We start from the raw sequence: 957,500 nt of genomic DNA, 5'->3' as shown, positions 1-957,500 counted from the left end.
CCTAACCCTAACCCTAACCCTAACCCTAACCCTAACCCTAACCCTAACCCTAACCCTAACCCTAACCCTAACCCTAACCCTAACCCTAACCCTAACCCTAACCCTAACCCTAACCCTAACCCTAACCCTAACCCTAACCCTAACCCTAACCCTAACCCTAACCCTAACCCTAACCCTAACCCTAACCCTAACCCTAACCCTAACCCTAACCCTAACCCTAACCCTAACCCTAACCCTAACCCTAACCCTAACCCTAACCCTAACCCTAACCCTAACCCTAACCCTAACCCTAACCCTAACCCTAACCCTAACCCTAACCCTAACCCTAACCCTAACCCTAACCCTAACCCTAACCCTAACCCTAACCCTAACCCTAACCCTAACCCTAACCCTAACCCTAACCCTAACCCTAACCCTAACCCTAACCCTAACCCTAACCCTAACCCTAACCCTAACCCTAACCCTAACCCTAACCCTAACCCTAACCCTAACCCTAACCCTAACCCTAACCCTAACCCTAACCCTAACCCTAACCCTAACCCTAACCCTAACCCTAACCCTAACCCTAACCCTAACCCTAACCCTAACCCTAACCCTAACCCTAACCCTAACCCTAACCCTAACCCTAACCCTAACCCTAACCCTAACCCTAACCCTAACCCTAACCCTAACCCTAACCCTAACCCTAACCCTAACCCTAACCCTAACCCTAACCCTAACCCTAACCCTAACCCTAACCCTAACCCTAACCCTAACCCTAACCCTAACCCTAACCCTAACCCTAACCCTAACCCTAACCCTAACCCTAACCCTAACCCTAACCCTAACCCTAACCCTAACCCTAACCCTAACCCTAACCCTAACCCTAACCCTAACCCTAACCCTAACCCTAACCCTAACCCTAACCCTAACCCTAACCCTAACCCTAACCCTAACCCTAACCCTAACCCTAACCCTAACCCTAACCCTAACCCTAACCCTAACCCTAACCCTAACCCTAACCCTAACCCTAACCCTAACCCTAACCCTAACCCTAACCCTAACCCTAACCCTAACCCTAACCCTAACCCTAACCCTAACCCTAACCCTAACCCTAACCCTAACCCTAACCCTAACCCTAACCCTAACCCTAACCCTAACCCTAACCCTAACCCTAACCCTAACCCTAACCCTAACCCTAACCCTAACCCTAACCCTAACCCTAACCCTAACCCTAACCCTAACCCTAACCCTAACCCTAACCCTAACCCTAACCCTAACCCTAACCCTAACCCTAACCCTAACCCTAACCCTAACCCTAACCCTAACCCTAACCCTAACCCTAACCCTAACCCTAACCCTAACCCTAACCCTAACCCTAACCCTAACCCTAACCCTAACCCTAACCCTAACCCTAACCCTAACCCTAACCCTAACCCTAACCCTAACCCTAACCCTAACCCTAACCCTAACCCTAACCCTAACCCTAACCCTAACCCTAACCCTAACCCTAACCCTAACCCTAACCCTAACCCTAACCCTAACCCTAACCCTAACCCTAACCCTAACCCTAACCCTAACCCTAACCCTAACCCTAACCCTAACCCTAACCCTAAACCCTAACCCTAACCCTAACCCTAACCCTAACCCTAACCCTAACCCTAACCCTAACCCTAACCCTAACCCTAACCCTAACCCTAACCCTAACCCTAACCCTAACCCTAACCCTAACCCTAACCCTAACCCTAACCCTAACCCTAACCCTAACCCTAACCCTAACCCTAACCCTAACCCTAACCCTAACCCTAACCCTAACCCTAACCCTAACCCTAACCCTAACCCTAACCCTAACCCTAACCCTAACCCTAACCCTAACCCTAACCCTAACCCTAACCCTAACCCTAACCCTAACCCTAACCCTAACGCTCACCCTAACCCACAGGAAGCAGGTGACAGGAAGCACGTGAGAGGAAGCACGTGACAGGAAGGACGTGACAGGAAGCACGTGACAGGAAGCACGTGACGGGAAGCACGTGACAGGAAGCACGTGACAGGAAGCAGGTGACAGGAAGCAGGTGACAGGAAGCACGTGACAGGAAGCACGTGACAGGAAGCAGGTGACAGGAAGCACGTGAGAGGAAGCACGTGACAGGAAGGACGTGACAGGAAGCACGTGACAGGAAGCACGTGACGGGAAGCACGTGACAGGAAGCACGTGACAGGAAGCAGGTGACAGGAAGCAGGTGACAGGAAGCACGTGACAGGAAGCACGTGACAGGAAGCAGGTGACAGGAAGCACGTGAGAGGAAGCACGTGACGGGAAGGACGTGACAGGAAGCACGTGACAGGAAGCACGTGACGGGAAGCACGTGACAGGAAGCACGTGACAGGAAGCAGGTGACAGGAAGCAGGTGACAGGAAGCACGTGACAGGAAGCACGTGACAGGAAGCAGGTGACAGGAAGCACGTGACAGGAAGCACGTGACGGGAAGCACGTGACAGGAAGCACGTGACAGGAAGCAGGTGACAGGAAGCAGGTGACAGGAAGCACGTGACAGGAAGCAGGTGACAGGAAGCAGGTGACAGGAAGCACGTGACAGGAAGCACGTGACAGGAAGCAGGTGACAGGAAGCACGTGACAGGAAGCACGTGACAGGAAGCAGGTGACAGGAAGCACGTGAGAGGAAGCACGTGACAGGAAGCAGGTGACAGGAAGCACGTGACAGGAAGCACGTGACGGGAAGCACGTGACAGGAAGCACGTGACAGGAAGCAGGTGACAGGAAGCAGGTGACAGGAAGCACGTGACAGGAAGCAGGTGACAGGAAGCACGTGACAGGAAGCAGGTGACAGGAAGCACGTGACAGGAAGCACGTGACAGGAAGCACGTGACAGGAAGCACGTGACAGGAAGCACGTGACGGGAAGCAGGTGACAGGAAGCACGTGACAGGAAGCACGTGACGGGAAGCACGTGACAGGAAGCACGTGACGGGAAGCACGTGACAGGAAGCACGTGAGAGGAAGCACGTGACAGGAAGCACGTGACAGGAAGCACGTGACAGGAAGCACGTGACAGGAAGCAGGTGACAGGAAGCACGTGACAGGAAGCACGTGACGGGAAGCACGTGACAGGAAGCACGTGACGGGAAGCACGTGACAGGAAGCACGTGACAGGAAGCACGTGACAGGAAGCACGTGACAGGAAGCAGGTGACGGGAAGCACGTGACAGGAAGCACGTGACGGGAAGCACGTGACAGGAAGCACGTGACAGGAAGCACGTGACAGGAAGCACGTGACAGGAAGCACGTGACAGGAAGCACGTGACAGGAAGCACGTGACAGGAAGCACGTGACAGGAAGCACGTGACTGGAAGCACGTGACAGGAAGCACGTGACAGGAAGCACGTGACAGGAAGCACGTGAGAGGAAGCACGTGACAGGAAGCAGGTGACAGGAAGGAGGTGACAGGAAGGAGGTGACAGGAAGCACGTGACAGGAAGCACGTGACAGGAAGCACGTGACAGGAAGCACGTGACAGGAAGCACGTGAGAGGAAGCACGTGACAGGAAGCACGTGACAGGAAGCACGTGACAGGAAGCACGTGACAGGAAGCACGTGACAGGAAGCACGTGACGGGAAGCAGGTGACAGGAAGCACGTGACAGGAAGCACGTGACGGGAAGCACGTGACAGGAAGCACGTGACGGGAAGCACGTGACAGGAAGCACGTGACAGGAAGCACGTGACAGGAAGCACGTGACAGGAAGCACGTGACAGGAAGCACGTGACAGGAAGCAGGTGACAGGAAGCACGTGACAGGAAGCACGTGACGGGAAGCACGTGACAGGAAGCACGTGACGGGAAGCACGTGACAGGAAGCACGTGACAGGAAGCACGTGACAGGAAGCACGTGACAGGAAGCAGGTGACGGGAAGCACGTGACAGGAAGCACGTGACGGGAAGCACGTGACAGGAAGCACGTGACAGGAAGCACGTGACAGGAAGCACGTGACAGGAAGCACGTGACAGGAAGCACGTGACTGGAAGCACGTGACAGGAAGCACGTGACAGGAAGCACGTGACAGGAAGCACGTGACTGGAAGCACGTGACAGGAAGCACGTGACAGGAAGCACGTGACAGGAAGCACGTGAGAGGAAGCACGTGACAGGAAGCAGGTGACAGGAAGGAGGTGACAGGAAGGAGGTGACAGGAAGCACGTGACAGGAAGCACGTGACAGGAAGCACGTGACAGGAAGCACGTGACAGGAAGCACGTGAGAGGAAGCACGTGACAGGAAGCACGTGACAGGAAGCACGTGACAGGAAGCACGTGACAGGAAGCACGTGACAGGAAGCACGTGACAGGAAGCACGTGACAGGAAGCACGTGACGGGAAGCACGTGACAGGAAGCACGTGACAGGAAGCACCTGACGGGAAGCATGTGGTAGGCAATATATTTTTGTGTTTTTCAATATTTCTGGCTGGAGTTGTGAGCGGGTGGTACTAGCTTTTAAGGGGGTGTGAAAGAGGTGTGAAAGGGGTGTGAAAGAGGTGTGAAAGAGGTGTGAAAGGGGTGTGAAAGAGGTGTGAAAGAGGTGTGAAAGGGGTGTGAAAGGGGTGTGAAAGAGGTGTGAAAGAGGTGTGAAAGGGGTGTGAAAGAGGTGTGAAAGAGGTGTGAAAGGGGTGTGAAAGGGGTGTGAAAGGGGTGTGAAAGGGGTGTGAAAGGGGTGTGAAAGAGGTGTGAAAGAGGTGTGAAAGGGGTGTGAAGGGGGTGTGAAGGGGGTGTGAAGGGGGTGGGAAAGGGGTGTGAAAGGGGTGTGAAAGGGGTGTGAAGGGGGTGTGAAAGTGGTTTGAGTGGTGGTATTTTCGGTGTGTATTGTTTTCTTTTTGTGTGGTTTTAGTTGTGGTGGTGGCGAAAAAAAAATTTTTGCCTAATTTGCATAATTAATTAGGTAAATTGCATAATTAATTGATAAAGGAGCCTAATTAGTGTTAGATTATTAGAGTTGTATGTTACTGATTGGGGTTGATGTCAGGTGTGGTTGGGTTTAGGTGGTTGTTGTGTATTGAATATGTGTTTATTTTTGATGTTCATTTGTGTATAGAAAAAGAAGAAAAACTAAAAGTCTGGTGCAGCAGTAGGGGTTTGGGTGCTCTAGGGGAGGTCTGGAATTTATTTTTAATTTTTTTTTTTCAAAATCCCCTAGAGCACCCAAAGCCCTACTGCTGCACCTGAAAAAAATAGAGGAAGAAGCAATCCTTAGTTTATTTCTGAATTAAGACTGCATTTTATTTTATTTTTCTTTAGTTTATTGAAAATGACAAACTCATCTGATGTGACATCCAAAAGAAACCCATCTGGAACTTGGCGCTCGCTGCCGTTTGACCTCTCCGACCGGTCCGCTCGCTCGAAGTCCGTCGAACTGACGCTCCGACACGGACGGACTCGGATGTGCGTACCGATGAAGTCCGACGCCGGGACGTACGAAGTCCGGCACGGAAGGTTGACGCCGACTCCGGCGTGCCTGTAGATGGGGACCGAGTCCGACGTGCGTAGTGGCGAAGTCCGATCCGACCGTGGACGCGGACGGACCGAGTCTGACCCTCGTGCCGCTCGGGACGGATCGCCGCGTCGACACGCTCTCGAAGCCTCTCGTGCCGGTGAAACTTCTCCGACTGAAAATGATGCCGCACGACGACGAGGTACGGCTGCTTTACTGCCTGTGTGAAGGAGCTGACTCTGGTAGACCTAGGTCCCTCAAACTCAATATTACCCAAGAAATTACAGGGAGTCGTAATAAATAGTAACATCACATACAAACGGCTTGTTATATCGTCCTTCCCTTATCACTATGACCGTAACACGGAAAACTCCCCCACGTTACTGCATTTTGTCGTAACCTGTCACGGTGCCGAGGCTACGGGAAATATCGTGGCCTTCATACGGAGCCGTCGCGAAGGTTCGTTCCGGACCGCGGCGATTTACGGACTCTTCGCGACCCCGTCCCTTTGACCGCGCCGCAGAAGGGACTCCTCCCTGCTCTGACTCTTTAACCGAGTATCCTCCGGACGGGTAACTGAAACTGCTAACACACGACTTGATAACATATTTTACCTATTTCCTTTATCACGCTAAGCAGAGAAGCCGACTCCTCTATCTCACGGCATCCCTGACGTGGCGTTACGGAGGACGACGCGCTCCCGTCGCGACCCTGACCGACTCGTGGGCCGTTTGGTTCGACCGCTGCCGGGGCGATCGCGACCGGCTTTCCGGGACCGTTCCCTAAACGAACCTCCCGGCCGCTACCGACCGAGACCGCGATCCGGAATGACCGTCACCCGAAAAGCTGCTCCCGGAGCCCGGACGATCCCCCCGCCTCCGAAACTGCCTTCCCGGTCGGACCCGAAACAAAACGCTGACCGTGAACTTCGCCTGGGGGCCGGGACCTGGGAAAAAACACCCTCCTGGGGGGGCGGAGCATGGGAATCCCCTGGCAGTGGCTTCTTTTCCTATTTCAACTTTTTTCTCCTTTTCAGGTAAATTTCAAAATAAACCTGCAAAGAAAACAACTACCCCAGAACACAATCCTACCAGACGTCACAGCTAAACAGCACCGCTCGCTCCGATACCGAACCCGCCGCCCTCTCGCACGGCGGCCGTTCTCCCGGCTCGAACCGTGGCCCCGTGCCCGCTTCGCCCCTCGGGAACGTCGTTCCCGGGAGCCTGAAAAATGGCCCTGCCTGCCAAAACCCCGGTCCTACGGCCGACCCTGTGCAAACCTTGGTGACGAATGTCACATCACAGAGTGGCCGGGACCGGGGAAAAAAAAAACCCAGCCGGGGGAAAAAAAAAAAAATCCCCCGGCTGGGGTTTTTTTATTCTATTTTAAAATTGAAATGTACCTGAAAAGGAAAAACCATTACACTGCAAGGACAAAAGCCCACAACCCAGAAACACAAACACACCGAATCTCACAGCTCACCACACCGCTCATTCACCCGACAAAGCCACCTCACGCATCACATCCATTGTCCCCTCTGCGCCGTCACCCCTCGGGAACGTTGTTCCCGGGAGCCTCGCATGGCCCTGCCTGCCAAAACCCCGGTCCTACGGCCTCCCGCCTCCGAACCTTGGCGACGAACGTCGCCTCGCGGAGCGGCCGGGACCGGGGAAAAAAAAACCCAGCCGGGGGAAAAAAAAAAATCCCCCGGCTGGGGTTTTTTTATTCTATTTTAAAATTGAAATGTACCTGAAAAGGAAAAAACATTAACCTGCAAGGACAAAAACCCAGAACCCCAACTATACAAATGCGCCACAATCACACGGCTGACCGCACCGCTCATTCACCTACCAAACCCACCCCACCCTCACACAACACCCATCGTCGCCTCTGTGCCGTCGCTCCTCGGGAACGTTGTTCCCGAGAGCCTCTCATGGCCCTGCCTGCCGAAACCCCGGTCCTACAGCCGACCCCGTGCGAACCTTGGCGACGAACGTCGCCTCACGGAGCGGCCGGGACCGGGGAAAAAAAAACCCAGCCGGGGGAAAAAAAAAAATCCCCCGGCTGGGGTTTTTTTATTCTATTTTAAAATTGAAATGTACCTGAAAAGGAAAAACCATTAACCTGCAAGGACAAAAGCCCACAACCCAGAAACACAAACACACCGAATCTCACAGCTCACCACACCGCTCATTCACCCGACAAAGCCACCTCCCGCATCACAGCCACTCTCCCCTATGCACCATTGCCCCTCGGGAACGTTGTTCCCGGGAGCCTCGCATGGCCCTGCCTGCCAAAACCCCGGTCCTACGGCCGACCCCGTGCGAACCTTGGCGACGAACGTCGCCTCGCGGAGCGGCCGGGACCGGGGAAAAAAAAACCCAGCCGGGGGAAAAAAAAAAAATCCCCCGGCTGGGGTTTTTTTATTCTATTTTAAAATTGAAATGTACCTGAAAAGGAAAAAACATTAACCTGCAAGGACAAAAACCCACACCCCAACTATACAAATGCGCCACAATCACACGGCTGACCGCACCACTCATTCACCTACCAAACCCACCCCACCCTCACACGGCACCCGTCGTCCCCTCTGTGCCGTCGCTCCTCGGGAACGTCGTTCCCGAGAGCCTCGGATGGCCCTGCCTGCCAAAACCCCGGTCCTACGGCCTCCCGCCTCCGAACCTTGGCGACGAACGTCGCCTCGCGGAGCGGCCGGGACCGGGGAAAAAAAAACCCAGCCAGGGGAAAAAAAAAAATCCCCCGGCTGGGGTTTTTTTATTCTATTTTAAAATTGAAATGTACCTGAAAAGGAAAAAACATTAACCTGCAAGGACAAAAACCCACAACCCCAACTATACAAATATGCCACAATCACACGGCTCACCGCACCACTCATTCACCTACCAAACCCACCCCACCCTCACACGGCACCCGTCGTCCCCTCTGTGCCGTCGCTCCTCGGGAACGTCGTTCCCGAGAGCCTCGGATGGCCCTGCCTGCCAAAACCCCGGTCCTACGGCCTCCCGCCTCCGAACCTTGGCGACGAACGTCGCCTCGCGGAGCGGCCGGGACCGGGGAAAAAAAAACCCAGCCGGGGGAAAAAAAAAAATCCCCCGGCTGGGGATTTTTTATTCTAATATAAATTCTAAAAGAACCTGAAAAGGAAAAACCATTAACCTGCAAGGACAAAAACCCACAACCTCAAAATACAAACGCACCAGATCACACAGCTCAGCACAACTCTCATTCACCTACCAAACCCACACTCACACTGCAGCCCTTGTCCCCTCTGTGCCGTTGCCTCTCGGGAACCCGGCTCCCGGGAGCCTCCGAAATGGCCCTGCCTGCCGAAACCCGGCCCGAGGGCCGCCCGCCTCCTAACCTCGGCGACGAACGTCGCCTCGCGGAGCGGCCGGGACCGGGGGAAAAAACCTGGTCGGGGGGGATGGATCCCCCGGCTGGAGTTTTTTATTCTTTAACTTTGGAATTTACCTGAAAAGGAAAAAAAATTGAACCTCCAAGGACAAATAACTACAGCCCCGAGCCGAGTTCGCTCGAGGTTTCGCGCTATCCGAACGCTCTGCGCGTCGTCTACCCCGTCGACCGCTTGTTCCTCTCCCGAAGATTGGCTTGACACGGGGATTTCACGCTTGGCACTTATTTCCCTTTCCATCCTTCATATAGTTCTTGACCGCGGTGACCTATTCTCGCTCGGCTTCCCGATCCCGTCGATTACCACGACCTCCTTCCTCTGAGATTCCGCGACTCAAACTCGCCCCGCGTCTCCGTCGCCGAACGCCGACGTTGCCCGCGATCCCCCCGACGTCGCTCGGTCTCGCTGGACGGCTTGGGCTGAGGCGGAATGTAATGGCGAGGGACGCTAATGCTGACTAGGAGGACAGAACATGCTAAGCGAATTCGGCTGAAACTTGATGCGGAGCGATTTCGACGTGGACGGGAGATGCCAAAGGCTACGGGGAGGCCTTTCCGTCGAGGCGTGAGGTTGGGATCGGACCCCCTCGCTTTCTAAACTCCTCTGCGGACGGGAGCCCGGGTGCGGCCGGATCCGAACTCGGCCCCGCGCTGGATCTACGGTCGGCCTCCCGGCCGTGCGGGGGACAGAGAAAACACCTAAGATATTATATTGACATATGGCTAAAGGACTGGATGTGCACACCTGACTCCTTATACCGCTCAGCCTGAATTTCAGAATGGCATCGCTCTACGCCTCGGCGTCCATACCACCCTTCCAGAGGCACGGGGACGGTTGATCGTGGTCTAAGTCCTCGGTCTATCGGGGCGACCTCTCGGGCAAAATCCGTGTAAATAACCGACCGAACGGAGCGGTACTGCGGGAAGGCTGACTGGAGCTGCCGCTTCTGCTGAGGTCCCGGCCGAGCGTCGAAATCCCTGGGTATTTATACCCTTACAAACTATTCACCCGCCCCTCTACGCTGCGATTCGGTCCGATAGCGATAGCCGACTCTCCGGTCTTCTCGCTTCTAGGCGGATCCTTTGCGCCGACCTCGCGCCGGACTCGGCTCTGCGCGGCCGTAGATTCGGTTTACGGTCCGTGGGAGCGTCCCGACGGCCTCGAACGTGGCGTTTTCGGCGACGGAAGCCTATTCCTGCGGGAACGTGTAAAGCGCGCCTTACGGGATGGGTGACGATCGGAGTCTGTAGCTGCTTTTGTTACCGTCGAGTAAAGGCTATAATTATGAGTGCTACATAGCCTAATAAAACGCCTTGTTATAAGTGAGTCGTGTTCACAATGTAGTCCCGTGCAAAAAAAAAATACAAAAAGATTTCATTAAAACAGGCTTTGTCTATGAAATAACAGCACACCACAGAAAACACTAGTCAACAATGGTCTCTGTAACAACTGCAAGACACCACTAAGAGGACTTACAACTCCCCTGCCCCCAGCTACTGCGTCCCAGATGACTACTGGCTACACATTTTAACACTTCAACAGACTAACCGTGGACTCCTAGAGCTCACTCCACCCGCCCCTGACTTCACACCGCCGGGCAGAGCAGCTCCGAGCCGAATGCGCACGTGCGCAGACCAACACGCCACAGAACGTTACAGACGACATCATGTCAACAACACCAACAACACCCAACGATGGCAACAACTCCCAAGCACAGAGGCATTGATGAAAAGAACCTGCAGGGGGGTAGTGGTGTGGCGAGGAGCCTCCACTGCAACCCCAGAAAACAAAGGAGCCGAACGTCACAGCCCCTTATGAGACGGCGGCACTGGAGCACACACACGCAGAGACGGCGGCACTGGCGCACATACACGCAGAGACGGCGGCACTGGCGCACACACACGCAGAGACGGCGGCACTGGCGCACACACACGCAGAGACGGCGGCACTGGCGCACACACACGCAGAGGAGACGGCGGCACTACTTAAAAACTTCAAGATGCTGGGAAGAAGTGCCAGTCCCTTAGACTGGAGTGGTACAGAGCAGAGCTGCTGATGCAGCCCAGAACTACACCATAAAACACAACTGAGCAGAAACATCCAAAATGCAAAAACCATTCACACTTTCAGCTACTGATACAATAAAACTGGGACCCAATTGGCGCTACGCCAATTGGCTCTGGCATTCAAAATCCCAGGATGGCGCCCGGGATCCCTGTCGGGTCCCTCAAACGCGACGAGACCCCGGGATCGTCTGACGGGCACGATGCAAGCCTCCCGACATGCAATACAACACTGACACTGCTTAAAAACTTCAAGATGCTGGGAAGAAGTGCCAGTCCCTTAGACTGGAGGGGTACAGAGCAGAGCTGCTGATGCAGCCCAGAACTACACCATAAAACACAACTGAGCAGAAACATCCAAAATGCAAAAACCATTCACACTTTCAACTACTGATACAAGAAAACCGGGACCCGATTGGCACTACGCCAACTGGCACCGGTGTTCCGGATCCCGGAATGGCGCCCGGGATCCCTGTCGGGTCCCTCAAGCGCGACGAGACCCCGGGACCATCTGACAGGCACAATGCAAGCCTCCCGACCTGCAACACAACACTGACACGAGGCTGGAGCTGCCCTGCCCGGGACACGCTGGCATCGCACGGTGAAGTTCCCTGGACCCTTCACCTGCCCAAAAGGGACTGGTCCTGGAGCACCCTTGCCCCAAAGAGAACTTTACCCCCCTCCCTGCAGTTCCCAACCCCTTCCCAGCCCCCCAGCCTCCACTTATCTTTCAGAGGGCCAAGAGACTGAATCCATCTTCAACAGAGGAAAACACCACATGTGCTGATGGAGATCTTCCTGCATCGCCGGGTTCCTCCTCGACATCTGCAATAACACAAGAAAACACACGCTCACTAAGCAGAGCGAGCACACAATATAAAGGCACAAGGCACATCTTCGCTCTGACACCACGCACCCACCCACCTGCTTACGGCGCTCTGCTCGGCTCTTCCGTCGCTCTTTCGTGCCAGGTTGTCCCTCTGCATCTGAAATCACGGTATTCAACAAGTCACCCAAATGCTCATCAACAGCTTGACCATTCCACAGGTCTGCTTTCTATTCAGGAATCCCACCCGACACACTAATTGAGTCCCTAAAACACTGGGGAAGGGACGGCCAGCTCCCCTGCCCACAGCTACTGCATCCCAGGTGACCGCACAACCTTTGCCTACACAATTGAATCTGTCAACAGATTAACCCTGGACTCCTAGAGTTCTCTCCACCCGCCCCTGACTCCACACCGCCGGGCAGAGCAGCTCCGAGCCGAACGTGCCCGTGCGCAGACAAACGCGCCACGGAACGCTATGGACGACACGACCGCAACGGCACCGAAAACGCTCCGCAACGACAGCGACGCGAAAACCAGAGACGGCATCAATCCAAATGCCCTGCAGGGAGGCAGTGATGAGGCAAGGAGCCTCTTCTGCAACCCCAGGAAAAAGGAGCTGAACATCATGGCCCCTTATGAGACGGCGGCTCTGGCGCGCACGCACGCACGCAGAGACGGCGGCTCTGGCGCGCACGCACGCACGCAGAGACGGCGGCTCTGGCGCGCACGCACGCACGCAGAGACGGCGGCTCTGGCGCGCACGCACGCACGCAGAGACGGCGGCTCTGGCGCGCACGCACGCACGCAGAGACGGCGGCTCTGGCGCGCACGCACGCACGCAGAGACGGCGGCTCTGGCGCGCACGCACGCACGCAGAGACGGCGGCTCTGGCGCGCACGCACGCACGCAGAGACGGCGGCTCTGGCGCGCACGCACGCACGCAGAGACGGCGGCTCTGGCGCGCACGCACGCACGCAGAGACGGCGGCTCTGGCGCGCACGCACGCACGCAGAGACGGCGGCTCTGGCGCGCACGCACGCACGCAGAGACGGCGGCTCTGGCGCGCACGCACGCACGCAGAGACGGCGGCTCTGGCGCGCACGCACGCACGCAGAGACGGCGGCTCTGGCGCGCACGCACGCACGCAGAGACGGCGGCTCTGGCGCGCACGCACGCACGCAGAGACGGCGGCTCTGGCGCGCACGCACGCACGCAGAGACGGCGGCTCTGGCGCGCACGCACGCACGCAGAGACGGCGGCTCTGGCGCGCACGCACGCACGCAGAGACGGCGGCTCTGGCGCGCACGCACGCACGCAGAGACGGCGGCTCTGGCGCGCACGCACGCACGCAGAGACGGCGGCTCTGGCGCGCACGCACGCACGCAGAGACGGCGGCGCTACTTAAAAACTTCAAGATGCTGGGAAGAAGTGCCAGTCCATTAGACTGGAGGAGTAGAGAGCAGAGCTGCCGATGCAGCCCAGAACTACACCATAAAACACAACTGAGCAGAAACATCCAAAACGCAAAAACCATCCACGCTTTCAGCTGCTGATACAAGAAAACCAGGACCCGATTGGCGCTACGCCAACTGGCACCGGCGTTCCGGATCCCGGGATGGCGCCCGGGATCCCTGTCGGGTCCCTCAAGCGCGACGAGACCCCGGGATCCTCTGACGGGCACGATGCAAGCCTCCCGACCTGCAACACAACACTGACACGAGGCTGGAGCTGCCCTGCCCGGAACACGCTGGCATCGCGCTGTGAAGTTCCCTGGACCCTTCGCCTGCCCAAAAGGGACTGTTCCTGGAGCACCCTTGCCCCAAAGAGAACTTTACCCCCCTCCCTGCAGTTCCCAACCCCTTCCCAGCCCCCCAGCCTCCACTTATCTTTCAGAGGTCCAAGAGACTGAATCCATCTTCAACAGAGGAAAACACCACATGTGCTGATGGAGATCTTCCTGCATCGCCGGGTTCCTCCCCGACATCTGCAATAACACAAGAAAACACACGCTCACTAAGCAGAGCGAGCACACAATATAAAGGCACAAGGCACATCTTCCCTCTGACACCACGCACCGACCCACCTGCTTACGGCGCTCTGCTCGGCTCTTCCGTCGCTCTTTCGTGCCAGGTTGTCCCTCTGCATCTGAAATCAAGGTATTCAACAAGTCACCCAAATGCTCATCAACAGCTTGACCATTCCACAGGTCTGCTTTCTATTCAGGAATCCCACCCGACACACTAATTGAGTCCCTAAAACACTGGGGAAGGGACGGCCAGCTCCCCTGCCCACAGCTACTGCATCCCAGGTGACCGCACAACCTTTGCCTACACAATTGAATCTGTCAACAGATTAACCCTGGACTCCTAGAGTTCTCTCCACCTGCCCCTGACTCCACACCGCCGGGCAGAGCAGCTCCGAGCCGAACGTGCACGTGCGCAGACAAACGCGCCACGGAACGCTATGGACGACACGACCGCAACGGCACCGAAAACGCTCTGCAACGACAGTGACCCAAAACCAGAGACGGCATCAATCAAAACGCCCTGCAGGGAGGCAGTGATGAGGCAAGGAGCCTCTTCTGCAGCCCCACGAAAAAGGAGCCCAACGTCACGGTCCCTTATGAGACGGCGGCACTGGCGTACACACACAGGCAGAGACGGCGGCACCGGCACACACACACAGAGGAGACGGCGGCACCGGCGCACACACACAGAGGAGACGGCGGCACCGGCGCACACACACACGCAGAGGAGACGGCGGCACGACCTAAAAACTTCTTCCCAGCATCTTGAAGTGCCAGTCCCTGGGACTGGAGGAGTAGAGAGCAGAGCTGCTGATGCAGCCCAGATTGACACCATAAATCCCAACTGACCACAAACATCCAAAACGCAAGAACCACCCACGCTTTTGGCTGATGATACAATAATCCAGCACGCGATTGGCTCTACGCCAATTAACACCGGCATTCCGGATCCCGGGATGGCACCTGAGAGGCCCGTTGGGCCCCCGGAGCGCAGCGAGACCCCGGGATCATCTCACAGGCGCGAGGCAGGCTTCCCGAGCTACACGACAACGCAGACGCAGGCTGGAGCTGCCCTGCCCGGCACGTGCTGGCGTCGCGCTGTAAAGTTCCCTGGGCCCTTTACCCACCCAAAGGGGACTTTTCCTGGACAGCCCTTTCCCTCATCAGAACTTTACCCCCAGCCCTGCGATTCCCGGCCCCTTCCCGGCCCCCGTGCCTCCACTTATCTTTCAGAGGGCTGAGGGATCGAATCCACCTTCGACAGAGCAAACGCCACGTGTGCTAACGGAGATGTTCCTGCATTGCCGGGGTCCTCTTCAACATCTACGGTAACACAGGAAAACGCACGCTCACTAAGCCGTGCCAGCATACCGTATCGCGGGGTAAACGCCGACTCCTCCCGCGACACCCACCTCCTAAGTTCCTCGGCGTTCCGTTCGGCGCGTCGTGTCACGGGTGCGGTCACAAACCCTCGTCGCTCGTAACGCCTAAGACAGCGAGAAACGAAAGAACTGTAGGGCTTGGAGCGAGTCCCCAGCCCCACGCTCCTCCTCGCCCATACCCCGGCTCACCAGAAACGTTCCTCCGAGTCCAAAGGGCCCAAAAGGAGCCTGCAAAACAAGAAGGAAACGCTGAACCGAGTCACCGGGCGACACCGGGCTCCTCGACACCCGCCGCCGCCTCACCTTCTCGGCTGCTGGTTGGTGTGCGGCTTCGCCCCTCCGAGCCGATCCGCGGCACCTGCGAAAACAAAGGCACCTGCTCAGACACTACCTGAAAACACCCTGCCCACAGACAATTCCATCTCCCGCTCCTTTACCTTGGCCGCTCGCCCACCTGGCCGCCCTTGCTTTTGACTGCAACGCTGTTGACCACAGAGGTTCAGCTGCCGCCTGTAAAACACAACCAAAGGACGCTCATACCTGCACCGGCAACACAGGACCTGAAACGAGCTGCTGCTCTGGCCAAACACTCGTTCCTCACCTTGCCCGAGGAGCTGCGGTGCCGATACCCAGCTTTCCTCTTCGCTTCGCACCTGTAAAACAGACAAACAACCAAACTTAGATAAAGACAGAGGGCACATCTTCCCTCTGACACCACGCACCGACCCACCTGCTTACGGCGCTCTGCTCGGCTCTTCCGTCGCTCTTTCGTGCCAGGTTGTGCCTCTGCATCTGAAATCAAGGTATTCAACAAGTCACCCAGATGCTCATCAACACCTTGACCATTGCACAGGTCTGCTTTCTATTCAGGAATCCCACCTGACACTCTAATTGAGTCCCTAAAACACTGGGGAATGGACTGCCAGCTCCCCTGCCCACAGCTACTGCATCCCAGGTGACCACACAACCTTTGCCTACACAATTGAATCTGTCAACAGATTAACCCTGGACTCCTAGAGTTCTCTCCACCCGCCCCTGACTCCACACCGCCGGGCAGAGCAGCTCCGAGCCGAACATGCGCGTGCGCAGACAAACACGCCACGGAACGCTATGGACGACACGACCGCAACGGCACCGAAAACGCTCTGCAACGACAGTGACCCGAAACCAGAGACGGCACCAATCAAAACGCCCTGCAGGGAGGCAGTGATGAGGCAAGGAGCCTCTTCCGCAGCCCCACGAAAAAGGAGCCCAACGTCACGGCCCCTTACGAGACGGCGGCGCTGGCGCACACACACACGCAGAGACGGCGGCACTGGCGCACACACACACGCAGAGACGGCGGCACTGGCGCACACACACACGCAGAGACGGCGGCACGACCTAAAAACTTCTTCCCAGCATCTTGAAGTGCCAGTCTCTGGGACTGGAGGGGTAGAGAGCAGAGCTGCTGATGCAGCCCAGATTGACACCATAAATCACAACTGACCACAAACATCCAAAACGCAAGAACCACCCACGCTTTTGGCTGATGATACAATAATCCAGCACCCGATTGGCTCTACGCCAATTAACACCGGCATTCCGGATCCCGGGATGGCACCTGAGAGGCCCGTTGGGCCCCCGGAGCACAGCGAGACCCCGGGATCGTCTGACAGGCGCTAGACAGGCTTCCCGAGCTACACGACAACGCAGACGCAGGCTGGAGCTGCCCTGCCCGGCACGTGCTGGCGTCGCGCTGTAAAGTTCCCTGGGCCCTTTACCCACCCAAAGGGGACTTTTCCTGGACAGCCCTTTCCCTCATCAGAACTTTACCCCCATCCCTGCGATTCCCGGCCCCTTCCCGGCCCCCGTGCCTCCACTTATCTTTCAGAGGGTTGTGGGACCAAATCCACCTTCGACAGAGAAAACGCCACGTGCGCTAACGGAGATGTTCCTGCATTGCCGGGGTCCTCTTCAACATCTACGGTAACACGAGAAAACGCACGCTCACTAAGCCGTGCCAGCACACGGTATCGCGAGGTAAACGCCGACTCCTCCCGCAACACCCACCTCCTCCTAAGATCCTCGGCGTTCCATTCGGCGTGTCGTGTCACGGGTGCGGTCACAAACCCTCATCGCTCGTTACGCCTAAGACAGCGAGAAACAAAAGAACTGTAGGGCTTGGAGCGAGTCCCCAGCCCCACGCTCCTCCTCGCCCATACCCCGGCTCACCAGAAACGCTCCTCCGAGTCCAAAGGGCCCAAAAGGAGCCTGCAAAACAAGAAGGAAACGCTGAACCGAGTCACCACGCGACACCGGGCTCCTCGACACCCGCCGCCGCCTCACCTTCTCGGCTGCTGACCGGCGTGCGGCTTCGCCCCTCCGAGCCGGTCCGCGGCACCTGCGAAAACAAAGGCACCCGCTCGGACGCTGCTCAAAAACAGCCCGCCCGTAGACGGGCCCGTCTCCCGCTCCTTTACCTTGGCCGCTCGCCCACCTGCCTGCCCACCCTTGCTTTTGACTGCAACGCTGTTGACCACAGAGGTTCAGCTGCCGCCTGTAAAACACAACCCAATGACGCTCACACCTGCACTGGCAACACGGGACCTGAAATGAGCTGCTGCTTCGGCCCGACGCTCATTGTTCACCTTGCCCGAGGAGCTGCGGTGCTAATACCCAGGTTTCCTCTTCGCTTCTATGAAACAGACAAATGACCAAACTTACATAGAGCCACACGGCACATCTTCCCGCTGGCACCACGCACCGACCCACCTGCTTATGGCGCGCTGCTCGCCTCTTCTGTTGCTCTTTCGTACCAAGTCATCCCTCTACCTCTGAAATCAAGGTATTCAACAAGTCACCCAGACGCTCATCAAGCGCTTGACCATTCCACAGGTTTGCTTTCTATTCAGGAATCCCACCCAACACTCTAATTGAGTCCCTAAAACACTGGGGAACAGACTGCCAGCTCCCCTGCCCACAGCTACTGCATCCCAGATGACCGCACAACCTTTGCCTACACAATTGGATCTGTCAACAGATTAACCGTGGACTCCTAGAGTTCGCTCCACCCGCCCCTGACTCCACACCGCCGGGCAGAGCAGCTCCGAGCCGAACGTGCACGTGCGCAGACAAACGCGTCACGGAACGCTATGGACGACACGACCGCAACGGCACCGAAAACGCTCTGCAATGACAGTGACCCGAAACCAGAGACGGCATCAATCCAAATGCCCTGCAGGGAGGCAGTGATGAGGCATTGAGCCTCTTCTGCAGCCCCACGAAAAAGAAAAGGGAGCCGAACGTCACGGCCCCTTACGAGACGGCGGCACTGGCGCACACACACGTGCAGAGGAGACGGCGGCACTGGCGCACACACACGTGCAGAGGAGACGGCGGCACTGGCGCACACACACGTGCAGAGGAGACGGCGGCACTGGCGCACACACACGTGCAGAGGAGACGGCGGCACTGGCGCACACACACGTGCAGAGGAGACGGCGGCACTGGCGCACACACACGTGCAGAGGAGACGGCGGCACTGGCGCACACACACGTGCAGAGGAGACGGCGGCACTGGCGCACACACACGTGCAGAGGAGACGGCGGCACTGGCGCACACACACGTGCAGAGGAGACGGCGGCACTGGCGCACACACACGTGCAGAGGAGACGGCGGCACTGGCGCACACACACGTGCAGAGGAGACGGCGGCACTGGCGCACACACACGTGCAGAGGAGACGGCGGCACGACCTAAGAACTTCTTCCCAGCATCTTGAAGTGCCAGTCCCTGGGACTGGAGGGGTAGAGAGCAGAGCTGCTCATGCAGCCCTGATTGACACCATAAATCACAACTGACCAGAAACATCCAAAATGCAAGCACCGTCCACGCTTTTGGCTGATGATACAAGAATCCAGCACCCGACTGGCACTACGCCAATTAACACCGGCATTCCGGATCCCGGGATGGCACCTGAGAGGCCCATTGGGCCCCCGGAGCGCAGCGAGACCCCGGGATCGTCTGGCAGACGCAGGCTGGAGCTGCCCTGCCCGGCACGTGCTGGCATCGCGCTGTAAAGTTCCCTGGGCCCTTTACCCACCCAAAGGGGACTTTTCCTGGACAGCCCTTTCCCTCATCAGAACTTTACCCGCCTCCCTGCGATTCCCGGCCCCCGTGCCTCCACTTATCTTTCAGAGAGCCGAGGGACGGAATCCACCTTCCACAGAGGAAAACGCCACGTGCGCTAACAGGGATCTTCTCGCAGTTGTCGCTTTCTCCGTCGTCGCCTACGGTAAGGAAAGCGAGGACACGCACGCTATAGAGCGCCCAAATAATATTTATCCATAGTAGCCTACGGTTCGTTGCTCACCTTGGCTGAGTTCTGGGAGGTACATTTGAATGATCCACCGGGGATCGCCGCACGCTGCAAAGGTTCTGGAGACGAGATGCTTCTCCAGGAGAAGAGATTATATTAACAACTATTAATACAGCAATACAAACCGAAAAACAACACTCCATCTCCATCGTGGTCAGGAGTTTTCGGAAAATGCAAAGCACCTGGAAATGAATCAACAAATGAAACATAATGAGAAACAACTCTTCTACTACAGCTATTGTTAAACCTTCGCTGTCCCTGAAGCTCTTACATCAAACAGGCACCTCTGCTTGTCCAAAGACATCTGCCCACTTGGATTAAACATCTCAAAAGCTGCTGGCTGCTGAAGGAGCAGCAGAGAACCACCACCCAAGCTGCCCTGGAGCAGAATGAGCTCCCTGCCCGGGGACCGGGGCTCAAATACCCAGGGCTCCGCCCACCCCTTCCCACAAACCCCTGGGAAAGGGGCGGGGTCATTCACCCCAGACCCCCTCACCACCCTTACCAAATTACCTGGAATCTCCCTGAAAATGACAGCACCTGCACTTTATTGCTGCTATTGCAGCTACAATGAGACCGAGTATGGATCTCAACTTAGTTTTTCTAGGGAGCAGATAGAAAGTGAAATACAACCACCAGCACTCCAGCATCTTCATTGTAGTCAGGAATTTCAAGAAAATGCAAAGGACCTGGAATTGAATCAACAAATGAAAAATAATGACAAACAACCTTTCTACTACAACTGCTACTGAACCTTTGCTGCTCCTGAAGCTCTTACGTCAAACAGACACCTCCGCTTGTCCAAAGACATCTACCCACTTAGATTAAACATCTCAAAAGCTGCTGAAGGAGCAGCAGAGAACCACCACTGAAGAGGCTCTGGAGCAGAATGAGCTCCCTGCCCGGGGACCGGGGCTCAAATACCCAGGGCTCCGCCCACCCCTTCCCACAAACCCCTAGGAAAGGGGCGGGGTCATTCACCCCAGACCCCCTCACCACCCTTACCAAATTACCTGGAATCTCCCTGAAAATGACAGCACCTGCACTTTATTGCTGCTATTGCAGCTACAATGAGACCGAGTATGGATCTCAACTTAGTTTTTCTAGGGAGCAGATAGAAAGTGAAATACAACCACCAGCACTCCAGCATCTTCATTGTAGTCAGGAATTTCAAGAAAATGCAAAGGACCTGGAATTGAATCAACAAATGAAAAATAATGACAAACAACCTTTCTACTACAACTGCTACTGAACCTTTGCTGTTCCTGAAGCTCTTACGTCAAACAGGCACCTCCGCTTGTCCAAAGACATCTGCCCACTTGGATTAAACATCTCAAAAGCTGCCGGCTGCTGAAGGAGCAGCAGAGAACCACCACTGAAGAGGCTCTGGAGCAGAATGAGCTCCCTGCCCGGGGACCGGGGCTCAAATACCCAGGGCTCCGCCCACCCCTTCCCACAAACCCCTGGGAAAGGGGCGGGGTCATTCACCCCAGACCCCCTCACCACCCTTACCAAATTACCTGGAATCTCCCTGAAAATGACAGCGCCTGCACTTTATTACTGCTATTGCAGCTACAATGAGATTGAGTATGGATCTCAACTTAGTTTTTCTAGGGAGCAGATAGAAAGTGAAATACAACTGCCAGCACTCCATCTCCATTGTAGTCAGGAATTTTCGGAAAATGCAAAGCAGCTGGAACCGAATCAATGAATGAAACATAATGACAAAGAACCTTTCTACTACAGCTGCTACTGAACCTTTGCTGCTCCTGAAGCTCGTACCTCGAACAGACACCTCCGCTTCTCCAAAGACGTCTGCCCACGTAGATTAAATGGCTCAAAAGCTGCCGAGGGGAGGAGTCGATCGTCCCAGGCCCCGCCCACCACCCTTATAAAATCACCTGGACCCTAACTAGAAATGACAGCACCTGTGGGAGATTTAAGGGATGTTCTTAAGGTTGTTGTGCGGATGGGTTTCTGTTAGGTAGAGATTTATTTCTGACCTAGACAAAGCGACTGCGAGGCCGGCGCGAAGGCTGAAAAACACCACCTGTTATGAGGGTGAGGTAATTCTATAATAACGAGACCCGAACGTGGACGATATCCGATCAGCCGACGCGTGTTTGGAACGTGGACGCTTATCAGGAAATAACTGCGTATACAAGGAGGCTTGTCTCTGCAATAAATGGCTTCGCTTGAACTCGTGTTGAGTTGCATGGAGTCCGTGAGTTTGCGCCCTTGCGAGCGGTGACCCCGACGTGATCCCTAAGGAGAATTTACGGAAGGCTTGCGACCGCTGCAGGGAGCGAGCCCCAGCTGGAACGGCTCGGCTGGACCGGGACCGGGACGCGGGCTGCGGGCTGCGTGACTCCCGATTGACGGCTACGGAGCGACAGAGGAGGGATAAAGGATCCGATATCGTCGCAACGGACGCCCAAAGAGGTGAGCGGCTGGGGGCGAGAGGAGGTGGGGCAGAATATTTTTAAAGAAGAAGAAATACTGCGGGTTCTCCCTCATATTCTCTCTAAGAGAGGGGTGAAGCATGAGGAGAGTAACCTCAAAAGACTGTTAATTTGGTGCAGAGGCAATGGGTTTCCTGCTGATCTGTTAGGAGTTTTTCAAATAGAGACCTGGGAAAAAGTGGGAACTGTGTTGTGGAAGGCGATTAGTCGCAGTGAAAAATATATTCTCGGCCTTGTAACCACCTGTAAACTGGTAATTACTACGGTGAAGCAATTAAAACCTGAAAAGACTGTTATGAGCATTAGTGACTCAAAACTTTAACTTGAACTTTGGGATGATATCTAAAAACCTAACCCTAAACCCTAACCCGGTGTGAAGTGGCTGGGGAGGGGGTGTGAAGTGGCCGGGAGGGGGTGTGAAGTGGCCGGGAGGGGGTGTGAAGTGGCCGGGAGGGGGTGTGAAGTGGCGGGGGAGGGGGTGTGAAGTGGCCGGGAGGGGGTGTGAAGTGGGTGGGAGGGGGTGTGAAGTGGGTGGGAGGGGGTGTGAAGTGGGTGGGAGGGGGTGTGAAGTGGCGGGGGAGGGGGTGTGAAGTGGGTGGGAGGGGGTGTGAAGTGGCGGGGAGGGGGTGTGAAGTGGCCGGGGAGGGGGTGTGAAGTGGCGGGGGAGGGGGTGTGAAGTGGCGGGGGAGGGGGTGTGAAGTGGCGGGGGAGGGGGTGTGAAGTGGCGGGGAGGGGGTGTGAAGTGGCCGGGGAGGGGGTGTGAAGTGGCGGGGGAGGGGGTGTGAAGTGGCGGGGGAGGGGGTGTGAAGTGGCGGGGGAGGGGGTGTGAAGTGGCGGGGGAGGGGGTGTGAAGTGGTGGGGAGGGGGTGTGAAGTGGCCAGGGAGGAGGTGTGTTTACCTCATTTGCATATTTAATGAGGTAGTTTTCATAATCGGGTTTAATTTCCATAATCAGGGTCTCATTTGTTTCGTGTGTGTTTGGCTGTTTATTGTTTGAGTATTTCCTAGGGGTATGGCAATGTCATGTAATGGATCGGAACGTATAATTTAGTTTTTCTTCTTTTTCCACACAAAATACCTACAAGTCTGGTGCAGCAGTAGGGCTGTGGATGCTCTAGGGGAGGACTGGAATTATTTATTTGCTATATATTTTTTTTAATCCCCTAGAGCATCCACAGCCCTACTGCTGCACCTGAAAAAAACAAGACAGTTTAGTTTGCATTTTATTTTCAGTTTGGCAATTTAGGTAAACTGACATGCTGTCCAATAGAAACCCTGCCAGAACTGCACACGCGATCCCATTCAACCTCACCAACCGGTCCGCTCGAACTCCATCAAACACACGCTCGGACAGAGGCCGACACTCACAGAAACAAAGACCGGCACGCACAGACAGACAAAGTCCGACACTCGCACACAACAGCGATAGACACTGAGTATAACGCGCCCACACGGATGCCAAGTCCGGCACACGGACAGTGACGCTGAGTCCTATGCGCACACATAGACACAGACAAAGTCCAACACTCACACGGCACGGAGTCCCACATGCTCACAGACAGAGTCCAGCACGCAGACAGAGACAAGGACAAAGTCTAACACACGCCGCACGGTGACAAATTCCCGCACGGACACCAGCGCTCCAGCCCTCCCGCGCCCTCTGATTGGCCCGCTCCGCACCCTCGCTCGCCTTCTCGCCGGGACCCCCGCGACCTTTGCCCGCGCGGCTTCCGGCAGCCGTGTTTGGAAGGAAACAACAAACCGTGCTACTTTGCTTTACGGGGACAAGGGGGGCGGGTGATCACCCCCGGCAGAACAAACCCTTCTGTCTTGCATGGCCCTTCGCCATCACAATCGCACAGGAGTGAACTCGTAAGAGCAAAGCAGCCGTCTGACAGACGCGCGCTCAGAACCAGACGAGGCTGGGATTACACAAACGGACTCGCATTGTGGTAACATCACTTTATTTATTGCCCCCCCCCCCCCCCCCCCGCTTTAAGGTGGGTTGTGCGGGAGTGGGCGGAGTCTTCAGAGGCACCGACGAATCAGGTGAGAGCGATGGTCACCTGCGAGAGGAGCTCGGCCAGGCGGGCGGAGCGATCGGGGGCGGCGGCCAAGGGCGTGTTGGCCGATCGGATGCGGCGCAGCTGGGGGCAGGCGGCCGATGGGGTGAGGGCGGAGGCGTCGTGAATCGCAGGGGTGAGAGTCAAAGGGAGGAACCAATCAGAGCCTGACCCCAGCGCCCCCAGTTCACCACAGTTCACCCCAGTTCCCTTTGATCTTGTCGCACTGCTCCCCATTGACCCCCACTGACCCCTCAGTGCCTCCCAGTCCCTCCAGTGCCCCCTTGGTTCTCACGGTTTCCATGGAGATCCAGCTCCTCCAGGTGGGGGAGGGGTGGGAAACCCTGCAGAGTTGTGACCTCGTTGAGTGACAAGTCCAGAACCGACGGAGGATGGGCAGCCGGATGCCTGGGTCCCTCCCGAACTCCTAGGTCCCCCCCCTGAACTCTTCGCTCCCCCCTGAACTCCTGGGGCCCCCCCTGAACTTCTGGGTCCCCCCCTGAACTCTTGGGTCCTTTGGGGCACTCCTGGGTCTCCTCAGAACTCCTGGGTTTCCCCCTGAACTCCTGGGTCATTTTGGGCACTGCTGGGTCCCCTCCTGAACTCCTGGGTCCCCTCCTGAACTCCTGGTTCCTTTGGGGCACTCCTGGGTCCCTCCTGAACTCTTGGGTCCCCTTCTAAGCTCTTGGGTCCCGCCCTGAACTCCTGGGTGGGTCCCCTCCTGAACTCCTGGATCCTTTGGGCAACTCTTGGGTCCCCCCCTGAACTCTTGGGTCCCTCCTGAACTCTTGGGTCCCTCCTGAACTCTTGGGTCCCTCCTGAACTCTTGGGTCCCTCCTGAACTCTTGGGTGCTTTGGGGAACTCTTGGGTGCTTTGGGGAACTCCTGGCTCCCACCCGAACTCTTGGGTCTTCCCCTGAACTCTTGGGTCCCTCCCGAACTCTTGGGTCCTTTGGGGCACTCTTGGGTCCCCTCCTGAACTCTTGGGTCCCCTCCTGAACTCTTGGGTCCCCTCCTGAACTCTTGGGTCCCCTCCTGAACTCTTGGGTCCCCCCCTGAACTCCTGGATCCTTTGGGGCACTCTTGGGTCCCTCCTGGTTCCTTTGGGGCACTCCTGGGTCCCTCCAGGACTCTTGGGTCCCTCCCGAACTCTTGGGTCCTTTGGGGTCCTTTGGGGCCCTCCTGGGTCCCCTCCTCAGCTCCTGGGTGGGTCCCCTCCTGAACTCCTGGGTCCCCCCCTGTACTCTTAGTTCAATCCTGAACTCATGGGTCCCTCCTGAACTCTGGATCCTTTGGGGCACTCTTGGGTCCCCCCCTGAACTCCTAGGTCCCCCTCCTGAACTCCTGGGTGGGTCCTCTTCTGAATTCCTGGTCCCCCCCCAAACTCTTTGGTCTCCCCCTGAGCTCTTGGGGGCCCCCCTGAACTCTTGGGTCCCTCCTGAACTCCTGCGTGGGTCCCCTCCTGAACTCCTGGGTTTCTCCTGATCTCTGGATCCTTTGGGGCACTTCTGGGTCCCCCCCTGAACTCTTGGGTCCTTTGGGGAACTCTTGGGTCCTTGGGGGTACTTCTGGGTCCCCTCAGAACTCGTGGGTTCCCCCCTGAACTCCTGGGTCATTTGGGGCACTCCTGAGTCCCCTCCTGAACTCCTGGGTCCCCTCCTGAACTCCTGGTTCCTTTGGGGCACTCTTGGGCCCCCTCCTGAACTCTTGGGTCCCCTTCTAAGCTCTTGGGTCCCTCCTGAACTCCTGGGTGGGTCCCCTCCTGAACTCCTGGGTCCTTTGGGCAACTCCTGGGTCCTTTGGGGCACTCCTGGGTCCCTCCTGAACTCCTGGGTCCCCTCCTGAACTCTTGGGTCCCCCCCTGAACTCCTGGATCCTTTGGGGCACTCTTGGATCCCTCCTGGACTCTTGGGTCCCTCCCAAACTCTTGGGTCCTTTGGGGCCCTCCTGGGTCCCCTCCTGAACTCCTGGGTCCCCCCCTGTACTCTTAGTTCAATCCTGAACTCCTGGGTCCCCCCCTGTACTCTAAGTTCAATCCTGAACTCTTGGGTCCCCTCCTGAACTCCTGGGTCCTTTGGGGCACTCCTGGGTCCCCCGCTGAACTCCTAGGTCCCCCCCCGAACTCCTGGGTGGGCCCCTCCTGAACTCCTGGTCCCCCTCCTGAACTCTTTGGTCCCCCCCTGAAATCTTGGGTTCCCCCCTGAACTCCTGGGTCATTTGGGGCACTCCTGGGTCCCCTCCTGAACTCCCGGGTCCCCTCCTGAACTCCTGGTTCCTTTGGGGCACTCCTGGGTCCCCTCCTAAGCTCTCGGGTCCCTCCTGAACTCCTGGGTGGGTCCCGCCCTGAACTCCTGGGTCCTTTGAGCAACTCCTGGATCCTCCTGAATTCTTGGGTCCTTTGGGGAACTCCTGGCTCCCGCCCGAACTCTTGGGTCCTTTGGGGCACTCCTGGGGCCCTCCTGAACTCTTGGGTCCCCCCCTGAACTCTTGGGTCCTTTGGGGCACTCTTGGGTCCCTCCCGAACTCTTGGGTCCCTTGGGGCCCTCCTGGGTCCCCTCCTGAGCTCCTGGGTGGGTCCCCCCCTGTACTCTTAGTTCAATCCTGAACTCCTGGGTCCCTCCTGAACTCTGGATCCTTTGGGGCACTCCTAGGTCCCCCCCCTGAACTCCTGGGTGGGTCCCTCCTGAACTCCTGGTCCCCCTCCTGAACTCTTTGGTCCCCCCCTGAGCTCCTGTGTGGCAGGATGCAAACCCCCCCTCTCTCCCCCCACCTCCTTCAATATGGAGGGAGTAGGCACATCTCCCTCTCTCTGCTCCTTGAGGCTGACAGCTTCTTTTGTTTGGCCCAGAGCACCCTGGCCAGGGCCATTAGGAGAAGGGAGTGCCGAGGCGCCAGTGAGCCGCTGGGCGCCTGTGACCAGTGTGGGGGGTGTTTGGAGGCTTCAGGGGCGCCCCACACACGGTGTGGGGGTGCAGAGAAGCTTCTAGAATGCCTACAGTCAGTTCTGATCAGCCAATAAAAACGGGACTCTCGTCGAGACTGAGCCAGTTGTTGCCGGTCTCTCGGAGCTACGAGCAAGATTCTGCTGCTGAGACCCCGCCTCCCCGGGATGGAGACCCCGCTTGCCTTGCTGCCACGTGCGTAAGTAAAACACTCGCACAATTGCGAGTGTATTATAAATTTACACTCGCGGAATCGCGAGTGTACGCTTTACCTTTATCTCTTTAAGAATAATCCAGAAACCGGATTCAGGCGAGTGTGTACTCCTCTGGGACTCGAGGGTGGTTCCAGCATAGTTTTGGGTGAAGCCACGTGTATGTACTCTGTGGACCGCCTGTTGTACTAGTTGTTACCCCTTAATAGTTTTCCTCAACTGATACCCGAACCTATATTTAAGTCACTTTTGGAGTGTTAAAACCCTGTTTCTCACTGGTTTAATAAAAGTTGTTTTGGACCCTGTTGTCCCTTAAATCAGCCTCGGGGTGCCTCCGTGACATCCTGTGTCCCCTCTTGCACTCTTGGGTTACCCCCTGAACTCCTGGGTCCCCTTCTGAATTCTTCGGTCCCCTCCTGAACTCCTGGGTGGGTCCTGCCCTGAACTCCTGGGTCCCCCCCCTAAACTCTTGGGTCCTTTGGGGCACTCCTGGGTTCCCCCCTGAACTCCTGAGTCATTTGGGGCACTCCTGGGTCCCTCCTGAACTCCTAGGCCCCCCACGAACTCCTGGTTCCTTTGGGGCACTCCTGGGTCCCCTCCTAAGCTCTTAGGTCCCCTCCTGAACTCCTGGGTGGGTCCCGCCCTGAACTCCTGGGTCCCTCCTAAACTCTGGGTCCTTTGGGGCACTCCTGGGTCCCCTCCTGAACTTTTGGGTCCTTTGGGGCACTCCTGGGTCCCCTCCTGAACTCTTGGATCCTTTGGGGCACTCCTGGGTCCCCTCCCGAACTCTTGGGTCCCTTGGGGCACTCCTGGGTCCCCTCAGAACTCTTGGGTCCCTAGGGGCACTCCTGGGTCCCTGTCCGGGTTTTGTTAAAAACAAGTTTCTCTTTTAGTGAATTTGCCTGTCAGCTAAAGCCTTCATGTCAGCTGCATTTTCCTGGAGAACCCAACACATGTTTTGGCAAACCCAGCAAGGGAATGCAAACTTATTGATAAGCACGGGTGGACATCTCGCGAGAGGGGCAACGAGAAACTGGTGACCGAGAGACTGACCAACGGTGAATAACATTCCGTTCACGTGAATACTTCATAGAAAAGTGGGAGATCACGAGGATCTCGCCCCTTTTCCCTTTCTCCCTTTTTTCCTCATGGCCGACATTAGGAGAGGACCTTGCTGGTCGTCCCTGCGAACGGAGGCCAGTGAGAGACTGAATCCAGCTCCGGTTGGCTGCAGAGTCCAATCCAGGACTTTGGGTGCTGGCTCTGCAGTTGCTGAGACTTACAAGATTGGTTTTGTATATTTTGTATTATTTTCTCTATTCTTATTAGTAGCATTAGTAAAACATCTTGAACTTTTCCAACTCTCTTCTCTCTGTCCTTCTTCCCCTCCCGATCGCCTGTCCTGAGTGGGAAGGGGGGAGAGGGAGGGGAAAAAGGGGGAAGTGGGGGGGAGAGGAGGTTGACAACACATCTGCCAGGGTTTGATTGTCACCCCGCAATCCTAACCCTCGACAGATAATTGGCGCCCAGCGTGGGGCGAGAGAAAGGGGTAAATTTGGAGATTTTTGGCTTTTCTACTGCTCTGACGTACCTTTCCATTTTCTTGGCACGGTGCCAACTCATAGAGTTGTGATACTCGCGCGTCTGTTTGCTTCGGATATTAGTGGTATTAAGGCAAAGTGAATTACATTGACTTAAAGATGTTGTGGCATGAGTTGTATCAGTTATTTTCTACATTGTGCTCGCTGATCCCATATCTGTGTTGGTGTTTCTTTCTGAATCGAAGTATTCATTATATAACAACAAGAAACTGGACAGCGGTCATGATGATTCTGTGTGGTATGGCACTGGTTTATTTCATTATACTGCAGCCGCTAATGAATTTCTACTCGCTTCTGCTTTACCTTGAAAAACCTCCAGGAGAGATTAAAGAGCAGAATGGCTCTATATTTGCTAATTGGTCAAGCGAATCTTTAGAAAGGCTGACTAACAATACTTTTGTGTTTTCGCTAGGACAGTTTGCAAATGTGTTAGAGAACTTTGAATATCCTTGGAGCTTTGATAGAACTGTGATGGTGTTATCTGGTTTGCTGAATGTGTGTCAGTTCGTGTTACTGTTAAGAGAAATGAGGTTCAATAGGAGGTTTGCGTCTCTTTTTAGTCCTGAGATTTGCGGTGCGTCTTCGGAAGCTTTAGCAAAAAGCACTCCTGGCCGCTCGAGAAAAGGCAAAACAGCCAAAGCTGCTGCTGCAGCCACTGCCCCCCAACCGCGGCTTCGCAGGCTGAAGCTCCAGCTCCTCCGCATTGCTCCTCTGCCAAGGGCGCTGCAGATAACGTTACCTCTCCAGCCTCAAAGGCTGACAAGGCAGCCCCCCCGCCTTCACACACTGGGCACTGTTGCTGCTGTAACCACAGCAATCACTGTGACAGTCATTCAGACTCTGAAAATGAATCAAATGATGGTGAACCCATATCAGCATCAGTTGCTGGTTGTAAGAAAGTCACTAGAAAGACCACCCGTGCAGCAGGTGATGGCACAGGGCCAACATCAACCCAAGGGGCATCATCATCAGGACAGGGTGGAGATGAAGTGACCACCACTCGGTCCTTTTCTCCAGGTGAGCTGAGAGATCTGCGAAAAGACTTCAGTCGTCGTGAAGGCGAGAATATTTTAACCTGGCTGCTGCGATGCTGGGACAATGGGGCAGAAACAATTGAATTGGAAGGTGGTGAAGCCAGGCAGCTGGGATCTCTGTCAAAGGATTCCACCATTGATAGGGCAATTTCAAGAGAGTCTAATGCCTCTACTCTCTGGACCCGACTCCTGCAGCTATGAAAGTCAGATTTCCCTACAAGGAAGATTGTATATCCAAGTTAGGAAAATGGAATACTATGGAGAGAGGTATCCAGTTCCTGAGAGAATTAGCCGTGCGAGAGATCATCTATCTAGGACCAAACAGCCAAGAGGGGACAGACCCAGATAGAATCAATTGTACAAAATCTATGTGGCGCAGATTTGTACAAAGTGCACCACCTGCATATGCTAAGTCATTGGCAGGAATGGTCTGGTCGGCTAGAGGTGCACAAGAAATTAATGAAGTGATTGAGCAGCTCCGGTACTTTGAGGACAGCCTTGCTGGTTCTCTACGGGCTTGTGTCTCCGCTGTGGAGAAACTGTGTGAAAAATCTGATGACCGGTTTGAAAAGCTGTTGCAAGAAATCCAAGAGCTCAGAGCAGACTCGTACCGTTCACGACCTGCACAAACCTATGTTTCAGCTGTTAGGAGAAGGCGTTTCCAATCTCGAGAGAGAGGGCAGAGACAGCCCACAAAAAGAGGTTCACTGTGGTTCTTCCTACATGAGCAGGGAGAAAACATGAATAAGTGGCATGGAAGGCCTACCTCAGAACTTCAGGAACGAGTACGTGAGATAAAAGGAAAAACTCCTAGGAAGGTGGCTGCTCCAGTTTACAAAAGGAGCAGAAGAGATTCTGATGCTCTTGAAGGAACCTCTAATTCACACCGAGAGACTGTGCAAAACAGGAATTAGAGGTGCCCTGCCTCCAACCAGGTGGAGGAAAGGGATAACAGAGTCTATTGGACTGTACAAATACAATGGCCTGGTACAACACACCCCCAGGAGTACAAAGCTTTAGTGGACACTGGTGCTCAGTGCACAATAATTCCTTCTGATTATAAAGGAACGCAATCCATCAATATTGTTGGAGTGACTGCGGGATCCCAGGAGCTGACTGTTGTAGAGGCTGAAGTGAGCCTAACTGGAAAAAACTGGCAAAAGCATCCCATTGTGACTGGTCCAGATGCTCCGTGCATCCTTGGCATAGACTACCTCAGGAGAGGGTATTTTAAGGACCCAAAAGGGTATAGGTGGGCATTTGGTACAGCAGCTGTGGACACTGAGAAAATTGAACAGCTGTCTGATTTGCCTGGTCTTTCAGATGACCCCTCTGTTGTAGGACTGCTGAGGGTTGACGATCAGCAGTGCCAATTGCTACCACGACGGTGCATCGCCGGCAATATCGCACCAATCGAGACTCTTTGATTCCTATACAGAAGCTGATCCGTCAGTTGGAAAGCCAGGGTGTGATCAGTAAGACTCGCTCACCTTTTAACAGCCCAGTCTGGCCAGTGCGTTAGTCTGGTGACGAGTGGAGACCAACTGTAGACTATCGTGGCCTGAATGAAGTTACAGCACACTGAGTGCTGCTGTGCCTGACATGCTAGAACTGCAATTTGAACTGGAGTCAAAGGCAGCCAAGTGGTATGCTACAATTGACATTGCTAATGCATTTTTCTCTATTCCTGCAGCAGCAGAGTGCAGGCCGCAGTTTGCTTTCACCTGGAGGGGCATCCAGTACACATGGAATCGCTTGCCCCAGGGGTGGAAACACAGTCCTACCATCTGCCATGGGCTGATCCAGACCACGCTGGAGCAAGGTGAAGCTCCAGAGCACTTGCAATATATTGATGACATCATCGTATGGGGCGACACAGCGAAAGAAGTCTTCGAGAAAGGTGAGAGAATAATTCATATTCTTTTGGATGCTGGTTTTGCCATAAAACGAAGCAAGGTCAAGGGACCTGCACGAGAGATCCAGTTTTTAGGAATAAAATGGCAAGATGGCCGTCGTCAGATCCCAATGGAGGTGATCAACAAAACTGCAGCAATGTCTCCACCTACTAATAAAAAGGAGACACAGACTTTCTTGGGCGTTGTAGGTTTTTGGAGAATGCACATTCCTGACTACAGACACATTGTGAGCCTCTCTATCGAGTGACTCGTAAAAAGAACCAATTTGAGTGGGGCCCTGAACAACGACAAGCCTTTGAACAAATTAAGCGTGAGATAACTCATGCGGTGGCCCTTGGACCAGTCCGAACTGGAGTAGACGTTAAAAATGTGCTCTACACCGCAGCCGGAGATAATGGACTTACCTGGAGCCTCTGGCAGAAAGCACCAGGAGAAACCCGAGGTCGACCCTTAGGTTTTTGGAGTCGAGGGTACAAAGGATCTGAGGCCAACTGTACTGCAACTGAAAAGGAGAGACTGGCAGCATATGAAGGAGTTCGAGCTGCTTCAGAAGTGATGGGCACTGAAGCACAGCTCCTCCCGGCACCTCGACTGCCGGTGCTGAGCTGGGTGTTCAAAGGGACGGTTCCCTCTCCACATCATGCAACCGAAGTTACATGGAGTAAATGGATTGCACTGATCACGCAATGAGCTCGGATTGGAAGTCCCAACCGTCCAGGGATATTAGAAGTGATTACAGACTGGCCAGAAAGCAAAGACTTTGGGATGTCTGCAGATGAGGAGGAAGTAAAACGTGCTGAAGAAGCACCACCATATAATCCGCTTTCAGAGACTGATAAGCAGTGTGCACTGTTCACAGGTGGATCCTGTCGTCTGTAGGAAAACATCGAAGGTGAAAGCTGCTGTGTGGAGTCCCACACGACAAGTTACAGAAGCCACTGAAGGACAAGGTGAATCCAGTCAGTTTGCAGCAGTGAAAGCCATCCAGCTGGCTTTGGACATTGCCGAACGAGAGAAGTGGCCAATGCTTTGTCTCTATACTGACTCATGGATGGGAGCAAATGCCTTGTGGGGGTGGCTACGGCAATGGAAGAAAAGTAACTGGCAGCGCAGAGGTGAAACCATTGGGAACCACGCTGTGGGAAGACATTGCTGCTCGGCTGGAGAGCCTGCCTGGGGAAGTTGGTCATGTAGATGCTCATGTGCCTAAAAGTCGAGCCACCGAGGAACATCTAAACAACCAACAAGCAGATCAAGCTGCTAAGATTAAAGTAGCTGAGGTGGACTTGGGCTGGCAACATAAAGGTGAACTTTTCCTAGCTCGGTGGGCCCATGGTGCTTCAGGGCATCAAGGTAGAGATGCAACATGAAAATGGGCTCGTGATCGAGGGGTGGATTTAACTATGGACACTGTTTCACAGGTTATTCATGAATGTGAAACTTGCGCCGAAATCAAACAAGCGAAACGGTTAAAGCCTGTATGGTATGGGGGGCGATGGTTAAAGTGTAAGTATGGAGAAGCTTGGCAGATTGATTATATTACACTTCCACAAACACGTCAAGGTAAGCGCTATGTACTTACAATGGTGGAAGCAACCACTGGATGGTTGGAAACATCTGCCGTACCTCATGCTACAGCCCGAAATACCATCTTGGGCCTTGAGAAGCAAGTCCTTTGGCGGCACGGTACGCCAGAAAGAATTGAATCAGACAATGGTACTCATTTCAAAAACAGTATTATAGACAATTGGGCCAAAGAACATGGTATTGAGTGGGTATATCATATTCCATATCATGCACCAGCCTCTGGGAAAACTGAAAGGTGCAATGGTTTGTTAAAAACTACACTAAAGGCACTTGGTGGTGGAACCTTTAAAAACTGGGATTCACATTTAGCAAAAGCCACTTGGTTGGGCAACACCAGGGGATCAACCAATCGAGCCAGGCCTGCCCAATCAGAAATTCTATGGACTGTAGAAGGAGATAAAGTCCCTGTAGTACACATGGAAAATATGTTAGGAAAGGCAGTCTGGGTTCCTCCTGCATCGGGCACAGGCAAACCTATTCGTGGGATTGTTTTTGCCCAGGGACCTGGCAGCACCTGGTGGGTGATGCTTAAGGATGGAGAAGTTCGGTGTGCACCTCAAGGGGATTTGATTTTAGGTGAAAATACTCAATACTGAACTGTACGATGTGAATTGCCGCACTAACAATGTTTAATAAGTGTCTTTCAGATCAAGACAATGGTGATGAAACCAGCGCTGGCTTCTTCGAGTGGCGCCCGACACCTTCTTGGAAGTTGGTGTCCTTAACCCACCAACAGGGGTCATGAGATGCACTTGGACCATTTTCCCTGCCCTGGGAGACTGTGGTGACAAAATGAACTTAATGAACTTTTCAAAGGATGGTCCACTGATTAATTACTCCTGTGTATATATGTACATATGTATGTATATATAGTAGTAGTGATTAATTAGATTGTATTGATAGATTGTATTGATAAGGTTTAAGTATTCAGTGAATGTCATATGATAAGGGGGGGAATGTCCTGGTTTTGTTAAAAACAAGTTTCTCTTTTAGCGAATTTTTGCCTGTCAGCTAAAGCCTTCATGTCAGCTGCATTTTCCTGGAGAACCAGACACATGTTTTGGTTAAACCCAGCAATGGAATGGAAACTTATTGATAAGCACGGATGGACATCTCGCGAGAGGGGCAATGAGAAAACTGGTGACCGAGAGACTGACCAACGGTGAATAACATTCCATTCACGTGAATACTTCATATAAAAGTGGGAGATCACGAGGATCTCGCCCCTTTTCCCTTTCTCCCTTTTTTCCTCATGGCCGACATCAGGAGAGGACCTTGCTGGTCGTCCCTGCGAACGGAGGCCAGTGACAGACTGAATCCAGCTCCGGTTGGCTGCAGAGTCTGATCCAGGACTTTGGGTGCTGGCTCTGCAGTTGCTCAGACTTACAAGATGGGTTTTGTATATTTTGTATTATTTTCTCTGTTCTTATCAGTAGCGTTAGTAAAACATCTTTAACTTTTCCAACTCTCTTCTCTCTGTCCTTCTTTCCCTCCCGATCGCCTGTGCTGAGTGGGAAGGGGGGAGAGGGAGGGGAAAAAGGGGGAAGTGGGGGGAGAGGAGGTTGACAACACATCTGCCAGGGTTTGATTGTCACCCCGCAATCCTAACCCTCGACAGTCCCCTCAGAACTCTTGGGTCCCTTGGGGCACTCCTGGGTCTCCCCTGAACACTTGGGTCCTTTGGGGCACTCCTGGGTCCCCTCTGAACTCTTGGGTCCCCCCCCTCAACTCTTGTTGGGGCACTCCTCCATCCTTTGGCGCGCTCTTGGGTCCGTCCTGAACTCCTGGGTCCTCTCCTGAACTCTTCAGTCCTCTGGTGCACTCCTGGGTGCACCCTGAACTCCTAGGTCCTTTGGGGCCCTCCTGCGTCCCTCCCAAACTCTTGGGTCCCTCCCAAACTCTTGGGTCGTTTGGGGTCCTTCTGGGTTGCCCCCTGAACTCCTGGATCCTTTGGGGCACTCTCGGGTCCCTCCCAACCACTTGGGTCCCCTCCTGAACTCCTGGGTCCCCTCTTGAACTCCTGAATCCTTTGGGGCACTCTCGGGTCCCTCGGGGCACTCCTGGGTTCCCCCCCTGAACTCCTGGGTCCTTTGGGGCACTCCTGGGTTCCCTCCTACACTCCTGGTCCCTGCAAAACCCCGGCCCGAGGGCCGCCCGCGTCCGAACCTTGGTGACGAACGTCGCCTTGCGGAGCGGCCGGGACCGGGGAAAAAAAAACCCGGTCGGGGGAAAAAAATAAAGAAAAAAAATCCCCCGGCTGGGGTTTTTTTTATTCTCTTTGGAATTTTAAAAGTACCTGTAAAGAAAAAACCATTAACCTGCCAGGACGACGCCCACGATCCCACCGACGTCGCTCGGTTTCGGGTGATCGACCGGGGCGCAGCTGACCGAGAGCGGCGCTAGATGGCTTGCGCTGCGGCGGAATGCAATGGCGAGGGACGGTATTGCTTACTAAGTGGACAGAATAGGCCAAGCAAATTCAGCTGAAACTTGATTCGGAGCGATTTCTACGTGGACAGGAGACGCCAAAGGCTACAGGGAAGTCTTTCCGTCGAGTCGTGAGGTTCGGATCGGACTGGACCCCCTCGCTTTGTAAACTCCTCTGTGGACGGGAGCCCGGGTGGGGCCGGATCCGAACTTAGCCCCGCGCTGGATCTACGGTTGGTTTCCTGGACGCACAGGGGATAGGCGAAACGCCTAAGATACAGTCCTTTGGCCATATATAAATATAGTATGTGCACACCTGATTCCTTATATCGCTCAGCCTGAATTTCTGAATTGCATCGCTCTATACCTCAGCATCTCTACCTCCCTTCCAGAGGCATGAGGATGCTTGGGTCGTGGTCTAGGTCCTCGGTCTATTGGGGCAAACTCCCGGGCAAAATCCATGTAAATAACTAACCGAATACAGCGGTACTGCGGGAAGGCTGACCGGAGCTGCCGCTTCTGCTGAGGTCCCGGCCGAGCGTGGAAATCCCTGGGTATTTATACCCTTACAAACTATTCACCCGCCCCTCTACGCTGCGATTCGGTCCGATAGCGATAGCCGACTCTCCGGTCTTCTCGCTTCTCGGCGGATCCTTTGCGCCGACCTCGCGCCGGACTCGGCTCTGCGCGGCCATAGATTTGGTTTACGGTCCGTGGGAGCGTCCCGACGGCCTCGAACGTGGCGTTTTCGGCGACGGAAGCCTATTCCTGCGGCAACGTGTAAAGCGCGCCTTACGGGATGGGTGACGATCGGAGTCTGTAGCTGCTTCTGTTACCGTCGAGTAAAGGCTATAATTATGAGTGCTACATAGCCTAATAAAACGCCTTTTTATAAGTGAGTCGTGTTCACAATGTAGTCCCCTGCAAAAAAAAAAATACAAAAAGATTTCATTAAAACAGGCTTTGTCTATGAAATAACAGCACACCACAGAAAACACTAGTCAACAATGGTCTCTGTAACAACTGCAAAACACCACTAAAAGGACTTAGCACTCCCCTGCCCCCAGCTACTGCGTCCCAGATGACTTCTGGCTACGCATTTTAACACGTCAACAGATTAACCGTGGACTCCTAGAGCTCAGTCCACCCACCCCTGACTCCACACCGCCGGGCAGAGCAGCTCCGAGCCGAACGTGCACGTGCGCAGACCAACACGCCACAGAACGTTACAGACGACATCATGTCAACAACGCCAACAACACCCAACGATGGGAACAACTCCCAATCACAGAGGCATCGATCAAAAGAACCTGCAGGGGGGTAGTGGTGTGGCGAGGAGCCTCCACTGCAACCCCAGAAAACAAAGGAGCCGAACGTCACAGCCCCTTATGAGACGGCGGCACTGGAGCACACACACGCAGAGACGGCGGCACTGGCGCACACACACGCAGAGACGGCGGCACTGGCGCACACACACGCAGAGACGGCGGCACTGGCGCACACACACGCAGAGACGGCGGCACTGGCGCACACACACGCAGAGGAGACGGCGGCACTGGCGCGCACACACGCAGAGGAGACGGCGGCACTGGCGCACACACACGCAGAGGAGACGGCGGCACTGGCGCACACACACGCAGAGGAGACGGCGGCACTGGCGCACACACACGCAGAGGAGACGGCGGCGCTACTTAAAAACTTCAAGATGCTGGGAAGAAGTGCCAGTCCCTTAGACTGGAGGGGTACAGAGCAGAGCTGCCGATGCAGCCCAGAACTACACCATAAAACACAACTGAGCAGAAACATCCAAAATGCAAAAACCATTCACACTTTCAACTACTGATACAAGAAAACCGGGACCCGATTGGCACTACGCCAACTGGCACCGGCGTTCCGGATCCCGGGATGGCGCCCAGGATCCCTGTCGGGTCCCTCAAGCGCGACGAGACCCCGGGACCGTCTGACGGGCACGATGCAAGCCTCCCGACCTGCAATACAACACTGACACGAGGCTGGAGCTGCCCTGCCCGGGACACGCTGGCATCGCACTGTGAAGTTCCCTGGACCCTTCCCCTGCCCAAAAGGGACTGTTCCTGGAGCACCCTTGCCCCAAAGAGAACTTTACCTCCCTCCCTGCAGTTCCCAACCCCTTCCCAGCCCCCCAGCCTCCACTTATCTTTCAGAGGGCCAAGAGACTGAATCCATCTTCAACAGAGGAAAACACCACATGTGCTGATGGAGATCTTCCTGCATCGCCGGGTTCCTCCTCGACATCTGCAATAACACAAGAAAACACACGCTCACTAAGCAGAGCGAGCACACAATATAAAGGCACAAGGCACATCTTCGCTCTGACACCACGCACCCACCCACCTGCTTACGGCGCTCTGCTCGGCTCTTCCGTCGCTCTTTCGTGCCATGTTGTCCCTCTGCATCTGAAATCAAGGTATTCAACAAGTCACCCAAATGCTCATCAACAGCTTGACCATTCCACAGGTCTGCTTTCTATTCAGGAATCCCACCCGACACTCTAATTGAGTCCCTAAAACACTGGGGAAGGGACTGCCAGCTCCCCTGCCCACAGCTACTGCATCCCAGATGACCGCACAACCTTTGCCTACACAATTTGATCTGTCAACAGATTAACCCTGGACTCCTAGAGTTCGCTCCACCCGCCCCTGAGTCCACACCGCCGGGCAGAGCAGCTCCGAGCCGAACGTGCACGTGCGCAGACAAACGCGCCACGGAACGCTATGGACGACACGACCGCAACGGCACCGAAAACGCTCCGCAACGACAGTGACCCAAAACCAGAGACGGCATCAATCCAAATGCCCTGCAGGGAGGCAGTGATGAGGCAAGGAGCCTCTTCTGCAACCCCAGGAAAAAGGAGCTGAACATCATGGCCCCTTATGAGACGGCGGCTCCGGGGCGCACGCACGCCCGCAGAGACGGCGGCTCCGGGGCGCACGCACGCCCGCAGAGACGGCGGCTCCGGGGCGCACGCACGCCCGCAGAGACGGCGGCTCCGGGGCGCACGCACGCCCGCAGAGACGGCGGCTCCGGGGCGCACGCACGCCCGCAGAGACGGCGGCTCCGGCGCGCACGCACGCCCGCAGAGACGGCGGCTCCGGCGCGCACGCACGCCCGCAGAGACGGCGGCTCCGGCGCGCACGCACGCCCGCAGAGACGGCGGCTCCGGCGCGCACGCACGCCCGCAGAGACGGCGGCTCCGGCGCGCACGCACGCCCGCAGAGACGGCGGCTCCGGCGCGCACGCACGCCCGCAGAGACGGCGGCTCCGGCGCGCACGCACGCCCGCAGAGACGGCGGCTCCGGCGCGCACGCACGCCCGCAGAGACGGCGGCTCCGGCGCGCACGCACGCCCGCAGAGACGGCGGCTCCGGCGCGCACGCACGCCCGCAGAGACGGCGGCTCCGGCGCGCACGCACGCCCGCAGAGACGGCGGCTCCGGCGCGCACGCACGCCCGCAGAGACGGCGGCTCCGGCGCGCACGCACGCCCGCAGAGACGGCGGCACCGGCGCACACACACACGCAGAGGAGACGGCGGCACTGGCGCACACACACACGCAGAGGAGACGGCGGCACTGGCGCACACACACACGCAGAGGAGACGGCGGCACTGGCGCACACACACACGCAGAGGAGACGGCGGCACCGGCGCACACACACACAGAGGAGACGGCGGCACCGGCGCACACACACACACAGAGGAGACGGCGGCACCGGCGCACACACACAGAGGAGACGGCGGCACTGGCGCGCACACACGCAGAGGAGACGGCGGCACCGGCACACACACACGTGCAGAGGAGACGGCGGCACTGGCGCACACACACAGAGGAGACGGCGGCACCGGCGCACACACACGCAGGGGAGACGGCGGCACTGGCGCACACACACGTGCAGAGGAGACGGCGGCACGACCTAAGAACTTCTTCCCAGCATCTTGAAGTGCCAGTCCCTGGGACTGGAGGGGTAGAGAGCAGAGCTGCTGATGCAGCCCTGATTGACACCATAAATCACAACTGACCACAAACATCCAAAACGCAAGAACCACCCACGCTTTTGGCTGATGATACAATAATCCACCACCCGATTGGCTCTACGCCAATTAACACCGGCATTCCGGATCCCGGGATGGCACCTGAGAGGCCCGTTGGGCCCCCGGAGCGCAGCGAGACCCCGGGATCGTCTGACAGGCGCGAGGCAGGCTTCCCGAGCTACACGACAACGCAGACGCAGGCTGGAGCTGCCCTGCCCGGCACGTGCTGGTATCGCACTGTAAAGTTCCCTGGGCCCTTTACCCACCCAAAGGGGACTTTTCCTGGACAGCCCTTTCCCTCATCAGAACTTTACCCCCATCCCTGCGATTCCCGGCCCCTTCCCGGCCCCCGTGCCTCCACTTATCTTTCAGAGGGCTGAGGGATCGAATCCACCTTCGACAGAGCAAACGCCACGTGTGCTAACGGAGATGTTCCTGCATTGCCGGGGTCCTCTTCAACATCTACGGTAACACAGGAAAACGCACGCTCACTAAGCCGTGCCAGCACACGGTATTGCGGGGTAAACGCCGACTCCTCCCGCGACACCCACCTCCTCCTAAGATCCTCGGCGTTCCGTTCGGCGCGTCGTGTCACGGGTGCGGTCACAAACCCTCGTCGCTCGTTACGCCTAAGACAGCGAGAAACAACAGAACTGTAGGGCTTGGAGCGAGTCCCCAGACCCACGCTCCTCCTCGCCCATACCCCGGCTCACCAGAAACGCTCCTCCGAGTCCAAAGGGCCCAAAAGGAGCCTGCAAAACAAGAAGGAAACGCTGAACCGAGTCACCGGGCGACACCGGGCTCCTCGACACCCGCCGCCGCCTCACCTTCTCGGCTGCTGACCGGCGTGCGGCTTCGCTCCTCCGAGCCGGTCCACGGCACCTGCGAAAACAAAGGCACCTGCTCAGACGCTACCTGAAAACAGCCTGCCCACAGACAATTCCATCTCCCGCTCCTTTACCTTGGCCGCTCGCCCACCTGGCCGCCCTTGCTTTTGACTGCAACGCTGTTGACCACAGAGGTTCAGCTGCCGCCTGTAAAACACAACCAAAGGACACTCACACCTGCACCGGCAACACGGGACCTGAAACGAGCTGCTGCTCTGGCCAAACACTCGTTCCTCACCTTGCCCGAGGAGCTGCGGTGCCGATACCCAGCTTTCCTCTTCGCTTCGCACCTGTAAAACAGACAAACAACCAAACTTAGATAAAGACAGAGGGCACATCTTCCCTCTGACACCACGCACCCACCCACCTGCTTACGGCGCTCTGCTCGGCTCTTCCCTCGCTCTTTCGTGCCAGGTTGTCCCTCTGCATCTGAAATCAAGGTATTCAACAAGTCACCCAGATGCTCATCAACACCTTGACCATTGCACAGGTCTGCTTTCTATTCAGGAATCCCACCCGACACTCTAATTGAGTCCCTAAAACACTGGGGAAGGGACTGCCAGCTCCCCTGCCCACAGCTACTGCATCCCAGATGACCGCACAACCTTTGCCTACACAATTGAATCTGTCAACAGATTAACCCTGGACTCCTAGAGTTCTCTCCACCCGCCCCTGACTCCACACCGCCGGGCAGAGCAGCTCCGAGCCGAACGGGCACGTGCGCAGACAAACGCGCCACTGAATGCTATGGACGACACGACCGCAACGGCACCGAAAACGCTCTGCAACGACAGTGACCCGAAACCAGAGACGGCATCAATCCAAATGCCCTGCAGGGAGGCAGTGATGAGGCAAGGAGCCTCTTCTGCAGCCCCACGAAAAAGGGAGCCGAACGTCACGGCCCCTTACGAGACGGCGGCTCTGGCGCACACACACGCAGAGGAGACGGCGGCACTGGCGCACACACGCAGAGGAGACGGCGGCACTGGCGCACACACACGCAGAGGAGACGGCGGCACTGGCGCACACACACGTGCAGAGGAGACGGCGGCACTGGCGCACACACACGTGCAGAGGAGACGGCGGCACTGGCGCACACACACGTGCAGAGGAGACGGCGGCACTGGCGCACACACACGTGCAGAGGAGACGGCGGCACTGGCGCACACACACGTGCAGAGGAGACGGCGGCACTGGCGCACACACACGTGCAGAGGAGACGGCGGCACTGGCGCACACACACGTGCAGAGGAGACGGCGGCACTGGCGCACACACACGTGCAGAGGAGACGGCGGCACTGGCGCACACACACGCAGAGGAGACGGCGGCACTGGCGCACACACACACGTGCAGAGGAGATGGCGGCGCTGGCGCACACACGCAGAGGAGACGGCGGCACTGGCGCACACACACACGCAGAGACGGCGGCACGACCTAAGAACTTCTTCCCAGCATCTTGAAGTGCCAGTCCCTGGGACTGGAGGAGTAGAGAGCAGAGCTGCTGATGCAGCCCTGATTGACACCATAAATCACAACTGACCAGAAACGTCCAAAACGCAAGAACCACCCACGCTTTTGGCTGATGATACAAGAATCCAGCACCCGACTGGCACTACGCCAATTAACACCGGCATTCCGGATCCCGGGATGGCACCTGAGAGGCCCGTTGGGCCCCCGGAGCGCAGCGAGACACCGGGATCGTTTGGCAGACGCAGGCTGGAGCTGCCCTGCCCGGCACGTGCTGGCGTCGCGCTGTAAAGTTCCCTGGGCCCTTTACCCACCCAAAGGGGACTTTTCCTGGACAGCCCTTTCCCTCATCAGAACTTTACCCGCCTCCCTGCGATTCCCGGCCCCCGTGCCTCCACTTATCTTTCAGACGGCCGAGGGACGGAATCCACCTTCCACAGAGGAAAACGCCACGTGCGCTAACGGGGATCTTCTCACAGTTGTCGCTTTCTCCATCGTCGCCTACAGTAAGGAAAGCGAGGACACGCACGCTATAGAGCGCCCAAATAATATTTATCCGTAGTAGCCTACGGTTCGTTGCTCACCTTGGCTGAGTTCTGGGAGGTACATTTGAATGATCCACCGGGGGCCGCCGCACGCTGCAAAGGTTCTGGAGACGAGATGCTCCTCCAGGAGAAGAGATTATATTAACAACTATTAATACAGCAATACAAACCGAAAAACAACACTCCATCTTCATCGTGGTCAGGAGTTTTGGGAAAATGCAAAGCACCTGGAAATGAATCAACTAATGAAACATAATGAGAAACAACTCTTCTGCTACACCTGTTGTTAAACCTTTGCTGTTCCTGAAGCTCTTACACCAAACAGACACCTCCGCTTGTCCAAAGACATCTGCCCACTTGGATTAAACAGCTCAAAAGCTGCTGAAGGAGCAGCAGAGAACCACCACCCAAGCTGCCCTGGAGCAGAATGAGCTCCCTGCCCGGGGACCGGGGCTCGAATACCCAGGGCTCCGCCCACCCCTTCCCACAAACCCCTGGGAAAGGGGCGGGGTCATTCACCCCAGACCCCCTCACCACCCTTACCAAATTACCTGGAATCTCCCTGAAAATGACAGCACCTGCACTTTATTGCTGCTATTGCAGCTACAATGAGATTGAGTATGGATTTCAACTTAGTTTTTCTAGGGAGCAAATAGAAAGTGAAATACCACCACCAGCACTCCAGCATCTTCATTGTAGTCAGGAATTTCAGGAAAACGCAAAGCACCTGGAATTGAATCAACAAATGAAACATAATGACAAACAACCTTTCTACTACAACTGCTACTGAACCTTTGCTGCTCCTGAAGCTCTTACGTCAAACAGACACCTCCGCTTGTCCAAAGACATCTGCCCGCTTGGATTAAACATCTCAAAAGCTGCCGACTGCTGAAGGAGCAGCACAGAACCACCACCCAAGCCGGCCTGGAGCAGAATGAGCTCCCTGCCCGGGGACCGGGGCTCAAATACCCAGGGCTCCGCCCACCCCGCCCACAATGGCCCGGGAAAGGGGCGGGGCCAATCACCGCACACCCCCACCGCCCTATCAAAGCGCCGGGGCCCTCGCTGGAAATGCAGCACCTGCGCTCCCGTCTGCCCCGCCGGTCTCTGCCGAGCCCTGTGGCGATGTCCTGGGTCTGCCAGGCTCCGCCAGGCTCGGAGGGCCAGGGGCCACGGCCCTGGGGGCAGAGCTGGGACTCAAACAGGGAATCAAACCCGGCAACCACGTCGGTGTTCAAACCGCGCATCGAAACTTCCCAGCAGAGCCCTATTGGTGCAGCCCTCCGCCGCTCACGCCTCTTCCCGCGCTGATTGGCCGCGGGGCCTCAAGGCGCCTCCGCCGCACCCAATGGCGGCGACGGTGCCGTGGCGACGCGCGGCCCCGCCCCCTCCCCTCCGCCCTGTTCCCCGGGGTTCCCATAGCAACCGCGCATGCCGGCCGGGGCCTTTCCGCGGGCGCCGCCGCCGTTCATTGGCTGCCGCGGCCGCCCGTCAGTGACGCCTCTTCCGCTGCCGCCGGGAAGGGCCCGCGCCGCAGCCGCCGCCCCGCCCGGTACCGAGAGCGGGGAACCGGGGGTTCCGGGGGCCCCGGGGGGGTCCCGGGGTTCCCGGGGGTTTCCGGGGGTCCCGGGGATCCGAGGGGATCCGAGGGGCTCCGGAAGTTCCGGGGGTCCCGGGGATCCGAGGGGCTCCGGGGGGTCCGGGGGGTTCGAGGTGCCCGGATGTGCCGGGGGGACCCGGGGGGTTTGGGGGGAAGGTGGAGAATTCGGGTCCCTTGGGGGGTTCGGGTGACGGGGTTGGGGGTGGGGGCTCCGAGCCCCGTGCTCCCCCCCGGGCCGCTGGGTTGGGGTCCCAGGGGGTTTTGGGGTCCCAGGTGGGATTTGGGGCCCTGGGGGGTTTGGGGTCCCCAGTTGTGACCCCCCCGTGTCCCCAGGGCCGCGGAGCCGCCGGTGGGGCTGGCGGCGCTGTCTGTGTGTCCGTCCGTGTGTCCGTCTGTCTGTGTGTCCGTCCGTGTGTCCGTGTGTCCGTGTGTCCGTGTGTGTGTCCGTCCGTGTGTCCGTGTGTGTGTCCGTCCGTGTGTGTGTGTGTGTGTCCATGTGTCCGTCCGTGTGTCCGTCTGTCTGTGTGTCCGTCCGTGTGTCCGTGTGTCCGTCCGTGTGTCCGTCTGTGTGTGTGTCCGTGTGTCCGTGTGTCTGTGTGTCCCTCTGTGTGTCCGTCCGTGTGTCCATGTGTCCGTCCGTGTGTGTGTGTGTCCGTCCGTGTGTGTGTGTGTCCGTGTGTCTGTGTGTCCGTGTGTCCGTCTGTCCATCCCCTGTCCCCCTGCTTTGGGACTCCTGGGGGTGTTTGGGGTCCCTGCTGTGATTTGGGGTCCCATTCTGACCCCCGTGTGTGTGTCTGTGTGTCCGTCTGTGTGTCCGTCTGCGTGTCTCTGTGTCCGTCTGTGTGTCTGTGTGTCCATCTGTCTGTGTGTCCATCCGTGTGTCCGTGTGTCCGTCCGTGTGTCCGTCTGTGTGTCCGTCTGTGTGTCCGTCTGTGTGTCTGTGTGTCTGTGTGTCCGTCTGTGTGTCCGTCTGTGTGTCTGTGTGTCCGTCCCCTGGTTTAGGGTCCCATTCTGACCTGCGTGTGTCCCCAGGCCATGGAGCTGCCGGAGGGGCCGGCGGCGCTGGCGCTGGCGCTGGCGCTGGGGCTGGGGCTGCTGCTCCCCCTCCTGTACGGGCGCTGCGGCTCCTTCCGCTTCTTCTGCAAGATGGCGCTGTACAACGGGCTCATCCTGCTGCTGGCGCTGGTGGCCGTGCCGCTGTGCGCCCTGCGCGGCCGCGACGTCCACAACATGAGGTGGGACACGGGGACACACGGACACGGGGGGACACACGGACACGTGGGGACACCCCGAGCCGTGTCCGTGTGTCCGTCCTGACCCCGTCCGTGTGTCCGCAGGATCATCCGGGGGCTGCTGCAGGGCGTCAAGCACCTGTACGGGATCCGCATGAGCGTGCGGGGGGCGCAGCACTTCCCCCCCCGGCAGCCGTACGTGGTGGTGAGCAACCACCAGAGCTCGCTGGACCTGCTGGGTACGTCCGACCCACGGCCTGCCCCATAGCGACCCATAGCGACCCATAACTGACCCACGGCCCACCCACAGTGACCCCATAACCCACCCATAACCCATCCCCTGTGTGCTGCTCAGCAACCACCAGAGCTCGCTGGACCTGCTGGGTACGTCTGACCCACAGCGACCCACAGCCTGCCCCATAGCGACCCGTAACTGACCTGTAACCGCCCCCCAGGGATGATGGAGCTGCTCCCAGCCCCATAGCCACCCCCTGTCTCCCCAGGGATGATGGAGGTGCTGCCCGACCGCTGCGTCCCCATCGCCAAGCGGGAGCTGCTGTACATGGGCGCCGTGGGGCTGGTTTGCTGGCTGGGGGGCATCATCTTCATCGACCGCAAGCGCACGAGCGACGCCATCAGCGTCATGGCCGAGGCCGCGCGCGCCGTGCGCACCCAGGACGTCAGTGGGGCTGGGGCGTGGGGCTGGGGAGGCCTGGGGTGGGGGGGACGTGTGGGGCGGGGAGCCGTGGGGAAGCTGTGGGGCTGGGAGCCAATGGGGCTGGGAGGGGGTATGGGGTATCCATGGGGGGCTGGGCATGGATGTGGGGCTGGGGGGGTTTGCTGGGGCCGGGGGAGGGAGTTGTGGGGCAGCCATGGGTCTGGAGGGGCTTGCAGGGGGGCACTTGTTCTGCTCTGTGCATCCTGCCCCACGTTCCCCTGTGGGGCAGCCCCCCCGCTATGGGGCAGCCCCGCATCCCCCCGCTATGGGGCAGCCCCACATCCCAGTTCCGCAGGTGCGAGTCTGGGTGTTCCCCGAGGGCACGCGCAACCACAGCGGCTCCATGCTGCCCTTCAAGCGTGGGGCCTTTCACCTGGCGGTGCAGGCGCAGGTGTGGGGCGGCCGTGGGGCAGCCGTGGGGCGGGGGGCGGCTGTGGGGCCATGGGGCGGCTGTGGGGAGGGGGCCTGGGGGTCACTGGGGGGCTGGAGGGGCCGTGGGGCAGCTGTGGGTGGGGGGCAGCTGGGGGGCTGAGGGGGCCATGGGGCAGCCGTGGGTCTGTGGGGCAGCGTGTCCGTGTGTCCATGGGGCAGCCATGGGTCCGTGTGTCCATGGGGCAGCCGTGGGTCTGTGGGGCAGCATGTCCGTGGGGCAGTGTGTCCGTGTGTCTGTGGGGCAGAGTGTCCGTGTGTCCGTGGGGCAGCCGTGGGTCTGTGGGGCAGCGTGTCCGTGGGGCAGCATGTCCGTGGGTCCGTGGGGCAGCCGTGGGTCTGTGGGGCAGCGTGTCCGTGGGGCAGCGTGTCCGTGTGTCCGTGGGGCAGCCGTGGGTCCGTCCCCAGGTCCCCGTGGTCCCCATTGTCATCTCCTCCTACCGGAATTTCTACTGCAAGAGCGAGCGCCGGTTCAACCCCGGTGAGGGGCGCGGGGGGACGTGGGGGACATGGGGGGCTGTGGGGCCCTTGGGGGCAGTTTAGGAACCCTGGGGGCTGGGGGTCAGTCCAGGGGGCTCATGGGGGGTGGGTTGGAGCGCCGTGGGTCACGGTGCGGGTCCACGCAGGGCGCTGTGTGATCCAGGTGCTGTGGGTCAGTGTGGGGGGTCCGCGGGGGGTTATGGGGCGCCGTGGGTCACGGTGCGGGTCCCCGCAGGGCGCTGTGTGATCCAGGTGCTGTGGGTCAGTGTGGGGGGTCCACAGGGGGTTATGGGGCGCCGTGGGTCACGGTGCGGGTCCCCGCAGGGCGCTGTGTGATCCAGGTGCTGCCGCCGCTGCCGACCGAGGGCCTGGGCCCCGAGGACGTCCCCGCGCTGACCGAGCGCGTGCGGGCGGCCATGCTGGAGGCCTTCGAGGGGCTGGACAGGGAGCTGTGCCCCACAGATTGACCCACGGACTGACCCACGGCACCCCAGGCACCACCCCACAGACCGACCCACAGACAACCCATGGCCATGCTGGAGGCCTTCGAGGGGCTGGGCAGGGAGCTCTGCCCCACGGACTGACCCACAGCGCCCCACGGTGCCAGGACCGACCCACACTCCGCCCCACGGCGCCGGGACCGCCCCACAGACCGCCCCACGGCGCCAGGACCGCCCCACAGCGCTGGGACTGACCCACACAGCACCCCACAGTGCCAGGACCGACCCACACTCCGCCCCACAGCGCCGGGACCGCCCCACAGACCGACCCACGGCACCAGGACCGCCCCGCAGCGCTGGGATTGACCCACACAGCGCCCCACGGCGCCAGGACCGACCCACACTCCGCCCCACAGCGCCGGGACCGCCCCACAGACCGACCCACGGCACCAGGACTGACCCACAGCCCCAAGCGAGTGGCTGCGCTGGAGAGAACCTGGAGACTGCGCTCTGCCCCACAGCCTGACCCACAGCATGACCCACACCGCCCCGGAGCCCGACCCCACCTGTGACCCACAGCGTGACCCACGGCATGACCCACAGCAACCCACGGCGTGACCCACGGCGCTGGGACGAGGACGGAGTCACAAGGGGGATGTGAAGTGACTGAGAGTGGGACAGAGACACAATGTGGGGTGACCCACGGCGTGACCCACAGGACCCACAGCAGGACCCACAGCAGGACCCACAGCCTGACCCCCGCTGTGGGGCAGAGCGACCCATGGTGGGACAGAAAGTGGGGCATGAACGGACCCCCCCCCGCCATGGGGCAGAGCGACCCGCAGTGGGGTGAAATGTGTGGCACGGACTGACCTCCTATGGGGCAGAGCGACCCACAGCGGGACCCATGGACCCACCCCCTCCTGACCCCACGGGGGGTCCCGGGACTGAGTCCCCCCATGGGCGGTGCCACGTGGGGCAGGGAGGGGGGGGCGTGTGCTGATTGGCTGCCAGAACAAGCCCCGCCCCTGAGGGCGGGGTCAAACCGCGTATTTATTGGGGGGGTTGCAGGTTTTAATAAACCCCCCGCCTCGCGGCGGCTCGTGATGACGTCATGGGGTGGGGATGACGTCAGCAGCGCGTCCTGTGCCCCGCGTGGTTCTTCCGGTGCTCCCGGGGGTGGGGATTCCTGCCTGGCCCCGCCCCCTGTGGGCGGGGATTCCTGCGGAGGGGGGGTCAGGACCTGAAGCTTCAGTGGCGAAAATGGACCAGATTTTGGGGGAAAACCCCTGGTTTTATCTCTTTCAATGCTGCTTTTCCTTCCCCTCCCCCCCCAGCACTGGGGATCCCCGGGGGGAGGGGCTGACATGGCCCCCGCCCGCCCCCCACCCCGTGCTGTTGCCATTTGAAGGGTGGGGTTTGCCGTAGCCCCGCCCTCAGTCTGGTCAGGTCTCAGCCAATCACAGTGTCCGGCTGGGGCGGGGAGGGTCAGAGTCACACGTGGTCAGAGGTCACCGAGGGGTCAGGGGTCACCAAGGGGTCACTGCGTGTAGAGGCTGGCGGTGACCACCACGTCCCTGCGCGTCACAGAGGGGTCAGGGGTCACGGAGGGGTCAGGGGTCACTGCGTGTACAGGCTGGCCGTGACCACCACGTCCCTGCGCGTCACAGAGGGGTCAGGGGTCACGGAGGGGTCAGGGGTCACTGCGTGTACAGGCTGGCGGTGACCACCACGTCCCTGCGCGTCACAGAGGGGTCAGGGGTCACGGAGGGGTCAGGGGTCACTGCGTGTACAGGCTGGCCGTGACCACCACGTCCCTGCGCGTCACAGAGGGATCAGGGGTCACGGAGGGGTCAGGGGTCACTGCGTGTACAGGCTGGCCGTGACCACCACGTCCCTGCGCGTCTGCGCCGTCGCCGTCTCCAGCTTGGCCGCCAGCGCCGGGTCCCCCAGGATCCGCGCGGCCCCGCGGAGCTGCCGGAGCCGCTCGTCCAGGCGCTGGAGGCACCGCACCAGGGTCCCCTCCTCCACCTCCGTCAGCCGCGTGACCTCGGAGAACGGCTGCGGGGACACGGACGCACGGACATGAGGGGACACGGGGACACACGGACACGGGGACACAGACATGGGGGACAGGGGGACGCACGGACACAGGGGGACATGGGGACACACAGACACGGACACACGGACATGTGGGACACAGCGGGACACGCGGACACGGGGGACATGGGGGACACACGGGACACATGGCCACAGACATGGGGGATATGGGGGACACGGATACACGGACACAGACATGGGGGACATGGGGACACACGGACATGCGGGGACACGGGGGACATGGGGGACACACGGACACGGGGGACACGGGGGGACACACGGACATGGGGGACACACAGACACAGGGGGACATGAGGACACACGGACACGGGGAGACACACGGACATGCGGGACACACGGACACAGGGGGACACGGGGACACACGGACACGGACACATGGGCATGTGGGACACAGTGGGACACACGGACATGGGATACATGGGGACACGGGGTACACGGGGAGACACACGGACATGGGGGACACACGGACATGTGGGACACAGCGGGACACATGGGGACACGGGGTACACGGGGAGACACACGGACATAGGGGACACACGGACATGGACACATGGACATGTGGCACACAGTGGGACACACGGACACGGGGGACATGGGGGACACGGACATGGGGACACACGGACATGTGGGACACAGCGGGACACACGGACACGGGGGACACGGGGACACACGGACATGGGGACACACGGACACGGGGACACACGGACACGGGGGACACGGGGACACACGGACATGGGGACACACGGACACGGGGGACATGGGGACACACGGACATGGGGACACACAGACACGGGGGACATGGGGACACACGGACACGGGGACACACGGATATGGGGACACACGGACATGGGGACACACGGACACGGGGGACATGGGGACACACGGACATGGGGACACACAGACACGGGGGACATGGGGACACACGGACACGGGGACACACGGATATGGGGACACACGGACACGGGGACACACGGACACGGCCACGCGGCCTCACCATCCCCCGCGCCCACTCGTACGCCGCCTCCACGAGGCCGCAGCCCAACTGGGACTCGAGCTCCTCGGGGCCCTCGGGGAGCCCCGCGGCCTCCTGGAGCCGCCCCAGGCGCTGGGCGATGGCGCGGAGCTGGGACACGGCCTGGGGACATTGGGGACAGGGTCAGGGTCAGGGACACGGCCTGGGGACAGGGTCAGGGACACGGCCTGGGGACATTGGGGACAGGGTCAGGGACACGGCCTGGGGACATTGGGGACAGGGGACAGGGTCAGGGACACGGCCTGGGGACAGGGGACAGGGGTCAGGGTCAGGGACACGGCCTGGGGACATTGGGGACAGGGTCAGGGTCAGGGACACAGCCTGGGGACAGGGGACAGGGTCAGGGACACGGCCTGGGGGCATTGGGGACAGGGGACAGGGTCAGGGACACGGCCTGGGGACAGGGGACAGGGGACATGGGGACACAACCCCCTGTACATCCCCAAAATCCCCGTGACCCCCCCTAAATTCATCCCCAGCCTCCCAGACCTCCCGGGAACCCCAATAACTCCCAACGAGCCCCAGACCCCCCCATAGCCCCCCCAGCCCCCGTAGCCCCTCCCACCCCACATAGCCCCGCCCAGCCCCGTAGCCCCGCCCACCTGCAGCAGCGCGCGGGGCAGGCGCGGGGGGGGGTCCCCGCGCGGCCCCCCCAGCGTGGCCGCCAGCAGCGCCGCGCTCTCCTCGGGCCGCAGCGGCCCCAGCGCGTTCTGCAGCAGCAGCTCCGCCAGCAGCGGCTCCGGCGGCGACAGCAGCGCCGCCACGCGGCCCCCCAGGGACAGCGACCCCTGCGGGGACACCAGACCCAGGGAGCGCAGCACCTGTGGGACACGGGGACAGCAATGGGGACATGGGGACAGCAATGGGGACACGGGGACAGCAATGGGGACATGGGGACAGCAATGGGGACACGGGGACAGCAGCGCCGCCACGCGGCCCCCCAGGGACAGCGACCCCTGCGGGGACACCAGACCCAGGGAGCGCAGCACCTGTGGGACATGGGGACAGCAATGGGGACATGGGGACAGCAATGGGGACACGGGGACAGCAATGGGGACATGGGGACACCAATGGGGACATGGGGACACCAATGGGGACACGGGGACAGCAATGGGGACATGGGGACAGCAGCGCCGCCACGCGGCCCCCCAGGGACAGCGACCCCTGCGGGGACACCAGACCCAGGGAGCGCAGCACCTGCCAATGGGGACAGCAATGGGGACATGGGGACAGCAATGGGGACATGGGGACACCAATGGGGACACGGGGACAGCAATGGGGACACGGGGACAGCAGCGCCGCCACGCGGCCCCCCAGGGACAGCGACCCCTGCGGGGACACCAGACCCAGGGAGCGCAGCACCTGTGGGACATGGGGACAGCAATGGGGACATGGGGACAGCAATGGGGACATGGGGACAGCAATGGGGACACGGGGACAGCAATGGGGACATGGAGACAGCAATGGGGACACGGGGACAGCAATGGGGACATGGAGACAGCAATGGGGACATGGGGACAGCAGCGCCGCCACGCGGGCCCCCAGGGACAGCGACCCCTGCGGGGACACCAGACCCAGGGAGCGCAGCACCTGTGGGACACGGGGACAGCAATGGGGACATGGGGACAGCAATGGGGACACGGGGACAGCAATGGGGACACAGGGACAGCAATGGGGACACGGGGACAGCAATGGGGACACAGGGACAGCAATGGGGACACGGGGACAGCAATGGGGACACGGGGACAGCAATGGGGACATGGGGACAGCAATGGGGACACGGGGACAGCAATGGGGACACGGGGACAGCAGCGCCGCCACGCGGCCCCCCAGGGACAGCGACCCCTGCGGGGACACCAGACCCAGGGAGCGCAGCACCTGTGGGACATGGGGACAGCAATGGGGACATGGGGACAGCAATGGGGACATGGAGACAGCAATGGGGACATAGGGACAGCAATGGGGACATCATGGGGACAGCAATGGGGACATGGGGACAGCAATGGGGACACGGGGACAGCAATGGGGACATGGGGACACCAATGGGGACATGGGGACAGCAATGGAAACATCATGGGGACAGCAATGGGGACATGGGGACAGCAATGGAAACATCATGGGGACAACAATGGGGACATGGGGACAGCAATGGAAACATCATGGGGACAGCAATGGGGACATGGGGACACCAATGGGGACACAGGGACAGCAATGGGGACACGGGGACAGCAATGGGGACACGGGGACAGCAATGGGGACATGGGGACAGCAATGGGGACACGGGGACAGCAATGGGGACATTGGGACAGTAATGGGGACACGGGGACAGTAATGGGGACATGGGGACAGCAATGGGGACATGGGGACAGTAATGGGGACATGGGGACAGCAATGGGGACATGGGGACAGCAATGGGGACACGGGGACAGCAATGGGGACATGGGGACAGCAATGGGGACATGGGGACAGCAGCGCCGCCACGCGGCCCCCCAGGGACAGTGACCCCTGCGGGGACACCAGACCCAGGGAGCGCAGCACCTGTGGGACATGGGGACAGCAATGGGGACATGGGGACAGCAATGGGGACATGGGGACAGCAATGGGGACATTGGGACAGTAATGGGGACACGGGGACAGTAATGGGGACATGGGGACAGCAATGGGGACATGGGGACAGCAATGGGGACATGGGGACAGCAGCGCCGCCACGCGGCCCCCCAGGGACAGCGACCCCTGCGGGGACACCAGACCCAGGGAGCGCAGCACCTGTGGGACATGGGGACAGCAATGGGGACATGAGGACAGCAATGGGGACACGGGGACAGCAATGGGGACATTGGGACAGTAATGGGGACACGGGGACAGTAATGGGGACATGGGGACAGCAATGGGGACATGGGGACAGTAATGGGGACACGGGGACAGCAATGGGGACATGGGGACAGCAATGGGGACATGGGGACAGCAGCGCCGCCACGCGGCCCCCCAGGGACAGCGACCCCTGCGGGGACACCAGACCCAGGGAGCGCAGCACCTGTGGGACATGGGGACAGCAATGGGGACATGGGGACAGCAATGGGGACATGGGGACACCAATGGGGACATGGGGACAGCAATGGGGACATGGGGACAGCAATGGGGACACGGGGACAGCAGCGCCGCCACGCGGCCCCCCAGGGACAGCGACCCCTGCGGGGACACCAGACCCAGGGAGCGCAGCACCTGTGGGACATGGGGACAGCAATGGGGACATGGGGACACCAATGGGGACATGGGGACAGCAATGGGGACATGGAGACAGCAATGGGGACATAGGGACAGCAATGGGGACATCATGGGGACAGCAATGGGGACATGGGGACACCAATGGGGACACGGGGACAGCAATGGGGACATGGGGACACCAATGGGGACATGGGGACAGCAATGGAAACATCATGGGGACAGCAATGGGGACATGGGGACAGCAATGGAAACATCATGGGGACAGCAATGGGGACATGGGGACACCAATGGGGACACAGGGACAGCAATGGGGACACGGGGACAGCAATGGGGACACTCATGGGGACATGCAGACACTCATGGGGACATGCGGACAATGGGGACATGGAGACAATGGGGACACTGTAGACAAGAGGGACATGGGGGTAATCGGGACATGGGGGTAATGGGGACACGGGGACACAGGGATGTGGGGGGACATGGGGACACAGGGGTCACAGGGACATGGGTGACAGCGCCAAACCTCCATGCGCTGCCGGTACTGGGGCAGCAGGGACAGGGATGGGGACACGGGGGGTGAGGGGGGACACGGGGACAGGGATGGGGACACGGGGGGGTGAGGGGGGACACGGGGACAGGGAAGGGGACACGGGGGGGTGAGGGGGGACACGGGGGGGTGAGGGGGGACACGGGGACAGGGATGGGGGACACGGGGGGGTGAGGGGGGACACGGGGGGGTGAGGGGGGACACGGGGACAGGGATGGGGGACACGGGGCGGTGAGGGGGGACACGGGGCCAGGGACAGTGGCGCTGACCTCCATGCGCTGCTGGTACTGGGGCAGCAGGGACAGGGATGGGGGACACGGGGGGGTGAGGGGGGACACGGGGACAGGGATGGGGGACACGGGGGGGTGAGGGGGGACACGGGGACAGGGATGGGGACACGGGGGGGTGAGGGGGGACACGGGGACAGGGACGGGGGACACGGGGGGGTGAGGGGGGACACAGGGACAGGGATGGGGGACACGGGGGGGTGAGGGGGGACACGGGGACAGGGACAGTGGCGCTGACCTCCATGCGCTGCTGGTACTGGGGCAGCAGGGACAGGGATGGGGGACACGGGGGGGTGAGGGGGGACACGGGGACAGGGATGGGGGACACGGGGGGGTGAGGGGGGACACGGGGACAGGGATGGGGGACACGGGGGGGTGAGGGGGGACACGGGGACAGGGACAGCGGCGCTGACCTCCATGCGCTGCTGGTACTGGGGCAGCAGGGACAGGGATTGGTCCGAGAGCCGGAACTCGAGCTGCTCCAGCTCCTCCCGCAGCCGCTGCCGCCGCGCAAACTGCGAGTACTGGGGGGCAGCTCGTGACCCCCAGTGACCCCACCCCTGAGCCCCTGACCCCCCAGTGTCCCCACCCCTGACCCCCTGACCCCCCAGTGTCCCCACCCCTGACCCCCCCAACCCCCCTGTGTCCCCACCCCTGACCCCCCCAACCCCCCTGACCCCCCAGTGTCCCCACCCCTGAGCCCCTGACACCCCAGCGTCCCCACCCCTGACCCCCCTGACCCCCCAGTGTCCCCACTCCTGAGACCCCCAGTGTCCCCACCCCTGAGCCCCTCCAGTGTCCCCATCCCTGAGCCCCCCAAACCCCCCTGACCCCCCAGCGTCCCCACCCCTGAGCCCCCTGACCCCCCCAGTGTCCCCACCCCGACCCCTCTGACCCCCCCCGCAGTGTCCCCACCCCTGACCCCCCCAACCCCCCTGACCCCCCAGTGTCCCCACCCCTGACCCCCCCAACCCCCCTGACCCCCCAGCGTCCCCACCCCTGACCCCCCCGACCCCCCAGTGTCCCCACCCCTGACCCCCCCAACCCCCCTGACCCCCCAGTGTCCCCACCCCTGACCCCCCCAACCCCCCTGACCCCCCAGCGTCCCCACCCCTGACCCCCCCGACCCCCCAGTGTCCCCACCCCTGACCCCCCCAACCCCCCTGACCCCCCAGCGTCCCCACCCCTGACCCCCCTGACCCCCCAGCGTCCCCACCCCTGACCCCCCCGACCCCCCAGTGTCCCCACCCCTGACCCCCCTGACCCCCCCCCCAGTGTCCCCACCCCTGACCTCCCTGACCCCCTGCAGTGTCCCCACCCCCGCGCTGCCCCCCCACCTGCTGCGGGAAGCGGGGGCTCCGCACGCACTCGAACGCCCCCAGCGCGGCCTCCAGGTCGCGGGCGGCGGCCGCCAGGGTCACGGAGTCGGGGTCGCGCAGAGGGGGGGGCAGCAGGGCCACGCCCCCCGCCCCGCCCCCCCCCGCCAGCCGCTGCAGCTCCTGCAGCACCGAGGCCACCAGGGGGGCGGGGGGGGGCGACCTGGGGGGACGAGGGGACCCCGATATTCACGGCGACCCCCAAATCCCCCCCCGGGACCCCCGCCCCGGCCCCCCCCCCACCTGTGGGCGCCCCCCCGGGGGGGCCGCAGCTCCTGCAGCAGCGCCTGGGGGTCCACGCGCAGCGTCCTGGTGGTGACCCCCCCGAAATCCTCCGGCTGCAGCTGCTCCAGCGCGGGGCCGCACGGGCCTGGGGGGACCCAGGCGTCCGGGAGGGACCCAGGCGTCCGGGGGGACCCCCAAGACCCCCCAGGCGTCCAGGGTGGCACCCAGGATTTTAGGGACCCACCCCCCAAAATGAGGGACCCAGGCGTCCCGGGGCCCTTGCCCCCCCGCACTCACCCTCAGGCAGGAAGAGGCGGGTGAGCAGCAGGTCCTCGGGGTAGGGGACATCGGGGACATCGGGGGGGTCCCGCGCCCCCCCCGCCGGGCGCCGCTCGCTCAGCACCAGAACCGTGAACGTGGGGCCGGGGGGGCCGGGGTTCACCTGGGGGTCAACGGGGTCTGGGGGCCCTGGGCTTTGGGGGGGGGGTTTGGGGGGACATGGGATATGGGGGGTCTGGGGGTGCATTTTGGGGGGACATGGGGGGGGTTGGGAGTCTGGGGGTGCATTTGGGGGGATACAGGGGGGTTCAGGGGTCTGGGGGTGCATTTGGGGGGATGTGGGGTTCGGGGCGTGTTTGGGGGCGCATTTGGGGGGATGTGGGGTTCGGGGCGTTTGGGGGCGCATTTGGGGGGATGTGGGGCTCGGGGCGTTTGGGGGCGCATTTGGGGGGATGTGGGGTTCGGGGCGTTTGGGGGCGCATTTGGGGGGATGTGGGGCTCGGGGCGTTTGGGGGCGCATTTGGGGGGATGTGGGGTTCAGGGGTCTGGGGGTGCATTTGGGGGGATGTGGGGCTCGGGGTGTTTGGGGGCGCATTTGGGGGGATGTGGGGCTCGGGGCGTTTGGGGGCGCATTTGGGGGGATGTGGGGTTCGGGGTGTTTGGGGGCGCATTTGGGGGGATGTGGGGTTCAGGGCGTTTGGGGGCGCATTTGGGGGGATGTGGGGTTCGGGGCGTTTGGGGGCGCATTTGGGGGGATGTGGGGTTCGGGGCGTTTGGGGGCGCATTTGGGGGGATGTGGGGTTCGGGGCGTTTGGGGGCGCATTTGGGGGGATGTGGGGTTCGGGGCGTTTGGGGGCGCATTTGGGGGGATGTGGGGCTCGGGGCGTTTGGGGGCGCATTTGGGGGGATGTGGGGCTCGGGGCGTTTGGGGGCGCATTTGGGGGGATGTGGGGCTCGGGGCGTTTGGGGGCGCATTTGGGGGGATGTGGGGCTCGGGGCGTTTGGGGGCGCATTTGGGGGGATGTGGGGTTCGGGGCGTTTGGGGGCGCATTTGGGGGGATGTGGGGTTCGGGGCGTGTTTGGGGGCGCATTTGGGGGGATGTGGGGTTCGGGGCGTTTGGGGGCGCATTTGGGGGGATGTGGGGTTCAGGGGTCTGGGGGTGCATTTGGGGGGATGTGGGGTTCAGGGCGTTTGGGGGCGCATTTGGGGGGATGTGGGGCTCGGGGCGTTTGGGGGCGCATTTGGGGGGATGTGGGGCTCGGGGCGTTTGGGGGCGCATTTGGGGGGATGTGGGGTTCAGGGGTCTGGGGGTGCATTTGGGGGGATGTGGGGTTCGGGGCGTTTGGGGGCGCATTTGGGGGGATGTGGGGCTCGGGGCGTTTGGGGGCGCATTTGGGGGGATGTGGGGCTCGGGGCGTTTGGGGGCGCATTTGGGGGGATGTGGGGTTCGGGGCGTTTGGGGGCGCATTCGGGGGGATGTGGGGTTCGGGGCGTTTGGGGGCGCATTCGGGGGGATGTGGGGCTCGGGGCGTTTGGGGGCGCATTTGGGGGGATGTGGGGTTCGGGGCGTTTGGGGGCGCATTCGGGGGGATGTGGGGTTCGGGGCGTTTGGGGGCGCATTTGGGGGGATGTGGGGTTCGGGGCGTTTGGGGGCGCATTCGGGGGGATGTGGGGTTCGGGGCGTTTGGGGGCGCATTTGGGGGGATGTGGGGTTCGGGGCGTTTGGGGGCGCATTTGGGGGGATGTGGGGCTCGGGGCGTTTGGGGGCGCATTTGGGGGGATGTGGGGTTCGGGGCGTTTGGGGGCGCATTTGGGGGGATGTGGGGCTCGGGGCGTTTGGGGGCGCATTTGGGGGGATGTGGGGTTCGGGGCGTTTGGGGGCGCATTTGGGGGGATGTGGGGCTCGGGGCGTTTGGGGGCGCATTTGGGGGGATGTGGGGTTCAGGGGTCTGGGGGTGCATTTGGGGGGATGTGGGGCTCGGGGTGTTTGGGGGCGCATTTGGGGGGATGTGGGGCTCGGGGCGTTTGGGGGCGCATTTGGGGGGATGTGGGGTTCGGGGCGTTTGGGGGCGCATTTGGGGGGATGTGGGGTTCGGGGTGTTTGGGGGCGCATTTGGGGGGATGTGGGGCTCGGGGCGTTTGGGGGCGCATTTGGGGGGATGTGGGGCTCGGGGCGTTTGGGGGCGCATTCGGGGGGATGTGGGGTTCAGGGGTCTGGGGGTGCATTTGGGGGGATGTGGGGCTCGGGGCGTTTGGGGGCGCATTTGGGGGGATGTGGGGTTCAGGGGTCTGGGGGTGCATTTGGGGGGATGTGGGGCTCGGGGCGTTTGGGGGCGCATTTGGGGGGATGTGGGGCTCGGGGCGTTTGGGGGCGCATTTGGGGGGATGTGGGGTTCGGGGCGTTTGGGGGCGCATTTGGGGGGATGTGGGGTTCGGGGTGTTTGGGGGCGCATTTGGGGGGATGTGGGGCTCGGGGCGTTTGGGGGCGCATTCGGGGGGATGTGGGGTTCAGGGGTCTGGGGGTGCATTTGGGGGGATGTGGGGCTCGGGGCGTTTGGGGGCGCGCTCGGTACCTGCACGATGAGCCCCGGCGCGTTGCGGTGCCTGGGGGTGCTCACGATCACCACCCGCCCGGGGGCCAGGACGCGCAGCCCCCCCGGGGACTCGGCCACGCGGCGCTGGGGACACAGACAGGGGACATGGGGACACAGGGGGACATGGGGACGGGGACATGGGGACACAGACAGGGGACATGGGGACACAGACAGGGGACATGGGGACACAGGGGGACGCATGGGGACACAGGGGGACATGGGGACACAGACAGGGGACATGGGGACACAGACAGGGGACACAGGGGGACACAGGGGGACACAGACAGGGGACATGGGGACACAGGGGGACGCATGGGGACACGGGGACACATGGGGGGACATGGGGACATGGGGACACAGGGGGACATGGGGACGCATGGGGACACATGGGGACACAGACAGGGGACATGGGGACACAGGGGGACACAGGGGGACACATGGGGACACAGACAGGGGACATGGGGACACAGGGGGACACAGGGGGACACATGGGGACACATGGGGACATGGGGACACAGACAGGGGACATGGGGACACCGGGGGACACAGGGGGACACATGGGGACACATGGGGACATGGGGACACAGACAGGGGACATGGGGACACAGGGGGACGCATGGGGACACGGGGGGACGCATGGGGACATGGGGACACAGACAGGGGACATGGGGACACAGGGGGACATGGGGACACAGACAGGGGACATGGGGACACAGGGGGACACAGGGGGACACATGGGGACACATGGGGACATGGGGACACAGACAGGGGACATGGGGACACATGGGGACATGGGGACACAGACAGGGGACATGGGGACACGGGGACACATGGGGACACAGGGGGACACATAGGGACACGGGGACACAGACAGGGGACATGGGGACGCATGGGGACGCATGGGGACGCATGGGGACGCATGGGGACACGGGGGGACACGGGGGGACACGGGGGGACACGGAGACACAGACAGGGGACATGGGGACACAGGGGGACACATAGGGACATGGGGACACAGACAGGGGACACGGGGACACGGGGACACAGGGGGACGCATGGGGACATGGGGACACGGGGACACATGGGGACACGGGGACACATGGGGACACGGGGACACATGGGGACATGGGGACGCATGGGGACATATGGGGACATGGGGACGCATGGGGACATGGGGACGCATGGGGACATATGGGGACATGGGGACGCATGGGGACATGGGGACGCATGGGGACATATGGGGACATGGGGACGCATGGGGACATGGGGACGCATGGGGACGCACGGGGACACAGGACATGGGGACACAGACATGGGGACGTGGGGACACATGGGGACACAGGACAGGGAGACATGGGCACACATGGGGACACAGGACAGGGAGACATGGGCACACATGGGGACATACGACATGGGGACACCCCCAGGGACCCCAAACCCACCACAGGGACCCCAGCCCCCCTGGGGACTCGCCCATGCGGCACTGGGGACACAGGACATGGGGACACATGGGGACACATGGGGACACATGGGGACACATGGGGACACATGGGGACAGCCCAGCTCCCCCCAGGGACCCCAAACCCCTCAGGACACCTCCCAGCCCCCCCGGCGCCCCCGCTCAGAGTGGGGGCACCAGGACCCAGGGGTGAGCCCAGGTGTCCCCGTCTGTCCCCGTGTCCCCCGGTCTGTCCTCACGTGCAGCTGTCCCCGCGTGGCCCGCAGGGTCCCCACGGTCCGGTGGTACCGGGGCAGGTCGGCCATGGCCCCCCCGGGCTCCTCGGGGTCCCCCATTGTCCCCAGGGTCACCCGCAGCTCGGCCGCGCGGCGGCTCTGGGCCTGGGGACAACGGGGACAGTCACAGCGTGCCCCCCGTCCCCATCGTCCCCAATGTCCCATAGCCCCACGGTGGCCCCAAGTCCCATATCCCCACGTTGTCCCCAATGTCCCCATGTCCCATACCCCCAATGTGCCCACTGCCCCTGCTCTCCCCCTGTCCCCCACATCGTCCCCCGTGTCCCCCACATTGTCCCCCATGTCCCCCACATCATCCCCCCTGTCCCCCACATCGTCCCCCGTGTCCCCCACATCGTCCCCCGTGTCCCCCACATTGTCCCCCGTGTCCCCCACATTGTCCGTGTCCCCCACATTGTCCCCCATGTCCCCCACATCGTCCCCTGTGTCCCCCACATCGTCCCCCGTGTCCCCCACATCGTCCCCCGTGTCCCCCACATTGTCCGTGTCCCCCACATCGTCCCCCATGTCCCCCACATTGTGTCCCTGTCCCACCACCATGACCCATTGTCCCCACAGTCCCACCACCACGACTCATTGTCCTCATGTCCCATATCCCCCCATTGTCCCCACCTCATCACTGTGTCCCATTGTCCCCCATTGTCCCCAATGTCCCACTGTCCCCATCCCCCCGCGTCCCCGTGCCCACCTCCGTGTCCCTGCGCGCAGGCTCCTCGGCGAAGCTGCGGCGCATGAGCCGCGTTGGGGACATCGGGGACGTCCCCGTCACCCGCAGCAGGTTCAGCAGCATCGAGTAGGTGACGCGGAACCGCGACTGCAGCGGCGCGGGGCGGCCCTGGGGACAGGGACAGCGGGGACACGTGGGGACACGTGGGGACACCCTGGGGTGCAAGGGGACACGTGGGGACACCCTGGGGACACTGCAGGGTGCAAAGGGACACCCTGGGGGCACATGGGGACATGTGGCGGATACCTGGGACACCCTGGGGACACCTTGGGGACAAGTGACACGTCAGGACACCGCGGGGTGCAACGGGGACACCCTGGGGCACATGGGGACATGTGGAGGATACCTGGGACACCCTGGGGACACTTGGGGACATTGGGGACCCACCATGAGCACCCTGTGCAGGTCCTCAGCTCAGGGGTGACACTGGGGACATTGGGGACACTGGGGGTGACATTGGGGACATTGGGGACGCACCATGAGGACCCTGTGCAAGTCCCCAGCTCAGGGGTGACACTGGGGACATTGGGGACACTGGGGACATTGGGGACGCACCATGAGGACCCTGTGCAAGTCCCCAGCTCAGGGGTGACACTGGGGACATTGGGGACACTGGGGACATTGGGGACGCACCATGAGGACCCTGTGCAAGTCCCCAGCTCAGGGGTGACACTGGGGACATTGGGGACACTGGGGACATTGGGGACGCACCATGAGGACCCTGTGCAGGTCGCTCAGCTCGGGGAGGGGTCCCCGGCTCAGCACGATCACGGTGCCGGTGGCGTCGAGGCCCCTGCGTCCCGCCCGGCCCGACATCTGGATGTACTCCGCTATGGGGCAGACCCACAGATTGACCCACACATACACACAGAGACCCATAGAGACCCGCAGATACCCATAGAGACCCATAGTGACCCAAAGAGACTCGCAGTGATCACAGAGCCCCACAGAGACCCCCAGGCCCGTCCCCCACAGCTGCCCCCAGCCCCACACCTCCCCACACTCCCGCCCCACACCTCCCCACACTTTGTGCCCCCGGCCCCCCGCACCGGGCAGGAGGTCCCGGAAGCCGCTCCCGTCGTGTTTGCGCAGGGACTCGAACACCACGGTGCGGGCCGGCATGTTCACCCCCATGGCGAACGTCTCGGTGGCGAACAGCACCTGCGTGGGGGGCACGTGGGGCGGGAGCGGGGGAGATGTGGCTGCCCCCCAGCCCCACGGCGCCCCCCAAGCGCCCACCTTGATGAGCCCCATGCTGAAGAGCAGCTCCACCACCTCCTTGAGCAGCGGGAGGAGCCCCCCGTGGTGCACGCCCAGCCCCCGCTCCAGCAGCTCCGACACCCACAGCACCTGGGGGGCAACGGGGGTCAGGGGGGCAGCCCCACATCCCCCCGTGTCCCCTGTGTCCCCCCATGTCCCCATACCCCCATGTCCCCACGTCACCTGTGGCAGCTCCCGGTCGCCCCCGCGCAGGCGCTGGAGCCAGCGGTGCAGGAGCCCGTGGATGCGGCGCCGCTCGTCCGGGGTCACCAGGCTGGGTCCCCGCAGCCCCTGGGCCAGCGCGGTGCAGCCCCCCCGGGAGAACGAGAACACGACGGCCGGGAGCAGCCCCCGCCCCCGCAGCACCCGCAGCAGGGACAGACAGACGGACCGGGCCTGCGGACGGACAGACGGACACGGGCATGGGGACAGACACGCGGACCGGGCCGGGGACAGACGGACACGGAGACAGGGAGCTGGGACAGGGGGACACTGGGGACCCCAACCCCCCTCTGAACCCCCCCAGTCCCCCGTCCAGCCCCCCAACCAACCCCTCCGGCCCCACAAGTGCCCCCCAGCCCCACAACTGCCCCTCAATCCCACACCCTACCCCCTCCAGCCCCCAAGTGCCCTCAGCCCCATAACTGCCCCCCCAGCCCCATAACTGCCCCCAACACCCCCCAACTGCCTCTCAACCCCATAATCGCCCCCCAGCCCCACAAGTGCCCCCGACTCCCCAAACCTGTGCGATGTTGCCCCCCGGGTTGTGGGTCCGGGCCCCACAGCTCAGCCCCTGTTTGCTGCTCTGCGCCTTCTGTGCTGCTACCGCTGCATAGTATCTAGGGGGAGATGGGGGGAGATGTGGGGAGATGGGGGGCAGCTGGGGGGCTGAGAGGGGTCTGGGTCCCTATGTTCTCCATGGGTCTCTATGCTGCCTATGGGTTCTTATGAGCCCTTGGGGGTTCCCATGGCCCCCTGTGGATCTCTATGGGTCGGTTATGGGTCCCTATGGGTCCCCATGAGTCAGTTACAGCTCAATTATGGGTCTCTATGAGTTCCTATAGGTCCCCATGCGTCAGTTATAGCTCAGTTATGGGTCTCTATGGGTCAGTTATAGCTCAGCTATGGCTCCCTATAGGTCCCCGTGAATCAATTATGGCTCAGTTATGGGTTCCTATGGGTCCCCATAGGTCAGTTACGGCTCAATTAGGGGTCTCTATGGGTCCCTATGGGTTCCCATGAGTCAGTTACGGCTCAGTTATGGGTCCCTATGGGTCCCCGTGGATCAGTTATGGGTCTCTATGGGTCCCTATGGGTCCCCGTGGATCAGTTATGGGTCTCTATGGGTCCCTATGGGTCCCCGTGAATCAGCTATGGCTCAGTTATGGGTCCCTATGGGTCCCCGTGCATCAGTTATGGTTGAGTTATGGGTCCCTATGGGTGCCCGTGGATCAGTTATGGGTCTCTATGGGTCACTCACTCACCCCTGGGTGTGGAACGTCCCCCGCCGGTCCATGAGCAGGAACATCCCGGGGGGCGTGTCCTTGGGCCCGGTGGGCGTGTCCTCTGACCCGGTGGGCGTGTCCTCGGCGGCGGCCCCGCCCCCCAGGAACAGGAAGTGCTCGAGCGGCACCGGGCGGCGCGCGGTGCTGATCACGCGGATCCGGCGGCGCTTGGTGCGCCTGGGAACGGGGCGGGAACGAGGCTGGGGGGCGGGGCCACTGCGGGGTCCCATCCCCCATCCCCACGACGCCCCAACCCCCCCCACCGTGTCCCCTCCCCGTGCCCCCCCCAGAGACCCCCCCATGTCATCCCCGCCTTGGTGTCCCCTCCCCCGTGTCCCCCCCCATGACCCCCCCCAATATCCCCCTGTGTCCCCCCCATGTCCCCCCCCGTGTCCCCCCATGTCCCACGTACCCCACCCACTGCGCGAACTCGAGGGCGTTGGGGATGGTGGCGCTGAGCAGGATCAGCTTCACGTGGGGGGGCAGCAGGATCAGCGCCTCCTCCCACACCACCCCCCGCTGTGGGGACAACGGGGACATTGGGGACACGGTCAGGGGGGTCACAGTGTCCCCAGTGTCCCCACACCACCCCCCGCTGGGACAACGGGGACATTGGGGACACGGTCAGGGGGGTCACAGTGTCCCCAGTGTCCCCACACCACCCCCCGCTGGGACAACGGGGACAATGGGGACACGGTCAGGGGGGTCACAGTGTCCCCAGTGTCCCCACACCACCCCCCGCTGGGACAACGGGGACAATGGGGACACGGTCAGGGGGGTCACAGTGTCCCCAGTGTCCCAAACATCCCCAGTGTCCCCGCATCACCCCCCGCTGGGGACGCTGGGGACACTGGGGCGTCACAGCTGTCCCAGTGTCCCCCATGTCCCCAACGTCCCCCGTGTCCCCCGTGTCCCCCCGTTACCTCCTCGTCGTTGATGTAATGAACCTCGTCGAAAATCACCCACTCGAGCTCGCGGATCACGTCGGAGCCGTTGTACAGCATGGACCTGGGGACAGCAACGTGTCACCTGTGTCACCGTGTCACCTGTGTCACCGTGTCACCTGTGTCTCCCATCACCCGTGTCCCCCCACGTCACCGTATCACTCGCATCACCCGTGTCACCGGTGTCACCTGTGTCACCCCATCACCCATGTCACCCGCGTCACCGGCATCACGCATGTCCCCCTGGTGTCCCCCCATGTCCCCATTGTCACCGCAGGATCTCGGTGGTCATGAGGAGGCAGGCGGCCTCGGGGCGCAGCGTCACGTCCCCAGTGTCCCCAACCCCCACGGGGACACCCCCCCCATGTCCCCAGGTGTGTCCCCATTGTCACCGCAGGATCTCGGTGGTCATGACGAGGCAGGCGGCCTCGGGGCGCAGCGTCACGTCCCCCGTCACCAGCCCCACGTCCCCAAAGGTCTCCCGGAACTCGCGGAATTTCTGGTTGGAAAGCGCCTTGATGGGCGAGGTGTAGATGGTCCTGGGGGTGGGAGGTTAGGGACCCCCCAACTTGGGGACCCCCCGGCTTGGGGACCCCCCGGCTTGGGGAACCCCCGGGTTTCAAGAACTCCCCACCGGGTTTCAGGGCCCCCCCACTGGGTTTCAGGGCCCCTTCCCCAGTTTCAAGGACCCCCACCTGGGTTTCAGGCCCCCCCCCCCCCGGTTTCAAGGACCCCCTCCAGGGTTTCAGGGTCCCCCCCTGGGGTTTCAAGGACCCCCCCAGGGTTTCAAGGACCGCCCCTCCCCCCCCCTCCCCCGCTCAGTTTCAGGGTCCCCCTCCCCAGTTTCAAGGACCCCCCACTAGGTTTCAGGGCACCCCCCCCCCCCCGGGTTTCAAGGACCCCCCCGGGTTTCAGGCCCCCCCCCCCAGGGTTTCAAGGACCCCCACATCCCCCTTCCCCCAGGCTTCGAGGAACCCCCTCCAGGGTTTCAGGGTCCCCCCCCCGGGGTTTCAAGAACCCGCTCGCTCAGTTTCACGGTACCCTCCCCGGTTTCAAGGACCCCCAACTAGGTTTCAGGGCCCCCCACCCCATGTTTCAAGGACCCCCCCAGGTTTCATGGCCCCCCCTTGGGTTTCAAGGACCCCCCCCCGGGTTTCAGGGTCCTGCCCACGAGTTTCAAGGACCCCCCCACTGGGTTTCAGGGCCCCCCCTCGGGTTTCAAGGACCCCCCCAGGTTTCAAGGACCCCCTCCCGGGTTTCAGGGCTCTCCCCACGAGTTTCAAGGACCCCCCCACTGGGTTTCAGGGCCCCCCCCGGGTTTCAAGGACCCCCCCCTCCCCCCCCCGGTTTCGAGGACCCCCTCCAGGGTTTCAGGGCCCCCCCCGGGGGTTTCAAGGATTCCCCCCTGGGTTTCAAGGACCCCCCACTGGGTTTCAGGACCCCCCCACCAGGTCTCAAGGACCCCCCCCACTGGGTTTCAGGACCCCCCCCCGGGTTTCAAGGACCCCCCCAGGTTTCAAGGACCCCCCCCGGGTTTCAGGGCCCCTCGTGGGTTTTGGAAGCCCACCCCAGGCTTTGGGGACCGCCCCCCATTTTGGGGCCCCCCTCACCGCGTGAGGTGGCGCCGTCCCAGGGCGATCCCGTACTCGGCCACCGCGGTTTTCCCGGCCGAGGTGTGGGCGGCGACCAGCACCGAGTGACCCCGCTCCAGGCTCAGCACCGCGCGCTGCTGGAACGGATCCGGCCGGAACGGCCACTGCGCGGGGACACACGGACAGACACCGTGGGACACACGCACAGACACCGTGGGACACACGCACAGACACCGTGGGACAGACGGACAGACACCGTGGGACACACGGACACCGTGGGACAGACGGACAGACACCGTGGGACACACAGACAGACACCGTGGGACACACGGACAGACACCGTGGGACACACAGACAGACACCGTGGGACAGACGGACAGACACCGTGGGACGGACAGACACCGTGGGACGGACAGACAGACACCATGGGACAGACAGACAAACACCGTGGGACACACAGACACCATGGGACAAACAGACAGACACCGTCGGACAGGCAGACAGACACCGTGGGACAGACAGACACCATGGGACACACGCACACCGTGAGACAAACAGACACCGTGGGACACACAGACACCGTGCGACAGACAGACAGACACCATGGGACACACGCACACCGTGGGACAGACAGACACCATGGGACGGACACACAGACACCATGGGACACACAGACGCCATGGGACGGACAGACACCATGGGACAGACGGACGGACACCATGGGACACACAGACACCATGGGACAGACGGACGGACACCATGGGACACACAGACACCATGGGACGGACAGACAACATAGAACGAACAGACGCACACCACGGGACAGACAGACACCGTGGGACAGACGGACACCACGGGACAGACGGACAGACACCATCGGACACGCAGACACCATGGGACGGACAGACAGACACCACAGGACAAACAGACGCAGACCATGGGACAGACGGACACCATAAGACAGACAGACACACACTGTTGAGACAGACAGACACACACGCACCGTGGGGACAGCACCCCCCAGCATCCCCAAACACCCCCCCAGTGTCCCCAAACCCCACCCAATGGCCCCAGGTGCCCCCAACCCCCCCAATGTCCCCAGCCCCCCAATGTCCCCAAGTGCCCCCAACCCCCCCAATGTCCCCACCCCCACAATGTCCCCAAGTGCCCCCAACCCCCCCAATGTCCCCAAGTGCCCCCAGCCCCCCCAATGTCCCCAGCCCCCCAATGTCCCCAAGTGCCCCCAACCCCCCCAATGTCCCCACCCCCACAATGTCCCCAAGTGCCCCCAACCCCCCCAATGTCCCCACCCCCCCAATGTCCCCAAGTGCCCCCAACCCCCCCAATGTCCCCACCCCCCCAATGTCCCCAAGTGCCCCCAACCCCCACAGTTTCCCCAACCCCCCCAGTGTCCCCAAAGCCCCCACAGTGCCCCCAAACTCCCAATGTCCCCAAGTGCCCCCAACCCCCTCAGTGTCCCCAACCCCCTCAGTGCCCTCAAACCCCCAATGTCCCCAAGTGTCCCCACCCCCACCCAGTGTCCCCAACCCCCCATCGTTCCCCCCCCCACCTTGATGGCCGGGTCAGGCACCAGGGTCTCGAAGTCGGGGACGGGGGTCGCGGTGTCGATGACAACGGCCCAGGGCTCCCCCTCCCCCTCGGGGGTCCCCTCTGTCCCCTGGGGGGTCACAGGGTCAGGGGGGGTCACTGCACCCCCACCCCCCAAACACCCCCCCTTCCCCCACCCACCTGCGGCTTCTCCGGCTCCACGGGGGAGGGGGAGGGGGGAGGCGAAGCGGGGGGAGGGGCGCCCGCTGAGCCCCCCCCGGGGGCGGGGGGAGGGGCGTCGGGGACCCCCCCGATGTGGGGGGGAATTTCGGGGGTCCCCCCCAGGTCAAAGGCATCCAAGGTCTGGATGAGGGTGGAGAGAGAAACGGGGCCCCCCCGCGCTGGGGGGGCACAATGTGAACCCCCCAAAAATGGGGGTACACGGGGTACAGGGGCGGCTTTTTGGGCCCCCCCAGGGGTAAAATTGGCCCCCCCCTCCGTACCTGGTGGTTGAAACTGGACCCCGCATTTCATCCCGGGGGGGGTTGTGAGCAAATCTGGGGGGGCAAAAGAGCTTAATTAATGGAGGGGGGACAAAATGGAGGGGGAGCACAAAAGTGGGGGGCAACACCCCAAAAGTGGGGGGGATACCCCAAAAATGGGGGGCGGGTCGTACCGGTGTCAAAGTCGACGTCGTCTTCACCCCCGGGGGGGTCGTGGGGCTGCGGGGGGGGCGGCTCCTCCAGCTCCTCTGGGGGGAGAGGGGGTTGGGGGGGGTTCGGGTGCATTTTGGGGGGGTGTCCGGGTGTATTTGGGGGTGCATTTGGGGGTGTTTCAGGGTGTATTTTGGGGGTGTTCAGGTGCATTTTGAGGGGTGTCTGGGTGTACTTTGGGGGGGTGTTCAGGTGTATTTTGGGGTGTATTGGGGGTGTTTGGGGGGTCCATCCCTGGACAGAAGGGGAAGGCGGTGTCTGAGCGTATTTGGGGTGTATTTGGGGGGGGCGTTCAGGTGTATTTTGGGGTGTATTGTGGGTGTTTCGTGGTCCGTACCTGGGCAGAAGGGGAAGGTGGTGTCTGGGTGTATTTGGGGTGTATTTGGGGGGTGTTCAGGTGTATTTAGGGGTGCATTTGTGGTCCGTACCTGGGCAGAAGGGGAAGGCAGTGTCTGGGTGTATTTGGGGTGTATTTTGGGGGGTGTTCAGGTGTATTTTGGGGTGTATTGGGGGTGGTTTGTGGTCCGTACCTGGGCAGAAGGGGAAGGCGGTGTCTGGGTGTATTTGGGGCGTATTTGGGGGGTGTTCAGGTGTATTTAGGGGTGCATTTGTGGTCCATACCCGGGCAGAAGGGGAAGGCAGTGTCTGGGTGTATTTGGGGTGTATTTTGGGGGGTGTTCAGGTGTATTTTGGGGTGTATTGTGGGTGTTTCGTGGTCCGTACCTGGGCAGAAGGGGAAGGCAGTGTCTGGGTGTATTTGGGGTGTATTTTGGGGGGTGTTCAGGTGTATTTTGGGGTGTATTGGGGGTGTTTCGTGGTCCGTACCTGGGCAGAAGGGGAAGGCGGTGTCTGGGTGTATTTGGGGTGTATTTGGGGGGTGTTCAGGTGTATTTAGGGGTGCATTTGTGGTCCGTACCTGGGCAGAAGGGGAAGGCGGTGTCTGGGTGTATTTGGGGTGTATTTGGGGGGTGTTCAGGTGTATTTAGGGGTGCATTTGGGGTCCGTACCTGGGCAGAAGGGGAAGGCGGTGTCTGGGTGTATTTGGGGTGTATTTGGGGGGTGTTCAGGTGTATTTAGGGGTGCATTTGGGGTCCGTACCTGGGCAGAAGGGGAAGGCAGTGTCTGGGTGTATTTGGGGGGGTGTTCAGGTGTATTTTGGGGTGTATTGGGGGTGTTTCGTGGTCCGTACCTGGGCAGAAGGGGAAGGCGGTGTCTGGGTGTATTTGGGGGGGTGTTCAGGTGTATTTTGGGGTGTATTGGGGGTGTTTTGTGGTCCGTACCTGGGCAGAAGGGGAAGGCGGTGCCGCAGCCCCGCAGGCTCAGCCCCGGGGGGGCCGGGGGGCGGCGCAGGGACAGCGAGTTCTGGGGGCTCAGCCCCACGGCCGGGAGGAGCTCCTGGGGGGGAAATTGGGGGGGTCAGGAACCCCCAGAGGATCCCAACCCCCCCCAAGGGCTCCAGACCCCCCCCATTGACCCCCATTCCTGCAACCCCCCATTTTACCCCCCCCACCATGTCCCAGACCCCCCCATAACCAGCAACCCCCCCTTGCCCCCTTAAATCCCCCCCAAGACCCCCAAATCCCCCCCAATTTCCCCCCAAATCCCCCCCGGCCCCAGCCCCCCTACCTCAGTGAACCCCCAGATCTGGCCGGTTTTGGGGTCCCTCTGAGCCCTCAGCCCCCCCCCAACGGGTGTGGGGTCCAAGGCAAAGAGCCGCTGGGGGGAGGGGCTGCGCTGCCACGCCCTAAAGGGGGAGGGAGGGAAAATTGGGGGAGGGGGTGTGGTCACCCCCAAACTCCCCCAGGCACCCCCACAAACCCCCCCCAAAAAACACCCCCCCACTGCCATGGGCACTCCCCAAACCCCCCCCCTCCCCGGTTTTGGGGCCCCCCAGACTCAACCAGTTCCCCCATAATTTTGGGAGCCCCCCCCAACTTCCAGCCCCCCCCAGACTCAACCAGCCCCCCAAGATTCTGGGGACCCCCCGATCCCTGTGACCCCCCCCAAGATTTCGGGGACCCCCCTGACCCCTGTGACACCCCCACCCCCCCAGATTTTGGGGCCCCCCTGTACCTTGGGGCCCGTTCATGGTGGTGGGGGGGCAGCCACTCCGGGGACCCCAAAAGCAGCCGCTCCAGCTCCTCCCGCGGGGGGGGCACAAAGGGGGGGACCCCCCAGGGCAGCTAGGGCGGGGTGTCACGTGTTATCAGGGAGGGGATCACGTGTCCCCCCCCAGGTGAATTAGAGGGGTCGGGCGATTCCAAGGGGGGGTTGGGGGCACCAGGGGGGGGTCCCCAATATCGGGGGGGGGGGGGGGGGGGGGGGGTACTCACCGTGGCCCCGCCCCCTCCCGGGGGGGCCCCCACGCGCAGCTCGAAGCGGCCGGAACCGCCCAATTCCAGCAGCGCCAACGGCAGCTCCGGGGGGGGCAGCGCTGGGGGGACACAGCGGGGGGGGGGGTCAGGACTCCCAACCCCCCCCCCCCGAGCCCCCCAGGACCACTCAGGACCCCCCAACCCCCTCCGGACCCCCGGGCCCCCCATTTCCCGCAGCCCCACCGATCCGCTCCAGCTCCATCCCGCCGACTGCACCGCCACTGCGGGAGCGTGACCCGGAAGCCCTCTCCGCGCCGCCAATCAGCACCGCGCAGGTGACCGGATGCGACGGCCAGTAGAAAAGGACTAGCAGCCGGGCGGAAGCGCCTCGGCCAACCAGCGCAGCGCTTGCCCTCCACCGCTCACCGGTCGCTAGGCAGGTTATGCAAATAAGACGCCGCCGGGTGCCGCGGGGGGACACGCCGCACGCCGCGGTGCCCCCTGGGAAGGCGCCGGTCGCTGTTTCGCTGCGGCTTGCGCCGTTGTCAGGGAAACCGCCACATTTTTGTGCCCCCCCACGGGCCACGCGTGTCCCCCCGTGTCCCCAGGTGTCCCCCAGCGTCCCCCGGCCATGCTGGCGCTGCCCGCGGGGCTCACGGAGGAGGAGGAGGCGCTACAGAAACGATTCGCGAAACTGCGGAAGAAGGTGAGGGCTGGGGGGCCCTGTGGGGCTGGGGGGCACTAGGGGAGGATCATGGGGGGCTTGGGGGGCCCTGTGGGGCTGGGGAGACACTGGGGGGCCTATATGGGGCTGGGGGTCACTATGGGTCTGGGGGAGGCACTGGGGGCCTCTATGGGGCTGGGGGAGGCACTGGGGGGGCTCTGTGGGGCTTGGGGGGGCTCTGTGGGGCCCGGGGGGCCATGGGGTTCTCTGTGGGGACCCCGTGGGTCTGGGGGGGTCTCTGAGCCCCCCATTTCTCTCTTGCCCCCCCAGAAAAAGGCACTGCTGGCGCTGAAGAAGCAGCAGAACTCGGGGGGGCCCAGCGCCCAGGGGGGCATCAAACGCTGTAAGGGGGGCCCGGACACCTGGGTCCCCAAAATAAAGCGACCTTCCCCCCCAACAGCCCCCCTGTTCCCCCCCCACAAACCCCCCTGTCCCCACCCCACAAACCCCCCTGACCCCCCCGTCATGGGGGTTATGGGGTGCAGGGGTTCAAGGGGGTCCCCAAAATCACGGGGGGTCATGGGGTTGGGGGGTCCCCAAAATCACGGGGGGTCATGGGGTGGGGGGTGCCCAAGCCATGGGGGGTTATGGGGTCAATTTGCCCCTTTCCTGTTGCTCTTCCCGTGGGATTTTGAGCCATTTTTGCGCAGTTTTTGTGCCGTTTTCCCCCTTTTCGCGCGGTTTTCTGCCCCCCCGCCCCGGGCTGTGCCCCCCGGCCGTGACCCCCCATGTCCCCCCAGCCATGTCGGACCAGCCCCCCCTGGACACGGCCACGGCCACCGAGCAGGCCAAGCTGCTGGTCAAGTCCGGCGCCATCAGCGCCATCAAGGCCGAGAACAAGAACTCGGGGTTCAAGCGCTCCCGCACCCTCGAGGGGAAGCTCAAGGTGGGACCCCCAGACCCCTGTAGAGCCCCCAAACTGCTGCAGACCCCCCCAAACCCCTGCAGACCCCTCAGAATCCCCTGGACCCCCCCAGACCCCTCAGAATCCCCTGGACCCCCCCCCAACCCCTGTAGACCCCCCCAGAATCCCCTGGAACCCCCAACCCCTATAGACCCCCCCCAGAATCCTCTGGAACCCCCAAACCCCTAGAGACCCGCTGGAATCCCCTATAGACCCCCCCAAAGTCCTATAGATCCCTCAGAATCCCCTGGACCCCCCAAACCCCTATAGACCCCCAAACCCCTATGGACCACTCAGAATCCCCTGGACCCCCCCAAACCCCTGTAGACCCCCCCAAACCCCCCTGGACCTCCGCAAACCCCTATAGACCACTCGGAATCCCCTATAGACCTCCCTGGACCCCCCAAACCCCTATAGACCCCTCAGAATCCTCTATAGACCTCTCTAGACCCCCCAAACCCCTAGAGACCCCCAAACCCCTATGGACCGCTCAGAATCCCCTGGACCCCCCCAAACTCCTATAGACCCCCCCAAGCCCCCCTGGACCTCCCCAAACCCCTATAGACCCCTCAAAATCCCCTATAGACCTCCCTGGACCCCCCAAACCCCTATAGAACCCTGAACCCCTATAGACCCCCCAAAACCCCCCAGCACCTTTCTGCGCTCCCACCACCCCAAAAACCCCAGGTTGGCGGGGACACAGACTTTGGGGCCCCCCCCTCACCCCGTGCCCCCCCCAGGACCCCGAGAAGGGCCCCACCCCCACGTTCCAGCCCTTCCAGCGCAGCGTCTCGGCCGACGACGACGCCCAGGAGGTACCACCCCGCTTTTGGGGGGGGACAGTGGGCACCCCCGGGGGGGGCAGGACCCCCCAGATATTTGGGGGGGACACACAAACATTTGTTCCTCCTCTTTTGTGCAGTCGCGGCGCCCCCAGCGAAAATCCCTTTATGAAAGGTGAGACCCCCCCCAGTTTCATAACCCCCCATGGTTTGGGGACCCGCTTGAACCCCCCCGACCCAATAACCCCCCATGGTTTGGGGACCCCCTTGAACCCCCCCCACCCCATAACCCCCCATGGTTTGGGGACCCCCTTGAACCCCCCCCACCCGATAACCCCCATGGTTTGGGGACCCCCTTGAACCCCCCCACCCCATAACCCCCCCATGGTTTGGGGACCCCCTTGAACCCCCCCCACCCCATAACCCCCCATGGTTTGGGGACCCCCTTGAACCCCCCCGACCCAATAACCCCCCATGGTTTGGGGACCCCCTTGAACCCCCCCCACCCCATGACCCCCCATGGTTGGGGGACCCCCTTGAACCCCCCACCCCATAACCCCCCATGGTTTGGGGACCCCCTTGAACCCCCCCGACCCAATAACCCCCCATGGTTTGGGGACCCCCTTGAACCCCCCCCACCCCATGACCCCCCATGGTTGGGGGACCCCCTTGAACCCCCCACCCCATAACCCCCCATGGTTTGGGGACCCGCTTGAACCCCCCCGACCCAATAACCCCCCATGGTTTGGGGACCCCCTTGAACCCCCCCCACCCCATAACCCCCCATGGTTTGGGGTCCCCCTTGAGCCCCCCACCCCATAACCCCCCATGATTTCGGGGTCCCCTCCCACCCCATACCCCCCCGTGACTCCGGGGTCCCCCCCACCCCATACCCCCCCGTGATTCCGGGGTCCCCCCCCACCCCATACCCCCCCGTGACTCCGGGGTCCCCCCCACCCCATACCCCCCCGTGATTCCGGGGTCCCCCCCCACCCCATACCCCCCCGTGACTCCGGGGTCCCCTCCCACCCCATACCCCCCCGTGATTCCGGGGTCCCCTCCCACCCCATACCCCCCCGTGACTCCGGGGTCCCCCCCACCCCATACCCCCCCGTGACTCCGGGGTCCCCCCCACCCCATACCCCCCCGTGATTCCGGGGTCCCCCCCACCCCATAACCCCCCGTGATTTCGGGGTCCCCTCCCACCCCATACCCCCCCGTGATTCCGGGGTCCCCCCCACCCCATACCCCCCCGTGATTTCGGGGTCCCCCCCCACCCCATACCCCCCCGTGATTTCGGGGTCCCCCCCCACCCCATACCCCCCCGTGATTCCGGGGTCCCCCCCCAGTTTCGTCAGTGCCAGTGAGCGGCTGCGGGAGCCCGAGGGGGGGGGCGGGCGTGGGGACCCCCCCGAGCGGGGGGAGCGGCGCCTCGAGTGGGACCAGGAGCCCCCCGAAAATGAGGAGAGAGGCCGGGAGGGGCCCTTCCGCAGTAAGGGGGGGTCCTGGGGGGGGGGGGTCGGGGGGGCCCTGGGGGTGGGTTTGGGGGTCAAGGAGCCCCTGGAAAGGGGGATGAATGGGGCTGGAAGGGACCATTCTGCAGTATGGGGGGGGGGGGGGGGATGTCTGGAGGGGGGGCCCTGGGGGTTGGGGGGGGGTCATGGGGGTTTTGGGGTTTGGGGGGAGTCTCAAGGTGCTGGGGGGGAATCTTGGAGGGCTTTGGGGAGCAGGAGACCCCAAAAAGGGGGAGGGAAGAGGCTGGGAGGAACCATTTTGCAGCACAGGGGGGTTTGGGGTCCTGGAGAAACATTTGGGGCAGACTTGGGGTTCGGGGGGGTGGGTTGAGGGGGTTTGTGGTGCTGGGGGGGGGGTCCCTGTGTCCCCAAGGGGGGATCTCAGTGTCCCCAAGGGGGGTCCTGTTGGATTCTGGGGCTCCCGGTGTCCCCAAGGGGGGGTCCTGTTGGATTTTGGGGGTCCCGGTGTCCCCAAGGGGTCCCGGTGCCCCCAGGGTCGGACTCGTTCCCCGAGCGCCGCCCCCCCCGCAAGGGGAACACGCTGTACGTGGCGGGGGGGGAGCTGAGCCCCGAGCTGCTCCGCACCGCCTTCTCCCCCTTCGGCGCCATCATCGACCTCGCCCTGGACACGCCCCGGAAGTGGGTGGGGCCGCAGGGGGCGGGGCTACGCGGGGAGGGGCTGTGGGGACCAATGGGATCAATGACACCTGGGGCACGCCCCCAAGTGGGTGTGGCTCAGGGTGGGTGGGGTCCTTGACCTGGATGTGGACACACCCCCAATGAGGGGTGGGGCTAAAGCTTGTGGGTGGAGTCACAAAGTGGGTGGGGCTAAAGGCTGTGGGTGGAGCCACGACTTTGTGGGTGTGGCTTAGAGTCCTGGGGCGGGGCCAGAACTTGGGTGGGGGTCAGTGGGTGGGGCCACAATTTAGGGGCAGGGTTAAACTGTGTGGGTGTGGCCAGATGTGGGTGTGGTCAAAACTCAGGGGTGGGGCTAAACCGTGTGGGTGGGGTCGCAATTTAGGGGCGGGGCTAAACTGGGTGGGGCTGGGAGTTGTGGGTGTGGCTGCAACTTATGGGCGGGGCTGAACTGTGTGGGTGGAGCCATGAGGCTGAAAGGGGGGGGCTGAATCCCCGGGATTGTGGGAGGGGTGTGGCCTCTGCGGCCCCGCCCACCGCGTTGGCCCCGCCCCCCCAGCTGCGCCTTCGTCACCTACGAGAAGATGGAGTCAGCGGATCAGGCCATGGCCGAGGTGGGGGGGTTTGGGGGTCCCGGGGGGTCCAGGAGGGCTCTCTGGGGGGGTTTTGGGGTTGGGGGGGGGGTGTTGTGGGGGATGGAGTTTGGGGGGGGTGGGGTGGAGAGTTGGGGTCCCTGACCCCCCCACTTCGGCAGCTGCACGGGGCCGTGGTGCAGGACGTGCAGCTGTGGGTTGGGGGGATCCCTGGGGTTTGGGGGGGTCAGGGGGGCTCAGGGTGGGTTTGGGGGGTGTGGGGGGTGCTGTGAGGTGTTTTGGGGTCCCTGACCCCCCCATTTCGGCAGCTGCACGGGGCCGTGGTGCAGGACGTGCAGCTCCGGGTCAGCATCGCGCGCAAGCAGCCGCTGCTGGATGCGGCCACCGGGAAATCGCTCTGGGGGTCCTTGGGTGAGAATCGGGGGGCTTGGGGGGGTCTGGGGGTCCCGGGGGGGTTTGGGGTCCCTGGGTGAGACTCAGGGGGTCTGGGGATCCCGGGGGGATTTGGGGTCCCTGCCCCCCCATTTCAGTGGCTGCAGAGACGAGGGGGGGCCAGGATGAGCAGTTGTGGGTTGGGGGGTTCTTGGGGGTCCCTTTAAGTCTGTGGGGCTTGGGGGGACCGAGGGGACATGGGGGGGGGTCCCAGGGGACAACACACGGGGGGTGTCTGGGGTGCCAGGAGGGTTGGGGGTCCCCATTGGGGGGGACATGGGGGGACCTCGGGGTTGGGGGGGGACCCTGGGCACATGAGGGTCCCACAAGACCCCGGGGGGGGTTTGGGGACCCCCCTGACCCCCCTCATGCCCCCCAGCGGTGAAGAACAGCGCCAAGGGCTCGCACCGGGACAAGCGCTCGCAGGTCGTGTACAACGAGGACATTTTCGGGGGACAGTGAGGGGACAGCGAGGCCACCCCCCCTCCATTGTCACCACCGGGGGGCCCGTGGCCCCCCACGCGTCCCCAAATGCACAACAAGGAGCCGCCGCAGATCGTGTCCGTGTCGTTGTGTCCCCAATGTCCCCACTGTCCCCCCCGGGCTGGAAACTTGTCCCTGTGTCCCCATGTGTCCCCATGACCCCCCCGGGTCCGAGAGCCCCCCCAGTGACCCCGAGCTGTGTGTCCCCATGTCCCCCACGTTGTCCCTGGAACCCCCAGGACCCTCCAACCCCCCCAGACCCCTTGGGACCCCCCCCACCCCCCATGCTGTCCCCCCCCGGTGTCCTTGTCCCCCCCCCATGACGCAGGTCCCTTCCCTTCCCCCTGTCCTTGTCCCTCCATGACGCGCTGTCCTTGTTCCCCCCTCAATGTCCTTGTGTCCCCCCCTCCCCGTGCTGTCCCCTTGGCCCCTCCCCCCACGGGGACACTGTCCCCACGTCCCAATCCCGGGGGGGTCCCGGTGTCCCCATCCCCAGGGTGACTCTGTCCCCAGGGTGCCCCCCATGCCCAGAGTGTCCCTAGGACTTGGGGGGGTCCCTTGTTCCCTGGGGGGGGAAGAGGGACATGTGGAGTTTTGGGGACCCCCACGGGTACCTGCCCCATGGGGACCCCCCCGCAATGGGGACCCCCCCGCAATGGGGACCCCCCCACAATGGGGACCCCATCATGAGTCAGACCCACCATGGGGAACCCCCCACAATGGGGACCCCCCCCCGTGTGTCCCCCAGTAAATGTTCGTTGACACCCCCCCCCACGCCGAGTTTGGGGGGAATTGGTGGGGGGACACGAACCTGAGCAGGGACAAGGGGCGGGGCTTCAGGGGAGGCGGGGCTTGGGGAGGGCGGAGCCCCAAGGGGTGGGGCTTCAGGGTCCCGGTTCTAGAAGCTCCGTGAAGGGCACGTGGCTTTGCGGGCGGGGCTTTCCTCGGGGGTGGGGCTTGGGGGCGTGGCTTCTGAAAGGCGGGGCTTCTAAGGGCGTGGTTCCAAGGGGCGGGGCTTGCTCTCCCCTCAATACGGGGCTCCCCGGGGCCCCCCCCAGACCATGGCGGCCGCGCTGGTGCTGCTGCTGGTGCTGCTGCTGCTGCTGGGGGCGGGGGGGGCCCGGGGGGGGCTCTGGGGATTTGGGGGGGCCCGGGGGGCTCCGTGGGGGGGGGCGCTGCACCTGCTGCACCCGCAGGGGGCGCTGCACCTGGGCCGCCTGGCGCGGGGACGCGGGCCCGTGCTGCACGTGCGCGGGGGGGGGCGCGGTGAGTGACCCCCAACCCGACCCCCACCCCAAATCGCACCCTGGGACCCCAAACCTGACCCCCCCCAAATTACCCTGAACACCCCAGAACCCAACCCCCCCACCCCCAAATTACCCCGAGCACCCCGAACCCGACCCCCCTACCCCAAATTGCACCCTGGGACCTCAAACCCGACCCCCCCCACATTACCCCAAACACCCCCGAACCCGACCCCCCCACCCCCAAATTACACCTTGGGACCCCAAAACTGACCCCCAATCTTGCCCCCCCGGAACCCCCAAATCACCCCTTTGGGGTCCCCACTGTCCGCCCCCCTCGGACTCCCCAACCTCCCCCTCCCTTTTTGGGGCCCCCCCCGTTTTGGGGTCCCCCCAGCCCCCCCGTTTCCCCCCAGACGTGCTGGTGCTGAGCTCGGTGGGCACGATCCGGGAGGCGCTGGCGCGGAACTGGGGGGTCTGGATGGGGCGCCCCCCAAGTTACTTGGGTACGGGGGGGGCCCTATGGGGTGGGGGGGGCTGGAGGTCCCTGGGGTGACTTGGGGGGGGCCCAGGGGGTGTTGTGGGGGCTGGGGGAGGCGGTTCTGGGGGTCCCCAGGGGTGGGGGGGTGGCGGGGGGGGTCCCTATGGGGTGATGTGGGTGCGAAAGGGAGGGAACTGGGGGGTGCTGGGGGAGGAGGGGGCAGTTCTGGGGGTGCCCCTGAGGTGGGGGGGTTGGTGTCCCCCCCCATGTCCCCGTGTCCCCCCTGACCCCCCATGTCCCCCCTGACCCCCCATGTCCCCGTGTCCCCTATGTCCCCCCTGACCCCCCATGTCCCCCCTGACCCCCCTTGTCCCCGTGTCCCCTATGTCCCCCCTGACCCCCCATGTCCCCCCTGACCCCCCTTGTCCCCGTGTCCCCCCCTGACCCCCTTGAACCCCCATGATGCCCCATGTCCCCCTGACCCCCCATGTCCCCCGTGTCCCCCATGTCCCCCGTCTCGCCCCATGTCCCCGTGTCCCCCATGTCCCCCCTGATCCCCATGTCCCCGTGTCCCCCCATGTCCCCGTGTCCCCCCGTGTCCCCATGTCCCCCCGTGTCCCCCCTGACCCCCCATGTCCCCCAGGGTCGCTGGTGTCGCGGGGGGGCCAGGACCTGGCTCTCGGGGGGGGGTCCCCGGGGTGGCGCTCTCAGCGCGCGGCCGCGCGGGGGGCGCTGGGAAGGGCCGGGGGGCGGCTGCGGCCCCTCCTGAGCCACCAGGCGGCGCTGCTGTGCGAGGTGAGACCCCCAATTACCCCAAAATCACCCCCAAATCACCCTGAGGGACCCCACCCCCGCTCGGGGTCCCCCTGCACCCCCCTGGGGACCCCAACCCCTCTGCGCCCCCCCCACCAGGAGCTGCGTTCCCACGGGGGGGCCCCCCTGGACCCCTTTGAGATCTTCGCCTTCCACACCTGCAGCACCATCGGCCGCCTCCTCTTCGGGGACCTGGTGGGGGACCCAGGCGTCCGGGGGGACCCAGGAGTTCGGGGAGGGACCCAGGAGTTCGGGGTTGTGTCTTGGCAGGGGGGATGACTGTCCTTTTGGGGGACCCAGGCATCCGGGAGGGACCCAGGCGTCCGGGGGGGACCCAGAGATGTGGGGAAGGGACCCAGGAGTTCGGGGTTGTGTCTTGGAAGGGAAGGGGGATGACTGTCCTTTTGGGGGACCCAGGCATCCGGGAGGGACCCAGGCGTCCGGGGCTGTACCTTTGGAGCTGGGGGGCTGGGGGGACCCAGGCGTCCGGGGCCGTACCTTTGGAGCTGGGGGGTGGGGGGACCCAGGCGCCGGGGGTGTCCAGAGGGGACCCAGGCGTCCGGGGTTGTACCTTTGGAGCTGGGGGGCGGGGGGGACCCAGGCGCCGGGGGTGTCCAGAGGGGACCCAGGCGTCCGGGGTTGTACCTTTGGAGCTGGGGGGTGGGGGGACCCAGGCGCCGGGGGTGTCCAGAGGGGACCCAGGCGTCCGGGGTTGTACCTTTGGAGCTGGGGGGCCAGGGGGACCCAGGCGTCCGGGGTTGTACCTTTGGAGCTGGGGGGCCAGGGGGACCCAGGCGTCCGGGGTTGTACCTTTGGAGCTGGGGGGCGGGGGGGACCCAGGCGCCGGGGGTGTCCAGAGGGGACCCAGGCGTCCGGGCCCCCCAGCTGCCCCCCGAGGGGGAGGTTCGGTCGTTCGCGCGCTGCCTGGTGGAGCTGCTGGACGTGTGGGGCAGGGGCAGCGTGCAGGCGCTGGATCTGCTGCCGCTGCTGCGCGTGAGCCCGCGGGACCCACGGGGCTGTGGGGCGGGGGGTTATGGGGTCTATGGGGCTGGGAGGGGTTATAGGGGTCTATGGGGCTGGGGGGTTATAGGGGTCTATGAGGCTGGGAGGGGGTTATAGGGGTCTATGGGGCTGAGGGGGTTATAGGGGTCTATGGGGCTGGGAGGGGTTATAGGGGTCTATGGGGCTGAGGGGGTTATAGGGGTCTATGGGGCTGGGAGGGGTTATAGGGGTCTATGGGGCTGAGGGGGTTACAGGGGTCTATGGGGCTGGGAGGGGTTATAGGGGTCTATGGGGCTGAGGGGGTTATAGGGGTCTATGGGGCTGAGGGGGTTATAGGGGTCTATGGGGCTGGGAGGGGGTTATAGGGGCTCTATGGGGCTGGGAGGGGGTTATAGGGCTCTATGGGGCTGGGAGGGGGTTATAGGGGCTCTATGGGGCTGGGAGCGGGTCATAGGGGCTCTATGGGGCTGGGGGCTTATAGGGGTCTATGGGGCTGGGGGAGTCTATAGGATTCTGCAGAGGGGCTCTATGGTCTGGAAAGGGGGTCTATAGGGTCTACACAGCCCAGCTATAGGGCTTCTATGGGGCTGAGAGGAGATACAGGGCTTCTATGGGGAAGGGGGTTCTCTAGGGCCCTGGGGGTCCCTATGGGATCCATAAGGTCCCTATGGGATCCATACGGCCCAGGTGCTGCCCAACCCGGGGCTGCGGGAGCTGCTGCGCCTGGTGGAGAAACGCGACGCGTTTGTGGAGGCGCAGATCAGGCGGCACCAGGTCGGGGGACCCAGGCATCCGGGGGGGACCCAGGCGTCCGGGGGGGACCCAGGCGTCCGGGAGGACACTGGTGTCCGGGGGACCCAGGCGTCCAGGGGGACCCAGGTGTCTGGGGGGGACCCAGGCATCCGGGGGGGACCCAGGCGTCCAGGGGGACCCAGGTGTCCGGGAGGGACCCAGGTGTCTGGGAGGGACCCAGGCGTCCAGGAGGGACCCCGGCGTCCGAGGCTGCCCCCCTGTGTCCCCGCAGGAACACCCGTCCCCCCCAGCGGACACGGTGCTGGGGGCGCTGTGGGGAGGGGACCCAGGCGTCCGGGGGGGTCCCCTGGGCCCCGCCCGCCTGCACATGACCCTGGTCGACCTGTTCATCGGGGGCACCGAGACCACGGCGGCCGCGCTGGGCTGGGCCGTGGCCTTCCTGCTGCACCGCCCCGAGGTGACACGCGTGTCACACGTGTGACGTGTGTGTCACATGCGTGTCATGTGTGTCACAGCCGTGTCCTGCACGTGACAGCCGTGTCCTGTGTGCCACAGCCCTGTCCGTGTGTCACAGCCCTGTCCGTGTGCCACAGCCCTGTCCGTGTGTCACAGCCGTGTCCATGTCCCCATGTGTCCCCATGTCCCCAGTGTCCTGTGTGCTCCCCGTGTCCAGCACCGTCCCTGTGCCACTCCCAGGTGCCACATCCGTGTCACATCCGTGACCTCACACGGCTCATTGGTCCCCTCCATGTTCCCCATTGGGTGGGACCCCACGTATCCCGCAGGGGCCTGTGACACGTGTGACACATGTGACACGTGTGACACGTGTGTGTGTCCCCAGCTGCAGCCCCAGCTCCGCTCCGAGCTGACCATGGCGCTGGGCCCCGTGGGGACGCCGGGTCCCGTGTGACACGTGTGATGTGTGTGACACGTGTGACACGTGTGACACGTGTGTGTGTCCCCAGCTGCAGCCCCAGCTCCGCTCCGAGCTCACCGTGGCGCTGGGCCCCGCGGGGACGCCGGCTCCCGGGTGACACGTGTGATGTGTGTGACACGTGTGATGTGTGTGACACGTGTGACACGTGTGTGTGTCCCCAGCTGCAGCCCCAGCTCCGCTCCGAGCTCACCGTGGCGCTGGGCCCCACGGGGACGCCGGCTCCAGGGGACGCGTCCCGGCTGCCGCTGCTCCAGGCCGTGGTGACCGAGACCCTGCGCCTGCGCCCGCCCGCGCCCCTGGGGCTGCCGCACCGCGCCGCCCGCCACACCAGGTACTGCGGGACCGCACGGACCAGCACAGACCATACAGACCAATACAGACCAGTAGGAACCACCTTAGACCTGTAGGAACCACCTTAGACCAGCAGGAACCAGTTTAGACCGCTAGGAACCACCTTAGACCAGTAGGAACCACCTTAGACCGGTAGGAACCACTGTAGACCAGTATGAACGGGCACAAACTACTTTAAACCAGTATGAACCACTTTAGACCGGTAGGAACCACTGTAGACCAGTGTGAACCACCTTAAACCAGTAGGAACCACTTTAGACCACTAGAAACTGCTTTAGACCACTAGAAACCGCTTTAGACCAGTATGAATGGGCACAAACCACTTTAGACCAGTACGCACCACTTTAAACCAGTATGTGCAGGCAGGAACCACTTTAGACCAGTATGAGCGGGCACAAACCATTTTAGACCAGTAGGAACCAGTTTAGACCAGTAGGAACCACTGTAGACCAGTGTGAACCAACCACTGTAGACCAGTAGGAACCAGTTTAGACCAGTAGGGACCACTGTAGACCAGTGTGAACCAACCACTGTAGACCAGTAGGAACCAGTTTAGAACAGCAGGAACCACTTTAGACTGGTAGGAACCACTTCAGACCAGTAGGAACCAGTTCAGAGCAGCAGGAAGCCCAGCAACCCCCGATAGCCCCAAGGCCCCAGCAGATCCCCAGTAGATCCCCGTAGGTCTTGGTGGATCCCAGCAGACCCCAGTATGACCCAGTATGTCCCAGTCCGTCCCAGTAACCCCTGTCCCCCCCAGCGTGGCCGGCGTCCCGGTCCCGGCCGGGTCCATCCTGGTCCCCAACCTCCTGGCCGCCCAGACGGACCCCGACACCTGGCACGACCCCGAGGCCTTTCTGCCGGGTACGCCGGGGTCCCCCGGACGCCAGGGTCCCCTGAACCCCCTGGGGTGGCTGGGATCTCCTCCTGAACACCTGGGTTCCCCGGATGCCTGGGTTCCCTGACCCCTGTGTGAATGGGTCCCCTCCCGAACGCCTGGGTCCCCTCCTGAATGCCTGGGTCCCCTCCCGGATGCCTGGGTCCCCTGACCCCTCTGGGCTGGGTTCTCTCCCAGACGCTGGGGTCCCCTCCTGAATGCTTGGGTCCCCTCCTGGATGCCTGGATCCCCTCCCGGATGCCTGGGTCCCCTGACCCGCTCTGGGCTGGGTTCTCTCCCGGACGCCGGGGTCCCCTCCCGAATGCCTGGGTCCCCTCCCGAATGCCTGGGTCCCCTCCGGGCCGCCGGGGTCCCCTGACGCGTGTGCCCGCAGAGCGGTTCCTGGCGCCGGGGGCCCCGGTGCGGGCGCTGCTCCCGTTCGGCTGCGGCGCCCGCGCGTGCCCTGGGGAGGGGGTGGCCCGGGCCGAGCTCTTCGTGTTCCTGGGCCACATCCTGCGCGACTTCCGCCTGGAGCCGCCGGCGCCGGGGGAGCTGCCCGGCCTGGGGGTGCGCGGGGGCACCGTCCTGCGCTGCCCCCCGTTCCGCGTGCGCCTCACGCCCGTGGGGCCCCCCTGATCCCTATGGGACCCCCTGACCCGCGTGGGACCCGCGTGGGACCCCCTGACCCTGGATGACCCCCATGGGACCCCCCTGATCCCTGTGGGACCCCCTGACCCTGCATGACCCCTGTGGGACACTGCTGACCCCTATGGGACCCCCTGACCATCCATGACCCCCGTGGGGCCCCCCTGACCCGCGTGGGACCCATGTGGGACCCCCTGACCCTGGATGACCCCCATGGGACCCCCCTGATCCCTGTGGTACCCCCTGACCCTGCATGACCCCTGTGGGACCCCCCTGATTCCTGTGGGACCTCCTGACCCCCGTGGGACCACCTGACCCTACATGACCCCTGTGGGAACCCCCTGATCCCTGTGGGAGCCCCCTGACCCCTGTGGGACTCCCTGACCTTGCATGACCCCCATGGGACCCCCTGACCCCTGTGGGACCTCCTGACCCTGGATGACCCCCATGGGACCCCCCTGATCCCTGTGGTACCCCCCGACCCTGCATGACCCCCGTGGGACCCCCTGATCCCTGTGGGACCCCCTGACCCTGCATGACCCCTGTGGGACCCCCCTGATTCCTGTGGGACCTCCTGACCCCCGTGGGACCCCCTGATCCTTGTGGGACCTCCTGACCCTGGATGACCCCCATGGGACCCCCCTGATCCCTGTGGGACCCCCGTGGGACCCCCCGACCGTGCCTATGTGACACACAAGACGTGATCCTCCGCGTGCCCGAATCCCAATACACGAACCTGCCCCACGGCCCCGCGAGCTGTGACGCTTTACACGCGTTGTGAGGTTGTTTCCCGCCTCAGCTCTCACCTCAGGGACCGGTGGGAGTTGTTTCCCGCCTCAGCTCTCACCTCAGGGACCGGTGGGACAAATGGCGGCTGCAGCTACAGCAGCGGGGGCTCCGGGCCCTGCACAGGGGCCGGGGCGGGGGCAGCGGGGTGTGAGGGGCGTTGGGCTGGGGCTCGATGAGGGTCCCGGGGGGCCGGGGTCGGTCCCGGGGGGCCGGGGTCGGTCCCGGTGCGTGAGGAGCGCGGGAAGCGGCAGCAGCGCCGCCATCGCGGGGACGGGCGGGAACGTCCCGTCCAATCAGGATGAGGCGGCGTCGGCGGGAAACACCGCGCGGCGTCACGTGACGCGACGGGCCGGCCCTCTCGCCGCGGATTGGCCCGGCGGCGCTGAGCGGAGAGCGGCGATTGGTGGAGACGCGCAGGGGGGGCGGGGCAGCGATTGGCTGCGACGAGATCGTTTGTACGCGGGCGGTTCGAGGGAGGGAGCGGGAACGTGGCGGCGGCTCCGGGTCCGTCCGCTCCGGGTCGGCGGAAAGATCCTCCCCGGTTGACCGCCCCGCCCCTCACCGACGCTCCGCCCGCCGGGAGCAACCGGCGCGGCCTCACGTGACGCGACGGCCCAGCCCTCTCGCCGCGGATTGGCCGGCGGCGCTGAGCGCAGAGCGCCGATTGGTGGAGACGCGCGGGGGGGGCGGGACGACCGCAGCGATTCCCGAGCGCGGGCAGTTTGAAAGAGGGAGCGCGGACATGGCGGAGGCTCCGGGCCCGTCCGCCCGGGGCCGCGGCAAAGTCCACCCGAGCGCGTCCCGCCTGCCCGTGCGAGGGGTCCGGGCCAAGCGCCCCGCGGCCGCGCAGGAGGCGGCGGAGCCACCGGTGCCACCGGTGCAGGTGGGGAGCGCCCCGGAGCCCCCTCGGCCCGGCCCGGCCCGGCCCGGCCCCGCCTCACCCCGCTTTGCTCCCACAGAAACGGGCCCGGCCTGGTCCGGCCGCCCCCCGGCCGGCGGAGCGAGTCCCGCTCAGAGCGCTCAGCGTGGCGGCTGCGGCGCGGGCAGGTGCGGGGAGCGGGGGCCGCGGGGACGGGACACGACACGCGGGGACCGGGGTGGGGGAAATGGGACTGGGATGGGGGGGAGATGGGACCGGGGTGGACTGGGATTGGGGGGGGCACTGGGACTGGCGGGGGGGGCTGGTCCCAGTCCCAGTCCCGTACTGGGAGCCCAGCAGCCCTGGGCCAACCCCCCAATGTCCCCCCAGTTCCACCCCAGGTCCCTCGAAAGGCGACGGCAACGGGGGCTGCACCGCGGGGGGGTGAGTGACGGGAGACCCCCCGGTGTCCCCACCCCCCCTCCCTGTCCCGAGTGTCCCCCCGGTGTCCCCACCCCCCCCTCCCTGTCCCGAGTGTCCCCCCGGTGTCCCCACCCCCCCTCCCTGTCCCGAGTGTCCCCCCGGTGTCCCCAACACCCCCTCCCTGTCCCGGGTGTCCCCCCGGTGTCCCCAACACCCCCTCCCCGTCCCGAGTGTCCCCCCGGTGTCCCCAACACCCCCCCCCGTCCCGAGTGTCTCCCCGGTGTCCCCAACCCCCTCTGTCTCTCCCGGGTGTCCCCCCGGTGTCCCCACCCCCCCTCCCTGTCCCGGGTGTCCCCCTGGTGTCCCCAAAGCCCCTCCATGTCCCCAGCCCCCTCTCCCTGTCCCGGGTGTCCCCCCGGTGTCCCCAGCCCCCTCTCCCACGTCCTCAATGTCCCCCTGGTGTCCCCCCAGGTGCTGCCCCCCCCTCCCGCCCCTCCAAGCGCCCCCACTGGGACCTGAAGGGACAGCTCGGTGACCTGCGGGTGGCCCTGGACGCCTCCCGGAGCCGCGCCGAGGCGCTGCAGCGGGAGAACCAGGCCCTGCAGCTCCAGCTGGGGTGAGCACCCCCCCCGCCCAGAGCCCCCAAGAACAACGCAGGCGGCCCCTAAATGTGACTTTTTCGTCCCAAAAAGGAGGGCGGAGGAAGGACTGGTCAGCTGCCGGGAGGAGATGGGGAGGATGAGGAGGGAGCACGAGGAGGAGCTGGGGAAGAACAAGGAGCAGCACGAGGAGGAGGTGGCGAGGATGAGGAAGGAGCACGAGGACGAGCTGGGGAGGATGAGGAAGGAGCTGGGGACAGTGACACAGGAGCTGGGGGACAAGGTGGCCCAGGCGGAAGCCAAGATCCTGGACTTAACGAACCGGCTGGAAGAGAAGGAGGTGAGCGTGTCCCCCCCACTGCCCCATTGTCATCGTCATCCACCCCCGCCCCGTTGTCATGTCTGTCCCCCCCACTGCCCCATTGTCATCGTTGTCCACCCCCGCCCCGTTGTCATGTCTGTCTCCCCCCCCCACTGCCCCATTGTCATGTCTGGTCCCCCCCCCACTGCCCCATTGTCATCGTCATCCACCCCCGCCCCATTGTTATGTCTGTCCCCCCCCACTGCTCCATTCTGCCCCATTGTCCATTCCCTACCCCCCTATTCTGCCCCCCTTCTGCCCCATTGTCCTCTCCCCCCATTCTGCCCCGCTTCTGCCCCATTGTCCTCTCCCCCATTCTGCCCCCCTTCTGCTCCATTGTCCTCTCCCCCTATTCTGCTCCCCTTCTGCCCCATTGTCCTCTCCCTGACCTCTCTATTCTGCTCCCCTTCCGCCCCATTGTCCTCTCCCTGCCCCCCTATTCTGCCCCCCTTCTGCCCCATTGTCCTCTCCCCCTATTCTGCCCCCCTTCTGCCCCATTGTCCTCTCCCCCTATTCTGCCCCCCTTCCGCCCCATTGTCCTCTCCCTGCCCCCCTATTCTGCCCCCCTTCTGCCTCATTGTCCTCTCCCCCTATTCTGCCCCCCTTCTGCCCCATTGTCCTCTCCCCCCTGCCCCCCTTCTGCCCAATTGTCCTTCCCCCCCCACGACGTCCCGTTGTCCCCCCCCACGGTGTCCCGTTGTCCCCCCCCACGGTGTCCCGTTGTCCCCCAGGCGCAGCTCCAGCAGGCGCAGCAGCAGCTGCAGCAGCGCGAGGAGCGGCTGCAGGCGCTGGACGTGGAGCGGCGCAGCCTGCACAACGCGCTGCAGGAGCTCAAGGTGGGGGGGGGAAACACCCCAAAATTCATAGAACACCTTTGTGGGGGGTGCTGAGGGCCATCGGCCCAACCGGGACCAAACGCTGGCCCTAAACCGGGACCAAACGCTGGCCCTAAACGCTTCTCAACCCTCCGGGGTGGTGACTCCAGCTCTGCCCTGAGTGGGGACGTGGGGTCCAGCAGCTCCCCCTGCCCATAACAACCCCCCAGGACCCAGATTGTCCCCGTTAAGCCCCCGGACCCAATTGGCCCGGTTAGACCCCGGGCGACCGCGTGTTCATCGGGATCCCCGTCTCCAGGGCAACGTCCGCGTGTTCTGCCGCGTGCGGCCGCTGCTGCCCGAGGAGGCGGCGCGGCAGGCGGGAATGGAGCACCTGAGCTTCCCCCCCGGCGACCAGCGCACGCTGCTGCTGCACCGACACGAGGAGGTGCCGGGGACTGGGGGTCGGGGGCTTTGGGGGGGACGGGGGGCTTTGGCGTGACTTCCCAACCCGCCCCCGCAGTCCCGCGTGGGCCGCGACGGCTCCAGCTCCGTGCGCCACGAGTTCTCGTTCGACCGCGTGTTCCCGCCGGGCGCCACGCAGCGCGAGGTCTTCGACGAGGTCTCCGCGCTGGTGCAGGTGAGGCCGGGGGGGCCTCGGGGCCTTCAGGACGGGGGGAATGGCGGGAAATCAACACCGGGCCAAAAACCGGGGAAACAGGGCAAAAGTGCGTCAAAATGGGGAAAATCAAACCCCGGTCACAAAGGGGAAACGTTCACGACCCTCTGGAAAACGGGAAAAGGCTTCGTTAAAAATGGAAGATTTATGGAAATTTGAAAACTTTGAAATTTTTGTAATTTACAGAAATTTCTGAAATTTTCTGAAATTTTGAGAATTTTCTGACATTTTCCAGAGTTTCAAAGATTTTCCAAAATTTCCGGAATTTTTGGAAATGTTGAGAGTTTTCCGGAACTTTTGGGAATGTTGAGAGTTTTCCAAACTTTCCAGAGTTTTCCAGAGTTTCAAGAGTTTTCAAAAATTTTGGGAATTTTTCAGAATTTTTCAAAATTTTCTGAAATTTTGGGAATTTTCTGAAATTTTCTGAAATTTTGAGAATTTTCTGAAATTTTCTGAAATTTTGAGAATTTCTGAAATTTTCTGAAATTTTGAGAATTTTCTGAAATTTTCTGAAATTTTGAGAGTTTTCTGAAATTTTCCGAAATTTTGAGAGTTTTCTGAAATTTTCCGAAATTTTGAGAGTTTTTTGAAATTTTCTGAAATTTTCCGAAATTTTGAGAGTTTTCTGAAATTTTCCGAAATTTTGGGAATTCTTTGAAATTTTCCGAAATTTTGGGAATTTTCTGAAATTTTCCGAAATTTTGGGAATTTTCTGAAATTTTCCGAAATTTTGGGAATTTTTTGAAATTTTCCGAAATTTTGGGAATTTTTTGAAATTTTCCGAAATTTTGGGAATTTTTTGTATTTTCTGAAATTTTGGGAATTCTTTGAAATTTTCTGAAATTTTGGGAATTCTTTGAAATTTTCTGAAATTTTGGGAATTTTCTGAAATTTTCTGAAATTTTGGGAATTCTTTGAAATTTTCCGAAATTTTGGGAATTCTTTGAAATTTTCCGAAATTTTGGGAATTTTTTGAAATTTTCCGAAATTTTGGGAATTTTTTGAAATTTTCCGAAATTTTGGGAATTCTTTGAAATTTTCTGAAATTTTGGGAATTTTCTGAAATTTTCCGAAATTTTGGGAATTTTCTGAAATTTTCTGAAATTTTGGGAATTTTCTGAAATTTTCTGAAATTTTGGGAATTTTCTGAAATTTTCTGAAATTTTGGGAATTCTTTGAAATTTTCTGAAATTTTGGGAATTCTTTGAAATTTTCTGAAATTTTGGGAATTTTCTGAAATTTTCTGAAATTTTGGGAATTTTCTGAAATTTTCTGAAATTTTGGGAATTCTTTGAAATTTTCTGAAATTTTGGGAATTTTCTGAAATTTTCCGAAATTTTGGGAATTCTTTGAAATTTTCCGAAATTTTGGGAATTCTTTGAAATTTTCCGAAATTTTGGGAATTTTTTGAAATTTTCCGAAATTTTGGGAATTTTTTGAAATTTTCCGAAATTTTGGGAATTCTTTGAAATTTTCCGAAATTTTGGGAATTTTCTGAAATTTTCCGAAATTTTGGGAATTTTCTGAAATTTTCTGAAATTTTGGGAATTTTCTGAAATTTTCTGAAATTTTGGGAATTCTTTGAAATTTTCTGAAATTTTGGGAATTCTTTGAAATTTTCTGAAATTTTGGGAATTTTCTGAAATTTTCTGAAATTTTGGGAATTTTCTGAAATTTTCTGAAATTTTGGGAATTTTCTGAAATTTTCTGAAATTTTGGGAATTCTTTGAAATTTTCTGAAATTTTGGGAATTTTCTGAAATTTTCTGAAATTTTGGGAATTCTTTGAAATTTTCTGAAATTTTGGGAATTTTTTGAAATTTTCTGAAATTTTGGGAATTTTCTGAAATTTTCTGAAATTTTGGGAATTCTTTGAAATTTTCCGAAATTTTGGGAATTCTTTGAAATTTTCTGAAATTTTGGGAATTTTTTGAAATTTTCTGAAATTTTGGGAATTTTTTGAAATTTTCTGAAATTTTGGGAATTTTCTGAAATTTTCTGAAATTTTGGGAATTTTCTGAAATTTTCTGAAATTTTGGGAATTTTCTGAAATTTTCTGAAATTTTGGGAATTCTCTGAAATTTTCTGAAATTTTGGGAATTCTTTGAAATTTTCTGAAATTTTGGGAATTCTTTGAAATTTTCTGAAATCTTGGGAATTTTCTGAAATTTTCTGAAATCTTGGGAATTTTCTGAAATTTTCTGAAATCTTGGGAATTTTTCAGAATTTGTCGAGATTTTCCAAAATTTTGAGAATTTGTCGAGATTTTCCAAAACTTTGAGAATTTGTCGAACTTTTCCAAAACTTTGAGAATTTGTCGAACTTTTCCAAAACTTTGAGAATTTGTCGAGATTTTCCGGTTTTGCCGACATCTCCGCCATGCCCCCAGTCGGCGCTGGACGGCTTCCACGTGTGCATCTTCGCCTACGGGCAGACGGGCAGCGGCAAGACCTACACGCTGGAGGGGCCGGACCCCTGCGACCCCCAGGCGGCCGGGCTGGCGCCGCGCGCCGTGCGGCTCCTGTTCCAGCGCGCGCGGGAGCTCGCCCAGGAGGGCTGGCAGGTGGGCGCAGCCATCAACCGCCGCAGTCGAGGGGCGACCCGGGGGGGTCGGGTCCCGGTGTCAGCGCGGGACCCCCGCTCCCCGTCCCCCAGTACGAGTTCTGCGCCAGCTACCTGGAGATCTACAACGAGTCCCTGCGGGACCTGCTGGCCGCGCCGGGGGAGCCGCCGGCCGAGCTGGGGATCCGGCGCGTCAGCGCGGCCAGCGAGGAGCTGCACGTGCCCAACCTGCGCCGCCTGCCCGTCCGCTGCCACGACGAGGTGAGGGGGGCGCCCCTGGACCCCCAAACTCCTCCTGGACCCCCAAACTGCTCATGTGACCCCCGGAATGGTGCCACGTTCCCAGAAGGCTCCTATGTCATCCCAAAGGGCTCCTGCCCCCCCGAAGCATCCTGTGCCCCCAAAAAGACTCCCAGTGCCCCTTAAAGGGGACTCATGACCCCCGAAATGGGTCCTGTGTGCTCAAATGATCCTGTGTCCCCCACAACAGGCTCCTGTCCCCCCCAAAAGTGTCCCAAGTCCCCCCCAAAAGCATTCTATGACCCCAAAAAGACTCCCAGTGCCCCTTAAAGGGGACTCATGACCCCCGAAATGGGTCCTGTGTCCCCAAAGGTGTCCAATGTCCCCCCAAAACGATCCCATGTCCCTTCCAAAAGGCTCCTGTGTCCCCGGATGATCCCATGTCCCCCCCAAAAGGCCCCTGTTCCCCAAAGTGCCCCACGTCCCTGTGTTCCGGGTGTCACAAGCTGTCTGTCTGTCTGTCTGTCCGTCGGCGCGCAGGTGCTGCAGCTGCTGCAGCGCGCGGGCGCCCAGCGCGCCGTGGCCCGCACGGGCAGCAACGAGCGCTCGTCGCGCAGCCACGGGGTTTTCCAGCTGCACATCCGCGGCTCCAACCCGCGCCGGGACGTGAGCTGCGCGTGTGAGGACGCACGGGGGGGCCGGGTTGGGGGGCCAAGAAGCGTTTTGGGGGGGTGGGAGCAGCCAGGATTGAACCCCTGGTGGGACTCGAACCCCCGATGGGACTTGAACCCCCGACAGGACTGAACCCCCGGTGGGACTCGAACCCCTAGTGGGACTTGAACCCCCGACGGGACTGAACCCCTGGTGGGACTCAAACCCCTGACGGGACTGAACCCCCAGCGGGACTCGAACCCCCGACGGGACTGAACCCCCAGCGGGACTCGAACCCCCGACGGGACTGAACCCCCGGTGGGACTCGAACCCCTAGTGGGACTCGAACCCCCGACGGGACTGAACCCCCGATGGGACTGAACCCCCAGCGGGACTCGAACCCCCGACGGGACTGAACCCCTGACGGGACTGAACCCCCAGCGGGACTCGAACCCCCGACGGGACTGAACCCCCAGCGGGACTTGAACCCCCGATGGGACTGAACCCCTGGTGGGACTCGAACCCCCGATGGGACTGAACCCCCAGCGGGACTTGAACCCCCGACGGGACTGAACCCCCGACGGGACTCGAACCCCCGACGGGACTGAACCCCTGATGGGACTGAACCCCCAGCGGGACTCGAACCCCCGATGGGACTGAACCCCCGATGGGACTGAACCCCCAGCGGGACTGAACCCCCGACGGGACTGAACCCCCAGCGGGACTCGAACCCCCGATGGGACTCGAACCCCCGACGGGACTGAACCCCCGACGGGACTCGAACCCCCAACGGGACTGAACCCCCGGTGGGATTCAAACCCCTGGTGGGACTCGAACCCCTGACTGAGCTGCACTGCAGCTGTGGGGAGACACAGAGTGGCTGGGGGGGGTGTGGGGTGAGATTTGGGGGTCACAAGGGGCTCTGGGGGGCGCAGAGGACTTGGGGGGGCACGAGGGGCTTTGGGGGGGCACAAGGGGCTTTGGGGGTGCGGAGGATGTTGGGAGGCACAAGGGGCTTTGGGGGGTGTGGTGGATGTTGGGAGGGAGAAGGGGCTTTGGGGAGGGTCTTGGGCGTTGGGGGGGCACGAGGGGCGTTGGGGGGGCTCAGGGGAGTTGGGGGGGCTCAAGGGAGTTGGGGGGGCACAAGGTTCCCCCTCCTTTCCGGGTCCCCCCCCAGCTCTCGGGGTGACCCCCCTGCTTTTGGGGTCCCCCTTTTCCCATCTCAAACCCTTCTGCTCAACCCTTCTTGGGGGGGGTCCCCCCCTACTGTGGGAGGTTCCCCCCCTATTATGGGAGGGTCCCCCCTTGTGGGAGGTCCCCCCCTCCTTTTGGGGTCCCCCCCGGCTCTGGGGTGACCCCCCCCATTTCCGGGGTGCCCCCCAGCGGTGCTGAGCCTGGTGGACCTGGCGGGGAGCGAGCGGCTGGAAAAAGGGGGGGCCCCGGGGGGGCGGCTGCGCGAGACCCAGGCGATCAACTCCAGCCTGTCCGCCCTGGGCCTCGTCATCCTCGCCCTCTCCAGAAAGGTACGGGGGGGTCCCCGAAAGCTGGGGGGGGTCCTTAGTGTTGGGGGGGGTCCTTAGGATCGGGGGGGCCCCCTAAGATTGGGGGACGCCCCCAAAATAATGCCCAGTCCCCCCCGCAGGAGCCGCACGTCCCGTATCGCAACAGCAAGCTGACGTATCTGCTGCAGAACTCGCTGGGGGGGTCGGCGAAAATGTGAGGTTTGGGGGGGTTTTTGGGGGGTTTCGGGGGGTTATTGGGGGGTGTTGGGGACCCCCCGAACCCCCAAATTGGTCCCATAGGTTGATGATCGTCAACATCTCCCCCCTCGAGGAGAATTTCTGCGAGTCGCTCAGCTCCCTGCGCTTCGCCAGCAAGGTGGGGGGTTTGGGGTGTCTGGGGGGGATTTGGGGGGGTCCAGGGGGTTTGGGGTGTCTGGGGGGGGGTTGTCCAGGGGTTTTGGGGGGGTCTGGGGAGGGGTTGGGGTGCCAAGGAGGGGGTGGGTTGGGGGTGGCCGAGGGGGCGTTTCAGGGGGAGTTGGGGGTGTCCGGAGTGGGTGGGTTGGGGGTGTCTGGGGGGTTGGGGGGGTCCGGGAGGGGTTGGGGTATATGGGTGGTCTGGGGGGTTGGGGGTGTCCAGGGGGGTTTGGGGGGCGGGGGGTTGGGGGTGTTCAGGGGGTCTTGGGTTATGGGGGGGTCAGGGGTGGGTTTTGGGGACATTTGTGGAGGTTTATGGGGGGCAAGATTTTTGGGGGGGTTTGGGGGTGCCTGGGGGGAGTTGGGGTGTGGGGGGTTGTGGGTGGGTTTGGGGGTGTCCAAAGCTCCGCCCCCTCTCTGCCCCCCCACTCCCCCCACCAGGTGAACGAGTGCGTGATTGGCACAGCCCGAGCCAATTGGAAGTAGCCGCCTCGCCTCGCCCCGCCCCTCCGCTCTCATCCGTTTTTAGCCATTTAAACCGATTTTTTAATAAACCTGACGCGATTGGCTGGCGGCGGTCACGTGCCCTTGCTCGATGGCGGCGTTCACGGGGAGCTGCGGGTCCGCGGCGCCTTGTACGGAAGATGGCGGCGCCCTCGCGGGGCGATCGGTGCGCTGGGTCCCCCCGCCCGCCTGGTGGCGCGCTGCGCATGCGTGAGCTCGGCGCGGCCCCTCCCGGCCGCCGTAGCACCGCCTCCCCGGTGCATGCGCATCGCGGCCTCGCCCTCCCGGTCGCCGCTCGCAGCTCCCGGCGCTGAAGAAGCGGCACCGGGTGCGGCTGCGGCCTCACCCCCCCGTCCCGCTTCACCTCCACCCCCCGGGATGAGCGCGGCGAGCGCGGACGTTCTGTGGCCGCAAAATGGCGGCGCCGGCGCGGGGGCGGCGGGGGGGGGGGAAGCCACCGCTACCGGCCGCGCTCGCTGTCGCCGTGCGCCAACATGGCGGCGCTGCCCCGGATGTGAAGCGGCGCGTTGATTGGCTGCTCCGTCCTTCTACCCCGCAACCCCCGCACCCCGCCCGCCTTGTACGGTATCATGGCGGCGCCCGCTCCCCCGGCCCCACCGGCGGCCACTTCCGGTCCTGCGCAGTGCGCGGCGGGGCCGGGCAGCGGCGGCGGCGCGAGGAGCGAGCGGGAGGCGGTGAGGAACCGGGGGGGGCGGGGCCGGGGGCGGATTTGGGGGCTCGGGGGGAGCCGGGGGGGGGTGAGGACGGGGGGGGCAGAGTTTGGGGTGCGGAGACCCGGGGGGGCGGGGGCGTTGGGGTTCACGGTGAACATTGGGGGGGGGTCGGAGTTCCCCATTTCGGGGTGCGGGGGGGTTGGGGTTAACGGTGAATATGGGGGTGGGGGGGTCGGAGTTCCCCATTTTGGGGTGCGGGGGGGTTGCGGTTCGGGGGGTGCAGCGCGGGGGGTTCAGTGTTGGGGTTCAGGGGGTTTTTGGGGTCCTGACCCCCCCGTCTCTGCCCCTCAGGAGCCCCCGCGAGGCGCTTTGGGCCCCCCCCCCCCGTGATGTCCCCGCGCCCCTGAACCCCCAAACCGGGCCATGGCCGCCCCGCCCCCCCCCAGCGGCATCATCGTTCTGGATGAGGACGACGAGGGGACCCCCACCCCGCCCCCCCCGGAACCCCCGGCCCCCCCGCCCCCCGAGGAGCCCCCCGGCCCCTCCGCCCCCCCCGGGAGCCCCCAAAGTGCGGAGCAGGGGGGGGGCGCCTACAGGGAGGAGAACGAGCGGCTGTTCCAGGAGGTGAGGGGGGGCACGGGGGGCACTGGGGGGGTCATTGTGGGGTCACTGGGGGGGTCCCCTCCCCAGGGTGTCGACCCCCCCGGTGCCACCTGCCCCCCCCTTCTCTGGGTCCCCAAAATGGGTCCCTGTCCCCCTGGGGGGTGACGAGGACACCCCGGGGATATTTCTGTGCCCGCGGTGGCACCTCCGGGTCCCCCCAGTGTCCCCCAGTGTCCCCCAGTCCCCCCCAGTGCCCCCCCAGTGTCCCCCCAGTGTCCCCCAGTGTCCCCCAGTGCCCCCCAGTGCCCCCCCAGTGTCCCCCCAGTGTCCCCCAGTGTCCCCCCAGTGTCCCCCCAGTGCCCCCCCAGTGCCCCCCAGTGCCCCCCCAGTGTCCCCCCAGTGTCCCCCAGTGTCCCCCCAGTGTCCCCCCAGTGCCCCCCCAGTGTCCCCCCAGTGTCCCCCCAGTGTCCCCCCAGTGCCCCCCCAGTGTCCCCCCAGTGTCCCTCCATTGTCCCCCCAGTGTCCCCCAGTGTCCCCCCAGTGTCCCTCCATTGTCCCCCCAGTGTCCCCCCAGTGCCCCCCCAGTGCCCCCCCAGTGCCCCCCCAGTGTCCCCTCAGTGTCCCCCCAGTGTCACTTTGGTCTCTGTCCCCCCAGTGTCCCCCCAGTGTCACTTTGGTCTCTGTCCCCTCAGTGTCCCCCCAGTGTCCCCGCAGTGTCCCCTCAGTCTCACCCTGGTGTCACCCCAGTGTCCCCTTGGTCTCTGTCACCCCAGTGTCACCCCATGGTCCCTCTGTCCCCTCAGTGTCATCCCAGTGTCCCCTCGGTGTCCCCTCAGCGTCACCCCGATCTTCCCCGGTGTCCCCTGCTGTCCCCTAATGTCCCCCAATGTCCCCTGCTGTCCCCCAATGTCCCCATGTCCTAATGTCCCCATGTCCCCATGTCCCCCGTGTCCCCGCAGTTCCTGGAGCTGTGCGCCCGCCTGACCGAGGAGCACCCCGAGGTCCCCATGTCCCCCAATGTCCCCATGTCCTAATGTCCCCAATGTCCCCTGCTGTCCCCTGATGTCCCCATGTCCTAATGTCCCCATGTCCCCCGTGTCCCCGCAGTTCCTGGAGCTGTGCGCCCGCCTGACCGAGGAGCACCCCGAGGTGGTCCCGTTCCTGTCCGGGCGCCACCAGAAGGCGTCCCCGGCGTTCCTGGCGTCGGCCGAGCTGCGCAACGTGCTGAGCCGCTGCCTGGCCCGCGTGCGCGCGCGCCGCGCCAAGGTCTACGTCTACATCAACGAGCTCTGCACCGTGCTCAAGGCGCACACGCTGCGCCGCAAGCTCCCGCTGCTCCCCGCGCCCCCCGCGGCGCCGCAGCCCCCGGCGCCTCCCTCGCCCCCCGGCGCCTCCACCTCCGCCGCCGCCCCGCGCCCCCCCGGCGGCTCCAAGCGCCAGATCCGCTACCTGGAGAACCTGCTGCGCGTCTACACCGGCGAGATCCGGCGGCTGCAGGAGCGCGAGCTGGACCTGGCGGAGCTGGACAGCGCGGACTCCACGTACCTGCAGGAGAGCCGGCTCAAGCGCCGCATGATGCGCATCTTCGAGCGGCTGTGCCAGCTCAAGCGCTGCAGCAGCCTGACCGGCCGCGTCATCGAGCAGCGCATCCACTACCGCGGCACCCGCTACCCCGAGGTGAACCGGCGCATCGAGCGCTTCATCAACCGCCCCGACGCCTTCCCCGACTACGGCGACATCCTCAAGGTGATCCAGAAGGCCAGCGCGCGGCACGGGCTGGGGCTGGCGCCGCGGCAGATGGAGAACATGGCGCAGGACGCCTTCCGCGAGGTGGGCAACCGGCTCCAGGAGCGCCGGCACCTCGACCTGGTCTACAACTTCGGCAGCCACCTCACCGACCAGTACCGGCCGGGTAGGGGCGGGGCTCGCGGAGGGGGCGGAGCCTGCGGGGGGTGATGGAGTCCGGGGTGGGGCGATGGAGTCAATGGGGCCCACCCGTTGGGGGTGGAGCCTGTGGGGTGGGGGCGGAGCCTGTGGGGTGGGGGTGGAGTCCGTGGTGGGGTGATGGAGTCAATGGGGCTGCCCATTGGGGGCGGAGCCTGTGGGGCAGGGGCGGAGCCTGTGAGGTGGGGGCGGAGCCCATGAGGTGGGGGGTGGAGCCCGTGGGGTGGGGGTGGAGACCATGGAGTGAGGGCGGAGCCTGCGGTATGGGGGCGGAGCCTGTGGGGTGGGGGCGGAGCCCATGAGGTGGGGGGTGGAGCCCGTGGGGTGGGGGTGGAGACCATGGAGTGAGGGCGGAGCCTGCGGTATGGGGGCGGAGCCTGTGGGGTGGGGGCGGAGCCTGTGGGCGGAGCCATATCCCCCCGTGTCTCCCCTGACCCCCATGTCCCCTGTGTCCCCCGTGTCCCCGTATCCCCATGTCCCCCGTGTCCCCGTATCCCCATGTCCCCCGTATCCCCATGTCCCCATATCCCCCATATCCCCCATGTCCCCCATGTCCCCATATCCCCCATGTCCCCCATGTCCCCCATGTCCCCATATCCCCCATTGTCCCTCACGTCCCCATGTCCCCCATGTCCCCATATCCCCCATGTCCCCCATGTCCCCATATCCCCCATGTCCCCCATATCCCCCATTGTCCCCCATGTCCCCATATCCCCAATGTCCCCCATGTCCCCATATCCCCCATATCCCCCATGTCCCCCATATCCCCGATGTCCCCCATGTCCCCCATATCCCCATATCCCCCATGTCCCCCATATCCCCATATCCCCCATGTCCCCCATATCCCCCGTATCCCCCATGTCCCTCATATCCCCGATGTCCCCCATGTCCCCCATATCCCCGATGTCCCCCATGTCCCCCATATCCCCATATCCCCCATGTCCCCGTGTCCCCACGTGCCCGTTGTCCTCGCGCCCCGCAGGCACCGACCCGGCGCTGGCCGACCCCGCGCTGGCCAAGCGGCTGCGGCGGAACCGCTGGGTGGCGCTGACGCGCCTGGACGGGGTCATCGCGCACTTCGCGCAGCTGCAGGACGAGAGCGAGGAGGAGGAGCGGGGGCGGCGCCGGGGGGCGCGGCACAGGGGCCCCCCCGGGACCCCCCCGGTGAGCGGGATGCGGGGGCGGGGGCGCGGCCGGGAAGGCCCGGGGCAAGGGCAAGGGCAAGGGCAAGGGCAAGGCCTGAGTCAATACCCAGGTCAAGGTCAAGGCCCAAGGCCAGGCCTGGGTCCAGGTCAAGGTCAAGGGCCAAGGCCAGGCCTGGGTCCAGGTCAAGTTCAAGGCCCAAGTCCAGACCTGGGTCCAGGTCAAGGTCAAGGCCCAAGGCCAGGCCTGGGTCCAGGTCAAGGTCAAGGCCCAAGGCCAGGCCTGGGTCCAGGTCAAGGTCAAGGGCCAAGGCCAGGCCTGGGTCCAGGTCAAGTTCAAGGCCCAAGTCCAGACCTGGGTCCAGGTCAAGGTCAAGGCCCAAGGCCAGGCCTGGGTCCAGGTCAAGGTCAAGGGCCAAGTCCACACCTGGGTCCAGGTCAAGGTCCAGGTCACGATCAAGGCCAAGGTCAAGGCCTGAGTCAATACCCAGGTCAAGGCCCAAGGCCAGGCCTGGGTCCAGGTCAAGGTCCAGGTCACGATCAAGGCCAAGGTCAAGGCCTGAGTCAATACCCAGGTCAAGGTCAAGGGCCAAGTCCAGGCCTGGGTCCAGGTCAAGATCAAGGTGCAGGTCAAGACCCAAGTCCAGGTCAAGGTCCAGGTCAAGATCAAGGCCCAAGTAAGGCCAGGCCTGGGACCAGTTCAAGGCCCAAGTCAAGGCCCAGGTCAAGATCAAAGCCCAAGGCCAGGCCTGGGTCCAGGTCAAGGCCCAGGTCAAGGTTCAGGTCAAGATCAAGGCCCAAGTCAATACCCAGGTCAAGATCAAGGCCCAAGGGCAGGCCTGGGTCCAGGTCAAGGCCCAGGTCAAGGTTCAGGTCAAGATCAAGGCCCAAGTCAATACCCAGGTCAAGATCAAGGCCCAAGGCCAGGCCTGGGTCCAGGTCAAGGCCCAGGTCAAGGTTCAGGTCAAGATCAAGGCCCAAATCAATACCCAGGTCAAGATCAAGGCCCAAGCCCAGGCCTGGGTCCAGGTCAAGGCCCAAGTCAAGACCTGGGTGAAGCTCCAGGTCAAGATCAAAGTCCAGGTCCAGACCTGGGTCAAGATCAAGGTTCAGGTCAAGGCCCAGGTCAAGGTTCAGGTCAAGGCCCAAGTCAAGACGTGGGTTAAGGTCCAGGTCAAGGTCAAGGCCCAGGCCAAGGTCAAGGCCCAGGCCCAGGCCCAGGTCCAGCACGACGCCGCTCTCGTGCTGTCCCGCAGAGGAGGGCGGAGGCGCCGGGGCGGCAGCGCGAGGAGGAGGAGGAGGAGGAGTCGGAGTCGGAGTCGGAGGAAGACGAGGAGGAGCCGGACGAGGAGGACGAGGAGGACGAGGAGGAGGAGGAAGATGAGGAGGAGGACGAGGAGGACGAGGAGGAGCCCGAGGAGGACGAGGAGGAGGAGGAGGAGCAGCAGCGCGGGGCCGAAGGCCGCGGAGCCGCCACACAGGGTGGGTGACCCGGTGACGCGGGGGGGACAGGGGGCGCCCCCCCACCCCCAATGTGTCCCCTCCTCACCCCCAATGTCCCCCCCCACCCAAAGGTGCCGCGCGGACCCCGCCCCCCGCCGCGGAGGAGGAGGAGGAGGAGGAGGGGAGGAAGGAGCCCCCCGAGCTCTTTGTGCTGGAGATCGAGGCGCTGCCCGTGGAGACCCCCCCGCCCCCCCCCCAGCCCCCCCACCACCGCCCCCCCCTCCCCACAGCCCTCCGAGCCCCCCCCGCCCCCCCCCGCCTGCTCCCGGCTCCACCCCCAGCAGGACAAGGACGGGGGGGGCGGGGGGGTCCCCGCGCTTTGGGGTCCCCCCCCCCACAAAGGGAAACGCCCCCTGACCCCCCCGGAGGACCCGAAGCCCTTGGAGAACGGGGGGGAGGGGCGGGGGAGGGGGGGGGCATCAGCTCCACCAGTTTGAACGGGGGCGCCGAGACCCCCCCCCGGAAACGGAGCCGCTTGGACCCTCCCCAGGGGGACAGGTAGGGGGGGCTGGGGGTCCTGGGGGGGGAAAGGGGGTCGGGGGGGTAGAAGAGGGTCCTGGGGGGTTGGGGGATCCTTGGGGGGGGTAGAGGGATCTGGGAGAGTAAATGGGGTCCTGAGGGGGGGGTCGATGGGGTTGGGGGGTTGAGGGATCCTTGTTGGGGGGTAAAGGGGTCTGGGGGGTTAACGAGGTCATGGGGGGTAAATGGGGTCCTGAGGGGGGGGTAAATGGGGTTGGGGGGTCGGGGGGCTTGGGGGATCCTTGGGGGGGGTAAAGGGCTCTGGGGGGGTAACAGGGGTTGGGGGGGCAGGATTTGGGGGTAAAATGGGGTCTGGGGTGGGAGAGTTGGGGGTCCTGGGGGGGCAATGGGGGGATCGATGGGGTCGGGGGGGGCAGGGGGTAATTTGGGGTGTTCCCCCCAGCCCCCCCCTGGGCTCGGAGGAGGAGGAGGCGGGGGGGGGTCCCGGGGGGCTGAGCCCCCGCCCCCCCCGCAGCCCCCTCCCCGATTCCACCCGGGCCGACTCCCCCGGGAGGGACCTGGTGAGCAGCTCCCAGGGGAGCCCCCCCGGGACCCCCCCCCGGGCAGCCCCCCCCGCGCCCCCAAGGTCTGCAAGGTGAGGGGCACCGGGGTCCCTGTGCTGGGGAGTGGGGGGGGTCCCTGTCCTGCCCTGGGGGTCCCTGTGTTGGGTGGGGGGGGGATGTCCCTGTCCTATCCCTGGGGGTCCCTGTGTTGGGGGGGGGGGGGTCCCTGTGTTGGGGTGGGGGGGGGATGTCCCTGTCCTATCCCTGGGGGTCCCTGTGTTGGTGGGGGGGGGGTCCCTGTGTTGGGGTGGGGGGGTCCCTGTCCTGTCCCTGGGGGTCCCTGTGTTGGGGTGGGGGGGTCCTTGTCCTGCCCTGGGGGTCCCTGTGTTTGGGGGGGGGCCCCTGTTCTGTCCCTGGGGGGTCCCCGCCCCACGTGACCCCCCCCGGGGTTCGGGGACCCCCCGTGTCCCCCCAGACCAGCGTGGCGACCCAGTGCGACCCCGAGGAGATCATCGTGCTGTCGGACTCGGACTGACCCCGCCCCTTTCCGGGCCGGCCACGCCCCCTTTTCGGGCTGGCCCCGCCCGCTCCCTCCGCTTGGCCCCGCCCACCCAATAAAACCTCCCGTTTTTCTTACCGCGGTGCCTTTAAGAGCCTCGGGTGGGCGGGGCCTGAGAGGGGTGGAGCCACGGTGACGCGAGGGGGCGGGGCCACGCAGGCCGCGGCGCCTTTAAGGCGGGCGGAGGCGTGGCCCGGGAGGGGGCGTGGCCTCGCGCGGAGCCCAAGATGGCGGCGGCGCCCTGAGCCCCGGAGCGGGTGAGCGGGGGGCGGGGCGGGGGCGGGGCCGGGGGGGCGGGGGGGGAACCTATGGGGGCTATAGGGGTGGGGGGGGGAGCTCGGGGGGGCCGGGGGTGCAGGGGCTGTGGGGGACCCTATAGGGGCTATAGGGGCCGGGCTGCGGGAGGGTATGTGGGGGCTGTAGGGGCGTCCATAGGGGCCAGGGTGTGTGGTCTATAGGGGTGAGGGGTATAGAGGCGTCTATAGGGGTCCAGCGGTGTAGAAAAGCTATGTGGGGGTGTGTAGGTGCCCAGGGTGGAGGGGCTGTAGGCGCTGGTGCTATAGGAGGTGTAGAGGGGAGTCCATGGGGGCAGCAGCTATAGGCACAGGGGTATAAGAGCTATAGGGGGGTGTGTAGGGCTCTGGGCTATAGGAGCTGGGGGTATAGAAGAGTCTATAGGGCCTGAGGCTGCAGCTCCTGGCGCTGTTGGGGGGGTATAGGGGCTATAGGGGTGTGGGGGAGTCTATAGGGGCTTTAGGGACCTGGGGTACAGGGAGTGTGGTGTGGGGGCTATAGGGGCCGTGGGGCTATAGGGGCCATGGGAGCACTGTGGGGGCTATAGGGGCCGTGGGAGCACTGTGGGGTCTATAGGGGCCGTGGGAGCACTGTGGGGGCTATAGGGGCTGTGAGAGCGCTATGGGGGCTTTAGGGGCCGTGGGAGCACTGTGGGGTCTATAGGGGCCGTGGGAGCACTGTGGGGTCTATAGGGGCTGTGGGAGCACTGTGGGGTCTATAGGGGCCGTGGGAGCACTGTGGGGTCTATAGGGGCCATGGGAGCACTGTGGGGGCTATAGGGGCTGTGGGAGCACTGTGGGGGCTATAGGGGCTGTGAGAGCGCTATGGGGTCTATAGGGGTGGTGGGAGTGCTATGGGGTCTATAGGGGTGGTGGGAGTGCTATGGGGTCTATAGGGGCTGTGGGGGCTGTAGGGGCCATGGGAGTGCTATGGGGTCTATAGGGGCTGTGGGAGTGCTATGGGATCCATAGGAGCCATGGGGACTGGGTGCATAGGTTGGTGCTATAGGGAAGAGGGGGCTATAGGGGCCATATGGGGGTTGGGAGCAGATTGCAGAGGTTTTGGGGCACAATTGTGGGGGTTTGGTGAAAACGTGGGGCAGAGCCGATAGATTCGGAGCCGGATTGGTGAGAACTCGGGGCTTGGAGCCAGTTTGGGTCAGAACTCAGTGGTTTGGAGCCAGTTTGGGTCAGAACTCAGTGGTTTGGAGCCAGTTTGGGTCAGAACTCAGTGGTTTTGGTGCCAGTTTGGGTCAGAACTCAGTGGTTTTGGCTCCAGTTTGGGTCAGAACTCAGTGGTTTTGGAGCCAGTTTGGGTCAGAACTCAGTGGTTTTGGAGCCAGTTTGGGTCCGAATTGAGCGTTTCGGAGCCGGTTTGGGTCAGAACTCAGTGGTTGTGGAGCCGGTTTGGAAAAGGTTTGGGTCAGAACTCAGGGGTTTCGCACCAGTTTGGGTCAGAATTGAGCATTTTGGAGCTGGTTTGGGTCAGAACTCGGGGGTTCGGAGCTGGTTTGGGTCAGAACTCGGGGGTTCGGAGCGGGTTTGGGTCAGAACTCGGGGGTTCGGAGCGGGTTCGGGTGGGCGCCCGTGTCCCGTCCCGACGGCCGTGTCGCCCGCAGAGCCGCCATGGCGCGCAGCCCGGCGCTGGTGCACGTGGACTTCCCCGAGGTGCCGGGCGCGCTCCTGGCCAACCTGAACCGGCAGCGCCAGGAGGGGACGCTGTGCGACGTCTCCATCCACGTGCAGGGCCGCGTGTTCCGCGCGCACCGCGCCGTGCTGGCCGCCTCCTCGCCCTTCTTCCACGACCAGGTGCTGCTCAAGAACATGAGCACCATCGTGCTCCCCGGCGCCATGGACCCCGGCGCCTTCGAGACCGTGCTGGGCTCGGCCTACACGGGCCGCCTATCCATGGCGCCCGAGGACGTCGTCAACCTGCTGACGGTGGGCAGCGTCCTGCAGATGTGGCACATCGTGGACAAGTGCACCGAGCTGCTCCGCGAGCGCCGCGCGGCGCCGGGGCCGCCGTCCTCCGCCTCCTCCGCCTCCTCCTCCTCGTCCCTGCGCGGCCCCTCCAGCGACAGCCAGTCCCCCAGCAGCACCAACTACTGCAGCCCCCGCGACGCCCCCGAGCCCCCCAGGGCGGCGCCGCCGCGCGCGGACCCCGAGGCGCCGGGCGCGGACGACGGGGACCCCCGGCGCCCCCTCTACGTGCAGCCCAGCATCGTCCCGCACAAGCAGTGGGTCTACGTGAAGCAGGAGTGGCTGCAGGAGGACCTGGTGCTGACCTGCGAGGAGGACGAGGACCCGGCCGAGGGGCCCGCGGGCGCCGCCGCCGCCGCGCCCCCCAAGCTGGAGGAGCAGGTGAACTTCTGCGAGTCCTCCGAGGACTTCGCGTCGCCCTACGAGGCGCTGGAGGAGCCCGGGGCGCTGGCGGCGCCGCGGGCGCTGCTGCCCGTGGACATGCAGGGCAACCCTTTGCTGGCGCTGGGCGCGGCGCAGCACGGCGCGGTGGCCGTGGCCGGCGGGGCGGGCGACGGCGCCAAGATCTTCATGTGCCACTGCGGCAAGGCCTTCTCGCACCGGAGCATGCGGGACCGGCACGTGAACATGCACCTGAACCTGCGGCCCTTCGGCTGCCCGCTCTGCGCCAAGAAGTTCAAGATGAAGCACCACCTCACCGAGCACATGAAGACGCACACGGGGCTCAAGCCCTACGCCTGCGACGCCTGCGCCAAGCGCTTCATGTGGCGCGACAGCTTCATGCGCCACCGCGGCCACTGCGAGCGGCGCCACCGCCACGGCGGCAACGGCAACGGCAACGGCGGCAACGGCAACGGCGCGGGGGGCGAGTGGGGGGAGGGTGGGGGCGACGGGGGGGGAGGGGGGAAGGGGTGAGGGGGCGGGGGGTGCTCGGGTGGCCACGGGGGGTGCTGTGCCCAGAGGATGGGTCCCGCCACATCTGGGCGTTTGGGTCCCATCCTGCCCGGACAGTTGGGTCCTGGAACCCTGGGGCTCGTGCCCAGATGATGGGTGCTGCCACATCTGGACCTCTGGGTCCCATCCTGCCCAGACAGTTGGGTCCTGGAACCCTGGATGATTGAGGCTCATTGTGCCCAGATGGTGGGGTCCTTCCACATCTGGACATCCAGGTCCCATCACATCTGGGTGGTTGGGTCCTGGCACCCTGCGGGTTGTTGTGCCCAGATGATGGGTGCTGCCACATCTGGACCTCTGGGTCCCATCCTGCCCGGACAGTTGGGTCCTGGAACCCTGGGGCTCATGGTGCCCAGATGATGGGTCCCTCCACATCTGGACCCCTGGGTCCCATCCTGCCTGGACAGTTGGGTCCTGTCCCTGGATAACTGGGGCTCGTTGTGCCCAGATGTTCCTGTCCCATCACATCTGGACGTTTGGGTCCCATCCTGCCCCCCCCCCCCCCCCCCCACGCCCCGCCCCTCCCGGACACCTGGGTCCCCTCCCCCCCAAAGACCCCTGTCCCCGGTGTGCGCCCCCCCCCCCCCGCCCCGTGTCGCTGTTGTGTGTGAACGGTGCTGAGCTGGGACTGTCCCCGTGTCCCCCGTGTCACCCTCACCCCGCCCCGTGTCACCGCCCGGACTCCTGGGTCCACAGGTGACCCCACCCCCTCCCCCCCCCGCCACCGTGACTCTGGGTGCCCCCCCCCCCCGCCTCCGGACGCTTTGGTGGGGGGGGGGGGGTAGGGGTCCGTGTCACCCCCTGCCCCCCATTTATTTTCTTTTTTTTTCCTCTTTTTTTGTAATTTGAGTCGATTTTGTGGCTTTTTTAACGTCGATAAATATTGACTGCTCCGGGTCGGCCTGATGGGGGCGGGGCTTCGGGAGGGGGGAGGAGCGAGGGGCGTGGCCAGAAAGCACAGGGGGGCTGGTGCTGGTGGGGGAGAACGGGAGGACCCCCCCCCCCCCTTAACCTATAGCCCGGGAAGCCCCGCCCCCACAAGCCCCACCCCCTGTCCCAGCCCCGCCCACCTTCCCGCCCCTCCGTCTCCCAGCCCCTCCCCCTTTCCCAGCCCCGCCCCTCCCGAAGCCCCGCCCCCTCAAGCCCCGCCCCTTCTCCAAATCCCACCCACCTCCGGCCCGCCCCTCTCAGTCCCGCCCCCTCTGCCAGCCCCGCCCCTTCCAAGCCCCACCCGCTCTCCCGCCCCGCCTCTCCCAAGCCCCACCCCTCCCCCAGTCCAGCCCCCCAAGCCCCACCCACCTTCCCACTTCCGCCCCGCCCCTCAAGCTCCGCCTCCTGTCCCAGCCCCACCCCTCCCAAGCCCCACCCACCTTCCCATCCAAGCCCCGCCCCTCCAAGCCCTGCCCCCGTCCCAGCCCCGCCCCACCTTCCCACCTCCACCCCGCCCCTCCCAAGGTCCGCCCCCTGTCCCAGCCCCACCTACCTCTGCCCTGCCCCTCCCAAGCCCCGCCCCTCCCAAACCGCGCCCCCTGTTCCAGCCCTGCCCCTCCCAAGTCCCACCCCCGTCTCAGTCCCACCCACCTCCGCCCCGCCCCTCCCAAACCCCGCCCCCCTCCCAGCCCCACCCTCCTTCTCACCTCTGCCCCGCCCCTCTGAAGCCGCGCCCCATCTCCCAGGCCCACCCCCCCAAGCCCCGCCCCTCGCCCCGCCCCTCATATACCACACCTCTTTCCTAGCCCCACCCAACTTCCCACCTCCGCCCCGCCCCTCTGAAGCCGTGCCCCCTCTCCCAGCTCCGCCCCTCCCAAGCCCCGCCCCCTCTCCCAGCCCCACCCACCTTTCACCTCTGCCCCGCCCCTCCCAGGCCGCACCCCATCTCCGAGCCCCGCCCCTCACCTCCGCCCCGCCCCTCTGAAGCCGTGCCCCCTCTCCCAGCTCCGCCCCTCCCAAACCCCGCCCACTTCTCCCAGCCCCGCCCCTCCCAAGCCCCGCCCCCGTGGGCGTGTCTACAAGACCATCCGATTTTATTAAAGGCTCCGCGGGCCCGGGGGGGGTTTGGAGCCAGCCCAGACCCCCGGGGGCCGCCCGCGGGGGCGATTGTCGGGGCTGCACCGGGACGGGGGCACCGGGGGGCTGCACCGGGGGGGCTGCGCCGGGGGGGCTGCGCCGGGGGGCACCGGAGGCACCGGGTGGGGGGCATCGGCAGCGGCGGAACTGGATGGGGGGGCGGGGGAGGTCCCGGTGCATTCGGGGGGGGTGAATGGGGGGGGGTCTGGTACATTGGGGGGCGCTGGGGGGGGGGGGGGTGCCTGGTGAACGGGGGTCGTGGTGCATCGGGGGTTGAGAGTGGGGGGGTCCTGGTGAATGGGGGTCCCGGTGCATTGGGCGAGTCCCGGGGAACGGGGGGGGTCCAAATGCAATGGGGGGGGGGATCCCAGTGCTTTGGGGAGCCCGGGGGGGGGGGGGGGGGTCCCAGTGCTGGGGGGTGGTCCCGGTGAATGGGGTCCCGGTGCGGGGGGGCGGGGGGGGGGGATCCCCTATGATGCACAAAGCGCCCCCTGCAGTGCCCCTTGTGCTAGGGCTGGGGGGGGGGGGGGGGGGGGGGGGGGGCGGATCACGTGATGCAGGAGGTGACACCGCCCCGAGCACGGGGTGGGGGGGACAATGCTGTGGACACCCGGGTGACGTCGCACGGGGACACCCTGGTGACGTCACACGGGGACACCCTGGTGACGTTGCACGAAGCTGCTGGTGCACGGAGCTTCCCCCCCCCATCCCCCCCCCCCGCTCCCCCCCAACGTGTGCAAGAGGCTCGTGGTGCACGGGGACCCCTGGTGACACCGTGGGGACACCCGGTCCTGGTGCACGGGGACACGACGGAGCTGGACGTGCAAGGTGGGGGGGGCGGGGAGTCCTGTGGCTCCTGGTGCACTTTGGGGGGGGGGGGAGGGGGATGAAGGAGATGGTGCACAAGAGAAAATAACGAGGGGGGGTGAGACCGGAGCTGTTGCACGAGGAAAAGTCCAATCCCTGTGCACGAGGAGGCGGGAACGTGAATGCACGGGGCAGGGGTGGGGGGGGGGGCGGGGGGGGGGGTGTGCACGAGGAAGGTTCTGGTTCCTTTGCACGTTGAGGGGGGGTAATCACGTGCCGTGATCACGAGGAGGGCGGGGCTCGGTGCACAAGCGGGCGGGCGATGCACGAGGAGCTGGTTGGTGCACGAGGGTCCCGGTGCACGGGGGGGGGGGGGTGATGAGGGGTAATGCACAATGGTGGGGGGCGGGGGGGGGGGGGGGGGGTGTCCTGGTGCACGAGGGGTTTTGTGTGTGTGTGGCGTCCCCACCCCCGCCGTGGTGCGTTGCACGAGGAGCTGATGGTGCACAAGGCCTCCCTGTCCCCCCCACCTTGCACATCCAGCTCCTCGTTCCCATCGCACAAGCAGCTGTCGCACGAGGGTTCCACCCCCCCCCCCCCCCCCCCCCCCGTCCTGGTGCACAAGGAGCTGCTTGCACGTGGCCCAGAGGCCACTGCACGAGGAGCCTTGCACAAGGGTCCCCCACCTTGCACAAGCCCCCTCCCCCCCCAGCCAGCCCCACCTCACGCGAGGCTCCTGTTGCACGAGGGTCCCTTGCACGAGGAGCCCTCACACGAAGAGCCCTTGCACGAGCAGCCTTTGCACGAGGAGCCCTTGCTCAAGACCCCAGTGCATGAGAGTCCCTTGCACCAGCAGCCTTTGCACGGGGAGCCCTTGCACAAGACCCCGTTGCATGAGTGTCCCTTGCACGAGAGTCCCTTGCACAAGACCCCCCCCCCCCCCCCATTGCATGAGCAGCCTTTGCACGGGGGCCCTTGCACGCAGCCCTTGCACAAGACCCCGTTGCACGAGTGTCCCTTGCACGAGGGCCCTTGCCCGCAGCCCTTGCCGGTGCCGGGTGCCGGGGTCCCGGGGGGGTCCCGGGGGGTCCCGGGGGGGTCCCGGGGGGTCCCGGGGGGTCCCGGGGGTCCCGGTCAGTGCTCAGCAGCGGTGCCGTCGCCGTTGGCCGTGATCGGGGGTGGGGGGGGCGGAGGCCGCCCGGGGACCCCCCCCCAGCCACTCACACCCGGGTCTGCTGCACCCACGGCGGGAAACTGCCTCTCCTGTGGGGGGATGGGCAGGGGCGCCGTCACCCCCCCCGGCCCCGCCCCCCCGCCGTGTCACCCCCCACCCCGTGTCACCACCACCCCCCCCCACTCACCTGCGGAGGCTCCTGGGGACACTCGGGCGCTGGCACCAAACCCCCCCCCCCCCCAGCAAAAATGGTCCCACCCCCTCCCCCCCCAAAATTGCCACCAAACCCCCCAAAAAAGGCCCCGCCCCCCGTAGAAAATGTCCCCACCCCCCCCAAAAAATAATTGTCCCCACCCCCTCGTAATGCGATGTCCCCATCCAGGGACACTCGTGTCACCCCCCCCGCCCCCCTCCTTCCCCCGCCGTGGTGACATGAGATGGGGACACAAGACACGAGCATGGAGACGAGGCGGGTGACAGTGGGTGACAGTGGGTGACAGCGCTGGGGACGGCGGGTGCCCCCCCCACCCCCCGGCCACCCCCGGAGGGGCGGTGACACTGGTGTCCCCACCGGTGTCACCTCCCAGGGGACACAGCAGGACAGGGACACCCCGGATGTGTCCCTGAGGGGGACATGGGGACACCTGGATCTGTGTCCCCACTGTCCCTGAGCGACACGGGGACATGAGTGGGACAAGGGGACACGCAGTGCCAGCAGTGTCCCTGCGGGACATGGGGACACAGGAGGGACTGGGGACACCTGGATCCACGTCCCCAAGGGCTCCCAGTGTCCCTGCGGGACATGGGGACACAGACGGGACATGGGGACACCTGGATCCACGTCCCCAAGGGCTCCCAGTGTCCCTGCGGGACATGGGGACACAGGAGGGACACCTGGATCCACGTCCCCAAGGGCTCCCAGTGTCCCTGTGGGACATGGGGACACAGGAGGGACTGGGGACACCTGGATCCACGTCCCCAAGGGCTCCCAGTGTCCCTGCGGGACATGGGGACACAGACGGGACATGGGGACACTCCGGTCCCACAGCCCCCAGATGACAAGGGACAGCGGGAGGGGACAGGGACGTCCCCTTGGCAGGAGGGACGTGGGGACACCCTGGGGAACGTGTCCCCAGGGGGAAAAGGGACACGAGAGGAACATGGGGACACCTGGATCCGGGTCCCCAAGGGGTCCCAATGTCCCCAAGGAACACGGGGACACAAGAGCATCTTGGGGACACTTGGATCCATGTCCCCAATGTCCCTGAGGGACATGGGGACACAAGAGACAAGGGGACACCTGGATCTGTGTCACCAAGGGGTCCCAGTGTCCCTGGGGACACCTGGATCCATGTCCCAGTGTCCCCAGTGCCACTGAGGGACATGGTGACATGGGAGGGACATGGGGACACCTGGATCCATGTCCCCAAGGGGTCCCAGTGTCCCTGGGGACACAGAGGGGTCTTGGGGACACTTGGATCCAACGTCCCAAATGTCCCCGGTGTCCCTGAGGGCACACAGAGGGGACATGGGGACACCTGGATCCATGTCCCCAGTGTCCCTGAGGGCACGCAGAGGGGACATGGGGACACCTGGATCCATGTCCCCAGTGTCCCCGGGTCTGGACCTCGGGGTGACGGGGGCCGTGGGGACAGTGGGACCCACCTGGGACGTCACCGGAGGCCGAGGGTCCCGGTGCAAGGGGCCGGGCTACCTGACGGGCAACTGGCGGCAGAGAGAGAGGGGTCAGGGCCACCGGGACGGGGGACACGGGGACACGTGGGGACACGGGGGACGGGGGGACACGGGGGGCCATGGGGGATACGGGGGATGTGGGGCCACAGGGGACGTGGGGGACGCGGGGACATGGGGGACACAAGGGACATGGGGACACAAGGGACATGGGGACACCGCGTGTCCCCAGGCCGAGGGGGGGCTCCGCAATGGGGGGTGGGGGTGGCCCTGGGGACACGTTGGTGGCCCCGGCCCCGGGCTGGAGCTGGGGGGTTTGTCGCCCCCCCACGTCCCTCTGGTGGCCCTGCAGGTGGCCCTGTCCCCCCGGGGTGACGATGTCCCCCAGGGTGGCTCTGTCCCCATTGGGGGTCACTCTGTCCCCCTGGGGTGACGATGTCCCCTCGGGGTGGCTCTGTCCCCATTGGGGGTCACCCTGTACCCTCGGGGTGACAATGTCCCCCAGGGTGGCTCTGTCCCCATTGGGGGTCACTCTGTCCCCCCGGGGTGATGATGTCCCCAGGGGTCACTCTGTCCCCATTGGGGGTCACCCTGTCCCCCCAGGGTGACAATGACACCCAGGGGTGGCTCTGTCCCCACTGGGGGTCACAATGTCCCCCTTGGGGTGGCCCTGTCCCTACAGCCCCCTCCAGGGTCCCCGTGTCCCACCCAGGGGTGGCCTTGTCCCCTTGTGTCCCCCCCAGGGGTGACTGGAGCCTCCTGGGGTGACAATGCCACCAGGGGTCCCCACAGACCCCCCCAGCAATGCAAATAACCCCCCATGGGCACCCAGACCCCCATGGGCACCCAGACCCCTCTATGGGCACCCAGACCCCCATGGGCACCCAGACCCCCCCATGGGCACCCAGACCCCTCTATGGGCACCCAGACCCCACCATCGGCACCCAGACCCCCATGGGCACCCAGACCCCCCCATGGGCACCCAGACCCCCCATGGGCACCCAGACCCCTATGGGGACCCAGACCCCTCCATGGGCACCCAGACCCCTCCATGGGCACCCAGACCCCCATGGGCACCCAGACCCCCACCATGGGCACCCAGACCCCCTATGGGCACCCAGACCCCCACCATGGGCACCCAGACCCCCCCATGGGCACCCAGACCCCCCATGGGCACCCAGACCCCTATGGGGACCCAGACCCCTCCATGGGCACCCAGACCCCTCCATGGGCACCCAGACCCCCATGGGCACCCAGACCCCCACCATGGGCACCCAGACCCCCTATGGGCACCCAGACCCCCACCATGGGCACCCAGACCCCCCCATGGGCACCCAGACCCCCCATGGGCACCCAGACCCCTATGGGGACCCAGACCCCTCCATGGGCACCCAGACCCCTCCATGGGCACCCAGACCCCCATGGGCACCCAGACCCCCACCATGGGCACCCAGACCCCCTATGGGCACCCAGACCCCCACCATGGGCACCCAGACCCCCCCATGGGCACCCAGACCTCCATGGGCACCCAGACCCCCCCATGGGCACCCAGACCCCCATGAGCACCCAGACCCCCCCCATGGGCACCCAGACCCCCCCATGGGCACCCAGACCCCCATGGGCACCCAGACCCCCCCATGGGCACCCAGACCCCACCATGGGCACCCAGACCCCCCCATGGGCACCCAGACCCCTATGGGGACCCAGACCCCTCCATGGGCACCCAGACCCCCACCATGGGCACCCAGACCCCCCCATGGGCACCCAGACCCCCCCATGGGCACCCAGACCCCCATGGGCACCCAGACCCCCCCATGGGCACCCAGACCCCCATGGGCACCCAGACCCCCCATGGGCACCCAGACCCCCCCACTGGTGGCCATGTCCCCCCACTGATGCCTGTGTCCCCCCTCATTGGCACCCATGTGCCCCCCATAGACTCCCCCACTGACACCCCCGTCTCCCCACTGATGCCCCCAGCCCCCGGGTCCCCCATCCCCGCATTGACGCCCGTGTCCCCCCACCGACACCCCCAGCCCCCGGGTCCCATGTCCCCCAGTGTCCCAACATTGGTGCCCATGTCCCTCCACATCCCCCACTGACACCCATGTTCCCCCACTGGTGCCCCAAGCCCCCGGGTCCCATGTTCCCCATGTCCCCCCATGTCCCCCCACTGACACCCCCAGCCTCCAGGTCCCATGTCCCCCATGTCCCCCAATGTCCCCCCACTAACAGCCCAGCCCCCGGGTCCCATGTGCCCCTGTTCCCCATGTCCCCCCTGTCCCCCCCGTCCCCCCAGTGAGGCCCAGCCCGCGGGTCCCCTGTCCCCCCTGTCCCCCCCGTCCCCCCAGTGAGGCCCAGCCCGCGGGTCCCCCGTCCCCGCCCGCGTCCCCAGCGCGATGGCCGATGTGACACGGAGCAGAGCAATGACATTGTAATTTCCACCTGAGCGTCGAGCAGCCGCCGCCGCCCCTCGGGGGGGTCGTGGGCGCCCAAGTGATGATCCCTGCGCAGCTCCTGCTCCACCAGCATCAGCCTGCGGGGCCAGGCTTCACCGGGGTCACGCGGCCCCCCCGGGGACGCCCCGGGGACACCCGGGGACATGGGGACACCCAGGGACATGGGGACACCCAGGGGACACCCCGGGCCAGGCTTCACCGGGGTCACGCGGCCCCCCCGGGGACGCCCGGGGACACCCGGGGACATGGGGACACCCAGGGGACACCCAGGGGACACCCCCAGGACACCCCGGGCCAGGCTTCACCGGGGTCACGCGGCCCCCCCGGGGACGCCCCAGGATCACAGGGACATGGGGACACCCAGGGGACACCCCCAGGACACCCTGGGCCAGGCTTCACCGGGGTCACGCGGCCCCCCCGGGGACGCCCCGGGGACACCACGGGGACACCCGGGGACATGGGGACACCCAGGGGACACCCAGTGGACACCCCCAGGACACCCCGGGCCAGGCTTCACCGGGGTCACGCGGCCCCCCCGGGGACGCCCCGGGGACACGGGGACACCCAGGGACATGGGGACACCCAGGGGACACCCAGGGGACACCCGGGGACATGGGGACACCCAGGGGACACCCCGGGCCAGGCTTCACCGGGGTCACGCAGCCCCCCCAGGGACGCCCCAGGATCACAGGGACATGGGGACACCCAGGGGACACCCCCAGGACACCCTGGGCCAGGCTTCACCGGGGTCACGCGGCCCCCCCGGGGACACCCGGGGACATGGGGACACCCAGGGGACACCCAGGGGACAACCCCAGGACACCCCGGGCCAGGCTTCACCGGGGTCACGCGGCCCCCCCAGGGACACCCGGGGACATGGGGACACCCAGGGGACACCCAGGGGACACCCCCAGGACACCCCGGGCCAGGATTCACCGGGGTCACGCGGCCCCCCCGGGGACGCCCCAGGGACACGGGGACACCCGGGGACATGGGGACACCCAGGGGACACCCCCAGGCCAGGCTTCACCGGGGTCACGCGGCCCCCCCGGGGACGCCCCAGGATCACAGGGACATGGGGACACCCAGGGGACACCCCGGGCCAGGATTCACCGGGGTCACGCAGCCCCCCCGGGAACACCCCAGGGACACGGGGACACCCAGGGACATGGGGACACCCAGGGGACACCCCAGGCCAGGCTTCACCGGGGTCACGCGGCCCCCCCGGGGACGCCCCAGGATCACAGGGACATGGGGACACCCAGGGGACACCCCAGGCCAGGCTTCACCGGGGTCACGCAGCCCCCCCAGGGACGCCCCAGGATCACAGGGACATGGGGACACCCAGGGGACACCCCCAGGACACCCTGGGCCAGGCTTCACCGGGGTCACGCGGCCCCCCCGGGGACGCCCCGGGGACATGGGGACACCCAGGGACATGGGGACACCCAGGGACATGGGGACACCCAGGGGACACCCCCAGGGATATGGGGACGCCCAGAGACATGGGGACACCCGGGGACATGGGGACACCCGGGGGACACCCCCAGGACACCCCAGGCCAGGCTTCACTGGGGTCACATGGCCTCCCCGGGGACATGGGGTCACCCCAGAGTCGTGGGGGCACCCTGGTGACACCCAGGGACATGAGGACACCCTGGGAACCCCCAGGACATGGGGACACCCCGAGGACACCCTGGGGATACCCTGGGTCATGGGGACATCCCAGGGATACCCCGGGACATGGGGACACCCCAGGTCATGGGGACACCCCGGGGACACCCTGGGTCATGGGGACACCCTGGGGACACCCCGGGGACACCCTGGGTCATGGGGACACCCCGGGACATGGGGACACCCCGGGTCATGGGGACACCCTGGGACATGGGGACACCTCGGGTCATGGGGACACCCTGGGTACACCCTGGGACATGGGGACACCTTGGGACATGAGGACCCCCTGGGTCATGGGGACACCCTGGGTACACCCTGGGACATGGGGACACCCCGGGTCATGGGGACACCCCGGGACATGAGGACCCCCTGGGTCATGGGGACACCCTGGGTACACCCTAGGACATGGGGCCACCCCGGGTCATGGGGACACCCTGGGTACACCCCGGGACATGGGGACACCCCGGGTCATGGGGACACCCCGGGACATGAGGACCCCCTGGGTCATGGGGACACCCTGGGGACACCCTAGGACATGGGGACACCCCGGGACATGGGGACACCCCGGGACATGAGGACCCCCTGGGTCATGGGGACGCCCTGGGTACACCCTAGGACATGGGGCCACCCCAGGTCATGGGGACACCCTGGGTACACCCTGGGACATGGGGCCACCCCAGGTCATGGGGACACCCCGGGACATGAGGACCCCCTGGGTCATGGGGCCACCCCGGGGACCCCCAGGGCCATGGTGACCCCCCGGGCACCCCCTGCCCGCCCCCCGCGGTGTCCCCTGTGTCCCCAAGGCCGGGGTCCCTCCCTCACCTGCCGATGATGCTCTTGATCTGCGAGTCCTTCTCCGCCTGCTGCTGGCGCAGGCGCCGCTCGCTCAGCTCCAGGCGCTGCTGGTACTGCAGCAGGATGCGGCTCGTCTGCTCCTCCTGCGTCACCAGCCGCCGCTCGTACTCCTCCAGCTTGCGGTTGGACATGTGCAGCCGCTCCTTCAGCGAGTGGATCTCCTCCTCGTACTCCTTCACCTGCCCAAGGACACACTGCGGGCACCGCGCCACCGCCGGGGACGCCGCGCGGCGACACGGACCCGCCGGGGACCCACCATGGTGGGATAGAGACCAGGGACCCGCCGGGGACCCACCATGGTGGGACAGAGACCAGGGACCCATTGGGGACCCACCATGGTGGGATAGAGACCAGGGACCCGCCAGGGACCCACCATGGTGGGATAGAGACCAGGGACCCATTGGGGACCCACCATGGTGGGATAGAGACCAGGGACCCGCCGGGGACCCACCATGGTGGGATAGAGACCAGGGACCCACCGGGGACCCACCATGGTGGGATAGAGACCAGGGACCCGCCGGGGACCCACCATGGTGGGATAGAGACCAGGGACCCGCCGGGGACCCACCATGGTGGGACAGAGACCAGGGACCCATTGGGGACCCACCATGGTGGGATAGAGACCAGGGACCCACTGGGGACCCACCATGGTGGGATAGAGACCAGGGACCCGCCGGGGACCCACCATGGTGGGATAGAGACCAGGGACCCACCGGGGACCCACCGTGGTGGGATAGAGACCAGGGACCCGCCGGGGACCCACCATGGTGGGATAGAGACCAGGGACCCACCGGGGACCCACCGTGGTGGGATAGAGACCAGGGACCCATTGGGGACCCACCATGGTGGGATAGAGACCAGGGACCCACCGGGGACCCACCACGGTGGGATAGAGACCAGGGACCCACCGGGGACCCACCATGGTGGGATAGAGACCAGGGACCCACCTGGGACCCACCACGGTGGGATAGAGACCAGGGACCCATTGGGGACCCACCATGGTGGGATAGAGACCAGGGACCCACCGGGGACCCACCATGGTGGGATAGAGACCAGGGACCCACCGGGGACCCACCATGGTGGGATAGAGACCAGGGACCCGCCAGGGACCCACCATGGTGGGATAGAGACCAGGGACCCGCCAGGGACCCGCTGTGGTGGGATAGAGACCCAGGAACCCACTGGGGACAAAGACCTGGGAACCCACCAGAGAACCCAACATGGTGGGACAGAGACCGGGGACCCACCAGGGAACCCAACACAATGGGGACCAAAGACCTGGGAAGCCACCATGGTGGGACAAAGATGCAGGAACCCACCAGGGAACGCATCAGGGAACCCAGCACGGTGGGGACAAAGACCCGGGAACCCACCAGAGAACCCAACACAGTGGGGACAAAGACCTGGGAACCCACCAGGGAACCCAACACAGTGGGGACAAAGACCTGGGAACCCACCAGAGAACCCAACACAGTGGGGACAAAGACCTGGGAACCCACCAGAGAACCCAACACAGTGGGGACAAAGACCTGGGAACCCACCAGGGAACCCAACACAGTGGGGACAAAGACCCGGGAACCCACCAGGGAACCCAACACAGTGGGGACAAAGACCCGGGAACCCACCAGGGAACCCAACACAGTGGGGACAAAGACCCGGGAACCCACCAGGGAACCCAACACAGTGGGGACAAAGACCCGGGAACCCACCAGGGAACCCAACACAGTGGGGACAAAGACCCGGGAACCCACCAGGGAACCCAACACAGTGGGGACAAAGACCTGGGAACCCACCAGGGAACCCAGCACGGTGGGGACCCAACCCTTGGGACCCCAGCACAGCGATGACCAACCACATGGGTTCCCCTGATGCTGATGCCCAAACAGTTTGGGTTCCCACCATGGTGATGACCCAAGACCTGGGGACCCAGCACAGCGGTGACTGAAGACCTGGGACCCCGCCATGGGGACACCCAAGGACCTGGGACCCTGCCTTGGTGACACCAGAGACCTGGGATCCTGCCATGGTGATGCCCGGACACCTGGGTCCACCAAGGTCATCTCCTGGACCTCAGACACTTGGGGCTCTAGGACCTCAGACCCCAGGGTGATGTCCTGGGCCTCTGGGTCTATCAGGGCCATCTCATGGGCTCTTGGGTCTATCAGGGCCATCTCCTCGGTTCTTGGGTCTATCAGGGTCATCTCCTGGGTTCCTGGGTCTATCAGGGCCATCTCCTGGGCCTCTGGGTCTATCAGGGCCATCTCCTGGGATCTTGGGTCTATCAGGGCCATCTCCTGAGCCTCTGGGTCTATCAGGGTCATCTCCTCGGTTCCTGGGTCTATCAGGGCCATCTCGTGGTCCTATGGGTCTATCAGGGCCATCTCCTGGGCCTCTGGGTCTATCAGGGCCATCTCCTGGGTTCCTGGGTCTATCAGGGCCATCTCCTGGGTTCCTGGGTCTATCAGGGCCATCTCCTGGGTTCCTGGGTCTATCAGGGCCATCTCCTGGGTTCCTGGGTTTACCAGGGCCATCTCCTGGGCCTCTGGGTCTATCAGGGCCATCTCCTGGGCCTCTGGGTCTATCAGGGCCATCTCCTGTTTCTTGGGTCTATCAGGGCCATCTCCTGGGTTCCTGGGTCTATCAGGGCCATCTCCTGGGTCTATCAGGGCCATCCCCTGGGCCTCTGGGTCCATCAGGGCCATCTCCTGTTTCTTGGGTCTATCAGGGCCATCTCCTGGGTTCCTGGGTCCATCTCCTGGGTTCCTGGGTGCATCTCCCGGGTTCCCGGGTCCATCTCCCAGGCTGTCCCCCCGCCCGGACGCCTGGGTCCGTACCCGGTCCAGCCGGCTCTCGTCCATGGACTTGGAGTACTCCTTGAGCTTGTACTCCTCGCGCTCGATGTGGGAGCTCTCGATGTCGGCCGAGAGGTGGGGCATGTTGGACACCCAGGCCACCGTGCGCTCGGCCGCCGGCATCACCGGGTTCAGCGTGGACGGCGTCTGCGAGGCCTGGGACGGCGGGGACGGCGGGGACGGCGGGGACAGTGGGGACAGTGGGGACGGCGGGGATGGCGGGGACGGTGGGGACAATGGGGACGATGGGGACGGCGGGGACAGCGGGGACGGCGGGGACAGTGGGGACAATGGGGACAGTGGGGATGGTGGGGATGGTGGGGACGGCAGGGATGGTGGGGATGGTGGGGATGGTGGGGATGGTGGGGACATCGGGGACAGCGTCACCTGGCCTGGCGCTGCCGCAGCCACACGGCCCTCATGGGCACCCGCGAGCGCCACGGCCCCGTGTCCCCATGTCCCATCACGGCCCCGTGTCCCCATGTCCTACCGTGTCCCCATGTCCTACCATGTCCCCATGCCCCACCACGTCCCCACGTCCCACCCTGTCCCGATCCCCACCCTGTCCCCATGTCCCCCATCCCCGCCATGTCCCCCATCCCCGCCATGTCCCCCATCCCCGCCATGTCCCACCCTGTCCCGATCCCCACCCTGTCCCCATGTCCCCCATGCCCGCCATGTCCCCCATGCCCGCCATGTCCCCCATCCCCGCCATGTCCCCCATCCCCGCCATGTCCCCCATCCCCGCCATGTCCCCCATGCCCGCCATGTCCCCCATCCCCGCCATGTCCCCCATGCCCACCATGTCCCCCATCCCCGCCATGTCCCCCATGCCCGCCATGTCCCCCATCCCCGCCATGTCCCCCATCCCCACCATGTCCCCCATCCCCGCCATGTCCCCCATGCCCGCCATGTCCCCCATCCCCGCCATGTCCCCCATCCCTGCCATGTCCCACCCTGTCCCCATCCCCACCCTGTCCCCATGTCCCCCATGCCCGCCATGTCCCCCATGCCCGCCATGTCCCCCATGCCCACCATGTCCCCCATCCCCGCCATGTCCCCCATCCCCGCCATGTCCCCCATGCCCGCCATGTCCCCCATCCCCGCCATGTCCCCCATGCCCGCCATGTCCCCCATCCCCGCCATGTCCCCCACCCCCGCCACGTCCCCCACCCCCGCCACGTCCCCCCCCGTCCCCACGCCCCAGCCCGTGCCCGTGTCCCCGCGTCACCTGCTTGGTGATGGGCGGCTTCCCTCCGGCCACCGAGGGCTCCTTGGCCAGGGACGGCTGCCGGGAGCGGGGGGGCCCGTAGGTGGGCTCGGGGGAGGCCAGCAGGTTCCCGCTGGCCGGCCGGGGCTTGGGGGGCACCCCCAGCGCCGCGGGGCCGCCCCCTTTGCCGGCGCGGGCGCCGCGGGGCGTGGGGGGCGGGGGGGCGCCGATGGTGATCTGGGGGGGGGCCAGGCTGTCCTGCAGGGACAGCTGCCGGCGCCCGAAGTCGGCGCCGGGGCGCGCGAACTCGTCGCTGTAGCTGTGGCTGTGCGTGATGTGCTTCTGCGCCGGCGGCGCCGCCAGCTCCTCGCTCTTGCTGTACGCGTGCAGCGGGTGCGGGTGGGCGCCCGGGGGGGGCGCGAAGGGGCCGTCCCCCGCCCCCCCGCCGCCGCCGCCGCCCCCCCCGCCGCTCACGGCCTCGGGGCCCCGCAAGGGTCCGTCGGCCGCCAGGTGGAACAGGGGGTTCTGGAAGGAGAGCGGCACCCGCAGCGGCGGCTCCGGGACCCCCAGGCGCGGGGGGGCCAGGCTGGAGGCGCTGCCCTGGGACAGGCGGCCCGGCCGCAGCCCCCCCGGCGCGGCGCCCCCCGCCAGCAGCTCGGCGGGCAGGCTGGGCACGCTGTCCACGCGCCCGTCCTGCAGGTCCAGCATGGACACGCTCTTGCCCACGCCCAGGGGGGGCCCCGCGCGCCCGCCCTCGGGCTCCGTCAGGTCCGAGCTGCTGGTGCAGTAGGCGGGGGACGAGCGCGCCAGCGGGGGGCGGCTCAGCACCAGCACCTCCTGCGGCCCCTTCTCCTGCGGCGGCGACGGCAGGCGCGGCACCTCCATGGAGCTGCGGCGACGGGGACGCGGGACGCGGGATGCGTGGGACACGGGACACATGGGACATGGGACACGTCACGTGGGACACGGGACGCGGGACACACGGGACATGGGACACGTCACACGTGGGACACGGGACACGTGGGACCAACGCAGCACAGGCTGCACCTCCATCCCACCCCACCCCATCCTCATCCCATCTCCATCCCAGCCTGCATCTCCATCCCATCCTCATACCACCCCATCCCATTTCCATCCCATCCTCATCCCATCCCATCTCCATCTTCATCCCATCCCATCCCACCCCATCCCATCCTCATCCCATCTCCATCCCATCCCACCCCATCCTCATCCCATCTCCATCCCATTCCATCTTCATCCCACCCCATCCCATCTCATCCCATCTCCATCGGATCTTCATCCCACCTCATCCCATTCCATCTCATCCCCTCTCCATCCGATCTTCATCCCATCTCATCCCATCTCCATCCCACCCCATCCCATCCTCATCCCATCTCATCCCACCCCATCCCATCCCACCCCATCCCATCTCCATCCCACCCCATCCCATCTCCATCCCACCCCACCCCATCCCATCCCACCCCATCCCATCTCATCCCACCCCATCCCATCTCCATCCCACCCCATCCCACCCCATCCCATCTCCATCCCACCCCATCCCACCCCATCCCATCTCCATCCCACCACCCACCTGTTGAGGCCCCGCACCATGTAGGACTGGAGGTCAATGGAGCTGTGAAGGCAGAGGGTGGGTGACATGGGACCCACGGCGGGGGAGACGCCCCAGGTGAGACCCAGGGCCACAGGGGTAACACGGGGGGACACCATGGGGACAAATGGGGCGGGATGCAGGAAAACCACGAGGTACCAGGGGATGTGGAGGCCTCATGAGGATGGAGATAGCACGAGGATGGAGGGACCCTGGGACGGAGGGACCACAGGGACAGAGGGACCATAGGGATGGAGGGACCATAGGGACAGAGGGACCATGGGATGGAGGGACCATGGGATGGAGGGACCATAGGGACAGAGGGACCATAGGGACGGACGTACCATGGGATGGAAGCACCATGAGGATGGAGCTACCACGAGGATGCAGGTACCATGGGGATGGAGACACCACAGGAGGGAGGGACCACTGGGACTGGGATGGAGCTACGATGAGAATGGAAGAACCACAGGGATGGAGGCACCATGGGGTGGAGGGACCATGGGATGGAGGGGACCACAGGATGGAGGCACCATGGGATGGTGATACCATGGGATGGAGGAACCATGGGATGGTGATACCGTGGGATGGAGGCACCATGGGATGGAGGAACCATGGGATGGAGGAACCATGGGATGGAGGCACCATGGGATGGAGGAACCATGGGATGGAGGAGCCATGGGATGGAGGCGCCACGGGATGGAGGGACCATGGGATGGTGATACCGTGGGATGGAGGCACCATGGGATGGAGGCACCATGGGATGGAGGAACCATGGGATGGAGGCACCATGGGATGGAGGCATCATAGGGATGGTGATACCATGGGATGGAGGCACCATGGGATGGAGGTTCCATGGGATGGAGCTACCATAGGGATGGAGGCACCATGGGATGGTGATACCGTGGGATGGAGGAACCATGGGATGGAGGCACCATGGGATGGAGGCACCATGGGATGGAGGTTCCATGGGATGGAGCTACCATAGGGATGGAGGCACCATGGGATGGAGTCACCATGGGATGGAGGCACCATGGGATGGAGGCACCATGGGGTGGAGGTTCCATGGGATGGAGGCACCATGGGATGGAGGCACCATGGGATGGAGGCACCATGGGGTGGAGGTTCCATGTGATGGAGGCACCATGGGGCGGAGGCACCGAGGCCGGGGCGGGTCCCACCTGTTGAGGTCGCGCACGAGGTAGGGCTGCAGGTCGGCCGAGGGCCCGCGCAGCACCAGCCCCTTGGGGGGCAGGCGCTCGCCCTGGCTGGGCTGGCGCTGCAGGTGCGGGTTGCGCAGCGCCACGCTGATGTCGGTCAGCAGCCGCGGCAGCGGGCCCAGCTTCAGCAGCGCCTCCTGCGGGCCGCGGCACCTCAGCCCCTCCGTGCTGGGACACGGGCCTCCGGTGCTGGGACAGGGCTGGATGGGACCCAAGGACCTCCCGTGCTGGGACAGGGCTGGATGGGACCCAAGGACCTCCCGTGCTGGGACAGGGGTGGATGGGACCCAAGGACCTCCCGTGCTGGGACAGGGCTGGATGGGACCCAAGGACCTCCCGTGCTGGGACAGGGCTGGATGGGACCCAAGGACCTCCCGTGGTGGGACAGGGGTGGATGGGACCCAAGGACCTCCCGTGGTGGGACAGGGGTGGATGGGACCCAAGGACCTCCCGTGGTGGGACAGGGGTGGATGGGACCCAAGGACCTCCCGTGCTGGGACAGGGGTGGATGGGACCCAAGGACCTCCCGTGCTGGGACAGGGCTGGATGGGACCCAAGGACCTCCCGTGGTGGGACGGGGTGGATGGGACCCAAGGACCTCCCGTGGTGGGACAGGGCTGGATGGGACCCAAGGACCTCCCGTGCTGGGACAGGGCTGGATGGGACCCAAGGACCTCCCGTGCTGGGACAGGGCTGGATGGGACCCAAGGACCTCCCGTGCTGGGACAGGGCTGGATGGGACCCAAGGACCTCCCGTGGTGGGACGGGGTGGATGGGACCCAAGGACCTCCCGTGCTGGGACAGGGCTGGATGGGACCCAAGGACCTCCCGTGCTGGGACAGGGGTGGATGGGACCCAAGGACCTCCCGTGCTGGGACAGGGCTGGATGGGGCCCAAGGACCTCCCGTGGTGGGACAGGGCTGGATGGGACCCAAGGACCTCCCGTGCTGGGACAGGGCTGGATGGGACCCAAGGACCTCCCGTGCTGGGACAGGGCTGGATGGGACCCAAGGACCTCCCGTGCTGGGACAGGGCTGGATGGGACCCAAGGACCTCCCGTGCTGGGACAGGGCTGGATGGGACCCAAGGACCTCCCGTGGTGGGACATGGGACCTCATTGATCTTCCATAGTGGGACATGGGTGGATGGGACCCTAAGGACCTCCTGGGGTGGGACATGGGTGAGTGGGACCCCAGTGACCGCCCCTGGTGGCCGGGTCCCGCGGGTACCTTGCTGAGCTGGGACATGACCTCCCAGAGCAGGGCGTGCAGCGTGGACAGCTCGCGGCCCAGGTCGATGTAGCCCTCGAAGCTGGTGCTGTTGGTCAGGGTGTCCAGGTTGGAGATCTCGTACAGGAACTGCTGCATGCTGGTCCACTCCAGCTCCAGGAACTCATTCATGAAGGCCATGTACTCCTCCTTGCTGCCAAACCTGGGGACGCGGCACCGCGGTCACCGCGGGCCACCCCGGCCCTTCCGCTCCTCCGGGTTCCAGGTGTCCCTCCATAACGGGACGTCTGGTCTTCAGCCAGCTCCACCACCCACCGGGCTCCACCACCCACTGGGGCTCCATCATCCACCGTGCTCCACCACCCACCGGGGCTCCACCACCCACTGGGGCTCCATCATCCACCGTGCTCCACCATCCACCGGGGCTCCACCACCCACTGGGGCTCCATCATCCACCATGCTCCACCATCCACCGGGGCTCCACCACCCACTGGGGCTCCATCATCCACCGTGCTCCACCACCCACTGGGCTCCACCATCCATGTTCCACCCATCATCCATCAGCTCATCCATCTTCTGCCCATCCATCCACCTTCATGTCCGTCCGTCCATCTACCCATCCATCTTCTACCCATCCATCTTCATGTCCATCCATCCGTCTTCTATCCATCCATCTTCACGTCCAATCATCCATCCATCCATCCATCTTCATGTCCAATCATCCATCCATCCATCTTCTATCCATCCATCCACCTTCATGTCCATCCATCTTCTATCCATCCACCCATCTTCTACCCATCCATCCACGCATCCACCTTCATGTCCATCCATCCATTTTCTATCCATCCATCATCCACCTTCATGTCCATCCATCCACCTTCATGTCCATCCATCCATCCATCTTCTGTCCATTCATCCATCCATCCATCTTCTCTCCATCCATCCATCTTCTGTCCCTCCACCCACCTACCTTCTGTCCATCCATCCACCTTCATGTCCATCCATCCACCTTCATGTCCATCCATCCATCCATCTTCTCTCCATCCATCCATCTTCTGTCCCTCCACCCACCTACCTTCTGTCCATCCATCCGCCTTCATGTCCATCCACCCACCTTCATGTCCATCCATCCATCCATCTTCTCTCCATCCATCCATCTTCTGTCCCTCCACCCACCTACCTTCTGTCCATCCATCCACCTTCATGTCCATCCACCCACCTTCATGTCCATCCATCCATCCATCTTCTCTCCATCCATCCATCTTCTATCCATCCATCTTCTATCCATCCATCCATCTTCTATCCATCCATCTTCATGTCCATCCATCCATCTTCTACCCATCCATCCATCTTCTATCCATCCATCCATCTTCTATCCATCCATCCATCTTCTACCCATCTATCCATCTTTCTTCTGTCCATCCATCCATCTTCTACCCATCCATCCATCTTCATGTCCATCCATCCATCTTCTGTCCATCCATCCATCTTCTCTCCATCCATCCATCTTCTCTCCATCCATCCATCCACCCACCCATCTTCTGTCCCTCCACCACCTCCCTTCTGTCCATCCATCCCTCCCTCCCTCCCTCCATCCCCCCATGCCCTGCCCACCCGCCCGTCCCCCCGTGCCCCGTCCCTCCCTCCCAGCACCGGGGCTCACTTGGTGAAGTTGGCGAGGTTCTGGATGACCTTGGCGATGAGCGTGAGCGTGCGCGCGGTCTGCTCGTCCGGGTACTCCTGCATCAGCCCGAACAGGCTCGGGGACATGACGGCCGGGCACAGGAAGCGCAGGAACAGCGAGGCGCTGATGAGCCGCTCGGCGATGTCCTCCCGGCCGCGCTCGGCGCAGCGCAGGCGCCACGACGCGAACACCTCCTTCAGCTCCCGCGGGAACACGCTGCGGGACGGGGGGGTGGCACGGGCAGGGACCCCACGGGGGCGCCGCGCGGGGGTCCCGGCCCCGCCGCACTCACCAGTGCGAGTTGACCACCTTGCAGAGCGCCAGCTCGCAGCACATGCGCAGGTTGGCCTGGTGGTCGGCCAAGGTGGACGCCGAGCACTTCATGGGGTCCACCTCGCAGTTCTCCTCCGACTCGTAGAGCGCGCGGATGAACTCGCCTGCGGGGGACGGGGACGTCACGGGGGCGGGGGACGCGGCCGCGAGGAGGGACCACCCGACCACGCCATGACCACCGCAATGGGCTGGGGCCAGGGACCACCCGACCATCTCATAACGTCAATGGGATGGGGCCAGGGACCACCCGACCACGCCATGACCACCGCAACGGGCTGGGGTCAGGGACCACCCGACCATCTCATAACGTCAATGGGATGGGGCCAGGGACCACCCGACCATCTCATAACGTCAATGGGATGGGGTCAGGGACCACCCGACCACCCCATGACCACTGCAACGGGCTGGGGTCAGGGACCACCCGACCACCCCATGACCACGGCAACGGGCTGGGGCCAGGGACCACCCGACCACCCCATGACCACCGCAACGGGCTGGGGCCAGGGACCACCCGACCACCCCATGACCACCGCAACGGGCTGGGGCCAGGGACCACCCAACCACCTCATAACGTCAATGGGATGGGGCCAGGGACCACCCAACCACCTCATAACGTCAATGGATTGGGGCCAGGGACCACCCAACCATCTCATAACGTCAGTGGGATGGGGCCAGGGACCACCCGACCATCTCATAACATCAATGGGTTGGGGCCAGGGACCACTCAACCACCTCATAACCACGTCAACGAGGACCAAGTGGGGCCAGGAACCACCCAGCCATCTCATAACCAGGTCAATGGGATGGGGCCAGGGACCACCCAACTGTCCCATGGCCACCTCAAGGGGACGTGGCCATGAGAAGGGACCACCCAACCACCTCATAACCAATGGAGATCTGACCCCGTGGTGACCACCCACGGTCCCACGGCCACGTCAATGGAGATCTGACCCCGTGGTGACCACCCACGGTCCCACGGCCACGTCAATGGAGATCTGACCTTGTGGTGACCACCCACGGTCCCACGGCCACGTCAATGGAGATCTGACCTCGTGGTGACCACCCACGGTCCCACGGCCACGTCAATGGAGATCTGACCACGTGGTGACCACCCAGGGTCCCACGGCCACGTCAATGGAGATCTGACCCCGTGGTGACCACCCACGGTCCCACGGCCACGTCAATGGAGATCTGACCGTGTGGTGACCACCCACGGTCCCACGGCCACGTCAATGGAGATCTGACCTGGGCTGGTGGACTCACCGATGGCGTCCTTGAGGTATTTCTGGCCGATGAGTTTCAGATACTCCTCTATGGCTTTCGTGGCGAGCGTGTTCTCCCGGAAGATCAGGTGCTCCCGGTCCATGAACCGATCCACCTCCGTCATGGCCATGTCCGACAGGAAGTCCTGCCCACAGCCATCAGGGCAGCCCAGTGCTGGCCACGCCCACCCTCCCTGCATCCTTCTGTCCATCCATCCGTCCACCCAGACACATGCTTCTCCATCCATCCCTCCATCCATCCGTGTTCTTCTCCATCCATCCGTGTTCTTCTCCATCCATCCGTGTTCTTCTCCATCCATGCATCCATCCATCCATCCATGTTCTCCATCCACCCACCAATCCATCCACCCACGTTCTTCTCCACTGATCCAACCATCCATCCATGTCCTCCATCCATCCATGTCCTCCACCCATGTTCTCCATCCACCCACCAATCCATCCGTCCATGTTCTCCCATCCACCCATGTTCTCCATCCACCCATCCATGTTCTCCATCCACCCATGTTCTCCATCCACCCATGTTCTCCATCCACCCATCCATGTTCTCCATCCACCCATGTTCTCCATCCACCCATGTTCTCCATCCATCCACCCATGTTCTCCATCCACCCATGTTCTCCATCCATCCATGTTCTCCATCCACCCATCCATGTCCTCCATCCACCCATGTTCTCCATCCACCCATGTTCTCCATCCATCCACCCATGTTCTCCATCCACCCATGTTCTCCATCCATCCATCCATGTTCTCCATCCACCCACCAATCCACCCATCCATGTTCTCCACCCATCCGTGTTCTCCATCCACCCACCCATGTTCTCCACCCACCCATGTTCTCCATCCACCCACCCATGTTCTCCATCCACCCATGTTCTCCATCCACCCATGTTCTCCACCCACCCATGTTCTCCATCCACCCACCCATGTTCTCCATCCACCCATGTTCTCCATCCACCCATGTTCTCCACCCACCCATGTTCTCCATCCACCCACCCATGTTCTCCACCCATCCATGTTCTCCATCCATCCACCCACGTTCTTCACCCATCCATGTTCTCCACCCATCCACGCTCTCCACCCATTCACCCACGTTCTCCACCCATTCACCCACCCCCACCCTTCTCCCCTCCCCTCCCCCGCCCCCACCGCCTCCCCGCCCCCACCTTGGCCTTGCCGGTGCTCTGCAGGATGTGCACCAGCGCGCAGGCCACCTCCTCCTTGCTCTTGACGCTGAGCACGGGCTCCAGCACCGCGCACAGCATCCGGTAGTTGTTGGTGACGTACTCGGCGAACTCCTTGTAGAGCTCCATGGGCAGGATGCTCATGGTCTGGAAGCGGCTCTTGACCCGCAAGGCCGGACACCCCGCCTTGGCCTTGCTGCCGCTGGGCTGGCTCAGCGGGTACCACTGCTCGGCGAAGTGCCGCCCGGTGACGCTGGCGATGGGGATGCTCACCATCCCCACGTAGTTGCTCTTGTCCTTCTTGCGCTTCTTGTCCGTGTCCTTGTAGAGGTGCAGGCGGATGGTGCGCACGGCCGGGAGGTTGTTGAACTCGAAGTGCTCGCCCCAGAAGACGTTGTCGGTGCGGGCCTTGCTGGTGGTGCGGGCGTACAGCATGTCGTCCAGGCACAGCTCGCAGTAGTAGCGCTTCTTGGGGGGCAGGTCCCGCGCCTCGATCACCCACAGCTTCAGCACGTTGTCCACGCGACGGCTGTTGTCCTGCGGGGGGGCGGCGGGGGCGCGGGGGACGGGGGTCAGCGGGGGACGCGGGGTCGGCGGGGGACGCAGGGTCGGCGGGGGATGTGGGGATGGGAGGGGACATGGGGACGTCAGGGGGATGTGGGGTCAGCAGGGGATGTGGGGTTGGTGGGGGACGTGGGGATGGGTGGGGACGTGGGGTGGGTGGGGGACGTGGGGACAGTGGGGGACATGGGGACATCAGGGGGATGTGGGGTCAGCAGGGGATGTGGGGTGGGTGGGGATGTGGGGATGGGTGGGGATGTGGGGCGGGTGGGGATGTGGGGTACAGTGCATGGAGAGCTGGGGGTTGACCAACCGCATCCCAACCAGTTGACCACCCCCATTCCTACCGGTTGACCACCCCCATGCTCCCACTGGTCAACCATCTGCACCAGTTGACCATCCCCATCCCCACCAGTTGACCATCCCAACCAGTTGACCATACCCATTCCTACTGGTTGACCATCCCCATCCCAACCAGTTGACCATACCCATTCCTACTGGTTGACCATCCCCATCCCAACCAGTTGACCATCCCCATCCCCACCAGTTGACCATCCCCATCTCAACCAGTTGACCATCCCCATCCCCACCAGTTGACCATCCCCACCAGTTGACCATCCCAACCAGTTGATCATACCCATTCCTACTGGTTGACCATTCCCATCCCAACCAGCTGACCATCCCCATCTCAACCAGTTGACCATCCCCACTCCTACCGGTTGAACACCCTCATCCCCACCAGTTGACCATCCCCATCCCCACCAGTTGACCACCCCCATCTCAACCAGTTGACCATCCCCATCTCAACCAGTTGACCATCCCAACCAGTTGACCATCCCCATCCCAACCAGTTGACCATCCCCACCAGTTGACCATCCCCATCCCAACCAGTTGACCACCCCCATCTCAACCAGTTGACCATCCCAATCAGTTGACCATCCCCATCCCAACCAGTTGACCATCCCCATCCCCACCAGTTGACCATCCCCACCAGTTGACCATCCCCATCTCAACCAGTTGACCATCCCAATCAGTTGACCATCCCCATCCCAATCAGTTGACCATCCCCATCCCAACCAGTTGACCATCCCCACCAGTTGACCATCCCCATCCCAACCAGTTGACCATCCCAACCAGTTGACCATCTCAACCAGTTGACCATCCCCACCAGTTGACCATCCCCACCAGTTGACCATCCCAATCAGCTGACCATCCCCATCCCAACCAGTTGACCATCCCCACCAGTTGACCATCCCCATCTCAACCAGTTGACCATCCCCATCCCAACCAGTTGACCATCCCCACCAGTTGACCATTCCCATCCCAACCAGTTGACCATCCCAACCAGTTGACCATTCCCATCCCAACCAGTTGACCATCCCCACCAGTTGACCATCCCCATCCCAACCAGTTGACCATTCCCATCCCAACCAGTTGACCATTCCCATCCCAACCAGTTGACCATCCCCACCAGTTGACCATCCCCATCCCCACCAGTTGACCATCCCCATCCCATCCAGTTGACCACCCCCCCCCACCACCCAACCCCCGCCCCCCACCTTGTTGGGCTTCACCGCCCTCTGCAGGTTCTCGATCCACTTGTCCCTCTCGGCGGCCGAGCGGCAGGCGAAGCACTTGGTCCCCGAGGCCGTGGTGACCTGGGGGTGACACCCGGGGCTGAGCGGCCACCGGTGCCACCGCGGGGGGCCCGGGGGGGGCCGCCGTACCTCGAAGCAGAACTCCTGGCCCAGGATGCTGCTGTGCACGGCCTTGATGATGGAGTCCTCGTCCAGGTTGAGCTCCAGCGCCTCGGCCGCGCTGCTGGGGCTCAGCAGCGACTCGTGCGAGTGCGACTCCTTGAAGCTCTGCATCAGGCGGGCCCTGGGGGGGCACGGGGGGTCGGGGCGGGGGAGGGGGGCGGGGGGTGCCCGGGGTGGGGGGGGTGGTGCGGCCATGCGAGCGGGGGGTGCTGCTGTGGGGCGGGGGCTGCGTGGAGGGCGGGGGTACCTGGGGCGTCCGCACGGGGGACCTGGGGACCCAGGCGTCCGCGGCGGCGGGGACGGACGGACGGACAGAGAGACACAGAGTCAGGGCGGGGGGGGCATGGGGGGGCGCCCGGGAATGGCCCCGCGCCCCGAAACCCCGGGGGGTGCGGAGGTTGGGGACACAAAGCTGGGGGGGACCCAGGCGTCCGGGGCGACAAAGTCACGGGGGACCCAGGCATCCGGACCCGCCCCCTGCTCGTGGAGGGGACCCAGGTGTTCGGGCTCCCCCCACCCCAAAATGGGAGGACCCAGGCGTCCGGGCCCCCCTAACTCAGAATGGGAGGACCCAGGCGTCCGGGCCCCCCTAACTCAAAATGGGAGGACCCAGGCGTCCGGGTCCCCCTAACTCAGAATGGGAGGACCCAGGCGTCCGGGCCCCCCTAACTCAAAATGGGAGGACCCAGGCGTCCGGGCCCCCCTAACTCAGAATGGGAGGACCCAGGCGTCCGGGCCCCCCTAACTCAAAATGGGAGGACCCAGGCGTCCGGGCCCCCCTAACTCAGAATGGGAGGACCCAGGCGTCCGGGGCTCTGAAGTCACAGGGGACCCAGGCGGCCGGACCCACCCCCCAAAACATACAGGGGGGGTGCTGGTATCTGCCCCCCCCATAAAGGGGACCCAGGTGTTCAGGCCCCCCCAACCCAAAATGGGAGGACCCAGGCGTCCGGGCCCCCCTAACTCAAAATGGGAGGACCCAGGCGTCCGGGCACCCCAAAAACCAGGGGGACCCAGGTATGGGACACCCCCCCAAATCAAGGGGGGGACCCAGACATCCAGGCCCCCCCTGCCAAAAGGGACCCAGGCGTCCGGGCCCCCCGGCAGCCGCCGCGGCGGAGCCGCCCCCGGGCGCCAAATTTATCCCTGGGGCTGCGTCAGCAGCGGCCACATCCCCATGTCCCCACGTCCCCATGTCCCCACGTCCCCATGTCCCCATGTCCCCACGTCCCCATGTCCCCACGTCCCCATGTCCCCACGTCCCCACGTCCCCACGTCCCCATGTCCCCATGTCCCCATGTCCCCACGTCCCCATGTCCCCACATCCCCATGTCCCCGTGTCCCCACGTCCCCACGTCCCCACGTCCCCACGTCCCCATGTCCCCACGTCCCCACGTCCCCACGTCCCCATGTCCCCATGTCCCCACGTCCCCGTGTCCCCGTGTCCCCATGTCCCCACGTCCCCATGTCCCCATGTCCCCATGTCCCCACGTCCCCACGTCCCCATGTCCCCATGTCCCCGTGTCCCCACATCCCCATGTCCCCAATGTGTCCCCAGCGTCACCAGCACCCGGGGTGGGAGGGGGGGGTGCTAACAATACCCTTCCCTTGGGGACAAGGGACATCGCCGCTGGCACCCAGGGGACATCCCAAGGGACCCTCCTTGGGGACAAGGGACATCCCAGGGGACACCGAGGACACGGGACCGACCCCCCCGGCGGTGACGGGGACACCGGGGCGGGCGCCAGCGCGTCACAGCCACCGGTGACAAGTGACGCCGGTGCCACCTGGTCCCCAATGTGTCCCCAAGGTGGGGGCGGGGACAGCAGGGACTTGTCACGCGTGGGGACAACGGGGACACTGGGAACCTGTCACATATGGGGACAATGGGGACACTGGGGACCTGTCACATATGGGGACAATGGGGACACTGGGGACCTGTCACACGTGGGGACAATGGGGACATCCTTGTGCCCATCGTGGGGACACGGGGGAGCAGGATTGTCCCTGAGCTGTCCCCAAGGTGTCCCCGTCCTGTCCCCGGGTGTCGCCATCCTGTCCCCAGGGTGTCCCCTGGGTGTCCCCATCCTGTCCCTGGGGTGTCCCCGGGTGACCCCAGGTGTCCCCGTGCTGTCCCTGTCCTGTCCCTGGGTGTCCCCATGCTGTCCCCTGGGTGTCCTCGTGCTGTCCCCATCCTGTCCCTGTGCTGTCCCCAGGTGTCCCCGTCCTGTCCCCCAGTGTCCCCAGGTGTCCCCGTGCTGTCCCCATCCTGTCCCGGGTGTCCCCATCCTGTCCCCAAGGTATCCCCAGGGTGTCCCCAGGGTGTCCCCGTCCTGTCCCCTGGGTGTCCCTATGCTGTCCCTGTCCCATCCCTGGGTGTCCCCGTACTGTCCCTGTGCTGTCCCTGTGCTGTCCCCAGGTGTCCCCGTCCTGTCCCCTGGTGTCCCCAGGTGTCCCTGTGCTGTCCCCATCCTGTCCCGGGTGTCCCCATCCTATCCCCAGGGCATCCCCGGGGTGTCCCCAGGGTGTCCCCATCCCATCCCTGGGTGTCCCCATCCTGTCCCTGTGCTGTCCCCAGGTGCCCCCGTCCTGTCCCCCGGTGTCCCCGGGTGTCCCCATGCTGTCTCCTGGTGTCCCCGGGTGTCCCCGTGCTGTCCCCCGAGGGACCCAGGTATCCCCATCCTGTCCTGGGTGTCCCCGTCCTGTCCCCAGGGTGTCCCCGGGGTGTCCCCGTCCTATCCCCAGGGTGTCCCTGGGGTGTCCCCGTCCTGTCCCCGGGGTGTCCCCGGGGTGTCCCCGTCCTATCCCCAGGGTGTCCCCAGGGTGTCCCCGGGGTGTCCCCGTCCTATCCCCAGGGTGTGCCCAGGGTGTCCCCGGGGTGTCCCCGTCCTGTCCCCAGGGTGTCCCCGGGGTGTCCCCGTCCTGTCCCCAGGGTGTCCCCAGGGTGTCCCCGGGGTGTCCCCGTCCTGTCCCCAGGGTGTCCCCGGGGTGTCCCCGTCCTGTCCCCAGGGTGTCCCCGGGGTGTCCCCGTCCTATCCCCAGGGTGTCCCCAGGGTGTCCCCAGGGTGTCCCCGGGGTGTCCCCGTCCTGTCCCCAGGGTGTCCCCGGGGTGTCCCCGGGGTGTCCCCGTCCTGTCCCCAGGGTGTCCCCAGGGTGTCCCCGGGGTGTCCCCGTCCTGTCCCCACGTGTCCCCACGCGTCCCCACCTGTCGTGGTCGGCGCTGCGGAAGCGCGGGAGGATCTGCCGGAAGCTGCTGGTGCGGTCCAGCTTGGGTTGGCTCTTGGTGCGCTTGATGGAGCTCTTGAGGCGGCGGCTCAGGAAGCCTTGCTGGGGTACAGGGGGCTGAGGGGGGGCCGGCCGGGGGGGCCGGGGTCGCCGCGGCGATGGGGACCCGGGGTTACCATGGCGACGGGGGGCGGGGGCTGAGGTCACCGCGGTAACGCGGGGGGGGAAGGACCGGGGTTGCCGTGGTGATGGGGGCAAAGCATCACGGTTACCGTGGCAACGGGGAGCCCGGGTTGCCACGGTGGGGGGGGGGCAAAGGACCAGGGTTGCCGTGGTGATGGGGGCAAAGCATCACGGTTACCGTGGCAATGGGGAGCCCGGGTTGCCACGGTGAGGGGGCAAAGGACAGAGGTTACCATGGTGATGGGGGGGGGCAAAGGACAGAGGTTACCATGGTGATGGGGGGGGGCAAAGGACAGAGGTTACCATGGTGATGGGGGGGGGGGGCAAAGGACAGAGGTTACCATGGTGATGGGGGGGGGAAGGACAGAGGTTACCATGGTGATGGGGGGGGGAAGGACAGAGGTTACCATGGTGATGGGGGGGGCAAAGGACAGAGGTTACCATGGTGATGGGGGGGGCAAAGGACAGAGGTTACCATGGTGATGGGGGGGGAAGGACAGAGGTTACCATGGTGATGGGGGGGGAAGGACAGAGGTTACCATGGTGATGGGGGGGGGAAGGACAGAGGTTACCATGGTGATGGGGGGGGAAGGACAGAGGTTACCATGGTGATGGGGGGGGCAAAGGACAGAGGTTACCATGGTGATGGGGGGGGGGGGGGCAAAGGACAGAGGTTACCATGGTGATGGGGGGGGCAAAGGACAGAGGTTACCATGGTGATGGGGGGGGCAAAGGACAGAGGTTACCATGGTGATGGGGGGGGAAGGACAGAGGTTACCATGGTGATGGGGGGGGGGCAAAGGACAGAGGTTACCATGGTGATGGGGGGGGGGGCCAAAGGACAGAGGTTACCATGGTGATGGGGGGGCAAAGGACAGAGGTTACCACGGTGATGGGGGGGGGGGGGGCCAAAGGACAGAGGTTACCATGGTGATGGGGGGGCAAAGGACAGAGGTTACCATGGTGATGGGGGGGGGCAAAGGACAGAGGTTACCATGGTGATGGGGGGGGGGAAGGACAGAGGTTACCATGGTGATGGGGGGGGGCAAAGGACGGAGGTTACCATGGTGATGGGGGGGGGAAGGACAGAGGTTACCATGGTGATGCGGGGGGGGGGGAAGGACAGAGGTTACCATGGTGATGGGGGGGGAAGGACAGAGGTTACCATGGTGATGGGGGGGGAAGGACAGAGGTTACCATGGTGATGGGGGGGGGGGGGCAAAGGACAGAGGTTACCATGGTGATGGGGGGGGCAAAGGACAGAGGTTACCATGGTGATGGGGGGGGGGGGCAAAGGACAGAGGTTACCATGGTGATGGGGGGGGGAAGGACAGAGGTTACCATGGTAACACGGGGGCCCAAAGCATCAGCGCTGCCATGGCGACGGGGAGCATCGGACCAGGGTTGCCACGGCAACAGAGATGTGGAGGAGCGGGTGGAACCACAGGGTAACCATGGCAACGGGGGGGGGGGGGCAGCAGTGACATGGGGGGGCAGAGCGGGGTAACCGCAGCGACCGGCAGCCCCGCGGTCACCATGGCAACGCGGGAGCGGGGTAACGATAGGGGGGTGGACGTAACCACGGCAACAAACGTGTGAAGGACCGGGGTAACCACGGCAACGCGTGAGCGGGGTGACCACGGGGGGGCGGATGGGGGTAACCATGGCAACATACAGGCGCAGGAGCGGGGTAACCATGGCAAGGCGTGAGCGGGGTGACCACAGGGGGGGTGGAGGGGGGTAACCATGGCAACGGGTGAGCGGGGTAACCACGGGGATGGGGGTAACCATGGCAACGGGTGAGCGGGGTAACCACGGGGATGGGGGTAACCATGGCAACGGGTGAGCGGGGTAACCATGGGGGGTGGATGGGGGTAACCATGGCAACGCATGAACGGGGTAACCACGGGGGGGTGGATGGGGGTAACCATGGCAACGGGTGAGTGGGGTAACCATGGGGATGGGGGTAACCATGGCAACGCATGAGTGGGGTAACCATGGGGGGTGGATGGGGGTAACCATGGGGGGTGGATGGGGGTAACCATGGGGGGTGGATGGGGGTAACCATGGGGGGCGGATGGGGGTAACCATGGCAACGCGTGAGCAGGGTGACCACGGGGGGGCGGGATGGGGGTAACCATGGCAACATACGTGTGCGTGCGCGGGTGACACGCGCGTGTGCGGGGCTCACCGAGGGCCGGAAGGGCGGGGCGGGCGGGGCGTCCATGTTGATGCTGAGCTGCTTCCCCCCGGGGACGCTCTTCCTGCGCGAGCGGCCGCCGTGGTAATCTGGGGGGGACGCGCGTCAGGGCGCCGGGGACCCAGGCGTCCGGGGGACCCCACCCCCCGTCCACCCACTGCGGGGCTGGAACCGGGGGACCCAGGCGTCCGGGGGACCCAGGCGTCCGGGGGACCCCACCCCCCATCCATCCACTGTGGGGCTGGAACCGGGGGACCCAGGTGTCCGGGGGACCCAGGCGTCCAGGGGACCCCACCCCCCGTCCACCCACTGTGGGGCTGGAACCGAGGGACCCAGGCGTTCGGGGGGACCCAGGCGTCTGGGGGATCCAGGCGTCCGGGGGACCCAGGCGTCCAGGGGATCCCACCCCCCATCCATCCACTATGGGGCTGGAACCGAGGGACCCAGGCATCCGGGGGGACCCAGGCATCCGGGGGGACCCAGGAGTCCGGGGAAACCCAGGAGTCCGGGAAGGGGACCCAGGGACCAGGGAGGATTTGGGGGGACCCAGGCGTCCGGGGGGACCCCCACCCCCATCCACCCGCTGCGGGGCCGGAAGTGAGGGACCCAGGCGTCCGGGGGGACCCAGGTGTCCGGGAAGGGGACCCAGGGACCAGGGAGGATTTGGGGGGACCCAGGAGTCTGGGAAAGGTTTGGGGGGACCCAGGCGTCCGGGGGAACCCCCACCCCCCATCCACCAACTGCGGGGCTGGAACCAGGGGACCCAGGCGTTCGGGGGACCCAGGTGTCCAGGAAGGGGACCCAGGGACCAGGGGGGATTTGGGGGGACCCAGGAGTCCGGGAGAGGTTTGGGGGGACCCAGGAGTTCGGGGGGACCCAGGCGTCCGGGGGGACCCAGGAGTCTGAGAAAGGTTTGGGGGGACCCAGGCGTCTGGGGGGACCCAGGCGTCCGGGAAAGGTTTGGGGGGACCCAGGTGTCCTGCGAGAGGACCCAAGGACCAGGGAGGATTTGGGGGGACCCAGGCATCCGGGGGAACCCAGGAGTCCGGGAAAGGTTTGGGGGCCCCAGGTGTCCTGTGAGGGGACCCAGGGAGGATTTGGAGGGACCCAGGAGTCCGGGGAGGGGACCCAGGTGTCCGGGGAGGGTTTGGGGGACCCAGGAGTCCGGGGAGGGGACCCAGGAGTCCGGGGAGGGTTTGGGGGACCCAGGAGTCCAGGGAGGGGACCCAGGTGTCCGGGGAGGGTTTGGGGGACCCAGGAGTCCGGGGAGGGGACCCAGGAGTCCGGGGAGGGTCTGGGGGCTCCAGCCCTGGCCCTGGGGGAAGGTCCCAAACTCCTCCCCCCCAAATATCTCCACCCAGTTTTGGGGTCCCCCAGACCACCCCCCAGTTCTGCCCCCCCCACAACTCAGCCCCCCCCAACCCTCCCCCCCCCCTTTTCCCCCCCTCCCCTTGGGGACCCCCAAACTCTGCCCCCAGTTTTGGGGCCACCCCCATTTTCCCTCTCACTCTGCCCCCCCCAAACTGTCCCCAATACTGGGGGGTCCCCCCCCCAAGCTCCGCCCCCCCCTCCCCGAGCCCCCCCCGCTGTTCCATACCGGCCAGGGTCCTGCTGCCCTCCAGGCTGAGCCGGGGGCCGGGGGGGGGTCCCAGGGTCCCCCGCAGCGCCCAGGGGGGGGGGCCCGGCTGGGGGGGGCCCCACATGGTGCCCTAGAGCTGCCCGGGGGGGCCCCGGCCGGCGCCCGGGGGGGGCGGCATCGCGGCCTCGGCACGCGCGCGTGCAACGGGGGCAGCGCGGGGGGGCGGGGGCCCTGCACGCTCACCCCGAGCCTTGCACGCTCACCCCGAGCCTTGCACGCTCACCCTGAGCTTTGCACACTCACCCCGAGCCTTGCACGCTCACCCTGAGCTTTGCACACTCACCCTGAGCCTTGCACGCTCACTGTGGGTCATGCACACTCACCCTTACACCAGGGGCCTTGCACACTCACCCTGAGCCTTGCACGCTCACCTGGGGCCGTGCACAATCACCCTGACCTTTGCACACTCGCCCTGAGCTTTGCACACTCAACCAGGGCCGTGCACGCTCACTGCAGGTTGCGCACACTCATGCTTTCACCAGGGCCCTTGCACACTCAAATCGGGCCGTGCACACTCACCCTGAGCTTCGCACACTCAACTGGGGCCGTGCACACTCACTGCGGGTCGTCCACAATCACGCTTGCACCAGGGGCCTTGCACACTCAAATTGGGCTGTGCACACTCACCCAGGGCCTTGCACACTCACTGTGGGCTGTGCACGCTCACACTCGCACCAGGGGCCTTGCACACTCCAACTGGGACGTGCGCACTCACTCTGTGTTGTGCGCACTCACGCTTGCACAAGGGGTCTTGCACACTCAACCTGAGCCTTGCACGTTAAACCCAGGCCATGCACGCTCTCACTTGCACAAGGGGCCGCGCGTGCTCACCCCGGGCTGTGCACACTCGCGCTTGCACCAGGAGCTGTGCACGCTCACCCTGGGCCTTGCATGCTCACACGGGGCTGTGCACGCTCACTCCAGGTCGTGCACACTCACTCGGGGGCTGTGCGCACTCACGCTGGGTCATGCACGCTCACATTTGCACCAGGGGCCGCGCACGCTCACCCCAGGCCGTGCACACTCTGCGTGAGCCGTGCACACTCGCGCTTGCACCAGCAGCCGTGCACGCTCACCCTGGGTCTCACACGCTTGCACGGGGCTGCGCACACTCACCTGGATCCTTGCACACCCCCCAGGCCTCGCACACTCCCTGTCACCCCCAAACTGTGCACAACCACCCCCCCCAGCTTTGCACGCGCCCCCCAGGGCCGTGCACACGCTCAGCCCTGCACACTCATTGCACACTCGTTGCACACCCGGCCCCGCACGCCGCCTGGCGCCCCCAAACCTCGCACACGCGCTCCCCACGGCCCCGCGTGCCCCGTGCACGCGTGCACGCTCCTTCCCACCCTTGCACACCCGCTCCTGCCCTTGCACGCTCGTCCCCGCTTTTGCACGCTGCCCCCCGCCCTTAAACGCTCGTGTGGGGCTTTGCACGCTCGGCCAGTTGCACGCTCACCCTCCCCTTTGCACTCGCCCCCTTTGCACACTCAATCACCGTTTGCACACTCATTCGCCCTTTGCACACTCAGCCGCCATCTGCACGCCCGTTCGCCCCTTGCACGCTCACTCGCGCCGCGCACGCCCCGTTGCACACTCGCTCGCCCGTTGCACACTCGCCCGTTGCACACTCGCTCGCCCGTTGCACACTCGCCGTTTCACACTCACCCCCCGCTCCGCTCCCGCCGCCGCCGCCGCCGCCCCGCGCGTGCGCACTCGCTCCGCCCCCGCGCGCCTGCGCGCTGGCCCCGCCCCCTCCAGGAGGCGGGGGCGTGGCCTGGGATTGGGGGCGTGGTCTGCGGTGGGGGCGGGGCTGGCGTTGCCCGGGGTGACGAGGCCACGCCCCCCCCGCTGCCGCGCGCGCGGGGTCGCGGGGCCGGGGGCGGGGCCGGGGGGACACACACGTGTCACCAAAGGGACACGCGGGGGGGGGCCGGACATGGGGCACCAGGGCTGGGGGGGATGGGGACACTGGGGACGGTGGGGACAGTGACACCGGGGCACTGGGGACAGTGGTGGCCGTGGTGACAGTGACACTGGTGGTGGGGACAGTGACACCGGTGGTGGGGACAGTGGGGACAGTGACACTGGTGGTGCAGATGATGCTGGTGACAGTGACCATGGTGACAGCGGTGGCACGTGGCTGTGGTGACAGTGACAGTGGTGACGGTGACAGTGGTGATGGTGACAAGGGTGACAGAGACAGTGGGGACAGTGATGGTGACAGTGACAGTGGTGATGGTGACAGTGGTGATGGTGACAGTGGTGACAGTGGGAACAGTGGGGATGGTGATGGTGACAGTGACAGTGGTGATGGTGACAGTGGTGACAGTGGGGACAGTGGGGATGGTGATGGTGACAGTGACAGTGGTGATGGTGACAGTGGTGACAGTGGGGACAGTGGGGATGGTGATGGTGACAGTGACAGTGGTGATGGTGACAGTGGTGACAGCAGGGGCAGTGATGGTGACAGTGACCACAGTGACAGTGGTGACAGTGGTGACAGTGACACTGGTGATGGTGACAGTGGGGACAGTGACAGTGACAGCGGTGACAGTGACAGAGGCGGTGGTGACAGTGGTGATGGCGACAGTGGGGACAGTGGTGACAGCAGGGACGGTGACAGTGGGGACAGTGATGGTGACAGTGGTGACAGTGACAGTGGTGACAGTGACAGTGGTGACGGTGACAGTGGTGATGGTGACAGTGGTGATGGTGACAGTGGGGACGGTGACAGTGACAGCGGTGATGGTGACAGTGGGGATGGTGACAGTGGGGATGGTGACAGTGACAGTGGTGACAGTGACAGTGGGGATGGTGACAGTGACAGTGGTGACAGTGACAGTGGGGATGGTGACAGTGGGGATGGTGACAGTGATGACGGTGACAGTGACAGTGGTGACGGTGACAGTGGGGATGGTGACAGTGGGGATGGTGACAGTGGGGACAGTGATGGTGACAGTAGGGACAGTGGTGATGGTGACACTGGTGACAGTGGGGATGGTGACACTGGTGACAGTGGGGACAATGACAGTGGTGATGGTGACAGTGGGGACGGTGACAGTGGGGACAGTGGTGATGGTGACGCTGGTGACAGTGGGGACAGTGGTGACAGTGGTGATGGTGACAGTGGGGACAATGGTGACAGTGGTGATGGTGACACTGGTGACAGTGGTGACAGTGGGGACAGTGGGGACAGTGGTGACAGCGGGGACAGTGGTGATGGTGACAGTGGTGACGGTGACAGTGGTGACAGCGGGGACAGTGGTGATGGTGACAGTGGTGACGGTGACAGTGGTGACAGCGGGGACAGTGCTGATGGTGACACTGGTGACGACGGTGACAGTGGTGACGGTGACACTGGTGACAGTGGTGACAGTGGTGATGATGACAGTGGGGACAGTGGTGACAATGGTGACAATGGTGACAGTGGTGCTGGTGACAGTGGTGACAGTGGTGACAATGGTGACAGTGGTGACAGTGGTGATGATGACAGTGGGGACAGTGGTGACAATGGTGACAGTGGTGACAGTGGTGCTGGTGACAGTGGTGACGGTGACAGCGGTGACAGTGGTGACAGTGGTGCTGGTGACAGTGGTGACGGTGACAGTGGTGACAGTGGTGACAGCGGGGACAGGGGGCCGGAGCGGGTGGTGCCGGTGCCAGCTGCGGCGCCGGTGGCCGCGGGGGCGGCGTGTCCCCCGTGTCCCCCCCGTGTCCCCGTTGCCGCGGTGACGCCGTTTCCCGGTGACAAAAACGCTTTTTTTAAACCCCGGGGAAGGAAGCGGGGGAGGGGCGGGGGGGAGGGGCCACATCGTGTCCCCCCGTGTCCCCACCCCCCCCCCGGACGCCTGGGTCCCCCTAGAGGGGGGGGGTCAAGGCCCTGAACTCCTGGGTCCCCCCCAACGAGTGACCCGGACGCCTGGGTCCCCTCACGGGGTTGTGGGGGGGGGGGAAATGGGTCAGGTCAAGGCAGCCGGACGCCTGGGTCCCTCCAGAACGCCTGGGTCCCTCCCGAACGCCTGGGTCCCCCCGGACGCCTGGGTCCTCCCGAACACCTGGGTCCCCCCGGACGCCTGGGTCCCCCCCGGATGCCTGGGTCCCTTTTTTAGGGAAGAAACGGGGTGGAGGGGGGGGGGAGGGGCGGGGCCGCCTCCCTGCGCCGCGGGGTTTCCCCAGCAACGGTTGCCGAGCAACCGCGGGGCGTATTATGGGATAGCGGGGGGGGATCCTTGAGCATCTTCTCTCCCACTTCCTCTCCCCCCTCACCCACCCCCCCCAAAAAAAACCAGGGGACCCAGGAGTTCGGGTCCCATGGTATTATGGGATGGGGGTGGATTGATGGGGGGGGGGGGGGGTTGGATGGGGGGGGGGGAGTGGATTGGTGGGGGGGGGTGGATTGGGAGCCTCATTTCTCCCACTCCCCCCACCCCAAGTGTGAGGGGACCCAGGCGTCCGGGGCCCTCGGTACCGTGGTATTATGGGATGGGGGGGTGGGTGGATTGGGGGGGGGGGTGGATTGGGAAGGGGGGGTGGATTGGGAAGGGGGGGTGGATTGGGAGCCTCGTTTCTCCCCCCACCCCCCCCCCATCAGAAGGGGACCCAGGCGTCCGGGCCCCCGGTACCGTGCTCGGGGTGCGGGCGCCCCTCCACCGGGACGCTGACGGTGCGGCGCAGCAGTTTGCTCCGGCACGGCTCGCTCCGGCGCTCGCGGATCAGCAGCGGGTGAATCTGGGGGTGCGGGGGGGTCACGCCAAAGGGGTGACCCCCTCCCCCCCCCCCGGACCCCCCCATGCCCCCCCGTCCCGCTCACCTCCTCCTCGTCCAGCATCAGCAGCTGGTTCCCCGAGATGATGCAGAACCGGGGGTTCCAGGGTGGGCGCTCGTAGGGGGAGGGGGCGTAGGGCCCGCGGGCCAGGGGGGGGGGCGCTGCTCGCACATCTGGGGGGGAGAGGGGGAGGGGTGGGGGGGGGGGTCACAGCTGGGCCGCCCCCACCCCCGTCTCCCCGCTCTACCCCCCCCACCCATGGGTGCTGGGCTCCCGCATCCCCGGCGTTGCTGTGGCAACCGCAGCCCACGGGGTGGGGGGGGTGGGGGGGTGGGCAGCCGGACGCCTGGGTCCTCTCCCGGACGCCTGGGTCCCCTCCTGGATGCTGGGGTTCCCCTCCTAAATGCTTGGTCCCCTCCCGAACGCCTGGGTCCCCTCCCGAACGCCTGGGTCCCCCCCAGGCCTCCCACGGTGAGGATGGAGGATGCACAAGGCCCCGGACGCCTGGGTCCCCTCCCGAATGCCTGGGTCCACCCGAATGCCTGGGTCCCCAGCCTGAGGTCTAGGGGAGGCAGGTGAGGCCCGGACGCCTGGGTCCTCACCACCCCCCCCATCCCCGAACTCCTGGGTCCCTCAGGGCTCCCATAGCGGGAGGGCAGGGGTTGGGGGGGGGATGGGCACGGCCCGGACACCTGGGTCCCCTCCCGAACGCCTGGGTCCCTTTTGGCCTCCCACGCTGAGGAGGGAGGATGCACGAGGCCCGGACGCCTGGGTCCCCTCCGGGTCCCGCCCCCGGCCCCGTTTCCGAAGTGGGTCAGGCCGGTCCCCAGGGACCCCCCTCGGTCCCCCCGGGCGAACCGGGACCGACCCCCCCGGTACCGGCACCGATCCCCCCGGTACCGGCACCGAGCGGCACCGAACCCCCGGTACCGCTACCGACACCCCCGGTACCGGTACCGATCCCCCCGGTACCGGCACCGAGCGGCACCGAACCCCCGGTACCGGCACCGACACCCCCGGTACCGGCACCGAACCCCCGGTACCGGCACCGATCCCCCCGGTATCGGCACCGGCATCAGGACCACACGAGCATCCCCCCCAAAACACCGACAACCCCCAGCAGCAGCATCCCCGGTCCCAGCATCCTCGGTACCGGCATCCCCGGTCCTGGTATCCCCGGTCCCGGCATCACCGGTCCCCGCATCCCCGGTGCCGGCATCACCCGGTCTCGGTATCCCCGGTCCCCGCATCCCCGGTCCCGGTATCCCCGGTACCGGCATCGCCAGCATCGGCCCCCGGCCCCGACACCCCCGGCCCCGACACCCCCGGTCCCGGTGTCCCCGGTGCCATCACCCCCGGCTCCGGTGTCCCCGGTCCCATCACCCCGGCTCCGGTGTCCCCGGTCCCATCACCCCGGTCCTATCACCCCGGCCCCGGTGTCCCCGCTCCCGCCGCCCCCCGGTCGCGCCCCCCCCCCATTCCCCATTCCCCATTCCCGGTAGGGGCGGCGGGATCGGGCCCTTCCCGCCCCTTCCCACCCCCCCTCCCCGCGCCCCCCGCTGCCGGTACCTCGGAAGGGGACATAGGACATGGTTCCTCCGCCGCTCGCTGCCCCCGGGCGGCGCGGGGGACCCAGGCGTCCGGGGGAGGGACCCAGGCGTCCGGGAGGCGGGAGGTTGGGGGGGGGGAGGGGAGAGGGGGCGGGGCCAGGCGGCTCAAGGGGCGGGGGAGGGGACGCAGGCGGAGGGGGCGGGGCTAAGGAGTGCGGGGGGGGACCCAGGGGTGCGGGAGGGACCCAGGAGTGCGGGAGGGACCCAGGCGTCCGGGGGCGGCGCCTTTAAGAGCCCCCGCGGCACCAGCGGCGGCGGTGGCACCAGTGACACGATGGCCCCGTTGTCACCTCCCCCCAGCGCTCCCGGCGTCCCCATCCCGGTGTCCCCAATGTCCCCATCCCGGTGTCCCCAGTGCTCCCAGTGTCCCCATCCCAGTGTCCCCAGTGCTCCCAGTGTCCCCATCCCAGTGCCCCCAGTTCACGCGGCTTTGTGAACGCGCGCGGGGTGTGAGCTATGACGTCACAGTGTCGTCACTCCAACCCCCACCCCCCGCCCCCCCCGCCCCGTTTCCCGCCGCTTCCGCTCGCGCTAGGGGGAGGGGCAGCGGGAGGGGGCGGGGCCGCGCGGGTCACGTGGTGGCGGCGGCCGCGCGGCGGGTGCGGAGCGCGAGCGGCGGGGGAGGGGACGGGAGGGCCGGGGGGGCCGGGGGTTCTATGGAGTTGGGGGGGTCGGGGGTTCTATGGAGTTGGGGGGGGTCGGGGGTTCTATAGAGTTGGGGGGGTCGGGGGTTCTATGGAGTTGGGGGGGTCGGGGGTTCTATGGAGTTGGGGGATCCTGGGGGGTCGGGGGTTCTATGGAGTTGGGGGGGTCGGGGGTTCTATGGAGTTGGGGGGGGTCGGGGGTTCTATAGAGTTGGGGGGGTCGGGGGTTCTATGGAGTTGGGGGGGTCGGGGGTTCTATGGAGTTGGGGGATCCTGGGGGGTCGGGGGTTCTATGGAGTTGGGGGGGTCGGGGGTTCTATGGAGTTTTGGGGGTGCTGTAGGGACGGGGCCAATGGGGGGGTCCCTGGAGGTTGGGGGGCTCTATGGGGCGGGGGGGGCACTATAGGGACCTATGGGGGGTTCAGGGGGCTCTATGGGGCTGGTGGGCCCTATAGGGGGTTGGGGGCGCTAGGGGGGGCTGGAGGGGGGTCTGGGGGTCCTGACACCGCCTCCCCCACAGGGGGCGCTGCCTCCACATGCACGTGACCGCTGCGGTGAGTGACCCGGGCGGGGGGGGGCAACACATGGGGGGGAGGGGTCACGACATGGGGGTCATGACATGGGGGGTCATGACACGGGGGTCATGACATGGGGGGTCACGACATAGGGGGTCATGACACGGGGGTCATGACATGGGGGGTCACGACATGGGGGGTCATGACATGGGGGGGTCACGACATGGGGGGTCACGACATAGGGGGTCATGACACGGGGGTCATGACATGGGGGGTCACGACATGGGGGGTCACGACATGCGTTGCGATACGGTCGGCAGGTACCATGGTGTGGGTGGGGATATCGCGATATGGGGGGGATATCGCGATATGGGGGGGATATTGTGATATGGGAGGGATATCATGATATGGGGGGCCTATCACGATGGGGTGGAGATGATACAGTTTGGGATATCGCGACATGGGCGGGGCTATCGCGATATGGGCGGGGCTATCATGATGGGATGGGGATATCGTGATACGGGCGGGGCTATCGTGATGGGGTGGGGATATCGTGATACGGGTGGGGCTATCACAATATGGGTGGGGATATTGTGATCTGTTTTGGGATTATCATGATATGGTGGGTGAGACTATCACGATATGGGTGGGGCTATCGCGATATGGTGGGTGGGGCTATCATGATATGGGTGGAGCTATCACGATGTGGGCAGGGCTATCAGGATATGGGTGGGGATATTGTGATCTGTTTTGGGGTTATCGTGATATGGTGGGTGGGGCTATCACGATGTGGGCAGGGCTATCAGGATATGGGTGGGGATATTGTGATCTGGTTCGGGGTTATCGTGATATGGTGGGCGGGGCTATCGCGATGTGGGCGGGGCTATCGCCGTATGGTGGGTGGGGCTATGGCGATGTGGGCGGGGCTATGGCGATGTGGGCGGGGCTATGGCGATGTGGGCGCCCCTGTCCCGCAGGTGCTGGCGCTGGTGACGGTGACGTCGGTGCCGCTGCTGCAGGCGCTGGGCCGGCGGCTGCTGAGCATGGCCACCCCTCCCCCCCCTGTCCCCACCGCTGTCCCCAGCGACCCCGGGGACCTCTCGGCCGCTTTTGTCACCTGCCCCAACGAGACGGTGGCCAAAGAGCTGGCGCGGTGGGGGCATCGGGGACATGGGGACACTGGGGACATGGGGGACATGGGGGACATCAGGGACGTGGCGGACACTGGGGACATGGGGACATCAGGGACATGGGGGACACGGGGGACATGGGGACATCAGGGACGTGGGGGACACAGGGGACATGGGGACACTGGGGGGACATGGGGACACTGGGGGGACATGGGGGACATTAGGGACGTGGGGGACATGGGCGACATCGGGGACGTGGGGGCACGGGGGACATGGGGACACTGGGGGGACATGGGGGACACTGGGGATATGAGGACATGGGGGACATCGTGGACATGGGGGACATTAGGGACATGGGGGACACTGGGGACATGGGGGACATCGGGGACGTGGGGGACACCGGGGACATGGGGACATCGAGGACGTGGGGACACTGGGGGGACATGGGGGACATCAGGGACATGGGGGACACTGGGGACATGGGGGTGACACCTCAGGGAGTGGGGGGACACTTGGGGACACACTGGGGGGACAGGGGGTGGCATTGGGGGGACACAGGGGGTTGATGGTGGGGGGCACATGGAGATGGGGACCCATGGGGGGGTGACACTGCAGGTGACACGGGGGGTGACACAGGACTGGGGAAGTGACATGGGGGTGACACAGGAATGGGGGGTGATATGGGGGGTGACACTGTCCCCACTGTCCCCAGGGCGATGGTGGAGAAACGTTTGGCCGCGTGTGTCAACATCCTGCCCCACGTCACCTCCATGTGAGCGGGGACACGGGGGGACATGGGGGGACACCGGGACATGGGGGGACACGGGGGACATGGGGGGACACCGGGACATGGGGGGACACAGGGGACATGGGGGGGACACTGGGACATGGGGGGACACGGGGGGACATGGGGGGACACCGGGACATGGGGGGACACGGGGGACATGGGGAGACACCGGGACATGGGGGGACACGGGGGGACACGGGGGACATGGGGAGACACCGGGACATGGGGGGACACGGGGACATGGGGGGACACGGGGACATGGGGGGACACCGGGACATGGGGGGACACGGGGGACATGGGGGGACACCGGGACATGGGGGGGACACTGGGACAGGGGGGGACACCGGGACATGGGGGGACACCGGGACATGGGGGCACACAGGGGACATGGGGGGGACACTGGGACAGGGGGGGACATGGGGGGACACTGGGACATGGGGGGACACGGGGGACATGGAGGGGACACTGGGACAGGGGGGCACATGGGGGGACCCAGGGGATATGGGGGGACATGGGAGGACATGGGGGACACGGAGGGACATGGGGGTACACAGGGGGACATGGGGGGACCTGGGGTCCCGCCCCCTGACCCCCCCGCAGTTACAGCTGGCAGGGGAAGCTGGAGGAGGACGGGGAGGTGCTGCTGGTGAGTGACACCCCCAATGTCCCCAATGTCCCCACAATGCGTCTGGGGTGTCCCCAATGTCCCCACGGTGTCCCCGCAATGTCCCCACGGTGTCCCCAATGTCCCCCAGATGATCAAGACCCGCAGCTCCCGGGTCCCGGCGCTGGCGGCATTTGTGCGGTGAGAGCTGGGGGACACGGGGGGACATGGGGGGACACGGGAGGGTGACATGGGGGTGACATGGGGTGATGATGTGACATGGGGGGGACACGGGAGGGTGACATGGGGGTGACATGGGGTGATGATGTGACATGGGGGGGACACGGGGGGACACGGGAGGGTGACATGGGGGTGACATGGGGTGATGATGTGACATGGGGGGGACACGGTGGGACACGGGAGGGTGACATGGGGGTGACATGGGGTGATGATGTGACATGGGGGGGACACGGGGGGTCACAGGGTGATGATGTGACATGGGGTGACACAGGGGGGTCACAGGGTACAGAGGTGACAATGTGACCCGGGGGGGACAATGGCATCACCCGGGGGGGTGATCATGTGACATGGGAGGGACATGGGGGGGTCACAGGGTACCGGGGTGACAATGTGATCGGGGGGCAATGGGACCACCCAGGGGGTGGTGATGTGACATGGGGGGTAGTGGGGTGACCTGGGGTGACCCGAGGTGACCCAGGGTAATGGGGTGACCTGGTGACTGGGGGGTGACCCGAGGTGATGGGGTGACCTGGGGTGACCCGGTGTCTGGGGGGTGACCTGGGGTGATGGGGTCAGTGGGGTGACCCGGTGACCCGGGGGTGACCTGGGGTAATGGGGTGACTGGGAGGTGAGGTGACCTGGGGTGACCCAGTGACCTAGGGGTGACCCGGGGTGATGGGGTGACCAGGGGTGATGGGGTGACCCGAGGTGACCCGAGGTGACCGGGGGGTGACCCGGGGTGACCCGAGGTGACCCGGGGTGCCCCGTTGCCCCCCAGCTCCGCTCACCCGTACGAGGTGCCCGAGGTGGTGGCCGTGCCGGTGACCCAGGGGAACCCGCCGTACCTGCAGTGGGTGCGGGACAGCACCGACCCCTGACCTCTGGCCCCTGGGACCCCCCCTGACCCCTGGGACCCCCCCCAATGCCCTGGGACCCCCCCTGACCCCCTGTGACCCCCTGGCCCCCTGTGACGCCCCCTGTCCCCTGGGACCCCCCTGACCCCCTGTCCCTCCCCACCCCCCATGACCCCCAACCCCCCGTGACCCCCAAGAACCCCCCCCAAAGACGCCCGTGACCCCCCTGTGCCCCCCAACCCCCCGTGACCACCCCCCAGATTTGGGGGCACAAATGGACCCACAGACACGGGGGAGCCCCCAGGCCGGGGGTCACCAGGGGACCCTGACACTCTTTGGGGGGGAGGTGGGGCCCCCAACATTTTTGGGGGGTGTCCCCACCCCCCACCCCCCACCCCCCACGTTGAGCCATTGGGGGGGAGGGGTCAGTTCCCCCTTGAAATATCCAAAAATGTCAAAAATAAACTTTTTGCACCCAAAGTCGGGGGGGATTTTTGGGGCCCCTCCCCAAAACAACACGGGGGGGCAGTGCCCCCGGTTCCCAGTGCCCCCAGTGCCCCCAGTTCCCAGGGGGTCAAGGCCCCAGCTCAGGTTTTAGCCCCAGTTCAGGTTTTAGGCCCAGCTCAGGCTCAGGCTCAGTTCAGGTTTTAAGCCCAGCTCAGGTTTTAGCCCCAGTTCACGTTTTAGGCCCAGTTCAGGTTCCAGACCCAGTTCAGGTTTTAGGCCCAGTTCAGGTTTTAGGCCCAGCTCAGGCTCAGACCCGGTTCAGGTTTTAGGCCCAGTTCAGGTTTTAGGCCCAGCTCAGGTTTTAGGCCCAGTTCAGGTTTTAGGCCCAGCTCAAGCTCAGACCCGGTTCAGGTTTTAGGCCCAGCTCAGGCTTAGGCCCAGTTCAGGTTTTAGGCCCTGCTCAGGTTTTAGGCCCCGCTCAGGTTTTAGGCCCAGTTTAAGACTCTTGTTTCCAGTTTAGCCTCTTGTTCCCAGTTTAGTTTGGGACCAGCTCCCAGTTCAGCCCCCAGTGGGACCCCATTGCCCCCCCGTGTCCCCAAGCGCCCCCCCCGGTCACGGGGCTGCGGTGACGTCACCTCCGCTACGCTGGGCTGAGACGGCACGGAGCTGGAACACAATGAGTGGGGTCAGGGGGGCGGGGGGAGCAGCGCGGTGACACCGGGGGACAAACTGCTCCTGGTGGGCTGGGGGTGACTCACCCGGACGCCTGGGTCCCCGTGGGGTCAGGGGGGTTCGCTGGTGTCACCGGTGTCACCCAGGATGGCGGCGCCCAGAGCCTGCAGCTGCGTCACCAGCGCGGCCAGTGCCACTGGGGGACATGGGGACGTTGGGGACACATGGGAGGGACATTGGGGACATGGGGGGGACATTGGGGACACATGGGGGGACATTGGGGACATGGCGGGGGCATCGGGGGGGACATTGGGGAGCCATTGGGGACACGGGAAGGGACACTGGGGACATGGGAGGACATCAGGGGGGACATTGGGGGGCATTGGGGAGCCATTGGGGACACGGGAGGGGACACTGGGGACATGGGGGGACATCAGGAGGGACATTGGGGAGCCATTGGGGACACGGGAGGGGACATTGGGGACATGGGAGGGAACATTTGGAGGGACATTGGGTACACGGGTGGGAACATTAGGGACACTGGAGGGGACATTGGTGGGGACATTGGGGACATGGTGGGGACATTGGGGACATGGGGACACACACCCACCTCTGCTGGTCCCCGTCCCGTCCCCACGGGGGGTTCCCTGGGGGTGACACGAGGGGCGACACGGTGACGCCGTCCCCCCCCGCCCCCCCCAGCGCGGTGTCCCCAAAGCCGCCGTGTCCCTCGTCACCTGCTTGCGTGTCCCCGCCAGGGCCACCGCTGTGGGGACAAGTGACACCAGGGACCTGGTGGCCACCCCAGGGTGGCACCGAGTCCCCGCTGTCCCCAACTCACCGCCGCGCCAGCCACCGGCCACCGGCTGTGTCACCTGTGTCACCGGGCTGGGGACAGGGACGTGGGGTCACCCTGGGGACGGGGCCACCGCCGCTGTCCCCACGTCCCCTGGTCCCCCCGTCACTCACTTGTCACCTGCCAGGTCCTGGGGCCACCGCAGCCACTCCGGGGCCACCAGCCCTGGGGACAGGGGACACGGTGACAACAGGGCCCCTGTGTCCCTAGACTGTGTCCATGTCCCTCTAATGCCCCCATGTGCCCATGTCCCCAGTGTCCCTGTGTCCCCAAATCCCGCCATGTCCCCCATGTCCCCATGTCTCCCCAATGTCCCCATGTTCCTCCATGTCCCCCCAATGTCCCCATGTCCCCCCAGTGTCTCCATGTCCCCCCAGTGTCCCCCATGTCCCCAGTATCCCCATGTCCCTGGATGTCCCCCCATGTCCCCCTCATGTCCCCATGTCCCTGTGTCCCCAATGTCCCCATGTGCCCCCAATGTCCCCATGTCCCCCTATGTCCCCAATGTCCCTATGTCCCCCCAATGTCCCCAATATCCCCATGTCCCCATATTTCCCCATGTCCCCCCAGTGTCCCCATGTCCCTGGATGTCCCCCCATGTCCCCATGTCCCCGTGTCACCCCTCAGCTCCCTCACTCTCTGTCCCGCCCGGCTCAGGCAGCCGCTCATTGTCCCCAAGCTGCTGGTGGCTTTTGTCACCTGGGCTTCCAGCGCTGCCAGCCTGGGGACACGGGGACAGGGTGACCATGGGGACAGGTGACGGTGACACCCGTGTCCCCGTCCCTGCCCCAGCGCTCCCAGTGCTCCCAGTGCCACCTCCGTGAGCACCGTGTCCCCAGCTGTCCCCAAGCCGGCGCCACCTCCCCAGTCAGGGACTGGTGTCCCCAATGTGTTCCCATGTCCCCAACCCCTCCCCAAGTGCCCTCCCTCGATGTCCCCAAAACAGCCCCGTGTCCCCACATGTCCCCATATCCCATGTCCGCCAATGTCCCCATGATGTCCCCAGCAGGTCCCCACCTGTCCCATATCCCCCCTCGTCCCCCTATCCCATGTCTCCCCATGTCCCCCTGTCCCCACACTATCCCCATGATGTCCCCATGTCCCCCCATGTCCCCTGTCTGTCCCCATGTCCCCCGTCTGTCCCCACGTCACCTGTCTGCCCCCTCGCAGTTTCTCCCCCTCGTGCAGCTGCAGCTCCAGCCGTGTCACCCGGCGCGTCCCCGCGGCCACCGCTGTCCCCAGCGCCCTCACCTGCCGAGGGACCCAGGCGTCCGGGAGGGACCCAGGCGTCCGGAGAACCCCCCAGTGGGACCCACCCCCACCCTCCAGAGGGGACCCAGGCATCCCGGAGGGACCCAGGCGTCCGGAGAACCCCCCAGTGGGACCCACCCCCACCCTCCAGAGGGGACCCAGGCATCCGGGAGGGACCCAGGCGTCCGGGGATCCCCGCAGTGGGACCCAGCCCCACCCTCCAGAGGGGACCCAGGCATCTGGGAGGGACCCAAGCATCCGGGGATCCCCCCAGTGGGACCCAGCCCCACCCTCCAGAGGGGACCCAGGTGTCCGGGAGGGACACAGGCGTCCGGGCTCACCTGCCCCCGCAGGCTCCGCAGCGCCTCCTCCTGGACCTGCAGCTGCACCAGGAGGACAAAGACCTTCTGGCGCCAGCGCCCCAAGAGAGTCCCCACGCGGGGGGGACACGGGCCGGGGGGGGACACCTGGGGACGAGGGGGACATGGGGGGTCTGGGGTCACCTCCTGACCCCCCGTGCCCTCCCGTGCCCCCCCCGGCCCCACCTCAAGGTCAAGTTCCCGCTCCTGCAGGGTCAGGATGTGGCTCAGGGCGCTGAGCTGGGCCTGGAGCAGCACCTGGGGGGACATGGGGACAGTGTGGGGACACTGGGGACGGGGACACCCGGGGACACCCAAGGACGGGGCCACCGTGTCCCCAGGGGTTGGTGACACCGTCCCCAGGCGCTGGACTCACCTGCCCCAGGGGCTGCCCCGCCCCCAGCTCCGCCCCTTGGGCCTGGCCACGCCCCCTCAGGGCCTCAAGCTCCGCCTCTAGGGCCTGGCCACACCCCCTCAGGGCCTCCAGCTCTGCTTCTAGGGCTTTGCTCCGCCCCCTCTCAGCCACAAGCTCCGCCTCCAGGGCTTGGCTCCGCCTCCTCTCAGCCACAAGCTTCGCCTCTAGGGCCTGGCTCCGCCTCCTCTCAGCCTCCAGCTCCGCCTCCAACACTTGGCTCCGCCTCCTCTCAGCTGCAAGCTCCGCCCCCAGGGTCCTGATAAAGGGAAGATGAGTGTCTGGGGTTACTGGGAGTGTTAGTGGGGGGGTACTGGGAGCACTGGGAGGGTTAGCAGGGGGTTACTGGGAGCACTCGGGGGGTACTGGGAACACTGGGGGGGTTAGCAGGGGGTTACTGGGAGCACTGGAGGGGGTAGGGGGAAGTACTGGGAGCACTGGGGGCTTGCTGGGTGGTACTGGGAGCGCTGTGAGGTTACTGGGAGCACTAGGAGGGTTAGCAGGGGGTTACTGGGAACACTGGGGGGGTTGCCAGGGCTTACTGGGAACACTGGGAGCACTGGGAGCTGTTACCTGGAGGGGCGGAGCATGAAGTGGGATGGGGGGATGAGACCTGGGGGAGACAGGAGGGACCCAGGCGTCCGGGAGGGACCCAGGCACCCGGGAGGGACCCAGGAGCTCGGGAGGGCCCCAGGCGTCCGGGAGGGACCCAGGCGTCCGGGAGGGACCCAGGAGCTCGGGGGGGACCCAGGAGCTCGGGGGGGACCCAGGCGTCCGGGAAGGGAGCCAGGCGTCCGGGGCTCACCAGTTCCCGGCGTTTCCTGGTGTCCCTCGGCCATTGGTGTCACTGGGAGAAGGGGACACAATTCCCAGTAAGTCCCAGTGACGCCCCCCCAGCCCAAGCAGCTCCACACCCCCACTCCCAGTACCCACCGGTGGCTCCCAGTAACCCCCCTCCCTACTCCCAGTGACTTCAGGCACTGCACACTCCCCGTGGTTCCCAGTAACCGCCCCCCCATTCCCAGTGACCCCCAGTTCCCCCTTCCCCTCACAGTTCCCCCCACTCCCCCCATTTCCCGCCAGTTTCCCCAGTTCCCCCCAGTTCCCCTCAGTTCTCTCACAACCGCGCGCTGCCGCGAACGCTCCCCGCTCCGCGCCCCGCAGCCAATCAGCGCGCAGAGCCGAGCGAAGAGCCCTCCCCGCAGCCAATCACCGCGCAGAGCCGGGCGAAGAGCCCGCCCCGTCAACCCTAGCAACGGGAGAGCGCCAGCCAATGAAAGGGCGTCCCTTCCTTCTCGCTGGCCAATGAGAGACCGCGTCTGGCCGCTGCTCCGCCAATCAGGGCTCGAGGCGGAGTGGAGCGGGAGGCCAAGGGGCTTGAGCCGGGGCCTGAGGGGTAAATGGGGGCCTGGGGGGGTAAATGGGGGCCTAGGGGGTAAATGGGGGCCTAAGGGGTAAATCTGCACCCCCGAAGCCCAAACCGGGGGGCTGGGGGATCCACCCGCACCGCGGATCCCAACCCCGTGTTAATGGTCCCGGAGGAGCCGCCGGAACCGGCCCCGGGGGCCAATTAGAGCAGAACCGTTAATAGCGGCCAATGATGAGGAAAATATGGCTAATAATGGGCTATTAACGGCTAACAATGGGTAATAATGAGGTGATAATGGATAATAATGAGGTGACAATGCATAATAATAGGGAAATAATGGATAATAATGAGGTAATAATAGATAATAATGGATAATAATGAGGTACCAATGGATAATAATGAGGAAATAATGGATAGTAATGAGGTAATAATGGATAATAATGAAGTGACAATGGATAATAATGGGGAAATAATAAATAATGAGTTAATAATGGACAATAATGGGGTAATAATGGATAATAATGGAGTAATAATGGATAGTAAAGAAGTAATAATGGATAATAATAGGGTAGTAATGAATAATAATGAGGTAATAATGGATAATAATGGGGAAATAATGGGTAGTAATGGGTAATAATAGGAAAACAATGGCTAATAATGGGGAAGTAATGGATAATAATGGGAAAACAATGGCTAATAATGTGGGAATAACGGATAATAATGGATAATAATGGATAATAGTAGTGAAACGATGGGTAATAATGGGAAAATAGTGGATAATAATGGATAATAATGGGGAAAAAATGGTTAATAATGGGAAAATAAGGGGTAATAATCAGGAAATAACAGCTGATAATGGGAAATTATAGATAACAATGGAATGAAAATAGCTAATAATGGGGAAACAATGGCTGATAATTCGGAAATGAGAGCTATTAACAGGGAATTAATTAATGGCTGATGATGGAAGAAAAGCCCCACAAATAACCGGAAAATAACGTCCGGTTACGGCCCCCCTGGACGCCTGGGTCCCTCCCGGACGCCTGGGTCCCCTCTCCCGGATGCCTGGGTCCCCTCCCCCGGACGCCTTGGTCCCCTCCCCCGGACGCCTTGGTCCCCTCTCCCGGACGCCTGGGTCCCTCCCGGACGCCTGGGTCCCCTCCAGCTGTTCTCCCCCAACAGCTGCGGCCCCTCCCCCCGCCCCCAGCTGTTGGGGCCGCAGTTGGCGGGACCACGTGGGGACCCAGGCGTCCGGGAGGGACCCAGGCGTCCGGGGCGGGGGGGAGCCCTCCCCCCATATTTTTAGACCCTGAGACATTCGGTCACGGCCCAAACACGTGGGGGGAGGGGCCCGGACGCCTGGGTCCCTTTGGGGGGGTCCCCAAAAGGGTGTTTCTAGGGGACCCCCAAAAGACAGTCTCAAGCCCCGCCCCGAAGGGGACCCAGGCGTTCGGGCTCCAGAGCCCCCCTGCTGCCCCCACCCCACCCAGGGGGGACCCAGGCGTCCGGGCCCCCCCCCCCAAAATAAGGAGGGGGAGGAGAGAGAGGAGGAGAAAGGGGGTGGGGAGAGAGGACCCAGGCGTCCGGGGGGACCCAGGAGTTCAGGAGGACCCAGGAGTTCGGGAGGACTCAGGTGTGTGGAGGGACCCAGGCGTTCGGGAGGACCCAGGAGTTCGGGGGGACCCAGGCGTTCGGGAGGACCCAGGAGTTCGGGAGGACCCAGGAGTTCGGGGGGACCCAGGAGTTTGGGAGGACCCAGGAGTTCGGGAGGACCCAGGAGTTCGGGGGGACCCAGGGGGGCAGAGGGACCCAGGCGTTCAGGAGGACTCAGGTGTGTGGAGGGACCCAGGCGTTCGGGGGGACCCAGGAGTTCGGGAGGACCCAGGAGTTCAGGAGGACTCAGGTGTGTGGAGGGACCCAGGCGTTCGGGAGGACCCAGGCGTTCGGGAGCTGCAGCGCGGAGGATTCAGCCGGTGGGTGCAAGGGGGGAAATCGGGGGGAATTTGGGAGGATTTGGGGCCGTTTTGGGGACACTTGCGAGGAGATTTGGGGCCATTTCAGGGCATTTGGGGGCACTTGGTGTGTTACCGCATGTTTTGATGCGTTATTGCGTGTTTCGGGAGTTACCGCGTGTCGTTGCGTGTTATCGTGTGTTTTGACGCGTTATCGTTGCGTGTCATCCCATGTTGTTGTGGTTTTATTGCGTGTAGTCGCATGTTATCGCACCTCGTGACGTGTTATCACGTGTTGTGACATGTTGTCACGTGTTATCACGTGTTATCATGTGTTATCCCATGTTGTTCAGGGTTATCACGTGTTATCATGTGTTATCGTGTGTTATCACGTGTTTTTCAGGGTTATCACATGTTATCATGTGTTATCGCGTGTTATCGTGTGTTGTTCAGGGTTATCACGTGTTATTGTGTGTTATCACGTGTTGTTCAGGGTTATCACATGTTATCGCGTGTTATCGCGTGTTATCGCGTGTCCCGGTCACCGTGTCCCACTCTCAGGTGACACCACGGTGGCCCCGGACGCCTGGGTCCCCTCCCGCACGCCTGGGTCCCCTCTGGGTCCCCCCTGGATGCCTGGGAGGGGGTGGGAGCAGCCCTGAGGGACCCAGGCGTCCGGGAGGGACCCAGGCGTCCGGGCCCCTCCCGCAGGCCCAGCAGCTGGGGGGGAGGGGCACATTCCAGCGGTGCATCATGGGAGCAGCTGCTGCTCTGGGGCTCCCAGTGTCCCCCAGTGTCCCCCCAGTGAGCCCCAGTGTCCCCCGCTGTCCCCAGGTGACCATGGGGGTCCTGCCGCTGCCCCTCCCCCTCCTGCTGCTGGCTGCAGGGACCCAGGCGTCCGGGCGGGCGACGGACGGGCACCTGGACCTGGGTGAGACCCCATGACCCCAACAATGTCCCCATGTCCCCCCATGTCCCCATGTCCCTCGTGTCCTCATGTCCCCCCATGTCCCCATGTCCCCAGTGTCCCCAATGATGTCCCCATGTCCCCCTGTGTCCACAACGATGTCCCCATGTCCCCATGTCCCTAACGTCCCCATGTCCCCAGTGTCCCCAACGATGTCCCTAATGTCCCCATGTCCCCAATGATGTCCCCATGTCCCCAGTGTCCCCAACGATGTCCCTAATGTCCCCATGTCCCTAACAATGTCCCCATGTCCCCAATGATGTCCCCAGCGTCCCCAATGTCCCCATGTCCCCAGCGGTGTCCCAGTGTCCCCAATGTCCCCAACAATGTCCCCGTGTCCCCAGTGTCCCCAGTGTCCCCATGTCCCCAACGCTGTCCCCGTGTCCCCAGGCCGCTGCCGCTTCGCCCTGGGCATGGGTGACGGGTCCATCCCCGACAGCCGCATCTCGGCCTCCAGCGCCTGGTCCGACTCCACGGCCGCGCACCACGCACGGTGAGACCAGTACAGACCAGTACAGACCAGTACAGACCAGTACAAACCAGTACAGACCAGTGCCCCCCGCCTCCCCGCCCAGCATCCCCTCCTGGTGTCCCTTGGGTGTCCCCAAGTGTCCCCAGAATGTCCTGATGACCCTTGGGTGTCCCTTGGGTGTCATTGGGTGTCCCCAGCATGTCCTGATGTCCCCATGACATCCCCATGATGTCCCCATGGTGTCCCCATGACATCCCCATGATGTCCCCATGTTGTCCCCATGGTGTACCCATGATGATCCCATGTCCCCAGGCTGGGCCGCACTGACGGTGGCGGCACCTGGTGCCCATTGGGTCCCCATGATGTCCCCGTGACGTCCCCATGACGTCCCCATGATGTCCCCATGGTGTCCCCGTGATGTCCCCGTGATGTCCCCATGGTGTCCCCATGATGTCCCCGTGTCCCCAGGCTGGGCCGCAGTGACGGGGACGGCGCGTGGTGCCCGGCGGGTCCCGTGTTCCCGGCGGGTGACGAGTTCCTGGAGGTCGACCTGGGGCGGCTGCACCTGGTGACGCTGGTGGGGACGCAGGGACGCGACGCGGGGGGACAGGGGCGCGAGTTCGCCGGCGCCTACGGGCTGCGCTACTCCCGCGACCGGCACCGCTGGCTGCACTGGCGCGACCGCTGGGGACAGCAGGTGACACCGGGACAGCGGGGGTGTTGGGGACATTGGGGGCACTGGGGACATTGAGGGCACTGGGGGCGTTGGGGACATTGGGGGCATTGGGGGCGTTGGGGATGTTGGGGACATTGGGGGCGTTGGGGGTGTTGGGGGCAATAGGGGCATTGGGGGCATTGGGGACATTGAGGGCACTGGGGGCGTTGGGGGTGTTGGGGACGTTGGGGGCGATGGGGGTGTTGGGGGCATTGGGGACATTGAGGCCACTGGGGGTGTTGGGGATGTTGGGGATGTTGAGGGCGTTGGGGGCATTGGGGACGTTCGGGGCGTTGGGGACACTGGGGGTGTTGGGGGCATTGGGGACTTTGGGGGCATTGGAGGCATTGGGGGCGTTGGGGACGTTGGGGGTGTTGGGGGCAATGGGGACATTGGGGGTGTTGGGGACGTTGGGGGTGTTGGGGCTATTGGGGGCGTTGGGGACGCTGGGGACATTGGGAACGTTGGGGACATTGGGGGCGTTGGGGACATCGGGGGTGTTGGGGACATTGAGGACATTGGGGGTGTTGGGGATGTTGGGGACATTGGGGGCGTTGGGGACGTTTGGGGCGTTGGGGACATTGGGGACATTGGGGATGTTGAGGGCGTTGGGGATGTTGGAGCACTGAGGTGACTGGGGGTCTTGGGGACATCTTGGGGACATTGGGGACATGTGGGTACTAAGGTGATCGTGGACCTTGGGGACATCTTGGGGCCATTGTGGCACCTGAGGGATTTCGCGGTGACCGGGGGACCCTGGGGCCAACCCATGCCTGCGGTGCGGGCGCCGGTGTCCCCGTGTGACCCGGTGTCCCCGTGTGACCCGCGCGGTGTCCCCAGGTGATCGTGGGGAACGAGGACCCACGGGGGGTGGTGCTGAAGGACCTGTCCCCGCCGCTGGTGGCCCGAGCGCTGCGCGTCTACCCCCGCGCCCCCCGCGCCATGAGCGTCTGCCTGCGCATCGAGCTCTACGGCTGCCCCTGGGACGGTGCGTCACCCGTGTCACCGCCCCCTGTCACCCCGTGTCACCTCCCGCCACCCCCATGGCACCCTGCGCCACCTCCACCCCACCCCGTGACTCACTGGGTGTCGCTTCATCTCCAGCTCCCATGGTGGCCCCGATGGGGGTGGTGTCCCCACCTGTCCCCATGGTGACGTGTCCCCATGTCCCCGTGTCCCCTCCTGTGTCCCCAGCTGGTCTCGTGTCCTACACGGCCCCTCAGGGACAGGTGATGACCTTTGACCCCGCGCCCATTGTCCTCAACGACTCCACCTACGACGGCTTCAGCGTCGGGGGGTGAGTGACGTCCCCAAACTGTCCCCAAGTGTTCCCAAGGGTCCCCAAACCAGCCCCTGATGTCCCCAAGGGTCCCCAAGTGTCTCCAGACTGTCCCCAAGGGTCCCCAAACCAACCTCTGGTGTCCCCAAGGGTCCCCAAGTGTCCCCAAACTGTCCCCAAGGGTCCCCAAACCAGCCCCTGGTGTCCCCAAATTGGGCTCTATGTCCCATGTGGGGGTTCCCAGGTGGGCAGGGTTTGGGGATCCAGGCGTCCGGGTGCCCTTTGACCCCCAACCTCCCCCATGTGGGCATTCCCGGGTGGGCGGGGTTTGGGGACCCAGGCGTCCGGGTGACCTCTGACCCCGCAGGCTGCAGTTCGGGGGGCTGGGCCAGCTGGCGGACGGCGCGCTGGGATTGGACGACTTCCGGCGCAGCCGCGAGCGCCGCCTGTGGGCGGGGTACGACTACGTGGGGTGGAGCCGCCCCCCGGGGCCCCGCCCCCTCCTGCCCATGGAGTTCCAGTTCCTGCAGCTGCGCCGCTTCCAGGCCATGCAGGTGCATCATGGGATAGCGGGGGACATGGAGGATTGTGGGATAGTGGGGGACCCTGAGGCATCATGGGATAGTGGGGGACATGGGGGATTGTGGGATAGTGGGGGACACGGGGGATTGTGGGATAGCGGGGGACCCCAGGGCATCATGGGATAGCAGAGGAGCATGGGAACGAGCTCAATGGTGCCCCAAGGGATCATGGGAGGGAGGTCAACAGGTGCCCCAAAGGGTCATGGGAATGGGGGCAATGGGGGGACCATGAGAATGGGGTCAATGGTGCCCCAGAGAATCATGGGAGGTCGGGTGTGGCCTGTGCCCAAGCGCCGTGTGGGATTGGTCGGCCATGACATGACCCCACCCGAACCTTCATCTCCATGTCTCATTGGCCACCCCGGCTTAGCCCCGCCCCCTCTACCCCGGTGCATGCTGGGCCGCTGATCTGGCCCCGCCCCCAGGTGCACTGCAACAACATGGAGACGCTGGGCGTGGCCGCCTTCCGGGAGGTCGAGTGTCGCTTCCGCAGCAGCGCGGGCGGTGCCTGGGACCCCCCGCTCACCCACCGGCCGGGGGGCGCCGCCCGGGACCCCCGCGCCCGCTCCGTCACCGTCCCCCTGCGCGGGCGCCGCGGCCGCTTCGTGCAGTGCCGCTTCGCCTTCGCCGCGCAGTGGCTGCTCTTCAGTGAGGTCACCTTCCACTCGGGTGCGTCACGGGGTCACGGGGTCACGGGGTGGGTGCTGGGGTCACTGGTTGGGTGGTGGGGTCATTGGTTGGGTGGTGGGGTCATTGGTTGGGTGGTGGGGTCATTGGTTGGGTGGTGGGGTCATTGGTTGGGTCATGGGGTCATTGGTTGGGTCATGGGGTCATCGGTTGGTCATGGGGTCATTGGTTGGTCATGGGGTCATTGGTTGAATGATGGGGTCATTGGTTGGGTGGTGGGGTCATTGGTTGGTCATGGGGTCATTGGTTGAATGGTGGGGTCACTGGTTGGGTGGTGGGGTCATTGGTTGGGTCAGGGGGTCATTGGTTGGGTCAGGGGGTCATTGGTTGGTAATGGGGTCACTGGTTGGGTGGTGGGGTCATTGGTTGGGTGGTGGGGTCATCGGTTGAGTGCTGGGGTCATTGGTTGAATGATGGGGTCATTGGTTGGGTGGTGGGGTCATTGGTTGGGTCAGGGGGTCATTGGTTGGTCATGGGGTCACTGGTTGGGTTCAGGATTGGTTGATTGGGTGGTGGGGTCAGTGGTTGGGTGGTGGGGTCACTGGTTCGTCATAGGGTCATTGGTTGGGTTCAGGATTGGTTGGTTGGGTCATGAGGTCACTGGTTTGGTTCGGGATTGGTTGGTTGGGTCATGAGGTCACTGGTTGGGTTCGGGATTGGTTGGTTGGGTCATGAGGTCACTGGTGGGTGCTGGGCTGGTTGCCCACTGGTTGCCCATGTCAGGCTGCTGGGTGAACTGGGCGACCCCTCTCCCCACAGAGGTGGTGGAGGAGGTGGGCGTGGCCAGCGGGTGGCCCCCGGCCCCGCCCCCTGACCCCTCGGCCGTGGCATTGGCCGTCCCCGAGGTCACCTGGCCTGGGGACACGCCCACCAACAGCACCACCCTGGGTAAGGTGGGGCCTAAGTGGGCGGGGCCTAAGTGGGCGAGGCCTAAGTGGGTGGGGGCTAAGTGGGTGGGGGCTAAATGGGCGAGGCCTAGGTGGGTGGGGGCTAAGTGGGCGGGGCATAAATGGGTGGGGCTTGAGGGGGTGGGGCCACAAGGGCATCTGCCAATCAGCAGCCTCCGTCGCAGCCCCCGGGGTGGGGCAGCCAGTGGCCAAGGCCGAGCACAGCCAGCCGTCCATCCTGATTGGCTGCCTGGTGGCCATCATCCTGCTCCTATTGGCCGTCATCGTCCTCATCCTCTGGAGGCAGCACTGGAGGAGGATCCTGGGGAAGGTGAGTGGGGCCAACTGGGAGGAACTGGGAGGAACTGGGAGGAACTGGGAGGAACTGGGTGGAAGTGGTGGGGTCAACTGGGTTGAACCTGAAGGAGCTGGTTGCACTGGATTACACTGGGTTGAACTGGGAGGAGCTGGTTGAACTGGGTTGCACTGGATTGCACTGGGTTGAACTGGTTGCACTGGGTTGAACTGGGAGGAGGTGGTTGAACTGGGTTGCACTGGGTTGCACTGGGTTGAACTGGTTGCAGTGGGTTGAACTGGGTCGAACTGGTTGAACTGGGAGGAGGTGGTTGAACTGGGTTGAACTGGGAGGAACTGGTTGAACTGGGTTGAACTGGGTTGAACTGGGTCGAACTGGTTGAACTGGGAGGAGGTGGTTGAACTGGGTTGAACTGGGAGGAGCTGATTGCACTGGGTTGAACTGGTGTAACTGGGAGGAGCTGGTTGAACTGAACTGGGTGGAACTGGTCAAACTGGGAGGAGCTGGTTGCTCTGGGTTGAAATGGTTGAACTGGGAGGAGCTGGTGGGTTAAACTGGTTGGACTGGGTTGAGCTGGTTGAGCTGGGTTGCACTGGGTTGAGCTGGTTGAACTGAACTGGTGTAACTGGTGTAAGTGGTTGGTGTAACTGGTGTAAGTGGTGTAAGTGGTTGGTGTAACTGGTGTAAGTGGTGTAAGTGGTTGGTGTAACTGGTGTAAGTGGTGTAAGTGGTTGGTGCAACTGGTGTAACTGGTGTAACTGGTGTAACTGGTGTAACTGGTGTACCTGTGGCCCGCAGCGCCGGCGCTGGCAGGAGGAGCTGCGGGCGCAGCTCTCGGCGCCGGGTGACGCCGTGGTCATCAACAACGCCACGGGGGCGGGGCGGGGCCCCCCCCGCTACGAGCGCGTCCCCCCGGCACCCGGCGACTACCAGGAGCCCGCCCCCCCCCGCCCCACGCGGCCCCCGCCCCCCAGCGCGCCCGGTGAGCGGGGGAGGGGCAGGGGGGAGGGGCGTGGGGGGAGACCTCATGGGTGGTGATTGTGGTTGGATGGTGATGGTTGGATGGTGGTGGTTGGATGATGGTGGTTGGATGGTGATGGTGGTTGGATGGTGATGGTGGTTGGATGATGATGGTGGTTGGATGGTGATGGTTGGATGATGGTGGTTGGATGATGATGGTGGTTGGATGATGGTGGTTGGATGGTGATGGTTGGATGATGGTGGTTGGATGGTGATGGTTGGATGATGGTGGTTGGATGATGATGGTGGTTGGATGATGGTGGTTGGATGGTGATGGTTGGATGATGGTGGTTGGATGGTGATGGTTGGATGATGGTGGTTGGATGATGATGGTGGTTGGATGATGATGGTTGGAGAATGATGATGATGGTTGGAGGATGATGATGATGGTTGGATGATGGTGGTTGGATGGTGATGGTTGGATGGTGATGGTTGGATGATGGTGGTTGGATGGTGATGGTGGTTGGATGATGGTGGTTGGATGGTGATGGTGGTTGGATGATGGTGGTTGGATGATGATGATTGGATGATGATGGTGGCTGGATGATGATGATGGTTGGATGATGGTGGTTGGATGATGATGATGATGCTTGGATGACGATGGTGGTTGGATGACGATGGTGGTTGGATAATGATGGTGGTTGGATGATGATGGTTGGATGATGATCGTTGGATGATGGTGGTTGGATGATGGTGGTTGGATGATGATGATGATGCTTGGATGATGATGATGGTTGGATGATGATGGTTGGATGATGATGGTTGGATGATGGTGGTTGGATGATGGTGGTTGGATGATGATGATGGTTGGATGATGATGATGGTTGGATGAGGATGATGGTTGGATGATGATGGTGGTTGGATGATGATGGTTGGATGATGATGATGATGCTTGGATGATGATGGTGGTTGGATGATGATGGTTGGATGATGATGATGCTTGGATGATGATGATGCTTGGATGATGATGATGGTGTGGCTTATGGCTGATTGGCTGGTTGGCACCACATGGGGCATGGCGGCCACCCCAGTGATTGGACACCTCCAGGCCCCGCCCCTGACCCCGCCCCTTCCGCCACAGCCCCCCTGGCCAACCCGGCCTATCGCCTCCTGCTGGACACCTACGCCCGCCCAATGGGAGGACTCGCTCGGAGCCCGCCCGATGGGGCCAAGCCAATCAACACGGATGGTAAGGGAGCCCTACCCCCTTGGCCACACCCCCTTTCCCAAATCCCCACCCCTTTCTGAACCCCACCCCTTGCCCATAGCCCCTCCCCTTCCCCCTTGTTGCCCCGCCCCTTCCCACATTGCCCCACCTCCTGTTCTAGCCCCACCCCCTTCTTCCCATAGCCCCACCCCTCCTTGCGCCCGCCCCCGTGCTGTAGCCCCACCCCCTTTAGCCACGCCCACACTGACCCACCCTCTCCCCCAGGATTGGTGGAGCCCGAGGTGGGGGCGGGTGCATACGCCGAGGCTGACGTCACTGGAGGCTCCGCCTACGCCCTGGCCGGCCCCGCCCCCGGCCCCGCCCCCAGCCCCGCCCTCCCCGCCTTCCCCCGGCGCCACCTCCGCTTCCGCGAGAAACTGGGGGAGGGGCAGTTCGGAGAGGTAAGCCCCGCCCCCAACCCCACCCCCCCGGTTCTGGCCCCGCCCCCTCGCATAAGCTCCACCCCTGCTGTGACAGCCCCCCTCTTGTCCCACCCATTTAGCTCTGGCACCACCCCCACATTTCCAGCCCCGCCCACTCATGGCAGGCCCCGGCCCATCTCACCCTCCTTCCGGCCCTGCCCCCTCCTGTCAACCCCCCCAAGAGGTGTAGCCAGGAAGCCACGCCCCTCCACTAAGCCCCACCCCCTGAAAAGCCCCACCCCATTAGCTCCGCCTCTCGAGGTGAAGCCACGCCCCCATGTAGAAAGCCACGCCCCTTATCCTTAGTCCCCGCCCCTGAGGACTCAGCCCCGCCCCCAAGGAGCCCGGCCCCGCCCCTAAGGAGTTCGACCCCGCCCCCAGGGAGTTAGGCCCTGCCCCTGCGGGCTCAGCCCTGCCCCCAGGGAGTTCGGCCCTGCCCCCAAGGAGCTCGGCCCCGCCCCCAGGGAGCTCGGCCCCGCCCCCTCCAGCCCCGCCCCTCCCCCAGGTGCTGCTGTGCGAGGTTGAGGACCCGCAGGCCCTGCCCCCCTCGGCACGGCCCCCCGAGCTGCCCCCCGGGCGCCCCCTGCTGGTGGCCGTCAAGGTGCTGCGCCCCGACGCCTCCAAGAACGCCAGGTGGGGGCGGGGCCACGGCGGGGGCGGGGCTAAGGAGAGGGGGCGGGGCCACACTGGGGGGCGAGGTGAAGGGGAGGGGCCACGGCAAAAAAGAGGCGGGGATTCAGAAGGGATGTGGCCTCAGAAGGGGCGTGGCTTCGGAAGGAGGCGTGGCTTCGGAAAGGGTGTGGCTTCAGAAAGGGTTGGGCTTCAGAAGGGGTGTGGTTTCAAAAGGGGTGTGGTTTCAGAAGGGGCGTGGCTTCAGAAAGGGCGTGGCTTTCAGAAAGGGGTGTGGCTTCCAGAAAGGGCGGGACTCTGGGGAGGGCGGGACTTCACCCCAAGGGGGCGTGGCCAAGTGGGCATGTGACCCAGCAGGAGGCGCTAGAGAAAGGGGGCGGGGCCGGGGGGAGGGGGCGGGGCCGGAAGTGACGCGGGGGCAGGCGGGACTTCCTGCAGGAGGCGCGGACGCTGGGGCGGCTGCGGGACCCCCACATCGTGCGGCTGCTGGGCGTGGTCGGGGGGGCGGGGCCGCTCGCCATCGTCACTGAGTACATGGAGCACGGGGACCTGCACCAGTTCCTGGCCGGGGCACAAGGACACGCCCTCAGGTGGGGACACGCCCCTCCAGGCCACGCCCCCTGCTGTCCCCTTCCCCTCCCGAGTCCTTTTTGGGGGTCCTGCCCCTTTAAGATACTTTTAGCCCCTTCCTCTCCCCACCCCAAACCCAACACCCCTTACACTCTGCCCCCTTAAGCCCCACCCTCTTAAATCCCGCCTCCTTAAGCCCCTCCCCGAATTCCCACCCCTCTGAAGCCCCACCCCCTGAAGCTCCACCCCCGAAGCCCCTCCCCCGAAGCCCCTCCCCCGAAGCCCCTGCCCCACCCTGAAGCCCCACCCCCGAGGCTGCACGCCTCTGAAGCTCCGCCCTGAAGCCCCGCCCCTCTGAAGCCCCGCCCCTCTGCAGCCCCGCCCCAAATCCCCACCCTTCTGAAAACCCGCCCCCGAGGCCCCACCTCTCTGAAGCTCCTCCCCTGAACTCCTGCCCCCTCGAGACCCCGCCCCTCTGAAGCCCCTCCCCCTGATGCTCTGCCCCCCTGACGGCACCACCCCATTAAGCCCTGCCCCCGAAGCCCCGCCCCTCCGCCCCCCCGAGGCCCCTCCCCCTGAAGCCTCGCCCCCTTAAGCCCCGCCCCGAGGCCCCGCCCTCTGAAGCCCCGCCCCCCGTCAGCCTGGGCACGCTGCTGCGGCTGGGCGCGCAGATCGCGGCCGGGATGCGGTTCCTGGCGGCGCGGAACTTCGTGCACCGGGACCTGGCCACCAGGAACTGCCTGGTGGGCTCGGGCTTCCGCGTCAAGGTGGCCGACTTCGGCATGAGCCGCCAGCTCTACGCGCGCCACTACTACCGCGTGCGCGGCCGCGCGCTGCTGCCCATCCGCTGGATGGCCTGGGAGTGCATCCTGCTGGTGAGCACCACGGGGCGGGGCTTAACGGGGCGGGGCTGCAGGGGGCGTGGCGTCAGGGGGCGTGGCGTCAGGGGGGCGGGGCTGCAGGGGGCAGCGCTGCTGCCCATCCGCTGGATGGCCTGGGAGTGCATCCTGCTGGTGAGCAATGCGGCAGGGGGCGGGGCTTAAGGGGGCGTGGCTTAAGGGGGGAGACTTAAAGGGGTGGGGCTTTAGAGGGGAGTGGCTTCAGAGGGGCGGGGCTTCGGAGGGGCAGGATTTTGGAGGGGCAGGGCTTCAGGGGGTGGGGCTTTGGGGCGGGGCTTCAGAGGGGTGAGGATTCAGGGGGTGGGGCTTCAGAGGGGCTGGGCTTTGGGGCGGGGCTTCAGAGGGGCGGGGCTTCAGAGGGTCGGGGCTTCAGGGGGTGGGGCTTCAGAGGGGTTGGGCTTTGGGGCGGGGCTTCAGAGGGGCGGGGCTTCAGGGGCGGAGCTTCAGAGGCATGTGGCCTCGGGGGTGGGGCTTCGAGGTGGGGGAGGGGCTTCGGGGGAGGAGCTTCAGTGGGTGGGGTTAAAGGGGGTGGGGATAAAAGGGGTGGGGATTCGGGGGTGGAGCTTCAGGGGGTGGGGGGAATGGAGGAGCTGTGGGGCCTTGGGGGGAAGAGGAAGGGGTGGGGCTAAAGTGAAGAGGCGGGGCTTAAGGGGGTGGGGCTTAAGGGGGTGGGGATAAAGGGGTGGGGATAAAGGGGAAGGGCGTGGCTAAAGTGAGGGGCGGAGCTAGAGGGACAGAGCTAAATGGAATGGGCGGTGCTAAAGGGAATGGGAGGAGCTAAAGGATGGGGGCGTGGCATCCGGGAGGGGGCGTGGCTTCCGGGAGGGGGCGTGTCTTACGGGGCGGCCGGCGCAGGGCACGTTCACGCCGGCCAGCGACGCGTGGGCGTTCGGGGTGACGCTGTGGGAGGTGCTGACGCGGTGCCGGGAGCAGCCGTACGGGGCGCTGAGCGACGAGCAGGTGATCGGCAACGCGCGGCGCCACTGCCAGGGGCTGGGCACGCAGGTACGCGCCGGGGGCACTGGGAGCACTGGGAGGGACTGGGAGCACTGGGACGGGGTTATGGGGGCACTGGGGGGGACTGGGAGGGACTGGGACGGGGTTATGGGGGCACTGGGGGGAACTGGGAGGGACTGGGACGGGGTTATGGGGGCACTGGGGGGACTGGGAGCAGGTGATCGGCAACGCGCGGCGCCACTGCCAGGGGCTGGGCACCCAGGTACGCGCCGGGGGCACTGGGAGCACTGGGAGGGACTGGGAGCACTGGGACGGGGTTATGGGGGCACTGGGGGCTCTGGGACTGGATTATGGGGGCACTGGGAGGGGCTGGGAGGGACTGGGAGCACTGGGAGCACTGGGACTGGGTTATGGGAGCACTGGGAGCACTGGAGGGACTGAGACTGGGTTATGGGGGCACTGGGAGGGACTGGGAACACTGGGAGCACTGGGATGGACTGGGGACACTGGGACTGGGGGCTCTGGGAGGGACTGGGAGCACTGGGAGAACTGGGAGCACTGGGAGGGACTGGGAAGGGCTAGGAAGGAACTGGGGGGCACTGGGAGCCCTGGGAGCTGCTCCCGACTGCCCCAGCTCCTCCCAGTCCTCCCAGTTCCCCCGTGCCCCCGGGTGCCCCCGCGTGACCCCGTGTCCCCGGGTGACCCCAGGAGTACCTGCCCCGCCCCCCCGGCTGCCCCCCCGCCCTGCACCAGCTGATGTTGAGCTGCTGGGCCCGCGAGGCGCCCGCCCGGCCCGGCTTCGGGGACCTGCACCGGGCCCTGTGCCAGCACATGGGCTGAGCCTTCATCACCATCGTCATCATCATCATCATCATCGTCATCATCATCATCATCATCGTCATCATCGTCATCATCATCGTCATCATCATAGTCATCATATCCATTGACCCGGCTTCGGGGACCTGCACCGGGCCCTGTGCCAGCACATGGGCTGAGCCTTCATCACCATCGTCATCACCATCGTCATCATCATCGTCATCATCATCATCATCATCGTCATCATCGTCATCATCATCGTCATCATCATAGTCATCATATCCATTGACCCGGCTTCGGGGACCTGCACCGGGCCCTGTGCCAGCACATGGGCTGAGCCTTCATCACCATCGTCATCACCATCGTCATCATCATCGTCATCATCATCATCATCATCGTCATCATCGTCATCATCATCGTCATCATCATAGTCATCATATCCATTGACCCGGCTTCGGGGACCTGCACCGGGCCCTGTGCCAGCACATGGGCTGAGCCTTCATCACCATCGTCATCACCATCGTCATCATCATCGTCATCATCATCATCATCATCGTCATCATCGTCATCATCATCGTCATCATCATAGTCATCATATCCATTGACCCGGCTTCGGGGACCTGCACCGGGCCCTGTGCCAGCACATGGGCTGAGCCTTCATCACCATCGTCATCACCATCGTCATCATCATCGTCATCATCATCATCATCACCATCATCATCATCGTCATCATCGTCATCATCATCGTCATCATCATAGTCATCATCTCCATTGACCCGGCTTCGGGGACCTGCACCGGGCCCTGTGCCAGCACGTGGGCTGAGCCTTCATCACCATCGTCATCATCATTGTCATCATCATCGTCATCATCATCATCGTCATCATCATCGTCATCTCCATTGACCCGGCTTCGGGGACCTGCACCGGGCCCTGTGCCAGCACATGGGCTGAGCCTTCATCACCATCGTCATCATCATCGTCATCATCATCATCACCATCGTCATCATCATCGTCATCATCATCGTCATCATCATCGTCATCTCCATTGACCCGGCTTCGGGGACCTGCACCGGGCCCTGTGCCAGCACATGGGCTGAGCCTTCATCACCATCGTCATCATCGTCATCTCCATTGACCCGGCTTCGGGGACCTGCACCGGGCCCTGTGCCAGCACATGGGCTGAGCCTTCATCACCATCGTCATCATCATCGTCATCACCATCGTCATCATCATCGTCATCATCATCGTCATCTCCATTGACCCGGCTTCGGGGACCTGCACCGGGCCCTGTGTGAGCACATGGGCTGAGCCTTCGTCATCATCATCGTCATCATCATCATCATCTCCATTGACCCGGCTTCGGGGACCTGCACTGGGCCCTGTGTCAGCACATGGGATGAGCCTTCATCGCCGTCATCGTCATCATCATCATCGTCATCATCATCATCATCATCGTCATCATCATCATCATCATCGTTGTCATCATCGTCGTCATCATCTCCATCGGCCCGGCTTCGGGGACCTGCACCGCGTCCTGTGTGAGCACCTGGGCTGAGCCTTCATCAGCATCGTCATCGTCGTCATCATCATCGTCATCATTTCCATCGACCCAACTTCGGTGACCTGCACCAGACGCTGTGTGAGCACCTGGGCTGAGCCTTCGTCAACATCATCAGCATCATCATCGTCATCATTGTCATCATCATCATCACCTCCATTGACCCAACTTTGGGCACCCGCTCTGGACCCTGTGCCAGCACATGGGCTGAGCCTTCGGTGTCATCATCGTCATCGTCATCGTCATCGTCATCATCATCGTCATCGTCATCGTCATCGTCATCGTCATCATCATCGTCATCGTCATCATCATCATCATCGTCATCGTCATCGTCATCGTCCTCATCCTCACCTCCATGCGCCCCCCTTCGGCCTCTCCCTCGTCCTCATCACCCGACACTGGGAACGCCCAACGCTACCGACATGGGACCCCTGGATCTAGGGGTGCCCTTGGGACCCCCAGACCCTGGGACCTCCCCCAGCCTATGGGACCCCCCAGACCCCTGGGAGGGACCTCCCCCAGCCTATGGGACCCCCAGACCTATGGGTGTTCCCCCAGACCCCTGGGACCTCCACCCAGCCTATGGGACCCCCAGACCTATGGGTGCTCCCCCAGACCCTGGGACCTCCCCCCAGCCTATGGGACCCCCCAGACCTATGGGTGCTCCCCCAGACCCTGGGACCTCCCCCCAGCCTATGGGACCCCCCAGACCCCTGGGAGGGACCTCCCCCAGCCTATGGGACCCCCAGACCTATGGGTGCTCCCCCAGACCCCTGGGACCTCCACCCAGCCTATGGGACCCCCCAGACCTATGGGTGCTCCCCCAGACCCTGGGACCTCCCCCCAGCCTATGGGACCCCCAGACCTATGGGTGCCCCTGGGACCCCCCAGACCTATGGGTGCTCCTCTGACCCTTGGAACCCCCCCAGACCTATGGGTGCTCCCTAAAATCACTGGGTGCCTCCCAATCTATGGGATCCCCCAGACCTATGGGTGCCCCTGGGACCCCCCCCAGACCTATGGGTGCTCCCCTAGACCCCTGGGACCTCCCCCCAGCCTATGGGACCCCCAGACCTATGGGTGCCCCTGGGACTCCCCCCACACCTATGGGTGCTCCCCAAGGTCACTGGGTGCCCCCCAACCTATGGGACCCCCCCAGACCTATGGGTGCTCCCCAAGGTCACTGGGTGCCCCCCAATCTATGGGACCCCCCCAGACCTATGGGTGCTCCCCAAGATCACTGGGTGCCCCCCACCCCTGGGCCCCCCCAGATCTATGGGTGACCCCTGGGTGCCCCATCTCCCCACCCCATTCCTCATTAGCGGGGGTTGTTAATTGTTAATTAACCTCGGGGGGGGGGCTGTAAATATTTGGGGCTGAACTGGAGTTTTTTGGCTTTTTTACATTGAGATCTCGGATTTTTGGGTCCTTTGTGTCTTTCTGGTCAGTGCGAGGGCACCCGGACGCCTGGGTCCCTCCCGGACGCCTGGGTCCCCTCCCGGACGCCTGGGTCCCCTCCCGGACGCCTGGGTCCCCTCCCGGACGCCTGGGTCCGTCCCGGACGCCTGGGTCCTCTCTACTCCTCCCCCCGCCTTGGGGATGACGTCAGCACCCCCGTGACTCACCCCTGAGGAACCCAGGCGTCCGGGTGGCCCAACCCCCGCCCCCCCCCCATAGAGGACCCAGGCGTCCGGTTGCGCAAGGCGGGAAAACCCGGTTACGTGATGTGCGTGGGGAAGGGGGGGGGATCTATAGGGGAAGGGGGAGCTGTGGGGGGGTATACGGGCCATGGGGGATCTATAGGGGGTGTACAGGGGATCTAAAGGGGCTATAGGGGAAGCAGGGCTATGGGCGGAGCTGTAGGGTATGTATAGGGGACTATAGGGGATCTATAGGGGAAGGGGAGCTATGGGGATCTATAGGGGGCTGTAGGGGGCTATGGGGTGTGTGGGGCAGGAGGTGAACGCCTAGCAAACCTCTTATGCCTATAGGGCCCCTATAGGCCCCCATGGATCCCCTATAGTGCCCAAAACACCCCTCCAGCCCCCTATAGACCCCCAGAGATCCCTATAGAGCACTATAGACCCCTCTGTTTCCTCCGGGCAACCTATAGCCCCTCTGTCCATCCCCTATAGCCCCCTGTCCATCCCCTATAGCCCCCCTGTCCATCCCCTGTAGCCCCCTATACATCCCCTATAGCCCCCTATACATCCCCCGGTCACCCCCATCCAGTCTGTTATAGACCATTAGAGACCCCTATAGCTCCTATAGCCCCGTATAGACCTTTATGGGCCCCTCTAGCGCTCCAAATACCCCCCCGTGTCCCCCTATAGCCCCCTATACAGTCCCTATACCCCCAACGCCCCCCAGCGCACCCCGGCCGTGTGGGCGCGCCCTCCCCGCGACGCCACGCCCCTCCTCGTCCACCAACCAATGAGATTCATTCAGGGGTGTGGCCTCCACCGGAAGTGGGCGTGCCCAGCGCCTCTATATAAACCCCCGCCCGGCGCCGCGCCGCCATTTTTTGGCCACCATGACAGTGACGATCGCGGCGGCGGCGACGGCGGCGACAACGGGGACGTGTCCGGGGTGGGGACCCCCGAACCGGGCCCCCCGCGGCTGGGGAGCCCCCGAGCGGAGCCCCCGCGGCTGGGGACCCCCCGAGCGGGCCCTCGGGCCCGGCCTGGGCCTCACCCCGGCCCCTCCACGCTACTTCACGTTCGATCCGCCCGTGGGGCCCAGCGGCCCCTCCCGGCCCCGGCGCCGCCACCGCCGCGTCCTGTACCCGCCGCTGGTGAGTGCCGGGTCCCTGGGGCGCTCCTGGGTCCCCCCGCACGCCTGGGTCCCTGAGGCACTCCTGGGTTCCCCCCCGCACGCCTGGGTCCCCTTCCCGCACTCCTGGGTCCCCTTCCCGCACTCCTGGGTCCCCTTCCCGCACTCCTGGGTCCCTGGGGCGCTCCTGGGTCCCTGGGGCGCTCCTGGGTTCCCCCCCGGACGCCTGGGTCCCTGGGGCGCTCCTGGGTTCCCCCCCGGACGCCTGGGTCCCTGGGGCACTCCTGGGTTCCCCCCCGCACGCCTGGGTCCCTGGGGCACTCCTGGGTCCCCCCCCCCGCACTCCTGGGTTCCTGGGGCACCCCCCCGTTTCCCGGAGCTGTTTGTGTGGGGGAGGGTGACTCACTTCCCCTCCCCCCGCCTGACTCAGCCCCACCTGCAGCGCGGAATTTCCCGCGAGGGCAGAATTGCCCCCCAGGGTGGATTATTTACCCCCCCCCCATTCCCAGGGTGGTCCCTTCCTTCCCCCCCCCCCCCATTCCCAGGGTGGTCCCTTCCTTCCCCCCCCCCCATTCCCAGGGTGGTCCCTTCCTCCCACCCCCCCCTTTCCCCCATGTGGTTCATTCCCACACACCCCCCCCCTTTCCCCAGGGTGGTTCATTCCCCTGGGGGGTGTTTTTCCCCAAACCCCCAGTTTTCACCCTGGTTTTCCCCCAGGGTGGTTCATATTCCCCCCCCCCAGGGTGGTTCATATTCCCCCCCCCAGGGTGGTTCATATTCCCCCCCAGGGTGGTTCATTCCCCCCAAACCCCCAGTTCTCACCCCGTTTCTCCCCCAGGATGGTTCATTCCCCCCGGGGGGTGTTTTTCCCCAAACCCCCGGTTCTCACCCCGGTTCTCACCCCGTTTCCCCCCCAGGATGGTTCATTCCCCCTGGGGGGTGTTTTTCCCCAAACCCCCGGTTCTCACCCCGGTTCTCACCCCGTTTCCCCCCCAGGTGCGCCGGGCGCCCCCCCCAGAGGAGCCGAGCGTGGCGAAGCGGCTGCTGGTGCTGCTGCTGCTGGTGGTGAGTGCGCAGGTGTACAGCGCGCCCGGGGAGGGGACGGACGCGGGGACACCGGGGACGGACCTGGGGACACCGGGGACAGACCTGGGGACGCCCGAGACAGCCGCAGTGACACCGGGGACACCAGACGCACCTGTGGTGGCACCAGAAATGTCCATGGGGACACCTGAGACACCTGCGGTGACACCGGGAGCACCCGCAGTGGCACTGGAGACACGACGGTGACACCCGAGACACCCTGGGGACACCTGAGTCACCATTGGGGACACCAGCAGCACCCACAGTGACACCCGAGACACCCTGGGGACGCCTGTGGTGGCACCGGACAGCCCCCTGGGGACACCTGAGTCACCGATGGGGACACGTGAGACACCCATGGGGACACTGGAAACGTCTGTGGGGGCACCTGTGGTGGCATCAGACGCCCCCCTGGGGACACCAGAGACCCCCTTGGGGACACCTGTGGTGCCACCGGACACCCACGGTGACACCTGAGTCACCAGTGGGGACACCAGAGGCCCCTTGGGGACACCAGAGATGCCCTGGGGACACCAGTGGGGACACCGGAGACCCCCTGGGGCCGCCCCCCTCGCCTGCTGTGACATTTTGGGGCCAATTCCCGCGATTTTGGGGACGCCGCTACCTCATTGGTTCCTTCGTTAGTTGTTGTGCTTCTGCGTTATTGATTGGATCCATTGGTTGGTTATGGGATCCATTGATTGGTTATTTATGGGATCCATTGATTGGTTATTTATGGGATCCATTGATTGGTTATTTATGGGGCCCATTGATTGGTTATTTATGGGACCCATTGGTTATTTATGGGATCCATTGGTTATTGGATCCATTGATTATTTATTGGATCCATTATTTATTTGATTCATTATTTATTGAATCCATTATTTATTGGATTTATTTATTGAAACCCTTATTTATTTATTGTCATTATTGATGATTTATTGTCATTATTTATTGATTATTGCGCTGATTTGATGGATTTTGCTGGGATTTCCGGCCTATTCAATAATTTATATTTGTATTTAACTCCGGTTTTGTGCCTTTTCACCCCAATTTCCACCCCATCCCCCCCCCCCCCCCCTTGGGCGTCGGGATCAAGAAAACACCGTTTGGGGCCAAAATGTCGCTTTTTGGCACATTTTTTGGCGCCCGAATTTATTCCTTAAACCCGAAATACAAACACTAAGTAACAAAAACCCAAAGAGCCCCAAGGACCCCCCCGACCCCCAATGACGTCAAAAGGAGAAAATTCACAGGAAACGGGGAGAGCCCCAAACTTCCGTTTGCTGCCTCAGTTCGGAGCAGTTTGGTTCATTTTGGGCTGCCCTGGGCCTTAATTAAGTGTTAATTAGCTGCCAAAGTTGATTGGCTGTGGGAATGAGCTGCCCACAGCAATGGGTATTGGGGGAGTGGCCCAGAGGGGACCCTCCCCACCCCCTAATTAGTGAGGTTGGCCCCTCCCCTAATTAACAAGGTCATTAATTAGCCCCCGAGGCAAGAAGGAGCCACCAATGGGTCATTGATCCCAACCCCAGTTGGGTCATCGATCCCAACCCCAGCTGGGTCTCCGTGCTCAACTCCGATTGGCTGTGTGAGCTCAACGCCCATTGGCCGAGGGCCGGGGGGGGTGGGCGTGTCCACCGCCCCGTGGCTCCTCCCCCCGTTCCCGCTCAGTTCACGAGCGGCGGCGTCGCCGGCGCCGCGTTGGGCGCCAACGGCCCCGGGGGGAAGGGCCTGGCGGGGAAGGGGAGGGGCCAGCCCAGCTCCAGCGCCGCCCCGCCCACCAGCGGCGCCAGCGATTGGCCGGGCGGCCCCAGCGGCGCGAAGGGGGCGGGGTCCCCGCGTCCCCCCGCCTTGGCCTTGTCCCCCGCGGCGCTGGCGCCGGCGCCGTGGGTGCGGTGGTGCCGGTTGAGGTGGGAGCTGCGGCTGAAGCTCTTCCCGCACTGCCCGCACTTGTAGGGCTTCTCGCCGGTGTGCACGCGGTGGTGGATGGTGAGCTCCGAGCGCTGGATGAAGCTCTTCCCGCACTCCCCGCACCGGTACGGCTTCTCGCCCAGGTGCGTGCGCCGGTGCGTGATGAGGTTGGAGGAGACGCTGAAGCACTTGCCGCACTCCCCGCAGCGGTACGGCTTCTCCCCGGTGTGCATGCGCCGGTGGATGGTGAGGTCGGACTTCTGGATGAAGCCCTTGCCGCAGTCGCCGCAGGCGTACGGTTTCTCGCCGCTGTGGATGCGCCGGTGCTTCACCAGCGCCGAGCGCTGCCCGAAGCTCTTCCCGCACTCCCCGCACTCGAACGGCTTCTCGGCGGCGCCGCGCCCGCAGTCGGCGCACGGCTCCTGCGCCCCGCGGCCCTTCCCGTCGCGCTTCGGCTTCGCCGCCGCGCCCGGCCCGCACCGGAACGTCCGCCCGCGCCGGTGCGCCGGCAGGAAGCCGGGGAGGTGCTCCGGGCACCGCGGCGCCGCCGCCTGCGCCGCGTGGACCTTGCGGTGCCGGTCGAGGTGGGAGCTGACGCTGAAGCGCTTGCCGCAGTCGGCGCAGGGGTAGGGGCGCTCGCCCGTGTGGACGCGCTGGTGCCGCTCCAGGTCGGACTTCTGGATGAAGCCCTTGCCGCAGTCGCCGCAGCGGTGGGGCCGCTCGCCCGTGTGGATGCGCCGGTGCTGGGTGAGGTTGGAGCCGCGGCTGAAGCTCTTCCCGCAGTCTCCGCACCGGTGCGGGCGCTCGCCCGCGTGCGTCTTGCGGTGCTTGGCCAGCGCCGCGCGCTGCACGAAGCTCTTCCCGCACTCGGGGCAGCCGTGGGGCGCCGGAGCCGGCGCCGCCGCGCGCGGCCGCGGTTGGGCGGGGGGGCCGGGCCCGGCGTGGACGCGGCGGTGCCGGTCGAGGTGGGAGCTGACGCTGAAGCGCTTGCCGCAGTCGGCGCAGGGGTAGGGGCGCTCGCCCGTGTGGACGCGCCGGTGCCGCTCCAGGTCGGACTTCTGGATGAAGCCCTTGCCGCAGTCGCCGCAGCGGTGGGGCCGCTCGCCCGTGTGGATGCGCCGGTGCTGGGCCAGGTTGGAGCCGCGGCTGAAGCCTTTGCCGCAGTCGCCGCACCGGTGCGGTTTGTCGGCGGGGGGGTCGCGCCGGCGCCGCCGGACGCACTGGCGGCAGCGCCGCGGCAGCGCCGGGTTGCGCCGGGAGCACTCGGAGCAGCCGCCGCGCGGTGACGGCGACGCCGGGGACGCCGCGTCAGGCTCGGGGGTCGATTCGCCACCCGGCTCGGTGGTCGCCGGTGTCACCTCCTCCATGCCGGCGCCTGCAATGGGGAGAAACGGCACCGGAGTTGTGCCAAGGATGAACCGGAGATGCCCAGAGGTCAACACGGTTTGGGTGGGGAGGACCCTGAAGGTCATGGGCACCATGGACGGGGTCGGGTCCCCCAGAGCTGGGCCCCAGGGGCTCTGTGGCTCCACCAAAGGGTTTTGGGTTGGAAAGGACCTTGGAGGTTCCATCCCCAACCAGATCTGGTCCCCAAGGTCTTGCTTGAGGTTCCCAACCCTTGAGGTTCCCAAAACCCTTCATTGGAACCTCAGGCAAGACCCTGGGGACCAGATCTGGTTGGGGATGGAGCCCCCAGGCCCCCCAACCCGAACCCTTTGGTGGAACCTCAAACAAGACCTTGGGGACCCTCCTGTGGTTGGGGATGGAGCCCCCAGGCCCCCCAACCCGAACCCTTTGGTGGAGCCGCAGAGCCCCTGGGGCCCAGCTCTGGGGGACCCGACCCCGTCCATGGTGCCCATGACCCCCCTGGGTCCCCAAATGCCCCCCATTGCCCACCCCACGCCCCCAAAGGGACGGACCAGAGGGGTTTGGGGGGGTCGACCCCAAATCAACCCCAATCACCCCAAATCAACCCCAATCACCCCAAATCAACCTGAATCACCGCATTCACCCCAAATCGCCCCAATCACCCCAAATCATTGCAATCACCCCAAATGACCCCAGATCGCCCCAAATCAACCCAATCACCCCAAACCACCCCAGATCACCCACATCACCCCAATCACCCCAAATGCCCCCAAATCACCCCGAATCACCCAAATCACCCCAAATCCCTCCAAATCCCCCCAATCACCCCAATCACCCCAAATGACCCCAGATCGCCCCAAATCACCCCAAATTGCCCTAATCACCCCAAATCACCTCAAATCATCACAATCACCCCAAATCACCCCAAATCACCCAAATTGCCACAAATCAGCCCAAATCACCCCAAATTGCCCCACATCACCCAAATCACCCCAATCTGCCCTGAATAATCGCAATCGCCCCAAATCACCCCAATCACCCCAAATCACCCCAAATCACCCCAATCACCCCAAATCACCCCGAATCCCCCCAATCACCCCAAATGGCCCCAGAGCACCCCAATCACCCCAAGTCCCCCCAGATCACCCCGAATCCCCCCACCCCGCCCCCTCCCCCTCACCTGCGTCCCCGCGCGGGCGCCGCCCCTCCCCCGCCTCCTGCTCGCGCAGCAGCTCCCGCAGCATCTGCTCCACGCGGCGCCGCCCCGCGGCCTGCAGGAGGCGCCCCAGCTGCCGCCGCAGCTCCCCGGCCCCGCCCCCCGACCCGGCCCCGCCCCCTCCGCCGGCCACGCCCCCTCCGCCGGCCACGCCCCCTCCTGTGCCGGCCACGCCCCCCACGGCGTCCCCTGGCGGCTCCGCGGGTCCCGGCTCCACCGGCGCCTCTGCAATGGAAACGAATGGGGAGGGGGAGTCACCCCAAATTGGGGGGGGGGGGGGTTCGGGAGGGATGGGAGCCCCCCCCAATCACCAAAATAATGGATTGGCCCAAATTTGGGGTTCGCAAAATTGTGGGGGGGATGGGAGGGGATTTGGGGAACACCCCCCCCAAAAAGAATGGATTTGCCCAAATTTGGGGGGGTTTGCAACATTTTGGGGGAATGGGAGCGGATTTGGGGACCCCCTAAAAATAATGGATTGGCCCAAATTTGGGGGGTTTCGCACATTTTGGGGGGGAATGGGTCCCAAAAATTTCAGGGAGCACCAAAATCCCCTTAAATTCACTCAAATTTGGGGGGGGGGTCCCCAGAATTTCAGGACGCCCCAAAATCCTCTGAATTTCACCCAAATTTGGGGGGGATCCCAAAGATTTTCTGGTGCCCCAAAATCCCCTGAAATCCCCCAAATCCGAGGTTTTCCCCCCAAACCGCGGCCGATTCCCCCGAACTCGCGGAAGCCCCAAAACCGCTGAATTTCGCCCCATTTTGCGCATCCCCCCCCCCCCCAACCCAAGGAAATTCCCCGGTTCTGGGTTCACCCAACTCGGCCCATTCGCCCCAAATGGGGTCCCCAGAGCCCCAGGGATTGGCCGGAAGGGCCGGGATGGGGCGTTTGCCCAAAATGCCCGGAATTGGCCCCAAAAGGCTCCCCCCCCCCTCACCGGGAGCCGGGCGCCGGCGCTGGGATTCGGCGAAGGCGGCGATGCGGGGCCAGCTGATGGCGATTTCCTCCGCTGGGGGGTGGGGCCGCAAAGCCCATTTTGGTCGTTTCCCCAAAAACCGCGGCGGTTTTGGGGTGAAAAACGGGGGATTTGGGCAAAAAGGAGGCGCAGGGGTCGGGGGGGGGCGGGGAAGGGGGGAACGGCCGGGGAGCACGAAAGGGACCAAATGCACCCCGAAATGACCCAAATGACCCCAAAATGGCCCAAATCCACCCCGAAATGACCCAAATGACCCCGAAATGGCCCAAATCCACCCCGAAATGACCCAAATACCCCCAAAATGGCCCAAATCCACCCCGAAATGACCCAAATGACCCCAAAATGGCCCAAATCCACCCCAAAATGGCCCAAATCCACCCCGAAATGGCCCAAATCCACCCCGAAATGACCCAAATGACCCCAAAATGGCCCAAATCCACCCCGAAATGGCCCAAATGACCCCAAAATGGCCCAAATCCACCCTGAAATGACCCAAATGACCCCAAAATGGCCCAAATCCACCCCGAAATGAACCAAATGACCCCGAAATGGCCCAAATCCACCCCGAAATGACCCAAATGACCCCAAAATGGCCCAAATCCACCCCGAAATGACCCAAATGACCCCGAAATGGCCCAAATCCACCCCGAAATGACCCAAATACCCCCAAAATGGCCCAAATCCACCCCGAAATGACCCAAATGACCCCAAAATGGCCCAAATCCACCCCAAAATGGCCCAAATCCACCCCGAAATGGCCCAAATCCACCCCGAAATGGCCCAAATGACCCCAAAATGGCCCAAATCCACCCTGAAATGACCCAAATGACCCCAAAATGGCCCAAATCCACCCCGAAATGAACCAAATGACCCCGAAATGGCCCAAATCCACCCCGAAATGGCCCAAATCCACCCCGAAATGACCCAAAACAACCAAAAATGACCCAAATCCCGACCCAAAATGACCCAAATCCACCCCGAAATGACCCAAATGCCCCCCAAAATGACCCAAAATACCCAAAACGACCCAAATCCCAACCCAAGTGACGCAAAACACCCAAAAATGACCCAAATCCTGACCCAAAATGAGGGAAACACCCAAAAATGTCCCAAATAACCCCCAAAATGACCCAAAACACCCCAAAAATGACTCCAAAATCACCCAAATCTCCCCAAAATGACCCCAATCTCCCCCAAAATGACCCAAATCCTGACCAAAAGTGACTAAAACCACCCAAAAATTACCTAAAACACCCCCAAAATGACCCAATTCCCCCCAAAATTCCCCAAATTACCCAAATCTTGACCCAAAACAACCAAAAATGACCCAAATCCCGACCCAAAATGCCCCAAAACACCCAAAAATGACCCAATTCCACTCAAAATGACCCAAAACTCCCCAAAATTGACCCAAATCCCAACCCAAAATGCCCCAAAACACCCCAAAAACGACTCAAACCCCGACCAAAATCAGCCAAAACACCCCAAAAATGCCCCAAAATGACCCAAAACACCTCAATAATGACCCAAATCACCCAAAAGTGACCCAAATCCCGACCCAAAATGAGCCGAATCACCTAAAAAATGACTCAAAATGACCCAAAAATGACCCAAAACACCCCAAAAACACCCCCAAAATGACCCAAAAATGACCCCAAATGAGCCAAAGCACCCAAAAATGACCCAGAACACCCCCAAAACGCCCCAACTCCCCCCAAGATGAGCCAAAACGCCCCCAAACTGACCCAAATCCCGACCCAAAATGCCCCAAAAACCCCAAAAATGACCCAAAATGACCCAAATCCCTCCCCCCAAAAATGCCCCAAACCCCCCCAAATGCCCCCACACCCCCCCGCAGGCCCCGCCCCCCCGGCCCCCCCCCCCTTACCCAGGGAGATGACGCTTTCGTAATTTTCCTGCATCCTGGGGGGGGAGGGGAGCAGGGGCTCAATTTGGGGTCCCCCGGGGCATTTTGGGCCCCCCCCCCCCCCTTTTGGGGCACCCGGGGGTTCCCCTCCCCCCCCCCCCGCCCCGTTTTGGGGGCTCCCGCCTCGTTTTGCGGTGCGCGGGTCACGTGGCTTTTGGGGCTTCCTCCCCCTCCCCCCCCGCAGCATCCGGGTCCCTTTTGGGGGGGGGGGGGGGAGCCCCGAATCACCTGGGGGGGGGGGGGGAGGGGGAGCCGAACCGGGAGCGACCGGAGCGAGCGAAGGGGGCGGGGCCGCTGGACCGGATGTGACGGAGGAGACCACGCCCCTTCCCCTCCCCTTCCTGTGCGCACCCGCGCCCCCTGGAGGCCCCGCGGGGACATCACCCCCCCCCCCATCCCCCATTCAGGGCCTGAAATGAGGCGAAATGACCCAAAAATGAGACAAAACGGCCGAAAATGAGGCAAAAATGAGCCAGAACACCCAAAAATGAGCGAAAACAGCCCCAATGTGACCCAGAACACCCCAAAATGAACCAAAATACCCCAAAAATGACCCAAAACAGCCCCAAAATGACCCAAATCCTGACACAAAATGACCCAGAACACCCAAAAATGACCCAAAATGACCCAAAAATGAGCAAAAACTCCCCCAAAATGACGCAAATCCCGACCCAAAATGACCCAAATCCCCAGCCCCAAAATGACCCAAAACACCCTAAACTGACCCAAAATACCCCCAAAACGACCCAAGTCCGACCCCAAAATGACCCCAAAATGACCCAAATCCCCACCCCCAAAATGACCCAAAACTGACCCAAAATACCCCAAAAAATGACCCAAATCTCTCTATTCTACATTTTTATTCACAAAAACAAGCGGGAAGAGCCGGGCCCCAAAACCACCAGAAATGGCCCCAAATCCGTGTCCAGGCCCCAAAACCACCAGAAATGGCCCCAAATCCGTGTCCGGGCCCCAAAACCACCAGAAATGGCCCCAAATCCGTGTCCAGGCCCCAAAACCACCAGAAATGGCCCCAAATCCGTGTCCGGGCCCCAAAACCACCAGAAATGGCCCCAGATCCGTGTCCGGGACCCCAAAACCACCAGAAATGGCCCCAAATCCGTGTCCGGGCCCCAAAACCACCAGAAATGGCCCCAGATCCGTGTCCGGGCCCCAAAACCACCAGAAATGGCCCCAAATCCGTGTCCGGGACCCCAAAACCACCAGAAATGGCCCCAAATCCGTGTCCTGGTCGCCCCGGGGGCCAATAAATACAATAAATACCTTAAATTAAGCGCCGGAGCCCCCCCCGCGGGGACCGAACCACTGCGGGGACCTGGGGGGCCCTCTGGGTCCGGACCGAACCACCTGGGGTATCTGGGGGTGCCCCCACGTTCAGGCCAAACCACCTCACATCTGGGGGTTTCTGCCCCCCGGGGGTGGTTTCTCCCCCCCCCAGATGTGGTTCCCCCCCCCCCCCCCAGATGTGGTTTCTCCCCCCTCGGTTGGACCTTTCTAGGGGGGGACCCCAAAATCTTCCCGCCTGCCCCCCCGGCCCCGTCTCCGTCCTCCCCGCCCCCACCTACCCCCCTACTCTACGCTATTGAATCTACGGCCATCTTGGGGACAACCAAGGGGTCGAACCGATGGGGGGCGAGACAACGGGGTCAAGACAATGGGTCAAGACAATGGGTCAAGACAATGGGTCAACCCAATGGACCAACCCAATGGACCAACCCAATGGGGGGCAAGACAATGGGGGTCAACCCAATGGGGTCAACCCAATGGGGGGCAAGACAATGGGGGTCAACCCAATGGGTCAACCCAATGGGCCAATCCGATGGGGGGCAAGACAATGGGTCAATCCAACGGGTCAACCCAATGGGGGTCAACCCAATAGGTCAACCCAACGGGGTCAACCCAATGGGGGTCAAGACAATGGGGGTCAAGACAGGGGGGGGTCAACCCAATAGGACTCAACCCAATGGGGGTCAAGACAATGGGGTGAACCCAATGGATCAACCCAATGGGTCAAGCCAATGGGGGTCAAGTCAATGAGGGTCAAGACAATGGCGGTCAACCCTATGGGGTCAACCCAATGGGTCAACCCAATGGGGCCAACCCAATGGGGGTCAACCCAATGAGCCAACCCAAAGGGGGTCAAGCCAATGAGGGTCAAGACAATGGGGGTCGAGACAATGGGGGTCAACCCAATGGGGCTCAAGCCAATGGAGCCAACCCAACATAATCCCATGGGGTCAACCCAACCCAAGGGGTCAACCCGACGCACCCAACCCAACGTGGTCAACCCAACGGGGTCAACCCAATGGGGATCAACCCAATGGGGGTCAACCCAATGGGGATCAACCCAATGGGGGTCAACCCAACGGGGTCAACCCAACGTGGTCAACCCAATGGGGATCAACCCAATGGGGTCAACCCAACAGGGTCAACCCAACGTGGTCAACCCAATGGGGTCAACCCAATGGGGGTCAACCCAATGGGGTCAAACCAACGTGGTCAACCCAACGTGGTCAACCCAACAGGGTCAACCCAACGTGGTCAACCCAATGGGGTCAAACCAACGTGGTCAAACCAAGGTGGTCAAACCAATGGGGATCAACCCAATGGGATCAACCCAATGGGGTCAACCCAACGCGGTCAACCCAACAGGGTCAACCCAACGGGGATCAACCCAACGTGGTCAACCCAATGGGGTCAACCCAACGTGGTCAACCCAACAGGGTCAACCCAATGGGGTCAACCCAATGGGATCAACCCAATTGGGTCAACCCAACGTGGTCAACCCAACGGGGATCAACCCAATGGGGTCAACCCAACGTGGCCAACCCAACGCGGTCAACCCAATGGGGTCAACCAACGGGGTCAACCAATGGGGTCAACCAACGGGGTCAACCCAACGCGGCCAACCCACCGCCCCCAACCCACTGCCCCCAACCCACCGCTCCCGCTCAAATCTGCGCCGCCCCCTCCCCCGCCGCCCCCTTCCCGCGCCCCCGCGCTTGCCGCCGGGCCCTGGCGCCGCCCCCCCCGAACCGCCGCGCCCCCCCCGCCGCCCCCCCCGCCTCCCCCTCCCCCCGCGCGCCGCCGTGGGCCCGCTGGTGCTTCTGGAAGTGCAGGGTGCTGTTGAAGCTCTTGCCGCACTCCCCGCACACGTGGGGTTTGCCGCCGGCGTGCGTGCGCTGGTGCCGGTACAGGTGCGACGTCCTCCCGAAGCGCTTCCCGCAGTCCCCGCACTGGTAGGGCCGCTCGCCGGTGTGGATGCGCTGGTGCCGCTCCCAGTGCGAGCACCACGAGAAGCTCTTGCCGCAGTGGCCGCAGCGGTACGGCTTCTCGCGGTTGGCGCCGCGCCGGCCCCGCGCCGCCGCCACCGCCGCCGCCGCCTCGCCGAGGTGCAGCCGCTGGTGCTTCACCAGCGCCGGCCCGTCGCCGAAGCTCTTGCGGCACTGGGTGCACTTGTAGGGCCGCCGGCCCGTGTGGGTGCGCTGGTGCCGCTCGAAGCGCACGGTGCTGCCGAAGCTGCGCCCGCAGTAGCTGCAGATGTAGGAGCGGCCGCCGGCGTGGGTGCGCTGGTGCCGGTACAGGTGGGAGCTGCGGCTGAAGCTCTTCCCGCACTCGGGGCACTGGTAGGGGCGCTCGCCCGTGTGGACGCGCCGGTGCCGCTCCCAGTGCGAGCTCCACCAGAAGCTCTTGCCGCAGTGGGCGCAGTGGAACGGCGCCGCGGTCGCCGTTGGCGTGGTGGGCACCGACAACGTTGGCGTAGTGGGCACCGCTCGCATTGGCGTAGTGGGCACCGCCAACATTGGCGTAGTGGGCACCGCCAACGTTGGCGTAGCGGGCACCGACAACATTGGTGTAGTGGGCACCGCCAACGTTGGCGTAGCGGGCACCGCCGTCTCCACCCGGTGCGCCCGCAGGTGCCGGTGCAGGTTGGAGCTGAGGCTGAAGCTCTTCCCGCAGCGCTCGCACCGGAACGGCGGCGTCGCGGCGGTCGCGGCCCCGGCGCCGTGAGCGCGCTGGTGCCGGTAGAGGTTGGAGCTGACGTTGAAGCTCTTGCCGCAGTGGCGGCAGCGGAAGGGGCGCTCGCCCGTGTGCGTGCGCCGGTGTTTGCCGAAGTGCGAGCGGCAGCTGAAGCTCTTGCCGCACTCGCCGCACTCGTAGCTCTTCTGCAGGACGATGATGCTCTTGAACGGCGGGAAGGAGCCGCCGGATTTGCCGGCCGGCGGCTCCAGCTGCTGCACCACGGTCCAGCGCAGGGTCCCCCGGCCCGGGGAGGATCTGGGGGTTCCCAGGGGGGACGTCGGGTCCAGCTCCAGGATTTCGGGGTCGCCCGATAACGGGGATGGGTCCAGCTCCAGGATTTCGGCGTCGATTGGTGGTGGGGATGGGTCCAGCTCCAGGATTTCGGGGTCGCGCGACACCGGGGATGGGTCCGGCTCCGGGGTTTCAGGGTCACTTGGTGGGGGGGATGGATCCGGTTCCGGGATTTCGGGGTCACCTGACACTGGGGATGGGTCCGGCTCCGGGATTTCAGGGTCGCCCGGTGGTGGGGATGGATCCGGCTCCAGGATTTCAGGGTCGCCCGGTGGTGGGGATGGATCCGGCTCCAGGGTTTTGGGGTCGCCCGGTGGTGGGGATGGATCCGGCTCCAGGGTTTCGGGGTCACCCGGTGGTGGGGATGGATCCGGCTCCAGGGTTTTGGGGTCGCCCGGTGGTGGGGATGGATCCTGTTCCGGGATTTCGGGGTCACCCGACACTGGGGACGGGTCCAGCTCCGTGATTTCGGGGTCACTCGATGCACCTGGGGGGCCAGAAGGGGGCGGTGGTGGAGTTGGGGGGTCGGTCCAGTTTGGGGGGTCGGTCCCAGTTTAGGGGCTCAATCCCAGTCTCGGGGGTCAATCCCAGTTCAGGGGCTCAATCCCAGTCTGGGGGGTCAATCCCAGTCTGGGGGGTCGACCCCATTTTTGGGGGTCGATCCCACTTTTGGGGGCCGATCCCATTCCGGGGGGGTCAATCCCACTCCCGGGGTCCCCCCGTCACTCACCGTGTGTCACTGGGGGGTTCCCGGCGTCCCCGTCACCCCCAAAATCCACCATGGGCTCCGGCTCCATCGCGGGGACCCCTGCAAACCCCCCAAAATCAGCTCCTATGGGGATGATGGGGGACAGAGGGGACCCCCCCCAGGGATACAGGGACCCCCCCAGACTCCTATGGGCTCCATAGGGGACAGAAGGACCCCCCCTGGCCCCCCCATTGGATCTATAGGGGATGGAGGGACCCCCCTGAGCTCCATAGGGGACAGTGGGGCCCCCCCCAGACTCCTATGGGCTCTATAGGGGACAGAGGGACCCCCCCCAGGGATATTGGGACCCCCCCAGACTCCTATGGGCTCTATAGGGGACAGTGGGGCCCCCCCAGACTCCTATGGGCTCCATAGGGGACAGAGGGGCCCCCCCAGACTCCTATGGGCTCTATAGGGGACAGTGGGCCCCCCCCAGACTCCTATGGGCTCCATAGGGGACAGAGGGCCTCCCCCACCCCCCATGGGCTCTAGAGGGGACAGAGGGCCCCCCCCGCCCCCACGGGCTCTATAGGGTCTGTAGGTCCCCCCCCGCCCCCCATGGGCTCTATAGGGTCTGTAGGTCCCCCCCCGCCCCCCATGGGCTCTATAGGGTCTATAGGTCCCCCCCGCCCCCCATGGGCTCTATAGGGTCTATAGGTCCCCCCCTCCCCCCGCGCGGGGACAAAGGCGGGCGGGGCCTGGGGGGGGAGGGGCGGGGGGTCCCTATGTGGGTCAATGGGGGGGTCACTGGGGGGGAGGGGGGCACTGGGGGAGGGGCAGTGGGGGAGGGGGGAGGGGGGGTCGCCCCGTTACCTGGTGCGGGGGGAGGGGACACCCGGCGACAAAAGCGGCTCCGGCGGGGACTCGTGGGCGCTCGCGCGGCCCCCCCCGCTCCCCCTCCCCCACTTCCCCTCCCCCCCCCGTGTGTCCCCCCCCCCAATTTCCTGTCCCCCCCCCTCCCCTCCCCCCGCCCCTTCCTGTGCGTCCGGACACACGGAGCCGACGGACAAACAGCCCCTCCCCCCCCCCCCGCCCCGCGAGCCGCCCCCCCCGCCCCCGATCCGCCCCCCCGCCCCCCAGCCGCCCCCCCCGCCCCCAAAAAGCCCCGAAATCACCCCAAAATCCACCCCCCCACCCCCCCCGCTTCCCAGCGCCTTCGCATCTCCAGGTAACGGGGGGGGAGGGGCGGGGGGATGGGCCGCACCCACCCCCCCCAAACGGGAAAATCGGGGTCCCCCCCGCCCCCCCCGCTTCCTTTTTGTGCCGTTTTTGGAGTTTTTCCCCCGTTTTTCGCCCCCCCCCCGTTCAATATTTTCCCCGTTTTAAACCCCACCCCCCCGGATTTTCCGGGTCCCCCCTTTATCTCCATCCCCCCCCTTTATCTCCATCCCCCCCCTTTATCTCCATCCCCCCCCTTTATCTCCATCCCCCCCCCTTTATCTCCATCCCCCCCCCTTTATCTCCATCCCCCCCCTTTATCTCCATCCCCCCCCTTTATTTCCATCCCCCCCCCTTTATTTCCACCCCCCCCTTTATTTCCACCCCCCCTTTATTTCCGTCCCCCCATTGATCTCCATCCCCCCCCATTCATTTCAATGCCCCTCCATTTATCCCCTGCCCCCCCATATTTCCATGGCCCCCCATTCATTTCCACGCCCCCCCCTTTCCCCCCAGCCCCCCATCCCCATCCCCCCCATTCCCATCCCCCCAACCCCCACTCCCTTTATTCCCCGCCCCCCATTTCCCTCTATTACAATTTAATGCATTAAATATTTCCCTCAATTCCCCTTTTTTGGGGGGGGTTGAGCCCCAATTGGACCCAATTGCGTTGCAGGACCGGGGGCCCCCCCCAAGCCCCAAACGGGGTCCCCCCCCGCGATGCAGGAGAGCTACGAGAGCGTCATCTCCCTGGGTGAGCTCGTTAGCGCCGCTCGCTAATTACCCCGCATTGGGGAGAGGGCCCCAAGGGGGGCACTCCTGGGTCCCTGGGGCATTCCTGGGTCCTTGGGGCGTTCCTGGGTCCCTCTGGGCACTCCTGGGTCCCTGGGGCGTTCCTGGGTCCTTGGGGCGTTCCTGGGTCCCTCTGGGCACTCCTGGGTCCATGGGGCACTCCTGGGTCCCTCTGGGCATTCCTGGGTCCATGGGGTGTTCCTGGGTCCATGGGGCATACCTGGGTCCCTGGGGCACTCCTGGGTCCCTCTGGGCATTCCTGGGTCCATGGGGTGTTCCTGGGTCCATGGGGCGTTCCTGGGTCCCTGGGGCACTCCTGGGTCCCTCTGGGCATTCCTGGGTCCCCTTGGGCATTCCTGGGTCCCTGGGGCACTCCTGGGTCCCTGGGGCATATTTGGGTCCCTGGGGCACTCCTGGGTCCCTGTGGGCACTCCTGGGTCCCTGGGGCATACCTGGGTCCCTGGGGTGCTCCTGGGTCCCTCTGGGCATTCCTGGCTCCCTGGGGCACTCCTGGGTCCATGGGGCACTCCTGAGTCCCTGGGGCATACCTGGGTCCCTCTGGGCACTCCTGGGTCCCTGTGGGCATTCCTGGCTCCCTGGGGCACTCCTGGGTCCCTGGGGGCACTCCTGGGTCCATGGGGTGCTCCTGGGTCCCTGTGGGCATTCCTGGCTCCCTGGGGCACTCCTGGGTCCCTGGGGGCACTCCTGGGTCCATGGGGCGCTCCTGGGTCCCTGTGGGCATTCCTGGCTCCCTGGGGCATTCCTGGCTCCCTCTGGGCACTCCTGGGTCCATGGGGCACTCCTGGGTCCCTCTGGGCATTCCTGGGTCCATGGGGTGTTCCTGGGTCCCTGGGGCACTCCTGGGTCCCTGGGGCACTCCTGGGTCCCTCTGGGCATTCCTGGGTCCCCTTGGGCATTCCTGGGTCCCTGGGGCACTCCTGGGTCCCTGGGGCACTCCTGGGTCCCTGTGGGCACTCCTGGGTCCCTGGGGCATACCTGGGTCCCTGGGGTGCTCCTGGGTCCCTCTGGGCATTCCTGGCTCCCTGGGGCACTCCTGGGTCCATGGGGCACTCCTGAGTCCCTGGGGCATACCTGGGTCCCTCTGGGCACTCCTGGGTCCCTCGGGGCATTCCTGGGTCCATGGGGCACTCCTGGCTCCCTGGGGCACTCCTGGCTCCCTGGGGGCACTCCTGGGTCCATGGGGTGCTCCTGGGTCCCTGTGGGCATTCCTGGCTCCCTGGGGCACTCCTGGGTCCCTCTGGGCATTCCTGGGTCCATGGGGCACTCCTGGCTCCCTGGGGCACTCCTGGGTCCCTGGGGGCACTCCTGGGTCCATGGGGCGCTCCTGGGTCCCTGTGGGCATTCCTGGCTCCCTGGGGCACTCCTGGGTCCCTGGGGGCACTCCTGGGTCCATGGGGCGCTCCTGGGTCCCTGTGGGCATTCCTGGCTCCCTGGGGCACTCCTGGGTCCCTGGGGGCACTCCTGGGTCCATGGGGCGCTCCTGGGTCCCTGTGGGCATTCCTGGCTCCCTGGGGCACTCCTGGCTCCCTGGGGCACTCCTCAGTCCCTGGGGCACACCTGGGTCCCTCTGGGCACTCCTGGGTCCCTCGGGGCATTCCTGGGTCCATGGGGCATACCTGGGTCCCTGGGGCACTCCTGGGTCCCTGTGGGCACTCCTGAGTCCCTGGGGCATACCTGGGTCCCTGGGGCACTCCTGGGTCCCTGGGGGCACTCCTGGGTCCATGGGGCACTCCTGGGTCCCTGGGGCATATTTGGGTCCCTGGGGCACTCCTGGGTCCCTGTGGGCACTCCTGAGTCCCTGGGGCATACCTGGGTCCCTGGGGGCACTCCTGGGTCCATGGGGCGCTCCTGGGTCCCTGTGGGCATTCCTGGCTCCCTGGGGCACTCCTGGCTCCCTGGGGGCACTCCTGGGTCCATGGGGCGCTCCTGGGTCCCTGGGGCACTCCTGGGTCCATGGGGCACTCCTGGGTCCCTGGGGCATATTTGGGTCCCTGGGGCACTCCTGGGTCCGTGTGGGCACTCCTGAGTCCCTGGGGCATACCTGGGTCCCTGGGGCACTCCTGGGTCCCTGGGGCACTCCTGGGTCCGTGGGGCGGGAGGCGCTGACCGGGTCCTGTAGCCGAGGAGATCGCCATCAGTTGGCCGCGCATCACCGCCTTCGCCGACGCGCACCGGAGGGGGCTGGGGCGCGGTGAGTGGGGACCCCCAAAATCGGGGAGATCCGCCGCAAAATCGGGGAGATCCGGCCCAAAATCGGGGAGATCCGCCCCAAAATCGGGGAGATCCGGCCCAAAATCGGGGAGATCCGCCCCAAAATCGGGGAGATCTGGCCCAAAATCAGGGAGATCCGGCCCAAAATCGGGGAGATCCGCCCCAAAATCGGGGAGATCCACCCCAAAATTGGGGAGATCTGCCCCAAAATCGGGGAGATCCACCCCAAAAACGGGGAGATCCACCCAAAACCCATTGGATTGTCCCCAACCCCATTGGATCATCCCCAACCCATTGGATCATCCCCAACCCATTGGATCGTCCCCAACCCCATTGGATTGTCCCCAAAACCCCTGAGGTGTCCCCAACCCATTGGATTGGCCCCAAAACCCTTGAGGTGTCCCCAATCCACTGAATCGTCCCCAACCCACTGAATCGTCCCCAACCCACTGAATCATCCCCAACCCCATGGGATTGTCCCCAAAACCCATGAGATCATCCCCAACCCACTGGATCATCCCCAACCCCATGGGATCATCCCCAAACCCTTGAGGTGGCCCCAAAACCATTGGATTGTCCCCAACCCATTGGGTTGTCCCCAACCCCATTGGATCATCCCCAACCCCATTGGATTGTCCCCAAAACCCTTGAGGTGTCCCCAACCCATTGGATCGTCCCCAACCCCCCAGGATCGTCCCCAACCCACAGGATCGTCCCCAACCCCATGAGGTTGCCCCCAACCCCATTGGATTGGCCCCAACCCCATTGGATCGTCCCCAAAACCCGTGAGATCATCCCCAACCCATTGGATCATCCCCAACCCCATTGGATCATCCCCAACCCCATTGGATTGGCCCCAACCCCATTGGATCGTCCCCAAAACCCGTGAGATCATCCCCAACCCATTGGATCATCCCCAACCCCATTGGATCATCCCCAACCCCATTGGATCGTCCCCAAAACCCGTGAGATCATCCCCAACCCATTGGATCATCCCCAACCCCATTGGATCATCCCCAACCCCATTGGATTAGCCCCAACCCCATTGGATCGTCCCCAAAACCCGTGAGATCATCCCCAACCCATTGGATCATCCCCAACCCATTGGATCATCCCCAACCCCATTGGATTGGCCCCAAAACTCTTGAGGTGTCCCCAACCCACTGGATTGGCCCCAAAACCCCTGAGGTGTCCCCAACCCCAGTGGATCGTCCCCAACCCCAGTGGATTTGCCCTAAAACCCTTGAGGTGTCCCCATCCCCATGAGATCGTCCCCAACCCCCCAGGATCGTCCCCAACCCCATGAGGTTGCCCCAAACCCCATTGGATCGTCCCCAACCCCCCGGGATCGTCCCCACCCCCCGGGACGGCCCCCCCGGTCCCCTGCGCCCCCTCACCGCGCTTTCCGCCGCAGACCCCGCGCTGCCGAGCGACCCCGAGGACGACGCCCCCGCCCCCGCCCCGGCTCCACCGGCGGCTCCGGCGCCACCGAAACCCAAGGACCACGGGGACCCCAAACCCAGCGAGCGCCCCACGGCCGCCCCGGCGCGCCCCGCGGCGCCCAAGCGCGCGTCCCGGACCCCCCGCGCCTTCCCCAAGTTCCCGGCGCGGTGCCGCGACTGCGGGAAAGCGCTGGCCTTCGCCCCCTTCGCCAAACGGCGGCGCCGGCAGCGCCGCGGGGGCCCCGGCGAGAACCCCTATAAGTGCCCCGACTGCCCCAAGGCGTTCGGCGCGGGCCCGGCGTTCGCCCAGCACCGGCGCGTCCACGGCGCCGCGGCCCCGAGCCAGTGCGGGGTGTGCGGGAAGAGCTTCCCGGGCGGCGCGGCGCTGGTGAAGCACCAGAAGTCGCACCTGGAGGAGAAGCCGTTCAAGTGCGGCGATTGCGGCAAAGGGTTCAACTGGAACTCGCACCTGGAGCGGCACCGGCGCATCCACACCGGCGAGAAGCCCTACGTGTGCCACGAGTGCGGGAAGGGCTTCAGCTGGAGCTCGCACCTCGACCGGCACCGGCGCACGCACGGCAACGCCAACGCCGAGGAGGCCGCGGGCCGGTGCGCGCGGTGCCCCAAAAAGGGCCCGGAGCGCGGCGGCGTCTCGGCCAAGAAGGCGTTGGGCAAGAAGAAGGCGCCCAATGAGGCGCTGAAGGCGTGCGAGTGCGGTGAGGCGCTCGGCAAGAGCGCGGCGTTGGCCAACGAGGCGCCCCATGAGCCGATGACACCCGACGAGGCAATGGGGAGACGCTGTGAGTGCGGTGGGATGTTCACCAAGAGCGCGGCGTTGGCCAACGAGATGCCCAATGAGCCGATGACACCCAACGAGCCGATGGGAAGACCCTGTGAGTGCGGTGGCGTCTTGGCCAATAGAGCGGCGTTGGCCAACAAGGCGCCCGATGAGCCGATGATGCCCAATGAGCCAATGGGGAAGCCGTGTGAGTGCGGTGGGATGTTCACCAAGACCATGGCGTTGGCCAACGAGATGCCCAATGAGCCGATGATGCCCAACGAACCAATGGGAAGATCTTGCGAATGCGGTGGCGTCTTGGCCAAGAGCGCGGCGTTGGCCAACAAGGCGCCCAATGAGCCGATGACGCTCAATGAGCCAATGACGCCCAACGAACCAATAGGAAGACCCTGTGAGTGCGGTGGCATCTTCGCCAAGAGCGCATTGGCCAACAAGATGTCCAATGAGGCGATGACGCCCAACGAGCCAATGGGAAGACCCTGTGAGTGCGGTGGGATGTTCACCAAGAGCGCGGCGTTGGCCAACAAGGCGCCCAATGACCCAATGATGCCCAACGAGCCAATGGGGAAGCCGTGTGAGTGCGGTGGCGTCTTGGCCAAGAGCTCATTGGCCAACAAGACGCCCAGCGAGCCAATGGGAAGACCCTGTGAGTGCGGTGGGATGTTCACCAAGACCATGGCATTGGCCAACAAGGCGCCCAATGAGCCGATGACGCCCAACGAGCCAATGGGAAGACCCTGTGAGTGCGGCGGCGGCGTCTCGGCCAAGATGGCGGCTTTGGCCAAGAAGAAGCCGCCCACCGACCCAACGGCGCCCGCCGACCCGCGGGCGGCCCCGTCCGAGCGCGGCGCAGCGTCGGCCAAGGAGGCGCCGGGGAAGCCGTACGAGTGCGGCGAGTGCGGGAAGAGCTTCTCGTGGAGCTCCCACCTGGACCGGCACCGGCGCATCCACGGCGGGGAGAAACCGTTCGGCTGCGGCGACTGCGGCAAGAGCTTCTCGCAGAGCTCGCACCTGGAGCGGCACCGGCGCGTCCACGCCGAGCGGCCGTTGCCGTGCGCGGGCTGCGGGGGCTCGGGCGGGCGCCGGGCGGGCGCGTGGGAGCGCGGCGGGCGGCGCGGCGGGGCCGTGAAGCACCAGGCGACGCAGACCGGGGGGGACAAACCGTACGCGTGCGGCGAGTGCGGCAAGAGCTTCGGGCAGAGCGCGGCGCTGGCCAAGCACCGGCGCGTGCACTCCGGGGAGAAGCCGTTCGCCTGCGGGGACTGCGGCAAAAGCTTCGGCGTGCGCTCCAACCTCATCAAGCACCAGCGCACGCACCTGGGGGAGAAGCCCTACAAGTGCGGCGACTGCGGCAAGGGCTTCATCCAGAAGTCCGACCTCACCAAGCACCGGCGCATGCACACCGGGGAGAAGCCGTACCGCTGCGGGGAGTGCGGCAAGTGCTTCAGCGTCTCCTCCAACCTCATCAAGCACCGGCGCATCCACCTGGGCGAGAAGCCGTACCGGTGCGGGGAGTGCGGGAAGAGCTTCATCCAGCGCTCGGAGCTCACCATCCACCACCGCGTGCACACCGGCGAGAAGCCCTACAAGTGCGGGCAGTGCGGGAAGAGCTTCAGCCGCAGCTCCCACCTCAACCGGCACCACCGCACCCACGGCGCCGGCGCCGCCGCGGGGGACAAGGCCAAGGCGGGGGGACGCGGGGACCCCGCCCCCTTCGCACCGCTGGGGCCGCCCGGCCAATCGCTGGCGCCGCTGGTGGGCGGGGCGGCGCTGGAGCTGGGCTGGCCCCTCCCCTTCCCCGCCAGGCCCTTCCCCCCGGGGCCGTTGGCGCCCAACGCGGCGCCGGCGACGCCGCCGCTCGTGAACTGAGCGGGAACGGGGGGAGGAGCCACGGGGCGGTGGACACGCCCACCCCCCCGGGCCCTCGGCCAATGGGCGTTGAGCTCACACAGCCAATCGGAGTTGAGCACGGAGACCCAGCTGGGGTTGGGATCGATGACCCAACTGGGGTTGGGATCGATGACCCAGCGTTGGCTCCTTCTTGCCTCGGGGGCTAATTAATGACCTTGTTAATTAGGGGAGGGGCCAACCTCACTAATTAGGGGGTGGGGAGGGTCCCCTCTTGGCTCCGCCCCCTCCCGGTCTCCCGGCTCCTCCCCCAACACCCAACTGGTGTCGACCCCCAAGACCCAACTGGGGTTGGGATCAAAGACCCAGTGTTGGGTCTTCTCACCTCATTGGCTAATTAACGACCTTGTTAATTAGGGCGTGGAGATGTCACCCTCATTCGGTGGCTCCGCCCTCGTCCCGCCCTCCCTGGGCCCTCAGCCAATGGGCGTTGAGCTCAGACACCAACTGGGGTTGGACTGGAGACCCAACTGGGGTTGGGATCAATGACCCAGCGTTGGGTTTTCTCACCTCGGTGGTTAATTAAGGATCCCACTCATTAGTGGACGGGTCAACCTCACTAATTAGGGGGTGGGGAGGGTCCCCTCTTGGCTCCGCCCCCTCCCGGTCTCCCGGCTCCTCCCCCAACACCCAACTGGTGTCGACCCCCAAGACCCAACTGGGGTTGGACTGGAGCCCCAACTGGGGTTGGGATCAAAGCCCCAGCGTTAGCGGCTTCGTCCGGCCTTGCTAATTAACGACCTGGCTAATTAGGGCGTGGGGGCGTCCCCCTCACTGCGGGCCCCACCCCCTCCCGATCCCCCATCGCTCACCAGCACCCAACTGGTTTTGGCTTCACGGACCCAACTGGAGCTCGAGGACCCATTGGTGGCTTCTTCTTGACTCACTGGCTGATTAATGAGCTTGTTAATTAGGGGAGGGGCCGACCTCACTAATGAGGGGGTGGGGAGGTTCCCCTCTTGGCTCCGCCCCCTCCCAGGCCCCTCCCCCAAGCGGTTTTGGCCCCACAGCCCCAGCTGGGGTTGGGATCAAAGCCCCAGTGTTGGGGCTTCCCGGGTGGGTAATTAACGACCTCGTTAATTAGGGGAGGGGCCGATCTCGCTCATTAGGGGGTGGGGAGCCCCACGGGGGCCCCGGCGCCGTCTCCGTGTCCGGAAGTCGCCGAATTCCGCGTTTTCCCCCCAAAATTCAGGCTGAAAACGCCGGGTTTTGGTCAACGATGAAAAGCGGGGGAAAGGACGCAAAAACGGGCCAAAAATGGGCAGAATTGGGGCTTTTCCGGCTGCGAAAGGGGAAAAATGGCGGCGGTTTGGGGGGAAAAGGCGGAAAACGGGGCAGAAAGCGCGGGGGAGGGGCGAAAAATGGCGAAAAATGGCAAAAATGTGGAAAATTCGAAAACGTCGAAATTTGGCGGAAATCTCGAACATTCGCGAGGGAAAAAAGGAGAAAATTGGGGCTAAAAGCGGAGAAATTGGTGAAATCTGGGGGGGGAACCGGCCGGAAAGGCCCAAAATGACCCAAACGGGGGGAATTTGGGGTTTTTTGGGGCGTTTTGATGCGTTTTGGGGATTTGGGGTTCGCGAGGGAAAATAAAACGGCGCCGTTTTCCCTTTCACCATTTCCTCCTCGTTTTTGGGGTCAAAGTCACAGTTTTGAGGGGTTTGCCCCCATTTTTTGAAGTTTCCCGTTGGGGATTTTTAACAAATCCCCGAATTTGGGCTTTTCGGGGAAATTTCGCGGGGGGAAACGCCCCAAATTGGGATTTTTGGGGTTAAAACTGCGTTAGAAAGCCCTGAAATTGATGTTTTTGTGAAGATGCCGCATTGCAAAGCCCTAAATTGCGGCTTTTGAAGGGAAAACGGGCGGCTCCGCCATCTTGGATCGGCCATCTTCCTTCCCCACTTCTGGTTTCCGGTGGACACAGGAAGGGGCGTGGCCATGGGGGAGGGACCGGAAGTGGGTTGCTATTGGCCGCCACAACACGCCCCGCCCCCAGCCCTTAGTGCCTCATTAACCACTCATTAACCCAATTAATACCCAATCCCAGGCATTTTTATTCCCGGCCGTGGTTTTTGGGGCGATTTGGGGCGGTTTTGTACAAATCCGGGGCCGCCTCGAACCGGGGGGGTTCTCATCACGGCCCCTCCCCCCCCCCCAATTAACACCCTCCCCCTAATTAGCGCGACCGGGCTCGTTCGGCCGCGAACGGGGGGGGGCGATGGAGTCCCGGTGTTGCAGCTTCATTAGCTTAATTAGCTTCATTAACAGCTTCAATTAGCTCCGCCCCCCACCTCGGTTCGTCCAATCGACACCTCCCGTGGGTCCCGGGGGGCAAAGTGGGGGTTCGGGGGTGAATTTGGGGGTTCGGGGGGTGGGTTTGGGGCTCAGAGGTGGGGTTGGGGTCCAGGTGACGCTGCGGTGGCGCCGGAGCCGTTTTTGGGGTTCCAAAGGTGGTTTTTTGGGGTTCAGGAGGTGGTTTCGGGACTCACAGGCTGACGCTGCGGTGGCGCCGGAGCCGTTTCGGTGTCGCCGACTGACGCCGCGGTGGCGCCGGAGCCGTTTGGGGGTCCAGAGTCTGAAGCTGTGGTGGTGCTGGAGCCACTTTGGGGGTTCAGAAGGTGGGTTTTGGGGTTCCAAAGGCGGTTTTTGGGGTTCCAAAGGTTGTTTTGGGGCTCAGAGGCTGACGCTGCGGTGGTGCCGGAGCCGTTTGGGGGGTTCAGAAGGTGGTTTTTGGGGTCACCGACTGACACCACGGTGGTGCTGGAGCCATTTGGGTGTTCATAGACTGAGCCTGCGGTGGTGCCGGAGCCATTTTGGGGGTTCAGAAGGTGGTTTTGGGACTCACAGGCTGACGCTGTGGTGGTGCCGGAGCCGTTTTGGGTGTTCACAGGCGGACGCCGCGGTGGTGCCGGAGCCATCTGGTGTCACCGACTGACACTGCGGTGGTGCCGGAGCCGTTCTGGGTGTTCACAGGCTGACACTGAGGTGGTGATGGAGCCATTTGGGGGTTCAGAAGGTGGGTTTTGGGGCTCAGAAGGTGGTTTTTGGGCTCACAGGCTGACACTGCAGTGGTGCCGGAGCCGTTCTGGGGGCTCAGAAGGCGTTTTTGGGGTGTTTTTTGAGCGGTTTCTGGGGTCAGAGGCTGACGCTGCGGTGGTGCCGGAGCCCTTCCTGGTGTCACCGACTGACGCTGCAGTGGTGCCGGAGCTCAGAAGGTGGTTTTTGGGGCTCAGAAGGTGGTTTTTGGGTAGTTTCTGGGGTCAGAGGCTGACGCTGTGGTGGTGCCGGAGCCGTTCCGGGGGCTCAGAAGGTGGTTTTTGGGTGGTTTTTGGGGTTAAAAAGTGGTTTCTGGGGTCAGAGGCTGACGCTGCGGTGGTGCCAGAGCCATTCCTGGAGTCACCGACTGACACTGCGGTGGTGCCGGAGCCGTTCCTGGAGTCACCGACTGACACTGCGGTGGTGCCGGAGCCGTTCCGGGGGCTCAGAAGGTGGTTTTTGGGGTTAAAAAGTGGTTTGTGGGGTCAGAGGCTGACGCTGCGGTGGTGCCGCAGCGCCCCCCCCTGGCTCCGGCGCTGCCCCGGCGCGCGGCGGCGCTCGCTGTCCAGGCTGGCCGCGTCGCCGAAGGCCGCCAGGTGCTCCACCGAGTCGCTCTTCTGCAGGTCGGAGGCGATGGTGCGCAGGCTGAGCAGCGAGGCCGCGTCGCCGGGGTCGGGGGCGGCGCCGGGGGGGTCGCCGGGGCCGGGGGGGGCGTCGGAGCCGCTCTCGGCGCCCACGGGGGCCCCGCGGAGCCGCAGGCGCCGCCGCGCGTGGATCTGCTCGCTGATCTGCTCCAGGTTGCGCAGGGCGACCGAGTAGCGGCGCTTGGCCTGCGACACCAGCAGCTCCAGGGACGTCACCCGCGACTTGTGCTCCTGGGACAATGGGGACAGTGGGGACAATGGGGACAGCGTGGGGACGGCGTGGGGATGCAGTGGGGACAATGGGGACAGCGTGGGGATGCAGTGGGGATGCAGTGGGGACAATGGGGACAGCGTGGGGACAGCGTGGGGACAGCGTGGGGACGGCGTGGGGATGCAGTGGGGACAATGGGGACAGCGTGGGGATGCAGTGGGGACAATGGGGACAGCGTGGGGATGCAGTGGGGACACAACATGGGGACAGGGACACAATGGGGACTCCATGGGGACACAGTGGGGACACAGAACAGGGTCAGGGACACAATGGGGACACCATGGGGACACAGAACAGGGTCAGGGACACAATGGGGACACAGAACAGGGTCAGGGACACAATGGGGACACAGAACGGGGTCAGGGACACAATGGGGACACAGAACGGGGTCAGGGACACAGTGGGGACACAGAACAGGGTCAGGGACACAATGGGGACACCATGGGGACACAGAACAGGGTCAGGGACACAATGGGGACACAGAACAGGGTCAGGGACACAATGGGGACACAGAACGGGGTCAGGGACACAATGGGGACACAGAACGGGGTCAGGGACACAGTGGGGACACCATGGGGACACAGTGGGGACACAGAACAGGGTCAGGAACACAATGGGGACACCATGGGGACACCATGGGGACACAGAACAGGGTCATGGACACAATAGGGACAGAGAAAGGGGTCAGGGACACAATGGGGACACAATAGGGACAGAACAGGGTCAGGGGACACAGAAAGGGGTCAGGGGACACAATGGGGACACAGAATGGGGACAGAACAGGGTCAGGAACACAATGGGGATGCAATGGGGACACAGAACAGGGTCAGGGGACACCATGGGGACACAATAGGACACAACAGGGACACAGAATGGGGACAGAACCCGTTCCCGCCATTTTCCCTCCCTCCATCCCCAAACGTGGCCGGAACCGCCACTGCCCCCAAACCCATTTCCCCCCCACATCCCCCCCAACCCCCATTTCCCCCCCAAACCCCCCACATCCCCCCCAAATCCCCCACATCCCCCCCAAACCCCACCATATCCCCCCAAACCCCCATTACCCCCCAAACCCCCCATTATCCCCAAACCCCCCATATCCCCCATTATCCCCCTAAAACCCCATTTCCCCCCAAACCCCCCATTACCCCCCAAACCCCACCATTTCCCCCCATTATCCCCAACCCCCACCATATCCCCCCAACCCCCCATTATCCCCCAAACCCCCCACATCCCCATTATCCCCCAAACCCCCCATTACCCCCCAAACCCCCATTATCCCACAAACCCCCCATACCCCCCATTATCCCCCAAACCCCCATTATCCCACAAACCCCCCATACCCCCCATTACCCCCCAAACCCCCATTATCCCCCATACCCCCCATTATCCCCCAAACCCCCATTACCCCCCAAACCCCCATTACCCCCCAAACCCCCATTATCCCCCAAACCCCCATTACCCCCCAAAGCCCCCATACCCCCAATTATCCCCCCAACCCCCCATTACCCCCCAAACCCCACCATTTCCCATTATCCCCAAACCCCACATCCCCCCAACCCCCATTATCCCCAAACCCCCCATTAACCCCCAAACCCACATTGTCCCCCCAATCCCCCATACCCCCCATTATCCCCCCCAAACCCCCATTATCCCCAAACCCCACCATATCCCCCAACCCCACCATATCCCCCAAACCCCACCATATCCCCCCCAAACCCCCCACATCCCCCCAAACCCCCCACATCCCCCCAAACCCCCATTATCCTCAACCCCCCCATTATCCCCCAAACCCCATTTCCCCCCAAACCCCCATTATGCCCAACCCCACCACATCCCCCCAAACCCCCCCATTTCCCCCCAAAACCCCCCACATCCCCCCAAACCCCCCCATTTCCCCCCAAAACCCCCCACATCCCCCCAAACCCCCCCATTTCCCCCAAAAACCCCCCTGCACCCCCCCGTACCTCGAGGTCGTGGCCCAGCTGGGCCTTGAGCTCGAAGTAGGGCCGGCTCTTGAGGATGGGCCGGCGCAGGCGCTTCTGCAGGGCCTGCACGCGCGCCTCGGCCTCCTGGCAGCGCCGCGTGGCGCGCTGGTGCTCCCGCTCGCTCCGCGCCCGCTCCTCCTCCGCCTCGTTCACCTAAAACACGTAAACCGCCCTAAAACGGGGGGGTCGCCGCCTCGGGGGGCGTTTGGGGGGCGTTCGGGGGCGTTTGGGGGGCGTTTGGGGGGCGGGAGAGGGGGAGTGGGGGCACCCACGGGCACAAAATGGCGGCGGGGGCGGCAGCAAAATGGCGGCAGAGTCGCCGCGGAACACAAAACGGGCCCAAAATCACCTGAAAATGCAAAACGGCGGCGCAAAAATCGCCTCGAAATACAAAATGGGCCCAGAATCACCTCGGTGCAAAATGGTGGCGCAAAAATCGACTCAAAATACAAAATGGCGCCAGAATCACCTCAGGGTGCAAAATGGCGGCCCCAGGGGGACAAAAACCCCCTCAAAATACAAAATAGTGGCACAAAAATCACCTCAAAATACAAAATAGTGGCACAAAAATCACCTCAGGACACAAAATGGCACCAGAATCACCTCAAAATACAAAATAGTGGCACAAAAATCACCTCAAAATACAAAATGGTGGCACAAAAATCGCCTCAGGACACAAAATGGGGCCCAAAATCACCTGAAAATACAAAATAGTGGCACAAAAGTCACCTCAGGACACAAAATGGCGGCAGAATCACCTCAAAATACAAAACGGTGGCACAAAAATCGCCTCAAAATACAAAATGGGGCCCAGAATCACCTGAAAATACAAAATGGTGGCACAAAAATCGCCTCGAAATACAAAATTGTGCCTAAAATCACCTCAGGGTGCAAAACGGTGACACAAAAATCACCTCAGGACACAAAATGGGGCCCAAAAATCACCTCAAAATATGAAATAGCGGCACAAAAGTCACCTTAAAATACAAAACAGTGGCACAAAAATCACCTCAGAACACAAAATGGGGCCCAAAATCACCTGAAAATACAAAATAGTGGCACAAAAATCACCTCAAAATACAAAATAGTGGCACTAGAAGCATAAAAATCACCTCAAAATACAAAATGGCGCCAGAATCCCCTCAGGGCTCAAGATGGCGGCCCCAGGGGGACAGAAATCACCTCAAAATACAAAATAATGACACAAAAATCACCTGAAAATACAAAATGGGGTCAGAATCACCTCAGGGTGCAAAACGGTGACACAAAAACCACCTCGAAATACAAAATAGTGACACAAAAACCACCTCGAAATACAAAATAGTGGCACAAAAATCACCTCAGGACACAAAATGGCGGCAGAATCAGCTCAGGGCTCAAGATGGCGGCCCCAGGGGCACCAAAACCCCTCAGAACACAAAATGGCGGCCGGAGGGGCAGCGGAACCCGCTCAGCACCCAAAGGCATCGGCTCCACCGCTAACGAGGGGGTGCGCTAATTAACGGGGGGTACCGAGGGCTTAAGGCGGGTTTAGGGGGGTTTAGGAGGGTTTAATGGGGGTTTAATGGGGGTTTAGGAGGGTTTAATTGGGGTTTAGGAGGGTTCAATGGGGGTTTAATGGGGGTTTAGGAGGGTTTAGGAGGGTTTAAGGAGGGTTTAAGGAGGGTTTAAGGCGGGTTTAAGGCGGGTTTAAGGAGGGTTTAAGGAGGGTTTAAGGAGGGTTTAAGGAGGGTTTAAGGCGGGTTTAAGGCGGGTTTAAGGCGGGTTTAAGGCGGGTTTAAGGCGGGTTTAAGGAGGGTTTAAGGCGGGTTTAAGGCGGGTTTAAGGCGGGTTTAAGGCGGGTTTAAGGCGGGTTTAAGGCGGGTTTAAGGAGGGTTTAAGGAGGGTTTAAGGCGGGTTTAAGGAGGGTTTAAGGCGGGTTTAAGGAGGGTTTAAGGAGGGTTTAAGGAGGGTTTAAGGCGGGTTTAAGGCGGGTTTAAGGAGGGTTTAAGGAGGGTTTAAGGCGGGTTTAAGGAGGGTTTAAGGAGGGTTTAAGGCGGGTTTAAGGCGGGTTTAAGGAGGGTTTAAGGAGGGTTTAAGGAGGGTTTAAGGAGGGTTTAAGGAGGGTTTACGGCGGGTTTAAGGCGGGTTTAAGGCGGGTTTAAGGCGGGTTTAAGGCGGGTTTAAGGCGGGTTTAAGGCGGGTTTAAGGCGGGTTTAAGGAGGGTTTAAGGAGGGTTTAAGGCGGGTTTAAGGCGGGTTTAAGGCGGGTTTAAGGCGGGTTTAAGGCGGGTTTAAGGAGGGTTTAAGGAGGGTTTAAGGCGGGTTTAAGGCGGGTTTAAGGCGGGTTTAAGGAGGGTTTAAGGAGGGTTTAAGGCGGGTTTAAGGAGGGTTTAAGGAGGGTTTAAGGCGGGTTTAAGGAGGGTTTAAGGAGGGTTTAAGGAGGGTTTAAGGCGGGTTTAAGGCGGGTTTAAGGCGGGTTTAAGGAGGGTTTAAGGAGGGTTTAAGGAGGGTTTAAGGCGGGTTTAGGGCGGGTTTAGGGCGGGTTTAGGGCGGGTTTAGGACGGGTTTAAGGAGGGTTTAAGGCGGGTTTAAGGCGGGTTTAAGGCGGGTTTAAGGCGGGTTTAAGGAGGGTTTAAGGCGGGTTTAAGGCGGGTTTAAGGAGGGTTTAAGGAGGGTTTAGGGCGGGTTTAGGGCGGGTTTACGGCGGGTTTAAGGCGGGTTTAAGGCGGGTTTAAGGCGGGTTTAAGGAGGGTTTAAGGAGGGTTTAAGGCGGGTTTAGGGCGGGTTTAGGGCGGGTTTAAGGCGGGTTTAAGGCGGGTTTAAGGCGGGTTTAAGGCGGGTTTAAGGCGGGTTTAAGGCGGGTTTAAGGAGGGTTTAAGGAGGGTTTAAGGAGGGTTTAAGGCGGGTTTAAGGCGGGTTTAAGGCGGGTTTAAGGCGGGTTTAAGGAGGGTTTAAGGAGGGTTTAAGGAGGGTTTACGGCGGGTTTAAGGCGGGTTTAAGGCGGGTTTAAGGCGGGTTTAAGGAGGGTTTAAGGAGGGTTTAGGGCGGGTTTAAGGAGGGTTTAAGGAGGGTTTAAGGCGGGTTTAAGGAGGGTTTAAGGAGGGTTTAAGGCGGGTTTAAGGAGGGTTTAGGGCGGGTTTAAGGAGGGTTTAAGGAGGGTTTAAGGCGGGTTTAAGGAGGGTTTAAGGAGAGTTTAAGGCGGGTTTAAGGAGGGTTTAAGGAGGGTTTAAGGCGGGTTTAAGGCGGGTTTAAGGAGGGTTTAAGGAGGGTTTAAGGAGGGTTTAAGGCGGGTTTAAGGCGGGTTTAAGGCGGGTTTAAGGCGGGTTTAAGGCGGGTTTAAGGAGGGTTTAAGGAGGGTTTAAGGAGGGTTTAAGGAGGGTTTAAGGAGGGTTTAGGGCGGGTTTAAGGAGGGTTTAAGGAGGGTTTAAGGCGGGTTTAAGGAGGGTTTAAGGCGGGTTTAAGGCGGGTTTAAGGAGGGTTTAAGGCGGGTTTAAGGAGGGTTTAAGGAGGGTTTAAGGAGGGTTTAAGGCGGGTTTAAGGCGGGTTTAAGGAGGGTTTAAGGAGGGTTTAAGGCGGGTTTAAGGAGGGTTTAAGGAGGGTTTAAGGAGGGTTTACGGCGGGTTTAAGGAGGGTTTAAGGCGGGTTTAAGGAGGGTTTAAGGAGGGTTTAAGGCGGGTTTAAGGAGGGTTTAGGGCGGGTTTAAGGAGGGTTTAAGGCGGGTTTAAGGCGGGTTTAAGGAGGGTTTAAGGAGGGTTTAAGGCGGGTTTAGGCGGGTTTAAGGCGGGTTTAAGGCGGGTTTAAGGCGGGTTTAAGGAGGGTTTAAGGAGGGTTTAAGGAGAGTTTAAGGCGGGTTTAAGGCGGGTTTAAGGAGGGTTTAAGGAGGGTTTAAGGAGGGTTTAAGGCGGGTTTAAGGAGGGTTTAAGGAGAGTTTAAGGCGGGTTTAAGGAGGGTTTAAGGAGGGTTTAAGGCGGGTTTAAGGAGGGTTTAAGGAGGGTTTAGGCGGGTTTAAGGCGGGTTTAAGGCGGGTTTAAGGCGGGTTTAAGGCGGGTTTACGGCGGGTTTAAGGAGGGTTTAGGCGGGTTTAAGGCGGGTTTAAGGCGGGTTTAAGGCGGGTTTACGGCGGGTTTAAGGCGGGTTTAAGGCGGGTTTAAGGCGGGTTTCAGGCGGGTTTAAGGAGGGTTTAAGGCGGGTTTAAGGCGGGTTTAAGGCGGGTTTAAGGCGGGTTTACGGCGGGTTTAAGGCGGGTTTAAGGCGGGTTTAAGGCGGGTTTAAGGCGGGTTTAAGGCGGGTTTAAGGCGGGTTTAGGCGGGTTTAAGGAGGGTTTAGGCGGGTTTAAGGCGGGTTTAAGGCGGGTTTAAGGCGGGTTTAAGGAGGGTTTAAGGCGGGTTTAAGGCGGGTTTAAGGCGGGTGTAAGGCGGGTGTAAGGCGGGTGTAAGGCGGGTGTAAGGCGGGTGTAAGGCGGGTTTAGGGCGGGTTTAGGGCGGGTTTAGGGCGGGTTTAAGGCGGGTTTAAGGCGGGTTTAAGGCGGGTGTAAGGCGGGTTTAAGGCGGGTTTAAGGCGGGTTTAAGGCGGGTTTAAGGCGGGTTTAAGGCGGGTTTAAGGCGGGTTTAAGGAGGGTTTAAGGAGGGTTTAAGGCGGGTTTAAGGCGGGTTTAAGGAGGGTTTAAGGAGGGTTTAAGGAGAGTTTAAGGCGGGTTTAAGGAGGGTTTAAGGAGGGTTTAAGGCGGGTTTAAGGAGGGTTTAAGGAGGGTTTAGGCGGGTTTAAGGCGGGTTTAAGGCGGGTTTAAGGCGGGTTTAAGGCGGGTTTACGGCGGGTTTAAGGAGGGTTTAGGCGGGTTTAAGGCGGGTTTAAGGCGGGTTTAAGGCGGGTTTACGGCGGGTTTAAGGCGGGTTTAAGGCGGGTTTAAGGCGGGTTTAAGGAGGGTTTAAGGAGGGTTTAAGGCGGGTTTAAGGCGGGTTTAAGGCGGGTTTAAGGCGGGTTTACGGCGGGTTTAAGGCGGGTTTAAGGCGGGTTTAAGGCGGGTTTAAGGCGGGTTTAAGGCGGGTTTAAGGCGGGTTTAAGGCGGGTTTAAGGCGGGTTTAGGCGGGTTTAAGGAGGGTTTAGGCGGGTTTAAGGCGGGTTTAAGGCGGGTTTAAGGCGGGTTTAAGGAGGGTTTAAGGCGGGTTTAAGGCGGGTTTAAGGCGGGTGTAAGGCGGGTGTAAGGCGGGTGTAAGGCGGGTGTAAGGCGGGTGTAAGGCGGGTTTAGGGCGGGTTTAGGGCGGGTTTAGGGCGGGTTTAAGGCGGGTTTAAGGCGGGTTTAAGGCGGGTGTAAGGCGGGTTTAAGGCGGGTTTAAGGCGGGTTTAAGGCGGGTTTAAGGCGGGTTTAAGGCGGGTTTAAGGCGGGTTTAAGGCGGGTTTAAGGAGGGTTTAAGGAGGGTTTAAGGCGGGTGTAAGGAGGGTTTAAGGAGGGTTTAAGGAGGGTTTAAGGAGGGTTTAAGGCGGGTTTAGGGCGGGTTTAGGCGGGTTTGGGGGGGGGTCCCACCTTGGCCGTGGCGTGGTTGAGCAGCTCCTGCCAGGTGGGGTCCAGGCGGTTCTGCCCGGCCAGCACCCCCTGCTCGGCCACCGCCACCATTTCCCGCGCCGCGCCGTGCGTGCTGACCGCGCGCTCGAACCGCAGCGCCGCCCGCTGCGTCTCCTGCTGCGCCTGGAACCGACCCCAAAACACCCCAAATCACCCCAAAATCGCCAAAAATCGACCCCAAATCACCCAGAAACCACCCCAGAATGACCCAAAATGGCCCCTGAATGACCCAAAATGGCCCCCGAATGGACCAAAATGGCCCCCGAATGGACCAAAATGGCCCCCGAATGACCCAAAATGGCCCTGAATGACCCAAAATGGCCCCAGAATGACCCAAAATGGCCCCAAACCGCGTGCTCGAACGGCAGCGCCGCCCGCTGCGTCTCCTGCTGCGCCTGGAACCGACCCCAAAACACCCCAAATCACCCCAAAATCGCCAAAAATCGACCCCAAATCACCCAGAAACCACCCCAGAATGACCCAAAATGGCCCCCGAATGACCCAAAATGGCCCCAGAATGACCCAAAATGGCCCCCGAATGGACCAAAATGGCCCCCGAATGGACCAAAATGGCCCCAGAATGACCCAAAATGGCCCCAGACTGCGCGCTCGAACGGCAGCGCCGCCCGCTGCGTCTCCTGCTGCGCCTGGAACGGGCTCGAAACCGCCAAAAATCACCCCAAAATCGGCCAAAATCACCCCAAAATCACCCCCAGACTGCGCTGCATCTCCTGCTGGGCCTGTGGGGGGCAAATGGGGGTAAAACAGACCCAAAATCACCCAAAATCACCCCAAAATCAGCCCAAAATCACCCCAAAATCAACCCCAGACTGCGCTGCGTCTCCTGCTGGGCCTGTGAAGGCAAATGGGGGTAAAACAGACCCAAAATCACCCAAAATCACCCCAAAATCACCCCCAGACTGTGTTGCATCTCCTGCTGGGCCTGTGGGGGGCAAATGGGGGTAAAACAGACCCAAAATCACCCAAAATCACCCCAAAATCACCCCAAATCACCCCAAAATCACCCCCAGACTGCGCTGCATCTCCTGCTAGGCCTGTGGAGGGAAATGGGGGTAAAACAGACCCGAAATCACCCCAAATCACCCCAAAATCACCCCAAATCACCCCAAAATGGTGCTGCAACTCCTGCTGGGCCTGGGGAGGGGGAACTGGGGTTAAAACAGACCCCAAATCACCCCAAATCACCCCAAATCACCCCCAAACCCCACTGTCCCGCACCCTCAGACCATTTTCACCGCACCCCCAGGAGCCCCAAGCCCCCTTTCCCACCCCTCAACCCCATTTCTGCGCAAACCCACCCCAAAAATCCCATTGAGGCGGGGGGGGGTAAAACATTGGGGGACCCCCAAACCCCCATTTCTCCCCACTCTGGGTCCCCCCACTCCATTTGCGCCCCATTCCCTGCACCCCCAGACCCCTTTTTAACCCCAATTTCTGCCCCCGCCGCCCAATTTTCGGGTCCTTCGTGACGCTGAGACCCCCCCCAACACTTCTGGACCCCCCCACCGCAATTTTGGGGACCCCCCGCCCCCAAATCCTCACCTCCTTGGCCAGCCGGCGCGCCTCGTAGTACGGGCGGGCGCGCTCGATGCAGCCGCCCAGCTCCGAGCACTGCGAGTCCAGGAGCCGCGCCGACTGCGACAGCGCCCGCCGGTACGCGCCGCGGGCCTCCTGCAACAGACAGACCAGTATGGACCAGTACGGACCAGCATGGAACCTTACAGACCGGTATGGGTGGGTATAAACCAGTATGGATCCACACAGAGCAGCACAGAGCACTGCGAGTGCAGGAGCCGCGCCGACTGCGACAGCGCCCGCCGGTACGCGCCACGGGCCTCCTGCAACACACAGACCAGTACGGACCAGTATGGACCAGTATGGAACCTTACAGACCGGTATGGGTGGGTATAAACCAGTATGGATCCACACAGAGCAGCACAGAGCACTGCGAGTGCAGGAGCCGCGCCGACTGCGACAGCGCCCGCCGGTACGCGCCGCGGGCCTCCTGCAACAGACAGACCAGTACGGACCAGTATGGACCAGTATGGAACCTTACAGACCGGTATGGGTGGGTATAAACCAGTATGGATGGGTATAAACCAGTATGGATGGGTATAAACCAGTATGGATCCACACAGAGCAGCACAGAGCACTGCAAGTGCAGGAGCCGCGCCGACTGCGACAGCGCCCGCCGGTATGCGCCGCGGGCCTCCTGCAACAGACAGACCAGTACGGACCAGTATGGACCAGTATGGAACCTTACAGACCGGTATGGATGGGTATAAACCAGTATGGATGGGTATAAACCAGTATGGATGGGTATAAACCAGTATGGATCCATACGGAGCAGCACAGAGCACTGCGAGTCCAGGAGCCGCGCCGACTGCGACAGCGCCCGCCGGTACGCGCTGCGGGCCTCCTGCAACAGACAGACCAGTATGGACCAGTATGGACCAGTATGGAACCTTACAGACCGGTATGGATGGGTATAAACCAGTATGGATGGGTATAAACCAGTATGGATGGGTATAAACCAGTATGGATCCATACGGAGCAGCACAGAGCACTGCGAGTGCAGGAGCCGCGCCGACTGCGACAGCGCCCGCCGGTACGCGCTGCGGGCCTCCTGCAACACAACGGACCAGTACGGACCAGTATGGACCAGTATGGACCTTTACAGACCGGTATAGATGGGTATAAACCAGTATGGACGGGTATAAACCAGTATGGATCCATACAGACCAGTGCAGACCAGTCCAGACCCGTACAGAGCACTTAGGGACTGGGGGATAAGAACTGGGACAGCACACGGTGATGGTGACGCAGGCATCCTGAAACCAGTATGGACCAGTACAGACCAGTACAGACCAGTAGAGACCAGTACGGACCAGTTAGGGACCGGGGGACAAGGACTGGGATCAGTTAAGTTCAGGACTGGGCCACCAGTTTGGGAGCAGCTGGGGATGGGGACCCAGGGCTGGCTCCCAGTTTGACCCAGTCTGGCCCAGTCCATCCCAGTTTGTCCCAGTCCGTCCCAGTTTGTCTCAGTCCATCCCAGTTTGTCCCAGTCCACCCCAGTCCATCCCAGTGTGTCCCAGTCCGTCCCAGGCCATCCCAGTTCATCCCAGTTCTTCCCAGTCCGCCCCAGTCTGGTCCAGTCCCTCCCAGTCCCTCCCAGTCCCTCCCAGTCCCTCCCAGTCCGTCCCAGTTTGTCCCAGTCCCCCCGGACTCACGTCCAGCTGCAGCTCGGCTCTGTTGATCTCCTCGGTCGCCTGGTTCAGGTGCTCCAGCTCCTCCTGGGGGCACACGCGTCACCCCAAGGCCCCCCCAGACCCCCATGACCCCCCCAAAACCCGGACCCCCACACCCCAAGGCCCCCCCAGACCCCCATGACCCCCCCAAAACCCGGACCCCCACACCCCATGGCCCCCCCAGACCCCCATGACCCCCCCAAAACCGGGACCCCCACACCCCAAGGCCCCCCCAGACCCCCATGACCCCCCCAAAACCCGGACCCCCACACCCCATGACCCTCCCAGAACCCCCCATGACCCCCCCCAAATCCCCATGACCCCCCCAGAACCCCCATAACCCCAGACCCCCATGACCCCCGGAAAACTGGGACCCCCCACACCCCATGAAACCCCAGAACCCCCATGACCCCCCCAAATCCCCATGACCCCCCCAAAACCCCCAGACCCCCATGACCCCCTCAGATCCCCATGACCCCCCCAAACCTCCATGACCCCCCCAGACCTCCCTGGGACCCCGTCAAACCCCCACGAACCCCCAGACCCCCATGACCCCCCCAAACCTCCCAAAGACCCCCCCACATCCCCATGACCCCCCGCAAATCCCCATGACCCCCCCAGACCCCCATGACCCCCCAGACCCCCATGACCCCCCAGACCCCCATGACCCCCCCAGACCCCCATGACCCCCCCAGACCCCCATGACCCCCCAGACCCCCATGACCCCCCAGACCCCCATGACCCCCCCACACCCCCATGACCCCCCAGACCCCCATGACCCCCCCAGACCCCCATGACCCCCTCAGACCCCCCTGACCCCCCCCAGACCCCCATGCCCCCCCAAACACGGGGACCCCCCTCACCCGTATCCTGGGGTCCAGCTCTTCCTCCTCCTCCTCCTCCTCCTCCTCCTCCTCCTCCTCGCCCCCCCCCGCTACTTTCGGGGGGCTCCCGGGGGGGGTCCGGGGGGGCTCCCAGGCCGCCCCCTCCCCCTCGCGCTGCCCCCCCCCTCCCGGCTGCCCGGGGGGGGTCGTGCGCCCCCCCCCCTGCCCCTCGGCGTCCCCCATGGCCCCCCCGGGCTGCGCGTCACGGCGGGGGGGGGCACCATGGCAACGGGGGCGCCATTCAGCGCGGGGGGGGCCCCCGGGCCATGCTGGGGGGGGTGCACCCCCCAAAAGGGGCGACGAGGCGGGGGCTGCAAACGAACGGGGGGGCTGCGAATAGAAAGGGGGGGGAAACGTCACTCAAAAGTGCCCCCCCCCCAAATTCCATCGCGTTAGGTCCCCCCAGATGTGCCCCCCCCCACCCCCCCAAACCCCTTCAGGGCCCCCTCAGATCTTCTGCCCCCCCCCCGCCCCATAACGGCCCCAAATCCCCTCACAGTCCGCTCACCCCCCCCATTTCCCGCCGTATCCCCCCCCAAAACGCCCCCCCAGACCCCCCCAAACCGCCCCCCCAGACCCCTCCCAAACCCCCCCAACCCCCCCAAACCCCCCCGAACCCCCAAACCCCCGCGGGACCCCCAAAATCCGCCCCCGCCCCCCGCGGCCTCTGTTTACCTCCCGCTCCGCCACCGCCGCTCCAAACCCCGCCCCCGGAAGCGGAAGTTCCCGCCGCCCTCCTCGTTCCGTACAGTATGGCGGCCCGCGGGTTGTACGGAGCGGCTCTCCGGCCGTTCCCAGCGGGCCGCCCGCTCCCCGCAGCCCTGGGGGGGGGTCGCGGGGGTGAATATCGCGACAGATCCCCTATCGCGACACGGCGGGCCCCGCTTCTCCGCGCAACGTGGGCCGGGAAACCGCGGCGGCGGGGGCTCCGCGGACGCCGCCATCTTGTTGGGTGCCCGAAGATGGCGGCGCCGTTAAAGCGCTCGGGCCCCACTCGGGCGGTTCCACCCGCGGGAGTCTGGGGGGGGGGGGGAAGGGGAAGGGGCGTGTCCCCACCCCCCCACGCCTTAAAGAGACCCAACACCCATTAAAACCCCCCAGAAACGGAACGAAAACAGCTTAAAAAAACCTCATTTACTGGAATTGCTCTGAGTGAAGTTCATGATTCCACCCCCCCCCAGCCCGTGGGGCCAAACCATGGAATGGGGTGGGATGGGGGGGTCGGAGATGCCGCCGGGATGGGGAGGGGCCTGTGGGTGGGGCCCTGTGGGCGGGGACCCGTGGGCGGGGACCTGTGGGTGGGGTCCCCGTGGGTGGGGTCCCCAGTGGGTGGATCCCCATGGGCTGGACCCAGTGGGTGGGTCCCCATAGGTGGGTTGGTCCCAATGGGTGAGTCCCCAGTGGGCGGGTCCCCAGTGGGTGGGGTCCCCATGGGTGTGTCCCTGTTGTCACAACCAAACCTGGCGGGGTCCTCAGCGGGGTCCCCATCCCTATGGCGCGGTCCCTGTCCCTATAGCGGGGTCCTCGGCGGGGTCCCCATCCCTATGGCGCATTCCCTGTCCCTATGGCGGGGTCCCCGTCCCTACGGCGCGGTCCCTGTCCCTATGGCGGGGTCCTCGGCGGGGTCCCCGTCCCTATGGTGTGGTCCCCGTCCCTATGGTGCAGTCCCTGTCCCTATGGCGGGGTCCTCGGCGGGATCCCCATCCCTATGGCGCATTCCCTGTCCCTATGGCGGGGTCCCCGTCCCTACGGCGCGGTCCCTGTCCCTATGGCGCGGTCCTCGGCGGGGTCCCTGTCCCTGTGGCACGGTCCCCAGCATGGTCCCCGTCCTATGGCGCGGTCCTCGGCGCGGTCCCCATCCTATGGCGCAGTCCTTGGCGGGGTCCCTGTCCCTATAGCGGGGTCCTCGGCGCGGTCCCCGTCCCTATGGCACGGTCCCCGGTGTGGTCCCCATCCTATACCGCGGTCCTTGGCGGGTCCATGTCCCTATAGTGGGGTCCTCGGCGTGGTCCCCGTCCCTATAGCAGGGTCCTCGGCGTGGTCCCCGTCCTATGGCGCGGTCCTCGGCGAGGTCCCCGTCCTATAGCGGGGTCCTCGGCGGGGTCCATGTCCCTATGGCGGGGTCCATGTCCCTATGGCGGGGTCCCCATCCTATGGCGGGCTCCTCGTCGCGGTCCCCGCCCTACGGCGCCTCCTGTTGGTGCCGCAGGCGGTGCCGGAGCAGCTGGGTGCTGGAGGCGAAGCTCTTGCCGCACTCCCCGCAGGCGAACGGCTTCTGCGCCAGGTGCGAGCGCCGGTGCACGCGCAGGTTGGAGCGGCACCGGAACCCGCGCCCGCACTCGGGGCAGCGCCGCCGCTCCTCCTGCTCCTCCTCCTCCTCCTCCTCCTGCTCTTCCTCCCGGCGCCGCGCCGGCTCCGCGCCCTCCCCGGCGTGGACGCGCCAGTGCCGCAGCCGGTTGGAGCTGCTGGCGAAGCTGCGGGGGCAGCGCCCGCAGCGGAAGGGCCGCTCGCCCGTGTGGACGCGCCGGTGCTGCGCCAACCCGGAGCTCTTCCGGAAGCCCTTGGCGCAGCGCTCGCAGCGGAAGGGCCGCTCGTCCGTGTGGACGCGCCAGTGCTGCACCAATCCGGAGCTGCTCTTGAAGGCTCGGCCGCACTGGAGGCAGCGGAAGGGCCGCGCCGGCGCGTGCAGCGGGCGGTGCTGAGCCAGCCCCCAGCTGCTCTTGAAGGTTTGGCCGCACTGGAGGCAGCGGAAGGGCCGCGCGGTGGAGTGGACGCGGCCGTGGGCGCCGAGCTGGCAGCGCCGCGCGAAGGTTTTGCCGCATTCGGAGCAGCGGTGCGGGCGGGACGGGGGGGGCGAGGGGGACGGAGCCGCCTGGCGGTGCCGCGGGGACGCCGGAGCTGCCGGGGGGCGACCTGCGGGAAAGAGAGGGGGTCATGGGGGACATGGCGGGAGGGATGGGGGATGTGGGGGACAGGGGGATACGGTGGGAGCGATGGGGACACGGTGGGGACACAGGGGGGAGCGATGGGGACAGAATGGGAGTGATGGGGACACGGTGGGGACACAGTGGGAGCGATGGGGACATGGTGGGGACACAGGGGGGAGCAGTGGGGACACAGTGGGAGCGATGGGGACACAGTGGGAGTGATGGGGACACAGTGGGAGCGATGGGGACACGGTGGGGACACAGTGGGGAGCGATGGGGACACAATGGGAGTGATGGGGACACAGTGGGTACACAGGGGGGAGCAGTGGGGACACAGTGGGAGTGATGGGGACGCGGTGGGGACACAATGGGGAGTGATGGGGACACAGTGGGAGCGATGGGGACACAGTGGGAGTGATGGGGACACAGTGGGGACACAATGGGAGCGATGGGGACACAGTGGGGACACAGTGGGGACACAGTGGGAGCGATGGGGACACAGTGGGAGTGATGGGGACACGGTGGGAGTGATGGGGACACGGTGGGAGTGATGGGGACACGGTGGGAGTGATGGGGACACGGTGGGGACACAGGGGGGAGCAGTGGGGACACAGTGGGAGTGATGGGGACACGGTGGGGACACAGGGGGGAGCAGTGGGGACACAGTGGGAGTGATGGGGACGCGGTGGGGACACAAAGGGGAGTGATGGGGACACAGTGGGAGCGATGGGGACACAGTGGGGACACAATGGGAGCGATGGGGACACAGTGGGGACACAGTGGGGACACAGTGGGAGCGATGGGGACACAGTGGGAGTGATGGGGACACAGTGGGGACACAATGGGAGCGATGGGGACACAGTGGGGACACAGTGGGGACACAGTGGGAGTGATGGGGACACGGTGGGAGTGATGGGGACACGGTGGGGACACAGGGGGGAGCAGTGGGGACACAGTGGGAGTGATGGGGACACGGTGGGGACACAGTGGGAGCGATGGGGACATGGTGGGGACACAGTGGGAGCGATGGGGACACGGTGGGGACACAGTGGGAGCGATGGGGACACGGTGGGGACACAATGGGAGTGATGGGGACACGGTGGGGACACAGGGGGGAGCAGTGGGGACACAGTGGGAGCGATGGGGACACAGTGGGAGCGATGGGGACACGGTGGGAGCGATGGGGACACGGTGGGGACACAGTGGGAGCGATGGGGACACAGTGGGGACACAGTGGGAGCGATGGGGACATGGTGGGGACACAGGGGGGAGCAGTGGGGACACAGTGGGAGTGATAGGGACGCGGTGGGGACACAATGGGGAGTGATGGGGACACAGTGGGAGCGATGGGGACACAGTGGGAGTGATGGGGACACAGTGGGGACACAATGGGAGCGATGGGGACACAGTGGGGACACAGTGGGGACACAGTGGGAGCGATGGGGACACAGTGGGAGTGATGGGGACACAGTGGGGACACAATGGGAGCGATGGGGACACAGTGGGGACACAGTGGGGACACAGTGGGAGCGATGGGGACACAGTGGGAGTGATGGGGACACAGTGGGAGTGATGGGGACACAGTGGGAGTGATGGGGACACGGTGGGAGTGATGGGGACACGGTGGGGACACAGGGGGGAGCAGTGGGGACACAGTGGGAGTGATGGGGACACGGTGGGAGTGATGGGGACACGGTGGGGACACAGGGGGGAGCAGTGGGGACACAGTGGGAGTGATGGGGACACGGTGGGGACACAGTGGGAGCGATGGGGACATGGTGGGGACACAGTGGGAGTGATGGGGACACGGTGGGGACACAGTGGGGAGTGATGGGGACACAGTGGGGACACAGTGGGAGTGATGGGGACACAGTGGGAGCGATGGGGACACAGTGGGGACACAGTGGGAGTGATGGGGACATAGTGGGGACACAGGGGGGACATGGGGAGAGGAACTGGGGACACAGTGGGGACACAAGGGGAGTGATGGGGACACAGTGGGGAGAATGGGGATGCAATGGGAGTGATGGGGACACAGTGGGGACACAGTGGGGACACAATGGGAGCAATGGGGACACAGTGGGAGCAATGGGGACACACTGGGGACACAGTGGGGAGGATGGGGATGCAATGGGAGCAATGGGGACACGTGGGGGACACAGTGGGGACACAATGGGAGCAATGGGGACACAGTGGGAGCAATGGGGACACAGTGGGGACACAAGGGGAGTGATGGGGACACAAAGGGGACACAGTAGGGACACAATGGGAGCAATGGGGACACAGTGGGGACGCAATGGGAGTGATGGGGACACAGTGGGGACACAATGTGGACAATGGGGACACAATGGGGACACAATGGGGACACAATGGGGACACAATGGGGACAATGGGGTCCAACGTGTCCCCAGCGGCGCCACCGAAGCCGCTTCCCGCCCCCCCCCCCATTGTCCCCAACCCCGGGGCCTCACCCGCGGGGACCGGGGGGCCACCCCCCGCGTCCGTGCCCCCGGTGTCCCCACCCGTGTCCGTGGTGTCCCCGTTGATCCCCACGGTGTCCCCATCGAGCCCCACGGTGTCCCCATCGAGCTCCACGGTGTCCCCGTCGCTCTCCATGTTGTCCCCTCCGTCCAGGGCCCCTCCCCGGAAGTGACGCAGGACCGGAAACGCCCCCCCTTTAACCAATCAGCGCCGAGCGAGTGGGGGCCTGGGTAAACCACGCCTCTAAATGAATATTAATGAGGGGGGCGGGGCTGTGGGCGGGGCCATCCCGTGGTCGGGGGGGGGCACGACACGGGGACCCGGCCCGGGGGCGGAGCCCGGATCGCACATTTGGAGGGGTCCTGGGGTCCCCCCTCTTTGGGGACCCCCCCAGTAATAACCCTGGGACCCCCCCAATAATAATCCAGGGTCCCCCAATAATAACCATGGGGACCCCCCAATAACAATCCTGGAGCCCCCCAATAATAACCCTGGGGACCCCCCAATAATAACCCTGGGACCCCCCCATAATAACCATGGGGACCCCCCAATAATAACCATGGGACCCCCCCATAATAACCCTGGGACCCCCCAATAATAACCATGGGACCCCCCAATAATAACCACGGGGACCCCCCCATAATAACCCTGGGACCCCCCCATAATAACCATGGGACCCCCCCCGTAATAATTGTGGGACCCCCCCAACAGCCCCCAATGGGAGTTTTGGGGCTCAAAAGTGTCCCCCCCCCACCCCCCCAAAATCGACCACCCCGGGGGGACCCCAACATTCAGGAATAAACCATTGATGGGGAGGATGGGGGTGATGGGGAGGATGAGGATGAGGAGGATGAGGATGAGGAAGATGAGGAGGATGAGGATGAGCAGGATGAGGAAGATGAAGAGGATGAGGAAGATGAGGAAGATGAGGAGGATGAGGAGGGGAGGATGATGCTGAGGAAGATGAAGATGAGGAAGATGAGGATGCTGGGGGTGATGAGGATGATGCTGGGGGTGATGGGGAAGATGAGGAGGATGAGGACGATGAGGAAGATGAAGATGCTGGGGAGGATGAGGAGGATGCTGGGGGTGATGAGGAGGATGATGCTGAGGAGGATGAGGAAGGTGAGGAGGATGATGCTGGGGATGCTGGGGGTGATGAGGATGAGGATGCTGGGGAGGATGAGGAAGGTGAGGATGCTGAGGAAGATGGGGATGCTGGGGATGAGGATGATGATGCTGAGGAAGATGGGGATGCTGAGGAGGATGATGAGGAGGATGAGGATGCTGGGGGTGATGAGGAAGATGAGGATGATGATGGTGCTGGGGAGGAGGATGCTGAGGAAGATGAGGATGCTGGGGAGGACCCCCCAGGACCCTGAGCACCCCCCATGTGCACCCTGACCCCCCAGGACCCTGAGCACTCCCCAGGACCTGAGCACCCTCCATGTGCACCTGACACCCCCTGCACCCCCACCCCCTGCACCCCCTGTGTGCACCCTGAACCCCCCAGGACCCTGAGCACCCCCAGGACCTGAGCACCCCCCATGTGCACCTGACCCCCCCTGCACCCCCACCCCCTGCACCCCCTGCACCCCCTGCACCCCCCATGTGCACCCTGACCCCCCAGGACCTGAGCACCCCCTGTGTGCACCCTGACCCCCCCTGCACCCCCACCCCCTGCACCTGAATCCCCCCGCACCCCCTGCACCCCAACCCCTGCACCCCCTGTGTGCACCTGACCCCCCCTGCACCCCCATCCCTGCACCCCCTGTGTGCACCCTGAACCCCCCCTGCACCCCCACCCCTGCACCTGAACCCCCCCGCACCCCCTGCACCCCCACCCCCTGCACCTGAACCCCCCCGCACCCCCTGCACCCCCACCCCCTGCACCCCCACCCCCTGCACCCCCTGTGTGCACCCTGAACCCCCCCTGCACCCCCACCCCCTGCACCCCCAGCCCCTGCACCTGAACCCCCCCGCACCCCCCGTACCTGCACCCCCTGCACCCCCACCCCTGCCCCCCCCCCCCCGCAGCCCAGCCCCCCCGCCGCCCCCGCAGGCAGCGCAGGGGGTGGGGGAGGGGATTACCGGGGATAATCCCTGCGGGGAAAGGGGGGGAGGGGCGGGGGGCGGGGGCGGGGGGGGGAACGAAGAGCTTGGGGGGGAGGGGGGGACACGGGGTGTGGCCCGACCCCCCCATCCCCCCCCCCCCATATCCTCAGCACCCATCCCCCCCCCCCGACCCCCCCATATCGCCCCCGATTTCCCCTCCCCCCCAGCCCCACCCCCTGAGCCCCCAACCTCCCCCCCCACCGCGCTCCCCTCCCCCTCCCCCCGTGGCCCCGCCCCCTCCCTCCCCTCCCCCTCCAGGCGGATCCGCCCCTCCCCCGCTCCCATCACCCGCTCCCATCCCCGTGGTGCCGCATCCCCCCCCCCAAAATCATTTTGGGCCCGTCCGCGTGTCCCCCTGCCCCCCCCCCCACGGCCGCCCCTCCCCCCTCCCCTCCCCTCCCCTCCCCCCGCCGCTTTTTCCCACGCCCCGGGATTTTCCGCCGCTCCTCGCGCTCCACCGCCCCCTCCCCCCCCGCCGGGCCCCCCCCAAATCCGGGACCCCCCCACCCTCCTGACCCCTCCCCCCCCCTCCTGACCCCCCCCAACCGCCGCCCCCCCTTTCTCGCCCCCTCCCCCCATCGCCGTGACCCCCCCGGCGACAAGGTAAGAAAAACCACCCCTCCCCCACCCCCAATTAATGGGGGCCTGGGTCTGGGGGGAGGGGCGATAATGGGGGGGGGGTGGGAATTGGGGGGGGGGGAGGGAGAGGCGCCGATCGCCCCTTTTTGGGCCCCCCCCATTACCCCTCCCCCCCCCCCCGGACCACCCCTGGGACCCCAAAATCCGCCCCATATGGGCCCTTTATCCCCCCCATATGGGCCCTTTATCCCCCCCATATGGGCCCTTTATCCCCCCCCATCCTTGGACCCCCCCTCAAATTTTGGCCCCCCCACCCCCCCAATTCGGGCCCCGCCCTCATCCTGGGCCCCTCCCCCTTATCCTGGACCCCCCCCCCCCAAATTCTGGGCCCCCCCGTCCTGTCTGGGGGGCGGGGGTGACTGCTCATTAACCCTCATTAGTGGCCCATTCATTAACCCCGGCCTGGCTGCGGTTGGGGGGGTGACCCCATAGGTGTCCCCATCCCCATAGGTGTCCCCATAGGTGTCCCCATAGGTGTCCCCATAGGTGTCCCTATAGGTGTCCCCATCCCCATAGGTGTCCCCATAGGTGTCCCTATAGGTGTCCCCATCCCTATAGGTGTCCCCATCCCCATAGGTGTCCCCATGGATGTCCACATCCCCACAAGTGTCCCCACAGTGTCCGTGTCCCCACAGGTGTCCCCATAGGTGTCCCCATAGGTGTCCCCACGGTGTCCATGTCCCCATAGGTGTCCCCATAGGTGTCCCCAGGTGTCCCCACAGTGTCCATGTCCCCATAGGTGTCCCCATAGGTGTCCCCATAGGTGTCCCCACGGTGTCCATGTCCCCATAGGTGTCCCCATAGGTGTCCCCACGGTGTCCATGTCCCCACAGGTGTCCCCATAGGTGTCCTCGGGTGTCCCCACAGTGTCCATGTCCCCACAGGTGTCCCCACAGGTGTCCCCACAGGTGTCCCCACAGGTGTCCCCATAGGTGTCCCCATAGGTGTCCCCCAGTGTCCCCCAGTGTCCCCCAGTGTCCCCATAGGTGTCCCACAGGTGTCCCCAGGTGTCCCCACAGGTGTCCCCCCGTGTCCCCAGGTGTCCCCATAGGTGTCCCCCAGTGTCCCCCCGTGTCCCCACAGGTGTCCCCATAGGTGTCCCCATAGGTGTCCCCAGTGTCCCCCCCGTGTCCCCAGTGTCCCCACAGATGTCCCCCTGTGTCCCCCCGTGTCCCCACAGATGTCCCCATAGGTGTCCCCATAGGTGTCCCCAAGGTGTTCCCCCGTGTCCCCACAGATGTCCCCATAGGTGTCCCCAGTGTCCCCCCGTGTCCCCAGTGTCCCCACAGATGTCCCCCTGTGTCCCCCCGTGTCCCCACAGATGTCCCCACAGGTGTCCCCATAGGTGTCCCCAGTGTCCCCCCGTGTCCCCACAGATGTCCCCATAGGTGTCCCCAGTGTCCCCACAGATGTCCCCATAGGTGTCCCCCCGTGTCCCCAGTGTCCCCCCGTGTCCCCACAGATGTCCCCAAGGTGTCCCCCCCGTGTCCCCACAGATGTCCCCAAGGTGTCCCCCCGTGTCCCCACAGATGTCCCCAAGGTGTCCCCCCCGTGTCCCCAGTGTCCCCCCGTGTCCCCACAGATGTCCCCATAGGTGTCCCCAGTGTCCCCACAGATGTCCCCATAGGTGTCCCCCCGTGTCCCCAGTGTCCCCCCGTGTCCCCACAGATGTCCCCAAGGTGTCCCCCCCGTGTCCCCACAGATGTCCCCAAGGTGTCCCCCCGTGTCCCCACAGATGTCCCCAAGGTGTCCCCCCCGTGTCCCCAGTGTCCCCCCGTGTCCCCACAGATGTCCCCATAGGTGTCCCCCCGTGTCCCCAGTGTCCCCCCGTGTCCCCACAGATGTCCCCAAGGTGTCCCCCCCGTGTCCCCACAGATGTCCCCAAGGTGTCCCCCCGTGTCCCCACAGATGTCCCCAAGGTGTCCCCCCCGTGTCCCCACAGATGTCCCCAAGGTGTCCCCCCGTGTCCCCACAGATGTCCCCAAGGTGTCCCCCCCGTGTCCCCAGTGTCCCCCCGTGTCCCCACAGATGCTGCCGCTGCTGCTGCTGCTGCTGCTGCCGGAGCCCAGCGGGGCGGCCGTGCACGCCAACCTCACCGAGGGTGGGTGACCCCCAAACGGGGGGACCCCAAAACGGGGGGGGGACCCCGAAACGGGGGGGGGACCCCAAAATGGGGGGGGTGACCCCAAAACGGGGGGGGGACCCCGAAACGGGGGGACCCCAAAACGGGGGGGACCCTAAAATGGGGGGGACCCTAAAATGGGGGGGGGACCCCAAACCGGGGGGTGACCCCAAGCTGGGGTGACCCCATAACGAGGTGACCCCAATCCAGTGTGACCCCAACCCTATGTCTTCCCAAACTGGGGGGACCCCAACCTGGGGGGTGACCCCAACCTGGGGGGTGACCCCAACCCGGGGTGACCCCATAATGGGGTGACCCCAACCCTATGTCTTCCCAAACTGGGGTGACCCCATAACAGGGTGACCCCAACCCAGGGGGTGACCCCAACCTGAGGGGGTGACCCCAACCCTATGTCTTCCCAACCTGGGGTGACCCCAACCCAGTGAGACCCCAACTCGGGGGGTGACCCCACCCTGGGGGGTGACCCCAACATGGGGGGTGACCCCCAACCCGGGGGGTGACCCCAACTCTATGTCTTCCCAACCCAAGGTGACCCCACCCTGGGGGGTGACCCCAACATGGGGGTGACCCCACCCCAGGGGGTGACCCCAACATGGGGGGTGACCCCAACCCAGGGGGACCCCACCCCAGGGGGTGACCCCAACATGGGGGGGTGACCCCAACATGGGGGTGACCCCAACATGGGGGTGACCACAACCCAATGTGACCCCAACCCGGGGGGTAACCCCAACATGGGGGGGACCCCACCCCAGGGGGTGACCCCAACATGGGGGGGTGACCCCAACATGGGGGTGACCCCAACATGGGGGTGACCCCAACCCAATGTGACCCCAACCCGGGGGGTGACCCCAACCCTTTGTCTTCCCAAACTGGGGTGACCCCAACCCAGGGTGATCCCAACCCAGTCTGACCCCAACCCTATGTCTTCCCAACCCTGTGTGACCCCAACCCGGGGGGTGACCCCAACCCGGGGTGACCCCAACCCGGGGGTGACCCCAACATGGCGCTGACGCCGTGGGTGCGCAGGGTGCCGCATCATCCACCCCCCGCGGGACGGGGGCATCCGGTACCGGGGCCTGACCCCCGAGGAGGTGCGGGGCGTGCGGCTGCTGCCCTTCGACTACGAGATCGAGTACGTGTGCCGGCCCGAGCGCGAGATCCTGGGCCCCAAGGTGCGCAAGTGCCAGCGCGACGGCTCCTGGACCAACATGGCGCAGCCCAGCCGCTGCCGTGAGTGCCGCCAGCGCTGGCATTGTCACCATCACTGTCACCATCACTGTCACCATCACCATCCCCATCACTGTCACCCCCTGGACCAACATGGCGCAGCCCAGCCGCTGCCGTGAGTGCCGCCACCATTGTCACCATCGCTGTCACCATCACTGTCACCATCCCCATCCCCATCACTGTCACCCCCTGGACCAACATGGCGCAGCCCAGCCGCTGCCGTGAGTGCCGCCACCATTGTCACCATCACTGTCACCATCACTGTCACCATCACCATCCCCATCCCCATCACTGTCACCCCCTGGACCAACATGGCGCAGCCCAGCCGCTGCCGTGAGTGCCGCCAGCGCTGGCATTGTCACCGTCACCATCACTGTCACCATCACTGTCACCATCCCCATCTTCATCCCCATCCCCATCACTGTCACCATCACCATCCCCATCTCCATCCCCACCACCATCACTGTCACCATCACCATCACTGTCACCATCACTGTCACCATCCCCATCCCCATCTCCATCCCCACCACCATCACTGTCACCATCACCATCACTGTCACCATCACTGTCACCATCACCATGACTCGTCACCACCACCCCCATCCCTGTCATCACCCCCATCCATCACTCATCACCACCAACCCCATCCCCATCACTGTCACCATCTCCATCCCCATCCCCATCTCCACCACTGTCACCATCACTGTCACCATCACCATCACTGTCACCATCCCCATCCCCATCTCCATCCCCATCCCCATCTCCACCATCACTGTCACCATCACTGTCACCATCTCCATCCCCATCTCCATCTCCATCCCCATCCCCATCACCATCCCCATCACCATCACTGTCACCATCTCCATCCCCATCTCCATCTCCATCCCCATCCCCATCACCATCTCCATCACCATCACTGTCACCATCTCCATCCCCATCCCCATCTCCACCATCACTGTCACCATCACCATCCCCATCTCCATCACTGTCACCATCTCCATCCCCATCTCCATCTCCATCCCCATCCCCATCACTGTCACCATCACCATCACTGTCACCATCACCATCCCCATCACCATCACTGTCACCATCTCCATCCCCATCCCCATCCCCATTATCACCACCACCCCCATTGTCCCCACCATCCCCATCCCCATTATCACCACCACCTCCATCACCACCACCACCACCCCCATTGTCACCACCACCTCCAACACCCCCACCCCAACCCCCGACCCCCCCGACCCCCCCCGCCCCCCCTGACCCCCGCCCCCCGCAGTGCGCACGTGCCCGCGGCTGCAGCTGAGCCTGGAGAACGGGGTGGCGGTGGCGCGGGCGATGGAGCGGGTGCCGGTGGAGGGGACCTGGGCCGAGTTCTCCTGCAACCCCGGCTTCCGCCTGCTGGGGAGCCCCCGCAGCAACTGCACCAAAACGGGGCGCTGGAGCACCCCAAAACCCGTCTGCGAGCGTGAGTGGGGGGACCTGGGGGTGGGGGTTTGGGGCTGTATGGGGGGGTCCCTGAGTTTCGGGGTCCCTGGGGTTGGGGGTTCGGTCTCCATGGGGTGCCTGGATTTGGGGTTTGGGTGTCCATGGGGTCCCTGGGGTTGGGGGTCATTGAGTTTGGGGGTTTGGGTGTCCATGGGGTGCCTGGATTTGGGGGTTTGGGTGTCCATGGGGTCCCTGGGGTTGGGGGTCACTGGGTTGGGGGTTCGGGTCTCTATGGGGGGGGGGGTCCCTGTATTTGAGGGTCCCTGGGGGGTGTTGAGGCCCCCATGGGGGTCCCTGGACTTGGGTGTCCCCGGATTTGGGGTCTCCGGGTGGGGGGGGTCCCTGGACTTGGGGTCCCTGCGTGGTCCCTGAACTTGGGGTCCCCGGGTAGGGGTCCCTGTGTGGGGGTCCCCGGGTGGGGGTCCCTGTGTGGGGGTCCCCTGGTGGGGTTCCCTGGGTGGGGGTCCCTGGGTGGGGGTCCCTGGGTGGGGGTCCCCGGGTGGGGGTCCCTGGGTGGGGGTCCCTGTGTGGGGGTCCCCGGGTGGGGTTCCCTGGGTGGGGTTCCCTGGGTGGGGGTCCCTGGGTGGGGGTCCCTGAGTGGGGGTCCCCGGGTGGGGGTCCCCGGGTGGGGTTCCCCGGGTGGGGGTCTCTGGGTGGGGGTCCCTGAGTGGGGGTCCCCGGGTGGGGGTCCCCGGGTGGGGTTCCCCGGGTGGGGGTCCCTGGGTGGGGGTCCCCGGGTGGGGGTCCCTGGGTGGGGGTCCCTGGGTGGGGGTCCCTGTGTGGGGGTCCCCGGGTGGGGTTCCCTGGGTGGGGGTCCCTGGGTGGGGGTCCCCGGGTGGGGTCCCCCTGAGCCCCCACTTTGGGGCGCTGTGTGTGACTCCGCTTCCCCCGCAGTGCGCCGCCCGTTCTCAGGTGAGCCCGGCCCCGTGTCCGTGTGTCCCCATGTCCGTGTGTCCCCGTGTCCGTGTGTCCCCGTGTGTGTCCCCGTGTGTGTCCCCATGTCCGTGTGTCCCCGTGTCCGTGTGTCCCCGTGTCCCCATGTCCGTGTGTCCCCGTGTCCGTGTGTCCCCATGTCCCCGTGTCCGTGTGTCCCCGTGTGTGTCCCCATGTCCGTGTGTCCCCGTGTCCGTGTGTCCCCATGTGTGTCCCCGTGTCCCCGTGTCCGTGTGTCCCCGTGTCCCCGTGTCCGTGTGTCCCCGTGTCCGTGTGTCCCCATGTCCGTGTGTCCCCGTGTGTGTCCCCATGTCCGTGTGTCCCCATGTCCGTGTGTCCCTGTGTGTGTCCCCGTGTGTGTCCCCGTGTCCGTGTGTCCCCGTGTCCGTGTGTCCCCGTGTGTGTCCCCATGTGTGTCCCCATGTCCGTGTGTCCCCATGTCCGTGTGTCCCCGTGTCCGTGTGTCCCCATGTCCGTGTGTCCCCGTGTCCGTGTGTCCCCGTGTCCGTGTGTCCCCATGTCCGTGTGTCCCCGTGTCCGTGTGTCCCCATGTCCGTGTGTCCCCGTGTCCGTGTGTCCCCGTGTCCGTGTGTCCCCATGTCCGTGTGTCCCCGTGTCCGTGTGTCCCTGTGTGTGTCCCCATGTCCGTGTGTCCCCGTGTCCGTGTGTCCCCATGTCCGTGTGTCCCCGTGTGTGTCCCCATGTCCGTGTGTCCCCGTGTCCGTGTGTCCCCGTGTGTGTCCCCATGTCCGTGTGTCCCCGTGTCCGTGTGTCCCCGTGTGTGTCCCCATGTCCGTGTGTCCCCGTGTCCGTGTGTCCGTGTGTCCCCGTGTCCGTGTGTCCCCGTGTCCGTGTGTCCCCATGTGTGTCCCCGTGTCCGTGTGTCCCCATGTCCGTGTGTCCCCGTGTCCCCATGTCCGTGTGTCCCCATGTCCCCATGTCCGTGTGTCCCCATGTCCGGGTGTCGCCATGTCCGTGTGTCCCCATGTCTGTGTGTCCCCGTGTCCGTGTGTCCCCATGTCCGTGTGTCCCCATATGTGTCCCCATGTCCGTGTGTCCCCATGTCTGTGTGTCCCCATGTCCGTGTGTCCCCGTGTGTGTCCCCATGTCCGTGTGTCCCCGTGTCCGTGTGTCCCCATATGTGTCCCCATGTCCGTGTGTCCCCGTGTCCCCGTGTCCGTGTGTCCCCGTGTCCGTGTGTCCCCGTGTCCCCATGTCCGTGTGTCCCCGTGTCCCCATGTCCGTGTGTCCCCATGTCCGTGTGTCCCCGTGTGTGTCCCCATGTCCGTGTGTCCCCGTGTCCCCATGTCTGTGTGTCCCCGTGTCCCCATGTCCGTGTGTCCCCGTGTCCGTGTGTCCCCGTGTGTGTCCCTATGTCCATGTGTCCCCATGTCCGTGTGTCCCCATGTCCCCATGTCCGTGTGTCCCCATGTCCCCGTGTCCCCATGTCCGTGTGTCCCCATGTCCGTGTGTCCCCGTGTGTGTCCCCGTGTGTGTCCCCATGTGTGTCCCTGTGTGTGTCCCCGTGTGTCCCCATGTCCCCGTGTGTGTCCCCGTGTCCCCCTGTCCCCCAACATTTGTCACCCCCGGGACCCCCCTGACCCCCCATTCAGCCCCACTTGGCGTTGGGTGCTGTGGCGGCCACCCCCGTGCCCTCCTCCTCCTCCTCCTCTTCCTCCATCCCCATTCCCTCCTCTTCCTCCCCCATCCTTCCTCCTCCTCCTCTTCCTCCCCCCTCACTCCTCCCAGCCTTCCTCTCTCCATCCTTCCTCTTCCTCCCTCCTCCTCCTCTTCCTCCACTCTCTATCCATCCCCATTTCCTCCTCCTCTTCCTCCCTCCATCCTTCCTCCCTCCTCCTCTTCCTCACTCCTTCTCCCAGCCTTCCTCCCTCCATCCCCCTGCCCTATTCCTCCTCTTCCTCCCTCCATCCCCATTCCCTCCTCCTCCTCCTCTTCCTCCACTCTCTATCCAACCCCTTTCCCTCTTCTTCCTCCCTCCATCCTTCCTCCTCCTCCTTCTCCCAGCCTTCCTCCCTCCATCCCCCTCTGTCCTCCCTCCATCCTCCTCTTCCTCCCTCCCCCTCCTCCTCCTCTTCCTCCACCCTCCATCCAACCCCATTCCCTCCTCTTCCTCCCTCCATCCCCCTGCCCTATTCCTCCTCTTCCTCCCCCATCCTTCCTCCTCCTCCTCTTCCTCCTCCCTCACTCCTCCCAGCCTTCCTCTCTCCATCCTTCCTCTTCCTCCCTCCCTGCTCCTCCTCCTCCTCTTCCTCCACCCTCTATCCATCCCCATTCCCTCCTCCTCCTCCTCTTCCTCCCCCCAGCCTTCCTCCCTCCATCCCCCTGCCCTATTCCTCCTCTTCCTCCCTCCATCCCCATTCCCTCCTCCTCCTCTTCCTCCCTCCATCCCCTCCGCCCTATTCTTCCTCTTCCTCCCTCCATCCTTCCTCCTCCTGCTCTTCCTCCACCCTCTATCCAACCCCATTCCCTCCTCTTCTTCCTCCCTCCATCCTTCCTCCTCCTCTTCCTCCCCCCAGCCTTCCTCCCTCCATCCCCCTGCCCTATTCCTCCTCTTCCTCCCTCCATCTCCTCTTCCTCCACCCTCCCTCCATCCCCGTTCCCTCCTCTTCCTCCCTCCATCTTCCCTCCTCCTCTTCCTCCCTCCTCCTTCCCTCCTCCTCTTCCTCCCTCCTCCTCCTCCTTCTCCTCTTCCTCCACCCTCCATCCAACCCCATTCCCTCCTCTTCCTCCCTCCATCCCCCTGCCCTATTCCTCCTCTTCCTCCCCCCATCCTTCCTCCTCCTCCTCCTCCTCCCTCACTCCTCCCAGCCTTCCTCTCTCCATCCTTCCTCTTCCTCCCTCCCTGCTCCTCCTCCTCCTCTTCCTCCACCCTCTATCCATCCCCATTCCCTCCTCTTCCTCCCTCCATCCTTCCTCCCTGCTTCTCCTCCTCTTCCTCCCCCACTCTTCCTCCCTCCTCCTCCTCTTCCTCCATCCCCGTTCCCTCCTCTTCCTCCCTCCATCTTCCCTCCTCCTCCTCCTCCCCCCTCCTCCTCCTCCCCTCCCCCATCCCCGATCCCTCCCCCTCCCCTCCCCCCCTCGCTCCACCCTCCCCTCCCTCCCTCCCCTCCCCCTCCTCCTCCTCCCCAGCTCTGCGCTCCGGCTCCGGCCCCATCCTCCCTGCACCTTCCGCCCCCCACCCCGGCTCTCCCGCCCCCCACCCCGCTCTTCCCACCCCTCCCCCCCCCCTCCCCCACCCCCATTCCCCGCATTTGCTGCCCCAAATCCCTCCGGGTTTTCCGGCTCCAGCTCCGGATCCTCCGCCCCGAATCCCCTCCGCTCTCCATCTTCCCGGCCTTTTCCGCCCCCCATCCCGTCCCTTCCCGCCCCCCATCCCGTCCTTTTCCTCCCCCATCCCGTCCTTTTCCTCCCCATCCCGTCCTTTCCGCCCCCCATCCCGTCCTTTTCCTCCCCCATCCCGTCCTTTTCCTCCCCATCCCGTCCTTTTCCTCCCCATCCCGTCCTTTTCCTCCCCATCCCGTCCTTTTCCTCCCCCATCCCGTCCCTTCCCGCCCCCCATCCCGTCCTTTTCCTCCCCATCCCGTCCTTTTCCTCCCCCATCCCGTCCTTTTCCTCCCCCATCCCGTCCTTTTCCATCCCGTTATTTCCCATCCCCTGCCGCTCTCATTTTCCGGTTCCCATCCCGTTATTTTCCATCCCCATCCCTCTCATTTCCCCCCTTATTTCCCCTCTAATTCCCCCCTTACTTCCCCTCTTATTTTCCCCTCTCATTTCCCCCTTATTCTCCCTCCCATCCCCGTTATTTCCCGTTTATTTTCCCTCTTCTTTGCCTGTAATTTTCCTCTTATCCTCTTCCTATTTTCCCTCTTATTTTCCCCCTAATTTCCCCCTTATTTCCCCCCTAATCTCCCCCTTATTCTCCCTCTATTTCCCCCTTATTTTCCTTGTAATTCCCCCTTTATTTTCCTTGTCGTTTTCCACTTAATTTCCCTCTAATTTCCCCCTTATTTTCCCTCTATTTTCCCCTTATTTCCCCCTGATTTTCCCCCTTATTTTCCTTGTCCTTTTCCTCTTGTTTTCCCTCTAATTCCCCTGTTATTTTCCCTCTAATTCCCCCTTATTTTCCCCCTTATTTCCCCCTTATTTTCCCTCTATTTCCCCCTTATCTTCCCCCTTATTCCCCCTTATTTTCCCTCTAATTTCCCTCTTATTTTCCCTCTTATTTTCCCTCTAATTCCCCCTTCTTTTCCCTCTAATTTCCCCTTATTTTCGCCCTTATTTCCCCCTTATTTTCCCCCTTATTTCCCCTCCAATTCCCCCTTATTTTCCCTCTATTTCCCCCTTATTTTCCCTCTAATTCCCCCTTATTTTCCCTCTAATTTCCCTCTTATTTCCCCCTTATTTTCCCTCTAATTCCCCCCTTATTTTCCCCCTTATTTCCCCCTTATTTTCCCCCTTATTTTCCCTCTAATTCCCCCCTTATTTTCCCCCTTATTTCCCCCTTCTTTTCCCCCTTATTTCCCCCTTATTTTCCCTCTAATTCCCCCTTCTTTTCCCCCTTATTTCCCCCTTATTTTCCCTCTAATTCCCCCTTATTTTCCCTCTAATTTCCCCCTTATTTCCCCTCCAATTCCCCCTTATTTCCCCCTTCCTTTCCCCCTTCCTTCCCCCTTCTTTCCCCTCTAATTCCCCCTCATTTCCCCCCACCCTCCCCTCTCACCCCCCAATTCCCCACCCCCATTCCCCCCCCCCCCCCGCCATGTCCCCCAGCGCGCCCCCCTCCCCCCTCCCCTCCTGACCCCGGCGCGGGGTCCCCGCCGCCCCCTGGGGGATGGGGGGCGTCCGGCGGGCGCCGTGGGCGCCGTGGGCGCCGTGGGTGCTGTGGGCGCTGTGGGCGCCGGCGTCACCCGCGGCCGTGGGGGCAGGGAAGAAGGCGGTGCACGTGGGGGCGCTGTTCCCCATGAGCGGGGGGTGGCCGGGGGGCCAGGCCTGCCTGCCCGCCGTGCGCATGGCGCTCGAGGACGTCAACAGCCGCAGGGACATCCTGCCCGACTACGAGCTGCGCCTCATCCACCACGACAGCAAGGTGGGGACAACAACGGGGGGCTATGGCGATGGGGGGCTGGGGGCTCCAAGGAGTGATGGACGTGGGGCTGGGGGCACCAAGAAGTGATGGACATGGGGTTGGGGACACCAAGAAGTGATGGACGTGGGGCTGGGGGCACCAAGAAGTGATGGACGTGGGGTTGGGGGCACCAAGAGGTCATGGGGAAGGGGTTGGGGACACCAGGAGATGGTGGGGATGGGGTTGGGGGCACCAAGAAGTGATGGACATGGGGTTGGGGACACCAGGAGATGGTGGGGATGGGGATGGGGACACCAAGGGGTGGTTGACGTGGGGTTGGGGGCACCAAGAAGTGATGGACGTGGGGTTGGGGACACCAGGAGATGGTGGGGATGGAGTTGGGGACACCAAGAGGTCATGGGGAAGGGGTTGGGGACACCAGGAGATGGTGGGGATGGGGTTGGGGACATCAAGGGGTGGGAGATGTGGGGTTGGGGACACCAAGAAGTGATGGACATGGGGTTGGGGACACCAGGAGATGGTGGGGATGGAGTTGGGGACACCAAGAGGTCATGGGGAAGGGGTTGGGGACACCAGGAGATGGTGGGGATGGGGATGGGGACACCAGGAGATGGTGGGGATGGGGATGGGGACACCAAGGGGTGGGAGATGTGGGGTTGGGGGCACCAAGGGGTGGTTGACGTGGGGTTGGGGACACCAAGAAGTGATGGACGTGGGGTTGGGGACACCAAGAGATGGTGGGGATGGAGTTGGGGACACCAAGAGGTCATGGGGAAGGGGTTGGGGACACCAGGAGATGGTGGGGATGGGGATGGGGACACCAAGGGGTGGTTGACGTGGGGTTGGGGGCACCAAGAAGTGATGGATGTGGGGTTGGGGGCACCAAGAAGTGATGGATGTGGGGTTGGGGGCACCAGGAGATGGTGGGGATGGAGTTGGGGACACCAAGAGGTCATGGGGAAGGGGTTGGGGGCACCAGGAGATGGTGGGGATGGGGACACCAAGGGGTGGGAGATGTGGGGTTGGGGGCACCAAGAAGTGATGGACGTGGGGTTGGGGGCACCAAGGGGTGGTGGATGTGGGGTTGGGGGCACCAAGAAGTGATGGACATGGGGTTGGGGGCACCAAGAGATGGTGGGGATGGGGATGGGGACACCAAGGGGTGGGAGATGTGGGGTTGGGGACACCAAGGAGTGATGGACATGGGGTTGGGGACACCAAGAAGTGATGGACGTGGGGTTGGGGGCACCAGGAGATGGTGGAGATGGGGTTGGGGACACCAAGGGGTCATGGGGATGGAAATGGGCCTGGGGACACCAAGAAGTGATGGACGTGGGGTTGGGGGCACCAGGAGATGGTGGGGATGGGGATGGGGACACCAACAAGTGGTAGACGTGGGGTTGGGGACACCAAGGGGTGGTGGATGTGTGGTTGGGGACACCAAGGTCGTGGGACAAGGAGATGGTGACACGGATGGGGTTGGGGACACCAAGGGGTGACCGACGTGGGGTTGTGGCACCAAGATGTGGGGTTGGGGACACCAAGGGGTGGCAGATGTGGGGTTGGGGACACCAAGGGGTGGCAGATGTGGGGTTGTGGCACCAAGATGTGGGGCTGGGGACACCAGGAGATGGCGGGGATGGCGTTGGGGACACCAAGGGGTGGCAGATGTGGGGTTGGGGACACCAAGGGGTGGCAGATGTGGGGTTGGGGACACCAAGGGGTCACGGGGATTGGGGGTGGAGATGGGGCTGGGGACACTGGGAGGCGATGGGGAAGGCGTTGGGGACACGAAGGGGGGGTGAGGATGGGGACCCAGGCGTCCGGGAACCCCCAACACCCACCCCCAGCACCCCCATCCGTCTCCATCGCCGTCCGTCTGTCCCCCCGCCCCGATCTGTCCCATCCCCCCCCCCCATCTCTCCCATCCCCTCCCCCCCATTTTAATCCCCCCGCTCTGATTGGTTCCTCCCCCCGCCCCCGTCGCCATGGCAACGGATGCAGCCGGGGCCGCCCGCTGCGTTTCCACGGCAACGGCTTCCGGACCCTTCCGTGCCCTGAATTATTCAGAAAACGCCCCAAAAAAAGACTGGGGGGGGGGGGGGGGGAAGACGGGGGGGGGGAGGGGCAGTGATCCCCTCCCCCCCCGCCGCCTCGCCCCTCCCGTAACCCGGACGCCTGGGTCCCTCTGATGGATGCCCGAACGCCTGGGTCCCCTAAACGGACTTTGGGATGGAATTGGGGGGTAACTGGGTTGTAGTGGTTTGGAGGGGGGGTCCCAGCAGCCACCCCCGTGTGTCCCCCCCCCCTTCCCCAGTGTGACCCCGGCCAGGCCACCAAGTATCTCTATGAGCTCCTCTACAACGACCCCATCAAGATCATCCTCATGCCCGGTTGTAGCAGCGTCTCCACCTTGGTGGCCGAGGCCGCTCGGATGTGGAACCTCATCGTGGTGAGGAAACACCCGGCTGGCCCCAAAGTGTCCCCGCAACGGCCCCGGGGGTGTCCCCAGGGGTCCTGGGGGGGGGAGAGGTGGTTGGGAACCCCCCCGTTCATCCCCACGGTTGGGTTGGGCCGGATGCGGCGCGACTGTTGCCGCGTGGGTTGTACCGGGATGGGGTGTTGGGGTCGGGTGGTGTCTCCTTGGCCACAGGGTGGTTGTGGGGTGGTGGTTGTGGGGGTGAAATGGTGCGTTTGGGTGAACGCGCGGCTGTACCTGCGGTTGTTGCTGGGGGTGCAGGGCGGTTGTTGCTCCAGGTCCGGCTGTTGCTCCAGGTCCGGCTGTTGCTCCAGGCCTGGTTGTTGCTTTCAGGCTGTTGCTCCGCGCGCGGTTGTCGCTGCGTTTGCGGGTGTTGCTCCGTGCGTGCGGTTGTAGCTCCTTGCGCGGCTGTTGCTTTCGGGTGGTTGTGACTTGTGCGGCTGTAGCTCCATGTGCGGTCGGTTCTGCTTGTGTGGTTGTTACTTCTGCGGTTGTGGCTCCGTGTGTGGTTGTTGCTCCACGCGCGACTGTTTCTCTTAGGCTGTTGCTCCTTGTGTGGTTGTCACTGCGCTTGTGGTCGCTTCTCTGTGTGTGGTTGTTGCTCCATGCGTGCGGTTGTAGCTCATTGTGCAGCTGTTGCTTTCAGGTGGTTGTGACTTGTGCGGCTGTAGCTCCACGTGCGGTTGCTTCACCTGTGCGGTTGTTACTTCCATGTGCGGTTGTTGCTCCATGCGCGACTGTTTCTCTTAGGCTGTTGCTCCTTGTGTGGTCGTCACTGCGCTTGTGGTCGCTTCTCCACGTGTGGTCATTGCTCTCGGGCTGTTGCTCCGTGCGTGCGGTTGTACCTCATTGTGCGGCTGTTGCTTTCGCGTGGTTGTGACTTGTGCGGCTGTAGCTCCATATGCGGTCGGTTCTGCTTGTGCGGTTGTTACCCCCATGGTTGCGGCTCCGTGTGCGACTGTTGCTCCACGTGCGACTGTTGCTCCTCGTGTGGCTGCCACCGCGCTTGCGGTTGTCGCTCTCGGGTTGTTGCTCCACCTTCAGCTGCACCCAGACGCCGCACCCATTGACCCCAGCCCGGCTGTTGTTGAGCGTCCGGGTGTCACCGCGCGTCCCCAGCCCCGTGGCGGCCCCCCCAGCGCCTACAGGCGGCCGTGGGGGTGTCTGTGTGTTGGGCACCCACACCCCCAACCCGTTCGCCCCCCAGCTCTCGTACGGCTCCAGCTCCCCCGCGCTGTCCAACCGCCAGCGCTTCCCCACCTTCTTCCGCACGCACCCCTCGGCCACGCTGCACAACCCCACGCGCGTCCAGCTCTTCAAGAAGTGGGGCTGGACCAAGATCGCCACCATCCAGCAGACCACGGAGGTCTTCACCTCGGTACGGATGCCCCTCCCCTCCCCTCCCCCCCGGCCCCAAACCCCGCCCCCAACACGCTCCACCCACTCCCGCGGCGCCACCGCCGGCGAGGGATCCGTCACCCCCACGCGTGTGGTTGGTGGCCACCGATTCACCACGGGCTCTCTCACCACCCCATGGCTCCATCCCCAACTCACCATGGACCCTCTCACCACCCCATGGCTCCATTCTCCTCATCCCCAACTCACCATGGACCCTCTCACCACCCCATGGCTCCATTCTCCTCATCCCCAACTCACCATGGACCCTCTCACCACCCCACGGCTCCATCCCCAACCCACCATGGACCCTCTCACCACCCCGTGGCTCCATCCCCAACCCACCATGGACCCTCTCACCACCCCATGGCTCCATCCCCAACTCACCATGGACCCTCTCACCACCCCACGGCTCCATCCCCAACTCACCATGGACCCTCTCACCACCCCACGGCTCCATCCCCAACTCACCATGGACCCTCTCACCACCCCACGGCTCCATCCCCAACTCACCATGGACCCTCTCACCACCCCGTGGCTCCATCCCCAACCCACCATGGACCCTCTCACCACCCCACGGCTCCATCCCCAACTCACCATGGACCCTCTCACCACCCCGTGGCTCCATCCCCAACTCACCATGGACCCTCTCACCACCCCGTGGCTCCATCCCCAACTCACCATGGACCCTCTCACCACCCCGTGGCTCCATCCCCAACTCTACCATGGACCCTCTCACCACCCCACGGCTCCATCCCCAACCCACCATGGACCCTCTCACCACCCCACGGCTCCATCCCCAACTCACCATGGACCCTCTCACCACCCCACGGCTCCATCTCCAAGTCACCATGGACCCTCTCACCACCCCGTGGCTCCATCCCCAACTCACCATGGACCCTCTCACCACCCCACGGCTCCATCCCCAACTCACCATGGACCCTCTCACCACCCCACGGCTCCATCCCCAACTCACCATGGACCCTCTCACCACCCCACGGCTCCATCCCCAACTCACCATGGACCCTCTCACCACCCCATGGCTCCATCCCCAACCCACCATGGACCCTCTCACCACCCCGTGGCTCCATCCCCAACTCACCATGGACCCTCTCACCACCCCACGGCTCCATCCCCAACCCACCATGGACCCTCTCACCACCCCACGGCTCCATCCCCAACTCACCATGGACCCTCTCACCACCCCGTGGCTCCATCCCCAACCCACCATGGACCCTCTCACCACCCCATGGCTCCATCCCCAACTCACCATGGACCCTCTCACCACCCCATGGCTCCATCCCCAACTCACCATGGACCCTCTCACCACCCCACGGCTCCATCCCCAACTCACCATGGACCCTCTCACCACCCCATGGCTCCATCCCCAACTCACCATGGACCCTCTCACCACCCCGTGGCTCCATCCCCAACTCACCATGGACCCTCTCACCACCCCATGGCTCCATTCTCCTCATCCCCAACTCACCATGGACCCTCTCACCACCCCGTGGCTCCATTCCCCACGGCCCCACCAGACTCTCGACGACCTGGACCAACGGGTGAAGGAGGCCGGGTTGGAGATCACCTTCCGCCAGAGCTTCTTCTCCGACCCCGCCGCGCCCGTCAGGAACCTCAAGGTGAGGCCACCTCGTCCGTGTCCCCCCCACCATGGAACCTCGAGGTGGACCCTTCTGGGAGCCACCCCCGAGGTGCTTTGTCTCCCCACAGCGCCAGGACGCCCGGATCATCGTGGGGCTCTTCTACGAGACGGAGGCGCGGAAGGTCTTCTGCGAGGTGATTGGGTGACGGGGACGGGGCGCGGGACCGTGGGACGGCGGGTGGCGGCTGCTGGGTGGCCGTGGGGTGGCCGTGGGGCAGTTTGGGGACGGTGGGATGGAGCCAAGTGGGGTGGGATGGGTGGAGTTGGAAAGATGTGAGGAGGGGGGAAGTGGGGGGAGATGTGGTGGGGCAGATGGGTGGGGAAGAACGTGGGTGGATGGAGAACGTGATGGATGGAGAAGAACATGGGTGGATGCAGAAGAACATGGGTGGATGGAGAACATGGATGGATGGAGAACATGATGGATGGAGGGATGGAGAACATGATGAGTGAGTGGGTGGGTGGATGGATGGATGGGTGGGTGGAGAAGAACATGGTGGATGGAGAACATGATGGATGGAGAACATGATGGATGGAGAAGAACAGGAACGGATGGATGGAGAACACGATGGGTGGATGGAGAAGAACATGGGTGGATGGAGAACACGATGGATGGAGAAGAATATGGATGGATGGAGAAGAACATGGATGGATAGATGGATGGATGGATGGATGGGTGGGTGGAGAAGAACATGGATGGATGGAGAACATGATGGATGGAGAACATGATGGATGGAGAACATGATGGATGGATGGAGAAGAACATGGGTGGGTGGATGGAGAAGAACATGGGTGGATGGAGAACATGATGGATGGAGAACACGATGGATGGAGAAGAACAGGAACGGATGGATGGAGAACACGATGGGTGGATGGAGAAGACCATGGGTGGATGGAGAACATGATGGATGGAGAACATGATGGATGGATGGAGAAGAACAGGAATGGATGGATGGAGAACATGATGGATGGATGGAGAAGAACATGGATGGATAGATGGATGGATGGATGGATGGAGAAGAACAGGAATGGATGGATGGAGAACAAGATGGATGGATGGAGAAGAACATGGATGGATGCAGAAGAACATGATGGGTGGAGAACATGATGGATGGAGAAGAACACGGATAGATGGAGAACATGATGGATGGAGAAGAACAGGAATGGATGGATGGAGAACATGATGGATGGAGAAGAACATGGGTGGATGGAGAAGAACATGATGGATGGATGGAGAACAAGATGGATGAATGGAGAAGAACATGGATGGATGGATGGATGGATGGATGGATGGAGAAGAACAGGAATGGATGGATGGAGAACACAATGGATGGAGAAGAACATGGGTGGATGCAGAAGAACATGATGGATGGATGGAGAACAAGATGGATGAATGGAGAAGAACATGGATGGATGGATGGATGGATGGATGGATGGAGAAGAACAGGAATGGATGGATGGAGAAGATGATGGATGGATGGAGAAGAACATGGATGGATGCAGAAGAACATGATGGGTGGAGAACATGATGGATGGAGAAGAACAGGAATGGATGGATGGAGAACATGGGTGGATGGAGAAGAAGATGGATGGATGGAGAAGATGATGGATGGATGGAGAAGATGATGGATGGATGGAGAAGATGATGGATGGATGGAGAAGATGATGGATGGATGAAGACCTGCTTGCCCCACCCAGGTCTACAAGGAGAAGCTCTACGGCAAGAAGTACGTCTGGTTCCTCATCGGCTGGTACGCCGACAACTGGTTCCGCATCAAGGACCCGGCCATCAACTGCACCGAGGCCGAGATGGCGGAGGCCGTGGAGGGCCACGTCACCACCGAGATCGTCATGCTCAACCCCGAGAACACCCGCAGCATCTCCAACATGGTAGGGGGCGCGCGGGGCCTCCGGCGGCTCCCGTCCGCCCTGCCCCCGCGTCACCGCCGGCCCCTCCGCCCCAGACCTCCCAGGAGTTCATCGAGAAGCTCCAGAAGCGCTTGGGCAAGAACCCCGAGGAGACCGGAGGCTTCCAGGAGGCGCCGTTGGCCTACGACGCCATCTGGGCCTTGGCCTTGGCGCTCAACAAGACCTCGGCGGAGCTGGTCAAGAAGGGGTTGCGCTTGGAGGACTTCAACTACAACAACAAGAACATCACCGACGAGATCTACCGGGCCCTCAACTCCTCCGCCTTCGAGGGCGTCTCGGTGGGTCGGGCGCCATTGGGGACCCAGCTGTCCCCATGTGTCCCCTTCTCCTCCGTGAGGTCTCCCGTGTCCCCAAGGTCTCCCGTGTTCCCAACTCCTCCACCGTCAAGGTGGTGGGACCGTGAAGGCATCTACCAGGGGTTCCCTCATGGGCCAACGTTCTCTGAACACCTCTCTGGGGAGCGTGGTCCTCGTCACCCGCGGTGTCCCCGTCACCCACCGTGCCCTCGTCACCCGCGGTGTCCCCGTCACCCACCGTGCCCTTGTCACCTGCGGTGTCCCCGTCACCCACCGTGCCCTTGTCACCCGCGGTGTCCCCGTCACCCGCGGTTGTCCCCGTCACCCGCGGTGTCCCCGTCACCCACCGTGCCCTCGTCACCCGCGGTGTCCCCGTCACCCACCGTGCCCTCGTCACCCGCGGTGTCCCCATCACCCACCGTGCCCTCGTCACCCGCGGTGTCCCCGTCACCCACCGTGCCCTCGTCACCCGCGGTGTCCCCGTCACCTGCCCTCGTCACCCGCGGTGTCCCCGTCACCCACCGTGCCCTCGTCACCCGCGGTGTCCCCGTCACCCACCGTGCCCTCGTCACCCGCGGTGTCCCCGTCACCCACCGTACCCTCGTCACCCGCGGTGTCCCTGTCACCCACCGTGCCCTCGTCACCCGCGGTGTCCCCGTCACCCACCGTGCCCTTGTCACCCGCGGTGTCCCCGTCACCCACCGTGCCCTCGTCACCCGCGGTGTCCCCGTCACCCGCGGTGTCCCCGTCACCCACCGTGCCCTTGTCACCCACGGTGTCCCCGTCACACGCGGTTGTCCCCGTCACCCACCGTGCCCTCGTCACCCGCGGTGTCCCCATCACCCGCGGTGTCCCCGTCACCCACCGTGCCCTTGTCACCCGTGGTGTCCCCGTCACCCGTCTCCGTTCCTCCCCACAGGGTCACGTTGTCTTCGACGCCAGCGGCTCCCGCATGGCCTGGACGCTCATCGAGCAGCTCCAGGGTGAGTGGGGGCCAGTGGTGGCCACAGTGGGGCAAGAGGAAGTCCATGGGCCTGTAGAGCTCCCTACTGGTCCATACTGGTCCGTACTGGTCTGTAAGTTCTGTACTGATCTAAACGGATCTATAGGGCTCCCAGATGGTCTGTAGGGCTCTACTGAACTCAATGGATCAGTAGAGCTCCCTACTGGTCTGTACTGGTCTGAACTGGTCTATACGTTCTGTACTGACCTAAAGAGACCTATAGGGCTCCCAGCTGGTCCGAACTGGTCCGAACTGGTCTGTAAGTCCTGTACTGACCTATAGGGCTCCCAGCTGGTCTGTAAGTTCTACAGTGACCTAAAGGGACCTATAGGGCTCCCAGCTGGTCCGAACTGGTCTGTACTGGTCTGTAAGTCCTGTACTGATCTATAGGGCTCCCAACTGGTCTGTACTGGTCTGTAAGTTCTACAGTGACCTAAAGGGACCTATAGGGCTCTCAGCTGGTCCGAACTGGTCTGTACTGGTCTGTAAGTCCTGTACTGACCTATAGGGCTCCCAGCTGGTCTGTAAGTTCTACAGTGACCTAAAGGGACCTATAGGGCTCCCAAGTGGTCCGAACTGGTCTGTACGTCCTGTACTGATCTATAGGGGTCCCAGCTGGTCTGTACTGGTCTGTAAGTTCTACAGTGACCTAAAGGGACCTATAGGGCTCCCAAGTGGTCCGAACCGACCCACTCCTGCTCCTCCAGGGGGCGTCTACAAGAAGATCGGCTACTACGACAGCACCAAGGACAACCTGTCCTGGTACAACAACGACAAGTGGATCGGTGAGTGACGTCACGCGTGGGGGAGGGGTCGAGAAGACCCCGCCCCACGTCCCCAACGGTGTCACAACAGGAGGAGCCCCCCCGGCCGACTACACCAAGGTCATCACCACCTTCCGCTTCCTGTCCCAGAAGCTCTTCATCTCCGTCTCGGTCTTGGCCTCCTTGGGCATCCTCTTGGCCATCATCTGCTTGGCCTTCAACATCTACAACGGCCACGTCCGGTGAGCGGCGCCCCCGCCCCGTTCCCTCGGCTTTTGGGGCAAAATGGGACCTTTTTCAGCAAAACTACGGCTCGGCCGGCTGTGGTTTTCGCCCCCTTTCTCGTGTCCCGCTGGACGTCACCGATGGTGACGCCTTGTCCCGCCAGGTACATCCAGAACTCACAGCCGTACCTGAACAACATGACGGCCGTCGGCTGCACGCTGGCGCTGGCGGCTGTATTTCCATTGGGGCTCGACGGGTACCACATCGGGCCGGGGTTGTTCCCCTTCGTCTGTCAGGTACGGGGGTTGGGGACAGGCGGAGGTACAGGCGGAGGATGGGGACAACTGGAGGAAGAACAGTTGGAGCTGTAGCCAAGTGATGGGGACAAGTGGAGGGGGAACAGTCGGAGATCAATCCAGGGGATGGGGACAACTGGGGAGGAACAGTCGGAGCTACAGGCGGAGGATGGGGACAACCAGAGGAAGAACAGTCAGAGATACAGGCGGAGGATGGGGACAACTGGAGGAAGAACAGTTGGAGCTGTACCCAAGTGATGGGGACAAGCAGGGGGGGAACAGCCGGAGATAAATCCAGGGGATGGGGACAACCGGGGAGGAACAGTCGGAGCTACAGGCGGAGGATGGGGACAACTGGAGGAAGAACAGTTGGAGCTGTCGCCAAGTGATGGGGACAAGCAGAGGGGGAACAGCCAGAGATCAATCCAGGGGATGGGGACAACCGGGGAGGAACAGTCGGAGCTACAGGCGGAGGATGGGGACAGCCGGAGGAGAACAGGCAGGAGCTCTAGACCTCCAAAGTCATTGGCCAAGGGAGGTCCATGGGTGGGGGGTGCAGCAGAAGCAGCTACAACCAAACGGGAGGTACAACCAAACAGGGGAGGCACAACCGAACAGGGGAGGCACAACCGGCTCTCCCCAACTCCCCAGGCGCGGTTGTGGCTGCTGGGCTTGGGTTTCAGCCTGGCCTATGGCAGCATGTTCACCAAGATCTGGTGGGTCCACACGGTCTTCACCAAGAAGGAGGAGAAGAAGGAGAAGAGGAAGGTGAGGGGTGTTGCACCCAGGGGGCGGTGCGGGGGGTGACAACGCGGTGACGGTGACGCCGCCGTCCCCCCCACCACCAGACGCTGGAGCCCTGGAAACTCTACGCCACCGTGGGGCTGTTGGTGGGGCTGGACGTGGTGACCCTGGTGGTTTGGCAAATCGTGGACCCGCTGCACCGAACCATCGAGGTGGGGAAAACGGGGGGACCCTTGGGGTGTTGGGGGGTGGTGGGGAGGTTGGGGGGTGCTCAAGGTCTTGGGGGGACACTCAAGATGTTGGGGGGTGCTCAAGGTCTTGCACGGACACTCAGGATGTTGGGGGACACTCAATGTTGGGGGGTGCTCAAGGTGTTGGGGGGGACACTCAAGACGTTGGGGGACACTCAAGATGTTGGGGGGTGCTCAAGGTCTTGGGGGTACACGAGATGTTGGGGGTGCTCAAGGTCTTGGGGGGACACTCAAGATGTTGGGGGGTGCTCAAGGTCTTGGGGGGACACTCAAGATGTTGGGGGGACACTCAAGTTGATGCTCTTGACTTTGGGGGAACCCTCGGGGTGTTGGGGGGCAGCTGCAGGACGCCCATGGTTTTGGGGGGTGCTCTTGACATTGGGGGGCTGCTCAAGTTGTTGGGGGGACACTCCTAACATGGGGGGGACGCCCATGGTCTTGGGGGGCTACTTCAATGGGTGATTGAGGCATTGGGGCGATGCTCAAGATGTTGGGGTGATGTTCAAGATGTTGGGGGCCCCCTGGGGGGGGTTGCTCCTGGTTTTGGGGGGACCCTCATATCACCGAGACACTTGGGGGGTGGGGACCCCCCACATCACCCCCGTGTCCCCCCCGGACCCCCAGGAGTTCACCAAAGAGGAGCCCAAGACGGACACCGACGTCTCCATCCTGCCCCAGCTGGAACATTGTAGCTCCACCAAGATGAACACCTGGCTCGGTGGGTTGGGGGGGGACACGGGGTGCACTTCAGGGGGTCCCCAATTGACCGTTTGTCCCCCCCATAGGGATATTTTACGGTTTCAAGGGGCTGTTGCTGCTCTTGGGCATCTTCTTGGCCTACGAGACCAAGAGCGTGTCCACCGAGAAGATCAACGACCACCGCGCGGTGGGAATGGCCATTTACAACGTGGCGGTGAGACCCCGGGGGTTGTGTCCCCTCCGCGTTGTCACCCCACGTCACCCGGGACCCCCACGGACGTCCGTGTGTCCCCCCCCCCCAGGTCCTTTGCCTCATCACGGCGCCCGTCACCATGATCCTCAACAGCCAACAGGACGCGGCCTTCGCCTTCGCGTCCTTGGCCGTCGTCTTCTCCTCCTACATCACCCTGGTCGTGCTGTTTGTCCCCAAGGTGACAATGGGGACGGGGGTGGTGGAGGGTGTTTGGGGTCCAGGTGTTTCTTCTGGGGTGGGGAGGAACAATCGTCCAACGTCCTTGTTGGGTCAAGGTGTTGCCTCAAGGTTGTTTCCTCTCCAGTTGGGTCGTGGAGGTGACTTTTGGGGACATGGGACAACCGGGTCTATCATGGTTGGGGTGTTTTGGCGTCCAGGTGTTCTGGGGTCCGGCTGTTTCTTCTGGGGTGGGGAGGAACAATCATCCAAAGTCCTTGTTGGATCAAGGTGTTGCCTCAAGGTTGTTTCTTCTCCAGTTGGGTTTGTGGAGGTGACATCTGGGGACATGGGACAACCGGGTGTATCATGGTTGGGGTGTTTTGAGGGCCGGGTGGTTTGGGGTCCAGGTGTTTCTTCTGGGATGGAGAGGAACAATCGTCCAAAGTCCTTATTGGGTCAAGGTGTTGCCTCAAGGTTGTTTCTTCTTCAGTTGGGTTGTGGAGGTGACAATGACATCTGGGGACATGGGACAACCGGGTGTATCATGGTTGGGGTCTTTTGGGGTCCAAGTGTTTCAGAGTCCAGGTGTTTCAGAGCCCAGGTGTTTCTTCTGGGGTGGGGAGGAACAATCGTCCAAAGTCCTTGTAGGGTCAAGGTGTTGCCTCAAGGTTGTTTCTTCTCCAGTTGGGTTGTGGAGGTGACAACGACATCTGGGGACACGGGACAAGCGGGTGGGGGTGTCGGTGACAGCGGGGGTTGTTCCAGATGCGCCGGCTCATCACGCGGGGCGAGTGGCAGTCGGAGCAGCAGGACACCATGAAAACCGGCTCGTCCACCAACAACAACGAGGAGGAGAAATCGCGGCTCTTGGAGAAGGAGAACCGCGAGCTGGAGAAAATCATCGCCGAGGTGGGGGGGCCCCACCAATGGGGCTTTTTTGGGGGGGCAGACACCCCAAAAATCCGTATTTCTGGGTGGCGGACACCCCAAAATGGGGGTTTGGCCACCTGGTGTAGGTGGGTTGGAGCTTCAATGGGTTCGTTGTCACCAACAGCTCGACGAGGATGATGTGGGGGGACAACCCTGGTTTTGAGGGGGTAGAGACCCCCAAATCTTTAGGGTGGGGGGGACAGACCCCCCAAATTTCCTTTCGAGGCCTAGACCCCAAAATGTGGGTTTGGCCACCTGGTGTAGGTGGGTTGGAGCTTCAATGGGTTCATTGTCACCAACAGCTCGACGAGGATGATGTGGGGGGACAACCCTGGTTTTGAGGGGGTAGAGACCCCCAAATCTTTAGGGTGGGGGGGACAGACCCCCCAAATTTCCTTTCGAGGCCTAGACACCCCAAAATGTGGGTTTGGCAGCCCCATGGAGGCTGGAGCTTCAAGGGGTCGATCATCTCCAAGACACCAACACCTCAACGAGGACAATGTGGGAGGCGGGGACCCCATTTTTCAGGGTGTAGAAACCTCCAAATTGGTCTTTTTGGGGGTCAGACCCCCCCGAAATGTCGTTTCTGGGGGTCGGGCCCCCCCAACGTGCGTTTCTCGCCGCAGAAGGAAGAACGCGTCTCCGAGCTCCGCCAACAGCTCCACGACCGCCAACAGCTCCGGTCGCGGCGCCGCTCGTCCAACCCCGCGCGGGACGGTGACAACAACCACCTGCCCCCCTCCTTGGGGTCCCCCCCGCCCCCCGCGGCCCCCCCGGGTCCGTTCTACCCCCCCAACCTACCCCTGGTGCGCTGCCTCGTGTCCGAACAGGCGGACAAGCTGGGCCGCGGCAACTGTGACGGCAGCCGCGTCCACCTGCTCTACAAGTGACGCCGGGGGGGCGGAGCCGAGCGGGGGGTGGGGCTAAACAGGGTGGGGTCACCCTGTGGGGTGGAGCCTCTCTGGTACCTTATTGGGTGTTTTTAAGGTGTTTTGTTGGGTTTTAAGCTCCCCAATGTGGGGTTGGGGGGTTGTGTTCTTGTCACCCGCTCACTGGGTGTTGTTGGGAAGGGGGAAAGGGGGGTGGGGCAAACAGCATGGAGAACCCCCTGGTGTCCCCTACAATCGATCCTGGGTCCCCTACAACCGTCCCACTGCACCTACAGCCGTCCCATATCCCCACCAACCATCCCATGACTCCTACAACCGTCCTGTGCCACCTACAATCGTTCTGGGTCCCCTGCAATTGTTCCACGTCCCCTATGGTCAACCTGTATCCCCTACAATTGTCTCGGGTCCCCTACAGTCATCCTGCAGCCCCACAGCTGCCCCTACAGCCCCAGCTTCCCTACAGTCGTCTCATCCCTGCTCCAGTCAACCTGGGTCCCCTACAACCGTCCACGTCCCCTACAGTCGTCCCACGTCCCCCACAACCCTCCCGTGTCCCTTTGAGTCAACCCAACTCCCTCGGGTCGTCCCCTCCGGGTGTCCCCAACACCCACCTGGGGGTGCCGGTGGTCGCATCGTGATTCCTGTAGTTTTAACGTCAGGCTGTAGCGTAAAACCCGAGTCCAGTTAAGCCAGGCCGGAGCGCCCAGCTCGGACGGACAATCGCACAACGGGATCGGCGACTGTGACGGCCGGTTCGGGATCGGTCGCCGCCGCAACCGCCGCCGGTTTTCGGTGCCGTATCGGCCGCCTGTAACAGGCGGCGTCTGGAAGGTCGAGCTCAGCGTTAGGCCGGGCTTTAGACTGTTGTCTTGGGGGGTCTGGTTTCTCAGATGTACAGTTGCACTTTAGTGAACAACCGGACTCTGCTCCTTGTCACCGTGTTTGTTGTGGTGGTTTCACCGTGCAAAGGGAACAACACCCAGCCCTAAACCAGCCAGAGAACTGTAGGCCGGGCCTACAGTCGGTCCTACGGGTTGAGCTCAGCTTTGGGGAGGGAGGAAACAATCCAGCTGATCCTGGGTCTAACTGTTCCTGGGTCTGGCTGTTCTTTGGTCCAACTGCTCCTAAATCCGGTTGTTCCTTGGTCCAGGCTAAGCCTGGATCAGGCTGGTCCCAGGCCCAGTTTATCCTCAGTCTAAGCTGATCTTACATTCTGCTCTTCCTGGACCCAACTTTGCTCCGGTTGTTCTTCGATCCAATTGGTCCTAGATCAGGCTATAAACCTGGTTCCAGGCTGGTCTTGGATCTGGCTTATCCTGGGTCTGATTGTGCCTGGATCTGACTGTTCCTGGATCTGACTTTGCTCCAGTTGTTCTTCAATCCAATTGGTCCTAGGTCAGGATAAACCTGGTTCCAGGCTGGTCTTAGATCCAGCTTATCCTGGATCTGACTGTTCCTGGATCTGACTGTTCCTGGATCTGACTGTTCCTGGATCTGACTTCACTCCAGTTGTTCTTCAATCCAATTGGCCCTAGATCAGGATAAACCTGGTTCCAGGCTGGTCTTGGATCCAGCTTATCCTGGATCTGACTGTTCCTGCATCTGACTGTTCCTGCATCTGACTGTTCCCGGATCTGACTGTTCCTGCATCTGACTTCACTCCAGTTGTTCTTCAATCCAATTGGCCCTAGATCAGGATAAACCTGGTTCCAGGCTGGTCTTGGATCCAGCTTATCCTGGATCCGACTGTTCCTGGACCTGACTGTTCTTAGGCCCAGCCCACCCTGGACCCGGCTCATTCCCAGACCTGAGCTGGGCCAGATCCAGCGACTGTCTTGTCACCCCCAATTCGGGGACACCTCAAACCTGTGGACACGTGGGGAGGACAAGGAGCCCCCGAAACCCCAACCAACCCCCCCCCCAGCCCCAAAACACCCAGAGGGGTCACAACCAAGTGACGTTTATTGCCGGGGGTGCCACGGGTGACATTAACGGTTGGACTTGGCCACGCGCTCCAGCTCGTCCTTCTTCTTGATGGCGTAAGAGTTGGACGAACCCTGGTGGGGGGGGGCGGCAAGAAATGGGGCAAAATGAGCAAAAAATGGGGCAGGGGGATTAATTGGGAGGGGGGGGGTGATGTCTGTAGAGCGTTAAAGGTGATAATTAAGCCCCCATCTCGTTACCTTGGCGGCGTTAATGAGCTCGTCGGCCAAACACTCGGCGATGGTTTTGATGTTGCGGAAGGCGGCCTCGCGCGCCCCGGTGCACAGCAACCAAATGGCCTGAAACCGCCCCAAAAAAGGCGTCGGGGGCGGGGGGGGTGGAAAAGGGGGGGGTTTTGGGGTGCGACGGAGGGGGGTGAGGGTGTTTTTGGGGGACGCGCACCTGGTTGACGCGGCGCAGCGGGGAGACGTCCACGGCCTGGCGGCGCACGGTGCCGGCGCGGCCGATGCGCGTCGAGTCCTCGCGGGGACCCGAGTTGATGATGGCGTTAACCAGCACCTGCAGGGGGTTCTGGAGGGTGTGGGGGGGCGGGGGGTTAGGATAGAGCCTCCTAGGGGGTCCAGAAAGGGGCCCCAGCACCCAAAATCCCGAGTTCTAAAGCCCAAAACGCCAATGTTCTAGTGCCTAAAACCCCCGAGTTCTAGCGCCAAAAACACCCAAGTTCTAGAGCCCCAAACACCCCAAGTTCTAGAGCCCCAAACACCCCAAGTTCTAGAGCCCCAAACACCCCCAAGTTCTAGAGCCCCAAACACCCTAAGTTCTAGAGCCCCAAACACCCCCAAGTTCTAGAGCCCAGAGAGGGTCCTCAGCGCCCAAAACCCCGAGTTCTAGCATCAAAAACACCCAAGTTCTAGCGTCAAAAACACCCAAGTTCTAGAGCCCCAAACACCCCCAAGTTCTAGAGCCCCAAACACCCCCAAGTTCTAGAGCCCAGAGAGGGTCCCCAGCGCCCAAAACCCCCGAGTTCTAGTGCCCAAAACACCCAAGTTCTAGTGCCCAAAACACCCAAGTTCTAGAGCCCCAAACACCCCCAAGTTCTAGAGCCCCAAACAACCCCAAGTTCTAGAGCCCCAAACACCCCCAAGTTCTAGAGCCCAGAGAGGGTCCCCAGCGCCCAAAACCCCCGAGTTCTAGTGCCCAAAACACCCAAGTTCTAGTGCCCAAAACACCCAAGTTCTAGAGCCCCAAACACCCCCAAGTTCTAGAGCCCCAAACACCCCCAAGTTCTAGAGCCCCAAACACCCCCAAGTTCTAGAGCCCCAAACACCCCCAAGTTCTAGAGCCCAGAGAGGGTCCCCAGCGCCCAAAACCCCCGAGTTCTAGCGCCAAAACCACCCAAGTTCTAGTGCCCAAAACACCCAAGTTCTAGAGCCCCAAACACCCTAAGTTCTAGAGCCCCAAACACCCCCAAGTTCTAGAGCCCAGAGAGGGTCCTCAGCGCCCAAAACCCCCGAGTTCTAGCGCCAAAACCACCCAAGTTCTGGTGCCCAAAACACCCAAGTTCTAGAGCGACAAAAAACCCAAGTTCTAGAGCGACAAAAAAACCAAGTTCTAGAGCTCAAAGAGGGCCCCCAGCGCCCAAAACCCCCGAGTTCTAGCGTCCAAAAACACTCAAGTTCTAGGACAAATAACACCCAAATTCTAGTGCCCCAAACCCCAGGTTCTAGGGCCCAACACCCCAAGTTCTAGAGCCCCAAAACCAACAAGTTCTAGCACCCAACACCCAGCAAGTTGTAGTGGCCCAAACCCCCAAGTTCTAAAGCCCAAAACCCCCCAAGTTCTGGTGCCCAAAAACCAAAGCTCTAGAGCTCAAAAAGGGCCCGCAGCACCCAAAATCCTGAGTTCTAGAGCCCAAAACCCCAATGTTCTAGTGCCCCAAAACATCAAGTTCTAGCACCCCAAAAAGGGGCCCCAGCACCCAAAACCCCAAGTTCTAGCACCCAAAACCTCCAAACACCCAAAAATGCCCCCAAATACTCCAAAACCACCCCTCCAACACCCAAAACCCAACCTGTAGCACCCAAAAACACCCCAAACCACCTCTCAATACCCAAACCCACCGCTCCAACACCCAAAAATGCCCCCAAAGAGGCCAAAACCCCAACACCACCCTTCAACACCCAAAACCATCCCTCCAACACCCAAAACTCAACCTGTAGCACCCAAAAGAGCCTGAAAACGCCTCTCCAACACCCAAAGACACCCTCCAACACCCAACTTGTAGCACCCTAAAACACCCTCTTAACACCCAACACCACCCCTCCAACTCCCAAAACCCAACTTGTAGCACCCAAACCCACCCCAAAACAGCCTCCAACACCCAAACCCACCCTCTTGACACCCAAAACCATCCCTCCAACACCCAAAACTCAATCTGTAGCACCCAAAAGAGCCTGAAAACGCCTCTCCAACACCCAAAGACACCCTCCAACACCCAAAGACACCCTCCAACACCCAAAGACACCCTCCAACACCCAACTTGTAGCACCCTAAAACACCCTCTTAACACCCAACACCACCCCTCCAACACCCGAAACCCAACTTGTAGCACCCAAACCCACCCCAAAACAGCCTCCAACACCCAAACCCACCCTCTTGACACCCAAAACCATCCCTCCAACACCCAAAACTCAACCTGTAGCACCCAAAAGAGCCTGAAAATGCCTCTCCAACACCCAAAGACACCCTCCAACACCCAACTTGTAGCACCCTAAAACACCCTCTTAACACCCAACACCACCCCTCCAACACCCAAAACCCAACTTGTAGCACCCAAACCCACCCCAAAACAGCCTCCAACACCCAAACCCACCCTCTTGACACCCAAACCCGCCCCTCAACACCCAAACCCGCCCCGTGCCGACCTCTCCGGTGAGCAGGTGGATGATCTCGAAGGCGTGTTTGACGATGCGCACGGTCATGAGCTTCTTGCCGTTGTTGCGTCCGTGCATCATCATGGAGTTGGTGAGGCGCTCCACGATGGGGCACTGCGCCTTGCGGAAGCGCTTGGCCGCGTAGCGCCCCGCGCTGTGCGGGAGGTACTTGGCGTACTTCTCCTTCACCGCGATGTAGTCCTGCGGGGGGTGACGTCATTGGGTCGTCAACCAATCAGATTTGGAGGTCATCAGTCAACCAAAAAGCTCTGGAGAGCATTGGCCAACCAGCTTTGAAGATCCTCAGTCAAACAGCGTTGGAGATGATCAACCAACCAATGAGCCTTGAATACCATTGACCAACCAGCCTCGGAGACCATCAGCCAACCAACCAGCCTTGGAGACCATCAGCCAACCAACCAGCCTTGGAGACCATCAGCCAACCAACCAGCCTCGGAGACCATCAGCCAACCAACCAGCCTTGGAGACCATCAGCCAACCAACCAGCCTCGGAGACCATCAGCCAACCAACCAGCCTTGGAGACCATCAGCCAACCAACCAGCCTTGGAGACCATCAGCCAACCAACCAGCCTTGGAGACCATCAGCCAACCAACCAGCCTTGGAGACCATCAGCCAACCAACCAGCCTTGGAGACCATCAGCCAACCAACCAGCCTTGGAGACCATCAGCCAACCAACCAACCAGCCTTGGAGACCATCAGCCAACCAACCAACCAGCCTTGGAGACCATCAGCCAACCAACCAGCCTTGGAGACCATCAGCCAACCAACCAGCCTTGGAGACCATCAGCCAACCAACCAGCCTTGGAGACCATCAGCCAACCAACCAGCCTTGGAGACCATCAGCCAACCAACCAACCAGCCTTGGAGACCATCAGCCAACCAACCAGCTTTGAACACCATTGGCCAACCAGCTCTGAAGATCCCCAACCAACCAGCCTTGAAGACCCACAACCAATCAACCAACCAGCCTTGAAGACCTCAGCCAATCAACCAACCAGCTTTGGAGACCATCAGCCAACCAACCAACCAACCAGCCTTGGAGACCATTGGCCAACCAACCAACCAACCAGCCTTGGAGACCGTTGGCCAACCAACCAACCAGCCTTGGAGACCGTTGGCCAACCAACCAGCCTTGGAGACCGTTGGCCAACCAACCAACCAACCAACCTTGGAGACCATTGGCCAACCAACCAACCTTGGGGACCGTTGGCCAACCAACCAAGCTCGGAGACCGTTGGCCAACCAACCAGCCTTGGAGACCATTGGCCAACCAACCAGCCTCTGAGACCATTGGCCAACCAACCAGCCTTGGAGATGATCAACCAACCAATCAGCTTTGGAGACCATCAGCCAACCAGCTCTGACGATCCTCAACCAACCAACCAGCCTTGAACACCATTGGCCAACCAGCTTTGGAGACCATCAACCAACCAACCAGCCTTGAACACCATTGACCAACCAGCTTTGGAGACCATCAGCCAACCAACCAGCTTTGGAGATCATCAACCAATCAACCAACTGGCCTTGGAGGCCACTGAGTGGCCTTGGGAACATCAAACTCTCCCCAGTGTTCTCCTGGTTCTCCAAAAGCTCAACCTTCTCCACCTTCTCCAGAACCTTCTCCAGAACCTTCTCCAGAACCTTCTCCAGAACCTTCTCCAGAACCTTCTCCAGAACCTTCTCCAGAACCTTCTCCAGAACCTTCTCCAGAACCTTCTCCAGAACCTTCTCCTCAACGTTCTCCTGGTTCTCCAGAACCTCAACCTTCTCCAGAACCTTCTCCTGGTTCTCCAAAAGCTCAACCTTCTCCAGAACCTCCTCAACCTTCTCCAGAACCTTCCCCTGGTTCTCCAGAACCTCGTTCTCCTCCTCAAGCTTCTTCCCAATGTTCTCCTGGTTCTCCAGAACCTCAGCTTTGTCCAGAACCTTCTCGACCTTCTCCAGAACCTCCTCAACCTTCCCTAGAACCTTCTCCTGGTTCTCCAAAAGCTCAACCTTGTCCAGAATCTTCTCAACCTTCTCCAGAACCTTCTCCTAGGTCTCCAGAACCTTCTCCTAGGTCTCCAGAACCTCAACCTTGTCCAGAACCTTCTCCTGGTTCTCCAGAACCTTCTCCAAGTTCTCCAGAACCTTCTCAACCTTCTCCTGGTCCTCCAACCACCCCCCAAACCCCAGAAACCCCCCCAAAACCTCCCCCACCCCACCCCCCAGCCCTCCCCCAACCCAACCTCCCTTTGGGGACCCCCCCGCGCCCCCAAACGACCCCGCCCCCCCTCCAGCGCCACCTGCAGGGAGATGTCGTTGATCTGCACGTCGTCCGTGCTCCACTTCCCAAAGAGTTTGATGTCAGGGGTCTCGGTCACGGCCGGGGCCGTTTCCCAGTCGCTCATGCTGGGAAACCAATGGGAACTGGGGTCAGGGGAGGGGCCCGGACCCCCCAATCGACCCCTGACCCCTCATTAGCGGGGCCTTAATTAACCCACGTTAATTATGAACGCAAAACTACGCGTTTCTGGGTCCCATGGAAGACAAAGGGCATTGAAAGGGCCCCCCCAGTATGAACTGGGAGAGCACTGGGAGACACTGGGAATGAGACCGGGGGGGGCAGGAGGTGCTGGGACCCCCCCAAGACCCCTAATTAGTGGGGCATTAATTAACCCGCGTTAATTATGAACAAAACATTAAGCATTTCGGGGTACCATGGAAGATAAAGGGCATTGGAAGGGTCCCCCCAGTATGAACTGGGAGATACTGGGAATGAAACTGAGGGGGGCAGGAGGCGCTGGGACCTCCCCAAGACCCCCCAGTTAGGGGGGGGCTTAATTAACCCTCATTAATTAACACCACAAAGCGATTAAAGCCCATTCCCAGTTCGAGCTGGGGGCCGTGCGTCGCCCTTTGAAGGGGCAGCGTGGGCCCCACCGCGTGGCCCTTAAAGGGGCAACGTCCCGCCGCGCTTTGGGGGCTCAGACCCCCCCCCAACTCGGTCTGAACCCCCAAATCCCACCCTGGGGTGCCCCCAATTCCTTCCCCACGCCCCCCCCCAACCCCTGACCCCCCCCATTCGCACTTTATCCCCCCCCCCCGCCTTAAGTTCCCCCATCGGGGCTCCCTTAGGGCTGAACCCGCGATTCCCGCCTCAGCGCCCCGCAACCCCCCGGCCCCAAAAGGCCTCAGGACCCCCCCAAAAAGCCTCAGGACCCCCCCAAACCCCCCGCACCCCCCAGTCTGGGCCCCCCCAGCCCCGCCGAACTCACGTGGCGGCGGCAGCGGCGGCTCCGTGAGGAAAAGGGGCCCGAGCGGGGTTTCCCGGCCTCTTATGCAGGGGCGGGAGCTTCCGGCCGCGCATGCGCAGAGCCCCGGCGCGCCGCCGCGCTTCCGCCCTCACCGCCCTCCCGCGGGGCGCCGTGCGCATGCGCACAGGGAAACGCGCCCGCCCGCCGTGCGTCGCGCAAGCCCAGGCGGCGCTGGTGAAGCCGCCGCCGCCATCCCTGTTGAGGGCGCCTGCCCAAACGCCACCGTTTGAGGGGCAGCGCTTTATAGGGCGGGGGAACCGAAGGGCTGGAGGGGACATGGGGGACACAGGGGACACGGGGTGGGATCTCCCGTCCTTCGGGAGGCTTTATAGCGACACAAACCCCCCAACCCCGCGGAGCGCCCAATGGGGCGGCGCGCAGCTTGCGGCGTCACGCGTCGCTAGGCAGAACTCGGGGCAAGGCGAGGCCGCGGGGCGGAGCGGTGGCGCTGCCGCGGGGGCTGACGGGATCGCGGCGGGAGGGGCGGCGCCGCAGCGGGAGGACCGAGCCCTGGGGGGGGGGATTCGGGGGTCCCCGGGGGTCCCGGAGCCGCTTCCAGAATGTTCTTCACGTGCGGCCCCAACGAGGCCATGGTGGTGTCGGGTGAGTGTCCCCGGACGCCTGGGTCCCATCCCCGGACGCCTGGGTCCCATCCCCGGACGCCTGGGTCCCTCCCGAACGCCTGGGTCCCCCCGTCATCCTCCTGGGTCCCATTCTCGGACGCCTGGGTCCCTCCCGGACTCCTGGGTCCCCTCCTGGGTCCCCCCATCAGCCCCTTGTGTCCCATCCCCGAACGCCTGGGTCCCCCCATCATCCTCCTGGGTCCCATCCCCGAACGCCTGGGTCCCCCTGACTGCCGTGTCCCCGCAGGTTTCTGCCGCAGCCCCCCCGTGATGGTGGCGGGGGGCCGGGTGCTGGTGCTCCCGTGTCTGCAGCAGATCCAGCGGTGAGGGGACACCGGGGACACTGGGGGGGACACGGGGGGGGGGGGTGACAGGAGTGTCACGCGTGTCCCCAAACCCCCCAAAACCCCCCCAGGATCTCCCTGAACACGCTGACGCTCAATGTGCGCAGTGAGAAGGTTTACACCCGGCACGGGGTCCCCATCTCGGTCACCGGCATCGCGCAGGTACCCCCAGGGTGTCACTGTCACCCCCACATTGTCACCGTCACCCCCCAAACACCGCCCCCCGCGGCCCTGCGGCTCAGCCCTGAAAACCGTGGCATTGCCCTTTTAAGAAGCGCAGCGCTGGGCCCCACTCGGACACTTAAAAGGGCGATGGCACCGTTTGTGGGGGCGCTCTTAAAAGGGCTTCGCCGTGGTGGGCCCCACTGATTCCCTTAAAAAGGGCTTGGCCGGGTTGGGCGGGGTTAATGTTGGTTATAGGGGGTTCTTAAAAGGGCTTTGCTGTGGTGGGGCCCACCAGCTCTTAAAGGGGCTGCAGGTCAAAACCTGCTGTAGAGATGGGGTGGGGGGGGGGGGGGGGTGTCTTAAAAGGGGCTCGTCGGTGCGGACCCCACCCCTTCTCTTAAAAGGGCATTGCCTCAGACCCCGCTTAAGGGTTTATTATAGCGGGTGGGGTGCGGGAGGGTCTTAAAAGGGCAACGCCGTAGAGCCACACCCTTCTTGTTCTTAAAGGGGCAATGCCGCGGGGTGGGGGGGGGGTGGCGTGGGTGGTCAGGTGACGCGTGGGCGTGGCCGCAGGTGAAGATCCAGGGGCAGAACAAGGAGATGCTGGCGGCCGCGTGCCAGATGTTCCTGGGCAAATCGGAGGCCGAGATCGCCCAGATCGCCCTGGAGACCCTGGAGGGGCATCAGCGCGCCATCATGGCCCACATGACCGTGGAGGTGCCGGAGGCCACGCCCACCCACCCCCATAACCCCGCCCACCAGAAGCCCACACCCCTCTAGGAACCGCCCTGGAAACCCCACCCCCATAAGCTCCACCCCCCATAAGCCCCACCCCTGTGTGCCACATCTCATAAGGCGCAATGTCTATAAGCTCCACCCCCATAAGCCACACCCGCATAAGCTCCACCCCTGGAAACTCCAGCCTCCATAAGCTCCACCCCCACAGCCCCACCCCTTTAAGCTCCACCCCCGCAGCCCCTCCCCTATAAGCTCCACCCCCAAAAGCTCCATCCTAGCAGCCCCGCACCCATAAGCCCCACCCCATAAGCTCCACCCCCATAAGCTCCACCCCCGCAGCCCCACCCCCTTAAGCTCCACCCCCGCAGCCCCTCCCCTATAAGCTCCACCCACATAAGCTCCACCTGCGCAGCCCCACCCCCATAAGCTCCACCCCCGCAGCCCCACCCCTATAAGCTCCACCCCCAGCAGCCCCACCCCTGTAAGCTTCACCCCCATAAGCTCCACCCACCAGGGCCCCCACCCTGTGGAAGCCCCACCCCCAAAGTCTCCTCCCTTTGGCCCCCGTTGGCCCCACCCACTCCCGAGGCCACACCCCTAGGGCCACACCCACCCAAGTCCCACCCCTTTGTGAGGCCACGCCCACCCCTTTGTGAGGCCACGCCCACCGCTTTGTGAGGCCACGCCCTCCCCTTTGTGAGGCCACGCCCACCCCCGTGTCCCACTAGAGCTCCAAGGTCCCCATTGGCCCCAGCTGGACCTTGGTGGCCCCGCCCACCCTGAGGCTCCACCCCTTGGCCCCGCCCCCTCCCGGCAGCCCCGCCCACTCTGGCCCCGCCCCCAGGAGATCTACAAGGACCGGCAGAAGTTCTCGGAGCAGGTGTTCAACGTGGCCTCGTCCGACCTGGTCAACATGGGCATCAGCGTCGTGAGCTACACGCTCAAGGACATCCAGGATGACCAGGTGACAACGGGGACACCGGGGGGCCTGGGGACATTGGGGACAATGGGGGCGTTGGGGACAATGGGGGCATTGGAAGCAATGGGGACATTGGGGACAATGGGGGTGTTGGGGACAATGGGGACATTGGGGACAATGGGGGCGTTGGGAATGATGGGGACAATGGGGGCACTGGGGACAATGGGGACATTGGGAACAATGGGGGCATTTGGGATAATGGGGGCGTTAGGGACAATGGGGGTGTTGGGGACAATGGCATTGGGAACAATGAGGGTATTGGGGACAATGGAGACATTGGGGACAATGGGGGTATTGGGGACAATGGGGGCATTGGGAGCAATGGGGGCATTTGGGATAATGGGGACATTGGGGACAATGGGGGTATTGGGGACAATGGGGGCGTTGGGGACAAGGGGAACATTGGGGACAATGGGGGCGTTGGGGACAAGGGGGACATTGGGGACAATGGGGGCATTGGGGACAATGGGGACATTGGGGACAATGGGGGTGTTGGGGACATTGGGGACAATGGGGGTGTTGGGGACATTGGGGACAATGGGGACAATGGGGGTATTGGGAACAATGGGGACAACGGGGGCATTGGGGACATTGGAGACAATGGGGACATTGGGGACAACGAGGGTATTGGGAACAATGGGGACAATGGGGGCGTTGGGGACAATGGGGGTGTTGGGGACAACGAGGGTATTGGGGACATTGGGGACAATGGGGGTGTTGGGGACATTGGGGGCATTGGGGACATTGGGGACCACCCAGAGCCCTTGGGGACACTCAACACGTCCCAGGACGTCCCCACTTGAAGGTGCCCGATCCCAGGGGTGGTGGTGACTGGGGGGGGTGTCCTTGTCCCCCCGTGTCCCCCGTGTCCCCCGTTGTCCCCAACTGTCCCCACCTGTCCCCAGGACTACCTGCGCTCGCTGGGCAAGGGCCGCACGGCCCAGGTCCAACGCGACGCCCGCGTCGGGGAGGCCGAGGCCAAGAGGGACGCCGGCATCCGCGTGAGCGTCACCGTTGTCACCTTTGTCACCTCCCGCGTCCCCACCGCTCCCCTTGTCCCCCCCATATCCCCTCGTGTCCCCCCCATGTCCCCTGGTGTCCCCTTGTGTCTCCTGTTTCCTCACCGAGGTCCCAATGGCACCGGTGGCCCCTCTGCCCCACGGCGCCGGGTTGTCCCCTTGTGTCCCCACTGTGTCCCTCCCGTGTCCCCTCCTGTCCCCCCTTGTCCCCCCATGTCCCCTTATGTCCCCATGTCCCCTCCTGTCCCCCCTTGTCCCCCCATGTCCCCTTATGTCCCCATGTCCCCTCCTGTCCCCCCTTGTCCCCCCATGTCCCCTTATGTCCCCATGTCCCCTCCTGTTCTCCCTTGTCCCCCCATGTCCCCTTATGTCCCCCCATGTCCCCTTATGTCCCTTTGTCCCCTCCATATCCCTTCATGTCCCCCAATGTCCCCATTCTCCCCATTGTCCCCATTGGACCTGGCGGTGCCCACTACGCCACGATGGGGCAATAATAGAGAACCCAAGGGTTTGGGGACCCACATTTTGGGGTTCTGGGGGCCCCGTGTGTCCCCAAACCGGGCTCAGGAGGTGCCGTGTGACCCGTCCCCGTGTCCCCATGTCCCCATGTCCCCAGTGTCCCCAATGCCCCCATTCTCCCCATTGTCCCCATTGGACCTGGCGGTGCCCACTACGCCACGATGGGGCAATAATAGAGAACCCAGGGGTCTGGGGACCCACATTTTGGGGTTCTGGGGGCCCCGTGTGTCCCCAAAGGGGGGTCGGGGGACGCCCCATGACCCACCCCCATGTCCCCATGTCCCCATTGTCCCCATTGCCCCCATTCTCCCCATTGTCCCCATTGGACCTGGCGGTGCCCGCTACACCACGATGGGGGAATAATAGAGAACCCAGGGGTTTGGGGACCCACATTTTGGGGTTCTGGGGGCCCCGTGTGTCCCCAAAGGGGGGTCGGGGGACGCCCCATGACCCGCCCCCGTGTCCCCGCGTCCCCGTGTCCCCAATGTCCCCGCAGGAGGCCCGTGCCCGCCAGGAGCAGGTGTCGGCGCAGCTGCTGAGCGAGGCCGCCACGGCGCGGGCCCAGCGCGACTTCCAGCTCCAGCAGGCCCAGTTCGACGGCGCCGTCAGCGCCCGCAAGGCCCAGGCCGACCTGGCCTATCAGCTCCAGGTACCGCCCCCCCGGACGCCTGGGTCCCTCCCCGGATGCCTGGGTCCCTCCCCGGACGCCTGGGTCCCTCCTTGGATGCCTGGGTCCCTCCCCGGACGCCTGGGTCCCTCCCCGGACGCCTGGGTCCCTCCTTGGATGCCTGGGTCCCTCCTCGGATGCCTGGGTCCCTCCTCGGATGCCTGGGTCCTTCCCCGGACGCCTGGGTCCCTCCTTGGATGCCTGGGTCCCTCCTCGGATGCCTGGGTCCCTCCTCGGATGCCTGGGTCCTTCCCCGGACGCCTGGGTCCCTCCTCGGATGCCTGGGTCCTTCCCCGGACGCCTGGGTCCCTCCTTGGATGCCTGGGTCCCTCCTTGGATGCCTGGGTCCCTCCCCGGACGCCTGGGTCCCTCCTCGGATGCCTGGGTCCTTCCCCGGACGCCTGGGTCCCTCCTTGGATGCCTGGGTCCCTCCTTGGATGCCTGGGTCCCTCCTCGGATGCCTGGGTCCTTCCCATCTGTGGGGGTGCTGTGGGTGCTCTGGGGGTTCATATGGGTCCCATGGGTGCTCACTGGGTGCTGTGGGTGCTCTGGGGGTTCAGGAGGGCTCTGTGGGTCCCGTGGGTGCTCACTGGGTGCTGTGGGTGCTCTGGGGGTTCAGGAGGGCTCTGTGGGTCCCATGGGTGCTCCATGGGTGCTGTGGGTGCTCTGGGGGTTCAGGAGGGCTCTGTGGGTCCCATGGGTGCTCCATGGGTGCTGTGGGTGCTCTGGGGGTTCAGGAGGGCTCTGTGGGTCCCATGGGTGCTCCATGGGTGCTGTGGGTGCTCTGGGGGTTCAGGAGGGCTCTGTGGGTCCCGTGGGTGCTCTGGGGGTTCCTGTGGGTGCTGAGGGTCCCACGGGCGCTCTGTGGGTGCTCTGGGGGTTCCTGTGGGTGCTGAGGGTTCCATGGGCGCTCTGTGGGTGCTGTGGGGGTTCCTGTGGGTGCTGAGGGTCCCACGGGCGCTCTGTGGGTGCTGTGGGGGTTCCTGTGGGTGCTGTGGGTGCTCCATGGGTGCTGTGGGTGCTCTGGGGGTTCAGGAGGGCTCTGTGGGTCCCGTGGGTGCTCAGTGGGTGCTGTGGGTGCTCTGGGGGTTCAGGAGGGCACTGTGGGTCCTGTGGGTCCCATGGGTGCTCTGGGGGTTCAGGAGGGCTCTGCATGTCCCATGGGTGCTCTGTGGGTGCTGTGGGGGTTCCTGTGGGTGCTGTGGGTGCTCCATGGGTATTGTGGGTGCTCCATGGGTGCTCTGGGTGCTCTGGGGGTTCAGGTGGGCACTGTGGGTCCCATGGGTGCTCACTGGGTGCTGTGGGTGCTCTGGGGGTTCCTGTGGGTGCTGAGGGTCCCACGGGCGCTCTGTGGGTGCTGTGGGGGTTCCTGTGGGTGCTGAGGGTCCCATGGGTGCTCTGGGGGTGCTCTGGGGGTTCCTGTGGGTGCTGAGGGTCCCACGGGCGCTCTGTGGGTGCTCTGGGGGTTCCTGTGGGTGCTGTGGGTGCTCACTGGGTGCTGTGGGTGCTCTAGGGGTTCAGGAGGGCTCTGTGGGTCCCATGGGTGCTCACTGGGTGCTGTGGATGCTCGGGGGGTTCATATGGGTGCTGTGGGTGCTCCATGGGTGCTGTGGGTGTTCCATGGGTGCTCTGGGTGCTCTGCATGTCCCGTGGGTGCTCACTGGGTGCTGTGGGTGCTCTGGGGGTTCAGGAGGGCTCTGTGGGTCCCGTGGGTGCTCACTGGGTGCTGTGGGTGCTCTGGGGGTTCAGGAGGGCTCTGTGGGTCCCGTGGGTGCTCACTGGGTGCTGTGGGTGCTCTGGGGGTTCAGGAGGGCTCTGTGGGTCCTGTGGGTCCCATGGGTGCTCTGGGGGTTCCTGTGGGTGCTGAGGGTTCCATGGGTGCTCTGTGGGTGCTCTGGGGGTTCCTGTGGGTGCTGAGGGTCCCATGGGTGCTGTGGGTGCTCTGGGGGTTCAGGAGGGCTCTGTGGGTCCCATGGGTGCTCACTGGGTGCTGTGGGTGCTCGGGGGGTTCATATGGGTACTGTGGGTGCTCCATGGGTGCTGTGGGTGCTCTGGGGGTTCAGGAGGGCTCTGTGGGTCCCATGGGTGCTCCATGGGTGCTGTGGGTGCTGTGGGGGTTCATGTGGGTGCTGAGGGTCCCACGGGCGCTCTGTGGGTGCTGTGGGGGTTCCTGTGGGTGCTGAGGGTCCCACGGGCGCTCTGTGGGTGCTGTGGGGGTTCCTGTGGGTGCTGTGGGTGCTCCATGGGTGCTGTGGGTGCTCTGGGGGTTCAGGAGGGCTCTGTGGGTCCCATGGGTGCTCACTGGGTGCTGTGGGTGCTCTGGGGGTTCAGGAGGGCTCTGTGGGTCCCATGGGTGCTCTGGGGGTTCAGGAGGGCTCTGCATGTCCCATGGGTGCTCTGTGGGTGCTCTGGGGGTTCCTGTGGGTGCTGTGGGTCCCATGGGCGCTCTGTGGGTGCTCTGGGGGTTCCTGTGGGTGCTGAGGGTTCCATGGGCGCTCTGTGGGTGCTCTGGGGGTTCAGGTGGGTGCTGAGGGTCCCATGGGCGCTCTGTGGGTGCTCTGGGGGTTCAGGTGGGCTCTGCATGTCCCATGGGTGCTCTGGGGGTTCATTGGGTGCTGTGCGTGCTCTGCACGTCCCATGGGTGCTCACTGGGTGCTGTGGGTGCTCTGAGAGTTCAGGTGGGCTCTGCATGTCCCACGGGCGCTCTGTGGGTGCTGTGGGGGTTCCTGTGGGTGCTGAGGGTCCCATGGGTGCTCTGTGGGTGCTGTGGGGGTTCCTGTGGGTGCTGTGGGTTCCATGGGTGCTTTGGGGGTTCCTGTGGGTGCTGAGGGTCCCACGGGCGCTCTGTGGGTGCTGTGGGGGTTCAGGTGGGCTCTGCATGTCCCATGGGTGCTCTGGGGGTTCATTGGGTGCTGTGCGTGCTCTGCACGTCCCATGGGTGCTCACTGGGTGCTGTGGGTGCTCTGAGAGTTCAGGTGGGCTCTGCATGTCCCACGGGCGCTCTGTGGGTGCTGTGGGGGTTCCTGTGGGTGCTGAGGGTCCCACGGGCGCTCTGTGGGTGCTGTGGGGGTTCCTGTGGGTGCTGAGGGTCCCACGGGCGCTCTGTGGGTGCTGTGGGGGTTCCTGTGGGTGCTGTGGGTGCTCCATGGGTGCTGTGGGTGCTCTGGGGGTTCAGGAGGGCTCTGTGGGTCCCATGGGTGCTCACTGGGTGCTGTGGGTGCTCTGGGGGTTCAGGAGGGCTCTGTGGGTCCCGTGGGTGCTCACTGGGTGCTGTGGGTGCTCTGGGGGTTCAGGAGGGCTCTGTGGGTCCCATGGGTGCTCACTGGGTGCTGTGGGTGCTCTGGGGGTTCAGGAGGGCACTGTGGGTCCCATGGGTGCTCTGGGGGTTCAGGAGGGCTCTGCATGTCCCATGGGCGCTCTGTGGGTGCTGTGGGGGTTCCTGTGGGTGCTGTGGGTCCCATGGGTGCTTTGGGGGTTCCTGTGGGTGCTGAGGGTCCCATGGGTGCTCTGTGGGTGCTGTGGGGGTTCCTGTGGGTCCTGTGGGTCCCATGGGTGCTCTGGGGGTTCAGGAGGGCTCTGCATGTCCCATGGGCGCTCTGTGGGTGCTCTGGGGGTTCCTGTGGGTGCTGAGGGTCCCACGGGCGCTCTGTGGGTGCTGTGGGGGTTCAGGTGGGCTCTGCATGTCCCATGGGTGCTCTGGGGGTTCATTGGGTGCTGTGCGTGCTCTGCACGTCCCATGGGTGCTCACTGGGTGCTGTGGGTGCTCTGGGGGTTCAGGAGGGCTCTGTGGGTCCTGTGGGTCCCATGGGTGCTCTGGGGGTTCAGGAGGGCTCTGCATGTCCCATGGGTGCTCTGTGGGTGCTCTGGGGGTTCAGGAGGGCTCTGCATGTCCCATGGGTGCTCTGTGGGTGCTGTGGGGGTTCCTGTGGGTGCTGTGGGTTCCATGGGTGCTTTGGGGGTTCCTGTGGGTGCTGAGGGTCCCACGGGCGCTCTGTGGGTGCTGTGGGGGTTCCTGTGGGTGCTGAGGGTCCCACGGGCACTCTGTGGGTGCTGTGGGGGTTCAGGTGGGCACTGTGTGTCCCGTGGGTGTCACTGGGTGCTGTGGGTGCTCGGGGGGTTCAGGAGGGCACTGTGGGTCCCACGGGCGCTCTGTGGGTGCTGTGGGGGTTCATGTGGGTGCTGAGGGTCCCACGGGCGCTCTGTGGGTGCTGTGGGGGTTCGTGTGGGTGCTGAGGGTCCCACGGGCGCTCTGTGGGTGCTGTGGGGGTTCCTGTGGGTGCTGAGGGTCCCACGGGCGCTCTGTGGGTGCTGTGGGGGTTCCTGTGGGTGCTGAGGGTCCCACGGGCGCTCTGTGGGTGCTGTGGGGGTTCGTGTGGGTGCTGAGGGTCCCATGGGTGCTCTGTGGGTGCTGTGGGGGTTCCTGTGGGTGCTGTGGGTCCCATGGGTGCTCACTGGGTGCTGTGGGTGCTCTGGGGGTTCAGGAGGGCACTGTGGGTCCTGTGGGTCCCATGGGTGCTCTGGGGGTTCAGGAGGGCTCTGCATGTCCCATGGGTGCTCTGTGGGTGCTGTGGGGGTTCCTGTGGGTGCTGTGGGTGCTCACTGGGTGCTGTGGGTGCTCACTGGGTGCTCTGGGTCCTCTGGGGGTTCAGGAGGGCTCTGTGGGTCCCGTGGGTGCTCCATGGGTGCTGTGGGTGCTCTGGGGGTTCAGGAGGGCACTGTGGGTCCTGTGGGTCCCATGGGTGCTCTGGGGGTTCAGGAGGGCTCTGCATGTCCCATGGGTGCTCTGTGGGTGCTCTGGGGGTTCCTGTGGGTGCTGTGGGTCCCATGGGTGCTCTGTGGGTGCTGTGGGGGTTCCTGTGGGTGCTGAGGGTCCCACGGGCGCTCTGTGGGTGCTCTGGGGGTTCCTGTGGGTGCTGAGGGTCCCATGGGTGCTGTGGGTGCTCTGGGGGTTCAGGTGGGCACTGTGTGTCCCGTGGGTGTCACTGGGTGCTGTGGGTGCTCGGGGGGTTCAGGAGGGCACTGTGGGTCCCACGGGCGCTCTGTGGGTGCTGTGGGGGTTCCTGTGGGTGCTGAGGGTCCCACGGGCGCTCTGTGGGTGCTCTGGGGGTTCCTGTGGGTGCTGAGGGTCCCACGGGCGCTCTGTGGGTGCTCTGGGGGTTCCCGTGGGTGCTGAGGTCTCTCCGGGCGCCGTGGCAGGCGGCGCGCACCCGTCAGGCCATCGCGGCGCAGCGGGCGCAGGTGGCGCTGGTGGAGCGGGCGCAGCGGGCGCAGCTGCAGGAGCACGAGGTCGGGCGGCGCGAGCGGGAGCTCGAGGCCACCGTGCGCAAACCCGCCGAGGCCGAGCGCTACCGGCTCGAGCGATTGGCCGAGGCACGGCGGTGAGCCCCGCCCCCTCCCCAGCAAGCCCCGCCCCCTCCCCAACGAACCACGCCTACCCCCGGGTGGTGGATCCCACCCGCTGGTTTGTGTGGAGGTGTTGCCCCTTTAAGAGAAACCGCGCTGCTTCGTAACAAGCCACACCCACCAGAGGTGGGCCCCAGCCTTTGGGCGAAGCCTTTGCCCCTTTAAGAGGAGCACCGCACCTTTATAATAAGCCATGCCCGCTATAGGGGCCCCCCCACCCCTTGTGTAAAGCCGTTGCCCTTTTAAGAGGAGCCACATTCCTTAATAACAAGCCACACCCCCTAGAGGTGGGCCCCACCGTTTGGGCAAAACCTTTGCCCCTTTAAGAGCAGCCCCGCCCCTTTATGACAAGCTATGCTTCCTATGGGGGGGGGGGGCCTCATTCCTTGTGTAAAGCCGTTGCCCTTTTAAGAGGAGCCACACCCCTCCATTGCTAGGCCCCACCCCTTGCGTGAAGCTGTTACCTGTTTAAGAGAAGCCACGCCCCTTTAAAGAGGCATTTTAGCCCCGTTTGGTGCTGCCCCTTTAAGGGGAGCGTTGCCCTTTTAAGGCACACCTGTCCATCTTCTATCAAGCCACGCCCCCAGTAGACGGTCTCCGCCCCTTGCGGAAGCCCCGCCCCGTTTAAGGGGCCATTTGCTGCATGGGGTGGACCCCACCATACTGAAGGCATAGCCCTTTTAATGAAAACCACCCCTTTAAGTGGGAACCCTGCCCCCCGAGGCTCCGCCCTCTCTAAGCCCCGCCCTCCCTAAGTCCCGCCCCTCTAAGCTCCACCCATCTAAGCCCCACCCCTTCTAAGCCCCGCCCCCTCCGCAGGGCGCAGCTGATGATGGAGGCGGAGGCGGAGGCTGAAGCCATGAAGGTGAGAATGGGGGACCCAGGTGTCCGGGAGGGGACCCAGGCGTCCGGGAGGGGACCCAGGCGTCCAGGTGACCTGGCTGGGGGGGGTGACATGTGACATGTGCCCCCATGTCCCCTGTGTCCCCAATGTCCCCATTGGACCTGGCGGTGCCCACTACGCCACGATGGGGCAATAATAGAGAACCCAGGGGTTTGGGGACCCACATTTTGGGGTTCTGGGGACCCCGTGTGTCCCCAAACCGGGGTCAGGGGACCCCCCATGACCCACCCCCATGTCCCCATGTCCCCATTACCCCCATTCTCCCCAATGTCCCCATTGTCCCCATTGGACCTGGCGGTGCCAACTACGCCACGATGGGGCAATAATAGAGAACCCAAGGGTTTGGGGACCCACATTTTGGGGTTCTGGGGACCACGTGTGTCCCCAAACCGGGGTCGGGGGACCCCCCATGACCCGCCCCCATGTCCCCATGTCCCCAATATCCCTATTGTCCCCATTCTCCCCATTGTCCCCATTGGACCTGGCGGTGCCCACTACGCCACGATGGGGCAATAATGGAGAACCCAAGGGTTTGGGGACCCACATTTTGGGGTTCTGGGGGCCCCGTGTGTCCCCAAACGGGGGTCGGGGGACGCCCCATGACCCACCCCCATGTCCCCATTGTCCCCATTGTCCCCGATGTCCCCAATGCCCCCAATGTCCCCATTGTCCCCATTGGACCTGGCGGTGCCCACTACGCCACGATGGGGCAATAATAGAGAACCCAGGGGTTTGGGGACCCACATTTTGGGGTTCTGGGGGCCCCGTGTGTCCCCAAACGGGGGTCGGGGGACGCCCCATGACCCGCCCCCGTGTCCCCATGTCCCCATTACCCCCATTCTCCCCATTGTCCCCATTGTCCCCATTGGACCTGGCGGTGCCCACTACGCCACGATGGGGCAATAATGGAGAACCCAAGGGTTTGGGGACCCACATTTTGGGGTTCTGGGGGCCCCGTGTGTCCCCAAACCGGGGTCAGGGGATGCCCCATGACCCATCCCCGTGTCCCCATGTCCCCATTACCCCCATTCTCCCCATTGTCCCCATTGGACCTGGCGGTGCCCACTACGCCACGATGGGGCAATAATAGAGAACCCAGGGGTTTGGGGACCCACATTTTGGGGTTCTGGGGGCCCCGTGTGTCCCCAAACCGGGGTCGGGGGACGCCCCATGACCCACCCCCGTGTCCCCATGTCCCCAATATCCCCATTGTCCTCAATGCCCCCATTGTCCCCAATATCTCCATTGGACCTGGCGGTGCCCACTACGCCACGATGGGGCAATAATAGAGAACCCAAGGGTTTGGGGACCCACATTTTGGGGTTCTGGGGGCCCCGTGTGTCCCCAAACCGGGGTCGGGGGACCCCCCATGACCCGCCCCCATGTCCCCATGTCCCCATTACCCCCAATGCCCCCATATCCCCATTGTCCCCATTGGACCTGGCGGTGCCCACTGCGCCACGATGGGGCAATAATGGAGAACCCAAGGGTTTGGGGACCCACATTTTGGGGTTCTGGGGGCCCCGTGTGTCCCCAAAGGGGCGTCGGGGGACCCCCCATGACCCACCCCCGTGTCCCCATGTCCCCAATATCCCCATTGTCCTCAATGCCCCCATTGTCCCCAATATCTCCATTGGACCTGGCGGTGCCCACTACGCCACGATGGGGCAATAATGGAGAACCCAAGGGTTTGGGGACCCACATTTTGGGGTTCTGGGGACCCCGTGTGTCCCCAAACCGGGGTCGGGGGACCCCCCATGACCCACCCCCATGTCCCCATGTCCCCATTACCCCCATTCTCCCCATTGTCCCCATTGTCCCCATTGGACCTGGCGGTGCCCACTACGCCACGATGGGGCAATAATGGAGAACCCAAGGGTTTGGGGACCCACATTTTGGGGTTCTGGGGACCCCGTGTGTCCCCAAACCGGGGTCAGGGGACCCCCCATGACCCACCCCCATGTCCCCATGTCCCCATTACCCCCATTCTCCCCAATGTCCCCATTGTCCCCATTGGACCTGGCGGTGCCAACTACGCCACGATGGGGCAATAATAGAGAACCCAAGGGTTTGGGGACCCACATTTTGGGGTTCTGGGGACCACGTGTGTCCCCAAACCGGGGTCGGGGGACCCCCCATGACCCGCCCCCGTGTCCCCATGTCCCCATTACCCCCATTCTCCCCATTGTCCCCATTGTCCCCATTGGACCTGGCGGTGCCCACTACGCCACGATGGGGCAATAATGGAGAACCCAAGGGTTTGGGGACCCACATTTTGGGGTTCTGGGGACCCCGTGTGTCCCCAAACCGGGGTCGGGGGATGCCCCATGACCCATCCCCATGTCCCCATGTCCCCAATGTCCCCAATGCCCCCATTGCCCCATTGTCCCCATTGGACCTGGCGGTGCCCACTACGCCACGATGGGGCAATAATAGAGAACCCAAGGGTTTGGGGACCCACATTTTGGGGTTCTGGGGGCCCCGTGTGTCCCCAAACTGGGGTCAGGGGACCCCCCATGACCCACCCCCGTGTCCCCATGTCCCCATGTCCCCAGGTGACGGGGTTGGCCCGCGCGGAGGCCCTGGCCCGGCGCTCGGAGGCCGAAGCGGCGCAGGCGGCCGCCAAAGCCGAGGCCTTCGCCGGGTACCCCGAGGCCGCCGTGGTGGAGCTGGTGCTGCAGCGCCTGCCGCAGGTTTGGGCCCAATTCCGGCGCTTTTGGGGCCGCCGGGGCTGCTTTTGGGGCGTTTCGGGGCGCGCTGTGCGGGTTGGGTTACGGGGAATTGGGGGCGTTGTGTGGGGGGAATTTGGGGTGTTCTGGGCTGCCCAGGGGGGTTTGGGGGTAACTTGGAGTCTCCGTTGGGTGGTTTGGGGGAATTTGGGGGGTTTTGGGGGGTATGTGGGGGTGAAATTTGGGGGGAAATGGGCGGGGTTTGGGGCATTCTGGGCGGGCTTGGTGGTGAAAAATGGGCGTTTTGGGGGCGGAATTGGCTGTTTTTGGGGCTTTTTGGGCCATTTTTGGGGTGGAATTGGCTGTTTCTGGGGCGTTTTGGGTCGTTTTGGGGGCAGAATTGGCCGTTTCTGGGGCGTTTTGGGCCGTTTTTGGGGTAGTTTTGGCCATTTTTGGGGATTTGGGGCCATTTTTGGGGTGGAAATGGCCATTTTTGGGGGCTTTTGGGGCCATTTTTGGGGTGGAATTGGCCATTTCTGGGGCGTTTCGGGCCATTTTTTGGGTGCAAATGACCATTTCTTGGGCGTTTTGGGTCAGTTTGGGGTGGAAAAGGCTCTTTCTGGGGCATTTTGGGCCTTTTTTGGGGCAGAAATGGCCCTTTTTGGGGTCTTTTTGGGGTGGAAACGTCCGTTTCTGGGGCTTTTTGTGTGTGGAAATTGGTGGGTTTGGACCATTTTTTGGGTGGAAATGGCCATTTTTGGGGGTGTTTTGGGCCATTTTTTGGGTGAAAATGACCATTTTTGGGGTGTTTTGGACCATTTTGGGGTGAAAATGGCCATTTTCTGGGTGTTTTGGGCCATTTTTTGGGTGAAAACGGCCATTTCTGGGGTGTTTTGGGCAATTTTGGGGGTGGAAACGACCGTTTCTGGGGCATTTTTGGCCATTTTGGGGGCAAAAAGTGACCGTTTTTGGGGTGAAAAAGACCATTTTTGGGGCGAAAATGACCATTTTTGGGGCGAAAAAGGCCATTTTTGGGGCGAAAAAGGCCGTTTTTGGGATGAAAATGACGTTTTTTGGGCCGGAACGCCCGTTTGCAGGTGGCGGAGGCGGTGGCGCAGCCGCTGCTGGGGGCGCGGCGCGTGACGCTCGTGGGCGCCGCCGCCGGGCCCGTGGGGGTCGCCCGGATCCCCTCCGAGATCCTGGACGTGGTTTCGCGCCTGCCCGGGGCCATCGAGGCCGTCGCTGGGGTCACGGTGACACCGGTGGGGCCGCCCGGACGCCTGGGTCCCTGCTGGGGCACGCCTGGGTTCCTTCTGGGGCACTCCTGGGTCCCTTCTGGGGCACGCCTGGGTCCCTTCTGGGGCACTCCTGGGTTCCTTCTGGGGCACTCCTGGGTCCCTTCTGGGGCGCTCCTGGGTCCCTTCTGGGGCGCTCCTGGGTCCCTTCTGGGGCACGCCTGGGTTCCTTCTGGGGCACTCCTGGGTCCCTTCTGGGGCACGCCTGGGTCCCCTTTTGGCGTGGGGGTTGGAGAGTGGGGCCACCCGGACGCCTGGGTCCCTTTTTGGGGCACTCCTGGGTCCCTTCTGGGGCACTCCTGGGTCCCTTCTGGGGCACTCCTGGGTCCCTTTTTGGGTTGGGGGGGTGGAGAGTGGGGCCACCCGGACGCCTGGGTCCCTTCTGGGGCACTCCTGGGTCCCTTTTTGGGGTGGGGGGGGGAGAGTGGGGCCACCCGGACGCCTGGGTCCCTTTTTGGGGCACGCCTGGGTTCCTTCTGGGGCACTCCTGGGTTCCTTCTGGGGCACGCCTGGGTCCCCTTTTGGGGTGGGGGGGGGGAGAGTGGGGCCACCCGGACGCCTGGGTCCCTTTTTGGGGCACGCCTGGGTTCCTTCTGGGGCACTCCTGGGTTCCTTCTGGGGCACTCCTGGGTCCCTTTTTGGGGTGGGGGGGGGAGAGTGGGGCCACCCGGACGCCTGGGTCCCTTCTGGGGCACTCCTGGGTCCCTTCTGGGGCACGCCTGGGTCCCTTCTGGGGCACGCCTGGGTCCCTTTTTGGGGTGGGGGGGGGGGGAGTGGGGCCACCCGGACGCCTGGGTCCCTTCTGGGGCACTCCTGGGTCCCTTCTGGGGCACTCCTGGGTCCCTTCTGGGGCACTCCTGGGTCCCTTTTTGGGTTGGGGGGGGGGAGAGTGGGGCCACCCGGACGCCTGGGTCCCTTCTGGGGCACTCCTGGGTTCCTTCTGGGGCACTCCTGGGTCCCTTCTGGGGCGCTCCTGGGTCCCTTCTGGGGCACGCCTGGGTTCCTTCTGGGGCACGCCTGGGTCCCTTCTGGGGCACTCCTGGGTCCCTTCTGGGGCACGCCTGGGTCCCTTCTGGGGCACGCCTGGGTCCCCTTTTGGGGTGGGGGTGGGGGGAGAGTGGGGCCACCCGGACGCCTGGGTCCCCTTTAGGGGCACTCCTGGGTCCTTTTTTGGGGGTCCCAGGATGCCTGTGTCCCCTTTAGGGGCACTCCTGGGTCCCTTTGGGGGTGTCTGGGTCCCATAGGAGGGTGCTGGGGACACCTGGGTTTCTTTGGGGACACCTGGGTCCCCTTTAGGGGCACTCCTGGGTCCCTTTAGGGGCACTCCTGGGTCCCTTTGGGGGTGTCTGGGTCCCATAGGAGGGTGCTGGGGACACCTGGGTTTCTTTGGGGACACCTGGGTCCCCTTTAGGGGCACTCCTGGGTCCCTTTAGGGGCACTCCTGGGTCCCTTTGGGGGTGTCTGGGTCCCATAGGAGGGTGCTGGGGACACCTGGGTTTCTTTGGGGACACCTGGGTCCCCTTTAGGGGCACTCCTGGGTCCCTTTAGGGGCACTCCTGGGTCCCTTTGGGGGTGTCTGGGTCCCATAGGAGGGTGCTGGGGACACCTGGGTTTCTTTGGGGACACCTGGGTCCCCTTCAGGGGCACTCCTGGGTCCCTTTGGGGGTGTCTGGGTCCCATAGGAGGGTGCTGGGGACACCTGGGTCCTTGGTGGGGACACCCGGACGCCTGGGTCCCTTTCTCAATGCCCTCTTTGTCCCCACAGGCCACCCAGAAGAAGCCGGAGTGTCCGGCCTGAGCACCGCGTCCCCAAAGTGCCACCGCGTCCCCAAAGTGCCACCGCGTCCCCAAAGTGCCACCAAACCCCCGGTCCGTGTCCCCTCAATGTCACTGAACCCCCCCCACCCAGCACCCCCTGGTGTCCCCAAAGTGCCACCACTCCCCTATCCCCGTGTCCCCACACGTGTCACTTTGTCCCCAGCTCATTAAAGCTGCTGCGTCTGCACGGGGCACTCCTGGGTCCCCTGGGGCACTCCTGGGTCCGCTGGGGCACTCCTGGGTCCCCCTGGGGCACTCCTGGGTCCGCTGGGGCACTCCTGGGTCCCCCGCGGGGTGGGGGCGGCAGACACGGCGACAACGACGGGGGAGCCAAAGGGGACGTGGGGACGCTCGAGGGGACACAGGGAGGGGACATGGGGACACTCAAGGGGACCCAGGACAGAAGGGACCCCAAGACACCCCCACTGTCACCCCAAAAACCCCCCAAGGAGACCCCAGAACCCCCCTATTTTTTAACCTTTATTTCAATGGCAGCATCACAAACCACTTGGGGGGGGCCCTCCCGGACGCCTGGGTCCCTTCCCGGACGCCTGGGTCCCTTCCCGGACGCCTGGGTCCCTTCCCGGACGCCTGGGTCCTTCCCGGACGCCTGGGTCCTTCCCGGACGCCTGGGTCCCCTCCTCCCCTCATGGTGGGGAAGGGGTCACAGCAGCTTTTATTGCCCCCCCCCCCCATACATTCCACCTCCTTCCTGGCTCCCTCCCCGGACGCCTGGGTCCCCCGGACGCCTGGGTCCCCTCCCGGACGCCTGGGTCCCCTCCCGGACGCCTGGGTCCCTCCCGGACGCCTGGGTCCCTCAGTCGCGCTGCGGCCGCAGCTTCATCTCAGTGAAGGGGATGGAGAAGTCGAAGCCTTTCCAGGGGAACCAATTGATGCCCTGGGGGGACATCAGCCCCTATAGCCCCCTATAGATACCCTATAGCCCCCTATAGATACCCTATAGCCCCCTATAGGTACCCTACAGACCCCTATAGACCCCCTATAGGTGGCCGAGCTCCCCACCCCTCTCACTCCTATAGGGTCCCCCCCAAACCGTGCAGAGCAGACCTGAGGTGCCCCTATAGGGTCCCCATCCCCTATAGGGGTGCACACGCACCCCCCCCCACCCCCCCCGTGTCCCCCTGTGTCCCCCCCTGTGTCCCCATCATGTCCCCAATGTCCCCCCATGTCCCCCCCTGTGTCCCCCCGTGTACCCCCCTGTGTCCCCCCATGTCCCCCCGTGTCCCCCCCCATGTCCCCCCCGTGTCACCCCACGTCCCCCCCATGTCCCCCCCCATCTCCCCCCCGTGTCCCCCTGTGTCCCCCCCCATGTCCCCCCTGTGTCCCCATCATGTCCCCCATGTCCCCCCCGTGTCACCCCCGTGTACCCCCCCTGTGTCCCCCTGTGTCCCCCCATGTCCCCTCATGTCCCCCTGTGTCCCCTCATGTCCCCTCATGTCCCCATGTCCCCCCTCGTGTCCTCATCATGTCCCCCATGTCCCCCCCTGTGTCACCCCCGTGTACCCCCGTGTCCCCCCATGTCCCCCCATGTCCCCCCCTGTGTCACCCCACGTCCCCCCCATGTCCCCCCCCATCTCCCCCCCGTGTCCCCCCATGTCCCCCCGTGTCCCCTCATGTCCCCGTGTCCCCCCCATGTCCCCCCCTGTGTCCCCCTGTGTCCCCCCATGTCCCCCCCATGTCCCCCCCTGTGTCCCCGTGTCCCCCCATGTCCCCTCATGTCCCCCTGTGTCCCCATGTCCCCCCCTGTGTCCCCTCATGTCCCCCATGTCCCCCCCATGTCCCCCCTGTGTCACCCCATGTCCCCCCCCATCTCCCCCCCGTGTCCCCCCATGTCCCCCTGTGTCACCCCCGTGTCCCCATCATGTCTCCCATGTCCCCCCGTGTCCCCCCCTGTGTCACCCCACGTCCCCCCCATGTCCCCCCCCATCTTCCCCCCGTGTCCCCCCATGTCCCCCCATGTCCCCTCATGTCCCCCTGTGTCACCCCCGTGTCCCCATCATGTCCCCCATGTCCCCCCGTGTCCCCCCCCATGTCCCCCCCGTGTCCCCCCGTGTCCCCCATGGTGTCCCCAATGTCCCCAATGTCCCCGTGTCCCCACCTGGTGCAGCCGGGGGGTCCCGTAGAGCCCGTTCAGGTTGGCGTAGTGGCCGTTGTGTCCCCCATGGCCCCCACCCACCCCCCCCACCCATCCCCCCCGTGTCCCCCATGGTGTCCCCAATGTCCCCAATGTCCCCGATGTCCCCAATGTCCCCACCTGGTGCAGCCGGGGGGTCCCGTAGAGCCCGTTCAGGTTGGCGTAGTGGCAGTTGTGTCCCCCATGTCCCCCACCCACCCCCCCCACCCATCCCCCCCGTGTCCCCCATGGTGTCCCCGATGTCCCCAATGTCCCCAATGTCCCCACCTGGTGCAGCCGGGGGGTCCCGTAGAGCCCGTTCAGGTTGGCGTAGTGGCCGTTGTGTCCCCCATGTCCCCCACCCATCCCCCCCACCCATCCCCCCCATGTCCCCCCATGGTGTCCCCGATGTCCCCAATGTCCCCAATGTCCCCAATGTCCCCACCTGGTGCAGCCGGGGGGTCCCGTAGAGCCCGTTCAGGTTGGCGTAGTGGCAGTTGTGGTACCACCAGGCTCCGGCGTAGGAAACCGCGCAGGGGCGGGGGCGCCCCCGGGGGTCCCGGTCCCGCGTGGAGAAGGGGCTGCCCGCGTGGTACGACAGCGCGTCCCCTGCAGGGGGCGCTCTCAGCAAACGGAGCCCCGGGCACCCCCACAGCGACCCCCACAGGGACCCCCACAGACACCCCCAGACACCCCACAGGGACCCCCATAGGAACCCCCACAGGGACCCCCAGAGACCCCCCCAGAGACCCCTACAGGGACCCCCAGAGACCCCACAGGGACCCCCAGAGACCCCCCCAGAGACCCCACAGGGACCCCCAGAGACCCCAGAGAGACCCCCCAGAGACCCCCACAAGGAACCCCCATAGGGACCCCCCAGAGACCCCATAGGGACCCCCAGACACCCCCCCCCCCACCAGAGACCCCCACAGGAACCCCCATAGGGACCCCCCAGGGCCCCCACTCCAGACCCAGGGGACCCCCCAATGCCCCCCAAAGGCCCCCCTATGCTTCCCCAAGACCCCCCAAGCCCACCCCAAACCTCAACTCAGGACCCCCAAACCCCCCCCAGGACCCCCCAGGGACCCCACTCCTGACCCAGGGGACCCCCAGGACCCCCCCCATGGTTCCCCCAAGACCCCCCAGCCCACTCCAAGCCCCAACTCAGGACCCCCAAACCCCCCCAGGGACCCCATTCATGACCCAAAGGGCCCCCAGAGGACCCCCCAGGGCCCCCCAAGGCCCCCCAAGCCCACCCCAAACCTCAACTCAGGACCCCCAAACCCCCCCAGGGACCCCCCAGGGACCCCACTCCTGACCCAGGGGACCCCCAGGACCCCCCCCATGGTCCCCCAAGGACCCCCAAGCCCACCCCAAACCTCAACTCAGGACCCCCAACCCCCCCCAGGACCCCCCAGGGCCCCCACTGCAGACCCAGGGGACCCCCAGGACCCCCCCCATGGTCCCCCAAGGACCCCCAAGCCCACCCCAAGCCCCAACTCAGGACCCCCAAACCCCCCCCAGGGACCCCCCAGGGCCCCCACTGCAGACCCAGGGGACCCCCCCGCCCCCCCCAAGGTCCCCCAAGGTCCCCCCAGCCCACCCCAAACCTCAACTCAGGACCCCCAAACCCCCCCCAGGACCCCCCAGGGCCCCCACTCCAGACCCAGGGGACCCCCCAATGCCCCCCAAGTGTCCCCCAAGGCCACCCTAGAACCCCAGAAGCCCCAACTCAGGACCCCCAACCCCCTCCAGGACCCCCCAGGGACCCCACTCCTGACCCAGGGGACCCCCAGGACCCCCCCCATGGTTCCCCCAAGACCCCCCAGCCCACCCCAAGCCCCAACTCAGGACCCCCAAACCCCCCCAGGGACCCCATTCATGACCCAAAGGACCCCCAGAGGACCCCCCAGGGCCCCCCAAGGCCCCCCAAGCCCACCCCAAACCTCAACTCAGGACCCCCAAACCCCCCCCCGGGACCCCCCAGGGCCCCCACTGCAGACCCAGGGGACCCCCACCCCCCCCCCAAGGTCCCCCAAGGTCCCCCAAGGGTCCCCCAAGCCCCAACTCAGGACCCCCAAACCCCCCCAGGGACCCCATTCATGACCCAAAGGGCCCCCCAAGGTCCCCCAAGTGTCCCCCAAGGCCCCCCTAGAACCCCGCAAGCCCCAACTCAGGACCCCCAAACCCCCCCCAGGACCCCCCAGGGCCCCCACTGCAGACCCAGGGGACCCCCAGGACCCCCCCCATGGTCCCCCAAGGACCCCCAAGCCCACCCCAAACCTCAACTCAGGACCCCCAACCCCCCCCAGGACCCCCCAGGGCCCCCACTGCAGACCCAGGGGACCCCCAGGACCCCCCCCATGGTCCCCCAAGGACCCCCAAGCCCACCCCAAGCCCCAACTCAGGACCCCCAAACCCCCCCCAGGGACCCCCCAGGGCCCCCACTGCAGACCCAGGGGACCCCCACCCCCCCCAAGGTCGCCCAAGGTCCCCCAAGGGTCCCCCAAGCCCCAACTCAGGACCCCCAAACCCCCCCAGGGACCCCATTCATGACCCAAAGGGCCCCCAGAGGACCCCCCAAGGTCCCCCAAGGACCCCCAAGCCCACCCCAAACCTCAACTCAGGACCCCCAAACCCCCCCCAGGGACCCCCCAGGGCCCCCACTGCAGACCCAGGGGACCCCCCCGCCCCCCCCAAGGTCCCCCAAGGTCCCCCAAGGGTCCCCCAAGCCCCAACTCAGGACCCCCAAACCCCCCCAGGGACCCCTCCAGGGCCCCCACTCCTGACCCAGGGGACCCCCACCCCCCCCCCAAGGTCCCCCAAGGTCCCCCAAGGGTCCCCCAAGCCCCAACTCAGGACCCCCAAACCCCCCCAGGGACCCCATTCATGACCCAAAGGGCCCCCAGAGGACCCCCCAGGGCCCCCCAAGGCCCCCCAGCCCACCCCAAACCTCAACTCAGGACCCCCAAACCCCCCCAGGGACCCCCCAGGGCCCCCATTCCTGACCCAGGGGACCCCCAGGACCCCCCCCATGGTCCCCCAAGGACCCCCAAGCCCACCCCAAACCTCAACTCAGAACCCCCAAACCCCCCCCAGGAGCCCCCAAGGACCCCACTCCTGACCCAGGGGACCCCCAGGACCCCCCCCATGGTTCCCCCAAGACCCCCCAGCCCACCCCAAGCCCCAACTCAGGACCCCCAAACCCCCCCAGGGACCACATTCACGACCCAAAGGGCCCCCAGAGGACCCCCCAGGGCCCCCCAAGGTCCCCCAGGGCCCCCCAAGGACCCCCAAGCCCACCCCAAACCTCAACTCAGGACCCCCAAACCCCCCCAGGGACCCCCCAGGGCCCCCACTCCTGACCCAGGGGACCCCCACCATGGTCCCCCCAGGACCCCCAAGCCCACCCCAAACCTCAACTCAGGACCCCCAAACCCCCCCCAGGGACCCCCCCAGGGCCCCCCCTGCAGACCCAGGGCCCCCGCCCCCCCGCCCCGCCCCGTTCCGCACCGGCGGTGCCGCTGTAGCGGCCCAGGCTGAGCCGGTAATGCTGCTCGGGGCCGGCGATGGCGAAGCCGCGGTAGCGGGCGAAGGCGGCGCCGTGGGGGGAGCGCAGGTCCACGCGCAGCTCCGTGGGGGCCGCGGCCGTCAGCGCGTGCAGCGCCTCGTTCCCTGCCCCCCGAAAACCCCGGACGCCTGGGTCCCCCAGAACGCCTGGGTCCCTGTGCCCCAGTCCCCCAGAACGCCTGGGTCCCTGCCCCCCCGAGACCCCCCGGACGCCTGGGTCCCTGTGCCCCAATCCCCCCGAACGCCTGGGTCCCTCCCAGAACGCCTGGGTCCCTGCCCCCCGAGACCCCCCGGACGCCTGGGTCCCTGCGCCCCAATCCCCCCGAACGCCTGGGTCCACCAGAACGCCTGGGTCCCTGCGCCCCAATCCCCCCGAACGCCTGGGTCCCCCCCAGAACGCCTGGGTCCCTGCCCCCCGAGACCCCCCGGACGCCTGGGTCCCCCAGAACGCCTGGGTCCCTGCGCCCCAGTCCCCCAGAACACCTCGTTCCCTGCCCCCCGAAAACCCCGGACGCCTGGGTCCCCCCCAGAACGCCTGGGTCCCTGCCCCCCGAGACCCCCCGGACGCCTGGGTCCCTGTGCCCCAATCCCCCCGAACGCCTGGGTCCCCCAGAACGCCTGGGTCCCTGCCCCCCGAGACCCCCCGGACGCCTGGGTCCCCCCCAGAACGCCTGGGTCCCTCCCAGAACGCCTGGGTCCCTGTGCCCCAATCCCCCAGAACGCCTGGGTCCCCCCCAGAACGCCTGGGTCCCTCCCAGAACGCCTGGGTCCCTGCGCCCCAATCCCCCCGAACGCCTGGGTCCCCCAGAACGCCTGGGTCCCTGCCCCCCCGAGACCCCCAGAACGCCTGGGTCCCTGTGCCCCAATCCCCCCGAACGCCTGGGTCCCTCCCAGAACGCCTGGGTCCCTGTGCCCCAGTCCCCCAGAACGCCTGGGTCCCTGCCCCCCGAAAACCCCGGACGCCTGGGTCCCCCAGAACGCCTGGGTCCCTGTGCCCCGAGACCCCCAGAACGCCTGGGTCCCTGTGCCCTAATCCTCCCAGAACGCCTGGGTCCCCTCCCGGACGCCTGGGTCCCCTCCCCCGGACGCCTGGGTCCCCTCCCCCGGACGCCTGGGTCCCCTCTCCCGGACACCTGGGTCCCCTCTCCCGGACGCCTGGGTCCCTCCCGGACGCCTGGGTCCCCTCTCCCGGACACCTGGGTCCCTCCCGAACGCCTGGGTCCCTCCCGGACGCCTGGGTCCCCTCTCCCGGACACCTGCGTCCCCTCCCCCGGACGCCTGGGTCCCCTCTCCCGAACGCCTGGGTCCCTCCCGGCCGCCTGGGTCCCTCCCGGCCGCCTGGGTCCCCTCCCCCGGACACCTGGGTCCCCTCCCCCGGACACCTGGGTCCCTCCCGGCCGCCTGGGTCCCTCCCGGACGCCTGGGTCCCTCCCGGCCGCCTGGGTCCCTCCCGGACGCCTGGGTCCCTCCCGAACGCCTGGGTCCCTCCCGGCCGCCTGGGTCCCTCCCGAACGCCTGGGTCCCTCCCGGACGCCTGGGTCCCTCCCGGACGCCTGGGTCCCTCCCGAACGCCTGGGTCCCTCCCGGATGCCTGGGTCCCTCCCGGCCGCCTGGGTCCCTCCCGGCCGCCTGGGTCCCTCCCGAACGCCTGGGTCCCTCCCGGACGCCTGGGTCCCTCCCGGACGCCTGGGTCCCTCCCGGACGCCTGGGTCCCCTCTCCCGGACACCTGGGTCCCTCCCGAACGCCTGGGTCCCTCCCGAACGCCTGGGTCCCCTCTCCCGGACACCTGCGTCCCCTCTCCCGAACGCCTGGGTCCCTCCCGGACGCCTGGGTCCCCTCCCCCGGACACCTGGGTCCCCTCCCCCGGACGCCTGGGTCCCCTCTCCCGGACACCTGGGTCCCCTCTCCCGGACGCCTGGGTCCCCTCTCCCGAACGCCTGGGTCCCCTCTCCCGGCCGCCTGGGTCCCTCCCGAACGCCTGGGTCCCTCCCGGCCGCCTGGGTCCCTCCCGAACGCCTGGGTCCCTCCCGGACGCCTGGGTCCCCTCTCCCGAACGCCTGGGTCCCTCCCGGACGCCTGGGTCCCTCCCGGACGCCTGGGTCCCTCACCGAGCCAGAACTCGCCGCTGACGTTGCCGAATCCCCGCGCGTATTCGTCCCACCCCCGCCAGAAATCGGTGCCCCCGTCCTGGCGGCGCTGGAACACCTGGGGGGGAGGGGGGTCAGGGGGACCCCCAAACCCCCCAGTACCCCCCCAGTGCCCCCCGAACCCCCCAGGGCTCCCCAGAGACCCCCAGACCCCCCAGTGCCCCCCGAACCCCCCAGGGCTCCCCAGAGACCCCCAGACCCCCCAGTGCCCCCCGAACCCCCCATAGCTCCCCAGAGACACCCAGACCCCCACCCTGTCCCCCTCCCCGCCCCCCCCTCCCCACCCCCCCGACCCCTCCCCCACCCCCACCCCCCCGGCCCCTCCCCCACCCCCCCCAGACCCCCCACCCCTCCCCTCCCCCGGCCCCTCCCCCACCCCGCCCTTACCCTCCCCCACCCCCCCCGGCCCCTCCCCCACCCCCACCCCCCGGCCCCTCCCCCACCCCCCCCGACCCCCCCCGCCCCTCCCCTCCCCCGGCCCCTCCTCCACCCCGCCCCTACCCTCCCCCACACCCCCCCCGGCCCTTCCCCCCTCCCCCACCCCACCCCTACCCTCCCCCACCCCCCCGGCCCCTCCCCCCCCCGGCCCCTCCCCCACCCCACCCTTACTTTCCCCCACCCCCCCCGGCCCCTCCCCCACCCCCACCCCCCCCCCGGCCTCTCCCCTCCCCTCACCCTCCCCCCCCCGGCCCCTCCCCAACCCCCCTGCCCCTCCCCCCTCCCCCCCCCGCCCCTCCCCCACCAGCCAGCCGCCCCCCCCGGCCCCTCCCCCACCCCCCCCCACCCCCTCGGCCCCTTCCCCCCCGCCCCTCCCCCACCAGCCAGCCGCCCCCCCCGGCCCCTCCCCCCCCCCCGCCCCTCCCCCCCCCCCGCCCCTCCCCCACCAGCCAGCCGCCCCCGTCCGTGTCCATGTCGCAGAAGACGCGCAGGGGGCGCCGCGGGTCCCCCCCCAGGAACACGAGCGCCTCCCGGGACGGGCCCGGCCCGTTCAGCTGCTCCTCGGCGCAGTCCCGGGGGTGCGGGTGCGGGAGCGCGGCTGCGGGACCCAGGCGTCCGGGTCAGCCCCGCACCCACCCCGGATCCCCCCACCCAGGGACCCAAGCGTCCGGGTCAGCCCCGCACCCACCCCGGATCCCCCCACCCAGGGACCCAGGTGTCCGGGTCAGCCCCGCACCCACCCCGGATCCCCACACCCAGGGACCCAGGCGGCCGGGTCAGCCCAGCACCCACCCCACCCACCCAGGGACCCAGGTGTCCGGGTCAGCCCCGCACCCACCCCGGATCCCCCCACCCAGGGACCCAGGCGTCCGGGTCAGCCCCGCACCCACCCCCGGATCCCCCCACCCAGGGACCCCAGGGACCCAGGCGGCCGGGTCAGCCCCGCACCCACCCCGGATCCCCCCACCCAGGGACCCCAGGGACCCAGGCGGCCGGGTCAGCCCCGCACCCACCCCGGATCCCCCCACCCAGGGACCCCAGGGACCCAGGCGGCCGGGTCAGCCCCGCACCCACCCACGGACCCCCCCACCCAGGGACCCAGGGATCCCACCCACCCAGGGACCCAGGCGTCCGGGTCAGCCCAGCACCCCCCCCAACCCCCCCAGGGACCCCCCCCACCCAGGGACCCAGGCGTCCGGGTCACCCCAGCACCCACCCAACCCCCCCAGGGACCCCCCCCACCCAGGGACCCAGGCATCCGGGTCACCCCAGCACCCCCCACCCCACTCAGGGACCCCCCCCCACCCAGGGACCCAGGTGTCCGGGTCACCCCAGCACCCCCCCCAACCCCCCCAGGGACCCCCCCCACCCAGGGACCCAGGCGTCCGGGTCACCCCAGCACCCCCCCCAACCCCCCCAGGGACCCCCCCCCCCCCCAGGGACCCAGGCATCCGGGTCACCCCAGCACCCCCCCCAACCCCCCCAGGGACCCCCCCCCACCCAGGGACCCAGGCATCCGGGTCACCCCAGCACCCCCCCCAACCCCCCCAGGGACCCCCCCCCCACCCAGGGACCCAGGCGTCCGGGTCACCCCAGCACCCCCCCACCCCACCCAGGGACCCCCCCCACCCAGGGACCCAGGCGTCCGGGTCACCCCAGCACCCCCCCCGGGACCCCCCCCACCCAGGGACCCAGGCGTCCGGGTCACCCCAGCACCCCCCCCAACCCCCCCAGGGACCCCCCCCCACCCAGGGACCCAGGCGTCCGGGTCACCCCAGCACCCCCCCCAACCCCCCCAGGGACCCCCCCCCACCCAGGGACCCAGGCGTCCTGCTCACGGGTGTCAAAGGTCGTCTCCAGGGGGGGCAGGGGGGCGTCCCCCCCCGGCCCCACAGCCGCACCCCATAGCGCCGCTCGGGCTCCAGGCCCCACAGCTCATGAGACGTGGCCTCGGGGGGCAGGTGCAGCGTCTGGGGACACAGGGGCCCCCCCAGCCATTATTGGGGTCCCCTGGGTGTCATTGGGGTCCCCAAGGGGGTATCAGGGTCCCCTGGGTGTTATTGGGGTCCCCTGGGTGCTGCTGGAGTCCCCAAGGAGACATTGGGGTCCCCCAAGGACACTCGGGGTCCCCAGGGGAGATTGGGGTCCCCAAGGGGGTATTGGGGTCCCCTGGGTGTCATTGGGGTCCCCTGGGTGTTCCTGAAGTCCCCAAGGGGACATTGGGGTCCCCCAAGGACACCCAGGGTCCCAGGGGGTGATTGAGGTCCCCAAGGGGGTATTGGGGTTCCCATGGGGGTATTGGGGTCCCCAAGGAGGTATTGGGGTCCCCTGGGTGTCATTGGGGTCCCCTGGGTGTTCCTGAAGTCCCCAAGGGGACATTGGGGTCCCCCAAGGACACCCAGGGTCCCCCAGGGGAGATTGGGGTCCCCAAGGGGGTATTGGGGTCCCCAAAGGGGTATCAGGGTCCCCTGGGTGTTATTGGGGTCCCCTGGGTGCTGCTGGAGTCCCCAAGGAGACATTGGGGTCCCCCAAGGACACCCAGGGTCCCAGGGGAGATTGGGGTCCCCAAGGGGGTATTGGGGTCCCCTGGGTGTCATTGGGGTCCCCTGGGTGCTGCTGGAGTCCCCAAGGAGACATTGGGGTCCCCCAAGGACACCCAGGGTCCCAGGGGGTGATTGAGGTCCCCAAGGGGGTATTGGGGTTCCCATGGGGGTATTGGGGTCCCCAAGGAGGTATTGGGGTCCCCTGGGTGTCATTGGGGTCCCCTGGGTGTTCCTGAAGTCCCCAAGGGGACATTTGGGTCCCCCAAGGACACCCAGGGTCCCCCAGGGGAGATTGGGGTCCCCAAGGGGGTATTGGGGTCCTCTGGGTGTCATTGGGGTCCTTTGGGTGTTCCTGGAGTCCCCAAGGGGACATTGGGGTCCCCCAAGAACACCTGGGGTCCCCAGGGGGTGACTGAGGCCCCCAAGGGGGTATTGGGGTCCCTGAGGGTGCTGTTGGGGTCCCTTTAGTCACTATTGGGGTGCCCTACTTGTTATTTGGGGCCCCCAGGAGCTCATTCATGTCTTGGGGGGGGGGGACTGAGGGGCTCTAAGGGGGTCCCACAAAGGATATTGGGGTGCCTGAACCATTCTTGGGGTATTCAGGGGGTTATTGGGGTGTTCAGGGCGTTATTGGGGTGTTCAGGGGGGTATTGGGGTGTTCAGGGCGTTATTGGGGTATTGAGGGGGGTATTGAGGGGGGTATTGGGGTGTTCAGGGGGTATTGGGGTATTCAGGGGGGTATTGAGGGGGGTATTGGGGTATTCAGGGGGTATTGGGGTGTTCAGGGGTTATTGGGGTATTCAGGGGTTATTGGGGTATTCAGGGCGTTATTGGGGTGTTCAGGGGGTATTGGGGTATTCAGGGCGTTATTGGGGTGTTCAGGGGGTATTGGGGTGTTCAGGGGATATTGGGGTGTTCAAGGCGTTTTTGGGGTGTTCAGGAGGATATTGGGGTATTGAGGGGGTTCTGGGGTCGGTACCTGTTGGGGACCCCCGGGGGGGCCGTAGACGAGGTCGTACCCGTCGGGGGGGGCTTGGGGGGCCGCCCAGTGCAGGCGGGCGCTGCGGGGCCACACGGTGCCCGCCCACAGGGTCCCCGGGGCGCCTGGGGGGGCGGGGACAACCAATCGTCAACGCCCAATCATCAGCACCCAGCCAACCAATCGTCAACGCCCAATCGTCAGCACCCAGCCAACCAATCGTCAACGCCCAATCATCAACACCCAGCCAACCAATCGTCAACGCCCAATCATCAGCACCCAGCCAACCAATCGTCAACGCCCAATCATCAGCACCCAGCCAACCAATCGTCGACACCCAATCATCAGCACCCAGCCAACCAATCGTCGACACCCAGCCAATCATCAACACCCATCCAACCAACCACCAACACCCAGCCATCCACACCCAGCCAACCAATGATCAACACCCAGCCATCAACACCCACCCAACCATCTCAACACCCACCCAACCAACCATCAACACCCACCCACCCAACCATCAACACCCACTCACCAACACCCACCCAACGATCAACACCCACCCAACCAACGATCAACACCCACCCAACCATCAACACCCACCCACCCAACCATCAACACCCAACCAACCATCTCAACACGCACCCACCCAACCATCAACACTCACTCATCAACACCCACCCACCCATCAACACCCACCCATCAACACCCACCCACCCATCAACACCCACCCACCCATCTCAACACCCACCCAACCATCAACACCTACCCAACCATCAACACCCACCCACCCATCAACACCCACCCATCAACACCCACCCACCCATCAACACCCACCCATCAACACCCACCCACCCATCAACACCCACCCACCCATCTCAACACCCACCCAACCATCTCAACACCCACCCACCCATCAACACCCACCCAACCATCAACACCCACCCACCAAACCATCAACACCCACCCACCCAACCATCAACACCCACCCACCAAACCATCAACACCCACCCAACCATCAACACCCACCCAACCATCAACACCTACCCAACCAACCATCAACACCCACCCACCCATCTCAACACCCACCCAACCATCAACACCTACCCAACCATCAACACCCACCCACCCATCTCAACACCCACCCACCCATCAACACCCAACCAACCATCAACACCCACTCATCAACACCCACCCACCCATCAACACCCACCCACTCATCAACACCAAACCAACCATCTCAACACCCACCCACCCATCAACACCCACCCATCAACACCCACCCACGCAACCATCAACACCCACCCACCCAACCATCAACACCTACCCAAACAACCATCAACACCCACCCAACCACCTCAACACCCACCCACCCATGAACACTCACCCAACCATGAGCACGCACCCAACCATCAACACCCACCCAACTATCAACACTCACCCAACCAACCATCAACACCCACCCACCCATCAACACCCACCCACTCATCAACACCAAACCAACCATCTCAACACCCACCCACCCATCAACACCCACCCACAAACCATCAACACCCACCCACCAAACCATCAACACCCACCCACACAACCATCAACACCCACCCAACCATCAACACCCACCCAACCATCAACACCCACCCAACCATCAACACCTACCCAACCAACCATCAACACCCACCCAACCACCTCAACACCCACCTAACCAACCATCAACACCCACCCAACCATCAACACCCACCCAACCATCAACACCCACCCACCCATCAACACCCAACCAACCATCAACACCCACCCAACCACCTCAACACCCACCCAATCATCAACACGCACCCAACCATCAACACCCACCCAACCACCTCAACACCCACCCACCCATCAACACCCACCCACCCAACCATCAACACCCACCCACCCATGAACACGCACCCACCCATCAACACCCACCCAACTATCAACACTCACCCAACCAACCATCAACAGCCACCCAACGATCAACACCCACCCACCCAACGATCAACACCCACCCACCCAACCATCAACACCCACTCATCAACACCCACCACCCCTCAACACCCACCCACTTATCAACACCCACCCAACCATCAACACCTACCCAACCATCAACACCCACCCAACCATCAACACCCACCCACCCATCTCAACACCCACCCAACCATCAACACCCACCCACACATCAACACCCACCCAACCATCAACACCTACCCAACCAACCATCAACACCCACCCAACCATTAACACCCACCCAACCATCAACACCTACACAACCAACCATCAACACCCACCCACCCACCAACACCCAACCAACCATCAACACCCACCCAACCATCAACACCCACCCATCCAACCATCAACACCCACTCATCAACACCCACCCACCCATCAACACCCACCCACCCAACAACACCCACCCACTCATCAACACCGACCCAACCATCAACACCTACCCAACCATCAACACCCACCCAACCATCAAAACCCACCCACCCATCTCAACCCCCACCCAACCATCTCAACACCCACTCACACATCAACACCCACCCAACCATCAACACCCACCCACACAACCATCAACACCCACCCAACCATCAACACCTACCCAACCATCAACACCCACCCAACCATCAAAACCCACCCACCCATCTCAACACCCACCCAACCATCTCAACACCCACTCACACATCAACACCCACCCAACCATCAACACCTACCCAACCAACCATCAACACCCACCCAACCATCAACACCCACGCAACCAACCATCAACACCCACCCAACCATCAACACCCAACCAACCATCAACACCCACCCAACCATCAACACCCACCCAACCATCAACACCTACACAACCAACCATCAACACCCACCCACCCACCAACACCCACCCAACCATCAACACCCACCCAACCATCAACACCCACCCACCAAACCATCAACACCCACTCATCAACAACCACCCACCCAACCATCAACACCCACCCACCCATCAACAACCACCCACCCACCCATCTCAACACCCACCCAACCATCTCAACACCCACCCACACATCAACACCCACCCACCCATCAACAACCACCCACCCACCCATCTCAACACCCACCCAACCATCAACACCTACCCAACCAACCAGCAACACCCACCCAACCATCAACACCCACCCAACCAACCATCAACACCCACCCACCCATCTCAACACCCACCCACCCATCACCTCCAAAACGCTCCCCAGGGTGCCCCCAGGACCCCACCTGTGACAGCGGTGGTGGAGATGGGACCGAGCCGCTTGCGGCCCCACAGCCCGTAGAGGTTGAACTTGTAGCGGCGGGACGGCGCCAGCCCCGGCACGGTCACCGAGCGGGAACCCCCGGCCACGGGCAGCACCTGCGCCTGCCCCTGGCCATCCCTGTACTGCAGCGTGAAGGAGTCAAAGGTGCCCTCGGGGACGCTCCACTGCAGCTGCACCCAGTCGGGGCCAACGTGGGGCGCCGTCAGCTCCCCAAGCTGGGGCGGGGATGGGGGGTCCTCCTTGGCTGGGGCCGCAGCTGCAGTGGGGACAACGCGATGGAGGGGGCACTGGGGACGGGTGTTTCTGCATACTTCATCCATCATCCATCCATCATCCATCCATCATCCATCGTCAACCATCATCCATCATCCATCATCCATCCATCATCATCCATCCATCATCATCCACCATCATCCATCCATCATCATCCATCATCATCCATCATCATCCATCATCATCCATCCATCATCCATCATCCATCATCATCCATCATCATCCATCATCCATCATCATCCATCATCATCCATCATCCATCATCCATCATCATCCATCATCATCCATCATCATCCATCATCATCCATCATCCATCATCCATCATCATCCATCATCCATCATCATCCATCATCCATCATCCATCCATCATCCATCATCATCCATCATCCATCATCCATCATCCATCCATCATCCATCATCATCCATCATCCATCATCCATCATCCATCATCCATCCATCATCCATCATCCATCATCCATCATCATCCATCATCCATCATCATCCATCATCCATCATCATCCATCATCATCCATCCATCATCCATCATCCATCATCCATCCATCTTCCATCCATCACCCACCATCCACCCAACCCACCCCACCCATCCCCCCACCCAATCCCACCCCACCCCCACCCAGCCCCCCCGCCCCACCCCCAGCCCCATGGGGCCCCGCGGGGGCCCAGCAGCGCCCTCACCTGTGACAGTGTCCATGGAGACGGGACCCAGGCGCTGGCCACCCCACAGCCCGTAGAGGTTGAACTTGTAGCGGCGGGACGGCGCCAGCCCCGGCACGGTCACCGAGCGGGAACCCCCGGCCACGGGCAGCACCTGCGCCTGCCCCTGGCCATCCCTGTACTGCAGCGTGAAGGAGTCAAAGGTGCCCTCGGGGACGCTCCACTGCAGCTGCACCCAGTCGGGGCCAACGTGGGGCGCCGTCAGCTCCCCAAGCTGGGGCGGGGATGGGGGGTCCTCCTTGGCTGGGGCCGCAGCTGCAGTGGGGACAACGCGATGGAGGGGGCACTGGGGATGGGCGTTTCTGCATCCATCATCCATCATCCATCCATCACCCATCCATCATCCATCGTCATCCATCATCCATCATCCATCATCCATCATCCATCATCATCCATCATCCATCCACCATCATCCATCCATCATCCATCATCCATCATCATCCATCATCCATCATCATCCATCATCCATCATCATCCATCATCATCCATCCATCATCATCCATCCATCATCATCCATCATCATCCATCATCATCCATCATCATCCATCATCCATCATCCACCATCATCCATCATCATCCATCATCCACCATCATCCATCATCATCATCCATCATCCATCATCATCCATCATCCATCATCATCCATCCATCATCCTTCATCCATCCATCATCCATCATCATCCATCATCCATCATCCACCATCATCCATCATCATCCATCCATCATCCATCATCCATCATCATCCATCATCCATCATCATCCATCATCCATCATTCATCATCCATCCATCATCGATCATCCATCCATCATCCACCATCCACCCAACCCACCCCACCCATCCCCCCACCCAGCCCCCCCGCCCCACCCCCAGCCCCATGGGGCCCCGCGGGGGCCCAGCAGCGCCCTCACCTGTGACAGTGTCCATGGAGACGGGACCCAGGCGCTGGCCACCCCACAGCCCGTAGAGGTTGAACTTGTAGCGGCGGGACGGCGCCAGCCCCGGCACGGTCACCGAGCGGGAACCCCCGGCCACGGGCAGCACCTGCGCCTGCCCCTGGCCATCCCTGTACTGCAGCGTGAAGGAGTCAAAGGTGCCCTCGGGGACGCTCCACTGCAGCTGCACCCAGTCGGGGCCAACGTGGGGCGCCGTCAGCTCCCCAAGCTGGGGCGGGGATGGGGGGTCCTCCTTGGCTGGGGCCGCAGCTGCAGTGGGGACAACGCGATGGAGGGGGCACTGGGGACGGGCGTTTCTGCATCCTTCATCCATCATCCATCCATCATCCATCCATCATCCATCGTCAACCATCATCCGTCATCCATCATCCATCCATCATCATCCATCCATCACCATCCATCATCATCCATCCATCATCATCCATCATCATCCATCATCCATCATCATCCATCATCATCCATCCATCATCCATCATCCATCATCATCCATCATCATCCATCATCATCCATCTATCATCCATCCATCATCCATCATCCATCATCATCCATCATCCATCCATCATCCATCATCCATCCATCATCCATCATCCATCATCCATCATCCATCATCATCCATCATCCATCATCATCCATCATCCATCCATCATCCATCATCCATCATCATCCATCATCATCCATCCATCATCCATCATCATCCATCATCATCCATCATCCATCATCATCCATCATCCATCATCCATCCATCATCCATCATCCATCATCCATCCATCATCATCCATCATCCATCCATCATCCATCATCCAACATCATCCATCATCCATCATCCATCATCCATCATCATCCATCATAATCCATCCATCATCCATCATCATCCGTCATCCATCATCCATCCATCTTCCATCCATCTTCCATCCATCATCCATCATCCATCAACCATCCATCCATCCATGGTCCACCCACCCAATCCCATCCGTCCATGATCTATCCAATCCCAACAATCCATCCACTCCATCCCCTCCATCCATGGTCCACCCACCCACCCACCCATCAACACCCACCCAACCACCCATCACCTCCAAAACGCTCCCCAGGGTGCCCCCAGGACCCCACCTGTGACAGCGGTGGTGGAGATGGGACCGAGCCGCTTGCGGCCCCACAGCCCGTAGAGGTTGAACTTGTAGCGGCGGGACGGCGCCAGCCCCGGCACGGTCACCGAGCGGGAACCCCCGGCCACGGGCAGCACCTGCGCCTGCCCCTGGCCATCCCTGTACTGCAGCGTGAAGGAGTCAAAGGTGCCCTCGGGGACGCTCCACTGCAGCTGCACCCAGTCGGGGCCAACGTGGGGCGCCGTCAGCTCCCCAAGCTGGGGCGGGGATGGGGGGTCCTCCTTGGCTGGGGCCGCAGCTGCAGTGGGGACAACGCGATGGAGGGGGCACTGGGGACGGGTGTTTCTGCATCCTTCATCCATCATCCATCATCCATCATCATCCATCATCATCCATCATCATCCATCATCATCCATCATCCATCATCATCCATCATCCATCATCCATCCATCATCATCCATCATCCAACATCATCCATCCATCATCATCCATCATCATCCATCATCATCCATCATCATCCATCCATCCATCATCCATCATCCATCCATCATCCATCATCCATCATCATCCATCATCATCCATCATCATCCATCCATCCATCATCCATCATCCATCCATCATCCATCATCCATCATCATCCATCATCATCCATCATCATCCATCCATCCATCATCCATCATCCATCCATCATCCATCATCCATCATCATCCATCTTCCATCCATCACCCACCATCCACCCAACCCACCCCACCCATCCCCCCACCCAATCCCACCCCACCCCCACCCAGCCCCCCCGCCCCACCCCCAGCCCCATGGGGCCCCGCAGGGGCCCAGCAGCGCCCTCACCTGTGACAGTGTCCATGGAGACGGGACCCAGGCGCTGGCCACCCCACAGCCCGTAGAGGTTGAACTTGTAGCGGCGGGACGGCGCCAGCCCCGGCACGGTCACCGAGCGGGAACCCCCGGCCACGGGCAGCACCTGCGCCTGCCCCTGGCCATCCCTGTACTGCAGCGTGAAGGAGTCAAAGGTGCCCTCGGGGACGCTCCACTGCAGCTGCACCCAGTCGGGGCCAACGTGGGGCGCCGTCAGCTCCCCAAGCTGGGGCGGGGATGGGGGGTCCTCCTTGGCTGGGGCCGCAGCTGCAGTGGGGACAACGCGATGGAGGGGGCACTGGGGACGGGCGTTTCTGCATCCTTCATCCATCATCCATCATCATCCATCATCCATCATCCATTCATCATCCATCATCATCCATCATCTATCCATCATCCTCCATCATCCATCATCATCCATCATCCATTCATCATCCATCATCATCCATCATCATCCATCATCCATCATCATCCATCATCCATCCATCATCCATCCACCATCATCCATCCATCATCCATCCATCATCCATCCACCCATCATCCATCATCATCCACCATCCATCCATCATCCATCATCATCCATCATCCATCATCCATCCATCATCCATCCATCATCCATCATCCATCATCCATCCATCATCATCCATCATCCATCATCATCCATCATCCATCATCCATCATCATCCATCATCATCCATCATCCATCATCCATCATCATCCATCATCCATCCATCCTCCATCATCCATCCATCCTCCATCATCATCCATCATCCATCATCATCCATCATCCATCCATCATCCATCATCCAACATCATCCATCATCCATCATCCATCATCATAATCCATCCATCATCCATCATCATCCGTCATCCATCATCCATCCATCATCCATCCATCATCCATCATCCATCAACCATCCATCCATCCATGGTCCACCCACCCAATCCCATCCGTCCATGATCTATCCAATCCCAACAATCCATCCACTCCATCCCCTCCATCCATGGTCCACCCACCCACCCACCCATCTCAACACCCACCCACCCATCTCAACACCCAACCACCCATCACCTCCAAAACGCTCCCCAGGGTGCCCCCAGGACCCCACCTGTGACAGCGGTGGTGGAGATGGGACCGAGCCGCTTGCGGCCCCACAGCCCGTAGAGGTTGAACTTGTAGCGGCGGGACGGCGCCAGCCCCGGCACGGTCACCGAGCGGGAACCCCCGGCCACGGGCAGCACCTGCGCCTGCCCCTGGCCATCCCTGTACTGCAGCGTGAAGGAGTCAAAGGTGCCCTCGGGGACGCTCCACTGCAGCTGCACCCAGTCGGGGCCAACGTGGGGCGCCGTCAGCTCCCCAAGCTGGGGCGGGGATGGGGGGTCCTCCTTGGCTGGGGCCGCAGCTGCAGTGGGGACAACGCGATGGAGGGGGCACTGGGGACGGGTGTTTCTGCATCCTTCATTCATTATCCATCGTCATCCATCATCACCCATCATCCATCATCATCCATCATCATCCATCATCCATCATCATCCATCCATCATCATCCATCATCATCCATCCATCATCATCCATCATCATCCATAATCCATCCATCATCCATCATCCATCATCATCCATCAATCATCCATCATCCATCATCATCCATCATCATCCATCATCCATCATCCATCATCATTCATCATCCATCATCCATCATCATCCATCATCATCCATCATCATCCATCATCCATCATCATCCATCATCATCCATCCATCATCCATCATCATCCATCATCATCCATCATCCATCATCCATCCACCATCATCCATCATCATCCATCATCATCCATCCATCATCCATCATCATCCATCATCATTCATCATCCATCATCATCCATCATCATCCATCATCCATCATCATCCATCATCATCCATCATCCATCATCCATCATCATCCATCATCCATCATCCATCCATCATCATCCATCATCATCCATCAATCATCCATCATCCATCATCATCCATCATCATCCATCATCCATCATCCATCATCCATCATCATCCATCATCCATCATCATCCATCATCATCCATCATCATCCATCATCCATCATCCATCATCATCCATCATCCATCATCATCCATCATCATCCATCCATCATCCATCATCATCCATCATCATCCATCATCCATCATCCATCCACCATCATCCATCATCCATCATCATCCATCATCCATCCACCCATCATCCATCATCATCCATCATCCATCATCCATCCATCATCATCCATCATCCATCATCATCCATCATCATCCATCATCCATCATCCACCATCATCCATCATCATCCATCATCCATCATCCACCATCATCCATCATCATCATCCATCATCCATCATCATCCATCATCCATCATCATCCATCATCCATCATCCATCATCCATCATCATCCATCATCCATCATCCACCATCATCCATCATCATCCATCATCCATCATCATCCATCATCCATCATCATCCATCCATCATCCATCATCCATCATCCATCATCATCCATCATCCATCATCCACCATCATCCATCATCATCCATCATCATCCATCATCATCCATCATCCATCATCCATCATCATCCATCATCATCCATCCATCTTCCATCCATCATCCACCATCCACCCAACCCACCCCACCCATCCCCCCACCCAATCCCACCCCACCCCCACCCAGCCCCCCCGCCCCACCCCCAGCCCCATGGGGCCCCGCAGGGGCCCAGCAGCGCCCTCACCTGTGACAGTGTCCATGGAGACGGGACCCAGGCGCTGCCCACCCCACAGCCCGTAGAGGTTGAACTTGTAGCGGCGGGACGGCGCCAGCCCCGGCACGGTCACCGAGCGGGAACCCCCGGCCACGGGCAGCACCTGCGCCTGCCCCTGGCCATCCCTGTACTGCAGCGCGAAGGAGTCAAAGGTGCCCTCGGGGACGCTCCACTGCAGCTGCACCCAGTCGGGGCCAACGTGGGGCGCCGTCAGCTCCCCAAGCTGGGGCGGGGATGGGGGGTCCTCCTTGGCTGGGGCCGCAGCTGCAGTGGGGACAACGCGATGGAGGGGGCACTGGGGACGGGCGTTTCTGCATCCTTCATCCATCATCCATCATCATCCATCATCCATCATCCATCGTCATCCATCATCCATCATCCATCATCCATCCATCATCCATCATCCATCATCCATCATCATCCATCATCCATCATCATCCATCATCATCCATCATCATCCATCATCCAACATCATCCATCATCCATCCATCCATCATCCATCATCCATCATCCATGATCATCCATCATCCATCATCCATCATCCATCCATCATCCATCATCATCCATCATCCATCATCCATCATCCATCCATCATCATCCACCATCCATCCATCATCCATCATCCATCATCCATCATCATCCATCATCCATCATCATCCAACATCATCCATCATCATCCATCATCCAACATCATCCATCATCCATCCATCCATCATCCATCATCCATCATCCATGATCATCCATCATCCATCATCCATCATCCATCCATCATCCATCATCATCCATCATCCATCATCCATCATCCATCATCCATCCATCATCATCCACCATCCATCCATCATCCATCATCCATCATCCATCATCATCCATCATCCATCCATCATCCATCATCATCCATCATCCATCATCATCCATCATCCATCATCCATCCATCACCCACCATCCACTCAACCCACCCCACCCATCCCCCCACCCAATCCCACCCCACCCCCACCCAGCCCCCCCGCCCCACCCCCAGCCCCATGGGGCCCCGCGGGGGCCCAGCAGTGCCCTCACCTGTGACAGTGTCCATGGAGACGGGACCCAGGCGCTGGCCACCCCACAGCCCGTAGAGGTTGAACTTGTAGCGGCGGGACGGCGCCAGCCCCGGCACGGTCACCGAGCGGGAACCCCCGGCCACGGGCAGCACCTGCGCCTGCCCCTGGCCATCCCTGTACTGCAGCGTGAAGGAGTCAAAGGTGCCCTCGGGGACGCTCCACTGCAGCTGCACCCAGTCGGGGCCAACGTGGGGCGCCGTCAGCTCCCCAAGCTGGGGCGGGGATGGGGGGTCCTCCTTGGCTGGGGCCGCAGCTGCAGTGGGGACAACGCGATGGAGGGGGCACTGGGGACGGGCGTTTCTGCATCCTTCATCCATCATCCATCATCATCCATCATCCATCATCCATCGTCATCCATCATCCATCATCCATCATCCATCCATCATCCATCATCCATCATCCATCATCATCCATCATCCATCATCATCCATCATCATCCATCATCATCCATCATCCAACATCATCCATCATCCATCCATCCATCATCCATCATCCATCATCCATGATCATCCATCATCCATCATCCATCATCCATCCATCATCCATCATCATCCATCATCCATCATCCATCATCCATCCATCATCATCCACCATCCATCCATCATCCATCATCCATCATCCATCATCATCCATCATCCATCATCATCCAACATCATCCATCATCATCCATCATCCAACATCATCCATCATCCATCCATCCATCATCCATCATCCATCATCCATGATCATCCATCATCCATCATCCATCATCCATCCATCATCCATCATCATCCATCATCCATCATCCATCATCCATCATCCATCCATCATCATCCACCATCCATCCATCATCCATCATCCATCATCCATCATCATCCATCATCCATCCATCATCCATCATCATCCATCATCCATCATCATCCATCATCCATCATCCATCCATCACCCACCATCCACTCAACCCACCCCACCCATCCCCCCACCCAATCCCACCCCACCCCCACCCAGCCCCCCCGCCCCACCCCCAGCCCCATGGGGCCCCGCGGGGGCCCAGCAGTGCCCTCACCTGTGACAGTGTCCATGGAGACGGGACCCAGGCGCTGGCCACCCCACAGCCCGTAGAGGTTGAACTTGTAGCGGCGGGACGGCGCCAGCCCCGGCACGGTCACCGAGCGGGAACCCCCGGCCACGGGCAGCACCTGCGCCTGCCCCTGGCCATCCCTGTACTGCAGCGTGAAGGAGTCAAAGGTGCCCTCGGGGACGCTCCACTGCAGCTGCACCCAGTCGGGGCCAACGTGGGGCGCCGTCAGCTCCCCAAGCTGGGGCGGGGATGGGGGGTCCTCCTTGGCTGGGGCCGCAGCTGCAGTGGGGACAACGCGATGGAGGGGGCACTGGGGACGGGCGTTTCTGCATCCTTCATTCATCATCCATCATCATCCATCATCATCATCCATCATCATCCATCATCCATCATCCATCATCCATCATCATCCATCATCCATCATCCACCATCATCCATCCATCATCCATCATCATCCATCCATCATCCATCATCCATCATCCATCATCATCCATCATCATCCATCATCATCCATCATCCATCCATCATCATCCATCATCCATCATCCATCCATCATCATCCATCATCCATCATCATCCATCATCATCCATCATCCATCATCCATCCATCATCCATCATCATCCATCCATCATCCATCCATCATCCATCATCATCATCCATCATCATCCATCATCCATCATCATCCATCATCCATCATCCATCATCATCCATCCATCATCCATCATCATCATCCATCATCATCCATCATCCATCATCCATCATCATCATCCATCATCATCCATCATCCATCATCATCCATCATCCATCATCCATCCATCATCCATCATCATCCATCCATCATCCATCCATCATCCATCATCATCATCCATCATCATCCATCATCCATCATCATCCATCATCCATCATCCATCATCATCCATCCATCATCCATCATCATCATCCATCATCATCCATCATCCATCATCCATCCATCATCCATCATCCATCATCCATCCATCATCCATCCATCATCCATCATCATCCATCATCCATCATCCATCCATCATCATCCATCATCCATCCATCATCCATCCATCATCATCCATCATCCATCATCATCCATCATCCACCATCATCCATCATCCATCCATCATCATCCATCATCATCCATCATCCATCATCATCCATCATCATCCATCATCCATCATCCATCATCCATCCATCATCATCCATCATCCATCCATCATCATCCATCATCATCCATCATCCATCCATCATCATCCATCATCCATCCATCCATCATCCATCATCCATCCATCATCCATCCATCATCCACCATCCACCCAACCCACCCCACCCATCCCCCCACCCAATGCCACCCCACCCCCACCCAGCCCCCCCGCCCCACCCCCAGCCCCATGGGGCCCCGCAGGGGCCCAGCAGCGCCCTCACCTGTGACAGTGTCCATGGAGACGGGACCCAGGCGCTGGCCACCCCACAGCCCGTAGAGGTTGAACTTGTAGCGGCGGGACGGCGCCAGCCCCGGCACGGTCACCGAGCGGGAACCCCCGGCCACGGGCAGCACCTGCGCCTGCCCCTGGCCATCCCTGTACTGCAGCGTGAAGGAGTCAAAGGTGCCCTCGGGGACGCTCCACTGCAGCTGCACCCAGTCGGGGCCAACGTGGGGCGCCGTCAGCTCCCCAAGCTGGGGCGGGGATGGGGGGTCCTCCTTGGCTGGGGCCGCAGCTGCAGTGGGGACAACGCGATGGAGGGGGCACTGGGGACGGGCGTTTCTGCATCCTTCGTTCATCATCCATCATCATCCATCCATCATCATCCATCATCATCCATCATCATCCATCATCCATCATCAATCATCATCCATCATCATCATCCATCGTCATCCATCATTCATCATCATCATCCATCATCATCCATCATCATCCATCATCCACCATCATCCATCATCATCATCCATCATCCATCATCATCCATCATCCATCATCATCCATCATCCATCATCCATCATCATCCATCATCCATCATCCACCATCATCCATCATCATCATCCATCATCCATCATCATCCATCATCCATCATCATCCATCATCCATCATCCATCATCATCCATCATCCATCATCCATCATCATCCATCATCATCCATCACCCATCCATCATCATCCATCATCCATCCATCATCCATCCATCATGCATCATCCTCCATCATCCATCATCATCCATCATCCATCCATCATCCATCATCCACCCAACCCAGCCCACCCATCCCTCCACCCAATCCCATCCCCACCCATCCATTCCCAGCTCAACCACCTCCCCACCATCCACCCACCCACCCACCCCCCTCTTGGCCAATCACCACCCGCCCTTCCACACCCACAACCCCCTGACCCACCCCCAGCACCGAATCAATGGCCAGAAGGCCCCACGTCCCTTGGGGTCCAAGAGCCCCCCAAGGCTCCTGGCACCCATGGGGGCCACAGACGGGTCCCGGTGTCACCCTCACCTGTGACAGCGTCGGTGGAGACCAAACCAACCCTCTTCCGGCCCCACAGCCCGTACAGGTTGAACTTGTAGCGGCGGGACGGTGACAACCCCGTCACCGTCACCGTGCGGGAGCCCCCATCAACAGCCAGCGCCTGGGGTTGTCCTTGAGCCCCCCTGTACTGCACGGTGAAGGAGTCGAAGGCGCCCTCGGGGACGCTCCACCGCAGCTGCACCGAGCTCGGGGTGACGTTGGTGGCCACCAGCTCGCCCAGGCGGGGCCGCGGGGGCCGTTCCTCCACCGGTGGGGCCGGCGCTGCGGTGGGGACGGGACAAAGAGGGGGATGGAGATCCAACCTTCCATCAATCCAACCATCATCCATCCAACCATCATCCATCCATCCATCATCCATCCATCCATCCATCATCCATCCATCATCCATCCATCCATCATCCATCCATCCATCATCCATCCAGCCTTCCATCCATCCAACCATCATCCATCCAACCATCATCCATCCAACCATCATCCATCCAACCTTCCATCCATCCAACCATCATCCATCCAACCATCAATCCAACCATCATCCATCATCCATCATCCACCCATCATCCATCCATCCTTCCATCCATCCTTCCATCCATCCTTCCATCCATCCTTCCATCCATCCAACCTTCCATCAGTCCAACCATCATCCATCCATCATCCATCATCCATCCATCATCCATCATCCAACCATCCAACCATCATCCATCCTTCCATCCATCCAACCTTCCATCAGTCCAACCATCATCCATCCATCATCCATCATCCACCCATCATCCATCATCCATCCATCATCCATCCATCATCCATCATCCATCATCCAACCATCCATCCATCCATCCATCCTTCCATCCATCCAACCTTCCATCAGTCAAACCATCATCCATCCATCATCCATCATCCACCCATCATCCACGCATCATCCATCATCCACCCATCATCCACCCACCCACCCAAACTCCATCCCCAACCCACCAACCACGACCAGAAGCCCCCGAGCACCCACCGCCCCCGTGCTGTCACCCCCCGGTACCTGTTTTGGCGACGGCACCTTGTGGCTCCGTGAGCTCCATCTCGTACGTGCGCTCCCAGCCCAGCGGGGGCTCCTCGGTGCCGCCCTCCCCTGCGCCCCAAGAGCGGTCACACGCTGTCCCCACGTCCCCATCCCCGTGTCCCCATCCCCGTCCCCATCCCCTCGCACCGCGTCCCCATCCCCGTCCCCATCCCCACATCCACGTCCCTGTCCCCATCAACCACGTCCCGGTCCCCATGTCCCCATCCCCGTCCCCACATCCGTGTCCCCATCCCCACATCCGTGTCCCCACCCCCATGCCCCGGTCCCCATGTCCCCATTCCCATGCCCCGGTCCCCATGTCCCCATCCCCATGCTGCGGTCCCCATGTCCCCATCCCCACATCCGTGTCCCCATGCCCATCCCTATCCCCATACACAGCGCCCCCGTCCCCACATCCGTGTCCCCATCCCCATGTCCCGGTCCCCATGTCCCCATCCCTGTCCCCACATCCGTGTCCCCATCCCCGTCCCCATCCCTATCCCCATGCACCACGTCCCCGTCCCCACATCCGTGTCCCCATGCCCCATGTCCCGGTCCCCATGTCCCCATCCCTGTCCCCACATCCGTGTCCCCATCCCTGTCCCCATCCCTATCCCCATGCACCACGTCCCCGTCCCCACATCCGTGTCCCCATGCCCCATGTCCCGGTCCCCATGTCCCCATCCCCGTCCCCACATCCGTGTCCCCATGCCCCATGCCCCGGTCCCCATGTCCCCATCCCCGTCCCCACGTCCGTGTCCCCATGCCCATGCCCCGGTCCCCATGTCCCCATCCCCGTCCCCACATCCGTGTCCCCATGCCCCATGTCCCGGTCCCCATGTCCCCATCCCTGTCCCCACATCCGTGTCCCCATCCCCGTCCCCATCCCTATCCCCATGCACCGCGTCCCCATCCCCACATCCCCGTCCCCATCCCCACACCCAGTGTCTCGGTCCCCATGTCCCCATCCCCGTCCCCATCCCCACGTCCATGTCCCCATGCCCATGCCGCGGTCCCCATGTCCCCATCCCCGTCCCCACATCCGTGTCCCCATCCCCATGCCCCATGTCCCGGTCCCCATGTGCCCCTCCCTGTCCCCACGTGCCCCTCCCTGTCCCCACGCACCGCATCCCCATCCCCACATCCGTGTCCCCATGCCCCACGTCCCGGTCCCCATGTCCCCATCCCTGTCCCCACATCCGTGTCCCCATCCCTGTCCCCATCCCCACGCCCCGCATCCGGTCCCCATGTCCCCATCCCTGTCCCCATGCACCGCGTCCCCATTCCCATCCCCACATCCCCGTCCCCATCCCCATCCCCATGCACCACGTCCCCATCCCTGCACCCCCATGCCACCGCGTCCCCGTCACCCACCTGCCGTCACCACGAACGTGTAGGACTTGGAGACGCGTCCCCTGGCCACACCGTGCACCTCCACCCGGTACCGTCCCCCCGGCACCAACCCCGGCACCCGAACCACCGCCGTGTCCCCCGGCACCCTCAGCTCCCCCTCGGGCGCCTCCGGTTCATCCAGGAGCCGGTACCGGATCACCACGCTGTCCACGTGGCCACGGAGCCCATCCAGCTCCACCAGCGCCTCCCCGGCGGCGCCCGGCGCCGGCTGCGGTTTGGGGTGGGCGCCGTGGCGCTGGGGTTGGTGCCGGAGCAGCGCCGGGCTGCGGCGGAGCAGGTAGGAGAGGATGGCGCGGGCCACCGCTGGCACCGTTTGGTTGCCGCGCAGGGGGAAGTTGGTGGCCCGCAGGTGGCTCTCGAGGCGCTGGAGCAAGGAGCCGTTGTAGGAGGAGAGTTTGGCCACCAGGTCGGGCAGGGACGGGCCACCCGGGAGCATTGGGGACAGCGGGGACAATGGGGACGGGGGTGGCGCTGGGGAGCCTGGGGATTCAGGGGACCCTGGAGATGCTGGGGATCTTGGGGACGATGGGGATGCAGGTGACCTTGGGGATGCTGGAGCCTCTGGGGACCTTGGGGATGCTGGGGACCCTGGAGATGCTGGTGACCTTGGGGATGATGGGGACGCTGGTGCCTCTGGGGACCTTGGGGATGCTGGGGACCCCGAGGTCCTTGGGGATGCTGGGGACTCTGGGGACATTGGGGATGCTGGGGACACTGGGAACTCTGGTGCCTCTGGGGACCTTGGGGACTCTGGGGACCTTGGGGACTCTGGGGACACTGGGGACTTTGGGGACCCTGGGGACCTTGGGGACTCTGGGGACCTCGGGGATGCTGGGGACCCCGAGGACCTTGGGGGCGCTGGAGCCTCTGGGGACCTTGGGGATGCTGGGGACACTGGGGACTTCGGGGATGTTGGGGACCCCGGGGACGCTGGGGACTCTGGGGACCCGGGGGATGCTGGTGACCTTGGGGATGTTGGAGCCTCTGGGGACCTTGGGGACTCTGGGGACCTTGGGGATGCTGGGGACCCCGAGGACCTTGGGGACGCTGGTGCCTCTGGGGACCTCGGGGATGCTGGGGACTCTGGAGATCTTGGGGACGCTGGTGACTCTGGGGACCTCGGGGATGCTGGGGACTCTGGAGATCTTGGGGACTCTGGTGCCTCTGGGGACCTTGGGGATGCTGGGGACCCCGAGGACCTCGGGGACTCTGGTGCCTCTGGGGACCTCGGGGATGCTGGGGACTCTGGAGATCTTGGGGACATTGGGGATGCTGGGGACCTTGGGGATGATGGGTACACTGGGGACCTCGGGGACGCTGGTGCCTCTGGGGACCTGGGGGATGCTGGTGCCTCTGGGGACCTGGGGGATGCTGGGGACTCTGGGGACCTCGGGGATGCTGGGGACTCTGGAGATCTTGGGGACATTGGGGATGCTGGGGACCTTGGGGATGATGGGTACACTGGGGACCTCGGGGACGCTGGTGCCTCTGGGGACCTGGGGGATGCTGGGGACTCTGGGGACCTGGGGGATGCTGGGGACTCTGGGGACCTTGTTGACTCTGGGGACCTCGGGGATGCTGGGGACCCCGAGGACCTTGGGGACGCTGGGGACCTCGGGGATGCTGGGGACTCTGGGGACCTTGGGGACCCTGGTGCCTCTGGGGACCTTGGGGACTCTGGTGCCTCTGGGGACCTTGGGGATGCTGGGGACTCTGGGGACCTCGGGGACCCCGGGGACCCTCGAGATAGCGGGGAACCTGGTGACCTTGGAGATGCTGGGGCTGCTGGGGACCCTGAGGACCCCGGTGACCCCCAGGACACATCCGGTGACAATGGTGACGCCGGTGACCCCAGGGACCCCGGTGACGCCGGAGCCCCTCGGGCTGGTGGGGCCACCGGGGCCACCGGTGACGCTGGGGACCCCGGAGGACCCTGAGGGGACCCCGGAGTTCCCCTGCGGGCCGGGGGGGTCTGGGCGAGCACTGCGAGAGCAACGGGGACCCGCGTCACCAATGTGTCCCCAAATGTCACCAACGTGTCCCCAAACGTCTGCCAGAGCCCCATGGGGGACACGGGAGGGACGGGGACAGATGGACGCACAGGGACGGGGACAGATGGACACACATGGAGGGACACATGGGGAAGGACCAGGAGACGTGGGGACACACGGACCCAGGGGACACACGGACCCAGGGGACACACAGACCCATGGGGACACACGGACCCATGGGGACACACGGACCCAGGGGACACACGGACCCATGGGGACACACGGACCCATGGGGACACACGGACCCCCAATGTCCGTGCTGTCCCCATGCCCACAGCCGTCACCATCCCCGTGCTGTCCCCATGCCCCTGTTGTCCCCATCCCTGTCCCCATCCTCATGTTGTCCCCACCCCCGTCACCATCCCCATGTTGTCCCCGTCCCCATGTTGTCCCCACCCCTGTCACCATCCTCATGTTGTCCCCACCCCTGTCACCATCCCCATGTTGTCCCCATCCCCACGTTGTCCCCACCACTGTCCCCATCCCCACGCTGTCCCCATCCCCATGTTGTCCCCATCCCCATGTTGTCCTCATCCCCGCGTTGTCCCCATCCCCATGTTGTCCCCATCCCCATGTTGTCCCCACGCCCACGTTGTCCCCATCCCCACGTTGTCCCCACCACTGTCCCCATCCCCACGCTGTCCCCATCCCCATGTTGTCCCCATCCCCGCGTTGTCCCCATCCCCACGCTGTCCCCATCCCCATGTTGTCCCCATCCCCACGCTGTCCCCATCCCCGCGTTGTCCCCACCCCCATGTTGTCCCCATCCCCATGTTGTCCCCATCCCCGCGTTGTCCCCATCCCCATGTTGTCCCCATCCCCATGTTGTCCCCATCCCCATGTTGTCCCCACGCCCACGTTGTCCCCATCCCCACGTTGTCCCCACCACTGTCCCCATCCCCACGCTGTCCCCATCCCCATGTTGTCCCCATCCCCGCGTTGTCCCCATCCCCACGCTGTCCCCATCCCCATGTTGTCCCCATCCCCACGCTGTCCCCATCCCCATGTTGTCCCCACCCCCATGTTGTCCCCATCCCCATGTTGTCCCCACCACTGTCCCTGTCCCCACCCCATCCCCATCCCCACGTTGTCCCCATCCCCACGCTGTCCCCATCCCCATGTTGTCCCCACCCCCATGTTGTCCCCATCCCCATGTTGTCCCCACCACTGTCCCCGTCCCCACCCCGTCCCCATCCCCACGTTGTCCTCATCCCCATGTTGTCCTCATCCCCGCGTTGTCCCCATCCCCATGTTGTCCCCATCCCCATGTTGTCCCCACCCCCACGCCGTCCCCGTCCCCGCGTTGTCCCCTCGCGGTCCCCACGGGTGACACCTACGGGTGCGGACGCGCAGGGTCCCGGGTGCCCCGAGGTGCTGGTCCCTTTGGGGTTGGACGAACAGCTCGAACATGTGACCGGGTGACAACCCCGTCACCTCGAAGGTGACAGCGGAGCCGGGCAGCTCGTGGGTGCTCATGGCTGCCGGCTCGTCCTGGGGACAAGGGACACTTTGGGGACACTGGGGACAAGGGACACGCTGGGGAGACCCATCCCTAATGGGTGACACCAGCACGGCTCATCCTGGGGACAAGGGACACATTGGGGACACTGGGGACAAGGGACACGCTGGGGAGAGCCATCCCTAATGGGTGACACCAGCACGGCTCATCCTGGGGACAAGGGACACATTGGGGACACTGGGGACAGGGGACACACTGGGGAGACCCATCCCTAATGGGTGACACCAGCACGGCTCATCCTGGGGACAAGGGACACATTGGGGACACTGGGGACAAGGGACACACTGGGGAGACCCATCCCTAATGGGTGACACCAGCACGGCTCATCCTGAGGACAAGGGACACATTGGGGACACTGGGGACAGGGGACACACTGGGGAGACCCATCCCTAATGGGTGACACCAGCACGGCTCATCCTGGGGACAAGGGACACGTTGGGGACACTGGGGACAAGGGACACGCTGGGGAGACCCATCCCTAATGGGTGACACCAGCACGGCTCATCCTGGGGACAAGGGACACATTGGGGACACTGGGGACAGGGGACACGCTGGGGAGACCCATCCCTAATGGGTGACACCAGCACGGCTCATCCTGGGGACAAGGGACACATTGGGGACACTGGGGACAGGGGACACACTGGGGAGACCCATCCCTAATGGGTGACACCAGCACGGCTCATCCTGGGGACAAGGGACACGTTGGGGACACTGGGGACACTGGTGACAAGGGACACACTGGGGAGTTGTCCCCAACCACCCTGGGGACAGCAGGGGACACGTTGGGGACACCGTTCTGGTGTCCCCAAGCAGGGCTGCACAGGTGGCCACCGATGTCACTTCATGGTGGGGACAATGGCCGTGTCGCGGCCACCCCGTCCCCGTCCCCACCTCAAGTGTCACCACCCCGTCCCCGTCCCCAACTCACCAGGGGGACAAGGGACACCCGGTAGCCGTCCAATGGCACGGGTGGGCGGGGCCAGGTGACACGGAAGGACGTCTGGTTGCGGGCGGCCAAGCGCGGTGACACCGCCGGGATCTCTGTGGGGACACGGCGCCCTCAGTGGGGACACTTTGGGGACACCGGGGACCCTTTGATGGGGACACCCTGGGGACACCATGGGGACACCCTGGGGACAGCATGGGATGGGGCACCGATGGGATGGGGACACCCTGGGGACACCATGGGGACATCATGGGGACACCCTGGGGACACCATGGGGACACCTGGGGACCCTCGGGGACCCTCAGGGACCCTCGGGGACCCTCGGGGACCGTTGGGGACCCTTGGGGACCGTTGGGGACATACCGAGGGCGCAGTGGGGACCCCCGGTGCTGGGGGGACAGGCGGGGACCCCTGGGGACCCTGGGAGAGCACTGGGGGACACTGGGGGACACCTGGGACCATTGGGGACCATGGGGACACCTGGGGACCCTCAGGGACCCTCAGGGACCCTCGGGGACCCTTGGGAACCCTGGGGACCCTCGGGGACCCTCGGGGACCCCTGGGGACACTGGGAGAGCACTGGGGGACACTGGGGGACATCTGGGACCATGGGGACCATGGGGACACCTGGGGACCCTCATGGACCCTCAAGGACCCTCGGGGACCCTTGGGAACCCTGGGGACCCTCGGGGACCCCTGGGGACACTGGGAGAGCACTGGGGGACACTGGGGGACACCTGGGACCATTGGGGACCATGGGGACACCTGGGGACCCTCAGGGACCCCTGGGGACCCTCGGGAACCCTTGGGGACACTGGGAGAGCACTGGGGAACACTGGGGGACATCTGGGACCATGGGGACCATGGGGACACCTGGGGACCCTCAGGGACCCTCGGGGACCCTCGGGGACCCTTGGGAACCCTGGGGACCCTCGGGAACCTTTGGGGACCCCTGGGGACACTCAGGGACCCCTGGGGACCCTGGGAGAGCACTGGGGGACACTGGGGGACACCTGGGACCATGGGGACACCTGAGGACACCTGGGGACCCTGGGGACCCTCAGGGACCCCTGGGGACCCTCAGGAAGTCTTGGGGACCCCTGGGGCCACTGGGAGAGCACTGGGGGACATCTGGGACCATTGGGGACTCCTGGGGACACTTGGGGACACCTGGGGACCCTCAGGGACCCTCGGGGACCCTTGGGGACCCCTGGGGACACTGGGAGAGCACTGGGGGACACTGGGGGACACCTGGGACCATTGGGGACCATGGGGACACCTGGGGACCCTCAGGGACCCTCGGGGATCCTTGGGGACCCTCAGGGACAGTTGGGGACCCTTGGGGACAGTTGGGGACATACCGAGGGCGCAGTGGGGACCCCCGGTGCCGGGGGGACAGGCGGGGACACCTGGGGACCCTGGGAGAGCACTGGGGGACACTGGGGGACACCTGGGACCATTGGGGACCATGGGGACACCTGGGGACCCTCAGGGACCCTCAGGGACCCTCGGGGACCCTTGGGGACAGTTGGGGACCCTTGGGGACAGTTGGGGACATACCGAGGGCGCAGTGGGGACCCCCGGTGCCGGGGGGACAGGCGGGGGTGGCGCAGGCGGGGCCGGTGAAGCCGGGGAAGCAGCGGCAGCGCCCCCCCCGGCATCGGCCCTGGTCACTGCAGCCTTGGGGACACGGCGGGGACACCGGGGGGGACACCGGGGGGGACACGGGGGGGGACACCGGGGGGGACGCGGGGGGGCAGCCGCAGCCCTCGGCCTGGGGGTCGCAGAGCTCCCGCGCCAGCGTTTGTCCTGTGGGGGGACAAGGGGGGGGACAAGGTCACGGGGTCCCCACCCGACCCCCGTGTCACCGCCCGTGTGTGGCCCCGTGTCCTGTGTCCCCACGTCCCCCCGTGGGCCCCTGTCCCTCTGTGCCCCCATGTCCCTCATGTCCCCTCACTTCCCTCCCATGTCCCCCTGTCCCCCCATGTCCCCCTATCCCCCACGTCCCCCAATGTCCCCATGTCCCCCCATGTCCCCTCATATCCCATGACCCTCCCATGTCCCCATGTCCCCCCATGTCCCCATGTCCCCCTATCCCCCCATGTCCCCCTGTCCCCCCATGTCCCCCTATACCCCCATGTCCCCCTATCCCCCATGTCCCCTCGTCCCCCATGTCCCCCTGTCCCCCCATGTCCCCCCGTATCCCATGTCCCTCTATCCCCCCATGTCCCCCCATGTCCCCCTGTCCCTCTATCCCCCCATGTTCCCCCCATGTCCCCCTATCCCCCATGTCCCCTCTTACCCCATGTCCCCCCATGTCCCCTCAGATCCCATGACCCTCCCATGTCCCCCCATGTCCCCATGTCCCCCTGTCCCTCCACATCCCCATGTCCCCCATGTCCCCCCACATCCCCATGTCCCCCCACATCCCCATGTCCCCCTATCCGCCATGTGCCCCCATATCCCCCGATCCCCCCATGTCCCCATGTCCCTCTATCCCCCCATGTCCCCCCATGTCCCTCTATCCCCCATGTCCCCCTATCCCCCCATGTCCCCCTATCCCCCCACGTCCCCATGTCCCCCTATCCCCCCATGTCCCCTTATCCCCCCATGTCCCCCTATCCCCCCACGTCCCCATGTCCCCCTATCCCCCCACGTCCCCCCCTGTCCCCTCATATCCCCCCATGTCCCCCCCATGTCCCCCTATCCCCCATGTCCCCCTATCCCCCCATGTCCCTTTATATCCCATGACCCTCCCATGTCCCCATGTCCCCCTGTCCCTTCACATCCCCATGTCCCCCCACATCCCCATGTCCCCCTATCCCCCATGTGCCCCCATATCCCCCGATCCCCCCATGTCCCCATGTCCCCTCGGATCCCATGTCCCCCTATCCCCCATGTCCCCTTGTCCCCCATCTCCGCTCGTGCCCCATGTCCCCTCATGTCCCCTCATACTCCATGACCCTCCCATGTCCCCTCATACCCCATGTCCCCCCATGTCCCCTCATATCCCCCCATGTCCCCATGTCCCCCTATCCCCCACGTCCCCCCACGTCCCCATGTCCCCCTATCCCCCACGTCCCCCCACGTCCCCATGTCCCCCTATCCCCCATGTCCCCCCATATCCCCCTATCCCCCCATGTCCCTCTATCCCCCCATGTCCCCCTGTCCCCCCATGTCCCCCCACATCCCCATGTCCCCCCATCCCCCATGTCCCCATGTCCCCCATGTCCCCCCACATCCCCATGTCCCCCTATCCCCCATGTCCCCCCATGTCCCCCTGTCCCCCCATGTCCCTCCACATCCCCATGTCCCCTCGTCCCCCATGTCCCCCTATCCCCCCATGTCCCCTCGTCCCCCATGTCCCCCTATCCCCCCATGTCCCCATGTCCCCCCATGTCCCCTCATATCCCCCTATCCCTCCATGTCCCCCCCGTCCCCTCATATCCCATGTCCCCCTATCCCCCCATGTCCCCTCATCCCCCATGTCCCCCATGTCCCCCTATCCCCCCATGTCCCCTCATACCCCATGTCCCCCCATGTCCCCTCATATCCCCCCACGTCCCCATGTCCCCCTATCCCCCATGTCCCCCCACATCCCCATGTCCCCCTATCCCCCCATGTCCCCCTATCCCCCCACATCCCCATGTCCCCCTATCCCCCCATGTCCCCCCCCGTCCCCTCATATCCCATGTCCCCCTATCCCCCCATGTCCCCTCATCCCCCATGTCCCCCCATGTCCCCACGTCCCCTCATACCCCATGACCCTCTCATGTACCCCCATGTCCCCATGTCCCCCCATGTCCCCCCATATCCCCCTATCCCCCCATGTCCCTCTATCCCCCCATGTCCCCCTGTTCCCCCATGTCCCCCCACATCCCCCTGTCCCCCCATCCCCATGTCCCCGTGTCCCCCCATGTCCCCTCGTCCCCCATGTCCCCCTATCCCCCCATGTCCCTCTATCCCCCTATGTCCCCCCCATGTCCCCATGTCCCCCCATGTCCCCTCGTCCCCCATGTCCCCCTATCCCCCCCATGTCCCCTCATATCCCATGTCCCCCCACGTCCCCACGTCCCCTCATACCCCATGACCCTCCCATGTCCCCCCATGTCCCCATGTTCCCCTGTCCCCCCATGTCCCCCTGTATCCCATGTCCCCCTGTCCCCCCCTGTCCCTCCACATCCCCACGTCCCCCCATCCACCACGTCCCCCCCTGTCCCCATGTCCCCCCACATCCCCATGTCCCCCCATCCCCCATGTCCCCCCACATCCCCCTGTCCCCCCATCCCCATGTCCCCCTGTCCCCCCTGTCCCCCCTGTCCCCGTGTCCCCGGTACCGGTGCCAGCCTGCGGTCCCCCGCTGTCCCCGCACTGTCCCTGCAGCGCCCGCACTTGTTCCTCGAGCTCCCGGAGCCGCCCCAAAACGGCCGTGAGCGCCGCGGCCCCGCAAGGGGGACCCGGGGGGGACAGCGGGGACGTCCCCGTCCCCCCCGCAGCACCAGCGCCAACAGCAGCAGCGGCAGCCCCGGGGACATCGTCCTGCGGGGGGGACACATGGGGACACTTGGGGACACTTGGGGACACCCCCTGAGACAATGAGGGGACACTGGGACACGCGTGGGGGGCACACAGGGGACACTTGGGGACACCCCCTGAGACAATGAGGGGACACTGGGACACGCATGGGGGACACATGGGGACACCCAAGGGACACATGGGGACACATGGGGACACATGGGGACACCCCCTGAGACAATGAGGGGACACAGGGACACGCATGGGGGACACACAGGGGACACCCAGGGGACACAGGGACACCCATGGGGACACCCAAGGGGACACCCAGGGGACACATGGGGACACTTGGGGACATCCCCTGAGACAATGAGGGGACACAGGGATGCACATGGGGACACTTGGGGACACCCTCTGAGACAATGAGGGGACACAGGGACATGTGTGGGGGACACACAGGGGATACCCAGGGGACACATGGGGACACTTGGGGACAACCCCTGAGACAATGAGGGGACACAGGGACACCCAGGGGGGACACAAAGGGACACCCAGACACCCACGGGGACACCCAGGGGACACATGGGGACATCCCCTGAGACACTGAGGGGACAAAGGGACGCACACGGGGACACTTGTGGACATCCGGGGACACAGGGACACCCATGGGGACACCACAGGGGACACAGGGACACCCATGGGGGACACATAGGGACACAGGGACACCCATGGGGACACCACAGGGGACACAGGGACACCCATGGGGACACCCAAGGGGACACAGGGACACCCATGGGGGACACCCAAGGGGACACAGGGACACCCATGGGGACACCATGGGGACACCCAAGGGGACACAGGGACATGATGGGGGGCAAACAGGGAACACAAGGGACACAAAGACACCCCTGGGGACACAGGGACACCAGCAACCCCCCAGTAACCCCAATGACCTCCCAGTAACGCCCAGTAACACCAGTAACCCCCAGTAACACCAACTCCAGTCACCCCCAGTAACACCAGTAACCCCCAGTAACACCAGTAACCCCAACCCCAGTCACCCCAGGAACCCCAGTACCCCCAGCAACACCAGTAACACCAACTCCAGTCACCTCCAGTAACACCAGTAACCCCAGTAACCCCCCAGTAACACCAGTAACCTCCCAGTAACCTCTCAGTAACCCCAACTCCAGTAACCCCCAGTAACACCAGTAAACTCCCAGTACCCCCAGTAACACCAGTAACCCCAACCCCAGTCACCTCCAGTAACACCAGTACCCCCAGTAACCCCAACCCGTTACCTCCAGTAACCCCAGTAACCCCAGTAACCCCAGTAACCCCCCCAGTACCCCCAACTCCAGTAACCCCAGTAACACCAGTAAACTCCCAGTACCCCCAGTAACACCAATAACACCAGTACCTCCAACCCCAGTCACCTCCAGTAACACCAGCAACACCAGCAACACCAGTACCCCCAGTAACCCCAGCAACACCAACTCCAGTAACCCCCAGTAACACCAGTAAACTCCCAGTAACACCCAGTAATCTCCCAGTAACACCAGCAACCCCAGCAACACCAACACCAGTAACCCCCAGTAACACCAGTAACACCAGTACCCCCAGTAACCCCAACCCAGTCACCTCCAGTACCCCCAGTACCCCCAGTACCCCCAGTAACCCCAACCCAGTCACCTCCAGTACCCCCAGTACCCCCAGTACCCCCAGTACCCCAACCCCAGTCACCTCCAGTACCCCCAGTACCCCCAGTACCCCCAGTAACCCCAACCCCAGTCACCTCCAGTACCCCCAGTACCCCCAGTACCCCCAGTAACCCCAACCCAGTCACCTCCAGTAACCCCAGTACCCCCAGTACCCCCAGTACCCCAACCCCAGTCACCTCCAGTACCCCCAGTACCCCCAGTACCCCCAGTACCCCCAACCCCAGTCACCTCCAGTACCCCCAGTACCCCCAGTACCCCCAGTACCCCAACCCAGTCACCTCCAGTACCCCCAGTACCCCCAGTACCCCCAGTACCCCAACCCCAGTCACCTCCAGTACCCCCAGTACCCCCAGTACCCCCAGTACCCCAACCCAGTCACCTCCAGCAACACCAGCAATCCCAGTAACACCAGCACCACCACCACCAGTAAACCCAGTAAGTCCCAGTGGCCGCTCCCTCCCGCTGCGGGGCGGGGCCGGGGGGCGTGGCCGGGGGGCGGAGCCTCATCCCACGCACCTGCCCCACATCCACCCCCCCACGACCTTCGGGGGACCCAGGCGTCCGGGCCCCCCAAATCCAGCCCCACAGCTCCTCCCCGCATCGGGGACCCAGGCGTCCGGGGACCCCAAGTCCTCGCCCCCCCCCGCAAAGGGGACCCAGGCGTTCGGGAGGGGACCCAGGCGTCCGGGAGGGGACCCAGGCGTCCGGGCGGCCCCCCCGTGTGTTTATGGTTGCAGTTGCCATGGTGACCAAACATCTGGGCGGGGGCAGCCAGATGTGGGGTCCGGCTGCCAGAGCGGGGGGGGCGCTCCCAGTGACACCAGTGACACCAGTAACGCAGCACGGCCCGGCCCAGTGCTCCCAGTGACACCAGTGACACCTGTCCCATAGCTCCCAGTGACACCAGTGACACCAGTAACGCAGCACGGCCCGGCCCAGTGCTCCCAGTGACACCAGTGACACCTGTCCCATAGCTCCCAGTGCCACCAGTGACACCAGTAACGCAGCACGGCCCGCCCAGTGCTCCCAGTGACACCAGTGACACCTGTCCCATAGCTCCCAGTGACACCAGTGACACCAGTAACGCAGCACGGCCCGGCCCAGTGCTCCCAGTGACACCAGTGCCACCTGTCCCATAGCTCCCAGTAACACCAGTGACACCAGTAACGCAGCACGGCCCGCCCAGTGCTCCCAGTGACACCAGTGCCACCTGTCCCATAGCTCCCAGTCACACCAGTGACACCAGTAACGCAGCACGGCCCGCCCAGTGCTCCCAGTGACCCCAGTGCCACCTGTCCCATAGCTCCCAGTCACACCAGTGACACCAGTAACGCAGCACGGCCCGGCCCAGTGCTCCCAGTGACACCAGTGACACCTGTCCCATAGCTCCCAGTGACACCAGTGACACCAGTAATGCAGCACGGCCCGGCCCAGTGCTCCCAGTGACACCAGTGACACCTGTCCCATAGCTCCCAGTGACACCAGTGACACCAGTAACGCAGCACGGCCCGGCCCAGTGCTCCCAGTGACACCAGTGACACCTGTCCCATAGCTCCCAGTGACACCAGTGACACCAGTAACGCAGCACGGCCCGGCCCAGTGCTCCCAGTGACACCAGTGCCACCTGTCCCATAGCTCCCAGTGACACCAGTGACACCAGTGCCACCTGTCCCATAGCTCCCAGTGACACCAGTGACACCTGTCCCATAGCTCCCAGTGACACCAGTGACACCAGTAACACAGCACAGCCTGCCCCAGTGCTCCCAGTAACCCCAGTGACACCTGTCCCATAGCTCCCAGTGACACCAGTGACACCAGTGACACAGCACAGCCCGCCCCAGTGCTCCCAGTGACACCAGTGACACCTGTCCCATAGCTCCCAGTAACACCAGTGACACCAGTAACGCAGCACGGCCCGGCCCAGTGCTCCCAGTGACACCAGTGACACCTGTCCCATAGCTCCCAGTGACACCAGTGACACCAGTAACGCAGCACGGCCCGGCCCAGTGCTCCCAGTGACACCAGTGACACCTGTCCCATAGCTCCCAGTAACACCAGTGACACCAGTAACGCAGCACGGCCCGCCCAGTGCTCCCAGTGACACCAGTGACACCTGTCCCATAGCTCCCAGTGACACCAGTAACCCCAGTGCCACCTGTCCCAGTGACACCAGTGACCCCAGTGCCACCTGTCCCATAGCTCCCAGTGACACCAGTGACACCAGTGACACAGCATAGCCCACCCCAGTGCTCCCAGTGACACCGGTGCCACCTGTCCCAGTGACACCAGTAACCCCAGTGTCACCTGTCCCATAGCTCCCAATGACCCCAGTGCCACCTGTCCCACAGCTCCCAATCACCCCAGTGTCACCTGCCCCATAGCTCCCAGTGACCCCAGTGCCACCTGCCCCAGTGACACCAGTGACACCAGTGCCACCTGCCCCAGTGACACCAGTAACTGCATTGTCACCTGCCCCATAGCTCCCAGTGACCCCAGTGCCACCTGCCCCAGTGACACCAGTGCCACCTGCCCCAGTGACACCAGTAACTGCATTGTTGCCTGCCCCATAGCTCCCAGTGACACCAGTAACCCCAGTGCCACCTGTCCCAGTGACACCAGTGACACCAGTGCCACCTGTCCCAGTGCCACCAGTGACCCCAGTGCCACCTGTCCCATAGCTCCCAGTGACACCAGTAACCCCAGTGCCACCTGTCCCAGTGACACCAGTGACACCAGTGACACCTGTCCCATAGCTCCCAGTGACACCAGTGCCACCTGTCCCAGTGCCACCAGTAACCCCAGTGTCACCTGTCCCATAGCTCCCAGTGACCCCAGTGCCACCAGTGCCCCCTGCCCCATAGCTCCCAGTGACCCCAGTAACTGCAGTGTCACCTGTCCCAGTGCCACCAGTGCCCCCGGCCCCATAGCTCCCAGTGACCCCAGTAACTGCAGTGTCACCTGTCCCAGTGCCACCAGTGCCCCCGGCCCCATAGCTCCCAGTGACCCCAGTAACTGCAGTGTCACCTGTCCCAGTGCCACCAGTGCCCCCTGCCCCATAGCTCCCAGTGACCCCAGTAACTGCAGTGTCACCTGTCCCAGTGCCACCAGTGCCCCCAGCCCCATAGCTCCCAGTACCACCCTGGGTCCGTGGGTCCCCCCCCACTTGTGGGGCCCAATCCTGGGTGTGGCCGTGACTCATCCCCCCCTCCCCCCCCATTGTTGTTTTCACCGCAGGACACGCGGGTGGGGGGGGGGGAGGGGACCTGGCCGGACGCCTGGGTCCACTCTGGGGGGGGGGGTCATGGGTCAGCCGGACGCCTGGGTCCCCTAGAAGGTGGTTTGGGGGGGGGATCCCGGACGCCTGGGTCCCCCCATGGACAGTGGGGTGTGGGGGGGTGGGGGATCCCGGACACCTGGGTCCCCCCATGGACAGGGGGTGTGGGGGGGTGGGGGATCCCGGACGCCTGGGTCCCCCCATGGACAGGGGGGTGTGGGGGGGTGGGGGATCCCGGACGCCTGGGTCCCCCATGGACAGGGGGTGTGGGGGGGTGGGGGATCCCGGACGCCTGGGTCCCCCATGGACAGGGGGTGTGGGGGGTGGGGGATCCCGGACGCCTGGGTCCCCCCATGGACAGGGGGGTGTGGGGGGTGGGGGATCCCGGACGCCTGGGTCCCCTAAGGACAGCGGGGGGGGGGGGGAGGGGGGGCACGTGCTTTGGCCACGAGGCCTGGCAGGGTCAGGAGGGGGTGGGGGCCCGGACGCCGGGGTCCCCGGGGTGTGGGGCAGGGCGGGGGGGGTTGGGGGGGGGCCCGGATGCCTGGGTTCCTTGGCTGGGGTTGGTGGTTGGGTCATTGCCCTAAGGGGTGGGTGGGACCCACATATGTGGGGCTGGGGGGGGGTCTGGGGGGGGGGTCTGTGGGGCTGGGGGGCGCCGTGGGGCTGGGGCGATGTGTGGGGCAGAGGGTGGGGGGGGGGTCACCCTGGCCCAGCCCCACGGCGGCGCCGGCCAAGGAATTTTCTGGGCTCCATCAACAGGGTGAGGTAATGGGGGGGGGGAGGGGAGGGGACCCAGGCGTCCGGGAGGGGGGAGGGGGGGAGGAGGCAGATGCACGAGACATGAGGGGGGGTCACATGATAAACACAGCCCCCCCACACCCCCCGGGATCCCATGGGATCTCCTGGGTCCCCTGGCCCCACAGCTCCGGTCCCTCCTGTCCCCAATGTCCCCATCCCAGTGTCACCAGTGTCCCCAGCCCTGCTCCCAGTGTCCCCATGGATCCCATGGGCTGTGGGTCCAGATCCGCCCCCCATGGACCCCATGGGCTGTGGGTCCAGATCCGCCCCCTATGGACCCCATGGACCCCATGGGCTGTGGGTCCAGATCCGCCCCCCATGGACCCCATGGACCCCATGGGCTGTGGGTCCAGATCCCCCCATGGACCCCATGGGCTGTGGGTCCAGATCCGCCCCCCATGGACCCCATGGACCCCATGGGCTGTGGGTCCAGATCCGCCCCCCATGGACCCCATGGGCTGTGGGTCCAGATCCACCCCCCATGGACCCCATGGGCTGTGGGTCCAGATCCGCCCCCTATGGACCCCATGGGCTGTGGGTCCAGATCCGCCCCCTATGGACCCCATGGACCCCATGGGCTGTGGGTCCAGATCCGCCCCCCATGGACCCCATGGACCCCATGGGCTGTGGGTCCAGATCCCCCCATGGACCCCATGGGCTGTGGGTCCAGATCCGCCCCCCATGGACCCCATGGGCTGTGGGTCCAGATCCGCCCCCCATGGACCCCTTGGACCCCATGGGCTGTGGGTCCAGATCCCCCCACCATGGACCCCATGGACCCCATGGGCTGTGGGTCCAGATCCGCCCCCCATGGACCCCATGGACCCCATGGGCTGTGGGTCCATATCCCCCCATGGACCCCTTGGACCCCATGGGCTGTGGGTCCAGATCCCCCCACCATGGACCCCATGGACCCCATGGGCTGTGGGTCCAGATCCGCCCCCCATGGACCCCATGGACCCCATGGGCTGTGGGTCCAGATCCGCCCCCTATGGACCCCATGGGCTGTGGGTCCAGATCCGCCCCCTATGGACCCCATGGACCCCATGGGCTGTGGGTCCAGATCCGCCCCCCATGGACCCCATGGGCTGTGGGTCCAGATCCGCCCCCTATGGACCCCATGGGCTGTGGGTCCAGATCCGCCCCCCATGGACCCCATGGACCCCATGGGCTGTGGGTCCAGATCCGCCCATGGACCCCATGGGCTGTGGGTCCAGATCCGCCCCCTATGGACCCCATGGACCCCATGGGCTGTGGGTCCAGATCCCCCCATGGACCCCATGGGCTGTGGGTCCAGATCCGCCCCCCATGGACCCCATGGACCCCATGGGCTGTGGGTCCAGATCCCCCCATGGACCCCATGGGCTGTGGGTCCAGATCCGCCCCCTATGGACCCCATGGGCCCCACCTATGTGCTCCATGTCTCCTGCTCCAGGCGTCTCCGGGCGGGCCAGTGTCCCCCGGTGTCCCCTGGTGTCCCCTGGGGTCCCCTGGGGTCCCCTGGGGTCCCCAGGGAATGGGGGACACAGAGAGTTGGGATAAAGGGAATGGGGGACACGGGGGACAAAGAGAGTGGGGGACAAAGGGACCGGGGGGCACGGAGAATGGGGACACAGGGAGTGGGGGACACGGGGAACGGGGGACAAAGAGAGTGGGGCCAATGGGAACGGGGGACAATGGGAGTGGGGGACACCGGGTACCAAACAAGTTCCGGGGGCCCTGGGGCGCCGGACGCCTGGGTCCCTCCGGGACGTGCAGAACACGGGGGTCCCGGGGCTGTGGGGACACGGGGGTGACCCCGGGTTGGGGGACACGGGGGTGTGGGGGGTCCCGGACCTGGGGGGGGCCCGGGGGGGCTGCCCCATGGGGTTGGGGGCGCGGGGGTCGCGGGGTCCCCTGTTCCGTGTCCCCTCCCCCCCGGCGCTTTCGTTTTCAACCCGCGGAGCCGAGATCTGCCCGGCGCTTCGTGACGTCACTGGGGCGCCGGGCGGTCATTGGTGGGTGAGAGACAGCGGCGCCAATGGCGGGGAGGAGAGGGCGGGGAGCGAAAGGGGGCGGGACCGGGGAAAGGGGCGTGGCCGAGAAAGTGAAAGTGGCCGGCGGGACCAGGTGGGACTGGGGCTGTTAATGGGAGCTCTGGGCTGGGCGCTGGGGGGGCTGATACTGAACTGGGAGCACTGGTGTTAACTGGTGAGCACCCCAGGGTGCTGGTGGGGTCCAGGGAGGCAGGGGGGGGTGCACTGGGAGCACTGGTGGTTACTGGTGAGCACCCCAGGGTGCTGGGTGCAGTCCAGGGAGGCAGGGGGGGGTGCACTGGGAGCACTGGTGGTTACTGGTGAGCACCCCAGGGTGCTGGGTGCAGTCCAGGGAGGCAGGGGGGGGTGCACTGGGAGCACTGGTGGTTACTGGTGAGCACCCCAGGGTGCTGGTGGGGTCCAGGGAGGCGGGGGGGGTGCACTGGGAGCACTGGTGGTTACTGGTGGTTACTGGTGGTTACTGGTGGTCTCCCCAGGTTGCTGAGCACAGCGCTGGGAGCTGTACTGGGAGCACTGGTGGTCCCTGCTGAGCTGCACTGGTGGTCACTGGTGGTCACTGGTGACCCGCACTGGGAGCACTGGTGGTCCCTGGTGGTCCCTGGTGGTCACTGGTGGTCCCTGGTGACCCGCACTGGTGGTCCCTGGTGGCCACTGGTGACCCTCACTGGTGGTCCTTGGTGGTCACTGGTGGCCACTGGTGACCCTCACTGGTGGTCCCTGGTGGTTCCTGGTGGCCACCGGTGACCCGCACTGGTGGTCCTTGGTGGTCCCTGGTGGCCACTGGTGACGCGCACTGGTGGTCCCTGGTGGTCACTGGTGGTCACTGGTGACCCTCACTGGTGGTCCCTGGTGGCCACTGGCGACCTGCACTGGTGGTCCCTGGTGGTCCCTGGTGGCCACTGGTGACCCGCACTGGTGGTCCCTGGTGGTCCCTGGTGGCCACTGGTGACCCTCACTGGTGGTCCCTGGTGGCCACTGGTGACCGTCACTGGTGGTCCCTGGTGGTCACTGGTGGTCACTGGTGACCCGCACTGGTGACCCCTGGTGGTCATTGGTGGTCCCTGGTGACCCGCACTGGTGGTCCCTGGTGGTCATTGGTGGTCCCTGGTGACCCGCACTGGTGGTCCCTGGTGGCCACTGGTGGTCACTGGTGACCCGCACTGGTGGTCCCTGGTGGCCACTGGTGGCCACTGGTGACCCGCACTGGTGGTCCCTGGTGGTCCCTGGTGGCCACTGGTGACCCGCACTGGTGGTCCCTGGTGGTCCCTGGTGGCCACTGGTGACCCGCACTGGTGGTCCCTGGTGGCCACTGGTGGTCACTGGTGACCCGCACTGGTGACCCCTGGTGGTCATTGGTGGCCACTGGTGACCCGCACTGGTGGTCCTTGGTGGTCCCTGGTGGTCCCTGGTGACCCTCCCTGGTGGTCCCTGGTGGCCACTGGTGACCCGCACTGGTGGTCCTTGGTGGTCCCTGGTGGTCACTGGTGACGCGCACTGGTGGTCACTGGTGGTCCCTGGTGGTCACTGGTGGTCACTGGTGACCTGCACTGGTGGTCCCTGGTGGTCACTGGTGGTCACTGGTGACCCGCACTGGTGGTCACTGGTGGTCACTGGTGACCCGCACTGGTGGTCCCTGGTGGTCATTGGTGGCCACTGGTGACCCGCACTGGTGGTCCTTGGTGGTCCCTGGTGGTCCCTGGTGACCCTCCCTGGTGGTCCCTGGTGGCCACTGGTGACCCTCCCTGGTGGTCCCTGGTGGCCACTGGCGACCCTACCTGCTGGCCCCTGGTGACCCTCACCGGTACCACCGCTGTCCCCAGCGCCCCATGGCGCTGCTCCCCACCGCCCGCTTGGCCGCCCTCCTCCTCCTGGTGGACGCGGCGCTGCTGGCGGCGCTGGCCCGCGTGGCCCCGGCGCTGGCCCGCGCCGGCCCTCTGCTGGCCCCGTGGCTCGAAGCCGCGCTCCGTTTCCCGGCGCTGACCGCGGCCTCGCGCTTCCTGGCGCCGGAGGGGCCTCGCGGAGCCGCCGCGGCGCTCGGCGTCGCCCCGGCCGCCGTCATCACCATCCGCAGCCTCCTTGTGCCGAACGCCGCGGCGCCGGCGCTCCTGGCCACGGCTTCCCCGGCGTGGGCGGCGCTGGCCCACGGCGCGGTCACCGCGGTGCTGCTGGCCCGCGCCGCCGTGTCACCCGGCGCGGCACCGGGGCCCGCGTGGCGGCTGCTGGCGCTGGCGTGGACCGAGTGGCGCGTCCTCGGCGCCGCCTTCGCCTTCCTGGCGCTGGGCGTGCTGGGTGAGCGATGGCGGCGCCGCGGTGGGGGGACGGGGTGGGGGGGGGGTCCCGGTGATGCCACCGCGGCGCTGACCCCGCGGCGCCGGCGCAGGTGACACGGCGGGGCCGTATTGCACCGGCAAGGCGCTGGACGCCGTGCGCGCCGGAGACGGGCTGGGCGCCTCCGCCGTGGCGCTGGTGCTGGCCGCCGATGCGGGAAGGTGGGTGTCCGCCTGTCCGTCCATCCGGGCGTCCGTTGGTCCGCGCGGTTGGGCTGATGGGTGTCCGTGTGTCCCCCCCCCCGCATCCAGCGCGCTGTTCGGTGGGTGCCGCGGTGGCCTCTTCGCGTTGGCGATGGCGCGGCTCAAGCACAGCACCTGCCACCGGCTCTTCTACAACCTGGTGCGGCAGGATTTGGCCTTTCTGGAGGCCACACCGGCAGGTGGGGGGGGCCTTGTCCCCATTGCTCCCATCCTGCCCTGTTCCCTGCATCCCCTCCCCTCCCTTCCATCCCCTCCCTTCCCTCCCCTCCCCTCCCATCCCCTCCCCTCCCATCCCCTCCCTCCCCTTCCATCCCCTCCTTTCCCTTCCATTCCCTCCCCTCCCTTCCATCCCCTCCCCTCCCTTCCATCCCTTCCCTTCCATCCCCTCCCCTCCCCTTCCCTCCCCTTCCCTCCCCTTCCCTGCCCTGCCCTGCCCTCCTTTCCCTTCCATCCCTTCCCTTCCATCCCCTCCCCTCCCCTTCCCTCCCCTTCCCTCCCCTTCCCTGCCCTGCCCTGCCCTCCTTTCCCTTCCATCCCTTCCCTTCCATCCCCTCCCCTCCTCTCCATCCCCTCCCCTTCCATCCCCTCCCCTCCCTTCCCTCCCATCCCCTCCCCTCCCTTCCCTCCCATCCCCTCCCCTCCCTTCCCCTCCATCCCCTCCCCTTCCCTTTCATCCCTTCCCCTCTCTTTCCTTCCATCCCCTCCCCTCCTTCCCTTCTATCCCCTCCCTTCCATCCCCTCCCCTTCCCTCCCCTCCCTTCCCTCCCCTCCTCTCCCTCCCCTTCCATCCCCTCCCCTTCCCTTCCATCCCCTCCCCTCCCTTCCCTTTCATCCCCTCCCCTCCTCCCCTTCCATCCCCTCCGCTTCCCTCCCCTCCCTTCCCCTCCATCCCCTCCTTTCCCTTCCATCCCCTCCTCTCCCTTCCATCCCCTCCCCTCCCTTTTCTTCCATCCCTTTTCTTCCATCCCTTCCCTTTCATCCCCTCTCCTCCACTCCCCTTCCCTCCCCTTCCATCCCCTCCCCTTCCCTTCCATGCCCTCCTTTCCCTTCCATCCCCTCCCCTCCCTCCCATCCCCTCCCCTCCCATCCCCTCCCCTCCCTTCCCTTCCATCCCCTCCCCTTCCCTTCCATCCCTTCCATCCCCTCCTCTCCCTTCCCTTCCATCCCCTCCCTTCCCTTCCATCCCTTCCCTCCCATCCCCTCCCCTCCATCCCCTCCTCTCCCTTCCCTTCCATCCCCTCCCCTTCCCTTCCATCCCCTCCCCTCCTTCCCTTCCATCCCCTCCCCTCCTTCCCTTCCATCCCCTCCCCTCCTTCCCTTCCATCCCCTCCCCTCCTTCCCTTCCATCCCCTTCCCTTCCCTTCCATCCCCTCCCCTCATTCCCTTCCATCCCCTTCCCTTCCATCCCCTTCCCTTCCATCCCCTCCCCTTCCCTTCCATCCCCTCCCCTCATTCCCTTCCATCCCCTTCCCTTCCATCCCCTCCCCTTCCCTTCCATCCCCTCCTTCCCTTCCATCCCCTCCCCTCCTTCCCTTCCATCCCCTCCCCTCCTTCCCTTCCATCCCCTCCCCTCCCTTCCCCTCCCTTCCCTTCCCTCCCCTCCTCCCCCTTCCCCTCCCTCCCTCCCTTCCCTTCCCCTCCCTCCCTTCCCCTCCCCTCCCCTCCCTTCCCCTCCCCTCCCCTCCCTCCCTTCCCCTCCCCTCCTGTCCCCTCCGTCCCCTCCCCATCCCCACGGCCCCCCAACGCCAACCCGAGCCCCGCCGTGTCCCCGCAGCGGAGCTGTGCGCGCGGTTGGCCACCGACGTGCCGCTGCTGTGCCGCGCGGTGCCGCTGAGCGCCAACGTGGCGCTCAGGAGCCTGCTGAAGGTGCTGGGCCTGGGGGGCTTCATGGTGGGGCTCTCGCCGCGGCTGGCGCTGGCGGCGATGGTGGAGGCGCCGCTCGTGGTGGTCGCGCGCAGGGTGTACGACGCGCGGCACCAGGTACGGGGGGGACGGGGGGGGACGGGGGGGGACGGAGGGGAAGGGGACGGAGGGGATGGAAGGGGAGGGGACGGAAGGGGAGGGGAGGGGAGGGGAAGGGATGGAAGGGGAGGGGATGAGAGGGGATGGAAGGGGAGGGGAGGGGATGGGAGGGGAGGGGATGGGAGGGGAGGGGAGGGGAAGGAAGGGGAGGGGAAGGAAGGGGAGGGGATGGAAGGGGAGGGGAAGGAAGGGGAGGGGAAGGAAGGGGAGGGGAAGGAAGGGGAGGGGAAGGAAGGGGAGGGGAAGGGAGGGGAGGGGAAGGGAGGGGAGGGGAGGGGAGGGGAGGGGAGGGGAGGGGAGGGGAGGGGAAGGAAGGGGAGGGGATGGAAGGGGAGGGGATGGAAGGGGAGGGGAAGGGAGGGGAGGGGAAGGGAGGGGAGGGGATGGAAGGGGAGGGGAAGGGAGGGGAGGGGATGGAAGGGGAGGGGAAGGAAGGGGAGGGGAAGGAAGGGGAGGGGAAGGGAGGGGAGGGGAGGGGAGGGGAGGGGATGGAAGGGGAGGGGATGGAAGGGGAGGGGATGGAAGGGGAGGGGATGGAAGGGGAGGGGATGGAAGGGGAGGGGATGGAAGGGGAGGGGATGGAAGGGGAGGGGATGGAAGGGGAGGGGATGGAAGGGGAGGGGAGGGGAGGGGAGGGGAGGGGAGGGGAGGGGAAGGGAGGGGAGGGGATGGAAGGGGAGGGGAAGGAAGGGGAGAGGATGGAAGGGGAGGGGAGGGGACACAACCCTGGGGGCAGTGGGGATGCGGCTCTAGGGGTGGTGGGGACAATGGCTCTGGAGGTGATGGGGACAATGGCTCTGGGGGCTGGGGGGATGTGGCTGTGGGGGTGGTAGGGACAATGGCTCCGGGGATGTGGGGACAACGGCTCCGGGGACAATGGCTCTGGGGGGGCTGTGGGTCCACATCCTGCACCCGCCCTGCGGTGCTGAGCGTGGGCGCCGCAGGTGCTGCAGCGCTCGCTCCTGGACGCCACGGCGGCCACGGCGGCCACGGTGCAGGAGGCCGTATCCGGCATGGAGACGGTGCGGAGCTTCGCCGGCGAGGAGGAGGAGGAGCGGCGCCACGGCCGCGCCGTGGCCGAGATGCTGAGGCTGAAGAGCCAGATGGACACCGAGCAGGAGCTGTTCACCCTGGCCCAGCGGGTGAGGGACGGGACCCAGGCGTCCGGGGGACGGACCCAGGCGTCCGGGGGCCGCGGTGCTGATTCTGTCCCCGTAGGCGCTGCAGCTGGCGGTGCAGGTGCTGGTGCTGTGGCAAGGGCAGCGGCTCCTCGGCGATGGCACCATGAGCGCCGGCAGCCTCGTCACCTTCCTGCTCTATCAGGGGCGAGTTGGCCGCGAGGTGCAGGTGAGCGTCCGTCTGTCCGCTCCGTCCGTCTGTCCGCTCCGTCCGTCTGTCCGCGGTGGCACTGTCTCTGTCCCCAAGGCGCTGGTGCTTGGCCACGGTGACACCGTGTCCGTCTGTCCGCGGTGTCATCGGCTCCATGTCCCCAAGGCGCTGATGCTCGCCCGCGGTGACACCGTGTCCGTCTGTCCGCGGTGTCACCGGCTCCATCATCCCCAAGGCGCTGGTGCTTGCCCACGGTGACACCGTGTCCGTCTGTCCGCGGTGTCACCGGCTCCATCATCCCCAAGGCGCTGGTGCTTGGCCACGGTGACACCGTGTCCGTCTGTCCGCGGTGTCATCGGCTCCATGTCCCCAAGGCGCTGATGCTTGCCCACGGTGACACCGTGTCCGTCTGTCCGCGGTGTCACCGGCTCCATCATCCCCAAGGCGCTGGTGCTCGGCCACGGTGACACCGTGTCCGTCTGTCCGCGGTGCCACCGGCTCCATCATCCCCAAGGCGCTGGTGCTTGGCCACGGTGACACCGTGTCCGTCTGTCCGCGGTGTCACCGTCTCCATCATCCCCAAGGCGCTGGTGCTTGGCCACGGTGACACCGTGTCCGTCTGTCCGTGGTGTCACCGTCTCCATCATCCCCAAGGCGCTGGTGCTCGGCCACGGTGACACCGTGTCCGTCTGTCCGTGGTGTCACCGGCTCCATCATCCCCAAGGCACTGGTGCTTGCCCGCGGTGACACCGTGTCCGTCTGTCCGCGGTGTCACCGGCTCCATCATCCCCAAGGCGCTGGTGCTTGCCCGCGGTGACACCGTGTCCGTCTGTCCCCGGTGTCACCGGCTCCATCATCCCCAAGGCGCTGGTGCTTGGCCACGGTGACACCGTGTCCGTCTGTCTGCGGTGTCACCGGCTCCATCATCCCCAAGGCGCTGGTCCTCACCCACGGTGACACCGTGTCCGTCTGTCCGCGGTGTCACCGTCTCCATGTCCCCAAGGCGCTGATGCTTGCCCACAGTGACACCGTGTCCGTCTGTCCGTGGTGTCACCGGCTCCATCATCCCCCAGGCGCTGGTGTTTGGCCACGGTGACCTGCGCAGCAAAGCGGCCGCCGGCCGGACGGTGCTCGAGTACCTGGAGCGGGTCCCCACGGGTGACGCCGGTGGCCACCGCGCCCCCGCCGCCTTGAGCGGCCACGTCGCCTTCCGCCGCGTCTCCTTCGCCTTCCCGGCGCGACCGGAGTGCCCGGTGCTGCAGGTGGGCTTGGGGAGCCCAGAGCCATTGTCCCCAGAGCCATTGTCCCCACCACCCCTAGGGCCATTGTCCCCAGAGCCATTGTCCCCAGAGCTCCCAGAGCCACGTCCCCACCGCCCCCAGACCCATTGTCCCCAGAGCCATTGTCCCCACCACCCCCAGACCCATTGTCCCCAGAGCCATTGTCCCCACCGCCCCCAGACCCATTGTCCTCAGAGCCGCATCCCCACTACCCCCAGAGCCATTGTCCCCAGAGCCATTGTCCCCACCACCCCCAGAGCCATTGTCCCCAGACCCATTGTCCCCACCACCCCCAGACCCATTGTCCCCAGACCCATTGTCCCCACCACCCCCAGAACCATTGTCCCCATCACCCCTAGAGCCATTGTCCCCACCACCCCCAGACCCATTGTCCCCATAGCCATTGTCCCCAACACCCCCAGAGCCATTGTCCCCACAGCCATTGTCCCCAGAGCCATTGTCCCCACCACCTCCAGAACCGCGTCCCCACCACCCCCAGACCCATTGTCCCCAGACCCATTGTCCCCACCACCCCTAGAGCCATTGTCCCCAGACCCATTGTCCCCAACACCCCCAGAGCCATTGTCCCCAGAGCCCCCAGACCCATTGTCCCCAGAGCCATTGTCCCCACCACCCCCAGAACCACTGTCCGCATCACCCCTAGAGCCATTGTCCCCAGAGCCATTGTCCCCACCACCCCCAGAGCCATTGTCCCCAGAGCCATTGTCCCCAGAGCCATTGTCCCCACCACCCCCAGAACCATTGTCCGCATCACCCCTAGAGCCATTGTCCCCAGAGCCATTGTCCCCAACACCCCCAGAGCCATTGTCCCCAGAGCCCCCAGAGCTGCGTCCTCACCACCCCCAGACCCATTGTCCCCACAGCCATTGTCCCCAGAGCCACTGTCCCCACCACCTCCAGAACCGCGTCCCCACCACCCCCAGCCCCATTGTCCCCAGCGCCATCGTCCCCACCACCCCCAGCCCCATTGTCCCCAGCGCCATCGTCCCCACCACCCCCAGCGCCATCGTCCCCACCGCCGCTCCCCTGAGCCCCCCACAACCGCAGGACGTGTCCTTCGAGCTGCGCCCCGGCGAGGTGACGGCGCTGGCCGGGCCCAACGGCAGCGGGAAGAGCACGTGCGCGGCGCTCCTGGCGCGGCTCTATCGCCCCGGCGCCGGGGAGGTGCTGCTGGACGGGGCTCCGCTCCACGAATACGAGCACCGCTACCTCCACCGCCAGGTGAGCTCCGCACCCCTCTCCGGCTCCGTAACCCCCGCAGCCGCGCGCTCACCCCGCTCCGCCGCAGGTGGCGCTGGTGCCGCAGGAGCCGGTGCTGTTCTCCGGCACCATCCGCGACAACATCACCTTCGGGCTGGAGGGATGCGGTGACGAGGAGGTGACGGCGGCCGCCGCCGCCGCCGGCGCCCTGAGCTTCATCGCGGCGCTGGAGCGCGGCTTCGACACCGGTGGGTGCCGGGGGGCGCCGGGGGGCGCGGGTCCGTGGGGCGCGGTGACCCCGGCATCCGTGGTTCCGCAGAGGTGGGGGAGAAAGGGGGGCAGCTTTCGGCGGGGGAGAAACAACGCGTCTCCATCGCCCGGGCGCTCCTGCGCCGGCCCCGCGTCCTCGTCCTCGACGAAGCCACCAGCGCCTTGGCCGGGGACGGCGTGGCCGCGGTGAGCGCCGGGATGGGCCCCGGGGGCTATGGAGGGGGGGGTTCGGCGCCGTTTGGGTGCTGACGGCTCCGGCGCCCCCCTCCCGCAGCTGCGGCGCTGGGTGCGGGAATGCGGAGCCCCCGCGGTGCTGCTCATCACGCACTGCCCGCGGATGCTGGAGGCGGCCGACCGCGTGGTGGTGCTGGAGCGCGGAGCGGTGCTGGAGACGGGGACGCCGGCCGAGCTGCGGCGGAGCCGAGGGAGCTTCAGGAGCGGCGCCGGGGACGTGGACGAGGGGGTTCGGGGCTAATAAAGCAGGATTGGTGCGGAGAACCCGGTTTGGTGGTGGGCGCGGGGATGGGTTGGGCTGGACCCAGCACCCTGGGGTGCTCACCAGTAACCACCAGTGCTCCCAGTGCACCCCCCTCTGCCTCCATGGACTGCACCCAGCACCCTGGGGTGCTCACCAGTGACCACCAGTGCTCCCAGTGCACCCCCCTCTGCCTCCATGGACTGCACCCAGCACCCTGGGGTGCTCACCAGTGACCACCAGTGCTCCCAGTGCACCCCCCTCTGCCTCCATGGACTGGACCCAGCACCCTGGGGTGCTCACCAGTGACCACCAGTGCTCCCAGTGCACCCCCCTCTGCCTCCATGGACTGCACCCAGCACCCTGGGGTGCTCACCAGTGACCACCAGTGCTCCCAGTGCACCCCCCTCTGCCTCCATGGACTGCACCCAGCACCCTGGGGTGCTCACCAGTAACCACCAGTGCTCCCAGTGCAGCCCCCTCTGCCTCCATGGACTGCACCCAGCACCCTGGGGTGCTCACCAGTGACCACCAGTGCTCCCAGTGCACCCCCCTCTGCCTCCATGGACTGCACCCAGCACCCTGGGGTGCTCACCAGTGACCACCAGTGCTCCCAGTGCACCCCCTGTGCTCCCCTGGACCCTGCACCCAGCACCCTGGGGTGCTCACCAGTGACCACCAGTGCTCCCAGTGCACCCCCCTCTGCCTCCATGGACTGCACCCAGCACCCTGGGGTGCTCACCAGTGACCACCAGTGCTCCCAGTGCACCCCCCTCTGCCTCCATGGACTGGACCCAGCACCCTGGGGTGCTCACCAGTAACCACCAGTGCTCCCAGTCCAGCCTCAGAGCCCAGCCCAGCGCCCCCAGTACAACCCACGGCCGCCCTTTGCCTTTTCAATCGGCCCCTCCTGCCCTGACCACGCCCCCTTCGTCCCGCCCCCTCCCGATCCCAAACTGCTCCAGCTCCATCTGCCCGGCAACTGATGACGACACCGCCGCCTGGGCCAATCAGCACCGCCCATCTCTTCCGGTCCCTGCGTGTCCCGGGCGGGGAACGGGGAACGGGGATGCTCGGTTGTGCTCGGTGATCGTTGCGGTCCCTCCCGATCCCGATCCGGATCCCGATCCGGATCCCGATCCCCCCCGTCCCCGGTCCCTCCCCCGGTCCCGCCCCCAACCCAGTACCGGGTTTCCCTTTCCGAGAAGCGGCGGCGGCTGCCGGGAAGGAACCGAACGGGGAGCGGGGACACGGGGACCGGAGCGGGGACACCGGGACCGGAGCACAGCGGGACCGGATCAATCACCCCGGGTCACTCCGGAGCACAACGGGACCGGATCAATCGCCCCGGGTCACTCCGGAGCACAACGGGACCGGATCAATCGCCCCAGGACCAGGACCGGGAGCGGAGCGGAGCGCAGTGGGACTGGATTGGTCACACTGGGTGACACTGGGACCAAGACCAGGACCGGATTGGGCACATTCGGAGCAGAACCGGAGCACATTGGGTGACACTGGGTGACACCGGGAGCTGAACCGGGTCCCATCGGCTGACACCAGGTGACACCGGGAGCAGAACTGGGTGACACCGGGTGACACCGGGAGCAGAACCAGAGCACACCGGGTGACAGCGGGAGCAGAACCGGGTCCCATCGGGTCCCATCGGCTGACACCGGGTGACACCGGGAGCAGAACTGGGTGACACTGAGTGACACCGGGAGCTGAACTGGAGCACATTGGGTGACACCAGGAGCAGAACCGGGTCCCACTGGGTGACATCAGGTGACACCTGGAGCAGAACTGGAGCACATTGGGTGACACTGGGTGACACCGGGAGCTGAACCGGGTCCCACTGGGTGACACCGGGTGACACCGGGAGCGGAACCGGAGCACGTTGGGTGACACCGGGTGACACCGGGAGCTGAACCGGGTCCCACTGGGTGACACTGGGTGACACTGGGAGCGGAACCGGAGCACATTGGGTGACACTGGGTGACACCGGGAGCAGAACTGGGTGACACCGGGTGACACTGGGAGCAGAACCAGAGCACGTTGGGTGACAGCGGGTGACACCGGGAGCAGAACCGGAGCACATTGAGTGACACTGGGTGACACCAGGAGCTGAACCGGGTCCCACTGGGTGACACCAGGTGACACCAGGTGACACCGGGAGCAGAACTGGGTGACACCGAGTGACACTGGGAGCAGAACCAGAGCACGTTGGGTGACACCGGGTGACACCGGGAGCAGAACCGGAGCACATTGGGTGACACTGGGTGACACCGGGAGCTGAACCGGGTGACACCGAGTGACACCGGGAGCTGAACCGGAGCACATTGGGTGACACCAGGAGCAGAACCGGGTCCCACTGGGTGACACCGGGTGACACCGGGAGCGGAACCGGAGCACGTTGGGTGACACCAGGAGCAGAACCGGGTCCCACTGGGTGACACCGGGTGACAGCGGGAGCAGAACCGGAGCACATTGGGTGACACCACGTGACACCGGGAGCTGAACCGGGTCCCACTGGGTGACACCAGGTGACACCGGGAGCAGAACTGGGTGACACCGGGTGACACCGGGAGCAGAACCAGAGCACACCGGGTGACAGCGGGAGCAGAACCGGGTCCCATCGGGTGACAGCGGGTGACACGATGGGCGCGGGGCCCGCCCGCCGCCTGCTGTCCCTGCTGGGCCCCGAGCGCGGCCGCTGCGCGGTGGTGGCGGCGCTGATGGCGGCGTCGGTGCTCGGTACGGGGGCAGCACCCAATGGGGGGGGCAGCACCCAATGGGGGGGGTCAGCACCCAATGGGGGGGGGAAGCACCCAATGGGGGGGGGGACAGCACCCAATGGGGGGGGCAGCACCCAATGGGGGGGGGAAGCACCCAATGGGGGGGGGTCAGCACCCAATGGGGGGGGCAGCACCCAATGGGGGGGGCACCCATTTGGGGGGGGGGCAGCACCCAATGTGGGGGGGGCAGCACCCAATGGAGGGGGCACCCAGTAAGGGGGGGGGCAGCACCCAATGGGAGAAGCAGCACCCAATGGGGGGGGGCAGCACCCAATGGGAGAAGCAGCACCCAATGGGGGGGGGGGGGGGCAGCACCCAATGGGGGGGGGGGGCAGTACCCAATGGGGGGGGGGAGCAGCACCCAATGGGGGGGGGGCAGCACCCATTTGGGGGGGGGGGGTCAGCACCCATTGGGGGGGCAGCACCCAATGGGGAGGGCACCCATTTGGGGGGGGGGGGAGCAGCACCCAATGGGGGGGGGCAGCACCCGTATGGGGGGGGCAGCACCCAATGGAGGGGGCACCCAGTAAGGGGGGGGGGCAGCACCCAATGGGAGAAGCAGCACCCAATGGGGGGGTGGGGCAGCACCCAATGGGGGGGGCACCCATTTGGGGGGGGGGGCAGCACCCAATGGGGGGGGCACCACCCAATGTGGGGGGGGGCAGCACCCAATGGGGGGGGGGGCAGTACCCAATGGGGGGGGGCAGCACCCAATGGGGGGGGCATCCATTTGGGGGGGGGGGCAGTACCTGGGGGGATGCTCTTAGTGGGGGGGGGCAGCACCCAATTGAGGGGGCAGCACCCAGTGGGGGGAGAGCACCTAATGGGGGGGGGGGGGGGCAGCACCCATTGGGGTGGTGGGAGCACCCAGTTTGGGGAGGGGGGGCAGCACCCACTGGGGGGGCAGCGCCCATTTGGGGGGGGGTCAGCACCCATTGTGAGCGGAGCAGCCATTTGGGGGGGGGGGGCACCCACTGGGGGGGGGGGGGGCACCCATTTGGGGGTGGCACCCCAAGCTTTGTCACCCCCCTTGTGGCACCAGCTCCTATTGGGACCCAGGGTCCCATCCCACACTGGGGTCCCCAACCAACAAGGGGGGGGGGGTCCCACCCCATGTCCCCCCCCGTGTCCCCCCCCGTGTCCCCCCCATATCCCCCCCATATCCCCCCCCATGTCCCACCCCATATCCTCCCCATATCCCCCCCCATATCCCCCCCCATATCCCCCCCCATATCACCTCCCATGTCCCCCCCATGTCCCCCCCCACATCCCCAATGTCCCCCCCTATATCCCCCCCCATATCCCCCCCATGTCCCCCTCCATGTCCCCCCATATCCCCCCCCATATCCCCCCCCATATCCCTCCCCATGTCCCCCCCCACATCCCCAATGTCCCCCCCTATATCCCCCCCCATGTCCCCCCCCATGTCCCCCCCCATATCCCCCCCATGACCCCCCCCATATCCCCCCCGTCCTCCCCCATATCCCCCCCATGTCCCCCCCATATCCCCCCCCATATCCCCCCCATATCCCCCCCCATATCCCCCCCATGTCCCCCTCCATGTCCCACCCCACGTCCCCCCCCATATCCCCCTCCATGTCCCCCCCATGTCCCCCCCCATATCCCCCCCCATGTCCCCCCCCATGTCCCCCCCATATCCCCCTGCATATCCCCCCCATATCCCCCCCACGTCCCCCCCCATATCCCCCTCCATGTCCCCCCCCATATCCCCCCCATGTCCCCCCCATATCCCCCCCACACCCCCCCCATGTCCCCCCCCATATCCCACCCCATGTCCCCCCCCATGTCCCCCCCCATGTCCCCCCCCATATCCCCCCCCATGTCCCCCCCCATATCCCCCCCATATCCCCCCCCATATCCCACCCCATATCCCCCCCCATGTCCCCCCTCATGTCCCCCCCATATCCCCCCCATGTCCCCCCCCACATCCCCAATGTCCCCCCCTATATCCCCTCCCATGTCCCCTCCCATGTCCCCCCCATGTCCCCCCCCACATCCCCAATGTCCCCCCCTATATCCCCCCCCATATCCCCCCCATGTCCCCCCCCACATCCCCAATGTCCCCCCGTATATCCCCCCCCACGTCCCCCCCCACATCCCCCACGTCCCCCATGTCCCCATGTCCCCCCAGGCGAGCTGGCCGTCCCCTACTTCACCGGCCGTGTCACCGACTGGGTGGCCACGGGGGACGCGGCGCTGGCCGCGGGGCCCATGGTGCTGCTGGGGCTCTCCAGGTGGGTCGGGGACACGGGTGCCAAACCGGGGGGGGTGGTGCGGGTGACACCGGTGTCACCCTGCTGACCCCCCCTGTACAACCCCAGCGCCGTCACCGAGTTCGCCTGCGACGCCACCTACACCGGGACCTTGCGGCGGGTGCTGGGGCGGCTCCAGCGCCGGGTGTTCGCCGCGGTGTTGCGGCGCGACCTGTGCGCCCTGCGGGTGACGGGGACGGGCGCGGTGACGGCGCGGGTGACGGGGGACGTGGAGGCCGCCCACGCGGCGCTGAGCGAGGCGCTCAGCCTGCTGCTCTGGTACCTGGCGCGGGGTCTCGGTGTCGTGGTCACCATGGTGTGGTTGTCACCCCCCCTGGCCGGTGTCACCCTCCTGGCGCTGCCCGCCCTGCTGCTGCTGCCCTGGGCGGTCGGGAAGGTCCGGCAGGTAATGGGGACGATGGGGGGGGGACATGGGGCTCTTGTCACCTCCCTGTGCCCACCGGACCCTACGAGTGCCCCGTGTCCCCTCCCCATGACCAATGTCCCCTCCATGCCCCCATTGTCCCCTCCCCGTGCCCATTGTCCCCTCCATGTGCCCATTGTCCCCTCCATGTGCCCCCTGTCCCCTCCACACCCCCACTGTCCCCCCTGGGTCCCCTCCATGCCCCCATTGTCCCCTCCCCACGCCCATTGTCCCCTCCCCATGCCCATTGTCCCCTCCATGTGCCCCCTGTCCCCTCCACACCCCCACTGTCCCCTCTGTGTCCCCTCCATGCCCCCATTGTCCCCTCCCCACGCCCATTGTCCCCTCCCCATGCCCATTGTCCCCTCCATGTGCCCCCTGTCCCCTCCACACCCCCACTGTCCCCTCTGTGTCCCCTCCATGCCCCCATTGTCCCCTCCCCATGCCCATTGTCCCCTCCATGCCCCCATTGTCCCCTCCCCGTGCCCATTGTCCCCTCCACACCCCCACTGTCCCCTCTGTGTCCCCTCCATGCCCCCATTGTCCCCTCCCCGTGCCCATTGTCCCCTCCATGTGCCCATTGTCCCCTCCATGTGCCCCCTGTCCCCTCCACACCCCCACTGTCCCCCCTGGGTCCCCTCCATGCCCCCATTGTCCCCTCCCCACGCCCATTGTCCCCTCCCCATGCCCATTGTCCCCTCCATGTGCCCCCTGTCCCCTCCACACCCCCACTGTCCCCTCTGTGTCCCCTCCATGCCCCCATTGTCCCCTCCCCACGCCCCTTGTCCCCTCCACACCCCCACTGTCCCCTCTTTGTCCCCTCCATGCCCCCATTGTCCCCTCCCCATGCCCATTGTCCCCTCCATGTGCCCCCTGTCCCCTCCACACCCCCACTGTCCCCTCTTTGTCCCCTCCATGCCCCCATTGTCCCCTCCCCACGCCCATTGTCCCCTCCATGTGCCCCCAGTGTCTTCCACATCCCCATTGTCCCCTCGGTGTCCCCACTGTCCCCTTGGTGTTCCCACTGTCACCACTGCCCCCACTGTCCCCTCTGTGTCCCCTCCATGTGTCCCTTGTCCCCTCCAGGCCCCCACTGTCCCCTCAGTGTCCCCACTGTCCCCTCGTCCCCTCCAGGCCCCCACTGTCCCCTCAGTGTCCCCACCGTCCCCTCGGTGTCCCCAGCGCCTCCTCCGTGTCCCCATTGTTCCCTTAGTGTCCCCACCATCCCCTCTGTGTCCCCACTGTCCCCTCTGTGTCCCCTCCATGTGTCCCTTGTCCCCTCCAGGCCCCCACTGTCCCCTCCGTGTCCCCACCGCCCCCACTGTCCCCACTGTCCCCTCGGTGTCCCCACTGTCACCACTGCCCCCACTGTCCCCTTGGTGTCCCCACCATCCCCTCCGTGTCCCCAGCGCCCCCACTGTCCCCTCAGTGTCCCCACCATCCCCTTGGTGTCCCCACCATCCCCTCCATGTCCCCACTGTCCCCTTATCCCCTCCAGGCCCTCACTGTCCCCTTGGTGTCCCCACCGTCCCCTTGGTGTCCCCACCATCCCCTTGGTGTCCCCACTGTCCCCTCGTCCCCTCCAGGCCCCCACTGTCCCCTCAGTGTCCCCACCATCCCCTTGGTGTCCCCACTGTCCCCTCGTTCCCTCCAGGCCCCCACTGTCCCCTCAGTGTCCCCACCATCCCCTTGGTGTCCCCACCATCCCCTTGGTGTCCCCACTGTCCCCTCGTCCCCTCCAGGCCCCCACTGTCCCCTCAGTGTCCCCACCATCCCCTTGGTGTCCCCACCATCCCCTCCATGTCCCCACTGTCCCCTCGTCCCCTCCAGGCCCCCACTGTCCCCTCAGTGTCCCCACCATCCCCTTGGTGTCCCCACCGTCCCCTTGGTGTCCCCACCATCCCCTTGGTGCCCGCACCGCCCCCTCGGTGTCCCCTCGGTGTCCCCTCGGTGTCCCCAGCGCCCCCTGCGTGTCCCCAGGGCCTGGCGCAGCGGGTGCAGGAGGCGCAGGCCGCGGCCACCGAGGTGGCCATGGAGACCTTGGTGGCCATGGCCACCGTGCGCAGCTTCGCCCACGAGGCCGGGGCGGCCGAGCGGTACCGGAGCCACCTGCAGCGGCTCCTGCGCCTGGAGAGCGCGGACGCCGCCGCCACCGCCGCCGGATACTGGGCCAGCGGGGTAGGGGACGGGGACACGGGGACGGGGACGTGGGGATGGGGACGTGGGGATGGGGACATCGGGATGGGGACGTGGGGATGGGGACGTGGGGATGGGGGACGTGGGGATGGGGACATTGGGATGGGGGACGTGGGGATGGGGACACGGGGATGGGGACACGGGGATGGGGACACGGGGATGGGGACGTGGGGATGGGGACACGGGGATGGGGACGTGGGGATGGGGACATGGGGATGGGGACGTGGGGATGGGGACGTGGGGATGGGGACACGGGGATGGGGACGTGGGGATGGGGACGTGGGGATGGGGACATTGGGATGGGGACGTGGGGATGGGGACGTGGGGATGGGGACATTGGGATGGGGGACATGGGGATGGGGACATCGGGATGGGGACGTGGGGATGGGGACGTGGGGATGGGGACACGGGGATGGGGACATTGGGATGGGGGACATGGGGATGGGGACGTGGGGATGGGGACGTGGGGATGGGGACGTGGGGATGGGGACACGGGGATGGGGATGTGGGGATGGGGACACGGGGATGGGGACGTGGGGATGGGGACGTGGGGATGGGGACATTGGGATGGGGACGTGGGGATGGGGACGTGGGGATGGGGACATTGGGATGGGGGACATGGGGATGGGGACATCGGGATGGGGACGTGGGGATGGGGACGTGGGGATGGGGACACGGGGATGGGGACATTGGGATGGGGGACATGGGGATGGGGACGTGGGGATGGGGACGTGGGGATGGGGACGTGGGGATGGGGACACCGGGATGGGGACGTGGGGATGGGGACGTGGGGATGGGGACGTGGGGATGGGGACATTGGGATGGGGGACGTGGGGATGGGGACACAGGGATGGGGACATTGGGATGGGGACATGGGGATGGGGACATGGGGATGGGGACACGGGGATGGGGACATTGGGATGGGGACATTGGGATGGGGGACATGGGGATGGGGACGTGGGGATGGGGACACCGGGATGGGGACATTGGGATGGGGACGTGGGGATGGGGGACATTGGGATGGGGGACATGGGGATGGGGACACGGGGATGGGGACGTGGGGATGGGGACATTGGGATGGGGACGTGGGGATGGGGACGTGGGGATGGGGACACTGGGATGGGGACACTGGGATGGGGACGTGGGGATGGGGACATTGGGATGGGGACACGGGGATGGGGACACGGGGATGGGGACGTGGGGATGGGGACATTGGGATGGGGGACATGGGGATGGGGACACGGGGATGGGGACACGGGGATGGGGACATGGGGATGGGGACGTGGGGATGGGGACACGGGGATGGGGACGTGGGGATGGGGACGTGGGGATGGGGACACCGGGATGGGGACGTGGGGATGGGGACATTGGGATGGGGACATTGGGATGGGGACATGGGGATGGGGACATTGGGAGGGGGACACAGGGATGGGGACATGGGGATGGGGACGTGGGGATGGGGACGTGGGGATGGGGACGTGGGGATGGGGACACGGGGATGGGGACGTGGGGATGGGGACACGGGGATGGGGACGTGGGGATGGGGGACATGGGGACCTGGTGGCTTGGGGTTGGGGACAGGGGAACCTGGTGGCTTGGGGGACATGGGGACATGGTGGGTTGGGGCCATGAGGACATGGGGTTGGGGACATGGGGATGTGGTGACGTGGGGCTGGGGGATGTGACGTGGGGACATCAGGGGCTCGGGGACATGGGGGATGTGACATCTCTGGGCCACGGGGGAACAGGGTGGCACGGGGGGGTGACCTCAGCGAGGGTCCCCAGTGTCCCCAGCGGTGACCCCTCTGCTGTCCCCAGTTCTCAGCCCTTGCCCTGAAGCTGGGGCTCCTGTGCTATGGGGCTCGCTTGGTGGCCTTGGGGACAATCACGGCCGGGGACCTCGTCACCTTCCTCATCTACCAGATGCAGTTCACCGAGGCCGTGGAGGTGACACCATCGTGTCCCCATTGTCCCCATGACCTCCCTTGTGTCACCACGTCCTCTCTGTTGTCCCCATGCCCATTCCCCATGTCCCCTCGTGTCCCCATGACCTCCCTTGTGTCCCCATGCCCATTCCCCGTGTCCCCTCTGTGTCCCCACGACCTCCCTTGTGTCACCACGTCCTCTGTGTTGTCCCCATGCTCGTGTCCCTGTGTCCCTTGTGTCCCCAGGCTGTCCCAGCAGTGTCCCCATGCCCGTTCCCCATGTCCCCTCGTGTCCCCATGACCTCCCTTGTGTCCCCACGCCCACTCCCCATGTCCCCTCTGTGTCCCCTTGTGTCCCCACACTCTCCCAGCAGTGTCCCCATGCCCATTCCCCATGTCCCCTCGTGTCCCCATGACCTCCCTTGTGTCCCCAGGCTGTCCCAGCAGTGTCCCCATGCCCGTTCCCCATGTCCCCTCGTGTCCCCATGACCTCCCTTGTGTCCCCAGGCTGTCCCAGCAGTGTCCCCATGCCCGTTCCCCGTGTCCCCTCGTGTCCCCATGACCTCCCTTGTGTCCCCATGACCTCCCTTGTGTCCCCAGGCTGTCCCAGCAGTGTCCCCATGCCCTCCCTTGTGTCCCCAGGCTGTCCCAGCAGTGTCCCCACGCCCGTTCCCCGTGTCCCCTCGTGTCCCCATGCCCAGTCCCCGTGTCCCCTGATGTCCCCTGGTGTCCCCTGGTGTCCCCAGGTCCTGCTCCGCTATTACCCCAGCTTGGCCAAGGCCGTGGGCTCCTCGCAGAAGATCTTTGAGTTCCTGGAGCAGGAGGAGGTGACACCCGTGGGGACAATGGCGCCCCATGACCTGCGGGGCCACCTGCGGCTCGAGGACGTCTGGTTCTCCTACCCCGAGCACCCGGAGCCCGTGCTCAAGGTGGGCGCGGGGACGGGGACACGGGGATGGGGACACGGGGACGGGGTGGGGACACCATGGGGACACGGTGGGGACACAATGGGGACGTGGCTGGGAGGGCACAGGGACGTGGTGGGGGAGCATGGGGACACAGCGGGGACGATGGGGACATGGTGGGGAGGGGATGGGGACACAGTGGGGACAATGGGGACACAGTGGGGACGATGGGGACATGGTGGGCGAGCATGGGGACATGGTGGGGAGGGGATGGGGACATGGTGGGGACAATGGGGACATGGTGGGCGAGCATGGAGACATGGTGGGGACAATGGGGACATGGTGGGCGAGCATGGAGACATGGTGGGGAGGGGATGGGGACATGGTGGGGACAATGGGGACACAGTGCGGACGATGGGGACATGGTGGGCGAGCATGGAGACATGGTGGGGAGGGGATGGGGACACAGTGGGGACAATGGGGACACAGTGGGGACGATGGGGACATGGTGGGCGAGCATGGGGACATGGTGGGGAGGGGATGGGGACATGGTGGGGACAATGGGGACATGGTGGGCGAGCATGGAGACATGGTGGGGACAATGGGGACATGGTGGGCGAGCATGGAGACATGGTGGGGAGGGGATGGGGACATGGTGGGGACAATGGGGACATGGTGGGCGAGCATGGAGACATGGTGGGGACAATGGGGACACAGTGCGGACGATGGGGACACGGTGGGCGAGCATGGAGACATGGTGGGGAGGGGATGGGGACATGGTGGGGACAATGGGGACACAGTGGGGACGATGGGGACATGGTGGGGACAATGGGGACACAGTGGGGACGATGGGGACATGGTGGGGACAATGGGGACACAGTGGGGACGATGGGGACATGGTGGGCGAGCATGGAGACATGGTGGGGAGGGGATGGGGACACAATGGGGACATGGTGGGGAGGGGATGGGGACACGGTGGGGACAATGGGGACACAGTGGGGACGATGGGGACATGGTGGGGACATGGTGGGGGACCATGGGGACACAATGGGGACATGGGAGGGAGGGCACAGAGACATGGTGGGGGACCATGGGGACACAATGGGGACACGGTGGGGAGGGGATGGGGACACAGTGGGGACAATGGGGACATGGTGGGGACCATGGGGACACAATGGGGGCGATGGGGACATGGTGGGGAGGGCACAGGGACACGGTGGGGACAATGGGGACACAATGGGGGCGATGGGGACATGGTGGGGGACCACGGGGACACGATGGGGCCATGGTGGGGAGGGGATGGGGACACAGTGGGGACAATGGGGACATGGTGGGAGTGATGGGGACACAATGGGGACGATGGGGACATGGTGGGGAGGGCACAGGGACACGGTGGGGACAATGGGGACACAGTGGGGACCATGGGGACACAATGGGGGTGACGGGGACATGGTGGGGAGGGCACAGGAGCCCCGGGAGCAGCTCGGGAGGGTGTGCGGTGTCACCCGTGTCCCCAGGGCGTGTCCCTGGCGCTGCCCCCGGGGGAGTCGCTGGCCGTGGTGGCCCCGGCGGGGGCGGGGAAAAGCACCCTGGTGGCCCTGGTGCTCAACCTGCGCCCCCCGGCGCGCGGGCGGGTGCTGCTGGACGGGCACCCCCTCCCCAGCTACCGGCACCGCTACCTGCGCCGACAGGTGACACCCGCGGGTCCCCAACGGGTCCCCAAGCCACCCCCGGGTCACCCAGGGTCCCCAATGGGTCCCCACCACCACCCCAGCATCACCCAAGGGTCCCCAGTGGGTCCTCAACACCACCCCAGCATCACCCAATGGGTCCCCACTGCCACCCCCTGTGTCACCAGACGTCCCCAATGGGTCCCCAACACCACCCAAGAGTCCCCAATGGGTCCCCACCACCACCCCAACATCACCCAATGGGTCCTCAGTGCCACCCCCTGTGTCCCCAGACGTCCCCAACGGGTCCCCAACACCACCCCAACATCACCCAAGTGTCCCCACCACCACACCAGCATCACCCAAGTGTCCCCACTGCCACCCCCTGTGTCACCAGACGTCCCCAATGGGTCCCCACCACCACCCCAACATCACCCAATAGGTCCCCAACACCACCCCAACATCACCCAGTGGGTCCCCACTGCCACCCCCTGTGTCACCAGACGTCCCCAATGGGTCCCCACCACCACCCAAGTGTCCCCAATGGGTCCCCACCACCACTCCAACATCACCCAAGTGTCCCCACTGCCACCCCCTGTGTCACCAGCCGTCCCCAATGGGTCCCCAACACCACCCAAGTGTCTCCAATGGGTCCCCACCACCACCCCAACATCACCCAAGTGTCCCCACCACCACCCCAACATCACCCAATGGGTCCCCACTGCCACCCCCTGTGTCACCAGACGTCCCCAATGGGTCCCCAACACCACCCCAGCATCACCCAAGTGTCCCCAATGGGTCCCCAACACCAACCCAACATCACCCAATAGGTCCCCAGCACCACCCCAGCATCACCCAATGGGTCCCCACCACCACCCCAGCATCACCCAAGTGTCCCCAATGGGTCCCCAACACCACCCCAGCATCACCCAAGTGTCCCCAATGGGTCCCCAACACCACCCCAGCATCACCCAAGTGTCCCCACCACCACCTCAACATCACCCAAGTGTCCCCACCACCACCCCAGCATCACCCAAGTGTCCCCAACACCACCCCAACATCACCCAATGGGTCCCCACTGCCACCCCCTGTGTCACCAGACGTCCCCAATGGGTCCCCAAGCCACCCCAGCACCACCCAAGGGTCCCCAATTGGTCCTCAAACCACCCCAGCATCACCCAAGTGTCCCCAATGGGTCCCCAACACCACCCCAACATCACCCAATGGGTCCCCAGTGCCACCCCCTGTGTCACCAGACGTTCCCAATGGGTCCCCAACACCACCTCAACATCACCCAATGGGTCCCCAATGGGTCCCCACCACATCCCCCGTGTCCCCCCGTGTCGTGTCCCCGGTCCCCGGCGCAGGTGGCCGCGGTGCCGCAGGAGCCCGTGCTCTTCTCGCGCTCGCTCCACGACAACATCGCCTACGGCGCGGGGACGTGGGACCGGGCGCAGGTGACATCGGCCGCGCGCCGCGCCGGCGCCCACGGCTTCATCGCCCGCCTGCCCCAGGGCTACGACACAGGTTGGGTCCCCTTCGGTGTCCCCATGGGTGTCCCCATATCCCTCTGTCCCCACGCTGACCCCCGTGTCCCCATGTGTGTCCTCATGTCCCCACGTGTGTCCTCATGTCCCCATGTGTGTCCCCATGTCCCCACGTGTGTCCTCATGTCCCCACGTGTGTCCTCATGTCCCCATGTGTGTCCTCATGTCCCCATGTGTGTCCCCATGTCCCCACGTGTGTCCTCATGTCCCCATGCTGACCCCCATGCCCCCATGTGTGTCCTCATGTCCCCACGTGTGTCCCCATGTCCCCACGTGTGTCCTCATGTCCCCATGCTGACCCCCATGTCCCCGTGTCCCCATGTGTGTCCTCATGTCCCCACGTGTGTCCTCATGTCCCCATGTGTGTCCTCATGTCCCCACGTGTGTCCTCATGTCCCCATGTGTGTCCTCATGTCCCCATGCTGACCCCCATGTCCCCACGTGTGTCCCCATGTCCCCATGTGTGTCCTCATGTCCCCACGTGTGTCCCCATGTCCCCATGCTGACCCCCATGTCCCCGTGTCCCCATGTGTGTCCCCGTGTCCCCATGTGTGTCCTCATGTCCCCACGTGTGTCCTCATGTCCCCATGTGTGTCCCCATGTCCCCATGTGTGTCCTCATGTCCCCATGCTGACCCCCATGTCCCCGTGTCCCCATGTGTGTCCTCATGTCCCCATGTGTGTCCTCATGTCCCCATGCTGACCCCCATGTCCCCATGTCCCCATGTGTGTCCTCATGTCCCCATGCTGACCCCCATGTCCCCGTGTCCCCATGTGTGTCCCCATGTCCCCACGTGTGTCCTCATGTCCCCATGCTGACCCCCATGTCCCCACACTGATCCCTGTGTCCCCACGCTGACCCCCTTGTCCCCATGTCCCTGTGTCCCCACGCTGACCCCCATGTCCCCACACTGACCCCCGTGTCCCCACGCTGACCCCCTTGTCCCCACGTCCCCACGCTGACCCCCGTGTCCCCACGCTGACCCGTGTCCCCACACTGACCCCCGTGTCCCCACGGGTGTCCCCCAGCGGTGGGCGAGCTGGGCGCGCAGCTCTCCGGGGGCCAGCGGCAGGCGGTGGCCATCGCGCGCGCCCTGGTCAGGGACCCGCGCGTCCTCGTCCTCGACGAGCCCACCAGCGCGCTGGACGTCCAGACCTGCGCACAGGTGGGGGTGACGCCCGTGGCCCCTCGGTCCCCGTGGCCAGTGGCCCCTGGGTGGCCCCTTTGTCCCCAGTGCTGCTGGCCCCTTGGGCCCTGGGCACCACGTTCCCTGGGGTCCTCTCCCAACAGCCCCGGTCCCCCTGGCCCATGTCCCCAAGCCCCTGACTCCTGTGTCCCCTTGGTCCCTGGTCCCCACGTTTCCTGGGGTCCTCTCCCAACAGCCCCCAGTGCCCTTGGTTCCCACACCCCATGTCCCCAAGTCCCTGTACCTGTGTCCCCTTGGTCCCTGGTCCCCACGTTCCCTGGGGTCCTCTCCCAACAGCCCCTGCTGCCCTTGGTCCCCACACCCCATGTCCCCAAGTCCCTGTCCCTGTGTCCCCTGTGTCCCCTTGGTCCCACGTTCCCTGGGGTCCTCTCCCAACAGCCCCTGGTGCCCTTGGTCCCCACACCCCGTGTCCCCAAGTCCCTGGGTCGCATGTCCCCTGTGTCCCCTTGGTCCCTGGTCCCCACGTTCCCTGGGGTCCTCTCCCAACAGCCCCCAGTGCCCTTGGTCCCCACACCCCATGTCCCCTTGGTTCCCACACCCCATGTCCCCAAGTCCCTGTCCCTGTGTCCCCAAGTCCCTGGTCCCCACGTTCCCTGGGGTCCTCTCCCAACAGCCCCCGGTGCCCTTGGTCCCCACACCCCGTGTCCCCAAGTCCCTGGGTCCCATGTCCCCTGGGTCCCCGTGTCCCTGCCCCCAGGTCCCCATGTTCCCCAGGCCCCCTGTTTCCCTACCCTGTGTCCCCTGGGTTCCATGTCCCCATGTCCCCTGTGTCCCCATGTTCCCCAAGTCCCCCGTGTCCCCTGTGTCCCCAGGTCTCCTGTATCCCCATCCATGCGTCCCGTTTCCCTACCCTGTGTCCCCCGGGTCCCCTGTGTCTCCATGTCCCCTGTGTCCCCATGTCCCCCAGGTCCCCCATGCCCCTGCCTCTGGGTCCCCTGTTTCCCTACCCTGTGTCCCCTAGGTCCCTGCCCCCATGTCCCCCGTGTCCCCCTGTCCCCTGTGTCCCTGCCCCCATGTCCCCCAGCCCCTCGTGTCCCCTGTGTCCCTGCCCCCATGTCCCCCAGCCCCTCGTGTCCCCTGTGTCCCTGTCCCCATGTCCCCTGGGTCCCTGCCCCTGGGTGCCCCCGTGTCCCCATGTTCCCCAGGTCCCCCGTGTCCCTGCCTCTGGGTCCCCTGTATCCCCATCCATGTGTCCCCTGGGTCCCATGGCCCCATGGCCCCTGTGTCCCCATGGCCCCTGGGTCCCCTGTGTCCCCATGTCCCCTGGGTCCCTGCCCCTGGGTCCCATGTCCCCATGGCCCCTGTGTCCCTGCCCCTGGGTCCCCTGTGTCCCCTGTTTCCCTGCCCTGTGTCCCCTGGGTCCTCGGCCCCGGGTCCCCATGTCCTCGTGTCCCCATGTCCCCCGTGTCCCCCCTGACGCCGCCGCCCCCTGCAGGTGGAGCAGGAGCTGCTGGGCGCCGGTGGCAGCGGGCGCGCGGTGCTGCTGGTGACAGGGCGGGTGGCCCTGGCCATGCGGGCACAGCGGGTGGCCCTGCTGGCCGGGGGGCGCCTGCACGAATTGGGGTCCCCCAGCGAGCTCCTGCACCCCAACAGCCCCCATTGGCACCTCCTGGGGGGCGGGGGACAGCAGGGGACAACGGGGACACCAAGGGATGGGGACACCAAGAGTAGGGATGGGGACACTGAGAGTTGGGATGGGGACAGCCGGAGCCAGGATGGGGACACTGGGGGCAGAGATGAGGACACCAAGAGTAAGGATGGGGACACCAGGGACAGAGATGGGGGCTCTGGGGACACGGATGAGGACACCAAGAGTAGGGATGGGGACATGGATGGGGACACTGAGAGTTGGGATGGGGACACCAGAGACAGAGATGGGGACACCAGGGGCAGAGATGGGGACACCAAGAGTTGGGATGGGGACACCAGAGACAGAGATGGGGACACAAGAGACAGAGATGGGGACACAAGAGACAGAGATGGGGACACAAGAGACAGAGATGGGGACACCAAGAGTTGGGATGGGGACACTGGTGGCAGAGGTGAAGACACCAAGAGTAGGGATGGGGACACCAGGAACAGAGATGGGGACTCTGGGGACATGGATGGGGACACTGAGAGTTAGGATGGGGACACCAGGGACAGAGATGGGGACACTGGGGACATGGATGGGGACACCAAGAGTTGGGATGGGGACACCAAGAGTTGGGATGGGGACACCAGGGACAAAGATGGGGACACCAAGAGTAGGGATGGGGACACTAGGAACAGAGACAGGGGCTGTGGGGACATGGATGGGGACACTGAGAGATGGGATGGGGACACCAAGGGTGGGGACACCAAGGGGTGACAGATGGAAATAAACCCTCTTGTTTGTATGATGGGTGTCTGGGGGTCCCTGGGGATGTGGGGGGGGGGCCAGGGTCCTGGGTGGGGGGGTGCAGGGTGGGGTCCGGGGTGGGGGGGTCCGAGGTGGGACCCGGGGGTGGGGGGTGCAGGGTGGGGTCAGGAGGGGGTGGTCAGGTGGGGTCTGGGGGGGGGGTGCGGGGTAGGGGTCCAGGGTGGGGGTCTGGGGTGGGGTGCAGGGAGGGGTCTGGGGGGGGGTGTGGGGTAGGGTGGGGTCCGGGGTAAAGGTCAGGGTGGGGGTCCGGGTGGGGGGTCCAGGGTGGGGGTCCGGGTGGGGGGTCCGGGTGGGGGTCTGGGGGGGGTGTGGGGTGGGGTGGGGTCCGGGGTGGGGTGCAGAGGGGGTTGGGGGGGGTCCTGGGTGTGGGTCAGGGGGGATCCAAGGTGGGGGTCCAGGGGGGGGTCTGGGCTGGGGTTCAGGGGGGGTTCGGAGTGGGGGGTCCAGTGCACACCCAACCAACCCCACACGCACCAAACCGGCCCCGGCGCTCATCAAACCAGCACCGTGCACATCAAACCGGCCCGGTGCGCACCCAACCGGCTCCAGCGCGCATCAAACCAGCCCGGTGCGCACCCAACCGGCTCCAGCGCCCATCAAACCAACCCTGGCGCGCACCAAACCAGCGCCGGCGCTCACCAAAACAGCCCCGCGCACACCAAACCGGCTCCAGCGCACACCCAACCGGGCTCCAGCGCACACCCAACCGGCCCCGGTGCCGGCGCCGGGAGCGGAGGCGCAGCCGGACGCTGCGTGCGGAGCAGCGTTTATTGAGTAGCCAGGAAACCAAACCACACCGAAGACACCGGGGACAACCCGGGGTGAAAAAGGCACAAGGGATCGCAGGGGGGAACAGGGCAGGGAGCCCCCCGGGCACAGGAGCCGGCGGCGGGACCGGGGGCAGCGCGGTGGGACCATTGCGGTGGGACCAGTGCACCGGGACCATTGTGCTGGGACCATTGCGGTGGGACCAGTGCGGTGGGACCAGTGCACCGGGACCATTGTGCTGGGACCATTGCGGTGGGACCAGTGCGGTGGGACCCGTGGACCGGGACCATTGTGCTGGGACCATTGCAGTGGGACCAGTGCGGTGGGACCAGCGGCCACCTCCTCCTGCTCGCCCTGGGGCAGGGGCCGCATCCAGCCACGCATCCGGTGCTCAGGCGCTGAGCACTGAGGGGACAGAGGAACAGAGAGCGTCAGCCAGGGCCACCTCCCTGTCCCCAGCGTCATGTCCCCGGCCCCAACCCCGCGTCCCAGGCCCCCAGCCCCGTGTCCCCGGGAGAGCCGGGGCCGCCCCATCCATCCCCGTCCCGCACCGCACCTGGGGCTGAGCTGTTGGAGCCGTCGGACCCCCCTTCCGCACCTGTAGAGAGAAACAGCCGTGAGCGCCGGTGCCGGGAGCCCCGGTGTCACCAGCACCGGGGGGACAGCGACAGCGCACAAAGCGGAGCCGCGAGCCCCCCGTGGCGCTGGGCAGCGAATGGAGCCGGATGTGCCCCCGGTACTCACAGGGCGCCACGCCGTAGCCCTTCTGCTTCTTCCCTAAGGAGACAAAGAGGCGTCGGCACCCAGCGCGGGGGGTCCCCGAGCGCCCGTCCTCCCGCACCCTCGCCGGCCTCGCTTTACCTGAGCGGCACCGCCAGACGGCGACTCCGGCGCCCACGGTGGTGGCAACCAGGAGGGCAGCGGCCAGGGCCAGCAAGATGGTGAGCAGGTTGGACTCCGGCTCTGGGGAGAGCGAGCGCGGCCGTGAGGAGGGGAAGCCAACCCCCCCAGCCCCGCGCCCCCGCGCCCCGGGTCTCACCGCTGGCGAACAGCTGCGGCTCGGGCAGGCTGGCGTGATCCACGCGGCACCGGTACCGGTCCCGGTCCTCCGGCCGCGCCTCGATGGACGCCCGGGTGTAGTAGGTGCCGTCGCTGTTGGGCACGATGCCGCCCCACTCGGTGTCCTGTTCCCTGACCTCGCCGTCCTTGAGCCAGCTGACGTCGATGGGCCGCGGGTAGAAGCCGAACGCGTGGCAGTGCAGGGTCAGGAACCCGTGCGCCTCCGTCGCCGACACCCGCACCGTGGGCGGCTCTGGGAAGGGCAGCGGTGAGGGCCGGCACACGCGCCCGCCCCCGGCGTTCCCGGCGTCCCCGGCGCCGCTCACCTTTCCGCTCCAGCACGGCCTGCCCGTAGCTCACGTATCTCCGCAGCCACTCGATGCAGGTGTTCTCCAGGTAGTGCTTCTGCCGCTCGGCGACAATCCCGTCCTTCTCCCACTTCCTCTTGGTGTTCTGTGCCGCCACGTCCGCCGCGGTGAACGTCATGGTGTCCAAGTCCAAGGCGATGTAATCCTTCCCGTCATAGGCGAACTGATAATACCCCCTGGTGCTGCCGTCCTCCAGGAGGTCACAGCCGATCATGCGCTGCAGGGTGTGAACCCCTGAAACACAACCAGGGACAGGGGGACGTTCAGTGGGGCACAGACCCCCAGCAGCACCCCCACCCAGCCCTGCGTGAGGCCGGGGGGTCGGGCCCACAGCACCCGGGCTGCCCCATGGAGCTGTGGCACAGAGCCCTGCACACAGGGCACGGCCGGGATGCACCGGCCCCACAGCGCCCGGGACAGGAGGGGCTGGGACGGGGGACCCAGGAGCCATGGGGACAGGAGGGACTGGGATGGGGGACCCAGGAGCTGTGGGGACAGGAGGGACTGGGATGGGGGACCCAGGAGCTGTGGGGACAGGAGGGACTGGGATGGGGGACCCAGGAGCCGTGGGGACAGCAGGGGCTGGGACGGGGGACCCAGGAGCTGTGGGGACAGCAGGGGCTGGGACGGGGGACCCAGGAGCCGTGGGGACAGCAGGGGCTGGGACGGGGGACCCAGGAGCTGTGGGGACAGCAGGGGCTGGGACGGGGGACCCAGGAGCCCCCCAGCTCTGGGATGGGGGATCCAGCACTGGGAAGGGGCCAGGGCAGCTGGGACCCCTCAGGTGGGGACACGGGGGCCGAAGCCCCTGCCAGTGAGAGCAGCAGGGAAGGGGCAGCACTGGCCAGGGCAGGATCTCAGGGGGGGTCACAAACTCTCCCGTCCCACAGAGCCCCCACCCAGCCCACACTCACCCCTGCTCTGGTTGTAGTAGCCCCGCACGTTGTCCAGGCTCACGCGGTAATATTGCTGATTGCCCAGTCCGATCTGGGTCTCGCTGTCCCAGTACTCCTGGTCCAGGTTGGCCGCCATCCAGTCCGCCTGGGACACCACCCTCCCGGTGTCACTGCCGTAGCGCGAGATGGGGTTCCCGTCCACGTACCCCACGGACACAAACTGGGGCACCCCCTGGCTGGGCTCTGACACCGCAACGTGGAAATAGCGCAGGGAGTGGGGCCCTGTGGGGACAGGGGGACAGTGAGAAGTGGGGGCCGCGAGAAGTGGGGGCAGATCAGGGGGACGTGACTGGTGGGGGATGTGGGGGAGCAAGGTGTCCTGGGTCCAGGGACGGAAGCCCAGGGGGTCCTGGGATCAGGCAAACGGGCTCTGGTGGTTGGGGGGGTCCAGGGGGTCCTGGTGCTCAGGGAAGGGGACCCAGGGGGTTCAGGGGGTCCAGGGGGGGTCCAGGTGTCCAGGGAAGGGGGGTTCAGGGGGTCTTGGTGCCCAAGCCAAAGGGTCCAGGGGATCCCGGTGCCCTGGGAAGGGGGGTCCAGGGGATTCAGGGGGTCCCGGTGCCCAAGCCAAAGGGTCCAGAGGGTTCTGGTGCCCAGGGAAGGGGGTTCAGGGGGTCCCGGTGCCCAGGGAAGGGGGGCTCAGATGGTACCGGTGCCCAAGGTAGAGGGCCCAAGTGGGTCCAGGGGGGTCCAGGGGGGTCCGATGCCCAGGAAAATGGGGTGAAGGGGAGTCCGGGGGGTCCAGGGGGTCCCGGGTCCCCGCACTCACCGCTCGCCGCCCCGCCCAGGACCCCCAGCAGCAGCAGCAGCCGCAGAAGCGGCGCCCAGCCCGGGCCCATGGCTGCGCGGCTCCCGCTCCGCTGCTTCCCGCTCCTCTCCTCACGGAAGCGCTGCAAACCCCGCCCCGAGCCACGGCTGCAGCCCCGCCCCTCCCCGCCATTGGCGCCGCCGCCGCCCGCCCGCCAATGGCCGCCCGATCGGTGCCTGACGTCACCAAGCGCCAGGCAGATCCCGGCTCCGCAGGTTGGAAGCGAAAGCGAAAACACCGGCGGCCCCGCCTGGGGCGGGGACAGGGACGGGGAACAGGGGACCCCGGGAGCCTCTGGCGGCCCCGGCCACCCCGGGACCCTCGGGCCGGGACCCCCATGGGGCAGCCCCGCCCTCAGCCCCCCGGACCCCTCCTCAGGGGCCGAGGCCCCCCGACCCCCCAGTTCCCGGTGTCCCCTGCACCCAGTGTCCCTTGTTCCCGGTGTCCCTTGTTTCTTGTGTCCCTTGTGCCCAGTGTCCCCTGCACCCAGTGTCCCTTGTGCCCGGTGTCCCTTGTGCCCGGTGTCCCTTGTTCCTGGTGTCCCTTGTTCCCGGTGTCCCTTGTTCCCGGTGTCCCCTGCACCCAACGTCCCCTGTGCCCGGTGTCCCTTGTTTCTTGTGCCCTGTGCACATTGTCCCTCATGCCCGGATGTCACTTGTGCCCTGTCCACACCGTCCCTGGTGCCCGGTGTCCCATCCCGAGTGTCCCCAGCCTGTCCCCCTCGCCGCGCTCCCCACACCGAACCACCCCGTCACCACAGAGCGTCTTTATTGTGGGCACCGCGGTGTCACCCCAAGGGTGACAGTGACACAGCGGTGCCATCGCGGCCAGGGGGTCACCGTCCGGGGGGTCCTCAGATGCTGCCTGGGGGGACAGTGGGGATGCAGGAGGGGACACAGCGCCTGGGGACGGGGACGGGGACGAGCGGGACGCGCCGTTACCTGCGGGGTAGTTGTCCCCGGGGAGGGGAGCGTAACCTGCAGAGGGAGCAGAGGGGTGAGGGGGGTCCGCGTCACCCGGGCCGCTGTCCCCGTCCCCCCGTCCCATCCGTCCCCAGGGCTCACCCGGTGCCGCCGGCCGGGCGCAGGAGCCGTAAACGCCGGCGCCGAGGAACCCGAGCCCCAGCGCCATCACCACGGTGGCCGCGGCCACTTTCAGCGTCAAGCCCGGGGACAAACCGGGACCTGCGGGGACGCGGCGGGGTGAGCGGCAACGTGACGGGGACCCAGGCGTCCGGGAGGGGTCCTTGGGTCCAGGGGGTCCCGGTGCCCAGGGGAGGGGGGTCCAGGGGGTCCCGGTGCCCAAGGCAAAGGGTCCAGGGGGTCCCGGTGCCCAGGGGAGGGGGGTCCAGGGGGTCCTGGTGCCCAAGGCAAAGGGTCCAGGGGGTCCCGGTGCCCAGGGGAGGGGGGTCCAGGGGGTCCCGGTGCCCAAGGCAAAGGGTCCAGGGGGTCCCAGTGCCCAGGGAAGGGGGTTCAGGGGGTCCCAGTGGCCAAGGCAAAGGGTCTGGGGGGTCCCACTGCCCAGGGAAGGGGCTCCCAGAGGGTCCCAGTGGCCAGGGAAGGGGGGTCCAAGGGGTCCCGGTGCCCTGGGAAGGGGGTCCAGGAGGTCCCAGTGCCCAAGCCAAAGGGTCCAGGGGGTCCCGGTGCCCAGGGAAGGGGGTCCAGGGGGTCCCGGTGCCCAGGGAAGGGGGGCCCAGGGGGTCTCAGTGCCCTGGGAAGGGGGTCCAGGGGGTCCCGGTGCCCAGGGAAGAGGGGCCCAGGGGGTCCCAGTGCCCAAGGCAGAGGGCCCAGGGGGGGCCCAGGGGGGTCCAGGGGGTCCCAGTGCCAGGGAAGGGGGTCCAGGGGCTCCCGGTGCCCGCCGGGTCCCCAGCACCACTCACCCCATTCCTCCAGGAGGGGCTGGTCCAGGCTGGCGTGCTGCACGGCGCACGTGAAGGTGTCCCCGGCCACCGGGGCCACCGGCAGCGTCACCTGCGCCTGGTAGGTCCAGTCCCCGCTGGGCACGGCGGAGATGGGGGGGGGCTCCGCGGGGCCCACCAGGTCCCCGTTGCGCAGCCAGGTGACGCTGACCTCGCGCGGGTAGAAGCCCCAGACGTGGCAGGTGAGCAGGGTGGGCGCCCGCGCGTTGCCCGTCCCGGAGGGGACGACGCGGGCTCGGGGCGGCGCTGCGGCGGGGAGGGGGCGCTGAGCGATGGGGAGACCCCCCCGCCCCGCAACGCGGCCCCCAGCGGCCCCCAGCCGCATCCCCGTGCCGTGCGACGTGCGACGTGCGACGTGTAATGTGCAACGTGCGACGTGCAACGCGCGTGTGCAATGGCCCCGTGCAACATCCCCATGCAACGTCCCCACGCAAAGCCCCCGTGCAACGTCCCCCCGCGAAGCCCCCATGCAAGGTCCCCATGCAACGTCCTCGTGCAAAGCCCCTGTGCAACGTCCCCATGCAACGTCCCCACACGAAGCGCCCATGCAACGTCCTCATGCGAAGCCCCTGTGCAACGTCCCTGTGAAAAACCCCCATGCAACGTCCCCGTGCAAAACCCCCATGCAACGTCCCCATGCAACGTCCCCATGCAACCTCCCCACGCGAAGCCCCCGTGCAACGTCCCCACACGAAGCCCCCGTGCAATGTCCCCATCAACATCCCCATGCGAAGCCCCTGTGCAATGTCCCCATGCAACGTCCCCACGCGAAGCCCCCATGCAAGGTCCCCATCAACGTCCCCGTGCAAAGCCCCCATGCAACGTCCCCGTGCGAAGCCCCCATGCAACGTCGCCATGCAACATCCCCATGCAACGTCCCCATGCAACGTCCCTGTGCAAAACCCCCGTGCAACGTCCCCATCAACATCCCCATGCGAAGCCCCTGTGCAACGTCCCCATGCAACGTCCCCATGCAACGTCCCTGTGCAAAACCCCCATGCAACGTCCCTGTGCAAAACCCCCGTGCAACGTCCCCATGCAACGTCCCCATGCAATGTCCCCATGCAACGTCCCCATGCAACATCCTCACGCGAAGCCCCCGTGCAACGTCCCCATGCAACGTCCCCACGCAAAGCCCCCGTGCAATGTCCCCATGCAACGTCCCCATGCAACATCCCCATGCAACGTCCCCATGCAACGTCCCCGTGCGAAGCCCCCGCGCACGCCCCGTGCACGCGCGTGGCGCTCACTCTGCCGCAGCGCCGCGGCGCCCCAGACGCGGGGGGGCAGCTCCCGGCAGAGGCGGCCCCGCTGGCGGGCGCGCTGCAGCCAGCCCGTGCCGTTGTTGAGCCCGGCGGCCACGCGGGCGGCGTAGCCGTGCAGCAGCCCCCAGTCGCAGGGCACGAAGCGCCCGGCGCCGGGGTCGTAGCAAACCAGCGGGTTCTTGTTGAAGAGGAAGGTGAGGCCGAAGGCCAGCGCCGAGCCGTTGGGCGCCAGCGCGCACGAGCTGGACACCTGCACCACGAAGGCGCCTGCGGGGACACGGGGGGGCGCGGGGTGTCGCCCGGGGGACTCCATGCACAGCTGTCTGTCCGCGTCCCTCCGTCCGAGCCCCCCGAACTGCCCCTGGGGTCCCATGGAGCTGAGCCCCCCGAACTGCCCCTGGGGTCCCATGGAGCTGAGCCCCCCCAAAACTGCCCCTGGGGTCCCATGGAGCTGAGCCCCCAAAACTGCCCCTGGGGTCCCATGGAGCTGAGCCCCCCCAAACTGCCCCTGGGGTCCCATGGAGCTGAGCCCCCCAAACTGCCCCTGGGGTCCCATGGAGCTGAGCCACCCAAAACTGCCCCTGGGGTCCCATGGAGCTGAGCCCCCAAAACTGCCCCTGGGGTCCCATGGAGCTGAGCCCCCCAAAACTGCCCCTGGGGTCCCATGGAGCTGAGCCCCCCAAACTGCCCCTGGGGTCCCATGGAGCTGAGCCCCCCAAACTGCCCCTGGGGTCCCATGGAGCTGAGCCCCCCCAAACTGCCCCTGGGGTCCCATGGAGCTGAGCCCCCCAAAACTGCCCCTGGGGTCCCATGGAGCTGAGCCCCCCCAAAACTGCCCCGGGGTCCCATGGAGCTGAGCCCCCCGAACTGTCCCTGGGGTCCCATGGAGCTGAGCCCCCCAAACTGCCCCTGGGGTCCCATGGAGCTGAGCCCCCCCAAACTGCCCCTGGGGTCCCATGGAGCTGAGCCCCCCCCAAACTGCCCCTGGGGTCCCATGGAGCTGAGCCCCCCAAAACTGCCCCTGGGGTCCCATGGAGCTGAGCCCCCCAAACTGCCCCTGGGGTCCCATGGAGCTGAGCCCCCCAAACTGCCCCTGGGGTCCCATGGAGCTGAGCCCCCCAAACTGCCCCTGGGGTCCCATGGAGCTGGGCCCCCCAAAACTGCCCCTGGGGTCCCATGGAGCTGAGCCCCCAAAACTGCCCCTGGGGTCCCATGGAGCTGAGCCCCCCAAAACTGCCCCTGGGGTCCCATGGAGCTGAGCCCCCCAAAACTGCCCCTGGGGTCCCATGGAGCTGAGCCCCCCAAACTGCCCCTGGGGTCCCATGGAGCTGAGCCACCCAAAACTGCCCCTGGGGTCCCATGGAGCTGAGCCCCCCAAAACTGCCCCTGGGGTCCCATGGAGCTGAGCCACCCAAACTGTCCCTGGGGTCCCATGGAGCTGAGCCCCCAAAACTGCCCCTGGGGTCCCATGGAGCTGAGCCCCCCCAAACTGCCCCTGGGGTCCCATGGAGCTGAGCCACCCAAAACTGCCCCTGGGGTCCCATGGAGCTGAGCCCCCAAAACTGCCCCTGGGGTCCCATGGAGCTGAGCCCCCCCAAAACTGCCCCTGGGGTCCCATGGAGCTGAGCCCCCCCAAACTGCCCCTGGGGTCCCATGGAGCTGAGCCCCCCAAAACTGCCCCTGGGGTCCCATGGAGCTGAGCCCCCAAAACTGCCCCTGGGGTCCCATGGAGCTGAGCCCCCCAAACTGCCCCTGGGGTCCCATGGAGCTGAGCCCCCAAAACTGCCCCTGGGGTCCCATGGAGCTGAGCCCCCCAAACTGCCCCTGGGGTCCCATGGAGCTGAGCCCCCCAAAACTGCCCCTGGGGTCCCATGGAGCTCAGCCCCCCAAAACTGCCCCTGGGGTCCCATGGAGCTGAGCCCCCCAAACTGCCCCTGGGGTCCCATGGAGCTGAGCCCCCCAAACTGCCCCTGGGGTCCCATGGAGCTGAGCCCCCAAAACTGCCCCTGGGGTCCCATGGAGCTGAGCCCCCCAAACTGCCCCTGGGGTCCCATGGAGCTGAGCCCCCCAAACTGCCCCTGGGGTCCCATGGAGCTGAGCCCCCCAAACCATCCCTGGGGTCCCATGGAGCTGAGCCCCCCAAACTGCCCCTGGGGTCCCATGGAGCTGAGCCACCCAAAACTGCCCCTGGGGTCCCATGGAGCTGAGCCCCCCAAACTGCCCCTGGGGTCCCATGGAGCTGAGCCACCCAAAACTGCCCCTGGGGTCCCATGGAGCTGAGCCCCCCCAAAACTGCCCCTGGGGTCCCATGGAGCTGAGCCCCCAAAACTGCCCCTGGGGTCCCATGGAGCTGAGCCCCCCAAAACTGCCCCTGGGGTCCCATGGAGCTGAGCCCCCAAAACTGCCCCTGGGGTCCCATGGAGCTGAGCCCCCCAAACTGCCCCTGGGGTCCCATGGAGCTGAGCCACCCAAAACTGCCCCTGGGGTCCCATGGAGCTGAGCCCCCAAAACTGCCCCTGGGGTCCCATGGAGCTGAGCCCCCAAAACTGCCCCTGGGGTCCCATGGAGCTGAGCCCCCCAAACTGCCCCTGGGGTCCCATGGAGCTGAGCCCCCAAAACTGCCCCTGGGGTCCCATGGAGCTGAGCCCCCCAAAACTGCCCCTGGGGTCCCATGGAGCTGAGCCCCCCAAAACTGCCCCTGGGGTCCCATGGAGCTGAGCCCCCCAAACTGCCCCTGGGGTCCCATGGAGCTGAGCCACCCAAACTGCCCCTGGGGTCCCATGGAGCTGAGCCCCCCAAAACTGCCCCTGGGGTCCCATGGAGCTGAGCCCCCCAAACTGCCCCTGGGGTCCCATGGAGCTGAGCCCCCCAAAACTGCCCCTGGGGTCCCATGGAGCTGAGCCCCCCAAACTGCCCCTGGGGTCCCATGGAGCTGAGCCCCCAAAACTGCCCCTGGGGTCCCATGGAGCTGAGCCCCCCAAAACTGCCCCTGGGGTCCCATGGAGCTGAGCCCCCCAAACTGCCCCTGGGGTCCCATGGAGCTGAGCCCCCCAAAACTGCCCCTGGGGTCCCATGGAGCTGAGCCACCCAAAACTGCCCCTGGGGTCCCATGGAGCTGAGCCCCCAAAACTGCCCCTGGGGTCCCATGGAGCTGAGCCCCCCAAACTGCCCCTGGGGTCCCATGGAGCTGAGCCCCCCAAAACTGCCCCTGGGGTCCCATGGAGCTGAGCCCCCCAAACTGCCCCTGGGGTCCCATGGAGCTGAGCCCCCCAAACCATCCCTGGGGTCCCATGGAGCTGAGCCCCCAAAACTGCCCCTGGGGTCCCATGGAGCTGAGCCCCCCAAAACTGCCCCTGGGGTCCCATGGAGCTGAGCCCCCCCAAACTGCCCCTGGGGTCCCATGGAGCTGAGCCCCCCAAAACTGCCCCTGGGGTCCCATGGAGCTGAGCCCCCAAAACTGCCCCTGGGGTCCCATGGAGCTGAGCCCCCCAAACCATCCCCAGGGTCACATAGGGCCGAGCCCCCCCAGATTGTCCCCAGAGTCCCATGGAGCTGAGCCCCCCCAACCATCCTCGGGGTCACACAGGACAGACCCCCCCAACCCACCCCCACGGTCCCCAATCCCCCTCAGGGGTCCCAATCCCCCACCGTCTCCCCCAGGGTCTCCAGTCCCCCCCAGGGTCCCCAATATCCCCCCCATCCCCTCCAGGATCCCCAATATCCCCCCACCCCCCCCCAGGGTCCCTTAGGACAGACCCCCCCATCACCCCCAGGGTCTCCCATCCCCTCTCAGGGTCCCCAATCCCCCCCCATCCCCCCCAGGGTCCCCAGTTCCCCCCAGGGTCCCCAATCCCCCCCATCCCCCCCAGGGTCCCCAATCCCCCCCAGGGTCCCCAATCCCCCCCCATCCCCCCCAGGGTCCCACGGCACGGACCTCCCCAAACCATCTCCGGGGTCCCACAGGACAGACCCTCCCCACCCCCCCAGGGTCCCCAATCCCCCAGGGTCCCCAATCCCCCCACCACCACCCCCAGGGCCCCCCAGGACACACCCCCCCCACCCCCCCCCCAGTGTCCCCAACCCCCGCAGTGTCCCCCACCCCCCAGTGTCCCCCACCCCCCCCGCAGTGTCCCCCACCCCCCAGTGTCCCCCACCCCCCAGTGTCCCCAACCCCCCAGTGTCCCCACCCCACCCCAGTGTCCCCAACCCCCCCAGTGTCCCCACCCCCCCAGTGTCCCCCACCCCCCAGTGTCCCCACCCCACCCCAGTGTCCCCCACCCCCCCAGTGTCCCCAACCCCCCCAGCGTCCCCAACCCCCCAGTGTCCCCAACCCCCCCAGTGTCCCCACCCCCCCCAGTGTCCCCACCCCACCCCAGTGTCCCCCACCCCCGCAGCCTCCCCAACCCCCCAGTGTCCCCACGCCCCCCAGTGTCCCCCACTCCCCCCGCAGTGTCCCCAACCCCCCCAGTGTCCCCCACCCCCCAGTGTCCCCACCCCCCCAGTGTCCCCAACCCCCCAGTGTCCCCACCCCACCCCAGTGTCCCCCACCCCCCCAGTGTCCCCAACCCCCCAGTGTCCCCAACCCCCCCAGTGTCCCCACCCCCCCAGTGTCCCCACCCCCCCAGTGTCCCCAGCCCCCCCAGTGTCCCCACCCCCCGTGTCCCCAAGCCCCAGTGTCCCCACGCCCCACCTGCCCCCCGGGCGCCCAGCGCCAGCCCCAGCAGCACCAACATGACGCTCGGGGGTGCCCGGCCGCTCTGCCCCCCCCGCCCCGCACCCGCACCCGGGGGGCCCCCGGGCACCCAATGCCGGGCGGCGCCGCTCGGACGTCACCGGTTGCCAGGGCAGGAGGCGCTGGCGGCCGCTTCCTTGGGGACATCGTCTGTGTCACCCGCGAGTCCCCCGCCCGCTGTCCCCACCCGGGGGTCACGGCCCCACGGTGTGACCCGCACCCCCCAAACAGCCCTGGGGACCCAGGCGTCCGGGCCGGGGGTCCCTGTGTCCCCCCGCACGATTTCCGCGTGCTGGCTGAGCCCCCCCACCTCCAGTAGCCTCTGGGCCTCCAAACTGGGAGCACTGGGAGCCCCCCCCGGCCATCGGGGTCACCACGGATGAGGCCGCTCGAGGGGGTCACAGGGGGTTTTATTGGGGGGCTGAGGGACCCCCCAGGGTGGGCCATGGGGGTCCTGGTGCCCCGAGCGCCACGGGGGGGTCAGAATTTGGTCACTGCCGGGTCACACGTGGCCAGGGGGGGACCGGGGTGGGGACCGGGACCGGGACCAGGACCAGGATGGGGACCGGGACTGGGTCCAAATCCTGGACCAGGACCAGATCCTGGACCAGGACTGGGTCCAAATCCAGGACCAGGACAAGAACCGGGACCAGGACTGGGACCGGATCCAGGAGCCGGAGTGGATCCAGGAGCGGGAGTGGATCCAGGAGCTGGACCAGGACCAGGACCAGGACCTCTCAGCCATCAGAAGACAAATCAGCACCCCCCTAATCCCACCGGGCACCGTGTCCCCACGTGTCCCCACGTGTCCCCACCCGCCACACACGTGTCCCCATGTGTCCCCAGGTGTCCCCACCCACCCCACACGTGTCCCCAGGTGTCCCCACCCACCACACACACATCCCCATGTGTCCCCAGGTGTCCCCAGGTGTCCCTCACCCACCCCACACGTGTCCCCATGTGTCCCCAGGTGTCCCTCACCCACCCCACATGTGTCCCCATGTGTCCCCAGGCGTCCCTCACCCACCCCACACGTGTCCCCATGTGTCCCCAGGTGTCCCCACCCACCCCACACGTGTCCCCATGTGTCCCCAGGTGTCCCTCACCCACCCCACACGTGTCCCCACGTGTCCCCAGGTGTCCCCACCCACCCCACACGTGTCCCCATGTGTCCCCAGGTGCCCCTCACCCACCCCACACGTGTCCCCATGTGTCCCCAGGTGTCCCTCACCCACCCCACACGTGTCCCCATGTGTCCCCAGGTGTCCCCACCCACCCCACACGTGTCCCCATGTGTCCCCAGGTGTCCCTCACCCACCCCACACGTGTCCCCACGTGTCCCCCCGTGTCCCTCACCCACCACACGCGTGTCCCCACGTGTCCCCAGGTGTCCCTCACCCACCCCACACGTGTCCCCACGTGTCCCCGGGTGTCACCCACCCCCCCCACCCGTGTCCCCCCGTGTCCCCCCGTGTCCCTCACCCACCCCACACGTGTCCCCATGTGTCCCCAGGTGTCCCCACCCCCCCCACCCGTGTCCCCCCGTGTCCCCCGTGTCCCTCACCCGCCGCCGTCCCCTGGCGGCAATAGCAGAAGGTGCCAGCGCCGAAGATCAGCAGCCCCAATGTCACCGTCACCGCCGCCACCGCCACCTTCTCCGTCAGCTCCGGGGACAGGCCGGGACCTGCAGGGACACAGCGACCGCGCTGAGCCGCAGGGACCCAGGCGTCCGGGCGGCGGGGACCCAGGCGTGCCCCGCGCTCACCCCAGCGGCGCCGGAGGGCCCGCTCCAGGCCGGCGTGCCGCACCGCGCAGGTGAAGGCGCCCCCGGCGCCGCGGGGCAGGCGCAGCGGCACCTGCGTCTGGTAGGTGAGGTCGCCGCGGGGCCGAATGGCGGCCGTGTCCCCCGCGGCCACCACGGCCCCGTCGTGCAGCCACTCGACGGTCACCGCGGGGGGGTAGAAGCCCCAGACGTGGCAGCTGAGGACGACGTCGGGGGCGCCGGGGACGGAGCTGGGGACGACGCGGGCCTGGGGCGGCGCTGGGACACGGAGGGGACGCTCAGGGCTGGGGCGGGAACGTGGGGGTGGCCCGGGCGGTGGCAATGGCACCGGGCAATGTCCCCAAGTGATGTCCCCAGGCAATGGCACCGTGCAATGGCCCCAAGCAATGTCCCCAGGTGATGTCCCCAGGCAATGGCACCGGGCAATGGCCCCAAGCAATGTCCCCAGGTGATGTCCCCAAGCAATGGCACCGGGCAATGTCCCCAGGTGATGTCCCCATGCAATGGCACCAGGCAATGTCCCCAGGTGATGTCCCCAAGTGATGTCCCCAGGCAATGGCACCGTGCAATGGCCCCAAGCAATGTCCCCAGGTGATGTCCCCAAGCAATGGCACCGGGCAATGTCCCCAGGTGATGTCCCCAAGCAATGGCACCAGGCAATGTCCCCAAGTGATGTCCCCAGGCAATGGCACCGTGCAATGGCCCCAAGCAATGTCCCCAGGTGATGTCCCCAAGCAATGGCACCGGGCAATGTCCCCAGGTGATGTCCCCATGCAATGGCACCAGGCAATGTCCCCAGGTGATGTCCCCAAGTGATGTCCCCAGGCAATGTCACTATGCAATGGCACCAGGCAATGGCACCGGGCAATGTCCCCAAGTGATGTCCCCAGGCAATGGCACCGTGCAATGGCACCAGGAAATGGCACCTGGTAATGGCACCTGGCAATGGCACTGGGCGATGTCCCCAGGCAATGGCCCCAAGCAATGGCACCAGGCAATGTCCCCAGGCAATGCCACCAAGCAATGTCACCAGGCAATGGCAGCAGACAATGTTCCCAAGCAATGTCCCCAGGCAATGTCACCAGGCAATGTCCCCAGGCAATGCCACCAAGCAATGGCACCTGGCAATGGCCCCAGGCAATGGCACCAGGCAATGGCACCAGGCAAAGTCCCCACGCAGTGTCCCCATGCAACATTCCCATGCACCAGCCCATGCAACAACCCCATGCAACATCCCCAGTGCCATGTCCCCAATGCCATGTCCCCAATGCCATGTCCCCAATGCCATGTCCCCATGCAACAACCCCATGCAACATCCCCAGTGCCATGTCCCCAATGCCATGTCCCCAATGCCATGTCCCCATGCAACATCCCCAGTGCCATGTCCCCAATGCCATGTCCCCATGCAACATCCCCATGCAACATCCCCAGTGCCATGTCCCCAATGCCATGTCCCCAATGCCATGTCCCCATGCAACATCCCCATACAACATCCCCAATGCCATGTCCCCAATGCCACGTCCCCATGCAACATCCCCATACAACATCCCCAGTGCCATGTCCCCAATGCCATGTCCCCATGCAACATCCCCAGTGCCATGTCCCCAATGCCATGTCCCCATGCAACATCCCCAGTGCCATGTCCCCAATGCCATGTCCCCATGCAACATCCCCAATGCCATGTCCCCAGTGCCATGTCCCCATGCAACAACCCCATACAACATCCCCAATGCCATGTTCCCAATGCCATGTCCCCATGCAACATCCCCATACAACATCCCCAATGCCACGTCCCCAATGCCATGTCCCCATGCAACATCCCCAGTGCCATGTCCCCAATGCCATGTCCCCATGCAACATCCCCAATGCCATGTTCCCAATGCCATGTCCCCATGCAACATCCCCAATGCCATGTCCCCAGTGCCATGTCCCCATGCAACAACCCCATACAACAACCCCATACAACATCCCCAATGCCATGTTCCCAATGCCATGTCCCCATGCAACATCCCCAGTGCCATGTCCCCAATGCCATGTCCCCATGCAACATCCCCAATGCCATGTCCCCAGTGCCATGTCCCCATGCAACAACCCCATACAACATCCCCAATGCCACGTCCCCAATGCCATGTCCCCATGCAACATCCCCAATGCCATGTCCCCAGTGCCATGTCCCCATGCAACAACCCCATACAACAACCCCATACAACATCCCCAATGCCATGTTCCCAATGCCATGTCCCCATGCAACATCCCCAGTGCCATGTCCCCAATGCCATGTCCCCATGCAACATCCCCAATGCCATGTCCCCAGTGCCATGTCCCCATGCAACAACCCCATACAACATCCCCAATGCCATGTTCCCAATGCCATGTCCCCATGCAACATCCCCATACAACATCCCCAGTGCCATGTCCCCAATGCCATGTCCCCATGCAACAACTCCATGCAACATCCCCAATGCCATGTCCCCAATGCCATGTCCTCAGTGCCATGTCCCCATGCAACATCCCCAGTGCCATGTCCCCAATGCCATGTCCCCATGCAACAACCCCATGCAACATCCCCAATGCCATGTCCCCATGCAACATCCCCAGTGCAATGTCCCCAGTGCCATGTCCCCAGTGCCATGTCCCCATGCAACATCCCCAATGCCATGTCCCCAATGCCATGTCCCCATGCAACATCCCCATACAACATCCCCAGTGCCATGTCCCCAATGCCATGTCCCCATGCAACAACCCCATGCAACATCCCCAGTGCCATGTCCCCATGCAACATCCCATGCACCATCCCCATGCACCACCCCACGCACCATCCCCGTGCACCACCCCATGCGCCACCCCGTGCGCCACCCCGTGCGCCACCCCGTGCACCACCCCATGCACCACCCCGTGCGCCACCCCGTGCACCACCCCGTGCACCACCCCGTGCACCATCCCCATGCACCACCCCGTGCACCATCCCCATGCACCACCCCGTGCACCACCCCGTGCGCCACCCCGTGCGCCACCCCATGCACCACCCCGTGCACCACCCCGTGCACCACCCCATGCACCATCCCCATGCACCACCCCGTGCACCATCCCCATGCACCACCCCGTGCGCCACCCCGTGCGCCACCCCGTGCGCCAGCCCGGCGCTCACTCTGCCGCAGCGCCGTGGCGCCCCAGAACTCATGGGCCAGCTCCTGGCAGGCGCGGCGCCGCTGCTCAGCGCGCTGCAGCCAGCTCGCGTTGTCGTTGAGCACCAGGGCGACGAAGGCGGCGTAGCCGTGCAGCAGCCCCCAGTCGCAGGGCACGAAGCGCCCGTTGTCGGGGTCATAGCAAACCAGCGGGTTCTTGTTGAAGAGGAAGGTGAGGCCGAAGGCCAGCGCCGAGCCGTTGGGCGCCAGCGCGCACGAGCTGGACACCTGCACCACGAAGGCGCCTGCGGGGACACGGGGGGGCGCTGGCCCTGGGGGTGCCCGTGGTCCCCGGGGTGCTGTCCCTATGGGTGCCCATGGTCCCTGGGGGTGCCCATGATCCCTATGGGTGCCCATGGTCCCCGGGGTGCTGTCCCTATGGGTGCCCATGGTCCCTGGGGGTGCCCATGATCCCTATGGGTGCCCATGGTCCCCGGGGTGCTGTCCCTATGGGTGCCCATGGTCCCTGGGGGTGGCCATGATCCCTATGGGTGCCCATGGTCCCCGGGGTGCTGTCCCTATGGGTGGCCATGGTCCCCAGGGGTGGTCGCTGTCCCTATGGGTGGCCATGGTCCCCAGGGGTGCCCGCTGTCCCTATGGGTGCCCACTGTCCCTATGGGTGCCCACTGTCCCCAGGGGTGCCCACTGTCCCAGGGGTGCCCGCTGTCCCTATGGTGCCCACTGTCCCCAGGGGTGCCCGCTGTCCCTATGGGTGCCCACTGTCCCCAGGGTGCCCGCTGTCCCTATGGGTGCCCACTGTCCCCAGGGGTACCTGCTGTCCCTATGGGTGCCCGCTGTCCCTATGGGTGCCCACTGTCCCCAGGGGTGCCCGCTGTCCCTATGGGTGCCCACTGTCCCCAGGGTGCCCACTGTCCCTATGGGTGCCCACTGTCCCCAGGGTGCCCGCTGTCCCTATGGGTGCCCACTGTCCCCAGGGTGCCCGCTGTCCCTATGGGTGCCCACTGTCCCCAGGGGTACCTGCTGTCCCTATGGGTGCCCGCTGTCCCTATGGGTGCCCACTGTCCCCAGGGGTGCCCGCTGTCCCTATGGGTGCCCACTGTCCCCAGGGTGCCCACTGTCCCTATGGGTGCCCACTGTCCCAGGGGTGCCCGCTGTCCCTATGGGTGCCCACTGTCCCTATGGGTGCCCGCTGTCCCTATGGGTGCCCGCTGTCCCTATGGGTGCCCACTGTCCCCAGGGTGCCCGCTGTCCCCAGGGGTGCCCACTGTCCCTATGGGTGGCCACTGTCCCTATGGGTGGCCACTGTCCCCAGGGTGCCCGCTGTCCCTATGGGTGCCCGCTGTCCCTATGGGTGCCCACTGTCCCCAGGGTGCCCGCTGTCCCTATGGGTGCCCGCTGTCCCTATGGGTGCCCGCTGTCCCCAGGGGTGCCCACTGTCCCTATGGGTGCCCGCTGTCCCTATGGGTGCCCACTGTCCCTATGGGTGCCCGCTGTCCCTATGGGTGCCCACTGTCCCAGGGGTGCCCGCTGTCCCTATGGGTGCCCGCTGTCCCTATGGGTGCCCACTGTCCCTATGGGTGCCCGCTGTCCCTATGGGTGCCCACTGTCCCCAGGGTGCCCGCTGTCCCTATGGGTCCCCGCTGTCCCTATGGGTGCCCACTGTCCCTATGGGTGCCCGCTGTCCCTATGGGTGCCCACTGTCCCCAGGGTGCCCGCTGTCCCTATGGGTCCCCGCTGTCCCTATGGGTGCCCACTGTCCCTATGGGTGCCCGCTGTCCCTATGGGTGCCCACCGTCCCTATGGGTGCCCGCTGTCCCTATGGGTGCCCACTGTCCCCAGGGTGCCCGCTGTCCCCAGGGGTGCCCGCTGTCCCTATGGGTGCCCACTGTCCCTATGGGTGCCCGCTGTCCCTATGGGTCCCCGCTGTCCCTATGGGTGCCCGCTGTCCCTATGGGTGCCCACTGTCCCCAGGGTGCCCACTGTCCCTATGGGTGCCCGCTGTCCCTATGGGTGCCCGCTGTCCCTATGGGTGCCCGCTGTCCCTATGGGTGCCCACTGTCCCCAGGGTGCCCGCTGTCCCTATGGGTCCCCGCTGTCCCTATGGGTGCCCACTGTCCCTATGGGTGCCCGCTGTCCCTATGGGTGCCCACTGTCCCTATGGGTGCCCACCGTCCCTATGGGTGCCCGCTGTCCCTATGGGTGCCCGCTGTCCCCAGGGTGCCCGCTGTCCCCAGGGGTTCCCACGGTCCCCAGGGTGCCCCCCCCACCCCAGCACCCCCCCGGGGTCCTACCTGCCCCCCGGCCGCTCAGCGCCAGCGCCAGCACCCACAGCACCCGCATGGCCGGTGGCCGAGATCCGGCGCCTCCGTGCCCTTCATCCCTCCCCTCCTCCTCCTCCTCCTCCCCCTCCCGTTCCTGTTCCTCCTCCCCAGGGCTCGTCCCGGGCGACCGGGCCCGTGCGTCACGCGGTGGCCGCCACCCAAGGAGACTGCGCCCGGGGCTGGGCCCGGCGCGGCCGGACCTGGGGGAGCCGTCCCGCTGAACCCCAGTACGAGACGGCGGAGAAGCCGCCGCCATGGAGCTCTCTGGCCATGGGGAAACTGAGGCACGGCCCTGGGCGCCTCATCTGGGGGTGCGATCCACCCGAACCCCAATATCAGCCACCACATGGGCCCCTGTGGCCATGGGGAAACTGAGGCACGGCGCTGGGGGCGGGATTTGGGGGTGCGATCCAGCTGAACCCCAATATTGGCCCATGGAGAAGCCACCACCATGGAGCCCTGTGGCTGTGGGGAAACTGAGGCACGGCCCCGAGGGCAGGGTTTGGGGGGTGTGACCCAGCTGAACCCCAGTACGAGACAGCAGAGAAGCCCCCCCATGGCCCCAGCGGCCGTGGGGACACCGGGTCGCGGCTCCGGCGCCGCGGGCACAGATGGGGACAGACGGGGACAGACAGGGACAGACGGGGACAGACGGGGACAAGCGGGGGCTCCGGGTGCAGCCACAACGGGGTTTAATGTCAACGGGGGAGGGGAGGCCCCGTCCCACCCCCCTTCCCCCCCCCCGGCATCTTGGCTCCAGCGCCGAGCGGCTCCGTCCTCCCCGTCCAGCGCGCTCAGCCTGGGGGGCACAGAGAGGGGGGTGAGGTCCCCATCCCATGCACACCATGGGGGACCCCGGCGTCCGGGCTGTACCCTGGTCACCGTACCCCAATCACCATACCCCTCACCATACCCCTCACCATACCCCCCTCACCATACCCCCCCCATACCCCTCCCCATACCCCCCTCCCCATACCCCTCACCATACCCCTCACCATACCCCTCCCCATACCCCTCTCCATACCCCTCACCATACCCCTCACCATACCCCTCACCATACCCCTCACCATACCCCCCCCATACCCCTCCCCATACCCCTCTCCATACCCCTCCCCATAACCCCCTCTCCATACCCCTCCCCATACCCCTCCCCATACCCCTCCCCATAACCCCCTCTCCATACCCCTCCCCATACCCATCCCCATACCCCTCCCCATACCCCTCTCCATACCGCCCCCCATACCCCTCCCCATACCCCCCTCCCCATACCCCTCCCCATACCCATCCCCATACCCCTCCCCATACCCCTCTCCATACCGCCCCCCATACCCCTCCCCATACCCCCCTCCCCATACCCCTCTCCATACCCCCCCCCATACCCCTCCCCATACCCCTCCCCATACCCCTCCCCATACCCCTCCCCATACCCCCCTCCCCATACCCCTCCCCATACCCCTCCCCATACCCCTCTCCATACCGCCCCCCATACCCCTCCCCATACCCCCCTCCCCATACCCCTCTCCATACCCCCCCCCATACCCCTCCCCATACCCCTCCCCATACCCCTCCCCATACCCCCCTCCCCATACCCCTCCCCATACCCCTCTCCATACCCCTCCCCATAGCCCCCTCCCCATACCCCTCCCCATACCCATCCCCATACCCCTCCCCATACCCCTCTCCATACCCCTCCCCATACCCCCCTCCCCATACCCATCCCCATACCCCTCTCCATACCCCTCCCCATACCCCCCTCCCCATACCCCTCTCCATACCCCCCACCATACCCCTCCCCATACCCCTCCCCATACCCCCCCCACCAAACCCCTCCCCACACCCCCCACCGTACCCCCCACCGTACCCCACTCACCGCGCCGCGCCACCACCATCATGGCCACCCCCAGGAGCCCCAGCAGCACCCCCAGCGCCATGGCCGCTCCGCACAGCGCCGTCTCCAGCTCCTCGGCGGGGCCGCCGTCCTGCGGCACTGCGGGGACACCGCGCTCACCGCCTGCCCCGGCGGCCCCGCCGCGCCCCCGTTGTCCCCGCGCTCACCCCAGTAGGCGATGACGGAGGAGTTGTCCCCTTCGCGGGTCACCACGCAGCTGTAGACGTCGCCGGCGGCCGGCGTCACCGGGAGGTAGGAGAAGCGCACGAAGGCCAGGTCGGCCGTGGGGGTGTAGTGGGTGTGGGTGACGCCGCGGGTGACGGGGACGCCGTGCAGCCGCCAGCCCACGGTGACGGCCGGCGGGAAGATGTTCTCCACCAGGCACACCAGCGTGTTGGGCTCGCCCAGCGCCGGCGGAGACCGCGGGAACACGGTGGCCACCGGGACGCCTGCGGGAGCAGAGGGACGGCTGGCACCGGAACCACCTCTGCGTTCCAGCAGCTCCACCTCGGAGCGGAGAACGTTGACATGGACCACGTCAACAGGACCGTGGTGGCACCTGCCATGGATGGACCAGCGCTGGCCCCAGTAAGGAGCCACCAAGCACCACTGGTCTCCATCCAGATGTTGCCCCATTGGTCCCAACTCTTGGTTGCCACCATGAGCCCAGCTCCTCACCCATTGAACCCATCATCTCCACCTTGGGGCAGAGAACATTGAGATGGACCATGTCAACAGGACCGTGGTGGCACCTGCCATGGATGGACCAGTGCTGGTCCCAGTATGGGGTCCCAGGGACACCAGTTACCACTGGTGACATTGAGTCGTTGACCCCAACTCTTGGTTGCCACCACGAGCCCAGCTCCTCACCCATCAAACCCATCACCTCCACCTCGGAGCGGAGAACGCTGACATGGACCACGTCAACAGGACCGTGGTGGCACCTGCCATGGATGGACCAGCGCTGAGCCCAGTAAGGAGCCACCAAGCACCACTGGTCTCCATCCAGATGTTGAGTCATTGGCCCCAACTCTTGGTTGCCACCATGAACCCAGCTCCTCTTCCATCAACTCCATCTCCATCTCAGAATGACACCATGGAGGGCGGTGCCAAAGAGATGGTGGTGGCACCTGCCATGGATGGACCAGTGCTGCTCCCACTAAGGAGCCACCAACCAGTGGTCTCCACCCAGATGTTGAGTCTATTGACCCCAACTCTTGGTTGCCACCATGAACCCAGCTCCTTACCCATCAACCCATCACCTCCACCTTGGAGTGAAGGACACCATGGGTGACCACGTCAACGGGATGATGGTGGCACCTGCCATGGATGGACCAGTGCTGGGCCCAGTAAGGAGCCACCAACCAGTGGTCTCCACCCAGATGTTGAGTCTATTGACCCAACTCTTGGTTGCCACCACGAGCCCAGCTCCTCACCCATCAACCCATCACCTCCACCGTGGAGCAGAGAACGTTGACATGGACCATGTCAACAGGACCGTGGTGGCACCAGCCATTGATGAAGATACGGACCAGTGCTGGTCCCAGTATGGGTCCCCAGGTACACCAGTTACCACTGGTCTCCATCCAGATGTTGCCCCATTGGCCACAACTCTTGGTTGCCACCACGAGCCCAGCTCCTCACCCATCAACCCATCACCTCCACACGGGCCGGGGGACACCGCGGGCCACCCCGTCACCCACCCCTGGCCTCGGGGATCTGGCCGGTGGCCAGCGCGGTGAACGCGCGGCGCAGCTGCTGGCAGAAGGAGGCGTCCTGCAGGAGCTGGGGGGGCGTCTCCAGGCCGGGGGGCCAGGGGGGCAGGTCGGGCAGGAGCGGCGTCCAGCGGGACATGGGGAAGTCGAACCAGAAGAGCTGGTCGGCGTCCCAGGTCAGAGCCAGGCCCAGCGACGGAGCGTCCGGCTGGCAGAACAGGACCTCGGACAGCGTGTGCGCCGGCGCCTCTGGGGGACACGGGGAGGGGGACACGGGGAGGGGGACACGGGGACGGGGGACAGGGTGATGGGGGGACATGGTGAGGGTGGGCACAGGGGGACATAGGGGACAGGGTGAGGGGAGGGGGACAGGGGGACACAGGGGACAGGGTGAGGGGGGACAGGGGGATGCAGTGAAGGGGGGACAGGGGGACACAGGGGACAGGGTGAGGGGGGACAGGGGGATGCAGTGAAGGGGGGACAGGGGGACACAGGGGACAGGGTGAGGGGGGGACAGGGGGTGGGGGGGACAGGGGGACATAGGGGACAGGGGGATGCAGTGAACGGGGGACAGGGGGACATAGGGGACAGGGTGAGGGGGGACAGGGGGATGCAGTGAACGGGGGACAGGGGGACACAGGGGACAGGGTGAGGGGGGACAGGGGGATGCAGTGAAGGGGGGACAGGGGGACACAGGGGACAGGGTGAGGGGGGGACAGGGGGTGGGGGGGACAGGGGGACATAGGGGACAGGGTGAGGGGGGGACAGGGTGAGGGGGGGACAGGGTGAGGGGGGGGACAGGGGGACACAGGGGACAGGGTGAGGGGGGGACAGGGTGAGGGTGGGGACAGAGGGACATAGGGGACAGGGTGAGGGGGGGACAGGGTGAGGGTGGGGACAGAGGGACATAGGGGACAGGGTGAGGGGAGGGGGACAGGGGGACACAGGGGACAGGGTGAGGGGGGGACAGGGTGAGGGTGGGGACAGAGGGACATAGGGGACAGGGTGAGGGGGGGACAGGGTGAGGGTGGGGACAGAGGGACATAGGGGACAGGGTGAGGGGAGGGGGACAGGGGGACCCCTTGCACAAGTGCACAGTCCCCCTTGCACCCCCAGCCTGTGCACGACCCCTTGCACCAGTGCACACCCATCCTGTTCACACTCACACCCCGTGCACTAATGCACAGCCCCTTGCACCCCAAAACCCGTGCACACTCCTTCCTGCTCACACTCACACCCTGTGCACTAGTGCACAGCCCCCCTTGCACAAGTGCACACCCCTCCCGCTCACACTCACACCCCGTGCACAAGTGCACAGCCCCTTGCACAAGTGCACAGCCCCTTGCACTACTGCACACCCCTCTCGCTCACACTCACACCCCGTGCACAACTGCACAGCCCTTGCACAAGCGCACAGCGCCCCTTGCCCCCCGCACTCCGCCGTGTCCCCCCGCCGTGTCCCCGTGTCCCCGGTACCGTCGGCGCCCGCGGCCGCCAGGGCCGCCCCGAGCAGCGCGGCCACCAGCACCGCGCTCCCGCCCATCGCTCCGGGACCCGCTACCGGCTCCGGGACCCGCGCCCGCCGCCGGGACCCGCACCCGGCACCGCGGCCCCTCCGCCAATGGCCGCGCTCCGCCGCGCCGCGTCACGCGTTGCTGGGCAGAGGAGCCTCGAGCGGCGCCCGGGCGCGGTGACAGAGCGGACCCAGGAGTCTCCCCCTCCCGGTGCGGTCGCTTGCGTTCGTTAATTAATTACCGGCCGCTGTTAATGAGGGGACCCCTGGTGGGGTCGCGTGTGTCACCCCAGGGGGTGTCGCTGCTGCTTGGGGGTCAGGGGACGTGGGGACGGGACACGGGGCGCCCCGTGCGCTGCAACGCGCTGCACGCACTGCATCCGTGCACTGCATCTGTGCACTGCCTATGTGCACTGCATCTCTGCACTGCAACGCGCTGCACGCACTTCATCTGTGCGCTGCATCTGCTGCGCGCTGCATCCCTCCACTGCATCTGCTGCGCACTGCATCTGTGCACTGCATCTGCTCCGTTCACTGCGTGCACTGCACCTGCTGTCTACGGCGCGCCTGCCGTGTATGTTGCAGCCTGTGTGCACTGCATCCAGTGCGTGCACTGCATCTGCCTTACGGCCTGCACGCACTGCCTCCAGTGCATCAACTGTGTGTGCTGCATTTCCTGCATGCGCTGCACCCGCTGCGCGCACTGCATCCAGTGTGTGCACTGCACCCGCTGCAGCACCCAGCACCCCGCCGGTGCATGCGCTGCACCCCGAGCAACACCGAGCACCCCGCCACTGCACATGCTGCACCCAGGGCACCCCCAATCCCACGTGCAACACTGCACCCCATCTCTGTGCAATGCAGCCTGTGCAACCCTTCCCTGCACGCACCGCACCCCGTGCAACACTGCACCCCAATCTCTATGTGCAATGCACACTGTGCACCCCATCCTTGCACGCACTGCACCCCGTGCAACGCTGCACCCCAATCTCTATGTGCAATGCACACTGTGCACCCCATCCTTGCACGCACTGCACCCCGTGCAACGCTGCACTCCAATCTCTATGTGCAAAGCACCCTGTGCACCCCATCCCTGCACGCACTGCACCCAGTGCACCCCCATTCCCGTGCACTGCACCCCGTGCAACACCGCGGCCCCCACCCGCGTGCAATGCACCCCGGGAGCGCGCATCCCCCCCACTGTCGCGCAACTCCCGAGTGGGTGCTGCAATCCCATCCCCACGCCTCCCGCCATACCTGACACCCCCACGTGCGCAGCCCCGCCATGCCGCGCCCCCTTGCAACTCCCCACACCCGTGGGCACCCCCTCCCCGCACCGCCCCGCCACGGCCACCCGTGGGTGCCCCCCGCGCCCCGCTGCAGCGGCCCCGCAGCGCGCATGCGCAGCGCCATCCCCCCCCCCCCCCCCCCCCCCCCCCGCGGGCCGGCGCTAGGACCCCGCGGAGCCGCGGCGGCTCCCGCCGGGCGGGAGGGCGGGGGGGATGATGAATGGGGCCATGGGAGCCGCGGGGGTGCCACGTGACGGCGGGGAGCCAATCGGGGCGCGGGTGACGTAGCGCGTGGCTCCCTTTTCTGCCCTGGGATGTTTTTTTTTAATCAATTTTTGTTGCCCCCCGCCCCGGGGGTTTCGGGGCGCGCGGCGGGGGGGGGCGCGGATGGAGCGGGACCGGGGCCGGGGGTCGCGGCCCCGCACGGGGGCGGCTCAGGTGAGTGACGAGGGGGGGGGGCCCGGCCCTTCCCCCCCACCGGAGGAGCGGGGGCGGGGGAGTCATGTGGCGCTGGCGAGCTGTCAGTCAGGCGCGGTTCCGCCCCCGCGCTGGGGCGGCGGCCAATGGGCGGCCAGCACGGCGGTGACGGGCAGGTGGGGCGGCGGGGCGGGGCCGCTTTGTGCGCGCCGGCGGGGGCGGCGGTTTGGGGCGAAAAGCGCCATGTTTGGGTGTTCGCGCGGGGGCGGCGGGCAGGGCCCCAAGTGCTGTGTCACGGCGTGGGGGGGGCGGGGAGCCACTCGTGTCCTGCGCCACCGGGGGGCCCGCTGAGGCCGGGACCCCCCGTGAGCGGGGGGCGAAGAGGTTTCGGGGTCCCGGCGGGGCGGCCACAGTCGTGCGGGGGCCGCGGGGGGTGAGCGGCCCCCGCCGCGGGGGTCCCGGGGCCGCCGTGGGGCCCCCCGGTGTGCGTGGGGGCTGGGGGGCGCGCCCGTTCCGGGGCTGGCGGCCGCAGCGGCGCCGTGTCCGTGGGGGTCCCCGCGTCCCCCGCAGCGTGAGGGGCCCGCGGCGCGGCCCGTGAGGAGCGGGGGCGCGGGGCAGCCCGGTGCGGGACGAGGCGCGGCCGCTCCGGGGCTCCGGCGCCGTGCGGCCCGCGGGAGCGCGGCGAGGGGGGTGAGGGCGGGCGGGGGGATCCCCCCGGTGCCCGGCGCCGCCGGGGGTGGCGGGGCGGCGGTGGGGACGCCCGGGAGCGCCGGTTCATTGTCCGCCCGGCGCGGCCGGAGCCGCCGCTCAAGATGGCGCCTCCGGCCCCGTCTCCTCTCCGGGGAGCGCGACAACAACCTCCAACGGCCGGTTCCGCCGGGCCGCCCCGCCCCCCCACGTGACCCGCCGGCCAATCGCCGCGCAACGAATGGCAGCGCCGGCCAATGGGCGGTGCCAGCGGCGGCTCCGCGGGATGAGGCGCCGGGCGGAAGGCCGGGAGGGGCGGGGAGCGGCGCGGCTGAGCGACGCGGCGCGCGGCCAATGGGAGAGGCGCGGCGGGCTCGGCTCCGCCCACCGAGGCCGCGGCGGGGCGGGGCGGGCCGGGCGGGTGATGTCAGCGGCGCCGCCGCCCAATGAGGGGCCGGCTGGTGTCTATATAAGGGCGGCCGGGGGCAGGCCGAGCGGCGCCATTTCGCTGGGACGGAGCACGGAGCGGGTCGGGCCCGGTGCGAGCGGGGGGCGGCCCCAAACCGGATCCATCCTCCGCCGGGCGGCCCAGCCCCCGCCTCCGCGCCTCCCGGAGGGCTCGCCGGACCCTCCCCGGCCTCCGTAGCGACCCCTGCCTGCGGCCGGCGGCGAGGGGCCTGCCTCCCCGCCCCCCGCGCTCCCGCCCTCCGCCCCTCAGGGAGCCAAGATGGAGCCCGCCCGCTGAGCGGCCCCGCCGCCATCCGCTGTCATCCGCTGTCATCCGCCGCCCGGACCGCCGCGCCTCGCCTCGCCCGCCGCCTCCCCCGACGCGCCCGGCGCCCAGCGACGCGGCAAGGCCTGTATTGAGCGGATCGCGGAAGATCCGGGGCGCGGCGGCGGCGCCGAAGAGGGGACCCCCCCCACCCCCCGCATCCCGCCCGCTCCCCGCCGCCATTTTCTCCGCGCCCGTTCATGTGAGGCCGCTGGATGCTCCCGGCCGGAGCCGCCGCCTGAGCCCCGTGCCGGGGAGGGGACCCCCAGCTCGCCCCCCCCGGGGATGCGCTGACGAGGGGGGGGCGCCCCCCGCCCACCCGCGATCGCCTGAACCCCCCGAGCCCGCCGCCCCGCGTGTCCGGGCAAAGTGGGGGGGTCGTCGGAGGAGCCGGGAGCGCGGGCCGGGCACGGAGCCGCCGCCATGCTGCAGAATGTGAATCCCCAGAGCAAGTAGGTGCCGCGGGGACGGGTCACGCGTGGGGGGGGCCGGGGGCACCCCGTGTCACCCGCTGACACCCCCGGGGTTCGGCCGCGTCCCTGCGCCGTGACACGGGCACTGACACGCGCGCCGGGGGGTGTCAGCACCCCACCCGTGACGTTGTCACCCGTGTGTCCCCCACACCCAGCGCCGTCCTTGGCGCTTGAGCCGCGTCCTTGGCGGCCCGGGGGTGACAGTTGGTGACAGGGCAGCCGGGGGTCTCACCCCGCGGGTTTGGGGTGCGGGCGGGAGCCTCTGGGACCCCCCCAGTGTCCCTGGGGTCCCGCTGTGTCACCAGCGTCCTGTTGGTGTCCCTGAGGGTCCCCTTGGTGTCCCTGGGGTCTCACTGTGTCCCCAGGGTCCTGCTGTGTCACCAGCGCCCCGTTGGTGTCCCCAGGGTCTCACTGTGTCCCCAGGGTCCCGCTGTGTCACCAGCACCCCGTTGGTGTCCCCAGGGTCCCGCTGTGTCACCAGTGCCCCACCGGTGTCCCAGGGGTCCCGCTGTGTCACCAGCAACCCGTCGGTGTCCCCAGGGTCCCGCTGTGTCACCAGCGCCCCGTCGGTGTCCCAGGGGTCCTACTGTGTCCCCAGCACCCCGTTGGTGTCCCCAGGGTCTCGCTGTGTCACCAGCGTCCTGTCAGTGTCCCAGGGGTCCTGCTGTGTCCTGTCGGTGTTCCCGGGGTCTTGCTGTGTCCCCAGTGTCCCATCGGTGTTCCCGGGGTCCTGCTGTGTCACCAGTGTCCCGTCGGTGTCCCCAAGGGTCCTATTGGTGTCCCCGGGGTCCCACTGTGCCACCAGCATCCCATCGCTGTCCTCATGTCATGGTGGTGGCTGTGCCAGCTCCCCACTGTGCAACGGTGACAGCAACATAACAGCCCAGCCACCGGTGTCCCCAAATCCCCCCGGCGAGCGGGTGTCACCGCGGCACGCTCAGTGTCACCGTAACCCGCTCGGTGTCGCTGTCACCGCTTTGCGTGGGGACGAACCCGGACCCGCGTCAGCCTCCCGCCACCGGCCGCTCGTTTGGCTCCGACGAACGGTGTTTTTGGCCAAACCCCGGGGGGATCCAGCGCACGGGTCCCTTGCGCCGCGGTGGCGTCTCCGCTCTTCACCGCGGCACCGGGAGCGCGCGGCTCCTTTCGGGGCGCCCGGCCCCGCTTTTGGGGCCCGTTAACCGCGTCTCTCGCCCCGCAGGATTCTGGGGGAGGGCAATGCCGGGCTCATGGGCCTGGCGCCCGAGTCCACCCCCGGCAAGCGGATCCGCAAACCCTCGCTGCTGTACGAGGGCTTCGAGAGCCCCACCATGGCGTCGGCGCCGGCGCTGCCGTCCCCGCAGGCCAACCCCCCCCCGCCCGAGGTGTCGAACCCCAAGAAGCCGGGGCGCGTCACCAACCAGCTGCAGTACCTGCACAAGGTGGTGATGAAGGCGCTCTGGAAGCACCAGTTCGCCTGGCCCTTCCGCCAGCCCGTCGACGCCGTCAAGCTGGGTTTACCGGTACCGCGGGGGGGCCGCGGGAGGTGGCGCTGGGGGCGGGGGGGGTGTGAGTGTGTCTGTGTGTCCCCCCCCGTGTCCCCGAAGGCGCAGGCAGGGGGGTCGAGGCACATTCGTTGCCGAATTCCCGACCCTACGTGTCCCCCCCTAAGCACAGGGCGAGCGCCACCCCCCTCCCAGCCACACCGCAGGTGCCGGGGCTGCGCGTCCCCCCCGGGGGTGACGCCCCCAGCCCCCCCGTAGCCGTGGGGCCGGTTTTGGGGGCACCCTCAGCGCTGCCACCCCCCTTTTTGGTTTTGTCCCACCGAGGTCTGGATGAGGCGACGCAGCCGCTCTTTGGGGACCCCCGGCCGCTCCCCCCCCGCCCCCCCCAGCTAATCTCTTGTCCCCTGAATGCGTTTTGCAGATGCCCATCCATGAATTTGTAGAAGACAGCCATCTCGTGACCCCAAAATTAAACGCCAGCCCCCCCGTGCACCTGTGGCGCCCAAGGAGTTAAAGCCCGGAGGTAAATTAAAGTTCCACGCAGGTTTTGCTCTTTAAATTCCAACTTTAGCCATAAATCCACCCCCCCGGCCCCATCTCATCTCCCCCGGGGGGGACACAGCGCCAAAATCAGCGCCCCCCGTAGCGTAGGGTGACTCGGGGGGGGTGTTTTTTGCCCCCACGCACCCCCTGCCTGCGCCTGAGTGAGAGCTGGTGTGCGAGCGGCACGCGGGGTCACCGGCACCTCCCTGACCGCCCGTGTCCCCCGTGTCCCCCCCAGGACTACCACAAGATCATCAAGCAGCCCATGGACATGGGGACCATCAAGCGGCGCCTGGAGAACAATTATTACTGGGGGGCCGCCGAGTGCATGCAGGACTTCAACACCATGTTCACCAACTGCTACATCTACAACAAGGTGAGACCCGGCACCGCCGCATCGCGACACCACCCGGCGCGTTGTGACAGCCGTTGGGTTGTGACGCCGCTTGTGACGCCGCTTGTCCCCGCAGCCCACGGATGACATCGTCCTGATGGCCCAAACCCTGGAGAAGATCTTCCTGCAGAAGGTGGCCCAGATGCCACCGGACGAGCAGGAGATCGTGGTGCCGGTGGCCAAGAACAGCCATAAGAAAGGAGCGTCGCGCGCCGCCGGTACGGTGACGGTGACGGTGACGCGGGGCTGGGGGACGCGGCGGGTGACGCTGACGCTGACGCTGTCCCCGTGCGCCGCAGCGCTCCTGGCGGGGCTGGCGGGCGCCCAGCAGGTGCCGGCCGTGTCCTCGGTGTCCCACGCCGCCGTGTACGGCGCCGCCAGCCCCGACATCCCCACCACCATCGTCAACATCCCGCACCCCTCGGTCATCGCCGCCCCGCTGCTCAAGTCGCTGCACGCGCCCCCGGCCACGCTGCCCGCGCCCACGCAGCCCCTGGCCAAGGTGGGGGGCCAGGGGGGGTTTTGGGGGGAATTTGAGGGGTTTCAGGGGATTTGGGGCAATTTGGAAGGATTTGGGGGGGTTAGGAGGGTTTGGGTGGGTTGGGGAGACTTGGGCATTTGGAGATGTTTTGGGGGGGACTGGGGGATTTCAGGAGCGTTTGGGGGTTATTTGGGGGAGTTGGGTTTGTGAGGATTTTGGGGGGGTTCAGGATGATTTGTAGGGGGATTTGGAGAATTCTGGGGGGGTTTGGGCAGGTTGGGGGAGACTTGGTGGGTTTGGGGGTGTTTGGGGGGATTGAGGGATTTCAGGAGGATTTGGGGTTCAGGGCTGTTTTGGGGGGTTGGGGATATTGGGGAGTTTTGGGGGGGTTTGGGTGGGTTGGGGAGACTTGGGCATTTGGAGATGTTTTGGGGTGGATTGGGGGATTTCAGGAGGGTCTGGGGGCGATGGGGGCTTGGGGGGTTTGTGAGGATTTTAGGGGGAGATTTGGAAGGGTTTGGGGGTTCAGGATGGTTTGTAGGGGATTTTGGGGTGGATTTGGGAGGGTTTGGGGGTTCAGGTGGCTTCTTAGGGTGTTTTGGGGTGGATTTGGGAGGTTTGGAGGGGTTGGGGCTTCAGGTGGATTTGGGAGGGATTGGGAGCTCAGGAGGATTTGGGGGTGGATTTGGGAGGTTTTGAGGGTTCAGGAGGTTTTGGGGGTAGATTTGGGAGGTTTTGGGGGTTCAGGTGGATCCGTAGGGGATTTTGGGGGTGGATTTGGGAGGTTTTGCAGGTTCAGGAAGATTTGGGGGGTGGGACGATTTGAGGGTTTTGGGGGGAGGTTTGGGAGGATTTGGGGGGCATTTTGGGGGTCGATTTGGGAAGTTTGTGGGGGTCCAGGAAGATTTGTAGGGGATCTTGGGGGGAGGTTTGGAGGGGTTGGGGGTTCAGGAGGATTTGTAGGGGATCTTGAGGGAGGTTTGGGGGTTCAGGAGGATTTGGGGGTAGATTTGGGAGGTTTTGGGGTTCAGGAGGATTCGTAGGGGATTTTGGGGTAGATTTTGGGAGGTTTGGAGGGGTTGGGGGTTCAGGTGGATTTGAGAGGGTTCAGGAGGATTCATAGGGGATTTTGGGGTGGATTTGGGAGGATTGGAGGGGTGGGGGGGTTCAGGAGGGTTTGGGGTTTCAGGAGGACTCGTAGGGCATTTTGGGGTGGATTTGGAGGGGTTTGGGGGTTCAGGCGGATTCATAGGGCGTTTTGGGGGTCGACTTGGGGCGGTTTTGGGGGTAGATTTGGGCAGTTTTGGGGGTTCACGCTGCTCAGCAACCCCTCCCTCACCCCCATCCCCCCCCAGAAGAAAGGCGTGAAGCGGAAAGCCGACACCACCACCCCCACCACCACGGCCATCATCGCCACGGCGGCCAGCGGCGAGTCCTCGCTGTCCCCGTCCCCGTCGGGGCCCTCGCCCCCCGAGCCCAAAGCCGCCAAGATCCCCGCGCGGCGCGAGAGCGGCCGCCCCATCAAACCCCCCCGCAAGGACCTGCCCGACTCGCAGCAGCACCAGACGTGCCGGAGGGGGAAGCTCCCCGAGCAGCTCAAGTACTGCAACGGCATCCTCAAGGAGCTGCTCTCCAAGAAGCACGCGGCCTACGCTTGGCCCTTCTACAAACCCGTGGACGCCTCGGCCCTGGGGCTGCACGACTACCACGACATCATCAAGCACCCCATGGACCTCAGCACCATCAAGGTGGGGGGTTTGGGGGGGGTTTGGAGGGGTTTGGGGGTTCAGGAGGGTTTGGAGAGGTTGGGGGAGACTTGGGGACATCGGGGGGTTTTGGGGCATTTGGGAGGGTTTGGAGGGGTTTGGGGGTTCAGGAGGGTTTGGGAGGATTTGGAGAGGTTGGGGGAGACTTGGGGGTATTTGGGAGGAGTTTGGGGGGTTCAGGGGATTTGGGAGGGTTTAGGGAGATTAGGGGAGACTTGGGGGTATTTGGGAGGGTTTGGAGGGGTTTGGGAGGGTTTGGACAGGTTGGGGGAGACTCAGGGTTTTGGGAGCGTTTTGGGGAGATTGGGGAGGGTTTGGAGGGGTTTGGGGGTTCAGGAGGGTTTGGAGAGGTTGAGGGAGACTTGGGGGTGTTTGGGAGGGTTTAGAGGGGTTTGGGGGTTCAGGAGGGTTTGAGAGGGTTGGGGGAAACTTGGGGAGATTTGAGGGGTTTGGGGATTCAGGAGGGTTTGGGGGTTCAAGAGGGTTTGGGAGGGTTTGGACAGGTTGGGGGGTTTTGGGGGCTCAGGAGGGTTTGGACAGGTTGGGGAAGACTTGGGGAGATTTGGGGGGGTTGGGGAGCGTTTGGGGGGCATTTGGGGGGAAGGTTTGAAGGGGTTTGGTGGTTCAGGAGGATTTGGACAGGTTGGGGGGGATTTGGGAGGATTTTGGGGAGGTTTGGGAGGATTTGGGGGAGATTTGGGAAGATACGGACAGGTGGGGGGTTTCGGGGATTTCCAGAGGATTTGGGGCTATTCAGGAGGATCTGGAGGCTTTTGGGGGGTTCAGGAGGACTTGGAGGGGTTTTGGGGGTGTTTGGGGAGGATTTTGGGGGTGTTTTGGAGGATTTGGGGTGTCCACGGGTCCAGCTCACGTTGCCCCCCAGCGGAAGATGGAGAACCGCGACTACCACGACGCGCAGGAGTTCGCGGCCGACGTGCGGTTGATGTTCTCCAACTGCTACAAGTACAACCCCCCCGACCACGACGTGGTGGCCATGGCGCGCAAGCTGCAGGTCAGGGCCACCCCCGAACCCCAAAACACCCCCCAAAACACCCCCCAAAACACACACCACATCCCCTAAACACCGACCACGACGTGGTGGCCATGGCGCGCAAACTGCAGGTCAGGGGCACCCCCAAACACCCCAAAACACCCCCCAAAACACCCCCCAAAACACACCCCACGTCCCCTGAACACCGACCACGACGTGGTGGCCATGGCGCGCAAACTGCAGGTCAGGGGCACCCCTGAACACCCCAAAACACCCCCCAAAACACACCCCACATCCCCTGAACACCGACCACGACGTGGTGGCCATGGCGCGCAAACTGCAGGTCAGGGGCACCCCCAAACACCCCAAAACACCCCCCGAAACACCCCCCAAAACACACCCCAGAACACCCCCCAAAACACACCCCACATCCCCTGAACACCAACCACGACGTGGTGGCCATGGCGCGCAAACTGCAGGTCGGGGCACCCCCAAACACCCCAAAACACCCCCCAAAACACCCCCCAAAACACACCCCACGTCCCCTGAACACCGACCACGACGTGGTGGCCATGGCGCGCAAACTGCAGGTCAGGGGCACCCCCAAACACCCCAAAACACCCCCCAAAACACCCCCCAAAACACACCCCACATCCCCTAAACACCAACCACGACGTGGTGGCCATGGCGCGCAAACTGCAGGTCGGGGCACCCCAAAACACCCCAAAACACCCCCCAGAACCCCCTCCAAACACCGCCCCCATTCCCCCCCAAACCCCTCCCACACCCCCAAACCACCCCCGTCCCCCCCAAGCGCACCCACGCGTCCCCACCCCAAAACTCCAAACCCCCCCCATCCCCCGCCTTGTCCCCCCCAACCCTCCCCTGCATCCCCCCCAAATGCCCATGTCCCCCCAAAACACCCTCCACACTCCCAAAACCTCCCCTTGTCTCCCCCAAACAGCACCCACCCAAACCCATGTCCCCAAAACCCCCCCGCCCAATGTGCCCCCCCAAATACCCCCACGTACCCCCCAAACACCCCCTGCGTCCCCCAAAACCTCCCCTTGTCCCCTCCACCACACCCCCAAACCTCCCCCCACGTCCCCCTTCCCAACACCCCCGTCACACTCCCCACACCCTCAAACCCCCCCATGTCCCTCCCAAACCATCCCCCCCACGTCCCCCCGAAACCTCCCCTTGTCCCCCAATACCCCCCACAGTCCCTCCCCAGAACCTCCCAAGCATCCCCCCCAAGCATCCTCCCCTTGTCCCCCAAAATCCCCCACCCCAAAATCCCCTCAAAACCCCTCCCTCCCCAAAACACCCCCCACACCCCCAAAACTCCCCCACATCCCCCCCATGTCCCCCCACAACCTCCCCTTGTCCCCCAAAACCCCCCCAGTCCCTCCCCAAAACCCCCCCAAGCATCCCCCCATGTCCCCCCAAAACCTCCCCTTGTTCCCCAAAACCCCCCACAGTCCCTCCCCAAAAGCCCCCCAAGCATCCCCCCCTTGTCCCCCAAAACCCCCCACAGTCCCTCCCCAAAAGCCCCCCAAGCATCCCCCCCCAAGCATCCCCCCATGTCCCCCCAAAACCTCCCCTTGTCCCCCAAAACCCCCCCCAGTCCCTCCCCAGAACCCCCCAACCATCCCCCCCCAAGCATCCCCCCCTTGTCCCCTCAAAACCTCCCCTTGTCTCCCAAAACCCCCCACAGTCCCTCCCCAGAACCCCCCAACCATCCCCCCCCAAGCATCCCCCCCTTGTCCCCCCACAACCTCCCCTTGTCCCCCAAAACCCCCCACAGTCCCTCCCCAAAACCCCCCCAAGCATCCCCCCATGTCCCCCCAAACCTCCCCTTGTCCCCCAAAACCCCACACCCCAAAATCCCCCCAAAACCCCTCCCTCCCCAGAACACCCCCCACACATCCCCCCAAACCCCCCCACATCCCCCCAAACCCCCCCCCCCCAACCCCCGCCCTGTGCCCAGCGCCGCCGTCCCTCCCCGCGCAGGACGTGTTTGAGTTCAGCTACGCCAAGATGCCGGACGAGCCCCAGGACCCCAGCGCCGCGGCCGCCTCGGCGCCGCTGCCCGGCGCCCTCTCCAAATCCTCCTCCGAGGAGTCGTCGAGCGACGAGGACGACGACGAGGACGAGGACGACGAGGACGACGAGGACGAGAGCAGCAGCGGCAGCTCCTCGGGCAGCGAGGAGAGCTCGGACTCGGAGGAGGAGCGCGCGCACCGCCTGGCCGAGCTGCAGGAGCAGGTGCGCCCCCCCGCCCCGCGGCTCCGGCGCCGCCGCCTCCCCCCGGCCTCACCGCTGTCTCCCCACAGCTGCGCGCCGTGCACGAGCAGCTCGCTGCCCTCTCGCAGGGCCCCGTTTCCAAACCCAAGAAGAAGAGGGAGAAGCGGAAGAAGAAGAAGGGGGACAAGCACAAAGCGCGCGGAGCCGGCGACGAGGAGGCGCGGGCGCGCCAGGCCCAGCTCCGCCGCGCCAAGAGAGCCGCCGGCGCCAAGTGAGTGCGCCCCGCGGCCCCCGGCCCCGCTGGGGCTGCGATTGGGGTCCGACGCCGCGTTTCCCCCCCCGCCAGGAGCTCCAAGAAGGCGCCCAAAGCGGCGCCGGCGCCGCCGCCCGCGCTCTACGACTCGGAGGAGGAGGAGGAGAGCAAACCCATGACGTACGACGAGAAGCGGCAGCTCAGCCTGGACATCAACAAACTCCCCGGGGAGAAGCTGGGCCGCGTGGTTCACATCATCCAGTCCCGGGAGCCCTCGCTGCGCGACTCCAACCCCGAGGAGATCGAGATCGACTTCGAGACCCTCAAGCCCTCCACGCTGCGCGAGCTCGAGCGCTACGTCCTGTCCTGCCTGCGCAAGAAGCCCCGCAAGCCCTACAGCGAAAGTGAGTGGGCGTGGGGGGCTTGGGGGACCCTGCTGGGCCCAGGGGGGTTTGGGGGGACCCTCTGACCCCACTGGGCTGGGGGATTTGGGGACCCCACCAGGGGGTTTGGGGGACCCCACTGACCTTGCTGAGCCAGGGGGGTTTGGGGGAGACTCCATCAGGGGGTTTGGGGGGGACTACACTGGGATGGGGGGGGTTGGGGGACCCTTCTGACCCCTCTGGGCCAGGAGGGTGTGAGGGAACCCTACCAGGGGGGTTTGGGGGACCCTTCTGACCCTGCTGGGCCAGGGGGGTTTGGGGGGGACCCCACTGGGCTGGGGGTGTTTGGAGGACCCCACTGACCCTGCTGGGCTGGGGGGTTTGGGGGACCCCACCAAGGGTGTTGGGGGTCCTTGTTGGGCCAGGGGGTTTAGGGGACCCCACTGGCGATTTGGGGAGACCCTGCTGGGCCAGGGGGGTTTGGGGGAGACCCCACTGATCCTGCTGGACTGAGAGGGGTTTGGGGACCCTGCTGACCCCACTGGGCTGGGGGTTTTGGGAACCCCTCAGTGTTTTGGGGACCCCTCGGGGGGGTTTTGGGGACCCCTCTGGGGGTTTTGGGGACCCCATGGGGGTTTGGAGGCCCCGCTGACCCCGTCCCCGCAGCCCTGAAGAAGCCGGTGGGGAAGACGAAAGAGGAGCTGGCGCTGGAGAAGAAGCGGGAGCTGGAGAAGCGGCTGCAGGACGTGAGCGGGCAGCTCAACTCGGCCAAGAAGCCGCCCAAGAAGGGTGAGGGGGCACGGCCCCGTTTCCCCCCCCGTTTCCCCCCCCGTTTCCCCCCCCGTTTCCCCCCCCGTTTCCCCCCCCGTTTCCCCCCCCGTTTCCCCCCCCGTTTCCCCCCCCGTTTCCCCCCCCCGTTTCCCCCCCCTTTTACTTGCTTCTTTTTGTCCTCCCTGCTTTGTTCTCCCTTCATTTCCCCCCCTATTTCCTGACCATTTCCCCCCATTTCCTCCCAGCCATGGACAAACCAGAGTCAGCACAGCTGCTCCCCAGTTTCCTGACCATTTCCCCCTGGTTTCCTGACCATTTCCCCCTGGTTTCCTGACCATTTCCACCCCCCTTTCCCAATTATTTCCCCCCAGCCACGGACAAGCCAGAGTCGGCGCAGCTGGTCCCCATTTCCTGACCATTTCCCCCCCATTTCCTGACCATTTCCCCCCCATTTCCTGACCGTTTCCCGTTACTTCCCGCAGCCACGGACAAGCCAGAGTCGGCCCAGCCAGTCCCCGTTTCCCCATCATTTCCCCCCCATATCCTGACTGTTTTCCCCCCCATATCCTGACCGTTTTCCCCCCCATATCCTGACCGTTTTCCCCCCCATATCCTGACCGTTTTCCCCCCCATTTCCTGACCGTTTTCCCCCCCATTTCCTGACCGTTTTCCCCCCCATATCCTGACCGTTTTCCCCCCCATTTCCTGACCGTTTTCCCCCCCATATCCTGACCGTTTTCCCCCCCATTTCCTGACCGTTTTCCCCCCCATTTCCTGACCGTTTCCCGTTACTTCCCGCAGCCACGGACAAGCCAGAGTCGGCCCAGCCAGTCCCCATTTCCCCATCATTTCCCCCCCATTTCCTGACCGTTTTCCTCCCCATTTCCTGACCGTTTCCCCCCCATTTCCTGACCGTTTCCCCCCCATTTCCTGACCGTTTCCCCCCCATTTCCTGACCGTTTCCCCCCCATTTCCTGACCGTTTCCCCCCATTTCCTGACCGTTTCCCGTTACTTCCCGCAGCCACGGACAAGCCGGAGTCGGCCCAGCCGGTCCCCGTTTCCCGCCTCAGCGCCTCCAGCTCCAGCTCCGACTCCTCCAGCTCCAGCTCCAGCTCCTCGTCCTCCGACACCAGCGACTCGGACTCGGGGTAGGGGGGGGCGGCCCCCCCGGGGCCCTGTGTTGAGGGGGGGGGCGCCCCACGTTCCCAGCCGGGGGGGCCGGGCTGGGTCCCCCCTCCCCTCCCCTCCCCCCAGGTTTTACCGTTTGTTGTTTTAGGGTTGGTTTCTTTGTTTTTCTTTCATTGTTTTTTTTGGGGGGGTTTTTTCCAAAGGGGAAAAATTTGGGGTTTTTATGAAAAAGAAAAAAAAAAGATAAAAACCAATTAAAAAAAACAAATAAAAACCTTTTAAAAAAACAGAAAAAAATAAAGAAGCCACGGGGGGGCGGGGGAGGGGACGCGAGTCCCCGTGTGGGTTTTGCTGGGGGGGGCCCTTCCCCTCCCACCCCCCCTCTGTGGAAGACTTAATTTATTTGCGCTGCGGGGACCCTGGACACCCCGTGTCCCCCCCCACCCAGGACACCCCGTGTCCCCCCCTCCCAGGACACCCCGTGTCCCCCCCTCCCAGGACACTCATGTCCCCCCCCCGGACATTTGTGTGTGTGTCCCCCGCCCCCCCAGGACGCTTGTGTGTGTCCCCCCCCAACCAGGACACCCGTGTGTCCCCCCCCCAACCAGGACACCCGTGTGTGTCCCCCCCCGGACACCCCGTGTCCCCCCGGCTGCCGGGGCCGCTGCAGCATGTTCCCGCGGGGGGGGGGGGCCTGGGGGGGGCCTGGGGGGTAGGGAGGGGCCGCCTGTTTTTTACGTTGACTGTATAATTTTTTTCTACTCGTTTTATTTTGTTTTGGGTCCCCCCCCCCATTTTGCCCCCCCCCCTTAGCCCCTAGAGCCGTGTTTTCATCTGATTGGATGTTTGGAACCTTTCGATTCTTTAACATGTAAATAAAGAAAATATTATTCGAGTTGAGCCGGGGCTGTTGTGTCACTGGGGGGGGACACGGGGGACAACGAGGGGGGGACAGCGGCATGCGGAGGGACAGGGGGACAGGAACGGACAGGGGGACAGGAACGGACAGGGGGACGACACCCAGCAGGACACGCGTCGCTGTCACCCAGTGCGGCCCCTGGTGCTCCGGGTGTCCCATGTCACCCGGTGCAGCCCCCGGTGCTCCAGGTGTCCCATGTCACCCAGTGCAGCACCCAGTGCTCCGGGTGTCCCATGTCACCTGGTTCAGCCCCCAGTGCTCCGGGTGTCCCATGTCACCTGGTTCAGCCCCCAGTGCTCCAGGTGTCCCATGTTACCCAGTGCAGCCCCCAGTGCTCCAGGTCTCCCATGTCACCCAGTGCAGCCCCCAGTGCTCCGGGTGTCCCGTGTCACCCAGTGCAGCCCCCAGTGCTCCGGGTGTCCCGTGTCATCCAGTGCAGCCCCCAGTGCTTCAGGTGTCCCGTGTCATCCAGTGCAGCCCCCAGTGCTCCGGGTGTCCCGTGTCACCCAGTGCAGCCCCCAGTGCTCCGGGTGTCCCGTGTCACCCAGTGCAGCACCCAGTGCAGCCCCCAGTGCTCCGGGTGTCCCGTGGCACCTGGCGCAGCCCCCGGCACTCCGGGTGTCCCACGTCACCCGTTGCTGTCCCCGGGGTGTGGGACACACGTGGCCAGTCCCAGGCGCCGTTACCGTCTGCAGAGCCGCCTGCGGTGTGTCCAGCGGCTGTGACCGTTTCCATTGTCCCCCCCGGGTCACCCCGCGCAGCCTGGGGGGCCAGAACACCCCTTGTACCCGGTGCCGGGGTCGGTTCCTGCTCCTGCCCGGGGGGCTCGCGCTGAGTCCAGGCTCAGTCTCCTTTCCTGGCTCTGCAGCTCTGTCCCCAGGCCGAGCGGCTCCTTCCCTTGGGCTCATTGCCCACAGGTGAACTCGCTGCTGCTGGGCCCGGGGCAGAAACTGGGGGACACTGCACCCCGGAGCTGGACACCCCACCTGCCCTCCCACCCCAGGGCCAAACTCCCTCCCACCCCAGGGCCAAATTCCCCCCCAGTCCAGGTGCCAAACCCCCCCCTTCCCCAAAGCCCCCCAAGGGGATCCCCCAGAACGCAGCACCCCGGGCGCAGCTCTCAGCGCGTTTATTGGGGGGGCACCCCCTTGCCAGGGGAGGCGGTGGTAGCAGCGGTGCAGGGGGAGCCCAGAGCGGGGCTGGGGGACGGGGGGGTTGGGCGCAGCGCTGGGGGCAGGAACAGAGCGGATCTGCGGGGGCTGGAGCCACTTCAGGAGCCCTATGGGGGGAAAGGGGAGAAATGAGCAGCTGGGGGGTGGAGGGGGGTTCGGCCAGGGCGGGGGAGACGGACGTTACCTGCAGCCTGGGGAGCGCGGTGCCCTGAAACACAGAGACAAGGTCGGTGCTGGAGCAGAGGCAGCCCCCCCACACACAGCAGACACCCCGAACCCCGGGGACCCCCACCCAGCGCCCCCACACTCACCTTCTTGCGCATGTAGAGGAAGAGCCCCAGCGCCAGGAAGATGAGCCCCAGCACGAAGCCGCCCACCCCCGTCAGCATCTTGCTCCTGGCGCCGTCCGACTGCAGCTCTGCGGGCCCAGAGCAGCGGGTCAGGGCCGGGGGCCCGTCCCCCTCCCCACCCCAGGGAGCCGGGCCGGGCAGGACCTTACCCCAGAGCCGGGTGAGCGGGTGCTCCAGGCTGACGTGCTCCACCTGGCACGTGTAGGTCTCCCCGCGCTGGGGGGTGGTTTCCAGGAACACCAGCACCTGGTAGGTCCAGTCTCCGTTCTGGATCACGTCCGTGGACACCACGTGCTCCGTCTCCTCCTGCCCGTTCTTGAGCCACTTCACCTCAATCTCCGCCGGGTAAAACCCCGTCACGTGGCAAACCAGCCTGTCGGTCTGGGGCAGGGAGCTCGACTGCATGGGGGAGACCCTCACCTTGGGCTGCACTGGGGGAGAGGGAGAGAGCTGGGAGGGGCTGGGGCAGCACTGGGACCACCCAGCCCAGCCCAGGGCTGTCCCTGCGGTCCCCATGCAGGGAGGGGACAAGGGACTCGTGCCATGGACGGGCGCAGGGGGTGACCACCAAGCACGGCACGGACACCCTGTCCCCCCCGCCAGCCCGGGACTGGGCTGTGTCTGTCCCCACGATGATCTGTCACACACTCACCTTTCCTGTCCACAGTGAAAGGAGTCGCCACCCCGTAGTTGTGTCGGCAGAACCTGTCCACCTCAGCCTGTCTCTGCTCCAGTAAGTCCGGCTGGCTGTTCCAGTACTTGGCATCAGGCTCCCCCAGGGGGGTGTCAGCCACATAGAGCCCCACGTCGCTGTCGAAGTGCGTAATCTGCTGCTCGTTGTAGATGTACCTGTGCACAAACCTCACCTGATCGGTGCCGTTGATGAACTGACACTCGAACTTCAACATCACCTGGAAGACCCCTGTTGGTGAAAGGAGGTGGGTCAGTCTGGCCAGTTCCCCACACCAGGCTCCCTCAGCCCCCCAGGGAGGTTCCATGGAGCCCCCTCCCCATCCCCACTGTCCCCCAGCCTCCCCCACAGCAACACGGCCGGTGTGATCCTGAGCCGGTGAGGACTCAACGTCCTGGCCTGGGGACAGGGAGGAGCCAGAGAGGACCCGGGGGATCTGAGGAGGGGAGACGGTCACCCAGTGTCAGGGAGCAGGAGGGGACACGGGAAGGGGGGAGTGCGGGGATGAACCCAAGGGAAGGGACCAGAGCAGCACTGAGCCCAGGGGATGTTCCTGGGGTTCAGCAAAGTGGGGGAGCATCTCCCCCAAACCGGGAACTGGGTGGCACCTGAGCCCAGCGCTCCCAGCCCCCACAGAGGACAAACGAGACAAGGGGTGCGGCGGGGGCAGCCCGCACACACCCGCAGTGTCCCCCGCAGCAGGTCCCCTCCTCACCGCGTCCCCACCAGCACCCAGCCCCTCCCCGGGCACGTGTGGGATCCGTCCCACCAACCCCCTCCCCACACGGACGGTCCCTGCTCACCCGAGGTCTGCTGCCCACGAGCCGGGGGCGCTCCCAGCGCCACCAGTGCCACCAGCACGGCCACAGCTCCCACAGCACGACCCGTGGCCATCGCCGCTCCCAGCAGAGGCTGCAAAGGCGCTGGGACCCCCGAGCCAGGCGGACTCTGCCAGTTCGGGGAATCACCCCGTCCTGCCCAGTGCCGCGCCCGGGACCAGTGAGCGGCGGGGCTGGGCAGCATCACCCGTCACCAGGCAGAGCTGCGCCACGCAGGGCTCGGGCTGACACTTGGCCCGCGCTGGAGCCCTGAGCCCGGGGGAGCGGCTGCCGGCCCCCCCAGCACTGGGGCTCCCCGGCCCCGGCGGCCCCCACTGCCGCCCTCCGCCGAGCCCTCTCCAGGGGTCTGCACGGCCCCAGTTCATCAGTGCAGCCCTGCGGGACCCGTCTGTGTGTCCGTCCGTCTGTCTGCTCCGCAGGGCGCTCTGCGCTGCTGCTCTGCCTGGGAACACCCGAGTCACCAGCAGGGCGCCCTCCCATTGGCTGAGCCCCGGGGGGCCCCGTCCCGCGGGCACAGGCCCCCAGCACCCAGTTCCCGGCCAAGAGCAGCGCCGGCCCCTCGCCCGGTCCCGCTCTCGCTGCCCGGTGCCACGAGCGGCCATGGCCGGAGGACGGGGCGTCCTGCTGGCGCTGCTGGCGCTGCTGACCCTGCCGGCCGCGGGGGCCGTGAAAGGTGCGTGAGGGCACCGGGACGGGGTGGTGGGTCTGGGGGCAGAGCTGGGCACGGGGTGCCCTGGAGCCCTGGGCTGGGGCTGTGGGGACGGTGCCGGGGCTGAGGCAGCGCCCTGGGCACGGGGAGCTCCATCCCCCCATGGCTGTGGGTAACCCCTGTTGGGGAGGGGTCCCAGGCGCACCCCAGCAGGGCAGGACAGGCTGCGGAGAAGGGACCGGGACACTGTTCCTGGAGCTCCCCTTGCCCAGCTCCCCCTGCCCTGAGTCACCCAACTCCGTGGGTCGGGTCCCTGCAGCACCCACTGCTTCTGGGCATCAATCGCAGCAGCTGTGCCCCACAGCTCGGGCAGGTCACTGTGTGGGGCACGAGTGACAGTGCCCAAGTCCCTGGGGCCCTGGGACCAGCGCCGCACCCCACAGCACCTTTGGGGACAGGCCCTGTGATCCCCACAGCACCTTTTGGGACAGGCCCTGTGGTCCCCACAGCCTGTCACTGGCCCGGCCTCAGGGGATGAGAAGGGAAACCTCCCGAGGGCATGGAGGTGCTGGTGCTGGGGACAGAGCGGTGAGGGGAGGGGTGTCAGCATCTGCCCAGCCCTGCGGGACCCCGGGGATGGGGGAGGCTCCGGGTGGGCTGTTCCCCCCATCAGGGTCCCTGTGCTCTCACAGAGTCCCCATGGGGAGCTGGGGGAGCCCTGTGGCGCTGGGAGGGGCACTGACCTGACTGCCTGTCCCTTCCCAGTGGGGAACGTACTGATCCAGGCAGAGTTCTACCAGCGGGATGAAAGGCTGCAGCAGGAGGGCGGCGAGTTCATGTTTGATTTCGATGGGGATGAGATCTTCCACGTGGACCTGCAGAAGACTGAGACGGTCTGGCGCCTGCCCGAGTTCGGGGAATTTGCCGGCTTCCAGGCACAGGGAGCGCTGCAGAACATGGCTATAGACAAACAAAACTTGGAGATCTTGATGAAAAGGTCCAACCACTCACGAGGAACCATTGGTAACAACCCGGCCATGGCACGGCCAGTGCTGTCACCCTGGGGTCCCTGCCAGGGCTGTCGCTTCCACACCCTCGGCCCAGCCGGCAGCGGGTGCTCAGCGCCTGGTCCCCTGGAACACGAGGGACCAGGCACAGCCCCACAACTGCGGCTGGGGGGTCTCTGGAGCCCGAGGCCAGGTCTATGGGGCAGGAAACCTCAGCCCAGCCCAAGGCCAACCCCAGGCTGCACTAACCCTTTCTCCATCTCCCCAGTGCCACCCGAGGTGACGGTGTTCTCTGAGGACCCTGTGGAGCTGGAGGACCCCAACGTCCTGATCTGCTACGTGGACAAGTTCCGGCCATCCGTGATCTCCATCACGTGGCTCAGGAACGGGAAGGAGGTGCAGGACGGAGTCTTCGAGACCGTTTTCTACCCACGGGAGGACAACAGCTTCCGCAAGTTCTCCTACCTGCCCTTCGTCCCCACCCGGGGGGACTACTACGACTGCCGTGTGGAGCACGAGGGGCTGTCCACCGCCCTCCTGAAGCACTGGGGTGAGCATGGGGGCTGGGCTGGGCCCGGACGCCTGGGTCCCCTCCCCTCCCCTCGCAGCAGCGCTGGGAGCTCAGCACCCACCCTCACCCCCCGCAGAGCCCGAGCTGCCGCTCCCCGCCTCCGAGAGCACCGAGACCGTGGTGTGCGCCCTGGGCCTGGCCGTGGGCATCGTCGGCATCGTCGTGGGCACCATCCTCATCATCAAGGCCATGAAGATGAACAGCGCCCGCAACCGGCGGGACCCCTTGTGAGGAGGAGCCCACGGTGCCCCCTCAGCCCTGCGCCCCCCGCCTGCCCCCCCGTGTGCCCCATACCCAGCTCCGTCCCCACAGCCCAGCCCTGTGTCCCCGTGTCAACCAGCCCTGTGTCCCCGTGTCAACCAGCTCTGTGCCCACAGCCCCACCAGCCCATCCCGTGCCCCATGTCCCAGAGCAGCACCGCACATCCCCTGGGCCCCCCCGGTGCCCCCTGCTCTGCCCCATGGCCGCCCCACTGACCGGGGCTCTGGCTTTGCAGGCCCTGAGGAGCTTCTGAGCAGCAGTAAAGGTGGCTGGGGACAGCCTGGCACCACCGAAGCTGTTGTCACCGGGTCGTCTGTGCCCTGCTTGTCCTGGGGAAACAGTGGGGGGGGAATGGGGGGTGGGGGGATGTTGGGCTGGCAGGGACTTGGGGGGGCCAGGGGGAACAGAGTGGGGGGCAGGACGCCTGTGTCCTTGCAGGGTGGTGGGTGCCACATTGGGGCGCAGGGCGGTGTCCCATGGGGAGGGACAGAAGCAGCGATCGCTGGGGCGAGACAGGTGCCCCGATCGCCCCTCACACCCACCGCAGCGGGGCCAGGCACCGGGACAGGGACACGGAGCCACCGACCAGGGCAGGTGAGGGGACCCATGACCCCTCATCCCCGTCCCTGATCCATCCAGGCTCTGCTGCCCACCCCTTCCCCACACAACGGGGTGTTCCCCCCTCGCACTGTCCCCCACACTCGGCAGCCATGGGGCAAGCAAACACTTCTGATCCCCTCCAAGGACTTGGAGCCTTGTCAACAGGCTCATGGGCAAGTGACCCACCCCTACCCCACTGTCCCCAAACAACCAGGGCCGGGGGTACCAGGGACACTTTATTAGGCAGAACCAGAGCAGTTCGGGGCCACCAGCACAGGGTCCTGGGGACCCCGGGGCTGCAGAGCAGGGACGATGAAGCTGGGCTGGGGCAGGAGGGACGGGGTGACCCCAGGATCAGCGTGGGGACATGGGGCACCGGGACGGGGCAGTGCGAGGCGGAGGTGGCACCGTGGGACAGAGGATGGGCAGCGGTGGAGCAGATCTGCAGGAGATCGTTCAGGAGCCCTGTGGGGAGAGAGAGGGGTGACCATGGGGATGGGGATGGGGTGTCCACAGGGCACTGCCCCAGTGCTATTGGGGCACACTCCATAGGGATGTGGTGGCCCTGGGGCAGGGGGGGACCAGCCCACTCGGGGACAGTGGAGCAGGGCGGGGGAGACGGACGTTACCTGCAGCCTGGGGAGCACGGTGCCCTGAAACACAGAGACAAGGTCGGTGCTGGAGCAGAGGCAGCCCCCCCACACACAGCAGACACCCCGAACCCCGGGGACCCCCACCCAGCGCCCCCACACTCACCTTCTTGCGCATGTAGAGGAAGAGCCCCAGCGCCAGGAAGATGAGCCCCAGCACGAAGCCGCCCACCCCCGTCAGCATCTTGCTCCTGGCGCCGTCCGACTGCAGCTCTGCGGGCCCAGAGCAGCGGGTCAGGGCCGGGGGCCCGTCCTCCTCCCCACCCCAGGGAGCCGGGCCGGGCAGGACCTTACCCCAGAGCCGGGTGAGCGGGTGCTCCAGGCTGACGTGCTCCACCTGGCACGTGTAGGTCTCCCCGCGCTGGGGGGTGGTTTCCAGGAACACCAGCACCTGGTAGGTCCAGTCTCCGTTCTGGATCACGTCCGTGGACACCACGTGCTCCGTCTCCTCCTGCCCGTTCTTGAGCCACTTCACCTCAATCTCCGCCGGGTAAAACCCCGTCACGTGGCAAACCAGCCTGTCGGTCTGGGGCAGGGAGCTCGACTGCATGGGGGAGACCCTCACCTTGGGCTGCACTGGGGGAGAGGGAGAGAGCTGGGAGGGGCTGGGACAGCACTGGGACCACCCAGCCCAGCCCAGGGCTGTCCCTGCGGTCCCCATGCAGGGAGGGGACAAGGGACTCGTGCCATGGACGGGCGCAGGGGGTGACCACCAAGCACGGCACGGACACCCTGTCCCCCCCGCCAGCCCGGGACTGGGCTGTGTCTGTCCCCAAGATGATCTGCTGCACACTCACCTTTCCTGTCCACAGTGAAAGGAGCATGCACCCCGTAGTTGTGTCGGCAGAACGTGTCCACCTCAGCCTGTCTCTGCTCCAGTAAGTCTGGCTGGCTGTTCAAGTACTTGGCAGAAGGCTCCCCCAGGGGGGTGTCAGCCACATAGAGCCCCACGTCGCTGTCAAAGTGCACGTACTGCTCCCGGTTGTAGATGTAAGTCTCCACAAACCTCACCTGCTCCGTGCCGTTGATGAACTGACACTCGGACTCAGACATCTCCAGGAAGACCCCTGGTAGCACAGGGAGGGTGGGGTCAGTCTGGCCAGTTCCCCACACCAGGCTCCCTCAGCCCCCCAGGGAGGTTCCATGGAGCCCCCTCCCCATCCCCACTGTCCCCCAGCCTCCCCCACAGCAACACGGCCGGTGTGATCCTGAGCCGGTGAGGACTCAATGTCCTGGCCTGGGGACAGGGAGGAGCCAGAGAGGACCCGGGGGATCTGAGGAGGGGAGACGGTCACCCAATGTCAGGGAGCAGGAGGGGACACGGGAAGGGGGGAGTGCGGGGATGAACCCAAGGGAAGGGACCAGAGCAGCACTGAGCCCAGGGGATGTTCCTGGGGTTCAGCAAAGTGGGGGAGCATCTCCCCCAAACCGGGAACTGAGTCTCACCTGAGCCCAGCGCTCCCAGTCCCCGCAGAGGACAAACGAGACAAGGGGTGCGGCGGGGGCAGCCCGCACACACCCGCAGTGTCCCCCGCAGCAGGTCCCCTCCTCACCGCGTCCCCACCAGCACCCAGCCCCTCCCCGGGCACGTGTGGGATCCGTCCCACCAACCCCCTCCCCACACGGACGGTCCCTGCTCACCCGAGGTCTGCTGCCCACGAGCCGGGGGCGCTCCCAGCGCCACCAGTGCCACCAGCACGGCCACAGCTCCCACAGCACGACCCGTGGCCATCGCCGCTCCCAGCAGAGGCTGCAAAGGCGCTGGGACCCCCGAGCCAGGCGGACTCTGCCAGTTCGGGGAATCACCCCGTCCTGCCCAGTGCCGCGCCCGGGACCAGTGAGCGGCGGGGCTGGGCAGCATCACCCGTCACCAGGCAGAGCTGCGCCACGCAGGGCTCGGGCTGACACTTGGCCCGCGCTGGAGCCCTGAGCCCGGGGGAGCGGCTGCCGGCCCCCCCAGCACTGGGGCTCCCCGGCCCCGGCGGCCCCCAGTGCCGCCCTCCGCCGAGCCCTCTCCAGGGGTCTGCACGGCCCCAGTTCATCAGTGCAGCCCTGCGGGACCCGTCTGTGTGTCCGTCCGTCTGTCTGCTCCGCAGGGCGCTCTGCGCTGCTGCTCTGCCTGGGAACACCCGAGTCACCAGCAGGGCGCCCTCCCATTGGCTGAGCCCCGGGGGGCCCCGTCCCGCGGGCACAGGCCCCCAGCACCCAGTTCCCGGCCAAGAGCAGCGCCGGCCCCTCGCCCGGTCCCGCTCTCGCTGCCCGGTGCCACGAGCGGCCATGGCCGGAGGACGGGGCGTCCTGCTGGCGCTGCTGGCGCTGCTGACCCTGCCGGCCGCGGGGGCCGTGAAAGGTGCGTGAGGGCACCGGGACGGGGTGGTGGGTCTGGGGGCAGAGCTGGGCACGGGGTGCCCTGGAGCCCCGGGCTGGGGCTGTGGGGACGGTGCCGGGGCTGAGGCAGCGCCCTGGGCACGGGGAGCTCCGTCCCCCCATGGCTGTGGGTAACCCCTGCTGGGGAGGGGTCCCAGGCGCACCCCAGCAGGGCAGGACAGGCTGCGAAGGAGGGACCAGGACGCTGTTCCTGGAGCTCCCCTGGCCCAGCTCCCCCTGCACTGAGTCACCCAGCTCTGTGGGTCAGGTCCCTGCAGCACCCGCTGCTCCTGGGCATCAATCGCAGCAGCTGTGCCCCACAGCTCGGGCAGGTCACTGTGTGGGGCACGAGTGACAGTGCCCAAGTCCCTGGGGCCCTGGGACCAGTGCCGCACCCCACAGCACCTTTGGGGACAGGCCCTGTGGTCCCCACAGCCTGTCACTGGCCCGGCCTCAGGGGATGAGAAGGGAAACCTCCCGAGGGCATGGAGGTGCTGGTGCTGGGGACAGAGCGGTGAGGGGAGGGGTGTCAGCATCTGCCCAGCCCTGCGGGACCCCGGGGATGGGGGAGGCTCTGGGTGGGCTGTTCCCCCCATCAGGGTCCCTGTGCTCTCACAGTGTCCCCATGGGGAGCCTATGGGGAGATGGGGGAGCCCTGTGGCGCTGGGAGGGGCACTGACCTGACTGCCTGTCCCTTCCCAGTGGGGCACGTGGAGGTCCAGGTTGACTTATACCAGCGGGATGAAAGGCTGCAGCAGGAGGGCGGCGAGTTCATGTTTGATTTCGATGGGGACGAGATCTTCCACATGGACCTGCAGAAGAAAGAGACCGTGTGGCGCCTGCCTGAGTTCAGCGAATACACCAGCTTCCAGGCACAGGGAGCGCTGCAGAACATGGTTGTAATGAAACAGAACTTGGAGAACGATATGGAAAGGTCCAACCGCTCTCAGGGAACCATCGGTAACAACCCGGCCATGGCACGGCCAGTGCTGTCACCCCCGGGGATGTCACTCCCACATCCTCGGCCCAGCTGGCAGCGGGTGTTCAGCGCCCTGGTCCCCTGGAGCAAGGGGAACCGGGCACAGCCCAAGGCCAACCCCAGGCTGCACTAACCCCTTCTGCATCTCCTCAGCACCACCTGAGGTGACGGTGTTCTCTGAGGACCCTGTGGAGCTGGAGGACCCCAACGTCCTGATCTGCTACGTGCACAAGTTCTGGCCACCCGTGATCTCCATCACGTGGCTCAGGAACGGGAAGGAGGTGCAGGACGGAGTCTTCGAGACCGTTTTCTACCGAGGGCAGGACCGCACCTTCCGCAAGTTCTCCTACCTGCCCTTCGTCCCCACCCGGGGGGACTACTACGACTGCCGTGTGGAGCACGAGGGGCTGTCCACCGCCCTCCTGAAGCACTGGGGTGAGCATGGGGGCTGGGCTGGGCCCGGACGCCTGGGTCCCCTCCCCTCGCAGGCAGCGCTGGGAGCTCAGCACCCACCCTCACCCCCCGCAGAGCCCGAGCTGCCGCTCCCCACCTCCGAGAGCACCGAGACCCTGGTGTGTGCCCTGGGCCTGGCCGTGGGCATCGTCGGCATCGTCGTGGGCACCATCCTCATCATCAAGGCCATGAAGATGAACAGCGCCCGCAACCAGCGGGGCCTCTTGTGAGGCGGCAGAGCCCAGGGCTCCCTGCAGCCCCCACCCTCAGCCAGCCCCGCTTCAGCCAGGGGGGATCTGCTCACCTCGGTGCTCTGTGTCCCTGCCCCACCTCCTCTGCACCCCCTTGTCCCGTGTGCACTACGCACACCCATGTTGGGGCCGTGCCCAGAGCCAGACCCACCAGGGCCCATCCCTGTGCCCATCTCCAGCTGCAGACGCCACATCTCCCTGCCCAGACGTGGGGTCTCCCCTGCAGACCCCTGAAGGGAAGGGAGGTGTCTCCTGCCCCACAGCTGCCCCACAGCGCACAGTCCCACACCCCCCACTCCTGCTCTGCTGCTTTGTCGCCACAATAAAGTGGGTTGGGTTGATCCTGCTGGGTGACCCTCACTCCAAGACCCTTCTCTGCACCATGCAGCAGGTGACGGCAGCTCCACAAGCCCCTCGGCCTCCGGGTGATCTATGGGGTGGAGCTCCAGGGATTTAGGAGGGATTGGGTGACTTCAGGACTCCCAGGTTCTCCCAGCCAAGGTAGGTGGCATCTCAGCACCTCTAAGGGACGGTCCCATGGGGGACGTGCCCACTGGTGGCCCATGGACACGGTCACACTCACGGCAAGGCCAGAAGGGGCTCTGGGACAGGCCCACCCATCCACACCACAGGCACCAACAGGGGCCCTGGGGGATGTGTCTCCCCGGGTGTGGGGAGCGACAACAGCAGGTCCTGGGCAGGGGGAGCCCTCGCTGGCTCCACCAGTGTCCAGGGAGCCCCCCAGGGGTGGTTGGGCTCCACGACACCGCTGTTCACCCCACAGGTGCGAGGGCGCAGTGGCTGACGCCCCTGCAGGGTTAAAGGCCAAGGGACAACACAGAGGGCGAACAGGCGGAGTACAGGCAATGGGACCGGTTCAACCTACAGGCATCACACCCCACGCACGTGAACGTACCCTGAGCGGCGGAGGGGAGCCCCGAGAGCTGTTGCCCAGGGTGTGGCGGGGAGCAAGGCTGGACCTTGCCCTCAGCCAGACCAGTTCTCCCAGCAGCAGCTTTGCGTGCTGACTGCTGAGACGCCACGGCCCGGCTCAGGAAGCCTCCGGCAGCGCCTATTCTGGTTCCTCTTTGCTGCCCGGGTCTGTGGGCTCTGCGCACGAGGCTCGTGCGCGTGGGCCGGGGGTGGCGGGGGGCTCCGTGGGACCTGGCACGGCCCCCGTGCAGAGCCCGGGCTGGAGACCTTTGCTACTGGAGCTCCAGTTTGTGCCCACGACAGGGTCCGTCCCACAGGCCAGGGACGCGCTGAGCCCCACGTGCGAGCCTCACATGCCATGATCAAGATGGGGACACAAACTGGCAAACCCACCATTGCCGTGGGGCTGTGGAGGAGAGGAGGAAACGCCCCGACAAGAAGCAAATCCCTCCCGGGAGCAGTGACATGGAGCAGGCAGCACAGCAGCTCGGGGTCTGCTTCCCCCCTCGCTAGGAGGGGAAGATGCGGCCGGAACAGAAAGCGGACGACGCACAGCGAGGAGGATGTGAAACCCGGCCGCCTCGCACGTGGGTGACACGCTGGGGGTGCGTGGGGACACCAGTGGCACCCACCTGAGCCCCCAGTGGAAGTGGTGAGGGCCGACCAGCACGGAGCAGAACCGCCTGGAGACAAGTGTCTCTAGGGCAAAAATCGCAGAAACAGGCAAGCCCGCAGCCCCGGCATCACCCGGTGGTGATCGGGCAGAACCAGGGTCAACGTGGCGCTGGTCCCCATCGTGGGTCTGTCCCCCCACGCTGCGCCCCGAGCTCAGCGCTGGGGCCACCAGCACGCCCTGGGGACACGGCCGGGGCAGAGGGGAACGCGACGCTTGTCCCTCGGTGCCGCGACACGTGCTGCGGAGCGGCCGCTGTGCTGGGAGCCGCGCTGCCCGGAGTCTGCCGGAGACTGGTGACGCGGGCAGTGCCGCCTGCTGATTGGCTGGGCTGGGGTTACTGGAGAGCAGCCGCGGCCCTTTCCCCGAAACGGCGGCGGGGGCGGAGGGGGGGACACCGGCTTGGGTGGAAATCCCCTGTCCCTGAGCCGGCAGGACGGACGGACGGACGGACATAAGGGCAGACAGACAGACAGACAGAAGGACAGGCAGACAGACCCCGCGGGGTCGGCGGTCGCTGCCGCCTCCCCACCGCAGCACCGGCTTCAGTAACAACCCAATAGTTTCCACTCAATAATTACAAATCGATTAAAAAGGGATAGAACATTCAGCCTGAGGCTGTTCGAGCCTTCACTCTGACCCTCCTCATCCTCCCAGCCTGCACATGGACGCATCAGAAACACCTCAGAAATGACGGCATCCGCCTCCTCCGCACTTTGCAAGTTGAAATAATGAATGAACAAAAGAGGGCAACGCGGGCACCACGTAAGAGCGCAATATACAGCCCCTGAAATCATAAACGCCCCGGAGAAAACCAACAGAACGAGGCTATTTAAAAACTCTGCTGTATCTATACATTCCGGGGACTGTTTTACATGAGGGTTCACAGCTCGATATCTCAGTCTCAACCCCTAAATTCACCTGTGAATACAGCTACCAGTATGTATACAGGTATCTGTATGTTGTGGGGACTGTTGTAAATAAAATCCTTATGTAAATAAGGATTCACAGCTCGATATCTCAGTCCCCCCCCTAAATTCACCTGTGAATACAGCTACCAGTATGTATACAGGTATCTATATATTCTGGGTAGACTGTTTGACATGAGGATTCATAGTTCAATGTCTCAGTCCCTTCCCCCAAATTAACCTGTAAATACAGCTATCAATATGTATACAGGTATCTATATGTTCTGGGTAGACTGTTTGACATAAGGACTCACAGTTCAATGTCTCAGTCCCCCCCTAAATTAACCAGTAAATAAAGCTATCAACATGTATACAGGTATCTATACATTCCGGGGACTGTTTGACATGAGGACTCGCAGTTCAATGTCTCAGTCCCCCCCTAAATTAACCTGTGAATACAGCTACCAGTATGTATACAGGTATCTATATATTCTGGGTAGACTGTTTGACATGAGGATTCGTAGTTCGATGCCCCTCGGTCCCCCCCCGAGTGCTTTCGGGGCCGCCCCTCGCGGGAAAAGCCGCCGGTTCTCACCTGGAGCGGCGCCGCTGCCCGACGGGGACGCGGGGCGGGACGGGCCGGAGGCTGCGGGACGGGCCGGAGGCTGCGGGACGAGCCGGAGGCTGCGGGACTGGGCCGGGGAGCTGCGAGGAACGGCCCGGGGACTGCGGGACCGGCCCGGGGAGCTGCGGGGACTGGTCCGGGGAGCTGCGGGGACTGGTCCGGGGAGCTGTGGGACCGGCCCGGGGAGCTGTGGGACCGGCCCGGGGAGCTGCGGGACGGACCCGGGGAGTTGAGGGATCGGCCCGGGGAGCTGCGGGGACCGGCCCGGGGAGCTGCGGGACCGGCCCGGGGAGCTGCGGGACCGGCCCGGGGAGCTGCGGGACCGGCCCGGGGAGGCTGCGAGACTGGTCCGGGGAGCTGTGGGACCGGCCCGGGGAGCTGTGGGACCGGCCCGGGGAGTTGAGGGACCGACCCGAGGAGCTGCGGGGACTGGTCCGGGGAGCTGCGGGGAACGGCCCCGAGGAGCTGCGGGGACCGGCCCGGGGAGCTGTGGAACCGGTCCGGGGAGCAGTGGGGACTGGTCCGGGGAGCTGCGGGGAACGGCCCCGGGGAGCTGCGGGACAGACGCGGGGAGTTGAGGGATCGGCCCGGGGAGCTGTGGGGATCGGCCCGGGGAGCTGTGGGGATCGGCCCGGGGAGCTGTGGGGATCGGCCCGGGGAGCTGCGGGACCGGCCTGGGGTCTGCGAGGACCGGCCCGGAGGCTGGAAGGACCGGCCCGGCGCCACCAAGCGACCGCTCAGCGCCCGTCGCCCGTCGCTCCCCGCTCTGCTGCCGCTCTGCTGCCGTTCATCACCTCAGCGCAGGCTCGCGCCGTTCCCGCCCTTTTATCGCCCCCTCAGCCTCGCGCCGTTCCCGCCCTTTTATCGCCCCCTCAGCCTCGCGCCGTTCCCGCCCTTTTATCGCCCCCTCAGCCTCGCGCCGTTCCCGCCCTTTTATCGCCCCCTCAGCCTCGCGCCGTTCCCGCCCTTTTTACTCCCCCTCAGCCTCGCGCCGTTCCCGCCCTTTCTGTTCCCGGGCTCTTTTGTGTTATTTTCTCTTATTTTCTTGTATATTTGCGGTTTTTTTTTGGATTTGTGCATTTTCTCGTTTGTTGCTCTTTTGCTTCTTCCGTGTTCCGTTTGCTTTTTGTCTTCGTTTCGTGCTTTTTTCCTCACTTGCGTTTGTTTTGTGGGGTTTTTTTCTTCGCATTTTCTTCTTTTTTCTTGCCTTTTTTTTAACCATTTCCCTCCTTTTCTCCCCCATTTCCAAGCCCGCTGCAGGACGGACCAAATCACACCCAGAATCGACAAAAAGAAACAACAAGAAAACCCACAAACCTCCCAAAAGCAGCAAAATTAGAGATGATCTATTACAACACTTTAAGAATCGCTCACAAAGCTTCGCCCGGGCGGCCGCCCCCTCTGCTTCTTAAGAAAACTCAAAAGCAAACGTTGGCGCCCTTTAAATGTCTCATTTTCAAGAAAATTATATTTTTTTACATTTATTTTCACTCATTTCCCCCCTCAGCGCGTTCGCCTCATGCAGAAATTCCCTTTTGTGTGGTGTTTTTGGGGGGTCCCAAGCGGGCGCCGCGGGGTCCCAATGGCTGTGTCCACTCCTTTAAATAACGCAATTAATTTACAATATAAAATAAAGCGGAGTGAAAACACGAGGCCCCGCTCCCCGCTCCCCGCCGAGGGCGGGATGCTGTGAGGGACCCTTTGCAATGGCGGGTTGGCCCTTCGGAGCCGCTGAGCTTGACATTTGTCCCAATTAATGACCATTAATTAGCGGGATAATGAGGGATAACGAGGTGGCTGCCCCCTGTGTCCCATTCTGGACACGCGAGGGCCGTTGTGGTTGAATCCACACGGGACAGAGGGGGCTCGGTGTCACCCCAACCCACGCTCGCCATGTTTGACCGTCACCCCGTATGGCACCACAACCCCTTTGCTCCTCAAACAGGGCGGGGAGGGGAGGGGGGGAGGGGAGGGGAGAAGAGGGGAGGGGAGGGGAGAAGAGGGGAGGGGAGGGGAGAAGAGGGGAGGGGAGGGGAGGGGAGGGGTGGGGAGGGGAGGGGAGGGGAGGGGAGGGGAGGGGAAAGGGGAGGGGAGGGGAGGGGAGGGGAGGGGAGGGGAGGGGAGGGGAGGGGAGGGGAGGGGAGGGGAGGGGAAAGGGGAGGGGAGGGGAGGGGAGGGGAGAGGAAAGGGGAGGGGAGGGGAGGGGAGGGGAAAGGGGAGGGGAGGGGAGGGGAGGGGAGGGGAGGGGAGGGAAGGGAAGGGGAGGGGAGGGGAGGGGAGGGGAGGGGAGAGGAGAGGAAAGGGGAGGGGAGGGGAAAGGGGAGGGGAGGGGAGGGGAGGGGAAAGGGGAGGGGAGGGGAGGGGAAAGGGGAGGGGAGGGGAGGGGAAAGGGGAGGGGAGGGGAGGGGAGGGGAGGGGAGGGGAGGGGAGGGGAGAGGAAGGGAGGGGAGAGGAAGGGAGAGGAAGGGAGAGGAAGGGAGAGGAAGGGAGAGGAAGGGAGGGGAAGGGAGGGGAAGGGGAGGGGAGGAGGAGGCGAACCCCAGCACCATCCCCTCTGTTCGGTGTGGAAAATGATCCCTTCTATAAAATAATCCCTTAGATGCTGTGAGCGGGTGCCGGAGGGCGAGCGGGAGGGAGGGAGGAGGCAGCGCGGCTCTCTGGAGTCGTCTCCTCTCCGTGTCTCTCTATATTCAATATAGGTTTAATCTGAGTCTCATGGCGGTGTTGGGGTGCAGTCCTAGCCCAGGAAGCACGCCGGGCCCAGGCGGAAGCGGAGGTGCTGGCCGGGGGCGGCGGGGGCGGCGAGGCGCACGTCCCGCAGCGGGAGCTGCTCCGGACGGGGGGTGTTCAGCTCCAGCACCACGTGGCCCGAGGGGTCCTGGGGGTGGACATGGGGACGGGGTCGCCTGGGGCCTCGCATGGCGGCTGCTGATGCTCGGCCATGGGGACCCCACACGCCGCCATGGCTGGGGAGCGCGCTGGGGCGGCCATGGCCAGGGTGACCAGCATGGGGGGTTCCACCATCCCTCCACCCTTCCAACCCTCCAGTTCCATCATCCCTCCAGTTCCTTCATCCCTCCTGTTCCATCATCCCTCCAGTTCCTTCATCCCTCCTGTTCCATCATCCCTCCAGTTCCTTCATCCCTCCTGTTCCATCATCCCTCCTGTTCCATCATCCCTCCATGCCTCCAGTTCCTCTATCCCTTCAGTTCCTCCATCCCTCCATCGCTCCCGTTCCTCCATCCCTCCATTGCTCCTGTTCCTCCATCCTTCCATCCCTTCTGTTCCACCATCCCTCCAGTTCCATCATCCCTCCATCACTCCTGTTCCACCATCCCTCCATCCCTCCAGTTCCTCCAGTTCCACCATCCCTCGAGTTTTCCTCCATCCCTCCAGTTCCATCATCCCTCCATCCCTCCTGTTCCTCCAAGTTCCTCCAGTTCCACCTGTTCCACCATCCCTTCAGTTCCTTCAGTCCCTCCAGTTCCTCCATCCCTCCAGTTCCTCCAGTCCCTCCATCCCTTCAGTGCCTCCAACCCCATCACCAATGTCCCCAGTGTCCCCGCCGTCCCCGCCGCGCTCACCACGCAGCCGTCCTCCACCGCCTTGACGTAGGGGCTGCTGTGGTAGCCCAGCTCCTCCTCATTGGCCGCCAGGAAGCGCAGGGCGCGCCGGGGGTCGCCGGTGGCCGCGCCGGGCCGGCGCTGGCAGCCGTAGGTGAAGTTCTGCCGCGCCGAGACGCTCAGGAGCCGCAGGAACGTCAGCTGCACCACGCCCAGCGCCCGCGACTCCGAGTCCACGTAGGAGAACTGCGGGAACCACACACCAATTAACGTGTGACAATGGTCTGAGGGGTCTGCTGGGGTCCGGACCCCCCGGGGGAGGCGGCTGGGGAGGGGGAGATCATGGGAAGGGCTGCGAGGTTCAAGTTCAATGGGGGACGTTTCTCCATTGCCTTAGACAGCCCGCGGCGTCCTCACCCGGCTGCTCCAGCGCTGGGGATGCTCCTGGTCCAACGCCGACACCTTCACCTGGGGAGGGGAGGGAAAGAGGAGGGAAGGGAGGGGAGGGGAGGGGAGGAGGAGAGAGGGGAGGGGAGGGGAAGGGGAGGGGAAGGGGAGGGGAAGGGGAGGGGAAGGGGAGGGGAAGGGGAGGGGAAGGGGAGGGGAGGGGAGGGGAGGGGAGGGGAGGGGAGGGGAGGGAAGGGAAGGGAAGGGAAGGGAAGGGAAGGGAAGGGAAGGGAAGGGAAGGGAAGGGAAGGGAAGGGAAGGGAAGGGAAGGGAAGGGAAGGGAAGGGAAGGGAAGGGAAGGGAAGGGAAGGGAAGGGAAGGGAAGGGAGGGGAGGGGAGGGGAGGGGAGGGGAGGGGAAGGGAGGGGAAGGGAAGGGAAGGGAAGGGAAGGGAAGGGAAGGGAAGGGAAGGGAAGGGAAGGGAAGGGAAGGGAAGGGAAGGGAAGGGAAGGGAAGGGAAGGGAAGGGAAGGGAAGGGAAGGGAAGGGAAGGGAAGGGAAGGGAAGGGAAGGGAAGGGAAGGGAAGGGAAGGGAAGGGAAGGGAGGGGAAGGGAGGGGAAGGGAAGGGAAGGGAAGGGAAGGGAAGGGAAGGGAAGGGAAGGGAAGGGAAGGGAAGGGAAGGGAAGGGAAAGGAAGGGAAGGGAAGGGAAGGGAAGGGAAGGGAAGGGAAGGGAAGGGAAGGGAAGGGAAGGGAAGGGAGCAGGATAGAGGAGAGGGGAGGGGAGTGGAGAGGAGAGGAGAGGGAGAGGGAAAGTAAGAGGTGGCCATGAGCAAGTGGGGAGCCCCACAGCGCCCTCTTTGAATCACAGAATCATTTTGCTTGGAGGGACCCTCAGGACCATCCATCCAACCACAACCCAACTCCAGCACTGATCCCCGTCCCCGCCAACCTCTGAACGCCTTTTCAACCCCTCCAGGGTGGTGAGTCCAGCTCTGCCTGTTCAACCCCTTCCCATGGACAACTTGTTCCTCACACCCCACCTCAACCTCCCCCGGCGGGAGGAGAGAAGAGTCCAACCCCCTCCGTGCCCCAAGCTCCCTTAGGCCATTCGGAGATCAGCCTCCCCCCATCTCCTGCTCTCAGCTGACCCCCAGGTCCCCCCCGCGCCCCCTCACCTCCTGGGCGTCCTCGCTGGGGAACACGCAGGTCTCCCCGCCCGCCGTGAAGTTGCAGTAAACCTTGAAGGAGTCTCTGGCGCAGCCCTGGTTGGGGTCGATCCAGTACTCACCTGCGAGGGAGGAACGGGGTCAGCACCCAGCGCCGCGCTCAGCACCGCGCTCAGCGCCGCGCCGCTCACCGTCCGGCAGCCCCGGGTGGCTGAGCCGCAGGTCCTGGCAGGTGCGCGCAGGGTTGTCGCGGGTGCCCGTGGGGCGCCGCAGCCCCTCGATCTCCCGCTTGAGGGAGCTGAGCGAGCCCAGGATCTCCTCCGCGCCCTCGGCCGCCGCGCTCTCCTGGTCCCGCAGCAGCCGGCTGCCGTCGACGGAGCGCCGGCTCTTCTTGGGCAGCTGGATGGGCAGCGGCTGGATCACCTCCCCGGGGGGGCCCTGCGGACGGGGGGCACCGTCAGCACCCGAGCTGCGACCCCCAGCCCAAACACCCCCGTGCTCAGCGTTCTGAGGTGGGGACCACCCCTCCGCACCCACCCCAGGGGTCATTTCACCTGCGAGGGGCCGTTCTACCCTGTTTCCCCAAAAATAAGACAGGGACTTATACAGTTTTTGCTCCAAAAGGCGCTTTTTTACACATACGGTTGCCTGGATGCTGTTTAAACCGGCTTTCTTAACGAACTGTAACTAGGGCTTATTTTTGGAGTAGGGCTTATATTTTGAGGAGGGCTTATATTTTGGAGTAGGACTTATTTTTTGAGCAGGGCTTGTATTCGGAGTAGGGCTTATTTTTGGAGTAGGGCTTATTTTTGAGTAGTGCTTTTTTTCGGAGTAGGGCTTATTTTTGGAGTAGGGCTTATATTCGGAGTAGGGCTTATTTTTGGGGAAATGGGGCACGTGTCACCCCTTTCCCTTGAGCCGCTCACCGGGTGTCCGGGGGGTCCCGGGGGTCCACGTTCACCTTTGGGTCCGGCTTGGCCCTGGAGGAAAGAGATGCTCAGGGACACCAGGGCTGAGGGTGGGGACACGGTGGGGACACCGGGGCTGAGGGTGGGGACACCGGCTCAGCGCTTACCATGGCTCCCTTGGCACCTTTGGGACCCGCTGGGCCCTGCGAAGCAAGAGCGGGAGTCAGTGACCGGGGCTGGCATGGGGGGGACACAGTGGCCCCCCAAAAGCTCAAGCACAAGAGAGGGGGGCGACACAGGGACACAGGACATGGGGACACTCACGGGAAGCCCGGGGGGGCCGGTGGGGCCGATGGGGCCGGTGGCACCAGGGATCCCCTGCATGAGCAGAAACAGCGTGAGCAAACGGGGACGGCCCCGTCCAGCACCCCCCAGAGACCCCCAATCGTCCCCTGCAGGGACCCCCAACCACGACCCCCCCGCGCTCACCGTCTCTCCTTTCTGCCCCACGGAGCCCGGGGGGCCGGGGAGGCCCCGGTCGCCCTTCTCCCCCTGCTCCCCGGGGGGGCCGATCAGGCCGATGAGACCAGGGTGGCCCTGGGGGGACATGGAGGGGACACTGAGGTGACAGCACCCAGGGGACCCACAGTTCGGGGTCTTCACTGGGTGTCACGGACCCCAAACTGTTTAGGGTGCCGCGGTGACCCCGAGCACCCGCGTCACCCCGCTCACCTTCTCTCCTTTGGCGCCGGTGTCGCCTTTGAGGCCGGGGAGACCCGGGGGGCCCTGTGGGGGTGCACGGGTGAGACGTGGGGAGCGGAAAGGGGGGGACCCCCCTCGGGGGGCTGGGGGCCGGGGCCGCACTCACCACTGGTCCTGGTGGCCCAGCCTGGCCCGTGGTGCCCGGTTTGCCTTGTTCTCCCTGCACGGGGGACAGGACGGGGTGAGACCCGCGCTCCGAAACGGTGGCACTGGCACAGCGCACACCCCGGTCACCCCCGTGTCACCGTCCCTCCCGCGGTGACAGTCGGACCCTCACCCCTGGTCTGCCCTGCGCCTCAGACCCCCCCGCGCTACCACCCGGGACCCCGGTGCCAACACCGGGACATTGGGACTTGTCACCAGGACATTGGCACTTGTCACCGGGACACTGGCACTTGTCACCGGGACATTGGGACTTGTCACCGGGATGGTGACACTTGTCACCGAGACATTGGCACTTGTCACCGGGACGGTGGCACTGGGCACCAGGACACTGGCACTTGGCACCAGGATGCTGTCACTTGTCACTGGGACATTGGGACTTGTCACCGGGAGATTGGGACTAGTCACCAGGACACTGACACTTGTCACCAGGACACTGGCACTTGTCACCGGGACATTGGGACTTGTCACCGGGATGGTGGCACTGGGCACCAGGATGCTGTCACGTGTCACTGGGATGCTGTCACTTGTCACTGGGATGGTGGCCCTTGTCACCGGGACATTGGGACTCGTCACCGGGACGGTGGCACTTGTCACCAGACACTGTCACTCACCACGGAGCCGGGCAGCCCCCTGAGCCCGTCGGGTCCCTGCTTCCCCGCGAGGCCCTGGGGACCCACGGGTCCCGTCTTGCCAGGAGCCCCCACGGCACCCGGTTCTCCCTGCGGTGACAAAGGACAGAGAGGTGACACCCACCCCACAGACACAGAGCCCGGTGGTGCCACCAGGGTGTCCCCATGCCGGGGTGGCACCGAATCGCTCACCTTGGCGCCCTTCTCGCCCTGACGGCCCTCGGGGCCGGGGGAGCCGGCGGGACCCTGCGGGAGGAGACGCGGGGCGGTGAGGGACGGGGACAGCGAGCGGGTGACACGGGATGAGGGACGGGGACATGGGGCAGGTGACACTGGGTGGGTGACACAGGGTGAGGGACGGGGACAGTGAGCGGGTGACACGGGATGAGGGACGGGGACATGGGGCAGGTGACATGGGGTGGGTGACACAGGGTGAGGGACGGGGACAGCGAGCGGGTGACACGGGATGAGGGACGGGGACATGGGGCAGGTGACACGGGGTGGGTGACACAGGGTGAGGGACAGGGACAGTGAGCGGGTGACACGGGGTGAGGGACGGGGACATGGGGCAGGTGACACAGGGTGGGTGACACAGGGTGAGGGACAGGGACAGCGAGCGGGTGACACGGGGTGAGGGACGGGGACATGGGGCAGGTGACACGGGGCGGGTGACACAGGGTGAGGGACGGGGACACGGGGTGAGGGATGGGGACACTGAGTGGGAGACATGGAGCAGGGGACACGGGGTGGGTGACACGGGGTGAGGGACGGGTGACACGAAGTGGGTGACACGAGGTGAGGGACAGGGACACAGGGCGGGCGACACAGGGTGAGGGACAGGGACAGCGGGCAGGTGACACGGGGCAGGTGGCATGGGGTGAGAGACGGGGACACGGGGTGGGTGACACGGGGCAGGTGACACGGACAGTGGGCGGGTGACACGGGGCGGGTGACACGGGGTGAGGGACAGGGACAGTGGGCAGGTGACACGGGGCAGGTGGCATGGGGTGAGAGATGGGGACACGGGGTGGGTGACACGGGGTGGGTGACACGGACAGTGGGCGGGTGACACGGGGCAGGTGACACGGGGTGAGGGACGGGGACACGGGGCGGGTGACACGGGGTGAGGGATGGGGACAGTGGGCGGGTGACATGGGGTGAGGGACGGGGACACAGGGCGGGTGACACGGGGCAGGTGACACGGGGTGAGGGACAGGGACAGCGGGCAGGTGACACGGGGCGGGTGACGGGGACACGGGTTGGGTGACACAGGGCGGGTGACACAGGGCGGGTGACACAGGGCGGGTGACACCCGGAGCCGTCACCCAGCGCTTACCCTCTTCCCCAGGGGGCCGGGGGGGCCGTTCTCGCCCGTGGGGCCCGGGGAGCCCTGCAGGAGGACAAGAGGAGGTGAGCGAGGATGAGGGGACCGGGGGGGACCCCAAAATTCACGGGGGGTCCGGGTGAGCCCCCCCACGGCACCGCGGCACTCACCGGCTCCCCGGGCTCCCCGTCCTCGCCGCGCTCGCCCTTCGCTCCGTCCTGGCCCTGGGGGGGACGTGGGACAACGCGGGGTCACCGCGAGAACCCCCAAACCCCCCGAACCCCAACACGCGTTCTGGGGGGGGACACAACACTCACCCTGGGGCCCATTTCACCGGGGGGGCCGGGGTCGCCTGGAAAGCCGACGGGGCCCTGGAACAGAGGGAGGAGATGCCTGGGGGGGCCCGGACACCCCCGCGAACCCCCCCACGTCCCCTGTGTCCCCCGTGTTGGGGGGACACGGCACTCACGGGGTTGCCCTTGGGTCCGTCGTCGCCGGGGGGGCCCTTTCCTCCCGGTGGCCCCGCGGCCCCCGCGGCTCCGGCTTCTCCCTTCTCCCCTCGCTCGCCTCGCGGGCCCTGCGGTGCAGTGGGGGGGTCAGCGGCACAAGGGGGGGGTCAGCGGCACAAGGGGGGGGCCAGTGGCACAAGGGGACAATGACGGTGTCCCCCTGTCACTCACCTTCACCCCTGGCTCTCCTTGGATTCCTGGGGCCCCTGATTCACCGGGGTCCCCCTGAAATGGGGACAGACAGTCAGCGCCCCCCCCGTGCCGCCCCGTCCCCCCCACCCATGACCAACCCCCCCTTGACACCCCAATAACGCAGCTCCCCCCCCAACCCGGGGGTGAACCCCGATGTCCCGGACGTACCTTCTCACCGGGGGGGCCCAGGTTCCCGACGCCACCGGGGGGTCCCTGGGGTCCCTGTTGGGGGGCAGAGGGGTCACCCCAGGTCACCCCGCTCACCCCAATGGGGATGGGAAGGGGGGGCGGGGGGGTCACTTACGTCTGCTCCAGAGGGTCCAGCGGGGCCGCGGGGACCTGGGGGGCCGGGGGGGCCCTGGGGGTGGGGGGAGGAAGCAGAGGGTGAGGACACCCATGGGACCCCCACCCGGAGTGATGGGGGGGGCGGTGTCACTTACCATGGGGCCAACGTCACCCGTCTCGCCCTTTTCACCCGCCGGACCCGGCAAACCCTGCGGAGGGGGGGGTTAATTAACGAGGGGGATAATTAACGAGGGGGGGGACACAGCGGGGTGGGGGGGACACTGGGGGTCTCACCTGGAGCCCGATGGGGCCGGGGGGGCCGTTGAAGCCCCGCGTCCCCTCGTCGCCCTTGGCCCCGAAGTGGCCCTGGGGACCCCGGGCGCCGGGTTCCCCGTCGGCACCCTGCGGTGGGGGGGGGGGTCACATTGTCACCGTCACCGGGGGGGTCACCGGAACCCCCCACCCCCCACCCCACATTGCGCCCCCCGCATTGTACTCACGGCTGCTCCGGGCTGCCCGACCGGCCCGATGGGCCCGGGGGGGCCGGGGGGACCCTGTGGGGACAGAAGGGGACGGTGAGGCCGTGGGGGGGACAACGGGGACAAGGCGGGGGGGGCACGGCCACTCACGTGCTCGCCCTTGTTGCCTTTGGTTCCCTTCTGGCCCGGCTCGCCCACCTCGCCCTGGGGGGGACAGGACGCTCAGCCCCGCGTGGGGGGACACGGGGACACCGGGGGGGGGGGACCTCACCTTGTCACCGTCCTCGCCGGGGCCACCGGGGGGGCCCGCGGGGCCCGGTAGCCCCACGGGGCCCTGGACGCCGTCCCGGCCGGCGGGACCCATGGGGCCCTTCTCGCCCTGGGGGTGGAATGGGGGGGTGAGCGGTGCGGCCCCCCCCGTGTCCCCGTGTCCCCGCTGTCCCCAAGCACTCACGGGAACGCCTTTCTCGCCGGAGGGGCCCGGGGGTCCCTGCGGGCCCGGGCGCCCGGGGGGGCCAACGGGACCCCCCTGGCCTGGGCCGCCTCTCTCGCCGGGGGAGCCCTGGGGGGGCAGATGGACATTTGGGGGGGGAACGTGGGGACAAACTGGGGGGGATCTGGGGGGTGACACTCACTGCGGGTCCGGGGGGTCCCGCTGGTCCCTCGTTGCCCTTCAGCCCTGGGCCGCCCTGCGCCGGGGGGGCAGCGCCGGGGGGGTCAGTGCCATGGGGGGGGCAATGTGATGGGGGGGGGGGTCAGTGTGATGGGGGGGGGGCAGTGTGATGGGGGGGGGGCAGTGTGATGGGGGGGAGTGTGATGGGGGGGGCAGTGTGATGGGGGGGAGTGTGATGGGGGGGGCAGTGTGATGGGGGGGGAGTGTGATGGGGGGGGTCAGTGTGATGGGGGGGTCAGTGTGATGGGGGGGGGTCAGTGTGATGGGGGGGCAGTGTGATGGGGGGGTCAGTGTGATGGGGGGGTCAGTGTGATGGGGGGGGTCAGTGCGATGGGGGGGTCAGTGCGATGGGGGGGGCAGCGCCCTGGGGGCGATAGCGCGATGGGGGCGGTCAGTGTGATGGGGGGGTCAGCCCAATATGGGGGGGTCAGCACAGTGTCACCGGGGGGGCAGGATGGGGGGTCAGCGCCATGGGGGGGTCAGCGCCATGGGGGGGTCAGTGCCATGGGGGTCCCAGCACAGTGTCCCGGGGGGGGGGTCCCGAGGTGGGGGGTTCCAAGGTGGGACAGTGGGGTGTGGGAGGGACAGTGGTGTTGGGGGGGTTAAGGTGTTGGGGGGGTCAGTGATGTTGGGGGGGGGTCCCGGAGGGGAGGTCCCGGAGCGGGGGTCCCGAGGCGGGGTCCCAAGGGGGGGTCCCAAGGGGGGGTAGTGGGGTGTGGGAGGGGCAGTGGTGTTGGGGGGGGTTAAGGTGTTGGGGGGGGGGGGTCAGTGATGTTGGGGGGGTCAGTGGTGGGGGAGGGGGTCCCGAGGGGGGGTCCCGGGGGGGGTTCCCCGGGGGGTCCCGGGGGGGTCCCGGGGGGGTTCCCGGGGGGGGTTCCCGAGGTGGGGGTTCCCGGGGGGGTCCCGGGGGGGTCCCGGGGGGGTCCCGGGGGGGTCCCGGGGGTCCCTGGCCGCGGTACTCACGGGGGTGCCGGGCAGCCCCCGCTCTCCGGGGAAGCCCCGCAGCCCGGCCGGGCCGTCCTTCCCGGGGGAGCCGGCGGGGCCGGGGTCTCCCTGGGGGGGGGGGCACAGGGTGAGACGGGGGGGTCACCCCCGGTCCCCCCCAAACCCCCCCCCCCCCACCCCTCTCACCTTGGTGCCCTCCTTGCCCGAGGGGCCCGGCAGCCCCTGCTCGCCGGGGGGGCCGGGGGGGCCCGGGTGGCCGCGCTCCCCCATGGGCCCGGACTCCCCCGCCGCTCCCTGCGACCCGGGGGGGGGGCAAGGGGACAACGGTCAGCGCGGCCCCGCGGAACGGGGACCCCCCCACCACCCACCCCCCCACACTCACCTGGGGCCCCACCACCCCGGGGGGGCCGGGGGGGCCGGTTTTGCCTTGGAATCCCTGGTGGGGGGAGAGAGGAGAAGGGTGAGGGGGGGGCACCTGGGGGGGGGGACACGCGGGGGGGGACATGGGGACACTCACGACTTCGCCGCGCTGGCCCGGGTGGCCGGGGAGCCCGTCCTTGCCGGGGGGGCCCTGCGGAGGGGGGGTCAGCGGCACCGGGGGGGACACCCCGGCACCTATGGGGGGATCCCCCGTATTTATGGGGGGGACCCCCCGTATTTATGGGGGGGACACCCCGGTATTTATGGGGGGACACCCCGGTACCTATGGGGGGACGCCCCGTATTTATGGGGGGGACACCCCGGTACCTATGGGGGGATCCCCCGTATTTATGGGGGGGACACCCCGGTATTTATGGGGGGACACCCCGGTACCTATGGGGGGATCCCCCGTATTTATGGGGGGGACACCCCGGTATTTATGGGGGGGGGTGGGACACCCCGGTATTTATGGGGGGGGGACACCCCGGTATTTATGGGGGGGACACCCCGGTATTTATGGGGGGGGGACACCCCGGTATTTATGGGGGGGACACCCCGGTATTTATGGGGGGGGGGACGACACCCCGGTATTTATGGGGGGGGGGGACACCCCGGTACTTACGGGGGGTCCTTTGGGTCCTGGGAAGCCGTTGGGTCCCTGCGGTCCTGGCAGCCCCTGGGTGGGGGGAAAGGGGGGGACAGTGCTGATCAACGCTAATTAAGGCTAATTAACGCTAATTAACGCTAATTAACGCTAATTAACGCTAATTAACGCTAATTAACGCTAATCAACGCTAATTAACGCTAATTAACGCTAATTAACACAGAGATCATTAGCGGAGCAGCACTGACACCCCCATGAGAGTGTGTGCTGGGGGGCAATGAGGGGGCAATGGGGGGGCGATGGGGGACGATGGGGGACGATGGGGGACAATGGGGGACAATGGGGGACAATGGGGGACAATGAGGGGCATTAGGGACAATGCGGGGGCGATGGGGGACAATGGGGGGCAATGGGGGACAATGGGGGGGCGATGGGGGACAATGGGGGGCGATGGGGGACAATGGGGGGCAATGGGGGGCAATGGGGGACAATGGGGGACAATGGGGGGGCGATGGGGGACAATGGGGGGCAATGGGGGGCAATGGGGGACAATGGGGGGGCGATGGGGGACAATGGGGGGCAATGGGGGACAATGGGGGGGCGATAGGGGACAATGGGGGGCATTAGGGACAATGGGGGGGCGTTAGGGGCCGATATGGGGGCGATGGGGGACAAAGGGGGGACAATGGGGGGGCGATGGGGGGGCATTAAGGGGACAATCCGGGGGACAATGGGGGGCAACAAGGGGCCATGGGGGGGCGATGGGGGTCAGTGGGGGACAATAGGGGGGGCATTGGGGGGGCAATAGGGGGGGTCAATGGGGGTCACAGCACCCAGCCCAGGTGGGTGACACCCCGGGGACCCCCCCACCCCAAACCCAGCCGGGGGGGTCACTCACCCGTTCGCCGGGGGGGCCATGGGGGCCATCACTGCCGGACGTGCCCTGTGGGGGGGGCAAGGATGATGGGGACAGTTCTGGGGTGCCCATAGGTGACCCCCCCAGCCCCCCCAAACTGACCTTGGCCCCCGACTTCCCGGTGGCTCCGCGTGGTCCCCGTTGTCCCCTGGGTCCCTGCGGGAGGACGGGGTGGGGGGGGTGACGGATGGGCCGTGACCCCCCCACAATGTGGGGGTGCTGGGTGGTTGGGTCTGGGGGGGCACTGACCCCCCCCACTCACCGTGGGGCCGCGCTCCCCCCTGGGCCCCGATTTGCCGGCCAGACCCTATGGGACAAATCAGTTCAGAGACTCCTTTTGGGGAGGGGGGGGGCATAGGGCAGGGACCCCCCCACCCCACCGGGGGGCGTCCCCAAATTGGGGGGGCACCCAACTCACCCGTGCGCCCTTCTCGCCGTTGCTGCCGGGGAATCCGGGGAACCCCTGGGACCCCTGGGGTGGAGAGGGGGGGTCAGTGGGGATTTGGGGGGTCAGGGGTGTGGGGGGGTCAGTGGGGTTGGGGGGGTCAGGGGTGTGGGGGGGGCAGTGGGGTTTGGGGGGGTCAGGGTGTGGGGGGTCAGTGGGGTTTGGGGGGGTCAGTGGGGTTGGGGAGTCAGTGGTGTTGGGGGGGTCAGTGGGGTTGGGGGGTCGTGGAGTTTGGGGGGGGTCAGTGGTGTTTTGGGGGGGGTCAGTGGGGTTGGGGGGGTCAGTGGGGTTTGGGAGGGGGTCAGTGGGGTTTGGGGGGGTCAGTGGGGTTGGGGTCAGTGATTTTGGGGGGGGGGGGTCACACACACATATGGGGCAGCCCCATAGCGCTCACCTTGGGCCCCTGGCGCCCGGGGTACCCGGGTAGACCTGGCACCCCCAGCTTCCCCTGCGGAAAAGAGATGGGGGGGGGGTCACGGGGTGCGGGGGGGGGCAGGGGGGGCACGGGGGGGTCCACCCCCACGTCCCCTCGTTGTCCCCTCGTTGTCCCCTCGTTGTCCCCTCACCTTCTCGCCGACCAGCCCCACGGGCCCGGGGTCACCGGTGGGTCCCGTCCGTCCCTTGGGCCCCTCGGGTCCGTCCTCGCCCCGCGACCCGGGGACCCCGATTTCACCCTGGGGGGGGGGACATTGGGGGGGTGTCAGGGTGGTCCCACACCCCCTGGGGTGGGGGGGGACACCGGGGACCCCCCCCAACACCTACCCGGTCGCCTTTGACGCCCACGTCGCCCTTGAAGCCGGGGAAGCCTTCCTCGCCCTGCCCAGAGGATGAGGATGGTGACGGTGACAGTGCCACCATGGGGGGGACAGACGGGGGCGGATGGACGGACAGAGGCGGATGGACAGACAGGGACGGATGGACAGACAGAGGCGGATGGACGGACAGAGGCGGATGGACAGACAGAGGCGGATGGACAGACAGAGACGGATGGACAGACAGAGGCGGATGGACGGACAGAGGCGGATGGACAGACAGACACCCACCTTCTCGCCCTTGTGGCCCTTCAGCCCCCGGATGCCGTCCACCCCCTGGGGACAGAGGAGGGGTGACACACGGCATGGGGGGGGTGACACACGGCATGGGGGGGTGACACCGCTCCCAAATCTGCATGGTTTGACCCCAAAAATGCCACCCCCCCCCCCCCCCAAAACCCGGCACTGACCTTGACACCGCGCGGCCCTGGGTAACCAATGGGGCCCTGGGGACCCGAGGGACCCTGCGGGGGGACAGGGACACCGGGGGGGTCACAGAGCGTGGGGTGACCCCCCCGGGACGGGGACGCGTGGGGGGGACGGGGGTGCTTTACCTGGTTGCCCTTGGTGCCGGGGGGGCCCTCCTTGCCGGGGTGGCCCTGGGGACACGAGGGGACACGGTTGAGGTGGCACCTGTGACCTCCCCCCCCGGTGTGGGTCCCACCCCCCCCAGACCCACAAGCAGCCCCTTGGGGGTTCGGGGACTTGGGGACTTGGGGACAGTGGGGCAGATGTGGCCGGAGCAGCCTTGGGGGGTCACCCGGGGGGTGACAGGGACGGGGGTGACAGTGACGGGGGGGTGACAGTGTCGGTGGGGGTGACAATGCTGGGGGGGTGACACCGCCGGGGGTGACACTAAGGGGGGTGACACTGTGGGGGGTGACAATGATGGGGGTGATAATGATGGGGGGTGACACAGTGGGGGGGTGACAATGATGGGGGTGATAATGATGGGGGGTGACACTGTGGGGGGGTGACAATGATGGGGGTGACAATGGTGGGGGTGACACTGCAGGGGGGGTGACAATGATGGGGGTGACAATGGTGGGGGTGACACTGCAGGGGGGGTGACACTGTGGGGGGGGGTGACACCACTGGGGGGGTGACACCACCGGGGGGGTGACACTGTAGGGGTGACACTGAGGGGTTGACACTGCAGGGGTGACACTGATGGGGGTGACACCGGGGGGGTGACACTGATGGGGGTGACACTGATGGGGTGACACCGGGGGGGTGACACCGGGGGGGTGACCCCGGGGGGGTGACCCCGGGGGGTGGCACTCACGGGGGGTCCGTCGGAGCCGGGCGTGCCGGGCAGGCCGGGTTTCCCCTGGGGACCCTGGGACAGAGCAGCCGGGTGAGCGGTGGCACCGGGGGGGTTGGGGGGCACAGCTTTGTGTCCCCCCCCCCATTCCCCCACACCCCCGGGGGGGACCCGGCCCCACCTTCTCTCCGGGGGGGCCCGTGGCGCCTTGAGGTCCCGGGAGCCCCTAAAACACAGAGATTGGGGGGGTTACCCCCTTGTGCCCCCCTCACTGCGGGGGGGTCCAGAATGGGGGGGTTACCCCGTTGTGCCCCCCTTTGCTGTGGGGGGGTCTGGAATGGGGGGGTTACCTGAGTTCCGGGGGTCCCCTGCTGGCCGGGGGGTCCGGGCTCCCCTTGTGGCCCCTGTGACAATGGGTGGGGAATGAGGACGCTGTTGGGGACACGCGGGTGTCCCCGGGGTGGCACGGGGGGGGGGGGGGGGCATTGGGGGGGACACGCTGGGTGCCCCCCAGGCTCACCAGGTTCCCCTTGGGCCCCACGGGACCGTCCATGCCACGCACGCCCTGCGGGGAGGTGGCGATGAGGGGGGGACAGGGGACACGGGGGGACAAGGGGACATGGGGACAGGGGACATGGGGGGACAACAGGCTTGGGGGGACACGGGGATGGGGGGGACAACAGGTTTTGGGGGACACGGGGACAGGGGACACAGGGGACATGGGGAGGACAACAGGTGTAGGGGGACATGGGGATGGGAGCACAACAGGTTTTGGGGGACACGGGGACAGGGGACACGGACAAGGGACATGGGGACGGGGGGACAGTGGGTTTGGGGGGACACAGGGACGGGGGACACAGGAATGGGGGTGACAGCAGGTTGGGGGGGACATAGGGACAGGGGGGACAGGAGGTGTGGGGGGGGACAGGGACATGAGGGGGACAGCAGGTTTGGGGGGACATGGGGACAGGGGACACAGGGATGGGGGACATGGGGATGGGGGACACACAGGAATGGGGGACACACAGGAATGGGGTGACAGCAGGTTTGGGGGGGACATGGGGACGAGGGGACATGGGGACGGGGGGACATTGGATTTGGGGGGACACGGGGATGGGGGTACAGCAGGTTTGGGGGGCATGGGAGGGGGACACATAGGGACAGGGGGACATTGGGTTGGGGGGACACAGGAACAGGGGAGACATGGGGATGGGGGGACATTGGATTTGGGGGGGACACGGGGATGGGGGGGACATGGGGTTTGGGGGGGACATGGGGGGGACATTGGGTTTTTGGGGGACATGGGGATGGGGGGACATGGGGTTTGGGGGGACATGGGGGGACACTGGGTTTTTGGGGGACACGGGGACGGGAGGGACATGGGGTTTGGGGGGACATGGGGGGACATTGGGTTTTTGGGGGACACGGGGATGGGGGGGACATGGGGTTTGGGGGGGACATGGGGGGGACATTGGGTTTTTGGGGGACACGGGGATGGGGGGGACATGGGGTTTGGGGGGACACGGGACGGGGGGGATAAGGGGGGGGCTCTGCCCATGGCACTCACCGGGGGGCCGGGGATGCCGGGGGGGCCCTTGGGGCCCAGCAGCCCCCTGGGTCCCTGTGGGGCACACGGAGGGGGGGGTCAGGAGGCACCGGGGGGGGGTGGGGGGGCGGGAGGCGACGTCCCCCCCCAGGCGCCACCGCTTTGTCCCCCCCAGTACCGCTTCTCCGGGCAGCCCTCGGGGTCCCACGTCTCCATCGTCACCCTGCGCAGGGACAAGGGGACAATGAGGGGGGGTGGGTGACGATGTGGGGGGGTCACCCCGCGCCCCCCCTCGGCGGCCCCACTCACCCTCTCGCCGTCCTCGCCGGGGGGGCCCGGCAGCCCCTGCGCGCCGCTCTCGCCCTGGGGGGGGGACACACAAGGCGCTCAGGCGGGGGGGGCGCTGCGGTTTTGGGGGGGGGGGGGGCAGGTGTGAATGGGCCCAGTGTGCGGTGTGAATGGGGCTCTGTGCGCCGTGTTTGCTCGGCTGCGGGTTGGGGGCGGGGGGCGGGGGGGGCGGTGGGAATGGGGGGGGTGCGGGGAGCGGGGGGGGTGGGAACCCCGCGGTTGGGGGGGACTCACCCGGTGGCCCTTGTCGCCCGGCAGCCCGGGCAGCCCGTCGAAGCCGCGCTCGCCCTGGGGGCACAGAGGTGGCGCTGAGGGTGCAGTTTGGGGGGGGGGGTGCTGGGGGCCCCCCAGGATCAGCGCAGGTCCTGGATGAGCCCAGAGCAGCCGGGATGTGGGGTAAAGCGGGATCAGTGGGATAAACCGGGGTCAATGGGATAAACCGGGACCAGTGGGATAAACCGGGGTCAATGGGATAAACCGGGGTCAATGGGATAAACCGGGACCAGTGGGATCCGGGATAAACTGGGATCAGTGGGATAAACTGGGATCAGTGGGATAAACCGGGACCAGTGGGATCCGGGATAAACTGGGATCAGTGGGATAAACTGGGATCAGTGGGATAAACCGGGGTCAATGGGATAAACCGGGATCAATGGGATCCAGGATAAACTGGGATCAGTGGGATAAACCGGGGTCAATGGGATAAACCGGGATCAGTGGGATCCGGGATAAACTGGGATCAGTGGGATAAACCAGGGTCAATGGGATAAACCAGGATCAGTGGGATCCGGGATAAACTGGGATCAGTGGGACAAACCGGGACCAGTGGGATAACCGGGATAAACCGGGATCAGTGGTATAAACTGGGATCAGTAGGATCCAGGGTAAACTGGGACCAGTGGGATAAACCAGGATCAGTAGGATCCAGGGTAAACCAGGACCAGTGAGATCTGGGATGAACTGGGATCACTGGGATAAACCGGGATCAGTGGGATCCAGGATAAACCAGGATCAGTGGGATAAACCAGGACCAGTGGGATAAACTGGGATCAGTGGGATCCAAGGTAAACCAGGACCAGTGGGATAAACCGGGATCAGTGGGATCCAGGGTAAACTGGGACCAATGGGATCAGCCCAGACCTGGGATCAGCCCCCAAGAGGGACCCCCAAATCGGGGGGGGGTCCCACATTGTGTCGTCGCCCCCCCCCCCGAATCGCCCCGTTCCACCCGGGCTCCTCGTCCCCATCCCACGGGATCCCAGTGTCCCCAGTTCACCCGGCCCAGAGCTCAGGTGGGGGACCCAAGGGTGGGGGGACCCCAGGAGTGGGGGGAACCCAAGGGTGGGGGGAACCCAAAGGTGGGGGAACCCCAAGGTGGGGGGGAACCCAAAGGTGGGGGGGACCCAAGGTTGGGGGGAACCCCAGGTGGGGGGGACCCAAGGGGAGGGGGACCCCAGGAATGGGGAGAACCCAAGGGTGGGGGGAACCCCAAGGTTGGGGGGAACCCCAGGTGGGGGGAAACCCCGGGTGGGGGGGACCCAAGGGTGGGGGGACCCCAAGAGTGGGGAGAACCCAAGGGTGGGGGGAACCCAAAGGTTGGGGGAACCCCAAGGTTGGGGGGAACCCCAGGTGGGGGGGACCCAAGGGGAGGGGCACCCCAGGAATGGGGAGAGCCCAAGGGTGGGGGGGAACCCCAAGAGTGGGGGGAACCCAAGGGTGGGGGGAACCCAAAGGTGGGGGGAACCCAAGGTTGGGGGGAACCCCAGGTGGGGGGGACCCAAGGGGAGGGGGACCCCAGGAATGGGGAGAACCCAAGGGTGGGGGGAACCCCAAGGTTGGGGGGAACCCCAGATGGGGGGGACCCAAGGGGAGGGGGACCCCAGGAATGGGGAGAACCCAAGGGTGGGGGGAACCCAAGGGTGGAGGGGAACCCAAGGGTGGGGGGAACCCAAAGGTGAGGGGGAACCCAAGAAGGGGGGGACCCAAGGGGAGGGGGGGGACCCAAGGGTGGGGGGGAACCCAAGGAGGGGGGGACCCTAAGGGTGGGGGGGAACCCAAGAAGGGGGGGACCCAAGGGGAGGGGGGGGACCCAAGGGTGTGGGGGGATACAAGGGGGGGGGACCCCAAGAGTAGGGGGTCCCCCGTTACCTTCACGCCGGGGTCACCGGGCATCCCCCGAGCGCCATCAGCCCCCGGGCGGCCCTGCGGGACGGGGGGGTCAGCAGGGGGCACAGACCCCCCAGACCCCCCAAAACCCCCCAAGTCCCCCAAACCCCCCCAAACCCCCAACTCACCCTCCGGCCGGGCTTTCCCGGGGGGCCCGTCAGCCCCTGGGGACCTCGGGGACCCTGTTGGGGGGGGGGTGTTAACGAGGCGCTGGTTAACGAGGGGGGGTCACAGGGGTCCGCTCCCCCCCACTCACCTGGGGCCCGAAGTCTCCGGACTCGCCCTTCACGCCGGTGCTGCCGGGCTGGCCCTGCGGGGTGGGGGCGCTCAGGGGGGCCCCAGCACCCCAAACCCCCAAACCCTCTGAACCCCAAGTCTCCTGAACCCCCCAAACCCCCAACACCCTGAACTCCCCAAACCCCCTAAACCCCAAACATCCTGAACCCCCGAACCCCCAAAGCCCCCTGAACCCCAACCCCCCAAACCCCAAACGCCCCAAACCCCCTGAACCTCAAACCCCCCAACCCCCAAAGCCCCCTGAACCCCAAACCCCCCAAAGCTCCTGAACCCCCTGAACCCCAAATCTCCTGAACCCCCCAACACCCTGAACTCCCCAAATCCCCTAAACCCCAAACACCCTGAACCCTCCGAACCCCCAAAGCCCCCTGAACCCCAACCCCCTCAAACCCCAAACCCCCCAAACCCCCTGAACCACAACCCCCTCAAACCCCAAACGCCCCAAACCCCCTGAACCTCAAACCCCCCAAACCCCCCAAGCCCCAAAGCCCCCTGAACCCCAAACCCCCCAAAGCTCCCAAACCCCCTGAACCCCAAATCTCCTGAACCCCCCAACACCCTGAACTCCCCAAATCCCCTAAACCCCAAACACCCTGAACCTTCCGAACCCCCAAAGCCCCCTGAACCCCAACCCCCCCAAACCCCAAGCCCCCCAAACCCCCTGTACCTCAAACCCCTCAAACCCCCCAAGCCCCAAATCCCCCAAGCCCCCTGAACCCCAACCCCCCAAAGCTCCCAAACCCCCTGAACCCCAAATCTCCTGAACCCCCCAAACCCCCCAACACCCTGAACTCCCCAAATCCCCTAAACCCCCCGAACCCCCAAAGCCCCCTGAACCCCAACCCCCCAAACCCCCCAAACCCCCCAAACTCCCTGAACTTCAAACCCCCCAAACCCCCCAAACCCCCTGAACCCCAAACCCCCCGAGCCCCCCAAACCCCCCGAGCCCCCAAACCCCCTGAACACCCCGAACCCCCTGAACACCCCGAACCCCCATACCCACCATGGGCCCGGGGCGGCCGGTGTACCCCATGGGTCCGGGGGGGCCCCGCAGGGCCAGCTGGGGGGCAAAGCACACAGGGGGGGTCATTCCTCGTATGGGACCCCTCCCAATATGGTGACCCCCCCCAAAATGGAGACCTCCCCACAATATAGTGATTTTCCCCAAAAAATGGGGACGTGCTCCAAATATGAGGACACCCCCCTATATGGGGACACCCCCCTATATGGGGACACCCCCCTATATGGTGATTTCCCTCCCAATATTGTGACCCCCCCCCAAAATGGGGACACCCCTCCCAATATGGTGATTCCCCCCCAAATGATGACCCCCACCAATATGGTGACCCCCCCCCCAAATATGGGGACACCCCCCCAATACAGGGCCCTACCCCCCAATATGGTGATTTCCCCCCCAATATGGTGATGCCCCCCCCCAAAATGGGGATACCCCCCCAATATGGTGACTCCCCCCCAAAATAGGGACACCCCCCCAAAAATGGGGACCTCCCCCAAAATGGGGACCTCCCCCCTGATGTAGTGACCCCCCCAACATGGGGACACCCCCCAAAATAGTGACCCCCCCCAAAATGGGGAGACCCCCCCCAAAATGGGGACACCCCCCCAACATGGGGACCCCCCCCCAATACGATGACCCCCCCCCCAGAATAGCGACAACCTCCCAAAATAGTGACCCCCCTCCCCAAAAATGGGGACACCCCCCAACATGGTGACCCCCCCCAATACGGTGACCCCCCCCCAGAATAGGGACAACCCCCCAAAATAGTGACCCCCCCCCAATATGGTGACTCTCCCCCCGCAATGTGGGACCCCCCCCCAATGTGGGACCCCCCCCATGTGGGACCCCCCCAATGTGGGACCCCCCCCAATGTGGGACCCCCCCCCATGTGGGACCCCCCCCCCATGTGGGACCCCCCCAATGTGGGACCCCCCCCATTGTGGGACCCCCCCCCATGTGGGACCCCCCCAATGTGGGGACCCCCCCCCATTGTGGGACCCCCCCCCATGTGGGACCCCCCCAATGTGGGACCCCCCCAATGTGGGACCCCCCCCAATGTGGGACCCCCCCCCATGTGGGACCCCCCCCCCATGTGGGACCCCCCCAATGTGGGACCCCCCCCATTGTGGGACCCCCCCCCATGTGGGACCCCCCCAATGTGGGGACCCCCCCCCATTGTGGGACCCCCCCCCATGTGGGACCCCCCCAATGTGGGACCCCCCCCCAATGTGGGACCCCCCCCCCATGTGGGACCCCCCCAATGTGGGACCCCCCCCCAATGTGGGACCCCCCCAATGTGGGACCCCCCCCCAATGTGGGGACCCCCCCATGTGGGACCCCCCCCCAATGTGGGACCCCCCCCAATGTGGGACCCCCCCAATGTGGGACCCCCCCCCCATGTGGGACCCCCCCAATGTGGGACCCCCCCCAATGTGGGACCCCCCCCCAATGTGGGACCCCCCCCCATGTGGGAACCCCCCCCAATGTGGGACCCCCCCCATGTGGGACCCCCCCCAATGTGGGACCCCCCCCCAATGTGGGACCCCCCCAATGTGGGACCCCCCCCAATGTGGGACCCCCCCAGTGTGGTGCCCCCCACTCACCCGCGCCTGCTGCAGCAGCGCCTGCGCCTGCGCCTCCTGCGCCGCCACCGCGGGGCCCTTGTCGCCCCCCCCGCTCCCGAAGCGGAACTGGGACAGGGACACGGTGGGGGGGGGGCCGGGGGACGGGACCCCCCCCAGGACTCACAACGGGGAGGGGGGGACACGCGGTCCGTGGGGTCTCGGGACTCACCGGCAGCATCATGGACGTGCCGGGGGGGCCGGGGGTCCCGTCCGAGCCGGGGAGGCCGGGGCGGCCGGGGGGGCCCTGGGGGGCGGTACCGGGGGGTCAGTGGTGCAAGGGGGGGCAGTGGTGCAAGGGGGGGCAGTGGTGCAAGGGGGGGCAGTGGTGTAAATGGGGGGGGTAGTGGTGCAAGGGGGGGCAGTGGTGCAAAGGGGGGGTAGTGGTACAAAGAGGGGGGGTCAGTGGTGCAAAAGGGGGGGGGCTGAGGTGCAAAGGGGGGAGCAGTGGTGCAAGGGGGGGCAGTGGTGCAAAGGGGGGGCAGTGGTGCAAAGAGGGGGGGTCAGTGGTGCAAAAGGGGTGGGGCTGAGGTGCAAAGGGGGGGTCAGTGGTGCAAAGGGGGGGTAGTGGTGCAAAGAGGGGGGGTCAGTGGTGCAAAAGGGGGGGGGCTGAGGTGCAAAGGGGGGAGCAGTGGTGCAAGGGGGGGCAGTGGTGCAAAGGGGGGGTAGTGGTGCAAAGAGGGGGGGTCAGTGGTGCAAAAGGGGGGGGGCTGAGGTGCAAAGGGGGGAGCAGTGGTGCAAGGGGGGGGCAGTGGTGCAAAGGGGGGGGGTCAGTGGTGCAAAAGGGGTGGGGCTGAGGTGCAAAGGGGGGGTCAGTGGTGCAAAGGGGGGGTAGTGGTGCAAAGAGGGGGGGTCAGTGGTGCAAGGGGGGGCAGTGGTGCAAATGGGGGGAGCAGTGGTGCAAGGGGGGGGCAGTGGTGCAAATGGGGGGGGTCAGTGGTGCAAGGGGGGGGCAGTGGTGCAAATGGGGGGGGTCAGTGGTGCAAGGGGGGGGCAGTGGTGCAAAGGGGAGGGGTCAGTGGTGCAAAAGGGGAGGGGGCTGAGGTGCAAAGGGGGGGGCAGTGGTGCAAGGGGGGGGTCAGTGGTGCAAAGGGGGGGTCATGGCCCCCCCCACTCACCCTCTCTCCGGGTTCTCCTGGGGCGCCCGGGGGTCCCTGTGTCCCCGGTGGTCCCGACATGCCCTGGGGGGGGGACACGGGGTGATGCTGGCACCGGGGGGGCAATGGGGACACCCCCCCCAAAGCATCACCGGGGGGGCAATGGGGACACCCCCCCCAAAGCATCACCGGGGGGGGCAATGGGGACACCCCCCCCAAGGCATCACCGGGGGGGCAATGGGGACACCCCCCCCAAGGCATCACCGGGGGGGCAATGGGGACACCCCCCCCAAAGCATCACCGGGGGGGGCAATGGGGACACCCCCCCCAAGGCATCACCGGGGGGGCAATGGGGACACCCCCCCCAAGGCATCACCGGGGGGGGCAATGGGGACACCCCCCCCAAAGCATCACCGGGGGGGGCAATGGGGACACCCCCCCCAAAGCATCACCCAAGGCGGGGGGGTCTTACCGCGGGGCCCTCGGGGCCGGGGGGGCCCTCCACCAGCATTCCCTGCGGAGAGAGGTCAGGGGGTGTCACCGGGGGGGGACACGGGTGACAAATGGGGGGACATGGGTGACAAACGGGGGGGGAACATGGGTCAGAACTGGGGGACATGGGTCACAAATCGGGGGGGACACGGGTGACAAATACGGGGGGACATGGGTGACAAATGGGGGGGGTATGGGTGACAAATAGGGGGGGACATGAATGACAAATTGGGGGGGGCATGGGTGACAAATGGGGGGGGCATGGGTGACAAATAGGGGGGACATGAATGACGAATAGGGGGGGACATGGGTGACAAATGGAGGGGACACGGGTCAGAAATGGGGGGGACATGAGTGACAAATTGGGGGGGCACAGGTGACACATTGGGGGGGGCATGGGTGACACATTGGGGGGGGCATGGGTGACAAATCAGGTGACACGGGTGACAAACTGGGGTGGACATGGGCCACAAATGGGGGGGACACAGGTCGTAAATTGGGAGGGGACACAGGTTGTAAATTGGGGGGGGGACACGGGTGACAAATTGGGGTGGACAGGGGTCACAAATTGGGGAGGGAGATGGGTCACAAATGGGGGGGACATGAGTCACACACTGGGGGACATGGGTCACACACTGGGGGGGGACACGGGTGACAATTTGGGGTCACATGGGTCACAATTCGGGGGGGGTCACGCACCGGTTCGAAGACGGCGGGCTCCCCCTTCTCGCCCTTGTAGCCGCGGGCACCGCGCACGGCCTGGGGGTGGCACACATGTAACCCCCCCCAGAGACCATCAGTGTGGGACCCCCCATACAGAACCCCCATACACACACATGTAACCCCCCCCAGAGACCATCAGTGTGGGACCCCCCATACAGAACCCCCATACGCACACATGTAACCCCCCCCAGAGACCATCAGTGTGGGACCCCCCATACAGAACCCCCATACACACACATGTAACCCCCCCCAGAGACCATCAGTGTGGGACCCCCCATACAGAACCCCCATACACACACATGTAACCCCCCCCAGAGACCATCAGTGTGGGACCCCCCATACAGAACCCCCATACACACACATGTAACCCCCCCCGGGACCATCAGTGTGGGACCCCCCATACAGAACCCCCATACACACACATGTAACCCCCCCCAGAGACCATCAGTGTGGGACCCCCCATACAGAACCCCCATACACACACATGTAACCCCCCCCGGGACCATCAGTGCAGGCACCGGGACCCCCCCATACAGAAACCCCCCAATCAGAACCCACATATACAGAACCCCCCCATACAGACCCCCCCATACAGAAACCCCCCAATCAGAACCCACATATACAGAACCCCCCCATACAGACCCCCCCATACAGAAACCCCCCAATCAGAACCCACATATACAGAACCCCCCCATACAGACCCCCCCATACAGAAACCCCCCAATCAGAACCCACATATACAGAACCCCCCCATACAGACCCCCCCATACAGAACCCCCCCATACAGCCCCCCTCATACAGAACCCCCCATACAGACCCCCCCTATACAGACCCCCCCATACAGACCCCCCCCCCCCACAGAACCCCCTAATACACAGAACTCTCCCATACACAGAATCCCCCCCAAAACATAGAACCCCCCCAAAAATACAGCCCCCCCCCGCAAAGGGAAGGTCGGGGAGGGGGATTTGGGAACTGGGGGGGGGGGGCACGGACCCCAGTTCAAATCCCAGCCCCCCCATGGCAGCGTTGGGGGGGGGTGTCGTTAATTACCTCGTCCCGCAGGGTAATTAACAGCGCCGCCCTTATTGGGGGGGGGCAAAGCATATGGGGGGGTGATGACGTCACGTGTGGCGCGAGTGACGTCACAGCCCAGACATGCGGGGGGGCGGGAATTGGGCGCGGGGGGCACATGGGGCAAGGCGGCCAGACAGACGGACGCGGAGCCGGACGGACGGACGGACGGACGGACACTCAGCCCCCCCCGACTTACGCCCATCTCCTCGGGGGGGTCCACATAGACGTATTCGTACCCCACGGGGACCCCCCCAGCGTCCTCCTCCTGCGGGGGGGGGGGGCAGCCCCGCGTCCTGGGGGGGGGGACGGGACAGGTCACGGGGTGGGGGGGGCAGGTGGGACGGACACACGGACAAGCCAAGCCAAGCGACGGACACACAGCCTGGGGGGGGGGGATGACCCCCAAAACCCACCCGGATCGTTCTGGGGGGGGTGGGGGTGGAATTTGGGATGGGGGGGGAAATAAAGGCAGGGCTGGAAGGGCCCCCCCGCTTTATTTCCAGCGGCGGGACGGACGCACGGACGGACGGACAGACGGACGCACGGACGCGGGGTCGCTCTCTACCTGCCGGTAGCTGTTTCCTCGGGGGGGGGCGCTCAGGCCGGATTTGGGGGCCCCCCCCAGGCTGGGGGCCGTGCTCATCATCCGCTGCTTTATCGGGGGGGGGCCCTTGGGGGAGGGTGGGGGGGCGGGAATTTTGGGGAGGGGGGGGACACAAAACATGAGGCGTGAGCTCCTGGGGGTGTCACAAGTCGGGGGCCCCCCCGCACCCATCACCTCCCACGCTGCTCTTTAGGGGTTGTTTTGGGGGGGGGGGCACGCTGCGAGGCAACAGGACGGACACACAGGACAGACGGACAGGCGGACGGACAGACGGGCCCCCCCCCGCCGTTACCTTTGCGGGGTCCCCCCCCGGGGGGGGCGCGTCCTCACGGTTCCCATAGTAACCGGGGTACTCGTAGGACCCCCCGGTCTCCTCGGAGAACTTGGGGACCCGGGGGGGGGCACGGCCAAGGGGGGGGCGGGGGGGCGAGAGGAGGGGGACGTCACCAGCTGGGGGGGGGGACACCGGGGACACCCCCGGAACCATTGCGGGGGGGACACATCAACCCCCCCCAGGGAGGAGGGACCCCCCCTCTAAATCCCACATCCCCCCAGATCCTGTGTGCCCCCAAATCCCGCCCCCCCAGGTCCTGTGTCCCCCCCCAAATCCTGCACCCCCCAAATCCCGTGCCCCCCCAGATCCTGTGTCCCCCAAATCCTGCGCCCCCCCAAATCCCGCCCCCAATCCTGTGTCCCCCCTAAACCCCACCCCCCCAGATCCTGTGTCACCCAAATCCCGCCCCCCAAATCCCATGCCCCCCCAGATCCTGTGTGTCTTCCAAATCCTGCCCCCCCCCAGATTCTGTGTCCCTCCAAATCCCGCCCCTCCAGATCCTGTGCCCCCCCAAATCCCGCCCCTCAAACCCCGTGCCCCCCCAAATCCTGTGTCTCCCCCAGATCCCACCCCCCAAATCCTGTGTCCCCCCATATCCCGCACCCCCCAAATCCGGCCCCCCCAAATCCCACGCCCCCCTATCCTGTGTCCTCCAAATCCCGCCCCCCCGATCCTGTGTCTCCCCCAAATCCTGCGCCCCCCAGATCCTGTGCCCCCCCAGATTCTGAGCCCCCCCAGATCCTGTGTCCCTCCAAATCCTGCCCCCCCCAGATCCTGTGTCCCCCAGATCCTGTGTCCCTCCAAATCCTGCCCCCCCCAGATCCTATGTCCCCCAGATCCTGCCCCCCCCAGATCCTGTGTCCCTCCAAATCCCGCGCCCCCCATCCTGTGTCCCCCAAATCCCGCACCCCCCCAATCCTGCACCCCCCAAATCCCGTGCCCCCTCAAAATCCCACGCCCCCCCCCCCAATCCCACGCCCCCCACCTCCTCCCGGGCGGGCTCATCGGCGGGGGGGTCCCGGTGCCGCCCCCCGGCACACGCGGGGCTGTAGCGCTCGCAGTGCTGGAAGGCGGCCCGGGGGTCGGGGACGATGAGCAGCTGCTGGATGTCACCCTGCGGGACACGGGGGGTCAGGGGGTGACACCCCCCCCCCCCCCCCCCCCCCAATAGACCCCAGTGTCCCCCCCCGCACCTGGAAGCCCTCGTCGCCCAGGACGGTGAGGCCGCGGGTGTCGATGTGCGGGCGGGAGCCGAGGGGCAGGGGCTGCGTGTCCCCCCCCCCGCAGTCCAGCAGCAGCGTGGCCGAGTCCGCGCCCACGCTCACGGCCACGCGGTGCCACCTGCGGGCACGCGCACGTGGGACACGGCGGGGGGGGAGACCCCGATCCCTCTGGGACCCCACGGGACCCCCCCAATCCCCCTGGGATTCCCCCAATCCACCTGGGACACCCCGATCCCCCTGGACCCCCTGTTCACCCCGGGATCCACCATTAACCCCGGGACCCCCATGATTCCCCTGGGACCCCCAATAAACCCCGCCGCCCCCCCAATTCCCCTGGGACCCCACACTGGCCCTGGGAACCCCCCGATCCCCTTGGGACCCCACACTGGCCCTGGGAACCCCCTGATCCCTCTGGGACCCCCTGTCTACCCCAGGAGCCCCCCAATGCCCCTGGGACCCCCCTGAGCCCCCTGGGACCCCCCCATCCTCCCCAGGAGCCCCTGTCTACCCCAGGACCCACCTGAGCCCCCTGGGACCCCCCATAAGCCCTGAGATGCCCCCACTTACACCCTGGGACCCTCTGATCCCCCCGGGCCCCCCCATCTGCCCCAGGACCCACCTGAGCCCCCCAGGACCCCCTGTCTGCCCCATGACCCCCACCCACCCTGGGACCCCCTGTCTACCCCAGGAACCCCCACATGTCCCAGGACCCACCTACCGTGCACCCCGGGACCCACCTGAGCTCCCTGGGACCCCCCAGGACCCACCTGAGCCCCCCAGGAGCCCCTCCATGTCCCAGGACCCACCTGAGCCCCCCAAGACCCACCCGATCCCCCCAGGACCCCACCTGAGCCCCCTGGGACCCCCGTCCCCTCTGGGATCCCCCAGGACCCACCTCCCATCCCAGGACCCCCCACATGTCCCAGGACCCACCTGAGCCCCCTGGGACCCCCTGTCTGCCCCGGGACCCACCTGAGCTCCCTAGGACCCCCCAGGACCCACCTGAGCCCCCCAGGACCCCCCACATGTCCCAGGACCCACCTGAGCCCCCCAAGACCCACCCGATCCCCCAGGACCCACCTGAGCCCCGTGGGACCTCCCAGGACCCACCTGAGCCCCCCAGGACCCCCCACATGTCCCAGGACCCACCCGAGCCCCGTGGGACCCCCCAGGACCCACCTGCCGTCCCAGGACCCCCCACATGTCCCAGGACCCACCTGCCGTCCACTCCGGGACCCACCTGAGCCCCCCAGGACCCACTTGAGCCCCCCAGGACCCCCTGTCCGCCCCGGGACCCACCTGAGCCCCCTGGCCCACCCCGGGACCCCCGTCCCTCCTGGGACCCCCCCGTCCCCACCTGCCGTCCACCCCGGGACCACCATCCCTCCTGGGACCCCCCCCGTCCCTCCTGGGACCCCCCCGGCCCCACCTGCCGTCCTACCCGGGACCACCATCCCTCCTGGGACCCCCCCCGTCCCTCCTGGGACCCCCCCGGCCCCACCTGCCGTCCACCCCGGGACCCCCTGCCCAGCCGGGACCCCCTGCCCACCCGGGCCCCCCCTCCGCACCTTCCGTCCGCCAGGTCGGGCCCCCGGAAGCGCGGCTGCCGGTCCCCGTAGACGAGGCGGGGCCGCGGGCCCAGGTGCAGCCCCAGCCCGGGGGCGCCGTCCCGGCCCCGCACGGACAGGAGGAGCCGGGCCCCGCGCTCCGCCCGCAGCAGCGCCAGCAGCGAGAACTGCGCGGGGAACCCGCCTGCGGGCGGCAGTGAGCGACGGACACACGGACACACGGACAGACAGACAGACAGACAGACACCGCGAACCCGCCTGCGGGCGGCAGTGAGCGACGGACACACGGACACACGGACAGACAGACAGACACCGCGAACCCGCCTGCGGGCGGCAGTGAGCGACGGACACACAGACACACGGACAGACAGACAGACAGACACCCCGAACCCGCCTGCGGGTGGCAGTGAGCGACGGACACACGGACACACGGACAAACACCGCGACCCCTGGGGACACCCTGAACCCGCCTGCGGGTGGCAGCGAGTGACGGACACACAGACAGACAGACAGACACCCCGAACCCGGTCAATGGGACAGACAGACACCCTGAACCCGCCTGCGGGTCCCTGATGTCCCTGTTTTCCCCTCACAACCCCCTGTCCCCCCCGATGTCCCCCTCCCCACCAATGTCCCCACGTCCCCACCAATGTCCCCGTGTCCCCCCCGATGTCCCCATCCCCACCAATGTCCCCACGTCCGGACCAATGTCCCCATGTCCCCGTGTCCCCCCCGATGTCCCCATCCCCACCAATGTCCCCACGTCCCCACCAATGTCCCCATGTCCCCCCCGATGTCCCCATCCCCACCAATGTCCCCGTGTCCCCCCCGATGTCCCCATGTCCCCGTGTCCCCATCAATGTCCCCGTGTCACTCACCGGGGAAGAGCTGCCGGGTGGGGGCGCTGAGCTGCGCCCCCCGCCCGATGCGGAAGGCGCCGTCGGTCCCGGTGCCGTCGGTCCCGGCGCAGAACCCCGGGACCCTGCGGACGCCGTCGGGCAGCGCCTGGAGCCGCAGCAGCCGCAGCGCGTCCACGGGGGCTCCTGGGGACACGGGGACATGAGGGGACACGGGGGACATGAGGGGACATGAGGGGACACGGGGGGACATGAGGGGACCCTGCGGACGCCCTCGGGCAGCGCCTGGAGCCGCAGCAGCCGCAGCGCGTCCGCGGGGGCTCCTGGGGACACGGGGACATGAGGGGACACGAGGGGACACGGGGGGACACGGGGGACATGAGAGGACACGGGGGGACCTTGCAGACGCCGTCGGGCAGCGCCTGGAGCCGCAGCAGCCACAGCGCATCCACGGGGGTTCCTGGGGACACGGGGACATGAGGGGACACGGGGGACATGAGGGGACACGGGGGACATGAGGGGACACGGGGGGACCCTGCGGACGCCCTCGGGCAGCGCCTGGAGCTGCAGCAACCATGGGATATCATAGGGTGCCATGGGGTGCTATGGGGTGCCATAGGGTGGAATGGGGTCCCATAGGCTGCTCCAGGTGCCATGGGGTGCCATGGGATGCCATAGGGTACCATGGGGTGTCCTGGGCACTATAGGGTGCCATAGGGTGCCGGGGGATGTCATAGGGCGCCATAGGATGCCATGGGTGCCACAGGGTACCATGGGTTGTTCTGGGCACTGTAGGGTGCCACGGGGGCTATGGGGTGCCATGGGGGGCCATAGGGTGTCATGGGGTCCCATAGGCTGCCCTGGGTGCCATGGGGTGCTATGGGATGTCATGGGGTACCAAGGGGAGCCATGGGGTCCCATATGATGCCATAGGGTACCAGGGGATGCCTCAGGCACCATAGGGTGCCATGGGGACTATGGGGCACCATAGGGTATCATGGGGTGTCATGGAGTTCCATAGGGTGCCCACAGGATGCCATAGGCTCCTGTAGGATGCCATAGGGTGCCATGGGGAGCCATGGAGTCCCATAAGGTGCCCACGGGATGCCATAGGCTCCTATAGGATGCCGTTGGGAGCCATGGAGTCCCATAGTGTACCATAGGGTGCCTTGAGATGCCATGGGGTGTCGTGGGGTCCTATAGGATGCCATAGGGAGCCGTGGGGTGCCCCGGGCACTACAGCGTGCCATGGGGAGTCATGGAGTCCCATAGGGTGCCCACGGGATGCCGTAGGGTCCTATAGGATGCCATGGGGAGCCGCGGAGTCCCATAGGGTTCCATAGGATGCTGTGGGGAGCCATGGAGTCCCATAGGGTTCTATAGGACGCCGTGGGGAGCCATGGAGTCCCATAGGGTTCCATAGGACGCCGTGGAGTCCCATAGGGATCCATAGGACGCCGTGGGGGGCCATGGAGTCCCATAGGGTTCCATAGGATGCCGTGGAGTCCCATAGGGATCCATAGGACGCCGTGGGGAGCCATGGAGTCCCATAGGGTTCCATAGGACGCCGTGGGGAGCCATAGAGTCCCATAGGGTTCCATAGGACGCCGTGGGGAGCCATAGAGTCCCATAGGGTTCCATAGGACGCCGTGGGGAGCCATAGAGTCCCATAGGGTTCCATAGGATGCCGTGGGGAGCCATGGAGTCCCATAGGGTTCCATAGGATGCCGTGGGGCACCGCAGCCGTGCCCGCCCCCCGCTCTCCGAATTCCGATCTCCCCCCCGGGACGCCCATGAACGGCCCTTTGTTCCGCACCGGGACGGCGCCCGAGCCGGGGGGGTCGCACCGGGGCCCGAGCGGGGGGGGCTCACCGGGGCCCCCCGGCTACCGGACCCACAGCCGCCCCCGAACCCCCCAGGTGTCCCCCCAAACCGCCCCCCGATTGTCCCCCCGTCCCCGCTGCTGTTTTCCCCATCGCAGCATCTGCTGAACCCATCAAGGGCGGCCGCCAAACCCCGGGCCGGGGGGGGACGGACGGACAGACGGACACGGAGCCCCCGCAGTGACCCCAGCGAACCCCCAACACCCCAAAACCCCCCGGAGCCAACGGGGCGCGCGGCCACGGGGCCCCGTGTGTGTCCGCGTGTCCGTGCGTCCGTCCCACCGCCCCCATCCCCCCAGCCCCCCCGGCTCCCCCGACCTGCGTTTCTCATCACCCGGCCCCGTGGCACCGGGATCGGGCCCCCCCGGCACTTGGCCGGGACCCTTGGGCTGTACTGGGATAGATGGGCTGTACTGGGACCATTGGGCTGTACTGGGATAGATGGGTCGTACTGGGACCCTTGGGCTGTACTGGGACCATTGGGCGGTGCTGGGATAGCTGGGTCGTACTGGGACCCTTGAGCTGTACTGGGACCATTGGGCTGTACTGGGACCACTGGGCTGTACTGGGATAGCTGGGTCGTACTGGGACCTTTGGGCTGTACTGGGACCCTTGGGTCATACTGGGACAGCTGGGTTGTATGGGATAGGTGGGTCCTACTGGGACCATTGGGCTGTACTGGGATAGCTGGGTCATACTGGGACCACTAGGCTGTACTGGGACCACTGGGCTGTACTGGGATAGCTGGATCATACTGGGACCCTTGGGCTGTACTGGGACCCTGGGAGCAGCCCCGTCCCCCCCCATCCCCTCCAGTTCCCCCCGTTCCCTGTCCCCCATTCCCCGTCCCCCTCATCCCCGTGTCCCCCCCGTTCCCCGTTCCCCCTGTTGCCCCCGTTCCCCGTCCCCCCCGTCCCGTGTCCCCCCCGTTCCCGTCCCCCCCGTTCCCGTCCCCCCCGTTCCCGTCCCCCCGTCCCGGCCCCTCCCGGCGCACAGAGCCACCTTTCATTCATCCTCAGCCGCGGGAGGAAAAGCCATTACGGGCACATAACTCAACTCCCGGGGGGGCACGGGGGGGCCCCTTCCCCACCCCCCTCCCCGTCCCGTGTCCCCGAACGGCGGGGACGGTGTCACCGAACTCCCGGCTCCTCCCTGAGCCCCCCCAGTGCTCCCCGAACTCCTGGGTCCTCCCTGAGCCCCCCCAGTGCTCCCCGAACTCCTGGGTCCTCCCTGAGCCCCCCCAGTGCTCCCCGAACTCCCGGGTCCTCCCTGATCCCCCCAGTGCTCCCCGAACTCCTGGGTCCTCCCTGAGCCCCCCCAGTGCTCCCCGAACTCCCGGGTCCTCCCTGAGCCCCCCCAGTGCTCCCCGAACTCCTGGGTCCTCCCTGATCCCCCCCAGTGCTCCCCGAACTCCTGGGTCCTCCCTGATCCCCCCCAGTGCTCCCCGAACTCCCGGGTCCTCCCTGAGCCCCCCCAGTGCTCCCCGAACTCCTGGGTCCTCCCTGATCCCCCCCAGTGCTCCCCGAACTCCTGGGTCCTCCCTGAGCCCCCCCAGTGCTCCCCGAACTCCTGGGTCCTCCCTGATCCCCCCCAGTGCTCCCCGAACTCCTGGGTCCTCCCTGAGCCCCCCCAGTGCTCCCCGAACTCCTGGGTCCTCCCTGATCCCCCCCAGTGCTCCCCGAACTCCTGGGTCCTCCCTGATCCCCCCCAGTGCTCCCCGAACTCCTGGGTCCTCCCTGATCCCCCCCAGTGCTCCCCGAACTCCCGGGTCCTCCCTGAGCCCCCCCAGTGCTCCCCGAACTCCTGGGTCCTCCCTGATCCCCCCCAGTGCTCCCCGAACTCCTGGGTCCTCCCTGAGCCCCCCCAGTGCTCCCCGAACTCCCGGGTCCTCCCTGATCCCCCCCAGTGCTCCCCGAACTCCCGGGTCCTCCCTGAGCCCCCCCAGTGCTCCCCGAACTCCTGGGTCCTCCCTGATCCCCCCCAGTGCTCCCCGAACTCCTGGGTCCTCCCTGATCCCCCCCAGTGCTCCCCGAACTCCTGGGTCCTCCCTGATCCCCCCCAGTGCTCCCCGAACTCCCGGGTCCTCCCTGATCCCCCCCAGTGCTCCCCGAACTCCCGGGTCCTCCCTGAGCCCCCCCCAGTGCTCCCCGAACTCCTGGGTCCTCCCTGATCCCCCCCAGTGCTCCCCGAACTCCCGGGTCCTCCCTGATCCCCCCCAGTGCTCCCCGAACTCCTGGGTCCTCCCTGATCCCCCCCAGTGCTCCCCGAACTCCTGGGTCCTCCCTGAGCCCCCCCAGTGCTCCCCGAACTCCTGGGTCCCCCTTAGACCCCCCAGTGCTCCCCGGTGCACACGGGACCCCCAGGTGCTCCCCGAGCCCCCGGACTCCTGGGTCCTCCCCGAGCCCCCCGGACTCCTGGGTCCCCTCCAGCACCGGGGCTGTGGGGGGCTCAGCAATGGGGCGCAGGGGCCGGGGGGGTCCGGGGGTGCCCGGGGGGGCCCGGGGAAGGTGTTTTTGGGGGGGGGGAACCGGCAGCCGCTCCCGACTGATCCCGGCCCAAGGAATTTCCAGCGGCCGCTGCCAGTGGAAAAAGAGCCGGAAGGTGGCGGGGAGGGGGGCGGGGGGGGCACGGGGATGGGGGGGACATGGGGGGACACGGGGGGATGGGGGGGACACGGGGGGCATCGGGGATGGGGGGGACACAGGGGACGGGGGGCACACGGGGATGGGGGGGACACGGGGGTCCCTCCACTATGCCATGGATGGAGGGGTCCCCGGCACCCCAGGGGGGTCTGGGGGGACACGGCGACATTGGGGTCAGAGGGGATGAGGGGGACAGGGGGGACACGGGGGACAATGGGGAGATGGGGGAGGGACGGGGGTCCCCCCACTTTGCCTTGGATGGAAGGGTCCCCGGCACCCCACGGGTCCTGGGAGGACACGGGGGGGAACGGGGGGACACGCGGGGGTCCCCCCACTCTGCCATGGACGGGGGGTCCCCGGCAGCCCGGGGGTTCGGGGGGGCAGCCGGCCCCGCGGTCCCTCGGGGCCATGGGGCCCGGCCGGCGCTGGCCCCGGCCCCCCCGGGCTATAAATACACCCGGAGCCGCCCGCGGTGCCCACGGGGCTCAAAATAGCGCGGGTGGGACCGCGGTGGCTGGGCCGGCCCGGTAATCCCAGTACAGCCCAGTACAGCCCAGTATTCCCAGTACAGACCAGTACAGCCCGGTATTCCCAGTACAGCCCAGTACAGTTACACCCAGTACAGCCCAGTACAGTTACACCCAGTACAGACCAGTGTTCCCAGTATAGCCCAGTACAGCCCAGTATTCCCAGTACAGACCAGTACACCCAGTAACACCCAGTTACATCCAGTTCTCCCACTATCAGCTCCACGTGTCTCCCAGTTACCAGCGCTGGGACCCTCCAGTGCTCCCAGTATCAGCTCCAGGTGTCTCCCAGTTACCAGCACCGGGACCCCCCAGTGCTCCCAGTATCAGCTCCAGGTGTCTCCCAGTTACCAGCACCGGGACGCCCCAGTGCTCCCAGTACCAGCTCCAGGTGTCTCCCATTATCAGCTCCAGGTGTCTCCCATTATCAGCTCCAGGTGTCTCCCAGTTACGAGCACCGGGACCCCCAGTGCTCCCAGTACCGGCTCCCAGCAGCATCCCGGCCGCCCCTCCCCAGTCCCCCCGGTTCCCCGCACCGCTCCCGGGCCCGCTCCCGGTCCCACCTGGTTCCGCCGCCGCGGGCCGGGCCAGAGCGATGAGCCCGAGGAGGGCGAGGGGCAGCGCGGGGCCGTGCGGGGCCATGGCGGGGCCGGGTCGGACCGAGCGGCTCCGGGTGGGTCCGAGCGGCTCCGGGTGGGACCGAGCGGCTGCGGCTGCTCCCGCTCCCGGTCGCGCTCCGAGTGGGGCCGGTGCCGCCGCCCGCCCGGTCCCGGTCCCAGCCCCCCCGCCCCCGGCCCCGCCCCGGGACACCCCCCGCCCCGCCCACGGGTCCCCCAGGGCCACCCCCTCCAGCACCCCCCGCTCCGCCCGCGGGACCCCCCGGTTACACCGGGACCCCGCGTTACCCCCGGGTCACCCCAGTTACCCCCGGGGGTCCCTGTCCCCATCCCTGACCCTCCCAGGTCCCTGTCCCCCCGGGACCCCATCCCTGACCCCCCCAGTGTCCCATTCCTGTCCCCCCCGGAAACCTTGTTCCCATCCCAAAGGTTGGTCCCAGTCCCCCTCCCACCAAGGAAGGACATGGGGACAGGGACAGGACACACGGACGGGACACAGGGACAGGACACAGGGACAGGACACACGGACAGGACACACGGACAGGACACACGGCCAGGCAGGCGGCAGCGCGGGGGGGTCCCGGCAGGACGTGGCAGCAGCTGTGGGTGTCCCTCTGTCCCCTCTGTCCCCTCCATCCCAATGTCCCCCCAATCCCAACGCCCCCCCCACCCCGGTGTCCCCCCTATCCCAACATCCCCCTCATCCCAATTTTCCCCCCCAGTCCCAATGTCCCCCCCATCCCAACGTCCCCTCCCAGTGTCCCCCCATCCCAATGCCCCCCCCACCCTGGTGTCCCCCCCAATCCCAGCGCCCCCCCCTACCCCGGTGTCCCCCCCAATCCCAATGCCCCCCCCACCCCGGTGTCCCCTCCATCCCACTGTCCCCCCTGTCCCAATGTCCCCCCCAATCCCAATGCCCCCCCTACCCCGGTGTCCCCCCCATCCCACTGTCCCCCCCAATCCCAATGCCCCCTCCACCCCGGTGTCCCCCCCTATCCCAACATCCCAATGTCCCCCCCCACCCCGGTGTCCCCCCCTGTCCCCATGTCCCCCCCCCGGTGTCCCCCCCTCCAGCGCCCCCCGTCCCCGCAGCCCTGGCCGCTCTCCAGCCGCGGACACTGCCCCGTTGAGGCGGGACAGAGCGGCTCTGTGTGCCGGGGGGGCCCGCTCCACATCGCCCCCCCTCTCCACATCCCCCCCCCCCTCCATCCCCCGCCCCATCCCCCGCCCCCCGCTCCAGCGGCTGCTCCAGGAACCGCAGGTTCGACCCAAAACTCGCTGCGGGGCGGGGGGGGCAGAGGGGACACCGCGGGGCGGGGGGGGGGGCAGAGGGGACACCGCGGGGCGGGGGGGGGGCAGAGGGGACACCGCGGTGCAGGGGGGGGCAGAGGGGACACCGCGGGGCGGGGGGGGGGGGCAGAGGGGACACCGCGGGGCGGGGGGGGGGGCAGAGGGGACACCGCGGTGCAGGGGGGGGCAGAGGGGACACCGCGGGGCGGGGGGGGGGGCAGAGGGGACACCGCGGGGCGGGGGGGGGGCAGAGGGGACACCGCGGTGCAGGGGGGGGCAGAGGGGACACCGCGGTGCAGGGGGGGGCAGAGGGGACACCGCGGGGCGGGGGGGGGGCAGAGGGGACACCGCGGGGCGGGGGGGGGGCAGAGGGGACACCGCGGGGCGGGGGGGGGCAGAGGGGACACCGCGGGGCGGGGGGGGGCAGAGGGGACACCGCGGGGCGGGGGGAGCAGAGGGGACACCGCGGGGCGGGGGGGGGGGCAGAGGGGACACCGCGGGGCGGGGGGGGGCAGAGGGGACACCGCGGGGCGGGGGGGGGCAGAGGGGACACCGCGGGGCGGGGGGGGGGCAGAGGGGACATCGCGGGGCGGGGGGGGGGGGGCAGAGGGGACACCGCGGGGCGGGGGGGGGGCAGAGGGGACACCGCGGGGCGGGGGGGGGGCAGAGGGGACATCGCGGGGCGGGGGGGGGGCGCAGAGGGGACACCGCGGGGCGGGGGGGGGCAGAGGGGACACCGCGGGGCGGGGAGGGGCAGAGGGGACACCGCGGGGCGGGGGGGTCCCTGCAATATGTGTGGGGGTCCCTGCCATGCAGGGGGGTCCCCGCAGCCCCCCCAAACGACCCCCCAAGCGCCTGAGAAGCAGCAATTTTAATCACTTAAAATCCAAAGCGACCGGGTCGGTTTTTCTTTTTCTGGAGGGGGGGGGGACGCCGAAGGTGAAGAAAACCACGGGGGGGGGCGGGGGGGCTGTAGGACCTACAATAAAAACAAAGCCCCCCCCTCCTGCTGCTCCCCAGCGCCACCCCCCCAACCCCCCCTCCCCCGCCCTGGGTACCTGCTGCATAGTGGGGGGGGAGGGGGGGTTCAAAGTGCTATTGGGTGCCTGAGTGGTGGGGGGGACGTGGGGGGGGACATGGGGTGCCCCCCCCTCACTGGTTTGGGGGCTCAGGGCACTGCACCCCCCCCAAAATAACACCCTGGGGCGGGGGGGCCCACCCTGGTGTGATGGGCACCAGGTGCCTGAGTGGTGGGGGGGACATGGGGGGGACATGGGGTGTCCCCCCCCCACTGGTTTGGGGGCTCAGGGTGCTGCACCCCCCCCTAAAATAACACCCTGGGGGGGTGTGATGGGCACCGGGTGCCTGAGTGGTGGGGGGCACTGGGGTGCCTCCCCCCACACTGGTTTGGGGGCTCAGGGTGCTGCAGCCCCCCTCCTAAAATAACCCCCCGGGGGGGTGTAACAATGAGTGGTGGGGGGACATGGGGTACCCCCCCCTCACTGTTCTGGGGGCTCAGAGCGCTGCACCCCCCCCTAAAATAACCCCCCGGGGGGGGTGCGATGGTCACCGGGACTTGGGGCTATGACCCAACATCCCAGAGCACAGGGGGCGCACAGTGACCCCCCCCCAAATCCCTCGGGTGTGGGGGGCTCGGGGGGGCTGGGGGGGCCCTGTTGCCCCCCCCCCGTTTCGGGGGGGCTCAGGAGAGCTGGTGCGGCGCCTCCAGCATCTCCATGAGGAAGGTGTCGATGGGGGTGTCCCCGATGAGCTTGAAGAAGAAGAGGTGCTCCAGGCACTTGAGGCCGATGGAGCGCAGGGCGGGCAGGCGCAGCAGCAGTTTGGCGAACCTGGGGGGGCCGTGGGGGGGATTTAGGTGTGGGGGGGTGGTGACCCCCCCTCTGCCCCCCCCAGACCCACCTGCCCTGCTGCTCGGGGTATTTCTGTTTGCAATAGGACTCCAGCGACGCGTAAACCTTCTCCCGCAGCAGCTCCACCTCGCCCGGGTTCGAGAGCCCTTTGGCGTCTGGGGGGCAACGGGGGGGGACATTGGTACAAGGCAGGGGGGGATGTTGGGATTGGGGGGACGCTGGGATGGGGGGGACAGCGGGAGCGGGGGGACGTTGGGATGGGGGGGACACTGGGATAGGGGGAGGTTGGGACAGGGGGTGACATCGGGATTGGGGGAACAGTGCGGGGGGTGCGTTGGGACAGGGGGGTGTTGGGATTGGGGGGGACACCGGGGTGGGGGGGACGTTGGGATTGGGGGGGGACGCTGGGTTTGGGGGGACATTGAGACGGGGGGATGTTGGGAAGGGGGGGACAGCTTGGGGGGGGGTGTTGGGATTGGGGGGGACACCGGGGTTGGGGGGGCATTAGGATGGAGGGGCATTGGGATTGGGGGGGGGACACCAGGGTGGGGGGGACGGTGGGACAGGAGGACATTGGGATGGGCGAGACATTGGGAATGAGGGGACACCGGGGTGGGGGGGGACATTGGGGTGGGACGCTGGGACAGGGGGACATTGGGATGGGGGGGACAGCGGTGGGGAGGGGATGTTGGGACAGGGGGGCGTTGGGATTAGGGGGACAGCAGGAGGGGGTGGCGTTGGGATAGGGGGACATTGGGACGGGGGGGCCATTGGGAATGGGGGGACGTTGGGACGCGGGGGCCATTGGGAGGGGGTCCCCTCGACGTGTAGCCCCCCCTTCGGGCAGCTCCGTACCCGGGTTGAAGAGGATGATGGCGCGAAGGCAGCCCAGCTCCGTCTTATCCATCCGCATGTCGCGCATCTTGGAGACCAGCTCGGTCAGCACCCTGCGGGTGGGCGGGGGCACCGGGGGGGTCAGTGGGGTTTTGGGGACCCCCCCCAGGCTGTGACCACCCCCCCCGTTCCCGGTTCGCCCCCACCTGTCGAAAATGGCCCCCACGCCCGCGCTGTGGGCGCTGTTGCGGTGGACGTGGAGGCCGGTGGCCAAGAGGATCCCGTCCTTGACCGTGATGGAGCGGTGCGAGAAGGACGCGATCAGCAGCTCGTTCCAGCCTGGGGGGCGCACGGGGGTCAGCACCCCCCCCAAAATATGGGGGGGGCATCCTGAGACCCCCCCCTCGCAGCCCCACACGTCCGCCCCCCCTGTGCTGTGGGGCTCAACCCCCAAGCCAGGCTGGGGATGCCCCAAATGGCCTGGAAACACCAACCCTGGGGGGGAATGGGGTCAGGACCCCCCCCCAGCGCCCCCATGTTCCTGAGGCCACAATGTCCCTGTGTCCCCCCAACATCCCCATGGTCCCGCGCTGTCCCCACGTCCCCCGATGTCCCCACATCCCCCAACATCCCCATGGCCCCATGTTCCCCTGATGTCCCCACGTGCCCCAGCATCCCTGTGTCCCCCAGTGTCCCCCTGTCCCCCCAACATCCCCATGTCCCCGTGCTGTCCCCATGACCCCCAGTGTCCCCCCGTCCCTCAATGTCCTAATGCCCCTCCTGATGTCCCCAACGTTCCCCTTCTCCCACTGTCCCCACGACCCCCCATGTCCCCTGGTGTCCCCATGTCCCCCCTGATGTCCCCATGTCCCCTACAGTCCCCACATCCCCCAATGTCCCCATGTCCCCCCGCTGTCCCCACATCCCCCAACATCCCCATGTCCCCTGACGTCCCCACGTCCCCCCGATGCCCCACGTCCCCACATCCCCCAACATCCCTGTGTCCCCTGATGTCCCCAACATCCCCCTCCTCCCACTGTCCCAATGTCCCCATGTCCCCCCAACATCCCCGTGTCCCCTGATGCCCCCACATCCCCTGACATCCCTGTGTCTCCGGATGTCCCCATGTCCCCTGATGTCCCCACATCCCCAGTGTCCCCACATCCCCCAACATCCCCGTGTCCCCTCATGTCCCCACATCCCCTGACATCCCCATGTCCCCTGCTGTCCCCTGCTGTCTCCACATCCCCCGCCGTCCCTAATGTCCCCATGTCCCCTGATGTCCCCACGTCCCCTGACACCCCCGTGTCTCCTGATGTCCCCACATCCCCTGACGTCCCCGTGTCCCCACATCCCCAGTGTCCCCACATCCCCCAACATTCCCGTGTGGCCTGATGGCCCTGACGTCCCCGTGTCCCCTGCTGTCCCCAATGTCCCCACTGTCCCCTGCTGTCTCCACATCCCCTGCCGTCCCCAATGTCCCCATGTCCCCTGATGTCTCCAATGTCCCCTGATGTCCCCACGTCCCCTGACATCCCCGTGTCTCCTGACGTCCCCACATCCCCTGACGCCCCCGTGTCCCCACATCCCCAGTGTCCCCACATCCCCCAACATTCCCGTGTGGCCTGATGGCCCTGACGTCCCCGTGTCCCCTGCTGTCCCCCGCTGTCCCCCATGTCCCCGCTCACCCGCCCGCAGCAGGATGACTTGGTCGTCCAGGGGCAGCTGTGAGAAATGGGGGATGCGCTTGGCCCACTCCACCAGCGTGAAGAGCTGCTTGTCGGCGGCCTGGCAGATGTTGGTCACCGGGTCATTGGGCTGGGGGGGGACACATCAGCGTGGTGACCCCAAAAACCCCCGCGAACTCCTCCAAACGCCCCCCCCAAAACGCCACCCACCGAGCTGCCCCCGCCGCCGCCGCCGCCCTCCACCGTTTGGTCCGACTTCTGCTCCACCGCCAGCTCGGCCTCCAGGATCTTCTCCACCGGCATCTCCTCGTTGGCGTTGGCCACCAGGTCGCCGTCGCCGTCCTTGTCCTTGCCGCGCTGGCGCTCCTCCTGCACGGCTGCAACGCGCAACGCGGCGCTGGTCAGTGTCTTCAGCACGCGATCAGCGCTGGGTCGGACTGACCTCTACGATCATCTATTGCGGAGCGGGAACACCCAGGGCGGGTGACACAGGAACAGGCGGCTTGGGGTGTCTCAGAGGAGGAGACCCCACAACCCACTGGGCAGCTGGGAGGGGAGAAGTGGAATAGAAACAGAACAAGTGTGCAGTGTTGATCTGGGCAGGAACAGCCCCAGGGTCCAGTGTAAGTGGGGAATGAGCTGGTGGAGCGGTGAGAAGGGACCTGGGGCCAGCAGGGTGAGCATGAGCCAGCACTGGGCCCTTGTGGCCAGGAAGCCAATGGGACCTGGGGGGGTTAGAAGGGGGTGGGCAGTGGGTCAGAGAGGTTCTGCTGCCCCTCTGCTCTGCCCTTGAATAACGGGTTTAGTTCAGATACTATCAGGATATACCTGCAAAACTTATATATATATATGTATATGTACATACGTGCAGCCCCAGCACCCTGAGAACGCCCCAGCTCAGGTGATCTGGGAAGCTAAGCAGGGTCGGCCCCGGTCAGTGCTTGGATGGGAGACCAGCAGGGAACAGAGAGGTTCTCCTGCCCCTCTGCTCCGCACTTGAATAAAGGGTTTAGTTCAGATACTATCAGGACATACTTAGGGAACTCCTGCGTACGTATATATATATCTATGTATACAGTATATGCAGCCACACCCCCTGAGAACGCCCCAGCTCCTCTGCTCTGGGAAGCTCAGCAGGGTCGGCCCCGGTCACTGCTTGGATGGGAGACCAGGGAGCCAATGGGGCCTGGGGTGGGTTAGAAGGGGGTGGTCAGTGGGTCAGAGAGGTTCTCCTGCCCCTCTGCTCTGCCCTTGAATAACGGGTTTAGTTCAGATACCAGCAAGATATGCTTAGGGAACTCATATGTACGTATATGTATATACGTATATAGTATATGCAGCCACATCATCTTGTGCGATGTGGGAAGCTAAGCAGGTTCGGCCCCGGTCAGCACTTGGATGGGAGACCAGCTGCCTCCACCTCCGGGTGTTCCCGCTCCACAACAGCCGATCTCAGAGGTCAACCCAACCCGCCGCCGCCTGTGAGATGAACCCCGGAGGACCCAGGACGCGTGGCCCCGCGCTCCCCGTTACCCTCGCGCTTCATGCCGGTGGCCAGGCACTTCTGGTAGCGGCAGTACTGGCAGCGGTTGCGCTGGCGCTTGTCCACCACGCAGTCCTTGTTGTCGCGGCACGTGTAGGTCAGGTCCTTGCGGATGGTGCGCTTGAAGAAGCCCTTGCAGCCCTCGCAGCTGTACACGCCGTAGTGCTTCCCTGGGGACGGACACGGCGGGGGCGTCAGGGGGCCCAAAGGGTCCTCGGGGTGGCCCCAAAATGGTCCCAAAGGGTCCTCAGGGTGAGCCCAAAATGGTCCCAAAGTGGCCCCAAGATGGTCCCAAAGGGTACTCAGGGTGGCCCCAAAATGTTCCCAAAGGGTCCTCAGGGTGATCCCAAAACGGTCCCAAAGTGGCCCCAAGATGGTCCCAAAGGGTCCTCAGGGTGATCCCAAAATGGTCCCAAAGGGTCCACAGGGTGATCCCAAAATGGTCCCAAAGTGGCCCCAAAATGGTCCCAAAGGGTCCTCAGGGTGACCTCAAGATGGTCCCAAAGGGTCCTCAGGGTGATCCCAAAATGGTCCCAAAGTGGCCCCAAAATGGTCCCAAAGGGTCCTCAGGGTGATCCCAAAATGGTCCCAAAGTGGCCCCAAAATGGTCCCAAAGGGTCCTCAGGGTGATCCCAAAATGGTCCCAAAGTGGCCCCAAAATGGTCCCAAAGGGTCCTCAGGGTGACCTTAAGATGGTCCCAAAGGGTACTCAGGGTGGCCCCAAAATGTTCCCAAAGGGTCCTCAGGGTGATCCCAAAATGGTCCCAAAGGGTCCTCGGGGTGACTCCAGGATGGCCCCAAAGTGGCCCCAAAATGTTCCCAAAGGGTCCTCAGGATGGTCCCAAAGGGTCCTCAGGGTGGCCCCAAAATGGTCCCAAAGGGTCCACAGGGTGACCTCAAGATGGTCCCAAAAGGTCCTCAGGGTGACCCCAAGATGCCCTTGGGGTGGCCTCAAAATGTTCTCAAGGTGGCCCCAAACTGTTCCCAAAGGGTCCTCAGGGTGACCTCAAGATGGTCCCAAAGGGTCCTCAGGGTGGCCCCAAAACGTTCCCAAAGGATCTCTGGGGTGGCCCCAAGTTGGTCCCAAAGTGGCCCCAAAACGGTCCCAAAGGGTCCTCAGGGTGACCCCAGGATGATGCCAAAGTGTCCTCAGGGTGCCCCAAAATGTCCCCAAATTGTCCTTGGGGTGGTCCCAAAATGTCCTCAAGGTGGCCCCAAAATCTTCTCACCGTGGCCCCAAGGTGTCCCCAAGGTGACCCCACAGAGCCCCCCCATGTCCCCATGTCCCCCCCATGTCCCCTGTCCCTACCGGAGGACCTGTCCCTGCAGATGGCGCACAGCCGTGTCCCCCCATGTCCCCCATGTCCCCATGTCCCCAGTGTCCCTACCGGAGGACCTGTCCCTGCAGATGGCGCACAGCCGTGTCCCCCCATGTCCCCCCCATGTCCCCCATGTCCCCCCCCGTGTCCCCAGTGTCCCTACCGGAGGACCTGTCCCCGCAGATGGCGCACAGCCGTGTCCCCCCATGTCCCCCCCATGTCCCCCCATGTCCCCATGTCCCCAGTGTCCCTACCGGAGGACCTGTCCCCGCAGATGGCGCACAGCCGTGTCCCCCCATGTCCCCCCCATGTCCCCCATGTCCCCATGTCCCCAGTGTCCCTACCGGAGGACCTGTCCCTGCAGATGGCGCACAGCTGTGTCCCCCCCATGTCCCCCCCATGTCCCCCCATGTCCCCAGTGTCCCTACCGGAGGACCTGTCCCCGCAGATGGCGCACAGCCGTGTCCCCCCATGTCCCCCCATGTCCCCAATGTCCCTACCGGAGGACCTGTCCCCGCAGATGGCGCACAGCCGTGTCCCCCCATGTCCCCCCATGTCCCCAATGTCCCTACCGGAGGACCTGTCCCCGCAGATGGCGCACAGCCGTGTCCCCCCATGTCCCCCCATGTCCCCAATGTCCCTACCGGAGGACCTGTCCCCGCAGATGGCGCACAGCCGTGTCCCCCCATGTCCCCCATGTCCCCATGTCCCCAGTGTCCCTACCGGAGGACCTGTCCCCGCAGATGGCGCACAGCCGTGTCCCCCCATGTCCCCCCATGTCCCCAATGTCCCTACTGGAGGACCTGTCCCCGCAGATGGCGCACAGCCGTGTCCCCCCATGTCCCCATGTCCCCCCCATGTCCCCAGTGTCCCTACCGGAGGACCTGTCCCTGCAGATGGCGCACAGCCGTGTCCCCCCATGTCCCCCCGTGTCCCCAATGTCCCTACTGGAGGACCTGTCCCCGCAGATGGCGCACAGCCGTGTCCCCCCATGTCCCCCCCATGTCCCCATGTCCCCCATGTCCCCAGTGTCCCTACCGGAGGACCTGTCCCCGCAGATGGCGCACAGCCGTGTCCCCCCATGTCCCCCATGTCCCCAGTGTCCCTACCGGAGGACCTGTCCCCGCAGATGGCGCACAGCCGTGTCCCCCCATGTCCCCCCCATGTCCCCTGTCCCTACCGGAGGACCTGTCCCTGCAGATGGCGCACAGCCGTGTCCCCCCATGTCCCCCCCATGTCCCCCATGTCCCCATGTCCCCTGTCCCTACCGGAGGACCTGTCCCCGCAGATGGCGCACAGCCGTGTCCCCCCATGTCCCCCATGTCCCCAGTGTCCCTACCGGAGGACCTGTCCCCGCAGATGGCGCACAGCCGTGTCCCCCCATGTCCCCCATGTCCCCCCATGTCCCCAGTGTCCCTACCGGAGGACCTGTCCCCGCAGATGGCGCAGAGCCGCTTGCCGGTGCCCCCGTGGGGGTGACAGGGGACGGGGCGCAGCCCCAGCGGGGGTTTCACGTCGTCAGAGCTGCTGACGGGGGGGGGCAGCCCGGGGAGCGTCACCGTCGAGTTGATCTGGGGGGGCAAACCCCACTTTGGGACCCCCCTTGTCTCCCACCCCCCACGATTTCTTGTCCCCCCTTCCCCTCCCGTCTCCCCCTTTTCTTCCCATCCACCCCCATTTTTGGGGACCTCCCCCTTTTCCAAACTCCCCCCTTTTCCCAAAGTCGCCTCCCCCCCATTTTTGGGCATCCCCACTTCCCCCCCCCCCCCCCCGCAATTCCAAGCCCCCCTTCCTTTCCACACCCCCTCTCCACTTTTGGGGTCCCCCCCTTCCCCCCATTTCTGAGCCCCCCTTTTCCACACACCCCCCATTTTTGGGGTCCCCCCCTCCCCCCTCATTTCTGACCCCCCCTTTTCCACATCCCCCCCATTTTTGGGCCCCCCCATCCCTCCCATTTCTGAGCCCCCCCTTCCCACATCCTCCCCATTTTTGGGGTCCCCCCCCTTTCCCGCACCCCCATTTTGGGGACCCGCCCCCCCCTCACCTGGGGGCTGCTGACGGGGCCGTAGGCGATGGGGGGGGTCGCGGGGAGCCCCCCCCCGCCCGGGGAGCCCATGGAGGAGCTGATGACGGGGAAGGGGGAGCCCAGGCCGGGGGGGGGCAGGGGGGACCCCATGGGCGCCCCCAGCAGCGGGGGGGGGGGGCAGGGGGGGCGGCGGCTCCGGGGGGGGCGGGGAGGCGCTCAGGGAGGAGCTGTCGGGGCTCCGGCAGTCTGGGGGGGGCGGGCGGTCAGGGACCCCGAATCTGGGCCCTGAGCCCCCCCCAAATCCACCCTGACCCCCAAATCCATCCCGACCCCCCCAGTCCGTCCCCGAACCCCAAATCCATCCCAACCCTCAATCCAACCCTAACCCCCCCAATCCATCCCGACCCTCCTAAATCCATCCTGACCCCCCCAAATCCATCCCTGACCCCCCGATCCATCCCTGATCCCCCAATCCATCCCGACCCCCCCAATCCATCCTGACCCCCCCCAGATCCATCCCGACCCCCCCAAATCCATCCCGACCCCCCTAATCCATCCTGAGCCCCCAATCCACCCTGACCCCCAAATCCATCCCTGACCCCCAAATCCATCCCGACCCCCCCAATCCACCCTGACCCCCAAATCCATCCCTGACCCCCCCAATCCACCCTGACCCCCAAATCCACCCTGACCCCCAAATCCATCCCGACCCCCCCAATCCACCCTGACCCCCAAATCCATCCCTGACCCCCCCAATCCACCCCTGACCCCAACCTCACCCCCTGCCCCCCATCCCCTGCCCCCCCAACCCACCCCGCCCCCCAACATCACCCCAGGACCCTCCCCCCCCAACAACCCCAGGACCCCCAAATCCACCCCCCCACCCCCCATTGCCCCCCAGGACCACCAACCTCAGCCCCACACCCCCACCCCCAAGACCCACAACCCCCCCAGCCCCAAAACCACCTCAGGACCCCCCAAAAACCACCTCAGCCCCCCCCCCCACCGAACAGGCTGAGCCCCCCGGCACCCCCAGCCCCGCTGACCGCGATCGCTGTCGCCCATCCCGCGCTGCCGGCGGCTCCGGGGGCTCCGGCCTCGTCCGGTCCGGTCCCGTCCCGACCCCCCCGGGGCCGCTCCGGCCTCGTCCGGTCCGGTCCCGTCCCGACCCCCCCGGGGCCGCTCCGGCCTCGTCCGGTCCGGTCCCGTCCCGACCCCCCCGGGGCCGCTCCGGCCGCCGCCGCTCCCGCCGCCCCACAACGCCCCGCGCGCCTCCCGGCGGCCCCCGCGCCGCGCCGCCCGCCGCCAAGATGGCGCCGCCGCCTTCACGTCGTCCTGGCAACGGGCGCTTCCGCCCGCTTCTCGCCCTCTCTCTTTCTCTCCACCCTCCCCCTCCCAAACGCCGAGATCTCGCGAGATCTCGCGGTGCCACGTCGGGCAGGAGCCGGAGCGGGAGCGCGAGCGGAGCGCGCGGACGGTGAGACCCCCCCCCGGAGCACAGAGACGCGGGCAGAGCGGCCCCCGCCCGGCTCCCCCCTCCCCGCCTCTATGGCCCCGCCGCGCCGTCCCCATCTCTGTGGTGCCCCTGGGGGGCCGCTCTGCACCCTCATCCCGTTGTCTCTGTGGTGGAGCTGGTTGGCGCCGCTTTATCCCGTTAGGGCCGCTCCATCCCCCATCTCGCCGCTCTTTGGCACCCCCAGGGGTCCCGCTCTAGGCCCTGTCTCTATGGTCTGTGCCCCCCCAGCCCTTGGGAGCCATTGGGGCCTGTCTGGACCCTCATCCCTTTGTCTCTATGGTAGGGTTGGTTGGTGCCACTCTGTCTTCTCTTTAGCTCTATGGCATGGCCACTCTAGACCCCCATCTTGCCACTCTATGGCACCCCGGGGGTCCCGCTCTAGGCCCTGTCTCTATGGTCATGTCCATCCCCCCCAACTGGTGCTTGTCTGGACCCTCAACCATTCATCTCTATGGTCAGGTTGATTAGCACTGCTCTGTCCCCTCTCTAACTCTATGGCAGTGCCGCTCTGTCCCCCACCTCACCGCTCTATGGCGCACCCAGGGGTCCCTCTAGGCGCTGTCTCTATGGTTGTGGCCGCTCTGGCCCCTCATCCCCCGTCTTTGTGGCAGGACCCCCGGGGCCATGGCGGCCGCCGGGACACGCGGAGTCGCCATCGTCACCGTCGCCATTGCCGCGCTGGCCCTGGGGCTGCTGCCGGGACACGGCGCCGCGTACGAGGATCCGCACCATGGGCACGAGGACCCGCACCATGGGCACGAGGACCCGCACCACGGGCACGAGGACCCGCACCACGGGCACGGCCACTCGCACGAGGATCTGCACCATGGGCACTCGCACGAGGGGCTCTACCATGGCCATGGGCACTCACACGAGGGGCTCTACCATGGCCATGGGCACTCGCACGAGGGGCTCTACCATGGCCATGGGCACTCGCACGAGGACCCGCACCACGGGCACGGGCACTCGCACGAGGGGCTCTACCATGGCCACAGCCACTCACACGAGGATCTGCACCACGGGCACTCGCACAAGGACCCGCACCACGGGCACGGGCACTCGCACGAGGGGCTCTACCGCGGGCACGGGCACTCGCACGAGGACCCGCAGCCCCCGCCCCGGCGGGACACGCTGACGCTGTGGCTGCAGGTGGGTGTCCCCTCCCGTCCCCTCTTGTCCCCTCACCTGGAGACACCGTGGTGGTGGTGACCCGATTGTGTGGGTGTTGGTGACCCCATTGTGTGGGTGCGGGTGCCGTTGTGTGGGTGCCGGAGCCCCTGTTGTGTGGGTGCCGTTGTGTGGGTGCTGGTGTCCCTATTGTGTGGGTCCCAGTTCCATTGTGTGGGTGCTGGAGCCCCATTGTGTGGGTGCCGGAGCTGGTTCCATTGTGTGGGTGCTGGAGCCCTGTTGTGTGTTGCCAGAGCCGGTTCCGGTGTGGGTGCCGGACCTGGATCCATTGTGTGTGCTGGTTCCGGAGCCAGTTCCATTGTGTGGGCACCGGAGCCCTGGTGTGTGGGTGCTGGAGCCGGTTCCAGAGCGGGTGCCGATTCCGGAGCCCGTTCCGGTGTGGGTGCCGGTTCCGGAGCTGGTTCCATTGTGTGGTGCTGGTGCCGGAGCCCTGTTGTGTGGGTGCTGGAGCCGGTTCCAGTGTGTGGTGCCGGAGCCGGTTCTGTTGTGTGTGCCAGTTCCGGAGCCAGTTCCGGTGTGGGTGCCGGAGCTGGTTCCATTGTATGGTGCCGGAGCCCTGTTGTGCGGGTGATGGAGCCGGTTCCATTGTGGGTGCCGGTTCAGGTGCGGGTGCTGGTTCTGGAGCCCCCTTGTGTGGGTGCCGGTGCTGGAGCCGCTTCCGGTGTGTGTGCTGGTTCCAGAGCCCCGTAGTGCGGGTTCTGGAGCCAGTTCCATAGTGGGTGCCGGAACCGGTTCCGGTGTGTGTGCCGGTTCCGGAGCCGGTTCAGGTGTGGGTGCCGGTTCTGGAGCCCCCTTGTGTGGGTGCTGTTTCCGGTGCGCGGCGGCGGTTCCGGAGCCCCGTGGCGCGGGTGCCGTTTCCGGAGCCGTTTCCGGTGCACGGCGGCGGTTCCGGAGCCCCGTGGCGCGGGTTCCGGAGCCGTCTCCGTGGCTGTGGCGCAGACGCTGTCGGCCACGCTGGTGGTGAGCGCCGCGCCGCTGCTGCTGCTGCCGCTGGTGCCGCTGGAGCCCGGCGCCCCCCGGCACCGCCAGCGCCTGCGCCTGCTGCTCAGCTTCGCCGCGGGGGGGCTGCTGGGGGACGCCTTCCTGCACCTCATCCCACACGCCATCGGTACGTGACGCCCCGGCACCCCCCGGCACCCACTGACACCCACTGACACCCACTGTCACCCACTGTCACCCACTGTCACCCACTGACACCCACTGTCACCCATTGTCATCCACTGTCATCCACTGTCACCCACTGACACCCACTGACACCCACTGACACCCACTGTCACCCATTGTCACCCACTGTCATCCACTGTCACCCACTGACACCCACTGACACCCATTGTCACCCACTGACACCCACTGTCACCCACTGACACCCACTGTCATCCACTGTCACCCACTGACACCCACTGACACCCACTGTCACCCACTGACACCCATTGTCACCCACTGACACCCACTGTCACCCACTGTCACCCACTGACACCCATTGTCACCCACTGACACCCACTGACACCCACTGTCACCCACTGTCACCCACTGTCATCCACTGTCATCCATTGTCACCCACTGTCACCCACTGTCACCCACTGTCATCCGCTGTCACCCACTGTCACCCACTGTCATCCACTGTCATCCACTGTCACCCACTGTCACCCACTGACACCCATTGTCACCCACTGACACCCACTGACACCCACTGTCACCCACTGTCACCCACTGTCATCCACTGTCATCCATTGTCACCCACTGTCACCCACTGTCACCCACTGTCATCCGCTGTCACCCACTGTCACCCACTGTCATCCACTGTCATCCACTGTCACCCACTGTCACCCACTGACACCCATTGTCACCCACTGACACCCACTGACACCCACTGTCATCCACTGTCACCGTCACCCATTGTCATCCACTGTCACCCACTGTCATCCACTGTCACCCACTGTCACCCACTGACACCCACTGTCACCCATTGTCACCCACTGACACCCACTGTCACCCACTGTCACCCACTGACACCCATTGTCACCCACTGACACCCACTGACACCCACTGTCACCCACTGTCACCCACTGTCATCCACTGTCATCCACTGTCACCCACTGTCACCCATTGTCACCCACTGTCACCCATTGTCACCCACTGACACCCACTGTCACCCACTGACACCCACTGTCACCCACTGTCACCCACTGACACCCCAGCACCCTCTGTCACGCACTGTCACCCACTGACACCCACTGACACCCACTGACACCCACTGTCACCCACTGACACCCCAGCACCCTCTGTCACCCTCTGTCACGCACTGTCACCCACTGACACCCAGTGTCACCCACTGACACCCACTGACAACCTCTGACACCCATTGACACCCCAGCACCCCCTGTCACCCCCCAACACCCACTGACACCCACTGAGACCCCCTGCCACGCCCTGTCACCCCCTGTCACCCCCTGTCACCCCCTGTCACCTCCTGTCGCCCACCAGGTCCCCTCACTGTCCCAGGGACACACACAGTGACACCCCCATGTCCCTGTGTCCCCTCCCCACCCTGGTGACACCCCCATGTCCCTGTGTCACCTCCCCTCCCTGGGGACACCCCCGTGTCCCTATGTCCCCTCCTACCCTGGGGACACGGTGACACCCCCATGTCCCCTGTGTCCCCACCCTGGGGACAGGGTGACACCCCCGTGTCCCCCCCTTGCTGTCCCCACAGCCCCCCACGCGCATCACGAGGACGCTGACCCCGGTGGCCACGGTGGCCACGGCCACTCGCACGGTAGGACACGGCGGGGGGGGTCACGTCACCTTGGGGACAGCGTGCGGGGGTCGCGTCACCCTCAGCGTCCCCCGTGTCACCCCAGGGGCGCAGCACGGGCACATGGTGGCCGTGGGGACGTGGGTGCTGGCCGGGATTGTCACCTTCCTGGTGCTGGAGACGCTGGTGCGACACGTGCGGGGCGGCCACGGCCACGGTCACAGCCACGGTGACGGTCACGGTAGGTGACACCCGCCCTGGGGGGGACGCTGACCCCCCCCCCACCCCGGTGTCATTGTCACCCGGTTGTTGTCACCCCGCAGGGGCCAAGGCCAAGAGCAGCTCGAGCGAAGGGGAGGAGGAGCCGGACGGGACGGTCCCCAAGGGCCACCACAAGGGCCACCAGAAGGGCCACCACAAGGGCCACCGCGAGAAGAGCGGGGACGGGGGCGAGGAGGCGGGTACGGGGGGATGGGGACACTGGGGGGACACAGGGACATGGGGGGGATGGGGACACTGGGGGGACACAGGGACGTGGAGGGGATGGGGACACTGGGGGGGACACAGGGACGTGGGGGGATGGGGACACTGGGGGGGACACAGGGATGTGGTGGGGATGGGGACACTGGGGGGGACACAGGGATGTGGTGGGGATGGGGACACTGGGGGGGACACAGGGACATTGGGGGACATAGGGACATGGGGGGATGGGGACACTGGGGGGAACATGGGGACATGGGGGGGGATGGGGACACTGGAGGGGACACAGGGACATGGTGTGGATGGGGACACTGGGGGGGACATGGGGACACTGGTGGGGACACGGGGACATTGGGGGATGGGGACACTGGGCGGGACACAGGGACATGGGGGGGATGGGGACACTGGGGGGAACATGGGGACACTGGTGGGGACACGGGGACATTGGGAGGGATGGGGACACTATTGGGGACACAGGGACATTGTGGGAGAAGGGGACACTGTGGGGGGTGGGGACACCAGGGGGTCCCCGATGTCCCCGTGTCCCCAGGCATGGGGGTGTCCGGGTACCTGAACCTGGGGGTGGGGCCACCGGGGGGTCCCTGATGTCCCCGATGTCCCCGTGTCCCCAGGCATGGGGGTGTCCGGGTACCTGAACCTGGGGATGGGGACACCGGGGGGTCCCTGATGTCCCCGATGTCCCCGTGTCCCCAGGCATGGGGGTGTCCGGGTACCTGAACCTGGGGGTGGGGCCACTGGGGGGTCCCTGATGTCCCCGATGTCCCCGTGTCCCCAGGCATGGGGGTGTCCGGGTACCTGAACCTGGGGATGGGGACACCGGGGGGTCCCTGATGTCCCCGATGTCCCCGTGTCCCCAGGCATGGGGGTGTCCGGGTACCTGAACCTGGGGGTGGGGCCACCGGGGGGTCCCTGATGTCCCCGATGTCCCCGTGTCCCCAGGCATGGGGGTGTCTGGGTACCTGAACCTGGGGGTGGGGCCACTGGGGGGTCCCTGATGTCCCCGATGTCCCCGTGTCCCCAGGCATGGGGGTGTCCGGGTACCTGAACCTGGGGGTGGGGACACCGGGGGGTCCCTGATGTCCCCGATGTCCCCGTGTCCCCAGGCATGGGGGTGTCCGGGTACCTGAACCTGGGGATGGGGACACCGGGGGGTCCCTGATGTCCCCGATGTCCCCGTGTCCCCAGGCATGGGGGTGTCCGGGTACCTGAACCTGGTGGCCGACGTGGCCCACAACTTCACGGACGGCCTGGCCATCGGCGCCTCCTTCCTGGGGGGGCCGGCGCTGGGCACGGTGACAACGGTGACAGTGCTGCTGCACGAGCTGCCGCACGAGCTCGGGGACTTCGCCATCCTGGTGCAGGCGGGATGCAGCAAGAGCCAGGTCAGCACCTGTCCCCGTGTCCCCGTGTCACCCGTCCCCGTGTCACCTGTCCCCATGTCCCCGTGTCACCTGTCCCCGTGTCCCTGAATCACACTGTCCCCGTTTCACCCTGTCCCTGTGTCACCGTGTCCCCATGTCACAGTGTCACTGTGTCCCCATGTCATCTGTCCCCATGTCCCTGAATCACACTGTCCCCGTTTCACCCCATCCCCATGTCCCCGTGTCCCCGTGTCCCTGTGTCCCCGTGTCACTGTGTCCCCGTGTCACCTGTCCCCATGTCACCATGTCTGTGTGCCACCTGCCCCCGTGTCTCCATGTCCCCCCCATGTCTCCAGTCACGTCCCCGCTGTCCCCCTGTGTCTCCAACCATGTCCCCAACCGTGTCCCCAACCACATCCCCATGTCCCCAACCATGTCCCCAGCCATGTCCCCGTGTCCCCAACCATGTCCCCTGTTTCCCCCAGGTCCCCAACCATGTCCCCAGCCATGTCCCCATGTCCCCAGTCATGTCCCCGCCATGTCTGCCCCATGTCCCCAGCCATGTCCCCAACTGTGTCCCCCTGCCCCTGCCATGTCCCCAACCATGTCCCCCTGTCCCCAACCATGTCCCCAGCCATGTCCCCAGCCATGTCCCCAACTGTGTCCCCCTGCCCCCCCATGTCCCCAGCTGTGTCCCCTGTTCCCCCCATGTCCCCAGCCATGTCCCCATGTCCCCAGCCGCATCCCCAACTGTGTCCCCCTGCCCCCCCCATGTCTCCAGCCATGTCCCCTGTTCCCCCCATGTCCCCAACCATGTCCCCAGCCATGTCCCCATGTCCCCAGCCGCATCCCCAACTGTGTCCCCCTGCCCCCCCATGTCCCCAGCCACGGCCCCTGTTCCCCCCATGTCCCCAGCCGTGTCCCCCTGCCCTCCCGTGTCCCCAGCCGCGTCCCCAACTGTGTCCCCCTGCCCCCCCCACGTCCCCAGCCGCCTCCCCAACTGTGTCCCCCTGCCCCCCCCATGTCCCCAGCCGCGTCCCCACCTGTGTCCCCCTGCCCCCCCCATGTCCCCAGCCATGTCCCCTGTTCCCCCCATGTCCCCAACCAGGTCCCCAGCCATGTCCCCACGTCCCCAGCTGCATCCCCAACTGTGTCCCCCTGCCCCCCCATGTCCCCAGCCATGTACCCTGTTCCCCCCATGTCCCCAGCCATGTCCCCAACCATGTCCCCCTGTCATCAACCATGTCCCCTGTTCCCCCCATGTCCCCAACCATGTCCCCAGCCATGTCCCCATGTCCCCAGCCATGTCCCCAACTGTATTCCCCTGCCCCCACCATGTCCCCAGCCGCGTCCCCTGTCCCCAGCCGCATCCCCAACTGTGTCCCCCTGCCCCTCCACGTCCCCAGCCGCATCCCCAACTGTGTCCCCCTGCCCCCACCATGTCCCCAACCGCGTCCCCTGTCCCCAACCGCATCCCCTGTCCCCAACCGCGTCCCCTGTCCCCAACCGCGTCCCCTGTCCCCAACCGCGTCCCCTGTCCCCAGGCCATGCGTCTGCAGCTGCTGACGGCGCTGGGCGCGCTGGCGGGCGCCGCCTGCTCGCTGCTGGCCGAGGGGGGCGCGCCCGGGGGGCCCCCGGCGCCCGGGGGGGTCCTGCCCTTCACCGCCGGCGGCTTCATCTACCTGGGCACGGTGACGGTGCTGCCGGAGCTGCTGCGCCACGCGGGCCCCCCCCAGGCGCTGGCACAGCTGCTGGCGCTGCTGGCCGGGGTGGCCATGATGGCGGCCATCGCGCACTGCGAGTGACACCCCGGGGGGACACCCCCTCCGTGGGGACACCCCCTCTGTGGGGTCACCCCCTCCATGGGACGTGTCTCCTCGGGGGGGTGACACCATGTACAGGGGGGTGACACCGCATTTTGGGGGGGTCTGGTCATTGGGGACTTGGTGGCCATGATGGCGGCCATTGCCCACTATGGGGGACACCCCCTCCGTGGGGACATCCCCCTCTGTGGGGTCACCCCCCCTCCGTGGGGACACCCCCTCCATGGGGACATGTCTCCTGGGGGGGGTGACACCATGTACAGGGGGGTTTGGCCCTTGGGGACCTGGTGGCCATGATGGCGGCCATTGCCCACTATGGGTGACACCCCCTCCGTGGGGAAACCCCCTCCGTGGGGACACCCCCCCCTCTGTGGGGACACCCCCGCCATGGGACGTGTCTCCTCGGGGGGGTGACACCATGTACAGGGGGGTGACACCGCATTTTGGGGGGGTCTGGTCATTGGGGACTTGGTGGCCATGATGGCGGCCATTGCCCACTATGGGGGACACCCCCTCCGTGGGGACATCCCCCTCTGTGGGGTCACCCTTCCTCCATGGGGACACCATCCTCTATAGGGACATGTCTCCTGGGGGGGGTGACACCATGTACAGGGGGGTGACACCATGTACAGGGGGGTTTGGCCCTTGGGGACCTGGTGGCCATGATGGCGGCTGTTCCTACTATGGGTGACACCCCATCAAAGGGGACACCCCCCCCTCCATGGGGACACCCCCTCCATGGGGACATGTCTCCTTGGGGGGGTGACACCATGTACAGGGGGGTGACTCCGCATTTTGGGGGGATCTGGTCATTGGGGACTTGGTGGCCATGATGGTGGCCATTGCCCACTATGGGTGACACCCCCTCCATGGGGCCACCCCTGCTCTGTGGGGACAACCCCCGCCACAGGGGACACATCTCCTCTGAGGGGACACCACCTGTGGGGGGGTGACATCACGTTTTGGGGGGGGTTTGATCATTGGGGACTTGGTGGCCATGATGGCGGCCATTGCCCACTATGGGTGACACCCCCTCCATGGGGACACATCCCGTCAAAGGGGACGCGTCTCCTTGGGGGGGACACCATGTACGGGGGGGTGACACCGCATTTTGGGGGGTGACATCACGTTTGGGGGGGTCTGGTCATTGGGGACTTGGTGGCCATTGCCCACTATGGGTGACACCCCCTCAATGGGGACACCCCCCCTTCTTGGGGACACACACCTCATTTGGGGAGGTGACATTGCATTTCAGGGGTGACATCACATTTCCGGGGGGGGGGTGGCATCACATTTCAGGGGGTGACACAACATTCTGAGGGGGTGACACCATGTTTTGGGGACGTTTGGCCCTTGGGGACCTGGTGGCCATGATGGCGCCATCACCCACTACGAGTGCCCCCCCCTTTTTTGAGGGGGGACACACCTCATGTTGGGGGTCACACTCCATTTTGGGGGGTGACACCCCTGATTTTTGGGGGGACACCCTGTTTTTGGGGGGTTGGGCCCTCAGGGGAGCCATGTTTAACCAGGCCTCACCGGGGGGTCCCCCAGTTTTGGGTGTTTGGGACCAAGGGGGGTGACATGGGGGGACCCGGGGGTCCGGGCGGGGTCACCCGTTGTGGGGGTGTCAGGACTGTTTTTTTTAATAACTGTAACGGATTGTGGATTTGATTAATTGAAGAATAAATGAGATGAACCAATGAGGTGCTGGGGAGACCCAGCGTCTGGGCTGGGGCGTCACCTGTTGCCAGGCAGATTTTGGGGTTTGGTTTTGGGGTGGTTTTTATTTTAACGGCTTGTGGGTTTGATTGATTAAAGAATAAATGAGATGAACCAATGAGGTGCTGAGGAGACCCGGCGTCTGGGCCGGGGCGTCACCTGTTGCCAGGCAGATTTTGGGGTTTGGTTTTGGGTTGTTTTTCATGTTAATGACTTGTGGATTTGATTAATTAAAGAATAAATGAGATGGATCTGAAGGGACCCAGGTGACCGGGGCCCGGGGGAGGACCCAGAGCTCCCAGTTCCATGGAGGGACCCAGGCGTCCGGGCGGGACGTCACCTGTTGCCGGGCAGATTTGGGGATGTTAGGTGCTATTTTAACGACTGTAGGGAATTACGGCTTTGATTAATTAATGAAAGAATAAATTAGACGAGGCCCTGAGAGGGCTGAGGGGTCCCAGCCCCACGTGGGGACCCAAAACCCGCGGAAATGGGCGAAAAACCGCTCCTCGGAGGACCGACCACAGAGAGGAGTTGGGGGTAGAGCGGCCGCGCGGCGTTGCCCTTCCCCGCCGGCGCCTCGCTGGTCGCTTCCGGGTTCGCCATGGGCTCCGGCGGGCGCCTCCGCGGGGCGCTCGCGCTGGTGACAGGTGGTGACGTGGGGGGGACACGGGGCGTCACGTGACGCGGGGACAGACCCCGGGGGGGCGGACACGGGACCCAACTGGGGGGGACGGACCCCACGGGTGACATGGGGGGGGACACAGACCCCACGGGTGACACTGGGGGGGGACACAGACCCCACGGGTGACATGGGGGGGGGACACAGACCCCACGGGTGACACTGGGTGGGGGGGGTGGGACAGTCCCAGTGACACTTGGGACACGGGACAGACCCCGCGGGTGACGTGAGTGGGGACACAGACCGCAGGGGTGGCACTTGGGGGGGGTCACAAAGCCTACGGGTGACACTGGTGGGGGGACAGACCCCACGGGTGACATTGGAGGGGGGGTCGGGGGTCACAGACCCCCACGAGCAGCACTTTTTTGGGGGGGGGGTGGCAAACCCCACGGGTGACACTGGGGTGGGGGGAGATCCCTGTGACACCCGGGACAGGTGACTCCCCCCGGCCCCCCCCCGGTGACCTCCCGGTGACCCGCAGGGGGGGGCGGGGGCATCGGGCGCGCCGTGTGCGCGCGCCTGGCCCGCGAGGGGGCGCGCGTGGCCGTGGCCGATCGCGCCGAGGGGGGGGCGGGGGACACGGCGAGGGGGCTGCGGCCCCTCCCCCCCACGGGCCCCCCCCACGCGGCCTTCGCCGTGGACGTGACCTCGGCCACCAGCGTCACCCGCCTGCTGGAGCAGGTCCAGGTAACACCCCCGGGGACACCCCCGGGACACCCCCGGGACACCACCCCCCGGGGACACCCCTGGGGACACCCTGTGGGACACCCCTGGGACACCCCCAGGACACCCTCATTGGGACACCCCCTGGGGACACCCCCCTGGGGACATCTTATGGGACCCTCCTGGGGACACCCCCCCGAGGACACCCTGTGGGACCCCCCTGGGGACCCCCCCGGGACCCCCCCCGGGACACCCCCTGGAGACACCCCCATGGACACCCCTCGGGGACACCCTGTGGGACACCCCTGGGACACCCCCCTGGGAACACCCCCCTGGGACACCCCTCTGGGGACACCCTCATTGGGACACCCCCTGGGACCCCCGTGGGACCCCCCTGGGACACCCTCATTGGGACACCCACTGGGACCCCCCTGGGACACCACCAGGACACCCCCTGGGGACACCCCTGAGAACACCCCCTGGGACACCCCCCTGGGGACACCCCTGGGACACCCCCAGGACACCCCCAGGACACCCTCATTGGGACACCCCCCTGGGGACACCCCCCTGGGGACACAGGTGACCCCCCTTCCCCCCCCAGGAGCACTTTGGGGACCCCCCCGGGGTCCTCGTGTCCTGCGCGGGGGTGACAAGGGACGAGTTCCTGCTGCGGCTGGGGGAGGGGCCCTGGCAGGAGGTGCTGGGGGTCAACCTGACGGTAACGGGGACATTGGGGACATTGGGGATATGGGGACATTGCGGGGCATCTGGGGACATGGGGGGACAAGGGGACATGGGGGGAATGGGGACAGGAGGGGGGGATCGGGGGACATGAGGGGACATGGGGACATTGGGGACATGGGGACATTGCGGGGCATCTGGGGACATGGGGGGACAAGGGGACATGGGGGGAATGGGGACAGGAGGGGGGGATCGGGGGACATGGGGGGACATGGGGACAGGAGAGAGGGATCGGGGGACATGGGGGATGTGGGGACAAGGGGACATGGTGGGGATATGGGGACATGGGGACATTGGGGGGTCATGGGGACAGGGGGGACATTGGGGATGTGGGCCAGGGTGGGGATATGGGGACATGAAGGGACACTGGGTGACATCGGGGGGACAGGGGTACATGGGGGGGCATGAGGGATTTGGGACATTGGGGAGGACATGGGGACACGTGGGGACATCATAGGGACATGGAGGGGGACACAGGGCCACGTGTGTCCTCCAGGGGACGTTCCTGGTGACACAAGCGGTGGCCCGAGCTCTGGTGGCCGCGGGTGCCCCCGGCGGCTCCATCGTCCACGTGGGCAGCGTGGTGGGCAAGGTGGGTGACGGGTACACGGGGACATGGGACATGGGGACAGGGACACGGGGACATGGGACATGGGGACACAGACGTGGTGGGTGATGGGGACACAAGTGACAGGGACACAAGTAACAGGGACATGGGGACAGGGATATGGTGGGTGATGGGGACACAGTGGGTGACAGGGACACGGGGACAGGTGACACAGTGGGTGACAAGGGGACATGGGGACCCGCCTGTCACCCCCCATGTCCCCCTTGTCACCCCATGTCCCCTGTGTCCCCCTTGTCACCCCATGTCCCCCTTGTCACCCCATGTTCCTCTTGTCACCCCGGTGTCACCTGTGTCACACCCATGTTCCTCTTATCACCCTCATGTCACCCATGTCACCTCCGTGTCACCCTTGTAACCTCCGTGTCACCCTTGTCACCCCATGTGCCCCGTGTCCCCCATGTCACCCGTGTCACCCCCGTGACCCCCTTGTCACCACATGTCCCCTGTGTCACCCCCATGACCCCCCCTTGTCACCCCTGTGTCCCACTTGTTACCCCGTGTCCCCCTTGTCACCCCATGTTCCTCTTATCACCCCCATGTCCCCCTTGTCACCCCCGTGTCCCCTGTGTCCCCCTTGTCACCCCTGTGTCCCCCTTGTCACCCCCGTGTCCCCTGTGTCCCCTCTGTGTCCCCAGGTGGGGAACCTGGGCCAGGTTCACTACGCGGCGTCCAAGGCCGGGGTGCAGGGACTGACCCGCAGCTGCGCCAAGGAGCTGGCCAGGTGGGGACATGGGGACACCTGGGGACACGGGGACACCTGGGGACACCTGGGAACACAGGGACCTGGGGACACCTGGAGACATGGGGACACCTGGAGACACAGGGACATGGAGACATCTGGGGACACGGGGACACAGGGGGACATGGGGACACCAGGGGACACACGGGGACACCTGGGGACATGGGGACACCTGGGGACATGGGAACACCTGGGGACACAAGGACACCTGGGGACACAGGGACACCTGGGGACATGGGGAAACAGGGACGCGGGGACACCTGGAGACCTGGGGACACGGGGACACCTGGAGACCTGGTGACATGGGGACGCAGGGACACCTGGGGACATGGGGACAGATGGGGACACCTGGGGACACGGGGACACCTGGGGGCACCTGGGTACATGGGGACATGGGGGGACCTGGGGATACAGGGACACCTGGGGACATGGGGACACCTGGGGACATGGGGGGGGACACGGGGACACCTGGGGACACAGGGACACCTGGGGACATGGGGATACGGGGACACCTGGGGACATGGGGACACGGGGGGTCACTCACAGCCCCTGTCACCCCCCCAGGTTCGGGATCCGCTGCAACGTGGTGCTGCCCGGGTTCATCGTCACCCCCATGACCGACAAAGTGCCACCAAAAGTGCTGCAGAAGGTGACAGGGGGTGACATGGGGACACTTGGGGACGTGAGGTCATGGGGGGACATGGGGACACGGGAGGACAGGGCCATGGGGGGTGATGTGGGGACACTTGGGGACATGGGGACCCCATGGGGATGAGGAAATGGGGACAGTGGGGAGGGGACAGGGACACATGGGGGGACATTATGGGGAGTGGGGACAATGAGGTTCTGGTGGAGGTAACGGGGGTGACATGGGGGGGACATTTGGGGACACTTGGGGACATCACGCTGGCTCAGTTTGCAGGGATGGTGCCGCTGGGACGACTCGGGGACCCCGAGGGTGAGTGGGGACGTGGGGAGGGGGGGACAGGGGACGTGAGGGGACACCTGGGGACACGCGTGTCACCGTGTCCCCCCCAGACGTGGCCGATGTCATCGCGTTCCTGGCGTCCCCCGAGAGCAGCTACATCACGGGGGCCAGCGTGGAGGTGACAGGTGGGGACACCACGTCACCCCCGTGGCCCCGTCCCCCCACCCCACCCGTGTCACCCCCCCAGTGTTCCTGTCTCCTGGGTCCCCATCACCACCACAATGTCCCCCCCATGTCCCTGTCCCCTCTGTGTCCCTATCCCCTGTGTCCTCACCCCCCCAGTGTCCCTGTGTCCCCCCCCCATGTCCCCGTGTCCCCCCCATGTCCCCCCATGACTCCCATGTCCCCCCAGTGTGTCCCCATCTCTCCATGTCCCCCTATGTCCCAGTGTCCCCCCGTGTCCCCCCATATCCCCCCATGTCCCCCCAGTATGTCCCCATCTCTCCATGTCCCCCCATGTCCCAGTGTCCCCCCATGTCCCAGTGTCCCCCCATGTCCCCCCCATGTCCCCATGTCCCCACCATCTCTCTCCTTTCAGGGGGTCTCTTCATGTGACGGATCCGGCCCCGCCCCCCCCGTCTCACCCCCCCCCCCCCAAATAAACGGGGTGAAGCCCCTCCCCCACCCACCGCTGCCTCTGCTCCCCCGACCTCCTGGGTCCCCCCCGAACTCCTGGGTCCCTCCCGAACTCCTGGGTCCCTCCCGAACTCCTGGGTCCCCTGCCTCAGTTTCCTCCCCCCGAGCGGGGCGCCGGGAGGGGGAGGGGGGCGGGGGGGCGCGGGGACAATGCGGGGGGGGAGGGGCGGGGGGTGGGGGCGGGGCCGGGAGATGCCGCCCATTCATGTCCCGTCACTCGGGGCAACCGGGGTCCCGGGTGGGGGGAGGGGAGGGAGGGGGGGTCCCCGCGCTGGGTGGCCCCCACGGGGAGGGGGGGGAGGGGGGGCGGCCCCGCTTTGTGTCCTCCCCTCCCCCCCCCGCCATTCCGGCCGCCGGGGCAGCGGCAGCGGCGGGAGCGACCGGACACGGGGGTAGCGGCGGCGAACGGGCGGGGGGGGCGGGGAGGGCACCGGGGGGGGGGGGCTGGGGGGGTCCCCGTTGGGTCCCCGTTGGGTCCCCGAACCCCCGGAGCCGCTTCCCCGAATCCCACCCCCCCCTCCCGGTGGGTCCCGGACCCGCTCCCGGTGCTCCCTGGAGCCCCCGGGATGCACCGACCCACCCCGCTGGGTCCCGACCCCTCCCGCTGGGTCCCGACCCGGTCCCGGTGGGTCCCGACCGCTCCCGGTGGGTCCCGACCCCTCCCGGTGGATCCCGACCCGGTCCCGGTGGGTCCCGACCCCTCCCGATGAATCCCGACCCGGTCCCGGTGGGTCCCGACCCCTCCCGGTGGATCCTGACCCGGTCCCGGTGGGTCCCGACCCCTCCCGGTTCCCCGAGCGACGCCGACCCGCACCCGGTGGACCCGGAGTCGCTCCCCGACGGTCCCCGGACCCCCCCGGGATGCCCCGACCCGCTCCCCGGTGGAACCGGCTCCGGTTCCCGCTGATCCCGGACCCCCCGGGATGCCCCGATCCGACCCCGGTAGAACCGGCTCCGGTTCCCGCTGATCCCGGACCCCCCGGGATGCTCCGACCCGCCCCCGGTGGACCCGGAGTCGTTCCCCGACGGTCCCCGGACCCCCCCGGGATGCCCCGATCCGCCCCCGGTAGAACCGGCTCCGGTTCCCGCTGATCCCCGGACCCCCCGGGATGCTCCGACCCGCCCCCGGTGACTCACGGACCCCCCACGGTGTCCCCGAGTGGCTCCCGGGGGGTCCCAACCTGCGCCCGGTGCACCCGGAGCCCCCGGATCGCACCCCCCCCCCCGCTCGGATCCCGGGTCCCCCGTGGGTTCGGGGCGGCGCCGGCACCGGGGGAGGGTCCCGGGGGTCCCGGTGTCCCCGTGTCCCCCTCCCGCCCCCCCCGCGACACCGGGCACCGGCTCGTGATTGTCCAAACGCAATTCTTGTGTGCGCCGAGAGTTGGGTGTGGACGTCGAGAGCCGGGGCCCAACCGGCACCGGGGACACCGGGGACAGTGGGGACACCAAACCGGGGACACGGGGGACACCGAGCCGGGGCTCCAACCGGCACCGGGGACACCAACCGGGGACACCGGGGACACCGAACCGAGGCTCCAACCTCCACCGGGGACACCAGGGACGCCGAGGACACCGAACCGGGGACACCGAACCAGGGCTCCAACCGGCACCGGGGACACGGGGGACACCGAACCGGGGCTCAAACCGGCACCGGGGACACTGAACCGGGGCTCAAGCCGAGCCGGGGCTCCTATGGACACTGGGCACCGGGGACACCGAGCGGCTACCGGCTACCGACCCCCCGGTTCCCCTGGTCCCCCCCGGTTCCCCTGGTCTCCCCGGTCCCCCCGCTTCCCGCGGCAGGTGCCTCTGAGGCCCCGCCCCCGCCCCAGACCACGCCCCCCGCTTCCCCGGCCCCGCCCCGTGGACCCCCGGCCCCGCCTCTTGCACCCTCACCTCTTTCCCATTGGCCGAGCCGCTCGGTTGGCGTGGAGAGGCCGGTGGGATGAATCCTATTGGCTGGCAGGACCCGCGGGAGAATCTCCGCGGCTGCGATTGGCTGCGGGAGGAGGCGGGTGCGAGCTGGGATGAGGCCGGTGATGTCATCACCCCGGGCGAGCGGGAAGTGACGCAGACAGGAGGCGCTGCCTCCTCGCAAAGCGGCAGGAAGGGGGCACCGGGAGAGGCCGCGGGGACAGCGGGGCCGGTTCGGGGCTTCCCGGGGCCCTTCCCGGGGGTTCGGGGCCGCTTCGGGGCCTTCCCGGGGGGTTCGGGGCTTCCCGGAGCCGGTTCGGGCCTCCCCGGGGCCTCCGGTCGCTGCCGCCCCCCGCACAGCGCCCCCCCCGCCATGGCCGCCCCCGCCAACGCGCAGAGCGCCAGCAAGACCTGGGAGCTGAGTCTGTACGAGCTGCACCGAACCCCGCAGGTCCGGGGGGGACACGGGACGGGGGGACACGGGACTCCCCCTGGACGGGGGAACGAGGGGGACAAGGCTGGGGGGGGGACATGGGATTCCCACGGGGTGGGGGGACAAGGGGGGGACACGGGGACAATCCTGGGGGGGGTGGCGGGGCAGGGGACACAAGGCCGGGGACACCGTAAGACGTTGGGGGGGGCACCTGAGGGGAGGGGACACCCTAAACGCCGGGGGTGTCCCCAGGGTGGGGGACAGTGTCCTGTCACCCCGTGTTCAGGGGACCTGGGCCCCGGGGGTGTCCCCAGGGGTGGGGACAGGGGACCTGGGGTGTCCCTGGGGGGGTCACAGTGTCCTGTCCCCTTGGGGTGTCCCCAGGGTGGGAGATGCCATTGTGTCACCCCAAACTCCGGAGATGTGGCTCTAGGGGGTGTCCCCAAGCTGGGGGACACTGCCCTGTCCCCATGTTCAGGGGACCTGGGCTCAGGGGTGTCCCCAGGGGTGGGGACAGGGGACCTGGGGTGTCCCTGGGGAGATCCAGGCACAGGGGGTGTCCCCTTGGGGTGTCCCCAGGGTGGGGGACACTATCCTGCCACCCCAAATCCAAGAGATTCTGGTCTAGGGGTGTCCCCAGGGGTGGGGACGGGGGACCTGGGGGGTCACAGTGTCCAGTCACCCCAAGCCCAGGACATCCACGGCACAGGGGGTGTCCCCTTGGGGTGTCCCCAGGGTGGGAGACGGTGTCCCCAAGGTGGATGATACTGTCCTGTCACCCCAAATCCAAGAGATCCAGGTGTAGGGGTTGTCCCCTTGGGATGTCCCCAGGGTGGGAGATGCCATCGTGTCACCCCAAACCCCGGAGCTGGGGGACACTGCCCTGTCCCCACATTCAGGGGACCTGGTCTAGGGGTGTCCCCAGGGTTGGGGACAGGGGACCTGTGGGGTCACAGTGTCCTGTCACCCCAACCCCAGGACATCCATGCACAGGGGTGTCCCCAGGGTGGGAGATGCCGTTGTGTCACCCCAAACCCCGGAGCTGTGTCTCTAGGGGTTGTCCCCGAGCTGGGTGTCGCCGCCGCGTCCCCCATCACCGCCCCGTCCCCTGTCACCGCCGTGTCCCCGCAGGAGGCCATCATGGACGGCACGGAGATCGCGGTGTCCCCGCGCAGCCTGCACAGCGAGCTCATGTGCCCCATCTGCCTGGACATGCTCAAGAACACCATGACCACCAAGGAGTGTCTGCACCGCTTCTGCTCCGACTGCATCGTCACCGCGCTGCGCAGCGGGTACGGCGTCACCACGGCGTCACCACAGGGTGACCGCAGCGTCACTGTGGCGTCACCTCACCCCCGTGTGGTAGTCAGTGGGGCAGGGTCCAGTGTCCAGTGCAGGGCCTCAGGGCTCAGTACTGGGGCCAATATTATTCTATATATTCATTAACGATTTGGATGAGGGAGTTGAGTGAGTGTCAGCGGTTTGCTGGTGACACCAAACTGGGAGCAGTGGTGACACTGGGAGCTGTGCTGCCATCAGAGACCTGGACAGGCTGGGGAGCTGGGTGGGGAATAACCTGATGAAATTTAACAAGTGTGAAGTCTTGAATCTGGGCAGGAACAACCCCAGGGTCCAGAGTAGGTTGGGAAGGAGCTGGTGGAGCAGTGGAAAGGGACTTGGGGTCCTGGGGCCAGCAGGGTGAGCATGAGCCAGCACTGGGCCCTTGTGGCCAGGAAGCCAATGGGACCTGGGGGGGGTTAGAAGGGGTGGTCAGTGGGTCAGACAGGTTCTGCTGCCCCTCTGCTCTGCCCTTGGATAACGGGTTTAGTTCGGATACTATCAGGATACACTTGGGAAACATATATATATATAACGTATGCAGCTATAGCACCCTGAGAACGCCCCATCTCGTCTGCTCTGGGAAGCTAAGCAGGGTCGGCCCCGGTCAGTGCTTGGATGGGAGACCAGGAAGCCAATGGGACCTGGGGTGGGTTGGAAGGGAGTGGTCAGCGGGTCAGAGCGGTTCTTCTGCCCTTGAATAAAGTGTTTAGTTCAAATACTGTCAGGATATACTTGGGGAACTCATATATATGTACATGTATATAATATACATAGCTATACCACTCTGAGAGTGCCCTATTTCATTTGATCTGGGAAGCTAAGCAGGGTCGGCCCCGGTCAGCACTTGGATGGGAGACCAGCTGGGTCCAGAGGGGTTCTCCTGCCCCTCTGCTCTGCCCTGGGGAGACCAGGAAAGGCTGAGGGAGCTGGGGCTCTGGAGCTGGAGAAGAGGAGACTGAGGGGGGACTCATTCCTGGGGATCAATACGGAAAGGGGCAGTGTCAGGAGGATGGAGCCAGGCTCTTCTGGGTGACAACCAGTGACAGGACAAGGGGCAATGGGTGCAAACTGGAACACAGGAGGTTCCGCTGGAAGATGAGAAGCAACTTGTTGGGGGTGAGGGTGGCAGAGCCTGGCCCAGGCTGCCCAGGGAGGCTGTGGAGTCTCCTTCTCTGCAGACATTCAAACCCCCTGGACCCCTTCCTGTGGAACCTCAGCTGGGTGTTCCTGCTCCGGGGGGGATTGCACTGGATGGGCTTTGAGGTCCCTTCCAGTGCCAACCACACTGTGACACTGTGCCCCCCAGGAACAAGGAGTGCCCCACGTGCCGCAAGAAGCTGGTGTCCAAGCGGTCGCTGCGGCCGGACCCCAACTTCGACGCGCTCATCTCCAAGATCTACCCGAGCCGGGACGAGTACGAGGCGCACCAGGACCGCGTGCTGGCCAAGCTCAGCCGCCTGCACAACCAGCAGGCGCTCAGCAGCAGCATCGAGGAGGGGCTCAAGATGCAGGCGCTGCACAGGTGGGGACGCCGCGGGGCTTGGGGACGCCGTGGGGACACCATGGGGCCTGAGGATACCATGGGGCCTGGGGATACTGTGGGGACACCATGGGGACGCTGTGGGGCTTGGGGACACCAGTCCCTCCCAGTCCTCCCCAGCTCTTCCCAATGGCTCCCAGTCCCCCCCAGTCTCTCCTGGTACCCCCCAATCTCTCCCAGTCTCTCCCGGTCCCCCCCAGTCTCTCCCGGTCCCCCCCAGTCTCTCCCGGTCCCCCCCAGTCTCTCCTGGTCCCCTCCAGTCTCCCAGTCTCTCCTGGTCCCCCCCCAGTCTCTCCTGGTCCCCTACAGTCTCCCAGTCTCTCCCATTGCCCTCCAGTCCCCCCCAGTCTCTCCCGGTCCCCCCCAGTCTCTCCCGGTCCCCCCCAGTCTCTCCCGGTCCCCCCCAGTCTCTCCCGGTCCCCCCCGTCTCTCCCGGTCCCCCCCGTCCTTCCCAACGGCTCCCGGTGCCCCAATGCCCGCTGGGCCGTCCCGCAGGGCGCAGCGGGTGCGGAAGCTGCAGGCCGAGTCGGACACGGCGACGTTCAGCGGCCCCGAGGACACCGGCGACAGCCGCTCCCAGCTGAGCGGCGCCTCCGGGCCCGCCGAGCCCGGGCCCAGCCGCAAGCGCTCCCGCGGCTCCGACGAATCGGGGGCGGAGCCCGAGCCCGAAACCCCGCCCCAGGAGGGCGTGGCCGGGCGGGGCAGCCCCGAGCCCGGCGGGGACGCGGGAGGAGGGAGCGAGATCGAGCTGGTGTTCAGACCACACCCCCTGCTGGTGGACAAGGGGGAGTACGCACAGACACGGTGAGGACAGGGGGACATGGGACATGGGACATGGGGACACTAGGGATGCGGGGACACGGGACGGGGACACGGGGCCGCGGCCGGAGCTGTTTCCGTCCCGCAGGTACGTGAAGACGACGTCCAACGCCACGGTCGATCACCTCTCCAAGTACCTGGCGCTGCGCATCGCGCTGGAGGAGGCGCCGGGGGGGCCCGAGGCCGCGCTGGGGGACGTGAGCGAGAAGCAGTACAGCATCCACATCGCCGCCGCCGCCAGCTTCACGGTGGGGACACGGGGACACGGGGACACGGGGGGGGATGTGGGGACATGGGGGACATGGGGACACAGGGGGTCACAGGGACATGGGGGACATGGGGACACAGGGACATGGGGGACACGGGGACGTGAGCGAGAAGCAGTACAGCATCCACATCGCCGCCGCCGCCAGCTTCACGGTGGGGACACGGGGACACGGGGGGGGATGGGGGGACATGGGGGACATGGGGACACAGGGGGTCACAGGGACATGGGGACACGGGGGGGGATGGGGGGACATGGGGACACACGGGGTCACAGGGACATGGGGGACATGGGGACGTGAGTGAGAAGCAGCACAGCATCCACATCGCTGCCACCGCCAGCTTCACGGTGGGGACACGGGGACATGGGGACACGGGGGGGACACAGGGACATGGGGGGGATGTGGGGGATGCGGGGACATGGGGACACACGGGGTCACAGGGACATGGGGGACATGGGGACGTGAGCGAGAAGCAGCACAGCATCCACATCGCTGCCGCCGCCAGCTTCATGGTGGGGACACGGGGACATGGGGGGATGTGGGGACATGGGGGGACATGGGGGATGTGAGGACATGGGGGACGTGGGGACACAGGGGGTCAGAGGAACATGGGGTCACAGGGACATGGGGGACACGGGGACGTGAGTGAGAAGCAGCACAGCATCCACATCAGCGCCAGCTTCACGATGGGGACATGGGGGGACACGGGGACACGGTGGGGTCACAGGGACATGGGGGAGTCATAGGGGCATGGGGAGACATGGGGGAGTCACAGGGATGTGGGGACATGAGGGGACATGGGGACACAGCGAGGGGGTCACAGGGACATGGGGGGACATGGGGTCACGGGGGGTCGCAGGGACACGGCGGGGGTCACGGGGACATGGGGGGACATGGGGTCATGGGGGGGTTGCAGGGACAGGGGGGGACATGGGGACACGGGGGGGTCATGGGGACATGGCGGGGTCACAGGGACAGGGGGACATAGGGACACAGTGGGACATGGGGACATGGGGGGGGGTCACATTAAGTTTGACCCAACCAGACCCTGGCCAGGTCCCTGATGCTGGGGGCACAGGGGGGGACACAGGGGACTGGGGGGTCCTGGGGGGGTCACCCCATTAATCCCCCCCCCCCAGACCCTGAACGGGTCCCTGATGCTGGGGGCACCAGGGGGGACCCAGGGGAGGGGACAGAGGGGACTATGGGGACACCCAGGGGACTGGGGGGTCCCAGGGGGGGTCACCCCATTAATCCCCCCCCCCAGACCCTGAACGGGTCCCTGACGCTGGAGCTGGTGAACGAGAAGTACTGGAAGCTCAGCAAACCCCTGGAGCTCTACTACGCACCCACCAAGGAGCAGAAATAGGGGGGCACGGGGACCCCCCCCGGACCCCCCACCCCGGGGTCTCCCCACGGACCCCCCCCACCCCGGGGTCCCCCCATGGACTGGCTGGGGGGCCCAGAGGGGTTTGCTCTTGGATTTGGGGGGCACTGGGTGGGGGGGGACACACGGTCCCTTGTCACCTGCTGGGGGGGGGCAGCCCCATTGGCCCCCCCAGGGAGAGATTGGGGGTTTAATGGGGACACAGGGCAGGGCCAGTGACATTTCCCGGGGGGTCCCCACCTCCCAGTGACCCCCCCAGTGTGTCCCCCCACTTTGTCCCCTGGGGGGGGTGGGGGACAGTCCTGTGTCACCTGCTGGGGGGCGCAGCCCCATTGGTCCCCCCAGGGAGAGATTGGGGGGCGGGTAATGGGGACGTGGCGGGGGTGACGTTTCCCTGGGGGTCCCCCCCTCCCCATGGCCCCCCCAGGTGGGGTGACCCCCCCGGTGTGTCCCCCCATGGCAGTGGGTGGTGTCATTTTGGGGGGGACAGTCCCATTGTCCCCCCCAGGGAGAGACTGGGGGGTGGGTAATGGGGACATGGGGGAGGTGACGTTTCCCTGGGGGTCCCCACCTCCCTGCTCCCCCCCCCCCCAAAGTGGGGTGACCATGGTGTCACTGGGGGGGGACAGCGGTGGCCCCACCCCCCCAGCAATAAACCATCACTCGCGTCCTTTCTCACCTTTATCCGCGCCTTTCGGGGGGTGTCCCCCCCAATGGGACAACGTGGGGGGGGTGAGGGGACAGACAGCCCCCTGGGGGTGGCGGGGGGGGGACAGACGGACAAACCAACCCCCCCCCGCCAATTTAGAAGTTGGGTTTGTGCTTCTTGAGCTCCACCATGAGGTGGTGGATGTTGATGAGGTCGGCGCGGGCCGGCAGCGCCCGCAGCGGCGGCTGCGCCAGCACCTTGTGGAAGCGGTGGTAATACTGGATCAGCTGCGTCAGCGCCCCCTGCGCGGCGGGGGGTCAGGGGGGGGCCCCATTTCCACTGGAACCCCCCCCCAGGGCTGAAATTGTCACCTGGATGATGCTGGTGCCGTTCTTGAAGTTGCTGAAGGACCTCATGACGTCCTGGCTCAGCGACTCCACCGACGCCTTCCAGGTGCTGGAGAAGCCTCGAGCCAGTTGGGTGACGCGAGCTGGGCGGGGGACACCCTCATGAACCCCGATATTCATGGGGGGGTCCCCAAAATTTACCTCCCCCCCCCATTTTCTTACCCTCCTCCCCGCGCAGCCGCTCCAGCTGCCCCTTCTCCAGCAGCGCCTCGGCCTCCTTGACGAAGGCGATCATGCCCCCGAATGGGGGGGACAGCAGCTCCTCAATGAACTCCTGGGGGGGGCAACACCTTCCATAGACCCCCACAATATGGGGGACACCCCCTCAGAAAGGGGGACCCCCCCAAAAGATTGCAGGACCCCAAAAATATGGGGGGGTCGGTACCTGCGTGCGGGCGGAGAGGAGCTGCTGGAAACCCTCCACCTCTTTGCTCTCCTCCACCGCTCGCTCCTGGGGGGGAAACGGGGTGTATTGGCCCCCCTCCGTTAAATTTGGGGGTGCCCATCATTGTGGGGGGGTCCCCATGGTGTGGGGGGGTTGTCCCCATGGTTTTGGGGGGTCCCCATGGTCCGGGGGGGTTGTCACCATGAGGACGCCCAGCATCATGTCGTAGTTGTTGATGAGGAAGATGAGCTGCTCCTTGCGGGACGAGAACTCGGCGGCCACGCGCAGCACGAAGTTCTCCACCTCCACCTTTGCGGGGGGAAACGGGGGTGTTGGGGGCCCCCAATAATGTGGGGGGGTCACTCTTTGAACACCCCCCCCCCCAAAATACCTGCAGCTGCCCCAGCAGCGCGTTCGTCTTCTCGTTGGGGAAGGTCTGGTTGATGCTGACGATGGCCGAGGAGAACTCGGCGTAGCGGCGCGTGATCTGGGGGGGTCGCCGTGGTTTGGGGGGGCCGGGAGGGTTTGGGGAGGGTGGGAGGGACCCTAAAATCCCCCCCCGGCTCTTACGTAGTGGGGGCGCGTGTCCAGGAACCCCAGTTTCTGGGGGTCGGTGCTCTGGATGCTCTGGATGTTCAGCTCCAGGATGTGCTCGAAACGCGGCCACAGCAGCTCCAGCAGCGCCTCCCAGTACCTGGGGGGGACACAGATTTGGGGGGGTCCCCATGAGATTTGGGTGGGTCCCTACAAGATATGGGGGGTCCCACGAGATTGGGGAGGGTCCCCATGAGATTTGGGGGGGTCCCTACAAGATATAGGGGGGGTCCCTACAAGATATGGGGGGTCCCACGAGATTGGGGGGGTCCCATGAGATTTGAGGGGTCCCACAAGTTTTGGGGGGTCCCACAAGATTTGGGGCGGTCCCACGAGATTTAGGGGGGGGTCCCACAACATTGGGGGGGTCCCACAAGATTCGGGGGGGGTCCTATGAGATTGGGGGGGGTCGCACGAGATTGAGGGGGTCCCATGAGATTGAGGGGGTCTCACGAGATTTAGGGGGTCCCACAAGATTCGGGGTGATCCCACGAGATTTGGGGGGGGGGTCCCACAAGATTGGGGGGGTCCCACAAGATTCAGGGGGGTCCTATGAGATTTGGGGGGTTCCCACGAGATTGGGGGGGTCCCCATGCAATTTGGGGGGTCCCACAAGATTTGGGGCGGTCCCATGAGATTTGGGGGGTCCCTACAAGATATGAGGGGTCCCACAAGATTCAGGGGTCCCCATGAGATTGAGGGGGGTCCCACAAGATTTGGGGGGGTCCTGCAAGATTTGGGGAGTCCCATAAGATTCGGGGGGGTCCCATGAGATTGGGGGGGGGTCCCACGAGATTTAGGGGGTCCCACAAGATTGGGGGGGTCCCACAAGATTTGGGGGGGTCCCACGAGATTGAGGGGGTCCCATGAGATTGGGGGGGTCCCACAAGATATGGGGGGGTCCCACAAAATTCGGGGCGGTCCCATGAGATTGGGGGGGGTCCCACAAGATTGAGGGGGTCCCACGAGATTTAGGGGGGTCCTGCAAGATTTCGGGGGTCCCACAAGATTCGGGGGGGTCCCATGAGATTCGAGGGGTCCCACAAGACTCAGGGGGGGTCCCACAAGATTCGGGGGGTGTCCCCATGAGATGCGGGGGGGCCATTTTGGGGTGCCCCACTCACCTGTCGACGGCCGGGATGTTGCGCTTGGCCATGATGGCGCGGAAGCGCAGGACGATGTGGATGCAGAGGAAGACGGCGATGCCGTCGTAGCAGTCGCACACGTACGCGTCCATGTGCTTCTAAACATGGGGGGCGTCAGCGGTTTGACCCCCCCACGGGGGACCCCCCAGCGCCCCAAGTTACCAGGAACATGGCCAGGGTCTTGCCCATGACGGCGTCGAAGAGCTCGAGCGCGCTGGGCCCCGCCACCATGAAGAAGTCGCAGAGGAAGGCGAACTCGCGGCAGCCGTTGTCCAGCAGCGCGTAGTGCTGGCTGCGGAACAGCGACTCGAACGGGAACTGCGGGGACGCGGGGACGCGGGGGACACGGGGTGAGTGGGGACATGGGGACATGGGGACACGGGGTGAGTGTTCCTTGTCCAGCAGCGCGTAGTGCTGGCTGCGGAACAGCGACTCGAACGGGAACTGCGGGGACACGGGGACGCGGTGAGGGGGGACATGGGGACACGGGGTGAGTGGGGACACGGGGGACATGGGGGACATGGGGACACGGGGTGAGTGGGGACATGGGGGACACGGGGGACATGGGGTGAGTGGGGACACGGGGGACACGGGGTGAGTGGGGACATGGGGGACATGGGGGACACGGGGTGAGTGGGGACATGAGGGACATGGGGGACACGGGGTGAGTGGGGGACACAGGGTGAGTGGGGACATGGGGACACGGGGGACACGGGGTGAGTGGGGACATGGGGGACATGGGGGACACGGGGACACGGGGTGAGTGGGGACATGGGGGACACAGGGGACACGGGGTGAGTGGGGACATGGGGACACAGGGGACACGGGGTGAGTGGGGACATGGGGACACAGGGGACACGGGGTGAGTGGGGACATGGGGACACGGGGGACACGGGGTGAGTGGGGACATGGGGGACACAGGGGACACGGGGTGAGTGAGGACATGGGGGACACAGGGTGAGTGGGGACATGGGGGACATGGGGGACACGGGGTGAGTGGGGACATGGGGGACACAGGGGACACGGGGTGAGTGGGGACATGGGGACACGGGGGACACGGGGTGAGTGGGGACATGGGGGACATGGGGGACATGGGGACACGGGGACACGGGGTGAGTGGGGACATGAGGGACATGGGGGACATGGGGTGAGTGGGGGACACGGGGGACATGGGGGACATGGGGGACATGGGGTGAGTGGGGACATGGGGGACACAGGGGACATGGGGTGAGTGGGGACACGGGGGACATGGGGTGAGTGGGGACATGGGGGACACGGGGACACGGGGTGAATGGGGACATGAGGGACATGGGGGACACAGGGGACACGGGGTGAGTGGGGGACACAGGGTGAGTGGGGACATGGGGACACGGGGGACATGGGATGAGTGGGGACATGGGGGACATGCGGGACACGGGGTGAGTGGGGACATGGGGGACATGGGGACACGGGGTGAGTGGGGACATGGGGGATATGGGGGACACGGGGGACACGGGGTGAGTGAGGACATAGGGGACACGGGGTGAGTGGGGACATGGGGGACATGGGGGACACGGGGGACACGGGGTGAGTGGGGACATGGGGGACACAGGGTCAGTGGGGACACGGGGGACATGGGGGACACGGGGGACACGGGGTGAGTGGGGACATGGGGGACACAGGGGACACGGGGTGAGTGGGGACACGGGGGACATGGGGTGAGTGGGGACATGGGGGACACGGGGACACGGGGTGAATGGGGACATGAGGGACATGGGGGACACGGGGGACACGGGGTGAGTGGGGGACACAGGGTGAGTGGGGACATGGGGACACGGGGGACACGGGGTGAGTGGGGACATGGGGGACATGGGGGACACGGGGTGAGGGGGGACATGGGGACACGGGGTGAGTGGGGACATGGGGGATATGGGGGACACGGGGTGAGTGAGGACATAGGGGACACGGGGTGAGTGGGGACATGGGGGACATGGGGGACACGGGGTGAGTGGGGACATGGGGGACATGGGGGACATGGGGACACAGGGTGAGTGGGGACATGGGGGACATGGGGTGAGTGGGGACATGGGGGACATGGGGACATGGGGACACGGGTGAGTGGGGACATGGGGGACACGGGGTGAGTGGGCACACAGGGTGAATGGGAACACGGGGGACACGGGGTGAGCAGGGACCCCACTCACCCCCTGGGACCCCAACACCTCCCACCCCCCAGGCCCCTCAGGACCCCCCAAGTCCCCCCAGTCCCCGTGTCCCCCCAGCCGCTCCCTTCCCAGGCCCCCAGGCTCCCAGGGCTGGACGCCCCCCGCCCCCAACCCCTGACCCTGAGGTCGCTCTTCTGCGCGGCGTGGGGGACGATGATGGGCGCCTCCAGCTCGGGCGCCGCGATGACGCCGCCGCGGTTCCCCAGCGTGAACACCGTGTTGCGGTTCTTCAGCGAGGGCTTGGAGAAGAAGCGTGATGGGGGGGTTAAGGAAATAACGTGGGGGGGGGCCCCAAATCGCCCTGGACCCCCCCGGCCCCCCCGAAAAGGCTGCGTGCCCCCCGCCCTGGGGGGTGATGGGGGGTGATGGGTGGGTGATGGTGGGTGATGGGTGATGGTGGGTGATGGGGGGTGATGGGTGGGTGATGGTGGGTGATGGGTGATGGTGGGTGATGGTGATGGGGGGTGATGGTGATGGTGATGGTGATGGTGGGTGATGGTGATGGTGATGGTGGGTGATGGGGGGTGATGGTGGGTGATGGTGATGGTGGGTGATGGGGGGTGATGGTGGGTGATGGGTGATGGTGATGGGGGGTGATGGGGGGTGATGGTGGGTGGTGGTGGGTGATGGTGATGGTGGGTGATGGTGATGGGGGGTGATGGTGATGGGGGGTGATGGGTGATGGTGGGTGATGGGGGGTGATGGTGGGTGATGGTGATGGTGGGTGATGGTGATGGGGGGTGATGGTGATGGTGGGTGATGGGGGGTGATGGTGATGGGGGGTGATGGTGATGGGGGGTGATGGTGGGTGATGGTGATGGGGGGTGATGGTGATGGGGGGTGATGGTGATGGGGGGTGATGGTGGGTGGTGGTGGGTGATGGTGATGGGGGGTGATGGGGGGTGATGGTGGGTGATGGTGATGGTGGGTGATGGGGGGTGATGGGGGGTGATGGGGGGTGATGGTGGGTGGTGGGTGATGGTGATGGTGGGTGATGGGGGGTGATGGGGGGTGATGGTGGGTGATGGTGATGGTGGGTGATGGGGGGTGATGGGGGGTGATGGTGATGGTGGGTGATGGTGGGTGGTGGGTGATGGTGATGGTGGGTGATGGTGGGTGATGGGGGGTGATGGTGATGGGGGGTGATGGTGGGTGATGGTGATGGTGATGGTGATGGTGGGTGATGGGGGGTGATGGGGGGTAACGGTGGGTAATGGTGGGTGATGGGGGGTGATGGTGGGTGATGGTGGGTGGTGGGTGATGGTGATGGTGGGTGATGGGGGTTGATGGGGGGTGATGGGGGGTGATGGTGGGTGATGGTGATGGTGATGGGGGGTGATGGTGATGGTGATGGTGGGTAATGGTGGGATATCCTTCTTGGCCGTGTCCTCCACCCCCATCAGATCGTCCTTCTCCGCCACCTCCTCGTACTGCGGGGGCAACGAAATGTGGGGGTCAGCAAACAAAGTGGGGGTGTCCGTGTCCCCCCCCCGGGCTGGGGACACTGGGGGGGGTGGGGACACTGAGGGGGGGCACCAGGAGGGGAGACTGGGGACAAATGGGGACACTGGGGTGGAACTGAGGCCACTGAGAGGGGATGGGGACACTGCGAGGGGACACTGGGGACACTGGGAGGGAACTGGGGACACTAGGAGGGGCAAGGACACTGGGAGGGGATGGGGATACTGGGAGGGAACTGGGCACACTGGGAGGGGACACTGAGAAGGGACTGGGGACACCAGGAGGGACAAAGGACACTGGGAACAACTGGGGACACTGGGAGGGGATGCGGACACCAGGAGAGGACACTGGGACACTGGGAGGGAACTGGGGACACTGAGAGGGGACTTAGGACACTGGGAGGGGATGGGGACACTGGGGACACTGGAAGGAAACTGGGAACACCAGGAGGGGACACTGGGACACTGAGAACACTTGGAGAGGATGGGGACACTGGGGTGGAACTGGGGACACTGGGAGGGAACTGGGAACACTGGGAGGGGACACTGGGACACTGAGAACACTTGGAGAGGATGGGGACACTGGGGTGGAATTGGGGACACTGGGAGGGAACTGGGAACACTGGGAGGGGACACTGGGACCACTGGGAACAACTGGGGATGCTGGGATGGAACTGGGGCCACTGGAGACATTGGGAGGGAACCGGGAACACTGGGATGGAACTGGGGCCACTGGGGACATTGGGAGGGAACCGGGAACACTGGGATGGAACTGGGGCCACTGGGGACATTGGGAGGGAACCGGGAACACTGGGATGGAACTGGGGCCATTGGAGACATTGGGAGGGAACCGGGAACACTGGGATGGAACTGGGGCCACTGGGGACATTGGGAGGGAACCGGGAACACTGGGATGGAACTGGGGCCACTGGGGACATTGGGAGGGAACCGGGAACACTGGGATGGAACTGGGGCCACTGGAGACATTGGGAGGGAACCGGGAACACTGGGATGGACCTGGGGCCACTGGGGACATTGGGAGGGAACCGGGAACACTGGGATGGAACTGAGGCCACTGGGGACATTGGGAGGGAACTGGGAACACTGGGATGGAACTGGGGCCACTGGGGACAACTGGGGCCACTGGAAGGGACCCCACCCCCCCCAGGACCCCCCCAGACCCGCCTGGATCTTCATGAGGCGCGCGGTGTAGGACTTGAAGTAGGACAGGTAGATCTTGCTCATGGTGTCCACGTACTGCTCGCGCAGCTCCTGCGCCACGGCGCGGTCGTTCCCCAGCAGGAACTGATAGAAGAACCTGCCGGCAAACCGGGTGACACGGGGACACCCCCGGACCCCCCCGTGTCGCCCCCACCCCCCCCGACCCCCACCTGTACTTCAGCAACGCGTTTTGGGGGATCTGGTAGTTGGTCATGGGCTTGCGGAACGAGTAGATCTTCTGCAGCACGAACTCGCGGATCTTGGTCACCGCCTGCAAACGGGGCGGGGATGAAGGTTTTGGGGTGTCCCCAAGGTTTGGGGGGGGCTAGGGGGGGTGTTACCTTGATCTTGAGCTTCTCCAGGACGTGCTGCACGTCGGCGCAGGCCACGGTGTCGCGGAACGCTTGCTCCTTCACCGAGTCGATCTTCCCGTTGAGCTCCCGCAGCTGCTCCAGGAACTGCGGCTCCGTCACCGGCGCCTCCAGGATGGCGCTGGAGAGGGGGGAGGTGACAAAGGGGACAGCGTGGGGGGTGTGGGGGGTCGCGGTGTCACAGGGATGCACCTGATCATGGCGGGGGGCACGACGAGCTGGTCCAGGAGGTGGCCGAGCTGGCGGCGCACGGCGCGGCGGTTGCGGAGCCGCAGGGTCATGGCCACCGAGTGCTCCTGCAGCGCGCGGATCTCGCAGCTGATGCTGCTCAGGTCGCTCTGGAAGGCGCCCAGCATCTGCTCCATGCGCTGCGGGGGGACGTGGGGACACGTTGGGGACACTGGGGACACACTGGGGACAGCAGGAGGGGGCAATGGGAGGGGACACTGGGGACATCTGCAGCGCGCGGATCTGGCAGCTGATGCTGCTCAGGTCGCTCTGGAAGGCGCCAGCATCGGCTCCATGCACTGGGGGGGATGTGGGGACACGTTGGGGACACTGGGGACACGCTGGGAACACTGGGGACACGGGGACATGGGAACACTGGGATGGAACTGGGGACAAGGGGAGGGGCCACTGGGGCCACTGAGAGGGGACTGAGGACACTTGGAGGGGATGGGGACACCGGGATGGAACTGGGGACAACTGGGGACACTGGGATGGAACTGGGGACAGCAGGAGGGCACACAGGGGCACTGGGGACAACTGGGGACACCAGGAGGGGACACTGGGGACGCTGCGAGGGGACATGGGGGACACTGGGGACACCGAGAGAGGACAGAAGACACTTGGAGGGGATGGGGACACTGGGAAGGAACACAGGGGATACTGGGGACAACTGGGGACAGTGGGGACAACTGGGGACACTGGGATGGAACTGGGAACACTGGGAGGGACACAGGACACCGAGGACAACTGGAAACACTGGGATGGAACTGGGAACACTGGGAAGGACAGAGGACACTGGGGACACCTGGGGACACCTTGGGGACGCCCCCGTCCCGCCCTCACCTCCAGGATGGCATCGCACGCCGTGATCTGGTTGTGCAGCGACGCGATGTTCTCGCTCTCCTTGATGTCTGGGGGGGTGTTAAGGACTTGGGGACACTCTGGGGACACCTGGGGACACCTGGGGACACCCGGGGACACCCGGGGACACCCTGGGGACACCCTGGAGACAGTGTGACCCCCCGCCACGTCACAGCCCCCAAAGGACACAGTCGCGGATGGACGCGCGTTCCACCTCCTGCAGCTCCAGCTCCACCTGCTTGGAGTACTCGCGCAGGTCCACGCCCTGCGGGGACACTCGTGTCACCAGGGGGGGGACACTCGTGTCACCAAGGTGGGGACAGCCCCGTGGGGATGGGGGGTTTATTTTGGGGGGGGACAAAAGGCACCGACCGTCTTCAGCGCCTCCTGCACCAGCGCGTCCTCCAGGTTGGCCTGGATGTGAACTGGGGGGACAGGGAGGTGTCACCGCTGTCCCAAACTGTCCCCCCCCCAACACCCCTGTGTTCCCCCGAAACCCCCTTGAACTGTCTCTGCGCCCCTGACACCCCCAGGGCACCTCCTCTTGTCACAGGTCACCTGTGTCCCCCTGTCCCCTGTGTCTCCCCCTGTTCCCTGTGTCCCCCCGACCCCTGTGTCCCCCGACCCCTGTGTTCCCCCATGTCCCCTGTGGCCCCCCCTGTCCCCTGTGTCTCCCCCTGTCCCCTGTGTCCCCCCATGTCCCCTGTGTCCCCCCCGTCCCCTGTGTCCCCCCATGTCCCCTGTGTCCCCCCCGTCCCCTGTGTCCCCCCATGTCCCCTGTGTCCCCCCCTGTCCGCTGTGTCCCCCCATGTCCCCTGTGTCCCCCCATTCCCTGTCCCACCCCGTCCCGTGTCCCCCCCGTCCCCTGTGTCCCTCCATGTCCCCTGTGTCCCCCCATGTCCCCTGTGTCCCCCCCTGTCCGCTGTGTCCCCCCATGTCCGCTGTGTCCCCCCATTCCCTGTCCCACCCCGTCCCGTGTCCCCCCCCGTCCCCTGTGTCCCTCTGTGTCCCCCCTGTCCCCACCGTCCACTTCATCCAGCACCAGCTCCTCCCCTTCCAGCTCCAGCTCGGCCTCGGTGGGGCCGGCACCCAACTCCGGCTCCAGCTCCGGCTCCAGCGGCGGCTCCGGGCCCCGAACCTGCGGCACAGGCGGCGGCTCAGCCCCCCCGGACCCCTCGATCCCCCCGGGTCCCCCGATCCCCACCCGGGTCCCCCGAACCCCCGATCCCCCCGGATCATCCCGAACCCCCCGGGCCCCCTCAAACCCCGGATCACCCGAACCCCCCGGGTCCCCCGAACCCCCCGGGTCCCCCCAAACCCCCGAACCCCCCGGGTCCCCCCAAACCCCCGAACCCCCCGGGTCCCCCCGCTGATCCCGGCCCCACCGCAGCCTCCGTCGCCATGACAGCGGCTCCTGTCACATGACTCCGCCCCTCCACTTCCGGCCCGGCGCCACTTCCGCCCCCTCTCTTCCAGCGGAGCCGGCGGGAGGCGCAGCCGCAGCCATGGTGGGTGGCGGGGGGAATCGGCCGCCATCGCGGCCCGGGGAGGACGAGGGGGCGGCGGGGAGGGAACGGGGGGATGCGGGGGGATGTGGGGGAGCGATGGCAGCGCGGTGGCGGCGGCGGAGGGAGCGGATGGCGGCGGCGGCGGGATGAGACCGGACACCCCCCCCCCCGCCTCGCCATGGCGGCCGGGCCTCTCCCGGCCCCGCGACCGCCCCGCGTGTCCCGGACCCCCGTGACTGTCCCACCCCTCCCCCTCCCCGTGTCACCGTGTCCCCCCCAGTCCCTCGTGATCCCCGAGAAGTTCCAGCACATCCTGCGTGTCCTCAACACCAACATCGACGGGCGCCGCAAAATCGCCTTCGCCATCACGGCCATCAAGGTGAGGGGACGCGGTGGGACGCGGGGAGGGGGGAACACGGGTGGTGTCACCTCCCCAACTCCCCTTTTTTGTCACCTGCAGGGCGTGGGGCGTCGCTACGCACACGTGGTGCTGCGGAAGGCGGACATTGACCTGACCAAACGGGCCGGGGAGCTCACCGAGGATGAGGTGGGGGACGGCGATATCATGGGGGTTGGGGACATCCTGGGGGGTCGGGGACATCCCTGGGGGGATGGGGACACGGGGCTTGGGGACATGGCAGGGGGGTTGGGAACATGGTGGAGTGGCTTGGGACGTCATGGAGGGATTGGGGACATAGTGGGGGGACATGGGGACATCCCTGGGGGGGTGGAGACATGGGGGTTGGGGACATCATGGAGGGATTTGGGACACAGTGTAGGGTTTGGGGACAGCTCTGGGGGGTTGGGGGTGTCCCTGAGGGAGTCATGGACATCATAGGGGGTTGGGGACATCGTGGGGGGTTGGGGATATGGCGGTCAGGACATGACAGGGGGCTTGGAGACATAGTGGAGGAGTTTGGGACGTAGTGGAGTGGTTGGGGACATCCCTAGGGGTTTGGGGACAGCTCTGGGGGGTTGGGGATGTCCCTGGGGGCATGGGGACATCCCTGGGGGGGTCATGGACATCATGGGGGGTTGGGGACTTCCCTGGGGGTGGGACATGGGGGTCAGGACATGACAGGGGGTTGGGGACAGCATGGAGGGGTTTGGGACGCAATGGGGGGTTGAGGGTAGGTCTGGGGGGTTGGGGACATCCTTGGGGGGAGTGGAGACATGGGGGTTGGGGACGTCCCTGCGGGGTTGGGGACATCCCTGCGGGGTTGGGGACGTCCCTGCGGGGTTGGGGACATCCCTGGGGGGTCGGGGCCATCCCCGGGGGTGTCACCGCGTCTGTCCCCAGGTGGAGCGCGTCATCACCATCATGCAGAACCCCCGGCAGTACAAGATCCCCGACTGGTTCCTCAACCGGCAGAAGGACGTCAAGGACGGCAAATACAGCCAGGTGGGGAGGACACACGCGGCCCCGAGCGTCCCCAAGTGTCCCCCGCTGTCCCCTGATGTCCCTTGACGTCCCCTCTCCCCCCCTCTCCCAGGTTTTGGCCAACGGGCTGGACAACAAACTGCGGGAGGACCTGGAGCGGCTGAAGAAGATCCGGGCGCATCGGGGGCTGCGGCACTTCTGGGGGTGAGGGGGGACTGGGGACACCGGGGGGGACTTGGGGACATCGCGGGGGGATTGGGGACACAGGGGAAGGTGACACCTGGGGGTGGGGGCACTGGGACTCTTGGCATTTCCTCACAGGGTAGAGAGAGTTGTGGCATTTCTAGGGGTGCCAAGCGGATTTGGGGACACCAGGGAGTCTTGGGGATACCAGGGGAGGTGACACTTGGGGACACCTGGGGGGCAGTTGGGGACATGGGGGGTGTGTGGGGAGGGAGGTGACACTTAGGGACAGTGTCCCTGACCCCCGTGTCCCCCCCAGGATAGAGGGAGTTGTGGCACTTCCAGGGGTGACAGGGGAATTTGGGGACACTGGGGGGAGGTTGGGGACACCGGGGGAGGTGACACTTGGGGACAGGGTCCCTGAGGTGGCTGCACATGGAAGGAGGACGTGGCACTTGTGGGGGTGACGAGGGGATTTTCGGGCACCGAGGGGGGTTGGTGACACTTGGGGGGATCTTGGGGACACCAGGGGAGGTGACACTTGCGGACAGGGTCCCTGAGGTGGCTGCACACGGGAGGGGGACGTGGCACTTGTGGGGGTGACGAGGGGATTTGGGGACACCGAGGGGGTCGGTGACACTTGAGGACACCAGGAGGGGGGTTGGGGACATGGGGGGTGCGGCGGGGGGGAGGTGACACTTGGGGACAGTGTCCCTGACCCCTGTGTCCCCCCCCCCCCAGGCTGCGTGTGCGGGGCCAGCACACCAAGACCACAGGGCGGCGCGGCCGAACCGTCGGCGTCTCCAAGAAGAAGTGACCACGGGGGCGGGGAATAAAAGTGACGCTTGTGGTGACACCAGTGTGACACGAGTGGCTGCGCCGGGGGAGGGGCCGCGCACGAGGGGGTCCTTGCACGAGGATGGGGTCTCGTGCGAGGATGTGGTCTTACAGGAGGATGGGGCTTTGCACGAGGGTGGCGCCTCGTGCGGGGAAGTTGCACGAGGAAGTGGCCTTGCACGAGGACAAGGCCTTGCACGAGGATGAGTCCTTGCACGAGGACGGGGTTTGGGACAAGATGGGGCGTCACACGAGGAATTTGCACAAGGCTGGGTCTTTGCACAAGGACGGGGATTTGCACAAGGGCCACGTGTTGCACAGGGGTGGGGCCTCACAAGTGCTTTGCACAAGGGTGACTTTTTGCACGAGGATGGGCCCTCGTGCAAGGGGCAGAGAAGCTTTGGGGGTGCGCTGGGCAGGGCAGGTGGCTGCCGTGTGCAAGCCCCGCCCCCCGCTCGTGTGCAAGCCCCGCCCACGCGTGCGCAGGAGCCGCCCGCAGCGGGCAGGGCGCCCTCGGCTGCCCTCAGCAAACATGGCGGTGCTGGTTCCCCCACCCTCGCCTGCCCTCAACAAACGTGGCCGCTCTCCACGCCGCCCTCAACCGCCATGGCGGCGCCGCTTTCCCCAACACCTCCCTGCCAAACACCAACATGGCGCCGCCGGCCTCGCCTTTCCGCCGCGCCGCCGCGCTCTGATTGGCCCCACCGTCTCCCTCGCCGCTCTCCCATTGGCTACAGCGCCGGAAGAGGCGGGCGGGCGCCACACGTGGCGGCGGATGGCGGCGGCGGTAGCAGCGAGCGGCGGGCGGTCCCGCTCCGTCCCCCGGCGGCTCCGGGCTGGGCCGGGCCCCGCGGCCCCCGAGCGGGGCCGGGAGCGGGGGGAGCCGGGCGGCGTGTCCGGGGTGAGCGGGGCGGCGGGCGGGGGCGGTCCCGGTGCCGGGGGTCCCGGTTCCCCGGTTCCCGGTCCCAACCCCGTGTCCCCGCAGCGCAAGGATCCGTTTCCCGGCCCCGCTCCCCTCGCCCGGCCCCGGGTGAAACGGTTCCTGCGGGGGGCGACGGAGAAAGTGGTGAGGGGGGAGCCGGGGGGTCCTGGGGGGGGAACCGGGGCGTCCTTGTGGGGGAGGAACCAGGGGGTCCTGGGGGGGGAACCGGGGCGTCCTTGTGGGGGAGGAACCGGGGGGTCCTGAAGGAGGAACCGGGGGATCCTGGGGGGAGAACCGGGGGGGTCCTGGGGGAGGAACCGGGGGTCCTGGGGGGGGAACCGGGGGGTCCTGGGGGCGAACTGAGGGGTCCTGGCGGAGGAACTGGGGGGTCCTGGGGGGTCCTGGGGCAAAACTTGGGTGGCTGGGGGGGGCACACTGGGGGTCTTGGCGGGATTGGGGGCTGGGGAGGAGATTGGGGGGGATGGGGGGACTTGGGGGGGCGAAATTGGGGGGAGGGGGAGAGGTTGGGGTCCCTGGGAAAGGAGCAGCCGGGGGACACGGGGACTGGGGGGATTTGGGGGTCCAGAGGGGCCTGGGGGGGGGGTGGGAGGTGTTGGGGGTCCCAGGGGGTGAGTGGGGTCCCTGCTCACCCCGTGTCCCCCGTGTCCCCCATGGCCCCGCTCACCCCGTGTCCCCCATGTCCCTGCTCACCCCATGTCCCCACTCACCCATGCCTATGTCCCATGTCCCCGTGTCCCATGTCCCTGCTCACCCGTGTCCCACGTCCCCATGTCCCCGCTCACCTGTGTCCCATGTCCCCACTCACCCGTGTCCCATGTCCCCATGGCCCCGCTCACCCGTGTCCCCCATGTCCCCGCTCACCCGTTTCCGATGTCCCCCATGTCCCTACTTACCCTGTGGCCCCCATGTCCCCACTCACCCGTGTCCCATGTCCCCCATATCCCCACTCACCCGTGTCCCATGTCCCCCATGTCCCCACTCACCTGTGTCCCATGTCCCCGTGTCCCCACTCACCCTGTGTCCTCCATGTCCCCGCTCACCCGTGTCCCATGTCCCCGTGTCCCTGCTCACCCCATGTCCCATGTCCCCGCTCACCCGTGTCCCATGTCCCCGTATCCCCGCTCACCCATGCTCATGTCCCCGCTCACCCGTGCCCGTGTCCCCATGTCCCCGCTCACCCCCGTCCCTGTCCCGTGTCCCCGCTCACCCCCGTCCCTGTCCCTGTCCCCGTGTCCCCGCTCACCCCCGTCCCTGTCCCTGTCCCCATGTCCCCGCTCACCCCTGTCCCTGTCCCCGTGTCCCCGTGTCCCCGCTCACCCCCGTCCCTGTCCCTGTCCCCGTGTCCCCGCTCACCCCCGTCCCTGTCCCTGTCCCCGTGTCCCCGCTCACCCCCGTCCCTGTCCCTGTCCCCGTGTCCCCGCTCACCCCCGTCCCTGTCCCGTGTCCCCATGTCCCCGCTCACCCCCGTCCCTGTCCCTGTCCCCATGTCCCCGCTCACCCCCGTCCCTGTCCCGTGTCCCCATGTCCCCGCTCACCCCCGTCCCTGTCCCTGTCCCCGTGTCCCCGCTCACCCCCGTCCCTGTCCCTGTCCCCGTGTCCCCGCTCACCCCCGTCCCTGTCCCGTGTCCCCGTGTCCCCGCTCACCCCCGTCCCTGTCCCTGTCCCCGTGTCCCCGCTCACCCCCGTCCCTGTCCCTGTCCCCGTGTCCCCGCTCACCCCCGTCCCTGTCCCTGTCCCGTGTCCCCGCTCACCCCCGTCCCTGTCCCTGTCCCCATGTCCCCGCTCACCCCCGTCCCTGTCCCTGTCCCCGTGTCCCCGCTCACCCCTGTCCCCGTGTCCCCGCTCACCCCCGTCCCTGTCCCTGTCCCCGTGTCCCCGCTCACCCCCGTCCCTGTCCCTGTCCCCGTGTCCCCGCTCACCCCCGTCCCTGTCCCTGTCCCCATGTCCCCGCTCACCCCCGTCCCTGTCCCTGTCCCGTGTCCCCGCTCACCCCCGTCCCTGTCCCTGTCCCCGTGTCCCCGCTCACCCCCGTCCCTGTCCCTGTCCCCGTGTCCCCGCTCACCCCCGTCCCTGTCCCTGTCCCCGTGTCCCTGCTCACCCCCGTCCCTGTCCCTGTCCCCGTGTCCCCGCTCACCCCCGTCCCTGTCCCTGTCCCCATGTCCCCGCTCACCCCCGTCCCTGTCCCTGTCCCCGTGTCCCCGCTCACCCCCGTCCCTGTCCCCATGTCCCCGCTCACCCCCGTCCCTGTCCCTGTCCCCGTGTCCCCGCTCACCCCCGTCCCTGTCCCTGTCCCGTGTCCCCGCTCACCCCCGTCCCTGTCCCTGTCCCCGTGTCCCCGCTCACCCCCGTCCCTGTCCCTGTCCCCATGTCCCCGCTCACCCCCGTCCCTGTCCCTGTCCCCGTGTCCCTGCTCACCCCCGTCCCTGTCCCTGTCCCCGTGTCCCCGCTCACCCCCGTCCCTGTCCCTGTCCCCATGTCCCCGCTCACCCCCGTCCCTGTCCCTGTCCCCGTGTCCCCGCTCACCCCCGTCCCTGTCCCCATGTCCCCGCTCACCCCCGTCCCTGTCCCTGTCCCCGTGTCCCCGCTCACCCCCGTCCCTGTCCCGTGTCCCCAGCCCCGGGCGGCCCGGCCGTGGCTGCGCCGGCAGCTGCAGCTCTGGGGGCAGCGGGAGGAGGCGGCGGCCGAGGGGGCGGCGAGAGCGGAGCTGCTGCTGCCCCAGGAGCCGGGGTGGGTCCCCCTGTCCCCCGTGTCACCCCCTGTCCCCACGTGTCACCTGGTGTCACCCCCTGTCCCCCCGTGTCACCTGGTGTCACCCCCTGTCCCCACGTGTCACCTGGTGTCACCCCCTGTCCCCCTGTGTCACCCCCGTGTCCCTTGTGTCCCCTCCTGTTCTCCTGTGTCACCCCATGTCCCCCATCTCCCCCCATGTCACCTGGTGTCACCCCATCACCCCATGTCCCTTGTGTCCCCTCCTGTCACCCCTGTGTCCCCCCGGTGTCACCCCTGTGTGCCCTCTGTGTCACCCCCATGTCCCCCACCTCCCCCCATGTCACCTGGTGTCGCCCCATCACCCCATGTCCCCTGTGTCCCCTCTGTGTCACCCCCATGTCCCCCTGTGTCACCTCTATGTCACCGCATCACTGCCGTGTCCCCCTTGTGTCCCACCCCTGTCCCCCCATGTCACCCCTGTCCTCCCCATGTCCCCCCATGTCCCCCTGTCCCCACATCCCCCCGTGTCCCCCGTCCCCCCGTGTCCCCCTGCCCCCACGTCCCCCCGTGTCCCCCCGTCCCCATGTCACCCTGTGTCCCCCTGTCCCCCTGTGTCCCCCTGTCCCCACGTCACCCCCATGTCCCCCTGTCCCCCCCTGTCCCCCTGTCCCCACGTCACCCCCATGTCCCCCTGTCCCCCCCTGTCCCCCTGTCCCCACGTCACCCCCTGTCCCCCCGTGTCCCCCTGTCCCCCTGTCCCCCCCTGTCCCCACGTCACCCCCGTGTCCCCTCACCCCAGGTTCCTGGAGGCCGACCCCGGCGAGGACACCTGCACCGTGACCCAAGGGGACATCGCCGAGGCCGTGGACATCGCCAGCGCCGCCAAGGTGACCCTCGGGGACCCTCGGGGACCCTCGGGGACAGGGGTGACACCGATTCGGGCGTCTCACCCCCCATTTCCGCAGCACTTTGAGCTGAAACTGGAGCAGTTTGGGCCGTACCGGGTGGATTACACGCGCGACGGGCGGTGAGTGGGGCCGGGCCGGGTGTCCCCCCCGTGTCACCTCCCTGTCACCCTCCCCGTCACCCCGTGTCCCCCCGTGTCCCCCCGTGTCCCCAGGTACCTGCTGCTGGGCGGCCGGAGGGGCCACGTGGCCGCCATGGAGTGGGGGACGAAGCGGCTGATGTGCGAGATCAACGTCATGGAGAGCGTGGCCGACGTGGCGTGAGTGACAAGGGGGGGACACGGGGGGACATGGGGACACGGGGGGACATGGGGACGCAGGGGGACACAGGGGGACACAGGGAACTGGGGATACACGGGTGACATGGGTACAGAGGGGGACGTGGGGACATGTGGGACATGGGGACGTGGGAACATGTGGGGGTCATAGGGACATGGGGACCTGTGCGTGACACAGGGACATAGGGACACAGAGGGATGTGGGGGCATGGGGGGGACTCACGGGACACATGGAGGACACGTGTCCCCATGTCACCCCATCCCCAGGTGTCCCCACGTCCCCCAGGTGTCCCCCATGGTCCCCTGGTGTCCCCATTTCCCCCCATCCATCCCCAGGTGTCCCCATGTCCCCAGGTGTCCCCATGTCCCTGGGTGTTCCCATGTCCCCCCCGTCTCCAGGTGTCCCCCCATGTTCCCCCATCCCCAGGTGTCCCCAGTTGTCCCCACGTGTCCCCCCTATCCCTGCCCCATCCCCAGGTGTCCCCACATCCCCCAGGTGTCCCACATGTCCCCATGGTCCCCCCGCGTTCCCCATGTACCCCCATCCCCAAGCGTCCCCTAATCCTCATGTCCCCAGATGTTGCCACATGTCCTCGTGTCCCCAGGTGTCCCCACGTCCCCATGTGTCCCCCCCATCTTTCCCTGTCCCCATGTTCCCCAGGTGTCCCCCCCATCCCCAGGTGTCCCCATGTCCCCCCCATCCCCAGGTGTCCCCAGGTGTCCCCATGTCCCTGGGTGTTCCCGTGTCCCCCCTGTCTCCAGGTGTCCCCCCAAGCCCTGCCCCATCCCCAGGTGTCCCCACGTCCCCCATCCCTGCCGTGTCCCCCCATGTCCCCCCATCCCCAGATGTCCCCCCATCCCCATGTCCCCCCACGTCCCCACGTGTCCCGTGTCCCCGCAGGTGGCTGCACAGCGAGTCCCTGCTGGCCGTGGCGCAGCGGCGCTGGCTCCACGTCTACGACAACCAGGGGCTGGAGCTGCAGTGCCTCAAGCGCTTCCCCGGCGTCCTGCGCCTGCAGTTCCTGCCCTTCCACCTGCTCCTGGCCACCGCTGTGGGTCCCGGACGCCTGGGTCCCCGGGCGGGGGGGAGGGGAGGGGCTTCCCCGGACGCCTGGGTCCCTGGGGGGAGGGGCACGACCCGGGGAGGGGGGTCCCTGGTGTCCCCTGCCTTTGGTTTGGGTCCCCCTCCGGACGCCTGGGTCCCCTGTGGGGTGGGAGGGGTCCCCCCCGGATGCCTGGGTCCCCCCGGACGCCTGGGTCCCCCTGATGGTGGGTGGGGAGGGGGGGGCTACCCGGATGCCTGGGTTCCCCCCGAGTGCCTGGGTCCCCCCTGAATGCCTGGGTCCCCCCTGAATGCCTGGGTCCCCCCGGATGCCTGGGTCCCCCCCTGAATGCCTGGGTCCCCCCCGGACGCCTGGGTCCCCCCTGGATGCCTGGGTCCCCCTGGATGCCTGGGTCCCCCTGATGGTGGGTGGGGAGGGAGGGGTTACCCGGATGCCTGGGTCCCCCCCTGGACACCTGGGTCCCCCCCTGAATGCCTGGGTCCCCCCCGAATGCCTGGGTCCCCTGGCATGCCTGGGTCCCCCCGGACACCTGGGTCCCCTTGATGGTGGGTGGGGAGGAGGGGGTTCCTGGACGCCTGGGTCCCCCCCGGACGCCTGGGTCCCCCCGGACACCTGGGTCCCCTTGATGGTGGGTGGGGAGGAGGGGGTTCCTGGACGCCTGGGTCCCCCCCAGACGCCTGGGTCCCCCTGATGGTGGGTGGGGAGGGAGGGGTTACCCGGACACCTGGGTCCCCCCCTGAATGCCTGGATCCCCCCCGGATGCCTTGGTCCCCCCCGGACGCCTGGGTCCCCCTGATGGTGGGTGAGAGGGGTCCCCCCCGGATGCCTGGGTCCCCCCGGATGCCTGGGTCCCCCCGGATGCCTGGGTACCCCCCCCGATGCCTGGGTCCCCCCGAGTGTCTGGGTCTCCCCTGGACGCCTGGGTCCCCCTGATGGTGGGTGAGAGGGGTCCCCCCTGGATGCCTGGGTCCCCCCGGATGCCTGGGTCCCCCCGGATGCCTGGGTCCCCCCGGATGCCTGGGTACCCCCCAGATGCCTGGGTCCCCCCGAGTGTCTGGGTCTCCCCCGGACGCCTGGGTCCCCCCCGGATGCCTGTGTCCCCCCGGACACCTGGGTCCCCCAATGGTGGGTGGGGAGTGGGGGGTTCCTGGACTCCCGTGTCCCCAGCGCCGTGTCCCGCAGAGCGCGGCCGGGTTCCTGCAGTACCTGGACGTGGCGGTGGGGCAGGAGGTGGCCGCCATTGCCACCCGCGGCGGCCGCTTGGCCGTGATGGCGCAGAACCCGGCCAACGCCGTCGTGCACCTGGGCCACGGCAACGGTACCCGGAGCCCCTGAACCCCAAACCCCCCCGACCCCCTCCCAAACCCCCCCCGACCCCCTCCCAAAACCACCCCAAACCCCCCCCCAACCCCCTCCCCAAACCACCCCAAACCCCCCCCAACCCCCTCCCAAAACCACCCCAAAACCCCCCCCGACCCTCTCCCAAACCCATCCCAAATCCACCCCAAAACCCCCCCGACCCCCTCCCCAAACCACCCCAAAACCCCCCCTGACCCGCACCTCAAACCCCCCCCCAAAACCCCCCAAAACCACCCCAACCCCCCCCGACCCCCTCCCAAAATCCACCCCAAACCCCCCCCCAAAACTCCCCCAAACCCCTCCCCAAACCCACCCCAAACACCCCCAAAACTTCCCCAAACCCTCCCAAAACCATCCCCAAACTCCCCCCCAAAACCACCCCCAGAACACCCCCAAAACTCCCCCAGAACACCCCCAAAACCCCACAAAACACCCCACAAACCACCCCAAATACCCCCAAACCCCCCCTAAAACCCCCCCAAACCCCCCCGACCCCCCAAACCCCCCTGACCCCATTGTCCCCAGGCACGGTGACGCTGTGGTGTCCGTCGGTGCCGGAGCCGCTGGTCCCCCCAAAACCCCCCACATCCCCCATCCCACCCCCCAAAACCCCCCAGACCCCCCCATCCCACCCCCCGAACCCCCCCAAACCCCCCAATAGCCCCCAGACCCCCCTGACCCCATTGTCCCCAGGGGTGGTGACACTTTGGTGTCCGTCGGTGCCGGAGCCGCTGGTCCCCCCAAAACCCCCCACATCCCCCATCCCACCCCCCAAAACCCCCCCAAACCCCCCCCATCCCACCCACCCGAACCCCCCAATACCCCCCAGACCCCCAAACCCCCCTGACCCCATTGTCCCCAGGCACGGTGACACTTTGGTGTCCGTCAGTGCCGGAGCCGCTGGTCCCCCCAAAACCCCCCACATCCCCCATCCCACCCCCCAAAACCCCTCCAAACCCCCCAGACCCCCCCATCCCACCCCCCGAACCCCCCAATACCCCCCAGACCCCCAAACCCCCCTGACCCCATTGTCCCCAGGCACGGTGACACTTTGGTGTCCGTCGGTGCCGGAGCCGCTGGTCCCCCCAAAACCCCCCACATCCCCCATCCCACCCCCCCAAACCCCTCCAAAACCCCCCAGACCCCCCCATCCCACCCCCCCGAACCCACCCAAACCCCCCAATACCCCCCAGACCCCCCTGACCCCATTGTCCCCAGGCACGGTGACACTTTGGTGTCCATCGGTGCCGGAGCCGCTGGTCCCCCCAAAACCCCCCACATCCCCCATCCCACCCCCCAAACCCTTCCAAAACCCCCCAGACCCCCCCATCCCACCCCCCCAAACCCCCCAGAACCCCCCAGACCCCCCAAACCCCCCTGACCCCCTTGTCCCCAGGCACGGTGACGCTGTGGTGCCCGTCGGTGCCGGAGCCGCTGGTCCGCCTGTTGTGTCACCGCGGGGCCGTGCGGGCGCTCGCCGTCGACGCCACCGGCACGTGAGCAAAAACCCCTCATTTTTCCCCCTTTTCGGGGGGGGTTTTTTGGGGTGTCACCCCCCCACGTGCGTCCGTGCGTCCCCCAGGTACCTGGCGTCGTGCGGGACGGACAGACGGCTGCGCGTGTGGGACGCGCGGACGTGGCGGGCGCTGGGCGAGCGGGCGCTGCCGCTGGGCGCCGGGCTGCTGGACTTCAGCCAGCGGGGGGCGCTGGCGGCCGCCTGCGGGGACCAGATCACGGTGACCCCCCCAAATCCGCCGCTTCGCGCCCCAAAAACGGCCTCCAGTCCAGGGGGGGAGGGGGGACGACCCCGTGGGATTCACTGCTCCCCGCCCCCCCCCAATAACACCCCAAAAACCCCCCAATGGTACCCATGTGAACCCCAAACCCCCCCATAGCGACTGCTTGGACTCTTCCGCACCCACACACTGAAATTGGGGGGTTCCCTCCAAAAAAGGCTCTCGGGGGGGGAGGGGCAGCCCCGCCCCCCCGTTTCACCCCCCATTTCCCCCTCCCACTTCCCCCCCATCCCCCATTTCCCCCCCACTTCCCCCCAACCCCCCCATTTCTCCCCAACCCCCAATTTACCCCCAATTTACCCCCAATTTCCCCCCAACTTCCCCCCAACCCCCATTTCCCTCCTACCCCCAATTCCCCCCAACCCCCAATTTCCCCTTTTCCCCCCAATTCCCCCTGAACCCCCATTTCCCCCCATCCCCAATTTCCCCCCAAGTCCCCCCGAACCCCCATTTCCCCCCCACCCCCATCCCCTCCAACCCCCAATTTTCCTCCATTTCCCCTCAACCCCCATTTCCCCCCCATTCTCCCCCATCTCCCCTCATTTCCCCCCAATTTCCCCCAACTTACCCCCCATTTCCCCCCCAATTTCCCCCCAACCCCCATTTCCCCATTCCCCCCCATTTCCCCCCAATTGCCCCCCATCCCCCAATTGCCCCCCATCCCCCAATTCCCCCCCATCCCCCAATTGCCCCCCAACCCCCAATTTCTCATTTACCCCCCAATTCCCCCCACCCCCAGTTTCCTATTCCCCCCCAACCCCCATTTCCCCATTCCCCCCCACCCCCATTTCCCCCCAATTGCCCCCCATCCCCCAATTGCCCCCATCCCCCAATTGCCCCCCGACCCCCAATTTCTCATTTACCCCCCAATTCCCCCCACCCCCCGTTTCCTATTCCCCCCCAACCCCCCATTTCCCCCCAATTTCCCCCCCATTTCCCCTCAACCCCCACCCCCATCCCCCCTCCCCCCACTGACCGCCTCCCCCCCCAGGTGTTCCGCGGGGTGGGGGGGGGAGGGGCCCCCCCAGCCCTTCCTGTGCCACCGCCCCCCCCGCCCCCCCCACGGCCTGCGCTTCTGCCCCCTGGAGGACGTGCTGGGCGTGGGGCACGGGGGGGGCTTCAGCAGCCTCCTGGTGCCGGGTGAGTGGGGACCCCCAACCCCAGAACCCCCATGACCCCCCCCCCCAAAAAAACCCCCCCGAACCCCCCCTTTCTGGCCCATTTTAGGGGCGGGGGAGCCCAATTTCGACGCCCTGGAGCTGAACCCCTTCCGGAGCCGGCGGCAGCGCCAGGAGTGGGAGGTCAAGGCGCTGCTGGACAAGGTGAGGGGGGCACCCCAAAATTGGGGGGGGGGGGGGGCTGGGGTTGAGCCCCCAAAGGGATGGACCCCCCCCCCCCCAAATGATGGGGGTGCCCAAAAGTGAGGGGGACACCCCTAAAGGGATGGGGACCCCCCCAAAGTGATGGGAGCCCCCTAAAATGCTGGGGACACCCTAAAGGGATGGGACCCCCCCCAAAGGGATGGGAGCCCCCCAAAGGGATGCAGATGCCCCTAAAGTGAAGGGACCCCCCCCCAAAGCGATGGGAGCCCCCTAAAGGGATGGGGACCCCCCCCCAAAGTGATGGGGATGCCCCCAAAATTATGGGGACCCCTTAAAATGCTGGGGACCCCCCAAAGCGATGTGGGTGCCCCAGAAGGGATGGGACCCCCCCAAAAGGGATGGGGACCCCCTAAAGTGCTGGGAGCCCCCTGAAGGGATGCTGAGGGGGGGCAGAGCGTGGGGACCCCCCCCCCCTCTCTAAAATTGCTGGAGGGGGGCCCAAAATCCTGGGGGGGGGTCCTGAAGTGCTCCTGACCCCCCCAAGTGGTTCCTGCCACCCCCAAATGATTCCTGACCCCCCAAGTGTTTCCTGACCCCCCAAGTAGTTCCAGACCCCCCAAGTGGTTCCTGCCCCCCCCAAATGGTTCCTGCCCCCCAAAAGGTTCCTCACCCCCCCAAGTGGTTACAGACCCCCCAAGTGGTTCCTGCCCCCCCCCAAATGATTCCTGACCCCCCCAAGTGGTTCCTGCCCCCCCAAGTGGTTCCTGCCCCCCCCAATGGTTCCTGATCCCCCCCAAGTAGTTCCAGACCCCCCCAAGTGGTTCCTGACCCCCTCACATGGTTGCTGGCCCCCCCAAATGATTCCTGACCCCCCAAATGGTTCCTGCCCCCCCCAAATGGTTCCTGACCTCCCCAAATGGTTCCTGATCCCCAAGTAGTTCCTGCCCCCCCAAATGGTTCCTGTCCCCCAAATGGTTCCTGTCCCCCCAAGTGGTTCCTGCCCCCCCAAGTGGTTCCTGCCCCCCCAAATGGTTCCTGACCCCCCCAAGTGGTTCCAGACCCCCCCCAAATGGTTCCTGACCCCCCCCAAGTGGTTCCAGACCCCCCCCAAATGGTTCCTGATCCCCAAGTGGTTCCTGATCCCCAAATGATTCCAGACCCCCCCAAATGGTTCCTGCCCCCCCAAATGGTTCCTGCCCCCCCCAAATGGTTCCTGACACCCCCAAATGGTTCCTGCCCCCCAAATGGTTCCTGCCCCCCAAATGATTCCTGCCCCCCCCAAGTGGTTCCTGCCCCCCCAAATGGTTCCTGATCCCCAAGTGGTTCCTGCCCCCCCCAAGTGGTTCCTGCCCCCCCAAGTGGTTCCAGACCCCCCAAGTGGTTCCAGACCCCCCCCAAATGGTTCCTGATCCCCAAGTGGTTCCTGCCCCCCCCAAGTGGTTCCTGCCCCCCCCAAGTGGTTCCTGCCCCCCCCAAGTGGTTCCTGCCCCCCCAAGTGGTTCCTGACCCCCCCCGTTTGCCGCCCCCTGTGCCCAGGTCCCGGCCGAGCTCCTGACCCTCGACCCCTCCCAGCTGGGCCGCGTGGACAAAGCCGCTTGGGAGCAGAAGCGGGAGGAGCGGATCCAGCGCCTGGTACGGGGGGGACCCCCAGATCCACCCCCGACCCCCCTGACCCCCCCAGATCCACCCCCGACCCCCCTGACCCCCCCAGATCCACCCCCGACCCCCCTGACCCCCCCAGATCCACCCCCGACCCCCCCAGATCCACCCCCTGACCCCCCTGACCCCCCCAGATCCACCCTGACCCCCCTGACCCCCCCAGATCCACCCCCTGACGCCCCTGACCCCCCCAGATCCACCCCCTGACCCCCCCAGATCCACCCCCGACCCCCCTGACCCCCCCAGATCCACCCCCGACCCCTCTGACCCCCCCAGATCCACCCCCTGACCCCCTGATCCGGGGTGTCCGACCCCCCTGACCCCCCTGACCCCCCCGATCCAGGGTGTCTGACCCCCCCAGATCCACCCCCGACCCCCCCGATCCGGGGTGTCCGACCCCCCCAATCCCCCTGACCCCCCCGATCCAGGGTGTCTGACCCCCCCAGATCCACCCCCGACCCCCCCGATCCAGGGTATCTGACCCCCCCAATCCCCCTGACCCCCCCGATCCGGGGTGTCTGACCCCCCCAATCCCCCTGACCCCCCCGATCCGGGGTGTCTGACCCCCCTGACCCCCCTGACCCCCCCGATCCGGGGTGTCCACCCCCTGACCCCCCCAACCTCCTCCTGACCCCCCCAAACCTCCCTGACCTCCCCCTGACCCCTCTGAACTCTTCCTGACCTCTCTCTGATCCCCTTGACCTCCCCTTGACCTCCCCCACACTCCCCTGATCCCCCACGACCATTCCCTGACCTCCCCTTGACCCCCTGACCTCCCCCTGACCCCTTGACCTCTCCCTGATGCCCCTGACCTCTCTCTGACCCCCTGACCTCCCCCTGACCTCTCTCTGACCCCCCTGCCCTCCCCCTGACCCCCCGCCCTCTCTCTGACCCCCTGACCTCCCCCCGCCCTCTCTCTGACCCCCTGACCTCCCCCTGCCCCCAATGCCCTCCCCTGCCCCCAATGCCCTCCCCCTGCCCCCTGACCCCTGACCCCTGACCCCGCCCTCTCTGCCCCCCAGGGCTTTGACCCGCAGGCCCCGGTGCCGTTCAGCCCGCGCCGCAGGGCCAGGGGCCGCGCCCCCCAGCGCCGCAAGCGCCAGGTGGCCCACGAGCAGCTGCGGGTGAGCGCGGGACCCCCGACCCCCCCACGAGGGTTTTTGGGGTGTCCCCCCCCCCTTATTTTGTGTCCCCCCCCCCCCCAGGCCGCCATCCGGGAGCAGGTGGAGCAGCGCGAGAAAAAAGCGGGGGAGGGGACGAAAGGGGGAGGGGCACCCACCCCCCCCAAGAAACGGGGGGCGCTCGAGCGCTTCCGGAAATAAACTTGAGGGGGGGTCCCTCACTTTTGGGGTGCTCGGTGCCTCAATGTGCAACCCCCCCCACCCCCAGCTTTGGGGTCCCTGGTGTCCATTCCCCCCCCCAATACGGGGGTCCCTGGTGTGTGTCCCCCCCAATATGGGGGTCCCCAGTGTGTCCCCCCCATCCCAAACTATGGGGGTCCCCACTTTGGGGTCCTTGATGTGTCAATGTGCGACCCCCCCCCCCAACTTTGGGGTCCCTGGTGTCCGTCCCCCCCCCCAGTATGGGGTCCCCAGTGTGTGTCCCCCCCAGCATGGGGGTCCCTGGTGTGTCCCCCACTTTGGGGTCCCCATTGTGTCAGTGTACACCCCCCCCCCAAACTATGGGGTCCCCTCCCCAATATGGGGGGGGTCCCCAGGGTGTGTCCCCCACTTTAAGATCCCCAGGGTGTCAATGTCACCCCCCCCCTCCAACTATGGGGGTCCCCAGTTTGTGTCCCCCCACTATGGGGGTCCCCAGTTTGTGTCCCCCCACTATGGGGGTCCCCAGGGTTTACCCCCCCAAACTATGGGGGTCCTGCCCCCAGTATGGGGGTCCCCAGTCTGTGTGTCCCCCCACTATGGGGGTCCCCGGGGTGTACCCCCCCAAACTATGGGGGTCCCCAGTGTCCCCCCCATGGGGGTCCCCAGGGGGGTTGTCCCCACCATGGGGGTCCCCAACATGTGTCCCCCCCCAATTAATACCCCCGCCCCCCCCCCCCAAGCCAAAGGTCACCGTGGTGTCACCAGCTCTGGGGGGTTTATTGCATGTGACATCATCATCGTGTGACGTCATTGTCATCATGTGACGTCACTGTCATCGTGTGACGTCACTGTCAGCGTGTGACGTCACTGTCACAGTGTCACGTCACTGTCATCGTGTGACGTCACTGTCATCGTGTGACATCATTATCATTGTGTGACGTCACTGTCATCGTGTGACGTCACTGTCATCGTGTGACGTCATTGTCGCCGTGTGACGTCATTGTCCCTGCAGTGGCTTCGTCACTGCCGCACCTGGGGACGCTGCAGCACCGCGCGATGTCCCCATGCGCTGTCATTGTCCCCGAGTGATGTCATTGTCCCCGTGCGCTGTCACTGTCCCCGTGCGCTGTCACTGTCCCCGTGTGACGTCCTTGTCCCCGTTGCACTGGGGCTGAGTCACCTTCGCGCTGCATCCCGGGGGTGCTGCAGCTCCTTGGGCGCATTCAGCCCCCTGCATTGTCCTTGTCCCCACTGCACCGGGGCTGCTCCTCCCAGACGCTGCATCCCGGGGCTGCTGCGGCTCCTTGGGCACGTGCAGCATTGTGCAAGGTCCTTGTCCCCACTGCACGGGGGCTGGGTCTTCACGCTGCATCCCAGAGCTGCTGCAGCCCCTCAAACATGTGCAACATCATCCTTGTCCCCATTGCACCGGGGCTGGGTCTTCATGCTGCATCCTGGGGCCGCTGCAGCTCCTTGGGCGCATTCAGCCCCCTGCATTGTCCTTGTCCCCACTGCACCGGGGCTGGGTCTCCATCGCGCTGCACCCTGGGGCTGCTGCAGCTCCTTGGGCACGTGCAACAACGTCCTTGTCCCCATTGCACGGGGGCTGCTCCTTGCAGCTGCTGCATCCTGGGGCTGCTGAGGAGTGCCCCAAGGGACCCAGGAGTGCCCCAAGGGACCCAGGAGTTTGGGAGGGACCCAGGAGTGCCCCAAGGGACCCAGGAGTGCCCCAAGGGACCCAGGAGTTCGGGAGGGACCCAGGAGTTCGGGGATGGAACCAGTAGTACAGGAGGGACCCAGGAGTGCCCCAAGGTACCAAGGAGTTTGGGAGGGACCCAGGAGTGCCCCAAGGGACCCAGGAGTTCAGGATGCACCCTGGAGTTCGGGAGGGACCCGGGAGTGCCCCAAAGTACCAAGGAGGTCGGGAGGGACCCGGGAGTGCCCCAAGGGACCCAGGAGTGCCCCAAGGTACCAAGGAGTTTGGGAGGGACCCAGGCGTTCCCCAAGGGACCCTGGAGTTCGGGAGGGACCCGGGAGTGCCCCAAGGTACCAAGGAGTTTGGGAGGGACCCAGGCGTTCCCCACGGGACCCTGGAGTTCAGGATGCACCCTGGAGTTCGGGAGGGACCCGGGAGTGCCCCAAGGTACCAAGGAGGTCGGGAGGGACCCAGGAGTGCCCCAAGGGACCCTGGAGTTCGGGAGGGACCCAGGAGTGCCCCAAGGGACCCAGGAGTTCGGGTTGGAGCCAGGAGTTTGGGAGGGACCCAGGAGTGCCCCTAGGGACCCAGGAGTTCGGGGATGGAACCAGTAGTACATGAGGGACCCAGGAGTGCCCCAAGGGACCCAGTAATTTGGGAGGGACCCAGGAGTGCCCCAAGGGACCCAGGAGTGCCCCAAGGTACCAAGGAGTTCGGGATGCACCCAGGAGTTTGGGAGGGACCCAGGAGTGCCCCGAGGGACCCAGGAGTGCCCCAAGGTACCAAGGAGTTCGGGATGCACCCAGGAGTTTGGGAGGGACCCAGGAGTGCCCCGAGGGACCCAGGAGTGCCCCAAGGTACCAAGGAGTTCGGGATGCACCCAGGAGTTTGGGAGGGACCCAGGAGTGCCCCGAGGGACCCAGGAGTGCCCCAAGGTACCAAGGAGTTCGGGATGCACCCAGGAGTTTGGGAGGGACTCAGGAGTGCCCCGAGGGACCCAGGAGTGCCCCAAGGTACCAAGGAGTTCGGGATGCACCCAGGAGTTCGGGAGGGACCCAGGAGTGCCCCAAGGTACCAAGGAGTTCGGGATGCACCCAGGAGTTCGGGAGGGACCCAGGAGTGCCCCGAGGGACCCAGGAGTGCCCCAAGGGCCCTGCTCCTCGAGCGCACTCAGCCCCGCACAGCGTCCTTGTCCCCGCCGCCCCGGGGGGCTCAGCCACCCCCACGATGCCCCCGCTACCCCCCCCCCAGCCACCGCAGGGCGGCCAACGCTCGGCACCGCAGCACCCCCAGCGCCCTCCGCACGGCCCCGCACGCCCCGCCCGCCCCGCGCAGCGCGGCCCACAGCCCCCGCAGCTCCGGCGGCCGCAGCCCGTGCGCGCTGAGCAGCACCTCCCCCATGCAGCACGGGTCGGGGGGGAAGCGCGCGGCCCCCGCCATGCGCGCCGAGTGCCGCGGGGCCACCCCGGCCCGGTGGGCGCACAGCCCGACCCACACGTCCTCGGGGGCCACCATGGGCACGCGGGGGGCGGCCGCCAGCAGGGCCAGCGCGGCGGGCCGGGACAGCACGTAGGCCGTGCCGCTGCAGTACGGCGGGAACGCGGCGCCGCCGAAGGCCGAGGCCGGCACGTGGTGGCGGGAACGGGGGTCCCGCTCGGGGCGCACCCGCCAGTGCACCCGGCCCAGGTAGAGGCGGCGGGGCCACGGGCGGGAGCGCAGGTGGCTCGTTAGCGCCGGGACGTTGACGAAGACGTCGTCGTCGGCCTTGAGCAGGAAGCGGGAGCCGGGGCAGCGCGCGGCCGCCCAGCGCAGCAGCAGCAGCGTCTTCAGCGTCAGGTTGGCGTAGGTGTCGGCGAAGGGGCCCTGCAGGAGGTCCCCGCGCTGCAGCTGCTCCCGCGCCAGCGCCGCCTGCTCCGCCGCCTCCGCCGGGACCCCCAGCACGAACACGGTGCGGGTGGCGCCCCCCCAGGTGTCCCGCACCGCCTGGCGCTGGGCCGAGTGCGAGGGGGCGCTGGGGACCAGCACCAGGAGGAACGGGGACGGGGGGGTGCAGGGCGGGGGGGGCGGGAGGAGGCGGGGGGGCGCGGAGGGGGCGGCGGCGGTGGGAATGGCGGCGGCTGCAAGCGCTGGAGCCCATGCGGCGTCTGCGCCCCTTGCAACCATTGCACCCATTGCACCGATAGCACCCATTGCACCCATTGCACCGTTTGCACCGTTTACACTGCTTGCAACCATTGCACCGTTTGCAAAGCCTGCACCGTTTGCACCGATTGCACCGTTTACATCGCTTGCACCCATTGCACCGTTTGCACCGTTTACACTGCTTGCAACCATTGCACCACTTGCAACACCTGCACCGTTTGCACCGTTTGCAAACCCTGCACCGTTTGCATCATTTGCAAAGCTTGCACCGTTTGCAAGTCCCACACCGTTTGCACCGTTTGCAGCCATTGCACCGTTTGCAAACCCTGCACCGTTTGCAACCATTGCACCGTTTGCACCGTTTGCAACCATTGCACCGATTGCAACCATCGCACCGTTTACACCGTTTGCAAACCCTGCACCGTTTGCAAGCCCTGTGAGCGCAAACCCCTCATCACCCGCAAACCCCGCATCACCCGCAAACCCCGCATCGTCCGCCCCCCACGCCGGGTCCCCCCCGTCCCCCCCCCGCTCCTCCCAGGCCGCCAGCAGCGCCGCCAGCAGCTCCTCGCCCCCCCCGCTCCCCCAGAGCCCCAGCCCCAGCAGTAGCAGCGCCAGCGCCGCCCCCCGCCCCGCCCAGCGCCCCGCCCAGCGCCAGCGCCACCGCCGCCACATCCTCACCGGGGTGGGGGGGGAATGGGGGTCCCCTCCCCGTGTCCCCCCCCCACGCCAAGGGGACCCCGCGGGGACACCGAAGGCCGCGGAGCGGAGGGGCGCTAGGACCGCGCGTGCGCGCCGCGCCGGGGAGGGCGGGGAAGCTGAGTGGGCGTGGTCTCTGCGGAGGGGAGCGGGGATTGGTGGACGGGGTGCTGGGGGGCGTGGTGTCGGTTTGAGGGCGGGGTTTGAGTCCCGAGGGGGCGTGGTCTTTCTACAGAGAACGCGCGGTTTTGTTGCAGAGGGGGCGTGGCCACGGGCTGGGCGTGGGAGGGCGGTGGGGTGCGCAGGCGCAGGGCGGAAGGGGCGGGGCCGCCGCACGTCACGTGGGCAGCTGTGGGCGGGGCCAGAGCCGCTTCCAGCGGGAGGAGAACGGAGAAGGTTCGGGGGTCCCGGGAGGGTCCGGGGGGTCCTGGGGTTCCTGGGGGGGGGTCGGGGGGACCCGGGGGGATTCTGGAGGGGTCCTGGGGGCGCTTTATGGGGGTCGGGGGGTGGCTGGGGGGACCTTATGGGGTCTGGGGGGGCTGGAGGGGCTGATGGGGGCGTGGGGGATGCAGGGGACTCTGGGGGGTTCTCTGGGATTTGGGGGGGTTCTCTGGGGTTTGGGGATGTCTGGGGGGCTTGAGGGGCTCTGTGGGGTTCGGGGGTTCCCCACGGGGCTCCCGGGGTTTTTGGGGAGTTCTGGGGGGCTCCCCAACCCCCCTGCCCCCGCAGCCCCCCCATGGCGGAGCCGATTCAGAAGAAGCTGCAGGGAGAGCTGGAGAAATATCAGCAACTGCAGAAGGGTGCGGGACCCAGCACCAGGGACCCCAAAAACAGGGACCCCAAAAACAGGGACCCCATGACCCCCCCTGCCCCCCCATGGACCCCAATCCCCATGGACCCACATGACCCCCCGTGCACCCCCATAACCCCCATGGACCCCAAACCTCGTGGATCCCTTTAACCCCCCACCCTGCACCCCCAGGGACCCCAAACCCCATGGACCCACATAGCCCCCCCCTCACACCCATGGACCCCAAAAACCCTGGACCCCAAAACCAGAGACCCCATAACACCCCCTGCACCCCCATAGCCCCCAGGGACCCCAAACCCCATGGACCCCCAACACCAGGGACCCCCATAATCCCCCCTGCACACCCATGGACCCCAAAAACCCCAGACCCCAAACCCCAGGGACCCCACCATCCCCATACCCCGTGGATCCCCATAACCGCCCCTTCACCCCCAAAACCCCATGGACCCCAAACCCCAGGGACACAAAATCCTATAGAACTCCATAACCCCCCCCTGCATCCCCAGGACCCCAAACCCCATGGACCCCCATAACCCCCCCTGCACCCCCATAACCCCCATGGACTCCAAAAACCCCAGGAACCCCATTAACCCCCCCCCCTGCACCCCCATGGACGCCAATGACCCCCCCCCCTGCACCCACTGCACCCCCATGGACCCCAAACCCCAGGGACCCCCATAACCTCCCCCTGCAACCCCAGGGACCCCAAACCCCATGGACCCCCATAAACCCCCTGCACCCCTAAACCCCCGTGGACCCCAAAAACCCCAGGGACCCCCATAACCCCCCTGCACCCCAATAACCTCTATGGACCCCAGAAGTCCCAGGGACCCCCATAACCCCCCCCCCCTGCACCCCCATGGACCCCAAACCCCATGGATCCCATAAATCCCCCTGGCACCCCATAACCCCCATGGACCCCAAACCCCAGGGACCCCCATACCCCTCCTGGACCCCCAAACTCCATGGACCCCCAAATACCTCAGGGACCCCCATAACCCCCCCTGCACCCCCATGGACCCCAAATACCCCAGAGACCCCCATGACCCCCCCCTGCACCCCCAGGGACCCCAAACCCCATGGACCCACATAACCCCTCCTGCACCCCCATGGACCCCAAATACCTCAGGGACCCCCATGACCCCCCCTGCACCCCCAGGGACCCCAAACCCCATGGACCCCCATAACACCCATGGACCCCCATAACACCCATGGACCCCCATAACCCCCCCTGCACCCCCATACCCCGCAGGGACCCTAAACCCCAGGGACTCCCCTTACGCCCTCCCCCACACCTCCATAATCCCCTTGTACCCCCAAACCCCCATGGACCCTCATAACCCCCCCTGCACCCCCAAACCCCCATGGACCCCAAGCCCCAGGGACCCCAAACCCCATGGACCCCCATACCCACCCCCCCCCATGGACCCCAAACCCCATGGACCCCCCATAAACCCCCTGCACCCCCTTAACCCCCATGGACCCCAAAAACCCCAGGGACCCCCATAACCCCCCCTGCACCCCAAGGGACCCCATAACCCCCGTGGACCCCAAAAGCCCCAGGGACCCCCATAACCCCCCCCACACCCCCATAACCCCCCCTGCACCCCCATAACCCCCATGGACCCCACATAAACCCCCCCTGCACCCCCATAATCCCCATGCACCCCCAGAGCCCCCCATGGATCCCCCATAACCCCATGGACCCCCTAACTACCCCCCTTACACCTCATACCCCCCCACCCCCCAAATCCCTCCCCCCCACACACCCCTTTACCCCCCAAGCCCCCCCCCCAATTTGGGGGTGACCCCCTTCCTGCGCCCCCCCAGACCTGAGCCGCTCGGTGTCCGCGCGCCAGAAACTGGAGGCGCAGCTGACGGAAAACACCATCGTCAAGGAGGTGGGTGACCCCAAAAACTCCCTAAAATCACCCCAAAATTCCCCCCCGGACACCCCAAAACCCCCCCGGACCCCCCCAAACCCAGGAGCTGGACCTGCTGGATGCCACCAACACCATTTTCAAGCTGATGGGGCCGGTTTTGGTGAAGCAGGAGATGGAGGACGCCAAAGCCACGGTGGGGAAGCGCCTGGATTACATCACCGGCGAGATGTGGGTGCTGGACGGGGCGGGGGGGTTTTGGGGTTCGGGGGGGGGTTTTTGGGGTTCACCCCCCTCCCCAAACCCCCGTTTTGGGCAGCAAGCGCTACGAGCAGCAGATGCAGGAGCTGGAGCGGCGCTCGGAGCAGCAGCGCGAGACGCTGGGGCGGCTGCAGCAGGAGCTGCAGAGGGCGCAGGGCAAGCCCTGAGCGCTTTGGGGGGGCCCCGCACCCCCCGGCCCCCCCGCACCCCAAAACCCGCCCCCCAGATTCCCATTAACCCCCCCAGATTCCCATTAACCCCCCAAGGTTCCCATTAAACCTCCCCAAAACACAGCATCGCTGCACCCCCTTTATTCTTGCGCCTCAACGTTCTGCCCCCCCCCCAAATTATTCAGCACCCCCCCCCAAAATTATTATATTGGGGGAGGGGGGTACCCCGAAAAGGAGGTGGGGGGCGGGTTGTGTGACCCCGAAGATTGAATTGGGGGGGGGGATTGAAGTGAGACCCCCTCCCCCAGTTCTATGGGGTGCTCGTGGTGCAGATGTTGGGGGCACTAAGGGGGGGGGGGGTGGCTGCACCCCCAAAATACCCCCCTCCCCCCCCCCCCCATGGATTTTTTGGAGGGGTTTTGGGGTGATAATGGGGGCACTCTAATAATACCCCCCCATATTTGGGGGATCAGCACCCTAAAAATATGCCCCCCCCGCCCGATGTTTTGAGGGGTTTTGGGGTGATAATGGGGGGGACACCCCAAAAACACCCCCCTGGATTGGGGGGGGGGGCGGGGGGGGGAGGACCCCAAAATACCCACCCCTGTGGATTTTTGGAGGGATTTTTGGGGTGATAATGGGGGAGAGAACACCCCAAAAATACCCCTTTGGATTTGGGGGGTGTCAGCACCCCCAAAAATAACCCCCACCCGGGATTTTTTGGAGGGGTTTAGGGGTGATAATGGGGGGGGGCACCCCCAAAATCACTGGGTCCGGCGGCCATTTTGAGGTGGGAAACCATCTTGGCGGGAGCGACGCGCTCCGGCTCCTCACAGCGGCTCCCCCCACATTTTGGGGGGTCCCTATGACTCCTACCCCATCCCCCCCACCCCACAGAACCCCCACATCCCCCCCATGAAGGACAAACCCCCCACTTCAACGTGTTTGCCGGGGAAGCCGCAGAGCCCCAAGATGGCGCCGGGGCGCAGCCTGGGGGTCCAGAGCAGACACCCCCCCATCCAGTGCCAGAAACCCAAAACCACCCCAAAAGGCACCAAAACCAACCCAAAATCCCCCTCCTTTTCGTTATTTTCCTTATTTGTCCCTTTTGCAGCACCACCCCGTGGATAAATCACCTTTTAAAGCGGGAATAGCGAGGACGAGATGAGGACTGAGGGGGGCCGGCGGCCATTTTGAGGCAGCTCTGCCCCTTCCCGCCAACACAACAACACACAAAAACCACACAAAAACACACAAAAACCACACAAAAAACCCACAAAAAAGGGGGAATAACGACAAAAAGCATGAGCAGAAATCATCATGATTCTAATTGGGGTGGTTTTTTATACGTATTAAACTATTCTACAGCAAAACCGGAGTGAGGACGCCTTGGCGGGCGCTGAGGCAGGAAACCATCTTGGCTCCTCACAGCGGCTCCTCACAGCGGCTCCCCCCGCATTTTGGGGGGTCCCTATGAGTCCCTATGACTCCTACCCCATCCCCCCCGCCCCACAGAACCCCCACATCCCCCCCATGAAGGACGAACCCCCCACTTCAACGTGTTTGCCAGGGAAGCCGCAGAGCCCCAAGATGGCGCCGGGGCGCAGCCGGGGGGTGCAGAGCAGACACCTCCGTATCCAGTGCCAGAAACCCAAAACCAGCCCAAAAAGGCACCAAAACCAACCCCAAATCCCCCTCCTTTTCGTTATTTTCGTTATTTGTCCCTTTTGCAGCACCACCCCGTGGATAAATCACCTTTTAAAGCGGGAATAGCGAGGACGAGATGAGGACTGAGGGGGGCGGCGGCCATTTTGAGGCGGCTCTGCCCCTTCCCGCCAACACAACAACACACAAGAAACACACAAAAACCACACAAAAACACACAAAAACCACACAAAAAACCCACAAAAAAGGGGGAATAACGACAAAAAGCATGAGCAGAAATCATCATGATTCTAATTGGGGTGTTTTCTTATACGTATCAAACTATTCTACAACCAAACCGGAGTGAGGACGCCTGGGCAGGCGCTGAGGCGGGAAACCATCTTGGCTCCTCACAGCGGCTCCTCACAGCGGCTCCCCCCACATTTTGGGGGGTCCCTATGAGTCCCTATGACTCCTACCCCATCCCCCCCGCCCCACAGAACCCCCACATCCCCCCCATGAAGGACAAACCCCCCACTTCAACGTGTTTGCCGGGGGAAGCCGCAGAGCCCCAAGATGGCTCCCGGCCCCTGCCCCGCGTGCGTCCGCTGGTGCCGCTTGTGGTGGGAGCTGCGGCTGAAGCCCTTCCCGCAGTGTGCGCAGGCGTAGGGCCGCTCGCCCGTGTGCACCCGCCGGTGCTGGGTCAGCGTGGACTTGTCGGTGAAGCTCTTGCCGCAGTCGCCGCAGCCGTAGGGGCGCTCGCCCGTGTGGATGCGCCGGTGCCGGATGAGGTTGGAGCTGACGTTGAAGCGCTTGCCGCAGTGGGCGCAGGCGTAGGGCTTCTCGCCCGTGTGGATGCGCATGTGCTTCACCAGGTCCGAGTTCTGGCTGAAGCTCTGCCAGCACTCGCCGCAGGTGTTGGCGGCGCCGGGGTTCGGGGCCTTGCGGGGCCAGCGCGGCGCCGGGGCGGCCGTGGCGGGGGAGAAGCTCTTGCCGCAGTCCACGCAGCGCAGCGAGCGCGGCCCACGGGGCGGCGGGGACGCCGGGGACACCTGCGGGGGGAACGAGTCGGCCGGGGGGACCCGAGCAGGGGAGCGGCCGTGGGGAGCGGAGTGGGGGGATCGGCCATGGGGACCGGGGGGATCGGCCGTGGGGACCTGGGGGGGATCGGCCATGGGGACCTGGGGGGGATCGGCCATGGGGACCTGGGGAGGGGAGTGGGGGGATCGGCCGTGGGGACTTGGGGGGGATCGGCCATGGGGACCTGGAGGGGATTGGCCATGGGGACCTGGGGGAGCGGAGGGGGGGGATCGGCCGTGGGGACCTGGGGGGGATCGGCCATGGGGACCTGGGGGAGCGGAGGGGGGGGATCGGCCGTGGGGACTTGGGGAGCGGAGGGGGGGATCGGCCGTGGGGACTTGGGGAGCGGAGGGGGGGATCGGCCGTGGGGACTTGGGGGGGATCAGCCATGGGGACCTGGGGGGGATTGGCCATGGGGACCTGGGGGGGATCGGCCATGGGGACCTGGGAGAGCGGAGTGGGGGGATCGGCCATGGGGACCTGGGGGGAGCGGAGTGGGGGGATCGGCCATGGGGACCTGGGGGAGCGGAGTGGGGGGATCGGCTGTGGGGACCTGGGGGGGATCGGCCATGGGGACCTGGGAGAGCGGAGTGGGGGGATCGGCCATGGGGACCTGGGGGGAGCGGAGTGGGGGGATCGGCCATGGGGACTTGGGGGAGCGGAGTGGGGGGATCGGCCATGGGGACATGGGGAGCAGAGTGGGGGGATCAGCCGTGGGGACCTGGGGAGCGGAGTGGGGGGATCGGCCATGGGGACTTGGGGGGAGCGGAGTGGGGGGATCGGCCGTGGGGACCTGGGGAGCGGAGTGGGGGGATCGGCCGTGGGGACCTGGGGGAGCGGAGTGGGGGGATCGGCTGTGGGGACCTGGGGGGGATCGGCCATGGGGACCTGGGAGAGCGGAGTGGGGGGATCGGCCATGGGGACCTGGGGGGAGCGGAGTGGGGGGATCGGCCGTGGGGACCTGGGGGAGCAGAGTGGGGGGATCGGCCGTGGGGACATGGGGAGCGGAGTGGGGGGATCGGCCGTGGGGACTTGGGGGGAATCGGCCATGGGGACCTGGGGGAGCGGAGTGGGGGGATCGGCCGTGGGGACCTGGGGAGCGGAGTGGGGGGATCGGCCGTGGGGACTTGGGGGGGATCGGCCGTGGGGACCGGGGGGAGCGGAGTGGGGGGATCGGCCGTGGGGACCTGGGGGGGATCGGCCATGGGGACCTGGGGGAGCGGAGTGGGGGGATCGGCCATGGGGACATGGGGAGCGGAGTGGGGGGATCGGCCATGGGGACCTGGGGGGGATCGGCCATGGGGACCTGGGGGAGCGGAGTGGGGGGATCGGCCATGGGGACATGGGGAGCGGAGTGGGGGGATCGGCCATGGGGACCTGGGGGGGATCGGCCATGGGGACCTGGGATCAGTGATGGGTCACTAAATAAGTTCGTTGACACCTAAAATCAGCAATTAGCGATCAAATAAACCCACGGGGGTGAGGGGTCGAGGCCTAAAACCAGCAGCCAGTAACAAAACAAGGCAGGCGGCACCAAAGCTCAGCCATTAACGACGAAATAAAGCCTGGGCTAACTCGGCATCGCCACAAAATCAGCACCGAGCGCCCAAAGCAGCCTTAGAACTCCCACCTCTAGAACCGCGAGTCACTTTGGGCTTAGAACCCTCACTTCGAAACCAATTTGGGTTGAGAACGCTCGCTTCTAGAACCACAAATCGCTTTGGTGCCAGAACTCTCGCCTCTAGAACCAGAAACCGCTCTGGTTCTAGAACGCTCACTTCTAGAACCCAACCGCAAATTGGCTTTAGAACTCCCATCTCTAGAACCATAAATCACTCCGGCTCTAGAACTCCCGCTTCTAGAACCATAAATCACCTTGGGTTTAGAACTCCCGGCTCCAAAACACTAAATGATTTGGCTCTAGAACTCCCACCTCTAGAACCACAAATCACTCTGGTTCTAGAACTCTCACTTCTAGAACCCAAACTCAAATTGGCTTTAGACCTCTCACCTCTAGAACCATAAATCACCTTGGGCTTAGAACGCCCGGCTCTAAAACACTAAATGATTTGGCTCTAGAACCCTCACTTCCAGAACCACAAACCACTCTGGCTCTAGAACTCTCACTTCTAGAACCACGAAACGATTTGGCTCTAGACCTCTTGTTCCTAGAACCGTAAACATTTTTGGCTCTAGAACTCTCAATTCTAGAACTGCGAATAGATGTGGTTCTAGACTTCCCGCTTCTAGAACCGTAAAGCACCCTGGCTCTAGAACCCAATCCCCAAACCCCCTCGCTCCGCCGCCCCCCAGATCCCCCCAGGCCGCTCCCCCGGGGGTCCCGGCGCCCCCACCTCCTTCCCGCAGTCGCGGCAGCTCCGCGGCGCCGCGCGCCGGTGTCGCAGCCGTTTGGCTCCGGCGCCGCAGCTCTTCCCGCAGTCGCGGCAGGCGAAGGGCGGCGCGGGGGGGGCGTCCCCGGCGGGGGTGTCCCCGGCGTCCCCGCGGTGCCCCCTCCGGTGCGCGGCCAGCGCGGCGCCGTGGGCGAAGCTGCTGCCGCACTCCACGCAGATGTTGGGGGCCTCGCCGGGCGCCGCGCGCTGCCGCGCCACCGGGGCCTTGCGCCTGCGGCCCCCCCGGCCGCGCGGGGCGGGGGGCGCGGGGGGGGGAGGGGGCGGGGAGGGGGGTGGGGGGGACGTGGAGGGGGGAGGGGCCCCCGGGGGGGGAGGGGAGAGGGAGTTGGGGGGGCAGCGCTTGGGGGGCATGGGGGGGGGGATGGGGGTCACAGCGATGGGGTCCGGGGGGTGACGGGGGGGTCGCAGGGATGGGGGGGCTTGGGGATGGGGGGGTCCTGGGGATGGGGGGACTGGGGATGGGGGGGTCACAGGGATGGGGGGGCTTGGGGATGGGGGGGTCCTGGGGATGGGGAGGTCGTGGGGATGGGGGGGTCACAGGGGGGGTTGTAGTGATGGGGGGTCCTGGGAATGGGGGTCCCAGTGACTTGGGGGGTCCTGGAGATGGGGGGGGGTCACAGTGATGGGGGGTCCTGGGGATAGGGGGGGTCACAGGGATGGGGGGGTCACAGGGGGGGTTGCAATGACGGGGGGTCCTGGGAATGGGGGGTCCCAGTGACTTGGGGGGTCCTGGAGATGGGGGGTCCTGGGGGTGATGGGGGGGTCACAGTGATGTGGGGTGCTGGGGATGGGGGTCCTGGGGGGGGGGGTCCTGGTGGTGGGGGGGTCCCAGTGACAGGAGGTGGCAGTGATGGGGGTCCTGGGGATGGGGGAGGTTCTGGGGGGTCCTGGGGATGGGGGAGGTTCTGGGGGGTCCTGGGGATGGGGGAGGTTCTGGGGGGTCCCCGGTGATAGGGGGATCCCAGCGATGGGGGGGGTTGCAGTGTGTGTGGGGGGGTCCCAGTGACGGGGGTCCCAGTGTGGGGGGGTCCCGGTGGTGGGGGTCGCAGGGGGGGGTCCTGGTGATGGGGGGGGGGGGGTCACCGCGCCACCCTCGCCTGCGGGAACGAGCACAGAAGACAAAGTTGAGTTGTTTCACCCCAAAATCGCCACGCGGGGGGTTCACCCCCCCCCCAAAGTCACTTCAGGGGGCGCCGGGACCCTGGGACCCCAGAACAGCACATGGGGGGTGCCCAACCCCCCCGGGGCTGCATTTTGGGGGAGAAACCCCAAATTCCCCATTCCCCCATGGGGGGGCGGGAACTCCGGAGCCGCTTTGAGCCCCGAAGCCGCCGGGGGGGCCCCGGCTCTCACCGCCCCCTTCCCCCGCTCCCCATCACCCCCCGGGGCCCGGGCCCCGCGCTCCCGCTCCCCCGGTCCCGGTCCCCTCCGTTCTCCCCGGTCCCGGTTCCCGCCGGTCCCCCCGTTCCCGGACCCCCCCCAGTTTCCCGGTTCCCCCCCATTCTCCCCGGTCCCTATCCCCGCCCCCCGGTCCCGTTCTCCCCGGTCCCTCTCCCCGCTCCCCCGCTCCCGGACCCCCCAGTTTCCCGGTCCCCCCCGTTCCCGTTCCCGTTCCCCCCGCTTCCCCCGGTCCGTTCTCCCCGTCCCGCTCCCCGGTACCTGCGGCCCCGCCCGGCGGCTCCTCCCGCCCGGACAATGGAGGCGGCGGCGCCGCTGACCCAGGAAGTGCAACCCCCGGGGGCGGGGGAAGCGGCCCCGCCTCGGACCCCCGACCCCAGCCCCTCAGCCCCACCCCCCGACCCCCATGCCCCTCCCCCCCGACCCCAGCCCCTCAGCCCCACCCCCCGGACCCCCATGCCCCTCCCCCCGCGACCCCAGCCCCTCAGCCCCACCCCCCGACCCCCATTCCCTTCCCCCCACGACCCCAGCCCCTCAGCCCCATCCCCCCCACCCCGACCCCCCATCCCCATCCCCCTCCAGACCCCATTCCCCCCGACCCCCCATTCCCCTCGCTCCCCAGACCCCCATCCCCATCTCCCCCCCGACCCCCAGTCCCATCCCCCCCCCCATTCCCATCCTCCCCCCGACCCCCATCCCCCTCCAGACCCCCAGTCCCATCCCCCCAGATCCCCCATTCCCATCCCCCCCAATCCCCCATTCCCCCCGAGCCCCCCATCCCCCCCCCCATTCCCATCCTCCCCCCGACCCCCATCCCCCTCCAGACCCCCAGTTCCATCCCCCCAGATCCCCATCCCCCCCCCAACCTCCCACTCCCATCCCCCCCAGACCCCCATCCCCCCAACCCCCACCCCCACCCCCAGGTCCTCCACCCCCACCCCCATCCCCACTTCGGGGGGGCCCCTTTGCACCCCCACCCCCCTCAGTGGGACCCACAGCACGATCGTGTGTCCCCCCCACCCCCAACCCCGGGCTGGGGGGCCACGGGGGTCCCATGTGGGGGGGGACAGGGACAGAACGGGGGGGACAGAACGGGGGGGACAGGGACAGGATGGGGGGGGCGGCGCTGGGAACCAGACTCTTTCCTCTTTCCTCTTTTTGTCACATTTTCCGTGTTCGGGCCCCTCGTGCTCGGGGGGGTGGGGGGGGGGACACAGCCCATGTCACACGGGGCCCCATTGGGGTGACCCCCCCGCACCCCCGGTGACACCACGGCCACGACACAGCGGACAACGGGGTGCGGGGGTCCCCAAACCCTCACCCCCCCGGGGCTCCGGTGGGGACGCGGTGACACCATCGCCATGGGGACAGGGTGACATGAACCCCAATGGGGACAGGGTGACACCATCGCCGTGGGGACAGGGTGACACCAACCCCAATGGGGACAGGGTGACACCATCGCCATAGGGACAGGGTGACACCAACCCCAATGGGGACAGGGTGACACCATCGCCATGGGGACAGGGTGACACGAACCCCAGTGGGGACAGGGTGACACCAACCCCAATGGGGACAGGGTGACACCAACCCCAATGGGGACAGGGTGACACCATCGCCATGGGGACAGGGTGACACGAACCCCAGTGGGGACAGGGTGACACCATCGCCATGGGGACCGGGTGACACCAACCCCAATGGGGACAGGGTGACACCATCACCATGGGGACAGGGTGACAGGAACCCCAATGGGGACAGGGTGACACCATCGCCATAGGGACAGGGTGACACCAACCCCAATGGGGACATGGTGACACCAACCCCAATGGGGACAGGGTGACACCATCGCCATGGGGACCGGGTGACACGAACCCCAATGGGGACAGGGTGACACCATCGCCATAGGGACAGGGTGACACCAACCCCAATGGGGACAGGGTGACACCATCGCCATAGGGACAGGGTGACACCATCGCCATGGGGACCAGGTGACACGAACCCCAATGGGGACATGGTGACACCAACCCCAATGGGGACAGGGTGACACCGTCCCTGTGGGGTCATAGTGACACCATCCCCATGGGGACGCAGTGACACACAAAACGTGTCACAAGCCAAACTGTCCCCTCAAGTCCGTCCCCAGAAGGTGAGTTGGGGTGTCCCCAGCCCCCAGTGTCCCCAACAGCCCCAGGGTGACACAGCGTCCCCGTCGCCGCGTCCCCATTCAACACACGGCGCACGCGCAACGTCCCCTCGAGTCCGTCCCCACCTGACGCGGGGTGTCCCCAAACCCGCCGTCCCCGCCGCCTCGAGCGGTGAGGCGGGGTCACCAGGCGGCCGCGCTGTCCCCGCGGTGTCCCCGCAGGTGCCGCCGCAGCTCGGCGGGCTCCGGGAAGGTGACCCCGCAGCGGGGACAGGCGGGGGAGGCGTCCCCGTGGCCGCGCCGGTGCCGCAGGAACGCGGAGCTGTAGCTGAAGCTCTTGCCGCAGTCGCCGCAGGAGAAGGGGCGCTCGCCGCGGCGCCGTGCGGGGACGGCGGGGACGCTGGGGACGCTGGGGGGGACGCTGGGGACGGTGGCAGCGAGGGTCTTGGTGCAGCCGGTGCAGCCCAGCGGGGGCTGGGCGGGGATGGTCCCGCGCTGGGGACAACGGCGGGGACGGGGCTGTGGGCTGGGGGACAAGGGACGGGTCAGACGGGGGGACATCGCGGGACAGAGGGACACGGGACATCCCGGGACAGAGGGGACATCCCGGGACAGAGGGGACATCCTGGGGCAGAGGGACACGGGACATCCCGGGATGGGGAACACAGGACATCCCAGGACAGGGGGACATGGGACATCCTGGGACAGAGGGACATCCCGGGACAAGGGCACACGGCACATCCCAGGATGGGGGGGAGAGGATGTCCCCATGTCCCCTGTCCATGTGTCCCCCATGTCCCTACACCTGTCCCCTGGTGTCCCCGTACCTGTCCCCCCGTCCCCAGTGTCCCCAATGTCCCTTGTCACCCGGTATCCCTGTACCTGTTCCCTCCCGTACCTGTCCCCAAGTGTCCCCATGTCCCTGTGTCCCCTGGTGTCCCTGTACCTGGCCCCCAGTGTCCCCTTGTCCCCTGTCCTGTGGTGTCCCCATACCTGTCCCCCAGCCCGCGGTGTCCCCGTGGTGTTCCCGTGTCCCCCGTCCCGCGGTGTCCCCATGTCCCCGTGTCCCCCGTCCCTCGGTGTCTCCATGTCCCCGTGTCCCCCGTCCCTTGGTGTCCCCGTGTCCCCCGTCCCTCAGTGTACCCGTACCTGTCCCCCATCTCGCAGTGTCCCCACGTCCCCGTGTCCCCCGTCCCGCGCTGTCCCCATGTCCCCGTACCTGTCCCCCGTCCCGCGCTGTCCCCATGTCCCCGTGTCCCCCGTCCCGCGGTGTCCTCATGTCCGCATGCCCCCATGTCCCCGTACCTGTCCCCCGTCCCGTGGTGTCCCCATGTCCCCGTACCTGTCCCCCGTCCCGCGGTGTCCCCATGTCCCCGTACCTGTCCCCCGTCCCGCGGTGTCCCCGCGGCGTCCCCGTGTCCCCGGTCCCTCGGTGTCCCCGCTGGTGCGCGTTGCGGTTGGAGCTGCGGGTGAAGCTTTTGCCGCAGTCCCGGCACCGAAAGGGCTTCTCGGCCCGGCGCCCCCCCCGGCCCCGCCCGCGGGGACCCCGGCATTCGGGGGGCGCCCCCGGGCTGTGGGGGGGGCCCTCCGGGGTCACCCCCCCATGGGACTGGGGGACGTGCGGCCCTGACAGCTCCGGGACGGGGGGGGTGGGATCGTCCTCGTGGTCGCTGCTCGATTCGGCATCTGGGGGGACGGGGGGGCAGTGATGGGGGTTTTGGGGTGCACACAGTGATGGGGGGTTGGGGTGCACATGGGGGTCAGTGGGGGGTTTGGGGTGCACACGGGGGTCAGTGATGGGTTTGGGGTGTCTGGGGTCAGGGGGTTTGGGGTGCACACAGGGGCCAATGGGGGGGTTGGGGTGCACACAGGGGTCAGTGGGGGGGTTGGGGTGCACACGGGGGTCAGTGGGGGGGTTCAGGGTGCACAAGGACAGGGGGTTTGGGGTGCCCAGTGTTGGGGGGTTCGGGGTGCACAGGGTCAGGGGGTTTGGGGTGCACACAGGGTCAGTGGGGGGTTTGGGGTGCACACAGGGTCAGCGATGGGTTTGGGGTGCACACAGGGGTCAGTGGGGGGTTTGGGGTGCACAGGGGTCAGTGGGGGGGTTTGGGGTGCACACGGGGGTCAGTGGGGGGTTCAGGGTGCACATGGGCGTCAGTGGGGGGGTTTGGGATGCACACGGGGTCAGTGGGGGGTTTGGGGTGCACACAGGGGTCAGTATGGGTTTGGGGTGCACACGGGGTCAGTGAGGGGGGTTGTGGTGCACACAGGGTCAGTGATGGGTTTGGGGTGCACATGGCGGTCAGTGGGGGGTTTGGGGTGCACATGGGGGTCAGTGGAGGGGTTGGGGTGCCCGGGGTCAGGGGTTCAAGGGTTTGGGGTGCACACAGGGTCAGTGATGGGTTTGGGGTGCACATGGCGGTCAGTGGGGGGGTTTGGGATGCACATGGGGTCAGTGGGGGGTTTGGGGTGCACACAGGGTCAGTGATGGGTTTGGGGTGCACAGAGGTCAGTGGGGGGGGTTAGGGTGCACACAGGGTCAGTGGGGGGTTTGGGGTGCACACAGGGGTCAGTGATGGGTTTGGGGTGCACAGGGGTCAGTGGGGGGGTTTGGGGTGCACATAGGGGTCAGTGATGGGTTTGGGGTGCACAGGGGTCAGTGGGGGGGTTTGCGGTGCACACAGGGGTCGGGGGGGTTTGGGGTGCACAGGGGTCAGTGGGGGGGCTTGGGGTGCACAGGGGTCAGTGGGGGGGTTTGCGGTGCACACGGGTCGGGGGGGTTTGGGGTGCACAGGGGTCAGTGGGGGGGTTTGGGGTGCACATAGGGGTCAGTGATGGGTTTGGGGTGCACAGGGGTCAGTGGGGGGGCTTGGGGTGCACAGGGGTCAGTGGGGGGGCTTGGGGTGCACAGGGGTCAGTGGGGGGGCTTGGGGTGCACAGGGGTCAGTGGGGGGGTTTGCGGTGCACACAGGGGTCAGGGGGTTTGGGGTGCACACAGGGGTCAGTGGGGGGTTTGGGGTGCACACAGGGTCAGTGTGGGGGCGGGGGGCTCGGGGTCCCTCACCGGCGGGCGCCACGCGCAGCGTCTCCCACAGTTTCCCGTCGGCGGGCTCGGGCGCCCCCAGCTCCTCCGGCGGCTCCGGGCGCGGCTCCAGCGGCGCTCGGGACAGCGGGAAATCTGCGGGCACAGGGAGCAACTCGGGAGGAGGAGGAGGAGGAGGAGGAGGGAACAGGCAGGGAGATGAAGAGGAGCCTGAGGACGGGGATGGGGATGAGGGGGAAGGTGGGGATGAAGATGGGGAGGAAGATGAGGCCGTAAAAGGGGAGGAAGATTCGGACAGGGATGGGGAGGAAGATGGGGAGGAGGATGAAGATGGGGAGGAGGATGAAGACGGGGAGGAGGATGAAGATGGGGAGGAGGATGAAGATGGGGAGGAGGATGAAGATGGGGAGGAGGATGAAGATGGGGAGGAGGATGAGACAGTAAAAGGAGACGAAGACAAGGACAGGGAGGAAGATGAAGATGAGGATGGGGATGAAAACAGGCATGAGGATGAAGATGATGATGGAGGGTGAAGATGATGGTGGAGGGTGAAGATGATGGTGGAGGGCGAAGATGGTGGTGGAGGGCGAAGATGGTGGTGGAGGGCGAAGATGGTGGTGGAGGGCGAAGATGGTGGTGGAGGGCGAAGATGGTGGTGGAGGGCGAAGATGGTGGTGGAGGGCGAAGATGGTGGTGGAGGGCGAAGATGGTGGTGGAGGGCGAAGATGGTGGTGGAGGGCGAAGATGGTGGTGGAGGGCGAAGATGGTGGTGGAGGGCGAAGATGGTGGTGGAGGGCGAAGATGGTGGAGGGTGAAGATGGTGGAGGATGAAGATGGTGGAGGATGAAGATGGGGATGAGGATGAAGACGGGGATGAGGACGGAGTATGGGGATGAGGATGAAGATGGGGATGAGGATGGAGTATGGGGATGGACACGAGGATGAGGATGCAGGAGACAGGATTGAGGATGAGGATGATGAGAATGAAGACGAGAATAAGGATGAGAGTGAGGATGAGGATGGAGAAGGGGATGGGATGAGGGTGCAGATGGAAATGAGAATGAAGACGAGGATGCAAATGGAAACGCGACAAGGACGATGATGAAGATGAGGATGAGGGCAGAGAAGGGGACAGGGATGAGAATGGGACAAGGATGATGATGAAGACGAGGATGAGGATGAAAACAAGCACTGAGCATGAAGATGAGAATGTGGAAGGGGCTGGGGACAGGATGATGATGGAGATGATGATGAGGATGAACACGAAGATGATGATGGGAAAGAGAACAAGGATGAAGATGAGAATGAAGACAAGGACGTGGAAGGGGCTGCGGACAGGATGAAGATGACGATGAGGATGAACATGAGAATGAAGACGATGATGAAAATGAGGATGAGGATGAAGACGAGGAGGTTGGAGATGATGAAGATGAGGATGTGGAAGGGGCCAGGGACAGGAAGATGATGATGATGATGAGGATGAACACCAGGATGACGATGAGGATGAGGAAGAGAATGAGGATGAAGACGAGGATGAAGACGAGAACGTGGAAGGGGCTGGGGACAGGATGATGATGAAGATGACGATGAGGATGAAAATGATGATGAGAATAAGGATGAAAATGAGGACGAGGATGAAGATGAGGACGTGGAAGGGGCCGGGGACAGGATGATGATGAAGATGATGATGAGGATGAACATCAGAATGAAGACAAGGAGGAGGATGAAGATGATGAGGATGAAGATGATGAGGATGATGAAGATGACAAGAAGGATGAAGATGATGAGGATGGTGATGAAGCCGAGGCCGCAGGTCTCACCCAGCAGCATCAGCGCCTCAAAGCTCTCCTGCATGTCGCTGCCGGCAGCGCCTGGGGGGGAATTGGGGTTCAGGGCCCCCCCCAGAGCCCCCTCACCCCCCAACCCCACCGGGGGCTCCAGTGGGGGTGTCCCCCCCAACCCAGGGCAGCCGGTACCTGCGGCCGGGGCGCAGGGGTCCCAGGGGGTCCTGGGGGGTCCCGGGGAACCCAGGGGGTTCTGGGGGGTCCTTGGGGGTCCCAGGGGGTGTGGGGAGGTCAGGGGGACCCAGGGGGACCCAGAGGGTCCAAGGGAGTCCTGGGGGGTTCTGGGGGTCCTGGGGGGTCCCAGGGGTTTCAGGGGGTGTGGGGAGTTCAGGGGGTCCTGGGGAGACCCAGGGGGCTTTGGGGGATCCCAAGGGGTTCGGGGAGGGTTCAGGGGGGTTTTAGGGGGTACTGGGGGTGTAGGGAGCTCAGGGGGTTCTGAGGGGTCCCAGGGGGTTTTGGGGGATCCCAAAGGGTTCAGGGGGGGTTCTGGGGGGTGTGGGGAGTTCAGGAGGTCCCAGTGGGTTCTGGGGGGTCCTGAGGGTGTGGGGAGTCCAGGGGGCCCCAGGAGGTTTGGAACCTGGGGGGTTCCAGGGGCTTCCAAGGGGTTCGGGGGGGGTCCCGGGGGGTGCAGGGACGGGGGTCCTGGGGGGGTTTCTGGGGAGTTGTGGGGGTCCCGGGGGGTGAGGGAGGTTCTGGGGGTCCCGGGGGGTATCTGGGGATCCCAAGGGGTTCAGGGGGGGTCCTGGGGGGTGCAGGGAGGGGGGGGGCCCTGGGGGGGGTCTCTGGGGGTCCTGGGGAGTTGTGGGAGGTTCTGGGGGTGCCGGGGGGGGCCTTTGGGGGGTGGGAGCGGGGGGTCCGGGGTCCCCGTTCGCTCGGAGCCGCCGCTGCCGCCGGGCGGGGCCGGAAGAGCCCCCGCTGACCCAGGAAGTGCCGCCCCCGGCCCGCGGCCCCCTCCTCATCCTCCCCCCCCAGCCCCCCAATTAAGCCCCGCTAATCAAATCATCCCAGTACGCTCATCACCGACGCTGTAACGGGCCCTCCCGCGACCGCCCCGCCCCCGCTACCTCATTAGCGCCTCCAGCCGCTCATTACGTTAATTAATCAGCGCCGCCACCCGCTCCCTGCGCTGATCAGCGCGGCCCCGGCGCCGCCCGGAAGTGCCCGGCAGGCAGCCGCGCTCTATGGCCCGGCGGTCCTCCAGCTCGCCGGAAGTCGCACTCTATGGCCCAGCGGTCCTCCGGAGAAGCCCTGCGGAGCGCGGGTGAGTGCGGAGACCCCCAGGGTCCCACAGTCCGCCCGCCCAGTGCCCCCGGTCCCCCCCAGTGCCCCCCAGCCCCTCTCCCAGTGGCTTCCCAGTCCCCCCAGGTCCCTCCCAGTGCCCCCAGTCCCCGTACCTGCTCCCGCTCTCTCCCGGGAGGCCCCACCGGGTCCAACCCTCCCCGATCCCCCAACCCGGGGGGTCCCCAGGGGGCGGCGCTGGGGGCGCGAACCCGCGCGGGGGCGCCATGGCGGGCGGGCCCGTCACGTGACCGGCGGCGGGAAGGGGCGTGGCCGAGGAGAGGCGTGGTCAGACACTGGGGAGGGGCGTGACCGAGCGTTGAGAAGGGGGCGTGGTATCTACAGGGGGCGTGGCCGAGCGCTGGAAGGGGCGTGGTCTGGAGGGAGGGGACGTGAGTGGGCGCTGGGAAGGGGCGTGGTCTGGAGGGAGGGGGCGTGAGCGGGCGCTGGGAAGGGGCGTGGTCTGGAGGGAGGGGGCGTGGCCTGGCGGCGGAGGGGGTGGCACCGGCAGCGCCCCCACGTGGCGCGGAGCGGGGCCGCGGGTGGCGCTGGGAAGGCGGTGGGGACACTGGGGGGACACTGGGGGGACCCTGAGGGGACATTGGTGACATTGGGGACCAGGGGGGGCCATGGAGGGCCCCGCCCCCCGGGCGCCGCGCGCGCAGCTGCAGTGCCAGAACCTGCACGAGTTCCTGCGGGGGCTCAGCCCCCCCCTGCTCGACCGGCTCTACGGGCACCCCGCGCCCTGCCTGGCGGTGTTCCGGTGAGAGACCCCCCGGGCACCCGACCCCCCCGGGCACCCTGACCCCCCCATCGGGCACCCTGACCCCCCCCCGGGACACCCTGACCCCCCCATGGGGCACCCCGACCCCCCCATGGGGCACCCCGATCCCCCTATGGGGCACCCCGACCACCCCGAGACACCCTGACCCCCCATGGGACATCCTGATCTGCCTCGGGGCACCCCGACCCCTCCTTGGGACACCCTGACCCCCCCTTGGGGCACCCTGATTCCCCCCAGATACCCTGACCCCCCATCGGGCACCCTGATCCCCCCCAAACACCCTGACCCTCCCATGGGGCACCTCGATGCCCCCCGGGACACCCCAACCCCCGCATGGGGCACCCTGATCCCCCCCAAACACCCTGACCCCACCCGGGCACCCTGACCCCCCCAAACACCCTGATTCCCCCCAGATACCCTCACCCCCCATGGGACATCCTGACCCCCCCAAACACCCCAATCCCCTCCTTGGGACATCCTGACCCCCCCTTGGGGCACCCTGATTTCCCCCAGATACCCCGACCCCCCCCAGGCATCCCAACATCCCCCATGATGCACCCTGAACCCCCCACAATGGGACACCCTGACCCCCCTAAACACACTGAGCCCCCCATGGGATACCCTGACCCCCCCATAGGACACCCCCACCCCCCTGGGGCACCCCAATTCCCCCATCGGGCTCCCTGACCCCCCCAAACACCCTGACCCCAACATGGGGCACCCGGACCCCTCCGGGCATCCCAACCCCCCCTAGACCCCCATCCCCCTGCTCCCCCCGGGGTGGGATGGGGGGGCACCCATGGGTGGGGGCTTGGGGGGGTCATGGGGGGCTCTGGGGTCATTTACGGTGCCCCCCAGGGAGCTGCCCCCCCTGGCGCAGTCGCTGGTGCTGCGGCTGCTGTTCCTGGAGCTGCCCCTCCCCCAGGCGGCGCTGGGGCTCTGGGTGAAGAAGGAGCATGAGAGGTGGGGGGGCCGGGGGGTTTGGGGGTCACCGGGGGGTTTGGGGGGCTCACAGGGGTTGGGGGGCTCACAGGGGTTTGGGGGGGTCTCAGGGGTTTGGGGTCACTGGGGGTTTGGGGGCCTCAGGGGATTTGGGGGGCTCAAAGGGGTTTGGGGGGGTCTCAGGGGTTTGGGGGTCACAGGGGGGTTTGGGGGGCTCACAGGGGTTGGGGGTTCTCAGGGGTTTGGGGGTCACAGGGTTTGGGGGGGGTGTCAGGGGTTTGGGGTCACTGGGGGTTTGGGGGGGGTCTCAGGGGTTTGGGGGGCTCACAGGGGTCAGGGGGGTCTCAGGGGTTTGGGGTCACTGGGGGTTTGGGGGTCACTGGGGGGGCTTGGGGGTCTCAGGGGGTTTGGGGGGCTCACAGGGGTTGGGGGGTCTCAGGGGTTTGGGGGTCACAGGGGGGGGGTTTGGGGGTCCCAGGGGGGTCCCACGGGGCGGTGACACCGTGCTGTCCCCAGTGCCCAGGCTGACAGCCAGGGGGCGCTGCGGGGGGTTTGGGGGTCCCAGGGGGGGTTTTGGGGGTCCCAGGGGGGTCCCACGGGGCGGTGACACCGTGCTGTCCCCAGTGCCCAGGCTGACAGCCAGGGGGCGCTGCAGGCCCTGCGCCTCCTGCACCCCCACACGCTGCCCGGGGGGCTCCCGGGGGTCGCTCTGCACCCCAACTTCCGGCTGAACCTGCGCGTGGCCCTGCTGGGGGGGTCAGTGACACGGGGGGGACATCGTGGGACATGGGGTGGGGGGACAATGGGGTGACATGGGGGGAACTTGGGGTGGGGGAGTTGGGGAGACCAGGTGACACAGGGACCTGTTTATGGGGTCCCCCTGGTAGGATGTGGGGACACTGGGGGGGTCTGGGGACCCTGGGGGTGACAATGGGACCCCCAGGGGGGTTTGGGGACACTGAGGGGGGGACACAAGGTGACATGGGGACCCATATTTTAGGGGGTCCCCCTGGTGGGACGTGAGGACACTGGGGAGGTTTAGGGACCCTGGGGGTGACATGGGGACCCCCGGGGGGGTTGGGGACACTGGGGGGGATAACAGGTGACATAGAGACCTGTTTTAGGGGTTCCCCCTGGTGGGACGTGGGGACACTGGGGGAGATTTTGGGGACACTGTGGGGGGTTGAGGACCCTGGGGACCCCCGGGGGGTGTTTGGGGACCCTGGGGGTGACACGGGGACCCCTATTTTAGGGGGTCCCCCTGGTGGGACACCACGAGCCCACTGGGCCCCGACCGGCACGCGCGGGACGTGCGGGCGCTGGATCGATACGCCGAGGAGCGCTGGGAGGTGGGGACCCCAAAATGCCCCCCAAGCCCCCCCAAATCCAGGGGGGGACACCCCCCAAATGTGGGGAGCCCCCCCCCGGCCCCAAATCCCGGTGTTTTCACCCCAAAATCCCAGGTGATCCTGCACTTCATGGTGGGGTCGCCCAGCGCCGCCGTGAGCCAGGACCTGGCGCAGCTGCTGGTGCAGGCCGGGCTCATGAGGAGGTTTGGGGGGGCCAGGGGGGGTTTGGGGGTCCCTGAGGGGTTTGGGGGGGTCCTGGGGGTCCCTGGAGGAAATGTGGGGCATTTTGGGGGGGTTTCCCAAAGGGTTTGGGGCTCCCTGGGGGGATTTGGGGGCTTCCTGAGGGGGTACTGGGGGAATTTGGGGCTCCCCAAGTGGGGTTTGGGGGGGTCCTCAGGAGGTTTGGGGGGAAATTTGGGGGATCAGGGGGGGTTTTGGGGCTCCCTGGGGGGATTTGGGGGTCCCTGAGGGGGTTTGGGGGAGTCATGGGGAGGAATTGGGGATCCCAAGAGGGGTCAGGGGATTAGGGGGGGATTTGGGGACACCCCCTCCAAGTTTCCAGCCCCCCCCCAAGCTTAGGGCTCCCCCTCCCAAGTTTCCAGCCCCCCCCTAAGTTTCCTGCACCCCCTCAAGCTTAGGGAACCCCTCCCCCAAGGTTAGCGACCCCACCCCAAGTTTCCAGCACCCCCCCCAAGTTTAGGGGACCCCCCCTAATTTGGGGTCCCAGCGAGGGGGGGGACGCCCCCTGCATCACCTCGGCCGGGTTCCAGTTCCTGCTGCTCGACACCCCCGCCCAGCTCTGGTATTTCATCCTCCAGTACCTGCAGGGGGCAGAGGTGAGTCTGGGGGGTCCCCCCAAAAAACAGGGGGGGTCCCCAAAACCAGGACCCCCCCCAAATCCGTGGGGCCCCCCCTAAATCTCTGCCCCCCTCCCCAGGCGCGGGGGATGGACCTGGTGGAGATTCTGTCCTTCCTGTTCCAGCTCAGCTTCTCCACCCTTGGCAAGGTACAGGGACCCAGGCGTCCGGGGGGGACCCAGGCGTCCGGGGGGACCCAGGCGTCCGGGGGGGGACCCAGGAGTTCAGGGGGAGGACCCAGGCGTTTGGCGGGTGGGACCCTTCCCCAAAAACCACCCCCTCCCCATGGATTGATCTGGGGAGGGGTGGGGGGTAACTGGGGGTTACTGGGGGAGTAACTGGGGTTTACTGGGACTCGGTGTCAGCAGGATTAGTCCATGGGGGGCTGGGGTTACTGGGGGGGACTGGGATGTTACTGGGGGTGACTGGGGGGTTACTGGTGCTAACTGGGCTGTCCCCAGGATCGCACCACCGAGGGCTGGGGTTACTGAGGGTGCCTGGGATGTGCCTGGGATGTTACTGGGATCGCTCCACCAAGGGCTGGGGTTACTGGGGGTGACTGGGATGTCACTGGGATGTTACTGGGGGGTTACTGGTGCTAACTGGTGCGAACTGGTCCCCAGGATTACTCCACCGAGTCCATGAGCGAGTCCCTGCTCACCTTCCTGCAGCACCTGCGCGAGTTCGGGCTCGTCTTCCAGAGGAAGGTGACAGCGGGTGACACTGCGGGTGGCAGCGGGTGACACGGGGGCTGACACTGCGGGTGACAAAGGAGGGGGTGGGGTGACACAGGGGGTGACAGGAGCCCCTCAGGGCTCATTCCAGTCCCCACGGTTGTGTCCGTGACGCCATGTCCCTGGTCACTGTCACCCCCATTCCCGTCACCCCCCCAAGTCGTTGTCACCCCCGTTGTCCCCAACGCGTCCCCACCGTGTCCCCGCAGCGCAAGTCCCGCCGGTTCTACCCGACGCGCTTGGCCATCGCGCTGGCCTCGGGGACATCGGGGTGTCCCCCCGAGCCCGACGCTCGCGGCTTCGTCGTCGTCGAGACCAACTACCGCATCTACGCCTACACCGGTCTGTCCCCAGATGTCCCCAAATGTCCCCAGGGGGGTGACACGGGACCCAGGCGTCCCACCCACCTTCATTATCGCTCGTCGCATTCTGTCCCTTTGTGTCCCTGTTGTTCATCCCCGCCTGTGCTGACCCCTGTGTCCCCATGTCCCCCCATTGTCCCCATGTCCCTCCATGTCTCGCTGTTGTCCTTGTGTCCCCATTATCCCCCTTGGCCCCATTGTCCCCATGTCCCCAGACTCGGAGCTGCAGGTCGCTCTCATCGCCCTCTTCTCCGAGCTGCTCTATCGCTTCCCCAACCTGGTGGTGGCCCAGGTGACAAGGGACAGTGTCCAGGCGGCCATCGCCAACGGCATCACCGCCGACCAGGTGGGGACACCGGGGACATGGCGGGGGGGACACCAGGGACACTGTGGGGAGAGATGGGGGGACATGGAAGGGACACAGGGAACATAGGGGAGGTGATGGCGGATGCAAGTGACATGGGGGACACACAGGGGACATGGTGGGGGGGATGGGACACAATGGGGGGGACACAGCCAAGGGGGCTGGGGGCTCTGGGGACACTGGGGTGACCCTGGGGACATCAGGGTGTCCCCCACTAATGTGTGTGTGTCACCCCCCCAGATCATTCACTTCCTGCGCACCCGGGCACACCCTGTCATGGCCAAGCAGGTGGGTGGCACCGCCCGGACGCCTGGGTCCCTCCCGGACGCCTGGGTCCCCCTGATGGTGGGTGGGAGGGGTCCTCTCCCAGACACCTGGGTCCTCTCCTGGACGCCTGGGTCCCTCCCGAACTCCTGGGTCCCCCTGATGGTGGGTGGGAGGGGGTTCCCCAGACGCCTGGGTCCCTTCCGAACTCCTGGGTCCCTCCCAAACTCCTGGGTCCCCCTGATGGTGGGTGGGAGGGGGTTCCCCGGACGCCTGGGTCCCCCCCGGACGCCTGGGTCCCTTTGCAGAGCCCGGTGCTGCCGCCCACCATCACAGACCAGATCCGGCTGTGGGAGCTGGAGCGGGACCGGCTGCGCTTCACCGAGGGTGAGGGGACACCGCGCTGTCACCTGCGTCACCTGCTGTCCCCAAGGCGGGGGGTGGCGTCTCCGGGGTGTCCCCAAGGGGGACATTTGATGGGGGTGGGGTGGCAGCCTTGGGGGTCCCTGTGCTGTCCCTGATGTCCCCAAAGGGAGGTGACAATCCTTGATGTCCCCAAAGGGAGGGGACAATCCTTGAGGTCCCCAAAGGGAGGGGACAGTCCCTGAGGGGGGTGACAACCCGGGTGGGTCCCCATGGGGAGAGGACAGTCCCTGATGTCCCCAAAGGGAGGTGCCAGCACTGGGAAGAGGTGACAGTCCCCCTGGTGACACCCCTGTCCCCATGTCCCCGACAGACCCTGTCCCTCGGGGGGAGGTGACACTGACCTGTGGGTGTCCCCTCGTGTCCCCAGGCGTGCTGTACAACCAGTCCCTGTCCCCCGGGGGAGGTGACACTGACCTGTGGGTGTCCCCATTGGTGATCTTGTGTGTCCCCTCGTGTCCCCATGTCCCCAGGGGTGCTGTACAACCAGTCCCTGTCCCCCGGGGGAGGTGACACTGACCTGTGGGTGTCCCCTCGTGTCCCCAGGGGTGCTGTACAACCAGTCCCTGTGCCCCAGGGGGAGGTGACACTGACCTGTGGGTGTCCCCTCGTGTCCCCAGGGGTGCTGTACAACCAGTCCCTGTGCCCCAGGGGGAGGTGACACTGACCTGTGGGTGTCCCCTCGTGTCCCCAGGGGTGCTGTACAACCAGTTCCTGTCCCCCGGGGACTTCGCGCTGCTGCGGGACCACGCGCGGGCGCTGGGGGTGCTGCTGTTCGAGAACCCGGCGCGGCGGCTGCTGGTGGTGACACCCGGGGGACACCCGGACGTGCGGCGCTTCTGGAAGAGGCAGAAACACAACGGGTGACGACGGGGGGACCCCCGAACCGCACCCCAAAACTGCACCCCAAAAACTGCACCCCCAAAAACCCCATCCCCCAAAAACCGCAGCTTGTCCCGGTGTCAGGCGCTTCGGGAAGAGGAAGAAATACAGTGTGGGGGGGACACCCAAAAGTGGGACCCCAAAAGTGGGACCGTGGAAATGTACCCAGAAAAGTGTGCCCCAAAAAATGGGACCCCAAAAGTGTTCCCCAGAAATGTGCCCCCAAAAAATGGGACCCTAAAAACTGCACCCAAAAACCTGCACCCCCAAAATGGGATCCCAAAAACTGCACCCAAAATTGCGCCCCAAAATTGGGACCCAAAAATTGCACCTCAGAAATGTACCCCAAAAAACTGCACCCAAAAAATGTGCCCCCAAAATTGTGCCCCAAAAAGAGTCCCCAAAAATGGGACCCCAAAAGTGCTCCCCAGAAATGGGACCCCAAAAACTGCACCCCAGAAATGGGAGCTCAAGAACAGGACCCCAAAATTGCACCTCAGAAATGTGGCCCCAAAATTGTGCCCCAAAAAATGGGATCCCAAAAGTGCCCCCCCCAAAAGTGCCCCAAACCCACCCCCCAGTTCCAGGGTGACCGGACACCCCAATTTCTTGGGGTGCAGAGACCCCAACCCTTTGGTTCTGAGGAGGAAAAAGGAGCTTTTGGTTAAAAATGGGGAGTTGTGAGGAAAAATTGGGGATAAAGGTGTTTTAAGGTCAGTTTTGCAGCGGTTTTGGGGAAAGAAGGGGGATTTGTAATAAATGGGGTTTCCTGAGAGAGAAAAATGTTTGTTTGGGGGTTTTTCATGTGTAGGAAAAAGGGTTTTTTTAATGAAAAAAGCTTTTTATGAGAATTTTTTATAATAAAACGTTTTGAAGAAAAGGTTTCTGGGGAAAATGGATTTATTGGCAAAACTTGGGGTGTTCTGAGAGGGAAAATTAAGGGGTTTTTTGGGGGGGAAGGGTGGGGGTTTGAGGGGAAAACGGCGATTTTTGAGGTAAAATCGTGAAGTTTCCTGCAGGGCCCACAGGGACTTGAGGGCGGGAAACAGTTTGGAGGGGGATAAATCGAAGGATTTGAGGAAAATTGTCACTTCTAAGGGCAAAAGAAGCAGGGCGGAGGTTCGCAGCTGTGGTTTGCGGTTGGCGACGAGGAACGGGGCGGGTTTTGGGGGAGAAAAGCGGGATTTGGGGCTTTTGAGGGAGTAAACGGAGAGTTTCTGTGAGGGGCTCCGGGGGGCGTGGCCTGAGAGGTGGGCGGGGCCCCTGGGGCGGGACTCACGTGACGCGGCAGCTCCGGCACCTTCGCGACTGAGGCGCCCGCCGCCGCCTCCCGCCTTATATAGGGCGAGGGCGCACGCGGGCGGTTATTCGGCACGCCCCCCCGGCGGGATCCAATCAGGACCGCCTCCGAGTGGCCCCGCCCAGAGCGGCCCCGCCCCCCGGGGAAGCTTGGCGGTCCCCGGGTCCTAGTGCCCATCCGCTCGGGGATGCGTTGGGACCTCTGCTGGTCTGCAGAGCTTCTTACTGGTCTGAACTGGTCCCTCCTGGTCTGAACTGGTCCCTACTGGTCTACACTGGTCCCTACTGGTCTACACTGGTCAGAGCAAGACAAAATCTCCAGGCTTGTAGAACTTCTTGCTGGTCTATACTGGTCTATGAAGATGTGTGCTCAACAGAGCAGATCAGTCGAGCTCCCTACTGGTCTGTACTGGTTTGAACTGGTCTGTGCTGGTCTGTAAGAGCTGTACTGGTCTAAATGGATCTATAGGGCTCCCAGTGATGTCCAGATGCCGTATTCCCAGTGACTCCCAGTCCCCACCCCATGCTCCCAGTGGATCCCAGTATCTCCAGGTCCTAGAAGTGTAAATCTGGGCCTAAAGGGGCTAAATCTGAGCCCCAAGGGGGTAAACCTGGGCCTAAAGGGGTAAATCCAGGCCTAAGGGTGTAAATAGGAGTCCTGAGGGGGTAAATTGGGCCCTAAGGGGGTAAAACTGGGCCTAAGCAGGTAACTGGAGGCCCCGGACGCCTGGGTCCCTCCCCGGAGCCCGGAAGCCGGGGTGACCCAAGGGCGGGGGAGGGGACGTGACGTGGGTGTCACCGGCTGGTGGGGACGCTCCCCAGGGGCACACGGAGGTAAGTGCTGGGGGGGTTGGACCCGGACGCCTGGGTCCCTCCCGGACGCCTGGGTCCCCCCTGTGGGTGCGGAAAGGGAAGTGAAGGGGGTTCCTGCACCCGGATGCCTGGGTCCCTTTGAGTCGCAATGGCGGCCACGCCCGGACGCCTGGGTCCTCTCCAGGATGCCTGGGTTCCCCACCCCAAACGCTTGGGTCCCTCTTCTCTTCATTAGGGGCTTGGGGAGAGGGTCCCCTCCCGGACGCCTGGGTCCCACCCGGATGCCTGGGTCCCCTCCCAGACACCTGGGTCCCTCTTCTCTCCATTATGGCCTTGGGGTGGGCTCTGTATCCAGACACCTGGGTCCCACCCGGACGCCTGGGTCCCCTCCCGGATGCCTGGGTCCCTCCCGAATGCCTGGGTCCCTCCTGGGTCCCTCTTCTCTTCATTATGGCCTTGGGGAGGGCTCTGTACCCGGACGCCTGGGTCCCTCCCGAACGCCTGGGTCCCTCTTCTCCCCATTATGGCCTTGGGGCGGGCTCTGTACCTGGATGCCTGGGTCCCTCCCGGACGCCTGGGTCCCTCTTCTCCCCATTACAGCCTTGGGTCGGGCTCTGCACCCGCACACCCGTGTCCCACCCGGACGCCTGGGTCCCTTGCAGGATGTCCTCTCCGCCGCTGTCCCTGGCGGTGGCCTCAGCCACAGAAGCCACCAGCCAAGTCCTGGATGCTCTGGTGACGTTGGCCGAGTCCCTGGGGACGCCGGAGACGGTGGCGCCGGCGCTGGCCGGGGCGCGAGCGGCGCTGGAGGGGGCGGAGGCGGCGCGGGCGGCGCTGCAGGCGGCGCTGGTGGCGGCGGTGGCGGCGCTGGGGACGGCGGGGACGGCGGGGCCGCCGGGGCTGGACCCCGAGGGGCTGTACCGGGCGCTGGCGGCGGCGGCCGAGGCGGCTGCGGCGCAACTGGAGCGGGAGCTGCGGCGCAACCGGCGCCGGCGCCGCGGCCTCTGGGCCGGACGGACCCTGGCGCTGGGGCTCATGGTCTTCTGCGCCCCCCTGCGTGAGTATGGACCAGTACGGACCAGTATGGACCAGTATGGACCTGTATGGAACATACAGACCAGTACAGACCAGTACGAACCAGTATGGACCAGTACGGACCAGTAGGGACCTGTACGGACCTGTATGGAACATACAGACCAGTATGGACCAGTTCAGAGCAGTACAGACCAGTAGGGACCAGTTCAGAGCAGTAGGGAGCCCTACAGACCCCTATGGACCAGTGGGGACCAGTAGGAAGGACCAAGTGGAAGGGGACACTGGGAGGGGACAAGGACACTGGGGACACTGGGGACAACTGGGAGGGAATGGGGGACACTGGGAGGGGACATGGGGACACTGGGGACACTGGGAGGGGACACTGGGGACACTGGGATGGAACTGGGGACACCGGGAGGGGACGCTGGGGACAACTGGGGACACTGGGATGGAACTGGGGACACCGGGAAGGGACACGGGACACTGGGAAGGGACACGAGGGACATTGCGGACACTGAGAAGGGACTTGGGGACACTGGGATGGAACTGGGGACACTGGAAGGGGACACAGAGGACAGAGGGGACACTGGGGACACTGGGAGGGGACACGGAGGACACCAGGAGGGGACACTGGGGACAACTGGGGACACCGGGATGGAACTGGGGACACTGGGAGGGGACACGAGGGACACTGGGGACACTGAGAAGGGACTGGGGACACTGGGATGGAACTGGGGACACTGGAAGGGGACACAGAGGACAGAGGGGACACTGGGGACACTGGGAGGGAACTGGGGACACTGGGAGGGGACACGGAGGACACCAGGAGGGGACACTGGGGACAACTGGGGACACCGGGATGGAACTGGGGACACTGGGAGGGAACACAGGGGACACTGGGAGGGGACACGAGGGACACTGGGGACACTGAGAAGGGACTGGGGACACTGGGATGGAACTGGGGACACTGGGAGGGGACACAGGGGACACTGGGAGGGGACACGAGGGACACTGGGGACACTGAGAAGGAACTGGGGACACTGGGAGGGGACACAGGGGACAGAGGGGACACTGGGGACACTGGGAGGGAACTGGGGACCAGGGAGGGGCCACTGGGGCCACTGGGGCCACCAGGGCCACCGTGGCCACCCCGCGGTGCCACCACCCGCCACGTCCCCGTGTCCCCGCAGTGTCCCTGGACGCCGTGCGCGAGCTGCTGGGGGTGACCCAGGAATGTCACCTCGTCCCCTGCCTGGCCACGCTGGCCCTGCTGTGCCAGGGGGCGCTGTGGGCGCTGGGGACATCGCGGCGTCACCTCGCCACCGCCGTGGGCCACCAACGCCACCAAGCGCTGCGCTACCGCCGCCTGGCCCGGGCCACCGCGGCCACCGCCGAGGCCACCGCCGAGGCCACCGCCGAGGCCACCGCGGCCAGCGCCGCCCTGGGGACGCTGGAGGAGGTGACGGGACACCTGGGGGACCTGGTGGCCGCCGTCACCGAGGAGCTGGAGGTGGCCCGAGGGTTCGCGGCCAGCGCCGCGCTGCTCGGGGACATCGTGGTGGCCCTGGGGACGGCGCTGGGCGAGCGGGAGGGGACGCGGCGCTTGGAGCGGGCGGCGCGGGCGCTGCCGGGGGGCGAATAGGGGACAGGGACGGGGACGGGGACGGCGGGGTGGCCTCTGTCCCTTCTGGGGACACCGGGAGGGTCTTGGGACACTGGGATGTCCCTTTGTCCCTTCTGGGGACACCTCAATGTCCCTTGACCCCTCTGGGGACACCGGGAGGGTCTTCGGGACACCCTGATGTCCCTGGACCCTTCTGGGGACACCGGGAGGGTCTTGGGGACACCCTGATGTCCCTGGACCCTTCTGGGGACACCGGGAGGGTCTTGGGGACACTGGGAGTGTCTTGGGGACACTGGGATGTCCCTTGACCCTCTGTGGGGACACCAGGAGGGTCTTGGGACACTGGGATGTCCCTTTGTCCCTTCTGGGGACACCTCAATGTCCCTTGACCCCTCTGGGGACACCGGGAGGGTCTTGGGGACACTGGGATGTCCCTTGACCCCTTTGGGGACACCTTGATGTCCCTTGTCCCTATTGGGGACACCCCAATGTCCCTTGACCCCTCTGGGGACCCCCTGATGCCCCTTAACCCCTCTGGGGACATTGGGAGGGTCTTGGGACACTGGGATGTCCCTTGTCCCTTCTGGGAACACCCTGATGTCCCTTGTCCTCTCTGGGGACAGCAGGAGGGTCTTGGGGACACCCCAATGTCCCTTAACCCCTTTGGGGACACCAGGAGGGACTTGGGACACTGGGATGTCCCTTAACCCCTCAGGGGACACTGGGAGGGTCTTGGGGACACCCCAATGTCCCTGGACCCTTATGGGGACACCCTGATGTCCCTTGACCCCTTTGGGGACACCAGGAGGAACTTGGGGTCACAGGGCCCTGTTGGGGACATCGGGGGACACTGGAGGCCTGTTGGACCCAGCTGGGGACATTGGGGGACACCGAGGCCTGTGGGACCCCCTTGGGGACACTAAAGGGGACACTGTGTGACACGGGGGGGGCACAGGGACCCCGTTGGGGACATCAGGGGGGACTTGGGGTCACAGGGCCCTGTTGGGGACATCGGGGGACACTGGAGGCCTGTTGGACCCAGCTGGGGACATTGGGGGACACTGAGGCCTGTGGGACCCCCTTGGGGACACTAAAGGGGACACTGTGTGACACGGGGGGGGCACAGGGACCCCGTTGGGGACATCAGGGGGGACTTGGGGCCACAGGGCCCTGTTGAGGACATTGGGGGACACTGGAGGCCTGTTGGACCCAGTTGGGGACATTGGGGGACACTGAGGTCTGTGGGACCCCCTTGGGGACACTAAAGGGGACGCTGTGTGACATGGGGGGGACGCGGGACCCTGTTGGGGGGGGAGGGGGGGACACGTCACCAGGGGCGGGTGACGGCCCGGCCCAGCCCCTCCCCCGCCCGGCCCGAGCGCGGCCGCGGCCACCGACGCCACCGGACACCGTGGGGACACCCGGGGACACCGTGGGGACAGCTGGGGACACCATGGGGACACCTGGGGACACCGGGGTCCTTGTCACCCCTGAGGTGGGACAAGGGGAGGGGGCGGGGGGGACAGGGGGGTGACAGTGGGATGGGGATGGGGGTGACAAGAGGGGATGGGGGGTGACAAGGGGATGGGGGTGACAAGGGGATGGGGGGACATGGGGACAATGGGACAGGGGGTGACAAGGACAGGAGGATGGGGGTGACAATGGGATGGGGGGACATGGGGACAAATGGGGTGACAAGGGGATGGGGGGACAATGTGATGGGGATGGGAGGTGACAAGGGGACATGGGGACAGAACGGGGGTGGCAGAGGGGACAGGGGGGTGACAATGAGATGGGGGACATGGGGACAAATGGGGCTGACAAGGGGACGGGGGGGACAATGTGATGGGGACGGGGGTGGCAGAGGGGACAGGGGGACAAAGGGACAAGGGGGAAAGGGGAGGGGGTGACGGGGGTGACAAGGGACAGGGGACATGGGGACAAATGGGGGTGACAAAGGGACAGGGGGGACAATGTGATGGGGCCGGGGGTGGCAGGAGGGGACAGGGGGACAGAATGAGGGTGGCAGAGGGGACAGGGGGTGACAAGAGGATGGGGGTGGAAAGGGGGGTGACAATGGGATGGGGGGACATGGGGACAATGGGACAGAGGGTGACAAGGACAGGAGGATGGGGGTGACAAGGGAATGGGGGGACATGGGGACAAATGGGGGTGGCAGAGGGGACAGGAGGACAAAGGGACAGGGGGGACAAGGACAGGAGGACAGGGGTAACAAGGGGACAGGGGGACATGGGGACGGGGTGGCAGAGGGGACAGGGGGGTGACAAGAGGATGGGGGGACATGGGGACAAATGGGGGTGACAAGGGGGCGGGGGGGACATGGGGACAGGGGGTGACAAGGGGACAGGGGGGACAATGTGATGGGGGTGACAAGGGGACAGGGGGACAAACGAGGATGGCAGAGGGGACAGGGGGACATGGGGACAGGGGGTGACAAGGGGACAAGTGCCCCGGGGGTGGCATTGGGTGACAATGAAGGGGACACCGGGGAGTGGACAAGGCCCATGGGGATCGCAGGGTGACACGGGGCCCCCCAGAGGTGACACCGACCCATCCCCAGGTGTCCCCGGCGCTGCTGGAGCCGCTGGTGGCCGCGGTGGCCGCGCTGGGCGAGTTTGGGGCCATCGCGGGGGACGTCCCGGTGGCCACGGCCCCGGGGTCCCTGCGCGCGGGGCTGGTGGCCCTGGCGGCCACCATAGCGCAGGCCATGGGCCACCAACCCCGCGGGGCCACCAGCCTCAGGAGCCTCCTCCGCGCCCTCGGGGCCACCGCAGGGGCCACCGTGGTCACCCATGGGGTCACCGAGGACACTGGGGCCACCACTGTCACCCATGGGGCCACTGGGGCCACCACAGGGGCCACTGTGGTCACTACGGTGGCCATTGGGGCCTCTGGGGCCACCACTGTTACCCATGGGGCTGTTGGGGTCACTGAGGCCACTGCTGTCACCCATGGGGCCACTGAGGCCACTAGGGCCACCATAGGGGCCATTGGGGCCACTGAGGCCACCACTGTCACCCATGGGGCCACTGAGGCCACCACAGTCACCATAGGAGTTGTTGAGGCCACTGGGGCCACCACAGGGGTCACTGGGGCCACCACTGTCACCATAGGGGTTGTTGGGGCTACTGGGGCCACCGGGGCCACCACTGCCACCCATGGAGCCACCAAGACCACAGGGGCCACTGGGGCCACCACTGTCACCCATGGGGCCACTGGAGCCATGGGTGCAACCCTAGGGGCCACCAAGGCCACTGTGGCCACCACAGTCACCCCAGGGGCCACCGAGGCCACCGTGGCCACCACCGCTGTGCCCCCACCAGGGGACCCCGGCGTCCCCGTGGCCACCCCGGCTGCCACCCGTGCCACGGTGGCCGCCATCGCCCGTCGGTGGCGGGAAGCGGCGAGCTCGGCCGCGGCCACCTGGGCCACCGTGGCGGGTGACGCCGAGCGACTGCGCGACGCCGTGGCCACCGCCATCCCCGACGACGTCCCCGAGGGCCACTTGGCCACCGCGCTGGCCCAGGAGCGGGCGGCACTTCGCGGGCTCCTGGCGGCCACCCGGGCGCTGCCGGTGGCCACCGAGGTGGCCGCGGTGGCCTCAGAGGTGGCGTCACATAGAGAGCGGGTGGCCCGGGCCAGCGCGGGGCTGCGGGCGGCCAGCGAGGCCACCAAGGCGGCGGCGGTGACAGCGGTGGCCGCGGGGGTGGCGCGGGAGAGGGGACGATGCGCGGTGGCGGCCGCGGGGCCGCTGGGTCGCTTGGTGGCCGCTTGCCACGGGGCTACCGGTTTCTATTGTCACCTGCGGCGCCTCCTCGAGGACATTGAGGCCGTGGTGGCTTCTGGTGGCCCCGTGGAGGAGGTGGTGGCCGCGGCGACGGTGGCCGAGACGCTGTGGGATGCCAGCGGGCGCTTGGTCAAGTGTCACCTCTTGGGGACGCTGCGGGTGGCCCGGGGGCTGCTGGTGAGCGGGGGTGGCCCTGGTGGCACCGCGGTGGAGCGGGGGTGTCACCAGGCCAGGGCTGCCATCCCGGAGCTGCTGCGGGGACAGCGCTAGGGGGCGCTGGTGGGGACAACGGGCTCGGGGGGGACAGGTGGTGGCGTGGGGACAATGGCTTCATGGGGACAATTCCATGATTGGGGACAATGGCTTCATGGGGACAGTTCCATAATTGGGGACAATGGCTTCATGGGGACAATTCCATGACCTAGGATAACAGCATTGTTGGGGACAATGGTCTCATTGGGGACAAGTGGTGTCATGGGGACAATTCTATAATTGGGGACAAGTGGCGTCATTGGGACAATGGCTTCATGGGGACAATTCCATAAATGGGGACAATGGCCTCGTTGGGAACAACAGCTTCATGGGGACAATTCCATGATTGGGGACAATGGCCTCATTGGGGACAAGTGGCGTCATGGGGACAACGGCTTCATGGGGACGATTCCATAAATGGGGACCAATGGCCTCATTGGGGACAACAGCTTCATGGGGACAATCCCATGATTGGGGACAATGGCCTCGTTGGGGACAAGTGGCGTCACTGGGACAAGCGGCATCATTGGGGACAACGGCTTCATGGGGACAACAGCTTCACGGGGACAGTTCCGTGATTGGGGACAAGTGGCGTCATTGAGGACCAACGGCCCCGTTGGGGACAACAGAATCATTGGGGACAAGTGGCGCCATTGGGGACAATGACCTTGTTGGGGACAAGTGGTGCCATTGGGGACAAGCGGCATCATTGGGGACAATGGCTTCATGGGGACAATTCCATAACTGGGGACAATGACCTCATTGGGGACAACAGCTTCATGGGGACAATGGCTTCATGGGGACATTGGGGACCACCCCAAAATCCCCCCATTTCCACCAAAAAACCCCAAATTCTCCGTCCCCAACTCCACCAAAAACCCCTCAAATTCCCCCAAAAATCCAAATTCCCCCCAAAAATCCAAATCCCCTCCAAACCCAAATCCCCCAGAAACCCCCAATTCCCCCCCAAATAAAAACCACAAAAAAACACTCAAATCTCCCCAAAAAACCCGGAATGGGCTCATTTTTCAAAGGCTCAAACAGCGTTTACTGGAAGGGGCGTGGCCATGAGCGGGAAGGGGCGTGGCCACCCGCTAGACCCCGCCCATGGGATGGGGTTTGGGGAGGGGGCGGAGCTCCAGGCTCCGGCCGCGGTCAGGGAGGCGGGGTTGGGGGCGGGGTTTGGCCGGGGGGCGGGGCCGGCAGCCGGAAGGGGAGGAGCTCCAGGCTCTGACGTAGCACACCCGTCAGCAGCAGCTCCGCGGAGTTCAGGGGCAGCTCCAGCGCCTGGGCCCGCCCCCAGCGCGAGGCGTCCGCGGGACACGTGACCACCAGGAGGCGGGGCTGCGGGCGGGGCCGGTCAGAGGAGGCGTGGTCAGGGGAGAGGGGGCGGGGCCACGGAGGGGACATAGGGAGCAGGCAGAGGGGGCGGAGCCAGGGGAAGAGGGGGTGGGGCCGGGGGGGACAGAGAACAGGTGGGGGGCGGAGCCAGGGAAATATGGGGCGTGGCTAGGTAGAGGAGGGCGGGGCCAGAAGAAGAGGGGGTGGGGCCAGGTGAAGGGGATGACAATGAGGGGACAATGGAAGGAGGGGACATTTTGGCCTCCCCCTCCCATAGGGACCCACCAGCCCACCCTTGGTGGCTTTGGGTCCCCAACATCCCCCGATTGTCCCCAATGTCACCCCAGTGTCCCAATGTCCCCCACATTGTCCCCAACACCCTCCAGTGTCCCCAATGTCCCCTGCATTGTCCCCAACACCCCCCAGTGTCCCCACTACATTGTCCCAAATGTCCCTCTCCCAGTGTCCCCAACATCCCCCCGATGTCCCCATTGTCCCCCCAGTGTCCCCAATGTCCCCAAACGTCCCCTCACCCGGAATGTTCGGGGCATACGGGGCAGGAAGGTGCCCCCGGCGCAGGTGACAATGTCCTTCATTTCCTCGGGGGGGGGATGGACACCGGGGGTGACATGGATCTCATAGCCCTGGGGACAGCAACGGGGCGGGGGTGACACAAAGGGGACACTTGGGGAGGGTTGGGGACACTCGGGGACACGCGCAGACACTCAGGGACAGTTGGGGACGCTGGGGGCCAGTTGGGAACCCTTAGGGACACTGGAGACCCTTGAGGACATTGGAGACCCCTGGGGACACTTGGGAACCCTTGGGGACAGTGGGGACCCTTGGGGACCCCTGGGGACATTGGGGACCCCTGGGGCCACCTGGGGACAGTTGGAGACCACTGAGGACCCTTGGGGACATTGGAGACCCCTGGGAACACGTGGGAACCCTCGGGGACACTGGAGACCCTTGGGGACCCTTGGGGACAGGGGGGGACACTGGAGACCCTTGGGAACCCTTGGGGACATCGGGGACCCTTGGGGCCACTCGGGGACATTGGGGACCACTGCGAACCCTTGGGGATACTTGGGGACATTGGAGACTCCTGGGGACCCGTGGGAACCCTTGGGGACCCCTGGGGACAGCTGGGGTCCCTTGGGAACACTGGGGACCCCTGGGGCCACTGGGGGACAGTTGGGGACCACTGACAACCCTTGAGGAAAACTGGGGACCTCTGGGGACATTGGGGACCCTCGGGGCCACTTGGGGACCACTGAAAACCCTTGGGGACATTGGGGACCCTTGGGGCCACTCGGGGACATTGGGGACCACTGCGAACCCTTGGGGACACTTGGGGACATTGGAGACCCCTGGGGACCCGTGGGAACCCTTGGGGACCCCTGGGGACATTGGAGACCCTTGGAGACCCCTGGGGACCCCTGGGGACATTGGGGACCTTTGGGAAGCCTTGGGGACATTGGGGACAGCGGTGGCACTGACCTGCAGCAGGGGGCGCTGTCGCGCCTTCCGCAGTGACAGTGACAATCGGAACCCGAATTGTCCCTCGCGCTCGGGGTCACTGACCAGGAAGGGACCTGGGGACAGGACCCGCCCGGCCGCTGCGCTCTGGGGACACATTGGGGACATGTTGGGGACACGTTGGGGACACACTGGGGACACCGCCCTCATCCCCTGTCCCAAGGAGCCACCCTGGCCCCACCGTCCCACCCCTTTGCTCCCAAACACTCCCCTGTCCCCAGGGCCACCTCCCCTGTCCCCAGGAGCCACCATGGCCCCAAAGCCACTTCCCTTATCCCCAAGGTCTTTGTCTCATGTCCCCACGGGCCCCTCATTGTCCCCAAGGCCACCACGTCCCCCAGCTCCCCTTTTCTGTTCCCAGCCCCCCCATCTCCTTGTCCCCAAGGTCCCCAAGAGCCACCGTGTCCCCAAACACACCCTGTCCCCAAGGCCACAATGTCCCCAGAACCCCCTCTCCTTGTCCCCAATGTTCCCAATCCTTGTCCCCAATGTCCCCCCTGTCACCTGGAGCAGCCACTGGGGGGTGACAATGGGGACCTGTTGTCCCCAAGGTCCCCAGTGTGTCCCCTTCTCCCCAGTGTCCCCCTGTCCCCAATGTCCCCATCACCTGCAACAGCCACTGGGGGGTGACAATGAGGATCCGTTGTCCCCAAGGTCCCCAGTGTGTCCCTTTGATCCCAGTGTCCCCCTGTCCCCAATGTCCCTTTTCTCCCCAATGTCCCCCATGTCCCCCTTGTCCCCGATGTCCCCTTTGTCCCCAGTGTCCCCCCGTCACCTGCAGCAGCCACTGGGGGGTGACAATGGGGACCCCTCGGGCCACCCCACACAGGAACTTGACGGTTCGTCGCACGCGGTCGGTGACCAGGTGGGAACAACTGGTGACATCGGCGGCCACCGACCCCCCCAGTGTCCCCAGGGCCACCAGCAGCGCCGGGGTGGCCACCACCCCCGTGAACAGCACCTGGGGACAGGAGGGGACGTTGGAGACATCAGGGGGACACAGTGAGGACACCCCTGGGGTGGTGACAATGATGGACGGGACATGGGGACACACTGGGGACATACCTGGGATGGTGACAATGATGGATGGGACACTTGGGGACAAGATGGGGACACTTGGGGACATGTTGGGGACACAGTGGGGACACCCCTGGGGTGGTGACAATGATGGATGGGACATGGGGACATGCTGGGGACACCCCTGGGGTGGTGACAATGATGGATGGGACATGGGGACAGGTTGGGGACACTTGGGGACATTTTGGGGACACCCCTGGGGTGATGACAATGATGGATGGGACACTTGGGGACAAGATGGGGACACTTAGGGACATGTTGGGGACACAGTGGGGACACCCCTGGGGTGGTGACAACAATGGATGGGACGTGGGGACAGGTTGGGGACACTTGAGGACATGTTGGGGACACCCCCGGGGTGGTGACAATGATGGATGGGACACTTGGGGACAGGTTGGGGACACAGGTGAGGGGGCGGCGCCACAGTACCTGTGGGGGGTTGTCGCTTGGCCCCACCCGTGGGCGGAGCTTGGGCCCCGCGACCACTGGAGGCTCTGCCTCTTCCTGCTGAGGGTGGGTCCACAGTCAGTCCCGCCCCCCCCACAAGCCCCACCCATCTGGGCCAATCAGGACCCACCCACACCACTCAGCCCCGCCCCCCCACTCTGGCCACACCCACCGGCGCTCTCCTCCTCGGTGGGCGGGTCTTGGCCGGTGGGCGGGGCCTCGTGATTGGCGGCTCCGGAGCAGGGGGGCGGGGCCGAAGGCGGGCGCTGCGCCGCAGTTGGGGGGCGGGGCTGGGAGGGGCGGGGCCGGAAGCCCCACCTGCTTTAGCTCCACCCCCTCGGCTCTCAGCCAATCGCTGGCTGCGGCGAAGCCCCGCCCCCACCTGGGGGGGCGGGGTCAGCACCTGGATGCTTGGGTCCTTCCCGGACGCCTGGGTCCCCTTGAATGGAAGGGGTGGAGGGCACCCCGGATGCCTGGGTCCACTCACGTCCTCACACGATGACGGCATCATCACTGCGGGGACCCTGGTGTCCGGGGGGGACCCAGGCGTCCGGGAAGGGACCCAGGCGTCCGGGGCAGGGCAGGGCGGGGCAGCGGGGGGCGGAGTCTCCTTCTCCTCCTCGGGGGGGTCGAAGCGCTGGGTGGGTTCCTCGGGATCCCATTCTGCGGGAAGGGACCCAGGCGTCCGGGAAGGGACCCAGGCATCCGGGGCAGGGCAGGGCGGGGCAGCGGGGGGCGGAGTCTCCTTCTCCTCCTCGGGGGGGTCGAAGCGCTGGGTGGGTTCCTCGGGATCCCATTCTGTGGGAAGGGACCCAGGCGTCCGGGAAGGGACCCAGGCGTCCGGGGCGGGGCAGGGCGGGGCGGCGGGGGGCGGAGTTTCCTTCTCCTCCTCCTCGGGGGGGTCGAAGCGCTGGGTGGGTTCCTCGGGATCCCAACCTACGGGAAGGGACCCAGGCGTCCGGGAGGGACCCAGGCATCCAGGGGAAGGGGACCCAGGCGTCCGGGGGAAGGGGACCCAGGCGTCCGGGGCCACCAACCGTCATTCTCCGGTGACAGGAAGTTCTGGGTGGGCTCCAAGAAGAGGGAGGGGTCACCTGGGGGAGGGGGAGAAAGAGGCGTGAGAGGGGACCCAGGCGTCCGAGAGGGACCCAGGAGTCCGGGGCCGCGCTGTCTCACCGTCACTGTCGCTCTCTTTCACGTCCCCCGAATTTGGGGCCAGAAACGGCAACTTTGAGGCCGCAACATCTGGATCCGGCGTCTCCGGCACCACCGGGGGATCCATCCAGATGTTCTGAGGCGTTTTGGGGATGGAAACAGCTGCATTTGGGGGGTCGCCCTCGATATCTGTCTCGCTGTCCTCATCGATGTCCCCGTTGTTGTGTCGAACATCTGGATGTCGGGGCGCTTTGGGTCGAATTCGCCGGGTTCGGGAGGGTCCAACATCTGGGGTGGGCGGCTCCAGCTCCACATCTGTATCGCTGTTTCCATCACCGTGTGATAGCGGCAGAACATCTGGATTCAGTCTCTTTAGCGTCGCATCCGCGGGAGGTTTTGGGGGGAGATATTGGGATTTGGGGCGCCCAACATCTGGAGTCGGAGGCTCCAGGTCTGCGGGAACATCTGGATCGGACTCCACATCTGTATCGCTCTCCACAAGGGTCCGGGGTCCATTTTGGGGGGCGGCAACATCTGGAATGTCTGGGTTTGCACCTGCAGCTGGATCAGGGGAGGTTTTGGGGTGAAAAAGGTGGGGTTTGGGGCCCCTGGCGTCTGGGGGAAGGGACCCAGGCGTCCGGGGAATGGACCTAGGTGTCCGGGAAAGGGACCCAGGCGTCCGGGGAATGGACCCAGTCATCCGGGGAATGGACCCAGGTGTCCGGGGAAGGGACCCAGGCGTCCGGGGAAGGGACCCAGGCGTCCGGGGGACCCACCTGTCCCCCGCGAGGGGCTGATTCCTCCGTTCATTACCTGGTGGGGATGGGGGGGGAGAAATAATTACCTCACGGGACCAATAATTGCCCCCCCACCCCCAGAATTTCCCCAAAGGACCCCCCCAAAATGCCCCTTAACCCCCCAGGTGCCCCCGGCACCCCCCAAAATGCACCAGGAGGCTCCAAATTGCCCCCAAACTGCCCCTTTAACCCCTCGAAACTGCCCCACAGGGCCCCAGGTTCCCCCAAACAGCCCCTGGGACCCCGCAAAATGCCCCTCACGCTCACCCGTCCCGCGCCACCGCCCCCTCGCCCCGCCCTCCCGCTCCCATTGGCCGCCACCGCTCCCCGTGACCGCCCAGTGGGCGCTCCCATTGGCTGCCGCGCGCGTCTTTCCGGCGGGGAGCATAGAGAGAAGGGGAGGGACGGTCCTCCGAGAGGGGCAGAGCGGCCGCGGGCCGTTTTTTTTTTAACCACCGAACGCGCAGAGCCCTCCACCTCCCAGCGGGGGCGTGGCCTCCCGCCCGCGCCGCCCAATGGGAGCGCGGCGAGCGGGCGGCACCGTCCAATGGGAGCGCGGGTGGGGCGTGGCAGAGCCGCTTTCTCTATATGAAGCAGCGCCGGCCGGCGCGAGCCGCCATTGTTTCCCGCCACCGCGCCGGCAGCGTTCTCGCCTTAAAGGGGCCGCGCCACCTTGCTTAACAGATAAAGGACCCGAGTGGGGCCCAACCGCTCCAGCGCCGCCATCATGAGGGAGATCGTCCACATCCAGGCGGGACAATGCGGCAACCAGATCGGGGCCAAGGTGAACAGCGGGCGGGCGGTGTCGGACTGGGGGGCGGGGGGCGGACCCCCCCCTTATTCCCTCCCCGAAGCGGCGTTGCCCTTTTAAGAGGCCCCTCCCTCCGCTCTCAGACAAAGGCAGCCGCGAATCTGCGCGGTTTTCGCCCAAAATTTCCCATTTCCCGCCGGTTTAAGGGTGAAATCACAAAGCGGCTTCGCGAATTGAATAGGGATTGGGGTGAAAAACGCAGCGTTTCGGTCCCAAAATGGAGGTTTCCGGCCTCAAAATGGGGGCGGCCCCGCCCGCGCACGCGGCGCCAAAATGGCGGCGCCGGGCCGCGCGTTTCGCACCCAAAATCGCCCTTTTTAGCACCAAAAATCCACTTCCCTCCATCCCCCATACACTAAAAACCTTCGCGCGGCGCTCGGCACCGAAATCGCCCTTTTTTTTGGCCTCGATTGGCGGGTTTTTAGTCATAAATTCAACCCTGAAAGGGCGGATTTCACCCCTCAAAAATGCGGCTTTTTGTTTCCCGCCGCTTCTCCAAACGCGGCTTTTAACCCAAAAAGCGCTTTTTTTCCCCCAAGACGCCCCAAAATCGAGGTTTTTACGCCTAAAAAACGACTTTGCGCCGCGTATTTTGGTTATTTAGCTTTTTTTTAGGCTAAAAATGCGTTTTTTTAGCATAAAATGTGATTATTTTTAATGCGTTTCCGATCGGGTGGTGCTGCCTAAATTGGACCCAAAATGAGGCTTTTTCGCCCCAAAATGAAAGGTTTTTGAGCCAAAATCGAGGGGTTTAGCCCCAAAATATTGATGTGGAGCCCCCGTGGGGTCATTTAGTCCCAAAATTGGCCGTTTTCACCCCAAAAAATGCCTCAAAATGGCGGTTTTTTCCTCTTCGAGAGCTCAAATGCGGGAATTAAAAAAAATGAAGGTTTTAAAGTCCTAAAGTAAAGGATTTTGGGACTAAAATGAAGTTTTCACCCTCAAAATCAACGCTTTGTTCACTGAAATTTGCCCTAAAAATGGAAAATTATCAGGATTTTGGGTCTTGTTGGCGATTTTTTGATTGAAAATACAATTTTTTAACCCCCAAATCTTCATTTTTTCAGCATTAAAATGTGTTTTTTCCCCTTTTTAAAGGGATTTCAGCCCCAAAATGTATCTCTTTTCCCCTCAAAAATCAGCTCTTTGTGCCCCAAAATGCCCTTTTTTTCCCCCCAAATGCTCAATTTTACATCAAAATTCATCTTTTTCATCCCAAAATCACTATTTTTTTGCTCCACGGTGGCAATTTTGGCCCTAAAATCGATGCTTTGACCCCAAAATCAGCCCCTATATAGCAGCTTTTTGACCCAAAAAAGCCGTTTTTCTGCTCTTTAATACGATTTTTATCCTCAAAACAAATCATTTTACATCTTTTCGTTCCTAAAACGTCCATTTTTACCCCAAAAAAACAGATTTTTCCAGCCCCAAAATTGCTGCTTTTTGCCCTAAAGCACATTTTTCAGTGCAAAATTAAATTTTTAAGGCAGAATGCAACATTTTAACCCCAAATCGTGTGGTTTTGGCCCATTTTCCCCCTCAGGGCGTGTCCCCCCTCCCCCACCCCCCCCCCCGTACCTTTTTTGGGTGACAAAAGTCAGAATTTGGGGAAAATCCGACATGGGGAGGGGTTTTTTTTGGGCAAAAAAGGGCGAATTTGGGGCTGTTGCTGCAATTCAAACGGTTTCCGGTTCCCGCCCTTTTTTGAGGGGCGGGGTCTTGCCCCCTCAGGTTGGCTCCGCCCCCTTTGCCATATCCCACCTTCCCATTGGTTCTCCCGCAGTTGGCTCCGCCCCCACGGTGCCTCAGCATCTTGGGCCTCAAAGCTCCGCCCACCTGGGCTGACTCGCCCAATGAGATTCAAGGCTCAGCCTCCACTTTAGCGCTGACTCCACCCCTTTGAGGGCGGGGCCTCACCCCCCATTCACCAACCATCCCCTTGGTGTTGCTCCGCCCCTTTTGCTGTGTCAAGCTGCCCCATTGGCTCATCCTCCAGGCCTCAAAGTGCCGCCCCCTTGGGGCTGAATCTACTCTTTTAATGAGGCTCCACCCCTTTGGGGGCGGGGCCTCACTCCCCATACACCAACGGTGGGTGGATTTGTCCAATCAAGCTCCAACCCCAAACAAGCCCCACCCCGTTAAGCCCCTCCTACCTACAACCAGAAAGGGGGGGTGGGTTGTACATCCCCCCATAAGGATCCATTGGGGCTGGGTGTGGCTGGGGAAGGGGATTGGGGGTGGAGCCTTGATGACCACACCCCCTTCCTGACCACGCCCCCTTCTTGACCACGCCCCCCCCCCCCCGCCCAGTTCTGGGAGGTGATCAGCGACGAGCACGGGATCGACCCAACCGGCACCTACCATGGGGACAGTGACCTGCAGCTCGACCGCATCAGCGTCTACTACAACGAGGCCACCGGTATGACGTCATCATGACATCATCACACACACCCCCACCCCCCCACAGGGGTCCCCTCTCAATCCCCGCCCCCAAAAACCCCGAATTTCCCCCCAAAAACCCAGCGAAGCCATCAAATCCCCGCCCTCCTCCCCATGCACTGATGGGTCCGGCATCGTTTCGCCCCAAAATCACCCCCAAAACCACTCGACATCACCCCAAAAACCTGTTGCTGATTGAACCCCAAAATAGCCATGTTTTGCCCCAAAATCACCGTTTTTTGCCCCAAAATGCACCTTCTATGCTCCAAAATTGCTGATTCAGAGTTTCTAGCTGTCCCTAAATTTGCATTTTTCATCCCAAAATCTGCCCCTAAATCCTCATTTTTTCGCCCCAAATCTCCGAATTTCCCCCCAGAATCTGCCCCTGGCTCCCAAAATTCATCTTGGCTTTGAATTTGGCCCCAAATCATCATTTTTTACCCCAAAACCAGACCCTTTGGGCCCAAAATTGCCCAAAACCCCCTGAAATCCCCCCAAAATGTCCTCACATCTCCCACCCCAATTTGGGGCAATTTTGGGGCCAATTTTCCCCATCTTTTGACCAATTTTGGGGGCACTTTTGAGATTTTTGGGGTTAAATGAGGCAATTTGGGGTGTTTGGGGAGCCATTTTGGGGCCAATTCTGTCCCTTTTGGGAGCAATTTTGGGGGAGTTTGGGCCAGTTTGGGGTTTTTTGGGGGCAATTTGGGGCTCAATTTTGGCCGTTTTTTGGCCGATTTTCTCCGTTTTTTGACCAGTTTTGGGGTTTTCTGGGGCACCGGCTCCATTTTTGGGGTGTCCTGGTGCCCCCCTTATTGTCCCCATTGTCCCCAGGGGGTAAATACGTCCCCAGGGCCATCCTGGTGGACCTGGAGCCAGGGACCATGGACTCAGTGCGCTCAGGGCCCTTCGGGCAGATCTTCCGGCCCGACAACTTCGTCTTCGGTGAGTGACGTCACTTCCTGTCCCCAACTGTCACCTCTGGGGTCCCCATGGTCACATCAGGTCCCCAAGGTTGGGTTGGGGTCCCCAAGTTGGCATCGAGGTCCCTTTGAAGGTCCCCAAGGTTGGTTTGATGGTCCCCAAGGGTGACATCAAGGTCCCCAACGTTGGGATGAAGTGAGGGTTCAATGGTCCCCAAGGTTGGATTGAAGGTCCCCAAGGTGACATCAGGGTCCTCAGTGAAGGTTCAATGGTCCCCAAGGTTGGGATCAAGGTCCCCAGTGGGGGTTCAGTGGTCCCCAAGGTTGGATTGAAGGTCCCCAAGGTGACATCAAGGTCCTCAGTGAAGGTTCAATGGTCCCCAAGGTTGGGATCAAGGTCCCCAATGGGGGTTCAGTGGTCCCCAAGGTTGGATTGAAGGTCCCCAAGGTGACATCAAGGTCCCCAATGAGAGTTTGATGGTCCCAAAGGTTGGGATCAAGATCCCCAAGGTTGGGATCAAGGTCCCCCGTGAGCGTTCAGTGGTCCCGAAGGTGGCATCAAGGTCCCCAAGGTTGGGATCAAGGTCCCCAATGAGGGTTCAGTGGTCACCAAGGTTGGGATCAAGGTCCCCAATGAGGGTTCAATGGTCCCTAAGATTGGATTCAAGGTCCCCAGGATTGGGATCAAGGTCCCCAATGAGGGTTTGATGGTCCCCAAGGTCAGGATCAAGGTCCCCAAGGTTGGATTGAAGGTCCCCAAGGTCAGGATCAAGGTCCCCAAGGGTTGGGATCAGGGTTCCCAAGATTAGATTGAAGGTCCCCAAGGTCAGGATCAAGGTCCCCAAGGTTGGACTTAAGGTCCCCAAGACTGGATTGAAGGTCCCCAGGGTCCCCGCAGATCCCTCAAACTCTCCCCCAAGCTCCCCAAACCCCTTCATTGACCCCTCAACAACGTCCCCTTGGTGTCCCCTTGACGTCCCCAGGCCAGAGCGGCGCCGGCAACAACTGGGCCAAGGGCCACTACACGGAAGGCGCCGAGCTGGTGGACTCGGTCCTGGACGTGGTGCGCAAGGAGGCCGAGAGCTGCGATTGCCTCCAGGGCTTCCAGCTGACCCACTCATTGGGTGGTGGCACCGGCTCGGGGATGGGCACCCTCCTCATCTCCAAAATCCGCGAGGAGTATCCCGACCGCATCATGAACACCTTCAGCGTGGTTCCATCACCCAAGGTGTCGGACACGGTGGTGGAGCCGTACAACGCCACGCTGTCCGTCCACCAGCTGGTGGAGAACACGGACGAGACGTATTGCATCGACAACGAGGCGCTCTACGACATCTGCTTCCGCACCTTGAAGTTGACCACTCCGACCTACGGCGACCTCAACCACCTCGTCTCGGCCACCATGAGCGGCGTCACCACCTGCTTGAGGTTCCCCGGCCAACTCAACGCCGACCTACGCAAGTTGGCCGTCAACATGGTGCCCTTCCCGCGTCTCCACTTCTTCATGCCGGGCTTCGCGCCGCTCACGTCGCGCGGGAGCCAACAATACCGCGCCCTCACCGTCCCCGAGCTCACCCAGCAGGTGTTCGACGCCAAGAACATGATGGCCGCCTGCGACCCGCGCCACGGGCGCTACCTCACGGTGGCCGCCGTCTTCCGCGGCCGCATGTCCATGAAGGAGGTGGACGAGCAGATGCTCAACGTGCAGAACAAGAACAGCTCGTACTTCGTGGAGTGGATCCCCAACAACGTCAAGACGGCCGTGTGCGACATCCCGCCCCGCGGGCTCAAGATGGCCGTCACCTTCATCGGCAACAGCACGGCCATCCAGGAGCTGTTCAAGAGGATCTCGGAGCAGTTCACCGCCATGTTCCGCCGCAAGGCCTTCCTGCACTGGTACACGGGCGAGGGGATGGACGAGATGGAGTTCACCGAGGCCGAGAGCAACATGAACGACCTGGTGTCCGAGTACCAGCAGTACCAGGACGCCACGGCCGAGGAGGAGGAGGATTTCGGCGAGGAGGCCGAAGAGGAGGCCTGAGGTGGGCCCGGTGGCGTCCTCATGGAGGCTGTGGTCTTTGTCATTGTCCTTGGAGAGCCCTTGGTCTTCGTCATTGTCCTCAGAGAGCCCGTGGTCTTCGTCATCGTCCTTGGAGAGCCCTTGTCCATCGTCATCCTTGGAGAGCCCGTGGTCTTCGTCATTGTCCTTGGAGAGCCCTTGTCCATCGTCATCCTCACAGAGCCCTTGGTCTTCATCATGGTCCTCAAAGAGCCCTTGGTCTTCAGAATGGTCCTTGGAGAGCCCTTGTCTGTTGTCGTTGTCCTCAGAGAGCCCTTGGTCTTCAAAATGGTCATCGTTGGCCTTCAGCGTCGTCACCCTTGGTCTTCATCATCCTCAGAGAGCCCTTGGTCTTCATTAATGTCAATGAAGAGCCCTTGGTTGTCTTCATCATCATCCTCAGAGAGCCTTTGGTCTTCAAAATGGTCATCATTGGCCTTCAGTGTCGTCATGCTTGGTCTTCATCATCCTCAGAAAGCCCTTGGTCTTCATCAATGTCAATGAAGAGCCCTTGGTCTTCATCATCATCCTCAGAGAGCCCTTGGTCTTCAATGTGATTCTTCAGCTTTCATCAGTGTTAACGAAGAGCCCTTGATCTTCAGCCTCATCATCTTTGGCCTTCAGCGTCGTTATCCTTGGTCTTCATCATCCTCAGAGAGCCCTTGGTCTTCATCAGTGTTAACGAAGAGCCATTGATCCTCATCATCATCCTTAACGAGCTCTTGGTCTTTGGTGCCGTCATCCTTGGTCTTCATCATCATCCTTGGAGAGCCCTTGGCCTTCATCAGGGTCAATGAAGAGCCCTTGGTCTTCATCCATGTCAACGAGGAGCCCTTGGTCTTCATCATCATCATCTTCATGGGGGCGGAGCTTCCTCCTCTTCCTCAGGAGGGGTGAAGCGCTGGGTCGACTCCTCAGGGACCCAGGCGTCCGGGAGGGGACCACTGGAGCAGTTTTGGGGACAATTCATGGTGGTTTGGGTCCATCCCAACCCAAGGTTGTTGCGAAGGTCCCTGAGGTGACATCAAGGTCCCCAAGGTTGGGTTGAAGGTCCCCAGGGGTGCGACCAAAGTCCCCAAGGAGGATGAAGGTCAGTGGCCATCACCATCGTCACCGGAAGCTCGTGGCCTTCGTCACCATCATCCTCGGTGGCACTGGAGAGCCCTTGGCCTTCGTCATCGTCACCCAAGAGCCCGTTGGTGTCCGTCGTGGCCACCAGAGAATCCAAATCGTTATCATGGTCTCCCAAGAGCCTTCGTCACCCAAGAGCCCTTGACCTTCATCATCGTCACCAGAGAGTCCCAGACCTTCATCATGGTCACCCAAGACCCCTTGTCATTGATCATGGTCACCCCAGAGCCTTTGTCATTGTCACCCAAGACCCTTCGTCCTTCATCATGGTCACCCCAGAGCCACAAACCACCATCATCATCATCACTGGAGAACCCTTGTCCTTCATCATGGTCACCTGAGAGCCATTGAGCTTCATCATGGTCACCCAAGAGCCCATTGAGCTTCATCATCATCACCCAAGACCCTTTGAGCTTCATCATGGTCACCTGAGAGCCCCAAAACCTCATCATTGTCCCCCAAGAGCCTGTTGACCTTCATCATGGTCACCCGAGAGCCTTTGACCTTCATCATCGTCACCAGAGAGTCCCAAATCTTCATCATTGCCACCAGAGCATCCTCATCATGGTCACCCAAGACCCTTTGTCCTTCATCATCGTCACCAGAGAGTCCCAAACCTTCATCATTGCCACCAGAGCATCCTCATCATGGTCACCCAAGAGCCCTTGACCTTCATCATCATCACCAGAGAGTCCCAAACCTTCATCATTGCCACCAGAGCATCCTTATCATGGTCACCCAAGAGCCCTTGACCTTCATCATCATCACCAGAGAGTCCCAAACCTTCATCATTGCCACCAGAGCATCCTCATCATGGTCACCCAAGACCCCTTGACCTTCATCATCATCACCAGAGAGTCCCAAACCTTCATCATTGCCACCAGAGCATCCTCATCATCATCACCACCCAAGAGCCCTTGACCTTCATCATGGTCACCCAAGACCCCTTGTCCTTCCTCATCACCACCAGAGGCCCCTCATCCTTCACCAAGGTCACCCCAGAGCCCTTGACCTTGGTCATTGTCCCCTCCCCGTTGTCACCCCCACCCCCCCGGGGTGATGACATCATCACTAAATTATTACACCCCCGCGGCACCAAATTCCCCCCATTTGCACCCAAACCACCGCTGCGGCCGCGGGGGCTTCGCAGTGTCCCCCGTGTCCCCTCCCTCGGGCTCTCGTGTCCCTTCCTGTCCCCTCGCGTCCCCTCCCCTGCACTCCGTCCCCTTTTGGGTTCATTTTTCACCCTTTTTGGCCTCATTTTGCGTGTGGGTTTTTTTTTATATGGAAAACACCGCCCCCGGGGGGAATAAACCGGGTTGAAGCCACCACGGTGTCCTCTGTCACCTCCTTTGTCACCTCTGTCACCTCCTTTGTCACCTCCTTGGCCCCATGGTGAGGGGGTCTCTGTGTCACTCTTGGAGTCCCCAAAGCTCCCTGGGTGGGGGGGTCCCTTCTTTTGTCCCCCTCCATGTCCCCTGTGTCCCCTCTGTCCCTTGTGGTCCCTCTGTCCCCTCCTGTGCCCCCTTGAGTCCCCATTGTGTCCCCGTATGTGGCTCTTGTGTCCCCTCCTTTGTGCCCCATGTCCCTCCTGTGTCCCCAGTGTCCTCTCTTATGTCCCTTGTGTGTCCCATTGTACCCCTGTCCCCCCTCAATGTCCCCCGTGTCCCCTCCCGTATTCCTTGTGTCCCCCAATGTCCCATCCCATTGTCCCCCCATGTCCTTCCTGTGTTCCCCATGTCCCCTCCCGTGTCTCTTGTGTCCCTTTGTCCCATCCCCTGTGTCCCCCCATGTCCCTTCCCATGTCTCTTGTGTCCCTCCATGTCCGTTTGTCCCATTCCATTGTCCCCACACCCCCCCCATGTTACTGAGGGGTCACCGGGGGTGGGTTGGGGGTCCCTGGAGGGGGTCACTGTGGCTCATTGGAGCCATTTTGTGCCCCCAAATTGGGGGTTGTCACCCCACCCCCCCCAGGGTCACCCCCCTCCCCCTCCCCCACCCTGCAGCCGCTTTAATTTTTCCCATTTTTTAATGATTCTGTGTAAAAAAAACAGCCCCAGGTTGGGGGAGGGGCGGGGTGGGGCCGGAACGAGGGCGCTGCCCCTTTAAGGGAGAACAGAGGGGCGGGGCTTCCCGGAGTAAGTGCTTGCAGGGGCGTGGCCTCCATGAGGGGGCGGGGCTTTGATCCCAATAGGCGCTGCCTCCCAGACACGGGCGGATCCCCGGAGGAGGGGGCGTGGTTTGCCACCAGGGGGCGGGGTTTGCGGCTTGGGGGTGGGGCTACACACCTGTCCCCAGGTAAAGGGGGCGGGGCGGGCGGCGGGGGGGGCGGGGCACGTGGATGACACGCGTGTCCATGACCTCGCAATCCACCTGCATCATGGCCAGGCCCCGCCCCCGCCCTGGGAGGCTCTCTGGGGGGGGGGACACACACAAAGTGGGGGGGTCAGGGGGACCCCAAAATGAGGGGACACCCGGACACCCCCCCCGGACATGTGGGACCCCCCAGGAATAGGGGGGGGACCCCAGGGAGATGATACCCCCCCCCCACTCAGAATAATGGGACCCCCCCACAAACTTGGCGATTCTCCCCATGGGATATGGGGACCCCCCCGCAGGACTTGGGGACCCCCCTGACATATGAAGAACCCCCCCCAGGACATGGGTGACACCCAAGATTTAGGGACCCCCCTCTCCATGGAATTTGGGACCCCCCCCAGGACTAAGGGACCCCTCTGGGATATTGGGGACCCCCCCCGGGACTTTGGGAACCCCTGTCAGGACATGGGTGACCCCCAAGACTTGGGGACCCCCCCCAGGACTTTAGGACCCCCCCCCCCAGGACTTGGGGACCCCCCAGGATATTGGGGACACCCCCCAGAATTCAGGGACCCCTCTGGGATATTGGGGACCCCCCAGAACTTGGGGACCCCCCCAGAGACTTTGGGACCCCCTCCACCCCCCCAGGATATTGGGGAGCCCCCAGGACTTCGGGAACCACCCTCAGGACATGGGTGACCCCCCAAGACTTGGGGACCCCCCCCCAGGACTTTAGGACCCCCCCTAAGACTTGGGGACCCCCCAGGATATTGGGGACACCCCCCAGAACTCAGAGACCCCTCTGGGATACTGGGGACCCCCCCAAAGACTTTGGGACCCCCCACCACCCCCAGGATATTGGGGACCCCCCAAGACTTTGGGAACCACCCTCAGGACATGGGTGACCCCCCAAGACTTGGGGACCCCCCTGGGATATTGGGCCCCCCCCCCGGATATTGGGGTCCCCCCCTCACCATTGAGCGCGGCCGCCGGCATCACCAGCGACATTTTGGGGCGCGACGTCTTGTTGTGGCTGGTGGCTGGGAGCAGCAGGTGGTCCTGGGGGGGGCACATTATTGGGGGACTCCCCCAGCCCCCCAAAACTTCCCTGTGATCCCCCCCAAACCCCCCACCCCATATTCCCCCCCTCTAGACCCCCCAGAACTTGGGGACCCCCACCATGGGATATTTGGGACCCTCCCCCAGGACTCAGGGACCACTCTGGAATATTGGGGATCCCCCCCATACCCCAAAACCCCCATTACCCCAAACCCCCTGATCCCCCTTGTACCCCCAAACCCCCCATTTCCCACCACCCCATATCCCACCCTGGACCCCCAGAGAACTTGGGGACCCCCCCCATGGGATATTGGGGACCCTCCCCCCACACCCCAAAACCCCCATTTCCCCAAACCCCCCAACCCCCCCTGTACCCCCAAACCCCCCATTTCCCCCCCATATTCCCCCACTGAACTTGGGACCCCCCCCAAAACTCCCATTACCCCAAACCCCCGTTCCCCCCTGTACCCCCAAACCCCCCATTTCCCATCCAACCCCCCAAACCCCATATCCCCCCTCCCCCATCTGGACCCCCCCCCCAGAACTTGGGGACCCCCCCCATGGGATATTGGGGACCCCCCCATGGGATATTGGGGACTCTCCCCCAGGACTTGGGGTCCCCCAAGAACCCCCCCCACACCCCAAAACCCCCATTACCCCAAACCCCCTGATCCGCCCTGTATCCCCAAACCCCACGTCCCCCCCAAACCCCATAGAAGGGGTCTGACCCTCCCGACCCCCCCGTACCCCCAAACCCCCCTGTACCCCCAAACCCCCCGTACCCGTCGGAACGACACCACGTAGAAGGTGTCGGGTCGGGGGGCGATGGCGGCCAGGACGTGGGGGGTCCCCAAAAATGGGGGGGCGCTGTGGGGGGGGCGCCCATAGAGCTGCAGCTGCCCCGGGGGGGCCCTGGGGGGAAGGAATAGGGGGTCAAATGGGGGGGAAATGGGGGTTTTGGGGGTTCAGGGGCGACATGGGGGGGCTGTGGGGAGTTTGGGGGTTCAGGGGGGATGTGGGGGGACATGGGGGGGCTGTGGGGAGTTTGGGGGTTCAGGGGGGTCTAGGGGGATGTGGGGGGGACTGGGGGGTTTTGGGGGTTCAGGGGGGTCTGGGGGTTCAGGGGGGTCCGGGGGGATGTGTGGAGGACATGGGGGGGCTGGGGGCCGTTGGGGGGGGCTGGGAGATTTGGGGGTTCAGAGGGGGGCGGGGTCTCACCTGTCGGGGTGCGGGGGGGTGGGCGGGACCATCCGGGGGGAGCTCGAGACATTCCTGGGGGGGGAGACCTGAACGAGCCCCCAGTGACCCCCCCTGACCCCACTGCCCCCCATCCCCCCACTGACCCCCCAGTGACCCCCATGACCCCAGTGACCCCCCCTGACCCCACTGCCCCCCATCCCCCCACTGACCCCCCAGTGACCCCCATGACCCCAGTGACCCCCCTTTCCCCCAATGACCCCACTGACTCCATTGACCCCCCCAGTGACCCCCATCCCCCCCAGTGACCTCCACTGACCCCCACTGACCCCCATCCCACCCTGACCCCCCAGTGACCCCCACTGACCCCAGTGACCCCCACTGACCTCACTGCCCCCCCCACTGCCCCCCATCCCCCCCACTGACCCCAGTGATGTCACTGACCCCCCCCACTGACCCCCACTGACCCCCAGTGTCCCCCACTGACCCCCATCCCCCCCACTGACCCCTCAGTGACCCCACTGACCCCAGTGACCCCCAGTGCCCCCCACTGACCCCAGTGACCCCCTAGTGACCCCCACCCCCCCACTGACCCCCAGTGACCCCCACTGACCTCCATCCCCCCCACTGACCCCAGTGACCTCACTGACCCTGCCCACTGACCCCAGTGACCCCCACTGACCCCCATCCCCCCCACTGACCCCTCAGTGACCCCACTGACCCCAGTGACCCCCAGTGTCCCCCACTGACCCCCATCCCCCCCACTGACCCCTCAGTGACCCCACTGACCCCACTGACCCCCAGTGACCCCCACTGACCTCCATCCCCCCCACTGACCCCAGTGACCTCACTGACCCCACCCACTGACCCCAGTGACCCCCAGTGCCCCCCATCCCCCCCACTGACCTCCAGTGACCCCACTGACCCCCCAGTGCCCCCCATCCCCCCCACTGACCCCCCAGTGACCCCCACTGACCTCCATCCCCCCCAGTGACCCCAGTGACCTCACTGACCCCCATCCCCCCCACTGACCCCAGTGACCCCACTGACCCCCCAGTGCCCCCCATCCCCCCCACTGACCCCAGTGACCCCAGTGACCCCCAGTGCCCCCCATCCCCCCCACTGACCCCCCAGTGACCCCAGTGACCCCCACTGACCTCCATCCCCCCCAGTGACCCCACTGACCCCCATCCCCCCCAGTGACCCCAGTGACCCCCCAGTGCCCCCCATCCCCCCCACTGACCCCAGTGACCCCAGTGACCCCCCAGTGCCCCCCATCCCCCCCACTGACCCCCCAGTGACCCCCACTGACCTCCATCCCCCCCACTGACCCCAGTGACCCCCAAGTGCCCCCCATCCCCCCCCGTGACCCCATCCCCCCCCATGACCCCCTGTCCCCCTGCCCCCCGTGACCCCCGTCCCCCCCTCACCGTCCCGGGGGGCTCTGTGGGCGTTGCTGTCGGTGTTGGGGGCCGGGGGGGGGTCCCCGGTTTCTGCCGCTCGATTTGGTGCCTCCGCACCCACCCGCTCAGCTCGTCCGCCAGCCTGGGGGGAGGGGCGGTCAGGGGGTCCCCACCCCCCGACCCCCATAACCCCCATCCCCCAACCCCCCTGACCCCCCCATAACCCCCATCCCCCACCCCCATCCCCCTCTGATCCCCCCATAACCCCCATCCCCCACCCCCCTGTGACCTCCCCATCCCCCACCCCCAACCCCCCTGAACCCCCCATAACCCCCATCCCCCAACCCCCCTGACCCCCCCATAACCCCCATCCCCCACCCCCATCCCCCTCTGATCCCCCCATAACCCCCATCCCCCACCCCCCGTGACCTCCCCATCCCCCACCCCCAAACCCCCTGAACCCCCCATAACCCCCATCCCCCACCCCCCGTGACCTCCCCATCCCCCACCCCCAAACCCCCTGAACCCCCCCATAACCCCCATCCCCCATCCCCCTGTGACCTCCCCATCCCCCACCCCCAACCCCCCTGAACCCCCCATAACCCCCATCCCCCACTCCCATCCCCCTCTGATCCCCCCATAACCCCCATCCCCCTGTGACCTCCCCATGCCCCACCCCATCCCCCCTGACCCCCATAAACCCCATCCCCCAACCCCCCTGACCCCCCCATAACCCCCATCCCCCACCCCCAACCCCCCTGAACCCCCCATAACCCCCATCCCCCACTCCCATCCCCCTCTGATCCCCCCATAACCCCCATCCCCCAACCCCCCTGACCCCCCCATAACCCCCATCCCCCATCCCCCTGTGACCTCCCCATCCCCCACCCCCAACCCCCCTGAACCCCCCATAACCCCCATCCCCCACTCCCATCCCCCTCTGATCCCCCCATAACCCCCATCCCCCACCCCCCGTGACCTCCCCATGCCCCACCCCATCCCCCCTGACCCCCATAAACCCCATCCCCCAACCCCCCTGACCCCCCCATAACCCCCATCCCCCACCCCCAACCCCCTGAACCCCCCATAACCCCCATCCCCCACCCCCCGTGACCTCCCCATCCCCCACCCCCAAACCCCCTGAACCCCCCCATAGCCCCCATTCCCCACCCCCCTGTGACCTCCCCATCCCCCACCCCCAACCTCCCTATAACCCCCATCCCCCCCTGAACCCCCCATAACCCCCATCCCCCACCCCCCTGTTACCTCCCCATCCCCCACCCCCAACCCCCTCTGATCCCCCCATAACCCCCATGCCCCCTCCCCCATGTCCCCCCGTGTCCCCCCCACCCCTCCCCCACCCTCCATTTCTCCCCACCCCAAATCCTCCCTCCCCCACCCCAACCCCCATATCCCCCCTGTGACCCCCAAGTCCCCCCTCCCCCCATGGGCCCCCAAGTCCCCCCACCCCCTCTACCCCTCCCCCACCTGAGTGACTCAGTTCGGTTGAAGCCGGGACAGTCGCCCCCCCGGAACAGCCCCCCCAGTGGTACCGGCCCCAGAGACGCGTTCCTGGGGAAATGGGGGGCAGGGGGGGTCAGGGGGACACAGGGGTCAGGGGGACTTTGGGGTCAGGGGGTCACAGGGGTCAGGGGGACATTGGGGTGGGGGGGTCAGGGGGTCACAGGGGTCAGGGGGACATTGGGGTGGGGGGGTCAGGGGGTCACAGGGGGTCAGGGGGACATTGGGGTCGGAGAGGTCAGGGGGTCACGGGGACATTGGGGTCGAGGGGGTCAGGGGGTCACAGGGGGTCAGGGGGACATTGGGGTCAGGGGGTCACAGGGGGACATTGGGGTGGGGGGGTCAGGGGGTCACAGGGGGTCAGGGGGTCACAGGGGATTGGGGTGGGGGGGACATTGGGGTCAGGAGGGGACATTGGGGTCAGGGGATCACCGGGGGTTGGGGGGACATTGGGGTCAGAGGGTCGGGGGGGTCCCAATGGGGTCTGGGGGGACCCCTGGGGTCACGAGGGGTCATTTTGGGGGGGGACACAATAGGGTCAGAAGATCTCAATGGGGCTGGGGGGAGCACATTGGGGTCCATTGAGGGGTCCCAAGATGTTTGGGGGGGCCGGGGGGGACAATGTAGGGGAGACAATGGGGTCAGGGGGTCCAAATGGGGTTGGGGGGGTTTGGGGTTCCCCCGTTTTTGGGGTTCACCTACCTGAAGTGGTTCCCGGAGGGGGGTTGTTGCTGCTGGCGCCGCCCGGCCCGGGGGGGTCCCCAACTTTGCGTTGGGGGATCCCCGGGGGTCCCCCCCCCACTGACCCCCAGGAGGTGCCGCTGCCCCCGGGGGGGAGGGGCGGGGGGGGCGGGGCCACGGGGTTCGGCAGGGGGGAGGGGCGAGAGGCTGCGGGGGGAGGGGTGGGGGGGGTGAGAGGGGGGTTGGGTCCCCCCATTTTCACCCCCCCCCCCCCCCTGCCCCGTGCCCCCCCAAAACGCACCTGCGGGGGCCCAGGTTGAAGGCGAGGAAGAGGAGCAGAGCGGCCACGCAGGCCAAGCGGCGCGGCCCGGGGGGGGTCGGGACCTGGGAGGGAGGGAGGGGGGCAAATATGGGGTTGGGGGGCAGAATCGGGCCCCCCTCGCGCTCCCCACTTAATGGGGTATCCCCCCAACCCCCCCCCCCATGGCAGGTCCCAGGGACATTATGGGGGTTCAGGGGAACCTGGGGGGTCCCTGTGGTCTAAGGGGTCTCAGGGGGTCCCTGTGGTCTCAGGGTGGCCCTGGGGAGTCTCAGGGGGTCTTGGGGTGTCCCTGGGGGTCTCAGGGGGGTCCCTGTGGTCTAAGGGGTCTCACGGGGGCCTCAGGGGGTCCCTGTGGTCTCAGGGTGGCCCTGGGGGGTCTCAGGGGGTCTTGGGGTGTCCCTGGGTTTCCCTGTGGTCTCTGGGGGGTCTCAGGAGGTCCCTGTGGTCTCAGGGGTCTTGGGGTGTCCCTGGGGGTCTCAGGGGGTCCCTGTGGTCTCAGGGGTCTCTCAGGGGTCTCAGGGTGTCCCTGGGGGTCTCAGGGGGGTCACTGTGGTCTAAGGGGTCTCATGGGGGTCTCAGGGTGGCCTTGGGGGGTCTCAGGGGTCTCGGGGTGGCCCTGGGGGTCTCAGGGGGGTCCCTGTGGTCTCAGGGGTCTCAGGAGGTCCCTGTGGTCTCAGGGGGGTCCCAGGGGTCTCAGGGGGCTCCCAGGGGTCTCGGGGGGGTTTCAGGGGGTCCCTGTGGCCTCAGGGGTCTCAGGGGTCTCGGGGTGTCCCTGGGGGTCTCAGGAGGTCCCTGTGGTCTCAGAGATCTCAAGGGGATCTCAGAGACCTCAGGGGGTTTCAGGGGGGTCTCATGGGGTTTCAGGGGGGTCTCAGGGGGTGTGGGGGTGTCTCGGGGGGTGTCCCTGGGGCTGTCGCTGTCACCTGGGTGCGCAGGGCGTCGAGCCGGGTGCGCAGGGCGCTGTTCTCGCGGCGCAGGCGCTCGTTGTCGCTGAGCGCGGCGCGCAGGCGCAGCTCCAGCGCCGTCACGTACTCCTTGCGGCGCCGGCGCGACTGCGACGCCGACTCGCGGTTCTTGATCATCCGCTGCTGCCGCTTCAGCTGCTGCGGCTGCGCCGCGGGGACAGGGGGACAATGGGGACCGTGGGGACAGTGGGGATGATGGGGACACAGGGACAGTGGGGACCATGGGGACAGTGGGGATGATGGGGACACAGGGATGATGGGGATAACGGGGATGATGGGGACCATGGGATGATGGAGATGATGGGGACATAGGGACAGTGGGGATGATGGGGACAATGGAGATGAGGGGGACATGGGGACATTGGGGATGATGGGGGTGATGGGGACAGAGGGACAGTGGGGACAGTGGGGATGATGGGGACACAGGGACAGTGGGGACCATGGGGACAGTGGGGATGATGGGGACACAGGGACAATGGGGACCATGGGGACAGTGGGGATGATGGGGACACAGGGACAGTGGGGACCATGGGGACAGTGGGGATGATGGGGACACAGGGACAGTGGGGACAGTGGGGATGATGGGGACACAGGGACAGTAGGGATCATGGGGACAGTGGGGATCATGGGGACAGTGGGGATCATGGGGACAGTGGGGATGATGGGGACACAGGGACAATGGGGACCATGGGGACAGTGGGGATGATGGGGACACAGGGACAATGGGGACCATGGGGACAGTGGGGATGATGGGGACACAGGGACAGTGGGGACCATGGGGACAGTGGGGATGATGGGGACACAGGGACAGTGGGGACCATGGGGACAGTGGGGATGATGGGGACACAGGGACAGTGGGGACCATGGGGACAGTGGGGATGATGGGGACACAGGGACAGTGGGGACCATGGGGACAGTGGGGATGATGGGGACACAGGGACAGTGGGGACCATGGGGACAGTGGGGATGATGGGGACACAGGGACAGTGGGGACCATGGGGACAGTGGGGATGATGGGGACACAGGGACAGTGGGGACAGTGGGGATGATGGGGACACAGGGACAGTAGGGATCATGGGGACAGTGGGGATCATGGGGACAGTGGGGATGATGGGGACACAGGGACAATGGGGACCATGGGGACAGTGGGAATGATGGGGACACAGGGACAATGGGGACCATGGGGACAGTGGGGATGATGGGGACACAGGGACAGTGGGGACCATGGGGACAGTGGGGATGATGGGGACACAGGGACAGTGGGGACCATGGGGACAGTGGGGATGATGGGGACAGTGGGGATGATGGGGACCATGGGATGATGGAGATGATGGGGACATAGGGACAGCGGGGATGATGGGAACATGGGGACAATGGAGATGAGGGGGACATGGGGACATTGGGGATGATGCGAGTGATGGGGACATGGGGATGATGGGGACATGGGGCATTATGGGGGTTCAGGGGTCCCAGGGGGTCCTGAGGGGTCCTGGGGAGTCCCAGGGGGGTCCAAGGGACGTTATGGGGGTTCAGGGGTCCCAGGGGGTTTAGGGGTCCCAGGAGGTCCCAGGGGGGTCCCAGGGATGTTATGGGGGTTCAGGGGTCCCAGGGGGTTTCAGGGGTCCTGGGGCATCCCAGGGGGATCAGGGGGGTCCTGGGGGGTCCAAGGGGGTTCAGAGGGGTCCCAGAGATGTTATGGGGGTTCAGGGGGGTCCAAGGGAGGTTATGGGGGTTTGAGGGTCCCACGGAGTACAGGGGGGTCCCAGAGATGTTATGGGGGTTCAGGGGGGTCCTGGGAGGTCATGGGGAGTCCTGGGGGTCCATGGGGGTCCCAGGGACGTTATGGGGGTTCAGGGGGGTCCCAGGAGCATTATGGGGGTTCAGGGAGGGTCTCAGGGACATTATGGGGGTCCATGGGGGTCCAAGGGAGGTTATGGGGGTCCCAGGGGGTTCAGAGGGGTCTCAGGGACGTTATGGGGTTCCAGGGGGTTCAGGGGTCCTGGGGGGTCCCAGGGGAAACATGGGGGTCCCAGGGGTTCCCAGGAAGGTCCTGGGGGTCCATGGGGGTCCCAGGGATGTTATGGGGGTTCAGGGGTCCTGGGGGGTCAAGGGGAGTCCTGGGGGTTCCTGGGGGGTCCTGGGGGTCCATGGGGGTCCCAGGGACGTTATGGGGGTTCAGGGGTCCCTGGGGGTCCTGGGGGTTCCATGGGGGTCCAAGGGACGTTATAGGGGTCCTGGGGGGCCCCAGGGGGTCCACGGGATGTTATGGGGGTTCGGGGGGTCCCAAGGGCATCATAGGGGTCCTGGGGGTGGGGGGGTCACTCACGTCCAGCTGCAGGGGTGCAGGGGGGGCGGGCGCCGGGGCCGGGACGATGGTTTTGGCCTCAGGTTTGGGGGGCGCCGGGGGGGTGCGGGGGGGGCCCCGCGGGGGGGCAGGCACAGCAGCCCCGGCAGCAGCAGCTCGGCCGGGGACAGCAGGACGGCGGGGGCTGGGACACACGGACACCCCCATGGTGGCACCAGGACCCCGAAAGGTGACGCCCCCCAACCCATAAAACAGTGACCCCCCAACCCCCAGTGATCCCCCCACCCCAAAATAATGACCCCCCCCCCCCAACCCAAACAGTGATTCCCCCCCCCCAAAACAGTGACCCCCCAACCCCCAGTGACCCCCCCACCCCAAACAGTGACCCCCAACCCCAAAACAATGGGGAACCCCCAAAACAGTGACCCCCCCCCACCCCAAAACAATGACCCCCCCACCCCAAACAGTGATCCCCCCCAACCCCCAAAACAATGGGGAACCCCCAAAACAGTGACCCCCCCCACCCCCAAAACCAATGGGGAACCCTCAAAACAATGACCCCCTCAACCCCAAAACAGTGACCCCAAGAACCCCAAAAACAATGGGGACCCCCAGGAACCCCCCAACACCCCCATGGTCCCAGTCCCCCCCCAGGACCCCCTGAGTCACCCCAATTTCCCCCCGTCCCTCCCAGTTCCCCCCACACGTCCCCAAACCCCCCAGGTTCCCTCATTGGCCCCATATCCCCAGTCCCCCCATGTCCCCCAGTCCCCCCATATCCCCAGTTCCCCCATATCCCCAGTTCCCCCATATCCCCCCAGTCCCCCCATATCTCCCCATATCCCCCAGTCCCCCCATATCCCCAGTGCCCCCCAGTTCCCCCCATGTCCCCATATCCCCCAGTCTCCCCATATCCCAAATCCCCCCAGTCCCCCCATATCCCCAGTGCTCCCCAGTCCCCCCACATCCTCCAGTCCCCCCCATATCCCAATGCCCCCATATCCCCCAGTCCCCCCAGTTCCCCCCATGTCCCCCCATTCTCCCCATATCCCAAATGCCCCCAGTCCCTCCAGGCCCCCCATGTCCCCAGTCTCCCCAGCCCCTCAATCTCCCCTGACCCCCCATGTCCCCCCAGTCCCCCCATATCCCAAATCCCCCCAGTCCCCCCATGTCCCCCCATATCCCCATGACCCCCCATCCCATCCCATCCGTACCAGCGCCCCCCGTGGGCAGTGGCTGCAGGAGGATGGTTTGGGGGGGGCTCGGGGGGGCCCCCCCGGGGGGCCGGGGCTGGATGGGGGGAGGGGGGCGGGGGGGCGGCCCCTCCCCCTTCACGGGGCGCGGGGGGAGGGGCTCCAGCTTCACCCCCGGGGATGCAGGCGGGGGGACCTGTGGGGACAGACGGACGTCAGGAACAGACTGGGGACAGGGGGACATGGGGGGACATGGGGACATCACGGGACAGATAGGGGGACATGGGAACATAGAGGATATGGGGACATGAGCATACGGAGATACGGGGGGGACATCGAGATATGGGGGGACATGGGGGGACATGGGGGGACATGGGGACATAGAAGGATACGGGGGTCCAGAGATGCATGGGGGGTCATGGGGGGACATTGGGGGGCCATGGGGGGATATGAGGGCCATGGGGGGACATTGGGGGGCCATGGGGGGATATGAGGGCCATGGGGGGACACTGGGGGGGCCATGGGGGGATATGAGGGCCATGGGGGGACATTGGGAGGGCCATGGGGGGATATGAGGGCCATGGGGGGACATTGGGGGGTCTTGGGGGGATATGAGGGACATGGGGGGACACTGGGGGGCCATGGGGGGATATGGGGGCCTGGGGGGGGGCCATGGGGGGATATGAGGGCCATGGGGAGACATTGGGGGGTCATGGGGGGATATGAGGGACATGGGGGGACATTGGGGGGCCATGGGGGGATATGAGGGACATGGGGGGACATTGGGGGCCATGTGGGGGGATGGGGTGCCAGCCCCTCCTACCGTGCCCGGGGGTCTCTCTCCGGGGGGGCTCTGGCAGCAGGGGGGGGATGGGGACCTGGGCTCCGCCTTCAGCTGCAGCTCTGGGGGGATGGGGGGGTGAGCACCCCCCAAAACCACCCCCAACCCCCCCAATAGAACACAGACCCCTCCAACACCCCCTGCCCCCCCAAAACCACCCTGCCCCCACAAACCACCCCAGACCCCCCCAAACCACCCTGACCCCCCAAAACCACCTCAGACCCCCCCCAAACCACCCCTGACCCCCGCAACAAAACCCCGACCCCCCTAAAAACCCACAGATCCTCCCAACACCCCATGACCCCCCCAGATCCTCCCAGCCCCCCAAATCCCCCCCAACCCCTATATACCCCCCACCCCCCAGCCCCCCCCAGCCCCATTCCATCCCCAGCCCCCCCACGTCCCCCCACCCCCTATATCCCCCCCAGCCCCCCAAGTCCCCCCCCTCACCGGAACTCAGTGGTGGGGGCTCCAGCTCCCAGGGGGGGTCGGGCGGGCTGGCGGCTTCGCCCCCCCCAAACCCGCAGTCGAACTGGGGGGGATGGGGGGGGAGATCAGGGACCTCTCGGGGGCGGGGCCAGCGGGGACGTGGCCCCGGCACCCCCAGAGGGGCGGGGCTTGCCGGGGGCGGGGCTTGCCAGAGGGGGCGGGGCTTACCATGGGGTCGGGGTCCAGGGCAGGGAAGAGGAGGGCGGGGTCCAGCGGGTCATCAAGGCAACGGTACAGGGCGGCATCTGGGGGCGGGGCCAAGGAAAGACACGCCCACCGGCGGCTTAGCCCCGCCCCCGGGCCATAAAGGTCACCCCCCAGGTGCTCAGCCCCGACCCCTGGGGCTTAGCCCCGCCCCATAGAGCTTAACTCCACCCTCTACAGTTTAACCCCATCCCCAGGTGTTTAGTCCCGCCCCCCAGCTGCTTAACCCCGCCCACAAGAATCTTAGCCCCACCCCCTAGGGGCTTAGCCCCGCCCCATGGAGCTTAATCCCCGCCCCCTAGGGCTTAAGCCCACCCCCAAGTGCTTAGTCCCGCCCTCCATCTGCTTAACCCCGCCCCCCAGCTGCCTGGCAACGCCCACAGCGGCTAAGCCCCTCCCCTAAGATGCATAGCCCCACCCCCCAGCGGCATAGTCCCGCCCCAAGCAGCTTAGCTCCACCCCAGAGGCGTAGCCCCACCCCAAATCAGCTTAGCCCCGCCCCAAGCTCCTTAGCTCCGCCCCCATGGACTTGGCCCCGCCCCTAGGTGCTATGCCACACCCCCTCATCGCTCATCCCCGCCCCCCTTCACTAAGCCCCGCCCCTCCGGAGCCACCCGCACAACGGTCCCACCCCCACCCCCCCAACGCGGAAGCGGCTCCGCCCCGCCCCCAGCCGCGGCCCCGCCCCTCGCTGGCCCCGCCCCTCGCCGGGCCCGCCCCCGGCGCACCCCAGTCCTCGGCGCCCAGGAGGTTGTCGGCGCGGAACCGCCCGGAGTCGCTCGGCACCAGCAGCTCCGGCGCCAGCGCCGCCATCGCCCCGGCCGCCCGCCCGGCCACGCCCCCCAGCCACCCCAGCCAATCCCGACCGCCCCGGGCGCCGACGAGGACCAATGGCAGCGCGGCTCTGCCCCTGGCCCCGCCCGCCGCGCGGAAGCGAGGCGGGAGCGCCGCCGCCACTTCCGGTCCGGCCTCGGCGCGGCGTCTTAAAGGGGCCGCGACGAAGAGGACGCCGGGTCTCTTCACCCGGACGCCTGGGTCCCTCCTCCCGGACGCCTGGGTCCTTCCCCCGGACGCTTGATTCCCTTCCACCGGACGCCGGGGTCCTTTCCCCGGACACCTGGGTCCTTCCTCCCGGACGCCTGGGTCCTTCGCCCAGACACGTGGGTCCCTCCTCCCGGACGCCTGGGTCCCTCCTCCCGGACGCCTGGGTCCCCCGGCCCCGGTAGGACCCGCCCCGCCCTCAGGGGGGAGGGGAAACACCGGGCGTTTCCATGGCAATCTCGCTCGGGGGGGCTGGGGGTGTGCCCGGAAGTGACGGGAGAGGGCGAGGCTGGGGGACACCAGGGTCCTTCACCCGAACGCTCAGATTCCCTCGCCTCTCCCTCATAGGTCGCTGGCGGAGCAACGTGATTGGCTGAGGCAGAAATGGAGGCGGGAGAATCGGCCAATGGAGAGGCACCGGCCCAGGGAGCAGCCAATGGGGAAGCAGCTGCTGTCGAGGAGCCGGCCAATGAGCAGCGAGCACGTGGACGTTCATCCAATGAGGAAGGAGGGAGCCCAGCTCCAGCCAATGAACAGCCCCAGGGAGCTTATGCGAAGCATGAGTCATCCAATGAGAACAGAGCGCTGAGGGGATCAACCAATGAGGGAAAGGGGATCCGTGGCTCAGCCAATGGGTGGCGAGCAGATGGGGACTTGGCCAATGAGGAGAGCGGGGGCTTGCAGGGCCCAGCCAATGAGGACACTGGGCCCAAACACCTGACCAATGAGATTGCAGGGTGCCCTGAGCCAGCCAATGAGAAGGCGGAGCCTCCCGACCTGACCAGTGAGACCAATGAACACTCAGCCAATGAGAACGCAGCACGTGAAGCCCAAATCAATGAGGGCGCAGCGCTGGAAGCCGCAGCCAATGAGGAAGTGGTACCACATGATCCAACCAATAAGGACGCAGCACCTGCCACCCCAACCAGTGAGAATCTCCAAACCCCAACCAATGAGAGCGCAGGACACTGCGATGCATCCAACGCTCCCCCAGCTCCCCGAGAACCAACCAATGAGGAGCCACCTCGCCTGGTGAAACCCTCCAATCAGCACACAGCCCTCAGGGATCCATCCAATGGGGCGAAGCCTCGTCGGGCGGAGCCATCCAATGAGGACACGCCCCTCCTGGGACCGGCCAATGAGGCGGCAGATCCGTGGGACTGGGCATGCGAGGAGGCGTGGCTGTGGACCCCAGAGTGGGCGGAGCTAGGGGCTGAGGGGGCGGGGCTGGCGGAGGGGTGGGCGGGGCTGGAGGAGGAGGAGGAGCCGGAGGATGGTGAGGATGATGAGGGGGGTGGGGACCCCTGGTTGGCCCCGCCCCCCCCGGGCTGGTGGTTCAGCCCCGACGGCGCCTTCGCCAAACGGGTGCTGAGGAGGGGGCGGGGCCTGGACCGCCCGGGGGCGGGGTCGTGGTGCCGGGTCAGGGTGGATGGGCCACGCCCACCGCGCGGGGGGGCGGGGCCAGAAGAGGGGGTGGAGCCGGGATTAGGGCCAGGTCTGCAGGGGGCGGAGCTGCACTCGGGGGCGGGTTCAGGGCTGGGGGTGGAGTCGGGGGTGGAGTCAGCGCTGGGGGCGGGGCCGCGCTCAGGGGCGGGGTCAGAGCTGGGGCCTGGGGTGGAGCCGCATTCAGGGGCGGGATCAGCGATGGGGGCGGAGCCACGTTCAGGGGCGGGGGTGGAGCCGCTCTCGGGGGCGGGGCCAGATCGGGGGGCGGGACCTGTGTCCTCGCCGCGTCCCCCCCGGCCCCGCCCCCTTCCCGCCGCCGCTCTACCGGGCCGCTGGCGCTGGCTGCGTGTGGGCGGGGCCGAGGGCCGGTGGGCGGGGACTCTGGAGGCGGCGCTGGAGACGATGGCGGCGGGAGAGCGCGCGGAGCTGCGCGCGCGGGCGGGGCCGGCGGGGGCGGGGCCGCGCGTGCTCTTGGCGGGCTTCACCCCCCCACACCCCACGTGGAGCGACACGAGTGACGCGGCGTGGGCCGAAGCGCTGGCGGGGGGGCCCCGCGCGGCCGCGCTGCTGGCGCGGGGGCTCCCGGGGGCGGCCGCGCGTGTTTTGCGGCGCTCGCTGCGCCACGCGGTGCTGGCGGGGGGGGCCCCGCCGCTTCCCCCCGCCCGCGCCCACGCCAAAGCGGAGCTGCTGGCGGCGCTGGCGCGGTGTCAGCTCCGCGTGGGGCTCCCGGCCGCGGCCGCGGGGAGCGCGGGGAAGGCGCTGGAGCTGCGGCCGGGGCTGCTGGACGCGCGGTACCGGCGCGGGCTGGCGGCGGCCGCCATGCGGGACCTGGAGGCGGCGGCCGCGGACCTGGCGCGGGTGCTGCGGGAGCAGCCGGAACACGAGGGGGCGCGGCGGGAGCTGCGGAGGGTGCGGGGGGCTGCGCGGGAGCGGGACCGGCGGCTGGCGGGGCGGCTGGGCCGCCTCTTCGCCTGACAATTAGTGGGCAATTAGCGGGTTCGCGTCATTGATGTGCGGGGTCATTAGTGAGAGGGTCACTTAACGGGTTGGGGATGCGGCTTTTGCGTGACAACCCGTTAATGTGCGCGGTCATTAGTAAAGGGGTCACTTAACGGGTTCGCGTTATTAATGTGCGGGCTCATTAGTGACGGGGGTCAATTAGCGGGTTCGCGTGATCCCCCTATCAATGTTCGGGGTCATTAGTGTGGGGTCAATTAACGTGTTGGGGATGCGGCTCTTTGCGTGACAGCCCGTTAATGTGCGGGGTCATTAGTGACGGGGGTCAATTAACGGGGTCGCCTAACGGCTCGTTAATAGCGGATCGTTAGTGACGGGGTCAATTAACGCGTTCGCGTGATCCCCTATTAATGTGCGGGGCATTAGTGACGGGGATAATTAACGTGTTTGGGTGATCCTCCTATCAATGTTCGGGGTCATTAGTGAGGGGGGGTCAATTAACGGGTCCACCTGACAGCCCGTTAATAGGGGGAAATTAGTGACGGGGGTCAATTAACGGCTTCACGTGACGCGCCTATTAATGTGCGGGGTCATTAGCGAGGGGGGTCAATTAGCGGGTTGGGGATGCGGCTCTTCTCATGACTCCCACCCCTAATGTACGGGGTCATTAGTGAGGAGGGTTAATTAAGATGTTGGGGGCTGTTGCCATGGAGACGGGGATGGGTGCATTCGGATGGGGAAAGTTTCGGGTTGTTAATAGAACCGGTTAATTAAAGGATCGAGGAGGTGGTGACGGTGGTGGGTCCCCCCTCCCCGTGCATTAATATACAGTGTCATTAATGAGAAGCGGTTAATTAACGGGTTGGGATGTGGCTCCTGTGATGCTGTTGCCATGGAGACGGGGATGGGGGATCCGGGCTGTGCGTATCGCTCCCCCCCTCCAATTAACAACCCCCCCTGCGGTTGCCATGGAAACCCCCCCGCCCCCCCCCCCCCCCGCCCCTTCGTACCGCGCGGCCCCTCCCCCGTATCAATATAGAGATTTATTGAACAGCAGTGTCGCGGGGGGCGGGGCTTGACATGCAGAGGAGGGGGCGGAGCCCCGCCGCAAAGCATCTTGGGAGGCCCCGCCCAGCGGGAGCCCTGGGGGCGGAACCAGGGGCGGGGCTGGAGGAGGGGAGCGTTGCCATGGTGACGCTGGACCAATGGGAGCCCGGGGGGGGTGGGGGGGCGTGGGTGAGTGGTTGCCATGGCAACGCTGAGTGGCTCTGGTACCCGATCCATCGCTAGGACATCATCGGCATTACCAGTGTTGCCATGGCAACGCCAAAAGCCGTCGCTAGGAGATCCCCAGCGTTGCTATGGCAATGCCAAGGGTCGCTACGGTGTGGTGGGTGGGTCCCCGTGGTGGTTGCCATGGCAACGCTGAGCATCCCCGGTACCCAGCGCATCACCAGGGTGTTTCCGGGCGCCTCAGCGTTGCCATGGCAACACCTCAGCGTTGCCATGGCAACACCAAGAACTGTTGCTAGGCTATCCCTGGAGACGCTGCCATGGCAACGCTGCGGGTCCCCGGTACCCGATCCGTCGCTAGGACATCACCAGCATCCCCAGCGTTGCCATGGCGACACCAGAAGCCGTTGCTAGGAGATGCCCAGCGTTGCCATGGCAATGCCGAGGGTCGCTAAGGTGTGGTGAGCAGGTCCCCGTGGTGGTTGCCATGGCAACACTGAGGCTCCCAGGTACCCGATCCGTTGCTAGGACATCACCAACATCCCCAGCGTTGCCATGGCGACTCCAGAAGCCGTTGCTAGGAGACGCCCAGCGTTGCCATGATAATGCTGAGCATTGCAGAGGCTGGTGGGCAGGTCACCGAGGTGGTTGCCATGGCAACGCTGAGGCTCCCAGGTACCCGATCCGTTGCTAGGACATCACCAGCATCCCCAGCGTCGCCATGGCGACACCAGAAGCCGTTGCTAGGAGACGCCCAGCGTTGCCACGACGACGCCGCGGCCTCAGGGCTCCCAGTCGTTGTCGTGGTGCTGCGCGGCGATGATGATGACGACGGTGAGGATGGTGCAGAGCACGATGGCGGCGATGCCCACGGCCAGGCTGATGAACGAGAAGTTCCGCGCCTCCCGCGACGCGATCTCGGCCGACACGATGTCCCCCCGCGCCACGGCCGTGCGCACCTATGGGGGGGTCACACACCATGGGGGGGGGGGGGGGTATGACCCCCCCCCCCGCCCCTCCCCCCCCCGTGTCCCCGCCCCCACCTGCACGGCCTTGACGATGGCGACGACGCCCGTGGGCCAGAAGCAGCAGAGGGTGGTGAGGACGGCGATGGGCAGGTAGTCGTGGGGCGCCCGGCGCTCACCCAGCCCCCCCGGGACCCCCCCCAGACCCAGGGGGGGACCCACAGCCCCCCCCAGGCTGCCACCCCCCCCAGAGCCAGGCAGGGCGCAGGGGGAGGGGCCGGGGGGGGCGGCCCCGTAGGCCTGGGGGGGGGGGGAGGGAAAGGGGAGTGTCAAGGGTGGGGTGAAAGTGGCCACGCCCCCATCGTGACCACAGTCCCGCCCCCCCTTCCCTCCCGTACCGCCGAAGATTCAGGTTGTGCCCATCCAGAGGCCACGTCCCTGCCACAGGCCACGCCCCTTCACGGTAAGCCACGCCCCCTCAAAGCCACGCCCCCACTGCACCTTTCCTGTTGGACCCGCCCCCATTGGCCCCGCCCCTCTATTGGCCCGCACCCCCGCAAGCCCCGCCCATCATGCCTAGCCCCTCACTAGACCCCTCCCCCTCAGGCTACGCCCTCATAGTTGGCCCCGCCCCTCCCCTAAGCCCCGCCCCCTTAAGGCAACGCCCCTCCCTTAGCTCCGCCCCCAGCCCAACCCCATTCTCTCACCCCGCCCCCCACAAGCACCGCCCCCAAATCCCGCCCCTCCCTTGGCCACAACCCCTTCATTGGCCCCACCCCATCACCCCCCCACAAGCCCCTCCCCCCCACAAGCCCCTCTGCCCCCACAAGCCCCTCCCCCCACAAGCCCCACCCCCATAAGACCCGCCCCTCCGATGGCCCCGCCCCATCATCCCCGCCCCTCTCTAGGCCCCGCCCCCTCCATTGGCCCCGCCCCATCCAGCCTCCTTCCCCCTCTCCCTCCGCCCCTCCCCGCCACAAGTCCCGCCCCAGGCACCGCCCCCCACAAGCCACGCCCCCAGTAGGCCCCGCCCCCCCAGCAGGCCCCGCCCACTCACGGGCCCCACGTTGTAGACGGGCAGGTAGGCGGCGCAGGGCTGGAGCTGCACGGCGAACGGGGGGGGCGCGTAGGGCAGGGGGGGCTGGGGGGGGGCGGGGGGGCTCCCGTAGGGCTGGGGGGGGGCGGCGGGGGGGGGGCGGGGCAGCGTGGCCGCGTGCGGGGGGGGGGGCGGCGTGTGGGACCCCCCCTCCCCCCCCCCGGCAGCCCCCTCGGCAGCGTGGCCGCCCCCGCCCCGCCCCCCCCCAACGGCCCCGCCCCCCCTCGGGGCAACGTCGCCGCCCCCAACGCGAAATCCCCGCGGGGTAACGTGGCCCCGCCCCCCCCCGGGAAACCCCCCCCCGGGAAACCGCCCCCCCCCGCGCCGGGGGGCGCTGGGGGCCCGTACGGGGGGGGCGATGAATGGGGAGCCCCGTCCGCTGCTCCTGGGGGGAGGAGGGGGGTTCAGGGGGGATGGGACCCCCAAATACACCCCCAGACCCCCCCACCCCACTGACCCCCCCACCCAAGGGCTCCCCCATCCCCTTCCCCACCCCCCCAATTACCCACCCCCCATAAACACCCCATTTCCCCCCCTCCCCCTCCCAGGGCCCCGTTTCTGGGTCACCCCCCCCATCGATCCATTTATAGCACCAGGGGGGTTGGGGATGTCCCGGACGCCTGGGTCCCCTCGCCCCCCCCCCCCCCCCCCATCTTCACGGCCACGCGTGACACGACCCCCCCCATCTCCCCCATCCCATGGCCCCCATCCCCCCACCCCCCATTTCCACCCCCCCAACCCCCATCCTGACCCCCCCATCTCCCCCTCCCCATCCCCCCCATCTCCCCCCACCCCCCCAACCCGCCCCCACCCCCATTCCCCCCCCCTCGCTCCGCACCGGGTTTTTCAGCCGCCATGGCCGGACCGAACCAGCACCGGGACCCCCGGAAGGCCCGGACCGGATCGGGCTGCGGAACCGGCGCCTCCCGGCCTGGATCCCCCCCCAGGCCGGATCGGGTCCCCACCGCCCCCCCCCGGGACCGCGCAAAACCCGGAGTGGAACTGGGAGTGGGACTGAGGCAAAGCCTGGAATGGATCCCTGGAGTGGAACCGGCACCCGGAGTGGATCAGGGCTGCTGGGAAGTCCGGGATGGATCCGGGTGGATCGGGACTGGGATTCCCCCCTCCCCCAGATGTGGACTGGACCCCCAGACTGGATCAGGGTTGGTACAAAGTCCGGAATGGATGCAGGTGGATCGGGAAACCCCCCAATCCAGACTGGGCCCCCAGACCAGATCAGGGCTGCTGGAAAGTCCAGGATGGATCCAGGTGGATCGGGACTGGGATTCCCCCCCAAATCTGGACTGGACCCCCAGACTGGATCAGGCTTGGTACAAAGTCCGGAATGGATCCAGGTGGATTGGGACTGGGATTTCCCCCCCAAACCCGGACTGGATCCCCCTGGACCAGATGGGGCTGGTGGAAAGTCTGGGCTGGATCCAGGCAGATCGGGATCAGGATCCCCCCCAACCCCCGACCGGATTGGCTGGATCGGAGCCCCCGACACTGTGAAAAACTTTATTGGTGTTTCAAGTGACCCAAAAATGGGCGGTTTTGGTCCAAAATCTGCACCTTTGGGCTGATGGGGGGGTCTGGGGGTGTCAAGATGGGTGTGAGGTTTTGGGGGGGTGGGGGCAAGGTCAGGGGTCAGTGGGGGGGGTCGGTGTCACTATGGGGGTGTCACCGTCACTATGGGGGGGTTGGTGTCACTGGGGGGGGGTCAATGTCCCCAAGGTGGGTTTGGTGTCAATGGGGGGGTCAATGTCACTATGGGGGGGTCAGTGTCATTGGGGGGGGGGGGGGGGTCAGTGTCCCCAAGGTGGGGTCAATGTCAGTGAGGGGGGTCAATGTCCCCATGGGGGGGGTCAGTGTCATTGGGGGGGGTCAGAATCACTATGGGGGTGTCAATGTCATTGGGGGGGGTTGGTGTCCCCGTGGGGGGGGTCAGTGTCATTGGGGGGGGTCAATGTCACTATGGGGGGGTCAGTGTCACTATGGGGGGGTCGATGTCATTGCAGGGGTTGATGTCCCCAAGGGGGGGGTCAATATCATTATGGGGGGGCTCAATGTTACTGTGGGCGGTGCAGACCCCTCAGTGCCCCCCCAGGAGCCCCCTCAGAGTGTCCAGGACCCCCCCCAACTCCCCCCCAAATTTCTCAGGGTCCGTGCGGGGGCAGCAGGCGAACGACGTCACCGTGACCAACAGCCCCCCCGGGGGGGCGGGGCCACCGAGGGGGGCGTGGCCAAAGGGGGCAGAGCCAGAGGGGGGCAACACGTGCCCCACCCCCACCCCGTAGCCATCAGGAACCAGTGGCCCCCGCAGGAACCAACAGCCGGCGCGGGAACGGACCTGGGAGGGGGGACAAAACACCCAAAATGACCCAAAAACACCGTTTATGGACCCAAAATTACAGTGCGCGGTGTTAAAATACCCCAAACTGACCCAAAAACCCTGCTTACGGACCCAAAATTACAGTGTTCTTGGGGGGTTTTGGGGCTGTTTTGTGGGGTGGTTTTGGGGTGTATTTGGGGTGTTTCACACTGTTTTCTGGGGTGGTTTTGGGTGTATTTGGGGTGGTTTTGGGTGTTTGGGGGTGGTTTTAGGACTGTTTTTTTGGGGTGGTTTTGGGCTGTTTTTGGCTGTTTCAGGCTGCTTTTTGGGGTGGTTTTGGGTGTTTTTTGGGTGTTTCAGGGTGTTTTTGGGGGGGGGTTGGGTGGGTTTTGGGTGTTTTTGGGGGTGTTTTAGGCTGTTTTTTAGGTGTTTTGGGGTGTTTTTCAGACTGTTTTTTTGGGGTGGTTTTGAGCTGGTTTTGGGTGTTTCAGGCTGGTTTTTGGGTGTTTCGGGGTGTTCTTGGGGGGGTTTTGGGGTGTTTTGTGGGGTGGTTTTGGGTGATTTTTGGGCATTTTAGGCTGCTCTGGGGGTGGTTTTTGGGTGTTTCGGGGTATTTTTAGGAGTTTTTTGGGGTGGTTTCAGGCTGGTTTTGGGTGTTTCAGGCTGTTTTTTGGGTGTTGTCGGGGTGTTTTAGGCTGTTTTTTAGGCGGTTTTGGGTGTTTCGGGGTGGTTTTGGGGTGATTTTAGGACTTTTTTGGGGTGGTTTGGGGCTGGTTTTGGGTGTTTCAGGCTGTTTTTTGGGGTGGTTCTGGGGGTGTTTTTGGGTGGTTTTTGAGGTGTTTGGGGGTGATTTGGGATGGTTTAGGCTGTTTTTGGGGTGGCTTTAGGACTGTTATTTGGGGTGGTCTTGGGCTGTTTTTGGGTGTTTCAAGCTGTTTTTTGGGGTGTTTTTGGGTGGTTTCGGGGTATTTTGGGGGTAGTTTTGGGGTGTTTTTGGGGTGGTTTTAGGACTTTTTTGGGGTGGTTTAGGGTGGTGTTTGGGGTGGTTTTGGGTGGGTTTTGGGTGGTTTCAGGGTGTTTTGGGGTGGTTTAGGCTGTTTTTGGGGTGGTTTGGGGTGTTTCAGGCTGGTTTTTGGGTGTTTTGGGGTGGTTTTAGGACGGTTTTTTGGGATGGTTTGGCGCTGGTTTTGGGTGTTTCAGGCTGTTTTTGGGGTGTTTCGGGCTGGTTTTGGGGTGTTTTGGGGTGTTTTTTGGGTGTTTTGGGGTGTTTTGGGGTGTTTTATGGGTGTTTTATGGGTGTTTTTGGGTGTTTTTGGGTCTCACCTGCATGCTGCAGAGCCGGAAATGCGTGGCGGTGACGTACGCCGGGTCCAGGAAGAGCCGGGGCAGGGGGTCCCCCCCCGACTGCGCCGCCAACCGCAGGCCCTGCAGGTGACGCTCTGGCCCCGCCCCCGACAGCACCTGACACGCCCCGTCAGGACACGCCCACTCCCGGCCACGCCCCTTGAGACCCCGCCCACTCCCGGCCCCGCCCCTTGAGACACCACTGGCTCCCAGCCCTGCCCCTAAGACCCAGCCCACTCCCAGCCCTGCCCCTTGAGACCTCGCCCACTCCCACCCCACCCCATGAAACCCCACCCACTCGCGGCCCCGCCCCTTGAGACACCACTGGCTCCCAGCCCTGCCCCTAAGACCCAGCCCACTCCCAGCCCTGCCCCTTGAGACCCCGCCCACTCCCGCCCCACCCCATGAAACCCCACCCACTCGCGGCCCCGCCCCTGAGACCCTACCCACTCCTGGCCCCACCCCCTGAGACCCCACCCACTCCCAGCCTTGCCCCCTAAGACACCGCCCACTCCTGGCCCCACCCACTTCTGCCCCCCCGCCCCCCCAGCCCCAGGGACATGCCCATATGAGGCCCCGCCCCCCCCAGCACCCAATGAAACCCCGCCCACTCCTGGCCCCACCCCCCTTGAGACCCTGCCCACTTCTGGCCCCACCCACAACTGGACACCCACACAAGGGCCCGCCCACTTCTGGCCACGCCCTCCCCTGAGACCCCACCCATATATGGCCCCGCCCCTCCAGGGCCACTCCCCCTGGGGCCCCACCCACCCCGAGGCCACACCCCCCAGATCCCCTCGCACTGGCACGGGGTCCCCACGCCCTCCCACTGGAGGCCCCGCCCCCCTAGGCCCCGCCCCCTCTTGGCCCCGCCCCCCGGTTGTACCTCCCGCGCGTGTCGCGTCTGCGCCTCCACGGCCTCGCGCAGCAGCGCCCCCTGCAGCTCCGGCTGCAACACATGGGACCCGCCAATGTCACGGGCAGGAAGTCCCGCCCCCCAACTCACACCCAGGAAAGGAAGTCCCGCCCCCACTTCGCATGAGAACAGGAAGTCCCACCCATTTCACAGCCAGGACAGGAAGTCCCACCCCCACCTCACACCCAGAAGAGGAAGTCCCGCCCATTTCACACCCAGGACAGGAAGTCCCGCCCCCACCTCGCACCAGGACAGGAAGTCCCACCCATTTCCACCCCCCTGAACAGGAAACCGTGCCCCATTTTCATCCTCCAGACAGGAAATCCCACCCAAGACAGGAAGCCCCACCCATTTCACACCCAAGACAGGAAGTCCCACCATCCCACACCCAGAACTGGAAGTCCCGCCCATTTCACACCCAGGACGGGAAGTCCCACCCATTCCACACCCAAGACAGGAAGTCCCACCATCCCACACCCAGAACAGGAAGTCCCGCCCATTTCACACCCACGACAGGAAGCCCCACCCATTCCACACCCAAGGCAGGAAGCCCCACCCATTTCACACCCAGGACAGGAAGTCCCGCACATTCCACACCCAGAACAGGAAGTCCCACCCATCCCACACCCAGAAGAGGACGTCTTGCCCATTTCACACCAAAGACAGGAAGTCCCGCCCATTCCACCCCCGGGACAGGAAGCCCCGCCCACCTGCGCCTGGGGGTCGCCCAGCGCCCGCGCCAGCGCCAGGCAGGGGGGCCCGGGGGGGCGCAGGAGGTCGGAGCAGCCAGGCAGGACGTGGCGCAGGGACGTGGGCTCACAGGACGCGCACAGGGAGCCGTGAGTCCTGCAGGGGGCGCCGACGCATGGGTCCCCTCCCAAATTCCTGGGTCCCCCCCAAACTCCTGGGTCCCCTCCCAAAATGCTGGGTACCTCCCATCCTCCTTCTCGGATGCCTGGGTCCCCTCCCAAATTCCTGGGTCCCCCCCGAACTCCTGGGTCCCCTCCCAAAGTCCTGGGTCCCTCCCATCCTCCCCCTGGATACCTGGGTCCCCTCCCGGATGCCTGGTTCCCCCCCCCGAACTCCTGGGTCCCCTCTCAAAGTCCTGGGTCCCTCCCATCCTCCCCCTGGATGCCTGGGTCCCCTCGGTCACCTGGGTCCCTCCCGGACGCCTGGGTCCCCCCCGAACGCCTGGGTCCCCCCTGAACTCCTGGGTCCCCTCCCAAAGTCCTGGGTCCCTCCCATCCTCCCCCTGGACACCTGGGTCCCCTCGGACACCTGGGCCCCTCCCAGATGCGTGGGTCCCCCCCGAACTCCTGGGTCCCACCCTGAACTCCTGGGTCCCCCCCGAACTCCTGGTTTCCCCCAGAACATCTGGGTCCCTCCCAAGCTCCTGGGTCCCTCCCGGACGCCTGGGTCCCTTCCCGTACCTGTAGAACGCCACCTGCAGGGCCACTTGCACGATGGCCTCGGGGCTCAGCCCCTCCCCCCCGAGCGGGGGGTGGGCGGAGCAATGGACCCGCACGTCGGCCGCCAGGCTGGGGGGAGGGGCCGTCAGGGGACACGATGGCCCCGCCCCCCACCTCCCCATGACCTCTTTACCCCCCGGTGACCCTGTGACCCCCCATGACCCCCCCCCCCATGATCCCTCAACCCCCAGTAACCTCGAGTCACCTATGACCCCCCAGTGACCTCATATGACCCCTTCACCCCCCCGTGACCCCATGGCCCCCTGGTGACCCCCATGACCCCTTGTCCCCCCATAACCCTGTGACCCCCATGATGCCCTATGACCTCTTAACCTCTGATGATCCCGTGACCACCATGACCCCTGTGACCCCCATGACCCCGTGACCCCTTAACCCTTGGTGACCCCACGACCCCTGTGACCCCCATGACCCTTGATGGCCCCACAACCCCCATGACCTCCATGACCCCCATGAGCTCTTAAGCCTTGATGACCCCATGACCCCGGTTACCCCTGTGACCCCCCATGACCCCTTAACCCTTGATGACCCCGTGACCCCCGTGACCCCGTTGCCCCCACCTGTCCAGGTGCCGTTTCGCCCTCTCGAGCTCATTGGCTGTTTCGGGGCCGATGCTGAAGCGAAGGCGCTGGGGGGAGAGGATGGGCGGGGCCTGGGGGGCGGGGCCAGGATCGGGGCGGCGGCTGCGGGCGGGGTCAGGGAGACAGGAAACCCCATGCTCAGCGACAGGAAGTCCTCACGTACAGGAAGTCCCGCCCTCACAGACAGGAAGCCCCACCCTCAGACAGGAAGCCCTGCACCCCCAGAGACAGGAAGTCCCACCCCCAAAGGCAGGAAGTCCTCAGGACAGGAAGTCCAACCCTCAGACAGGAAGTCCTGCTCTCAGAGAAAGGAAGTCTTGCCCTCTGAAACAGGAAGTTCCACTCTGAGGCAGGAAGTCCCATGCTGAGAGACAGGAAGTTCTCAGAGACAGGAAGTCCTGCCTTCAGGGACAGGAAGTCCCACCCTAAGAAATAGGAAGTCCCACCCTCAGAGAGAGCAAGTCCCACCCTGAGACAGGAAGTTCTGCTCTCAAAGACAGGAAGTCCAGCCCTCAGACAGGAAGTCTCACACAAAGAGACAGGAAGTCCCACCCTCCTGGACAGGAAGTCCCTCCCGGCCCCTCACCAGAAGTCCAGGGCGTGATCGACCATCTCGGCCACGACGGCTCCGTCGATCACGGCCGGGTCGTACACGACCCCGCACGTCCCGTCCTCCCCCACGATGAACTGGGGGGATGGGGGGGGCGGGGTCAGCACACAGGAAGCCCCTCCCCCCCTCCTGTCCCCGCTCCCCCCAGCAGACGCACCTTCCGGGAGCAAAACAGGAAGTCCCGCCCCCACAACCTCAGAATACAGGGAGGCCCCCACCCTGTTCCGCCCACCTCACACAGGAAGTCCCACCCCCCAGGGGCATGAAACAGGAAAAGAGGAAGTCCCGCCTCCCAGGGGCCTGAAACAGGAAGTCCCGCTTCCAAGAGACCTAAAACAGGAAGTCCCACCTCCAAGGGGCCTAAAACAGGAAGTCCCACCTCCCCGGGGCCTCAAACAGGAAGTCCAGTCCTGCTTCCAAGAGGCCTAAAACAGGAAGTCCCACCTCCCTGGGGGCCTGAAACAGGAAGTCCCGTCCCCTCAGGGTCCCGCCCCCGGAAGCCCCGCCCACCTGCAGGGTCTTGTCGAACCAGCGGTTGGCGCTGTTGGCTCCGGCCCCGCCCCCGTGCAGCACCTGCTTGGCCCCGCCCACTGGGTCCCGCCCCCCGGCGCCTGCCAGCACCGGGGAGTCCAGGCTGAGCGCGAACAGGCTGCGCTGGATCCGGCCAATTGAGTCGCGGTTCAGCCGGTCTGCGGGGGCGGGGCCGCCATGGGAACCAATCACAAACAGCCCCCGGAACAGGAAGTTCCGCCCATGGGGGGATCCCCACAGAGGAAATCCCGCCCCACCCGGGGACTCTAAACAGGAAGTCCCGCCCTCAGGTACCCCCTGAAGAGGAAGCCCCACCCCCAAGCACACCCAAACAGGAAGTCCCGCCTCACAAGATTCCTCCCCAACACAGGAAGTCCCGCCCCTCAAGGCCCCCAAACAGGAAGTCCCATTTTCCCAAGACCCCTCAAAACAGGAAGTCACATCCCTCGAGATCCTGAGACAGGAAGTCCCACCTCCCAGCAAACCCAAACCAGGAAGTCCCACCCCCCAGGAACCCCCCCCTCAAGGCTCAAGACAGGAAGTCCCACCCCCAGACAAACAGGAAGTCCCACTCCCCATGACCCCCCCCAAAACAGGAAGTCACATCCCTCAGGGCCCCAAGACAGGAAGTCCCACCCCCCAGGACCCCTCAACCAGGAAGTCGTCCCCCCTCCCAGCCAAACCGGAAGCCCCGCCCCCCGGCCGGAAGCTCCGCCCACTCACCGCGCATCATGATCCCGTAGACCCTCCCCCACATTTTCCGGTGCTGCCCGGTCAGGAGCCCCACGGGGGGCGCCCCCCCCCCGCCCCGTCCGGCCCCGCAGCCAATCAAGGGCCGGAAGCAGCGAGGCCACCGGGGGAGGCCCCTCCCCCTCCGCCCCTCCCCCTCCCAGCGGCACCTGGAAGAACTGGGGGGGAGAGTTGAGGGGAGGGGAGGGGAGGGGAGGGGAGGGGAGGGGAGGGGAGAGGAAGGGAGGGGAGAGGAAGGGAGGGGAGGGATGGGAGGGGGGAGGAAGGGAGGGGAGGGGAGAGGAGAGGAAGGGAGGGGAGGGACGGGAGGGGAGGGGAGGGGAGGGGAGGGGAGGGGAGGGGAGGGGAGGGGAGGGGAGGGGAGGGGAGGGGAGGGGAGGGGAGGGGAGGGGAAGGGAGGGGAGGGACGGGAGGGGAGGGGAGGGGAGGGGAGGGGAGGGGAGGGGAGGGGAGGGGAGGGGAGGGGAGGGGAGGGGAGAGGAAGGGAGGGGAGGGACGGGAGGGGAGGGGAGGGGAGGGGAGGGGAGAGGAAGGGAGGGGAGGGACGGGAGGGGAGGGGACGGGAGGGGAGGGGAGGACACAAACACAAAAACCACACAAAACACCCCAAAACAGCCATGTTAGCTCCAATGGAAACACCCCCAGGACCCCCCCATGGACCCCCCGTGTACCCCCAGACCCCTATGTCCCCCCCACACCCCCATTTCCCCCCATACATCCCCCCATGTTCCCTCCCAGTGTCTCCATGGCCCCCCAAACCCCCCCCAGCCCCCAGGACCCCCAACCCCCATGTGTGTCACCCCTCATGTCCCCCTGTCTGTCCTGTGTCTGTGTGTCCCCCATGTCCTCCCCAGACCCCCATTTTCTCCCCCAACCCCCATGTGTGTTCCCCCATGTCCCCCTGTCTGTCCCGTGTCCCCCGTCTGTCCCATCCATCCTGTGTCCCCCTGTCTGTCCTATGTCCCCCCATCTGTCCTGTGTCTGTCTGTCCCATGTCCCCCTGTCTGTCCCCTGTCTGTCCCCTGTCCCATGTCTGTCCCATGTCCCCCTGTCCATCCCATCTGTCTGTCCCATGTCCCCCTGTCTGTCTCCTGTCCCCTGTCTCATGTCCCCTTGTCCATCCTGTCTGTCTGCCCCCTGTCCCCTTGTCTATCACGTGTCCTCATGTTGGTCACATGTCCCCTGTCTGTCCCCTGTCCCATGTCTGTCTGTCTGTCCCATGCCCCCGCATCCATCCCATGTCTGTCCCATGTCCCCATGTCTGTCCCGTGTCCCTGTCCATCCCCCGTCTGTCTGTCCCGTCTCTCCCGTGTCCCCGTCTGTCCCGTGTCCCCATGTCTGTCCCGTGTCCCCTGTCTGTCCCATCTCCCCTGTCTGTCCCATGTCCCCCTGTCCGTCCCCTGTCTGTCCGTCCCGTGTCCGTCCGTCCGTACCTGCCCGTTGCGGCTGACGGTGACGCAGGGGGGGGGTTGGGCTCCCAGGGGGACCCTCAGAACCTCATCCCGTCGGGGGCCGGGGACGCGACACCCGCCGAATGCAGCCTGGAGCCACAGCTCGGGGGGGTCACACCTGGGGACATGGGACATGTCACCTGTGTCACCAACTGTGTCACCTGTGTCACTCCTGGAGCCACAGCTTGGGGGGGTCACACCTCAAAGTGTCACCTGTGTCACCAACTGTGTCACCTGTGTCACCCCTAGAGCCAGAGCTCAGGGGGGGTCACACCTCAAAGTGTCACCTGTGTCACCAACTGTGTCACCTGTGTCACCCCTGGAGCCACAGCTTGGGGGGGTCACACCTCAAAGTGTCACCTGTGCCACCAACTGTGTCACCTGTGTCACCCCTAGAGCCAGAGCTCGGGGGGGTCACACCTCAAAGTGTCACCTGTGTCACCTGGGACCCCCGAACCCCACTCTGGAGCCACAGCTCGGGGGGGTGACACCTGGGGACATGTCACCTGTGTCACCTGTGTCACCTGGGACCCCCTGTCACCCCCAGGACCCCCCATGTCCCCATCCCCCGCACCCACCGCTGCAGCTGCAGCCGGAAGTCGATGACACCAGCGATGAGTCGAGCGGCGAACCTGGGACACCAGTATGGACCAGTATGAACCAGCACGGACCAGTACAGACCAGTATGGACCGGTACGGACCAGTATGGAACAGTATGGACCAGTACCAGTGTGAACCAATGCAAACCAGTATGGACCAGTACAGGCCAGTATGTACCAGTATGAACCAGTATCAACTAGCACAAACCAGTATAAACCAGTGAGCCCTCCCAAAGACACCAGTGACCCCAGTATAAACCAGTGTCCGCCCCCAGTGCCCCCAGTGTCCCCCCCAGTGACCCCTCCCAGTGACACCAGTACGATCCAGTGTAAACCAGTATAAACCAGCGACCCCTCCCAGTGTCCCCAGTGACCCCTCCCAGCGACACCAGTATGACCCAATGTAAACCAGTATAAACCAGTGACCCCTCCTAGTAACACCAGTATGACCCAGTATAACCCAGTGTAAACCAGTGCCCCCAGTGACCCCTCCCAGTGCCCCCACTCACCCCAGTTGCCCCCTCCAGTCCTCCCAGTCCTGCCGGGGCAGCATCAGACCCACACTGGTGTGAACTGGGAGCGGCAGCCGCTCGCTGGACACCCACGGCCACTCCTGCACATGCCCGGACGCCTGGGTCCCTCGGACACCTGGGTCCTCTCCCGGACGCCTGGGTCCCCCCACCTCCCAGGTCTCCCCCAGACACCTGGGTCCCCATGGTCCCCACACCTCCCAGGTCTTGGGTCCCCCGAACACCTGGGTCCCCCTGTATCCCCCCAAACTCCTGGGTCCCTCCCGAACTCCTGGGTCCCCCTGTGTCCCTTGCACTCCTGGGTCCCCTGCACTCCTGGGCCCCCCCGCACTCCTGGGTCCCCCCCCCCGCACTCCTGGGTCCCCCTGTATCCCCCCAAACTCCTGGGTCCCCCCATGTCCCCCGCACTCCTGGGTCCCCTGCACTCCTGGGTCCCCCCCGCACTCCTGGGTCCCCCCCCCGCACTCCTGGGTCCCCCCCGCACTCCTGGGTCCCCCCCCCGCACTCCTGGGTCCCCCCCACACACTCCTGGGTCCCCCCCCCCGCACTCCTGGGTCCCCTGCACTCCTGGGTCCCCTGCACTCCTGGGTCCCCCCCGCACTCCTGGGTCCCCCCCCGCACTCCTGGGTCCTCACCGGCAGGCGGGGGGGGGCGGGGCCGAGGCTCTGGAGCCGCTGGTGCAGCCTTGGCCCCTCCCCCCCGGGGGCCCCGAACTCGCGGACGAGGCGGCGCGCGCGCCCCCGCTCGGCGCGCGACAGCAGCGGCTCCAGCGCCCCCAGCAGGCGCCGCAGGGTCACCCAGAGCGACGGGACCGGCACCGGGGACACCGGGGGCTGGGGACGGACACACGGACACGGCTGGGAACGGGAACACAAAGGGAACCCCCACAAGGGACCCCCCCCCCAACGGGAACCCATAGGGGACCCCCAAAGAAACCTCAAAGGGAACCCACAGGGGAACCCACAGGGGACCCCCAAAGGAACCCCAAAGGGAATCCCCAAAAGGATGGGACACCCCCCCAAAGGGAACCCACAGGGGACCCCCAAAGGAACCCCAAAGGGAACCCAAAGGGAACCCATAGGGGACCCCCAAAGGAACCCCAAAGGGAACCCACAGGGGAATCCCCAAAGGGAACCCATAGGGGATCCCCAAAGGGAACCCACAGGGGAACCCCCAGGGGATCCCCAAAGGGAACCCCAAAGGGAATCCCCAGGGGAATCCCCAAAGGGAACCCACAGGGGAACCCAAAGGGAACCCCCCAAAGGATGGGACACCCCCAAAGGGAACCCCAGGGGAACCCCAAAGGAACCCCCGAAGTGAACCCACAGGGAACCCACAGGGGAACCCAAAGGGAACCCCAAAGATGGGACACCCCCCAAAGGGAACCCCCAAATCAAGGGATCCCTCCCAAATGGAATCCCCAAAGGACCCCCCCCCCCAAAGGGAACCCCCAAAGAGAACCCCAGGGGACCCCCAAAGATGGGCACCCCCCAAAGGGACCCCCCTGGGTGATGGGAACCCCCCGAAGATGGGGACCCCCCCCCAAAAATGAACACCCTGGGCTAGGACCCTCCCAAAGATGGGACCCCCCAAATGGAACCCCTGGGTGATGGGACCCCCCCAAAATGGACCCCTAGGGATGAGACCCCCCCAAAAGGGCCCCCCCTCAAAGGGACCCCCCGAAGATGGGGACCCCCCCAAAAAATGGACCCCGTGGGTTATGGGACCCTCCCAAATAGGGACCCCCCCCCCCCAAATCAAGGGACCCCCTGGGTTGGGACACCCCTCCCCCATATAATGGGGACCCCCCTCTCCCCTCCCCCCCCCCCCCCCGGTCACGTGCAGCCCCCCCCGCCCCGCCCCCTCCCCGCACGCGGACGTGCGGCCCCGCACGCGCTCCCGCCCCGCCCCTCCCGCACCCCCATCCCCCCCCCCCCCAAAACCAACTCACGGGGGGGGCGGAGGGGGGAGGGGCGCGGGGCGCGCGGCGGCGACCCCAGACCCACGGGGAGCGCCCCATGGCCCGGACGCCTGGGTCCCTCCCGGATGCCTGGGTCCACTCCCGAATGCCTGGGCCCCGCCCACGCACACGCCCACCCCATCCCATCCCGGGGACCCAGGCGTTCGGGGGAGGACCCAGGAGTTCCGGGGTGGACCCAGGCGTCCGAGGGTCCCAAAGTCCCGGGGGAACCCAGGCGTTCGGGAGGGACCCAGGCGTCCGGGGAAGGACCCAGGCGTTCGGGGGGCCCAAAGTTCCGGGGGAACCCAGGCGTTCGGGAGAGGACCCAGGCGTTCGGGGATTCCAAAGCCCCGTGGGAACCCAGGCGTTCGGGGGAGGACCCAGGCGTCCGGGCACCCCCGCAACCACCCACACTACTCAGGGGACCCAGGCGTCCGGGGGGAACCCAGGCGTCCGGGTCCCCGCGTCCCAGCTGTGGGTAATTAACGCATCATTAGCGGCAGCCGCCAGTAATGAAGGTCCCGCCCCGGACGCCTGGGTCCCCTGCGGGGCTGCACTTCCCACACCCCCCCATCCGGAGAGGACCCAGGCGTCCGGGGAAGCCACTGACGGGACCCAGGTGTTCGGGAGAGGAACCACAGGTGTTGAGGGGACCCAGGCGTTCGGGAGGGGACCCAGGCATTCGGGAGGGGACTCAGGTGCCCTGAGTGGACCCAGGCGTCCGGGAGGGACCCAGGAGTTCGGGAGGGGACCCAAGTGTCCTGAGTGGACCCAGGCGTCCGGGACGGACCCAGGTGTCCTGAGGGGACCCAGGCGTCCGGGAGGGACCCAGGAGTTCGGGAGGGGACCCAAGTGTCCTGAGTGGACCCAGGCGTCCGGGACGGACCCAGGTGTCCTGAGGGGACCCAGGCGTCCGGGAGGGGACTCAGGCGTCCGGGACGGACCCAGGAGTTCGGGAGGTGACCCAGGCGTCCGGGAGGGGACTCAGGTGCCCTGAGGGGACCCAGGCGTCCGGGAGGGGACCCAGGTGTCCCGGAGGGGACTCAGGTGTTCTGAGGGGACCCAGGCGTCCGGGAGGGGACCCAGATGCCCTGAGGGGACCCAGGCGTCCGGGAGGGGACCCAGGCGTCCCGGAGGGGACTCAGGTGTTCTCAGTGGACCCAGGCGTCCGGGAGGGGACCCAGGTGTCCTGAGGGGACCCAGGCGTCCGGGAGGGGACCCAGGTGTCCCGGAGGGGACTCAGGTGCCCTGAGGGGACCCAGGCGTCTGGGAGGGACCCAGGCGTCCGGGAGGGGACCCAGGCGTCCTGAGGGGACCCAGGCGTCCGGGAGGGGACCCAGGTGCCCTGAGGGGACCCAGGCGTCCGGGAGGGGACCCAGGTGCCCTGGGAGGGACCCAGGCGTCCGGGAGGGGACCCAGGTGTCCTGAGGGGACCCAGGCGTCCCGGAGGGGACCCAGGTGTTCTGAGTGGACCCAGGCGTCTGGGAGGGGACTCAGGCGTTTGGGAGGGGACCCAGGCGTCCGGGAGGGGACCCAGGTGTCCCGGAGGGGACTCAGGCGTCCGGGAGGGGACCCAGGTGTCCCGGAGGGGACTCAGGTGCCCTGAGGGGACCCAGGCGTCCGGGAGGGGACCCAGGTGCCCTGAGGGGACCCAGGCGTCCGGGAGGGGACTCAGGTGCCCTGAGGGGTCCCAGGCGTCCGGGAGGGGACTCAGGTGCCCTGAGAGGACCCAGGCGTCCCGGAGGGGACCCAGGCGTCCGGGAGGGGACCCAGGCGTCCGGGAGGGGACTCAGGTGCCCTGAGGGGTCCCAGGCGTCTGGGAGGGACCCAGGCGTCCGGGAGTGGACCCAGGTGTCCTGAGGGGACCCAGGCGTGCGGCCGGTCCCTCTCCAGACGCTCTCAGCCTGTTTGCTCAGCACACATTGGCCGCAGGTGGGGGGTGGGGCCCGGACGCCTGGGTCCCCGCGGGGGGGGTGGGTCCGGCAGCCCGGACGCCTGGGTTCCTCGGCGGCAGCGAGGTGCGTGGGGACCTGGGTCCCCCCTCCCCCCCGAACGCCTGGGTCCCCCCTCCCCCCCGGACGCCTGGGTCCCCCCTCCCGAACGCCTGGGTCCCCCCCGGATGCCTGGGTCCCCTCAGGGGTCCCGTGGCGTGACCCATCCCCCAAGATCTGTGGTCGGGGGTGGATTGTGGGGTGGGTGGGGGGAGGGGGGCCCGGACGCCTGGGTCCCCCCGTGGTGGGGGGAGGGGGTTGGTCCAGCCGCGCGCGCCGGAACTGACGTGCGGGAGGGGGAGGGGAACCGGGAGGTAAACAGGGAGCGGGGTGGGGGCTGGGGACCCCGGGGACCCAGGCGTTCGGGGGCAGAGGGGGTGGAGGGGGAGGGGGACAGGGACAGCATCCCGGACGCCTCGGTCCCTCGGATGCCTGGGTCCCCCGGACGCCTGGGTCCCTCGGACGCCTGGGTCCCCCCCCAATGCCTGGGTCCTTCCCGCATGCCTGGGTCCCCCGGACGCCTGGGTCCACCCGAACTCCTGTGTCTGGGGGAAGGGGGATGTGGGTCAGCACCCCGAACTCCTGGGTCCCCCCGAATGCCTGGGTCCGTCAGACGCCTGGGTCTCCCCGAACTCCTGGGTCCCCCGCCATGCTTGGGTCCCCCCCCCCACCCGGACGCCTGGGTCCCCCCGGACGCCTGGGTCCCCCCGGACACTTGGGTCTCCCCGAACTCCTGGGTCCCCCAAACTCCTGGGTCCACCCAAGCTCTTGTGTCCGAGGGGAGGGGGATGTGGGTCAGCACCCCGGACGCCTGGGTCCCCCGGACGCCTGGGTCCCTCAGACACCTGGGTCTCCCCGAACTCCTGGGTCCCCTCCCTAGTGCCTGGGTCCTTCCCGGACGCCTGGGTCCCCCCGAATGCCTGGGTCCCCCTGCATGCCTGGGTCCCCCCACAGTCCCTGGGTACTTCCCGGACGCCTGGGTCCCCCCGAACTCCTGGGTCCCCCAAACTCCTGGGTCCACCCAAGCTCTTGTGTCCGGGGGGGAGGGGGATGTGGGTCAGCACCCCGGACGCCTGGGTCCCCCCCGGACGCCTGGGTCCCCATCTGACCCCCATTTTCCCCCCAGATGCCCCCCGAGAGGCGCCGCGGTGGGGGAGGGGCCGCGCTCGCCCCCCTCCTGGCCCCCCCGCTGCTGCTGCTGCTGCTGGTGGCCCCGGGGGGGTCCCACCGGCCCGTTGTCATCGTCCACGGCCTCTTCGACAGCCCCAGCGACTTCCAGCACCTGCGCGACTTCATCAACGAGGTCAGCGCCGCGCGCCTGGGCCCCCGGACGCCTGGGTCCCTTGGGTGACATCCCCCCCGGACGCCTGGGTCCCTTGGGTGACATCCCCCCCGGACGCCTGGGTCCCTTGGGTGTCATCCCCCCGGACGCCTGGGTCCCTCCCGGACACCTGGGTCCCTTGGGTGACATCCCCCCGGACGCCTGGGTCCCTTGCGTGACATCCCCCCCGGACGCCTGGGTCCACTCCCGGACACCTGGGTCCCTTGCGTGACATCCCCCCGGACGCCTGGGTCCCTCCCGGACGCCTGGGTCCCTTGGGTGACATCCCCCCCGGACGCCTGGGTCCCTTGGGTGACATCCCCCCTGGACGCCTGGGTCCCTTGGGTGACATCCCCCCCGGACGCCTGGGTCCCTTGGGTGACATCCCCCCTGGACGCCTGGGTCCCTTGCGTGACATCCCCCGTCGGACGCCTGGGTCCACTCCCGGACGCCTGGGTCCCTTGCGTGACATCCCCCCCTGGACGCCTGGGTCCACTCCCGGACGCCTGGGTCCCTTGCGTGACATCCCCCCCGGACGCCTGGGTCCCTTGCGTGACATCCCCCCCGGACGCCTGGGTCCCTTGCGTGACATCCCTCCCGCATGCCCGGGTCCACTCCCGGATGCCTGAGTCCTTTGCGTGACATCCCTCCCGGACGCCTGGGTCCTCCCCGGACACCTGGGTCCCTTGCATGTTATCCCACCCGAACGCCTGGGTCCCTCCCGGATGCCTGGGTCCCTCCCGGATGCCTGGGTCCCTCCTGACCCCCATTTCCCCCGAGCCACCCCAGGACTCCTGGGTCCCTCCCGGACACCTGGGTCCCTCCTGACCCCTGTGTCCCATGTCCCCAGAGCCACCTCAGGACTCCTGGGTCCCTCCCAGACTCCTGGGTCCCCCTGTCCCTCCCGGACACCTGGGTCCCCCTGACCCCCGTGTCCCCAGAGCCACCTCAGGACTCCTGGGTCCCCCTGTCCCTCCCGAATGCCTGGGTCCCCCCTCACCCCCATGTCCCCAGAGCTACCCCAGGACTCCTGGGTCCCTCCCAGACTCCTGGGTCCCCCTGTCCCTCCCGGACGCCTGGGTCCCCCTGGATGCCTGGGTCCCCCCGACCCCTGTGTCCCGTGTCCCCAGAGCCACCCCGGGACGCCGGTGACCGTCCTGGACCTGTTTGACCGGGGGGCGTCGCTGCGGCCGCTGTGGGTCCAGGTCGAGGGGTTCCGGAGGGCGCTGGCCCCCATCATGGCCAACGCGGGGGATGGGGTCCACCTGCTGGGCTACAGCCAAGGTGGGGGGGGCCCGGACGCCTGGGTCCGTCGGTGGGGCGGGGGGACATGGGGGTGCCCGGATGCCTGGGTCCATTGGGGGTCCCGGACGCCTGGGTCCGTCGGTGGGGCAGGGGGACATGGGGGTGCCCGGATGCCTGGGTCCATTGGGGGTCCCGGACACCTGGGTCCATCGGTGGGGCAGGGGGACATGGGGGTGCCCGGATGCCTGGGTCCATTGGGGGTCCCGGACACCTGGGTCCGTCGGTGGGGCAGGGGGACATGGGGGTGCCCGGATGCCTGGGTCCATTGGGGGTCCCGGACGCCTGGGTCCGTCGGTGGGGCGGGGGGACATGGGGGTGCCCGGATGCCTGGGTCCATTGGGGGTCCCGGACGCCTGGGTCCGTCGGTGGGGCAGGGGGACATGGGGGTGCCCGGATGCCTGGGTCCATTGGGGGTCCCGGACACCTGGGTCCATCGGTGGGGCAGGGGGGCCCGGACACCTGGGTCCATCGGTGGAGGGGGGGCTCGGATGCCTGGGTCCATCGGTGGGGGAGGGGGGCTCTGGGTCTGTGGGGGGAGGGTCCGTGGGGTGGTGTCCCCAAGGTTGGGGATCCCATGTCCCCCCATGTCCCCCCATGTCCCCTCATGTCCTCCTATGTCCTCTGTGTCCCCATGGTTTCCCCACGATGTCTTCATATCCCATGTTGTCCCCATGATGTCCCCATTATCCCCAGGGGGTCTGATCTCCCCATGATGTCCCCATTGTCCCCAGGGGGTCTGATCTCCCCATTGCTGTCCCATTGATGTCCCCATGATGTCCCCATTGTCCCCAGGGGATCTGATCACCCCATGCTGTCCCCATTGATGTCCCCATGTCCCCATTGTCCCCAGGGGGTCTGATCTCCCCGTGTCCCCATGCTGTCCCATGCTGTCCCCATTGCTGTCCCCATTGTCCCTGGGGGGTCTGATCTCCCCATGTCCCCATTGTCCCCAGGGGGTCTGATCTCCCCATGTCCCCATGATGTCCCCATTGTCCCCAGGGGGTCTGATCTCCCCATGTCCCCATGCTGTCCCCATTGATGTCCCCATGTCCCCATTGTCCCCAGGGGGTCTGATCTCACGCGCTCTCTTGGCCACGACCCCCGACCACAACGTGCGGAGCTTCATCTCATTGGCTGCGCCACAGATGGGACAGTACGGGGGTGAGATGGGGACATGGGGACATGGGACAGTACGGGGGTGAGATGGGGACATGGGGACATGGGACAGTACGGGGGTGAGATGGGGACATGGGGACATGGGGACATGGGACAGTACGGGGGTGAGATGGGGACATGGGGACATGGGACAGTACGGGGGTGAGATGGGGACATGGGGACATGGGGACATGGGACAGTATGGGGGTGAGATGGGGACATGGGGACATGGGACAGTACGGGGGTGACATGGGGACATGGGGACAATGGGATATGGGGACAGTGGGGACATAGAGACATTGGCGGGGGGCTGGGGGATCCCTGGGGGGATTTGGGGTCTCTGGGGAGGTTTGGGTGTCCCTGTGGGGTTTTGGGGTCTCTGGGGGGTATTTGGGGGGGTCCCTGTTGGGATTTGGGGGTCACTGGGGGGTATTAGGGGTCGCTGGAGGGTATTGGGGGCCCCTGTGGGGGTTTGGAGGTCCCTGTGGGTATTGGGGGGTCCCTGTGGGGGTTTGGGGGTCCATGGGTGGGTATTGGGGGATCCGTGTGGGTATTGGGGGGTCCCTGGGGGTTTTAGGGGTTCCCCGTGTGTGTATTTGGGGGTGTCCGACACTCGGGGTCCCCCAGACACCGATTACCTGCGCTGGTTGTTCCCCCGGCACATGAAATCCAACCTGTACCGGCTGTGCTACACCCCCCTGGGCCAGGGGGTGTCCATCTGCAACTACTGGAACGGTGGGACCCCAAAATACCCCAAAACACCCCCAAAATACCCCCCGATAACCCCCCTGGGCCAGGGGGTGTCCATCTGCAACTACTGGAACGGTGGGACCCCAAAATACCCCAAAACACCCCCAAAATACCCCCCGATAACCCCCCTGGGCCAGGGGGTGTCCATCTGCAACTACTGGAACGGTGGGACCCCAAAATACCCCAAAACACCCCCAAAATACCCCCCGATAACCCCCCTGGGCCAGGGGGTGTCCATCTGCAACTACTGGAATGGTGGGACCCCAAAATACCCCCCTGAACCCCCAAAATACCCCCTGACCCCCATGTCCCCTGTGTCCCCAGGGCCACCCCAGGACACCTGGGTCCCTCTGACCCCCATGTCCCCTGTGTCCCCAGGGCCACCCCAGGACGCCTGGGTCCCTCTGACCCCCATGTCCCCTGTGTCCCCAGGGCCACCCCAGGACGCCTGGGTCCCTCTGACCCCCATGTCCCCTGTGTCCCCAGGGCCACCCCAGGACTCCTGGGTCCCTCCCGGATGCCTGGGTCCCCCCTGACCCCCATGTCCCCTGTGTCCCCAAGGCCACCCCAGGATGCCTGGGTCCCTCTGACCCCCATGTCCCCTGTGTCCCCAGGGCCACCCCAGGACGCCTGGGTCCCTCTGACCCCCATGTCCCCTGTGTCCCCAGGGCCACCCCAGGATGCCTGGGTCCCTCTGACCCCCATGTCCCCTGTGTCCCCAGGGCCACCCCAGGACTCCTGGGTCCCTCCCGGACGCCTGGGTCCCCCCTGACCCCCATGTCCCCTGAGTCCCCAGGTCCACCCCAGGACGCCTGGGTCCCCCCTGACCCCCATGTCCCCTGTGTCCCCAGGGCCACCCCAGGACGCCTGGGTCCCTCTGACCCCCATGTCCCCTGTGTCTCCAGGGCCACCCCAGGATGCCTGGATCCCTTCTCCCGGACACCTGGGTCCCTTTGACCCCCATGTCCCCTGTGTCTCCAGGGCCACCCCAGGGTGCCTGGGTCCCCCTGACCCCTGTGTCCCCAGGGCCACCCCAGGGTGCCTGGGTCCCTCCTGGACGCCTGGGTCCCCCTGTCCCCTGGGGGTGACCCCGCTGTCCCCGCTGTCCCCAGACCCACATCACCGGGACCTCTATCTGAACAGCAGCGACTTCCTGGCCCTGATCAATGGGGAGAAGATGCATCCCAATGCATCAGGTAACATATGGAACCTATAGACACCCGTAGAGACCTACAGACACCTGTAGACACCTATAGATAGCCAGATACCCATAGACAGCTATAGACCCCTATAGACACACCCATAGACACACCCATAAACACCCTATAGACACACCCATACACACCCTATAGATACACCCAGATACCCATAGACAGCTATAGACCCCCATAGACACACCCATAGACACCCATAGACACCCATAAACACCCTATAGACACACCCATAGACACACCCATAGACACCCATAAACACCCTATAGACACACCCATAGACACCCATAAACACCCTATAGACACACCCAGATACCCATAGACAGCTATAGACCCCCATAGACACACCCATAGACACACCCATTGACACCCATAAACACCCTATAGACACACCCTATAGACACACCCTATAGAGACACCCTATAGAGACACCCTATAGAGACACCCTATAGAGACCTGGCCCTGATCCATGGGGAAAAAACACCCCAACGCATCAGGTGGGCCCCACAGACACCTATAGAGACCCTATAGGGACCTTACGGACACCCCGATGTGTCGGGTGAGACCCACAGATACCCTATAGGGACCTATGGACATATGGATGAATCTGCGGAGCTGCCAGCCCCCCTATAGGAACCAGCCAGCCCTAGAACCCCTATAGGGCCCCTATAGACACTTCTGTAGCCCCTATAGGGACCCCTCCAGCCCCACAGGGACCCCCTATAGGGCTACAAGGACCTCTATGGACACCCCTGGACCCCACAGCGACCCCCTATATCCACCCCATAGCATCCCCCTCCCTCCATCCATAGGTGCCCTATAGGCCCCCAGAGGGTCCCATAGGTGCCCTGTAGGCTCCTATAGGTCCTGCCCCACAGAGTGGAAGCGGAACCTCCTGCGCATCCAGAGCCTGGTGCTGATCGGGGGCCCCGACGACGGCGTCATCACCCCCTGGCAGAGCAGGTGCGCCGGACGCCTGGGTCCCCTCCCGGACGCCTGGGTCCCTTCTCCCGGACGCCTGGGTCCCTTCTCCCAGACGCCTGGGTCCCCTCCCGGACGCCTGGGTTCACCCGATGTGGGGTGGGATCCCCCCCCCGGACGCCTGGGTCCCCCCGGACGCCTGGGTCCCCCTGCTGACACCCCTTTTTCCCCCGGAACAGCCTGTTCGGGTTCTACGACGCCAACGAGACGGTGCGGGAGATGCACAAACAGGAGGTGAGTGCGGGGACCCACACTTGGGGGGCAGGGTGGGGGGCACGGATGCCTGGGTCCCTCCACTTTTGCAGGTGTTGTGTTTCCCGGACGCCTGGGTCCCTCAGTGAGCTTGTGGGTCCCGGACGCCTGGGTCCCTCAGTGGGGTTGTGGGTCCCGGACGCCTGGGTCCCTTGGGGGGTTGTGTGCCCCGGACACCTGGGTCCCTTGGTGGGGGGTGTGCGTCCCGGACACCTGGGTCCCTTGGTGGGGTTGTGCATCCCGGACGCCTGGGTCCCTTGGTGGGGGTTGTGCGTCCCGGACGCCTGGGTCCCTTGGTGGGGGTCATGGGTCCCGGATGCCTGGGTCCCTTGGGGGGTTGTGTGTCCCGGACGCCTGGGTCCCTCAGTGGGGTTCAGTGTCCTGGACGCCTGGGTCCTCATGTGGTCCCGGACGCCTGGGTCCCTTGGTGGGGGTCGTGGTCCTGGACGCCTGGGTCCCTTGGTGGGGGTCGTGGTCCCGGACGCCTGGGTCCCTCGGTGGGGTTTGTGTGTCCTGGACGCCTGGGTCCCTCGGGGGGGGTTGTGCATCCCGGACGCCTGGGTCCCTTGGTGAGGGTTGTGCATCCCGGACGCCTGGGTCCCTTGGTGGGGGTTGTGCGTCCCGGACGCCTGGGTCCCTCAGTGGGGTTTTGTGTCCCAGACGCCTGGGTCCCTTGGTGGGGGTTGTGCGTCCCGGACGCCTGGGTCCCTTGGTGGGGGTCATGGGTCCCGGATGCCTGGGTCCCTTGGGGGGTTGTGTGTCCCGGACGCCTGGGTCCCTCAGTGGGGTTCAGTGTCCTGGACGCCTGGGTCCTCATGTGGTCCCGGACGCCTGGGTCCCTTGGTGGGGGTCGTGGTCCCGGACGCCTGGGTCCCTTGGTGGGGGTCGTGGTCCCGGACGCCTGGGTCCCTCGGTGGGGGTTTTGTGTCCTGGACGCCTGGGTCCCTCAGTGGGGTTGTGCGTCCCAGATGCCTGGGTCCCTTGGTGGGGGGTGTGGGTCCCGGACACCTGGGTCCCTTGGGGGGTGGTGTGGGTCCCGGACGCCTGGGTCCCTTGGTGGGGGTCGTGTGTCCCGGATGCCTGGGTCCCTTGGGGGTTTGTGGGTCCCTTGGGGGGTTGTGGGTCCCAGATGCCTGGGTCCCTCATGGGGGGGTCGTGGGTCCCGGACGCCTGGGTCCCTCGGTGGGGGTTGTGTGTCCCGGACGCCTGGGTCCCTCAGTGGGGTTGTGCGTCCCGGACGCCTGGGTCCCTTGGGGGGGGTTGTGCATCCCGGACGCCTGGGTCCCTCGGTGGGGGTTGTGTGTCCTGGACGCCTGGGTCCCTCGGGGGGGGTTGTGCATCCCGGACGCCTGGGTCCCTTGGTGGGGGTTGTGTGTCCCGGACGCCTGGGTCCCTCAGTGGGGTTTTGTGTCCCGGACGCCTGGGTCCCTTGTGGGGGGGTCGTGCGTCCCGGACGCCTGGGTCCCTTGGTGGGGGTTGTGCGTCCCGGACGCCTGGGTCCCTTGGTGGGGGTCATGGGTCCCGGATGCCTGGGTCCCTTGGGGGGTTGTGTGTCCCGGACGCCTGGGTCCCTCAGTGGGGTTCAGTGTCCTGGACGCCTGGGTCCTCATGTGGTCCCGGACACCTGGGTCCCTTGGTGGGGGGTGTGGGTCCCGGACGCCTGGGTCCCTTGGGGGGGGGTGTGGGTCCCGGACGCCTGGGTCCCTTGGTGGGGGTCGTGGTCCCGGACGCCTGGGTCCCTTGGGGGGTTGTGGGTCCCTCAGTGGGGTTGTGCATCCCGGACGCCCGGGTCCCTCAGTGGGGGTTGTGTGTCCCGGACGCCTGGGTCCCTTGGTGTGGGTCGTGGTCCCGGACGCCCGGGTCCCTTGGGGGGTTGTGGGTCCCTCAGTGGGGTTGTGCATCCCGGACGCCCGGGTCCCTCGGTGGGGATTTGTGTGTCCCGGACGCCTGGGTCCCTTGGTGGGGGTCGTGGTCCCGGACGCCTGGGTCCCTCGGTGGGGGTCGTGGTCCCGGACGCCCGGGTCCCTCGGTGGGGGTCGTGGTCCCGGACGCCTGGGTCCCCGCAGGTGTACGCGCAGGACACGTTTGGGCTGCGGACGCTGGAGGCGCGGGGGGCGCTGGGGGGCTGCGCGGTGCCGGGCGTGGGGCACACGGCCTGGCACTCCCACCGCCCCGTCTACGAGCGCTGCATCCGGCCCTGGCTCACGTAGCCTATGGGGGCTATAGGGGGCTATGGGGGGGCTGGGGGGCGGAGCTGGAAGGTGCTATGGGGGGGTTATGGGGGGCTATAGGGGGTTATGGGGGTCTGTAGGGGGCTGGGATGGAGCTGGAAGGGGCTTAGTTATGGGGTTATGGGTCTCTATAGGGGGGCTGTGGGTCTCTATAGGGGGCTGGGGTGGGGTTATGGGGACTATAGAAGTTTATGGGGTCTATAGGTGGATACGAGGCCTATAGGTGGTTATGGGGTCTATAAGGGGTTATGGGGCCTATAGGGGGATATGTGGTCTGTAGGGGGTTATGGGGCTCTATAGGGGGTTATGGGGCCTATAGGGGGATATGTGGTCTATAGGGGGTTATGGGGCTCTATAGGGGGTTATGGGGCCTATAGGGGGATATGTGGTCTGTAGGGGGTTATGGGGCTCTATAGGGGGTTATGGGGCCTATAGGGGGATATGTGGTCTAGAGGGGGTTATGGGGCTCTATAGGGGGTTATGGGGCTCTAGAAGGGGTTATGGGGTCTATAGGGGCTTATGGGGCAGGCCTGGGGGGCCCCATTAAATGAACCCCCAGCCCCCCCAGTCTCAGGGACTCGGGGGGGAGGGGATGGGGGGGGGGAGGGGTCAGGAGGGACCCCAAGACCAGTGGGGGGGGGGGGGTGTGGGGGTCGCTGGTTTGGGGGCTGCTGGAGGAAATAAAGCACTTGGACCCCCAGGTTGTGTCCTCAATGGCCCCCCCATAGCCCCCCCGTGTCCGTCTGTCCCGTGCCCGTCCGTCTGTCCCCTGGTTCCGTTCTGGCTCTTTATTGGTTCCAATCAACTGGACGGTCCAAAAATTTGGGGGGGGGGAGGAGGGGGGAGGGGCCACGGGGGGACATTTTGGGGGGGAGGGGCGGTTTTGGGGGTCCCTAAGGGGTGGGGGGGCAGGGCCGTGGGGGAGGGGGCGGTTTTGGGGGGTGTCAGGGCAGTTTGGGGGGGTCCCCATGGCGGGGGGGGGGTCAGTTTGGGGATGTCCTGGGGGGTTTTGGGGGTCCCCATAGGGGGGTGGTCGATTTGGGGGGTGTCCTGGGGGGGTTTTTGGGGTCCCCATGGGGGGGCAGGTTTGGGGGTGTCATTGGGGGGGTTTTAGGGTCTCTATGGGGGGGGCTGGTTTGGAGGGGGGGTGGGCAGGGCCAAGGGGGAGGGGGCGGTTTTGGGGGTGTCAGGGCAGTTTGGGGGGGGTTTTGGGGTCCCCATGGGGGGGGGGTCGGTTTGGGGGGGGTCAGGGCCATGGGGGAGGGGGCGGTTTTGGGGGTGTCAGGGCAGGTTGGGGGGGTTTTTTTGGGGTCCCCATGGGGGGGGTCGGTTTTGGGGGGGTCCCTACGGGGGGGGTCAGTTTTGGGGTGTCCTGAGGTGGCTCATGGGGGTTTTTGGGGTCCCCATGGGGGGGTCGGTTTGGGGGGGGTCCCTATGGGGGGGGTCAGGGCCATGGGGGAGGGGGCGGTTTTGGGGGTGTCAGGGCAGTTTGGGGGGGGTTTTGGGGTCCCCATGGGGGGGGTCGGTTTTGGGGGGTCCCTACAGGGGGGGTCAGGGCCATGGGGGGGGGGGCGGGGGAAGTGTGTGATTTTGGGGGTGTCCTGGGTGGGTTTTTGGGGTCCCCATGGGGGGGTCGGTTTGGGGGGGGTCCCTATGGGGGGGGTCAGGGCCATGGGGGAGGGGGCGGTTTTGGGGGTGTCAGGGCAGTTTGGGGGGGGTTTTGGGGTCCCCATGGAGGGGGTCGGTTTTGGGGGGTCCCTACGGGGGGGGCAGGGCCACGAGGGGGGGCAGCAGCTCGGGGGGGTCCCCGCGCCCCCCCTCGGCCGCGTGTTTGCACTTCTCGGAGCCGCATTGGCACGGGAAGTATTTGCTCTTGATGTCCCAGAACCGGTCCCCATAGTCAAAGCTGTTGGGGGGCAGGGATGTGACCCCCAAACCCTCAGACCCCCCCACAGAGACCCAGGACCCCCCCCCGACCCCCACACTCAGCCCCGGTCCCCCCATAGCGGCCACTTGGGGGGCAGGGTGGGGGGGCACGGATGCCTGGGTTCCCCCCCCCAACTCCCCTGGACCTTCCCAACCCCCCCCCCACCCCCGCCATCCCGGACGCCTGGGTCCCTTCACTTTTTGGGGGTGTTGTGGGTCCTGGACACCTGGGTCCTCATGTGGTCCCGGATGCCTGGGTCCCTTGGGGGTTGTGGGTCCCAGATGCCTTGGTTCCCCCCCCTTCCCATTCCCTCCTGCACCCCCATATCCCTGTGCACCCCTAAACCCCCCAGTACCCCCAGACCTCCCTGCACCCCAAAACCCCCCTGTACCCCCAAACCCCCCTGTACCCCCATATACCCTGCACCCCCAGACCCCCTGCACCCCAAAACCCCCCTGTACCCCCATATACCCTGCACCCCCAGACCCCCTGCACCCCCAAACCCCCCTGTACCCCCATATACCCTGCACCCCCAGACCCCCTGCACCCCCACACCCCCCTGTACCCCCATATACCCTGCACCCCCAGACCCCCCTGCACCCCCACACCCCCCTGTACCCCATATACCCTGCACCCCACCCCCGCATTCTCAAACCCCCCCATACGCCCATATCCCCCTGTACCCCCAAACCCCCCTCTACCCCCATCTCCCCCTGTACCCCCAAACCCCCCTGTACCCCCATATACCCTGCACCCCCAGACCCCCTGCACCCCCACACCCCCCTGTACCCCCATATACCCTGCACCCCCAGACCCCCCTGCACCCCCAAACCCCCCTGTACCCCATATACCCTGCACCCCACCCCCGCATTCTCAAACCCCCCCATACGCCCATATCCCCCTGTACCCCCAAACCCCCCTCTACCCCCATCTCCCCCTGTACCCCCAGACCCCCCCATACCCCCATATCCCCCTGTACCCCCAGACCCCAGCTCCTCACCCAGGCGGATGTGCCGGCTGCTGAAGAAGGCGATGGGACCCCTGTACCCCCAAACCCCCCTGTACCCCCAAACCCCCCCTGTACCCCCAGACCCCCCCTGCACCCCCATACCCCCATATAACCCCCCTGTACCCCCATATAACCCCCCATGAACCCCCAAACCGTACCCCAGCTCCTCTCCGGGGCGGATGTGGTGGCTCCTGAAGAAGGCGATGGGACCCCCGTACCCCCATATAACCCCATATAACCCCCCTGTACCCCCAAACCGTACCCCAGCTCCTCTCCAGGGCGGATGTGGTGGCTCCTGAAGAAGGCGATGGGACCCCCGTACCCCCATATAACCCCATATAACCCCCCTGTACCCCCAAACCGTACCCCAGCTCCTCTCCGGGGCGGATGTGGCGGCTGCTGAAGAAGGCGATGGGACCCCCGTACCCCCATATAACCCCATATAACCCCCCTGTACCCCCAAACCGTACCCCAGCTCCTCTCCGGGGCGGATGTGGTGGCTCCTGAAGAAGGCGATGGGACCCCCGTACCCCCATATAACCCCATATAACCCCCCGTACCCCCAAACCGTACCCCAGCTCCTCTCCGGGGCGGATGTGGCGGCTGCTGAAGAAGGCGATGGGACCCCCATACCCCCATATAACCCCATATAACCCCCTATAACCCCCAAACCGTACCCCAGCTCCTCTCCGGGGCGGATGTGGCGGCTCCTGAAGAAGGCGATGGGACCCCCGTACCCCCATATAACCCCATATAACCCCCCTGTACCCCCAAACCGTACCCCAGCTCCTCTCCGGGGCGGATGTGGCGGCTCCTGAAGAAGGCGATGGGACCCCCGTACCCCCATATAACCCCATATAACCCCCCTGAACCCCCAAACCGTACCCCAGCTCCTCTCCGGGCCGGATGTGGCGGCTCCTGAAGAAGGCGATGGGACCCCCGTACCCCCATATAACCCCATATAACCCCCCTGTACCCCCAAACCGTACCCCAGCTCCTCTCCGGGGCGGATGTGGCGGCTCCTGAAGAAGGCGATGGGACCCCCGTACCCCCATATAACCCCATATAACCCCCCTGTACCCCCAAACCGTACCCCAGCTCCTCTCCGGGGCGGATGTGGCGGCTCCTGAAGAAGGCGATGGGACCCCCGTACCCCCATATAACCCCCCTGTACCCCCAAACCGTACCCCAGCTCCTCTCCGGGCCGGATGTGGCGGCTCCTGAAGAAGGCGATGGGACCCCCGTACCCCCATATAACCCCATATAACCCCCCTGAACCCCCAAACCGTACCCCAGCTCCTCTCCGGGCCGGATGTGGCGGCTGCTGAAGAAGGCGATGCGGGGGAAGCGCAGGTCCTGGTGCAGCAGGAACACGCGCACCGGGATGATGTTGGGGTCGCACAGGTGGTTGATGAAGCGGCTCACGTTCCCGTAGTAGCGCGCGTCGATGCAGTACACCTCCCCGTCCTGCAACGCCCCGGACGCCTGGGTCCCCTTTCTCGGACGCCTGGGTCCCCTTGGCCGGGCGCCCACAGCTCCCCCCGGACGCCTGGGTCCCCTTGGCTGGGCACTCACAGCTCCCCCCGGACGCCTGGGTCCCCTTGGCCGGGCGCCCACAGCTCCCCCCGGACGCCTGGGTCCCCTTGGCCGGGCGCCCACAGCTCCCCCCGGACGCCTGGGTCCCCTTGGCTGGGTGCCCACAGCTCCCCCCGGACGCCTGGGTCCCCTTGGCCGGGCGCCCACAGCTCCCCCCGGACGCCTGGGTCCCCTTGGCTGGGTGCCCACAGCTCCCCCCGGACGCCTGGGTCCCCTTGGCCGGGCACTCACAGCTCCCCCCGGACGCCTGGGTCCCCCTTCCTGGACACCTGCATCTGCCCCCGGACGCCTGGGTCCCTCCCCGAACTCCTGGGTCCCCCCAGATGCCTGCATCCCTCCCCGAACTCCTGGGTCCCCCGGACGCCTGGGTCCCTCCCCGAACTCCTGGGTCCCTCCCCGAACTCCTGGGTCCCCCGGACGCCTGGGTCCCTCCCCGAACTCCTGGGTCCCTCCCCGAACTCCTGGGTCCCCCCCGAACTCCTGGGTCCCTCCCCGAACTCCTGGGTCCCTCCCGAACTCCTGGGTCCCTCCCCGAACTCCTGGGTCCCCCGGACGCCTGGGTCCCTCCCCGAACTCCTGGGTCCCTCCCCGAACTCCTGGGTCCCCCCCCGAACTCCTGGGTCCACCCGAACTCCTGGGTCCCTCCCCGAACTCCTGGGTCCCCCCGGACGCCTGGGTCCCTCCCCGAACTCCTGGGTCCCTCCCCGAACTCCTGGGTCCCCACCTTGTTGTCCAGGTCGAACAGGTAGGAGTCGTCCTCACGCACATCGGCCTCAGCATCTGAGATCAGCTCCCCCACGTACCTGCGGTCACCCCAAAAACACGAACCCCAAAACCTGAACCCCTGAACCCCAAAACCCCCGAACCCCAAACCCCCGAACCCCAAACCCCCAAAACCCCTGAACCCCAAACCCCCTGAATCCCGAACCCCTGAACCCGTAAACCCCCAACCCCAAAATCCTGAACCCCAAAACCCCCGAACCCCTGAACCCCCAAACCCCTTGAACCCCCTGAACCCCAAAACCCCCATTCCGGGGTGACCCCCGTCCCATTCCAGGTCCCCCCCCATTTCATGTCCCCTTCATGTTTCGGGTCCCTGTATTTCAGGGTCCCCCCAGTTTCAGGGTCCCCAGTTTTGGGGTGCCCGGTTTTGGGGTCACCGTATTTTGGGGTCTCCCCATTTCAAGTCCCCCCTATTCCAGGTCCCTGTATTTTGGGGTCCCTCTATTTCAGGTCCCCCCGGTTTCGGGGTCCCTGGCTTCAGAGTTCCTCAGTTTCTGGGTGCTCAGTTTTGGGGTCCCTGGTTTTGGGGTTCCCCCCATTTGGGGTCCCTGTATTTTGGGGTCCCCGTATTTCAGGTCCCCCCAGTTTTGGGGTCCCCCCGGTTTCAGGGTCCCCGGTTTCAGAGTCCCCAGTTTTGGAGTCCCCTATTTCAGGTCCCTGTATTTTGGGGTTCCCCGGTTTCAGAGTCCCCCCACTTTCAGGGTCCCCCTGGTTTTGGGGTCCCCCCTATTTCAGGTCCCTGTATTTTGGGGTTCCCCGGTTTCAGAGTCCCCCCACTTTCAGGGTCCCCCTGGTTTTGGGGTACCCCCTATTTCAGGTCCCTGTATTTCGGGGTCCCTGTATTTTGAGGTCCCCCCAAGTTTCCGGGTCCCTGTATTTTGAGGTCCCCCCTATTTTGGGTCCCTGTATTTCAGGTCCCCCCACTTTTGGGGTCCCTCTGGTTTTGGGGTCCCTGTATTTCGGGGTCCTGTATGTCAGGACCCCCCCATTCCAGATCCCTCTATTTCAGGTCCCCTCTGTTTCAGGTCCCTGGATTTCAAGTCCCTCCCATTTCAAGTCCCCCCGGTTTCGGGGTCCCCCCATTTTTGGGGTCCCCCCCGTTTTTGGGGTGCCGCACTCACTCGCAGATGAAGGTCCCGGGGGGGATCGCCTGCAGCGCCCGCACCCCCCAGCCCATCTTGGCCGTCCGGTACAGCTGCAGCCGCACCCTGCGAACCCCAAAAATGTTGGGGGGGTCCCTGGGTTTGGGGGAACCCCCCCCAGGGTTTGGGGACCACCCCCAGGGTTTGGGGGAACGCCCCCTGGGTTTGGGGGACCCCAACAGTTTGGGGAGACCCCCAGTTTGGGGAACCCCCTCTGGGTTGGGGGACCCCCCCAGGGTTTGGGGACCCCCCCCCGGGGTTTGGGGGAACCCAACAATTTGGGGAGACACCAACAGTTTGGGGAAACCCCCCTCTGGGTTGGGGGAACCCCCTGGGTTTGGGGAACCCCCCCCAGGGTTTGGGGGATCCCCTGGGTTTGGGGACCCCCCCCAAGGGTTTGGGGGACCCCCGCCCCGGGTTTGGGGGACCCCAACAGTTTGGGGAACCCCCTCTGGGTTGGGGGAACCCCTTGGGTTTGGGGACCCCCCCCTGGGTTTGGGGGAAACCCCTGGGTTTGTGGAGACCCCCCCTGGGTTTGGGGGACCTAACAGTTTGTGGAGACCCCCTCTGGGTTGGGGGAACCCCCCGGGTTTGGGGGACCCTAACAGTTTGGGGACCCCCCACGGGTTTGGGGGAACCCCCCGGGTTTGGGGACCCCAACAGTTTGGGGAGACCCCCCTCCCAGGTTTGGGGGAACCCCCTGGGTATGGGGAGACCCCTCTCTGGGTTGGGGGAAGCCCCCAGGTTTAGGGGACCCCCCGCCGGGTTTTGGGGGAACCCCCCGGGTTTGGGGGACCCCAACAGTTTGGGGAATCCCCTCTGGGTTGGGGGAACCCCCTGGCTTTGGGGATCCCCCCAGGGTTTGGGGGACCCAACAGTTTGGGGAGACCCCCTTCTGGGTTGGGGAAACCCCCTGGGTTTAGGGGACCCCCCCCCAGGTTTGGGGGAACCCCCCAGGTTTGGGGGACCCAACAGTTTGGGGAGACCCCCTCTGGGTTGGGGGAATCCCCCGGGTTTGGGGGACCCTAACAGTTTGGGGACCCCCCCGCGTTTGGGGTATCCCCCCCAGGTTTGGGGAGACCCCAACAGTTTGGGGAAAACCCCCTCTAGGTTTGGGGGACCCCCCGGCATTTGGAGGAACCCCCCCCAGGTTTGGGGAGACGCCCATGGGTTTGGGGGACCCCCCGGGTTTGGGGACCCCAACAGTTTGGGGAGAGCCCCCCCTGGGTTTGGGGGACCCCCTGGGTTTGGGGACCCCAACAGTTTGGGGAGACCCCCCCCCAGGGTTTGGGGGAACCCCCTGGGTTTGGGGGACCCTAACAGTTTGGGGACCCCCCCACGGGTTTGGGGGAACCCCCCCTGGGTTTGGAGAGACCCCAACAGTTTGAGGAAACCCCCCTCTGGGTTTGGGGGACCCCCCCAGGGTTTGGGGGACCCCAACAGTTTGGGGGACCCCAACGGTTTGGGGGTTTCCCTGTGGGTTGGGGGAACCCCTGGGTTTGGAGGAGGGGACACCAAGTTTGGGGTGGAGGACTTGGGGTGCAGTTCTTGGGGTGCAGGTTTCAGAGGTGTTTTGGGGTGCAGGTTTTGGGGTGCAGATTTTGGGGTGCAGGGTTTTGGGGTTCACCTGATGCCGCTCTGCACCACGCGGTTCTTGAGCTGCGCCAGCAGGAACAGGCGCTGCAGTTTGGGGTGCAGGTTTTGGGGTGCAGGTTTCGGGGTGCAGATTTTGGGGTGCAGATTTTGGGGTGCAGGGTTTTGGGGTTCACCTGATGCCGCTCTGCACCACGCGGTTCTTGAGCTGCGCCAGCAGGAACAGGCGCTGCAGTTTGGGGTGCAGGTTTTGGGGTGCAGTTTTGGGGTGCAGGGTTTTGGGGTTCACTGTGAGGTGCAGTTTTGGGGTGCAGGGTTTTGGGGTTCACCTGATGCCGCTCTGCACCACACGGTTCTTGCAGCTGCGCCAGCAGGAACAGGCGCTGCAGTTTGGGGTGCAGGTTTTGTGGTGCAGTTTTGGGGTGCAGATTTTGGGGTGCAGATTTCGGGGTGCAGATTTTGGGGTGCAGGGTTTTGGGGTTCACCTGATGCCGCTCTGCACCACGCGGTTCTTGCAGCTGCGCCAGCAGGAACAGGCGCTGCAGTTTGGGGTGCAGGTTTTGGGGTGCAGGTTTTGGGGTGCAGTTTTGGGGTGCAGGTTTCGGGGTGCAGATTTCGGGGTGCAGATTTTGGGGTGCAGGGTTTTGGGGTGCAGGGTTTTGGGGTTCACCTGATGCCGCTCTGCACCACGCGGTTCTTGCAGCTGCGCCAGCAGGAACAGGCCTGGTTGCACTCGAAGATCAGGGGGGGCTCGATCTTGTTGAACTCCTGCAGGAGGCGCCCGTCCTGGGGGGGGGACACCCCAAAACAAGGGGGTCAGGGGAACCCCAAAACATGGGGGGACCCCAAAATAGGGGGACCCCTAAAGAGGGGGGGCCCAGAAACATGGGAACCCCAAAAACATGGGGACTTGATGGTGTTGAACTCCTGCAGGAGGCGACTGTCATGGGGGGGACCCCAAAACATGGGGGGGTAATTGGGGACCCCAAGACATGGAGGGTCAGTGGGGACCCCAAAAACATGGGGGACCCCCAGAAACATGGGGGGTCATTGGAGACCCCAGAAACAGGGAGGGGGGGTCATTGGGGACCCCAAAACACGGGGGTCCATTTGGGACCCCAAGACATGGGGGACCCCAAAAACATGGGGGGGCCACTGGGGACCCCAAAAAGCAGGGGAACCCCCCCCAGAAAACACAAGGACCCTCCAAAACATGGGGGGGGGGGGTCACCAGGGACCCCAAAAACAGGGGGACACCCACAACACGGGGACCCCAAAAAAGGGGGACCCCCCCCAGAAACATGGGGACCCCAAAAACACAGGGGGGGCACTGGGGACCCCAAAAACAGGGGGACACCCCAAAAACATGAGGACTCCCCCCCCCCCCCCCAGAAACATGAGGAGCCCCACAAGGAACCCCAAAACCACAGGGCGGGGGGGGGTTTCACCGTGGACCCCAAAACATGGGGACCCCAAGAACACAGGGGGGGCACTGGGGACCCCAAAAACATGGGGACCCCCCCCCCCCAAAACCACAGGGACCCCCAAAACTGGGGACCCCCCCAAACGGTGGTTTCAAGGTCCCCCCCCAAGGGCTGATTTTAAGGCTTTCTTGGGGGGGATTTTTGGGGGGTCCCAGGGGGTGTTTTTTGGGGGGAAGGGGGGGTATTTTGGGGTCACCACCCACCTTGTTCCAGCAGCGGATGCCGAGGGGGGTTTGGGGTCAGTTTTTGGGGGGTTTTTGGGTATTTTTGGGGGTAATTTTGTGGTTATTTTTGGGGGGTGTATTTTGGGGGGTCCCGGGGGGGTATTTTGGGGGGGGGGTATTTTTGGGGTCCCCCTCACCTTGTCGTACCAGCAGCGGATGCTGAGCTGCCCGCACAGGCAGTTGCTGGAGGAACAGTCGTCCTGGCACGTGCAGTGCTGGGGGGACACGGTCAGGGGACCCCGAAACCCCCCGGGGACCCCAGAACACCCCAGGGACCCCCCCAGGAACCCCCAGACCCCTGAGACCCCCTAAACCCCCCTGGGACCCCCCCCAGGAACCCCCAGACCCCATGGGATCCCAACCCCCTCAGGGACCCCCCCCTGGAACCCCCAGAACCCATGGGACCCCAAAACCCCCCAGGGATCCCCCCCAGGAAGCCCCAGACCCCTGTGACCCCCTAAACCCCCATGGGACCCCTAAACCCCCATGGGACCCCCCCCAGGAACCCCAGACCCCTGTGACCCCCTAAAGCCCCATGGGACCCCCCCCCAGGAACCCCCAGACCCCTGTGACCCCCTAAAGCCCCATGGGACCCCAAAACCCCCCAGGGACCCCCCCCCCCCAGGAACCCCCAGACCCCTGTGATCCCCTAAACCCCCCAGGGACCCCTAAACCCTCCAGGGATCCCTCAGACCCCATGGGACCCCCAAACCTGTGACCCCCAAAATTGTGACTCCCCCAGACCCCATGGCACCCCTAAACCCCCCAGGGACCCCAAAACCCCCCAGGGACCCCCCCCAGGAACCCCCAGACCCCATGGGACCCCCAAACCTATGACCCCCAGACCCCTGTGACCCCAAGCCCCTGTGACCTCCAGACTCCTGTGACCCCCCCCAGACCTCCAGGACCCCCAAACCCCCCATCTAAGGGCCCCCCCAGACCCCCTGTGACTCCCCCAGACCGCCATGACCCCCCAACCTGCAGGTGGGTGATGTTGGGGTTGATGTTCATGCACCCCCCCCAGACCCCCCAAACCCCCCGCCTAAGGCCCCCCCCTCAGACCCCAAGGACCCCCCAGACCCCCATGACCCCCCCAGACCCCCAGGGACCCCCCCAGGACCCCCTGGACCCCCCAACCTGCAGGTGGGTGATGCTGCAGTTCAATGTTCATGGCCCCCCCAGACCCCCCAAACTCCCCCAAACCCCAAACCTAAGGGCTCCTCCACACCCCCCATGACCCCCCCAGACCCCCATGACCCCCCCAAACCTCTGGGACCCCCCCAGCGACCCCCAGCCCCCCAACCTGCAGGTGGGTGATGTTGTGGTCGATGTTCATGGGCCCCCCCAGACCTCCAAATCCCCCCCAAACCCCCCATCTAAGAGCTCCCCCAGACCCCCCCAAACCACTGTGACCCCCCCAGGGCCCCCCCAGCCCCCCAACCCCCCAACCTGCAGGTGGGTGATGTTGCGGTCGATGTTCATGGGCCCCCCCAGACCCCCAAATCCCCCCCAAACCCCCCATCTAAGAGCCCCCCCAGACCCCCCCAGCCCCCCATGACCCCCCCAAACCACTGGGACCCCCCCAGGGCCCCCCCAGCCCCCCAACCTGCAGGTGGGTGATGTTGCGGTCGACGTCCATGGTCCCCCCCAGACCCCCAAAACCCCCCCAAACCCCCCATCTAAGAGCCCCCCCAGACCCCCCCAGCCCCCCATGACCCCCCCGTACCTCTGTGACCCCCCCAGGGCCCCCCCAGCCCCCCAACCTGCAGGTGGGTGATGTTGCGGTCGATGTTCATGGCCGAGGTCTCGCAATTCTCGGCCACGTATTTATAGTCCAGGGGACAGGGCTCCGCGTCCACCCCGTTCACGCAGGGGATGGGGACGTTCTCGTGCCCCCGCGCCACGTCCCTGGGGGGGGACATGAACGTGGGGGGGGTGGGGACACCCCCAGAACCCCCCTGGACCCCCCTGAGCCCTAAAAACCCGCCCACACCCCCTCAAACCTCTCTGTAACTCATTATGCGCCGTTCACTCTGGTCCCTACTGATGGCTGCAGCCTGCAAACTCCTCCAAACTGCTTCTGTAACTCACTCTGTGCTGTTCACTCTGGTTCCTACTGATGGCTGCGCTTTGCAAACCCCACCAGGAACACTCAGACCCCTCCAAACCCCTCCTGTAATTCGCTATGTGCTGTTCACTCTGGTCCCTACTGATGGCTGTGCTTTGAAACCACTCCCAAACCCCTCCTGTAACTCACTCTGTGCTGTTCACTCTGGTCCCTACTGATGGCTGCACCCTGCAAACCCCACCAAACCCCTCCTGTAACTCATTCTGTGCTGTTCACTCTGGTCCCTACTGATGGCTGCACCCTGCAAACCCCACCAAACCCCTCCTGTAACTCATTCTGTGCTGTTCACTCTGGTCCCTACTGATGGCTGTGTTTTGCAAACCACCCCCCATAACTCAATCTGTGCTGTTCACTCTGGTCCCTACTGATGGCTGCGCTTTGCAAACCTCCCCCATAACTCACTCTGTGCTGTTCGCTCTGGTCCCTACTGATGGCTGCACCCTGCAAACCCCACCAAACCCCTCCTGTAACTCATTCTGTGCTGTTCACTCTGGTCCCTACTGATGGCTGCACCCTGCAAACCCCACCAGACTCCTCCTGTAACTCATTCTGTGCTGTTCACTCTGGTCCCTACTGATGGCTGTGTTTTGCAAACCACCCCCCATAACTCAATCTGTGCTGTTCACTCTGGTCCCTACTGATGGCTGCGCTTTGCAAACCTCCCCCATAACTCACTCTGTGCTGTTCGCTCTGGTCCCTACTGATGGCTGCACCCTGCAAACCCCACCAAACCCCTCCTGTAACTCATTCTGTGCTGTTCACTCTGGTCCCTACTGATGGCTGCACCCTGCAAACCCCACCAGACTCCTCCTGTAACTCATTCTGTGCTGTTCACTCTGGTCCCTACTGATGGCTGTGTTTTGCAAACCACCCCCCATAACTCAATCTGTGCTGTTCACTCTGGTCCCTGCTGATGGCTGCGCTTTGCAAACCTCCCCCATAACTCACTCTGTGCTGTTCGCTCTGGTCCCTACTGATGACTGCACCCCCCAAACCCCCCCAGGGAACCCCCCAAACCCCTCCAAACCCCACCTGTAACTCACTCTCTGTTGTTCACTCTGGTTCCTACTGATGGCTGCACTTCGCAAACACCCCCCATAACTCACTCTGTGCCATTAACTCTGGTCCCTACTAACTGCTGCACCCCCCAAAAACCACCCCAGGGACCCCCCCAGACCCCGCCATAACTCACTCTGTGCTGTTCACTCTGGTCCCTACTGATGGCTGCACCCCCCAACTCCCCCAGACCCCTCCAAACCCCGCCATAACTCACTCTATGCTGTTCACTCTGGTCCCTACTGATGGCCATGCTTTGCAACCCCCACCCCATAACACACTCTGTGCCGTTCACTCTGGTCCCTACTGACGGCTGTGCTTTGCAACCCCCCCCAAACCTCACTCTGTGCCGTTCACTCTGGTCCCTACTGACGGCTGTGCTTTGCAACCCCCCCCAAACCTCACTCTGTGCTGTTCACTCTGGTCCCTACTGACAGCTGCCCCCCCTACCGGCTGATGATCCTCTCCGTGCGCAGCGGCCGCCCCAGCGCCCCCCGGCGCAGCTTCCGCGTGAGCTGCAGCGCCACCCAAACCTCCGAGTGCTCGGGGGTCAAGTCCAAGGGCGAATCCCCCTCCTTGTTCCGAACATCTGGGTCGGCCCCACGCGACAGGAAGAGGCTGGGGGGGAACGGGGGGTCAGGGACCCCAAAACCCCCCTGGGACCCCCCCCTGACACCCCCAAACCCTCCTGGGACCCCCAATTCCCCCCTGACACCCTGAAAACCCTCATGGGACCCCCTGACACCCCAAAAATCCCTGGGACGCCAAAACCCCCTGGGAATACTCTGACGCCCCCAAATCCCCCTAGGACCCCCCCTGACCCCCCCCAAAGCCCCCTCGGGACTCCCTGGAACCCCCAAAACCCTCCTGGGGCCCCCAAAACCCCATGGGATCCCCAAAACCCCCTGACCCCCCCAAATCCCCCTAGCACCCCCCTCAAAACCCCTGGTACCCCCTGACACTCCCAAATCCCCCCCAGTATCCCCAAAACCCCCCTGGGACCCCCATGACCCCCCTAAATCCCCCTGGGAACCCCTGACCCCCCCCAAATACCCCTGATATCCCTGGGACCCCAAAACCACCCTGGGACCCCCAGAGTCCCCATGTCCCCCACAAGGACCCAGGCGTCCGGCGACCCCCCCCGTGTCGCCCCTAAGTGATGGATCACAATGTGCAGGGGGGTGTCTGTGTGTCTGTCCCCATGGATGTCTGTCCATCCCCAGGGGTGTCCCAATGTCCCCAGGGGTGTCCCAGTGTCCCCAGGGGTGTCTGTCTGTCCATCCCCATGGATGTCCCAATGTCCCCAGGAGTGTCTGTCTGTCTGTTTGTCCGTCCCCAGGGCTATTTGTCTGTCCCCAGCAGTGTCCTCATCTCCCCAGGAGTATGTCTGTCTGTCTGTCCCCAGGGCTGTCTATCTCTGTGTGTCTGTCTGTCTGTCTGTCCGTGTCCGTGTGTCCGTACATCACGCAGTCCCGGTAGCTCTCCCCGGCCGCGATGTGCAGGGCGTGTCTGTGTGTCTGTCTGTCTGTCTGTCCGTGTGTCTGTCTGTCTGTCTGTCCGTGTGTCCGTACATCACGCAGTCCCGGTAGCTCTCCCTGGCCGCGATGTGCAGGGGGGTGTCCCCGTGGCAGTTCACGGCCTGCAGGTCGCACTGCGCGTTCAGCAGAACCTCGGCGATCTCCGCGCTGCCCGTGAACGACGCCCAGTGCAGGCAGATGTTCTCCTCCTGTGGGGAAAACCCGGGAAAACGGCTCTTTTGGGGGAAAAAATGGGGTTTTGGGGCAAAAAAATGGGCCTTGGCGGGGGAGGAACCGCCATCTTGGGGCTGGGTGTGAGTGCGGCCCAGGGCAGGGAGATGGAGCTTTCTGAAGGGGAAATCATCAAAAAATGCCCCCCCTGGGTATAAATTCACCCCCTGGGGTACAAATGCACTCCCCAGGAGAAAAGAGGAGCTGTTTTGGGGGAAAAAAGAGGGGTTTTGGGGAAAAAAACGGCCTCCTGGGGGGCAAACCCGCCATCTTGGGGCGGGGTGTGAGTGAGGCCCAGGGCAAGGAGATGGAGCTTTCTGAGGGGAAAAGCATCAAAAAACGGCCCCCCAGGGGATAAATACACCCCCCCAAGGCACAAAGCACCTTTTGGGGGGAAAGGAAGAGATTTTTGGGGGAAAAAAACAGGTTTTTTGGGCAAAAATTGGCGCCCTGGGGGGCAAACCCGCCATCTGGGGCTGGGTGTGAGTGAGGCCCAGGGCAGGGAGATGCAGGTTTCTGAAGGGGAAATAATCATAAAATGCCCCCCCAGGGGGAAAATCTGCCCCCCTGGGGTATAAACACAGCGACAGGGGCAAATATCCTGGTTTTTGGGGGAAAAAACAGGTTTTTTGGGCAAAAAAATGGGCCTTGGCGGGGGGAAACTGCCATCTTGGGGCTGAGTGTGAGTGAGGCCCAGGGCAGGGAGATGGAGCTTTCTGAGGGGGAAAGCATCAAAAAATGCCCCTCCAGGGGGAAAATCTGCCCCCCTGGGGTATAAACACACCCCCAGGAGAAAAGAGGAGCTGTTTTGGGGGAAAAAAGAGGGGTTTTGGGGAAAAAAACGGCCTCCTGGGGGGCAAACCCGCCATCTTGGGGCTGGGTGTGAGTGAGGCCCAGGGCAAGGAGATGGAGCTTTCTGAGGGGGAAAGCATCAAAAAACGGCCCCCCAGGGGATAAATACACCCCCCCAAGGCACAAAGCACCTTTTGGGGGGAAAGGAAGAGATTTTTTGGGGAAAAAAACAGGTTTTTTGGGCAAAAATTGGCGCCCTGGGGGGCAAACCCGCCATCTTGGGGCTGGGTGTGAGTGAGGCCCAGGGCAGGGAGATGCAGGTTTCTGAAGGGGAAATCATCATAAAATGCCCCCCCAGGGGGAAAATCTGCCCCCCTGGGGTATAAACACAGCGACAGGGGCAAATATCCTGGTTTTTGGGGGAAAAAATGGGGTTTTTGGGCAAAAAAATGGGCCGTGGCGGGGGGAAACTGCCATCTTGGGGCTGGGTGTGAGTGAGGCCCAGGGCAGGGAGATGGAGCTTTCTGAGGGGAAATCATCAAAAAATGCCCCCCTTGGGTATAAATTCACCCCCTGGGGTATAAATGCACCCCCCAGGAGAAAAGAAGAGCTGTTTTGGGGGAAAAAAGAGGGGTTTTGGGGAAAAAAACGGCCTCCTGGGGGGCAAACCCGCCATCTTGGGGCTGGGTGTGAGTGAGGCCCAGGGCAGGGAGATGGAGCTTTCTGAAGGGAAAATCATCATAAAATGCCCCCCCAGGGTATAAATTCACCCCCTAGGGTATAAATGCACCCCCCAGGAGAAAATAGGAGTTTTTTGGGGAAAAATAAGAGCTTTTTTAGGCAAAAAACCCAGGTTTTTTGGGGGCAAACCCGCCATCTTGGGGCTGGGTGTGAATGAGGCCCAGGGCAGGGAGATGGAGGGGAAATCATCATAAAATGCCCCCCCAGGGGTATAAATTCACCCCCCCAGGGCAAAAAGCACCTTTTGGGGAGAAAATAAGAGCTTTTTGGGGGAAAAACCAGCAGTTTTGGGGAAAAAACGGCGCCCTGGGGGGAAAAAACCACCATCTTGGGGCTGGGTGTGAATTAAGGCGGGGGGCCTTGAAACTGCTTTTTGTGGGGGTGGGGGACCCCGAAACTGCTTTTTGTGGTAAAAAAGGACCCTGAAAGCACCCGGGGGGGTCCCCAAACATGGGTGGGGATCCCCAATTTTGGGTGGGGGTCCCCAAACCTGTGGGGGTCACCAATCTTGGGTGGGGGTCCCCAAACCTGGGGGGGGGTTGTCACAAAATCTGAGGGGTTCCCCAATCTTTGGGGGGGGAACCCAATCCTGGGGGGGTTCCCAAACCTGGGGGGATGGGTCCCCAATCTGGGGGGGAACCCAATCTTGAGGGGGGAACCCAATCTTGAGGAGGGGGGGCATCCTCAATCTTGGGGGGATGGGTCCCCAGTCTTGGAGGGGGCGGGGGTCCCTAAACCTAGGAGGGTCCCCAAACCTGGGGGAATGGGTCCCCAATCTTGGGGAGGTCCCCAAACCTGGCGGGGGGGGCATCCCCAATTTTCTGGGGGGGGTCCCCATTTTTGGGGGGGGGGGGGTCCCCATTTTTGGGGGGGGGTCCCGGACTCACGTTGTCGGTGAGCGTGACGTCGGCGCCGCGCGTAAGCAGCCTCCGGATCACCTCGATGTGCTTGTGCTCGGCCGCCCAGATGATGGGGGTCCAGCCCCCGTTGTCCTGGGGGGAAGGGGTCAGCGCCCGGACGCCTGGGTCCCTCCCCGGACACCTGGGTCCCTCCCCGGGGTCAGCGCCTGGACGCCTGGGTCCCTCCCCGGACGCCTGGGTCCCTCCCCGGGGTCAGCACCCGGACGCCTGGGTCCCTCCCCGGATGCCTGGGTCCGTCCCTGGGGTCAGCACCCGGACGCCTGGGTCCCTCCCCGGACGCCTGGGTCCCTCCCCAGGGTCAGCACCCGGACACCTGGGTCCTTCCCCGGACGCCCGGGTCCCTCCCCGGGGTCAGCACCCGGACGCCTGGGTCCCTCCCCGGACACCTGGGTCCCTCCCCGGGGTCAGCACCCGGATGCCTGGGTCCCTCCCCGGACGCCTGGGTCCCTGGGTTCACGGGTGTGTTGGGGGTTCAGGGGTCCCAGGGGTGTCCACGGGTGGCTGGGGGTCCTGGGTGGGTTCAGGGGTGTCTGTGGGGGTCCCAGGGGGGTTTGGGGGGGTGCTCAGGCTGTTTTGGGGTTCCAGAGGTGTCCGGGTGGGTTCAGGGGTCCTGGGTGGGTTCAGGGGGGGCTCAGGGTATTTTGGGGTCCCAGGGGTGTCCAGGGGGGTTCAGGGATGTCTGGGTGGGTTCAGGGGTCCTGGGTGGGTTCAGGGGTGTCTGTGGGGGTTCAGGGGGGCTCAGGGGTGTCTGGGGGGTCCCAGGGGGGTTATGGGGGGCTTGGGGGGGTTCCGGGGTGTTTTGGGGTCCCAGGGGTGTCCAGGGATGTCTGGGGGGGTTCAAGGGGCTTGGGGGAGTTCAGGGGTGCATTGGGGTCCCGAGTGGGTTTGGGGGTGTCTGTGGGGGTCCTGGGGGGGGCTCAGGGTATTTTGGGGTCCCAGGGGTGTCCAGGGGGGTTCAGGGATGTCTGGGTGGGTTCAGGGGTCCTGGGTGGGTTCAGGGGTGTCTGTGGGGGTTCATGGGGGCCCAGGGGTGCCTGGGGGGTCCCAGGGGGTTATGGGGGGCTTGGGGGGGTTCAGGGGTGTTTTGGGGTCCCAGGGGTGTCCAGGGGGGTTCAGGGATGTCCGGGTGGGTTCAAGGGTCCTGGGTGGGTTCAGGGGGCTCAGGGGGGGTTTCAGGGGGCTTAGGGGGTTCAGGGGTGTCTGGGGGGGTCCTGGGGGGGCTCAGGCGTGTTTTGGGGTCCCAGGGGTGTCCAGGGATGTCTGGGTGGGTTCACGGGTCCTGGGTGGGTTCAGGGGTGTCTGTGGGGGCTCAGGGGGGTCCCAGGGGGTTCAGGAGGGCTCAGGGGGGTCCCAGGCGGTTCGGGGGGGTTCAGGGGGTCCCGGGGGTGTTTGGGGGTGCCCACCTGCGCGTTGACGTCCACCTGCCCGGTTGCCAGCAGCAGCTCCACCATCTCCAGGTTCCCGTTCTTGGCCGCGTGGTGCAGGCACGTGGAGCCGTCCTCCTCCTGGGGGCGGTGACGTCATGGGGTGACGTCATGGGGGGTGACGTCATGGGGGTGACGTCATGGGGGGTGACGTCATGGGGGGTGACGTCATGGAGGGGTGACGTCATGGAGGGGTGACGTCATAGGGGGTGACGTCATGGAGGGGTGACGTCATGGGGGGTGATGTCATGGGGGGGTGACGTCATGGGGGTGATGTCATGGGGGGATGTCATGGGGAGTGACGTTATGGAGGGGTGACGTCATGGGGGTGACGTCATGGGGGGTGATGTCATGGGGGGTGATGTCATGGGGGGACGTCATGGGGGGTGATGTCATAGGTGACAGCATGGAGATGTGATGTCATGGGGGGTGATATCATAATGAGCGATGTCATGGGTGATGTCATGGGGTATGATGTCATGGGGTATGATGTCATGGGGTATGATGTCATGGGGGGACGTCATGGAGGGGTGACATCATGGTGGTGACAGCATGGGGATGTGATGTCATGGGGGGGTGATACCATAATGGGTGATGTCATGGGGTATGACGTCATGGGGGGGGTGTGACGTCACGGGGATGATTTAATGAGGGTGATGTCATGGGGTGACATCATGGGGTGTGACATGGGTGCGATGTCATGGGGGTGTGATGTCATGGGGGGTGTGATGTCATGGGGGTGTGATGTCACAGGGGGTGTGATGTCATGGGGGGTGTGATGTCATGGGGGTGTGATGTCACGGGGGGTGTGATGTCACGGGGGTGTGATGTCACGGTGTGTGTGTGTGTGTGATGTCACAGGGGGGTGTGATGTCATGGGGATGACATCCCGGGGGGGTGGGTGAGGTCACGGGGGGGGGGGGGGGTGACGTCACGGGGGGGGGGGTGGGTGACGTCATGGGGGGGTCGCTCACCTTGCCGTATGCGCACCCCCCCCTCTGCAGCAGCAGCCGGGCCGTGCCCAGGTGGTCGTTGGCCACGGCCTCCAGCAGCGGCGTGCGGCGCAGCTTGTCCTGCGCGTTGATGTTGGCCCCCGCCTGCCGAAAACGGGGGACACGGGGTCACCGACACCCCCAGACACCCCCTGACACCCCCCCGAACGCACCCCGACACCCCCAGCAACAAACACCCCCAAATACACCCCAAACCCCCCCAGCAGCGGCGTGCGGCGCAGCTTGTCCTGCGCGTTGATGTTGGCCCCCGCCTGCCGAAAACGGGGGACACGGGGTCACCGACACCCCCTGACACCCCCTGACACCCCCCCGAACGCACCCCGACACCCCCAGCAACAAACACCCCCAAACACCCCCCCAAACACCCCCAAATACACCCCAAACCCCCCCAGCAGCGGCGTGCGGCGCAGCTTGTCCTGCGCGTTGATGTTGGCCCCCGCCTGCCGAAAACGGGGGACACGGGGTCACCGACACCCCCTGACACCCCCTGACACCCCAAACACACCCCCAAGCAACACCCCTCAAATACACCCCTAAACACACCCAAACACCCCCCCAAAAACACCCTGACACCCCCAAGCACCCCCAGAAACACCCCCCAAATACACCCTGACACCCCCCAAACACCCCCCCAAATACACCTTAACAGCCCCAAACACACCCCAGAAACACCCCCCCAAACACATGGGGACACCCCCAGAGCCACAGGGACACCCCAGACACAGAGGGACCCCCCGAGAAACATGGGGACCCCCCCCCAAAACACGGGGACATCCCAAAGACACAGGGACAACCTGGAACTATAGGGACACCCCCCAACACAAGGGGACACCCCAGAGTCACAGGGACACCCCAAACCCTCAGGGACACCCCCAGACCCACAGGGACCCCCTGGAGCCACAGGGACACCCCCAGACCCACATGGGGGGTCAGTTGGGGTTCAGGGGGGTCAGATGGGGTTTGGGGGGCTCAGTTCAGGTTCGGGGGGTCAGTTGAGGTTTGGGGGGGTCAGTTGGGGTTCGGGGGGGTCAGTTCAGGTTTGGGGGGGTCAGTCGGGGTTCGGGGGGGTCAGTTGGGGTTTTGGGGTGCCCACCTGCAGCAGCAGGTGACAGATCTCCAGGTACCCCCATTGGGGTTTGGGGGGGTCTGTTGGGGTTTGGGGTGCTCAGTTCAGGTTTGGGGTGCTCAGTTCAGGTTTGGGGGGGTCTGTTGGGGTTTGGGGTGCTCAGTTCAGGTTCGGGGGGTCAGATGAGGTTTGGGGGGGTCAGTGGGGTTCGGGGGGGTCAGTGGGGTTTTGGGGTGCCCACCTGCAGCAGCAGGTGACAGATCTCCAGGTACCCCCATTGGGGTTTGGGGGGGTCTGGTGGGGTTTGGGGTGCTCAGTTCAGGTTTGGGGGGGTCAGTTGGGGTTCGGGGGGGGTCAGTCGGGGTTCAGGGGGGTCAGTGGGGTTCGGGGGGGTCAGTGGGGATTTGGGGTGCCCACCTGCAGCAGCAGGTGACAGATCTCCAGGTACCCCCTTTGGGGTTTGGGGGTGTCTGTTGGGGTTTGGGGTGCTCAGTTCAGGTTTGGGGTGCTCAGTTCAGGTTTGGGGGGGTCAGTCGGGGTTCGGGGGGGTCAGTGGGGTTTTGGGGTGCCCACCTGCAGCAGCAGGTGACAGATCTCCAGGTACCCCCATTGGGGTTTGGGGGGGTCTGTTGGGGTTTGGGGTGCTCAGTTCGGGTTTGGGGTGCTCAGTTCAGGTTCGGGGGGTCAGTTCAGGTTTGGGGGGGTCAGTCGGGGTTCGGGGGGGTCAGTGGGGATTTGGGGTGCCCACCTGCAGCAGCAGGTGACAGATCTCCAGGTACCCCCATTGGGGTTTGGGGGTGTCTGTTGGGGTTTGGGGTGCTCAGTTCAGGTTCGGGGGGGTCAGTTGGGGTTTGGGGGGGTCAGTCGGGGTTCGGGGGGGTCAGTGGGGTTTTGGGGTGCCCACCTGCAGCAGCAGGTGACAGATCTCCAGGTACCCCCATTGGGGTTTGGGGGGGTCTGTTGGGGTTTGGGGTGCTCAGTTCAGGTTTGGGGTGCTCAGTTCAGGTTTGGGGGGGTCAGTCGGGGTTCGGGGGGGTCAGTCGGGGTTCGGGGGGGTCAGTGGGGATTTGGGGTGCCCACCTGCAGCAGCAGGTGACAGATCTCCAGGTACCCCCGCTGTGCCGCCACGTGCAGGGGGCTGCGCCGGCTCTGGGCGTCGCTCTGCAGGTTGGGGTCCAGGTTGTCAACTGGGGGGGACACACGAGATATTGGGGGGACACAGAACATATTGGGGTGGGGGGGGGTCACCCCAACATCCCCCACACCCTCCCTCAGCCCCCAGGACCCTTTTGGGGACGTTCCTGGGGTGTCACCCTCGTGTTCCCGTCAACCCGGAGACCCTTGGGACCCCATTAAACCCCCACACCTCCCAGGGACCCCCAAACCATTGACACCCCCCAAGGACCCCCAAACTCCCCAGGGTGCCCTGAGACCCCCAGAGGCCCCCAGGACCCCCCAAGACCCCCATGGACCCCCCAGGGTCGCCCCAAACACCCCAAATGCCCCCCAAACCCCTAGGGCCCCCAAAACTGACTCATGCAGCTCCCAGCCCCCCAGGACCCCCCAAACGCCCAGAGCCCCCCAGAACCCCCTGGGACCCCCAAAACACCCCAGGGACCCCCAGAACACCCCAAACCCCCTCAGGAACCCCCTGGGACCCCCCCAATCCCCCCCCAGAGACCCCCAGGACCCCCCTGACCCCCCCAAAGCCCTGGGGACCCCCCAGGACCCCCCAACCCCCACCAGGACCCCCAGGGACCCCCCCAGGGACCCCTCTGACCCCCCAAACCCCCCAGGACCCCCCAAACCCCTGGGGACCGCCAGGAGCCCCCCAAGACCCCCCAACCCCCCCTGAGACCCCCAGGACCCCCTGAGACCCCCAAAGCCCCCCAGGACCCCCAAAACCCCCCCATGGACCCCCCCAAACCCCCAGGACCCCCCAAATTGACTCACACAGCATCAGCACCACCCTGTGCAGCTCCCAGCCCCACAGGGACCCCCAGGGACCCCCTGAGACCCCCAGGGACCCCCCAGGACCCCCAAACCCACCCAGGGACCCCCCAGGACCCTCCCAACCCCCCTGGGGACCCCCAAGACCCCCATGGACCCCCCCAAAACCCCCCAGGACCCCCCCAAATCCACTCACGCAGCATCAGCACCACCCTGTGCAGCTCCCCCTGCTTGACCGACACGTGCAGCTGTCGGGGGTGGAAACGCAGCTTCTTGCGCCTAAAACGGGGCAATTTGGGCCATTTTGGGTCATTTTCGATGTTTCGGGGCGTTTTCTTTCATCTTTGGGTCATTTTTGGGGTGTTTTTATTGTATTTTGGGGCGTTTTTTGGGTCTTTCGCACCTCTCGGCCTCCTGGCCCAGCAGCGCCTTCTCCAGCAGGCCCAGCCGGGCCGTGGTCATTTTGGGTCATTTTAGGCCATTTTAGGGCTGTTTTAGGGTATTTCAGAGCGTTTTCTTTGCATTTTCGGGTGTTTTTGCGCTATTTTGGGGCGTTTTTTGGGGTTTCCGCACCTCTCGGCCTCCTGGCCCAGCAGGGCCTTCTCCAGCAGGCCCGGTCGGGTCGTGGTCATTTTGGGCCCATTTTGGGCCATTTTAGACCCATTTTGGGGCATTTTGATCCATTTTGGGGCTATTTTGGGGTATGTTGGGGTGTATTTTTTCAATTTTTGGGCCATTTTGGGCTATTTTGGGGCGTTTTTTGGGGTTTCCGCACCTCTCGGCCTCCTGGCCCAGCAGCGCCTTCTCCAGCAGGCCCGGCCGGGCCGTGGTCATTTTGGGCCCATTTTGGGGTATTTGTCCTACTTTGGGTCATTTTAAGCCCATTTTGGGGTATTTCAGGGTGTTTTCTTTGCATTTTGGGGCCGTTTTGGGCTATTTTGGGGCGTTTTTTGGGGTTTCCGCACCTCTCGGCCTCCTGGTCCAGCAGAGCCTTCTCAGCAGGCCCAGCCGGGCTGTGGCCATTTTGGTCCCATCTTGGTCCCATTTTGGGTCATTTTAGACCCATTTTGTCCTACTTTGGGTCATTTTAAGCCCATTTTGGGGTATTTCAGGGCGTTTTCTTTGCATTTTGGGGCCGTTTTGGGCTATTTTGGGGTGTTTTTTGGGGTTTCCGCACCTCTCGGCCTCCTGGTCCAGCAGAGCCTTCTCCAGCAGGCCCAGCCGGGCTGTGGCCATTTTGGTCCCATCTTGGTCCCATTTTGGGTCATTTTAGACCCATTTTGTCCTACTTTGGGTCATTTTAAGCCCATTTTGGGGTATTTCAGGGCGTTTTCTTTGCATTTTTGGGTCGTTTTGGACTATTTTGGGGCGTTTTTTGGGGTTTCCGCACCTCTCGGCCTCCTGGCCCAGCAGGGCCTTCTCCAGCAGGTCGCGGCCGGGCCCGGGCGGCAGCCCCCGTGCGGAGAGGCTCCCCCCCCCGGGAAGGGGCAGCACCGGCCCCCCCGAGCTGCCCACGGGCTCCGCCGGGGGGGAGGGGGCGGGCGACCCTCGCCCTGCCCCCGCATGCGAGCGCTGGGGGGAAATGGGGGGGAAACGGGGGTCACGGGGGCAGGGATCGGGCCCTGGGACCCACAGAACCCCCCCAGACACCCCCAAAGTTCTTTGTGACCCACGTGTAACCCCATGAACATCAAACCCACTTGTACCCCAATAAACCCCCATGTGCCCCCCCATTAACCCCCATAAGCCCCAAAACCCCCATGTCTCCCCCCATAAACCCCCCCTGTACCCCCAAACCCCCATGTAACCCCCATTAACCCCCCATAAACCCCCCTGTACCCCCAAACCCCTGTGTACCCCAATGTACCCCCCCATAAGCCCCCCTGTACTCCCATGCACCCCCCATAAACCAAACCCCCATGTGCCCCCCATAAACCCCCCTGTACCCCCCCATAAACCCCCGCCATGTACCCCCATTAACGCCCATAGACCCCCAGAACTGGGGGTGGGCGCTTCATTGCGGGGTCCCCTGCGTACCCCAATGTACCCCCCCATAAACCCCCCTGTACCCCCATTAACCACCCTGTACCCCCCCATTAACCCCCCTGTACCCCCATAGACCCCCATGTACCCCACAGACCCCCCTGTACCCCATGGACCCCCATTAACCCCCCTGTACCCCTATAGACCCCCATGGACCCCCATTAACCCCCCTGTACCCCCATTAACCCCCCTGTACCCCCATGGACCCCCATTAACCCCCCCTGTACCCCCATGTACCCCCATGTACCCCCATAGACCCCCCTGTACCCCCATGCACCCCCCTGTACCCCCATAGACCCCCATGTACCCCCATAGACCCCCATGTACCCGCATGCACCCCCATTAACCCCCATAGACCCCCATGGACCCCCATGGACCCCCCTGTACCCCCATTAACCCCCCTGTACCCCTATAGACCCCCATGGACCCCCATTAACACCCCTATACCCCCATGGACTCCCATTAACCCCCCCTATACCCCCATGGACCCCCATGCACCCCCATTAACCCCCATAGAGCCCCATAGACCCCCATGTACCCCCATAGACCCCCCTGTACCCCCATGCACCCCCATAGACCCCCACAGACCCCCCTGTACCCCCATAGACCCCCCTGTACCCCCATTAACCCCCATAGACCCCCATGTACCCCCACAGACCCTCCTGTACCCCCATGGACCCCCATTAACCCCCCCGTACCCCTATAGACCCCCATGGACCCCCGTTAACCCCCCTGTACCCCCATTAACCCCCCTGTACCCCCATAGACCCCCATGGACCCCCACAGACCCCCCTGTACCCCCATGGACCCCCATTAACCCCCCCTGTACCCCCATGTACCCCCATGCACCCCCATTAACCCCCATAGACCCCCATGGACCCCCATGGACCCCCCTGTACCCCCATTAACCCCCTGTACCCCTATAGACCCCCATGGACCCCCATTAACCCCCCCGTACCCCTATAGACCCCCATGGACCCCCGTTAACCCCCCTGTACCCCCATTAACCCCCCTGTACCCCCATAGACCCCCATGTACCCCCCTGTACCCCCATTAACCCCCATACCTGGGGGTGGGGGCCTCGTTGCGGGGTCCCCTGCGGGGGAAGTCGGGGGGCGCCGGGGGGGTCCCGTCGGCGCGGGGGGGGGGGCAGCGTCACCTCCTGGGCCTCGGACGCGTCCTCCCCGCAGTGGGGGCAGAAAACCAGGCCCCCCAGGCGGGAAACGCAGCCGCGGTGGAACCGGTGCCCGATGCGCGAGTCGGGGTGGCACTCCAGGAACGTCCCCTGGGGGGGACACGGGGTTAAGGGGGTCCTGGGGGGGTCCTGGGGGGGGCAAGGGGGTTTTTGGGGGGTCCTGGGGGGGTTTAATGGGGGTTAAATGGGGGTTAAATGGGGTCCGGGGGGGTTCAGTGGGGGTCCTGAGGGGGGTTAATGGGGTTCTGGGGGGATCCTGGGGGGGTCCTGGGGGGTTCAATGGGGGTCCTGGGGGGGGTTAATGGGGTCCTGGGGGGGTCCTGGAGGGGTCAAGGGGGTTTTTGGGGGGTCCTGGAGGGGTTTAATGGGGGTTAAATGGAGTCCGGGGGGGTTCAGTGGGGGTCCTGAGGGGGGTTAATGGGGTCCTGGGGGGATCCTGGGGGGGTCCTGGGGGGTGTTAATGGGGGTCTTGGGGGGTCCTGGGGGGGTCCTGGGGGGGTTAATGGGGGTCTTGGGGGGTCCTGGGGGGGGGTCCTGGGGTTTTTGGGGGGTCCTGGAGGGGTTTAATGGGGGTTAAATGGGGTCCGGGGGGGGTTCAGTGGGGGTCCTGAGGGGGGTTAATGGGGTCCTGGGGGGATCCTGGGGGGGTCCTGGGGGGTGTTAATGGGGGTCTTGGGGGGTCCTGGGGGGGTCCTGGGGGGGTTAATGGGGGTCTTGGGGGGTCCTGGGGGGGGGTCCTGGGGTTTTTGGGGGGTCCTGGAGGGGTTTAATGGGGGTTAAATGGGGTCCTGGGGGGTTCAGTGGGGGTCCCGAGGGGGGTTAATGGGGTCCTGGGGGGGTCCTGGGGGATCCTGGGGGGGGGAGTCCTGGGGTTTTTGGGGGGTCCTGGAGCGGTTTAATGGGGGTTAAATGGGGTCCTGGGGGGGGGTTAATGGGGTCCTGGGGGGATCCTGGGGGGGTCCTGGGGGGGGGTTAATGGGGTCCTGGGGGGATCCTGGGGGGGTCCTGGGGGGTGTTAATGGGGGTCTTGGGGGTCCTGGGGAGGGGTCTTGGGGGGGGTCCTGGGGGATCCTGGAGGGGGTTAATCGGGGTTTAATGGGGGTCATGGGGGGTTTAATGGGGGTCACGGGGGGGCTCAATGGGGGTCCTGGGGGGTTTAATGGGGTTCTGGGTGGGTCCTGGGGGGTTCAATGGGGGTTTGGGGGGGTCCTGGGGGAGTTCAATGGGGGCTTGGGTCATCCTGGGGGGTTTTAATGGGGACCTGGAAGGGTGTTAATGGGGGTTTGGGGGGGGTCCTGGTGGGGGTTAATGGTGCTCAGGGATGCTGGGGGTGGCTCTGGGGGGTTCCCTGTGCTCCCCATGGTTTTGGGGCCACCCCCCCGGTCTTGGGGACCCCCCCACCTGGTCTTCGCCCCCCCCACATCCCAGTGGTGCCTATGGGGGGTCACAGGATGCTCAGGGATGCTGGGGGATGCTCTGGGGGTTCCCTGTGCTTCCCATGGTTTTGGGGACTCCCCCTGGTCTTGGGGACCCCCCCAAATTTTGGGCACCCCCAGATACCAGTGGTGCCTATGGGGGGACACAGGATGCTCAAGGATGCTCAAGGATGCTCAAGGATGCTCAGGGATGCTCAGGGATGCTGGGGGTGGCTCTGGGGGGTTCCCTGTGCTCCCCATGGTTTCGGGGACCCCCCCCAAATTTTAGGAACCCCCCCTGGGTTTTAGCGACCCCCACATCCCAGTGGTGCCCATGAGGGGACACAGGATGCTCAGGGATGCTCAGGGATGCTCAGGGATGCTGGGGGTGGCTCTGGGGGGTTCCCTGTGCTCCCCATGGCTTTGGGGACCGCCCCCCCAGTTTTGGGGTCCCCCCCCGGTTTCGGGGTCCCCCCCCCGGTTTCGGGCCCCCCCCACTCACGGCGGAGCAGAAGTGGCCGCAGCCGGGGCAGCAGTGGTGCTGGACCATGCGCGCGCGGTGGCTCTCGCACAGCACCATCAGCGGCACGCGGCTGCTCGGCCGCATCGTCTCGCGCTTCAGGATGGCGGCGCCGCACCCGCTCAGCTGGGGACGGGGACGGGGACGGGGACACGGTCACCGCACCCACCCCCGTCACACTGTCCCCCTGTGTCCCCACATACCCCACGTCCCCCTGTCCCCATATCCCCACGTCCTCCTGTCCCTGTACCCCCACGACCCCATATCCCCACGTCCACGTGTCCCCATGTCCCTGCGTCCCCTCATGTTCCCCTATCCCCCCATGTCCCCGTTCCCATGTCCCCCTATTGTCCCCACGTCCCCATATCCCCACGTCTCCCTGTTCCCATATCCCCCTGTCCCCATCTTCCCTCTTGCCCCCATGTCCCCTATACCCCCCTGTTCCCCCATGTCGCCCTGTCCCCTATTGTCCCCGTGTCCCCCCACATCCCCTTATCCTCTATTGTCCCCGTGTCCCCCCACATCCTCCTGTTCTCTATTGTCCCTGTGTCACCCCATACCTCCATGTCCTCCTATTCCCATATCTCTATGTCCCCTATTGTCCCCATGTCCCCCCATATCCCCGTGTCCCCTTGCTCCCATATCCCCATGTCCCCTATTGTCCCCATGTCCCCCTATATCCCCATGTGCCCTACCTCCATGTCCCCTATATCCCCATGTCCCCTATTGTCCCCGTGTCACCCCATATCCCCACATCTCCTATTGTCCCTGTGTCCCTCTATATCCCCACACCCCCTATTATCCCCATAGGCCCCATGTCCTTGTGTCCCCCCATGTCCCACCTGTCCGTCCACGCTCTCGGTGGCCATGCACAGCCCCATGTCCCCATGTCCCCATGTCCCACCTGTCCGTCCACGCTCTCGGTGGCCATGCACAGCCCCATGTCCCCATGTCCCCATGTCCCACCTGTCCGTCCACGCCCTTGGTGGCCATGCACAGCCCCATGTCCCCATGTCCCCGTGTCCCACCTGTCCGTCCACGCTCTCGGTGGCCATGCACAGCCCCATGTCCCCATGTCCCCATGTCCCACCTGTCCGTCCACGCTCTCGGTGGCCATGCACAGCCCCATGTCCCCATGTCCCCATGTCCCCATGTCCCACCTGTCCGTCCACGCCCTTGGTGGCCATGCACAGCCCCATGTCCCCATGTCCCACCTGTCCGTCCACGCCCTCGGTGGCCATGCACAGCCCCATGTCCCCATGTCCCCATGTCCCACCTGTCCGTCCACGCCCTTGGTGGCCATGCACAGCCCCATGTCCCCATGTCCCCGTGTCCCACCTGTCCGTCCACGCTCTCGGTGGCCATGCACAGCCCCATGTCCCCATGTCCCACCTGTCCGTCCACGCTCTCGGTGGCCATGCACAGCCCCATGTCCCCATGTCCCACCTGTCCGTCCACGCTCTCGGTGGCCATGCACAGCCCCATGTCCCCATGTCCCCATGTCCCCATGTCCCACCTGTCCGTCCACGCCCTTGGTGGCCATGCACAGCCCCATGTCCCCATGTCCCACCTGTCCGTCCACGCCCTCGGTGGCCATGCACAGCCCCATGTCCCCATGTCCCCGTGTCCCCATGTCCCACCTGTCCGTCCACGCTCTCGGTGGCCATGCAGAGTCCCCGCTGTCCCCCCGCGTCCCCTCTCTCCACCTTGGGCGCCTCCATGCGGCAGGAGCAGAGCGGCAGCTCCTCGAACCGCTCGGCCTCCAGCGCACCCGCCCCGCCTGCAGGGGGCGCCATCAGACCGGGCAGGGGTGGGGTCTGGGATAGGGGCGGGGTCTGGAACAGTGGGCGGGGTCTGGGACCAGGGAGGGGAATTTGAGACAGTGGGCGGGGCCTGGGACCAGGGGGTGGAGTCTGGGACAGTGGGCGGGGTGTGGGACCAGGGGGCGGGGTGTGGGACAGTGGGCGGGGTCTGGGACCAGGGGGCGGGGTCTGGGACCAGGGGGCGGGGCCTCAGAGCACTGGGCAGAGTATGGGACGGGGGGTGGAGTCTGGGACGGGGGGTGGAGTCTGGGACGGGGGGTGGAGTCTGGGACGGGGGGTGGAGTCTGGGACGGGGGGTGGAGTCTGGGACGGGGGGTGGAGTCTGGGACGGGGGGTGGAGTCTGGGACGGGGGGTGGAGTCTGGGACGGGGGGTGGAGTCTGGGACGGGGGGTGGAGTCTGGGACGGGGGGTGGAGTCTGGGACGGGGGGTGGAGTCTGGGACGGGGGGTGGAGTCTGGGACGGGGGGTGGAGTCTGGGACGGGGGGTGGAGTCTGGGACGGGGGGTGGAGTCTGGGACGGGGGGTGGAGTCTGGGACGGGGGGTGGAGTCTGGGACGGGGGGTGGAGTCTGGGACGGGGGGTGGGGCCTCAACACAGTGGGCAGGGCCTCAACACAGTGGGCAGGGCCTCAACACAGTGGGCAGGGCCTCAACACAGTGGGCAGGGCCTCAACACAGTGGGCAGGGCCTGAGACCAAGGGGCGGAGCCTGGGAGAAGAGGCTGAGCCTCAGAGCAGTGGGTGGGGCCTGGGACCAGTGGGTGGGGCATCAGAGCAGTGGGTGGGACCTGAGATGGGGTGGGGCCTCAGAACAGTGGGTGGGGCCAGATGAGCTAGAGGGGGCGTGGCCTCACCTGGGGGCTGAGGGGAGATGGCTCCGCCCCCTGGCAGCTGCAGGCAGCCCAGGGGAACCTCGGTGTATTCACTGGGCGGGGCCATGGGAGGAGCCACAGGCAGCCCTGGGCGGGGTGAAGGGGAGGGGCCTCAGGGAAGGCCACACCCCACCTGTGTCTCTTCCAATTATCAGTTTCAAATCTCCCCCAATTAATTAGCTCGAACTCTCTAATTAATTCGTTTCAAGTCCCCCCTTCTCGACGCTCATCAGTTTCTGGGTTCCCCCTTTCCATAAACACCCCAGTCTTTTGACTCCTCCCCCTGCTCCTCCCCCTGCTCCTCCCCCACCTTTCTCCTTGCCCCTCCCCCACCCCATCCTTGCCCCTCCTCCACCTCTGTCCCAGCCCCTCCCCTCCCCCCTCCCTCACCTCCCCCTGCCCCTTCCCCCTTTGCCCCTCCCCCACCTCTCTCCTTGTCCGTCCCCAGCCCCTCCCCCATCCCATCCTTGCTCCTTCCCCACCCTAGCCCCTCCCCCACCCCCTCCTTGCCCCTCCCCCACCTGTCTCCACCCCTCCCCTAACTCTGCCCTTGCCCCTCCTCCCCTTCGCCCCTCCCCCACCTCTGTCCTTGCCCCTCCCCCCTTCGCCCCTCCCCCCTCTGTCCTTGCCCCTCCCCGCCTTTGCCCCTCCCCCACGTCTGTCCTTGCCCCTCCCCCCTTCATCCCTCCCCCTCTGTCCTTGCCCTCCCCCCTTCACCCCTCCCCCACCTCTCTCCTTGCCCCTCCCCCCCTTCGCCCCTCCCCCACCTCTGCCCTTGCCCCTCCCCCTGCCCCTCCCCCCCTTCACCCCTCCCCCTGCTCTGCCCTTGCCCCTCCCCCTGCCCCTCCCCCCCTTCACCCCTCCCCCTGCTGTGCCCTTGCCCCTCCCCCCCATTCACCCCTCCCCCACCTCTGTCTTTGCCCCTCCCCCCCTTCGCCCCTCCCCCACCTCCCCTTCACCCCTCCCCCACCTCTGCCCTCGCCCCTCCCCCCCCTTGGCCCCTCCCCCACCTCTTCCCTTGTCCCTCCCCCCCCCCTTGGCCCCTCCCCCACCTCTGCCCTTGTCCCTCCCCCCCCTTGGCCCCTCCCCCACCTCTGCCCTTGCCCCTCCCCCCCTTGGCCCCTCCCCCCCTTGGCCCCTCCCCCACCTCTTCCCTTGTCCCTCCCCCCCCTTGGCCCCTCCCCCACCTCTGCCATTGGCCCCTCTCCCCCTTGGCCCCTCCCCCCCTTGGCCCCTCCCCCACCTCTGCCCTTGGCCCCTCTCCCCCTTGGCCCCTCCTCCCCTTGGCCCCTCCTCCACCTCTGTCCATGCCCCTCCCCCCCTTGGCCCCTCCCCCACCTCTGCCCTCGCCCCTCCCCCCCCTTGGCCCCTCCCCCCCCTTGGCCCCTCCCCCCCCTTGGCCCCTCCCCCACCTCTGTCCATGCCCCTCCCCCCCTCGGCCCCTCCCCCACCTCTGTCCTTGCCGCGGGGGTCCCTGCGGCGCCGCTTGCGCGCGGGTTTGAGCCAGGGGCTTTCCTTCCAGCGCCGCCGCACGCGCCGCCGGGAGCTGCAGGCGCTCTGGGGGGAGGGGCGGCTCAGCACCCCGCCCCTCCCCCCCCCCCACCACCCCCATCCCCCCCACCACCCCCATCCCCCCCCCCCGCCCCGTCCCCCTCCCCCGCTCACCCGGTCGGACGCGTTTCCCGACTCCTCGTCCTCCTCCTCGTCTTCCTCCTCCTCCTCCTCCTCTTCCTCGCTCAGGGCCTCGCCCGGCCCCTCCCCCTCCGACTGACCCCCCCGGCACAACCAGTGTCACCCAGTGTCACCCAGTGACCCCCTCTTCACAACCGGTCACACCCAGTGACCCCCCCAGTGGCACCCTGAGATCCCCCAGTGACACCCAGTGTCACCCTGAGACCCCCCCCAGTGACAACCGGCCACAACCAGTGACACCCAGTGACCCCCCAGTGTCACCCTGAGACCCCCCAGTGTCACCCTGAGAGCCCCCAGTGACAACCGGTCACAACCAGTGACACCCTGAGACCCCCCAGTGACCCCCCAGTGTCACCCTGAGACCCCCCAGTGTCACCCAGTAACACCCAGTGACACCGAGACCCCCCCGTGACACCCAGTGTCACCCTGAGACCCCCCCAGTGACAACCGGTCACAACCAGTGGCATCCAGTGACCCCCCAGTGTCACCCTGAGACCCCCCAGTGACCCCCCAGTGACACCCAGTGTCACCCCGAGACCCCCCAGTGACACCCTGAGACCCCCCAGTGACCCCCCAGTGTCACCCTGAGACCCCCCAGTCACAACCGGCCACAACCAGTGACACCCAGTGACCCCCCAGCGTCACCCTGAGACCCCCCAGTCACAACCGGCCACAACCAGTGCCACCCAGTGACCCCCCAGTGTCACCCTGAGACCCCCCAGTGACCCCCCAGTGACACCCAGTGTCACCCCGAGACCCCCCAGTGACACCCTGAGACCCCCCAGTGACCCCCCAGTGTCACCCTGAGACCCCCCAGTGACAACCGGCCACAACCAGTGACACCCAGTGACCCCCCAGCGTCACCCTGAGACCCCCCAGTGACAACCGGTCACAACCAGTAGCACCCAGTGCCACCCAGTGACCCCCCTGCCCCCCGTAGTGTCCCCCGAATGACCCCCCCAGTAACACCCCCACCCCTCCCAGTCCCCCCCCCCCATCCCCCCCCCCCACCTTACTGTCCGAGTCCCCGTTGAAGCCTCCGTAGAACAGGGAGAAGCCGCCCCCCTCCCCCCCCCCCCCCCCCTCGCTGTCCCAGTCGTCCCCGGCGTGGGGGAGGGGCGGGGCGGCCATCTCCTCCGTCACCGTGATCTGGGGGGGGCGGGGAGGGGGGTCAGGGGACCCAGGCGTCCGGGTGGGGGGACCCGGACATCCGGGTGGGGGTGGTGGGGGGACCCAGGCGTCCGGGTGGGGGTGGGAGGGGGTTGGTCTGGGGACCCCGGCGTCCGGGAGTGGGGGACCCAGGGTTGGGTTGGAGGGACCCAGGCGTCCGGGTGGGCGGACCCAGGCATCTGGGTGGGGGTGGTGGGGGGACCCAGGCGTCCGGGTGGGGATGGGAGGGGGTTGGTCTGGGGACCCCGGTATCCGGGTGGGGGGGACCCAGGGTTGGGGTGGAGGGACCCAGGCGTCCGGGTGGGGGTGGGAGGGGGTTGGTCTGGAGACCCCAGCATCCGGGTGGGGGGGACCCAGGGTTGGGGTGGGGGGACCCAGGCGTCCGGGTGGGGGGACCCGGACATCCGGGTGGGGGTGGTGGGGGGACCCAGGCGTCCGGGTGGGGGTGGTGGGGGGACCCAGGCGTCCGGGTGGGGGTGGTGGGGGGACCCAGGCGTCCGGGTGGGGGTGGGAGGGGGTTGGTCTGGGGACCCCGGCGTCCGGGAGTGGGGGACCCAGGGTTGGGGTGGGGGGACCCAGGCGTCCGGGTGGGGGTGGGAGGGGGTTGGTCTGGGGACCCCAGCATCCGGGTGGGGGGGACCCAGGGTTGGGGTGGGGGGACCCAGGCGTCCGGGTGGGGGGACCCGGACATCCGGGTAGGGGTGGTGGGGGGACCCAGGCGTCCGGGTGGGGGTGGTGGGGGGACCCAGGCGTCCGGGTGGGGGTGGGAGGGGGTTGGTCTGGGGACCCCGGCATCCGGGTGGGGGGGACCCAGGGTTGGGGTGGAGGGACCCAGGCGTCCGGGTGGGGATGAGAGGGTCAGGGGGACCCCAACGTCCAGGTGGGGGGACCCAGGCGTCCGGGTGGTGGGGACCCAGGGTTGGGGTAGGGGGACCCAGGCGTCCGGGTTGCGGGGTGGGGGGGTGGGGTGCCCAGGATTGGGGTAGGGGAACCCAGGCATCCGGGTGGGGGGGACCCAGGCGTCCGGGTGGGGGGGACCCAGGTTTGGGGTAGGGGGATCCAAGCATCTGGGGGGGGGGGGGGGGGGACCCAGGCATCCGGGTGGGGGTGGGGATGGGAAGGGGGGAGTGGTCAGGGGGACCCCAGCATGCGGGTGGGGGGGACCCCAGTGTCTGGAGGGGGGGGGGGGGCGGGGTTAAGTGGGGCGGGGTCAAGGGGGAGGGGCTAAAGGGGGTGGGGGAGGGGCGGTACCTCGGTGGTGGCGCGGGGGCTGGGGTGGGGGAGGGGCCGTGGCAGGCGCTGGTGCAGCCCCTGGGGCCCGAACCCCAAACGGGGGCGCTTGGGGGGCGCTGGGGGAGGGGAGGGAGGGGTCAGAGCCCCCACTGCCCCCCAGTAACCCCCAGTGCCTCCCAGTAAAACCCAGCACCCCCCAGTGCCCCCCCATTACTTCCCAGTAAGCTGCATTGCCCCCCCCAATAATTCCCAGTAAAACCCAGTACCCCCCCCACTAAAACCCAGAGCCCCCAGTGCCCCCCATTGCTTCCCAATAACCTTCATTGCCCCCCAGTGTCCCCCCAGTAACTCCCAGTGCTTCCCAGTTCCCTTCCACTAAAACCCAGTAACTCCCAGTGCCAGCCTGTGGTCCTTCCCAGAGCCCCCCCAGTAATTCCCAGTGCCCCCCCAGTAATTCCCAGTAACCTTCACTGCCCCCAGTGCCCCCAGTCCCTCCCAGTGACCCCCCAGTAACTCCCACTAACCTGTACTGCCCTCCAGTCCCTCCCAGTAACTCCCAGTGCTGCCCCAGCTCCCTCCCACTAAAACCCAGTAACCTCCCAGTGACCCCCACTACCCCCCCAGTAACACGCCAGTGCCCCCCCGTAACACCCCAGTAACTCCCAGTGCCCCCCCAGTAATTCCCAGTAACCTGCACTGCCCCCCAGTGCCCTCCAGTCCCTCCCAGTAACTCCCAGTGCCCTCCCAGTGACCCCCAGTAACTCCCAGTGCCCCCCCAGTAATTCCCAGTAACCTGCACTGCCCCCCAGTGCCCCCCAGTCCCTCCCAGTAACTCCAAGTGCCCCCCCAGTAACTGCCACTAACCTTCACTGCCTCCCAGTACCTCCCAGTGCCCCCCCAGTCCCTCCCAGTAACTCCCAGTGCCGCCCCAGCTCCCTCCCAGTGCCCCCCCAGCTCCCTCCCACTAAAACCCAGTAACCTCCCAGTGACCCCCAGTACCTCCCAGTACCCTCCCAGTGCCCCCCCAGCTCCCTCCCACTAAAACCCAGTAACCTCCCAGTGACCCCCCAGTACCTCCCAGTACCCCCCCAGTCCCTCCCAGTGCCCCCCCCAGCTCCCTCCCACTAAAACCCAGTAACCTCCCAGTGACCCCCCAGTACCTCCCAGTACCCCCCCAGTCCCTCCCAGTGCCCCCCCAGCTCCCTCCCACTAAAACCCAGTAACCTCCCAGTGACCCCCAGTACCTCCCAGTGCCCCCCAGTAACACCCCAATGCCCCCCAGTAACACCCCAGTAACTCCCAGTGCCCCCCCAGTAATTCCCAGTAACCCGCACTGCCCCCCAGTGCCCTCCAGTCCCTCCCAGTGCCCCCCCAGTCCCTCCCAGTGCCCTCCCAGTGGCCCCCCAGTGCCCCCCCAGTCCCTCCCAGTGCCCCCCAGTTCCCACCGGGCTCCTCGATGCTCCGCAGCTCGTCCGACACCCTGAAGTGCAGCATCTCGGACACGCGCTTCTCGGGGACCTGCCGGAGGGACCCAGGCGTCCGGGAGGGACCCAGGCGTCCGGGAGGGGACCCAGGCGTCCGGGAGGGGACCCCCAAAATAAAGGACCCAGGCGTCCAGGACATCACCCCCCAGAAAAAGGACCCAGGCGTCCGGGAGGGGATCCCCTGCCCCCCAAAGTAATGGACCCAGGCGTCCGGGAGGGGACCCAGGCGTCCGGGAGGGGACCCAGGCGTCCGGGACATGACTCCCCCACACCCAAAATAAAGGACCCAGACATCCGGGAGGGACCCAGGCATCCGGGAGGGGACCCAGGCATCCGGGAGGGGACCCCCAAAATAAAGGACCCAGGCGTCCAGGACATCACCCCCCAGAAAAAGGACCCAGGCATCCGGGAGGGGACCCAGGCGTCCGGGAGGGGATCCCCTGCCCCCCAAAATAATGGACCCAGGAGTCCGGGAGGGGACCCAGGAGTCCGGGAGGGAATACCCCCTGCCCCCCAAAATAATGGACCCAGGCATCCGGGAGGGGACCCAGGAGTCCGGGAGGGAATACCCCCTGCCCCCCAAAATAATGGACCCAGGCATCCGGGAGGGGACCCAGGAGTCCGGGAGGGAATCCCCTGCCCCCCAAAATAATGGACCCAGGCATCCGGGAGGGGACCCAGGAGTCCGGGAGGGAATCCCCTGCCCCCCAAAATAATGGACCCAGGCATCCGGGAGGGGACCCAGGAGTCCGGGAGGGAATACCCCCTGCCCCCCAAAATAATGGACCCAGGCATCCGGGAGGGGACCCAGGAGTCCGGGAGGGAATCCCCTGCCCCCCAAAATAATGGACCCAGGCATCCGGGAGGGGACCCAGGAGTCCAGGGAGGGGATCCCCTGCCCCCCAAAATAATGGACCCAGGCGTCCGGGAGGGGACCCAGGCGTCCGGGACATCACCCCCCATCCCCCAAAAAAGGACCCAGGCATCCCGGACGGGACCCAGGCGTCCGGGACGTGACTCCCCCACCCCCCAAAAAAAGGACCCAGGTGTCCAGGACGTCACCCCCCACCCCCCAGAAAAAGGACCCAGGCATCCGGGAGGGGACCCAGGAGTCCAGGAGGGGATCCCCTCCCCCCCAAAATAATGGACCCAGGCGTCCGGGAGGGGACCCAGGTGTCCGGGAGGGGATCCCCTGCCCCCCAAAATAATGGACCCAGGCGTCCGGGAGGGGACCCAGGAGTCCGGGAGGGGATACCCCCTGCCCCCCAAAATAATGGACCCAGGCGTCCGGGAGGGGACCCAGGCGTCTGGGACATCACCCCCCATCCCCCAAAAAAGGACCCAGGCATCCGGGAGGGGACCCAGGCGTCCGGGACGTGACTCCCCTGCCCCCCAAAAAAAGGACCCAGGTGTCCAGGACGTCACCCCCCACCCCCCAGAAAAAGGACCCAGGCATCCGGGAGGGGACCCAGGAGTCCGGGCGGGGATCCCCTGCCCCCCAAAATAACGGACCCAGGCGTCCGGGAGGGGACCCAGGCATCCAGGACATGACTCCCCCCCCCCCCGCCCCAAAAAGGACCCAGGCGTCCGGGCGCACCTGCCCATTGGGGGCCTTGGCCATGGTTTTGCGGGCGCGGTGGATCTTGGGGTGCGCGGGGGGGTCCGGTGGGGGGGGGCCCGGGGGGGAGGGGTCGCTTTGGGGGGGTCGCGTCCCCCCCCCGGGGAGGCTGAGCAGCCTGAGCGCCAAACTCTGCCCGGGGGGGCTCTTCCCCGCCCCCGTCAGCGACATCTTGGCCCTGCTGGGGGGGGCAGCGGGGGGCGACCCCCCGAGTGGCCCCGGGGACCCCGGCAGCGTCTTGGTGGCGTGACCTGGGGGGGGGGACAAAATTGGGGTGACCCCCCCAAATAAACCCCCCCCATCCCATCACTTTTAGCATCAATGTCATAACCCCCCCAAAAATAAGTCAGTGACCCCCCCAAAATACACCCAGAGCTGCCCCCCCCAAGTCATTAAACACCCCCCCGGGACCCCAAAATGCCCCCCAGGACCCCCCCCAAAATATTCCCAGCCCCCCCCCAAACTACCCCAAGACTCCCATAGCCCCCCGAAATTTGCCCCCGGACCCCCCCAAATTGCCCCCCCCCCCCCAAGTATCCCCACCCCCCCCATTTACCTGGCAGCCCCTTGGGACTCGATCCCCGCGGGGGGGCCCCCGCTGGCCCCTCCCCCTCCGGGGAGCCCCCCCCGATTTCTCGGCCGCTCCCGGACGCCTGGGTCCCTCCTGGCTCCTCCTCGGGGACCCCCAAATGAGGGGGGGTCCCCCCACCCGGGGGGGGGGCGGGGAGGGGGGAACCTGGGGGGGGAGAGGGGGGGTTAGGGGGTGGGGGAGGGGCCGAGGGGGGTTTGGGCGGCCCCTCCCCCACTTACCGGGGTCGTCTGACGCCTCCAGGACGAGGGAACCGGTGGGGGGGTCCTGGGGGGGGAAAGTGGGGTGAGGGGACCCAGGCGTTCGGGAAGGGACCCAGGCGTTCGGGAAGGGACCCAGGCGTTCGGGAGGGGGACTCAGGAGCTCGGGAGGGGACCCAGGAATCCGGGGGGGGACCCAGGCGTTCGGGAGGGGGACCCAGGAATCTGGGGGGGGACCCAGGAGTTCGGGAGGGGGACCCAGGCGTTCGGGAGGGGGACCCAGGCGTTCGGGAGGGGGACGGGACCCAGGCGTTCGGGGGGGAACCCAGGCGTTCCGGGAGGGGACCCAGGCGTTCGGGGAGGGGACCCAGGCGTTCGGGGAGGGGACCCAGGCGTTCGGGGGGGACCCAGGCGTTCGGGGGGAACCCAGGCGTTCCGGGAGGGGACCCAGGCGTTCGGGGGGAGGGGACCCAGGCGTTCGGGAGGGGGAACCCAGGTATCTGGGGGGGGACCCAGGTATCTGGGGGGGGACCCAGGCATCCGAGCCCCCCCCCACAAAGGCGCCGGCGCAGCCCCTGCCCCCTCCCCCTGCCGGACGCCTGGGTCCCTCCCGACCTCTCCGTTTCCCGCCGCCTCCATCGTTCCCCGGTCGCCGCCGCCGCGCGTGCGTCGCGCGTGACGTCACGACGCAGAAGGAAGGGGCGTGGCTCCGCTCCCCTTCGCCCCGCCCACTTCTCCATTGTCTTTTCGCTCCGCCCCCCCCCCCCTTCCTCCCGTAGGCCCCGCCCCCTCCGGGGGACCCAGGCGTTCGGGCTCCCCCCCCCTCCCCCCCCAATGACCCAAAATCCGCGAGTTTTGCCTTATTTTTGTTGTCCAATCGCTTTATTACAAAAAAGTCTCTAAAAACAGCACTGGGGGAGGGGGGGGATCCCCTCAAAGGGACCAAGGCGTCCGGGAGCCTCCCCCACCCCCAAAGAGGACCCAGGCGTCCGGGCGCGTCCCCCTTCCCCCCCCACCCCGCTCTGTTCTAAGCCCTTCAGCCCATCCCCCCCGCCCACCCCCCACAGGGGACCCAGGCGTCCGGGTCCCCCCCCCACACCCACCCCCCCCAAATCCAACCCCACCCCCTCCCCCAGGGGACCCAGGCGTCCGGGGCTGCGCCCCCCATTCCCCCCACCCCCCTCATCCATCTACTCTATAGAGAACCCAGGCGTCCGGGTGGGGACCCAGGCGTCCGGGCGGCCCCTCCCCCCACCCCCATCACTACAAACTAAAGGGGGACCCAGGCGTCCGGGGGGTGGACCCAGGCATCCGGGTGACCCCAAGTGACCTTTCCTACCAGCTACAGAGAGAACCCAGGCGTCCGGGGGGACCCAGGCGTCCGGGGTGGGGGGGGGAGGAGCTGGACCCCAACATCCAGAGAGGGACCCAGGCGTCCGGGATCCAAAATCCCATCATCCATGGGGGGACCCAGGCGTCCGGGACCCTCAAACCCAATGTCCTTGGGGGACCCAGGCGTCCGGGACCTTTCTTCATGGGGGACCCAGGCGTTCGGGTGGGGTGACTTTGCTTCTCCATGTGGGGACCCAGGCGTCCGGGACCCCCAAACCCACCATCCATGGGGGGACCCAGGCGTCCGGGACCCCCAAACCCACCATCCATGGGGGGACCCAGGCGTCCGGGACCTGCAGTCCCAGTGTCCTCGGGGGAACCCAGGCATCCGGGTGGGCATCTCCCCCTTGTCTGTGAGGGGACCCAGGCATCCGGGACCCTTCTTCATGGGGGGACCCAGTCATCCAGGACCCTTCTTCATGGGGGACCCAGGCGTCCGGGTGGGCATCTCCCCCTTGTCCACAGGGGGCACAGACATCTGGGACCCTTCTTCATGGAGGGACCCAGGCGTCCGGGACCTGCACTCCCAGTGTCCTTGGGGGGACCCAGGCATCTGGGTGGGCACCTCCCCCTTGTCCACTGGTGGACCCAGGCATCCGGGTGGGCATCTCCCACTTGTCTGGGTCCCTTCTTCATGGGGGGACCCAGGCGTCCGGGACCTGCAATCCCAGTGTGCTTGGGGGGACCCAGGCGTCCGGGTGGGCACCTCCCCCTTGTCCACGGGGGGACCCAGGCATCCAGGACCTGCAGTCCCTGTGTCCTCGGGGGAACCCAGGCATCCGGGCCCCTTCTTCATGGCGGACCCAGGCATCCGGGACCTGCAGTCCCAGTGTCCTTGGAGGGACCCAGGCATCCGGGCCCCTTCTTCATGGTGGGACCCAGGCATCCGGGACCTGCAGTCCCAGTGTCCTCGGGGGGACCCAGGTGTCCGGGTGGGCATCTCCCCCTTGTCCACAGGGGGACCCAGGCATCCGGGACCTGCAGTCCCAGTGTCCTTGAGGGGACCCAGGTGTCCGGGTGGGCATCTCCCCCTTGTCCACAGGGGGACCCAGGCGTCCAGGTGGGCACCTCCCCCTTGTCCACTGGTGGACCCAGGCGTCCGAGTGGGCACCTCCCCCTTGTCCACAAGTGGACCCAGGTGTCCAGGACCTGCAGTCCCAGAGTCCTTGAGGGGACCCAGGCATCCGGGTGGGCATCTCCCCCTTATCCACAGGGGGACCCAGGTGTCTGGGCCCCATCTTCATGGGGGGACCCAGGCATCCGGGCCCCTTTTTCATGGGGGAACCCAGGCATCCAGGACCTGCAGTCCCAGTGTCCTTAGAGGGACCCAGGCATCCGGGCCCCTTCTTCATGGGGGACCCAGGCATCCGGGACCTGCAGTCCCAGTGTCCTTGGAGGGACCCAGGCATCTGGGACCTGCAGTCCCAGTGTCCTTGGGGGGACCCAGGTATCCGGGCCCCTTCTTCATGGGGGAACCCAGGCATCCGGGCCCCTTCTTCATGGTGGGACCCAGGCATCCGGGACCTGCACTCCCAGTGTCCTCGGGGGAACCCAGGCATCCGGGCCCCTTCTTCATGGGGGACCCAGGCATCCGGGACCTGCAGTCCCAGTGTCCTCGGGGGGACCCAGGCGTCCGGGTGGGCACCTCCCCTTTGTCCACAGGGGGACCCAGACATCCAGGCCCCTTCTTCATGGGGGAACCCAGGCATCCGGGACCTGCAGTCCCAGTGTCCTTGGAGGGACCCAGGCATCCGGGCCCCTACTTCATGGGGGAACCCAGGCATCCGGGCCCCTTCTTCATGGGGGGACCCAGGCGTCCGGGACCTGCAATCCCAGTGTCCTTGGGGGGACCCAGGTGTCCGGGTGGGCACCTCCCCCTTGTCCACGGGGGGACCCAGGCGTCTGGGACCTGCAATCCCAGTGTCCTTGGAGGGACCCAGGCATCCGGGCCCCTTCTTCATGGGGGACCCAGGCATCCGGGACCTGCAGTCCCAGTGTCCTTGGAGGGACCCAGGCATCCAGGACCTGCAGTCCCAGTGTCCTTGGAGGGACCCAGGCATCCAGGACCTGCAGTCCCAGTGTCCTTGGGGGGACCCAGGTATCCGGGTCCCTTCTTCATGGGGGAACCCAGGCATCTGGGCCCCTTCTTCATGGTGGGACCCAGGCATCCGGGACCTGCAACCCCTGTGTCCATGGGGGGAACCCAGGCGCCCACCCCCCTCCCCCGCCCCTCCCCCATCACCGCAGCAGCACGTTCCCCTCCCCTCCCCCGGCCTCCATCACGTTCTCGGCCGTGGTCTTGCCGTGCTGCTCCTTGAGGTGGCGCCGGATGGCGGGTTTGTGGGCGAAGCGCACGTCGCAGTAGGAGCAGCGGTAGGGGCGCTCCCCGCTGTGCAGGTTCATGTGGTCGTGCAGCGTGGATTTCTGCGTGAAGCTCTTCCCGCAGACGCCGCAGCCGTGCGACTTCACGCCGCGGTGCACGTTCATGTGCCGGTTCAGGTTGCTGCTGTGGTTGAACTGCTTCCCGCAGCGCGGGCACATGAACACGAAATGCTGCGCCCGCATGTGGAAAACCAGCTTCTCCACCCCCTGGAAGGAGTCGCCGCATTTGCCGCAACGCGCCGGGGCGGCCGAGGACGAGGAGGAGCCCGGGGATGGTGACAGCGCGGCCGCCATGGCCGCCATCCTATCCGGGTTGCCAACCATCCTATCCGGGTTGCCAGTCATCCTATCCGGGTTGCCGACCATCCTATCCGGGTTGCCGACCATCCTATCCGGGTTGCCGACCATCCTATCGGCGTCGTCGCCCATCCTCTCGGCGTCGTCGCCCATCCTCTCGGCGTCGTCGCCCATCCTGTCCGCGTCGTCAACCATCCTATCGGCGTCGTCGATTGGCCCGTCCGCGTTGCCCATCGTCCTATCGGCGTCGTCGCCCGCTCCGTCCGCGTCGTCACCCCCCCTGTTGGCGGCGCCGTGTCCCCCCCTATTGGTGGCGCCGTGTGTCCCCCTATTAGCGCCGCCGTGTCCCCCCCTGTTGGCGTCCCCGGCAGCGGCGGCGCTGGGGAAGATGAGCAGCCCCTCCCCCTCGGCGTCCTCGGCCAGGCTGTAACACGCCTTGACCACGCCCAGCGGCGGCGGGCGTGGCGTGGCGGCCACGCCCTCCCCGCGCGGCCCCGCCCAGGCGCGCTCCCGCCTTTTCCGCCGCGCCGGCTCCACTTTCACGATGCAAACGTCGCCCGCCGCGTCGTCCTCGTCGTCCTCGTCGTCCTTGGGCACCACGGGGGGCGGTGGCGCCTGGATGAACCGCGCCAGCGCCCCCCGGCACCGCTCCACCACGTGCTCCATCTGCAGGTAGCTGGCCGCGGTGAGGTAATTCACCAAATCCCTGCCGGCGAACTCGAGCGCCCCGGTGTAGCAGGAGAGCAGGAGGTCGGCCAGCACGCGGGCGCTGTGGGCCAGCGAGACGCGCAGCTCGGCCGCGGGGTTGAGCAGGAACTGGTCGCGCAGGAAGGGCGAGCAGGCGGCCAGGATGACGCGGTGGCCCCGGAAGCGCAGCCCCCGCGCCACGATGGTGACGTCGCAGAAGCGCTCCTCGGCGCGCAGGCGGTTCATGCTGCGCAGCGCCGCCGCCTCGTGGCCCGGCAGGTGGAAGCGGAGGAGGTCCAGGCAGGAGGACATGGTGGGGTGGGGGGGGGTGGGGGGGGGGACTGGGAGGGAGTGGGAGGGAGTGGGAGGGAGTGTGGGGGGAGTGTGGGGGGAGTATGGGGGGAGTATGGGGGGAGTGGGATGGACTGGGAGAGGAGTATAGGGGGAGTGGGAGGGACTGGGAGGGACTGGGAGGGAGTATGGGGGGAGTATGGGGGGAGTATGGGGGGAGTGGGATGGACTGGGAGAGGAGTATAGGGGGACTGGGAGGGACTGGGAGAGGAGTATTGGGGGACTGGGAGGGACTGGGAGGGAGTGGGAGGGACTGGGAGGGAGTGTGGGGGGAGTATGGGGGGAGTATGGGGGGAGTGGGATGGACTGGGAGAGGAGTATAGGGGGACTGGGAGGGACTGGGAGGGACTGGGAGAGGAGTATTGGGGGACTGGGAGGGACTGGGATGGACTGGGAGGGACTGGGAGAGGAGTATTGGGGGAGTGGGAGAGACTGGGAGGGACTGGGATGGACTGGGAGGGACTGGGAGAGGAGTATGGGGGACTGGGAGTGACTGGGAGAGGACTATTGGGGGAGTGGGGGGAACTGGGATGGACTGGGAGAGGAGTATGGGGGACTGGGAGGGACTGGGAGGGACTGGGAGGGACTGGGAGGGACTGGGAGAGGAGTATGGGGGACTGGGAGGGACTGAGAGGGACTGGGAGAGGAGTATTGGGGGAGTGGAGGGGACTGGGAGAGACTGGGAGGGAGTATGGGGGGAGTGGGAGGGACTGGGATGGACTGGGATGGAATGGGAGGGAGTATTGGGGGACTGGGATGGACTGGGAGGGAGTATGGGGGACTGGGAGGGACTGGGACGGACTGGGATGGACTATGAGGGACTGGGAGAGACTGGGAGGGACTGGGAGGAACTAGGAGAGAGTATTGGGGGACTGGGACGGACTGGGAGGGACTGGGAGCGAGTATTGGGGGAGTGGGATGGACTGGGATGGACTAGGGGAGAATGGGAGGGACTGGGAGGGACTGGGAGAGGACTACTGGGGGAGTGGGGGAACTGGGAGGGACTGGGAAGGACTGGGGGAGAATGGGAGGGACTGGGATGGACTGGGAGAGGAGACGGGGGCTGGGAGAGAAGTATTGGGGGACTGGGGCAAACTGGGAGTAACTGGGATGGACTGGGAGGGACTGGGAGAGAAGTATTGGGGATCTGGGAGGGACTGGGAGAGACTGGGATGGACTGGGAGAGAGTATTGGGGGACTGGGACGGACTGGGAGGGACTGGGAGAGACTGGGATGGGTTACTGGGAGGGATTGGGAGGGGTTATGGGGGAGTGCGAGGGACTGGGACAGACTGGGATGGACTGGGAGGGACTGGGAGAGAGTATTGGGGGACTGGGATGGACTGGGAGAGACTGGGATGGGTTACTGGGAGGGACTGGGAGGGGTTATGGGGGGAGTGCGAGGGACTGGGACAGACTGGGAGAGACTGGGAGAGGGTATTGTAGGACTGGGAGCACTGGGACGGGTTACTGGGGGAACTGGGAAGGTGTATTGGGGGAGTGGGAAGGACTGGGATGGACTGGGGGGGACTGGGATAGACCAGGAGTAACTGGGATGGACTGGGAGGGACTGGGAAGGACTCAGAGAGCAGATGGGGAACTGGGAGCACTGGGAGGGACTGGAAGGGGTTACTGGGGAGACTGGGAGAGGACACAGGGGGACTGGGACAGGTTACTGGGGGAACTGGGAGAGGGTATTGGGGGAACTGGGAGGAGTAGTGGGGGGATGGGACAAGGATCAGGGGCACTCGGGGGGTCACCGAGGGTCACTGGGTGAACTGGGGGGGCACAGGAGGTCACGGGGGGGTTACTGGGTGAACTGGGAGCACTGGGCGGGTCACGGGGGGTCACTGGGTGAACTGGGGGGGTCACAGGGGGAGTTACTGGGTGAACTGGGAGCACTGGGCGGGTCACGGGGGGTCACTGGGTGAACTGGGGGGTTCACAGGGGGAGTTACTGGGTGAACTGGGAGCACTGGGCGGGTCACGGGGGGTCACTGGGTGAACTGGGGGGGTCACAGGGGGGTTACTGGGTGAACTGGGAGCACTAGGGGGGTCACTGGGTGAACTGGGAGCACTGGGGGGGTCACAGAGGGGTTACTGGGTGAACTGGGAGCACTGGGGGGGGTCACTGGGGGGGTCACAGGGGGGTTACTGGGTGAACTGGGAGCACTGGGGGGGTCACTGGGGGGGTCACAGGGGGGTTACTGGGTGAACTGGGAGCACTGGGGGGGTCACGGGGTTACTGGGTCAACTGGGAGCACTGGGGGGGTCACTGGGGGGTCACTGGGAGCACTGGGAGGGGGAGGGGGGGGTTCCCCCGCCGGGGGTCACGTGGTCCCACCTGTGGACACGAGGCCGCGCTGACGTCACCTCCCCCTCACACCCCCCCCCCCTCCCCCCCGCATCCTCCCGCGCGCGCGGGGCCACTCTCTCCCCCCCCCCGGCCCCCCCCCCATCATCCCCGCACCCCATTGGCTCCCCCCGCCGCGCGCGCCCCCCCCCCCATTGGCCGCCGCTCCCCCCGCCCCCCCCCCCCCCCCGGTACCTGCGGGAGCGCGCGCGGCGGCGCCGTTAAAGGGGCCGCGCTGGGCACGGCGGCGAGCGCGGGGCATTGTGGGATGCTGGGGGACACGGGGGTCGCCACCCCCCCCTCCTCCTCCTCCTCCTCCTCCTCCTCCTTCCCCCGGGGCATTGTGGGAAAGTCGTCGTTTCCCCCCCCCCCCCCCCGCTCACACACATCTACAACCCGCGTGACGTCATCAGCCCGCGACGGCGCCGCGCGGTTGCCATGGCAACGGGGAGACGCGCCGGGGTGGCGGGAAAAGGGGCGGGACCCATGTTTTGGGGGAAGAAACACGGGTTTTAGGGGTTTTGGGGGGGGGTTGGTTTTTGGCAGCCGCCACCAAGTGAGCACAGGGGAACCCCATGACCCCCAATGTCCCCATGTCCAATGTTCCCATGTCCCCAATCCCAGTGTCCCCCTGTCCCCCTATATCCCCCCATATCCTGATGTCCCCATGTCCCCTGTTCCAATGTCCCCATGTCCCCCTGTCCCATGTCTCACTGTCCCCATGTCCCCAACCCAATGTCCCATGTCCCCATGTCCCATTGTCCCCATGTCCCAACATCCCAAATCCCAATGTCCCCATGTCCCCCTGAGCCCATGTCCCCTGTCCCATGTCTCAATGTCCCCATGTCCCCATGTCCCCAATCCCAATGTCCCATGTCCCATTGTCCCCCTGTCCCCCAATGTCCCACGTCCCCATGTCCCAACATCCCAAATCCCAATGTCCCCATGTCCCCCTGAGCCCATGTCCCCCAATGTCCCCACGTCCCATTGTCCCCATGTCCCACTGTCACAATGTCCCCATATCTCCATGTCCCCCTGTCCCCATGTTCCCCTGTCCCCATTCCCCATGTCCCCCTGTCCACAATCCCAATGTCCCATTGTCCCCATGTCCCCCTGTCACAATGTCCCCATGTCCTCCTGTCCCCTGTCCGAATGTCCCCATGTCCCATTGTCCCCCTGTCCCCCAATGTCCCATGTCCCAACGTCCCAAATCCCAATGTCCCAATGTCCCCCTGAGCCCATGTCCCCCCGCGTTCCCATGTCCCCATGTCCCCCGTCCCAATGTCCCCCTGTCCCAATGTCTCAATGTCCCCATGTCCCCCTGTCCCCAATCCCAATGTCCCATGTCCCCCTGTCCCATTGTCCCCCTGTCCCCCAATGTCCCATGTCCCCATGTCCCAATGTCCCCATGTCCCCCAGCGTCCCCATGTCCCCCAGTGTCCCCATGTCCCCTGTCCCCAATCCCAATGTTCCATGTCCCCCTGTCCCCCAATGTCCCCATGTCCCCCATCCCAATGTCCCCCTGTCCCATGTCCCCAATCCCCATGTCCCCCTGTCCCCCCTTTAAACACCACAAAACCACCAAATCTCATCTTTTTGCCCCCAAAACAGGGGGTGATTTTTTGGGGGGGTGATTTGGGGGGGGGGGGAGGGGTCACAGCACCCCCGCCCCCCCCCCGCTCCACCAGGTACTGAACGGTGCCGTCCAGCGTCACCCGCCGGGCCAGCACCCGGGGGGGGGAGGGGCGGGGGGGCGCGGGGGGAGGGGCGGGGGTGGGGGAGGGGCTGGGGGGGGAGGGGCGGCGCTTGGGCCGGGGGGGGCGCGGGGGGGGGCGGCGCTCGGGGCTCTCGGGGGCTGGGGGGTCCGGGCTGTGGGAAAAGGGGGGACCAGTATAGACCAGTACAAACCAGTACGGACCAGTATGGCCCCCCAGAGCTCCCAGTACAGACCAGTATGGCCCCCCCCAATGCTCCTACTATGGCCCCCCCAAGCCCTGCCAGTATGGACCAGTATGATGCCCATGTTCTCCCAGTATGGACCACTGGTCCCAGTATGACCCCCCCCCCCCAAGCCCCCCCGGGTATGGACCAGTCCCTCCCAGTCCCCCCCAGTCCCCCCCAGTCCCCCCAGTCCCTTCCAGTTCCTCCAGTCCCCCCCAGTCCGTCCCAGTCCATCCCAGTCCATCCCAGTCCCTCCCAGTCCCCCCCAGTCCCTCCCAGTCCCTCCCAGTCCCCCCAGTCCCTCCCAGCCTCCCCCAGTCCCCCCAGTCCATCCCAGTCCCATCCCAGTCCATCCCAGTCCCTCCCAGCCTCCCCCAGTCCCCCCAGTCCCTCCCAGTCCCTCCCAGCCTCCCCCAGTCCCCCCAGTCCATCCCAGTCCCTCCCAGCCTCCCCCAGTCCCCCCAGTCCATCCCAGTCCCTCCCAGTCCCCCCCAGTCCCTCCCAGTCCCTCCCACTCCCCCCCCAGTCCCTCCCAGTCCCTCCCACTCCCCCCCCAGTCCCTCCCAGTCCCCCCCAGTCCCTCCCAGTCCCTCCCAGTCCCTCCCAGCCTCCCCCAGTCCCTCCCAGTCCCTCCCACTCCCCCCCCAGTCCCTCCCAGTCCCTCCCAGTCCCCCCAGTCCCACCTGGCGCTGGGTGCCGAGGGGTGGAAGGAGGCGAACATCCGGATGGGGGCGCTGGGGGAGGGGGGGGTTCAAATCCCGACCCCCCAAAACCTGCACCCCAAAACCCCCCAACCCCCCAAACCCCGAAACCTCCCACCCCCCAAAACCCCCAAACCCCGCATCCCAAAACCTCCCAACCCCCAAATCCCCCCATCCCAATCCCCTGCACCCCAAAACCTCCCACCCCCAACCTCTGCACCCCCCAACCCCCCCTGACCCCCCCAAATCCCCCCTGAACCCCCAATTCCCCCGACCCCCAAATCCCCCCTGACCCTCCAACCCCCACATCTCCCAATCCCCCCTGATCCCCCAAATCCCCCCTGAACCCCCAAATAGCCCCAAATCCCCCCTGCGCCCCCATTCCCCCCTGACCCCCCAATTCTTCCTGACCCCCCAATTCTTCCTGACCCCCCCAAATCCCCCATGACCCCCATTCCCCCCTGACCCCCCAAATCCCCCATGATCCCCATTCCCCCCTGACCCCCCAAATCCCCCTGACCCCCCAAAATTCCCCCCTGACCCCCCCAAATCCCCCATGACCCCCATTCCCCCCTGACCCCCCAAATCCCCCTGACCCCCCAAATCCCCCATGACCCCCATTCCCCCCTGACCCCCCAAATCCCCCTGACCCCCCAATTCCCCCCATGACCCCCATTCCCCCCTGACCCCCCAAATCCCTCTGACCCCCCAATTCCCCCCATGACCCCCATTCCCCCCTGAACCCCCCAATTCCCCCCATGACCCCCATTCCCCCCTGACCCCCCAAATCCCCCTGACCCCCCAATTCCCCCCATGACCCCCCAATCCCCCTGACCCCCCATTCCCCCCTGACCCCCCAAATCCCCCTGACCCCCCAATTCCCCCCATGACCCCCATTCCCCCCTGAACCCCCAAATCCCCCATGACCCCCATTCCCCCCTGAACCCCCAAATCCCCCTGACCCCCCAAATCCCCCATGACCCCCAAATCCCCCCTGAACACCCAAATCCCCCTGACCCCCCAAACCCCCCTGACCCCCAAATCCCCCGTGACCCCCAAATCCCCCCTGACCCCCCAATTCCCCCCATGACCCCCATTCCCCCCTGACCCCCCAAATCCCCCCATGACCCCCATTCCCCCCTGACCCCCCAAATCCCCCCTGACCCCCCAATTCCCCCCATGACCCCCATTCCCCCCTGACCCCCCAAATCCCCCTGACCCCCCAATTCCCCCCAACCCCCCAAATCCCCCCTGCACCCCAAACCCCAGACCTGGGGGGGCACCGTGCCTCTGTGCGCCGGAAGTTGTAGGAGCTTCTGGGGGTGCCCTATGAGGTGGGGGGGGGGGTGTAAAAACTTAGGGGGCGCCCCCCCAAACCCCCTGAACCCCCCCCATATATTGGGGTGCAGTTTTGGGGGGGCAGCGCTTACCTGGGTGCGGCGGGGGGGGGGGCGGCGCCGGGGCCCCCCCTTCCCTGGGGTGAAGCTGGAAGAGACGCTCCATATCCCGAAGAATTTGGGGGACCCCCCCCCCCAATTTTGGGGGGGTGCTCCCATTAAAATGGGGTGCAGGGGGGGGGTCCCCAAACCCGCTTTGTGTGTGTGTCCCCCCCCCCGTTACCTAGAGGGTGGTTGAGGCCGCTCACCTGAGCGGGGGGGGGGCAATTTGGGGGGCCCCCCCCGGGGTTTGGGGGGGCACTGGGGGGGGCGCCCGCGTGTGCAGCCCAAAGAGCCCCTTGCGCTTCTTCATCTCCCGGCCCGAGACGAACCTGGGGGGGAATGGGGGGGTCAGGGGGGTTTGGGGGTGCAGGGGGTGTTGGGGGGGATTGGGGGTGCAGGGGGGATTGGGGGGAAATTGGGGGTCGGGGGATTGGGGGGTTCAGGGGGGATTTGGGAGGATTTGGGGGTCGGGGGGATTGGGGGATTGGGGGTTCAGGGGGAATTGGGGAGTTTGGGGGTCGGGGGATTTGGGGGTGCAGGGGGGATTTGGGGGGTTTGGGGCTCAGAGGGATTTGGGGTTCAGGGGGATTTGGGGTGTCATGGGGAATTTGGGGGTTCAGGGGCGAATTGGGGGGTCAGGGGGGATTTGGGGTTCAGGGGGATTTGGGGGTTCAGGGGGGAATTGGGATCAAGGGGGATTTGGGGGTTCAGGGGCGAATTGGGGGGTCAGGGGGGATTTGGGGGTTCAGGTGGGAATTGGGGGGTCGGGGGGATTTGGGGGTCAGGGGGATTTGGGGGTTCAGGACGGAATTGGGGGGTCAGGGGGGATTTGGGGTTCAGGGGGATTTGGGGGTGCAGGGGGGAATTGGGATCAAGGGGGATTTGGGGGTTCAGGGGGATTTGGGGGGTCAGGAGGGAATTGGGGGGTCAGGGGGAATTTGGGGGTTCAGGTGGGATTTGGGGTTCAGGGGGATTTGGGGGGTGCAGGGGGGAATTGGGATCAAGGGGGATTTGGGGGTTCAGGGGGATTTGGGGGGTCAGGGGGGAATTGGGATCAAGGGGGATTTGGGGGTTCAGGAGGGAATTGGGGGGTCAGGGGGGATTTGGGGGTTCAGGTGGGAATTGGGGGGTCAGGGGGATTTGGGGTTCAGGGGGATTTGGGGGGTGCAGGGGGGAATTGGGATCAAGGGGGATTTGGGGGTTCAGGTGGGAATTGGGGGGTCAGGGGGGATTTGGGGGTTCAGGTGGGAATTGGGGGGTCAGGGGGAATTTGGGGTTCAGGTGGGAATTGGGGGGTCAGGGGGATTTGGGGTTCAGGTGGGAATTGGGGGGTCAGGGGGATTTGGGGTTCAGGGGGATTTGGGGGGTGCAGGGGGGAATTGGGATCAAGGGGGATTTGGGGGTTCAGGTGGGAATTGGGGGGTCAGGGGGGATTTGGGGGTTCAGGTGGGAATTGGGGGGTCAGGGGGAATTTGGGGTTCAGGGGGATTTGGGGGGTGCAGGGGGGAACTGGGATCAAGGGGGATTTGGGGGTTCAGGAGGGAATTGGGGGGTCAGGGGGGATTTGGGGGTTCAGGTGGGAATTGGGGGGTCAGGGGGAATTTGGGGTTCAGGGGGATTTGGGGGATGCAGGGGGAATTGGGATCAAGGGGGATTTGGGGGTTCAGGGGGATTTGGGGGTTCAGGTGGGAATTGGGGGATCAGGGGGAATTTGGGGTTCAGGGGGATTTGGGGGGTGCAGGGGGAATTGGGATCAAGGGGGATTTGGGGGTTCAGGGGGATTTGGGGGTTCAGGTGGGAATTGGGGGATCAGGGGGAATTTGGGGGTTCAGGTGGGAATTGGGGGGTCAGGGGGGATTTGGGGGTTCAGGAGGGAATTGGGGGGTCAGGGGGGATTTGGGGTTCAGGGGGGAATTGGGGGGTGCAGGGGGAATTTGGGGTTCAGGGGGATTTGGGGGGTGCAGGGGGGATTTGGGATCAAGGGGGATTTGGGGGTTCAGGTGGGAATTGGGGGGTCAGGGGGGATTTGGGGTTCAGGTGGGAATTGGGGGGTCAGGGGGATTTGGGGTTCAGGGGGATTTGGGGGGTGCAGGGGGAATTGGGATCAAGGGGGATTTGGGGGTTCAGGTGGGAATTGGGGGGTCAGGGGGGATTTGGGGGTTCAGGTGGGAATTGGGGGGTCAGGGGGATTTGGGGTTCAGGGGGATTTGGGGGGTGCAGGGGGAATTGGGATCAAGGGGGATTTGGGGGTTCAGGTGGGAATTGGGGGGTCAGGGGGGATTTGGGGTTCAGGGGGATTTGGGGGGTGCAGGGGGGATTTGGGATCAAGGGGGATTTGGGGGTTCAGGGGGATTTGGGGGTTCAGGGGGGAATTGGGATCAAGGGGGATTTGGGGGTTCAGGGGGATTTGGGGGTTCAGGTGGGAATTGGGGGATCAGGGGGAATTTGGGGGTTCAGGTGGGAATTGGGGGGTCAGGGGGGATTTGGGGGTTCAGGAGGGAATTGGGGGGTCAGGGGGGATTTGGGGTTCAGGGGGGAATTGGGGGGTGCAGGGGGAATTTGGGGTTCAGGGGGATTTGGGGGGTGCAGGGGGGATTTGGGATCAAGGGGGATTTGGGGGTTCAGGTGGGAATTGGGGGGTCAGGGGGGATTTGGGGTTCAGGTGGGAATTGGGGGGTCAGGGGGATTTGGGGTTCAGGGGGATTTGGGGGGTGCAGGGGGAATTGGGATCAAGGGGGATTTGGGGGTTCAGGTGGGAATTGGGGGGTCAGGGGGGATTTGGGGGTTCAGGTGGGAATTGGGGGGTCAGGGGGATTTGGGGTTCAGGGGGATTTGGGGGGTGCAGGGGGAATTGGGATCAAGGGGGATTTGGGGGTTCAGGTGGGAATTGGGGGGTCAGGGGGGATTTGGGGTTCAGGGGGATTTGGGGGGTGCAGGGGGGATTTGGGATCAAGGGGGATTTGGGGGTTCAGGGGGATTTGGGGGTTCAGGGGGGAATTGGGATCAAGGGGGATTTGGGGGTTCAGGGGGATTTGGGGGTTCAGGGGGGATTTGGGGTTCAGGGGGATTTGGGGGGTGCAGGGGGGAATTGGGATCAAGGGGGATTTGGGGGTTCAGGTGGGAATTGGGGGGTCAGGGGGGATTTGGGGTTCAGGGGGGAATTGGGGGGTCAGGGGGGATTAGGGGATGCATTTTGGGGGTGCATTTTTGGGGTACCCCACCTGTCCTTATGCGCGCTCAGCGCCGCCAGCAGCTCCCGGTACCGCTGGCCCTTGGGCGTCTCCGCCAACTATGGGGGTGCAAAGAGGGGGTGAAAATGGGGACCCCCCCATAACCCCAACCAGTTTTGGGGTGCAGGGGGGGTCCCCCCTACCTGCCCCAGGCCCAGGGCCCCCCAGTTGGCGTTGGCGAAGGGCAGGATCTCGCGCTCCAGGTCGAAATATTTCTTCTTGCAGCACACGCTCAGGTGGTACAGGATGAGGTGGGCGACGTCCACCCTGGGGGGGACCCCGAAAATGGGGGGGACCCCGAAAATGGGGGGTCCAAAAATAGGGGGGGAATCCCCCCCAAAATAACGGGGGAAATGGCTCCTGGAATGGGGGAGATGGGGGGAGAATGGGGCCTGAAATATGGGGGAGGGTTATTGGGGGTCAGCAGGGAATGGGGGGGTGAGTGGGGGACCCTGAAAATGGGGGGGACCCCAAAAATAGGGGGGAATCCCCCCCAAAATAGGGGGGAAATGGCACCTGGAATGGGGGAGATGGGGGGAGAATGGGGCCTGAAATATGGGGGAGGGGTATTGGGGGTCAGCAGGGAATGGGGGGGGGAGTGGGGGACCCCAAAAATGGGGGGGACCCCAAAAATAAGGGGGGAATCCACCCAAAAATGGGGGGGAAATGGCACCTGGAATGGGGGAGATGGGGGGAGAATGGGGCCTGAAATATGGGGGAGGGTTATTGGGAGTCAGCAGGGAATGGGGGGGTGAGTGGGGGACCCCAAAAATGGGGGGGACCCCAAGAATAGGGGGGAATCCACCCAAAAATGGGGTGAATTGGTACCTGAAATGGGGGAGAATGGGGCCTGAAATATGGGGGAGGGTTATTGGGGGTCAGCAGGGAATGGGGGGGTGAGTGGGGGACCCCGAAAATGGGGGGGACCCCAAAAATAGGGGGGAATCCCCCCCAAAATAGGGGGGGAAATGGCACCTGGAATGGGGGAGATGGGGGGAGAATGGGGCCTGAAATATGGGGGAGGGTTATTGGGGGTCAGCAGGGAATGGGGGGGGGAGTGGGGGACCCCGAAAATGGGGGGGACCCCAAAAATAGGGGGGAATCCCCCCCAAAATAGGGGGGGAAATGGCACCTGGAATGGGGGAGATGGGGGGAGAATGGGGCCTGAAATATGGGGGAGGGTTATTGGGGGTCAGCAGGGAATGGGGGGGGAGTGGGGGACCCCAAAAATGGGGAGCCCCAAAAATAGGGGGGGAATCCCCCCAAAAATGGGGTGAATTGGTACCTGGAATGGGGGAGAATGGGCCCTAAAATATGGGGGGTGAGGGTTATTGGGGGTCGGCAGGGAATGGGGGGGAGGTGGGAATGGGGAGGACCCCAAAAATGGGGGGGACCCCGAAAATGGGGGGTCCAAAAATAGGGGGGAATCCCCCCAAAATAACGGGGGAAATGGCACCTGGAATGGGGGAGATGGGGGGAGAATGGGGCCTGAAATATGGGGGAGGGTTATTGGGGGTCAGCAGGGAATGGGGGGGTGAGTGGGGGACCCTGAAAATGGGGGGGACCCCAAAAATAGGGGGGAATCCCCCCCAAAATAGGGGGGAAATGGCACCTGGAATGGGGGAGATGGGGGGAGAATGGGGCCTGAAATATGGGGGAGGGGTATTGGGGGTCAGCAGGGAATGGGGGGGGGAGTGGGGGACCCCGAAAATGGGGGGGACCCCAAAAATAGGGGGGAATCCCCCCCAAAATAGGGGGGGAAATGGCACCTGGAATGGGGGAGATGGGGGGAGAATGGGGCCTGAAATATGGGGGAGGGTTATTGGGGGTCAGCAGGGAATGGGGGGGTGAGTGGGGGACCCCGAAAATGGGGGGGACCCCAAAAATAGGGGGGGAATCCCCCCAAAAATGGGGTGAATTGGTACCTGGAATGGGGGAGAATGGGCCCTAAAATATGGGGGGTGAGGGTTATTGGGGGTCGGCAGGGAATGGGGGGGTGAGTGGGGGACCCCAAAAATGGGGGGACCCCAAAAATAAGGGGGGGAATCCCCCCAAAAATGGGGTGAATTGGTACCTGAAATGGGGGAGAATGGGGCCTGAAATATGGGGGAGGGTTATTGGGGGTCAGCAGGGAATGGGGGGGGGTGAGGGGGGGACCCCAAGAATGGGGCGACCCCAAGAAATTGGGGGTGAGAGGGACCCCCCGGTATAGGGGGTATGGGGTGGGGTGGTCCCCAAAGCGTGTGTGGGTGCCATGGGGGGGCAGATTTTGGGGTGCCCCCCCTCACCAGCGCAGCTGCAGCCGCCGGACGCTCTCGGCCCCCCCGGTGCAGACGCAGCACTCGAACACATAAAAGCTGCAGAAATCGGGGAGAAAAGGGTTAATTGGGGGGGAAAATTAAGGGGGGGCACCCCCAGACACCCCCCAACATCCCTGGGGGGTCCACAAAACCCCAGGAACCCCCCCAAATCCCCAGGGTCCCCCCCCAAACTCCCATTGATCCCCATAGAGCAGGGTTTGCTCAGGCACTGGGTCCAGGCCCCATGGAGCCATTGGGTGCGAACCCCGTTATTTTTGGGGGTGTAAATAAAATGTGGGGGACCCCCCTGCACCCCAACACCCCTGGGGGTCCCCCAAGACCTCACCACCCCCCCAAATCCCCAGCACCCCCCAAAACCCCTTTGGTCCCCTCAAACCCCCATTGATCCCCATAGAGCAGGGTTTGCTCAGGCACTGGGTCCAGGCCCCATGGAGCCATTGGGTGGGAACCCCGTTATTTTGGGGGTGTAAATAAAAAGTGGGGGACCCCCCTGCGCCCCAAAAGCCCTGGGGGTCCCCCAAAGCCCCATGGCCCTCCCATAACCCCCCCAAACCCCCAGGGACCCCCCAAAACCCACCCAATGCCCATAGAGCAGGGTTTGCTCAGGCACTGGGTCCAGGCCCCATGGAGCCATTGGGTGGGAACCCCGTTATTTTTGGGGGTGTAAATAAAAACTGGGGGACCCCCCCCGCACCCCAACACCCCTGGGGGTCCCCCAAAGCCCCATGGCCCCCCCATAACCCCCCCAAACCCCCAGGGACCCCCCAAAACCCACCCAATGCCCATAGAGCAGGGTTTGCTCAGGCACTGGGTCCAAGCCCCATGGAGCCATTGGGTGGGAACCCCGTTATTTTGGGGGTGTAAATAAAAACTGGGGGACGCCCCTGCGCCCCAAAAGCCCTGGGGGTCCCCCAAAGCCCCATGGCCCCCCCATAACCCCCCCAAACCCCCAGGGACCCCCCAAAACCCACCCAATGCCCATAGAGCAGGGTTTGCTCAGGCACTGGGTCCAGGCCCCATGGAGCCATTGGGTGGGAACCCCGTTATTTTTGGGGGTGTAAATAAAAACTGGGGGACCCCCCCCGCACCCCAACACCCCTGGGGGTCTCCCAGAACCCCATGGCCCCCCCAAATCCCCATGGCCCCCCCATAACCCCCCCAAACCCCCAGGGACCCCCAAAACCCACCCAATGCCCATAGAGCAGGGTTTGCTCAGGCACTGGGTCCAGGCCCCATGGAGCCATTGGGCGCGAACCCCGTTATTTTTGGGGGTGTAAATAAAAAGTGGGGACCCCCCCCCGCACCCCAACACCCCTGGGGGTCCCCCAAGACCCCACCACCCCCCCAAATCCCCAGCACCCCCCAAAACCCCTTTGGTCCCCTCAAAACCCCCATTGATCCCCATAGAGCAGGGTTCGCTCAGGCACTGGGTCCAAGCCCCATGGAGCCATTGGGTGGGAACCCCGTTATTTTGGGGGTGTAAATAAAAAGTGGGGGACCCCTCTGCACCCCAACACCCCTGGGGGTCCCCCAAAGCCCCATGGCCCTCCCATAACCCCCCCAAACCCCCAGGGACCCCCAAAACCCACCCAACGCCCATAGAGCAGGGTTTGCTCAGGCCCTGGGTCCAGGCCCCGTGGAACCATTGGGCACGAACCCCGTTATTTTTGGGGGTGTAAATAAAAAGTGGGGGACCCCCCCCGCACCCCAACACCCCTGGGGGTCCCCCAAAACCCCATGGCCCCCCCATAACCCCCCAAATCCCCAGGGACCCCCCAAAACCCCTTTGGTCCCCCCCAAACCCCCATTGATCCCCATAGAGCAGGGTTTGCTCAGGCACTGGGTCCAGGCCCCATGGAGCCATTGGGTGGGAACCCCGTTATTTTTGGGGGTGTAAATAAAAAGTGGGGGACCCCCCCCGCACCCCAACCCCCCTGGGGCCCCCCCGGACCCACCGGTCCCCGTAGAGCAGGGGTTTGCGGAGGCACTGGGTGCAGGCCTCGTGGAACCATTGCCCGCAGCCCCGGCACTGCAGCATCTTCAGGTTCCACCTGCGGGAACGGGGGTCAATGGGCACCCCAAAAATGGGCACCCCAAAAATGGGCACCCCCAAATGGGCACCCCCAAACCTGCACCCCTAAATGGGCACCCCAAAAACGGGCACCCCAAATGTACAGCCCTAAATGGGCACCCCCAAACCTGCACCCCAAATGTGCACCCCTAAATGGGCACCCCAAAAATGGGCACCCCAAATGTACAGCCCTAAATGGGCACCCCCAAACCTGCACCCCTAAATGGGCACCCCAAAAATGGGCACCCCAAATGTGCACCCCTAAAATGGGCACCCCTAAAACCCTGTACCCCTAAAAGCTGCATCCCCCAAAATCTGTACCCCTAAACCCCTGTACCCCTAAACGCTGCACCCCCAAAATGTGCACCACCAAACCTGCACCCCCCAAAAATGTGCACCCCTAAATCCCTGTACCCCTAAAAGCTGCACCCCCAAAAATGTATATCCCTAAAACCCTGTACCCCTAAAAGCTGCACCCCCCAAACCTGCACCCCCAAAACCTGCACCCCTAAAAGCTGCACCCCCCAACCCCTGTACCCCTAAAAGCTGCACCCCAAAAAAATGTGCAGCCCCATAACCCCTGTACCCCTAAAAGCTGCACCCCCCAACCCCTGTACCCCTAAAAGCTGCACCCCCCAAAAATGTGCACCCCCATAACCCCTGTACCCCTAAAAGCTGCACCCCCCAAACCTGCACCCCTAAAAGCTGCACCCCCCAACCCCTGTACCCCTAAAAGCTGCACCCCCCAAAAATGTGCAGCCCCATAACCCCTGTACCCCTAAAAGCTGCACCCCCAAAACTCTGTACCCTTAAACCGCTGTACCCCTAAAAGCTGCACCCCCATAAATGTGTATCCTTAAAATGTGCACCCCCATAACCCCTGTACCCCTAAAAGCTGCACCCCCAAAACTCTGTATGCTTAAACCGCTGTACCCCTAAAAGCTGCACCCCCAAACTTACACCCCCAAACCTTCAGCCCCCAAACCTTCACCCCCCAACCCTTCACCCCCCAACCCCTGCACCCCAAAACCAGGGGGGTCCCCACTCTCCGGGCCCCCCGCAGTAGCAGTAGCACTGCTGCCGGTTGGCCAGGTGGGGGGGGTCCCAGTCCAGGCTGCGCAGCTGGTACGGCAGCTCCCTCTTCATGCTCAGCATGGCCTGCGCATGGGGGCCCTTCTTCAGCGCCCCCCCCTTCTGAAAGCGACAACACCCCCTTTAGGGCTTCACAAAGGATGGGGGGGTCACATCCCACCCCCCCACAACCCCAAATTCCCCCCTTACTTTGGTAGCGACGGCGAAAACGCAGCGGCGACACATCCAGGGCGCAGCCGGGGGGGCGGCGGGGACGTGGCATTGCTGGTGGTAAACTGGGGGGGCACGGGGGGGTCATGGGGGTAATGGGGGGGGGGGGATGGTTTGGGGGGGTCCGGACCCACCGTGGCCGCATTTTTGGCAGCGGATGAGGAGGTTTTGGGGGCTCGGGGCGCGGCCGGAGCAGACGCAGCAGGATTGGTCCTCACCCGGCACCGCTGCTGTGGGGGTGGGGGGATTCATGGGGGGGGTAATTAAAGGGGGGGTAATTAAAAGGGGGGGGTGGTTAAAGGGGGGGGGTAATTAGGGGGGGTTAATGAAGGGGTCACCAGGGCTGATGTCTTTCCAAAGGACCAGGAATTGGGAGTTGTCCTCAAATTGCACCAAACAGCCCCGGCGGGCCGGGTCCACCTGGGGGGAAGAAGTGGGGGGAATGGGGGGGAATGGGGGGGTGGGGGGGGAATGGGGGGGGGAAATGGGGGGGATGGGGGGGGGAATGGGGGGGGGAAATGGGGGGGGGAAATATTGGGGGGGAATGGGGGGGTAAAATGGGGGGGTAAAATATGGGGGGGGGAAATGGGGGGGTAAAATATGGGGGGGTAAAATATGGGGGGGTAAATGGGGGTAAAATATGGGGGGGGAAATGGGGGGGGAAATGGGGGGGAAATGGGGGGGGAAATGGGGGGGTAAAATATGGGGGGGAAATGGGGGGGAAATGGGGGGGTAAAATGGGGGGGGAAATGGGGGGTAAAATGGGGGGGGAATGGGGGGGTAAATGGGGGGGGAAATGGGGGGGAAATGGGGGGGGAAATGGGGGGGTAAAATATGGGGGGGAAATGGGGGGGGAAATGGGGGGGGGAAATGGGGGGAAAATATGGGGGGGGTAAAATATGGAGGGGTAAAATATGGAGGGGGAAATGGGGGGAAAATGGGGGGGGGAATGGGGGGGAAAATATGGGGGGGGTAAAATATGGGGGGGGAAATGGGGGGGTAAAATATGGGGGGGAAATGGGGGGGTAAAGTCGGGGGGTAAAATATGGGGGGGAAATGGGGGGGTAAAATGGGGGGAAATGGGGGGGTTTAAATTGGGGGGGTTAAAATTGGGGGGGCACTAAATGGGGGTAAAATTGGGGGGGGCTAAAATGGGGTGGGTAAAGTTTGGGGGGGACTAAATGGGGGGGTTAAAATTTGGGAGGGTGTTACAATTTGGGGGGGGGTAAAATGGGGGGTGGTAAAATTGGGGGGGCACTAAATGGGGGGGGTAAAATTTGGGGGGCCCCCCCACCTTCTTGATGGTGCCCAGGTAGAGCAGCCCGTCGGTCCAGCGGGCCAGCACGTCCTGCCCCTCCCAAAACGGGGGGGCCCGGGGGGGGGGCGTCCCCCTGTCGTTCGCCATCGCGCGGCCTGGGGGGGAAAGGGGTGGGATGGGGGACCCCCCCCCCAGATAAATGGGGGTAGCAGTTTGGGGGGGGGCGCAGTTTGGGGGGTCAGGCTGGGGGGGGGGGGGTCTCAGTTTGGGGGGGTCCCTGTTTGGGGGGTCAGGCTGGGGGAGGGGGGGGTCCCAGTTTGGGGGGGTCCCAGTTTGGGGGGTCAGGCTGGGGGAGGGGGGGGTCCCAGTTTGGGGGGGTCCCTGTTTGGGGGATCAGGCTGGGGGGGGAGTGTCTCAGTTTGGGGGGGGGGGTCCCAGTTTGGGGGTTCAGGCTGGGGGAGGGGGGGGTCCCAGTTTGGGGGGGGTCTCAGTTTGGGGGGGGTCCCTGTTTGGGGGGGTCCCAGTTTGGGGGGTCAGGCTGGGGGTGGGGGGGGTCCCTGTTTGGGGGGGTCCCAGTTTATGGGGTCAGGCTGCGGGGGGGGGGGGGCCTTCATAGTTTGGGGGGGGGTTCCTGTTTGGAGGGGTCCCAGTTTGGGGGGTCAGGCTGGGGGAGGGGGGGGTCCCAGTTTGGGGGTGTCAGACTGGAGGGGGGGGCATCATAGTTTGGGGGGGTGTCCCAGTTTGGGGGGGTCAGGCTGGGGGAGGGGGGGGTCCCAGTTTGGGGGGGGTCCCAGTTTGGGGGGGTCAGGCTGGGGGAGGTGGGGGATCCCAGTTTGGGGGGGGTCCCAGTTTGGGGGGGTCAGGCTGGGGGAGGGGGGGGTCCCAGTTTGGGGGGGGTCAGACTGGAGGGGAGGGGCATCATAGTTTGGGGGGGGGGTGCCAGTTTGGGGGGGGCCCTGTTTGGGGGGGTCCCAGTTTGGGGGGTCAGGCTGGGGGAGGGGGGGGGTCCCAGTTTGGGGGGGGTCCCAGTTTGGGGGGTCAGACTGGGGGAGGGGGGGGATCCCAGTTTGGGGGGTCAGGCTGGGGGAGGTGGGGGATCCCAGTTTGGGGGGGGTCCCAGTTTGGGGGGGGTTGGAGTTTGGGGGCAAGGTCCCAGTTTGGGGGCGTCCTAGTTTGGGGTACCCCAGTTTGGGGGGGGGTTCCCAGTTTGGGGTGTCCCAGTTTGGGGGTCAGGCTGCGGGGGGAGGTGTCGGAGTTTGGGAGGGGGGGGGGGGGGCACCAGTTTAGGGGTCCCAGTTTGGGGGGGGCTGTTTTGGGGTGTATTGGTTTGGGGGTGGTCCCAGTTTTGGGGTTGTCCCAGTTTGGGGGGTCCCGATTTGGGGGTCCCGGTGTCCCAGTTTGGGGGGGGTCGCGGTTTGGGGGGGGGTCCCAGTGTCCCGGTTTGGGGGGGTTCCGATTTGGGGGTGTCCCAGTTTGGGGGGCCCGGTTTGGGGGGGTCCCAGTGTCCCGGTTCGGGGGGGTCCCAGTTTGGGGGTCCCGGTGTCCCGGTTCGGGGGGTCCCGGTTTGCGGGGGGGCTCACGCAGGCAGCGGGGGGTCCCGTCCGGGGATGTCGCCCCCGAGCCGGGGGGTGTCCCGGGGTGTCCCGGGGGGTGTCCCGGGGGGTCCGGGCCGGTTCCAGGGGGGGATCCCGGGGTCCCGCTCCCCCCGTTCCCGCCGCGGGCCCGAGCGGCCGGTTCGGCGTTGGCCGCGGGGCCGGTGACGCAGCAGCGGCGGCGGGGGGGGGTCCGGGGGGGGCACCGGACGGACGGCGGCCCCGGGACCCCCGGAGCCCCCGCGGGGAGCGGCCGGGCCGGGGGGGACACGGGCGGCCCCGCTTCTGCCCCCCCCTCCCGCAGCCGCCCCCCCAAGAGCCCCCGCTGCGGCCCCCCCCGCTTTGGCCACGCCCCCTGCGCGCTTTGACCACGCCCCCACTTCGGCCACGCCCGGCCCGTTTTTGGCCACGCCCCCGCTGCGGCCACGCCCCCGAGCTTTGGCCACGCCCCCTGCTTTCGTCCTTCCCGGCGCGGGGTTTGAACGGGGACAGCGGGGACAGCGGGGACAGCGGGGACAGCGGGGACAGCCACCCCAGTCCCTCCCAGTCCCATCCAGCCCTTCCCAGTCCCCCTAGTCCCTCCAGTCCATCCCAGTCCCTCCCAGTCCCATCTGGTCCTTCCCAGTCCCTCCGCGTCCCCCCAGTCCATCCCAGTCCATCCCAGTCCATCCCAGTCCCCCCCGTCCATCCCAGTCCCTCCCAGTCTATCCTAGTCTACCCTAGTCCCTCCAGTCCTTCCCAATCCCTCCCTGTCCCCCCAGTCCCTCCCAGTCCATCCCAGTCCCCCCCGTCCCTCCCGTTCCCTCCCAGTCTATCCAGGTCTATCCCAGTCCATCCCAGTCCCATCCACTCCTTCCCAGTCCCTCCCTGTCCCCCCAGTCCCTCCCAGTCCATCCCAGTCCCTCCCAGTCGTTCCCGTCCCCCCCAGTCCCCCCCAGTCCCATCCAGTCCTTCCCAGTCCATTCCAGTCCCATCCAGCCCTTCCCAGTTCCCCTAGTCCCTCCCGTCCATCCCAGTCCCTCCCAGTCCATCCCAATCCCATCCAGCCCTTCCCAGTTCCCCTAGTCCCTCCCGTCCATCCCAGTCCCTCCCAGTCCCATCCGGTCCTTCCCAGTCCATCCCAGTCCCCTCAGTCCCTCCCAGTCCATCCCAGTCCCATCCAGTCCTTCCCAGTCCATCCCAGTCCCCCCCGTCCTTCCCATTCCCTCCCAGTCTATCCAGGTCTATCCCAGTCCCTCCCAGTCCCATCCAGTCCTTCCCAGTCCCTCCCTGTCCCCCCAGTCCCTCCCAGTCCATCCCAGTCCCATCCAGTCCTTCCCGTCCCCCCCAGTCCCTCCCAGTCCCATGCAGTCCTTCCCAGTCCCCCCCAGTCCCATCCAGTCCTTCCCAGTCCATCCCAGTCCCCCCAGTCCTTCCCAGTCCCGTTTCCCGCCCCCAAGTCCATCCCAGCCCCGCCCCCTTCCCCTCTAACCCCGCCCCCTTTCCCGCCAGCCCCGCCCCTTTCCCGCCAGCCCCGCCCCTTCCCTTCCCGTGGTGCCCCGCGGCCAAGATGGCGGCCCGTGTGCTGCTGGTGGCGCTGCTGGCGCTGGGGGGCGGCGGGAGCTGCCGGGGGCTCGGCCTGCGGGTGAGCGGGGACGGGACGGGGGACAAGGGGACCGGGCCGGGGGTGGCACGGGGGGGACAAGGGGACCCGGACGGGGGTGGCACGGGGGGGACAAGGGGACCGGGCCGGGGGTGGCACGGGGGGGACAAGGGGACCGGGCCGGGGGTGGCGGGGGGGACAAGGGGACCGGGCCGGGGGTGGCAGGGGGGGGCAAGGGGACCCGGACGGGGGTGGCAGGGGGGGACAAGGGGACCCGGATGGGGGTGGCAGGGGGGGGACAAGGGGACCGGGCCGGGGGTGGCACGGGGGGGACAAGGGGACCGGGCCGGGGGTGGCGGGGGGGACAAGGGGACCGGGCCGGGGGTGGCAGGGGGGGACAAGGGGACCGGGCCGGGGCCGGGAATGGCGGCCCGCGGGGCTCCACGGGGGGCGGGTTCTGTGCTGGGGGGGGCACGGATATCAACGAGGAGCCGGGTCCCCTTGTCCCACATTGTCCCCGTTGTCCCCTGCTGGAGTCCCCCCTCTCCTTGTCCCCTGTTGTCCCCCATTGTCCCCACTGTCCCCCATTGTCCCCACTGTCCCCCATGTCCCCTGCTGAAATCCCACCTCTCCGTGTCCCCCCTTGTTCCCAATGTCCCCATTGTCCCCTGCTGGAATCCCAACCCCCTTGTCCCCCATGTCCCACTTGTCCCCAATATCCCCAATGTCCCCATTGTCCCCTGCTGGAATCCCACTTCTCTGTGTCCCCCCTTGTCCCCAATGTCCCCATTGTTCCCTGCTGGAATCCCACTTCTCTGTGTCCCCCCTTGTCCCCAATGTCCCCATTGTTCCCTGCTGGAATCCCACTTCTCCGTGTCCCCCGTTGTCCCCAATGTCCCCATTGTCCCCTGCTGGAATCCCACTTCTCCTTGTCCCCCCTTGTCCCCAATGCCCCATTGTTCCCTGCTGGAATCCCACTTCTCCGTGTCCCCCCTTGTCCCCCCTTGTCCCCCATGTCCCCCCTTGTCCGCCCATGTCCCCATTGTCCCCAATGTCCCCCTTGTCCCCAGCCCGGCGAGGGCCGCGACGCCGAGTCCTGCGGGCTGGTGCTGCCGCTGGAACACTCCTTCGAACCGGGTGAGTCTGGGGGACACCGGGGGACACGGGGGGGACATCGGGGACCCCCCCGTCCCCGTCCAACCCCCGTGTCCCCCCAGGTGACGCCCCCCGGTTCCGCAAGCGGGGGACACTGAGCTGGAGCCCTGGTGGGGACCTGGTGCTGGCGCAGAAGCCGCTGGGAGAGGACGAGCGCGCCCGGCTGCGGGTCAGGGGCTGCGGTGGCACTGTCCCCTGTCACCCCCCAGGAGGTGACACTGACCCCTGTCACCCGCCAGGAGGTGACACTGTCCCCTGTCACCCCCCAGGAGGTGACACTGACCCCTGTCACCCGCCAGGAGGTGGCACTGTCCCTGTGTCCCCCAGGAGGTGGCACTGTCCCCTGTCACCCCCCAGGAGGTGGCACTGTCTCTGTCCCCCATGGGTCACACTGTGTCCCCCAGGAGGTGGCACTGTCCCTGTGTCCCCCCCAGGAGGTGGCACTGTCCCCTGTCACCCCCCAGGAGGTGGCACTGACCCCTGTCACCCGCCAGGAGGTGGCACTGTGTCCCCCAGGAGGTGGCACTGTCCCTGTGTCCCATAAGAGGTGACACTGTGTCCCCCAGGAGGTGGCACTGTCCCCTGTCACCCCCCAGGAGGTGGCACTGTATCCCCCAGGAGGTGGCACTGTCCCTGTGTCCCCCCGCCAGGAGGTGGCACTGTGTCCCCTGGAGGTGACACTGTCCCCTGTGTCCCATAGGAGGTGACACTGTCCCTGTCCCTCTTGAGGTGATACTGTGTCTGTCCCTGCAGGAGGTGGCACTGTGTCCCATAGGAGGTGACACTGTCCCCATCCCTCCCCAGGAGGTGGCACTGTCCCTGTCCCCCCAAGGTGACACTGTATCCCATACGAGGTGTCCCTGTGTCCCATAGGAGGTGACAGTGTCCCTGTGTCCCATAGGAGGTGACAGTGTCCCTGTGTCCCATGGGAGGTGACAGTGTCCCTGTCCCCGCAGGAGGTGTCCCTGTGTCCCATAGGAGGTGACAGTGTCCCTGTGTCCCATAGGAGGTGACAGTGTCCCTGTGTCCCATGGGAGGTGACAGTGTCCCTGTCCCCGCAGGAGGTGTCCCTGTGTCCCATAGGAGGTGACAGTGTCCCTGTGTCCCATGGGAGGTGACAGTGTCCCTGTCCCCGCAGGAGGTGTCCCTGTGTCCCATGGGAGGTGACAGTGTCCCTGTGTCCCATAGGAGGTGACAGTGTCCCTGTGTCCCATAGGAGGTGACAGTGTCCCTGTGTCCCATAGGAGGTGACAGTGTCCCTGTGTCCCATGGGAGGTGACAGTGTCCCTGTCCCTGCAGGAGGTGTCCCTGTGTCCCATGGGAGGTGACAGTGTCCCTGTCCCCGCAGGAGGTGTCCCTGTGTCCCATGGGAGGTGACAGTGTCCCTGTGTCCCATAGGAGGTGACAGTGTCCCTGTGTCCCATGGGAGGTGACAGTGGCCCTGTCCCCGCAGGAGGTGTCCCTGTGTCCCATGGGAGGTGACAGTGTCCCTGTGTCCCATGGGAGGTGACAGTGTCCCTGTCCCCGCAGGAGGTGTCCCTGTGTCCCATGGGAGGTGACAGTGTCCCTGTGTCCCATAGGAGGTGACAGTGTCCCTGTGTCCCATGGGAGGTGACAGTGGCCCTGTCCCCGCAGGAGGTGTCCCTGTGTCCCATGGGAGGTGACAGTGTCCCTGTGTCCCATGGGAGGTGACAGTGTCCCTGTCCCCGCAGGAGGTGTCCCTGTGTCCCATGGGAGGTCACAGTGTCCCTGTGTCCCATAGGAGGTGACAGTGTCCCTGTGTCCCATGGGAGGTGACAGTGTCCCTGTCCCCGCAGGAGGTGTCCCTGTGTCCCATGGGAGGTGACAGTGTCCCTGTGTCCCATAGGAGGTGACAGTGTCCCTGTGTCCCATGGGAGGTGACAGTGTCCCTGTCCCCGCAGGAGGTGTCCCTGTGTCCCATGGGAGGTGACGGTGTCCCTGTGTCCCATGGGAGGTGACAGTGTCCCTGTCCCCGCAGGAGGTGTCCCTGTGTCCCATGGGAGGTGACAGTGTCCCTGTGTCCCATGGGAGGTGACAGTGTCCCTGTCCCCGCAGGAGGTGTCCCTGTGTCCCATGGGAGGTGACAGTGGCCCTGTCCCCACAGGAGGTGTCCCTGTGTCCCATGGGAGGTGACAGTGTCCCTGTGTCCCATGGGAGGTGACAGTGTCCCTGTGTCCCATGGGAGGTGACAGTGTCCCTGTCCCCGCAGGAGGTGTCCCTGTGTCCCATAGGAGGTGACGGTGTCCCTGTGTCCCATGGGAGGTGACAGTGTCCCTGTCCCCGCAGGAGGTGTCCCTGTGTCCCATGGGAGGTGACGGTGTCCCTGTGTCCCATAGGAGGTGACAGTGTCCCTGTCCCCGCAGGAGGTGTCCCTGTGTCCCATGGGAGGTGACAGTGTCCCTGTGTCCCATAGGAGGTGACAGTGTCCCTGTCCCCGCAGGAGGTGTCCCTGTCCCCCATAGGAGGTGACAGTGTCCCTGTCCCCGCAGGAGGTGTCCCTGTCCCCCATAGGAGGTGACAGTGTCCCTGTCCCCGCAGGAGGTGACAGTGTCCCTGTCCCCTACAGGAGGTGTCCCTGTGTCCCATAGGAGGTGACGGTGTCCCTGTGTCCCATGGGAGGTGACAGTGTCCCTGTGTCCCATGGGAGGTGACAGTGTCCCTGTCCCCGCAGGAGGTGTCCCTGTGTCCCATAGGAGTTGACGGTGTCCCTGTCCCCCATAGGAGGTGACAGTGTCCCTGTGTCCCATGGGAGGTGACAGTGTCCCTGTCCCCGCAGGAGGTGTCCCTGTGTCCCATGGGAGGTGACAGTGTCCCTGTGTCCCATGGGAGGTGACAGTGTCCCTGTCCCCGCAGGAGGTGTCCCTGTGTCCCATGGGAGGTGACAGTGTCCCTGTCCCCGCAGGAGGTGTCCCTGTGTCCCATGGGAGGTGACAGTGTCCCTGTGTCCCATGGGAGGTGACAGTGGCCCTGTGTCCCATGGGAGGTGACAGTGTCCCTGTCCCCGCAGGAGGTGTCCCTGTGTCCCATGGGAGGTGACAGTGTCCCTGTGTCCCATGGGAGGTGACAGTGTCCCTGTGTCCCGTGGGAGGTGACAGTGTCCCTGTCCCCGCAGGAGGTGTCCCTGTGTCCCATAGGAGGTGACGGTGTCCCTGTGTCCCATAGGAGGTGACAGTGTCCCTGTCCCCGCAGGAGGTGTCCCTGTGTCCCATGGGAGGTGACGGTGTCCCTGTGTCCCATGGGAGGTGACAGTGTCCCTGTCCCCGCAGGAGGTGTCCCTGTGTCCCATGGGAGGTGACGGTGTCCCTGTGTCCCATGGGAGGTGACAGTGTCCCTGTCCCTGCAGGAGGTGTCCCTGTGTCCCATGGGAGGTGACAGTGTCCCTGTCCCCGCAGGAGGTGTCCCTGTGTCCCATGGGAGGTGACAGTGTCCCTGTCCCCGCAGGAGGTGTCCCTGTGTCCCATGGGAGGTGACAGTGTCCCTGTCCCCGCAGGAGGTGTCCCTGTGTCCCATGGGAGGTGACAGTGTCCCTGTCCCCGCAGGAGGTGTCCCTGTGTCCCATGGGAGGTGACAGTGTCCCTGTGTCCCATGGGAGGTGACAGTGTCCCTGTCCCCGCAGGAGGTGTCCCTGTGTCCCATGGGAGGTGACAGTGTCCCTGTCCCCGCAGGAGGTGTCCCTGTGTCCCATGGGAGGTGACAGTGTCCCTGTCCCCGCAGGAGGTGTCCCTGTGTCCCATGGGAGGTGACAGTGTCCCTGTGTCCCATGGGAGGTGACAGTGTCCCTGTCCCTGCAGGAGGTGTCCCTGTGTCCCATGGGAGGTGACAGTGTCCCTGTGTCCCATGGGAGGTGACAGTGGCCCTGTGTCCCATGGGAGGTGACAGTGTCCCTGTCCCCGCAGGAGGTGTCCCTGTGTCCCATGGGAGGTGACAGTGTCCCTGTCCCCGCAGGAGGTGTCCCTGTGTCCCATGGGAGGTGACAGTGTCCCTGTGTCCCATGGGAGGTGACAGTGGCCCTGTGTCCCATGGGAGGTGACAGTGTCCCTGTCCCCGCAGGAGGTGTCCCTGTGTCCCATGGGAGGTGACAGTGTCCCTGTGTCCCGTGGGAGGTGACAGTGTCCCTGTCCCCGCAGGAGGTGTCCCTGTGTCCCATGGGAGGTGACAGTGTCCCTGTGTCCCATGGGAGGTGACAGTGTCCCTGTCCCCGCAGGAGGTGTCCCTGTGTCCCATAGGAGGTGACGGTGTCCCTGTGTCCCATGGGAGGTGACAGTGTCCCTGTCCCCTACAGGAGGTGTCCCTGTGTCCCATAGGAGGTGACAGTGTCCCTGTCCCCTACAGGAGGTGTCCCTGTGTCCCATGGGAGGTGACAGTGTCCCTGTCCCCGCAGGAGGTGTCCCTGTGTCCCATAGGAGGTGACAGTGTCCCTGTCCCCGCAGGAGGTGTCCCTGTGTCCCATAGGAGGTGACGGTGTCCCTGTGTCCCATAGGAGGTGACAGTGTCCCTGTGTCCCATGGGAGGTGACAGTGGCCCTGTCCCCGCAGGAGGTGTCCCTGTGTCCCATGGGAGGTGACAGTGTCCCTGTGTCCCATGGGAGGTGACAGTGTCCCTGTCCCCGCAGGAGGTGTCCCTGTGTCCCATAGGAGGTGACGGTGTCCCTGTGTCCCATGGGAGGTGACAGTGTCCCTGTCCCCGCAGGAGGTGTCCCTGTGTCCCATAGGAGGTGACAGTGGCCCTGTCCCCCATAGGAGGTGACGGTGTCCCTGTGTCCCATAGGAGGTGACAGTGTCCCTGTCCCCGCAGGAGGTGTCCCTGTCCCGCATAGGAGTTGACGGTGTCCCTGTGTCCCATAGGAGGTGACAGTGTCCCTGTCCCCGCAGGAGGTGTCCCTGTGTGCCATAGGAGGTGACAGTGTCCCTGTCCCCTACAGGAGGTGTCCCTGTGTCCCATAGGAGGTGACAGTGTCCCTGTCCCCGCAGGAGGTGTCCCTGTGTCCCATAGGAGGTGACAGTGTCCCTGTCCCTACAGGAGGTGTCCCTGTGTCCCATGGGAGGTGACAGTGTCCCTGTGTCCCATAGGAGGTGACAGTGTCCCTGTGTCCCATAGGAGGTGACAGTGTCCCTGTCCCCGCAGGAGGTGTCCCTGTGTCCCATAGGAGGTGACAGTGTCCCTGTGTCCCATGGGAGGTGACAGTGTCCCTGTCCCCGCAGGAGGTGTCCCTGTGTCCCATGGGAGGTGACAGTGTCCCTGTCCCCGCAGGAGGTGTCCCTGTGTCCCATGGGAGGTGACAGTGTCCCTGTGTCCCATGGGAGGTGACAGTGGCCCTGTGTCCCATGGGAGGTGACAGTGTCCCTGTCCCCCATAGGAGGTGACGGTGTCCCTGTGTCCCATAGGAGGTGACAGTGTCCCTGTCCCCGCAGGAGGTGGCCGCCCAGGACGGGCTGTACCGGGTGCGGGTTCCCCGGAAGCCCCCGGGTCCCGGGGGGGCCGGCGGTGCTGAGTGGGTCACGTCCTTCGTGCGGGCGGTGAGTGGGGGGACCCCCGATGTCACCACGTGTCCCCCCACTTTGCCACCGTCACCCCCTGGTCTCCCTTGGTGTCCCTGTCATCCCTTGTCCCTGTGTCACCCCCTGTTCCTTACCCACCCCCTCATGTCCCTCTATCGCTTCATGTCCCCTCTTGTCCCCATGTCCCCAGTGTCCCCTGCTGGAGTCCCCTTGTCCCTCATTGACCCCCATTGTCCCCATTCACCCCGTGGCCCCAATGTCCCTATTTTCTCCTTGTTCCTCATTGTCCCAAATGTCCCCATTTTCCCTGTGTCCCCTAATGTCCCTATTGTCTTTTTCTCCCACAATGTCCCCATTGTCCCCATTCTCCCTGTGTCCCCCAATGTCCCCTGTGTCCCCCAATGTCCCCATTCTCCCCAATGTCCCCATTCTCCCCACTGTCCCCCATTGTCCCCGATGTCCCCATTCTCCCCATGCCCCCCATTGTCCCCTTGTCCCCCATTGTCCCCAGTGTGCCCTGCTGGAGTCGCACTTCTCCTTGTCCCCCATTCTCCCCATTGTCCCCCATTGTCCCCAATATCCCCATTGTCCCCCAATGTCCCCATTCTCTTTTTCTTCCTCAATGTCCCCATTCTCTTCTTCTCCCCCATTGTCCCCCATGTTCCCCATTGTCCCCCATGTCCCTCAATGTCCCCATGTCCCCAGTGCGCCCTGCTGGAGTCCCGTTGTCCCCCATGTCCCCCCATTGTCCCCAATGTCCCCATTGTCCCCGTTGTCCCCAGTGCGCCCTGCTGGAGTCCCATTGTCCCCCATTCTCCCCATGTCCCCCCATTGTCCCCAATGTCCCCGTTGTCCCCGTTGTCCCCAGTGCGCCCTGCTGGAGTCCCATTGTCCCCCATGTCCCCCCATTGTCCCCAATGTCCCCCATGTCCCCGTTGTCCCCAATGTCCCCATTGTCCCCATTGTCCCCGTTGTCCCCAGTGCGCCCTGCTGGAGTCCCATTGTCCCCCATTCTCCCCATGTCCCCCCATTGTCCCCATTGTCCCCAATGTCCCCATTGTCCCCATTGTCCCCAGTGCGCCCTGCTGGAGTCCCATTGTCCCCCATTCTCCCCATGTCCCCCCATTGTCCCCAATGTCCCCGTTGTCCCCGTTGTCCCCAGTGCGCCCTGCTGGAGTCCCATTGTCCCCCATGTCCCCCCATTGTCCCCAATGTCCCCCATGTCCCCGTTGTCCCCAATGTCCCCATTGTCCCCATTGTCCCCGTTGTCCCCAGTGCGCCCTGCTGGAGTCCCATTGTCCCCCATTCTCCCCATGTTCCCCCATTGTCCGCAATGTCCCCATTGTCCCCAATGTCCCCGTTGTCCCCAGTGCGCTCTGCTGGAGTCCCATTGTCCCCCATGTCCCCCCATTGTCCCCTATGTCCCCCATGTCCCCGTTGTCCCCAATGTCCTCATTGTCCCCATTGTCCCCATTGTCCCCAGTGCGCCCTGCTGGAGTCCCATTGTCCCCCATGTCCCCCCATTGTCCCCAATGTCCCCATTGTCCCCATTGTCCCCCATGTCCCCATTGTCCCCAATGTCCCCAGTGTCCCCATTGTCCCCGTTGTCCCCAGTGCGCCCTGCTGGAGTCGCGCCTGTCGGACCAGCTGTCCCTGCACCTGGACGTGGCCGGGAACGTGGTGGCCCTGGGGCTGGTGGCCCTGGGGACGTGTCGCGGCGCCGAGGTCGGGGACGCCGACCTGGAGCTCTTCAACAGCTCGGTGGCCCTGAGACAGCCCCTGCCCGCGGCCACGTGAGCTGGGGACACTATGGGGACATGGGGACAATCTGGGGACTTGGGGACACTGTGGGGACATGGGGACAGTGTGGGGACACAGGGACACTCTGGGGCATGGGGACACGGGGAACATGGGGACATGGAGACACTCTGGGGACATGGGGAACATGGGGACATGAGGGTGACACTGGGACACTCTGGGGACATGGGGACATGGGGACACTGGGACACTTTGGGGACATGGGGACTCTCTGGGGACATGGGGAGACTGGGGACATGGGGACACTCTGGGGACATGGGGACACTGGGGACACTTTGGGGACATGGGGACACTCTGGGGACATGGGGCACTGGGACACTTTGGGGACATGGGGACACTCTGGGGACATGGGGACACTTGGGGGACATGGGGACACTGGGACACTTTGGGGACATGGGGACACTCTGGGGACATGGGGAGACTGGGGACATGGGGACACTGGGACACTTTGGGGACATGGGGACACTCTGGGGACATGGGGAGACTGGGACACTTTGGGGACATGGGGATTCTCTGGGGACATGGGGACACTGGGACACTTTGGGGACATGGGGATTCTCTGGGGACATGGGGACACTGGGACACTTTGGGGACATGGGGACACTCTGGGGACATGGGGAGACTGGGGACACTTTGGGGACATGGGGACACTCTGGGGACATGGGGCACTGGGACACTTTGGGGACATGGGGACTCTCTGGGGACATGGGGAGACTGGGGACACTCTGGGGACATGGGGACACTGGGACACTTTGGGGACATGGGGACACTCTGGGGACATGGGGACACTGGGACACTTTGGGGACATGGGGACACTCTGGGGACATGGGGACACTGGGACACTTTGGGGACATGGGGACTCTCTGGGGACATGGGGAGACTGGGGACACTTTGGGGACATGGGGACACTCTGGGGACATGGGGAGACTGGGGACACTTTGGGGACATGGGGACACTCTGGGGACATGGGGAGACTGGGACACTTTGGGGACATGGGGACACTCTGGGGACATGGGGACACTGGGACATTTTTGGGACATGGGGACACTCTGGGGACATGGGGACACTCTGGGGACAAAGGGGACATGGGGACACTCTGGGGACATGGGGACATAGGGGACATGGGGACACTCTGGGGACTTGGGGACACTCTGGGGACATAGGGGACACTCTGGGGACATGGGGACACTCTGGGGACTTGGGGAGACTCTGGGGACATAGGGGACATGGGGACACTCTGGGGACATGGGGACACTCTGGGGACATAGGGGACATGGGGACATAGGAGACATGGGGACACTCTGGGGACTTGGGGACACTGGGAGGTGTGTTTGAAGTTTTTGGGGGTCCTATGAGTGCTGGAGTGGGGGTGAAGTTTTGGGGGTCCCATGGGTGCTGGGGGGTGAAGTTTTGGGGGTCCCATGGGTGCTGGGGGGTGAAGTTTTGGGGGTCCCGTGAGTGCTGGGGGGTGAAGTTTTGGGGGTCCCATGGGTGCTGGGGGGGGAAGTTTTGGGGGTCCTGTGAGTGCTGGGGGGTGAAGTTTTGGGGGTCCCATGGGTGCTGGGGGGTGAAGTTTTGGGGGTCCCGTGAGTGCTGGGGGGTGAAGTTTTGGGGGTCCCATGGGTGCTGGGGGGTGAAGTTTTGGGGGTCCCGTGAGTGCTGGGGGGTGAAGTTTTGGGGGTCCCATGGGTGCTGGGGGGTGAAGTTTTGGGGGTCCCATGGGTGCTGGGGGGGGAGTGGGTGTTTCCAGCTCTGGGTTGGGGGGGTAGGGGGGGACCCCATGGAGGGGGGGGGTAGGTTTTGGGGGTCCCTGACCCCCCGCTTTGGACCCCCCAGCCCCGAAACGGCCGCGTTCATCCGGCACCTGGAGCAGGAGCAGGCGCAGCGGGGGCGCAACCCCCCCGAGCAGCGCTCCTTCTTCGCCAGATACGTGGGTACCCCCAAACCTGCACCCCAAAACCCCCCCGGGGCCCCCAAAACACCCCCAGGGTCCCCAAACCCCCCCTTGACCCTCAAAACCCTCCCAAAACTCCCCAAATCCTCCAGTGCTTCCCCAAACTCCCAACCCCCCTGCACCCCCCAAACAACCCCCCCAGAGCCCCCTCTTGGGGTCCCCCCCAAATGCTGCAACCCCCCAGACCCCCCAAACCCCCCCAGGGCCCCCAAAACCCTCCCAGGCCCCCCAGACCCCCAAAACACCCCAATTCCCCCCCACTCCCACCACCCTTGGGGTCCCCAAAATTCCTCCTGTCCCCTCCCCCCCAAATTCCCCCAAACCTCACAGCCCCCCCAGTTTTCCAAAGGAGGGGGTGGGGGGGTCCCCGTGGTGGATTTGGAGGGGTCACTGGAGTGGATTTGGGTGTCATGGGGGGGGTCCCCGGGGTGGATTTTGGGGCCCTGGGGTGGATTTGGAGGGGTCCCCAGGGTGGGTTTGGGGGTCATGGGGGGGGGGGCGCCGGGGTGGATTTTGGGGGATCATGGGGGGGTCCCTGGGGTGGATTTCGGGGTCACAGGGGGGTCCCCAGCGCGGATTTGGGGTGACCCCCCCCCCATGTCCCACAGTGGATGTACATCATCCCCATCGGCCTCTTCCTCATGATGTCCGGAGCCCCCGACGCGGGGGGGGGACAAGGGGGGGCCACGGGGGGCGGGGGGGGCACGGGGGGCAGGTGAGACCCCCCCCTCCCCCCCCCAAACCCCACCCTATGGTGGGGGGGGGGGCAGTGAATAAACCTCACTGTGACCCCCCCCACACACCTGCTGCTTGTCGGGGGGGCAGCCCGGACGCCTGGGTCCGTTTGGGGGTCCCAGTTTGGGGGGGGGCACCCCCAAATTGTTTGCCCCCCCCCCGGCGCCACGTGTGCGCTGGGTTAATACACAGGGCGAGGTGGGCGTGGCCTCCGGGGTGGGAGGCGGGGCCTCGCGGAGTGGCGAGGCCTGATTGGTGGGGTGGGCGGGGCTTGAATGGAGGAGGCTGGTGGGCGGGGCTTGTGCTGGGTGTCTGCGAGGTCCCTGCGCCCGCCGGCTCAGCCGCGTTCGTTGCGTGTGTGCGTGGGGGGTGTGCAAGAGGCGCGTGGGGATGCGGTGCACACGTGTTTGCACACGCGTTTGCACACGCGTTTGCACACGCAGGAAGTGACCGTGCACCGATAGAACAGGCCTGGGCGGGGTCTCTCAGCAAATGGGGTTTAATTAACAGTTTAACGAACCCGGCACACGGAACAGGGCAAAAAGGCCCCGCTCAGACCCCCCCGAATCACCCCCATGTCCCCCTGGTGTCCCCATGTCCCCCCACGGCCCCATTGTCCCCATGTCCCCCCATGTCGCAGTGACCCACAAGTGCTATAGGGTCCTAGAGCCCCCCAGTGACCTGGAGTGACCCCCAGGGTCCTAGCGCCCCCCCAGTGACCCTGAGTCATGTCCCCATTGTCCCCCATGTCCCCCACATCCCCATTGTCCTCTGATGTCCCCCATTGTCCCCCACATCCCCATTGTCCCCCAATGTCCCCTACATCCCCATTGTCCCCCAATGTCCCCTACATCCCCGTTGTCTGCATTGTCCTCTGATGTCCCCCACATCCCCATTGTCCCCCTTTGTCCCCATGTCCCCCACATCCCCATTGTCCCCCAATGTCCCCATGTCCCTCACATGCCTATTGTCCCTTGATATCCACGTGTCCCCCACATCCCCGTTGTCCTCCACATCCCCATTGTCCCCTGATGTCCTCATGTCCCCCACATCCCCATTGTCCCCCAGTGTCCCCATGTCCCCCACATCCCTATTGTCCCCTGATATACATGTGTCCCCCACATCCCCATTGTCCCCCAATGTCCCCATGTCCCTCACATCCCCATTGTCCCCCATTGTCCCCCAATGTCCCCATGTCCCCCATTGTCCCCATTGTCCCCCAATGTCCCCATGTCCCCCACATCCCCAATGTCTCCCATTGTCCCCCAATGTCCCCATGTCCTGCACATCGCTATTGTCCCCTGATGTCCCCCTGTCCCCCACATCCCCATTGTCCTCCAATGTCCCCATGCCCCCCAATGTCCCTATGTCCCCTAATGTCCCCATGTCCCCCACATCCCCATTGTCCCCCATTGTCCCCCAATGTCCCCATGTCCCCCACATCCCCAATGTCCCCCACATCCCTATTGTCTCCTAATGTCCCCATGTCCCCCAATGTCCCCATGTCCCCCACATCCCCATTGTCCCCCAATGTCCCCATGTCCCCCACATCCCCATTGTCCCCCATTGTCCCCCAATGTCCCCATGTCCCCCACATCCCCATTGTCCCCCAATGTCCCCATGTCCTGCACATCCCCATTGTCCTCCAATGTCCCCATGCCCCCCAATGTCCCCATGTCCCCCATTGTCCCCCAATGTCCCCATGTCCCCCACATCCCCATTGTCCCCCATTGTCCCCCAATGTCCCCATGTCCCCCACATCCCCATTGTCCCCCATTGTCCCCCAATGTCCCCATGTCCCCCACATCCCTATTGTTCCCCAATGCCCCCCACATCCCCATTGTCCCCCAATGTCCCCATGTCCCCCACATCCCCAATGTCCCCCAGTGTCCCCATGTCCCCCAATGTCCCCACATCCCCATTGTCCCCCATTGTCCCCCAATGTCCCCATGTCCCCCACATCCCCATTGTCCCCCATTGTCCCCCAATGTCCCCATGTCCCCCACATCCCCAATGTCCCCATGTCCCCCACATCCCCATTGTCCCCGCTGTCCCCGCTGTCCCCTCAGGGCAGGAACTCGACGTCCCCCCCCAGCGTGTCCCGCAGCCAGGGCAGCACCTCGAAGACGTTGATGTGGAAGTCGCGGGCGTAGCTGGGGGCGCGGGGACGGTGACAAACGTCCAGGACCCCGAAACTGATCACCCCCACCTGCCCGCGGACGAGGGGTCACCCCAAACCCGCCCCGCGACCCCCGCCCTTCCCAGTGCCTCCCAATGCCCTCCAGTGTCCCCAGTGCCCCCCCACCATTCCCAGTCCCTCCCAGTGTCCCCAGTGCCCCCCAGTGTCCCCAATGCCCTCCAGTGTCCTCAGTGCCCCCCCCACCATTCCCAGTGCCCCCCCCACCGTTCCCAGTGCCCCCCCCACCATTCCCAGTCCCTCCCAGTGTCCCCAGTGCCCCCCAGTGTCCCCAGTGCCCCCCAGTGTCCTCAGTGCCCCCCCACCATTCCCAGTCCCTCCCAGTGTCCCCAGTGCCCCCCAGTGTCCCCAGTGCCCTCCAGTGTCCTCAGTGCCCCCCCCACCATTCCCAGTCCCTCCCAGTGTCCCCAATGCCCTCCAGTGTCCCCAGTGCCCCCCCCACCATTCCCAGTCCCTCCCAGTGTCCCCAATGCCCTCCAGTGTCCTCAGTGCCCCCCCCACCATTCCCAGTCCCTCCCAGTGTCCCCAATGCCCTCCAGTGTCCCCAGTGCCCCCCCCACCATTCCCAGTCCCTCCCAGTGCCCCCAATGCCCTCCAGTGTCCTCAGTGCCCCCCCACCATTCCCAGTCCCTCCCAGTGTCCCCAGTGCCCCCCAGTGTCCTCAGTGCCCCCCCCACCATTCCCAGTCCCTCCCAGTGTCCCCAATGCCCTCCAGTGTCCTCAGTGCCCCCCCCACCATTCCCAGTGCCCCCCAGTCCCTCCCACTGTCCCCCAGTGCACCCCCCACACCATTCCCAGTCCCTCCCAGTGCCCCCCCACCATTCCCAGTGCCCCCCAGTCCCTCCCAGTGTCCCAAGTGCCCCCCAGTGCCTCCCCCATTCCCAGTGACCCCCAGTCCCTCCCAGTGCCCCCCCCACCATTCCCAGTCCCTCCCAGTCTCCCCAATGACCCCAGTGCCCCCCCCACCATTCCCAGTGCCCCCCAGTCCCTCCCAGTGACCCCCCCACCATTCCCAGTCCCTCCCAGTATCCCCAGTGACCTGGAAGTGCCGCTTCCCCCTGGTGACAATGACGGGACCCCCAGAGTCACCTGTGGAGGGGAACTGGGATGAACTGGGGTGTTCTGGAGGGTCCCTGGGGGTGCCCTGGCCCATACTGGTTTATACTGGTTTATACTGGGACTGACCGCAGCAGGTGTTGGGGTCCACCTGGGGCCCTGGGGAGGCACTGGGGGGGTTCCCTGGCCCATGCTGGTCTATACTGGTTTGTAGTGCTCTCTAGGGGTCTGTACTGGCCCATACTGGTCTATACTGGTTTATACTGGGACTGACCGCGGCAGGCGTTGGGGTCCACCTGGGGCCCTGGGGAGGCACTGGGGGGGTTCCCTGGCCCATGCTGGTCTATACTGGTTTGTAGTGCTCTCTAGGGGTCTGTACTGGTTTGTACTGGTCTATACTGGTCTATACTGGTTTATACTGGGACTGACCGCAGCAGGTGTTGGGGTCCACCTGGGGCCCTGGGGAGGCACTGGGGGGGTTCCCTGGCCCATGCTGGTCTATACTGGTTTGTAGTGCTCTCTAGGGGTCTGTACTGGTTTGTACTGGTTTGTACTGGTCTATACTGGTTTATACTGGGACTGACCGCGGCAGGCGTTGGGGTCCACCTGGGGCCCTGGGGAGGCACTGGGGGGGTTCCCTGGCCCATGCTGGTCTATACTGGTTTGTAGTGCTCTCTAAGGGTCTGTACTGGTCTATACTGGTTTGTACTGGCCTATACTGGTCTATACTGGTTTATACTGGGACTGACCGCGGCAGGCGTTGGGGTCCACCTGGGGCCCTGGGGAGGCACTGGGGGGGTTCCCTGGCCCATGCTGGTCTATACTGGTTTGTAGTGCTCTCTAGGGGTCCGTACTGGTTTGTACTGGTCTATACTGGTTTATACTGGGACTGACCGCGGCAGGCGTTGGGGTCCACCTGGGGCTCGCTGCCCCCCGAGCACAGGAACCTCGGGGTCACCACGTCGTCCAGGGCGCTGACGTTGGCGTAGGGGGGGGCGCGGAGGGCGTCGGCCTCACAGGGACCCCGCTGGGCAGAGGTCAAGGTCACGGGCGGGTCAAGGTCACGGGCGGGTCAAGGTCACGGGCGGGGGGGCATGGGGTCATGGGAGGTCAGGGCAGATGGACACGGGGGGAACAGGGACAGAGGAACGTGGGGGGGACAGATGGACATGGGGGGACAGACGGACATGGGGGGACAGATGGACATGGGGGGTGGATGGGGACAGATGGACATGGGGGGACACACGGACATGGGGTAGATGGGGACATGGGGGGGGCAGATGGAGATGGTGGGGACAGACGGACACAGGATGGATGGGGACATGGGGGGGACAGATGGACATGGGGGGGACAGACGGACATGGGGGGACAGGCGGACACAGGGTGAATGGGGACATGGGGGGGGACAGATGGACATGGGAGGGACAGACGGACACAGGGTGAATGGGGACATGGGGGGGACAGATGGACATAGGGGGACACACAGACATGGGGGGGGACAGATGGACATGGGGGGACACACGGACACAGGGTGGATGGGGACATGGGGGGGACAGACAGACACGGGGGTTGGATGGGGACATGGGGACGGACAGATGGATACGGGGGGACAGACGGACACGGGGGGACAGATGGACGTGGGGGGACGGATGGATGCAGGGAGGGGACAGACAGGCACAGGGGGGTGACAGATGGACACGGGGATGGGACAGACGGACACAGGGGGTGTATGGGGACACGGGACAGACGGACACGGGGGGTGTATGGGGACACGGGGGACAGACGGACACGGGGGGTGTATGGGGACACGGGGGACAGACGGACACGGGGGGTGTATGGGGACACGGGGGACAGACGGACACGGGGGGTGTATGGGGACACGGGGGACAGACGGACACGGGGGGTGTATGGGGACACGGGGGACAGACGGACACAGGGGGTGTATGGGGACACGGGGGACAGACGGACACAGGGGGTGTATGGGGACACGGGACAGACGGACACGGGGGGTGTATGGGGACACGGGACAGACGGACACAGGGGGTGTATGGGGACACGGGGGACAGACGGACACAGGGGGTGTATGGGGACACGGGACAGACGGACACAGGGGGTGTATGGGGACACGGGGGACAGACGGACACAGGGGGTGTATGGGGACACGGGGGACAGACGGACATGGGGGGTGTATGGGGACACGGGACAGACGGACACGGGGGGTGTATGGGGACACGGGACAGACGGACACAGGGGGTGTATGGGGACACGGGGGACAGACGGACACAGGGGGTGTATGGGGACACGGGGGACAGACGGACACGGGGGGTGTATGGGGACACGGGACAGACGGACACGGGGGGTGTATGGGGACACGGGACAGACGGACACAGGGGGTGTATGGGGACACGGGGGACAGACGGACACGGGGGGTGTATGGGGACACGGCGGGGGGCGGGGGGACAGACAGACGGCCGGGGGGGACGGACAGACGGCCCCACCTGGTCGCCCAGTTTGATGCGGATGTGGCGCCGCTGCAGCTCCGAGGGGCCCCGGGGGGACACGAAAAACGCCTCCAGGGTCTTGGGGGGCAGCAGCAGGCGCCCTGGGGACCCACGGAGCCACCCGGGACCCCACCGGTGACACACGGACCCCCACTGGTGACCCAGTGCCCCCAGTGACCCCCACTGGTGAACCCAGTGACCCCCACCGGTGACCCCGGGACCCCCACCAGTGACCCCGGGACCCCCACCGGTGACCCAGTGCCCCCAGTGACCCCGCCACCAGTGACCCGGTGACCCCCACCAGTGACCCCAGGACCCCACTGGTGACCCCGGGACCCCCACCAGTGACACGGTGCCCCCAGTGACCCCCCCACCGGTGACCCCGGGACCCCCACCGCTGACCCAGTGGCCCCAGTGACCCCCCCCACCGGTGGGGTGTTTTGGGTGTCTTTGGGCTTGGTTTTGGGTTATTTTTGGGGGATTTTGGGGTGTTTTGGGGTGATTTTGGGTGTTTTTGGGTGATTTTGGGGTGGTTTGGGTGATTTTCGGGTGTTTTGGGGGGTTTTTGGGGTGATTTTGGGGTGTTTTGAGTGTCTTTGGGCTGTTTTGGGGTGGTTTGGGGTGTTCTTCGGGTGATTTTGGGTGTTTTTGGGGTGTTTGGGGGTGATTTGGGGTGTTTCAGGTTTATTTTGGGGTGATTCAGGGTTATTTTGGGGTGTTTTGGGTCTGATTTTGGGGTGGTTTTGGGATATTTTGGGGGGGTTTTTGGGTGTTTTGGGGTGTTTTTGGGTGTTTTTGGGGTGTTTCGGGGGGGTTTTGGGGTGATTTTGGGTGTTTTTGGGGTGATTTTGGGTGTTTTTGGGGTGTTTTGGGGTGATTTTGGGTGTTTTTGGGGTGATTTTGGGGGTTTCGGCACTCACGGTGCTCCTGGCAGCTGCTCCCTTGGGCCGGCAGCCGCAGGGCCTGAGCGGCCGCTTTGGTGCAGGGGAGGCAAATGGGGCTGGGGGGCGATGGGGGTCAGGGACCCACACATTGACCCATAGAGCCCCCAATGCCCCATAGAGCCCTCAGACCCATGGAATGACCCATAGAGCCCCCATTGCCCCATAGAGCCCTCAGACCCACACATTGACCCATAGAGCCCCCATTGCCCCAGAGAGCCCTCAGACCCACACATTGACCCATAGAGCGCCCATTGCCCCAGAGAGCCCTCAGACCCACACATTGACCCATAGAGCGCCCATTGCCCCATAGAGCCCTCAGACCCACACATTGACCCATAGAGCCCCCATTGCCCCATAGAGCCCTCAGACCCACACATTGACCCATAGAGCCCCCATTGCCCCATAGAGCCCTCAGACCCACACATTGACCCATAGAGCCCCCAGTGCCCCATAGAGCCCTCAGACCCACACATTGACCCATAGAGCCCCCATTGCCCCATAGAGCCCTCAGACCCACACATTGACCCATAGAGCCCCCAGTGCCCCATAGAGCCCTCAGACCCACACATTGACCCATAGAGCGCCCATTGCCCCATAGAGCCCTCAGACCCATGGAATGACCCATAAACCCCCCCACCCCATACATTGACCCATAGACCCCCCCACCCCATAGACTGACCCATAGACCCCCCCAGCCCCATAGAATGACCCATAGACCCCCCCCACCCCATAGAATGACCCATAGACCCCCCCCACCCCATACACTGACCCATAGACCCCCCCACCCCATAGAATGACCCATAGACCCCCCCACCCCATACACTGACCCATAGACCCCCCCCACCCCATAGAATGACCCATAGACCCCCCCCACCCCATACACTGACCCATAGACCCCCCCACCCCATAGAATGACCCATAGACCCCCCCACCCCATACACTGACCCATAGACCCCCCCACCCCATAGAATGACCCATAGACCCCCCCACCCCATAGACTGACCCATAGACCCCCCCACCCATAGAATGACCCATAGACCCCCCCACCCCATACACTGACCCATAGACCCCCCCACCCCATAGAATGACCCATAGACCCCCCCACCCCATACACTGACCCATAGACCCCCCCCACCCCATAGAATGACCCATGGACCCCCCCACCCCATACACTGACCCATAGACCCCCCCACCCCATAGAATGACCCATAGACCCCCCCACCCCATAGAATGACCCATAGACCCCCCCACCCCATACACTGACCCATAGACCCCCCCCAGCCCCATAGAATGACCCATAGACCCCCCCAACCCATAGAATGACCCATAGACCCCCCCACCCCATAGAATGACCCATAGACCCCCCTCAACCCCATAGACTGAACCTCAAGCCCCGCCCCCTCAGGCCCCGCCCCCAAAGTCCCCCACCCAGCCCCACCCCTAAAGTCCCGCCCCTTAAGTCCCCGACCCTGCCCTCTCCAGGCCCCGCCCCAACGGCCCCGCCCCCAAAGACCCGGCCCCGCCCTTTCCAGGCCCCGCCCCCTCCGTCCCCAGCCAATCACCGTGCTCCGACCGAGGGCTCCAGCGCCTCCTTCAGCTGCACCAGCGCCGCGTCGTAGTCGTAGAATTCGGGGACCCCCCGGTCGCGCCGCCCCCCCAGCTGGAACTGGGGGTGCAGGAGCAGCCGCGACACCCCCCGGCGGACACGGGGACCTGGGGGACGCGGGGCTGGGAGGGGACCCCAAAAACCACGGGGGACCCCCCAAAACCCCCCTGGGAACCCCAAACAACCGGGGAACCCCCACAAAGCTCCTGTTCCAAGGGACCCAGGCGTCCGGGGATCCAACCCCAAAGGGACCCAGGCATTCGGGGACCCCTCCAAAGGGACCCACACACTGCCCCATAGAGCCCCCCCATTGCCCCATAGAGCCCTCAGACCCACACATTGACCCATAGAGCCCCCATTGCCCCATAGAGCCCTCAGACCCACACATTGACCCATAGAGCCCCCATTGCCCCATAGAGCCCTCAGATCCATAGAATGACCCATAGACCCCCCCAGCCCCATAGACTGACCCATAGACCCCCCCAGCCCCATAGAGTGACCCATAGACCCCCCCCAGGCCCATAGAATGACCCATAGAACCCCCCAACCCATAGACTGACCCATAGACCCCCCCAGCCCCATACACTGACCCATAGACCCCCCCAGCCCCATAGACTGACCCATAGACCCCCCCCAGCCCCATAGAATGACCCATAGAACCCCCCAACCCATAGACTGACCCATAGACCCCCCCACCCCATACACTGACCCATAGACCCCCCAACCCATAGAATGACCCATAGACCCCCCCCACCCCATAGACTGACCCATAGACCCCCCCCAGCCCCATAGAATGACCCATAGACCCCCCCAGCCCCATAGACTGACCCATAGACCCCCCCCAGCCCCATACACTGACCCATAGAACCCCCCAACCCCATACACTGACCCATAGAACCCCCCACCCCATAGACTGACCCATAGACCCCCCCAGCCCCATAGAATGACCCATAGAACCCCCCACCCCATAGACTGACCCATAGACCCCCCCAGCCCCATAGAATGACCCATAGACCCCCCCCAGCCCCATAGAATGACCCATAGACCCCCCCAGCCCCATAGACTGACCCAGGTATCCGAGAGACCCTGAATCCCACCCCAAAAATGGATCTGGGAGTCCAGGGGTTCCCCTCCCAAAGGGACCCAGGCATTCGGGGACCCCCCCAAAGGGACCCAGGCATCCGGGGGGACCCTTCCCAAAGGGACCCAGGCGTCCGGGCCCCCCCTCACCCGCGTCCACGCTGATCCATTCCTCTTTGTCATCGGGGGTGAAACAATGAGCCGCAGTCAGCACAAAGTGGGGGGACACCAGGGCCCCCCCACAGCGCTCGTGGCCCCGCCCCGGCCGCTGCAAAGGGGGCGGAGTCAGACACGAGGGGGCGGGGCCAGACCACACACCACCCCCCCCTTAGTGACCCCAGTGAGCCCCAGGGTCCCAGTGACCCCAAATAACCCCCAGGGTCCTAAAGCCCCCCAGTGACCCCAAATAACCCCCAGGGTCCTAAAGCCCCCCCAGTGACCCCAAAGAACCCCCAGGGTCCTAAAGCCCCCCAGTGACCCCAAATAACCCCCAGGGTCCTAAAGCCCCCCCAGTGACCCCAAATAACCCCCAGGGTCCTAAAGCCCCCCCAGTGACCCCAAATACCCCCAGGGTCCTAAAGCCCCCCAGTGACCCCAAATACCCCCAGGGTCCTAAAGCCCCCCCAGTGACCCCAAATACCCCCAGGGTCCTAAAGCCCCCCCAGTGACCCCAAATACCCCCAGGGTCCTAAAGCCCCCCAGTGACCCCAAATACCCCCAGGGTCCTAAAGCCCCCCCAGTGCCCCCAAATAACCCCAGGGTCCTAAAGCCCCCCAGTGCCCCCAAAGAACCCCCAGGGTCCTAAAGCCCCCCCAGTGCCCCCAAATAACCCCCAGGGTCCTAAAGCCCCCCCAGTGACCCCAAATAACCCCCAGTGACCCCCAGAGCCCCCCAATGACCCCGAGTCCCGTCCCCCCGTGTCCCCCCCGTCCCCCCGTGTCCCCCCCCAGCTCACGGTGACGGTGACAATGACGATCCAGGGGTTCCTGTCCCTGTCCCCCGCGCTCTTGTGCTCCCGGCTCAGCCCGCACAGCCCCAGCACATCGCTCTCATCTGGGGGGGGGGACACACAAATTTGGGGGGGCAGGGGGGTTTTGGGGGTCCCTGAGGGGTTTGGGGGTCCCTGGGGGAGATATGGGGGTCACATGGGGGGTCCCAGGGGGTTTTGGGGGGATCTGGGTGGGATTTGGGGATCCCTGGGGGGGGATTCAGTGGGGTGAAATTTGGGGGGGTCAGGGTGGTTTGGGGGCTCTATGGGGCTTTTTTGGGGGAAGGGGGGAGTTTGGGGGTGTCTGGAGTGATTTTGGGGTCCCTGGGGGTGTTTTGGGGGTGTCTGGGTTGATTTTGGGTGTTCAGGGTGATTTTGGGGTCCCCCCCCCCATACCCATCATGATCTGCAGGCTGGGGGTGGTTATGGACTCTATGGGGGTTTGGGGGCTCTATGGGGGTTTTGGGGTCCCTGGGATGTTGTGGGGGGCTCAGGGGGGTTTTGGGGTTCCCCCCCATCCCCATCATGCTCTGCAGCGCCCCCTGCAGGCTGGGGGTGGTTATGGACTCTATGGGGGTTTTGGGGCTCTATGGGGGTTCTTGGGTCTCTATGGGGGTTTGGGGGCTCTATGGGGGTTTGGGGGCTCTATGGGGGTTTTGGGAGTTCGGGGGGGTTTTGGGGTGCCCTCCCATACCAATCATGCTCTGCAGCGCCCCCTGCAGGCTGGGGGTGGTTATGGACTCTATGGGGGTTTTGGGGCTCTATGGGGGTTCTTGGGTCTCTATGGGGGTTTTGGGGCTCTATGGGGGTTTTGGGGGTTCAGTGGGGTTTTGGGGGTTCGGGGGGGTTTTGGGGTCCCCCCCCATCCCCATCATGCTCTGCAGCGCCCCCTGCAGGCTGGGGGTGGTTATGGACTCTATGGGGGTTTTGGGGCTCTATGGGGGTTCTTGGGGCACTATGGGGGTTTTGGGGCTCTATGGGGATTTGGGGGCTCTATGGGGGTTTTGGGGTCCCTGGGATGTTGTGGGGGGCTCAGGGGGGTTTTGGGGTCCCCCCCATCCCCATCATGCTCTGCAGCGCCCCCTGCAGGCTGGGGGTGGTTATGGACTCTATGGGGGTTTTGGGGCTCTATGGGGGTTCTTGAGGCTCTATGGGGGTTTTGGGGCTCTATGGGGGTTCTTGGGGCTCTATGGGCGTTTTGGGGCTCTATGGGGTTTTGGGGGCTCTATGGGGGTTTTGGGAGTTCGGGGGGGTTTTGGGGTGCCCCCCCATACCAATCATGCTCTGCAGCGCCCCCTGCAGGCTGGGGGTGGTTATGGACTCTATGGGGGTTTGGGGGCTCTATGGGGGTTTTGGGGCTCTATGGGGGTTCTTGGGTCTCTATGGGGGTTTTGGGGGCTCTATGGGGGTTTTGGGGGTTCGGGGGGGTTTTGGGGTGCCCTCCCATACCAATCATGCTCTGCAGCGCCCCCTGCAGGCTGGGGGTGGTTATGGACTCTATGGGGGTTCTTGGGTCTCTATGGGGGTTTTGGGGGTTCAGGGGGGTTTTGGGGGTTCGGGGGGGTTTTGGGGTGCCCCCCCATACCAATCATGCTCTGCAGCGCCTCCTGCAGGTCGGGCAGCCCCCTCAATAGGAACACGTGCTGCTCCCCGTCCTTGTGCGAGGCCAAAGCGTTGAGGGTTTCGGGGTGCACCAGCTCCCCCACCCCGAACACGTACACGTCTGGGGGGGCAGGGGGGTCAGGGGGGGCCCCCAAACCCATAGACCCCCCCAAAACAGCGCCAGGGTCCCCAGAGACCCCCCAACCCCCTCAGATCCCCCCAAACATGTTGAGGGTATTGGGGTTCACCAGCCCCCCACCCCCAAAATAGGGGGGTCCCCAAAACCCATAGACCCCCCCAGACCACCCCCTTGACCCCCAAAATCCAACAGATCCCTCCCAAAGATGTTGAGGGTTTTGGGGTTCACCAGCCCATCCACCCCCAAAATAGGGGGTCCCCAAAACCCCATAGTTCCCCCCAAAACATCCCCAGGGTCTCCAGAGACCCCCCAGGAACCCCCAAACCCCCCAGATCCCCCCAAACATCTTGAGGGTTTTGGGGTCCACCAGCCCCCTCACCCCCAAAATAGGGGGGTCCCCAAAACCCATAGACCCCCCAGTTCCTCCCAGTATAACCAGTATGACCAGTATAAGCAGTATGACCAGTATCCCAGTTACCCAGGAAGTCCTCGCGGTTGTTCTGGGGGTCCCTCCCAGTATCACCAGTATAACCAGTATAACCAGTATAACCAGTATCCCCAGTTACCCAGGAAGTCCTCGCGGTTGTTCTGGGGGTCCCTCCCAGTATCACCAGTATAACCAGTATAACCAGTATAACCAGTATCCCCAGTTACCCAGGAAGTCCTCGCGGTTGTTCTGGGGGTCCCTCCCAGTATCACCAGTATAACCAGTATAACCAGTATCCCCAGTTACCCAGGAAGTCCTCGCGGTTGTTCTGGGGGTCCCTCCCAGTATCACCAGTATAACCAGTATAACCAGTATAACCAGTATCCCCAGTTACCCAGGAAGTCCTCGCGGTTGTTCTGGGGGTCCCTCCCGATGCTCAGCAGCTCCCGGATCTGGTGCAGGACGGGAACTGGGGACCCCCCCATGTTCACCCGGCCTGGGGGGGACGGGGGTCAGGGCACTGGGATGTACTGGGATATACTGGGATATACTGGGATATACTGGGATATACTGGGATATACTGGGAGGGGATGGGGAGGGGATAGGGGGTGATTTGGGGGGGTTAAGGGAGACTGGGATGGACTGGGGGGGAATTGGGATGGACTGGGGGGGACTGGGATGGACTGGGATGGACTGGGATGGACTGGGATGGACTGGAGGGGCTGGGAGGGACTGGAGGGGACTGGGAGGGTATTTGGGGTCCAGGGGGACACTGGGTGGAACTGGGAGGCACTGGGGGGCACTGGGGGTGTTTTGGGGTGTCGGGGGGGTCCCCACCGTTGGTGACGATGAGGATGGCGTGGTGGGTGCTGTTGGTGACCGGGGGGGTCTGGGTGGGTTTGGGGTGTCCTGGTGGGTTTGGGGGTGTCAGGGGAGGTTTTGGGGTGTCTGGGTGGGTTTGGGGGTGTCGGGGGGTTTTGGGGGTCCCCACCGTCGGTGACGATGAGGATGACGTGCCGGGTGCTGTTGGTGACCGGGGGGGGTCTGGGTGGGTTTGGGGGTGTCTGGGTGGTTTTGGGGTGTCAGGGGGGTTTTGGGGGTCCCCACCGTCGGTGACGATGAGGATGGCGTGCTGGGTGCTGTTGGTGACCGGGGGGGTCTGGGTGGGTTTGGGGGTGTCAGGGGGGGTTTTGGGGGTCCCCACCGTCGGTGACGATGAGGATGACGTGCCGGGTGCTGTTGGTGACCGGGGGGGTCTGGGTGGGTTTGGGGGTGTCCTGGTGGGTTTTGGGGTGTCAGGGGGGGGTTGGGGGTGTCAGGGGGGTTTTGGGGTGTCTGGGTGGGTTTGGGGGTGTCGGGGGGTTTTGGGGGTCCCCACCGTCGGTGACGATGAGGATGACGTGCCGGGTGCTGTTGGTGACCGGGGGGTCTGGGTGGGTTTTGGGGTGTCAGGGGGGTTTTGGGGTGTCAGGGGGGGTTTTGGGGTGTCAGGGGGGGTTTTGGGGGTCCCCACCGTCGGTGACGATGAGGAGGACGTGCCGGGTGCTGTTGGTGACCGGGGGGGGCCGCAGCCCCCGCAGCCGCTCCGCGCGCTCCTGCTGCACCAGCTGCCCGTACACGGCACGGAGGGCGGCCTGGGGGTTCGTGCCCGGCTTCTCCGCGTGGTCTGGGGGGGCGGGGGGGTCAGGGGAGCCCCCAAACCCCCCCGGCACCCCAAAACACCCCCCAGACACCCCCATCCCCCCCTGACCCCCCAAACCCCCCCGGCACCCCAAAACACCCCCCAGACACCCCCATCCCCCCCTGACCCCCCAAACCCCCCCGGCACCCCAAAACACCCCCCAGACACCCCCATCCCCCCCTGACCCCCCAAACCCCCCCGGCACCCCAAAACACCCCCCAGACACCCCCATCCCCCCCTGACCCCCCAAACCCCCCCGGCACCCCAAAACACCCCCCAGACACCCCCATCCCCCCCGAACCCTCAAAACACCCCTGGCACCCCCAAAATTCCCCCGAACACCCCCAACCCCTCGAGCATCCCAAAAACTCCCCTGGGCCCCCCAAGCCCCTCTGGATACCCCAAAACTCCCCTGGACACCCCCAAACCCCCTTAGACACCCCAAAAAGCCCCCTGACATCCTGAAACCCCCCCTGACACCCCAAAAACCCCCTGGACACCCCAATCCTCCCTGAGCTCCCCAAGTCCCCCTGTACACCCCAAAACCTCCCCGGACACCCCAAAAACCCCCAGGACACCCCCAAACTCCTCTGGACCTCCCAAACCCACCTGGACACCCCAAAACCCCCCTGAGCCCCCGAAACCCCCCGGACACCCCAAAACACCCCTGAGCCCCCCAAGTCCTCCCAGACCCCCCCATAGAGCCCCCCCAGGACACCCCCATAGTTTCCCCATAACCCCCCAATATCCCCACCAAACCCCCTCCCCAGGACCCCACAGCCCCCCATGTCCCCCCATAGCCCCCCATAGCCCCCTACTTGAGACGCTGAGCCCCCCTCATGTCCCCCCATATCCCACAATATTCCCCCCAAGACCCCCCCCCAGGACCCCCCCAGCCCCCCATGTCCCCCCACCTTTGAAGCTGAGCCCCCCCAGCAGCTCCCCCACCCAGGCCCCATCGGCCGCTCTGGGGTCCATGGGGCTCAGCACCACCCGCGCCTCAGTGCCGAATGTGACGATGCCGTAGTGGGGGGACACCCCATAGCTGGCGATCTGGGGGGACACGGGGGTCAGGGGGGGCCTGGGGGGGGGGTCCTGGGGGAATTTGGGGGCGATTTGGGGGTTCAGAGAGAACAAGTTGACGACCCAGATAGGATGATGCTATAGTGGGGACACCCCATAGCTGATAATCTGGGGGGCTATGGGGGTCTGGGGGGGTCCTGGGGGTCTGAGGGGGTCTTAGGGGGTACAGGGGGGCTCCTGGGGGGGTCTTGGGGGAATTTGGGGGGATTGGGGGGGATTTGGGGGGACAGAAGGAACAGGTTGACGACCCAGATAGGATGATGCTGTAGTTGGGGGACACCCCATAGTTGAAGATCTGGGGGGCTATGGAGGGGTCTCGGGGGTCTGGGGGGGTCCTGGGGGACTCCTGGGGGGGTCTTGGGGGAATTTGGGGGGATTGGGGGGGATTAGGGGGAGTTTGGGGGGGATTTGGGGGTGCAGAAGGAACAGGTTGACGACCCAGATAGGATGCTGCTGTAGTGAGGGGACACCCCATAGTTGAAGATCTGGGGGGCTATGGGGGCCTGGGGGGGTCCTGCAGGTCTGGGGGGTCCTGGGGGGTTCTGGGGGGGCCCTGGGTGGGGGTCCTGGGGGTATTTGGGGGCATTTGAGGGGGATTTGGGGGTTCAGAGGGGACAGGTTGACGACCCAGATAGGATGATGCTGTAGTGGGGGTCCACCATATCGTTGAAGATCTGGGGGGCTATGGGGGTCCTGGGGGTCTGGGGGGGTCCTGGGGGTCGGGGGCGGTCCTGGGGACATTTTGGGGTGCCAGGGTTTTTTTTGGGGTACAGTGACCCCCCAGGACCCCCTTTGGGCCCCACCAACCAACAGATCCCAACCCCCAGGCTACACTTGGGCGCTGTGTAAACTGGGGGGATTTGGGGAGGGTTTGGGGGGGATTTGGGGGTCCTGGGGGGTCAGGGGTTCCGGGGGGGTCTGGGGGGGTCACCTTCTCCACCAGCTGCTGCAGCGCTTCCAGGGCCCCCCCAAAGTCCTCGGCCCCGATGCTCTGGGAGGCGTCGAGCACCAGGAAGATGTTGAGGGCGGCGCCGGGACTGAGGCGGATGCGGCGCTTTTCTGTGGGGCCTGGGGGGCACAGACCCATAGGGACCCATAGAGACCCATAGGGACACCCCCAGACCCATAGAGACCCACAGAGACCCCTCCAGACCCATAGGGACCCACCCAGACCCATAGAGACCCCCCAAACCCATAGACACCCATAGAGACCATAGGGACACCCCCAGGCCCATAGAGACCCATAGAGACACCCCCGACCCACAGAGACTCATAGGGACACCCGCAGACCCATAGAGACCCCCCCTGATCAATAGAGACCCATAGAGACACCCCCAGACCCATAGAGACCCCCCCAGACCCACAGGGACACCCACTGAGCCCCCCTGACCCCCACAGCCCCCCATGTCCCTATATCCAAGTGACCCCCATTGACCCCCAGGGTCCTAGAGCCCCCCCAGTGACCATGAGTCACGTCCCCTTGTCCCCCCATGTCCCCATGTCACCCCATGTCCCCCCATGTCCCCCCATGTCCCCCCATGTCACCCCATGTCCCCCCATGTCCCCCCCGTGTCCCCCCATGTCCCCATGTCACCCCGTGTCCCCCCATGTCACCCCATGTCCCCCCATGTCCCCCCGTGTCCCCCCATGTCCCCATGTCACCCCATGTCCCCCCATGTCACCCCATGTCCCCCCATGTCCCCCCATGTCACCCCCATTCCCCCATGTCACCCCCATTCCCCCATGTCCCCCCATATTCCCCCATGTCCCCATGTCTCCATGTCCCCCCCTGTCCCCCCATCCCCCCATGTCCCCCCATATCCCCCCATGTCCCCATCCCCCCATATCCCCCCATATCCCCCCATGTCCCCATGTCCCCCCATGTCCCCCCTGTCCCCATGTCCCTCCATCCCCCCTGCCCCCCACGTCCCCTGTCCCACCGTGGGTCTCGTTGCCCTCGGCCACCTCCACCGTCTGTGTCAGTGACGCCAGGAACGCGGACGCCACCTCCTGGGGGGTGTCGAACGTGCCGGGGGCTGCGGGGACACCAGGGGACACGGGCACAGCTCACCCCATGGCCACGTGTCCCCATGGCCCCCATACCCCTGTCCCCATGGCCCCATATCCCCATGTCCCCATATCCCCACATCCCAAATGGCCTCATCACCCCCATTGTCCCCAAAGTCCCCAATGCCCCCAATGTCCCCATCGCCCCCGGTGTCCCCATCACCCCCATTATCCCAAATGTCCCCGTCACCCTCATTGCCCCCAATGTCCCCATTGCCCCCAGTGCCCCCATCACCCCCAACGATGCCATTGTCCCCAATGTTCCCATCACCCCCATTGCCCCCATCACCTCCAATGTCCCCATCGCCCCCATCACCTCCACGTCCCCATTCCCCATTGCCCTCAATGCCCCCATCACCCCCATTGTCCCCAATGCCTCCATCACCACCAACATCCCCCCTGCCCCCAATGTCCCCATCAACCCCCATCACCCCCATCGCCCCCAATGTCCCCAGTGCCCCCATCACCCCAATGTCCCCATCACCCCCGTTGTCCCCAATGCCCCCATCACTGCCAACATCCCCATCACCCCCAATGTCCCCATCGCCCCCAATGTCCCAAATGCCCCCAATGTCCCCATCATCCCCAATGTCCCCATCACTCCCATTGCACCCATCACCCCCATCGCCCCCAATGCCCCCATTGCCCCAAATGCCCACATCACCCCCATTGCCCCCATCACCCCCATTGCCCCAAATGCCCCCATTGCCCCAAATGTCCCCATCACCCCCAATGCCCCCAATGTCCCCAACGCCCCCACTGTCCCCATCACCCCCAATGTCCCCATCGCTCCCAATGTCCCCATCGCCCCCATTGCCCCCAACGCCCCCATTGCCCCCATCGCCCCCATTGCCCCCATCGCCCCCAATGTCCCCATCAACCCCAATGTCCCCATTGCTCCCATTGTCCCCATTGCCCCCAATGCCCCCATCGCCCCCAATGTCCCCAACGCCCCCAATGCCCCCATCGCTCCCAATGTCCCCATCGCTCCCAATGTCCCCATCGCCCCCAATGCCCCCATCACCCCCAATGTCCCCATTGCTCCCATTGTCCCCATTGCCCCCAATGCCCCCATCGCCCCCAATGTCCCCAACGTCCCCGTTGTCCCCAACGCCCCCAATGTCCCCATCGCTCCCAATGTCCCCATCGCCCCCATTGCCCCCAACGCCCCCAATGTCCCCATCGCTCCCAATGTCCCCAACGCCCCCATTGTCCCCATTGCCCCCATCGCCCCCAATGCCCCCATCGCCCCCAATGCCCCCAACGTCCCCGTTGTCCCCAACGCCCCCAATGCCCCCACTGCCCCCAATGTCCCCAACGCCCCCATTGTCCCCATTGCCCCCAATACCCCCATCGCCCCCAATGCCCCCATCGCCCCCATTGTCCCCAACGCCCCCAATGCCCCCATCGCCCCCAATGTCCCCAACGTCCCCGTTGTCCCCAGCGCCCTCAATGTCCCCATCGCTCCCAATGTCCCCATCGCCCCCATTGCCCCCAACGCCCCCAATGCCCCCAATGCCCCCATCGCCCCCAATGTCCCCAACGCCCCCATTGTCCCCATCGCCCCCAATGCCCCCATCGCCCCCAATGTCCCCAACGTCCCCATTGTCCCCAACGCCCCCAATGCCCCCAACGCCCCCAATGTCCCCATCACCCCCAATGTCCCCAACGCCCCCATTGTCCCCATCGCCCCCAATGTCCCCAACGCCCCCAATGCCCCCATCGCCCCCAATGCCCCCAACGCCCCCAATGTCCCCAACGCCCCCATTGTCCCCATTGCCCCCAATGCCCCCATCGCCCCCAATGTCCCCATCGCCCCCATTGCCCCCAACGCCCCCATTGTCCCCAACGCCCCCAATGTCCCCATCGCCCCCATTGTCCCCAACGCCCCCAATGCCCCCATCGCCCCCAATGTCCCCATTGCCCCCATTGTCCCCAACGCCCCCATTGTCCCCAACGCCCCCAATGTCCCCATCGCCCCCATTGTCCCCAACGCCCCCAATGCCCCCATCGCCCCCAATGTCCCCATTGCCCCCATTGTCCCCATTGCCCCCAATGTCCCCATCGCCCCCAATGTCCCCATCGCTCCCAATGTCCCCATCGCCCCCATTGCCCCCAACGCCCCCAATGCCCCCATCGCCCCCAATGTCCCCAACGCCCCCATTGTCCCCATTGCCCCCAATGTCCCCAACGCCCCCAATGTCCCCATCGCTCCCAATGTCCCCATCGCCCCCATTGTCCCCATCGCCCCCAATGCCCCCATCGCCCCCAATGTCCCCAACGTCCCCGTTGTCCCCAACGCCCCCATCGCCCCCAGTGTCCCCATCGCCCCCATTGCCCCCAACGCCCCCATTGTCCCCAACGCCCCCAATGCCCCCATCGCCCCCAATGTCCCCATTGCCCCCAATGTCCCCAACGCCCCCATTGTCCCCATCGCCCCCAATGTCCCCAACGCCCCCATTGTCCCCATTGCCCCCAATGTCCCCATCGCCCCCAATGTCCCCATCGCCCCCAATGTCCCCATCGCCCCCAATGTCCCCATCGCCCCCAATGTCCCCATCGCTCCCAATGTCCCCATCGCCCCCATTGCCCCCAACGCCCCCAATGCCCCCATCGCCCCCAATGTCCCCAACGCCCCCATTGTCCCCATTGCCCCTAATGTCCCCAACGCCCCCAGTGTCCCCATCGCTCCCAATGTCCCCATCGCCCCCATTGTCCCCATCGCCCCCAATGCCCCCATCGCCCCCAATGTCCCCAACGTCCCCGTTGTCCCCAACGCCCCCATCGCCCCCAGTGTCCCCATCGCCCCCATTGCCCCCAACGCCCCCATTGTCCCCAATGCCCCCATCGCCCCCAATGTCCCCAACGCCCCCATTGTCCCCATCGCCCCCAATGTCCCCAACGTCCCCATTGTCCCCAACGCCCCCAATGCCCCCATCGCCCCCAATGTCCCCAACGCCCCCATTGTCCCCATCGCCCCCAATGCCCCCATCGCCCCCAATGTCCCCGACGTCCCCGTTGTCCCCAACGTCCGCACCGCGGCACCAGGGCTCGTTGCCGCTCCAGGCGCCCCCCTCCATGCAGCGCCGCTCGGCCGAGCCCACGAGCTGCAGCCCCGGGCGGCACCGGAACCGCACCACGGACTCCACCCGGTAACTCGTGCCCTCCTTGGTGGCTCCGGGGGGGACGGCGGGGGCGGGGCAGTCACCGGCTGGGGACAGGGGACGGGGGGGATGGGGGGATGTGGGGAGATATGGGAACATGGGGGGGTAGGGGGATATGGGGACAATGGGGGCAATGAGGACATGGGGGGATATGGGGAGATGGGGAGATACGGGAACATGGGGGGGTGGGGGGATATGGGGACATGGGGGGACATAGGGGGCAGTGGGGACATTGGGGGACATGGGGACATTGGGGGATATGGGAACAATGGGGGCAATGGGGACATGGGGGGACATGGGGACATGGGGGGATATGGGGACATGGGGGCAGTGGGGACATTGGGGGATATGGGGACATTGGGGGATATGGGAACAATGGGGGCAATGGGGACATGGGGGGATATGGGGACATGGGGGGATATGGGGACATGGGGGCAGTGGGGACATTGGGGGATATGGGAACAATGGGGGCAATGGGGACATGAGGGGATATGGGGACATGGGGGGACATAGAGGGCAGTGGGGACATTGGGGGACATGGGGACATTGGGGGATATGGGAACAATGGGGGCAATGGGGACATGGGGGTGATGTGGGGACATGGGGGGTGATGGGGACAGGGGGTGGATGGGGACATGGGGGTGGCAATGGGGACATGGGGGGACATGGGGACATTGGGGGGTGGGGGATATGGGGGGACAGGGGGACATGGGGAGATATGGGGGGACAGGGGGACATAGCGGGGCTGGGGCATATGGGGACATGGGGGGACGTGAGGACATTGGGGGACATGGGAACATTGGGGGGGTGGGGGCTATGGGGGGCAATGGGGACATGGGGGGATGGGGGGGATATGGGGACATGACTTGGGGGACATGGGGGGCCTTTAGGACCCTGGGGGTTATTTGGGGGCACTGGGGGGCTTTAGGACCCTGGGGGTCATTTGGGGGCACTGGGGGGCTTTAGGACCCTGGGGGTCATTTGGGGGCACTGGGGGGCTTTAGGACCCTGGGGGTCATTTGGGGGCACTGGGGGGCTTTAGGACCCTGGGGGTCATTTGGGGTCACTGGGGGGCTTTAGGACCCTGGGGGTCATTTGGGGTCACTGGGGGGCTTTAGGACCCTGGGGGTTATTTGGGGGCACTGGGGGCTTTAGGACCCTGGGGGTCATTTGGGGGCACTGGGGGGCTTTAGGACCCTGGGGGTTATTTGGGGGCACTGGGGGCTTTAGGACCCTGGGGGTTATTTGGGGTCACTGGGGGGCTTTAGGACCCTGGGGGTTATTTGGGGGCACTGGGGGGCTTTAGGACCCTGGGGGTCATTTGGGGGCACTGGGGGGCTTTAGGACCCTGGGGGTTATTTGGGGGCACTGGGGGCTTTAGGACCCTGGGGGTTATTTGGGGGCACTGGGGGGCTTTAGGACCCTGGGGGTCATTTGGGGGCACTGGGGGCTTTAGGACCCTGGGGGTCATTTGGGGGCACTGGGGGGCTTTAGGACCCTGGGGGTCATTTGGGGGCACTGGGGGCTTTAGGACCCTGGGGGTCATTTGGGGTCACTGGGGGGGCTTTAGGACCCTGGGGGTCATTTGGGGGCACTGGGGGGCTTTAGGACCCTGGGGGTCATTTGGGGGCACTGGGGGGCTTTAGGACCCTGGGGGTTATTTGGGGTCAGTGGGACATGTGGACAGGGGGTTATGGGGGACACATGGACATGGGGGTCCATGGGGACCCCCCCTCACCTCCATCGTCGCACACGGGGTTCGCCCCCCCCCAGCGCCCCCCGTTTCCGCAGACGCGGGTCTGGGGTCCCCGCAGCGCGAAGCCCCCGGAGCAGCCGAAGGTGAGGACGGAGCCGGGGGGGAACCCGCCCCGCCCCCCCCGCGGCCACCACCACCCGTGCTCCAGCTCCAGGGGGGAGGGGCAGGGCGGGCCTGGGGGGACACGTCAGACCCCCCCGAAACACCCAAAACACCCCAGACCCCCCAAAACACCCCCAGGTCCCCTTAAACCCACCCAGACCCCCAGGACCCCCCATAACCCCCATGACCCCGCCCCTCCCCCACCATGGCCCTTGGAGTCCCCTCCCCCATCAGGGGCTCCCCCATAACCCCCCATGACCCCCCCATACCCCTGCCCCTCCCCCACCTTGGCCCTTGGCCTCCCCTCCCCCACCAGGGGCTTCCCCATAACCCCCCATCCCCCCCCATGACCCCCCATGACCCCGCCCCTCCCCCACCTTGGCTTCCCCTCCCCCCCCATAACCCTGATCCCCCCCATCCCCCCTCATGACCCCCATGACCCCCCATGACCCCGCCCCTCCCCCACCTTGGCCTCCCCTCCCCCCCATAACCCTGATCCCCCCCATCCCCCCTCATGACCCCCATGACCCCACCCCTCCCCCACCTTGGCCCTTGACTTGACCTCCCCTCCCCCCATCACCCCCATGTCCTCCCATCCCCCCCCCATGCCTCCGCCCCTCCCCCACCTTGGCACGTGACCTCCCCTCCCCCCCAATAACCCTCATCCCCCCCATCCCCCCTCATGACCCCCCCATGTCCCCGCCCCTCCCCCCTCCAGGGGCTCCCCCGTAACCCCCATCCCCCCATAACCCCCATCCCCCCCATGACCCCACCCCTCCCCCACTTTGGCCTCCCCTCCCCCCCCCCCATCCCCCCCATGCCCCCGCCCCTCCCCCACCTTGGCACGTGGCCGCCCCTCCCCCCTCCAGGGGCTCCCAGGTGCCGTCGGGGCCGCAGCGGCGCAGGTGGGTGGGGGAGGGGGAGCTCCCGGGGGGGCAGCGATAGCGCAGCCCCTCCCCCCCGCCACCAGCTCCGCCCATCCCCCCGCGATGGGCGCGAGCGCCGGGTCACAGCGGGGGGAGGGGGAGGGGGAGGGGGAGGGGCCGGGGGGCGGTCCCGTGGGGCTGCCTGGGGGGGAGGGGACGCGGTCAGTGGGGGGACCCGGACGCCTGGGTCCCTTTGGGGGAACCCCCGGGTCCCTTTGAGGGGGGATACCCGGACGCCTGGGTCCCTTTGGAAGGGGAACCCCCGGACGCCTGGGTCCTCTGGGATGAGGGTCCTATAGGGGTGGGGGTCTCCCGGACGCCTGGGTCCCCTATTGGGGGGTGGTGGGGGCTTCCGAATTCCTGGGTCCCTTGAAGGGGTTCCGGACGCCTGGGTCCCTTGTGGGGGGGTCTATGGGGTTGGGGTCTCCCGGACGCCTGGGTCCCTTGTGGGGGGGTCTATGGGGCTGGGGTCTCCCGGACGCCTGGGTCCCCTGTTGGGGGTCTATGGGGTGGGGGTCTCCCGGACGCCTGGGTCCCTTGTGGGGGGGGTCTATGGGGTTGGGGTCTCCCGGACGCCTGGGTCCCCTGCGGGGGGGTCTATGGGGTTGGGGTCTCCCGGACGCCTGGGTCCCCTGTGGGGGGTCTATGGGGTTGGGGTCTCCCGGACGCCTGGGTCCCCTGTTGGGGCTTCTATGGGGTGGGGGTCTCCCAGACGCCTGGGTCCCTTGTGGGGGGGTCTATGGGGTGGGGGTCTCCCGGACGCCTGGGTCCCCTGCGGGGGGGTCTATGGGGTTGGGGTCTCCCAGACGCCTGGGTCCCCTGTTGGGGGTCTATGGGGTGGGGGTCTCCCGGACGCCTGGGTCCCCTGCGGGGGGGTCTATGGGGTTGGGGTCTCCCGGACGCCTGGGTCCCCTGTTGGGGGTCTATGGGGTGGGGGTCTCCCGGACGCCTGGGTCCCTTGTGGGGGGTCTATGGGGTGGGGGTCTCCCGGACGCCTGGGTCCCCTGTTGGGGGTCTATGGGGTTGGGGTCTCCCGGACGCCTGGGTCCCCTGTTGGGGCTTCTATGGGGTGGGGGTCTCCCGGACGCCTGGGTCCCCTGTGGGGGGGTCTATGGGGTTGGGGTCTCCCGGACGTCTGGGTCCCCTGCGGGGGGGTCTATGGGGTGGGGGTCTCCCGGACGCCTGGGTCCCCTGTGGGGGGGTCTATGGGGTGGGGGTCTCCCGGACGCCTGGGTCCCCTGTGGGGGGGTCTATGGGGTGGGGGTCTCCCGGACGCCTGGGTCCCCTGCGGGGGGGTCTATGGGGTGGGGGTCTCCCGGACGCCTGGGTCCCCTGTGGGGGGGTCTATGGGGTGGGGGTCTCCCGGACGCCTGGGTCCCCTGTGGGGGGGTCTATGGGGTGGGGGTCTCCCGGACGCCTGGGTCCCCTGTTGGGGGGTCTATGGGGTTGGGGTCTCCCGGACGCCTGGGTCCCCTGCGGGGGGGTCTATGGGGTTGGGGTCTCCCGGACGCCTGGGTCCCCTGTGGGGGGGTCTATGGGGTTGGGGTCTCCCGGACGCCTGGGTCCCCTGTGGGGGGGTCTATGGGGTTGGGGTCTCCCGGACGCCTGGGTCCCCTGTGGGGGGGTCTATGGGGTTGGGGTCTCCCGGACACCTGGGTCCCTTGTGGGGTGGTCTATGGGGTGGGGGTCTCCCGGACGCCTGGGTCCCTTGTGGGGGGTCTATGGGGTGGGGGTCTCCCGGACGCCTGGGTCCCCTGCGGGGGGTCTATGGGGTGGGGGTCTCCCGGACACCTGGGTCCCCTGTTGGGGCGTCTATGGGGTTGGGGTCTCCCGGACGCCTGGGTCCCCTGTTGGGGCTTCTATGGGGTTGGGGTCTCCCGGACGCCTGGGTCCCCTGTAGGGGGCTCTATGGGGTGGGGGTCTCCCGGACGCCTGGGTCCCTTGCAGGGGGGTCTATGGGGTGGGGGTCTCCCGGACGCCTGGGTCCCCTGTAGGGGGTTCTATGGGGTTGGGGTCTCCCGGACGCCTGGGTCCCTTGTGGGGGGGTCTATGGGGTTGGGGTCTCCCGGACGCCTGGGTCCCTTGTGGGGGGGTCTATGGGGTGGGGGTCTCCCGGACGCCTGGGTCCCTTGCGGGGGGGTCTATGGGGTGGGGGTCTCCCGGACGCCTGGGTCCCCTGTAGGGGGTTCTATGGGGTTGGGGTCTCCCGGACGCCTGGGTCCCTTGTGGGGGGTCTATGGGGTTGGGGTCTCCCGGACGCCTGGGTCCCTTGTGGGGGGTCTATGGGGTGGGGGTCTCCCGGACGCCTGGGTCCCCTGCGGGGGGGTCTATGGGGTGGGGGTCTCCCGGACGCCTGGGTCCCCTGCGGGGGGTCTATGGGGTGGGGGTCTCCCGGACGCCTGGGTCCCCTGCGGGGGGGTCTATGGGGTGGGGTCTCCCGGACGCCTGGGTCCCCTGCGGGGGGTTCTATGGGGTGGGGGTCTCCCGGACGCCTGGGTCCCCTGTGGGGGGTCTATGGGGTGGGGGTCTCCCGGACGCCTGGGTCCCCTGTGGGGTGGTCTATGGGGTGGGGGTCTCCCGGACGCCTGGGTCCCCTGTGGGGTGGTCTATGGGGTGGGGGTCTCCCGGACGCCTGGGTCCCCTGCTGGGGGGTCTATGGGGTGGGGGTCTCCCGGACGCCTGGGTCCCCTATGGGGGTCCCACCGTCGCTGGAGCTGAGGAGGAGGAGGCGGAGGAAGGCGGTGAAGGCTCCGGCCATGGCGGCTCCGTCCGTCCGTCCGTCCCTGTGTCCGTGTGTCCGTCTGTCCAGGGCTGACGGGCCCAGGTTAGGGTGGGGGGGGGGGGGGGGTTGCGAAATCCCGGCCTCCCCCGCGGCCTCCGGGAAATCAGGGGACCCAGGCGTCCGGGAGCACCCGCCCCACCCCCCACCAGGGGACCCAGGCGTCCGGGAGTCCCCCCCAGCCCCCCACAGGGGACCCAGGCGTCCGGGAGTCCCCCCCAGCCCCCCACAGGGGACCCAGGCGTCCGGGACCCTCCAACAGGGGACCCAGGCGTCCGGGAGCCTCCTCCAGCCCCCCCAAAAAGGGACCCAGGCGTCCGGGCGCACCTGCCCCCAATGGGGGGGTAACGAGGCCTCATTAGCAGCTGCCTCATTAACAGCAGCTGCTGCTAATTAGGGCCCCACCCTGAACACCTGGATCCCCCTCCAGGGGACCCAGGTGTCCGGGAGTGGCCCCTCCCCCCCCCCTTCCCCCCCAAAAGGGACCCAGGCATCCGGGACCCACCCCGCCCCCCGCCCCACCCCCCCCTGCCGGGAAGAGGTGGGAAAAACTCGGGGGGGGGGAGGGGAGGGGGGGAAGAGGATTTTTGGGGGTGGGGGGGTCACGGGGGGATCGCATGGGGGCAAAGGTCAGGAATGAGGGACCCAGGCGTCCGGGTGTGAGGGACCCAGGCGTCCGGGAATGAGGGACCCAGGTGTCCGGGTGTGAGGGACCCAGGCGTCCGAGGACAAGGGACCCAGGCGTCCGGGTGTGAGGGACCCAGGCGTCCGGGGATGGGAAGACCCAGGTATCTGAGGACAAAGGACCCAGGCGTCCGGGTGTGAGGGACCCAGGTGTTCGGGAACAGAGGACCCAGGCGTCCGGGTGTGAGGGACCCAGGCGTCCGAGGACAAGGGACCCAGGCGTCCGGGTCGGGGCCAAGGTCCAGGGACACGGGGCCAGTGGCTGCGGGGCCAGGAGGGACAGGGGGGGACAAGGACATGGGGGGGGGGGAAGGTCCCCAAACCTCCTTTGGTGTCCCAAAGTCACCTGGAAAGTCCCCAAAACCACTTTAATGTCCCCAAAACCCCTTTAGTGTCCCCAAAAACCACGCTTAATGTCCCCAAACCACTTTCAATGCCCTAAATCCACCTTTAATGGCGACCACGCCCACTTTCGGAAACCACGCCCCTGGAGGGCGGAGCCAACCTGGTAGCCCCGCCCCTTACTGAAACCCCGCCCCTTGGCGCCTCTATTTGAATTTTAACGCTTTTTTGCCGCATTTATTTGAACTTCGAGGCGATTTCGTCGCCTTTATTTGAATTTCGAGGCGATTTTGACGCCTCTATTTCAATTTTAGCGCCCCCGGGGGCCGCCGTGGAATCATTGAAACGGGAAAACGCCCCCAAAACGCCCCCAACCCGCCCCAGCGCCCACCCGGGAGCCCCATTTACCCGCTCTTTGAAGAAAACCACGCGTTTGCGCCTTTTAAAACCGCCCAGAAACGGCTGAAAAGCGGCGGAGCGGTGGTTCAGTCCGCCCCCCCCCCCCCCCCCCAATTGGAACCAAGTGGTTCGTTCCGCTCCAAACCCCGCCCGCTTCCCCCCAAGCCACGCCCCCCCCCGGGCGGAGTGACGTCATCGCCGCGCGCCGCCCCATGAAGCGACGGCGCCGCCGCCTGGAGGAACCGCGGGGGGAACCGGACGGTACCGAATTGGGGGGGACAATGGGGGGGTGACCGTGACCCGAGTGACCCCCAGGGGCCCAGAGACCCCCCCAGTGACCCCAAATAACCCCCAGGGTCCTAAAGCCCCCCAGTGACCCCAAATAACCCCCAGGGTCCCAGAGCCCCCCCAGTGCCCCCAAATAACCCCCAGGGTCCTAAAGCCCCCAGTGACCCCAAATAACCCCAGGGTCCTAAAGCCCCCCCAGTGACCCCAAATAACCCCCAGGGTCCTAAAGCCCCCCCAGTGCCCCCAAATAACCCCCAGGGTCCTAAAGCCCCCAGTGACCCCAAATAACCCCAGGGTCCTAAAGCCCCCCCAGTGACCCCAAATAACCCCAGGGTCCTAAAGCCCCCCCAGTGACCCCAAATAACCCCAGGGTCCTAAAGCCCCCCCAGTGACCCCAAATAACCCCAGGGTCCTAAAGCCCCCCCAGTGACCCCAAATAACCCCCAGGGTCCTAAAGCCCCCAGTGACCCCGAGTTCCCCCACTGTCCCCCATTGTCCCCCATTGTCCCCCGTTGTCCCCCGGCAGGGGGGGTGCGGGGGGCGCTGCGCTCGCTGTTCTCGCTGTTCCCGGGGGGGCTCTTTGGGGACTCCCTGCCCCCCCTCGTCCTGCGGCACCAGCTCTACGACCTCGTCCCCGACAGAACGGCCGTGGACAGGCACCTGGTGAGCGCCCAAAATAGTGACCCCCCCACACCCCCCTGACACCCCCCCAAGCCCCCCTGACCCCCCCAGACCCTCTTGACGTCCCCCAAGCCCCCCTGACCCCCCTGGTCCCCCCCAAACCCCTCCAGACCCTCCTGACACCCCCTGACCTTCCTGGCACTCCCAGAACCCCCCCAGACCCCCCAGACCCTCCTGACCCCCCCAACCCCCTCCAAACCCCCCCAGACCCTCCTGACCCATCCTGACCCCCCAAATACCCCATGCTCCCCCAAAACCCCATGCTCCCCCCAAGCCCCCCTGGACCTCCCCTGACCCCCCAGACCCTCCTAACACCCTCAGGCCCCCCCCAAACCCCCCTAAAACCCTCCTGACCCCCCCATACCCCCCCTGACCCCCCCAGACCCTCATGACCCCCCCCAACCCCCCTGCCCTCCCCAAAACCCCCTAAAACCCTCCTGATCACCCTGACCCCCCCAGACCCCTCCTGAGCCCCCTAAACCCCCCCAAACCCCCCTGACCCCCCCAAATCCCCATGACTCCCCCCCCAAAAGCCCCCTGACATCCCATAACCCCCAAAAACCCCTTGACCTCCCCATATGGCACCTGGGGAGGGGGAGGGAATGGGGGGGGGGGGGGATCAGGACTCGACCCCCAACCCCCCCATAACCCCCCAACCACCCCCCGGACCCACAAACCCCCCCACCCCCCCCAACCCCCTCCAGGAAACAATTCCGTGTCGTTCACTCTGGTCCCTACTGATGGTTGGGTTCTACAAACAACCCCATGACAACCACCAGGACCCCCCGAAAGACCCTCTTAACCCCCCCTGAACCCCAAAAAACCTGACACCCCCAAAGCCACTGAGCCCTCAGACCCCCCCAACCCCCCCTGACCCCCCCAAAATCCCCCAACCCCCCAAAAACCACCTCAGCCCCAAGGGCCTGATCCTGTTGCTGCCCCTGGACCCCGATGCTCTGGGGGGGTTTAGGGGACTCATGGGGATAATTGGGGGTTCAGGGGGAGTTTGGGGGTTTGGGGGGGATCTGAGACCTTTGGGGACCCCCAAAAATCCTCTCCCCCATTCCCCAGAACGACCTTCGTGCCGAGGGCCGGATCCTTTTGCTGCCGCTGGGTTTGGGCCCCGACACTTTGGGGGTCGTCCCCACCGAGTCCTACAAGGAAAAGGTTTTGGGGGGACATTGGGGGGGGGTCTGGGGGGTTTTGGGGACCCCCCTGACCCCTGTGCCCCCCCCCCAGGTGCTGGCGGGGGTGTCGGGGACCCCCCGGGAGGGGCTGGTGCGGAGGTTCCTGGATGTGGCCGTGGGGCGAGAAATGGGGTTCGAGGAGACGCGGCTGCGGGAGATGGGGTTTGGGGACGGTGACGTCACGTAAGGGGGGGACACGGGGTGTGGGGGGGGATGTGGGGGTCTGGGGGGGTGCTAGGGGGAGTTTGGGGGGAATTTGGGGGCGTCCTGGGGGGGTTTTAGGGGGGGATTTCCAAAGCGTAGCCATCAGTAGGGACCAGAGTGAACGACATGTAGTGAGTTACAGGAAAGGGTTGGAGAGTTCTGAGGGGGTCAAAAGGGTCTTTGGGGGGGTCCTGGGGGGAATTTTGGGGGTCCGGGGGGTGTTGGGGGGGGTTTGCAATGCACAGCCATCGGTAGGGACCAGAGTGAACAACAGGTAGTGAGTTACAGGAAGGAGTTGGGGGGGTCAGAAGGGTCTTTGGGGGTTCCCTGGGGGGTGTTTGGGTGGTTTTGGAGGGGATTTGGGGGATTTTGGGGGGGTTTGCAAAGCGCAGCCATCAGTAGGGACCAGAGTGAACGACACGTAATTGGTAACAGGAGGGGGTTGGGGGGGTTTTGTGGGACCCGGGCGGGGTTGTGGGACCCGTGGGGGGTTGTGGGGATGTGGGGGGGTGTTGGGGGGTTTTTGGGGGGGTCCTGAACCCCATTTTCCCCCCCCACCAGGCAGTTGGTGGGCGTGGGGCTCCTGACCGTGCGTGATGCTGGGAGCTGGTGGTTGGCGCTGCCGGGGGTCGGGCGCTTTGTGCGGGAACTGATCCGAGGTGAGGGGACCCCCCTGCCCCCCAAAACAACCCACACCCCCCCCAGACCCCCCCAGACCCCCCCAAACCTCCCACACCCCCTGGGACCCACCCAGACCCTCCCAACCCCATCCTGTAACTCATTACATGTCGTTCACTCTGGTCCCTACTGATGGCTGCAATCTGCAAACACCCCCAGAACCCCCAAAACACCCCCAGGACCCTCCCAAAGACCCTTTTGACCCGCCCAGGACCCCCCCAACCCTTTCCTGTAACTCGCTCTGTGCTGTTCACTCTGGTCCCTACTGATGGCTGCACTTTGCAAACCCCCCCAGAGACCCCCCCAGTGACCCCTTTAACCCCCCCAAATCCCCCAGGACCCCTTTGATGCCCCCAAAACCTCCCTAGTGCCTCCTGTAACTCATTACATGTTGTTCACTCTGGTCCCTACTGATGGTTGCGCTTTGCAAACCCCCCCAGAACCCCCAAAACTGCCCCAGGACCGCCCCAAAGACCCTTTAGATCCCCCCAGACGCCCCCAGCCCCCTCCTGTAACTCACCATGTGCCGTTCACTCTGGTGCCTACTGATGGCTGGATTCTACAAACCCCCCCAGGACCCCCCAAAAGACCCTTTTGACCCCCTAAACCCCCAATAAACCCCCCAAACCCCTCCTGTAACTCACTCCGTGCCGTTCACTCTGGTCCCTACTGACGGCGCGGAGGGGGAGGGTCTGTCCTTGACCCCCCGTTGCCCCGCAGGTCGCCGGGCGCTGCTGGGGGTCGTGCGCAGGTCCCGGCACCGCGAGGTTCCCGTCTTGGGGCTGCGGGAGCGACCGAACCCCCCGGGCGCCCGCCTGGGGGTCCCGTACCTGCTGCACGACCTGGTGGGGGCGCAGTTGCTTCAAAGGTGACTCCCCCACACCCCCCCGTGACCTCTGACCCCCCCCGAACCCCCATGTCCTACAACCCCCCCCCAGACCCCTCCTATAACCAATTATGTGCCGTTCACTCTGGTCCCTACTGATGGCTGCGCTTTGCAACCCCCCCCAAAGCCCCCAAAAAACACCCCAAAACCCCCCAGGGACCCCCCCAAAGACCCTTTTGACCCCCCCAGGACCCCCCCAACCCCCTCCTGTAAATCACTATGTGTTGTTCACTCTGGTCCCTACTGATGGCTGCACTTTACAATCCCTCCCAGGGACCCCCAATGACCCCTGCCCCCCCCCACCCAGGACCCCATGATCCCCCCCGACCCCCTTGTGACCTTTGACCCCCCGTGACCCCCATGACCCCTGGGTGACCCCCGAGTGACCCCTCCCTTCCCCCCACAGCATCCCCACCCCCTCAGGCCCGATGCTGCGATTGGCCAAGACCTGACCGGAGTGAGGGGGCGTGGCCACTGGTGACCACGCCCCCACCGGGGGGCGGGACTACAGCGGATCCCACCCTTCAAACGGCAACAGCGGTGGGTGGGGCCCATATCAGCCTCCCCCCTCCCCCGCAGGCCGGATGTGGGGGGGGGTGGTGGTGAAAAAAGTGCAATAAAAGTGACCAAAAGAAGCAGTTTTCTCCCAAAACGGGGTGTTTTATTCGCTGGTGGGCCCCACCGGCCATCACTTCTTTAAGCCCCAACTATTGGCGTTGCCGCTTTAAATCCTTGACCCCACCCCCAATTTGGCGTTGCCGCTTTAAGCCCTGACCCACTTCATGGGCGTTGCCGCTTTAAATCTTGGCTCCGCCCCCTTTATGCAGTTGCTGCTTTAACTCCTTGACCCTTCCCCCCCCAGGCGTTGCCGCTTTAAATCCTGGCCCCACCCCTCTATTTACCGACCGTTGCAGCTTTAAGCCCTTGACCCCGCCCCCAATTTGGCGTTGCCCCTTTAAGCCGTGGTCCCTCCCCCTTTACCGGTCGTTGCCGCTTTAAATCCTTGACCCCGCCCCATGGGTATTGCCGTTTTAAGCCCTGACCCATTTCATGGGCGTTGCCGCTTTAAACCCTGGCTCCGCCCCCTTCCTGCCGTTGCCACTTTAACTCCTTGACCCCGCCCCCAATTTACCGTTGCCGCTTTAAATCCTTGATCCCACCCCCGCCATAACCGTTGCCGCTTTAAGCCGTGGCCCTGCCCCGTTTCCTGCCGTTGCCGCTTTAAATCCTGGCTCCGCCCCTTTTGCGAGCCGTTACCGCTTTAAATCCTTCCCCTCCCCCACCCCCAATTTGCCGTTGCCGCTTTAAGCCCCGCTCCCACGTGACCCGGCGCCACGTGACCCGGCGCCACGTGACCCGCCATGGCCGCCCGGAAGCTCCTCGCGCTGCTCCTGGCCGTTGGCGCCGCCGCGCGCTGGGTCGCGACCCCCGAGACGGTACTTCCGGTGGGGGGGAGGGGGTGGAAAACAGGGGACTTCCGGTGTGGGGGGAGGGGGACACACGGGACTTCCGGGGTGGGACCGACCCCTCGTGACCCCCCTGACCCCTCCCAGACCCCCAAATCCCCCCAGGACCCCCCAAAACCCTCCCCAGAGCTCATTATGTCCTGTTCAGTCTGGTCCCTACTGATGGCTCCATCCAGCAAACCCCCCCAGGACCCCCCCTAAACCCCCATAAACCCCCCAGGACCCCCCCAAAGGCCCTTTTGACCCCCCAAGCCCCTAATAAATCCCCCAGGACCCCCAGAATCCCCCCTTTAACTCATTATGTCCCGTTCACTCTGGTCCCTACTGATGGCTCCATCCAGGAAACCCCCCCAGGACCCCCATAAAACCTCCCAGGACCCCCCAAAGACCCATTTGACCCCCCAAGCCCCCAATAAACCCCCCCAAGACCCCCCTAAACCCCCCCTGTAACTCATTACATGCCGTTCACTCTGGTCCCTACTGATGGCTGCACTTTGCAAACCCCCCCAGGACCCCCATAAACCCCCCCAGGACCCCCCCAGTGACCCATTTGACCCCCCAAGCCCCCAATAAACCCCCCCAAGACCCCCCTAAACCCCCCCTGTAACTCATTACATGCCGTTCACTCTGGTCCCTACTGATGGCTGCACTTTGCAAACCCCCCCAGGACCCCCCCAAAGACCCTTTTGACCCCCCAAGCCCCCAATAAACCCCCCAGGACCCCCAGAATTCCCCCTATAACTCATTATGTCCTGTTCACTCTGGTCCCTACTGATGACCGTACTTCACATTCCCCCCCAGAACGCCCCCAAAGACCCTTTAGACCACCCCAACACCCCCCTAAGCCCCCAGTAACCCCCCCAAGACCCCCCCCTGACCCCCCCAATTCTTCCTCCCCCCCAGGTGCGCCCGCGGGTGATTCGCGAGCAGCTGCTGTGGGTGAGCGGGGAGGGCCGGGGGGGGGTGCACACGTTCCGGGTGCCGCTGGTGACGGTGACGCCGGGGGGGGCCCTGTTGGCCTGCGCCGAGGGCCGGAAACGCTCGGCGGCGGACGTGGGGGCCAAAGTCATCGTGTGCCGGAGGTCGCTGGATGGAGGTGGGGGGGAGCTATGGGGGGGGGCTGGGGGGGTCAAGAGGGTCTTTGTGGGGGGGTCTGGGGGGGTTTTGGGGGGTTTGGGGGGGGTTCTGGGGGGTTTCTAGAATCCGGCCATCAGTAGGGACCAGAGTGAACGGCACAGAATGATTGACAGGAGGGGCTTGGGGGGCCCAGGGGGGTTATGGGGGTGGTTATTTGGGTCTAGGGGGGGAATTTGGGGGGTGTTTTGGGGGTTTTGGGGGGGATTGTAGGATCCGGCCGTCAGTAGGGACCAGAGTGAACGGCACAGGATGATTAACAGGAGGGATTCAGGGGGTCCTGGGGGGGGTCAAAAAGGTCTTGGGGGGGTCCTGGGGGGATTTTGGGGGGTCCTGGGGGGTTTATGGGGGTTCTGGGGGGGTTTGTAGAATCCAACCGTCAGTAGGGACCAGAGTGAACAGCACAGAATTATTAACAGGAGGGGGTTGGGGGCCCAGGGGGGTTATGGGGGGGGTTATTTGGGTCTGGGGGGGAGGTTAGAGGTTTTGTGGGGGTTCTGGGGGGGGTTTGTAGAATCCGACCATCAGTAGGCACCAGAGTGAACAACATGTAATTAGTTACAGGAGGGGCTTGGGGGGGTTTGGGGGGTCCTGGGGGGTTTTGGGGGGGTCAAAAGGGTCTTTGGGGGGGTCCTGGGGGGATTTTTGGGGGTGCTGGGGGGTTTATGGGGGTTCTGGGGGGGTTGCAGGTTACAGCCATCGGTAGGGACCAGAGTGAACACCATGTAATTGTTTCCAGGAGCGGATTGGGGGGGAGTGGGGGGTTTTGTGGGTCCGGGGGGGGGGTTTGGGGGTTATGGGGGGGGTTGGGGGTCGCGTCCTGACCCCCCCCACCCCTCCCCCCCCCAGGTGCCACGTGGGGCCCCACGCGGGTGGCGACGGACGACGGGTGGGGGGGGGATGGGCTGAACCTGGGGGCGCTGGGGGTGGGGGAGGGGGGGGAGGTGCTGCTGCTGTTCGCCCGCTGCGCCCATCCCCCCGCCGCCTGCGGCCCCCCCAGCACCCACGTCCTGAGGAGCCGCGACGGGGGAGGGGCCTGGGGACCCCCTGAGAACATCAGCCACGTCTTCGGGGGGGAGGTGTGGGCGCCCGGCCCCGGCTACGGGATACGGGTGAGGACCCAGGCGTTCGGGAGGGACCCGGGCGTTCGGGAGGGACCCAGGCGTTCGGGGGACCCAGGCATTCGGGAGGGACCCAGGCGTTCGGGAGGGACCCAGGAGTTCAGGGGGTGGGGGGGGATATAGGGGGTGGGAGGGACCCAGGAGTTCGGGTGGGGGGACCCAGGCGTTCGGGAGGGACCCAGGAGTTCGGGAGTGGACCCAGGCATCCGGGAAGGACCCAGGCGTCCGGGTCTCAGTTGTGTCCCCCCCAGAAGCTCCTCCCCCCCGCCAGGGGGCGCCTGGTGTTCTGACCCCAGAGGGGACCCAGGCGTCCGGTGGGGACCCAGGAGTTCAGGGGGGACCCAGGAATTCGGGAGTGGACCCAGGAGTTCGGGAGTGGACCCAGGAGTTCGGGAGGGAACAAAGGGACACAGGGGGGACCCAGGCGTCCGGGTGTCACTCGTGTCCCCCCCAGAAGCTCCTCCCCCCCGCCAGGGGGCGCCTGGTGTTCTGCGGGCACGGGACGCTGGAGCGGGACGGGGTGACGCTGCTGCTGAGCGACGACGGGGGGCGCTCGTGGCGCCGGGGGGGGACCCTCCCCGCCATCCCCTTCGGGGCGCCCCGCAGACCCCGCGACTTCACCCCCGACGAGTGCCAGGTGGGGACCCAGGAGTTCGGGAGGGACCCAGGCGTCCGGGGGGACCCAGGAGTTCGGGAGGGACTCAGGGGTTCAGGGCACCCAGGTGTTTGGGTGTGGGGGACCCAGGTGGCCGAGGGACCCAGGCGTCCGGGTGTGGGGACCAAGGCGTCCAAGGAACCCAGGCATCCGGGTGTGGGGGACCCAGGCGTCCGGGTGTGGGGACCCAGGCGTCCGGGTGGGGGGACCCAGGTGTCCAAGGGACCCAGGCGTCCGGGTGCAGGGACCCAGGCGTTCGGGTGTGGGGACCCAGGCGTCCAAGGGACCCAGGCATCCGAGTGAGGGGGACCCAGGCGTCCGAGTGTGGGGGACCCAGGCATCCAAGGGACCCAGGTGTCCGGGTGTGGGGGACCCAGGCGTTCGGGTGTGGGGACCCAGGCGTCCAAGGAACCCAGGCGTCCGGGTGGGGGGGACCCAGGCGTCCGGGTGGGGGGGACCCAGGCGTCCGGGTGGGGGGGACCCAGGTATCTGGGGGACCCAGGCGTCCGGGTGTGGGGACCGAGGCGTCCGGGTGGGGGGGACCCAGGTGTCCGGGTGTGGGGACCCAGGCATCCAAGGGACCCAGGTGTCCGGGTGTGGGGACCCAGGCATCCAAGGGACCCAGGCGTCCGGGTGCGGGGACCCAGGCGTCCGGGTGTGGGGGACCCAGGCGTCCAAGGAACCCAGGCGTCTGGGTGTGGGGGACCCAGGCGTCCGAGTGTGGGGGACCCAGGCATCCAAGGGACCCAGGCATTTGGGTGTGGGGGACCCAGGCATCCGAGTGAGGGGGACCCAGGCGTCCGGGTGCGGGGACCCAGGCGTCCGGGTGTGGGGACCCAGGCGTCCGGGCGCGGGACCCAGGCGTCCGGGTTGGGGGGACCCAGGCGTCCGGGTGGGGGGGACCCAGGCGTCCGGGTGTGGGGGACCCAGGCGTCCGGGTGTGGGGACCCAGGCGTCCGGGCGCGGGACCCAGGCGTCCGGGTTGGGGGGACCCAGGCGTCCGGGTTGGGGGGACCCAGGCGTCCGGGTGTGGGGGACCCAGGCGTCCGGGTGCGGGGACCCAGGCGTCCGGGTGTGGGGACCCAGGCGTCCGGGTGCGGGACCCAGGCGTCCGGGTTGGGGGGACCCAGGCGTCCGGGTGTGGGGACCCAGGCATCCTAGTGGGGGGGACCCAGGCGTCCGGGTGCGGGGACCCAGGCATCCAAGGGACCCAGGAGTCCGGGTGTGGGGACCCAGGCATCCAAGGGACCCCGGCGTCCGGGTGCGGGGACCCAGGTGTCCGGGTGTGGGGACCCAGGCGTTCGGGTGTGGGGACCCAGGCGTCCAAGGGACCCAGGCATCCGAGTGAGGGGGACCCAGGCGTCCGGGTGTGGGGGACCCAGGCGTCCGGGTGGGGGGGACCCAGGTATCTGGGGGACCCAGGCGTCCGGGTGTGGGGACCCAGGCATCCAAGGGACCCAGGAGTCCGGGTGTGGGGACCCAGGTACCCAAGGGACCCAGGCGTCCGGGTGCGGGGACCCAGGCGTCCGGGTGTAGGGAACCCAGGCGTCCGGGCGCGGGACCCAGGCGTCCGGGTGTGGGGACCCAGGTGTCTGGGTGTGGGGACCCAGGTGTCCGGGTGTGGGGGACCCAGGCGTCCGGGTGTGGGGACCCAGGTGTCTGGGTGTGGGGACCCAGGTGTCCGGGTGTGGGGGACCCAGGCGTCTGGGTGTGGGGACCCAGGCATCCAAGTGAGGGGGACCCAGGCATCCGGGTGCGGGGACCCAGGCGTCCGGGTGTGGGGACCCAGGCGTCCGGGTGCGGGGACCCAGGCGTCCGGGTGTGGGGGACCCAGGCGTCCGGGTGTGGGGGACCCAGGCGTCCGGGTGTGGGGGACCCAGGCATCCAAGTGAGGGGGACCCAGGCATCCGGGTGTGGGGGACCCAGGCGTCCGGGTGCGGGGACCCAGGCGTCCGGGTGTGGGGACCCAGGCATCCAAGTGAGGGGGACCCAGGCGTCCGGGTGTGGGGACCCAGGCGTCCGGGTGTGGGGACCCAGGCATCCAAGTGAGGGGGACCCAGGCATCCGGGTGTGGGGGACCCAGGCGTCCGGGTGCGGGGACCCAGGCATCCGGGTGTGGGGACCCAGGCATCCAAGTGAGGGGGACCCAGGCGTCCGGGTGTAGGGAACCCAGGCGTCCGGGTGCGGGGACCCAGGCATCCGGGTGTGGGGACCCAGGCATCCGAGTGGGGGGGACCCAGGCGTCCGGGTGTAGGGAACCCAGGCGTCCGGGCGCGGGACCCAGGCGTCCGGGCCCGCGTGCTCCCCAGCCGTACGAGCTGCCCGACGGGTCCGTGGGGCTGAACATCCGGAACCAGAACCAGTACCGGTGCCGGTGCCGCATGGTGGCGCGGAGCTGGGACGGGGGCGCCTCGCTGCCCCCCCGCGCCGTGGCGCTGCTGCCCGCGCTGCCCGACCCGGCCGTGGCCGCCGGCGTCGCCCTGGCCGGGGGGGCCCTGTTCTTCAGCAACCCCGCGCACGACAGCCGGAGTGAGGGGGACCCCGGCGGGGCGGGGGGACGGGGGGGATGGGGATGGGGGACCCAGGGGATGGGGATGGGGATGGGGATGGGGATGGGGGACCCAGGAGTTCAGGGGGGATGGGGATGGGGATGGGGGACCCAGGAGTTCAGGGGGGATGGGGATGGGGATGGGGATGGGGATGGGGGACCCAGGAGTGCGGGGGGGATGGGGATGGGGATGGGGATGGGGATGGGGATGGGGATGGGGATGGGGATGGGGATGGGGGGACCCAGGAGTGCGGGGGGGATGGGGATGGGGATGGGGATGGGGATGGGGATGGGGATGGGGATGGGGATGGGGATGGGGGACCCAGGAGTGCGGGGGGGATGGGGATGGGGATGGGGATGGGGATGGGGATGGGGATGGGGGGACCCAGGAGTGCGGGGGGGATGGGGATGGGGATGGGGATGGGGATGGGGATGGGGATGGGGGGACCCAGGAGTGCGGGGGGGATGGGGATGGGGGACCCAGGAGTTTGGGGGGGTGAGGGACCCAGGGGATGGGGATGGGGGACCCAGGAGTGCGGGGGAGATGGGGGACCCAGGGGATGGGGATGGGGATGGGGGACCCAGGAGTTCGGGGGGAGCCGGGGGGGTGGGGGGGATGGGGATGGGGATGGGGGACCCAGGAGTGCGGGGGGGATGGGGATGGGGATGGGGATGGGGGGACCCAGGAGTGCGGGGGGGATGGGGATGGGGATGGGGGAGGGGGACCCAGAAGTGCGGGGGGGATGGGGATGGGGGGACCCAGGGGATGGGGATGGGGGGACCCAGGAGTTCGGGAGGTTCAGGGGGACCCAGGCATCCGGGGGGACCCAGGGAGGCGGAGGGACCCAGAAATTTGGGAAGAAAATGGGGATGGGGGTGGGGATGGGGGGACCCAGGCATCCAGGGGGAGCCAGGAGTGCGGGAGGGCGGGGGGACCCAGGAGTTCGGGAGGGGAATGGAGATGGGGGTGGGGGGACCCAGGCGTCCGGGGGGGGTCAGGGGGACCCAGGAGTTCGGGAGGTTCAGGGGGACCCAGGAGTTCGGGAGGGACCCGGGAGGTCGGGGGGCACTCGGGGGTGGGGGTTTGGGGGACCCCGGAGTTCGGGCGTGGTCTGGGTGGGCGTGTCCTGAGCCGGCCCCGCCCCCAGGGGTGAACCTGACCCTGCGCTGGAGCTTCGACAACGGCACCACGTGGTGGGGGCGGGGCCTGCGCTTGTGGGCGGGGCCGAGCGGCTACTCCTCCCTGGCGGCCCCGCCCCCCGGGCCCGACGGCAGCCCCTCCCCCTACCTCTACGTCATCTACGAGAAGGGGCGGAGCCTCTCGACCGAGAGCGTCTCATTGGCCACCATCAGCATCACCGGAGAGCCCTGACCACGCCCCCCCCGCGCCGGGGGCGGGACTTCAATAAAGGGGTGTGGCTCAACCCGGACGCCTGGGTCCCTTTTTGGGGAGGCCCCGCCCACCGCGAGGTCACCAGCCCTTTTGGCTCCGCCCCCTGGCGGTCCCGCCCCCGTGACGTTGCCGGGAGCGTCGGCTCCGCCCCCCGAGCAAAAAACGCTGGCTGAGGCCCCGCCCCCATCGCCGCGAGGCCCCGCCCACCCTGCCTTGTTGCCCCGCCCACCAGGTCCCCAGGCCCCGCCCACCCGCGCGGTTTTTAACGCCAATAAACGCGCTTTTGGGTCCCGGAAGCGCCGGGGACGCGGCTCTCGGGCTTCCGCCCTCACCCAAGATGGCGGCGCCGCCCTCACTCACAAATGGCGGCCTGGCCGGGGTGGGGGGGCAATGACCGCTTCTAAAATGGCGGCGGGGGCGTCTGTGCGCATGCGCCACGCTCCAAGGCCCCCTCGGCGGGGGCGCCCGCGGCGATCGCCTGCCCCATTCCCCCACTCCCACCGTCCGCCAGCGGCCGCCGCTCCCCGCGAGGACTCAGCGGGAGGCTCCGGAGCCCGGGGGGGGCGCTCACGGGCCGCTCGCACCCCCGTTAGGCGCACGGTTAGCGCGGGGTTGCGGGGTTACGGGTTTCCGTCAGGCGCGCCGCGGGGCAGCCCGCAGCGGCGGGGTCCTGAGCGCCGCGGAGGAGCCGCAGCCACTCGGGCCGGGGGAACCGGGACCCGCGCAGGTTCGGGGCGATCGGGGCGGGGGGACCGGGGGGGCCGGGGGGCTCCGGGGGTCCCGGTGCGGTTCCCGTGCGGTCCCGGTGCGGTTCCCGTGCGGTCCCGGTGCGGTGCCGGTGCCGTCACGGCCGCGCCGCCCCCGCAGCCGCCATGGCCGAGCCGCCGCTGGACGTGCTGGTGAAGACGCTGGACTCGCAGACCCGGAGCTTCCAGGTGGAGCCCGAGGTGGGAGAGCGAGCGGGAAACCCCGCGAAACCCCCGTTCACCCCCCGTTAAACCCCCCGTTAAACCCCCCGTTAAACCCCCCGTTCACCCCCCGTTCACCCCCCGTTAAACCCCCCGTTAAATCCCCCGTTCACCCCCCGTTAACCCCCCGTTAAACCCCCCGTTCACCCCCCGTTCACCCCCCATTAACCCCCCCATTAACCTCCCCCCTTACTCCCCACATTCTCCCCCCTCCCCCCTTACTCCCCCCCTTAACCCCCCGTTGACCCCCCCATTCTGCCCCGTTGACTCCCCCGCTCTCCCCCGTTGACCCCCCCGTTGACCCCCCGTTCACCCCCGTTGACCCCCCCGTTCTGCCCCGTTGACCCCCCCCGTTGACCCCCCCGCTCTCCCCCGTTGACCCCCCCCGTTGACCCCCCCGTTCTGCCCCGTTGACCCCCCCGTTGACCCCCCCGTTCTCCCCCGTTGACCCCCCCGTTCTGCCCCGTTGACCCCCCCGTTGACCCCCCCGTTGACCCCCCCCGTTCTCCCCCGTTGACCCCCCCGTTCTCCCCCGTTGCCCCCCCCGCTCTCCCCCGTTGCCCCCCCCGCTCTCCCCTTTGACCCCCCCGTTCTCCCCGTTGACCCCCCCGTTCTGCCCCCGTTGCCCCCCCCGTTCTGCCCCGTTGACCCCCCCGTTCTCCCCCGTTGCCCCCCCCGTTCTCCCCCCTTGACCCCCCCGTTCTCCCCCCTTGACCCCCCCGTTGACCCCCCCGTTCTCCCCGTTGACCCCCCCATTCTGCCCCTTTGACCCCCCCGTTCTCCCCTTTGACCCCCCCGTTCTCCCCCGTTCACCCCCCTTGACCCCCCCGTTCTCCCCGTTGACCCCCCCGTTGACCCCCCCGTTGATCCCCCCCGTTCTCCCCCGTTGACCCCCCCATTCTGCCCCGTTGCCCCCCCCGTTCTCCGCAGATCTCGGTGCGCGAGTTCAAGTCCCGCATCGCCCCCGCCGTGAACATCCCCCCCCAGCAGCAGCGCCTCATCTACCAGGGCCGGGTGCTGCAGGACGAGCGCAGCCTCCGCGACTACGGTGGGGGGGTTCCGGGGTCTGGGGGGGTCAAAAGGGGCTTTGGGGGGGGTCTCTGGGGGTTGTTTTGGGGGTTCTGGGGGGTTTTTGTAGAGTGTGACCGTCAGTAGGGACCAGAGTGAACGGGGCAGAATGATTGACAGGAGGGGTTGGGAGGGTTTGGGGTTTGTTATGGGGGGTCCAATGGGGTTTATTGGGCTCTAGGGGGGGTCAAAAGGGGCTCTGGGGGGTCTCTGGGGGTTGTTTTGGGGGTTCTGGGGGGTTTTGTGGAGCGTGACCGTCAGTAGGGACCAGAGTGAACGGGGCGGAATGATTGACAGGAGGGGTTGTGGGGTCTGGGGGTTGTTATGGGGGGTCCAATGGGGTTTATTGGGGTTTGGGGGGGGTCTCTGGGGGTTGTTCTGGGGGTTCTGGGGGGTTTCGTAGAACGTGGCCATCAGTAGGGACCAGAGTGAACGGAACAGAATGATTGACAGGAGGGGCTGGGGAGTATGTGGGTTGTTATGGGGGGTCCTGAGGAGATTTATTGGGGTCTGGGGGGGTCAAAAGGGTCTTGGGGGGGGTCTCGGGGGGTTTTGTGGAGCGTGACCGTCAGTAGGGACCAGAGTGAACGGAACGGAATGAATGACAGGAGGGGTTGGGGGGTGGGGGGTCGGTTATGGCGGGTCAGGGGGTGTTTTGGGGTCAGTTATGGGGGTCAGGGGGTGTTTTGGGGTCAGTTATGGGGGTCAGGGGGTGTTTTGGGGTCAGTTATGGGGGTCAGGGGGTGTTTTGGGGTCAGTTATGGGGGTCAGGGGGTGTTTTGGGGTCGGTTATGGGGGTCAGGGGGTGTTTTGGGGTCAGTTATGGGGGTCGGGGTATTTTGGGGTCGGTTATGGGGGTCAGGGGGTGTTTTGGGGTCAGTTATGGGGGTCAGGGGGTGTTTTGGGGTCGGTTATGGGGTCAGGGGGTGTTTTGGGGTCAGTTATGGGGGTCAGGGGGTGTTTTGGGGTCAGTTATGGGGTCAGGGGGTGTTTTGGGGTCAGTTATGGGGGTCCTGGGGTATTTTGGGGTCAGTTATGGGGGTCAGGGGGTGTTTTGGGGTCAGTTATGGGGGTCAGGGGGTGTTTTGGGGTCAGTTATGGGGTCAGGGGGTGTTTTGGGGTCGGTTATGGGGGTCAGGGGGTGTTTTGGGGTCGGTTATGGGGGTCAGGGGGTGTTTTGGGGTCAGTTATGGGGGTCAGGGGGTGTTTTGGGGTCAGTTATGGGGGTCAGGGGGTGTTTTGGGGTCAGTTATGGGGGTCAGGGGGTGTTTTGGGGTCAGTTATGGGGGTCAGGGGGTGTTTTGGGGTCAGTTATGGGGGTCCTGGGGTATTTTGGGGTCAGTTATGGGGGTCAGGGGGTGTTTTGGGGTCAGTTATGGGGGTCAGGGGGTGTTTTGGGGTCAGTTATGGGGGTCAGGGGGTGTTTTGGGGTCAGTTATGGGGGTCAGGGGGTGTTTTGGGGTCAGTTATGGGGTCAGGGGGTGTTTTGGGGTCGGTTATGGGGTCAGGGGGTGTTTTGGGGTCAGTTATGGGGTCAGGGGGTGTTTTGGGGTCAGTTATGGGGGTCAGGGGGTGTTTTGGGGTCAGTTATGGGGGTCAGGGGGTGTTTTGGGGTCAGTTATGGGGTCAGGGGGTGTTTTGGGGTCAGTTATGGGGGTCAGGGGGTGTTTTGGGGTCAGTTCTGGGGGTCAGGGGGTGTTTTGGGGTCAGTTATGGGGGTCAGGGGGTGTTTTGGGGTCAGTTATGGGGTCAGGGGGTGTTTTGGGGTCAGTTATGGGGGCAGGGGGTGTTTTGGGGTCAGTTATGGGGGTCAGGGGGTGTTTTGGGGTCAGTTATGGGGGGCAGGGGGTGTTTTGGGGTCAGTTATGGGGTCAGGGGGTGTTTTGGGGTCAGTTATGGGGTCAGGGGGTGTTTTGGGGTCAGTTATGGGGGCAGGGGGTGTTTTGGGGTCAGTTATGGGGGTCAGGGGGTGTTTTGGGGTCAGTTATGGGGTCAGGGGGTGTTTTGGGGTCGGTTATGGGGTCAGGGGGTGTTTTGGGGTCGGTTATGGGGGTCAGGGGGTGTTTTGGGGTCAGTTATGGGGGTCAGGGGGTGTTTTGGGGTCAGTTATGGGGGTCAGGGGGTGTTTTGGGGTCAGTTATGGGGTCAGGGGGTGTTTTGGGGTCGGTTATGGGGGTCAGGGGGTGTTTTGGGGTCAGTTATGGGGGTCAGGGGGTGTTTTGGGGTCAGTTATGGGGTCAGGGGGTGTTTTGGGGTCAGTTATGGGGGTCAGGGGGTGTTTTGGGGTCAGTTATGGGGGCAGGGGGTGTTTTGGGGTCAGTTATGGGGGTCAGGGGGTGTTTTGGGGTCAGTTATGGGGGGCAGGGGGTGTTTTGGGGTCAGTTATGGGGTCAGGGGGTGTTTTGGGGTCAGTTATGGGGGTCAGGGGGTGTTTTGGGGTCAGTTATGGGGTCAGGGGGTGTTTTGGGGTCAGTTATGGGGTCAGGGGGTGTTTTGGGGTCAGTTATGGGGGTCAGGGGGTGTTTTGGGGTCAGTTATGGGGGTCAGGGGGTGTTTTGGGGTCAGTTATGGGGTCAGGGGGTGTTTTGGGGTCGGTTATGGGGGTCAGGGGGTGTTTTGGGGTCAGTTATGGGGGTCAGGGGGTGTTTTGGGGTCAGTTATGGGGGTCAGGGGGTGTTTTGGGGTCAGTTATGGGGTCAGGGGGTGTTTTGGGGTCAGTTATGGGGGTCAGGGGGTGTTTTGGGGTCAGTTATGGGGGTCAGGGGGTGTTTTGGGGTCGGTTATGGGGGTCAGGGGGTGTTTTGGGGTCAGTTATGGGGTCAGGGGGTGTTTTGGGGTCAGTTATGGGGGTCAGGGGGTGTTTTGGGGTCAGTTATGGGGGGCAGGGGGTGTTTTGGGGTCAGTTATGGGGTCAGGGGGTGTTTTGGGGTCAGTTATGGGGGTCAGGGGGTGTTTTGGGGTCAGTTATGGGGGTCAGGGGGTGTTTTGGGGTCAGTTATGGGGGTCAGGGGGTGTTTTGGGGTCAGTTATGGGGTCAGGGGGTGTTTTGGGGTCAGTTATGGGGGTCAGGGGGTGTTTTGGGGTCAGTTATGGGGGTCAGGGGGTGTTTTGGGGTCAGTTATGGGGGTCAGGGGGTGTTTTGGGGTCAGTTATGGGGTCAGGGGGTGTTTTGGGGTCAGTTCTGGGGGTCAGGGGGTGTTTTGGGGTCAGTTCTGGGGGTCAGGGGGTATTTTGGGGTCAGTCATGGGGGTCAGGGGGTGTTTTGGGGTCAGTTATGGGGGTCAGGGGGTGTTTTGGGGTCGGTTATGGGGTCAGGGGGTGTTTTGGGGTCAGTTATGGGGGTCAGGGGGTGTTTTGGGGTCAGTTCTGGGGGTCAGGGGGTGTTTTGGGGTCAGTTATGGGGTCAGGGGGTGTTTTGGGGTCAGTTATGGGGGTCAGGGGGTGTTTTGGGGTCAGTTATGGGGTCAGGGGGTGTTTTGGGGTGACCCCTCCCCCTTCGCAGACGTGGGGGGCAAAGTGATTCACCTGGTGGAGCGGGCCCCCCCCGGCCCCTCCCCCACCCCCCAACCCCCCCACGGCGGGGGCGGGGCCGGGGGGGGAGGGGCGGCCGGGGGGGCCCCCCCGGGCAGGGGAGCCGAGAGGAACCCGAACAGCTACGTCATGGTGGGGACCTTCAACCTGCCGGTGAGAAACGGGGGAAAACGGGCAAAAATGGGGAAAAACGGGGGAAATGGGGGAGATGGGGGGGGGAGCTTCAACCTGGCGGGGAGAAATGGGGGGAAAATGGGGGAAATTGGGCAAAAATGGGGGGAAAATGGGGGAAAATGGGGGGAAAAATGACGGGAGATGGATGGGAAAATGGCGGGAAATGCAGGGGAGCTTCAACCTGCTGGGGAGAAATGGGGGGAAAATGGGGGAAAACGGGCAAAAATGGGGAAAATGGGGGGAAATGGGGGAAATGGGGGGGGGAGCTTCAACCTGGCGGGGAGAAATGGGGGGAAAATGGGCAAAAATGGGGGGAAAATGGGCAAAAATGGGCAAAAATGGGGGGAAAATGCGGGAAAAATGGCGGGAAATGGATGGGAAAATGGCGGGAAATGGGGGGGAGCTTCAACCTGCTGGGGAGAAATGGGGGGAAAATGGGGGAAATTGGGCAAAAATGGGGAAAATGGGGGGAATGGGGGAAATGGGGGGGGGAGCTTCAACCTGGCGGGGAGAAATGGGGGGAAAATGGGGGAAAACGGGCAAAAATGGGGGGAAATGGGGGAAAATGGGGGGAAAAATGGCGGGAAATGGATGGGAAAATGGCGGGAAATGGGGGGGAGCTTCAACCTGCTGGGGAGAAATGGGGGTAAAATGGGGGAAATTGGGCAAAAATGGGGAAAATGGGGGGAAATGGGGGAAATGGGGGGGGGGGCTTCAACCTGGCGGGGAGAAATGGGGGGAAAATGGGCAAAAATGGGCAAAAATGGGGGGAAAATGGGGGGAAAATGGCGGGAAATGGATGGGAAAATGGCGGGAAATGGGGGGGAGCTTCAACCTGCTGGGGAGAAATGGGGGGAAAATGGGGGAAAACGGGCAAAAATGGGGAAAATGGGGGGAAATGGGGGAAATGGGGGGGGGGGCTTCAACCTGGCGGGGAGAAATGGGGGGAAAATGGGGGAAAACGGGCAAAAATGGGGGGAAATGGGGGAAAATGGGGGAAAAATGGCGGGAGATGGATGGGAAAATGGCGGGAAATGGGGGGGAGCTTCAACCTGCTGGGGAGAAATGGGGGGAAAATGGGGGAAATTGGGCAAAAATGGGGAAAATGGGGGGAAATGGGGGAAATGGGGGGGGGAGCTTCAACCTGGCGGGGAGAAATGGGGGGAAAATGGGGGAAATTGGGCAAAATGGGGGGTAATGGGGGAAAATGGGCAAAGTGGGGGGGGACGTTCAACCTGGCGGGGAGAAAATGGGGGGAAAATGGGGGAAAATGGGGAGAAAATGGGGGAAAAATGTCGGGAAATGGGGGGGAAATGGCGGGAAATGAGGGGGAACTTGAACTTGGTGGTGAAAAATGGGGCAAGAAACGGGGAAAATGGGGCAAAAATTGGGGTGAAAATGGTGGGAAATTGGGGGGGGGGATGGGGCAATAATTGGGGTGAAAGTGGGGGAGAATGGGCAAAAATGGGGGGGAAATGGGGCAATAATGGGGGGAAACTGAAGGGAAAATGGGGGGAATGGCGGGAAATGGGGGGAAAATGGCGGGAAATTGGATGGGGAGATGGCAGGAAACGGGGGGGAAGGGAAATGGGGCAAAAATGGCGGGAAATGGGGTAAAAATGGCGGGAAACGGGGCAAAAATGGCGGGAAACAGGGCAAGGAATGGGCCAAAATGGGTCCAAAAAAAGGCGGGAAATGGGTCAAAAAAGGCGGGAAACGGGTCAAAAAAGGCGGGAAACGGGTCCGAAATGGTTCCAGCGGGGTGTGGGGAGGGGCCCCGGGGGGGTGTTTTGGGTCTAAATGGCGTTTTTTGGCTATTTTGGGTGTTTCTGCAGATCGACGGCTCCTCGGTCGACGTTCACATCAACATGGACCAGGCCCCTGCGCAGGTCGTTTTGGGGCATTTTGGGGTGATTTGGGGGGTTTTGGGGGTCGGGGGGGGTCGCCGTGACCTTGTATGACCCCCGTGACCCCTAATTAACCCCTAATTAACCCCTAATTAACCTTTGACCCCCAGAATGAGCCGCGCCTGCGCCTCCTGGTGGCCCAGCAGGTGCTCAGGGACCTGGGGGCCGTGCTGGGGCGTTTGGAGGTAAAAACCCCCCCTCCCCCCCCCCAAAACCCCCCCCTCCCCCCCCAACCCCCCCCCCCCGCACCCCAAAACCCCCCAGAGATCAAAGGGGGGGGAAAATTGACCCCAAAATGTCCCAAAATGAACCAAAACTGCGGATTTTGGGGCCTAAAAGCGACGCCAAAATCCACCCCCCAGACCCCAAACTCTGCTCTTTGGACCCAAAACTGAGCCCCCCAGAGCCCAAAATTGGCTTTTTAGACCCAAAATTGACTCCTTGCACCCCAAAATTGACTTTTCAGACCCCAAAATTGGCTCTTTGGACCCAAAATTGAGTCCCCCAGACCCCAAAATTGGCTTTTTGGACCCAAAAATCGGCTCTTTAGACCCAAAACTCACCCCCGCAAACCCAAAAATTGGCCTTTTAGACCCAAAATTGACTCCCCCAGAGCCCAAAATTGGCTCTTTGGACCCAAAACTTGACCCCCCAGACCCCAAAATTGGCTTTTTAGACCCCAAAATTGCTTCTTTAGGCCCAAAAATCGCCCCCCCGGACCCAAAAATTGCCTTTTTGGCCCCAAAAATTGGCTCTTTAGGCCCCAAAATTCACTTTTTAGGCCCCAAAATTGGCTCTTTGGAGCCCAACGTTGACCCCCAGCCCCCAAGTGACCCCCCCAGCCCCCAAAAGTTGCCTTTTTAGCCCCAAAATTGCCCCTTCAGCCCCGTTTTGTTCCCTTCCCCTCCCAGGGCTCCGGGGGGGCCCCCTCCCCCTGCCCCTCCCCCCCAGAGGAGCCCCCGCCCCCCCCCCAGGAGGAGCCGGAACCGGGGCCCCCCCGGGACCCCCCCGACAGCGCCCAGGACGGGACCACGTGAGTGGGGGGGGTCCATTGTGACGTGGGGGGGTCCATTGTGACATGGGGGGGTCCATTGTCACATGGGCGGGTCCATTGTTATATGGGGGGGTTGGGGACATGGGGGGGTCCATTGTGACATGGGGGGTGGGGACATGGGGGGGTCCATTGTCACATGGGGGGTGGGGACATGGGGGGTGGGGACATGGGGGGGTCCGTTGTTATATTGGGGGGGTGTTTGTTGTCACTATTGGGGGGTTGGGCACATGGGGGGTGGGGACATGGGGGGGTCCATTGTGACACGGGGGGGTCCATTGTGACATGGGGGGTGGGGATATGGGGGGGTCCATTGTCATATGGGGGGGTTTAATGACCCTGGGAGGTGCTGAAGTGGGGTGGGGGGGTGATTTGAGGGGGTCCCCATTGTCCCCCCCCATTGCCCCCCCATTGCCCCCCATGTCCCCATTGCCCCCCATGTCCCTATTGCCCCCATTGAGCTGCTGTACGACCTGGGGGGGGTGTTGGTTTGGGGGGGTTTGGGGACCTGTGGGAGCTTTGGGGACCCCGGGGGGGTTCGGGGACCCCCGGGGGGGTTTTGGGGCCCCCCGGGGGGGTCACTGACCCCATTTCCCCCCGTTTCTCCCCCATTCCCCCCCATTTCCCGGGCCCCGTCCCCCCTGGAGCTGCTGCAGGACCTGGGGGGGTTCTTGGTTTGAGGGGGGGTTTGGGGACCTGTGGGAGCTTTGGGGACCCCAGGGGTGTTCGGGGACCCCCGGGGGGGTTTTGTGGCCCCCCGGGGGGGCTCCCTGACCCCGTTCCCCCCGTTTCCCCCCCGTTTCCCCCCCGTTCCCAGGGCGCCGTCCCCCCTGGAGCTGCTGCAGCTGCTGCGGGAGCTGCGGGCGCTGGAGCGGCGGCTGCAGCCCCACCGGGACCGGCTCATGCGGCTCCTGGGGGGCGCCGGGGCCGCCGAGTTCGGCGACAGCGTGAGTGGGGGGGCGGGGGGCACCCAACGGCCCCCTCTGATCGATGGGGGGCGTCGCGGACCCCCCCGTGGGGTCTGCACCCCCTAATTGGGGGGGTTGGGGTGGGTGTTTCCCCCCCTCCCGGGGAGGTGGTGCGGGCCGTGCTGGGAGGGACCATGTGGGATGGGGGGTGGGGGGGTACAATGTGGGGTTATGGGGGGTACCATGGGGGGTTGTGGGGGTCTGGGGGGCTATGGGTGGTACCATGTGGGGTTATGGGGGGTGGGGGGGGTACCATGGGGGGTTGGGTGGTACCATGTGGGGTTTTGGGGGGGTGGGAGGGACCATGTGGGGTTATGGGGGGTGGGAGGGACCATGTGGGATTGGGGGGTACCATGTGGGCCTGGGGGGGCATTGGGTGGTACCATGTGGGGTTATGGGGGGGTTGGGAGGGACCATGTGGGGTTATGGGGGGTGGGGGGGGTACCATGGGGGGTTGGGTGGTACCATGTGGGGTTTTGGGGGGGTGGAAGGGACCATGTGGGGTATGGGGGGGTGGGAGGGACCATGTGGGATGGGGGGGTGGGGATACAATGTCGGGTTATGGGGGTTGGGTGGTACCATGTGGGGTTATTGGGGGGGTGGGAGGGACCATGTGGGGTTTTGGGGGGTGGGGGGTACCATGTGGGGTTATGGGGGGGTGGGAGGGACCATGTGGGGTTATGGGGGGTGGGGGGTACCATGGGGGGTTGGGTGGTAGCATGTGGGGTTTTGGGGGGGTGGAAGGGACCATGTGGGGTATGGGGGGGTGGGAGGGACCATGTGGGGTTATTGGGGGGGTGGGAGGGACCATGTGGGGTTATGGGGGGTGGGGGGTACCATGTGGGGTTATGGGGGGGTGGGGGGTACCATGTGGGGTTATGGGGGGGTAGGGGGTACCATGTGGGGTTATGGGGGATGGGGGGTACCATGTGGGGTTCTGGGGGGGTGGGTGTTACCATGTGGGGTTATGGGGGTCTGGGGGGCTATGGGTGGTACCATGTGGGGCTGGGGGGGTTGGGTGATACCACGTGTGCCATGGGGGTCTCTGGGTGATACCATGTGTAATATGGGGGGATCTCTGGGTCACCCCACATGTGCCATGGGGGTCTCTGGGTGGTCCCCCATGTGACGGGGGGGTCTGTGGGTGATACCATGTGCTATGGGGGGTCTGTGGGTGATACCACGTGTGCTATGGGGAGGTCTGTGGGTGATACCACGTGTGACGGGGGGGTCTGTGGGTGATACCACGTGCTATGGGGGGGTCTGTGAGTGATACCATGTGTGCTATGGGGGGGTCTCTGGGTGATACCACGTGTGCCATGGGGGGGTCTGTGGGTGATACCACGTGTGACGGGGGGGCCTGTGGGTGATACCATGTGCCATGGGGGGGCCTGTGGGTGATACCGTGTGCCATGGGGGGGGTCTGTGGGTGATACCATGTGCTATGGGGGGGTCTGTGGGTGATACCACGTGCTATGGGGGGGTCTGTGGATGATACCACGTGCCATGGGGGGGTCTGTGGGTGATACCATGTGCCATGGGGGGGTCTGTGGGTGATACCACGTGCCATGGGGGGGTCTGTGGGTGATACCATGTGCCATGGGGGGGTCTGTGGGTGATACCACGTGCCATGGGGGGGTCTGTGGGTGATACCACGTGCTATGGGGGGGTCTGTGGGTGGTCCCACGTGTGCCATGGGGGTGTTTGTCCCGCAGGCCGAGGCGCAGCGCTGGGTGGCCCTGGCGGGGGAGGGGCAGCGCCTGCTGGGGGCGGCGCTGGCGGCGCTGGGGGAGCTGCGCTGGGACCCCCAGGGGGCGCCGCCCACCCTGAGCCTGGCGCGGCCCCTCCCCCCCCGCCCCTCCCCCCCCCGCTGCTGCTGCCGCCGCCGCTGCCCATCCAGGTGGGGGAGGGGACCCCGATGTTGGGGGCTATGGGGCGGGGGGGGGGACCCCGATATGGGGGTTATGGGGTGGGGGGGACCCCAATATGGGGGGGAGGGACCCCGATATGGGGTGGGGGGAACCCCGATATGGGGGCTATGGGGTGGGGGGGACCCCGATGTGGGGGTTATGGGGGGGGGACCCCAATATTGGGGGTTATGGGGTTGGGGGGAACCCCTATATTGGGGGTTATGGGGGTGGGGGAGGGCCCTATATGGGGCTTATGGGGTTGGGGGGGATCCTGATACTGGGGGTTATGGGGTGGGGGGACCCCAATGTGGGGGTTATGGGGGATATGGGGACCCCCATATGGGGGTGGGGGGACCCCTTATGGGGTGGGGGGGATCCTGATATTGGGGGTTATGGGGTGGGGGGGACCCCAATATTGGGGGGTCATGGGGGAGGGGACCCCGATATGGGGGATATGGGGACCCCAATATTGGGGGTTATGGGGTGGGGGAGATCCTGATATTGGGGGTTATGGGGTGGGGGACCCCAATGTGGGGGTTATGGGGGATATGGGGACCCTAACATTGGGGGTTATGGGGTGGGGGGGACCTCAATATTGGGGGGTCATGGGGGGAGGGGACCCCGATATTGGGGATGTGGGGGGAGGGGACCCCAATGTGGGGGTTATGGGGGATATGGGGACCCTGATATGGGGGTTATGGGGACCCCAACATTGGGGGGATCATGGGGATGGGGGAGCCCATTATATGGGGGGGGACCCCAATATTGTGGGTTATGGGGAATATGAGGACCCTGATATGGGGGGGCCCAATATGGGGGTTCCTGGGGGTGGGGGTCCCAATAGGGGGGTTCTGGGGTGGGGGGGACACCCCAATATCGGGGGGTGATGGGATTGGGAGGGGACCCAGGCGTCCGACCCCCCCCATTGCCCCCATTTCCCCCCATTTCCCCCCCATTTACTCCCCAATATTGGGGGGTGATGGGACTGGGAAGGGACCCAGGCGTCCGGGAGGGGACCCAGGCGTCCGGGAGGGGACCCAGGCGTCCGGCCCCCCCCATTGCCCCCATTTCCCCCCATAGATCAACGTGGGCACCACGGTCACCATGACCAACGGGGGCCGCGCCCCCCCTGACTCCGCCCCCGGCCCCGCCCCCCCGAGCGGGGACCCCTCCCCCCAGGCCGAGGGGCCCCCCCAGGCCCCGCCCCCTCCCCCGCCCCCCCCCCCGCGTCATCCGCATTTCCCACCAGAGCGTGGAGCCGCTCGTCATGATGCACATGAACTTCAACGGTGAGCCCCGAACCGCCCCAAAACACCCCCAAAAACACCCCCGGATCACCCCGATCACCCCGAATCGCCCCAAAAACGCCCCGAATCACCCCAAAATAGCCCCAGATCGCTCCGAAATCACCCAGAAACGCCCCAAAATGTCCCCAAAATCACCCCCAGACCACCCGGAGTTATATGGAGAATGTAGGGTGAGCTGTAGAGCCATAGGGAGCCATTGGGACCCATAGAGACCCATAGAATCCATAGGGATCCATAGAGACCTGTAGAGACCATAGAGACCCATAGGGATCCATAGGTATCCGTAGAGACCCATAGGGACCATAGGGAGCCATAGGGATCCATAGAGATCCATAAGCATCCGTAGAGACCCATAGGGACCCATAGAGACTATAGGGATCCATAGAGACCCATAGGGAGCTATAGGGACTAAAGGGACCCATAGAGACCCATAGGGATCCATAACTGACCCATAGAGACCCATAGGGATCCATAACTGACCCATAGAGACCCACAGAGACCCATAAGGAGCCATAGAAATACATGGAGACAAGGAAGACCCATAGAGACCATGGAGACCCATAGAGAGCCACAGGGACCATAGGGAGCCATAGGGGCCCATACAGACCCATAGGGACCCATAGGAACTTGGAGAGACCCACAGAGACCCATAGAGACCAATGGGGACCCATAGAGACCCATAGAGATTCATAGAAACCAATAGGGACCCATAGAGACCCATAGGGACCCATAGAGACCCATAGGGACCCATAGACTTCATCAGTGAGACCCCAAAATACCCCCCTGAACCCCCAGGACCCTCAGGATCGGGGTCCCCCCCATAACCCCCATTTCCCCCCCAGATTCGGGGTCTCCAGCAGCTGCTGGTGCGGCCGCCCCCCCCGGGGCTGGAATGGGTGAGATGGGGCACTTGTGGGGCTGGGGGGATCACTTATGGGTCAGTTGGGGGCACTTGTGGGGCTGGGGGGGTCACTTATGGGTCAGGTGGGGGCACTTGTGGGGCTGGGGGGGGCACTTATGGGTCAGTTGGGGGCACTTGTGGGGCTGGGGGGGTCACTTATGGGTCAGTTGGGGGCACTTGTGGGGCTGGGGGGGTCACTTATGGGTCAGCTGGGGGCACTAGGGGGGCTGGGGGGGTCACTTATGGGTCAGTTGGGGGGGATTTGGGGGGTCAGGGGCACTTGAGGGGCTGGGGGGGTCACTTATGGATCAGTTGGGTGGGGATTTGGGGGCACTTGTGGGGCTGGGGGGGTCACTTATGGGTCATTTGGGGGCACTTGGGGGGCTGGGGGGGTCACTTATGGGTCAGTTGGGGGCACTTGTGGGACCTGGGGGGGTCACTTCTGGGTGATTTGGGGAGGGTCAGGGGCACTTGGGGGGCTGGAGGGGTCACTTATGGGTCAGTTGGGGATTTGGGGGCACTTGGGCTGGGGGGGTCACTTATGGGTCATTTGGGGGCACTTGTGGGACCTGGGCGGGGTCACTTCTGGGGGATTTGGGGAGGGTCAGGGGCACTTGTGGGGCTGGGGGGGTCACTTATGGGTCATTTGGAGGCACTTGGGGGTCTGGGGGGGTACTTATGGGTCAGTTGGGGGGGATTTGGGGTCTGGGGGGGGTCACTTATGGGTCATTTGGGGGCACTTGTGGGGCTGGGGGGGCACTTATGGGTCATTTGAGGGGGATTTGGGGGCACTTGTGGGGCTGGGGGGTGAGGTGTGGGTCGCCGTGGGGCGGCTGTGACCCCTCCCCTCCCCTCCCCCAGGGGCCGCCCCCCCGCTGCCGCCGCTGCCCCCCGAGTTCCTGCAGGCGGTGGCCCAGCAAATCACCAGCCAGGCCATGGCGGCCGCCGCCTCCGCCGCCGGTGAGACCCACGGGACCCACGGAGGGACCCACGGAGGGACCCACGGGACCCACAGAGGGACCCACAGAGGGACCCCTAGCATAGAGACACATAGGGACCATAGAGACCCACGGGACCCACGGAGGGACCCACAGAGGGACCCACAGAGGGACCCACAGAGGGACCCCTAGCATAGAGACACATAGGGACCATAGAGACCCACGGGACCCACAGAGGGACCCACAGAGGGACCCACAGAGGGACCCACGGCGACCCACGGGACCCACAGAGGGACCCCTAGCATAGAGACCCAGAGGGACCATAGAGACCCACGGGACCCACGGGACCCACGGCGGGACACAGAGGGACCCACAGAGGGACCATAGAGACCCACGGGACCCACAGAGGGACCCACAGAGGGACCATAGAGACCCACGGGACCCACGGGACCCACGGCGGGACACAGAGGGACCATAGAGACCCACGGGACCCACAGAGGGACCCACAGAGGGACCATAGAGACCCATGGGACCCACAGAGGGACCCACAGAGGGACCATAGAGACCCACGGGACCCACAGAGGGACCCATAGGGACCATAGAGACCCACGATGGGACACAGAGGGACCCCTAGCATAGAGACCCAGAGGGACCATAGAGACCCACGGGACCCACAGAGGGACCCACAGAGGGACCATAGAGACCCACGGGACCCACAGAGGGACCCACAGAGGGACCATAGAGACCCACGGGACCCACAGAGGGACCCACAGAGGGACCCACGGCGACCCACGGGACCCACAGAGGGACCCCTAGCATAGAGACCCATAGGGACCATAGAGACCCACGGCGGGACACAGAGGGACCCCTATCATAGAGACCCAGAGGGACCCATAGGGACCATAGAGACCCACGGCGACCCACAGGACCCACAGAGGGACCCCTAGCATAGAGACCCAGAGGGACCATAGAGACCCACGGGACCCACGGCACCCACGGCGACCCACAGAGGGACCCACAGAGGGACCCCTAGCATAGAGACACAGAGGGACCATAGGGACCATAGAGACCCACGGCGACCCACATAGGGACCGCTAGCATAGAGACCCAGAGGGACCATAGAGACCCACGGCGACCCACAGAGGGACACATAGGGACCATAGAGACCCATGGCGGGACACATAGGGACCCCTAGCATAGAGACCCATAGGGACCATAGAGACCCACAGCGACCCACAAGTGACACACGGGGACCCAGAGAGACCCATAGCGACCATAGAGACCCATATCATAGAGACCCATAGGGACCCATAGAGACCTATAGGAATCTGTAAGTGACACACAAGGACCCATAGCGACCCATAGATAGATAGTGACCCATAGTGACCCATATCACAGAGACCCATAAGGACCCATAGAGACCCATAGGGACCCATAAGTGACACACAGGGACCTATAGAGACCCATAGGGACCCATAAGTGACACATAGCAACCCATAAGTGCCCCATAGAAACCCATAGGGACCCATAGTGACCCATAAGTGACATAGAGGTACCCATAGGGACCCATAAGTGACACACAGGGACCCATAGAGACCCATAGGGACCCATAGTGACCCATAAGTGACATAGAGGTACCCATAGGGACCCATAAGTGACACACAGGGACCCATAGAGACCCATAGGGACCCATAAGTGATCCATAAGTGACATAGAGGTACCCATAGGGACCCATAAGTGACATAGAGGTACCCATAGGGACCCATAAGTGACACACAGGGACCCATAGGGACCCGTAAGTGACACACAGGGACCCATAGGGACCCATAAGTGACACATAGCAACCCATAAGTGACCCATAGAAACCCATAGTGATCCATAAGTGACACAGAAGTACCCATAGAGACCCATAAGTGACCCACAGGGACCCATAGGGACCCACAGTGACCCCTAGGGACCCATAAGAGACACAGAGGAACCCATAGAGCCCCACAGGGACCCACAGAGATAGATACAGACCCACAGGGACCCATAGGGACCCATAGGGGCCGTGGAGCCCCATAGCTGCCCCCGGCGCTGTGGGGCCCGTGGGTCTGACCCCCGTGTCCCCCAGGTCAGCCCGTTGGGGGCTTCCCCGCCCCCGCCCGCGTCCTCATCGCCCGCCCCACGGCGACCGCCCCGCGCCCCACGCATCCCGGAGCCCCCCAGGCCGGGGCGCCCGTGAGTGGGGGAGGGGCCGGGGGGATGGGTTGGGGGGTCCCGTGAGTGGGGGGAGGGGCCCAAGGGGTGGGGGAGGGGATGGGGGGAGTTTGGGGTCCCTGGAGGGTCCTGGGTTCACTGGGGGGTCCTGGGGGTTCATTGGGGTTCACTGGGGGGTCCTGGGGGTTCATTGGGGTCACTGGGGTTCATTGGGGTTCATTGGGGTTCATTGGGGTCATTGGGTTCATTGGGGTCATTGGGTTCATTGGGGTTCATTGGGGTTCACTGGGGTTCATTGGGTTCATTGGGGTTCATTGGGTTCATTGGGGTTCATTGGGGTTCATTGGGTTCATTGGGTTCATTGGGGTCACTGGGGTTCATTGGGGTTCATTGGGTTCATTGGGGTTCATTGGGTTCATTGGGGTTCATTGGGGTTCATTGGGTTCATTGGGGTCATTGGGGTTCATTGGGGTTCATTGGGTTCATTGGGGTTCATTGGGGTTCATTGGGGTTCATTGGGTTCATTGGGGTTCATTGGGGTTCATTGGGGTCACTGGGGTTCATTGGGGTTCATTGGGTTCACTGGGATTCATTGGGGTTCATTGGGTTCATTGGGTTCATTGGGGTCACTGGGGTTCATTGGGGTTCATTGGGTTCATTGGGGTTCATTGGGGTTCATTGGGTTCATTGGGGTTCATTGGGGTTCATTGGGGTTCATTGGGTTCATTGGGTTCATTGGGGTTCATTGGGTTCATTGGGTTCATTGGGTTCATTGGGGTTCATTGGGTTCATTGGGTTCATTGGGGTTCATTGGGTTCATTGGGTTCATTGGGTTCATTGGGGTTCATTGGGTTCATTGGGTTCATTGGGTTCACTGGGGTTCATTGGGGTTCACTGGGGTTCATTGGGTTCGTTGGGGTTCGTTGGGGTTCATTGGGTTCATTGGGTTCATTGGGTTCATTGGGGTTCATTGGGGTCACTGGGGTTCATTGGGGTTCATTGGGTTCATTGGGTTCACTGGGGTTCATTGGGGTTCATTGGGGTTCGTTGGGATCATTGGGGTTCATTGGGGTCACTGGGGTTCATTGGGGTTATTGGGGTTCATTGGGGTTCATTGGGTTCATTGGGGTTCATTGGGGTCACTGGGGTTCATTGGGGTTCATTGGGGTTCATTGGGGTTCATTGGGTTCATTGGGGTTCATTGGGGTTCATTGGGTTCATTGGGTTCATTGGGGTTCATTGGGGTCACTGGGGTTCATTGGGTTCATTGGGGTTCATTGGGGTCACTGGGGTTCATTGGGGTTCATTGGGGTTCATTGGGTTCATTGGGTTCACTGGGGTTCATTGGGGTTCATTGGGGTTCATTGGGGTTCATTGGGGTTCATTGGGTTCATTGGGTTCACTGGGGTTCATTGGGGTTCATTGGGGTTATTGGGTTCATTGGGGTTCATTGGGTTCATTGGGGTTCATTGGGTTCATTGGGTTCATTGGGGTTCATTGGGTTCATTGGGTTCACTGGGGTTCATTGGGGTTCATTGGGTTCATTGGGTTCATTGGGTTCATTGGGTTCATTGGGGTCACTGGGGTTCATTGGGTTCATTGGGTTCATTGGGGTCATTGGGGTTCATTGGGGTTCATTGGGGTCACTGGGGCTTTTTGGTGTTAATTGGTGTTAATGGTGTTAATTGGGGTCCCAGGCCCCGCGGGTTCGTTGGTGTTAATTGGTGTTAATTGGTGTTAATGGTGTTAATTGGGGTCCCAGGCCCCGCGGGTTGGTTGGTGTTAATTGGTGTTAATTGGTGTTAATGGTGTTAATTGGGGTCCCAGGCCCCCGCGGGTTCGTCCCTGGCCCAGCTGATCAGCGGCCTCGTGGGGCAGCTCCTGCTGCAGCCAATGGGAGCGGGTGAGCGATGGGGACTGGGATGGACTGGGATGGACTGGGGGGACTGGGGGGACTGGGATGGACTGGGGGGACTGGGGGGAGTGGGATGGACTGGGATGGACTGGGTTAGACTGGGTTAGACTGGGATGGACTGGGTTAGACTGGGGGGACTGGGTTAGACTGGGTTAGACTGGGATGGACTGGGGGGACTGGGTTAGACTGGGTTAGACTGGGATGGACTGGGTTAGACTGGGGGGACTGGGTTAGACTGGGTTAGACTGGGATGGACTGGGTTAGACTGGGTTAGACTGGGGGGACTGGGTTAGACTGGGTTAGACTGGGTTAGACTGGGTTAGACTGGGATGGAGTGGGTTAGACTGGGTTAGACTGGGGGGACTGGGTTAGACTGGGGGGAATGGAATGGACTGGGGGGGAGTGGGAGGGACTGGGGGGAATGGGGGGACTGGGAGGGACTGGGGGGAATGGGAGGGACTGGGGGGACTGGGAGGGACTGAGAGGGACTGGGGGAGACTGGGGGGAACTGGGGGGAACTGGGAGGAACTGGGAGGGACTGGGGGGACTGGGGGAACTGGGAGGAACTGGGGGGGAGCTGGGGGGACTGGGGGGACTGGGCTGTGCTGTTGGTCCAATGGGGTCACCCCCCTGACCCCGCCCCTCCCCCCCCAGCCCAGGGCTCTCCGGCCCCGCCCGCCCCTCCCCCCCCGCCCCCCTCTTCCTCCTCCTCCTCCCCCCCCCCGGCCCCGCCCCCTCCCTCCGACCCCTCCCCCCCCCCGGGGGGGCCGCTGCCTGCGGGCTCCGCCCCTCCCGCCCCTCCCGGCCCCACCCCTCCCGGACCTGAGGAGCCGCCATTGGCTCAGCTGCTGGGGGGGCTGCTGGGGGCGGGGCCAGCGCCCGCGGTCGCCGTGGCGATGCCCGGAGTGCCCGCCCTCCTACAGGGCGTGGCCGACTTCCTGCAGGTGGGCGGGGCCTGGGGAGAGGGGGCGGGGCTTCCCAGACTGTCTGGGAATGGGGGGGGGGCCTGGGTATGGGGGGTGGGGCCTGAGGGGGAGGGCGGGGCCACCGTGACATGTGGAAACAGGGGGTGGGGCACCCAGAGGAGGGGGAGGGGACCTGGAACGAGGGGGCGGGGCTTAATTGTGAAAGGGGCGGGGCCACCGGGCAGCCTGGAACTGGTGGGGGTGGGACCACGGGGGGAGGCTGAGAGTGGGTGGGACTTGGGGAGGGGGTGGAGCCACGTGGGGTGTGGGCTGTGGGTGGGCGTGGCTTCAATGAGGAAGGGGCGGGAATGCAGTGAGTACCTCGGAGGGGGTGGAGCCTGGGAGTGGGTGTGGCCTCACAGGGAGGAGCCCATTCTAACCCCTCCCCTTTTCCCCTCAGGCCGCCCAGCCTGGCCCCGCCCCCCCAGGCGAGGCCACGCCCCCTCCTCCACCTCCCCCTGCCGGCGAGGCCACGCCCCCCGCCGAGACCCTGCCCACTCCCGCCGAGGCCTCGCCCACCACGGAGGCCACACCCACCGCGGAGGCCACGCCCAGCGGCCAAGCCACGCCCAGCGGCCAAGCCACGCCCAGCGGGGAGACCCCGCCCAGCGGGGAGGCCCCGCCCCCCGCGGAGGCCCCGCCCCCCGAGGCGCTGCCCCCCGAGTTCTTCCCGTCGGTGGTGCAGGGGGTGCTGAGCTCCATGCTGGGCTCCCTGGGCGGGGGGGCCATGGGCAGCGCCCCCCCCGGGCCCCCCGAGAGCATCGCGGCCTTTCTGAGCCGCCTGAGCGGGACCAGCGCCCTCCTGCAGGGGGCGGGGGCGGCGCACGACGGTGAGGGGCGGGGGATGGGGGGTGGGGGGATGGGGGGACTGGGGGGGACTGGGGGGAGTGGGGGGACTGAGGGGGATGGGAGGGGCTGGGATGGACTGGGAGGGACTGGGGGAACTGGGGGGGACTGGGATGGACTGGGAGGGACTGGGGGGGACTGGGATGGACTGGGAGGGACTGGGGGGGACTGGAGGGGAATGGGAGCGACTGGGATGGACTGGGGGGGACTGGGAGGGACTGGGAGGGACTGGGGTGACTGGGAGGGACTGGGGGAGACTGGGATGGACTGGGGGGGACGGGGGGGACTGGGGGGGGATGGGAGGGACTGGGGTGACTGGGGGAGACTGGGAGGGACTGGGGGAGAGTGGGGGGGACTGGGAGGGACTGGGGGGACTGGGGAGCTGGTTTGATTTTCACCCAAGGATTCCCAGCGATTTTTGGGCTCCTGCCCCCCCAGTTTTATTTTAGGGTTCCTGCCCCCCCCCCCCCATTTCACTCATTTTTGGGGCTCTCAGTCCCCCATTTCCCCCCCATTTCCCCCCCATTTCCCCCCATTTCCCAGGCTTTTGGGTCCCCACTCCCACCCCCATTCCCCCCAGTTTCACGGGGATTTTGGGGCCCTTCCCCCCCCCACCCCCCCCCAGTTTTATTTTAGGGTTCTTGACCCCCCCATTTTACCCCCCCAGTTATTTTTGGGGTTCTTCCCCCCCCATTTCACTCATTTTTTGGGTTCTTTCCCCCCATTTTGCTCCCATTTCCCAGGCTTTTGGGTCCCCGCTCCCACCCCCATCCCCCCAGTTTCACGGGGATTTTCGGGGCCCTGCCCCCCCATGCCCCCCCAGGTTATTTTAGGGTTCCTGACCCCCCCATTTTACCCCCCCAGGTTATTTTTGGGGTTTTCACCCCCCAATTTCACACAATTTTGGGGTTCTTCCCCCCCATTTCCCAGTCTTTTGGGTCCCCACTCCCACCCCTATTCCCCCCAGTTTCACGGGGATTTTGGGGGCCCTGCCCCCCCATGACCCCCCCCAGTTATTTTTGGGGTTCTTCCCCCCCCATTTCACTCATTTTTTGGGTTCTTTCCCCACATTTTGCTCCCATTTCCCAGACCTTTTGGTCCCCACTCCCACCGCCATTCCCCCAGTTTCACGGGGATTTTTGGGGCCCTTTTTCCCCCCACCCCCCCCAGGTTATTTTGGGTTTCCTGACCCCCCCATTTCACCCCCCCAGTTATTTTTGGGGTTCTTCCCCCCCCATTTCACTCATTTTTGGGGCTCTTCCCCCCCATTTTGCTCCCATTTCCCCCCATTTCCCAGGCTTTTGGGTCCCCACTCCCACCCCCATTCCCCCCAGTTTCACGGGGATTTTTGGGGCCCTTCCCCCCCCCACCCCCCCCAGGTTATTTTAGGGTTGCTGACCCCCCCCCCATTTCCCCCCCCCGTTCTTTTGGGGTTCGTGGCCCCTCCCCCCCAGGGTTCTTCGGGGCGCTGCTGTCCCTGCTGTGCCGCCACCTGTCCATGCTGGACCTGGTGCTGCTGCTCCAGGGCCGCTGCCACCCCCTGGCGCGGCTGCAGCCGCTGCTCCGCCATTGCTTCCAGCAGCGCTACCTGGGCGGCCGCGAGCCCACCGAGGCCAACGTGCGGGTGAGAGACCCCCCCGGGCCCCCCGGGACCCCAAAACCCCGCGGGAGCCCCGAAACCGGGCCTGAAATGGCGGCACCGCTGCTGCCTCGGGGAGCAAAATGGCGGCCGGGGGGGGGGGGGGGCACCTCAGAACACAGAAAATGACCCCAAAATCACATTGAAACGCAAAAGGGAAGCATCAAGGGCACACAAAACACCTTAAACTACAGATTTGTGGGCATTAGGGAGGAAAAATTACCTCAAAAAGTGGATTTGTGGGCATGGGGGCAGCGGAGTCACCTCAGGGAGCAAAATGGCGGCCGGGGCGGGGGGATGCACCTCAGAACACAGAAAATGACCCAAAAATCACATTGAAACGCAAAGTAGAAGCATCAAGGGCACAAAAAATACCTTAAAATAGGAATTTGTGGGCATTAGGGAGGAAAAATTACCTGAAAAAGAGAATATTTGACCTAAAGGCAGCAGAGAGACCTCAGGGAGCAAAATGGCGGCTGGAGGTGGGGGGGGAGTCATCTCAGAACGCAAGAAATGGCCCAAAAATCACATTGAAACGCAAAAGGGAAGCATCAAGGGCACACAAAACACCTTAAACTACAGATTTGTGGGCATTAGGGAGCAAAAATTACCTGAAAAAGAGAATATTTGACCTAAAGGCAGCAGAGAGACCTCAGGGAGCAAAATGGCGGCTGGAGGTGGGGGGGAGTCACCTCAGAACACAAAAAATGGCCCCAAAATCACGTTGAAATGCAAAGTAGAAGCATCAAGGGCACAAAAAATACCTTAAAATAGGAATTTGTGGGCATTAGGGAACTAAAGTTACCTCAAAAAGTGGATTTGTGGGTTCAGGGCAGCGGAGTCACCTCAGGGAGCAAAATGGCGGCTGGAGGGCGGGGGGGTGGTCACCTCAGAACACAAAAAATGACCCAAAAATCACATTGAAATGCAAAGTAGAAGCATCAAGGGCACAAAAAACACCTTAAATTACAAATTTGTGGGCATTAGGGAACTAAAATGACCTCAAAAAGCGAATATTTGACCTAAAGGCAGCAGAGACGCCTCAGGGAGCAAAATGGCGCCCGGGGGGTTTTCACCTCAAAACGCAAGAAATGGTGCGAAAATCACATCAAAACGCAAAATAGCGACATTGAGGGAACAAAAATCACCTAAAAACAGAAAATAGGGACATAAAGGGCACCAAAATCACCTCAAAATATGAAATAGAAACATAAAATTACCTCAGAACACTGAATGTTGGTGGCGGAATCAGCTCAGGGCTCAAAGTGGTGACACAGGGGCAATAAAAACGCCTCGAAATACAAAAGAACAGCAAAAAGGGACCCAAAACCACCTCAAAATGTAAAATATGAGCACAAAAAGGACCGAAATCACTTAAAAATATGAAATAGAAACGTAAAATTACCTCAGAACCCCAAATGGCAGCGGAATCAGCTCAGGGCTCAAAATGGCGGCGCTGGAATCACCTCAGGTTGGGGGGGGGGGGGGGGCGGGTTTTGGGGCTTTTTCGGGGGATTTTGGGGGTGTTTTTGGTGTTTTTGGGGTTTGGGGGGGTCAGGGGGGGTTGGGGGGGGTGGTTTATTGGGTGTTTTGACCGATTTTGGGGTTTTTTCCCCAGGCGGCGACGCACACGCTGATCACGGGGCTGGAGGAGTTCATACGGGAGAGCTTCGTGAGTCCCTGTGGGCTGGGGGTCCCTATGGGGTGGGGGTCCCTATGGGTCCGTTATGGGGCTCTGAGGGTCCTTATGGGGCGGGGGGGGGCCCTATGGGGCTGGGGGGTTCCTATGGGGGGATCCCTATGGGTCCCTATGGGGCTGGGGGGTCCCTATGGGGCTGGGGGGGTCCCTATGGGTCTGTTATGGGGCTCTGAGGGTTCTAATGGGGCTGGGGGGGGTCCCTATGGGGGGATCCCTATGGGTCCCTATGGGGCTGGGGGGTCCCTATGGGGCTGGGGGGTCCCTATGGGGCTGGGGGGGTCCCTATGGGGCTTAGGGGGGGTCTCTATGGGGCTGGGGGGTCCCTATGGGGCTGGGGGGTCCCTATGGGGCTGGGGGGGTCCCTATGGGGCTTAGGGGGGGTCTCTATGGGGCTGGGGGGGTCCCTATGGGTCAGTTATGGGGCTCTGAGGGTTCTTATGGGGCTGGATGGGAGGGTCCCTATGGGGCTGGGGGGATCTGTGGGGCTGGGGAGGTCCCTATGGGGCTGGGGGGATCCCTATGGGTCAGTTATGGGGCTCTGAGGGTCCTTATGGGGCAGGGGGGGGACCCTATGGGGGATCCCTATGGGTCCCTATGGGGCTGGGGGGGTCCGTATGGGGCTGGGGGGGTCCCTATGGGTCAGTTATGGGGCTCTGAGGGTCCTTATAGGGCTGGGGGGGGGTCCCTATGGGGGGTGCCTATGGGTCCCTATGGGGCTGGGGGGTCCCTGTGGGGTTGGGGGGTCCCTATGGGTCAGTTATGGGGCTCTGAGGGTTCTTATGGGGCTGGGGAGGGGAGTTCCTATGGGTCCCTATGGGGTTGGGGGGGTGGTTCTCTATGGGCACTTATGGGTCACTATGGGGCTGTGAGAGTCTCTATGGGGCTGGGGGGGGGATCTGTGAGTCAGCTATGGGTCAGCTATGGGTCCAGCCCCACACGTCCCCATTCCCAGGCCGGTGTCTACGGGGTGTCTGTGGGTCAGCTATGGGTCAGCTATGGGTCCAGCCCCACACGTCCCCATTCCCAGACCGGTGTCTATGGGGTGTCTGTGGGTCAGTTATGGGTCCAGCCCCCATATTTCCCCCCATGGCCGGTGTCTGTGGGTCAGCTATGGGTCAGCTATGGGTCAGCTATGGGTCCAGCCCCACACGTCCCCATTCCCAGACCGGTGTCTATGGGGTGTCTGTGGGTCAGCTATGGGTCAGCTATGGGTCCAGCCCCACACGTCCCCATTCCCAGACCGGTGTCTATGGGGTGTTTGTGGGTCAGTTATGGGTCCAGCCCCCATATTTCCCCCCATGGCCGGTGTCTGTGGGTCAGCTATGGGTCAGTTGTGGGTCAGCTATGGGTCCAGCCCCACACGTCCCCATTCCCAGGTCGGTGTCTATGGGGTGTCCATGGGTCAGTTATGGGTCAGTTGTGGGTCGGCTATGGGTCCAGCCCCACACGTCCCCATTCCCAGGCCGGTGTCTATGGGGTGTCTGTGGGTCAGTTATGGGTCCAGCCCCCATATTTCCCCCCATGGTCGGTGTCTGTGGGTCAGCTATGGGTCAGTTGTGGGTCAGCTATGGGTCAGCTATGGGTCCAGCCCCACACGTCCCCATTCCCAGACCGGTGTCTATGGGGTGTTTGTGGGTCAGTTATGGGTCCAGCCCCCATATTTCCCCCCATGGCCGGTGTCTGTGGGTCAGCTATGGGTCAGTTGTGGGTCAGCTATGGGTCCAGCCCCACACGTCCCCATTCCCAGGCCGGTGTCTATGGGGTGTCCATGGGTCAGTTATGGGTCAGTTGTGGGTCGGCTATGGGTCCAGCCCCACACGTCCCCATTCCCAGACCAGTGTCTATGGGGTGTCTGTGGGTCAGTTATGGGTCCAGCCCCCATATTTCACCCCATGGCCGGTGTCTGTGGGTCAGCTATGGGTCAGTTGTGGGTCAGCTATGGGTCCAGCCCCACACGTCCCCATTCCCAGACCGGTGTCTATGGGGTGTCTGTGGGTCAGTTATGGGTCCAGCCCCCATATTTCACCCCATGGCCGGTGTCTGTGGGTCAGCTATGGGTCAGCTATGGGTCAGCTATGGGTCGGCTATGGGTCCAGCCCCACACGTCCCCATTCCCAGGCCGGCGTCCGCGTGGCCGAGGGCGTCGACATCACCAGAACCAACGTGGAGTTCCTGCAGGAGCAGTTCAACCGGCTGGCGCTGCACGTGCTGCACTGCTCAGGTGGGGGGCAGCTATGGGGCAGCCGTGGGGCAGCCGTGGGGCCGGGGGTGTCAGTTCAACCGGCTGGCGCTGCACGTGCTGCACTGCTCAGGTGGGGGGCAGCTATGGGGCAGCCGTGGGGCAGCCGTGGGGCCGGGGGTGTCAGTTCAACCGGCTGGCGCTGCACGTGCTGCACTGCTCAGGTGGGGGGCAGCTATGGGGCAGCCGTGGGGCAGCCGTGGGGCCGGGGGTGTCAGTTCAACCGGCTGGCGCTGCACGTGCTGCACTGCTCAGGTGGGGGGCAGCTATGGGGCAGCCGTGGGGCAGCCGTGGGGCAGCCGTGGGGCTGGGGGTGTCAGTTCAACCGGCTGGCGCTGCACGTGCTGCACTGCTCAGGTGGGGGGCAGCTATGGGGCAGCTATGGGGCAGCCGTGGGGGGATCTATGGGGCAGCCATGGGGCAGCCGTGGGGCTGGGGGTGTCAGTTCAACCGGCTGGCGCTGCACGTGCTGCACTGCTCAGGTGGGGGGCAGCTATGGGGCAGCTATGGGGCAGCCGTGGGGCAGCCATGGGGCAGCTATGGGGCAGCCGTGGGGCCGGGGCTGTCAGTTCAACCGGCTGGCGCTGCACGTGCTGCACTGCTCAGGTGGGGGGCAGCTATGGGGCAGCCGTGGGGCAGCCGTGGGGCAGCTATGGGGCAGCCGTGGGGCAGCCGTGGGGCCGGGGGTGTCAGTTCAACCGGCTGGCGCTGCACGTGCTGCACTGCTCAGGTGGGGGGGGATCTGTGGGGCAGCCGTGGGGCAGCCGTGGGGCAGCTGTGGGGCCGGGGGTGTCAGTTCAACCGGCTGGCGCTGCACGTGCTGCACTGCTCAGGTGGGGGGCAGCTATGGGGCAGCCGTGGGGCAGCTATGGGGCAGCCGTGGGGCAGCCGTGGGGGGATCTATGGGGCAGCCGTGGGGCAGCCGTGGGGCTGGGGGTGTCAGTTCAACCGGCTGGCGCTGCACGTGCTGCACTGCTCAGGTGGGGGGCAGCTATGGGGCAGCCGTGGGGCAGCCGTGGGGCTGGGGGTGTCCATGGGGTGTCCATGGGGTGTCTATAGGGCAGCTGTGGGTCTGGGGGTGTCCATGGGGTGTCTATGGGCTGTCCATGGGGTGTCCATGGGGTGTCCGTGGGGTGTCTGTGGGTCAGGGGGTGTCCATGGGTTAACCATGGAGAGTCCATGGGGTGTCTATGGGGTGTCTATGGGGCAGCTGTGGGTCTGGGGGTATCCATGGGGTGTCCATGGGGTGTCCGTGGGGTGTCCATGGGGCAGCTGTGGGTCTGGGGGTGTCCATGGGGTGTCCGTGGGGTGTCTGTGGCTCAGGGGGTGTCCATGGGTTATCCGTGGAGAGTCCATGGGGTGTCTATGGGGTGTCTATGGGGCAGCTGTGGGTCTGGGGGTATCCATGGGGTGTCTGTGGGGTGTCCGTGGGGTGTCCATGGGGTGTCTATGGGGCAGTTGTGGGTCTGGCAGTGTCTATGGGGAGTCCATGGGGTGTCTGTGGGGAGTCCATGGGGTGTCTGTGGGGAGTCTATGGGGCAGCTGTGGGTCTGGGGGTGTCCATGGGGTATCTATGGGGAGTCCATGGGGTGTCTGTGGGGAGTCTATGGGGCAACTGTCGGTCTGGCAGTGTCCATGGGGTGTCCATGAGGTGTCTATGGGGTGTCTATGGGTCAGCCGTGGGTCTGTGGGGTGTCTATGGGGTGTCTATGGGTCAGCCGTGGGTCTGTGGGGTGTCTATGGGGTGTCTATGGGTCAGCCATGGGTCTGTGGGGTGTCTGTGGGGTGTCTATGGGGTGTCTATGGGGTGTCCATGGGTCAGCCGTGGGTCTGTGGGGTGTCTGTGGGGTGTCTATGGGTCAGCCGTGGGTCTGTGGGGTGTCTATGGGGTGTCTATGGGTCAGCTGTGGGTCTGTGGGGTGTCTATGGGGTGTCTATGGGGTGTCTATGGGTCAGCCGTGGGTCTGTGGGGTGTCTATGGGGTGTCTATGGGCCAGCCGTGGGTCTGTGGGGTGTCTATGGGGTGTCTATGGGGTGTCCATGGGGTGTCCATGGGGTGTCCATGGGGTGTCTATGGGGTGTCTATGGGGTGTCTATGGGGTGTCTGTGGGGTGTCTATGGGGTGTCTATGGGGTGTCCATGGGGTGTCCATGGGGTGTCCATGGGGTGTCTATGGGGTGTCCATGGGGTGTCTATGGGTCAGCCGTGGGTCTGTGGGGTGTCCATGGGGTGTCTATGGGGTGTCTATGGGGTGTCCATGGGGTGTCCATGGGGTGTCTATGGGGTGTCTATGGGGTGTCCATGGGGTGTCCATGGGGTGTCTATGGGGTGTCTATGGGGTGTCTATGGGGTGTCTGTGGGGTGTCTATGGGGTGTCTATGGGGTGTCTATGGGGTGTCCATGGGGTGTCCATGGGGTGTCCATGGGGTGTCCATGGGGTGTCTATGGGGTGTCCATGGGGTGTCTATGGGTCAGCCGTGGGTCTGTGGGGTGTCCATGGGGTGTCCATGGGGTGTCCATGGGGTGTCCATGGGGTGTCCATGGGGTGTCTATGGGCCAGCCGTGGGTCAGCCGTGGGTCAGCGCTGTGGGGCTGTGGCCGCGGTGCCCATGGGGCTCCCCTCCCCCCAGACGGGTCGTTCGGGCCGCGGCTGCTGGAGCTGTGCAACCGGGGCCTGTTCGAGTGCCTGGCGCTGAACCTGCTCTGCCTGGGGGGCGAGCGCGCGGCGCTGGGCGGCGTCATCGGGGAGCGCATCGTGAGTGGGGCTGGGCATGGGGCTGAGCATGGGGCTGAGCATGGGGCTGGGATGGGGCTGAGCGCATCGTGAGTGGGGCTGGGATGGGGCTGAGCGCATCGTGAGTGGGGCTGGGATGGGGCTGAGCATGGGGCTGGGATGGGGCTGAGCGCATCGTGAGTGGGGCTGGGATGGGGCTGGAATGGGGCTGGGATGGGGCTGAGCGCATCGTGAGTGGGGCTGGGATGGGGCTGGAATGGGGCTGGGATGGGGCTGAGCGCATCGTGAGTGGGGCTGGGATGGGGCTGGGATGGGGCTGAGCGCATCGTGAGTGGGGCTGGCATGGGGCTGAGCATGGGGCTGGGATGGGGCTGAGCGCATCGTGAGTGGGGCTGGGATGGGGCTGGGATGGGGCTGAGCGCATCGTGAGTGGGGCTGGGCTGGGGCTGGGATGGGGCTGAGCGCATCGTGAGTGGGGCTGGGCTGGGGCTGAGCGCATCGTGAGTGGGGCTGGGATGGGGCTGAGCGCATCGTGAGTGGGGCTGGGATGGGGCTGGGATGGGGCTGGGATGGGGCTGAGCGCATCGTGAGTGGGGCTGGGATGGGGCTGAGCGCATCGTGAGTGGGGCTGGGATGGGGCTGAGCGCATCGTGAGTGGGGCTGGGATGGGGCTGAGCGCATCATGAGTGGGGCTGGGCATGGGGCTGGGATGGGGCTGGGATGGGGCTGAGCGCATCGTGAGTGGGGCTGGGATGGGGCTGGGATGGGGCTGAGCGCATCGTGAGTGGGGCTGGGCATGGGGCTGAGCATGGGGCTGAGCGCATCGTGAGTGGGGCTGGGATGGGGCTGGGATGGGGCTGAGCGCATCGTGAGTGGGGCTGGGCATGGGGATGGGGCTGGGGGCTTTAGGACCCTGGGGGTTATTTGGGGTCACTGGGGGGGCTTTAGGACCCTGGGGGTTATTTGGGGTCACTGGGGGGCTTTAGGACCCTGGGGGTTATTTGGGGGCACTGGGGGGCTTTAGGACCCTGGGGGTTATTTGGGGTCACTGGGGGCTTTAGGGCTTTGGGGTTATTTGGGGTCACTGGGGGGGCTTTAGGACCCTGGGGGTTATTTGGGGGCACTGGGGGGGCTTTAGGACCCTGGGGTTATTTGGGGTCACTGGGGGGGCTTTAGGACCCTGGGGGTTATTTGGGGTCACTGGGGGTTATTTGGGGTCACAGGGCCACAGGCACCAGCCCCTGTGGGACGGGGCGGGTCAGTGGGGCTCGGGGCCCCCCGGGGGTGCTGTCCCCCCACGTCCCCCCACGTCCCCCCGCGCCCCGCAGCGCCGGCTCTCGTCGGACGTGCCCCCCGCGCTGGTGGGGTGGCTGTCGGCCGTGGTGGGCACGCGGCTGCAGGCCGTGCTGGAGCAGATGCCGGTGACGCCGGAGCAGGTGCTGCCCTACGTGCGCAGGCTGGGGGAGCCCCCCCGCCAGGTAACCCCGCCCACACACCCACAGCCCCGCCCACACACCCACAGCCCCGCCCACACACCCACAGCCCCGCCCCCTGAGCCACAGCCCCGCCCCCTGAGCCACAGCCCCGCCCACGCACCCACAGCCCCGCCCATGCACCCACAGCCCCGCCCACACACCCACTGCCCCGCCCCCTGAGCCACAGCCCCGCCCACGCACCCACAGCCCCGCCCACGCACCCACAGCCCCGCCCACACACCCACAGCCCCGCCCCCTGACCCACAGCCCCCCTGAGTCCCAACCCCGCCCCCTGAGCCACAGCCCCACCCCCGACACACATCCCCGCCCCCTGAATCCCAACCCCGCCCCCTGACCCACAGCCCCGCCCCCTGAATTCCAACCCCACCCCCTGACCCACAGCCCCGCCCCAGACACACAGCCCCGCCCCCTGACCCACAGCCCCGCCCCAGACACACAGCCCCGCCCCCTGACCCACAGCCCCGCCCCAGACCCACAGCCCCGCCCTGACACACAGCCCCGCCCCGACACACAGCCCCGCCCTCTGAATCCCAACCCCACCCCCTGACCCACAGCCCCGCCCCCTGACCCACAGGCCCACCCCCTGAGCCACAGCCCCACCCACTGAATCCCAACCCCGCCCTCTGACTCACAGCCCCACCCCCTGAATCCCAACCCCGCCCCCTGAGTCACAGCCCCGCCCCCTGACCCACAGGCCCACCCCCTGAGCCACAGCCCCGCCCACTGAATCCCAACCCCGCCCTCTCACAGCCCCACCCCCTGAATCCCAACCCCGCCCCCTGAATCCCAACCCCGCCCCCTGAATCCCAACCCCACCCACAGATCCACAGCCCCGCCCCCTGACTCACAGCCCCACCCTGGACCCACAGCCCTGCCCCCTGACCCACTGCCCCACCCCCAACCCACAGCCCCGCCCCCTGACCCACAGCCCCGCCCCCTGACCCACAGCCCCGCCCCCTGACCCATAGCCCCGCCCTCTGACCCACAGCCCCGCCCCAATCACAAACCCCACCCCTCCTCACTGACCACACCCCCTCCTTGACCACACCCCCAGCCCCTCCCCGAGGAGCCAATGGATGTGCAGGAGGCGGAGCCACCCCCAGAGGAACCACAGGTGGGCGGAGTTTCGCGAGGGGGGTGGAGCCTGGAAAGGCCACGCCCCCTCGCTAACCCCTCCCATTCCCCCCACAGCGGGACGGAGCCGCCTCCCCTCCCCCCGCCACCACGGCTGAGGAGGCGGCGCTGACCCCCCCGGGGGAGGGGTGGGCGGCTGCGCTGCCCCCGGTGAGAATGGGGACACGGGACGGGGATGGGGGACCCTGGGGGTCATTTGGGGGCACTGGGGGGGCTCTGGGACCCTGGGGGTTATTTGGGGGCACTGGGGGTTATTTGGGGTCACTGGGGGGCTTTAGGACCCTGAAGGTCATTTGGGGGCACTGGGGGGCTTTAGGACCCTGGGGGTTATTTGGGGGCACTGGGGGGCTTTAGGACCCTGGGGGTTATTTGGGGTCACTGGGGGGCTTTAGGACCCTGGGGGTCATTTGGGGTCACTGGGGGGGCTCTGGGACCCTGGGGGTTATTTGGGGTCACTGGGGGTTATTTGGGGTCACTGGGGGGCTTTAGGACCCTGGGGGTTATTTGGGGTCACTGGGGGGGCTTTAGGACCCTGGGGTTATTTGGGGTCACTGGGGGGGCTTTAGGACCCTGGGGGTTATTTGGGGGCACTGGGGGGCTTTAGGACCCTGGGGGTTATTTGGGGGCACTGGGGGGCTTTAGGACCCTGGGGGTTATTTGGGGTCACTGGGGGGGCTTTAGGACCCTGGGGGTTATTTGGGGTCACTGGGGGGCTTTAGGACCCTGGGGGTTATTTGGGGTCACTGGGGGGCTTTAGGACCCTGGGGGTTATTTGGGGTCACTGGGGGGCTTTAGGACCCTGGGGGTTATTTGGGGTCACTGGGGGGCTTTAGGACCCTGGGGGTTATTTGGGGTCACAGGGGGGCTGTGGGACCCTGGGGTTATTTGGGGTCAGTGGGACAGGGGGGTATTTGGGCCCATGGGAACTTGGGGGGCCACAGGGGGTGTGTGGGGCCTGTGTCCCCTGACCCCCTGTGCCCCCCAGGAGTGGGTCCCCATCATCCGGCAGGACCTGCAGGGGCAGCGCCGGGCGCAGCCGCAGCCCCCGCTGAGCGACGCCTACCTGAGCGGGATGCCCGCCAAGCGCCGCAAGGTGGGGCTGCCCCACGGCTCCTGCCCCACGGCTCCCGCCCCACGGCCGCCCCACACCTCCCCGCGCCCTCCGCCCCCACGGCCCAGTGACCCCAGGTCATGGAGCCCCGTCACCCTGGGTCACGTCCCCCCTCATCCCCATGGCCCACGGTGTCTTCAGGTCACCCCACAGATCCCTGCCCCACAGATCCCTGCCCCATAGATCCCTGCCCCACAGATCCCTGCCCCATAACCCACCCCACCGCCCCCCAACCCCCCCCCCCATATCCCAGTGACCCCCAGGGTCACAGAGCCCCCCAGTGACCCTGAGTCACATCCCCCATGTCCCCCAATGTCTCCCAGGTCACCCCATAGATCCCTGCCCCATAACCTGCCCCACAGCCCCCCAAGCCCCCTCTCTTGTCCCCATGTCTCCCCATATCCCAGTGACCCCCAGGGTCCTAAAGCCCCCCAGTGACCCCAAATAACCCCCAGGGTCCTAAAGCCCCCCCAGTGACCCCAAATAACCCCCAGGGTCCTAAAGCCCCCCAGTGACCCCAAATAACCCCAGGGTCCTAAAGCCCCCCCAGTGCCCCCAAATAACCCCCAGGGTCCTAAAGCCCCCCCAGTGACCCCAAATAACCCCCAGGGTCCTAAAGCCCCCCCAGTGACCCCAAATAACCCCCAGGGTCCTAAAGCCCCCAGTGACCCCAAATAACCCCCAGGGTCCTAAAGCCCCCCCAGTGACCCCAAATAACCCCAGGGTCCTAAAGCCCCCCCAGTGACCCCCAAGTTCCCAGAGCCCGCACCCCCCCAGTGAACCCCCCCGTATCCCCAGCTCGGGTCGCCCCCCAGCCCCCTGCCCCACATCCCGCCCCCCAGCCCCACAGCTCCCCTGTCCCCCCAGACGGCGCAGGCCGAGCCCCCCCCGCTGTTGTTGGCCGAAGCCGTGGGTCGCGCCGCCCGCGCCGCCGGCGTCCGCACCCCCGAGAGCCTGAGCCGGGAGCTGAGCGAGGGGGGGGCCCTGCAGGAGGCCTATAGGGCACAGGTAGGGGGGACATGGGGGTCTGGGGGGTTATGGGGGGTCTGGGGGGACCCTGGGGGGCAGCACAGGGGGATCTTGGGGGGTTATGGGGGAGACCCTGAATGGTCCTGGGCGGTTGTGGGGGGATCTGGGGGCAGCACAGGGGGGGTCTCGGGGTCCTGGGGGGGGTCTTGGGGGACCCTGGGGGGTGGTACAAGGGGGTCTTGGGGTCTGGGGGGGGACCCTGGGGGGGTCTTAGGGGGTCCTGGGGGAGACCCTGAATGGTCCTGGGGGGTTGTGGGGGGATCTGGGGGCAGCACAGGGGGGGTCTCAAGGGGTCCTGGGGGGGTCTTGGGGGACCCTAGGGGGTGGTACAAGGGGGGTCTTGGGGGTTGTGGGGGTCTTAGGGGGTCCTGGGGGATCTTGGGGGACCCTGGGGCAGCATGGGGGGGTCTTAGGGAGTCCTGGTTGGGGGATGGGGGGGGGGGCGGGTCTTGGGGGACCCTGGGGGGTGGTACAAGGGGGTCTTGGGGGGTTATGGGCGGTTAAGGGGGGGACCCTGAGGGTCATCTTAGGGGTCCTGGGGGGTTGTAGGGGGGATCTTGGGGGACCCTGGGGGGCAGTACAAGGGGGGTCTTGTGGGTCCCCAAATTGTCCCGTGGGGGGGGTCCTTGTGGGGCTGGGGGTGTCCTGGGGGCAGCATGGGGGGCTTATGGGGAGGGGGATGTAATGACTATTTATGGGGGGGGGGTGTCCTGGGGAGGCGTTCCGTATGGGGCTGTTCCCTGGGGGTCACTGGGGGGGGCTTTAGGACCCTGGGGGTTATTTGGGGTCACTGGGGGGGCTTATGACCCTGGGGGTTATTTGGGGTCACTGGGGGGGTTTAGGACCCTGGGGGTTCTTTGGGGTCACTGGGGGGCTTTAGGACCCTGGGGGTTATTTGGGGTCACTGGGGGGGCTTTAGGACCCTGGGGGTTATTTGGGGTCACTGGGGGGGTTTAGGACCCTGGGGGTTCTTTGGGGTCACTGGGCCATGGGGGGCTCTGGCGCCATGGGACTCCAGGGGGCGTTTCCCTATGGGGGTGGGGGCGTGTCCCGGGGGGAAGGGGCGTGGCTCGGGGGGGGCGTGTCCCTGCTCAGCCCCGCCCCCCCAGCTCCAGGCCGACCTGCAGCGCCGCCTGCTGGACGACCCCGACTTCTCCCCCCGGCGCTTCCCCAACGCCCACCGGGCCTTCAACCAGCCCCGCCCCCCGGCGCGGCCCCGCCCCCAGTGACCCCGCCCAATAAACCCCGCCCCCCGGGCCCCGCCCACTCCGCCTCCTTTTCTTCTTTCCTTTTATTTTTTTCTGCAAACTTTTCCTTTCTCGTTCGTCAGTTTGGAATTTTGTTCTCGTTAACAAATCGCGGGGGGGAGGGGCCGCGACGAAGCTCCGCCCCCAATGAGATTGCTCTGGGGGGGTAATGAAGCTCCACCCCCAATGAGGATTTTGGGGGGAGGAGGTGAAGCTCCGCCCCCAGTTGGGTTCTATGGGGGGATCCAAAGCTCCGCCCCCAATGGGGTTGTTATTGGGCGGGGGGGCAAAGCTCCGCCCCCAATGGGTTTTTATGGGGGGGTGAAACTCCGCCCCCAGTGGGGTGGTTATGGGGGGGGAGGGGTTGTTCTCTGGCCCCTCCCCCTCCCCAGCGCCCCCTGTGGGGGTGGGGGCGTCACTGGGGGGGCTCCCGGGGGGGTCCCCAAGTGCTGGGGGGGCGGCGGGAGGAGGGCGGGGGGGGCGTGGCCTGTGGGGTGGGGGGCGGAGCCCCGGGGGGAGGGGGCGGCTCGGGGGGGCGGCCCCTCCCCCCCCCCGCCCCAGCGCGCGGCGGCTCCGGAGGGGGAGGGGGCGGCCGGGGGTGGGGGGAGGGGAAGGGCCGGGCGGGGGGGGGCAGCAGGCGGGAGAGCGGCAGCAGCGGGGGGGGGAGGGGCGGCGCGGGGGGGGCCCCGAAATTCACGACGGGCGGCACCGGGGGCTCCACCAATGGCAGCAGCATCTGCGGGGGAGGGGCGGTCAGGGGGGCGGGGCTTAGCCCGGGGCGGGGGTCTGGGGGGTGTACATGGGGGGGTCAATGGGGGTTATTGGGGAGCTGGGGGTGATGAATTGGGGGTAATTGGGGGATTATTGGGGGGCAATGGGTGGTACTGGGGGGCTCTGGGGGAGCACTTGGGGGGCAATGGGGGTTACTGGGGGGTTCAGATGGGGGGCAAATTGGGGTTACTGGGGGGGGCAAATGGGGCTATTGGGGGGGGGGGGGGGGTTATTGGGGCCTGGGGTGCAGATGGGGTTTAGTCCAGGGGGTGTGGCTTAGCCCTGGGGGCGGGGCTTAGCCCTGGGGGCGGGGCTTGGTTTGTGGGCGGGGCTTACCTGCTGGAAGCTGCTCTGACTCTGCCCATAGAAGTCGGAGGGCGGGGTCAGCTCCGGCCGCACCTGCAGGGGGCGGGGCCAGCGCTGGAGGGGGCGGGGCTGAGCTGAGCCCCGCCCCCCCCCCGCCACGCCCAGCAAGCCCAGAGCCCCGCCCAGCAACCGCCATTGACCCCACAACGCTCTTTAGCCCCACCCACCACCCTTAGCCCCGCCCACTGCTCAACCCCCTAGAGACCCAACGGGACCCATAGAGACCCCAACCCTGACCCATAGAGACCCAACGGGACCCATAGAGACCCCAACCCTGACCCATAGAGACCCAAAGGGACCCATAAAGACCCCAACCCTGACCCATAGAGACCCATAACCCGACCATAGAGACCCACAGAGACCCACAGACCCAGTAACCCATAACTGAACTATAGACACCTATAGGGACCCACAGAATCTATAAAGACCCATAAAGACCACAGTGCCCCATAGAGACCCATAACTGACCCATACACACCCACAGAAACCCATAGACCCATAGGGACCAACAGAGACCATAGAGACCCAGAAAGAGCACAGGACCCATAGAGACCCATAGAACCCCACAGGGACCCATAGTGACCCATAGGAACCCATAGAGCCCCCCAGGGACCCACAGAGCCCCATAGATCCCCCCAGCGCCCCCTTGCTCACCTGCAGCAGCGGCGCCTCGGGGCAGAAGGGGGCGCCGTACAGGAAGGGGGGAGGGGCCGCGGGGGGAGGGGGCGGGAACAGCAGCCCCCCCGCCCCTCCCCCCCCCCCGCCCCCCATCTTGGGCAGCTCGGGGGGGGGAGGGGCGGCGGGTGCGGCCCCCCCGGGCGGGAACTCCACAAACGGCCCCTTGAGCGGGGGGGGGAGGGGAGGGGGCAGCCCCGCCCCCGCCACCAACACCGGCCTGGGGGAGGGGACACGGGGTTGGGGGCGGAGCTGAGCCGGGGGTGGGGGGGGATGTGGGGCAGAGGGGGGGATGTGGGGAGTGATGTGGGGCAGGGGGGGTGTGTGGGTTGATATGTGGGGCTGGGGGTTGGGGGGGGGGTTATGTGGGGGGTGATATGTGGGGCAGGGGGGTGTGTGGGGTGATATGTGGGGCAGAGAATGATGTGTGGGATATATGGAGTGGTATATGGGGCACGGGGTGATGTGGGGCAGCGGGTGATGTGGGGGGTATGTGGAGTGATATGTGGGTCAGGAGATGATGTGGGGTGATATATGGGGCAGGGGTGATACGTGGGGCAGGGGGTGATGTGGGGTTGACGTGGGGTGATGTGGGGTGATGTGGGGTGATATGTGGGGTGATATGTGGGGTGATGTGGGGCGATGTGGGGTGATATGTGGGGCGATGTGGGGCGATGTGGGGCAGGGCTCTGTGCCCCCGTTACCTGCAGGGCCCGATCCCCGGGGTCCCCGGCCGGAAGCCGCTGCTGCCCCCCAGTGGCGGCTCCACAGGGACCTGGGTGGGGGTCGCCCCACAAGTCACCCCCCCCGGCCCCATGGCTGCCCCACACCTGCCCCCCCACCCCCTCACCTGCCCCACAGCACCCCCGGCCCCACGAGTCACCCCCTACCCTACCCATGGAGACCCATAAGTGACCCATAGGGGCCCATAAGTGACCCATAACTGACCCACAGAGACCCATAACTGCCCCATAGCGACTCCAACCCTGGCGTAAAAGGACCCATAGAAACCCATAACTGACCCATAGAGACCCCAACCCTGACCCACAGAAACCCATAACTGCCCCATAGAGATCCATAGCTTGACCCATAACTGACCCACAGAAACCCCAATGCTGACCCATAGGGACCCACAGAGACCCATAACTGACCCATAGAGACCCATAACTGACCCATAGAAACCCATAACTAACCCATAGAAACCCCAACACTGACCCATAGGGACCCATAGAAACCCATAACTGACCCATAGAGACCCATAACTGACCCACAGAAACCTCAATGCTGACCCATAGGGACCCACAGAGACCCATAGCTGACCCATAGAGACCCATAACTGACCAATAGAAACCCCAACACTGACCCATAGGGCCCCATAGAGACCCATATCTGACCCATAAAGACCCCAACCCTGACCCACAGCGACCCATAGAGACCCACAGTGACCCACAGCGACCCATACCTGCCCCACGGCGCCCCCCCCGCCGTAGCCGCCCTCGGCCGGGGGGGGGTCCCCATGGGGTCCCTTGTTCTCGGGGGGACCCCAATCCCGGGGGGCGACGTCGACCTGGGGGGGGGCACAAAATGAACCCCGAGATCGACCCCCAACTGACCCCCAACTGACCCCCAACTGACCCCCAACTGACCCCCATCTCCCCCCAACCGCCCCCCCATCCCCCATTACCCCCTGGCCCGGGGGCGGGGCCTCCCTGTGGTTCTTCCTCGTGCCCCCCCCGGGGACCCAGGCGTCCGGGGGCGGGAACCCAGGCGTCCGGGCCCCACGGCCGCCCCCCCCCCGTCTCCTCAGCGCTGGGGGGAGGGGCCTTGCGCTCCGTGCCGATGGGGTCGGGGGGGGGCGGGGGGGGAGGGGCGCACACCTGGGGGGGAGGGGCAGGGGGTGAGGGGGGTCCCGACCCTCCCCCACCCCCAAGTCCCCCCATCAAGCCCCCCATTCCCCACCCCCATTCCCCTCCCCCACCCCTATTCCCCTCCCCCACCCCCCCATTCATTCCCCTCCCCCCCAAACCCCCACACATCCCCTCCCCCCCCAATCCCCCATTCACTCCCCATGCCCCTCCCCCACCCCCCAACCCCTTCATTCCCCTCCCGCACCCCCATTCCCCTCCCCCCACCCCATGTCCCCCCCATCCCAAGCCCCATTCCCATCCCCCTCCTCATTCCCCTCCCCCACGTCCCCTCCCCCATTCCCATCCCCCCATGTCCCCTTCCCCCATTCCCTTCCCCCACCTCCCATGTCCCATCCCCCCATTCCCCTCCCCCCTCCCCCATTCCCCTCCCCGACCCCCACATCCCCTCCCCCCATTTCCATCCCCATGTCCCCTCCCCCACTCCCCTCCCCCACCCCCACCCCCCCCCCCCGTACCTTCCCCCCCCCGGGGGGGCCGTTGCGAGCGCGCGGCTCCTGGTGCGGGGGGAGGGGCGGGGCCCCGGCGGGGGGAGGGGCGGGGGGGAGCCCCCCGGCCGGGGAGCTGCGCTGGGACGAGGACGCGGGCGACGGGGACGGGGACGGGGACGGGGACGGGGACGGGGACGGGGACAGGGACAGGGACAGGGACAGGGACAGGGACAGGGACACGCTGCTCACGTCCACCCCGCTGTCCTGCGAACGGGACGGCCCGTCAGGGGGCGGGGGGGACATGGGGGGACATGGGGGTCATGGGGGGACATGGGGACACGGGGGGCAGGGGGACATGGGGGGCAATGGGGACGTGGGGACAGGGGGGGCAATAGGGATGTGGGGTCAATGGGGGCAATGGGGACGGGCGGACATAGGGGTAATGGGGACATGGGGGTCAATGGGGACATGGGGGTAATGGGGACATGGGAGCCAATGGGGATAATGGGGACATTGGGGTCAATGGGGATCAGGGGGTCAATGGGGGTCAGGGGGTCAATGGGGACATTGGGGGCAATGGGGGTCAGGGGGTCAATGGGGACATTGGGGGCAATGGGGACATGGGGACAATGGGGGCATTGGGGGCAATGGGGACAGGGGGGTCAATGGGGGCAATGGGGACATTGGGGGTCAATGGGGACATGGGGGTCAATGGGGACATGGGGGTCAATGGGGACACTGGGGTCAATGGGGGTCAGGGGGTCAATGGGGACATTGGGGGCAATGGGGGCAATGGGGACATTGGGGGCAATGGGGACATTGGGGGCAATGGGGGTCAGGGGGGCAATGGGGACATTGGGGGCAATGGGGACATTGGGGGCAATGGGGGTCAGGGGGGCAATGGGGACATTGGGGGCAATGGGGGCAATGGGGACATTGGGGGCAATGGGGGTCAGGGGGTCAATGGGGACATTGGGGGCAATGGGGACATTGGGGGCAATGGGGGTCAGGGGGTCAATGGGGACATTGGGGGCAATGGGGACATTGGGGTCAATGGGGACACTGGGGGCAATGGGGACAGGGGGGGCAATGGGGACATTGGGGAACATGGGCAATGAGGACGTGGGGACATGGGGGTCAATGGGGGCAATGGGGACAGGGGGGGACATGGGGGTCAATGGGGGCAATGGGGACACTGGGGTCAATGGGGGTCAGGGGGTCAATGGGGACAGGGGGGTCAATGGGGACATTGGGGAACATGGGGGGCAATGGGAACGTGGGGACAGGGGGGGCAATGGGAATGTGGGGTCAATGGGGGCACTGGGGACATGGGGGGCAATGGGGACAGGGGGGTCAATGGGGGCAATGGGGACAGGGGGGGCAGTGGGGACATGGGGGGACAGGGGGGGACATGGGGGTCAATGGGGGCAGTGGGGACATGGGGGTCAATGGGGGTCAGAGGGTCAATGGGGGTCAGGGGGTCAATGGGGACATTGGGGGCAATGGGGACATTGGGGTCAATGGGGGCAATGGGGACAGGGGGGGCAGTGGGGACATGGGGGGACAGGGGGGGACATGGGGGTCAATGGGGGCAATGGGGACATGGGGGTCAATGGGGGGACACAGAGGGAATGGGGGCCAATGGGGGTCAATGGGGACATGGGGTGACATGGGGGTCACAGGGACATGGGGGGATGTGGGGGGGTGGGGGGATATCAGGACATGGGCATGGGGGGGACATGGGGGTCACTGTGGGTCACGGTGGGGTCACAGTGGGGTCACGGTGGGGTCACTGTGGGTCACAGAGGGGTCACAGTGGGGTCACGGTGGGGTCACCGTGGGTGCCCCTCCCCCTCACCTCGGTGCTGCCGCTGTCCCCGAGCGGCCCCACGGGCCAGGAGGGGGGGAGGGGCTTGTGGGAGCCGCCTGCGGGGGAGGGGTGGGAGACGTGGGGGCGGGAACCCCAGACCCACAGCCCCCAGCCCCCTATAACCCCCCATCCCCCCAGATCCACACCCCCCATCCCCCCATATCCCCATCCCCCCATCCCCCATCCCCCCCACTCCCCATCCCCCGTCTCCACAACCCCCACCCACCCCACCCCCCATCCCCCCCATCCCCCCCATCCCATCCCATCCCATCCCCCATCCCATCCCCCATCTCTTACTGGTGTGCAGTCGGTTCCAGACCGGGGGGGTCACCCCCACGCTCGGGTCCCCGACTTTAGGGTCCTGGGGGGGGAGGGGTCAGTGGGGAGGGGTCAGTGGGGAGGGGTCAATAGGAGAGGGGTCAATGGGGTCGGGTCAGGGGGGAGGGGTCAATGGGGGAGGGGTCGGGGGGAGGGGTCAATGGGGGAGGGGTCGGGGGTCGGGGTCGGTGGGGGTGGGGTCAGTGGGGAAGGGTCAATGGGGGAGGGGTCAGTGGGGGAGGGGTCAATGGGGTGGGGTCGGTGGGGGAGGGGTCAATGAGGAGGGATCAATGGGGGAGGGGTCGGTGGGGGAGGGGTCAGTGGGGGCGGGGTCAGTGGGGTGGGGTCAATGGGGAGGGGTCGGGGGGAGGGGTCAATGGGGGAGGGGTCGTGGGGGAGGGGTCAGTGGGGTGGGGTCGTTGGGGTGGGGTCAGTGGGGGAGGGGTCAATGGGGTGGGGTCGGGGTTGGTGGGGGAGGGGTCAGTGGGGAGGGGTCAATGGGGGAGGGGTCGGGGGGAGGGGTCAATGGGGAGGGGTCAGTGGGGGAGGGGTCAATGGGGGAGGGGTCAATGGAGAGGGGTCAGTGGGGGAGGGGTCAGTGGGGTGGGGTCGTTGGGGTGGGGTCAGTGGGGTGGGGTCGGTGGGGGAGGGGTCAGTGGGGGAGGGGTCGGTGGGGAGGGGTCAATGGGGGAGGGATCAGTGGGGGAGGGGTCAGTGGGGTGGGGTCAATGGGGGAGGGGTCGGTGGGGAGGGGTCAGTGGGGGAGGGGTCAGTGGGGTGGGGTCAATGGGGGAGGGGTCAGGGGGGAGGGGTCAATGGGGGAGGGGTCAATGGTCCCCCCGCCCCTCCCCCGCTCACCTGGCTCTGGGGGCTCTGCCGTTCCCGCCGTTTGGCCAAAAACCCCCCGAGGAGGGGGGGGAGGGGCGGGGGGGCGGCTCCGCAGCTGGGGGGAGATGGGGGTCAGCGCTATGGGGCAGGGCTGGGGGAGATGGGGGTCAGCGCTATGGGGCAGGGCTGGGGGAGATGGGGGTCAGCGCTATGGGGCAGGGCTGGGGGAGATGGGGGTCAGCGCTATGGGGCAGGGCTGGGGGAGATGGGGTCAGCGCTATGGGGCAGGGCTGGGGGGACATATGGGGCAGGGGTCTCCATGGGTCCCTATGGGTCAGTTATGGGTCTTTGTGCGTCCCTGTGGGTCACTTATGGGTCATTTATGGGTCAGCTACAGGTCTCTGTGGGTCAGTTATGGGTCCCTATGGGTCAGCTATGGGTCCCTATGGGTCAGTTATAGGTCCCTATAGGGCAATTATGGCTCAGTTATGGGTCCCTATGGGCCTCTACGGGTCAGTTATGGTTCCCTATGGGTCAGTTATGGGTCTCTATGGGTCAGCTCTGGGTCTCTATGGGTCCCTATGGGTCAGCTCCAGGTCCCTATGGGTCTCTATGGGTCCCTATGGGTCAGCTCCGGGTCCCTATGGGTCTCTATGGGTCCCTATGGGTCAGCTCTGGGTCTCTATGGGTCCCTATGGGTCAGCTCTGGGTCAGTTATGGGTCTCTATGGGTCCCTATGGGTCCCTATGGGTCAGCTCTGGGCTCTCACCGTGTCCCCCGGGGGCGGTGTCGCTGTGGGCGGGGCCGTGCGGGGGGAGCCCGGGGGCGTGTCCCCCCCCGGGGGCGTGTCCGGCGGCGGGGGGGGCGTGTCCGGCGGCGGGGGGCGTGTCCTGCGGGCAGCCCCGGCCCCGCCCCCGGCGCTGCAGCTGTTCCAGCGCCCGGCGCAGCCCCCCCGGGTCCGCGGGCTCCACCCGGTCCAGGCGGAACACGGCGGAGGGGGGGGGCGGGAACAGCCCCGGCGGGCCCGGCCCGCGGCTGGGGGGGGACACACGTGACCGGGGGACCCCAACAGCCCGGGACCCCAGGACCCCCAAACACCCCAAGACCCCCCCCAACCCCAGCAACCCCCCCCAAACGCCATTGACCCCCCCAGACCCCCCCAATACCCATTGACCCCCCCCAAACCCCCATTGGACCCCCCCAGAGTACCCCCCATAATACCCACCGACCCCCCCAACCCCACTGAACACCCCCAAGGACCCCCCCTAAACCCCATTTGACCCCCCTGGACCCCCCCAAACCCCATTAAATCCCCCCAGACCCCCACCCAATACCCCCCAAAGCCCCATTGGACCCCCCCCAAAACCCAATGAACCCCCCAACCCCTTTGAACCCCGCCAGGACACCCCCAATACCCATTGACCCCCCCAGACCCACCCCAAAGCCCCATTGGACCCCCCCAGACCACCCCTCCTAATACCCACCCACTCCCCTCACCCCCATTGAACCCCCCCCCAATACCCACTGACCCCCCCCAAAGCCCCATTGAAACCCCCCAGGACCCCCCAAACCGCATTGGAGCCCCCCAGACCACCCCCCCAATACCCCCGACCCCCCCCAACCCCATTTCCCACCCCCCCCCCCGCTCACCTGCGGTTCTTGGGGGACCCCCACCCCCTCTTGTCTGCTCTGCCGCCTCCTCGGGCCCCGCCCCCGCGGGCAGCGCCCCCCGCAGGCTGGGCGGGGTGGTTGGCGCCGCCCTGGCCGCTCCCACCGGGCCCCGCGCCGGGGGGGGGAGGAGGCGGAGCCCCCGCCCCCCCGCGCCGCCCCCCCCGCTCCGCCCCGGGCCTTTGGCTGGAGAAACTGCGCTTGGAGCCCAATTCCTTATGGGGCGGGGGGGGGTTGGGGGGGCTCTGCGCGGCGGGGGGGCCCCCGGGGGCGGGGTCTTTCTCGGGGCCCCCCCGGCGCCCCCCCAGGTCGCTGCTCTCGGACGCCGTCTCCCACTCCTCATTGGCCTCGTTGGACAGGTCCGGGGATCGGGCCCCCCCGGGCTGGCTGGAGGGGGGCGGGGGCTGCGAGGAGGAGGAGGGGGGGGGCGGGGGGGCGCGCGCACCGCGGGGTTGGTGGGGGGGGGGGGCCGGGGGATCTTCCACGTGCGGGGGGGGCGCGGCGCCCCCCCCCCCCGCCTTGGCCTGTTCCTGTTTGAGGCGCCGGAAGCGGGGGGGTTTGTCCTGCTGTTGGCCCCGCCCATGGCGGCGCCGGCGGGGGGGGCGCTCGGCCCCGCCCCCCAGCCCCCCCCCGCCCGCCAGCGCTTTGGGCTGGTCCGGCCCGGGGGGCGGGGCTTTGTCCTTCTCGGGCGCTTCCATCTTCTTGCGGGGGGGGCTCCAGGGCGGGGGGGCGCGGGCGTTGCCCCCCCCGCGGCCCCGGCGGGATGGGACCCCCCGGGGGGTGAAAACGCGGCCGCCGCGGGGGGGGTTGGGGGCGGGGAGCCCCGGGGGGGCGTGGCTGTTGGTGGTGGGGGGGGAGGGGGGGGCTCTTTGTCGCTGTCGTCGGACTCGGAGCCGCGCTGGCGCCGCCGGGGGGGGGGCAGCTCCTCGTATTCGGAGCCTTCGCTGCGGGTCTCGCTGCCCCCCCGCGCCGGGGGGGGGTTGGGGGCGGCGCTGGGGGGGGCGGTTCGGGGGGGGGGTTTCCCGGGGTAGAACGTTTCCGCCCCCCCCCGGAAGGAGCGGAATTCCCGGGGTGGTCTCGTCCCGCCCGCCGTGGCCACGCCCCCCGCGCCGCGGTGGCCACGCCCCCCGTAGGCGCCGCGGAAGCCCCGCCCCCGCGCAAAGTACTCGCCCCGCCCACCCCGCGGGCGGCCACGCCCCCCGGCCACGCCCCCTCCCGTGCCGCGCGGCGCCGCCTCCTTGGGGTCGGAACCAATGGGCTTGGACTTGGGGGGGGGTTTGCTCGGCTCCTCCCCCCCGAGGGCGGCTCCTCCCCCCCCGCCCTCTGCGCGGGTTTCTTGATTGGCCCGGCGCGGCGCGGGGGGAGGGGCTTGTCCGAGGGGGCGGGGTCAGGCTGGGGGGGCGGGGCGCGGCGGGGGGGGCGGGGCCCCCAGCGCGTCTCGGTGCGCGAACCCCCGCCCCCTCCCCCCCGGGGGGGTTTGTGGGGCCCGCGGGGGGGGCGCGACCCCCCCGTCCCCCCCCCCAATGGGCTCGTCCTTGGCGGGGGGGGGCGGGGGGGGCGGCGCCTGCTCCTCTGGGGGGGGCTCCGCTTTTTTGGGGGGGGGGTCCCAAGGGTGGGGCGGGGGGGGGGCGGGGGGGGGAGGGGTGGGCGGGGCCCCCCCCGGCGGCTCCGGCGCTTGGTAGGTGCCCCCGTATGGGGGGGGGTCCCGCAGGCGGACGGGGGGGGTGGCGCTCCTGGGGGGGGGGACACAAATTAGGGGGGGACATTAAAGGGGGGGGGACATTAATTAAGGGATATAAATGGGGACAAATCATGGGGGGACATTAAATGGGGGGGGGACGTTAAATGGGGGGACATGGGGATATGGGGGGGACATAAATTGGGGGGGGACATAAATTAGTGGACATTAATTACAAAGGGGACATTAATTATGGGTGGACATCAATTGGGGGGGACATTAGGGGGGGACACATGGGGATATAAACTAGGGGGGTGTAAATTATAGGGGGACGATAATCATGGGGGGACATTAATTATGGGGGGACATTAAATGGGGGGGGATGTTAAATTGGGACATGGCGGGGGACTAAATTGGGGGGGACATTAATTAGGGGGGGACGTTAATTGGGGGGGGACGTTAATTGGGGGGGGGGGGACGTTAACGGGGCCCCCCCGCAGCGAACAGAACTCACCGCAGCCGCTGGTCGGTGCCGTCGGGGCCCCCCCCGCCCCCCCAGGGCCCTTTGGTGGCGTCCGGAGGGGCCCCTCCCCCTGCCCCTCCCCCCCCCGCGGGGGGCGTGGCCCGGGGGGCCGGGGGGGGCGGGGCCGGGCGCTCGAAGGGGTCGGAGGTCGCCCCTCCCCCCCGCTGTCCGAGCGCTCGCGGGGGAGGAGACCTGGGGGGGGAGATGGGGGTCAGGGGGGCTGGGACCCATAAGTGACCCTGCCATGGGGCTTCAGACCCCCTGACCCCCACCCTCATCTATGGGGCTGGGCCCCCCTGACACCCCAGCTCTCTATGGGGCAGAGACCCCCCAACCCCTCAGAATCTATGGGCCTGAGACCCTTCCCCCCCCCACTACCCCCTATGGGGCCAGGACCTCCTGGACCCTCCCCCCCGATCTATGGGGCTGAGACCCCCACCCCACCCCTGCCCCCAATCTATGGGACTGAGAACCCCCAACCCCCAACCACCACCCCCTTGATCTATGGGGCTGGGACCCCCAACCCACCCCCCCCCCCCGATCTATGGGGCTGAGACCCCCACCCCACCCCCCCCCCAATCTATGGGGCTGGGACCCCCGACCCCCAACCACCATCCCCCCCCCACTATGGGGCTGAGACCCCCTGACCCACCCCCACCCCCCCCCAATCTATGGGGCTGGGACCCCCTTACCCACCCCACCCCCCCCCCCGATCTATGGGGCTGAGACCCCCACCCCACCCCCACCCCCCCCCCCCAATCTATGGGGCTGGGACCCCCTGACCCACCCCCACCCCCCCCCCAATCTATGGGGCTGGGACCCCCACCCCACCCCCCCCCCCAATCTATGGGGCTGGGACACCCTGACCCACCCCCACCCCCCCCCAATCTATGGGGCTGGGACCCCCTGACCCCCACCCACCACCCCCCCGATCTATGGGGCTGGGACCCCCGACCCCCAACCCCCCCCTCTATGGGTCCCGCCCCACTGACCGGCCGGGTGCACCCCCGGGGGGGTGCTGTAGGAATCTATGGGATCCCCCCCTAAACCCCCCCAATCTATGGGGCTGAGAACCCTCGACCCCCAACCACCACCCCCTTGATCTATGGGGCTGGGACCCCCAACCCACCCCCCCCCCCCCGATCTATGGGGCTGGGACCCCCTGACCCCCACCCACCACCCCCCCGATCTATGGGGCTGGGACCCGCGACCCCCAACCCCCCCCCCTCTATGGGTCCCGCCCCACTGACCGGCCGGGTGCACCCCCGGGGGGGCGCTGTAGAAATCCACGGGGGGGGGCCGGCCCTGCAGCACCCGCGGGTCCAGGAACGGGGGGGGCGGGGGGGGCAGCATCACCCAGCGGGGGTCGAAGTTCAGCTGGGGGGGGAGGGGCGGGCGGAACAGGGCGGGGGGGGGAGGAGCCTTGGGGGGGGTGGGGGGGGGAGGGGTGGACGCCCAGGGCCGGGGGGGGCGGGGCGGAGGCGGGGGGGGGAGGGGCGGGGGGGGGGGGCTGGTGCTGCTGCCACTGCTGCTGCTGCTTCAACAGCTGCTCCTGCGGGACGGGGGGCAGACCCATAAGTGACCCCCCAGACCCATAAGTGACCCCCCCAGACCCATAAGTGAGAGCTCAGACCCACAAGTGACCCCCCAGACCCATAAGTGACAGCTCAGACCCATAAGTGACCCCCCCAGACCCACAAGTGACCCCCCCCAGACCCATAAGTGACCCCCCCCAGACCCATAAGTGAGAGCTCAGACCCATAAGTGACCCCCCCAGACCCATAAGTGACCCCCCCCAGACCCATAAGTGACAGCTCAGACCCATAAGTGACCCCCCCCACATCAACAGACCCCAGACCCACAAGTGACCCCCAGACCCACAAGTGACTCCCCCCACCCCCCAGTTCCTCCCACCCCCCAGCCCCACAAGTCACCCGCCACAACCCCCATAACCCCCAATTTCTCCCCAACTCCCCCCCAGCCCAAGTGACCCCCAAGTGCCCCCCCAGCCCCCCATAACCCCCAATTCCTCCCCCTCCCAGCCCCCCAAGTGCCCCCAGCCCCACAAGTGACCCCCAGGTTCCCCTCAGGGCCCCACAAGTGCCCCCCCAGCCCCCCAAGTGCCCCCCCCAGCCTTCCATAACCCCCAATTCCTCCCACCCCCCAGCCCCACAAGTGACCCCCAGGTTCCCCCCAGGCCCCCCAAGTGCCCCCCCCAGCCCCCCATAACCTCCAATTCCTCCCACCCCCCAGCCCCCCAGGGCCCCCCAGGCCCCCCAAGTGCCCCCCCAGCCCCCCATAACCCCCAATTCCTCCCACCCCCCAGCCCTACAAGTGCCCCCCCAGCCCCCCAAGTGCTCCCCCCAGCCCCCCATAACCCCCAATTTCTCCCACCCCATTTACCCCCCAGCCCCCCAAGTGCCCCCCCCAGCCCCCCAAGTGCCCCCCACCTGCTGCTGCCGCTGGAAGCGGGGGGGCAGCGACTTCTGGTACTTGGGGAAGCCCGGCTGGGGGGGGGGCGGGTTGGGGGCGGGGGGGGCGGGGCGGGGGAGGGGCAGCGCCCCCCCCTCCCCCCCCTTGGGCTCCCCCTTGGGGGGGGAGGGGGCGGCGGGGGGGGGCGGGGGGGAGGGGCCTCCTGGGGGGGCTCCGGGGCGGGGGCGGCTGTGGGGAGAAAAGGGGGGGGGTTTAATCTATGGGGCAGCCCCACTGAAGGGTGGGGGGTGCTATGGGGCAGCCCCTCGGTTCTGTGCCCCCCCACCCCGATCTATGGGGCAGCTCCCCCAATCTATGGGGCAGCCCCATAAGTGCATGTGGGCTCTGCAAAGCAAATGTGCCCCCCCAATCTATGGGGTGACCCCCCACCCCACCCCATAGTGTCCCCCCCATCCATGGTGACCCCCAATCTATGGGGCAGCCCCTACCCATAGTGTACCCCCCAACCCATGGGTCATCCCCCATCCATAGGGTCCCCCAATCTATGGGTCACCCCCCATCCATGGGTTCCCCCAATCTACGGGTCCCCCCCATCTATGGGTTACCCCCCAATCCATGGGTCCCCCCCAATCCATGGGTCCCCCCCATCCATGGGTCCCCCCCCATCCATGGGTCCCCCCCATCTATGGGTTACCCCCCAATCCATGGGTCACCCCCCATCCATGGGTCCCCCCAATCCATGGGTCACCCCCCATCCATGGGTCCCCCCCAATCCATGGGTCCCCCCCAATCCATGGGTCACCCCCCATCCATGGGTCCCCCCCCATCCATGGGTCCCCCCCCCATCTATGGGTCCCCCCCATCCATGGGTCCCCCCCCCATCCATGGGTCCCCCCCATCCATGGGTCCCCCCCAATCCATGGGTCCCCCCCCAATCCATGGGTCCCCCCCCATCCATGGGTCCCCCCCATCCATGGGTCCCCCCCCATCCATGGGTCCCCCCCCAATCCATGGGTCACCCCCCATCCATGGGTCCCCCCCAATCCATGGGTCCCCCCCCAATCCATGGGTCACCCCCCATCCATGGGTCCCCCCCCATCCATGGGTCCCCCCCAATCCATGGGTCCCCCCCATCCATGGGTCCCCCCCCATCCATGGGTCCCCCCCCAATCCATGGGTCCCCCATCCATGGGTCCCCCCCCATCCATGGGTCCCCCCCCAATCCATGGGCCCCCCCCCATCCATGGGTCCCCCCCCAATCCATGGGTCCCCCCCAATCCAAGGGTCCCCCCCAATCCATGGGTCCCCCATCCATGGGTCCCCCCCAACCCAGTGTCCCCCATCCATGGGTCCCCCCCAATCCATGGGTCCCCCCCCATCCATGGGTCCCCCCAACCCACGTGTCCCCCATCCATGGGTCCCCCCCATCCATGGGTCCCCCCCCATCCATGGGTCCCCCCCATCCATGGGTCCCCCCCAATCCATGGGTCCCCCCCCATCCATGGGTCCCCCCCATCCATGGGTCCCCCCCATCCATGGGTCCCCCCCCATCCATGGGTCCCCCCTATCCATGGGTCCCCCCCCATCCATGGCTCCCCCCCAATCCATGGGTCCCCCCATCCATGGGTCCCCCCCATCCATGGGTCCCCCCCATCCATGGGTCCCCCCCCATCCATGGGTCCCCCCTCACCTCCATCCTCAGCCCCATCTGCTCTTCCTCCCCCTCCTCCTCCTCCTCCTCCTCCTCCTCCTCCTGCTGCTGCTGCTGCTGCTGCTCCTCCCCCGCCCCGGGGGTCACTCTGGGGGTCCCCGTGGTGCCCGTGGGGGTCGCGGTGGCTGCCCGGGGTCCCTCGGGGCGCGGGGGCCGCTTCTCGGGGGCCCCGAAGCGCTCGTCCAGGCGCTTGAGCTTCTCTGCGCAGGCGGCGCGGCGCTGCTCCTGCAGCCGCTGCTCCTCCGCCTCCCGGCGCCGGCGAGCGCGGGCGACCGCGGCCGACACGGCCGGGCTGCGGCGCTGCCGCCAGCACTCCCAGCTGGCCTGGGGGACATGGGGACACATGGGGACACATGGGGAGCCATAGGGAGCCCCACACTGCGGCGCTGCCGCCAGCACTCCCAGCTGGCCTGGGGGACATGGGGACACATGGGGACACATGGGGAGCCATAGGGAGCCCCACACTGCGGCGCTGCCGCCAGCACTCCCAGCTGGCCTGGGGGGGACGGGGGGGTCAGGGACACATGGGGACACATGGGGACACATAGGGAGCCATGGGGACACACAGGGAGCCATAGGGAGCCCCACACTGCGGCGCTGCCGCCAGCACTCCCAGCTGGCCTGGGGGGGACGGGGGGGTCAGGGACACATGGGGACACACAGGGAGCCATAGGGAGCCCCACACTGCGGCGCTGCCGCCAGCACTCCCAGCTGGCCTGGGGGGACATGGGGGTCAGGGACACATGGGGACACACGGGGATCCATAGGGATCCATAGGGAGCCCCACGCTGCGGCGCTGCCGCCAGCACTCCCAGCTGGCCTGGGGGACATGGGGACACATGGGGACACACAGGGATCCATAGGGAGCCCCACACTGCGGCGCTGCCGCCAGCACTCCCAGCTGGCCTGGGGGACACGGGGGTCAGGGACACATGGGGACACATGGGGACACATAGGGAGCCCCACACTGCGGCGCTGCCGCCAGCACTCCCAGCTGGCCTGGGGGGACATGGGGGTCAGGGACACATGGGGACACATGGGGAGCCATAGGGATCCATAGGGAGCCCCACACTGCGGTGCTGCCGCCAGCACTCCCAGCTGGCCTGGGGGGACATCAGGGTCAGGGACACATGGGGACACATGGGGACACACAGGGAGCCATAGGGAGCCATGGGGACACACAGGGAGCCATAGGGAGCCCCACACAGCGGCGCTGCCGCCAGCACTCCCAGCTGGCCTGGGGGGGACAGGGACACATGGGGACACACAGGGAGCCATAGGGAGCCCCACACTGCGGCGCTGCCGCCAGCACTCCCAGCTGGCCTGGGGGGACATCAGGGTCAGGGACACATGGGGACACATGGGGACACATAGGGATACATGGGGACACATAGGGAGCCATAGGGAGCCCCACACTGCGGCGCTGCCGCCAGCACTCGGAGCTGGCCTGGGGGGGGACGTGGGGGTCAGGGACACATGGGGACACATGGGGACACATGGGGACACATGGGGATCCATAGGGAGCCCCACACTGTGGCACTGCCGCCAGCACTCCCAGCTGGCCTGGGGGACATGGGGGTCAGGGACACACAGGGAGCCATGGGGACACACAGGGAGCCATGGGGACACACAGGGAGCCATGGGGACACACAGGGAGCCATAGGGGACACACAGGGAGCCATAGGGAGCCCCACACTGCGGCGCTGCCGCCAGCACTCGGAGCTGGCCTGGGGGGACATGGGGGTCAGGGACACATGGGGACACACAGGGACACATGGGGACACACAGGGAGCCATAGGGACACACACAGACCCATAGTGACCCACACCGACCCACACCGCCCCCCAGCACCCCCCAGGACTCACGGCGAGGTCGTTGGGCTGGGCCCAGCTGCCGCGGTTGGGGGGGGGCGGGGGGACCCCCCGGGGCGGGGGGGGCGGAGCCGCTGCCCTGGGCCCCTCCGGGGGGGGCTTGGGGGGCGACTTGGGGGGCGCGGGGGGGGCGGGCGCCGGCTCCTCCGGGGGGGGCGACTTCCTGGGGGGAGAGAGCAGGGGGTTCATGGGGGCACCTGGGGGCTGGGGGGCACATGGGCTGGGAATGGGGGGATATGGGGGGCTGGGGCTGGGAATGGGGGGTTATGGGGTCACTTGGGGTGGGAATTGGGGGATATGGGGTGCTGGAGATCACTTGGGGGTGGGAATGGGGGGTTATGGGGTCACTTGGGGGGGGAATTGGGGGTTATGGGGTCTGGGGGTCACCTGAGGGGTGGGAATTGGGGGCTAACAGTGGTCTGGGGTTCACTTGTGGGGCAGGGGGCTCTATGGCGGGGCTTGGGGTTCATTTGGGGGTTTATGGGGGGCCTGGGGCATTTTGGGGGAGTTCCAGCAGCATTATGGGAAGTTTTGGGGACAATTTTGGGGTGTTTTGGGGAACAAGGTTGGGGGGGCGTGGTTTTCGGGAGGGGGGCGTGGTTTTCGGGAGGGGGGCGTGGTCTCGGGGTGGGGGGGCGTGGTCTCGGGGTGGGGGGCGTGGTCTCGGGGTGGGGGGCGTGGTCTCGGGGTGGGGGCGTGGTTTCAGGAGGGGGGCGTGGTTTCAGGAGGGGGGCGTGGTTTCAGGAGGGGGGGCGTGGTTTCAGGAGGGGGGGCGTGGTTTCAGGAGGGGGGGCGTGGTTTCAGGAGGGGGGGCGTCGTTTCAGGAGGGGGGGCGTGGTTTCAGGAGGGGGGGCGTGGTTTCAGGAGGGGGGCGTGGTTTCAGGAGGGGGCGTGGTTTCAGGAGGGGGCGTGGTTTCAGGAGGGGGGCGTGGTTTCAGGAGGGGGGCGTGGTTTCAGGAGGGGGGCGTGGTTTCAGGAGGGGGGCGTGGTTTCAGGAGGGGGGCGTGGTTTCAGGAGGGGGCGTGGTTTCAGGAGGGGGCGTGGTTTCAGGAGGGGGGCGTGGTTTCAGGAGGGGGGCGTGGTTTCAGGAGGGGGGCGTGGTTTCAGGAGGGGGGCGTGGTTTCAGGAGGGGGGCGTGGTTTCAGGAGGGGGCGTGGTTTCAGGAGGGGGGCGTGGTTTCAGGAGGGGGCGTGGTTTCAGGAGGGGGCGTGGTTTCAGGAGGGGGCGTGGTTTCAGGAGGGGGCGTGGTTTCAGGAGGGGGGCGTGGTTCTAGGAGTGTTTCTGGGGGGTGTTTCGGGCTGGTTTTGGGGTGTTCAGCAGTGTTTTTGCGGGTGTTTCAGGATGTTTCTGGGGGTGTTTTTTGGGGGGTGTTTTGGGGTGGTTTTGGGGTGTTTAGCAGTGTTTTGGGGGCTGTTTTCAGGGTGATTTTGGGGTGTTCTGGGGGTGTTTCTGGGGTGATCCGGGGCTCACCCCTCGTCCTCCTGCTCCGAGTCCCTCCCGTCCTCCTCGTCACTGAACTTGAGCTTCTCGGTGTAATCGACCTCCTCGTGCGCCCCTGGGATGGGGGCCATGGGGGCCATGGGGGCTGGGACCCCCGACCCCAAAAAACCCCCCCAGACACCCCAAACTCCCCTGGACACACGAAAACCCCCCCCCCAATCCACCCAGAGTTTGGGGGACCCCCCAAAACCACCCAGACCTCCAGAGCCTGGAGGAACCTCCTAGGACCCCCCCCCAATACAAATTTTGGGGGACCCCCCGAAAAGCCCCTGACCCACCCCCCAAGCTTTTGGGGACTCCCCTAAATCTCCCAGACCCCCCTAACTTTCAAGAAACCCCCCCCAAAACTCCATGAGCCCCCCAAACTCTTGACAACACCCATGACCCCCCCTGGGGACACCCCCAAATCTTGGGGACCCCCCCAAAACCCCCAAAGCCCCCTGAACCCCAAAACCCCTCCCCAAAACCCCCAAACACCCCTGAACCCAAAACCCCACCTGAACCCCAAAGCCCCCCAAACGCCCCCTGAAACCCCAAACCCCCCCCGAACCCCGAACCCCTCCCCAAACCCCAAACCACCCTGAACCCCCAAAGCGTCCCCTGAACCCCCAGACCCCCCCGAACCCCAAAACCCCCCCGAACCCCCAAACCCCCTCACCGGCCCAGCCCTCATCGTTCTCCTGGTCCAGCTCATCAAACTCCTTCAGCTCATCCTGTTTGAGCACGGGGGGGCGCCCGGGGGGGGGCGGGGGGGCCTGGGGGCCACGCGCCCGCGGGAACCTGCGGGGGGGGCATCAGTGACCCCCAAAACCCCAACCCCCCAAAAACCCCCCCAAAAATCCCCCCAAACTCACCTCTGCGCATCAGGGTAGCGATAGGTCCCATAGGGTGGGGGGAACGGCAAATAGGGGGGGTACATCTATGGGGGGGAGGGGCACAAATTAAAAAGGGGGTGTTTAATTATTGGGGACCCCCCTGGGAGGATATGGGGATGACCCAGGGCTACTTGGGGTCACTGGGGTTTTAGGACCCTGGGGGTTATTTGGGGTCACTGGGGGGGCTTTAGGACCCTGGGGGTTATTTGGGGTCACTGGGGGGGCTTTAGGACCCTGGGGGTTATTTGGGGTCACTGGGGGGGCTTTAGGACCCTGGGGGTTATTTGGGGTCACTGGGGGGGCGTTAGGACCCTGGGGTTATTTGGGGGCACTGGGGGGGCGTTAGGACCCTGGGGTTATTTGGGGGCACTGGGGGGCTTTAGGACCCTGGGGTTATTTGGGGGCACTGGGGGGGCGTTAGGACCCTGGGGTTATTTGGGGTCACTGGGGGGGCTTTAGGACCCTGGGGGTATCTGGGGTCACTGGGGGGGGTCAGGAGCCTGGGGTCCCGGGTTTTGGGGTCAGTACTCACGAAGGGCGGCATCATCCCGCGATAGGGGGGGAAGTGGGGGGGGCCGGGGGGGTTGAGCCCCCCGGATTCGGGCGGCGCGTCCTCGGCCCCGCGCGCGTCCCGCCAGCTGCCCCCTGGGGACAAACGGGGGTTGGGGGTCTATGGGGCAGCCCCCAATCCATGGGGCAGCCCCCCAATCCATAGTGTCCCCCCAATCCATCAGACACCCCTAGCTTATAAGGCACCCCCATCCATAGAACACCCCCAATGCATGGAGTACCCCCAACCCATGGGGCAGCCCCCTTATCCATAATGCCCCTCCCAATCTATAGGGCAGACCCCAACCCATGGGACACCCCCAATCTATGGGGCACCCCTAATCCATGGGGTGCCCCCCAATCCATGGGCTGCCCCCAAGCCCTACAGCACCCCAATCCATGGGGCACCCCCACAATCCCTGGGGTGCCCCCCCAATCCATGGGGCGCTCTGTGGGGCAGACCTGTGGGGTGGGGGCTCAGTGCGGGCCCACACGATGCATTGGCACCCCCACCCCTGGTGACCCCCAATCCATGGGGCACCCCCACTCCTTGGTACCCCCCACCCCCTGGGGTGTCCCCCCCGCTCCGTGGGGCAGACCTGTGGGGCGGGGGCTCAGTGCGGGCCCACACGATGCATTGGCACCACCACCCCCAGTGCCCCCCAATCCATGGGGCACCCCTACTCCTTGGTACCCCCCAATCCATGGGGTGCCCCCCAATCCATGGGGCGCTCTGTGGGGCAGATCTGTGGGGCGGGGGCTCAGTGTGGGCCCACACAACCCGTTGGCACCCCCACCCCTGGTGCCCCCCAATCCATGGGGCACCCCCACCCCCGGTGCCCCCCAATCCGTGGGGCACCCCCCCCGCTCCGTGGGGCAGACCTGTGGGGCGGGGGCTCGGTGCGGGCCCACACGACGCGTCGGCACCGTCCCGCTCTCGGCCGCCCCTCTCCTGCTCGCCGGCCGCCCCCAGGCTGGGAAACTCCTCCCGCGAGAATCGCGCCGGCAGGATCGGGCCCTTCGCGCCTGCGGGGGGGGGACACGGACACACAGGGGGTGACGGACCCCCCTACCACCCGGGGGGGTCCCCAAAGATGTGGGGCGCACCATATTGGGGGGACGGGGGGGGTTTTACCATCGCCGTGGGTAGCGCTGGTTTGCGCCCAGGACTTTGCTGCGCTTGGCGTGGGGGGGGTCTGGAAAGCATGTATTGAAAAGGGGGGGGTTAGGGTTGAAAAGGGGGGGTCAGGGGGGTTTTGGGGGGGTCTGCACCCACCTCGGGGGTCGCGGGGCCCCGTTTGGTCGCGTTGGCGCCCGCAGGCGTCTGCGAATCCGGCGGCGACGGCGATGGCGGCCGGGGAGGGGCTGAGGGCTCGGAACTGAAATGGGGGGTACAGGGATCACTGGGGGGGCTTTAGGACCCTGGGGGTTATTTGGGGTCACTGGGGGGGCTTTAGGACCCTGGGGTTATTTGGGGGCACTGGGGGGCTTTAGGACCCTGGGGTTATTTGGGGGCACTGGGGGGCTTTAGGACCCTGGGGTTATTTGGGGGCACTGGGGGGCTTTAGGACCCTGGGGTTATTTGGGGGCACTGGGGGGCTTTAGGACCCTGGGGTTATTTGGGGGCACTGGGGGCTTTAGGACCCTGGGGTTATTTGGGGGCACTAGGGGGCTTTAGGACCCTGGGGCAGTTCTGGGGGGGTCAGGAGAGTCCTGGGGGTTCAGGGGGGTTCAAGAGGGTTTTGGGGATCCAGGCAGGTTCAGGGGGGTTCTCAGGGTCCAGGTGGGTTCAGGGGGGTTCTGGGGGGGTTCAGGAGGCTTTGGGGGGGTCAGGGGGTGTTCAGGGGAGTTCTAAAGGGATTAGGGGGGTTTGGGGGGTTCAGGAGAGTCCTGGGGGGTCCAGGTGGGTTCAGGGGGGTTCTGCGGGGTCCAGGGGCGTTCTGGGGGTTCAGGTGGGCTCAGGGGGGTTTTGGGGGTTCAGGGGGTTCCTGAGGGGGTTGGGGGAGTTCTGGGTGGTCAGGGAGAATTTAGGGGTTCAGGAGAGTTCAGGGGGATTTTGGGGGGGATCAGGAGGGTTTGAGGGTTCAGCAGAATTCTGGGGGGTTCAGGTGGGTTTGGGGGGGGTCAGGGGGGTTTGGGGGTTCAGCAGAGTCCAGGGGGGGTCAGGGGGCTTCAGGTGGGTTCAGGGGGGTTCTGGGAGGGTCAGGGGGGTTCAGGGGGTCCAGGGGGGTTCAGGGGGGGTCAGGTGGGTCCAGGGGGGTCAGGGGGGTCCAGGTGAGTTCAGTGGGGTCCAGGGTGTTCAGGGGGGGTCAGGTGGGTCCAGGTGGGTTCGGGGGGGGTCAGGGGGGTTTGGGGGTTCAGCAGAGTCCGGGGGGGGGGGTCGGGGGACTTCAGGTGGGTTCAGGGGGGTTCTGGGAGGGTCAGGGGGGTTCAGGGGGGTTCAGGGGGTCCAGGGGGGTTCTGGAGGCTCCAGGGGTGCAGGTGAGTTCAGGCAGGTTCAGGGGGGGTCAGGGGGTCCAGGACAATCCTGGGAGGATCAGGTGGGTCCGGGTGGGGTCAGGTGGGTCCAGGTGAGTTCAGGGGGGGTCAGGGGGGGTCAGGGGGTCCCGGGGTCACCTCTTGTGCTCGGGGGGCTCCTGCCTGCTGGCCCATCCCGAGCCGTCGCGCGGCACCAGGGCCACGTTGGGGTCGTTGCCCTTGTTCTCGGCCTTCAGGCTGGGCAGGTTGGCGGGGGGGGGCATGCGCCGCGCGGCCACTTTGCCCAGGCTCTGCAGCCCATGGCGGGGGGGGGCTGGGGAGCACGGGGGGGTCAGGGGGACGGGGGCACCCCCTGCACCCCCCGCCAAGGCCTTGTGGGGGTGGGGGGGCCCAAATCCCCCCACAGAACCACCCCAAAATCCCCCCCCATAGGACCAACCCCCCCCATCTTCCCCAGGTTCTTTAACCCCATGACCCCCCCCCCACTTCTAATTCATTGGGGGGACCCAAAAAACCCCCTCATAGAACCAAGTCCCCATTACCACCCCCCCCAGCTCTAATTTATTTGGGGGGGACCCAAAATCCCCCCCATAAAACCACTCCCCACCCCCAAAGTTGTTTAACCCCATTAACCCCCCCTTCCCATTTTAATTTATTTGGGGGTCCCAAATCCCCCCCATAGACCCACCCTGCCCCCCCTCGGTTCTGAATCCCCATGATCCCCCCCCCAATTCTTATTTATTTGGGGGGCCCCAAAATCCCCCCACAGAACCACCCCCCCAAGGTTCTTTAACCCCATTAAGCCCCCCCAATCTAATTTATTTGGGGGGGGGGGGTCCAAAATCCCCCCCATAGAACCAACCCCCCCACCTTTCCCAGGCTCTTTAACCCCACGACCCCCCCAGCTCTGAATTATTTGGGGGCGCCCATATCCCCCCCATAGAACAGCACCCCACACCCCCCCAACCCATCAATGCCCCCCTCAAAATGCCCATAACACCCCAAAAGCCAAGCGACCCCCCCAAATAAACTTACACCCCCCTCCCCCAAATCTGGGGCTTCTTGATCATTGGGGGGGTAAAAAATACTGGGGTGACCCTAACACGCCCCCCCCCAAAGTCCATGTCCCCAAATTGGGGGGACACCCCAACCCCCCCCAAATTTACGGGATCCCTGAGAGATCCCCGGGTCCTAACGCCCCCCTCACAAGACCCCCAAATTTATCCCCCAGCCCCCCCCATGTCCTATAACCCCCCCAGAGCCCCCACATTTACCCCCAAGACCCCCAGGTCCTCCAAATTTGTCCACAAGCCCCCCTGGGTCCTAAACCCCCCCCAGAGCCCCCTGGGTCCTAATGTCCCCCCCAAAGCCCCCACATTTGTCCCCAAGCTCTCCTGGGTCCTAAACCCCCCCCAGACCCCCACACTTACCCCCAAGAACCCCAGATCCCCCAAATTTGTCCCCAAGCCCCTCTGGGTCCTAAAACCCCCCCAGAGCCCCCCCGGGCCCCACGTTTATCCCCAAGCCCCCCCAGGACCCCCAAATTTATCCTCAAGCCCCCCCAGGTCCTAAAACCCCCCTCAGATCTTAAACCCCCCCTCAGAGCCCCAAAATTCATCCCAAACCTCTCCCAGGGCCCCCACATTTATTCCCAACCTCCCCCTGGATCCTAAAACCTCCCCAGAGTCCCCCCGGGTCCTAAAGCCCCCCCAGAGCCCCCACATTCACCCCCAAGCTCCCCTGGGTCCTAAAACCCCCCTCAAGGACCCCCCCGGGTCCTAATGCACCCCCAGGGTCCCCACATTTATCCCCAAGCCCCCCCTGGGTCCTAATGCCCCCACATTTACCTCCAAGCCCCTCCAGGTCCTAAAACCCCCCCCAAGAGTCCCCCTGGGTCCCAATGCCCCCCCCGAGCCCCCACATTCACCTCCAAGCCCCTCCAGGTCCTAAAACCCCTTCCAAGAGTCCCCCTGGGTCCTAATGCACCCCTAGGGTCCCCACATTTAGCCCCAAGCCCCTCCGGGTCCTAATGCCCCCCCAGAGCCCCCGCATTTACCCCCAAGCTCCTCTGGGTCCTAAAACCCCCCCAAGAGTCCCTCTGGGTCCTAAAGCCCCCCCAGAGCCCCCCCATTCACCCCCAAGCTTCCCTGGGCCCTAAAACCCCCCCAAGAGTCCCGGGTCCTAATGCACCCACATTTACCCCTAAACCCCCCCAGGTCCTAAAACCCCCGCAAGGGCCACCCCGGGTCCCAATGCACCCCCAGGGTCCCCACATTTACCCCCAAGCTCCCCTGGGTCCTAAACCCCCCCATGAGTCCCCCTTGGTCCTAACGCCCCCACGCTCCCCTGGGTCCTAAAACCCCTCCAAGGGCCCCCCCGGGTCCCAATGCGCCCCCAGGGTCCCCACATTTACCCCCAAGCTCCCCTGGGTCCTAAAACCCCCCCAAGAGCCCCCCCGGGTCCCAATGCCCCCACCTTCACCCCCAAGCTCCCCTGGGCCCCAAACCCCCCCAGGGCCTCCCGGGTCCCTCCGTGCGGGGACCCCCATTCCCAGCCCCACCCGGGGTGTCCCCCGCTGTCTCCGGGGGGGTCGGTTCGGGGTCCCCGTGCCCCGCTCTCACCGTTGGGCCGCGGCGGCTCCAGCGCCCGCCCGCGGTAGCTCTCACTGAGGCTGAGGCAGGCGTAGCGCCGGCCCTCCCTGCCCCGCGCCGCCGGGCGATCGCTCATCGCGCTGCATCGGCACCGGCCGCCCCTCCTGGGGGGACACGGGCCGGGTGACACGGGGACGAACCGGGGGGACAACCAAGGGGTGGGGGGGGGGGCGGCGATGAGGCCGCCGCTGCCAAGATGGCGGCGGGTGAGGTGAACACGGATGGGGGGGGGGGATGAATCCGGCCCCGCCGCTGCTCGGAGCCGCGCCCCCCCGCATCGATACCCACCTGTCCGCCCCGGGCGGGCTCCGCGCTCACCGGATGCGGCCGCTGCGGGGCCGGACGGGGCCGGCGGGCGGCGGATGGAGGCGGATTCCGTCCGCCCCCCCCGCCCAGGCCCGTCCCGCCGGGTTTCCCCCCTCAGCGCGTCAACGGCCGCTGGGGCCCCGCGCGCCTGCGCCAACGGCCGACCGAGGGGGCGTGGCCGGCGCGCAGCGCACGCGGATTGGTGGGCGGGGAGGGGAGGGCACGCCCACCCCGCGCTCCCATTGGTGCGCGGAGCCGTGAGGACGCTACCCCTCCCCCCCGCGCTGCGGACGCGACCATAGTGACGGGGGGGGGTGTTCCCCCCCTCCCCTCCGCGGGGTGGAGCGGCCCGCGGCGCGGCCACGCCCTCCCTGAACGTCATTCCGCTCCCGGCCAATCGGAGCGAGCGCCGCTTTCGGATTGGACGGGCGGGGATTTGGCGCCGCCTCCGCCGGCGGTCGCCATGGCAACCGGGCTCTCCTGGCAACCGCCGGGCTCCCGTAGCAACCGGGCCCCGCCCCCCGTTCCCATGGCAACGGCGGCTGCGCGCAAACCACCCCCCTCCCCCTCCCCGGACGCCTGGGTCCTTCCCCGAACGCCTGAGTCCCCGCTTCGCTCCCCCTCCCCCCCGCGCCCCGATTTCGGGCCCTTCCAGGTACCGGGAGGGGGGGAGGATGTGGGGAGCTCTGCCGAGAACCCAGGCGTCCGGGCCACCCCCCCAAGGGGACCCAGGCGTCCGGGCCCCATAGAGCAGCCCCCCCTACCCCCTCAACTTCCCGGCAGCGCCCACGGGGTGACCCAGATGTGGGGCCCGGACGCCTGGGTCCCTCCCGAACTCCTGGGTCCCTCCCGAACTCCTGGGTCCCCTCCCGAATTCCTGGGTCCCCTCCCGAACTCCTGGGTCCCCTCCCGAACTCCTGGGTCCCTCCCGAATTCCTGGGTCCCTCCCCGAACTCCTGTGTCCCTCCCGAACTCCTGGGTCCCTCCCGATCTCCTGGGTCCCCCCGAACTCCTGAGTCCCCTCCCCGAACTCCTGGGTCCCCCCCGAACTCCTGGGTCCCTCCCCGAACTCCTGGGTCCCCCCCCGAACTCCTGGGTCCCTCCCGAACTCCTGGGTCCCTCCCGCACTCCTGGGTCCCTCCCGCACTCCTGGGTCCCTCCCCAAACTCCTGGGTCCCCCCCGATCTCCTGGGTCCCTCCCGATCTCCTGGATCCCCCCGGAACTCCCGGGTCCCCCCCGATCTCCTTGGTCCCTCCCCGAACTCCTGGGTCCCCCGAAACTCCTCGGGATCCCCCTGGGGTTTCCCCCCAAACTTCCCCCCGGGGGCGGGGGGAGCCCAGAGGGGACCCAGGCGTCCGGGAGGGACCCAGGCGTCCGGGCCGCTTCCTCCCCCGCCCGTAACGGCCGAAACGCCCCAGAACTTCCCCGAAGTTTCCGTTTTATTGCGGTTTTCCCGGCAATAAATAAAACCCCAATAAATTACCCGGGCGCCCCAAAACCGCCGCCCCCCCCGAACCGCCCCATAAATACATAAATAGCGCAATAAATACCGCCCCACCCCCCCCGCCGCCGTTCACTCTGGGCCCTACTGACGGCCTCAGACCTCTGGGGTTTTGTGCTGTTGTTGGTGCCGTTCACTCTGGTCCCTACTGACCACCCCAATCTCATGATCATTACACTCGTTCACTCTGGTCCCTACTGAGCACCCCAATCTCATGATCGTTACACTCGTTCACTCTGGTCCCTACTGATGACCCGAAACCACCTTTTCCTCCCACTCCTGTTCACTCTGGGCCCTACTGAGCACCCCAATCTCATGACCATTACACTTGTTCACTCTGGTCCCTACTGATAAGCTCAAATCTCATGGGTTTTGTGCTGTTACTGCTGCTGTTCACTCTGGTCCCTACTGACCACCCCAATCTCACAACCTTTACATTTGTCCACTCTGGTCCCTACTGATAATCTCAAATCTTGTGGGTTTCATGCTGCTGTTCACTCTGGTCCCTACTGATGACCCCAGTCTCACTACCATTACACTCGTTCACTCTGGTCCCTACTGACCCCCCCAAAAACCACCTTCTGTTCCTGTTCACTCTGGTCCCTACTGATGACCCCAATCTCACCACCATCACACTTGTTCACTCTGGTCCCTACTGACCCCCCAAACCACCTTTTACTGCCCCTCCTGTTCACTCTGGTCCCTACTGACCCCCCAACCTCATGACCATCACACTCGTTCACTCTGGTCCCTACTGACCTCCCTGTTACACTCGTTCACTCTGGTCCCTACTGACCCCCCAAACCCACCTTTTCCTCCCACTCCCCTCCCTCCCCACCCCCACCCCCCCCATTACCCCCCTTAATCCACCCCCACCACCCCAAAATAAGCCCCCCCGCCCCCATGCAGGTCCAGGAACCTCCCCGCCGTGGCCGTGGCCGCCAACTGATCCCCCCGGCGCAGCTGGAAAACGGCGCCTTGGTAGAGCGACTCGAACCAAACGCCGCGTTCACTCTGGTCCCTACTGAGGGCGCGGCGGCGCCGGCGCCCCCCCCGGCAGACGGAGCGGGCGGCGCTGAGCAGGGGGACGTCCCGCGGGTATTCCTGCGAGAAACGCGACACCCAGAGGCGCAGGGGGGGCCCGGGGGGGGCGCGGGGGGGACAGGGCCCCCCCTGGAAGGCGGCGGCGGCGTAGACGAAGTAGAGCCCGTCCCGGGGCACCACCAAGCGGTTCCCCAGCAGCCGCACCCCGTTCCGCATCAGCGCCGGGGCCACCGAGGAGTCCCAGCGCAGGGACCCCCCCGACGGGGACGCCGAGGCTGGGGGGACAATGGGGGGTTAGGGGGGGTGGGACACGGCGGGGGGGTTTGGGACCCCAGGGTGTCCCCATGGAGGTGAATGGGAGTGGGGAGGGACACACGGGGTCCTAAAGCCCCCCAGTGCCCCCAAATAACCCCCAGGGTCCTAAAGCCCCCCCAGTGACCCCAAATAACCCCCAGGGTCCTAAAGCCCCCCCAGTGATCCCAAATAACCCCCAGGGTCCTAAAGCCCCCCAGTGACCCCAAATAACCCCCAGGGTCCTAAAGCCCCCCCAGTGACCCCAAATAACCCCCAGGGTCCTAAAGCCCCCCCAGTGACCCCAAATAACCCCCAGGGTCCTAAAGCCCCCCCAGTGATCCCAAATAACCCCCAGGGTCCTAAAGCCCCCAGTGACCCCAAATAACCCCCAGGGTCCTAAAGCCCCCCAGTGACCCCAAATAACCCCCAGGGTCCTAAAGCCCCCCCAGTGACCCCAAATAACCCCCAGGGTCCTAAAGCCCCCCAGTGCCCCCAAATAACCCCCAGGGTCCTAAAGCCCCCAGTGACCCCCAGGTCATGTCCCCATGTCCCCCCATATCCCCATTGTCCCCCATATCCCCATATCCCAGTGACCCCAGGGTCCTAGTGCCCCCCGTGACCCCGAGCCCTGTCCCCCTGTCCCCCCGTCCCCCCATCTGTCCCCGTGTCCGTCTGTCACTCACCCACGACATGAGCAGCGGGTTTGTCCCCACGTGGCGCCTGCAGCAGCTCCAGCCGGCCCGGCTGCCCCTCTGCGAGATGGGGACACGGGGGACGTTGGGGACACGGGGGACACGGGGGGGACATGGGGGGATATGGGGGGATATGGGGGGATGGGGGACATGGGGACATTGGGGACACGGGGGACATGGGGGGACATGGGGGGATATGGGGACATGGGGGGATATGGGGGGACATGGGGGGATAGGGGGGGACAGGGGGACATTGGGGACAGGGGGGACGGGGGACAGGGGGACATGGGGGGACATGGGGGGATATGGGGGGATATGGGGGATATGGGGGACATGGGGGGACATGGGGGGACATGGGGGGACATTGGGGACATGGGGGGACATGGGGGGACATGGGGGGACATGGGGGGACATTGGGGACATGGGGGGACATGGGGGGACATGGGGGGACATTGGCGGACATGGGGGGACATTGGGGGCCATGGGGGGCCATGGGGGGCCATGGGGACATTGGGGGCCGTGGGGCTGGGGTCACTCACCCAGTGGCGCTGGTGTCACCGTCGAGGCGTCCGTGGAGCCCTGGGGGGGAGATGGGTCAGAGGGACAGACGGATGGACACGGGGACAGACGGATGGACACGGGGACAGACGGATGGACACGGGGACATGGGGACAGGAGACACGGGGGACATGGGGACAGGAGTGGGGTCACTGGGGGCTCTGGGACCCTGGGGGTCACTGGGATACGGGGACAATGGGGACAGACAGGGGGACACGGGGGGACATGGGGACAGACAGAGGGGCACGGAAGGGTATGGGGACGGGGATATGGGGACAGAGGGACATGGGGGATATGGGGATGGACAGAGGGACATGGGGAGTCATGGGGACAGACAGAGGGACATGGGGACAGGAGATCTGGGGGGATGTGGGGACAGACAAAAGGACACGGGGAGACATTGGGGGACAGACAGAGGGACATGGGGGGATATGGGGACAGACAGGGGGACATGGGGGGATATGGGGACAGACAGGGGGACATGGGGGGTCATGGGGACATGGGGACAGACAGAGGGATATGGGATATGGGGGGATATGGGGACAGACAGAAGGACATGGGGAGACATTGGGGGACAGACAGGGGGACATGGGGGGATATGGGGACATGGGGCCAGACAGAGGGACATGGGGACAGACAGAGGGACGTGGGGGGATATGGGGATAGGACTGGAGGACTGGAACACGGGGGGACATGGGGACAGACAGGGGGACATGGGGGATATGGGGACATGGGGACAGACGGAGGGACATGGGGGGACATGGGGACAGACAGAGGGACATGGGGGGATATGGGGACAGACAGAGGGACATGGGGGGACACGGGGACACCGAGGACAGACGGAGGGACCCCCGGACAGACACACGGACCCAGACAGACACCCGGACCCGGACAGACACGCGGACCCGGACAGACAGACGGACCCGGACAGACACCCGGACCCGGACAGACAGACGGACCCGTCCGTCCGTACCGCGGGCAGCAGCGCCAGCACGGCCAGGGCCACCCCCAGGGTGACAAGCGCGGTGGCCCCGAGCAGCAGGGAGGTGACGGCGGGGGGGGCGCGCGGAGCCATCGCTGCCGCCCCATGGCGCCCCACGGCTTTATGGGCCCCCCCGCCCCCGGCGCGGACCCAGGCGTCCGGGGAACCCCCACCCCCACCCACCCCGTCAGCGGGGGGGGGGGGGGGAGGGGGCGGATGTGGGCGGGGGGGGCCCCGAAAAACGGAACCGGGCGACTGGAAAGGGCGGAAATGGGGGGACCCGAAAGTCGGGGGGAACCCCGGGGGGGATCTGCCCCATAAGTGACACCCGGACCCATGAGTGAGACCCCAGACCCATAGCTGAGCCCACAAGTGAACCCCCAGGGGGGCGGATCTGCCCCATAAGTGACACCCGGACCCATAAGTGAGACCCCAGACCCATAGCTGAGCCCACAAGTGAACCCCCAGGGGGGCGGATCTGCCCCATAAGTGACACCCGGACCCATAAGTGAGACCCCAGACCCATAGCTGAGCCCACAAGTGAACCCCCAGGGGGGCGGATCTGCCCCATAAGTGACACCCGGACCCATGAGTGAGACCCCAGACCCATAGCTGAGCCCACAAGTGAACCCCCAGGGGGGCGGATCTGCCCCATAAGTGACACCCGGACCCATAAGTGAGACCCCAGACCCATAACTGAGACCCCTGGACCCCATAACTGAGCCCCCAAGTGAACCCCCAGGGGGGTGGATCTGCCCCATAAGTGACACCCAGACCCATAACTGAGCCCCCGGACCCATAACTGACCCACCCAGACCCATAACCGAGCCCCCAAGTGAACCACCAGATCCATAACTGAGCCCACAAGTGAACCCCCAGACCCATAACTAACCCCCAAGTGAACCCCAGATCCATAACTGAGCCCACAAGTGAACCCCCAGGGGGGCGGATCTGCCCCATAAGTGACACCCGGACCCATAACTGAGCCCCCAGACCCATAACTGACCCACCCAGACCCATAACTGAGCCCCCAAATTGAACCCCCAGACCCATAACTGACCCCCAAGTGAACCCCAGCCCCATAACTGAGCCCCCAAGTGACCCCCAGACCCACAAATGAGCCCCCAGCCCCATAACCGACCCCCCAGCCCCATAACTGAGCCCCCAGCCCCATAACTGATCCCCCAAGTGACCCCCCAGCCCCATAACTGAGCCCCCAGCCCCATAACTGACCCCCCTGGACCCTATAGCTGATCCCCCAGCCCCCTAAGTGATCCCCCCAAGTGACCCCCAGCCCCATAACTGACCCCCCCAGACCTATAACTGACCCCCTTGGACCCCATAACCGACCCCCAGCCCCACAAGTGCCTCCCCAGCCCCATAACTGACCCCCCCACCTGTCCCCCAGCCCCATAACTGATCCCTATGGACCCCATAACTGACCCCCCAAGTGACCCCCAGCCCCATAACTGTCCCCCAGCCCCATAACTGCCCCCCCTGAACCCCACAAGTGCCCCTTCCCCTGGGGGGGGGGGGGGGGGTGTCACCACCTATTGGCGACAAAGGTCAAAGGTCACCAGACGCCTGGGTCCCGGGCTCGGAGTTTCCCCGGCAATTCCTACAGCGGCGCCGGGCGGAAGCGGCCCCGATCGCGGCCGGAAGCGGCGTCAAGCGCGGGCGGAAGCGGAGGGGCGGGGCTTTGCGGAGCCAGCGAGGGGGCGTGGTTTAGCGAGACGGGGGCGTGGTTTAGCCACTGGGGCGTGGTTTAGAGACGAGCGGGCGCGGATTAGTGAGGAGGGGGCGTGGCTTAGAGCGGAGTGGGCGTGGTTTAGGGCGTGGCCTCCCCTTCCCGGCGCCCCCCGCGGCTGCGCATGCGCGGAGCGGGCGGGATCGGGCCCGCATCGCCCCGAGAGCCGCGGTGAGAGCTGCGGGGGGGGGGCGGCAATTTTGGGGGGTCCGGGGGGGCCTGGGGGACCCGGGAGTGCTGGGGGGGGTGCGGGGGGGTCTCATTTAACCTCCCCGAGTGTCACTTTCCCCCATGGGGGTCCCAATGGGGCTCAATCCCCCCCCCCCCCCTCCGGGCCTCATTCCCCGCCCCGGTCTCAATTTGCCCCCCATCCCCGGTCTCGTCCCCCCCAGCGCCCGGGACCATGAGCAGCTCCGAGGAGGTTTCCTGGATCTCCTGGTTCTGCGGCCTCCGCGGGAACGAGTTTTTCTGCGAGGTTTGGGCTCCCCCCCCCCACCCCCCTCCCCCCTCCCCATCCCCGGACGCCTGGGTCCCTCCCGACCCCCCCGCTCCCCCCCCCAGGTGGACGAGGATTACATCCAGGACAAGTTCAACCTGACCGGGCTCAACGAGCAGGTCCCGCATTACCGGCAGGCGCTGGACATGATCCTGGACCTGGAGCCGGGTGAGCCCCCAGCTGCCCCTAATTACCCCCAAATACCCCAAGCTACCCCCTAAAATACCCCTAATTACCCCCAAATACCCCTAATTACCCCCAAAATACCCCTAATTACCCCCAAAATACCCCTAATTACCCCCGAAATACCCCAAATTACCCCCGAAATACCCCAAATTACCCCCGAAATACCCCAAATTACCCCCGAAATACCCCAAATTACCCCTGAAATACCCCAAATTACCCCCGAAATTACCCCCAAAATACCCCTAATTACCCCAAATTACCCCCGAAATACCCCAAATTACCACCAAAACACCCCAAATTGCCCCAAGATACCCCTAATTACCCCCCAAATACCCCAAATTACTCCTAAATACCCCCCAAATACCCCAAACTACCCCCGGAACACCACAAAATACCCCAAAACGCCACAAATTACCCCCTAAATTCCCCAAATTACCCCCTAAATAACCCCAAATTGCCCCCAAAATAACCCCAAATTACCTCTGAAATACCCCAAGTTACCCCCCAAATACCCCAAGTTACCCCCAAAATACCCCAAATAACCCCAGATTACCCCCAGAATAACCCCAGATTACCCCCAAAATAACCCCAAAATACCCCAAGTTACCCCCAGAATAACCCCAAGTTACCCCCAAAATACCCCAAATTACCCCCAAAATAACCCACAAATTATCCCCAAATTACCTCTGAAATACCCCAAAATGCCCCAAATTACCCCCGAAATAACCCCCAAATTACATCCAAAATACCCCAAATAACCCCGAATTGCCCCCAGAATAACCCCAAATTGCCCCAAATTACCCCCTAAATACCCCCAATTGCCCCCGAAATAACCCCAGATTACCCCCCAAATAACCCCAAATTACCCCCAAAATAACCCCCAAATTACCCCCGAAATACCCCAGAATAACCCCAGATTGCCCCCAAAATAGCCCCAAAGTACCCCCAAAATACCCTTAATTAACCCCAAAACGCCCCCCCCGGGACACAAAATACCCCCAGATTACCCCCCCCAGGGCCCTAAAATACCCCCCTTGGGCATGAAACCCCCCCAGGGTCCCACTGGGTCCTAAAACCCCCAGACCCCCCAAACTTCACCCCCAGGGTCCCACTGGGTCCTAAACCCCCCAGACCCCCAAACTTCACCCCCGGGGTCCCACTGGGTCCTAAACCCCCAGACCCCCAAACTTCACCCCCAGGGTCCCCCTGGGTCCTAAAACCCCCAGACCCCCAAACTTCACCCCCAGGGTCCCCCTGGGTCCTAAACCCCCCAGACCCCCAAACTTCACCCCCAGGGTCCCCCTGGGTCCTAAACCCCCAGACCCCCAAACTTCACCCCCAGGGTCCCCCTGGGTCCTAAAACCCCCCAGACCCCCAAACTTCACCCCCAGGGTCCCCCTGGGTCCTAAAACCCCCAGACCCCCAAACTTCACCCCCAGGGTCCCCCTGGGTCCTAAACCCCCCAGACCCCCCAAACTTCACCCCCAGGGTCCCACTGGGTCCTAAACCCCCCAGACCCCCCAAACTTCACCCCCAGGGTCCCCCTGGGTCCTAAACCCCCCAGACCCCCCAAACTTCACCCGCAGGGTCCCCCTGGGTCCTAAACCCCCCAGACCCCCCAAACTTCACCCCCAGGGTCCCACTGGGTCCTAAAACCCCCCAGACCCCCCAAACTTCACCCCCAGGGTCCCCCTGGGTCCTAAACCCCCCAGACCCCCCAAACTTCACCCCCAGGGTCCCACTGGGTCCTAAAACCCCCCAGACCCCCCAAACTTCACCCCCAGGGTCCCACTGGGTCCTAAACCCCCCAGACCCCCCAAACTTCACCCCCAGGGTCCCACTGGGTCCTAAACCCCCCAGACCCCCCAAACTTCACCCCCAGGGTCCCCCTGGGTCCTAAAACCCCCAGACCCCCAAACTTCACCCCCAGGGTCCCCCTGGGTCCTAAACCCCCCAGACCCCCCAAACTTCACCCCCAGGGTCCCCCTGGGTCCCAAACCCCCCCAGACCCCCCAAACTTCACCCCCAGGGTCCCCCTGGGTCCTAAAACCCCCAGACCCCCAAACTTCACCCCCAGGGTCCCCCTGGGTCCTAAACCCCCCAGACCCCCCAAACTTCACCCCCAGGGTCCCACTGGGTCCTAAACCCCCCAGACCCCCCAAACTTCACCTCCAGGGTCCCACTGGGTCCTAAAACCCCCCAGACCCCCCAAACTTCACCCCCAGGGTCCCACTGGGTCCTAAACCCCCCCAGACCCCCAAACTTCACCCCCAGGGTCCCACTGGGTCCTAAAAACCCCCCTGGGTCCTAAACCCCCACCCTCCACAAAGGTTCCCCCTGGGTCCTAAAACCCCCAGACCCCCAAACTTCACCCCCAGGGTCCCCCAGGTTCCTAAACCCCCCCAGGGACCCCTGGGTCCTAAACCCCCCCCAAAAGGTTCCCCCAGGGTCCTAAAGCCCCCCAGCGTCCCCAGGTCCTAATCCCCCCATTCTCCGGCATCCTGGGGGTTTGTGGGTGTCTGTATGATCTTGGGGGGGGTTCATAGATCTGGGGGGGTCCCGATGACCTCTGGGAGGTTTGGGGGGGTCCTTAATTTATGTCCCCCCCCCAAAACGCAGACGAGGAGCTGGAGGACAACCCGAACCAGAGCGACCTGATCGAGCAGGCGGCCGAGATGCTGTACGGGCTGATCCACGCGCGCTACATCCTGACCAACCGCGGCATCGCGCAGATGGTGGGGACCCCCCGAGCCCCCCTTTGTGTCCCCGACCCCCCCCCGAGCCCCCCTTTGTGTCCCCGACCCCCCCCCTGAACCCCGCTTGGTTCCTCCCAGCTGGAGAAATATCAGCAGGGGGACTTCGGGTACTGCCCGCGGGTCTATTGTGAGAACCAGCCCATGCTGCCCATCGGTACGGGGGGGTTTTGGGGGGGGTTGGGGTTTGGGGGGATGGGGGGGGGTTTGGGGGGGTCGGGGGGGTAGTTTTGGGGGGGGTCTTGGGGGGTTTTGGGGGGTTATGGGGGGAATTTGGTGTCTGTGTTGGGTTTTAATGGGAGAATCAGCCTGGGGTGCCCATTGGGATATGGGGGGTTTGGGGGGGTTTTGGGGGGGGGTTGGGATTTTGGGGGGGTTGGGGGGCTGGGGGGGGTCAGGGGAGTAATTTTGGGGGGGTCTTGGGGGGTTTTGGGGGGGTTTTGGGGGGTTATGGGGGGAATTTGGTGTCTGTGTTGGGGTTTAATGGGAGAATCAGCCTGGGCTGCCCATTGGGATATGGGGGGTTTGGGGGGTTTATTGGGGGTTTTTGGGGGGGCTTTGGGGGTTTTTGGGGGGTTTGGGGGGCTGGGGGGGGTTGGGGGGTCAGGGGGGGTAATTTTGGGGGAGTCTTGGGGGTTATGGGGAGAAATTGGGGGGTTATTGGGGGGTTATGGGGAGAATTTGAGGGGTTATGGGGGGATATTGGGGGGCGTCTGGGGGAGGTTTTGGGGGTGGGTTTGGGTGGTTTTGGGGGATCTGGGGATTTTGGGGGTCTGGGGGGATTTTGGGGGTTGGGGGGGGGTCCTGAGGGTTTTGGGGGGGGGTCCACATGAGCCTCTATGGGTCCCGGACGCCTGGGTCCCTGTTAGGAATCCACTCGTTTGGGGTCCGAGAGCGGCTTGAAGTCCGGGGGGAGGGGCAGCGCCCGGACGCCTGGGTCCCTCTGCCCCCCCCCCCATATTTTGCGCCCCCCACCCCCCAGGGTTGTCGGACATCCCGGGGGAGGCCATGGTGAAGCTCTATTGCCCCAAATGCATGGACGTCTACACCCCCAAATCCTCGCGCCACCACCACACCGACGGCGCTTATTTCGGCACCGGCTTCCCCCACATGCTCTTCATGGTTCACCCCGAATATCGCCCCAAACGCCCGGCCAATCAGTTCGTCCCGAGGTCCTGACCCCCCCCGTAAAAAACCCCGCTTCGAAAAACCCCCCGCGACCCCCGAAAAATGGGGTTTGGGTCTTTGTTAACTCTGAAACCTACTGATGGCGCCTACCGCCCCCTGCAGGCTCTACGGGTTCAAGATCCACCCCATGGCCTATCAGCTGCAGCTCCAGGCCGCCAGCAACTTCAAGAGCCCGGTCAAGACCATTCGCTGAGGGGGGGACCCCGAAACCCCCCCGCGTCGCCCCAAAACCCCCCCCGTTTTACCCCACCCGCGTGGTTCTGTTGGGTTTGGACCCCAAATACAGAGAATGGAGGAGAAGGAATGGAGTTGGGGTTGGGGTTGGGGCTGGGGGGGTGGGGAGGAGTTGGGTAAAATGGGGGGGGTTGGGGGCAAAATTTGGGTCATTTTGGGCAAAATTGGGGTGGATTTGGGGGTGAAGTTTGGGCGGTTTTGAGCAAAATTTGGGGGGGGAATTTTGGGGGCAAAATTTGGGGGGTTTGGGGTGAAATTTGGGGGTTTTGGGGGTGAAGTTTGGGCGGATTTGAGCAAAATTTGGGGGGGGAATTTTGGGGGCAAAATTTGGGGGGTTTGGGGGTGAAATTTGGGGGTTTTGGGGGTAAAATATTCGGGGGTTTTGGGGCAAAATTTGGGCGGTTTGGGGTAAAATTTGGGCGGTTTTGGGGGTAAAGTTTGTGCGGTTTTGAGCAAAATTTAGGGTGGAAATTTGGGGAATTTTGGGGGCAAAATTGAGGTGGTTTAGGGGCAAAATTTGGGTCATTTTGGGCAAAATTTGGGCGGTTTTGGGGGCAAAATGTGGGCGGTTTTGAGCAAAATTTGGAGGGAAAATTTGGGGGGTTTTGGGGTCAAAATTTGGGGGGTTTGGGGCAAAATTTGGGGGGTTTTGGGGCAAAATTTGGGTGATTTAGGGGCAAAATTTGGGTCATTTTGGGCAAAATTGGGGTGGATTTGGGGGTGAAGTTTGGGTGGTTTTGAGCAAAATTTGGGGGGAAATTTGGGGAATTTTGGGGGCAAAATTTGGGGGGTTTGGGGTGAAATTTGGGTGTTTTGGGGGTAAAATATTGGGGGGTTTTGGGGCAAAATTTGGAAGGTTTGAGGTAAAGTTTGGGGGGTAAAGTTTGGGCGGTTTTGAGCAAAATTTAGGGTGGAAATTTGGGGAATTTTGGGGGCAAAATTTGGGGGGTTTGGGGCAAAATTTGGGGGGTTTGGGGGCAAAATTGAGGTGGTTTAGGGGCAAAATTTGGGTCATTTTGGGCAAAATTTGGGCGGTTTTGGGGTCGAAATTTGGGTGATTTTGGGGTCAAATATTGGGTGGTTTGGGGTCAAAATTTGGGGGATTTTGGGGTCAAAATTTGGGGGATTTTGGGGCAAAATTGCGCAGTTTGGGGGCAAAATTTGGGTGTTTTGGGGCAAAATTTGGGGTTTTTGGGGTGTTTTTGGGTCATTTTGAAACAAAATCAGGGTGTTTGGGGCCCATTTGGGGCATTTTGAGCCGGTTCGGGGCTATTTTGGGGCAAATCGAGGTCTTTTCAGGCACGTTTGGGCTATTTTAGGCTATTTTGGGGGGACGTTTGCGTTTTAGGACATTTTGGGCCAATTAGGGCTCATTTTGGGGTATATTGGGCCGATTTTGGTGTATTTAGGGCTTGTTTTAATGCAATTTTGGCGCATTTAGGGCATTTTTGGTGCATTTTGGGCCGATTTTGGTGTATTTAGGGCCCATTTTGACGCCCCCCCCCGCCATTTCCCGCCCGTTGCCACGGCAACGCCGCCATGTTGCCCCCGTTCCCCCGGCAACGCGCGGGGCTCCGCCCACAGGCGGGAAAACCCGGTCCACCAATCCCCGCCCCTCCTCAGCTTCCGTAGCGCCGGAAGTGACCGCTCCACTTCCGGCGGGCGCCGGTGCCGCTGTCATGGGGAAGCTGCTGAGCTGCATCCTGGGCCCGCGGCTCTACCTCGTGCACCGGGGACCCGGGGGGGGACCGGGGGGCTCTGGGGACCCCGCGGGGAGCCGGGGGGATCCGGTCTGGGTGAGTCCCGGGGCGGGGGGGGGGCGAAGGACGGGGCGGGGTGGGGGGGGGAAGGGTCAATATGGCGGCGTTGGGGGGGCGGGGGGGGGTGAGGGACCTTCCCCCCCGCATCGTTGGTGACCGTGACCGTGACCCCGTGACCCCGTGGCCGTGACCCCCCCGCAGGACCCGTTTTATCAACCGAGGGCGCTGGAGAAGCACACGGACAGCGTCCTGGCGCTGGTGAGGGACCCCCCCCCAAAATAGGAACCCCCACCCAATAGGGGAGACCCCCCCAAAATAGGGGAGACCCCCCCCGAATAGGGGAGACCCCCCCCCGAATAGGGGAGGACCCCCCCTCCAAAATAGGGGAGAATCCCCCAAATAGGGACCCCCCCAATAGGGGAGACCCCCCCAAAATAGGGGAGACCCCCCCTAAATAGGGAACACCCCCAATAGGGGAGACCCCCCCCCGAATAGGGGAGACCCCCCCCTGAATAGGGGAGGACCCCCCCCCCCCAAAATAGGACAGACCCCCCTCCAAAATAGGGGAGAATCCCCCCAAATAGGGACCCCCCCCCCCCCAATAGGAACCTCCTCTCCAAAATAGGGGAGACTCCCCCCCAAATAGGGACCCCCCCTAAATAGGGGAGACCCCCCCCCCCAAATAGAGGAGACCCCCCCTTCAAATAGGGGAGACACCCCCTAAATAGGGGAGACCCCCCCAAAATAGGGACCCCCCCCAAAATAGGGACCCCCCCCCGAATAGAGGAGGCCCCCCCAAAATAGGGGAGACCCCCCCTCAAATAGGGGAGACACTCCCTAAATAGGGACCCCCCCCCAATAGGGGAGAACCCCCTCAAAATAGGGGAGACCCCCCCTAAATAGGGACCCCTCCTAAATAGGGACCTCCCTCCCAAAATAGGGGAGACCCCCCCAAATAGGGACCCCCTGGAAAATAGGGGAGATCCCCCTAAAAATAGGGGAGACCCCCCCCAAATAGGGACCCCCCCCCTCAAAATAGGGGAGACCCCCAAATAGGGGAGGCTCCCCCCTCAAATAGGGGAGAACCCCCAAATAGGGACCCCCCCTAATAGGGGAGATCCCCCCTCAAAATAGGGGAGACCCCCAAATAGAGGAGACCCCCCCTTCAAATAGGGGAGATCCACCTCCAAAATAGGGGAGACCCCCCCCCCTAAATAGGGACCCCCCCGAATAGGGGAGAACGCCCTCAAAATAGAGGAGACACCCCTAAGTAGGGGAGACCCCCACCAAATAGGGACCCCCCCCTAAATAGGGGAGACCCCCGCTCAAAATAGGGGAGACCCCCCCTCAAAGAGGGACACCACCCCCATAAAATAGGGACCCTCCCCCAAATAGGGACTCCCCCTTAAAATAGGGACCGCCCCCCCGAAATGTGGGACCCCCTCCTAAAATGTGGGACCCCCATCTCAAAACATGGGACCCCCCAAAAATCTGGGGCTTGCTCCTGAAATGTGGGACCCCCCCAAAATATGGGACCCTCCCAAAATGTGGGACCCCCCCCTGAAATATGGGACCCCACCCCTGAAATATGGGACCCCCCCCATAAAGTATGGGACCCCCCCCTCTGAAATATGGGACCCCTTCCGAAATATGGGACCCCCCCAAGATATGGGACCCACCCAAAAAATGTGGGACCCCCCTAAGAGATGAACTTGAGGACTCCCCAAGATTTGGGGACCCACCCTATGGACCTGGGACCCCCCATGAACCCCAGGACCCCCCAATATACCGGGGGACCCCCGAAGAACCTGGGGACCCCCCAATGGACCTGGGCCCCCCCCAATATACCTGGGGACCCCCCCAAACTTGGGGGTCCCCCCATTCCCCCCAGGCCTCGGTTCTCTGGTCCATCTCCTATTACACCTCCCCATTGGCCGCTCTCTATCTGTACCGGAAAGGTGGGGGAGTGGCTTAGCCAGGGGGTGGGGCCTGTGGGGTGGGCGGGACTTGAGGTGGGCGGGGCCTGTGGGGTGGGGCTTGGAGGGTTAATGGGAAATGGGGCTGGCTTGGGGGTATTGGGGTGGCTGGGGGTGGGGCCTATGGGGTGGGGTCTGTGGTGGGCGGGGCTTGATGTGGGAGGGGCTTGGTGTGGGAGGGGCTTGATGTGGGAGGGGCTTGATGTGGGAGGGGCTTGATGTGGGAGGGGCTTGATGTGGGAGGGGCTTGATGTGGGAGGGGCTTGATGTGGGAGGGGCTTGAGGGTTAACGGGGGAAATGGGACTGGTTTGGCGGTACTGGAGTGGGTGGGGCTTATGGAGGGGGGCGTGGCCTATGGGGCAGAGTCTGGGTGGGTGGGGCTTGGGGTGGGCGGGACTTGGGGGGAAATGGGGCTGGTTTGGCGGTATTGGAGTGGCTGTGGGTGGGGCTTAGGGATGGGGGCGTGGCTTCTGGGGGCGGGGCTTGTGGTGGTTCTATGGGGGTTATTGAGGGGGAAATGGGGGTTTTGGGGTGTCTGTGAAGGTCAAGGTCATGGGGAGGGGGGCTGACCTTGACCTTGACCCATGCCCTGCCCTTGACCCCAGGGCTGCTGACAATGACCCGCATGGTCCAGCTGTCCCATTACGGCGCCACCGTCCTGCTCTTGTTGGGGGGGGTGGCTTGTTTGCGAGGTGAGAATTGGGGGACCCCCCGGACGCCTGGGTCCCCCCCAAACTCCTGGGTCCCCCCCAAACTCCTGGGTCCCTCCTGAACTCCTGGGTCCCTCCCGAACTCCTGGGTCCCCCCGATCTCCTGGGTCCCCCCCAAACTCCTGGGTCCCCCCTGAACTCCTGGGTCCCTCCTGAACTCCTGGGTCCCTCCCGAACTCCTGGGTCCCTCCCGAACTCCTGGGTCCCTCCCGAACTCTTGGGTCCCTTCTGAACTCCTGGGTCCCTCCCGAACTCCTGGGTCCCCCCTGAACTCCTGGGTCCCCCCTGAACTCCTGGCTCCCTCCCGAATTCCTGGGTCCCTCCCGAACTCCTGGGTCTCTTCCTAAACTCCTGGGTCCCTCCCGAACTCCTGGGTACCCCGCACCCCTTGGCTCCCCACATTGTCCAAGTCCCCCGAACGCCTGGGTCCCTTCCCGGACGCCTGGGTCCCCTGTCCCCCCCTCTCCGCAGGGATTGGGCGCTGGAGCAACCCCCAGTACGTGGAGTTCATCTCGGTGCTGGAGGACGCGCATCGGCTGGGGACCCCCGAGAGCAAGGTGGGGACCCCCCAAATGTTGGGGACCCTCCCAGAGCCTTGGGGACCCCCCCAGAGCCTTGGGGCCCCCCCAAAATGTTGGGGACCCCTCCAGGCTTATGGGGAACCCACAGAGCCCTGGGGACCCCCTGGAATGTTGGGGATCCCCCCAAGGGGTTTTGGGGACCCCCCCAGATCTTGGGGACTCCCCATATTGCTGGGACCCCTCCCCAGGTGCCAATGACACCCCGGAATATTGGGGACCCCCCCAGGGGTTTTGGGGACCCCCATAGTGTCTGGGACCCCCCAGGAGTTTTGGGGACTCCTTATATTGTTGGGGACCCCTCCTGGATACCAATGACCCCCAGAATATTGGAGACCCCCCCCAGGGGTTTTAGGGGTCCCCCCAGATTGTTGGGGATCCCCTCTGGGTTGCAATGACCCCCAGAATGTTGGGGACCCCCCAGGGGTTTTGGATGCCCCCCCAATCTTGGGGAACCCCCATAATGTTGGGGACAGCCCTGAGTGCCAATGACCCCCAGAATATTGGGGACCCCCCAGGGGTTTTGGGGACCCTCCAGATTGTTGGGGACCCCACCTGGGTGCCCATGACCCCCAGAATATTGGGGACCCCCCAGGGGTTTTGGGGACCCCCCGTAGTGTCTGGGACCTCTCTAGGAGTTTTGGGGACCCCCCATATTGTTGGGGACCCCCCAGGGGTTTTAGGAACCCCTCATAGTGTTTGGGACCCCCCTGGATGTTGGGGACCTCCCAGGAGTTTTGGGCACCCCCCGGATGTTGGGGACCTCCCAGGAGTTTTGGGCACCCCCCGGATGTTGGGGACCTCCCAGGAGCTTTGGGGCCCCCCCAGATGTTGGGACCCCCCTGGGCGGATTTGGGGTCCCCGGGGGTCAGTTTTGGGGGGTCCTCACCCCATTTCCCCCCCCAGCGCAAACTGGGCCGATTCACCTTCGACTTCCGCAGCTGGCCGGTGGATTATCGCTGGGACAGCCACGGCGCCCCCTGGTGAGCCCCCCGAAACCCACGGGCACCCCAAAACCCCCCAGACCCCCCCAGGCCCCCCTGAACCACCCTGACCTCCCCTGACCCACCCACAGTTTAGGGGACCCCCCCTGAACCCCCTAAATCCAGCCAGACACCCCAGAGCATGAAGGAACCTCCTGGGACCCCCCATCAAATTTTGGGGGACCCCCAAACCCACTGCCCCCCCCCAAGTTCCCCAAGATGCCCCCAGACCCCCCAAACTCTGGGGGACCCCCCAAACCCCACGGACACCCCAAAACCCCCCCGGATACCCCCAGACTCCCCCGTGCCCCCCTGATCCCCCCACAGTTTGGGGGACCCCCCTGAACCCCGCAAATCCACCCAGACCCCCCAGAGCCTGGAGGAACCTCTGGGGACACCCCCCAAATTTTGGGGGACCCCCTGACCTCCCCAGACCCCCCAAACTCTGGGGGACCCCCCAAAACCCATGGACACCCCAAAACCCCCCAGGCCCCCCTGATCTCCCCTGACCCACCCACAGTTTAGGGGACCCCCCCTGAACCCCCCAAATCCACCCAGACCCCCCAGAGCCTGGAGGAACCTCCTGGGACTCCACCCGAATTTCGGGGGGACCCCAAATCCCCCTGACCCCCCCAGGTTCCCCAAGACCCCCGTGGGCCCCACTCCAAACGCTGGGGACCCCCCCAAAACCCCCAGACCCCCCAAACTTCTGGGGGTCCCCCTAAACCTCCCTGAGCCCCCCAAACCCTGGGGAAACCCCCAGGACCCCCCCAAATTTTGAGGGATCTCCCAAAACTCCATGAGCCCCCCAAACTCTTGGGAACACCCATGACGCCCCCTTTTGGGACACCCCCAAAATTTGGGGACCCCCCAAAACCCCCAGACCCCCCCAAACTTTGGGAGACCCCCCCTAAAGTCCCCTGAACCCCCCCCCATGTTTTGGGGGAACCCCCTGAGCCCCCCAAAACCCCCTGAACCCCCCACACCTTGAGGGGACCCCGTGACCCCCTGAGCCCCCCAAACACCCCCAGGGACCCCCCAGACCTTTGGGGACCCCCCAAAATACTCGGAGTCTCCCCAAAACCACCCTGCTCCCCCCACCAAAACTCCTTGGGGAACCCCCCAAAAACCTCGAGGGACCCCCCAGGTCCCCCCCCAGACTTTGGGGACCCCCCTGACCCCCCTGTTTCCAGGGGGGGCTCCCGGGCTGTTCCGCTGCTCCGCACCCCCCCCCCAAAACTGAACCTCATGGAGACCATCAAGGACCTGCCAGGGCGGCTGGCCAGGTGGGCGGGGCCAAGGGGGCGGGGCATAGGGAGGGGGCGGAGTCTTGAATGGGGGAGTTGGGGCGTCAAGGGGGCGGAGCTTTGAGTGGGAAGCAGCTTGAGGGGCGTGGCCTAGGGAGGCAGAGCTTCAGGGGGCGGGGGCCTCAGGGGTGGAGCTTCGGGGTGGGGAACCGAGGGGGTGGAGCTTCAGGGGTGGGGAACCGAGGGGGTGGAGCTTCAGGGGGCGGGGTCTTAGGGGCGGAGCTTTGGAAAGGGTATTGAGGGGCGGGACATCGGGGGGGTGGAGCCTCAAATGGGTGGGATTGGGGGGGTGGTTTCAAGGGGTGTGGCTCTGAGGGGGCGGGGTTTTAAGGGGCGGGGCGGGGCGGGCGCAGACGAGAAGGGGGAAGGGCGGTGAGTGGGTGGGGCCTCAAGGGGGTGTGGCCTGTGGGGGTGGGGAATGTAGGCCACACCTCCATGGGATGGGGGTGGAGCCACCAACTAAGACTCCGCCCCTAAAGAGCCCTTGTTTGCCCGTTATGGGTGTGTCCACCCGTGTTCCCTCCCCCTTGTGGGTGTGTCCAGCAGTGGCCCCACCCCCTAAATCACTGGGCGGAGCCTCAGGCTTTGACTCCGCCCCTAAGGGTCACCTGTCTCCCCCATTCCCTCCCCCTTTGGGAATCCTCTGCTGACTCCACCTCCTCATGGGCGTGCCCCACGCTGACCCCTCCCCTCGTGGGCGTGTCCCAGCGTTAACCCCGCCCCCAAGGGCCCCCTGGCCTCCCCTCTCCGTCCCTCTTTGGGAAACCTGGGATGACTCCGCCCCCTCGTGGGTGTATCCCCGCTGACCACTCCCCCTTGTGGGCGTGTCCACCAGTGGCTCCACCCCCTAGCTCAGAGGGTGGAGCCGCAGACCTTGACTCCGCCCCCAAGGGCCCCCTGTCTCCCTTCTCCCTCCCTCTTTGGGAAGCCTGGGATGACTCCACCCCCTCATGGGCGTGCCCCCCGCTGACCCCGCCCCCCGGTGGGCGTGTCCCCGGTTTGACCCCGCCCCCAGCCGGCTCCTGGCGCACTCCTTGGGCCGCCGGCTGCTGTTCCCGGGCTCGGTGCGGCTGCTGCAGAAGGCGCTGCTGCCCGCGCTGCTGCAGGGCCAGGCGCGCCTGATTGGCCAGGTGAGGCCCCGCCCACCCCCAAGCCACGCCCACACCCCCCACTAAGCCACGCCCCCCCCCACCGACTCCCTTGCGCCCCCTGCAGTGCGGGGGGCGGCGCGTGAAGCTGCTGGCCTGCGACGGCAACGAGATCGACGCCGCCTTCGTGGACAGGAGGGGGGGCGGAGACCCCCGCGGGGAGACCCTGGTGGGATTTGGGGGGGCCCTGGGGGGGGGGTTTGGGGGGTCCCAGGTGGGGGTTGGGGAAGATTGGGGGGGTTTTGGGGGGTCCCAGGTGGGATTTGGGGGGGCCCTGGGGGGGGGTCCCTGGGGGGTTTTGGGGGGTCCCAGGTGGGGGTTGGGGGAGAGGGTTGGGGGGTTTTGGGGGGTCCCGGGGGGTGGGGGTTGGGGAGGTTTTGGGGGGAGCTGGGGGGGGGTTGGGGGGTTTTGGGAGGTCCCTGAGGGGAGTTTGGGGGGGCTTTGGGGGTCCCGAAGGGCGGTGGGGGGCTTTTGGGGGTACCCGGGTGGGGGTTGGGGGGTTTGGGGGTCCCGGGGGGGGGATAGGGGGGTTATTGGGGGGTTTTGGGGGATCCATGGGGGGGTTTTGGGGGGTCCCGGTGGGGGTTGGGGGGGCTCCTTGGGGGATATTGGGGAGGTTTTGGGGGGGGTTGGAGGGTTCTGGGGGGGGTTTAGGGGGATCCCAGGGGGGTTTAGGGGGGCGTTGGGGGGGTTTTGGGTGTCCCAGGGTGGGGGGGTGGGGGGGTTTTGGGAGCCGCTGGGGGGGGTCCCTGAGGGGCTCTTGAGGGGTCCCGGTGAGGGGGTTGGGGGGGGTCTTGGGGGATCCGGGGGGGGGTGGGGGGGTTTTGGGGGGTCCTGGGGGGAGTTAGGGGGGTCCTGAGGGGGCTTGGGGGAGTTTTTGGGGGGCCCCTGGGGGATTTTGGGGGGGTCCAAGGGGGGGGGATTGGGAGGGGTTTTGGGGGTTCCCTGGGGGGAGTTTGGGGGGGTCCGTGGGGGGGGTTTTGGGGGGTTTAGGGGGGATTTGGGGAAGTTCTGGGGGGTCCCTGGGGGGGGTTTGGGGTGGGGGGGTTTGGGGGTTTGGAGATGGGACAAGGGGGATTTGGGGGGGGGGGTTCCTGGGGGTGGGGGGTGGGCTTAGGGGTGGGGGAGGGGGGATTTGGGGTGGGTCTTTTGGGGGGGGGGGGTCTTGGAAGGGGGGTTCTTGGGGAGGGGGGGGGTTGAATTATTGGGGGTTCTTGGGGGGTCCTGAGGGTTTTGAGGGGTCTGGGGGGGTTGGGGGAGGGGCTGTGGCCCCCCCCACATTTATATCCCCCCCCCCCCAGGTGATTTGCTGCGAAGGAAACGCCGGGTTCTATGAAGTGGGGTGTCTCAGCACCCCCCTGGAGGGTACGAGGGGTCCCCAAACCCCCCCCGACCCCCCAAAACCCCCCTAGACCCCCCCCGACCCCCCCAGACCCACAGGGACCCCCCAAAAGCCCCCAATTCCCCCCCAGATCCCCCCCAGACCCGCCCAATGGGCTCGTCCAGCCCAGGGAAGCGCAGCGGGCGGAACGAACCATCTGTGGCCACTACGGGGAGGGGTGGGCAAATCCATTCATTTTTGGGGCTTCCCCCCTTATTTTTGGGGGTGGGTGGGGTCCATCCCCATTTTAGGGGGCACCCATTATTAGTTTGGGGGGGGTTTGCCCAATTCCGCGATCATTTTGGGTCGTTTTCCTCCAATTTTCCCACTTTCTTGGCGCCTTTTGGCTTTGGGCGAATCCATTGGGGAGCCCTGGGCCAAACCATTTCAATTCGGGGGGGGGGGGGGTCCTATTTGAATCTACCTCAATTTTGGGGCGATTTCTCGCGTTTTTGGGGGATTTTTGGGGTGTTTCTCATTGGGGGGACCCCCAAATATTTGGGGGTGACCCCCATTTTGTCCCCCCCAGCCGGTTACTCCGTCCTGGGCTGGAACCACCCGGGATTTGGTGGCAGCACCGTGAGTCCCCCCCCCCACCTCGTATTTTTTGGGGTGTCCCGGGGTTATTTGGGGTGTCCCCGTTTTTTGGGGGGGTTCCTGGGATTTTAGGGGTCCCTTGTTGTTTTTTTGGGTGGGTTTTGGCTATTTTTGGGGTGCTTTGGGTGGTTTTCTGGGGGTGTTTTTGGGTGGGTTTTGAGTGTTTTTGGGTTTTTTTGGGGGGGCGTTTTTGGGGGTGGTTTTGGGTGATTTTTGGGTGATTTTGGGCTATTTTTGGGTGTTTTTGGTTGATTTTGAGGTAACTTGGGATGATTTGGGGGTTAAGTTTGGAGTTTCTTGGGTGACTTTGGGGGTATTTGGGGTGATTTGGGGTATTTTGGGGGTGATTTTGGGGTGTTTCTGGGTGATTTTGGGGTGTTTTGGTGATTTTGGGGTGGATTTTGGGGATTTTTGGGTTGGTTTGGGGTATTTTGGGGTGGTTTTGGGTGATTCTGAGGTGTTCTTGGGGGATTTTGGGGTCTTTCTGGGTGTTTTTTGGGGGTATTTCTGGTGATTTTGGGGTGATTTTGGGTGTTTTTTGGGTGTTTCGGGGTGAGTTTGGGTGATTTTGGGGTGGTTTTGGGGGTATTTGGGGTGGTTCGGGTGATTTTGGGGAGGTCTTGGGGTATTTTTGGGTGTTTCTGGGGGATTTTGGGGGGGTTTGGGTGATTTTGGGGTGATTTTGGGGGCAATTTTGGGTGTTTTGGGGCTTTTGGGGGGGTATTTTTAGAGGTTTCTGGGTGAGTTTGGGGTGCTTGTTGGCGTTTTTTGGGTGATTTTTGTTGATTTAGGGGTGGTTTGGGGTCATTTTGGCTGATTTGGGGGGTTTTGGGGTAATTTTGGGTGACTTTGGGGTGTTTTCAGGTGATTTTTGGGTGTTTCTGGGGGTTTTGGGGTTGATTCTGGGATGGGTTTTTTTGCTTTTTGGGGGTATTTGGGGTGATTTTGGGGGTTTTTTGGGTGTTTTTGGGGTGTTTCTGGGTGATTTTGGGGTGTTTTCTGGTGATTTTGGGGTGATTTTTGGTGATTTGGGGGTTTTTGGGGTCCCCAGGGGGTGCCCCTCCCGCAGAGCGAGGCCGATGCGGTCGATGTGGTTTTGGGGTTCGCTCTGAACGCCCTGGGGTTTGAACCCCAGAAAATCGTCCTGTACGGCTGGAGCATCGGGGGCTTCACCGGTAACGGGGGCTGTGGGGGGTATGGGGGGCTATGGGGGTATGGGGGGTATGGGGGGCTATGGGGTCTATGGGGGTTATGGGGGGCTATGGGGTCTATGGGGGCTATGGGGGGCTATGGGGGGCTATGGGGTCTATGGGGGGTATGGGGCTATGGGGGGTATGGGGGGCTATGGGGTCTATGGGGGTTATGGGGTCTATGGGGGGTATGGGGTCTATGGGGCTATGGGGGGTATGGGGGGCTGTGGGGCCTATGGGGGCTATGGGGGCTATGGGGTCTATGGGGGGCTACGGAGCATCAGGGGCTTCACCGGTAACGGGGGGTATGGGGGGTATGGGGGGCTATGGGGTCTATGGGGGTCTATGGAGCATCGGGGGCTTCACCGGTAATGGGGGCTATGGGGGTATGGGGGTCTATGGAGCATCGGGGGCTTCACCGGTAATGGGGGCTATGGGGGTATGGGGGGCTATGGAGCATCGGGGGCTTCACCGGTAATGGGGGCTATGGGGGTATGGGGGGCTATGGGACAATGAGGGGGTCTATGGGGGCTATGGGACAATGGGAGTCTGGGGGGGGCTATGGGGATATGGGAGCTATGGGGGTATGGGGGGCCTATGGGGGCTATGGAGCATCAGGGGCTTCACCAGTAATGGGGGCTATGGGGCTTTGGGGATATGGGAGTCTAGGGGGGGGGGCTATGGGGGCTATGGGACAATGGGGGAGTCTATGGGGGGCTATGGGGGGTATGGGGTCTATGGGGGTTATGGAGCGTCGGTGGGCTTCACCAGTAATGGGGGCTATGGGGGTCTATGGGGTCCTGGGGGGATCTATGGGGATCTATTGGGGGTCTATGGGGCCTTGGCGGGGGTCTGTGGGGGTCTTGAGGGGGTTATGGGGGCCTATGAGAGTTTATGGTGGGGTTATGGGAGTCTGTGTGGGACCATGCTGGTCCGTACTGCTCTGTACTGGTCCGTACTGGTCCGTACTGGTCCGTACTGGTCCGTACTGGTCCGTGCTGGTCCGTACTGGTCCATGCTGGTCCGTACTGGTCCGTGCTGGTCCATGCTGGTCCGTACTGGTCCATGCTGGTCCATACTGGTCCGTACTGGTCCGTACTGGTCCACACCGGTCGGCACCGCTCCCGCAGCCACCTGGGCGGCCATGTCGTACCCGGCCCTGGGGGGGCTGGTCCTGGACGCCTCGTTCGACGACGTCCTGCCCCTGGCGCTCAAGGTGCTGCCCAGGGCCTGGGGTGAGCGCCGCCCGGACGCCGGGGTCCCTCCCGAACGCCTGGGTCCCTCCTGAACTCCTGGGTCCCTCCCGAACGCCTGGGTCCCTCCTGAACTCCTGGGTCCCTCCCGAACGCCTGGGTCCCTCCCGAACGCCTGGGTCCCTCCTGAACTCCTGGGTCCCCTCCCGAACTCCTGGGTCCCCTCCCGAACTCCTGGGTCCCTCCCGAACGCCTGGGTCCCTCCCAAACTCCTGGGTCCCTCCCGAACGCCTGGGTCCCCTCCCGAACTCCTGGGTCCCTCCCGAACTCCTGGGTCCCCTCCCGAACTCCTGGGTCCCCTCCCGAACTCCTGGGTCCCTCCCGAACTCCTGGGTCCCTCCCGAACGCCTGGGTCCCTCCCGAACTCCTGGGTCCCTCCCGAACTCCTGGGTCCCTCCCGGACTCCTGGGTCCCTCCCGAACTCCTGGGTCCCTCCCCGAACTCCTGGGTCCCTCCCGAACTCCTGGGTCCCTCCCGAACTCCTGGGTCCCTCCCCGAACTCCTGGGTCCCTCCCAAACTCCTGGGTCCCCTCCCGAACTCCTGGGTCCCCCCCGAACTCCTGGGTCCCTCCCCGAACTCCTGGGTCCCTCCCGGACGCCTGGGTCCTTCCCGAACTCCTGGGTCCCTCCCGAACTCCTGGGTCCCTCCCGAACTCCTGGGTCCCCCCAGGTGACCTCGTGACCCGGACGGTCCGTGAACACTTGAACTTGAACAACGCGGATCAGCTCTGCAGGTACCCGCACTCCCCAATTACAGACCCCTCCCCCCCATTTTAGGGACCCCCCCCCATTCCACTGACCCCACCCCCACATTTTAGGGACCCTCCCCCATCCCTGTGCCCACCCATGTGGGGCCCGGACGCCTGGGTCCCCTCCAGCACCCCCTTTTTTGTGCCCCCCCCCTCCCCAGGTACCCGGGGCCGGTGCTGCTGGTGAGGAGAACGAGGGACGAGATCATCACCACCACGTGAGCCCGGACGCCTGGGTCCCTCCCGGACGCCTGGGTCCCTCCCGAACTCCTGGGTCCCCCCCGAACTCCTGGGTCCCTCCCGGACGCCTGGGTCCCTCCCGAACTCCTGGGTCCCTCCCGAACTCCTGGGTCCCCCCGAACTCCTGGGTCCCCCCGAACTCCTGGGTCCCTCCCCAAACCCCTGGGTCCCTCCATGAACTCCTGGGTCCCCCCGAACTCCTGGGTCCCTCCCCAAACCCCTGGGTCCCTCCCGAACTCCTGGGTCCCTCCCGAACTCCTGGGTCCCCCCGAACTCCTGGGTCCCCCCGAACTCCTGGGTCCCTCCCGAACTCCTGGGTCCCTCCCCAAACCCCTGGGTCCCTCCCGAACTCCTGGGTCCCCCCGAACTCCTGGGTCCCTCCCGGACGCCTGGGTCCCTCCCGAACTCCTGGGTCCCCCCGAACTCCTGGGTCCCTCCCGAACTCCTGGGTCCCTCCCCAAACCCCTGGGTCCCTCCCGAACTCCTGGGTCCCCCCGAACTCCTGGGTCCCTCCCGGACGCCTGGGTCCCCTGTGACCGTGTCCCCCGCCAGGGTCCCCGATGACATCGCGTCCAATCGGGGCAACGACCTCCTGCTGCGGCTGCTGCGGCACCGGTGGGTGCGGGGGCTCCTTGGGGGCCCTGGGGGGCCCTGGGGGGGGGGGGGTTGGGGTCCCGGGGGGTCCCTGACCCCCATTTCCCCCCCCAGGTACCCCAAGATCATGGCGGGGGAGGGGGAGGCGGCCGTGAAGGCGTGGCTGGAGGAGGCCACGCCCACCGAGGACGGTGAGGCCACGCCCCCCCCCCCCCAACTCCGGGGGGGACCCAGGCGTCCGAGGGACCCAGGCGTCCGGGCACGAGGAGAACGTGGGGGGGTGGGGTATGGGGGGAAGGGCCAGAGGGGACCCAGGCGTCCAAGGGACCCAGGCGTCCGGGTGAAGGGGCCATGGCTGGGGGGGTTGGCTATGGGGTGGGGAGGAGCAGTGGGGACCCAGGCGTCCGAGGGACCCAGGTGTCCGGGTGAAGGGGCCATGGCGGGGGGGTTGGCTATGGGGTGGGGAGGAGCAGTGGGGACCCAGGCGTCCGAGGGACCCAGGCGTCCGGGTTATAGGGGGATAGGGTTGCATGCGGATGAGGGGCAGAGGGGACCCAGGCGTCCGAGGGACCCAGGCGTCCGGGCTGTGGGGCGGGATGGGCCATAGTGGGGGGGTTGGGCAGGGAGGAAGGACCCAGGCGTCCGGGCAGGGTGGGTGGGGGGGGGGGGAAGGGCAGAGGGGGGGATGGGCTGGGGGGGACCCAGGCGTCCGAGGGACCCAGGCGTCCGGGCGCAGGGGGCGTGTCCGAGCGCTGGTGCCGCGCGGAGCTGGAGGCGTTCGCTGGGGACCGGAACCCCCCCTTCCCATGGCAGCTGGGTGAGCCAATGGGGGCGAGGGGCGGGGCCGAGGGGGCAAGGGGCCAATGGGGAGCGAGGGGTGGGGCCAATGGGGGGCGAGGGGCCCATGGGCGTGACGGGTGGGGCCAAGTGGGCGAGGGGCCAATGGGGGGTGAGGAGTGGGGCCGGGGGCGAGGGGCCAATGGGGAGCGAGGGGCGGAGCCAAGGGGGAGAGAGGCCAATGGGAGGCAAGGGGCGGGTGCAATGGAGCGAGGGGCGAATGGGAGGTGAGGGGTGGGGCCAAGTGGGTGAGGGGCCAATGGGAGGCAAGGGGTGGGGCCAAGGGGAACGGTGTGGGGGGGGGGAGTGGGACGAAAAGGGGGCGGGGCCACTGTGGGTGGGACCAATGGGGAACCGGGGGGCGGAGCTGGGGGGTGTGGGCGTGGCCAATGTGGTTTGGAAAGGTGGGGCCGGGGGGGTGGAGCCAATGGGAGCGCGTGGGCTCAACCAATGGGAGGGCAGGTGTGTCACCAATGGGGGGGCAGGGCCGGTGCTGGCCCCGCCCCCTCTCAAGGCCCCGCCCCCCCCAGGTGAGCACATGACCCCCGAGGAGCGGCAGCAAATGGCGCTTTACCTGGTGAGGCCACACCCACCCCTGAACTCCTGGGTCCCCCCGAACTCCTGGGTCCCCCCCGAACTCCTGGGTCCCCCTGAACTCCTGGGTCCTCTTATGGGAGGGATGAGCGGGTTGAGCTGGGGCTCCCGGACGCCTGGGTCCCTCCCGGACGCCTGGGTCCCCCCTCACCCCCCACCCCTCCCCCCCAGGCCCAGAAGCACCTGCAGAACTTCGAGGGCACCCATTGCACCCCCCTCCCCCCCCACGTCTTCCGCCTCCCCTGGTCCCTGTGACCCCCCTGCCCCTCCCCCCACCCCCCCCCCCCACCCCCCGCACGCCGCCCCTCCCCCACCCCCCAAATCCAATTAAACCACTTCGGGTTGTTTTGTAGCTGGTTCTTAATTGATTGGGGGGGAGGAGCTTGGAGGGGGGAGGAGCTTGGAGGGGGAGGAGCTTGGAGGGGGGAGGAGCTTGGGGGGGAGGAGCTTGGAGGGGGGAGGAGCTTGGAGGGGGGAGGAGCTTGGAGGGGGGAGGAGCTTGGAGGGGGGAGGAGCTTGGGGGGGAGGAGCTTCGGGGGAGGAGCTTGGGGGGAGGAGCTTGGGGGGGGAGGGGCCAATGGGGTCGGGGGGGAGGGGTGAGTGGGGGAGGGGTCAATGGGGTCTATAGGGGTGGGGGAGGCTCTATGGGGGTGGGGGAGGGGTGGGGTTTGGGGGGTGGGGGAGGGGCCGGGGGGTGGGGGAGGGGTCACATCATCTTCCTCATCAACTCCTCGGCCTCCAGCACCTTCTGCAGTTCGGCCTCGAGCTGCGCCAGCTGGGGGGAGGGGCAGGGGGAGGGGTCAATAGGGACCCCCCCCCACCTTGGGACCCCCCGGCCCCCCCCCAGCCCCACAGATCCCCCCTTGGGACCCCATCCCCCCCCAACACCCCCACGTTCCAGGAGGGACCCAGCCCATTGGGACCCCCCCAGCCCCCCAGAACCCCAACCTGGGTCCCTCCCGAACTCCTGGGTCCCCAATACCCCACACAACCCCACTGGGACCCCCCATAGGACCCCCTGGGACCCCCCCCAGCCCCATAGAACCCCCCTTGGGCCCCCCCAAATCCCCCATAGGACCCCCCCAGCCCCCCAACCAGCCCCACAGATCCCACCCTGGGCCCCCCCCCCAGCCCCATAGAACCCCCCTTGGGCCCCCCAAATGCCCCATAGGACCCCCTGGGACCCCCCCAACCCCATAGAACCCCCCTTGGGCCCCCCAAATCCCCCATAGGACCCCCTGGGACCCCCCCAACCCCATAGAACCCCCCTTGGGCCCCCCTAACCCCCATAGGACCCCCCCCATGCCCCCTCCAGCCCCATAGAACCCCCCTTGGGCCCCCCCCAAATCCCCCATAGGACCCCCTGGGACCCCCCCCCAGCCCCACAGATCCCACCCTGGGCTCTCCCCCAGGGTCCCCCCCAGCCCCATAGGACCCCCCAAATCCCCCATAGGACCCCCCTTGGGTCCCCCAAATCCCCCATAGGACCCCCTGGGCCCCCCCCCCAGCCCCACAGATCCCACCCTGGGCTCTCCCCCAGGGTCCCCCCCAGCCCCATAGGACCCCCCAAATCCCCCATAGGACCCCCCTTGGGTCCCCCAAATCCCCCATAGGACCCCCTGGGCCCCCCCCCAGCCCCACAGATCCCACCCTGGGCTCTCCCCCAGGGTCCCCCCCAGCCCCATAGGACCCCCCAAATCCCCCATAGGACCCCCTTGGGCCCCCCAAATCCCCCATAGGACCCCCAGGACCCCCCCAGCCCCACCTTGGCCTCCTCGGCCTCCCGCACTGCAGGGGGCGCCCTGGCCGCGCTCTCGGGGTCCCCCCAGCGCTGGCGCAGCCGCCCCAGCCCCCGCTGCAGCTCCTCCCGCTGCCCCCCCAGGCGCCGCAGCTCGGCGGGGGGGTCAACCACGCCCTGTGACGTCATGGGGACGGCAGAGTGACGTCAGCGGGGGGGTGGGGGGGTGGGGGGGGGGTGGGAGGGGGGGTGGGGGGGAGGGGGAGGGACCCAGGAGTTTGGGAGGGACCCAGGAGTGCCCCAAGGGACCCAGGAGTTCGGGAGGGACCCAGGAGTACCCCAAGGGACCCAGGAGTCCGGGAGGGACCCAGGAGTTCGGGAGGGACCCAGGAGTCCGGGAGGGGACCCAGGAGTTCGGGAGGGACCCAGGAGTGCCCCAAGGGACCCAGGAGTTCGGGAGGGACCCAGGAATTCGAGGAGGGACCCAGGAGTTCAGGGGACCCAGGAGTCCGGGAGGGACCCAGGAGTGCCCCAAGGGACCCAGGAGATCGGGGAGGACCCAGGAGTTCGGGAGGGACCCAGGAGATCGGGAAGGACCCAGGAGTGCCCCAAGGGACCCAGGAGTTCGGGGGGGGGGAACCCAGGAGTTCGAGAGGGACCCAGGAGTGCCCCAAGGGACCCAGGAGTTCGGGGGGGACCCAGGAGTGCCCCAAGGGACCCAGGAGTGCCCCAAGGGACCCAGGCGTCCGGGCGCACCCTGAGCAGGAGGTGCACGCTGCACCGATCGTTGGCGACGGCGACGGCGCAGCCGGGGGGGGGGGTGTTGGGGGGGGGAGGGGGTTTGGGGGTCACTTGAGGCCCCTCCCCCATCCAAGGCCAACACCGTCACCTCCCCCACCCCCCCCAGCGCCAGGATCGGGCCCCTGCCCCGCCCCGCCCGCTCCACCCACTTGGGGGAGGGGATCTGCAGGAAACCTGGGGGGGGAGGGGAAAATGGGGGGGTCAGGGGGGGTCACCAGTGACCCCAGTGACGCCCCCTGACCCCAATGACCCCCCTGTACATGGGGGTTCCTGTTTGGCCTACAGGCCCCATAGGCCGCGGTTCCCCCATTTCCCCCCCAAACCCCCAATTTTGACCCCAAAACCCCCCAATTTCACCCCAAAACCCCCCACTGACCTCCCCCAACCCCCCCAAGCCCCCAGACCCCCCTGTCCCCCCATTTACCCCCCTGTACATGGGGGTCTCTGTTTTGTTACCCATGTTGGGCCTACAGGCCACACAGGCCCAGAACCCCCAACTTCCCCCAATTTCCCCCAAAAAACCCCCAATTTCACCCCCAAACCCCCCAATTCTCCCCCCACTGACCCCTCCAGACCCCCCAGACCCCAATGACCCCCCTGTCCCCCCATTTACCCCCCTGTACATGGGGGTCTCAGTTCACCCACCCACATTGGGCCTACAGGCCGCACAGGCCCAGATCCCAACTTTGCCCCCCAAAACCCCCAATTTTTGCCCCAAAATCCCCCAATTTCCCCCCAACGTCCCCCACTGACCCCCCCAGACCCCCCCAAGCCGCCAGACCCCCCTGTCCCCCCATTTACCCCCCTGTACATGGGGGTCTCATTTTGGCCACCCACGTTGGGCCTACAGGCCGCACAGGCCCAGATCCCAAATTTGCCCCCCAAAAACCCCAATTTTTGCCCCAAAACCCCCAATTTCCCCCCAATTCTCCCCCAGTGACCCCCCAGACCCCAACGACCCCCATGACCCCCCTGTACATGGGGGTCTCAGTTCACCCACCCACGTTGGGCCTACAGGCCGCATAGGCCCAGATCCCAAATTTGCCCCCCAAAACCCCCAATTTTTGCCCCAAAATCCCCCAATTTCCCCCCAACGTCCCCCAATGACCCCCCCAGACCCCAACGACCCCCATGACCCCCCTGTACATGGGGGTCTCAGTTTGGTTACCCATGTTGGGCCTACAGGCCGCATAGGCCCAGATCCCAACTTTGCCCCCCAAAACCCCAATTTTTGCCCCCAACCCCCCCGTTTCCCCCCAAGTCCCGCCCCCCGCGCCCCCCGCGCCCCCCCCGCCCCGTACACGGGGGTCTCTGGCGCGTCAGCCCGTGCTGCGCCCGCAGGCTCCGCAGCGCCCGCACGATGCTCAAACAAAACTCCATGGCGGCCTCGGCCTCCGCGTCCCGCTCGGGAAACTGGGGGGACAGGGGGGTCACCCCAAAATCGACCCAGAAAGGGAGCCCCAGAGACCCTCCCAGATCCCCATAGACCCCCCAGAACCCCATAGACCCCATAGACACCCCATAGAACCCACAGAACCCCATAGACCCCATAGACACCCCATAGAACCCCTCCAAGACCCCATAGACCCCCCCATAGACCCCCCATACCCCATAGACTCCCCATAAGCGCCCATAGACCCCCATAAGCCCCCATAGACCCCCATAAGCTCCCAAGACCCCATAGACCCCCCAGACCCCATAGACCCCCATAAATCCCATAGACCCCCATAGACAGCCATAGAGCCCCATAACCCCCCCAAGACCCCATAGACCCCCCATAAGCCCCCATAGACCCCCATAAGCCTCCAAGACCCCCCAGACCCCCCCAGACCCCCCAGACCCCATAGACCCCCATAAGCCCCCCAAGATCTCATGGACCCCCATGGACCCCCATGGACCCCTATAGACCCCATAGACTCCATAGACCTCATAGACCCCCCCAGGACCCTATAGACCCCATAGTCCCCCCCATAGACCCCCCAGACCGCATAGACCCCCATAATCACCCCAAGACCCCACAGACCCCCCCATAGACCCCCAAGACCCCACAGAGCCCCATAAGCTCCCCAAGACCCCCATAGACCCCCCCAAGACGCCATAGACCCCCCCATAGACCCCCCAGATCCCAAAGACCCCCATAATCACCCCAAGACCCCCCAGACCCCCCATAGACCCCCAAGACCCCACAGAGCCCCATAAGCTCCCCCAGACCCCACATAACCCCCCCAAGACCCCACAGTCCCCCCATAGACCCCCCAGATGCCACAGACCCCCATAATCACCCCAAGAGCCCATAGACCCCCATAACCCCCCCAAGACCCCATAGTCCCCCCACAGACCCCCCAGAACCCAAAGACCCCCACAACCCCCTCAAGACCCCACAGACCCCCATAACCCCCCCACAAGACCCCATAGACCCCCCCATAGATCCCCATCCTCCCCAAGACCCCATAGACTCCAAAAGACCCCCAGACCCAGTAGACCCCAATAGACCCCCAGACCCAATAGACCCCCATAGACCCCCACAGACCCCCATAGACCCCCAGACCCAATAGACCCCAATAGACCCCAATAGACCCCCACAGACTCCCAGACCCAATAGACCTCCATAGACCCCCATAGACCCCCATAGACCCAATAGACCCCCATAGACTCCCCCAGACCCCCAGACCCAATAGACCCCCATAGACCCCCATAGACCCCCATAGACCCAATAGACCCCAATAGACCCCCATAGACTCCCCGAGACCCCCAGACCCAATAGACCCCCATAGACCCCCATAGACCCCCATAGACCCAATAGACCCCAATAGACCCTCACAGACCCCCATAGGACCCCAGACCCAACAGACCCCAATAGACCCCCATAGACCCCCAGACCCAATAGACCCCCATAGACCCCCAGACCCAACAGACCCCCATAGACACCCCAAGACACCATAGACCCCCATAAGCCCCCAAAATCCCATCGACACCCACAGACCCCCATAAGCCCCCCCCAGACCCCATAGCCCCCCACAGCCCCCCCTTACGTCGCTCTCCTCGGGGAAGGGGCTCACGCAGATGCTGGGGGGCCCGGGGGGGTCGGGGGGCGGCAGCCGCTGCCACAGCTCCTCGGTGACAAAGGGCATGAAGGGGGACAGCAGGCGCAGCCCCGCGGACAGACAGACGTACAGCGTGTCCCGGACGGACGTCACGTCGCCATCGTCAGCGCCGGGGACACCGGGGACGTCGGGGGGGGCGTTGGGGACATCGGGGTCACCCCCGGACTCGGCCGCGCGGGACAGAATCGGCTTCACGCATTCCTGGGACAGACGGACAGCGGCAATGGGGACAACACGGCCACAAATAGCCCAGGGTCCTAAAGCCCCCCCAGTGACCCCAAATAACCCCCAGGGTCCTAAAGCCCCCCAGTGCCCCCAAATAACCCCCAGGGTCCTAAAACCCCCCCAGTGACCCCAAATAACCCCCAGGGTCCTAAAGCCCCCCAGTGACCCCAAATAACCCCCAGGGTCCTAAAACCCCCCCAGTGACCCCAAATAACCCCCAGGGTCCTAAAGCCCCCCCAGTGACCCCAAATAACCCCCAGGGTCCTAAACCCCCCCCAGTGACCCCAAATAACCCCCAGGGTCCTAAACCCCCCCCAGTGACCCCAAATAACCCCCAGGGTCCTAAAACACCCCATCTCCCCATTGACCCCCATGTCCCCCCAACCCCTGCCACTGACCCCCATGTCCCTATTTAGCCCCACGTCCCCCCCATTTCCCCCCCATCCCCACTGACCCCATGCCCCCCATGTCCCCATCCCCCCCATATCCCCCCCGTCCCCCCCATCCCTCCACCCCCCCCATGTCCCCATCACCCACGTCCCCCCCATGTCCCCATTTCCCCCCATTGACCCCCATGTCCCCCCTTCCCCGCCATCTCCCCACTGACCCCCATGTCCCTATTTAGCCCCACGTCCCCCCCATTTCCCCCCCGTCCCCATTGACCCCATGCCCCCCATGTCCCCATCCCCCCCATATCCCCCCCGTCCCCCCCATTCCTCCACCCCCCCCATGTCCCCATTTCCCACCCACTGACCCCCGTGTCCCCATCCCGTGTCCCCCCATCCCCCCCATTGACCCCCGTGTCCCCATCCCCCCGTGTCCCCCCATCCCCCCCACTGACCCCCATGTCCCCCCATCCCCCCCACTGACCCCCGTGTCCCCATGCCCCCGTGTCCCCCCATCCCCCCCATTGACCCCCGTGTCCCCATCCCCCCGTGTCCCCCCATCCCCCCCACTGACCCCCGTGTCCCCCCATCCCCCCCACTGACCCCCGTGTCCCCATCCCCCCGTGTCCCCCCATCCCCCCCACTGACCCCCGTGTCCCCATCCCCCCGTGTCCCCCGTGTCCCCCCCTGTCCCCCCGCCCCCCTCACCAGGTAGACGTCGCAGAGCTCGTACACCCACAGCGCGTGCGTGGCCGTGGTCGCCCCCGGGAAGTCGAACTCGCCCAGCGCGGCCCCCACGGCCGCGACCGCCCGGGCCAGGCGGCTCCGCACCCAGCGCTCGGCCAGCCCCGCGCGGCCCCGCCCCTGCGCGCAGCAACCAATCAGCGCCCAGCACCGCCCGACACGCCCCCCGCTCCGCGGCGGCCCGGCCAATGAGCGCGGAGAGCCCGCCCCAGGGGAGGAGTGAAGACTCCGCCCCCGCGCTTCGCACCCAGCGCTCGGACGGCTCCGCCCCCGGGGGTGAATCAGCCAATGGGAAGGGAACAGTGCCCCCGGGGGCGGGGGCAGGGTAAGGCTCCGCCCCCCCGTGGCTGCGAATGCAGCGCCCCTGGGGGCAGAGTCAGGGCGGGATCAGCCAATGAGAGGGAAGCGCCCCACCCCCACCGGGGGGCGGGGTCAGGGAAAGACTCCGCCCCCTCCCAGCTGGGGTTTAGTGCTCAGGTGGCCCCGCCCCTGGGGGCGGAGTCAGGATAATCTGGGGTGGGGTCAGCCCTGCCGGCCACGCCCCTGGGGGTGGAGTCAGGGGTAAGGGGTGGGTGGGGCTAAAAGGTTGGGGGTCCCAGCCCCATAACTGGGACCCAGCCCCATATCCAGGTTCCCAGTCCCATAACTGGGTCCCAGCCCCATAACTGGGACCCAGCCCCCCAGGGTGGTTCCCAGCCCCATAACTGGGACCCAGCCCCATATCCAGGTTCCCAGCCCCATAACTGGGTCCCAGCCCCCCCAGGGTGGTTCCCAGCCCCATAACTGGGTCCAAGCCCCATATCCAGGTTCCCAGTCCCATAACTGGGTCCCAGCCCCCCAGGTTGGTTCCTAGCCCCCCCAGGTTGGTTCCCAGCCCCATAACTGGGAGCCAGCCCCCCAGGTTGGTTCCCAGCCCCCCAAGTGTGGGTCCCGTACCTGGGTGCCCGGGGGGGGTCGGTACTGGGGTCCCAGCGCCCCCAGGATGAACTTGGCCCCGTTCCAGACCTTGTTGCAGAAGTGGCGGTACCCGAGCACCCGGCCCACGTCCAGGTTGATGTCCCGGCCTGGGGGCAGGGGCAGGGGGTCACGGGGGGCCCGGGGGTTGTTTGGGGTCACGGGGGGCTCGGGGGTTGTTTGGGGTCATGGGGGGCTTTAGGACCCTGGGGTTATTTGGGGTCACAGGGGGCTCGGGGACCCTGGGGTTATTTGGGGTCACTGGAGGGCTTTAGGACCCTGGGGGTTATTTGGGGTCACTGGGGGGGCTTTAGGACCCTGGGGTTATTTGGGGTCACTGGGGGGGCTTTAGGACCCTGGGGGTTATTTGGGGTCACTGGGGGGGCTTTAGGACCCTGGGGTTATTTGGGGTCACTGGGGGGCTTTAGGACCCTGGGGGTTATTTGGGGTCACTGGGGGGCTTTAGGACCCTGGGGGTTATTTGGGGTCACTGGGGGGGCTTTAGGACCCTGGGGGTTATTTGGGGTCACTGGGGGGCTTTAGGACCCTGGGGGTTATTTGGGGTCACTGGGGGGGCTTTAGGACCCTGGGGGTTATTTGGGGGCACTGGGGGGCTTTAGGACCCTGGGGGTTATTTGGGGTCACTGGGGGGCTTTAGGACCCTGGGGGTTATTTGGGGTCACTGGGGGGGCTTTAGGACCCTGGGGGTTATTTGGGGTCACTGGGGGGGCTTTAGGACCCTGGGGTTATTTGGGGTCACTGGGGGGCTTTAGGACCCTGGGGGTTATTTGGGGTCACTGGGGGGGCTTTAGGACCCTGGGGGTTATTTGGGGTCACTGGGATATGGGGGTCTATGGGGTGTCTATGGGGTCACTGGGGGATCTATGGGGGGTCTATGGGGTTTTGGGGTTGTTATGGGATCTGGGGGGGTCTATGGGGTCTTGGGGATGTTATGGGGGTCTATGGGGTCTGGGGGGTCTATGTGGGGTCTATGGGGTCCCGGGGGGTCTAGGGGGTCTTGGGGATGTTATGGGGGTCTATGGGGTCCTAGGGAGTCTATGGGGTCTTGGAGGGTCTATGGGGGTGAGGGGATCTATGGGGTCTTGGGGGGGTTCTGGGGGTCTATGGGGGTCTGGGGGGTCTCTGGGGTCTTGGGGGCCTTATGGGGGTCTCTGGGCTCTTGGGGATCTATGGGGTCTATGGGGGGTCTATGGTGTCTATGTGGGGTCTATGGGATCTATGGGGGTCTGGGGGGTCTATGGGGGTCTATGGGGGTCTATGGGGGGGTTATGGGTGTCTATGTGGGTCTGGGGGTCTATGGGGTCTTGTGGGAGTTATGGGGGTCTATGGGGGTTGGGGGGGTTATGGGGGGTCTATGGTGGTTGGGGGGTCTATGGGGGTCTATGTGATATATGGAGGTCTGGGGGGGTCTATGGGGTCTTGGGGGGTTTATAGGAATCTATGGGGAATCTATGGGTGGGGTCCATGGGACATCTATGGGGGTCTATGGGGGGCTCTGGGGGGGCCTATGGGATCCTTGGGGGGGTCTATGGGGGTTTACGGGGGGTCCATGGGGGATCAATGGGACTCAATGGGGCTCAGTGGGGTTCAGTGGGGCTCAAAGGGAGTGGTTTTGGGGTATTTTAAGGTGTTTTAGGGTATTTTGGGGTGGTTTAGGGTGATTTTTGGGTGGTTTAGGGTGATTTTGGGTTGGTTTAGGGTGATTTTGGGGTGATTTGGGGTGATTTTGGGGTGATTTGGGGTGTTTTTGGGTGTCCGGGGGGTCCGGGGCGCCCCACCCTGGGCGGTGTAGGCGCAGAGGGCGAAGCGCAGGGCGTCGGTGCCGCACTCGGGGATCCCCGTGGGAAAATCCCGCTTCTGGGGGGAGGGGAGGGAGGGGGTGAGCGACCCATCGACCCCTCCCCCACTGCCCCATGACCCCATGGCCCCTCCCCCCACCCCCATGACCCCTCCCCCACCACCCCCATGGCCCCTCCCCCCACCCCCATGACCCCTCCCACCACCACCCCCATGGCCCCTCCCCCCACCCCCATGACCCCTCCCACCACCACCCCCATGGCCCCTCCCCCACCACCCCCATGACCCCTCCCACCACCACCCCCATGGCCCCTCCCCCACCACCCCCATGACCCCTCCCACCACCCGCATGGCCCCTCCCCCCCATCCCATGACCCCTCCCCCCATCACCCCATGGCCCCTCCCCCCCACCCCCAAGACCCGTCCCCCCACCACCCCCATGACCCCTCCCCCCACCACCCCCATGGCCCCTCCCCCCACCACCCCCATGGCCCCTCCCCCCCACCCCCATGACCCCTCCCCAGTGACCCCTCCCCCTACCCCTCCCCAGTGACCCCTCCCCCTACCCCTCCCCCACCGACCCCTGCCCCCGCCCCTCCTCCACTGACCCCTCCTCAGTGACCCCTCCCCCACCTGCTCCTCCCCCACATGCCCCTCCCACCCCACCCCCACCTGCCCCTCCCCCCGCCCCTCCCCCCGTGCCCCTCCCCCCGCCCCTCCCCCCGCCCCTCCCCCACCTGCCCCTCCCCCCCGTGCCCCTCCCCCACCTGCCCCTCCCCCCCGTGCCCCTCCCCCACCTGCCCCTCCCCCTCCCCCCGCCCCTCCCCCCCGTGCCCCTCCCCCCGCCCCTCCCCCCGCCCCTCCCCCACCTGTCCCTCCCTGGCTCTCTCCAGCTCCGCAGGGTCCAAGTTGCTGTTCAGCAGCTGCTGGTGCAGATCCTGGGGGGGGAGGGGACACGTTGGGGACCCCCATGGACCCCCCAACCCCCATAGACCCCATAGACCCCCACAGACCCCCCATAGACCCCCCCCCCAACCCCCATAGATCCCATAGACCCCCCATGGACCCCCCAAACCCCCATAGACCCCATAAACCCCCATAGACCCCCCATAGACCCCATAGATCCCCCATGGACCCCAAAACCCCCATAGACCCCTCAACCCCCATAGACCCCCCATAGACCCCCACAGAACTCATATCCCAGTGCCCCCAAATAACCCCAGGGTCCTAAAGCCCCCCCAGTGCCCCCAAATAACCCCAGGGTCCTAAAGCCCCCCCAGTGACCCCAAATAACCCCCAGGGTCCTAAAGCCCCCCCAGTGACCCCAAATAACCCCCAGGGTCCTAAAGCCCCCAGTGACCCCAAATAACCCCCAGGGTCCTAAAGCCCCCCAGAGACCCCAAATAACCCCCAGGGTCCTAAAGCCCCCCAGTGCCCCCAAATAACCCCCAGGGTCCTAAAGCCCCCCAGTGACCCCAAATAACCCCCAGGGTCCTAAAGCCCCCCCAGTGCCCCCAAATAACCCCCAGGGTCCTAAACCCCCCCAGTGCCCCCAAATAACCCCAGGGTCCTAAAGCCCCCCAGTGACCCCAAATAACCCCCAGGGTCCTAAAGCCCCCCCAGTGACCCCAAATAACCCCCAGGGTCCTAAAGCCCCCCAGTGACCCCAAATAACCCCAGGGTCCTAAAGCCCCCCCAGTGACCCCAAATAACCCCAGGGTCCTAAAGCCCCCCAGTGACCCCAAATAACCCCAGGGTCCTAAAGCCCCCCAGTGCCCCCAAATAACCCCCAGGGTCCTAAAGCCCCCCAGTGACCCCAAATGACCCCCAGGGTCCCAGAGCCCCAGTGACCCCGGTGTCCCCAGGCCCCCCCGTGTCCCCCCCGCGTCACCTCCAGGCTGATCCCCCCGATGACGTCCAGGGGGTCGATGACGTTCCCCAGGGATTTGCTCATCTTGCGCCCGTGGGCGTCGCGCACGATGGCGTGGAGGTAGACCTGGGCACCACGGGGACATGGGGGGCTATGGGGGGCTTGGGGGGCTATGGGGGGGTCTGTGGTGGGATCTATGGGGAGCTATGGGGGTCTATGGGGGGACTATGGGGGTCTATGGGGGGTTTGGGGGGGCTATGGGGGGCTTGGGGGGACTATGGGGGGCTTGGGGGGGTGTATGGGGGGCTTTGGGGGGGTCTATGGGGGGATCTATGGGGAGCTATGGGGGTCTATGGGGGGACTATGGGGGTCTATGGGGGGTTTGGGGGGGCCATGGGGGGCTTGGGGGGTGTATGGGGGGCTATGGGGGGGTCTATGGGGGGATCTATGGGGAGCTATGGGGGTCTATGGGGGGACTATGGGGGTCTATGGGGGGTTTGGGGGGGCTATGGGGGGCTTGGGGGGTGTATGGGGGGCTATGGGGGGGTCTATGGGGAGATCTATGGGGAGCTATGGGGGTCTATGGGGGGACTATGGGGGTCTATGGGGGGTTTGGGGGGGCTATGGGGGGCTTGGGGGGTGTATGGGGGGCTATGGGGGGGTCTATGGGGAGCTATGGGGGTCTATGGGGGGACTATGGGGGTCTATGGGGGGTTTGGGGGGGCTATGGGGGGCTTGGGGAGTGTATGGGGGGCTATGGGGGGGTCTATGGGGAGATCTATGGGGAGCTATGGGAGTCTATGGGGGGACTATGGGGGTCTATGGGGGGTTTGGGGGGGCTATGGGGGGCTTGGGGGGTGTATGGGGGGCTATGGGGGGGTCTATGGGGGGATCTATGGGGAGCTATGGGGGTCTATGGGGGGACTATGGGGGTCTACGGGGGGTTTGGGGGGCTATGGGGGGCTTGGGGGGACTATGGGGGTCTATGGGGGGTTTGGGGGGGCTATGGGGGGCTTGGGGGGTGTATGGGGGGCTATGGGGGGGTCTATGGGGGGATCTATGGGGAGCTATGGGGGTCTATGGGGGGACTATGGGGGTCTACGGGGGGTTTGGGGGGCTATGGGGGGCTTGGGGGGACTATGGGGGTCTATGGGGGGTTTGGGGGGGCTATGGGGGGCTTGGGGGGACTATGGGGGGCTTGGGGGGTGTATGGGGGGCTATGGGGGGGTCTATGGGGGGATCTATGGGGGTCTATGGGGGGACTATGGGGGTCTACGGGGGGTTTGGGGGGGCTATGGGGGGCTTGGGGGGACTATGGGGGTCTATGGGGGGTTTGGGGGGGCTATGGGGGGCTTGGGGGGACTATGGGGGGCTTGGGGGGTGTATGGGGGGCTATGGGGGGGTCTATGGGGGGATCTATGGGGAGCTATGGGGGTCTATGGGGGGACTATGGGGGTCTACGGGGGGTTTGGGGGGGCTATGGGGGGCTTGGGGGGACTATGGGGGTCTATGGGGGGTTTGGGGGGGCTATGGGGGGCTTGGGGGGACTATGGGGGGCTTGGGGGGTGTATGGGGGGCTATGGGGGGGTCTATGGGGGGATCTATGGGGAGCTATGGGGGTCTATGGGGGGACTATGGGGGTCTATGGGGGCACTATGGGGGGTTTGGGGGGGCTATGGGGGGCTTGGGGGGTGTATGGGGGGCTATGGGGGTCTATGGGGGGACTACGGGGGGCATAAGGGGGGGATAAGGAGGGTTTGCGGGGGCTTGGGGGGTTTGGGGGGGCCATGGGGGTCTATGGGGGGTTTGGGGAGGCTATGGGGGGACATGTGGGGGCTATGGGGGGACTATGGGGGTATATGGGGGCGCTCAATGGGATTCAGTGGGGGTCAATGGGGTTCAACGGGGTTCAATGGGTTCAATGGGGGTCAATGGGGTTCAATGGGGCTCAACAGGGCTCAATGGGATTCAATGGGTTCAATGGGGGTCAATGGGGTTCAATGGGGCTCAACAGGGCTCAACAGGGCTCAGGGGGGCTCAATGGGTTCAATGGGGGTCAATGGGATTCAATGGGGCTCAACAGGGCTCAATGGGATTCAATGGGTTAAATGGGGGTCAATGGGGCTCAACAGGGCTCAGTGGGGCTCAGTGGGTTCAATGGGGGTCAACAGGAGTCAATGGGGGTCAATAGGAGTCAATGGGTTCAATGGGGGTCAATGGGGTTCAACGGGGGTCAAGAGGAGTCAATGGGGGTCAAGAGGAGTCAATGGGACTCAATGGGGGTCAATGGGGGTTTGTGTGTCCCAGGAGGGGGTTGGGGGTCCATGGGGCACTCCGGGGTCCCCACCTCTCGGAACGGGACCCTCCATGTCAATGGGGTTCAATGGGGTTTAATGGGGGTCAATGGGGGTCAATGGGGCTCAATGGGGTTCAATGGGGTTCAATGGGGCTCAATGGGGGTCAATGGGTTCAATGGGTTCAATGGGGTTCAATGGGGTTCAATGGGGCTCAATGGGTTCAATGGGATTCAATGGGTTCAATGGGGGTCAATGGGGTTCAATGGGGGTCAATGGGGGTCAATGGGGCTCAATGGGGCTCAATGGGGGTCAATGGGGCTCAATGGGGTTCAATGGGGTTCAATGGGGTTCAATGGGGCTCAATGGGTTCAATGGGATTCAATGGGTTCAATGGGGGTCAATGGGGGTCAATGGGGGTCAATGGGGCTCAATGGGGGTCAATGGGGCTCAATGGGGGTCAATGGGGGTCTGTGGGCCCCGGGGGGGGTTGGGGCCCACGGGGCACTCCGGGGTCCCCACCTCTCGGAACGGGACCCTCCCTGTCAATGGGGTTCAATGGGGGTCAATGGGGTTCAATGGGTTCAATGGGGGTCAATGGGGTTCAATGGGGTTCAATGGGGGTCAATGGGGGTCAATGGGGGGGTGGGGCCCACGGGGCACTCCGGGGTCCCCACCTCTCGGAACGGGACCCTCCCTGTCAATGGGGTTCAATGGGGGTCAATGGGGTTCAATGGGTTCAATGGGGGTCAATGGGGTTCAATGGGGTTCAATGGGGGTCAATGGGGGTCAATGGGGGGGTGGGGCCCACGGGGCACTCCGGGGTCCCCACCTCTCGGAACGGGACCCTCCCTGTCAATGGGGGTCAATGGGGGTCAATGGGGGTCAATGGGGATCAATGGGGGGGTGGGGCCCACGGGGCACTCCGGGGTCCCCACCTCTCGGAACGGGACCCTCCCTGTCAATGGGGTTCAATGGGGGTCAATGGGGTTCAATGGGGGTCAATGGGGGTCAATGTGGGGGTGGGGCCCACGGGGCACTCCGGGGTCCCCACCTCTCGGAACGGGACCCTCCCTGTCAATGGGGTTCAATGGGGGTCAATGGGGGTCAATGGGGGTCAATGGGGGGGTGGGGCCCACGGGGCACTCCGGGGTCCCCACCTCTCGGAACGGGACCCTCCCTGTCAATGGGGTTCAATGGGGGTCAATGAGGTTCAATGGGGTTCAATGGGTTCAATGGGGGTCAATGGGGTTCAATGGGGTCAATGGGGGTCAATGGGGGTCAATGTGGGGGTGGGGCCCACGGGGCACTCCGGGGTCCCCACCTCTCGGAACGGGACCCTCCCTGTCAATGGGGTTCAATGGGGGTCAATGGGGTTCAATGGGGTTCAATGGGGGTCAATGGGGGTCAATGGGGGGGTGGGGCCCACGGGGCACTCCGGGGTCCCCACCTCTCGGAACGGGACCCTCCCGGTGAGCGCCAGCCCCAGCATCACCATGCGCGCCACCCAGAAGAACAGGATGTCGTGTCCGGTCTCCAGCAGGGACCCCGGGTAGAACACAGCGAGGTCCTCGGTCTGGGACACGGGGCTCAGGGGGGCCCCAAAACACAGGGGAACCCCCGAGCCCAAAACCCGCCGGGAATACCCAAAAACCGCCCCAAATACCCCAAAAACCGCCCGAAATACCCCAAAACCCGCCCGGAATACCCCAAAAACTGTCCCAAAATACCCCAAAAACGCCCCAAAATACCCAAAAACCGCCTGAAATACCCCAAAACCCGCCCCAAAATACCCAAAGACCCACCCAAAATATCCCCAAAAACGCCCCAAAATACCCAAAAACCCACCCAAAATACCCCAAAACTGCCCCAAAATACCCCAAAAACTGTCCCAAAATACCCCAAAAACCGTCCCAAAACACCCCAAAAACCGCCCCAAAACACCCCAAAAGCCGCCCCAAAATACCCCAAAAACCACCCCAAAATATCCCAAAAACTGCCCCAAAATAACCAAAAACCCACCCAAAATACCCAAAAACCCACCCAAAATATCCCCAAAAACGCCCCAAAATACCCCAAAAAACGCCCCAAAAAATCCCAAAAACCACCCCAAAATATCCCCAAAACCGCCCCAAAATAACAAAAAACCCACCCAAAATATCCCCAAAAACGCCCCAAAATACCCCAAAACTGCCGCAAAACACCCCAAAAACTGTCCCAAAATACCCCAAAAACCACCCCAAAATATCCCAAAAATCGCCCCAAAATACCCAAAAACCCACCCAAAATACCCAAAAACCCTCCCCAAAAACTGCCCCAAAAACCCACCCAAAATATCCCCAAAAAAGCCCCAAAATACCCCAAAAAACGCCCCAAAACACCCCAAAAACCGCCCCAAAATATCCCCCAAAACTGCCCCAAAATACCCCAAAAACTGTCCCAAGATACCCGAAAACCCACCCAAAATATCCCCAAAAACGCCCCAAAATACCCAAAAACCGCCCCAAAATACCCCCAAAACTGCCCCAAAATACCCCAAAACTGCCAAAAAAAAAGCCCCAAAATACCCCAAAAACCCACCCCAAAATACCCCCAAAACTGCCCCAAAATACCCCAAAACCCACCCAAAAATGGGCAAAGAATCAAGGCCAAGTAGGCCCCAAGTAGGCCGCAAAATAAAACAGGCCCAAACTAAGACAAAATGGACCCAAAATAATGCAAAATAGACCACAAAATAACCCAAAATAGTCCCCAAAATTGGACCCCAAAACCACCCGAAAACACACCCCAAAAATTGACCCAAAACCAGGCAAAATAGGCCCCAAAATGACCAAAATAGGCCAAATATAACCCAAATAGGCCTCAAAATAAGTCAAAGTAGGCCCAAAATAACCCAAAATAGGCCCCAAAATGACCCAAAATGGCCCCAAAATGACCCAAAATTGACCCAAATTAACCCAAAAAGGACCGAAAAGAACCCAAAATGGACTCAAAATAGGCCCCAAAATAGGCCCCAAAATAAACCAAAATATACCCCAAAATAACCTGAAATAGGCCCAAAATTACCCCAAATAGGCCCCAAAACAACCCAAAATAGGCCAAAAATAACACAAATTGACCCAAAATAACTCAAAATGGTCCCAAAATAACCCAAAATAGGCCCCCAAATGGACCCAAAATAACCCAAAATAACCCGAAATAACCCAAAATGACCCAAAATAGGCCCAAAATAACACAAAACAGGACTCAACCCAAAATAGGCCCCAAAATAACCCAAAATGACCCAAAATAACCCAAAAGGGACCCAAAATAACCCAAAATGACCCAAAATAACCCAAAATAGGCCCAAAATAACCCAAAAATGGACCCAAAATAACCCAAAAGGGACCCAAAATAACCCAAAATGACCCAAAATAACCCAAAATAGGCCCAAAATAACCCAAAAATGGACCCAAAATAACCCAAAATGACCCAAAATAGGCCCAAAATAACCCAAAAGGGACCCAAAATAACCCAAAATGGACAACAAATGAACCCAAACCAGGCCCCAAAATGAGCCAAAATAGGCCCAAAATAACCCAAAATGGACCCAAAAAGCCCCAAAATGGACCCAAAAAAACCCCAAATAAACCCCAAAACCACACCCCAAAGTAACTCAAAATAACCCCAAATCTGGACCTCAAAACCACCCAAAAATGGACCCAAACCACCCAGAATAGGCCCCAAAACCACCCAAACCGGACCCCAAAACCACCTAAACCAGGCCCAAATTAACACAAAATGGGCCCCAAAACCACCCAAACCAGGCCCAAATTGACCCAAACCAGACCCAAAATGACCAAAAACGGACCCCAAAATGCCCCAAAACGCCCCAAAATGCCCCAAAACGCCCCAAACCTGGTCAGGCCAGCCCAGGGCGGAGAACGGGAAGAGGCCCGAGGAAAACCAGGTGTCCAGGACATCCTCGTCTGCACCAGTTTGAACCAGTTTGAACCAGTTTGAACCAGTTTGAACCAGTTTACACCGGTTTGAACCGGTCTGAACCAGTTTGAACCAGTTTGAACCAGTTACACGAGACCCCCCCAGTCCCCCCAGTCCCCCACACCCCCCCATTCCCCCCCAGTCCATCCCAGTCCCCCCAGATCTCCCCACCCCCCCAGTTCCCCCATCCCCCACTCCCCCCCCAGTCCCCCTCCCCTCCCCCAAACCCCATCCCCCACCCCCCCCAGTCCCCCCACCCCCCCCATTCCCCCTCCCCTCCCCCACCCCCCACACCCCCCCAAACCCCACCCCCCCAGTCCCCTCCCCTCCCCCACGCCCCCCAGTCCCCCCATCCCCCACTCCCCCCCAGTCCCCCTCCCCTCCCCCACCCCCCACACCCCCCCAAACCCCACCCCCCCAGTCCCTCCCCTCCCCCACCCCCCCATCCCCCACTCCCCCCCAGTCCCCCCCGCATCCCCCACCCCCCCCAGTCCCCCTCCCCTCCCCCATCCCCCACACCCCCCCAAACCCCACCCCCCCCAGTCCCCTCCCCTCCCCCACCCCCCCCAGTCCCCCCATCCCCCACTCCCCCCCCAGTCCCCCTCCCCTCCCCCCTCCCCCCTCCCCCCCCACCTTGTCTCAGGCTGATTTCCTGCGCTTTCACCCCAAACTTGGCCGCCGCTCTCTCCCGCGCCTCCTCGGGGCTGCGCCCGCTGACCCAGAACCGCCCGTCGCTGTCCTGAGCCACACGGGGACCACACGGACCCATAGATCGACCCACAGGGACCCACAGGGACCACACGGACCCACGGATCGACCCACAGCGACCCACAGGGACTCACGGATCGACCCACAGGGACCCACAGGGACTCACGGATCGACCCACAGGGACCACACGGACCCACGGATCGACCCACAGGGACCACACGGACCCACGGATCGACCCACAGATCAACCCACAGGGACCCACACAGGGACCACACAGACCCACAGATCGACCCACAGGGACCCACAGGGACCACACGGACCCACAGATCAACCCACAGGGACCCACACAGGGACCACACAGACCCACAGATCGACCCACAGGGACCCACAGGGACCACACGGACCCACGGATCGACCCACAGGGACCCACAGGGACCCACGGATCGACCCACAGCGACCCACAGGGACTCACGGATCGACCCACAGGGACCACACGGACCCACGGATCGACCCACAGGGACCACACGGACCCACGGATCGACCCACAGGGACCCACACGGACCCACGGATCGACCCACAGGGACCACACGGACCCACGGATCGACCCACAGGGACCCACAGATCGACCCACAGGGACCCACAGGGACCACACGGACCCACGGATCGACCCACAGCGACCCACACGGACCCACGGATCGACCCACAGGGACCCACAGGGACCCACAGATCGACCCACAGGGACCCACAGGGACCACACGGACCCACAGATCGACCCACAGGGACCCACAGGGACCACAGAGACCCACAGATCGACCCACAGGGACCCACACAGGGACCACACGGACCCATAGATCGACCCACACGGACCCACACATCGACCCACAGGGACCCACAGGGACCCACACATGGACCACACGGACCCACAGATCGACCCACAGGGACCCACACATGGACCACACGGACCCACAGATCGACCCACAGGGACCCACAGGGACCCACACATCGACCACACGGACCCACAGAGACCCACACATCGACCACGTGGACCCATAGATCAACCCACATGGACCCACACATCGACCCAGATGGACCCACATGGACCCACAGAGACCCACAGGGACCCACACATCGACCCACATGGACCCACAGGGACCCACACATCGACCCACATGGACCCACAGAGACCCACAGGGACCCACAGATTGACCCACAGGGACCATACAGACCCATAACTGACCCACATGGACCCATAGATCGACCCATATGGACCACAGAGACCCATAACTGAGCCATAGGGACCCATAGATTGACCCATAGGGACCCATAGATTGACCCACAGAGACCCATAACTGACCCATAGGGACCATAGTGACCCATAGGGACCCACAGAGACCCATAGAGATCATAGGGACCCACAGAGACCATAAAGACCAATAGAGACCCATAGGGACCATAAGGACCCATACAGACCCATAGGGACCCATAGAGACCCATAGAGACCCATAGAGACCATAGGGACCCACAGAGACCATAAAGACCTGTAGAGACCCATAGGGACCCATAGAGACCCATAATTGACCCATAGGGACCTGCAACTGACCCACAGAGACCCATAGATTGACCCACAGAGACCCATAGAGACCATAGAGACCCAGAGAGACCATAAAGACCCATAGGGACCCACAGAGACCCATAGAGAGCATAAAGATCCATAGGGACCCATAGAGACCCATAGGGACCCATAGGGACCTGCAACTGACCCACAGAGACCCACAGATTGACCCATAGAGACCCATAACTGACCCACAGGGACCCACAGAGACCATAAAGACCCGTAGAGACCCATAGGGACCCATAGAGACCCATAACTGACCCATAGGGACCTGCAACTGACCCACAGAGACCCATAGATTGTCCCATAGAGACACATAACTGACCCATAGAGACCCACAGATTGACCCACAGAGACCCATAGATTGACCCACAGGGACCCATAGAGACCATACAGATCCATAGGGACCCATAGGGACCCACAGAGACCATAGAGACCCATAGGGACCCATAGAGAGCGTAAAGACCCATGGGGACTCATAGAGACCCATAGGGACCACAGAGACCCACAGAGACCCATAGGGACCCCTGCCCCCCACCCACCCCATAGCTGCCCCCAGCCCCAGTTCACCCCAATCACCCCCCAGCCCCACAGCTGCCCCATAACCACCCCCCAGCCCCACGGCTGCCCCATAACCACCCCCCAGCCCCACGGCTGCCCCATAACCGCCCCCCAGCCCCACGGCTGCCCCATAGCGGCCCCACTGACCTCGCCGGGGGGCGCGTGGGGCTGCTCGATGGTGACGAAATAGGCCGGGATGCGATGGCCCCACCAGAGCTGCCGCGAGATGCACCAGTCCCTGTGGGGAGATGTGGGGCTGCCCCATAGCGCGGGGGGAGGGGCCAGGGGAGGGGCTTGGGGGGCTGGAGTTATGGGGATGTGGGGCTGGGATTCCCAGGGCTATGGGGCAGAGATCCCATTGGCGCCATGGGGCAGGAGTTGTTATGGGGCAAGGATCCCTATGGGGCTATGGGTCAGGACTTATGGGGCAGGGGTTGGGGGGTAGGAGCCCCCCAGGGCTATGGGGCAGGGGGCGGGGCCACAGGACAGGGGGTGGAGCCACATGACAGGGGGTGGAGCCACACGATAAGGGGTGGAGCCACACGATAAGGGGTGGAGCCACACGATAAGGGGTGGAGCCAGGACTAGGGGGCGGAGCCACAAGCCCAGTGGGCAGGGCCACAGGACAGGGGGTGGAGTCAGAAGCCCAGGGGTGGAGTCACAGAATTGGGGGTGGAGCCACAGGGCAGGGGGCAGGGTCACAAGCCCAGGGGGGTGGGGCCAGAACCAGGGGGTGGGGCCAGAACCAGGGGGTGGAGCCACAGGACAGGTGGGTCCAGGGGGCGGAGCCACGGCCCCAGAGGGCAGGGCCAGCACGGGGGGGTGTGGCCAGCACGGGGGCGGGGCTGGAGGGGGCGGGCTCACCGGATGTTGTCCATCCACTGGAACCAGGTGCGGGCGTGGCTGGGGGGGCGGAGCCGGAGCTGCCCCGCCCTCACGGCCCCGCCCGCGGCCGCGCCCAGCTCCCCGCAGCGCAGGTACCACTGCAGCTTCAGCAGCGGCTCCACCACGTCCCCCGAGCGGCTGCGGGACCCACGGACACTTCACTGACCCACGGACCCATAGGGACCCACAGACCCATAGGGACCCACAGGGACACATAAGGACCCACACACCCATCACTGACCCATAGGGACCCATAGACCCATAGGGACCCACAGACCCATAGGGACCCACAGGGACACATAGGGACCCACAGACCCATAGGGACCCACAGACCCATAGGGACCCACAGGGACACATAGGGACCCACAGACCCATAGGGACCCACAGACCCATAGGGACCCACAGGGACACATAGGGACCCACAGACCCATAGGGACCCACAGACCCATAGGGACCCACAGGGACACATAGGGACTCACGGACCCATCACGGACCCATAGGGACCCATAGGGACCCATAGGGACCCACGGACCCATCACTGACCCATAGGGACCCACAGACCCATCACCGACCCATAGGGACACAGAGGGACCCATAGGGACCCATAGTGACCCATAGGGACCCACGGACCCATCACTGACCCATAGTGACCCATAGGGACCCATAGACCCATCACTGACCCATAGGGACCCACGGACCCATCACTGACCCATAGGGACCCACAGAGACCCCCAGAGCCATTCAGACCCATAGGGACCCATAGAGACCTCCTCAGACCCACAGAGACCCATAGAGACCTCCCCAGACCCACAGAGACCCCCCCAGACACATAGAGACCATACAGACCCCCCCAACCCACACAGACACACATGGACCTATAGACACCCATAGACACCTACTGACACAATAGTGCCCCACAGCGCCCCATAGCGCCCCACAGCGCCCCCCACCTGCAGATGGGCACCACCATGGGGTTCTCGGTGACCCCCCGGAACAGCCCCCGCTGCTTCAGCGCCTCCAGAACGGCCGCGCGGGCAGAGAAACGGGGCAGCCCCTGGGGGCGGGGCCTCGTCAGGACCCCAGGGACCCCACGTAACCCCCAGAGCCCCCCCAGTGACCCCAAATAACCCCCAGGGTCCTAAAGCCCCCCCAGTGACCCCAAATAACCCCCAGGGTCCTAAAGCCCCCCCAGTGACCCCAAATAACCCCCAGGGTCCTAAAGCCCCCCCAGTGACCCCAAATAACCCCCAGGGTCCTAAAGCCCCCCCAGTGACCCCAAATAACCCCCAGGGTCCTAAAGCCCCCCAGTGACCCCAAATAACCCCAGGGTCCTAAAGCCCCCCAGTGACCCCAAATGACCCCCAGGGTCCTAAAGCCCCCCCAGTGACCCCAAATGACCCCCAGGGTCCTAAAGCCCCCCCAGTGACCCCAAATGACCCCCAGGGTCCTAAAGCCCCCCAGTGACCCCAAATAACCCCCAGGGTCCTAAAGCCCCCCCAGTGCCCCCAAATAACCCCCAGGGTCCTAAAGCCCCCCCAGTGCCCCCAAATAACCCCCAGGGTCCTAAAGCCCCCCCAGTGACCCCAAATAACCCCCAGGGTCCTAAAGCCCCCCCAGTGTCCCCAAATAACCCCCAGGGTCCTAAAGCCCCCCCAGTGACCCCAAATAACCCCAGGGTCCTAAAGCCCCCGAGTGACCCTGAGTCCTCCCCCCCCATGTGCCCCTGTCCCCCTGTCTGTCCCCATGTCCCCCCATATCCCCACGTGCCCCTGTCCCCTTGTCTGTCCCCATGTCCCCATGTCCCCCCATGTTCCCCCATGTCCCTCCAACCTCCTGTCTGTCCCCATGTCCTCCCATGTCCCCATGTCCCTGTGACCCTCATGTCCTCATATCCCCCACACCCCCCCCATGTCCTCATGTCCCTATGTCCCCATTGACCCCCATGTCCCATGTCCCCCCATGTCCCCATGTGACCCCGTACTCCTGTCTGTCCCCATGTCCCTGTGACCCCCATGTCCTCATATCCCCCACATCCCCCCCATGTCCCCATTGACCCCCATGTCCCCCCATATCCCCCATGTCCCCTGTGTCCCCATGTGACCTCCTCTGTCCCCATGTCCCTGTGACCCCCATGTTCTCATACCCCCCACATCCCCTCCTTGTCCCCACGTCCCTACGTCCCCATTGACCCCCATGTCCCCACTGACCCCCATATCCCCCATGTCCCCACTGACCCCCATATCCCCCACATCGCCCCACATCCCTCCACCCCCATTGACCCCCATGTTCCCACATCCCTACGCCCCCACTGACCCCCATGTCCCCACTGACCCCCATATCCCACATGTCCCCAATGACCCCCATATCCCCCATGTCCCCAATGACCCCCATATCCCCCACATCCCCCCACGTCCCTCCGCCCCCATTGACCCCCATGTCCCCACGTCCCTACATCCCCATTGACCCCCATGTCCCCACTGACCCCCATATCCCACATGTCCCCATGTCGTCCCCATGTCCCCCCATGTCCCCATGTCCCCCCATGTCCCCATGTCCCCCCATGTCCCTCTGTCTGCCCTCATGTCCCCATGTCCCCCCATGTCCCCATGTCCCCCCATGTCCCCATGTCCCCATGAAGTCCCCATGTCCCCAGCGTCACCAGGAAGGGGGGGGGCACGTTCTCCATGCGCCCGTCGTCCCCGATCACCGTCACCATCTCCAGCCCGTGCCGCTGCCCCACCTCGAAATCCACGGGGTCGTGGGCGGGCGTCACCTTCACCGCCCCTGCGGGACACGCCCGGACACGCCCCCTCAGGACACGCCCACCAGGGACACGCCCACCAGGGACACGCCCACCCGCAGTCCCCCTGCATTGGACTGAGCAGCCCCCTGGCCACACCCCCTACTTAAGCCACGCCCCACTAAAAGCCACACCCCCTTAAGCGACACCCACCCAAGCCCCACCCCTTATCCCCCTCCCCCTTAAGCCCCACCCCTCCTCAAGCCCCTCCCTTCTTAAGCCACACCCCCAGTGACCCCAAATAACCCCCCCCGGGTCCTAACGCCCCCCCAGTGACCCCAAATAACCCCCAGGGTCCTAAAGCCCCCCCAGTGACCCCAAAGAACCCCCAGGGTCCTAAAGCCCCCCAGTGACCCCAAATGACCCCCAGGGTCCTAAAGCCCCCCAGTGACCCCAAATAACCCCCAGGGTCCTAAAGCCCCCCCAGTGCCCCCAAATAACCCCCAGGGTCCTAAAGCCCCCCCAGTGCCCCCAAATAACCCCCAGGGTCCTAAAGCCCCCCCAGTGACCCCAAATAACCCCCAGGGTCCTAAAGCCCCCCAGTGACCCCAAATAACCCCCAGGGTCCTAAAGCCCCCCCAGTGCCCCCAAATAACCCCCAGGGTCCTAAAGCCCCCCCAGTGCCCCCAAATAACCCCCAGGGTCCTAAAGCCCCCAGTGACCCCAAATAACCCCCAGGGTCCTAAAGCCCCCCAGTGACCCCAAATAACCCCCAGGGTCCTAAAGCCCCCCAGTGCCCCCAAATAACCCCTGAGCCCCCTCACCCGTCCCGAACTCGGGGTCCACGAAGGGGTCGTGCAGCACCGGGAGGCTCCGCCCCGTGAACGGGTGACGAACCCGACGCCCCCGAAGGTGCTGGGGGGGGCGGGGCCACATAAGCCACGCCCACCCCCATAGGCCACACCCCCTCCCAAGCTCCACCCACTCCAAGCCTCGCTTTCCCCCCCCAGGGTGATTCCCATTGAGGGGGATCTATGGGGCGTGGGGGGTGTCTATGGGGCTGGGGGCATTGCTATAGGTCTGGGCGGGTCTCTATGGGTCTCTGTGGGTCTTCATGGGTCTGGAGCATCTCTCTGGGTCTCTATGGGTCTGAAGGGTCTCTCTGGGTCCCTATGGTCTCTATGGGCCTCTATGGGTCTGGGGGGTCTGTATTGGTCTCTATGGGTCTCCGTGAGTCCCTATGAGTGTCTATGGTCTCTATGGGTCTCTATGGGTCCCTATGGCTCTCTATGGGTCTGGGGGCTCTGTACTGGTCTTTATTGGTCACTATGGCTTCCTATGGGTCCCTATGGGTCTCTATGGGTTCTCATAGCTCCATATGGGTCTTCATGGCTCTCTATGGGTCCTCATGGCTCTCTATGAGTCTCTATGGCTCCCTATGGGTCTCTATGTGTCCCTGTGGCTCCCTATGGGTCTCTATGGCTCCCTATGGGTCCCTATGGGTCCCTATGGGTCTTTATGGCTCCCTATGAGTCCCTATGGGTCTCTATGGGTCCCTATGCATCCCTACGTGTCCCTATGTCTGTGGGTCCCTATGGGTGCTTATGGGTCCCCATGGCTCCCTATGGGTCTCTATGGGTCTGGGGGGTCTGTATTGGTCTCTATGGGTCTGTATGGTCCCCCATGGCTCCCTATGGGTCTCTATGGGTCTGGGGGGTCTGCATTGGTCTCTATGGGTCTGTATGGTCCCCCATGGCTCCCTATGGGTCTGGGGGGTCTGTACTGGTCCCTGTGGTCCCCAGGGGTCCCCACTCACCGAGTACCGGGGGTCATCGGGGTTCACGGCCACGGCCACGTCCCCCAGCATGGTCTCCAGGCGCGTGGTGGCCACCACCAGCTCCTCCCCTGGCCCCTCCCCTGGGCGGGGCCACAGAAAGGGGCGGGGCCACGGGGAATGGGGCGGGGCCATGGGTGAAAGGGGGCGGGGCCACGGGGGAAAGGGGCGTGGCCACAGAGGGAAGTGGGTGGGGCCACAGGGGAAAGGGGGTGGGGCCAGAAATAGGGACGGGGTCACAACAGGGGTTGAGTCAGGAAAAGGGGGTGGGGACGGGAAAAGGGGGCGGAGACAGGAAAGGGGGGCGGGGACAGGAAAGGGGGGCGGGGACAGGAAAAGGGGTGGAGACAGGAAAGGGGGCGGAGACAGGAAAGGGGGGCGGGGACAGGAAAAGGGGGCGGAGACAGGAAAAGGGGGCGGAGACAGGAAAAGGGGGCGGAGACAGGAAAAGGGGGCGGAGACAGGAAAAGGGGGCGGAGACAGGAAAAGGGGGCGGGGACAGGAAAGGGGCGGAGACAGGAAAAGGGGGCGGAGACAGGAAAAGGGGGCGGAGACAGGAAAAGGGGGCGGAGACAGGAAAAGGGGGCGGAGACAGGAAAAAGGGGTGGAGACAGGAAAAAGGGGGCGGAGACAGGAAAATGGGGCGGAGACAGGAAAAGGGGGCGGAGCCAGAGAGGGGGCAAAGTCAGAACAGGGGACGGAGTCCCCCCCCAGTTCCCCGCTATGGGGCAGCCGCCCCCCCACCCCCCATTTTTGGGGTCCCCCATTTTGAGTCCCCCCCCACTCTTGGGGTCCCCCCATTTTTAGGGTCCCCCACTTTAGGGTCCCCCCCATTTTGGGTCCCCCCCATTTTTGAGGTCCTCCCACTTTTTGGGTCCCCCCCACTTTTTGGGACCCCCCCACTTTTTGGGACCCCCCCACTTTTTTGGGGACCCCCCCCCACTTTTTGGGACCCCCCCACTTTTTGAGACCCCCCATTTTGGGTCCCCCCCATTTTTGAGGTCCTCCCACTTTTTGGGTCCCCCCCACTTTTTGGGTCCCCCCCACTTTTTGGGACCCCCCCACTTTTTTGGGGACCCCCCCCCCACTTTTTGGGACCCCCCCACTTTTTGGGACCCCCCATTTTTGGGGTCCCCCCCATTTTTGGGGGTCACGCACCGTCCCCCTCCAGCTCGTAGGCGAACCGCACCAGCACCCCGAACTCCACGGGCTCCTCGTACCCCGGCACCTTCAGCTGCACCCGGCCCCCCAGCTCCCGCTTCTCCACCTGGGGGTACAGGGGCACCCGTGGACCCCCCGCACCCCAAAACCCCCCCCAGGACCCCCAATGACCCCCTGGAACCCCCAGAAACCCCCCCAGTGACCCCAAATAACCCCCAGGGCCCTAAAGCCCCCCCAGTGACCCCAAATAACCCCAGGGTCCTAAAGCCCCCCAGTGACCCCAAATAACCCCCAGGGTCCTAAAGCCCCCCAGTGACCCCAAATACCCCCAGGGTCCTAAAGTCCCCCAGTGCCCCCAAATAACCCCAGGGTCCTAAAGCCCCCCCAGTGCCCCCAAATAACCCCCAGGGTCCTAAAGCCCCCCAGTGACCCCAAATAACCCCAGGGTCCTAAAGCCCCCCAGTGACCCCAAATAACCCCAGGGTCCTAAAGCCCCCCCAGTGCCCCCAAATAACCCCCAGGGTCCTAAAGCCCCCCCAGTGCCCCCAAATAACCCCCAGGGTCCTAAAGCCCCCCCAGTGACCCCAAATAACCCCAGGGTCCTAAAGCCCCCCAGTGCCCCCAAATAACCCCCAGGGTCCTAAAGCCCCCCCAGTGACCCCAAATAACCCCAGGGTCCTAAAGCCCCCAGTGCCCCCAAATAACCCCAGGGTCCTAAAGCCCCCCCAGTGACCCCAAATAACCCCAGGGTCCTAAAGCCCCCCAGTGCCCCCAAATAACCCCCAGGGTCCTAAAGCCCCCCCAGTGACCCCAAATAACCCCAGGGTCCTAAAGCCCCCAGTGACCCCAAATAACCCCCAGGGTCCTAAAGCCCCCAGTGACCCCAAATAGCCCCAGGGTCCTAAAGCCCCCAGTGACCCCAAATAACCCCCAGGGTCCTAAAGCCCCCCCAGTGCCCCCAAATAACCCCCAGGGTCCTAAAGCCCCCCAGTGACCCCAAATAACCCCCAGGGTCCTAAAGCCCCCCCAGTGCCCCCAAATAACCCCCAGGGTCCTAAAGCCCCCCCAGTGCCCCCAAATAACCCCCAGGGTCCTAAAGCCCCCAGTGACCCCAAATAACCCCCAGGGTCCTAAAGCCCCCAGTGACCCCAAATAGCCCCAGGGTCCTAAAGCCCCCCAGTGACCCCAAATAACCCCCAGGGTCCTAAAGCCCCCCCAGTGACCCCAAATAACCCCCAGGGTCCTAAAGCCCCCCAGTGACCCCAAATAACCCCAGGGTCCTAAAGCCCTCCAGTGCCCCCAAATAACCCCAGGGTCCTAAAGCCCCCAGTGACCCCGAGTGACCCCAGTGTCCCAAAGCCCCCGGTGACCCCGAGTGACCCCGGCGGCCGCGGCCCCGTCCCCACCTCGATGTCGGCGATGGCCGAGCGCAGGGCGCAGCTCCAGTGCACCAGGCGCGTGCTGCGGTAAATGAGCCCCGCGTCGTGCAGACGGACAAACGCCTCGGTCACCGCGCGGGACATGCGCTGGGGGGCAACGGGGTCAGGGGGCACGGAACGACCCCCCGGAGCCCCCCGGATAGCCCGGATATGTGGGGTGACCCATAGACACACATAGGGACACATGGAGACCCACAGACACACATAGGGACACATAGAGACCCACAGACACACATAGGGACACATAGAGACCCATAGACACACATAGGGACACATAGAGACCCATAGACACACATAGAGACCCAGAGAGACCCAGAGAGACCCATAGGGACACATAGAGACACATAGAGACCATAGGGACACACAGAGACCCATAGGGACCCCCCAGACCCATAGAGACCAATAGAAAGCCCCCAGACCCATAGAGACCATAAAGACCCATAGAGACCCATAGGGACCATAGACACTCCCCCAGACCCATAGAGACCCATAGAGACCATAGGGACACATAGGGACCCATAGGGACCCCCCAGACCCATAGAGACCCATAGGGACCCCCCAGACCCATAGAGACCAATACAGACCCCCCAGACCCATAGAGACCAATGGTGAGCCCCCAGACCCATAGAGACCATAAAGACCCATAGAGACCCATAGAGACCATAGGGACACACAGGGACACATAGGGACCCGCCAGACCCATAGAGACCCATAGGGACACATAAGGACCCCCCAGACCCATAGAGACTCATAGGGACTCCCCAGACCCATAGAGACCCATAGAGACCCCGCAGACCCATGGAGACCCATAGGAAACATACAGACCCCCCCCAGATCCATAGAGATCAGAGAGACCCATAGGGACCACAGAGACCCACAGGGACACCCCAGACCCATAGAGACCCATAGGGACCCATAGAGACCACCCAGACCCATAGAGACCCATAGGGCACAAACAGACCCCCCCCCAGGCCCATAGAGACCCACAGAGACCAGAGAGACCCATAGAGACCCATAGGGCCCCATAGAGACCCATAGAGACCATAGGGCCCAACAGATCACCCAGAGAGATCACAGAGACCCCCAAACCCCATAGAGACCGCCCAGCCCCACAGCCACAGCCCCACAGATCCCAGCCCCACAGATCCCAGCCCCACAGATCCCCGCCCCACAGATCTCACCGGGTCCATGGTGAAACAGGCGCGGTCCCAATCCAGAGAGGCCCCCAAGCGCCGCAGCTGCTGGTAGATCCGGTCGCCCTTTCTATGGGGAGATGTGGGGAGATGTGGGGCGGGGAGAGACCACCAGAGGGCAGCCTATGGGGCACTTGTGGGGCAGCTATGGGGCACTTATAGAGTAGTTACTATAGACCAGTTATGGGGCAACCATGGCACAGTTATAGGGCAGCTATGGGGCAGTTGTGGGGCAGCTATGGGGCAGTTATGGGGCAGTTATGGGGCAGTTATGGGGCAGCTATTACAGCCCAGTTATGGGGCAACCACAGCCTGGTTATAGGGCACTTATGGGGCAGTTATGGGGCAGTTATGGGGCAGCTATTACAGCCCAGTTATGGGGCAACCACAGTCTGGTCATAGGGCACTTATGGGGCAGTTATGGGGCAGCTATTACAGCCCAGTTATGGGGCAACCACAGCCTGGTTATAGGGCACTTATGGGGCAGTTATGGGGCAGCTATTACAGCCCAGTTATGGGGCAACCACAGTCTGGTCATAGGGCACTTATGGGGCACTTATGGGGCAGTTATGGGGCAGCTATTACAGCCCAGTTATGGGGCAACCACAACCTGGTTATAGGGCACTTATGGGGCAGTTGTGGGGCAGCTATGGGGCAGCTATTACCGCCCAGTTATGGGGCAACCACAGCCTGGTTATAGGGCACTTATGGGGCAGTTGTGGGCCAGCTATGGGGCAGCTATTACCGCCCAGTTATGGGGCAACCACAGCCTGGTTATAGGGCACTTATGGGGCAGCTATAGGGCAGTTATGGGGCAGCTATTACAGCCCAGTTATGGGGCAAACACAGCCTGGTTATAGGGCACTTATGGGGCAGTTGTGGGGCAGCTATGGGGCAGTTATAGAATAGCTATCACATACCAATTATGGGGCAACCACAGTTTGGTTATAGGGCACTTATGGGGCAGCTATGGGGATACTTATGGGTCACTTATGGGTCACTTATGGGTCACTTATGGGTCAGACTCACTGGCGTTTCCAAGCCCTGCAGGAGCCGCTCCCGGCCCAGTCGTGGGGCAGCTGTTACACCAAGTTACAGGGTAGCTCTGGGGCACTTCTGGGGCAGCTCTGGGGCACTTATGGGGCACTTCTGGGGCACTTATGGGGCACTCACTCTCTCTTCCAGCCCCACACCTCCTGCAGGAAGCGCTCCCTCCCCAGCTCCTGCCGCGTCTGCCGCCGCTGCCGCCAGAGCCGCCGCTCCACCACGGCCTGGGTGGCGATGCCGGCGTGGTCGCAGCCCGGGACCCACAGCGTCGTCACCCCCCGCATGCGCTGCCTGCGGGACACGGGGGGCACCGTGGGGCTGGGGGTCGCTATGGGGCTGGGGGACCCGCCATAGGGCTGGGGGGTCGCTATGGGGCTGGGGGAGGGATGAGTGGGGGATGCTTGGGGGATTCACTGTGGGTCTCTATGGGTCTCTCTGGTCTATGTGTGTCTCTATGGTCTGTGTGTGTCTCTATGGTCTCTATGGTCTGTGTGTGTCTCTATGGTCTCTATGGGTCGCTATGGGGCTGGGTGGCGATGCCGGCGTGGTCGCAGCCCGGGACCCACAGCGTCGTCACCCCCCGCATGCGCTGCCTGCGGGACACGGCGGGCACCGTGGGGCTGGGGGTCGCTATGGGGCTGGGGGGTCGCTATAGGGCTGGGGAAGGGATGAGTGGGGGATGCTTGGGGGACTCACTGTGGGGCTGCTATGGGTCTCTATGGGTCTGTATCTATCTCTATGGGTCAGTATCTAACTCTATGGGTCTCTATGGGTCTCTATGTGTTTGTATCAATCTTTATGTGCCTCTATGGGTCCCTATGGATCTCTATGGGTCGCTATGGGTCTGTATCTATCTCTATGAGTCTCTATGGTCTGTGTGGGTCTCTATGGTCTGTGTGGGTCTCTATGGTCTATGTTGGGTCTCTATGGTCTATGTGGGTCTCTATGGGTCTCTCTGGTCTATGTGTGTCTCTATGGTCTGTGTGTGTCTCTATGGTCTCTATGGGTCTGTGTGTGTCTCTTCGGGTCACTATGGGTCCCTATGGGTCTGTGTGTGTCTCTATGGGTCTGTGTGTGTCTCTATGGTCTCTATGGGTCGCTATGGGGCTGGGTGGCGATGCCGGCGTGGTCGCAGCCCGGGACCCACAGCGTCGTCACCCCCCGCATGCGCTGCCTGCGGGACACGGGGGGCACCGTGGGGCTGGGGGGTCGCTATGGGGATGGGGGACCCGCCATGGGGATGGGGGACCCGCCATGGGGCTGGAGGGGTTGCTATAGGGCTGGGGAAGGGATGAGTGGGGGATGCTTGGGGGATTCACTGTGGGGCTGCTATGGGTCTCTATGGGTCTGTATCTATCTCTATGGGTCCGTATCTAACTCTATGGGTCCCTATGGATCTCTATGGGTCACTATGGGTCTGTATCTATCTCTATGGGTCTCTATGTGTGTCTATGGGTCTGTGTGTGTCTCTATGGGTCTCTATGGTCTGTGTGTGTCTCTATGGGTCTCTATGGGTCTGTGTGTGTCTCTATGGGTCTCTATGGGTTAGTGGGTGTCCCTATGGGTCTCTATGGGTCTCTATGGGTTAGTGGGTGTCCCTATGGGTCTCTATGGGTCTCTATGGGTCTCTATGGGTCGCCGTGGGTCTCACCAGCGGGCCAGGCTGTCCTGGATGGGGTCAGTGGGGGTCCCTATGGGTCGCTATGGGTCAGTGTGTGTATCTATGGGTCGCTGTGGGTCTCACCAGCGGGCCAGGCTGTCCTGGATGGGGTCAGTGGGGGTCCCTATGGGTCCCTATGGGTCGCTATGGGTCAGTGTGTGTCTCTATGGGTCTCTATGGGTCTCTATGGGTCTCTATGGGTCTCACCAGCGGGCCAGGCTGTCCTGGATGGGGTCAGTGGGGGTCCCTATGGGTCGCAATGGGTCAGTGTGTGTATCTATGGGTCGCTGTGGGTCTCACCAGCGGGCCAGGCTGTCCTGGATGGGGTCAGTGGGGGTCCCTATGGGTCGCTATGGGTCAGTGTGTGTATCTATGGGTCCCTATGGGTCTCTATGGGTCTCTATGGGTCTCTATGGGTCTCACCAGCGGGCCAGGCTGTCCTGGGTGGGGTCAGTGGGGGTCCCTATGGGTCGCTATGGGTCAGTGGGGGTCCCTATGGGTCTCTATGGGTCGCCGTGGGTCTCACCAGCGGGCCAGGCTGTCCTGGATGGGGTCAGTGGGGGTCCCTATGGGTCGCTATGGGTCAGTGTGTGTATCTATGGGTCCCTATGGGTCTCTATGGGTCTCTATGGGTCTCTATGGGTCTCACCAGCGGGCCAGGCTGTCCTGGGTGGGGTCAGTGGGGGTCCCTATGGGTCGCTATGGGTCAGTGGGGGTCCCTATGGGTCTCTATGGGTCGCCGTGGGTCTCACCAGCGGGCCAGGCTGTCCTGGATGGGGTCAGTGGGGGTCCCTATGGGTCGCTATGGGTCTCTATGGGTCTCTATGGGTCTCACCAGCGGGCCAGGCTGTCCTGGATGGGGTCAGTGGGGGTCCCTATGGGTCGCTATGGGTCAGTGTGTGTATCTATGGGTCGCTATGGGTCTCTATGGGTCTCTATGGGTCTCACCAGCGGGCCAGGCTGTCCTGGATGGGGTCAGTGGGGGTCCCTATGGGTCGCTATGGGTCAGTGTGTGTATCTATGGGTCCCTATGGGTCTCTATGGGTCTCTATGGGTCTCTATGGGTCTCACCAGCGGGCCAGGCTGTCCTGGATGGGGTCAGTGGGGGTCCCTATGGGTCGCTATGGGTCAGTGTGTGTATCTATGGGTCGCTATGGGTCTCTATGGGTCTCTATGGGTCTCACCAGCGGGCCAGGCTGTCCTGGATGGGGTCAGTGGGGGTCCCTATGGGTCGCTATGGGTCAGTGTGTGTATCTATGGGTCGCTATGGGTCTCTATGGGTCTCTATGGGTCTCACCAGCGGGCCAGGCTGTCCTGGATGGGGTCAGTGGGGGTCCCTATGGGTCGCTATGGGTCTCTATGGGTCTCTATGGGTCTCACCAGCGGGCCAGGCTGTCCTGGATGGGGTCAGTGGGGGTCCCTATGGGTCGCTATGGGTCAGTGGGGGTCCCTATGGGTCTCTATGGGTCTCACCAGCGGGCCAGGCTGTCCTGGATGGGGTCAGTGGGGGTCCCTATGGGTCGCTATGGGTCAGTGGGGGTCCCTATGGGTCTCTATGGGTCGCTATGGGTCTCTATGGGTCGCTGTGGGTCTCACCAGCGGGCCAGGCTGTCCTGGATGGGGTCAGTGGGGGTCCCTATGGGTCGCTATGGGTCAGTGTGTGTATCTATGGGTCTCTATGGGTCTCACCAGCGGGCCAGGCTGTCCTGGATGGGGTCAGTGGGGGTCCCTATGGGTCGCTATGGGTCAGTGTGTGTATCTATGGGTCGCTGTGGGTCTCACCAGCGGGCCAGGCTGTCCTGGATGGGGTCAGTGGGGGTCCCTATGGGTCGCTATGGGTCAGTGTGTGTATCTATGGGTCTCTATGGGTCTCTATGGGTCTCTATGGGTCTCTATGGGTCTCACCAGCGGGCCAGGCTGTCCTGGGTGGGGTCAGTGGGGGTCCCTATGGGTCGCTATGGGTCAGTGGGGGTCCCTATGGGTCTCTATGGGTCGCCGTGGGTCTCACCAGCGGGCCAGGCTGTCCTGGATGGGGTCAGTGGGGGTCCCTATGGGTCGCTATGGGTCTCTATGGGTCGCTGTGGGTCTCACCAGCGGGCCAGGCTGTCCTGGATGGGGTCAGTGGGGGTCCCTATGGGTCGCTATGGGTCTCTATGGGTCTCTATGGGTCTCACCAGCGGGCCAGGCTGTCCTGGATGGGGTCAGTGGGGGTCCCTATGGGTCGCTATGGGTCAGTGTGTGTATCTATGGGTCGCTATGGGTCTCTATGGGTCTCTATGGGTCTCACCAGCGGGCCAGGCTGTCCTGGATGGGGTCAGTGGGGGTCCCTATGGGTCGCTATGGGTCAGTGTGTGTATCTATGGGTCCCTATGGGTCTCTATGGGTCTCTATGGGTCTCTATGGGTCTCACCAGCGGGCCAGGCTGTCCTGGATGGGGTCAGTGGGGGTCCCTATGGGTCGCTATGGGTCAGTGTGTGTATCTATGGGTCGCTATGGGTCTCTATGGGTCTCTATGGGTCTCACCAGCGGGCCAGGCTGTCCTGGATGGGGTCAGTGGGGGTCCCTATGGGTCGCTATGGGTCAGTGTGTGTATCTATGGGTCGCTATGGGTCTCTATGGGTCTCTATGGGTCTCACCAGCGGGCCAGGCTGTCCTGGATGGGGTCAGTGGGGGTCCCTATGGGTCGCTATGGGTCTCTATGGGTCTCTATGGGTCTCACCAGCGGGCCAGGCTGTCCTGGATGGGGTCAGTGGGGGTCCCTATGGGTCGCTATGGGTCAGTGGGGGTCCCTATGGGTCTCTATGGGTCTCACCAGCGGGCCAGGCTGTCCTGGATGGGGTCAGTGGGGGTCCCTATGGGTCGCTATGGGTCAGTGGGGGTCCCTATGGGTCTCTATGGGTCGCTATGGGTCTCTATGGGTCGCTGTGGGTCTCACCAGCGGGCCAGGCTGTCCTGGATGGGGTCAGTGGGGGTCCCTATGGGTCGCTATGGGTCAGTGTGTGTATCTATGGGTCTCTATGGGTCTCACCAGCGGGCCAGGCTGTCCTGGATGGGGTCAGTGGGGGTCCCTATGGGTCGCTATGGGTCAGTGGGGGTCCCTATGGGTCTCTATGGGTCTCACCAGCGGGCCAGGCTGTCCTGGATGGGGTCAGTGGGGGTCCCTATGGGTCGCTATGGGTCAGTGGGGGTCCCTATGGGTCTCTATGGGTCGCTATGGGTCTCTATGGGTCGCTGTGGGTCTCACCAGCGGGCCAGGCTGTCCTGGATGGGGTCAGTGGGGGTCCCTATGGGTCGCTATGGGTCAGTGTGTGTATCTATGGGTCTCTATGGGTCTCACCAGCGGGCCAGGCTGTCCTGGATGGGGTCAGTGGGGGTCCCTATGGGTCGCTATGGGTCAGTGTGTGTCTCTATGGGTCGCTGTGGGTCTCACCAGCGGGCCAGGCTGTCCTGGATGGGGTCAGTGGGGGTCCCTATGGGTCGCTATGGGTCAGTGTGTGTATCTATGGGTCGCTGTGGGTCTCTGTGGGTCTCACCAGCGGGCCAGGCTGTCCTGGATGGCCACGGTCAGCGCGTGGCCCAGGTGCAGGCTCCCGGTGACGTTGGGGGGGGGCAGCACCATGGCGAACACCCCCCGCGGGTTGGGGGCGGAGACGCTGGGGCGCTGGGGGCGGGGCCGGGATCAGGGGGCGGGGCCGGGAGGGGCCACGCCCACCCAGCCCCACCCATGAGACCTCAGCCACCAATCGGCTCCCACCCACCTACCAGGACCCCCCAGTGACCCCCATGCCCCCAGTGACCCCATGACCCCCCCAGTGACCCCATGACGCCCCCAGTGACCCCCACGACCTTCCAGTGAACCCATGACCCCTATGACCCTCCCAGTGACCCCCATGACCCGTATACCCCCCATGACCTCCCAGTGACCCCCATGACCCCCCAGTGACCCCATGACCCCTATGACCCCCCCAATGACCCCATGACCCCAACAACCCCATGACCCCCATGACCCCCCAATGACCCCATGACCCCAACAACCCCATGACCCCCATGACCCCCCAATGACCCCATGACCCCCCCAACGACCCCATGACCCCTATGGCCCCCCAATGACCCCATGACCCCCATGACCCCCCACTGACCCCATTATCCCCTATGACCCCCCCAGTGACCCCATGACCCCCCATGACCCCCCAGTGACCCCATGACCCCTATGACCCCCCCAATGACCCCATGACCCCCCATGACCCCCCCGACCCCATTATCCCCTATGACCCCCCCAGTGACCCCATGACCACCCATGACCCCTATGACCCCCCCAACGACCCCATGACCTCCCACTGACCCCCATGACCCCTATACCCCCCCAGTAACCCCCATGACCCCTACGACACCCCACGACCCCTAAGTGACCCCACGACCTCCCGTGACCCCCCCCGGTGACCTTGACCCCGCTCACCCCGTACTGGGGCCGGAAGAGCCCCTCCCCCTCCCACCAGCTGTACCACGCGGCCTCCACGAAACGGGGGCTGTAGGAGGGGGAGGGGCAGCGACACATCTGGGGGGGACGGACGGACACACGGACGGGGGACACGTCAGAGCCGGACACACGGACACGGCCCCACGTGACCCCAAATACCCCCAGGGTCCTAAAGCCCCCCCAGTGACCCCAAATAACCCCCAGGGTCCTAAAGCCCCCCAGTGACCCCAAATAACCCCAGGGTCCTAAACCCGCCCCAGTGACCCCAAATAACCCCCAGGGTCCTAAAGCCCCCCCCAGTGCCCCCAAATACCCCCAGGGTCCTAAAGCCCCCCCAGTGCCCCCAAATAACCCCCAGGGTCCTAAAGCCCCCCAGTGACCCCAAATAACCCCCAGGGTCCTAAAGCCCCCCAGTGACCCCAAATAACCCCCAGGGTCCTAAAGCCCCCCCAGTGACCCCAAATAACCCCAGGGTCCTAAACCCCCCCCAGTGACCCCCAAAGAACCCCCAGGGTCCTAAAGCCCCCCAGTGACCCCAAATAACCCCAGGGTCCTAAAGCCCCCCCAGTGACCCCAAATAACCCCCAGGGTCCTAAAGCCCCCCCAGTGACCCCAAATAACCCCAGGGTCCTAAAGCCCCCCAGTGACCCCAAATAACCCCCAGGGTCCTAAAGCCCCCCAGTGACCCCAAATAACCCCAGGGTCCTAAAGCCCCCCCAGTGACCCCAAATAACCCCCAGGGTCCTAAAGCCCCCCCAGTGACCCCCAAATAACCCCCAGGGTCCTAAAGCCCCCCCAGTGACCCCAAATAACCCCCAGGGTCCTAAAGCCCCCCCAGTGACCCCAAATAACCCCCAGGGCCCCTCTCACCCTTTTTCTGCCCCGGCGGGGTCTCCACGTCGTACGTCACCCCCTGGGGGTCCCGTCGCTCCTTGCGCCGCCCCCGAGCCTGAGCCTGGGGACACAGGACCCATAGTGACCCCCCCATGGGACTCCAGTGACCCCATGACCCCCCCCTCCCCAACCCCACCCAGGACTTGAAAACAGGACCCAAGCATCCGGGGGGACCCAGGAGTTCGGGAGGGACCCAGGCGTTCGGGTACATGGGGGTCCTGGGTAGACCTGGCAGCCCTGGGGGGACCCAGGAGTTCGGGTGGGGGGGAGCATGGGGATCATGGGGGGACCCAGGAGTTCAGGGGGGACCCAGGAGTTCAAGGAGGGGACCCAGGAGTTCGGGAGGGAACCCAGGAGTTCGGGGACATGGGGGTCTTGGGTAGACCTGGCAGCCCTAGGGGGGGAACCCAGGAGTTTGGGAGGGACCCAGGAACTCGGGAGGGACCCAGGAGTGCCCCAAGGGATCCAGGAGTTCAGGAGGGACCCAGGAGTTCGGGAGGGACCCAGGCGTCCAGGTCAGGGGTCAAGGGTCAGAGGTCGCCCACCTGCAGCTCCCGGTTCTTCTCCTGTTTTTGCTGGAATTTCTCCAGTTTCTCCCGTTTTTTCGCCTCCTTCTTCAGCTGCGCCGGGGTCTTGGTGGGGGGAGGGGCCGAGTCCTGCCCCACAGATCCCCTCTGCCCCATAGATCCCTCCTCCTGCCCCACAGCTCCATCCTTCTGCCCCACAGGGCTCAGCTCCACTGCAGACAATGGGGAAGCAGCTCTGGCCCTGCCCCCATTCTTTAAGCCCCACCCCCACTTAAGCTCCACCCCTTTCATATTTCATGCCCCTCCCCCACTCTCGGCTCCACCCCCTTCCCTACCCCCTGCTCCCCTTAAACTCCACCCCCTTCCCCTCCCCCACTCTCAGTCCTGCCCCCACTTAAGCTCCACCCTCACTCAGCCCCGCCCACACTCAGCCCCACCCCCACTTAAGCCCCACCTCCACTTAAGCTCCTCCCCCACTCAGCCCCACCCCCACTTAAGTCCCACCCCACTTAAGCCCCACCCCCACTTTAAACCCCTCCCCTTTAAGCCCCACCCCCACCAAACCCAACCCCTCCCCCACTTTAAGCCACACCCCCAGCCCCGCCCCCTCGCTCACCAGGGGGGAGGGGCGGCCCCGCCCCCCAGAGCTCCACGTCCCCCAGGACCCCCCGGAACTGGGGCAGCCGCACGCAGGACTCGAACCAGCGCAGCACCCGCGGGAACGGGGAGCGCGCGGCGGCGTCCAGCACCTGGGACACACGGACGTCAGGGGACACACGGACATGGGGGGACTCGGGGTCACTGGGGGGCTCTGGGACCCTGGGGGTTATTTGGGGTCACTGGGGGGGTTTTAGGACCCTGGGGGTTATTTGGGGTCACTGGGGGGGCTTTAGGGCCCTGGGGGTTATTTGGGGTCACTGGGGGGCTTTAGGACCCTGGGGGTTATTTGGGGTCACTGGGGGGGTTTTAGGACCCTGGGGGTCATTTGGGGTCACTGGGGGGCTTTAGGACCCTGGGGGTTATTTGGGGTCACTGGGGGGGCTTTAGGACCCTGGGGGTTATTTGGGGTCACTGGGGGGGCTTTAGGACCCTGGGGGTTATTTGGGGTCACTGGGGGGGCTTTAGGACCCTGGGGGTTATTTGGGGTCACTGGGGGGCTTTAGGACCCTGGGGGTTATTTGGGGTCACTGGGGGGGCTTTAGGACCCTGGGGGTTATTTGGGGTCACTGGGGGGGCTTTAGGACCCTGGGGGTTATTTGGGGTCACTGGGGGGGCTTTAGGACTCTGGGGGTTATTTGGGGTCACTGGGGGGGCTTTAGGACCCTGGGGGTTATTTGGGGGCACTGGGGGGCTTTAGGACCCTGGGGGTCACTGGGACATTGGGGACACGGGGGGATATGGGTGGACATTGGGGGCACGCAGAGGGGACACGGGGGGATATGGGGATCTGACTCAGGGTCACTGGGGGGGCACTAGGACCCTGAGGGTCAATGGGAGTCACTGGGGGTCACCGGGACATTGGGGACATGGGGGGACATTGGGGGATATGGGGGGATATAGGGGGATGTGGGGGGGTGACATGGGGGGATGTGGGGGGTCACAGGGACACTGGGGGGACATGGGGACATGAACTGGGGTCCCTAGGGGGGCGCTAGGACCCTGGGGTTCAATGGCAGTCACTGGGATATGGGGGGAAATGGGGGGACATTGGGGGACATGGGGACATGGGGGGATATGGGGGGATATGGGGGCACACGGGGGGATAGGGGGGGTGACATGGGGGGACATGGGGGGGTCACAGGGACACTGGGGGGACATGGGGACATGAACTGGGGTCACTAGGAGGGCACTAGGACCCTGGGGGTCAATGGGAGTCATTGGGACATAGGGGGAAAGGGGGGAACATTGGGGGACATGGGGGGATAGGGGGGGACATGGGGGGTATGGGGGGACATGGGGGGGCCACGGGGGTCCCGGGGTCGGAGGTCAGAGGTCACGCACCCTGCGGAAGGGCCCCAGGAGGGCGCAGGTCACGGTCACGTCCGCCAGGGTCAGCCCCTCCCCCAGCAGGAAGCTCCGCCCCTCCAGCTGCGACTCCAGCGCCCCCAGCACCCGCAGCAGCTCCTGGCGCGCGCGGCTCCGCGACTGGGGGGGCACGGGGGTCACACACCCCCCCGCACCCCCACCATGGGGCCTGAGCCCCCCAAACCCCCCGCAATGGGCCCTGACACCCTCAGACCCCCCAACGGGTCCCAATGGGTCCTGATCCCCGCAATGAGTCCGCCCCCCCCCAATGGATCCTGACCCCCCCACCATGGGTTCTGACCCTCCCCAAACCCCCCCAATGGGGCCTGACCCCCCCACCATGGGTCCTAACACCCCCAGATACCCCCAATGGGTCCCAGACCCCCCTCAATGGGTCCTGACGCCCCCAATGGCTCCTGACCCCCCCCAATGGGTCCCAACGGGTCCTGACCCCTCTCAACGGGTCCCGACCCCCCCAGATCCCCCCAAGCCCTCCCAATGGGTCCTGACCCCCCACCATGAGTTCTGATCCCCCCAGACCCCCCAATGGGTCCCAATGGGTCCTGACCCCCCCAATGGGTCCCGACCCCCCCAGATCCCCCCAAGCCGTCCGGACCCCCCGCCATGGGTTTTGACACCCCCAGGGTCCTAGAGCCCCCCCATATCCTCCTATTCCCCAAATATCCCCCTGTCCCCCAATGTCCCCAATGTCCCCATGTCCCAGATCCCCCCAGTGACCCCAAATAACCCCCAGGTGTCCCCAGGGTCCTAAAGCTCCCCCATGTCCCCCCTTATTTTCCCATAACCCCCCTGTCCCCCCAATATCCCCCTGTCCCCCAATATCCCCAACGTCCCCATGTCCCCAATACCCCAGTGACCCCAGGGTCCTAGAGCCCTCCCATATCCCCATGTCCCCAAGAGCCCCCTGGCCCCCAATGTCCCCTTATCCCCCCTTGTCCTTCAATGCGCCCCGATGTCCCCAATGTCCCCACATCCCCCATTGTCCCCAATGTCCCCACATCCCCCAATGTCCCCAATGTCCTCACATCCCCCAATGTCCCCAATGACCCCACATCCCCCAATGTCCCCACATCCCCCAATGTCCCCAATGTCCCCACATCCCCCAATGTCCCCACATCCCCCAGTGTCCCCACATCCCCCAATGTCCCCAATGACCCCTCTGTCCCCCAATGTCCCCAATGTCCCCACATCCCCCAGTGTCCCCACATCCCCCAATGTCCCCACATCCCCCAATGTCCCCAATGTCCCCTCTGTCCCCCAATGTCCCCACATCCCCCGATGTCCCCACATCCCCCAATGTCCCCAATGTCCCCACATCCCCCAATGTCCCCGATGACCCCTCTGTCCCCCAATGTCCCCACATCCCCCGATGTCCCCACATCCCCCAATGTCCCCACATCCCCCGATGTCCCCGGTGTCCCCGCTCACCTGCGCGTCCCCCCCCTCGGCGATGGCCCCCGCCGGCGCCAGCTCCCTCTCGGCGACCCCCACCCATTGCCGCACCAGCGCCGCCCCCCCGGCGCCCCCCCCCAGCATGTGTGGGGGGCTCAGGAACAGGGCGGCCGGGCCGGGCCCCCCCAGCAGCGCCCCCCCCGGGGTGCGCAGGGCGGGGAGGGGGGTGCCGGGGGCCCCCGGGGGGGGCGCGTGGTGGATGGTGGGGGGGGGCCCCGGCGCGAAGGCGGCGGCGATGAGGACGCGCTGGGCGCTGCTGCACAGCGGGGGGGGCGGCAGGAACAGCTGGGGGGGGGGCATGGCTGGGGGGAAATGGGGTTAGCGGGGGGAGGGGGCATGGGGGGAATGGGGGGAATGGGGCTGGGTATGGGGGGATGGGGTTATTGGGGGTATGGGGGGGATGGGGGTATTGGGGGGATGGGGGGGATGGGGTTATTGGGGGGAATGGGGCTGGGTATGGGGGGGAATGGGGGGAATGGGGTTATTGGGGGTATGGGGGGGATGGGGGTATTGGGGGGTATGGGGGTATTAGGGGGGAACAGGGCTGGGTATGGGGGGGATGGGGTTATGGGGGGATATGGGGGGAATGGGGGGAATGGGGGGTTTGGGGGGAATGGGGGTATGGGGGGGAATGGGGCTGGGTATGGGGGGGATGGGGTTATGGGGGGAATGGGGTATTGGGGGAATGGGTGTTATAGGGGGTTATTGGGGGGTATGAGGGGGTATGGGGGGGTATGGGGGGGAATGGGGGTATGGGGGGGTCTGAGGGGCTATTGAGGGGAATGGGGGTTACTGGGATAAATGGGGTTATTGGGGGGTTCTTGGGGGGTTACTGGGGGCTACTGGGAGGAATGGGGGAGTATTTGGGGGGACAGTGGGGGTTATTGGGGGTCTGGGGGTGCATGCTGGGGGGGGAATGGGGGTTATTGGGGGCTACTGGGGGTCAGTGGGGGTTCTTTGGGGTCCGGGGGTGTGTTTGGCGGGAAACGGGGGTTACTGGGGGTCAGGGGGACCCTGGGGGGGCCCGGGGTCACGTGGGGGTCCCCGGGAGGGTCACGTGGGGGTCCCGGGGGGGGTTACGTGGGGGGTCCCGGTACCTGCGGCGGCGGCGGCGGCGCCGAGCGACACGTGGGAGCGACTGCGCCTGCGCGGCCCCGCCCCCTGCGCGCCTGCGCGGCGAGGCGCGCCCCGATTGGCTGAACCGGGCTGCTGGGCGGGGCTTGGGGTTTGACCATAGAGTGGGGCTGCCGGGCTCCTCCCCAGCGGGACAGAGCGCCCCCCGCCCCCTGGCGGCGGGGAGGAGGCAACGCGGCTCTTCCTGCGTTGGGACAAAAAGGGACCCAGGAGTTCGGGAATCGCCCCAAAAAGGGACCCAGGCGTCCGAGAACACCCTAAACAAAGGACCCAGGAGTCCGGGACCCTCCCTCCCAGGCTCGTAGATTACGTAGAAGACGAGGCGGGGCCACAGGGAGAAACCGCTCGGCCCCGCCCCCTTAATTGAACTCCACCCACAGCGGCGTTTTAGCCCCGCCCCCCGCCGGGGTCCCCTCCCCGAACTCCTGGGTCCCTCCCCAACCCCTCAGACCCCACAAGCCCCACCCGAACTCCTGGGTCCCTCCCGGACGCCTGGGTCCCCCAAACCCCCCACACCCTCCAGACCCCCAAGTACCCCCGAACTCCTGGGTCCCCTATCCCGCCCCCCCCCCGCCTCCATGGCGGTGTCACGTGACTCCGCCCCCCACGCCCCATTCCAATCACAGCGCTCACATCCAGACCCAAAATCGCTTTTATTTCACCCAAAATCGGGTCGGTCCCCCCCCCCCAATTCCCGCCCCCCCCGGCGGTGACGTCACTTCCGAGGCCTCGTTTGGGGCTGAAAAAGAGGAAAACGGGGTTATGGGGGTTCCTATGGAACAGGGGGGGGCCCTATATGGGGACATGGGGGTCCCTATAGAACAGGGGGGTCCCCAACAAGGGGACAGGGGGGTCTATGGGTTATTGGGGTCCCATAGGACAGGGGGGTCCTCAGGATGGGGACAGGGGCGTCTATGGGTTATTGGGGTCCCATAGAACAGGGGGGTCCCCAAAATGGAGACGGGGAGTCTGGGGTCACTGGGGGTCCCCATAGAATCGGGGGGGTCCCCAAGATGGGGACATGGGGGTCTGTGGTCATTGGGGCCCATAGAACAAGGGGGGTCTATGGGTTATGGGGTCCCACAGGACAGGGGGGTCCCCAAGATGGGGGCATGGGGATCTATGGGTCATTGGGGTCCCATAGGACAGGGGGGTCCCCAGGATGGGAGGGGGACCTATGGGTTATGGGGTCCCATAGGACAGGGGGGGCCCCAGGATGGGGGGAGGGGGGGTCTATGGGTTATTGGGGTCCCCAGGATGGGAGGTGGGGGTCTATGGGTTATGGGGTCCCATAGGACAGGGGGGTCCCCAAGATGGGGGCATGGGGGTCTATGGGTTATTGGGGTCCCATAGGACAGGGGGGTCCCCAAGATGGGGGCATGGGGGTCTATGGGTTATGGGGTCCCATAGGACAGGGGGGTCCCCAGGATGGGAGGGGGGGGTCTATGGGTTATGGGGTCCCATAGGACAGGGGGGTCCCCAGGATGGGAGGGGGGGTAGGTCTATGGGTTATTGGGGTCCCCAGGATGGGAGGGGGGGGTGTCGGGGGTCCCGGTTTTGGGGTCCCGGGGGGGCGGCGGCTCAGGGCGCTGCGAGGGTCCCCACGGGGGTTCGGCCGCTTTGAAGCCGGTTCCTCATCGCCGCCGCCAGGGGGCAGACGGACACATGGGGGGGGACAGACGGACACGGGGGGACAGACGGACACGGGGGGACAGACGGACACGGGGGTCTCACCCACGGACGTACCGGACCCGCCACCTGTAACAGATATGGAGGAGGGAGAGTGAGGATGGGGAAGGACCCAGGAGTTCGGGAAGGGACCCAGGAGTTCGGGGAGGACAAAGGGACACAGGGGGGACCCAGGAGTTCGGGGGACGGGGCCCAGGAGTTCGGGGGGTGGGGACCCAGGAGTTCGGGGGGAAACAAAAGGGACTCGGGGGGACCCAGGAGTTCGGGGAGGACACAAAGGGACACGGGGGGAACCCAGGAGTTCGGGAGGGACCCAGGCGTTCGAGGAGGGGGAGGGGGGCGTCGCTCAGGCCCGTGTTGTCCTCAGGGGGGTCGGAGACTCTAGTCTTATGGCGTCATCACCGCGACAACCCCCCCGGGGTGGGGAATGGGGACCCAGGCGTCCGGGAAAGGTCCCTCCCCCCCCACCCCACAAAAAAGGACCCAGGCGTCCGGGAACCCCGACTCACACAGCGCCGGCGGGAAGAGGCCGCGAAGCTTCCGGTGGCGCCTTTTATAGCGGCGGAGGGCTGGCCACGCCCACCGGAGGCTCCGCCCCTCCAGGCACCGCCCACTCGCTCCTTATTTATCGGCGGTGCCTCAGAAAGGCCACGCCCCCTCGACGACTCGCCCAATCGCGTTTAGCCGCCTCCTTTAACCACGCCCCCGCCGTAGCCACGCCCACTGCGCAAACTCGCTCAATCGCTTTAGGCCCGGTCCCTTAACCACGCCCCCCTCGTAGCCACGCCCCCTCCGTGACCTCACTTAATCGCGTTAATCGCGTCTCCTCTAGCCACGCCCCCCTCCGCGACCCCGCCCAATCGCGACGCCGCGCCCTTTTAACCACGCCCCCCCGCGAACCCGCCCGTTCGCACCGCCTTAACCACGCCCACCCCCGCGGTGCCGGCCAATCGCGTTGCGCCGCGCCCCGTCAGCCCCGCCCCCCGGGCAGCCCAAGGTCACGGCCGGCTCAGGCAACTTTATTTTACCAAAAACACCAGAAATTGTACAGCCGGGGGGGGGCGGGGGGTCCCGGGGGGGTCGGGGGGTCCGGACCCGCCCCCCCCCCCCCCCCTCAGCGCCGTGGGCGGGTCCAAGTTTTTCCTTCTTTTTTATTCTTTTTTTTTGTCTTTTTCTGGCTTTTTTTCTACAAAACCCCCGGTGGGGGAGGGGTGGGAACCGGGGGGGGGTCTTATCGGGTCTGTTCAACTGTGGGGGGGAAAAAAAAGGGGGGGTCAGGGGACCCCAACTGTCCCCAAATACCTTGAGACCTCCCCCAATTCCCCCCCCGCTCCCTGTAGGTGGCGCTGTCCACATGATTTGCTGCTGCCCCCAAACCCCATTTTCTGCCCCCAAAACCCCCCCAAAAAAACCCCAATGACCCCCCAAGACCCCTATGACCCCTCCAGGAACCCCTAAAACCCCCCCAAGACCCCTCTATGACACCCCCAGACCCTATTGACCCCCAAATCCCCCCCATCCCCCTAGAGGAGGCAACATCTATCTCCCCTCTCAGCTCATTGCTGCTGCCCCCAAATCCCATTTTCTGACCCCAAAACCCCCCCCAAAAAAACCCCAGTGACCCCCCCAGTCCCCTATGACCCCTCCAGAACCCCCTAAAACCCCCCAGGACCCCTCTGACACTCCCAGACCCCAATGAGCCCCTGAATCCCCCCATCCCCCTATAGGAGGCAACATCTACCTCCCCACTCAGCTCATTCCTGCTGCCCCCAAACCCCATTTTCTGACCCCCAAACCCCCCAAAAAAACCCCTAAACCCCACCCAAAAAATCCCAAAACCTCCTCAAAATCCCTGTGACCCCCAAAAAATCCCCGTGACCCCCCCAGAAACCCCTATGATAGCCCCAGACCCCACTGACCCCCCAAACCGCCCCATCCCCCTATAGGAGGCAACATCTACCTCCCCACTCAGCTCATTGCTGCTGCCCCCAAACCCCATTTTCTGCCCCCAAAACCCCCCCAAGCCCCCCAAAAACCCCTCAACCCCCCCCAAAACGCCACTCACTGTAGGAGGAGATGTCGATCTCGTCGGGCAGCTCGCTGATGTTCACCTCGAACCGATCCTGCACGTCGTTGAGGATCTTGGCGTCGTTCTCGTCCGACACGAACGTGATGGCCAAGCCCTTGGTGCCAAAACGCCCCGCGCGGGCCACCTGGGGGGGAAACGGGGGTCAGGGGACACCCCAAAACCCCCCAGACACCCCCAGAGCTCCCCTGGAATCCCCAAAGCTTCAGGGACCCCTTCAGGCCCTTGGTACCAAAACACCCCAATGAGTGAGCTGGGGGGAGGCATAGGGGTCCGTAAGGGTCCATGGGGGGACACAGGGGTCAGGGGACACCCCCAAACCTCAACAGACACCCCCAATCCCCCCTGGAACCCCCAAATCTATCCTGAAACCCCCAAAGCTTCAGGGACACCCCCCCAAAGCTCCAGGGACCCCCCCAAACCCGTAACAGGCCCTTGGTACCAAAATGCCCCCATTGAGTGACCTGGGGGGGGACATAGGGGTCAGGGGACACCCCAAAACCCCCCTAGAACCCGCATACCCCCCAGGACCCCCATGTCCCCCCAGAATCCCACCAGACATTGGGGTGACCCCCTGGACCCCCCAAAAGAGCAGGTAGATGTCCCAGCCCTCAGCCCCATTCTACCTCAACATGACGTTACCCCAACCCCCAAAACCCCCCAAAAACCCCCAATCCCCCCCAAATCCCACCATGGTGCCCCCCAAACCCCCCCCAGACCCCCATGACCCCCCCAGGCCCCTATGACCACCCAAGTCCCCCCTATGTCCCCCCAACACCCCCCAAAGTGCAGGTAGATGTCCCAGCCCTCAGCCCAATTGTACCTCAATGTAACGTCACCCCAACCCCCAAAACCCCCCAAAAACCCCAAATCCCACCAGGGTGCCCCCCAAAACCCCCCCAGACCCATATGACCCCCCCAGGCCCCTATGACCACCCAAGTCCCCCCTATGTCCCCCCAATACCCCCCAAAGTGCAGGTAGATGTCCCAGCCCTCAGCCCCATTGTACCTCAATATAACGTCACCCCAACCTCCAAAACCCCCCCAAAAAAAAACCCAAACCCCCCCAAATCCCCCAAAATCCCACCAGGGTGTCCCCCAAAACCCCCCCCAGACCCCCATTACTCCCCCAGGCCCCTATGACACCCCAGGTTCCCCCTATTTCCCCCCAAAGTGCAGGTAGATGTCCCAGCCCTCAGCCCCATTGGACCTCAAGATAACGTTACCCCAACCCCCGAAACCCCCCCAAAACCACCCAAAAAACCCCCAAACACCCCAAAAAACCCCAAAGCACCCCAAAAACCACGCACCCGGTGCAGGTAGGTGTCGGAATCCTCGGGCATGTCGTAGTTGAAGGCGATGTTCACCCTCTCGATGTCCATCCCCCGTCCAAACAGGTTCGTGGCCACCAAGATGCGGCGCTGGAAATCTTTGAATTGTTGGTACCTCGAGAGCCTTTTTTGGGGGTACATGGGGGTTATTGGGGTGTAGGGGGGTGTGGGGGACACCCCCAAATTCCTTTGAACCCCCAAACCTCCCCAAAACCCCCTTGGACCACCCCAAAACACCCCAAAGTGTAAGTAGATGTCCCAGCCCTCAGCTTTATTGTCAGTGACACCCATCCCCATATCCCCCCAAAATGACCCAAAAAGCCCCCAAAAACCCCATCAGGGTGTCCCCCAAAACCCTCCCAGACCCCTGGGACCCCCCAGAACCCTATGAACCCCCAAAAGCCCCTGGAACTCCCTAAAACCCCCCTGGAATCACCACTCCCCAAAGTGTAGGTAGATGTCCCAGCCCTCAGACTTGGTGACACCCACTCCCCAAATCCCCCCAAAATGACCCCAAAACCCCCCAAAAACCCCATCAGGGTGCCCCCCAAAACTCCCCCAGACCCCTGGGACCCCCCCCAAAGTGCAGGGGGGGTTATGGGTGTACAGGGGGATTTGGGGGAGTTATGGGGGGGGGGGGCAGGGGGGTTATGGGGCACAGGTGGGGGTGCTATGGGGGGTTGTGGGGGTCGGGGGAGTTATGGGGATTTTGGGGTGTCAGGGATTTGGGGGCGGTCAGGGGGTTTTGGGCGATTAGGGGGTACAGGGGGGATTATGGGGCGGTGCTATGGTGGGTTATGGGGGTACAGCGGGTTTTGGGGGGATTATGGGGTATGGGGGGGTTATGGGGGTCAGGGGGGTTATGGGGGGGTGCTATGGGGGGTTATGGGGGTACAGGGGGCCTTGGGGGATTATGAGGTATGGGGGGGTTATGAGGGGATTATGGGGGTCAGGGGGATTATGGGGGGTGCTATGGGGGTTATGGGGGTACAGGGGGGCTTTGGGGGGATTATGTGGATTTGGGGGGGTCAAGGGGGTTATGGGGGGGCACTATGGGGGGTTATGGGGGTTCAGGGGGGTTATGGGGGTACAGGGGAGTTTGGGGGGGTCAGTGCTGGTTATGAGGGTGCAGGTAGTTTGGGGGGTCAGAGGGGTTATGGGGGTTGGGGGGTTATGGGGAGGTTATAGGGGTCAGGAGGGTTATGGGGGTTTTGGGGAATTATGGGGGTACGGGGGGTTTTGGGGGATTATGGGGGTACGGGGGGTTTTGGGGGATTATGGGGGTACAGGGGGTTTTGGGGGATTATGGGGGGGTTATGGGGGTGCAGAGGGTTTGGAGGGGCACTACGGGGGGTTATGGGGGGCTATGGGGGTGCAGGTAGTTTGGGGGTTCAGGGGGGTTTGGGGGGGTCAGCGGTGGTTATGAGGGTGCAGGTAGTTTGGGGGGTCAGAGGGTTATGGGGGTTTGGGGGGTTATGGGGAGGTTATAGGGGTCAGGGGGGTTATGGGTGTACAGGGGGGGTTCTGGGGGGATTATGGGGGTTGGGGGGTTGTGGTGGGTACAGAGGGGTTATGGGGGGTACAGAGGGGTTATGGGGGGTACAGAGGGGTTATGGGGGGTACAGAGGGGTTATGGGTGTTTTGGGGGATTATGGGTGGTACAAAGGGGTTTGTGTGGTACAGGGGGGTTGTGGGGGTGCTTGTGGGGGTCCTGTGCGCGCAGGGGGGTTTTGGGGACCCCCGTCCGTACCGCTCCTCCTGGGGCATGCCGCGGTGGATGGCGATGGCCGGGAAGTTCTGCTCCACCAGCAGCTGCGCCAGCGCGATGCAGCGCTGCACCGACTTGACGAAAATCACCACCTGGTTTGGGGTGAAAACCGGGGGTTTTGGGGAGCCCCACAGCATGGGGATGACCTAGAGACCCCCCCCCGATCTGCCCAGATACCTCGGAGACCCCCGAACTCCTGGGCCTCTCCCAGAATCCCTATGTGTTACCCCCCCAAACTCCTGGGTTCTCCCAGGGCTGCCAGGTCTACCCAGGACCCCCATGTCCCCAAACTCCTGGGTCCCTCCCATGAACCCCATGTCCCCCTTCTGAACTCCTGGGTCCCCCCAGAACTCCTGTGTCCCCCATGACCCCCATGTGCCTCCCCTGAACTCCTGGGTCCCCCCAGGGCTGTCAGGTCTACCCAGGACCCCCATGTCTCCGAAATCCTGGGTCCCCCCCATGATCCCCACAACCCCCACTGAACTCCTGGGTCCCCCCTGAACTCCTGGGTCCCTCCCGAACTCCTGGGTCCCCCATGATCCCCATGTAGCCCCCTTGAACATCTGGGTCCCCCCAGGGCTGTCAGGTCTACCCAGGACCCCGATGTCCCCAAACTCCTGGGTCCCCTCCCCAATTCCTGGGTCCCTCCCATGATCCCCACGACTCCCCCTGAACTCCTGGGTCCCCCTAGGGCTGCCAGGTCTACCCAGGACCCCCATGTCCCCCAACTCCTGGGTCCCCTCCCCAATTCCTGTGTCCCCCCCCAAACTCCAGGGTCCCCCACGATCCCCATGTCCCCCCCCCAAACTCCAGGGTCCCTCCCGAACTCCTGGGTCCATCCCATCCATCCATTCTTCCCCATTGCCCTTCCCTTGTATTCCACTCCCCTTTACCCCCCCAAACCCGGGATTTTTGGGGTCCCCCATCATTTTTGGGGTCCCCCCCATGGATTTCGGGGTGCCCCCCTCACCTGGTTGAACTCCAGCACGTCCAGCAGGTCGAACAACTTCCGGTTCTTCTCGTTGTCCTTCAGCTTCACGTAATATTGTTGCAGCCCGTGCAGCGTCAGCTTCGTCTCGTCGTCCACAAAGATCTCCATGGGCTGGGGGGGACCCCAAAAATTAAACGGGGGTCCCCCCCCTGCACCCCAACAATCTAGGGGGGGTCCCTGCGCCCCAATTTGGTCCCAAAATGGCCCAATTTGGTCCCAAAATGAGCCAAAACGGCCCCAAAATGGCTCGAAACGGCCCCTGGGAGCCAAAAAGGTCCCTATAGACTCCAATAACTCTCTATGGGTTTGGGGACCGCCCCTGCACCCCAAAACTTAATGGGGGGGGTCCCATGCACCCCAGAACTTAAAGGGGGGTCCCCTCCTGCACCCCAAAACTTAGTAGGGGGTCCCTGTGCCCCAATTTGGTCCCAACATGGCCCAATTTGGTCCCAAAATGGGCCGAAACGGCCCCTGGGAGCCAAAAAGGTCCCTATAGACTCCAATAACTCTCTATGGGTTTGGGGACCGCCCCTGCACCCCAAAACTTAATGGGGGGGTCCCATGCACCCCAGAACTTAAAGGGGGGTCCCCTCCTGCACCCCAAAACTTAGTAGAGGGTCCCTGTGCCCCAATTTGGTGCCAAAATGGCCCCTGGCAGCCCAAAAGGTCCCTATAGACTCCAATAACTCTCTATAGGTTTGGAGACCCCCCTGCACCCCAAAACTTAATGGGGGGTCCCGTGCACCCCAGAACCTAAGGGAGTGGTCCCGTCCTGCACCCCAAAACTTAATGGGGGGTCCCTGCACCCCAAAACAGCCCCTGGGAGCCCCAAAGAGCCCCCTGAGCATCCCTGAACTCCCTGCATCCCAATAGGGTTTTGGGGACACCCCTGCACCCCAAAATAAATGGGGGCTCCTGTGCATCCCAGAACTGAATGGGGGGGTCCCCCTCCTGCACCCCAAAACTTAATGGGGGGCAGTCCCTGCGCCCCAAAATGGCTCCTGAGAGCCCAAAAGGTCCCTATAGACTCCAATACCCTGCTATGGGTTTGAGATCCTCCTGCACCCCAAAACTTAATGGGGGGGTCCCTGCACCCCAAAACTCAATAGGGGTGCCCCTGGTGTCCCAATATATTCCCTAGGACCCCAATATATCTCTTAGGACCCCAAAACAGCCTCTGGGACCCCAATATATCCCTTGGGACCCCACTACGGCCCCAGGGACCCCAATAAATTCCCAGGGACCCCAATACAGTCCCTGGGACCCCAAAATATCCCTTGGGACCCCAATATCTTCTCTGGGACCCCCATATGAACCCAAGAACCCCAATACAGCCCCAGGGACCCCAAAATATCCCCCTTCCCCCCCCAGCACCCCAATACCATCCCCCCACCCCCCCCCAGCACCCCCATTTTCCCCTTTTCCCCCCCAAAACAAAAACTGCCAAATCTCCTGCTCGGCGCCGGCTCCTTTTGGGGGGTCCTGGGGGGGTCCCGGGTTCCAGCGCCGAATCCGGGGGGGCTCCCGCTTGTTCTCGTCGTGTGCCGCAGCGTTTCGGGGGTGGGGGGGGAACCCCAGGATTGTGGGGGGGTTAAAAAAAAATGGGGGGGGGGGACACGGGACACCCCAAAAAAAAAGAACAAAACGCAGCCAAACTGCTTTGGGGGGGCTCTTCGGAGAGGAGGAAAAATGGGGCTTTTTGGGGGGGGAGGGATGGACCCGAATTTCTTCCGCATGGGGAGGGGGGGTGGGGGGGGTGAGGGGGTTAATTAGTTAATTACGTCTTGCATGAATTTGCGGCAGACGGGGCGGATTTCCTTGCTGAGCGTGGCGCTGAACATCATGACCTGCTTTTCGTGCGGGGTCATGCGGAAAATCTCCTGGACGTCCCGGCGCATGTCTGGGGGGGACAAAGTGGGGGTTAGAGGGGGACTTGGGGGGGTTTTGGGGGGATTGGAAGAGGTTTGGGGGGGGTTTGGGGGGATTGGAAGGGGTTTGGGGGGTGTAGGCATCAGTAGGGACCAGAGTGAACGGCACAGAGTGAGTTATAAGGGGGGTTTTAGGGGGCTGGGGAGGGGGTTTTAAGGGGTCTGGGGGGTAACAGAAGGGTTATGGGGGGGCTGGAAGGTGGTTGGGGGGTGTAGGCATCAGTAGGTACCAGAGTGAACAGCACAAAGTGAGTTATAGGTGGGGTTTGGGAGTTTGGCCATCAGTAGGGACCAGAGTGAACAGTACACAGTGAGGGGTTTTTGTGGGGCTAAAGGGAGTTGGGGGGGGTGTAGACATCAGTAGGGACCAGAGTGAACAGCATAGAGTGAATTACAGGAGGAGTTTGGGGGGCTGGGGAGCTAAATTCTGTTAACCTCCCCCCAGAACCCCCCAATACCCTGCCTCTCATTCGCTACAAGCTGTTCACTCTGGTCCCTACTGATGACTAAACTCCCAAACCACCCCCAATGCCTCCTATAACACACTCTGTGCCATTCACTCTGGTCCCTACTGATGGCTAAACTCTGCAAATAGCCCCAGAACACCCCTAAACACCCCAGAACCCCCCCAGGACACCCCAAAACCCTCCCCAGGACCCCCCCAATCCTCTCCTCTAACTCACTACAAGCTGTTCACTCTGGTCCCTACTGATGACTAAACTCCCAAACCGCCCCCAACGCCTCCTATAACTCACTCTGTGCCGTTCACTCTGGTCCCTACCGATGGCTAAACTCTGCAAATAGCCCCAGAACCCCCCCAAACACCCCAGAACCCCGACGAACCCTCCCCAGTCCTCTTATCTAACTCACTACAAGCTGTTCACTCCGGTCTCTACTGATGACTAAACTCCCAAACCACCCCCAATGCCTCCTATAACTCACTCTGTGCCGTTCACTCTGGTCCCTACTGATGGCTATACTCTGAAAACAGCCCTAGAACCGCCCCAAATCCTCCCAGAACCCCCCGCTAGGACCCACCGAGCTGCTCGAGCATCTTGTCGCACTCGTCCAGGATGAAGTGTTTGATGTGCTTGAGGTTGAGGCTCTTGTTCCGCGCCAGGGCCAAGATCCGCCCGGGCGTCCCCACCACCACGTGGGGACAGTTCTTCTTCAGCACCTCCTCGTCCTTCTTGATGGAGAGCCCCCCGAAAAACACCGACACCTGGGGGGGGCAATAGGGTCACCCCAAAACCTACACACCCCCTGAACCCCCCCAATGACCCCAGAGCCCCCCAAAAAACACCGACACCTGGGAGAGCAACAGGGTCACCCCAAAACCTACACACACCCCTGGGCCCCCATAGAGCCCCCCAAAAAGCATCAACACCTAGGGATGGAACAGGGTCACCCCAAAACCTGCACCCCCCCTTTTACCTCCATCCCCCACCTTCCCGAAACGTTGGGGTCCCCCAGAATCTCCTGGTGACTTTGCACCCCTCTCCCAACACTGGGGGCCCCCCAAAGCCCCCCGGTACCCCAAAAACCGCACCTTAACGCTGGGCATGTACTTGGAGAAGCGCTCGTACTCTTTGCTGATCTGGAACGCCAGCTCCCGCGTGTGACACATCACCAGCACCGACACCTGCGGGGACAGGGGGGTCACCACAGGGCCCCCCCAAACCTGGGGGACCCCCCCACAGCCCCCCAAAATCTGTGGGACCCCCCAAAATCTGCAGGAGCCCCCAAAACCCTGATGTGGAACAGCAGGTCCCATGTCTGATGCATCAACACCAGAGATATATGTTGGGGACACTGGGGTCACCACAGGGCCCCCCCAAACCTGGGGGACCCCCCCAGACACCCATGTCACTCCTGTCCCCAAATTCTGGGGTCCCCCCAGTTCTTATTGTGGAGCCCTGGATCTCCTCCCCGGATGCCTGGGTCCCCCTGAACACCTGGTTCCCTTCCCGAACGCCTGGGTCCCCCTGAACTCCTGGGTCCCTTTCCAAACTTCTGTGTCCCCCCAGATGCCTGAGTCCCAACCCAGATGCCTGGGTCCCCCCAAACATTTGTGTCCCCCTGAACTCCTGGGTCCCCCCTATCTCTAATTTCTGGGTTTCCCCCCAATTCTTATTGCAGAGCCCTGGATGCCTGGGTCCCCCGAACGCCTGTGTCCCCCCGAACTCCTGGGTCCCCCCATCTCTAATTTCTGGGTTCCCCCCAATTCTTATTGCAGAGCCCTGAATCTCCTCCCTGGATGCCTGGGTCCCCCCGGACGCCTAGGTCCCCCCAAACATTTATGTCCCCCCGAACGCCTGGGTCCCCCGAACTCCTGGGTCCCCCGAATGCCTGTGCATCCCCCAAACACCTGGGTCCCCCAACTGCCTGGGTCCCCAGGACGCCTGGGTCCCTCCCCAGATGTCTGGTTCACTTCCCAGACGCCTGCGTCCCCCCGAACGCCTGGGTCCCCTGAACTCCTGGGTCCCCCCGAACTCCTGGGTCCCCCCGAATGCCTGTGCATCCCTCAAACACCTGGGTCCCCCGAACTCCTGGGTCCCCCCGAACTCCTGGGTCCCCCCGAATGCCTGTGCATCCCCCAAACACCTGGGTCCCCCAACCGCCTGGATCCCCAGGACGCCTGGGTCCCTCCCCAGATGTCTGGTTCACTTCCCAGACGCCTGCGTCCCCCCGAACTCCTGGGTCCCCCGGACGCCTGTGTCCCCCCGGACGCCTGGGTCCCCCGGACGCCTGGGTCCCCGCTGACCTGTCCGGTGACGGGTTCCAACTGCTGCAAGGTGGCCAGCACGAACACGGCCGTCTTGCCCATGCCGGACTTGGCCTGGCACAGCACGTCCATGCCCAGGATGGCCTGCGGGATGCACTCGTGCTGCACTGCGGGCGACACGGGGGGGTGAGCACCCCGAAAACACCCCCCGAAACGTCCCCAAACGTCCCCGAATCTCACCCTCGGAGGGGTGCTCGAAGCCGCAGTCCACGATGGCGCGGAGCAGCTCGGGTTTGAGGAGGAAGTCGCGGAAGCCGGAGCTGTGGATGGACACGTACGAGCCCTTCACGTCCTTTTTGGGGGGCACCTCGGTCCCGTCCCCCCCGGCCGCGTTCTCCACTTCGTCGTCTTCATAGTCCAGGAGTTCGTTGTCCACGTCGTTTTCCGCCATCCTGACGGGGCTGTGGGGAATTGGGGACAATTAGGGACATTTGGGGACAATTGGGGATATGGGGAGCCCAAGGACACCCCGATATTTGGGGGAGAGAGAGCGTGGAAATGGGGACTTGGCACAGGGGGAGTGTGGGCAGCCCCGTCGCCCCAAAAGGGACCCGGGGACACCCCAAGATGTGGGGACATCAGACCCCAAAAGGGACCCAGGGATACCCCAATATCTGGGGACATGAGGCCCTGAAAGGGACCCAGGGACACCCCAAGATGTGGGGACAGGAGACCCCGAAAGGGACCCAGGGACACCCCAAGATGTGGGGACATGAGGCCCCGAAAGGGACCCAGGGATACCCCAAGATGTGGGGACATGAGGCCCCGAAAGGGACCCAGGGACACCCCAAGATGTGGGGACATCAGACCCCAAAAGGGACCCAGGGATACCCCAATATCTGGGGACATGAGGCCCCGAAAGGGACCCAGGGACACCCCAAGATGTGGGGACAGGAGACCCCGAAAGGGACCCAGGGACACCCCAAGATGTGGGGACATGAGACCCCAAAAGGGACCCGGGGACACCCCAAGATGTGGGGACATGAGGCCCCGAAAGGGACCCGGGGACACCCCAAGATGTGGGGACATGAGGCCCCGAAAGGGACCCAGGGATACCCCAAGATGTGGGGACATCAGACCCCAAAAGGGACCCAGGGATACCCCAAGATGTGGGGACATGAGGCCCCGAAAGGGACCCAGGGACACACCAAGATGTGGGGACATCAGACCCCAAAAGGGACCCAGGGACCCCTCAAAATGTGGGGACATCAAACCCCAAAAGGGACCCAGGGCTACCCCAATATCTGGGGACATAAGGCCCCAAAAGGGACCCAGGGACACCCCAAGATGTGGGGACAGGAGACCCCAAAAGGGACCCAGGGACACCCCAAGATGTGGGACATCAGACCCCAAAAGGGACCCAGGGACCCCCTGAGATTTGGGGACATCAGACCCCAAAAGGAACCCAGGGACACCCCAATATCTGGGGACATGAGGCCCCAAAAGGGACCCAGAGACCCCAGGGACACCCCAGGATTTGGGGACATGAGACCCCAAAAGGGACCCAAGTGTCCAGGTCCCCCCATCAACCCAAAAGGGACCCAGGGACACCCCAAAATCTGGGGATATGAAGCCCCAAAAGGGACCTGGACACCCCACAATTTGGGGACATGAGACCCCAAAGGGACACAGGGACCCCCAAAGGGACACCCCAATATTCTGGGACATGAGACCCCAAAAGGGACCGAGGCGTCCTGATACCCCTGTGACCCCAAAAGAGACCCAGGGACACCCCAAAATGCGGGGACATGAGACCCCAAAAGGGACCCAGAGACCCCAGGGCACCCCAGGATTTGGGGACATGAGATCCCAAAAGGGACCCAAGTGTCCAAGTCCCCCCATCCCCCCAAAAGTTCCCGGGACCCCCCACCCCCCCAGCGGGACCCAGGCGTCCGGGCGCCACCCCCGCCCCCCCCAGCCAATCCGCGCCCTTCCCGCCAAACCCCGAACCCGCGGCGGCCGCGTCTCCCCCGGCTCCTCAACCGCCGCCATCTTGGCGCCCACAATGGCGCCGGGCCCGGGAGCGCCCCCGTTCCGGCCGCTCGGCGGGATCGGAGCGTCCCGGCGGGCGCGGGGGGTCCCGGGCGCGGGGTATCGGCCGCCGCGGGGGCCCGATGGGCGGCGGGAGCCGCGATGCGGGGCGGATGGCGGAGCCGGGCGAGGCCGCGCAGCCATCACTTACCGCCGAGCGCTGCGACCGGGAGTGGGCGGTGCTGCGAGCGTCACTTCCGCCCGCCGCTCCAAAGCCCCCAAGCGTTGTGCTGCCCGCTGAGATCGCCTGATGCCGCGCGAATCGTTTCGTAAAGCTTGGTTTTAAACGGCGCTTTTTAAACCGGGCGCTTTCCCCCGTGGAGGCGACACCCGTGAGCGCGTCACGCGGTGCCACCCGAACATCCCGGCCCACGCGTGGGGAGGGATTTGTGAGCAGGCGCTGCAGCCGGCAGCCCCGCGCTGGGGTCCTCGGAGCGGCGTTGTCAAGGCGACGGGTCCCGGCGGGAAGCCCCGCCCTGGTCGCGCCCCCGCCGCGTCGCTATGGCGACGGTTCCCGCGCCGCTTGGCCACGCCCCCTGGGCGGGAGGAACCAAAAGCGCAGGGGGGACCCAGGAGTTCGGGAGTGGGGGGGGACCATGGCGGGACCCAGGAGTTCTGGGGGGAGAACAGGAGTTTAGGAAGGACCCAGGCGTTCGGAGAAGGACCCAGGCGTTCGGGATGGGGGGACATTGGGATCATGGGGGGGACCCAGGAGTTCGGGAGGGACCCAGGCGTCCGGGAGGGACCCAGGCGTCCGGGAGGGGCTTCACCCACACACCCAACGCCCCCCACATACCCCCAATAAAAAGGGACCCAGGCGTCCGGCGCAGCACCGCCCCCAACCAGGGCTGATCCATTGGGTTTATTGGGGGGTTCAGGAGGGGACCCAGGCGTCCGGGGGGGGGGGGTGTCAGGGGGCCCTGGGGGGGTCCCCAATTTTGGGGGGGTCCCCATTTTCCTGCAGCCCCTCTTTGCGCCCCACATCCCGCAGCAGCCGAACGCCCCACTTTGGGGCATTTTTGGGGCGTTTTGGGTCATTTTTTCAGGATTTCGGGGGTTTTGGGGTGGTCAAGAGTTCAATGGGGGTCTCAGGGGGGTCCCCAATTCTGGGGGGTCCCCCATTTTCCCGCAGCCCCTCTTCGCGCCCCCCATCCCGCAGCAGCTGAGTGTCCCGGTTTGGGGCGGATTTGGGGCGTTTCTGGGCGGATTTTGGCCCGTTTTGGGTCATTTTGGGCCGTTTTTTGGGGTTTTGGGGGGGTTTGGGGGTTCGGGGGGGTCTCGGGGGGGTCCCCGTGTTTTGGGGGTCACTGTTTTTGCTGCAAAGCCTCTTTCCTGGCCGCGTCCTGCAGCAGCTGCGTGTCCACCTCGTCGGCCGGGAGCTGCACGTAGCGAACCACCGAGCCCCGGATGAAGCAGTTGCGGACGGACAGCTGGGACAGACGGACAGACAGACATAGAGAGACCCATAGAGACCCATAGAGACCCCCCCAGACCCATAGAGAGCCCCCAGACCCATAGACACCCATACAGACCCTCCTGGACCCATAGAGACCCCCCAGACCCATAGAGACCCCCCAGACACCGAGCCCCGGATGAAGCAGTTGCGGACGGACAGCTGGGACAGACGGACAGACAGACATAGAGAGACCCACAGAGACCCATAGAGACCCCCCCAGACCCACAGAGAGCCCCCAGACCCATAGAGAGCCATACAGACCCCCCCAGACCCATAGAGACCCAGATGAAGCAGTTGCGGACAGACAGCTGGGACAGACGGACAGACAGACATAGAGAGACCCATAGAGACCCATAGAGACCCCCCCCAGACCCATAGAGAGCCCCCAGACCCATAGAGAGCCCCCAGACCCATAGAGAGCCATACAGACCCTCCTGGACCCATAGAGACCCCCCAGACCCATAGAGAGCCATACAGACCCTCCTGGACCCATAGAGACCCAGATGAAGCAGTTGCGGACGGACAGCTGGGACAGACGGACAGACAGACATAGAGAGACCCACAGAGACCCATAGAGACCCCCCCAGACCCATAGAGAGCCCCCAGACCCATAGAGAGCCATACAGACCCCCCCAGACCCATAGAGACCCAGATGAAGCAGTTGCGGACGGACAGCTGGGACAGACGGACAGACAGACATAGAGAGACCCACAGAGACCCCCCCAGACCCATAGAGAGCCCCCAGACCCATAGAGAGCCATACAGACCCTCCTGGACCCATAGAGACCCCCCCAGACCCATAGAGACCCCCCCAGACACCGAGCCCTGGATGAAGCAGTTGCGGACGGACAGCTGGGACAGACGGACAGACAGACATAGAGAGACCGACAGAGACCCCCCAGACCCATAGAGACCCCCCCAGACCCATAGAGAGCCCCCAGACCCATAGAGAGCCATACAGATCCCCCCAGACCCATAGAGACCCAGATGAAGCAGTTGCAGACGGACAGCTGGGACAGACGGACAGACAGACATAGAGAGACCCACAGAGACCCCCCCAGACCCATAGAGAGCCCCCAGACCCATAGAGAGCCATACAGACCCTCCTGGACCCATAGAGACCCCCCAGACCCATAGAGACCCCCCAGACACCGAGCCCCGGATGAAGCAGTTGCGGACGGACAGCTGGGACAGACGGACAGACAGACATAGAGAGACCCACAGAGACCCATAGAGACCCCCCCCAGACCCATAGAGAGCCCCCAGACCCATAGAGAGCCATACAGACCCCCCCAGACCCATAGAGACCCAGATGAAGCAGTTGCGGACGGACAGCTGGGACAGACGGACAGACAGACATAGAGAGACCCACAGAGACCCCCCCAGACCCATAGAGAGCCCCCAGACCCATAGACACCCATACAGACCCTCCTGGACCCATAGGGACCCCCCCAGACCCATAGAGACTCAGATGAAGCAGTTGCAGATGGACAGCTGGGACAGATGGACAGACAGACATAGAGAGACCCATAGAGACCCCCCCAGACCCATAGAGAGCCATGGAGACCCACAGAGACCCCCCAGACCCATAGGGTCCCCCCCAGACCCATAGAGACCCAGATGAAGCAGTTGTGGATGGACAGCTAGGACAGACGGACAGACAGACATAGAGAGACCCATAGAGACCCATAGGGAACCACCCAGACCCATAGAGACCCAAAGACTCACTGAGACACCCCTGGACCCATAGAGACCCACAGAGACCCCCCCCAGACCCATAGAGACCCATAGAGACCCATAAGGACCCATGGAGACCCCTCAGACCCATAGAGACCCATAGGGAACCACCCAGACCCATAGAGACCCCCTTGACCTATAGAAACTTGTAGAGACCTCCCAGACCCATAGAGACCCAAAGGGACCCATAGAGTTACCCCAGATCCATAGAGACCCATAGAGACCCCCCAGACCCACACAGACCCTCCTGGACCCATAGAGAGCCCCCAGACCCATAGAGTCCCATGCAGACCCATAGAGACCCCCCAGACCCACACAGACCCTCCTGGACCCATAGAGAGCCCCCAGACCCATAGAGACCCATGCAGACCCATAGAGACCCCCCAGACCCACACAGACCCTCCTGGACCCATAGAGAGCCCCCAGACCCATAGAGACCCATGCAGACCCATAGAGACCCCCCAGACCCACACAGACCCTCCTGGACCCATAGAGACCTCCCAGACCCATAGAGTCCCATGCAGACCCATAGAGACCTCCTAGACCCACACAGACCCTCCTGGACCCATAGAGACCCCCCAGACCCATAGAGACCCATAGGTACCCCCCACACACTGAGCAGTTGCGGACGGACAGCTGGGACAGACAGACGTTGGACACCCAAAAACACCCCCCCAGACCCATAAAGACCCATAAGGACCCATAGAGACACCCCCCCCAGAACTATAAAGACCCCCCAGACCCATAGAAACCTATAGAGACTCCCCAGACCCACTGAGACCCCTAGGGACTCCCCTCAGCAAACAGGAGACCCCTGGGATCCCCCCAGACCCCCAGGGACCCCCCAGGACCCCCATCTCCCCGGTTTGGGGTCCCACCATGTGTGGATATTTCTCGGGGTCGGTGACGCTGATGTCGGTCAGTTTGATGTTCAGGTACTGGGGGAGAGGGGTGAGAGACCCACAGAGACCCCCCCAGACCCACAGAGACCCCCCCAGACCCATAGAGACCCCCCGAGACCCCCCCAAACCCACAGAGACACATAGAGATGCATAGGGACTCCCCAAGACTCACAGAGACCCCCCAGACCCACAGAGACCCATAGAGACACCCAGACCCACAGAGACCCCCCAAGACTCACAAAGACCCATAGAAACCCCCCCAGACCCATAGGGATCCCCCAGACCCATAGAAACCCATAGAGACTCCCCAGACCCACTGAGACCCCCCCAGAACCACTGAGACCTATAGGGATCCCTCCCCAGACCCACAGAGACCCTTAGGGACCCATATGGACCTACAGAGACCTATAGAGATCCCCCCAAGACTCACAGAGACCCACAGGGACACCCCAGACCCATTTAAACACTCCAGACCCATAGGGACCCCCCCCAGACCCATAGAGACTCCCTAGACACCCCCCAGACCCATAGAATCCCCCCCACATCTCACCTGATCCACGGAGTGGAGGGTCCCACAGATGCTGCCAAAAGAAACAGGGGGGTCTATGAGGGGTCTATGGGGGGGTTCATGGGGGGGTCTATAAGGGTCTATGGGGGGTCTAGGGCAGGGAGATCTATGGGGGGGCCCAGGGGGGTCTATAGGGGTTTATGGGGGGGTCCATGGGGAGCCCATGGGGGGTCTACAGGATCTCTGGGGGAGATCTGAGGGGGGCTCAGGGGGGTCTATAAGGGGGTCTATAGGGGTCTATGGGGGTCCATGGGGGGGTTCATGGGGGGTCTATAGGAGTCCATGGGTCCACAGGGGGTCTATAGGAGTCTATGGGGGTCCATGGGGGGGTTCATGGGGGGTCTATCGGAGTCCATGGGGGGTCTATAGGAGTCAATGAGGGTCCATGGGGGTCTATGGGGGTTCCATGGGGGTCTATGGGGGGTTTGGGGAGTCTATGAGGGGGTCCATGGGGTTCCATGGAGGGGTTCATGGGGGGTCTATAGGAGTCCATGGGGGGTCTATAGGAGTCAATGGGGGTCCATGGGGGTCTATGGGGGGTTTGGGGAGTCTATGGGTGGGTCCATGGGGGGGTCTATAGGAGTCTATGGGGTTCCATGGGGGGGTTCATGGGGGGTCTATAGGAGTCCATGGGGGGTCTATAGGAGTCAATGAGGGTCCATGGGGGTCTATGGGGGTTCCATGGGGGTCTATGGGGGGGTCCATGGGGGTCTATGGGGGGTCCCGTGTCCCCCTCACCTCAGGTCGTTCTTCAGCTCCACCACCACGTCCTTCCCCACCAGCGACTTGAAGAACGAGTAGAACAGCTGGGGGAGGGGTGAGAGATCAATGGGGGCTGAGGGAACCCCAAGAAACCCCCGAAAACCCCCCAAAAAACACGATTTACCCCCAAAATCCCCCCGGTCCCGCTCTCACCATCGCGACGCCCGCCAAGCAGCGCGCCCCGCCCACTTCCGCCCAAACGCACGCCCACTTCCGCCCAAGCGCACGCCCACTTCCGCCCGCACCCAGCGCGCTGCTTTCCCAAAGCCCCGCCCCGCCACAACGCGATTCGTCAGCCCTGAGGAGGCTCCGCCTATCGGAGGCCAAGCCCCCGCCAGTTGATTTGCATGGATCCGCCCACCGGACGCGGGGGCTGCGGGGGGGAAATGACTCAGCCAACCCCGAGCTGGGGCAAAGGTGAAGGGGAGGGGCCAGGGGGGACCCCAAATAACCCCCAGGGTCCTAAAGCCCCCCCAGTGACCCCAAATAACCCCCAGGGTCCCAGAGCCCCCCCAGTGACCCCAAATAACCCCAGGGTCCTAAAGTCCCCCAGTGACCCCAAATACCCCCAGGGTCCTAAAGCCCCCCAGTGACCCCAAATAACCCCAGGATCCTAAAGCCCCCCCAGTGACCCCAAATAACCCCCAGGGTCCTAAAGCCCCCCAGTGACCCCAAATAACCCCCAGGGTCCTAAAGCCCCCAGTGACCCTGAGTCACGTCCCCTTTATCCCCCATTGTCCCCCATTGTCCCCTCCCTGTCCAGGGCCACCCACGCGGGGTGGGGACCGGCCCGACCGGCCCCGGTGATGCCGGTGTCACCGTCACTGTCATTGTCACCTGTCGCGGGCACCGGGGATTTAAGGGCGACGGGAGAAGCCCACAGGACACACGGGAGCTGGTGAGTGGGGACGGGGACATGGGGACATTGGGACAGGGTTGGGGACATTGGGATGGGGATATGGGGATGGGGATATGGGGATGGGGATGGGGACATTGGGATGGGGTTGGGGACATGGGGACAGGGATGTGGGGATGGGGTTGGGGACATGGGGACGGGGACATGGGGACAGGCTGGGGACATCAGAATGGGGATGGGGACATGGGGACATTGGAATGGGGATCATGGGACTGCGATGGGGACATGGGGACAATGGGACAGGGATGGGGACACTGGGTTGGGGACATGGATGTGGGGATAGGGACACAGGGATAGCGAGGAAGACATGGGGACATGGGGATGGGGACATTGGGATGGGGACACAGGGACTGGGATGGGGACAATGGGACAGGGATGTGGGGACAGGGACATGGGGATGGGGACATGGGGATGGGGACATGGGGACAGGGATGGGGACATGGAGACAGAGATGGGGACAATGGGACAGTGGTGGGGACACTGGGATGGGGACATGGGGATGGGGACACAGGGACAGCGATGGGGACAATGGGACAGGGACATGGGGACAGGGATGGGGACATTGGGATGGGGACATAGGGACACGGTTGGGGACACTGGGATGTGTGGGGACATGAGGACATCATGGGGACATGGGGATGGGGACAACGGGACAGTGATGGGGACATGGGGACAAGGACAGGGACATTGCGGAACATGGGGACATGGGGATGGGACCATGGGGCCAGGGATGGGGCCACAGGGACAGGATGTGGGGACATGGGCCAGGGTGTGGGGCCAGGTTGGGGACACAGGGGGTGGCGCTTGTCCCCATGTCCCCAAACAGGATGTGTGTGGGTGCCCTGGGTCCCCACCCCTGGCCCCAGACAGGATGTGTGTGGGTGGCCCCATGTCCCCATTGTCCCCATGGGCCCCCCATGTCCCCCATTGTCCCCACATAGCTCCCCATATCCCTCCATGTCCCTATATCCCCATGTCACCCTCTTGTCCCCATGTCCCCACATTCCCCCATATCCCGCCATGTCCCCCAATGTCCCCATGTCCCCATGATGTCCCCATGATGTCCCCATATCCCCCCATGTCCCCAATGTCCCCATAAACCCCCATGTCCCCATTGTCCCCATGTTCCCCAATGTGCCCCCCATATCCCTTATTGTCCCCATATCCCCCCATGTCCCCACATCCCCCATTGTCCCCACGATGGCCCCATTGTCCCCATATCCCCCCATATCCTCATTGTCCCCCATGTCCTCATGTCCCCATTGTCCCCATGTCCCCCCATATCCCCCATTGTCCCCGTATCCCCCCGTGTCCCCATATCCCCCACTGTCCCCACGATGGCCCCATTGTTCCCATATCCCCCCATGTCCCCACTGTCCCCCGTTGTTCCCATATCCCCCCGTGTCCCCAGTGTCCCCCCATGTCCCCCGTTGTCCCCAATGTCCCCATTGTCCCCGTGTCCCCAGGCAGGATGTGCGCTCAGTGTTTGGCGAATCTCGTGCGTCAGGTCTGGGGGTTCCTGAGGAGCCTTTGTGGGGGACACGGAGGTGAGAGACGGGGGGACAATGGGGACATGGGGGGACATGGGGGGACATGGGGACAGTGGGGACATTGGGGAGACATAGGGGGACATGGGGGGATATGGGGACATGGGGACAATGGGGGACAGGGGGATATGGGGACATGGGGGACAATGGGGATATGGGGACATGGGGGAATATGGGGATATGGGGACATCATGGGAACACAGGGGACATGGGGAGATATAGGGGGACAATGGGGACATGGGGGGATATGGGGACATGAAGGGATATGGGGACACAGGGGACATATAGGGGGACATGGGGACATGGGGGGACATGGGGACAATGGGGGGATATTGGGGAACATTGGGCACAATGGGGACATTGGGGAGACCTAGGGGGACATGGGGACAATGGGGGACAGGGGGATATGGGGACATGGGGGGACATGGGGATATAGGGACATCATGGGAACACAGGGGACATGGGGAGATATGGGGGGACATGGGGGGATATGGGGACATGAAGGGATATGGGGACACAGGGGACATATAGGGGGACATGGGGACAATCTGGACATTGGGGAAATGGGGGACATGGGGGGACATGGGGAGAGACGGGGGACGTGGGGACAATGGGGGGACATGGGGACGTTGGGGGACATGGGGAGATAAGGGGGGACAATGGGGACATGGGGACTTTGGGGGACATGGGGGGATATGGGGGGACACTAAGGTCAAAGGTCACCACCCACCCCCCCTTCCCCCGCAGGCTCCTCCTCCCCCCCCTCGGCCGGGGCATCGACGGCGGCTCCGCCCAAAGATGATTGAGACGCCCCCAAAAGCCCCCGGGACCCCCAAAACCTCCCCCGGACCTCTAACACCCCCCAGAGACCCCCGGGGCCCCCAGAACCCCCCCTGGGGCGAATAAACCAACTATGACCCCGCGAATGGGTGTGGTTTGTTGGGGGACCCAGGAGTTCGGGGGGGACCCAGGAGTTCGGGAGGGACCCAGGAGTTCGGGGAGGGACCCAGGAGTTCGGGGAGGGACCCAGGAGTTTGGGAGGGGACCCAGGAGTTCGAGGAGGGGACCCAGGAGTTCAGGGGGGACCCAGGAGTCCAGGGAGGGACCCAGGAGTTCGGGGGGGGACCCAGGAGTTCGGGAGGGACCCAGGAGTTCAGGAGGGGACCCAGGAGTTCGAGGAGGGGACCCAGGAGTTCGGGAAGGGACCCAGGAGTTCAGGGGGGACCCAGGAGTTCGGGGAGGGACCCAGGAGTTCGGGAGGGACCCAGGAGTTCTGGGGGGACCCAGGAGTTCGGGAGGGACCCAGGAGTTCGGGGAGGGACCCAGGAGTTTGGGAGGGGACCCAGGAGTTTGGGAGGGGACCCAGGAGTTCGAGGAGGGGACCCAGGAGTTCAGGGGGGACCCAGGAGTTCGGGAGGGACCCAGGAGTTCGGGAGGGACCCAGGAGTTCGGGGGGACCCAGGAGTTCGGGAGGGACCCAGGAGTTCGGGAGGGGACCCAGGAGTTCGAGGAGGGGACCCAGGAGTTCAGGGGGGACCCAGGAGTCCAGGGAGGGACCCAGGAGTTCGGGGGGGACCCAGGAGTTCGGGAGGGGACCCAGGAGTTCGGGAGGGACCCAGGAGTTCGGGGAGGGACCCAGGAGTTTGGGAGGGGACCCAGGAGTTTGGGAGGGGACCCAGGAGTTCGAGGAGGGGACCCAGGAGTTCAGGGGGGACCCAGGAGTTCGGGAGGGACCCAGGAGTTCGGGGGGACCCAGGAGTTCGGGAGGGACCCAGGAGTTCGAGGAGGGGACCCAGGAGTTCAGGGGGGACCCAGGAGTTCGGGGGGGACCCAGGAGTTCGGGAGGGGACCAGGAGTTCGGGAGGGGACCCAGGAGTTCGAGGAGGGGACCCAGGAGTTCAGGGGGGACCCAGGAGTCCAGGGAGGGACCCAGGAGTTCGGGGGGACCCAGGAGTTCGGGAGGGGACCCAGGAGTTCGGGAGGGGACCCAGGATGATCCAGAGCGAAAGGTGAAGACATTTGAATCCAAAAGGAGCTCAAAAGGAGCTGTTTCTGCCCGGTTTCGAACCGGGGACCTTTCGCGTGTGAGGCGAACGTGATAACCACTACACTACAGAAACGGGGCGAAACCCGGGTGCAATTCGAGCCAAATTCAAGCGAAATTCGAGCCAAATTCAAGCGAATTTTGAGCCAAATTCAAGCGAAATTGCCCCTTCCCGTCACTGTTCTTTATCCGAGCGCGACGCGTTTGATCGCCCCCCAAATTGTGCATAAATGCAAAAAAATTGCATTCATCTCAAAAATTTGGAAGATGTAAAAAAATTTGGAAAATGGAAAAAAATGGCAAAAGGTCCAAAATTTGCATAAGAGCAAAAAAACCTGCGAAATGCAAAAAATCGCAAGAGGCAAAAGTTTGCAAAATGGGAAAATGGCAACATTTTGCGAAATGCAAAAAAATTGCAAAATGGAAAAAAAATTGGAAAATGCACAAATTTGGAAAAGGCGCAAAAAATTGGAAAATCGAAAAAATTTGCGAAATGGAAAAAATTTGCAAAAGGCAAAAAATTTGCAAAATGGAAAAAATTTGCAAAAGGGAAAAAATTGCGAAATGCAAAAATTTGCAAAAGGCAAAAATTTGTGAAATGGAAAAAATTTGCGAAATAGAAAAAATTTGCGAAATGCAAAAAATTTGCAAAAGGCAAAAATTTGTGAAATGGAAAAATTTGCGAAATGGAAAAAATTTGTGAAATGGAAAAAATTTGTGAAATGGAAAAATTTGCGAAATGGAAAAATTTGTGAAATGGAAAAAATTTGCGAAAGGCAAAAATTCGTGAAATGGAAAAATTTGCGAAATGCGAAAAATTTGCAAAAGGCAAAAAATTTGCAAAATGGAAAAAATTTGCGAAATGGAAAAATTTGCGAAATGCAAAAATTTGCAAAAGGGAAAAAATTTGCGAAATTGAAAAAATTTGCGAAATGCAAAAAATTTGCAAAATAGAAAGAATTTATGAAATGCCAAAAATTTCCAAAGGCAAAAATTTGCAAAATGGAAAAATTTGCGAAATAGAAAAAATTTGCGAAATGCAAAAAATTTGCAAAAGGCAAAAATTTGCAAAATGAAAAATTTGCGAAATGCCAAAAATTTGTGAAATGCAAAAAATTTGCAAAATGGAAAAAATTTGCGAAATGGAAAAATTTGCAAAATGCAAAAAATTTGCAAAAGGCAAAAATTTGCAAAATGGAAAAATTTGCGAAATAGAAAAAATTTGTGAAATGCCAAAAATTTGCAAAAGGCAAAAATTTGCAAAATGGAAAAATTTGCGAAATGCAAAAAATTGCAAAACGGGGAAAAAATGCAAAATGCAAAAAAAAAAAACTGCAAAATGCAAAAATTTGCAAAATGCAAAAAAACTGCAAAATGCAAAAATTTGCAAAAATGCCCAAATTTGCGAAACGCGAAAATTTTGCATAAATGCCAGAAATTTGCAAAACGCAGAATTTTGCAAAAATCTCCAAATTTGCAAAATGCAAACCCCACCAAAACCGCGCAGCAAAATGAGGAGGAAAAGGCGCCTCTGGGGCGCCCGGCTAGCTCAGTCGGTAGAGCATGAGACTCTTAATCTCAGGGTCGTGGGTTCGAGCCCCACGTTGGGCGACTTCATCCTTTTCCCCCATTAAAAGGGAATCAATGCAGATTTAACTAATTTTTTACCCTCGTTATTTTATGCTTTTTACCCCCAAATTCACACCCTCAAGAAGAGGATTAAAATGCACATCAAACTAATTTATTTTCGGGAGCTATTTTGCCCGTTTTAGTCCCAAATTGGCACCGTCAGGATGGCCGAGTGGTCTAAGGCGCCAGACTCAAGGCGCTGCCTTCCCGCAGGTTGGGGGTTCTGGTCTCCGTGTGGAGGCGTGGGTTCAAATCCCACTCCTGACAGGTGCCCTTTTGCTGCTAAAAGGTCCGGTTTTGGTGCAAACCGCCCCAAAACCCCTCATTTTTTAATTCATACCCTTTATTTCCTTCTATTTCACTCAGTCCTCTGATTTCCTTACCGTATTTCATCTGTTTCCCGCGCACTCCCCCAAGAGCCACCAGCGCGTTTCTGTAGTGTAGTGGTTATCACGTTCGCCTCACACGCGAAAGGTCCCCGGTTCGAAACCGGGCAGAAACAGCGTCTTATTTTCTTTATATCTTTCTTTTATTTAAGTTATAATTTATATTTAGGTTGTAATTTAGATCTTTACTCAAAATAGTTTCAATTTCCCACATTTTTTGCGCGTTTAGGACCTTCGGATAAATATTTCCCGCCGCCGCTTGCGCGACCAAAATCCCTTAAGAAACACATTTCAAAGTTTAAACGTTAACTCTTTTTACCTTTTAACCATTATATTTTAAATTTTATCTATATTTGTTAATTTTAATTTTTAGATTTTAATTTTTTAGATTTTAATTTTTCATTCGAATTTTTCATTTGAATTTTTAATTTGCGAATTTCGAATTTCAAATTACCGTAAGTAATCGATAACGCGCTGGAAGGGACATCTTGGCACCTGCGAATAAAAAGAGGAGCTGAGGGATCTTTCTAAGAGATAATAATAATAATAATAATAATAATAATAATAATAATAATAATAATAATAATAATAATAATAATAATAATAATAATAATAATACCGTATTTCCCTATAAAGAGCAGCAAAGAGAATCCTTCCCTGACCGGGAATCGAACCCGGGCCGCGGCGGTGAGAGCGCCGAATCCTGACCACTAGACCACCAGGGAGCCCATAGAACTCTATTGAACCTATTGCTTATTAATTAACTCATTAAATTATTGCTTTTTTGCCCTTTTCCCCCCTATTTTTAGTGGGTTTTTAACCATCCGGCACAACTGGGTGGTGCTGGTCTCTTCCAATTAGCGGCTGCTAATTAAGGGCAATCTGATGAGGGTTTAATGAGGTGAAAGCCAAGACTGGGTTTATTTGTCTCTTAGTTCTAAGTGGGGTGATTGACAGTTTTTGGGTGGTTGGGAGGAAATGGGGGAGGTCTAAAGGGGTTTCAGCTCAGCTTAAAAAATAAAGGGGATTAAGCTCAGGATTTGAGGTGAAAAAAGGTTAAAAAGTGGTGAAATAAGCCCAGGATTTGAGCTGAAAAAAAGCGGATTAAGCCCAGGATTTGAGCTGAAAAAAGGGGGATTAAGCCCAGGATTTGAGGTTAAAAAAGGCGGATTAAGCTCAGGATTTGAGGTTAAAAAAGCCTAAAAAGAGGCGAATTAAACCCAGGATTTAAGGTTAAGAAATGGGGGGGAAATTAAGCTCAGGATTTGAGGTTAAAATAAGGGGGATTAAGCCTGGGATTTGAGGTGAAAAAAGGCGGATTAAGCCGAGGATTTGAGGTGAAATAAAAGGCGGATTAAGCCGAGGATTTGAGGTTAAAAAAGGTTAAAAGAAGGCGGATTAAGCCCAGGATTTGAGGTGAAAAATGGTTAAAAAAGGGGAGATTAAACCCAGGATCTGAGATTTTTTAAAGCGGAATTAAGCCCAGGATTTGAGGTTAAAAAAGGCGGATTAAGCCCAGGATTTGAGGTTAATAAAGGGGGATTAAGCCCAGGATTTGAGTTTAATAAAGGGGGATTAAGCCCAGGATTTGAGGTTAAAAAAGGCGGATTAAGCCCAGGATTTGAGGTTAATAAAGGGGGATTAAGCCCAGGATTTGGGGTTAAAAAAGGCGGATTAAGCCCAGGATTTGAGGTTAATAAAGGGGGATTAAGCCCAGGATTTGAGGTGAAAAAAAGCTTAACAAGAGGCAAATTAAACCCAGGATTTAAGGTTAAGAAAGGGGGGAAATTAAGCCCAGGATCTGAGGTTAAAAAAGGTTAAAAGAAGGCAGATTAAGCGCAGGATTTGATCCCCCAAACCCCACTATTTGTGTTGACGACCCCAAATTCGCGCGAGCGCCACCGCCCCCTGTTGGGCTCAGGGCGACACCACCAACCGCCCCCCTCTCCCCAGGCAGAGCAGGGGGAGAATTTCCTCCCCCTCGAAATTTAGGGGGAAAAACACAAAAATGGGCGTTTCCTGGGCCGCGTCGAAAAACGCCACCCGGCCCCCATCATAATCCACAAAAACCCCCACTTTTCGGGGGGCGACGCTCAACGGGACGGCGGGGGACGCCATGGCCTGGTAGCGCGGCCCGCAGCGGCCTAGCGCCCAAATCCCGGCGTCGGGTTTAACTCTAAGCCGGCCTTTCCTCGCCACGGAGGCCTTGGCCACCCCGACGGCCCAGGCGTCGCCATGGCCGACGTCCACCTCCCAATAGCGGCGCCCGGCCGTGAGGCCATGGCGGGCCAGGACGCAGCGGGACGAGTCGAAGCGCTGGGGGGTGTCGGGGACGGGGCGCCGGGTGTCCCCGAATTTGACCTCTTTGAAGTCCGCCGACAGGACCAAGCGCGGGTGCGCGGTGTCGGGGTCCAGGGTCACGCTCGCTACGGAACAAACACAAATGTTAATATAAAAAGTCAATAAATTCATGGTTTGGCCCTATTTTTGGTCCCCCGGGGCAACATGGGGAGGGTCCAGCTCCTAAAAGTGGTTTTATGGCCGTGGGCAAGATGGGAAGGGGGGAAAAGATGGGAGCTTGGCCTAGAGTTAGAGCCAGGCCTTGGAAGGCCAATGGTTCTGCTGGGGTTAAAAAGGAGGCCTTGAATTATCAATAGTTTTGCTGGGGTTAAAAACAAGGCCTTGAAATGTCAATATTTCTGATAGGACTGAAAATGAGGCCTTGAATTATCAATAGTTTTGTTGGGGATTAAAAGCAAGGCCTTGAATTATCCATAGTTTTGTTGGGATTAAAAACAAGGCCTTGAATTATCAATAGTTTTGATAGGAATAAAAAATAAGGCCTTGGAATGTCAATAGTTCTGCTGGGATTAAAAAGAAGGCCTTGAATTATCAATAGTTTTGTTGGGATTAAAAACAAGGCCTTGAAATCTCAATAGTTTTGTTGGGATTAAAAGCAAGGCCTTGAAACGTTGATATTTCCGCTGGGATTAAAAACAAGGCCTTGAATTATCGATGTTTTGGCTGGGATTAAAACCAAGGCCTTGAGATGTGGTTTATTTCAGCTGGGATTAAAACCAAGGCCTTGAGATGTGGTTTATTTCAGCTGGGATTAAAACCAAGGCCTTGAGATGTGGTTTATTTCAGCTGGGATTAAAACCAAGGCCTTGAGATGTGGTTTATTTCAGCTGGGATTAAAACCAAGGCCTTGAGATGTGGTTTATTTCAACTGGGACTAAAACCAAGGCCTTGAGATGTGGTTTATTTCAACTGGGATTAAAACCAAGGCCTTGAGATGTGGTTTATTTCAGCTGGGATTAAAACCAAGGCCTTGAGATGTGGTTTATTCCAACTGGGATTAAAACCAAGGCCTTGAGATGTGGTTTATTCCAACTGGGATTAAAACCAAGGCCTCAAAACGTGGATTATTGTTACCAGGAGCCTCCAGACCTTCGAAAAGAGGAGAAACCCCCGAGTTGTCCCCGATTTTGGGTATTTTTGACGTCCCCAGGTGTAAATGTTCACAACCCCCGCACCTCTGAACCCCAGCGCTTCCTCCTTGAGCACAACGTGGGTCGCGGGGAAGATGGCGGTGGGCGGCCCTTGGGGCTCCGACGGCTCCGTTGGTTTCGGGGCCCCGTCCTCCTCAATCCTGGGGTGATAAAATAACACCTATCCCATAATATTCGGTTTATAGAGACATCTCCCACCCCCCTGGTCTGGGTGTGGTTTATCCGCCAATTAAACAACACAGGTTAATTAATCGCAGTTGGATTCAAATCACGTTGAGCCCCGATTCCCAACGGGCGCCCCTTCCGGTTTATGGTTCTTGGGGGGCAATAAGGGGGGGTTTTGGGGTGAAATCGTGACAAATAGGGAAATAAATGACATTAAAACATCGAGAGATGTGGAATGGGCCACAAACCTGCTCAGGATGGCTCCGATGTCCTGCAAATGGGGACAAGAGAGGGACAGCGGGTCAGAATTGAATTAATTAATATATGGGATTAATTGGGGTCCTGGGTGGGGACACCAGGTCTAGGCCGAGAAAATGTATTGAATTAATGTACGGGATTAATATATTGAATTAATTAATATATGGGATTAATTAGAGTCCTGGGTGGTGACACCAGCTCTAGGGCCAAGAAAATACATTGAATTAATACACTGAATTAATTAATATACGGGATTAACTGGAGTCCTGGGTGGTGACACCAGCTCTAGGGCCAAGAAAATACACTGAATTAATATATTGAATTAATATATTGAATTAATATATTGGATTAATATATTGAATTAATTAATATACTGAGTTAATTAGAGTCCTGGGTGGTGACACCAGCTCTAGGCCAAGAAAATGTATTGAATTAATATATTGAATCAATATATTGGATTAATATATTGGATTAATTAGAGTCCTGGGTGGTGACACCAGCTCTAGGCCAAGAAGATGTATTGAATTCATTAGTATGTTGAATTAATTAATATATTGAATTAATTAGAGTCTTGGGTGGTGACACCAGCTCTAGGCCAAGAAAATGTATTGAATTAATATATGGAATCAATATATTGAATTAATTAATATATTGAGTTAATCGGAGTCCTGGGTGGTGACACCAGGTCTAGGCCAAGAAAATGTATTGAATTAATATATGGAATTAATATATTGAATTAATCAATATATTGAGTTAATCGGAGTCCTGGTGGTGACACCAGGTCTAGGCCTAGAAAATACGCATTTTTCGGGAAAAAGGTTCGAAAGATGGTCCCGAAAAGGGGCATTTTGGGTTGATTTGGCCTCACCCGCAGGAACTCGCACGGCGGCTGCCGACACCGCTCCTCCAGCTCCCGGATGCGCCCGTCGATGGCCGCCACGTCCCCCAGGATCCCGTTCACCTTCTCCTCCTCCCTCCTGGCCACCTCGCGGCCCAGCTGGCCCAAGCGCTCCAGCAGGAGGCGCTCCCGAGCGTCCAGGAGGCGGCGCAGCGCCCCGAATTGGGACGCCAGCTTCTGCCGCTCCGATTCCACCCGATCCTGAGGGAGAAAACGGGCGGGAAAGACGCTAATCGGGGATTAATTTAATTCTAATTTGATTAATTCTCCACTTACGAGGCACTTGCGGGATTTTCCTTCCTCAGCCTCTTTCAGTCCCAAGAGCTTCTCCCTCTGGTCCTTCAGGATCCGCACGTGGGCCTCGAACTTCTCCTGAGCAAGAACAAAACACCATGAGACGTGGAGAGAATCGCGTGGTTGAGTTCAATGAGGCCCTTGATCCCCGTCCAATGAGGTTGGGTTCAATGGAGGCTCTGGATCCCCGTCCAATGAGGTTGGACTCAATGGGGGCTCTGGATCCCCGTCCAATGGGGTTGGACTCAATGGAGGCTCTGGATCCCCGTCCAATGGGGTTGGACTCAATGGGGGCTCTTGATCCCCATCCAATGAGGTTGGACTCAATGGGGGCTCTTGATCCCTGTCCAATGAGGTTGGACTCTATGGAGGCTCTGGATCCCCGTCCAATGGGGTTGGACTCAATGGAGGCTCTGGATCCCCGTCCAATGGGGTTGGACTCAATGGAGGCTCTTGATCCTCATCCAATGGGGTTGGACTCAATGGGGGCTCTGGATCCCCATCCAATGGGGTTGGACTCAATGGAGGCTCTGGATCCTCATCCAATGGGGTTGGACTCTACGGAGGCTCTTGATCCCCATCCAATGAGGTTGGACTCAATGGAGGCTCTGGATCCCCATCCAATGAGGTTGGACTCAATGGAGGCTCTGGATCCCCGTCCAATGAGGTTGGACTCAATGGGGGCTCTTGATCCCTGTCCAATGAGGTTGGGCTCAATGGAGGCTCTGGATCCCCGTCCAATGGGGTTGGACTCAATGGAGGCTCTTGATCCTCATCCAATGGGGTTGGACTCTATGGAGGCTCTTGATCCCCATCCAACGAGGTTGGACTCAATGGAGGCTCTGGATTCCCGTCCAATGAGGTTGGACTCAATGGGGGCTCTTGATCCCTGTCCAATGAGGTTGGGCTCAATGGAGGCTCTGGATCCCCGTCCAATGGGGTTGGACTCAATGGGGGCTCTGGATCTACAATTGCTCTACAGAAGGAAGACCAGATTTCGTCTACATGGATCATCTCCCGCCCCCCAAATGTCCAAGACCAGATGGATGCCCCTTCTTTGAGCTGGAGGTTGAGCTGGAACATCTCCTCTTCTCCTCCCCACCATGGTTTATCCGAGTTCACCATGATGGAGCTCCCCATTGGGTTCCTCCAACCCAACACGAACGTGCTGGAGATCCAAAACCCACAAGAGAAGGTCCCTCCACCCCATGGACCCCAAGGACCCCCCGAACCTTGTTCTCCTCGGCGGCCTCCTCGATGGGCACCACGGCGTGCGCCCGGTGCTCCGGCGCCCCCCTGCACGCCAAGCAGATGAGGGTCCTATCATCCTCGCAGAAGAGCTTGAGCACCTCCCCGTGCCGCGGGCACCGCGCGCCCCGTCCCGGCGCCGCCCTCAGGCTCAGCCTCTTGGCCACCTCGATGACTTTGGCCAACTCGCGGTTGGGTCTGAGCGTCTTCTCCGGCGCCGTCTGGTGGCAGCGGGGACACGGGAAGGGGCGCCCGTTGGCCCCCCAGCGCCGGGTGATGCAGCCGCGGCAGAAGCTGTGGCCGCAGTGGATGGACACGGGGTCCTGGAAGAGCCCGCGGCACTCGGGGCACGAGGCCTCGGCGGGGAGCGCGGCGGCCATGAGGAGGAGGAGGAGGAGGAGGAAGACGTGGGGTGGTTTTGGTGGTGCCCGGGGGTGGTGCCACTTCCTGAGCGGGGGGGAGCGCCGGGTGCTGCTCACACGCACAGATGGCAGTGAAAGGAAATCAAGGTATTTGTTTGAATGGTCGGCGTCCTTGTGGCCCCCGTGGCCCCCCCATGGCCCCTCGTGTCCCCCCATGTCCCCCCGTGTCCCCCCATGTCCCTCCATGTCCCCCCCTGTCACCCATACACCCCCATGTCCCCCATATCTCCCCATATCCCCACGTCCTCCATGCCCCCCATACCCCCATGTCCCCCCATGTCCCCCATATCCCCTCAAGTCCCCCCATGTCCCCATGTGCCCAATGTCCCCATGCCCCCCCCATATACCCCCATGTCCCCCAATATCCCCTCAAGTCCCCCCACGTCCCCATATCCTACATATCCCCATATCCCCCCATGTCCCCCCATATCCCCCCATGTCCCCTCATATCACCCCACGATGTCCCCATGTCCCCACGTCCCCCATATCCCTCCATGTCCCCCCATATCCCTCATATCCCCCAACAGCTCAGTGTCCCCATGTCCCCCCATGTCCCCATATCTCCCCATATCCCCATGTCCCCCCACATCCCCCATGTCCCCCCATATCCCCCATGTGCCCAATGTCCCCACGTCCCCCCCATATCCCCCATATACCCCCATGTCCCCCTGTCCCCATGTCCCCCAATATCCCCTCAAGTCCCCCCATGTCCCCAATGTCCCCCCATGTCCCCCATACTCCCCCATGTCCCCATATCCTACATATCCCCATATGTCCCCCCATGCCCACATATCCCCCATATCCCCCCATGTCCCCCAATATTCCCCCATGTCCCCCCCATATCCCCTCATATCACCCCATGATGCCCCCACGTCCCCCATATCCCTCCATGTCCCCCCATATCCCTCATATCCCCCAACAGCCCAGTGTCCCCATGTCCCCCTATGTCCCCATGTCCCCCCATATCCCTCATATCCCCCAATGGCCCAGTGTCCCCATGTCCCCCCATGTCCCCATGTCCCCCCATATCCCCATATCCCTCACATCCCCATATCCCCCTGTCCCCCCATATCCCCCCATATCCCCGTGTCCCCCCATATCCCCAATGTCCCCCCATCACCCATTAACAACCCCACCTTTAACTTCCCACTTTCATTAATTAATTCCCTCAACACCCCCCCACCATAAATTCCCCTCCTGAACTGAAACCACTGCACCTCTAATTAACCCCCCCCCAACCACCGGCTAACGAACCCCGAATTTCTGAGAACCGGGGCAAATTAACCCGTTTCGTTCTTACGGTTTCCGGTGTGAACGCTCAGAACGAGACTCGCGGGCCCTTTCACGTCGGTGATTTGCTGGTGCTTCGTTAAGCTCGTTTGCCTCGGCGCCCAATTTGAACGTTTCGCTTTCTGAAATCGAAATTTTGCAAGTTAAATTTCACTCGTTCCATTTCACGCGTTCAATTTTCCGCCTTAAATTTTCTGCGTTCAATTTTCCGCGTCCGATTTTCCTGGTTCAATTTTAATTTCACATTTTACCGCTCCAATGCCAATCGTAAATTTTCACTTTAAATTCATTTGAATTTTTCATTTTGATTGGGTTTTGGGGAACATTTTGATTCAATTTCTGGATCATTTTGATTGGATTTGGGGGATAATTTTGATTCAATTTCTGGATCATTTTGATTGGGTTCTGGGGATCATTTTGATTCAATTTCTGGATCATTTTGATTGGATTTGGGGGATCATTTTGATTCAATTTCTGGATCATTTTGATTGGATTTTGTGGACCATTTTGATTTAATTTCTGGACCATTTTGATTTCATTTCTGAATCATTTCGATTGGATTTTGTGGATCATTTCGATTGGATTTTGTGGATCATTTTGATTGGATTTTGGGGATCATTTCGATTTAATTTCTGGATAATTTTGATTGGATTTGGGGGATCATTTTGATTTGATTTCTGGATCATTTTGATTGGATTTGGGGGATCATGTTGATTTGATTTCTGGATCATTTTGATTCAATTTTGTGGGTCATTTCGATTTGATTTCTGGATCATTTTGATTGGATTTTGGGGATCATTTTATTTAATTTCTGGATCATTTTGATTCAATTTTGTGGCTCATTTTGATTTGATTTCTGGATAATCTTGATTGGATTTTCTGGACCATTTTGATTGGATTTTGGGGATCATTTGGATTTAATTTCTGGATCATTTTGATTGGATTTCGTGGATCATTTTGATTTGATCTCTGGATCATTTTGACCTGATTTGGGGGATCATTTTGATCGCATTTTGAACCGAAACTGAATTGAAATAAAACCGAATCGAACGCAATCGAATTGAATCTAACGCCACCTTCCCTTGGGTCCCTTAGAGTCCTCCAGGCAGGAATCGATTTGATTTAATTCAATTTAAAGCTTAATTAAAGGCGTTTAACAGCGTTCCGAGGTGGGGGGGACACCAGGACCAAGGGGACCGGGTTGGTTCGGACGGACCCAACCACCCCACGGGGGGGCCGCTCACCCCCATTTTTGGGCCCGGCGAGCACCGCGGGGGTGGGATTTCCCCACCGTGTTCTCCGTGCTTTCCCACAACCCACAGGAAACGCCTATTTGAGCCGTTTTTGGCGTGAAAATGAAAGCGCCGAGGGTCGGCGAGGGCCCCATGGCGAACGTCCCCAGCGGGGCCTCCATGGGTCTCCTCGCCGAGGCTTCGTGCCCCGTTTGCCGCGAGCTTTTCCGTGACCCCGTGTCCATCCATTGCGGGCACCACTTCTGCCGCGGCTGCATCACCCGGCGCTGGGAATGGGCCACCGGGCCTTTCCGGTGCCCGCGGTGCCACCAAACGGCCCCCGAGCGAACCCTGCGGCCCAGCCCGGAGCTGGCGCGGCTGTTGGAAATCACCAAGGGGTTGGATTTGGAGGCGGTCGAACCGGGGGTTACGGCAGAGGAAGAGGAGCCGGGGGAAGGGGAATGGTGCGGGAAACACGGCGAACCCGTGGGTTTCTTCTGCCGGGACGACGGCGTCGGCGTCTGCGCCGTGTGCCGCGAGTCGCGGGCGCATCGCTCGCACGCCGTGCTGCCCGCGACGGAGGCGGTGAGGGAGTACCAGGTGAGAACGGGGGGGTCGGGGCTTTCTGTAATGTCTAGAGGGGGTTTGGACCGCTTTTCCCCCCGAAAATAGGAGCTGACCCGAAAATAAGACCTACCTTGAAAATAAGACCTACCCTGAAAATAAGACCTACCCTGAAAATAAGGCATTCCCCCCAAATAAGACCCATCTCAAAAATAAGACACACCTCGAATATAAGCCCTACCTAGAAAATAAGCCCTTCCCCGATAATAAGCCCTACCTAGAAAATAAGCCGTACCTAGAAAATAAGCCCTACCTAGAAAATAGGCCCTACCTAGAAAATAAGTTCTACATAGAAAATAAGCCCTTCCCTGATAATAAGTCCTACCTAGAAAATAAGCCCTACCTCAAAAATAAGGCCTGCCTAGGAAATAAGCCCTTCCCTGATAATAAGCCCTACCTAGAAAATAAGCCCTTCCTCAAAATAAACCCTACCTCAAAAATAAGCCCTTGCCCCAAAATAAGTCATACCTAGAAAATAAGCCCTACGTCAAAAATAAGCCCTGCCCCAATAATAAGCCCTACCTAGAAAATAAGCCCTTCCCTGAAAATAAGCCCTTCCCAAAAATAAGCCATACCTAGAAAATAAGCCCTATGTCAAAAATAATCCCTACCTAACAAATAAGCCCTACATCAAAAATAAGCCCTTCCCCGAAAATAAGCCCTTCCCTGACAATAACCATACTTGAAAAATAAGCCCTACTTCAAAAATAAGCCCTACCTGGAAAATAAGCCCTACCTAGAAAATAAGCCCTACCTAGAAAACAAGCCCTACCTGGAAAATAAGCCCTACCTGGAAAGCAAGCCCTACCTAGAAAATAAGCCCTACCTAGAAAATAAGCCCTACCTAGAAAACAAGCCCTACCTGGAAAATAAGCCCTACCTGGAAAGCAAGCCCTACCTAGAAAACAAGCCCTACCTAGAAAATAAGCCCTACCTAGAAAATAAGCCCTTCCCCGAAAATAAGCCCTACCTCGAAAAGCAGCCCTGGCCGTTCTGGACGCAGAGGTCCCGAGGAGGAGCTCGGTCTCCAGGGTCACCAGCTCTCCGTCTCCGTCTGGATGTGGCAGGGCCGGGTCCAGGCGCGGCTGCAGGGACTGACGGACGCCCGGGACAGACTGCTGGCCCTGCGGGACGCTGAGATGAGGAGGAACTGCGAGTGTCTGGTAACGCTGCAACGAGCAGGATCAACGGGGATCGAGGATCTCGAGGGGTTGTGGTTGGACTTGACCTTGAGGGGTTATGGTTGGACTCAATGATCTTGAGGGTCATGGTTGGACTCAATGATCTTGAGGGGTTACAGTTGGTCTTGACCTTGAGGGTTATGGTTGGACTTGACCTTGATGGGTTATGGTTGGACTCAATCTTGAGGATTATGGTTGGACTTGATGACCTTGGTGGGTCATGGTTGGACTTGATGATCTTGAGGGGTTACAGTTGGTCTTGACCTTGAGGGTTATGGTTGGACTCAATCTTGAGGGTCATGGTTGGACTTGATCTTGAGGGGTTATGGTTGGACTTGATGAACTTGATGGGTCATGGTTGGACTTCATGATCTTGAGGGGTTACAGTTGGTCTTGATCTTGAGGGTTATGGTTGGACTCAATCTTGAGGGTTATGGTTGGACTCAATCTTGAGGGTCATTGTTGGACTTGATCTTGAGGGGTTACGGTTGGTCTTGATGATCTTGAGGGGTTATGGTTGGACTCAATTTTGAGAGGTTATGGTTGGACTTGATCTTGAGAAGTCATAGTTGGACTTGACCTTGAGGGGTTATGGTTGGACTTGATCTTGAGGGGTTACGGTTGGTCTTGATGATCTTGAGGGGCTATGATTGGATTCAATCTTGAGGGGTCATGGTTGGACTTGACCTTGAGGGGTCCTGGTTGAACTTGTCCTTGAGGGGTCCTGGTTGGACTTGACCTTGAGGGTCTCTTCCAACCCAACCAATTCAACGCAGAGCAGATGTATAGATATATACGAAGGATACGGGTCAGTGCAGACCCCCGTGTCCGCCCCGCAGGAGAAGACGGAGGCCGAGCGGCGCCGGGTGGCGTCGGCGTTCGAGGGGCTGCGTGTCCTCCTGGAGGACGCCGCCCGCCTCCTGCTGGCCCGGCTGGGGGCGCTGGAGCGGGACATGGAGCGCGCGCAGGAGGACGCGGCCACGGCGCTGACCACGGAGATCTCGCGCGTGGACGCCGCCATCCGCGAGCTGCAGGACACGCGGGGGCAGCCGGCGGGCGCCTTCCTGCGGGTGAGGGACGGGGACAGGGATGGGGACACCGGGGATAGGGATGGGGACACCAGGGACAGGGACGGGGACACCGGGGACAGGGATGGGGACACCGGGGACAGGGATGGGGACACCAGGGACAGGGATGGGGACACCAGGGACAGAGATGGGGACACCGGGGATAGGGATGGGGACACCAGGGACAGGGATGGGGACACCGGGGACAGGGATGGGGACACTGAGAGTTGGGATGGGGACACCAGGGACAGGGATGGGGACACCGGGGACAGGGATGGGGACACCGGGGATAGGGATGGGGACACCAGGGATAGGGATGGGGACACCAGGGACAGGGATGGGGACACCGGGGACAGGGATGGGGACACCGGGGATAGGGATGGGGACACCAGGGATAGGGATGGGGACACCAGGGACAGGGATGGGGACACCGGGGACAGGGATGGGGACACCGGGGATAGGGATGGGGACACCAGGGACAGGGATGGGGACACTGAGAGCTGGGATGGGGACACCAGGGACAGGGATGGGGACACCGGGGACAGGGATGGGGACACCGGGGACAGGGATGGGGACACTGAGAGTTGGGATGGGGACACCGGGGACATGGATGGGGACACCAGGGACAGGGATGGGGACACCGGGGACAGGGATGGGGACACCGGGGACAGAGATGGGGACACTGAGAGTTGGGATGGGGACACCGGGGACAGGGACGGGGACACCGGGGACAGGGATGGGGACACTGAGAGCTGGGATGGGGACACTGAGAGTTGGGATGGGGACACCAGGGACAGGGATGGGGACACTGAGAGTTGGGATGGGGACACCAGGGACAGGGATGGGGACACCGGGGACAGGGATGGGGACACCAGGAACAGGGATGGGGACACTGGTGACATGGATGGGGACACTGAGAGCTGGGATGGGGACACAAGGAACAGAGATGGGGACACTGAGAGTTGGGATGGGGACACCAGGGACAGGGCTGGGGACACCAAGGAGACCTGGACGCCGCCATCCGGTGGGCACCTTCCTGCGGGTGAGGGACGGGGGGACGCGGGGACATTGGCGTCACCACCATCCAATCATCGAGCTCCCTCTTCCATCTCTTCCTCTAGGACATCGAGGGCACCTTGAGCAGGTAGGACCTCATCTCCCACCCCATCTTGGCGAGGAACGTTGGGCGTCGCGTTGGATCCAACGGGAGAAGCTCCGCCAGCCCCCATGAGTCACATATTGGCTCTGTGGGCAAACCCCACCACGGCTGGTCCATCAGGACCTTCTGGAGGCACCGAAGGGCTCTCGGTCCCACCAGGAGCCGCGTCCTGGGCCCTTCACTCTGGTTCTGCTCCTCCAGGTGTGACGAGGGACATTTCCAGCCACCCACGTCGCTTCTCGCGGAGCTGGAGGACAAGATCGGTCGCTTCGGGGAGAAGAACGCGGCGCTGGAGGAGACTCTGAGGAGCTTCCAAGGTGGGGCGTTAATTATGCTTATTAATTAGAATATAGATTGTGTTTGATCGCAATTAACGCCGCCCGTGGCGGAAGAACCTAATGTTCCATGGCCACACGTGTGACACCAACTCATGTCTCATTTCTCCCCCTCTAGACGTCCTGATGTTCGAGCTGCCTGAGAAGAGTAAGTCCAGGCCTAATGGAGGCGGGGAGGCCCAGGGAGGTTGAGCCCGGCCTGGGGTGGAGAGGCAAGAACACCATAACAACCTGGGGAGTTCTCACCATCACGTGGGGATGGATGGATTCACTTCAATGGGTCGGGGAATCAACGATCTCGAGGGGTTGTGGTTGGACCCGATGGTCTTGAGGGTCATGGTTGGACTTGACCTTTAGGGGTTATGGTTGGACTTTACCTTGAAGGGTTATGGTTGGACTCAATCTTGAGGGGTTATGGTTGGACTTGATCTTGAGGGGTTGTGGTTGGACTTGACCTTGAGGGGTTATGGTTGGACTTGATCTTGAGGGGTTGTGGTTGGACTTGACCTTGAGGGGTTATGGTTGGACTTGACCTTGAGGGGTTATGGTTGGACTTGACCTTGAGGGGTTATGGTTGGACTTGATCTTGAGGGGTTATGGTTCGACTTGAACTTGAGGGATCATGGTTGGACTCGATCTCGAGGCGTTATGGTCGGTCTTGACCTTGAGGGGTCATGGTTGGTCTCCATGATCTCAAGGGGTGGTGGTTGGACTCCATGACCTCGATGGGCTGTGGTTGGACTCCATGACCTCGATGGGTTGTGGTTGGACTCCATGATCTCGAGGGGCTGTGGTTGGACTCCATGACCTCGATGGGTTGTGGTTGGACTCCATGATCTCGAGGGGCTGTGGTTGGACTCCATGACCTTGATGGGCTGTGGTTGGACTCCATGACCTCGATGGGTTGTGGTTGGACTCCATGACCTCGGTGCATTGTGGTTGGACTCCATGACCTCAATGGGTTGTGGTTGGACTCCATGACCTCGATGGGTTGTGGTTGGACTCCATGACCTCGGTGGGTTGTGGTTGGACTCCATGACCTCGATGGGCTGTGGTTGGACTCCATGACCTCGATGGGTTGTGGTTGGACTCCACGACCTCAATGGGCTGTGGTTGGACTCCATGACCTCGATGGGTTGTGGTTGGACTCCATGACCTCGATGGGTTGTGGCTGGACTCCATGACCTCGATGGGTGGCGGTTGGACTCCATGACCTCGATGGGTGGCGGTTGGACTCCATGACCTCCATGGGTGGCGGTTGGACTCCATGACCTCCATGGGTGGCGGTTGGACTCCATGACCTCCATGGGTTGCGGTTGGACTCCATGACCTCCATGGGTGGCGGTTGCTCTCTCTGCTCTCCGCTCCGTTCCTCCAATGTCCCCTCACCCCTCACAGTACCGGTGACGCTGGACCCCTCCACCGCCCACCCCCAGCTCGCGGTGTCTCCGGACGGGAGGAGCGTGCGCTGGGAAGACCCCCGGGCAACCCGACCGGCCCGCGCCCTGGACACCGACCCCTGCGTGCTGGGCCGCCCGGGGGTCACCTCGGGGACCTCCTGCTGGGAGGTGGAGGTGCCACCCCAAGGCTCCTGGGCCCTGGGGGTGGCCAAGGGGGCCATGAGGAGAAGCGACGAGTCTCCCGTGCCCCCCAGCATCGACCTGTGGTCCATGGGCCTGTGTCACGGCCAATTTTGGGCGCTCACCTCGCTCGAGCGCGTCCCGCTGCACCAGCTCGACGTCCCCAGGAGGGTCCGGGTGTCCCTGGACTACGACAAGGGTCACGTCGCCTTTTTCGACGCCGACAAGAGGTCCCTGATCTTCACCTTCCCCGCGGCCTCGTTCGGTGGGGAGAGGGTCCAGCCCTGGTTCCTGGTGTGGGGCGAGGGGTCCCAGATCACCCTGCGGCCCTGAGGTCGGGCCCGCTCGCCCAAACGCCGCTTTTACGCCCAAAATGTCCCTATTTCCAGCACTTTGGGGATCGTCTGTCCGCTAAGGTCCTTTCCGGCCTCTGATTCTTGTGGATGCTCGGAATATAAGCCCTAACCCCAAAATAAGCCCTAGCGTGATTTCCCAGCTTTTCAAGGACGTTCGGAGTATAAGCCCTACCCCAAAAATAAGCCCTAGTGCCATTTTTCAGCTATTTGAGGATGCTTGTTTGTATAAGCCCTACCCCAAAAATAAGCCCTAGCATGGTTTTACAGCTTTTTGAGGACATTCAGAATATAAACCCTATCCCAAAATAAGCCCTAGTGCCATTTTTCAGCTATTTGAGGATGCTCATCATATAAGCCCTACTCCAAAAATAAGCCCTAGCATGATTTTCCGGCTTTTTGAGGACACTTGGAATATGAGCCCTACCCCAAAAATAAGCCCTAGTGCCATTTTTCAGCTATTTGAGGTTGCTCGTTGTATAAACCCTACTCAAAAAATAAGCCCTAATGCCATTTTCCAGCTATTTGAGGATGCTCATTGTATAAGCCCTACCCCAAAAATAAGCCCTAGGTACAATTCATTAAAAAAGCCAATTAAATCTTGTCCACGCGTGTAAAAAAGCCAATTGTGTTTGAATCAATGCTGATTTTTTTGGGGGGGGGTCGAGAATAAATGCAGGTTGTCATTCATCGGAAAATAAGACACCCCCTGGGAACAAGCGGCTTTGGGAGGTGAAATTAATGGAAGAATTGGTCTTACCTTTTGTTCTTGAAGGAAATGGGAATGAAATTTAAATTAAATCAAAAATTAAATTAAAATTAAAATAAATTAAAATGAAAATGAAATTAAATTAAACTAAAAAGTGTGAGCACAGAAAACAGCAAAAAAATAGGGGGGAAAAAAAGCTCAGAATTGTGGCTCTTGTGGATTTTTTTCCCCTTAAAAAATTGAAATTGAATGAAATGAAATCGAACGAAATGAAATGAAATGAAATTGATTGGAATTGAATTTAAATGAATGGAATGAAATGAAATGAAATTGAATTGAATGAAAATGAATTGAATGAAAGGAAACGAAATGAAATGAAATTAAATTAAACTGAACGAACTTGAATTGAACGAACTTGAATTGAACAAAATTGAACAAAATTGAATTGAACAAAATTGAATTGAACAAAATTGAATTGAACAAAATGGAATGAAACGAAATTGAATGAAATAAAATGAAATTGAATGAAATTGAAATGAAATAGAATGGAACTGAAATGAAATTGAAATTGAATGAAATAGAAATGAAATTGAATGAAATGAAATTGAACGAAATGAAATTGAACGAAATGAAATTGAAATGAAATGAAATTGAAATGAAATTGAAATGAAATTGAAATGAAATGAAATGAATGGAATTGAAATGAAATTGAAATGAAATTGAAATGAAATAAATGGAATTGAAATGAAATTGAAATGAAATAAATGAAGTGAAATTGAAATGAAATTAATGAAATGAAATTGCATGAAATTGCATGAAATTGAATGAAATAAAATGAAATTGAATGGAATAAAATGAAATTGAATGGAATAAAATGAAATTGAATGGAATGAAATAAATTTTAAGAATTAAAACTAAACCAAACCAAACCAAACCAAACCAAATTAAACCAAACCAAACCAAACCAAACCAAACCAAACCAAACCAAATTAAACCAAACCAAACCAAACCAAACCAAACCAAACCAAATTAAACCAAACCAAACCAAACCAAACCAAATTAAACCAAACCAAACCAAACCAAACCAAACCAAACCAAACCAAACCAAACCAAATTAAACCAAACCAAACCCCAATCAAACCCCCCCGGATGTCCCCGTTCGTCTCCCTGGGGTCGAAGGTTCAAGCCCGAAAGCGCCCCGGGGGGATTTTGGGGCTGAATGGGCCGAATTGGGGAAGAAAAGGGTCCTGGCGCCGGGGAGGAGCCCGCAGCACCACCCAGAAATGGGCCGGTTAACCCCTTTTTGGGCCAAAAAGGGGGAAAAGGATGGGGGGGAAGGGGGAAGAGGGGGAAGTGGGGGGGAAATGGGGGGGAAGGGGAAAAGGGGAAAAAGGGGAGAAAAGGGGGGGAGGGGGAATTAAAATGGGGAGAAAAAGGGGAAAAGGAAAAGGGGGAAAAGGGGAAGGTAAAGGGAGGGCAGGAAAGGGCGGATTTGGCCCCAAAAGGGGAGCGGGGGCGGGGCCGGGCCGGGGGACGCGGCGGCGCCAAAAGGGGAGCGGGGACCCCCGGCCATGGAACCGCAGGTGGGACACGGGGACGTGGGGACAATAGGGGACAGGGGGGCAAAGGTGGGGATGGAGGGACATGGGGGATATGGGGACATGAGGGGACATTGGGGGATAGGGGGGGACAGAGGGGACGTGGGAGATGTGGGGGGACATGAGGGGATATGGGGACATGGGGACAATGGGGGGACATGGGGACTGGGGGCACATGGGGACAGGGGGATATGGGGGCATAGGGAGACATGGGGGGATATGAGGGCATATGGGGGGACAGGGGGACATGGGGGACAAGGGGGACAGAGGGACATGGGGGGATATGGGGGAACATGGGGGACATGGGAGATATGGGGGGACATGAGGGGATATGGGGACATGGGGACAATGGGGGGACATGGGGACTGGGGGCACATGGGGACAGGGGGATATGGGGACATAGGGAGACATGGGGGGATATGAGGGCATATGGGGGGACAGGGGGACATGGGGGACAAGGGGGACAGAGGGACATGGGGGGATATGGGGGAACATGGGGGACATGGGAGATATGGGGGGACATGAGGGGATATGGGGACATGGGGACAATGGGGGGACATGGGGACTGGGGGCACATGGGGACAGGGGGATATGGGGACATAGGGAGACATGGGGGGATATGAGGGCATATGGGGGGACAGGGGGACATGGGGGACAAGGGGGACAGAGGGACATGGGGGGATATGGGGGGACATGGGGGACATGGGAGATATGGGGGGACATGAGGGGATATGGGGACATGGGGACAATGGGGGGATATGGGGACTGGGGGCACATGGGGACAGGGGGATATGGGGGCATAGGGAGACATGGGGGGATATGAGGGCATATGGGGGGACAGGGGGACATGGGGGACAAGGGGGACAGAGGGACATGGGGGGATATGGGGGAACATGGGGGACATGGGAGATATGGGGGGACATGAGGGGATATGGGGACATGGGGACAATGGGGGGACATGGGGACTGGGGGCACATGGGGACAGGGGGATATGGGGACATAGGGAGACATGGGGGGATATGAGGGCATATGGGGGGACAGGGGGACATGGGGGACAAGGGGGACAGAGGGACATGGGGGGATATGGGGGGACATGGGGGACATGGGAGATATGGGGGGACATGAGGGGATATGGGGACATGGGGACAATGGGGGGACATGGGGACTGGGGGCACATGGGGACAGGGGGATATGGGGACATAGGGAGACATGGGGGGATATGAGGGCATATGGGGGGACAGGGGGACATGGGGGACAAGGGGGACAGAGGGACATGGGGGGATATGGGGGGACATGGGGGACATGAGGACATTTGGGACAGGGGGATATGGGGAATATGGGGACATGGGGGGACATGGGGACATGTGGGATATGGGGACGGGGGGACAAGGGGGACATGTGGGATATGGGGGGATAGGGGGACAGGGGGATATGGGGACATGGGGGGACATGAGGGGACAAGGGGGACATGGGGACATTTGGGACATGGGGATATGAGGGGATATGGGGGACATGGGGGGAAATGTGGGGATGAGGGGGATATGGGGACATGGGGGGACATGGGGGTCTCACGGGACATGAGGGGATATGGAGACATGGGGGGATGTGGGGACACGGGGAACATGAGGACAAGGGGGATATGGGGACATGGGGGGACAATGGGGAGCACGGGGGATATGGGGACATTGGGGACATGGGGGGAAATGTGGGGATGGGGGGGATAGGGGGACATGGGGGACATAGGGACAGGGAGACATGAGGATATGGGGAGACATGGGGGACACGGGAATATGGGGACATGGGGAATAGGGGGATATGGGGACATGGGGGACATGGGGACATGGGGAGGTGGGGGGACCTGCCCCAGGTTTTAATTTAGTTTAATTTCATTTAATTTTAGAAAGGCTTTTCCCTTTACTTTTCGTTATCCCTTTGCTATTTCTCACCTTCCCACTTTGCTCCTTCCTGCCTGATTTTTGTCACTTTACCTTTGTCACCCCCCCCCCCATTGTCATTGTCACCTTGTCCCCCCCATTGTCACCTTGTCCCCTCCCTTGTCCCCGGTGCCCCATTAACCCCTTCCCGCCCAGGTGCCCGAGCCGCTGCACGAGGTCACGGTCCCCAGCAACGTCCCCAGCGGTGTCCCCAGGGTCCCCCCCCCGGTGTGGCTGCCCCGGCTCAGCAGCGGCGAGGAGGACGAGGATGAGGAGGAAGGTGCAGCCCGACCCGTCCTCAGGGTCTGGACCGGGAGGAGGCGGCGCTGGAGAAGCTCCAGCTCCTCCCGCTCGGGTGAGGGACGCGGGGGACCAAAGGGGACACGGGGACGGGGCACGGGAACTGGGGGGACTGGGGGGACTGGGGGGACTGGGGGGGACTGGGGGGACAGGGGGGGACTGGGGGACATGGGGGTCCAAACGCCCTGAGGAGTCATTTTGTGGTGGTTCCTGCTCAACCTCATGAGGTGAAGAACGTGGTTTCCACCCCAAAATGGGGACACCAGTGAGGGGGTTGACTGGGAACTGGGGGAACTGGGAGGACATGGGGGGGACTGGGGGAACTGGGAATATGGGGGAACTGGGAATATGGGGGTCCAAATGCCCTGAGGAACCATTTTGTGGCTCTTCTCTCCATCCCAACTCAACTCCATGAGGTGAAGAACGTGGTTTCCACCCCAAAATGGGGACACCAGTGAGGGGGTTGAGTGGGGACTGGGGGAACTGGGAGGACATGGGGGGAACTGGGAGGACATGGGGGAACTGGGAGGACATGGGGGTCCAAACACCCTGAGGAGCCATTTTGTGGTGGTTCCTGCTCAACCTCATGAGATGAAGAACGTGGTTTCCACCCAAAAATGGAGACACCAGTGAGGAGGTTGACTGGGAACTGGGGGGACTGGGAGGACATGGGGGAGACTGGGGGGACATGGGGGTCCAAACGCCCTGAGGAGCCATTTTGTGGTGGTTCCTGCTCAACCTCATGAGATGAAGAACGTGGTTTCCACCCCAAAATGGGGACACCAGTGATGGGGTTGACTGGGAACTGGGGGGACTGGGAGGAAACGGGGGGAACTGGGAGGATATGGGGGGAACTGGGAACGTGGGGGGATCCAAACACCCTGAGGAACCATTTGTCCAAAGGCACCAAACGCTTCTCCTACCACCATGACCCCATTTTTGTCCCCACAACGCCCCCATTTTTGCCACAACCACCCCACTCCTCCCCCACCAACCCCACGTTCGGCGCCTCCTCTTTAAGATTTGCCTAAAACCGTGTAAATCATCCATTTCCGGGCAGACCCCGCGTGGACGAGCGACACGGAGGGCTCCGCGTCCCCCGAGCCCCACGACGACCCCGCGGCGAGGAGGCCCCGAAACGGCGCCTCCGGGAACCACCCGGGCAGGCGAGCGCGGCACCGCGGGGGGAAACCCCCCGAGAAACACGCGTGCGTGGTGTGCGGGAAGAGCTTCAGCCGCGCCGCCTCGCTCACCCGCCACCAGAAGCTCCACGTCGGGGACAAGCGCTTCGCCTGCCCCACCTGCCGGCGGAGCTTCGCCTGCGGCTCCGCGCTCCGCGAGCACCGGGAGAGCCGCGGCTGCCGGCAGCGGCCGCACAAGTGCCGCGGCTGCGAGAAGAGGTTCGCGTCCGCCAAGTCGCTGCAGAAGCACCGCAAGGTGGGCAACGGGGGCTGGAAGGGGGTGGTCGGAGAGGTTCTGACACCCCTGTGCCCTTGAGGAAAGGGTTTGGTGCAGATGCTATCAGGATACACTTGGGACACTTATATGTATAGATGTATATACTATATGCAGCCATAGCACCCTGAGGACGCCCCAGCTCATCTGATGTGGGAAGCTAAGCAGGGTCGGCCCCGGTCGGTGCTTGGATGGGAGACCAGCTGGGAATGGGGGTGCTCAGAGAGGTTCTGCTGCCCCTCTGCTCTGCCGTTGGATAACGGGTTTAGTTCGGATACTATCAGGATACACTTGGGAAACATATATATATATATAATGTACGCAGCTATAGCACCCTGAGAATGCCCCATCTCATCTGATCTGGGAAGCTAAGCAGGGTCGGCCCCGGTCAGCGCTTGGATGGGAGACCAGGAAGCCAATGGGACCTGGGGTGGGTTAAAGGGGGTGGTCAGTGGGTCAGAGAGGTTCTCCTGCCCTTGAATAAAGGGTTTAGTGCAGATGCTATCAGGATACACTTGGGACACTTATATATATAGATGTATATAATATATGCAGCCATAGTACCCTGAGGACGCCCCATCTCATGTGATCTGGGAAGCTAAGCAGGGTCGGCCCCGGTCGGTGCTTGGATGGGAGACCAGCCTGGAATGGGGGTGCTCAGTGGGTCAGAGAGGTTCTGCCCCTCTACTCTGCCCTTGCAAAAGGGGCAGGATATACTTGGAGAACATATATATATATATATACACATACATATATATATAGATATATATAGCCACACCCCCCTGAGAACGCCCCTGCTCAAGTGATCTGGGAAGCTAAGCAGGGTCGGCCCCGGTCAGTGCTTGGATGGGAGACCAGCTGGGTCAGAGAGGTTCTCCTGCCCCTCTGCTCCACACTTGAATAAAGGGTTTAGTTCAGATACTGTCAGGATATACTTGGGAAACTTATATCTATCTATCTATCGATCTATCCATCCATCCATTTATCCATCCATCCATCCAATCAATCAATCAATCAATCAATATACGCAGCCACACCCCCCTGAGAACGCCCCATCTCATGTGACCTGGGAAGCTAAGCAGGGTCGGCCCCGGTCAGCACTTGGATGGGACACCATGATGGCCAATGGGACCTGGGGTGGGTTAAAGGGGGCTGGTCAGTGGGTCAGAGAGGTTCTCCTGCACTTGAATAAAGGGTTTAGTGCAGATACTATCAGGATACACTTCAGGAACCCATATATACAGATATATATACGCGTGTGTATGTAGTATATGCAGCCCCAGCACCCTGAGAACGCCCCATCTCATGTGATCTGGGAAGCTAAGCAGGGTCGGCCCCGGTCAGCACTTGGATGGGAGACCAGCTGGGTCAGAGAGGTTCTCCTGCCCCTCTGCTCTGCCCTTGAATAAAGGGTTTAGTTCAGATACTATCAGGATATACTTGGGGAATTTATATATATATGTATAGAATATATGCAGCCACACCCCCCTGAGAACGCCCCATCTCATGTGATGTGGGAAGCTAAGCAGGGTCGGCCCCGGTCAGCACTTGGATGGGAGACCAGCTGGCTCCACCTCCTCTGGGTGCTCCTGCTCCACCGCAGACGATCCCAGAGGTCAATCCTGCCCTGACTGCTGTGGTTCTGTGCTCAGGTCCACCTGCAGAACGGCGCCTTCCGCTGCCCCGACTGCGGCAAGACCCTGACGTCCAACGCGGCGCTGGTGACGCACCGGCGGATCCACACGGGCGAGCGGCCCTACGGCTGCCCCGAGTGCGGGAAGCGCTTCATGGCCACCAAATCCCTCAACAAGCACCGCAAGAGGCACACGGAGAACGGCGCCTTCGCCTGCCCGGACTGCGGCAAGACGCTCACCTCCAAGTCCACCCTCATCATCCACCGGCGCATCCACACCGGCGAGCGGCCCTACGCCTGCCCCGACTGCGGCAAGAGCTTCATGGCCACCAAGTCGCTCAGCAAACACCGCAAGAGCCACGCGGAGGGCGCCGCGCACCCCAAAAATACAGAGAACCGCCCCAAAAGCTCCAGCGTGGCCGCCCGGCTGCGGAGCCGCGGGGTGAACCCCGGAGAGGTGTTTCTGGAAGGTTCTTCGTTGAAGAAGCGGCAGAAGGACCACGCGCTGGAGAAGCCCCACCAGTGTCCGCACTGCGGGATCCGCTTCACCCTCCACTCCACGCTGCTGCTCCACCAGAAGAGCCACGTGGGACCCCGACCCTACGTCTGCTCCGACTGCGGGAAGGGCTTTCGGGACGCGACCACCTTGCGGAGGCACCACCGGATCCACACCGGAGAGAAACCCTACGAGTGCTCCTATTGCCAGAAGAGCTTCCGCGCCAGCTCCACCCTCATCATCCACCGGCGCATCCACACGGGAGAGAAACCCTACAAGTGCACCAAGTGCCCCAAGTGCTTCATGTCCAGCTCGTCCCTCATGAAGCACCTGCGGACGCATCTGCGCAAGGAGCTGCTGCTGGGGCCCAGCCAGTGACGGGGGTTGACCAACGCAACCCAATGCAATGCAATCCAACCCAACCCAACGCGACCCAACATGACGCAACCCAACCCGACGCAACCCAACAAGACACAAGCCAAACCAATGCAACCCAACACAACCCAACCCAACCCAACACGACACAACTCAACCCAACACGACACAACTCAACCCAACACAACCCAACACATCCCAACTCAACCCAACGCATCCCAACCCAACCCAACCCAACCCAATGCAACCCAATGCAATCCAACCCAACCCAACCCAATGCAACCCAACGCAACCCAACACATCCCAACTCAACCCAACACATCCCAACTCAACCCAACACATCCCAACTCAACCCAACCCAACCCAACCCAGCACAACTCAACCCAACACACCCCAACCCAACCCAACCCAGCACAACTCAACCCAACACACCCCAACCCAACCCAACCCAGCACAACTCAACCCAACCCAACCCAACCGAATCCAACCCAGCACAACCCAACCCAACCGAATCCAACCCAGCACAACCCAACCCAACCCAGCACAACCCAACCCAACCCAGCACAACCCAACCCAACCCAGCACAACCCAACGCAACCCAGCACAACAAGACACAACTCAACCCAACCCAAGACGACACAACTCAACCCAACACATCCCAACTCAACCCAACCCAACCCAACCCAGCACAACCCAACATGACACAACTCAACTCAACATAACCTAACACATCCCAAACCAACCCAACTCAACCCAACCCAATGCAACCCAAAACAACTCAAACCAACCCAACCCAACTCAACCCAACCCAACCCAACCCAACTCAACCCAACCCAACTCCACCCAACTCAACCCAATGTGCCTTTGGCCACATTTCCACAAGGAGTTTTTGCTGGGGCCCACCCAGTGACGTGGGTTGACCAACCCAACCCAACCCAACCCAATGTGCCTTTGGGCGCCCACCTCACCCAAACCATCCCAAAACCCACATTTTGGTGGCATTTTCACCGTTTTCTCCAAACTTACTTGTTGGCGGGGGGTTTCCTCAGGACCAGAAGATGGCGGCGGCTTCTCCGTCTCCAGGTGACACCCCCATGGGATGAAGATTTGGGGACCTTCTTGAGAACATCGACGTCTTCCTTTGGAGGCTGAAAAGCCGATTTTTATCTCGATACCTTCAAAAAGGTTTAAATACGGAGTCTCTATCTCCTCAGGGTTCCGCTATTAAAATGATCCATTTATACAGGACGCGGCGTTCTCCAAATTCGTGTTTCCTCCCCCAATTTCTCCGTTTCTCACCCCATTTTTCCGCTGTTGCCGTCGCAACCCCCTCCACCTTGTTTATGGGTTTTGAAATGAGGCAAAATAAAGTGGGAATTGGGGTTTTGGGTGCGCGTGGGATCGTGATTTGATGGGGAGCCGGTGGGGCTGGATGGACGCGTCCCCTATGGGGCGGCCTTGGGGTGCTCGTGTCCCTGGGGAGGGACGCGATAGCTCCGAATTCTGGCAAATTGTGGCATTTTGGAGACTTTGGGGTGGGCGCTGCGGCTGTGGGGACGGGCAGGGGGGTTTTGGGGTGAAAATCCCCTATTTTGGTGCTAAAATTGGGCAGGATGTGGTGGCAAAAGGCACCTGGCAGCGGTGGGATTCGAACCCACGCCCCCGCAGGGACTGGAGCCTTAATCCAGCGCCTTAGACCGCTCGGCCACGCTACCCTGGGGGGGCAGAATTGGCTTCGTTACATGAAATTATAAGGAAAATAACGTGGGAATTGGGTCAAATTCGTTAAGGGAGTTTGTTAATTTGATGCTAATGAGAGAGAGTGGGGGCAGTACCACAAAATTCCTCGTTTTGGTCTTTTTTCCCCCATTTTCCACCCTGTGACTTAAACCCTGGTGGCTTTTAATTTCGATTAATTCTAATTTTATTCCCATTTTATTCCCATTTTATTCTCATTTTATTCCCATTTTATTCCCATTTTATTCCCATTTTATTCCAAGGTGTTTATTTTATTTTAATTTTTATTTTAAAGCAATAAAACCCCCCTAAAATTTCCAAAGAAGGGGCAGGGGGTGCTCATAGAGACTCAACCCAAACACCATTGGTTTGGGGGGGGTTCTTTTCCCCCAATACAGGTGAATTAAATAGCACAGGTTCATTAAAGAGCACGGGTTCATTAAAGAGCACAGGTTAATTAAATAGCGTTCTCAGGGTGCTGTGCCTGCACATATATACATACATATATACATATACATAAGTTCCCCAAGTATATCCTGACAGTATCCAAACTAAACCCATTATTCATGGCCAGAGCAGAGGGGCAGGAGAACCTCTCTGACCTACTGCCCACCCCCTTCTAACCCCCCCAGGTCCCATTGGCCTTCCTGGTCTCCCATCCAAGTGCTGACCGGGGACGACCCTGCTTAGCTTCCCAGATCAGAGGAGACTGGGCGCTCTCAGGGTGCTATGGCTATATATATATGTATGTGTACATATGTATATGTTCCCCAAGTATACCCTGCCCCGTTTTTCAATGGCAGAGCAGAGGGGCAGGAGAACCTCTCTGACCCACTGACCCCCCCTTTAACCCACCCCAGGTCCCATTGGCTTCCTGGTCTCCCATCCAAGTGCTGACCGGGGCCGACCCTGCTTAGCTTCCCAGAGCAGATAACATGGGGCGTTCTCAGGGTGCTGTGGCTGCATGTATTATGTATATATACATATATATGAGTTCCCCAAGTGTATCCTGATAGTGTATGAACTAAACCCTTTGTTCAAGGGCAGAGCAGAGGGGCAGGAGAACCTCTCTGACCCACTGCCCACCCCCTTCTAACCCCCCCAGGTCCCATTGGCTTCCTGGCCACAAGGGCCCAGTGCTGGCCCATGGTCCCCCAGGTCCCCCCAGGTCCCTTTCCACTGCTCCACCAGCTCCTTCCCAGCTTACACTGGACCCTGGGGCTGTTCTGCCCGGATACAACACTCTACTCTTGTTCTATTGTGTTGAATTTCTCCTGTCCAGGTCTCTGATGGCAGCACAGCTCCCAGTGTCACCGCTGCTCTCACTTTGGTGTCAAACGCCATCGGGTTCTCCAAGCCGGACCCCGCTTCCGCACCTGTAGAGAGAAACAGCCGTGAGCGCCGGCACCGGGGCTACAGCGACAGCGGCCACAAAGCGGAGCCGCGAGCCCCCCCGGTGCTGGCCCAGGTAAATCCAGGGGGGTCCAGGGGGTCCCGGTGCCCAAGGCAGGGGGTCCAGGGGGATTCAGGGGGTCCAGGGCGTGCTGGGTCCCCGCGCTCACCGCCCCGCCCAGGACCCCCAGCAGCAGCCGCAGAAGCAGCGCCCGGCCCGGGCCCATGGCCGCGCGGCTCCCGCTCCGCTGCTTCCCGCTCCTCTCCTCACGGAAGCGCTGCAAACCCCGCCCCCAGCCCCGCCCCTCCCCGCCACAGGCGCCGCCACCGCCCGCCCGCCAATGGCCGCCCGATCGGCGCCTGACGTCACCAAGCACCAGGTAGATCCCGGCTCCGCAGGTTGGAAGGGAAAGCTAAAGGGGACAGAGGTGGGGACCCTGGGATCCACTGGCGACCCCGCCCCCCGGGACCCTCGAGCCGGGACCCCCATGGGGCAGCCCCGCCCTCAGCCCCGCGGACCCCTCCTCAGGGGCCGAGACCTCCCGACCCCCCAATTCCCGGTGTCCCCTGTGCACGGTGTCCCCTTGTTCCCGGTGTCCCTTGTTTCTTGTGTCCCCTGCGCCCAGTGTCCATCGTGCCCAGATGTCACTTGTGCCCCGTGCACATCGTCCCTGGTGCCCGGTGTCCCATCCCGAGTGTCCCCAGCCTGTCCCCCTCGGCGCGCTCCCCACACCGAACCACCTTGTCACCACAGAGCGTCTTTATTGTGGGCACCGCGGTGTCACCCCAAGGGTGACAGTGACACAGCGGTGCCATCGCGGCCAGGGGGTCACCGTCCGGGGGCTTCCTGGCCACAAGGAACCAGTGCTGGCTCAGCCCACAGCACCCGCTGTTCCCAGCTGGTCTCCCATCCAAGTGCTGACCGGGGCCGACCCTGCTTAGCTTCACCAGAGCAGATAACATGGGGCGTTCTCAGGGTGCTGTGGCTGCATATATTCTATACATATAAATATATATAAGTTCCCCAAGTGTATCCTGATAGTATCTCAACTAAACCCATTAATCAAGGGCAGAGCAGAGGGGCAGAACCTCTCTGACCCACTGACCACCCCCTTCTAACCCCCCCAGGTCCCATTGGCTTCCTGGTCTCCCATCCAAGCACTGATCGGGGCCGACCCTGCTTAGCTTCCCAGATCAGACGAGATGGGGCGTTCTCAGGGGGGTGTGGCTGCATATATTATGTATATATACACATATATGAGTTCCCCAAGTGTATCCTGATAGTGTATGAACTAAACCCTTTGTTCAAGGGCAGAGCAGAGGGGCAGGAGAACCTCTCTGACCCACTGACCACCCCCTTCCAACCCCCCCAGGTCCCATTGGCTTCCTGGCCACAAGGGCCCAGTGCTGGCTCATGCTCACCCTGCTGTCCCCAGGACCCCCACAGGGTCCTGAGCCTTATTTTGGGCCCTGGGACTTGTTTTGGACTCTTGGCCTTGTTTTGGGCCCTGGGCCTTATTTTAGGCCTCAGCCCTTCTTGTTTTGGGTAAAAAAAATCGCATTTCTCTTTCACATTGTAAAATTTGAAGGATGGCAGGTTCTGGGCTGTAATTGATACCCTGACGTAACCAGGCATTCAAATCTCCCTCATTTTGGCCCAAAAGTGCAGCAGAGCACCAGGGGCTCAGCATTGGTGCCCCCACGGGCCAAACCGGGGCTGAAGAGCGGCCGCAGGGCCCCGGCGAAGGCCCCGCTGTAGGTGTAGAGGTGCCGTCGGTTGGTGGCGTCGTAGAAGGTGATGTCCCCACCATCATAATCCAAGTAGATCCCCACCCGCCGCGGCTTCGCCGCCACCGCGACGGCCACGGGACGCGTCGCCAGGGCCTTGTAGCGGTCGTTGTTCCTCAACCACAACCTCCAGAAGCCGGCGGGGGGGTTGAGAGGACCCGTCCCCTTCCTCACGGCCGCCTCCTTGCACACCCCGAGGTCCCACTCGGTCTTGTCGCCCACGTCCACCTCCCAGTAGCAGCGTCCCGAGGTGATGCGGCGCGAGCCCAGCACGAAGACGTAGGGGTCGAAGCGCTGGGGGCTGGGGGGGACGTCCCGCCGCGGGTCCCCGTGTCGCACCGAACGGCCGTCCTTGGACACCGCGAGGCTGCGGTGGGCGGACGTTGGGTCCAAGGTCATGGCCACTGGAGGGGAGAGAGGAAGGACATCACAACGAAGGTGGGGTGATGCTGTTTAGCGCCCACCAGTGATATTTAGGACCATAAGATGGAGTCAACCTGCCCAGGGGACCTCAGCTCCATGTTGGGTCCTTCCTATGACCCAACAACCGTAGAACTCGATATTTAGGACCATAAGATGGAGGTGACCTGCCCAGGTGACCTCAGCTCCATGTTGGGTCCTTCCTATGACCCAAGAACCGTAGAACTCGATATTTAGGACCATAAGATGGAGGTGACCTGCCCAGGTGACCTCAGCTCCATGTTGGGTCCTTCCTGCACCCCAAGAACTGTAGAACTCGATATTTAGGACCATAAGATGGAGTCAACCTGCACAGGGGATCTCAGCTCCATGTTGGGTCCTTCCTATGACCCAAGAACCATAGAACTTGATATTACTTGATATTTAGGACCATAAGATGGAATCAACCTGCCCAGGGGATCTCAGCTCCATGTTGGGTCCTTCCTGCACCCCAAGAACCGTAGAACTCGATATTTAGGACCGTAAGATGGAGTCGACCTGCCCAGGTGACCTCAGCTCCATGTTGGGTCCTTCCTATGACCCAACAACCGTAGAACTTGATATTTAGGACCATAAGATGGAGTCAACCTGCCCAGGGACCTCAGCTCCATGTTGGGTCCTTCCTACGACCCAACAACCGTAGAACTTGATATTTAGGACCATAAGATGGAGTCAACCTGCCCAGGTGACCTCAGCTCCATGTTGGGAGCTGCTGGTCCTCCCTACGCCCCAAGAATCATAGGATAGAACTTGTTAATTAGGACCATAAGATGGAGGTGACCTGCCCAGGGGACCTCAGCTCCATGTTGGGTCCTTCCTATGACCCAAGAACCGTAGAACTTGATATTTAGGACCATAAGATGGAGTCAACCTGCCCAGGTGACCTCAGCTCCATGTTGGGTCCTTCCTATGACCCAACAACCGTAGAACTTGATATTTAGGACCATAAGATGGAGTCAACCTGCCCAGGGACCTCAGCTCCATGTTGGGTCCTTCCTATGACCCAAGAACCATAGAACTTGATATTACTCAATATTTAGGACCATAAGATGGAATCAACCTGCCCAGGTGACCTCAGCTCCATGTTGGGAGCTGCTGGTCCTTCCTACACCCCAAGAATCATAGGATAGAACTTGTTAATTAGGACCATAAGATGGAGGTGACCTGCCCAGGGGACCTCAGCTCCATGTTGGGTCCTTCCTATGACCCAAGAACCGTAGAACTCGATATTTAGGACCATATGATGGAGTCAACTTGCCCAGGTGACCTCGGCTCCACGTTGGTTCCTTCCTGCACCCCAAGAACCGTAGGATAGAGTCATCACTTTGATTGGAAGAGGCCTTCAAGATGGAGTCCAACCACAACCCAACTAAACCGTGGCCCTGAGAACCTCAAGAATCACCGAATCATCAGGTTTGGAAAAGACCCTCAAGATCAGCGAGTCCAACCACAAGCCCGATGTTTAATTAAGCGTGAACGTCTTAATTAGTCATCAGGGCGCTCCACCCACGAGAGACGTTGAGTTCTCCACCAAACCTTTCCATTGATGGAGACGCCAACCGCGTGTCCCCCTCATGGGACCCACCTCTGAGACCTCCAGATGGAACCGATGGGTGCCAAACCCACCGGGGACACCAAGGGACCCGCACTCACCTTTATATTGGTCTAAAAACCCAAAAATGCAGCTGGTGGGGGTGTCGTACGCGCCCTGAAGATCGATGGGAACCACATCCGGCTTCCACACGTGGATATTTTGGCTCCTTGGGAAGAAGGACGTGGAAACGGTGACTCCAGCGCCACCTCCAAACCCTCCCATGGGGCCCATGGGCAGCACGGTACCTGCTCAGGAGCTTCTCCACGTCCTGAAAATGAACAGAAATGGGGAAATTAGAGAAGAAATTCACACTCCGAAGGGGATATTCTGCTTGTTTATGGAGATATGGGTGTGGGAGGTGGTGGTGACGCCTCCATGAAGCCAGTGGGGTCAACTCAAGGGGGGTTCTCACCTTCAGGAGCCCCAATGGCGGCTGCTGGCGCCTCCTGTTGATCTTGTGGATGAGGAGCCCCAGCTCCTGGCTCTGCTCCGTCATCTGGGTGATGTTGCTGCGCAGCTTGGTGGCCGTTGCCTTCTTCTCCCCCTTCAGCCTCCGCTGGAGCTTCTCCTCCTCCTCATATAGGAAGTCGTGGAGCTTCTCAAACTCCTTCTCCAGCTTCTCGCTCTCTCTGGAGGTTTTACCCTTGGAGAGGGGAAGGAAAAGGCCAAAAAGTGGCGGAAACAACAGGGAAATGGCGGTGGAAACCAATGGGGTGTGGGACAACCCAAAACTGCTCGGGATGGGTTGATTTTCACCTTCCACTCTTCCAACTTCTTCTCCTCCTGGGACATCCAGCTCTGAAGGTCCAACTTGTGCTCTTGTAGGAGCTTCACAACCACCTCCAGCTTGGCCTGGTTGGGGGGAAGCGACCATGAGAGCCATGGAGGTGGGGACGACCGCCATGGGTGTCCTCGGGTGGAGAAACCGACCCCCAACATCGCCGCGACCACCAAGGTTTGATCATAGACAATAAAACCCATGTATTGTTGACCCGCTAAATACAGGGAGGGGAAGGAGAGTTGGAACAATTAAAGATGTTGTACTAATGCTGCTGATAAAATGGAGAAAATAACACAAAAATACACAAAATCGACCTTGAAAGTCCCAGCAGGTGAAGAGACCTGAAATCCTGGAGGTGGTTTCGTGCCCCCATTTTGTATCCTGAGGTGATTTTGTGCCCCTTTGGCCGCCATTTTGTATCTTGAGGTGATTTTGTGCCCCTTTGGCTCCCGTTTTGTATCTTGAGGTGATTTTGTTCCCCTTTGCCCCCCATTTTGTATCTTGAGGTGATTTTGTGCCCCTTTGGCCACCATTTTGTATCTTGAGGCTATTTTGTTCCCCTTTGGCCACCATTTTATATCTTGAGGTGATTTTGTGCCCCTTTGGCCCCCGTTTTGTATCTTGAGGTGATTTTGTGCCCCTTTGGCCCCCATTTCGTATTTTGAGGTGACTTTGTGCCCCCATTTTGTATCTTGAGGTGATTCTGTGCCCCTTTGGCCACCATTTTGTATTTTGAGGCGATTTTGTGCCCCTTTGGCCGCCATTTTATATCTTGAGTCTATTTTGTGCCCCTTTGGCCACCATTTTGTATCTTGAGGCTATTTTATTCCCCTTTGGCCACCATTTTGTACCTTGAGGTGGTTTTGTGCCCCCGATTTTGTATCTTGAGGCTATTTTGTGCCCCTTTGGCCCCCATTTCGTACTTTGAGGTGACTTTGTGCCCCCGTTTTGTATCTTGAGGTGATTTTGTGCCCCTTTGTCCCCCATTTTGTATCTTGAGGTGATTCTGTGCCCCTTTGGCCGCCATTTTGTATCTTGAGGTGATTTTGTGCCCCTTTGGCCACCATTTTGTATCTTGAGGTGATTCTGTGCCCCTTTGGCCACCATTTTGTATCTTGAGGTGATTTTGTGCCCCTTTGCCCCCCATTTTATATCTTGAGGTGACTTTGTGCCCCCATTTTGTATTTTGAGGTGATTCTGTGCCCCTTTGTCCCCCATTTTGTATCTTGAGGTGACTTTGTGCCCCCATTTTGTATCTTGAGGTGATTCTGTGCCCCTTTGTCCCCCATTTTATATCTTGAGGTGACTTTGTGCCCCCATTTTGTATCTTGAGGTGATTCTGTGCCCCTTTGGCCGCCATTTTGTATCTTGAGGTGACTTTGTGCCCCCATTTTGTATTTTGAGGTGATTCTGTGCCCCTTTGTCCCCCATTTTGTATCTTGAGGTGACTTTGTGCCACCATTTTGTATTTTGAGGTGATTCTGTGCCCCTTTGTCCCCCATTTTATATCTTGAGGTGACTTTGTGCCCCCATTTTGTATCTTGAGGTGATTCTGTGCCCCTTTGGCCGCCATTTTGTATCTTGAGGTGACTTTGTGCCCCCATTTTGTATTTTGAGGTGATTCTGTGCCCCTTTGTCCCCCATTTTGTATCTTGAGGTGACTTTGTGCCCCCATTTTGTATTTTGAGGTGATTCTGTGCCCCTTTGCCCCCCATTTTGTATCTTGAGGTGACTTTGTGCCCCCATTTTGTATTTTGAGGTGATTCTGTGCCCCTTTGCCCCCCATTTTGTATCTTGAGGTGACTTTGTGCCCCCATTTTGTATTTTGAGGTGATTCTGTGCCCCTTTGCCCCCCATTTTGTATCTTGAGGTGACTTTGTGCCCCCATTTTGTATTTTGAGGTGATTCTGTGCCCCTTTGCCCCCCATTTTATATCTTGAGGTGACTTTGTGCCCCCATTTTGTATTTTGAGGTGATTCTGTGCCCCTTTGTCCCCCATTTTGTATCTTGAGGTGACTTTGTGCCCCCATTTTGTATCTTGAGGTGATTCTGTGCCCCTTTGTCCCCCATTTTATATCTTGAGGTGACTTTGTGCCCCCATTTTGTATCTTGAGGTGATTCTGTGCCCCTTTGGCCGCCATTTTGTATCTTGAGGTGACTTTGTGCCCCCATTTTGTATTTTGAGGTGATTCTGTGCCCCTTTGTCCCCCATTTTGTATCTTGAGGTGACTTTGTGCCACCATTTTGTATTTTGAGGTGATTCTGTGCCCCTTTGCCCCCCATTTTATATCTTGAGGTGACTTTGTGCCCCCATTTTGTATTTTGAGGTGATTCTGTGCCCCTTTGCCCCCCATTTTGTATCTTGAGGTGACTTTGTGCCCCCATTTTGTATTTTGAGGTGATTCTGTGCCCCTTTGCCCCCCATTTTGTATCTTGAGGTGACTTTGTGCCCCCATTTTGTATTTTGAGGTGATTCTGTGCCCCTTTGCCCCCCATTTTATATCTTGAGGTGACTTTGTGCCCCCATTTTGTATTTTGAGGTGATTCTGTGCCCCTTTGTCCCCCATTTTGTATCTTGAGGTGACTTTGTGCCCCCATTTTGTATTTTGAGGTGATTCTGTGCCCCTTTGTCCCCCATTTTGTATCTTGAGGTGACTTTGTGCCCCCACTTTCTATCTTGAGGTGACTTCGCGCCCCTGAATTTGTCCCTGACTTCAAGGGTCTCCACACAACTCTTAACTCAGGGACGTGACACTTGGGCATCTTCTGCTTCGAGCACCCCCGCGATAACCTTGGTCACGTCACTTAACCTTGCGCAGCCATTTCCCCCTCAAGCACCCAACGAGAACCAGCAGGCCCGCGGATCAATCACCACGAGTCTCAGCTCCCTCCGAACACGGAAATCAAGTCAGTCTTGCGGCGTTACGACACATTTCGCCAACGGAACCAAGACAACCGCGGGCGGCCACGTCCGTACCTTGTGCTCCTCGGCCGCCTCCTCGATGGGCACCGCGAGGTGGGCGCGATGGGCGGGTGACACGGCACAGCGCTGGCACATTGGCCGGCCCTCCTCCCTGCAGAACAGCTCCAGCGCCTCCCCGTGCTCCGGGCACCTCTTGGGGGGCTTCGCCGCCTGTCGGTCGCCATCCCCTCTACCGCTCGTGCGCTCCTCGCCGTCGCTGTCCCCCGGGGGGACGAGGAGACATTGGGGACACGTCTTGGGGACGCCCAGGCGCAACCGGCTGGTGCAGGAGCTGCAGATGCCGTGGCCGCAGCCCTGGAAGAACAACAGGCTCTTGAAGGGCTCCCGGCAAAGGGAGCACGGGGTCTTCTTGCAGCGCCGCCGCGTCGCCATGGCGTTCGATGGCTCCGTTTCCTCCTCGGCGTCCGGGAGGGTGGGACGGGGCGAAGTTCAGGAGGGAGGTTCAGCAGCAGAAACGAAACCGGAGCTGATACGGAGGGGAAAACCACAGCAAAACCACTTCAGGAGAACATCTGGAGGAGCCGGAGGGGGGAACATCTGGAGGAGCCGCCATGTTCTGTATGGGGACACAACCGCCCCGAGGCCGCCCCATAGGGGACACGTCCCCCCCGGCTTCTCCTTGGGGTGCAGGTGGCTCGCAGGGCCACGTTCTTTGTGCCATAAGTGATGAATTTCACCCCAAAACCCGCTCGCCCGCCACGAGGTCGCTCTTCGGACCACCCCAATGTGCCCCTTGCGCCATTTTGTATCTTGAGGTGGTTTTGTGTCCCAATTTTGTATCTTGAGGTGATTTTGTGCCCATATTTTGTATCTTGAGGTGGTTTTGTGCCCACATTTTGTATCTTGAGGTGATTTTGTGCCCCCATTTTGTATCTTGAGGTGACTTTGTGCCCCTTTGGCCAACATTTCATATTTTGAGGTGATTTGGTGCCCCCCATTTTGTATCTTGAGGTGATTTTGTGCCCCTTCTGGTGCCCCTGTTTTGTATTTTGAGGTGGTTTTGTGGCCCCATTTTGTATCTTGAGGTGATTTTGTGCCCACATTTTGTATTTTGAGGTGACTTTGTGTCCCCATTTTGTATCCTGAGGTGATTTTGTGCCCCTTTGGCCTCCATTTTGTATCCTGAGGTGATTTTGTGCCCCTTTGGCCGCCATTTTGTATCCTGAGGTGATTTTGTGCCCCTTTGGCCTTCATTTTGTATCCTGAGGTGATTTTGTGCCCCTTTGGCCGCCATTTTGTATCCTGAGGTGATTTTGTGCCCCTTTGGCCGCCATTTTGTATCCTGAGGTGATTTTGTGCCCCTTTGGCCGCCATTTTGTATCCTGAGGTGATTTTCTGCCCCCATTTTGTATCTTGAGGCCATTTTGTGCCCCTTTGGCCGCCATTTTGTGTTTGAATAAACCAAACCCCCCAACATCACCCAGAGACGCATCAACCGGCCCAAAAATCACGAGGAAAACACCAAGAACTCACCAAAAAGACCATAAAAAGCTTTACCGGGCGGCCGGTTGGGAAATACGGAATTACTGCAGTGTTGTCCAGATATTAATTGAATATCTCAGGCAGGACACAAAGGGAAAGACCCGAACACTTGGTTTAGCATAAATAACAGATATAAATCACGCAATTCAACTCAAATCCAAACCAACCACAGTCCAGAATATATATGTATATATCTCTGTATACATATATATATATATATATAAAAATCGCCAGTGCAACATCCATCCAAAAAATGGAATTCGATGTAAATCCAAAAAACCTGCAATTCCACCCCAGGGGTGCTGGGACCCCCATTTCACACCCCAGGGGTGCTGGGACCCCCAGTTTGAACCCCATGGGTGCTGGGACCCCAGTTTGGATCCCACAGGTGCTGGGACCCCCATTTCACACCCCAGGGGTGCTGGGACCCCAGTTTGGATCCCAAGGGTGCTGAGAGCCCCAGTTCAGACCCCAGGGGTGCTGGGACCCCAGTTTAAATCCCATGGTCACTGGGACCCCCAGTTCAGACCCCAGGGGTGCTGGGACCCCAGTTTGGATCCCAGGGGTGCTGGGACCCCCAGTTCAGACCCCAGGGGTGCTGGGACCCCAGTTTGGATCCCAGGGGTGCTGGGACCCCCAGTTCAGACCCCAGGGGTGCTGGGACCCCAGTTTGGATCCCAGGGGTGCTGGGACCCCCAGTTCAGACCCCAGGGGTGCTGGGACCCTGAGTTTGAACCCCATGGGTGCTGGGACCCCCAGTTTGAACCCCAGGGGCACTAGGACCCCCAGTTTGGATCCCACAGGTGCTGGGACCCCCATTTCACACCCCAGGGGCGCTGGGACCCCCAGTTTAGACTCCAAGGGTGCTGGGACCCCAGTTTGGATCCCACAGGTGCTGGGACCCCCATTTCAGACCCCACAGGTGCTGGGACCCCAGTTTGGATCCCAGGGGTGCTGGGACCCCCATTTCAGACCCCAGGGGCACTGGGACCCCCAGTTTGGATCCCACAGGTGCTGGGACCCCCATTTCAGACCCCACAGGTGCTGGGACCCCAGTTTGGATCCCACAGGTGCTGGGACCCCAGTTTGGATCCCACAGGTGCTGGGACCTCCAATTCAGACCCCACAGGTGCTGGGACCCCAGTCTGGATCCCAGGGGTGCTGGGACCCCCATTTCAGACCCCAGGGGCACTGGGACCCCCAGTTTGGATCCCACAGGTGCTGGGACCCCCATTTCAGACCCCACAGGTGCTGGGACCCCAGTTTGGATCCCACAGGTGCTGGGACCCCTATTTCAGACCCCACAGGAACTGGGACCTCCAAATTCAGACCCCACAGGTGCTGGGAACCCAGTTTTGATCCCAGGGGTGCTGGGACCCCCTGTTTGTACCCCATAGGCACTGGGACCCCCATTTCAGACCGCAGAGGCACCGAGAGCCCCAGTTTGATCCGGGAGGGGGCTGAGTGTGATTTCAGCCCCTTTACCCCCCAGCAGAGGCTCCAGGGAGGTGTCGGGAGCACTTTTGGGGTCCCCGTTGTCCCCGGGGCTGGGGGGCCGGGGGGGCCGGGGGGTCCCATCCCGCAGGCACAGCCGCGTCGCCGCCGTCTCCACGCGGAACCAGGGGTGGATTTTCTCCTCGCCGAAGGAAACGGGGCCGAACCGGCAAAATTCGGCGCCGCTCCCGGCGTCGACGAACGTCACCGTCCCCTGGGCCCGGTCCAGGAACACCCAGATGCTTTTGGGGACGGGGGACAACGCCAAAGGGGCCCGGGGGGACGTGAGGGTCACAAATTGGCCGTTACGGTGCTGGACGGCCCAGACGCCGTTGTCCGAGCTTAACTCCCCAAAATCCCTTTTCTCCACCGATTCCTTGGCCACCCCCAGCCCCCACCAGGAGTCGCCCCCAACTTGTCCCTCTATGGTCACCCCCCAGCAGTGCCTCCCCTCCTCGAACCCCTCCCGGCCCAAAACGCAGCAGCGCGACTTAAACCTCCGGTCGGTCTCAGGTAGGCTGAGCTTTGAGGGCTCCCAGCGGACGCCATGAAGGGACGAGCGTCGTCGAAGAACGGAGCTGGAAGAGCCAAGAAAAGCGTCGGGAAAGGGGTTTACGAGGAGAAATTCCTAAAAGTAAAGAAAATAAGGCGTCCGCGAACCTGAGATGTGCAGCGACGCCTCCTGCTCCTGGTGGAAGCGGCTGTTGCGCACCGTGCAGGACCACGTGCCCAAACCCAACCCCTGACCCCTGACCCAACAATGAAGAGCAAACCCAACCCCTGACCCAACAATGAAGAGCAAACCCAACCCCAGACCCAACGGTGAAGAGCAAACCCAACCCCAGACCCAATGGTGAAGAGCAAACCCAACCCCAGACCCAACAATGAAGAGCAAACCCAACCCCAGACCCAACGGTGAAGAGAAACCCAACCCCAGACCCAACGGTGAAGAGCAAACCCAACCCCAGACCCAACGGTGAAGAGCAAACCCAACCCCAGACCCAACAATGAAGAGCAAACCCAACCCCAGACCCAACAATGAAGAGCAAACCCAACCCCAGACCCAATGGTGAAGAGCAAACCCAACCCCAGACCCAACAACAAAGAGCAAACCCAACCCCAGACCCAACGGTGAAGAGCAAACCCAACCCCAGACCCAATGGTGAAGAGCAAACCCAACCCCAGACCCAACGGTGAAGAGCAAACCCAACCCCAGACCCAACGGTGAAGAGCAAACCCAACCCCAGACACAACAACAAAGAGCAAACCCAACCCCAGACCCAACAATGAAGAGCAAACCCAACCCCAGACCCAACGGTGAAGAGCAAACCCAACCCCAGACCCAATGGTGAAGAGCAAACCCAACCCCAGACCCAACAATGAAGAGCAAACCCAACCCCAGACCCAACAACAAAGAGCAAACCCAACACCAGACCCAACAACAAAGAGCAAACCCAACACCAGACCCAACAACAAAGAGCAAACTCAACAGCAAACCCAATGGTGAAGAGTAAACTCAACCCCCAACCCAACAATGAAGAGCAAACTCAACCCCCAACCCAACGATGAAGAGCAAACTCAACCCCCACTCAACAGTAAAGAGCAAACTTAACCCCTGACCCAACAGCAGAGACCAAACTCAACCCCAACCCAACAGCAGAGACCAAACTCAACCCCCAAAACGAACGGCAGAGACCAAACTCAAGACACCACCCTGAACGTGGCTGCAAAGACACAGCGTTGTATATCTACGTTAATTAATTCACCTTAATTACACAAAGAGGCGGTGATGAAGGTTTGGGGGACACCAAGACTCAGGTCAACGGGTGCGACGTGGAAAGCGCCGAATTGTGATTTGGGGTGGGAACGACCCCCGTGATGGTGGAGGCTGAGTGTGAACCCCAAATGTCACCAAAATGTCCCCCAAACCCCCATTTCTGGGGATTTGAGATGCGTCCCGATGACCTTTTTTGGGAAGAAATTACCCCAAATTTCCCACCTCAAGCTCCGCCGGCGCAACTCGAGACTGTTGGATATACACGATAGGAATAATTGTTATAATATTATTATAAATAATTAGAAATAACTATTAGCAATTATTTCCCCCTTTATTTTCAATTATTTCCCCTTTACTTTCAGTTATTCCCCCTTTATTATCAATTATTTCCCAATTTATTATCATTTCCCCTTTATTATCAATTATCTCCCCCTTTATTTATTATCATTTCCCCCCTTTATTTTCAATTATTTCCCCTGTTGTTATCAATTATTTCCCCTCTTTATTTTCAATTATTTCCCCTCTTTATTTTCAATTATTTCCCCCCTTTATTTATTGTCAATTTTCTCCCCTTTAATTACCAATTATTTCCCCCTTTAGTTATTATCAATTATTCCCCCTTTATTTTCAATGATTTCCCCCTTTAATTATTATCAATTATTCCCCACTTATTATCAATTATCTCCCCCTTTATTATCAATTATTTCCCCCTTTATTTCCCCACCCAGCCCCCCATCTGCCCCCCAAGTGCCTCCCCCATAGGGGTCCCTACCTGATCCTGGCTGGAAGAGCTGGAAAATCCCCCAAAAACTGGGGAAAATCCCCCCAAAAATAGAGGAAAACACCAAAAAACTGGGGAGCCACATTTGGAGCTTTGAGGCGGGGGGGGAACAAAGGGGTGAACCCCCCCCAAAACCTCCAAAAATGCCCCAAAACAGCCCCCAAAAACCTATAAAAACGCCCCCCCAAACCACCAAAAATGCCCCCAAACGGCCCCAAAAAGCCGCCGATAGTGGGAAAAAACGCTGTTTAAGGTGGGGGGGAGGATAGAAAAGGGCTCCCCCCCCCAAATTTGCTTCTAAATTGCTTTAAAAACGGGAAATGTAACTCAATTTCTGCCCCTCCCTGTTCAGGAAATGCGAAGTCATCCCAGGGCTGAGCCGGGCTTAAAGTTACACCCAGTTTAACCATTTCAGATCCAGTTTCCGGCCGCATTTTCAGCTTCACCACCCCCCCGAAAAAAGGCGAAAAAGAACAATTTAAAAAGAAGGAAAAATAGAAGAAGATTGAGGGGTGATTGGGGAAAATTTGGGGGGTTGGGACGTCCCAAACGGCCCCAAATTCGGGGGGGCGGGGGATGCAGTGGAAACTGAACCCGGAGCAGCAAAACTTCCCCCGCTTAAAATGGTTAAAAATGGGTTTAACGGAGCAAAACGTGCGTTTAAAGTGGCGAAATGTCGAGTTGAAATTGCTAAATTGGTCGTTAATTAGAAAAGAGGATTAAAAACCGAGCAGAAATTATATAGTACTATATATTTTACCCCCCCCCAATGACAGAAGGAGTGGTGATTACGGTAATTACGGTAATTACCACCTGCCGGATAAAGAACCGAACGCACTGGAGGTTCTTGTGGTTTATTGAAGGACCCATTGGGCAACGTGTGGGGGGGAATTGAGCTGAGCTTAAAGGGAAATTAAATAGTGTTAATTAAAGTCTTAATTAAGGTTCTTCAATGGTTGCCCAAGAAGCCCCCTCAATGGTTGGTGAAGGTCCTCCAATGGTTGCCCAAGAAGGTCCTTCAATGGTTGGTGAAGGTCCCTCAATGGTTGCCCAAGAAGGTCCTCAATGGTTGCCCAAGAAGCTCCTCAATGGTTGCCCAAGAAGCTCCTCAATGGTTGCCCAAGAAGGTCCTTCAATGGTTGCCCAAGAAGGTCCTTCAATGGTTGCCCAAGAAGGTCCTTCAATGGTTGCCCAAGAAGGTCCTTCAATGGTTGGTGAAGGTCCCTCAATGGTTGCCCAAGAAGCTCCTCAATGGTTGCCCAAGAAGGTCCTTCAATGGTTGCCCAAGAAGGTCCTTCAATGGTTGCCCAAGAAGGTCCTCAATGGTTGCCCAAGAAGGTCCCTCAATGGCTGCCCAAGAAGCTTCTTCAGTGGTTGGTGAAGGTCCCTCAATGGTTGCCAAGAAGGTTCTCAATGGTTGCCCAAGAAGCTCCCTCAATGGTTCCACAAGAAGGTCTCTCAATGGTTCCACAAGAAGGTCCTTCAATGGTTGGCCAAGAAGGTCCTTCAATGGTTGCCCAAGAAGCTCAACGGTTGCCCACCCAAAATGCTCATTTCCCCCCTCTCTACTCTAAAACTGACTCAAACAGTTGAAGTTTCCGTGTCAACCCCAACTGGAAGACGTTGTGGTTCGATGCGGTTCGATACGGTTCAATGTGGTTCGATACGGTTTGACGTGGTTCGATGCGGTTCGATACGGTTCAATGTGGTTCGATACGGTTTGACGTGGTTCGATGTGGTTCAATGTGGTTCGATACGGTTTGACGTGGTTCGATGCGGTTCGATACGGTTCAATGTGGTTCGATACGGTTTGACGTGGTTCGATGTGGTTCAATGTGGTTCGATACGGTTTGACGTGGTTCGATGCGGTTCGATGTGGTTCAATGTGGTTCGATACGGTTTGACGTGGTTCGATGCGGTTCGATGCGGCTCCACATGGTTCCGTTTTCCGTCCCGCTGCCCCAAACCACCAAAATTGTTGGAATCCCCACAGAACGCGGCGGCTCCGTCGCTCAAGGCCGAACCAACGAGATGGACCCGAACTCCACCCAAAACCACGGCCGGAGCCGCTCTCCGGCGAACGCCGCGGGCGGGAACCTGAAGACGGGCGCCTGGTTCTCGGCGTCGAAAAACGCCACTTCCCCCCGCTCGTAATCGAGGCAAACCCGGATCTTTTTGGGCACCCGCGGCAGGTCCAGGAGGACGGGGGGGTCGCTCAGGGCCCTGTTTTTGAAGCCCCATCGCTGCACGGCCCAGACGCCGCCCTCGGGGGTGAAGGCGCCGGGTCCCTTGCGCGGCCGCGACTCCTTGGTGACGCCCACGGCGCAGAACTGCGCGCGGCTCAGGTCGACGGTCCAGGCGTGGCGGCCCGAGGCGAAGCTTTGGTGGCCCAGGACGCAGGGGTCGGCGTCGAAGCGCTCGGGGCCGTCGGGGGGCGCGTGGGGGCCGAACTCCCAGCGCGCCGAGCGCAGGTCGCGGGACAGCAGGAGGCGCGGGTGGGCGGTGCCGGCGTCCAGGGTCACGTCGGCTGCGGGGAAAGGGGGCGGGAAGGGCGGGAAAACGGGGCGGAAGAGGGAAATGGCGGGAAAACGGGGCGGAAGAGGGAAATAGTGAAGAAATGGGGTGGGAAAGGGAAATGGTGAGAAAAGGGGGCAGAGAAAGGAAACGGCGGGAAAATGGGGCGGAAGAGGCGGGAAAAAGGGCGTGGAAAAGGGAAATGGCGGGAAAACGGGACGGAAAAGGGAAATGGTGGGAAAACGGGGCAGAGAAAGGAAACAGTGCGAAAATGGGGCGGAAGAGGCGGGAAAACAGGGCAGAAAAGGGAAATGCCAGGAAAACGGGGCGGAAAAGGGAAATGGCGGGAAAAGGGGGCAGAGAAAGGAAACGGCGGGAAAACGGGGCGGAAAAGGGAAATAGTGAAGAAATGGGGTGGGAAAGGGAAATAGTGAAGAAATGGGGTGGGAAAGGGAAATGGCAGGAAAAGGGGGCAGAGAAAGGAAACGGCGGGAAAACAGGGCGGGAAGGGGAAATGGCGGGAAAACAGGGCGGGAAGGGGAAATGGCGGGAAAACGGGGCGGAAAAGGGAAATGGTGGGAAAACGGGGCGGAAAAGGGAAATGGTGGGAAAACGGGGCAGAGAAAGGAAACAGTGGGAAAATGGGGCGGAAGAGGCGGGAAAACAGGGCAGAAAAGGGAAATGCCAGGAAAACGGGGCGGAAAAGGGAAATGGCGGGAAAAGGGGGCAGAGAAAGGAAACGGCGGGAAAACAGGGCGGGAAGGGGAAATGGCGGGAAAACGGGGCGGAAAAGGGAAATGGCGGGAAAACGGGGCGGAAAAGGGAAATAGTGAAGAAATGGGGTGGGAAAGGGAAATGGCGGGAAAAGGGGGCAGAGAAAGGAAACGGCGGGGAAACAGGGCGGGAAGGGGAAATGGCGGGAAAACGGGGCGGAAAAGGGAAATGGCGGGAAAACGGGGCGGAAAAGGGAAATAGTGAAGAAATGGGGTGGGAAAGGGAAATGGCGGGAAAAGGGGGCAGAGAAAGGAAACGGCGGGAAAACGGGGCGGGAAGGGGAAATGGCGGGAAAACGGGGCAGAAAAGGGAAATGGCGGGAAAACGGGGCGGAAAAGGGAAATAGTGAAGAAATGGGGTGGGAAAGGGAAATGGCGGGAAAAGGGGGCAGAGAAAGGAAACGGCGGGGAAACAGGGCGGGAAGGGGAAATGGCGGGAAAACGGGGCGGAAAAGGGAAATGGCGGGAAAACGGGGCGGAAAAGGGAAATAGTGAAGAAATGGGGTGGGAAAGGGAAATGGCGGGAAAAGGGGGCAGAGAAAGGAAACGGCGGGAAAACACGGGGCGGAAGAGGCGGGAAAACACGGGGCGGAAAGGGGAAACAGTGGGAAAACATGGGGTGGAAAGGGCGGGAAAACGGGGCAGAAAGGGAAATAGTGAAGAAATGGGGTGGAAAAGGGAAATGGCGGGAAAACAGGGAGGAAAAGGGAAATAGTGAGAGGAAAACGGGGAGGAAAAGGGAAACAGTGGGAAAACGGGGCAGAAAAGGGAAATAGTGAAGAAATGGTTTGGAAAAGGGAAATAGTGAGGGAAAACGGGGAGGAAAGGGGAAACGGTGGGAAAACATGGGGTTGAAAAGGGAAATGGAGGGAAAACACGGGGCGGAAAAGGGAAATAGTGAAAAAATAAGGGGGAAAATTAAATGGTGGAAAAATTAAAGGGTGAAAAAATAGGGTAAAAAATTAAATGGTGGGAAAAGGGGGCGGAAAACTAAAATTGCACAAATTAGGGTGAAATAATAAAATTGTAAAAAATAGGGGGGAAAAAAGGGGAAAAATAGGGTGAAAAAGGACGAGAAAAGGGGGAAATTACTGGATGACTCACCCATTTTTTCTTCCTCTTGCCCTAAATCGCGCGATATAAAACGAATGATTAGCAATGATCTGAATTCAGGTTCCAAAAGGCGAAGTAAAAGGGTGAAAAACTCACTCACTGTGCTCATCCACGCGTTTCCCTGCGGAAATCATCAATTAAGACCAATTTAAAAGGCATTTTAATGAGGGTTTTCAAAGCGGAAAAGGAGTTTCGTCCAAAAAAAGGTGGAATTGGTCAAATTGGGGGTTTTTACATAATTAGGGGGCGTCGTTTGGGTAATTTGGGATTTGAGTATATTATAAAATGTTTAATTACGAATTACCCTGAATATTCTAATTTTATTTTTAATAGGAAGGAAAAACATTCACTTACCAGCTTCTCGATACTTTAATTCCGCTAAAGAAAAGAAAATAAGACATAAATTGTTATAATTTCATTTTTAAATGTCACCTGCATCATCTGAAATTATAGAGAACACAACAACCCCAATTGTGAGGAAAAACCCAACAAAATACAGAATCCCAGAGACTGGAAGGGACCTGGAAAGATCCAGAACTGGACACAATGATCCAGGTGTGGCCTCCCCAGGGCAGAGCAGAGGGGCAGGAGAACCAATCTGACCCAGCTGGTCTCCCATCCAAGTGCTGACCGGGGCCGACCCTGCTTAGCTTCCCAGATCAGATGAGCTGGGGCGTTCTCAGGGGGGTGTGGCTACATATATTATATACATGTATATATATGAGTTCCGCAAGTATATCCTGATAGTATCTGAACTAAACCCTTTATTCAAGAGCACAGCAGAGGGGCAGGAGAACCTCTCTGACCCACTGACCCCCCCTTTAACCCACCCCAGGTCCCATTGGCCTTCATGGTCTCCCATCCAAGCGCTGACCGGGCCCGACCCTGCTTAGCTTCCCAGATCGCATGAGATGGGGCGTTCTCAGAGGGGTGTGGCTGCGTATACTATGTGCATATATACATATATATACACATATATATGAGTTCCTGAAGTCTATCCTGATAGTATCTGAACTAAACCCTTTATTCAAGACCAGAGCAGAGGGGCAGGAGAACCTCTCTGACCCAGCTGGTCTCCCATCCAAGTGCTGACCGGGCCTGACCCTGCTTAGCTTCCCAGATCAGATGAGATGGGGCGTTCTCAGGGGGGTGTGGCTGCATGTATTTTATATATATGTATACATATATGTACATCTAAGTTTCCTAAGTGTATCTTTATAGTATCTGAACTAAACCCTTTATTCAAGACCAGAGCAGAGGGGCAGGAGAACCCCTCTGGACCCCACTGGTCTCCCATCCAAGTGCTGACCGGGGCCGACCCTGCTTAGCTTCCCAGATCAGAAGAGATGGGGCGTTCTCAGGGTGCTGTGGCTGCATATATATCATACATATACATATATAAGTTCACCGTTCTGTGTCTTGTAACAGCAGCCGTTACCAAAGCACCCAAAAACCCCCAAATTCAGGTAATAAAAGGAATAAAACCGACTCACCGAGCTCCTCCCGCAACTTCCCTGAAAAAGGAAATAACAGCATTTATTTAATTAGGGTTTTTCTCTAATAGGGCGGACACTTGCACGCCTCTTAATGCCATTTATTTATACTTAATTCCATTTATTTTACCTTAATTCTACTTATTTTTTACTTAATTCAATTAATCGACATCTTTAAGCCAAACCTGATGCTCTCACGCCTCTTAATTGGATTATTTTGTACCTAATTAAGTTAATTTAGGGATTTTTAAGCCAAGCCAGTAGCAGCAAAAGCACCCCCAGCACATCAACCCCCACACTCACTAATGACACCATCCTGGTTGCCTAAAAATCAAGGAAAATAGAGAAAAATGAATTAATCCAATATCTTTGCCTCCAAATTTAGATTTTTTGCAATAAAAAAATAGTCAAAATATGGGAATTTCTCCCTTTTTTTTGGGGGGGGGGGAATAAACTCACGAATTTCCAAATCTCGGTCGCCTGCAAAAAGGACAAAATTGATGTTTTTACCAATCCGGGACCTTTTTCCCTCAGATTTCATGTTCTGAATGTTGAATTATTCACATACCGAGCAGCTCGGTCAGGCAGCCTTGAATTAAAAATCACATTAAAGAGGCATTTTAGATTGAAAAAGAGCTTTTTAACAGCAAAATTCGACATATTCTATAATTGATATCTATAGATTTACAATATAGAAACAACAGCCCTCAATTCGAACCCTAAATTCACCTTTTTCCCCCCATTTCTTTAAATGGATTCAAAGGGAATTTAAGCAGAGAAAACCCATTTGTATTCTATTGGAATTCGAAAGATTGTGGTGAGCATTTAAAATTTAAAAGAAATTGAAATGATATGAATAGATAATGAATATATATGAATATATATGAATATATATTATATGACATTATAACTTACTTATTTCCGCTTCGTTTTCCCCTAAAATAAACCCAAAAGAAATGGGATAAATGACAAGAAACCACTTTTGCCTTTGCGTAATTCATATTTTAATTATCATCAGGCTTTTTAAATGGTTTTATTTTATTTATTAAAGCATTTAATACTTAAAATAGTCTTGGTTAAATTAAAGTTTAGGGGTGGAAAACGCGCTCGGGCGCCCCCAAAGACCCAAAAGGGACGCAAATTGGGGTTTTGAGGGTGGGAGGAAAACGCCGAATCAGCAAAAATTTAAGGGGAAATAGGAGGTTTAATTGGTTTATTTCTGATTTTATGGTTAATTCTATTTATTTCCCCCCTCATGGGTATTTCCAGGTTCACGTTGCTCATTTATAAATAGAGAAAACAGGGAAGGTGTGTGGGGGGAACTTACGGATTTTCTCGTCCCGTTCCGCTGTAAATAAGAAGAAATTAACAATTAATTAGCGCATAATTGAGTTGTACAAGTTGAATTTAGAGCTGGTTTTCTACGTGGAAATTGTATTTTGGGGAGGATTTATTGAAAATATCCCCGTTTCACACAGCAAAAGTTGATTAAACGGGGCCCTCAAAGATTTGGGATACACGGAAAAAAGCACCAAAATACGTCAATTTTGAGCAAAATAGGGAAATTTCTCACCGAGTTCTGCCGCGTGTCGGCCTTGAAATTGAGGAGATAAAGCGGAAAACAGGGGTTTTGTGGTGTTGCTTTTTATTTGTTCCGATGCCACAATAAATGTTGAAATCTCAGCGGTTAAAAAGGGCGCTTACGGAGTTTCCGGTTGCACTCGCCTAAGAATTAAGGGGAATAAATGATGATTCCGGGCTTATCGTTCCCATCTATAAATCGGAATTAATGGGGAATAATCACTCACCGACGTCCGCGGTGAGTTCGCCTGAAAAATAGAATTAAAGGGTTAATTTGAATGGGGGTTTTTAGGTTTTCCTGTAGGTAGATGGGTAATAGAGGTAACTATATGGGTAACTATAGACTGGTCGGCCTAATCTCCATCCCTAGGAAAGTGATGGAGCGACCTGCACGGGCTGTAGAGGAGAATTCAATGCAATAGAACAAGTGTGGGGTGTTGTATCCGGGCAGAACAGCCCCAGGGTCCAGTGTAAGCTGGGAAGGGGCTGGTGGAGCAGTGGAAAGGGACCTGGGGGGACCTGGGGGACCATGAGCCAGCACTGGGCCCTTGTGGCCAGGAAGCCAATGGGACCTGGGGGGGTTAGAAGGGGGTGGGCAGTGGGTCAGAGAGGTTCTCCCGCCCCTCTGCTCTGCCCTTAAACAAAGGGTTTAGTTCAGATGCTATCAGAATATACTTGTGGAACTCATATATATATAATATATGCAGCCACAGCACCCTGAGAGCTCATGTGATCTGGGAAGCTAAGCAGGGTCAGCCCTGATCAGCGCTTGGATGGGAGACCATGAAGGCCAATGGGACCTGGGGTGGGTTAGAAGGGGTGGTCAGTGGGTCAGAGAGGTTCTCCTGCACTTGAATAAAGGGTTTAGTGCAGATACTATCAGGATAGACTTGAGGAACTTATATATATATGTATAGAATATATGCAGCCACACCCCCCTGAGTACAGCCCAGCTCATGTGATCTGGGAAGCTAAGCAGGGTCGGCCCCGGTCAGCACTTGGATGGGAGACCATGATGGCCAATGGGACCTGGGGGGGTTAGAAAGGGGTGGTCAGTAGGTCAGAGAGGTTCTGCCCCTCTGCTCTGCCATTGAATAAAGAGCTTAGTTAAGATACTATCAGGTTATACTTGGGGAACTCATATATACATATATATATATATATAATATATGCAGCCACAGCACCCTGAGAACGCCCCATCTCATGTGATGTGGGAAGCTAAGCAGGGTCGGCCCCGGTCAGCGCTTGGATGGGAGACCAACCATGGAGATGCTGAAGGGAGCGGAGCATCTGCCGTGTGAGGGAAGGAATAAGGAGCTGGGGCATTGAGCCGGAGAAGACTGAGGGGTGACGTTAATTCTGGGGTTCTGTGACTACATGGTGATTTTTGAGGCGATTTCCCCCCCCAAGAAATTCAACCAGAAATTTCAGCGGGAAAACAGAAACCTACCGATTTTTGTGTTCTGCTGCCCTAAAGAAAAAAGGAAAGAAAAAAAAATCAATATAATAATTAAAAAAATAATAAACCCCACAAAAATTAAGGAAATGGACTCACCAATCTCCAGTGTAAATATCCCTTAAACCAGAAAATAACACGAATTCCCGTTAATTTTTGGAACGTGACTCGAACCGTCCCAAGGTGGGGGAGGGAAAAATGTCACTTACTGATGGTCGCATCACATTTTGCTAAAAAAAGCCATTAAAACAACAAAAAACAGTCAGTTTTCAGCACCCCCGGCCACTCTTTTCCCCCTCATAATATAGGGAATAAAATGATTTACCGAGTTCCCCCGTGAGCTTCCCTGAAGAGAGAGAAATACAAGATTTGGTTAAATTTATTTGTACCCTTCTCTCCGTGTAAATAATTTTCTTGTTAAATTTATGGAATGAGAAGAGTGCAGGAAATGCAGGAAAAATGGGGTTTTGGGGGGGGATGGTTCAGCCTTTACCCCCCAGTTTTAGGCCTCAGGAGGAAAAGGTCACTTACGAAGCTTCACATCTCGCTCCCCTGAATAAAAAAGAGAGAAAAAAGTATTAAATCCAGCATTTTGGGGGTTATTTTGGTTGGTTTTTTTTAAATTGGGAATTGGTCTTTTTGTGGTTTCGACGCCAAAACTCCAAAGCCAAACGCATGAGGCCTAGTGAGGCCTGGGCAAGAACCTCCATAAAATGACACAGAAATGGAATTAAAACGGGAGGTTCTGTATAAAAATCCAACTTACCAAGCAGCGCAGTGAGTCTACCTGGGAAATAAGAGAGGAAAAGAATTAATTAAACCCATTAAAGTGACTAAAATTGACCCCAGGGAAAGGTTTTGAAGCCTGAACCTGGTTTTTTGTGTCAAGGGACTTTACAGAACCCCAGAATTAACGTCGCCCCTCAGGCTCCAGAGCCCAGCTCTCCATTCCCTCCCTCACACGGGAGATGCTCCACTCCCTCCAGCATCCCCGTGGCCGCGCTGGACTCTCCCAACAGCTCCCTGGCCTTCTGGAACCTTCTAACCCCCCCAGGTCCCATTGGCTTCCTGGCCACAAGGGCCCAGTGCTGGCTCAGCCCACAGCACCCGCTGTTCCCAGCTGGTCTCCCATCCAAGCACTGACCGGGGCCGACCCTGCTTAGCTTCCCAGAGCAGATAACATGGGGCGTTCTCAGGGTGCTGTGCTGCATGTATTATGTGCATATATACATATATATATATATACACACATATATATGAGTTCCCCAAGTCTATCCTGATAGTATCTGAACTAAACCCTTTATTCAAGGGCAGAGCAGAGGGGCAGCAGAACCTCTCTGTTCCCAGCTGGTCTCCCATCCAAGTGCTGACAGGGGCCGACCCTGCTTAGCTTCCCAGATCAGATGAGATGGGGCATTCTCATCGGGGTGTGGCTGCATATATTACATACATATATATATACACACACATATATAAGTTCCCCAAGTGTATCCTGATAGTATCATAATTAAGCTCTTTATTCAAGGGCAGAGCAGAGGGGCAGGGGAACCTCTCTGACCTACTGACCACCCCCTTCTAACCCACCCCAGGTCCCATTGGCCTTCATGGTCTCCCATCCAAGTGCTGACCGGGGCCGACCCTGCTTAGCTTCCCAGATCACATGAGCGGGGCTGTTCTCAGGGGGGGTGTGGCTGCATATACTTTATACATACATACATATATATACATATATATATATATATATATATATAGATATGTAAGTTCCCCAAGTGTATCCTGATAGTACCTCAACTAAACCCATTAATCAAGGGCAGAGGGGCAGAACCTCTCTGACCCACTGCCCACCCCCTTCTAACCCCCCCAGGTCCAATTGGCCTTCATGGTCTCCCATGCAAGCACTGACCGGGCCCCACCCTGCTTAGCTTCCCAGATCAGGTGAGATGGGGCGTTCTCAGGGTGCTGTGGCTACATATATATATGTATATGCATGTATGTGTATATGTGTTCCCCAAGTATCCTGCCCTGTTATTCAGCGACAGAGTAGAGGGGCAGGAAAACCTCTCTGACCCATTGAGCACCCTCCTTCCCAGCTGGTCTCCCATCCAAGCGCTGACCGGGGCCGACCCTGCTTAGCTTCCCACATCACATGAGATGGGGCGTTCTCAGGGTGCTGGGGCTGTATATACTATATATATATATTTATATATATGCGTTCTCCAAATATAACCTAATAGTATGTGAACTAAACCCTTTATCCAAGGGCAGAGCAGAGGGGCAGGAGAACCCCTCAGACCCACTGACCCCCCCTTCTAACCCCCCCAGGTCCCATTGGCTCCCTGGTCTCCCATCCAAGCACTGACCGGGGCCGACCCTGCTTAGCACAGACAAACACTCACGGATTTCTGCTGCGAGTTTGGCTGCAAAGAGGAAAATAATTAACATTTCTGTTAATTTGGGTGGCATTTCTCTGCAGGAAATGCAGAAACTTGGGGAAAATTATGTTCTAATTTGCCATTTTTCACTGACAAAGGTTCCTCCACCCCCAAATAGGGTGGTTTTTAACCCCCAAAATACAAGGAGAAAGTAACACTTACTAATTTTTCTGTCGCGTTCCTCTGGGTAAAAAAGGAAGGGAAAAAAGGCAGAAAAATGATGATTAAATGTGAAAATATCGCGGCTGCAGCCCCCGACCAAGAGGAATCGCACTTACTGATTTTTGCGTCGCATTCGCCTGAAAATGGATTAAAAAGGAAAAATAATCAATGAACGCAAAGCAAATCTGATGGAAATAAAATTTCTTACCCGGTTCTGCCGTGATTTGCCTTAAATCAGAGCAAATAAATTAATATTGGGTTTAAATCGAATGGACAACCCGGGGTAAAATCACGTTTTAATTGCACAAGATGGTGTGGACGGATTAAAAAAGTAAGATGTTAAAAATTAAACGTAGGGGGAGACCATTGTAAATGGGGGGGGTGTTTGGGGGAGACCATCAGCCCAATGGGGGGGGTCCTAGGGGAGAACATTGTGAATGGGGGGGGTGTTTGGGGAAGACCATTGTGAATGGGGGGGTCCTAGGGGAGACCATTGTGAATGGGGGGAGTCCTCAGGGAGACCATTGACCCAATGGGGGGGTTCTAGGGGAGACCATTGTGAATGGGGGGGGTGTTTGGGGAAGACCATTGTAAATGGAGGGGGTGTTTGGGGGAGATCATCAGCCCAATGCGGGGGTCCTAGGGGAGACCATTGTGAATGGGGGGGTGTTTGGGGGAGACCATCAGCCCAATGGGGGGGTCCTAGGGGAGAACATTGTGAATGGGGGGGGTGTTTGGGGAAGACCATTGTGAATGGGGGGGTCCTAGGGGAGACCATTGTGAATGGGAGGGGTCCTAGGGGAGACCACTGTGAATGGGGGGGGTGTTTGGGGGAGACCATTGACCCAATGGGGGGGTCCTAGGGGAGACCATTGTGAATGGGGGGGTCCTAGGGGAGACCATTGTGAATGGGGGGTGTTTGGGGGAGACCATTGACCCAATGCGGGGGTCCTAGGGGAGACCATTGTGAATGAAGGGGGTGTTTGGGGAAGACCATTGTGAATGGGGGGGTCCTAGGGGAGACCATTGTGAATGGGGGGGGTCCTAGGGGAGACCACTGTGAATGGGGGGGGTGTTTGGGGGAGACCATCAGCCCAATGGGGGGGGTCCTAGGGGAGACCACTGTGAATGGGGGGGTGTTTGGGGGAGACCCCAAAGCCACACTCACCATGTTCGGTGTCGCTTTCTTCTAAAGGGAATAAAAATATGTAGAGAAGAACGTGTGTATTTGGTGGTTGAAAAATCAATAATAAAGAGAAAAATATATTAATATAAACCACAATAATAAATGCATTAAAAATCAAGTAATAAATTGATATAAAATATGAATAAATGCATGAGAGTAAATAGAAAATAAATACATACAAGACATCAACAAATGGAAATTTCGGGAGGATTAAGGAAAGTGAATAACTCACCAAATTCTTCCGTTAATTTCCCTTAAAACAACAAAATGAAGATGAATTCAAGGCTTTACCCCCAAGTTTTGACCAGAGAAAAAGGGGGAAAAACAGCAAATAAAAGGAACTTACTGATTTTTGCGTCTCGTTGCTCTACAAAGAAACAGAAAATTCAGCCCTAAATGAGAATTTTGGTGGGTTTTTCTTAATTTGCGCTATAGGAATTGGCTTATAATGTGTATTTATGTCTCTTTATTGGCTGCTGGGAGATGTAGAATAATGAGATTTATTTTGAGGGGAAAAGGGGATAAAATCACCTACCGTGATCCGCGCTCCTTTTCCCTTCAGAAAAAGACAAAATAAAGGTAAAAACATTAAATACAGGTTAAAAAAAATAGCAAAAGACAGAGTAAACGCCCTCAAATGGGGCAAAATTGGGTTATTTGGGTGTGGCATTAATAAATATATTGATACGTACCCGACTCCATCGTCACCGGGAGCTTCTTGGAGCTGTTGGGATGAGAAGAAACAGTTAAAAACGCCTCATTTTTCCTCTTAAATCGTTTAAATCGGACAAAAAGTCACTATAATTGAATTTTCCGGTGTGTTTTTCACACTAAAACCCCAGGAATAAACCCAAATTACCCTTCCCCCCCCGCCTTAACCCTGTAGTAATTAAAAATAAGCCTCACCGAGCGTGGCGGTTGGGTGTTAACGATGCCAAATTGGATTTAAATGTGTTATTTTTGCATTCCCAACGCCAGAAACGTTCGTTTTGAGGTGGGGGTTGGTCCGTGCTGCAGATTTTTGGCGGATCATGAGGAAAATGTTACACGGAGTAGCTTTATTTTAATTAATTTGGGGGCGGAGGCGACAGCTGCGCCGAGAGGAATGAACCAACCATCTAATTTTAGCCGGTTCAAATGCCGAGGAGCAGGACCCTGATATAGATACGGCCCGAATAGGATCCTGAGAGAAAAAATAGAAGAAAAGTTATTAAAAATAATCATAATTTCGAGGAGAAATCGACACCGCGGCTCCTAAATTACTCGTGGTGTTAATTAGTGAAAGCGACGTGGCCCAAGAAGATGAAGGTTCTTGGATTTTGGTGCTTGTGGGTGTTCATTTGAAGCCCTTAAGAAGGGCTGGGGGGGGAATTAAGACGTGAAAATTAATTAGCAAAAGGCTCATTAGCGGCCGAATCTTCGTTAGCAGGCTCCTGAGGGCCTGGTTGTGCCTGTGGAGTTGGGGTGGTTTTCTGGGTGATTTTCTTAGGAAAACCCGAATTTTAAAGCTTAAAATTGGTTTATTTGCTTATATCCTGTTCCCCACAGCCCCCCCCATCCCACCACCAGCCCCCCAAATCCGCCTCTGCCCCCACAGGCCCCCAAATTCTTCCCTTGTCCCCCACAGGTCGCCATCCCGCCGCCATGTTGCCCTCCCCAGGCTCTCCATTTCCCCCACGTACCCCTGTCCCCCAGAGCCCCCAAAACAATCCCTGTCCCTCAGAGCCCCTCCCTGTCCCTCACGACCCCCCCCATCCCACAACCAGCCCCCCAAATTCTCCCCCCATCACCAACACTCACCCCTACACTCCTTTCCGTACAACTCCCTGCGCGCAGCCATGTTGCACTGCGCGCCGCCATGCTGCCGTACAGCTGCAAGGCTACTTCCGCTTCCGCCGGACGCCGCCTCCTTCTTTTCCTGTCCCCGCGTTGGCGGAAGGTAGTGGCGGCCGGACGGGACCGGGCCGGGGCCTGCGTTGAATCCGCCGCCATCGGCCCTTCATCGCCGCCGCCATGACGGAGCAGATGACCCTGCGGGGGACCCTGAAGGGCCACAATGGCTGGGTGACCCAGATCGCCACCACCCCGCAGTTCCCGGACATGATTCTCTCCGCCTCGCGGGGTGAGGGATGGGGGAGGGGGCGGGGGAGACCATCGGAAGGGGGGGGGGGCTGATTGGGGGAGACCATCAGCCTGAGAGGGGGGTGGTTTTAGGGGGAGACCATCAGCCTAATGTGGGGGTCTTAGGGGGAGAGCATTGTAAATGGAGGGGGTGTTTGGGGGAGACCATCAGCCCAATGGGGGAGGTTTATGGGGAGACCATTGTAAATGGAGGGGGTGTCTGGGGAAGACCATCAGCCCAGGGCAGGGGGAGACCATGGGGAGGGTGAAGGGGGTGTTTGGGGGAGACCATTGGTCATAGTGGAGTCCCTCGAGGGTCGGTACTGGGACCAGTATTATCCAATCTATTCATCAATGCGTTGGATGAGGGAGTAGAGTGACTGTGCTGGTGGCACCAAACTGGGTGACACTGGAGGCTGTGCTGCCACCCAGAGACCCGCACAGGCTGCAAAGGATTCAATGGAACCGAACAAGTGTGGGGTGTTGTATCCGGGCAGAACAGCCCCAGGGTCCAGTGTAAGCTGGGAAGGGGCTGGTGGAGCAGTGGAAAGGGACCTGGGGGGACCTGGGGGACCATGGGCCAGCACTGGGCCCTTGCGGCCAGGAAGCCAGTGGGACCTGGGGGGGTTAGAAGGGGGTGGGCAGTGGGTCAGAGAGGTTCTCCTGCCCCTCTGCTCTGCCCTTGAATAAAGGGTTTAGTTCAGGTACTGTCAGAATACACTTGGGGAGCTTATATATATGTATATGTATATAAAAAATGCAGCCCCAGCACCCTGAGAACGCCCCATCTCATGTGATGTGGGAAGCTAAGCAGGGTCGGCCCCGGTCAGCACTTGGATGGGAGACCAGCGGGGAAGATGCTGAAGGGAGCGGAGCATCTGCCGTGTGAGGGAAGGAATAAGGAGCTGGGGCATTGAGCCGGAGGAGACTGAGGGGTGACATTAGTGGTGATCAATATGGAAAGAGGGAGTGTCAGGAGATGGAGACATTGGTGACAACCAGTGATAGGGCAAGGGGTAATGGGTTCAAACTGGAGCACAGATGGTTCCGCTTAAATGTGAGAAGAAACTTGTTCCCGGTGAGGGTGGCAGAGCCTGGCCCAGGTTGCCCAGGGGGGTTGTGGAGTCTCCTTCTCTGCAGACATTCAGCCCCACCTGGTTCCTGTGCCACCTCCTCTGGGTGTTCCTGCTCCACAATAGATGATATTTCGAGGTCACTTCCAACCCGTGACATTGATTCTGTGACCATTGTGAATGGAGGGGGTGTTTGGGGGAGACCATCAGCCCAATGGGAGGGGTCCTAGGGGGAGAGCGTTGTAAATGGAGGGGGTGTTTCGGGGAGACCATCAGCCCAGAGCAGGGGGAGACCATGGGGAAGGTGAAGGGGGTGTTTGGGGGAGACCATCAGCTCAAGAGGGAGGTGGTTTTAGGGGAAGACCATCAGCCCAATGGGGGGTCTTAGGGGGAGAGCATTGTAAATGGAGGGGGTGTTTGGGGGAGACCATCAGCCCAATGTGGGGGTCTTAGGGGGAGAGCATTGTAAATGGAGGGGGTGTTTGGGGGAGACCATCAGCCCAATGTGGGGGGGTCTTAGGGGGAGAGCATTGTAAATGGAGGGGGTGTTTGGGGGAGACCATCAGCCCAATGTGGGGGTCTTAGGGGGAGAGCATTGTAAATGGAGGGGGTATTTGGGGGAGACCATCAGCCCAATGTGGGGGGTCTTAGGGGGAGAGCATTGTAAATGGAGGGGGTATTTGGGGGAGACCATCAGCCCAATGTGGGGGGTCTTAGGGGGAGACCATTGTAAATGGAGGGGGTATTTGGGGGAAACCATTTGGAAGGTGAAGTGGGTTTTTGGGGGAGACCATTGACTCAAGGGGGAGGTGGTTTTAGGGGGAGATCATCAGAAGCAGGGGGAGATGTTTGGGGGAGACCATTGACCTGGGTCGGGGGGGATAAGGGTCAGACCAGACTATTGGGATATTGAGGGGGAGACCGTTGTAAGGGACGGGGGTGTTTGGGGGAGACCATTCCTTGAGGATTAGGGGGGGAAGGGGCGACCACCCCCGTTCATTCCCCATCTCCCCCCAGACAAAACCATCATCATGTGGAAGCTGACGCGGGACGAGACCAACTACGGGATCCCGCAGCGCGCCCTGCGCGGCCACTCGCACTTCGTTAGCGACGTCGTTATCTCCTCGGACGGGCAATTCGCCCTCTCGGGCTCCTGGGACGGGACTTTGCGCCTTTGGGACCTCACCACGTGAGTCACCGACGCGATTTTGGGTGCAAAAAGCGAAACCGAGACGATTTGGTACATCCATAAATGGATTTTTACATCCTGGGACGAGCGGAAACGCCGTTCAAAACGTTGCCTTTTTCCCCCAGAATTGCTTAAACCGCACAAGGAAATAATTATAATTGAAGTTATAATTATAATTTTCGTGTGGTTTTCATCCCGCCGCCATCCCGAGCGCAGAAAAGACCGAATATTCCCCCAAATTACCTCCTTTTCTCCCAATGATTAAACATGACGCCAAAACCTGACGATCCCCCGGGATCTGACGACCACGTCCTGCAATTATGACGGGAGAGATGCGCAATGCGGGGGGGTTAAACTCATTTTTGGCTCATTTTGGGGCTGAATCACGGCTACGATGGTTGAGATTTGTGCAAACAGCATCAAGTCGCCTCATTTTTAACGTATTGAAGGCAAACGCAACCGGTGCTTTCATAACCCGCTCGGCGTGGTTTTTTCACCCAATATATGAATTTTTGCCCCTTTTTGGCGCGGTTTCGGTGCGAAATTTGGCGTTTCCCCCCCCTACAGTGGCACAACCACCCGGCGCTTCGTTGGCCACACCAAGGATGTGCTGAGCGTGGCCTTTTCCTCCGACAACCGCCAAATCGTCTCGGGCTCCCGCGACAAAACCATCAAGCTCTGGAACACCCTGGGCGTCTGCAAATACACAGTGCAGGTGGGGCTTGAAACAACCCCCCCCCGGGGTGGATTTTGAGGAGAAAACGGGCGGTTTTGGGCCTGGGAAGCGTCGCTGGGTGTTTTGCTCAGCATGGTTTTGTGTGTTTCAGGATGAAAGTCACTCGGAATGGGTGTCGTGCGTGCGGTTCTCGCCCAACAGCAGCAATCCCATCATTGTGTCCTGCGGTTGGGACAAGCTCGTTAAGGTGGAATCAATTAAAATGTGCTTTTTCCCCCCAAAAATATGAAGATTTAGGGTTTGATAGCGACATTTAACCCACTTTTATCCTCCCCATGTGCTTTTCTTTCCCTTAAATCCCCTTTTTATGGTGTGGTGGTGATGTTTAATCCCTTTTTCACCCCCAAATTGTGGGGTTTTCACCCCCAAATTGTGGGGTTTTCACCCCCAAATTGTGGGGGTTTTTCCCGCCAAATTGTGTGTTGTGTTTTTTTCCCGCCAAATTGTTTGTCATGTTTTCCCCCCCCCCCCAAATTGTGGGGTGTTTTCCCCCCCAAATCGTGGGGTGTTTTCCCCCCCAAATCATGGTGGTTTTCCCGCCAAATCGTGGTGGTTTTCCCGCCAAATCGTGTGGGATTTTTCCTGCCAAATTGTGGTGGTTTTCCCGCCAAATCGTGGTGTGTTTTTCCCCCCAAATCCCCAGATTTAGGGCAATTAGTTGCATTTAACCCCCTTTTTATGTCCCTGTGTGTCTTTTCCCCCCCCAAATCTCACCATTTAGGGTCCATTAATGATGCTTAACCCCTTTTCCCCCCCCAAATCTCACCAGTTAGGGTCCCTTAGTGACATTAAACCCCCCTTTTTCCCCCCAAATCTCACCATTTAGGGTCCATTAATGATGCTTAACCCCTTTTTCCCTCCCAAATCTCACCATTTAGAGTCCATTAATGATGCTTAACCCCTTTTTTCCCCCCAAATCTCACCATTTAGGGTCCGTTAGTGACATTAAAACCCCCTTTTTCCCCCCCAAATCTCACCATTTAGGGTCCGTTAGTGACATTAAAACCCCCTTTTCCCCCCGAATCTCACCATTTTCCCCCCCAAATCTCACCATTTAGGGTCTGTTAGTGACATTAAACCCCCCTTTTTTCCCCCAAATCTCACCATTTAGGGTCTGTTAGTGACATTGAACCCCCCTTTTTTCCCCCAAATCTCACCATTTAGGGTCTGTTAGTGACATTAAACCCCCCTTTTTTCCCCCAAATCTCACCATTTAGGGTCCATTAATGATACTTAACCCCTTTTCCCCTCCCAAATCTCACCATTTAGGGTCCATTAGTGATGCTTAAACCCTTTTTCCCCCCCAAATCTCACCATTTAGGGTCTGTTAGTGACATTAAACCCCCCTTTTTTTCCCCCAAATCTCACCATTTAGGGTCCATTAATGATGCTTAACCCCGTTTTCCCCCCAAATCTCACCATTTAGGGTCTGTTAGTGACATTAAACCCCCCTTTTTTTCCCCCAAATCTCACCATTTAGGGTCCATTAATGATGCTTAAACCCTTTTTCCCCCCCAAATCTCACCATTTAGGGTCTGTTAGTGACATTAAACCCCCCTTTTTTTCCCCCAAATCTCACCATTTAGGGTCCATTAGTGATGCTTAAACCCTTTTTCCCCCCCAAATCTCACCATTTAGGGTCTGTTAGTGACATTAAACCCCCCTTTTTTTCCCCCAAATCTCACCATTTAGGGTCCATTAATGATGCTTAACCCCGTTTTCCCCCCAAATCTCACCATTTAGGGTCTGTTAGTGACATTAAACCCCCCTTTTTTCCCCCAAATCTCACCATTTAGGGTCTGTTAGTGACATTAAACCCCCCTTTTTTCCCCCAAATCTCACCATTTAGGGTCCATTAATGACGTTTAACACCTTTTTCCCCCCCCAGGTGTGGAACTTGGCCAACTGCAAACTGAAGACCAACCACATCGGGCACACCGGGTATCTGAACACGGTCACCGTGTCCCCCGACGGCTCCCTCTGCGCCTCGGGAGGGAAGGTCAGCCCAAAACCCACACGTTTCGCCCCAAAAATCAGCCCCAAAGCCACACGTTGCGCCCCAAAAATCAGCCGTAAAAATCAGTCCTAAAACCACGTGTTTCACCCCAAAACTCAGCCCCGAAACCACACGTTGCGCCCCAAAAATCAGCCCCAAAGCCACATGTTGCACCCCAGAAATCAGCCTTAAATTCAGCCCCAAAACCACGTTTCGCCCCCAAAACACATATTTCACCCCAATACTCAGCCCCAAACCCCCACATTTCACCCCCAAATCAGTCCCAAAACCCCACATTTCACCCCAAACATCAGCCCCCCAAAACCTCACATTTCACCCCAAAAATCAACCCCCAAAACACGCATTGCACCCCAATAATCAGCCCCAAACACCACGTTTTGCCCCCAAAATCAGCCCCAAAACCCCACGTTGCGCCCAAAAATCAGCCTTAAAAATCAGCCCCAAAACCACATGTTTCACCCCAAAAATCAGCCCCAAACCCCCGCATTTCACCCCAAAAATCAGCCCCAAACCCCCGCATTTCACCCCCAAAATCAGTCCCAAAACCCCACATTTCACCCCCAAAATCAGCCCCCAAACCCCACATTTTGCCCCAAGAATCAGCCCCCAAAATCTCACATTTCACCCCAAAAATCAGCACCCAAAACCTCATGTTTCACCCCAAAAATCAGCCCCCAAAAATTCACATTTCACCCCCAAAATCAGCCCAAAAAGGGCCGATTTGGGGCAAAAAAGGGCCGATTTGGGGCAAAAAAGGGGCAATTTGGGGCAAGAAAAGGGACAATTTGGGGTGGAGAAAGAGCCTCTCGGGGCCAAAAAAGGGGCCAATTTGGGCCAAAAAAGGGGCTGATTTGGGGCAAAAAAGGGGCTGATTTGGGGAGGAAAAAAAGGGCTGATTTGGGGCAAGAAAGGGGCTGATTTGGGGCCAAAAAGGGACAAGTTGGGGTGGCAAAAGAGCATCTTGGGGGCAAAAAAGGGCCAATTTGGGGCCAAGAAAGAGCCACTTGGGGGCAAAAAAGGGTCGATTTGGAGCCAAAAAAGGCCGATTTGAGGTCAAAAAAACGCCGATTTGGGGCAAAAAGAGGCCGATTTTGGGCCAATAAAAGGGCGATTTGGGGCCCAAAGGGTGGGATTGGGGTGGCGGGGGCCGGGCGGTGACACGGGGGTGTCCCCAGGACGGGCAGGCCATGCTGTGGGACCTGAACGAGGGGAAGCACCTGTACACGCTGGACGGCGGGGACGTGATCAACGCGCTCTGCTTCAGCCCCAACCGCTACTGGCTCTGCGCCGCCACCGGGCCCAGCATCAAGATCTGGGTATGGTCCAGTGCCCCCCAGTGCCCCCCAGTATCCCCCCAGTGGCCCCCAGTATCCCTCCAGTATGCCTGTAGTATCCCCCAGTGGCCCCCAGTAACCCTCAGTATCCCCCCAGTGCCCCCACAGTGTCCTCCATTATCCCCAGTATCCCCCCAGTATTCCCCAGTGTCCCCCCAGTGCCCCACAGTGTCCTCCATTATCCCTCAGTGTCCCTCCAGTATTCCCCCAGTATCTCCCAGTATCCCTTCAGTATTCCCCAGTGTCCCCCTGTGTCCCCCCAGTGCCCCCCAGTATCCCTACAGTATTCCACAATGTCCCCCCATTGTCCCCCAGTGCCCCCCAGTATCCCTACAGTATTCCCCAGTGGCCTCCCAGTATCTCTACAGTATTCCACAGTCCCCCCAGTGTCCCCTGTATCCCCTGGTATCCCCCAGTATTCCCCAGTGTCCCCACAGTGTCCCCCAGTATCCCCCAGTGTCCCGCAGTATCCCACAATGTCCCCGCAGTATCCCCTGGTGTCACCCAGTGCCCCCGAAGTGTCCCTCCAGTAGCCCCCAGTATCCCCCAATGTCCCCACAGCGTCCTCCGGTATCCCCCAGTATCCCCCAATGTCCCCCCAGTGTCCCCACAGCATCCTCCAGTATCCCCCAGTGTCCCCCAATGTCCCCCCAGTATCCCCCAGTGTCCCCACAGTGTCCTCCGGTATCCCCCAGTGTCCCCCAATGTCCCCACAGTGTCCCCCGGTGTCCCCACAGCGTCCTCTGGTATCCCCCAGTATCCCCCAGTGTCCCCACAGTGTCCTCCGGTATCCCCCAGTGTCCCCCAATGTCCCCACAGTGTCCCCCGGTGTCCCCACAGCGTCCTCTGGTATCCCCCAGTATCCCCCAGTGTCCCCACAGCGTCCTCCGGTATCCCCCAGTGTCCCCCAATGTCTCCCCAGTATCCCCCAGTGTCCCCACAGTGTCCTCCCGTATCCCCCAGTGTCCCCCAATGTCCCCACAGTGTCCCCCGGTGTCCCCACAGCGTCCTCCGGTATCCCCCAGTGTCCCCCAATGTCTCCCCAGTATCCCCCAGTGTCCCCACAGTGTCCTCCTGTATCCCCCAGCGTCCCCCAATGTCCCCACAGTGTCCCCCGGTGTCCCCACAGTGTCCTCCCATATCCCCCAGTGTCCCCCAATGTCCCCACAGTGTCCCCCGGTGTCCCCACAGCGTCCTCTGGTATCCCCCAGTATCCCCCCGTGTCCCCACAGCGTCCTCTGGTATCCCCCAGTATCCCCTAATGTCCCCACAGAGTCCTCTGGTATCCCCCAGTATCCCCCAATGTCCCCCCAGTGTCCCCACAGCGTCCTCCGGTATCCCCCAATGTCCCCACAGTGTCCCCCAGTATCCCTCCGGTATCGCCCAGTGTCCCCCAGTATTTCCCAGTGTCCCCTGGTGTCCCCCCAGTATTCCCCCCAGTGTCCCTCCCAGTGTCCCCTCAATGTCCCCCCAGGTCACAGATTTGGGAGTTTGTCATGAGACCCTCAGGTTGTGGATTTGGGGTTTTTCCGGGTGGTTTGTCCCATTTTTGGGGTTCCTGGCCGTTTGTCCCCGTGTCCCCCCCGGGCCGTGATGAAACGTTTGGTGCCATCCGAGCGCGTTGTGCGGAGACGCAGAGGCTGTTTCTGAGCCGCCCGCCGCTGCTCCGGCGTTCGGGGACCTCCTGGTGGCACCTCGGGGCTGCTCATCCTCCTTCTCCACCTTCTCCATCCTCCTTCTCCATCCCTTCCTGTTCCTCCTCCACCTTCTCCATCCTCCTCCTCCACCTTCTCCATCCTCCTCCTCCACCTTCTCCATCCTCCTTCTCCATCCCTTCCTGTTCCTCCTCCACCTTCTCCATCCTCCTTCTCCATCCCTTCCTGTTCCTCCTCCACCTTCTCCATCCTCCTTCTCCATCCCTTCCTGTTCCTCCTCCACCTTCTCCATCCTCCTTCTCCATCCCTTCCTGTTCCTCCTCCACCTTCTCCATCCTCCTTCTCCATCCCTTCCTGTTCCTCCTCCACCTTCTCCATCCTCCTTCTCCACCTTCTCCATCCCTTCCTGTTCCTCCTCCGCCTTCTCCATCCTCCTTCTCCACCTTCTCCATCCTCCTTCTCCACCTTCTCCATCCTCCTCCTCCATCCCTTCCTGTTCCTCCTCCATCCCTTCCTGTTCCTCCTCCATCCCTTCCTGTTCCTCCTCCTCCACCTTCTCCATCCTCCTTCTCCACCTTCTCCATCCTCCTTCTCCATCCCTTCCTGTTCCTCCTCCTCCACTTTCTCCATCCTCCTCCTCCACTTTCTCCATCCTCCTCCTCCACTTTCTCCATCCTCCTCCTCCACTTTCTCCATCCTCCTCCTCCACTTTCTCCATCCTCCTCCTCCACCTTCTCCATCCTCCTTCTCCACCTTCTCCATCCTCCTTCTCCATCCCTTCCTGTTCCTCCTCCATCCCTTCCTGTTCCTCCTCCATCCCTTCCTGTTCCTCCTCCTCCACCTTCTCCATCCTCCTCCTCCACCTTCTCCATCCTCCTTCTCCATCCCCTCGTGTTCCTCCTCCTCCTCCTCCATCCCCTCCTGTTCCTCCTCCTTCTTCTCCATCCCTTCCTGTTCCTCCTTCTCCTGTTCTTCCTTCTCCTTCTCCATCCCTTCCTGTTCCTCCTTCTCCTCCATCCCCTTGTGTTCCTTCTCCACCTTCTCCATCCCTTCACGTTCCTTCTCCTCCACGTTCCTTCTCTGTCCCTCCACCATCTTCTCCTCTATTTCTTGTCCGTTTCTCCACCTTCTCCACCTCCATTTTTCCACCTTTTCCTCCATCCATCCGTCCTCCTCCTCCACATTCCTTCTCTCTTCCTCCACGTTCTCCATTCCACCTTGTTCCTCCTCATCCTTCTCCTCCTCATCCTCTTCATCCTCCCTGTTCCCGTTTGTTTCCTCTCCATTCCTATTTCTTCCCTGTTCTTGTTTCCTCTCCATTCCCGTTTCCTCTCTGTTTCCTCCCCATTCCCATTTCCTCCCCATTTGCGTTTCCTCCTGTTCCGATTTCCTCCTCGTTTTCCTCCCCGTTCCCGTTTCCTCCTGTTTCTGTTTTCTCCTTGTTTTCCTCGTTTTCCTCCCTGTTCCCGTTTCCTTCCCGTTTCCTCCTTATTCCCGTTTCCTCCCCGTTCTTGTTTCCTCTACATTTCTCCCTGTTCCCGTTTCCTCCCCCGTTTCCTCCCCCGTTTCCTCCCCATTTCCTCAGGACCTGGAAGGGAAGATCATCGTGGACGAGCTGAAGCAGGAAGTGATCAGCACCAGCAGCAAAGCCGAACCGCCCCAGTGCACCTCGCTGGCCTGGTCCGCGGACGGGCAGGTACAGACCCCCCAAATCACCCCCAAATTCCCCCCACATCCCCCCAAATTCCCCCCACATCCTCCCCATTCCCACCAGCTCCCCCAAATCCTCTTAAATTCCCTCCAGCTCCCCCCAAATTCCTCTGAAGTTCCCCCCAAGTTTCCCCCCCATTTGATTCCCCCCTGATTCCCCCCATTCGCCCCCAAATTCCCCCCCTTTCCCCCAAAAAAGTTTCCCCCCCAATTCTCCCCCCATTCTCCCCCAATTTCCTCCCCACATTCCCCCAAACTCCCCCTAAATCGTCTCCAATTCCCCCCCCAGATTCCCCTCCAGATTCCCCCAAACTCCCCCCAAAATCCTCGCCCCAAAATCCCCCCCCCAGTTCCCCCCAATTCCCCCCCAAACTCCCCCCTAGTTCCCCCCAAAATCCCCCCCATTTCTCCCCCCAAAATCCCCCCCATTTCTCCCCCCCATACCCCCACATTCCCCAATTTCCCCCCATTTCCCCCTCAATTCCCCCCCCAATTTTCCCCCCTAAATCGTCTCCAATTCCCCCCCCAGATTCCCCTCCAGATTCCCCCAAACTCCCCCCAAAATCCTCACCCCAAAATCCCCCCCCAGTTCCCCCCAATTCCCCCTCAAACTCCCCCCTAGTTCCCCCCAAAATCCCCATTTCTCTTCCCCAAACCCCCCCATTTCTCCCCCTATTCCCCCCACATTCCCCAATTCCCCCCATTTCCCCCTCAATTCCCCCCCCAATTTCCCACCCAATTTTCCCCCCTAAATCGTCTCCAATTTCCCCCCCAGATTCCCCTCCAGATTCCCCCAAACTCCCCCCAAAATCCTCACCCCAAAATCCCCCCCCAGTTCCCCCCAATTCCCCCCCAAGCCCCCCCTTAGTTCCCCCCAAAATCCCCCCCAATTCCCCCCCAAGCCCCCCCTTAGTTCCCTCCAAAATCCCCCCCATTTCTCCTCCCCAAACCCCCCCATTTCTCCCCCCACATTCCCCAATTTCCCCCCATTTTGCCTCCATTTCCCCCTCAATTGCCCCCCAATTTCCCACCCAATTTTCCCCCCGATTCTCCCCCAATTTCCCCCCCAAATTCCCCCCAAGCTCCCCCCAAGTTTCCCCCCCGCTCTCCCTGACCTCTCTGACCCCTCCCTCCAAGGGGCCAATTGACCAATTCCCCCTTTTTTTGCCCCAAAACCCCGTTTCCCCCCAGACGCTGTTCGCCGGTTACACCGACAACCTGGTGCGCGTGTGGCAGGTGACGATCGGCACCCGCTGAGCCCAAATCCGCCCTTTTTCCACCCAAAACCAATAAAACCGGAGCTGCCGCCACCTCGCGCCTCCTCGCGTCCTTCGCCTCGCCCCCGAAATCTCCAAAACGAGGCAAAACCACCCAAAAACGAGGCAAAACCACCCAAAAACGAGGCAAAACCACCCCAAATCCCACCCCGTTGTCCCCAGTGCTTGGGGGGGGTGTGGGATGAGATTTGGGGGAGAAAACGGGGATTTGAAAACCAAAAATGAGCAGTTTCGTGGTGGGATGGAATTTGGGGACAAAACTGAGGTTTTTGGGGCTTGTCGCACAGCAGGGATTTTCAGAGGGAAGGTTTTGGTGTGAAACGGCCCAAATTTGGGCAAAACCACCTATTTTTCACCTATTTCGGCTTCTTTTTGGGTCCATTTTCCACCGATTTCGGTCTCTTTTTGGTCCATTTTCCACAGATTTTGACCAATTTTAGGTTTATTTTCCACCAATTTCCACCTTTTTTGGGTCCGTTTTCCACCGATTTTGGCCTCTTTTTGGGTCCATTTTCCACCGATTTCGGCCTCTTTTTGGGTCCATTTTCCACCGATTTCGGTCTCTTTTTGATCCATTTTCCACAGATTTTGACCAATTTTAGGTTTATTTTCCACCAATTTCCACCTTTTTTGGGTCCGTTTTCCACCGATTTTGGCCTCTTTTTGGGTCCATTTTCCACAGATTTCGGTCTCTTTTTGGTCCATTTTCCACAGATTTCGGCCTCTTTTTGGGTCCATTTTCCACAGATTTCGGTCTCTTTTTGGTCCATTTTCCACAGATTTTGACCAATTTTAGGTTTATTTTCCACCGATTTCCACCTTTTTTGGGTCCATTTTCCACCGATTTCGGCCTCTTTTTGGGTCCATTTTCCACTGATTTCGGCCTCTTTTTGGGTCCATTTTCCACTGATTTCGGCCTCTTTTTGGGTCCATTTTCCACAGATTTCGGCCTCTTTTTGGTCCATTTTCCAGTTTTTGACCAATTTTAGGTTTATTTTCCACCAATTTCCACCTTTTTTGGGTCCATTTTCCACCGATTTCGGCCTCTTTTTGGGTCCATTTTCCACAGATTTCGGGCCTTTTTTTGGGTGCATTTTCCACAGCTTTCCCACTTTTTATCCCCCCCCCAACCCCTGGGGTCTAATTAGGGGTAATTAAGCCAAGCTTAACGAGGTTTAAAGCCCATTTAACCAGCAAAACGCCTCATTTTGGGCTGTAATTAAGGCAGAATCGCGCAAAAAAAACCCAACCAAACCTCAGGGTTTTACAACTTTAATCTTTATTATTTCTCAACATCTCATAAAACTAAATCTCCCTTTAATTCTTATTTTAGCCAAAAATAAGTTGAAGTAGCTCTGTAACGCCAACAGCAACAAATAACGTAAAATACAGTAAAATACAATAAAATTACAGCGCTAAATCCACCACCAGCAGAAATAAAACGCGACCGGAGCCTCTCCAGTGGGATCAGGTGGAAATTTGACCAAAATCCGAGGAAATGGGGCAAAAAGGGCGAAAAAATCATAAATATTCCACTGGTGAGAGCTCCGTAAAGTGCCCGGAAATGGCCAAAAAGGGCTTTTCCTCCCCAAAAACGCGGCGAAGAGCGGGGAAATGGAGGCGAGTGCGGGTTTGGGGGTAAAAAGCGGGTTCTGAAGCGGAATTTTGGGTGTTTTTGAGGTAAAAAGTGCGGCAAAGGAGCCAAAACGGGGGGGGAAAAGGAGTGTTGGGAAGTGCGGGAGCCCGGGAGGAAAAGGAAAAGGGGAGGAAGGAAGAGGAAAATGGGGAGGAAAGGGGCACAATTTTCCTTAAATGGGGGGAAACTGGGGGAGAAAATGGGGAGGAAAAAGAGCAAATGAGGGTGCAGAAAAGGGCGGGAAAGAGCCTAAAAAAGGGGGGGAAAACAGGGAGGAAATTGGGAGGAAAAAGAGGAGAAAAAGGTGAGGAAAAAGGGCCAAAAAAAGGGTGGGAATGGGGGGAAAAAGAATGGAAAGGGGTGCAGAAAAGGGCTGGAAAAAAGGGAGGAAAGGGGTGGAAAATACGGGCAAACAAGTGGAAAGAGGCACAGAAAAGGGCTCAGATTGGGCAAAATTTGGGTGGAAAAGGGCGCAAAAAAAAGGTGGAAACAAGGGAGGAAAGTGGCGCAAAAAAGGCGGAAAAGGGATGGGAATTTGGGGGGAAAAGGGGAAAAAGAGAGGAAAGGGGTGCAAAAAAGGGTGGGGAAAGGGGCACAAAAAAGGTGGAAACCAAGGGAGGAAAGTGGCGCCAAAAAAAGGTGGAAAAGGGACGGGAATTTGGGGGAAATAGGGCAGGAAAGAGGGAGGAAAGGGCACAGAAAAGGGGGGAAGAAGGGAGGAAAGGGGTGCAAAAAAGGGTGGGAAAAAGGAAAGAAAGGGATGCAAAAAAAAGGGCGGGAAAAAGGGGGGAAAGGGACGCAGAAAAGGGCGGGAAGAAGGGAGGAAAGGGGTGCAAAAAAGGGCGGGAAAAAGGAAAGAAAGGGGTGCAAAAAAAGGGCGGGAAAACGGGACGCAGAAAAGGGCGGGAAAAGGGGAAAGGGACGCAGGAAAGGGCGGGGGGAACGAGGAGCGGGGCGTGTCCAGCGAGGAGAGGCGGGGCGAGGGGCGTGGCCGCGGCTCGCCCGTCAGGCGCAGATGCGGATGCGCGTGCCCCGGCCCAGCACGCGGAAGAAGGGGCAGACGCGCTCGCGGAAGGCGGCGCGGAAGGTGTGGATGTGGCCCATGGTGTCCGCGTTGTAGAAGCCCAGCTGGCCCCTCTCGTAGTCCAGGTAGACCCGGAACCTCCGCGGCCGCTCCCCGGGGGCCAGCGGCGTCTGCTCCGCCCCCCCGCACGCCTGGTAGCGCCTCCCGTTGGTGCCCACGCACCACACCTCGCGGTTGCTGTGCGGCCGGGCCCTGTCGCGCCGCCTCGCCGCCGCCCCCACGGCCCAGCCGCGCCGCCCCGCTATCTCCACCTCCCAGTAGTGGCGGCCGCCGGTGAAGCCGGGCAGGCCCAGCACGCTGAAGTCGCCGTCGGAGCGCTTGGCGGCGGGGTCGGCGCCGTCCGGGCGCCGCTCGGCCAGCTTGAGCCCGCGCCGGTCCAGGGACAGCGCCAGGCGCGGGTGCGCGCTCGCGGGGTCCAGCGTCACCTCCGCTGCGGGCGGGGCCGGGAGGACCCTTAGGACCGGCCTGGGGGGGCGGGCCCACAGCCCTCGAACCCACAGCCCGCGAGGTTTAAACCGCGAGGCCTCCCCGTCGTCAGCCCCAAAGGCCTTTAGACCCCGAATGCCTCACGTTTTAAACCCTGAGTCCTGCGAGTGTTAGACCCCAAAGGCCTTTAAACCCCAAATCCTTCCAGTCTTAGACCCCAAATCCTTCCAGTCTTAGACCCCAAGGGCCTTTAAACCCCAAATCCTTCCAGTCTTAGACCCCAAATCCTTCCAGTCTTAGACCCCAAGGGCCTTTAAACCCCAATCCTTCCAGTCTTAGACCCCAAATCCTTCCAGTCTTAGACCCCAAGGGCCTTTAAACCCCAATCCTTCCAGTCTTAGACCCCAAATCCTTCCAGTCTTAGACCCCAAGGGCCTTTAAACCCCAATCCTTCCAGTCTTAGACCCCAAATCCTTCCAGTCTTAGACCCCAAGGGCCTTTAAACCCCAAATCCTTCGAGTCTTAAACCACAAATCCTTCAAGTCTTAAACCCCAAAGGCCTTTGAACCCACACCCTGCGAGGTTTAAACCCCGAATCCTTCGAGTTTTAAACCCCAAAGGCCTTTAAACCCCAAACACGGTGAGGTTTAAACCCCAAATCCTTCGAGTTTTAAACCCCAAAGGCCTTTAAACCCCAAACACGGTGAGGTTTAAACCCCGAATCCTTCGAGTTTTAAACCCCAAAGGCCTTTAAACCCCAAACACTGCAAGGTTTAAACCCCAAATCCTTCGAGTTTTAAACCACAAAGGCCTTTGAACCCCAAATCCTGCCAGTTTTAAACCCCAAATCCTTTAAACCCCAAATGCTTCGAGTTTTAAACCACGAATCCTTCAAGGTTTAAACCCCAAATTCCTTTAAACCCCAAATCCTTCCAGTTTTAAACCCCAAATCCTGCGAGGTTTAAACCCCAAATCCTTTAAAACCCCAAATACTTCAAGTCTTAGACCCCAAATCCTTCTAAACCCAAAATAATTTGAGTCTTAAGGTCCAAATCCTTTTAAACCCAAAATTTTGCATTTTAAACCCCAAAGTCCTTTAAACCCCAAGTCTTAACCCCCAAATCCTCTTGGTCTTAAGCCCTTTGAGTTTTAAGCCCCACACCCATTTCTACCAAAAACTCTTTGAGTCTTAAGCCCCAAATCCTTTTGGTTTTGGTCTTAAGCCCCAAACCCTCTTGGTCTTAAGCCCCAAACCCTCTTGGTCTTAAGCCCTTTGAGTCTTAAGCCCCAAATCCTTTTAGTTTTGGTTTTAACCCCCAAATCCTTTTAGTTTTGGTTTTAAGCCCCAAATCCTTTTAGTTTTGGTTTTAAGCCCCAAATCCTTTTAGTTTTAAGCCCTTTGAGTTTCAAACCCCAAACCCTTTGAGTTTGAGTTTCAACCCCCAAATCCTTCCCATTTCGAACCCCAAATCCTTCCCATTTCGAACCCCAAATCCTTCCCATTTCGAACCCCAAAAGGCTCCGAATTCCCCCCGTTTTGGTGGCTCACCCTTGGGGACTTTGCTGAACACCTTCTCCATCTTCCTCATCACCACGTCCTGGAGGAAGCAGTTCCCGTATTTCTTGCCCACGTCCACGGGCACCATCTCGGGCTCCTGGAATTTGATGTTTTCACATCTGAAATCAAGAAATTCCGAAGAAAATTGGGAATTTGGCTTAGTTTTGTCCCCCCCCCCCCCCCCGGAAAAGCTTGTTAGAGCGAGAACATCACTGACCTGATGAAGGTGCCTTTGATGTCCTGGATACGGAGAAACGGGGAGAAAAGGGGGAAAAGAGGAATTAGTGGATTGAGGCTGAATTTGATGTTTTCGCACCCAAAATGTTGGAGAATTTGGAAGTGTGGAAATTGTGGGAGAGTTTTGAGGGGGTGAATGGGGGATCGGGAGCCTTGGGTGGGGTTTTTCCCGCTTCCCAATGCCAAAATTTGGATGAAATAATGGGGACAAAATCCGCCGCAAAATGTGAACCTGATTCACCTAAAGCTTGGACAGAACTCACCCCAAAATCGGGACACGATTTGCCCCAAATTGGGACAATATCTGCCCCAAACTTAGGACAGTATCCACCCATAATTGGACAGAACACGCCCCAAATTTGGGATGCAATTCGCCCCAAATCGGGACACGATCCGCCCCAAATTTGGGACACGATCCACCCATAATTGGGCAGAACGCGCCCCAAAACTGGGACACGATTTGCCCCAAATTTAGGACACGATTTGCCCCAAATTTAGGACACGATTTGCCCATAATTGGACAGAACTCGCCCCAAATTTGGACAGAACTTGCCCATAATCGCAACACGATCCGTCTCAAATTTGAACACAATTTGCCCCAAATTGGGACACAATCTGCCCCAAATTCAGGACAATATCTGCCCATAATTTGGACACAATTTGCCCAAAATCAAGACGCGATCCACCCAAAGTCAGGACAGAATCCGCCCCAAATCTGGACGCAATTCGCCCCATAATTGGGACACAATTTGCCCAAAATCAAGACGTGATCCGCCCAACGTCAGGACAGAATCCCCCCCAAATCTGGACGCAATTCGCCCCATAATTGGGAACACAATTTGCCCCATAATTGGGACACAATTTGCCCCCAAATCAAGACGCGATCCACCCAAAGTCGGGACAGAATCCGCCCCAAATCTGGGTGCAATCTGCCCCAAATTTGGGACACAATTTGCCCCATAATCGGGACACAATTTGCCCCATAATCGGGACGTGATCCACCCAAAGTCAGGACAGAATCCGCCCCAAATCTGGCTGCAATCTGCCCCAAATTTGGGACACAATTTGCCCCATAATTGGGACACAATTTGCCCCATAATTGGGACACAATTTGCCCCCAAATCAAGACGCGATCCACCCAGAGTTGGGACAGAATCCGCCCCAAATCTGGCCGCAATCTGCCCCAAATTTGGGACACAATTTGCCCCAAATCAAGACGCGATCCACCCAGAGTTGGGACAGAATCCGCCCCAAATCTGGGTGCAATCTGCCCCATAATTGGGACACAATTTGCCCCATAATCGGGACACAATTTGCCCCCAAATCAAGACGCGATCCACCCAGAGTTGGGACAGAATCCGCCCCAATTCTGGATGCAATCTGCCCCAAATTTGGGACACAATTTGCCCCATAATTGGGACACAATTTGCCCCCAAATCAAGACGCGATCCACTCAGAGTTGGGACAGAATCCGCCCCAAATCTGGCCGCAATCTGCCCCAAATTTGGGACACAATTTGCCCCATAATTGGGACACAATTTGCCCCATAATCGGGACACAATTTGCCCCATAATCGGGACACAATTTGCCCCATAATCAAGATGTGATCCACCCAAAGTCAGGACAGAATCCGCCCCAAATCTGGATGCAATCTGCCCCAAATTTGGGACACAATTTGCCCCATAATTGGGACACAATTTGCCCCCAAATCAAGACGCGATCCACCCAAAGTCGGGACAGAATCCGCCCCAAATCTGGCCACAATCTGCCCCATAATTGGGACACAATTTGCCCCATAATCGGGACACAATTTGCCCCCAAATCAAGACGCGATCCACCCAAAGTCAGGACAGAATCCGCCCCAAATCTGGGTGCAATCTGCCCCATAATTTGGACACAATTTGCCCCCAAATCAAGACGCGATCCACCCAGAGTTGGGACAGAATCCGCCCCAATTCTGGCTGCCATCCGCCCCAAATTTGGCCGTTTTCCCCCAGATTCGTCCCCGATGTCCCCGGGGGCACCTTGATGAGCTGCAGCCCGTCGTGGCGCGCGCTGTCCTGCGCCTGCGCGATGAGCCGCTCCAGCGCCGCGCGCTGCGTCTCCAGCGCCGCCACGTTGCGGCCCTGCCGCGCCAGCAGCCCCTGGAAGCGCGACTCCAGCTGCTGCAGCTGCTGCACCTGCTCCCCCAGCAGGAACCGCTGCAGCGCCTCCAGCTCCGCCTGCAGCTCCTGCAGCTCCAGCTGCATCTGCTCCTGCGGAAATGGGGGGAAAATGAGCTGAAATTGGGGGAAAATGAGCCCAGATTGCACCCAAAAGCTGCCCCAGTTCCACCTGCAGCTCCTTCAGCTCCAGCTGCATCTGCTCCTGCGGAAATGGGGGGAAAATGACCCAAAATTGGGGGAAAATGAGCCCAGATTGCACCCAGACCCTGCTCCAGCTCTGCCTGCAGCTCCAGCTGCATCTGCTGCTGGGGAAATGGGGGGGAAATTGGGGGAAAATGAGCCCAGATTGCACCCAAAAGCTGCCCCAGCTCCGCCTGCAGCTCCTGCAGCTCCAGCTGCATCTGCTCCTGTGGAAATGGGGACAAACGGGGGGGAAAATGACCCAAAATTGGGGGAAAATGAGCCCAGATTGCACCCAAAAGCTGCCCCAGCTCCGCCTGCAGCTCCAGCTGCATCTGCTCCTGCGGAAATGGGGGAAAATGACCCAAAATTGGGGGAAAATGAGCCCAGATTGCACCCAGACCCTGCCCCAGCTCCACCTGCAGCTCCTGCAGCTCCAGCTGCATCTGCTCCTGCGGAAATGGGGACAAACGGGGGGAAAAATGACCCAAAATTGGGGGAAAATGAGCCCAGATTGCACCCAAAAGCTGCCCCAGCTCCGCCTGCAGCTCCTGCAGCTCCAGCTGCATCTGCTCCTGCGGAAATGGGACAAACGGGGGGGAAAATGACCCAAAATTGGGGGAAAATGAGCCCAGATTGCACCCAAAAGCTGCCCCAGCTCCGCCTGCAGCTCCTGCAGCTCCAGCTGCATCTGCTCCTGCGGAAATGGGGACAAACGGGGGGGAAAATGACCCAAAATTGGGGGAAAATGAGCCCAGATTGCACCCAGACCCTGCCCCAGATCCGCCTGCAGCTCCAGCTGCATCTGCTCCTGCAGAAATGGGGAGAAATGGGGGGGAAATTGCGGGAAAATGAGCCCAGATTGCACCCAAAACTTGGACCAGTTCCTGCAGCATCTGCTGCTGGGGAAATGGGGAGAAATGGGGGGAAAATGACCCAAAATTGGAGGGAAATTAGCCCAGATTGCACCCAGAACCTGCCCCAGGGGGTCCTTGAGTTCTTAAGCCCCCAAACCTGCGTCCTTAAGCTCTAATTTAACAGGAAAATTAATTAATGAGCTGCTGCAGGGCCTTGAGCTCCAAGTGCAGCTCCAGCTGCACCCGCTGCTGCAGAAATGGGGGAAAACGGGGGGAAATTGGGGAAAAAGGGGCTGAGAACAGGGGGTGGGGATGGGATGTCTACCCACACCATATTTACACCTAAATCAGCTTCATTAAGCTCTAATTTAACAGGAAAATGAATTTCCAGCCCAAATTATGGCAGAAAAATGAATTTCCAGCCCTCATGCTTGCAAGAAAATGCTGAAAATCCTCAGGATTTTGGGGTGGAAAAAGCAGGAAAAGGGGAAATGAAGGGATCTGGCTCCTTCTCACCCTCAGCTCCGTGATTTTCGCCTCCTCGTGGGATTTTTGCTTCACAACCGCGTCCAGTTTCTGCTTGAGCGGCTCCAGGTGCCGCTGGAGCTTGTTCTGGGGAGAGAAAATACGTTAAAAGACCCAATTCCCTCATTTTTCTGCCTAATCCTGGGAATATCACCTGGTTTAGAGCCTTTCTGTGTATTATTTAGCTAAAAATGCCAAAAAATCCCCCCAAAAATCCCCCAGGATGGTGATCAGCTTTTAAGCTTGGTTTAAAGTTAGACCCGGCTTAAAGTTAGACCCGGCTTAAAGTTAGACCCGGCTTAAAGTTAGACCCGGCTTAAAGTTAGACCCGGCTTAAAGTTAGACCCGGCTTAACTAGAACCGATGTGCAAAAAACCAGGATTTCCAGCCTGATTTCGCCACTTTTGTCCTCGTTATGGGCCAAAAACCCCAGTGTGACCCCCCAAACCCTCACCCTGTACTCGGTGCCCACCTCCTCGAGGGGCAGCAGCTGCACACCCGGTGCCCACAACTCCCTGCACACCACACAGATCACCCCAAAACCCCCATTTGGCCCCCCAAAACCCCCATGTGACCCCCAAAAACCCCCATGTGACCCCCAAAACCCCTCACCCTGTACTCAGTGCCCACCTCCTCGAGGGGCAGCAGCTGCGCACCCGGTGCCCACAACTCCCTGAACACCACACAGATCACCCCAAAACCCCCGTTTGACCCCCCAAAACCCCCACGTGACCCCCAAAAACCCCACGTGACCCCCAAACCCTCACCCTGTACTCAGTGCCCACCTCCTCGAGGGGCAGCAGCTGCGCACCCGGTGCCCACAACTCCCTGCACACCACACAGATCACCCCAAAACCCCCGTTTGACCCCTCAAAACCCCCATGTGACCCCCAAAAACCCCATTTTGACCCCCAAGCCCCTCACCCTGTACTCGGTGACCACCTCCTCGAGGGGCAGCACGCTGTGCGCCCGGTGCGCCCGCGACTCCCTGCACACCACACAAATGGCCTCCTCGTCCACCTCGCAGAAGAGCTTCAGCGGCTCCTGGTGCCTCTGGCACAGCTCGGGGGGTCCCCCCTGTCCCCCCCCGGGCCGCTGGGGGTGCAGCTGCCGGATGATTTGCACCATATTGGCCAATTGTAAATTAGGCCGAAAATTCCGCTGGTAGAAGGTTTTGCGGCATTGGGGGCAGGTGAAGGGGGGCGAGCGGCGCGGGGGAGTTTGCGGTGGGGGCGCTTCTTCCTCTTCCTCCTCCTCCTCCTCCTCCTCTTCCTCCTCTTCCACGTCCTCCTCCATCACATCCTCATCGTAATTGTAATACGCATCATCCGGCGCGTTGTCCCAAGTTTCCTCGTCCTCCTCTTCCTCCTCATCCCAAAGCTCCGTGGTTTCCTCCTCCTCCTCGCTCCACATTTCATCCTCTTCCTCTTCCTCCTCCTCCTCCTCTTCCTCCTCCAACTCTCCGCCCGCCGTCGCGGCCTCGGCGGCGCCGTTGTCCCAGAGCCGCGCGATGCAGCGGCGGCAGAAGTTGTGGCCGCAGCCGATGGAGACGGGGTCGGCGAAGTAGTCGAGGCAGATGGCGCAGATGGCCTCCTCGCGCAGCGTCTGCACCGCGTCCGCCCGCGCCGCGCCCGCCGCCGCCGCCATGCCCGCGCCTGCCCCCAAACACGCGGTTCGGGGGGGTCGCTCTTTTCCACCCTTCTTTCCTCTCTTTTCCTCCCTCCATTTCGTCTTTTTTCCTCACTCTTTCCTCCCTTCCCCGTCTTTTCCTCCCTCTTTCCCCCTTTTTCCTCCCCTCCCTCTCTCCCCCCTTTCCTCACCTCTTTCCTCTCTTCTTTTCCCCCTTATCATCCCTTTTCCTCCCCCTTCCCCCCCTTCTTCCTCCCCCTTCCCCCCCTTCTTCCTCCCCCTTCCCCCCCTTCTTCCTCCCTCTTTCCCCCCCTTCTTCCTCCCTCTTTCCCCCCCTTCTTCCTCCCTCTTTCCCCCCCTTCTTCCTCCCTCTTTCCCCCCCTTCTTCCTCCCTCTTTCCCCCCCTTCTTCCTCCCTCTTTCCCCCCCTTCTTCCTCCCTCTTTCCCCCCCTTCTTCCTCCCTCTTTCCCCCCCTTCTTCCTCCCCCTTCCCCCCTTTCCTCACCTCTTTCCTCTCCTCTTTTCCCCCTTATCATCCCTTTTCCTCCCCCTTCCCCCCTCTCTTCCCCCCTTTTTCCTCCCCCCTTCCCCCCCTTTTTCCTCCCCCCTTCCCCCCCTTTTTCCTCCCCCCTTCCCCCCCCTTTTTCCTCCCCTTCCCCCCCCTTTTTCCTCCCCCTTCCCCCCCCTTTTTCCCCCCCTTTCCCCCCCTTCCCCCCCCTTTTTCCCCCCCCTTCCCCCCCTTTTTCCCCCCCTTCCCCCCCCTTTTTCCCCCCCTTCCCCCCCCTTTTTCCCCCCCTCCCCCCCCTTTTTCTCCCCCTTTTTCCTCCCCCTTCCCCCCCCTTTTTCCTCCCCCTTCCCCCCCCTTTTTCCTCCCCCTTTTTCCTCCCCCTTCCCCCCCCTTTTTCCTCCCCCTTCCCCCTCCTTTTTCCTCCCCCTTCCCCCTCCTTTTTCCTCCCCCTTCCCCCCCCTTTTTCCTCCCTTCTTCCTCCCCCTTTTTCCTCCCTTCTTCCTCCCTCTTTCTTCCTCCCGTTTTCTTCTCTTCCCTTCCCTTGTCCCCCCACCTTTTCTTCCCTTTTTCCCTCCCTTTTCCCCCCACATCTTCCTTTTTTCCCCCTTCCCCCCTTTTCTGTCCCTTCCCCCCTCTTTTTTCCTCCCTCTTTTTCCTTCCCTTGTCCCTTTTTACCCCACTTTTCCCCCTTCCTTTTCCCTCTTCGTATCCCTCCTTTCCCCCTCTTTCCCCTTCCTTTTCCTTCCCCCCTTCTTCTTCCCTTTCTCTTCCCCTTCCCCCCCTTTTCCTTCTCTTCCCCCCTTTTCTTCCTCCCTTTTTCCCCTTTTCTTCCCTTATTCTTCCTTGCTTTCCCTCCTCTTTTTCTTCCCCCTTTTCCCTCTTCCCCCCCCTTCTTTTCCCCTTTTGCCCCCTTTCCTCCTCCTCTTTTTTCCCCTTTTTCTCCTCCTTTCCCTCCTCCCCTCCCCCCGCTAACCCGGGCCTATCCCGGCCCGGCTCCCCCGCACCCGCCGGCCCCGCTCCCCCCTGGGCCGGGCTTTGCGCGCCCCCCCGGCTTTAGGCCTCACCGCTGAGCCGGGCTTAACCCCCACTAGGCCACAGCCGGGGGGAGACGCTCTGTCCCGCTCCTCCCGCTTCCCCCGCCGCCGCTCTATGATCCCGGGAGGGCTCCCCAAACCTCCGGCAAACACCCCAACACTTCCGCCTTCCGGTCCCGCTAGCGGCAGATCCGCCCTTTTTACCACCACCTGACCGGAAGCGGCGGCGCGTCGCTAGGCAACCGGGCGTGCGGGATCCGGGAGGCGTTTTCCCACCCGCACCCCCGCCGCTCCCGTTGCCGCAACAACCGGCGCCGCGTTGTCCCCGAGGAACCCGCACCGCGTTGTCCCCGCGGTGCGAAGCGGCGACACCTCCGTGGCCTCCGCCCGCCAGCGGGCTTGTCTACACCGCCGCCTCGTTGCTCTGGGAGGTCTGAGGCCCGCTGGACGGGCGGGGTCTGACGGGGAGGGGGCGTGGCCTCGGCGGGAGGGGGCGTGGCCGGCGGCGGCGGGAATTGCGGCGCGGGCGGGCGTGTCACACAGTGCCCGGCTAGCTCAGTCGGTAGAGCATGAGACTCTTAATCTCAGGGTCGTGGGTTCGAGCCCCACGTTGGGCGACTTCGTTTTTTTGCTTTCTTTTTAATTTTTTCGCCCTAAAATGCCTCGAGTATTTTTCATCGCTCCACCGGATCCTTTCTCCCGCCCCAAAACGCCACATTTGACCCCAAAACCCTCTCCGTTTGAAACCCCAAACTGCTCCGTTTGATGCCCCAAAATCCCCATCCGACGCCCCAAAAAACCCCATTTGACACCTAAAATGTCCCATTTGACGCCCAAATATCCCCGTTTGATGTCTCAAAATCCCCGTTTGACCCCAAAATTCCCCGTTTGACCCCAAAAATACCCATTTGACGCCAGAGGGTTCCGCGTGCGTTTCTGTAGTGTAGTGGTTATCACGTTCGCCTCACACGCGAAAGGTCCCCGGTTCGAAACCGGGCAGAAACAGCTTCGATTATTTTCCATTTTTCTTCCTTTTTACTACATTTCGCGGATCAATATTCCTCTGAACTTGCGGTTGCAAAAAAATAGGTATTTACGGCAAAAAAAAAGTGGAAGATTTGGAATTTCAAGAGAAATATCCGTAATGATGGGAGGGAATTTCGAAATTCAGTTTAATTTTTAGGATAAAATAATTGGAGTTGTCTTCCCTGACCGGGAATCGAACCCGGGCTGCGGCGGTGAAAGCGCCGAATCCTGACCACTAGACCACCAGGGACGCCTTTATTTGAACCTCAATTTTACCGTTTTCATCGATTATTCGCGCCATCAAATTCTCGTCTTTCACACCCCACAGGAGCCGCTTTGCTCCGGCCGCGGAATTAACTCAAAAAATAGCAAAATAAATTCAAACCATTATTTAAAAGAGAAAAAAAATACTTAAGAAAGACTTAAAAATCTGCGTTTTACCCCAAACCAGCTCTCCCTGGTGGTCTAGTGGTCAGGATCCGGCGCTTTCACCGCCGTGGCCCGGGTTCGATTCCCGGTCAGGGAAAGTTCGATATATATAAAAAATATACCAAATTCTTTAAAAGTTGTGATTTTTTGCTTTTCGATGCGTAGATCGCGCCAAAAAAAAAAAGATATTTGGCGAAATTTGGGCGGAATTTTGAGCGCAAAGCAGCGCGTTTCTGTAGTGTAGTGGTTATCACGTTCGCCTAACACGCGAAAGGTCCCCGGTTCGAGACCGGGCAGAAACAGTTAAATTTTCGCGCCCTTTTTGGGGTGGTTTTAGGGTTTATTCTACACACGGTGCAAAGTGCGATCCTCACCCCGTTTCTGTAGTGTAGTGGTTATCACGTTCGCCTCACACGCGAAAGGTCCCCGGTTCGAAACCGGGCAGAAACAGTGACTTTTAAATTAATTTCTTTTACTTCTATTTTCGAGAATTTGTCCCAAAATCCGCCCCGGGAGGCGCTTGTCCAGGTTTCTGTAGTGTAGTGGTTATCACGTTCGCCTCACACGCGAAAGGTCCCTGGTTCGAAACCAGGCAGAAACACCTCATTTTACGGTTCTTTACCCCAATTCTCCACCTAGCTGAGGGCGCTAATTAACATTAACGACAGCCTTAATTAACACTAACGACAGCCCTAATTAACCTTAGCAACCCCCACCAGCCCATGGGCTCTATTTAAGCTTAATTTCCCCTATTTTCGGTGCCCTGATTGTGGATTTTCCCGCTCAGGTGCCGAACAGTTGCGAATTATCCAAAATTGGGGTTCTACCCCCAAAATAAACGGGATTTTTATCCCGCTGCACGGTGGTTTTGTTGCCGGAACGCTGCTGTTCCTTTTATTTAAGTATTAATTAAGTATTTTAGATATTTCTTGACTCTTTGGTTCAGTTTGCTGTATTTTTCCGTCTTCTTGTGGCTCAGCTTGGGGTATTTTACCCCAAATAGACGATTCTGCTTCAAAAATACATATTTTCCCCCTTCCCCCTACGCGTTTTGCGTTAATTCACCTCACAAATCCTCCTAAATGTTTTGAGTCCTCATTTCCGGCGGTAGATTTGGGGGAAAAAGGCGGGAATTCAGCACTCCCTGGTGGTCTAGTGGTCAGGATTCGGCGCTCTCACCGCCGCGGCCCGGGTTCGATTCCCGGTCAGGGAAGGATTCATTTTACATATTTCCAATTTAATTTAGTTTAAATTTAAATTTGAAAATACGTCAAATTAATTTAAAATTATTTCAATTTTAAATTTTACTTTTAATGTTGAAAAAATATCGTTCAATAGCGACGGCACCGTTCATTTTCTATCAGAGCCCGGCTAGCTCAGTCGGTAGAGCATGAGACTCTTAATCTCAGGGTCGTGGGTTCGAGCCCCACGCTGGGCGGTCGCTTATTGTCGATACTACCGAAATTTTTGGGGGCTGTTTGGAGATGAGGCTGCTTTATTTTTCCCCTTTTATCTTTATTGTTGCTTTATGCTGTTTTCGAGCCGTGCAAACCTCCCCAGATTGGAATAATTATCGCTATTATCGCTATTATCGCTATTATCGCTATTATCGCTATTATCGCTATTATCGCTATTATCGCTATTATCGCTATTATCGCTATTATCGCTATTATCGCTATTATCATTATATGCAACCCCAGGTGAAATGTGGAACGTTACTACTGGACCAAAAAACCTGAAAAACCCCAGTAAATCCACATTTTCCAGTTCATACAGGACCAAAAAAACCCCAACCAACCTATTTCTTTATATTTAACCTCATATATTGAATTATAGAATTACAGAATCATCGAGATGCTCAACATTTAATTCTTGTCGTGTCAAGTCTACAAAACTGCGTTAAATCCATCAAATCCGCCTCTTTGGGTCTTTCCTTCAGGGTCAATGTTGGGTTGACTCCAACGCCGGGAGCCACGGGGTGATTTTTTCGGCAAAAAAGGGGGATTAAAGGTCCAGAGAGGTGGTAATTAGCCGTTTAATTAATGATTGTAGATCCCGGCTCTGTGTTTGCGCAGCTGGGAGTGGGACCATTGTTTCCACTCAACGACGTCCAACCCAACGACGTCCAACCCAACCCAACAATGGCCAACCCAACAACAACCAACCCAACAACGGCCAACCCAACGTTCAAGCCAACACCGACGAACACAACGGCCAACCCAACAATGACGAACTCAACGGCCAACCCAACAATGACGAACTCAACGACCAACCCAACAATGTCCAACCCAACGTTCAACCCAACAACGCCCAACTCAAGGTCCAACCCAACAACGTCCAACCCAACAACGTCCAACCCAACAACGTCCAACCCAACAACGTTCAACCCAACAATGTCCAACCCACCATCCAGCCCAACAACGTTCAACCCAACAATGTCCAACCCAACATCCAACCCAACATCCAACCCAACAACATCCAACCCAACATCCAACCCAACAATGTCCAACCCAACATCCAACCCAACAATGTCCAACCCAACATCCAACCCAACAATGTCCAACCCAACATCCAACCCAACATCCAACCCAACAACGTCCAACCCAACATCCAACCCAACAATATCCAACCCATCAACGTCCAACCCATCAACGTCCAACCCAACATCCAACCCATCAAGGTCCAACCCATCAAGGTCCAACCCAACAACGTCCAACCCATCAACGTCCAACCCAACAACGTCCAACCCAACAACGTTCAACCCAACATCCAACCCAACAACGTCCCACCCAACAATCGATCCGAGGCCGTTCAGCTCCTGGATCAACCCAGACACAAAGGGACAAAGAGACGCGTGGACTCTCCAACCTCGGGGCTGCGGAACCGGGTAAGAAACCCCTTTTTTGGGGTAATTTTTCACCTTTTTGATGCCTTCACTCCACGTTTTTGCACCATTTTCTCAAACCTTCCGTTTATCACGATTTTATACCCAAAATTGGGCGTTTTGCTAAACCAGAAGCTAAAAAAAGAGCGGAAATTGGGTTTTTAGCAGCCCGGCTAGCTCAGTCGGTAGAGCATGAGACTCTTAATCTCAGGGTCGTGGGTTCGAGCCCCACGTTGGGCGCTTCAATGCTTTGTTTTTCCCTTTATTAGCCCAAACTTGCCTGTTTCTCTGCTGTTTCTAAAGCATCTTAAACCAATAAATATGGGGTTTTTTCGCTCATAAGGTCATTTTATTCGCTTGGGAGATGCACAAATTAAAATTAATAGAGTGGAAAGGTGGAATTGACTGATTTCAGTGTTTTAAGGTTTAATAACGCGGTTCAATTTTCTCTAGTTTTACGGCAAAAGGGACACCAGAAATATCTGTACAGGGGGGTTTTTGGCTGTGGTTTTGGGGGTGTTGTGGGTTTGGTTTGGGGGTCTTTTGTGTGTGTGTGTTGGGTTTTCGTTTTGTTCTCCTTTCCTTTCCTTTCCTTTCCTTTCCTTTCCTTTCCTTTCCTTTCCTTTCCTTTCCTTTCCTTTCCTTTCCTTTCCTTTCCTTTCCTTTCCTTTCCTTTCCTTTCCTTTCCTTTCCTTTCCTTTCCTTCCCTTCCCTTCCCTTCCCTTCCCTTCCCTTCCCTTCCCTTCCCTTCCCTTTCCTTCCCTTCCCTTCCCTTCCCTTCCCTTCCCTTCCCTTCCCTTCCCTTCCCTTCCCTTCCCTTCCCTTCCCTTCCCTTCCCTTCCCTTCCCTTCCCTTCCCTTCCCTTCCCTTCCCTTCCCTTCCCTTCCCTTCCCTCACATGGGGGATGCTCCACTCCTTCCAGCATCTCCATGGTTGGTCTCCCATCCAAGTGCTGACCGGGGCCGACCCTGCTTAGCTTCCCAGATCAGGTGAGATAGGGGGTTCTCAGGGGGGTGTGGCTGCATATATTCTATACATATATATATAAGTTCCTCAAGTCTATCCTGATAGTATCTGAACTAAACCCTTTATTCAAGGGCAGAACAGAGGGACAGGAGAACCTCTCTGGACCCAGCTGGTCTCCCATCCAAGTGCTGACCGGGGCCGACCCTGCTTAGCTTCCCAGATCAGGTGAGATGGGGCATTCTCAGGGGGGTATGGCTGCATATACCATATACATATATATATATATATACACATGTGAGTTCCCCAAATATACCCTGATAGTATCTGAACTAAACCCTTTATTTAAGCAGAGGGGCAGGAGAACCTCTCTGTTCCCAGCTGGTCTCCCATCCAAGCGCTGACCGGGGCCGACCCTGCTTAGCTTCCCAGATCACATGAGATGGGGCGTTCTCAGGGTGCTGGGGTTGCATTTACTATGTACATATATATATATACATACGTATATATGAGTTCCCCAAGTATATTCTGATAGTATCTGAACTAAACCCTTTATTTAAGGGCAGAGTAGGAACCTCTCTGGACCCCACTGGTCTCCCATCCAAGTGCTGACCGGGTCCGACCCTGCTTAGCTTCCCAGATGAGGTGGAACCCAAAGGAGGGACGAGGCACTGGGGAGGGTTAAATGATTACGGGGACCTTGGGGACAGCGTCTGGGTTTGGGGACAACGTCTGGGTTTGGGGACAGGTGGAGGGAGGTGTTGGGAACGTGATCCTGGTGCTGAGAAAAACCCTTTGGCACCGGGCGGGCGAGCAGAGCCGAGGAGGAGGAGGAGGGAAGAAGAAGAAGACGCCCACATAAGGAACCGTAAGTGATCCGGGGTGGGGAGGGTGACAGGAGGGGACAAATGGGGTGACCGAGGGGGCCGGGGAAGGACCAGGAGCTGAAGAAACCACCGAGATGTCAGAAGCGTCCAGGTCGCGCTTCCTTCATCACAACGCACTGGGACGTCCCCTCCGGTCCCGTTGGGACCCCCTGCCCGCTCGCTTGGGTCCCCAACTGCCCCCCGCGCAGAATTTGGGGCGAATCGGCAGGATTTCCATTTCCTACAGGTACGGCGAGGGGGTTTTTTACCCCTAAATCTGGTTTTTCCCCCCAATTCGTTGCGTTTATCGGGTTCTTCGCTATTTCGGCAGCTCTGCTCATAGTGGATTATACCCATAGAAATGAGTATAATGGATAATTATTTTGCTAATTTGGCTAATTTAATGAATCTGGGGTTCGTCCCTTTTGGCTTGGGTCGCCCCTTAATTAAAGGTCCCAACGTGGAGGTGTGGATGGGGGTGATTAAAGCGGCGTTGATGGGTGGAAGGGGTTGAGCTGTTCTCAAGTGCTCGTTAGGACGAGATTAATCAGGCTCCACATTTGGCTGCTGGTGGTAATTTGACCCCCCCCCAATAAATAATGAGACCATCGCTGGTTTTAAGCCTGGTTTGGATGGGAGAGGTGGGATAAACCCAGCTTAAATATCAACTGTATTCTATATCAGTTACATTACATATTAAGTAGCAATTTTCTTGTATATTAATGGTATTAAATATTATACTAAACATTAATGATGTTAAATATCAATTCTATTAAACATTATATGGAATAGTAATGTCATTAAATGTTAGTTATAGTGAGTATTACGCTAAACATTATGTTAAGTATCAACTATACTGAATATTATGGTAAATATCACCTATATTAACTATTACCTTGAATATTAATGGTAATCAATGTTAATTATATTAACTATTGTATTAAATATTAATTATAGTAAATATTAATGATATTAACATGATGTTAGGTATCAACTGTACTAAATATTAAGTATCCACTATATTAAATATTAGCTTGAATATTAATGATAGTGTTAATGATATTAACCACCATATTAAATATTGATTAGAGTCAATATCAATGATATTAACCACCATATTAAATATTAATGATGTTAAGTATCAACTATACTAAATATTATGTTAAATATCAACTATATTAAATATTAACTTCAATGTTAATGATAGTAAATGTTAATGATATTAACCAGCATATTAAATATCAATTATAGTCAATATTAATGATATGAACTACTATATTATATATCAATTATAGTCAATATTAATGATATGAGCTATCATATTACATATCAATTATAGTCAATATTAATGATATGAACTATTATATATCGATTATAGTCAATATCAATGATATGAGCTATCATATTATATATCAATTATAGTCAATATTAATGATATGAGCTATTATAGATCAAGTATAGTCAATATTAATGATATGAACTATTATATATCGATTATAGTCAATATTAATGATATGAGCTATCATATTATATATCAATTATAGTCAATATTAATGATATGAACTATTATATATCGATTATAGTCAATATTAATGATATGAGCTATCATATTATATATCGATTATAGTCAATATTAATGATATGAACTATTATATATCAATTATAGTCAATATTAATGATATGAGCTATCATATTATATATCAATTATAGTCAATATTAATGATATGAACTATTATATATCGATTATAGTCAATATTAATGATATGAGCTATCATATTATATATCGATTATAGTCAATATTAATGATATGAACTATTATATATCGATTATAGTCAATATCAATGATAATAACCACCCTATTAAATACTGATTATAGTCAATATTAACGATATGAACTATTATATATCGATTATAGTCAATATCAATGATAATAACCACCCTATTAAATACTGATTATAGTCAATATTAATGATATGAACTATTATATATCGATTATAGTCAATATCAATGATATTAACCACCATATTAAATACTGATTATAGTCAATATTAATGATATCAACCACCCTATTAAATATTAACTGTAGTAAATATTAACGATAGGAACTATTACACATTAATGATATTAAATGTGAATCCTCGTCCCCATTTAACCCAAAACCTCCCGAATATTCTCAATGTTTCCAAGGCCCGAGTTGGGACCTGGAGCTCAACCAAGTTCAATGGGGTGAGGAATGAGGGTGAAATGAGCTCCGTCTTATATTTAGTACTCAGCCTTATATTTAGTCCTGGCTCAACCAACAGAGCAATGAGACGGCCAAATTCTGCCTCATTGCCCTGGGAACCACAGGATGAGTTTAATTAGCAAAACGAGCAAGATTAATTAGCACAATTACTGGTGGTGTTTGCAAAGGGTTCCTGACTCGTACTACAGGTGGATTTAACCCCGATTTGCTCATTTAGGACGAGAAATGAGCTTTAACAGCTCGGTTTATAAGTAATTCTGGGCTTGGAAAGGGAAATGAAATCTAAGTAGCGGTGCTTGGTTTGACCCATAGGAATAAATAAGGTGGAATTAGTGACTCGGGTGGATGGCAGGGTATTTATTTCTATATTTATTTCTATATTTATTTCTATATTTATTTCTATGTATCCTATATATGAGCATCTATCTGAATATATACAGGTGTCCCTAAGCAAAAGGTGGTGAGGTTGGGACCAGAAGGTTGTGAAGTTGGGACCAAAAGGTTGTGAAGTTGGGACCAAAAGGTGGTAAAATTGGGACCAAAAGGCCAGGAGATGTTTCTTCTTCATTTATTCCCTCTCCTTATTTCCCATTCCCTAATTTTCCCAGTTATTTCCATGGAAATCCCAGCAAAAATGGGGCCGATAGGTTGGGAACAAAGGGCCAAGAGATTGGGAAGGAAATGGTTGTGAAGTTGGGACCAAAAGGTTGTGAGATTGGGACCAAAAGGCCAGGAGATGTTTCTTCTTCATTTATTCCCTCTCCTTATTTCCTATTCCCTAATTTTCTGGGTTATTTCCCTGGAAATCCCAGCAAAAATGGGGTCGATAGGTTGGGAACAAAGGGCCAAGAGATTGGGACCAGAAGGTGGTGAAGTTGGGACCAAAAGGTTGTGAAGTTGGGACCAAAAGGTGGTAAAATTGGGACCAAAAGGCCAGGAGATGTTTCTTCTTCATTTATTCCCTCTCCTTATTTCCCATTCCCTAATTTTCTGGGTTATTTCCATGGAAATCCCAGCAAAAATGGGGTCGATAGGTTGGGAACAAAGGGCCAAGAGATTGGGAAGGAAATGGTGGTGAGGTTGGGACCAAAAGGTCGTGAAATTGGGACCAAAAGGCCAGGAGATGTTTCTTCTTCATTTATTCCCTCTCCTTATTTCCCATTCCCTAATTTTCCCAGTTATTTCCATGGAAATCACAGCAAAAATGGGGCCGATAGGTTGGGAACAAAGGGCCAAGAGATTGGGACCAGAAGGTGGTGAAGTTGGGTCCAAAAGGTTGTGAAGTTGGGACCAAAAGGTTATGAGATTGGAACTAAAAGGCCAGGAGATATTTCTTCTTCATTTATTCCCTCTCCTTATTTCCCATTCCCTAATTTTCCCAGTTATTTCCATGGAAATCCCAGCAAAAATGGGGTCGATAGGTTGGGAACAAAGGGCCAAGAGATTGGGAAGGAAATGGTGGTGAGGTTGGGACCAAAAGGTTGTGAGATTGGGACCAAAAGGCCAGGAGATGTTTCTTCTTCATTTATTCCCTCTCCTTATTTCCCATTCCCTAATTTTCCCAGTTATTTCCATGGAAATCACAGCAAAAATGGGGCCGATAGGTTGGGAACAAAGGGCCAAGAGATTGGGACCAGAAGGTGGTGAAGTTGGGACCAAAAGGTTGTGAAGTTGGGACCAAAAGGTTGTGAGATTGGGACCAAAAGGCCAGGAGATGTTTCTTCTTCATTTATTCCCTCTCCTTATTTCCCATTCCCTAATTTTCCCAGTTATTTCCATGGAAATCACAGCAAAAATGGGGCCGATAGGTTGGGAACAAAGGGCCAAGAGATTGGGACCAGAAGGTGGTGAAGTTGGGACCAAAAGGTTGTGAAGTTGGGACCAAAAGGTTATGAGATTGGAACTAAAAGGCCAGGAGATATTTCTTCTTCATTTATTCCCTCTCCTTATTTCCCATTCCCTAATTTTCCCAGTTATTTCCATGGAAATCCCAGCAAAAATGGGGTCGATAGGTTGGGAACAAAGGGCCAAGAGATTGGGAAGGAAATGGTGGTGAGGTTGGGACCAAAAGGTTGTGAAGTTGGGACCAAAAGGTGGTAAAATTGGGACCAAAAGGCCAGGAGATGTTTCTTCTTCATTTATTCCCTCTCCTTATTTCCCATTCCCTAATTTTCCCAGTTATTTCCATGGAAATCCCAGCAAAAATGGGGCCGATAGGTTGGGAACAAAGGGCCAAGAGATTGGGAAGGAAATGGTGGTGAAGTTGGGGCCAAAAGGTTGTGAAGTTGGGACCAAAAGGTTATGAGATTGGAACTAAAAGGCCAGGAGATGTTTCTTCTTCATTTATTCCCTCTCCTTATTTCCCATTCCCTAATTTTCCCAGTTATTTCCATGGAAATCCCAGCAAAAATGGGGCCAATAGGTTGGGAACAAAGGGCCAAGAGTTTGGGACCAGAAGGTGGTGAAGTTGGGACCAAAAGGTTGTGAAGTTGGGACCAAAAGGTGGTAAAATTGGGACCAAAAGGCCAGGAGATGTTTCTTCTTCATTTATTCCCTCTCCTTATTTCCCATTCCCTAATTTTCCCAGTTATTTCCATGGAAATCCCAGCAAAAATAGGGTTGATAGATTTGGACCTAAAAGTTGTGAAGTTGGGACCTAAAAGTCGCGAAGTTCCGACCAAACGGTTGCGACTTTGGCACCGAAAAGTGGTGAAAACGAAAGCAAAGGGTTCTGAGATTGGGAGCAAAGGTCCGGGATCCATTCCTCCCTTGTTCCCCCCCCTCTTCCTCCCTCCCCGTTGGCAGCGTCAGGAAACCGGAGCCCGCCGGAGCGCCCTGGGTTCCTGGAACAGCAACGCCCACGCGGGGCCGGTTGCCAAACATTCATGTTCCGCGGCCCTTGAGCAACACGGAGCCCATGGCCGCCGTCTTCCTCCCGGGGAGCCTCCAGGACGAAGCCACTTGCTCCGTGTGCCTGGAATTCTTCAAAGACCCCGTGTCCATCGAGTGCGGCCACAACTTTTGCCGCTCGTGCATCGCCAAGAGCTGGAAGGACCTGGAGGCCGATTTCCCCTGCCCGCAATGCCGGGAGGTTTTCCAACAGCAAAGCTTTAGACCCAACAGGCAGTTGGCCAATATGGCCGAGATCATCGGGCACTTCGCCTTACGTGGGGCTAAAGGGGCTGAGGATGAGGGGTTGTGCCCCAAACACCGCGAGGCGCTCAAGCTGTTCTGCAAGGACGACCGCAGGAGCATCTGCGTGGTGTGCGACCGGTCCCGCGACCACCGCCCGCACGCCGTGGTGCCCGTGGACGAGGCGGCCGAGGAGTACAAGGTGTCTGTTTGTCCGTCTGTCCGTCCTTCCGCTTGCTTTCCCTCCCGGCGTTGCGTATTTGTGGGCGTTGAACCCCCCCAAGTGGCCACTTGAGCCTTGCTAAGCTCGGCCTTCAAGAGCTGGGTTGATGGTTCCTACCTGGAAGCGTCCCCCATCTAAATGGGCAAGACCCCCCCAAATCTCAGCTGTGGTGGTCGAGGAGCACAAGGTGTCTGTCTGTCCGTGTCCGTCCTTCTGCGTGTTCTCCCTGCCCACATTGTGTATTTGTGGGCGTTGAACCCCCCCAAGTGGCCACTTGAGCCTTGCTAAGCTCGGCCTTCAAGAGCTGGGTTGATGGTTCCTACCTGGAAACCTCCCCCATCTAAATGGGCAAGACCCCCAAATTTAAGGATTTGGGGTCATGTCTGCAGCTGGGGATAGTGTGTGATTAGCTAAGTTCATTAATTAATGTAACTTGAGCTTTATTAAGCTCAGCTTCAGGCCCTGCAAAGAGCTGGGTTGATGGTTCCTACCTGGAAGCGTCCCCCATCTAAATGGGCAAGACCCCCCCAAATCTCAGGTGTGGTGGTCGAGGAGCACAAGGTGTCTGTCTGTCCGTGTCCGTCCTTCTGCATGTTCTCCCTGCCCACATTGTGTATTTGTGGGCATTGAACCCCCCCAAGTGGTAACTTGAGCTTTGCTAAGCTCAGCTTTACACCCAGCAAAGACCTGGTTGATGGTTCCTACCTGCAAATCTCCCCCATCTAAATGGGCAAGACCCCCAAATTTAAGGATTTGGGGTCGTGTCTGCAGCTGGGGATAGTGTGTGATTAGCTAATTTAATCAATTAATGTCACCTGAGCTTTGCTAAGCTCGGCTTTACACCCTGCAAAAAGCTGGTGATTAATTAATGTCATTAATCCTAATTAATGGAATGAATTTAAATTGAACACTGCTCTGCAAACCCCACCTGCAGGGGCTCAGCCCAATGAGGGGAAAGGCTGAGTGTATTTTAAGCCTGGGCGAGCGCCCAATGGTGAATGTGAGCTGGGTTTAAGCTGGGCTGGACTTTAGGCTGGGAACAGATGGTGGGAATTGAGCCTTTTCCAAGCCTGGAATCCTCTTTGTGCTCCTTTAGTGTTGGGAATGTGGGTTTGTGGGTGGTTGAGCTGAGCTGGGTTTGCTGGGGAGGGTTGAGCCCGGCTTTGCTGGGTCGGGTTTAAGCGGCTGCAAAGGGCAAATGGGAGGGAAAGGGTGAAAGGAAAGGGAGTGGATGCTAAAGTTAAAGGGGGAAATGCGAAAGGAAAAGGGAGCAAATGCAAAGGGGAGGGAAAGGGGAGCGAATGTAAAAGGAAAAGGGGGAGTGAATGCAAAGGGGAGGGAAAGGGGAGCGAATGCAAAGGGAAAAGGGGGAGCGAATGCAAAGGGGAGGGAAAGGGGGAGCGAATGCAAAGGGGAGGGAAAGGGGAGCGAATGTAAAAGGAAAAGGGGGAGCGAAGGCAAAGGGGAGGGAAAGGGAAGCGAATGCAAAGGGGAGGGAAAAGGGGGAGTGAATGCAAAGGGAAAAGGGGGAGCGGAGGGAAAGGGGAGGGAAAGGGGAGCGAAGGCAAAGGGAAAAGGGGGAGCGAATGCAAAGGGGAGGGAAAGGGGAGCGAATGTAAAAGGAAAAGGGGGAGCGAATGCAAAGGGGAGGGAAAGGGAAGCGAATGCAAAGAGGAGGGAAAGGGGGAGCGAATGTAAAAGGAAAAGGGGGAGCGAATGCAAAGGGGAGGGAAAGGGAAGCGAATGCAAAGGGGAGGGAAAAGGGGGAGTGAATGCAAAGGGAAAAGGGGGAGCGGAGGGAAAGGGGAGCGAATGTAAAAGGAAAAGGGGGAGCGAATGCAAAGGGGAGGGAAAGGGAAGCGAATGCAAAGAGGAGGGAAAGGGGGAGCGAATGTAAAAGGAAAAGGGGGAGCGAATGCAAAGGGGAGGGAAAGGGAAGCGAATGCAAAGGGGAGGGAAAAGGGGGAGTGAATGCAAAGGGAAAAGGGGGAGCGGAGGGAAAGGGGAGGGAAAGGGGAGCGAAGGCAAAGGGAAAAGGGGGAGCGAAGGCAAAGGGGAGGGAAAGGGGAGCGAATGCAAAGGGAAAAGGGGGAGCGAAGGCAAAGGGGAGGGAAAGGGGGAGCGAATGCAAAGGGGAGGGAAAGGGGAGCGAATGCAGAGGGGAGGGAAAGGGGAGTGAATGCAAAGAGGAGGGAAAGGGGGAGCGAATGTAAAAGGAAAAGGGGGAGTGAATGCAAAGGGGAGGGAAAAGGGAACGAATGCAAAGGGAAAAGGGGGAGCGGAGGGAAAAGGGGAGGGAAAGGGGAGCGAATGCAAAGGGAAGGGAAAGGGGGAACGAATGCAAAAGGAAAAGGGGGAGCGAATGCAAAGGGGAGGGAAAAGGGAACGAATGCAAAGGGAAGAAAAGGGTGCAAATGCAAAAAGGGGGTGCAAACGGAAGGGAAAGGAACAGAGGGTGCGAATGCAAAACATAAAAGGAGCAAATAGAAGAAAAGGGAGCGAACGCAAAGGAAAGGGAAGGGTGCAAATGCAAAGAGAAGAAGGAAAGCAAAGCAGAGCAACAATCCCAATGACGCCTTGTTCCTTTATCCCCAGGAGAAGATCCAGTGCCGCCTGGAGTCGCTGAAGAAGGAGCGGCAGGAGCTGCTGGAGTTCAAGGTGAACGACGACAGGAAGACGCAGGAGCTCCTGGTGCGTGGGGCAAACGCCGTTGTGGTCCTTACCAGCGTTTTCGGGGGGTTTTGGCTCGAGCGCCGGGGTTTATTCCATAGCAGGACCAGCAAAACGTGTAGGCCTGGCTTTGTGAAGTGTATTTGATAACGAATTTGCAAGGCCCTGTTCCCATTGGGTGGGTACTTTGGGGTCTACAGAGCACCCCAATGTATATAATACCCTTCCCCTTATCAATATGGATTCCTGGTGCTTTGGCTACACTTACCCTAAATTAACTTGTAAATAGAGATATATACAGGTATCTATATATTCCAGGAAGGGATATGTTAAGGATCCATAGTCCGATGTCTCTGGGTCCTTCCCCCTACATTAACATGTAAATACAGATATATACAGGTATCTATACATTCCAGAAGAGCCTGTTTTACATTAAGGATCCATAGTCTGATGTCTCTCGGTCATTCCCCCTACATTAACATGTAAATCCAGATATATACAGGTATCTATATATTCCAGAAGAGCCTGTTTTACATTAAGGATCCATAGTCCAATATCTCAGGGTCCTTCCCCCTACATTAACATGTAAATCCAGATATATACAGGTATCTATATATTCCAGAAGAGCCTGTTTTACATTAAGGATCCATAATCCGATGTCTCAAGGTCCTTCCCCCTACATTAACATGTAAATCCAGATATATACAGGTATCTATATATTCCAGAAGAGCCTGTTTTACATTAAGGATCCATAGTCTGATGTCTCTCGGTCATTCCCCCTACATTAACATGTAAATCCAGATATATACCGGTATCTATATATTCCAGAAGAGCCTGTTTTACATTAAGGATCCATAGTCCAATATCTCAGGGTCCTTCCCCCTACATTAACATGTAAATCCAGATATATACAGGTATCTATATATTCCAGAAGAGCCTGTTTTACATTAAGGATCCATAATCCGATGTCTCAAGGTCCTTCCCCCTACATTAACATGTAAATCCAGATATATACAGGTATCTATATATTCCAGAAGAGCCTGTTTTACATTAAGGATCCATAGTCTGATGTCTCTCGGTCATTCCCCCTACATTAACATGTAAATCCAGATATATACAGGTATCTATATATTCCAGAAGAGCCTGTTTGACATTAAGGATCCATAGTCCGATGTCTCAGGGTCCTTCCCCCTACATTAACATGTAAATCCAGGTATCATTATCTATACAGTTATCATTATCTATACAGTTATCACTATCTATACAGTTATCACTATCTATACAGTTATCACTATCTATACAGTTATCACTATCTATACCAGTATCTATATATTCCAGAAGAGCCTGTTTGACATTAGGGATCCATAGTCGGACGTCTCTGGGTCCTTGCCCCTATATTCCCACGTAAATCCCGGTGCCAGTCGTTTCAAACCCACAGCTCTGGGTTAATTGTCCCTTCCGCCCCGTTTCGTGCCCAGAAAACCATCGAGAGCGAGCGGCAGAAGCTGCTGGTGGAGTTCGAGAAGCTGCGGCAGTTCCTGCAGGAGCAGGAGCGCCTCCTGTTGGGCCAGCTCGACAAGATGGAGGCCAACGTGGGCCGCAGGCAGAACGAGAACATCACCGACCTCTCCAAGGAGATCACGCTCCTCAACAAGCT

General features: G+C 63.7%; 78 protein-coding genes, 1 long non-coding RNA gene and 16 other non-coding genes across 155 annotated transcripts in view; 53 read left to right on the top strand and 42 right to left on the bottom strand.

The window, feature by feature from the left end:
- Positions 1 to 44,287: 44,287 nt before the first annotated feature.
- Positions 44,288 to 48,816, top strand: AGPAT1 (1-acylglycerol-3-phosphate O-acyltransferase 1). The gene is made up of 7 exons (XM_071801006.1): positions 44,288 to 44,335; positions 45,416 to 45,618; positions 45,721 to 45,854; positions 46,119 to 46,294; positions 46,629 to 46,724; positions 47,171 to 47,243; positions 47,567 to 48,816. The coding sequence occupies exons 2-7, from the start codon at positions 45,419 to 45,421 to the stop codon at positions 47,707 to 47,709; spliced, it is 822 nt and encodes a 273-aa protein (XP_071657107.1). The 5' UTR covers positions 44,288 to 44,335; positions 45,416 to 45,418; the 3' UTR covers positions 47,710 to 48,816.
- Positions 48,817 to 48,951: 135 nt separating this feature from the next.
- On the bottom strand, positions 48,952 to 72,049 carry SKIC2 (SKI2 subunit of superkiller complex). Its single transcript, XM_071800946.1, has 29 exons — positions 71,973 to 72,049; positions 71,748 to 71,848; positions 71,488 to 71,597; positions 71,041 to 71,158; positions 70,695 to 70,809; positions 69,378 to 69,452; positions 69,205 to 69,258; positions 68,903 to 69,102; positions 68,724 to 68,831; positions 67,172 to 67,317; positions 65,954 to 66,100; positions 65,541 to 65,625; positions 65,030 to 65,136; positions 64,597 to 64,794; positions 63,855 to 63,951; positions 63,296 to 63,508; positions 63,092 to 63,202; positions 62,902 to 63,013; positions 62,564 to 62,682; positions 61,814 to 61,960; positions 61,069 to 61,209; positions 59,350 to 59,454; positions 56,794 to 56,938; positions 56,515 to 56,641; positions 56,233 to 56,434; positions 55,309 to 55,419; positions 51,439 to 51,657; positions 50,798 to 50,938; positions 48,952 to 49,743 (listed from the first exon to the last, which is right to left on the bottom strand). Exons 1-29 carry the CDS (start codon positions 71,989 to 71,991, stop codon positions 49,543 to 49,545), a joined length of 3,774 nt encoding a protein of 1,257 aa, XP_071657047.1. The 5' UTR covers positions 71,992 to 72,049; the 3' UTR covers positions 48,952 to 49,542.
- A 160-nt stretch (positions 72,050 to 72,209) lies between these two features.
- Positions 72,210 to 77,868, top strand: NELFE (negative elongation factor complex member E). Of its 2 annotated transcripts, none has more exons than XM_071801003.1 (10): positions 72,210 to 72,435; positions 72,724 to 72,796; positions 73,194 to 73,290; positions 74,109 to 74,172; positions 74,280 to 74,314; positions 75,489 to 75,631; positions 76,148 to 76,292; positions 76,849 to 76,903; positions 77,191 to 77,293; positions 77,694 to 77,868. In XM_071801003.1, exons 1-10 carry the CDS (start codon positions 72,361 to 72,363, stop codon positions 77,774 to 77,776), a joined length of 873 nt encoding a protein of 290 aa, XP_071657104.1. In that variant the 5' UTR covers positions 72,210 to 72,360; the 3' UTR covers positions 77,777 to 77,868. The 2 variants fall into 2 exon arrangements, with proteins under 2 accessions (XP_071657104.1, XP_071657103.1); XM_071801002.1 differs by having other exon boundaries at positions 73,194 to 73,339; positions 74,098 to 74,172.
- Positions 77,869 to 78,809: 941 nt separating this feature from the next.
- On the top strand, positions 78,810 to 85,669 carry CYP21A2 (cytochrome P450 family 21 subfamily A member 2). Of its 2 annotated transcripts, XM_071800980.1 has the most exons (10): positions 78,819 to 79,063; positions 79,458 to 79,547; positions 80,166 to 80,317; positions 80,435 to 80,530; positions 81,221 to 81,328; positions 82,025 to 82,111; positions 82,362 to 82,547; positions 83,189 to 83,358; positions 84,139 to 84,242; positions 84,650 to 85,669. In XM_071800980.1, exons 1-10 carry the CDS (start codon positions 78,859 to 78,861, stop codon positions 84,889 to 84,891), a joined length of 1,440 nt encoding a protein of 479 aa, XP_071657081.1. In that variant the 5' UTR covers positions 78,819 to 78,858; the 3' UTR covers positions 84,892 to 85,669. The 2 variants fall into 2 exon arrangements, with proteins under 2 accessions (XP_071657082.1, XP_071657081.1); XM_071800981.1 differs by lacking the exon at positions 81,221 to 81,328 and having other exon boundaries at positions 78,810 to 79,063.
- Positions 85,670 to 86,161: 492 nt separating this feature from the next.
- Positions 86,162 to 95,362, top strand: KIFC1 (kinesin family member C1). Of its 3 annotated transcripts, XM_071800967.1 has the most exons (15): positions 86,167 to 86,572; positions 86,649 to 86,736; positions 86,939 to 86,992; positions 87,443 to 87,587; positions 87,664 to 87,910; positions 88,663 to 88,767; positions 89,066 to 89,194; positions 89,270 to 89,386; positions 91,814 to 91,987; positions 92,080 to 92,247; positions 92,767 to 92,905; positions 94,261 to 94,400; positions 94,520 to 94,593; positions 94,680 to 94,755; positions 95,235 to 95,362. In XM_071800967.1, the coding sequence occupies exons 1-15, from the start codon at positions 86,432 to 86,434 to the stop codon at positions 95,277 to 95,279; spliced, it is 1,842 nt and encodes a 613-aa protein (XP_071657068.1). In that variant the 5' UTR covers positions 86,167 to 86,431; the 3' UTR covers positions 95,280 to 95,362. The 3 variants fall into 3 exon arrangements, with proteins under 3 accessions (XP_071657069.1, XP_071657070.1, XP_071657068.1); XM_071800968.1 differs by lacking the exon at positions 88,663 to 88,767 and having other exon boundaries at positions 86,162 to 86,572; XM_071800969.1 differs by lacking the exons at positions 88,663 to 88,767; positions 89,066 to 89,194 and having other exon boundaries at positions 86,162 to 86,572.
- Positions 95,363 to 95,608: 246 nt separating this feature from the next.
- On the top strand, positions 95,609 to 102,989 carry DAXX (death domain associated protein). Of its 2 annotated transcripts, none has more exons than XM_071800961.1 (8): positions 95,609 to 95,992; positions 96,323 to 96,595; positions 97,682 to 98,486; positions 99,501 to 99,682; positions 100,917 to 101,142; positions 101,235 to 101,661; positions 102,158 to 102,277; positions 102,661 to 102,989. In XM_071800961.1, exons 2-8 carry the CDS (start codon positions 96,395 to 96,397, stop codon positions 102,878 to 102,880), a joined length of 2,181 nt encoding a protein of 726 aa, XP_071657062.1. In that variant the 5' UTR covers positions 95,609 to 95,992; positions 96,323 to 96,394; the 3' UTR covers positions 102,881 to 102,989. The 2 variants fall into 2 exon arrangements, with proteins under 2 accessions (XP_071657062.1, XP_071657061.1); XM_071800960.1 differs by having other exon boundaries at positions 102,086 to 102,277.
- LOC139826041 (uncharacterized) lies at positions 99,692 to 100,956 on the top strand. Its single transcript, XM_071800896.1, has 2 exons — positions 99,692 to 99,923; positions 99,954 to 100,956. The coding sequence occupies exons 1-2, from the start codon at positions 99,692 to 99,694 to the stop codon at positions 100,715 to 100,717; spliced, it is 996 nt and encodes a 331-aa protein (XP_071656997.1). The 3' UTR covers positions 100,718 to 100,956.
- On the top strand, positions 102,901 to 106,864 carry ZBTB22 (zinc finger and BTB domain containing 22). Its single transcript, XM_071800995.1, has 2 exons — positions 102,901 to 103,001; positions 104,657 to 106,864. The coding sequence occupies exon 2, from the start codon at positions 104,664 to 104,666 to the stop codon at positions 105,930 to 105,932; it is 1,269 nt and encodes a 422-aa protein (XP_071657096.1). The 5' UTR covers positions 102,901 to 103,001; positions 104,657 to 104,663; the 3' UTR covers positions 105,933 to 106,864.
- A 2,711-nt stretch (positions 106,865 to 109,575) lies between these two features.
- On the bottom strand, positions 109,576 to 145,333 carry SYNGAP1 (synaptic Ras GTPase activating protein 1). 17 transcript variants are annotated; one of them, XM_071800930.1, is made up of 20 exons: positions 145,212 to 145,333; positions 143,688 to 143,815; positions 143,500 to 143,605; positions 137,224 to 137,321; positions 134,830 to 134,966; positions 131,592 to 131,745; positions 131,424 to 131,522; positions 129,286 to 129,840; positions 128,103 to 128,247; positions 126,799 to 126,943; positions 126,486 to 126,722; positions 124,823 to 125,024; positions 123,555 to 123,730; positions 122,356 to 122,397; positions 120,786 to 121,653; positions 119,537 to 119,710; positions 116,670 to 116,875; positions 114,157 to 114,260; positions 111,685 to 111,744; positions 109,576 to 110,108 (listed from the first exon to the last, which is right to left on the bottom strand). In XM_071800930.1, the coding sequence occupies exons 1-20, from the start codon at positions 145,231 to 145,233 to the stop codon at positions 109,987 to 109,989; spliced, it is 3,780 nt and encodes a 1,259-aa protein (XP_071657031.1). In that variant the 5' UTR covers positions 145,234 to 145,333; the 3' UTR covers positions 109,576 to 109,986. The 17 variants fall into 17 exon arrangements, with proteins under 17 accessions (XP_071657031.1, XP_071657033.1, XP_071657030.1 ...); XM_071800932.1 differs by having other exon boundaries at positions 134,830 to 134,951; positions 145,212 to 145,332; XM_071800929.1 differs by having other exon boundaries at positions 116,670 to 116,881; positions 145,212 to 145,331.
- A 360-nt stretch (positions 145,334 to 145,693) lies between these two features.
- On the top strand, positions 145,694 to 150,506 carry LOC139826074 (divalent-cation tolerance protein CutA-like). Of its 3 annotated transcripts, none has more exons than XM_071801018.1 (7): positions 145,694 to 145,851; positions 146,417 to 146,450; positions 147,431 to 147,564; positions 148,254 to 148,313; positions 148,929 to 148,974; positions 149,084 to 149,133; positions 149,951 to 150,506. In XM_071801018.1, exons 1-7 carry the CDS (start codon positions 145,709 to 145,711, stop codon positions 150,048 to 150,050), a joined length of 567 nt encoding a protein of 188 aa, XP_071657119.1. In that variant the 5' UTR covers positions 145,694 to 145,708; the 3' UTR covers positions 150,051 to 150,506. The 3 variants fall into 3 exon arrangements, with proteins under 3 accessions (XP_071657119.1, XP_071657118.1, XP_071657120.1); XM_071801017.1 differs by having other exon boundaries at positions 147,389 to 147,564; XM_071801019.1 differs by lacking the exon at positions 148,254 to 148,313 and having other exon boundaries at positions 147,389 to 147,564.
- Positions 150,507 to 150,657: 151 nt separating this feature from the next.
- Positions 150,658 to 155,202, bottom strand: LOC136114409 (uncharacterized). Its single transcript, XM_071801000.1, has 14 exons — positions 155,145 to 155,202; positions 154,829 to 154,870; positions 154,597 to 154,636; positions 153,988 to 154,282; positions 153,798 to 153,869; positions 153,594 to 153,719; positions 153,154 to 153,252; positions 152,638 to 152,722; positions 152,115 to 152,166; positions 151,987 to 152,033; positions 151,883 to 151,911; positions 151,756 to 151,792; positions 151,232 to 151,341; positions 150,658 to 151,139 (listed from the first exon to the last, which is right to left on the bottom strand). Exons 2-13 carry the CDS (start codon positions 154,860 to 154,862, stop codon positions 151,256 to 151,258), a joined length of 1,002 nt encoding a protein of 333 aa, XP_071657101.1. The 5' UTR covers positions 154,863 to 154,870; positions 155,145 to 155,202; the 3' UTR covers positions 150,658 to 151,139; positions 151,232 to 151,255.
- A 1,545-nt stretch (positions 155,203 to 156,747) lies between these two features.
- Positions 156,748 to 176,208, top strand: DDR1 (discoidin domain receptor tyrosine kinase 1). Of its 7 annotated transcripts, none has more exons than XM_071800951.1 (18): positions 156,748 to 157,025; positions 158,179 to 158,275; positions 158,702 to 158,804; positions 159,252 to 159,480; positions 160,339 to 160,486; positions 160,693 to 160,795; positions 161,145 to 161,331; positions 161,784 to 162,027; positions 162,805 to 162,933; positions 163,103 to 163,263; positions 164,047 to 164,230; positions 165,350 to 165,457; positions 165,701 to 165,876; positions 166,403 to 166,530; positions 166,950 to 167,117; positions 167,738 to 167,972; positions 168,852 to 169,001; positions 175,096 to 176,208. In XM_071800951.1, the coding sequence occupies exons 2-18, from the start codon at positions 158,185 to 158,187 to the stop codon at positions 175,387 to 175,389; spliced, it is 2,838 nt and encodes a 945-aa protein (XP_071657052.1). In that variant the 5' UTR covers positions 156,748 to 157,025; positions 158,179 to 158,184; the 3' UTR covers positions 175,390 to 176,208. The 7 variants fall into 7 exon arrangements, with proteins under 7 accessions (XP_071657052.1, XP_071657053.1, XP_071657054.1 ...); XM_071800952.1 differs by lacking the exon at positions 156,748 to 157,025 and adding an exon at positions 157,040 to 157,295; XM_071800953.1 differs by lacking the exon at positions 156,748 to 157,025 and adding an exon at positions 157,040 to 157,365 and having other exon boundaries at positions 163,106 to 163,263.
- A 97-nt stretch (positions 176,209 to 176,305) lies between these two features.
- LOC139826078 (uncharacterized) lies at positions 176,306 to 189,799 on the bottom strand. The gene is made up of 5 exons (XM_071801026.1): positions 189,613 to 189,799; positions 187,653 to 187,730; positions 185,992 to 187,409; positions 185,693 to 185,940; positions 176,306 to 178,284 (listed from the first exon to the last, which is right to left on the bottom strand). Exons 1-5 carry the CDS (start codon positions 189,662 to 189,664, stop codon positions 176,853 to 176,855), a joined length of 3,228 nt encoding a protein of 1,075 aa, XP_071657127.1. The 5' UTR covers positions 189,665 to 189,799; the 3' UTR covers positions 176,306 to 176,852.
- LOC136114410 (uncharacterized) lies at positions 189,418 to 197,616 on the top strand. Of its 2 annotated transcripts, XM_071800957.1 has the most exons (3): positions 189,418 to 189,582; positions 191,761 to 191,832; positions 193,267 to 197,616. In XM_071800957.1, exons 1-3 carry the CDS (start codon positions 189,549 to 189,551, stop codon positions 195,960 to 195,962), a joined length of 2,802 nt encoding a protein of 933 aa, XP_071657058.1. In that variant the 5' UTR covers positions 189,418 to 189,548; the 3' UTR covers positions 195,963 to 197,616. The 2 variants fall into 2 exon arrangements, with proteins under 2 accessions (XP_071657058.1, XP_071657059.1); XM_071800958.1 differs by lacking the exon at positions 191,761 to 191,832.
- Positions 197,617 to 198,225: 609 nt separating this feature from the next.
- On the bottom strand, positions 198,226 to 212,559 carry SH3BP5L (SH3 binding domain protein 5 like). Its single transcript, XM_071800998.1, has 7 exons — positions 212,313 to 212,559; positions 211,617 to 211,967; positions 210,736 to 210,798; positions 209,045 to 209,173; positions 207,443 to 207,604; positions 201,920 to 202,093; positions 198,226 to 199,912 (listed from the first exon to the last, which is right to left on the bottom strand). Exons 2-7 carry the CDS (start codon positions 211,818 to 211,820, stop codon positions 199,523 to 199,525), a joined length of 1,122 nt encoding a protein of 373 aa, XP_071657099.1. The 5' UTR covers positions 211,821 to 211,967; positions 212,313 to 212,559; the 3' UTR covers positions 198,226 to 199,522.
- Positions 212,560 to 213,499: 940 nt separating this feature from the next.
- On the bottom strand, positions 213,500 to 217,487 carry LOC139826072 (uncharacterized). Of its 2 annotated transcripts, none has more exons than XM_071801004.1 (2): positions 217,036 to 217,487; positions 213,500 to 214,550 (listed from the first exon to the last, which is right to left on the bottom strand). In XM_071801004.1, the coding sequence occupies exons 1-2, from the start codon at positions 217,178 to 217,180 to the stop codon at positions 213,820 to 213,822; spliced, it is 876 nt and encodes a 291-aa protein (XP_071657105.1). In that variant the 5' UTR covers positions 217,181 to 217,487; the 3' UTR covers positions 213,500 to 213,819. The 2 variants fall into 2 exon arrangements, with proteins under 2 accessions (XP_071657105.1, XP_071657106.1); XM_071801005.1 differs by having other exon boundaries at positions 217,087 to 217,478.
- A 2,208-nt stretch (positions 217,488 to 219,695) lies between these two features.
- Positions 219,696 to 245,609, top strand: GABBR1 (gamma-aminobutyric acid type B receptor subunit 1). The gene is made up of 23 exons (XM_071800949.1): positions 219,696 to 219,763; positions 221,828 to 221,900; positions 222,969 to 223,172; positions 224,449 to 224,637; positions 225,552 to 225,569; positions 230,537 to 230,697; positions 233,015 to 233,149; positions 234,384 to 234,554; positions 236,110 to 236,211; positions 236,303 to 236,368; positions 237,933 to 238,124; positions 238,199 to 238,441; positions 239,379 to 239,442; positions 240,170 to 240,247; positions 240,318 to 240,468; positions 240,615 to 240,747; positions 241,399 to 241,515; positions 241,596 to 241,703; positions 242,367 to 242,460; positions 242,528 to 242,655; positions 242,744 to 242,872; positions 243,619 to 243,762; positions 244,410 to 245,609. Exons 2-23 carry the CDS (start codon positions 221,828 to 221,830, stop codon positions 244,671 to 244,673), a joined length of 2,964 nt encoding a protein of 987 aa, XP_071657050.1. The 5' UTR covers positions 219,696 to 219,763; the 3' UTR covers positions 244,674 to 245,609.
- Positions 245,610 to 246,617: 1,008 nt separating this feature from the next.
- Positions 246,618 to 252,933, bottom strand: RPS5 (ribosomal protein S5). The gene is made up of 6 exons (XM_065862251.2): positions 252,832 to 252,933; positions 251,860 to 251,965; positions 249,542 to 249,751; positions 247,059 to 247,187; positions 246,857 to 246,955; positions 246,618 to 246,730 (listed from the first exon to the last, which is right to left on the bottom strand). The coding sequence occupies exons 1-6, from the start codon at positions 252,921 to 252,923 to the stop codon at positions 246,662 to 246,664; spliced, it is 705 nt and encodes a 234-aa protein (XP_065718323.2). The 5' UTR covers positions 252,924 to 252,933; the 3' UTR covers positions 246,618 to 246,661.
- Positions 252,934 to 253,339: 406 nt separating this feature from the next.
- On the top strand, positions 253,340 to 270,200 carry FLOT1 (flotillin 1). Its single transcript, XM_065862252.2, has 12 exons — positions 253,340 to 253,473; positions 253,741 to 253,816; positions 253,909 to 253,999; positions 254,576 to 254,719; positions 255,585 to 255,704; positions 256,625 to 256,720; positions 257,754 to 257,906; positions 263,121 to 263,302; positions 264,147 to 264,192; positions 266,787 to 266,924; positions 267,998 to 268,162; positions 269,961 to 270,200. The coding sequence occupies exons 1-12, from the start codon at positions 253,431 to 253,433 to the stop codon at positions 269,991 to 269,993; spliced, it is 1,287 nt and encodes a 428-aa protein (XP_065718324.1). The 5' UTR covers positions 253,340 to 253,430; the 3' UTR covers positions 269,994 to 270,200.
- Positions 270,201 to 270,480: 280 nt separating this feature from the next.
- LOC136114417 (tenascin-X-like) lies at positions 270,481 to 308,068 on the bottom strand. Its single transcript, XM_071801024.1, is given in 27 exon segments — positions 270,481 to 270,911; positions 272,593 to 272,756; positions 275,661 to 275,822; positions 277,827 to 277,923; positions 278,750 to 278,901; positions 280,142 to 280,181; positions 280,184 to 280,273; positions 281,826 to 281,950; positions 285,093 to 285,386; positions 286,100 to 286,393; positions 287,047 to 287,340; positions 288,202 to 288,495; positions 289,044 to 289,337; positions 290,180 to 290,473; positions 291,836 to 292,129; positions 292,922 to 293,215; positions 294,008 to 294,301; positions 295,454 to 295,747; positions 296,527 to 296,820; positions 297,584 to 297,673; positions 298,979 to 299,559; positions 300,649 to 301,000; positions 302,406 to 302,559; positions 303,516 to 303,628; positions 305,094 to 305,342; positions 307,871 to 308,026; positions 308,029 to 308,068. Coding segments are annotated over 27 exon segments (5,880 nt in total). The 3' UTR covers positions 270,481 to 270,830.
- Positions 308,069 to 317,474: 9,406 nt separating this feature from the next.
- Positions 317,475 to 325,031, top strand: TAP2 (transporter 2, ATP binding cassette subfamily B member). The gene is made up of 11 exons (XM_071800965.1): positions 317,475 to 318,169; positions 318,261 to 318,369; positions 318,460 to 318,590; positions 320,186 to 320,391; positions 321,378 to 321,575; positions 321,652 to 321,780; positions 322,836 to 323,024; positions 324,111 to 324,284; positions 324,352 to 324,511; positions 324,583 to 324,719; positions 324,808 to 325,031. Exons 1-11 carry the CDS (start codon positions 317,707 to 317,709, stop codon positions 325,006 to 325,008), a joined length of 2,097 nt encoding a protein of 698 aa, XP_071657066.1. The 5' UTR covers positions 317,475 to 317,706; the 3' UTR covers positions 325,009 to 325,031.
- Positions 325,032 to 325,956: 925 nt separating this feature from the next.
- Positions 325,957 to 342,283, top strand: TAP1 (transporter 1, ATP binding cassette subfamily B member). 2 transcript variants are annotated; one of them, XM_071800962.1, is made up of 10 exons: positions 325,957 to 327,759; positions 329,953 to 330,055; positions 330,143 to 330,479; positions 332,478 to 332,675; positions 334,512 to 334,640; positions 335,365 to 335,547; positions 337,041 to 337,214; positions 338,561 to 338,720; positions 339,769 to 339,905; positions 341,383 to 342,283. In XM_071800962.1, exons 1-10 carry the CDS (start codon positions 327,663 to 327,665, stop codon positions 342,070 to 342,072), a joined length of 2,208 nt encoding a protein of 735 aa, XP_071657063.1. In that variant the 5' UTR covers positions 325,957 to 327,662; the 3' UTR covers positions 342,073 to 342,283. The 2 variants fall into 2 exon arrangements, with proteins under 2 accessions (XP_071657063.1, XP_071657064.1); XM_071800963.1 differs by lacking the exon at positions 339,769 to 339,905 and having other exon boundaries at positions 325,962 to 327,759; positions 341,383 to 341,747.
- Positions 342,284 to 343,098: 815 nt separating this feature from the next.
- On the bottom strand, positions 343,099 to 346,399 carry LOC136114404 (class I histocompatibility antigen, F10 alpha chain-like). Its single transcript, XM_065859761.2, has 8 exons — positions 346,266 to 346,399; positions 345,458 to 345,721; positions 344,502 to 344,777; positions 344,156 to 344,428; positions 343,978 to 344,079; positions 343,861 to 343,893; positions 343,673 to 343,714; positions 343,099 to 343,521 (listed from the first exon to the last, which is right to left on the bottom strand). Exons 1-8 carry the CDS (start codon positions 346,333 to 346,335, stop codon positions 343,508 to 343,510), a joined length of 1,074 nt encoding a protein of 357 aa, XP_065715833.2. The 5' UTR covers positions 346,336 to 346,399; the 3' UTR covers positions 343,099 to 343,507.
- A 638-nt stretch (positions 346,400 to 347,037) lies between these two features.
- Positions 347,038 to 354,250, bottom strand: LOC136114397 (HLA class II histocompatibility antigen, DM beta chain-like). The gene is made up of 6 exons (XM_065859753.2): positions 354,178 to 354,250; positions 349,473 to 349,754; positions 348,184 to 348,468; positions 347,369 to 347,488; positions 347,246 to 347,281; positions 347,038 to 347,168 (listed from the first exon to the last, which is right to left on the bottom strand). Exons 1-6 carry the CDS (start codon positions 354,218 to 354,220, stop codon positions 347,158 to 347,160), a joined length of 777 nt encoding a protein of 258 aa, XP_065715825.2. The 5' UTR covers positions 354,221 to 354,250; the 3' UTR covers positions 347,038 to 347,157.
- Positions 354,251 to 354,316: 66 nt separating this feature from the next.
- On the bottom strand, positions 354,317 to 361,516 carry LOC136114415 (class II histocompatibility antigen, M beta 1 chain-like). Its single transcript, XM_071800912.1, has 5 exons — positions 361,440 to 361,516; positions 359,151 to 359,432; positions 355,985 to 356,260; positions 355,784 to 355,903; positions 354,317 to 354,396 (listed from the first exon to the last, which is right to left on the bottom strand). The coding sequence occupies exons 1-5, from the start codon at positions 361,486 to 361,488 to the stop codon at positions 354,317 to 354,319; spliced, it is 807 nt and encodes a 268-aa protein (XP_071657013.1). The 5' UTR covers positions 361,489 to 361,516.
- A 561-nt stretch (positions 361,517 to 362,077) lies between these two features.
- LOC136114440 (class II histocompatibility antigen, M alpha chain) lies at positions 362,078 to 366,685 on the bottom strand. Of its 2 annotated transcripts, none has more exons than XM_071801014.1 (5): positions 366,549 to 366,685; positions 365,061 to 365,321; positions 363,525 to 363,806; positions 363,331 to 363,456; positions 362,078 to 362,268 (listed from the first exon to the last, which is right to left on the bottom strand). In XM_071801014.1, exons 1-5 carry the CDS (start codon positions 366,613 to 366,615, stop codon positions 362,264 to 362,266), a joined length of 741 nt encoding a protein of 246 aa, XP_071657115.1. In that variant the 5' UTR covers positions 366,616 to 366,685; the 3' UTR covers positions 362,078 to 362,263. The 2 variants fall into 2 exon arrangements, with proteins under 2 accessions (XP_071657115.1, XP_065715868.2); XM_065859796.2 differs by having other exon boundaries at positions 362,093 to 362,268; positions 363,340 to 363,456.
- Positions 366,686 to 369,508: 2,823 nt separating this feature from the next.
- Positions 369,509 to 381,565, top strand: BRD2 (bromodomain containing 2). The gene is made up of 12 exons (XM_071800959.1): positions 369,509 to 370,202; positions 371,425 to 371,725; positions 372,489 to 372,626; positions 372,721 to 372,862; positions 372,944 to 373,146; positions 374,481 to 374,873; positions 375,775 to 375,903; positions 377,896 to 378,150; positions 378,219 to 378,400; positions 378,476 to 378,786; positions 379,432 to 379,554; positions 380,559 to 381,565. The coding sequence occupies exons 1-12, from the start codon at positions 370,174 to 370,176 to the stop codon at positions 380,687 to 380,689; spliced, it is 2,337 nt and encodes a 778-aa protein (XP_071657060.1). The 5' UTR covers positions 369,509 to 370,173; the 3' UTR covers positions 380,690 to 381,565.
- A 1,132-nt stretch (positions 381,566 to 382,697) lies between these two features.
- LOC136114395 (class II histocompatibility antigen, B-L beta chain-like) lies at positions 382,698 to 384,946 on the bottom strand. Its single transcript, XM_065859750.2, has 6 exons — positions 384,601 to 384,946; positions 383,759 to 384,028; positions 383,256 to 383,537; positions 383,068 to 383,174; positions 382,941 to 382,964; positions 382,698 to 382,863 (listed from the first exon to the last, which is right to left on the bottom strand). Exons 1-6 carry the CDS (start codon positions 384,818 to 384,820, stop codon positions 382,855 to 382,857), a joined length of 912 nt encoding a protein of 303 aa, XP_065715822.2. The 5' UTR covers positions 384,821 to 384,946; the 3' UTR covers positions 382,698 to 382,854.
- Positions 384,947 to 385,087: 141 nt separating this feature from the next.
- LOC136114398 (HLA class II histocompatibility antigen, DR alpha chain-like) lies at positions 385,088 to 387,418 on the top strand. The gene is made up of 4 exons (XM_065859754.2): positions 385,088 to 385,309; positions 386,051 to 386,308; positions 386,561 to 386,842; positions 386,940 to 387,418. Exons 1-4 carry the CDS (start codon positions 385,237 to 385,239, stop codon positions 387,092 to 387,094), a joined length of 768 nt encoding a protein of 255 aa, XP_065715826.1. The 5' UTR covers positions 385,088 to 385,236; the 3' UTR covers positions 387,095 to 387,418.
- Positions 387,419 to 388,462: 1,044 nt separating this feature from the next.
- Positions 388,463 to 390,376, bottom strand: LOC136114396 (class II histocompatibility antigen, B-L beta chain-like; the record flags this gene model as incomplete). The annotated part of the gene is made up of 4 exons (XM_065859752.2): positions 390,016 to 390,376; positions 389,172 to 389,441; positions 388,669 to 388,950; positions 388,463 to 388,587 (listed from the first exon to the last, which is right to left on the bottom strand). Coding segments are annotated over exons 1-4 (897 nt in total), but the record flags the coding sequence as incomplete, so codon positions are not given.
- An 89-nt stretch (positions 390,377 to 390,465) lies between these two features.
- Positions 390,466 to 392,784, top strand: LOC136114399 (HLA class II histocompatibility antigen, DR alpha chain-like). The gene is made up of 4 exons (XM_065859755.2): positions 390,466 to 390,724; positions 391,444 to 391,701; positions 391,874 to 392,155; positions 392,249 to 392,784. Exons 1-4 carry the CDS (start codon positions 390,652 to 390,654, stop codon positions 392,401 to 392,403), a joined length of 768 nt encoding a protein of 255 aa, XP_065715827.2. The 5' UTR covers positions 390,466 to 390,651; the 3' UTR covers positions 392,404 to 392,784.
- Positions 392,785 to 398,015: 5,231 nt separating this feature from the next.
- Positions 398,016 to 432,786, bottom strand: COL11A2 (collagen type XI alpha 2 chain). Of its 2 annotated transcripts, XM_071800927.1 has the most exons (66): positions 432,599 to 432,786; positions 427,005 to 427,169; positions 426,127 to 426,310; positions 424,529 to 424,676; positions 424,321 to 424,449; positions 423,294 to 423,383; positions 422,963 to 423,067; positions 421,297 to 421,356; positions 420,578 to 420,619; positions 420,127 to 420,189; positions 419,181 to 419,255; positions 418,991 to 419,077; positions 417,372 to 417,428; positions 416,328 to 416,381; positions 416,200 to 416,253; positions 416,054 to 416,107; positions 414,140 to 414,193; positions 413,867 to 413,920; positions 413,736 to 413,780; positions 413,579 to 413,632; positions 412,532 to 412,576; positions 412,362 to 412,415; positions 412,193 to 412,237; positions 412,033 to 412,086; positions 411,302 to 411,346; positions 411,158 to 411,211; positions 410,979 to 411,023; positions 410,698 to 410,751; positions 410,502 to 410,609; positions 410,330 to 410,383; positions 409,909 to 409,962; positions 409,753 to 409,797; positions 409,593 to 409,646; positions 409,473 to 409,517; positions 408,593 to 408,646; positions 408,068 to 408,121; positions 407,933 to 407,986; positions 407,737 to 407,844; positions 407,569 to 407,658; positions 406,568 to 406,621; positions 406,387 to 406,494; positions 406,204 to 406,311; positions 406,083 to 406,136; positions 405,954 to 406,007; positions 405,748 to 405,855; positions 405,609 to 405,662; positions 405,473 to 405,526; positions 405,337 to 405,390; positions 405,148 to 405,201; positions 404,937 to 405,044; positions 404,785 to 404,838; positions 404,638 to 404,691; positions 404,480 to 404,533; positions 403,336 to 403,389; positions 403,126 to 403,233; positions 402,456 to 402,509; positions 402,320 to 402,373; positions 402,077 to 402,184; positions 401,912 to 401,965; positions 401,755 to 401,790; positions 401,606 to 401,659; positions 400,871 to 401,117; positions 400,689 to 400,801; positions 399,544 to 399,594; positions 399,148 to 399,372; positions 398,016 to 398,441 (listed from the first exon to the last, which is right to left on the bottom strand). In XM_071800927.1, the coding sequence occupies exons 1-66, from the start codon at positions 432,675 to 432,677 to the stop codon at positions 398,301 to 398,303; spliced, it is 5,040 nt and encodes a 1,679-aa protein (XP_071657028.1). In that variant the 5' UTR covers positions 432,678 to 432,786; the 3' UTR covers positions 398,016 to 398,300. The 2 variants fall into 2 exon arrangements, with proteins under 2 accessions (XP_071657028.1, XP_071657029.1); XM_071800928.1 differs by lacking the exon at positions 423,294 to 423,383.
- A 2,012-nt stretch (positions 432,787 to 434,798) lies between these two features.
- RXRB (retinoid X receptor beta) lies at positions 434,799 to 444,409 on the bottom strand. Of its 2 annotated transcripts, none has more exons than XM_071800996.1 (10): positions 444,270 to 444,409; positions 443,242 to 443,469; positions 442,618 to 442,768; positions 439,869 to 440,048; positions 438,546 to 438,712; positions 438,336 to 438,465; positions 436,854 to 436,986; positions 436,669 to 436,760; positions 435,863 to 435,968; positions 434,799 to 435,792 (listed from the first exon to the last, which is right to left on the bottom strand). In XM_071800996.1, the coding sequence occupies exons 2-10, from the start codon at positions 443,371 to 443,373 to the stop codon at positions 435,645 to 435,647; spliced, it is 1,239 nt and encodes a 412-aa protein (XP_071657097.1). In that variant the 5' UTR covers positions 443,374 to 443,469; positions 444,270 to 444,409; the 3' UTR covers positions 434,799 to 435,644. The 2 variants fall into 2 exon arrangements, with proteins under 2 accessions (XP_071657097.1, XP_071657098.1); XM_071800997.1 differs by having other exon boundaries at positions 438,336 to 438,435.
- Positions 444,410 to 444,537: 128 nt separating this feature from the next.
- Positions 444,538 to 454,207, top strand: SLC39A7 (solute carrier family 39 member 7). The gene is made up of 8 exons (XM_065859813.2): positions 444,538 to 444,700; positions 445,351 to 445,888; positions 446,867 to 447,035; positions 448,641 to 448,703; positions 448,789 to 448,923; positions 449,006 to 449,143; positions 450,369 to 450,565; positions 452,089 to 454,207. The coding sequence occupies exons 2-8, from the start codon at positions 445,364 to 445,366 to the stop codon at positions 452,347 to 452,349; spliced, it is 1,488 nt and encodes a 495-aa protein (XP_065715885.2). The 5' UTR covers positions 444,538 to 444,700; positions 445,351 to 445,363; the 3' UTR covers positions 452,350 to 454,207.
- A 486-nt stretch (positions 454,208 to 454,693) lies between these two features.
- HSD17B8 (hydroxysteroid 17-beta dehydrogenase 8) lies at positions 454,694 to 459,154 on the top strand. Of its 5 annotated transcripts, none has more exons than XM_071801010.1 (9): positions 454,694 to 454,739; positions 455,253 to 455,458; positions 456,036 to 456,152; positions 456,672 to 456,767; positions 457,439 to 457,524; positions 458,107 to 458,191; positions 458,465 to 458,500; positions 458,581 to 458,655; positions 459,069 to 459,154. In XM_071801010.1, the coding sequence occupies exons 1-8, from the start codon at positions 454,694 to 454,696 to the stop codon at positions 458,650 to 458,652; spliced, it is 744 nt and encodes a 247-aa protein (XP_071657111.1). In that variant the 3' UTR covers positions 458,653 to 458,655; positions 459,069 to 459,154. The 5 variants fall into 5 exon arrangements, with proteins under 5 accessions (XP_071657111.1, XP_065715866.2, XP_071657114.1 ...); XM_065859794.2 differs by having other exon boundaries at positions 458,458 to 458,500; XM_071801013.1 differs by lacking the exon at positions 456,672 to 456,767 and having other exon boundaries at positions 458,458 to 458,500.
- A 1,937-nt stretch (positions 459,155 to 461,091) lies between these two features.
- Positions 461,092 to 467,534, top strand: RING1 (ring finger protein 1). The gene is made up of 6 exons (XM_065859814.2): positions 461,092 to 461,531; positions 462,645 to 462,805; positions 464,161 to 464,376; positions 464,890 to 465,198; positions 465,302 to 465,461; positions 466,747 to 467,534. The coding sequence occupies exons 1-6, from the start codon at positions 461,112 to 461,114 to the stop codon at positions 466,846 to 466,848; spliced, it is 1,368 nt and encodes a 455-aa protein (XP_065715886.2). The 5' UTR covers positions 461,092 to 461,111; the 3' UTR covers positions 466,849 to 467,534.
- Positions 467,535 to 477,851, bottom strand: VPS52 (VPS52 subunit of GARP complex). Of its 2 annotated transcripts, none has more exons than XM_065859810.2 (20): positions 477,777 to 477,851; positions 477,415 to 477,529; positions 476,764 to 476,816; positions 476,581 to 476,656; positions 476,374 to 476,441; positions 475,495 to 475,670; positions 475,273 to 475,423; positions 475,102 to 475,202; positions 474,896 to 475,028; positions 473,623 to 473,680; positions 472,370 to 472,503; positions 470,209 to 470,364; positions 470,026 to 470,144; positions 468,878 to 469,001; positions 468,699 to 468,794; positions 468,509 to 468,616; positions 468,308 to 468,373; positions 468,085 to 468,196; positions 467,887 to 468,005; positions 467,535 to 467,817 (listed from the first exon to the last, which is right to left on the bottom strand). In XM_065859810.2, the coding sequence occupies exons 1-20, from the start codon at positions 477,792 to 477,794 to the stop codon at positions 467,671 to 467,673; spliced, it is 2,130 nt and encodes a 709-aa protein (XP_065715882.1). In that variant the 5' UTR covers positions 477,795 to 477,851; the 3' UTR covers positions 467,535 to 467,670. The 2 variants fall into 2 exon arrangements, with proteins under 2 accessions (XP_065715882.1, XP_065715883.1); XM_065859811.2 differs by having other exon boundaries at positions 470,026 to 470,141.
- On the top strand, positions 477,758 to 480,317 carry RPS18 (ribosomal protein S18). Its single transcript, XM_065859815.2, has 6 exons — positions 477,758 to 477,899; positions 478,180 to 478,278; positions 478,360 to 478,446; positions 479,200 to 479,301; positions 479,393 to 479,484; positions 480,205 to 480,317. Exons 1-6 carry the CDS (start codon positions 477,813 to 477,815, stop codon positions 480,278 to 480,280), a joined length of 543 nt encoding a protein of 180 aa, XP_065715887.1. The 5' UTR covers positions 477,758 to 477,812; the 3' UTR covers positions 480,281 to 480,317.
- Positions 480,318 to 481,070: 753 nt separating this feature from the next.
- On the top strand, positions 481,071 to 493,761 carry WDR46 (WD repeat domain 46). 2 transcript variants are annotated; one of them, XR_011736144.1, is made up of 15 exons: positions 481,071 to 481,201; positions 481,286 to 481,366; positions 483,858 to 483,970; positions 484,752 to 484,839; positions 484,918 to 484,979; positions 485,073 to 485,177; positions 486,097 to 486,247; positions 487,442 to 487,577; positions 489,015 to 489,114; positions 489,201 to 489,354; positions 490,406 to 490,554; positions 490,642 to 490,736; positions 492,273 to 492,368; positions 493,418 to 493,519; positions 493,601 to 493,647. XR_011736144.1 is itself a non-coding variant. In XM_071800976.1 (15 exons), the coding sequence occupies exons 1-15, from the start codon at positions 481,076 to 481,078 to the stop codon at positions 493,715 to 493,717; spliced, it is 1,665 nt and encodes a 554-aa protein (XP_071657077.1). In that variant the 5' UTR covers positions 481,071 to 481,075; the 3' UTR covers positions 493,718 to 493,761. The 2 variants fall into 2 exon arrangements, 1 of the variants encoding a protein (XP_071657077.1); XM_071800976.1 differs by having other exon boundaries at positions 489,201 to 489,356; positions 490,418 to 490,554; positions 493,601 to 493,761.
- A 2,888-nt stretch (positions 493,762 to 496,649) lies between these two features.
- Positions 496,650 to 498,680, bottom strand: B3GALT4 (beta-1,3-galactosyltransferase 4). Its single transcript, XM_071800911.1, has one exon. It carries the CDS (start codon positions 498,228 to 498,230, stop codon positions 496,650 to 496,652), a length of 1,581 nt encoding a protein of 526 aa, XP_071657012.1. The 5' UTR covers positions 498,231 to 498,680.
- PFDN6 (prefoldin subunit 6) lies at positions 498,554 to 501,502 on the top strand. Of its 2 annotated transcripts, none has more exons than XM_071801022.1 (5): positions 498,554 to 498,650; positions 498,984 to 499,054; positions 500,896 to 500,966; positions 501,118 to 501,176; positions 501,265 to 501,502. In XM_071801022.1, the coding sequence occupies exons 2-5, from the start codon at positions 498,991 to 498,993 to the stop codon at positions 501,371 to 501,373; spliced, it is 303 nt and encodes a 100-aa protein (XP_071657123.1). In that variant the 5' UTR covers positions 498,554 to 498,650; positions 498,984 to 498,990; the 3' UTR covers positions 501,374 to 501,502. The 2 variants fall into 2 exon arrangements, with proteins under 2 accessions (XP_071657123.1, XP_071657122.1); XM_071801021.1 differs by having other exon boundaries at positions 498,558 to 498,650; positions 501,052 to 501,176.
- Positions 501,503 to 503,310: 1,808 nt separating this feature from the next.
- LOC139826075 (uncharacterized) lies at positions 503,311 to 506,941 on the bottom strand. The gene is made up of 2 exons (XM_071801020.1): positions 506,455 to 506,941; positions 503,311 to 504,072 (listed from the first exon to the last, which is right to left on the bottom strand). The coding sequence occupies exons 1-2, from the start codon at positions 506,860 to 506,862 to the stop codon at positions 503,560 to 503,562; spliced, it is 921 nt and encodes a 306-aa protein (XP_071657121.1). The 5' UTR covers positions 506,863 to 506,941; the 3' UTR covers positions 503,311 to 503,559.
- A 2,123-nt stretch (positions 506,942 to 509,064) lies between these two features.
- Positions 509,065 to 516,167, bottom strand: LOC136114442 (uncharacterized). Of its 3 annotated transcripts, none has more exons than XM_071801008.1 (5): positions 516,029 to 516,167; positions 514,913 to 514,963; positions 513,114 to 513,227; positions 511,429 to 511,735; positions 509,065 to 510,575 (listed from the first exon to the last, which is right to left on the bottom strand). In XM_071801008.1, the coding sequence occupies exons 2-5, from the start codon at positions 514,944 to 514,946 to the stop codon at positions 510,233 to 510,235; spliced, it is 798 nt and encodes a 265-aa protein (XP_071657109.1). In that variant the 5' UTR covers positions 514,947 to 514,963; positions 516,029 to 516,167; the 3' UTR covers positions 509,065 to 510,232. The 3 variants fall into 3 exon arrangements, with proteins under 3 accessions (XP_071657109.1, XP_071657108.1, XP_071657110.1); XM_071801007.1 differs by having other exon boundaries at positions 516,001 to 516,136; XM_071801009.1 differs by lacking the exon at positions 516,029 to 516,167 and adding an exon at positions 515,069 to 515,946.
- On the top strand, positions 516,085 to 523,231 carry GTF2H4 (general transcription factor IIH subunit 4). Of its 4 annotated transcripts, none has more exons than XM_065859798.2 (14): positions 516,085 to 516,197; positions 516,836 to 516,977; positions 517,857 to 517,961; positions 518,565 to 518,696; positions 519,193 to 519,289; positions 519,404 to 519,492; positions 520,017 to 520,125; positions 520,227 to 520,295; positions 520,770 to 520,853; positions 521,090 to 521,222; positions 521,458 to 521,588; positions 521,847 to 521,894; positions 522,179 to 522,257; positions 522,988 to 523,231. In XM_065859798.2, the coding sequence occupies exons 1-14, from the start codon at positions 516,158 to 516,160 to the stop codon at positions 523,158 to 523,160; spliced, it is 1,431 nt and encodes a 476-aa protein (XP_065715870.1). In that variant the 5' UTR covers positions 516,085 to 516,157; the 3' UTR covers positions 523,161 to 523,231. The 4 variants fall into 4 exon arrangements, with proteins under 4 accessions (XP_065715870.1, XP_071657078.1, XP_071657079.1 ...); XM_071800977.1 differs by lacking the exon at positions 522,988 to 523,231 and adding an exon at positions 522,767 to 522,978; XM_071800978.1 differs by lacking the exons at positions 517,857 to 517,961; positions 522,988 to 523,231 and adding an exon at positions 522,767 to 522,978.
- A 2,719-nt stretch (positions 523,232 to 525,950) lies between these two features.
- Positions 525,951 to 527,964, top strand: LOC139826049 (uncharacterized). Its single transcript, XM_071800910.1, has 2 exons — positions 525,951 to 526,344; positions 527,513 to 527,964. Exons 1-2 carry the CDS (start codon positions 525,951 to 525,953, stop codon positions 527,962 to 527,964), a joined length of 846 nt encoding a protein of 281 aa, XP_071657011.1.
- Positions 527,965 to 529,294: 1,330 nt separating this feature from the next.
- Positions 529,295 to 532,933, top strand: LOC136114447 (uncharacterized). The gene is made up of 2 exons (XM_065859807.2): positions 529,295 to 529,441; positions 530,528 to 532,933. Exons 1-2 carry the CDS (start codon positions 529,400 to 529,402, stop codon positions 532,022 to 532,024), a joined length of 1,539 nt encoding a protein of 512 aa, XP_065715879.2. The 5' UTR covers positions 529,295 to 529,399; the 3' UTR covers positions 532,025 to 532,933.
- Positions 532,934 to 533,030: 97 nt separating this feature from the next.
- MDC1 (mediator of DNA damage checkpoint 1) lies at positions 533,031 to 539,088 on the bottom strand. The gene is made up of 11 exons (XM_071800909.1): positions 539,072 to 539,088; positions 538,630 to 538,732; positions 538,342 to 538,378; positions 537,587 to 538,126; positions 537,448 to 537,504; positions 536,583 to 537,346; positions 536,393 to 536,470; positions 535,662 to 535,847; positions 534,848 to 534,973; positions 533,881 to 533,991; positions 533,031 to 533,350 (listed from the first exon to the last, which is right to left on the bottom strand). Exons 1-11 carry the CDS (start codon positions 539,086 to 539,088, stop codon positions 533,162 to 533,164), a joined length of 2,208 nt encoding a protein of 735 aa, XP_071657010.1. The 3' UTR covers positions 533,031 to 533,161.
- TUBB (tubulin beta class I) lies at positions 538,965 to 547,054 on the top strand. The gene is made up of 4 exons (XM_065859785.2): positions 538,965 to 539,146; positions 541,484 to 541,592; positions 542,447 to 542,557; positions 543,519 to 547,054. The coding sequence occupies exons 1-4, from the start codon at positions 539,090 to 539,092 to the stop codon at positions 544,574 to 544,576; spliced, it is 1,335 nt and encodes a 444-aa protein (XP_065715857.1). The 5' UTR covers positions 538,965 to 539,089; the 3' UTR covers positions 544,577 to 547,054.
- A 681-nt stretch (positions 547,055 to 547,735) lies between these two features.
- On the bottom strand, positions 547,736 to 560,237 carry ATF6B (activating transcription factor 6 beta; the record flags this gene model as incomplete). The annotated part of the gene is made up of 14 exons (XM_071800908.1): positions 547,736 to 548,139; positions 549,019 to 549,103; positions 549,886 to 550,015; positions 550,322 to 550,389; positions 551,731 to 551,845; positions 553,192 to 553,275; positions 553,927 to 554,112; positions 554,207 to 554,289; positions 555,151 to 555,336; positions 557,519 to 557,681; positions 558,712 to 558,886; positions 559,514 to 559,593; positions 559,982 to 560,063; positions 560,189 to 560,237. Coding segments are annotated over 14 exons (1,620 nt in total), but the record flags the coding sequence as incomplete, so codon positions are not given.
- A 717-nt stretch (positions 560,238 to 560,954) lies between these two features.
- On the top strand, positions 560,955 to 564,496 carry FKBPL (FKBP prolyl isomerase like). Its single transcript, XM_071800907.1, has 2 exons — positions 560,955 to 561,446; positions 561,614 to 564,496. Exon 2 carries the CDS (start codon positions 561,650 to 561,652, stop codon positions 563,684 to 563,686), a length of 2,037 nt encoding a protein of 678 aa, XP_071657008.1. The 5' UTR covers positions 560,955 to 561,446; positions 561,614 to 561,649; the 3' UTR covers positions 563,687 to 564,496.
- A 200-nt stretch (positions 564,497 to 564,696) lies between these two features.
- Positions 564,697 to 567,094, bottom strand: PRRT1 (proline rich transmembrane protein 1; the record flags this gene model as incomplete). The annotated part of the gene is made up of 3 exons (XM_071800906.1): positions 564,697 to 565,860; positions 565,945 to 566,166; positions 566,924 to 567,094. Coding segments are annotated over 3 exons (570 nt in total), but the record flags the coding sequence as incomplete, so codon positions are not given.
- Positions 567,095 to 568,455: 1,361 nt separating this feature from the next.
- Positions 568,456 to 580,179, bottom strand: LOC139826061 (carnitine O-acetyltransferase-like). The gene is given in 15 exon segments (XM_071800966.1): positions 568,456 to 569,312; positions 570,618 to 570,755; positions 571,525 to 571,587; positions 572,265 to 572,400; positions 572,985 to 573,092; positions 573,602 to 573,724; positions 574,209 to 574,309; positions 574,743 to 574,921; positions 575,487 to 575,556; positions 575,558 to 575,671; positions 576,947 to 577,082; positions 577,543 to 577,596; positions 578,073 to 578,176; positions 578,729 to 578,926; positions 580,045 to 580,179. Coding segments are annotated over 15 exon segments (1,851 nt in total). The 5' UTR covers positions 580,114 to 580,179; the 3' UTR covers positions 568,456 to 569,054.
- On the top strand, positions 577,605 to 591,262 carry PPT2 (palmitoyl-protein thioesterase 2). 9 transcript variants are annotated; one of them, XM_071800993.1, is made up of 10 exons: positions 582,461 to 582,493; positions 582,566 to 582,648; positions 583,171 to 583,347; positions 584,496 to 584,649; positions 585,736 to 585,831; positions 586,453 to 586,560; positions 587,688 to 587,771; positions 588,665 to 588,749; positions 588,947 to 589,001; positions 591,086 to 591,262. In XM_071800993.1, the coding sequence occupies exons 2-10, from the start codon at positions 582,604 to 582,606 to the stop codon at positions 591,227 to 591,229; spliced, it is 948 nt and encodes a 315-aa protein (XP_071657094.1). In that variant the 5' UTR covers positions 582,461 to 582,493; positions 582,566 to 582,603; the 3' UTR covers positions 591,230 to 591,262. The 9 variants fall into 9 exon arrangements, with proteins under 9 accessions (XP_071657087.1, XP_071657086.1, XP_071657088.1 ...); XM_071800986.1 differs by lacking the exons at positions 582,461 to 582,493; positions 582,566 to 582,648 and adding an exon at positions 577,605 to 577,733; XM_071800985.1 differs by lacking the exons at positions 582,461 to 582,493; positions 582,566 to 582,648 and adding an exon at positions 580,097 to 580,531.
- A 1,220-nt stretch (positions 591,263 to 592,482) lies between these two features.
- EHMT2 (euchromatic histone lysine methyltransferase 2) lies at positions 592,483 to 630,413 on the bottom strand. Its single transcript, XM_071800948.1, is given in 30 exon segments — positions 592,483 to 593,156; positions 595,478 to 595,653; positions 596,507 to 596,585; positions 597,687 to 597,773; positions 599,971 to 600,086; positions 601,146 to 601,223; positions 602,772 to 602,916; positions 604,643 to 604,810; positions 605,764 to 605,918; positions 608,361 to 608,465; positions 609,797 to 609,898; positions 610,792 to 610,914; positions 612,977 to 613,083; positions 614,043 to 614,125; positions 615,237 to 615,390; positions 615,393 to 615,418; positions 616,956 to 617,029; positions 617,031 to 617,174; positions 619,002 to 619,145; positions 620,660 to 620,799; positions 621,696 to 621,800; positions 623,165 to 623,270; positions 623,379 to 623,480; positions 624,417 to 624,554; positions 625,827 to 625,924; positions 627,254 to 627,326; positions 628,890 to 629,161; positions 629,467 to 629,646; positions 629,721 to 629,766; positions 630,315 to 630,413. Coding segments are annotated over 30 exon segments (3,498 nt in total). The 5' UTR covers positions 630,339 to 630,413; the 3' UTR covers positions 592,483 to 593,008.
- Positions 630,414 to 633,329: 2,916 nt separating this feature from the next.
- Positions 633,330 to 634,807, bottom strand: ZBTB12 (zinc finger and BTB domain containing 12). The gene has a single exon (XM_071800982.1). It carries the CDS (start codon positions 634,767 to 634,769, stop codon positions 633,330 to 633,332), a length of 1,440 nt encoding a protein of 479 aa, XP_071657083.1. The 5' UTR covers positions 634,770 to 634,807.
- Positions 634,808 to 637,538: 2,731 nt separating this feature from the next.
- PHF1 (PHD finger protein 1) lies at positions 637,539 to 653,361 on the bottom strand. The gene is made up of 16 exons (XM_071800905.1): positions 653,003 to 653,361; positions 651,459 to 651,577; positions 650,503 to 650,584; positions 650,299 to 650,394; positions 650,144 to 650,229; positions 649,908 to 650,056; positions 648,747 to 648,842; positions 646,759 to 646,827; positions 644,614 to 644,737; positions 644,462 to 644,529; positions 641,447 to 641,569; positions 641,232 to 641,286; positions 641,073 to 641,128; positions 639,784 to 639,834; positions 638,729 to 639,028; positions 637,539 to 637,548 (listed from the first exon to the last, which is right to left on the bottom strand). Exons 2-16 carry the CDS (start codon positions 651,567 to 651,569, stop codon positions 637,539 to 637,541), a joined length of 1,476 nt encoding a protein of 491 aa, XP_071657006.1. The 5' UTR covers positions 651,570 to 651,577; positions 653,003 to 653,361.
- Positions 653,362 to 654,508: 1,147 nt separating this feature from the next.
- On the top strand, positions 654,509 to 665,837 carry EMC10 (ER membrane protein complex subunit 10). The gene is made up of 7 exons (XM_071801015.1): positions 654,509 to 654,638; positions 655,667 to 655,733; positions 655,814 to 655,920; positions 661,184 to 661,288; positions 662,885 to 663,063; positions 664,925 to 665,018; positions 665,651 to 665,837. The coding sequence occupies exons 1-7, from the start codon at positions 654,564 to 654,566 to the stop codon at positions 665,759 to 665,761; spliced, it is 738 nt and encodes a 245-aa protein (XP_071657116.1). The 5' UTR covers positions 654,509 to 654,563; the 3' UTR covers positions 665,762 to 665,837.
- Positions 665,838 to 667,810: 1,973 nt separating this feature from the next.
- On the bottom strand, positions 667,811 to 691,939 carry CFB (complement factor B). Its single transcript, XM_071800964.1, has 18 exons — positions 691,800 to 691,939; positions 689,009 to 689,238; positions 688,051 to 688,242; positions 686,186 to 686,359; positions 683,022 to 683,117; positions 682,013 to 682,149; positions 680,913 to 681,051; positions 679,831 to 679,983; positions 678,712 to 678,813; positions 677,735 to 677,872; positions 676,117 to 676,214; positions 675,312 to 675,429; positions 674,038 to 674,188; positions 672,452 to 672,531; positions 671,529 to 671,632; positions 669,925 to 670,057; positions 669,014 to 669,063; positions 667,811 to 667,986 (listed from the first exon to the last, which is right to left on the bottom strand). The coding sequence occupies exons 2-18, from the start codon at positions 689,148 to 689,150 to the stop codon at positions 667,843 to 667,845; spliced, it is 2,151 nt and encodes a 716-aa protein (XP_071657065.1). The 5' UTR covers positions 689,151 to 689,238; positions 691,800 to 691,939; the 3' UTR covers positions 667,811 to 667,842.
- Positions 691,940 to 693,012: 1,073 nt separating this feature from the next.
- WHR1 (winged helix repair factor 1) lies at positions 693,013 to 697,862 on the top strand. The gene is made up of 8 exons (XM_071800904.1): positions 693,013 to 693,067; positions 693,358 to 693,561; positions 694,115 to 694,251; positions 695,341 to 695,436; positions 695,509 to 695,639; positions 696,222 to 696,319; positions 697,059 to 697,206; positions 697,631 to 697,862. The coding sequence occupies exons 1-8, from the start codon at positions 693,013 to 693,015 to the stop codon at positions 697,674 to 697,676; spliced, it is 915 nt and encodes a 304-aa protein (XP_071657005.1). The 3' UTR covers positions 697,677 to 697,862.
- On the top strand, positions 697,845 to 705,572 carry NEU1 (neuraminidase 1). The gene is made up of 6 exons (XM_071801027.1): positions 697,845 to 698,660; positions 699,594 to 699,786; positions 700,674 to 700,936; positions 701,400 to 701,582; positions 703,910 to 704,129; positions 705,297 to 705,572. Exons 1-6 carry the CDS (start codon positions 698,586 to 698,588, stop codon positions 705,518 to 705,520), a joined length of 1,158 nt encoding a protein of 385 aa, XP_071657128.1. The 5' UTR covers positions 697,845 to 698,585; the 3' UTR covers positions 705,521 to 705,572.
- A 589-nt stretch (positions 705,573 to 706,161) lies between these two features.
- BAG6 (BAG cochaperone 6) lies at positions 706,162 to 740,536 on the top strand. The gene is made up of 26 exons (XM_071800903.1): positions 706,162 to 706,268; positions 706,409 to 706,488; positions 707,440 to 707,557; positions 711,080 to 711,261; positions 713,118 to 713,171; positions 713,300 to 713,374; positions 714,101 to 714,222; positions 715,058 to 715,187; positions 716,924 to 717,100; positions 718,227 to 718,407; positions 719,268 to 719,321; positions 720,188 to 720,286; positions 722,378 to 722,484; positions 724,291 to 724,366; positions 725,033 to 725,322; positions 725,744 to 726,173; positions 727,644 to 727,813; positions 729,447 to 729,500; positions 731,646 to 731,748; positions 734,397 to 734,521; positions 735,829 to 735,978; positions 737,051 to 737,110; positions 737,188 to 737,280; positions 738,116 to 738,223; positions 739,109 to 739,249; positions 740,380 to 740,536. The coding sequence occupies exons 2-26, from the start codon at positions 706,414 to 706,416 to the stop codon at positions 740,497 to 740,499; spliced, it is 3,294 nt and encodes a 1,097-aa protein (XP_071657004.1). The 5' UTR covers positions 706,162 to 706,268; positions 706,409 to 706,413; the 3' UTR covers positions 740,500 to 740,536.
- Positions 740,537 to 743,792: 3,256 nt separating this feature from the next.
- PRRC2A (proline rich coiled-coil 2A) lies at positions 743,793 to 766,097 on the bottom strand. Its single transcript, XM_071801025.1, is given in 26 exon segments — positions 743,793 to 743,896; positions 744,014 to 744,206; positions 744,713 to 744,949; positions 746,544 to 746,611; positions 747,732 to 747,816; positions 748,471 to 748,736; positions 749,352 to 750,171; positions 750,174 to 751,102; positions 751,562 to 751,731; positions 751,734 to 751,762; positions 752,821 to 753,011; positions 753,013 to 753,122; positions 754,021 to 754,068; positions 754,070 to 754,231; positions 755,694 to 756,038; positions 757,580 to 757,748; positions 759,056 to 759,140; positions 759,744 to 759,865; positions 759,940 to 760,004; positions 760,493 to 760,605; positions 761,392 to 761,535; positions 761,645 to 761,705; positions 761,786 to 761,888; positions 763,126 to 763,300; positions 765,609 to 765,742; positions 765,927 to 766,097. Coding segments are annotated over 24 exon segments (4,677 nt in total). The 5' UTR covers positions 765,715 to 765,742; positions 765,927 to 766,097; the 3' UTR covers positions 743,793 to 743,896; positions 744,014 to 744,132.
- A 2,210-nt stretch (positions 766,098 to 768,307) lies between these two features.
- Positions 768,308 to 771,814, bottom strand: LOC139826067 (uncharacterized). The gene is made up of 4 exons (XM_071800984.1): positions 771,008 to 771,814; positions 770,016 to 770,055; positions 769,468 to 769,536; positions 768,308 to 768,765 (listed from the first exon to the last, which is right to left on the bottom strand). Exons 1-4 carry the CDS (start codon positions 771,794 to 771,796, stop codon positions 768,308 to 768,310), a joined length of 1,356 nt encoding a protein of 451 aa, XP_071657085.1. The 5' UTR covers positions 771,797 to 771,814.
- Positions 771,815 to 772,802: 988 nt separating this feature from the next.
- On the top strand, positions 772,803 to 777,686 carry CSNK2B (casein kinase 2 beta). The gene is made up of 7 exons (XM_071801016.1): positions 772,803 to 772,934; positions 773,156 to 773,238; positions 773,325 to 773,427; positions 776,065 to 776,180; positions 776,280 to 776,355; positions 777,181 to 777,370; positions 777,489 to 777,686. The coding sequence occupies exons 2-7, from the start codon at positions 773,167 to 773,169 to the stop codon at positions 777,577 to 777,579; spliced, it is 648 nt and encodes a 215-aa protein (XP_071657117.1). The 5' UTR covers positions 772,803 to 772,934; positions 773,156 to 773,166; the 3' UTR covers positions 777,580 to 777,686.
- Positions 777,687 to 779,214: 1,528 nt separating this feature from the next.
- Positions 779,215 to 793,870, top strand: ABHD16A (abhydrolase domain containing 16A, phospholipase). 2 transcript variants are annotated; one of them, XM_071800973.1, is made up of 21 exons: positions 779,215 to 779,416; positions 779,582 to 779,638; positions 781,272 to 781,338; positions 781,963 to 782,049; positions 782,539 to 782,624; positions 783,552 to 783,628; positions 784,822 to 784,914; positions 785,951 to 786,065; positions 786,151 to 786,252; positions 787,385 to 787,448; positions 787,994 to 788,043; positions 789,113 to 789,236; positions 790,382 to 790,486; positions 791,175 to 791,238; positions 791,415 to 791,471; positions 792,046 to 792,108; positions 792,202 to 792,278; positions 792,824 to 792,904; positions 793,455 to 793,501; positions 793,690 to 793,779; positions 793,819 to 793,870. In XM_071800973.1, the coding sequence occupies exons 1-20, from the start codon at positions 779,300 to 779,302 to the stop codon at positions 793,771 to 793,773; spliced, it is 1,617 nt and encodes a 538-aa protein (XP_071657074.1). In that variant the 5' UTR covers positions 779,215 to 779,299; the 3' UTR covers positions 793,774 to 793,779; positions 793,819 to 793,870. The 2 variants fall into 2 exon arrangements, with proteins under 2 accessions (XP_071657074.1, XP_071657073.1); XM_071800972.1 differs by having other exon boundaries at positions 793,690 to 793,870.
- A 1,422-nt stretch (positions 793,871 to 795,292) lies between these two features.
- Positions 795,293 to 836,916, bottom strand: VARS1 (valyl-tRNA synthetase 1). Its single transcript, XM_071800947.1, is given in 31 exon segments — positions 795,293 to 795,433; positions 796,013 to 796,231; positions 797,359 to 797,470; positions 799,090 to 799,362; positions 800,481 to 800,636; positions 801,453 to 801,580; positions 803,270 to 803,348; positions 804,158 to 804,226; positions 805,180 to 805,284; positions 808,903 to 809,028; positions 811,350 to 811,420; positions 812,067 to 812,172; positions 814,462 to 814,552; positions 815,179 to 815,337; positions 816,150 to 816,253; positions 817,859 to 817,983; positions 818,764 to 818,854; positions 819,756 to 819,856; positions 820,932 to 821,040; positions 822,341 to 822,460; positions 823,555 to 823,636; positions 824,740 to 824,904; positions 829,807 to 829,934; positions 830,730 to 830,811; positions 830,813 to 830,828; positions 831,621 to 831,705; positions 832,190 to 832,383; positions 832,788 to 832,920; positions 834,173 to 834,316; positions 835,646 to 835,971; positions 836,767 to 836,916. Coding segments are annotated over 30 exon segments (3,708 nt in total). The 5' UTR covers positions 835,970 to 835,971; positions 836,767 to 836,916; the 3' UTR covers positions 795,293 to 795,422.
- Positions 836,917 to 839,495: 2,579 nt separating this feature from the next.
- DDX39B (DExD-box helicase 39B) lies at positions 839,496 to 851,685 on the bottom strand. The gene is made up of 11 exons (XM_071800994.1): positions 851,564 to 851,685; positions 849,562 to 849,782; positions 849,361 to 849,488; positions 848,146 to 848,238; positions 847,635 to 847,818; positions 846,450 to 846,568; positions 844,648 to 844,779; positions 843,660 to 843,769; positions 841,889 to 842,033; positions 840,558 to 840,705; positions 839,496 to 839,740 (listed from the first exon to the last, which is right to left on the bottom strand). The coding sequence occupies exons 2-11, from the start codon at positions 849,770 to 849,772 to the stop codon at positions 839,724 to 839,726; spliced, it is 1,287 nt and encodes a 428-aa protein (XP_071657095.1). The 5' UTR covers positions 849,773 to 849,782; positions 851,564 to 851,685; the 3' UTR covers positions 839,496 to 839,723.
- A 547-nt stretch (positions 851,686 to 852,232) lies between these two features.
- On the bottom strand, positions 852,233 to 863,861 carry LSM2 (LSM2 homolog, U6 small nuclear RNA and mRNA degradation associated). Of its 2 annotated transcripts, none has more exons than XM_071801023.1 (5): positions 863,814 to 863,861; positions 856,814 to 856,881; positions 856,058 to 856,088; positions 855,484 to 855,543; positions 852,233 to 852,842 (listed from the first exon to the last, which is right to left on the bottom strand). In XM_071801023.1, the coding sequence occupies exons 1-5, from the start codon at positions 863,844 to 863,846 to the stop codon at positions 852,717 to 852,719; spliced, it is 318 nt and encodes a 105-aa protein (XP_071657124.1). In that variant the 5' UTR covers positions 863,847 to 863,861; the 3' UTR covers positions 852,233 to 852,716. The 2 variants fall into 2 exon arrangements, with proteins under 2 accessions (XP_071657124.1, XP_065715861.1); XM_065859789.2 differs by lacking the exon at positions 863,814 to 863,861 and adding an exon at positions 856,991 to 857,222.
- Positions 857,626 to 860,226, top strand: LOC139826080 (uncharacterized). The gene is made up of 3 exons (XR_011736148.1): positions 857,626 to 857,735; positions 859,220 to 859,300; positions 860,048 to 860,226. It is a non-coding gene; the product is annotated as an uncharacterized lncRNA (long non-coding RNA).
- TRNAV-CAC (transfer RNA valine (anticodon CAC)) lies at positions 861,348 to 861,420 on the bottom strand. The gene has a single exon. It is a non-coding gene; the product is annotated as a tRNA-Val (tRNA).
- Positions 862,883 to 862,955, top strand: TRNAK-CUU (transfer RNA lysine (anticodon CUU)). The gene has a single exon. It is a non-coding gene; the product is annotated as a tRNA-Lys (tRNA).
- TRNAL-CAA (transfer RNA leucine (anticodon CAA)) lies at positions 863,132 to 863,240 on the top strand. The gene is made up of 2 exons: positions 863,132 to 863,169; positions 863,195 to 863,240. It is a non-coding gene; the product is annotated as a tRNA-Leu (tRNA).
- Positions 863,403 to 863,475, top strand: TRNAV-CAC (transfer RNA valine (anticodon CAC)). The gene has a single exon. It is a non-coding gene; the product is annotated as a tRNA-Val (tRNA).
- A 116-nt stretch (positions 863,862 to 863,977) lies between the features above and the next one.
- On the bottom strand, positions 863,978 to 888,751 carry LOC136114429 (E3 ubiquitin-protein ligase TRIM7-like). The gene is made up of 8 exons (XM_065859784.2): positions 888,504 to 888,751; positions 871,457 to 871,568; positions 869,719 to 870,205; positions 868,469 to 868,564; positions 868,163 to 868,393; positions 867,285 to 867,307; positions 866,896 to 867,011; positions 863,978 to 865,785 (listed from the first exon to the last, which is right to left on the bottom strand). The coding sequence occupies exons 3-8, from the start codon at positions 870,112 to 870,114 to the stop codon at positions 865,277 to 865,279; spliced, it is 1,371 nt and encodes a 456-aa protein (XP_065715856.1). The 5' UTR covers positions 870,115 to 870,205; positions 871,457 to 871,568; positions 888,504 to 888,751; the 3' UTR covers positions 863,978 to 865,276.
- TRNAE-CUC (transfer RNA glutamic acid (anticodon CUC)) lies at positions 864,013 to 864,084 on the bottom strand. Its single transcript has one exon. It is a non-coding gene; the product is annotated as a tRNA-Glu (tRNA).
- Positions 872,836 to 879,250, top strand: LOC136114428 (E3 ubiquitin-protein ligase TRIM7-like). Its single transcript, XM_065859783.2, has 7 exons — positions 872,836 to 873,278; positions 874,370 to 874,465; positions 875,323 to 875,553; positions 876,672 to 876,694; positions 876,911 to 877,026; positions 877,163 to 877,192; positions 878,443 to 879,250. The coding sequence occupies exons 1-7, from the start codon at positions 872,859 to 872,861 to the stop codon at positions 878,955 to 878,957; spliced, it is 1,431 nt and encodes a 476-aa protein (XP_065715855.1). The 5' UTR covers positions 872,836 to 872,858; the 3' UTR covers positions 878,958 to 879,250.
- Positions 881,258 to 887,636, top strand: LOC139826043 (uncharacterized). The gene is made up of 4 exons (XM_071800902.1): positions 881,258 to 881,269; positions 883,375 to 883,573; positions 884,579 to 884,955; positions 886,626 to 887,636. Exons 1-4 carry the CDS (start codon positions 881,258 to 881,260, stop codon positions 887,478 to 887,480), a joined length of 1,443 nt encoding a protein of 480 aa, XP_071657003.1. The 3' UTR covers positions 887,481 to 887,636.
- Positions 888,752 to 889,110: 359 nt separating the features above from the next.
- On the bottom strand, positions 889,111 to 889,192 carry TRNAL-AAG (transfer RNA leucine (anticodon AAG)). The gene has a single exon. It is a non-coding gene; the product is annotated as a tRNA-Leu (tRNA).
- A 2,169-nt stretch (positions 889,193 to 891,361) lies between these two features.
- LOC136114422 (E3 ubiquitin-protein ligase TRIM21-like) lies at positions 891,362 to 899,347 on the bottom strand. The gene is given in 12 exon segments (XM_065859778.2): positions 891,362 to 892,798; positions 894,507 to 894,613; positions 894,693 to 894,715; positions 894,860 to 895,090; positions 895,204 to 895,299; positions 898,206 to 898,616; positions 898,618 to 898,694; positions 898,697 to 898,768; positions 898,771 to 898,819; positions 898,821 to 898,867; positions 898,870 to 899,022; positions 899,253 to 899,347. Coding segments are annotated over 12 exon segments (1,884 nt in total). The 5' UTR covers positions 899,326 to 899,347; the 3' UTR covers positions 891,362 to 892,253.
- Positions 899,348 to 900,316: 969 nt separating this feature from the next.
- On the bottom strand, positions 900,317 to 904,615 carry LOC136114407 (butyrophilin subfamily 1 member A1-like). The gene is made up of 2 exons (XM_071800900.1): positions 904,556 to 904,615; positions 900,317 to 901,815 (listed from the first exon to the last, which is right to left on the bottom strand). Exons 1-2 carry the CDS (start codon positions 904,613 to 904,615, stop codon positions 901,108 to 901,110), a joined length of 768 nt encoding a protein of 255 aa, XP_071657001.1. The 3' UTR covers positions 900,317 to 901,107.
- A 758-nt stretch (positions 904,616 to 905,373) lies between these two features.
- LOC136114425 (uncharacterized) lies at positions 905,374 to 918,447 on the bottom strand. The gene is given in 30 exon segments (XM_065859781.2): positions 905,374 to 906,272; positions 908,137 to 908,157; positions 908,246 to 908,266; positions 908,500 to 908,523; positions 909,639 to 909,659; positions 909,942 to 909,962; positions 910,098 to 910,118; positions 910,207 to 910,227; positions 910,554 to 910,574; positions 910,966 to 910,986; positions 911,212 to 911,232; positions 911,343 to 911,363; positions 911,447 to 911,467; positions 912,670 to 912,690; positions 912,775 to 912,795; positions 912,885 to 912,905; positions 913,001 to 913,021; positions 913,207 to 913,227; positions 913,442 to 913,462; positions 915,072 to 915,092; positions 915,270 to 915,290; positions 915,386 to 915,406; positions 916,438 to 916,458; positions 916,688 to 916,708; positions 916,802 to 916,822; positions 916,991 to 917,011; positions 917,148 to 917,179; positions 917,362 to 917,417; positions 917,419 to 917,466; positions 918,256 to 918,447. Coding segments are annotated over 30 exon segments (1,371 nt in total). The 3' UTR covers positions 905,374 to 905,757.
- Positions 918,361 to 929,600, top strand: RACK1 (receptor for activated C kinase 1). Its single transcript, XM_071801001.1, has 8 exons — positions 918,361 to 918,577; positions 920,667 to 920,838; positions 921,406 to 921,553; positions 921,666 to 921,761; positions 923,463 to 923,573; positions 924,767 to 924,907; positions 928,166 to 928,276; positions 929,482 to 929,600. The coding sequence occupies exons 1-8, from the start codon at positions 918,469 to 918,471 to the stop codon at positions 929,545 to 929,547; spliced, it is 954 nt and encodes a 317-aa protein (XP_071657102.1). The 5' UTR covers positions 918,361 to 918,468; the 3' UTR covers positions 929,548 to 929,600.
- Positions 929,601 to 930,687: 1,087 nt separating this feature from the next.
- Positions 930,688 to 941,851, bottom strand: TRIM41 (tripartite motif containing 41). Of its 3 annotated transcripts, none has more exons than XM_065859779.2 (7): positions 941,746 to 941,851; positions 939,160 to 939,890; positions 938,227 to 938,322; positions 936,533 to 936,763; positions 934,489 to 934,511; positions 934,263 to 934,390; positions 930,688 to 932,717 (listed from the first exon to the last, which is right to left on the bottom strand). In XM_065859779.2, exons 2-7 carry the CDS (start codon positions 939,880 to 939,882, stop codon positions 932,209 to 932,211), a joined length of 1,710 nt encoding a protein of 569 aa, XP_065715851.2. In that variant the 5' UTR covers positions 939,883 to 939,890; positions 941,746 to 941,851; the 3' UTR covers positions 930,688 to 932,208. The 3 variants fall into 3 exon arrangements, with proteins under 3 accessions (XP_065715851.2, XP_071657071.1, XP_071657072.1); XM_071800970.1 differs by lacking the exon at positions 941,746 to 941,851 and adding an exon at positions 941,436 to 941,718; XM_071800971.1 differs by lacking the exons at positions 936,533 to 936,763; positions 941,746 to 941,851 and adding an exon at positions 941,436 to 941,718.
- LOC136114424 (uncharacterized) lies at positions 932,187 to 945,751 on the top strand. Its single transcript, XM_071800899.1, has 2 exons — positions 932,187 to 932,352; positions 944,936 to 945,751. The coding sequence occupies exon 2, from the start codon at positions 945,002 to 945,004 to the stop codon at positions 945,749 to 945,751; it is 750 nt and encodes a 249-aa protein (XP_071657000.1). The 5' UTR covers positions 932,187 to 932,352; positions 944,936 to 945,001.
- On the top strand, positions 941,950 to 942,022 carry TRNAK-CUU (transfer RNA lysine (anticodon CUU)). The gene has a single exon. It is a non-coding gene; the product is annotated as a tRNA-Lys (tRNA).
- TRNAV-CAC (transfer RNA valine (anticodon CAC)) lies at positions 942,338 to 942,410 on the top strand. Its single transcript has one exon. It is a non-coding gene; the product is annotated as a tRNA-Val (tRNA).
- TRNAE-UUC (transfer RNA glutamic acid (anticodon UUC)) lies at positions 942,610 to 942,681 on the bottom strand. The gene has a single exon. It is a non-coding gene; the product is annotated as a tRNA-Glu (tRNA).
- On the top strand, positions 942,886 to 942,957 carry TRNAE-UUC (transfer RNA glutamic acid (anticodon UUC)). Its single transcript has one exon. It is a non-coding gene; the product is annotated as a tRNA-Glu (tRNA).
- TRNAV-AAC (transfer RNA valine (anticodon AAC)) lies at positions 943,090 to 943,162 on the top strand. Its single transcript has one exon. It is a non-coding gene; the product is annotated as a tRNA-Val (tRNA).
- On the top strand, positions 943,238 to 943,310 carry TRNAV-CAC (transfer RNA valine (anticodon CAC)). The gene has a single exon. It is a non-coding gene; the product is annotated as a tRNA-Val (tRNA).
- TRNAV-CAC (transfer RNA valine (anticodon CAC)) lies at positions 943,389 to 943,461 on the top strand. The gene has a single exon. It is a non-coding gene; the product is annotated as a tRNA-Val (tRNA).
- On the top strand, positions 944,002 to 944,073 carry TRNAE-CUC (transfer RNA glutamic acid (anticodon CUC)). Its single transcript has one exon. It is a non-coding gene; the product is annotated as a tRNA-Glu (tRNA).
- Positions 944,226 to 944,298, top strand: TRNAK-CUU (transfer RNA lysine (anticodon CUU)). The gene has a single exon. It is a non-coding gene; the product is annotated as a tRNA-Lys (tRNA).
- The window catches only part of LOC136114449 (E3 ubiquitin-protein ligase TRIM7), a 19,532-nt gene continuing 7,640 nt past the window's right edge, over positions 945,609 to 957,500 (top strand). Inside the window, exons 1-5 of one of the 2 annotated variants that reach the window (XM_071800983.1) lie at positions 945,609 to 945,747; positions 946,842 to 947,575; positions 952,624 to 953,152; positions 955,769 to 955,864; positions 957,322 to 957,500. The exon at positions 957,322 to 957,500 is cut by the window's right edge and continues 52 nt beyond it. In XM_071800983.1, the coding sequence (XP_071657084.1) occupies positions 952,736 to 953,152; positions 955,769 to 955,864; positions 957,322 to 957,500 (692 nt within the window). In that variant the 5' untranslated portion in view covers positions 945,609 to 945,747; positions 946,842 to 947,575; positions 952,624 to 952,735. Of the gene's footprint in view, positions 945,748 to 946,841; positions 947,576 to 952,605; positions 953,153 to 955,768; positions 955,865 to 957,321 lie in introns of those variants that run through there. The other variant, XM_065859809.2, reaches the window with a different exon arrangement.
- TRNAK-CUU (transfer RNA lysine (anticodon CUU)) lies at positions 945,912 to 945,984 on the top strand. The gene has a single exon. It is a non-coding gene; the product is annotated as a tRNA-Lys (tRNA).

The sequence above is a fragment of the Patagioenas fasciata genome, chromosome 34 (genome assembly GCF_037038585.1).
Source record: "Patagioenas fasciata isolate bPatFas1 chromosome 34, bPatFas1.hap1, whole genome shotgun sequence".
Taxonomy (NCBI): domain Eukaryota; kingdom Metazoa; phylum Chordata; class Aves; order Columbiformes; family Columbidae; genus Patagioenas; species Patagioenas fasciata.
The sequence above is the reverse complement of the archived record's forward strand: the minus strand, read 5'-3'. Positions and strand labels throughout refer to the sequence as shown.

Bases quoted from the DNA above. Each gene is read 5' to 3' on its own strand.
- LOC136114442 (XM_071801008.1), bottom strand. From the start codon at position 514,946: ATGCAGGAGAGCTTTGAGGCGCTGATGCTGCTGG. The intron at 513,228-514,912 runs GTGAGACCTGCG...CTGTGCCCGCAG, and splicing joins TGAGGCGCTGATGCTGCTGG to ATTTCCCGCTGTCCCGAGCG. The intron at 511,736-513,113 runs GTGAGGGACCCC...CCGTCCCCCCAG, and splicing joins GCTGCGCGTGGCGCCCGCCG to ATGCCGAATCGAGCAGCGAC.
- ABHD16A (XM_071800973.1), top strand. From the start codon at position 779,300: ATGGGGAAGCTGCTGAGCTGCATCCTGGGCCCGCGGCTCTACCTCGTG. The intron at 783,629-784,821 runs GTGAGCCCCCCG...CCCTGTTTCCAG, and splicing joins GACAGCCACGGCGCCCCCTG to GGGGGGCTCCCGGGCTGTTC. The intron at 792,279-792,823 runs GTGAGGCCACGC...GTCCGGGCGCAG, and splicing joins GGCCACGCCCACCGAGGACG to GGGGCGTGTCCGAGCGCTGG.
- WDR46 (XM_071800976.1), top strand. From the start codon at position 481,076: ATGGCGGCGGCGGTAGCAGCGAGCGGCGGGCGGTCCCGCTCCGTCCCC. The intron at 484,840-484,917 runs GTGACCCTCGGG...CCATTTCCGCAG, and splicing joins ACATCGCCAGCGCCGCCAAG to CACTTTGAGCTGAAACTGGA. The intron at 490,737-492,272 runs GTGAGGGGGGCA...CCCTGTGCCCAG, and splicing joins TCAAGGCGCTGCTGGACAAG to GTCCCGGCCGAGCTCCTGAC.
- LOC136114409 (XM_071801000.1), bottom strand. From the start codon at position 154,862: ATGGCCGAGGGACACCAGGAAACGCCGGGAACTG. The intron at 153,720-153,797 runs GTGGGGCCGGGG...CCTCGTCCCCAG, and splicing joins AGCGGGAACTTGACCTTGAG to GTGTCCCCCCCCGGCCCGTG. The intron at 151,793-151,882 runs GTGACGAGGGAC...TGTCACCCCCAG, and splicing joins TGGCGGGGACACGCAAGCAG to GGAACCCCCCGTGGGGACGG.
- LOC136114440 (XM_071801014.1), bottom strand. From the start codon at position 366,615: ATGGGCGGGAGCGCGGTGCTGGTGGCCGCGCTGCTCGGGGCGGCCCTG. The intron at 363,807-365,060 runs GTGGGTGACGGG...CTGCTCCCGCAG, and splicing joins CCAGATCCCCGAGGCCAGGG to GCGTCCCGGTGGCCACCGTG. The intron at 363,457-363,524 runs GTGAGCGCGGGG...GTGTCCCCGCAG, and splicing joins CTCCGTCATCGCCTACTGGG to TGCCGCAGGACGGCGGCCCC.
- LOC136114429 (XM_065859784.2), bottom strand. From the start codon at position 870,114: ATGGCCGCCGCGCTCCCCGCCGAGGCCTCGTGCCCCGAGTGCCGCGGG. The intron at 868,394-868,468 runs GTAAGTGGAGAA...TTTCTCCCTCAG, and splicing joins GAAAATCCCGCAAGTGCCTC to GATCGGGTGGAATCGGAGCG. The intron at 867,308-868,162 runs GTGAGGCCAAAT...CCCCATTTGCAG, and splicing joins CGCCGTGCGAGTTCCTGCGG to GACATCGGAGCCATCCTGAG.
- HSD17B8 (XM_065859794.2), top strand. From the start codon at position 454,694: ATGGGCTCCGGCGGGCGCCTCCGCGGGGCGCTCGCGCTGGTGACAG. The intron at 455,459-456,035 runs GTAACACCCCCG...TTCCCCCCCCAG, and splicing joins GCCTGCTGGAGCAGGTCCAG to GAGCACTTTGGGGACCCCCC. The intron at 458,192-458,457 runs GTGACAGGGGGT...ACGCTGGCTCAG, and splicing joins CACCAAAAGTGCTGCAGAAG to TTTGCAGGGATGGTGCCGCT.
- LOC136114399 (XM_065859755.2), top strand. From the start codon at position 390,652: ATGGCCGGAGGACGGGGCGTCCTGCTGGCGCTGCTGGCGCTGCTGACC. The intron at 391,702-391,873 runs GTAACAACCCGG...GCATCTCCTCAG, and splicing joins CCGCTCTCAGGGAACCATCG to CACCACCTGAGGTGACGGTG. The intron at 392,156-392,248 runs GTGAGCATGGGG...CACCCCCCGCAG, and splicing joins CGCCCTCCTGAAGCACTGGG to AGCCCGAGCTGCCGCTCCCC.
- LOC136114410 (XM_071800957.1), top strand. From the start codon at position 189,549: ATGCAGGAGAGCTACGAGAGCGTCATCTCCCTGG. The intron at 189,583-191,760 runs GTGAGCTCGTTA...CGGGTCCTGTAG, and splicing joins CGAGAGCGTCATCTCCCTGG to CCGAGGAGATCGCCATCAGT. The intron at 191,833-193,266 runs GTGAGTGGGGAC...TTTCCGCCGCAG, and splicing joins CCGGAGGGGGCTGGGGCGCG to ACCCCGCGCTGCCGAGCGAC.
- RACK1 (XM_071801001.1), top strand. From the start codon at position 918,469: ATGACGGAGCAGATGACCCTGCGGGGGACCCTGAAGGGCCACAATGGC. The intron at 921,762-923,462 runs GTGGAATCAATT...TTCCCCCCCCAG, and splicing joins GTTGGGACAAGCTCGTTAAG to GTGTGGAACTTGGCCAACTG. The intron at 928,277-929,481 runs GTACAGACCCCC...GTTTCCCCCCAG, and splicing joins CCTGGTCCGCGGACGGGCAG to ACGCTGTTCGCCGGTTACAC.
- B3GALT4 (XM_071800911.1), bottom strand. From the start codon at position 498,230: ATGTGGCGGCGGTGGCGCTGGCGCTGGGCGGGGCGCTGGGCGGGGCGG.
- LOC136114404 (XM_065859761.2), bottom strand. From the start codon at position 346,335: ATGGGCCCGGGCTGGGCGCCGCTTCTGCGGCTGCTGCTGCTGCTGGGG. The intron at 344,429-344,501 runs GTGAGCGGCGCC...TGCCCTTCCCAG, and splicing joins GGCCGTGCTGGAGCGGAAAG to AGCCGCCCACGGTGCGGGTG. The intron at 343,715-343,860 runs GTGAGTACCGGG...TTCTCTCTACAG, and splicing joins GGGCTACGGCGTGGCGCCCT to GTGCGGAAGGGGGGTCCGAC.
- TAP1 (XM_071800962.1), top strand. From the start codon at position 327,663: ATGGGCGCGGGGCCCGCCCGCCGCCTGCTGTCCCTGCTGGGCCCCGAG. The intron at 330,056-330,142 runs GTGGGTCGGGGA...GTACAACCCCAG, and splicing joins GTGCTGCTGGGGCTCTCCAG to CGCCGTCACCGAGTTCGCCT. The intron at 339,906-341,382 runs GTGGGGGTGACG...CGCCCCCTGCAG, and splicing joins ACGTCCAGACCTGCGCACAG to GTGGAGCAGGAGCTGCTGGG.
- RPS5 (XM_065862251.2), bottom strand. From the start codon at position 252,923: ATGCGCGGCCGGAAGCTCCCGCCCCTGCATAAGAGGCCGGGAAACCCC. The intron at 247,188-249,541 runs GTCGGCACGGGG...CACACCCTCCAG, and splicing joins TCCACCTGCTCACCGGAGAG to AACCCCCTGCAGGTGCTGGT. The intron at 246,956-247,058 runs GTGCGCGTCCCC...GGGCGGTTTCAG, and splicing joins CGCTGCGCCGCGTCAACCAG to GCCATTTGGTTGCTGTGCAC.
- LOC139826067 (XM_071800984.1), bottom strand. From the start codon at position 771,796: ATGGGTCTGGGTGTCACTTATGGGGCAGATCCACCCCCCTGGGGGTTC. The intron at 770,056-771,007 runs GTACGGACGGAC...TCTCCCCCCCAG, and splicing joins TGCTGGCGCTGCTGCCCGCG to GGCTCCACGGACGCCTCGAC. The intron at 768,766-769,467 runs GTGAGTGACAGA...TTGTCCCCCCAG, and splicing joins ACCCGCTGCTCATGTCGTGG to CCTCGGCGTCCCCGTCGGGG.
- SH3BP5L (XM_071800998.1), bottom strand. From the start codon at position 211,820: ATGGGGGACGCCGAGGGGCAGGGGGGGGGGCGCACGACCCCCCCCGGG. The intron at 209,174-210,735 runs GTGAGTCCGGGG...TGTCTGTTGCAG, and splicing joins GAGCCGAGCTGCAGCTGGAC to GAGGCCCGCGGCGCGTACCG. The intron at 207,605-209,044 runs GTGAGGATTTGG...GGTCGGTTCCAG, and splicing joins CGCGCCGGCTGGCCAAGGAG to GCGCAGCAGGAGACGCAGCG.
- LOC139826078 (XM_071801026.1), bottom strand. From the start codon at position 189,664: ATGCCCCAGGGACCCAGGAGTGCCCCCCTTGGGGCCCTCTCCCCAATG. The intron at 187,410-187,652 runs GTGAGTGACGGG...CTGGCCCCCCAG, and splicing joins GAACCCCCCAGTGACACACG to GTGCATCGAGTGACCCCGAA. The intron at 178,285-185,692 runs CGCGCGGGGGGA...CGACCCCCCCGC, and splicing joins CACCAGCGGGCCCACGGCGG to CGACAAACCGCACCGGTGCG.
- DAXX (XM_071800960.1), top strand. From the start codon at position 96,395: ATGGCCGCCCCGCCCCCCCCCAGCGGCATCATCGTTCTGGATGAGGAC. The intron at 99,683-100,916 runs GTGAGCGGGATG...GCTGTCCCGCAG, and splicing joins GCCCCCCCGGGACCCCCCCG to AGGAGGGCGGAGGCGCCGGG. The intron at 101,662-102,085 runs GTAGGGGGGGCT...TGTTCCCCCCAG, and splicing joins GACCCTCCCCAGGGGGACAG to CCCCCCCCTGGGCTCGGAGG.
- GABBR1 (XM_071800949.1), top strand. From the start codon at position 221,828: ATGCTGCCGCTGCTGCTGCTGCTGCTGCTGCCGGAGCCCAGCGGGGCG. The intron at 236,369-237,932 runs GTGATTGGGTGA...TGCCCCACCCAG, and splicing joins CGCGGAAGGTCTTCTGCGAG to GTCTACAAGGAGAAGCTCTA. The intron at 241,704-242,366 runs GTGGGGAAAACG...CCGGACCCCCAG, and splicing joins CGCTGCACCGAACCATCGAG to GAGTTCACCAAAGAGGAGCC.
- RPS18 (XM_065859815.2), top strand. From the start codon at position 477,813: ATGACTCCGCCCCTCCACTTCCGGCCCGGCGCCACTTCCGCCCCCTCT. The intron at 478,447-479,199 runs GTGGGGGACGGC...GTCTGTCCCCAG, and splicing joins GGGAGCTCACCGAGGATGAG to GTGGAGCGCGTCATCACCAT. The intron at 479,302-479,392 runs GTGGGGAGGACA...CCCCTCTCCCAG, and splicing joins AGGACGGCAAATACAGCCAG to GTTTTGGCCAACGGGCTGGA.
- WHR1 (XM_071800904.1), top strand. From the start codon at position 693,013: ATGGCGACCACGCCCACTTTCGGAAACCACGCCCCTGGAGGGCGGAGC. The intron at 695,437-695,508 runs GTTTTGGGGGGA...CCCCCCCCCCAG, and splicing joins CCGAGTCCTACAAGGAAAAG to GTGCTGGCGGGGGTGTCGGG. The intron at 696,320-697,058 runs GTGAGGGGACCC...GTTGCCCCGCAG, and splicing joins TGTGCGGGAACTGATCCGAG to GTCGCCGGGCGCTGCTGGGG.
- LOC139826041 (XM_071800896.1), top strand. From the start codon at position 99,692: ATGCGGGGGCGGGGGCGCGGCCGGGAAGGCCCGGGGCAAGGGCAAGGG. The intron at 99,924-99,953 runs GTCAAGGCCCAA...GCCTGGGTCCAG, and splicing joins AGGCCTGGGTCCAGGTCAAG to GTCAAGGTCAAGGGCCAAGG.
- SKIC2 (XM_071800946.1), bottom strand. The intron at 63,203-63,295 runs GTGACGTGGGGA...GTTGCCCCCCAG, and splicing joins GCGACCGGGAGCTGCCACAG to GTGCTGTGGGTGTCGGAGCT. The intron at 62,683-62,901 runs GTGCGGGGGGCC...TCTGCCCCATAG, and splicing joins CTTCCGGGACCTCCTGCCCG to CGGAGTACATCCAGATGTCG.
- PFDN6 (XM_071801021.1), top strand. From the start codon at position 498,991: ATGGCGGAGCCGATTCAGAAGAAGCTGCAGGGAGAGCTGGAGAAATAT. The intron at 500,967-501,051 runs GTGGGTGACCCC...CCCCAAACCCAG, and splicing joins AAAACACCATCGTCAAGGAG to GAGCTGGACCTGCTGGATGC. The intron at 501,177-501,264 runs GTGGGTGCTGGA...CGTTTTGGGCAG, and splicing joins GATTACATCACCGGCGAGAT to CAAGCGCTACGAGCAGCAGA.
- TAP2 (XM_071800965.1), top strand. From the start codon at position 317,707: ATGGCGCTGCTCCCCACCGCCCGCTTGGCCGCCCTCCTCCTCCTGGTG. The intron at 323,025-324,110 runs GTGGGCTTGGGG...CCACAACCGCAG, and splicing joins CGGAGTGCCCGGTGCTGCAG to GACGTGTCCTTCGAGCTGCG. The intron at 324,285-324,351 runs GTGAGCTCCGCA...GCTCCGCCGCAG, and splicing joins ACCGCTACCTCCACCGCCAG to GTGGCGCTGGTGCCGCAGGA.
- AGPAT1 (XM_071801006.1), top strand. From the start codon at position 45,419: ATGGAGCTGCCGGAGGGGCCGGCGGCGCTGGCGCTGGCGCTGGCGCTG. The intron at 45,619-45,720 runs GTGGGACACGGG...GTGTGTCCGCAG, and splicing joins CGCGACGTCCACAACATGAG to GATCATCCGGGGGCTGCTGC. The intron at 45,855-46,118 runs GTACGTCCGACC...CTGTCTCCCCAG, and splicing joins GAGCTCGCTGGACCTGCTGG to GGATGATGGAGGTGCTGCCC.
- SYNGAP1 (XM_071800929.1), bottom strand. From the start codon at position 145,233: ATGTCCTATGTCCCCTTCCGAG. The intron at 134,967-137,223 runs GTGAGCCCCGCA...GCCCCCCCTCAG, and splicing joins CCCCGCCCTTCCGGCCCTCG to CCCCCTGTACCCCAGCAAGG. The intron at 111,745-114,156 runs GTGGAAATTACA...CTCTGCCGCCAG, and splicing joins GGCGGCTGCTCGACGCTCAG to TTGCCCGTCAGGTAGCCCGG.
- LOC136114398 (XM_065859754.2), top strand. From the start codon at position 385,237: ATGGCCGGAGGACGGGGCGTCCTGCTGGCGCTGCTGGCGCTGCTGACC. The intron at 386,309-386,560 runs GTAACAACCCGG...CCATCTCCCCAG, and splicing joins CCACTCACGAGGAACCATTG to TGCCACCCGAGGTGACGGTG. The intron at 386,843-386,939 runs GTGAGCATGGGG...CACCCCCCGCAG, and splicing joins CGCCCTCCTGAAGCACTGGG to AGCCCGAGCTGCCGCTCCCC.
- TUBB (XM_065859785.2), top strand. From the start codon at position 539,090: ATGAGGGAGATCGTCCACATCCAGGCGGGACAATGCGGCAACCAGATC. The intron at 539,147-541,483 runs GTGAACAGCGGG...CCCCCCGCCCAG, and splicing joins GCAACCAGATCGGGGCCAAG to TTCTGGGAGGTGATCAGCGA. The intron at 541,593-542,446 runs GTATGACGTCAT...CATTGTCCCCAG, and splicing joins CTACTACAACGAGGCCACCG to GGGGTAAATACGTCCCCAGG.
- BAG6 (XM_071800903.1), top strand. From the start codon at position 706,414: ATGGCCGAGCCGCCGCTGGACGTGCTGGTGAAGACGCTGGACTCGCAG. The intron at 722,485-724,290 runs GTGAGTGGGGGA...TTGGGGTCCCAG, and splicing joins CCCCCCAGGCCGGGGCGCCC to GCCCCCGCGGGTTCGTCCCT. The intron at 737,111-737,187 runs GTGGGCGGAGTT...TTCCCCCCACAG, and splicing joins CACCCCCAGAGGAACCACAG to CGGGACGGAGCCGCCTCCCC.
- LOC139826072 (XM_071801004.1), bottom strand. From the start codon at position 217,180: ATGGAGAGCGACGGGGACACCGTGGAGCTCGATGGGGACACCGTGGGG. The intron at 214,551-217,035 runs GTGAGGCCCCGG...TCTTTCCCGCAG, and splicing joins TGGCCCCCCGGTCCCCGCGG to GTCGCCCCCCGGCAGCTCCG.
- CFB (XM_071800964.1), bottom strand. From the start codon at position 689,150: ATGGGCGGAGCTGGTGGCGGGGGGGAGGGGCTGCGCTATCGCTGCCCC. The intron at 683,118-686,185 runs GTGCGGACGTTG...GTGTCCCCGCAG, and splicing joins CAACGAGCCCTGGTGCCGCG to CCCCCGGCACGTTCGACACC. The intron at 671,633-672,451 runs GTGAGTGCCGAA...GTGGGTCCCCAG, and splicing joins GAGCAGCTGCCAGGAGCACC to GGCGCCTGCTGCTGCCCCCC.
- LOC136114415 (XM_071800912.1), bottom strand. From the start codon at position 361,488: ATGCGGGTGCTGTGGGTGCTGGCGCTGGCGCTGAGCGGCCGGGGGGCA. The intron at 355,904-355,984 runs GTGAGCGCGGGG...GTGTCCCTGCAG, and splicing joins GGCCCTCCGGCGCCGCTGGG to GTCCCGGCCTGTCCCCGGAG. The intron at 354,397-355,783 runs GTGAGGGACACG...GGGTGGGGACAG, and splicing joins CCGCCAGGGGACGGCGGCGG to CGGGCGGGGGACTCGCGGGT.
- KIFC1 (XM_071800967.1), top strand. From the start codon at position 86,432: ATGGCGGAGGCTCCGGGCCCGTCCGCCCGGGGCCGCGGCAAAGTCCAC. The intron at 88,768-89,065 runs GTGGGGGGGGGA...CCCCGTCTCCAG, and splicing joins ACGCGCTGCAGGAGCTCAAG to GGCAACGTCCGCGTGTTCTG. The intron at 92,248-92,766 runs GTGAGGGGGGCG...GTCGGCGCGCAG, and splicing joins CCGTCCGCTGCCACGACGAG to GTGCTGCAGCTGCTGCAGCG.
- NELFE (XM_071801002.1), top strand. From the start codon at position 72,361: ATGCTGGCGCTGCCCGCGGGGCTCACGGAGGAGGAGGAGGCGCTACAG. The intron at 73,340-74,097 runs GTGGGACCCCCA...TGCCCCCCCCAG, and splicing joins CCCTCGAGGGGAAGCTCAAG to GACCCCGAGAAGGGCCCCAC. The intron at 75,632-76,147 runs GTAAGGGGGGGT...CGGTGCCCCCAG, and splicing joins CCGGGAGGGGCCCTTCCGCA to GGTCGGACTCGTTCCCCGAG.
- LOC136114424 (XM_071800899.1), top strand. From the start codon at position 945,002: ATGGCCAACCCAACAACAACCAACCCAACAACGGCCAACCCAACGTTC.
- DDX39B (XM_071800994.1), bottom strand. From the start codon at position 849,772: ATGGCGGAAAACGACGTGGACAACGAACTCCTGGACTATGAAGACGAC. The intron at 847,819-848,145 runs GTGCGGTTTTTG...TGCCCCCCCCAG, and splicing joins AGTACATGCCCAGCGTTAAG to GTGTCGGTGTTTTTCGGGGG. The intron at 840,706-841,888 runs GTGCGTGGTTTT...TTTCCCCCCCAG, and splicing joins CCGACACCTACCTGCACCGG to GTGGCCCGCGCGGGGCGTTT.
- LSM2 (XM_071801023.1), bottom strand. From the start codon at position 863,846: ATGTCCCTTCCAGCGCGTTATCGATTACTTACG. The intron at 856,089-856,813 runs GTGAGGGGGACA...TTCTTTTGGCAG, and splicing joins GAGCTGAAGAACGACCTGAG to CATCTGTGGGACCCTCCACT. The intron at 855,544-856,057 runs GTGAGATGTGGG...CCTCTCCCCCAG, and splicing joins CCCTCCACTCCGTGGATCAG to TACCTGAACATCAAACTGAC.
- FKBPL (XM_071800907.1), top strand. From the start codon at position 561,650: ATGGAGGCGGGAGAATCGGCCAATGGAGAGGCACCGGCCCAGGGAGCA.
- ZBTB12 (XM_071800982.1), bottom strand. From the start codon at position 634,769: ATGTCCTCCTGCCTGGACCTCCTCCGCTTCCACCTGCCGGGCCACGAG.
- BRD2 (XM_071800959.1), top strand. From the start codon at position 370,174: ATGCTGCAGAATGTGAATCCCCAGAGCAA. The intron at 372,863-372,943 runs GTACGGTGACGG...CGTGCGCCGCAG, and splicing joins AGGAGCGTCGCGCGCCGCCG to CGCTCCTGGCGGGGCTGGCG. The intron at 379,555-380,558 runs GTGAGGGGGCAC...TACTTCCCGCAG, and splicing joins CAAGAAGCCGCCCAAGAAGG to CCACGGACAAGCCGGAGTCG.
- EMC10 (XM_071801015.1), top strand. From the start codon at position 654,564: ATGGCGGCCCGTGTGCTGCTGGTGGCGCTGCTGGCGCTGGGGGGCGGC. The intron at 654,639-655,666 runs GTGAGCGGGGAC...CCTTGTCCCCAG, and splicing joins GCCGGGGGCTCGGCCTGCGG to CCCGGCGAGGGCCGCGACGC. The intron at 663,064-664,924 runs GTGAGCTGGGGA...TGGACCCCCCAG, and splicing joins CAGCCCCTGCCCGCGGCCAC to CCCCGAAACGGCCGCGTTCA.
- LOC136114407 (XM_071800900.1), bottom strand. From the start codon at position 904,615: ATGGGTCCTTCAATAAACCACAAGAACCTCCAGTGCGTTCGGTTCTTT. The intron at 901,816-904,555 runs GTAATTACCGTA...CTTTACTTTTAG, and splicing joins GGTTCTTTATCCGGCAGGTG to GAATTTCTCCTCGTAAACCC.
- NEU1 (XM_071801027.1), top strand. From the start codon at position 698,586: ATGGCCGCCCGGAAGCTCCTCGCGCTGCTCCTGGCCGTTGGCGCCGCC. The intron at 699,787-700,673 runs GTGGGGGGGAGC...TCCCCCCCCCAG, and splicing joins CCGGAGGTCGCTGGATGGAG to GTGCCACGTGGGGCCCCACG. The intron at 701,583-703,909 runs GTGGGGACCCAG...CGTGCTCCCCAG, and splicing joins TCACCCCCGACGAGTGCCAG to CCGTACGAGCTGCCCGACGG.
- LOC136114447 (XM_065859807.2), top strand. From the start codon at position 529,400: ATGGGGACACCTGGGGACACCGGGGTCCTTGTCACCCCTGAG. The intron at 529,442-530,527 runs GTGGGACAAGGG...ACCCATCCCCAG, and splicing joins GGGTCCTTGTCACCCCTGAG to GTGTCCCCGGCGCTGCTGGA.
- LOC139826075 (XM_071801020.1), bottom strand. From the start codon at position 506,862: ATGCCCCCCAAGCGCTGCCCCCCCAACTCCCTCTCCCCTCCCCCCCCG. The intron at 504,073-506,454 runs GTGGGGGCGCCG...TTCCCCCCGCAG, and splicing joins GCCGCGACTGCGGGAAGGAG to GTGTCCCCGGCGTCCCCGCC.
- LOC139826043 (XM_071800902.1), top strand. The intron at 883,574-884,578 runs GTGAGGGACGCG...ATTTCCGGGCAG, and splicing joins CTCCAGCTCCTCCCGCTCGG to ACCCCGCGTGGACGAGCGAC. The intron at 884,956-886,625 runs GTGGGCAACGGG...TTCTGTGCTCAG, and splicing joins CGCTGCAGAAGCACCGCAAG to GTCCACCTGCAGAACGGCGC.
- SLC39A7 (XM_065859813.2), top strand. From the start codon at position 445,364: ATGGCGGCCGCCGGGACACGCGGAGTCGCCATCGTCACCGTCGCCATT. The intron at 445,889-446,866 runs GTGGGTGTCCCC...GCTGTGGCGCAG, and splicing joins CGCTGACGCTGTGGCTGCAG to ACGCTGTCGGCCACGCTGGT. The intron at 448,924-449,005 runs GTAGGTGACACC...GTCACCCCGCAG, and splicing joins CAGCCACGGTGACGGTCACG to GGGCCAAGGCCAAGAGCAGC.
- VPS52 (XM_065859810.2), bottom strand. The intron at 476,442-476,580 runs GTGTCCTTTGGG...ACACCCCCCCAG, and splicing joins ACGCGCGTCCATCCGCGACT to ACATCAAGGAGAGCGAGAAC. The intron at 468,795-468,877 runs GTAAGAGCCGGG...CGACCCCCCCAG, and splicing joins TGGACACGCGCCCCCACTAC to ATCACGCGCCGCTACGCCGA.
- ZBTB22 (XM_071800995.1), top strand. From the start codon at position 104,664: ATGGCGCGCAGCCCGGCGCTGGTGCACGTGGACTTCCCCGAGGTGCCG.
- LOC139826049 (XM_071800910.1), top strand. From the start codon at position 525,951: ATGTCCTCTCCGCCGCTGTCCCTGGCGGTGGCCTCAGCCACAGAAGCC. The intron at 526,345-527,512 runs GTGAGTATGGAC...GTGTCCCCGCAG, and splicing joins GGTCTTCTGCGCCCCCCTGC to TGTCCCTGGACGCCGTGCGC.
- LOC136114397 (XM_065859753.2), bottom strand. From the start codon at position 354,220: ATGTTGGTGCTGCTGGGGCTGGCGCTGGGCGCCCGGGGGGCAG. The intron at 349,755-354,177 runs GTGGGGCGTGGG...GTGTCCCCGCAG, and splicing joins GCTGGGCGCCCGGGGGGCAG to GCGCCTTCGTGGTGCAGGTG. The intron at 347,282-347,368 runs GTGAGCCCTGGG...CTCCCTCTGCAG, and splicing joins CGCCCGGCCGGCGGCACCGG to GTTACGCTCCCCTCCCCGGG.
- GTF2H4 (XM_071800977.1), top strand. From the start codon at position 516,158: ATGGCCCAGCGGTCCTCCGGAGAAGCCCTGCGGAGCGCGG. The intron at 521,589-521,846 runs GTGGGGACACCG...TCACCCCCCCAG, and splicing joins ACGGCATCACCGCCGACCAG to ATCATTCACTTCCTGCGCAC. The intron at 522,258-522,766 runs GTGAGGGGACAC...CCATGTCCCCAG, and splicing joins CCGGCTGCGCTTCACCGAGG to GGGTGCTGTACAACCAGTCC.
- FLOT1 (XM_065862252.2), top strand. From the start codon at position 253,431: ATGTTCTTCACGTGCGGCCCCAACGAGGCCATGGTGGTGTCGG. The intron at 256,721-257,753 runs GTGAGCGTCACC...ATGTCCCCGCAG, and splicing joins AGAGGGACGCCGGCATCCGC to GAGGCCCGTGCCCGCCAGGA. The intron at 257,907-263,120 runs GTACCGCCCCCC...GCGCCGTGGCAG, and splicing joins ACCTGGCCTATCAGCTCCAG to GCGGCGCGCACCCGTCAGGC.
- TRIM41 (XM_065859779.2), bottom strand. From the start codon at position 939,882: ATGGCGGCGGCGGCGGGCGCGGCGCGGGCGGACGCGGTGCAGACGCTG. The intron at 934,512-936,532 runs GTGCCCCCGGGG...CTCCGTATCCAG, and splicing joins ACGGGCTGCAGCTCATCAAG to GACATCAAAGGCACCTTCAT. The intron at 934,391-934,488 runs GTCAGTGATGTT...TCTTGATTTCAG, and splicing joins ATCAAAGGCACCTTCATCAG to ATGTGAAAACATCAAATTCC.
- RING1 (XM_065859814.2), top strand. From the start codon at position 461,112: ATGAATCCTATTGGCTGGCAGGACCCGCGGGAGAATCTCCGCGGCTGC. The intron at 462,806-464,160 runs GTACGGCGTCAC...TGTGCCCCCCAG, and splicing joins GTCACCGCGCTGCGCAGCGG to GAACAAGGAGTGCCCCACGT. The intron at 465,199-465,301 runs GTGAGGACAGGG...TCCGTCCCGCAG, and splicing joins GGGGAGTACGCACAGACACG to GTACGTGAAGACGACGTCCA.
- PPT2 (XM_071800985.1), top strand. From the start codon at position 580,112: ATGGCCCGGACGCCTGGGTCCCTCCCGGATGCCTGGGTCCACTCCCGA. The intron at 586,561-587,687 runs GTGGGACCCCAA...CGCTGTCCCCAG, and splicing joins CATCTGCAACTACTGGAACG to ACCCACATCACCGGGACCTC. The intron at 587,772-588,664 runs GTAACATATGGA...CCTGCCCCACAG, and splicing joins GATGCATCCCAATGCATCAG to AGTGGAAGCGGAACCTCCTG.
- CSNK2B (XM_071801016.1), top strand. From the start codon at position 773,167: ATGAGCAGCTCCGAGGAGGTTTCCTGGATCTCCTGGTTCTGCGGCCTC. The intron at 773,239-773,324 runs GTTTGGGCTCCC...TCCCCCCCCCAG, and splicing joins GGAACGAGTTTTTCTGCGAG to GTGGACGAGGATTACATCCA. The intron at 776,181-776,279 runs GTGGGGACCCCC...GGTTCCTCCCAG, and splicing joins ACCGCGGCATCGCGCAGATG to CTGGAGAAATATCAGCAGGG.
- LOC139826074 (XM_071801017.1), top strand. From the start codon at position 145,709: ATGACGTCACAGTGTCGTCACTCCAACCCCCACCCCCCGCCCCCCCCG. The intron at 146,451-147,388 runs GTGAGTGACCCG...CCTGTCCCGCAG, and splicing joins ACATGCACGTGACCGCTGCG to GTGCTGGCGCTGGTGACGGT. The intron at 148,314-148,928 runs GTGAGCGGGGAC...ACCCCCCCGCAG, and splicing joins CTGCCCCACGTCACCTCCAT to TTACAGCTGGCAGGGGAAGC.
- COL11A2 (XM_071800927.1), bottom strand. From the start codon at position 432,677: ATGGCCCCGCACGGCCCCGCGCTGCCCCTCGCCCTCCTCGGGCTCATC. The intron at 419,078-419,180 runs GTGAGTCCCGAG...TCCCTGTCCCAG, and splicing joins GCACGTCCATGATGCTGCCG to TTCCGCTTCGGGAGCGGGGG. The intron at 416,108-416,199 runs GTGAGTTGGGGG...CCCGTCCCGCAG, and splicing joins CGGGAAAGCCCGGCCGGAGG to GGCCGCCCGGGGGCTGATGG.
- RXRB (XM_071800996.1), bottom strand. From the start codon at position 443,373: ATGGGGTCCCCCCTGCCCCCCCCCGGCCTGGGCTCCCCCTTCCCCGTC. The intron at 442,769-443,241 runs GTGAGGGGGGGG...TTGCCCCCCCAG, and splicing joins GCCCCGTCAGCAGCCCCCAG to ATCAACTCGACGGTGACGCT. The intron at 440,049-442,617 runs GTAGGGACACTG...GTCCGTCCCCAG, and splicing joins CTGCGGGGACAGGTCCTCCG to GGAAGCACTACGGCGTGTAC.
- DDR1 (XM_071800951.1), top strand. From the start codon at position 158,185: ATGGGGGTCCTGCCGCTGCCCCTCCCCCTCCTGCTGCTGGCTGCAGGG. The intron at 162,028-162,804 runs GTGCGTCACGGG...CTCTCCCCACAG, and splicing joins TGAGGTCACCTTCCACTCGG to AGGTGGTGGAGGAGGTGGGC. The intron at 163,264-164,046 runs GTGAGTGGGGCC...TGTGGCCCGCAG, and splicing joins GGAGGAGGATCCTGGGGAAG to CGCCGGCGCTGGCAGGAGGA.
- MDC1 (XM_071800909.1), bottom strand. The intron at 537,505-537,586 runs GTGAGACAGCGC...CCCCTCCCCCAG, and splicing joins GAAAGAGAGCGACAGTGACG to GTGACCCCTCCCTCTTCTTG. The intron at 533,351-533,880 runs GTGAGGGGACGT...CCCCGCCCGCAG, and splicing joins GTATGCCCCGAACATTCCGG to CCCCGCCTCCTGGTGGTCAC.
- PHF1 (XM_071800905.1), bottom strand. From the start codon at position 651,569: ATGGCGAACGACAGGGGGACGCCCCCCCCCCGGGCCCCCCCGTTTTGG. The intron at 650,395-650,502 runs GTGACCCCTTCA...CCACCCCCACAG, and splicing joins TTGGAAAGACATCAGCCCTG to CAGCGGTGCCGGGTGAGGAC. The intron at 639,029-639,783 runs GTGGGACTGGGG...CTTTTCCCACAG, and splicing joins CCCTCGGCACCCAGCGCCAG to CCCGGACCCCCCAGCCCCCG.
- LOC136114428 (XM_065859783.2), top strand. From the start codon at position 872,859: ATGGGTCTCCTCGCCGAGGCTTCGTGCCCCGTTTGCCGCGAGCTTTTC. The intron at 874,466-875,322 runs GTAACGCTGCAA...TCCGCCCCGCAG, and splicing joins GGAGGAACTGCGAGTGTCTG to GAGAAGACGGAGGCCGAGCG. The intron at 877,193-878,442 runs GTAAGTCCAGGC...CACCCCTCACAG, and splicing joins GTTCGAGCTGCCTGAGAAGA to TACCGGTGACGCTGGACCCC.
- LOC136114395 (XM_065859750.2), bottom strand. From the start codon at position 384,820: ATGCTGCCCAGCCCCGCCGCTCACTGGTCCCGGGCGCGGCACTGGGCA. The intron at 383,538-383,758 runs GTGAGTGTGTGA...CCTCTCCCCCAG, and splicing joins TTTCACTGTGGACAGGAAAG to TGCAGCCCAAGGTGAGGGTC. The intron at 382,965-383,067 runs GTGAGTGTGGGG...TCTGTGTTTCAG, and splicing joins TCCTCTACATGCGCAAGAAG to GGCACCGCGCTCCCCAGGCT.
- CYP21A2 (XM_071800980.1), top strand. From the start codon at position 78,859: ATGGCGGCCGCGCTGGTGCTGCTGCTGGTGCTGCTGCTGCTGCTGGGG. The intron at 80,318-80,434 runs GTGAGACCCCCA...CCCCCCCACCAG, and splicing joins AGGCGGCGCTGCTGTGCGAG to GAGCTGCGTTCCCACGGGGG. The intron at 83,359-84,138 runs GTACTGCGGGAC...TGTCCCCCCCAG, and splicing joins CGCGCCGCCCGCCACACCAG to CGTGGCCGGCGTCCCGGTCC.